Raw genomic sequence first — 1,153,433 nt, forward strand, 5'->3', positions numbered from 1 at the left:
TGGAGTCTGTGTAATGTGTTTAGGCTGTGAGCATGATGCCCTGACTTGCACCAAATGTGCCCTCATGATACCAAAGGTCGCAAAGCCAGAATGGAGAAGATGGGTCTCCTTTTCCGTGCTCACACCCCGACGCCGTCCATCGCATTGACGTCATCGGAACCGTCGAAGTCGCACCAGCATCGACAACCGTCCGGTGACCGCCCGCCCTCGATGTCATCACGGCCATCGACTCCCGTTCTCCCCCTCAAGATCTAGGGGATCGTAGGGAGAAACATCGCCACCGGCATCAAAAGTCTCGGACCGTCGAAGGAGCGAAATCATCGACCTCGCCACCGTCCGAGCCACCATCGAAGAAGCCCCGTCCAGGAATGGCACCGACCACTCCTGCAACTGGGACATCGAGGCAACCCTCCACCTGATCGGGGGTTGGAGTCGCGATTCCGCCTGTAAAGGTGGTCCCTCCGACTGTGCCTCAGCCTCCCTCTACCGTCATGGAGCCGGGCTGATTGCCCCAGGTCTCTGGGACAACTGGACCGGCTGGTCCAGAAGGCCATTGACAAGGCGATGCAACGACTCCAGGTTCTCCTCCGACACCAGCACCGAGCATGGAACTGGTCACCGACCCGATTCCAGCAGCACTGGCACCGCTGCTATCCCAGATGGAAGCGCTCATGACTGCCCTTCCACCGGTGATTCCTATGGCTCCGGTGCGTTCCCGATGAAAGCTTCATCGGGAGGAGAAACACCGTTCCGCATTCCTCCTTCGGGGGTATTGCCTCAGCCATCGATGCCATGTCGTCCCTCGCCACCGATTCATTCATCGGGGGCAAAACGCACATCGGCGCCATTGATGGCCTTCGATGCCGGCACCGATACCCCCCAGGGTGGTCCACGGTGCCCCCGGTGATTCCTTCGATTTTCTCGGAGCCTCAGCCGGGCCCTTCGGGTATCCAACCCCCTTCTCGTCCTACAGGTCAGCCTGCTGATCCTTATGACACCTGGGGTGATGATACTTCCACAGACACCGATGACTTACCTTCACCTCCCTCTCCTACTGAAAGTAGAAAGCGTTCTCCTCCAGAGGACCTTTCATTAATTTTGTGAAGGAAATGTCGGAATTGGTCCCTTTTCAGCTTCAGACGGAGCAAGATGATAGGCACCAGATGATGGAGCTTCTCCAGTTCCTGGATGCCCCTAAAGTAATCACTTCTATTCCCATTCATCAAGTTCTTCTTGACCTCCTCAAGAAGAACTGGGAAAACCCTGGATCTATTTCCCCAGTACACAGAAAGGCTGACACTACCTATCTAGTACAGTCAGCCCCTGACTTTCAAAAATCTTAGCTTGACCACCACTCAGTTGTGGTAGAATCAGCTCAAAAGAAAGCAAAAAGGACGAAGCCTCACTCTTCTACCCCTCCTGTCAAGGAACACAAATTCCTAGACAATATTGGTTGATGACTGTTCCAAGAGGCCATGCTCATCTCCAGGATTGCTTCTTACCAGCTGTACATGACCCAATACAACAGGGTCATTTTCAAGCAGATACAGGACTTCTCTGAAACCCTGCCTGACCAATTCCAACAGCAGCTTCAAATCCTTGTCAACAAGGGGTTTGAGGCAGGAAAGCATGAGAGAAGAACAGCTTACGATATTTTCGACACCTCCACTAGAGTGTCTGCAACTGCCATTTCGGCAAGACGCTGGGCCTGGCTCAAGTCTTCTGACCTTCACCAGAAGTACAAGACAGGCTCTCTGACCTGCCCTGTATAGGAGATAATCTGTTCGGTGAACAGATCCAGCAAATAGTGGCTGAATTAAAGGACCATCATGAGACCCTCAAACAGCTCTCATCGATACCTTCTGACTTCCCTTCTAGACAGCCCTTCAAGAAGGACTCTAAGAAGTCATTCTTCCGCCCAAGGAAGTACTATCCTCCACGAACAAGGTCCCGAGTTACAAGGCCTTACCAAAAATCTCAGCCTCGCCAGCCCCGGAAGCAAAAGCCACAAGCAGCTCCCCAGCCGGGGCCTGCTTCAGGTTTTTTACTTTCCCTTGGAGAGCAGCAGCCTGATTCCTCTGCCAGGCATACCAGTGGGAGGTCGATGGGCCACTTTCACGGCATATGGCAATCAATCACAACCGACCAATGGGTGCTAGCAATTATTGCTCACGGTTACCACCTAAACATTCTTGCTCTTCCACCGGACTCACCACCTCTACAAGCGTGGAGAGTAACCGACCACTCTGTCCTTCTGGAGCAGGAGGTTTCCCTTCTTCTCCAGTTAAGAGCAATAGAACCCGTCCCTCTTTCGCAACAAGGCCTAGGGTTCTATTCCCGGTACTTTTTGATCCCCAAAAAATCCGGGGCGCTTCGTCCAATCCTGGACCTACGTGCCCTCAACAAGTACCTCCTGCAAGAAAAGTTCAAGATGGTACCTTGGGCTCGCTTCTACCTCTTCTACAAAGAGGAGACTGGCTCTGCTCTCTGGACCTCCAGGACGCATACACCCCACATTGCGATATCTCCAGCTCATCGCAAGTACCTCAGGTTTTTAGTAGGCCCAAAGCACTATCAATACCGGGGTGCTTCCATTCGGCCTAGCATCGGTACCACGAGTCTTTACCAAATGTCTCGTGGTTGTCGCAGCCTTTCTCAGGAAAGAAGGTGTTTCACGTCTACCCCTATCTAGACGACTGGTTAATCAGACCCCAACCCAGCAAGCCGCTCGATCGTCCCTGGATTTAACCCTACACACTCTAACTTCTCTAGGATTTCTCGTCAATTACGAGAAATCCTATTTAGTCCCATCTCAAACCTTGTCGTTCATTGGGGCAGACTTGGACACCTTACAGGCAAAAGCCTTTCTACCTCAACAACGAGTGCAAACCCTCATGTCCCCTCGCTCACCAGTTGCAGTCTCAGTATACAGCAACAGCTCGGCAATTCCTTGTCCTTCTCGGACACATGGCGTCCTCAGTCCATCTCACACCAATGGCCCGCCTGGGCCATGAGAGTCATGCATTGGACTCTGAGGTCACAATGGATTCAGCAGCGACTCAGCCTCTGTCAACCATTGTCCACATCACTGACGCACTCCGTCTGTCTCTCGCCTGGTGGAAAGATCAGAACAATCTCCTCCAGGGACTGCCTTTTCACCTACCAGATCCTCAACTCATTCTCACCACCGACGCTTCCAACCTCGGGTGGGGAGCTCATGTGAACGATCTACAGACACAAGGATCTTGGTCTCCAGAGGAAGCCAAACACCAGATAAATTTCCTGGAGCTTCGAGCAATGCGATATGCTCTCAGAGCTTTTCAGGATTGCCTATCAAATCACGTCATCCTGATTCAGACAGACAACCAGGTGGCCATGTGGTACATCAACAAGCAGGGAGGCGCAGGCTCCTTCCTTCTGTGTCAGGAAGGCTGTGCAGATTTGGGCGGAAGCACTCTCCCACTCGATGTACCTCAGGGCCACCTACTTGCCGGAAGTGGACAACGTCTTGGCAGACAAACTGAGTCGTGGTCTTCCAAACCGCACGAGTGGTCTCTCAACCCCTCAGTAGTGACCTCTCTTCCAGCAATGGAGTTATCCCCAAATAGACCTCTTTGCGTCCCCTCAGAACCACAAAGTGGACAATTACTGCTACCTCATTCGGCGCGAACGCTCTCAGCTCAGAGATGCATTCTCCCTCTCCTTGGCACCCGGTCTGCTTTATGCATTCCCTCCGCTTCCCTCGTCTCTCGAAGACTCTCGTGAAGCTCCGTCAGGACAAGGGAACCATGATCCTGATAGCACCTCACTGGCCACACCAAGTGTGGTTTCCCATACTTTAGGATCTCTCCATCCGTAGGCACATTCCCTTGGAAAGGACCCGCTTCTGATCACTCAGAACGACGGATGTCTACGCCATCCAATCTTCAGGCCTTGTCCCTGACGGTATGGATGTTGAAAGGTTAATCCTTCAACCACTTAACATTTCAGATTCGGTTTCTCGTGTCCTGATTGCTTCACGGAAGCCTTCATCACAAAAAAGTCTTATTCCTATAAATGGAAAAGGTATACATCATGGTGTTCTTCGCAATCCCTTGATCCCTTTTCCTGTCCAATCCCAAGGTTTTTGGACTATCTCTGGCATTTATCGGAGTCAGGTCTAAAGACCTCTTCCATCAGAATGCATATCAGTGCGGTAGCCGCCTTCCATAAAGGTGTCGGGGATGTCCCTATATCGGTACAACCCCTCGTAACACGTTTTTCTGAAAGGCTTGCTCCATATCAAGCCACCTTTACGTCCTCTGGCCCCTTCTTGGGACCTTAATCTGGTTCTCGGGCAGCTCATGAAACCACCATTCGAACCTCTTCACTCCTGTGACCTAAAATATCTCACATGGAAAGTGATTTTCCTTTTTGCTATCACTTCAGCTAGTTAGTGAGTTAAGGCCCTAGTTACCTATCCCCCTTACACTAAACTCCTGCAGGACCGGGCGGTACTCCGCACTCACCCTAAGTTTTTTGCCTAAGTAGTTTCGGAGTTTCACATTAATCAATCCATCATACTACCTATCTTCTTTCCCAGGCCCCACTCCAACCCAGGGGAACAGGCATACCCTTGACTGTAAACGGGCTCTAGCGTTCTACCTAGACCATACAGTTGCCCACAGGAAGAGCACTCAGTTATTCGTCTCTTTCCATCCCAACAAATTAGGGCAACCTGTGGGTAAGCAGACTCTCTCCTCCTGGTTGGCGGACTGCATATCTTTTTGCTATCAGCAAGCAGGCATTCCTTTTCAAGACCGTGTTAAAGCACACTCTGTGAGGGCCATGGCGACTTTCAGTAGCACACCTAAGATCGGTGGCCGCTTCCTGACATTTGCCGGGCTGCCACCTGGAGTTCTCTCCACACTTTCGCAGCCCACTATTGCTTGTACAAAGCCGGAAGACAAGATTCCATCTTCGGCCAATCTGTCCTGCGTACCCTATTTCCAACGTGACGTACCAACACCCCTTCCACCTGCCCGGTGGGGTTCAGGATGCCCTCCTGCCAAAATCCACCCATGTTGTGCCTGTTGCAAGCCGTTGGGTATCTTTGGTGCATGTTCGGGACATCCTCAGCTCGGTACTCACCCATATGTGAGGACTACCATCCTGCTTGTCCTGTGAGAAAGTAAGTGTTGCTTTACCGGTAACAGGTGTTCTCACAGGACAGCAGGATGTTAGTCCTCACGAAAAACCGCCCCGCAGTATTGGGTTCGTAACGTTTTGTTTTATTTTTCGGCACTGCCTGTAGCTATCAAATAAGACTGAAGAGGGACCCCTGCTGACTGCAGGGTTAGTGCCATGCTGGGCATGCCCAGTAGGAGCCAGTCAAAGTTCTGGAAACTTTGACAGAAGTTTTCCGTGATTGGGCTCCATCCTGATGATGTCACCCATATGTGAGGGACTAACATCCTGCTGTCCTGTGAGAACACCTGTTACAGGTAAGCAACACTTTCTATATCAGAAAGAAGGAAGTATTTTTTCTGTGACCCTTTCTTACCCAGAACTGGCAGCTGTGAAGATTGGCTTTCAGTATTTGGCCTTTCCGCCAAGAAGGCCTGAAGCTATTTTTTGAAGAGGATTTCAAGGGAGAAAAAGGAGAAGGAAAACCCACCAGGAGTTTTCCACCCTTGGGAAACAGCACCCTGACAGATTGGATATCAGCAGTACTTCAGGTACTATAGGGAAACAGGATCACCCATACCTATTGCACCCCAGGCCCTTTTGGGACACTTATTCAAACCACACCATGTGGGATAAGATATCAAGATCCACACTGAGTGAAAACATTCATAGCTCTTCAGATTTACAGTACTCCTGTAAAACTAAAGAACCCCCCCCCCCCCCCCCCCCCCCGATGTCATGACGACCAGCCAGCGGTGACCCGATTAACGTCGCGATTACACCAGGCGTCGCGTGCCGGGCGTGACAAAGGGGTTTTTCCCCTTTGTGCTTCCCTTCATGCTAACCTTTGTGCTCCTTCTAATATAATTATATTTATGTTTATGTTAATAATTTAACTTTTATTAATGTTATTTAGCTTTTGCTTTGTTTAAAATTATTTCATTATTGACGTTTAAATGTATTAGACTAAGGAATTTTACTTCCTGCTCATTCTGTTTCATTGTAAACCGGTTTGATATGCATTTTATGCAGGAAAATCGGTATAAAAAAACTTTAAATAAATAAATAAATAAATATAACTGGACATGTTATTTGCTCATATTGATTCTTTTCCTATCAATCACAGTAACATTGATTTTTGAACACCCATCCAGCTAGTCCAGCTTTTTTTTTTTTTTATGAAGGTACCTGTCCCAAAGAGCTATGGTAACAGAAACACAAGGGAGTTCACCTATGCTCTAAGCCTAGAAGGTATTCTCTCCCCCCCCCCCCCCCCCCCAACAGAAAAGACCCACCCTTTGGGACAAGAAGAGGATGAAAGCGACCGTGGAGCTAGTTCAAAATATAAATTAGTTTATGGACCTTTAAGATACACCCTGTCCCTGAAAAAAGGGTTACACATTTTTAGCTAAGGGTTATGGCTGATAGATTATCTCATATTGTTGCTCATCTAATACTGGACTCCCAGGCTGATTTTGTCAAAGGTTTTGTCAGTGGTGAATGTTCACAAGTTGATTGCTTCTATAGAACAATCGAAACAGCAGCTGATCCCGGACGAGAGAGCAGTACCTGGAGAGCCCCAGCGTTTGTCATCTAACTTTCCCGCTGACCCTGACGTCATCAAAGGTAGCCATAGTGCCTACAAATTCGGTGCTATAGCAGTGTTCAAACTGCAGCTGATCCCGGACGAGAGAGCAGTACCTGGAGAGCCCCAGCGTTTGTCATCTAACTTTCCTGCTGACCCTGACGTCATCAAAGGTAGCCGTAGTGCCTACAAATTCGGTGCTATAGCGGTGTTCAAACTGCAGCTGATCCCGGACGAGAGAGCAGTACCTGGAGAGCCCCAGCGTTTGTCATCTAACTTTCCCGCCGACCCTGACGTCATCAAAGGGAGCCATAGCGCTTACAAATTCGGCCCCTAAGGGGCGCGCGCGGCTTAGTTCGGAGTAGAGTGGAGAGTGTGAGAATCTGTCCGATTATTGGCTGCCACAGGGGCTAATAAATAACCAGTTTGTCGGTCATAACGAGGCTCCTGATTGGAAGGATTTAAAGGTTTTTTAATTATGCCTCCAAAACGAAAGGGGAAGGTAAGGGTATATCCCCCAGCGCCTCTTCCATCGCCTATCCAGCAGGAGATTGTTCGGTATATGACCGCCACAGCTCTGAAAAATCCGGCATCCAAGGATACTGCTGTTCCTGATCCTTTGGGAGGAGGATCAGGATCTATAGAGGAGGCATCGCTGAGCCCAAACCTAAGACTACCACCTTTGCAGAGGGTGGGAGAAGCCTCACCGGGGAACAACATGGAACAGTTAAGTACGTCAGAATCCAAATCTATCTTGGTAAATCTTGATGACAGTAACCCAGTAGCAGATAGAGCTGGGGTGGATCCGATAGGAGTATTGGAGGAGCGGACACCCCAAGCAACTGTAACTGGAGGTATAGAGCAGGCTGTTGGAGGTGAGGCCTTGGAAACTCTAACGCGCCCTACACTGGTAACGCTGGAACTTTTGTGAGACCTGATGGCTGTTATGGCTACCAATATGAAAGGGTTAGAAAAGAAGATGGACTGTATTGCAGGGAAAAATCAGCAAGATATATCAGTAGTTCATAATGAGGTTAAAAAATCTGAGGAGAGAATTAAAAACCTAGAGGACCCCTGATCTAGGGGATGTCTTCAGTTTTCTCTCTGACTCCATCTGCTGGAGGGGAGGCACAACCCAGCTGTCTGGACTGATCCTGGTACGTACAGGGAATATAAATACTTATCTAGTGGGCAGCTATTATGGCTAGTCTCTCTCTCTCCCAGTCTCTCTCTCTCCCCAGTGGTTGTACACAAAAAATACCACAGTCTGGCACTTATCTCAATGTGCAAAAAAGTTATCACAATTTGCAGTTCTTTGCATAGGCATTAGTGCAAATTGTGATAAACTGCCTATTACCATAAATTTAATGTGGAATCTAGAATTTCAGGCAGCAGTAGCAATAGATAGAGATATATTATCTAGAAGACTAGAAACCTTTGAAAATAGAGAATAGGAGTTTCTCATGCCTTTTCTGAAGATGAGTCTCTTGAATTAATGCAATAGAAATGCTTAAATAAGAGCTCATGGAAAAGAAGGTACACTTTCCTATGGGAGTTAAGCTAGAGCCATAAAATGTTGAAAAATGTTTGAGAAATAACTTTGATAAGTGAGAATGAATGTGTTTTCATATTCAGGAGAGATCCCCTGAAGAAGGCGGGTGTTGCCGCCGAAACATCGTCGATGTCGGGAGTGTGTATATAACGGCGGCACTGTGAACTGAATGAACAGCGTAAAGAACTGAGATAAGCATTTAAATGTTTTTGACAAAAACTGAGAATTTGAAAGAAATTTTTTGAGGAGAGCACTAGGTGTGGGTAAAGTTTAAATGTTGCATGAGAGATAGGTTTTTAATAGTGAATCACGTGATGGGGTTTTTTAAAATAATAAACTGGGAAAAGTAAATGAGGTGACTTTGTGCCATATACACGATACTGGTTGTAGCCCTGTAAGGGCAAGAGCCCAGCGACTGTGAAGGCACAATCATTCTGATACAATTTCCAAAAATATATTTGTGTGTTAGCAAGGGTAAATATAATTCCTTCCTCTTTTTGGAGCATTGTTTTGAGTTATTTTTCCCTATATGCATCACCTTGCACTTGTCCACATTAAATTTTATCTGCCATTTAGTTGACCAATTTTCCAGCCTCACAAGGTCTTCCTGCAATTTCTCACAATCTGCTTGTGATTTAACTACTCTGAACAATTTTGTATCATCTGCAAATTTGATTACCTCACTCGTCATATTTCTTTCCAGATCATTTATAAATATATTGAAAAGTAAGGTCCCAGTACAGATCCCTGAGGCACTCCACTGTCCACTCCCTTCCACTGAGAAAATTGTCCATTTAATCCTACTTTCTGTTTCCTGTCTTTTAGCCAGTTTGTAATCCACGAAAGGACATCGCCACCTATCCCATAACTTTTTACTTTTCCTAGAAGCCTCTCATGAGGAACTTTGTCAAATGCCTTCTGAAAATCCAAGTACACTACATCTACCGGTTCACCTTTATCCACATGTTTATTAACTCCTTCAAAAAAGTGAAGCAGATTTGTGAGGCAAGACTTGCCTTGGATAAAGCCATGCTGACTTTGTTCCATTTGCGGCTTAGATGGCAACTCCTTGTTGTATAATATTCATGAATTCATTGATTGCAACTTTCATTGATAATGTATATAGTTATTTGTAAACAATGTCCCGTGACACTTGCTGTGCTTTCAACCCGCCCGACAGCGGCTGGTGTTTCACTACAATGTCATGTAGCTTCATCAGGGGTGAGTTACATGTAAGCACTAAAAAAGATATTAGAAAGACAGCGTGTCAAAAATGCAATAATCGGCGAGGAATACTTAGCTTAAACATTGTCAGAGAGCAGGAACCTTCAAATTGAGGACGCTTAGTCTCGAAGATTTCGCGGGAACCGGGACAGAGACCGCTTCCAACCTGAAGCAATTGTTAAATAGCCCGTGTTTCAGCGGCGTAATGACGTCATGACACCGGGGCTGTCATAGAAACAATCTCATATTGAAGTCACTGCCTCGCGGTGTTTACAAATAACTATATACATTATCAATGAAAGTTGCAAACTATTAATGAGTTAATGAATATTATACAAGGAGTTGCCATTTAAGCCGCAAATGATTAACCGTCCGGGCAGTTCTAATAGTTTCTATAGAACACGCCGACAGGCTTTCTGATGCGGCACCTTACAAAAAATCTATTACATTGGAGAACTTTTGTGAAATTTTGGTTTGTTTCCAGTTCCCCTGGTGTTATACTGATTTGATAGACGGGACTGAAGTATTGTGCTGTTTTTGGTGTAAGCTGTAAAATGAAACATCTTCGTTGTACTCTGCACTGGTTTGGGGAATTTCTGTGGATATGGAGTGTGTGTTAGAGAAATGGACGTATAGGAATTATATTAAGATTCTCTCCCACCTGTTCCGGAGGTGGACCCTTGGCCCAAGGTGCTGTTGGTGCTACCCATGGGGGAAGCCTCCATGGGTCCCCACCATATGGAGACGAGGCCAAATGGGAAGTGGTGGCCAACTGGAACTTCCCCAATACCAGCCCTCATTCCCTGCAGGTTGCACCCTTGGGTACCAGGGCCAGCTGGCTTAGGTGGGCCTCCGCGTGGTTGATCATGGAGCAGGTGCCCAAGGCGGGGTGCCAGGAAGCAGTGGAGAGTTAATATGCAAGGTCAAACTGACTGGGGCAGAGGCAAGTCCAGACCGCAAGACTGCCAGAACTGAAGATGAGGCCGGGTTCCAAAGTCCAGACCGACTGAAGCAGGAAGCACGGTTAAGAACAAAGTTATGTCCAAGCTGTAAGTAGGCAAAGCCTAAGATGAGACCACGTCCAAGCAAGGATCCAGGCGGCTGGAGACAAGGTCAGGCTCAAGCAGAAGTCAGGGCAGGCGGCTGGAGACAAAGTCAGGTTCAAGCAGAAGTAGGGCAGGCGGCTGGAGACAAGGTCAGGTTCAAGCAGAAGTCAGGTCAGGTTCAAGCAGAAGTTAGGGCAGGTGGCTGGAGACAAGGTCAGGTCCGAGCAAGGGTCAAAGCCAGGGAGATTGTCCGAAGGGTAAAAGGAGCAGGAAACTGGAACAGGTACTGGAATGCTGGAACAAGAACTGGAACAAACAGCAACAAAGCACAGGAAGCATGGAGACCTGTTGCCAAGGCCCCGTCTGAATGGCAGGGACCGCCTTATATATGGAGATTGGATGGCATCATCTTCTGGGGCTGCGGGAGGCTTTTCCTCCGCAGTCCCTTTAAAGCCAGGGAAGGCGCGCAGGCCAGAAACTAGGAGGTGGTGGTGCCTCCCCGCGACACACATGGGGAGGCCCGGCCGGTGCCGGAAGAGACCGCAGGGACATCGGAGGGACCTGGGAGCACAGGCGGTGTGCGAGCACGGAGGCGGTTGCCCACTGCTGCCAGGGAAGGCGGACCAGGACCGGGATACGGGCGTCAGGGGTGAGTGGAGCCGGCCGCGGGCCTGCCACGGCAGAGAAACACAACAGTAACCCTCCATTTACACTCCCCTCCTGGAGGTCTGGGTTTACCCGGATGGGACTGATGAAACTGTCGAAGGAGCCCTTTGTCAAGGATGTTACTGACTGGTTCCCAGGAGTTTTCTTCGGGACCATACCCCTCCCAAGAGAGGAGGTATTCCCAACGACAGCCTCTCCTCCAGACATCCATGACTTCTTGGACTCAGTAAAGGGTATCTGTTTCTGAGACAACTTGAGAGGGTACTGGAGCCTTACACAATGGCCAAGAAAGCACTAGAGGTTGAGCAACGAAACATGGAAAGAGTTGTGCACTCCCAGCATAGGAGGAAGACGAAGCTGGTAGGTCACTTTGCCAATGCGTTGAGCAACAGGAAACGGCCCAATATATCTGGGAACGAACTGCTGGAAGGGAAGCTTCAAGCGAATATGGCAGGTACTCAGCCATACTCTGTCGCCAGGTTGGAACTCAGGAGCAAGTCTACGAAGGGCGTCTGAAGTTTTCTTGGCACGTGCGGCCGCTTGCCGCAATCTTTGATTGGTACATGTCCACAAGGCCTGAAGGGCATCAGCTGTTGCCTGAGCCGCTGGAGAAGGCACTGTAAGAGGAATCGGCAGAAGAGGCCATGGCTGTCTTCCCTACTCCAGAGAGAAGGGGGAGACTCCCGTGGCTGCAGCAATATGTGAATTGTGAGAGAATTCAGTCCATGGGAGCAGTTGAGCCCAGTTGTCTTGCTGGTTGTTGGAGTAAGCACGAAGGAAGCACTTAAGGGAGCGATTCATCCACTCGGCTTGGCCATTGGCCTGGGGGTGTTAGGCAGTGGTCAGACTGATGGAGATCCCAAACTTTTTACACAGTGAACGCCAGTTGCGGGAAACAAACTGAGGGCCTCATTCTAAAATTATATCTTCAGGCAATCCATGGAGGTGGAACACGTGGAGGAAGAACAGGCATGCAAGTTCAGGCACAGAAGGCAAACTAGGAAACGGGACAAAATGAGCCATCTTGGAGAACCTATCCATGACCACCCAGATGACAGTGTTCCCCTTAGATATTGGAAGGTCCACTACAAAATCGGTGGACAGATGAGTCCAGGGTTCTTTGGGGGCAGACAAAGGCTGCAGTAGCCCCCAAGGTCGGCCCACGGGTGGCTTTTGTTGGGTGCACTTGAGGCAGGAATCCACATAGGCACATGTGTCAGAAGACATGGTAGACCAATAATAGTGCTATAGGAGGGACACAGCCCATGTGCTTCCAGGATGGCTGGCTACTCTGGAATCGTGTGCCCACTGTAGCATTTTCTCCCGAAGCCTGCAAGGTACCACCATTTTCCCGGCAGGCATGGTCATGGTGGCAGACAAGGAGATGCAGGCTGGGTCGATGATATGTCGAAGCTCTTCTGGGGAATCCTCAGGCTCGAATGAATGGCACAAGGCATCCGCATGCAAATTTTTCTTGGTCGGACGATAATGTAGGTCAAAATCAAACTGGGTAAAGAACAACGCCCAGTGGGCCTGGTGAGAATTCAAGCGCTGGTCGTGTCGGAAATGCTTCAGATTCTTTTGGTCTGTGAATATCGTGAACCAATGTTGAGCACCCTCCAGCCAGAGGCGCCATTCTTCAAGGGCTAGTTTAATCGCTGTTATGTTTTGGTATGGATGTGAATCCTGGGCCGAGGTGAGAGATGTCTGTAGGCGTTGTCTCAGTAGCTAGGACACAGCTGTAGTATAGACTTTATTATGGAAGAAAGAGAAAGCATAACCCGTGGACTGAGAGACCAACCATATACTACACAAGACAAAACCAATCAACTTGGAACATGAAAGAGAAGTACCAGCGAAACAAATCACAGTCTGCCTAAACAAAGGTAAATATGGAAAAAACTTTTCACTTAACAGACATAACATACAATAAAAGAGTCAAAAGAAAACTCACATAGCAACCTTATACAGATAAAAAGGACCAACAATTAAAATAAATCCACCATAAACAACATGTTAATGTTAGCATTCTTATTAGTAAATGCACAATCAGTAGCAAAAATGTTCCCAATCATCACAGACCTGCTATATGACAATAAACCAAACTTCATTGCAATAACACATAGCACATAGAAATTATGAATTTTTCTCAGTACCCAGAATAAATAAGTGAGGAGGTGGCCTCTTATTAATTATTGAAAAAACCATTAAATGTAAATTAATCCCAATAACTCCCCCTACAAATCATAAAATCGCCATCTTTGACACTAACAACATACAAATATGCCTCATTTACTGTCCACCCACCCTCCTCGAATTAAATATCTCACCACTTATTGAGTTTCTTACAACACACTTAAACATATCTAAACCCTCCATAGTGCTAGGCGACTTTAATCTTCACATGGACGTCCACCCGTTAACTGATACATGCCAGACACTGTTAGACACTATGACAGCATTAGGTTTCTCATTAATAACAGACAACTCAACACACAAAGCGGGACAGTCTCTTGATCTTACCTTCATCAACCACAAATGTTTAGAACATGTTAAAACTGAATACACTCAAATACCTTGGTCAGACCATTTCCTGATTCATTCCAACATTAAATTCCTTAAACCACAAACAAATCTAAACCATAAACCGATAGAATTCAAGTACCGTCCACCCTATAATATTGAAAAACTAAAAGACAAACTAGAGGAAAAATTCACAAATATTAACTACAATAACTGCAGTTCCGCAACGGAAGCATGGTTTAACTCAACTAAAAGGATAGCAGATGAAATAAACCCCATCAAAGTAATGTGTAAAAAAGAAGCAAAACAAGTTATTCCCTGGCACAACGAAAAAGTAAAAGATGCAAAAAGAACTCTCAGGAAAATAGAGAAAAAATGGAGAAAGCTCAAAACAACCAAAACCCTAACCAAATTCAGAAAACATCTTGCCTTTTACAAAAATGTTATTCTGACCGTTAAAAAAGAATACTACAGCAACAAAATTGAGTTCGCTAACAACCCAAGAACCTTATTCTTCATAGTAGCAAATCTCACCAATGACAAACAAGAATCACCCCTAAGTCTACCAGAATCAAAATGCAACGAAATAGCTAAATTCGTCAGCGACAAAATTACAAACTTAAGATCCAAACCGCCAAACAACACCAACCAAGAAATTACATTACAAAAAAGAGACATTACTCAATGGACCTCATTCACTGAAATATCAAAGCTAGAAGTAGAATCCATACTAAAAAATCTAAACCCAGCTCCACACAAAATCGACACAATACCAACATTTGACATAAAAAAAAGCCAATACAGTCTCCCCAAACTTAGCTAAGATTATATCTATCCCTAAAAGAAGGAACAATGCCAGATATACTAAAAGGAGCAATTATAAAACCAATCATAAAGAAAAAAAACAGTGACCCCCCTGATCCTAAACAACTACCGTCCAGTCTCAAATCTACCCTTATTAGCCAAATTAATAGAAAAAACAGTACAGAAACAACTAGCTGAACACCTTGATAACAATAACTTACTATATCCATCACAACATGGATTTCGCAAACACTACAGTACCGAAACACTGCTCCTCTCACTTGCAGACAACATCCTAAGAGGTTTTGATAGTGGAAAACAATACATTCTAATTAGACTTAGCAGCAGCCTGTGACACAGTAAACCATAAAATTCTACTAAAAAGACTAGAAGAGATTGGACTACACAACGAAACAATAAACTGGTTCTGCTCATATCTAAAAACAGGTTCTTTCAAGTTCAGATCAACAACACACTATCAGACAAATTCAATCTTGAAACAGGTGTACCGCAGGGATCAGCCTTGTCCGCAACCCTTTTTAACATATACATGCTTCCATTATGCCATCTACTAGCAGGATTAGGAATCATACATTACATCTACACAGATGATATTCAATTAATTCTACCAATCGATGACTCAATAGAAAAAACATTAAACCTAGCTAACATGTACCTAGACATCATAAAACAACTACTAAACCGAATGGAACTAGTGATCAATATTGAAAAAACAGAATTTCTACACTTACAAAGAAAATATATCGAAATCATTCAAACCCCAATTATACTCAAAAATAACCAGAAAATAGAACTAGCGAAAAAAGTAAGGAACCTAGGAATAATAATGGACACCAAAATTAATCTAAAACAACACATATTGCTAAAAGTAAAAGAAGGCTATGCTAAACTCATGATCCTCAGAAAACTTAAACCATTACTAACTCTTGCAGATTTCAGAACAGTGCTTCAGGCACTAGTTTTCGCCAGTACCGATTACTGTAATGCACTTTTTCTAGGACTCCCAAATAAAACAATAAGACCACTTCAAATTCTACAAAACACAGCAGTGAGAATACTAACTGGAAAAAAAAGAAGAGACCATATAACTGAAACGCTGGCCGAACTTCACTGGCTACCCATAGAACAAAGAATAAAATACAAAGCACTATGCACCATACATAAACTAATACATGATGAAAAAGCAGACTGGCTAAACACCGCACTACGGGTACACGTACCACATAGGAACCTTCGTTCAGCAAACAAAGCTCTCTTAACCATTCCCTCGGTCAAGACAGTGAGACTAACACAGGTAAGAGAGAGGGCATTGTCTTTAGCAGGACCCACACTCTGGAACACAATGCCTTTGGAGATCAGATTACAGAGAGACCCCAAAACATTCAAGAGAAGTCTAAAGACATGGCTTTTTAAACAAGCCTTTTATAAAGAGACCGGAGAATAGAAAATACACTGGAATAAACAGAAGAGCACCGGCACACAGCACTATTCTCATAAATGTGCATTACAATATTTTAACATATTAAGTACACAATGAATGTAATAAGATAACACAGTAAATGTGATTTTTTTTTTACCTGTAAAAGTACCTTCTAGGTACACCTGGCCAGAACCTACATCACTAAACATTTGTACGTATTTTTATGATTTAATGTAACCGAAACTTAATGGCACCGGTTAGAATGTACTACAGTACGCTTACTCCAAACTTACTTATGTGCCTACATGTAAACCGTTGCGATGGTATATAACTTAGCGACGGTATAAAAAACACTAAATAAATAAATAATAAATAAAGGTGCAGTTCTTGAGCAGAATCCGTGGAGTGGGTAATGCAGTCAAAGTACAGTTCTTGAGAAGAACCCGTGGGTAAAGCAGTCAAAGTACAGTTCTTGAGCTATGGGGTATGCCCAGGGTGATACCTCAGATGAGATGATCCGGTAGTGGCCCGCAGCACGGGGTATGCCAGACAGTCTTCTCAATAGAGTAGCAAATACCTCAGGTGTGCAGATCCGGTAGTGGCCCACAGTGTGAGGTACACCGAAGATGACTGGATGAGGCAGATGGTGTTGTGGTAGTCTGAGGTCCTGGAGCTCAGAAGTACTTGAGGATGTAGAAGCAATCTCCTGCAGTGCAGGAGAGATGTAGCGAATCCGGCTGGTGAGAATGCGGTAGTGGCCCGAGGCATGGGGTACACCACAGGGAATCCCAGCAAGGCTTGGCAGAGATGAGGCTACGTGGTACTCATGAGGCTTGGTTCCAGGAGAACAAGGCAGGAAGGCCCTCCGAGGAGCGGATAGCCTAGGGATGCGGAAGAGTCCCCGAGAAGCGGGTACTCAAAGCGTTTCCCACCTAAACAGGAACAGGAACTGGAAGTTCAAGGAGAAGCAGATTCAGCAAAGAGAAGAACTCCTTGCTAACTCATCTAAGCGTAGGGCCAGTCAGCTTAAATACAGCGAGGTGGTGATGTCATGCAGAGGGGACCCCCCCCCCCCCCCGAGGTTCCCGCCATGACATGTATAAAAGATGGCCCATGCACGCGCGCGCTAGGTAACTTCAAGAACAAGATGGCGGTTGGCATCGCCCACGCTGTCCTGGGGATGCCAGGGAGTTGGCGTTCGCTGGCAGAGGCCGCCACTCTTCCGAGAATTGACAAAGTAGCAAGAAAAAAGGTGAGCAAGAGAGGTCGCAGCCGTCTGCGACCGGGTGCAACAATCGCAGGGAGTTCTCGATCCCCGATGCTATAATTTTGCTCCGCGGGGCAGAATTTATGAAAATAAACACGGGCGTAGATCCCCTTTTAGGGAATGTTGACTCAACATGCCCCTGCTCCGAAAGCAGAAGCATCGACTTCAATGATGAAGGGGCATGTGATGCCCTCCCCCTCAGCTCAATCTTCCTTAGTTGAGTGCCTTCCTGTACAAGGGAGACTTCCCTAGAAAGGAAGTCTGCATTTATATTCGCCTTCTCTGCTCTGTGTCGAACTGTAAAGTCAAATGGTTGGAGTGCCAGAAACCACCTCATTACTCGTCCATTGGACTCCTTATTCCGAGCGACCCAGACAAAGGGATTGGTGATCTGTTACCAGCGTGAACTGGCGGCCCAGTAGATAACGAAAAGCCTCCAAGGCCTATTTGACAGCTAAGGCCTCTTTCTCTATTGTTGAATAGCGTCTCTCATGGGGTAGTAGCTTCCTGCTAATGAAGGCTACGGGGTGTTCTTCGTCTTCTCTCTCTTGTGTGAGCACGGCTCCTAGCCCCACCTCTGATGTGTCTGTCTGTACTATAAAGGGCTTAGTAAAGTCCGGACTTAGCAGAACAAGTTCCGAGCATATGTCTTTCTTTAAACCCTGGAAGGCTTCCACTGCTTCTGCAGACCATCTAACCTTCTCTGGGGCTCTCTTTTGTAATAGGCATGTGAGGGACTCCGCTTTTTCTGAAAAGTTTGGTATGAACAGTCGATAGTAACCGATGAGACCTAAAAAGGCTCTCACCTTACTCTTTGTCTGTGGAACCGGGACTCGGGTAATTGCTTCTAATTTCTGCGCCCGCGGGTGGACTTTTCCTCTCCCAAGGGAGTATCCCCGGGAATTTTAGGCGGGCCCAACAAGAAGATGGGACATTAAAAGGGGCCCAGGAGAATGTACAGATGATAGATGGGGAATTAGCCTCTGGGGTGGAGGGTCAAAAACCAGCGCCCCCCTCTTTTTTTGTACTCAAGAAAAATTTAGTATACAGAGTAGCAAAGGGGAATCTGGAGGGCGAAACGGTTGAGCAGCTTTTGGTTCCCTAGCAGTATATTCAGCAAGTGTTGCGGCTTGCCCATAGTCATCTTTTGGGGGGCCACCTAGGGGAAGAGAAAACACGAGAAAAGATTTTAGCCCAGTTCTATTGGCCTGGCTTGTATCGACATGTTCAGGACTACTGTCAGTCCTGCCCTATCTGTCAGCTGACCAGACCGGCAGCAACGCACGTAGCTCCCCTAGTGCCCATGCCAATTATAGAGACATCTTTTGAGAGGGTCGCTATGGACTTGGTAGGCCCCTTAGAGTGGTCTAGCCGCAAAAACAAATATATCCTGGTCATTCTCGACTGTAGCTGCTGGTGCTGCGCATACTGGGTCTGAGCGGCTGCCCGGAGCTGTTGCTGTCCCTCCACCAGGGCTTGCAGTAACTGCTCCATTTCTCAAGGAGGTTCCTGCAAAGGCTATTCTGAGCTCCTGCCCCTTCAAGGCCGGAAACCTTTCCCCTTCTTCTTTGAAGAAAATAACCAAACAAAAGAAAAGCCTGCTTCTCCAGCTCTGACTCACTTCTTCTGTTCCCTCCCTCCAGCAGAGCTTCTCTCCTTAGCCAGTACAAATAAACAACAACAAAAAAATCCTGAGTGGCTGCCATTGCAGCCAGGCCCCCCGCCCCCCCCCAATATATTTTTTTTGTTTCTGCTAGTGTGGGTCCCTGTCTGTGCAGACACTTAGAACAGGTAATCCCACTTCTGCCACCATATATGATGCCCTTGGAGCGGTCTATGACTGGGATAGGCCGCAGAACAGACCAGGCTGGAGAATGGTCTGCTTTTTATCGGTTTATTTACAAAATTATATAACAGAAGAGAAGCAAATGGCTGCTTACCTCAGCAGACTGACAAGCAAAGAAAATGTCCAGAACAAACACAGCATTGGATTACAGCTTCCTTCTTCTTCCTGGGGCCTCTCTAACTCTCTCAGGGCCTCACCTTTGTATCCCTTACCTCAGGGAAACGCCCCCACCCGAGGATCCCTTTCCTGTGTGTCTTAAGGTGGACCGGGCCAGATAGTTGGAGCCGGTCCGTTAAGGCAGTCTGAGGCTTTCTGGCATATACTCTATCACAGGGCGGTTCAGGCGTAAACAAGGTCAGTGCAGGAAAGCGTCTTTGAGGGCCTGAAAGGCCGCAATGGCTTCTGAGGACAGTTCTTGGTGTCACGCCCCTTATGGGTGAGGGCCGTGAGGGGTGCATCAAACAGAGAATAATTGACTATGAAGTGACGATAATAATTGGTAAAGCCCAGGAACAGTGGAGATGCTATGAAGCATCCAAGAGGCTGGGGCCAATCTTGGATGCTTCATAGCTTAGCAGGATCCATGGAGAAGCCACGTCGAGAGATGATATACCCTAGGAAGGGCAGGCTCTGTTTCTCAAGCAAGTATTTGCTCAGCTTGGCAAAAAGGTGATTTTTACGCAGGCGCTGCAACACCATGCGGACATCTGAATGATGGGTAGCGAGGTCTTTTGAAAAAATAAGGTTGTCGTCTGAGTTGGCAACGACCTTCACATAGAGCAAGTCGCGGAAGATTTCTTTGATCATGCGTTGAAACACCGCAGGGGTGTTACAAAGGCCGAATGGCATCACAAGATATTCGTAATGCCCAGCTATCATATTAGGAGATTTCAATCTCCATGTTGACTCCCTCCCCCTTCCCTCCTCCTGTGAAACGCTCCTTAGCTCTCTCGTCGCGATCGGCTTTAGACAACTCATCACATCACCTACTCACAAAGCAGGCCAAACACTTGACCTTATCTTTGTCAACTCTCGCTTTCTCTCCCCTTCCTCACCCTCCTGTACACCGGTACCTTGGTCAGACCACTCACTTATACAGGCGCTACTCTCTTCTAACTCCACCACCTCACACAACCCACCTCTCAGGAACACCATCAGGTTTAGAAAACCCTGCTCGGCAGAGGATCTGATCTCAGCCCTCGCCGACTCCCTCAATGATCTAGACTGCTCCTCTCCTGACACTGCTTTCGCTGCATGGAATAATATTACTAACAAAATCGCCAATGAAATATGCCCCATCATTAGCAAAGATCTCCACCAAGTACAAGAAACTAAGAAACCATGGGATACACCCGAGCTCAAAAGAATGAAAAATGACCTCAGACTGAAAGAGAGGACATAGCGCAAAGACCCTACCCCACAACATGCCTCAATATACAAATCCACCCTTCACAATTAGACTTTCCACCCTCAAAATGAAACGTGATTTCTATGCTACCAAAATACATGAATACAAATTCAACGCCAAAGCGCTATTCTCTTATGTTGCAAGCCTTACTAAATCTGTTCCACACCTCATCTCCGATGAAGATGCTAAAAGTAAAAGCGAAGAACTTGCCCACTCTTTTCAGGACAAAATAGCAATCATTCTTAGCCGTCTCCCCATCACCCCTACCTCTGTGAATCCCCCCCTTCACATTGCCAATGCCATCCTAGACTCCCCTGTCCTCACCTCCCCCAAAGAAATTGAATCCATACTAACCAAAATCAAACCTGCAACCTACCCCTCGGATACCATCCCTACTAAAGCCCTGTTATCCATTCCACACATCATTGCCAAACCCTTAGCCAACATAATCAACTGTTCACTCTCTCTTGGCAAAGTGCCGGACACACTAACACTAAAACACTAAAACACACTGCGGTCAAACCCCTCCTCAAAAAACCCACCCTTGACCCTAAAGATCCCTCCAACTACTGTCCCATCTCCAACCTGCCCTTCTTAGCTAAAATCATGGAAAAGATGGTTAATGCACAACTCATGGACTACCTTGACATCCATAATATCTTACACCCGTCCCAATTTGGTTTTCATAAGCATTTTAACACAGAAACTTTACTACTCGCTCTCTCAGACACCCTCCTCAAAGGCACTGACCAAGGTCAAGGTTATATCCTTGCCCTCCTTGACATTTCAGCTGTGTTTGATACGATCAGCCACAAGCTCCTCCTTTCTCGTCTCTCGGGCATAGGCATATCAGGTGCAGCCTACCTTTGGTTCAAATCCTTCCTTACCAATAGACAATACACAGTAAAAATAAGAAACTCTGAATCCTCCCATATCCCCCTTGCCCAAGGCGTCCCACAAGGTTCCTCCCTTTCCTCCACCCACTTCAATATATACCTGTTACCCCTCTGCCACCACCTATCTGACTTGGGCCTCAAATTCTTTTTATATGCTGATGACGTCCAAGTCCTTATACCTATACAAGAATCCATCACCAGTTCCTTAAAATTTTGGGAGAAATTCCTTTCCTCCATAAGCACCCTCCTCACGAACCTCCATTTATCACTCAACACTAAAAAGAACTGAGCTGCTCATCATCTCAAATCCTCAGAACGCTAGGCTAGCCCCCTCTAGTAACCTCTCCCTCAACTCGACCACTACGTGACCTTGGTATCATAATTGACCAACAATTTAACTTCAAAAAACACATCAGCACAGTCCTAAAAGAAGGCTTCTATAAGCTCCATGTCATGAAGAAACTCAAACCCCTTCTCCACACACATGATCTCCGCACTGTTATACAAGCGACCATCTGCTCAAAAATGGATTACTGCAATTCCCTTCTCCTGGGTCTCCCGTATGCTACCATCAAACCTCTTCAAATACCGCAGAATGCGGTTGCCAGAACCTTCTCCAATACCCGTAAATCTGATCATATAACCCCTGTCCTCAAAGAACTTCATTGGCTCCCTATTCCCTCACGTATCCTGTACAAAACTCTTACTATTATCCATAAAGCACTATACTATCACAACTCCAACTGGCTTCACCCTCCACAACCGCCCCACTAGAACTTACCACAAAGCTACCCTACACACCTCCTCCCTCAAGAATGTTCATCTCACCTCCACCAGGGAGCGAGCCCTTTCTGTGGCTGGTCCCTCCCGCTGGAATGCTCTCCCCTCGGAACTCCGCTCTGAGCCCTGCCAGTACAAATTTAGAAAAAAGCTAAAGACCTGGCTCTTTAAGCAGGCCTTCCCAGCATAAGTCTTCCAGCTCCCTCACCCCTCCCCTCCATTTTATTATTTTACCTTAGTTATTTATTTTCTCCCCATATTGTTGTCCCTAGCTAACCCCTATTATGTTATCATTATGACTCAGATCAAGGAACTGAATGTTTACTAATTTCATAACCTATCTTATATGATTTATATGTAGTTAATTCCTATCTCTCTTATTCCTAGCTACTATAGCTCCCAAGTTTAATCCCCCTGTTATATTGTAATTTTGCTAGTTTTGGCCTTCTTGTTTTGCTTACTTTGGTTTATCCCTTGTTCCATGTAAACCGGCCTGATATGAATCCCATTCATGAAGTCCGGTATAGAAATATTTTAAATAAATAAATAAAATAAATGTTTACTGTTATCTGATTACTGTTTTCTTTTTACTAATTCTATATCCTTATTAGTTAATCTATATCTATTGTTATTTGCACCCTTACCCTTTTGCCTTGTTCGTTGTATTTCTCTTAGTTCCTTGTAAACCGATATGATGTACCCACGAATGTCAGTATAAAAAAGTTGTTAAATAAATAAAATAAATAATCCCTGGTATTGAAGATGGTCTTCCAAACATCTTCAGGGCGAATACGAACCGGATTATAGGCTCCTCGCAGGTCAAGTTTAGTGAAGATGGTTGCCCCATTGGAGGCGGTCAAATAACTCATTGATCAAAGGCATGGGGTATTTGTCCTTGCGGGTGATGGCATTCAAGCCACGGTAGTCTATGCAATTTTAGTGACCCAGCCTTCTTGGTGACGAAGAAAAAACCTGCACTAGTCCCACATAGCTCGGGTTTCTGGGACAGAAAGAGGGTAAGTCCTGCCCCTGTTGTACCTGGCTAGAGGTCAATGAGACAGTTGAACTCCAAGTGTGGTGGAAGGATGTCTCTCTTCTGTTCAGAGAAGACATCCTCAAAGTCAGCATAGGGTGCAGGAAGGCCCGAGACAGTGACCGCCAATGGGATCACAGCAGGTGATTCCACTTTCCTGAGTCAAGCATGATGCAAGCGGGACTCCATTCGGCGAGTTGCAGGGTTCCCCAATGGAATCGGGGTGAATGGGTTGGAGCCACGGTAACCCTAGCACCACTGAGTGGATGGACTTATCCAGGATGAAGAAGTCTACCTCCTCTTCATGCAGAGTTCCGGTGAGGAGGTGAACAAGAACGGTGACTTGGGAGATCCTTCCAGGTAGAGGGTCACCATGGATGGAGGCAATAAGGAGTGATTTCTCGATAGTATGAGTAGGAATGCCCAGGAGTTGGGCCAAATCCTTCACTAGGAAGTTCCCGCCAGCTCCTGAATTGACCAAAGCAAGGGTGGGAAAGGAACAGGAGTTCCAGGTCAAGGTAACCGGTAACGTTAGTTTTGGGGGGGGGGGGGGGGGGGCCGGAGAGGTAGCGCCAAGTTCAGGACCCCTACTGAACTCAGGCCAGCGAGTTTCCCAGATGGATGGGTCAGGAAGACAGGCGATGTCCTGCAGCTCCACAGTATAAGCAAAGACCGTAATGCCTCCACCTAAGGCGCTCCTTGGAAGTGAGGCATCCACATCCCAGTTGCATGAGTTCCTCGAACTTAGTAGACGACGAGGCTCTGGTGGCTGCGGGGCCCACCGCAGGTGGAAAGTGAGAACGTTCCACAGTGGGGCATCTGGGTACCCGAGCTTCCCGGTGGCGCTCTTGGAGGTGATGGTCTATGCGACCCGTGAGATTAATCAGATCCTCGAGAGAGGAGGGTAGTTTGCGGGCTGCAAGCTTGTCCTTGAGCTGGGGGTGACAGGCCATCTAGATAAATGGCTCGGAGGCACTCCTCCTGCAAGCCCAATTCAGTTACTAGAGTACAGAACTCTATAGTGTATTCGTTGAATGCTCAATGACCTTGACGCAGATGCAGGAGATTAGAACTGGCCGTAGCCTGCCTCCCTGGATCATCAAACATCCGGAAGGTAGTCACAAAATGTGATAGTTCTTGGAGAAGAGAGTCCATTCTCTCCCATAAGAGAGAAGCCCAAGCCAAAGCCTTGCCCTCAAGGAGTGAAAGGATGACGGTCACCTTCGTGAGGTCATCCTGGAAGACGGAAGGTTGTAGAGAAAATTGCATATAACATTGGTTTATGAAGCCCCTGCAAAGTTTCGGGTCCCCGTTGAACCAGGATGCAGCAGGCAGAACAAGCATAGCTCTGGTCGAGGTAGCCAGTGCCTGAGAACTGAATGGTGTGGACATAGGGACCACACAACCAGAGTGAGAGTCCAGACGGGCATTGAGGCGTTCAATGGAGGTAGCCAACACTTCCAAGAACCACTGCTGTACCTGGATCTTCAAGGCCAGGTCTGGAATGGCCTGGAGGGCGGAAGGCTCCGCCGAGTCCATGGCCTTGGCAGTCTGTTGTGGAGGTGGACCCTTGGCCTGAGGTAGTGTTGGTGCTACCTATGGGGGAAGCCCTCATGGGTCCCCACCGTTGGGAGGCGAGGCCAAATGGGAAGCAGAGGCCAACTGGGAACTTTGCCAATACCAGCCTTCGTTTCCCGCAGGTTGAGCCCTTGGGTTCCAGGGCAGGCTGGACTTAGGTGGGCCTCCGGGTGGTTGATCCCGGAGCAGGTGACCAAGGCGAGGTGTCAAGAAGCAGCGGAGAGGCAAGATGCAAGGTCGAACTGGCTGGAGCAGACGCAAGTCCAGCCAGCTAGACAGGCAGAACTGAAGATGAGGCCGGGTTCCAAAGTCCGGACAGACTGAATCAGGAAGCATGGTTAAGAACAAAGTTAAGTTCGAACTGTAAGTAGCAAAGCCTAAGATGAGACCACATCCAAGCAAGGATCCCAGTGGCTGAAGACAAGGTCAGGTTCAAGCAGAAGTCGGGACCGGCGGCTGGGGACGAGGTCAAGTTCAAGCAGAAGTCAGAGCAGGAGGCTGGAGACAAGGTAAGGTTCAAGCAAGGGTCAAAGCCAGGGAGGTCTGTCCGAAGGGTAAAAGGAGCAGGAAACTGGAACAGATACTGGAGGAAGGAACAGGTACTGGAAAAGGGACCGGTAAAGGAATGCTGGAACAGGAACTGGAACAAACAGCAACAAAGCACGCAACAGGAAGCATGGATATCTGTTGACAAGGCCCATCTGAATGGCAGGGATCGCCTTAGATACGGAGGCTGGATGGTGTCATCATCTGGGACCACGGGAGGCTTTCCTGCCACGGTCCCTTTAAAGCCAGGGAAGGCAAGCGTGCCTAAGGCGGACAGGCTGGAAACTAGGAGGTAGTGGCGTCTCCCCGCGACACACGTGGGGAGGCCTGGCTGATACTGAAGGAGACCGCAGGTACACCGGAGGGACCTAGGAGCACAGGCGGAGCGTGAGAGCGGAGGCGGCTGCCCACTGCTGCCAGGGAAGGTGGGCCAGGTCTGGGACCGGGCATTGGGGGTTAGTGGAGCCAGCCGCAGGCCTGCCACAGCCGGGAAACACAACACCACCCTGTATAGATTCCAGATTTCATTCCCATACAGAATAATTGGTTGAATGATGCTATCAAATAATTTTCATGGAATCTAATAGAAAACTTAGTGTGTGGGGAGGAGCAATATGGCGGCATGATCATCATGCTCTGCAACTGCTCTGCTTGATTTCTCCTAATTTGTTGTTCTTCCTGTTTCTAATAGGGATGTGAATCGGGTGTCAGATCGTTTTAACGATCAGGATCGTCTGGCAGCTGATCCAAATCGTGATCGGCTTATTTTAAAAAACAAAAATCGGGTCTTTCCGATTAGTGCGCATTAACCCGGGGTTAGTGCGCACTATCAAAAAATGTTACTTAATGGTTTAAAAGTAACATTTGAGGCAATGTTCGTTAGTTAGAAGTATCGTTCAGCATCCGCATTGGCTGTCACCTCCTTGGAGACAGCCAATAGAAAATTAGAATCATATATTTAACTGATTTATGTTAGTGCGCACTAATCGGGTTAGTGCGCACTAAATCGCGATTAGTGCGCACTAAGCCGCGCATGCTTCTTGCTATTTCCTGTGGCCATTTTGCTATCAGGCACGCAGAGAGACATAGAGACAGCACGCAGTGCAGCAGTGCAGCAGAAAGAGACAGAGAGAGAAAGAGAGAGAGAGAAAACAAAGTGCTCTTTAAATATTACTGTAAGTAATAATAATAAACTAAGTATAATAAAATAAATAAGCTTTTTTGTTTTGTTTTCCTATAGTGTGTTAATGTTTGCTCAGGTCGCAAATTTCTTTATTAAATGTTTTGTTTCATTAAAGTAGCATATTAAATAAAGAGAAGTACTTAATTTCATTTTATGTAAAGTTTCTTCAGTTTAATACACAAAGTACTTCATTTTATTTTATGCTACTCTAGTGAAAAAAAAGAAGTTTAACACAGGAACTGCAAACTTGAGCACAGTTTTTTCTCACCAATTTTATCTGCATGGCCCATCTGAACAGACATGTGAAGTGGGAGGGAGACAGCCCCTGCATTCAGCTCTGACTTTCTGAAGACAGCTGTCTCAAGAAGAAAGGTGAGAGATAATAATGATGGTCAATTATTATTATGTATATTTTCATTTGTATTTTAAAATTGAATTGAGTATTTATTTGTAGTAGTAGCATAGAGTGAGTTATATAAAGTTAGAAGTAGTAAGTAAAGTACAGTACAACTAATTTAAAATACATTTTAGAAGAACTGAAAATATAGTAGTAGTGTACCACCCTTACACTACAGTCAGTACTACTAGACTACAAAAGAAAGAAATTTATCTGGTATTATTATTAATATTTATATTTATTGTTTTGAAATGGTGGTATTTATGATTTGGAAAGCCACATTGAAATATTATCTAAGTAATAGTTAATGTTATAGTTATATTACTAATGATCAATTCCCATGCAAAACAAGCCTTCAAAACAAGACCCACAATTAGTTTGTGTATTAAAACAGTCGGTAGCAACGAATGCTATTCCTGCATCAATACGTCGCCATTGGCACGTTTTAGCGCTTCATGATATCTTCAAGGAGATTCCATTAATTGTGACCACTCGTGGTTCTAACATCAAAGATAAATTAGTTCATGCACAGTTTTCATCACGATCAGAGGGTCCTTTTGAAGGACATCAACGCTGTGGACAATGTCCACATTGTAACAATAGTATTGATGGACATCAGTGGCTTGAACCTATTACAGGTTATCGAGTTTTTCGTAATTTCAATACATCTTGTAATTCTGACCATGTGGTCTATACAATTATTTGCCCTTGTCCTCGAGTGTATGTGGGTAGAACTACTAGAAAAGTTAGAGTAAGATTGAATGAGCACAAGTCAAAATTAAATACAGCTTCTCTCACAGCACCCATAGTGTCACATTGTGTACAGCAGGGTCATCTGTTTGGCGCATTGAAATGGACTGTTATTGATCAGGTGCCGATTGCACCGCGAGGTGGTGATCGAGAAGGGTTACTCAACAAAAGAGAAGCTTTTTGGATTTTCACGTTAAAAACCCAAGCCCCCATGGGGTTGAATGAAGCTTTAGACTGGGTTTCATTGATTTAAATCATTGCTTCATTGTGCAGGACTATGTGTTTCCAGCTGATGCCTGAAGGCAGGATTTGATCAAGCCGTTTTTAAATAGACGTCATTACGTCACAACAATGAATGTTTGCGATTGGTGGGTTTACCATCTGTGTGCACAGGTTAAAATAACAGTGGCGGGTAAGAAGCGGCGTTTCAATACAGGGAGCGCATTCGGCGTCCTGAGAGAGATTTTCTAATATGGTGGATAACTTCAGTACACCGACTGGTTTTCAAACAGGATAACATCCCCTGAGGAAAGGTCCGGGTTCGGACCAGAAACGTGGCTACGTCGGGTTGTCAATCTCCAGCAGATAAGTCGGGACTTTTAAATTTTTCTATGAAGTTCATCCGTCTTTGACATTTCAAAAAAAAGAAGAACGACTCATTCGGATTTAAATGCGATTTTTCATTAAATAAAACACTTCAAGGGTGTAGGCTTGTTGCACACTATCTAAAAAGAACAAATAACAAATAAGGGACGGAGGAGGTTTGGTTTATGATTATACATACACTGATTGAGTTCACCCTGGTGGGGGTTTTAAACTCAGATATATGAAACCCTTCCTCCATTCCTTCAAAAAAATTTTTCTCTTTTGTAGTTAATTGGGAAGTTAGTTCGGGTCAACACATTGGCTCGATGGCCTCCCAGTGAAGTAGTGCTTTGAATTGAAATGACTCACGATTTATGAGCATCAATAAATTGATAGATTTTATGCTAAAATAATTTCTCAAGGGGGAATTGCATGGGAATTGATCATTGATAATATAATTTCCCCAAAAATATTTTTTGGTGCTGTTTGCTAATAGTTATATTACTGACATTTCTATGTTGCATAAAAAAATAACTTAGTAGTTCAAGGCAAAACTTAGACATATTGTTTGTAATTAAATTAATCAATGTTATTCTTTTTCCTGTTTATTCCTCTAATTCTCAGGTCGCCATTTGCGACTGCACGAGCGTAGGAGGCTCGAGGAGGTCCGCCGTACCCTGTCCCGTCCCTTGCCTGGTAGGTTGTTTTCAGAATACTACACAAGTACACAAATATTATTCAATTAATTGTAATGGAATTTGTGTTTAATGTTTGTTTATTAAATTATTATTATAACAGTGAATGATTGCCTGTGTCTGATCCCATTCCTGTTTTTTAAATTCTAACTGTTGTTCTCTGAATTTTGAACTGTCTTCTACAGAACCACACAGTGACAGGGGCAAGACGGGGCTTCCTGGGCCCAGCAGCAGCCATCAGCAGAGGAGGACGGAGCCAACAGCCGCAGCCAGTGGGCCAGGTAATATTATTAGATAATTGAGACCTGACCAACGTGCTGCAAATGGGAGGAGGGGGAGGTGAGAGTGAGGGAAGGGGGTATCAGTCAGTGAGAGGGGAGGGAGGGAGGCAGTGGGAGAAAGAGAGTGAGTGAGGAAGAAGAAGTGTAGAAAAGTGCCGTGTCCAAAAAAGAACTGGAAACATTTTTTTTTAAATGTAACCCGTTATCACGGGCTTAATGGCTTATATTATGGGCCACAGGGCCAGTAAGTAAGTAGTAGTGTCTACTGTCTAGTATATCTGTCTGAGGCTGAAAAACAAAATTATTGTTTGTGGTCAGTTATAGAGAGTGGGATAGCTGTATGTTATGTTATATATTTATATAATATCTAATTATCTAGAATGATATCCCTCCACTCTCCCTCTCTGATGTTGTAGAATATAGACTCATTTTTCTAAAACCCTACAATTTAGTAAACTAAGGGGTCGATTTTATTTTAATATTATAAACTTGCTGGCGCGCGTACAATATTTGCTTATTTATTTCACATATATGTATTGTTCTATATCTTATGTTGCATTTTTTTTTACATTTCTTTACAGGCCAAGAAGAGAGAGTAGCCACCACCACAGCCACCACCACTAGTGGCAGTGACACAGCCACCACCACCGCACCCAGCACCAGCACCACTGCTGTTTGACTCCCTGCAGGATCTCTTCCAAGCTGTGTTTGTACTGCACATGCGCAGTTTACCATGCTGAAGGAGATCCTGCAGGGAGTAAACAGCCTCAGGGCTGATTTTGTAACTCATTCCAAGGATGTGGAGAGGAGGCTGTCAGCCATGGAGGAGGCCATTCAGGAGCTGAGGGCACAGGTATCTCCTTCTCACAAGATGCCTCGTGAGGAGGAGATGCCAGTGCCCTCTGCTCCAGAGCAGGATCCTCCTCCTGGGTTGCCATCCTCCTCTCCACATCCTTGAGGAATGCGTATCAAAATTTGCCCTGAGTGGGGTGCTGCTGCTGCTAAAGCTGCATTTTTATTTTATTTTATTATTTTGTTGTTTTAAAAAGTTATATTTTTATAACAATATTATTTATTTTCATTATATTTTGTTATTTAATAAAATATTTTTAATTTGAGAAATATTAGTGGACTCAATTATTATAATGTGATACTGTCCTGTGCTTGATTACGTTCATAGATGTCTTTCTGTAGTTATATTATGTTATTACTGTACTATATATTATGTAAAGAAGTTATTGAACTTATTCTTCATTATTTTTATTACTAAATGAAGTAGTATGGTACTAAATTTACAGAGAACAGATATGGATGTAATCGTATTATATATAATCCAACAAATTTCGAAGTTTTTTAAATTCAGTATGGCACTCATTCATACACATTCACATATAAAAATTCAGTCTGGTTGAATTAGCACAAGTGTAGCGCCAATGTCAAGACTTGAACTGAGAACGAGTTCGCCCGGAGGCCGTACATAGAACAAGGAATAAAAGAAACTGGAATGGGGGAAAACAAATACCAAAAAACAACAGTTAATTACATGAAGAACTGTAGTGTGCACTGTGCACTGCTGTGCAGCGCACAGCTGCACATTAATATTAGGTAATAAGTGAAAAATACACATGATGCTGAATGCTCCATCCTGCTGCGTCCCCAAACGACCTTGCATCCCCATCCTAGACAAGAGGCTCACTCCTCCTCCCAGTCACAGCGAATTTTCGCATTCTCAAGCAGCGGAAGGTTCATTTTGATGAAAACCAATTCCTCTAAGTCTGGATTCAAACGTGCACGGTGTGGACTCACAATGTTCCCTGTCAATGAAAATACTCTTTCACTTTGCACACTGGTGGGTGGGCAGGAAAGAAAGTATTGTGCTACTATGGTAAGATTAGGCCACATTGAAGCTTTTTCTGCCCAATATCTCAGGGGATCTGATTCCATGCTCTGAACTGGCTCAGAGAGAAAATTCTTCACATGAATTTCTGAAACCTTCTCTTGCAGGTATTGCTGCTGGTTAGCAGCACCACCAGTCTCAGTTCTGCCAAGTCTTGCTCTTGCTTTTGAAATAGCACCAGTTTGATGAAATTTGGGAGGAGAATGGGGTGTCATCATGAGAGGTGAGCAGCTGGTGGAACTGGAAGCAGTTGAGCAGGATGGAGTGGGAGGAGTTGAAATCTTTTCAACCATTTTAACCAACTTATGTTTCCAGTATTCTAGAGTATTGCACTTAAGAGCAAAATTTCAAGGTGATATTTCATGTTGGTGGTAGTAAGATGTCCAAGAATTCTTCCACGGCTCACCATCCTATTACAATGGATACATTCAGCATATCTCCGATCAGCCACAACATTAAAATGATTCCAAACCTTAGATGTTTTTCTACTGTCCCTTACTCTAGGCTGGACACTTCTTGTCATTGTCATAGTAGTATTACAAGAAGTAGCAGAAGAAGATGTTGTTGTATTCACTTGCCGATGTTCAACTGGTTTAGGAATAGGGAGGATGGTACTGGCACTGACAGTGGTTTTTGCAATCGGACTACTGCCATCATCTTCATTACTACCATCTGATAGTACATTGTCATTGGTGGTGTTCTTCTCCTCCTCCTCCTCAGGATTTTTAAGAGCCCAAAAACCCTGATCATCATCAACATCGTCATCCTCCTCCTCCTCCTCCTCAGAGTCCTCTGATTCTTTATTCAACACTTTCTCTAGCACTTCATCTAACAATAAAGTGTGTTGCAGCTGCACAGATTTGACTTTCACCTTTCCTTCACATTTTCCTGATTTTCCTCCTTCCTTGTCCTGCAAGTTACCTTGCACTTCTACATTAGCTGCATTAGAAGGGGTATCATTCTTATCAAATCGCAGTTTTTTTCTAGGGACTGGACTTCTCTTTCCAGTAGCACTCTTCTTGTTACCACCAAACATTTTAAAACTTGATGGCTTTAGCAGGTATTGGTAATATTTTAGCAGCCCCAGAGAACAGGAAATTATACTAGCGCTGTAGGTATAGGTGATTTTATAACCAGTGGCCACTGGCCCACCAGCCAGGATCAGTCAAGCTGCAAGTCCAGTCAAGTAAGCAGCCTGGCACAGCAGTGTACTGAATCTGATAGCAGCACCTAATAGATAAGATATAAGGAAGAATATATTAGTGAGTGACTTCGTCAGTCAGTGACACATCACTGAGTGACTAGCAATCTGACTAGTGGCTCACTGGCTACTAGTAGCCACTAGCCAGCCACTAGCCCTTAATAGCGCTACTGATACTGAGTGATTTATAAATTATAACCGTCAGCCAGGCAGACTTAAGTCCAGCGCCAACAAAGTAAGCTGGCACAGCAGCCTCACTGAGTAGTTCAGTAATGTATTGTGTTGTATTTTACTTTTTAAACTTAAGCAGCTAATATATAGCCCCAGCCAGAGCACAGGACAGAGGATATATATATATATATATATATATATATATATAATAGTCAAGTGACAGGTCACTGTGTGACTAGCAATCTGACTAGTGGCTCACTGGCTACTAGTAGCCACTAGCCAGTGACACTAGGCTACCCCTTAATAAGTATTATACTTAATATACTAGCGCTACTAACAAACAATTGATTTATAAATTTAAGGTTCAAATGCAAGTCCAGCACCAACACACTAAGACGACACACTAGTTTAGTAGTTACACTGATATTTTAGTATCAATCAATCACCAGCTGCAGCTAATACTGATTGATCGATAATATAAAATAATGCTACACTGCACAGGAAGCACTGATGTGACTCCTGGAGTGGTGCACTGCCTGCCTACCTAGGCTTGAATATAATGCTGCAGTACTGCTACTAATTCTGCTAAATGCCACTAGCCTAGCCAGACAGTGACACAAGGCTAGTAGCCTAGTGTATCAGACATTCACCACCACCTAGTAATTAATTATTAATGCACGTCTATAATAAATCAATAAAAAATTGAGTAGGTTGATATAATAGATCTAGTAGATTGAATAAAGAGCTGCTCTCTTCACACCAAACAAAAGCAACACACAAGCAGAGAAGCCCTTCTTATAAAGCTTAGCTAGTGAGTAAAAGTAGGAGGGAAAGTAAACGTACTGGCCAGTGTGGCCACTTCAAAAATACACTTACCAACAATTACCATATACATATATTTGAAGTGTGTTTAATAATTCCAGGACCACCTTTCTAACATGCACAGGGAATGGCAAATTCAAAACATGCTCTAGCATTTCACGTGCCAGTGCCTGGTAAAAAAATAATAAAGTTCTAGTCACATGGCTGATCACATTCCTTTTTTTGTCAAGCTACCAACTGTTTCCATTTCCCATCCCCCATATATTAAACCATCACGTCACTGGGAACCTTGGTAACATCAATAAATAAGAGGGCAGCCAATAGGAAATACATATTCATTCCTAACTGACCTGAAAAGTGTCAAATTGTATCATTTTCTGTTAGTGCGCACTAACAATGGTTAGTGCGCACTATAAAAAAAATGATTTTTAACAATAAATCATGGAAATTCCTATTGTATCACGCTCTGTGACGATTCCTGACGATTTAAAACTTATCGGGAAGATAACCTAAATCGTTGAAAAACGATTCACATCCCTAGTTTCTAATGCCTTCTACAAGAAAAGTTCGAGCTTATCCTTTGGAGCCCCTATCTTCTCCAGGGCAGTCTTCAATCATTAAGTTTATAGGCCCCACATCGGAACTGGTGACATTAGGTTCTGATATTAGGGGAAGCAGAGATCTTTCCCTGACTGCAGATGAAGCATTTCTGAGCCCCTTTGACAGCAGACTCCTATCGTCTGCTTGGAGCTCAACTGCTGATGCCTTGGTGATGCAACCCGAAAAGGTCAGCTTAGTTGCCAGGAACGAAGGAGCTGTTGGTGTCTTCAGTGCAGAACCCCTATTCAAATGAAGGTAAATCCAGAGGTTTTAGGCCCAACACCGGGGTTCCAGTGTCTGGATTGAGAGATGATATTCCTCCCTTGGGTCAGCTGTCAGTTGGTTCTATCTTTTCCCTGAACAAATTAGTGATGGTTATATTAGACTCAATACGGGACCTCATGGTCAAACTTGGATCAGTTTTTTCTGAATGTTCAATGAGAGTGGAAGCTGTTTATCAGAAAGTTGAATTATTGGTTAAAGACAATTTTGTGCAGTATCAGGAGGTGACTGGGAAGATCAAGTCTGTGGAAAAGGAGGTGGATTCTCTCCAAGCAGTCACAATAAAGAAAAAAAGAGGTATATTATTCATAGAACACACAAGCATGATCCAAATATTTTAACTCTGGTATCAGAATGTTGATACATGTGAACATTTAATCTATTTGTCTCTTGCCCTTAAAGGGCTACAGATAATTCAGACATCGCACTGTAAATGTCATTTACCAGATAGAGTTTTTGGTGATACTGTAGTGGGCTAAATAAAGTGCAACTTATATACAAAAACGTGCTTTCTCTCAAAGCAGTACATATCTCTATTATGCTGGACTGTGGAGTAGAAGAGTTGAACATATTGAGAACAGACTGAAACACTTAAACTTAAGTTTTTTGAATTTTCCAAAGGTTGTAGGGGAAATTCCTCTTATTACTTTGAAAAGATATTGTAATGAAATATTGGCATTATCTTCTGAATCCACCCCCTCCTTTTAATAAGGTATATTTATTTTTTATCATCAGGGTTAGCTATCCAGAATTCACCTTTTGGTGCAGATTTGACTAATTTTCTAGTCCTCAAATTATGAAGTTTCAGAGGGCAACTTTGTTGGTTTCTGAATATGATTTAAGTTTGGTCATGAAGAATTATTTTAAGAATTTACATATTCAGTTTATGGGTTTAAGTGTGAGGATTTTCTAGAGTTATGCAGTAAAGAAGGAAAGGTTCCTGGCTTTATGCCAGGAAACACTAGTTATAGAGGCAACTTTCTTTCTGAGATATCCTTGCAAATGCATTGTAAAATACAGCAAGGATTGCTTTGTAATTTCTGATGCAGAACAGTTAAAAACTTTCTTTGACTCCAAAAAACTGTTACTAATCATCTTGTGTAATGTATCATCATTTTAATTGTTGTAAATGACTTGAGTTACTATAATGCAATGCTTTTCTTCATTTTTCTTTTTCTTCTTTGTTTTCTCCTAAAGATGTCTCCCCCCACCCCCGAAGCTTGTGGGCTAATGGATGAGTTTAAGATTACCTATATATTTTGTTTCCATTGTCTGATATATTTCATCGTTACTTTTACAAGGTGTATGTTTTATTATTACAATTTAAATTCACTAAATATAAAGTTAATAAAAACTAATTTTCATGGTAGTTTTACTGGGAGGAGGAAACTGACCAGGGTTTTCTTTATTACACAGAAGGCCCTTACAACTTCTTCTTGTAGTGTTTTTTTTTTTATAGCTAGTTTAAAGGCAGGGGACCCTGTTGTGGAGGTGGGTATAATATGTAGAAATGTTATTTTGGCTTAATTAACATAACAGTAATTTTCAAACTGGTGTGCATGCTGGCTGTGGGTGATGGTGCATACACAGCTACACGGCCATTTTATAACTTGCTCGCGTATATGGGAATTTTAAAAGGGGCGCGAGCCCATGCCATTGCCAGTTTCACCAGTTCGTCCAGTTAACAGCTAGGTCCTCCAAACTCCCCTAGCTTAATAGCCTTCACTTCCCCCCCCCCCCCCCCCAGTTAGCCCAGACCCGTAAATCGCCGCAATTATGACTAGTTTGGGTTTTTTTTAAATTTACATCTCCTCCATAGCAGAAGTAAATTTATGCACCATTGGAACTGGGCATGCGCCCAGCCACGTAAGTATTTACATGCACATCTTTTGGCCATGCCCCAAAATGCCCATGCCCTGCCCAAACCATGCCCACACCTTGCCTCTTTTTGAAAAATTTTGAGATGTGCGCAGAGGGGTAGATTTTCAAACAAGGCGCGTTGGCGTATTTTTGTTGGCGCTCCAGGCGCCAACAAAAGTACCCGGGATTTTAGTAGATACGTGCGGAGCCGCGTGTATCTGCTAAAAACCTGGATCGGCGCGCGCAAGGCTATTTATTTTGTATAGCCGGTGTGCGCCGAGCCACGCAGCCTACCCCCGTTCCCTCCAAGGCCGCTCCGAAATCGGAGCGGCCTTGGAGGGAATCCTCTAACGCCCTCCCCTCACCTTCCCCTCCCTTCCTCTACCTAACCCACCCGCCCGGTCCTGTCTACACCCCCCCTTACCTTTCTCCGGGGATTTACGCCTCCCGGAGGGAGAAGTAAATCCCCGCGCGCCAGCGGGCCTGTTGCGTGCCGGGACGCGACCTGGGGGCGGGTACGGAGGGCGCGGTCACGCCCCCGGACCGCCCCGGGCCGTAGCCATGCCCCCGTACCCGCCCCCAAAACGCTGCCGACACGCCCCCTAAACGCCGCGACGACCGGGCCCCACCCCCTGACACGCCCCCGACACGCCCCCCTCGGAGAACCCCGGGACTTACACGAGTCCCGGGGCTCTGCGCGCGCCGGTAGGCCTATGTAAAATAGGCTCACCAGCGCGCAGGGCCCTGCTCGCCTAAATCCGCCCGGTTTTGGGCGGATTTAGGCAAGCAGGGCTCTGAGAATCCGCCCCACAGTGAGGTAGATTTTCAGACGTTATGTGCGCGTGTCCAGGTGCGCACACTATCTAGAGCACACACATGGACACGTGATTTTATAACATGCAAATTGCTGCTGTGCCGTGTGCTTTAGCCCTGCTCTGCTCCCCGGACTGCCCCTTTGGCTAGCTCTGGGACTTACACGCATCCCCGGGGTTTATGCGTGTGGCCAGGCCCTTTGAAAATTGGCCCGGTGGGTGTAAGGCCCGGCCACACGCGTAAACTTTGAAAATACAGCCAAGTGTGCGTATCTGGGCGGCTTTTAAAATTTGGTTGGTTTGTGCCCAACTTGTGCACGCATCCCCCAATTAATGCCTGTGCCGGGCTATTAAAATTCACCTCATAGAGTTACAGATCCTTAATAGCAGCAAGCAGCAAACAGATTTGTAAAAAAGATCATAAATAATTCCTAGAATAATTTATTTTTGGGGTTTTTGTTATTTATTTTACTGTACTTTATTTTCTATTTAAGATTTTTATCTTGAATATTTTGCAAATAAATAATACCAGTGGCGTGCGGTCAGGGCCTTCAAGGGATTCAGTGAATCTCCAGCCCATTGGCATCGTTATAGGGTGGCAAGTGCCACCCCAAATTTATACATCGGATTGGGCAAGGATAAACCAAATCCTTTCCCGATTCGATTAATGGCATCATACCTCGTCACCCCCCCCCAATAGGCAGCAGGAGTCATGTTTATTCAAACATCATCTCCTGCTGCTGCAGGGTCGGTCTCGCACCTCTTACTGCGAACCAGCCCCAAGACAGCAGAAGATGACATTTTAACAAATGCGACTCCTGCTGCTTCCCACCTCACAACTCAGCAGGCGGCTGAAGCTAGAGATCGGACACAATGGCCAACAGCAGACCTCATCCCACTGGTGGCCAAAGAGAGGAGGAGGACGCAGTGGCTGCCAGCGGACCCCATCCTGCTGGCAGCTGAAGAGAGAAGGATGTGATGGCCGCCAGCAGACCTCATCCCGCTGGTGACCAAAGAGAGAAGGAGACACAATGGCTGCCAGCAGACCCCATCCTGCTGGTGCCTGAAGAAGAGGCCCAAGCCCTATGTGCATGCTGGCTGTGAGTGAGAGACTAGCCATAATGCCCTCATACTAGGTAGGTATTTATACCTTTATATGAGACCCACCTAGTTACTCGAGGTGAGGTTTAGGTAGGAGTGTAGGGGTTAGGGGCCACTTTGACATTCAAAGTGAGACATACGAACAGAACAGTGCTCTCTTGTGAAGATTTGATGACCTTCAGAGTCAGGAAACTCACCCAAAGATGAGATTTGTGCAATGATCTCTCAACCTAGCTTGATGTTCGTATGTCTCACTCTGAATGTCAAAGTGGCCCGAAATCGGAGCGGCCTCGGAGGGAACTTTCCTTCCACCCCCCTCACCTTCCCCTCCCCCCACCTTCCCCTACCTAACCTGCCCCACAGCCCTAACTAAACCCCCCCCTGACCTTTGTGGAATAACTTGCGCCTGCCGGCCGAGTGCCAGGACGCAATCCCCCGGCATGGCCGCTGTGCCGGAGGCCTCGGTCCTGCCCCTGCGCCGCCCACTCCCCACCCCTTTTTTCAAGCTCCAGGACATACATGCGTCTTGGGGCATGCGCGCGTCGCCGGGCCTATGCAAAATAGGCTCGGCGACGCGCGGGGATTATGCGCGTAATATATATGCGTAACCCTTTTAAAATTCACCCCAATGTGTTAGATGAGAACAATTAATTATTTTATAAGATCAGAGCAATTCATTAACATCGGCAGAGATATATTCTTAAAAAGAATATGATTTTTATTTTACATGAGGAAAGTATTAGAGATGTGAATCGTGTGATCGATCGATCGTCTTAACGATCGATTTTGGCTGGGGGGGGGAGGGAATCGGATCGTCGCGGTTTTGTTTTTTTAAATATCGTGTAAATCGGGGGAGGGCGGGAAAACCGGCACACTAAAACAACCCTAAAACCCACCCCGACCCTTTAAAATAAATCCCCCACCCTCCCGAACCCCCTCAAAATGTCTTAAATTACCTGGGGTCCAGTGGGGAGGTCCCGGTGTGATCTTCCACTCTCGGGCCACGGGTGCGTTGATAGAAATGGCGCCGGCGCCATTTTGGTTCCTGTCCCCCGACGTCACGCGCGTAGGAGATCGCTCCCGGACCCCCGCTGGACCCCCAGGGACTTTTGGCCAGCTTGGGGGGGCCTCCTGACCCCCACAAGACCTCCTGCACTCAAATCGTGTTGCTGTATTGCAAAATGGCGCCGGCCATATGGCCGGCGCCATTTTGCAATACGGCAATATGGCCATACGGCCGGCGCCATTTTGCAATACGGCAACAAGATTTGAGTGCAGGAGGTCGTTCCCGGACCCCCGCTGGACTTTTGGCAAGTCTTGTGGGGGTCAGGAGGCCCCCCTAAGCTGGCCAAAAGTCCCTGGGGGTCCAGCGGGGGTCCGGGAGCGATCTCCTACGCTCGTGACGTCGGGGGACAGGAACCAAAATGGCGCCGGCGCTACCTTTGCCCTGTCATATGACAGGACAAAGGTAGCGCCGGCGCTATTTCTATCAACGCACCCGTGGCCCGATAGTGGAAGATCACACCGGGACCCCCCCCCCCACTGGACCCCAGGTAATTTAAGACATTTTGGGGGGGTTCGGGAGAGTGGGGGGTTTATTTTAAAGGGTCGGGGTGGGTTTTAGGGTTGTTTTAGTTTGCCGGTTTTCCCGCCCTCCCCCTTCCCCTCCCCCTTCCCCCAATTTACGATTTTTGACGATAAATCGGGGGAATTCCTATTATATATCGCCTCTAACGATTTTTGACGATTTAAAATATATCGGATGATATTTTAAGTCGTCAAAAAACGATTCACATCCCTAGAAAGTATATTATTGATCAAGTCATGTCATAGATACAGAAAGATAGTTAAAAGCTTAATGGTTTCTTATGAGTGACTTTTGCCAGTCTGGTCTCGGGCATACCATACATTGGAAAGTATGGCAGCCTTGAGCCCCTTACATTTTTATATTCTTTGTTTGTTGGCAATTTAGAGTCTCAGAGATACATGAATTTATGATCATATATAAATCCAGGGTTTTAGGTACTGGATTTTTCTCACTAAAGCACCAAAGCTGTAGTGTGCATATCTTATTTAAAACTGCAAAGCTAATATAATAAAAGCTGATATATATTTTCAATATTTGTATATTGTAATATGCTTTCATATTTGGGTATGTATAGAAATATTCTTTGCTAAAAAGCACATAATTTATATATAGGCCAATCATATGCTCAAGGGGATTTAACTATTAAAATTCATGGATACTACATCATAATGCCTTACTTTTGCCTTCCTATTCAAATATATAATATCTAATTATATATAGAAGCATTTATTTCTGTATTAAAAGAAAACCTCTCTTTACATAATTATGATAAAAACCCCTATAAGCTATAATAGGTGTACTTATTTTAAAAATACTAGAGGAGCTATATTTTTTTTTCCTGTGGTCTGTTGCCAATGTAGAGACAACTTTGCCAAACTGGACTGCCTTATTAAAGCCAGACTTTCTGCCAATACTGGCCTTTCTGTTTTTATCTATTTCTAGGCTTTCGGGCAATCTGACCAGCTGCAATTTGTCAAAACAGTTCCTCAGTACAAGTGATTTTTAATGTTTTTAAACAGGAGCCCAGGGAGTTATTGCCTTGTCTGTTAGAATTAAGGGATCCCTAGACACTGTCACAAGGGGCCCATCCCATGTCACTTGTTTGCGGGTATGTGTGAGGGAGTGGATAAAGTTTGTACAGCTCTCCATCCCCCAATCCACAACAATCTCTCGGGTTAATTTTAAAAGCCCTATGCATGCCAAAGCCAGGAGATAGGTCTGAATATCGGCCCAGGGTGCGCCGCGTGGATTTGAAGGGGCGCGTGGGTAGGCACATATCTCCCAGTACGCAAGTATAATTTTTTTCATAAAAAGGGCAGGGCACGGGCAATCCAGGAAATATGAATGAAACCAGCGTGAAATTATTTACGCACACTAGCGTGCACTAGGGTCCCTATCCATGTAACTTTATTTCTGCTATGGATGGCATGTAACTCATGAAAAAAAAAAACTAGGCTAGTCAATAGGGTTTTAAGGGTCATAGCTAATAGGGTAAAAAGGAGGAAAGTTAGCTAGGGGTTTGGGAAGTCCTCTCCTTTATTGGTGCAAACTGGGAACAAACTGGGGAAACAGGTAATTGTCGGTGCGTGTATCTACTAAAATCCCCCCCCCCCCCACTTATGCGATTGAGCCGGCATTTGCACACTGATGCGTGTGTCAATGTAAAATCGTGCATACATGTACGAGCGTATAGCTGATTTTATACCATGCGTGCATATATGCATATGTTATAAAATTGTCACATCGGGAGGTCACGTGATGTGGTGAGCCGGGGAGGAAGGGAACCCTTGAGCTCCGAGTGCCTGTGCTCCATCGGCCCGAATCAAACTCGCATCAGAATCTCCAAACTCGCTAAAACTTGGCAATAGTAAGTGCTTATGTCCATCGTGCGATTTATGAATAAAACGCCGCCCCCGATGGCCACAAAAGCAGGAAAAAAAGGGAGTGAAAAATCGCGCGGTCCCGATTCCAAAATGGCCGCCGCTAGCGAAAATGTCGGCGATCCCCCCGCGGCAGGGCTTACCCTAACTGCTATTGAACAGGTTGTTAAATCAGCCCTGGATGAAAAGCTAGCAGGAGTTAAGGCTCAGCTAGAAGAAGTCCAAGCAGCCATCACAGAGCTTTCCCCCCGAATCGATCAGGCGGAAGGCAGAATTTCTGTCTTAGAAGATGATGCAATCAGGGCAGAGAATAAAATGGAAACACAGGGGAAACAGCTTCAGCAACTCCTAGATAAAGTTGATGACCTCGAGAATAGGGAACGCAGAGCTAACCTTCGCTTCCTGGGGTTTCCTGAGGCTGTAGAAGAACGGAATCTAGGAGCCCTGCTAGAGCAGTGGCTACCTGAAGTGCTAGAACTGCCAGACCTCAAGGGAACCCTAAAAATAGAAAGAGCACACAGATTGGGACCTAAACATACTGACTCTAACAGGTCTCGGCTAGTTATAGCAAAGCTCTTAAATTTTGCTCACAAAACTGACATATGGAGAGCCTATAGGTCCAAACAAGAAATTTCCTATGGGAAAAATAAAATCCGCATTTTTCAAGATTATTCTATAAGAGTGTCGGAGATGCGTAGAGGCTTTTCACCGGTCTGCTCCCAATTATATCAGAAGCACATCAAATTTGCACTCCAGTACCCAGCTAAGCTGAAAATCTGGCATAATGACAAACAATATGTATTTCAATCCCCGGACAAAGCCTCAGAATTCTTACAAACACTACCAGGGGACTAAAGCAAATTTAGACCTGCAGCTTAGCAAATATGATTGATTGTGATTGATGGAGATGCTGTGGAGTTTACCTTTCAAATGATATCTGAAGCACACATATCCAGTAAGAGCACACTCCCATACCCTCTTTGAGAGGGAGTGCAGCAATCCCCTCCAGTGAAGCTGTTCTCCTATGGGCCCTAAGGACCAGTGAAAGTCCTATGCCACGACTTCCCAAAACAGAATAGATCTAAACCCACCAACATATGGGCTCACCGGTCCTGGGAAAAAAAAACAAACATCGAAGGAGAACAGATTTACCACCGGATTTTCTTACCGTCCTTTGGAGATCAAAATCCTGCACTTGGAGTCACAACACTCGTACACAAGAAAAATGACCTCAATGCCTCTGGATCAGAGGCCGTTTCCTACACAGACTTACAGGGTGGGGGAAATTGGGGGGGAGGGGGGAGGGATATTGGAAGAAGCAACGGTTTTCTATTGGATGGAGATTTGGAGATACGTCAAGGAAGCCACGATTACCTAGGGTACACTATCATGGTAAGCCAAGAGACAGTGCCACTACCCCGGAAGTGGGACTCCAACTCTCAAAACCTACTTATCTGCCTTCATAAAGTATGGGAGAGGGCTAAGCTGGGGGCCCACCTCCTGTCTCAACTTGGTATTCAATGCGCTGCCTACATAAATAAACGCGTCAGGTAAAATGAATAAACTCATTTCATGGAATGTCAATGGGCTAGGATCACCTGCCAAGCGCAAGAAAGTACTATCTCATCTTAAACGTCTGAAAGCAGGCATTGCAGGCATTCAAGAGACCCACCTTACGATGGCAGAAAGTCAAAAGCTTCAGAGAGACTGGGTGGGAACCTGTGTCTATTCAGCTGCTGTTCATAGGAAGGCGGGAGTAGCGATCTTGATAAATAAAACAGCGAATTTCCAACTCACCCAAACAATAGAGGATCCCAACGGTAGATTTGTCCTACTTACAGGTTATTGGAATGCAATGCCGGTTACGATCTGCAATGTCTATGCTCCCAACGAGTATTCACATAATTTCTTCACAATGTTATGCAATCTACTCCAAACCCACAGGCATGGCCAACTTTTTTACTGGGGGACTTCAATGATGCTCATGATGTCACTATAGACAGGAGCCCGCCACAACCAAAGAAGTTCTAGTCGGCCAAACTCCGACTAGAACCATCCCTGAGCCACTTCAAAAAAGGAATAAAGACATGGCTGTTTAAACAGGCCTACCCCAACTCCTCTCAACCCTAGGCCTTTCGCGCATTTCGGAACCTGCATTTTCCATACAGCCCTTTCTCACCTTCTCACCCTGGTAATCTTTTCCAGCACACCCCCTGCTCCCCCCACACACCCCCCTCCCTCCCCCCTCCCACTCCCCCCCTTTCCCCTCCTTAGCCTCTATAGCCTCCCCCTCCCCACCTTTTTACCTTATCAAGCCCTCTCCTAACATTACCTCCTCTTTCTCATCTATGTTCCCCCCCCCGCTCCCTCCCTCCCCCCTCTCCCCCCTATCATATAATTGAATATAAGGCACCTGCCCCCTCAACTTGTAAATAAGTTTACATATGTAATTTTAAATATGTGCAACATATCTTATCCATATCGTTCCAATTAAGTTATTCATGCTTGCTTACTCTTTCTCTTGTACTTCCCTATTTACCTTTGTTCTTTATTATCCAATTATTATCCAATTTCTCCCAGTTAAACACCCTTGTTCAATGTAATTTCCTTTCTCAGTTAATTGTGAACCGACATGATGTGTCCTACGAATGCCGGTATATAAATGTTAAAAATAAATAAATAAATAAATAAGATGTCCAAACGCAGAAAGGGAACAGCTTTTTTATGCGAGCAACTCGCTCTATTGGATGTATGGCGAGTTCTTCATCCGGAAGAAAAGGATTTCACTCATGTATCTCGGTCGCACATCTCTCTTTCACGAATTGATTATATTCTTGTTCCGCCAGCTTTCCTCTCTCGTATCAAACAGGCGACTATTGAAACACAAGCAATTTCGGACCATGCTCCAGTATCGATTACCATTACCTCTTCGCTTTCTTCGCAGGGAGATCGGCAGTGGAGATTCCCTAGTTATTTAACCAATGATCACGAATTTAAGGAGTATTTGCAAACTAAATGGAAAGAGTATGCGACATTCAACCAACAACATACCACAGACCCTCAATTGTTCTGGGAGACAGGCAAAGCTGTCTTGCGGGGTGATATAATCTCCTACGTTCATGCACGTAGCAAACGACTTAATCAAACTATCTTGGAATATGAACAACAGTTAGAGCGAAGTAAATGCAAGCTGATTCAATCCCCCTCCACCATACATAGAAATGAATACTATGATATCCTCAGACGTCTGAATACTCATCTGCCTATGAGGGCGCAAACTTACATTCAGAAAGGAGAACAAAATCTCTTCCAGTATGGTAATAAGTCGGGCAGGTTATTGGCAAACTTAGTCCGCACTGCCAGGAAAAAAACCTTTATTAATAATATGCGCCTACTAAATGGGACCCTGACTACGGACCCTAGGGCCATCTGTGAATGTTTTCTTCAATTTTATAGTCAGCTATACACCCCAGATCATGACGATGGAGAAGACGAAGAGTCTGTATTCTTTCAAGGCATAACTATCCCGGAACTCACAACATCTCAGTTGGCATTCTTAAATAGGCCCCTACAGCCACAAGAAGTCTCACAAGCGATTTCCATAGCCCAAATTGGGAAATCACCTGGGCCAGATGGACTTTCCTATGATTTCTATAAAATCTTACAACTGCAAATATCGACTCCTTTAACCAATTTCTACACTAATGGACTTTCCGAGGGGACCTTTCCTCCATCATTCAACACGGCTCATATTACAGTCCTCCCTAAACCAGGCAAGGATCCACTATCTGCCTCCTCGTACCGACCAATATCATTATTAAACTGCGACCTAAAACTTCTAGCGAAAGTGCTAGCTGAAAGATTAAATGTATTATTACCCTCACTGATTTCTACCCATCAAGTGGGTTTTGTTAAAGGGAGAAGCCCGCATGCCAATATCATTAAACTGATAACCGCCATGGAAACCTGTCAATCACAAGGCATCCCAGCACTCGCTATCGGATTCGACTCAGAAAAGGCCTTCGACAGAGTTGCATGGAGATTTCTTTTCTCGACGCTCCGCCGCTTTGGGATTAGCGGAGATTTTTTGCACTATATACACCTTTTGTACTGTAACCCAATCTCACGAATTCTAGTTAATGGATACTTCTCTGGGGATGTCCACATCACACGAGGAGTGCGGCAAGGCTGCCCCCTATCCCCATTGCTTTACATCCTGGCTATTGATCCTTTATTATGTAAAATGGACCAAACTTCTACTATTAAAGGCTTTGGAGGGCCCGCTTATGCTTTCAAAATAGCAGCTTTTGCTGACGACGTGCTAGTCTTTCTAACTTCCCCGCATCAGTCGCTACCCGAGGTCTTAAGATTACAGCTTCAATATGGTCGATTCGCAGGTCTTAAAATAAACCAAGATAAATCGGAGGCTATAGACGTCACCGGCACAGTCTGCGCGGCATGGACGGGAGATTTCCCTTTACGTTGGGTCTCAAAAGAACTTAAATACTTGGGGATACGAGTGCCGACCAACATACAACTATTATACAAGGCCAACATTCAACCCCTATTAGAACAATCTGTAATTAAACTTCAGCAATGGCAATCCTTACCCCTTTCACTAACAGGGAGAATACAACTGGTTAAAATGATCTTACTTCCCAAATGGCTTTATATTCTGCAAATGATACCCATTTGGCTCACGAAAAGGGATAATAAGCGCTTTTCTAAGGAACTGCGGTTTTTCTTATGGCAGGGTAAGCGGGCGAGATTATCAATGGAAGTTCTTACCTCACCAGTGACAGCTGGGGGACTGGGATGTCCTGACCTCCTCACCTATTCCCTAGCTTGCACACTCCGCTATATCAGCGATTGTCTATTCGCAACTTCTAGATATGTTCCTTACTCACATCTCTTAGAGTGGTACGGAGTCCATACTCTTAACCCTTTGTTGCAGCTAGCACCTCATCTGTTAACACATAACCTAAAAAACCATCTGTTCCTACGTACCTGCAGAAGCGCCTGGACTACACTCTGTAACAAATTGCAGCACTATACCCGTTTGACTCCTCTTTTACAGCTCTCGGGGAATCCACTGTTCATCCCAGAAACTACAAAAGGACCTTTCTACAACTGGCAGGCTCAGGGACTAACATATGTTTATCAATTCTTTGAACCGCTCTCGGGGAGACCACTTACATTCCAGGAATTGCAGTCTACCTTTCCAATCCCGAATACGGACTACTTTGCTTTTCAGCAAGCAAGCCACTTCATCCGCAGTCTCCGATTTTCAAAAGAAGCCCTTCATACTTCTAAGAAAATCCAGGAACTTACCCAACCGGGCTATAGGAACAAGCTCTCCATATCCAAAACGGCCACGACGCTCATTGCAGTAAGCAAGCCACTATTCTTAACTGCCCTGTTTGCTAAATGGACACTTTGGGACAAATGCACTATCACCCTGGAGGACTTCCGAAGATGCACAAAAGACACGTATGTAGTATCCGAGAATGCGTTGCTAAGAGAAACCAATTACAAATTCTTATGGCAATTGTACATCCCGCAATCTCGTGCCTTTCAAATGAAAATATGTCACTCCAATATTTGCCCCAAGTGCGAATTAGAAGAAGGGACTTACTATCATTGCTTCTGGGATTGCACCAAGATACAAGAATTCTGGGAACAGATATGCTCCATATGTTCCACATTCCTACACATAGCTTTACCACGCAATCCAATGCTTTGGCTGTTCGGCACGCCCCCGAAATCCATGCCCTCTTTCGGTAACATAGAAGGTCTATTTTTGCAGAAAGCAGCACTTTTGGGGAAAAAATCAATCCTGTCCACCTGGACTACAAATCAAATGCCAAAGTACGAGCTCTGGTTTCGAAAGTTTGTACACATGTGTGCCACAGAATTCGCCATTGCACGAAACACATCAGCAAAAAAATATGCAACAACATCGGCGACATGGGCACCTTTAACAGACTACCTTTCCCCTACAGTCGCCGCTCAACCACTTTAGAGGCCCAATTTCTTTCCTCCTGACTCAATCTGGAAGAACCCATTCGATTCTTTATTAACATAGTCTACTACCTTAATGGTCTTATTATCTAACAAGACAGTGATGCGTTGGGCCGACAAGATCACCACACTTTTGGGACCTATTTAAGGCACCGCCGGACGACTCTCCACATCCCATTACGTAGCCTTATCAGGTCCGTTTAATCCTGTTTCCCAATATGCTGTTCTATCAGTGGATTGCCTGGGTATAAAGTTGCTGCTTAGGATTTACTGCTTGGAGCCCCACTACGAGGACTTGACATTCTATCCCTATAGTATTCTATTCTTTCTTGTTTTGTTCATGGTCTTACCATAGCTTTTTAATATGGGTGTCCCTTTTTTGATGGGTTCCTGTGGTACTTCTGATGTATTTCTGACGTATTTCTATTTCCATTGTATCTATTGCCACTGTATTGTATTTCTAGGACATGTTGCTCAAAGGTCTAAACGAAATGGTATCCTATCCCGGATAAGGGAAAGGGGAGGGGTTTGGGGGGATGAGGGATTGGGGGGGTGAAGAGGTGTTGTAACAAAGGTGGACATTCATGACTGTTTTTGCAATGTTTGCAGGGCTCTGCAATGCTTTGACTCGCAATGTCATATTTATGTTCAAAATCTCTGTTCTCTTTGCTCAACTGTTATAATTGTTTGATCACATGTATACTTGGCTATTGGAGGCTTTGCTGCCTTTCCTTTTCCTTTGTTATTGTTCCTCTCAAGGTTGTTAAAGAAAAAAACTCAATAAACATAATTTCCAAAAAAAAAAAAAATTGTCACATCCATGTGTGCAAGCTGGCAAATCCACATACTTGTGCTCCCGTGCTGTCTTAAAATTCACCTTTCAGAGTGGTTCGAAATCGAAACATCCCAGGTATGAAGAGAGGGAGATTTTTTAAATCCTTGTTAAGTTCATTATTGGATATTATTTGATGCCTGCTGTTTTGAAATATTATATTGGTATTTTGGGAAATTTTATAAACATTTTTATGAGGTTTTAATTATTGGATGTTCTAGTCATCAGTTTTATAATATTTATTCTTTTTATTAGTATGGTTTTACTTTTATGATTTTTATATTTCTTGTTGTTTGTTGGTCTCTTATTTTGCCTTTGGTAAGGGTCTGTCTATGTTCTGTATGTGTGATCGAGGTGAGGGATTCTGCTAGTTAAAGTTTCTAAGAGTCTATAGCAGTCCATCTAGTTCTGTTTTCAATAGGAGGTGTATTGGTCCTCTAGGGCCCGATGTAATATTTGCAATGCTGCTTTTTCCTGGATAGGGTTGTTTCTGTTGATTCCTGAGAGTTAGTCTTGTGTTGAAATGGCAAACTGTGGTAAACTGTATTCTTGGCAGACTGGGATAGCTTTTATTGGAACTATAAGTATTATCCAAAAATACTGTACGTGAGTTACTGAGACAATATAGGACCTGTATTTAGATGTTAATGTTTCTGATCTAATATCTGAAGAAGAGGAACCTTTGTAGTTTTAAAAGCTTTTGTACAGGTATATGCTGTTACGCTTGGGCAGTGATCCGGTGTAGTGAACACCACCTTCAAGAGTGACTCCAGGTGGAGAGAGACAGGGACAGCTGGAAGGTCCCTGATGATGGCTGGGAGAGAAGAGTTGCGGCAGGAGTGTATGGAGCTGGGTGATGGCTGATAAATGGAGCAGAGTACTAGCTGGGAACAAAGTCAAAGTCCAGGTTGGGTCAAGGCAGGCAGCAGGCAAACAGCATCAAAGTCTAGGCTGGGTCAGGGCAGGCAAGCAAGCAGAGTCAAAGTCCAGGTTGGGTCAGGGCAGGCGGCAGGCAGGCAGAGTCAGAGTCCAGGCAGGGTCGAGGCACCTAGAAGCAAGGCAGAGAGCCCGAAGGCCACACACACACACACACGGCAAGGCAGAGAGCCCAAAGGCCACACACACACACACGGCAAGGCAGAGAGCCCGAAGGCCACACACACACACACGGGAAGGCAGAGAGCCCAAAGGCCACACACACACACATGGCAGGGCAAGGCTAGGCAGGGCAGAAGGCCCGAAGGCCACACGCACAGCAAGGTAAGGCAGGCAGAAGGCCCGAAGGCCACACGCACAGCAAGGCAAGGCAGGGCAGAAGGCCCGAAGGCCGCACGGCAAGGAAAGCCATCTCTGCCTACCCCAGACTCCAGTGCTTCGGCATCAAGCAGGGAGCCCAACCGAGCTTGATGCCGAAGCACTGGAGTCTGGGGTAGGCAGGGTTATAAACGAATTTCCAGGACATAGAGCAGAAGGATTGGGCCAGCCAGGATAGCCTGCTCTAGAAGGACCCCTGGTGGTGAGGTGGATGCACAGCAGCCATAGCCGTAACAGTAACCCCCCCCCCCCTTCAAGGCCTCCCCTCCTCCTGGGTCCCAACTCTGCAGGGGGTACAGCATGAAAAGGTCCAACCCCTCCTGGGGTATAATGGCAGGTTCACTCCCCTCCTGAGGAGAAGTGATGAATTCTACCCCTTCCTGGGGTGGCGAAGCAGTCTTAAACCACTCCCGGGGGAAATGATGATGATGAATTCTACCCCGTCCTGGGGCGGCAAAGCAGTCTCAAACCCCTCCTGGGGTGATGTGACGAATTCTACCCCTTCCTGGGGCGGCGAAGCGGTCTCAAAACCCTCCTGGGGCGACCGCAGAGTGGCAGGCTCGGACCCCTTTCAGGGCGACAGAAGAGCAGCAGGCTCAGACCCTTCCTGGGGCGACAGCAGAGCGGCAGGCTCGGACCCTTCCCGGGGCGACAGCAGAGCTGGTTCGGTCCCCTCCAGGGGCGACAGCAGAGCCGGTTCAGCAGGCTCAGACGGCTGAGTAACAAAGTCTGTCAGCAGGACCAGTTCAGACCCCTCCCGGGGCGGTAGCAGGACCGGTTCGGACCCCTCCCGGGGCGGCAGCAGGACCGGTTTGGACCCCTCCCGGGGCGGCAGCAGGACCGGTTCAGCAGGCTCAGACAGCTGAGTAACAAAGTCTGTCAGCAGGACCGGTTCGGACCCCTCCCAGGGCGGCAGCAGACCCGGTTCGGACCCCTCCCGGGGCGGCAGCAGGACCGGTTCAGACCCCTCCTGGGGCGGCAGCAGGACCGGTTCGGACCCCTCCCGGGGCGGCAGCAGGACCGGTTCGGACCCCTCCCGGGGACGGCAGCAGGACCGGTTTGGACCCCTCCCGGGGACGGCAGCAGGACCGGTTCAGTCTGCAGGGTAATGGAGTCTGTTACAGATTGTTCACCGGTGGTGGATGTACTTGTGATGGAACAAAGGGAGGATAAAGGCTGGACAGCAAAGGACTTGGTGAACAGAGCTGGATTCTTAAAGCCTAGCTCATGATTCTCTGGTTCAGAAGTGTGGACATGCAGCTTGTTAAAGGAACAGGCAGCTCTGGAACATCTTAAAATGTAACCATCTCTAATCTCAGAAAGGAGGCCCAGACAACTGATCCGTAAAGATAGACTTTTATTGCCAGCAAGATGCAGCTAAGACAAAGGCTTAGTACAACTGCATGCCCCTCCCCTTCAGGAGCAGACTCTTATGCACTTTACAGTTCTTATCTTTTACCCATGCGTTCTAAGCATTGCTGAGCAAGCATATTCCAGGTGAGGGGCTACGGACCCCCTCCTTAGACAACCTGGAACCTTCGTGAAACTTCTCCCATGTTCTGCAGGAGAGGCTGCCGGGACTTGCAGTTCTGGAAAGGAATTCACGAGTCTATAGTAATACAGCCCTTCACATAATACATCCATTGTTCTATTCTAGGTTACAGTGAAAGCTTATCAGAGAATAAGAACAGCGAAGCCAAAAAAAAAGAAAATGTGCAATGTGCTGACAGAGAGTTTCTCAATGTCCTAACTACAGCTGTATTGCAGACTGTAAGTAAACCCCTCATGAAGCAGGGAATTCTGGTACATGAAGTCCTGTTTGGCAGGAGTTTCAGGTTGTCCTTTGTCAGGTTGAAGCCTTCAGACCCCTTCATTCCCCCCTTTGATACTTATCATTCTCTATGAAAAGTATCACACCATCACAACGCAGCTGTGGAGCTGAAAGAAACAGAAACAAGGAAAATTAGCAATTTGAGTTCTCAGAGGGCCCTAATTTCCCAAACAGTCCGATGGTTTCTTCACGGGTTTGAGACAGATGGGCCCTATTGGCTCCACCCCCCTTTGTAGCCCGAACTTGTCATGTATGGGAAGATGGCCCAGGATAAAACATGAGGATGGTTAAACAGGTTCTATAGGCTCAGAGGAATACGTGTACAGTGACATGAGCTGCGTGGCTGTTTTGCGTTCAGCAATGTCCTCCATCATCCGACGAAGGCGATTTGAGCAAGAAAGGAATAATTCAGGGTCCTAAAAGACAAAACAGAATTAAACTGGCTAGGATAACAAACAAGTTCTTAAATCCACCGATCATGGAAAACCAACCACGGAATCCATTGGCCCATCCCAAGCACTATTCCACTGCTGGTCAGGGACGTGAGCCATCTCGACCATGCGATCAGTGATGTCTTGGATAACCTTGCTTTGGTCATCTACCTGTAACCAACAATTGGAGAGGTTAAATGTTCCACAAACCCTCCTTCCTGGGCCAGAGGGTAATCTAAAACCAATCTATTCTGGTACACTGCAGTCATAATTTTTGTATTTTGTTTTGCCCAGAGTTTAAGAGCAAAAGCAGTCATTGGTGATGAGCTCCAGGACTGCCTGAAGCCTGATGATTCGATGCAATTAATACTGCTTGGAAGGGTTCCCGAGTTGCCCCTTTTTGCTGCTTCACCTGCTCTCTGATTTCCTTGACAATAGGGTTTGATTTCCTGGTGTGTGCTTTGCAATGCATTACAGCCACCTTGCGAGGTAGCCAAACTGCGTCTAGTAATTCACGTACTTCTGATGCATTGTTCAATTGTTTTCCCTCTATAATGCTCCATGCACTTGAATTGTAAGAAAGGCATATTTAGAGTCTGTATAGATATTTACAGTTTTTCCTTCTGCCAACTGCAGAGCTCGAGTAAGAGCAATTAGTTCAGCTTTTTGTGCAGACGTTCCTGGGGGAAGAGGTTGAGCCTCAATGATTTCATGTTCGGATACTACAGCATATCCAGCAGAATGGATCTCATGAATGATTTGGCTGCTCCCATCAGTGAATAAAGTCTAAGCTCCTTGTCAGGGTTGATCCCTCATGTGTGGCCTACTGGAATGTATTGTAGTCATGACTTCTTCACAATCATGGGCAACTGGTTCAGGTGCTGGCATAAGAGTGGCCGGGTTCAAGTTTTTGCTGTCTTGTATTTGAATTTCAGGTGTTTCACACAGTAAGGCTTGATACTTGACGAGACGTGAATTAGTCATCCATTTTGGTCCATGAGTTTCAAGTAGTCCTTGAATAGTATGAGGAGTTGTCACTTGCAGAGTTTGTCCAAATGTTAATTTAACGGCTTCAGGTATTAATAAGCATGCGGCAGCAATGCTTCGAAGACAGCCAGGCCATCCTTTAGCAACATTGTCCATTCCTTTTGACAAATATGCAACAGGTCGTTCCCATGATCCTAAAGTTTGAATCAATACCCCAATGGCCATGCCTTTTTTCTCATCTATGAACAAATGGAAGGGTTTCATTACATCAGGTAATCCTAGAGCAGGGGGTGAGATCAAGGCTTCTTTCAGTTGATGCAGATTTGCTAGTTCATGTCCCTCCCACTGGAAGGGATGAGATTCCGATTCTTTTCCTCGTAGTTTATCATATAATGGTTGGGCTAAAATTGCATAGTTAGCAATCCAAAGTCTACAGTATCCTGCGGCTCCTAGGAATGCACGAAATTCTTTCTTGCAGGTAGGTACAGGTTGATGTCCTATAGAACTAGTACGAGAGATTCCAAGTCGACAAGTGCCTTCTCTGAGACGAAAACCCAAATATTCTACTTTTATTTCATAAATTTGCGCTTTCTTTTTACTCGCACGATACCCTTTCGAGTACAAAGTTTTCAACAAGTATAGGGTTGATACCGCACATTCATGGTATGCTTCCCTAAATTTCAAGAGATCATCCACATATTGTACAACTGGCCCATGTGTGACCCGGTACATCTTCAGGTCCTTGGCCAGTTGCTCCGAGAACAGAGTGGGCGAATTTTTAAATCCTTGGGGTAGGCGAGTTAAGTATACTGCTGCTTTTCTCCAGTTTGCGCATTTTTCAAGTGAAGGCAAAAATTTTCTGACATTCCTCCGCTACAGGAACAGAGAAGAAAGCATCTTTGAGATCAATAACACTGTACCATTTGGAACTAGAAGAAACTTGAGCCAGGATTGAGTACGGATTTGACACGAGTGCTACCAAATCTGCTACTTGAGTATTCACTTTCCTCAAATCCTGCACGGTTCTTGCTGGGATTTGGGCCATGATGGAATACGGGTTGGGACCAGGGCCACCAGGTTCATGACAGAGACATGATCTGGCTATTGACCTTCTGCAGGTCCTGAACTGATCTGTATTCTGTGGAATCTGGTTTCTTTCCCAGCAACAGAGGCATGTTCCACTCAGATCTGGTTGTTTCAGGTGTTTCTGGTCCGATTACTGCATCTGGCGGCATATGGCACGGGGTATTGGGTTTGGTTAACTATTTGGGCGCCTTGCTTTAGTTCGATCCAGACTGGGGCGTTCACGACTAATCCTCCAGGACGAATCCCGTCTCTGTCGATGATAGGGTGTCTTCTGGGTATTGACTGGTTGAGGAAGTAATCTCCATTTCTCCCTGAGGGGGCAGATGAGTATCACTGAATGGTCCCCGAAGGAGGCTTTAACTTCTGGTTGAAATCTCAATGTGGTCTGTAGTTTACACAGTAGGTCCCGTCCGATAAGGGATACCATGGTCCGCCTACTTGTATAGTTCATTCTTTCTGCAGAGGGGCAGTGAGTACCTGACCTGAGGCACCCACTATAGAAACAGTCTCTTTCGTCGGGGGGCCAATTGGTGCAGTCATGACAGATCGTTGGCCTCTGAGTCCAACAGGCCCCTGATTTTGTTGTGTTCCCTCGTGGATCTCCACCAGAGGGTCAGTGGGGATTCTTCCCTCCCGATCTCTTCAGGCTGTATGCTCCTTGTCGCCTCCCCCGCCATCTGCCAGTGGGGGTTGTCCGATCTCCTTCCACCTCGGCCCCTTTGTGTCGGTGCAGGTCCATTTTTGTCGTTAGTATTCACTGCAGGGCTCCCGTATTTCTTTTGCCATTCTTCACAGTCTCTCTTCCAATGGCCTTCATTTTTGCAGTACGCACACTGATTCTTTCCCAAGGGGGGGTCTTGTTCCCCCTCCTCTTTGCGGTCTGCCATTGTCTTGGCTCCTTCTCGTCCGAGTGTCCTCGAGAGCGGCGGCTAACAGTCACTTTCTCCTTCATATGTCTACTTGCTTCTCTCTTTTCTCTTCCACTTCTCTATTTCCACATACCTGGTCTGCTATAGCTTTTAACTGGCTGAGGCTCATGCCCTCAAAGCCTTCGGCCTTCTGCAGCTTCTTTCGGATGTCGGGTCTATTATTAAGTTCCTGGTTGCAGGGACGGGCCCTTTTCTTCTCTTCCTGATCCCTGTTCCCATACATCTCAAAATACGATGAAAAGATCACAGTCCATCTGGAAATTGAATAGGTGACCTGCGCCTGGAGGCAAATGAGTTCTGACGAGGCTGAGAAGCTGCAAAACATTGCTTCCTTCATACTTGTAAGTTTGGCATTGGGTTAATTCAATAAAGTCAACCTGGATCTGCAGGCTTTAGGTGTGCAGGAGTGATGATCAAACCCTTGGAAGCCTTGTACCAATTACATTGCAAACACTAAGAACACATGGTAATAGCCAGAGCCCAGCCCCCACCAGTGGTAAAAGAACATAATTGCAATATATATATATATATATGTGTGTGTGTGTGGGCCACTACTTTATCATTTGGGCCGACTCATATTTGCTCTTGTTCCTAATCTTGCATAGTGGCCCCTTTTCTTCCCCACAATTTCCAATAATCCTTATCTTGCGCCTGCCACTGAATCAAAATTTTTAATATTAAGTCTTTGTTTTCTCTGTGTTTTTTACAAACGGCATCCTGAATTCCCACAGTCAGAACTGCAGCTGTCTTATCTTGCCGCTTGCTATGCTCTGCATATTTAACAAAGCTTTAACAAAGGTCCCATTCTTAATCATTTCTCCTCTAATTTTCCCAGAGACAGCTTCAAAATAAACTGCGTCAGCAAAAGAGAGTTCATACTTTATCATGCGTTCCAATGTAACTTTTAAATAACAGATAATATATAGGAAACAAGTAAGAACAATAATTAACATGGTATTAGAGAATAATTGACTAACCTGTGGATGTATCGAGTGAAGGATAAGCATAGGGAGGACACTGGGATAGAAGATATGAGAAAACTGAAAACTTCTGATTAACAACGCTAGCATTGAAACGCACAGCCATATTGAATGCACTAACATATTGACACGCAGTGAAACGCACCACCATTTTATAATTACATTTTTGTACTGTAACAATGAATTTGCTGCTATAAAATGTCTTAAAAATAACCTGCATCATAAGGCACTAAATGATTTGTAAGGGACCCTTGGTTCTGGTATTTCTTTGCAAGTAGCAATCCTTTGTCAGATTACAGACAGTTTTAGCAAAGACAGGCCTTCGGAGCCATTGTGGAATAATACCAATTTTTGTTTTTAACCTTGGAGAATAAATTTAATCAGCAGAAACTCGGAGCTACAAAAAAACTTTTACTTCTGTGAAACAACCTAGGGAGTAAATGTACTGATGTGAGTACTAAACCTTTGACCAACCCCCACTAGTGATTGAACGCCAAGGAATCTTCCTTCCTTTTAATTAACATACCACAATTCTATCTTTATTCACATACGCACACCATCAACTAACTTCCAATAATGTTCTGTTTAAACAATCGAAACAATGTTTTCTTTCCCTTTGTCCTCATTCACCCAGGCTGGCTCAACCCATTTTTTTTTCTTTTCTCTCTCTGGCTCGATCCCCTCCTCTCTCCTGTAATTATCTCTGCCGTTAACCTTAACTGTCATCAAGTTCTAACTTCAACACCAGTAAGTGCATTCTCCAGTAATCAAATCAGTATTTTAACTTAACACTGTAAATTAATTTGTTGTATCGTAGCTATGCTAGAGCCCAGTCAAACATATTATAATAATTCCAGAAAACAATCAACCATTAACTCTCCTGGGAATTCCTTTGTCTTACAATTCCATAGTTCAGGGCAGAAAAGAGGAACAATAAACAAACAAAGACAAATGGGAAAGAACTTTCTTATTGCATATGAAACTTTAGTATCTCATTTAATAACAAACTAAAATATCTTAACTCTCTGGATTAAGTAATGAAGGATCTTGTGCAGCATCTGTAAACCAAAAATCTCTTCCCATTAGGGTTTAAAACAATTAAAAGCAATTAAAAAATCCCTGGTACATGTGCTTGCAATTCACAGATAGCAGTTATATACATCACAATCCTTAATTAATAATTTGAAAACCCAAACGTACCAGAGAAATGTTTTAGGGGTTAAACTGTCCCGCTGAGAAGCAGCCTCTGCCCAGCCTAACTAGTTAACCCTCCAGCTCCCAGCGCTCTTTGTCCATAACAATTATAATGCATCATATTACAGCAGAAAACAACATAGCTTTGTAGCCTTTTGAAGGAGTCATGTGTGTGAAATCAATTTGACAAACTCGAAATGGTATGGTTCCTCGGAGGACATGTCCAGGGGCAGGACCAGGTCCATTTCGAGGATTGTTCTTTGCACATGTAATACACTGATTAATTGCATGCTTAGTCAATTGTGTGATTCGGTTAACGTAATACGTTTTTTCCAGTAGTCTTGCCAATGAATCACGTTCAAGGTGTGTATTATTATGTGCTTCTTTAACTATTGTCCACACATATACAGATAAATAATTCACAATCACTTTTAATATGTTTTCCAGAACCTATTCCCAAAATTTCCAAAACGCCAATTTCAATTCCAATTCGCGTGGTCTTCGGAGTGGGACCCCTACGAACCACTGCGCGGGGTTTGATCAAGGCCCCCTCGATCCATCTTTCAGGATCGGCTAGTAATTTCAGCTTTATCTTATCTCTAATTCAAGTTCCCACTAATTCTCATTCATGTGAGAATAAAATTATACTTGCCTGAAACGTTCTCTCGATCGCGAAGAAAGCCTTCTTCCCGAATCACCTGCCCAGAGGTCTCAAGAAGTCTCCTGCGGAATGGTCCCCTCAGAAACCTGATCGCTGAACTCAGCGGTGGCCACTCACTAGGTAAGTCTGGGGGATCGCTCCGCTACCAAACTACCGGACCAACTGGGGGGCTAAAATAGCGTCCCCGGTACCTCCTGGCTGAGGCTCGCCAAATGTAACTGTCTCTAATCTCAGAAAGGAGGCCCAGACAACTGATCCGTAAAGATAGACTTTTATTGCCAGCAAGATGCAGCTAAGACAAAGGCTTAGTACAACTGCATGCCCCTCCCCTTCAGGAGCAGACTCTTATGCACTTTACAGTTCTTATCTTTTACACATGCGTTCTAAGCATTGCTGAGCAAGCATATTCCAGCTGAGGGGCTACGGACCCCCTCCTTAGACAACCTGGAACCTTCGTGAAACTTCTCCCATGTTCTGCAGGAGAGGCTGCCGGGACTTGCAGTTCTGGAAAGGAATTCACGAGTCTATAGTAATACAGCCCTTCACATAATACATCCATTGTTCTATTCTAGGTTACAGTGAAAGCTTATCAGAGAATAAGAACAGCGAAGCCAAAAAAAATGAAAATGTGCAATGTGCTGACAGAGAGTTTCTCAATGTCCTAACTACAGCTGTATTGCAGACTGTAAGTAAACCCGTCATGAAGCAGGGAATTCTGGTACATGAAGTCCTGTTTGGCAGGAGTTTCAGGTTGTCCTTTGTCAGGTTGAAGCCTTCAGACCCCTTCAAAAACACAGTTCGTTAGTCATCTCTGAGCTGCAGCTGAGGGAAGCAGAGCTCTGCTTGGCTTAATCAGCTCTCTCTGTTTTAGAGTAACCTGTTCCTGAGGCTCTAGCATGGGTGTCACAGAAGCCTTCCTGACCAGGTAATCCTAGGATTTTCTGAGAAAAAACTTGTTCTTTTATGAAACGTTTTCTGCAGGGTTTCATGAAGGAAAGTCTTAGAATTCTCTAATCACCAATCGCCAACAGAAATGTCTGTCTTAGTTGAGCCACAAGCAGAATACCGGTTAGTAGAGCTGACTGTTTTTTCTAATGAAACAGCTGGTCCTAGAGCTGAGCAACAGAGGCAAGGTTTGCCTGGTGGTAACAGACACGGAATACAGGAGCACTTCCACCATCCTGGTTTTGGAGTCAGACAATTTAACATTCCTGATAAACAGACACATTCTTTTTATGACATTTGCTGCAAGACCAGTGTTCTTGATCTGCAAGCTGACAAGCTAGACAGTTCTGATAATTCAAGGTCTGGCAACGAGTACAGATAACAAATCTTTGAGACTGAGACATGATATGGGCCACACACACACACACGGCAGGGCAGAGGGCCTGAAGACCACACGCACGGCAAGGCCAGGCAGGGCAGAAGGCCCGAAGACCACACGCACAGCAAGGCAAGGCAGGCAGAAGGCCCGAAGGCCACACGCACAGCAAGGCAGGGCAGAAGGCCCGAAGGCCACACGCATGGCAAGGCAGGGCAGAAGGCCCGAAGGCCACACGCACAGCAAGGCAAAAGGCCCAAAGGCCACACGCACGGCAAGGAAAGGAAGGCTAGAGCAGGGAGCCCAACCGAGCTCAATGCTGAAGCACTGGAGTTTAGGGTAGGCAGGGCTATAAAGGAATCTCCAGGACATAGAGCAGAAGGATTGGGCCAGCCAAGATAGCCTGCTCTAGAAGGACCCCTGGTGGTGAGGCGGATGCACAGCAGCCATAGCCGTAACATATGCATTTTTTTAATTTACAGGTATTGGCTTATTTTGTTTTCTAAATAGGAGGTATATTGCTGTTTTAGAGCCTGATGTAATATTTGCAGAACTGCCTTTTTGTAGGTAAGGTTCTAATCTGAGTGCTGGCATTTAGTGTAGTTTTTGGTGTGGGAGGCTTACTAATGTTTATTCATGGATTTCTGAAGGTCAAGTCCACACCTATTACATATTACAAAAGCCTAATGCCCAGGGCCAGTACAAGGTTTTTAGGTGTCCTAGGCGAACCTTCTCCCTTGTGCTCGCCCCCCCTGGTTGCACCCGCCACCACCCCCTCACCTGGTCCTGGTCCTGGCCCTGACTCCTACCTCATTCACTGAGATGCTGTTCATGGTCTGTCGAGTGTGTGCTTCTCTGGGCCGCAAACAGGATGAGCGCTGCTTGCGGCCTGCCGAGTCTACTCCTCTCTGCCTTGAGCGGTATAGGCTCCGCTTGTGGCCCCACATGGATGCTCTTTGGTGCCCCCTAATGGTTGACACCCTAGGCAACCACCTAGTTTGCCTGATGAGATGCCCCGGCCCTGATAATGCCATATGGGGTTCCATGTGTCTTTTGAATCTAGGGAGAGGGGGTGGGGGGAGATGTATGGATGGGCGGTGATTGTGGGAGTGGAGAGGGGAGTGAGAGAGAGACACTGAATCCCCTGCTATAAATATCACTGCACACCACTGAATAATACTACTTGTGGGTTTTTTTTCTGGGGGAGGGCACCAGTTAGCCTAGAGCTTTCTGGTTGATAATAGCAATTTGGCAACACCAGTTTGCCTTCAATTTCATGCACTGCCTTGTAAAACAGGGAAAATATTTAGATATATTTGTTCCACCACACAATAGAAAGAATCATGCGGGGTACCTCCCTATTGCTTCTAACCTCTCCCCTTCATGGGAGGGATGCAAAAATAACTCCACCTCTCAGCTGTGTTTAGAGATAGACACATGTAATGTGCCCACACAACTAAAGGGTCTCCCAAGAATGGGGAGGAGAAGCTGGAGCAGAGAATAGAACAATAAATGATAACATAAAACCCACTTTATGTAGGTACAGCAAGTATCACATATAAAATCAGTGCAAGCACAGTTCCACAGCACATTAGGATTCTTACACTCTCTAGCAAACATCGACAAATGGGATTATAATTAAAAAAAAAAAGATTTTATTAACATGGAAAAGTGAGAGAAATTAGGTTACAAGATATAAAAGAAAAATCATGAATCCTACTCTATGTCTCAGTTCAGTTCATTTGCAAAATACTTCAAACTTCCACCTAAATTCTGGACAGAATAATATAAGTTCTCAATTAAATCTCACATGAGTTCTGTTTTCCTTTTCTTTAGACAAGCTGCTCCATTGTGTGCTTGATAAAGCCGATGCAGATGCTTGAAATCCTGTGCTCAGTTCAGCTACAGTGTCTGCTTGCTGCAGGAGATTGGAAGTCCCAGGTCTCACCAAAAAAATTATAAATTCCCCCTCTACTCTATATAAAATTGTGACAAATCCTCTGAATTTTCCTGCAACTAAGTCAGCCTGATACTGAATGTATGTAGAAACTATTCTAAATACTGTTGTTCTAGCTATAAATAAAACAAAAGGTCAGAAAATACTTGAAACTCACACTCTCTTCCCTTTCTACAAAATAACAAACCACTGCTTTCTCAGCACTATTACTATTCCAGACTATGGCTATGAGGAAACACTCTAATCTATCTGCAACTGTTATTTCCTTTGTGGTAGCAGCCATGTGGCTGAGGTAAGAGCCTCATCTCATTGTTATGTCCTTCTGTTTTTGTCTCGCTCTGCCTATCTGACGGTACATAAAAGATAATCTTTCTTTTATACCCAATTTTAAAAAGCTCATTAGCAATTGAACTCTGATCCAGGATTACACCCCAAATTCTGATTCCAAGAACTGACATATGTCCATTCACCTCAAAATTTTCTTTCTGGGGAAATATCCATTTTATCCTAGCAATTGTTGCCAGGTCCACTTGGTGTCACTGCAGTTCAGGGGCTCTTCCCACTGGCTTCCAACTATGTCACACTCTCTCCCCCCCCCCCGGGGGGGGGGGGGGGGAGAGAGTGTGACATAGCTGGGGGCACCTTTGTAGTGGAGCCAGAGGGTAATTTAATATATGGGTAGGTGTGAAGGACTTCTGCAAGCTTCAAAGGAAAGTATTTGCATTGGCCCCTCTCTGTCTCTGACCAACCAACTCAATGCACAATTAAACTCTGGAATTTGTTGCCAGAGGATGTGGTTAGTGCAGTTAGTGTAGCTGTGTTTAAAAAAGGATTGGATAAGTTCTTCCAGAAGTCCATTACCTGTTATTAATTAAGTTGACTTAGAGAATAGCCACTGCTACTATTAGCAACAGTAGCATGGGATAGACTTAGTTTTTGGGTACTTGCCAGGTTCTTATGGCCTGGATTGGCCACTGTTGGAAACAGGATGCTGGGCTTGATGCACCCTTGGTCTGACCCAGTATGGCATGTTCTTAACCAAGGGCCTGCCAAGTAATTCACTTCACTGTTTACTAGTCAGAAAAGAACAAAATAACAATATCTTAAAGCCTTTGGCTTATGATACATTTACAATAATTTTCAAATGAGAACCTTGCCCTAAATTTAAAGTGTTAATTGTATTTGATAAATCGTTTATCTTGTATAATAGCGATGTACAATAAAAATATTATATTTAATAAAATAAACGAAGTAATTGGCAGCACATCATCATGTTAATTACGTATACCTCAGGTTTTTGCATACGTTTCTTCCCACCGTCATTTACAGGAAATCCGCCTTTTTTTTTTTTTAGGTCATATACCCCAAAAACATTAAAGGCATCTCACATATGCACAGTATTCCTTTAAGCACTAAATGATCAGTTTAATGTATTTATTATTTTTTTTTAAAGAAGGCGGCACCCTAATTTGGAAATAGGGGAGTTACAATCTGCGACTATCATTTCCTGTATGCTTCGATTGATGTGTATGTTGTACTTCTGCATCGTGTACACTACAGACACAGCAAGAACATAGAGTTTATTAAATGAACCATGCGCCATTGGAGCACCGCCTCCCAGTTCGTACGCTGGCGTGCAGGGCGTCTGATGTCACCGGAGCGCTGAGGTGGCGTAGTTGCTGGAGGACAGACGAGCTAGCGTGGGGAGCAGTGTTGCTTCGGGTCACTTACGAGGAAGTCGGGAGGAGAACAAGATGTGCGAGCCCAGCAAACAGGACATCCTAGCCGTGTTCAAGCGGCTCCGTGCTTTGCCCACGAACAAGGTAGGGCGGCTGCGTCCGAGGTCGGCCGGTCGTTCGGTATGGGAGTTTTCCTGGGCAGCGGTAGCAGGAAGCTGAACTTTGTTAGTGACACGTCGCCCTGTTTCTCTAGGATGAGCTGAAGGGCCTCGCTCTCCGGGCACCACCGCCACCGCCACCAACCACCCTGAAAATAAACCGTCTGCCAGCATTCTGGAAAAACACATGGGTAGCATTCTTGTTACATTGCCAGAGAAAATACCGGGATTCATAGGCAAACGCTGCTTTGCGGATCCTTCCATGTTTCAGGCCATGCAGACCTGTTAGGTAGGATCAGCAGGAGGTAGGTTTAGGCTGTGGTGGAGTCGATGCTAGGCTTTAATCTGAAAGTTTCCTAGAAACCCTCGTTTGTCTCAACAGGTTGCTAGTAGCAGGGTTTTGCTGCTCTGGGTTGCTGGGGATATAATGATGTATTGTATTGTATGAGGTTGCGCAGGTTAAGTAGCTGAATATTACTCCAAAGAATGTTTTCTGCTGGCATTTTATATCTTCCAACCCCTACTATATATACTGTTTTTACAATTAACCATGTCTTAGACTTCAATCCATCACCAAATGTGCTTATTGAAAGTGAGGGGGTACGTTATTAGAGGTATGATGCAACAACTGGCAGCCCCATACCGGTATCGGGAACATATGGGAAGTATTACATACATTGATTCAAAACTTCACCTAGTTAATCCTACCACACAAAGTACCAAAAACACAAAAATGCGCGTTAATAAAGTGTGAGAGGGAAAAATCTCAAGACAGCCCACACCAGAATATAATAATTCACTAATGACAATATAGCTTCAGAAGCTTTGACAGATGAGACGTGCCTTTTCAAAAAGGACCATGTTATGGTGCCCTGAAGCAGCTGTAATGAAACGTGGCCCATGTTGGCATTTTACAGATAAATATTGTACAATATTATGGTGTTTCACATAATTCTGAATATTTGTTTAAAATCACTAAGAAGAAAAGTTTGAATTCCCCCCCCCCCCCCCCCCCCCCATAATGGACCTTGGATTATTACTGGTGAATGACTATATTCTGGTGGGACTGTGAGGTTTTTCACTTTATTAATGTCTCTCTCTCTTTCTCCCCCCTGAATGGTGGGATTGAGTTAAGTTTTGAACCATTGTTTTTTGTATTTTGGTTTGGGATTACTTTTTGGTATATCGCATAACTTAATTACAAAGAAGTGTAAGAGAGAAATGTTTAAATACAAACTATTCAATTTAAATTCCAGGGGCCCATCAAGTGATCAGAAATTGTTTCCTTATCAATGTTTCATTTTTTATTAATGATGCAAACAAAATTGTTTAACTCTGATGATATCACTTTGTCATGTCCATACTTGAAACATTGTGGGTGTGTGTCGTCCCCCCCCCCCCCCCCGGACATGGCCTTGTTTTGCCTATCTGCTTCTTCCTGAGGGAGACAACTGGATGAATTACAAGTCTTGGCACTGGAACTCCCAACTTCCACTGGAAGACTAGCATTAGCCCTGGAAATTTTACTCCACTTCGGATTATGAGTTGTTTCCAGTACTAAGAAAACATGAAGTTAACCAGTGCCCTTTTCTGCATTGGGAGGTAATAGCTAATGCTATCATTAGCATGGAATTTCCATGCGAGGCTGTTAACTTAAATGCACAATTTTTGTGCACGAAACTCCTTGCTGCATTGGCAGTAAAATTTGCACACAGAAAGTGTACATAATTGAAGGTTAAACTGTGTGGTCTGCCAAATGCATCTTGTTACATTGTTCTGTTTGATAACAAACTTGTCTGTAGCACTATTTAAGTTGGACACTTAAAGTATATTAATATTGTTTTAATTGTAATAATACACTGGGGAACAATTTAATATAATTCCTGTTGAGTTCGATTTTTCAGCTGTTTTAGACTTAAATAGGCATGCTGATTTCAAAACTGTAGTTAGTTTTCTTCTATCACGTCAAGTTTTTTTTCTCTACAGCCTATCTTAGGCCTGGATTTATCAAAATGCACTAAATATTGCATGCGATAGGAAAAGGGGCATGTTTTATGGTAATAGCATTGGGTGCAGTCGAATTGGCCTCCAAGATCTGACCTCAAACCTGGTGATCCAAACATTCTACATGAGCCACTTGTTGACAGAACATTACATTCCCACTTCTGCACATAAACTGGGTCTCATGAAGCACTTTGTTAAAGCTTTGCCAACTGAAGGAGACTGTTTCAAGTATCTCATTTTGGCATTTCCTAGCCTGTCTTTTGAAAAGATAAAGGCTGGTGTGTTTGATGGTCCACAGATTCGGCAGCTCATTAAAGATGAACATTTCAATGGGACAGTGTCAGAACTCCAAAAGAATGCTTGGTTGCATTCAAAAACCTTGTCAAGGACTTTCTTGGAAATACACGAGCACAGAGTTACACCAGAATTGTCCAGAAACTCTTGCAGAGCTTCAAAATGCTTCGTTGCAACATGAGCATCAAGGTGCATTTTCTGCATAGCTATCTTGCTGACTTCCCGAAAAATCTTGGTGCAGTTGGTGATGAGCAAGGTGAACGATTCCACCAAGATTTGAAGGTCATGGAGGCACGGTATCAGGGTATATGGGATGTACATATGATGGCTGACTATTGTTGGAGCATCAGGCGAGATTGTCCACAGATTGAACATGCCGGAAAAGCTATAAGTGTAAATTTTTACCTTAATATGTATGTTTGGTAGCAGAACTTTACTACTTGTACACAGTTTGACTTACAGTAACAATATATAGCCTTTGTTTGAATAAAATAACTTTAAATAAACAGTATATTCAGGTAACTTTTTCTTTTCTTTCCTTTGTATGTACATTTGTATGATTTTTGGGACAAAGGGAGGGTATCCTGTATCTTAAAGTTGACGTGGTAGAGAAAAACTGGGATCATTTTTTGATTCAGATGTCAAGTTAGTCAAAAACAAGTGTCAGATCTAACTCAACGAAAATTGTGTTCCCCAGTGATATTAAAGAACCATACTGGTTCCCAAGTCTGAAATTATAACTTTTAACTTAAATCATAGGTATATTTGTTACAATGGATAAATTCTGTAGATATATTGAAATTTTCATATACAGTTGTGCTCATAAGTTTACATATCCCTGCAGAATTTGTGAGATGTAGCAATCGTGATCAGACAAAACACATCTGTTATTTTTAATGTTTCAAATTAAACTATTATGTATCACAAAATAGCACAACCATTATACAAACCATAGCAGTAAAGGAATTAATAAAATGGTCCTGTTCAAAAGTTTGCATACCCTTAGTTCTTAATTTCTTGTATTGTCCCCTTTGATGGCTTGCAGTCTTTTTGTGATAGTGATGAATGAGGCCCTTTATTTTCTCACATGTAAAGCTGCCCATTCCTCTTGGCAAAAAGCCTCCAGATCCTGTATGTAAATTCTTTGGTTGTCCATCATGAACTGTGCATGTTTGTTATCCCCAAAATGGCTCAATGATGTTGAAGTCAGGAGAGTGTAATGGCTACTCCAGAGCCTTCACTTTCTTCTGCTACAGCTATTGAATTGTTGACTTGACCTTATGTTTCAGATTGTTTTGTTGGAAAGTCCAGATGTGCCCCATGAGCATCTTCCTGGCTGGTGAATGCAAATTCTCCTCCATTATTTTCTGATAAGATGCAGCATTCATCCTGCTATCAATTTTGACTAAATTCCCTGTGCCTCTGTAGCTCACACCACCCTAAAACAGCAGAGATCCATCTCCATGCTTCACGATAGGGATGGTGTGCTTCTCTTCATAGGCCTTGTTCTTCTCTAAAAACAGAATTTATGGTTGTGGTCATAAAGTTCAATTTTGGACTCATCGCTCCAAATTATTTTGTTCCTGAACTTTTGAGACTTCGCTAGGTACTGTTTGGCATATTGTAAGAGATGTTTTATGGTATTGGTGCAGCAATGGCTTTTTTTCTGGCAACTCTTCCTTGCAGCTTGTTTTTGTTCAAATATCTCCTTACTGTGCATGCTGAAATGCCCATGCCACTTTGTTTCAGAGAATCCTATATTTCAGAAGTTGCTTGTGGGTTTTTCTTTGTATCCTGTCAAATATTCCTGGCAGTTGTGTCTAAAATCTTTCTTGGATTACCTGACTGTGGCTTGGTATGAACAGAACCCATAATTTTCCACTTCTTGATCAGAGTTTGAAAAGTATTGATTATCGTTTTCAAATCTTTGGGTTTCTTTTTATATCCTTTTCTTGATTTATAAAGTTCAACTACTTTTGCTCGCAGATCCTTTGACAGTTCTTTTGTTTTGCCCATGCTTCGGTAACCACAAGATCTGTGCAGCCCTGGATGAAAAGCATAAGGGTTTTTCAAGAGCTAAGAAACTCATTGCCTATTTATACACAGACACTAACTTAAATCGAACAAGGCACAGGTGTGGATACCTACCTTTCATTGCCATCTCAACCTCTGTGTGTCAGCTTGAGTGTGTATTAGCTCAAATATTCAAGGGTATGCAAACTTTTGAATAAGACCATTTTATTATTTCCTTTATTTCTATAGTTTGATTTTGCTATTCAGTAAAGCATAACTTAATTTGAAACACATTAAAAATAAGACATGTTTTGTCTGATCACTCATGTTTTATTAAAATGCTACACATCTTACAAATTCTGCCAAGGGTGTGTAAACTTTTGAGCACATCTGTAATACATTATAAAATATTTCAAACCATAAGGGAAGATACTTAAACAGTAATCATAGATAAGAGGTAGTCAAGGGCAATAAAAGTTCTAGTTGTCCAGTACCTTCAGGATATGAGATGGTCAATGGCACAACAACTGCTGTTGAATTAGACCTACCCTGTGGAACTGCAGGAAACCAGGGGTCTTTCTGGTTGCTGGTTGCTGTATCATTTTTAATTGGCCTTGTCAAATCTTTTGATCCCTGGGTCACGGGGTGGTCCCTGTGAAGTGGGGGTGGAAAGGTCCAATCTTGGAGTAGTGAGGTGGGCTTCCAATGATTTCATCACCTTTCTTTCTTCACCTTCATCTCTTCACCCTTCTCCCTCACACCTTCCTTTCTAACTCACATTTTTCCTTCTCTGCCTTTCTATCAATGTCCTGAAGCCTCTATTGCCACATGTGACTCCAGGTCACATGTGGCAATATAGGCAATGTGTTTTTCTCTTCAGTTTTCTTTTCCCTTTCCTCGCACTTTGGTTTCTGTCCTCACTCTTTTGGCAAGTTCATCCCCAGGTTCCATCCAACCCTACCTAGATTTCTTTCCTCCTGCTTCCCTTGCCTTTATTTGTGCTTTTCTGTTCTCAGGGCTATAGTAATAGGAGCAGTATCTCAGTGACATAGTGAGTGATTGTTGCAGGCTCTCATGACTGTTTCTTCCCTGTCTCTGTGCCACCCTTGACGATGGGGCCTGGCATTGGGGTCCAGTCACGCCAGAGGCCATTATTTTTGTTTTTTAATATACGAAAATTCACAATTTTGGGGTATTTTCGTCCAAGGCTCTTTTCAGTTTGTTTCATTCAGAACAAACTGAAAATAGCCTTATTTGTTTCATTTTATGCATTTGTTTCAAACAAATGCACATCCCTAATTACATAGAAATATTGACTGGCCAAAACAATCTGCCTCTGGGATCAGGAATCTCCCACCTAAGTCTTTTATCATGTGTTTAACAGTTATTAGGATTGCCTTGTTTGATAAAATTGCTACTCCAGCCTTTTTCCCAACTGCCAATGTATACCACACCTCTCTTACTTGCCAATTTTTCAATTTCCTTATCCTGCTACATTTCTTGTAGCATGACTAAATTTGTTCCTTGCTTTTTTTATAGTGCTCAAAATCAAGTGTCTCTTATTAGAGTTAATCTTTGTATATTCCAAGATATTTTAATTTCCCTTGTATTCAACTTAAATTCTTCATCTGGATGTACCTTATATTCCTTCCATTATGTACAAGAGGATCTCCCAAGATTGGTCCTCCCATAATCATATGATCCTGCTCGAATTGCACCTTCATCTGTTACAATCCTACTTCCTTAAAGGTGAATTTTAAATGTCTAGCATGCAAATCAATTAGGGGATGTGCAAACAAGTCTGGCATATGTGCGCTGACTCTATTTTAAAAAGCACCCAGATGGCTTGTAAAACCCACTGCATGAACATCTACAAAGTTTCTAAAAAGGGGTGGGTCCTGGTCTGGGCAGAGCATGGGCATCTCAGGGCCTGCCCAAGAGATGTGCGCCAAGGTCCCCTGCCACATAACTTTACTTCTGTTATGGAGGAGGTGTATTTTTTTTAAATAAAGAGCAATTTCTCAGAGGTTTAAAGGGTCTGGAGTAACTATGGGGAGTGCAGACAATCAATCCCAGGGGGTTTGGAGGACCTAGATGTTAACTGGGCGAACTGATGGATGAACTGGTTAAACTGGTAATGGCGTGGATGGGTGCCCTTTTTAAAGTTCCCCGACTTGCGCAGTAGAAGCGGGATTTGTGTGCCTATGTAAAATTTAGCACACATGTATGTGTGGCCAGGCTATTTTATAACTTGTGTGCAAGTTATAAAAAAAAACCCAAAATGGCCACGTCCCTGGGTGCACGCTGGTGCACAGACGCCAATATGCACCAGTTTGAAAGTTACCATTTCCATGAAATGTAGTTTAAAGCCACTCATTTCTCCTCTTTTGCCCACCTACTTCTCCTCTTTTGCCCACCTACTCTCCCTTCCCATCTTAAATGTAGTTTAAAGCCACTCATTTCTCCTCTTTTGCCCACCTACTCTCCCTTCCCATCTTAAACTCAAAAAATATTTAAGCATCTGCCTCCCCTCGCACAAACACTAAATTGTGTATTTGTATGCAGGGTATGCGCCTCTTCCCCCCCCCCCCCCCCCCAACTGCTACTATTTTGGAATTGTTTATACCTCTTATTTTCCCATTTTTAAAGTACCTTCCTTCTAGCCTTCTCATCCTCAGTAAGCTTAATCTCTGTACTTATAGTTCACATAGCAGTCTTTCCATTGGGACTGGCTATCTGCACTTTTCAGGAGTCTTCCTGCTCGGATCAGAACAGGTGCTCCCAAAGTTAAATCTTATATCTGCCACAGGTCACACAGTACTTAAAAACAAAAGCCAAAACAACCCTCTGTCTATGACATGAAGTTTGTGTAGTCTGTAGCATCTAACCGGTTTACACCTTCATAGTTGCTCCATTCACATTTTCATGCTGTTAGTGCAGGGATGGGCAAACTATGGCGTGCGAACCAAACCCAGCCCGATGACAGATTTCCCCCCCCCCCCCCCCCCTCAATTTTCCCCATTCGATCCCTTTACAAAGAGTCTAGTACACCTTATGCACTGATATATATTTTGACTGCTGTATAATTATCTCTACAGTCGGGATGATATCGATTCCCCGCTATTTAACCAAAACACTGAAATTTGGAGCCAGCCTGTTTTGAATGAACCCAAAGTATGCACACTGTCGTGAGCTTAAGAGCTCCTTCATAAATAAATTGGAATGAGCACATCAACAAGATACTTACAGACCTGCTACCAATGTTTTGGGATTCTTTGTTGATGTCAATTTGAATGAGGTATGAGGAAACTAAAATGCTTCTTGTCAAATGACAAAATCTGTTTTTAACAGCCCCTGAAGCAGCCCTTCACTGGGTGAAACTCAGGCCTAGAGTTGGGCATTCATGGAATTTATTTTTATACTAATAAATATTTTTGAGGACCTTCGACTTCTCTGTATCAACAATGGCCTGACATTGCAGGCCTTTGATGAATTCGACCTGGATGTCTTGTGGCCAGAGGTGACATCCCTCCTTAGAAGGCGTAGTGGGGCATAAGGAAGAGGAGCGTCACCCAGCCGTAAAAATGCCATGCAGCCGCCGGTGGACCCCATCCCAACGGAGGTGAAGAAAGGAAGAGGACAGTCTCTTCACCTGGCGGTGTAGAAGCTGCGCATCTGCATTGCTGGGTGAACTGAGCATGTCTAGTAGTAGTCTGTGCAGGCTATTCGGTATTAAAAGTTAGTGAGGGCAGCACTTTCTCTGTGCTGATTGCATGATACATGACAGCATGGAGGAAATGTTATAACCGCAAATTTTAAATACCAGGAGGCCTACAGTGAGGAGGAGTGGTGGATCAGCTCCTCCCAGACACGAAGTAGAGGTGACAAAGGCATTGGTGGAGCAAGAGAAGCTCCAAGGCTGCCATATTTGTGTGAGAGAGAATTAATGGATACCTATCTGATGGGTGTGTGTGTGTGTGTGTGTGTGTGTGTGTGTGTGTGTAGGAATGAATGGTTGGTTGCCTGAGAGGGCTGTGTATGTGTGTAAGAATTGGGTGCCATCGTGGGGGGGGGGGCTGTGTATGTGTGTAAGAATTGGGTGCCATCGTGGGGGGGGGGGCTGTGTATGTGTGTAAGAATTGGGTGCCGGCGTGGAGGGGGGAGCTGTGTGTGTACGAATTGGGTGGGGGGGGGCTGTGTGTGTCTGTATGAGTCGGGTGCTGGCGTGGGGGGGGGGGGCGTGTGTGTCTGTACGAATCGTGTGCCGGCTTGGGGGGGGGGCTGTGTGTGTCTGTACGAATCGTGTGCCGGCGTGGGGGGGGGGGGTGTGTGTGTACGAGTTGGGTGCCGGCGTGGGGGGGGGGGGCTGTGTGTGTGTGTGAAGGAATTGAGTGCCGTGTGTGTACTTGAGAGAAGGAATGGGGGGCTGCTGGTGGTGTTGCTTGGTGTACCTGAAGACTGGAGGGTGGCCAATGTAACCCCAATATTTAAAAAGGGCTCCAGGGGAGATCCGGGTAACTATAGACCAGTGAGCCTGACTTCAGTGCTGGGAAAAATAGTGGAAACTATTCTAAAGATCAAAATCGTAGAGCATATAGAAAGACATGGTTTAATGGAACACAGTCAACATGGATTTACCCAAGGGAAGTCTTGCCTAACAAATCTGCTTCATTTTTTTGAAGAGGTTAATAAACGTGGATAAAAGTGAACCGGTAGATGTAGTGTATTTGGATTTTCAGAAGGCGTTTGACAAAGTCCCTCATGAGAGGCTTCTACGAAAACTAAAAAGTCATGGGATAGGAGGCGATGTCCTTTCGTGGATTACAAATTGGCTAAAAGACAGGAAACAGAGTAGAATTAAATGGTCAATTTTCTCAGTGGAAAAGGGTAAACAGTGGAGTGCCTCAGGGATCTGTACTTGGACCGGTGCTTTTCAATATATATATATATATATGATCTGGAAAAGAATACGAGTGAGGTTATCAAAATTTGCTGTTGATACAAAATTATTCAGAGTAGATAAATCACAAGCGGATTGTGATACATTCAGGAGGACCTTGCAAGACTGGAAGATTGGGCATCCAAATGGCAGATGAAATTTAATGTGGACAAATGCAAGGTGTTGCATATAGGGAAAAATAACCCTTGCTGTAGTTACACGATGTTAGGTTCCATATTAGGAGCTACCATCCAGGAAAAAGATCTAGGCATCCTAGTGGAAAATACTTTAAAATTGTCGGCTCAGTGTGCTGCAGCAGTCAAAAAAGGAAACAATGTTAGGAATTATTAGGTCGGGAATGGTTAAAACGGAAATTGTCATAATGCTTCTGTATTGCTCCATGGTGAGACTGCACCTTGAATACTGTGTACAATTCTGGTCTCCGCATCTCAAAAAAGATATATTTGCGATGGAGAAGGTACAGAGAAGGGCAATCAAAATGATAAAGGGGGATGGAACAGCTCCCCTATGAGAGGTCTAGAATGAGTTGATTTGAATCTGTTATTTACACTTTCGGATAATAGAAGGACTATGGGGCATTCCATGAAGTTAGCAAGTAGCACATTTAAGACTAATGGGAGAAAATTCTTTTTCACTCAACACACAATTAAGCTCTGGAATTTGTTGCCAGAGGATGTGGTTAGTGCAATTAATGCAGCTGGGTTCAAATAAGGTTTGGATAAGTTCTTGGAGGAGAAGTCCATTAACTGCTATTAATTAAGTTTACTTAGGGAATAGCCACTGCTATTAATTGCATCAGCATGGGATCTTCTTGGTGTTAGGGTAATTGCCTGGATCCTGTGGCCTGGTTTGGCCTCTGTTGGAAACAGGATGCTGGGCTTTATGGACCCTTGGTCCCTTCGTCTGACCCAGCATGGCAATTTCTTATGTCTGCCTGTGGGTGTGTGAGAAGAAATATGCGGACCTGCCGGAGGGGGTGTATTAGTATATGTAAGAAGGAATGGGTTCTTGCTTGGGGGGGGGGGGGGGGGCTGCGTTTGTGCGCACGTGAGAAAGCATGGGTTCCTGCTTGGGGGGGGGGGGGCTGTGTTTGTGCTCGTGAGAAGGAATGGTGGGCTACGTGTGTGAGGAGAAATGGAGGCTGCGTGTGTGTGAGAATGAATGGGGGGCTGCATTTGTGTGTGTCTGCGTGTGAGAAGGAAATGGGAAGCTGCGTTTGTGCGTGTGAGAAGGAATGGGGGAGCTGCGAGTGTGTGTGGGGTCCTGCTGGGGGTGTTCTATAGTGTGTGTCTGCCTGTGGGTGTGTGAGAAGGAAAAGGCAGACTTGCCGGAGTGTGCGTTGTATATGTGAGAAGGAATGGGTTCCTGCTTAGGGGGCGGGGGGGCTACGTTTGTGTGTGAGAGAAGGAATGGGGGGCTGTGTGTGAGAAGGAATGGGTTCCTGCTTAGGGGGCAGGGGTGCTGCATTTGTATGTGAGAAGGAATGGGGGGGGGCTGCGTGTGTGTGTGTGTGTGTGAGAAGGAAAGGGGGGCTGTGTCTGGGAGAAGGAATGGGTTTCTGTTAGGGGGCAGGGGCGCTGCATTTGTGTGTGAAGGAATGGGGGAGCTGCGTTTGTGTGTGAGTGAGAAGGAATGCGGGGGTTTCGTTTGCGCGTGAGAAGGAATGGGGGGGCGCTGAGTGTTTGTGTGCGCGAGAAGGAATGGGGGTCCTGCTGGGGGTGTTGCTTAGTGTGTCTCTGCCTGTGTGTGAGAGAAGGAATAGGCGTACCTGCCGAAGGGGGGTGTATTTTATATGTGAGAAGGATTGGGTTCTTGCTTGGAGGGGGGCTGCATTTGTGTGTGTGAGAGAAGGAATGGATTCCTGCTTTGGGGGGGGGCTGCGTTATTGTGTGCATGAGAAGGAATGGGAGGCTGTGTGTGTGAAAAGGAATGGGGGGCTGTTTGAGTGTGTGAGGGAAGAAATGGGGGGGCTGTGTATGTGTGAGTAGGAATGGGGGGCGCTGTGTGTGAGAGAAGGAAATGGGTTCCTGGTTGGGGGGGGGGAGTGGGGGGGCTGTGTGTGAGAGAAGGAAATGGGTTCCTCCTTGGGGGGGGGGGGGAGCTGTGTGTGAGAGAAGGAAATGGGTTCCTGCTTGGGGGGGGCTGTGTGTGAGAGAAGATGGGTTCCTGCTTGGGGGGGGAGTGGGGGGGGGGCGGTGTGTGTGTGAGAAGGAAATGGATTACTGCTTGGGGGGGGGAGTGGGGGAGCTGTGTGTGAGAGAAGGAAATGGGTTCCTGCTTGGGGGGGGGGGCTGTGTGTGAGAGAAGGAAATGTGTTCCTGCGGGGGGGGGGGGGCGGTGTGTGTGTGTGAGAAGGAAATGGGTTCCTGCTTGGGGGGGGGGGCGGTGTGTGTGTGTGAGAAGGAAATGGGTTCCTGCTGGGGGGAGGGGGCGCCTGTGTGTGTGTGTGAGAAGGAAATGGGTTCCTGATGGGGGGAGGGGGCGCCTGTGTGTGTGAGAAGGAAATGGGTTCCTGCTGGGGGGGGGGAGGGCGCCTGTGTGTGTGTGAGAAGGAAATGGGTTCCTGCTTGGGGGGGGGCGTGCCTGTGTGTGTGTTTGTGAGAAGGAAATGGGTTCCTGCTTGGGGGGGCCTTGTGTGTGTGAGAAGGAAATGGGTTCCTGCTTGGGGGGGCCTTGTGTGTGTGTGCGAGAAGGAAATGTGTTCCTGCGGGGGGGGGGGGGCGGTGTGTGTGTGTGTGAGAAGGAAATGGGTTCCTGCTTGCGGGGGGTGGAGGGGCTGTGTGTGTGAGAAGGAAATGGGTTCCTGCTTGGGGGGGGAGGCGGAGGGGCTGTGTGTGTGAGAAGGAAATGGGTTCCTGCTTGGGGGAGGCGGGGGGGGGGGGGCAGTGTGTGTGTGAGAAGGAAATGGGTTCCTGCTTGGGGGGGGGTGGGCGGTGTGTGTGTGTGTGTGTGAGAATGAAATGGGTTCCTGCTGGGGGGAGGGGCGCCTGTGTGTGTGTGTGTGAGAAGGAAATGGGTTCTGCTGGAAGGAGGGGGCACCTATGTGTGTGAGAAGGAAATGGGTTCCTGCTGGGGGGGGTACCTGTGTGTGTGAGAAGGAAATGGGTTCCTGCTGGGGGGGGGGCGTGCCTGTGTGTGTGTTTGTGAGAAGGAAATGGGTTCCTGCTGGAAGGAGGGGGCACCTATGTGTGTGAGAAGGAAATGGGTTCTGCTGGGGGGAGGGGCGCCTGTGTGTGTGTGTGTGAGAAGGAAATGGGTTCTGCTGGAAGGAGGGGGAACCTATGTGTGAGAGAAGGAAATGGGTTCTGCTGGAGGGAGGGGGCACCTATGTGTGTGAGAAGGAAATGGGTTCCTGCTTGGGGGGGGCCTTGTGTGTGTGAGAAGGAAATGGGTTCCTGCTTGGGGGCGGGGGACCGTCTGTGTGAGAAGCAAAGGGCGGACCTACTGGAGAGAAGGAATCGGGGGGGGGGGGGGTTTGTGTTTTTTGTGTGTGTATGAGAGAAGGAATGGGGGGCTCTGTGTGTGAGAAGAAATGGGTTTCTGTTAGGGGGCAGGGGCGCTGCGTTTGTGTGTGAGTGAGAAGGAATGGGGGTTTTCATTTGCGCATGAGAAGGAATGGTGGGGGCTGAGTGTGTGTGTGAGAAGGAATGAGTTCCTGCTTGGAGGTGGGGGGCTGTGCTTTGTGTGTGCGTGAGAAGGAATGGGGGTCCTGCTGGGGGTGTTGCTTAGTGTGTCTCTGCCTTTGTGTGTGAGAAGGAATAGGCGGACCTGCCGGAGGGGGTGCATTTTATATGTGAGAAGGATTGGGTTCTTGTTTGGGGGGGGGGGGGGGCTGCATTTGTGTGTGTGAGAAGGAATGGATTCTTGCTTTGGGGGGGGCTGCATTATTGTGTGCATGAGAAGGAATGGGGGGCTGTGTGAGAAGGAAATGGATTCCTGCTTGGGAGGGCGCCTGTGTGTGTGTAAGAAGGAAATGGGTTCCTGCTGGGGGGAGGGGGCGGTGTGTGTGTGTGTGTGAGAGAAGGAAATGGGTTCCTGCTGGGGGGGGGGGGGCGGTGTGTGTGTGTGTGTGTGTAGAGAAGGAAATGGGTTCCTGCTGGGGGGAAGGGGGCGGTGTGTGTGTGTGTGTGTGAGAAGGAAATGGGTTCCTGCTGGGGGGAGGGGGGCGGTGTGTGTGTGGGAGAGAAGGAAATGGGTTCCTGCTGGGGGGAGGGGGCAGTGTGTGTGTGAGAGAAGGAAATGGGTTCCTGCTGGGGGGAGGGGACGGTGTGTGTGTGTGAGAGAAGGAAATGGGTTCCTGCTGGGGGGAGGGGACGGTGTGTGTGTGTGAGAGAAGGAAATGGGTTCCTGCTTGGGGGGAGGGGACGGTGTGTGTGTGTGAGAAGGAAATGGGTTCCTGCTTGGGGGGCGGAGGGGCTGTGTGTGAGAGAAGGAAATGGGTTCCTGCTTGGGGGGGGAGTGGGGGGGCTGTGTGTGTTAGAAGGAAATGGGTTCCTGGTTGGGGGGGGGGGCGGAGGGGCTGTGTGTGTGAGAAGGAAATGGGTTCCTGCTTGGGGGGGGCGGGCGGAGGGGCTGTGTGTGTGAGAAGGAAATGGGTTCCTGCTTGGGGGGGGGCGGGCGGAGGGGCTGTGTGTGTGAGAAGGAAATGGGTTCCTGCTTGGGGGAGGCGGGGGCGGCGGAGGGGCTGTGTGTGTGAGAAGGAAATGTGTTCCTGCGGGGGGGGGCGGTGTGTGTGTGTGTGAGAAGGAAATGGGTTCCTGCTTGGGGGAGGCGGGGGGGGGGGGGCGGCAGTGTGTGTGTGTGAAGGAAATGGGTTCCTGCTGGGGGGAGGGGGCGCCTGTGTGTGTGTGTGTGAGAAGGAAATGGGTTCTGCTGGAGGGAGGGGGCACCTATGTGTGTGAGAAGGAAATGGGTTCTGCTGGAGGGAGGGGGCACCTATGTGTGTGAGAAGGAAATGGGTTCCTGCTGGGGGGGGTACCTGTGTGTGTGAGAAAATGGGTTCCTGGTGGGGGGGGGGGAGGGCGCCTGTGTGTGTGTGAGAAGGAAATGGGTTCCTGCTGGGGGGGGGGGGGCGTACCTGTGTGTGTGTTTGTGAGAAGGAAATGGGTTCCTGCTTGGGGGGGGCCTTGTGTGTGTGAGAAGGAAATGGGTTCCTGCTTGGGGGCGGGGGACCGTCTGTGTGAGAAGCAAAGGGCGGACCTACTGGAGAGAAGGAATCGGGGGGGGGGGGGGGGGTTGTGTTTTTTGTGTGTGTATGAGAGAAGGAATGGGGGGCTCTGTGTGTGAGAAGAAATGGGTTTCTGTTAGGGGGCAGGGGCGCTGCGTTTGTGTGTGAGTGAGAAGGAATGGGGGTTTTCATTTGCGCATGAGAAGGAATGGTGGGGGCTGAGTGTGTGTGTGAGAAGGAATGAGTTCCTGCTTGGAGGTGGGGGGCTGTGCTTTGTGTGTGCGTGAGAAGGAATGAGGGTCCTGCTGGGGGTGTTGCTTAGTGTGTCTCTGCCTTTGTGTGTGAGAAGGAATAGGCGGACCTGCCGGAGGGGGTGCATTTTATATGTGAGAAGGATTGGGTTCTTGCTTGGGGGGGGGGGGGGCTGCATTTGTGTGTGTGAGAAGGAATGGATTCTTGCTTTGGGGGGGGCTGCATTATTGTGTGCATGAGAAGGAATGGGGGGCTGTGTGAGAAGGAAATGGATTCCTGCTTGGGAGGGCGCCTGTGTGTGTGTAAGAAGGAAATGGGTTCCTGCTGGGGGGAGGGGGCGTTGTGTGTGTGTGTGTGAGAGAAGGAAATGGGTTTCCTGCTGGGGGGAGGGGGCGGTGTGTGTGTGTGTGAGAGAAGGAAATGGGTTCCTGCTGGGGGAAGGGGGCGGTGTGTGTGTGTGTGTGTGTGAGAAGGAAATGGGTTCCTGCTGGGGGAAGGGGGCGGTGTGTGTGTGTGTGTGTGAGAGAAGGAAATGGGTTCCTGCTGGGGGGAGGGGGCGGTGTGTGTGTGTGTGTGTGAGAGAAGGAAATGGGTTCCTGCTGGGGGGAGGGGGCGGTGTGTGTGTGTGTGAGAGAAGGAAATGGGTTCCTGCTGGGGGGAGGGGGCGGTGTGTGTGTGGGAGAGAAGGAAATGGGTTCCTGCTGGGGGGAGGGGGCGGTGTGTGTGTGAGAGAAGGAAATGGGTTCCTGCTGGGGGGAGGGGACGGTGTGTGTGTGTGAGAGAAGGAAATGGGTTCCTGCTGGGGGGAGGGGGCGGTGTGTGTGTGTGTGTGTGTGTGAAGGAAATGGGTTCTTGCTGGGGGGAGGGGGCGGTGTGTGTGTGTCTGTGTGTGAGAGAAGGAAATGGGTTCTTGCTGGGGGGAGGGGGCGGTGTGTGTGTGTCTGTGTGTGAGAGAAGGAAATGGGTTTCTGCTGGGGGGAGGGGGCGCCTGTGTGTGTGTGTGTAGGAATTGGGTTCCTGCTGGGGGGAGGGGGCGGTGTGTGTGTGAGAAGGAAATGGGTTCCTGCTGGGGGGAGGAGGCGCCTGTGTGTGTGTGAGAAGGAAATGGGTTCTTGCTGGGGGGGGGGGGGTGTGCCTGTGTGTGTGTGAGTAAGAAGGAAATGGGTTCCTGCTTGGGGGCAGGGGACCGTCTGTGTGTGAGAGAATGGGCGGACATACTGGAGGGCGGACGTATTGGAGAGAAGGAATGGGGGGGTTGTGTTTTTTGTGTGTATGAGAGAAGGAATGGGGGTTGTGGTTTTTTTGTATGTGTATGAGAGAAGGAATGGGGGGCTGTGTGTGAGAAGGAATGGGTTCCTGCTTAGGGGGCGGGGGGGCTGCGTTTGTGTGTGAGAAGGAATGGGGGGGGGCTGCGTGTGTGTGAGAGAAGGAATTGGGGGGGGGGAGGTCGTGGGTGTGTGTTTGTGTGTGAGAAGGATTAGGGGTCCTGCCGGGTGGGGTTTTTGTGTGTGTGAGAGAGAAGGTATGGGGGCGGGGGGGGGGGGGGGGAGCCTGCCAAGGGTGTGTGTTTAGGAAATGAGTGAGTGCATGTGAATGTCAGGGAGCCAGTGAGAGTTGAGGGCATGTTTGTGTGCAACACCCCACCACTCTTCCTGACTGCCTTACTATCAGATCGATACTCTAAGGCCGTGGTAGAAACAGTGCGGCAGTGCCGGGCGCACCCTCGTTCCCCGCACGCACAGTTCTCTTCACCTACCGCTCGATACTCTCTTCAAATTGCATGCAAATGCATGCCGCGGCTGCGAAGCGTTAGGCAAGCGTTAGGCCCGCGCAACCCATTTTACTGTATAGGAGCTAATACAGCTCCTATACAGTATCCTGGGTGCGCTGGTACCTGTCATTTCAAATGTCATTTCAAATGACATTTGAAATGACAGGCACCAGGAAGTGGATGGTTCCCCCCCCCCCCCCCCCGAAGCAAGGTGCAGGGCGAAAATTAAAATGGGAATAAAGTGTAAAAAATGGGGGTAAAACCAAAGGGAGGAAAGTGTAAAAAACCATGGACGACCTCCATATTAACATTGCAGCGTAAGTTGTTTATATATATGTATAAATACCTGTCACTTTCCTGTCACTTTCCGAATCCCCCAGGCGTGCGGTCATCGAGGCGGCGGCGGTGGGAGCCGGCGGGCGGGTGGGCGCGCGTTGGATCCAGGCGGTGGCGGGAGCCGGCGGGCGGGTGGGCGCGCGTTGGATCCAGGCGGCGGTGGGAGCCGGCGGGCGGGTTGGGCGCGTGTTCGATCCAGGCTGCGGCCGGGTGGGCCTGGATGATAAACAACTTACGCTGCAATGTTAATATGGAGGTTGTCCAAGGTTTTTTATACTTTACTCCCTTTGGTTTTACCCCCATTTTTTACACTTTATTCCCGTTTTAATTTTCGAACACCACACTAACACCAAGTAGAGGGTAGGCGGTAAACTAACAGGTTAAGGACGCGGCAAAATAGCGGGTTACAAAGGAGATAATCTGAGCGCGCGTCACAGTATCGGAGGGGAATTGCTAATTCCTTCATTATACAGCTAATTCGTTCATTTACATATCATATACATGCTGGGTGCGGAAAGGGTTATGCGTCTGTTTTAAGAAGCGCTAAGGACACGTGAAACTGGAGACTGTATCGCTGGATCGCCTTACGCGTCCGAATTGTGCGCTCACAGCACGTTACAGACGGGAAATCTTCAACCGCACGTTACAGTATCGATCTGTATGACAGTTTCTGGTCATCTGGAGATCAAAAGTTCCCAGGTATGGAGATCAGGGAATTTAAAAAAATTCTTACTAGTTTTTATTGTGTATTATTTGATGTCTCTTTTGAAATATTTTATGGGTGTTTGATACATATTTTCTATGAGTCTAACTATTTGATGTTATTTTATTTGTTAATTTTATTTAATTATTCTTTTTATTGGTATGGTTGCTGCTCACGGAGTTCTAAGGGGTGCCCCTCCCCCATGCTCATAAAGTTACTACTGGGGACTCCAGCCCTCTGTGCTCTCTGCTCCGATAAATGCCAGTAATGTGGCCTTCTTTAAAAACTGTGTTATAGCCAGACTTTACAACACATTTCAAACATCCCGTATACACAGGCACATACTCAATCTTTTATTTTTTCTTCTTCCTGCCCTGTTCCTGCAGTGAGCACTAGCCTCTGGCACATAGCACATTCCCTACTTCTCCAACTGATCTGATAATTAAGTCCCAAATTTCAAACAGAACTATATGCAACAGTCTCTTACTTGACATTTATGTCCCTTATTCCTATTGCATCATTCCACCTTCTCAGACTTTTTCACCTCCAGCTTAGTCATGATTGTAGCTGCCTTTGAATTGAACCACACCATTTTTTCATCATAGATTACCTGCAACTTTTAGAGTACAGTAACATGTAGTGTGTCTTCCTTTCATAGGGCTTAGCACAAATTGGTGTAAATTCCTGTCTCAGCAGAATAGTTCTGGAAGACTAAAATTTTATTTTGATATGTTAATTGCGTCCCATTTTGCACCACTCGCATTACTGTGGCCTTGTACATGAAATTTATGGTTGTAGGCTATTACCACCCGTGGTCTCCAATTATTATATCCTTAATATCTAACCTGTGTGCCTACACTGTCTCCTAGGCCCATCTCTTTTGGCAGCCATGCCTTCAAAAATCTTGGAAGCTCACCATCTGTTAGATTCTGGGATTCTTAAAAAGCATAAATGATTTCTTGGAGATCTAACAAATCTTAAAATAGACTGTCCAAAACACACAAGTTAAAGCTCAAGACCAAGAAGCAGATCCTAGTTTGTAATCTGAAACTTGTCCTGCAGGTCAGAGACTGCTGCAATTCTGTGATCCTCGAGTTTAAAAACTGCTACCGTGGAGGATATTTCTTCCAATTTGTTGTATATTTTCTCAAAGTTAGATTAAGGCTGCTGCAACCATTGCCATTAGCTCTGATATCACTGTTGCACTCATCAGACCTGCTCTATCCTACGCATTGGTTGCTGCCATTTTAGGATCAGCCAGCTTTCCTTTTTCTTTATCCTTCCTTGCTGTTTGAGATGTCATATCTTTTCTCGGATAACTCTGGTACAGCAGAAAATGCTTTATAGCATTCCTAGATAAACTGCCTTTCTAAAGTCCAGGGTTTTAAGATTAGGGTAGATATGAGGGGCACCCAGAGCAGAAAGGACTCTCCTACCCCATTCACTGCATCAGATGATCTTTTCTAAGTTTATTTTTTTTAATCTTTATTTTGCAATAGTCCTACTAAATCATTTTTTCTTCATCGTGACTATTGCCAACAGGCCGCTATGTCAAATGTTTTATTTCCCATCGATAGCAGGCTGAATTAGCCATGCTGTCTGGGAGCGTCACGACCGGGTCAGTAGGCGGAGTTTTCTACGGTGAGGTTCCCGTGCGATTGCCGTTTTACCTCAGTCTCTTTTTTTTTTCTGCGAGCAGGACTGCACGTGGGGTTTTTCTCTCACCTCATCTCTGAAAAAAGTTTTTTTTCTCTTTTTCCCTTTTTTTTTCCTGGCAGTGATGGGCTCCTAAGCCATCCAGTTTTAAATACTGCCAGTGCGGGAAAATTCTGTCCATTACAGATGGACATAATTATTGTTATATCTGCTTGGGCCCAGAGCACGACCAAGCCTCATGTCGAGACTGTGGTCGTATGTCGCCCTGGGCCTGAAGACAATGCGCTGAGAAGATCGCGCGTTTAAGGTCACCTCACTCATCTCTGGGACCGGCGAAGAGACCGAAGAAAACACCAGCTAAGTGGTCGGCGTTGCTGGAAGGAGCTTCAGCCAGGTCAGTACTACCACCAGGGCCTCTGAAGGATGTCAAGGCTTCGACTCTCCTCAGAAGTCCTCTCATGTGCCGTTCGGGTCACAGGGCTCTGTACCCACTTGCTCCCACTCCTCGATGCCGCAGCACTCGGAGCATGGAAAGTCGAAAAAGCCGAGGCATTTGCACGGTGCATCAGAGCAGGGTGCAAGGCACAGTGGGACATGATGCACTGGCGCACGGCGCATCAAGGCAGGCCATATCACCATCTGGAGCATCACAGCATGACACACCAAAAGTCAATCAAAATGTCACATGTCCAAACATAGTGTCGCAAAATGTGCGAAACACTCTACTCAACCTAAAACTCTAGCACCTGCCTCGCCACAGTCTTCAATACAGGATCAACACCATGCTAAGAAGACGCAAAAAACAAAACTGCTCCAATCGTCTACATCTCCAAGGTCAGATTCTGAAATAGAGAGAGACCTCGATTCAGACCAGGACTCTTCAAGTGCAGAAGGTTCTTATTCTGATTGGTCTTCTCTTCGTAGACCTCATTCTCTCCATCTCCCAGAACCGCGCCGGCCTTCTCCAAACTTGCTTCTAGGAGCACTGCTTCCACCCCCACTTACAGCCCCACTTACAGCACCTTCACAGCATTGCCTCGAATCTAAAGCGATGTCGCAAATTACATAAGAACAAATGACACATGGTTAAATGTATAGGGTTAAAAAACATATCAATTATTGCCACAATAACCAGACCTCATATAATTGGAGAGTATATTTTGTATAAACTCTCTCAATCTGATATACCACGTATACCAACCATTCAGTGTATTTGTGGTTTCTTAGATGTTACAATCATCGGTCATGGTTAAATACTTTTTAACCCTCATTTTTTTGTTTAAAAAATTTTTTCAAAACATTTTTTTTCTTTTCTTTCTTTTTTAATATGTTTTTTATTATTATTTTTTATAGACGTTGGAGGGTTTTAAATATATTAATAGCAACTCTACAAGCACTTATCTTTAGCGTGAGTGATCAAAAAACGCTGAGATCGTGAGCTCATTACTCAAACGCTGAACCAATAAACTTGTTGTCCAAACTTTATGCCCGACACAGCTCGTGTTTCTTTATCACTTCTTCAGGGGCATGACAATTGCTTCTGAAACACAAATATATTAAATTAAAAATGCCAAATTTATGATGAAAAAACATTCTTTGGATACTCATCCATACATTCAGCATTTCTCCATTTTCACTCGAGCTTAAACAGCGTAACCCAACGAATGATCCTCCATTTTGTTGAATAACCAAGCGGTTTTTAAACCTGCCTTTGGATGGTCTTTTGACCAATAGGAAACTTTCTATATCTCAACAACGTAATGACAGAAAACGTAAAGCGGAAAAGTGCGTCGGATCAATGTCAGCCAATCAACCGCCTCATTCATACCGCCTGGCGTCTGCGCGGATAATATAAATATCCATTTTTGTTCAATATAATTTAATTGAGATTGAATGTCAATTTTCCGATCTGACTGAGAAATCTGATCCAGTACAGTCCATTTCAAATCTTGGAATTGATGTCCTCTTTGCACACAGTGCTTGACCATAGGAGCCTCCAGATTCAGTGTATTGAGTCTACTTCGGTGTTCGCGCAAGCGGACCTTAATTTGTCTACTGGTGCGTCCAACATAAATCAATGGACACGGGCACTGAATAACATATATCACATTTACTGACAATTTGTGGTTGTAACCTTTTTATATGTTATTCCTGTATTTGGATGTCGCCATTCTTCCCCTACTATAGTTAATGCACACATGTCGCACGTACCACATTTATTATGTGTCCCACTCACAGGCAAAACAGAACTACAAGTGTCCGCACGTACTATGTATTCCTTTATGTTTTTACCCCGAGAGTAAGAAAAAAGAGGAAGATCTGAAAAAACGGAAGAATGCAACTGTAATATATGCTAGTGTCTCCGAATACTCTGAGCTATTAACCTTGATTTATCTGAATGCTGTAACACACACACATCTGGAATTTCTTGTGTTCGTTTTTGGTATTCTAATAAAGCTGATTGATCTGAATATTTCGCACGTTTATATGCTTTGTTGACTGCATCAAAAGGATATCCTCGTTCAAAAAATCTATAGGCCAACACTTGAGCTTGTTTTTTAAATTCTTGAGATTCTGAACAAATTCGTTTAAGCCGAAAAAACTGGCTCACAGGTAACCCTCTCTTGAATGCTGTTGGATGACAACTATGAAATCTTAAAAGATTATTTCGTTCTGACGATTTTCGAAAAATTGTGGTATGTAATTCATTATTTTGCATCCAAATTTGGATATCCAAAAAATTAATACAGCTGGTGCTGTATTCCGAAGTGAACTTTAAATCCCGATCAATTGTGTTAAGCCAACTCAAAAATTGTTTCAAAGAAATTTCGTCTGATATCCAAAAAAACAGAAGATCATCGATATATCGTATCCAAAATGGTATATGATGAAAATATGATTCCATAAATGAAACACCGTTCAATGTGGTCCATCACTAAATTAGCGATGGACGGGGCCGCATATACCATTTTGGATACGATATATCGATGATCTTCTGTTTTTTTGGATATCAGACGAAATTTCTTTGAAACAATTTTTGAGTTAGCCAGCAAATGGGGTGGATCCCCAGTGCCTCGGGAAGCAAAGATAGGAGTAAAAGATCTCAGCGTCCCTCCCCCAGAAGAACCAAGGGCAGAGGCACGCAACGCTTTAGACCCTACAGGAACTCCAGTTCCAGGCACCTCGTCCTTCCGGAAGGTCCCAACTCTTTCTGAACCGACAGACTAAGAGAGGAGCAGGCCCGGAGGCAGGCTCCAGCCATGCTCCAGCCATGCTCCACAATGAGAATGGGCTGACCCATTCACAGGAAGAGGAGATAGGGGGTCGACTTGCCCTCTTCTACCCCCAGAGTTCTGAAGGAACTAAAAAATGAAATTTCAGACCTATTAGTAAAAATTTGTAACTTATCATTAAAATCATCCATTGTACCTGAAGACTGGAGGATAGCAAATGTAACCCCAATATTTAAAAAGGGCTCCAGGGGCGATCCGGGAAACTACAGACCGGTTAGCCTGACTTCAGTGCCAGGAAAAATAGTGGAAAGTGTTCTAAACATCAAAATCACAGAACATATAGAAAGACATGGTTTAATGGAACAAAGTCAGCATGGCTTTACCCAGGGCAAGTCTTGCCTCACAAATCTGCTTCACTTTTTTGAAGGAGTTAATAAACATGTGGATAAAGGTGAACCGGTAGATATAGTATACTTGGATTTTCAGAAGGCGTTTGACAAAGTTCCTCATGAGAGGCTTCTAGGAAAAGTAAAAAGTCATGGGATAGGTGGCGATGTCCTTTCGTGGATTGCAAACTGGCTAAAAGACAGGAAACAGAGAGTAGGATTAAATGGGCAATTTTCTCAGTGGAAGGGAGTAGACAGTGGAGTGCCTCAGGGATCTGTATTGGGACCCTTACTGTTCAATATATTTATAAATGATCTGGAAAGAAATAAGACGAGTGAGATAATCAAATTTGCAGATGACACAAAATTGTGCAGAGTAGTTAAATCACAAGCAGATTGTGATAAATTGCAGGAAGACCTTGTGAGACTGGAAAATTGGGCATCCAAATGGCAGATGAAATTTAATGTGGATAAGTGCAAGGTGATGCATATAGGGAAAAATAACCCATGCTATAATTACACGATGTTGGGTTCCATATTAGGTGCTACAACCCAAGAAAGAGATCTAGGTGTCATAGTGGATAACTCATTGAAATCGTCGGTTCAGTGTGCTGCGGCAGTCAAAAAAGCAAACAGAATGTTGGGAATTATTAGAAAAGGAATGATGAATAAAACGGAAAATGTCATAATGCCTCTGTATCGCTCCATGGTGAGACCGCACCTTGAATATTGTGTACAATTCTGGTCGCCGCATCTCAAAAAAGATATAATTGCGATGGAGAAGGTATAGAGAAGGGCTACCAAAATGATAAGGGGAATGGAACAACTCCCCTATGAGGAAAGACTAAAGAGGTTAGGACTTTTCAGCTTGGAGAAGAGATGACTGAGGGGGGATATGATAGAGGTGTTTAAAATCATGAGAGGTCTAGAACGGGTAGAAGTGAATCGGTTATTTACTCTTTCGGATAGTAGAAGGACTAGGGGACACTCCATGAAGTTAGCATGGGGCACATTTAAAACTAATCGGAGAAAGTTCTTTTTTACTCAACGCACAATTAAACTCTGGAATTTGTTGCCAGAGAATGTGGTTCGTGTAGTTAGTATAGCTGTGTTTAAAAAAGGATTGGATAAGTTCTTGGAGGAGAAGTCCATTACCTGCTATTAAGTTCACTTAGAGAATAGCCACTGCCATTAGCAATGGTTACATGGAATAGACTTAGTTTTTGGGTACTTGCCAGGTTCTTATGGCCTGGATTGGCCACTGTTGGAAATAGGATGCTGGGCTTGATGGACCCTTGGTCTGACCCAGTATGGCATTTTCTTATGTTCTTATGTTCTTAAAGATGGGTCAAGATCACGTCAGACTAATGGGTACTAAACATCATTCGAGAAGGTTACTCTCTGGAGTTCCGCAGCATCCCTCGAGACAAATTTATGATGTCACCCTGCCACTCCCACACCAAGAAACTGGCAGTGGAAGCAGCTCTGACAAGACTACTCAGTCTGAAGGCAATAACTCCGGTTCCCACGCCCCACACATTAGCGTGCCTGCGATTTAGCCACAGACATCACTCTATTCCATCTATTTTATCGTTCCCAAGAAGGAAGGATCATTCCGGCTCATCTTGTATCTCAAGAATGTCAACCGTCATCTGCGGATACTGCACTTCTACATGGAGACTCTTCAATCCGTCATAATGGCAGTACAACCAGGAGAGTTTCTAACCTCCCTGGACCTCTCCGAAGCCTACCTTCACATTCCAGTCCATCAGGATCACCGGCGTTTTCTACGCTTTGCGATACTGGATCACCATTACCAGTTCAGAGTGCTACATTTCGACCTAGCAACCGCCCCCAGAACATTCTCCAAAAAATATTATGGTGGTCGAGGCGGCAACACCAAGGAAGGAAAAGGGATCTTGGTACACCCTTACCTGGATGACTGGCTGATCAGGGCAAAGTCTTCGGAAGAGAGCCAGCAGGTGACCAGCAGAGTCAAGAGCCTACTGCAGGAACTCTGGGTCGTGAACACGGGCAAGAGCAGTCTGCAGCCCTCTCAATCTCTTGAGTACGTGGGGGCCTGTTTCGACACCAAACAGAACAGTCTTCCTCCCTCCCCTGAGGAGAAGGAAACTGATGGAACAATTAAGACAATTGATGACCAATGCACTCCCCAAAGTATGGGACTATCTTCAAGTCCTCGGCCTCATGGCATCAACCCTGGAGGTCGTCCCGTGGGCAAGCACCCATAAGCGACCGCTCCAGCGCTCCTTTATTTATTTGTTTTTATATACCGGTGTTCGATTTACATATCACATTGGTTTACAAATAATTTGAAAGGTGCGAGAAGGAAGTCCTTTCCTTTAGACAGGTACAGTGAATGATTAGAGAAATGTCATAAGATCATATAGCAGCAATATGGGTAAAAACAGTGCCAAAATAGCATAAATAATAATAGTGTGACAGGGGAATGGATGGCATAAATAGTGGTGGTATATCATTAATTAGCATTAGAGTAACAGGGTAACAATAATTATCGTTAGGTATAACTTGTATCAAGGACATTGAAAGGAATAGATTGCATAAGTGAATCGGTAGCATAAATAGAAATATAATGGCAGTAATTCCTGTCACGATGGAACCCACTGTCCCAGGACTACTCAATTCGCCTCCAACTACCAGCAGAGGTACGGTCTCAGCTCCAGTGGTATTTACAGGAAGACCACCTAAGCAGAGGAGTAAGCCTTTCCCCACTGTCAGGAGCTGAAGGCTCAGGGACAATGGAACAAGGAAGAGACGGAATGGAACATAAACCGCCTGGAAGCTCAAGCAGTCACATTAGCGTGCCTGCGATTTAGCCACAGACATCAAGGCAAAGTGATTCAAGTAATGTCGGACAACGCTACAACGGTGGCTTACATCAACCACCAGGGAGGAACCAGGAGCCAGCAGGTGTCTCTGGAGATAGACTCTCTCATGGCATCGGCGGAGATAAACCTACAAGGGATCTCGGCCTCCCACATCGCAGGAAAAGACAACGTTTCAGCAAACTTCCTCAACAGAGAGAGCTTGGACCCGTGGGAATGGACGCTGTCGACCACAGCCTTCCAACTGATAGTAAATCGCTGGGGCCTCCCAGCCATGGATCTACTGGCCACTCATCTAAGTGCCCAAGTCCTCAGGTTCTTCAGCCACAGACGAGAGCCACATTCCCAAGGGATCGACGCTCTCGTCCAGACTTGGCCAGAGGAAGAGTTACTGTACGCCTTCCCCCCATGGCTACTACTGAGCAAAGTCATCCGCAAGATAGAACATCACAGGGGACTAGTTCTACTAGTGGCCCCGGATTGGCCAAGATGACCATGGTATGCAGATATGCAAAGACTCCTTGCGGGGAACCCTCTGTGCCTACCTCCACACAGGGAGCTTCTCCGGCAGGGCCCGATTCTTCACAAAGATCCATCTCGATTCTCTCTTATGGTCTGGCCCTTGAGAGGACTCGCCTGAAGAAGCACGGTTACTCATAGGCCGTGATTGACACCCTGCTCCGAGCGCGCAAGTTCTCCACATCCCTGTCTTATATATGGATCTGGAGAGTATTCAAAGCCTGGTGCGAGGACCGCGGGATACTCCCATGGTCAGCCAAGACCCCTATGATTCTGGAGTTCCTACAAGACGGTATGAAGAAGGGGTTGTCACTCAACTCCTCCCTCAAGGTCCAAGTAGCCACACTGTCCTGCTTCAGAGCTGAAGTGGATGGTATCCGGTTATCAACTCATCCGGATTTGTCCCCCTTCCTGAAATGGGTTAAACAACTCCGGCCACCCTTAAAGTGGCCGGTACCTCTATGGAAACTCAATCTAGTATTACACTTCCTAGCAGGGGCTTCCTTCAGACCAACGTGCGGTCTGTCACTATGCCTCTTAACATTGAAGACGGTATTCCTGGTGGCAATATGTTCAGCTTATCGCATCTCCTGGAACCATATAGCTGCGCAGAGTCGCCTCCTTCTTACCGAAGGTGGTTTCCGATTTTCATTTGAACCAGGCCATCTACCTGCTATCTCCGGATGAACATAAAGACTCTTAAGACTCACACCTTCTTCGCCATCTAAATGTTGGCAGTCTCCTGGTGCGATACCTGGAAATATCGGAACCAGTGCGCAAAACGGATCACTTGTTCGTTCTTCACAGCAGGAAGAAGCAAGGAGAAACGGCCTCGTGGGTGACCAGAGCTCGCTGGATAAAAGAAGTAATCAAGGCAGCCTACATAGATGCAGGAAAGCCCTAACCACTACAGGTTAAGGCTCATTCTACGAGGGCACAGGCAGTTTCTTGGGCAGAAACCAAGCTGCCTTCGCCCGCCGAGATCTCTGGCCGGCAACGTGGTCCTCCATACATACCACCTCCAGGTTCTACCGCCTGGATGTTCAGACCCGAGAAGACACAGCCTTCGCATGGGCATTAAGTGGGCCACAGGCAGCCTCCTGTCCTGTCCATTCCGCCTCTTCCTTGTTCCATTGTCCCTGGTCTTGAGTCCATTTGGCTACACGCTAGGAAATGGAGAAATTACTTATCTGATAATTTTGTTTTCCTTAGTGTGGACAGATGGACTCAGCATCCCGCCCACGGCTGCCCCAGAAAAGGAGAACCTCGGATAGCGAACCTTGAGACTAAGCAAATACGGGTAAACCGCGACCTACCCCTAGTTCAAGACACCCACAGTTGTCCGGTGTCGGTGTTAATTGGTTGAGTGCACTGGCAGTCTCCAGTTTTGGAAATCAGTTGAACCAGTTCAATCAAGTTTTAATCAAGTTATTTAAGCAAAGATATATCTACAATGGCTTTTCGAAGAGAATACTGAAGAGCTGAGGTTACTGCAGGGGTATATCTAGAGTGACGTCAGCTTTGAAATCTGACTCAGTCTCCCATCTGCTAGCAGAAGAGCACATAACCCACTGGTCCTGAGTCCATCTGTCTACACTAAGGAAAACGAAATTATCGGGTAAGTAATTTCTCTATTGCTTACCATAAACAATGTTTTCCGTAGATAGGATGAATTAGCCATGCGATTCTGCACTGCTTCCTGGACAGCCTCTCATCGTTTCTATCTTTGCCAATTTCTCTGTTCGCTGCTCATACTTATCAATTGAGCAAGTCAGGCAATTGCGCAAGAATAGATGAGGACATTCGCTGGTGGCTACGAACAAGAGTATTACAGGCTGGCGCCCCACTACGCCCGGCCTTACACTAAGTGATTCTTACAATGGTCACCTGCACTAAGGGTTGGGGGCACCTACTGCAATACAAGATACAGGAACTTTAGTCCTTCAGCAAAGACATTTCAAATAAATCTGGTGCTCAGAGCGATCTAATGCTGCAAAAGAGCACAGTATAACATATGCTTTAAGGGAAAAACATCATGATCCATTCTGACAATCAAGTTGCCATGTTCTGTGTAAACAGGGAGGTACCAGATTATGGATCCTCTGCAAAGAAGCTCTTCAAATCTGTGAATGGGATGATCGAGTTGCTGTCATGCTACAGGCCTTGTATCTGCCAGGCATCGCAAATATGGAAGCGAACAGACTCAGAATTGTCTTAACGAATGGTCCCTATTGCAATAGGTGTATGACCTGTTCCACTGCTGGGGCTGCCCATGGATCGACTTGTTAAAACAGGATAGTGAGCAGATTCTGTTCCATCTGACCCAGCTTTCGCTGGTATGCTCCGGATACTTTTCTTCTCTCATGGGAAAAGGGCCTACTCTATGCCTTTCCACCGATACTGTTACTTTCCAAAACTGTCCAAAAATGCATACAAGACCACACCAGGATGATCTTGATAGCTCCTGCGTGGCAGAGACAGCTGTGGTATGCCTATCTTGTACAGTTTTCAATGCATCCTCTGCTCGCCCTGGGATGCCACCCAGATCTACTGACCCAGGAAGAGGGTTCCCTCCTTCAGCTGCTACAGGTATCCCTGAACCTCACCATGTGGATGTTGAATGCGCAGTCCTAGCTCACTGGGACTTCCAAGAGCCTATTCAGGACATTGTATTATCAGCAAGGAAGCTATCAACCGGACATAATTATGCAAATGGAATCGCTACTGCCACTGGTACGTAATGCAATCTATTGACCCCTTCACATGCAAACCTTGCCAATTGTTATCCTATCTCCACCCTCTCTACCAGACAGGCCTAGCGACTACATTAATACAAGTGCACTTAAGTGCCATTGCAGCACATCGACATGAGAACGGATCCCCAATATCCACACTTCTGCCAGTATCTCATTTCAAGAGGAGGCCTTATCAATCTTCAACCATCTGAAAAAAACACTTGTGCCCTGGGTCATACAGTAGTTAGCAAAAGTATTTGACCCACCCCCCCCAAAAAAGCAGAATTGTGTGGATTATAAATGACACTTACACAGTATGTTAATTGCAAACCAGTATGGTTTTTAAAGTACATTTTCAAAGTCACAATTCATTATTTCTCTGCATTTTTTTGTAAAATTAAAAACTGAAAAATGCTTCTTGCATACGTATTCAACCCCAGTGTTGTGGAAGCTCCAAGTTTATATAGATGAAATATTGCCCTAACAGTTGGCTTACGATCGGCCTCTACCTGTGACTCATTAGAAAGGTTCAGCTTTTCTGGATAAAAGAACCCTCGCTGCCCAATTCCAGTACCATTGGTCAAGCTGTGAATCTGAAGGAAAGCTGTGAAAATGAAGACCAAAGAGCATTCTAAAGAAAATAAAGATAATTATAGACATGCACAGGATAGGAAAAGGCTACAAAATAATATCCAAGTGTTTTGGATATCTCAGTGAGCACTGTTGGATCAATTGTGAGGAGATGGAAGCTGCATCATACCACCCAGACACTGCCTAGACAAGGCTATCCCTCAAAGCTAAGCATCAGAGCAAGAAGGAGCTTTGAAGGGAAGCTACAGAGAGGCCAACAATCACTTTGAAGTTAGAGTTCAGAGGCTAAGACAAGAGTGGAGGTGCACCAGTCACCCATATCAAGAGCTCTGCATACAACTGGCCTGATTGGGAGGGTATCTAGAAAGAAGCCAATACTGAAGAAAAGCCATATCAAAGCATGTGTGGAGTTTACCAGAAAGCATCAGATTGACCCAGCTAAAATGTGGGCTAAGATTTTGTAGATAAAAATGGAGCTTTTTGGCCAAAATTCAAAATCTGTGTGTGGTGCAAACCTAACCCTGCCCAATCCTTAGAAAACACCAGTCCAACAGTATGGGGATGCTTGTCCTCAGCTTGGATTGGGCATCTTGTTAAAATTGAAGGATGGATGGATGGGGTAATATACAGGGAGATACTGCAAGACAACCTGCTTCAGTCTGCATAAAAAATAAAACTTGGGAGAAAGTTCACCTTTCAGCAGGTCAATGATCCCAAGCACAAGGCCAAAGCAATAGAGTGGTTGAACAACAAAAAGGTGAATGTTCTACAATGGTCAAGTCAAAGTTCAGATCTGAATCCAATTGAGAATCGGTGGCACTAATTGAAAATTGCAGTTCATAAGCTTCATCCAACCAGCCTGAACAACCTGGTGAAAATATGCCAGGAAGAATGGGCAGAAATCACTCCCAAACTGTTCAAAGCAGGTAGAAACGTACCCCAACAGACTTAAGCTGTTATTGCAGCAAAAGATGGTTCTTCCAAGTACTAGTCTGAAGGGGTTGAATACTTACTCAAGCAACATTTTTTTGGTGGTTCAGGATAGATATGCTCTAGAATTTCTTTGCATTCCTCCGGATGCTCTTATGAAAGCTCCATGCAACTCCCCTCAGAAGAGGGTAGCAGTGGAAGCTACATTACAAGGCTGTTAGATCTGAAAGCCCGTGATTCCTGTTCCTGAATCGCAGCAAACTATGAGCCATTATTTTGTTTTTGTTGTACCCAGGAAGGAAGGGTCCTTGCGACCCATACTGGATCTCTAGGGAGTCTATCGTCATTTGTGAGTCACTCATTTCAGGATGGAAATGGTGCACTCTGTCATAATTGCAGTACAAGGAGGGGAATACCTCACGTCTCTGGATCTGACTGAGGCATGTCTGCATGTTCCCATTCACCGGGAACATCAACACTTCCTAAAGTTTGCTGTCTGAATCGTTATTACCAATTTCAGGCCTTGCCTTTTGGGCTGGCCACTGTGCCCAGGACTTTTTTCAAGGTCATGGTGGTGAAAGCAGTGGGTTATGCAGAGGCGATATTCTTGTTCACCCCTATCTGGACAACTGGTTGATTCAAGCCAAGATTGTGGACGAGAGTCTTTGGGCTTCTCGCAAAGTAATTTCATTACTACAGTAGCTAGACTGGATGGTGAATCTAGCCAAGAGAAATTTGCAGCCAGTTCAGACTCTGGAATATCTTGAAGTTCACTTTGATATGAAACAGGGCAAAATATTTCTGCCAGATACTCGAATCCAAAGGTTGATGGCTCTAGTTCGAACCTTGACAAACACTATTCGCCCGACTGTGTTATCTACATTTCCTGGGGTTGATGGCTGCTGCATTAGAAGTAGTTCCCTGGGCAAGGGCACATATGCAACGTCTTCAACACGTGTTCCATTCCCAATGAAACTCACAGTCCCAGGACTATGCGGTGAGGCTGCTCCTGCCACTGGTGGTTACAAAGCGGATCATCTCAGGAAGGGTTTCCCTGCAGATGCCGGATTGGTTGGTGATCATGATAGATGTGAACCTTCTGGGTTGGGGGGGGGGGGGTACTCACTGTCAGGAGTTGATGGTGCAAGGTCGTTGGAATGCAGAGGAGTAGCAGTGGAGAATCGACCGATTGGAAGCATGGGCAGATCAATTAGTGTGCTTATGGTTCGCAGAGCATCTAGAGGCTCGGGGGGCTCCGAATAAAGTCAGACAATGCATTGATGGCTTACATCAATCATCAGGGTGTAACCAAGAGTCAACAGGTATCTGTGGAAATAGATGTGCTCATGGCATGGGCGGAGCAACATCTAGGCATATCTGCCTCTCACATTGCCGGAAAGGACAAAATCAGAGCTGACTTCCTCAACAGGAGAAACTTGGACCCAGGAGAATGGAAGCTGGCGGACAAAGCTTTTCAGCTCCTTGTGGACTGCTGGGGCCATCTAGACCTAGACCCACTGGCAACCTTCAACAACGTGAAAGTTCCGTGCTTTTTTGGTCGCAAGCAGAACTGAAAGCTCACTCGTTCAGGAGTGGCTGTGCGTTGCTCTGCTGTATGTATTCCCACAATGGCCTCTGATAGGCAGGATCATCCAGAAGATTGCAAATCAAACACCATCCTTTTAGTGGCTCTTGATTGGCATACTTTGGTCTCTGAGCCCAATCTGCAGAGACTGCTGGTGGGCAGTCCCCTCAGGCTACCGCCTCAGAAGGATCTGTTGCGGCAGGGACCCATTCTGCATGAGGAACTGGGTAATTTTTGTCTTACGGTTTGGTCATTGAAAGGGCTCGATTATTGAAGTGGGGTTGTTCACTCACTGTGATTTCCACCTTACTTCGGGCCTGGAAACTTTCTACTTCTCTAGCCTATTTTAGGATTTGGAGAGTTTTCGAGGCCTGGTGTTCTGATTGAGGTTCTCAATCTCTCAAGGTGGATATTCCTTTAATTTTGGAATTCTTACAGAATGGCTTACGTAAAGGCTTTGCCCTTAATACCTTGAAGGTTCAAGTTGCAGCCCTTGCGTGTTATAGGGGGCGAGTCAATGGAGGGCCTTTTTATTATTTATTTATTTATAACTTTTTTTATACCGAAGTTCAGGTAACAGAATTACTTATCACTCTGGTTTACATTATAACAAGTAGAAAACAATGACAACATATGTCTTACAATGAAAAAGGGAGTGAACAACTTGGATAATATAACATAACATAACTAGGAACAGTAGCAGTATGCACTATTAGAGCGAGACTAGCGCATGGGGAGGGAGGTTTGCTAATGGGGGGGGAAGGAAGGTTGTTCGTGGAGGGGGGGAGGAGGGAGAAACTTCTTATTGATGAGTAAAAACATGAGCATAGGTTCTGGACGTCAACAGTATGAAAACAGTCTATGGGAGCTGTGGAAGACTAAGTAAGTTAAGGGAATGCTTGACCGAATAGCCATGTCTTGAGTCTTTTTTTGAACGTGTTGGGGCAATGTATCAGCCTTAGCTCCGGAGGAAGCAGATTCCACTGTTTGGGGCCTGCTGTGGATAGAGCTCTTTTACTTAAAGATGTTTTCATGGGAGGTGCATGTAGAGTTCCTCTTTGTGCTAATCTTAGCGGTCGGGAAGACGTGTGAAGCTGAAGTGGGATTTTGAGGTCCAGTGGAGTGGTGTTGAATATGGCTTTGTGGGTGATTGATAGAAGTTTAAACAGGATTCGAGATTTGACTGGGAGCCAGTGGAGCTTCTTTAGAATTGGTGTTATATGATCTCTTTTGTTGGATTTAGTGAGACACCTTGCTGTAGCATTCTGTAACAGTTGAAGAGGCTTTAGGGTATAGACTGGGAGACCGTGAAGCAGTGAATTACAGTAGTCCATTTTTGAGAAGATGATGGATTGTAACACTGACCTGAAATCGTGAAAATGAAGGAGGGGTCGAAGCCTTTTTAGAACTTGGAGTTTATAGTAGCACTCTTTAACCGTAGTGTTGATGAAATCAGAAAAGCTCAGATGGTTATCCATGACCACCCCAAGGTTTCTGACCCATGGGGAGAGAACTGGGAGCGGCATAAGGTGAGAGCTATTCAATGGAAGGTGAGAGCTATACAATGGAAGGGTGCCATCTTGAGTGATCAAGAGGAATTCTGTCTTGTCAGTGTTGAGTATCAGGTTAAGGTTAGACAGGAGTTTGTTAATGGAGAGGAGGCAGGAGTTCCAAAAAAGTACGGTCTTTTGAAGTGATTCGGTGATAGGAATAAGGATTTGGACGTCATCTGCATATAAGTAATGGGTTAACTTTAGATTGGAAAGGAGATGGCAAAGCGGGAGAAGATAGATATTGAATAACGTAGGGGATAGCGAAGAGCCTTGAGGGACCCCTAATGTGGAACTGAACGGTGGTGACTCTTTGCTATTGATCTTAACTTTGTAGTATCTGTTCTGGAGGAAAGATTTGAACCAGTTTAGAGCTTTGTTTTTGATGCCGATCTCGGATAGTCTTTCGATGAGATAATCATGGTTGACCATGTCAAAGGCGGCCAAAAGATCAAGGAGGATGAGCAAGCAGGGATGTTTGTTTTCTAGATTCATGAGAATGTTGTCTGACAGAGATAAACGAAGAGTTTCGGTACTGCGGGATTTGCGAAAGCCTAATTGAGCCGGGGAGAGGATGTTGTTATTTTCAAGAAATTCAGAGAGCTGTTTGACTATTCTTTCCAGGATTTTGGCAATGATCGGAAGATTAGCAATCGGGCGGAAATTTGCTGGGTTATCTGTAGAGAGATTTGGTTTTTTTAATAAGGGTTTTAAGATGGCAAGTTTGAGGGGGTCAGGGACCAGGCCCTGTGATAGAGAGGCGTTGATGATCTGGGTGATAGGCTTAGCGAAGTCTTTAGTGCAGGTTATGAGAAGGTTAGCTGGAATTGCATCAAGAGGGTGTGAGGATGGCTTGAGTTTCTTTAAAAGGTTTTCAATCTCTAAAGAAGATGTAAGCTCGAAATCTTCTAAGCGGGCCGTTTGTGGCGAGGAGGCTGAGGAAAGTTGAGGATATATTGGGCTGAGTAGTAGATTAGGAGAGCATGAATGATGTTGGGTAGGAACTTTATTGCTTGTACGGGAGGGCGAGTAGGTTTGTTGTTTTATTTTTGAAGTATGTGGCAAGTTCGGAAGCTTTAGTGGCAGCTTTGTCATCTGGGATGGTTGAAGAAGGTGGTTTGGTGAGCAATGAGACCAGGGAAAAGAGGGCTTTTGGGTCGTGGATGAAGTGATTGATTTTTTGAGAGTAGAAGTCTCTCTTTGTCTGAAGAATGTCGATCCTGTATTTGTGCATGAGTGATTTAAAGGCCGATAAGTTACATGAGGAGGGGTTTTTTTGCCAATTCTGCTCCTTTTTTCTAAGTTCACGTTTCAAAGTTGTTAATTGTGGAGTGAACCATGGTTTGTTTTTTTTTTGTCATTGTTGTCACTGATGATTTTGGTTGTAAGCGGGCAGGTTGCATTGGCCACTTTGTTAGTGATTTTTATCCAAGAGGTCAGCGCCCGAAGGGTCGATGTGGAATAACTCGGAGGATAGGTGAGAGCCGAGGGTTTCCTGGTTGCATAGCTTTCTGAATTGGACTCTGGATTTCTGTGTTACCGAGGGAGTTGAATGTAGGTATCGGAGGGAAGTAGAGATAAGTTTGTGGTCCGACCAAGGAATTGGCAGATAATCGATATGTGACGCTAGAGTAAAGCTCAGGTTGATGAAGATGAGATCTAGCGTGTGACCTGCTTTATGGGTGGGTTCGTTGATTAGCTGTTTGAAACCCATGCAGCTGAGGGAGCTGAGGAAGGATTCGCAATTGGAGGAGTGAGGAGTGGTGTCCACGTGGAGATTGAAGTCTCCTAACAGAATGGTCGGTGAGTCAATGTTAATGTGTTTTACAATGTATTCTATTAAAGGTGAAGGGTCCGCATCAAGACGTCCAGGGGGGGCGTAAATAAGGCCTATTTGTAACTGAGAGGATTTGAAAATTGAGAATTCTAAGGAAAGTGAGGAGATAGTTGAGTGTAATGACAAACCAAGTTTTTTATTGGCAGCGAGTAGCAGGCCGCCGCCTCTTCTTTTCAGTCTGGGGACAGAGAAAATGTCATAGGTTTGTATGGGGAGTTGATTGATGAGGACCGTGTCTTCGGGTTTGAGCCATGTTTCTGTAATGGCGCACAGGTCCGGTTGCTCATCCATGATGTCATATAAGAGGTGGGTTTTTTTTTACGATTGATTGAGCATTCAGTAGAGTTAGGGAGAAAAGAGTGAGACCCAGGAGTTGGTTGAGAGGTGAGAGCATGATGGGAATAAGTCTTTTTTGTTGTTGCTGTTGCTGGGCGGCTGAGTTGGTAAGTTTTGATGTTGTGAGTCTCCTGTGGGAATGGCTGAGATGAGCATGCTTATTATCTTTAAGGCTGAGATGGTCCAGCGTTTGGTCTGTGTGGGAGAGGCAAGATATCAGACTCAGAGGGAGAGAGATCTGTGAAGTCCTGCAGAGTCAGGTCGGGTCTCGGGGGCGTACAAAGGGGCAGGCCCCTTTGTCGCGCGCCTTTGGCACGCGACGCCAAGGAGGGAGAGCCCAAATTTAAAGGGCTCTTACCTGGCTGCCTTGGGGAGTTTCGTCACTTCCTTCTTTTTGTTTTTAAATTAGGCGCGGTTTACTTCTTTTTTTCTCTCTCTGCCTTTCTCTCTCTGCCTTTTTCATCCCATCCCAATGTGTCCCGTTTCTTGAAGGGAGTTAAGCATCTTCGCCCCCCTTTTGTAGCTACTGGTGCCTCTGTGGGACCTTAATTTGGTACTGGAATTCTTGGCAGGTCCGACCTTTTGGCCGGTGCATGCTCTTTCCTTGCGGCTGCTTTACTTGAAGACAGTTTTTCTGATAGCAATCTGTTTGGCATGCCGGGTCTTCGAGCTGCTTGCTCTTTTTTGCTGTGAGCCTTTTCTGTGTATGACTCTGGGAGTGGTACAGCTTCAGACTATGCCCTCATTTTTGCCAAAAATGGTTTTGGAATTTCATTTGAATCAGTCCATTTTCCTGCCCACCTTGAACAGGGACAGAGATGAAATTGAGTATCTTCTTTTGTGTTCCTTGGATGCCAAGTGACATTTGCTGCAGTACGTGAAGGTGACTAATTCTGACAGATCGCCTATTTGTGCTCCATGGTGGCAGTAAACAAGGGAGCACCTGCAATGCGGGCAGTGATAGCCCGTTGGGTTAAAGAAGTTATTACAATTGCCTTTGTGGCTGCTGAGGTGGTTTTTCCGAAACAGATTAGACTACATTCCACAAGGGCTCAGGGCAGTATCATGGGTGGAACTTTGTCACCAGCCGAGATTTGCCTAGTGGCTCATTGATCAACTTTGCACACCTTTTCTCAGCGTTATCACTTGGCTGTTTGGGCTAGGGAGGATGCTGCGTTCAGGTAGGCGGAATTTACTGGACTGCTGGCAGCCTCCTGCCCTCTTCGGGATTAGCTTTGGTACATCCCATTGGTGGGGATTGGCCGGCCTGAATGCTGAGGAAGGAGAAATTACCACTTATCTGATAAGAACATAAGAAAATGCCATACTGGGTCAGACCAAGGGTCCATCAAGCCCAGCATCCTGTTTCCAACAGTGGCCAATCCAGGCCATAAGAACCTGGCAAGTACCCAAAAACTAAGTCCATTCCATGTAACCATTGCTAATGGCAATGGCTATTCTCGAAGTGAATTTAATAGCAGGTAATGGACTTCTCCTCCAAGAACTTATCCAATCCTTTTTTAAACACAGCTATACTAACTGCACTAACCACATTCGCTGGCAACAAATTCCAGAGTTTAATTGTGCGTTGAGTAAAAAAGAACTTTCTCCGATTAGTTTTAAATGTGCCCCATGCTAACTTCATGGAGTGCCCCCTAGTCTTTCTACTATCCGAAAGAGTAAATAACCGATTCACATCTACCCGTTCTAGACCTCTCATGATTTTAAACACCTCTATCATATCCCCCCTCAGTCGTCTCTTCTCCAAGCTGAAAAGTCCTAACCTTTTTAGTCTTTCTTCATAGGGGAGTTGTTCCATTCCCCTTATCATTTTGGTAGCCCTTCTCTGTACCTTCTCCATCGCAATTATATCTTTTTTGAGATGCGGCGACCAGAATTGTACACAGTATTCAGGGTGCGGTCTCACCATGGAGCGATACAGAGGCATTATGACATTTTCCGTTTTATTCACCATTCCTTTTCTAATAATTCCCAACATTCTGTTTGCTTTTTTGACTGCCGCAGCACACTGCACCGACGATTTCAGTGTGTTATCCACTATGACACCTAGATCTCTTTCTTGGGTTGTAGCACCTAATATGGAACCCAACATTGTGTAATTATAGCACTGGTTATTTTTCCCTATATGCATCACCTTGCACTTATCCACATTAAATTTCATCTGCCATTTGGATGCCCAATTTTCCAGTCTCACAAGGTCTTCCTGCAATTTATCACAATCTGCTTGTGATTTAACTACTCTGAACAATTTTGTGTCATCTGCAAATTTGATTATCTCACTCGTCTTATTTCTTTCCAAATCATTTATAAATATATTGAACAGTAAGGGTCCCAATACAGATCCCTGAGGCACTCCACTGTCCACTCCCTTCCACTGAGAAAATTGCCCATTTAATCCTACTCTCTGTTTCCTGTCTTTTAGCCAGTTTGCAATCCACGAAAGGACATCGCCACCTATCCCATGACTTTTTACTTTTCCTAGAAGCCTCTCATGAGGAACTTTGTCAAACGCCTTCTGAAAATCCAAGTATACTATATCTACCGGTTCACCCTTATCCACATGTTTATTAACTCCTTCAAAAAAGTGAAGCAGATTTGTGAGGCAAGACTTGCCCTGGGTAAAGCCATGCTGACTTTGTTCCATTAAACCATGTCTTTCTATATGTTCTGTGATTTTGATGTTTAGGACACTTTCCATTATTTTTCCTGGCACTGAAGTCAGGCTAACCGGTCTGTAGTTTCCCGGATCGCTCCTTGAGCCCTTTTTAAATATTGGGGTTACATTTGCTATCCTCCAGTCTTCAGGTACAATGGATGATTTTAATGATAAGTTGCAAATTTTTACTAATAGGTCTGAAATTTCATTTTTTAGTTCCTTCAGAACTCTGGGGTGTATACCATCCGGTCCAGGTGATTTACTACTCTTCAGTTTGTCAATCAGGCCTACCACATCTTCTAGGTTCACCGTGATTTGATTCAGTCCATCTGAATCATTACCCATGAAAACCTTCTCCATTACGGGTACCTCCCCAACATCCTCTTCAGTAAACACCTCTGAGGACAGGCCAATCCCTGACCTGCCCTAGACTGCCGATTGTTTTATGTTTTGGTTAGCCTTTTCGGGGTCAACTTTACAGTGTGTAATTCCTACTCTTCATTGATGACTGGTAAGTGGTTTATCTAGCCCCTTAGTTTAGTGAATGCTACTTCTTTTGGCTGAGCTCAGAGTTCCTGTTGGGTTGGAAGCATGATTGGTTGATTAATGATGATCAAGTATAATCATTGTCTACAGTTTGGCTTTTCCAGAGAATACTGGCGGGCTGATGTTGGGGCGGAACTATATATCCGTGACATCAGCTTTTTCTTAGTCTCCACCTGCTGGCAGAGGTGCATAACCCACTGGTGGGTAATTTCTCCTTTGAACTGATGGACTCTGCTTCACTAAAGTTTGATATGGAAAGTTCTCTTCTTGGTTGCAGTGACCTTGGTTAGAAAAATAAGTAAATTGCAAGCTTTAGTTCACTTCCTTTAGTTCACTTTCCTCTATATCTACAGTTGTTCCATGACAGTTCTGAAAACTCACCCAAAATTCTTGCTGAAGGTTGTGATGTCATGCCACTTAAACTAGTCCATTACACTTCCTGCCTGTTTCCCAAGACCATGACAAACTGCTCCACACTCTAAATTATAAGAGAACGTTGGCATACTCTAAACGCAGAAAACAGTTGTAGACAGTCTTCTCAACTATTTGTTTCATACAACCTTAAAAGATTAGGTGTGCCTGTTATGAAGAATATCTTGTCGAAATGGATTACCTCCTGTGTATAGTACTGTTATACTTCTAATTCCCTTCACCTTGGAAAACCTCATCAAGTGCAAGCCACGGCCTCATCGATAGCGTACCTCAAGCATGTGCCCCTCAAAGATATCTGCAAAGCCACCACTTGGTCTTCAGTTCATATCTTCACTTCACATAACTGTCTTGATGAATTGGTGGCCTCTGACAGCTTGGTAGGCCGAGCACTAGTGCACCAAGTGGCATCTACTTAGATGCGGTCTATGAGGAGTCCAGGTTCCTAATAAACTCATCCAGAACACGTTTTTGCTGCAACCCTCAGCTTGGGAAGCTCCACTGAGCATGACTAATTCAGCCTTCTTATGAACAGAAAAAAGCAAGTTTGCTTACCGTAAACACTGTTTTCCTTAGGATAAATTAGCCATGCAAAACCCGCCTTCCTCCCTGGACAGCAATCATACGAAGTCAGGTGTGCTTTGATATAAACGGAGGAGATTCTAGAACAAACAATTGTAAGGGAACTTCTGAGCATGCCTAGTAGACATGAAAGCTCTACTAACTTGGAGACACAGCTCTGCCTCATGCCGCCTGATGATGTCATCCACTGAGCCATGGCTAATTCATCCTGGTATCTACGGAAAATATCGTTTACGGTGAGCAAACCTGCTTTTGCCAGTCAGAGGTTTCCGTGCTGTAGCTTTGCTGAAAACCTGATTGAGAATCAAGGCATTTATTTTTCCACAGAAAATCCTGTAGTTGGATTACAACTATATTTTCACTTGTTTGCCAGAAAAGAACACTAGACTTTGGAGAATCTAGTTATCCAGTGCTGGCTATTTCAAAAGTAGGTGAATTGCTGCCCCCCCCCCCCCCCCCCTTTTTTTTTTTTTTTTTTTTGCCAAGCTGGCAAAACTCTCTGACAAAAATGTTATCCAGACAGGTCAGATAATGTAAGAGGCTTGACTGGCCAGAGTCTAGACATGGGTCCAGAGTGCAAGTCATCGCACATATGCTAGTTAATACTGCTTCTAAATCCTCTTGGTTAACTGGTTTTAATGATCCAAACCTAACAGGCGGAGTTCAGATAATTCATTTTCTATTCTATTAGTTGATAAATTTTGAAATTCTTGTACTGAAAAAACATGACATTTTATTGCATCTGTTTAGAAGGAGATGGCACCAGTTTGTAAGAGAATATGTAAGATTGTAATTATATTATACATTTACCTTACAGGATTTTTTGCAGCCAAAATTTGTCTGGAAAATGTTCGTTCTTCACCTATTTAGTGGTTTTGTTACAGTGCAGTCTGTTTTCTCTGATTCAGAAAAGGATTTATGCCAACATTGTTCAAGATTTGTTTATACTTTATTCATATTTTGAAAGGTCTCTTAAAAGCAAGGAATAAGATTATTGCAAGTACACAACTTTCTTTTTAAGGCAGGCAATAGCTTCCAATGCCTTCCTTATCTCAAAAATTCTAGTCTCGGTAAGCTCCTCTACATTCCATTCTGAATGGTACCCCCAAGGAGGGCTTATAACAGAGATGGGATCTATCAGTCTCTTATCTGGCTTAAATTAAAGTACAGGCCTTTTTATATCAGGGCTGTGCATACATTCTAAGCTCTTGCCTAAGGGGATATCACATTTTTGCCTTCATCAGTTGATTATCTCTGTCTCCTTGATTAAACAGGTAAACAAGCAAGAGAGCTGTTGCTTTTTGCTTGATCTCAAAGCTATTGGAAGGTCCACCTAACTTTCATTAGATCAACATAAGACTTGCTATACTGGGTCAGACTAAAGATCCATCAAGCCCAGTATCCTGTTTCCAACAGTAGCCAATCCATGAGACAGGTAACTGGCAGGATCCCAAGGGGTAGATAGGTTGCAAGCTACTTATACCAAGAATAAGCAGTAGATATCTGCAACTCCACCTTAATAATGATTTATGGACAATTCCATCAGGAACTTGTCCAAACCGTTTTTAAATGCATCTACACTAATAGCTTTCATAACATCCTCTGGCAACAAATTCCAGAGCTAATTATGAGTTGAGTAAAAAAATGTTTTCTCTTACTAGTTTTAAATGTATTACCTAGTAACTTCATTGTGTCCCCTAGCTTTATACTTTTTGAGAGTAAACAACTGATTGTTTACTTGTTCCATTCCATTCGTTATTTTATAAACCTCTGTCCTCTCGGACGTCTCTTCTTCCAGCTAGAGTCCTCTTATGCCTTATCTTCATAGGGGAATTGTTCCATCTTCTTGATCATTTTGGTTGCACTTCTCTGTACTTTTTCTAATTTTGCTATTTCTTTTTTGAGATATGGAGACCAGAACTGCACGCAACACTCAAGATGAGGTCACACCATGGCGTGATAGAGACATTATGATATTCTGTTTTATTCTCCATTCCTTTGTTAATAATCTCTAGCATTGTTTTTCTTGGCTGCTGCTGTACACTGAGTAGAAGATTTCATTGTATTAACAGTGATGCCTAGATCCTTTCCTTGAAGGGTGACTCCTAATGTGGAACCTTGCAATGTGTAGCTATAATTTGGGTTAGTCTTCTGTAAGTGTATCACTTTGCAATTGTCCACATTAAATTTTAATTTGCCATTTGCATGCCCAGTCTCCCAGTTTTTCAAGGTCCTCTTGCAATTTCTTCCTATCCTTTTGTGATTTAACAACTTTGAATAATTTTGTATCATCAGCAGATTTGATCACCTCACTTGTTCCCATTTCCAGGTTATTTATAAATATATTACACAGCAGTGGTCCCAGAAGAAATCCCTGGGGCACTCCACTATTCATCTTTCTCAATTGAGAAAGTTGACCATTTAGCCCTACAATCTGTTAGAAAGTAGGACACTGCTCCCATCTCTTTATTTTTTTTTAAATTTCCTCTCTCATGAAGGACTTTGTCAAATGCTTTCTGGAACTCCATTACAATCATCTATGGTACCTGAAGACTGAAGGGTTGCCAATGTAATGCCAGTTTTTAAAAAGAATCAAGGGGTGATCCAGAAACTGCAGACCAATGAGTGATATCTGTGCCCCGCAAAATGGCAGAAACTATCATAAAGAACAAAACTGATAAGCATAGTTTAATAAATGACTGCTTCATGGAGCAATTTAATTCTTAATGGAACGCAGCATTTGGTGAGACAGGTAATGGTGGTGGGGCTACTTGGCAATGGTGATCATAACGATCAAAATTAAACTAATAACTGGAAGGGGGACAATAAGTAAATCTACAGCTCTAACACTAAACTTTTAAAAGGGAAACTTTGATAAAATGAGGAAAATAGTTAGAAAAAACTGAAAGGTGCAGCTGCAAAGGTTAAGTGTTCCACAGGCATGGACATTGTTTAAAAATACAATCCTAGAGGCGCAGTCCAGATGTATTCCACGCATTAAGAAAGGTGGAAGGAAGGCAAAACGATTACCATCATGGTTAAAAGGTGAAGTGAAAGAGGCTATTTTAGCCAAAAAGTATCCTTCAAAAATTGGAAGAAGGATCCACCTGAAGAAAGTAGGATAAAACATAAGCACTGTCAAGTTAAGTGTAAAACATTGATAAGACAGTCGAAGAGAGAATTTGAAATGAAGTTGGCCATAGAGGCAAAAACTCATAATAAAAACTTTAATTATATCCGAAGCAAGAAACCTGTGAGGGAATCGGTTGGACCATTAAATGACCGAGGGGCTAAAGGGGCTCTTAGGGAAGATAAGGCCATTGCAGAAAGACTAAATTAATTCTTTGCTTCCATGTTTACTAATGAGGATGTTGAAGAGATATCGGTTCTGGAGATGGTTTTCAGGGGTGATGAGTCATACGAACTGAACCAAATCACTGTGAACCTGGAAAATGTAGTAGGCCAGATTGACAAACTAAAGAGTAGCAAATCACCTGGATCGGATGGTATGCATCCTAGGGTACTGAAGGAACTCAAAAATGACATTTCTGATCTATTAGTTAAAATTTGTGACCTATCATTAACATAATCTATTGTACCTGAAGACTGGAGGGTGGCCAATGTAACCCCAATATTTAAAAAGGGCTCCAGGGGCGATCCGGGTAACTATAGACCAGTGAGCCTGACTTCAGCGCCGGGAAAAATAATGGAAACTATTCTTAAGATCAAAATCGTAGAACCTATAGAAAGACATGGTTTAATGGAATACAGTCAACATGGATTTACCCAAGGGAAGTCTTGCCTAACAAATCTATTTTTTGAAGGGGTTAATAAACATGTGGATACAGTTGAACCGGTAGATGTAGTGTATTTGGATTTTCAGAAGGCATTTGACAAAGTCCCTCATGAGAGGCTTCTAAGAAAACTAAAAAGTCATGGGATAGGAGGCGATGTCCTTTTGTGGATTAGAAACTGGTTAAAAGACAGGAAACAGAGAGTAGGATTAAATGGTCAATTTTCTCAGTGGAAAAGGGTAAACAGTGGAGTGCCTCAGAGATCTGTACTTGGACCGGTGCTTTTCAATATAATTATAAATAATCTGGAAAGGAATAGGATGAGTGAGGATATCAAATTTGGGGATGATACAAAATTATTCAGAGTAGTTAAATCGCAAGTGGATTGTGATAATTACAGGAGGACCTTGCAAGACTGGAAGATTGGGCATACAAATTGCAGATGAAATTTAATATGGACAAATGCAATGTGTTGCATATAGGGAAAAATATCCCTTGCTGTAATTACGATGTTAGATTCCATATTAGGAGCTACCACCCAGGAAAAAGTTCTAGGCATCATAGTGGATAATACTTTGAAATCGTTGGCTCAGTGTGCTGCAGCAGTCAAAAAAATAGAATGTTAGGAATTATTAGGAAGGGAATGGTGAATAAAACGGAAAATGTCATAATGCCTCTGTATCACTTCATGTAAGACTGTACCTTGAATACTATGTACAATTCTGGTTGCCGCATCTCAAAACAGATACAGTTGCAATGGAGTAGGTACAGAGAAGGGCAACCAAAAACGATAAAGGGGATGGAACAGCTCCCCTACGAGGAAAGGCTGAAGAGGTTAGGGCTGTACAGCTTGGAGAAGAGTCAGCTGAGGGGGGATATGATAGAGGTCTTTAAGATCATGAGAGGTCTTGAATGAGTAGATGTGAATCGGTTATGTACACTTTTGGAAAAGAACATAAGTACATGCCATACTTGGTCAGTCCAAGGGTCCATCAAGCCCAGCATCCTGTTTCCAACAGTGGCCAATCCAGGCCATAAGAACCTGGCAAGTACCCAAAAACTAAGTCTATTCCAAGTTACCGTTACTACTAATTGCAGTGGCTATTTTCTAAGTCAACTTAATTAATAGCAGGTAATGGACTAGCTGGCATTCCATGAAGTTAACAAGTAGCACATTTAAGACGAATCAGAGAAAATTCTTTCTCACAGGACAAGCAGGATGGTAGTCCTCACATATGGGTGACATCATCAGGATGGAGCCCAATCACGGAAAACGTCTGTCAAAGTTTCCAGAACTTTGACTGGCCCCTACTGGGCATGCCCAGCATAGCACCAACCCTGCAGCCAGCAGGGGTTCCCCTTCAGTCTTCTTTTTTCCGCTTAGCAGTAGTCTCGCTGTAAAGGAGCTCTGAAGAGATTCCTGACAGGAATTTTCCTCACGGAATTACTAAAAGTTAAATTGCCCCACAGGGGTCCGTCCCTCTACCTTTTATAAGTCTGCGGTACTCCGTTAAGTTTTTACCTGTTTCCCGTCGATTACCTTCGAGTTTGGCCTTCGTAGCCTACTGGCCGTCGATCGTACCGTGGCTAAATTTTTTGCCATGGCGTCGGGGTTTCGTCGGTGCCTGGACTGTACCCGCACCATGTCTATCACAGACCCCCATAAAGTCTGTGTAATGTGTTTAGGACGCGAGCACGATGTCCTGACCTGCACCAAATGTACCCTAATGACACCGAAGGGCCGCAAGGCCAGAATGGAGAAGATGGAACTTCTCTTCCGTGCTCAAACCCCGACTCCATCCATTGCATCGACATTGTCGGAACTGGCACAGTCGACTTCGCGCCTGCATCGACCGGTGACCGACTGGCATCGACGACTTCTCGGCCATTGACACCCTTTACTCCCCCTCAGGATCGAGGGGATCGCAGGGAGAAACATCGCCATCGACACCGTAAGACTCGGACCATTGAGGGAGCGAAATCATCGACCTCGCCATCGTCCGAGCCGCTGTCGAAGGAGCCGCTGTCGAAGAAGCCCCGTTCAGGAAAGGCGCCCGACCATTTCTGCGACCGGGTTTCCGAGGCAACCCTCACCCAATCGGGGATCGGGAGCTGCGACTCCGCCTTTAACGGTGGTCCCTCCAGGTATGCCTCTGCCTCCTTCTTCTTTTCCGGAGCCGGGGCTACTTGCTCCAGGTCTCCGAGAAGAACTGGACCGGATGGTCCAGGAGGCCATCGACAACACGATGCAATGTCTTCAGGTTCCTCCAGCACAGACACCTGCACTGATCATCGACCCGATTCCGGCAGCGCTGGCACCGCTGCTATCCAAGATGGAAACCCTGATGGCCGCCTTTCCATCGATGGATCCCGGGTCTCTGATGGCTCCAATGCCCTCCCCACTGACAGCATCATTGGGGGGAGAAACACCGTTCCGCATTCCTCCATCCGGAGTTATGCCTCAGCCATCGATGCCTATACATCCCTCGCCACCGATCCAACCATCGGTGCCAATACATCCATCGATGCCCTCGATGCCTATACCGGTGCCTCCGAAAATTCCTCTGATTCCTTTGGAGCCTAGACCAGGACCTTCAGGTATCCAACCACCCTGTCCCCCTCCTACTTCCTAGAGGAAAGGGTGTTGATCCTTATGATACCTGGGGAGAAGATACCTCATCAGACACCGATGACTTACCTTCACCACCTTCACCCACTGAGAGTAGAAAGCGTTCTCCTCCAGAGGACCTCTCATTTATAAATTTTGTGAAGGAAATGGCTGCATTGGTTCCTTTTCAATTGCAGATGGAACAGGATGATAAGCACCAGATGATGAGTTGCTCCAATTCCTGGATGCCCCCAAGGTAATAACCTCTATTCCCGTCCACCAGATTCTTGTTGATCTCCTCAAAAAGAACTGGGAAAATCCAGGAACAATTGCTCCAGTACACAGGAAAACTGACAATACTTATTTAGTACAGTCAGCCCCAGGTTTTCAGAAGTCACAGCTAGATCACCACTCTGTCATGGTAGAGTCTGCACAAAAGAGGTCAAAAAGGTCAAAACCTCACTCGTCTACCCCTCCTGGTAAGGAACAAAAATTCCTAGACAACATTGGTCGCCGAGTATTTCAAGGGGCCATGCTCATCTCCTGAATTGCTGCCTACCAACTTTATATGACCCAATATAACAGGGTCATCTTTAAGCAGATACAGGACTTCTCAGACTCCCTGCCTCAACAATTCCAAGACCAACTGCAAACCCTTGTAAGCAAAGGTTTTGAGGCAGGCAAGCATGAGATCAGAACATCTTATGACATTTTTGACACCTCTACTGGAGTGTCTGCAGCTGCTATTTCGGCGAGACTATGGGCATGGCTCAAGTCTGCTGACCTTCGCCCAGAAGTGCACGACCGATTGTCCAACCTGCCTTGTGTAGGAGATTATCTGTTTGGCGAACAGATCCAACGGACGGTGGCCGAATTAAAAGACCATGATGAGACCCAGCAACAGCTCTCTTCGATACCTTCCGACTTCTCCTCAAAGCAACCTTTTAGAAAGGACTCTAGAAGTTGTTCTACCGTCCAAGAAAGTCCTACCCGCCATCAGCCAGATCCCGTGCTACGAGACCTTATCAAAAACCTCAGTCTCGCCAAACCCGAAAACAGAAACCACAAGCAGCTCCCCAGTTGGGGCCTGCTTCAGGTTTTTGACTTCCACTTGGAGAGCAGCAGCCAGATTCCTCTGTCGCACATACTAGTGGGAGGTCGACTGTGCCACTTCCACAACATGTGGCATTCAATTACATCCAACCAATGGGTATTGGCAATCATTGCTCAGGGTTACCATCTGAAATTTCTCGCCCTGCCACCGGACTCCCCACTTCTGCAGACGTGGAGAACGTCCGACCACTCCATTCTTCTGGATCAAGAAGTCTCCCTCCTTCTCCAGTCAAGAGCAATAGAACCCATTCCACGCTCTCAGCAAGGCCTAGGGTTCTATTCCCGGTACTTTCTCATCCCCAAAAAATCGGGAGGTGTCCGTCCTATTCTAGATCTACGGGTCCTCAACAAGTACTTCCAGCGAGATAAGTTCAAGATGGTCTCCTTAGGCTCGCTTCTACCTCTTCTACAAAGAGGAGACTGGCTCTGCTCTCTGGACCTTCAGGACGCATACACCCATATTGCAATAAATCCAGCTCATCGCAAATACCTGAGATTCCTAGTAGGCCTCAAGCACTATAAATACAGAGTGCTTCCATTTGGCCTAGCATCTGCTCCACGAGTCTTTACAAAATGCCTTGTAGTCGTTGCAGCATTCCTCAGGACACAAGGTGTTCACGTCTACCCCTATCTGGACGACTGGTTAATCAGGGCTCCCACTCAGCAAGCTGCTCTGTCGACCCTCAATCTAACCTTACACACTCTTAATTTCGCTAGGGTTTCTCGTCAATTACGACAAATCCTACTTGGTCCCATCTCAAACCTTATTGTTCATTGGGGCAGACTTGGACACCTTACAGGCAAAGCCTTTCCTGCCTTGACAACGAGCACTGACTCTCGTGTCTCTTGCTCTCCAACTGCAGTCTCAACACACTGCGACTGCACGCCAATTTCTCGTCCTCCTGGGGCACATGGCGTCCTCAGTCCATGTCACACCAATGGCCCTCTTGGCCATGAGGCTCATGCACTGGACTCTGAGCTCTCAATGGACTCAAGCTATTCAGCCTCTGTCGAACATTGTCTACGTCACCGACTCACTCCATCTGTCCCTCGCCTGGTGGAAAAATCAGACCAATCTTCTCCAGGGATTATCCTTCCAGGTTTCGAATCCTCAAATCATTCTCACCACCAACGCTTCCAACCTCGGATGGGGAGCTCACATAGCCGATCTGCAGACACAGGGCTCTTGGTCTCCATAGGAAGCCAAACACCAAATAAATTTCCTGGAGCTTCGAGCAGTAAGATATGCTCTCAGGATCTTTCAGGATCGCCTGTCAAATCAGGTCATCCTAATTCAGACGGACAACCAGGTGGCCATGTGGTCATGTGGTACATCAACAAACAGGGAGGCACAGGCTCCTTCCTTCTGTCAGGAAGCTGCGCAGATTTGGGCGGAAGCCCTCTCCCATTCGATGTACCTCAGGGCCACCTACTTGTCGGGAGTGGACAATGTGCTGGCAGACAAGCTGAGTCGCGTCTTTCAACCACACGAGTGGTCTCTCAACCCCTCGGTAGCGAACTCCATCCCCCAACAATGGGGATATCCTCAGATAGACCTCTTTGCGTCCCCTCAGAACCACAAAGTGGACAGCTACTGCTCCCTCATTCGCAGCGAACACTCTCAGCCCAGAGACGCATTCTCCCTCTCATGGGCAACTGGTCTGCTTTATGCATTCCTTCCACTTCCTCTTCTCTTGAAGACTCTCGTGAAGTTATGTCAGGACAAGTGAACCATGATCCTGATAGCACCTCTCTGGCCACGCCAAGTGTGGTTTCCAATACTTCAGGATTTCTCCATCCGCAGGCACATTCCCTTGGGAAAGGACCCCCTCCTGATCACTCAAAACAACAGGTGCCTATGCCATCCCAATCTTCAAGCCTTGTCCCTGATGGTATGGGTGCTGAAAGGTTAATCTTTCAACCACTTAACCTTTCAGATCCAGTTTCCCGTGTCTTGATTGCTTCACGAAAGCCTTCCACGAGAAAATCTTACTCTTACAAATGGAAAAGGTTTACGTCATGGTGCTCTTCTTGGTCCCTTGAACCCTTTTCCTGACCAATCCCGAAGTTTCTGGACTATCTTTGGCATTTGTCAGAATCAGGTCTAAAGACCCCTTCCATCAGAATGCCTGTCAGTGCGGTAGCCGCCTTCCATAAAGGTATCGGGGATGTCCCTTTATAAGTACAACCCCTTGTAACACGCTTTTTAAAGGGCTTGCTCCACATCAAGCCTCCATTATGTCCTCCGGCCCCTTCTTGGGACCTTAATTTGGTTCTTGGTCGGGTCATGAAACCGCCTTTCGAGCCTCTTCACTCTTGTGAACGTGATATCTCACATGGAAAGTGATTTTCCTTTTGGCAATCACTTCAGCTCGCAGAGTTAGTGAATTGCAGGCTCTAGTTACCTATCTGCCTTACACTAAACGTCTGTGAGACCGGGTGGTACTCCGCACTCACCCTAAATTCTTACCTAAGGTACTCTCGGATTTTCATCTAAACCAGTCCATCATACTACCTACCTTTTTTTCCCAGGCCCCATGCCAACCCAGGAGAAGAGGCTCTGCATACCCTTGACTGTAAACAGGCTCTAGCGTTTTACCTAGACCATACAGCAGCCCACAGGGAAAGCACTCAATTGTTCGTCTCTTTCCACCCTAATAAGTTGGGAAAGCCTGTGGGTAAGCAGACTTTCTCCTCCTGGTTGGCGGATTGCATATCTTTTTGCTATCAGCAAGCAGACATTCCATTTCAAGACCATGTTAAAGCACACTCTGTGAGGGCCATGGCAACTTTAGTAGCACACCTACGATCAGTGCCGCTTCCTGACATTTGCAGGGCTGCCACCTGGAGTTCTCTCCACACTATTGCAGGCCACTATTGCTTGGACAAAGCCAGAAGACAAGATTCCATCTTCAGCCAGTCTGTCCTTCGCAACCTATTTACAACATGACGTACCTACACCCTTCCGCCTGCCCGGTGGGGTTCAGGATGCCCTCTCCCAAATTTCACCCCAATTGTTGTGCCTGTTGCACGCCTTTGGGTACATTTGGTGCATGTTCGGACATCCTCAGCTCGGTACTCACCCATATGTGAGGACTACCATGCTGCTTGTCCTGTGAGAAAGCAAATGTTGTTTACCTGTAACAGAGGTTCTCACAGGACAGCAGGATGTTAGTCCTCATGAAACCCGCCCGCCGCCCTGCGGTGTTGGGTTCGTAACGTTTTGTTGTTTTTATTTTTTGGCACTGCCTGTAACTTTCATATAAGACTGAAGGGGGACCCCTGCTGGCTGCAGGGTTGGTGCTATGCTGGGCATGCCCAGTAGGGGCCAGTCAAAGTTCTGGAAACTTTGACAGAAGTTTTCCGTGATTGGGCTCCATCCTGATGATGTCACCCATAGGTGAGGACTAACATCCTGCTGTCCTGTGAGAACACCTGTTACAGGTAAGCAACATTTGCTTTTTCACTCAACGCACAATTAAGCTCTGGAATTTGTTGCCAGAGGATGTGGTTAGTGCAGTTAGTGTAGCTGGGTTCAAAAAAGGTTTGGATAAGTTCTTGGAGGAGAAGTCCATTAACGGCTATTAATCAAGTTGACTTAGGGAATAGCCACTGCTATTAATTGCATCAGTAGCATGGGATCTTCTTGATGTTTTGGTACTTGCCAGGTTCTTGTGGCCTAGTTTGGCCTCTGCTTGAAACAGGATGGTGGGCTTGATGGACCCTTGATCTGACCCAGCATGGCAGTTTCTTATGTTCTTAACAAGAGCAAAAGTATTTTCCACTGATTTCTCCTGTATCAATGTAATAAATATTGATAAATTCCTGGGTAAAATAAAATATAGATGGAAAACAAAGGTCCTTTAAGCATCCCTAGCTCCAGCTGACTGGGGGAGTGGAAGATCCGCATCTCAGGGCTGATCAAGTGTTGAATTTATAATTGGAGAGCAAATGGGTGTCGGCATAACAAAAGTAGATGCACTTGAAGATGTCAAGACTCGCATATATCAGTTGTCCATCTAAGTTCAGCTTCTATTGAGGAAATCTGCAAATGTGCCACATGGGCTTTGGTCCATAAGAACATGCCATACCTGGTCAGACCAAGGGTCCATCAAGCCCAGCATCCTGTTTCCAACAGTGGCCAATCCAGGCCATAAGAACCTGGAAAGTACCCAAAAACTAAGTCTATTCTATGTTACCATTGCCAGTAATAGCAGTGGCTATTTTCTAAGTCAACTTAATTAATAGCAGGTAATGGACTTCTTGTTCAAGAACTTATCCAATCCTTTTTTAAACACAGCTATACTAACTGCACTAACCACATCCTCTGGCAACAAATTCCAGAGTTTAATTGTGTGTTGAGTAAAAAAGAACTTTCTCCGATTAGTTTTAAATGTCACATGCTAACTTCATGGAGTGCCCCCTAGTCTTTCTATTATCTGAAAGAAGAGTAAATAACCGGTTCACATCTACCCTTTCTAGACCTCTCATGATTTTAAACACCTCTATCATATCCCCCCTCAGCCGTCTCTTCTCCAAGCTGAAAAGTCCTAACCTCTTTAGTCTTTCCTCATATGGGAGCTGTTCCATTCCCCTTATCATTTTGGTAGCCCTTCTCTGTACCTTCTTCATTGCAATTATCTTTTTTGAGATGCAACGACCAGAATTGTACACAGTATTCAAGGTGCTGTCTCACCATGGAGCGATACATAGGCATTATGACATTTTCCGTTTTATTCACCATTCCGTTTCTAATAATTCCCAACATTGTTTGCTTTTTTGACTGCCGCAGCACACTATCGCAGCACACTGCCACAGCACACTGAACCAACTAATGCCATCGACTTCAACGTCCACACAGTCATCTCTGGGTGGAGCGATCAGGAAGTTCATCCTTAAAAAAAAAATGTAGACCAGATGAAGCGGGTGATCGGCCGTGACGTTCTCCCTCAAAATCATCGATAAAGTCTATATCGGTCATCGAGAAAGGCATCTAACATCGGTAGAAACATCGTCATAGATACCGGAGGCCTCACGATCCTGAATTAGATCCGATAACCGGAGTTCCATCGAGTCTCGAATCAGCTCTGAAGAAACCTCGGAGAGAGGACTCTCCAGGTACACCGAGGCCTTCGACTCCTAGGAGATCCCCACCGATATCGGTGCCGGGAACCATACCTCCACAGGGCCCTGTGGAGCTACCGGTGTCGCCTTCACTGCCTCCCCCCTTAGCTGCTCTGGTTTCACCAGCTATGAGGGCGGAACTGGACGGTTTCATCTGCCAGGCAGTTCAAGACACACTGTGACATGCCTCCGATGCCAGCACCGATCACGATTCCGCCATCGATGCCAGCACCATCGCCGGTACCGGTTCCACTCCCATCACCATTGCCCATTCCGATGCCATCACCGGTTCCACTCCAACCCATGCCGATGCCAGATATGTCCTTTTTCGTGCCAATTTTAGCGAAACTGGACACACTCATCGGTGCCATCCTGGTAAAACATCAGATGTACCGATGCCAACACAGATGGAAAAAGAGATAGTGAAGGAAATACCGATGCCTGAACCTATTCCAGGGAATCTCGCGTCCACGCCCATTGTTTTCTCCACCATTTCCATCGAAGCCACTGGAGAAAACCGTCAGTGCCATCTCTGCCTATTCCATCGACTCCTCGTCTACGTTCACTGGACACCTGGGAGGATCCAAACACTGACTCTTCCTCAGAGGAAGTCCTCTCAGAAGCTTCTCCTCCATAGGACCTTTCCTCTTCAAATTTCAGCAAAGATATGCCTGACACCATCACCTTTCAGCTGGAATCTGAAGAGGATACTAGTTAAAAAAAAACAAAACAAAAAAAAACTCTGGACTATTACAATTTGTGGACACGCCTAAAGAAGTCCTGGCGATTCCAATTCACGAAGTCCTAGCTGACTTACAACACAGGCTATGGGAGCATTCCTGTACCATACCACCGGTGAATGAAAGAACTGATGCTACGTATCTAGTCCAACATATCCCAGGCTTCCAAAAGACTCAACTACCCCATCAATCGGTAGTAGTTGAATCAGCTCAAAAAAAGTAAAAAAGAATAAAGCCTCATTCTTCCAATCCTCCTGGAAAAGACAATAGGTTTTTGGACACCCTAGGCAGGAAAATGTTTCAGGGGTCCATGTTAGTTTCCAGAATTGCGTCCTACCAACTATATATGACGCAATATCGGCATATTTTATGGAAACAAATTCAGGAACTCTCAGAATCTCTTCCCCAGCAATTCTAAGATTCCTTCAGCAGTATCATCCATAAGGGCCTGGAGGCTTGGAAACACGAAGTTTGTGCAGCTTATGATAGCTTCGAGACGTCATCTAGAATATCGGCCACTAGCATAAGTGCCCGCAGATGGGCCTGGATCAAGGCCTCAGACCTGAGACCCTGCTGATCTCCCTTGTGCAGGGGACAATCTCTTTGGAGATAAAGTAAAAGAGGCAGTTTCCCAGCTGAAGGAACATTCAGAAACCTTGCGACAGCTCTCCTCTGCTCCTCAAGAGTTGCAAACATCTTCATGAAGACTCCCAAGGAAAGATTCAAAACGGCCATATTATAGGCCACGGCAGTACTATCTGCCTCCTGCCTGTGGAAGGTCATCTAGGCCAGCACAAAACAGCAGGCATAAACAAGCAGGGAGGTACGGGCTCGTATCTCCTTTGTCAAGAAGCAGCACAAATTTGGGACTGGGCCCTAAAACACTCAATGTTTCTCTGGGCCACTTATCTGGCAGGCATTCACAAACATAGTAGCGGATCACCTCAGTCGTCAATTCCCACCTCACGCGTGGTCTCTGGATCCAGAAGTGGCGACCAAGATCTTTCAACGTTGGGGCCAACCAACAGTAGACCTCTTTGCATCACAACTGAATTACAAAGTGGACAAATTTTGTTCCCTGTACAAGCAGAGAAACCACTTACCCAGGGACGCCTTTGCTCACCGCTGGAACTCAGGTCTTCTATACGCGTATCCTCCGATACCGCTAATAACCAAAACCATAGTGAAGCTACAACAGGACAAAGGGTCCATGATACTCATAGCCCCATATTGGCTTCGACAAGTATGGTTTCCAATACTCCTTAACCTCTCGATCAGAGACCCAATTTGCCTGGGCGCAGCACCCACTCTCATAACTCAGGATCAGGGCAGGTTGCATCATCCCAACCTTCAATCCCTATTCCTAACAGCATGAATGTTGAAAGCTTGATCTTGCAACCAGTCAGTCTTTCAACCAATGTCTCTCAAGTGCTTGTAGCTTCACGTAAACCCTCCACACGAAAGAACTATCATGCTAAATGGAAAAGGTTTACCAGGTGGTGCACACAAAACAGTGTAAACCCTTTTTCATGCACTATATCATCTTTATTAAACTATCTATGGCATCTCTCAGACTCTGGTCTCCAGACCTCATCTGTAAGAATACTTTTAAGTGCAATCTCAGCTTATCACAATACCGTCGGAGATGCACCAATATCAGTGTAATCCCTTGTAAGTAGGTTTATGAAAGGTTTAATTCAACTTAAACCTCCACACCGGTCACAGAATGGGACCTTAATGTGGTCTTAACACGGCTCATGCGTTCTCCTTTTGAACCCATGGATTCCTGTGATGTTAAATTTCTCACTTGGAAAACTATCTTCTTAATAGCCATCACATCTGCTAGAAGGGTTAGCGAGTTACGAGCACTTGTCACATACTCACCCTACACAAAATTCTTACATGACCAAGTGGTACTCCGTACACACCCAAAATTTCTCTCCAAGGTAGTTATGGAATTCCACTTGAATCAATCCATCATCTTGCCTACTTTCTTCCCAAAACCGCACTTTCACCAAGGAGAGAGGGCTTTACACACCTTAGACTGTAAACGTGCGCTTGCGTACTACTTAGATTGCACTACGGCCCATAGGAAATCCACCCAACTCTTTGTTTCTTTTGATCAAAACAAACCTGGAAAAGCGGTGGGCAAGCAGACTATCTAATTGGCTTGCAGATTGTATTCAATTTTGTTATGAAAAAGCAGGCCTTCCTCGCCAGGGGCGAGTAAAGTCTCACTCAGTAAGAGCAATGTCAACCTCAGTAGCACACTATCGTTCAGTAACAATAGCTGCCATATGTAAAGCCGCAACATGGAGTTCTCTTCGTACCTTTGCGGCTCACTACTGTCTCGACAAGGAAGGACGGCAAGATTCAGCCTATGGACAATCTGTCTTAAAGAACTTGTTTCCAGCATAATCCAACTCCTCCCACATCCAACCTTTCGTGATTTCAGGCTGCCTCATTTTTCCCAACAGTACACCAGTTATTGTGCCTGTTGCACAAGTTGTACGCTGTTGGTCCAATACAAAGATGACTCAGCCTGTAGCTTGCTAATCACCCATATGTGAGGACTAGCATCCTGCTTGTCCTGGGATAAAGCCAAATTGCTTACCTTGTAATAGGTGTTATCCCAGGACAGCAGGATGTAGTCTTCACGAAACCCACCCGCCACCCCGCAGAGTTGGGTCCGATACGTTTTATTTTATTTTTGGCTAACGCTCATTGCTATAAACGAGACTGAAGGGAGACCCCTGTGGCTCGAGGGATCATGGCATGCTGGGCATGCTCAGTAGGCTCAGGATGCCAGTCAAAAGTTTCCAGAAACTTTGACAGAAAGTTTTCCGGGATAGGGCTCCGTCAATGACGTCACCCGTATGTGAGGACTACATCCTGCTGTCCTGGGATAACACCTATTACAAGGTAAGCAATTTTGCTTTCCTCTCCTTTAGGGTTGTTTTGAATCCAACTTCATCCTCTCTAGGGCCCGTTTATTATTTCGGGTTATCTTTAAAATGAAATAATCTGAAAAGGGGCTTAGCTTTGCAAAAATGGTTTTGCACTTATTAGCATTTCATTATTTTCTCCCTCACTTTCAGGCCGATACAGTAAACGGAGCGGGTGAGCGCGGTTCAGTATTCAAATGAGGGCCCGCGGTAAAAAGAGGCACTAACGCGTCCCTAGCGCCTCTTTTTTGACAGCGGCGGCTGTCAGCGAGTTTGACGGCTGATGTTCAATTTTGCCGGCATCTGTTCTCAAACCCGCTGACAGCCATGGGTTTGGAAACCGGACGCTGGCAAAATTGAGCGTCCAGTTTTCAAGCCGCGGGCTGATTTTAAAATTTTTTTTTTAATTATTTTTTACTTTTGGAACCTCAGACGTAATATCGCCATGATATTAAGTCGGAGGGTGTACAGAAAAGCAGTTTTTACTGCTTTTCTGTACACTCTCCCGGTGCCGGCAGAAATTAACGCCTACCTTTGGGTAGGCGCTAATTTCTGAAAGTAAAATGTGCGGCTTGGCTGCACATTTTACTTACTGAATCGCACGGGAATTTATCCCAGGACAAGCAGGATGCTAGTCCTCACATATGGGTGACATCAGTAATGGAGCCCTATATAGGGAGAAACTTCTATCAAAGTTTCTATGAAACTTTTGACTGGCACCAGTGTGCCCACTGAGCATGCCCAGCATGCCATGATATTCCCTGCCACAGGGGTTTCCCTTCAGTCTTCTTTTTTCCGCGGAGCTGTTAGCCTCGCGGTTAATCTGGAGTCCTGTGGTGATTTTCACCACTTACAAAACTTTAGAAAAGTTCAGGAAAAACTTTCCACCGCAAGGGTCTCCCTTCCGTTCCATCGCGGTTTCAGTTTTTCTCCGAGTTTTCGTCTGTTTCATACTGTTTTTTCCTCATTTTGCCGTCAACGGCTGTCCGGCAAAAATGGCCTCGGGTTTTAAAAAATGCCCGAATTGTGCGAGGAATATGTCCATTATGGACCCGCACCTAGAATGTGTTCTTTGCCTGGGCGAAAAACATGAACTAAACACGACGTGAAATCGTGTCCCTTATGTGCTGAAATGACATCGAAGGGACGTCGACTCCGGATGGAGAAAATGGAGCACCTCTTCAAAATTCAACTGCTCCCAACAACTTCGATGTCAACCCAGTCATCGCCGTCCGGATCGATACGGCAAGTTGTGCTGAAGCGACGACTTCCAGCTTCTACTCCCTCCCCCTCGCCATCGTCGAAGGCGTCCACCTCCGGCAGCGAAAAACATAAGGAGAAGCATCGGCATCGACGCCAGCACGCCATCAAGCCGGTGCCCGCTGAGCCTTCGAAGGATGCGGCCTCCTCCGCTAAGAAAGCTCGGACGAGCGCGGTGTCTCCGAGGCCTACGGTACCAGGGCGATCCCCACCGATATCGGTGCCGGGCACCATACCTCTTCAGGGCTCTGAGGAGGTATCTGTATCGCCATCGCCGCCTCCCCCCATAGCTGCTCTGATACCACCAGCTATGCGGGCGGAACTTGACGAGTACATCCGTCAAGCAGTTCGACAAGCTCTCATCGGTACCGTGCCATGCCAGCCATCGACACCGATGTCGCCATCGACACCAGCTCCGATGCCTTGCGATCCATCGCCATCAATGCCGATACGGCCATCGATTCTGCAGCCGATGCCCGCAATGCCTCGCCCGATGCCTTCACCGATTCCACCGGTGACTCCATCGGAGCCATCTTCAGACTTCACGGTTCTTCAACCACTGATGTCCAAACTGGACACTCTACTCGATGCTTTATCGAAGAAGCCCAGAGATATCCCAGAAGAACCTGTTCCAGGGCCATCAGGAGTTCCCAGGCCTCATCAGCCTCGTTCTCCCTTGCTTCCACCGATGCCAGAGAGCCACCGCTGGTGCCAGTTACACCACAACCACTGAGGTCACCAAGGGAAACAGACACAGACACGGAGTACTCCTCAGAAGAAGACATACTGTCTGAACTATCTCCTCCTGAGGACCGTAGGAAGTCTCCTCCGGAAGATTTATCTTTCTCAAACTTCGTGAAGGACATGGCGGACACCATCTCTTTCCAGTTGCATGCAGAGGTGGATGCCAGACAAGACACTGGAGGTCCTACAATTTGTAGATCCTCCCAAGGAGATTTTGGCAGTGCCGGTACATGAGGTATTACAAGAACTCATGTACCGAATATGGGAACACCCAGGTTCACTGGCTGCGGTCAGTAAGAGGTCAGATGCCACCTACTTAGTCCAACCAATACCTGGATTTTAAAAAACCCAGCTACCACACCAGTCAGTGGTCGTAGAGTCGGCCCAGAAAAAGGCTAAACGATTAAAATCTCATGCCTCTACACCACCTGGGAAAGACAAAAGGTTCATGGACAGTTTGGGCTGAAAAGTTTTCCAAGGTTCCATGTTGGTATCTCGGATTGCATCTTACCAACTCTTTATGAACCAATACCAAAGAAACCTTTGGAAACAAGTTCAGGACCTAGTACTCACACTTCCTGACCAATATCAGTAACCATTCCATCAACTAGTACATAAAGGCCTAGAGGCAGGCAAACATGAAGTCAGAGCTACCTACGACAGTTTTGAAACTGCAGCAAGTCTCTCAGCTTCAGGAATAACAGCACGTAGATGGGCCTGGCTTAAGGCATCCGATCTCCGGCCAGAAGTGCAGGAAAGACTAGCTGACCTTCCCTGTTTGGGGGATAACCTGTTTGGTGACAAGGTTAAAGAAGCAGTGGCGACTATAAAAGATCATACTGAGACACTTAAGCAACTTTCCTTACTGCCTCAGGAATCTCAGCCCCCGGTCAGAAGACCTCCTAGAAGGGATATAAGGCAGCCTTATTACCGCCAACGCCGCTACTATCCCCCATCAAACCGGGCAAGACCATCTCGCCCAGCTCAGCGTCCACAAGCTAGGCAAAGGCCGGCAAGGCCTCAACCACCTCCTCAAACTGCCTCAACATCAGGTTTTTGAAAGAAATCAGAGAGCAGCAGCCAATCCACCAACCCACTCTCACACCTACCGGTAGGAGGTTGTGTAACCTATTTCCATCACACCTGGACCTCCATAACCACAGACCAATGGGTTCTGTCCATAACAGCTCACGGTTACCGACTAGATTTTCTCACTGTACCAAAAGAAACTCCACCACTCTCATCTTGGACAGTGAATCAACATTCCAAAATTCTACAAGCAGAATTATCCACCCTTCTGAGAGCCAGGGCCATAGAACCAGTCCCCGGGCCTCAGCAGGGCAGAGGATTCTATTCCCGCTACTTCCTCATTCCAAAGAAAACCGGAGGCCTACGTCCTATCCTGGACCTTAGAAATCTCAACAAATTTCTCAAAAAAGAAAAATTCAGAATGGTGTCGTTAGGCACCGTGCTACCTCTCCTTCAAAGAGGAGATTGGCTCTGCTCTCTGGATCTTCAAGACGCGTGCGCTCACATTCCCATCTTTCCACCACATCGCCAGTACTTGCGATTCCTGGTCAAAGGTCAACATTTTCAATACAGAGTGCTACCATTCGGCCTAGCCTCAGCACCTCGAGTGTTCACAAAGTGTCTGGCAGTAGCGGTGGCACATCTTCACAAACAAAAGGTGCATGTATTCCCTTATCTGGACGATTGGCTCATTAGGAGTCAAACACAAGAAGGAGCTCTCAATTCCCTCAAGTTCACAGTCAATTTGCTTCACTCCTTGGGATTTCTCATCAACTACCAAAAATCCCATCTCACACCATCTCACCTATTACAATTCATAGGTGCAGATTTAAACACCATCATAGCAAAAGCATTTCTTCCAAGAGACCGTGCTCAAACACTTGTTCTACTAGCACACTGTCTCCGAAATCAATCTCAAGTTACAGCTCATCAGTGCCTCACCCTACTCGGACACATGGCCTCCACAGTTCACGTCACTTCCATGGCCAGATTGACCATGCGACTAATGCAATGGACACTCAAATCTCAGTGGATTCAAGCCATTCAACCATTGTCCACTCCCATTCAGATAACGCAGGAACTGCGTTCCTCTCTCCTCTGGTGGACATCAATGAACAATTTGCTCAAAGATCTGCCTTTCCAGCAACCAATTCCACAAGTGACATTAACTACAGATGCGTCCACCTTAGGCTGGGGAGCACACATTGGTCATCTCAAGACCCAAGGGACATGGACAAAAGCCGAAGCCTCTTTTCAAATAAACTTCCTAGAGCTTCGAGCTATACATTATGCGCTACATGCGTTCAAGGACTGCCTCTCACACAGGACTGTGCTGATTCAAACGGACAACACAGTAGCCATGTGGTACATCAACAAACAAGGGGGAACAGGTTCCTACCTCCTTTGCCAAGAAGCAGCTCAGATTTGGGACTGGGCCCTAGCCCACTCCATTCTTCTTCGAGCCACTTACCTGGCAGGCATCCGCAACATAATAGCCGATCGCCTCAGTCGTCAGTTCCAACCACACGAGTGGTCCTTGGATCCAACGATAGCAACCAAGATCTTCCAATGCTGGGGTCAACCAACAATAGACCTCTTTGCATATCACCTGAACTACAAAGTGAACAATTACTGCTCCCTGTTGCAACAGGAGAGCAACCTACCAACGGACGCCTTTGCTCGCCATTGGAACTCAGGCCTCTTATATGCATATCCACCGATACCACTCATAACCAAAACTCTAGTGAAGCTTCAACAGGACAAAGGGACCATGATACTCATAGCCCCATACTGGCCTCGACAGATATGGTTTCCCACACTGCTAGACCTCTCAGTCAGGGATCCAATTCGCCTGGGAGTAGCTCCCAATCTCATAACTCAGGATCAGGGTCGGTTGCGCCATCCCAACCTTCAATCCCTATCCCTGACAGCATGGATGTTGAAAGCTTGATCTTACAACCACTCAACCTTCCAACCACTATATCTCAAGTGCTGATAGCTTCACGTAAACCTTCCACTAGAAAGAATTATTCCTACAAATGGAAACGGTTTACTTTGTGGTGCACTCACAAATCTTTAGATCCCTTCACTTGCCCCACTACCTCACTACTAGATTACCTATACCATCTTTCAGACTCTGGTCTTAGGACTTCATCTGTAAGAGTACATCTAAGTGCTATCTCAGCTTACCACAACAAGCTGGGAGACGCACCTATCTCTACACAGCCTCTCGTTAGTAAATTTATGAAAGGTTTAACTCACCTAAAACCTCCAGTTCATTCCCCAAGCATACAATGGGACCTGAACATAGTATTAGCCAGGCTCATGCGTTCTCCATTCGAACCCATAGATACCTGCGACCTTAAATATCTTACATGGAAAACTGTATTCCTCATAGCCATTACATCAGCTAGACGAGTTAGTGAGCTACAAGCACTTGTCACATACGAACCTTTCACAAAGTTCCTACATGACAGGGTGGTCCTCCGTACTCATCCTAAATTCCTTCCAAAAGTAGTCACGGAATTCCACATGAACCAATCTGTAGTTTTACCAACATTTTTTCCAAGGCCTCACTCTCACCAGGGAGAAAGAGCCTTACATACCTTGGACTGTAAACGTGCGCTGTCCTTCTACTTAAACCACACCACAGTCCAAAGGAAATCTAGTCAACTATTTGTATCTTATGATCCAAACAAGCCTGGTAAAGCAGTGGGTAAACATACTTTGTCAAACTGGCTAGCAGACTGCATACAGTTTTGTTATGAGAAAGCAGGCCTTACTCTCCAAGGGCGAGTAAAAGCACATTCAGTCAGAGCGATGTCAACCTCAGTAGCACACCTTCGCTCTGTACCTATTCTGGACATTTGTAAAGCAGCAACATGGAGTTCTCTTCACACTTTTGCAGCTCACTATTGTTTGGACAAAGAAGGAAGACAAGATTCAGCCTATGGACAATCCGTCTTAAAGAACTTGTTTCCAGTGTAATCCCAACTCCTTCTACATCCAACCTGCTATGATCTTCGGCTGATTCATTTCAACAACAATACTTCACTGTTGCTTCACTGCAAAATGACTCAGCCTCTAGCTTGTTAATCACCCATATGTGAGGACTAGCATCCTGCTTGTCCATCAACCATTACTATTGTTGATTACTGCCTACCACAGACTATAACCATTACTATTGTTGATTACTGCCTACCACAGTCTATTGTCATGTTGATTACTGCCTACCACTATCTAATGCCATGTGGCTGATTACTGCCTACCACTGTCCACTGCCATCTGTTTACTACCATTAACATCCCCTGTGCACCTTTACCTATTCCCGACCAGGCTCCTTTACCTATTCCATACCAGGCTCTCCCCAACCTCATCCCTCCAGTGTACCAGCTCCACATACCAACATGGAATCATACTCGATCCAACGCATTCACACCCCCTTCCACAGACGCCTTCCCCCCAACATTCTCTACCCCTCCGTACCTCGCAAATCTCTCATCCCCATTCTAATCTCTCCACTGACCCAATTCCTTGGCCTCACCACCCTCTCCATAATACTCTTCAATGCACAATCCCTAGCCAAAAAGACACTCATTCTTAATGACCTCCTCATTGACTGCAAACCCGATATCTGCGCTGTTACGGAGACTTGGTTTAAAGACTCCGATACTGTCCTCATTAACCAACTTCCCACCTCCTCATACGAATTCTTCTCAATCCACAGACCCAAAAAAAGAGGGGGAGGCCTCCTGCTAGCGGCTAAGAAATCGCTAAACCTCAAACCCATCCCCATAGCCACCCCCCCAGGTTAGAAATAGGCCTTTTCAGATCAACCGCCCTGCAAATCTGTTTGATATATGCCCCTCCCAACTACCTAGAAGCTGACCCCTCTCCTCTAATCGAATTCATCGTAGATTGGATAAAACCTGACATCCCCTCCGTCATCCTTGGAGATTTTAACCTCCATGTGGACTCCCTCCCCCAAACTACCTCATGTGAATCCCTACTACAATCCATACAGGCTTTAGGATTCCGGCAAATCATTACATCCCCCACACACAAGGCTGGACACACTTTAGACTTAATGTTTATCAACTCCGCCATCCAAGCCACCAGCCATCCCACTTCCACCCCTATACCATGGTCGGACCACTTTCTGATAGAGGGCCAGCTAACCATCAACACCCCCGCCCCCCTAGCAACAACAATAACAGTAAGACCGTAACATCCAGAAAATTCCCCTCTAGTGCCGACATGGCGAATGCATTATCCACCTCACTACTCAACTTAAACTGCTCAGATCCGGATACAGCACTTGCATCTTGGAATAACCTCACAGGAGACATCGCCAATAAACTTTGCCCAATCTCCAACAAAGTTATAAAGAACTCCTCAAAACCTACCAACCCATGGTACACTTCAGAACTCAGAAGCCTAAAAACGACTCTAAGGCAAATGGAGAGACAATGGCGCAAAGACCAGACCCCTCGAAACTCTGCCATTTTCAAATCAGCTCTCCACAGCTACAGAACCTCCACCCAAAAACATAAATGTGACTATTACGCTAAAAAAATCCATGACCTCAGATTCAACCCTAAAATACTCTTTTCCTATGTCTCAAGTCTCACCACCCCTATCTCTCCTACCACACCGGACTATGATGCCTCCGCCAAATGCGAGGAACTAGCTAAATATTTCTACAACAAAATTGCAACCCTCCTAAAAAGATTTCCCCCATCCTCGAACAGTCCCTTACCCAGCCTGCCCGCCCCCCCCCCCCCACCCCCTGCCAACCCTCAATGCCCTCTCTTGACTTTACCTCCACCATAGAAATCCAATCTATCCTCAAAAAGCTCAAACCCTCCTCCCATCCTGAAGACCTTATACCCTCCAAAGCACTACTAGCCGTCCCTGACGCTATAGTCAAAGCCATAGCAGACATCATCAACTGCTGTATGGCGCATGGGTCCGTTCCAGACACACTCAAGCATGCAGTAGTCAGACCCCTCCTCAAGAAACCATCACTTGACCCCAAAGATCCCTCCAACTTCCGCCCAATCTCCAACCTCCCCTTCATTGCCAAACTTTTGGAAAGAGTGGTCAACTCACAACTCATGGCTTACCTTGAAGACCATCTGATCTTCCACCCATCTCAATTTGGATTCCGGAAACACTTTAACACTGAATCACTACTTCTCTCCCTTTCTGACCATCTCCTACGAGGCATGGGTCAAGGCCACAGCTACCTCCTTGCCCTCCTCGACATCTCTTCAGCCTTTGACACCATTAGCCATCATCATCTTCTAACCCGTCTGGAAAACATTGGCATCTCAGGTCTTGCTCTTGCCTGGTTCAAATCCTTCCTCTCTAACAGAAAGTTCTCTGTTAAAATCGGGAACGCCACATCCACCCCACAACCCCTCCTGCAGGGAGTCCCCCAAGGCTCCTCACTTTCTCCAACCCTCTTCAACATCTATATCACTCCCCTATGCCACCTCCTCTCTGACCTTAAACTCAAGTTCTACCTGTACGCTGATGACGTTCAAATCATCATCCCTATACAGAACTCTCTTGCTGACGCCCTCGAACACTGGGAGAAATGCCTCACAGCCATTAACTCCCTTCTCATTAATCTCCATCTTGCCATCAATACTAACAAAACGGAGCTGCTACTCATCTCCCCCCCTTCATCCACCTCCTCTTCTCTGCCTTACACTACTAAACCCAACCTCCCCTCCACATAACCCTTTGTTAGGGACCTTGGAGTCATCCTTGACCATCAATTAAGCATGAAGAACTACGTGAACTCTATACTCAAAGCCTGCTTTTTCAAACTTAATGTGCTCAAAAAACTGAGACCTCTCCTACACACCCATGATTTCCGCACAGTTATCCAAGCCACCATCACTTCCAAATTGGATTACTGCAACGCCTTACTCATTGGACTCCCCTACTCCACCATTAAACCCCTACAAATGCTACAACATTCTGCAGTGAGACTCATTGCAAACTCCTGCAAATATGATCACATCACCCCCCATCCTCAGAGACTTACACTGGCTCCCCATTACATCACGCATTATCTACAAAACACTCACCATAATCCACAAAGCAATCCACATGCACAACTCCAACTGGTTAGACCTCCCTTTTACAACTCCTAAGTCCAGTCGACCCACCAGAACAGCAAAAGCTGGCACCCTACTTGTGCCCTCCTTGAAAACAGCCCATCTCTCCTCCACACGCGACCGTGCTCTTTCGATTGCAGGCCCCACCCACTGGAACACACTACCGCCTGACATACGCCTTGAACCCTGCATGAACAACTTCAAAAAGAAATTGAAAACATGGCTGTTCAACCAAGCTTACCCAGAATAAAAAGTCATTAACCCGTGCCAATGTAGACCACAATACGTCTACTCTCTTTTCTCACCGCGAGGATCCTTGTTGGTTTTTACTCTCTTTCTTAGCTGCCTATCGTTACCCCATCTCCCAGTTTGAACTTCCCTGTTAAAATGTAATTTTCCTAACTTAATTTGTTGATTGTAAACCGATATGATGTCCACAACGAATGCCGGTATATAAAATATTTTAAATAAAAAGCAAAATTGCTTACCTTGTAATAGGTGTTATCCCAGGACAGCAGGATGTAGTCCTCACGAAACCCACCCGCCACCCCGCGGAGTTGGGTGCATTTTATTATTTTATTTTTGGCTAACGCTAATTGCTACAAAACAGATTGAAGGGAGACCCCTGTGGCAGGGAATATCATGGCATGCTGGGCATGCTCAGTGGGCACACTGGTGCCAGTCAAAAGTTTCATAGAAACTTTGATAGAAGTTTTTCTGTATATAGGGCTCCATTACTGATGTCACCCATATGTGAGGACTACATCCTGCTGTCCTGGGATAACACCTATTACAAGGTAAGCTATTTTGCTAACTAATAGGGCCATCAACATGCATTTGCATGTCGCGGGCGCTATTAGTTTTGGGGGGGTTGGCTGTGCGTTTTGAACGTGCTATTACCCCTTACTGAATAAGGGGTAAAGCTAGCTCGTCGAAAACGCGCATCCAAACGCGGGTTAACTCTGCGCTGGAGCGCCCTGTACTGTATTGGCCTGTTTTTTCCCGTTGGAAAACAATCCTTAACTAGGGAGTCCACTTTCTATGACTGATTCATACTGCTTGTGAATGGAGAAAATTATTTTCTAAGCATTGGGGCTCTCCATGCATGACAGGATAATCGGTGACATTTTCTCTTCCATCTTCCTTTTTTGGAGTTGATTTCTGAAGCTTTTATGTAGGAATCAGGAAGTCCTGCATGGCAGGAATAGAGTGGTAATTCCCACTCAGGTAAAATAGTTTCTTATGCTTTTCTACAGCTGTAGAAGAAACTTTGTTTCTGTATCGGATGACATAACTATGTGGCTGATTATCCTACTGTCTAAGTAAAACCTGTTGCAGGTAAACAATGTAATTTTGATGCATGTCCTGAAAACCATAATGTGTATCAACTGAACTAAAAAAACTTTGAACCTGCTTGTGTATTTTTCAAAAATACATGACAGTTAAAAAATGTTGTATGTTTTCCAGATGTGTTTTGACTGTGGAGCTAAAAACCCAAGTTGGGCGAGCATAACCTACGGTGTTTTTCTATGTATTGACTGTTCAGGGACACATCGATCGCTTGGTGTGCACTTGTCTTTCATTAGGTAAGTCCTTAGCACTTTAGTACTATAGAACTGCTTATTTTCATTACCTTTTTTTCATATATTCAGTGATCTTTTTTCAGTCAAAATATATTTAAATCTATATTGAAAATTGGGTTTAAAAAAAGTGAAATTAAATATAATTTAATGTTTCATTGGTGGTATAACTTGTTGAAAGAGAACTTTATTTTGCTTGTACTTGTTTAAAAATAAGTTCTGCGTGTTACTGTATGGAGGACCAAGGTTCCATTCTGGGTCAGGTCTTTTGTTCCCTGATTGCCTGGGGAGGAGTGAAGTCTGTTATTGCTCAGAAAGCAACACCTAGTAATTGGTTTTAAAATTCAACTAACACCTACACACTGATTCTCTTGTAGCCATGTTTGCTTGCTCACACACATTAATCCATAACTCATAAATACCTTATCTTCTTAATGTATAAAATATTTTTTGTGTAGTCTTCAAAGAATCCTGTTGCCTTTAGTACAAAAGGTCAGACCAACTAAAATGAATTACCTGAAGTATCTACTGTGATTTTACTAATTAAGATCCCTCTGAACTTAAGTATTCTAACAATTATTATAAATTCCTTATGTTTCTTTCTCAGTGTCAAATTCTATGTGACTCTCTCCCAAAGGTTCTCTTGTGTGGCTACCACAGTCTTACTTAACAACTGCCGATTTATAGCTGGTGGTTCTTTTTGTTCCCGTGGATGCATCCTGGGCATGTTTTATTTTTTTACCTAACACAATTTTTTTTCTTTCTTTATACTTTATTAAGATTAAAAAAAAAAAAATATATATATATATATATATATATATATATGTGTATCTTACAGGAATTAATGAAAAAACACAGGAAATTATATAACAATTCATAGAAACATAGAAATGATGGCAGAAAAAGACCAATTGGCCCATCCAGTCTGCCCAGCAAGCTCCCAAACTTATTTTCCCATACTTATGTTTCACCAACCACCAAGTTCAGGGCCCTTGTTGGTAACTGTTTGATTCAAATTTCCTGCCACCCCCTGCCATTGATGCAGAGAGTAATGTTGGAGTTGCATCAAAGGTGAGCATAAGGCTTAATGGTTAAGGATTGTAACCCCTGCATTAAGCAAATACCCCGATGCTTGTTTACCCAGACTGCACAGATCAATGTCTTGTTGGATGTTGTCTGAATGTAAATCCTTTTTTCCACATTTCCCCCTGCCGTTGAAGCAGAGAGCAATGCTGTATATGCATTCAAAGTGATGTATTCAGGCTTAATTGGTTTAGGGTAGTAACCAGCGTAATAAGCAAGCTACCCCATGCTTATTTGTTTTACCCAGATTGTGAAGTTCAGTCCTTGTTGGTTTTGTCTGAATGCAAATCCTCTTTTCCACATTTTCCCCTTGCCGTTGAAGCAGAGAGCAATGTTGGAGTTACATTAACCTTGCGAAGGCTTATTGAGTAAGGGTAGTAATCACCAGGTAGTAGCCTCCACTCCAGTAATCCACCCCCATGTCTCTTACTACATTCCTCCCCCCGCTTGCCTTTAGGGATCCACAGTGTTTATCCCATGCCCTTTTGAAATATTTCACCATTTTTGTCTTCACCATCTCCTCTTCTTGAAGAAATACTTCCTGACATTGGTTCTGAGCCTTCCTCAGAACGGAGGTTCAAATCGTGACCCCCTAGTTCTAATGATTTTTTTCCCAACGTAAAAGGTTTGTTGTTGACCATGTATCATTAAAACCTTTCAAGTATCTGAAAGTCTGTATCATATCACCCCTGCTCCTCCTCTCCTCCAGGGTATACATATTTAGGTTCTTCAATCTCTCCTCATAAGTCATTTTATGAGGACCATCCACCGTTTTGGTCGCCCTTCTCTGGACCGCCTCCATCCTGTCTCTGTCCCTTTGGAGATACAGTACTCCAGGTGAGGCCTCACCAAGGCCCTGTACAAGGGGATCATCTCTTCCTTTCTCTTACTAGATATTCCTCTCTCTATGCAGCCCAGCATTCTTCTGGCTTTAGCTATCGCTTTGTCACATTGTTTCGCCGACTTTAGATTGTTAGACACTATCACCCCAAGGTCTCTCTCCTGCTCTTCACCCCCCATCAAATACAGTTCATTTGGATTTCCACACCCATATGCATGACTCTGCACTTCTTGGCATTGAATCTCAGCTGCCATATCTTTGACCACTCTTCCAGCTTCCTTAAATCCTGTCTTATTCTTTCCACTCATTCCGGGGTGTCCACTCTGTTGCAGATCTTAGTATCATCCGCAAAAAGACAAACCTTACTTTCTATCCCGTCTGCAATGTCGCTCACAAAGATATTGTACAGGACTGGTCCCAACACCGATCCTTGCGGCACGCTGCTTAACACTGCTCTCTCTTCAGAGTAAGTTCCATTTACTATCACGCATTGTCTTCTGTCAGTCAACCAGTTTGCAATTCAGGCCACCACCTGGGCACTCCCTCCTAAGCTTCTCATTTTATTCACAAGCCTCCTGTGCGGGACCATATCAAAAGCTTTGCTGAAATCCAAGTAGATGACATTCAGTGCCCTTCCTTGATCTAATTCCCTTGTCACCCAATTAAAAAAGTCAGATTTGTCTGACAGGAACTTCCCTCTGGTCCAGCAGTTCTTCTGACTGTAGATAGTTCACTATTCTTTCTTTCAGCAGCGACTCCATTACTTTTCCTACCACTGAGGTGAGGCTAACCGGCCTGTAGTTTCCAGCCTCCTTTCTGCTCCCACTCTTGTGAAGCGGGACCACCACCGTCCTTCTCCAATCACTCGGCACCACTCCCGTTTCTAGGGAGGTCACGCAGTGGACCCGCCAGCACATCTCTGAGCTCCCTCAGTATCCTGGGATGAACCTCCTCAGGCCCCATGGCTTTGTCCACTTCTAGTTTTCCAAGCTCTTCCCATATATTCTCTTCTGTAAATGGAGTTGCATCTACTCCACTCCCCTCCAGTTTCTTGTTAACTAACGACTGTCCTCTTTAGTAAACACCGAACTGAAGTATTTGTTTAATATTTCTGCCATTTCTTTGTCTCTTTCCACAGATTGATCCTTTTCACCTTTCAATTTCACTATACCACTTTGAACTTTTCTTCTTTCTCTGTACCTGAAAAATGTTTTGGCACCTCGCTTTATCTCTTTGGCAATCCTTTCTTCTGCTTGACTTTTTGCTGTCTTGATTACTTTTTGTCTCCCTCACTTCCACCAGATATTCTTCCTTGTGCTCCTCCCTTTGGGATCCTTTATATTTCTTGAATGCTGTTCTTTTAGCTTTTATTTTGTCAGCCACCTCCTTTGAGAACCAGATAGGTTTCATTTTTCTTTTGCTTTTCCTTACTTTTCTAACATATAGATTAGTTGCCTTGGTAATTGCTCATTTTAGTTTGGTCCATTGTTCAACATCTCTCTTGTTCTCCCAGCCTTCTAGTTCTTCCTCCAAGTACTTCCCTATTTCATCAAAGTCTGTGTGTTTGAACTGCAAAACTCGGGTCTTCATGCTTCTTCTCTGTATCCTATTTGTGATATGAAACCATACAGTTTGATGATCACTGGTGCTGAGGTGGGCACCCACCTGGACATTAGAGACATTATCTCCATTAGCGAGCACTAAATCGAGTATATCTCCCTTCCTCGTGGGATCCATTATCATTTGTTTGAACAGAGCCCTTTGCAGGGCATCCACTATCTCTCTACTACTGTTAGATTCTGCAGAAGGGATTCTCTAGTCTACATCTGGCAGATTAAAATATCCAACAATCACCATTTCTCCCTTCTTTCCCATCTTTTGGATGTCTTCAACCAGATCTCTGTCAAGCTCTTCCATTTGATTTGGAGTCCTGTAAACTACTCCAATAAAAATGGATGCCCCATCTTTTTTTTAGGTCGGCCCATAGTGCTTCTTCTTTGCCCCATCTTCTTTGCAGCTCAGATGCTTGGGTATTGTTTTTGACATAGAGCCACTCCCTCCCCCTTTCCTGTCCTCTCTGTCCTTCCTTAACAATTTATAGCCCGGTATTGCCGTATCCCAATCATGAGATTCCGTGAACCACGACTCCGTGACAGCAACAACGTCCAAGTCCGCCTCCACCATTAGGGCTTGCAGATATGGGATTTTATTACCCAAACTATGAGCATTTGTGCTCATAGCTTTCCAGCTTTTCTCATTCAGGTTACTGCTTTTCTTGGACTCCTTTTGTGACTTATTTAGTTGAATTTTGTTATCCACTTCACCATTTTCCATTGCATTTGATTTGGGGGGTGACATTCTAATTTCTTTCTGACACTCCCGGCATCTAGTTTAAATACCTTATGGCATAGGATTTGAAGTTATCTCTTAGGATCCTTTTTCCTGCCACAGACAGATGTAAGCCATCTTTGACAAAGAGCTTTTTACTGTTGCTTACACATCCCCAGCACCAATAAATCCCAAACATTATTCCTTACACTAGGATTTGAGCCATACATTGAAGTTATTAATATGACTTAGCCTCTCCTTCCCCTTTCCATGAATAGGTAACACTTCTGAAATGGCAATGGTTGTCACTATGTGACTAATCTGCTTTGCTAGAAAACTGGAAATTTCTCTGTACCGCTTGGATGCTGTTTCTAGCGAGGTCGTTGGTTCTCAGATGGCTGATAATATCAACCTTAGAGTTTTTGCTTTCTTCTTTGATCACTTTGACAATTTGAATAGCATTTTTGCTGGCCTATGATCCTGGGAGGCTTTTAACTGAAGTGTTTCCTTCGCTAAGAGTTCCAAGATTAGTGCCTCTGATGACAGTCACCCAGCACAATGAGCTTTTTCCTATGGTTACTGATTGTTTTATGGAATTTCTGTATGAATTGGTTTTCTTCTTTCTTTCAGATAACACTTCAATCTCTTTTGCAAGAGCTTCTTCATTATCTAATACAGAAAAGGCGTTTTGTACTTGTCACTTGATATAGCGTGTGTCTCCGCATCACAGGTCTAATTCTACCAGAGCTCACTGTAATCCTGTTGTTTTTTGAGTTCCTTAATGCCCTGTGTGTGTGTGGTGGGGTGGGGGGGGAGATTTGTGGGCTGCACAGCTGTCAAGAATATGTGTCTGTGGGACACAGGTCTTATCCTACCTGAGCCCACTGTAAACCTCTTTTTCCATGACTTTTGGTTTTTCTGTGGTAATAGGGAATTAATTCCTGAATAATGTAAAGTGGGTGAAACTTTCTTTATTGCAGCTAATTCAGCTTTAACTTCAGCCAGCTCCTTTTTCAAGGAAGAGATTTCTGAACAAATGGGGCAAGCCCTAGTTTCCAGATGATTTCCCTCAGAATAAAGGCTCCACCCTTGGGTAGTCCTCATTTTGCTAAATTTATTTGATGGATAACACCTAAGGAAATACCAAATTTCTAATTTCCTGGCGTGTAGCCAGATGGACTCAGAACAAATGGAATAGTATCCGCGTGCTAGCAGTTGGAGCCGGATCTGACGTCAGCACGGGGGTGTATATATCCCCACAGGAAGCGTAGCTATTCAGTAATTTCCGTCTCCAAAGCAGTTTGGAGTGCCTGCACACTAGTTGAGCGTGCTTTCCAAGACTACTTTAATTTTTCTCTTTTCTTCTCATTCTAGATTCTACTTTGTTTTGCTGTCTATTCAACTTTAGAGCCCCGCGCTCCTGCGGTAGATACCCTAGGGTTCCTCCCCCAGTTGAGCTCCCGGGGTGATTGCCGTGCTCCCCCGGCGGTGGAAGTCCTCGGTCCTGCCGAAGCGCGGCAGTGACACAGCCCCCGGACGACGTTCGGGTGAGGCATACAAGGCCCTCTGTCCCGGCGTGGACGAGGTAGCGGGTGCATATCCTCAATTGCGGCGGTGAGGTGGTCCCTTCCCCCGCAGCCGGAGACCGCCTGTGTTCCAGCCGGGAAGCGCCGAAGCTGGTAAGGAGTACATCTCTTCCTACGGGTCTCCGAAGCACAGAGGATCGGCGGCGTGGCACGCCGTGGAGGACGCCATTGTGGGGCCTTGCTCAGGTACTCCGCGCCCGTAATAGGCGCGGCTTTCTTCCTCCTTGGGCGTATATGGCTTTGCTTCGGTGACTTGCTGAGTGCCTATTGAATGCCACTGAGCGTATATCGCTAGCAGCATATTGCTGGGAGCCTATTGCATGCAATTTGAGCGTATATGGCTAACCGCTTATTGTTGAAAGCCTATTGAATGCCAATTGAGCGTATATTGCTGACCGCTTGTTACTGAAAGCCTATTGACTGCACATTGAGCGTATATTGCTGATCGCTTATTGCTGAAAGCCTATTGAATGCAAATTGAGCATATATTGCTGACAGCTTGTTACTGAAAGCCTATTGAATGCAAATTGAGCGTATATTGCTGATTGCTTATTGCTGAAAGCCTATTGAATGCAAATTGAGCGTATATTGCTGATTGCTTATTGCTGAAAGCCTATTGAATGCAAATTGAGCATATATTGCTGATTGCTTATTGCTGAAAGCCTATTGAAGGCCTTTGAGTGTATATTGCTAACTGCATATTGCTTTGTGCTTATTGCATACCATTGAGCTGGTTTCTTGGCCGCCTATTGCTGTGCACACGTTGAGCACCGGTTGTATTAAGCACCTATTGCTGCCGCATATTATTATTGAGCGCCTGTTGTATTAAGCGCCTATTGCTGCCGCATATTATTATTGAGCGCCTGTTGTATTAAGCGCCTATTGCTGCCGCATATTATTATTGAGCGCCTGTTGTATTAAGCGCCTATTGCTGCCGCATATTATTATTGAGCGCCTGTTGTATTAAGCGCCTATTGCTGCCGCATATTATTATTGAGCGCCTGTTGTATTAAGCGCCTCTTGCTGCTGCATATTATTATTGAGCGCCTGTTGTATTAAGCGCCTATTGCTGCCGCATATTATTATTGAGCGCCTGTTGTATTAAGCGCCTATTGCTGCTGCATATTATTATTGAGCGCCTGTTGTATTTCGCGCCTATTGTTCAATGGATCAGAACACTGCAGAGTCTTCAGGGACGGCGCCGCCTGCTTCAGGCATTGCAGCCCTTGGCCTCTGCTCTGCATGCCACCTTAGGGCCACGCGCAGTGATGAGCCAGATTCTCTGTGTGCCCAATGTGAGGGGGCCGTGCGACCCTCGGGCCAGGACCAGTCTCAACCACGATTTGTGGACAGTTCCCCAGGGGCTACCCCGGAGTTAGGGGGCAGTCTCGACCAATCAGGAATCTCGGGGGAGCTTGTACCCCGGCGATTAGAGGCTGCTTCAATTTCCTAGGTGGATCTCTTTAAGGGAATTCATGCTTTTGTACAGATGCAAATGGCTGTCCATCCAGGCCCTGCGGTTCCTGCTGTTCCTGTGGTTCCTGCGGTGGCTACGCCTGCGGCGGCTGCTGCAGTGGCAGCTCCTGCGGATCCGGTTCCTGGACCCTCATGACCTTATCGCGAGCGAGACTTCCCACCGATGGACAGTCCGGATCAGTCAGACCAGGAGGTCTCACAGGATGAGTCCGAACTCCCGGACGAGGGGGACCTTCCTCCAGGGACTGAGCCATATAGAACCATGAGGCGGTTCTTCCCTAAAGTCTGGCAGAATTGGATATTACAGGTCCCAGTGCTTTGGTACCCTCTGCGCAGAACCCCCTGCTGGAAGGTCTTCGTCCTACGGCCCGCCATTTTCCATTCTTACAAGCGGCGCAACAACTGATCGATTTAGAGTGGGCGGCACCAGCGGCTGCCTTCAAAGGGGGTCGGGCTCTGAAGAGCATGTACCCATTGGCACCGGCTATCCAGGACCTGCTGGCATGCCCTCAGGTGGACGCCTTGATTAGCGCTGTGGTCAAGCGCACTACCATTCCGGTTGAAGGGGGGACGGCCCTCAGGGAGCCTCATGACCGGTGACTGGACGCCATTCTGCGACAGGCCTTTGAGGTGGCAGCTTTATCTTTACGGATCGCCACCTGCTGCACGGTGGTGACGCGTGCCTGTTTGTCACAGGTTAGAAACAACGCTCCAGCGGCAGACATGGAATCCGCTCTTTCGTTCCTTACAGATGCGGCATCTGACCTGGTCCGGACAACAGCTAAAGGGATTTCATCCTCCGTAGCGGCCAGGAGGCAGCTCTGGATCCGAAGATGGTCGGCTGATGCGCCTTCTAAGACACGCCTCACCAGATTGCCCTTCAAGGGCTCTTTTTTATTTGACAGCGACCTTGATAAACTGGCCAGTGCATGGGGTGCCTCTCCAGTGCCCAGATTGCCGGAAGATCGGTTCAGAAGGGGCCAGTGCGCCTTTCCAAGGCCCTCCAGGGGCAGGAGTTCCCAGCGTTTCGTTCCTTACAGGGGTCGCTACCAGGCACCACGTCCTCCGGCCAGGAATCAGTCCTTTCGGACCAAGCAGCGCAAGAGGGGAGTGGGCCCGGGCTCGGGTCCCGGCCGCGCCTCCCAATGAGAATCCGCCGATTCATCTGGGGGACTGAGCCATAGGGGGCAGGTTAACCCTCTTCTACCCCAGATGGGTCGAGATTACGTCGGAGCAGTGGGTCCTTGCCGTTATCCGGGAGGGATATTATCTGGACTTTCATCATCTCCCTCCGGACAAGTTTGTGGAATCTTCATGTCCCATACACAAGAAGGCAGCATTGGAAGCTACCCTGGCGAGGCTCCTGTCCTTGAAAGCCATCATAGAAACATAGAAACATAGAAATGACGGCAGAAGAAGACCAAATGGCCCATCCAGTCTGCCCAGCAAGCTTCCCTCTTTCTTCTCCCATACTTATCTGTTTCTCTTAGCTCTTGGTTCTAATTCCCTTCCACCCCCGCCATTAATGTAGAGAGCGGTGGAGGAGCTGCATCCAAGTGAAATATCTAGCTTGATTAGTTAGAGGTAGTAGGGGTAGTAACCGCCGCAATAAGCAAGCTACACCCATGCTTATTTGTTTTTACCCAGATTATGTTATACAGCCCTTATTGGTTGTTTATCTTCTCCCCTGCCGTTGAAGCAGGGAGCTATGCTGGATATGCGTGAGGTATCAGTTTTTTTCTTCTCCCCTGCCGTTGAAGCAGAGAGCTATGCTGGATATGCATCGAAAGTGAAGTATCAGGCACATTTGGTTTGGGGTAGTAACCGCCGTGACAAGCCAGCTACTCCCCGCTTTGTGAGTGTGAATCCTTTTTTCTTCTCCCCTGCCATTGAAGTTATGCTGGATATGCGTGAAGTATCAGTTTTTCTTTTCCCCTGCCGTTGAAGCAGAGAGCTATGCTGGATATGCGTCGAGAGTGAAGTATCAGGTACATTTGGTTTGGGGTAGTAACCGCCGTAACAAGCCAGCTACTCCCCGCTTTGTGAGTGCGAACCCTTTTTTCTTCTCCCCTGCCGTTTAAGCAGAGAGCTCTGCTGGATGTGTGAAGTAACAGTTTTTCTTTTCCCCTGCTGTTGAAGCAGAGAACTATGCTGGATATGTATTGAAAGTGAAGTATAAGAATGGAGTGATCAAGCTAGTTGAAAGGCATCAGGAATAGAGGAAGGTGGAGGTAGTAATTTGGATATTTGGTTTGGGGTAGTAACCGCCGTAACAAGCCAGCTACTCCCGTCTTTGTGAGTGCAAATCCTTTTTTCCACATTTCCTCTTGCTGTTGAATCTTAGAGTGATGTTGGAGTCACAGTAACCATGTGTATGTTTATTGACTAAGGGTATTGTCTCCAGGCAGTAGCCATCATTCTGGCGAGTCACCCACTCTTCATTGGCGGCCTCTTGACTTTATGGATCCACAGTGTTTATCCCACGCCCCGTTGAAGTCCTTCACAGTTCTGGTCTTCACCACTTCCTCCATCATCCCAGTACCTGCCTGGGACGTGAATTCTGGACATTATTCCATTTATTTCATGGTACCCAAGAAAGGGGGTACCTTTCGGCTGTCCTGGACCTCAAGTCGGTCAATCAATACTTGCGGGTACCGAGGTTTCGCATGGAAACTCTATGCTCCGTCAAGGCCGCAGTACAGCCAGGAGAATTCCTCACGGCATTAGACCTGTCGGAGGCATACCTGCATATCCCGATCCATCCGGATCATCAGCGCTACCTACGCTTCAAGGTTCTAGGCCGCCATTTCCAGTTTCGGGCTCTGCCCTTCGGGTTGGCAACGTCAGCACGGACATTCACCAAGGTGGTAGTAGTGGTAGCGGCGGCACTCAGGCGGGAAGGAATTCTGGTCCATCCCTACCTAGACGACTGGCTGATCAGGGCGAAATCACGAGAGGAGAGCCTTCGGACCACCGACAGAGTGATAGCCCTTCTGGAAAGCCTGGGCTGGGTAATCAACCTCAGCAAGAGCTGCCTACAGCCTTCCCAGTCACTGGAATACCTGGGAGTGCAGTTCGACACCCGGGGAGACACAGTCAGTCTCACAACCAAGCGAAAGTTGAAACTTCAGCAGCATATTCAGTATTTGAGGGGAGCCAGTCGGCCCACAGCCTGGGATTATCTGCAGGTTCTTGGTCTCATGGCATCCACCCTGGAAGTGGTACCTTGGGCGAGGGCCCATATGAGACCTCTACAACACGCCCTGCTCTCTCGCTGGAGCCCCCGTTTACGGAACTACTCCACGCACCTACCTCTACCAGCCAGAGTGCGGACCCAGTTACGGTGGTGGTTGCAGTCCAACCACATGAGCCGGGGGTCGAAGATGTCCTCACCCACGTGGATCTTGCTCACCACAGATGCCAGCCTGAGCGGCTGGGGAGCACACTGCAAAGAACTCACCGCACAAGGGCGGTGGAACAGAGAAGAGTCAGCGTGGAACATCAACCGTCTAGAGGCCCGGGCAGTCCGATTGGCATGCCTTCGATTTGCTCACAAACTGAAGAATAGAGCAGTCAGAGTGATGTCCGACATCACGGTGGCATACATCAACCGTCAGGGCGGAACCAGAAGCCGACAGGTATCCCTGGAGATCGCCCCTCTGATGGCTTGGGCAGAGGTGAATCTTCAGGACATCTCCGCCGTCCACATTGCCGGGAAGGACAATACCATAGCAGATTTCCTCAGCAGAGAAAGCCTAAATCCGGGAGAGTGGCAGCTCTCACCCACGGCCTTCCAGATGATTGTGGATCATTGGGTGATTCCGGACATGGATTTACTGGCGGACAAGTCCAACGCTCAAGTACCCAGATACTTCAGCTGCAAGCGTGACCCGTTCTCACACGGAATCGATGCCCTGGTTCAGCCATGGCCTCCAGGGACTCTACTGTACGCCTTTCCTCCGTGGCCTCTGCTAGGCGCTATCATCTGCAAGATTCAGAGACACCGGGGCCTACTTCTTCTAGTGGCGCCAGACTGGCCAAGAAGACCCTGGTACGCGGACTTGAGAAGACTGGCAGGGGAGCCCCTTCCCCTGCCTCCTCTCCGGGACCTTCTACATCAAGGTCCCATTCTTCACGAGGATCCGGCTCAATTCTCTCTTATGGTATGGCCCTTGAGAGGGCTCGATTGAGGAAGAGGGGTTACTCGGAGCCCGTGATTGATACCCTCCTCCGAGCTCGCAAGTTTTCCATATCCCTCACATACATCCGGATCTGGAGAGTATTTGAAGCATGGTGTGACACTCACGGCACCAATCCACATGCACCCACAATCCCTATTGTGTTGGATTTCCTGCAGGAAGGACTTCAGAAGGGTCTGTCCCTCAGCTCCATCAAGGTTCAGGTGGCTGCGCTGTCTTGCTATGGTCCCAGGAGGGATGGCAAGACCATCGCCAAGCACCCAGATGTTTCTTGCTTCCTGCAAGGAGTCAAGCATATTCATCCGCCACTGAAGTGGCCTGTGCCTTTGTGGAACCTCAACCTTGTTTTGGATTTCCTCGCCGGATCCACCTTCAGACCCCTTCGGGGCCTGTCTCTTCGTTCTCTAACCTTGAAGATGGTGTTCTTGCTGGCTGTATGTTCAGCCCGCCGCATCTCAGAGCTACAAGCATTGTCTTGCCGTGATCCCTTTCTCAGAATCACTCCGGAGGCTATCCATCTTCGTACGGTTCCCTCCTTTCTACCTAAGGTGGTTTCACAGTTTCATCTTAATCAAAACATATCTTTGCCTACCACGGCGGGTCTGGAGAAATCTGAAGAAGGGCGTTTATTACGCCATCTCGACATTGGCAGATTGCTGCCCAGATATTTGGAACTTACACAAGACCTACGAAAGACGGACCGTCTGTTCGTCCTGCACAGCGGGAAGAAGCAAGGTGAAGCGGCCTCGCGGCCCACCATCGCCTGTTGGATTAAAGAAGTTGTCAGAGCAGCGTACGTAGAGGCTGGAAAGTCTCCGCCTCTACAGGTCAAGGCTCATTCTACCAGAGCACAAGCGGCATCTTGGGCAGAATCCAGGATGCTATCGCCTGCAGAAATCTGTAAAGCGGCGACATGGTCCTCCCTCCATACCTTCTCCAGGTTCTACCGTCTGGATGTCCAGGCCAGGGAGGACTCAGCATTTGCAAGGGCGGTACTACATGGGCCTCAGGCAGCCTCCCGCCCAGGCTGGGAGTAAAGCTTTTGTACATCCCATTTGTTCTGAGTCCATCTGGCTACACGCCATGTCATCTGTTTCCATAAAAGCGTACACTCTACCAGGTGTCCACGCCTTCCGGTTGGGAATGCTGGCGGTCTCCAGCTACTGTCAATCGGTCAGGGGAATCCTGTTTCACTTTTCACTGAGCGTCAGTACACACATCTATCACAGCTTTTGCAAGGAAGATTACTGAATAGCTACGCTTCCTGTGGGGATATATACACCCCCGTGCTGACGTCAGATCCGTCTCCAACTGCTAGCACGCGGATACTATCCCATTTGTTCTGAGTCCATCTGTCTACACTAAGGAAAACGAGATTATCAGGTAGTAATCTCAACATTTATCTTGTTGTCAATTATGTATTTAGGCAGACTATATCAGAAAACCAAACCTAGGAGTGGGTGGGTAGAGGAGCAGGGAGGGAGTTAAACAGTTAACCCTTAGCCAGGTCTGTTCATTGGACACTGTATCTGCTATACAGATAAGGTTAGCACTACACAAAAAAACCAGAAAAATATAACAAGCCCTCTGAAATAAGGATAAATTAAACATTCCTTAGCTCTCCCCAAGAATTTGTACTTCTGGCTGTCTCCAAGTTCAACATTTCAATCTTCTTCCAGTTAACAAAAGAAATATATACTAGTACACTTTAATAAGGCGGACCAACAGACTTCCTAAAAGAGGTTACAAAACAAGTAACCTAAAGAAAGAAAAAGTTTACACATGATCCCAATACCTTCACTTCTCAACCCGTTCCCACCCTAGTTTCTTTATTAATCAGGAAACTCTTCAAATGAGTTTCCTGATTAATACACAAATCTATTCCCCCAAATATGTAACTAAACATTTACATGGGAATTTAAAAAAAAAAAGAACTGCTGATGGCCAAAACCTGGGCTTTCAAAGCCAAAAAACTTTTCATTCTGGTCTGGGTTTCTCTTGAGACATCTGGAAAAGCCATTAGTGGCTGACCATAAAATAATTCATTTTTATATTTTAAATACTTTTAAAGAAATATATCTTTATCATTATCCAAAACAAATGTTAACCACAAATGTAGCCCTAGCTGCAATATTGTCTCTAGAAGATTGAAGAAGATATATCAGGGCTAGAAAAAGGTTCCAACAAATCTGCTGTCCGTTCCTCCCCCCACAGATTCCCTTCTCTTATATGGAACATAAAAATTGGATTCTAGAAAAGACTTCTCTGAGAATTGTAACACTTTTTAAACATTTTTTTAATAACTCCAAGCTGGATATAAATTGAGTTTTAGGAAAATTTAACACATGTATGTTTCTAGCTTTCATTCTATTCTCTTGATTGTCATTCTTAAGATGTAGACTTAAATTATCCTTAATAGCAGACACACTTGTAGACTGAAGGTTGTTCACTATGCTAGATAAAATAGATCATACTTCTACTCTCAAGTCTATCATCATGCTCCTTCATTTTTACAGAAGACCCTTTCATATATTCATAAAGTTAAGAAACAGTATCCATTAAATTTGACTCAGTCCTTGCAACTATTAGCCAGATATCTTTCAGAGATTTCCCCAGGTTATTGTAGAGCTTCACCTGTGAGAGGCTACTAACAGGTACTGGAATTGGTATATTACCTTGCATTTGGGTTCCAGAGGGAGATTCAGGTGACAAAGAATGTTTCCCTCAAAATTTCTACAGGAAATTTTAAGGACACAGGCAATAATTGATCTCTCTGATTATTCACAGCACCAGGTTTCGGATCCTCTGGCATAGGAGGAGGAAAATGGGCCTCTAGACTTAGATAGGTAACTACAGACTCTGAACCCAGCGTTACCTGCGGTAATTGATCTGCACAGGACGCATGGAAATCCATGGGTCCTTGGATTGGCATGGACTCTCGTGAGATGAAGTTGGCCTTCCCTTTTCTCTTTTTTTCCCATACCAGAGGTTAGAAAAATCAGCGCTAAGGGGCATGCTGCTGCATGCCACCTCTTATCCCCCAACCGCATTGATGATGTTGGCATCGGGGCTGCTAGAGCAGGTGGCATCTACCTCTCGGGTCTCAGGAAATCGGGTCAGTCTTGATCCCCAGCACGAATTTTTTTTTTTTTTTTTTATAATTGAAAGTTTTATTGAGACAGGCACATAGGTGAAATATACGCTGTACAGATAGCAATGATGCAAATATACAAGAGAATATAATAAAGAGCAGTACAAATTCTCAACGTGTGTCTCTCGTTAATTAAACCCAACAGGCTCTCTCCCCCCTCCCACCCACCCCCAAAGCAATAAGGGTCCCGGCTGTGAGTACTCCGCAAACTTAGTGTTCATAGGGTGCAGAAGACATCCGCTGGGGTTGTGTCCCAAAACCGATAAAGTATCGAAAATTACTGGCAGCTTACACATAAGTACACATACCCCATAGAACAATACCGGAAGTCGCAAGCATTCACCCATCCTCCCACAAACCTCAACCCCCCCTCCCCCAACAGACATCATAGCTCCCAGTAGGTTTATCCCCTTCCCCCCCACCCTGCCCCACCTGAGATATTTCTCTCATATCTCAGTACAAGAAGGAGGATGTTAAGTCACATCTCCTCTACGTCCCTCTCAAACTTGCAAATGAAACTAACAAAACTCTTTTGGCTGTATCATAAGAATCCTAGTGTGACCATTCCACATAATACAGAACCTACCCAACGGGACAGGCCATCCCAAAGAACTGGCAAGAGAAGCAAGTAGCGTCAGCAATATTAGAGCAGACCCATAGGCATAACAGCTAGACAGTGAATAAGAAAACACCCTGCTGAGGCGGGGCAAGATGGCGGCATAGATGGAAGCAGAGACGCCAATCTCTCTCGTTTTGCAAACAAATTCTGAATTTGGTGAAATTATGCCTCCAAAACGAAAGGGGAAGGTGAGGATTTTTCCCTCACTACCCCTTCAATCGCCAATACAACAAGAGATCACGCGTTTCATGCTTACCCCTGCTCTACAAACGGGAGCCAAGGATCCAAGCTTATCGGGCGTTCTGGGAGAGCGCACCGACCAAATTGAGGAGGCATCACTCAGTCCAGATCAAAGACCACCTCCGGTGCAGAGGTCAGGAGAGCAATGCCGGAGAAACGCCACAGAGGAGGAAACTCCTACCGGGTTAATGTGTAATAACCCGAGCAGACGAGGGGGAGGATCGATCCACGGAGGCCCCGAACCAAGATCCAGAGGAGGGGGACGTGGAGCTGGACCTGTCCGAGGGAGCAACCGGGGGACTAGACCCGTCTGACGGTGGTGAGTCCCTGGAGATTGTTACCAGACCAGCCGTGGTCACATTAGACTTAATGTGGGATTTAATGGCTGAAATGTCGAATAATATCAAGAGATTGGAGAAGAAAATGGACTTGAATACTGGGAAAAGTCATCAAGAAATACAATTACTTACAAAGTCCGTTAAGAAATCGGAGGAAAGGATAAAAATCTTGGAAGAGAGTGAGAAAAAGAATATTGAATTCCATACCGCTGTGGTGAAAGAGAGAGCCTTGCTTGCAAGGCAGATAGAAAATTTTGAGAATAACTCAAAACGGCTAAATCTTCGTCTCTTAAATTTCCCAAGAATTGTGGGGGAAATACCTAAAGAAACTTTCTTTAAATTTCTTAAGGAATTGTTGGGGTTTTTGGAAAATGATTTACCAATTATAAATATATGTTATTTCCTGCCAAAAATAATTTCTAATTTAAATACTCCTGACCAACCATTTCAGGGAAATCTTTCAGAATTTCTAGAGAATTCTAATCAAGTGATAGACCGGGGAACTTTAATAGTTACCTTTATAAATTACCTAGACCTGAATAAGGTTATGAAGAAATATTTTTCCAAGTACCCAGTCACACTTTATGGGAAAAATGTTAAGATTTTCCCTGATTTAGCTTTAACAACCCAATTGCGGAGGAAAGAGTTTCTAGTACTCCGTCAAGAGGTTGTATCCTTAGGGTATTCATTTACACTAAGGTTTCCTTGCAAATGTCTGATAAAAAAGGATCAGGAGACATTTGTCTTCTTCATCTCTGACCATTTGAGAAGTTTTATTGAGCAAAGGAAACTAGTCACTTCATCCCCATTATAGCTAATATTAAGAGAAAAGTGCAGGTAACTCTATGTATTTGCTTTCTATTAAGAATATATTTTGTTAGATTTGACTCCCAGTGTTAACTTAAATGCCTTAGCCTTTTTTGATTGTGTTGTACTATATTACTTTGAATATTCAAGTGGAATATGTTTAAGCTTCTAAGGCTGAGATTTATCTTATTTAATTTGAATTATGAGATATATTTGTTTATAAAATATTATGTCAGCAATAATATTTTTTACGAATATGATTTACTTATTGTGATTCCACTTAAACATTGTGAAGTTAAATATTGGAAATGATAAAAAAAAAAAAAAAAGAAAACACCCTGCTCTGAAAACAGAGAATCGCGCAGGATCAGTTTGTGCCTGAGATCCCAAGGAATTTCTTTGTAGTCGTCTGCGGCCGTTGGTAACCCTTTGCCATTTCGGTGGCGCCGATGGGGGAGCACCTCGAGTGGAGGCGCCCGCAGTTGTGGATTTAGGGGGCACCTCGACGTTGAGATCCGCATTGTTAAGGATACCTGCTGCTTCTTCTACAGTGCGCACCCAATGAGAGATCCCTTCCAGCGTAAATACCATGCCTCCAGGGAAGAGCCAGCGATAACGAATGTTGGAGGCCAATAGCTTAGAAGTAATACATCTGAATTCTTGCCGTTTGCGGAGGGTGCCTTCAGCCAGGTCAGCAAATATGGCGATCTCATGTCCTTCCCACAGCCAGGTGCGCTGCTTGCGAGCAGCAGCATATACTCGCTCTTTTTGCTGATAGGAAAGGTAGCATACCACTATATCTCTGGGCTGATTGGAGATCCGGGGTCCAAGGGTCCTGTGCGCCCGTTCTATGTTAATATCGATAGTGGTCGCCCCCACGTTCTGCTCTTCATGAGAGAGGAAAAATTTAGATATCTGGGTGACTACGGCAATAGAGTCAGCGTACTCTTCAGTCTCTGGTACACCTCTAATGCGAATGTTGCACCGTCTGCTGCGGTTTTCTATGTCCTCCATTTTGTCTGCTAGTTGCTGATATTGTGAGTTAAGCAATGCAGTGTCCTTTTGGAGAGAGTTCCAGCTTTCCCCCTGAGTATCTAAGCGTATCTCTGTTTCATCCAGACATCTAATGTCCTGCCTGATTTCTTGAAACCAACTGCGCATTTCACCCCTCGTGGGCAGGTCCGTGTCATTCCCAGCAATCAAGTCTCCGTCCTCCCGCTGCGCAGCTCGCGACTCCCCCGACGCCATTTTGCTGCCTGCCGGCTCGTGCTCCTCTCAGAGTTTGGAATATGAGAATTTCTGTAAATCTGTGAGCTTTTTCTTCCCCGACGCCGCCATCAGGTGCCTGATAGCTTTAGACAGCAGGTCGTTTAAGCGGAATAGTAAACTTAAATGCCAAAAGGTGCTTTTAGTTTGAGTGGAGACGGAGAGCACCGGGTTAAGGTGTTCTCATGAGGAGTGATGTCACTTCCTCCCATCCCCCAGCACGAATTTTTAATGCCAGTCTCATTTGCATATCATTATTACATCGAGTGGAGCTCCTGGTTTTTACTGTGTGCAGTATCAAAAATTAGTGTAAAAAACAATAGTGCCAGTTTTATTACATCTGCCATGCAGTGCATTACAGTAGTTGACTTGAGATGATGGCAGCATGAATGACAGTAATGAAGGCAGCATTGTCCAGTAATGGTCAGAAGTGGCAGAGTTAATGGAGGTGGAGAAAGCTGTTCTGTTACTGCATGGATCTGGGCTTTGGCAGTGAATTGGAAGTTTAGTTAAGAGCTGGAGGTGTTCTTTTGCGATTTCTGAGTGGTGTCTTTTGTGCTGCTTGTTTTTCTCTCACTGTCCCTTTCCTTTCCTTTTCTCTTTTGTTTGCATTATGGAGTGATTATATCTCTTGAGTGCATCAGTGGTTGTTCTGTAAGTCTGTTTGCTTGTTTAGGTTCGTGAAAGAGTGCAGTGGGTGTTCTTGGCTGTGGTGTGAATGGAGCATGACAGAAGGGGTGCGAATGGGGAAGAAAATGAGCCTGACAGGTGGGCGAATGGTGACTGGATAGGAGTGTGGTGCATCAGTTGAGCGTAGCTAGGGAGGGGGAGATGGGTAAGGAGGAGAAGGATGTGCATGAGGTAGAGAGTCAAGTTAGAGGGGGGGGGAAGGAAAGAAGGTGGGTGGAGGTGCCAGAACAGGCAGAAACCAGTAGCCAACAGCTGGAAGAGAAGAGGCGGTAGTGTGATGTGCACTTTCTTGAAGAAAAGGACTTTCTTGTGTGACAAGTGTGTGAAAAGAACACTGGTCTTCGGTCAGAAGACATCCACAAATGTGAAGTGGAAGATCTGGGAGACTTCTTTGACTGATGGACTGGTTGGTGGATGTCTGGTCCAAGTTGCAGATAGAGACTTTGCCTTTCAAGGGCAAGCTCCTGTTCAGAGAGGACTTGGAGCATTTAATGAAGCATCTCGGAGAGTCTGTAGGGCATAAATTGCCAGAGGACAAACCAAAGGGGGAAAGAAGTTCTTTCCTATATCTTCCTGTTTTCAGGATATTAGAAGATTTAGGCAGAATAGGCCCCATTGGGGACTCGGAGACCAGGCTCAGGCAAAACACAGTCCTGGGGGAAGTCCTTCCGTGTGTGTGTGTGTGTGTGTGGGGGGGGGGGGGGTGCAGAAGTCAAACAGGACAATCCTGGGCAGGGAATTAGAGGGGCCCAAGTCATCACAATGAAGCAAGGTTGGTCCACTCTAGTTTTCCAGCCATTGGGGGTTGATAGGCTTTTTTTTTTTTTTTTTACAAGGCGTTGGCCAAAATTACAACAGAACTAAGTGTGATAAGAGACAGCTATGTTTTAGAATTTGCAGAAACAATCCAAGAAGCCTACATCATTTCCTCTTGCGCTCCACTCACCAAGAAAGTATTTGGGCACTGTGGACTGTTTGTTACGCCTGGGGACTGTAGTTTCCATTTTCCCGTAGATACGCAGCATGAATTAGCCATACTGTGTCTGTCTGGGATGTCCTCTAGGTGGCGGAGCTCTCTTAGAACATAAAGTCTTTCAGTGTAGTGTGCCTGCTTGGATCCTCCCCCGCTTCCCCCATCCTCCTCAGTCCATTTTTTTCTGCGGGCCTGACTGCATGCGGAGCTCTTCTCCTCCTCAGCGGAACACTTCTCTGAATGTAAAAAAAACCAAAAAACAGAAAATCTATGGGAAAGGTGTTATATCTTCGCCTCTTCACTTTTTTCTACTTTCTTCGACATGCTGCGGCCACCAGGCTTCAGATTTTGCCAATGCGGCAAAATCATGTCCGTGACCAACGGCCACGAGAAATGTTACATTTGCCTGGGACCCAACCACGATCAGGCAGCCTTTAGAGACTCGGACGCATGTCCCCCCGAGCCTAGTGGCAGAGGGCTGCCAAAATAACATCGGGCTCGTATGCCCCTTCGGAAGAGTCGACTCAATCCTCTCTGGCCTCCAAGGAATTGGCACAGCGCAGAGCCTCCTCGGTTGGGCCTCCCGGTTTGTCCAGGCCGGCGCCGAAGCAAGTGACAACGGCACCGATGTATGATGCAGGAGATGCGTTGAGGGTATCTGGCGACGAAGACATCTGCGCCGAGTGGCGTTGGGGCCCCAACGCACCACCACCACATCCAACAAGTTTGCGCCGATGCCATTGACGCACACACCGGAAAAGAACCCCAAGAAGTACCGTTCAGGACACAAAAGACCCAGAGAGTCTTCCCCTCTCTTGGTCGTGGATTCAGACGTGGCACCCTCTTCACCAGCCGCCTCTCATACTTCCTCGACTTCATCCAGAGTCTACTCTGGCCTGTCCACTGAGTCCCAACACAAAGAGCCTTTACAAAAGAGGCACAAGGGGCCTCCCATGATCCCCCATTCACCCAGAGGTCCACACACGGATATACTACTGGCTGTGATACCCCATAGTGGTCCTCCCAGGGATCCTGGACCGTCACCCACTGATCCACAAAGACAGCCTCTGCCAACCCCTCAAGACTCCTTGGCCTCGTAGGCGATGTCCCAGGTTTCCCTTTTCCTGTCACAGTTCCTTACCACTGTGGAGCAGCAGGGGAGACACCCAGCAGAAACACCGCTGGAAGCCCCACCATCACAACAAGACAGCCTCAGTTCAGTGCCTTCCCCTGGCCAACCTCTACCAACTCCTCCTCCTGGGGATTTCCCCCCCCCCAGCCATCATTGTCACCAGGATCCTCCATAGGGTACTTCTCTGATCTGGTGGAGGAACAACCTGAGCCGGTCTCTCCTCCAGAAGACTTGTCCTATTCTAAGTTTCTGGAGAAAGTGGGGCAATGCCTCAATATCGCGACGAGGAAAATCCCTGACCCAAGAGCAGACTTGGGAGCCTGAGGCATCCTCAGGATATTTGAGTCACCGGCGGAGCCCACGGCTTTGCCCTCTCATGAAGTCCTAGACGCGGTCATGACCAGAGCCTGGGAAACTCCTTTTGTGGGACTATCAACTTCTCGCAAGGCGGACCTCAAATTTCGTATGAGGCAATACCCATACTATTCTGCGGTACAGCTTCCTTATGCCTCTAGTCATGGAGTCCACCATGCAGAGGGCTAAAAAGTCTCGCCTTCACTCGAACACTCCTCTTGGGAAAGATTCAAAGTATTTAGATGACTTTGGGAAGAAAACTTTCCAATCAGGGATGCTGAATGTGAAGATCCAGCAATACCAATTTAATATTACGCAATATTTGTACGAGTGCTTGCAGTCGTTGAAGCCCTTGCTTCAGGAAGTGTCCCCAGACCATTGACCACCTGAGTAATTTCATAATTTGGAGGAGGGATTGAGGCATCTCCTGCGAACAGTATATGAGGGGTTCGAAACCGGCCAAGTCCAATGCCATTGCAGCCCGACATCTTGCATGGCTCCGGGCCAGCGAGGATATTCATGAGAAGCACACCGACCTACCCTGCTCCCAGATAAACTTTATAGGGACAAATTTAGAGAAACGGTAGCCCAGCTCAAAGACCAGAAGGTAGCTGTAATGTCCGTGGCTTCTGCAGATGCGGCTTCCTCGAAGCGATACTTCACCTCATATAAAAGACCATATTACCAGCGCAGACCTTACAAGGCCGTACCTGTCCTACCAGCCTCCTCCATTTACTCTGGCTCATCCCCAGTCTTCCCAGCAACAGGGGGCTCGGCAACGTCAATGCGCTCCTTGGCAGCCTCGTCTACCTCAGGATTCCAACCCCCCCAAACCCTCCCAGGGTTTTTAGAGCGAATAAACCCATCGCTACCACCCCCAGTGGGGGGCAGGCTCTCCCACTTTCTTCAGGCATGGAAGGACATCACATCCAACCTCTGGGTTCTGTGTATCATACAGGAGGGCTATTCCCTCAATTTTCACTCCATCCCCTCCACTCCACTCCTGGTGTGCCAGAAACACCTGTCAGCGCATTGCGGTCAACTGCACCTGGAGATCAACAGCTTACTTTAGCAACAGTGCATCCGTGAACTGCCTGCAACTCAGTTCCACCAGGGCTTCTATTCCCAATACTTCCTCATACCCAAGAAGTCAGGAGGGTTACGTCCCATCCTAGACCTTCGAGCTCTCAACAGATACTTGACGAAGGAAAAATTCAGAATGATTCCACTCAAGTCCATCCTGCTCTTCCTTCGATCCAGCAATTGGATGTTTTCACTGGACCACAAAGATGCCTATTTGCACATACCGATGCACCCTGCTGCCTGGCGGTTTCTATGCTTTACAGCCACTGGCCACCATTTTCAGTACAAGGTGCTCCCATTTGGCCTCTCCTCAGCCCCCAGAGTTTTTACCAAATGCCTAGCGATAGCGGTGGCTCACCTTCCGGGGGATTCAAATATTCCTCTATCTGGACAATTGGCTACTGGTGGCTCCCAACCCGTCCCTCCTGCAGACCAATCTCCTCACAACCATACACTGCCTGGACAACCTAGGGCTGCTAGTGAACTACAAAAAGTTAAATCTGCAACCCACTCAAGTGTTACCGTTCATTGGAGCCCATATCGACACCACTCGGGACAGAACCTTCCTTCTGGAAACCCGAGCTCTTGCCCTGACATCGCTTGCCAGACGACTCCAGAAGGGCCACCACTGCTCCTGCTCGTCCGGTCCTGACAATCCTTGGCCACATGGCAGCAGTTATCTGTCATTCCCCACACTCGCCTACACATACGGCATCTGCAATGGAGCCCGAAGACCCAGTGGAGCCAGTTTTCCAACCATCTCTCCACTCCTGTCACCCTCACGCCCAGCATGAAGAGGGATTTGGAGTGGTGGCTTACACCAGCAGCTCTCAGGGAGGGAGCCCCCGTGCAAGCTCCAGCACATCACACCATCCTTACCACAGACAGTTCCACCAAGGGATGGGGCGCCCACCTAGTCCACCTTCAAACTCAAGGCCTGTGGTCAGCCTGGGAGCATTCACAACAGATCAACGTACTAGAGCTACGAGCCATTCAAAACACTCTTTAAGCCTTCGAACCAGCACTCCGAGGAAAGACAGTCATGGTCCGCATGGACAACCAGGTGGCCATGTTCTACATCAACAAGGAAGGAGAGTCTGTTTCCTGGAACCTCTGCAAAGAGGCGGTGGGGATCCTGGAATGGGCAGAGAGCAAATCCATTACCCTCCAGGCAACGTACCTGCCTGGCATCAACATCGCATCAACAGGTTGAGCAGAATCTTTCACCCTCACGAGTGGGAACTCTATCAGGATGTGGCAGACAGTCTCTTTCAGACCTGGGGCCTGCCATGCATTGATCTCTTTGCCACAGAACTCAGTCGCAAAGTGCATTCCTTCTGCTCAGTGTACTCCCAGAGACTAACGCAGGACGCATTCCTCATTGACTGGACAGAGGGTCTACTGTATGCCTCCCCCCCCCCCCCCCCCCCCCATACCTCTGATCTCTCGAACAGTCCAAAAATGCATCACGGACAACGCAGCCCTCATTCTCGTTGCTCCAGCGTGGCCCAGACAACCGTGGTACGTGTATCTAGTTTGACTATCGGTGGACCAACCGATCCCCCTGGACAACAGCGCACGCCTCCTCACCGAAGAAGGAGTCTCCCTGCTCTATCCGCTCCACTCATCTCTCAATCTCACTGCGTGAAGATTGAAAGGCTGATACTCCACCACCTGAACCTTTTCACCCCAGCTTCAGGATATCTTAGTTTCGTCTAGGAAGCACTCCACAAGGACAAATTATCAGAGGAAATGGGAACGTTATGCCTCCTGGTGCTCTGAAATCGGAATGGACCCGCTTACCTGTCAACCTGAGCGATTACTGGATTACCTCCATCTACTATACTGGAAAGGACTGGCTACTGCCTCAGTCAGAGTTCACCTCAGTGCCAGAGCAGCTTATCACTCTCTGCACAATGAAACCCCAATCTCTTGTCACCTGCTCATCTCCAGATTCATGAAAGGGATTTTACATCTCTGGCCTCCGATCCGGAAGCCTCCAGTCCCATGGGATTTGAATGTGGTGCTAGAGCAACTGATGCTACTGCCCTTTGAGTCACTGGACACTTGCCATTCCAAGTTCCTCTCCTGGAAGGTGCTGTTTCTGGTCGCACTCACCTCCACAAGACATGTCAACGAGCTGCAGGCCCTAGTGCACTACTCGCCATGTCTGGAGTTCTATCATGCCAAGGTTACACTGCATACGCATCCCACCTTCCTTCCTAAAGTGGTATCAGTTTTCCACCTTAACCAAACCATTACCCTTCCAACCCTTTACCCAAAGCCACATAGTAATGAGGCAGAGCGTAAGCTACACACGTTGGATTGCAAGCGGGCACTCGCTTACTACAAATGCCACACACACTCTGAACACAGAGCTTCCCAGCTCTTTGTAATCATTCAACCCCAACGTGCCTGGACTTCCAGTTTCCAAAAGGACCCTTTCCTCTTGGATATCAAACTGCATATAATTCTGCTATCAGAAATGCGCGGAGACCTTGCCGACCTCCCCTAAGGCTCACCAGGTCTGTGCCATGGCTGCTTCTATAGCTCATCTGCATGAGGTGTGCATTCCAGACATTTGCAGAGCTGCCACCTGGTCCTCTCTGCACACGTTCAAGGCCCACTACTGCTTGGAGAAGCATACCGCAGCTAACGCAGATATGGGCAAAACAATTCATAAAGCGGGCACGTCTTAATGCTGCAAAGTCAACAGAGATGAACTGTCTGCCTAACTTCTTTACTGTTTTGAGCGCACTACCTCAACTCATCATTGGGACATGATCAGGGACTTGTGCTCAATACATCAGCTGGGGACTTCCAGACAGCATGGCTAATTCATGCTGCTTATCTACGGGAAAAGAGCAAGTTCGCTTACCATAAACGGTGTTTTCCGTAGGTAACAGATGAATTAGCCATGCTGACCCTCCCGCCTCCCGGGACATTTGGTTACTACTTTCATTCGCTTGGATACGGACTGAGGAGGATGGGGGAAGCGGGGGAGGATCCAAGCAGGCACACTACACTGAAAGACTTTGTGTTCTAAGAGAGCTCTGCCACCTAGCCCCCCCCGGAGGACGTCCCAGATAGCACAGCTAGTTCATCTGTTATCTACGGAAAACACAGTTTACGGTAAGCAAACTTGCTCTTCCTGCAAGGGAACAGAGAACAGGAAGGTATACCATTTATTTTGACGGAGGAGGAATAGCCTAGTGGTTAGAGCAGTGGGCTATGAACCAGGAGACCAGGGTTTGAGTCCCACTGTCACTCCTTGTGACCTTGGGCAAGTCACTTTACAAACTTAGATTGTAAGCCCTCTGGGGATAGGAAAATACCTACAGTACCTGAATGTAAACCGATGTGATATGTCAAATCGAATGTCTGTATACAAAAATAAATTTTGTGATACCAAAAAAGGAGGGAACCTTCAGAGCGATTCTGGATATGAAAAAGGTAAATAATGCCCTCAAGATTTTTCAGTTTCATATGGAGGCTCTGCATTCAGTCATAGCATCAGTGCGAAATGGAGAGCATCTCTAGACCAGATGAAGGCATATTTGCATAGAACAATCCATTCAGAGCATCAGCGGTTCCTATGATTCATGATTCTAGGGAAACATTTTCAGTTTTGTGCCTTTCTTTTTGGGTTGGCGACAGCTCCATTTACATTCACCAAGGGTAATGGTGGTGGCAGCATTGGCATTTCGAAGTGAAGTGCCATCTATACCTGGATGACTGGCTCATTCATGTAAAGCCGACAGAGCTGTTGGTAGTCAGTTTAAAAGATACTGGAAGGGTTAAGATCCCTGGGTTGGGTGGTAAGTTTAGCAAAGTGCCATCTCATGCTTTGTGAGAGTGGATGCTGAAACTGCAGGCTCAAGTTCGTTGCCTTTTGGGGCTTATATGCGGCCTCTGCAGAAGGCTGTTATAGGAGTTTCATCTGCCATTTCTACTCAGGGGAACTGCCAGGTCCAGTCTTTTGTGGTGGCTTGGTTGAGCTAATCTGAGTCGAGGAGTTTGTTGGAAGTTCCAAACTGGGTGATAGTGACCATTGAAGCCAGTCTTTCTGGTTTGGGAGCGGTGTGCCAAGGTCTGTTGGCACAAGGCCAATGGTTGAAGGAGAAGGGCATCATGGTCCAGCAATTGGTTAGATGGGCAGGTGGTACGTTTCACATTGCTTGTCTTTCTGCCAAGGTTGCACAACCGACTAGCATGGGTTCTGTCAGACAATGGAACGACTGTGGCTTACGTCAACCAACAGGGAGGAACCAAGAGTCTAGTTGTGGCTCAGGAGGCCCAGGAGTTGGTTTGCTGAGCGGAGCAACATCTGTCACTCCTGGCGGCATCTTACATAGTCAAGTGGATTTTCACATCTCACATTCAAGTGGATTTTCTCAGTCGGCAGTAGCTGGACCCTGGAGGAATGGGAGCTGTCGGAGGAGGCAATTCGTCTCGTTCGAATCAGATGGAGAATTCCCCACATGACTTAATGGCGTCGTGACAGAACACCAAGGTGCCTTGTTTTTACAGTTGCAGGCGAGAGCATGGGGCAGAAGGGATTGATGCCCTGGTCCTACCCTAGCCTCGGAGAATTCTTCTTTGTGTTTTCTGTATGGCCGTTGAAGGACAAGGTGCTACGGTACATAGAGAAACATCCAGGTCAAGTGATTTCTGGTGGCTCTGGAGTGGCCATGTCGACCATGATTCATGGAACTGGTTAATATGTCGGTAGACGGGCTGTTAAGATTGGACCATCTACCAAAGCTTTTTAATCAGGGTCCAATATTTTCAGATCAGGCGACTTGGCTTTTGAGAGAAGAAATCTGAGATGGGTTATTCTGAGGATGTTATCACCACTTTTCTGCAGGCCAGAAGACCATCCACCTCCTTGGCTTATGTAAGGATTTGGAGGGTTTTTGATTCTTGGTGTACCGATCAGAGAGTGCAGCCTACTTGTGCTTCAGTTGCGCATATTTTGATTTTTCTAAGGAGGGGATTGTTTAAAGGACTAGCATTTAACTCCCTTTGGGAGCAGGTTGTGGTTTTGGGCTGTCATCATGGTAAAGTGCAGGGAGTGACCCTGGTCACACGTCTGGATGTGGTTCTCTTTCTTCGGGGAGCAAAACATTTGCATCCCCCCAGTGCATAAAACATGGCTCTCTTGGAATCTGTTTGGTTCTGAAGGGGATATGTGCAGCTGGGAAGTCGCTGAAGAGGGCGACTATAAAGGATCTAATCCTGAAGGTAGCTTTTTCTGGTGGCAATTTGTTCGGCCAGAAGGATTTCAGAACTTCAGGCATTTGTCATATAGAGATCCCATTCTACACATTTCAGACTCTGTGGTCTCATTGCGCACAGTACCCTCTTTTTATTTATTTTTTTCTTCCGAAGATTGTTTCTGCATACCATCTTAGTCAATCTTTGGAACTTCCACCCTTTCCAAATTTGGATTAGTCTGTGCTGTTCGTGAAGGAACTTCGTGTGTTGCATGTATGATGGGCATCGTTGAGAGATCTCAATGTCACTAATAGTTTCTGGATGTCTGATCATCTTTTTGTACGTTGGAGTGGTCCAAAGAAAAGAGTATAAGGCGTCCAAAGCTACGATTGCATGTTTGCTGAAAGAAGCTATTGGCTCAGCTTACATTTGTAGGGGTCATTCCATACCAGAGGGTTTGAGGTATACTTGACTCGCTCTTAAACGACCTCCTGGGCCAAGTGTAAAGTGTCACTGCAAGAGATTTGTCAGGCAGCACTTGGAAATCATGGCACACTTTCACCAGGCATCATCGATTTGGGTATCTAGGCTTTGGTGAGAGTGTTTTACCAGCAGGACTATCATGGTCCCACCCTGATTTAGGGAAGCTTGGATACATCCTAGGAGTCTGGACTGATCTGGGTATGAACAGGAAAGGAAAATTGGTTCTTACCTACCAATTTTTTTTTCCTAGAATACCACAGATCAGTCCAGAGCTCCACCCATTTGGAAGAGTCTGCTCTTACTGACAGTTTATATATATATAATGAAGAATTGAGGGATTCAATGATGATCTCTCGTTTTTTGTTGGAAAGGATTTTACATTTTGAGACTTTACCTTCCTCCTCGTTAGGGGGATTTGGTTTTTATGATTAGTGTTTACTTATCTTGGCTTGTGTAGAGTTCAATACTGAGGGGACTGCAGATGGCACACTAGGTTATATGGCAGTGTCAGTGAAGCTTTTTCTCTGTTTCCATCTGCTGGCAGGGAAGCGAAACCCAGGAGTCTAGATTGATCTGTGGTATTCCAAGAAAGAAAATTAGCAGGTAAGAACAAATTTTCCTTTCTCTAGCAAATATTGCAGCAGACCTCCAGAACGGTCAATGGAGTAGAACTTTCTTTTCAAAATCTCAAATCCGTTGATTGACTGCTCTGGTTTTTGTGGGTACCTCATTTTAATGGATTTCTGCTGCTGTACATGGCTCAGACAAGGGAGTGAGCAGCCATGCTTTGCAGCGGTAACCAGCATTTCCTGTTAAACAAAACAAAACAAAAAAAAACCTGAAAGTGAGTGCTGCTGTTTAGCAAAGTGTGTACTACTAGTCAGCAGATTTATAGCTTTTGGTACTCACTCAAGAGAGCTTACATGTGGAGTGGATTAGTATGCACTTTGGCACCATATTCCAAAAAGCGTGCATTATTCTGCCTTTGGTCCCATCTGGGAGAGCTTACATTGAAACCATTTAGCCAACATTTGGTACCCAGTCCCTCAACCTACTTCATTCTACAGCGGAATAGTATGCACTTCTGGCAGCATGCACCTCAAAGTGTGCATTAATCCGTTTTCGGTTCACATTAAGAACATAAGAAATTGCCATGCTGGGTCAGACCAAGGGTCCATCAAGCCCAGCATCCTGTTTCCAACAGAGGCCAAACCAGGCCACAAGAACCTGGCAATTACCCAAACATTAAGAAGATCCCATGCTACTGATCCAGTTAATAGCAGTGGCTATTCCCTAAGTAAACTTGATTAATATCCATTAATGGACTTCTCCTCCAAGAACTTATCCAAACCTTTTTTGAACCCAGCTACACTAACTGCACCAATCACATCATCTGGCAACAAATTCCAGAGCTTTATTGTGCGTTGAGTGAAAAAGAATTTTCTCTGATTAGTCTTAAATGTGCTCCTTGCTAACTTCATGGAATGCCCCCTAGTCCTTCTATTATTCGAAAGTGTAAATAACCGATTGACATCTACTCGTTCAAGACCTCTCATGATCTTAAAGACCTCTATCGTATCCCCCCTCAGCCGTCTCTTCTCCAAGCTGAACAGCCCTAACCTCTTCAGCCTTTCCTCATAGGGGAGCTGTTCCATCCCCTTTATCATTTTGGTTGCCCTTCTTGCAGAGAGTTTACATTGCAATTTAAAGTATGTGCTTTGTTTTGATTTGTGTTTCAAACTTTCCAAGCAACCAGCCTTCATCGTGTTTCTCTTCAGTGAAATTTTGGGCCAGCAAACTTGGAGATGTTGCTGATGATCATGTGCACATTGCAGACAACTTGTATATTGAGGGAGAGGAACTTCTTCCTATTGCAGTATGCCATATCTTTCTCATAAATACGCCCTACGACCACTGCAGATACTCCAAAACTTGGCAGCATGTATCCTCACCAATGCCCACCGAGGTGATCACATCACCCCAGTCCTCAAACACCTTCACTGGTTGCCCATCAATGCCTGGATCATATACAAATCCCTTACTATCATGCACAAAACTATCTACAACCAAGACATGCCCTGGTTCCAAGAACATCTACGATTCCGTACCTCTAACAGACCTATCAGAGCACAACACTGTGCCACGCTACATACCCCCTCTCCCAAAATTGCAAAGCTGAAGTCTACCAAAGAACGTGCACTCTCTTTAGTTGTTCCCTCCCTTTGGAACAAGATGCCCTCTAACCTCCGCCTGGAGCTTTGCCCAAAAAGATTTAAACAAAACTTAGACTTGGCTCTTCAAACACACATACACCTAATCTCCCTCTTCTCCCCTCGCCCCCCCCCCCCCCCCGAAATGTGATAATCTCTTGTAAATATCATGTAAATATTTGTATATGTTTCCCCTCATACTCTGTTAACATTCCCTGTATCCTGTTGATACGTTATGATAAGTGTTCTCTCTGTAAAGCTTCTTGCTATTTTTAGTTATCTGTAAACCGAGATGATGTTCCCAACGTATTTCGGCATATAAAATGCTTTAAATAAATATTGGGGGGGGGCGGGGGTTAAGAGTGACATGGGTGCAATCAATTGCGCCAAATACATTCTGCATACTGGCTATTTCACGAGAGCATGCTTTATTTCTTGCCACTCCATAAGCTGCTGTGATACCTGACCCATTTCATCATGACCTTCAGTACCTGGCTGAAATGGCTTGTAAACAATGACTGAACAATACATTTGTAGGGGTCATTCCATACCAGAGGGTTTGAGGTATACTTGACTCGCTCTTAAACGACCTCCTGGGCCGAGTGTAAAGTGTCACTGCAAGAGGTTTGTCAGGCAACTACTTGGAAGTCATTGCACACTTTCGCCAGGCATCATCGATTGGATATCTAGGCTTTGGTAAGAGTGTTTTACCAGCAGGACTATCATGGTGGAAGGGAAATAGAACAAAAAGTCACTTACAAGGGACAAGAGTAACAGATAAGTATGAGAGAGAGAAAAAAAAAGTGAAAGCTTGCTGGGCAGACTGGATGGACCGTTTGGTCGTCTTCTGCCGTCATTTCTATGTTTCTATGTAATACATGCCACCACAGCCCACTGTGTTCTGGAATGAGTCTGTGGTGAGAATATACAAGACACCAAGAAGCTTGACCAAGCTTGGAATGGCATGTCCACGCTCTATTAGAAGATCTATATTATCCTTGATGTTTTCATAGAGAGAGAAAGAATCCCCTGGAGTTCAGACTGTATGTCTGCACCGCATCTGTCTCTGGCAACCCCAGCAGTGTTGTCCTCAAGCGGGATATCTGCTGCCTGCGTCCCCTTCTACAAACAGATTACGCCAAATCCTGCTCCTTTCAAGCCCTCCTCTCTTCAGCAAACTGTTGTCTCTGTTCTCTCTCTTTCTCACTATAAAGCTTCTGCTGCGGTTATTCTTTGGCTGACCCGCAAAATGTGCCAAAGCATCAAAAAACAGTGTACATAATCTATGGTTTCAACAAAGAAGCACCTACAAAGCCACACAAATACTAGCAATGGACTAAAATGGCCATCAGACGTGCTTTAACTTTTACTCCTGCCCTGACCCAGGCGCTAAAAAAACCTGCATTAAAAAGCAGGCACTAAAATGTCTCCTTGTTAACATGGCTCTCTGCATTGCCTGGTAATAGCTACTTACTTTACGTGGTATTACATGCACCCATGGTAAGCCATCTACATGAGTTTATTCCAATATTTGCGTGGGTTTTTTCAGTGGTAAAACCTATTTAAAATACTATGAGTAAAGCCGGCGCCGAAAAACCCATGCAAAAATCAGAGTAAAAAAAAAACACGGTTGGCTTAGCGCACCTTATTACATCAGTCTCTGTATGTAGGAATCCCTAACACCTATAACTCATCCAGAATGCAGCTGCCTAACTGATAATAGGACACAAATTTGAGCACATAACCCCAGCTCTCAAAAGCTTGCACTAGCTTCCAACACTGTCATACCAAATTAAAGATATTAACTTTACTTACAAAGCCCTAAAAAAACTTGACTCCAACCTACCATTGCAGTCCCAGTCACAAGCTTGCCATGTGATTCCACCTCCAAGAACTATGTCTTACCAACACCAGAAACAGAGCTTTTGCAGGTTCTGCCTCAACCCTTTGGAACTCAGTATTTCTTCCCCCCATCAACCTGGCCCCAACCCTTTCGGAAAACCTAGCTGTTTGAGACAGTTTTTGGGCACTGACCAATACATCATCTAACCCTCCAAGACATACATTCAAGACAGCAGACACCAGTATTTCTCTGTACTTTTCAGAAAATATCCCACGCAAGTTGCAGTGGATATGTTTAAGCATAATTCTATCAAGCAGGTCATGGATGCCAACTTAATAGCCATGCATCTCCCTACCAATGAAATTCTTTGTAACCCTTCTCTGGAGATACTAAAATACTGAATTGAATTTGCTAACCTCTGTTTGACCTATTTTGTTACGGGGAAGTTTTATGATGGAAAGATTGGGTGCTTATCCTATTGTATGATTGATGTATCCTTGTGGTAAAAGCCAAATGGAGAATAAGATGGTGCACGCATTCTCTGGCACTTTTCTCACTCTGGCACATATTCAGACTCTGAGGTGTAATGTATATAATGTTATTTATTGCTGATCTGTATAGGTAAATAGTATATTTTATTATATGGTCCATTCCCCATACTGTATGATAGGCGAATAGTGCTTTTTTTGTTTAAGATTTTGAGTACATCCATCATTACACCACATTTGCAATTCATTTTGCTTAAATTGCATATTTCTTTTATTTAAAATATGTATTTTTTAAATTAGTACTTTAATTGTTTGATTCTAACTTTCAGATCCACAGAATTGGATTCCAACTGGTCTTGGTTTCAGTTGAGATGCATGCAAATTGGAGGAAATGCTAATGCTGTAAGTATCTGAAAATATCTGCTTTCAATTTATACTTATCTTTTTAAAACTACTTTTATTAGGTAGGATGCAAGAAATCTTGTAGAGAATTGAGTGATGAGTTTAAAAAAAAAAAGATGCAGTTATAACTTTGCATTATGTAGTGTTCAAAATATCAGATTTTTTTTTTTTTTAGTTCTATATGTCTCTGCTTTTATTTTTAGTTTGCCTTTCTGTTTTTCCTCCAGGGCTGAATTTTCATAGAATAAAAAAATGTGATAACATAGGTTTCATGAACATACCCAGATCAGTCCAGAAAAGTGGGTTGTGTATCCCTACCAGCAGGTGGAGTCAGAGAACAATTAGAACTTTGGGCACTGCTACATAACGAGAGTGCCACCTGCAGTCACTCAGTATTTCTTTGACTCCTGTGGGTGGTACAGATGTACACCCGCAGTCTTCAGTTATATTTTTTATTTAGTAAGTTTGAATTAAATTTTTTGGTTTACGATCACTTCCTGAGGTGTTAGGCGCCTTCGTGGGCCATTCCTCAGTAGAAGCCGGGCGTCCGGGGAATTGGATATTCTTGTCAGGGTTTCGCCCGCCATAGTTCGGTGTCTGACGACCAGGGGCTCCTGGCTACTCACCACAGCCTGCTCCCTTGTCTCCTGCAACAGCTTTTCTCTGTGTCTTGGTAAAGTTTAAAAAAAAACCTATTTTCCCTGCGGCTGACTGACAGATTTCAGTGCTGAGGTAAGGAGAGGTGCAGGAGGGACCGGGTCTTTTAAGGCCGGCAGGGAAGCTGTCGGCAGTGTTCCCCTCAGTTCCCAGGGCTCCGGGTCGTTTTCTGAGGGCAAGGGTGAGTTTTTCTCCGTGTGCCTCATTAACTCGCCGCTTCCCTGCTGGCGGCCTTGCAATTTCACTATAGACAGGCTCCTTTCCCGCGGCACGGTTGCGTGCGTTTTTTCTCCTCAGCCGGTAGTCTCTTAGCACGAAACGTTTGTTTTTTCTGGTCCTGCCTAACTGAAATTTTCTCTGTGTCGCGCCCTTTTCTATTTCACTTCAGACTATCGGCGCGCTGCTGCAGATAGGACCAAAAACAGAATCGCAGGCCTGCTGCGCGTGTGGCTCTTCAGGGCTTTTTGCCTCCTCCCTCGGGGAGGGAACATCCGTTTTGCCTTCAGCTTTGCGGGAAGAGGATTCTCCGCCTGTTATAGCCGCGGTGAGGGAAGACCTCACCAGGGGAACTGATGATATCACCCCAGCCGACTCTCCAGTTTGAGAGGGGGACCCGGAGGGGTTTTCCCCCAAATTTGTCCTCCTTATGCACCAGGCTTTCCTGGCAAGGAATCGCTCGGCGGTAAAGTGGCCCAGTCTCCTGTGGGCAGGTTCGGACCCACCTGAGAAAAGAGGTCGGGGTACGGATCCTCGTCAGTGCTTCTCTGATTTGGCTCACCCCACAGGGGATTCTCCCTAGGGTACGTGAGATCCGATCCCGGGGTCTGGGGTGACGCCGGCTTCTGGGGTAGTAGGGGCGGCAGACCTGGAGCCGCGGCCGGATCCGGCTGATGTGGATACTGATGATCCAGATGAGCCCGATTACCCTCCTGTGGAGGGGGATGACCCCAGCGTGGTGCGTTTGTTCAAGTGGGATGAGTTAAGACCCCTTATTCCCCAGGTCCTTGAAGTTCTGGGACTTAAGGTTTCTCGAGAAGAGTCTGACAACGAGGGCATCAATCCAGTCCTCGACGGCATTAGGGGTCCCACAACATCTTTTCCTCTGCCTAAGAAGGTTCGCAAACTAGTGACCCGGGAGTGGGAGACTCCGGATTTCGGCTTGAAGGAGGGCAGAGCTATGGCGAAACTGTACCCGTTATCATCTGATGTTTTGGATTTTCTGAAGATTCCAAAAGTGGATGCCGTGGTCTCGGCATTCACGAAAAAGACCACTATCCCGGTTGCTGGGGCGGCTGCCCTTAAGGATATGCAGGACCGCAAGCTGGAGATCCAGTTGAAGCGAGCATTCGAGGTTGCCGCGCGAAGCCTTCGGGCAGCAGTTTGCGCTAGCCTCATATGCAGAGGGCCTGTCTGTGTTGGGTCCAGGAGTCGGCTGCCGGAGCCAATACAGGCGACAGTGGGGCTCTGCAGTCCGCCCGCCTAGAAACAGCCATCGCGTATGTTGCAGATGCTTTGTATGATCTGGTGAGGACCTCGGCGAGAGCTATGGTGTCCTTGATGTCAACGCGGTGTCTCCTCTGGCTGTGAAATTGGGTGGCGGATTTGTCCTCCAAGTCCCAGCTTTGTAATCTACCCTTTAAGGGCAAGCTCCTGTTTGGGGAGGATCTGGATCAGCTAGTAAAGCTGCTTGCTGAATCCAAGGGCAATCTGTTGCTGGAAGATAAAAGATCTTCTAAGAAAGTCTTCTCTCCTCGAGCTAGGTTTCGGGACTCTCGCCGCTTCAGAGCGGGTAGATTCTCCGCACCTCCTGCTTCTAAACCTGCTTCAGGGCGCCAGGAGTCCTTTCGAGAGGGTTGCCGGCCTGGAAGAGATTCGGAAAATCTTGGTGCAGGAAGTTATAAAAACCCCCAATGAAGCCACAAGCACCCATTCCGTCGTCGAAGCTGTCGGAGGCAGATTATCCAACTTTTTACACGGAATGGGCAAGAATTACATCAGACCGCTGGGTCTTAGAAGTGATCAAAGACGGGTATGCAGTGGAGTTCTCGTGCCCAGTCCGGGAGGATTTTGTGGAGTCCAGAGTGGCCTCAAGTGTCAAGCGAGAGGCGGTCTGGGTGACTCTACAACGACTTCTCGAGCTCAAAGCTATTGTCCCAGTTCCGGGGGCTCAACAGGGATGAGGTCGTTACTCCGTGTATTTTGTGGCCCCCAAGAAGGAGGGCACGTTTCGGCCCATCCTCGATCTGCAGAAGGTGAACTGTTGCCTTCGGGTTCCTCGCTTTCGTATGGAAACCCTGAGGACAGTGATGGCCGTAGTAGTTTTTCTCTTCTTTGGACCTCCGGAGGCATATTTACACATTCCGATCCGGCTGAATCACCAGATGTTTCTGCGGTTCAAGGTCTTGGGATGACGCTTCCAATTTCGAGCCCTCCCATTTGGTCTCACAACAGCTCCTCACATGTTCACCAAGGTGATGGTGATGGTGGCGGACTTCCTTCATCAGGAGGGACTCTTGGTCCACCTGTACCTGGACGACTGGTTGATTCACGCGAAGTCTCGGGAGGACTGCGAGAGATCATTGCACATGGTGATGTTCACATTGCGATCCCTAGGTTGGGTAATCAATGTGCAGAAGAGTCACTTGGAACCCACGCAGAAGTTGATTTATCTCGGAGCACAATTCGATACCTTGCTGGGCAAAGTGTTTCTAGCAGCGGACCGAATAGGGAAGTTGCAGGAACAAATACATTCCCTTTTTTGAAGGAACAATCCCACAGTGTGGCATCATCTTCAGGTCCTGGGCTCTATGGCTTCAACGTTTGGTCTTGGTTCCTTGGGCGTTCGCTCACATAAGACTTTTACAGCGTGCACTTTTGTCTCACTGGAGCCCGGTGTCGGAGCAATTCCATCTACCAATGCCTCTTCTTCCGGAATCCAGAGCAGCCAGTCTGTCATGGTGGCTGTCACTGGACAATCTGGAATGGGGGGTGGATTTGGACACTCCGAATTGGCTGATGATCTCCACTGATGCCTGCCTCTCAAGTTGGGAGGCGGTGTGTGCAGACAGGTCTGCCCAAGGACTCTGGTCGGCGATGGAAAGATCCTGGTCCATAAACCGGCTCGAGACCAGGGCTGTACGTCTGGCTCTGCGGGAGTTTCTTTCCTGGATCCAGGGCAGAATGGTGCGTTCATCAACCGGCAAGGCGGGACTCGAATCCTGTCGTAGCACTGGAGGCATGTCTTCTGTTCACCTGGGCGGAGCACCATCTCGAGGGCATTGCCACATCCCATGACGCGGGAGTAGAGAATGTGCAAGCAGATTATCTCAGCCATCAGCAACTAGACCCAGGGGAATGGGAACTATCTCTCAAGGCATTGAATCTCATTTGCACCAGATGGGGAACTCCTCAGCTGGATCTGATGGCAACGCAGGTGAATGCAAAAACAGTTCATTTTTTCACCTGTCGCCGAGAAAAGGGCTCGGTGGGCATAGACACTCTCGTGTGTGCTTGGCCCACATGGATTCTGCTGTATGTCTTCCCACCCTGGCCCCTCATAGGTCGGCTTCTCAGTCGCATAGAGCGGCATCCGGGAAGGGTGATTCTGGTGGTGCCGGAGTGGCCACGTCATCTGTGGTTCGTGGATCTGGTACACTTGGCTCTAGAGGGTCCACTTCAGCTGGCTCATCTAACGCATCTGCTCCGTCAGGGGCCCATACTTTCGAATCGGGAGGATTGCTTCTCTCTCGCGGCTTGGCTTTTGAGAGGCGACATTTACGCTTGAGGGGTTATTCAGAACAAGTCATTTCCACCCTCCTACAGGCGAGACGTCCAGCCACCTCTATGGCCTATGTGAGAGTTTGGAAACTTTTTGAGACGTGGTGTTATCAGCGTTCCTGCGACCCTTTAGCAGTGCATGTTCCTCGGGTGCTTGACTTTCTGCAACAGGGCCTCGCTAAGGGCTTGGCGTTCAATTCCCTTCGTGTACAAGTTGCAGCTCTAGGTGCCTTGCGGGGAAACTTTGACAGCTGTTCGCTGGCAGCGCATCCGGATATTGCTCAGTTTCTTAAGGGGGTCAAACGTTTGCGCCCTACAATTCGTTCGGTGTGTCCGGATTGGAGTTTGAATTTAGTCCTGCGAGTTCTGTGGCGCTCCTTTCGAGCCTCTTCGTGGAGTTTCCCTGAAAGATCTGACTTTGAAAACGATGTTTTTGGTGGCCATTTGCTCGGCCCGTCTGATCTCAGAGTTGCAGGCGCTGTCTTGTCGGGATCCTTTTCTTCAGATTTATGACTATTGGGTATCGTTACATACGGTTCCGTCCTTTGTCCCTAAGGTGGTTTCAGCCTTTCACATCAATCAAACTGTGGAGCTTCCGGGGTTCCCTAACTGGTCCCGGGAGTCTTCTCAGAACAGAGACCTTCATCTTTTGGATGTGCGGCGTGCCTTATTGCGTTATCTGGAGGTTACCAATGTCTTCAGACGTTCTGATCATTTGTTCGTTCTCTTTGGTGGCCCAAAGAAGGGGGACAAAGCGTCAAAGGCGACCATATCTCAGTGGATATGAAAGGAAGCCATTTGCGCAGCATACATAGCCCAAGGGCATCAGGTGCCTTTGGGTCTGAGCTCATTCCACTAGGGCTCAGGCTACCTCCTGGGCAGAGTGTCAGTTACTGTTGCCTCAGGAGATCTGTAGGGTGGCGGTGTGGTCGTCTATTCACACTTTTACGAAACATTACCGATTGGATGTTAAGGCTTCTGATGAACCGTCCTTCGGGGAGAGTGTGCTTCGTGTGGGTCTTTCAGGTTCCCGCCCAGTGTAGGGTGGCTTGGGTACATCCCACTTTTCTGGACTGATCTGGGTATGTTCAGGAAATGAAAATTGGTTCTTACTGCTAATTTTTGTTCCTGTAATACCATAGATCAGTCCAGAAGCCCACCCCTTTCTTCAGATACTGAAAAACTGTCTTGGTCAGAACCTGCTTAAGTTTTTTTTATTGTTGAAGCTCCTTTTTTGCAGACATGATTCATGGAGCAGTTTTTAGCAGATGTTCGGTCTGGTTTTTGCTAGCGACAAAGTGGTAGTCCGGAAATTTGGTTGGATGCTACCCTTTGTTGTTTAGTTCTGTTAGCATGGGCTTGGGTACAGGTCAATACTGAGTGACTGCAGGTGGCACTCTCATTATGTAGCAGTGCCCAAAGTTCTAATTGTTCTCTGACTCCACCTGTTGGTAGGGATACACAACCCACTTTTCTGGACTGACCTGTGGTATTACAGGAACGAAAATTAGCAGGTAAGAACCAATTTTCATTTACAATAGTTGTTGGCACTGTAGTAACCTAGATACTTAGATGTAAGGTAGTAGTGGTAACATAGTAATGATGGCAGAAAAAGGCCAAATGGTCCATCCAGTCTGCCCAACAAGCTTCTTATGGTAGTAACTGCCACTCCATGCAGGTTACCCCATGATTCTGTTAAGGGTAGTAACTGCTGCTCTGGGCAGGTTAACCCCAAGCTTTATATTAAGGGTAGTAATATTAAAAATCAAAACCAAGCAACTGTCAAACCCACAACAAAATTAGCAACATTTTTAGATGGGGTAGCCTTCCTGATAATTCATACAGTGCTGCTGCTTCAGCATGCTTTACTTTTGGACTTGGCTGAGAAGCATTTCTGCATTTTTTTTTCTATAATGTCTGGGTATTAATAGCCTTGACCCTAAAATTCAGGGCCTAGTGTTGGTTGTCTGAATTCAATTCCTTTCCTTCCCGCCTCCAGCTGTTGAAGCAGAGAGCGATGCTATAATTGCATCAAAATCATGTCGTCTTAGAGTTTGGATAGGTGAATCTCTATGCACCTCTGCCAGAAGATAGAGACAGAGCTGACGTTATGGTATATATACCCTTGCACTGATATCAACCTGTCAGTATTCTCTATCTCCAGCAGATGGAAGTATAGAAGGAGAAAAGAAGAAAGACGTTTATTACCCCACTCTCCTGTGGGGATAACTTTAAAATGTATTTATAGCCTAACACTGACGTCCTAAGTGATGTACAAAATAAAACATTCACGAAAATAACACAAATAAAACATTAAAACGTATTTACTACATAAAATCATAATACCCAGAATAGGTGCATTTCACAGGAGGACCAATATCAATATTCTTATTCAAATGCTTGTTTTAACATAAAGCTTTTCAGGAGGAGTTGAAACTTCTTAATACATTCAGACATTCTGAGTTCTCCCTGGATAAGCAGGATGGTAGTCCTCACATATGGGTGACATCATCAGATGGAGCCCTGTCACGGAACCCTTTTGTCAAAGTTTCTAGAACTTTGACTGGCACACTGAGCATGCCCAGCTTGCCACTAACCCTGCGGCCACCAGGGGTCCCCCTTCAGTCTCTTTTTTTCCTCGCAGCAGTTGCCTCGTGATTTAGGAGCTCTGTGAGAAATTTCTCACAACTTTCTTCACAGAACTATTTGAAGTTTATCTTCTAAAAAAAATTCCTCAACGGGGTACCCCATCGCGCTTCGTTCCCTCTGACGCTCGGTAAGTGTTTTTTCTGGTACTTGCAGTCTGTTCCCGACGGTCACCGACCGCACGCCCGCCAAATTTTAACATGGCGACCAGATTTAGAAAATGCCCCGAGTGTCTGAGGACCATGTCCATAACGGACCCGCATGAAGTCTGTTTTGTGCTTAGGTCCCTCGTACGAAGTTCGTCGATGCCCTAGTTGTGCACAAATGACCCCCAAAGGCCGTCGTGCCCGCCTGGACAAAATGGAGCAATTGTTTGCTTCAAAACAGACTGCTCTATTGATGCCAGTTCAAGCGCCATCGACCGTGGAGGGTCCATCGACCTCGGAGACAATTCGCCAGGAGCACCGTGGACAGGGTTGACAGTCTGCCACCGACTCCATCGAGGACATCGGCGTCATTGTCCTCTGTGCCGGGGAAAGACCGGCACCAATGCCGCAGCGGCATCTATTTCCATCGAGCTGCCTGCGAAGAGGGCCCGGGGAGAGTAGCCCCCATACTCCTCTGGACCCAGGACCCCTAGGCGTTCCCCACCGGTGCCGGGCACAGAGCCTCCATGGGCCCCTGTGGAGGCTCCGGTGATGCCTAGCCTGCCTCCTACCCTACCACCCATGCTGGCTTCCCAGGAGGAATTGGACTGCATGGTCCAAGAGGCAGTACTTGAAAGCTTTGAGGCTTCCCCCATACCGGCCCCAGAATCGGCTCCCTCAATGGTGGCACTGCTCCTCGAGCGCCTCGATACGCTCATCGGTGCCTTATCGACTTCTCTGCCACTGGATACGCTGGCATCAAGTCCATCGAGCTTCCGCAGGTCCCTATTCCAGTACCGGGTTCCTCTGAGGAAGAAGGATCGATTCCCGGCCACGTCCCTCCACGGGAACCGTCGATGCCGGAGCCCATGCCAGGGCCATTGCTACCAGTGCTCAAGCGCACCTCATCTGCCCTGATGACTGCCCTCTTGGTTTTGGCATGCTTCCTCCATCGGGAGCTCCACCGGGAGAAGGAGAGAGTCCCTGTAATCCATGGGACATGCATCTTCAGATGATTCATCACAGACATCCGAGGACTTACTCTCAGAGCCTTCACCGCCGGAGGAAAGGAGATCATCTCCTCCAGAAGACCTCTCCTTTGCCAGTTTTGTCAGAGATGTCTGAGACTATACCTTTTACACTGGTCACGGAGGAAGATGCTCGCCATAAAATGTTGGAGGTCTTACAATTTGTAGATGCTCCAAAAGAAATAATGGCAATACCAGTACATATGAAGTTCTTTTGGACCTCATGCACCGCCTGTGGGAACCATCCCGGTACGGTACCCCCAGTCAATAAAAAGACAGATGCTACCTACCTGTTTCAACAAGCCCCAGGTTTTCAAAAGTCAGCTGTCCCTCCACTCTGTGGTTGTGGAATCAACTCAGAAAAGGCTAAATGATCGCGCCACATTCCTCTGCTCCTCCCGGTAAGGAAGAGAAAGCATTGGATGTGTTGGGACGAAGAATTTTCCAAGGGTCCATGTTGATATTATGAATTGCAGCATATCAACTATATATGACCCAATATAATAGAAATCTCTGGAAACAAGTCCAGGAGATTGCAGAGACATTACCACAGCATCAACAAGAAGCCTTGTTCTCCATCCTACAAAAAGGAATGGAAGCAGGTAAACATGAAGTCAGAGTTGCCTATGATTCTTTTGAAACAGTATCCAGAGTCTTGGCAGCGGGCATCAGTGCTAGATGCTGGGCCTGGCTTAAGGCCTCAGACCTATGCCCGGAAGTGCAGGACGAACTGGCAGATCTACCCTGTACCGGAGACAACCTGTTGGGGGATTAAGATCCAGGATGCAGTGACCCAGTTTAAAGGACCATCATGAGACCCTGCGCCAGTTGTCAACTGTCTCCCCAGATGTTCCCTCCGTAGCTTGCAGGGCCTCGCGTAGAGAACCCAAGAAACAATTCTTCAGGCCAATCAGATATTACCCTCCTGTGTCCTGTGCATGACCGGCTTGGGCAACTCAAGAGGGGACATGCGTGCGCCAAACTTGAACATCTAGATCACAGCAAGCTCCGCAAGCTGGCTCTGCGTCTAGATTTTGACTCTTTCCCAGAGAGCAGCATCCATATTCCAGTTGGGGGGCCGCCTGTGCCACTTTGCAACAAATTGGCATCCAGTCACCACGGACCAGTGGGTACTGTCCATCGTAACCCACGGTTACAGTCTAAATTTTTCAAAAATACCTCTGGACTTCCCACCCAATTCATCCTGGAGTTGGGATGACCACACAGGAAAACTCGAATCAGAGCTCTCAATCCTTCTGTCTGTCAGAGCCGTGGAACCGGTTCCACCGAATCAGCAGGGACATGGGTTCTACTCCAGATATTTCCTAATTCCGAAAAAGACCGGCAGCCTCTGGCCTATTCTGGACCTCCATGCCTTGAATACATTTCTTTATTTATTTTATTTCTTTAAATTCTTTTAATATACTGATGCTCAAGACCAAGTCTTATCGTACCGGTTTACAGTATAACTAGGGGAAAAAAAACAATTAACAACGATATAGAAGGCAAAGTTACAAAAAACAGGGAGCATAAACATGGGCGTTAGAAGAGAAGAAGAAGATCAGATGAGTACAGTTGGAGAGCCATGTAACAAAATAGTCAGCGAACAATTTCTTCGCAAAGAACGGTTCAGGATGGTATCCCTGAGCACCATGTTTCTTCTACTTCAACAAGGGGATTGGCTCTGCTCTTTGGACCTTCAAGACGCATGCGCCCATATTGCGATCTTCCCTCCTCATCGCAAATATCTGCGATTTGTGGTGGGCTGCAGTCACTGTCAATACAAGGTACTACCATTCGGCCTAGCCTCTGCGCCTCGAGTCTTTACGAAGTGCCTGGCAGTCGTGGCTGAGCAGTCACACAGCAGAGGCGTATATGTTTTTCCATACCTGGACACCTGGCTCATAAAAAGCCAGTCAAAACAAGGAGCCCTCGACTCTCGTGGTCTCACCATAAGGCTTCTAAACTCAGGATTTCTAATAAATTACCCCAAATCCCAATTGACACTGTCTCATCTTCTCTCCTTTATAGGAGCAGACTTAAATATGACACTGTCCAGAGCATTATTACGCAATGACCATGCAATTACGCTGACCAACCTTGCCAGCTTTATCCGCCTTCAAAAAAGAGTCTCAGCTGGCCAGCTACTAAGGTTGCTCGGCCACATGGCATCAGCAATCCATGTCACCCCTATGGCATGTCTTGCCATGAGAGTGATCCAGTGGACTCTGAAATCCCAGTGGCGACAAGCTACTCAGCTGCTGTCATCCATGGTACACATAACCAGCCACCTTCGTCTGTTCCTTGCCTGGTGGACACACAAAGCCAACTTACAAGTGGGTCTTCCTTTCCAGCAACTGGCTCCTCAGGTGACCTTAACTACGGATGCCTCCAACCTAGGTTGGGGAGCCCACGTCCAAGGCCTTCAAACTCAAGGGACTTGGACAACAGCCGAAGCGACCCATCAAATCAACTTTCTGGAGCTTCGAACAATGCGGTATGCCCTTTATGCATTTCAGGATTACCTCTCCAACAAAATTGTACTGATTCAATCAGACAACCAGGTTGCAATGGGGGGCACGGGCTCTTATCTGCTTTGCCAGGAGGCGGCGCAGATTTGGGCCTGGGCCCTGTCGCATTCCATTCTTCTGCGAGCCACTTATCTAGTGGGCACACAGAATGCACTTACGGACTGCCTCAGCCGACGTTTCCAGCCCCATGAATGGTCTCTGGATCTCTTGGTTGCGAGCAGAATCTTTCACTGGTGGGGGTTATCCGACCATCGACCTGTTTGCATCCAGTCAGAACCACAAAGTGGAAGACGTCTTCTCCCTGCACAGGGACCGGCATGCACCAGCCAGGGAAGCCTTCGCCCGTCCCTGGAACAAAGGCCTGCTTTATGCGTATCCTCCAATTCAGCTCATAAGCAAGACTCTCGTGAAGCTACAACAGGACCAGGACTTAATGATTCTCATCGCCTCGTACTGGCCGTGCCAAATTTGGTTTCCCATACTTTGCATCCTTTCTGCCCAGGACCCCATTCGCCTGGGCACGTCACCCAACCTCATAACACAGAATCACGGCAAGTTACGCCACCCAAACCTCCAGGCCCTGGAAGAGATTTTCCTTGTGGTGCACACAAGAGCTTGGATCCCTTTTCTTGCCCCACATCGGGTCTGTTAGATTCTCTGGCACCTCTCGGAATCTGGTCTCCAGACATCATCTATCCGAGTGCACCTTAGTTCTATCTCTGCTTACCATCAAGGAATAAGGGATGCCCCTGGTGAGTCGCTTCATGAGAGGCTTAATACAGCTTAAGCCTCCTCTATGGCCACCGGTCGTGGCATGGGACCTTAATGTTGTACTGGCACGGCTCATGCACACTCCTTTTGAGCCCATGCACTCCTGCAAACTTAGATATCTTACATGGAAAGTTCTTTTCCTAGTAGCCATCACGTCTGCTCGCAGGGTAAGTGACTTACAGGCCCTCACCCGACACAAGGTTCCTCCATGACTGGGTAGTTCTCCGCACGCACCCTAAATTACTTCCTAGGGTGGTAACTGATTTCTATTTAAATCAGTCCATAGTCTTGCCCACTTTCTTTCCAAGACCTCACACTCACCCAGGTGAGCGAACTCTCCACACCTTGGACTGCAAGCATGCTCTTGCATTTTACTTAGACCACACTACAGCCCACAGGACGTCCACCCAACTCTTTGTATTTTTTGATAAGAACAAACTTGGGAATTTATTTATTTTATTTATTTGTGTTTTTCTATACCGGCATTCACGGCAGTTCGTATCATGTCGGTTTACATAAAACAAGGGGTGAGCAATACATTATAACGTACATAGCTAAAACGTAAGAGTATACATTACAAAAGTATAACAAGTGCGTAGAAGAAAAAGTTACAATAAAACAGGGGTTATTCTAACTGGGATTAGAGTTAGAGGAGAGATAAAAAGTTTAACAAGAAGTAAAACATTGTAGTGATTGGTTGGTATTGGAATGCGGTGGGCAAGCAAACACTGTCAAACTGGTTAGCAGACTACATCGCATTCTGTTACCAGCAAGCAGGCCTTCCACTACAGGGACGAGTGAAGGCATGCTCAGTCAGAGCAATGGCAACGTCAGTAGCACATTACCATTCAATACCGATTTGCTGACATCTGTAGGGCTGCGACATGGAGCTCTCTCCACACCTTTGCAGCTCACTACTGCCTGGACAAGGCTGGGCGACAGGATTCAGTCTTTGGCCAGTCTGTCCTAAGGAATTTGTTTCCAGTATAGGAACCCAACTCGTCCTACCTCGACCTGCTGTGAATTTCAGGCTGCCTCATCCTTGCCAGCAGCACCCCAGTTGTTGTGCCTGTTGCACATGTTTGGTGCTGTTTGGCCCTCATACGTATGACTCAGCCTGTAGCTTGCTATTCACCCATATATGAGGACTACAATCCTGCTTGTCCTGGGAGAAAGTAGAGTTGCTTACCTGTAAGAGGTGTTCTCCCAGGACAGCAGGCTGTTAGTCCTCACGAAACCCACCCGCCACCCCGCGGAGTTGGGTTCGCTTACATTTTATTATTTTATTTTTCACTCGTACTTTCGCTACAAACGAGACTGAAGGGGGTCCCCTGGTGGCTACAGGGTTAGTGGCACTAACCCTGTAACCTCAGTATGAGCACAGCATGCTCATACTGAGCCCTGTCATTCCGTGACAGGGCTCAGTATGAGCTCTGATGTCACCCATATGTGAGGACTAACATCCTGCTGTCCTGGGAGAACACCTGTTACAGGTAAGCAACTCTGCTTTCCATTGGTAAAGGAAAAGGTGGATTTCCTAGCGTGTAGCAGATGGACTCAGTACAAATGAGTATAGTGTGCTCGTGCCAGCAGTTGGAGACGGATCTGACGTCAGCACGTAGTACATATACCCCTGCAGGAAGTGCAGACGCTCAGTAATTTCCGTCTCCAAAGCAGTTTGGAGCTCCCTCACGCTGAGCGTTTTTCCAAATTCTAAATTCATAGAAGAATTCTACCTGAAGACGAGCCCTGCACTCCTGCAGTGATACCCTCGGGTCCCTCCCCCAGTTGAGTTTCCCGAGGTGATTTCCGTGGTCTGAGGTAGGAGCCTCGGTCCGGTGGCCAAATCGCGGCAGGGACCTAGCCCCCGAGTGAGAAGGGCTCGGGCGCGGCGTAGAGGCAGCCTCGGTCCCGATCCGTTCGCGGTGAGGACTTGGCCCCTGAGCGAGACGAGTTCGGGCGTGGCCTAGAGGCAGCGGGTGCACTTCCTCGAGCGCGGCGGTGACGGTAATCACCCTCTCCCCCCGCAGCCGGAGACCACCCGGGTCGCAGCCGGGAAGCGCCGAAGATCAGGTAAGGCTTACATCTTTACTTTGCTGGTCTCCGAAGAGCGAGGATTAGCGGGATTTGCCTACGGGGTAACCTGCCAAGGAGGTCGCCATTTTGCCTGCCTGCTCGCCATCTGCTCTGATTTGCCGCCTCACAGGCAACGGGTGCATATGTTAGGCGCCCGAAAGTAATCAGGGTGCACATTGATAGCATTCGATAGGCGCACGTTCATAGGCGCACATTGATAGGCGCACGTCTTCGCGCATATTACAAGGCGCATACTTTCGGCTGGGAACACACCTGAGCATAAAGATAACAGACGCGATGGAGCGTATGAGAGCCCATGCGTCCGCAGAGCTGGCACCTCCAGAATCAGGCATAAGAGCTCTAGGCCTCTGCTCAGCATGCCACCTCAGAGCCTCACAGAGTGAGGAAGCTGACTCCCTATGTGCCCAATGTGAGGAGGCCCTGGGAGTCCCGGGCCAGGGCCGGTCCCAGCCCAGATTAATTGCCAGTTCCTCAGGGAACACCCCGGACCTAGCAGGCCGCGGTGAGCAGCCAGGGAACCCTAGAGACCTGGTGCCCCTAAGGCTAGAACCTGCTTCGCTCTCCTGGGTGGAATTATTCAAGGGGATTCACGCCTTTGTCAAGATGCAGTCTGATCCCCGAACGGACCCATACGTACTGGATGACCCTGCCCCTGGACCCTCAAGACCTAGGCACGGCCACCCGCCACCCGGAAGCCCCACTTATGGGGACTCAGATTACTCTGAGGAAGAAGGCGAGCTCCCCCAGGAGGGAGAACTTCCCTCTGGGATAGAGCCGTATCGAACCATGAGACGCTTCCTTCTTAAGGAGGATCTCCCAGACCTGGTCTCTCAATGCCTGTCGGAGCTGGCTATCCCGGGCCCAGGCACCCCGGGGGAACCTAGAATGAACCCCCTGCTAGAGGGCCTGCTTCAAACGGCTCACCATTTTCCCCTCCTACAAGCAGCACAGCAGCTAATCGATCTGGAGTGGAATGCGCCAGAGGCCTCATTCAAAGGGGGTCGGGCCTTGTCTAGCATGTAACCCCTGGACCCGGCAACTAAGGAGCTGCTGGCGTGCCCCAAGGTAGACGCCATAGTTTGCGCAATTGTGAAGCGCACCACCATTCCAGTGGAGGGAGGGGCGGCCCTCAAGGATGCACATGACCGGCGCCTGGACGCCATTCTGAAACAAGCCTTTGAGGTGGCAGCCATGTCCCTACGAATTGCGACCTGCTGCACCATGGTGACGTGTTCCTGTTTATCACGAGCCAGGAACAACACCCCGGGAGAAGAAATGGAATCAGCTCTCTCGTTCCTCACTGACGCTGCCTCCGACCTAGTCTGTACGCAGCCAAGGGAGTATCGTCCTCAGTGGCAGCCAGGAGACAGCTCTGGCTACGACATTGGTCGGCCGACTCTTCCTCCAAGACACGCCTTACAAGAATGCCCTTTAAGGGATCCCTCCTGTTCAGCAGCGACCTCGAGAAACTGGCTAATAAATGGGGCGCCTCTCCCTTACCCCATCTACCGGAAGACAAGTCAAGGAGGAATCAGCGCCCTGTTCCTAGGCCATCCAGAGGCAGAAGCTCTCAACGCTTAAACCCTTACAGGACTAGCTACCAAGCACCTTGTTCTCAGAGCAGGAACCAGTCCTTTCGGACCAGGCACAACAAGAGGGGAACCGGCTCGGGTTTGGGTCCTGGCTGCCCCCCACAATGAGAATCAGCCGACCCATCTGGGGGAAGAAGCCATAGGGGGCAGGCTAACCCTATTCTACTGCAGATGGGTCGAGATTACTTCGGACCAGTGGGTCCTCGCCATCATCCAAGAAGGGTATTACCTGGACTTCCTTCATCTCCCTCCGGACAAGTTTGTGGAATCTCCTTGTCCACCCCTCAAGAGGGTGGCACTGGAAGCAACCTTGGGGAGGCTCCTGTACCTAAAAGCCATAATCCCAGTGCCTGCATGGGAGATAAATTCTGGGCATTACTCCATTTATTTCATCGTACCCAAGAAGGGGGGCACTTTCAGACCCGTCCTGGACCTCAAGTCAGTCAACCAGCACTTAAGGGTCCCAAGATTTCACATGGAAACTTTGCGATCAGTCCGAAGTGCAATACAGCCAGGGGAGTATCTCACATCCCTGGATCTGTCAGAGGCTTATTTGCATATCCCAATCCATCGGGATCACCAGCGCTACTTACGCTTCAAAGTCCTGGAACAGCACTTTCAGTTCCGGGCTTTACCCTTCGGGTTAGCCACCGCGCCACGGACCTTTACCAAGGTAATAGTAGTGGTGGCGGCGTCACTCAGGAAGGAAGGAATTCTCGTCCATCCCTACCTAGACGATAGGCTGATCAGGGCAAAGTCACTGGAGGAGAGCCACCGGGCAACCAACAGAGTTATATCTCTTCTGGAAAGCCTAGGATGGGTACACAACACAAACAAGAGTTCCCTACAGCCTTCGCAGTCGCTGGAATACCCTAGGAGTCCGATTCGACACCCAGGAAGCCAAGGTCAGCCTGACCTCCAAGAGGAGATCAAAACTCCGGAATCGTTTGCAGAATCTGCTGAGCACCACCCGGCCCACAGCTTGGGATTACCTGTAGGCCCTCGGCCTAATGGCCTCCACTCTGGAAGTAGTACCATGGGCACGGGCTCATATGAGACCGTTACAACACGCCCTCCTATCTCTGTGGAGCCCACGATTACAGAACTACACCGTGCATCTACCTCTACCAGCCAGAGTACGGCATCAGTTACGGTGGTGGTTGCAGACCGGCCAGACGAGCCGGGAGTCAAAAATGTCCTCCCCAACCTGGACCCTGCTCACTACAGATGCCAGCCTGAGCGGCTGGGGAGCACACTGCGAAGAGCTAACCGCCCAAGGGCGGTGGAGCAAGGAAGAGGGTGGAACATCAACCGACTGGAATCACGGGCAGTCAGGTTAGCATGCCTGCGATTTGCCCACAGACTTCGAAACAGAGCAGTCAGAGTGATGTCGGACAATGCCACCACGGTGGCGTACATCAACCGACAGAGCGGAACCAGAAGCAGACAGGTATCCCTAGAAGTAGCCCCCCTGATGACTTGGGCGGAAGCGAATCTCCAGGAGATCTCCGTCGTCCACATCGCCGGGAATGACAACACCACGGCAGACTTCCTCAGCAGAGAAAGCCTAAACCCGGGGGAATGGCAGCTGTCATCCACGGCCTTCCAGATGATTGTGGATCAGTGGGGGACTCCGGGCATGGACCTACTAGCGGACAGGTCCAACGCTCAAGTACCCAGATACTTCAGTCGCAGGCGAGATCCTCTATCCCACGAGATCGACGCTCTGGTATAGCCATGGCCTCAGGGGATCCTGCTATATGCCTTTCCCCCATGGCCCCTGCTGGGCGCCATTATACACAAGATTCAGCGACACAGAGGCCTAGTTCTTCTGGTGGCCCCGGACTGGCCAAGAAGACCCTGGTACGCAGACGTGAGAAGACTACTGGCAGGGGATCCTCTACCCCTGCCCCATCACAGGGACCTGCTGCGCCAAGGTCCCATCCTCCACGCGGATCCATCTCAATTCTCTCTTACGGTCTGGCCATTGAGAGGGCTAGACTGAAGAAGAGGGGATACTCGGGGTCGGTAATAGATACACTCCTCCGAGCACGCAAGTTCTCCACATCACTAACTTTATATAAGGATCTGGAGAGTATTTGAAGCCTGGTGAGAAACTCACAGCACCAACCCACATGCCGCTAAAATCCCCATGATTCTGGATTTCCTGCAAGATGGACTTCAGAAGGGTCTGTCCCTCAATTCAATCAAGGTTCAGGTGGCAGCGCTATCCTGCTACGGCCCCAGGAGTGATGGCAACAGCATTGCCACGCACCCAGACGTTTCCTGAAAGGAGTCAAACACATTCGCCCGCCACTGAAATGGCCAGTGCCCCTGTGGAACCTCAACCTAGTTTTGGAATTTCTAGCGGGATCCACCTTCAGACCCCTCCGAGGCCTGTCCCTCCGTTTGTTAACCTTGAAGATGGTGTTCTTGCTGGCCGTATGCTCAGCACACCGCATCTCCGAGCTACAAGCGCTGTCCTGCCGCGATCCGTTTCTCAGAATCACCCCAGGGGCTATCCATCTTCGCACGGTTCCTTCCTTCTTACCCAAGGTAGTCTCACACTTCCACCTCAACCAAACCATATCCTTGCCAACCACGGACGGTTTGAAGAAGTCGGAAGAAGGTCGAATACTGCGTCATCTCGACATCGGCAGGCTGCTGTCCAGATACCTGGAAATGTCAGAAGCAGTACGAAAGACGGACCACCTGTTCGTCCTTCACAGTGGGAAGAGGCAAGGTGAAGCGGCCTCACGGGCGACTATTGCTCGCTGGATCAAAGAAGTTATCAAGGCGGCCTACGTAGAAGCGGGAAAACCACCACCTCTACGAGTCAAGGCTCACTCTACCAGAGCACAAGCGGCCTCCTGGGCAGAAACTAAGATGCTGTTGCCTGCAGAGATATGCAGGGCGGCAACGTGGTCCTCCATCCATACCTTCTCCAGATTCTACCCTCTGGACGTCCAGGCCAGGGAGGACACAGCATTTGCGAGGACAATCCTAAACGGACCTCGGGCAGCCTCCCACCCAGTCCGGGAGTAGCTTTTGTACATCCCATTTGTACTGAGTCCATCTGCTACACGCTAGGAAATGGAGAGATTACTTACCTGATAAAGTGTAGGCAGATGGACTCAGCATCCCGCCCGGCTGCCGATATACATGGGGTTTCACCGATTCAAGGTAAGCCATGTTTACTCACATAGGGCATCCACCCTGCCGGGTGTTGATGCCTTCCGGTTGAGAACACTGGCGGTCTCCAGCTACTGTCAATCGGTCAGGTTAATCATGTTCAGTTAATTAATCGGTCAGTCACACATATATCCATAAAGCTTTTGCAAGGAAGATTACTGAGCGTCTGCACTTCCTGCAGGGGTATATGTACTACGTGCTGACGTCAGATCCGTCTCCAACTGCTGGCACGAGCACACTATACCCATTTGTACTGAGTCCATCTGCCTACACTAAGGAAAATGAGATTATCAGGTAAGTAATCTCTCCATTCTCTTGTTACTGTAAGGTGAGCCGCTCTGACTTGAGGGCACATCAAGTAGTCCCCGTTGAGAGGATCTTAACTGAGATGGTTCATATACTTTTAAGAGTGCATTAGACCAAAGAGAAGAACTTGAGTTAATTATCTTAAATGTTATCATCCCAATTTTATAAATAATTCGCTGCTGCAATGGCAACCAGTGTAAACTATTGAGCGCTGGGGTTATATGTTCATGCTGTTTAGTCCAGTAATCAGCTGTGCAGCAGAGTTTAACAAAACCTGAAAAGGATACGATTTCAAAGCAAGTCTCATTACAGTAATCAGAGGGAAAATAGATGCTTGAACAATTGTATGAAAGTCACAATTATGAACAGATGTTTTAACCCTGAGAGCAAATGTAACTTACAAACCCGGATTTAATTATGGCTTTAATTTGAAGCTGAAAGGAGAGCTTCTTGAAGTGATTTCTTCAGATCCTTTACTTAGATGAGTTCCTTGGTCTGGTAGCTGGTTTCTGCTGGTGTGGACTTAGCTGTAACAAAAAAAAAACAAAAAACACCCAGCTGAAAGGCAAGCGGGTGCAGCAAGTTGAGCGCTGTAGTGAAGGTATATGCTCGCCCCCGTGGCCGGTCAGACTCTGTACTCAGCTAGGACGGGCTGAGCTCAGGTAAAGAGTGTAAAAAAAAAAATCAACTCCCTTAATTTTTAGGAATTCCTCTCCCCTCCGGTCTCCTTGCTCAGCACTCTGATCCAATGTTTGTTCCTGCCTCCAGGGGGGCTTGAGCAGCCTGGCGGGTTGAGCAGCCTTCTGGGCTAGGCCCTGCTCTCAGTCTTAGATTGTTTGCCATGTGGTAGGCTGCGATGATATTTGCATACTTTCTCTGAGCATAAGGATGCCCTCTTCAGGTATGTCTGTTCACACTTGCATGCCCAGCTGAGCATCTAGTTGTGTGCCTAGCTGGTCATTCAGTTGGGCGTATAGGGACACCTAGTTCCGGGCGCCTAGGTGGGCACTCAAGTTGGGCGTCTATCTGAATAGTGCATTAGACGCTTAATTTTTGGGCACCTAGTTTTTGAATGCCTATTTTTTTTTTTTTTTTTTTTTTTTTACAAGGACCTATTGCAAGCACAGATGGGTGCACACTTCTCAGACACTTGTTAAGAGTGTGCTGTCCAATGATTATGGCGCCGATAGCAAAGAAGCTTAAGTGCCTTACCCTTTGTGCTGCTTGCCATACTCTGACATCTCAGCCTGGTGTTCCCTCTAATTTGTGTCAGCACTGTTTGGAGGCTCAGGGAGATTGGTCTCCTTCTGATTTTGCTAAGCCCCGTCCTTCCCAGCATGATGCAGGAATGGAAAAAATTTCCAGAGATTTCACCTGGAATTGGGGCTTCCCTAACTGGTTCATCAGTGGGGGAAGGTAGTTCAGTGGGCCCAGGACTGATGCCCCTTGGCTTTGGCATGGATCCCTCTGCCTCTTTTGGGTGGAATTGTTTCAAGGACTGCGTTTTTTTCTTCAGGTGCAATTGTTGCTCCTGACCAATCTTAGCAATTCAGGTTCGCAGGCTGCGGATAAGCCTCTGAGTACTTCTAAACCTGCTGTGGAACACGCCGATAGTGTCCTGGATGATGAAGCTGATCCTTACTCCCTAGAGGATGGGGAAATTCCTCCGGGGCTGGAGCTGTATAGAACTATGTTGCATTTCTTTCATAGAGATGAATTACCAGCTCTGATTTCCCAGACTGAAGATGCTGGTGTTACTGGGGGGGCTGATTCCATGTCTGAGCCAAAGAAAGATCCCATTTTGATTTCTTTGCTTAAAGCCTCATGTTTCTTCCCTTTTATGAAGGCTATTCAAGAATTGATTGATCTTGAATGGGGGTCCCCAGGAAGCTAATTTTAAAGGGGGATGAACCTGGGAAGGGCTGTACCCTCTGGATCCAGCTGAGAGAGAGCAATTGTACTTTCTGAAAGTGGATGCGCTTGTGTGTGCAGTCACCAAGTGGCCAACTATCCCTGTAGAAAGGGGAGCGGCATTGAAGGATGCACAAGGTAAAAGAACTGAGGCCACCCTTAAGCAGGCCTTTGAAGCGATGGCAGTGAATTTGCAGATAGCTTCTTGTTGCTCCCTGCAAGTTCATTGCCATTGCTTGCTCTTGTTTACTTCTCTCTCAGAAAGTCGAATCTGGTGTGAATTCCAGGGCAGTGATGGAACCAACAGCTGCCTATTTGGTAGATGTGGGCTGCGACCTGATCTGCACTTCGACCAGAAGGATGGCTTTAGTAATAGCAGCCAGGCATCAGCTATGGCTCAGGAATTGATCGGCCAATACAGTTTCAAAGTCTAATCTCACAAAATTGCCTTTTAAAGGATCACTCTTGCTTGGGAGCGAGCTGGAGACCATGTCCAATAAGTGGGGTGAGGCCCGGGATTCTTGGTTACCAGAGAATAAGAAGCAGATGCTGTGCTCCTTCGGAACAAGAGATCGTACTAGGGGTTTCAGATACTTTCGACACTATAGAGGAGCAGCTTCTTAGAGGACTCAGCCTTTGATAAGGTCTCTCTTTTTTTTTTTTGTCCCAGGCAGTCCAGAAGGGTCACAGGCTCGGGTAGTGGTGCCCCTGAGCCTCTCAATGAAAGTGTGCCGACCCAACCCTGGGAACAGGAGATAGGGAGTTGACTCTCTCTTTTTTTATTGGAGGTGGGTCAAGATTACGTCAGTGGGTTCTGGAGGTGATAAGAGATGGTTATGCTCTGGAGTTTCTCAGTGTTCCTTGGGACGTCTTCATGTTGTCTTCCTGCTCCTATCTACAGAAGAGACAAGCAGTGGAGTGTATGTTGTCAAGGCTCCCCAGCCAGTGGGCTGTAGTTCCAGTGCCCCGGTCTCAAGAAAATATGGGCTGATATATATTCCATTTATTTTGTTGTGCCCAAGAAGGAGGCACATCTTAGATCTCAAGGGAGTCAAATGTAATTTGCAGGTGACTAGTTTTTGCATGGAAACCTTACGCTCAGTGATAATGGCAGGACAGTTGGGAGTTTCTTCCCTGGATTTGTCAGAGGCGTACCTTCATATTTCCATCCACCTGGAGCATCACCAGTTTATGCATTTTGCTGTTTTGGGGCGATATCAGTTTCCAGCGCTACCTTTTGGGTTGGCCACCGCACCCAGAACCTTTTCAAGTTATGGTGGTGGTTGCAGCAGTGTTAAGAGAGGATTGCATTCTGTTTCACCCGTACTTAGATGATTGACTGATTCGGGTCAAGAGTCTGGAAGAGAGCCTTGGGTCTCAAGCAAGGTGAACTAGGTTGGGTGGTGAACTTGGCCAAGAGCAATCTACAGCCATCCCAGACACACAAATATCTCTGTGTTCAGGTCGACATGAAGCAAGGTGGGGTGTTCCTGCCGGAAGGCTGCATTCAGAAGCTGATGGTGCAGATACAAAATTATTCAGAGTAGTTAAATCACAAACGGATTGTGATACATTACAGGAGAACCTTGCAAGACTGGAAGATTGGGCATCCAAATGGCAGATGAAATTTAATGTGGACAAGTGCAAGGTGTTGCATATAGGGAAAAATAACCCTTGCTGTAGTTACACGATGTTAGGTTCCATATTAGGAACTACCACCCAGGAAAAAGATTTAGGCATCATACTTTAAAATCGTCTACTCAGTGTGCTGCAGCAGTCAAAAAAGCAAACAGAATGTTAGGAAATATTAGGAAGGGAGTGGTCAATAAAACGGAAAATGTCATAATGCCTCTTTATTGCTCCATGGTGAGACCACACCTTGAATACTGTGTACAATTCTGGTTGCTACATCTCAAAAATGATATAGTTGTGATGGAGAAGTTACAGAGAAGGGCAACCAAAATGATAAAGGGATGGAAGAGCTCCCCTATGAGGAAAGGCTGAAGAGGTTAGGGCTGTTCAGCTTGGAGAAGAGACGGCTGAGGTGGGATATGATAGAGGTCTTTAAGATCATGAGAAGTCTTGAACGAATAGATGTGAATCGGTTATTTACACTTTCGAATAATAGAAGGACTTGGGGGCATTCCATGAAGTTAGCAAGTAACACATTTAAGACTAATCGGAGAAAATTCTTTTTCACTCAACGCACAATAAAGCTCTGGAATTTGTTGCCAGAGGATGTAGTTAGTGTAGCTGGGTTCAAAAAGGTTTGGATAAGTTCCTGGTGGAGAAGTCCATTAATGGCTATTAATCAAGTTTACTTAGGGAATAGCCACTGCTATTAATTGCATCAGTAGCATGGCATCTTCTTAGTGTTTGGGTAATTGCCAGGTTCTTGTGGCCTGGTTCGGCCTCTGTTGGAAACAGGATGCTGGGCTTGATGGACCCTTGGTCTGACCTAGCATGGCAATTTCTTATTAACAGAAACAATAAGCTCAACAAACTGGTTTTATCTACAGGTGCTCGGTTTGATGGCGGCCACCCTAGTGGTGGTACTGTGGGCAATGGCGCTTATGTGCCTTCTTCAGCATTCTCTGTTGGGTAGTTGGCGTCCACAGTCTCAAGACTATTCAATATGGCTTCACCTGCTGGTGGAGATCAGCATTCAGCTACAGTGATGGTTACAAGCGGGTCCACCTAAGGAAGGGGATTTCCCTACGACCACCAGACTGGCTAATACTCATGATGGATGCGAGCCTCCTGGGTTGGGGGGGGGGCCCCCACTATCAGGAGTTGACGGTGCAAAGGCGCTGGAGTACAGGAGAGTCTCTGGAGCATCAGTCAACTGCCAAGCCTCGGCCGTCTGGTTGGCATGCTTACGTTTCGACTGATTATTCAGACCACTTGACCCTGCAATGTCAGACAATGCAACGACAGTGGCTTACATCAATCGACAGGGAGGAACAAAGAGCCAGCAAGTGTCATAGGAAATAGCCCAACTCATGGAATGGGCAGAAGTGCATCTTTTGGAGATCGCAGCTCCCACATTGCAGGAAAAGACAAAACAGGAGCCGACTTTCTCAGTAGACAGAATCTGAATCCAGGAGAATGGGAATTGTCAAACGAGGCATTTCAGCTCATAGTGGACCACTGGGGCCTACAGTTTCTAGACCTGCTGGTGACATCTCACAATGTGAAGGTTCCTCACTTTTTCAGTCGCAGGAGAGATCAAAAGTCCTTGGGCATCGATGCCCTTGTGCAGGACTGGCCGGTAGGCAAGCTCCTATATGCCTTTCCTCCATGGCCCATGTTGAGCTGAATGATTTGGAGGATTGAGAGTTACATGGAGATGATGCTTCTAGTGGCACCAGATTGGCCCAGGACACCGTGGTATGCAGTTTTGCAAAGGCTCCAGGTGGACCCTGCTATCCGATTACCAGTTCACAAGGATGTGCTATGGCAGAGGCCTGTTCTTCATGAAGATCCAATTCTGTTTTGTCTTGCTGTGTGTCCCTTGAAAGGGCTCTAATGCTGAAGCGTGGCTCTTCCAGTGCAGGGATAGCCAGCTTGCTATGAGCGAGAAAGTTCTCCACTTCCTTGGTCTATGTTCGGGTTTGGTGAGTGTTTGAGGCTCGGTGTGAGGATTGAGGTATTCTCCCTTGTTTGGTTAAGATCCTGCTCATTTTGGAATTTTTGCAGGATGGATTGTGAAAAGGGTGGTTGGTTTCAGAACCTCTCAGGAAGATGGACCGGCTGTTTATACTCCATGGTGGGAGTAAACAGGGTGAGCTGGCATCACGGGCTACCATTGCCCGCTGGATTAAGGAGGTAGTTGTGGCCACGTCTATGGATACTGAGCAGCCGTTGCCTAGTCAGGTTAGGACTCGTTCCACTAAGGCTCAGGCAGTGTCATGGGCAGAGATTAGGTTGCTATCTCCTGTCAAAATTTGCGGAGCTGCGACGTGGTGGTCCTTACGCACCTTTTCTAGTCATCACCGCCTGGATGTGCAGGCCTGGAGGACGTAGTCTTCGCACGTGCGGTATTCATAGGACTGTGGGCAGTCTCCCGCTTAGTTTGGGAGTAGCTTTGGTACATCCCACTGGTCATGGATCCACCTATCTGAATGCTAAGAGAGGAAAAATTACTTCTTACCTGATGATTTCCTTTTCTTTAAGAAGGATAGGTAGATCCACTTTCCTGCCCTCGGCTGCTGGATGCTTGTGATATGCTCATGTGTGGCTGTATGTTGTAGGGTTTTCTGGTGTCAATCCAGTCCCCAGACTAGTGTTACACTTATTGCCTGAGCTCAGTCTTTTCCTGTTAGCTGAGTGCTAGAGTGGTTGTCTGTTAATAATCAAGTTTTTGTTAGTTGTCCACAGTTGGCTTTTGCAGAGAATACTAGCGAACTAATGTCATTGCAGAGATATATATAAGAACATGCCATACTGGGTCAGACCAAGGGTCTATCAAGCCCAGCATCCTGTTTCCAACAGTGGCCAATCCAGGCCATAAGAACCTGGCAAGTACACAAAAACTAAGTCTATCCCATGCTACTGTTGCTAGTAATAGCAGTGACTATTTTCCAAGTCAACTTAATAGCAGGTATTGGACTTCTCCTCCAAGAACTTATCTAATCCTTTTTTAAACCCAGCTACACTAACCACATCCCCTGGCAACAAATTCCAGAATTTAATTGTGCGTTGAGTGAAAAAGAACTTTCTCGGATTAACTTTAAATGTGCCACATGCTAACTTCATGGCGTGCCCCTTAGTCCTTCTATTATCCGAAAGAGTAAATAAGCGATTCACATTTACCCGTTCTAGACCTCTCATGATTTTAAACATCTCTATCATATCCCCCCTCAGTCGTCTCTTCTGCAAGCTGAACAGTCCTAACTTCTTTAGTCTTTCCTCATAGGGGGAGCTGTTCCATTCCCTTTATCATTTTAGGCGCCGTCAGCTTTGCTCCATCTCCATCTGCTGGTAGGGGGTGCATAACTCACTGGTTGTGGATCCACCTAGCCTCCTTAAAGAAAAGGAAATTATCAGGTATGTAGTAATTTCTCCATGTTAATTAGTTAAGTTAGTAATCCCCATGCGTCAAAATCATGTAAGCTAATTAAGGATAGTAAACCCCATGCCTTCTGTTAGAGGTAGCAGCACCTGCTCCTTGCTGGTTACACCCCATGCACCCTCTTCTTAATTTCCAACTTAGCCTTTAGGGTACCACAGTGTTTATCCCATTCCTGTTTAAATTAGTTTACTGCTTTTGTCTTCTTCACCTCTTCCGGAAGGACCTTCGATGCATTCACCACCCTCTTCGTGAAGAAATTGTTCCCCCTGAAGTTTCATATTGTGACCCTTCTACTGTTTTGCTTTTCTCTGGAAAAGATTCAAGGAACATGCATCATTATAACCGTTCAGGTATCTGAAGGTCTGTATCATATCTCCCCTGCCCTCATCCTTCAGCCTTTTCTCATAAGTCTTCCAGTACAGACCCCACACCATTTTGGTTGTCCTTCATCTAGACTGCCTCCATCCTGTTGCTATCCTTTTTCAGATACGGTCTCCAGAACTGAACACAGTACTCCAGGTGAAGCCTCACCAAGGTCCTGTACAAGGGCATTATCACCTCTTTTTTTTTTTTTTTTTTTTTTCTTACTGGTTATTCCTCACTCTATTTAGCCTAGCATTTTTCTGGCTTTACCTATCACCTCGTCTCATTGCTTTGCTGTTTTCAGATTGTTGGACAAGAATATCCTAGGGCCTCCTCTCTTGGTCCTTGCACGTTATTCTTTTCAACCCCCCATCACATACAGCTTTTTTGGATTACTGCACCCTAGATGCATGACTTCTCACTTCTTGCCATTCAGTCCCAGTTGCCAAGTCTTCAACCACACTTCAAGCTTTTTCAAATCACTTTCCATTCTCTCCTTCAGGCGTGTCCATTCTGTTGCAGATCTTAGTATCATCTGCAAATAGACAAACTTTACCTTCTATCCCTTCCGTAATGCCACCCACAAAGTTATTGAACACACATGGTCCCAAAACTGATCCCTGTTGCACTCCACTTAACACTGTTCTCTCTTCAGAGTATGTTCTATTTACCATTATATGCTGTCTCCTGTTAGTCAACCAGTTTGTAGTTCACGCTATCACCTTGTTGCAGAGCCCCAAGCTTCTTTTTGGTTTTTTTTGTTTTTTTTTTTTAACAAGCTTCCTATGCGGGACAATATCAGAAGCTTTGCTGAAATCCAAGTAAATCACATCTAGTTATCTTCCTCAATCTAGTTACCCAATCAAAAAGAATCACAAATTTGTCTGTCAGGACCTTCTCCTGGTGAATCCATGCTGCCTCGGGTCCTGCAACCCCTACTGGATTGTAGATAGCTCACAATCCTTTCTTTCAGCAGCATCTCCATTAATTTTTCCACTGCAGAGGTAAGCCTATCAGACATGTAGTTTCCAGCCTCCCCTCTGCTACCATTCTGGCCCACCACAGCCCTTCTCCAGTCATACAGCACCATTTACTTTTATAGGGATCTATTGAACAAGGCTTTCAGTGGACCCGCCCGAACATTTCTGAGCTCTCTTAGTATCCTTGGATGTTCTCATCCGGCCCTATGGCCTTGTCCACTTTCAGTTTTCCTAGCTTTTCCCATACATTCTCTTCTGTAAACAGTTTTGTCTGTCCCACTCCATCTTTGGTCTTCTCAACTAGCCAACATCCTTCTCCAGGATTTTCTTTTGTGAAAACTGAACTGAAGTATTTAATATTTCTGCCATTTCTTCGTTTCTCTTCACATATTGCTCTTTGTCACCTTTCAATTTCACTATTCCACTTTGGGCCTCTCCCGTTTTTCTCTAATATATCTGAAAAATGTTTTGTCATCTCTTTGGCAGTCCTTTTCCTCTGCTTAACCTTTTGCTTTCCTGATTTCTTTCTGTCTCCCTCGTTTTCACAGGTATTCTTCCCTGTGTTTCTCTCTTTGGGATCCTTTAGACTTCTTGAACACTGTTCTTTTTTTTATTTCAGCCATCTCCTTTGAGAACCAGATTGGTTTATTTTTCCCCTTAGTTTTGTTAACTTTTCTAACATATAGATTTGTTGCTTTTGTAATATCTCCTTTTAATTTTGCACATTGTTGTTCTACCTCACCCATTTCTTCCAGTCTTCTGGTTCTTCGTCCAAGAACATCCTCGTTTTGTCTAAGTCCATATTTTGAACTTTGTGTAACTTCTCTTTATTTTATTTGCAATATCAAACATTACTGTCTGATGATCACTGGTGTTCAGGTGGGCACCTACATGAAGATTAGACACACAATCCCAATTTGTGAGCACTAGATCAAGTATCACACCCTCCCTCATGGGTTCCATTACTATTTGTTTGAGCAGACCACTTGAAGGGCATCTCTCTACTTCTTGTAGATTCAGCAAAAGGGATACTCTAATCTACATACAGAGATTAAAATCAATGAGCAACATTTCTCCCTTTTTTCCCACCTTTTGGATGTCTTTGACCCGATCTCTCTGAGTTGGAGGCCGGTAGAATACACCCATGTAAAGGAAGCACATCTTCTTTTTTTTTTTTTTTTTTTTTTTTTTACCTTAGGACAGCCCATAATGCTTCTTCCCTACCCCACTTCTCTTGCATTTCAGTTTCTTGGGTATTGTTTTTGACATAGCTGCTACTCCCTCTTTTATAGCCAGGGATGTACGTATCCCAAATGTGAAACTCAGTGAACCATCTCTCTGTAACAGTAACTATGTCCAAGTCCACCTCCACCATTAGGGCCTGCAGATCTGGGATTTTATTGTCCAGACTACTGAGCATTTGTGGTCATAGCTTTCCAACTTTTCTCCCTTGGTTTGCTCCACTTCCTAGTCACCTTTTCTGCTTTTCTGAGCTGATGGATTTAATTTTCTCATCTCACTCCCTATATCGCTTAAGGATGACGTGCTAATTTCATTGACCACTTTCTGCCACCCATGCACTGTAGTTCAAATGCCTGATAATGTATGATCTGAATTTCTCGCTTAGTAACCCCTTTCCTACCAAGGACACATGTAGATTATCCTTACTACATAATCTTCTGTTTCCTAGCATGTAGCCAGATGGACTCAGGACCAATGGGTTATGTGCTTCCCTGCTGGCAGATGGGAGACTGAGTCAGATTTCAAAGCTTTCACCCCAGGTATTACCCCTGCAGTGACCTCAGCCATTCAGTATCTATCTGTCTCCTAGCAGATGTGGACGCGCTATCCCCACACCAGCATCGGTATTTAGTGGGATTTCAGCACTAGGTTGAAGAAGAAAATTTTTTAATTTACCTCTAAGTTGAGAGAGAGAGAGATCGAGCCCCACTCTCCTGCGGTGATACCTAAGGGCCTCCCCCCCCCCCCTTTGAGAATTCCTGAGGTGATTTCCAAGTTCCCTCAAAGGTGTGCCTTGGTCTGGTAGCCAGTTACCAGCGTGGACTTTGCTGCTGAAGCAGCTGAAAGGAAACAGGTGCAGGAAGCTGAGCACGGCGGTGATGGCCTAAGACCTCGCCCCCTGCAGCCGGAGACAGTCTCTGTGCTCAGCCAGTAAGCGATGAGCCCAGGTAAGTAGAGAAGAACTCCTCCCATTCAGAGACGTGGAAGGGCTTCGGTAAGTATTTCCTCTGGTCTCCTTGCTTGGAGTGCCATACCAACGTCATTCCCAATCCTGTTAGGGCAGGGGAAGGGGGTTTCTGAGCAGGTTGAGCGGCCCTCCGATGGGCTAGGCCCCCCCGCTTCAGGCTCGGTGGGCACTCCATGTGGCTGGCTGCAGCAGTGCCATCTTGCATGTGGTTTAGTGCGGAGCTATTTTTCCCCCTTGTCCGTCTGTACGTGCATTGTGGCTGGCCCTTTGTAAGCCTATTGCGCACAAAAGTGCGCAAACACCTGCGTGCATAACCGCGCACACAACTGTATGCTTAGACTTACGCGCGTTGAGGCGGGTTTCTGCGTGCTTGAGAGGCGCTAACCGGATGAACGCACAAGCTACAGAGTACTATGGCTTCAGAAACAAAGAAGCACAAGCTGCCTGCCATATTATGGCTGCACAGTCTGACCTAGAATCCTTCATATGTCAACACTGAGGAAACCCAGGGAGGGCTGGACTCCCAGTCGGAGAACGGGTCAGCCACAACCTTATCTGGTAGCAACCCGGACCTGAGCAGTTCTGGGGCAGTTCAGCGGCCCCTACCCCAGTTTGTTCTGGGCTAAGTATGGACCCGGCAACCTTTTCTTGGCTGGAATTCTTTCAAGGCCTTTCAAGCCTTTGTTCAGGTGCAGTCAGCTACTGCCCTTGGCCAGTCTGAGCCCCAGCTGGGAAGGCCTCGCCCTCCAAGCCCTTTCAAGCATGCCTCAGGACATGCCTCGCCTCACCAAGAGTATCCCTGACATGGACCCAGACGCCACGGACAACGCAGGGGAGGAGGGCTCATTGCAGGAAGGGAAAATCTCTCCAGGCCTGGAGCCATACTGGAGAGAGAGAGAAGCAGCCAGCCAGCCTGTGTGTGAGTGAGAGAATGCATTTGATTGAGACCATGTGTGTGATTGAGAGAAACTGGTCAGAGAGCTCATGTGTGTGTATATGTGAGAGACAATGAAAGTGACTGCTTAGAGAGATGACTGATGTGTGTGTGAGAGAGAGAGAGAGAAAAAGCATGGAAGCGAGAAATCTGGGAATGTGAGAGAGCACGGGAGTAAGAAGCCTGATTATGTGAGAGAGAGAGCTTGGGAGTGAGAAGCCTGTGTGTATGTGCATGCATGAGAGCGAGAGATTGGTTGGTAAGGTGATGGTGTGTATGAGAGAAAGAGACTAGTGTGTGTGAATGTGAGAGAAAGAATGTGATTCAGGGAATGAGAAGCCTGTGCACGTGGAGAGCGAGCATGGAAATGAGAGAGAGACTGGTGTGTGTGTGTGTGAGACAGAGAAAGTGATTATGAGAGTGAGAAGCCCGAATATGTACGGTAAGCAGAACACGGGAGTGGGAAGCCTGTGTGTGTGTATGGCATGAGAGAAACTGTTCAGGAAGGTGTCTGGTGTGTGTGTCAAACACTGTTTGGGAAATGATTGGTGTGTGAGAGACAGAAACTGGTCATGGGGGCATGACTGGTATGGTGTGTGTGTGTGTGTGTGAGAGACATGGGCCCTAAGGAAGAGGACCATGAGTATAGAGCTTAGCCACTACTGCTGCTTCTGGTGTGTGCTATGGCCTGCATGGGAGAGGAGTAGGAGAGCTTCTGGAGGGGGTAAGTAAAGGTGGCTTTTTAAGTTTATTTTTCTTGATTGACTGCCATTTTAATTACTTAATATTATGTGATGTGTCTGCTTTTTTGAAATATTTTATTGGTGTTTGGAGAATTTTTAATAGTTTTTATGATTTCTTTAATTGTTGGATGTTGTTCTGTTCATAGCTGTTTTGAAACATTTATTCTGCTTATTAGTATAGTTTTACAATTATTTCTGTGTGGGGATCTATAGCTGCGTGCTAGTTCTGTTTTCCTAATAAGAGGTGTATTGGTTTTTAGGGCCTGATATACGGTATTTGTAGTGTTGCCTTTTCATAGATAGGGTTGCTCCTGTTTGAGTGTAAAATTATTTTTTTCTTAAAAATATGTATAAAAAAGGGGGGGTCGTCTTATACGCCCAGTCTTATACGCAGGAAAATACGGTACTCCTAGATTCTTTTCCTGGATGGTGACTCCTAATACACAGTCTAGTGTTATGTAACTACAGTTTGGATTAATTTTGCTATGTGCATCACTTTGCACTATTCACATTAAATCTTATCTGCCATTTGGATGCCCAGTCTTGCAGGGTCCTCCTGCAATTTCTCACAATTCCCTTGTTATTTAACAACTTGGAATAATTTTGTATCATCTGCAAATTTGATCACCACACTAATTGTTCCCTTTTTCAGATCATTTATAAATGTTATAAAGCACTGGTTTCAGTACAGATCCACTATTTACCCTCTTTCATTTAGAAATCTGACTATTTAGTTTTCTCTTTTGTTATCTTTCAGCCTGTTTTGCTATCCACAATTGGATATTGCTTTCTAGCCCATGACTTTTTAATTTTCTGAAGAATCTCTCATGAGGTACTTTGTCAAACCCTTTCTGAAAATCTAGATACTTTATATTCACTAGCTCACCCTTATTCACATGGCGTGGTGGTTAGAGCAGGGAAGCCAGGGTTCAAATCATGCTGTCGCTCTTTGTGACCTTGGCAAGTCACTTTATCTTCTGTTGCCTCAGGTGCAAAATTATATTGTAAGCCCTGTGGGGATAGAAAAATACTTATAGTACTTGAATGTAATCCGCTATGATGTACAATTTGAAGTGCCTAAAAGTGGAATATAAAAATCTAAATAAATGTTTATTAATCCCTTAAAAAAAAAAGTATAGCCGATTGATGAGGCAAGACTTCTCTTGGGTATATCCATGTTGGACTTGTCCCATCAAACCACATATATCTATATGTTCAGTAATTATATTACCATTTTTTTTCCTGGTTTATGGTTTCCTGAATTGCCTCTGGAGCCCTTGTTAAAGATTTGCATCCAGTGTTCAGGTACAATAGACATTTTTAATAGGAGGTTACAAATTTATAGTAATATGCCTTCAATTTCATTTTTTAGTTCTTTTAAGGATCTGGGGTGTATACCATATGGTCCAGATAATTTGCTATTCTTTAATTTGTTCGCCCTATTACATTTTCCAGGTTCACCGTGATTTGTTTCATTTCCTCCAAATCACCATTGAATACCTTTTCTGCGATGTCCCCCTCAATAAATACTGAAGCAAAGAATTAATTTAGTTTTTCTGCTATGACCTTGTCTTACCCTATGCATTTTTACCCCTTGATTATCAAATCGTCCATCCAGCTCCCTCATAGGATTCTTGCTTTGAATGTATTGGAAATTATTTTTGTTATGAGTGTTTGATTCTTCAGCAAGCTTCTTTTCAAATTCTGTCTTTGCCTGCCTTAACAATGTTTTCATCTAATTTGCCAGTGCTTATAAGATATTTGCTGGGCAGATTGGATGGATCATTTGGTCTTTGCTGTCAATACTATGCTACTATGCTTATACTTTTTCCCATTTTCTTCATTTGGTTTCTTTTCATTTTTTGAACAATGTCTTTGGTTATAATACTCCACACCTTTTAACCATGGTAGCTGTCATTTCTGCTCATCTAGTCTGGGCTTCCAAGATGGAATTTTTAAACAATGTCCACGTCTAATTGTAAATTCTTAATCTTTGCATCTGCAAATTTTATTTTTTTTTTAACAGTTTTCCACATTTTAACACAGTTACCCTTTTGAAAGTTAAATGCTGGAGCAGTAGTTATCTTGAATTTGATTACTTTGGGATTACTAATGCCAAATGGCCCCACTACCGTTCTCTTGAATTCCACAAAGGATTAGCTCTAAAATAGCGCTGCCTCTTGTCAGTTCCTGGACCAGCTGCTCCAAGAAGCAGTCATTTATTTTATCTTGAAACTTTAGCTACCTAATATTTATCCAGTCAATATTGGGGTAATTGAAATCTCCCATTATTATTGTGTTGCCAGATTTGTTAGCTTCCCTACTTTGTTAGCATTTCATCATTTTATTTTTATTTATTTATTTATTAAGGCTTTTATATACCGAATTTCTTGATACAAATCAAATCAATTCGGTTTACAATGAACTAAGTAGAATATACAATTAACCAATCAACAAGAGATACAGAGCATACAGTTACATTATAACAAGGAAGCCTTAACTTGGAGTAGGAAAATAAAGAAGGGGTGAACGGAGCAATAAATATATAAAGTGCAATAAAATAGAATAAATACTATATACAGTGGAGGGGGCTAGGAGCCAACCTCTCTTTAATGGATATTAGGCATGAAAAATTTGGAAATCATCTGTTCTTTCTGCTTAAGAGGATGGGAGTTTACATAGAAATGACGGCAGAAGAAGACCAAACGGCCCATCCAGTCTGCCCAGCAAGCTTTCACAGTTATTTTTCTCATACTTACCTGTTACTCTAACTACTGAGGTCAGGGCCCTTATTGGTAACTTTTTGGTTCTAATTTCCTTCCACCCCCTACCATTGATGTAGAGAGCAGTGCTGAGCTGCATAAAAGTGAAGTATCAAGCCTAATTGGTTAGGGGTAGTAACCGCTGCAATAAGCAAGCTACTCTCACACTTATTTGTTTACCCAGCCTGTGCAATTTAGTCCTTGTTGGTTGTCTTAATATAAATCCTCTTTTCTTCATCCCCCCTGCCGTTGAAGCAGTAAGCTGCGCTGTATAAGTATTCAAAGGGAAGTATCAGGCTTAATTGGTTGGGGGTAGTAACCGCCACAACAAGCAAGCTACTCCCACGCTTATTTGTGAATGCAATCCTTGGTCCCACATTTCCTCTTGCCGTTGAAGCATAGAACAATGTTGGAGTCACATTAACGGTGTGTATGTTTATTGAATAAAGGTATTAATCACCAGGTAGTAGCCATCATTCCCGCAAGCCACCCCCATGCTTCTCTTCATTCACATCCTCTAGACTTTATGGATCCACAGTGTTTATCCCACGCCCCTTTGAAATCCTTCACAGTTCTAGTCTTCATCACTTCCTCCGGAAGGGCATTCCAGGCATCCACTACCCTCTCTGTGAAGAAATACTTCCTGACATTGGTTCTGAGTCTTCCTCCCTGGAGTTTTAAATCGTGACCTCTGGTTCTGCTGATTTTTTTGCAATGGAAAAGATTTGTCGTTGACTTTGGATCATTAAAACCTTTCAAGTATCTGAAGGTCTGTATCATATCACTTCTGCTCCTCCTTTTCTCCAGGGTATACATATTTAGATTCTTCAATCTCTCCTTATAAGGCATTCGATGAAGACCATCCACCTTTTTGGTCGCCCTTCTCTGTACCGCCTCCATCCTGTCTCTATCCCTTCAGAGGTACAGTCTCCAGAAATGAGCACAGTATTCCAGGTGAGGCCTCACCAAGGACCTGTACAAGGGGATACTGTACTGTTTTCCATCACACATGGAATTTCTATCCATAAAGATTCCACAGTGCATTGGTCTCTTGCAGGAGACCAAATTATGAAAACATTTACATCTTGGAACTTAGAAACCAGAGTCTTACAATCTTATGTTATGGTCCTTTAAAGTACTACCATGAGAAGACAGTTTGTTGTATATATTTAAGTTGACCAGTAGCTACTTCAGGTCCTTTTAGAACTTGCTTGATTTATAGAAGCTTTTGCTGACCAAAGTGCATCCATGATTTTGGGCCTCTTTATGTTTGTGGAGGGAGATTCTTTTATTGCTCTTCCATAGTGCCCATGGTTCGATTTCCAGAAGAGACTCCTGGTATCTGAACTTTCTTGTGTAAGTATGTGTGGGGGAGATATTGATAATTCCACCCTTTCTCATAATGGATCTAGAAACCTATACTACATTGCTAGCAGAAATGCTAGGGTCCATTATTTTAGATTTTGGTACTAAATGAAGGTATTCCTCATCCATATTGCAAGGGCTTGCCTTGTTTCCTGTGATCACTGCTATAAGTGTTGATTTACTCCCACTCAGATGTTTGTGACAAACCATCTTGAATTCAGTAAAGTCATTGCAGGCCCCACATTAGCAGAATATGCCCATGGGAGGCACGAGGAGCAGCTGATCTTAGGACTTAAGCTCCTAGGACTTAAGCTGGTATCTAAATACAATGGAAACTGTTTAATCTTGTCTCTTGACTAGGAATTCCACCATGGTAACCATCCGAGTTAAACTAGTCTATGGCACTCCTTCACTTTAATAACTGGATTTCCAAGAGTTGACGCAGCTAAAATGAAATTAAATTGACAGTCCTACCCCTTAGTTCTCACTTTATGTATTATTTAGACAAGCAAAATAACTAAGTATATTCAGATATATTCTAGTGAATGTCAGACACTAAGGCATTATTGTGCTACTTTATTAAACCAGTCCAGGAAACTTAGTCCTGCCATGCCACTTCTTTGGTGATTCTTCTACCCATCCCTTCCAGAAGTGCTCACTACCACTGTTCTTTAGTCCTCCCCTTCCTGCCATCCTCGACTCTTTTGGAATTCCAGTTCTATCCACTCATTCCTTAATCCCACCCCAGATTTCCTTCACCTTCCTCTCACATCCCACAATTCCAGAAGTGTCGTTTTCACAGTCTATTCTAAGCATGGCAATGCTTCCTTCCTTGGCTGGTTTCTCCTGCTTTGCTCAGGAATAATGGATCTCGGCACTTTGACTGCTGCACAGATTTATGAGACCCAGGGGACAGAGGGCATCAGTAGGAAACAAGCTTCTAGTTCTGGTAGACTGTGCCACATCTCATCCTTATGTGCTTCCTGTTCAGAAAAGGGGAAGGAGTAACATCTGGTGTTGGTTGCATGATTGCTATTGTTGCTTTCATTTATTGTGTGTTAGTCTATGCAAAAAAAAAAATCTTAAAATATACCAAAAAAAAAAAAGAGGGGTCTGGTTAAACAGCTACTTGGCAGCTGACGTAGTGCATCGTAGAAGGTAATCAACTCCTAGTCAGTCTGCTTTGAAATAGGAGACAGCCAGCAGTCCAACTTCCTGGGGAGAGCCAGGGAAAAGCTTAAATTAGCTAGCCAAATCTGGAGGAGGGTCTGTCAAAATCAATAGCAGATACCGTGTCCAGTGAACAGCCCTGGCCAAGTGTAATGTTAACTCCCTCCCACCCCTAGGTTTGTTTTTTCTGATATAGTCTGCCTAAATACAATAATTGGCAACAAGATAAATTAGTAATTTGGTTGTTCCTTAGGTGTTATCCATCAAATAAATTTAACAAAATGAGGCCTATCCAATGTAACCATTGTGGAGCCTTTATTCTCAGGGAAATCATCTGGAAACTTAGGGCTTGCCCTATTTGCTCAGAACTCTCTTCCTTGAAAAAAGGACCGCCCATCGAGCCAGCGCCAGCCTATGGGAGCCTGCCCTGCTGGGCTTTAAATCGCTGATCCGTCTAGGCGCCGCGCGCCAAAGGAGCACAATAAAGGGGCCGACAAAGGGGCCCGCCCCTTTGTGCGCCCCTTCGTGCGCCTCCTTCAAACCTCCTACCTCCCTATACCTGCCTCCTACTCCATTCACCAACCCCGTCTGCCTCTGAGCTCCCCCAAAGCTCGAAAGTGACTTCAGCCTTAATAACTAGCAGCTGACAACAAAATCTCGGAGCCCAACGGACTTGACCGCGCCCTGCTTTCCCAACTCAAACGGCCGCTCGCCCCTCCCCTGCTGGGGCGCACGCGGTAGGCACTGCCCATTCGGGGCAAGAGCCCGTTCCACCTTCCGCAGTAAACTGTACGGAGGAGGCGCCAGCGGGAACGGCAAACAAACATTTTTAAAATACCAAAAAGGAAAGGAAAACCAAATTAAAAGATCTGTCTCCTGCAAATAATCCTCCGACACCACGCGGTGAGTGAGCTGTGCCCCCCCTGGCTTGTACCCCAAATTGTATCCTGAATGTAACCATGCTTTTGACTGTACCCTGCCTTTGATTGTACTCTGCTTCTACTGTGTTTGATTCTTATTGGGGGTACCCTGCATTTGACTGTACCCTGCCTTTTGATTGTACTCTGCATCCACTGTGCTAACTAACTTTAGCTACTCCCAAGACCAGATGCATTTGACTGTACCCTACTTTTGATTGTACTCTGCTTTTGATTGTACGCCGCATCTGATTGTACTCTGCATCCACTGTGCTAACTAACTTTAGCTACTCCCAAGACCAGGTGCATTTGACTGCACCCTGCATTTGATTGTACTCTGCATCTACTGCGCTAACTAACATTAGCTACTCCCAAGACCAGGTGCGTCCCTGTTCTCCTAAACATTCATCTTGCTTCAGCCGCCCTTTCCCCCTTTTTCCCCCCTTTTTTTCCCCCTGCCTGCCCTCTCCCCCAGAATCATGTGCCTACCTCTCCATTCCAAGACGGCACCACCCTTCACTACGCCAAGCCCCCCCCCAATACGCCATCACCTGCCCATCCCTCGCAAATCCCTGATACCATCAAGACTTCACCCCCTCTCACAACTCCTGGGCCTAACCACCTTAGCCATAACCCTCTTTAATGCCCAATCCATCCAAAAAAAAGGACCCATTCTAAATGATCTGCTCTCTGACAATAATCCCGATATATGTGCCATCACCGAATCCTGGTTAAAAAACACCGACCAGGTTTTCCTAAATCAGCTCCCGACAAAGACGTACGACCTCCTCTCCATCCCAAGACCAAAAAAGAGAGGTGGGGGTTTACTCCTGGCAGCCAAAAAAGCCTCAGCCTCAAACTCCAAACCACTCAACCCCCGCCCAAAATAGAAATTGCGCTATTTACATCCAAATCCCTACAGATCTGCCTCGTCTACGCACCCCCAGGCCTAATCGAACAAGATCCCTCACCCATCACAGAATATTTTACAGTCAACATCAAAACAGACCTCCCTACCATTATACTAGGAGATTTCAATCTCCATGTAGATGCCCACCCTGCCACCCCCGCCTGCGAAATTCTACTGGACACCCTCAAAGCCCAGGGCTTCAATCAAATCATCACCGAACCCACACACAAAGCGGGTCATACACTCGACCTAATCTTTGTGAACTCTAAACTAACTATCGCTACCCCCCCGGGTAGTCCACCCCCAGTACCATTGTCCGACCATTTCCTCATTAATACAAGCCTTATAACCAATTTCCCCACACCTACCACACAAAAACAGAGTAAAACCATATCCTTCCGTAAACACTGCAGCACGGAAGAGCTTACCCTAGCTTTCGACAAAATATCCAATAACATCGATCTTACCAATCCAGACACTGCACTACACTCCTGGAACAACATTACTACTACCATAGCCAACGAGCTATGCCCTATCATCCACAAGGAAATACCCCTAGCACAACTTGAAAAAAGAAAACCATGGTTCTCCACGAATTTAAAAATGATTTTTATAAACAAGACCTAAGAGCGAAAGAACGCGCTTGGCGCAAACAACCATCCGCAACAAATAAAGCTACATACAACAATACCTTACACACATACCGTCATGCGATTACCCAAGCCAAACGAGATTTCCACGCAGCAAAAATCCATGACTACCAATTTAACGCAAACGCCTTATTCACATATGTCTAGAACTCACAAGCTCCAGTACTCCTACTTTCAACGAAACTAATTCCAGCAAAAGATGCGAAGAATTAGCTATCTACTTCAAGAACAAAATCGATAACATACTACTTCGCTTCCCTGCCAACCCGACCCCCCTCGCCCCTCTCCCCAATGACAAAAAGGATCACCCTTGGAACCTTTGAACTCACTTCCAACATGGAAGTAGAGGCAATTCTAAAAAAGATTTGAAACCAGCCACCCACACCTCAGACACCATTCCCTCAAAAACCCTCCTCTCTACCACCTCCCGCCATTACCAAACCTATTACGGACCTAATCAACTGCTCCATCACCGCAGGCAGCATCCCAGACCCACTTAAGCTGGGCCATAGTCAAGCCCCTCCTAAAAAAGCCCACCCTCGACCCCACAGACCCTGCTAATTACCGACGTATTTCTAATCTACATTCTTATCAAAAGTCCTAGAGAGGGTAATTAACAAACAACTGACGGACTTCTTAGAAGACACAATATCCTCCACCCTCTGCAGTTCGGTTTCCGTAAAGCCTGGAGTACTGAAACCCTATTACTGGCCATGATAGACACCATACTTAGAGGTATGGACCATGGTAATTCGTACTTACTCGCCCTACTAGACATTTCAGCTGCCTATGACACAGTCAATCAATCAAATACTAATGCCCCCCGTCTGGCAGAAATAGGGTTATCGCCGGCACAGCCCTCTCATGGGCTCTCCTCATACCTCCCACACAGAGAATACCTAGTAAAAATCGACAAATACGAATCCTCACACATCCCATCACTCAAGGTGTCCCCCAAGGGTCATCCCTTCCTCCACCCTCTTTAATATTTATCTCTTACCCCTCTATGCCACCTTCTCTCCAACTTAGGCCTGAAATTTTTCCTATATGCAGATGACGTGCAGATTCTTATCCCGTTTCAAAAATCCATAAGCGAACCTCTGCAACGCTGGGAATCTTGCCTTGCCGCTATAAGCCGGCTTGCTAGCCTAAGCTCCACCTAGCGCTAATACATAAAAACAGAACTTCTCGTTATCTCTAACCAACCCTGACTGTTTCACACTCCCCACGCAGCAGAACACACCCACAATACAACTACAGCCCACTCTCAGCCCCAGTTTGTAAGAGACCTAGGTGTCCTTATAGATCAACACCTAAACTTAAACCCCACATCAAAGCCCTCCTAAAGGGAGGTTTCTATAAACTAAACATCCTGAAAAACTCAAACCCCTCCTCCACACCCACGATTTCCGCACAGTCATACAGACCACTATGCTCACGAAACTAGATTATTGCAACTCCCTTCTACTAGGCCTTCCTGCCACCACTACCAAACCCCTTCAGATCCTACAAAATTCCATGGCCAGAATCATAACCAATAGTCGTAAAAGGGACCACATCACACCAATCCTAAAGAACTTACATTGGCTGCCCATCACTTTCCGCTCACAATACAAGACTCTCACCATTCTTCACAGCTCCCTACATAAACACAACCACACCTGGCTCGACGAAATGCCACATGACCGGTCCTCTGACCGCCCCACAAGAACCGTCCTTACAGGCACTCTCCACACCCCATCCCTCAAATCAGCACATTCATCTCTCACCAGAGGGAGAGCCCTCTCCGTCGCGGGCCCCACCCTCTGGAACTCCCTCCCCACCTTTCCTACGCCTAAGACCTTCACTTCACAAATTCAAGAAGGAATCAAGACATGGCTTTTTCCGACAGGCCTACCCCGATACAAACCAAACTTAATTCTCCTCCTTCTTCAGCTCCTCCCGGCTCTTCCTTCCACCCCTTGTACCCCCCTCCCCGCCCAACTCACCCTCTGTCCCTCCACTACCCTCCTTTTTTAACCCAGTTGACCCCTGTTTCCCTCTATGCCGCCCTTTAAATCCTCCTAACTCCCGAACTTATGTCATATCTGAGTGAATACATTTAAGTGAATGTCTCTCAATACCTCCTTAGCTCTACAATTTGATTGTAACTGTACATATTATCAACTGTATATAGTTGCCTCTATTGTGTTCTTCACTTCTACTATCAGTTCAGCCTTTGCCCATCCCCTTAGCCCCTCCCTCTCCCACCTTTCCTGTATCCTCCTTCCCCACTCTCCTCCCCTGTATTATTGCTCTATTGTTCTATTGTTTTTTATTTGTTTTACTGTTTATTGTTTTATTGTAACTCTCCTCCTTTGAGTTTTTTGTAAACCGGCATGATGTGTTTCACGAATGTCGGTAAATAAAAGTTAATAAATAAATAAATAAATAAAAGAGCTGGCTGAAGTTACAGCTGAATTAGCTGCAATAAAAGTTTCACCCACTTTATATTATTCAGGAGTTAATTCCACATTACCACATAAAAACCAAAAGTCGAGGAAAAAAGGGGTTTACAGTGGGCTCAGGGAGGATAAGACCTGTGACCCACAGACACCGGTTCTTGACAGCTGTGCAGCCCACAAGATTACCCCCTCACTCACATAGGGCATTAAGGAACTCAAAAAACAGAATTACAGTGGGCTCTGGTAGAATCAGACCTGTGATCGGGAGATGCACACTGTATCAAGTGACACAAGCGCAAAAAGCCTTCTCTGTATTAGTTATTGAAGAAGCTCTTGCGAAAGAGATTGAAGTGATATCCGAAAAGAAAGAAGAAATCCAATGCATACAGAAATGTCACCCTGAAATACAAATACAAATGCAAAGGAAAAGGATAACAAAATTCAACTAAAGACACAAAAGGAATCCAAGAAAAGCTGAAACCTGAACAAGAAAAGCTGGAAAGCTATGAGCACAAATGCTCATAGTTTTAGTCAATAAAATCCCAGAGCTGCAAGCCCTAATGGTAGAGGCAGACTTGGACATTGTTGCTGTCACAGAGATGTGGTTCACGGAATCTCATGATTGGGATACAGCAATACCAGGCTATAACTTGTTAAGGAAGGACAGAGAGGACAGGAAAGGGGGAGGAGTGGCTCTTTATGTCAGAAACAATATCCAAGAATCTGAACTGGAAGGAAGATGGGGCAAAGAAGAAGCACTATGGGCCAACCTAAAAAAAGATGATGGGGCATCCATTTTTATTGGAGTAGTTTACAGGCCTCCAAATCATATGGAAGATCTTGACAGAGATCTGGTTGAAGACATCCAAAAAATGGGAAAGGAGGGAGAAGTGGTGATTGTTGGAGATTTTAATCTGCCGTATGTAGACTGGAGAAATCCCTTCAGCGGAATCTAACAATAGTAGAGAAATAGTGGATGCCCTGCAAGGGGCTCTGTTCAAACAAATGGTAATGGAACCCACGAGGGAGGGAGCTATACTCGATTTAGTGCTCACCAATGGAGATAATGTCTCTATCTATTTCTTCACAGAGAGAGAGGTGGATGCCTGGAATGCCCTTCCGGAGGAAGTGGTGAAGTCCAAAACTGTGAAGGACTGTAAAGGGGCGTGGGATAAACACTGTGGATCCTTCAGGTCTAGAGGATGCGTATAAAGAGCAGGCAGCAAAACACTGCACGGAGCGGCAGTAGCCCCAGAGGCATTCACGGAGCGGGATGCCAGTGGCCAGTGGTTGGTGTTCCACCTTCATGGAGTGGAAGGATGGAGGGCTGCCATCTCCCAATTAAAATAAATAAATAAATAAATAAAACAGGGATGGGTTCATGGGCTATAGGTATTACCAATTATTAGGCTTATTCAATTACCAATTATTAGGCTTTTCAATATTTGATGATAGTTAATGTGACTTTCAAGGCATACTTCACTTTCAATGCATATCCAGCATAGCTCCCTGCTTCAACGGCAGGGGAGAAGAAAAACTAATACTTCACGCATATCCAGCATTGCTCTCTGCTTCAATGGCAGAGAGCTATGCTGCCGCTTACCCAACTAATCAAACTTAATATTTCACTTGGAAGCAGCTCCATCACTGCTCTCTACATTAATAGTGGGGGTGAAAGGGAAATAGAACCTAAGGTTACTAAGAGCCAAGAGAAACAGATAAGTATGAGAAAAAAAGAAGTGTGAAGCTTGCTGGGCAGACTGGATGGACCGATTGGTCGTCTTCTGCCGTCATTTCTATGTTTCTATATTGTCCAGGTGGATGCCCACCTCAGCACCAGTGATCATCAAACGGTATGGTTTCATATCAAAATAGGTTACGGAGAAGTAACACGAAGACCCAAGTTTTGCAGTTCAAAAACACAAACTTTGATGAAATGGGGAAGTATCTGGAAGAACTAGAAGGATGGCGGAACAGAGATGTGGAACAACAATGGACCAAAATAAAAGGAGCAATTACCAAGGCAACTATTCTATATGTCAGAAAAGTAAATAAAAGAAAAATGAAACCTATATGATTTTCAAAGGAGGTGGCTGACAAAATAAAAGCTAAAAAAAGTGTTCAAGAAATATAAAGGGTTCCAAAAGGAGGAGCACAAGGAAGAATATCTGATGGAACTGAGGGAGACTAAGAAAGTAATCAAGATAGCAAAAAGTCAAGCAGAAGAAAGGATTGCCAAAGAGGTAAAGCGAGGTGACAAAACATTTTTCAGATACATTAGAGAAAGGAGAAAAGTTCCAAATGGTATAGTGAAAATGAAAGGTGAAAAGGATCAATGTGTGCAGAGAGACGAAGAAATGGCAGAAATAGTGTAGCTGGGTTCAAAAAAGGTTTGGATAAGTTCTTGGAGGAGACGTCCATTAATGGCTATTAATCAATTTTACTTAGGGAGTAGCCACTGCTATTGATTGCATCGGTAGCATGGGATCTTCTTGGTGTTTGGGTAATTGCCGAGTTCTTGTGGCCTGGTTTTGGTCTCTGTTGTAAACAGGATGCTGGGCTTGATGGACCCTTGGTCTAACACAGCATGGCAATTTCTTATGTTCTTATATTAAACGAATACTTCAGTTCGGTATTCACTAAAGAGGACGCTGGAGAAGGACCGTCGCTAGTTAACAAGAAACTGGAGGGGACTGGAATAGATGTAACTCCATTTACAGAAGAGAATGTATGGGAAGAGCTAGGAAAAATAAAAGTGGACAAAGCCATGGGGCCTGATGAGGTTCCTCCCAGGATACTGAGGGAGCTCAGAGATATGCTGGCGGGTCCGCTGCGTGACCTGTTTCAATAGATCCCTAGAAACGGGAGTGGTGCCGAGTGATTGAAGAAGAGTGGTGGTGGTCCCGCTTCACAAGAGTGGGAGCAGAGAGGAGGCTGGAAATTACAGGCTGGTTAGCCTCACCTCGGTGGTGGGAAAGGTAATGGAGTCGCTGCTGAAAGAAAGAATAGTGAACTATCTACAGTTGAAAGAACTGCTGGACCAGAGGCAGCATGGATTCACCAGGGGAAGGTCCAGTCACACAAATTGATTGCCTTTTTCGATTGGGTGACTAGGGAATTAGGTAGAGGAAGAGTTCTCGATGTCATCTACTTGTATTTCAGCAAAGCTTTTGATACGGTCCCACACAGGAGGCTTGTGAATAAAATGAGAAGCTTGGGAGTGGGTGCGAAGATGGTGGCCTGGATTGCAAACTGGTTGACGGACAGAAGACAATCTGTGATGGTAAATGGAACTTACTCTGAAGAGAGAGCGGTGTTATGCGGAATGCCGCAAGGATTGGTGTTGGGACCGGTCCTGTTCATTATCTTTCAGGCAGATACAGTAAAAGTCGCGGGAAAGCAGGTGAGCGCCCACTCTCCTGTGCGCTCAATTAATTTAAAAAAATATTAAAATTAGTGCCGCAGTAAAAAGGCGCTAGGGACACTAGCACGTCCCTAGCGCCTCTTTTTTGACAGGAGCGGTGGCTGTCAGCGAGTTTGACAGCCGACGCTCAATTTTGCCGGCGTCTGTTCTCAAGTCTGCTGACAGCCACGGGTTTGGAAACCGGACGCCGGCAAAATTGAGCGTCCGGTTTTCAACCCGCGGGCCGATTTAAACATTTTTTTTTTTAAATTTTTAAATTATTTTTAACTTTTGGGACCTCTGACTTAATATCGCCATGATATTAAGTTCAGAGGGTGTACAGAAAAGCAGTAAAAACTGCTTTCCCCGGTGCCGGCAGAAATTAACGCCTAACTTTGGGTAGGTGCTAATTTCTGAAAGTAAAATGTGCGGCTTGGCTGCACATTTTACTTACTGAATCGTGCGGGAATAACTAATAGGGCCATCAACATGCATTTACATGTTGTGGGCACTATTAGATTCGGGGTGGGGGGGGGGGGGTTGGACGCGCGTTTTCGATGTGCTATTACCCCTTAGTGAATAAGGGGTAAAGCTAGTGCGTTGAAAATGCGCGTCCAGACGCGGGTTAACTGCGCTCCACTGGAGCGCACTGTACTGTATCGACCTGTTTGTGAGTGACATTGCGGACGGGATAGAAGGTAAGGTTTGTCTTTTTGCGGATGATTCTAAGATCTGCAACAGAGTGGACACGCCGGAAGGAGTGGAAAGAATGAGACAGGATTTAAGGAAGCTGGAAGAGTGGTCAAAGATATGGCAGCTGAGATTCAATGCCAAGAAGTGCAGAGTCATGCATTTGGGGAGTGGAAATCCGAAAGAATTGTATTTGATAGGAGGTGAAGGACTGATGTGCACGGCTCAGGAGAGAGACCTTGGGGTGATTGTTTTGCCGACTTCAAATCGTTAGACACTATGTCACCAGGCGATAGCTAAAGCCAGAAGAATGCTGGGCTGCATAGAGAGAGGAATATCTAGTAAGAGAAAGGAAGTGATGATCCCCTTGTACAGGGCCTTGGTGAGGCCCCACCTGGAGTACTGTGTTCAGTTCTGGAGACCGTATCTCCAAAGGGACAGAGACAGGATGGCGGCGGTCCAGAGAAGGGCAATCAAAAAGGTGGATGTCTTCATAAAATGACTTATGAGGAGAGACTGAAGAACCTAAATATGTAAACCCTGGAGGAGAGGAGGAGCAGAGGAGATATGATACAGACTTTTCAGATATTTGGAAGGTTTTAATGATTCATGGTCAACATCAAGCCTTTTTTGCAATGGAAAAAAATCAATAGAACTAGGGGTCACGATTTGAAGCTCCAGGGAGGAAGACTCAGAACCAATGCCAGGAAGTATTTCTTCACGGAGAGGGTTGTGGATGTCTGGAATGCCCTTCCGGAGGACATGGTGAAGACTAAAACTGTGAAAGATTTCAAAGCGGCATGGGATAAACACTGTGGATCCATAAAGGCTAGAGGATGGGAATGAAGAGTAGAGCCATGGGGGTGGCTTGCTAGAATGTTTTATCAATCAAGAAATCAATACCCCAGACACAACAGTGTATTTCAGTCACCCTAATAGGGTTGTTGCTAGAATGTTTACCACCTGGTGATTACTCCCCTTACTTAAAAAAAAAAAAAAAAAATCCCTTGCACGGTTAATGCAACCCCAACATTGCTCTCTGCTTCAACAGCAAAGGGAAATGTGGAAAGAGGATTTGCATTCAGATAGCAACCAAAAAGGACTGAACTTCACAATCTGGGTAAATAAATAAACATGGGCGTAGCTTGCTTCTTACGGTGGTTACTACCCTAAACCAATTAAGCCTGATACATCACTTGAATGGATACACAGCGTTGCTCAATGCTTCTACGGCAGGGAATAATGTGGAAAAAGAGGATTAGCATTCAGACAACAACCAACAAGAACTAAACTTCATAATCTGGGTAAACAAGTAAGTGGTGGGGGTAGCTTGCTTATTACTGCGGTTATACTCTAAATCAATTAAGCCTGAAACATCACTTTGAAAGCGTTGCTATCTGCTTCAACGGTAGGGGGAAGTGAGAAAACAGGATTTGCATTCAGACATCATCCAACAAGGCATTGATCTGTGCAGTCTGGGTGAACAAGCATCAGGGTAGCTTGCTTGATGCGGCAGTTACAACCCTTAACCACAAGCCTTATGCTCACCTTTGATGCAACTCCAACATTACTCTCTGCATCAATGACAGGAGATGGCAGGAAATTTGAATCTAATAGTTACCAACAAGAGCCCTGAAGTTGGTGGTGAAACAGTTAAGTATGGGAAAATAAGTCTAGGCTTGCTGGGCAGACTAGATGGGCCGATTGGTCTTTTTCTGTTGTCATTTCTATGTTTCTATGGTCTCTTGTGTCCCCTAATGTTAGCCTGCTGATTCTCCTCTGCTGCTGCCCATACAGATTTCTGCCACCCCTTTTGAGACTTAGCCTACTGCACTGGATCACCAAGAAATTTCAGGGTGGCCCAGTGCAGTAGTCCAGTTCCTTTTGATTAGCTCTGCAGTGCTTTTGCCTGCTGTGCACATATGCATTATTTAGTCCAGCTTATTTTTGTGTCCATTTGTGAGTTTGTGTTATAATTTTGAATAAACTTTATATTGCATGCTTTTATTTGACACTTCAGTAATATATTTTTCACCTACAAAGTTGTTAATTATTAGTATACTGATAGAAATTTAGATTCTCAATGACAGGCAGATGCAACAGAGCCATAAACATGAGTCACTCCATCTCGTGCCAGCACAGGAGGCTTCCGGACTTTTCAAACAAGCTTTCTAGTCATGTGCGGTGATTTTGCAGGTGCTGTTGGATCCACAACTGCTTGGTTTTCTTTTTCTTTATTTGGAAGAGTATGGTCTCCAGATAGCTCCACAACCATTGATTGCCTCCTGTTTCTTTCTAAAATGAATGCTAGAAGTTTGTTCAGCTTAAATCCACTTCCTTCCTAGACACACCCTGGTTAAGATTTTCATTAATGTTTTTTTCCCACTTCATCAGTGCTGTTCCCAGTGGCTGAAAGAGCAGTTATTTTCCTGCAAGCCCATGTTCTTTGTCAGCAGCCTAGCTGGAGCTGCTGTTTTTTTTTCCCAACTTTCTGTATGTCTTTCCTGTTAACATATTTTTATTTTTTTTATTTTGCAACATTAATTTTCCTCACCATGTGAGAGAAGCAAACAAGCTTTAAGAACTGCTTGCAGTGCTCGCAGTTGATGTCCCTTACAGGTACCTAGACTCAGATCATGTCATCTCTTCATGTGGCTTCTGTATTTCAGTAGTTTAGCCTACCTGTCCTGTAAAAGTAAGTTCTGCTAGGAGAAGGCCCAGGGAGTCAGCCATGGTCATGTTGGTAGCCAGATGTCATTATTTACATAGGCCTCGTCTCAGGGCAGAGATAGATAAGATGATGCTTTGGACATGCTGAGTTGTGCATATCGGCACATAACCAATGGTTGAATCCAGTGAAACATCTCTGCTGACATTGCCATTATTGTCAGGTGCATAGATACTGATGGGCCAGTGCCAACCACAATGAGAGTGGAGTTTGTACTCTTGGTTCAAGAAGTTGCATCATTGACCATCTCAACCTAATTTCTGGGTAGGTTTGCTAGCAAACCTGTGCCTTTTGCACCTGTTGTACCAGGCCAATCTATTCTTAAGAGCTTGAGTTCTCTGATTCTGACAGAATAATCTAAATAATTATGAAGAAATGTTTGTCCTGACCCCCTTCAAGGATATTTCTGTACTTGGATTTGTACAGAAATTAGTAAACCATTAGTAAACTGTGAAGAACTTCAAAGGGGCGTGGGATAAATATTGTGGAGCCATAAAGTATAGAGGATGTGAATGAAGAGAAGAGGCATGGAGGTAGCTTGTGGGAATGACAGCTACTACCTGGAGATTAATACCCTTATTCAATAAACATACTGCCAATGCGACTTCAGCATTGCTCTATGCTTCAACGGCAAGAGGAAATGTGGTAAAAAGAATTTGCATTCACAAAAAACCGGGGAGTAGCTTGCTTGTTGCAGCGGTTACTACCCCAAACCAAATAAGTCTGATACTTCACTTTCAGTGCATATCCAGCATAGCTCTCTGCTTCAGTGGCAGGGGGGAAAGACTGATATTTCACTTTCAATGAATATCCAGCATAGCTCTCTGCAACAACCAACAAGGACTGAATTACATAGTCTGGGTAAACAAATAATTATGGATGTAGCTTGCTTGTTACGGCGGTTACTACCCCGAATCAGTTATGCCTGATACTTCACTTGGAATACATATCCAGCGCAATTCACTGCTTCAACGGCAGGGGGGAATAAAGAAAAGAGGAATTATATTTATTTAATTAATTAACATGTTTTGTATACAATCATTTGGTTTCGCCATCAGAACGGTTTACAGAGTCGTGAAACAAGTATAAATAGATATCATCGTAGCAAATTGTCCTGTGGTTTAGGGATTATGGGGTTATTTTATACAGCAAAATTATTACATACAAAAATTGTTTGCATATAAATGTTGATCTTACATATGTTATTAATTACAGCGAAGTTGTTACATATAAACTGTTACATATAGGATTAGTGTTCAGTATTAACACACGTATGGTCATAAGTAATGTGTATGGGTTGGATGGGTTGCATAGTTTGGTCAGTAACAGCAGGGGTAAGGGGTACAAGGTATTTTATGAGGATGTAAAATATCCTATGTAATATGTCCTATGTGAGGTCAATTGCAGATTATTATCTTAGGTCATTTGATTATACGAGTTAAGTTGATCGAGGGATGTGTTTTTCTTCTGCGGTGTTTTTCTTGATGTTGGATTGCATGGATGTTTGGTGGGCTGGTTGATTGAGTGAACTTGAATAGGCTCTGGTGAACAGCCAGGTTTTCAACTCTTTTTTGAAAGTTTTGAGGCGATGGGTTGTGTTCAGTCGTGTGGTTCTGGCGTGTGGGATTTTGAGGAGGTTTTTGTTCTTTGAGCGTAGGTTCCTTTTTGGAGTATGGCTTACAATGGATTTGCTTAGCCAGTTTTGTTGTCCAATGATTGTTTTATGTAGGATTGTAAGAATTTTGTATTCTATTAGATATTTTATTGGGAGCCAGTGTAGTGAAATGATATATTCAGACAACCAACAAGGACTGAATGGCACAGGCGGGGTAAACAAATAAGTTTGCTTACTGCAGCAGTTACTACCCCTAACCAATTAAGCTAGATACTTTACTTAGATGCAGCTCCAGCACTGCTCTCTACATCAGTGGCGGGGGTGGAAGGTAACTAGAACCAAAAAGTTACTAATAAGGGCCAAGAGTAGCAGATAAGTAGGAGGAAAAAAAAAAGTGTTAAAGCTTGCTGGGCAGACTGGATGGGCCGTTTGGTCTTCTTCTGTCGTCATTTCTATGTTACTATGATTTGAAGTTCTCAGAAAAGCCCAAAGTCTCTTGAAGTACCTAGACACACCTAAGAAGTTGGTGGCTGTGCCCATCCACCTTTTTGTACAAGATACTCAAAGGATATGAGACATTGATATTTCTTGTTTTCTGTCAGTAAAGGACATGAAATAACATGTTCATATAGCTTTAGGATCTGACATGTTCTGGATACTTCACCAGATTGTAGTAGTATCCTCTCAAAGGTTACAGCAGGGCTTCCCAAACCTGTCCTGGGGATCTCACAGCCAGTTGGGTTTTCAGGATATCCATAATGAATATGCATGAGATAAATTTGCATATCATGGTCTCAGTATATGCAAATGTAACTCATGCATATTCATTGTGGATATCTTGAAAACCCAACTGACTGTGGGGTCCCCAGGACAGGTTTGGGAAGCTCTGAGTTACAGCAAACCTAACAGGCATGTTCCTGGTCTTCAGATTGTGAGCCTGTGATTCTGAACCTTAAGTGTCATTTTCAGAATGCTATCCTCTTCCTGCATAGTAAACTACCAGCTATATGGTCAACTGCTTGCACATCCTCTGGATGAAGTTACTTTACTCAATTTCTTATTGAAGAGAAACCAGAGGAATTTTACCACCTTCTTGACAGATGGGATACTCCTGGGAGAATCTTGCGCACCTGCACATAGCAGAATTTGTGCAGAATTCCCCTCCGTGTACAATTTTAATATTTCATGAAGATTTTGGAAATTGGCTAGGTGGGCCTGTTTGCAGCCAAAGATTAGGCCCAGAGAGGGAGAAAACCATGAGGCTTGGGATAGCTGCAGGCTGAGTCATGCCTACAGCAGAATGAGTGAGACTATGTGAGAAAAAGAAAGTTTATGTATGAGGATGCTTTTGTGTGTGTGTGTGTGTGTGTGTGTGTGTGTGTGTGTGTGTGTGTGTGTGTGAGAGGGAGCCTGTGTGAGGGAGTGTGTATGTGAGTAAGAGACTGGGTGTGTGTGTGATAGGGTGAGTATGTGTGAGAAAGGGAGTCTATGTAAAGGGGTGTGTGAAAGTGTAAGCGAGGCCATGTGAGTGGGAGATGTGCACATGAAAGGGCACCTGTGTGTGCACGAGAGGGGGAGTTTGAATGAGAGTGCTTAAGCAAGGGTGTGTGGGTGAGAAGGGAGCCTATGTGAAGGGTGTGAGAAATTGTGTGTGAGAGAGAAGGCACTTGAATGAGAGGGATCATGTGTGAGTGCCATTAGCCAGCCTCTGTCACATGGTAGGAGCAAGGTTAGAATAAGCAACAAGGATTCTCACCCGGTCAAGTCCACTCTCTGAGTCCCTCAAGGATCCTCCCTCTCCCCAACCCTGTTTAACATCTACCTTCTACCCCTGTGTCATCTGCTCTCAAGCCTAAAGATCACTCATTTTATATATGCCGATGACGTCCAGATTCTGCTGCCAATCACTGAATCTTTATCCAACACCATCAACTTCTGGAACAAGTGTCTACAGTCCATAAACTCCCTCCTCACTAGCCTCAACTTAGTTCTCAATACTTCAGAAACGGAACTTATGCTGATCAATCTCGATGACAACTTTCATGCCACCAACAATCTAATCACACCCACACAAGTCAGAGACCTTGGCGTCACCATCGACAATAAACTGAATCTCAAACAATTTGTCAAAAACACAACGAAAGAATGCTTTCACAAACTACATGTTTTAAAAAAGTTGAAACCTCTACTCCATTTTCAGGACTTTAGAACAGTCCTCCAAACAATTCTTTTCTCAAAGATCGATTACTGCAACTCTCTACTAATTGGCTTACCAGCTATCACAACCAAACCATTACAAATGTTGCAGAACTCAGCTGCAAGGATTCTAACGAACCGATACTAAAACATCTTCACTGGCTCCCTATTAAACAGAGAGTCATTTTCAAAGTACTAACCATAACCCACAAGACCATTCATTCTCAAACTTCGCTAGATCTTAGTGACCCACTTCGTCCCCACGCATCACTAAGACCTATCAGAACTAGCTACCTAGGCACTCTATATGCACCTCCAGCCAAGTCACTTCTTAAGAAACGAGCATTCTCGACTGCCAGCCCTGCTCTCTGGAATACCCTCCCCACGGACCTTCGTCTAGAAACATGTAGTCGAACGTTCAGAAAGAAGCTAAAAACTTGGCTTTTTACTAAAGCCTTCACTTAAAGGTCTCATTCACTCAGCTTCATACCCCATCACATTAGAAGCCTGTCGCCGTAGCCCTTAATTCTCCTGCTTAGCTCCATTTTACTCCAATCATGCTTATTAAGCCTGTTTATTGTTGATTGTTATTTATTTATTAGTTTCTTGTATTTTACAATTTTAATTTGTTATTTGTAATAATTTTACAATTTTTAATGTTTAATTTCTAACTTGTCCTCGGCTCTATCTATAAGTTCTCAGCGTTATCAATAAGTTCCCATGATGTTAGACATGTTATTTGTACCCTCTTGTTCGACAGAATGTTCAATGTAATTTCAAACTTTGGTTCTATGTAAACTGACGTGATATGTACCAGTACATGAACTTCGGTATATAAAAAGCCCTTAAATAAATGGACCGCCCATTGCTCCTACCATGTAACAGAGGCCAGCCAATGGCACCGATAGCATGTCACATGGAAAGGGCAAAGAGCCATCGGCGCCATTTTGATTACTGGCAGCTGACAGCCCAAGAGCGGGAGATTGCTCCTGGGACCCCCGCTGGACCACCAGGCAATTTATGCAAGTTTTGGGGGGGGGGGGGTGTGCAATGAAGTAAAATTGAAAGGTTGGGTGGATTTTATTTTTTTTTTGTTTATACAGCCCCCCGTCTGCGCCCCCCCCCCCCAGGGATTTTCGGTAAGTCTTGGGGTAGAACAGCGCGTCCACTTAAAAGCTAGGGCTTATTTTTGGATAGGGCTTATATTTCAAGCTTTGCTCCAAAAATCCTGAAAATCAAGCTAGGGCTTATTTTCAGGGTAGGGTTTATTATCGGGGAAACACGGTATAAATGGTGTCCAAAGGTACAGGAAGATTTCAAAATCTAGGGGAGAAGATTAGACCCATGCTAAAGACTATTGCCTTTTCAGAAGTACTACCTGTCCATGGGAAAGAGAGGTTATGCCATATAGTTAATTTCAATCTCTGACTCCAAAGCTAGTGTAAGGAAAACTGTTTTGGATACAGTGGAGGCTGGGGCTATGTATGGAGCAAATAAGGTTATATGGTAAGGATGGCCTACATTTGTCTGTGGCAAGAAAGAGGATTCTAAGTGAAAAATTCAGATCTTACTTTATCAGGGATTTAAACTAGGGAGTGGGGGTGGCAAGAGGTGGCCATCTGAATTTGGAATGTCACCCCCAAGCAATACAGGAAGTGGGAAGACAAAGTAGCAAAATCAATCTGTTAAAAAAAAAACCAAAAAACCAGAAAAGGTGATTAGGGAGAGCAGCTGGAAAGCTATGACCGTAAATGCTTGTAGTTTTGAGCAATAAAATCTCAGATCTGCAGGCCCTAATGGTAGAGGTGGAATTGGACATTGTTGCTGTTATGGAGAATGGTTCACTGAGTCTCATGATTGGGATGTGTGCCCATCCTGGACTGTAACTTAAGGGCAGAGAGGACAGAAAAGGGGGAGGAGTAGCTCTTTATGTCAAAAATAATATCCAAGCAACTGAATTTCTAGGGATGTGGGGTAAAGAAGCATTATGGATCGTCCTAAAAAGCGAAGATGGTGCTTACATTTTTACTGGTGTGATCTACAGGCCTTCAACCCAAACGGATGAACTGGAAAGAGACCTGATTGAGGACATCCAAAAGTTGGGAAAGAATGGAGAAGTGTTGCTCGTTGGAGATTTTAATTTGCTAGATGTGGATTGGAGCATCCCTTCTGCGGAATCTACAAAAAGTAGAGGGAGAGAGTGGAAGCCCTTCAAGGTGCTTTGCTCAAACAAATGGTAATGGAATCCACGAGGGAGGGTGTAATCTTGATCTAGTGCTCACTAATGGGGATAATTTCTCTGATGTTCGGATAGGGGCTCATTGGACGGTATGGCTAGATATCGCAAATAGGATACAGAGAAGTCGCACACGGACCTGAGTTTTGAATTTCACAAATATGTTCTTTGTCAAAATGGGGAGGTACCTAGTGGAAGAAGAGTAAGAGGAAAAAGAGACCGCACTGGTTCTCTAAGAAGGTGGCTGAAAAAATTAAGGCAAAAAGAACAGCATTCAAGAAGTATAAAGGTTCCCAAAAAAGGAACACAAGGAAGGATATCTGTTAAAACTGAGGGAGAAAAGGAAAAAAATCTGGAAAGTAAAAAGTCAAGCGGAAGAAAGAATTGCCAAAGAGGTAAAGAGAAGAGACAAATTTTTCAGATATATCAGAGAAAGAAGGGAGGCCGGAAGTGGGTATAGTGAAATTGAAAGGTCACAAGGAGCACTGTGTGGAGAGAGATAAAGAAATGGCGGAAATATTAAACAAATACTTCAGTTCTATATTTACTCAAGACCCTGGAGAAGGACTGTTGCTGGTTGACAAGATGTAAATGGAGATGGGTAGCTCCGTTTACAAAAGAGACTGTATGGGAGGGCCAAGATGGTGGCGTGAGCAGTCGGAAGGAAAGATGCTGTATCTCAGCTCTTGAAATTTCCTAAATATGCCTGCGAAAAGAGAGGGTAGGGTTCGAAACTTTCCCCCAGAATCGTTCCTACCTGTTGGGCAGAGAACTATGCCGTCCTTTGCGACTTCGTTGGTGAAAATGGGAGGAGAAGTCCCTGTTGTGAACTCGAGAGAGGGAGCTCCCAAGGCACCTGGGGAAACGACTCTGAGCCCTCCCGATTGTCGGCCCCCACCACTACCAGCGAGAAAACATGCTGTTTGGGAGGAGGCGCAGGATGATATTGCTACAGCGACAGGAGGGGGAACCCGAATCGCAGAGCAGACCCTGCGACCGAAACTTTCATCCAGCCTGCTTGAAACGGCAACGCTGGGAGTGGTTGAGAGATCCGAGCGACTACTATCTACAGAGGTTTCTCTGGAGGAAGAACAAAAGATTATGGAGGCGATGGCGCTGGAAAACCCAAGTTCGGGCAACGGTGGGAAAGGGGGTGGAAGTGTTTCAATTCTCCTCCAAACCTGCAGTGGTCCCTTTGGAGGCGATGTGGGACCTTGTTGTAAGCCTGGGTGGCTTGGTAAAGGATTCCCAGAATAAATGCGAAAGTCTAACTCTTAATGTTGAAACTTTGGATCAAAAATTGGGCGGCCAGATCCAGGAAGTTAAAAAGAGTTTTGAAAAGGTGGAACATACTTCTAATCAAGTGTCAGCCTGTAATCTAAAGTTAGTAAAGGACTATGGATATCTTTCAATGAGAGTGAAGTAGACACTTGAATCTCCGACTATTGAACTTTCCAAGAATATTGGGGGAAGAAATTTATGGAACTTTAAAAAGATTTTTTGTTGAAATTCTGAAGTTTGATAAAATTCCTATGATAAATACATTCTTCTTTATTCCTAATACTAGCAAAAGAGATAAACCTGACCAAAATGAAGCGATGACTAATTTAACACAATTCCTTGAAAATTCTCAAGTAGAAATTTTGGAAAGGTCTATGCTTCTAGTTTCCTTTGTAATTGAAAGTGATGTGAATGATATTATGAAAAGGTATTTTAGAAATATTGATCTTCATTTTCATGATCAAGTTGTAAGAATTTTCCCGGATCTAGCAAGAGAAACCCAATTGAGGAGAAGGGATTTTTTAACAATGAGATCTCAAGCAGTATCCTTAGGATACACATTTGTGTTGAAGTATCCCTGTAGATGCCTTATTAGAGGTAATGAGGAGAGTTTTTCTTTTGTATTTCTGGAACAGCTGAAGTCCTTTCTGAACACCAGAATAGTAAGATCATCATCTGGCGATTAGACAATCATTGAATTAATTTAGCACTAAACGACATGTTATTGTCAATTTCTTGTAAAATTTCTTTGACTCCCATATTTTCTAGGCCCTCTTTTTAACTTTTCTTGATTTGAAAGTAATGTTTATTTGAAGGATTGCCTGAGAAAAATTTTCTTTATTTCTGATGTTACATCGTTTTTATTTTCTGTATGAAGTAAGTCTTTGTGCTTGTTTCAAATTGAAAAATTAATAAAGTTCAAATTAAAAAAAAAAAAAAGAGAGACTGTATGGGAAGAGCTAGGAAAACTGAAAGTGGACAAGGCCATGGGCCAGATGAGGTCCATTCCAGGATACTGAGGAGGCTCAGAGATGTGCTGGGGGCTCCAGCTGCATGACCTGTTCAATAGATCCCTGGAAATGGGAGTGCTGCCAAATGATTTGGGGAAGAGCGGTGGTAGTTCTGCTTCATAAGAGGAGGCTAGAAACTACAGGCTGGCTAACCTCACCTTAGTGATGGGAAAATTAATGGAGACTCTGCTGAAGGAAATGATTTATTTATTTAGACATTTTATATACTGTCTTTTCATGTAAAGATCAAACGGTTTACAAAATAATGTTCATATTAACTATAGATCTGATATAAGACGTGAAGTACAGAAAATGTTAATAACTGATTTCACATATTAGTTCATTGAGTTTTTTTCAAGCTCTCGTTAAATGTTCCTCATGCATCCAATAGTACATCTTGTTCTTATTGTTATTGTAGATCTATATATTCTGATGTTTTTAAGTTAGGCTGTATGCATTTATGAATAACCATGTTTTTAGCTCACATTTATCTACAGTCAGGCGGACTGCTGGATCCGAGGCAGCATGGATTCACCAGGGGAAGGTCCTGTCAGACAAATCTGATTTTTTTTTTGATTGGGTGACTACAGAATTAGATCGAGGAAGAGCGCTGGATGTGATCTATTTGGATTTCAGCAAAGCTTTTGATATGGTCCTGCATAGGGGGCTTGTGAATAAAGTGAGAAGCTTGGGAGTGAGCACAAAGCAAGAGAGGGACCTTGGGTTGAAGGAGTCTAATGATCTGAAGACAGCGAAGCAATGTGACAAGGTGATAGCTAAACCAGAAGAATGCTAGGCTGCATAGAGAGATGAAAAAGGTGATAGTTCCCTTGTTCAGGTCCTTGGTGAAGCCTCACCTGGAGCACTGTGTTCAGTTCTGGAGACCATATCTCAAAAGGGACAGACACAGGATGGAGATGGTCCAGAGAAGCGCGACCAAAATGCTGGGTGGTCTCCATCAAATGACTTATGAGGAGAGGTTGAAGGACCTAAATATGTATACTCTGGAGGAGAGGAGGTGCAGGGGAGATATGATACAGACCTTCAGATACCTGAAAGGTTTTAATGGTGCACAATCGACAAACCTTTTCCGTTGGAAAGAAATCAGTAGAACTAGGAGTCATGAAATGAGACTCCAGGGAGGATGAATCAGAACCAACATTAGGAAATATTTCTTCACGGAGAGGATGGTGGATACCAGAAATGTATTTATTTGAAAATTTTTATATACCGACATTAGTTGGGGAACATCACATCAGTTTACATAGAACTAAAAATATAGCAAACAGGCTTTACAGAGAACCATGAACTGGATTATGTACATCTTAGAATAGGCTGATGGAGGGGGAGGAGGAGGGTTGCCAAGAGGAACGGGGGAAATAGCCGTTTATAATATAGCAACAGGTTGGAAATGATGTAGACCAGAGGAACATCTAGTAATATATATTAGGGAGGGGTAAACAACCTATTAAATAATCAAGTCCTAACATATTTATATAGTATAGCATAGAAAATTGTAGCATAGTATTTACAGGCAAATAGTTGGGGAAGACCAATAATTATCGTCTAGGGGAAAGTTTAGAGGACAGGTATAAATGGTGGGTAGGGTTGACTAAGAAACAGCATCAGTGGAAAGTACTGCGTTTGCAGAAATGGGTGGGGTGGGAGATACGCTAGGTGCTATGTGAGAGAGGGGCAGTTCAAGTATAAGCTTGCTTGAAAAGCCAGGTCTTTAGATTTTGCTTAAATTTCTTCGGGCAGAGCTCTTGGTGTAAGCTGGTGGGCATGGCGTTCCATATTGTGGGACCTGCAATGGAGAGAGCACGGCCTTTGGTGGAGGAGAGGTTGGTAAGTTTTTAGGTGAAGGGGTGTGTAGGGTTGCCAAGTATTGGTTTCTGGTGGGTTTAGCAGAGGTGAGAAATAGTGAGTCATTGAAGCAGAGCACGTTTCGATTGTGTAGGGATTTATGGATGAGTGTAAGGGTCTTGTAGAGGATCCGGGATGTGAGGGGGAGCCAGTGTAACTCTTTGAGTACAGGGGTAATGTGGTCGTTTCTGTGGGTGTTGGTGAGGATGCGGACAGCAGCATTTTGGAGCATTTGGAGGGGTTGTATGGTATTTTTGGGAAGGCCTAGCAGGATGGCATTGCAGTAGTCCAGTTTCAATAGTATAGTGGATTGTAGAACTGTACGATAGTCATTGAAGTGTAGTAGAGGTTTCGGTTGTTTTAGAGTGCGAAGTTTGAAGAAGCCGTCTTTTAGGGTGGAATTGATACATTTTTTTTAGGTTTATTTGGTTGTCCAAAGTGATGCCCAGGTTGCGGACATGTTGTGAGAATGAACAGTTAGGAGGTAGAGTGAAGGGCAGTTGGAATTGATGTTTTGGGGCAAGATTGTTAAGAGCTTGGTTTAGAGATGTTGAGAGCGAGGTTGATGTTGGAGAGAAGGTTGCTGATTGCCTGGAGGGCAAACTCCCAGGTCTTAATGGCTTTGGGGAATGTCGGTCACAGGTGTGAGGATCTGCACGTCATCCGCATATATAGGAGGTGCCCTTCTGGAGGAGAGGAGGTGAAGACAAAAACAGTGAAAGATTTCAAAGGAGCATAGGATAAACACCGTAGTTCCCTAAAGGCTAGAGCAGTGGTTCTCAACCTTTTTCCCATCTTGACACACCTGACAGAGCATGCTTACAAGTGTGACACACTGCTCATTACAGTTCACGGTGGGGAGGAAAAAAAAAAAAGGCCCAGTATTTTTTTTGTTAAGAATGACAAAAGGGAAAGATAAGTACTCTGAACAAAAATTGCATAAATAAATCCCATACCAAAACAGCACCAATTTCCAGCACTCAAACAGTAACCACCTTACCTAAGAAAAGGCAACACTGAAAAAAAATACCAGGCCTTAAGACACCAATACACCTCCTATTAGGAAAACGGACCAAGCTAGGCTGCTAAGGATCCGTACCAGTAATTACATGCCAGCAGAATACCTCACCTCAGTCACATGTGCAGACCTCACCTAACAAAGAGACCATAAAGCATAACTAGAAACATGCAGACAAAAACTGAACTGGAAAGCGCAACAAGCTAGTCTGTCTGCAGTGTAACAAAGGAAAGAGAGAAACATCCCGTCTTCATAAAACAAATCAAGAAATATATAATCAATAGCAATAAAACCATACTAACAAAAAGAACAGATTCTTTCAAAACAGCTGATGAATGGAATATCCAATAATTAAAAACTTATATCAAAAATTTCTAAAATATTTCAAAATAGACACACAGACCCAAAAATGAAAAATAAGGATGAAAAAAAAGTGCTTTTCTCTGCATACCTGGGAGCGTTTGATATCCAGGTGTCCTGAGATTGTTTTGAATTAGGAGGGATGGTTTGCTTGCAGTTTTCTGCTCTCTCACGCTGACTTTCAATCACACACACATACATAGGCTCTCAATCGCTCACATATGCACATGCTTTTCTCACAGGACAAGCAGGATGGTAGTCCTCACATATGGGTGACATCATCAGGATGGAGCCCAATCACGGAACACGTTTGTCAAAGTTTCTAGAACTTTGACTGGCACCTACTGGGCAGGCCCAGCATAGCACCAACGCTGAGGCCAGCAGGGGTCCCCCTTCAGTCTTATTTTTTCTGCGCAGCAGAAGCCACGCGAGTTAAGGAGCTCTTCAGAGATTCCTGACAGGAATTTTTCCTCACGGAACTTTTTCAAAAAATTTCAAATAATTATACCCCACAGGGGTCCCATTATCGATACCTTTGCTCCTCGGTTGAACAGTAAGTTTTTTTTACCGGCTTGCGGTCGATTCCCGTCGACTGGCCTACTGGCCATCGACCGCACCGTGACTAAATTTTTGTTGAGGCCATGGCGTCGGGTTTCCGTTGGTGCCCCAACTGCACTCTAACAATGTCCATCACTGACCCTCACAAGGTCTGTGTGATGTGTTTGGGGTCCGACCATGATGTCCTTACTTGCACCAAATGTGCCCAAATGACACCAAAGGGTTGCAAGGCTAGGCTGGAGAAGATGAAACTTCTCTTTAGGTCAAAGACCCTGACTCCATCGATAGCTTCGGCATCGTCCGAACCAGTACCGTCGACTTCACGCCAGCACTGGGAAACCGCTGCTGCCCAACCGTCGACCCCTCTGTTCCTCCTCAGGAAAAAAAACCGAGGAGAACATCGCGAAAAACATTGACACCACCATTGGAAAGCTCAGGCCACTGATATAGGCAAGCCCTCGGCATCAACATCGTCTGAGCCACCGACAAAGAAGTCCCGTACAGAAAAGGGCCCATCCTCTTCTGTTTCTGGGTCACCGAGGCGTTTCCCCACCTGCACAGGTGCCAGGAGCCACGATTCCACTTTCACCGGTGGACCCTCCGGCTATGCCAGTGCTGCCTCCTACTCCGGAACCGGGTATCCGTGCCCCAGGTTTCCGTGAGGAATTGGATTGGATGATCCAAAAGGTCATCGGTAACGCACTCCCTGGGTTCAAACCTCCATCGATGCTGGTGCCGGTTCCTGAGCCGGCCACCGATCCGATACCCAATGCGCTTGCGTTAATCGGTGCCCTTCCACCGGTGGATTCGAGGGAACCGATGGCCCCGATTCCTTCCTCACAGATACCCTTGTCATCGGGAGAAGAAGAAACACCGATCTCCTTTCTGCCCTCGGGAGTGCTGCCATCGATGTCGCAGATTCCATCGATGCCTAGGCCCGGGCCTTCCGGGATAACACATTTACTCCCTTCTGATGAACATATGGGAGCTGGTGATGAGCCTTACAATCCTTGGTCCGATGATTCGTCCCAGGATACTGATGATCTTCCTTCACAGCTCTCTCCTGATGAAAGGAAGCGTTCTCCTCCAGAGGACTTGTCCTTTATCAGCTTTGTAAAGGGAATGTCTGAAACGGTTCCATTCCAGCTTCAGACTGAAGAGGACTCTAGGCATCAGATGCTAGAGCTTCTCTAGTTTCTTGATTCTCCAAAGGAAAGCATGTCTATCCCTATTCATGAAATCCTTCTGGACCTTTTAAAGAGAAATTGGGAGCACCCTGGCTCTGTGGCAGATGCCACCTACTTAGTTCAGTCAGCCCCTGGCTTCCAGAGAACTCAATTAGATCATCACTCAGTGGTTGTGGAGTCAGCCCAGAAGAGGGCACGATGCTCCAAACCACATTCTTCCATTCCTCCAGGAAAGGAACAAAAATTCCTGGATGCATTTGGAAGACATGTATTCCATGGCTCAATGCTGATCTCTCGCATTGCTTCCTATCAGTTGTACATGTCCCAATACAACAGGGCCCTGTTCACGAAGATTCAGGAATTTGCTGAAGCCTTTCCTCTGCAATTCCAGGACCAGCTTCATGCCCTAGCACAAAAAGGCCTAGATGCTGGCAGACATGAAGTACAGTCTGTATATGACATCTTCGACACCGCCTCCAAAGATTTGGCGGCAGGAATTAGTGCGAGGAGATAGGCCTGTTAAAGTCTTCAGACCTCAGACCAGAAGTACAGGACAGGTTAGCTCACTTGCCCTGTTCTGGGGATAATCTTTTCGAAGAAAAGATTAAAGATGCAGTGGCGCAGCTCAAGGACCACCAAGAGTCTCTGTGCCAGCTCTCCTTACTGCCATCTGATCTCTCTTCCTCTTCCAAAAGATCTTTTAGGAGAGACTTCAAGAGTCAAGTCTACCGGCAAAGGAGATACTATCCCCCGGCATCCAGGGGTCGACCTTCTAAGCCTTACCAAAAAGGCCAATCCAGGCAACCTCGAGTACAGAAGTCACAGACAGCCCCCCAGCCAGATCCAGCGTCTGGCTTTTGACTCCTTCCTAGAGAGCAGTACCCAGCCTCCACTTCCGGCTATTCCCGTCAGAGGCCGGCTGTGCCACTTCTCCAAACCTTGGCACACAGTCACCACAAATCAGTGGGTACTTGCTGTAGTATCTCAAGGTTACCACCTCAACTTTCTCTGTTCCATCGGACTCCCTACCTTGGCTGACGTGGGGAACATCCTACCACTCATCACTCCTGGAGCAGGAGGTCTCCCTCCTCCTCCAGTCCCGAGCAATAGAGCCAGTGCCCCTCTCCCAAAAGGGACAGGGGTTCTCTTCCTGGTATTTCCTGATACCAAAAAAGTCAGGTGGTGGTCGCCCAATACTGGATCTTTGCACCTTAAACAAATACCTACAAAGAGAAAAGTTCAAGATGGTGACCTTGGGTTCTCTACTTCCCCTTCTCCAAAGGGAAGACTGGCTCTGCTCTCTAGACCTCCAGGACGCCTACACACACACTTCAATTACTCTCATATTGCAGATTCCTGCGCTTCCTAGTAGGCTCGAAACACTTCCAATATCGAGTGTTACCATTCGGCCTAGCATCTGCCCACGAGTCTTCACCAAGTGCCTCGTAGTGGTAGCTGCCTTTCTCAGGAGTCCGTGTCCACGTCTACCCCTATCTCGACGATTGGTTGATCAGGGCTTCCACTCAGCAATCTGCACTGACGTCCCTACGTCTCACTTTGCATACCCTGATATCCTTAGGGTTCCTCATAAACTATCCAAAATCCCAGGCTATTTCCTTCTCAAACCCTGTCGTTCATAGGGGCCATCTTGGACACTCCAAAAGCGAAAGCCTTCCTATCTCGGGCTCGAGCTTTCACTCTCGCTTCTCTGGCCCATCGCCTGCAGTCTCGACAACATTCAACTGCACCTCATTTTCTGGTCTAACTGGGTAACACGGCCTCCTCTGTGCATGTCACTCCCATGGCTCATCTTGCCATGAGAGTAATGCAGTGGACTCTAAAATCGCAGTGAATTCAGTCTTCTCAGCCAATGTCCAACATTGTCCACATCACCAACTAGCTCCTCTTATCGCTGGCTTGGTGCATAAACCAATCCAATCTTCTTCAAGGCCTTCCATTTCAGGCTCCAGAACCTCAAATAAACTTGACAACAGATGCCTCCAACCTTGGCTGGGGTGCACATGTTGCAAACCTGCAAACTCAGGGCATTTGGTCTCCAGAGGAAGCCAAACACCAAATAAATTTCCTGGAACTTCATGCAATAAAATATGCTCTCAGGGCTTTTCAGGATCACCTTTCCAACCAGGTTGTCCTGATTCAAACAGACAACCAGGTGGCCATGTGGTACATCAACAAGCAAGGGGGGACGGGCTCCTACCTCCTGTGTCAGGAAGCTGCACAAATATGGGCGGAAGCCCTTTCCCACTTGATATACCTCAGGGCCACCTACTTGCTGGGAGTGGACAATGTGTTGGCAGACAAGCTGAGTCGCATTTTTCAACCGCACTAATTGTCCCTCAACCCCACTGTAGCGGACTCAATATTCCAAAGTTGGGGTTACCCTCAGATAGACCTCTTTGTCTCAATTCACAACCACAAAGTAAGGAACTTCTGTTCTCTCACTCGCAGCCAACACCCGCAACCAAGAGACACTTTCTCCCTCTCTTGGGCCAGTGGTCTCCTTTATGCGTACCCTCCCCTTCCACTCATTTCAAAGGCTCTAGTGAAGTTGCGAAGGGATAAGGGACTAATGATTCTGATAGCCCCTCATTGGCCACGCCAGGTCGGGTTTCCAATTCTCCACAAATACCGGCACATTCCTCTGGGGAAGGACCCACTTCTGATCACTCAGAACCGGCTGCCTTTGTCACCCCAACCTCCAGGCCCTCTCCCTGACTGCCTGGATGTTGAAAGGTTAAAACGTCAACCTGTTAAGCTTTCCCGTGCCTAGTAGCTTCACGAAAGCCTTCCACAAGGCAATCTTATCGTTACAAGTGGAACAGATTTACGGTATGGTGTACTTCCATGTCCATCGATCCCTTCACTTGTTCCAAACCGAGGTTTCTGGACTATCTCTGGCACCTGTCAGTCAGGTCTCAAAACTTCGTCTATCAGGGTACATGTCAGTGCGGTAGCTGCCTTCCATAAAGGTGTCGGGGATGTACCTATTTCAGTACAACCCCTTGTAACACGCTTTTTGAAGGGCTTGCTCCACCTTAAACCTCCACTGCGTCCTCCGGCTCCTTCCTGGGACCTCAACCTGGTTTTGGGGCAGCTCATGAAACTGCCATTTGAGCCTCTCCAATCCTGTGATCTCCGCTATCTCACTTGAAAAGTGATTTTTGTTTTGGCGATCTCATCCGCTCGCAGAGTTAGTGAGTTACAGGCCTTAGTCACCTACCCGCCTTACACCAAACGTCTGCAAGATAGGGTGAGTGTGGAGTACTACCCTAAGTTTTTGCCTAAGGTAGTATCAGAGTTTCATCTCAATCAATCTATTATACTACCCACCTTCTTTCCCATGCCCCATTCAAATCCAGGAGAAAGGGCTCTGTATACACTTGACTGTAAACGTGCTTTAGCATCCTATCTAGACCGTTCAGCTGACCACAGGAAATGCACTCAATTGTTAACTTCGATTACATCAAATTGGGTAAACCTGTGGGTAAGCAGACTCTCTCCTCCTGGTTAGCGGACTGTTTTTCCTTTTGCTATCAGCAGGCAGGCATTCTGCTTCAGGACCGTATCAGGGCCATGGCAACATCAGTAGCGCACCTACGCTCGGTGCCGCTTGCTGACATCTGTAAGGCTGCTACCTGGAGCTCTCTCCACACATTCGCAGCTCGTTATTGTTTAGACAAGGCTGGCAGACAAGATTCCATCTTCAGCCAGTCTGTGCTACGCAACTTATTTGCGAACTGAGGAACCAACATCCTTCCGCCAACCCGTTAGGGTTCAGGATGCCCTCTACCAAATTCCACCCCAGTTGTTGTGCCTGTTGCATGTCTTTGGGTAAATTTGGTGCATTGCTCAGGCTTCCTCAGCTCTGTACTCACCCATATGTGAGGGCTACCATCCTGCTTGTCCTGTGAGAAGGCATAGTTGCTTACCAGTAACAGGTGATCTCACAGGACAGCAGGATGTTAGTCCTCACGAAACCCGCCCGCCACCCCGCGGTGTTGGGTTTGTTTGTTTTCTTATTTTATTTTTCGCATGTACTTTTTACTATAAGACAAGACTGAAGAGGGACCCCTGCTGGCTGCAGGGTTGGTGCTATGCTGGACATGCCCAGTAGGTGCCAGTCAAAGTTCTAGAAACTTTGACAAATGTGTTCCGTGATTGGGCTCCATCCTGATGATGTCACCCATATGTGAGGACTAACATCCTGCTGTCCTGTGAGAACACCTGTTACAGGTAAGCAACTCTGCTTTTCTCTCTCACTTATATAGGCTGTTAAACACACATTTACACACATGCTCTCTTTTTCTCACACATGGGATCTCAATCACATACTCACATGCTCTCTCACCTACACCATATCTCAATTTTTTATTTATTTATTTATTTATTAACTTTTATTTACCGACATTCGTGCAGCACATCATGCCGGTTTACAAAAAACTCAGGTGGGTGATACAATAAAACAATAAAAACAATGTACATAGAAAATAAAAGTAGAAAACCATTACAATGTAACCTTAGAGCAAATTACTATTTCTTATAACCTTAGAACAAAATACTATTTCTTACAAAAAACACATTAAAAACCGCACATTATCAAAAAGAGATAAAGTAAGTAGAGGGGGGATGTTGTCTCTTCTGGGGATCCTTAGGTGGTGGTGGGGGGGGGGGGAAGCGGGGGAGGAAAAAGGAAGGGAGAATGTTCGAGTTGAGGGGGCTGGGGAGGAATTAAGTATGGTTTGTGTCGGGATATGCTTGTCGGAATAGCCATGTTTTGACTCCTTTCTTGAACGTTTGCAGGGATGTCTCTTGGCGTAGGAGGGTGGGTAGGGAGTTCCAGAGGGTGGGGCCAGCGACGGAGAAGGCTCTCTCTCTGGTGTGGGTAGAATGTGCTGCCTTTAGAGAAGGGGTGTGCAGGGTACCTGCATGGGTTGTTCTTGTGGGTCGGTCGGAGGACCGGTAACGAGGCATCTCGTCGAGCCAGGTGTGGTTATGTTTGTGTAGGGAATTGTGAAGTAGAGTGAGGGTTTTGTATTGTGAGCGGAAGGAGATGGGTAACCAATGTAGGTCTTTTAGTATGGGGGTGATGTGGTCCCTTTTTTGAGTGCCTGTTATGATTCTAGCCATGGAATTTTGTAGAATTTGGAGGGGTTTGATGGTGTTGGCGGGGAGTCCTAGTAATAGGGAATTGCAATAGTCTAGTTTTGTGAGCATTGTGGTCTGTATGACTGTGCGGAAATCGTGTGTGTGGAGGAGGGGTTTGAGTTTTTTTATGATGTTAAGTTTGTAGAAACCCCCCTTTATTAGATTTTTGATGTGGGGTTTGAAACTTAGGTGTTGGTCAATGTAGACGCCTAGATCTCTTACAACCTGGGTCTGAGGGGTGGCTGTGGTTGTATTTTGTGGAGTGTTCTGTCGCATGGGGAGAGTGAAGCGTTCAGGCTGCTTAGAGATGATGAGTAATTCTGTTTTTGACGAGTTTAGAGCAAGATGGAGTTCGGTTAGCGAGGCGCTTATGGTGGCGAGGCAAGATTCCCAGTGTTGCAGGGGTTCTTTTATGGAATCCTGAAACGGGATGAGAATCTGCACGTCATCTGCATACAGGAAGAAATTCAGGCCTAGTTTGGAGAGGAGGTGGCATAGGGGTATGAGATAAATATTGAAAAGGGTGGAGGATAGGGATGATCCTTGGGGTACGCCTTGCGTGATAGGAATGTGAGAGGATTCGTGCTTGTCGATTTTTACTAGATACTCTCTGTGTGTGAGGTAGGAGGAGAGCCATGAGAGGGCTGTGTCAGCGATACCTATTTCTGTTAGGCGGGTTATTAGTATCTGATGGTTGACGGTATCGTAGGCAGCTGAGATGTCTAGTAGGGCAAGAAGGTAAGAGTTTCCGTGGTCCATACCTTTAAGTATGGTGTCTGTCATGGCTAGCAGTAAGGTTTCGGTGTTTCGGTTTTTGCGGAAACCGAACTGTTGGGTGTGGAAGATGTTGTGGTCTTCTAAAAACTCCGTTAGTTGTTTGTTAATAACCCTCTCTAGGACTTTGGATAGGAATGGGAGATTGGAAATTGGACGGTAATTGGCGGGGTCTTTGGGGTCGAGGGTGGGTTTCTTTAGGAGGGGCTTGACTATGGCCAGTTTGAGTGGGTCTGGGACACTGCCTGCAGTAATAGAGCAGTTGATAAAGTCCTTAATGTGTTTGGTGATGGCGGGAGTGATGGAGAGGAGGGTTTTTGAGGGAATGGTGTCTGAAGAGTGTGTGGATGGTTTCATCTTTTTTAGTATAGCTTCCACTTCTATGTTGGTGGTAAGGTCAAATGTTTTAAGGGTGATCTTTTTGTCATTGGGAATGGGGGGAAGGGGGGTGGTGTTGTCTGGGAAGCGGAGTAGGATATTGTCAATTTTATTCTTGAAGTATAGGGCTAGTTCTTCACATTTTTTGTTAGAGCTGGTATCATTGAGTGTTGGTGCGTTGGGATTGGTGAGTTCTGAGACGTATGTGAATAGGGCGTTTGCATTAAACTGGTAGTCGTGAATCTTTGCCGCGTGGAAATCACGCTTGGCTTGAGTAATTGCATGGCGGTATGTGTGTAAAGAGTTGTTATAGGTGGCTTTAAGTGCAGCTGACGGTTGTTTGCGCCAGGCGCGTTCTTTGGCTCTTAGTTCTTGTTTCAAGGTTTTTAACTTGGTGGAGAACCAAGGTTTCCTTTTTTCCTGTTGTGTGGAGGGTATTTCTTTGTGGGTAATGGGGCATAGCTCATTGGCTATGGACGTAGTGAGATTGTTCCAGGAGTGTAGTGCGGTGTCTGGATTGGTGAGATCGATGTAATTAGCTATTTTGTTGAAAGCTAGGGTGAGCTCTTCCGTACTACAGTGTTTACGGAAGGAGATGGTTTTTTGGTGTTTTTGAGTGGGTGGTGTGAGGGGTTTGGTTTCCAGGGTTGCATTAATGATGAAATGGTCGGACCATGGTACTGGGGTGACTACGGGTGGAGTGGCGATGGTTATTTTAGAATTCACAAATATTAGATCGAGTGTATGTCCTGCTTTGTGTGTGGGTTCGGTGATGATTTGATTGAAATCTAGGGCTTTGAGGGTGTCCAGTAGAGTCTCGCAGGCGGGGGTGGTGGGGCGGGTATCCACATGGAGATTGAAGTCCCCTAGTATAATGGTAGGAAGGTCTGTTTTGATGTTGACTGTGAAGTATTCAGTGATGGGTGAGGGATCTTTTTCAATTAGGCCTGGGGGGGCATAGACTAGGCAGACTTGAAGGGATTTGGATGTAAATAGTGCAATTTCAATTTTGGGTGGCGGTTGAGTGGTTTGGAGTTTGAGGTTGAGTTTTTTCTTGGCTGCCAGGAGTAGACCACCTCCTTTCTTTTTCGGCCTAGGTATGGAGAGTAGGTCGTATGTCTTTGTGGGGAGTTGGTTTAGGAAAACCTGGTCGGTGTTTTTTAACCAGGATTCGGTGATGGCGCAAAGGTCGGGGTTTTCGTCTGTAAGCATATCATTTAGTATAGTTCCTTTTTTTGTATGGATTGGGCATTGAAGAGCGTGATGGCTAAAGTTGTTAAACCTAGGAGTTGTGAGAAAGGTGGGGTCATAATCGGTATGAGGGATTTGCGATGAATGGGGGGGTGGGGGGGTGATGTGGGGGGTTTGCGTAGTAGCGGGCAGTGCCGTCTTGGGATGGGGAGAAGGCACATGGTTCTGGTATAGTAGGGGGATATGGGTGGTGGGAAATAATGGAGACTAAGACTGGGTGGAGTCTGGGGGGAGGCTTGGCTTAGCAGTGAGAGCTCGACGAGTGTACCTTAACTAGCTCGGCTAGTTTACCTCGAGTAGGGAGGTTATACTGTGATCTTGGGTACACGGACAAGTATGTTATACTTGAGGGCTGCGTGATGTGGATCAGAAGTGTGGAGGAGGGAAGTTGTCCAGGGTGAGTAGTCTACCATGCAATGCGGGTGATTGGACGTATGCATCATTCAAACAATGTTCAATGGAAATCAAAGGCCTTCAGAGGTGGTCCAAAGTAAGGAACATTCAGAGTATTCAAAGGTAATCAAAGGCATTCAAAGTCCAATGTAGGGAACAAGTAAGGAACATTCAGAGTATGGAACATTCAAAGGCAATCAAAGGCATTCAAAGGTGGTCCAGTGTATGGAACACTTAGTGGCAGACTATTATCTATTAAGCCTAATGTCGGACACGTGTTCGAGTAGTCAAGTGTGTCCGGCGCTGCTGGGCTGGTGGACTGTTTATGAGAAAAAGGTTCTTACCCCACGTGTGTGGTGGTGCCGATCTTGTGGGCTCCAGGAGAGGCAAGATGAGACGTAGTTGGAAATTGGTGCCGGGAGGGTAGGAAGTTGTGGAGCCTGCTGTGGTGTCCTTTGTGTTTCGGGTCTGGTTTAGGTTGAGGATGGTCGTTTTGTAGGAGGTGGGTTGGTGCTCCTGTGGGGCTACGCCGAAGGGGCGAGACAAAGGGGCAGGCCCCTTTGTCGTGCTCCTTCGGCGTGCGACGCTCGGCGTGCGACGCCCAGGCGTTGCGGGTAATTTAAAGGCCTCCTGGCCCTGCTCTCATTGGCGGTGCTGCGCTCTTTTGAGTGGCTGCCGGCCGGAGGGAGGGCTGAAGGAGGAGCCCGTGGTCCGGGGACGGCGCCTCGTGGTCGGCGCGGGGGTCTGCCGGGGTGAAGGTGCGATTGGGGGCCTTACCCCGGTGGGTCTCGGCGCCGGCTGCGCAGGCCTCGCACGGTCCCGTCCCGCTGGAGGAGAATCGGAGAGGAGGTGGGTTTTCGTCGCCGCGGGAGAATTTAAAGGCCTCCTGGCCCTGCTCTCATTGGCGGTGCTGCGCTCTTTTGAGTGGCTGCCGGCCGGAGGGAGGGCTGAAGGAGGAGCCCGTGGTCCGGGGACGGCGCCTCGTGGTCGGCGCGGGGGTCTGCCGGGGTGAAGGTGCGATTGGGGGCCAATCACACAACACACATGCTCTCTCACACACACAGGATCTGTCACATCCATACTCTTTCACACAAATGGGTTTTCATTCACACATATAGGTTCTCAATCATGCGCTTACATTCATGCTCTCTCTCTCTCTTACACTGGCTCTCAATCATACACTTTCATATACAGGTTGTCAATCACTCACTTACATGCTCTCTCTCACACACACAGGATCTCAAACACATATGCTTGCTCACTCTCGCCCCCCCCCCCCCCCCCAACCAAACTAGTGGCAGCAGCAGCCTCCTACACTTTCAGCCCTCGTTGCCTCAAGAAAGGAGTCCCATCGGCTGTGGGGGCTGACATTGCTCCTCTTGCTCCATGCTGCACTGCTCATTCTTTAGGCTGAGCTTCTCTTCTTTGGGCCGATGCTGCACGCACTAGAATCACGGGCGCAGCTGCTGCATACTACTTCCTCTTCCGGGCTGCGGGGGGGAGGGGAGGGGGGGCGGGAAGAAGAGACCATGCTGGTGCCACTGACTCCAACTCTCCCACCACGTTCCGCTTGGGCTATCAGCATTTTAAGCCCAGGCGGAGGACCTATTTCGCTGGGGCAGGGGGAGCAGCCGGGGACTGAGAAGTGTGGCAAGTGTGGCAAGATCAACTCAAAATAGCCGTTCTGAAACCTTTACTAAAAAAACCAAACCTTTCAACGGATGACCCTGCAAATTTCCGCCCTATCGCCAACCTTCCCCTGATCTCAAGAGTAATGGAACGATTCATCAACAAACAACTGTCGGAATACCTGGAGGATAACAACATTCTCTCCCCTTTCCAGTTCGGCTTCAGGAAATCTCAAAACACTGAAGCACTTCTAACATCGCTATCGGACACCATCCTTCTTAATCTCGAAAAAAAAACAACCTCACCTCCTCGCTCTTCTTGACCTATCCGCCGCATTTGACACGGTCAACCATACCATCCTACTCGAACGGCTATCCGATATAGGAATCCAAGGAGAAGCTTATAGCTGGTTCCAATCGTTCCTGGAGAACAGATTCTACAAAGTAAAAATCAATAATGAAGAATCGCATCCTATCAAATCAACTCGAGGAGTACCTCAAGGATCATCTCTCTCACCTACACTATTTAATATTTACCTGCTTCCACTCTGCCACTTACTCTCTAACCTAAAGCTAAAACATTATATTTTCGCTGATGACATTCAGATTCTCTTGCCCATCACAGAATCACTGCAAAAAACTTGGGCACATTGGAACAACTGCTTACAGGCTATCAACACTCTGCTATCCAGCTTGAACCTCATACTTAATCCAAACAAAACAGAAATCCTCATCATCTCACCTGACGAAAACAATACCCTCACCAACTCCCTAAACGCAACTCAATTCTCAAAACTAACTATTAACCACTCCACCTCAGTCAGAGACCTGGGAGTGCATCTCGACAACAAATTCAACCTTAAATCCTTCATCACCAATACAACTAAAGAATGCTATTTCAAACTCCAAGTGCTAAAAAATCTTAAACCTCTTCTTCACTTCAGTGACTTCCGGCTAGTAGTCCAGTCTTTAATCCTGTCTAAACTGGATTACTGCAACTCTCTACTGCTAGGTCTTCCAGCCTTATCCACAAGACCATTACAGATGGTGCAGAATGCCGCAGCGAGGCTACTCACTAACACAAATAAAAGAGCCCACATAACACCTATTCTTCACAGCCTCCACTGGCTTCCTATAAAAGCTAGAATCTCCTACAAGACATTATCAATGATCCACAAGGATATCATGGGCATCGCTCACCTAAATCTAATCACACAAATCCGCCCTCACACATCACAAAGACCCATCAGATACAACTACAAAGGTTCCTTATATGCTCCCCCGATCAAATCTACACTAACAAAACGAGCACTCTCCACAGCTGGGCCCACCCTCTGGAACTCATTACCGCCGGATCTACGCCAAGAGACCTGTCATCTAACTTTTAAAAAAAACCTAAAAACGTGGCTTTTCAGGCAAGCTTATTCAGAGTCACAAGATCACTCAGACACCGGTCAAAGAGGAAAATAGTCCAACATCAGATCATCGATCACCCATATTCCCCTCAAGAACCAACTACGCCAGACCTGAACAACTCACCTGTTTAAGACTACTTCTCTGATTCATCAGTCTTCTTTAATTCATGCATAACTCGGTTTTTGCATTTCAACAAGGTATATGTACCCTCACATCACAATTTAGACTGTCCCTCCAATTTTTCAAGATATTTATTCACGCTTTAAACTTTCCTGATATTGATCTTCGTCCTGTTGACGAGTTATTATTATCATCAGTATTATTATTGTTTATGTAATATTCAAGTTGTATTTATATTTAAGTTAAACTGTATTTATACTTATATTTAAGTTGTATTTATAGTTATATTTATATGTGATATGTTAAGAAAATATATGTTAAGAAACGCTGTTTAATGTAACGCCTTTATTGCGACAGTTAATGTTCTATGTAAACCGACCTGATTCGATACTTGTATTGAGAATGTCGGTATATAAAAATCCGAAATAAATAAATAAATAAGACACCTGCGTGTGCTTGGCAACACATTGGTTGAGAACCTCTGGGCTAGAGAGTAGAAATGAAGAAATGTGTGCATGGGGGTAACTTACTGGTGTGGCGATTACTACCCTTAACCAGTAAGCCTTCATACTGTTGATGCAACTCCATCATTGCTCTCTGCTTCAATGACAGGGAGATGAGAGGAAAATGGAATTAGATTCAGACAGCAACCACCAAAGATCCTGACTTTTACAGTCTGGGAAAACAATCATGCGGGTAACTTGCTGATGCCGCTGTTATAACCCTTAACCAAAAAGCCTGATACTTTTGATGCAACTCCAACATTGGTCTCTGCTTCAATGGCAAGAGGTAACAGGGAATTGGACTCAGACAGCAACCAACAAGGGCCCTGACTTTTACGGTCTGGGAAACTGATAACTATGGGGGGTGACATTTACGGCACGGTAAATGCTACTATAAGCTTGCTGGGGAGACTGGATGGACTGTTTGGTCTTTTTCTGCTGTCATTTCTGTTTCTCTGTTGAGGGGTGTGTGTGTATGTAGAGAGGGGAGCCTGTTTGAGGGTGCGTATATGCAAGAGAGAGAAACAGTGTGAGGGAGTATGTGTTTGAGACTGAGAGAGCTTGTCGGGGTGGATGGATGTGTGTGTGTGAGAAGATGTCATGTGGGGGGCTACATAGGAGAGGAGTCAAACTCTGGGAGGGATGGGATGAGTGGGGTGGAACCTGGAGGAAAGGAAGAGAGAGTGGGAAGCAGAGGAGTTGAGGCCTGAGAGGGTAGAGTGAAAGGGGTCTGGCCAGGGGAGGAAGGAGAGTGTGTAGAAGGGTACAGTGTACTTCTAGGGGAATTCTGCTCAAAATATTTAAAACTCTGCATTTTTGAGAAGTAATTTTTCTATATTACATTTTACTCACTGTGAAGTATATTATTCTGACCAATATAAAATATGCAACAATTTACAGAATTTTAAATTTTTGTGTGCTGAATTCCCCCAGGAGTAATAATGGAAAGAGTGTGAATTGCATCTCATCCCACTGGCGTATAATGTTTTTTAGGTTTACTCCTGGGGGAATTCTGCGCTACTGCGGAATGCAGAATTTGCACAGAATTCCCCCTTCCTGCAGAATTCCTCCCTCGTCGCTCTTCCCGCAGATTTCCTCCCTTGCCTGAAAAGGATTTAAAACTGGAAGTGCACGGACAGGGGCCATCGCAAGAGTGGGGACATCGCAGCATGGCAGAAAATAGCAGAGGAGACCCTGGCATGCTGTGAACGGAGTGCGTCCCGTGGCACACGGGACACGCTCCGTTTGCGGCAAAGATGAAGGCCCAGCGTGCCATTCGCGGAGAAAAGGGAAGGCCCCCATGTGCCGTGAATGGCGAGCCCAGGCCTTCATCTTCGCCGTGAACGGAGCACATCCCAAGGAATGCCGGTGAGAGAGACTGTGTGTGTGAGAGAGGGGAGGGTGACAAAGAGCATGGTTGGTAAGGGGGGTGGGGAGGGTGTGAGAGAGAGCATGGGAGGTAAGAGAGGGTGGGTGCGGGGGATGCTTGAGTGGGTTTCAGAGAGAGGGAGCCTATATGGAGGAGAAGGGGATGCCGGTGAGAGAGAATGTGTGTGTGTGAGAGAGGAGAGGGGGTGTGGGGGAGGGTGAGACAGCTTGGTTGGTAAGAGGGGGAGTGGGGGGGATGTTTGTGAGTTTCAGAGAGGGAGTCTATATGAGGGGAGGGGTGTGGGGGAGGGGAGGGTGAGAGAGCATGGGAGGTAAGAGAGGGGGCTGGGGAGATGCTTGAGTGCGCGTTTCAGAGAGGGAGCCTATATGAGGAGATTGTTGTGAAGGAGTGTGTATGTGTGTGAGAGATTGGGAGCTGTGTGTATGAAAAAGGGATTGTGTGTATGTGAGGGTGCTAGCCTGTATGAAGGGATTGTGTATGTGAGGGAGCCTGTATGAGGGTGTGTGTATGTGTATTAGAGAGAGGGGGCATGTGTGTGAGAGAGGGAGGGACAGAGGGAGCCTGTGTGAGGGGCAGTACTGAGAACAGGGTCAAAGTCTGGGACTGGCAATAGAGTGAAAGGGGTTGAGCCTAGAGGTGAAGGGGAGAGATATTGGCAGGTGAGGAGTTGGGGCCTGAGAGGGCAAAGTGGCCAGGGAAGTAGGGAGAGCGAGTGGAAGGGACACTCTTACAGTGAATTTCTAGGGAAATTCTGCTCAAAATATTTAAAATTCTGCAACTTTAAGTACCAACTTTTTTCTGTAATAATTTAAAATGTAATTACTTAAAGACTGTCATGTAAATTGTGTTATTTTGACCAATATAAAGTTTGCAGAATTTTCAGTTTTTGTGCGCAGAATCTTAAATTATCTAGCGCGTAGCAGATGGACTCAGATATAGTGTGCTCTTGATAGCAGTTGGAGACAGTCAGATTTCAATCTAACATCAGCACTACATATACCCGTGCAGGAAGCTCTGCTCTTCACTATTTCTCCATCTCCTTAGCAATTCGGGACTATATACACGCTTGCACAGCGTTAGAAAATCCAAACTAAAGAAGAAATTTCCAAACAAGAAATAATCTTACCTCTACAGAAGAGCCCCGCTCTCCTGCGGTGATACCTAAGGGTCCCTTCCCCAGTCGAGAATTCCTGAGGTGATTTCCGAGATCCCTCAGAGGTTAGCCTCGGTCCGGTAGCCGGTTCCCGGTGTGGACTTAGCCCCCAGGAACAGGAGTGGCTGAGAGGCAGTGGGTGCAATACAGAGTGTGGCGGTGAAGGTAATTTTCCCTCTCCCCCTGCAGCCGGAGACACCCAACATGAGACCGGAAACGCAGAGACAAGGTAAGGCAGAAAACATTTCTTAAAGTCTCCAGTCTCTGAGGCTCGGATAGCTGTACAGTTCGCCAGCTGGCATCTGTCCATCAGGTTGATCAGTCCCGTCCGGGCTAGACCCCGATCCGGAATGAGGTCCTCCCACATGGAAACCCTCCCGGGGGGGGGGGAGGTCGCCATCTTGCCAGTATGGTCATCGGCGCCATTTCTCCCCTTGATCGCCATACTGTCCGCCTAATTGATCAATGCGTACAGCGGCGACCCGTGCTCATAACCTACTTGTGTGCACAGCTGCACTCGCATCTGTGCCGTGCACACAATGGCATGGTCAATGGCGCCAGGCGCAAAAGTTAAGCCTGTGCGCACAGCGGTGTGCGCATTTCCGTGGTCGCACATAGCGGCCTACACACACATTTTCGCAGTTTGCACGCACATCTCTGAAGCACCCGGAGCGCAAATCTAAGCCGCATATAAATACACAGACCAGTTTTGAACGACCTACGCGCCCAAGCCGTACAACTGATCAACCTGGAATGGAATGGTCCGGAGGCCAGTTTCAAAGGACGGGCCCTAGAAGCCCTATAACCACTGGTTCCCTCAGCCAAAGAACTCCTGGTGTTTCCCAAAGTGGACGCCATGGTCTGCGCTGTCACAAAGCGCACTACCATTCCAGTCAAAGGAGGAGCGGCACTCCAAGGATGCCCAGGACAGACGTCAGGAATCCATCCTTAAACAGTCATTTGATGTGGCAATTATGTCACTGCAGATCGCTGCCTGCTGTGCTGTGGTGACATGTGCCTGCTTGTCACTTGCCAGGAACGCCTCCACGTCAGTTGAAACATTAGAACCATCCTCATGGATGCGACTTCCGACCTGGTGCGCACCTCAGCCAGGGGCATCTCATCCATTGTGGCAGCCAGAAGGCAACTCGGGCTCCGCAGCTGGTGAGCCGACACGACTTTCAAGACAAAGCTCACGAGAATGCTCTTTAAAGGAGCCCTCCTGTTTGGAAGCGAACTGGAGAAGTTAGCTGACAAATGGGGCGAATCCCCAGTACCTCGGCTACTGGAGGACAAGAACAAGAGAAGCCAACGCCCCTCTCCCCGAACATCCAGGGGCAGAGGATCACAGCGTTTTAGACCGTACAAGAATACATACCAAGCACCTCGCCCCGCAGGCAGGGGCCAGTCCTTTCGGAACAAACACAAGAGGGGAGCCGGCTCAGGTCCAGGCCCCAGCCGCACCCCACAATGAGAATCAACAGACCCATCCATAGGAAGAAGCCATAGGGGGCAGGCTTGCCCTATTCTACCAAAGATGGGTCGAGATAATGTTGGACAAGTAGGTCCTAACCATCATTCGAGATGGATACTATCTGGACTTCCACAGCACCCTCCCAGACAAATTTGTGAAATTCCCTTGCCACTCCACCTCCAAGAGGACTGCAGTGGAAACCACACTGACCAAATTGCTCACCTTAAAGGCTATAACACCATTGCCCATGCACCAACAAAATACTGGGCACTATGCCATCTATTTTATCATCCCCAAGAAAGAGGGAATGTGCCGGCCCATCCCGGACCTCAAGTCTGTCAACCACTACCTGAGGGTACCACACATCTTCATGGAAACCCTACGCTCTGTCATAAGGGCGGTACAGCCGGGAGAATTTTTGTCCTCCCTAGATCTGTCAGAAGCCTATCTGCACATCCCGGTTCATCACGACCAGCAGCGCTTTCTACGCTTCGCGATCATGGACCACCACTACCAGTTCCGAGCGCTACCCGTCGGATTAACCACTGTCCCGGGACATTCACCAAAATCATGGTGGTAGTGGGGCGACATTGAGGAAAGAAGCAATCCTCGTACACCTGTACCTGGACGATTGGCTGATCAGAGCAAAATCTCCAGAAGAAAGTCATCAGGCGACCTCCAGAGTCAAGAACCTACTGCAAAACCTTGGGTGGGTCGGCAACACAACCAAGAGCTGTCTGCAGCCTTCCCAATCTCTGGAATACCCGGGAGACCGGTTCGACACCCAACAAGGCAAGGTCATCCTTCCCATTACAAGGAGAAGGAAATTGATGGACCAGTTGAGAAAACTGTTGAACGGTGCTCGCCCCATGATATGGGACTACCTCCAAGTCCTCGGACTCATGACATCAACCCTAGAAGTCGTAGCATGGGCAAGGGCCCACATGTGACCACTAAAACGTTCCCTACTGTTACAATGGAATCTGATGTCCCAGGACTACACGGTCCGCCTCCAGTTGCCGGCGGAGGGATGGATCCAGCTCCTATGGTGGTTACAAGAAGACCATCTGAGCAAGGGAGAAAGGCTATCCCCACCGACCTGGGTCTTGCTCACCACTGATGCGAGCCTACGAGGGTGAGGAGCCCACTGTCAGGAACTGACGGCCCAGGAGCAATGGGATAAGGAAGAGTCGGGATGGAACATCAACCGACTGGAAGCCCGGGCAGTCAGACTAGCCTGCCTACGATTCAGTCACAGACTCCAAGGAGAAGCTGTCAGTCATGTCTGACAACACCGCAACAGTGGCCTACATCATCCGCCATGGAGGAACCAGAAGCCAACAGGTGTCCCTGGAAATAGACCCCCTATTGACTTGGGCGGAAGCAAACCTGCAAGGGATCTCGGCCGCTCACATCGCGGGAAAAGACAACGTCACTGCAGATTACCTCAGCAGAGAATGTCTAGACTCAGGGGAATGGAGGCTGTCAACCACAGCCTTCCAGTTGATGATCGACCACCATGGATCTTCTGGCAGCCCGGTCCAACGCCGAAGTTCCCAACTTCTTCAGTCGCAGACAAGACCCTCAATCCCAGGGGATCGATGCCCTCATCCAAACCTGGCCACAGGAAGACCTGCTGTACGCCTTTCCTCCATGGCCACTACTGGGCGGGATCATCCGCAAGAGAGAACACCACAGGGGGCTAGTACTTCCAGTGGCCCCGGACTGGCCAAGAAGGCCGTGGTATGCAGACCTGCTCCAACAAAGACAGATTCTCCACGAAGACCCAACTTGATTCTCTCTTATGATCTGGTGATTGAAAGGACTCGCCTGAAGAAGAGCAGATACTCGAAGGCAGTAATTGACACCTTGCTCTGAGCACGCAAGTTTTCCACATCTTTAACTTACATACGAATATGGAGAATATTCGAAGCCTGGTGTGAAGACCGCGACATCCTTCGGACAGTCAGAATTCCCATGATCCTGGAATTCCTGCAGGACGGCCTGAAGAAGGGGTTGTCCCTCAACTCCATCAAGGTTCAACTGGCTGCGCTGGCCTGCTTCAGAGCCAAAGTGGACGGCATCAGTCTATCTTCCCATCCAAACGTCTCCCGCTGCCTGAGAGGGGTTAAGCAAATCCGACCACCACTAAAGTGGCCGGTACCCCTATGGAATCTCAATCTAGTACTAGACTTCCTAACGGCAACTTCCGTCAGACCTACACGCAGTCTCTCCCTATGGCTCCTGACCTTGAAGACTGCATTCCTAGTGGCAATATGTTCTTCCCATCGCATCTCTGAACTTCAAGCACTATCCTGTTGGGAACCGTTCCTCAGACTCACAGCGGGATCCATACTGCTACGCACGGGTCCCCTCCTTCCTTCCATAGGTGGTTTCTCATTTCCATCTAAACCAAACCATCTCTGTGCCATCTCCAGATGAGTCTAAGGATTCGGAAGACTCACGCCACCTACGCCATCTTAACGTCGGCAACCTCCTAGATTGGTACCTGGAAAGATCAGAATCCGTACGAAAGATGGATCACCTATTCGTTCTTCACAGCGGGAAGAAACAAGGGGAAGCAGCTTTGCGGGCAACCATAGTCCGCTGGATCAAAGAAGTAATCAAGGCGGCCTACATAGAGGCAGGCAAGTCTCCACCTCTACAAGTCAAGGCCCATTCCACAAAGGCCCAGGTAGTGTCCTGGGCAGAAACCGAGATCTGTCGGGTGGCGAAATGGTTCTCCATTCACACCTTCTCGAGGTTCTACCGCCTGGATGTTCAGGCCAGGGAGGACACAGCATTCGCAAGGGCTGTACTAAGTGGGCCACGGGCACCTCCCACCCAGTTCGGGAGTAGCTTTTGTACATCTCATTGGTCCTGAGTCCATCTGCTACATGCTAGGAAATGGAGAAATTACTTACCTGATAATTTCGTTTTCCTTAGTGTAGACAGATGGACTCAGTTTCCCTCCCATGGCTACCTCAAAATACGGAAACCTCGGGTGACAATCCCCAAGAGCAAGACAAGCACGGGTAAGCCAGACTTACCCCTAGTTAAGACACCCAGAGCTACCAGGTCGGTGTTTCTCGGTTGATGACACTGGTGGTCTCCAGGTACAATTCACGTCAACTAGTTCAAGTTAATCAAGTTATCCAAACACACACATATCCACTATTGCTTTTAGAGGAGAATACTGAAGAGCAGAGCTTCCTGCATGGGTATATGTAGTGCTGATGTCAGATTGAAATCTGACTCAGTCTCCAACTACTATCAGGAGCACACTATACCCATTGGTCCTGAGTCCATCTGTCTACACTAAGGAAAACGAAATTATCAGGTAAGTAATTTCTCCATTTTTTTTGCGCAGAATTCCCCCAGGAGTATAGGGTTGTATTGAGAGCCTCTGTTATTGCCTTTGATTCCCTTGGACTCACATTACTATGGGTCTTAGGTGTAAGGAAACATATACAGGAGCAGCTTGACACCTTACTATTCTTGGGAAAGAAACTGTTTGGAAAGGTGAAAGAGACCCTGGAGGTTATAAGGATAACCAAACCCATACTAGTCCATATCTACCTTTTAGTCTTGCCTACAATATCTGAGGTTCCAGAGTGGACTTTAGAGGAAGTAACCTTTTTCTCAGCTGAGGCACTTGTTAGTGTGAGCAGAAAAATCTGAAATCACCAAGACAGTTACCCAGTTAAAACTGCTAGACTAGACTTTCCCCAAACACAGAATTTTCCCCATACACAAAATATGAAGACTGGGTTTTTTTTTTTGTTTCTATTTTTTATTTTAAGTAGCCATGGCTGGTGTTCCTTTCTTTTAAAAGCAAAGTAGGAGCATACAGGCCGATTCAGTAAAAGTTGCGGGAGAGCGGGCGAGCGCCCGCTCTCCCGTGCGCACAATTCAGTATTTAAATGAGGGCCTGTGGTAAAAACAGGTGCTAGGGACAATTGAGCAAAATTGAGCGTCCGGTTTTCAACCTGTGGGCCGATTTTAAATTTATTTATTTTAAATTTTTTACTTTGGGACCTCCGACTTAATATTGCTATGATATTAAGTCGGAGGGTGTACAGAAAAACAGTTTTTACTGCTTTTCTGTACACTTTCCCGGTGCTGGCAGAAATTAACGCCTAACTTGGCTGCACATTTTATTAGTGAATCGCGTGGGAATAACTAATAGGGCCATCAACATGCATTTGCATGTTGCGGGCGCTATTAGTTTCGGGGGGGGGGGGGGGGAGGGGTGTTTGGCTGTGCGTTTTCGATGTGCTATTACCCCTTACTGAATGAGGGGTAAAGCTAGCGCGTCAAACACGTGTCCAAAGGCGGGTTAACAGTGCGCTCCACTGGAGCGCACTCTACCGTATCGGCCTGATTATGAGTACTGTATCAGTATATTTTATTTTATTTATTATTTATTTATGAACTTTTATTTACCGACATTCGTGAAGCACATCATGCCGGTTTACAGCGAACTGAAAGGTGGAAAATTACAATAAAAAAGAGAGGGGGAGGAGGGAAAGGGCGAGAAGAGGTGGGGGGGGGGGGCGCTGTTCGCGGCGTATGCGGGTGCACGTGTGACGGCTCAGCTCCGCGAACCCTCCCGCCAAAAGACCTCAAAACTTGCTGTTTTCTGTTTTAAAACTCGGCGAAAATCACCGAAAAAGTGGGAGCGTACCTCGGGTTGTGAGGAGGGATGGCCAGCAAGCGCAAATTGACCGATCTGAGGCAATTTTCTTATGATAAGCAGTCGGGGGATGCAGGGCAAGATGGCGCCGCGGCAGAGAGCCCCGATCCGCGCGACCAGGGAGCGGATGCCGAGCAGCCCGTGGATGCTAGCCTGACAACCTCGCAGATTGATCCCGCGGAGGTTCTTACCCGCTCTGAAGCCCGTAATTGGTTTTTAGAAATTAGGGCCGATCTTAAGCAACATCGGGACGCGCTAATGGCGTCCATGGCAGATTTGAAGGAGGACCTGGCTGCCCTGGGGAATAGGGTGGACGAGGCTGAGACTAGGCTTGATGGCCATGGAGAGTCTATCAATTCCCTGATATCACAGAACACAATTTACTCCTCGGACCTACTGACCCTGCAAAATAAGGTAGAGGATCTTGAAAACAGAAGCCGGCGCAATAATCTGCGTATTAGAGGCGTGCCAGAGCTTCCAGAATATGCAGGGGCAGCGGAGACTGCAGTCCAAATCTGTGCTTTTATTCTACAACAAGCACCGGAGGGGGAGGTGTCGGACCCCACCAGTGGAGCTGCTATACAATTTGAAAGAGCGCACAGAGCGCTGGGGCCTAGAGTGGATCAGAGGCCCAGGGATCTAGTGCTGTGCTTTACCAGCTTTCCTCTCAAGGAAAAGATCTACAATACAGCCAGGAATTTGAAAGAACTCAAATGGCAAAATCATCATATAGCTATATTCCAGGACTTATCACCAGTCACCCTGAAGAAAAGATTTGAGCTGCGGGAAGTTACAGCGCAGCTGTGCGAACGGAACATCCGCTATCGATGGACATATCCCTTTGGGCTCTCCTTTCAGGTCCAGGGTGCGGGTTATAAAATTACTTCCTTAGAAGAAGCTCCAGGAGTATTCACCAAGGCTCAGCTACCGGTCCACTTCCAACATTCAACTCCAAGACACCCACAACCTCGGAGGGATGAGGCGCCCCGTTGGCAGAGGGCAGAAAAAGGAGGACGAAGACTGGGGAGACAGCCGGGTCTGAATGGCGCCGCTGCGCCAGACAAGGGATGACTTTTCCAACTCCTCTCCATTTGTTAGACAGTATTGGATTTTTTCATCTTACTCGAAGGAGGGTGAGGTACCTGAAGCCGCTTTATTTGGTCTGCAGGGAATCCTATGCGGCTCTCATGGGTCCCGTTTTTTTTTTTTCCAGCCCATGGGTTCTGCGTTGTATTGTTATTACTGAGTTCATGTTATATTTTGGTCTTTTAATGTTTATCATTTGCTTCTGGTTCATTAGGCGGGGGGGGGGGCAGCTGTGGGGGGTAGGGCACGCCTCGCATGCACTACAGCAGTCCTCCAATGGTAGAGTATCCCTACACGCGGGAGTTGGATACTATTGGATTTTTTGGGGATCACACTGGTATTTTATGGTCACTTGAAGTGGTGGGGGTAGCTGCATCTGCGGGTGGTTACGAGTGTTGGATGGGGGAGGGGCCCTTTTTCGGCGGGAAGATATCAAATTATGGATCTGCATGGTTCCAGATGATGAAGGTTAGCGCGGGGGGTAGTAGACCCCTCCCATTTGATGAGGAGTATGGCAACTAAATTATCTCTCAATGTAAAGGGGATCAATACTCCACGTAAGCGTACCCTATTACAGAGGGAAGTCCTGCGGCAAGGAGCGGGTATAGTCTTTATACAAGAAACGCACGTTCGGAAACATCACCAAAAGTTATTGCACTTTCCGCAGTACCCTGATGCACTATGGGCAGCCAGTACAAAAACTTCTAAATATGCTGGGGTGGGTATACTTTTCGCGTCCTCTTTTGCGCACGAGGAGCTGTTTCATATTTGTGATCCACAGGGGAGATTTGTGTTGGTCAAGATACGTGTGGGCAAGCAGGTTTTTACACTGGTCAATGTATATTTTCCTAATGCTCATAAAACTCAATTCATTCGGGAGCTCCGAGATTTACTGCACAGGCAGGTAGAAGGGGAACTTATCATAGGGGGAGACTTCAATTTTGTTCAGGTACCCTTGTTAGATTCCAGTTCAGGGAAGATTTCTGACCCCCAATCCAGGCACAGATGGAGTGAGATTATGGAGGACTGGAGCCTCGTGGATGTCTGGAGGGCTAGATACCCAAAATCCAGGGCCTATACTTTCTACTCACATACCCATAGCACATACACACGAATCGACTGTTTCTTCATATCCAAGACATTACTGAACTCCATTAGCCAAACTGACATTGACAACATCACCTGGTCGGATCATGCACCGGTTTGGCTGATGTGTAATTTTAGAGATATGGACAAGGGATTTAGACCTTGGCGTCTCAATGACTGCCTGCTTAAAGACGCTGCCTTTATAGGTCAGCTGGACACCACGTTGAAAGATTACTTTCAGACTAACCAAACGGAGGATATGTCTCCGCTGGTTGTGTGGGAATGTTCCAAGGCAGTGGTCCGGGGGGTATGTATCGCCCGGGCTGCGCATTGTAATCGGGAGAGGGAGAGTCAAAGGCGAGCTTGGCTGCAGGAATTGACTAAACTGACCCAAGCTCATAGTAGAACCCAGTCAGATGTTACCTACCGACAGATTTTAACCCTTAAAGACAAATTACGGGCCTTGGATGATGCAGTAGTCAGTCACCAATTAATGCTTCTCAAACATCAGTTTTATGAGGGGGGGAACAAGGCGGGAAAGTATCTAGCTAGGCAGTTAAAAGCGGCTCAATCTCGGGAGCCTGCCGTGCTGAGAGCCGTGGGCGAGGAGCAGGAGAGAGAGGGACACCGGAAGGAGCTGCGAGAGAACAGAGCTCCGCCCCCATCCTCCGACGCTTGCGGGATCCGCTGGGGTATAAAATCTACAGCTACCTTCTCTGCTTGGGAGCCTGCCGTGCTGAGAGCCGTGGGCGAGGAGCAGGAGAGAGAGGGACACCGGAAGGAGCCGTGAGAGAACAGAGCTCCGCCCCCATCCTCCGACGCTTGCGGGAGCCGCTGGGGTATAAAATCTACAGCTACCTTCTCTGCTTGGGAGCCTGCCGTGCTGAGAGCCGTGGGCGAGGAGCAGGAGAGAGAGGGACACCGGAAGGAGCCGCGAGAGAACAGAGCTCCGCCCCCATCCTCCGACGCTTGCGGGAGCCGCTGGGGTATAAAGCGTATAGCACAGCGGCGTGCAGCCGCCGGCGCGCCAAAGCCGCGCGCCAAAGGGGCGCGCCCCTGGCGCGTTTTTCTCCTCGAGAAAGGAAACATCTAATGGGGAGGAAGAGAAAAATTAAGACCTCTACGCCGACATCAAAGGAAGTTCGAGGACCCATGGACTCCCATATCCATCGGAGGGTGAGTCAAAGTATGAAAGATCTGGCAACAGAAATATCGTTTGCATCTGGGGAATCTGGGACCCCTCCCCCTCAAACCCAAACATCCTTTACACCCTTGGTGGAAGGAGAGCCCAATGGAGACATATCGGGCTCTTCTGGTTTAGCAATGCAAGTTGCTAAAACACCAAGGGAGGATAACCTGGCACAGACTATGGTTCAGGGAGCAGTTGGAGGTGTATTAACTGCAAAAGAGGGTAATGTTAACCCCTCCCTTGTTTTAGATCTGAACATATCTGAGCCAGAGAATATTTCTTTGACTGATATTTGGAGGGCAGTCACCAACATGGACAGGAGATTGATCCAGTCCATGAATCAAGCCACATTATTTGCAACAGATACAAAAAAAGCCCTTGAGGACCACGAAAAGAGACTGCAAACTATAGAGGCAAACAATGTGGTAACAACTACACAGCTTGCATCTATTCAAGCGTCAGGTTCTGCATTTATTAAAGATTCTGTAATGATATATAAGCAGTTAGAAAATACGGAGAATATGTTAAGGAAAAAGAATCTTAGACTACTGAATTTTCCTGTTTCTAGATTATTGTCTGCTAATGAATTATTTAAAAAATACTCAAAAGAGATTTTGGGTATTTCAGAAGAAATAATTATTTCTAACATGTATTATGTATCTAATGTGAAAAAGAACATAGCAAAAAATGATGATGATATGGTTGTTCTCCACCCAGATAGCCCTAACCTGACATCTTTTTTAGAGGCTTCGGTGGATAATATCCAGTTAAGATCCACTTTGGTAGTGGCATTTGCACTGGAGAACCATAAGAATTTGGTTTTTCAGAAATATTTCTTAAATAAAAATTATGCCTTCTGTGAACAAACAGTACAAATATTTCCGGATGTGTCTAGGGTAACCCAACACAAAAGGAAACAATTTCTACTAATGAAACAGAGGGTTTTGGCCCTAGGGGCTACCTTTTATTTAAAATATCCATGTAAATGCATGATCTCCTATCAGAGGAATAAGTTTACTTTCGTTGACCCAGGGCATTTAGAAACTTTTCTTCAAGATAAAAGTGGCTGAACGGTATATTGCCCTTATATAGGAGTTAAAAAGTTTGGAAAAAATGGAATAATCTCTCTCAATTTTATGTTTTGGTTTCATAATTTCCTCTAAATATTACTTTAGTAGAAAGGCTCCCCCAGAGATTATGGGGTCTGTATTGTGTTAGTTATATATTCTTTTTTCCTTAGAATTGAAGTGCATTGAAATTTTAATTATGTCTTAACGCACAATTTTCCTTTTCTTATTACATGTAAATGTTTTTTGAGAAAATCAATAAAGTATAAATAAAAAAAAAAAAAGCGGCTCAATCTAGGACGTCCATACCCAAGATACAGAAGGCCACAGGGAATGTGCTCACCGTGTCCGAGGAAATTAGGGAGGCCTTCACTACCTTTTACTCAACCCTGTACACGCAGGACCCCAATATTAGGGAGGCGGAAATAGAGCGTTACTTAAGTACGGTCCAGTTGCCGGTACTTAGCGAGCATTGGCAACATATGTTAGATAAACCTTTAGAAGTCGGGGAGGTTCTGGCTGCTATCAAGCAACTTAAACCTGGCAAAGCCCCCGGATTAGATGGCTTCACGGGAGGGTACTATCGTAAATTTGCTTCCCACCTAGCTGGCCCAATGACAGAGGCTTTTAACTCTCTCCTTGAGGGTAAAACCTTAACGACCGAATCCAACACCGCTGGAATCACCGTTCTGGCGAAACCAGGGAGGGACCCTACTAAATGTAGCTCGTACCGCCCCATTTCGCTAATCAATATTGATTTGAAAATACTGGCCAGAGTCTTAGCGGCTAGGCTTAATGGGGTGCTTCCAGAATTGATTCATAATGACCAAGTGGGGTTTGTCCCGGGTCGCTTAGCGGCAGACAATGTACGGCGGATAGTAAACCTTGTCGATTTAGTACAACAGCAGCAAATACCAGCGGTGCTGTTAGCGCTCGATGCCGAAAAAGCATTTGACCTTGTCCATTGGGGATTTTTGTTTAAAGTCTTGGGCAAAATGGGCTTTGGGAATGCTTTTACGATGTGGCTACGGAAGCTTTACGAGGCTCCCATGACCAGGGTTAAGGTGAATGGTGGCTATGGTCCTCCCTTTGCTATTCAGCGGGGAACGAGGCAGGGTTGCCCATTGTCACCTCTGCTATTCGCCTTGTTCCTCGAACCCTTTGCTACTAGGATACGTGAGGCCGGGAATATTAAAGGGATCTGGGGTGGCAACGTTCAATCTAAAATATCACTCTTTGCCTATGATGTTATGATGACTCTCTCTGACCCTGAAGCCTCACTGCAAAGAGGTAATGGTAGAGTTACAGGGCTTCTCGGCGGTTTCCGGGATGCGCATCAATTATGACAAATCGGAAATACTCAATTTGACCCTTTCGTCTAATGAAGTGCATGACCTTAAAAGCCAATTTCCTTTTCTGTGGGCTCCCGCCTTTTTGAAATATCTTGGGGTTAAGATTGGGCCACACGTCCGCCAATTGTTTGCTCTAAATTATACTCCCCTGGTGACCACTATTCGAGAGAACTTAAGAAGATGGGATCGACAGATATTCTCCTGGATGGGTCGTTTGGCCATTATTAAAATGAATGTCCTCCCTCGCTTCCTGTACTTCTTCACCACTATCCCTCTCAGTTTACCCTCTACCTTGCTCAAACAATGGCAACAGCTAATCTGTGGCTTTATTTGGCGGAAACGCCCCCCTAGGGTGGCGAGGTCTATTTTGTATTTACCTAAAACTAGGGGAGGTTTACATCTACCTAACTTACTATGGTATTACTATGCAGCCCAGTTACGCGCCCTGGTGGCCCTTCATAGATCTAGGGATATCCCTCAGTGGGTGAGACTCGAGCAAGGGTTGATAGGCTCTTTTCCTGTTATGGCGTTGCCATGGCAACCTAGTGCCACGTGGGACAAATTCAACTATTACCCATTTGCTTTACGTACTACCTTGCAGATATGGCACCGTTGGAAATCTAAATTGGTGGGCCCTGAACACTACTCCTTGTTAACCCACATATTTACTAATACTGTAGTGCCCAGCTCAGAGCGCTCCGCAGGCCATGCAGAGTGGCGGAGGTCTGGGGTCACACGCTTGGAACATATGCTACAACAGGGTAAGGTGCTCTCCAGACCGCAACTCAGCGATATGCACCCCGGTAGCACTTTGGATTTTCTATTGTATGCTAGGATATCGTCCTTCCTTCATACTGGTATACGTAGGGGCACCTTGAGGTCTAAAAACACTCTATTTGAAACTCTTTGTCAGCATGCCTCGTTCATGAAGGGGATTATATCCAAAGTCTATACATTGTTTAATAATATAACGCAGGTGGGCCACAAATATAGGGCATTATGGGATTTGGACTTCCCGGGATGCTTGGAGGACGAGGACTGGGATATTATCTATAATAACGCTGGAAAATGTTCGATATCTGCGGGTCTACAAGAGAATTGCTACAAAATGCTTTATCACTGGCATTATACACCTCAAGCTTTACACAGATTTTACCCTCATATATCAGACTGCTGCTGGAGAGGTTGTGGGGCCCAGGGTACATATCTACATATATGGTGGTCCTGTCCCAGAATTCAGGGTTACTGGCAGGGGTTGTTTCAATGGATCTCACAGATGTTGGATGTGCCTTGCGTGGCACAGCCCTGGCATGTCTTATTAGGCGCGCCTATACCTGAACAAAGTACAACAACTCAGAAGTTGGTTTTACAAATTTTTATTGCAGCTTGGACAGAGTTGGCTATACTCTGGAAACAAACACTGATTCCTACTCTTGCGGCGGTACAGCATCGCCTTTTCTCACTATATCAACTGGGCAGACTTACTGCTGTTCACCAGAATCGTTTACCTTCTTTTCAGACTATCTGGGGCCCTTACCAAAAATGGCTTGCTGATCATACTAACACCTGAGGCTTATTGTTCCCGCAGCGTCCAGCTCACTCGCTAGATGAAGGTGCCAGTTATTGTCTACCACGTAACCACATATTATAGTTTTTGAAAGTCGCTTACCAGTGTGGGGGGAGGGGGTTGGGGGGGGGGTTTCTAAGGTTCATATGCTTCTTATGTTTATTCGGGGCATTGGCCTTCGCAGTTTAATTTCCAAATGCAATTTGCTACTGTTTATGCTGCTGTAACTTTCTTGACTTTTAGCAATGCTGTACTGCACTGGCATGGTTATTTCGCTATTGTTTGTTATTCATTCTAATGTACCACCCGTTTTGTCATTCTGGTATTTTGCTGGTAGCCTGTAAATTGCATATTGTTGTTTCTTGAGGTCTGCAAATAAAAGATTATATAAAAAAAAAAAAAAAAAAGAAGAGGTGGGGGGGAGGGGGAGGGAGGGGACAGGGGGGGAGATGGGGAAGGCAGTACAGAGTGAGAACAAAAAACAATTAGAAACCAAACAGATGAACTATATACAGTCGAAAATATGTACAGTTATTCTCATATTATGTAGTGCTGAAGTGGTACTATAAATCGGCAGTATTTATCCCTTCGATGGTTGATCTATTATATCTGTTTCTCTCAGACTCTTAGTAACTTAAAAGGGGACTGCAATGAAGCTTTGTGGTTCAAACAAATGCTAAAGTATCATTACAACAAAATAAGACTGGCAAGCTTGTAACTTTACTTAATCTACTGTTTTTTCTTAATTTTTTTTGTTTTAAGATTGGTTTCTTTCGTCAGCATGGGTGTACAACAAATGATACAAATGCTAAGTATAACAGTCGTGCATCTCAGCTTTACAGAGAAAAGATTAAGTCTCTTGCAACACAGGCAACAAGAAAACATGGCACTGATGTAAGTATTGTGCTTTTATAATGGATGCTATAACTTTTAAAATACAAATATTCTGTTCTTTAAAACTCTTAAGTACCGTATTTTTCGCACCATAAGACGCACCTAGGATTCAGAGGGGGAAAATTAAAAAAAAAAAAAAATGGTGTGCTAAACTGTCTCTGTTCCCAGGCGTCTGTGCATCATATGGAGCAAATTAGGGGAGTGCATAAAATTGTTTTTTGTCCCCATTTCGTTTTCGGGTCTGGGGAGGGCCATTTCGGTCCACTCCCCAGATCAGAAAACTTTTATTGTTCTCTTTCTGAACCCCCCCCCATCCCAACCCTTTAAATTTAATTAACTACAACCCCCCACCCTTCTGACCCCCCCCCCCCCAAGACCTGCCAAAAGTCCCTGGTGGTCCAGCGGGGGTCCGGGAGCAATCTCCTGTACTTGAGCCATCGGCTGCCAGTAATCAAAATGGCGCCGACGGCCCTTTGCCCTTAGTATGTCACAGGGGCCGACCGATGGCACCGGTAGCCCCTGAAGCAGGCGTGAGTTTCACGCCGAAACATTGCCAATGTCGGGCAGGCAATAAATAAGGAACAGCAAAAAGAGATGGCGACAGCAGAAAAAATAAGATAAGTTGAAAAATTATTTGAGATCATTAAGAAGAGTCAAAATGTGATAAGTAGTCTTAAAATGGTGAATAGAGACAAAATTGTCTGAGATGATTAAGAGAAACCACTGTTAGGGTGTTTTAAAAGGGTAATCTTTGAAGTAGTCTTCACTCACTATAAAAAAGAAAAAACATTGAAAGGGAAGAGGTAGATGACGTAAAAAAAAGTGCAAATAAAGGAGAGGGGTTGCAGCCCTTTGTGGGCAAGAGCCCATGAGACTGAAGCACTGAGTATTCTGATACTGATTCCTGGGGTTTTAAGAGCTTGAGAGTATAATTAATACTGTATTGTACAGTTTCCCTCAAACAAAAAAATTCTTTTTGGTATTGAAAATTGAGGGGTGTAGCCATTGATTTTTAATAGGTTTAATATTTAAGAATAGTGCAGTTCTAGTCCTGCATTCCACTTTAGAAAGCATTTCCATTGAGAACTCAATGGAAGAGTCTTTATTTCCTATCATCAATATTTTGGACTTTACCCAAATTGGTCTTATAAGCTGATAACCTAAGTAAATCTTTCATTTTGTTAATTAAAATTGGTCTGGAAATCTCTGGATCTGTCAATATGTGCATATGATAGTTTTTACAGTAGTTTCATCCTTCGCATTGACCACCTGGTGATGCTATAGAATGCAGTGAAAGTTGTCATGGGAGTGCCTTTAACTTGTTTGAGTGTTGGCAGTGTTCTTTCCATTTTTCTGACCAGAAGCTTTGCAAGGAGTTTTAAATTCTTATATAAAATGGATAACATTTTGTTACTATTTCCCATTAACTTGGTTAATGATTTTGAGGAGACAGATATATTGTGGCAATCATTTAGTTTAGTAAGCACAATCGAGGTGCAAGATGCAGTCAGTTCTTTAAGGACTAATTTTTGCCCTTTGAGTCTTTTGCTCAAATGGTGCTTTTAAACGTTTAAAAGTTGAGCTTGCAGACTGACTTTGTTCCTTAGTGAATTTTTCACTTCAGGATTGCCATGTTATAGATTTATTGAAAGCAACAACTGTGAGGCCCATGCTTAAAAAAAACCCAGTCTAGATAAAAATGAAATAAGTAATTCCCAGTACGTACCAGGATCAGTCCAGACAGCTGGGTTATGCCTCCCCTCCAGCAGATGGAGTCAGAGAGAAAACTGAAAGCACCCCCTAGATATACTGGTGTGCCTCCTGCGGTCCTTCAGTATTTTCTCTGACTCCAGCAGATTGAGAGGCATAACCTGCGGTTCTGGTCTGGTCAGTTTCTCGGTACTGGGAAATATTAAAAAAAAAAAAAAAAGAAGAGACAGGGGGCAAGATCAATTGGTGCGTCTTTTCTGTCCTCTGTCTGCCTGTTTGTCGGTGTCCGTTTGTCTTGCGCTGCGAGTTTTTTTAGCTCACTGTGTGGCAGGCTCGGAGGGTAATACCCTCCTTTTATTCCCGGGATAGAGTGTCTGTGTGGCTGGGGGAGAGTTTACCGGTGGGCCGGTCACCCTCCCCCCCCAATACCAGGGATTTGTCCCTGAAGGGGGTTTGAAAAAAAAAAAAAAAGTTGAACTGAGATTTGGTTTTTTCCGTAGAGCCATTTAAGACCTGTTGGGGACAGGCAGTGAGCTCACCCTGCGAAACCCCGGCCTGCCCGTGCCTTTCAGACCCCGGAGGGGGTGGCTAGGTCACCCGGCGCGCGTTAGCGTTTAGGATCTCCTCACCAGTTTTTTTTTTTTGGCGCCTTTTTTGCTGTCGTTCAGGGCTCTCTCTCCTGATGCCGCGATCCTCGACTTGCCTGACATGTGGGGAGGCGGGGGCGCGTCTCTCCCGAGAGGGTCTCTGCCCCCTATGTGTTCCCGGGGGTGAGGGACCCTCGGGGGGGCCGAGCGCTGCCCGCAGCCGGTCTCCTCGCCCCTCGGCGTCGCGGCACAGCAGCGCCTCCGGCAGCCGATCTTCAGCCCCTCCTCCATCGGGGAGGAGTGTGGCGGCCATCTTGGCCACGCGGCAAGAGGTTTCTTCATTATCGGAGGAGGACAACTCCCCTCCTCCCTCGCCGGACGCACGAAGCCCGCGCTCCCAGCCCGATTTGGGTTCTCCTCGAGGCCCCCCCTCATCGGATGCCCCGAAGAAAAGCTTAAAAAGGTCAGTGCCGTTTTCGTCGGATTTTGTGCTTTTAATGCACAAGGCTTTTTTACAGGCAGAATCCGGCTGGGAGCCGGAGGTGCCCCCTCCCCCGAAGGTTCCCAAGACAACTTCCTTGCCCCGGGGGAGTCCGCCGGGGGTGGGGTCCGCCGGGGCTACGGCTCCCCGCCCGTGGGGGGGGGGGGGGAGCTGAGGACCTGAGAGATACAGGAGCCGCTCCAGAGTCCCCGGGGGCTCCGGATTTGCTGACGACGGACGAGCAGGGGTCCGTAGAGGGGGATGACCCTCAGGTGCTCCGTTTGTTTGGTAAGGAGGAGTTAAGCTCCCTTATTCTTCACGTGCTGCAGGAGCTGGAATTAACGACACCGCCTCAGGAGGCGGACTCGTCCACGGGGGATATCGCGATGGCAGGGCTTCGGGGCCCCCCTCAGACTTTTCCTTTCCACCACAAGGTCTTGCAGATTGTCTCGAAGGAATGGGAACTGCCAGAGGCTTCCCTGCGTGTGAATCGAGCCATGGAAAAGTTATATCCCTTACCTAAGGATTCATTGGAGCTGTTGAAGACACCCGCGGTAGATTCGGCTGTCACGGCTGTGGTCAAGCATACGACTATCCCCGTGACGGGGGGTATAGCGTTGAAGGACCTCCAAGACTGCAAGCTTGAGGTCTTATTAAAGCGCATTTTTGATGTGGTGGCACTGGGGGTCCGAGCGGCGGCTTGCAGCAGCCTTGTGCAGAGGGCCAACCTCCGCTGGGTTCAGCAGCTGCTGACCATGAGGAGCTCCCTCCGGGCGAGGCTGAGCATGCAAATTGTGTTGAAGCGGCGGTCGCTTATACAGCGGATGCCTTGTATGACTTGTTGCGCACATCGGCTCGCATTATGTCCTCGGCGGTCTCAGCCAGGAGGTTGCTGTGGCTCCGTCGTTGGTCGGCGGATGCCACCTCCAAGGCGAGGTTAGGTTCCTTCCCCTTTAAGGGCAAGTTGCTGTTTGGCGAGGAGCTGGATCAGCTCATTAAGGACCTGGGTGACAACAAAGTTTACAAGTTGCCTGAGGATAAGCCTCGGCAACCTCGGTCGTTTGGTAACGCCAGGGCTCGCTTTCGGGGGCAAAGGCGTTTCCGTGGGGGAAGAGGGGGTTTCTTTTCCCAGCGGCAGCAGGCAACAAGATCCCAGGCCTGGTCTTCTTCTTCCTTTCGCGGCAGGAGGCCTCTACGCGGGGGCTCTTCCCAAGGTTTTGCTGCCATCAAGCCCGCACAATGAAGGTGTGCGGGCCCACTCCTCCGTTCCCGTTATCGGAGGTCGGCTGTCCCGGTTCTGGGAGGAGTGGGTCAAAATTACTTCGGATCAATGGGTCCTCGACGTGGTTCGGTACGGCTACGAGTTGGATTTTGTACATCCCCCCCCTGGATCTCTTTATGATATCGCCGTGCGGCCCGGTAGAAAAACAAGTAGCTATAGCCCAAACGGTCGCTCATCTACAGGCTCTGGGGGCGATGGTTCCGGTTCCGCGGGACCAGCTCCGGACGGGTCGGTATTCCATATACTTCCTGGTTCCCAAGAAGGAGGGCACCTTCCGACCCATTCTGGATCTCAAAGGAGTAAACAAGGCGTTGCGTGTGCCCCGCTTCCGGATGGAGACCCTCCGGTCTGTTATTGCGGCCGTCCACAAGGGAGAATTCTTGGCTTCTTTGGACCTGACAGAGGCCTATCTACACATCGGAATAAGAGAACGGCATCAAAGGTACTTGAGGTTCATGGTGATGGGGACCACTACCAGTTTTGCGCCCTCCCCTTCGGGTTGGCCACCGTGCCGAGGGTGTTCACCAAAGTTCTCGTGGTGGTAGCGGCTTCCCTCCGCCGACAAGGCGTCCTTGTGCATCCCTATCTCGACGATTGGCTCATTTGAGCAAAGTCGCATGCGGCCTGCACCCGGGCGGTCTCCTTAGTGGTTCACCAGCTGCAGGAGTTGGGTTGGGTAGTCAACTTCGCGAAGAGCAGACTCGAACCGACCCAACAGCTGGAGTTCCTGGGAGCTCGGTTCGACACCATGGTGGGCAAGGTTTTTCTTCCGCAGCAACGCATGCTCAATCTCATGACTCAGGTACGGCGCCTGTTGGAGCTCGAGATTCCCACGGTCTGGGATTATTTACAAGTCATTGGTCATATGGTGTCTACTATGGAAATGGTACAATGGGCTTTTGCGCATATGCGTCCGTTACAAAGAGCACTTCTATCTCGGTGGGATCCCCGCTCGGAAGAGTACGGGATAGAATTGACTTTGCTGGAGCCGGCTCGCTCCAGTCTCTCTTGGTGGTTGACTCCAGACAATCTCCTACAGGGGGTGGACCTCGAACCCCCGTCTTGGTTGGTGGTGACAACGGATGCCAGCCTGTTGGGCTGGGGAGCGGTCTGCCAGTCCCGTGCAGTCCAGGGCACCTGGTCAGCACTCCAAGCGACTTGGTCCATCAACCGATTGGAGACCAGAGCGGTCCGCCTGGCCTTGCGTTGCCTCCTTCCACTGGTACGCGGACGAGCAATAAGAGTTCTGTCGGACAATGCGACCACAGTGGCGTACATAAATCGACAAGGAGGCACAAAAAGCCGAGCGGTAGCGACAGAGGCGGCGCTGTTGATGTCCTAGGCGGAAAGGCACATAGAGCGTCTCGCGGCCACCCACATTGCCGGCGTGGACAACGTTCAGGCGGATTACCTCAGCCGGCAGCACCTAGATCCAGGAGAATGGGAGATCTCGTCAGAGGCGATGGCTCTCATCACGCGGCGTTGGGGGACTCCGCGCTTGGACCTCATGGCGACCCGTCGAAATGCAAAGGCGGTGCGCTTCTTCAGTCTGAGGAGAGAGCACGCGTCAGAAGGGGTGGATGCGCTAGTCCTTCCGTGGCCTCGTCACATTCTTCTTTATGTGTTCCCTCCGTGGCCTCTGGTAGGGAAAGTGCTAAGACGCATAGAGTCCCTTCACGGTCCGGTGATTCTCGTGGCTCCGGAATGGCCGCGGCGTCCGTGGTTCGCGGATCTGGTCAACTTGGCAGTCGACGGACCACTGCGTCTCGGTCATCTTCCCAATCTTCTTCGTCAGGGTCCAGTATTTTTCGATCTGGCGGATCATTTTTGTCTGGCGGCTTGGCTTATGAAAGGAAGCAGTTGAAGAAGAGAGGTTATTCGGATGCGGTGGTGTCTACTCTCCTTCGGGCGCGTCGGTCTTCCACTACGCTCGCCTACGCGAGGGTTTGGAAGGTTTTCCATGATTGGTGTGACACGGCGGGTGTCTCGGCCAGACGTTCGTCCGTGGCGGATATCCTTATGTTCTTACAGGATGGCCTGAAGAAGGGGTTGGCGTATAATTTGCTTCGAGTTCAGGTGGCGGCTTTGGGCTGCTTGAGGGGTAAGGTCGAAGGCTCTTCCCTTGCGAGTCATCCAGATGTGGCACGTTTTTTGCGAGGGGTTAGAAACTTGCGTCCTCCCGTCAGGCTTCCCTGTCCATCTTGGAACTTGAACTTTGTACTCCGTGGTTTGTGTGCGGCTCCGTTTGAACCTATCAAGGCGGCTTCCTTAAAGGATCTGACTCTCAAGACGATTTTTCTTGTGGCCATTTCCTCGGCTCGCCGGGTTTCGGAGCTTCAGGCTCTCTCTTGTAGGGAACCATTTTTGCGCATCTCGGCATCGGGAGTTTCTCTACGAACTGTTCCTTCCTTCTTGCCTAAGGTGGTCTCCACGTTTCATGCCAACCAGACGGTGGAATTGCCTTCCTTTTCGGACGAGGACCTCCAGTCTTCTCAAAGTAGGGATTTGAGACGTCTCGATGTTCGACGGATTCTTTTGCGCTATTTGGAGGTTACCAATGATTTTCGAAAGTCGGATCACCTTTTCGTGTTGTGGAACGGTCCTAGGAAGGGGCTTCCAGCTTCCAAGGCTACGATTGCACGCTGGTTAAAGGGTGCTATTGCGTCTACGTATGTTGCCTGCGGTAAGCCGGTTCCCGCTGGACTAAAGGCTCATTCTCTGCGTTCTCAGGCAACTTCGTGGGCGGAGAATCACTTGGTCTCTTGTCAAGAGATTTGCAGGGCGGCCACGTGGAAATCCTGGCATACTTTTTCCAGGCATTATCGACTTGATGTCCGTGGCCCTCTTACAGAGTCCTTTGGGAGCAGTGTGATTCGAGCGGGACTCTCAGGGTCCCACCCCAGTTAAGGCGGCTCGGGTACATCCCAGCTGTCTGGACTGATCCTGGTACGTACTGGGAAAGGAAAATTAGGTTCTTACCTTTGCTAATTTTCGTTCCAGTAGTACCATGGATCAGTCCAGACGCCTGCCCTTGGTGCTTTCTAGGAGTCCGCTCGTATTCTATCTTTTCCATTGCAGTTTTTTCTTGTGACAGTTGCCACAGTGTCATGGGGCCGGTTGCCATTTTATAGTGTTCTTATTGTACACTTGTGGTGCCTGTTTGTTGTTTCTGGTTTTTACCTGTTTTCAAGGATGTTGCTACTTGATCTGGTCACTGTTTTAAAAAAAAATAAAAAAAAAAAAAATTTTGGGGGGGACTTTGTGTGTAGTGCTTAAGTCATTCCTTCTGCTTTGATATCACATATACTGAAGGACCGCAGGAGGCACACCAGTATATCTAGGGGGTGCTTTCAGTTTTCTCTCTGACTCCATCTGCTGGAGGGGAGGCATAACCCAGCTGTGTGGACTGATCCATGGTACTACTGGAACGAAAATTAGCAAAGGTAAGAACCTAATTTTCCTTTACTGTGCAGTCTCTAATTTGCTATTTGTAGCAAAATTACTTGAAAAAATCGTACTAGTGCAGTTTCATTCTTTTCTTGATGAGCACTCTGTTCTCGATTTTCAGTATGGGTTCTGGGCTAATAATACCAAGACCCTTCTACTCTCCCTTTTTAATATCTTTCGGCGAGGTTTTGATAATGGGACTGGATTCTTTTTAGTAGTATTGGATTTGACTGCGGCTGTTGACACACTTGATCACAGGATTCTATTGACGTGCTTGAGTGGTTTTTGGCTTGGAGTCACTGTTTTGAAGTAGTTTGTCTCCTTTTTGGATGGTCGAATCCAACGCATAGTACTTTCAGGGCAAGAGACTGATGTCTTTAAAATAAAATATGGGGTTTTCCAGGGATGGGCTCTTTCAGTCTTTTTTAACATTTATCTCGTCTCCATATGTCATGTCTTTGCCAGCTTAGATATAGGCTATAGAATCTTCACAGATGACATCTCTTTGAGGTGTAGAACCCAGCTGTCCCTGCATAGGGCCCATTGCTTGGGTTCAGGCTGAAGTAGGCCCTGCATAAAGTGTACAACTATTGGCTGTACAGAGATGAGCGTACCATCTACACCTTTGTGGTATGCACCAACTACACTGAGATGAACTCTAACAGAACATAAGAAATTGCCATGCTGGGTCAGACCAAGGGTCCATCAAGCCCAGCATCCTGTTTCCAACAGAGGCCAAACCAGGCCACAAGAACCTGGCAATTACCCAAACACTAAGAAGATACCATGCCACTGATGCAATTAATAGCAGTGGCTATTCCCTAAGTAAAGTTGATTAATAGCCGTTAATGGACTTCTCCAGGTTTCAAGCCAGCCTCCAATAAGTTTACAAAGTAGTTAAGCAGTTTTTGCATAGGACAGGAGAACCTATCTAGTGCCTTCTGCTCACTCCACACAGAAAACCTCCTCCACTTTATTCCATAGGACTTTCTAGTGGAAGGCTTTCTGGAAGCCACCAGGACCCGAGACACATTTTCAGAAAGATTGAGTGGCTGCAGGATTATTCTCTGAACATCCAGGCTGTGAGTAACAGGGCCTGTAGGTTGAGATGCTGCAGCCTGCCCTGATCTTGCGTGATGAGATCTGAGGAAGTCCCCAGACTGATTGGTTTCCGGATGGACAACTCCCAAAGGAGTGGAAACCAAACCTGTCTCAGCCAATGAGGGGCTAAGAGGATCATAATCCATCAGTCCTCATTATGCTTCAAGAGAGTCTTCGTGACTAGAGGAATCTGAGGAAACGCATACAGAAAACCCCTGCCCCAATGACATAAGAACATAAGAAAATGCCATACTGGGTCAGACCAAGGGTCCATCAAGCCCAGCATCCTGTTTCCAACAGTGGCCAATCCAGGCCATAAGAACCTGGCAAGTACCCAAAGGAATTCGAGGCTGGTTTGCTCGCTGACCGGTACAGGGAGCAGAACTGAGCCACCTTCCTGTTGCAGGGGGACACAAGCAGCAAGTTCACCTCTAGGCTTCCCCAGAGGCAGAAGATCTGGTCCGCTACCCCACAGTCCAAAGGCCACTCGTGGAGCATAACTCAAGTCTGTCCGCTATCACATTCTCCATTCCAGCCAGATTCATGGCCCTGAGTACATCCCTTGGGCAGGGCCCTGGACCAGATCTGGATCGCTTCCTGGCACAGAAAGTACAACCCTGTGCCTCCTTCCTTGTTGATATACCACATAGCAACTTGGTTGTCTGTATTAGGACAATTTTGCTGGACAGTCGGTCTCTAAAAGCCCACACTGTGTGCCTGATTGCCCAGAGCTCCAGGAAGTTGATTTGGCACCATGCTTCCTGGGTACACCATAAGCCCTGGGTGCATAGCCCCTCTACATGAGCTCCCCACCACAAGGTGGACACATCTGTGGTTAGGATAATTTGGGTAGGGGGATATTGGAAAGATACTCCCCTTTCCAAATTCGAAAGCCCACCACCAGGACAAAGAATCCTGGAGAGGAGGAGTAACTCTGATGCGAGCCCAGAGGTTCTGCTTGGCCTGGTGCCACTGTGACCTCAGGGTCCACTGGGTTCTGCATATGTGTAAGCATGCCAAGGGAGTAACATGAACTGTTGCAGTCATGTGGCCCAACAGCCTCAACATGTGCAGAGCTGAAACCTGCTGGCTGTGTTGAATCACCACCACCATGGACGCCAAGGTGACTGCCCTGGACCTCGGAAGGAAGGCTTTTGCCTGAGTCGTGTCTAGCAGGGCTCCTATGAATTCCAGTCGAGGAGATGAGCTGAGATAGGACTTTGGGTAGTTGATGACGAAACCTAGTGATTCCAATACCTGGATGGTCAAGTGCAAGGACTGATTGGCCCCTACCTGAAAGGTGCTCTTGTCCAGCCAATCATCCAAGTACAGGAAAACATGCTCTCTTGGTCTGCGGAGGTGCACCCCCTCTGTGGCCATACATTTTGTAAAGACACGCTAGCCCGAACGGCAACATACTGTACTGGAAGTGCTGTTTTTCCACCACAAATCTGAGATACTTCCTGTGACCCGGGAAGATCTCTATGTGAGTGTATGCATCCTTTAAATTGAGGGAGCATAGCCAGTCCCCTTTTTGTTGGAGGGGAATCAGGGTGTCCAGAGAAATCACCTTGAACTTTTCTTTTGAGAAATCTGTTCAAAGCCCTTAGGTCTAGAATGGGACAAAGTCATCCTGTTCTCTTTGGAATCAGGAAGTACTTGGAGTAGAATCCCTGCCCTCTTTGCCCTGATGGGACAGGCTAGACCGCTCTGGCCGTTAAGAGGGCAGAGAGCTCCCGAAATAGTACCTCCTGATGCGCTACTGGCCCCCAAAACAGGCACAGGGGGCAATTTTGCGGGATACCAAATAGGTTTAATTGGTACTCTTGACAGACAATGGACAAGACTCACTGGTCGAAGGTTATACTGGGCCACCAATCAGCAAATAACTGTAGCCTGTGAGGGGTACAGCATCTTGGGTACATGTGGCTGGCTTATACTCCCTATTATCCAGTCAAAACCCCATCCCAGGATTTGGCTGGGAAGCCGGCTGGGGCTTGTGAGCTCTGTTGCCTGGGACATCCATGTGAGCTCACCCTCTGTGAATGGGAGTGAGGAGCCTGAGGACAGTACTTCCTCTGGTGGAAGAAAGACTTCCTCTGACCCTGCCTTGTGGACCTCCTGGTTGAGGAGAGCGGTCTGAAGGGCTGGCAGAGAGCTACTGGAGGGTCTCATGGTGATCCCGCAATTGGACCACCATGTCCCTCATCATATCTTTAAAGAGATTCTCATGTGCCCGGCAGGTCAGTGAGTCTTTCCTTTACCTCCGGTCAGAGATCTGAGGCCCGCAGTCATGCCATTCTGCGGACACAGATTCCCGCTGCAGAGATTCTCGTTGCCATCTTGAAAACATCAAATGTTGAACAACCTCATGTTTTCCACACTCCAGGCCCTGATGCACCAGCAATAAGAAGGGTTCTTGCTGCTGTTGAGGCAGTCGCTCGGCCGCCTCTTGCACCTGCTTCCAGAGGTTGCAAGAGTATTGGCTCATGTAGAGCTGGTAAGCGGCAATGTGGGCAATGAGCATGGCCCCTTGGAACACTTTCCTCCCAAGAGCGTCCATCGCTCTATGATCCTTGCCCAGGGGTGCCAAGGCATGGGTTTGAGAGCGCTTGGCCTTCTTGAGAGCGGCTTTGACCACTACCAATTAGTGTGACAGCTGACACTTCTTGAATCCAGTAGCCTGCTGGATGAGGTAAACCCCATCCGCCTTCCTGTTGACAGGAAGTACTGTGAGGGGGTGCTCCCAGATCCACAGCAATTCCCTAAAGATCTTGAGCACCAGGACTGCCACGATCTATTTAGGGGCCTCCACGAACTACAGGATTTCCAGCATCTTATACTTGGCATCCTCCTCCATCATTAACTGAAAAGGGATGGTCTCCGCCATCGCCCGTACAAAGCCTACAAAGGTCAGGTTCTCTGGAGGAGGCCTCCTTTACTCATCTGGAGAAGACTGTTCTGAAGGGAGAACTTCTGAGTCCTTGGAGGAGGATTCTGTAGTGTTGTCCCCCCAGGGGTCATATTGGGCCTCATCCTCACTGAAACCACCAAGGGATGGGGCCTGGGTGCTTGGCCTTCTTCCAGAGGCCCAGGCATCAGTAGCAGCAATGCCAGCCCCAGCAAAGCTAGATGGGGGCTGCAGGAAGAACCGGCCACAAGCACCATATCGGTCGAGGGAAGCATCAATGCCCACATTTTACCTCCTCTGGTTCTGTTTCAAACAAACCCTCATCACTATCTCATTACTACCTTTGACTTTCTTTCACATACACTATCCCCATTAGGCTTCCTTGCACCCTTCTTCTTTTCCCAGTGCTTCTACCCCTAGCCCTAGTTCTCTTGTGCACACTCTACTCTCCCCACACTATTTCACAGATACATTGTTCTTATGCAACCCCTTACCCTGACCCTCTCTCACAATGTTTATTCCCCCCACCCTAACACTGGTTCACTCACATCCACTGCAGAATACACAGCATAGGGAGGAACAAGGTATGACAGACAGACCAATTTCCACTACTGATTTCAGAGAGATTGGGAGGAATTAACATTTACCCCCTCCTCAAATCCTTCCTCAACTCTCCCAACATTCACCCCTTTTCATGTCACAACCCCCAGAAGTATTCACTCCCTCTTGTACCTCCCCTCGCCCAAGTTATCACACCCTTTACCTTTCTTCTCACATTGCCCCTTCTCACAAGTATTTACCACCTATATTCATAAAACTCCCCACTCATTCCCTTTCAGAATTTACTCCCTTTCTTTTGCCATAAATCATTCTGACTTGATTGGATCTCAAGGTAACTATTCCCCTCTCTGCTGATGTCTGAATTCCAAGTCCTAAGAGCACAGTGATCTGTTTGACCTGGAGCTGTGCCCACTCCAGCCCTCCCCCCCCCCCTCAGGACACCCTACGTCTATACCAAGCAGCAAGTAGGGTGGAGGGTGCACAGGGTGAGAAGGGCTGGAACAGTGAGTTAAGTCGCTCATCTCTGCTCTGTTATGCTGTGCTCCCTGCTCCAACCCCTTCCCTCCTGTTCTCTGCAGTGCTGACCAGTTGCTATAGAAAAAGAAAAGCAAAAGTCGCATTTTGCATAGGAAGCTATAGGTTGTCCACCCATATACTAACATTTCAAACTCTTCTACTGAGTGTTACGCGGGTTAAGTGGAACCTGGGTCGACCCCGCTTACCTTGAGTCTGGGAGGCACAGGAACAGAAGGTCCTACAGTCCAGGTCGGAGCCGGTGGCAACAGAAGAATCCAATGCGACGGTTAGGATCAAGGCAGGCAGCAAACAGAATAATCCAAGGAAGGAGTCCGGGTCAAGGCAGGCAGCAAACAGGAAATCCGATGAATCAGTCCAGGTCAAGGCAGGCAGCAAACAGGAAATCCGATGAATGGGTCCAGGTCAGGGCAGGCAGCAGACAGGAGTACCAAAACAAACTAGATCCAGGAAACAGGTAGCAGACAGGAATCCAAAACGGCAGACCAAGGTCAGGGCAGGCAGCAGGCAGAAGAATCCACGAAGCAGTCCGGGTCAAGAGCTGAGCGACAGGTAGGGCAGTAGCAAAACACTCACCAAGCGCACTGTGGCCGAAGCGAAGGGCTCAGCAGGGAGCTCTGTTTAAATCTGAATCTTTTCCTGCGCAAACCGCGGCTGGCCGGCGTCTGACGTCAGGGGGCGTGGCCACGGCGCGCTGTAGCGCGAGATTTGCCCGCGGCGTCGGTCCTGACCACGGACGTCCCCAGAAAACGTCGGGCCCGTGCAGAGGGAAGACGCGCCGCCGGCGCCACGGGAAGAGCGGGGACAGAGGCGGAACCCCGCCGACCCCGGAGGACAGCCCCACCGGCCCGGGAAACGGTAACACTGAGGAAATCAAAGTTATAAAACAATAGAATCCTAAACCCTAGAAAAGCTTATTCAGTTTATGGCTTTAGTATAGAATATTCCAAAACCTTTGCACCTCAATTTGTCCTTTTGCTGACACAGGTTTTTCAGAATATGGCAAAGATTGGGCTGTTAACCTAAATGGAAGCTTGATGTATTAACCTGACACTTTGTTAGGTTAACCTGATACTTTTGCTTGTCATGATTAGTTGTATCCTGTCATGAGTATTTTGATGTTAGATTTATGTTCTTATACACTATAAACCACCTGACATTGTTCTCATAAGTGGTCTATAAGAAATTTAAATAAAAAATGTAATTTATCTCTATCCATTTATGCAATTTATAGGACAGTTTTCTTAGTTTTTTAAAGATCAGTGCAGATGACATCTTGTTAATTTTTCTGATAATGAAGCACTTGTTGCAGATCTGTGTTTAAATCATATTAAAAGCTGGATGAATGCAAATCAGTTTTAAATATTTTCCCGCAGATAAGCAGGCTGAATTAGCCATACTGCCTGGGAATGTCCTCCGGTCCTTAGGTGGCGGAAGTCCTCAAAGCACACAGAAGTCTGCTCTGTGTGCCTGTGTATGACCACTCCCATGCGGCTCCCAGCTTGCCTCAGTCTTGTTCTTCCACTTTGTAGGCTGCATGCAAGCTCTTCTCTCATTTTTTTTTCCAGTTTTTGGTTACATCTTGGTAGAATTGTTTGATCTTGCTGCAAAACAGCAAAGTGGGAATGCCGAGGCCATCTGGCTTTAAGTTTTGCCAGTGTGGCAAAGTCATGTCTGTGGCCGTGTGCTCTGCTACGTTTGCCTGGGACTCGACCAAGACCCGTCCAACTACAGGGACTGTGGCCTCATGTCCTCCAGAGCACACAGGCAACAAGTGGCAAAGATTCAGAAGCTTAAGGAGGCAGGAGAACCATCCAGAGGATCCATTCAGTCCTCTCTAGGGCCCAGCCGGGAATCTCAGAGAGTAAGGACACAAAGGACCTCTTTAGCAGGACTCTCAGGCAACTCATGAGCCCTGCAGAAGCGTGTCCATGCCACCTCGATGCAGGGAGCGCCAGGAGACCAGCAGCTTCCAGGACCCAGGCAAGTCTTGGACGCATCGAAGCGCCCACTTGACGCACCCGCCCGATGTGTCGAGGAATCGAAGCGAGGCACGACACCATGTCGAAGCACATACATCGAAACACAGAAAACACGATGCAGGATCGAGGCATCGGAGAGCGTTGGTCCACGCACTGACGCAGGAGTTCATCCTCGAAGACAAGGAACACATCTAAGCAAGGGAGACCCTTGGACCACCTGGTCCCGCATGCCTCTCCAGCAGATAAGGGCTACAGCTCAGCAGCCAGCTGTGCATGGGGCCCCTGTCCCGGACCTGGACTTCGTATTCTCAGATGTGGAACCGGCATCAGCCCACGGGTCGACGGGATCCTCCCATTCATCCAGGGGTTTCTCTGACCTGTCAGCGTCAAGGTGCAAACAAGAAGGGTCACACCTTCAGGAAACCTTGAAAAAGAGGCACAAGCAGGCCCCTCATGTAGAGCAGGCACCCAGGCGGCCTAGAGGCTCTGATTCAGATATCCTGCTGGAGGCGTTGCCTCCCAGAGGACCTTGGAAGGAACCTTCTCCTAGGCTACAGGGAACTCAGGCTGCACAGGCGATGACACACATATCACAAATATTGATGCAGTTCTTGTCATCACTGGAGCAGCACCACGGGCAGGAAGAGCTCTCCTCCCGCATGACTCCACCTTCAGTGGGTGAGGACACTGGCAGACCGGTGCTGAGCGCCCCCCGGGATGTGACTCAGGAGGATCCTGCATATGACTCATCCTCTACATCTCCCAGTTCTTCGACAGGCTACAGGTAAGCAACTCTGCTTTCCTCTGTATTTCTCCAGGGTGCGACTGAGTCATAGCAGTATATAGCAGAATTAAAAAAGGTTCAGAAAAGGGCCATCATCATGATAAAGGGGATAGAACGATTCCCTTATGAGTAAAGGCTAAAAAGTTTATGGCTTTTCAGCTTGGAAATATGACAGAGGTCTTTAAACTGAGTGTAGTGGACTGGGTAAATGCAAATCGGTTGTTTGCTCTTTCAAAAGTATAGACATTGGGGGACAATGAAGTTACTAGTTAGTAAATTTAAAAAGGGAGAAAATATTATTTTGCTTGATTCATAATTAAGCTCTGGAATTCATTGCCAGACGATATGGTAAAAGCTGCTAGTATAGCTGGGTTTAAAAAACAATTTGGACAAGCTCTTGAAGGAAAAATTCCATAATCCCTATTTAAGTGGATTTCGGTAATGCCACTGCTTATAACAGGATAAGTAGCATAGAATCTGTCTGTTTAGATTTATGGTCCACTCAGGAATGTTCATGTCAAGTCAACTTTCTGGAGCAATGCTTGGTCACCTGGATTGATCACTGTTGGAAACAGCATACTGTACTTGTTGGACTTTTGGTTTGTCTCAGTATGGCAGATCTTATGTTCTTACGTAATGGGTCTTATTCAAATATTTTTTTCCCATTTCACTACTTTGGGAAAAATCTGTACTAATTCATGGTGTCAATTCAGAATAGTCTGTTGCAGGTTCCCATATCCAATTGGTTCAGGAACAGATGAGAGGGAGAAATTTTAGATCTAATTCTCAGTGGAGCACAGGATTTGGTGAGAGAGTTAACGGTAGTGGGGATACTTGGCAATAGTGATCATAATATGATCAAATTTGAATTATTGACTGAAAGGGGGACAGTAAGTAAATCCATGGCTCTAGCACTAAACTTTCAAAAGGGAAACTTTGATAAAATGGACATTGTTAAAAAACAAAACAAAACAAAAACCATCATAGAAGCACAGTCCAGATGTATTCCACACATTAAGAAAGGTGGAAGGAAGGCAAAACTATTACTGGCATGGTTAAAAGGTGAGGTAAAATAGGCTATTTTAGCCAAAAGGTATTCATTCAAAAATTGGAAGAAAGATCCAACAGAAGAAAATAGGATAAAGCACAAGCGTTGGCAAGTTAAATGTAAGACGTTGATAAGACAGGCTAAGAGAGAATTTGAAGAGAAGTTTGCCTTAGAACCAAAAACTCACAGTAAAAGCTTCTTAAAATATAAATAAAACAGTCTGCGAGGCAGTCAGTTGGTCCGTTAGATGATCGAGGGGTTAAAGGGGCACTTAGAGAAGATAAGGCCATCGCGGAAAGATTAAATGATTTCTTTGCTTCAGTGTTTACTGGAGAAGATGTTGGGGAGATATCTGTTCCGGAGAAAGTTTTCATGGATAATGATTAAGATGATCTGAACCAAATCACGGTGAACCTGGATGTGCCTGGATGCCTCATTAGAGGCATCTAAAAAAAAAAAGTAAAGTCATGGAATAGGTGGCGATGTCCTTCATGGATTACAAACTGGTTAAAAGACAGAAAACAGAGTAGGGTTAAATAGGCTATTTCTAAGTGGAAAAGGGAAAACACTGGAGTGTCTCTAGGACCTGTACTAGGACCCGTGCTTTTCAATATATTTATAAATGATCTGTAAAGGAATACGATAAATGAGGTAATCCAGTTTGCAGATATAAAATTATTCAGAGTAGTTAAATCACAAGCAGATTGTGATAAATTGCAGGAGGACCTTGTGAGACTGGAAGATTGGGCATCCAAATAGCAGATGAAATTTAATGTGGATAAGTGCAAGGTGTTGCATATAGGGAAAAATAACCCATGCTATAGTTACACGATGTTAGGTTCCATATTAGGAGCTACCACCCAGGAAAGAGATCTAGGCGCATTATGGGTAATACATTGAAATTGCTCAGTTTGCTGCGGCAGTCAAGAAAACGAACAGAATGTTAAGAATTATTAGGAAAGGAATGGTGAATAAAACTGAAAATGTCATAATGCCTCTGTATCGCTCCATGGTGAGACTGCACCTTGAATACTGTGTACAATTCTCGTCGCCGCATCTCAAAAAAGATATAATTGCAATGGAGAAGGTACAGAGAAGGGTGACCAAAATGATAAAGGGGGTGGAGCAGCTCCCCATAAGGAAAGACTAAAGAGGTTAGGGCTGTTCAACTTGGAGAAGCGATGGCTGAGGGGAGATATGATAGAGGTCTAGAACAGGTAAACGTGAATCGGTTATTTTCTCTTTCGGATAATAGAAGGACTAGTGGACATGCCATGAAGTTAGCATGTAACACATTTAAAACTAATCAGAGAAAATTCTTTCACTCAACGCACAATTAAAATCTGGAATTTGTTGCCAGGGGATGTGGTTAGTGCAGTTAGTGTAGCTGGGTTTAAAAAAGAATTGGATACGTTCTTGGAGGAGAAGTCCATTACCTGCTATTAATTAAGTTGACTTAGAAAATAGTCATTGGTATTACTAGCATCAGTAGCGTGGGTTATACTTAGTTTTTGGGTACTTGCCAGGTATTTGTAGCCTGGATTGGCCACTGTTTGGAAACAGGATACTTGGCTTGATGGACCCTTGATCTGACCCAGTATGGCAATTTCTTATGTTTCTTATTGAAAAAATTGTAAGGTTATCCCTAGTGTTATAATGAGAACAGACACCATACACATTTTGTTTTGTTCTAATTCCTAGTTACAGAAAATAGAAATTAATATATTCACTGGTACGGTAATAAAGTTCCCTCTACAAACTAAGAGGTGTATTAATTACTTTAAACTCATCGGAGGCTTTGACTGAATAAATAATGGAGTTTTATTAATTTGCTAATTGCAATTCTTTATAATCATAAAGCATATATTTTGAGAAAATATTTGTTCTAAATTTGTTTAAAAGTTTCTCACAGGACAAGCAGGATGGTAGTCCTCACATATGGGTGACATCATCAGGATGGAGCCCAATCACGGAACACTTTTGTCAAAGTTTCTAGAACTTTGACTGGCATCTACTGGGCATGGCCAGTATAGCACCAACCCTGCAGTCAGCAGGGGGTCCCCCTTCAGTCTTCTTTTTTCAGCGCAGCAGTAGCCATGTGGGTTAAGGAGCTCTTCAGAGATTCCTGACAGGAATTTTTCCTCATGGAACTTCATCAAAAGTTTCAAAAAAAATTTACCCCACAGGGGGTCCCCTTATCGATATCTTTGCTCCGCGGTCGAACGGTAAGTTTTTTGTTTTTTTTACCTGCTTGCGGTCGATTCCCGTTGAGTTTTTTCCTTGCGGTCTCCTGGCCATCGACCTCACCATGGCTAAATTTTGTCGAGTCCATGGCATCGGGTTTCTGTCGGTGCCCTGACTGCACTCGAACGATGTCCATCACTGACCCTTACACGGTCTGTGTGATGTGTTTGGGGTCCGACCATGATGTCCTTACTTGCACCAAATGTGCCCAAATGACACCAAAGGGTCACAAGGCTATGCTGGAGAAGATGGGACTTCTCTTTCAGCCAAAAACCCCGACTCCATCGATAGCTTCAATGTCGTCTGAACCAGTACAGTCTACTTCGCGCCAGCACTGGGAAACTGCTGCTGCCCGACCGGCTTCGACTCCGCGGGTGTCGACCCCCTCTGTTCCTCCTCAGGAGAAAGACCGAGGAGAACATCGAGAAAAACATCGACACCGCCATCGAAAAGCTCAGGCCACCAATACAGGCAAGCTCTCGGCATCGACGTCATCTGAGCCATCGACAAAGAAGTCCCGTACAGAAAAGACCCTATCCTCTTCTGTCTCTGGGTCACAGAGGTGTTCTCCACCTGGATAGGTGTTGGGATCTGCGATTCCACCTTCACCGGTGGACCCTCCAGCTACGCAAGTGCTGTCTCCTACTCCGGAACCGGGTATCCATGCCCCAGGTTTCCGTGAGGAATTGGATCAGATGATCCAAGAGGCCATCGGTAAAGCACTCCAGGGGTTCAAACCTCCATCGATGCTGGTGCCGGTTCCTGTTCTGGCCACTAATCCGATACCCATGGCACTTGCACCGCTATTGGCAAGAATGGATAAGTTAATTGGTGCCCTTCCGGTGCATCCGAGGGAACCGATGGCCCCGATTCCTTCCTTACTGATACCCTTTTCATCGGAAGAAGAAGAAGAATCACCGATCTCCATTCCACCCTCCGGAGTGCTACCACAGACACATCCATCGATGTCACCAATTCCATCAGTGCTTCCATCGATGCCTAGGCCCGGACCTTCTGAATAACACCGTTACTCCGCTCTGATGAACATATGGGAGGTGGTGATGAGCCATACAATCCCTGGACTGATGATTCGTCCCAGGATACACAGCCCTCTCCTCCTGATGAAAGGAAGCGTTCTCCTCCAGTGGACTTGTCCTTTATCAACTTTGTTAAAGAAATGTCTGAAACGGTTCCATTCCAGCTTCAGACCGAAGAGGACTCTAGGCATCAGATGTTAGAACTTCTCCAATTTCTCAATGCTCCTAAGGAAATCATGTCTATCCCTATTCATGACATCCTCTTGGACCTTTTAAAGAGAATTTCCTGGCGTGTAGCCAGATGGACTCAGAACAAATGGGGTATAGTATGCTCGTGCTAGCAGTTGGAGACTGATCTGACGTCAGCAGGGGTATATATACCCCCACAGGAAGCGTAGCAACTCAGTAATTTCCGTCTCCAAAGCAGTTTGGAGAGCCTGCACGCTCGCTGAGCGTGTTTCCAAATCTACTTTCTACTTTCTTCTTACTAAACTTCTACAGCACCATCGAGCCCCGCACTCCTGCGGTGATACCCTTGGGGTCCCTCCCCCAGTTGAGTTTCCTGGGGTGATTTCCGTGATCCCCCGGAGGTTTAAGTCCTCGGTCCGGTGGCCAAATCGCGGCAGGGACGTAGCCCCCGGGGGAGGCTCGGGTGGGGCGAACGAGGCGCCTCGGTCCCGGCGTGGACGAGGCAGCGGGTGCATTTCCTCAAAGCGCGGCGGTGAAGGTACTTGCCCTCTCCCCCCGCAGCCGGAGACCGCCCGGGTTCCAGCCGGGAAGCGCCGAGGATCAGGTAAGGCGTACATCTCTTATTCTTTGGTCTCCGAGGAACGAGGATCGGTGGCGTGGCCTGTAGGCGGCACGCCGTGGAAGGGCACCATTTTGTTGGCCTTGCTCAGGTATTGAGCGCCCATGATAGGCGCCTGTCTATGACTACGCGCATATTATATATTATTAAGCGTACATTGCTAAGCCGCATATTGCTGAGAGCATATTGCTCAGCCACATATTGCTCAGAGCGTATTGGATAACATTGAGCGTATATTGCTAGCCGCCTATTGCTGAGATCATATTGGATAACATTGAGTGTATATTGCTAGCCGCATATTGCTGAGAGCCCATTGCATATCATTGAGCGTATATTGCTAGCCGCATATTGCTGAGAGCATATTGGATAACATTGAGCGTATATTGCTAGCCGCATATTGCTGAGAGCCCATTGCATATCATTGAGCGTATATTGCTAGCTGCATATTGCTGAGAGCATATTGCATATCATTGAGCGTATATTGCTAGCCGCATATTGCTGAGAGCATATTGGATTTCATTGGGCGTATATTGCTGCCGCATATTATTGAGCGCCTGTTGTATTAAGCGTATATTGCTGCCGCGTTGTATTGAGCACCTGTTGTATTGAGCGCCTGTTGTATTGAGCGCCTGTTGTATTGAGCGCCTGTTTTATTGAGCGCCTGTTATATTAAGTATATATTGATGCCGCTTCTCATTAAGCGCATATTTTTCAATGGAACAGAACGCCTCAGCGTCTTCAGCAGGGGTGCCTCCTGCCTCCGGCATTAAAGCCCTCGGCCTCTGCTCTGCATGCCAGCTTAGAGCCACGCACAGTGAAGAGCCAGACTCCCTATGTGCCCAATGTGAGGAGGCCGTGGGACCCTCGGGCCAGGACCAGTCTCAGCCACGATTTGCTGACAGTTCCCCAGGGGCTACCCCAGATTTAGCGGGCAGTCTCGACCAACCTGGAATCCCGGGGGATCTCGTACCCCGGCGATTAGAGACCGCTTCCATTTCCTGGGTGGATCTCTTTAAGGGGATTCATGCCTTTGTACAGATGAAAACAGCCTCCCGTCCAGGCCCTGCTGTTTCGGCTGTTTCGGCTGCGGCGGCTGCTGCGGCGGTTGCGGCTCCAGGGGATCCTGTTCCTGGACCCTCACGCCCTTATCGTCAGCGGGACCTCCCGCCGCTAGACAGTCCGGATCAGTCGGACCAGGAGGTTTCACCGGACGAGTCCGAACCCCCGGACGAGGGGGAACTTCCCTCAGGGATTGAGCCATATAGAACCATGAGGCGGTTCTTCCCTAAAGAGGTTATCTCCGACCTGGTGTCTCAGTGTCTGGCGGAGTTGGATATTACAGGTCCCAGCGCTACGGTACCCTCTATGCAGAACCCCCTGCTGGAAGGTCTTCGTCCTACAGCCCGCCATTTTCCATTCTTGCAAGCGGCACAACAACTGATAGATTTAGAATGGGCTGCATCAGTGGCCTCATTCAAAGGGGTCGGGCCCTGACAGGCATGTACCCCCTGGCACCGGCTATCCAGGAGCTGCTGGCATGCCCTCAGGTGGACGCCTTGATTAGCGCTGTGGTTAAGCGCACTACCATTCCAGTTGAGGGGGGGGCGGCCCTCAAGGAGCCTCATGTCCGGCGACTGGACGCCATTCTGAAACAGACTTTTGAGGTGGCAGCTCTATCTTTGCGGATCGCAACCTGCTGCACAGTGGTGACGCGTTCCTGTTTGTCACAGGTCAGGAAAAACGCTCCAGCAGCAGACATGGAGTCAGCTCTCTCGTTCCTCACGGATGCTGCATCAGACCTAGTCCGGACAACAGCCAAGGGGATCTCATCCTTTGTAGCCGCCAGGAGGCAGCTCTGGATCCGGAAATGGTCAGCCGATGCTCCTTCGAAGACACGCCTCACCAGATTGCCCTTTAAGGGCTCTTTCCTGTTTGGCAGCGATCTTGATAGACTGGCCAGCACATGGGGTGCCTCCCCAGTACCTCGACTGCCTGAAGATCGGTTCAGAAGGAACCAGCGCGCCTTTCCAAGGCCCTCCAGAGGTAGAAGCTCCCAGCGCTTCACTCCCTACAGGAGTCGCTACCAGGCGCCTCGTCCTCAGGCCCGGAATCAGTCCTTTCGGACCAAGCAGCGCAAGAGGGGAGCAGGCCCGGGCTCAGGTCCCGGCCGCGCCTCACAATGAGAATCCGCCGATTCATCTGGGGGACGGAGCCATAGGCGGCAGGTTAACCCTCTTCTACCCCAGATGGGTCGAGATTATGTCGGACCAGTGGGTACTCGCCATCATCCGAGAGGGGTATTATCTGGACTTTCATCACCTCCCTCCGGACAAGTTTGTGGAATCTTCATGTCCCATACACAAGAAGGCAGCATTGGAAGCTACCCTGGCGAGGCTCCTGTCCTTGAAAGCCATCATCCCAGTACCTGCATGGGAAGTGAATTCTGGACACTATTCCATTTATTTCATGGTACCCAAGAAAGGGGGCACCTTTCGGCCCGTACTGGACCTCAAGTCAGTCAATCGATACTTAAGGGTCCCGAGGTTTCGCATGGAAACTCTGCGCTCAGTCAAGAACGCAGTACAGCCAGGAGAATTCCTCACGGCCCTAGACTTGTCAGAAGCCTACCTGCATATCCCGATCCATCCGGATCATCAGCGCTACCTACGCTTCAAGGTTCTGGGACGCCACTTTCAATTCCGGGCTCTGCCCTTCGGGTTAGCCACGTCACCGCGGACCTTCACCAAGGTGGTCGTAGTGGTAGCAGCGGCACTCAGACGGGAAGGAATCCTTGTCCATCCCTACCTAGACGATTGGCTGATCAGGGCGAAATCACGAGAGGATAGCCATCGGGCAACCGACAGAGTGATCGCCCTTCTGGAAAGCTTGGGCTGGGTAGTCAACCTCAGCAAGAGTTGCCTACAGCCTTCCCAGTCACTGGAATACCTGGGAGTCCAGTTTGACATCCAGGCAGACACAGTCAGTCTCACTACCAAGAGAAGGTTAAAACTTCAGACGCGTCTCCGGTACTTGATGGGAGCCAGTCGGCCCATAGCTTGGGACTATCTGCAGGTTCTCGGCCTCATGGCATCCTCCCTGGAAGTGGTACCTTGGGCAAGGGCCCATATGAGGCCTCTGCAGCGCTCCCTGCTGTCTCGCTGGAGCCCCCGCTTTCGGAACTATTCCACGCACCTACCTCTGCCAGCCAGAGTACGGACCCAGTTACGGTGGTGGTTGCAGTCCAACCACACGAGCAGGGGGACGAAGATGTCCTCCCCCACGTGGACTCTGCTCACCACAGATGCCAGCCTGAGTGGCTGGGGAGCACACTGCAAAGAACTCACCGCACAAGGGCGGTGGAACAGAGAAGAGTCAGCGTGGAACATCAACCGTCTAGAGGCCCGGGCAGTCCGATTGGCATGCCTACGATTTGCTCACAGACTGAAGAACAGAGCAGTCAGAGTGATGTCCGACAACGCCACCACGGTGGCATATATCAACCGTCAGGGCGGAACCAGAAGTCAACAGGTATCTCTGGAGATCGCCCCACTGATGGCTTGGGCAGAGGCGAATCTTCAGGACATCTCCGCCGTCCACATTACCAGGAAGGACAACACCACGGCAGACTTCCTCAGCAGAGAAAGCCTAAATCCGGGAGAGTGGCAGCTGTCACCCACAGCCTTCCAGATGATTGTGGATCACTGGGGGATTCCGGACATGGACTTACTGGCGGACAAGTCCAATGCTCAAGTACCCAGATACTTCAGCCGCAAGCGCGATCCGTTCTCACACGGAATCGATGCCCTGGTTCAGCCATGGCCTCCAGGGACTCTGCTATACGCCTTTCCTTCATGGCCTCTGCTGGGCGCCATCATCCACAAGATTCAGAAACACCGGGGCCTAGTTCTTCTAGTGGCACCAGACTGGCCAAGAAGACCCTGGTACGCGGACATGAGAAGACTGCTGGCAGGGGAGCCTCTTCCCCTGCCTCCTCTACGGGACCTTCTACGCATATACCATCTAGGAATTTGAGATCAGCAGGACAAGCATTATTATCAATTCCATCTCCCAAACTGGTGCGCCTGGGTTCAGTCAGTGAGAGGTCTCTCTCCCTGGCAGGCCCCAAGCTGTGGAATTCTCTCCCAGCTGACATTCGCCTAGAGGATAACTTCTCTAACTTCAAGAAGCAGATTAAGACTTGGCTATTCCAGCAGGCTTTTAGTCATATTAATTAACTTAGTAGGCTATGTGAGGAAGGAGGTTTTCTGTTTTTTTCTGGTGGTTTAGGGAGTTGAGAGGGTGGGGTTAATGTTCTGGTGGTATGCGAGCTTTATATTTTATTTTAGATTTAGTTTATAATGAGACTGAGTTAGTATTTATCGTTTAAATTTTAAGTATAATTTTTTATTGAATGACTGTAAAATTAGATAAGTTTTATTACAATTATTAGTTTGATTTTGCTACTGCAATTTCGCCAATTGTAAACCGGCTTGACATGTACTTGAAAGTCGGTATATAAAGTTGTATAAATAAATAAATAAATAAATAAAGTCCCATCCTCCACGAGGATCCAGCTCAATTCTCTCTTATGGTCTGGCTATTGAGAGGGCTAGACTAAAGAAAAGAGGTTACTCGGAGCCCGTGATAGATACACTTCTCCGAGCTCGCAAGTTTTCCACATCCCTTACCTATGTCAGGATCTGGAGAGTATTTGAAGCATGGTGCGACACTCATGGCACCAACCCACATGTGACTACTATCTCTATTGTTTTGGATTTCCTGCAGGATGGACTTCAGAAGGGTCTCTCCCTCAGCTCCATCAAGGTTCAGGTGGCTGCGCTGTCTTGCTATGGTCCCAGGAGGGGATGGCAAGACCATTTCCACGCATCCAAATGTTTCTCGCTTCCTGAAAGGAGTCAAGCACATTCGTCCACCACTGACGTGGCCAGTGCCTTTGTGGAACCTCAATATTGTTTTGGATTTCCTCGCGGGATCTACCTTCTGACCCCTTCGGGGCCTGTCTCTCCGTTCTCTCACTTTGAAGATGGTGTTCTTGCTGGCTGTATGTTCAGCACGCCGCATTTCGGAACTACAAGCACTGTCTTGCCGTGATCCCTTTCTCAGGATCACTCCTGAGGCTATCCATCTTCGCACAGTTCCATCCTTCTTGCCTAAGGTAGTCTCACAATTTCACCTCAACCAGACCATATCTTTGCCAACCACGGCAGGACTGAAGAAATCTGAAGATGGGCGTTTGCTACGCCATCTTGACATTGGCAGATTGCTGCCCAGATATCTGGAAATGACTGAAACAGTACGAAAGACTGACCATTTGTTCGTCCTTCACAGTGGGAAGAAACAAGGTGAAGCGGCCTCTCGGCCCACTATCGCCCGCTGGATTAAAGAAGTTATCAGAGCAGCTTACGTAGAGGCCGGGAAGTCTCCGCCTCTACAAGTCAAGGCTCATTCTACCAGAGCACAAGCGGCATCTTGGGCAGAATCCAGGATGCTGTCGCCTGCAGAAATATGTAAAGCGGCGACATGGTCCTCCCTCCATACCTTCTCCAGGTTCTACCGTCTGGATGTCCAGGCCAGGGAGGACACAGCATTTGCGAGGGCGCTCCTACATGGTCCTCAGGCAGCCTCCCGCCCAGGCTGGGAGTAAAGCTTTTGTACATCCCATTTGTTCTGAGTCCATCTGGCTACACGCCAGGAAATGTTGAGATTACTTACCTGATAATCTCCTTTTCCTTAGTGTAGACAGATGGACTCCGCATCCTGCCCAGCTGCCTGTGTACATGGGTTTCACCGATTCAAGGTAAGCCATGTCAACTGTTTCCATAAGAGCATCCCCTTTGCCAGGGGTCGACGCCTTCCGGTTGGGAATGCTGGCGGTCTCCAGCTACTATCAATCGGTCAGGGGAATCATGTTTCACTATTTCACTGAGCGTCAGTACACACATCCATAACAGCTTTTGCAAGGAAGATTATTGAGTTGCTACGCTTCCTGTGGGGGTATATATACCCATGCTGACGTCAGATCCGTCTCCAACTGCTAGCACGAGCATACTATACTCCATTTGTTCTGAGTCCATCTGTCTACACTAAGGAAAAGGAGATTATCAGGTAAGTAATCTCAACAATTGGGAGCACCCTGGCTCTGTGGCACTTGTCAACCGTAAAGCAGATGCCACCTATCTAGTTCAGCCAGCCCCTGGCTTCCAGTGAGCTCAACTAGATCATCATTCAGTAGTTGTGGAGTCAGCCCAGAAGACGGCACGACGCTCCAAACTTCCATTTCCCCAGGAAAGGAACAGAAATTTCTGGATGCGTTTGGAAGGCGAGTATTTCATGGGTCAATGCTCATCTCTTACATTGCTTCCTATCAATTATACCTGACCCAGTACAAAAAGGCCCTGTTTATGAAGATTCAGGAATTTGCTGAAGCCTTACCTCTGCAATTCCAGGACCAACTTCATGCCCTAGCACAAAAGGGTCTAGATGCTGGCAAACATGAAGTACGGTCAGCATATGACATCTTCGACACCGCCTCCAGAGTTTCAGCGGAAGGAATTAGTGCGAGAAGATGGGCTTGACTAAAGTCTTCAGACGTCAGACCAGAAGTACAGGACAGGTTAGTTGACTTGCCCTGTGCTGGGGATAATCTTTTCGAAGAAAAGATTCAAGAAGCAGTGGCGCAGCTCAAGGACTACCAGGAGACTCTGCGCCAGCTCTCCTTACAGCCTTCTGATCTCTCTTCCTCCGAAAGATCTTTTAGGAGAGACTCCAAGAGACAATACTACCAGCAAAGGAAATTCTATCCCCCGGCATCCAGGGCTCGAGCTTCTAAGCCTTACCAAAAAGGCAAATCCAAGCAACCTAGAGTACAGAAGACACAACCTGCCCCCCAGCCAGGTCCAGCGTCTGGCTTTTGACTCCTTCCAAGAGAGCAGTACCCAGCCTCCGCTTCCGACCATTCCCGTCTGAGGCCAGTTGTGCCACTTCTCCAAACCATGGCATACAATCACCACAGATCAGTGGGTACTTGCTGTAATAACCCAAGGTTAGCACCTCAACCTTCACTCTGTTCCACCAGATTCCCCACCTCGGCTGACGTGGGGAGCATCCGACCACTCATTACTCCTGGAACAGGAGGTCTCCCCCCTTCTCCAGTCCAGAGCAATAGAGCCAGTGCCCCTCTCCCAACAGGGGCAGAGGTTCTATTCCCGGTATTTCCTGATACCAAAAAAGTCAGGTGATGTTCTCCCAATACTGGATCTTCGCCCCTTAAACAAATACCTACAAAGAGAAAAGTTCAAGATGGTGACCCTGGGTTCTCTTCTTCCCCTTCTCCAAAGGGAAGACTGGCTCTGCTCTCTAGACCTCCAGGACGCCTGCACACATATTTCAATTACTCCGTCACATCGCAGATTCCTGCGGTTCCGAGTAGGCCCAATATCTAGTGTTACCATTCGGCCTAGCATCTGCCCCCACGAGTCTTCACCAAGTGCCTCGTAGTGGTAGCTGCCTTTCTCAGGAGTCAAGGTGTCCATGTCTACCCCTATCTCGACAATTGGTTGATCAGGGCTCCTACTCAGCAAGCTGCACTGATGTCTCTACGTCTCACGTGTGCCATACACTGATCTCCCTAGGGTTTCTCATAAACTATTCAAAATCCAAGCTAGTTCCCTCTCAAACCCTATTGTTCATAGGGGCCAACTTGGACACTCTAAAAGCGAAAGCCTTCCTACCTCAGGATCGAGCTTTCACTCTCGCTTCTCTGGCCCATCGACTGCGGTCTCGACAGCACTGAAGTGCACGTCATTTTTTGGTCTTAGTGGGTCATATGGCCTCCTCTGTGCATCACTCCCATGGCCCGCCTGGCCATGAGAGTAATGCAGTGGATTCAGTCTTCTCAGCCAATGTCCACCATTGTCCACATCACCAACCAGCTCTGCTTATCACTGGCTTGGTGGATAACCAATCCAGTCTGCTTCAAGGCCTTCCATTTCAGACTCCAGACTCTCAAATAACCTTGACAACAGATGCCTCCAACCTTGGCTGGGGTGCACATGTTGCAAACCTGCAAACTCAGGGCATTTGGTCTCCAGAGGAAGCCAAACACCAAATCAATTTCCTGGAGCTTCGTGCAATCAGATATGCTCTCAGGACTTTTCAGGATCACCTTTCCAACCAGGTCGTCCTGATTCAAACCGACAACCAGGTGGCCATGTGGTACATCAACAAGCAAGGGGCAACTGGCTCCTACCTCCTGTGTCAGGAAGCTGCACAGATATGGGCGGAAACCCTTTCCCACTCGATGTACCTCAGGGCCACCTACTTGCTGGGAGTGGACAATGTGTTGGCAGACAAGCTGAGTCGCACTTTTCAACCGCACGAGTGTTCCTTCAAACCCTCTGTAGCGGACTCAATATTCCAATGTTGGGATTACCCTCACATAGCCCTCTTAGCGTCAATTCACAACTGCAAAGTAGGGAACGTCTGCTCTCTCACTCACAGCCATCACCTTCAGCCAAGAGATGCTTTCTCCCTCTCGAGGGCCAGTGGTCTCCTTTATGCTTACCCCCATTTCCACTCATTTCAAAGACTCTTGTGAAGTTGCGAAGGGACAAGGGACTAATCATTCTCATAACCCCTCACTGGCCACACCAGGTCTGGTTTCCAATTCGCCAGTACACTGGCACATTCCTCTAGGGAAGGACCCGCTTCTGATCACTCAGAACAACCGCTGCCTTCGTCACCCCAACCTCCAGGCCCTCTCCCTGACTGCCTGGATGTTGAAAAATTAGTCCTTCAACCTCTTAACCTTTCAGAACTGGTTTCCCATGTCCTAGTAGCTTCACGAAAGCCTTCCACAAGGCAGTCTTATCGTTACAAGTGGAACAGGTTTGCGGTATGTTGTACTTCCATGTCCATCAATCCCTTCACTTGTTCCACACCGAAGTTTTTGGACTATCTCTGGCACCTGTCAGAGTCAGGTCTCCAAGCTTCTTCTATCAAGGTACATGTCAGTGCAGTAGCTGCTTTCCATAAAGGTGTCTGGGATGTACCTATTTCAGTACAACCCCTAGTAACCTCTTTTTGAAGTGCTTGCTCCACCTTAAACCTCCACTGCGTCCTCCGGGCCCCTTCCTGGGACCTCAACTTGGTTCTGGGGCGGCTCATGAAACCGCCGTTTGAGCCTCTCCAATCCTGTGATCTCTGCCATCTCACCTGGAAGGTGATTTTTCTTTTGGCGTTCACTTCTGCTCGCAGAGTTAGTGAGTTATAGGCCTTAGTCACCTACATGCCTTACACTAAACTTCTGCATGATAGGGTAGTACTCCGCACTCACCCTAAGTTTTTTCCTAAGGTAGTATCAGAGTTTCATATCAATCAATCCATTATACTACCCACCTTCTTTCCCAGGGCCACTCAAACCCAGGTGAATGGGCTCTGCATACCCTTGACTGTAAACGTGCTCTAGCATTTTATCTAGACCGTACAGCTGCCCACAGGAAATTTCAATTGTTTCCTTCGATCCCATCAAATTGGGCAAACCTGTGGGTAAGCAGACTCTCTCCTCCTGGTTAGTGGACTGTATTTCCTTTTGTTACCAACAGGCAGGCATTCCGCTTCAAGACCGTGTTAAAGCACACTCTGTCAAGACCATGGCAACATCAGTTGCACACCTACGCTCGGTACCACTTGCTGACATCTGTAAGGCTGCTACCTGGAGCTCTCTCCACACCTTCGCAGCCCATTATTGTTTAGACAAGGCTGGCAGACAAGATTCCATCTTCGGCCAGTCTGTGCTACGCAACTTATTTGCGAACTGAGGTACCAACATCCTTCCGCCAAACCGGTAGGGTTCAGGATGTCCTCTACCAAATTCCACCCCATTTCTTGTGCCTGTTGCACGTCTTTGGGTACATTTGGTGCATTGCTCGGGCATCCTCAGCTTGGTACTCACCCATATGTGAGGACTACCATCCTGCTTATCCTGTGAGAAAGCAGAGTTGCTTACCTGTAACAGGTGTTCTCACAGGACAGCAGGACGTTAGTCCTCACGAAACCCGCCCGCCACCCCTCGGAGTTGGGTTCGTTTATGTTTTCTTATTTTATTTTTCGCATGTATTTGTTACTATAAGATGAGACTGAAGGGGGACCCCTGCTGGCTGCAGGGTTGGTTCTATGCTGGGCATGCCCAGTAGGTGCCAGTCAAAGTTCTAGAAACTTTGACAAAAGTGTTCTGTGATTGGGCTCCATCCTGATGATGTCATCCATATGTGAGGACTAACATCCTGCTGTCCTGTGAGAACACCTGTTACAGGTAAGCAACTCTGCTTTTTATATCCTGTCTATGTCAACATAGGACATTGTAGGTGGGATTTACAAAGATTTTTCCTCCCATTCTATCTGTATAAGAGAACTTAATCAGGCCCTAAGTGGTTACCTGAAGCAACAGGAAATAGTAACTTGGCTAACAGGCCGATACAGTACAGTGCGCTCCAACGGAGAGCATTGTTAGCCGGCATTTGGATGCACTAGCTTTACCTCTTATTCAGTAAGGGGTAATAGCGCGTCCAACCCCCCCCCCCCCCCCACCCGAACCTAATAGCGCCCGCAACATGCAAATGCATGTTGATGGCCCTATTAGGTATTCCCGCGCGATTCAGTAAGTAAAATGTGCAGCCAAGCCGCACATTTTACTTTCAGAAATTAGTGCCTACACAAAAGTAGGCGCTAATTTCTCCGGGCACCGGGAAAGTGCACACACAAGCAGTAAAAACTGCTTTTCTGTGTACCCTCAGACTTAATATCATGGTGATATTGGGTCGGAGGTCCCGAAAGTTTAAAAAAAAAAAAAAAATTGAAATCGGCCCGCGGCTCGCTGGTTGAAAAGGGGACGCTCAATTTTGCCGGCGTCCGGTTTCCGAATCGGTGGAGAAGTCCATTAACGGCTATTAATCATATTTACTTAGGGAATAGCCACTGCTATTAATTGCATCAGTGGCATGGGATGATCTTAGTGTTTGGGTAATTGCCAGGTTCTTGTGACCTGGTTTGGCCTCTGTTGGAAACAGGATGCTGGGCTTGATGGACCCTTGGTCTGACCCAGCATGGCAATTTATGTTCTTATGTTCTTAAAATTAAATATCTGTTTTTACTCTGTGTTGTACTTTGACTAAGTGCATATATCCTGTGTTGCAGTTATGGATAGATGGCTGTGTAACTCCACCTCTGTCACCACAGCAGAAAGAAGAAGATTTCTTTGCCTCAAATGTCAAGGTATTCTGTATTAGACAAATCTAAATAGTTTTTAGATGGAGCAGGAATAATTTTGAGCCATCCTAGATACTTTCCCTTCAATGATGATAAAATGTGCAAAATCAGCAATTAGACAAGCACCTTTTTGATTTTATTAAATCTCATTGCCCCTGGTATTTCACTGCATCATAATGTTATGCAGATCTTGTAAAGGAATGTATTTCTTCATTGTTTAGTAGATAAGGTAATCAGTATTTTGTATTTTTCTGTTCCTGTTTGCCCCTTGACCACAACCATACCTTGATGGATCATATTACTTGTAATATAGGGTCACTGAATTGGTCATTAACTTGGAGAGATGGAAACTTGGAGCATGCCAAAATATTTTTTCTTTTCATTTGTAGACCCAATTTGTGTATACTGTTATATAAAACTATTGCTTTATAAATTTAGTTACCAATTGATTTCATCAAACCAGAACATACTTTAAAATAGCTGTTCATGTCAGAATTTTCTTCTGATGGTTTAATATTTAGATAGTGAGATGCTATAACCATGTTTCAGAGAATGCTTTGTCCTTCCTGCAGCTCCACTGACAGTCAGATCTGGGTCATTACTTGAGTATGGGCACACTAAGAATACTTTTTTGCCTAATCTTTTAAAATCTAGGGGAAGCTATACTAACAAGAGTAGTACTTCAAAATGAGGCTTCAATGCATGGTAATTGCATACATAGTCTGATTCCTTCCTTTCCCTTCCCTGTGCTAACAGGGGCCTGATATAATAAGACGTGACTAAAAATGTATGCTGAAGTTGTGTGTGTTCTGTACTCGTATGGTAAAAAAGTTAACTCTTGATGCAGTAAGTTAATGGTATATTAACGCATTGGGTGTTTAAAAAAAAAAAAGGTATGCTAAAAGAAATGTACATAATGTGTATAAAACAGTGTATGAAACTTGCTTTCTATACATTGTTGCAGAAAGCATGGCTGGTGCACATACAAGTTGCACACTGCATTCAAAACATGAGTTAGGTATACAAAATTTGCGCTCCTAAAAGTGTGCACAAACAAGCCAATGCAATATTGGTGCATGTTAAACAGGCTTATGATTGAGGACCTGCTCTCTTTACGTGCAATGATCCACCTCTCCCAGGCGCCCGATTTTATATTTAAATGGGCTGCCATGGTAAAAAGGTGCGAGGGAAAATTTTGCATCCCTAGCACCACCTCGGCATCAGGCACCCAGGAGAGGTGACTGTCTGCGGGTTAGGAAAATGGATGCTCAATTTTACAAGCGTCTGTTTTCCTAACCTGTGCATAGCCACGGGTTAGGAAAACGGCTGCTCATTAATGGCGTGTCCATTTTCCTAAGCCTACTGCTGGTGACACATTTTTTTTTTTTAACAGTCCTTTTTTTGGTTCCTTCAACTTAATATCGCCATGATATTGTTGGAGGAACTACAAAAAGCAGTATTCTCTGCTTTTCTGTAAACCATTGAGGCTCCTCAAGAATTAAAGCCTGTTTCAGGGCTGACGTTAATTTTTGAGAGTAAAAATGTGTGCGTTGAGCGCACACTTTTTTCTTTGCATTGAGGAGTAATAGCTATTATCCCAGGACAAACAGGATGCTAGTCCTCACATATGGGTGACGTTACTGTCTGAGCCCTGTCACGGAAAACTTTCTGTCAAAGTTTCTAGAAACTTTTGACTGGCATACTGAGCCCACTGACATGCCCAGCATGCCATGATCCCTTGAGCCACAGGGGTCTCCCTTCAGTCTTCGTTTTTCCGCGCTGCAGTTAGCATCGCGGAGCAGGAGCCCTGTGTGAACTTCTTCACACAACTTTGTCTAAAAAACAAATTAAAAATCCCTCTTTTCTCCTTCCCCACATCGGGGTCTCTCTTCAATCACCGGCCAGTGAGTAAATTTTTTGTTTCCAACTCGATTCGAGTTTAAAAAAGTTTTGGTCAGATAGCCATCGACGGCTGTCCTGGTTATCATGGCCACAGGATTTAAAAAATGCCCTAAATGCAATCGAACTATGTCGATTACTGATCCACACCTTGAGTGTGTATTATGTTTAGGGCAATCCCATGATGTTTTGTCGTGTCCAAAATGTGCGGAACTGACGCCAAAGGAAGAAAGGCACGTCAGGAAAAGATGGAACACCGTTTCCACATCCAGTTACTGCCTTCCACGTTGACTTCCACCCATTTGTCTCCGGCCGGAGCATCTAAACTTTTGATTATTAAAAAACGTCGTGTGGAGGGTTCTGGAGACCGGTCGTCACCGACCCTGTCTGCAGCATCGACAAAATCAACATCCGGGCTTGAAAAAGCAGCTGAACATAGTCTAAAACATCGGCATCGACATTCCTCGATTCCCTCGATTCCGGAGGCCCTGTTATCACCGGAACAGCCAGGAGCCAAGAGACCTCGTCTACAGGAATTATCGAGGCCTGCTACACCAAGGCATTCCCCACCTCTAGAGGTGCCGGACATTGAGCCACCACAGGGCCCTGTGGTAGAGCCAATGACGCCTTCACTGCCACCACTTATAGCTGCTCTGCCTGCAGCAGCTATAACGGAGGAACTGAGCGGATTCATCCACCAGGCAGTGTGAGAAGCGCTTCAGGACTTACATCCATTGACACCGATGACTCCTCCAATGCCGGTGCCTTTGTCGAAGCAGACACCATTGTTGATGCTGGTGCCATCACCAATGCTGAGACCATCCCCAATTCCGGGACCAGCACTGATACCATCACCAATACCATCACCATTCCCATGCCTTTCCCGATGCCGGTACCCGTACCAGGGACTCCAATACAATCAGATGTATCATTTTTTCAACCACTAATGGAAAAACTAGATGCCCTCATTGGTGCTATGCCATCACAGCCTATCCCTACTAAGCCAGCAGGTATAGGAGATACTCCTGGTCCGTCCCCACTATATGAACCTCAACCAGGACCTTCAGGACTGTCCAGACCAGTTGTACCGTCTATACCACCGAGGTCTTCTCCTGCTTCTCCTTCCAAACATACACCATATGACTCCTGGGAGGACAGAAACACTTATTCATCATCAGAAAGTTTTATGTCTGAACCATCTCCTCCTGAGGGAAGAAAGAAGTCTCCTCCAAAGGACTTATCCTTTACCACTTTTATAAAAGATATGGCAGACACATTCCCTTTTAAATTAGTGTCTGAGGAGGATACAAGACAACAAACCTTAGAGGTTCTTCAATTTGTGGATCCCCCTAAGGAAGTCCTAGCCATCCCTATTCCTGTGGTCCTGGTAGAGTTACAACATAGATTGTGGGAACAATCATGTTCAGTCCCGCCAGTCAATAGAAGAATGGACACCACATATCTAGTACAGCATATCCCTGGTTATCAAAGGGCACAACTACCACACCAATCAGTAGTGGTCGAGTCGGCTCAGAAAAAATCTGAGTACGACCTCATTCGTCTATCCCACCAGGGAAGGATCACAGATTCCTAGACTCTCTAGGAAGGAAGGTCTTCCAAGGAGCAATGCTTAACTCCAGGATAGCGTCTTACCAACTTTACATGAAGCAGTACCAGAGAAATCTCTGGAAACAAATGCAGCAGCTCGCTGATTCCCTACCTCAGCAGTACCAGGATGCAGCTAATGCAATTGTCCATAAAGGACTAGAAGCTTGAAAACATGAGGTTCATGCTGCATATGACAGCTTCAAAACGTCTTCAAGAGTTGCAGCTTCTGGGATCAGTGCATGCCGTTGGGCCTGGTTAAAAGCATCTGACCTTAGGCCTGAGGTACAAGATAAGTTGGTGGACTTGCCTTGCGTGGGTGACAACCTTTTTGGATCAAAGGTTCAGGATGCAGTAGCCCAACTTAAAGAACATACAGAGACACTGCGTCAGTTATCTGCTGTCCCACAAGACTTTTCTTCAGTGTCACGCCGTCAACCAAGACAAGATACCAGAAAGCCATACTACAGGCAAAGAAGGTACTATCCACCAGCGCCTAGGGGCAGATCTTTCCGACCACAACAAAGATCTCAGCCCAGACAATCTAGAGCCGCTAGGCCTCAACCGCCAGCGCAAACAGGCCCAGCTGCAGGTTTTTGAGACAAGGTCAGAGAACAACAGCCAACTTAGCAACCCCAACCCAACCATACCAGTAGGAGGTTGAGTCTCCTTCTACTACAACCATTGGTTAAGGATAACAACGGACCAATGGTTACTCTTCATAATATCACGAGGTTACCAACTCAATTTCCTATCAATTCCAAAAGACTCTCCACCAAAGTCTCTTTGGATAAACACAGATCACATCTCCCTCCTCCAAGCAGAATTATCCACCCTTCTGAGAGCCAGAGCTGTAGAACCGGTACCCCGGCCTCAGCAGGGCAGAGGATTCTACTCCCGCTATTTTCTTATTCCAAAGAAAACAGGAGGCCTGCATCCCATCCTAGACCTCCGAAATCTCAACAAATTTCTACGAAAAGAGAAATTCAGGATGGTCTCTTTCGGCACCTTGCTTCCCCTTCTTCAGACAGAAGACTGGCTCTGTTCTCTGGATCTACAAGACGCTTACGCTCACATTCCAATATTCCCTCCTCATCGCAATATCTGCGTTTCCTGGTGGGTCATCAGCATTTCCAATACAGGGTTCTACCTTTCGGACTTGCCTCAGCACTCAAGTGTGTTCACAAAATGCCTAGCAGTAGTAGCAGCACACTTACACAAGGAAAGTGTACACGTTTTTCCCTACCTGGACGACTGGCTGATCAGAAGTCATTCTCAACAAGGAGCTCTTACTTGACTCACAATCAATCTGCTCCACTATCAATTACCAAAAATCCCACCTCATTCCGTCTCACCGGCTGCAATTCATTGGAGCAGAATTGAACACCATACTATCAAGAGCCTTCTTACCCAAAGATCGGGCGGAAACACTCTCCTCATTAGCAAAACAGCTACGCTTTCAGAAACAGGCGACAGCTCATCAGTTTCTAACACTACTGGGTCACACAGCCTCCACAGTTCATGTCACTCCTATGGCCAGATTAGCCATGAGAATATCCCAATAGACATTGAGATCACAATGGATACAAGCAATTCAACCACTGTCATCGCCTGTTCAGATAACCCACCAATTACGTTCATCTCTCCTTTGGTGGACAAACAGGGACAACTTGCGCAAGGGCCTACACTTCCAATAACCAGCTCCACAGATAACTTTAACTACAGATGCATCCACCTTAGGTTGGGGAGCTCACACAGGCAATCTCCAAACCCAGGGTACTTGGACAAAACTCGAAGCAACATTTCAAATCAATTTCCTGGAGCTACGAGCTATATGTTATGCTCTACATGCGTTCAAGGACTGCCCTTCACAGAAGACTGTTCTTATACAGACAGACAACACGATAGCTATGTGGTACCTGAACAAACAAGGAGGTATGGGCTCGTATCTCCTTTGTCAAGAAGCCGCACAGATTTGGGACTGGGCCCCGGTACACTCCATATTTCTCCGGGCCACTTATTTAGCGGGCATTCACAACGTAGTTGCAGATCGCCTCAGTCATCAGTTCCAACCTCACGAATGGTCCCTGGATCCCTTAATAGCGACCAGGATATTTCAATGTTGGGGACAACCAACAATAGACCTATTTGCATCCGACCTGAATCACAAAGTGGACAAGTTCTGCTCCCTGCACAAACAGAAACACCAGCCAGCCAAGGACGCCTTTGCTCGCCCTTGGAACTCAGGTCTTCTATACGTGTATCCCCCGATACCGCTACTAACCAAAATGCTAGTGAAGCTACAACAGGACAAGGGGTCTATGATACTCATAGCCCCGTATTGGCCTCGACAAATGTGGTTTCCCATACTTCTCAACCTATCGATCACAGAGCCAATTCGCCTGGGCACAGCACCCACTCTGATAACTCAGGACCAAGGCAGGTTGTGCCATCCCAACCTTCAATCTCTATCTCTGACAGCCTGGATGTTGAAAGCTTGATCTTACAACCACTCAATCTTTCAACTAAGGTCTCTCAAGTGCTTATAGCTTCACGTAAACCTTCCACACGAAAAAACTATTCTTCGAAGTGGAAAAGATTCACCTTGTGGTGTACACAAAGACATCGACCCTTTTTCCTGCCCCACATTGTCCTTACTAGACTGACTATGGCACCTTTCAGACTCTGGTCTCCAGACCTTGTCTGTAAGAGTACACTTAAGTGCAATCTCAGCTTACCATCATACAATAGGAGATGCACCAGTATCCGTGCAACCTCTTGAGAGGTTTAATTCACCTTAAACCACCAATATGGCCACCAGTCACAGAATGGGACCCTAATTTAGTGCTAACAAGGCTCATGTGTTCTCCTTTTGAACCCATGAATTCCTGCGATGTTAAATTTCTCACATGGAAGACTATCTTCCTAATAGCCATTACATCTGCTAGAAGGGTTAGTGAGTTACAAGCACTTGTCACATACCCTATACAAAATTCCTACATGACCGAGTGGTACTGTGTACACATCCAAAATTCCTTCCCAAGGTAGTTACGGAATTCCATTTGAGCCAATCCATAGTTTTGCCCATATTCTTCCCAAGACCTCATTCTCACCAAGGTGAGAGGGCTTTACACACCTTGGACCGTAAAAGTGCGCTAGCATACTACTTAGACCGCACTGCAGTCCACAGGAAATCCACTCAACTCTTTTTTTTGTTTCTTTTGATCCAAACAAACCAGGTAATCCAGTGGGCAAACAAACTCTATCCAACTGGCTAGCAGATTGTATAGAGTTCTGCTATGACAAAGCAGGCCTTCCTCTCCAAGGACGAGTAAAGGCGCATTCAGTAAGAGAAATGTCAACCTCAGTAGCACACTATCGTTCAGTGCCAATTCTTGACATATATAAAGCTGCTATATGGAGTTCTCTTCACACTTTTGCAGCTCATTACTGTTTGGATAAAGAAGGAAGACAAGATTCAGCTTACGGGCAATCTGTTTTAAAGAACTTGTTTCCAGTATAATCCAACTCCTTCTACATCCAACCTGCTGTGATTTTAGGCTGCCTCCACTTTTTCCAACAATCCTTTCAATGTTGGATCAGTGCAAAATGACTCGGCCTATAGCTTGCTAATCACCCATATGTGAGGACTAGCATCCTGCTTGTCCTGGGATAAAGCAAAATTGCTTACCGTGTTATCCCAGGACAGCAGGATGTAGTCCTCAAGAAACCCGCCCGCCACCCTGTGGAGCTGGGTCTGATACATTTTATTATTTTATTTTTGCTAACGCTCATTGCTACATATGAGACTGAAGGGAGACTCCTGTGGCTCGAGGGATCATGGCATGCTCAGTATGCCAGTCAAGTTTCTAGAAACTTTGACAAAGTTTTCCATGATAGGGCTCCGTCAGTGATGTCACCCATATGTGAGGACTACATCCCGCTGTCCTGGGATAACACCTATTACAAGGTAAGCAATTTTGCTATAGCCTCATCAACATGAATGTACATGTGATGACCGCTGTTAGCTTCAGCTGGTTTGGATGCACGTTTTGGACGCACTAATCCCCTTATTGCACGAGGGGTTTTGGATGCACATCCAAGTGCTTATAAAGCCATGTGCTCAGCCGAATGCACTATATTGAATCAGCCTGAAAATGCATGTTTTATGTGCATAAATGCTGTATACAGGTCTCCAACACCATGAACTCCAGGTTCAGTCCCATAGACCAGGGGTGCTCAAACAGGTCCTACTGGGCCCCCCAGCCAGTCGGGTTTTATTTTTTCTCATGCATATTCATTAGGGATATCCTGAAAACTTGACTGGGTGGGGGAGCCCGTAGGACTGGTTTGAATACCCCTGCCATAGACTAACACTTGTCCCAGAAACTTTACTCCACTTCTGACAGGATTAACATTTCCAGCATTAAGAAAACATGAGTAAAAGTGTATACACTTCTCTGCATTGGAGAGAAATAATAATGCCTTGATTAACATGGGATTTGCATGGAGGAGCATTAATCTATGTACACATTTTTACTCAGGCACATTTCTTGTGCTTAAAATGCCTTGCTGTATCTGTTTTGTACACATTCAATCTGTCACATCACATCTGTTTACATTCAGGTACTGTAGGTATTTCCCTATCCCCAGAGGGCTTACAATCTAAGTTTGTACCTGAGGCAATGGATGGTAAAGTGACTTGCCCAAGGTCACAAGGAGCGACAGCGGGACTCGAACCCTGGTCTCCTGGTTCATAGCCCACTGCTCTAACCACTAGGCTATTTCTCCTCCCCTCCTTTGTGTATCTTATTACATTGGGGCCCAAGACCGACAATACAGTCAATGCTTTGTGGTTTAAAACAAGGATAAAAAAAAAAACAATTTAACTGATATAACTCATAAACAATCAAAGAAATGAACAGGAATATGCAGTCATATAAAGTATGAAATTCCTGATCAGTTCCATCAGTCAGGAAAAAAAAAGTACATTCTGTAGACTTGCTCGCTCTGAGAATTACTAAGGGTACAAATTAAGGGAGGAGTAGGAAATTCAGTTAGATTTCTGGTGCATATAAGAGTGTTGCAAATCAGCAAGTAGGCACCAGCATACATTTTGTGCAACTAGGGGCCACTAACAAGTTAGTGAAAGACATTTTTGGTGGTACCTTCATACACATACGGTGATTTCTAGGTCACAATGGAGTATCATAAAAATATGCCTCATAATACCTTGCTTACTTTTTCTTCTAGGTTTTTGCACCTTCTCCTTCCTCTTCCATAGCTTTTCTGTCTTTGAGTTCATTTGTGCTCTTTTTTTCTAAGCCTCAGTTTTCCTCCCAGCAGCAGCATATCTCTTCCCCTCGCTGCACTCTTTCAAAGTCACTCTGTTCTTCACTCTCTTCCTTCTTGCTCTTTCTTTCTTCCTGTCTTGCGCTGCAACTTTATGGCATGTTGGCATGCAGGTCACACGCAGCTGAAGCAATCTTATGCTTGTGAGCACTCTGCTGATATCCAGTAAGTTGTGAGCAGAAGCAAATGTAGCAGCACTTGAGAGAAGTACTTTTCCCTCCTGACCCCCTGTAACCTGCCTGTACTGTCTCATTGTCAGCGTACTGGCGAGACTCTTACCAGTGGCAAGTTGGTAACCAGAAAGTTTGCATTCTGTAATCACTATTTTCCTAGCGTATAGCAGATGGACTCAGGACCAATGGGTATAGTGTACTCCTGATAACAGTTGGAGACGGATCAGATTTCAATCTGACATCAGCCCTAGTACATATACCCCTGCAGGAAGTGCAGCTCTTCAGTATTTTCCGTCTCCATAGCAGTTAGGGATTCTATGCTCGCTCGCACAGTGTTAGAGTAATTTTACCAAAGAAAACCAAAATAAGAAATCTTACCTCTACAGACGAGCCCCGCTCTCCTGCGGTGACACCCCCCTGGGTCCCTCCCCCAGTTGCGAATTCCCGAGGTGATTTCCGCGATCCCTCTGAGGTAAGCCTCTGTCCGGCGGCCGACCCTCAGCGGGGACCTAGCCCCCGACATCGGGTGAGGCTGAGAGGGAGCGGGTGCAACCTCGAGCGTGGCGGTAAAGGTATTTTCCCTTTCCCCCCGCAGCTGGAGACCGCCCGGAACGAGACCAGGAAGCGCCGAGACTAGGTAAGGTATAAATCTATTTAAAAGTCTTCGGTCTCCGAAGCTCGAGAAGTCGCAAAGGTGGTCAGCCGGGACCAGTGCCACCGGGTTGATCTGCCCTAGCAGGGCTAGACCCCGGTCAAATCAGAGGGCCTTCCCACGTGGAGACCCTCCAAGGTGGTCGCCATATTGTCCGCGTGGTCGCCGTCACCATTTTGATCTGTTCGCCACCCTGTCCGCCGAGCCGTGCGCACAAATACCTTGTGCGCACAACGTCGCGTGCCCAAGTACCGTGCACACAAGCGACGCACATAGCCACGCGCTTACTGTGCTGGGTGCATAACTTCGATCTGTGCGCACAACAGCGCGCACATCTCCCTGAGCGTGCACCAAACCTAGGCGCACAACTTAGACGCACTGGAGCGCACAAGCCATGGCACCACCGGAAAAGAAACTCAAGGCTCAGGGCCTTTGCCCAGCATGCCACATTAGAGCTGCACAGCATGAGGAGGCCACGGCCCTGTGTATACAGTGCGAAGAGGCTCTAGGGGATCCAACTCATGGCCCTCCCCAGCCGGTACCGGGTTCCAGCCTCTCGAACAGTACGCCGGACCTAGCATTGCAAAGCAGGACCCCCCTCAATCGGGGCTCCCCAGGGACACGGCGCCCCTTAGTCTAGACCCAGCATCTATTTCCTGGGTGGAATTCTTCAAAGGTCTGCATACCTTCGTCCACATGCAACCGGGGCCTCCTATAATATGGCCACAAGCTCCACCAGAGGACCTCAACATCCCGGGGCCCTCTATGCCCAGGGAAGTGGTCCCACCGCCCAGAAGCTCCACCTTCGGGGACATGGACAACTCGAATGAGGATTCAGAACCCCTGGAGGAAGGGGAACTCCTGGGGACAGAGCCCCATCGAACCATGAGACACTTCTACACCAAGGACGAGCTTCCAGACCTGGTCACACACAGCTTTAAAAGAGTTTGCTATCCTGGGCACAAGTGCCTCAGGGGAACCTAAGACGAACCCCCTACTAGAGGGATTCCGTCAGACCTCCCATCATTTCCCACTATTACAAGCCATCCAGCAACTAATTGACCTGGATTGGGATGACCCAGAAAATAGTTCAAAGGGGGACGGGCTCTGGCAGCCATGTACCCTCTGGACCCAGCCGCCAAAGATCTCCTGGCATGTCCGAGAGTGGATGCCATTGTCTGCGCGGTTACGAAGCGCACTACTATCCCAGTGGAGGGAGGAGCAGCACTCAAGGATGCTCAAGACAGACATCTGGAATCTATCCTCAAACAGTCCATTGACGTCTCCGCTATGTCTCTACAGATCGCGGCTTGCTGTGCCGTGGTGACATGAGCCTGCTTATCACAGACCAGGCACAACACTCCTGGGGAAGCCCTGGAACCAGAATATCATTCCTCGTGGATGCTGCTTCTGATCTGGTGTGCACGGCAGCTAGAGGAGTGTCATACGCCGTGGCAGCCAGAAGACAACTCTGGCTCCGAAACTGGTCGGTCGACGCATCTTCCAAAACTAGACTCACAAGGTTGCCCTTCAAGGGAAACCCTCCTGTTGGAAGCGAAGGGGAGAAACTAGCCAACAAATGGGGCGAGTCCCCTCTGCTGCGGCTACCGGAGGACAGGAATAAGAGAAACCAGCGACCCTTCCCCCGAACTTCCAGGGGCAGAGGATCACAGCGCTTCAACCCATATAGAAGCACATATCAAGCGACCCACCCCGCAGGCCGGAGCCAGTCCTTTCAGAACAAGCACAACAAAAGGGGAGCCAGCTCGGGCACAGGCCCCAGCCGCACCCTACAATGAAAATCAGCCGACCCATCCAAAGGAGGAAGCCATAGGGGGCAGGCTTGCCCTATTCTACCAAAGATGGGTCTAGATAACTTCAGACAAGTGGGTCCTAGCCATCATTCGAGAGGGATATTACCTGGATTTCTACCACCTCCCTCCAGACAGGTTTGTGGAATCCCCCTGCCTCGACCCTTCCAAGAGGATGGCAGTGGAAGCTACACTGACCAGATTACTAGCCTTAGAGGCTATAACACCGGTGCCTCCACAACAAGTAAATGCTGGACATTATTCCATCTATTTTATCGTTCCCAAGAAAGAAGGAACGGTCAGGCCCATCCTGGACCTCGTCATTCAACAGTCACCTGAAGATTCCTCGCTTCCGCATGGAAACCCTACGCTCGGTAATAAGGGCGATACAACCGGGAGAGTTCCTTACATCCATGGATCTATCGGAAGCCTACCTACACATTATGATCCATCAAGAGCATTAGCGGTTTCTACGCTTCACGATCCTGGACCATCACTACCAGTTCTGGGCACTACTATTCAGGTTAGCCACAGCACCCCAGACGTTCACCAAGATCATAGCGGTGGTGGCAGCAACACTGTGGAAGGAAGGAATCCGCGTACACCCTTACCTAGACGATTGGCTGATCAGGGCGAAATCCCCAGAGGAGAGCCACCAGGCAACTAACAGAGTCAAAACTCTACTGGAGAGCCTCGGGTGGGTGGTCAACACAAACAAGAGCTGTCTGCAGCCCTCCCAATCTTTAGAATACTTGGGAGTCCGGTTCGACATCAAACAAGATAAGGTCATCCTGACACTGACAAGGAGATAGAAATTGATGACCTAGTTGCGAACCCTATTGAGCGAGCTTCGCCCCACAGCATGGAACTACCTACAGGTCCTCTGCCTCATGGCATCCACACTGGAAGTAGTGCCATGTGCAAGAGCTCATATGAGACCCCTACAGTGCTCACTACTATCACGATGGAATCCATTGTTCCAGAACTACACCATACGCCTTCAGTTACCGGACAAAGTCCGGACCCAACTACGATGGTGGCTACAAGAAGACCATCTGAGCCAGGGAGCGAGACTATCCTCACCATCCTGGATCCTGCTTACCACGGACGCCAGCCTACGAGGATGGGGAGCACACTGCCAGGAGCTGACCGCTCAGGGACACTGGAACAAAGAAGAGTTAGGATGGAACATCAATCGCCTAGAGGCCCGGGCAGTCAGACTAGCCTGCCTACGGTTCGGTCACAGACTCAGAGACAAGTCAGTCAGAGTAATGTCGGACAATGCCACAACAGTGGCCTACATCAACTGTCAGGGAGGAACCAGAAGCCAACAGGTGGCTCTGGAAATAGACCCTCTAATGTCATGTGCGGAAGCAAACCTTCAAGAGATCTCGGCCATCCACATTGCCGGGAAAGACAACGTCGCTGCGGATTACCTCAGCAGAGAAAGTCTAGACCCAGGAGAATGGAGGCTGTTGACCACAGCATTCCAATTGATAGTAAACCGTTGGGGAACACCAACCTTGGACCTCCTGGCAAGCCGGTCCAACGCCCAAGTGCCCAGCTTCTTCAGCTGTAGGCGGGAACCCCAGTCCCAGGGAATCTATACCCTGGTACAAACCTGGGCACAGGAGACTCTGTTATACGCCTTCCCGCCATGGCCCCTATTGGGCGCAATCATCCACAGGATAGAATACCACAGGGGACCAGTACTTCTAGTGGCCCCAGACTGGCCAAGAAGACAGTGGTATGCAAACATGCGAAGACTGTTGACAGGGAGCCCCCTCTCTCAACCTCCACACAGAGACCTGCTCCAACAAGGACCGATCCTCCACGAGGATCCAGCTTGATTCTCTCTTATGGTCTGGCCATTGAGAAGACTCGCCTGAGGAAGAGCAGATACTTGGGGACAGTAATTGACACCCTACTCAGAGCACGCAAGTTCTCACATACCTAACATACATAATAAAGATTTGGAGAGTATTCGAAGCCTGGTGCGAGGACCACGACATCGTTCTAAGCTCAGTCAAAATTCCTGCGGTTTTGGAATTCCTACAGAACGGCCTACAGAAGGGATTGTGTCTCAACTCCATCAAGGTACAGGTGGTCGCATTGTCAAGCTACGGAACAGAGAGCGGCAGCATAGCCTCTCATCCGGATGTCTCCCGCTTTCTGAAAGGAGTCAAGCAGATCCGACCACCCCTAAAGTGGCCGGTGCCTCCTTGGAACCTGTACCTGGTCCTAGATTTCTTAGCAGGAGCTTCCTTCAGACCCCTTCACGGCCTGTCTCTCCGACTATTAACATTGAAGAGAGCCTTCCTGGTGGCGGTCTCTTCAACCCGCCGTATCTCCAAGCTACAAGCACTGTCCTTCCGGGAGCCATTCCTCAGACTCACCCCGGGAACCATCCAGTTACGCACAGTACCGTCATTCCTCCCCAACGTGGTGTCTCACTTCCATCTCAACCAAACCATCTTGCTACCATTGCCAGATGAGCGTAAGAATTCGGAAGAGTCTTGCAGCCTACACCATCTCAACATAGGTAGATTCCTAGTCCGATACCTGGAAAGGTCGGAATTCATACGAAAGATGGACCATCGATTTGTCCTTCACAGTGGGAAGAAGCAGCCTCGCGGGCAACCATAGCCCGCTGGATCAAAGAAGTCATCAAGGCGGCCTACGTAGAAGCAGTCAAGCCACCGCCTTTACAAGTTGAGGCCCATTCTACTAGAGCCCAGGCAGTGTCCTGGGCGGAAACCAAGATCCTGTCACCCGCCGAGATCTGCTGGGCGGTGACATGGTCCTCTATCCACACCTTCTCCAGTTTTTACCGCCTGGATGTTCAGGATCGGGAGGACACAGCATTTGCAAGGGCAGTACTAAATGGGTCACGGGCAGCCTCCCACCCAGTTCGGGAATAGCTTTTATACATCCCATTGGTCCTGAGTCCATCTGCTACACGCTAGGAAATGGAGAAATTACTTACCTGATAATTTTGTTTTCCTTAGTGTAGACAGATGGACTCAGCATGGCTGCCATTACTCATGGAATTCTTGGGTGACATCCCCGAGAGCGAGTGATTCACGGGTAAGCCATGCTTTCCTTCAGCTAGGACACCCATCCTACCAGGTGTTGACGTTTCTTGGTTGAGGGCACTGGCGGTCTCCAGCTATAACCAATTCAACTGGTTCAAATGAATCAAGTTAACCAAGTTATTAAGTTAATCAAGTTATTCAAATTATTCAGTCATACATATATCCACAATGCTTTTCGAGGAGAATACTGAAGAGCTGCACTTCCTGCAGGGGTATATGTACTAGGGCTGACATCAGATTGAAATCTGATCCGTCTCCAACTGCTATCAGTAGTACACTATACCCATTGGTCCTGAGTCCCTCTGTCTACACTAAGGAAAACGAAATTATCAGGTAAGTAATTTCTCCAATTGACCGAAAGCTTATAGTAAGCACCAGTTAGTCAAGACAAAACAAGGTAGCACAGATGGACAAACCATTATATTTCATAGTCGCTTACATCTCAAATAAGAGCAATAATCAACTTTTATAAATTTGCACTGTTGCAATACATAAAACTTTAAACAGGAGTTTTATAGTAGCATATTTGAACCAGTCTGCTCTGAGTTTTGGCACTGCAAGTTTCAGTTTAGGAAAACTAAATTATTTTTCAAGTCATCCTGCTAGACCACTCATTACATTTGGGATTTCCCTCCTCCACTGCTGACGAAGACAGCGGACAAACCTTTCATGACCTTACTCAGTGCTATAAAGGAGGTGTGGCTCTGACCAATACCAGTAGTCTCTGTCTCTGGCAATGGCAGACGTGAAGAGGATGTAACTCCTAGAGCCAAGGTGTGCCCTGCCTGGTTGAGTCCTTGTTGCTCCTGGGGCAACCACTCCTAGGGGTTACTTCTGCTAGTGGGAGCAGACTACCAGACTCTGCCCTGGCTGAGTTCTTGGAGTTCCTCCCTACTTGCCTGCGGGCCTGCAAAACTTCAGGAGAGTAGTGCCTGGCCCAATACCCAGTGGGGACTGTAGTTTTTCCAGAGCACAACTGTAGTCACTTACCTTCAGTGTGGGGTTCCTGGATTCTCAGGAGGCTTGCAAGACACCCTCACTTGCTCTCCCTCCACCCCTTCCTCTCTCTCTCACAAATGGAGCAGTAGAAGTAGAAGCCTGGTTGCTACCAGTAGGCAGGGGCCCTGGTTTGGAAGTGGTAATTAGCGGCTGAACAGATTTCTTTTTGGATATGCATATGCTGGAGAGAGGGCAACAGCAACTACAGGGGAAAGAGTAACTCACTGTTTTTAGACTATTATCCAGGTTGTTCCTATTGCATTAAGTGCTACATTTATGTGATACACCTTTGAGTTTCCAAGCAGGCTGGGTAAGGACTGCAAGAATACTGCAAGGCTATACAGCCGGAGTATGACAATCTGCAGGTACATGAGTGAGTTATCCTAGCCTACTCTGCTAGATGCTAGGGTCAGCTATCTCAGCTGGTAAGTCCTTTATTGGGAGCAACCCTTTTAAGGTTTTAGCTGTTGCAGTGTGGCTCAAATATTGCTCAGGTGTAATGCCCTTGAGCAAAGTTGTACCTTAATGGGCTAAAATATTAAGAAATTCTATAACAAATCTTTAAAGGTATTCGGAACTTACCTGAGATAAATAAGACAGTAGTTAATAAACCTAATTAACTCCAACTGTAGGACAAGACTGAGGGGAATGCTCCAGGCAAAGCCGCCTGACCATATCCTCTGCTAATACTGGCTGAGGCTGGTTTGGTGAAAATACGTACCTACTAAACAGGGGGAACCTGGCCCTTAAAGAAATTATATTGTCTGCAGTTCTGCATTAAGCACATAGGAAATATTAAGGCTCCAATAGTGGAGCCAGCAGGTTATGAGCACTGCAGGCTTCTCTTAAAGGGTAATGGTTTGAGTAATGAGAGGATTGCAGGCCTGCAGACTCCCCTTAAGTAGTAATGTTCTATCTGTGGAGAAAGCAGGTTCTCACAGGACAAGCAGGATGGTAGTCCTCACATATGGGTGACATCATCAGGATGGAGCCCAATCACGGCAAACTTCTGTCAAAGTTTCCAGAACTTTGACTGGCCCCTACTGGGCATGCCCAGCATGGCACTAACCCTGCAGCCAGCAGGGGTCCCCCCTTCAGTCTTCTTTTTTCCATGCAGCAGTAGCCTCGCGGTTTAGGAGCTCTGAAGAGATTCCGGACAGGAATTTTCCTATTAAACTTAAATTGCCCCACAGGGGGTCCCTCCTCTAACTTTTCTCAGGCTGCGGTACTCCGGTAAATTTTTGACAGTCTTTCGTCTATTACCGTCGAGTTTGGCCCTCGCGGCCTACTGGCCGTCTATCGTACCGCGGCTCGATTTATTTTCGATGGCCATGGCGTCGGGGTTTCGTCGGTGCCCAGACTGTACTCGTACCATGTCTATCACAGACCCTCATGGGGTCTGTGTAATGTGTTTAGGCCGTGAGCATGATGTCCTGACTTGCACCAAATGTGCCCTCATGACACCAAAAGGTCGCAAAGCCAGAATAGAGAAGATGGGACTCCTCTTCCGTGCTCACACCCCGACACCGTCCATCACATCGACGTCATCGGAACCGGTACCTTCGAAGTCGCACCAGCATCGACCACCGTCCGGTGACCATCTGCCATCGACGTCTTCACGGCCATCGACTCCCGTTTCTCCCCCCCTCAAGATCGAGGGGATTGTAGGGAGAAACATCGCCATCGGCATCGTAAGTCTCGAACCGTCGGGAACGAAATCATCGACCTCGCCACCATCCGAGCTACCATCGAAGAAGCCCCTTCCAGGAATGGCACCGACAATTTCTGTGACTGGGACATCGAGGCCACCCTCACCCGATCGGGGTTTGGGAGTCGCGATTCCGCCTGTAAAGGTGGTCCCTCCAACTGTGCCTCCGCCTCCCTCTTCCGTCACGGAGCCGGGGCTGCTTGCTCCAGGTCTCCAGGAAGAACTGGACCGGCTGGTCTAGGAGGCCATCGACAAGGCGATGCAAGACTCCAGGTTCCTCCGGTACTGAGAGTGGAACCGGTCACCGACCCGATGACAGCAGCGCTGGCACCGCTGCTATCCCGGATGGAGGCGCTCATGACCGCCCTTCCACCGGTGATTCCCGGGTCTCCGATGGCTCCGGTGCGCTCCCCGTTGACAGCTTCATCGGGAGGGGAAACACCGTTCCGCATTCCTCCTTCGGGAGTACTGCCTCAGCCATCGATGCCAATTCGTCCCTCGCCACCAATTCATCGGGGGCGATACGCACATCGGCGCCATCGATGCCTTCGATACCTGCACCGATGCCTTCCAGGCCATCCACGGTGCCCCCGGTGATTCCTTCGATTTTCTCAGAGTCTCAGCCGGGGCCTTCAGGTATCCAACCCCCTTCTCGTCCTACAGGTCAGTCTGCTGATCCTTATGACACCTGGGGTGATGATACTTCCACAGACACCGATGATTTACCTTCACCTCCCTCTCCTGCTGAAAGTAGAAAGCGTTCTCCTCCAGAGGACCTTTCTTTCATTAATTTTGTGAAGGAAATGTCTGAGTTGGTCCCTTTTCAGCTTCAGATGGAGCAGGATGATAGGCACCAGATGATGGAGCTCCTCCAATTCCTGGATGCCCCTAAAGTGATCACTTCTATTCCCGTTCATCAAGTTCTTCTCGACCTCCTCAAAAAGAACTGGGAAAACCCTGGGTCCATTGCCCCAGTCCATAGAAAAGCTGACACTACCTATTTAGTACAGTCAGCCCTCTGCTTTCAAAGATTTCAGCTCGACCACCACTCAGTGGTGGTGGAATCGGCTCAAAAGAAAGCAAAAAGGATGAAGCCTCACTCATCTACCCCTGCTGTTAAGGAACACAAGCTCCTAGACAATATTGGTCGACGAGTGTTCCAAGGAGCCATGCTCATTTCCAGAATTGCTACTTACCAGCTGTATATGACCCAATACAATAGGGTCATTTTCAAGCAGATACAGGACTTCTCTGAAACCCTGCCTGACCAATTCCAACAGCAGCTTCAAATCCTTGTCAACAAGGGGTTTGAGGCAGGAAAGCATGAGATAAGAACAGCTTATGATATCTTCGACACCTCTACTAGAGTGTCTGCAGCTGTCATTTCGGCAAGATGATGGGCCTGGCTCAAATCTTCTGACCTTCGCCCAGAAGTTTAAGACAGGCTGTCTGACCTGCCATGTGTAGGAGACAATCTGTTCGGTGAACAGATCCAGCAAATAGTCGCTGAATTAAAGGACCATCATGAGACCCTTAAACAGCTCTCATCGATACCTTCCGACTTCCACTCAAGACAGACCTTTAGGAAGGACTCTAAGAAGACATTCTTCTGTCCAAGGAAGTACTATCCTCCACCAGCAAGGTCCCGAACCATGAGGCCTTCTCAAAAACCTCAGCCTCGCCAGGCCCGAAAGCAAAAGCCGCAAGCAGCTCCCCAGCCGGGGCCTGCTTCAGGTTTTTGACTTTCAATTAGAGAGCAGCAGCCTGATTCCTCTGCCAAGCATTCCGGTGGGAGGTCGATTGTGCAACTTTCACGGCATGTGGCAATCAATCACAACCGACCAATGGGTGCTAGCAATCATTGCTCAGGGTTACCACCTAAACTTTCTTGCTCTTCCAACGGACTCACCACCTCTGCAAGCATGGAGAGTATCCGACCATTCTGTCCTTCTGGAGCAGGAGGTTTCCCTTCTTCTCCAGTTAAAAGCAATAGAACCCATCCCTCTCTCGCAACAAGGCCTAGGGTTCTATTCCCGATACTTTTTAATCCCCAAAAAATCCGGGGCAGTTCGTCCAATTCTGGACCTACGTGCTCTCAACAAGTACCTACAGCGAGAAAAGTTCAAGATGACAACCTTGGGCTCGCTTCTACCTCTTCTGCAAAGAGGAGACTGGCTCTGCTCTGGACCTTCAGGAAGCATACACACACATTGCGATAACTCCATCTCATCGCAAGTACCTTCGGTTTTTAGTAGGTCCAAAGCACTATCAATACCGCGTGTTTCCGTTTGGCCTAGCATCGGCACCACAAGTCTTTACCAAATGTCTCATGGTTGTCGCAGCTTTTCTCAGGAAAGAAGCTGTTCACGTCTACCCCTATCTCTACGACTGGTTAATCAGGGCTCCAACCCAGCAAGCCGCCCTGTCGTCCCTCAATTTGACCCTACACACTCTAATTTCTCTAGGATTTCTCGTCAATTACGGGAAATCCTGTTTAGTCCTATCTCAAACCTTGTCGTTCATTGGGGCAGACTTGGACACCTTACAGGCAAAAGCCTTTCTACCTCAACAACGAGCGCTAACTCTCGTGTCTCTCGCTCACCAGTTGCAGACTCAGCATACAGCAACAGCTCGCCAATTCCTCTTCCTTTTAGGACACATGGCGTCCTCAGGCCATGTCACACCAATGGCCCACCTGGCCATGAGGCTCATGCATTGCACTCTGAGGTCACAATAGATTCAAGCTGTTCAGCCTCTGTCGGCCATTGTCCACATCACCGACTCACTCCGTCTGTCTCTCGCCTGGTGGAAAGATTAGACCAATCTCCTCCAGGGACTGCCCTTTCAAGTGCTAGATCCTCAACTCATCCTCACCACTGACGCTTCCAACCTCGGGTGGGGAGCCCACGTGGACAATCTACAGACACAAGGGTCTTGGTTTCCAGAGGAAGCCAAACATCAAATAAACTTCCTAGAACTTCGAGCAATGCGATATGCTCTCAGGGCTTTTCAGGAACACCTATCAAATCACGTCATCCTTATTCAGACGGACAACCAGGTGACCATGTAGTACATCAACAAGCAGGGAGGCACAGGCTCCTTCCTTCTGTGTCAGGAAGCTGCACAGATTTGGGCGGAAGCCCTTTCCCACTCGATGTACCTCAGGGCCACCTACTTGCCGGGAGTGGACAATGTCTTGGCAGACAAACTGAGTCTTGTCTTCCAACCGCACGAGTGGTCTCTCAGCCCCTCGGTAGCAGACTTCATCTTCCAACAATGGGGTTATCCCCAGACAGACCTCTTTGCGTCCCCTCAGAACCACAAAGTCAACAATTTCTGCTCCCTCATTCGGAGCGAGCGCTCTCAGCCCAGAGATGCTTTCTCCCTCTCGTGGGCAACCGGTCTACTCTATGCATTCCCTCCACTTCCTCTTCTTTCGAAGACTCTTGTGAAGCTACGTCTGGACAAGGGAACCATGATCCTGATAGCACCTCACTGGCCACACCAAGTGTGGTTTCCCATACTTAAGGATCTTTCCATCCGCAGGCACATTCCCTTGGGAATGGACCCGCATCTGATCACTCAAAACGACTGATGCCTACGCCATCCCAATCTTCAGGCCTTGTCCCTGACGGCATGGATGTTGAAAGGCTAATCATTCAACCACTTAACCTTTCAGATTCAGTTTCTTGTGTCCTGATTGCTTCACGGAAGCCTTGCACAAGAAAATCTTATTCCTATAAATGGAAAAGGTACACATCATGGTGCACTTCGCAGTCCCTTGATCCCTTTTCCTGTCTAATCCCAAGGTTTTTGGACTATCTCTGGCATCTGTCAGTCAGGTCTAAAAACCTCTTCCTTTAGAATGCATGTCAGTGCGGTAGCCGCCTTCCATAAAGGTGTTGGGGATGTCCCTATATTAGTACAACCCCTCGTAACACGCTTTTTAAAGGGCTTCCTCCATATCAAGCCCCCTTTATGTTCTCTGGCCCCTTCTTGGGACCTCAATCTGGTTCTCGGTCGGCTCATGAAACCACCATTCGAGACTCTTCACTCCTGTGACCTAAAATATCTCACATGGAAAGTGATTTTCCTATTAGCTATCTCTTCAGCTCGCAGGGTTAGTGAGTTACAGGCCCTAGTTACCTATCCGCCTTACACTAAACTCCTGCAGGACCGGGCGGTACTCCGCACTCACCCTAAGTTTTTACCCAAGGTAGTTTCGGAGTTTCACATTAACCAATCCATCATACTACCTACCTTCTTTCCCAGGCCCCATTTCAATCCAGGGGAACAGGCTCTGCATACCCTTGACTGTAAACAGGTTCTAGCTTTCTATCTAGACCGTACAGTTGCCCACAGGAAGAGCAATCAGTTATTCGTCTTTCCATCCCAACAAGTTAGGGAAGCCTGTGGGTAAGCAGACTCTCTCCTCCTGGTTGGCGGACTGCATATCTCTTTGCTACCAGCAAGCAGGCATTCCTTTTCAAGACCGTGTTAAAGCACACTCTGTGAGGGCCATGGCAACTTCAGTAGCACACCTAAGATCGGTGCTGCTTCCTGACATTTGCAGGGCTGCCACCTGGAGCTCTCTCCATACCTTCGCAGCCCACTATTGCTTGGACAAAGCTGGAAGACAAGATTCCATCTTCGGCCAGTCTGTCCTACGTAACTTATTTCCAACGTGACATACCTACACCCTTCCGCCTGCCCGGTGGGGTTCAGGATGCCCTCTACCAAATTCCACCCCAGTTGTTGTCCCTGTTGCACGCTTTTGGGTACATTTGGTGCTTACTCGGACATCCTTAGCTCAATACTCACCCATATGTGAGGACTACCATCCTGCTTGTCCTGTGAGAAAGCAAATGTTGCTTACCTGTAACAGGTGTTCTCACAGGACAGCAGGATGTTAGTCCTCACGAAACCCGCCCGCTGCCCCGCGGTGTTGGGTTTGTAACGTTTTGTTATTTTATTTTCGGCACTGCCTGTAGCTTTCAAATAAGACTGAAGGGGGACCCCTGCTGGCTGCAGGGTTAGTGCCATGCTGGGCATGCCCAGTAGGGGCCAGTCAAAGTTCTGGAAACTTTGACAGAAGTTTTCCATGATTGGGCTCCATCCTGTTGATGTCACCCATATGTGAGGACTAACATTCTGCTGTCCTATGAGAACACCTGTTACAGGTAAGCAACATTTGCTGTCCTTTTGAATGCAGGCTCCTTTTGAATGATGATCTGTCTAGGGTACAAGCAGGTTTAGTCCTGTAAGCTCCTCTTGAATGATAATGTTGTGTCTTGCATGCAAGCAGGTTCAGCCCTGCTGGCTTTTGAATGGTAATGCGCTAGCTATGGAGCAAGCAGGTTCAGTCCTGCATGATCCTCTTGAATGATAATGCTCTGTCTATGGAGTAGAATAATATTATCCCAAAAATAGCAGGAAAACTATGTATCAAAACAAAAAAGAAATATTCCGCTATGCGATTAGGCTCTTATTGTATGTAAAGAGTGACCTTCATACAGTGCCCTTGCAGCTGATGGCTTATATATGTAAGCCTATAGGAGCGCTGGGGCTTTATAATCATAGATCACTTCTTATGAAATGCTCATACAAGAGTCTTGATAATTAATGTACTCCCCTACTGATAGACAGGGGCTATACAAAATTGTACTTATCTTTGGATAAAATGTCCACAATGCAGCTGTCCTTAAATCTTCTACATTTCTGTTCTCAAATGATCAGTAGTGTAGCGATATATGAGTCTTCCGACACTGAGCGTGTTTCGAAGTTTCTCACAGGACAAGCAGGATGGTTGTCCTCACAAATGGGTGACATCGAGGATGGAGCCCACCACGGAAAACTTCTGTCAAAGTTTAAACAGAACTTTGACTGGCCCCTACTAGGCATGCCCAGCAAGGCACTGACCCTGCAGCCAGCAGGGGTCTCCCTTCAGTCTTCTTTTTTCCGCGCAGCAGTTGCCACGCGGTGAAAGGAGCTCTCTAACCACGTTCCTGACAGGAATTTGGAAATTAATTTCCTAAGAAAATTTGCCCCTCAGGGGTCTCCCTTCGACAAATTTTTAGTCATCTTACGGAACCCGGTAAGTTTTTTGCCTTTTTCCATCGACTACCGTCGAATTTGGCCCTTGAGGCCTGTTGGCACTTACCGATCCCCAGCCTAAATTTTGGCTTCAGGCCATGGCAACGGGGTTCCGCCGTTGTCCGGATTGTACCCGGACTATGTCCATCACAGACCCCCACAGGGTTTGTGTGATGTGTTTGGGTAGTGAGCATGATGTCCTGACTTGCACCACATGTGCCTTAATGACACCCAAGGGTCGCAAAGCCAGGATGGAGAAGATGGGGCTCCTCTTCCATGCACCCACCCCAACGCCATCGATAGCATCGACGTCATCGGAACCGGCACCGTCGAAGTTGTACCATCATCGTCAACCCTCCGGTGACCGTCCGCCATCGGTCGCTTCTCGGCCGTCGACTCCCGTCCCTTCCCCGGATGGGCGAGGGGATCGGAAGGAAAAGCACCGCTATCGACGGCACAAATCTCGGCCTGTCGAGGATCCACAGCCATCGACCTCTGCTCAAGCCGAGCCACCGACAAAGAAGCCGCGAACAGACCGGACACCCTCCACGTCTCGTTCGCAGGCATCGAGGAAACCCTCACCCTCCCGGGGTGCGGGGGCCGTGATCCCACCGGTTACGGTGGTCCCTCCGGCCCTGCCTCAGCCTCCCTCTCCCGTCGAGCCGGGTATGGTTACCCCTGGTCTCCGGGCAGAACTGGACCGGCTGGTCCAGGAGGCCATCGAGAAAGCGATGAAGAAATTGCAACCTCCATCGGCACCGTCTCCGGCACCGGTTCCAGTGCCGCCCCCGGCACCGACACTGGCACCGGCTTCGCCACCGAGGAGGGAACCGACCACCGAGCCGTTGATACAAGCGCTAGCACCGCTACTGAGCCGCATGGAGGCGCTCATGACGGCCCTTCCATCGGTGATTCCAGTGCCATCGACAACACCACCGTCTCCGACTGGATTTTCATCGGCAGGAGAAACACCGTTCCGGATTCCTCCTTCCGGGGTGGTTCCATCGGTGCCTTCTGGTATATCTCCACCGATATATCCTTTGGTTCCATCCATTCCACGCCAGGCACCGATTCCATCGACAGCACCGAAGCCATCGATGCCATTTCTGGTTCCACCTACGGCACCGATTCCACCTCGGTTTCCATCGATGCCTTTAGAGCCTCAGCCAGGTCCATCAGGGTTACAAACCCCACTTGATCCCTACGATACCTGGGGTGATGATGATGATACATCTTCTGACACGGATTTGCCTTCGCCTCCATCTCCTACAGAGAGTAGAAAAAGATCTCCTCCTGAGGATCTATCTTTCATTAATTTTGTGAAAGAGATGTCAGAAGTTGTACCTTTTCAACTACAATCTGAAGCTGATGACAGACACCAGATGATGGAACTCCTTCAATTTCTGGATGCTCCAAAAATCATCGCTTCCATCCCTATACACCAGGTGTTTTTGGATCTGCTCAAGAAAAACTGGGAATCTCCTTCATCAGTGTCCCCAGTTAACAAAAAAGCTGACTCCACCTACCTTGTCCAGTCAGCACCAGGTTTCCAAAAACCTCAACTGGATCATCGCTCTGTTGTGGTTGAGTCCGCGCAGAAGAAGGCCAAGCGTCTTAAGCCACACTCTTCTACCCCGCCTACCAGGGACAACAAGTTCCTAGATAGTGTTGGACGGAAAGTCTATCATGGAGCTATGTTGATTTCACGCATAGCTTCATATCAACTTTATATGACTCAGTACAACAGAGCCATCCTTAAGCAGATGCAAGACTATGCTGACACGTTACCAGACCAATACCAACCGCAGCTTCAAGCCCTTCTTCACAAGGGATTTGAGGCAGGGAAGCACGAGATTAGGACTGCCTACGACATATTCGATGCTTCCACAAAAGTTTCAGCCACAGCCATCTCAGCCAGACGTTGGGCTTGGTTAAAATCATCCAACCTTCGCCCAGAGGTTCAGGATCGTCTTGCTGATTTACCCTGCTTAGGCGATAATTTGTTTGGAGAGCAAATTCAGCAGATTGTGGCGGAGTTGAAAGACCACCATGAGACGTTGAAACAACTCTCCTCTGTCCCACCTGAGCTGACCTCCAAGCAACCGCAAAAGAAAGACTCTAAGAAGTCATTCTTTCGACCACGCCGTTATTATCCTCCATCGGCCAGGCCTCGTCCAGCTCGATCCTCTACTAGGCCTCAGCCGCATCAGCCTAGGAAACAAAGGCCTACTGTAGCCCCTCCTCCTGGGCCTGCGGCTGGCCTTTGACTCCCCTGTAGGGAACACATGCCAAACCCCTCTTCCGGACATCCCTGTAGGAGGTCGACTGTACCATTTTTTACAACCTTGGTTGCAGATCACCTCAGATCAGTGGGTGCTAACAATTATCGCACAGGGTTACCACCTCAACTTCATATCTCTTCCGGCAGACTCCCCGCCTCTTCAAGCGTGGAGTCTATCCACCCATTTGGCTCAATTACAACAGGAAGTATCCCTTCTTCTGCAATCAAATGCTATAGAACCCGTTCCTCCCTCTCAACGAGGCACGGGATTCTATTCCAGATACTTCCTAATACCAAAGAAATCAGGGGGACTATGTCCCATTTTGGACCTTCGAGCCCTCAACAAATACCTTCAAAAAGAGAAGTTCAAAATGGTAACCCTAGGCGCGCTGCTCCCTCTGCTACAAAGAGGGGATTGGCTGTGCTCTCTCGACCTCAAGGACGCTTATACCCACATTGCGATCACACAATCCCATCGCAAATATCTGCGGTTTCTAGTAGGCCACGACCATTATCAATACCGTGTCCTACCTTTCGGTCTAGCTTCTGCCCCACGAGTCTTTACCAAATGTCTCGTAGTGGTAGCAGCATTCCTAAGGAAGGAAGGTGTCCACGTCTACCCATACCTGGACGATTGGCTAATCAGGGCCTCCACCCAGCAGATAGCTCAATCCTCCCTAAAATTGACAATTCAAACACTCCTTTCCTTAGGGTTTCTCGTCAATTACGAGAAATCTTGCTTAGTCCCGTCTCAAACCTTATCCTTCATTGGGGCAGACTTGGACACCTTACAGGCAAAGGCTTACCTTCCTCTTCAGAGGGTCCACACCCTAATGTCCCTGGCTCGCCAGCTCCAGTCTCAGAACACTGCCACGGCTCGCCAGTTCCTCATTCTCCTAGGGCACATGGCATCCTCGGTTCAAGTCACTCCCATGACCCGACTAGCCATGAGAGTAACACAATGGACTCTACGACACCAATGGATTCAAGCTTTTCAGCCTCTGTCCTCCATAGTCACAGTCACACAAGCGCTGCGCCTATCCTTAACCTGGTGGACGACTCAGGTCAACCTCCTTCAGGGCTTACCCTTTCTTCCACCGGAACCGCAAGTAATCCTAACCACCGACGCTTCTCACATCGGTTGGGGAGCCCATGTGGACGACTTTCAAACCCAAGGGTTATGGTCCAAAGAGGAAGCCGAACACCAGATCAATTTCCTGGAACTTCGAGCAATCCGCTATGCGCTCCGCACTTTCAAAGATCATCTCTTTCATCAGATAATCTTAATCCAGACGGACAACCAAGTGGCCATGTGGTACATAAACAAGCAGGGAGGCACAGGCTCCTTCCTTCTGTGTCAGGAAGCTGCGCAGATCTGGGCGGAAGCCCTCTCCCACTCCATGTACCTCAGGGCCACTTACCTGCCGGGAGTAGACAATGTATTGGCAGACCAGCTGAGCCGTGTCTTCCAACCACACGAGTGGTCACTCGATCCTCTGGTAACGACCCTCTCTGTTTCACAAGTGGGGTTCTCCCCGCATAGACCTCTTTGTGTCCCCTCAGAACCACAAAGTGGACGATTACTGCTCTCTCATTCGGAGCCAGCACTCTCGGCCGAGGGATGCATTCTCCCTCAAGTGGACAACCGGTCTGCTCTATGCATTCCCTCCACTTCCTCTTGTGTCAAAGACTCTCGTGAAGCTACGCCACGACGGGGGAACCATGATCCTGATAGCACCCTACTGGCCACGCCAAGTATGGTTTCCAATACTCCAGGATCTCTCCATCCGCAGGCACATTCCTCTGGGAAAGGACCCGCATCTGCTCACTCAAAACGACGGATGCCTCCTCCATCCCAACCTCCAAGCCTTGTCCCTGACGGCATGGATGTTGAAAGGTTAGTCCTTCAGCCTTTCAACCTTTCAGATTCCGTTTCTCGGGTCCTGATAGCTTCACGAAAGCCTTCCACAAGAAAGTCTTACTCATACAAATGGAAAAGGTACACATCATGGTGCACTTCTCAGTCCCTTGATCCCCTTTCCTGTCCAATCTCCAAATTCTTGGACTATTTATGGCATCTCTCTGAATCAGGTCTTAAAACCTCTTCTATCAGAATGCATGTCAGTGCGGTAGCCGCCTTCCATAAAGGTGTACAGGGTGTCCCTATTTCAGTACAACCCCTAGTAACCCGTTTTCTTAAAGGCTTGCTCCATCTGAAGCCACCCTTACGTCCTCCGGCCCCATCTTGGGACCTTAACCTGGTTCTTGGTCGTCTAATGAAACCTCCTTTCGAACCTCTGCACTCCTGTGAGTTAAAGTATCTCACATGGAAAGTGTTATTCCTCTTGGCTATCACTTCAGCTCGCAGGGTTAGTGAATTGCAGGCCCTAGTTACCTATCCGCCTTACACTAAGCTCCTGCAGGACCGGGCGGTACTCCGCACTCACCCTAAATTTTTACCTAAGGTAGTTTCTGAGTTTCATATTAATCAATCCATCATACTACCTATCTTTTTTCCCAGGCCCCACTCCAACTCCGGGGAACAGACTCTGCATACCCTAGACTGCAAACGAGCTCTAGCTTTTTATCTAGACCGTACAGTTGCTCACAGGAAGAGCACTCAATTATTTGTCTCTTTTCATCCTAACAAGTTAGGACATCCTGTGGGTAAGCAGGCTCTTTCCTCCTGGTTGGCGGACTGCATTTCTTTTTGCTATCAGCAAGCTGGCATTCCCTTTCAAGACCGTGTGAAAGCACACTCTGTGAGGGCCATGGCGACGTCAGTGGCACACCTTCGATTGGTGCCGCTTCCTGACATCTGCAGGGTTGCAACCTGGAGTTCTCTCCATACCTTTGCAGCCCACTATTGTTTGGACAAAGCTGGAAGACAGGACTCCATCTTCGGCCAATCTGTCTTGCGTAACCTTTTTCCAACGTGATGTACCAACACCCTTCCACCTTCCCAGTAGGGTGCGGATGCCCTTTACCAAATTCCACCCCAGTTGTAGTGCCTGTTGCACGTCGTTGGGTGCATTTGGTGCAAGTCAGGACATCCTCAGCTCGGTACTCACCCATTTGTGAGGACAACCATCCTGCTTGTCCTGTGAGAAAGCAAATGTTGCTTACCTGATGTAACAGGTGTTCTCACAGGACAGCAGGATGTTAGTCCTCACGAAACCCGCCCGCCACCCCGCGGTGTTGGGTTTGTTTTGTTTTTACTTTCTAGGCACTGCCTGTAGCTTTGAACATCAGACTGAAGGGAGACCCCTGCTGGCTGTAGGGTCAGTGCCTTGCTGGGCATGCCCAGTAGGGGCCAGTCAAAGTTCTGTTTAAACTTTGACAGAAGTTTTCCGTGGTGGGCTCCATCCTCGATGTCACCCATTTGTGAGGACTAACATCCTGCTGTCCTGTGAGAACACCTGTTACATCAGGTAAGCAACATTTGCTAATTCATTCTTCTTCTTCAGCGAACACGAAGCTGTTAGCTGCGAATGAATATATCTGTGCAATAAAAAGTGAATAAAAAAGCCCTTTTATAACAGCAACAAGCTTGTAAAACAACGTGGCTGCAAAATGAACTGGAGCACTTACTGTTTGAAAGAATGTGGTCAATGTACCATCAGGAGTAATTTATAGATGTGTTGAAATCAAAGAATGAACCAGGCTGACAAACTTTCCATACGTATTAAATAGTTCCAAATGAAAATTTCTTATCAGAAATTACTTACTTTTTGTTGCCACAAGCTACCTGTCAGCATTACTTCCCGGTATTGACAATGAGCTTTGAAAAAGATGCCGTTTTTAAAGGAAACCCAGTCGACCGGGAAGATTGACAGCCGGATATGACGGGGGTAAACTCACCAAATATGGTTAATGACGTTGGTTGGCGGCCATTTTGAAAAAAATCCACGTCAGTGAAGAGAAATGAAATGCATACAAATTATGGAAAATGACATCGGTCATCTTGGATGTTGGGGAATGCCCGAATATGAAGAGAGTAATCACACTAATTATGGTGAATGACAGTGGTTGGTGGCCATTTTGAACAAAATCCACTTCAGTGAAGAGAAATGAAATGCATACCAAGTATGGAAAATGACGTCTGCCATCTTGGATGTCGGGGAATCCCGAATGTGACGAGAGTAATCACACCAATTATCATGAATGACGTTGGTTGGCGGGCATTCCCCGACATCCAAGATGGCTGACATCATTTTCCATACTTGGTATGCATTTCATTTCTCTTCACTGAAGTGGATTTTTTTCAAAATGGCCACCAACCAACGTCTTTCACCATATTTGGTGAGTTTACCCCCGTCATATCCGGCTGTCAATCTTCCCGGTCGACGGGGTTTCCTTTAAAAATGGCGTCTTTTTTCAAAGCTCATTGTCAATACCGGGAAGTAATGCTGACAGGTAGCTTGTGGCACCAAAAAGTAAGTAACAATTTCTGATAAGAAAATTTCATTTGGAACTATTTAATACGTATGGAAAGTTTGTCAGCCTGGTTCATTCTTTGATTTCAACACATCTATAAATTACTCCTGATGGTACATTGACCACATTCTTTCAAACAGTAAGTGCTCTAGTTCATTTTGCAGCCATGTTGTTTTACAAGCTTGTTGCTGTTATAAAAGGGCTTTTTTATTCACTTTTTAATGCACAGATATATTCATTCGCAGCTAACAGCTTCATGTTCCCTGAAGAAGTCTGAATTACTTCGAAACAAGCACAGTGTCGGAAGACTCATATAGCGCTACGCTATTGATCATTTGAGAAGACAAGTGTAGAAGTTTTAAAGACAGCTGCATTGAGGACATTTTATCAAAGATAAGTGCAATTTTGTATAGCCCCTGTCTATCAGTAGGGGAGTACATTAATTATCAAGACTCTTATATGAGCATTTAATAAGAAGTGACCTATGATTATAAAGCCCCAGCGCTCCTATAGGCTTACATACGAGGGTAAGTCACAAACATACATGGGATGAATATTCATGAAATGTATTTAAATGCAAAAGATGAATTATTTACTGTGAAATATACAGAATATAGTCACAAACAGTTTTTCTGGAAAAAACAACTACTTTTCAACGTAATCGCTGCGAACATTTATACATTTGTCCCAGCATTTGAAAAGTCCGTCAAAACCTTCGGCGTAAAAGTCTTTTGGCTGGCATCATAACCAGCACTTCACCTCTTGTTCCACTTCTTCATCGCTGGTGAAATGTTTACCGCCGAGATGGCTTTTCAGTTTGCCAAACAAGTGAAAATCGCTGGGTGCCAAATCCGGACTGTATGGTGGATGTTCAAGAACTTCCCAGTGCAGGTTCGCAATTGTCTGACGAGTCTCATTCGAAGTGCGTGGTCTGGCATTATCGTGAAGAATCAACACTCCTCTTTTTTTCCAGATCTGGGCGTTTTCTACGAATAGCTCTTTTAAGCTTTAATAGAGTAGCACAGTAGGAAGCCGAATTAACAGATTCACCAAGCTTCTGAAAACTGGTTAAGAGTATCCCATCTCGGTCCCAAAACAGTCAACATCACCTTTCCTGCAGAAGGCACAAGCTTGAACTTTCTCGGTGTCGGTGATAGTGGATGCTTCCACTGCATAGAATCGCGTTTCGCTTCTGGTTGATAGTGGTGCACCCACGACTCGTCACCAGTAACAATACGTGCCATCATTGATTCACCTTGGTTTGCATAACGGCAGAGATTTTCCAAACAGACACCCATCCGGTTGTTCTTATTGTCTTCGGTCAGCTGTTTGGGAACCCATCTTGCACGGACTTTGCGAAAGTTCAATGCATTGTGCACTAAGGAATATGCTAATCCGTGAGAACACCCAATTTCTTTGGCAACTTCGTCAATTGTTACCCTCCGGTTAGCACGAACCATCTCTTCAACCTGCTTCACAGTTGCCTCTGTCGCAATCTCTACAGGTCGACCAGGTCTGGTTTCGTCGTTCATGTTGGCACATCCTTGTGCAAATTTATCGGTCAAGTTATAAATTGCTTTAAGCGAGAGACATTTCTCTCCATATACTGGATACATTTCTTTATGAATGTCTTTTGCCACTAAGCCCTTAGCCCATAAAAATCGGACAATAGCACGTTGTTCTTCGACCGTACAATCTGTCAACACGGCAGCCATTTTCCTTGTATATACAGCCCCTGCGCATGCACAGTTTAAATAACTATGTACATAAGCACTTCTAAGGTGCTGCCATCTATGGAATATGACAGCATTACAGAAATATGTTTTATTACCTTAGTAGAGAGATTTGTGACTTACTTTACTAACTTACCCTCGTATATAAGCCATCGGCTGCAAGGGCGCTGTATAATGGTCACTCTTTACATACAATAAGAGCCTAATCACACAGCCGTCTATGGAGTAAGCAGATGGTAGCCCTGCAGGCTCCTAGTAAAAGATGGTGAGGCTGCGTTGCTTCTGGGATAAACAACCACTTGGGATGATTTTTTTTTTCAGTGGGAGCATACTCCCAGGGTCTACTCTGGTTGGGTCCCTGGATGGTACTCCCAGTACTCTAGGGGATCTGTGGAGCTTCTGGGGAATAATGGCTAACCCAGGTCCTTGAGAGGCTTGGAGAGTGGTTCCTGGATGGTTAGGACCCTGGCAGCCATGTGTGTGTGTGTTGCGGGGGGGGGCGGATCTGTAGTTATGCTCTTTCTGACACTTCGCCTCCTCCTCCCCTCCTCAACTGCTGGCCCTCTCCCTGGCGAAGGATCAGAAGAAATAAGTAGAAGTTGTCTCTTTATCAGCAGGTGGGAGCTGTTGGTAAGTAATGCTTTAGCCACTTTTTATTTTCTGTGGTAATGCTTAGCCACTTTGCATTTTCTAAGGGGCGAAAAGAGTTCAAAGCCATGCTATTTGATATAGTTCTTTGTCTTATATGATGTGAGAGAACAGTGGCTGAGTTTATTTACTGTGGGGGAGGGGGAAGCATGATTCCCTGTGGTGGTGCTGGTTTTTGGTTGCCTCTGGGTCACTGCAGTCATAGGTGTAACTACAGTATACTACCGTGAGATCATCATATTCAGGCTGTAGTTCAAGGGCTACCCAGCAGTAAGAATAAGCACAAATTTACTGAAGGAACATTTTGCAGGGCACTAGTTAAGTAGTAGAGCATGATTATTTCAGAGCTTGGAAATCTGTCTATAACAGTACAGCTCAATTTTCTTATGGGCCTACAGAGTGACCCTACTGCATAAGGGCAAGAAATGTGGTTCCCCTAGAGAATGGCCCAAATGGTTTGCCATTGACTGCATTTGGGCATATTCTTAGTACATTGTCCTTAATTAGCAGCTGAGGCTTAATTAACTAAGGCAAGGAATATGTATGAACTCATTGAGATACAAATAGCTCCACACTAATATAAGAGATAACATCAAGTATGCAGTTACATATCTTAAAGGTATTTAGAGCTAATCTGAAGTGAAGTTTAAAAAAAAAGTCAGAAGGTAGCCAGTTTACCTTAGTTAACAGACTGACTTACAATTCACAACCCCGCAGTGTTACAGACTAAGCTCACACGTGTTTAAATGAACTTGGAATACAGATGGGAGCTGAGAAAGCTTCAGCTGTGATGTCAATCAGGTTCCCAGCCCTGCAGATTACTTCTGCCTGAAGGTAAACCTAGCAGAATATCTCTAAGGTGGAGTACCATCGTTCAGTCCCTCAAATTAGGTAAAAGCAATCGAGAACTGAGTTGTTTGATCCAGGGCACACACAGCAGGATTGGAACAGCGCAGGACCATCAAGGGAGGGGAAATATCCCCCTCCCTTCATGGCCATGCTAGGGGCCAGCCCCATAATAATATCTGGGGAAAGCCCCTTTCTCCCTAACCCCCAAAGGCCCAGGCAGGCTATAAGGTTCAGTGGAAGGGAACCCTTACCACATCTTACGTTTGAGCCTCGCTCAGAATGTGTCCTATTACCCCATAATATATGTTTCAAGAATAGGGTATAAAGGGGATTTCTAGTGATCACAGTGCTTTAACAGTAGACTACTGGTATTGGCCAGGGCCCCACCTCCTTTATAGCTCTGAGTGAGGTCATGAAAAAGGTTTGTCTCCAACAGCTGTGGAGGAGGGAAATCCTGAATATGACTGGTCTAGTAGTATTCAAGGAAAGAAAATTATCAGGTACGTATAATTTCACCTTTCTGGTCAGGCTTCACTGTTTTATTTATTTACAAGTATTAGTATTTATATAGTCCTTCTCAAACAAGATCAGGGTGGTTTACAGGTTAAACGTACATGAAAATATATGTTGGGATAGGGAGCTCTATGGAAGCATCACAGCCCCTAGGAAGTACATTAGAGGAGTAAGCATCTAAAGTTTTGCTGAGAAGCAATATTAGTTGCCAATCTAAAGCGCACCTATAAACTAGACTTCACACAAAGCCATGACCTCTGATCAGATTATTTCCATGATTATCAGGGTCACTGAATGGCTGGGAATGAATAAAAGTAGGGGGGAGTAAGTCGAGACTCATGTTACATCCGCTTCAACCATCTGCCTGCCAGAAAACTACACTTCCTACAATAATATCTTGGAGAGCAAGCCTGAAGCTGACATGGCTGACATGGACTCCCAAGAATCAAAGGGACATTACCTTCCGTTTTGCCTCTAGTCCTCCTTCCGAATCAGCATTATTCCAACAGAACGCACTCAAATTTGATTGTTTTGGTATTTTATCATGTATAGAGTACTTTTAGCTGTTTTATATATCTTCAAGAGATAAAACTTTTTCATTAAGTTATTTTCCTTTGCTTTTCAGGTCTAGGGCACTTACCTTAACTATGTATGGGTCCCTATATGGCTTTGGGCGTCTGCACACCAGAGCTGTAATATCTGGAAATGACTGAAAACAAAAATAATGCACTATAAAAATTTAATTTTGTCAGTAGTAGATGCATCATGATGTATATTTACATCAGAAACATTTCAGCCTGGCTGACCATATGTTCTGTGTTGAAATGCTTCTGTACCTTTAACTTTTTATGACATTTATGTTTACAGTTTTGTTTTTATTATACACACTTTTATTTGCTTTTGCATTTAATTTTGATTCTACTGGTTTATATTAGACCAGTATGTCTTTTTAATGCAACTTTCTTACATCTTAATTTCTCCATGCCAGGTTAGTAACACAGACTGGGCACCACCACAATTACAGCCTATTCCTTTAACACAGAGCTCTTCTGAAACCATCCCAGAGCCTATTGAAGGTATACTTAAAAAGACTGCAACAGTAACTCTTTAAACTCCTTGCTTACTCTGCTTTGCCTCAGAATTTGAATTGCAGCGGGACACAATTTGTTTATAATATATTCCATTGTCATTGCATTGTGAATAATGATATAATATTAATTAATTTGAATGTGACAAGCTGTACGAGTGTGTTGATGCAGAGATGGTCATGATGAAATTGATGGCTACTACTGCTGTGAAATCTGTAGACCTTTTGTCATGATTCTTAGACTACCTCTGTAAACGTTTTCATTTTCCTAGCATGTAGCCAGATGGACTCAGGACCATTGAAATTGTGTTCCCCTGCTAGCAGATGGAGACTGAGTCCGGTTTCAAAGTTGACGTCATCCTAGATATACCCCTGCAGTGACCTCAGCCATTCAATATTCTCTTCAAAAAGCCACTGTGGACATATTGTTGAAGATCTTGATGTAGACCCTATCACCACACAAGCAGCAGTGACTAGCGGGATTGCAGCACTAATCCAAAGGAGAAAAATTTTACCTTCAAATTGAAAAGATAGTCCCGCTCTCCTGCAGTGATGACTAAGGGTCCCTCCGCCAGTTGAGAATTCCTGAGGCGATTTCCGAAATCCCTCAGAGGTGTGCCTTGGTCCGGTAGCCGGCTCCTGGCGTGGACTTTGCTGCTAAAGAAGATGAAAGGCAGCAGGTGCAGAAGCCGAGCATGGCGGTGAAGGCCTAAGCCCTCTCCCTCCGCAGTCTGAGACCGTCTCTGTTCTCAGCAAGTAAGTACTGAGACCAGGTAAGTAGGGAAGACTTTTCCGAACCAGAGACATGGAAGAGCTTCGGTAAGTCTTTCCTCTAGTCTCCTTGCTCGGTGCACCGTACAGATATCATTCCCGATCCCGTGTGGGTGAGGGAAGGAGATTCCAGAGTGGGTTGAGCGGCCTCCTGGTGGGCTAGGCTCCGCTTCAGGCTCTGTGGACTCTCCACGTGGCGATCTAGGGCGCTGCCATCTTGCGCGCTGTTTGGCGCAGCGCCATTTTCCCTCTTCGGCCGCCGCTATGTGCGATGAGGGCCAGCCTCCTGCGCACATACATGCATGCACAACTGTGTGCATAGTGGTACGTGTGAGCGCACCCAAAACCGGCCGCTTAGTTCTACGTGCGCAGAGGCGAGTCTTATACGTGTTCCAGCAGCATTAACCGGCTAAACGAGCAAGCTACAGAGGTTATGGCCCCAGCAACAAAGAAGCTCAGATGACACTCCCTTTGTGCTGCCTCCCATATTAGGGCTGCACAGTCTGATCTGGAATGTATCAGCACTGTGAGGGAAGCCCAGGGAGGTCTGGACTCCTAGAACTTTTCCAAGTCCAGTCCATCCCAGTTGGATGACGGGTCAGCTATGACCTTGTCTGACAGCACCCCGGACCTGAGCAATTCCAGGGCAGTTCAATGGCCTCTACCCCAGTTCCTCCAGGGCCAAATATGGAACTGATGGCCTTCTCTTGGTTGGAATTTTTCCAGGGCCTTCAAGCCTTTGTTCAGACCAGGCAGTGCCTCTGCTGGGAAAGCCTTGCCCTCCCAGTCCTGACAGCAGGCCTTGGGATATGCCTCTCCTCATAAAGGGTATCCCTGATAGGGACCCATTCACACACACCAGTCTTTTTCTCTCTCTCTCTCTCTCTCTCTCTCTCTCACACACACCTCCCTGAGCAGTCACTTTCATTGTCTCTCACACACACACACACACACATACACACACCTCCCTGAGCAGTCACTTTCATTGTCTCTCACACAAACACCTCCCTGAGCAGTCACTTTCATTGTCTCTCACACACACACACATACACACACCTCCCTGAGCAGTCACGTTCATTGTCTCTCACATACACACACACTCACATATACACATACACACCCCTCCCTGAGCAGTCACTTTCATTGTCTCTCACATATATACATACACACACACATCAGCTCTCTGACCAGTTTCTCTCAATTACACACATGCTCTCAATCAAATACATTCTCTCACTTACACACAGGCTGGCTGCTTCTCTCTCTCTCTCTCTCACTCATTTCCACTCCCCCCCCCCCCCCCCGAGCACAAATGGTAGCTGCAGCAGCCGCCTCCTCCAGCCCCCGCCGCCTCCATCCCCCGCAGGCCAAGAAAGAAGAATCCCATCGGCCGTGGGAGGCTCATGCTGCTGTCTCCTTTCTGGCTGCTTCAATTGCTCGGGGGCCGATGCTGCTGCTGCCACCACTGCTACTTTTCCACGCGGCACGGGCCGGCTCTTTCTCCTTCCTGCGCACCGCGTATCACTTCCTGTTCCGGGTCACGGGGGGCAGAAGAAGAAAAGGCTAGCCATGGGTGCCACAGCTTCTTCTAGCACCGCTGCCGTTCCCGCTGGGCTTGAACGTGCTGATAGCCCGGCGGCAACGGCAGCAGGGAAGGAAGAGCAGCGGGAGAGACCAGGAGCACGCAACACACCAGCCGGTGCTTGGCGACACACTGGTTGAGAAGCACTGCCTTAGAGGATGGGGAAAACCCCCCCCCCCCCAGAATTGGTGCCATGCTTCGATTTTTCCACAGAGATGAATTACCGGCCCTAGTCTCCCAGACCCTGAAGGTTCTGGGCACGGACCTTCTGTTGGAGCCAAAGAAGACCCCTATCCTGATGTGTCTACGGAAAGCCTCTTGCTATTTCCCGATGCTGGAAGCCATCGAGGAGTTGATTGACCCTGGAATTGGATGCCCCGGAGACTTGACCCTGGAATGGGATGCCCCGGAGGTCTGTCCTTGGAGGCCTTGTATCCTCTGGACCCAGCGGTCAAGGAACGCCTGCGTTTCCTGAAAGTGGACACCATGGTCTTTGCCTTCTTGACGTGAACTATCCCTGTTGAGGGAGGGGAGACCTTGAAGGATGCTCATGATAGGCGGTTAGAATCCATCCTTAAGCAAGCCTTCAATGTGGCAGCAGTGACACTGTAGATCGCTTCCTGCTGTGCCCTGGTGGCTCGCTCCTGTTTGCTCCTCTCGAGAGAGGCAGATAGCTCTGGGGCACCCGCTGGAGTGGTGATTGAACCCGCCACAGCCTTCCTGGAGGACGCAAGCTTGGACCTAGTGCATACCTTGGCCAAAGGAGTAGCCTCAGTGGTGGCGGCCAGAAGACAGCTATGGTTGCGAAACTGGGCAGCGGATGAAACTTCTAAGCCAAACCTCACAAAGATGCCTTTTAAGGGATCCTTCTTATTTGGAAGCGAATTGGAAAAGCTAGCCAGTAAGTGGGGTGAATCTCCAGTGCCCAGGCTACCGGAAGAAAAGAAAAAGAGATCACAGCGCCCCTTACCCATGGTGGGTCGGGCCAGGAGCTCCCAGTGCTTCCGGCCCTCAGAAACTCGTCATTTCAGTTAACCTTGGGAAGGTCTGTCCTTTTGGAACAGACAACCAAAAAGAGGAGATTGAGGGCACACTCTCCCTCTTCTGTCAGCGGTGGGTTGAGTTCACATCTGACAAATGGGTACTGGACATCGTATGAGAAAAGTATGCTCTTGAATTCTACAGCATCCCTCGGGACAGGTTCATGGTGTCACCTTGTCACTCCAGCACAAGAAGCTGGCAGTGGAATCCACACTGATAAGGCTTCTTAGTCTGAGGGCTATAACTCCAGTACCTACACACCAAGTAAATACGGGGTGCTATTCTATCTATTTTATCGTGCCCAAGAAAGAGGGCTCATACTTGACCCATTCTGGATCTCGAGCGTCAACTGTCATCGGCGGATAATTCACTTCCGCATGGCAATTCTTTGCTCCGTCATAATGGCAGTGCAACCGGGAGAGTTCCTAACCTCTCTGGACCTCTTGGAGGCCTACCTCTATATTCCAATCCATCAAGTCCACCAGCGTTTTCTGTGCTTTGCAGTACTGGGCCAACATTATCGGTTCTGGCCATTACCCTTTGGCCTGGTAACCGCCCCCAGAATATTCTCCACAATTATGGTGGTCGTGGCGGCGGCACTGAAGAAAGAAGCGATCCTGGTGCACCCTTACTTGGACGACTGGCTGATCTGGGCGAAGACATTGAAAGAGAGACTCCAGGTGACCAGCAGGGTCAGGTCCCTCCTGCAGGAGCTTGGTTGGGTCATGAACATGGACAAGTGCAGCCTCAAGCCCTCCCAGTCCGTTGAGTACCTGGGGGCCCATTTCGACACAAGCAGGACAAGGTCTTCCTCCCTTCCTTGAGGAGGGAGGATATTGATGGACCAAATACGTCTGTTGACAAACACAATTCGCCCCAAGGTGTGGGACTATCTCCATGACCTTGGCCTCATGGCATCAACTCTGGAAGTAGTACTGTGGGTGAGGGCACCCATGCGGCCTCTCCAACACTCCCTTCTGTCATGCTGGAACCCACTGTCTCAAGACGACTTGATTCACCTCCATCTACAGATGAAAGTATACTGTTGGCTCCAGTGGTGGTTACAGGAAATTCACCTAAGCAAGGATGTAAGCCTCTCCCCATTGAGTTGCATTGTCTTTACGATGGACGCGAGCCACCGGGGGTAGAGAGCTCACAGTCAGGAACTGACAACCCAGGGGTGATGGACCGAGGAAGAGGCGAACTGGAACATAAAGTGCCTGGAAGCACGGGCGGTCAGATTAGCATGCCTGCAGTTCATCCACAAGCAATCCACGTGATGTTGGACAATGCAACAAGGGTGGCTTATTTCAACCGTCAGGGAGGAACCAAGAGCCACCAAGTTTCTCTGGAAATAGACCCCCTTATGGAATGGGCAGAGTTAAACCTACAAGGGATGTTGGCCTCCCACATCGCGGGAAAAGACAACTTCAGAGCAGACTTTCTCAGCAGGGAAAGCCTGGAACCGGGGGAATGGATGCTGTCGTCCAGAGCCTTCCAGCTCCTAGTAGATCGCTGGGGCCTTCCATCCTTCGTCTTACTGGCTACATCTCACAATGCGAAGGTTCCCTAGTTCTTCAGTCGCAGGCGAGATCAGCGCTCCTAAGCGATCGATGCCCTTGTCCAGACCTGGCCAGAGGAGGACTTACTTGGAAGCCTCCCCCCCATGGCCTCTAATGGGCAAGATCATCCGCATGATCGAACACCACAGAGGGTTAGTCCTTCTGGTGGCCCAGGACTGGCTCAGGCACCCATGGTATGCAGGCATGCAGAGGCTCCTCGTGGAAAGTCCCCGTTGCCTTCCTCGACACAGGGATTTTCTCCAACAAGGCCTGATCCTTCACAAAGATCCAGTTCTGTTCTCTCTTACGGTCTGGCCCTTGAGAGGGCTCGCCTGACGAAGTGTGGGTATTCAGCTGAAGTAATTGTCACATTGCTCCGTGCGCAGATGTTTTCAATGTCCCTAACGTACATACGGATCTGGAGAATATTTGAGGCCTGGTGCGAGGAGCGTGGGGTGCCCCCGCAAACAGCCAAGATCACCATGATCCTAGAATTTTTACAGGACGGTATGAACAAAGGACTGTCTCAACTCCATGAAGGTTCGGGTGGCAGCCCTCTCCTGCTTCAGGGCCGAGATGGGCACAACCTGTCTGGCGGCACATCCAGATTTGGCCCGTTTCCTATGACCACCCTTAAAGTTGCTGGTCCCCCTATGGAACCTCAACTTGGTATTGGACTTTCTGGCAGGGCCTTCCTTCAGACCACTGCGCAGTCTGTCACTACGCCTATTAACACCAAAGACTGTTCTTGGTGGTGATGTGCTCGGCTCATCGCATCTCTGAGCTACAGGCACTGTCCTGTCAGGAACCGTTCCTTCTATTTACTCCAGGAACAGTACAGCTTTGCACCATTCCCTCCTTCTTACCAAAGCTAGTCTCGGAGTTTCACCTGAACCAATCCATCTCCTTACCATTCCTGGATAGACATAAGGACACGGACACGCCTTCTTCGTCATCTAAACATTGGTAGATATCTGGAACTTTTGGAACTGGTTCGCAAGACACATCGCTTGTTTATTCTTCATGGGAGGAAGAAACAGGGCGAAGTGGCTTTGCGAGCTACCATAGCCCGCTGGATCAAGGAAGTCATCAGGGCAGCTTACCAGAGGCAGGGAAGCCTTTACCTCTACAGGTCAAAGCTCATTCTACCAGGGCCCAGGCAGTATCCTGGACGGAAGCTAAACTACTGTTGCCCGCCGACATCTGTCGAACAGCGACGTGGTCCTCCTTATACATCTTCTCCAGATTTTACCACCTGGACGTCCAGGCCTGATAGGACACAGCCTTTGTGAGGGCGGTGCTAACAGGACCGCGGGCAGCCTCCTGCCCCATTCGGGAGTAGCTTTTGTACATCCCATTGGTCCTGAGTCCATCTGGCTACACGCTAGCAAATGGAGAAATTACTTACCTGATAATTTCGTTTTCCTTAATGAAGACAGATGGACTCAGCATCCCACCCACGGCTTCCCAGAAGAGGCGCCAAGGAATCGCCCATGAGTCTGACCTCTGTTCCATGTGATTACGGGTAAGCTGTTGCCCTACCCATAGTTCAGGGCATCTATAGTACTGGGATAGAGTGCTTATGTTGGTTGAGCTCAGTTGCGGTCTCCAGTTTTTTAATCAAGGTTTTAATCAAGATATATCCAAATTCTAATCAAGTTCTTCAACAATATGTCCACAGTGGCTTTTTGAAGAAAATACTGAATGGCTGAGGTCACTGCAGGGGTATATCTAGGGTGACGTCATCTTTGAAACCTGACTCTGTCTCTATCTGCTAGCAGGGGAACACATAATCCTATTCATCCTTAGTCCATTTGTCTACACTAAGGAAAACAAAATTATCAGGTAAGTAATTTCTCCTTTTTTTTTTTTTCCTTATGAAATTTATTGCTGCCACGTGGCTTTTACCACCAAGGACCTTTTTTACTTGCAGAATAAAAATATTATTTTGGTAATACTGAAAGTCTTAGCCACAGTCATCTAAAAACCAGAAACAAAACATAGAAACATATACGTGACAGCAGAAAAGGACCTAATGGCCCATCCAGTCTGCCCAGCAAGCTCCCATAGTTATCAGTTTCCCCATACTTATCAGTTACTCAGACCGCCAAGGTCAGGGCTTTTATTGGTTTCTGTTAGTCCAATTTCCTTTCCCCCCCTGCTGTTGAAGCAGAGAGCAATGTTGGAGCATCAGAAGTGTAGTATCAGGCTTTTTGGTTAAGGGTAGTAACCGCTGCATCAAGCAAGTTACCCAATGCTTATTTGTTTCCCAGACTGTACAGTTCAATGTCCTTGTTGGTTGTTGTCTGAATCCAATTCCTCTCTTCCTCTTTGCCCCCTGCCATTGAAGCAGTGAGCAATGATGGAGTTGCATCAACAGTATGAAGGCTTATTTGTTAAGAGTAGTATCCGCCACACCAGCAAGTTACCCCCATATCTCTTACTACGTTCCTCCCCCCGCTTGCCTTTAGGGATCCACAGTGTTTATCCCATTCCCTTTTGAAATCTTTCACCATTTTTGTCTTCACCATCTCCTCTTCTTGAAGAAATATTTCCTGACATTAGTTTTGAGTCGTCCTTCCTGGAGTTTCATTTCGTGAGCCCTAGTTCTATTGGTTTTTTTTCCAGTGGAAAAGGTTTGTTGATCGTGCATCATTAAAACCTTTCAAGTATCTGAAGGTCTGTATTATATCTCCTCTGCTCCTCCTCTCCTCCAGGGTATGCATATTTAGGTCCTTCAATCTCTCTTCATAAGTCATTGGAGACCCCCCCACCATTTTGGTTGCCCTTCTCTGGACTGCCTCCATCCTGTCTGTTTTGAGATACGATGTCCAGAACTGAACACAGTACTCCAGGTGAGTCCTCACCAAGGACTTGTACAAGGGGATTATCACTTCCTTTTTCTTACTAGATATTCCTCTCTTTGCAGCCCAGCATTCTTCTAGCTTTGGTTATCACCTTGTCACATTGCTTTGCCATCTTTAGATCTCTGTACGCTAATCACCCCAAGGTACCTCTCCAGTTCTGTGCACAGCAGCGCTTCACCCCCGATTGCATACAGCTCTTTCAGATTACCGCATCCCAGATGCATGACTCTACACTTGGCATTAAATCCCTGTGGCCATATCTTTGACTACTCTTCAAGCTTCCTTAATCACATCTCATTCTCTCCACTCCTTCAAGCTTGTCCACTCTGTTGCAGATCTTAGTATCATCCACAAATAGACAAACTTTACCTTCTATCCCTTCCGCAATGTCACTCACAAAGACGTTGTAAGAACCGGTCCCAACACCGATCCCTGCAGCCCTCCACTTAACTCAGTTCTCTCTTCAGAGTAGGTTCCATTTATCGTCAACCAGTTTGTAATCCAGGCCTCCACCTTGGCACTCACTCCCAAGCTTCTCATTTTCTTCATGAGTCTTCTATGCGGGACCGTATCAAAGGCTTTACTGAAATCCAAGTAAATCACATTGCGTGTTCTTCCCTGATCCAGTTCTTTAGTTACCCAATCAAAGAAATCAATCAGATTCATCTGACAGGATGTTCCCCTGGTGAATTCATGCTGTCTCAGATCAAGCAACCCACCAGATTGTAGGTGGTTCACTATCCTTTCTTTCAGTAGAGTCTCCATTAATTTTCCCACCACCGAGGTGAGGCTAACCAGCCTGTAACTTCCAGTCTCCTCTCTGCTCCCACTCTTGTGAAGCGGAACCACCACTGCTCCTCTCCAGTCACTCAGCACCACTCCCGTTTCCAGGGATCAGTTGAACAGGTCACTCAGCGGACCCACCAGCACATCTCTGATCTCTCTCAGTATCCTAGGATGAATCTCGTCAGGCCCCTTTGCTTTGTCCACTTCCAGTTTTCCTAGCTCTTCCCATACATTCTCTGCTGTAAATGGGGTTTTGTCAAATCCGCTCCCATCCACAGCCTTGTTAACCAGTGACAGTCCTTCTCCAGGGTCTTCCTTAATGAACACCAAACTGAATGTATGTTTAATATTTTCATCTCTTTCCACACATTGATCCTTTTCACCTTTCAGTTTCAGTATACAACTTCGGACCTTTCTCCTTTCTCTGTATCTGAAAAACGTTTTGTCACGTTTTTACCTCTTTGGAAATCCTGTGTTCCGCCAGATTTTTTGCTTTCCTGATTACTTTCTTCGTCTCTGTTTAACAGGATATTCTTCCCTGTTTTGTCAAAAATTGCTATGTATCTTTTAAAAAGCTTTTTGCAGTTGACCTGATGATTCAGTACCATTGCTTTGTGCAGGAGACCTGGGTTTGATACCTGGACCCAGTTTTTGCTCAGGTTTTCTAGGGATGCTGCTGTGGCAAAATTCTCAGCCATTTGGGGGAAGGGAGTCTTTTATATGTATGGGGAAAGCAAGTTCTTTAGAATCCAGAAGATATCAATTGAATTTTATAGCTACTTTTTTGCTGCATTACATTTATCTCATGTGCTTAGAGCATCTCTTCTGTGTATCGGGAACTGCTCTGCAATGTGGTATTTTACCTGGAGAGGCTAGAACCTAAGGTTATGGTAGAGCCCAGGTGTTGAACTGGAGATGGGTGCTGGTATAGTAGGCTGTTGGTTGATCAGGAGGCAGGAACAGTAGTGGAGTCTGAAGTTTGAGACACTAGCTGGAGTCATAGGATGACTTGAACAGGAACAAAAGCCAGATGAAATGGGAACGGGACTAATAATTTCCATGGGGCAGATGCTAAGAAGTTTTTTAGACCAGCAAATATGTGGATTTTTGGAGTTCTTTATATCCTAGCCTCAATTTAGGTCACACCTAATGCTGATTCAGTGATTGTCCTCCCTTTTATGGAGGATAACTATCCTCAGGCTCTCACCCCTGACACTGTGATGTAATACATGTTTTTTGAATGCTTTATTTTTTGTAGTCATCCATTGCTACAGGGCTAAAAAACTTTGATTGGGACTTCAAATTTCAAAGATGTTTATTTTTGGCAGTTCTGTATTAGTGTTTTTTTAAGCAGATTAAAACAAATTGTTGAATACAAAATATTTCTACAGGGTTACCAAAATATGCAACATTTATGAAATTTAAAGTCTCAGTTTTTTTTAGCTTTGTATCACTGTTGTAATGAATGATTAAAAACTATATACAGTAAAATACCTGATTATCTGGCACGCAACTGAAGGAAGAGGGAAAAAGTTGGTAGAACTTTGTCAGTGGTGTTCTCACAGGACAAGCAGGATGTTAGTCCTCACATATGGGTGACATCACAGGATGGAGTCCAATCACGAAACACTTTTGTCAAAGTTTCTAGAACTTTGACTGGCACCTACTGGGCATGCCCAGCATGGCACTAAATCTGCAGCCAGCAGGGGTCCCCCTTCAGTCTTGTTTAAAGCTACAGGAAGTGCCAAAAAATAAAATAAGAAAACGTAACGAACCCAATACCGCAGCGTGGCGGACGGGTTTCATGAGGACTAACATCCTGCTGTCCTGTGAGAACACATGTTTACAGGTAAGCAACATTTGCTTTCTCACAGGACAAGCAGGATGGTAGTCCTCACATATGGGTGAGTACCGAGCTAAAGATGTCAGAGAAATGCACCAAATGTACCCAAGATGTGCAATACGCACAAGGACTGGGGTGAAATTTGGGAGAGGGCATCCTGAACCCTAAAGGGCAGGTGGAAGGGTGTTGGTACGTCAAGTTGCGAAAAGCTTACGCAAGACAGACTGGCCGAAGATGGTATCTTGTCTTCAGGCCTTGTCTAAGCAATAATGGGCTGTGAAGGTATGGAGAGAACTCCAGATAGCATCCCTGCAAATGTCAGGAAGCGGCACTGAGCGTAGGTGTGCTACTGAAGTCGCCATGGCCCTCACAGAGTGTGCTTTAACACGGTCTTGTAGTGTTAATTTATCCAATCCTTTTTTAAATATTGCTATACTAACTGTACTAACCACATCCTCTGGCAACAAATTCCAGAGTTTAATTGTGTGTTGAGTAAAAAAGAACTTTCTCCGATTAGTTTTAAATGTGCCACATGCTAACTTCATGGAGTGCCCCCTAGTCTTTCTATTATCCGAAAGAGTAAATAACCGATTCTAGACCTCTCATGATTTTAAACACCTCTATCATATCCCCCCTCAGCCGTCTCTTCTCAAAGCTGAAAAGTCCTAATCTCTTTAGTCTTTCCTCATAGGGGAGCTGTTCCATTCCCCTTATCATTTTGGTAGCCCTTCTCTGTACCTTCTCCATCGCAATTATATCTTTTTTGAGATGCGGCGACCAGAATTGTACACAGTATTCAAGGTGCGGTCTCACCATGGAGCGATACAGAGGCATTATGACATTTTCCGTTTTATTCACCATTCCTTTTCTAATAATTCCCAACATTCTGTTTGCTTTTTTAACTGCCGCAGCACAACCGACGATTTCAATGTGTTATCCACTTTGTTCTTTCTTGGATTGTAGCACTTAATATGGAACCTAACATTGTGTAACTATAGCATGGGTTATTTTTCCCTATATGCATCACTTTGCACTTATCCACATTAAATTTCATCTGCCATTTTGATGCCCAGTTTTTCAGTCTTACAAGGTCTTACTGCAATTTATCACAATCTGCTTGTGATTTAACTACTCTGAACAATTTTGTATCTGCAAATTTGATTGTCTCACTCATCATATTTCTTTCCAGATCATTTATAAATATATTGAAAAGTAAGGGTCCCAATACAAATCCCTGAGGCACTCCACTGCCCACTGCACTTATCTGGAAAAGCTCCACTACTTAGCGAAATAAGTCTCAAACAGCCCTACATGTGTAAAAAGCATATGTACGTGCAAAATAGCATACACGCAGGTATATGCTATATTTTACAAACCACAAAATGTAAGAGCATGTGAGTAAATTTGCATGTGTAAAAAAAGGGGCAGACCAGAGGTGTTCTGGGCATGGCCAACATTTGCAAGAGTAAGTTGCTATTTTGTAAGCAATTTATGCTTGTAAATTTGGCAGCTTATTGGTGTATATTTGCACCTGCTCTATATATGGTGTAAGTGATCATATCTTAAAAGCGAAATAGTGACTGGGTGAAATGGGGGTAATTTAGGCTGAAGAACCAGGAGGGTCTCGTTGACTTAGATTGACTGGGCGAACTGGTAGACTTAATTGGTAAAACTGGTAGTTTAATGGCTGCATGTATATTAGAAAACGCCTGACCTGCATGTTAAAAGCCAACTTATGGGGAGGTAAATGCATGTAAACTATGCAAGTAAAATCTCCATGCATATATTTTTAAAGTAGGATGTAAAAATGCACAAGTATAGCAGTTGTGTGCTATTTATTTGGATACATTTTGTTTTATCTGGCTAAGTAGGGGCACTTATCCAGACAAGTTCTGACTTATCCCGGCTAAATGGTTAAACCACTGCTTATCTGGATAAGTCTCAAATAGATCTGTTTATCTGGCTAAGTTTGGCAGGCAGATAAGTCTCAAGTGCAATATGTATTTGGGCTTTTTTATGTTACACATGTGTGTTCATGTTGCAGGGTCCATTTATGCGTATTTCATGTACGCACAGGTTATAAAATACAGGAGTAGATTTTTGCACAGATATATGGAGACACGCAGCTGTATACCATTCCTTTGTGGTCCATGATAGGCAGAGTCCTTCAAAGGATCTTGAGGCATTCAAGTGTAAGAACATAAGAAAATGCCATACTGGGTCAGACCAAGGGTCCATTAAGCCCAGCATCCTGTTTCCAACAGTGGCCAATCCAGACCATAAGAACATGGCAAGTACCCAAAAACTAAGTCTATTCCATGTAACCATTACTAATGGCAGTGGCTATTCTCTAAGTGAACTTAATAGCAGGTAATGGACTTCTCCTCCAAGAACTTATCCAATCCTTTTTTAAACACAGCTATACTAACTGCACTAACCACATTCTCTGGATTCCAGAGTTTAATTGTGCGTTGAGTAAAAATAACTTTCTCCGATTAGTTTTAAATGTGCCCCATGCTAACTTCATGGAGTGCCCCCTAGTCTTTCTACTATCCGAAAGAGTAAATAACCGATTCACATCTACCCGTTCTAGACCTCTCATGATTTTAAACACCTCTATCATATCCCCCCTCAGTCGTCTCTTCTCCAAGCTGAAAAGTCCTAACCTCTTTAGTCTTTCCTCATAGGAGAGTTGTTCCATTCCCCTTATCATTTTGGTAGCCCTTCTCTGTACCTTCTCCATCGCAATTATATCTTTTTTGAGATGCGCCGACCAGAATTGTACACTGTATTCAAGGTGCGGTCTCACCATGGAGCGATACAGAGGCATTATGACATTTTCCGTTTTATTCACCATTCCCTTTCTAATAATTCCCAACATTCTGTTAGCTTTTTTGACTGCAGCAGCACACTGTACCGACGATTTCAATGTGTTATCCACTATGACACCTAGATCTCTTTCTTGGGTTGTAGCACCTAATATGGAACCTAACATTGTGTAATTATAGCATGGGTTATTTTTCCCTATATGCATCACCTTGCACTTATCCACATTAAATTTCATCTGCCATTTGGATGCCCAATTTTCCAGTCTCACAAGGTCTTCCTGCAATTTATCACAATCTGCTTGTGATTTAACTACTCTGAACAATTTTGTGTCATCTGCAAATTTGATTATCTCACTCGTCGTATTTCTTTCCAGATCATTTATAAATATATTGAACAGTAAGGGTCCCAATACAGATCCCTGAGGCACTCCACTGTTCACTCCCTTCCACTGAGAAAATTGTCCATTTAATCCTACTCTCTGTTTTCTGTCTTTTAGCCAGTTTGCAATCCACGAAAGGACATCACCACCTATCCCATGACTTTTTACTTTTCCTAGAAGCCTCTCATGAGGAACTTTGTCAAACGCCTTCTGAAAATCCAAGTATACTATATCTACCGGTTCACCTTTATCCACATGTTTATTAACTCCTTCAAAAAAGTGAAGCAGATTTGTGAGGCAAGACTTGCCCTGGGTAAAGCCATGCTGACTTTGTTCCATTAAACCATGTCTTTCTATATGTTCTGTGATTTTGATGTTTAGAACACTTTCCACTATTTTTCCTGGCACTGAAGTCAGGCTAACCGGTCTGTAGTTTCCCGGATCGCCCCTGGAGCCTTTTTTAAATATTGGGGTTACATTTGCTATCCTCCAGTCTTCAGGTACAATGGATGATTTTAATGATAAGTTACAAATTTTTACTAATAGGTCTGAAATTTCATTTTTTAGTTCCTTCAGAACTCTGGGGTGTATACCATCCGGTCCAGGTGATTTACTACTCTTCAGTTTGTCAATCAGGCCTACCACATCTTCTAGGTTCACCGTGATTTGATTCAGTCCATCTGAATCATTACCCATGAAAACCTTCTCCATTACGGGTACCTCCCCAACATCCTCTTCAGTAAACACCGAAGTAAAGAAATCATTTAATCTTTCCGCGATGGCCTTATCTTCTCTAAGTGCCCCTTTAACCCCTCGATCATCTAACGGTCCAACTGACTCCTTCACAGGCTTTCTGCTTCGGATATATTTAAAAAAGTTTTTACTGTGAGTTTTTGCCTCTACAGCCAACTTCTTTTCAAATTCTCTCTTAGCCTGTCTTATCAATGTCTTACATTTAACTTGCCAATGTTTATGCTTTATCCTATTTTCTTCTGTTGGATCCTTCTTCCAATTTTTGAATGAAGATCTTTTGGCTAAAATAGCTTCTTTCACCTCCCCTTTTAACCATGCTGGTAATCGTTTTGCCTTCTTTCCACCTTTCTTAATGTGTGGAATACATCTGGACTGTGCTTCTGGAATGGTATTTTTTAACAATGACCACGCCTCTTTGACATTTTTTACTTTTGTAGCTGCTCCTTTCATTTTTTTTCTAACAATTTTTCTCATTTTATCAAAGTTTCCCTTTTGAAAGTTTAGCACGAGAGCCTTGGATTTGCACACGGTTCCTTTTCCAGTCATTAAATCAAATTTGATCATATTATGATCACTATTGCCAAGCGGCCCCACCACCGTGTAGTGATTCTGGTGGCTCCAGATTGGTCAAGATGTTCCTAGTGTGCATATCTCATATGTTTACTTCACGGAAGACCTATGGTTCCGATCCAGCCAGGTGTTACTCTCGCAAGGAATGTTCTTGATGAGGATCAAGATTCATTTTAGTCTTATGGCCTGGCCCTTGAGAGTGCATAATTATTTAAGGGTTAGTCTCAAGCTGTAGTAGCTATTCTTATAAAAGCTAGAAAGTTCTCCATATATTTGGCCTATGGTACGAATCTGGTGAATCTTTGAGAATTATTGTTTTGAAAAGCAGTGTATGATTCTGGATTTTTTTTGCAGAAAGGTCTTTTCAAGGGGTTATTCCTTAATTACTTGAAGGTACAGATTGTGGCTAGTTCTTGCTACAGAGGTCATATTTTGGGTAGATCTTTGCAGTTGTATCCGGATGTAACTCTATTTTCTGAGGGGTGTTAAGCATACTAGACCTCCGCTAATGTCTCCTGTTCCATCTTGGGATCCTAATTTGGTATTGTTCTTATGGTGGGGATCGTAGTTTGAACCTCTCAAAAGAGATATGTTTAAAACCATTTTTCTAGTTGCTGTTTGTTCTGCTCAGAGAATTTCTGAGTGTCAGAGGCTTTCTTGCAGAGAACCCTTTTTGTTGGTTACTAAGGATATGATCAGGATACATATGGTTCCTTCCTTTTTGCCAAAGTTGGTCTCTGCCTTTCATTTGAATCAATTTGTTTGCCTATATTCAGCAACAGTGCTGAGGGAGTGGAGTAATACCTTCTTTCACTTTGGATGTGAGAAGAGGTTTTGAGATACCTCAAGGTCACAAATACCTTCAGAAGATCTGATCAGCTTTTCATTCTATTTAGTGAAGTGTGAAAAAAAAGTGAAGCTACAATTAAAGATTGAATAGTTTGTTGGATTAAGGAGGTCATTATAGCTGCCTCTGTGCATTCTGGTATTTCCTTACTGAAATAGGTGAGGGCTTATTCCACAAGCGCTCAAGCCATTTATTGAGCTGAAATTGACATTGTGGTTGGATATTTATTTATTTATCTGCTTGTTTATTTATTTATTTATTGAGTTTTATATACTGTCATTCGGTAAAGCCATCATAGTGGTTTACAGAATTTAAATTGTAACTCTCTTAACAATTGTGGAAAAAGTATAACAATGTGCATATTAAACAGAGGTTAAACATTTTAAGTCCAGAAAGTATCATTCTGTGGGAGGAGGAGGGATTGTTTGTTCTGGTTGGAGAGAAGTTATTTTGAGGTTTTTGGATGAAAATTCGATTGGGAGTTAGGATGTTCAGAAGTATGAAGGTCAGTGTAGAATTTGCGAAACAGCAATGTTTTTAGGTCTTTTTGTGAATGTTTTGAGGTTGGGTTGGGTTCTCAGATCTTTAGGTAGGGAGTTCCAAAATTTAGGGGAGTCAATGGAAAAGGCTGTTTCTCTTGTTAGATGCGCATCTCTGATTGGGGGGGGGGGGTGGTTTAAGCATCCTGAGTTGTTTGAACGTAGGTTTCTTTGAGGATTCTGGGGGGTTATGTTTAAGCCATTTAGTCCTTGATGATCATTGTTTAGAATTTTATGAATGACTGTCATTGATTTGTGTTCGATGCATGCTTTAATTGGGAGCCAATGAAGTGAGATCAATATGGGCATTGTGTTCATTTCTTTTTGTTCCTGTGAGAACTCTGGCTGCTGAGTTCTGCAGAATCTGGAGCGGTTTGAGATTTGAATAAGGTATTCCAATTAGTAAGGAGTTGCAGTAGTCGAAGGTGGAGAAAATGAGTAGTTGTAAGACCGTTCTGAAATCATAAGGGTTAAGAAACTGTTTGAAGTGTCTTAGGGTTAGAAGTCTGTGATATCCTTCTTCAGTTTTATTTGATATGTGGTTCTTAAATGAAAGTTCTTTATCGATGATAATTCCAAGGTTCCTGGTGTGGGTGGTGGGCAGTATAGAGTTCATTTGTTTGCCAAGTAAAGGCAGGGGTGGCGGAGTTGGATTGGGTTTTTTGTCCATGAGTATTATTTCAGTTTTGTCTATGTTGATTATGAGCTTCAGAGAATTTAGGAGATGTTTAATTGAGATAAGTAGAGTTGAGATTTTCTTGTAGGTGTCTTCGATCGAATTTTGGATGGGAATTAGAAGTTGAATGTGGTTGGCGTAGAGGAAGTGGGTGATTCCATTATCTTTTAGTAATTGGCAGATGGGGAGAAGGTATATGTTAAATAGGGTGGCGGATAATGCTGATCCCTGGGGAACTCCAGTGTTGAAGTTGATCTTTTTGGATGGGTTGTTATTGATTAAAACTTGGTAGGTTCTGTTAGATAAATAGGAAGAGAACCATTGTAGGGTGGTGTCAGTTAAGCTGATTTGAGTCAGTCGTTCTAACAGTATATTGTGGTTTACTGTGTCGAAAGGAGCTGAGAAGTCAAGGAGGATGAGTAGGTATTTTTCACCTTTGTCGAAGCCTCTTAGTATTATGTCATTTAGTGAGAGAAGGAGAGATTCTGTGTTTATGTTTTTTCTGAATCCATATTGAGTTGGAGGTAGGATGTTGTTTGTTTCAAGATAGTTGTCAAGTTGGGTGTGTATGACTTTTTCAATGGTTTTGGTTATGAACGTTAGGTTTGAGATGGGGCGATAGCGAGGATTTCAGGATCTAAGTTATTTTTTAGAATAGGTTTGATAACTGCAGATTTGAGGCATTTGGGGTAATTACCTTCAGTCAGGGATAAATTGACGATTTTGGTGATAGTTTTAGATATGGTGGGTTCAGTTGTTTTGAGGGTTGTTATAGGGATATCATTTGGATGGCTAGCGGGGTTCATTTTATTTATAATAGATTGAATTTCAAGAGTGGAGGCGGTATCAAAATTTGACCATGATGAGGTTATCTTAGTGTTCAGTTTGATGTTTTCGTTGTTGTTGGTTATGTTGGTTTGGATTAGATGAGATATTTTGTTGTTGAAGTCAGCAAAGTCATCGCTTCCATGTTTGGTACATGTAGAATCTTGGGTGGTTTTAGTAAGTTTCTGAACTATTGAGAATAACATTCTGTGGTTATGATGAAATTTGGAGATTTTGTTGGAGAAGAATTCCTTCTTTGTATTGTTGATGATATTTTTATATTGTGCTAAGTGGCTCCGATAAATATTTAGTGTGGTTGTATTTTTGTTTTTCTCCATTCTCTTTTTTACCTGAGTATACGTTTGGCAGTTCTGATATCATTATACCACTGGTTGTTGTGTTTGGATTGTTTTGTCTTTGTAATAATGGGATTGATGCTGTCTGCTACTAGTTTCGTGATATTTAGCCATGATGTTGCATCCTCTGAGTTAGATAGATTTATGTTGATTAATTCAGCTTGAAGAGTTTTTTTGTAGAAGTTCAGTGTTGAACGGAGGATGTTAAGATATTTTGTTTGGAATGATTTGAGGTACTTTAAGGTTGAAGTTGATAGATAAGTTGGCTTGGATTAGGTGGTGGTCAGACCAAGGTATCTCTATGGTTTGAGTAGTATTTGATTGCCAGACTTCAGTGTTGATAAAGATGAGGTCGATGGTGTGACCAACTCATAAAGCAGGAGATTGTATTATTTGCTTTAGGTTTAGTGTTGATAGTGCATCGAGGATAGTTTGGCAGGTTTTTGAGTGGTTGGGTAAGTTGAAGTGTATGTTAAAGTCACCAAGGATGATGATGGGTTTGAGAGATATTTTATTCATGATATATTCAATTAATGGGGAGCAGTTTTTTTCAAGAGCTCCTGGAAGACAGTAAAGGAGGCAGATCTGTAGTTTTGGCGAATCAAATAAAGCAATTTTGAATGGTGGAGATATGTTTGAAGGACGAAGGGTCAGTTGAAGGTTTTTTTTTTAGATCAGCATTAAACCACCTCCTTTTTTATTTTTTCTGGGAATTGAGGAGGTGTTGTATTCCTGGTTGGACAGTTGGTTAATTAGTACGGAATCTGTGTTTTTGAGCCAGGTTTCCGTTATTGCGATGAAATCTGGTTTGGAGTCAATGAGTAGGTCATTGAACAGAGGAATTTTTTTTATTATTGAACGGGCATTGACAAGTATGAATGAGAGTAGCATATAGCTTGAGAATTGGATATGTGTGTTGTTTTTGTTTATTGGTTGTTTCAGTTTGTAGAGAGGTTTAGAGGCTGGGTGCTTCTTTTGAGCTGAAAGGTTATTAGTGGGCATGGGTTGTTTGTTTGGAGGTGGGATTTTGTTAGTCATATTATCTTCTGTTTGAGCTTCCTTTAGTTTGTAAGGAGATTACGAGTGATATTTGTGAGTAGAGTTGCTAGAGGACAGTAATTGGTTGTACATCATGAGGGCTGTTTTCTTCAGCGTTGGGAGAGGTAGGGAGAGAGAAAAATTAAAATTTCCTAGCGTGTAGCAGATGGACTCATTACAAATGGGTATAGCGTGCTTGTGCTAGCAGTTGGAGACGGATCTGACGTCAGCAGGTGGTACATATACCCCTGCAGGAAGTGCAGGCGCTCGGTAATTTCCATCTCCAAAGCAGTTTGGAGCTACCTAACGCTCGCTGAGCGTTCTTCCAAATACTAACGACTAAATTCTTAGCAGAATTCTACCTGAAGACGAGCCCCGCACTCCTGCGGTGATACCCTCGGGTCCCTCCCCCAGTTGTTTCCCGAGGTGATTTCCATGGTCCCTCGGAGGTGAGAGCCTCGGTCCGGTGGCCGGATCGCGGCAGGGACCTAGCCCCTGGGTGAGAAGGGCCCGGGCGCGGCATAGAGGCAGCCTCGGTCCCGATCCGTTCGCGGTGAGGACTTAGCCCCCGAGCGAGACGAGTTCGGGCGCGGCTTAGAGGCAGCGGGTGCACTTTCTCGAGCGTGGCGGTGACGGTACTCACCCTCTCCCCCCGCAGCCGGAGACCGCCCGGGTCGCAGCCGGGAAGCGCCGAAGATCAGGTAAGGCGTACATCTTTACTCTACTGGTCTCCGAAGAGCGAGGATTAGCGTGGCCTGCCTACGTGGCAGCCCGCCAAGGAGGTCACCATTTTGCCTGCCTGCTCGCCGTCGCCATCCGCCCTGATTCGCCGCCTCGATTTAGCATATAGATTCAGCGCACAGACGTCGGGCGCGTATGTTAGGTGCCCGAGAGTGATAGGCGCACGTTGATAGGCGCATACTTTCGGCTGAGAGAACACCGGAAATAACAGACGCGATGGAGCGTATGAGAGCCCATGCGTTCGCAGAGCCGGCACCTCCAGAATCAGGCATAAGAGCTCTAGGCCTCTGCTCAGCATGCCACCTCAGAGCCACACAGAGCAAGGAAGCAGACTCCCTATGTGCCCAATGTGAGGAGGCCCTGGGAGTTCCAGGCCAGGGCCGGTCCCAGCCCAGGTTGACTGCCAGCTCCTCAGGGAACACCCCGAACCTAGCAGGCCACGGTGAGCAGCCAGGGAACCCTACAGACCGGGTGCCCCTCCGGCTAGAACCTGCTTCACTCTCCTGGGTGGAATTATTCAAGGGGATTCACGCCTTTGTCAAGATGCAGTCTGATCCCCGACTGGACCCATATGTTCCGGGTGACCCTGCCCCGGGACCCTCTAGACCTAGGCACGGCCACCCACCACCCGGAAGCCCCACTTATGGGGACTCGGATTACTCTGAGGAAGAAGGCGAGCTCCCCGAGGAGGGAGAACTTCCCTCGGGGATAGAGCTGTATTGAACCATGAGACTCTTCTTTCTTAAGGAGGATCTTCCAGACCTGGTCTATCAATGCCTGTCAGAGCTGGCTATCCCGGGCCCAGGCACCCCAGGGGAACCTAGAATGAACCCCCTGCTAGAGGGCCCGTGTCAAACAGCTCACCATTTTCCCCTCCTACAAGCAGTACAGCAGCTAATCGATCTGGAGTGGAATACGCCGGAGGCCTCATTCAAAGGGGGTCGGGCTTTGTCGAGCATCTACCCCCTGGACCCGGCAACCAAGGAGCTGCTGGCATGCCCGAAGGTAGACGCCATAGTTAGCGCAATTGTGAAGCGCACCACCATTCCGGTGGAGGGAGGGGCGGCCCTCAAGGATGCACATGACTGGCGCATGGACGCCATTCTGAAACAAGCCTTTGAGGTGGCAGCCATGTCCCTACGAATTGCGACCTGCTGCACCGTGGTGACGCGTTCCTGTTTATCACAAGCCAGGACCAACACCCCGGGAGAAGAAATGGAATCAGCCCTCTCGTTCCTCACTGATGCTGCCTCAGACTTAGTCCGTACAGCAGCCAAGGGAGTGTCATCCTCAGTTGCAGCCAGGAGACAGCTCTGGCTACGAAATTGGTCGGCCGACTCCTCCAAGACACGTCTTACAAGAATGCCCTTTAAGGGATCCCTCCTGTTCGGCAGCGACCTCGAGAACCTGGCTAACAAGTGGGGCGCATCCCCATTGCCCTGTCTACCAGAAAGAAGACAAGTCAAGGAGGAACCAGTGCCCTTTTCCTAGACCATCCAGAGGTAGAAGCTCTCAGCGCTTCAACCCTTACAGGGCTCGCTACCAAGCACCTCGTTCTCAGACCAGGAACCAGTCCTTTCGGACCAGACAGAACAAGAGGGGAGCCGGCTCGGGTTCGGGTCCCGGCTGCACCCCACAATGAGAATCAGCCGACCCATTTGGGGGAAGACGCCAATCTGTGGCAGGCTAACCCTATTCTACCACAGGTGGGTTGAGATTACTTCAGACCAGTGGGTCCTCGCCATTGTCCGGGAAGGGTATTACCTGGACTTCCTTCATCTCCCTCCGGACAAGTTTGTGGAATCTCCTTGTCCGCCCATCAAAAGGGCGGCGCTGGAAACTACCTTGGGGAGGCTCCTGTCCCTGAAAGCCATAATTCCAGTGCCTGCATGGGGGAGAAATTCTGGGCATTACTCCATTTATTTCATTGTACCCAAGAAGGGGGGCACCTTCAGACCCGTCCTGGACCTCAAGTCAGTCAACCGGCACTTAAGGGTCCCAGGATTTCACATGGAAACTCTGCGGTCAGTCCGAAGTGCAATACAGCCAGGGGAGTATCTCTCATCCCTGGATCTGTCAGAGGCTTATTTGCATATCCCAATCCATCGGGATCACCAGCGCTACTTACGCTTCAAAGTCCTGGATCAACACTTTCAGTTCCGGGCTCTACCCTTCGGGTTAGCCACCGCGCGTCGGACCTTTACCAAGGTAATAGTAGTGGTGGCGGCGTCACTCAGGAAGGAAGGCATTCTCGTCCATCCCTACCTAGATGATTGGCTGATCAGGGCAAAGTCACCGGAAGAGAGCCATCGGGCGACCAACAGAGTTATATCCCTTCTGGAAAGCCTAGGATGGGTAGTCAACACAAGCAAGAGTTCCCTACAGCCTTCACAGTCGCTGGAATACCTAGGAGTCCGATTCGACACCCAGAAAGACAAGGTCAGCATGACCTCCAAGAGGAAATCCAAACTCCGGAATCGTTTACAGACTTTGCTGAGCGCCACCCGGCCCACAGCTTGGGATTACCTACAGGTCCTCGGCCTAATGGCCTCCACTTTGGAAGTGGTTCCATGGGCACGGGCTCATATGAGACTGTTACAACGCGCCCTGTTATCTCGGTGGCGCCCACGATTGCAGAACTACACCGTGCATCTACCTCTACCGGCCAGAGTACGGCATCAGTTACAGTGGTGGCTGCAGCCCGGCCACACGAGCCGGGGGTCAAAAATGTCCTCTCCAACCTGGACCCTGCTCACTACAGATGCCAGCCTCAGCGGCTGGGGAGCACACTGCGAAGAACTAACCGCCCAAGGGCGGTGGAACAGAGAAGAGTCGGGGTGGAACATCAACCAACTAGAGGCACGGGCAGTCAGGTTAGCATGCCTGCGGTTGGCCCACAGACTTCGCAACAGAGCAGTCAGGGTGATGTCCGACAATGTCACCAGGGTGGCATACATCAATCGGCAGGGCGGAACCAGGAGCCGACAGGTATCCTTAGAAATAGCCCTCCTGATGGTTTGGGCGGAAGCAAATCTCCAGGATATCTCTGCCGTCCACATCGCCGGGAAGGACAACACCATGGCAGACTTCCTCAGCAGAGAAAGCCTAAACCCGGGGGAATGGCAACTGTCGTCCACGGCCTTCCAGATGATTGTGGATCAGTGGGGGATGCCGGGCATGGACCTACTAGCGGACAGGTCCAACGCTCAAGTACCCAGATACTTCAGTCGCAGACGAGATCCTCTATCCCACGGGATCGACGCCCTGGTGCAACCATGGCCTCAGGGGATCCTGCTATATGCCTTCCCCCCATGGCCCCTGCTGGGCGCCATTATACACAAGATTCAGCCACACAGAGGCCTGGTTCTTCTGGTGGCCCTGGACTGGCCAAGAAGACCCTGGTACGCAGACATGAGGAGACTACTGGCAGGGGATCCTCTACCCTGGATGGGACCTGCTGAGACAAGGTCCCATCCTCCACGAGAATCCAGCTCAATTCTCTCTTACGGTCTGGCCATTGAGAGGGCTAGACTGAAGAAAAGGGGATACTCGGGGCCGGTAATAGATACACTCCTCCGAGCATGCAAGATCTCCACATCACTCACTTATATAAGGGTCTGGAGAGTATTTTGAAGCCTGGGGCGAAACTCGCAGCACCAATCCGCATACCGTTAAAATCCCCATCATTCTAGATTTCCTGCAAGATGGACTTCAGAAGGGTCTGTCCCTCAATTCAATCAAGGTTCAGGTGGCAGCGCTATCCTGCTACGGCCCCAAGAGTGACGGCAATACCATTGCCACACACCCAGACGTTTCACGTTTCCTGAAAGGAGTCAAACACATTCACCCACCACTGAAGTGGCCAGTGCCCCTGTGGAACCTCAACCTAGTTTTGGACTTCCTAGCGGGACCCACCTTCAGACCCCTTCGAGGACTGTCCCTCCGGTTATTAAACTTGAAGATGGTGTTCTTGCTGGCCGTATGCTCAGCACGCTGCATCTCAGAGCTACAAGCGCTGTCCTGCCGCGATCCGTTTCTCAGGATCACCCCAGGGGCTATCCATCTTCGCACGGTTCCTTCCTTCTTACCCAAAGTAGTCTCACAATTTCACCTCAACCAAACTATATCCTTGCCTACCACGGAAGGGTTGAAGAAATCGGAAGAAGGTCGAATACTGCGTCATCTCGACATCGGCAGGTTGCTGTCCAGATTCCTGGCAATGTCGGAAACAGTACGAAAGACGGACCACCTGTTCATCCTTCACAGTGGGAAGAGGCAAGGAGAAGCGGCCTCATGAGCGACTATTGCTCGCTGGATCAAAGAAGTTATTAAAGCGGCCTACGTAGAAGCGGGAAAATCACCACCTCTATGAGTCAAGGCTCACTCTACCAGAGCACAAGCGACCTCCTGGGCAGAAACTGGGATGCTGTCGCCTGCAGAGATATGTAAAGCGGCAACGTGGTCCTCCATCCATACCTTCTCCAGATTCTACCGTCTGGACGTCCAGGCTAGGGAGGACTCAGCATTTGCAAGGGCAATCCTAAACGTACCTCGGGCAGTTTCCCACCCAGTCCGGGAGTAGCTTTTGTACATCCCATTTGTAATGAGTCCATCTGCTACACGCTAGGAAATGGTGAGATTACTTACCTGATAATCTCGTTTTCCTTAGTGTAGGCAGATGGACTCAGCATCCCGCCCGGCTGCCAATATTTATGGGGATTCACCGTTTCGAGGTAAGCCATGTTTCCTTACATAGGGCATCCACCCTGCCGGGTGTCGACGCCTTCCGGTTGTGAACACTGGCGGTCTCCAGTTACTATCAATCGGTCAGGTTAATTATGTTCAGTGAATCAATCGGTCAGTCACACATATATCCATACAGCTTTTACAAGGAAGATTACTGAGCGCCTGCACTTCCTGCAGGGGTATATGTACCACGTGCTGACATCAGATCCGTCTCCAACTGCTAGCACGAGCACGCTATACCCATTTGTAATGAGTCCATCTGCCTACACTAAGGAAAACGAAATTATCAGGTAAGCAATCTCACCATTAGGAAGGAGGAAACAAACTGGAGGGTGCGCTGAATGGGCTGCGTGAAGGGGTGCGCAAAGGGGCCTGCTAATTTGCAAGGTGGTGACATATTTCTTTGCTAAGAATTATCACTTAGATATTGCTGTCAGGGAAGAGGCATCAGACGCCTTGGAGGTATTGAGAGCAGGCTTGGCAGCTTACTGCCTTATTCCGGAGTAGCTTAAGTACATCCCATTCATTTGGCCTGGACTAGCTAGATGAAGAGGCAAGTGAAATTAGTTTTTTCCTGATAAGTTCCTTTCCTTGAGTCCAGGCAGACCAGTCTATGGCCCTCCATGTGCTGCCATGTCTGTACAGTTTGTCTGATAGGATCAAGAGGGGCGATGGGTTTGCTTCTATCTCAGAGCAGGTGAGTGTTTCTCGTCTGTTTATCAACCTTTGTTCTTTGTGCTTTTTCGTTTTTCTGGAAGTCTGTTGGTTACGCAAAAACAAAAAAGTTGCTTATTTACATTCAGGTTGTCCAGTTAGCTTGTTACAGATAATACTGCCAGATTCAGCGACACAGACTGCACAGTTGCCTATAAGGGGTGATGTCAGTAAATTTGTTGTTCTGTCTCCATCAGCTGGTCGTGAGTATAACCCATTTGTCTGGACTGGTCTGACTGAACTCAAGGAAAGGAAATTTCTCAGGTCAGAACTAAATTCCCCTTACATACACAACAGCAATTTTGTGCATGTTAAACCTGTTTGCTGCGGTAGCAGGCAGATAACACAGGTACTCGAGACCAGTCGTCCAGGCAAGCACACGAACTTCCCCCCCCCCCCCCCCCCTTTATAGAAAATACACAATACAACTGTATGGAATAACAAATAAGGCCGCAGTTTATTAAACCTAACCCGAGCCTTAAGTTAACATAATTCCAAAACAACTCCCCCACCTCCGCCGCACGCCGTTCTTCACTTACCACCGCGGCCCAATGGTAAGCAGCTTGGAGCTCCCACCCCCTAACCTACCCCGCCACGTCGGCAGCGAGGGTAAGCTTGTGGCCTGAGCATCGGCCCCCCCCTTGCTCTTTAGGCCTTCTCGTGCAGCAGCCCCAAACTGCACGAGCATTAACCCCCCCCTCCTCCGTGTCCTTCACAATTTCAAATAATACAAACCAAACATGGCTCGGGTTTCCGCCTACTGCGACATTGCAACACATATGGAAATCCAAACAACAACAACCACCTTGAGGGAGGGAGGGAAGCAAAACTCGGCTGCTCGCTTCGCCGCCGGATTCCCAACTGCCCGTTCCCCTGCTGGCCCTACTCTCCTCTTGTCCCCAATGACCAATAGCAGCGCAGCCATTCAAAAGGCTGCGCCGCTATTGGTCTGATTACCTCCTGCTCCCTCCCCCTATTTTCCTTCCCTTCCGCCGCCTTTCCTCCTGCTCGATCCCGTGTTATATTCGGCGCCCCCGGGACTAGCCCGGTTCGCCTCCAGTAACACAGGTACTCGAGACCAGTCGTCCAGGCAAGCACACGAACTTCCCCCCCCCCCTTTATAGAAAATACACAATACAACTGTATGGAATAACAAATAAGGCCGCAGTTTATTAAACCTAACCCGAGCCTTAAGTTAACATAATTCCAAAACAACTCCCCCACCTCCGCTGCACGCCGTTCTTCACTTACCACCGCGGCCCAATGGTAAGCAGCTTGGAGCTCCCCCCCCCCCAACCTACCCCGCCACGTCGGCAGCGAGGGTAAGCTTGCGGCCTGAGCATCGGCCCCCCCCTTGCTCTTTAGGCCTTCTCGTGCAGCAGCCCCAAACTGCACGAGCATTAACCCCCCCCCTCCACCGTGTCCTTCACAATTTCAAATACAAACCAAACATGGCTCGGGTTTCCGCCACCAAACAGGGCAAACTAAATGCCCTTGTTCCCCCACTGCGGCCAACCTATAACTGCTGCATGATACCTTCTTCCAAGGCATTGTTGAACAAGTCCATGCCTATCTCGGACAGGTGCACCCCATCACCTAAGAAGAAGCCCCCCAATACCTCCCATGACCATTGATGACGTATCCAGAAACCGCCTTCCCGCACTACCCATTTACCAATTTGTCTGTTGAGTTTTTTAACCCCGTGCCGCCATATGGGCTCCTGCCAGTGCCGTAGCCGAATTATAATATCTGACCACCCCAATTTTGTGGCAGGCAAGCAATTCATCAGAAAAGCCAAATCCTTGCGTATGATGGTAATCAGCTCCCGACACGAGAGCTTACCGATGTCGTTACTGCCCAGGTGAATGACCAGCAATCTTGGAGGTCTGAATTCCTCGACCTTGCCTTGTAAGAAGTTACGTAAATCACCCCATCGCATTCCCCCTTTGCTCATCTAGCGCACCATGCCCTCTGTGGGATCAGTGTGCAGATGTTCCCTGTATGGTCGCTTCCTGGCCGGGCGTTGAGCCCGATGAACGAAAGAGTGGCCCACAATCCAAGCACAGTCTCTCCGAGACATCACCCCGACCAAATCTGCAAAACAAAACACAAAGTTACCATCCGAGTCCCAACCGTCGCCGTGAATGAAATGGTTTTATTTAGGTTTTGTTTTGGGTTTGTTTTTTATTTTTTGAGACGCCCCCAGCCGCAACTTTCTCACTTTCGCACATATCCCCGAAAAACCTCCGATTTCCACCTACCTAATGCTCTAATTCGATCAGCTGGCCACCCCAGGTCAGCTGCCGCGGTTGCGGCGCCGATCCGGAACGAATGCGAAGTATATCGGCCAACATCCCACCCCAACGAAGCCACCACCCGCCGCAGGACCGCTGCAAATTGAAACCTTGTTAAAGGTTTCCCGTCGTCATGCACTAAGAAATGCAGGCCGACGGGAGGCCGCAGAGCCACATAACGTAAAGCCGTCCGCACCGGACAAGCAATGTCAACATACGCTCTGCATAACGAAATCCACGCCCCCTTACCCCGCTGGTCCGTTTTTGATTTTTGAATCCGAAGCGTCACGCGGTGTTCGTAGACACATACGTCACCTACCAGCAGCCCCTCCCTACCCTCATCCGTCGTGGACCTGGCCACTAATTCGCCTATGCAGAACGCCCTGAAAAACGCCCACGCGAAAGCCACCCGAAACAACGCTAACTCGAAAGCTGAACTACACGTCCCCACTAACCTTTCAGCGAGGCGGAGGAGCTCCGCAAAACGGATAGGCCGCCGCATATCATGTCGCATACCCTCCCCCCGGCCCCAACCCTCTAAAAGCTTCCGCACCAAAAAACCACGCGCTGGGTTGCTATAACCCTCTAGCTTCTGGAAGAAAGCGAAGCCAGCCAACTGATGCTGGACCGAAGCCAAGGAGTAACCAGCCCGAGGAGCCCACAAAATGAACCGAACAACTGTTCGCTCGCTAACTGCCCCACCATGCCACCCCAATGAAACCAGAAAACGAGCTACGTATCCTCTGCCGGAGAGATAAGCTTTCCAGGTAGCCGGAGCCAAGGACCGCCGGATCAGCTCCCACTCTTCGTCGTGCCCAGGTTCCACAGGCGGACTGGCACCCGCTCTCCATGCCGCTTCGCGTGCGGAGCCTCCATGCGGAAGACGTCCCACTTAAAACGAGAAAGTGCTTCAGCAGTGACGTTCAAAGTCCCCGGCACGTGTCTAGCCCGAACCGAAATATTCCATTTGAGGTACAGCAGCACCATTTCCCGCAATAACCGTGACACTTGCAAGCATTTGGCGGCCTGTCTATTGACCACCTGTACGACTCCCAAATTATCGCACCACCACACGACACGCTGATTCGCCAACTCCGCACCCCACAAGGTCAGTGCTACAATGATGGGAAAGAGCTCTAAAAAGGTAATATTGCGGACTATCCCGCACACAAACCAGCGCGCCGGCCAACGCTCGGCACACCACTTGCCCCTAAAATACAGGCCTAGTCCCGACGCCCCCGCCGCATCCGAATACAATTCCATGTCCAGGTTAGACACCTCAGCCGCCTGGATAATGCAAACACCATTGAAAGATTGCAAAAACTCGTCCCAGATCGCTAATTCCTCCCGCACCGCTTTCGTAATCCGAATGAAGTGATGCCCCGCCCGGACCCCGGCCGTCCTGGAGGACAAACGCCGGAGAAAAGCCCTGCCCATCGGTATTACCCTGCACGCAAACGTAAGGGACCCGATTAACGCTTGGAGCTGCCTCAAGGTGACCTTAACCGATCCTTTAATGACAGTAATTAAATCCCGCAGCTGTGCCAACTTTCCCTCGGGTAACAGACAAGCCATAGCCACCGAGTCCAACTCGATACCGAGGAAAGTCAAAGTAGTCGCGGGACCTTCCGTCTTGTCGTGGGCAATGGGAACACCCAAACGTGCGCTCGTTCGAAGGAAACCGTCCAGCTGCCTTTGACAGGTGTCTTCGCCCTGAGGCCCCACAAACAAGAAATCATCCAAATAATGTACGGAATTAGCGCAGCCAGTATGAACCTTCGCAGCCCAATGCACAAAGGTGCTAAACGCCTCGAAGAAGGCGCACGAAACCGCACAACCCATGGGCAGACATCGATCAAAGAAATAGCAACCTTCAAAGTAAAAGCCCAAAAGCGGGGAAACTGCTGGGGTGTATTGGTAAGAGGCGAAAGGCGGATTCAATGTCCGCCTTCGCCAGCAATGCCCCGGGACCCGCAGCACGCACCAGAGCGACCGCATCATCGAAGGAGGCATACTTAACGGCGCACGCCTCCTTGGGGATGAAATCATTCACGGACGTACCTTCCGGATAGGACAGATTAAGAATCAGTCGGAATTTACCCGGGACTTTCTTGGGTATCACCGCCAGCGGGGACAAATGCATAACCTCGAATGGCGGCCGCGGAAAGGGGCCAGCAATCCTCCCTAAATCGAGCTCCTCAGCCAGCTTGGCCCTGGCCACGGGCGCTAACCTAGAAGCCGACCTAGAATTCCTAGCCCTCCCCCCCGATCCCGGGCCCTCGTAATGAATACGAAACCCATAACGAAAACCAAAGTATAACATTCGCGCCTTGTGGCGGTCTGGATAATGCCGTAAACCTTCCGCTAACGCACTAAGCACGATGGGCGAGGCGGCTTTACAGCGGACAGACCGATCATTTGGCTCCCAACGCCGGTCCCAGCACTCTGTCCCTGCGGGCATCTAAGGGCTGAGTGGGACCCTCCGCAGGTGGCGCAAGCATGCTTGAATTTGCATTCGGGGAACAAGCAGGTGAGCTTGTTAAACCTCCAGCAAATGTCCCTTCCCACCCCCGCGCTTTTACCACCCGACTCGCTATGACGCCCCCCTCCAGCCCGAAAGGAATGACTCGCGACGCCCCGCGTGGACTCAGTTGCTGCTGGAAACCCGGCACCGGTGCCTCGCGCTCCCCCTTTGTTCACCACCCCGCCCTTATTGGTCATCTGCGTGAGCCACAGGTGAATGTCCTGCGACCTCCACGACATGAACTTATTTCCCGCCATCTTGTCTCAGAACTTCTCATCGTAGTTGAGCCAGGCCCAACCTTCGTAGTCCCAAAAAGCACCCAGTATACTGTCCGCATAGGACAGCAAGGCTCCATACTGCGAAGGGTCGAAATGGTTAACGACGCTGGCCAACCTTAAAAATCCCCGCACCCAATTCACAATGTTCTTAGCTATCCGAGGCCCTGGACTGCGCTGCTTGCTACGCTTCTTAGCTTTCTTAGATGACCTCTTCCTGCCCCTCCTGCCCTCTAATAATTTAAAAATATTCACAAATTTGCGTTTACGGATTCGTTTAACTAGGCGCCGGGGCACTTCTTCCCACAATTCGGTCAGGGATGCCAACGCTGGCTGTCCCACATCACATTTCGGGCCCTCGGTGAACGCCACCCCGGTACGCACCGTGCCCAAGCTGGAGCTGTGGGTCGAGGGCGAAGAAGTCGACATGGATGCCGACCGAGAACGTTTACCCCGCACCTTTCCCCGAGAAACCACGTTAAAGGGAAGTGGCTTACCTGCCACAGGGTCGTCCCCGACGAACTGCCCGGCCTGCACTCCCGAAGCCGCCGGGCTCGTATCCGCTGCTGGGCCGCTGCCGCTCTCCTGCCATCCCCTTGAGTCGGACGCGCCGCATCTGGCTGGCACATGGGTCCTCCACGCCTCCTGATGTGACGGGCCTGGGAGATCCTCATCCGGTGGAGCAGAGAGAGAACTACCCACACCGGTTGCCCCCGCCCGCTGACGTACGCCCTGTCCAGCTGCCACCCTCCCACGTGCGGCCACGCCTGCCGAATTCCAGCTCTGCCGCCAGCCGGGCTCTATATTCGTGTATGCCGCTGCATTCTGTGGAAAAGATTGCCCACCCTGAGGGGGGGGCCCGCCGGCCTGCCATCCCCCGTAACCCTGGGCAGCAAAGCCCTGGCCTTCCGTAGTCACCGGGAAGAACCCATACCCGGCCCGGGCCATTTGCCCCAGCAGGTCAGACACTAGGGCAGTACCATGTGGCACGTGCGAACCAGGGAGGGAGGGGGGCGGCCGAGGCCTGCGCACATCTCTGCTATCGATAGGGACTCGCCGTGGATCACCGCGCACACATGGGCCCCCCGCAGACACGGAGGTCTTAGGCCTACCCTTGCGCCCTGAAGCCAGGGGGCGATCCGATCGGCGCCTCGTTGGGGGAAGCGAGGGGCTGGAAACGCGGCGGTCCAGGCCCACATGTGGGGCACCTTGACATCGATATCCCCCGCGGGCAACCGAAGGGGCTCGTTGTACCTGCCGAAAAGTAGTGGGAGGAGTAGGCGAGGCAGGCACAGTGGGCTGCACGGGCCGACAGACTTCCGAAGCCGCGTGACCTCGTAACAACGCTGATGGCTCGAAGTCCTCCCGCAACGGCCGGCCTAAGAAGGTGAAAGTAGCAACCGACCCGCCCCTGGACGGAGACGGGGTAATTCGCACAGGTGAAAGCACGGGGGGGGGGGGGGGGGCCGTAGTAGTAGTAGTCTCCATGTCCGCCTCGGGCCCGCTCTCCCCAGAGTCAGAAAAGTAAGGGAGCAGGGACGCAATGGGAGGGGGGGGGGGTCGGGACCGGAGGGGGGACCGGGTGTGAGGTAAGCCGCAGCCCTCGCTCCCTGGTACTCACCGAGATAATGCCCGCTTCCCCCCTCATCGTCGCAGCTCTGCCTGCCCGAGACCGCGCAGGAGTGCGCGTCTGGGCCCCCGCCTCGGACTTGCCTTCCGTCTTAGCCTTAAGGCGCCGCATCGTCTGAAATCCAGCAGTTGGGGATTCGGCCGCAAGCCAGCAAGCAAAACTCGGCTGCTTGCTTCGCCGCCGGATTCCCAACTGCCCGTTCCCCTGCTGGCCCTACTCTCCTCTTGTCCCCAATGACCAATAGCAGCGCAGCCATTCAAAAGGCTGCGCCGCTATTGGTCTGATTACCTCCTGCCCCCTCCCCCTATTTTCCTTCCCTTCCGCCGCCTTTCCTCCTGCTCGATCCCGTGTTATATTCGGCGCCCCCGGGACTAGCCCGGTTCGCCTCCAGTAATGTGTGCTATTGCTGTCCAGAAGATCTTTATTCCAAAACAGGAATATCTCACCATCAAAAGTTGTAACCTCTCTTGTTCAACTAACCAATCTCCCTAGCTCTTGTCTCATTTATTAGTGCAATCTTTTTGCTAATTTGTTGGTTGAAACGAGATCACAGACACGAGCTACCCATTAAACATTCACTCTCTTTTCTTTATAAACCTCTAAACACTTTTTAAAAACTTTCTCTTTATTACATTTATGAAATATGCAAGATCACACAAACATATTACAAATGCTTTAAATCAAGAAGAAAAATATCAATTAACAGAAAAATATTAAGAATTCCACTCTGGAATTTATAAACTGTTTTAGGATTTCTAAAATCTTGGAATGTTTAATAAAAAGTTATATGGAGAATAAAAAGGGAAGGCAACAGAAATATTACACAACTCTAGGAGTTATGTACCAAAGAGAAATTGTGGAACATAAATATGAAGCTAAAAACATTCCCCTTATACATTTACTACATTTGTCACATTGAATAAGCTGGTATATAGTATTGTGCTAGGATCTATTAATAAAATGTTAGGAATAGCCTACTAGTGCACAGAATTGTAAGTATTTGGTTGTACTCTTGTAATACACATGCTGAAGACAGTACTTTTGAGTAAGCATGTCAGAAGTAAAATCTTGAATTTGGTTCCTTGGTAATAAAACAAAATAAGTCTAATTGCTCCTTTAAACAAAAATTGTTGTTGGCAGCCTTAACTTTAAAATATTGGACAGCTGAATACCATCCAACATTAATTCTAAAACAAAAACTGAAAATTGTGGCTTTAAATGAGCTGTTGAATGATGTTAAAGACCTTAATGACTGTGACAGCTGCCCTGAGCTGTCATATCAACAGAGAAGGAAGGCTATAGATGTGCAGTTCTTGAAGGCAAATCTGACTCTGGCTTTGGTTCTTGCCTGAACCCATTGTTTCTTGACATATTTTTTTTAATTAGCATGTTTCAGCTAATTTTAAAATTGCCAGTATAATTCTAAAAAGATACAAACTAATATTTTTGAAAGGATTCTTCATTATGAATTGCCCCTTTAACTTTTGCAGAAGTTTTACCTTATTAAAAATGTTAAATTTATGCACATTTTATTAAGAACAGTAAATTGATTTCAAAGAGTACCTTTCATAAGGCTCATTAACATTTTTTTCAAATAAAATGCCTACACATTTGTCTCTGTATTTCATATGATTTGAGTCTTTACAAAAATTGGTTGACTTCATATTATCTGTTCAGAAAAACGCACATCTGAAATTCTTGTACCAGAAAACTTCCATTATATGTAATTTCTGTTATCTGAAAATATCCATTATCTGGAATGGCCTCTTCCCAATCATTCTGGGTAAATGGTGTTTGTTTGGATCCTTGATTTCTTTTTCCATATCCTCTTGAAGCTGGATTTTCTGGTCAGGTATTTGCAAGCTTAGATCTGTGGAATGGGCATTAAATCAGGTACAAATTTATTATGATTGGTAGTGGATAAAAGAGAGCACATTAGAGGCATCTAGATCAGAGGTGAACAACTTTTTAAGATGTGGACCCACTTCCATTCATGAAATTGGTTGGGGCCCTTCAAGTTGGGTTACATATACTCCTGGATTCCTTGCCAGTTATCAAATTCTCTTGCCAACAAATCAGCTCATGAACTTGTTCCCAAGCTACCAGGGAGTCATAATGCTAATCAGTGACTCAAATCCCCCATTTCTGTTTCTCTTCAAGTTGCTGAAAAGATGAAAAAGAGAGGGAGACCCACATTCAGATACATCATACTTAACTCCCCTCATCCTCTGTCCCCTCTACTCATTCCTGTCCACTATTACTATTTTCTATTTCTGTGGATAGGCAGCAGCTATGATCTCTCCCTGGGTAGGGACCTGGCAGCAGCAAGAACTCCTCCTGGGCTGGGGCTGTGGATGGCAGCTGTTCCTCAGTTGTGGAATACTACAACAGCTCCTTCCATGTTCTGGCCTAACACAGTAAAAGTTTCCTTTCTTGGGCCTTCCTCAGTGGAAGCAGCTCTTCTTCCAAGTCCACTAAGAGATACACGGCTAAGCTATGGAATGCTTATTATGTCACTGTTTCCTCTTTCCTGAGCTTGAAATGCCTCTGCTACATCCAGACTGGTCAGCGCAGCCAATTTTACTTCCTCAATCAGCTTGCCAGGTATACACTAATTTACAATCGTTCTTGCCGCCCTGGCCCCACCTATTTGTGCATCTCTGATCTAGATCACAAGGAGATTTAAAATTTTGGGTTTTATTAGATGTGTGCTTTGATTGCAGTCTCTCTAGAATCACAAACACAAGCAGATAAAATCAGGAAAAAATAGCAAAGTCTTAGATCTATGGGGATTTTCTTTTTTTATGGAATCATGACACCAAAAAAGACCAAATGACTTATCTAGGCTGCCTAGCCATCTAACTAATTTAGCTTTATAATTCTCATCACTCTCACAGAGATTTCCTGTGTTTATTCCATGCTTTCATGAATTTAAATACTGTTTTTGTCTCCACCATCCTGCACTGAGCGGCCATTCCATGCATCCACTACCCTCTTTGTAAAGAACTATTTCCTAAGATTGCTCCTGAGTCTACCACCTTTCACCATCATCCCATGATCCCTCATTCTAGAGCCTCCTTTCCTTTGAAAGAGGCTCTCCTCTTGTGCTTGGAAACCTTTGAGATATTTACATGTCTATCATTTCTCCCCTTTCTCACTTTTTCTCTAGGGTATACATGTTTAGGTCTTTCTCTGTCCCTTATATGCTTTAGAACAAAGACCAGTAACTATTTTTGTAGCTACTTTCTGGACAGATTCTAACTGGTTTATATCTTTTGAAGGTATAGTCTCCAAAATTATACACAGTATTCCAAATGAGGTCTCACAGGAACCTTTTTCTGCTGACCATTCTTCTCCCTATGCAGCCAAGCATCTTTTCTGGCTTTTGCTGTTGCTCTATCCACCTGTTTGGCCACATTAAGGTCATCAATTACAGTCAACCCTAGATCTTGCTGCTCTTTTGTACTTAAAAGAAATTCACCCCCTATACTGTACCTCTCCCTTGTATTTTTTTGCATCCTAAATGGATTACTCTCATTTTTTAGTATTAAATCTTAGCTGCCAGATCCTAGATCATTACTCTAACTTTCCTAGATACCTTCTCATATTTTCCACACATTCCTGGCTGTCTACCCTATTGCAGATTTTGGTTTCATTGACAAAAAGACAAACCTTTCTCGACCAATCTTTCTGTAATGTTGCTTACAAAAATGTTGAAAATACAGTAACTGGTGCAATGACCAATCTGACACACACCGCTAGTAATGCCCCTCTTTTCAGCGTGAACTTTATTTACATTACCCTTTGTTGCCTTCCACTCAACCAGTTTCTAAACCAGTAAGTTACCCTAGGGCTCATACTAAGGGTGTTCACTTTAGTTTCAATAGTTTTTATTAGCAAAATATAACAAATACAACAAATCTTCAGGATATAGGATTTCTTTTGTATCCCGAAGACGCTTACCAGAACATGAACAAACAGCGTTACATCAATATCATCCCTACCAGGTACAAACTTAGATTGTAAACCCTCTGGGGATAGGGAAATACCTACAGAACCTGAATGTAATCCGCTTTGATATGCTGAAAAAAGAAGTGTGACAAGCGGAATATGTCTAAATAAATAAAATAAATATGCCCTCCCAACAAAAAATATACATAACATTTTTACATACCCAACAGGTACACTTGGAGAAACCTATAGAAGCATCACTTTTAGAAGAAGCCCTTACAGCTATTGGAGCAGAAGCAGTTTTAAGATATCTATCTAATCCCTATTATGCAACCCAGTTCCTCTCAAAATAATTCATTTCCTAGTGTGTAGCCAGATGGATTCAGGACCAATGGGTATTGTGCTCTTCTGATAGCAGATAGGAGACTGAGTCAGATTTAAAGCTGACTTCACCCTACGTATACCCGTACAGCATGCTTAGCTCTTCAGTATTTCTCCATCTCCATAGCAGATGCGGACACTATCCAAAAGAGAATAGTGTAACATTTACAGCAAAGAAGAAAGAAAATTTACTTAAGAGATTACCGCTTCTCCTGCGGTGAAACCTAACGGTCCCTTCCATAGTCGAGACTTTCCTGAGGCGATTCGATATCCCTCAGAGGTGAGCCTTGGTCCGGCAGCCGATTCCCGGCGTGGACTTAGCCCCCAGGATGGCTGAAAGGCAGCGGGTGCAGATTCGAGCGCGGCAGTGAAGGTATTCCCCTCTCCCCCCCGCAGCTGGAGACCACCCGGCACATGTCCGGTAAGCGCCGAGACCAGGTAAGGTAGAAACCTTTACTTTCAAGTCTCCGGTCTCCAAGGCTCGAATAGCTGTACCAACCTTTCTCCTGACAAGGTTTAAAATCCATTTGAGCAGCCCCCATTTTGCTAGGCCCCGAGTCGGGACGAGGGTCCACACATGTGGAAACCCTCCGGGGGGGGGGGGTCGCCATCTTGCTGTCGGGGTTGCCAGCGACATTTTCCCGCCTCGACCGGTGGTACGCGTGGGTCAGGCCAGAGGCGCTTAACTTGAGTGCGCCTGAAAGTACACACGCTTAACTGCGTGCACATCTACGCTGTGTGCACATCGGCGCGCACAACAAGGCCCCACACACAGCTGCGTGCATGACTGCAGCATGCACAAAGTCCGTTGCCCATGCGCACATCATACTCATAACTTCTGCGCATCCGGTGCGCACAACTAAGCGCATCCGTGAGCATATGTCCACACACGGACGAGTTTTTCAAGCCCTACATGCGCACAAACTATCGCACTGCCATCCAAGAAAGCCAAGGGACACTTCCTTTGCCCAGCCTGACACTTAAGAGCCACGCAGCCTGAATTGGAATCCCTCCTGTGCCAACAGTGTGAACAGGCCTAGGGAGATCCAAAACAAGATATCCTTCAGCCAGGAGAGGGATCCGGAACCATAGATGATGGCACCCCAGACCTAAGTATTTCCAACTCTGTGTCCCCACAGGAAAGTATCTCCGGGGTCCCCACTATAACCCCTCCTGGGATCAACATGGACCCAGGAACCTTCTCCTGGGTGGAATTTTTTAAAGGGCTGTAAACCTTTATCCAGGCACAACCAGCCCCTGCTATCTACCTGACTCAATCCCTGCCGGAAGCACAAGCCCTTCCTGGCACCTTACGAGTTCCTCGAGGCATGCCTCTCCTAACCCAGAACCTCCCTGATGGGGATCCAGACACCTCAGATGAGGAAAATGACTCCCTGGAAGAAGGAGAAATCCCCCCGGGGATGGAACCATACTGGACCATGCTCCGATTCTTCCACAAGGACGAATTACCAGCCCTCGTGTCCCAGACTATGAAGACACTGGGTATTCCAGGCACGGATCCTATATCGGAACCAAAGAATCATCCCATGCTGGTGTACCTCCGTAAGGTCTCATGCTACTTTCCTATGTTGGAGCCCATCAAGGAACTGATTGACTTGGAATGGAATGCTCCAGAGGCCAGCTTCAAAGGAGGGCGGGCCCTAGAAGCACTGTACCCGCTAGAACCCATGGCTAAGGAACTTCTACGCTTCCCTAAAGTGGACATTACGATCCCAGTGGAGGGAGGACACCCAGGACAGAAGACTGGAAGCCATCCTTAAACATTCCTTTGATGTATCAGCAATAACGCTACAAATTGCTTCCTGCTGCACATTGATCCTCTCCAGAGACGCAACCACGCCTGGAGAAGTGATGGAGCCAGCGGTCTCCTTCCTCACCGATGCTACCACAGACCTCATGCGCACCACAGCCAGGGGTGTCGCAGTGGCGGCCAGAAGACAACTATGGCTCCCGAATTGGTCGGCTGATACGACTTCCAAAGCGAACCTCACGAGATTGCCTTTTAAAGGATCTCTCCTGTTCGGAAGCAAACTTGAGAAGTTAGCCAACAAATGGGGTGATTCCCCAGTACCCTGGTTACTTGAAGACAGAAACAAAAGAACATAGCACTCCTCCCCCAGAAGAACCAAGGGTAGAGGATCGCAGCGCTTCAAACCTTAAAAGAACACACAGTCCCAAGCACATCACCCTTCAGGAAGGTCTCATTCCTTTTGGAACAGACACATTAAGATGAGAGTAGCCTCAGGGGCAGGCTCTGGCCGTACCCCACAATGAGAAGACGCAGACCCATCCACAGGAAGAAGACATAGGGGGCAGACTTGCCCTCTTCTACCAAAGATGGGTCGAGATAACATCGGACAAGTAGGTCCTAACTATCATTCAACAGGGGTACTCTCCGGAATTCCAAAGCATCCCTCCAGACAAATTTGAGATCACCTTGCCACTCCCACTTCAAGAGACTGGCAGTGGAAACCACACTAGCAAGACTGCTCAGCTTGAAGGCAATAGCCCCAGGGCCCACGCTTCAACAAAATACTGGCCGCTATTCCATCTATTTTATCGTTCCCAAGAAAGAAGGAACATTCCGGCCCATCCTGGATCTCAAGACAGTCAACCGTTACCTGAAGAAACCACACTTCCGCATGGAGACCATATGCTCCGTCATGGCGATACAACCGGGAGAATTCCTAACCTCCCTGGACCTATCTGAAGCCTACCTTCACATTCCGGTCCATCAGGACCACCTGCGCATTGCAATACTGGGCCATCATTACCAATTCCGGGCGCTACCCTTCGGACTAGCTACCGCTCCCAAAGCCTTCACCAAAATTATGATGGTAGTGGCGACAGCACTGAGGAAAGGAGAAGTCCTGGTACATCCTTATTTGGACGATTGGCTGATCAGGACAAAGTCACCGCAGAAGAGTTGCCACGTGACCACCAGAGTCAAGAATCTACTACAGGAACTCGGATGGGTCTTGAACACAGCCAAGAGCTGTCTACAGCCCTCCCAATCACTAGAATACCTGGGAGTTTGGTTCGATATCAAACAGAACAAGGAGAAGGAAACTGATGGGTCAATTGCAAAAACTGTTGACTGCTTTTTGCCCCAAGGTATGGGACTACCTTCCAGTCCTTGGCCTCATGACATCAACACTGGACCATATGCGACCGCTACAACGTTTCCTACTTTCACAATGGAATCCAGCGTCCCAGAACTACTCAATTCGCCTACAGCTACCGACAGAGGTTCGGGACCAGCTTCAATGGTGGTTACAGGAAGACCACCTAAGCAGAGGAGTAAACCTATCCCCATCGAACTGGATCTTGCTCACCACGGCTGCGAGGGTGGGGAGCCCATTGTCAGGAACTGACGGCCCAGGGACAATGGAACAAGGAAGAGGCGGGATGGAATATAAACCGCCTGGAAGCTTGAGCGGTCAGACTAGCCTGCCTACGATTCAACCACAGACTCCTAGGCGAGTCTGTCAGTCATGTTGGACAACGCGACAACTGTTGCCTACATCAACCGCCAGGGAGGAACCAAGAGCCAGCAGGTGTCTCTGGAAATAGACCCCTTCATGGCGTGGGCGGAAATAAATCTGTAAGGAATTTCGGCCTCCCACATCGTGGGAAAAGACAACATCTCAGCGGACTACCTCAGCAGGGAGAGCCTAGACCTGGGGGAATGGTCACTGTCAGACATGTCCTTCCAGTTGATAGTAAATTGATGGGGTCCCCCAGTCATGGACCTACTGGCAACTCGTCAGTGCCCAAGTCCCCAGGTTCTTCAGCTGCAGACGAGAACCACAATCTCAGGGAATCGACGCTCTTGTCCAGAAATGGCCAGAGGAAGACCTGGAGGCATTCCCACCCTGGCCACTACTGGGCAGGGTCATCCACAAGATAGAAAACTACAGGGGACTAGTTCTGCTAGTCGCCCCGGATTGGCCAAGAAGACCATGGTACTGGCGGGGAATCCTCTGTGTCTACCACCATACAGGGACCTGCTCCAACAGGGACCGATCTTCCATGAGGACCCGGCTCGATTCTCTCTTACGTTATGGCCCTTGAGAGGACTAGCCTAAAGAAGCGTGGCTACTCAAAAGCCGTGATTGACACCCTGCTCCGGGCATGCAAGTTCTCCACATCACTGTTCTACATACGGATCTGGAGAGTTTCAAAGGCTGGTGTGAAGATCGCGGTCTCCTCCCGAGGACAGCCAAGATTCCCACGATCCTGGAATTTCTACAGGACGGCATGAAGAAGGGGGTTGTCTCAACTCCCTCAAGGTCCAAGTTGCAGCACTGGCCTGTTCTAGGTCTGAAGGGGACGGTATCACTGTCAACTCATACTGAAAGGAGTTAAGCAACTCCGACCACTCCTAAAATGGCCAGTACCTCTATGGAACCTCAACTTAGTACCGGACTTCCTAGCAGGATATTTCTTCAGACCAACACGCAGTCTGTCTCTACGTCTCCTGACCTTAAAAACAGCATTTTTGGTCGCAATATGCTCAGCTTGGCGCATCTCTGAACTTCAAGCACTGTCCTGTCGGGAACCATTCCTCAGATTCACCCCGGGCACCATACAGCTGCGTATGGTACCTTCCTTCCTGCCGAAAGTGGTTTCTGAGTTACATATGAACCAAACCATATCCTTACCTTCTCCAGATGAACACAATTAATTCAGAAGACTCACGCCTCCTTCACCACATGAATGTCGGCAGAATCCTAGTCCGATACCTAAAAAGATTGGAAACCTTGCACAAAACAGATCACCTGTTCGTTCTTCACAGCGGGAAGAAACAAGGGGAAGCGGCATCACGGGCGACCATAGCCCGCTGGATCAAAGAAGTAATCAAGGCAGCCTACATAGAGGCAGGAAAACCGTTATCTCTACAGGTCAAGGCGCATTCTACAAGGGCCCAGGCAAGTCTTCTGGGCTGAAACCAAGCTGCTCTCGCCAGCCGATATATCTATATCAAGTGCAATCAAGTATTAAGCAACTTATATACACACTGGCTTTTCGAAGAGAATACTCAAGAGCGAAGCATGCCGCACGGGTATATGTAGGGTGAAGTCAGCTTTGAAATCTGACTCTGTCTCCCATCTGCTATCAGGAGAGCACAATACCCATTGGTCCTGAATCCATCTGTCTACACTAAGGAAAACAAAATTATCAGGTAAGTAATTTCTCCAATTTCCCCAGACCCAAACTTTACATTTTGACAACATGATCATGATGATCTTATCTACCAAATAGTCATCTCCCCTTGTTAAGGATTAAACTTCTGATTTGGGCGACAAAGTTTGTTTGTATTTCTCCCAAATAGTTAGAAAAGAACATCTGTGCTTAAATGTATTGGTTAGAGGCCATGTTCTCCGTCTGCATCATATCGTGTAGCAAGTTTCACTATTGCCAAAAGGATGACATTGAGTCCCCTATCCAATTCAACAGAAGAATTCTCTCACCCAATACACATGTCTTCCGAACAAAATATTCCTCCCCTGAGTCTTAAAAAGAAAAGGGGGAAATTGTTCAAAAAGAAGAACTTCTGGCGTAACTGGGGTCTAATTATCTTCAACCACAGTGCCTGAGCTATCTGATAAAGCCAAAAAGCATGTGAGAGCGTATCAGGTACCAGACCACATCGACTGCATAATGCAGTATCGATAATGCCTGATTTATGTGCTTGAACTTGTGAAACGTATGCCTCAAAAATGTATATTGAATTTCCCTAATATACTTGTTAGGGGATAGATTTTTAATCTGCCCAAAACATGCCTTCAGTGAGCACACCCACCATCCATAATCCATCTTTTGGAATTTCAAAGCTAATTGATGACAGCCATTTCTAGAGACCTTTACAAATTTTGGACATGGATATCTTCCATGTTTTGGCTTAAAAAGATCCTCAATATCATCTAAAACAGTGGTCCCCAACCTTTTTTGCACCAGGGACCGGCTTCAAGCAAGGCCATTTTTCCATGGCCTGGAAGGGCGGGGTGGGGGTGGGGCAGGGGCGGGGTTTTGGTTATGGAGGGGGTTGGATTTTAGTGCATACGTATCATTTAATTATGACATTTTTAATGTGAATGTGGCTCAACTCACCATAGGTTTTCACATGCATGACACACTGACCCATGATCATCACGGGGCTAGATATAAAAGTACAGTTTGCATCCACGGGAACCCCCCTGACCCACAATAATGGATGTAAAGCAGAATTATGACATTCCCCATACAACTCACCCTACAAAAAAGATATTCTGGTTCTAGTGTCATCTCAGTAACAGCAACTCAAACTCCTTCTACTTTCAGGCTCAATAGCCCTACTTATGAAAAGACAGCAGTTTACCACCAATGCATGTCCTCTTGAGAAAACACAACAAATAAGACTGATACAAACGCTTACATGCTAGTAAAATATCTCATCTCGGTAACAGACACAGAACCGACCTAACATACTCCCAGGATCTGTAGTAATGCACATAAACTAATCTGCACACAGTTACATCTGTATTATGGAATACACTCAAACAGGAGAAACCCTATCTATGAAAAGGCAACACTACAAATATTAAATCAGGTCCTAAAAACCAATACACCTCTTATTAGGAAAACAGAACTAGCAAGCAGCTATAGATCCCCACACAGAAATAATTGTAAAACTATACTAATAAGCAGAATAAATGTTTCAAAACAGCTATGAACAGAATAACATCCAACAATTAAAAACTCATAAAAACTATTAAACATTCTCCAAACACCAATAAAATATTTCAAAAAAGCAGACATCACACAATTAAAATGGCAGTCAAGAAAAATAAACTTAAAAAGCCACCTTTACTTACCTCCTCCAGCAGCTCTCCTATTCCCCTTCCATGCAGGCCGTGGCACACACCAGAAGCAGCAGTAGAAGCTAAGCTGTATATTCATGGTCCTCTTCCTTAGTGCCCATGTCTCTCTCTTTCACACACACACACCCCATACCAGTCATGCCCCCATGACCAGTTTCTCTCTCTCACACACCAATCATCTCCCAAACAGTCTTTGACACACACACCAGTCACCTTCCTGAACAGTTTCTCTCATGCCTTACACACACATGCTTCCCACACCCATGTTCTAATTACATATATGGGCTTCTCACTCTCATAATCACTTTCTGTCTCACACACACACTCACCAGTCTCTCACTCCCATGCTTTTTCTCTTCACATGCACAGGCTTCTCATTCCCATAATCACTTTCTTTTCACATGTCTCTCACACACCAGTCACCTGACCTCTCTCATGCATACACACACACACACACACACACACACACACACACTTCCCACTCCCATGTTCTCTTTCAGATATACAGGCTTCTCCCTCCCATGCTGTGTCTCACACACACCCAGGTTTCTCACTCCCATAAGAACATAAGAAAATGCCATACTGGGTCAGACCAAGGGTCCATCAAGCCCAGCATCCTGTTTCCAACAGTGGCCAATCCAGGCTATAAGAACCTGGCAAGTACCCAAAAACTAAGTCTATTCCATGTAACCATTGCTAATGGCAGTGGCTATTCTCTAAGTGAACTTAATAGCAGGTAATGGACTTCTCCTCCAAGAACTTATCCAATCCTTTTTTAAACACAGCTATATTAACTGCACTAACCACATCCTCCGGCAACAAATTCCAGAGTCTAATTGTGCGTTGAGTAAAAAGAACTTCTCCGATTAGTTTTAAATGTGCCCCATGCTAACTTCATGGAGTGCCCCCTAGTCTTTCTACTATCAGAAAGAGTAAATAACCGATTCACATCTACCCGTTCTAGACCTCTCATGATTTTAAACAACTCTATCATATCCCCCCTCAGTCGTCTCTTCTCCAAGCTGAAAAGTCCTAACCTCTTTAGTCTTTCCTCATAGGAGAGTTGTTCCATTCCCCTTATCATTTTGGTAGCCCTTCTCTGTACCTTCTCCATCGCAATTATATCTTTTTTGAGATGCGCCGACCAGAATTGTACACTGTATTCAAGGTGCGGTCTCACCATGGAGCGATACAGAGGCATTATGACATTTTCCGTTTTATTCACCATTCCCTTTCTAATAATTCCCAACATTCTGTTTGCTTTTTTGACTGCCGCAGCACACTGTACCGACGATTTCAATGTGTTATCCACTATGACACCTAGATCTCTTTCTTGGGTTGTAGCACCTAATATGGAACCCAACATTGTGTAATTATAGCATGGGTTATTTTTCCCTATATGCATCACCTTGCACTTATCCACATTAAATTTCATCTGCCATTTGGATGCCCAATTTTCCAGTCTCACAAGGTCTTCCTGCAATTTATCACAATCTGCTTGTGATTTAACTACTCTGAACAATTTTGTGTCATCTGCAAATTTTATTATCTCGCTCGTCGTATTTCTTTCCAGATCATTTATAAATATATTGAACAGTAAGGGTCCCAATACAGATCCCTGAGGCACTCCACTGTCCACTCCCTTCCACTGAGAAAATTGCCCATTTAATCCTACTCTCTGTTTCCTGTCTTTTAGCCAGTTTGCAATCCACGAAAAGACATCGCCACCTATCCCATAACTTTTTACTTTTCCTAGAAGCCTCTCATGAGGAACTTTGTCAAACGCCTTCTGAAAATCCAGGTATTCTATATCTACCGGTTCACCTTTATCCACATGTTTATTAACTCCTTCAAAAAAGTGAAGCAGATTTGTGAGGCAAGACTTGCCCTGGGTAAAGCCATGCTGACTTTGTTCCATTAAACCATGTCTTTCTATATGTTCTGTGATTTTGATGTTTAGAACACTTTCCACTATTTTTCCTGGCACTGAAGTCAGGCTAACCGGTCTGTAGTTTCCCGGATCGCCCCTGGAGCCCTTTTTAAATATTGGGTTACATTTGCTATCCTCTAGTCTTCAGGTACAATGGATGATTTTAATGATAAGTTACAAATTTTTACTAATAGGTCTGAAATTTCATTTTTTAGTTCCTTCAGAACTCTGGGGTGTATGCCTTCCGGTCCTGGTGATTTACTACTCTTCAGTTTGTCAGTCAGGCCTACCACATCTTCTAGGTTCACCGTGATTTGATTCAGTCCATCTGAATCATTACCCATGAAAACCTTCTCCATTACGGGTACCTCCCCAACATCCTCTTCAGTAAACACCGAAGCAAAGAAATCATTTAATCTTTCCGCGATGGCCTTATCTTCTCTAAGTACCCCTTTAACCCCTCGATCATCTAACGGTCCAACTGACTCCCTCACAGGCTTTCTGCTTCGGATATATTTAAAAAAGTTTTTACTGTGAGTTTTTGCCTCTACAGCCAACTTCTTTTCAAATTCTCTCTTAGCCTGTCTTATCAATGTCTTACATTTAACTTGTCAATGTTTATGCTTTACCCTATTTTCTTCTGTTGAATCCTTCTTCCAATTTTTGAATGAAGATCTTTTGGCTAAAATAGCTTCTTTCACCTCCCCTTTTAACCATGCTGGTAATTTTTGCCTTCTTTCCACCTTTTTTAATGTGTGGAATACATCTGGACTGTGCTTCTAGAATGGTATTTTTTAACAATGACCACGCCTCTTGGACATTTTTTACTTTTGTAGCTGCTCCTTTCAGTTTTTTTCTAACAATTTTTCTCATTTTATCAAAGTTTCCCATGCTCACTCTTCACATGCACAGGCTTCTCATTCCCATAATCACTTTCTCTCTGTTACACATACACCAGTCTCTCTCATTTCCATACTTACTCTCCACGTGCACAGGCTTCTCATTCCCTGAATCACATTCTTTCTCTCACACACACAGTCACCTTACCAACCAGTTTCTCTCTCTTATGCATGCACACACACACACAGGCTTCCCACCCCCATGCTCTCTCTCACATAATCAGGCTTCTCACTCCCATGCTTTATTTCACACCCCTCCCCCCCTCCACAACACCAGGCTTCTTACTCCCATGCTTTCTCACATACCCAGATTTCTCACTTCCATGCTTTTTCTCACACACACACACACACACACACACACAATCAGTCACCTCTCTGACTGTCTCACACTCTCATATACACAGCAGTCATCTCCCTGAGCAGTCACTTTCATTGTCTCTCACATATACACACACTCATCAGCTCTCTGACCAGTTTCTCTCAATCATACACAGGCTCTCAGTCATACAATGGCTGGCTGGCTGCTTCTCTCTCTTTCTCTCACACAAACATCCTCTCTCCCCCCTCCCCCAAGCACAAATGCTCCCGCAGGCCAAGAAAGAAGAATCCCATCGGCCGCGGGAGGCTCATGTTGCTGTCTCCTTTCCCCGATTACCGGCTGCTTCGATTACTCGGGGGGCCGCTGCTGCAGCCGCCGCTGCTACTTTTCCACGTGGCACGGCTCTTTCTCCTTCCCGCGCACCGCGTATCACTTCCTGTTCCGGGTCATGGGGGGGGGGGGCAGGCGCGGGAAGAAGAAAAGGCCAGCCGCAGATGCCACTGACTCTTCTACCACCGCTGCAATTCCCACTGGGCTTGAACGTGCTCATAGCCCTGCGGCAACGGCAGCAGGGAAGGAAAAGCAGCAGGAGAGCCCGGGAGCATGCGACGTGCTTGGCGGCACTGTGGACCGGCAAAAACCCCCCAACGGCCCGGTTCCGGTCTGCAGATCGGTGGTTGGGGACCCCTGATCTAAAAGACCAGAGTTCATGTCTTCCACTGGTAAGGAAAGCACATAGTGCCACAATTGAATATAAGAAAAGTAACTGGTACCAGTCAAATTATACTGTTGCTTCAATTCCAAAAAGAGAGTAACTTATCATTCCCCCCCCCCCCCCCACCCCAATAACATGCTGTAATCGCCTTATGCCTTTCTCCATTTCTGGAAATCCAGAGCATCCATTCCAGGAGGGAAGTATAAACTTCCCTGTATTGGTAAAAATTGTGAACAACCAGAGACCTTCTAAATATAGTCATTAACCTTGTCCAAGTCAATTTTATTGGCGAGATGAGACACTTGGAGCAATCCCTAGGCAGTTTCCTATATGGAGCATGAAGAACATACCTCAAGTACAGAGGTGCCACCAATGACCTTTCCCCCATTGACTGGACATAAGATGACTTTATCATACAGCCAATCCCAGAGGATTTGCAACAAACAAACCAAATTGTAATATTCCAAATCAGGAAGCCCCATCCACCCTTTGGACCGATCGGCCTTCAAGCAATGTAGTGGAATGCCGGTCCTCCTACCCTGCCAGAGAAAAGATAGTAACAAAGTGTCCAGAACTCTCAAATCCTTTTGTTTCAAACGTTTCAGGAGAGTTTGAAGAACATTAAGCCGCCTGGGAAAAATCACCATTTGAAAAAGATTGATTCTCCCTCACACCCAGAGATAAAGGCAAAGTTTGCCATGCTTGAAATTTCTTTTTGGTGTGATGACATAAGAAATTGCCATGCTGGGTGAGACCAAGGGTCCATCAAGCCCAGCATCTTGTTTCCAACAGAGGCCAAACCAGGTCACAAGAACCTGGCAATTACCCAAACACTAAGAAGATCCCATTCTACTGATGCAATTAATAGCAGTGGCTATTCCCTAAGTAAACTTGATTAATAGCAGTTAATGGACTTCTCCTCCAAGAACTTATCCAAACCTTTTTTGAACTCTGCTACACTAACTGCACTAACCACATCCTCTGGCAACAAATTCCAGAGCTTAATTGTGCGTTGAGTGAAAAAGAATTTTCTTCGATTATTCTTTTTTTTTTTTTTATTTATTTATTTATTTATTGATTATTTTTCAGTTTACATTAGGTCAATCATTACATTCAATCTTAATTGAATTGGTAAAAACAAAAAAAAAAAAAAACATATCTGCAATTACCACATAACAAAAAAAAAAGTAAAGGAAAATTATTTTTCGAAAAACTATTCACCTTAAAAATGTACATAATTGCATAATATGTAGTATATAACTAAAGAAATCTAATGGTAACCATATCTCCAGGAATATATATATAACATCTGAGATAGCTAGACAATGACAAGGGAGAAAGAAAAATAAAAGAAAAACTATTAATTCTGAAAACAGCTCATTTACAGCTGGTGTTTATATATATATGCCTGCATTATTTAGGTTCCTACTGGAGATGAAGCAAGAGGTTCTCATAATTCTACAAATTGTCGTAACTGATCTGGCTGGCTAAAGCTAAATGACTCAGTACCCCTTCTAATTATACATCGGCAGGGGTACCTTAACAAAAAGGAGAAACCTAAGACTGTTACTCTTTGTCTTAAATCTAAAAATTCACGCCTCTTTGTTCTGGTAATTGGCGCAAGGTCTGGGAATATCTTAATGTTTTGTCCACAATACATAATGGGAAATTTTTGAAAATATACTTTCATAAGGGTACTAATATCTGTTGATGAAATGAAAGAAACTATCAAAGTTTCTCTACCTAATATTTGCATGTCTGAGTTTTCCAAAAAACTCGTGAGATTAGCAGGGATAGTCAAAGCTTGAGGAGAAGTTCTTTTAACAAAAAAACAAGAATTTATTGCAAGCATATTATTATTAATATCAGAAAAACCAAGAACTTCTGCCAAAAACTTTTTAAAGGAAACAAAGGGAATCTCCCCTGCTATTCTAGGAAAATTTATTATCCTTATGTTTAACTGTCTAATATTGTTCTCCATTATTTCTAATCGTTTTGAGGAACCCAACTGGTCTTTTACCATAGCTACACTCAAATCTTGTAAGGACTTTATTTTCTTCTCAGCTTCCCCTATTCTATTTACTACCTCAATTGTCTGTCTTTGTATCCCTATATATTTTTGCTGCAGATCATTGGATACTGAGTCTATTTTCCCTTCCAGTCGGTTAACAGTATCATTTAAACCATTTACTAAATCCCAGATTGCCCCTAAAGTTACCGTCTCTGGTCTTAAATTTATTGCCCGCACAGTACCTGGGTCCTCAGGTTGAGAAGGGTTTTGTCTCTCTAATTGAGGAGAAATTTCCTCAATTTCCACTGAGTCCAACATGGAGCTTGCTCCTCCAGAAGACAACAATCTTTTTACCTCTTCGGTATTTGATGTTGCTGCATCTCCATTGGTATCCCGTCGGGCCGGAGGCGGTCGTATGTCAGGGCTGAGAGATGCCTCCTCAACGGGTGTAACCCGTTCTCCTTCCGGGTTACGTCCAACAGTCTCATTGGTACTCTCTTTCCCAAGCTGGGTCATAAAACGATCGATTTCCAATTGAAGTAGGGAAGGCAAGGGCTCTGGTGGAAACACCCTTACCTTCCCTTTTCTTTTTGGAGGCATCTCTTTTAAAAAAGAAACAGGGTCTTCGGTCGTTATGAGCTGATTTGTCTGCTTCTCAGCAATCAGAGATGGTGCTGGGCTCCCTTCAGCCCGTCCTAGTCCGGACTAAGCGGACAAAGCCGTGCGCACCCCTTGGGCGCGCACGGCTTTGGCGACGCACCGGCGGTGGCAAGCACCGGAGTCGCAGCGTTTTTCAGCGTGCGGCTCCTCCCTCTCACTTCCGGATTCGGGGAGAGTGGGTGATGGTCCGGCCCTGAATCGGGGCCCAGCAATCCGGTCTCCTCAGCAGTCTCTCTCAGCCGCAGCGTTTTTCAGCGTGCGGCTCCTCCCTCTCACTTCCAGATTCGGGGAGGGTGGGTGATGGTCCGACCCTGAATCGGGGCCCAGCAATCCGGTCTCCTCAGCAGTCTCTCTCAGCCGCAGCGTTTTTCAGCGTGCGGCTCCTCCCTCTCACTTCCGGACTTCGGGGAGGTGGGTGATGGTCCGGCCTGAATCGGGGCCCAGCAATCCGGTCTCCTCAGCAGTCTCTCTCAAGCCGACGCGTTTTTCAGCGTGCGGTTCCTCCCTCTCACCTCCGGATTCGGGGAGGGTGGGTGATGGTCCGGCCCTGAATCGGGGCCCAGCAATCCGGTCTCCTCAGGCAGTCTCTCTCAGCCGCAGCGTTTTTCAGCGTGCGGCTCCTCCCTCTCACTTCCGGATTCGGGGAGGGTGGTGATGGTCCGGCCCTGAATCGGGGCCCAGCAATCCGGTCTCCTCAGCAGTCTGTCTCAGCCGCAGCGTTTTTCAGCGTGCGGCTCCTCCCTCTCACTTCCGGATTCGGGGAGGGTGGGTGATGGTCCGGCCCTGAATCGGGGCCCAGCAATCCGGTCTCCTCCTTCGATTATTCTTAAATGTGCTACTTGCTAACTTCATGGAATGCCCATTAATCCTTCTATTATTCGAAAGTGTAAATAACAGTCACGTCTACTCGTTCAAGACCTCTCATGATCTTAAAGACCTCTATCATATCCCCCCTCAGTCATCTCTTCTTCAAGCTTGAACAGCCCTAACCTTTTCAGCCTTTCCTCATAGGGGAGCTGTTCTGTCCCCTTTATCATTTTGGTTGCCCTTCTCTGTACCTTCTGCATCGCAACTATATCTTTTTTGAGATGCGGGGACCAGAATTGTACACAGTATTCACCATAGAGCGATTATAGAGGCATTATAACATTGTTTGCTTTTTTGACTGCTGCAGCATACTGAGCCGACGATTTTAAAGTATTATCCACTATGATGCCTAGATCTTTTTCCTGGGTGGTAGCTCCTAATATGGCATTATAACATTGTTTGCTTTTTTGACTGCTGCAGCATACTGAGCCGACGATTTTAAAGTATTATCCACTATGATGCCTAGATCTTTTTCCTGGGTGGTAGCTCCTAATATGGAAACTAACATTGTGTAACTACAGCATATTTTTCCCTATATGCAACACCTTGCACTTGTCCACATTAAATTTCATCTGCCATTTGCATGCCCAATCTTCCAGTCTTGCAAGGTCCTCCTGTAATGTATCGCAGTCTGCTTGTGATTTAACTACTCTGAATAATTTTGTATCATCTGCAAATTTGATAACCTCACTCACTGAGAAACATTGAGATCTTATAAGCCTCCTAAATCCAAAGACATTTGTAAACCTAAGTGTTCAAATGGGACCCACTGCCCATCTGAAAGAGAATCCTCCTTGCTATTGCAAATGCACAGAATCTGGGAAAGCAAAGGCGTCATACTTCTCCATGTTCAATTTCAATCCTGATAGCCCCAAATTGTTTAATTAAAGTCATAAGAGCCCTTTGGGATAGAGAAGGTTGAGTAAGAAAATCCAAAATATTGTCGGCAACTGCTGCATACTTAAAAACCTGGGCCCCTAGTTGCATCCCCTTAATTTAATTTGACAGCTGTATTGCATGCAAAAGAGGTTCTAAAAATAAAAGAAATAAGGGTGAAAGGGGACAGTCCTGTCTGGTCCCTCTTCCAATGACAAAAGGGTCAGAATTCAGTCCATTGTATACAGCTTCTGCTAGAAGTGCTCAAAGATTTTTACAATTTCCCTATTAAAATTATTAGAATTAATCAACTCACCAGATTGCTTCTTAAGTGAAGATATAAATATGATCCTAAGTTCACTCTTACCAAGTTAGCCAGAAGCCTCCATGTTTTATTACTGCAATGATTCAACTTAAACGTGTAATAGATAATACTCTTCCTAGCTCTTTGGTGTATTAGTGAATTCAGTGCTACCCTCATCACCAAATACTCTTCCCTATATTCTTTAGAATTGGATATCAACAATTTTGTTCTTGATCCTACCAAACTGGTCTCCCAAACGAAAAAATTCCTTATCCATATCTTTTTAGCGCTTAGCCACATATGAAATATCTCTCCAAAGAACTGCCTTGGCTGTGTATCAAAACGTAATTGGATTCTTATGGTGTATCTCATTATGGTACTCATAAATCACCCTACTTCATATTTCAGATAGTTCTGAAAGTGAGGATTGGCAAATAAAAAAAGACCGTCCAAGCGTAACTGTTCCGCTTCCATTCAACCCAACCAAATTCGACCATATAGGTGAATGGTCTTTTTTTACAATATCTTACACAGCTTACAATATCTCCCACAGCTGCTTCCACTACACGAGAGAATTCCCAGAGAAATCAGAAAGTAATTGATTCTGGAATAGGGAGAGTGGGCTCTAGACATAGTCTTTCTCAAATGGGTGAAGAAGGTGCCATGAATCCACCACATGCAGCTCTAGCAAATGAATACCCTTATCTTTTTTTTTTTGGTTCAATTTTTATTAAAATTAATAAACTTCTCAAATACAGAGACCGAGGCACCATTGAGAAAAGTAATACCGAGCAGTGCTGCAAAAGTTGTATCGATACAATAAACAGTATAATACAATAAAAGGAGTTGCCCAATAAGAAAAAGTTATTGAACCATAAGACTATCAAGGAGGGGAGGGAAGTGCAGTGTCAGTCGAATTAAGATATAAAGTAATCATCTAGTGGCTTCCACTGAGTTTTGATGCCATTGCCTTTTCATACTTACTGTATAAACAGACCGAGTTCCACCAAAAATGTTCATTGAACAAATCACTGTGCTTCCAGAAGGATAAAATAAGTGATAAGGTAACAGGAGGAAGTCTAATAATTTGCGGCTTGGTACTGGCAACAGAGAAGGAAAAGCAGCTCCCCTGAGAGCTATTATATGAAAGGTAATGGGAGTATATATAGATAAGATTTGTGAAATTATATCCCATACTTTCTGCCAGAAAGAAAAAACAATAGGACAATCGAACAGCATATGGGATAATGCCGCCTTTGGGCGAGAACATGACCAACAGTAATGGGATAATACCAAACTGGCACAAGAGTTTCCAAGGGGAGTTTTGTGGGAGATAAAAAAAAAATGTAGATTGTGTAAGACTTGTAGACAGTGAGATGAAACCCAAAAAACTTCCCATTTCACTTCTACAGGTGAGCATTTGCACTCGGAGCACCAAAAGGAATAAAGACTAAGTGGAGTGCGGTAAGAAAGGTTCTTAATAAATTTATAAAAACAGGAGGCCAGATGACCTAAAGCTTCATAATCTCTATAAAAATCTAAAAGGGTAGAATGTTCATCCAAATGATAAAAAGAAAAATCAATAGAAGAGAGGCAGGCATAGAACTGAGTATGTGGAAGAGCATAATCCTGGCAAAGCTGGACAAAAGGAAGGAGAGCGTTTTCCTTCAAAAATTGGGAAGGAAACCAGAGGCCACGAGTCTGCCATGGTTTCCAATTTAATAGAAAAACCACAAACTTGAAAATGGAGATTTAGCCAGGGAGTAGCAAATTTAGAAAAACTCCACGACAGATGCGAGGGAGGGCTTAAACATTTGAACTCCATGAACACTTTGGGGTAGATTTCAAAGGGTTACACGCGTAACCCCCAAAAACCTGCCCTGGGACGCGCATATATCCCGGGGCTTCGAAAAAGGGGAGGGCCAGGGGCGTGACGGCGGTCCAGGGGCGGGGCCGAGTGCTCCGGCACAGCATGCCAGCAGCCAGCCGTTGCGCGCAAGTTACGCCTGCCAGAGGCAGGCGTAACTTGACGAGATAAGGTGGGGGGGGGATTTCGGTAGGGCTGAGGGGGTGGTTTAGATAGGGGAAGGGAGGGAACGGGGAAAGCCATCGCGCCTCCCCTAGGGGCTTGGCGTGCACAAGTGTGCACCGACCCTGGATTTTATAACATGCGCGCGGTAGCGCGCGCATGTTATAAAACCAGGTGTACATTTGTGTGCACCGGGTGGTGCACACAAATGTACCCCGCACACGCATCTTTTAAAATCAGCCCCTTTATGTGTGGAGGCAAGAACAGAGTGAAGCTTAAGGACGCCTTTGCAGGACATCCCTAGAATAGCCTCAAAGGGCGAGAGAATATCCCGCTCCATATGTAGCCAGTGGAGTGTCTCAGATAGTGACAAAATATCTGATAGCCAATAATATCCTTGCTGTAAAAGAAAAGCTGCTTGATAGCTATAGGAATCAGGAAAATCAACCCCCCCCCCCATATTTTTTTATCCGCTTTCAATTTGAACTGGGTGGTTTGGGGGGATTTCTGGTTCCATAGGAATTTCTGCTAAAGACGATCATTTTGTAAATAAAAAGCCTTGGGGGAAAAAAATAGGTACCATAGAAAAAAAACAAAATTGAGATGGGGAGCTAGCACCATCTTGATGTTGTCCAAGCGATCCCACCAAGTCAAATGTAAGGGTGACCATTGAGTAATAGCATCCCGTAGCTTCTGCAGTAAAGCAGATTCACAGTGAGAGAGTGTATCGGAAAGGCTAGAGTAAGAAAGGTTCCCTAAGTATTTTAAATCTTTGATGTACACTTAAAATGGAAAAGTGGAAAGATCCACCAAGCACTGAGAGAATTAAGGGGAAGCAGCTTGGTTTTATGCCAAATCACCTTGTAACCTGAAAAAAGGGAATAATGAGAAATTGAGGATAATGGGGGCAGAGACACAAGAGGGTTAACCAAATATAAAAGAACATTGAATAAGCAGAACATTTATATGAGATGTGCCAAATGTTATACCCTCAATCGCAGTATTACCCCGAATTGCTATTAACAATGGTTCCTGTGCCAAATTGAAGAGAAAGGGGGACAATGGACACCCTTGCCTTGTAACCTCTCTGAAGACTAAAGTAGGGGGATAATCTTTTAATGTAAAGAAAGGCAGTGGGACTATGTTAAAATAATTAGATCCATTTAGGAAAGGATGGACCAAAACCAAACCATCTCAAAACTTCGAATAGGTATGACCACTCTACTCTGAGCGCTTTTTCAGCATCCAGGTAGAGAGCATTAATCGGACAGAGAATGGATTTGGCTCTCTCCATTATGTGAAAAAAAAAAAAGTTTGTGTTAGAAATTAGTCTGTTTTTAATGAACCCAGTTTGGTCAGGATGAACAATATTGACCTATTATTTGTGTTACTCTGGTAGCCAAAAGTTTGGTTAATAGCTTATAGTCCATATTGAGAAGTGAAATAGGGCGATAATTAGTAATTAACTGAGGATCCCTGCCTAGTTTAGGAAGTAAAACAATGCAGGCTTCTGAAGAAAAAAAATCAGGATATCTAAACAATGATTTGAAAAAGCAAATCATTTTGAGAGTTAAAACATTCGGAAATGCGGAGTAAAGGTTTACTGTATATCTATCACGGCCAGGAGCCTTTGCTGGGCGAAGAGAGGCCAAACCAGAGATCATCTCATCTTGTGTGATGGGAAGATCTAGCGACGCACTCTGCATGGGTGTGACAGTTAGATGAGAGAACTGTGAAAGAAAAGCTAGCATTACAGAAACAAGCTTGTTGGAGTCTGACTTGTATAAATCCTCATAAAAAGACTGGAAAGCATATAAAATATCCAAATCCGAACACAATGTTTCATTTGCTTATGTACGAATAATATTTATCAATTTTCTTTTTCAAATAATTAGCTAACAAATGCCCACATTTATTATTTTCTTTTTGGGAAAAGAGCTTTCCCGGTGTGGTGACTCAGTTTATTATATGCATATTTTGCTTTCTGTAACATTAAAAGAGTACTAGAGGAAGGATGAGAAATATGTTCTCTTTCCAATCTGTCAACCGAGTTATGTAATTCCTAGAGTTTCGCTCTCTGTTCTTGTTTAAGCTTAATAATTTTGCCCCTTATAGTGGCTTTAAATGCTGCCCAAATTGTAGGGGTAGCCATATTTGGAGTTTCATTTAGCTGGAAGTAATCCTCAATTTTCCCCTTAAATTCTACGTCTTCTAAAAGCGCAGGGTTAAATCTCTGTAAGCGGTCCTCCTTGGGACCGCTTACTTGGGTCCTCCTTGTGTAAAGAAGGCAGAGTAATGGAGATATTAACCACCACATGATCCGATACCAGGATGGGTTTAATTGAAGCTGAACATATATTAGGGTGAAGAGAACCAGAGATCACAAAATTGTCAATGCGGGAGTAGGTCTGGTGGGGGGCAGAGAAAAAATTATAGTCTTTGGCTGTAGGATGTAAAACTTACCATGGGTCTACCAGAGCTAAGTCAGCTATTAGATTATGCAGGACCTTATGTGTTTTAGAATAGGAAACCCTGGCAGATTGCTTGTCCAGTATAAGGTCTAATAGTTGGTTAAAGTCACCCACCTAAAATTAAATAAGATGCATCTTCTACTAATAACTGCGAGGAGATTGCTTGAAAGAAACTAGGATCATTTGCATTGGGAGTGTACACATTGAGGAAAAGAAAAGAATCAACCCAAATAGTAGCTTGAACTGAAACCCTCCGACCTTCCAGATCTACCTTACTATTAGAGATTGAAACGCCAAGATTCTTGTGAAATAAAATGGCAACCCTTTGTTTCTTATGTTGAGGAGGACTAAATAAAACCTCCCTGACCCATGCTTGATGTAACTTCTGAAATTCTTTTGCTGAAAGATGTCTCCTGGAGTAGAACCACATCAGGATATAGAGAATGCAAATAAGATAATTTTTTTTCTTTTAATTGGGTGTGTTAGCCTATTAACATTAAGTGACACAATCTGTATTGAGGGAGAAAGAGCCATTAAGGAAGAGAAATGAAACGGACATGGCACAAAGCCTCCCCTTGTTATTAAACATAACTAAAATAGAGTACTGATCGGGCAACACCAAGAAAAAGAAGAAAAAAATCCCCCATAAACCTGGTTACCCTTATTAGTATAGCGAGAATAACCAGCATATACATGAGTGGTAATCCGAAAGCCATTGGCTATTGAGGCAATAAAATGGGCATCCTAGTAGAGCCAACTGCTGGAGAGATTCAACTGTATCCATTGAGAGAGAAGAGAAAAAAAAAAAAAGACTAGAGGGATACTCCCATAGTAGAGCCATCAATCTTAAGCACAGTGAGTAAAAAGAATGTCGGGCCATTAATTATATCGAGAAAAAAAAAGTGTAAACGAGCAAAATGAGGCCGATTCCAGAGATGGCTTAGTGTATATATAAAAAGAAACACTGGCCAAATTGCATCCGCAATATCCAGTCACCCAAATCTAAATATTCCAAAATGCTTACAACAGCAAGAGCAGACTGCAAGTCTAAACATAATCCTCATCATGTTCAGTCACCATATTCAGCAACTCTTCCAGCGATGAAAGAAATGCTTCCAAGGCCTCAGGAGCCTCGAAGGTTTTTGTTTGATTGTGACAAGTGACTCACATACATGCTGGATACAAGAGGCCAAAACGAGCTCCCAAAGCTTGCGGGCGAAATGCCAAAAAGGCCTTCTTTTGGGCAGCTGTAGACTTTGCCAGATCTGGAACAAATCGAATAATGTTGCCATGGTGAGTAATCGGAGCTTTAGCATGGGCGGCCAACAGAACCTCTAGTACTTGCGGATATCACAAAAGCTTGAAGATAATAGGCCATGGGTATCTGGAGTTTTGAGACTGTTGAGAGAGAATGCAGTGGGCATGTTCAATCTCTAGAGGAAAAGTAAATTGGAGATGTAAACAGATTGGGATGAGATCGATCAAAAATTTTATATCTGATCATTCCAGGCCTTCTGGAATCCCCAGCAGCCGAATATTATTCCGTCTGTTCCTATTAGAAAGATCTTCGAGGTCTCACTGCAGATGTTCTAATTTGTGAGAGAGATTTGGTAGTTGCGCTGTTATTAGCAAGGATTCTGTTTGTGCTTCAACTACCTCGAGACGGGTAGGAGAGAGTCCATATTATTCTGAAGCATTTCCTTCAGTGATCGCGGCTCCGTTAGGACGAGCGCCATGTTTCTCGGGGAAGAGGGCTTGGCAGATGGCAGGTCGGCCTTCGCACATTGAGTTCTCCCTCCAGCTGCGAAGGCTGCCTCTATCTTCCCCGATTTGGGTGCCAACATCATGGGTATGAGAAATCAGCAAAAAGAAAACGGCACAGCGAACACTTGAAGGCAGAGAAATGCCTTATGTGCATGGATCTCTGAGCAGTTGGATCATGCAGCCATCTTAGTTGCTGCTCAAGGTCGCCCCCTCCCCCCAATATCTAATCTTTTTCTCCCCCACTGCTGGATATGATTTGTCTAAAGCAGGATCTCTAACCATATTAAAATCACCCCTCTCATAAACCATCATCTAAATATGGGAGAAATAGCTTGTTAAAATAATTAAAAAAAAAAAAATATGGTTGTAGGTGTTAGGAGCATAGATATTACATAGAACTAAATATGTCCCAGCTCAGTAATCAATGTCATATCCACCACTGGGATCTTTGATTTCTTTCTTGATCACTAAAGGTAAATTTTTATGGATTAAAATTGCCACACTTAATGATCTAGAAATAGCAGAAGCAAACCGAACCTCCCAAACCACCATCTTTTTAATTTTTGTGTTCTGTATTTGTCAAATGAGTCTCCTGCAGCATGACTATATTGGCTGGCTTTTTCTTCAATAGTGTAAAAAGTTTAGAACATTTAACACACCCCACAGACATTCCAGGACACAACTTTTATCTTCTCCCTGTCATGGTACATCCAAATGAGACCAGAAATCAGAAAAAAGGTTATGATCCCAATCTATAAACGGTGTTGGCCCTCCAGCCTGAGTCTCCACCTTATCAGCACTTGCAAACCCTTCAAGTTACCAAGCTCTACTCCTTGCCCCCTCCACGTATACCTATCCTCCTAAAGCTCCCTCCCCCAATTGTCCCCCAGCCCATAGTTCCCCCAAAACCCGACCACATATCTCCTTTAAAGAAATCACATATTGACTTAATGCCTTATCCCAAACCTACCCCACTCCCATCACAAATGAACCAGCTGATGCTCTTCTAGTGCATAATTCCTACCACAATTCACACAAATCTCCCACTGCCCCCAGAAACATCAAACAGAAGCATATCATGCCTCCATGTCCTCTGGCCCTGTAAAGTAATACTCTTACTTAGCAAGGAACTTGCCAATATGAGCTAAACCACATAACGAATCAGTCTAACAGGGAAGGTAAATTTTTCCATCCAGGCTCACCCACGCTCCAGTCTGGTCAGGCCAGATAGTCCAGATTTCTGATGGACCTGATATTCTCTATTGGTAGAGAGAAAAACCAGTCAGCAACTAAAACTCGATTATATCCTTATTAGAGGAGTATCTGTATCAGCAAAAAGACTACCTTACATCATCAGGAAAGAGAAGACTTCTGAAGTCACCAGCTGGCAACTCAACTATTCTGTTCTAGTCCCTTTTCAAAAGTCTTCGCTTCCACAGACGACGTAAACCAACAAACTCCCGTGTTGTGTTTGAACCCTCAGCCTGGCCAGATATAATACTGCTGATTTAATCCCTAGGAAGTACAATTTTGAGCAGAGCGGAACACATTCTTGGCATGTGGCAGACAGCTTCATAGAGTAATCTTGAAAGAAAAAAGTATTTTTTACGTCATAAGATAGCTGTTTCCCTGTTCTCAGTGCCTGCATCACTACCACTTTCTGTGCAAGATCGAGCAATCGGGTGATGATTGCTACGTCAGCTTGAGTAGACTGCAGGCCGTCTTGCACGTCAGATACCTGCTGCTTGACTTTAACCAACTGGCATTCAAACCAGATACTGTAGTTGAAACTTTCTGCAATTTGTCAAAAATCTTTACTTCAGATTCCAACGCCTCTACTGTTACCAGCTTTAACTCAGCCACATCAGACAGCTTTGATACATCTGCTGCAGGCTCGGACCGACTCTCCACCATCTTGGTTTCAGGTGCTTTAATTTTGTCCTTTCCTTTTTTGTTGCTCATACTGACATCACCAGACACTCAATTTAGGATGATAACAGTCTAGCCTCACTTCGCAAACTGTAAGAGCCAAAAATATTGCCTAAATACCAGCAGATGCGAGTGGATAGCATGTGGCTAGGCTTGAGAAAGAGAAAACTACTTCACCTCACTCTCATTGTGTCACGTGAGCTCCCAGGGTGCTCTCTTTATTACTAAGTTACCTATGCGGAAAAGTATCAAACGCCTTACTGAAATTCAAATATCTAGTGCGCTCTCCCTGATCCAGCTCTCTGTTCACCCTATCAAAGAAATAGATCAGATCTACCTCTGGTAAAACCATGCTGCCTTGGATCTTGCAGTCCATTGGATTTCAGAAAATGCACTATCCTCTGTTTTAACAGTGATTTCATTAATTTGCTCATCACAAAGGTCAGACTATTTAGCCTGTAGTTCCCAGCCTCCTTACTTCCACTTTGAATAGGAACCACATCTGCCTATCTCCAGTTCTCCAGAACTACCCTGATTCTAAAGAAGTTCCTTTAATACCATCAGATGTATCTACTCCTGGGGGAATTCTTCGCTACTGCGGAATGCAGAATTTGCGCATAATTCCCCCTTCCCGCAGATTTCCTCTCTCACCTCACAGATTTCCTCCCTCCAAAACCGGAAGCGAACGGACAGCAGCCATCGCAAGAGTGGGGGCATCTCAGCACAGCAGAAAATAGCAGAGGAGACCCTGGCATGCCGCAAACAGAGCGTGTCCCGCAGCACACGAGACGCGCCCTGTTGGCGAAGATGAAGGCTCGGCGCGCCCTGTTGGTGGCGAAGATGAAAGGCCCCCGTGTGCTGCGAATGGTGCCCCGGGCCTTCATCTTTGCCGCGAATGGAGAGCATCCCGCGGCATGCCAGTGAGAGAGGGGGGAGGGTGACAGAGCATGGTTGTTGAGGGGGGTGTGGAAGGTGAGAGACAGGAGGGTGTAACAGAGAGCATGGTTGGTGAGAGGGGGGTGGGGTGTGTGAGAGAGAGCATGAGAGGTAAGAGAGGGTGGGTGGGGGGATGCTTGAGTGTTTCAGAGAGAGGGAGCCTATATGAGGGGAAGGGGATGCAGGGGAAGGAGAATGTGTGTGTGAGAGAGGGGGTGTGGGGGAGGGGGTGGGAGGGAGAATGTGTGTGTGTGAGAGGGTGTGGGGAGGGTGGTAAGAGGGAGAGTGGGGGAGATGCTTGTAGGTTTCAGAGAGGGAGCCTATGGGAGGGGGGAGGGTGACAGCACAGGAGGGTAAGAGGGGGTGGGTGGGGGGATGCTTGAGTTTGGGTTTCAGAGAGAGGGAGCCTATATGAGGAGATTGTGAAGGAGTGTGTGTGTGTGAGAGAGAGAGAGATTGGGAGCTCGTGTGTATGATAAAGGGATTGTGTGTATGTGAGGGTGCTAGCCTGTGTGAAGGGATTGTGTATGTGAGGGAGCCTGTATGAGGGTGTGTGTATGTGTATTAGAGAGAGGGAGGGACAGAGGGAGCCTGTGTGAGGGGCAGTACTGAGAGCAGGGTCAAAGTCTGGGACTGGCAATAGAGTGGAAAGGGTCGAGCCTAGAGGTGAAGGGGAGAGATATTGCCTGAGGGGGCAAACTGGCCAGGGGAGTAGGGAGAGCGAGTGGAAGGGACACTCTTACAGTGAATTTGTAGGGAAATTCTGCTCAAAATATTTAAAATTCTGCAACTTTAAGTAACAACTTTTTTTCTGTAATAATTTAAAATGTAGTTACTTAAAGACTGTCATGTAAATTGTGTTATTTTGACCAATATAAAGTTTGCAGAATTTTGCAGAATTTTCAGTTTTTGTGCGCAGAATTTTAATTTTTTTTTGCGCAGAATTCCCCCAGGAGTAGATGTATCCCATCAGGTTCCATTGCTTTATCTACTTTTAGTTAGCTCCTCACAAACACACTTTTCTGGAAATCGATTGGAAGTTTATTTCACTTCTAATCTTATTTGTGTTTAATGTAGTCCTGCTCCTAGACCTTCCACAATGAACACCAAACAGAAATATTTAAGCTATTTTGCTTTTCCCTCATCAGCCTCTGTCAGAGCTTTCCAAACTGTGTGTCGCGACATGTTAGTGTGTTGCCTGCAGTGTGCAGGTGTGTCGCACAAGCCCAGTCAACTCCGACGTGAGTTTGGGCTTTTTTTTTAGTGATTCACTTTTTTTTTTTTTTTTCAGTTCATGGGTTGCTTATTATTGGGCGGTTTTTACTGTCAATCGTGGTTTTTTGGGGCTTGGTGGATGGGACTTGAGCCCAGCTGTCCCTGTCATTGGCTGCTGCTGCTGCTGAGGCCTGGCCACGAGGAGTACTGACTGCAAGCAACAGTGTCTGGTGATCATGGAAGGTCTTATGCACCACGGCAGGCTTGAACCCTGAAGGGAGTGAAGCACTTAACTGGCAACAATCAAAAAGAAGAGTGTGGGGGCCAGACATGTGCTGGGGGGGGGGGGGGAGGAGATATATGTGTGTGTGGTGTTAAAAGACCTGAACTTCCCCCGCCTGGTTTCCTCCCCAGAGATAGCCAGTGATGAAACAGACTTTCAGTTTCAAAAGCATAACATTTATTAAGTAGCTTAGAGATCTTATAAGAAATGGCAGTATTTGCTTATTTCATACATACATACATACAAAAGGATAGAGGAATCTACAAGGAAATCAAGGTTGTGTTTTCCTTATGGTAGTAAAGGAGCCCAACTTACAGAATATACTGTTTTGTGAGCAATGCCCCCCCCTTGCTCATCCCCTACGTCAGTTGGTAATTTTCCTTCATGCACCTTTCAGACATCACACATTCTGCTTAGGTTAGTACTTCCTTTGTTTAACTTTCTTGGCACCTTTCTTATCTGCACTCTCACGCCAGTCCCAGCCTTGGGCTGACAATGGCATTTTTCTCTCTTCAGGCCTTCTTATTCCAGTTACTTGTTAACATGAGGTAGTTTTTTCTTAAAGCAGCAATTAACAAATAACCTAAATCTTCAGTGGGAGCCAGACATGTGCTTGGGGTAGAGCGAGTTGAGTGTGTGGGGGACAGACATGTGCTTGGGGGAGAGAGATGAGTGTGTGGGGGACAGACAATTTGTTTTATTGTTGTTACTCATAAATTATAACATAATATTAATCTTGGAATATTATATATTTTTTATATAAATGAAAGGTTTTCATGAGATAGATTTGTCATGAAACATTTTATTTATGTATATATATTTAAGGAAACATACATAAATTGTCAAAATACGTTTCATTCGTTTAACCTTTAACCTCTGGTTTGCTAGTAGATCGAATTACTGTGTCATGAAATTGTTTGTCTAAAAAGTGTGTCACCAACATGAAAAGTTTGGAAAGCTCTGCTCTATGTATTCCTCTCCTTCACCTCTGAGTCTTTTGCTCTTTTTCTATCATTAATGTATCTTAAAAAAAAAAATCTATCTATATATATCTTGTCCTCACTTTTCGCCGTCTTTGCTATGTTTATTTCCATTTAAATTTTTGTATTCCTGGAGAATTTGGGGATTCTAGAATGCTTGTGGTCAAGGAAAACTCTGTTTGAACCAATAATGCCCAGTTAATGAGTTTTTGTTCGTGATCTTACAGTTAAATTGCTCGGCTCTAAAATTAACAAAAATGAAGTCAGTGCTCCAGTTAACCAGTGGAGACCTTCAGAGGGTATTAAGACAAACTCTGTATTGCTTTGTTGCTCAGTATGGCCAAAAACCAGATCAATGAGTATTAATCAAAAGGTTAATACTAATCATGTTTCACTTCATGGGGAAGGGTTTTGTGTTTAGCCCTTGATCTAATTCATTCACCCTGTAGATAAGTGATATTTTCACTCCTAGCGCTCTAGGGCTGCCAACAGGTTGAGTTTCAGGATATCCTGAATGAATATGCATTTAATAGATTTGCATACAGTGGTGTCAGTTTACATGCAATTCAATCTAATGCATTTTCATTATGGATATCCTGAAAACCCGACGTGTTGGTGGCCCTCGAAGGCTGAGAGTGAATACTGTTGCTGTAGACATATTTAGAACCTCAGATAAGTTTTTTGTTTTCTAAATCTGCATGATGGTATTTCTTGAGTATCTATTGTTTTCATTAGTTGAAAGACATTCTAATATTTATATATATTTTTGTTTTTGTTAATGTATATCATTCTAGGTGAACCAGAAAGTGGACCAAGTGTTGATTGCCTAAGTGTATCTCCAAAAGCAGCATTAGGTAATGGACACAACTTAGTTGCAAAATACTTTTTACTTGATGTATATTTGCAGAGAATATGCTATGTGGGAAAGAAACATTTTTAAGTATGGTCTGAAGTGGTAACTATTAGCTGGGAGTATAATGGATTCTATTTTCAAACTTTAGATTTCTAAGAATGTTGAATATGTAGAAATATACTTTTTTCAAGACCCATTGTGTTCTTTCCTGCTTGTTCTTGTTACAAGAACACACTGCACAGAAAAGCTTTATATGGTTCTATTCTAAGAGGACTCTTGTATGAGGAATCTCATGTATTCTTTTGTCAATGTAGCTGTTGAGCAATATGTGACTTTTTTTTTGTAATGACTATTACTCAGAGCTGTTTCTTTCTTATTTTTAGCTGACACAGTGAATTTTAATTCTGCAGGGAGCACACCTGACAAAGGTGATCAGTAATATTTTTGATCTGCTGCTGAGCTGCTTTAGTTTCCACACTTTGAGGTGGAATAGAGCAATGCGCTGTGATTGCTTGCCTTGCTTTAAGTAAATTATTGTTTTATTTGTAACATTTCTGATCTTTTCTTAAAGCATTTTCATCACTTTTCCAGCATGAAAGTTACTATTGTTTTCAGTCTTAACATCATGTGTGTCTATAGCTTGAAGTTCTCTATAAGTATGGATAGGTTACAGATGTTTTGTTTTTCAAGATCTATAAATTAAAGAAGGATCTCAAACCAGCATATATTAAATTTAGAGGAAATAAATTAGTCAATGAGTTAATAGACTATTGTGTCACTAAATCTATTTAAATTGGCTTTAGTAGAAAAGACAAAGCTGATTAAGAGTAGTCTCCAAGATGTTTTCTATAGCTCTGTCGTTTTTGTGATGGAGATCAGTCTTTCCTATTTTCTAACTTATGTGCCGATGCAACATCGGCTCTCGTAAAAAGGACGCTCATGATTGATCGTCTGCTCTCCTAATGCGCACCCAGCCACCTCTCCTGGGTGTGCAATGCATTATTTAAATGAGGGGTCACACTAAAAAGGACGCACTAAGGATAAATTTTGCATTCCTAGTGCGTCCAGGGCATTGGGCGCCCAGGGGAAGTGGCTGTGCACCGGTTAGGAAAACAGACGCTTAATTAATGGTGTCCATTTCCCTAACCTGATTGCTGGCAACATTTTTTTTGTTTCATGTTGCTTCCTGTGGTTCCTCCTACTTAGTATTGGAATGATGCTAAATAAGAGGAACCACAGAGAAGCAGTATTTTAGACTTTTTGTGACTGTGATTTTTTTTTTTTTTTTTGGTGGCTCGGAGTATGTAAAGCAACGCCAGCCTTGGGACTGGTGTTTTCTATTAAAGCTTGCACAACAGGCACATGGTGATTTTTTTTTTTTTTTTGCATGAGGGGGGGGTAATAGCTAATAGTCTTATCTACATGCATTTACATGTGATGAGCGCTAAACCATGCACGTTTTAGACGCGCTAATCCCCTTATTGCAACGGGTGTTAGCTGAGCACATACAAAATGCGCGTCCAAGAGCTCGTTAGCCTGTGCACTAGAATCAGCCTGTTACAGGCCCATGCAGTTAAGTACCTGTGTGCTGAATTTCATTGCAAAGTTTTAATGCACAGATCACAATTTTATTTTTTGTAACTCTTATGCAGTAAACTAATACTATTCTAATGCATCAGGAGTTTAAAAAAATGTTTGTTGTAAAATGTGCGTTCGGCATGAGCTGAATGCACTTTTTAATTCAAGGGGGGGGCTACATTATTGCTGGCACTAAAAACCCATAAAACGGGACAAAATTTATTGTTGCCTGGGGGGACAGACCATTTATCTAGCTAAGCAGTGGTGGCTGTCACCCAGATAAGTACTCTCTTCTTCCAGTTAGTGGTAATTTTTTTACTCCTCTCTTTTTTTTGTTTTAAGTGCCAGTACTGTAGAGCTGGAAACTTAACTCCAGCTCTGACCAAGAGTTAAGTTTCCAGCACTAACCAAACCAGGATTAGGCCAAGAGCATCTCTGCTACAGGAAGTACTGCTTAATGCCTTAATTTGTATGGAATTTCCATGCAAATGCGTTACCCAGTATTCAGTTTCAAATGCTCCTTTTGTGAGTGTAAAATTCCTTGCTGCATTAGCAGCAAAATGAGCTTTAAAATGTGTGTTCATTAGAACGTACCTCTCTTTATCAGTGTGTGAAGAAATGGAAAGTTTTAAATGTGTAAAACCAGCTACTGTAGACTACATTGCCCACTTGGCTTTTTTAATGTTCTGCATGAATAGTAGCATTTGAAGTATTATTGGATTTTGACCCAATTTTACTTTGAATGTTTGGAAAGAAAGATGACAGATTTTAAGAGAGAAAATTTATGGAATGCATCATAATTAATATATTTAAAGAAAGCTTCTACTTGGACATGTTTAACATTGATTTTATGAACTAACTTACATATTGATCTTTCATTTTTAGAGTCCTCATCTATTATAAAAAAGAAACCAAATCAAGTTAAAAAGGGAGTAAGTATTGCTAATTTAGTCAAGTTAATTATTTTCCGGATTTCCTATTATCAAATCAAATTTGAGATCTCCAGTATGTTATCTATATAAAACTGAAGCAACTATCAAAAGGATTACAAACGAACCCAGAAAATGAGACCAATACATTTTAATAATTACAAGAGGACATCTGTGTTTGTAATCAGATTCCTCTATATCAGGAAAAGCAATTCTGTTAATGGACCAATGTTTTGTATATGCTGTTTATTTCAGAAAAATAGAAGTTAACAATTTAAAAATGTGAGCTGTTGGTAGTAATATCTAAGTTTGTATATAATTATGAAATTGGTCAAAGAAAACTATCGACATAATTTGGCAGAAATGATAGCGTTGTGCAAGATAATGAAGGTTAAAAGATGTAGGCTTTTGGGACCATTTAAAATAAAACATTAAATTAGCTTTTCTTTTCATTATGTTAAAGCAATAGTGTTTCTAAAAAATGTATTTAAAATTTGTTCCAATAGCTTCCTTCAGCTCCACAACACATTTTCTGCATTTATTTTGTTTTTTATTTTAAATTTCTTCAGTACTGAGTTATTAGGGAAAGACTGCACCTAGCAGACTAGGATTTTAACCACTTTTTCTGCTCTTTTGAGTCTGTGAGAAATAATTAGTAGGAAGTAAATACAAATCATTGTTTCTCACAGGACAAGCAGGATGGTAGTCCTCACATATGGGTGACATCATAGGATGGAGCCCAATCACGGAACACTTCTGTCAAAGTTTCCAGAACTTTGACTGGCCCCTACTGGGCATGCCCAGCATGACACCAACCCTGCAGCCAGTAGGGGTCCCCCTTCAGCTTCTTTTTTCCGTGCAGCAGTAGTCACGCGGTTAAGGAGCTCTGCAGAGATTCCAGACAGGAATTTTCCTCACGGAATTACTAAAATTTATTTACCCCACGGGGTCCCTCCTTCAACTTGATGTAAGAATGTCGGTATATAAAAGTTAAAAAATAAATAAAACTTTTTCAAGCTGCGGTACTCCGGTAAGTTTTTTACCCGTTTCCGTCAATTACCGTCGAGTTTGGCCCTCGTGGCCTACTGACTGTCGACCGTACCGCAGCCTCAATTTTTTCATGGCCATGCCATCTGGGTTCTGCCGGTGCCCAGACTGTAATTGCACCATGTCCATCACAGACCCCCACAAAGTCTGTGTAATGTGTCTTGGATGTGAGCATGATGTCCTAACCTGCACCAACTGTGCCCTAATGACACCAAAAGGTCTCAAGGCTAGAATGGAGAAAATGGAACTTCTCTTCCGTGCTCAAACCCAGACGCCGTCTATTGCATCGACGTCGTCAGAACCGGCACAGTCAACTTCACGCCAGCATCGACCTCCGGCCGGTGACCATCTGGCATCGATGACTTCTCGGCCTTTAACACCCTCTACTCCCCCTCAGGACCATGGGGACCGTAGAGATAAACATCACCATCGGCATCGAAAATCTCAGGCCATCGAGGGAGCGAAATCATCGACCTCGCCATCGTCTGAGCCGCCGTCGAAGAAACTCCGTCCAGAAAAGGCACCGACCTTTTTGGCGACCGGGTCACCGAGGCAACCTTCACCCGACAGAGTATCGGGAGCCGTGACTCCGCCTTTAACGGTGGTCCCTCCAGCTATGCCTCTGCCGCCGCCTTCTGTTCCGGAGCCGGGGCTGCTTGCTCCAGGTCTCGGAGAAGTACTGGACCGGATGGTTCAGGAGGCCATCGACAAGACGATGCATCGACTCCAAGTTCCTCCGGCACTGATTGCGGAACCGACCTGATTCCAGCAGTGTTGGCAACGCTGCTCTCGAGGATGGAAGCGCTCATGGCCACTTTTCCACCGATGGACCCTGGTCACCGATGGCTCCAGTACCCTCCCCACTTACTTTGTCATCGGAAGGAGAAACGCTGTTCCGCATCCCTCCATCGGGAGTTCTGCAGATGCCTCAGCCATCGATGCCGATGCGTCCGGTGCCACCGATCCATCCATCGATGCCCTCGATGCCTGCACCGGTTCCTTTGATGCCTTCATCGGTGCCTTCAGTTATTTCTTCAAGTCCTTTGGAGCCAAACCAGGACCTTCAGGGATCCCACCGCCCCGTCCTCCTCTAGTCCCTAGAGGAGCAGGTGCTGGTCCCTATGATACCTGGACTGATGATTCTTCACCAGACACTGATGACTTGCCTTCACCACCTTCACCAGCTGAAAGCAGAAAGCATTCTCCTCCAGAGGACCTTTCCTTTATAAATTTTTGTGAAGGAGATGTCTGAATTGGTTCCCTTCCAATTACAGACGGAACAGGACTATAGGCATCAAATGATGGAGTTGCTACAATTCCTGGATGCTCCCAAGGAAATAATCTCCATCCCTATCCATCAGGTTCTTCGGGATCTCCTCAAAAAGAAATGGGAACATCCTGGCTCTGTTGCTCCAGTCAACAGGAAAGCTGACACCACTTATCTCGTACAGTCAGCTCCAGGCTTGCACAAACCTCAATTGGATCACCAATCTGTGGTTGTAGAATCTGCCCAGAAAAGAGCAAGGAGATCAAAACCTCAAACTTCCTTTCCCCCAGGCAAGGAACAGAAATTTCTAGATGCCATTGGTCGCCGTGTCTTCCAAGGATCAATGCTCATCTCCAGAATCGCCTCTTATTAGCTCTATATGACCCACTATAATAGGGTCGTATTTAAGCAGATACAAGACTTGACAGACTCCCTGCCTCAGCAATTTCAAGTTCAACTCCAAACCCTAGTAAACAAGGGTTTTGAGGCAGGCAAGCATGAGCTCAGATCATCTTACGATACCCTGGTATCGGTGTCAAAGATATCAGTGTCAAAGATATCAGTGTCAAAGATATCAGTGTCAAAGATATCAGTGTCAAAGATATCAGTGTCAAAGATATCAGTGTCAAAGATATCAAAGTGTCAAAGATATCAAAGTGTCAAAGATATCGTCTTGGCAAGACTATGGGCCTGGCTCAAGTCTTCTGACCTTCGCCCTGAAGTACAAGACAGATTATCCAACCTACCTTGTGTAGGTGATAATCTGTTTGGCTAGCAGATTCAACGAACGATGGCGGAACTCAAAGGCCATCATGAGACCCTAAGACAGCTCTCTCTGATGCCTTCTGAGTACTCTTCAAAAACAGCCCTTCCAAAAGCACCCTAAGAAGTCATTCTTCCGCCCGAAGAAATCCTACCCGTCACCAGCTAGAACACGTTCTACAAGACCGTTTCAAAAAACCCAGTCTCGTCAGACACGAAAACAAAAACCGCAAGCAGCTCCTCAACCAGGTCCTGCTTCCAGTTTTGGCTCCTGCATAGAGAGCAGCAGCCAGCTTCCATTGCCCCATATACCAGTGGGAGGTCGATTGTGCCATTTCCACAACAGGTGGCACTCGATCACCTCAGACCAGTGGGTCCTGGCGATAATTGCTCAGGGTTATCATCTGAACTTTCTCTCCATTCCACTGGACTCCCCACCTCTACCAACGTGGAGAACATCCGATCACTCCATCCTCCTCCAGTCCAATGCAATAGAACCAGTACCCTACTCTCAGCACGGCCTAGGGTTCTATTCCCGGTACTTTCTAATCCCCAAAAAATCGGGGGGGGGGGGGGTGTTTGTCCAATTCTGGACCTACGTGCCCTCAAGTACCTCAAGCGAGAAAAGTTCAAAATGGTAACCTTGTGCTCTCTTCTTCCTCTTCTACAAAGAGGAGACTGGCTCTGCTCTCTCGATCTCCAGGACGCATACGCTCATATCGTGATAATTCCATCCCATCGCAAATACCTGAGGTTTCTAGTACTATCACTAGTACTATTTATTTTATTTATTTAAAAGTGTTTGTATACCGTCTTTACAAACAGTGTTTAATCAAAACGGTTTACATAACTAAATAAAAAACAAATGTAAATAAAGATTTAAATTTAAAAGAACATAAAGATTATCAAATTATAAAAGCTCAAAATTACAAAAATATATAATAATAAAAATCTAAAACAATGAATAGTTTACATAAAAAATAAATCAATATATAATAATGTTGTGCCCTGTGTGATGGAGAAGTAGTTATGTTATTTAGTGTGTGATATATGGAAAGCAGATTGAAATAAATGTGTTTTTAGGGATTTTTTGTTTATTTATCAATACCTAGTGCTTCCATTCAGCCTTGAGCTTGCACCTCGAGTCTTCACAAAATGCCTTGTCGTATTTGCAGCCTTCCTCAGGACTCAAGGTGTTCACATCTACCCCTCTCTAAACGATTGGTTAATCAGGGCTCCCACTCAGCAAGCTACTTTGTCGTCCCTACGTCTTACCTTACACACTCTAATTTCGCTCAGATTTCTTGTCAACTAAGACAAATCCTACTTAGTCCCATCTCAAACATTATCGTTCATTGGGGCAGGCTTGGACACCTTGCAGGCAAAGGCTTTTCTGCCTCGACAGCAAGCTCTCACTCTCGTGTCTCTTGCACACCAGCTGCAGTCTCAGCACTCCGCGACTGCACATCACTTTCTCATCCTCCTGGGACACATGGCGTCCTCAATTCAGGTTACCCCAATAGCCCGCTTGGCCATGAGAATCATGCAATGGACTCTAAGGTCACGATGGACTCAATCCATTCAGCCCCGTTCATGTAACCGACTCACTCCTTCAGTCTCTCGCCTGGTGGAGAAATCAGGTCAATCTCCTCCAAGGCTTGCCCTTCCAGGCTCCAGACCCTCAAATAACACTCACCACTGATGCTTCCAACCTTGGCTGGGGAGCCCACATGGCCAATCTGCAGACACAAGGATCTTGGTCTCCAGAGGAAGCCAAACACCAAATAAATTTCCTGGAGCTTCGAGCAATCAGACATGCTCTCAGGGTATTTCTGGATCGCCTCTCCAATCAAGTCATCCTGATTCAGATGGACAGCCAGGTGGCCATGTGGTACATCAACAAACAGGGAGGGACAGGCTCCTACCTTCTGTGTCAGGAAGCTGCACAGATTTGGGCAGAGGCCCTCTCCTACTCGATGTACCTCAGGGCCACCTTCTTGATGGGAGTGGACAATGTGTTGGCAGACAAGCTGAGTCGCACCTTTCAACCGCACGAGTGGTCTCTCAACCCCTCAGTAGCGAACTCGATCTTCCAACAATGGGGTTATCCTCACATAGACCTCTTTGCATCACCTCAAAATCGCAAAATAGACAACTTCTGCTCTCTCCCTTGCAGCCAACACTATCAGCCAAGAGACGCGTTCTTCCTCTCATGGACAACCGGACACCTATATGCATGCCCTCCACTTCCACTTCTCTCAAAGACTCTCGTGAAGTTACGTCACGACAAGGGAACCATGATCCTGATAGCTCCTCACTGGCCGCGCCAAGTGTGGTTTCCAGTACTTCAGGATCTCTCCATTCGCAGGCACATTCCCTTGGGAATGGACCCACTTCTAATCACTCAAAACGGCGGGTTCCTACGCCACCCCAATCTTCAAGCCTTGTCCCTGATGGCATGGATGTTGAAAGGTTAATCCTTCAGCCACTTAACCTTTCTGAACCAGTTTCCCGTGTCCTGATTGCTTCACGGAAGCCTTCCATGAGAAAATCGTATTCTTACAAATGGACAAGGTTTACGTCATGGTGCTCTTCTCAGTCCCTTGACCCCTTTACCTGTCCAATCACGAAGTTCCTGGACTGTCTCTGGCACTTGTCAGAGTCAGGTCTCAAAACTTCCTCCATCAGGGTGCATGTCAGTGCGGTAGCTGCCTTCATAAAGGTGTCGGGGATGTTCCCATATCAATACAACCCCAAAATTGAGATGAAGGCAGCAGTCCAGCAGCAAGAGGGGGGGCTTCCCAGTCTTTTGCATCGAGTTTCACATGTATGATTTTTTACCCACCGGTGAGAAGTTGTACATGTGCATGCGATGCAAAGAGCTCCTGGCTCTCAGAGAACAGGTCCGATCTCTGGAGGCTAGAGTGGCAGACCTGGAGGAGCTGAGGCAGACAGAGAGGTATATAGATGAGACCTTCAGGGATATAGTAGCCACATCCCAACTTCAGACTGGCAGCCCTGGTGCTGCCTTGGAGGAAGAAGGTCTCATGACTGGAGAGCATCAACCGGGTGCAACAGGAAAGGATCCTGTAGCAAGGACCTGCTCTCCAAGTGATGCATTGTCCTTTCGCACTGAAGATATCTCCCCAAGGCCTACTGCCCAGGAGGGAAGGGTTAGGTCGGCCGTCATAGTTGGTGATTCGATTATTAGGAATGGAGATAGCTGGGTGGCTGGTGGGTGTGAGGATCACCTGGTAACATGCCTACCTGGTGCGAAGGTGGCGGACCTCACACGTCACCTAGATAGGATTTTAGACAGTGCTGGGGAGGAGCCGGCTGTCGTGGTACATGTGGGCACCAATGACATAGGAAAATGTGGGAGGGAGGTTCTGGAAGCCAAATTTAGGCTCTTAGGTAGAAAGCTTAAATCCAGAACCTCCAGGGTAGCATTCTCTGAAATGCTCCCTGTTCCACGCGCAGGTCACCAGAGGCAGGCAGAGCTCCGGAGTCTCAATGCGTGGATGAGACGATGGTGCAAGGAAGAGGGATTCAGTTTTGTTAGGAACTGGGGAACCTTTTGGGGAAGGGGAAGTCTCTTCCAAAGGGATGGGCTCCTCCACATTAACCAGGGTGGAACCAGACTGCTGGCGCTAACCTGTAAAAAGGAGATAGAGCAGCTTTTAAACTAGAACAAAGGGGAAAGCCGACAGTCCCTCAGCAGCGCATGGTTCGGAGAGAGGTATTTTCAAAGGATACTAATGATGCATTAGAATTAGGGCATCCCGACAGTGAGGTTCCAATAATAAGAAAAGTAGTCCAAGTGCTTGTAACTAAAAACTCACCTGAGCTAAAAAAAATTCTAACTTTTCCCTATCAATTAAAAAGCAGAATGAAAATACAAACAAAAAACAAACTTTGAAATGTTTGTATGCTAATGCCAGAAGTCTAAGAAGTAAGATTTATTTATTTATTTATTTAATAGCTTTTATATACCGACGAACGTTGGGAACATCTCGTCTGTTTACAGAGAACAGAACTGAGCAACAGGCTTTACAATTATCATATAATTATATAAGGAACATTAAAAAAAAAAAAAAAAAGATGGGAGAATTAGAATGTATAGCAGTGAATGATGACATAGACTTAATTGGCATCTCAGAGACATGGTGGAAGGAGGATAACCAATGGGACAGTGCTATACTGGGGTACAAATTATATCGCAATGACAGAGGAGCACCCAGGAGAATTTGAAAAGAAGTTGGCCGCAGAGGCAAAAACTCACAGTAAAAACTTTTTAAAATATATCCGAAGCAGAAAGCCTGTGAGGGAGTCTTTGGACCGTTAGATGATCGAGGGGTTAAAGGGGCACTTAGAGAAGATAAGGCCATCGCGGAAAGATTAAATGATTTCTTTGCTTCGGTTGCAGGAAGACCTTGTGAGACTAGAAAATTGGGCATCGAAATGGCAGATGAAATTTAATGTGGATAAGTGCAAGGTGGTGCATGTAGGGAAAAATGACCCATGCTATAGTTACACAATGTTAGGTTCCATATTAGGTGCTACAACCCAAGAAAGAGATCTAGGCGTCATAGTGGATAACACATTGAAATCGTCGGTTCAGTGTGCTGCGGCAGTCAAAAAAGCAAACAATGTTGGGAATTATTAGAAAGGGAATGGTGAATAAAACGGAAAACGTCATAATGCTTCTGTATCACTCCATTGTGAGACTGCACCTTGAATACTGTGTACAATTCTGGTCGCCGCATCTCAAAAAAGATATAATTGCGATGGAGAAGGTACAGAGAAGGGCGACCAAAATGATAAGGGGAATAGAACAGCTCCTCTATGAGGAAAGACTAAAGAGGTTAGGAATTTTCAGCTTGTAGAAGAGACGGCTCAGGGGGGATATGATAGAGGTGTTTAAAATGATGAGAGATCTAGAACAGGTAGATGTGAATCGGTTATTTATTCTTTCAGATAATAGAAAGACTAGGGGGCACTCCATGAAGTTAGCATGTGGCACATTTAAAACTAATCAGAGAAAGTTTTTTTACTCAACGCGCAATTAAACTCTGGAATTTGTTGCCAGAGGATGTGGTTAGTTCAGTTAGTATAGCTGTGTTTAAAAAAGGATTGGATAAGTTCTTGGAAGAGAAGTCCATTACCTGCTATTAATTAAGTTGACTTAGAAAATAGCCATTGCTATTACTAGCAACGGTAACATGGAATAGACTTAGTTTTTGGGTACTTGCCAGGTTCTTATGGCCTGGATTGGCCACTGTTGGAAACAGGATGCTGGGCTTGATGGACCCTTGGTCTGACCCAGTATGGCATGTTCTTATGTTCTTATGTTTTTTGAAGGGCTTGCTTCACCTCAAGCCTCCTCCGGCCCCTTCTTGGGACCTCAATCTGGTTTTGGGTCGGCTCATGAAACCAGCATTCGAGCCTCTTCAAACCTGTGACCTTCAATATCTCACATGGAAAGTGATTTTCCTTTTGGCAATCACTTCACTTGCAGAGTTAGTGAATTACAGGCTCTAGTGACCTATCCGCCTTACACTAAACGTCTGACAGACCGGGCAGTACTCCACACTCACCCTAAATTCTTGCCTAAGGTAGTTTCGGAATTTCATCTCAATCAATCCATTATACTACCTACCTTTTTTCCCAGGCCCCATTCCAATCCAGGAGAGCAGGCTCTGCATACCCTTGACTGCAAACAGGCTCTAGCGTTCTACCTAAACCCAACAGCTGCCCACAGGAAAAGCACTCAATTGTTTGTCTTTTTCCATCCTATCAAATTGGGACAGCCTGTGGGTAAGCAGACTCTCTCCTTCTGGTTGGCGGACTGCATATCCTTTTGCTATCAGCAAGCGAGCATTCCACTTCATGACTGTGTTAAAGTACACTCTGTGAGGGCCATGGCAACTTCAGTAGCACAACTACACTCTGTGCCGCTTCCTGACATTTGTAGGGCTGCCACCTGGAGTTCTCTCCATACCTTTACAGCCCATTATTGCTTAGAGAAAGCCGGAAGACAAGATTCCATCTTCGGCTAGTCTGACTTGCGCAACCTATTTACAACGTGACTTACCAACACCCTTCTGCCTGCCCAGTGGGGTTCAGGATGCCATCGGCCAAATTTCGTCCCAAGCCTAGTGCCTTGCACGCCTGAGTACATATGGTGCATACTCGGACATCCTCAGCTTGGTACTCACCCATATGTGAGGACTACCATCCTGCTTGTCCTGTGAGAAAGCAAATGTTGCTTTCCTGTAACAGGTGTTCTCACAGGACAGCAGGATGTTAGTCCTCACGAAACCCACCCGCCGCCCCGTGGTGTTGGGTTCATAATATTTTCTTATTTTATTTTCGGCACTACCTGTAGCTTTTTCACAAGACTGAAGGGGGAAACCTGCTGGGTGCAGGGTTGGTGCAATGCTGGGCATGTCCAGTAGGGGCCAGTCAAAGTTCTGGAAACTTTGACAGAAGTGTTCCGTGATTGGGCTCCATCCTATGATGTAACCCATATGTGAGGACTAACATCCTGCTGTCCTGTGAGAACATCTGTTTAGATACGCAAAATTTGCTATACCTTTTTTTGTAAGAGATCAAACCACCATAAAACACACATATATATACATGTAAACTTGATTCTAAGTGTTTATAAATTGTAAATATAGGTGTTTATTTTTCAGGCAGTTAAGTGTTTTGAAAGGTACCAAAATAGGTAATTTCATGGCAACAATACTACTTCTAGGTGCACTTTTACTTGATTCAATTTAATAAAGCTTAATTCTATTTTTCATGCAAGAAATTAAAAACAAATTAGCCCAAGCACACTTGTTGCCTTCCAGGGCATCACCAACACACTCCCTTTCTCCCAGCGGTTCCCCAGCACTGAATCAACCTAATAAATGAAGGTTGACCGACGTGCCGCAAATGCGCAGTAGAGAGCAGCTCTACTGCGCATGTGCGGGCGAGCACGTCGGTCTTAGGCAGTGTAAGGAAAAAAAAAACATGGCGGTGGGCGGTAGCGGCAGTGGGTAGCGGCGGGCGGCGGCAGCGGCCAGTAGCGAGGGAGGGAGGAGAGAGAGGGAGGGAGGGAGTGGGAGAGACGGAGAGAGGGAGAGGGAGGGACTGAGTGAGAGGGAGGGACTGAGTGAGAGGGAGGGACTGAGTGAGAGGGAGGGACTGAGTGGGAGGGAGGGGGGAGGGACTGAGTGAGAGAAAGGGGTGGAGGGACTGGGGGGGAGGGACTGAGTGAGGGGGAGGGACTGGGAGGGAGGGACTGAGTGAGGGGGAGGGAGGCACTAAGTGAGAGAGAGGGGGGAGGGACTGAGTGAGAGAGAGGGAGGGAGGGAGAGGGAGGGACAGGGAGAGGGAGGGAGGGAGAGGGAGGGACTGAGTGAGAGGGAGGGAGGAGTGGGTGAGTGTGTGGGAGGGAGGTAGGGGGTGGGGAAGAGTGAGGGGAGAGACAGGGATGTGAGTAAGTGGAAGGGGGAGAGGGAGAATGAGGGAGAGGTGAGAGACAGGGATGTGAGTAAGTGGAAGGGGGAGAGGGAGAATGAGGGAGAGGTGAGAGACAGGGATGTGAGTAAGTGGAAGGGTAAGAAGTTGTGGAGCAGAGAAAAAAAGGGAGTGGAGAAGGGTTGAGAGGGTGGAGAGTGACTGAGGGAAGGGGAGAGAGCTGGGAGTGACTGAGGGAAGGGGAGGGAGGTGAGAGTGAGGGGAAGAAGGCAGTGGGAGACAGAGGGTGAGTAAGACTGAGTGGAGGAAAGGGGAGGAGTGAACGAGGGGAAGGGGGAGAGAGGGAGAAAAAGTGTAGAAGGGTGCTGTGTTAGAAAATGGACTGAAAACAAAATGTAATGTAGCCCGTTTTAACGGGCTTAACTGCTTGTAGATCAATAAATAAATAAAAATACAGCCAAGGCATCTCCCTTCTTCCCAGCAATTCTTCCACAGCCCAAGCATTGCATTGAATTAATGTTAAAACAATATGAATTACAACCACTTATACCTCAGATTGTAAGCCCTCTGGGGATAGGGAAATACAGTAACTGAATATAATCCATTTTGAAGTGTCGAGAAGCGGAATATAAATCTAAATAAACAAATACACCCCATGCACTGTCGCCCCACTCCCAGTACAGTACCAGTATTCTTACCCCTCCACCCAGCACAGCCCCATAATCTCTGTACTCACATTCCAGCTCCCTTTGTGTTTCTAGATGTATCAGCAGCAGAACAAGTTTGATGCTGCTAGCAACCCTTTCCTATCCCATTTTTTTTTTTTTTTTTGCTGCTCTTGTTCTAGGTGAGAGTAAAGTGGGGCGAAGTTGCTGACACGGCCTGATGACATTTCTCACCTCAACAGGAAAACTTGCTTGGGTTGCTTTTTCACAGCCATTGAGCACAGGACTGGATTTAAAATTTTGGTACCCAAAGTCAAAAGTGCCAATGCGGCACACCTTTGAATCTGTGCCGGTATATATCTCTAAAACAAGCAAAAGCGGGATCTCCTTTGGCCTGGATATTTGGCATCTTCAAAATTTGTCTTCCTAGGCAGTTGCATATTACTAAATCTTGGCCTGCCGGAGCAGTAGGAAAATGTCACCACCCTGTCACCACCCTAAGGCTATTTTCTGGGATTTTTTTTATTATAACTGAAAAACCCAAATTTGTCATCCATGGTGTATTATCAGAGATTTTTGGTTATAACCAAAAGTCAAAAGCCCTAGAAAACAGCAGTATGTATTTATTTTGTTTTTATTTATAAAAATTTATAAATCTCTTTCCAGATCTTATAATAAAATCTCCAAAGCGCTGTATAGCAAAAATAACACAAATAAAACAGCTAAAAAACATTACCATAAATAATATAATAAAACAATTCTAAAACAGCATAAATTCTTGCTGCTGGTCCCATTCAAAATAGTCATGGCTTGCAGCTCAGAAGTCTTCCACTTATGACAAAACCGCATTAAGTTGATTGCTTCCCTAATTGACAAAAGAAGGCTGTTCCACAACTTAGGCATAGTCATGGAAAATGACCTACTTTGCAACATAACATACCGAAAAATCCTCAGAGATCGAATTTGGAGTTGATGACAGTATTGTGAGCACAAGTTTTGTGGGTTTTTTTTTTTTTGGTTTTTTTTTTTTAATATTCTGCTTTTCACTCTTTTTTTCAGCATTTCAAAGCTGATTACATTCAGGTACTGTAGGTATTTCCCTATCCCCAGAGGGCTTACAATCTAAGTTTGTACCTGAGGCAATGGAGGGTAAAGTGACTTGTCACAAGGAGCAACAGTGGGACTTGAACCCTGGTCTCCTAGTTCATAGCCTGCTGCTCTAAACACTAGGATACTTCTCTTTCCAACATTTATTTGATTTATATTACATAAGAACATAAGAGATGCCATACTAGATCAGATCAAGGATCCATCAAGCCCAGTGTCCTGTTTCCAACAGTGGTCAATCCAAGTCACAAGTTCCTGGCAAGTACCCAAACAGATAAATCACAAGCTACTATTGCTTATTAATTACCATAATAGCAGTTTATGGATTTTTCCTCTAGGAATTTATCCAAACCTTTTTTAAACCCAGTTACACTAATTGCTGTAACCACATCTTTTAGCAATGAATTCCAGAGCTTAACTATGTGCTGAGTGAAAAATAATTTCCTTTGATTTGTTTTAAATGAGATACTTGTAACTTCATTGAGTGCCCCCTGATCCTTCTGTTATCTGACAGGGTAAGTAACTGATTTACATTAACTTGTTCAAGTCCTTTCATGATTTTGTAGGCTTCTGTCGTATCCCCCCTCAGTTGTCTCTTCTCCAAACTGAACAGCCTTAACTTCTTTAGCCTTTTCTCATAGAGCAGCCATTCCATGCCCCTTATCATTTTGGTCACCCTTCTCTGTACTTTCTCCAGTGCAGCTATATCTTTTTTAAAATGCGGTGACCAGAATTGCACACTGTATTCAAGGTGCGGTCTCACCATTCAATCTTTCAGGCACTTCAAAGCGGATTACATTCAAGTACTGTAGGTATTTTCTTGTCCCCAGAGGGCTCATATTCCTCCAGGAGTAAATTTTAAGAGTTGCTTGTGTTAAAAGGCCCATATACGCATGTATATGGGTTAAGTGCGATCAACTCTTGTTTTGATAACGGCAAATTATGTGGGTATATGCATGTGCAAAAAAAGATCAGATTTTGGGCGGGGCACGGGCAACATTTACGTGCATAAATCCCGATTTTAAAATCGGTGAACTCAATCGCATCGGATTGTTACCACAGCATATTTACTTCGGCTCTTTATCAAGTTTAAGTCTGCAAAAAAATCATGATAGTCCAAACCTATGGGTGAGGAGTCTGGGTAAATTGAGGGAGTGCAGGCTGAAGACCCAGAGGGGTCTTGATGACCTAGTGATAAACTGAGCAAACTGGTGGCTAATAGATCAAACTGTTTGTTTCCTTCACGCACGCATATTTTAAAATGTATACACTTACAAGTGTAAAAGTCGAAAATTCCTAAGAAAAGTTATGGGAATAAGTTTTCTCACGTAACTGCTTAAAAGTAGGAGCACACATACTTGTGATAGGCTTACTTTAAATAATACACTCACACTTGCATGGATGATTTAAAATTCCAGTGCATGTGCTTGTGCTTATGTGGGTGCGTGCGTGCTTGTATTAAAGTTACCATCTGAATTTGTACCTGAAGCAGTAGAGGGTGAAATGACTTGCCCAAGGTCACAAGGAGTGTTGGGATTTGAACCCTTGTTGCCCTGGTTTGCAGCCCTCTGCTCTAATCATTAGGCTGTGCCTTTAAATGTATAACAGTACAGAAATATGACCTAAAATCTTTCACCATAATTTTCCTGGTGTTTATAGTTCGCCAGTGTATCATTGTTAGGGGACAGTTGTCCGTGTCGAATGAGGGTTTAGTATGGGGTTCAAGGGTCCTTATTGTTGCCACTTTAAGTTTTACAAGTCCATTGGGAAGTCTTTTTCGGAAGTGGGTTTCATGGGCCTTCTGTATGAGGATGATGTCCAGCCAGTTGTATCAGTGGAACATGATTTGGTGACCTGTTTAAATAGAGGTCTTGAGGGAATTTTGAAATGGCTGCTTCCTAGCGTGTAACCAGATGGACTCAGGACCAATGGGTATCGTGCTCTTCTGCTAGCAGAAGGGAGACTGAGTCAGATTTCAAAGCTGACGTCATCCTGGGTACGTATATCCCTGCACTGACCTCACTTCCTCAGTATCTCTCCGTCTCCTAGCAGATGCGGACACTATACCACATACTAGAATAGTGTTAACAATTACAGCAAAGAAGAAATTTACCTTTAAGAAGATCGAGCCCCGCTCTCCTGCGATGAAACCTAAGGGTCCCTCCCCCAGTCGAGAATTCCTGAACTGATTTCCGAGATCCCTCAGAGATGGCAGAAAGGCAGCGGGTGCACAATCGAGCGCGGCGGTGAAGGTATTCCCCTCTCCCCCTGCAGCTGGAGACCGCCTGGCACGCGACCGGTAAGTGCAGAGACCAGGTAAGGTAAAAATCTTTTAATTGAGGTCTCCGGTCTCCAGAGCTCGGACAGCCATACCGAATGTTTCTTCCGGCGAGGTTTAAAGGGACACCGATTGGGTTGAGCAGCCCGGCTTGGGCTTGGTCCACACACGTGGCGTCCCTCGGGGGGCGCCATCTTGCGAGCGGGGTCATCAGCGCCATATTCCCTCCTCGACTGGCGGTACGCACTGGGCAGCCGGGCGGCCGATGCGCCTAATTTGCACGCGCCCAATATATTCGCCCGCATAGCTGTGTGCACAGCGCCACGTAGAAACAGAGACGTGCGCACAGCGCGCGCCACTGAGTGCACCCCTTGTACACCACTGAGCACACCTGGGCACATAACCATGCGCACAAATTTGTGGAAAATGATGGCACCGCCGCCCAAGAAGGCCAAGGGTCTCTCTCTTTGCACAGCCTGCCACATAAGAGCCGCGCAGCCTGAATTGGAGTTCTGCCTATGCCAGCACTGCGAAGAATCCCAGGGGGAACCAAAACCTGGACCCCTAATGTCGGGAGAGGAGTCCGGAACTACTGACAAGGGCTCCCAGGACCTATGTATCTCTGGCACGTCCGCCCCTCAGGAGGGCACCTCTGGGGCCACTACTCCACCTCTCCTTGGGATCAACATGGACCCAGGGACCTTCTCCTGGGTGGAATTTTTCAAAGGGCTGCAAACCTTCATTCAGCGCCAGCTGCACACCAGACTCAACCCCTACCGGGAGCTCTAGATCCTCCTGGTCTGGCTCGGATGCCTCGAGATATGCCTCGCCTAACCAAGAACTTTCCTAACAAAGATCCAGACACCTCAGATGATGAGAGTTACTCCCTGGAGGAAGGAGAAATCCTTCTAGGGATGGAACCATACCAAACCATGCTTCACTTTTTCCCCAAGGGCGAATTACCTGCCCTTGCTTCCCAGACCCTAAAGATGCTGGGTATTCCGAGCACAGACCCTATGGTGGAACCAAAGAAGAACCCCATCTTGGTGTCCCTTCATAAGGCCTCATACTATTTTCCAATAAGAAAATGCCATACTGGGTCAGACCAAGGGTCCATCAAGCCCAGCATCCTGTTTCCAACAGTGGCCAATCCAGGCCATAAGAACCTGGCAAGTACCCAAAAACTAAGTCTATTCCATGTAACCATTGTTAATGGCAGTGGCTATTCTCTAAGTGAACTTAATAGCAGGTAATGGACTTCTCCTCCAAGAACTTATCCAATCCTTTTTTAAACACAGCTATACTAACTGCACAAACCAAATTCTCTGGCAACAAATTCCAGAGTTTAATTGTGCGTTGAGTAAAAAAGAACTTTCTCCGATTAGTTTTAAATGTGCCCCATGCTAACTTCATGGAGTGTCCCCTAGTCCTTCTACTATCCGAAAGAGTAAATAACCGATTCACATCTACCCGTTCTAGACCTCTCATGATTTTAAACACCTCTATCATATCCCCCCTCAGTCGTCTCTTCTCCAAGCTGAAAAGTCCTAACCTCTTTAGTCTTTCCTCATAGGGGAGTTGTTCCATTCCCCTTATCATTTTGGTAGCCCTTCTCTGTACCTTCTCCATCGCAATTATATCTTTTTTGAGATGCGGCGACCAGAATTGTACACAGTATTCAAGGTGCGGTCTCACCATGGAGCGATACAGAGGCATTATGACATTTTCCGTTTTATTCATCATTCCTTTTCTAAAAATTCCCAACATTCTGTTTGCTTTTTTGACTGCTGCAGCACACTGAACCGACGATTTCAATGTGTTATCCACTATGACACCTAGATCTCTTTCTTGGGTTGTAGCACCTAATATGGAACCCAACATCGTGTAATTATAGCATGGGTTATTTTTCCCTATATGCATCACCTTGCACTTATCCACATTAAATTTCATCTGCCATTTGGATGCCCAATTTTCCAGTCTCACAAGGTCTTCCTGCAATTTATCACAATCTGCTTGTGATTTAACTACTCTGCACAATTTTGTGTCATCTGCAAATTTGATTATCTCACTCGTCGTATTTCTTTCCAGATCATTTATAAATATATTGAACAGTAAGGGTCCCAATACAGATCCCTGAGGCACTCCACTGTCCACTCCCTTCCACTGAGAAAATTGCCCATTTAATCCTACTCTCTGTTTCCTGTCTTTTAGCCAGTTTGCAATCCACGAAAGGACATCACCACCTATCCCATGACTTTTTACTTTTCCTAGAAGCCTCTCATGAGGAACTTTGTCAAACGCCGTCTGAAAATCCAAGTATACTATATCTACCGGTTCACCTTTATCCACATGTTTATTAACTCCTTCAAAAAAGTGAAGCAGATTTGTGAGGCAAGACTTGCCCTGGGTAAAGCCATGCTGACTTTGTTCCATTAAACCATGTCTTTCTATATGTTCTGTGATTTTGATGTTTAGAACACTTTCCACTATTTTTCCTGGCACTGAAGTCAGGCTAACCGGTCTGTAGTTTCCCGGATCGCCCCTGGAGCCCTTTTTAAATATTGGGGTTACATTTGCTATCCTCCAGTCTTCAGGTACAATGGATGATTTTAATGATAAGTTACAAATTTTTACTAATAGGTCTGAAATTTCATTTTTTAGTTCCTTCAGAACTCTGGGGTATATACCATCCGGTCCAGGTGATTTACTACTCTTCAGTTTGTCAATCAGGCCTACCACATCTTCTAGGTTCACCGTGATTTGATTCAGTCCATCTGAATCATTACCCATGAAAACCTTCTCCATTACGGGTACCTCCCCAAAATCCTCTTCAGTAAACACCGAAGCAAAGAAATCATTTAATCTTTCCGCGATGGCCTTATCTTCTCTAAGTGCCCCTTTAACCCCTCGATCATCTAACGGTCCAACTGACTCCCTCACAGGCTTTCTGCTTCGGATATATTTAAAAAAGTTTTTACTGTGAGTTTTTGCCTCTACAGCCAACTTCTTTTCAAATTCTCTCTTAGCCTGTCTTATCAATGTCTTACATTTAATTTGCCAATGTTTATGCTTTATCCTATTTTCTTCTGTTGGATCCTTCTTCCAATTTTTGAATGAAGATCTTTTGGCTAAAATAGCTTCTTTCACCTCCCCTTTTAACCATGCCGGTAATCGTTTTGCCTTCTTTCCACCTTTCTTAATGTGTGGAATACATCTGGACTGTGCTTCTAGAATGGTATTTTTTAACAATGACCACGCCTCTTGGACATTTTTTACTTTTGTAGCTGCTCCTTTCAGTTTTTTTCTAACAATTTTTCTCATTTTATCAAAGTTTCCCTTTTGAAAGTTTAGCACGAGAGCCTTGGATTTGCACACTGTTCCTTTTCCAGTCATTAAATCAAATTTGATCATATTATGATCACTATTGCCAAGTGGCCCCACCACCGTTACCTCTCTCACCAAGTCCTGTGCTCCACTGAGAATTAGATCTAAAATTGCTCCCTCTCTCGTCGGTTCCTGAACCAATTGCTCCATAAAGCTATCATTTATTCCATCCAGGAACGTTATCTCTCTAGCGTGACCCGATGATACATTTACCCAGTCTATATTGGGGTAATTGAAGTCTCCCATTATTACTGCACTACCAATTTGGTTAGCTTCCCTAATTTCTCTTAGCATTTCACTGTCCATCTCACCATCTTGACCAGGTGGACGGTAGTATACCCCTATCACTGTAGTCTTCCCTGATACACAAGGGATTTCTACCCATAAAGATTCAATTTTGTATTTAGTCTCATGCAGGATGTTTATCCTGTTGGACTCTATGCCATCCCGGACATAAAGCGCCACACCTCCTCCCGACTGCTCCTCTCTGTCATTGCGATATAATTTGTACCCCGGTATAGCACTGTCCCATTGGTTATCCTCTTTCCACCATGTCTCTGAGATGCCAATTAAGTCTATGTCATCATTTACTGCTATACATTCTAATTCTCCCATCTTACTTCTTAGACTTCTGGCATTAGCATACAAACATTTCAAAGTTTGTTTTTTGATTGTATTTTTATTCTGCTTTTTAATTGATAGGGATAAGTTAGAATTTTTTAGCTCAGGTGAGTTTTTAGTTACAGGCACTTGGACTACTTTTCTAATTATTGGAACCTCACTGTCGGGATGCCCTAATTCTAATGCATCATTAGTATCCTTTAAAGATACATCTCTCCGAACCATGCACTGCTGAGCGACTGTCGGCTTTCCCCTTTGTTCTAGTTTAAAAGCTGCTCTATCTCCTTTTTAAAGGTTAGCGCCAGCAGTCTGGTTGCACCCTGGTTAAGGTGGAGCCCATCCCTTCGGAAGAGACTCCCCCTTCCCCAAAAGGTTCCCCAGTTCCTAACAAAACTGAATCCCTCTTCCTTGCACCATCGTCTCATCCACGCATTGAGACTCCGGAGCTCTGCCTGCCTCTGGTGACCTGCGCGTGGAACAGGGAGCATTTCAGAGAATGCTACCCTGGAGGTTCTGGATTTAATCTTTCTACCTAAGAGCCTAAATTTGGCTTCCAGAACCTCCCTCCCACATTTTCCTATGTCGTTGGTGCCCACGTGTACCACGACAGCCGGCTCCTCCCCAGCACTGTCTAAAATCCTATCTAGGTGACGCGTGAGGTCCGCCACCTTCGCACCAGGTAGGCATGTTACCAGGCGATCCTCACGCCCACCCGCCACCCAGCTATCTACATTCCTAATAATCGAATCACCAACTATGACGGCCGACCTAACCCTTCCCTCCTGGGCAGTAGGCCTTGGGGAGATATCCTCAGTGCGAAAGGACAATGCATCACCTAGAGAGCAGGTCCTTGCTACAGGATCCTTTCCTGCTACATCTGGTTGGTGCTCTCCCATTATGAGACCTTCTTCCTCCAAGGCAGCACCAGGGCTGCCAGTCTGAAGTTGGGACTGGACTACTATGTCCCTGAAGGTCTCATCTATATACCTCTCTGTCTCCCTCAGCTCCTCCAGGTCTGCCACTCTAGCCTCCAGAGATCGGACTCGTTCTCTGAGAGCCAGGAGCTCTTTGCATCGCATGCACATGTACAACTTCTCACCGGTGGGTAAAAAATCATACATGTGACACTCGATGCAAAAGACTGGGAAGCCCCCCTCTTGCTGCTGGACTGCTGCCTTCATCTCAATTTTGGAAGCCATCCAGGAACTGATTGACCTGGAATGGAATGCCCCGGAAGCCAGCTTCAAAGGGGGGTGGGCATTGGAAGCCCTGTACCCTCTGGAACTTGTGGCCAAGTAACGCCTGCATTTCCCGAAAGTGGACGCTATGGTCTGTGCCGTCTCAAAGCGAACAACGATTCCCGTTGAGGGAGGAGCAGCACTGAAGGACACGCAGACAGACGATTACAATCCATCCTTAAGCAGGTTTTTGATGCAACAACAATGACACTGCAGATTGCTTCCTGCTACGCACTGGTGGCACGTTCCTGTTTGCTCCTCGAGAGAGAGACTGAAGCCTCAGGAACTCATACCGGAGAATTGATGAAACGTGCAGCATCCTTTCTCACTGATGCAAGCTCTGACCTAGTGCGCACCTCAGCCAGGGGCTTTGTCTCGGTAGTGGCAGCCAGAAGACAACTATGGCTACGAAATTGGTCTGCAGACGCGACTTCTTAAGCAAATCTCACAAGAGTGCCTTTTAAAGGATCTCTTATTCGGAAGCGAATTGGAGAAGTTAGCCAACAAATGGGACGAATCTCCAGTGCCTAGACTACCTGAAGATAGGAATAAAAGATTGCGGCGTCCCTTCCCCAGAAGAGCCAAGGCCAGAGGATCGCAGCGCTTTAGACCCTACAGGAACACGCAGTTCCAGACACCTCGCTCCTCCGGAAGGTCCCAGTCCTTTTGGAACAGACAGACCAAGAGGGGAGCAGGACCAGGGGCAGGCTCCAACCGTGCCCCATAATGAGAAGAGGCCGACCCATCCACAGAAAGAAAACATAAGGGGGTCGACTAGCCCTCTTCTACCAAGATGGGTCGAAATAACGTCTGACAAATGGGTCCTAAACATCATTCGAGAAGGGTTCTCTATGGAATTCCGCAGCATCCCTCGAGACGAATTTATGAGATCACCCTGCCACTCCCACTCCAAGAGACTGGCAGTAGAAACCACACTAACAAGACTACTCAGTCTGAAGGCAATAACTCCGGTGCCCTCGCTCCAGCAAAATACTGGGCGCTATTCCATCTATTTTATCATTCCCAAGAAGGAAGGGTCATTGCGGCCCATCCTGGACCTAAAGAACATCATCAACCATTGTCTGTGGGTACTACACTTCCGCATGGAAACTCTGCGCGTTCTTAAAATGGCAGTACAACTGGGAGAGTTCCTAACCTCCCTGGACCTCTCCGAAGCCTATCTTCACATCCCATTCCATAAGGATCACCAGCGCTTCCTGCGCTTTGCGATACTGGGCCACCATTACCAGTTCCGGGCACTTCCCTTTGGCCTAGCAACCGCCCCCAGGACCTTCACCAAGCGTCCATCTGTCTACATAAAGGAAAACGAAATTATCAGGTAAGTAATTTCTCCATTGGATAGTTGTTTGGTTTTGAATACAGAATAAACAGAAATTCTTATAAATGGAGGTGAGTCTGTTCCCATCCTGATAATTTTTTATTTCAGTGAGGCAGAAGTGGGTCGTGCTGTGAAAGTAAAAGATTTTGGGGCACAGTTAGATGTTTGATTTGGAAATGTGTGTCTACTGTGGTCATTTTTTCACACATTAGTCAAGGTGTCTATAATCAGAGCCCCCATTTTCCTGCTGCAGATTTTTAACGATTATGTGGCAAGAGTTAGAAAATTCTGTGGCAGATTTTTTCAAAATTCTGTGCCAAATTTGCCTAATGTATAACTATTCACACCTCTGACTATGCAAAGTAAATCAAATTTTTATTAAAACCATTCATATTGTTTAAACATTATATAAACTATATACAATTGTACCAAGTACAAAACAAGTTAAAACACGTTACAGACTTTTAACTTTGATATGTCACATTGGTTTTGTATTGAAATAGTGCAATCATCCTATTTATATTTTCTTGAGAAAGTCCTTCTCTTTCCAAATATTCTGTATGCTAAAAATGCCCTCAACATCAGCAGTTATGCTGTTAATTACACAGAAAGATATGGTCATAATTCTATTTTCAACAGCATTTGCCTCAACCACAACTAGCAGTCACTCCCTCACAGTGCAGCCTTCAGCAATAAAGATCGCCATCTGGATAATCACTAGGCATACCGCAGCTATATGTATTTAGAATATATATGATTTTTATCTTAGTCTTGGTTTGTTGGTGTTCTATTATGTATGTTATCTTGTTACCCGTCCCAAACTTATGGAGGGTGAGTGCTACAAATAATTTTAAATAATAAATCTAAATAAAAAAAAATACCCCAAGCACTGTCACCCCACATGTTGAAATCCTCAGCTCAGTGTGCATCGGTGGTCAAAAAAGTAAATACGTTAGGAATGATCCAAAAAGGAATGGAGAATAGAACATAAAATGTTTTTTCACAGGACAAGCAGGATGGTAGTCCTCACATGTGGGTGACATCATCAGGATGGAGCCCAATCACGGAAAACTTCTGTCAAAGTTTCCAGAACTTTGACTGGCCCCTACTGGGCATGCCCAGCATGGCACTAACCCTGCAGCCAGCAGGGGTCCCCCTTCAGTCTTCTTTTTTCTGCACAGCAGTAGCCTCGCGGTAAAGGAGCTCTGAAGAGATACCTGACAGGAATTTTCCTCACGGAATTACTAAAAGTTAAATTGCCCCACAGGGGTCCCTCCTCTACCTTGTATAAGTCCGCGGTACTCTGGTAAGTTTTTACCCATTTCCCTTTGATTACCGTTGGGTTTGGCCTTCGCGGCCTACTGGCCGTCGACTGTACCGCGGCTAAATTTTTTCCATGGCGTCTGGGTTTCATTGGTGCCCGGACTGTACCCGCACCATGTCTATCACAGACCCCCATAAAGTCTGTGTAATGTGTTTAGGACGCGAGTACAATGTCTTGACCTGCACCAAATGTGCCCTGATGACAACGAAGGGTCGCAAGGCCAGAATGGAGAAGATAGAATTTCTCTTCCATGCTCAAACCCCGACTCCGTCCATTGCATCGACGTTGTCTGAACTGGCACCGTCGACTTCGCACCAGCATCGACCACCATTGACGACTTCTCGGCCATCGACACAGAAAGACTCGGCATCGGCACAGTAAGACTCGGACCATCGAGGGAGCGAAATCATCGACCTCGCCATTGTCCGAGCCGCTGTCGAAGAAGCCCCATCCAGGAAAGGCACCGACCATTCCTGTGACCCTCACCCAATCAGGGCTCCGGAGCCACGACTTCGCCTTTAACGGTGGTCCCTCCGGCTATGCCTCTGCCTCCTTCTTCTGTTCCGGAGCCGGGGCTACTTGCTCCAGGTCTCCGAGAAGAACTGGACTGGATGGTTCAGGAGGCCATTGACAAGGTGATGCAACGTCTCAAGGTTCCACCGACACAGACTGTGGAACCGATCATTGACCCGATTCCGGCAGTGCTGGCACCGCTGCTATGCAGGATGGAAGCGCTTATGGCCGCTTTTCCACCGATGGATCCTGGGTCTCCGATGGCTCCGATGCCCTCCCCACTGACATAGAAACATAGAAATGATGGCAGAAGAAGACCAAAAGGCCAATCCAGTCTGCCCAGCAAGTTTCACACTTTTTTTTCTCATACTTATATGTTACTCTTGGCTCCCAGCTACCCCTTGGTTCCATTTCCCCTCCACCCCCACCGACAATGCAGAGAGCAGCGCCGGAGCTGCACCCAAGTGAAACATCCAGCCCAATTAGCTAAGGGTAGTAACCGCCGCAACAAGCAAGCTACACCCATGCTTATTTGTTTACCCAGACTGTAATTCAGTCCTTGTTGGTTGTCTGTATATAGAACCACTTTTCTTCATTCCCCCTGCCGTTGAAGTAGAGAGTTATGCTGGATATGCATTGAAAGTGAAGTATCAGTCTTTCTCCCCTGCCGTTGAAGCAGAGAGCTATGCTGGATATGCATTAAAAGTGAAGTATCAGGCTTATTTGGTTTGGGGTAGTAACTGCCGTAAAAAGCAAGCTATTTCACGCTTTTTTGTGAATGCAAATATTTTTTTCCACATTCATTCACATCCTCTAGACTTTATTTTATTTATTTATTTATTTAAAATCTTTTCTGTACCGTCATTCAGTATATTACCGTCACAACGGTTAACATAAAGGCACATATAGTAAATTGTACATGTTTCTGTTCCTAATATTAGGGTGGTGCCTTATAAGTTCGGTAACATACTTTCATAATAAAGTCTATATGTTCAGTGTTGTTTAATCTGTCCTGTGATTACAATAAAATACTTATTTATACATTTCAATTAAGGGTGTAGTAAACGAACCATGACGTACATACATATACTGTGCTAGTGCTGTATAAAGGTTTTGTGTGTACAGCTTTCAGCGTTTCTCTCTTTCGCGCTCTCCTTGTAAAAAGGCTTCTCTAAAGAGCCATGTTTTTAAGCTCTTTTTGAAAGTGTTTATCCCACGCCCCTTTGAAGTCTTTCACACTTCTGGTCTTCACCACTTCCTCCGGAAGGGCATTCCAGGCATCTACCACCCTCTCCATGAAGAAATACTTCCTGACGTTGGTTCTGAGTCTTCCTCCCTGGAGCTTCAAATCGTGACCCCTGGTTCTGCTGATTTTTTTTCCAATGGAAAAGGTTTGTCGTTGTCTTTGGATCATTAAAACCTTTCAAGTATCTGAAAGTCTGTATCATATCACCTCTGCTCCTCCTTTCCTCCAGGGTGTACATATTTAGATTCTTCAATCTCTCCTCATAAGTCATTCGATGAAGACCCCCCACCTTTTTGGTCGCCCTTCTCTGGACCGCCTCCATCTTGTCTCTGTCTCTTCGGAGATACGGTCTCCAGAACTGAGCACAGTATTCCAGGTGAGGCCTCACCAAGGACCTGTACAAGGAGATAATCACTTCCCTTTTCTTACTCAATATTCCTCTCTCTATGCAGTCCAGCATTCTTCTGGCTTTAGCTATCGCCTTGTCACATTGTTTTGCCGACTTCAGCTCATTAGACACTATCACCCCAAGGTCTCTCTCCTGCTACATGCACATCAGCCCTTCTCCCCCCATCGAATACAGTTCATTCGGATTTCCACTCCCCATATGCATGACTCTGCACTTCTTGGCATTGAATCTCAGCTGCCATATCTTCGACCACTCTTCCAGCTTCCGTAAATCCCGTCTCATTCTCTCCGCTCCTTCCGGCGTGTCTACTCTGTTGCAGATCTTAGTGTCATCTGCAAAAAGACAAACCTTACCTTCTATCCCGTCCGCAATGTCGCTCACAAAGATATTGAAAAGGACCGGTCCCAACACCGATCCTTGCGGTACACTGCTTAAAACTGCTCTCTCTTCAGAGAGAGTTCCATTTACCATCACACATTGTCTTCTGTCCGTCAACCAGTTTGCAATCCAGGCCACCACCTCGGCACTCACTCCTAAGCTTCTCATTTTATTCACCAGTCTCCTGTGCGGGACCGTATCAAAAGCTTTGCTGAAATCCAAGTAGATGACATCGAGTGCTCTTCCTTGATCCAATTCCTTGGTTACCCAGTCAATAAAGTCAATCATATTTGTCTGACAGGATCTTCCCCTGGTGAATCCATGCTGCCTCTGGTCCATCAATTCTCCCGACTGTAGATAGTTCACTATTCTCTCTTTCAACAGTGACTCCATTACTTTTCCCACCACCGAAGTGAGGCTAACCGGTCTGTAGTTACCAGCCTCTTCTCTGTTCCCACTCTTGTGAAGTGGGAGCACCACCGCTCTTCTCCAATCACTCGGCACCACTCCCGTTTCTAGGGATCTATTGAACAGGTCACACAGCGGACCCGCCAGCACATCTCTGAGCTCCCTCAGGATCCTGGGATGAACCTCATCAGGCCCCATGGCTTTGTCCACTTTCAGTTTCTCCAGCTCTTCCCATACATTTTTTACTGTAAATGGAGTTACATCTACTCCACTCCCCTCCAGTTTCTTGTTAACTAGGGACGGTCCTTCTCCAGGGTCCTCCTTAGTGAACACAGAACAGAAGTATTCGTTTAATATTTCTGCCATTTCTTCATCTCTCTCCACACATTGATCCTTTCCACCTTTCAATTTCACTATACCACTTTGAACTTTTCTCTCGTCACTGATGTATCTGAAAAAATGTTTTGTAACCTCTCTCTACCTCCTTGGCAGTCCTCTCTTCCGCTTGATTTTTTGCCGTCTTGATTAATTTCTTCGTCTCCCTCAGTTCTACCAGATATTCTTCTTTGTGCTCCTCCCTTTGGGATCTTTTATATTTCTTGAACGCTGTTCTTTTAGCCTTTATTTTATCAGCCACCTCCTTTGCGAACTAGATAGGTTTCATTTTTCTTTTGCTTTTCTTTACTTTTCTAACATATAGATTAGTTGCCTTGTTAATTGCTCCTTTTAGATTGGTCCACTGTTGATCCACATCTCTCTTGTTCTCCCAGCCTTTTAGTTCTTCCTCCAGGTACTTCCCCATTTCATCAAAGTCCGTGTTTTTGAACTGCAAAACTCGGGTCTTTGTGCTTCTTTTCCGTATCCTTTTTGTGATATTAAACCATACCGTTTGATGATCACTGGTGCTGAGGTGGGCACCCACCTGGACATCAGAGACATTATCTCTATTAGTGAGCACTAAGTCGAGTATAGCTCCTTCTCTCGTGGGTTCCATAACCATTTGTTTGAACAAAGCTACTTGCAGGGCATACACTGTTTCTCTACTATTATTAGATTCTGCAGATGGGATTCTCCAGTCTACATCTGGCATATTAAAGGCTCCAACGATCACCACTTCCCCCTTCTTTCCCATCTTTTGGATGTCTTCAACCAGATCTCTGTCCATCTATTCTTTTTGGTTTGGAGGCCTTGTAAACCACTCCAATAAAAATGGATGTCCCATCTTTTTTTAGGTCGGCCCATAGTGCTTCTTCATTGTCCCATCTTCCTTGCAGCTCAGATGCTGGATATTGTTTCTGACATACAGAGCCACTCCTCCCCCTTTCCTATCCTTTCTGTCTTTCCTTAACAAGTTATAGCCTGGTATTGCCGTATGCCAGTCATGAGATTCCGTAAACCACGTTTCCGTGACAGCAACAACGTCTAAGTCCACCTCCACCATTAGGGCCTGCAGATCTGGGATTGTATTGCCCAAACTACGAGCATTTGTGCTCATAGCTTTCCAGGTTATTGCTGTTCCTGAACTCCTTTTGTGACCTCTTTAGTTGAGTTTTATTATCCACCTTTCCCTTTCCCTTTGCATTTGTGCAAGGGAAAGGATTAGTGCCTCTGATGGCAGTCATCCATCACAGTGAGCTTTTTTCTTTGGTTTCTGATCTGGAATTTCTGTATGCATTGGGTTTCTTCTCTTTTCAGATAACATTTCAATCTTTTTCTCAAACTTCTTCAGTATTTAATACAGAGAAGGCATTTTGTACTTGTTGCACTTGATACAGTGTGTGTCTTCGGATCATAGGTCTAATTCTACCAGAGCCCACTGTAATACTGTTTTTTAAGTTGCTCAATGCCCTGTGTGAGGGGGGGGGGGGGGGATAGAGTTGTGGGCTGCACAGCTGTCAATAATGGGTGTCTGTGGGTCACAGGTCTTATCCTACCTGAGCCCACAGTAAATCTTTTTCCTTGACTTTTGGTTATTCAGTGGTAATGGGAAATTAATTCCTGAATAATTTACAGTGGCTGAGACTTTCTTTATTGAAGCTAATTCAGCTTTAACTTCAGCCAGCTCCTTTTCCAAGGTAGAGAGTTCTGAACAAATTCTGACAGCATTATCGGGAGGAGAAACATCGTTCCGCATTCCTCCATCCGGAGTTATGCCTCAGCTATCGATGCCTATACGTCCCTCACCACCGATCCAACCCTCGGTGCCGATACGTCCATCGGCGCCACCGAGCCATCCATCGATGCTCTCGATGCCTATACCGGTACCTCCAATTCCTTTGGAGCCTAGACCAGGACCTTCAGGTATCCAACCACCCTGTCCCCCTCCTACTTCCTAGAGGAAAGGGTGTTGATCCTTATTATACCTGGGGAGAAGATACCTCATCAGACACTGATGACTTACCTTCACCCACTGAGAGTAGAAAGCGTTCTCCTCCAGAGGACCTCTCATTTATAAATTTTGTGAAGGAAATGGCTGAATTGGTTCCTTTTCAATTGCAGACGGAACAGGATGATTGGCACCAGATGATGGAGTTGCTCCAATTCCTGGATGCCCCCAAGGTAATAACCTCTATTCCCGTCCACCAGGTTCTTCTTGATCTCCTCAAAAAGAACTGGGAAAATCCAGGAACAATGGCTCCGGTACACAGGAAAGCTGACAATACTTATTTAGTACAGTCAGCCCCAGGGTTTCAGAAGTCACAGCTTGATCACCACTTGGTCGTGGTAGAGTCTGCACAAAAGAGGGGAAAAAAGTCAAAACCTCACTCGTCTACCCCTCCTGGTAAGGAACAAAAATTCCTAGACAACATTGGTCGCCGAGTGTTCCAAGGGGCCATGCTCATCTCCCGAATTGCTGCCTATCAGCTTATATGACCCAATATAACAGGGTCATCTTTAAGCAGATACAGGACTTCTCAGACTCCCTGCCTCAGCAATTCGAAGACCAACTGCAAACCCTTGTAAGCAAAGGTTTTGAGGCAGGCAAGCATGAGATCAGAACATCTTATGACATTTTTGACACCTCTACCAGAGTGTCTGCAGCTGCTATTTCGGCGAGACAGTGGGCCTGGCTCAAGTCTTCTGACCTTCGCCCAGAAGTGCAAGACCGGTTGTCCAACCTGCCTTATGTAGGAGATAATCTGTTCAGCGAACAGATCCAACGGATGGTGGCTGAATTAAGACCATCATGAGACCGTAAAACAGCTCTCTTCAATGCCTTCCGACTTCTCCTCAAAGCAGCCTTTAGAAAGGACTCTAAGAAGTCGTTCTACCGTCCAAGAAAATCCTACCCGCCACCAGCCAGATCCCGTGCTACGAGACCTTATCAAAAACCTCAGTCTCGCCAAACTCGAAAACAAAAACCACAAGCAGCTCCCCAGCCGGAGCCTGCTTCAGGTTTTTGACTTCCACTTGGAGAGCAGCAGCCAGATTCCTCTGTCGCACATACCAGTGGGAGGTCGACTGTGCCACTTCACAACATGTGGCATTCAATTACATCCGACCAATGGGTATTGGCAATCAATGCTCAGGGTTACCATCTGACCTTTCTCGCTCTGCCACTGGACTCCCCACCTCTGCAGACGTGGAGAACGTCCGACCACTCCATTCTTCTGGATCAAGAGGTCTCCTTCCTTCTCCAGGCAAGAGCAATAGAACCCATTTCACGCTCTCAGCAAGGCCTAGGGTTCTATTCCCGGTACTTCCTAATCCCCCCAAAATTGGGGGGTGTCCGTCCTATTCTAGATCTACGGGCCCTCAACAAGTACCTCCAGCGAGAAAAGTTCAAGATGGTCACCTTGGGATCGCTTCTACCTCTTCTACAAAGAGGAGACTGGCTCTCTGGACCTCCATGACGCATACACCCATATTGCGATACGTCCAATTCATCGCAAATACCTGAGATTCCTAGTAGGCCTCAAGCACTATCAATACCGAGTGCTTCCATTCGGCCTAGCATCTGCTGCACGAGTCTTTACACAATGCCTTGTAGTCGTCGCAGCCTTCCTCAGGACACAAGGTGTTCACTTCTACCCCTATCTGGACGACTGGTTAATCAGGGCTTCCACTTAGCAAGCTGCTTTGTCGTCCCTCAGTCTAACCTTACACACTCTAATTTTGTTAGGGTTTCTCGTCAATTATAACAAATCCTACTTAGTCCCATCTCAAACCTTATCGTTCATTGGGGCAGACTTGGACACCTTACAGGCAAAGGCTTTCCTGCCTCGACAACGAGCACTGACTCTCATGTCTCTTGCTCACCAACTGCAGTCTCAACATGCTGCAACTGCACGCCAATTTCTTGTTCTCTGAGACACATGGCGTTCTCAGTCCGTCATACCAATGGTCCGCTTGGCCATGAGGCTCATGCACTGGACTCTGAGTTCTCAATGGACTCAAGCTATTCAGCCTCTGTCGACCATTGTCCAAGTCACCGACTCACTCCTTCTGTCTCTTGCCTGGTGGAAGAATCAGACCAATCTCCTCCAGGGTTTGCCTTTCCAGGTTCCGAATCCTCAAATCATTCTCACCACTGACACTTCCAGCCTCTGGTGGGGAGCCCACGTAGCCGATCTGCAGACACAAGGCTCTTGGTCTCCAGAGGAAGCCACACACCAAATAAATTTCCTGGAGCTTCGAGCAATAAGATATGCTCTCAGTACCTTTCAGGATCGCTTGTCAAATCAGGTCATCCTAATTCAGATGGACAACCAGGTGGCCATGTGGTACATCAACAAGCAGGGAGGCACAGGCTCCTTCCTCCTGTGTCAGGAAGCTGCGCAGATTTGGGTGGAAGCCCTCTCCCATTCGATGTACCTCAGGGCCACCTACTTGCCGGGAGTGGACAATGTGCTGGCAGACAAGCTGAGTCGCATTTTTCAACCGCACGAGGGGTCTCTCAACCCCTCGGTAGCGATCTCCATCTTCCAACAATGGGGGTATTCTCAGATAGACCTCTTTGCGTCCCCTCAGAACCACAAAGTGGACAACTACTGATTCCTCATTCGCCGCGAACACTCTCAGCCCAGAGTCTCATTCTCCCTCTCATGGGCAACCGGTCTGCTTTATGCATTCCCTCCACTTCCTCTTCTCTCAAAGACTCTCGTGAAGTTACGTCAGGACAAGGGAACCATGATCCTGATAGCACCTCACTGGCCGCGCCAAGTGTGGTTTCCAATACTTCAGGATCTCTCCATCCGCAGGCACATTCCCTTGGGAAAGGACCCGCTCCTGATCACTCAAAACGACGGGTGCCTACGCCATCCCAATCTTCAAGCCTTGGCCTGACGGCATGGATGTTGAAAGGTTAATCCTTCAACCACTTAACCTTTCAGATCCAGTTTCCCGTGTCTTGATTGCTTCATGAAAGGCTTCCACGAGAAAATCTTACTCTTACAAATGGAAAATTTCACATCCTGGTGCTCTTCTCAGTCCCTTGACCCCTTTTCCTGTCCAATCCCGAAGTTTCTGGATTGGACAAATGCCATTCTGACATATGCCAAATCTTTGGCATTTGTCAGAATCAGGTCTAAAGATCTCTTCCATCAGAATGCATGTCAGTGCGGTAGCCGCCTTCCATAAAGGTATCGGGGATGTCCCTTTATCAGTGCAACCCCTTGTAACACGTTTTTTAAAAGGCTTGCTCCACATCAAGCCTCCACTGCGTCTTCCGGCCCCTTCTTGGGACCTTAATCTGGTTTTCGGTCAGCTCATGAAACCGCCTTTCGAGCCTCTTCACTCTTGTGAACTTCGATATCTCACATGGAAAGTGATTTTCCTTTTGGCTATCACTTCAGCTCGCAGAGTTAGTGAATTGCAGGCTCTAGTTACCTATCCGCCTTACACTAAAGTTCTGCAGGACCAGGCGGTACTCCGCACTCACCCTAAATTCTTACCTAAGGTAGTCTCAGATTTTCATCTAAACCAATCCATCATACTACCTACCTTTTTTTCCCAGGCCCCATGCCAACCCAGGAGAACAGGCTCTGCATACCCTTGACTGTAAACGTGCTCTAGCATTTTACCTAGACCATACAGCTGCCTACAGGAAAGCACTCAATTGTTCGTCTCTTTCCACCCTAACAAGTTGGGAAAGCCTGTGGCTAAGTAGACTCTCTCCTCCTGGTTGGCGGACTGCATATCTTTTTGCTATCAGCAAGCGAGCATTCCATTTCATGACAGTGTTAAAGCACACTCTGTGAGGGCCATGGTGATTTCAGTAGCACACCTATGATCTGTGCCGCTTCCTGACATTTGCAGGGCTGCCACCTGGAGTTCTCTCCACACCTTTGCAGCCCACTACTGCTTGGACAAAGCGGAAGACAAGATTCCATCTTCGGCCAATCTGTCCTTCGCAACTTATTTACAACGTAATGTACCTACACCCTTCCACCTGCCTGGTGGGGTTCATGATGCCCTCTCCCAAATTCCACCCCAGTTGTTGTGCCTGTTGCATGCCTTTGGGTACATTTGGTCATGTTCGGACATCCTTAGCTCAGTACTCACCCATATGTGAGGACTACCATGCTGCTTGTCCTGTGAGAAAGCAAATGTTGCTTACCTGTAACAGGTATTCTCACAGGACAGCAGGATGTTAGTCCTCACGAAACCCGCCTACCGCCCCGCGGTGTTGGGTTCGTGACGTTTTGTTGTTATATTTTTCGGCACTGCCTATAGCTTTCAAATAAGACTGAAGGGGGTCCCCTGCTGGCTGCAGGGTTAGTGCCATGCTGGGCATGCCCAGTAGGGGCCAGTCAAAGTTCTGGAAACTTTGACAGAAGTTTTCCTTGATTGGGCTCCATCCTGATGATGGAGGTAAGCAACATTTGCTATATTGCCTTTGTATTAAGCAGAGTTGCTTACCTGTAACAGGTGTTCTCCAAGGACAGCAGGATGTTAGTTCTCACACGTCACACATGGCATCATCAGATGGAGCCCGGCTTGGAAAACTTTTGTCAAAGTTTCTACAAACTTTGACAAAATTCTGTTTTTTCCCAGGACAAGCAGGAAGGTAGTCCTCACCTATGGGTCAATGTGTAGCAACACAAATGGAGCTGTAAAGTGAGTACCGAGATTATGGGGCTGTGCTGGGGGGTGGGGTAAGAATACTGGTACTGTACTGGGAGTGGGGCGACAGTGCTTGGGGTATATTTTTTTTATTTAGATTTATTATTTAAAATTATTTGTAGCCCTCACCCTCCATAAGTTCGGGACGGGTAACAAGATAACATACATAATAGAATTCCTCAAAAACAGAACTGCTCCATATCTCACAACATACTCCCCCCAATCTCAACCTTGCAAATGATCCTGCATTTAATGCCTTTCTAATGCAGCCGTGTGCACCCAACCTTGGGGTTCAACTCGATCAGCAACTGAATCTAAAAAAATATATCAATAAAATTCTCAAAGAAGGCTACTACAAACTCAATGAGATAAAACAAAAACCTCTACTGCACACCAGTGACTTCCGCACCATCATCCAAGCCACCCTCGCTCCAAAACTTGATTACTGTAACTCTTCCTAGGCCTACACTCCACCACTCTTAAACCACTCCAACTGCTGCAAAATGCAATAGCGCAAACTCTTATCAAATGCCCGTAAATACGACCACATCATGCCCATCCTCAAAGACCTTCATTGGCTCCCTATCCAATCCTGTATCGTCTATAAAACTCTCACAATAAAGCCATACACATTCATAACTCCTGTTGGCTTGAAGAGCCATTCCAACCCAAACACTCGAAGCGTCTCACCAGAGCTTCCAATAATGGGACCCTTCATGTGCACACCCTAAAACAAGCTCACCTCACATCCACAAGGGAACGAGCCATCTCCATAGCTGCTCCTACCCACTGGAACTCCTTACCCACTAACCTACAGCTCGAAACATGTCCTGGCTCTTCAAACAAGCGTACCCTCAATAATCACAGTATTGCCTCCCCTGTCCGCTCTACATGCCAGCTCCTTGCTGAACCCTTTACATAAATATTTTACAACTATTGTTATATCTATAACTATAATTATACCTATGATTACATTTATATCTTACTGTTACTTGATGTTTTACTGGTTTATCGTGACATTTCCTCCAAGCTTCTGTTCCTATGTATCCCCCCCTGCTACCCGTTGATTGTAATTTCCACCTGCTGTTATAATGTAAACCGATATGATGTCGCTACGAAATAGAAAAGTTTATAAATACATAAATTTGCTAGTTTTGCAAGGTCCTTTTTCCTGGGAAATTACTCCAAATACAGAGCTCAGCATCATGTACTAGTAGTTGGGATTATTTTTCCCTGTGTGCATCACTTTATGCTTTTCCACATTAAATGTCTTTTAGCATTTAGTTGCCCAGTCTCCATGTCTCATAGGGTCCTTTTACAGTTCTTTTGCAATTCACTGCTGTGTTAAGAAATGTGAATAATTTTATCTCGTCTGCAAATCTGATCACCTCACTTGTCCCATTTTCCAGATCATTTATAAATGTTAAACAGCACAGGTCCCAGTACTGATATGTACTCCGCTAACATCCTTTCTCTATTTGGAAAACTGATCATTTAATCTTACCCTCTTTCTGACCTTTTTAACCAGTTATCAATCCACAATAGAACAGTGTGTCCTGTCTCAGTGCGACATAATTTCCTGAGGAGGCTCTCATTGGGGAATTTTGTAAAATACTTTCTGAATATTTACATACACTATATCTGGCTCATCTTTATCTACATGTTTGTTTATACCTTCAAAAATTCTAAAAGATTGGTAAGACCGAGACTTCTTGTTGATGTGTATCTGTGTGGCCAGTAATTTTGTTTTTAAGAATGGCTTCTATCATTTTGCCTGGCACTGATATCCGGTTCACCTGTCTATCTAGTTTCTTGAATCACCTCTGGAGCTTTTTTTAAAAATCTGCATCAAATTGGCCACCTTCCAGTCTTCAGGAATTGTGACTGTTTTATATGATAGGTTACAGATTACAAAGTAACCGGTTAGCAAATCATGTTTTAGATTTTAGACCTCTGGGGTGGATGCCAGTCCCAGTGATGATTAGATTTATTACATCCTCCATTTTTATAGTTGTTCAGGCTGCATCATTAAAGAATGTTTCAGATGTGTATATGTGCCCAGCATTATCTTCTCTAAAGACTGAGGCATAGAATTCATTGTTTTCTTTTATTTCTTGTCCTCCCTCAGCATTCCTTTTCTTTTAATCATTTAATAGCCGTACTGACTCCCTCACAGGCTTTTTGCGTCAAATATAAGTGGACCTTTGAGTTACGACCGGCTCGACCTACAAACAACTTGGGTTACGACTAAGTTGTCCGGTTTTGAGTTACGACCAGATTTCAAGTTATGACCCGAATGCAGCTCGTGCCGCGCGTGTTCGCTTTTTTTTTTTTCTGCGGATTGCTTGTAATTGGTCCTTTGTTACTGCCAATCACATTTTTTGGTCTTGGTAGGCGGGACTTCTACAGCGATTGGCTGGCTGGTGCTGCAGCTGCCAATGAGGCCTGTCCATCTCAGGCGCTCGTGGGCAGGCACGGCAGCAAGCAGCAGCATTGCGGTACAGCACTTAGCTGGCAAGGTACAGTATCAGGAGGGGAGGAATGAATATGCTGGGAGAGGGAATAAGCATGTGGGGGGCCAGAGATATGCTCAGAAGTGGTGGAGAGGGGGAAATGAGTGTGTGGGGTTGGTATTTTTTTTTTTTGTTCACCTTTTATAACTTTTTGGTGAATACACTAGGAAATTATTTGTTTCTGGTAATTACACACATTATACAACCCTTTTTTATTATAGAAATGGTTAGGTAAGGGGTTCTTTGGGAGGTTCGGAATGCATTATGGGTATTTCCATTATTTCTTATGCAAAAAATAGTCTTGACTTACAACCAACTTGAGTTACAACCAGCCCTCTGGAACCAATTGAGTTCATAAGTCAAGGGTCCACTGTACTTGAAAAAAAAATTATATTAATGTCAGGCAGGCTGGATACAAGTATTTCCCTAACAGGAGAGTGGTGCAGGGCAGGGTCTTTTGTCTAAACCTTTCCCTTGGGTTGAGCCTGCAGATTCTGGTGGCCGGCAGGACTTCTCTGGTATGGTTCATGGCAGGCTGGGGTTCATGTTGGCAGCGGTCAGGCAAGGTTGGAGTTCAGGCAGAGGTTGGGGCAGATAGATCAAACCAGAGGCAAGGACTAGAGACAGTCCGATTCAGCAACGAAAATATCTGTGGGAGGCTGACTGAGAGACAAGGCAAAAGAACAAGGAGGCAAGGCTGGGTAGGGTGGAAGCACTGTGAAACCAGACTGGAACTGGGTAAAACACACAGGCAGGAACATGGTAAAATATGGGCTAAACTGTAACAGGCATGCAAGGCATGATTCAGATAGACTAGGCCACTGGAAACCTAGACAAGACCAGGACCAGACAGGGAACACTGACAGGGGTAGATCACTGGGTGGTCCACAAGAACAGAGGGCCACTGGGGGGGCCATTTGGGAACCAGGCAAATAAGGCACACCGGAACAAACAGAACAAGACAAGGCCTAAACTGGCCACACTGGAACATGAAAAAAGCAAAGAAATAGATGTGCTAAAATGTCTAATTGAGACATTTGACCCAGTCAGTACTGGAGTAATTGAAATCTCTCATTATTGTGTTGCCAGATTTATTTGTATTTTAATTTCAGCTAGCATTTCAGTCTTTCTTCATTTTGGTCAGGTGACCTGTAGTATACCCCTACTGCTGTACTTTTACCCATCATACATTGAATTTCTACCCATAAGGATTCCACAATGTATTTCGTTTCCTGCAAGATTTTTTTTTTGAAATTAACAATTTTATTAAACTTTTCATATAACATTGCTATTACAATATCAATATGAATACAGAAGACATCCCCAACTCCCCCCTCCCTTCCCTACCCTTGTCAGCATAGTGGAGCTATAGCCCATCTGCTACAGAATCCTAGGCAACATACTCAATACACAATGCTTATAGAAGAAGCATGTCACTGTGAAGACACATTGGAATACAATTGAAAAGGAAACATTCCCCCCCCCCCCCAAGTTGCTATGAATCAAGGCATCCCCCCATATATCGTCTGATTTGTTTTGAGACAATAGCAGGTTACATTTGAGAAATATAATCCATAAACGGTTTCCAAGATTTAATAAAAGAGGACATTCTCCCATATTTGGCAGCTGTTAAAGAGGCCAGCCGATAGTATGTATGAAGTTTATCTATGACCTCCGATAATTGTGGTACTTGTTCTGTTTTCCACCGTGCTGCTATCAGAGTACGAGCAGCGATAAAGGTATGAGAACAGAAATGCTGCTGTGACTTTTGTAGGTCATCAGGGTAAACATGCAGTAATAGCAGAAACAGGAAGTCTCGCATGGAACAGGTCACCCAACCAGGTGAAAAAAATCTTCCAAAAAGTCTGAATTTTCGGACAGGTCCACCATAGAAACATATAGAAACATAGAAATGACTGCAGAAGAAGACCAAACGGCCCATCCAGTCTGCCCAGCAAGCTTTCGCACTTTTTTTTTCTCTCACATACTTATCTGTTTCTCTTGGCTCTTAGTAACCTTTTTTTATTCTATTTCCCTTCCACCCCCGCCATTAATGTAGAGAGCAGTGTTGGAACTGCATCTAAGTGAAATAGCTTAATTTAGTTAGGGGTATTAACCACCGCAATAAGCAAGCTACACCCATGCTTATCTGTTTATTCAGACTATGTAATTCAGTCCTTGTTGATTGTTGCCTGAATATAGATCCGCCTTTCTTCATTCCCCCCTGAATGAATGCAGTATCTGCTTTGTGATACAACAACTCTTTTTGGAGAAGGAAATGCTTTCTATGGGTGTTTAGGCCTTTAACATTGAGAGATATTATCTTAACCATTATCGATTAGTAAAGGAAACATCGCTTTAGATATAAGGAGATTTTCCTGCAAATATCCAGGTATGCCTTGGGTAAGTGCTTGAGCGTGAGTGTGCATCACCACCCTAGTAGTGTGAAAGGGAAACAATCTGAGTCTGTCTAAGTTGGAAAAGTTAATCAAGCATTCGGGCCCCACTACCACCTCCATCTTAACAAATAAGGATTCACTCACCATCCTCAGCGAATCCACCCCCTGGGGGGGTACCTGATGGATACCGCTTCCATCCCATTCTTCGTCCCCCCCCCACCCATCGAGTCCATGTGTCCCTAAAATTAGCTCTGTACTTTCTATGTGCCTACTATGCCCATCAATAAACCTGCAAACTGATTGTAACTATCAAATTGTGAGACAACTTGGACAAGAAAAACTATGACATTTATACATAAAGTATATTCCTATTTGTCCAATACAATCTCCTTCTCTCTGGATAGAATCATGAAGGTAAATCCTTCCTCATCAGCCCTTATCAGTCATAAGGTGTCCGGAGCCAGCTGGTTGTCTGCGAAGCTGTCCTCATACCGGCCCCTGTCTCCTCCATCGTAGGTCTACATCCGAGGCTGTCTTGGGCGTGGGCCTAGAAGCTGGTGTAAAGTCGAAGCTGATGCCGGCTTGGGTGAAGCATTCGGCTGCCTTTGCTAGCATTTTAAGCCTGTAAGAGGTGCCTTGGTGTTGGAAAATCAAAGCAAACGGCAAGGCCTATCTGTAGCGAATATCTGCATAGTGTAAGACTGTTGTCGCCTCACGCAGCAGGAACCTCTTTTGCTGTGTAGACTGCGCCAAGTCGTTATAAATGGCGATGTCGTGGTTATGCCATTTCCATTGGGGATGGGCCCGGGCCAGCTTAATGATCTCTTCTTTTTGTTTATAGTGAAGAAATTTAATGATAATGTCCCTGGGCTGATTATTGCGCTTAGGCCCTAAAGCCCGGTGCGCCCTTTCCAAATCCAACTGGAAGATACAATCATTCTCCTCCTCCGAGGTCCCGAAGCAGGCCCAGAGATCTTGGCAGATTGTCATCGCTGTCTGCATGCTATCCGTGTATTGCTCCTCCTCAGGAACTCTCCTAATGCATATGTTGGATCTGCGGGACCGGTTTTCAAGATCTTCTACTTTGTCCCCCAAAGTTTCTAGCTCCGTCGCGAACTGCTTTGTTTGGGCTGACAAAACCTCCATCTGAACCCTTTGTCCATCTACTCTCCCGTCCAATTCATCCACACGGGAGCCCAGGGAAGCAAGATCTTCTTTCATATTCTCAATGCAGGCCAGGATTTCTGCATTGTGGGTCTGCATATCCGACCGAAGCTCAATAAACCACCTATGCATTTCATCCCGCGTGGGGACTTCTGGACCGGTGTCTCCCGTAGTGATCTCCGGGCCTTCTGTTCTCACATCTCCCATATCTTCTCCAGCGTTCCTTTGTCCCTGGGAAATATTCGGGGCCACTATCGCCTCATGCAGGTTTTCTTCCACTAATTTGCTTAATGCAAATTGCTTTAAATCTGCCGCTTTTCGGCGTGCAGCCATCCTGGTCTCAGACTGCTTGGAAGGATATCAAGTAAAAGTTGGTAGGTCTCTAATGTGTCTTGAAGAAGATTTATCTTGAGGAAAGTTTAATGAAGAAAATTCAATGAAGAAAGTTCCATGGACCCGAGGAAGGCGGCGGTGAGGTCGTGGGAGGGGAGGAAACGATATTCAACAATCATCTTACAGCAGCGTCCATCAGCACCCCCCCTCGCTGATTGCATTTTAAAAGCTCATGGTGGCCAGAGGCTTTCTGTTTAGACTTTCTGGCTGCTCCGTGTTGTCACTCACCACCTCAAATATATTAGAAATATCTTTTTGTGGGTACGTAGATAATCCCTTATGGTGGTTCTTCCTCCCACAATGATCCAAGCCTGAGTGCGATGTGTCGGCTGCTGGTGTATCTCTGAGGCTTCCACGTGTTCCAGCCTGCAAATATGGCCGCCGCTAAGGAGATACAGGGGCTAAATTAACAAACCTGCTGCTCCTCCTGCTCCTGCCGTCTGTTCCGGTGGCTGCAGCACCTGATATCCAGCACTCCCCCCCCCCCCCCCCCCCCCCCCCCGTTCCCCTCCAACTCCGCTGCCCTCTCAGAGCCCTCAGGGAAAATATAGCCTCCCAAGGCTTTGAAATGTGAAAGTCAGCTTTATTTAATTATCTTCTGCTCCTGCAGCTTGTATTTGCAGTGGAAAAAACAGTGGAGGGGGGTGGAGGACGTTGGGCACTGAACCCCAGCTCTAGTGCACCCGCTCCTTCCTCAATATACGCCGCCCCAGCAACGATAACTGTGCACTTTTTTAATCGGGTGGTCCTTTAAAGCTGCTGCGCTCTACAGATGTTTGCCCCGGTGCTCACTCACACCGGCGAACTTAGTTTTTTTCCTTTGTTTTTGCGCGCGGTAAAATGGCGGGCGGGAAAACAGTCAATCGAAACTTTCTCTACAGCTCTGCTGCTTTCCTTCCACTCAAGCTGGTCTCTTTCGCCGACTATTTCAGTCCGCCCCGGACCCTTAGACTAACGCCGCGACTATTCGCCTGGAAAAGGTACAAACCCCAGGGGGGGGAATCACAAACTCGAAGGATTTTCCAAGCGGAGCTTCAGTCCCGGGCACCTGCCTTCCGACACAGTGAACAGTGCTCCGATGAATTTTATATTTATTAATTTTGTTAAGCTGTATGCCGGAGAGAAGCTTCTCAGTGCCTGCTATCTCGGCAGATTGGTACCAGGAGGCTGAGCAGTTATATTTTCTTCCTAGTTTCTCGGTGTTTTTCACCGCCAAGATGGCGGCCGAGAGAATAGAGAAGCCCGAACTGCTCTTGTCCCTGGGCTAAAGACCTCTTAAAAGGAAGTGAATTTTACCCGTGACTTGTGCCCAGGCTGATAGTACACTCAAAGTCCAATTTCATTGATTATTTCGCGGCTGATTGACTATTGTAGCAAATGCAGGGCGGGAGCCTCAATCTCCAGCAGCCTTCCCTGAACGCGGCAAACAGCGCCCCCTCCTGCAAGATTTTTATCAAATAATCAAATTTATAATTTCCTGGCGTGTAGCCAGATGGACTCAGTACAAATGGGATAGTATCCGCGTGCTAGCAGTTGGAGACGGATCTGACGTCAGCACGGGGTATATAGCCCCACAGGAAGCGTATCGATTCAGTAATTTCCGTCTCCAAAGCAGTTTGGAGTGCCTGCACGCTGGTTGAGCGTGCTTTCCAAGACTACTTTAATTTTTTCTCTTTCTTATCATTCTAGATTCTACTTTGCCTATCTACACGACTATTGAGCCCCGCGCTCCTCAGGGGATACTTCCCTCCCCCCAGTTGAGCTTCCCGGGGTGATTACCGTGGTCCCCCGGACGTGGAAGTCCTCTGTCCGGCCGAACCGCAGCAGGGGCACAGCCCCCGGGCGAGGCTCGGGTGAGGCTTCGAGGCCCTCGATCCCGGCGTGGACGAGATAGCGGGTGCAGTTCCTCAGTCGCTGCGGTGAGGTGGTCCCTCCCCCCGCAGCCGGAGACCGCCTCAGTTCCAGCCAGGAAGCGCCGAAGATCTGGTAAGGCGTACATCTCTTCTTACAGGTCTCCGAAGTATAGAGGATTGGCGGCGTGGCAAGCCGTGGAGGACGCCATTTTGTGGCCTTGTTCAGGTATTCCGCGCCCGTAATAGGCGCGGCTTTCTTCCTCCTTGTGCGTATATTGCATTGTTTCTGTGCATGCATATTGGCTGCCACTGTGAGTATATTGTTAGCCGCATATTGCTGAGAGCCTATTGACGGCCATTAAGCGTATTTTGGCTCACTGCTTAGTGCTGCAAGCCTATTGAATGCCATTGAGCGTATATTACTAACTGCTTAGTGCTGAAAGCCTATTGCATGCCATTGAGCGTATATTGCTAACTGCTTAGTGCTGAGTGCCTATTGCTTATTGTTGCGCGCTTGTTCTATTCAGCGCCTATTGCTGCCGCATATTGTTATTGTGCGCCTGTTGTATTAAGCGCCTATTGCTGCCGCATATTGTTCCTATTGTGCGTCTGTTGTATTAAGCGCCTATTGCTGCCGCATATTGTTATTATTGTGCGCCTGTTGTTTTAAGCGCCTATTGCTGCCGCATATTGTTCCTATTGTGCGCCTGTTGAATTAAGCGCCTATTACTGCCGCACATTATTATTATTGTGCGCCTGTTGTATTCCGCGCATCTTGCTACCGTTTATTCTTGCGCGCTTGTTATACTCAGAAGGGTTCAGAACGCAGCCGCATCTTCAGCGGCGGCGCCGCTTGTCTCAGGCATTACAGCCCTTGGCCTCTGCTCTGCATGCCACCTTAGAGCCACGCGCAGTACTGCGCCAGATTCCCTATGTGCCCAATGTGAGGAGGCCGGGGGACCCTCAGGCCAGGACCGGTCTCAGCCGCAGTTTATTGACAGTTCCCCAGGGGCTACCCCGGATTTGGGGGGCAGTCTCGACCAATCAGGAATCCCGGGGGATCTTGTACCCCGGCGATTAGAGGCTGCTTCAATTTCCTGGGTGGATCTCTTTAAGGGGATTCATGCCTTCGTCCAGATGCAGACTGCTTCCCGTCCCGGCCCTACTGTTCCTGCTGCTCCTGTTGTTCCTGCGGTTGCTGCGGTTCCTGCGGTGGCTGCGACGGCTGCTGCGGCTGCCGCTGCGGTGGCAGTGCCTATGGATCCTGTTCCTGGACCCTCCCAGTCTTGTCGGGAGCGGGACCTCCCGCCGCTGGACAGTCCAGATCAATCGGACCAGGAGGTTTCACCGGACGAGTCCGAACTCCCGGAAGAGGGGGACCTTCCCCCAGGGATTGAGCCATATAGGACCATGAGGCGGTTCTTCCCTAAGGAGGATCTCTCCGACTTGGTGTCCCAGTGTCTGGCGGAGTTGGATATAACTGGCCCCAGCGCTTCGGTACCTTCTGCGCAGAACCCCCTGCTGGAAGGTCTTCGTCCTACAGCCCGCCATTTTCCATTCTTGCAAGCAGCTCAATAACTGATAGATATGGAATGGGCAACACCGGCGGCTTCATTCCAAGGTGGCCAGGCCCTGAAGGGCATGTACCCATTGGCACCGGCTCTCCAGGACCTGCTGGCGTGTCCGCAGGTGGATGCCTTGATTAGCGCTGTAATCAAGCGCACTACCATTCCAGTGGAAGGGGGGACGGCCCTCAAGGAGCCTCATGACCGGCGAATGGACGCCATTCTGAAACAAACTTTTGAGGTGGCAGCTCTTTCTTTGCGGATTGCGGCCTGCTGCACAGTGGTGACACATGCCTGCTTGTCCCAGGTCAGGAACAACGCTCCAGCGGCTGACATGGAGTCAGCCCTTTCCTTTCTCACAGATGCGGCATCGGATTTGGTCCGGACTACAGCTAAGGGGATTTCATCCTCCGTAGCCGCCAGGAGGCAGCTCTGGATCCGGACATGGTCAGCTGATGCGCCTTCGAAGTCTCGCCTCACCAGGTTGCCCTTTAAGGGCTCGTTTCTGTTTGGCAGTGACCTTGATAAGCTAGCCACTACTTGGGGTGCCTCTTCAGTGCCTAGACTGCCGGAAGATCGGTCCAGAAGGGGACAGCGCTCCTTTCCAAGGCCCTCCAGGGGCAGGAGTTCACAGCGCTTTGTTCCGTATAGGGGTCGCTGTCAGGCGACACGTCCTCAGGCCAGGAATCAGTCCTTTCGGACCAAGCAGCGCAAGAGGGGGGCTGGTCCGGGCTCGGGTCCCGGTCGCGCCTCACAATGAGAATTTGCTGATTCATCTGGGGGACGGGGCTATAGGGGGCAGGTTGACCCTCTTCTACCCCAGATGGGTCGAGATCACGTCGGACCAGTGGGTCCTCGCCGTTATCCGGGAAGGATATTATCTGGACTTTCATCATCTTCCTCCGGACAAGTTTGTGGAATCATCATGTCCCATGCACAAGAAGGCAGCATTGGAAGCTACCCTGGCGAGGCTCCTGTCCTTGAACGCCATCATCCCAGTACCTGCCTGGGAAGTGAATTCTGGACACTATTCCATTTATTTCATGGTACCCAAGAAAGGGGGCACCTTTCGGCCTGTCCTGGACCTCAAGTCCGTCAACCGATACTTACGGGTACCGAAGTTTCGCATGGAAACTCTGCGCTCCGTCAAAGCCGCTGTCCAGCCCGGAGAATTCCTCACGGCATTAGACCTGTCAGAAGCCTATCTTCATATTCCGATCCATCCGGATCATCAGCGCTACCTGCGCTTCAAGGTTCTGGGCCGCCACTTCCAGTTTCGGGCTCTACCCTTCGGGTTGGCCACGTCACCACGGACATTCACCAAAGTGGTAGTAGTGGTTGCTGCGGCACTCAGGCGGGAAGGGATTCTGGTCCATCCCTACCTAGACGATTGGCTGATCAGGGCGAAATCTCGAGAGGAGAGCCTTCGGACAACCAACAGAGTGATCGCCCTTCTGGAAAGCTTGGGCTGGGTAATCAACCTCAGCAAGAGCTGCCTACAGCCTTCCCAATCACTAGAATATCTGGGAGTGCAGTTCGACACCCGGGCAGATACGGTCAGTCTTACGACCAAGAGAAAGTTGAAACTTCGGCAGCGTATCCAGTATCTGATGGGAGCCAGTCGGCCCATAGCCTGGGATTATCTGCAGGTTCTGGGTCTCATGGCATCCACCCTGGAAGTGGTGCCTTGGGCACGGGCCCATATGAGACCTCTACAGCATTCCCTGCTCTCTCGCTGGAGCCCCCGTCGACGGGACTATTCCACGCACCTTCCTCTACCAGCCAGAGTTCGGTGGTGGTTGCAGTCCAACCACATGAGCAGGGGGTCGAAGATGTTCTCGCCCACGTGGACCTTGCTCACCACGGATGCCAGCCTGAGCGGCTGGGGAGCACATTGCGAAGAACTCACTGCGCAAGGGCGATGGAACAGGGAGGAGTCCACGTGGAACATCAATCGCCTGGAGGCCCGGGCATTCCGATTGGCATGCCTTCGATTCGCTCACAGACTGAGGCACAGAGCTGTCAGAATGATGTCCGACAACGCCACCACGGTGGCCTACATCAACCATCAGGACGGAACCAGAAGCCGACAGGTATCTCAGGAGATTGCCCCACTGATGATTTGGGCGGAGGCGACTCTTCTGGACTTCTCCGCCGTCCACATCGCCGGGAAGGACAATACCACAGCGGACTTCCTCAGCAGAGAGAGGCTAAATCCGGGAGAGTGGCAGCTGTCACCCACAGCCTTCCAGATGATTGTGGATCACTGGGGGATTCCGGACATGGATTTATTGGCGGACAAGTCCAATGCGCAAGTACCCAGATACTTCAGCTGCAGGCGCGACCCGTTCTCGCACGGAATCGATGCCCTGGTCCAGCCGTGGCCGCCAAGGACTCTGTTATGCGCCTTTCCTCCGTAGCCGCTGCTGGGCGCCATCGTCCACAAGATTCAGAAACACCGGGGCCTAGTTCTTCTAGTGGCACCAGACTGGCCAAGAAGACCCTGGTACGCGGACATGAGAAGACTACTGGCAGGGGAGCCTCTTCCCCTGCCTCCTCTCCGGGACCTTCTACGTCAAGGTCCCATCCTACACGAGGATCCGGCTCAATTCTCTCTTACGGTCTGGCCATTGAGAGGGCTAGACTGAAGAAAAGAGGTTACTCGGGGGCCCGTGACTGATACACTCCTCCGAGCTCACAAGTTTTCCACATCCCTCACCTATGTAAGGATCTGGAGAGTATTTGAAGCATGGTGCGACACTCATGGCACCAATCCACATGCCACCACAATACCTATTGTGTTGGATTTCCTGCAGGATGGACTTCAGAAGGGTCTCTCCCTCAGCTCCATCAAAGTTCAGGTGGCGGCGCTGTCTTGCTATGGTCCCAGGAGGGATGGCAAGACCATCGCCAAGCACCCGGATGTTTCTCACTTCCTGCAGGGAGTCAAGCATATTCGTCCGCCACTGAAGTGGCCTGTGCTGTTGTGGAACCTCAACCTTGTTTTGGATTTCCTCATGGGATCCACCTTCAGACCCCTTCGGGGCCTGTCTCTCTGTTCTCTAACCTTGAAGATGGTATTCCTATTGGCGGTCTGTTCGGCACGCCGCATCTCGGAGCTGCAAGCACTGTCCTGCCATGATCCCTTTCTCAGGATCGCTCCTGAGGCTATTCATCTTCGTACGGTTCCCTCCTTTCTACCTAAAGTGGTTTCCCAATTTCATCTTAACCAAACCATATCCTTGCCCACCACGGCGGGTTTGAAGAAATCTGAAGAAGGCCGGTTATTACGCCATCTAGACATTGGCAGATTGTTCGTCCTACACAGCGGGAGGAAGCAAGGTGAAGCGGCCTCGCGGCTCACCATCACTCACTGGATCAAGGAAGTTATCCGAGCAGCTTATGTGGAGGCTGGGAAGTCTCCGCCTCTACAAGTCAAGGCTCATTCTACCAGAGCACTAGCAGCATCCTGGGCGGAGTCCAGGATGCTATCGCCTGCAGAGATCTGTAAAGCAGCGAATGGTCCTCCCTCCATACCTTTTCCAGGTTCTACCGTCTGGATGTCCAGGCCAGGGAGGACTCCGCATTTGCAAGGGCGGTCTTACATGGTCCTCAGGCAGCCTCCCACCCAGGCTGGGAGTAAAGCTTTGGTACATCCCATTTGTACTGAGTCCATCTGGCTACACGCCAGGAAATGTTGAGATTACTTACCTGATAATCTCCTTTTCCTTAGTGTAGACAGATGGACTCAGCATCCCGCCCAGCTGCCTGTGCACATGGGTTTCACCGATGCAAGGTAAGTTATGTCATTTATTCCTACCAGAGCGTACACTATACCAGGTGTCAACGCCTTCCGGTTGTGAAGGCTGGCGGTCTCCAGCTACTATCAATCGGTCAGGGGAATCCTCTTTTCACTTTTCACTTTTCACTGAGCGTCAGTACACACATCCATAACAGCTTTTGCAAGGGAGATTACTGAATCGCTACGCTTCCTGTGGGGCTATATACCCCGTGCTGACATCAGATCCGTCTCCAACTGCTAGCACGCGGATACTATCCCATTTGTACTGAGTCCATCTGTCTACACTAAGGAAAAGGAGATTATCAGGTAAGTAATCTCAACAATAGTTGATCTCAGTGGGTAGTAGAACTCAGTGGGTTACATTATTAAATACATAATTGAACACATAAGACTAAGCACTCTTAAAAACAAAACAAATTCATAAAACGTCAATAACCATATAACATTTAATGTTGTCATGCTTGACTCTATGCCATCTTTTGCATATAGTGCTACCCCTCCACCAATTTGATCTTCCCTATCATGTAGATATAATTTATACTATGGTATTAGAGTATTCCCTTAAACCAGTATTGTCCAACCTTTTGGTTCGGGGGGCCACATGAACAATTGTTGAACAGCTCGCAGATTGGATTAACAATATCGCTATTAAAAACACCAAATTACAACTTGAGAAAGTTTTTAGACCAATGTAGTCCAACAGTCTACTCTACTCTAAAATGTAGATTCTAAAAAGTTAACCAAAGTGTCTCATGTCATAAGGACGCAACGTCATAAACTAATCACATTCAGTGGGAAATCTGACACTGCTTTTGTTTACACAAGTAGTCTGTCAGTTCCAATTGTAGAGCTTGTAATGCGCAATGATGCTGTTAAATGTTCATCTTTAAGCAAAGACCGTGACTTTGTTTTTGCGTTTTTCATTCTTGAAAACATCTGTTCACAGCAGTAGATGCTACCAAATAAAGCAACAAACTTTTTGGCATCTTATGACAGATTGGGGAACCTGTGCGGTGAAACATAAGATCTGTAGAATCTCAGAAGATCATGTTCAGTAAAAGCTCTTTTCAAGTCACTGTCATTCTTAATGCCAATGAGATCCATCTGGTATTTATCAGCACAGTCTTTCGGATCAGTTTGAAATGGATTACTCAGTAGCTTCATTACATCAGTATGTTTTCTGAAATCCTTGAACTTTTGTTTGAAGTCATCAGTATGACAACTAATTCTGAGTATTTCTCATGTTGCACTGTCAGTAGGTCTCGTGGAAAGGACTGTCAAGTGTACAACTTTCTTCAGAATCAACAATGAATAAACTCCAATTTCTCAATGAATGTAACAACATGTTCGTATAATTTGTGCACCAGCTGATACTTTCCTTGAAGTTTCACATTCAGGTCTGCCATATATTTGGTTATATCGACCAGAAACACCAAATCACTCACCCACGAATTATCTAGGAAACTTATATCCTTCTCTTTGGCCATGAATGTCTTTATTTCATCACTAAAACTCCGGAATCTGAATTGCGTGCCTCACCGGCTGAGCCATCGAACTTGGCTGAAGTAAATCACATCATGATCTGAGCCCTCTTCCTCTAGAAAAGATTTAATCTCCCTTTTCTGCTACACAGCATCCTGCCCACGCGACAACAGGAAGTTGCATCAGAGGGAGGTGGGACGCAGTGTAGCAGAAAGGGCCCTGATGCTGGCAGAGGAAGGCGAAGGAAACCTTTAATCGCCTTTGCTGGCATTCGACCCAGCGGGAGGGAGTTGAGGGGGTAATGGACATGGGAGGACGAGATGTTGCCCGAGTGGTCCATCCGCCCCTGTTGCAGCACATGGCTCAGAATGTATGGCATTGTTTTCCTGGAAGTTTGTTTTTTTTCTCTAAATCGGAGGGTTTTTTTCCCCAAATGAGAATTCTGCGACCCCCATTTGGGGTCGCAACCCACCATTTGGTGGGAAATGCTGTTTTAACAGCTGCTAGATATGGAAGGGAGTTTTCCCTCGCACCCAATCCTCTCACTGATAGTCCCTGCACCCCTCCCTCACACCCGATCTGCAACCTGGATAGAAAGGCTTGGCGGGCCATATTGTGGCCCGCAGGCCATACATTGAGCAACCCTGCCTTAAACCATATCTCTCAAATACCTATAATATCTATATCCTTGTATAATGCCATACATTCTAACTCAGACGTCTGGCATTCATTTTTTTTTTCAAAATAATTTTTATGATTTTTAAATAAATACAAAAAATAAAACACAACTTACAAATACAGAAATCAAAAACACAATACATAAACCATAGTATCTAAGAAAGCCAATACTATGCAAATTATAAAATCATTCATCTTACTTATTCAATTATATTGACATAAATCTCTGTTATAAACAGTAATACCCCAGTCATACCTCAGTCACACAACATTCATACATTTCCTCCCTCCCATTACAGGAACCTCCATTTAAGACCAGTTATGTTTGTAACCAGTAACAATCAAACCATCTTGTAAATCTTTTGGAAGTAACGCATAGTAAGCTTGCCAACAAGCACATTACAATTTATCAGGTTTACGTGTGCCACTAAGAAAGTCCATAAATTCCATTTGTAGTAGTAATATCATTCTATTTGTCCACGCTGTTAAAGGAGGCATAGCCATTGGGTCAGGCCAGTCCGCCAGTATGGTCCTACATGCAAGCATAATAGCAAGACGCTCAAATTTTTGTTTTGAATTATTGCCAGGTAAGTCTCCCAATGAGAGCTAGTCAACAATATTTGCCCAGTAACAGGTATAGGAACATGATATTTTATTTGTACACTTAATTTTTTTGTATTTACAACCTGTTTATTAGCAAATACAGGCCCTTTAGAGTCATTGATATCAGGCTGCTTTAGAGTCATTCATATCAGGCTGTTTCATCCTTAATCATCACCTCTTTATTGGGATCTAACTTCCCTGTTTTACATGTATGTTTTGAAGATACATCCTTCCAAACCATGTACTTCTGAGTGACTGTCAGCTTTCCTCCTCCTTTTGAAATGTTAGCGCCAGCAGCCTACTTCCACTTCGGTAAAGGTGGAGCCTATCTTGTTGGATTAGGATCCCTCTTAACATAAGAAATTGCCATGCTGGGTCAGACCAAGGGTCCATCAAGCCCAGCATCCTGTTTCCAACAGAGGCCAAACCTGGCAATTACCCAAACACTAAGAAGATCCCATGCTACTGATGCAATTAATAGCAGTGGCTATTCCCTAAGTAAACTTGCTTAATAGCCATTAATGGACTTCTCCAAGAACTTATCCAAACCTTTTTTGAACCCAGCTACACTAACTACACTAACCACCTCCTCTGGCAACAAATTCCAGAGCTTTATTGTGCGTTGAGTGAAAAAGAATTTTCTCCGATTAGTCTTAAATGTGCTACTTGCTAACTTCATGGAATGCCCCCTAGTCCTTCCCCAGAATTTTCCTAAGAAATCTAAAGTCCTCTTCCTTGCAGCGTTGTCTCATCCAAGCAGTGAGACTTTAGAATTCAACCAAGTTCTGGGGTCCTGTGAGTAGTAGGGGAAGCATTTATGTGAATGCAATCCCGGAGGTTTAGGGTTTGTTTCTTACCTAAGAGCCTAAATTTAGCCTCCAGAATCTCTCTCCTGCACCTTCCTATGTCATTGGTACCCACATGTACAACAGTTGGCTCCTCCCCTGCACGCTGTAAATTCTTATGTAGGTGGGACATGAGGTCTGCTACCTTTGCACTGGGCACACAACTTACCAAACAATTCTCATGCTCATCAGCCACCCAGCTATCTACATTCCTAATGATTGAATCAACAACTACAGTGGCTGACCTTATGTTTTTTTCCTGGGCACTTGCCCAAAGAGAGATCCTTGGTGTGAGAGGACAAAGCATCACTTGGAGACCAATTCTAGCTACAGGAACTCTTCCTGCCACATCAAGATAATGGTCTCATGCCGAGTGACCTTACCTTTCAAAGCAGCATAAAGGCTACTTAATTGGAGTTGGAACTGCTTTACTGTGTACCTGAAGGTCTCATCTATATTTCTGCATCAGCTCTTTCGAGTCTGCTACTCTAGTCTCCAGAGATCGGATGACTCCTCTGACAGCCAGGGGCTGTATGCACTGGGTGCACACATACAACCTCTAGAAATCCCTCAATTTGTTGCTGGACTTCAGTCTGCATCTTAATGTTGTTGAGTTGCTAAAGTTTTTAAAAGCTGATTTCCTAGCTACCAACGACGGATGGCCGGAAGAATTCGGAAGAAGCCCATAGTCTCCGCCACCTCAACATCGGCAGACTTCTATCCAGATACCTGGAAATGTCCGAGCCTGTACGAAAAACGGACCACCTTTTCGTCCTTCACAGCGGAAAGAGACGAGGAAGCGGCCTCGCGGGCAACCATCGCCCGCTGGATCAAGGAAATCATCAAGGCGGTCTACGTAGAAGCTGGCAAGCCACCACCTCTACAGGTCAAGGCCCAGTCTACCAGAGCCCAGGCAGTATCATGGCAGAAACTAGAATGCTGTCACCTGCCGAGATCTGCAGGGCGGCTACATGGTCCTCTATCCATACCTTCTCCAGATTGTACCGTCTGGATGTTCAGGCTCGGGAGGACACAGCATTTGCAAGGGCAATACTAAGTGGGTCACGGGCAGCCTCCCACTCGGATCGGGTGTAGCTTTTATACATCCCATTGGTCCTGAGTCCATCTGCTACACGCTAGGAAATGGAGAAATTACTTACCTGATAATTTTGTTTTCCTTAGTGTAGACAGATGGACTCAGCATCCCACCCTTGGCTGCCGTCAAGCAGGGCCCTCAAATGTTCAAGGGTAAGCCATGTTTTTCATTTACCTAGGGCATCCACCCTGCCGGGTGTCGACGCTTTCCGGTTGAGTACACTGGCGGTCTCCAACTATAGTCAATCAACCAGTTCAAGTTAATCAAGTTAATCAAGCTTAACGTTTAACCAAGTTATGAAGTTATCCAAGTTAACCAAATTATTAAGTTAATCAATCAGTCAGTCACACATATATCCACAAGGCTTTTCGAGGAGAATACTGAAGAGCTGCACTTCCTGCAGGGGTATATGTATTAGGGGCTGACGTCAGATTGAAATCTGATCCGTCTCCAACTGCTAGCAGGAGTACACTATACCCATTGGTCCTGAGTCCATCTGTCTACACTAAGGAAAACGAAATGATCAGGTAAGTAATTTCTCCATTAAAGGGTAGGTATGTTTCTTAATTTAAGGGTTTTTAAATTATTTGGTATCTTTTAAATCTAAGGTTATTAAATTGATAACTAGGTGACAGTTTTGAATCAGACTAAAATTAATGTAAATAATAGTTACTAAAATTAAGTTAAATTGTGTTCTATTTTAAATCACTGTGACTTTTAATTTGAAGATTTTCATCCTAATTGGGGAGGAGTTATGTATATACTTTGGGGAGTTTAAGGAGAGAATAGGTTTTAATTTGGGAGCAATGGGTTGATAATATTTGGGTTTTACAGTGCATTCAGAAAGTATTCAGACCCCTTTACTTTTTCCAGCTTTTCTTAAATTATAGCCTTATTCTTTTTTTTATTTATTCTTTATTCAATTTTCATTCAAAAAACTTTTAAACAAAAATATATCATAAGTAATTTTGATACAATATATCTAACACACTTAAAATAATTATATTCATACAAAAAAGAACTTGTATCTCAATTACAACCAATAATAAAGGGGGAGAAATCAGAATTTAAATAATCAAAATATAACAACACATAAGAGGAGAGAGGGTATACGGAAATTTTTTTTTTAACCATCTATATTACCTTCCACTATATTTTTATCCTGTAAAAACATTTCCAGATGTAATGGGTCTGAGAAACTAAATTTATTTCCTTGAAAGGTGACATAACAGATACTAGGATATTTCAAGAAGAAGCTAGCACCAATTGCTAGCAACTTTCCTTTCAAGGATAGGAAATGTCTCCTCTTAGCCTGAGTGGCTCTTGAGACATCAGGAAAAATATATATTCTCTGACCGCAAAAATTCAGTTCTTTGTGTTTGAGAAAATCTCTAAACAACCTATCTTTGTCAGACTCAAACTGTAAAGATACAAATAAGGTGGCTCTCTTCTGGATAAGGTCTATAGATTCCTCTAGGAACGTTGAGACACCAATAGTTGAGGTCTCAACGTTTTCTCCTTTCTGTTCCACCAATTTATCAGGGAAATAAAAGATCTTAGAAATTAATGGGAAATCTTTTTCCTCATACTGCAGTATATCTCTCATATACTTTTTAAGCATCTCTATTGGGGATAATAGCCTAATTTGTGGGAAATTGTTTATGCGCAAATTTCTAACTCTCATCATATTTTCTAATTTCTCTATCTCCCTATGGATAGTTAAACTATCCCTTATATGTGCTGCCTCAATATCCTCCAACAATTTTATTTTAGTTGTTACCTTCACCATATCTTCCCTTAAATTAGAAACACCTTGTTTTTGTTCCTCTATTTGCAACTTATTAGAATTCACAGTGGCTGACATTGACATATTCATTTGGATAACATTTTCATTCATTTTTGCAATCATTTTCCAAATGTCTCTTAATGATACATCATCCGGTGGTTCAATAGGCATTGATATGGCTCTCTTGCCTCTCCTTCAGATTTATTAAGAGTCCCAACAACACAAGAAACGGCACCGTCACCATCTCTAGGTGAACTGGCTGATTCTAAATGGAGAAACCCATCTGGTAACGGTGGCAAAGGTTTCATGGGAGATGATGGTCCAGAGCCGGGGCTCAGGGAGGCTGTGAACTGCCCTCCTGAACTATTTCCCTGTGGCAATTCAACCTGTCGAAAGACATGGTTGTCCATTGGGCCCTTAGGTGTTATAGGGGATATAGGGAAGCTTTTTACTTTTCTTTTCCTCCTCATATAGAGTTGTACTGGGAATTCCAAAAGCCTCCACAATCAGTGGACTCACTGGCTGCTTCCTCTGGTCTTCCGGTCTTCTCCGGGCTAAGCCGGGCAAAGCCGCGCGCCCCTTCGGAGCGCGGCGGCAATGCGCCGCTGTTCTGGCGTTTTAATAGCCAGTCTCTGCCCGATGACGTCACTGGTCCCGCCCCTCAAATCGGGGCTCAGGTGTTTGCTCGGCGGGTGTACTTGGCAGGCAATCTGGTTTTGCTCAAACACTGGGGGCCTCTCCCTCTCTCCTCTCGACCAGCTCTCCAGTTAAAACGCCGCAGTTCTGGCATTTTAATAGCCAGTCTCTGCCCGATAACATCACTGGTCCCGCCCCCTCAAATCGGGGCTCAGGTGTTTGCTCGGCGGGTGTACTTGGCAGGCAATCCGGTTTTGCTCAAACACTGGGGGCCTCTCCCTCTCTCCTCTCGACCAGCTCCCCCAAATTATAGCCTTATTCTAAAATGGATAATATGCATTCTTATTTATTTATTTATTTATTTATTTATTTATTTATTTATTTAACAGTTTTTTTATACCGACCTTCATAGTAAAATAACCATATTGGATCGGTTTACAGTTTAACAAAGGGAAAACTAGAGTAATAATTCAAGTAAACGAAAGATAACAATAGGTAGGAATAAGTCAAAGTTACAATCAACAAGCTGGAAAGAAAGGCCGGTAAAGTATTGTTACCATAGAATGAACAAATTAAAAAACTTAAACAGTGCTATAACCTGAACGTCTCAGAGTCCATTTTATACGAGAAGACAGAGTGCCAGACCGGGTAGGAATGAATGCCAACTAGTAATTGACTAGTAATTGACTACACTCAATCTACACACAATACCCCATTGGGATTAGCTGCTTCAGCCTTTTTTGTACCCAGTGAAGGATACTCAGAGATGAAGACTTCTCTTCTTTGGTGGCTAGATCCATAGGTCCTGGAGATAGATGCTCCTCTTTAAATTATATTCAACGGATACATCCATCAGATAGTGGGGTATGCACAAGAACACGTTCTGATCTCAAGGGATCTGGTTGATGATAGGGTATGCATCTCTACCAGCAGATGGAAACAGAACAAAGCTGACATCACAGTATGTATACTCCTGCAGTGACATCAGGCCTCCCGTATTCTCTGCAAAAGCCAACTGTGGACAAACTAGCAAAAACTTGAAGTCCATTAATGGCTATTAATCGATTATACTTAGGGAATAGCCACTGCTATTAATTGTATCAGTAACATGGTTTATAGGAGACAAAGTATTTACATATTAGCAAGGCGCGGGAAAAAGTGCTTGGAGATATGATGTGGTTAAAGGAGGAGATGGGGGGCTTACGGGGGAGGGGAGGTGGAAAGGGGGGAGAGTTGGAGCGGTGCAGGCAGGGAAGATATGTAGCAGGGTAATGCAGGGTGTGCGTGAGTGTGGGTCAAGAGAATGCCTGTATGAAGATCCAAGTTTTTAGCTTTTGTTTGAATTTTTGCAAACATGGTTCTTGGCATAGTGTTCCATAATGTAGGCCCTGCAGTGGATAGTACGCGTTCTTTAGTGGAGGTGTGGTGAGTGAGCTTCGGTGAGGGAGTGTGTAGGGTTGCTAAGTAGCGAGAATGGGTGGGTCTGTTGATGTTGCGGAAGGTGAGGGAGTTATTGAGCCAGTGGGTTGTGTAAGGTTTTGTGTATGATGGTGAGAGTTTTATTTGGATGCAATGTTGGATTGGGAGCCAGTGTAGTTCTTTGAGAACGGGGGTGATATGCTCGTTTCTGCGAGTGTTAGTAAGAATACGAGTGGTGGCGTTCTGGAGCATTTGGAGGGGGGTGATAGTGATTTTGGGAAGGCCGAGAAGGAAGGTGTTGCAGTAGTCGATTTTTGAGAAAATGGTGGTTTGGAGTACTGTATGGAAGTCATTGAAATGGAGGAGGGGTTTTAGTTTTTTTTAGGGTTTTAAAAGGGTTACGTGCGTAATATATGCGTGTAACCCTTTTAAACCCCTCCTGCGCATCCCGAGCCTAAGCCCCGGGACGCGCGTATGTCCCAGGGCTCGAAAAAAGGGGCAGGGCGTGGGCAGTCCGGGGTGGGGGCGTGGCCAGAGGCTTTCGAAGGCCCGTTAGGCCGGGGGATTTTGTGCTGGCACGCACAACCTACGCCTGCCCAGAGGCAGGCGCAACTTAAATAATAAAGGTGGGGGGGGGGGGGGTAGATAGGGGAAGGTGGGGGGGGGTGAAAAGAAAATTCCCTCCGAGGCCGATTTCGGAGCGGCCTCTGAGGGAACGGGGAAAGCCATCAGGGCTCCCATAGGGCTCGGCACGTGCAAGGTGCACCCCCTTGCGCGCGCGCCGACCCCAGATTTTATAACATGCGCGTTGTTCGAAAACCTGGCCCATGCTGTTCCAAGTCCCATGCCCTCCAGTGCTGCCCATGCCATGTTTCAAATCCAGTCTCCTCACCCCTGAAGCAGCCAAAATACTCGCTGTCTGGTGCTGCAAATGCATTTGAATCAAGCCCTTTCCACCAGTAGCACTTCCTGGCAAGCTCCCTAACCCTACACAAAAGCAGAATGTTGTGCTGCAGAGTGTGGGAGCCTCAGTATGCTGAAGGACAGAGGAAAATCTGGAAGTGGCACCAGTAAAGATGAATGCTGTTGCAGTGTGGAGGAGTGGGGGGAGAAGGAGATTCTCTGCAGGGTTGGGGGTGGGAAGAGAGGAATATGCTAGGTAGGAGATGGGGGGGGGTAGAGATAGGGTTGCTGCGGAGTAGATGGGTGGGAGAATATGCTTAATATTGTTTTATGGTCTTGGCTTCTTCCACCAAAATAAACTTCAAAATTTACCAGGAAAAATGAGTAATCTTCTCCTGTTTTTGTTCGTCATAATAAACACTGATAAATTCCTGGGAAAAATAGCAATAAAAACTTGAAAGGCTTCTAAGAAAACTAAAAAGTCATGGGATAGGAAGCGGTGTCCTTTTGTGGATTACAAACTGGTTAAAAGACAGGAAACAGAGTAGGATTAAATGGTCCATTTTCTCAGTGGAAAAGGGTAAACAGTGGAGTGCCTCAGGGATCTGTACTTGGACCGGTGCTTTTCAATATATATATAAATGATCTGGAAAGGAATACGATGAGTGAGGTTATCAAATTTGCGGATGATACAAAATTATTCAGAGTAGTTAAATCACAAGCGGACTGTGATATATTACAGGGAGGACCTTGTAAGGCTGGAAGATTGGGCATCCAAATGGCAGATGAAATTTAATATGGACAAGTGCAAGGTGTTGCACATAGAGAAAAATAACCCTTGCTGTAGTTGCACGATGTTAGGTTCCTTATTAGGAACTACCACCCAGGAAAAAGATCTAGGCATCATAGTGGATAATACTTTAAAATCAGCAGCTCAGTGTGCTGCAGCAGTCAAAAAAGCAAACAGAACATTAGGAATTATTAGGAAGGGAATGGTTAATAAAACAGAAAATGTCATAATGCCTCTGTATCGCTCCATGGTGAATACCGCACCTTGAATACTGTGTACAATTCTGGTCGCCGCATCTCAAAAAAGTTATAGTTGCGATGGAGAAGGTACAGAGAAGGGCAACCAAAATGATAAAGGGGATGGAACAGCTCCCCTATGAGGAAAGGCTGAAGAGGTTAGGGCTGTTCAGCTTGGAGAAAAGACGGCTGAGGGGGGATATGATAGAGGTTTTCAAGACCTCTCATGATCTTAAACGAGTAGATGTGAATCGGCTATTTACACTATCGGATAATAGAAAGAATAGGGAGCATTCCATGAAGTTAGCATTTAAGACTAATCGTAGAAAATTCTTTTTCACTCAATGCACAATAAAGCTCTGGAATTTGTTGCCAGAGGATGTGGTTAGTGCAGTTAGTGTAGCTGGGTTCAAAAAAGGTTTGGATAAGTTCTTGGAGGAGAAGTCCATTAACTGCTATTAATCAAGTTTACTTAGGAAATAGCCACTGCTATTAATTGCATCAGTAGCATGGGATCTTCTTGGTGTTTGGGTAATTGCCAGTTTCTTGTGGCCTGGTTTGGCCTCTGTTGGAAACAGGATGCTGGGCTTGATGGACACTTGGTCTGACCCAGCATGGCAATTTATGTTCTTATGAAAATGAAGGTCCCTACACATATAGTAAAAGCTACCCATTTCAGATTCAGAAAGGCAGCTTAAAAGATGTATTCCTTTCAGCTATAATAAATGAGCAAGGAGCATTTTTTCATGTATATTTTATTTTTCCTTTTTGTTTTTAAAGCTTGGTGCCAAAAAAGGTGTTCTTGGAGCCCAGAAAATGAGTAACAGAAGTTTTAACGAAATTGAAAAACATGCTTTATCAGTAGATAAAATGAAGGAACTAGAGGAGCAAAGTGTCAGTAAGAAAGCAGAAAAAGAAGAACCCATGTAAGTGTGTTTTTTTTTGTTTTGTTTTTCTTAAATTGTTCTTTATAATATAGAGTAGTCTGCTTGTTGTATCAGAATGCAGGTTCCAGTGTGTTAAATCATAATCAAGACCATTTCAGGTGAGAAATACTTTTCACTCATTTTTGTAGGCGTTTTGGTGTAAGGAATATTCTCCAAAGACAAGCATTTTGATGTAACTACACAACTGAGGTGATGCCATTGATAGTAAAGACATTGGACAATGTGAAAAACTGCAGGAAAGTGTGAAGCCTTTTTGGGCATCATAGGAATTCCCATGCAGTCGCTGTTGTATGGATGTTTCCTCTGTCTTTTTAATGTGTTGAATATCAGATGCACTGTTTAGAGTAAATTTTATTTTTATTCTTGCCATTGTTTTGGGTTTGTTTAGACATGTTTTTCTCATTTGGTCATTCGATTCCTTAGGCAGGATTGCCAGCTTTTTTTCAAGTTTTCTTTTTGTTGCTATCACTCAGATTTAAAGTTTTGGTACTCGATGACTGGCTTTGGTCGGCCCTATTGGGTACGAAAATTTTGTCCTTAAATATCTCATGAAAGATAAGTTCAGGATTTCCCTTGGCACCATAATTTCTCACCTAAACGAGAGACTGGCTATGATTTTTGGATCTCAGATGCATACACCTACATAAGAAACATCCCAGTCACAGGAAATATCTGATTTTCATAGGGGAATCCTACCTCATATTACTGGTTGACACAGCAAGTGTTCACAAAAGGTCTAGCAGTAGTGACTGCATACATATGCATACTTGGGGTGCATGTATTCCTTTCTTTGATGACAAGCAGGGATGGGTGATATCTGGAGCCCAGCAGGGAAAATTTGTCAAAGTTTCTAGAACTTTGACAGAGTCTCATTGAGCATGCTCAGGCATGCATTATACCATGCATGCCTGAGCATCATGATATAATGATCCACTCTTCTTTTCTGAGGAGCTTGTCATCATGTGATCGGGTGAGAGCCTCACTTTTGCTAAATTTTTGGCCTTAGTGACTTACTCACCTTGCACTCAGTTTTTCCATGACAGGGTAGTCTTATATACACACCCTAAGTTCCTGCCTAAGGTGGTGTCTGACTTCCATCTTAACCAGTCGGTCATCTTACTAACATTCTTTCTCAGACCCCATTCGAACCAAGGTGAACAAGCCTTAAACAGTTTGGAATGCAAAAGAGCCTTAGCCTGCTATCTAGAGTAGACAGATAAGAATAAATTGGGTATCGTTATTGCCAAACAGATGCTTTCTAATTGACTAGCAGACATCTCCTTCTGTTATGCCAAGGTGGGATTGCTTCTTGGAGACCATATGAAGGCTCACTCTGTTAGAGCTATGGCAGCTTCGGTGGCCCACTTGTAAGCAGTTCCCATGGAGGAGATCTGCAGACATGGAGTTTTCTCCACACATTCACATAGCATTGTTGTTTGAATAGGGATGGCTGACATGACAACAGGTTTGGCCAATCTGTCCTTTGGAACTTGTTTGAGGTGTAGAACCCAACTCTGTTCCTACCTAGGACCCATTGTTTTTGTTCAGGCTGCCCCCCCCCCCCCAATAACCAGCAAAACTAGTTGTTCCTAGTGGCACATATTTTGACGTTTTGTTGGTCCCCTTTTATGTTGGGAGCAACCTGTAATTAGGGATTCACCCATATGTGAGGACTGACAATCCTGCTTGTCCTCTGAGAAAGCAAAGTTGCTTACCTGTAATAAGTGTTCTCCGAGGACAGCTAGATATCAGTCCTCATGAAATATGCCCACCACACCACAGAGTTGGATTTCCACTACATGGGTTTTTTCTATGTCAAATAGGTAGCCATGCTCTACCTGAACAAGAAGGGAGAAACAGGCTTAAGACTCTTGTGTTTGGAGATTTCATGAGACAACTGGAAGAGCCACACAACATTCTGGCAGACAGCTGTGGCCAGATCCTAGATCCACTTGAATGGTCCCTGGATCAGGACGTGGCAAACGGGTTATTGCTTGAAGTGGAAATACCCAAGATACATTAGCTTGTGATTGTCTTAAATGAGGAGGTCCACTGCTTCTGCTCCAGGAGAAGGTCAGACAGCAAACATTTATCAGACACTTTCTTCTTTCATTGGGAGACAGGCCTTTATACATATTTTAAATTCTCCGGGTTGCAAAAACCTTAAAACTGTTTGGTTGTGTATTCTCCAGCTGTGATCACACAAATCAAGAAATGCTGCTTTACCCCAGGCCCTCACAGCCTGAATGTTGAGAGTGAAATTGCTTCTCCTAGGACAAGTAGGATGATAGTCCTCACATATGGGAGCCTATCACAGAAAACATTTGTCAAAGTTTCTAGAAGCTTTGACCAGCACACTGAGTGTTCCCAGCATGCCACTATGCGAGGTCCCCCTTCAGTCTCTCTTTCCGTGGTGCAGTTGCCCCGTGGTTTGAGAAGCTCTGCTCTTTTTTTCTTGTTTTCTTGCGAGAAAAGCCTTTTTCCCGTTTCCATCTTCAGGTCCCCCTTTGCTCGGTGCCTTCTTGGTGTGGTAGGTTAAAACTTCTGTTTTTCCTGCTTCTTGTGTTCAATTCCAGGCTTTTGCCTCCTGGTGACTGCCGGTTATCGACCGTGTCAAGTATTTTTCTATGGCGTCATCTGGCTTTCGTCGGCGCCCCCAGTGCTCGCAGACCATGTCCATCACGGATCCGGATGAGGTTTTTGTATCCTCTGGGGGCTTCGCACAATGTCGAGCGTGTAAGCTGTGTGACCAGATGACCCCAAGGGCTGTCCTGCACGCATTGATAAGATGAAGAAACGGTTTGGTTCTAAAAATTCTGCTCCATCCTCACCCGTGTCAGAATCATCAATGTCGAGGGGAGCCCTTCGATATGCTCCCTCTTGCCATGCCTCTTTCCACTTCCTTAAAGTATCACGGAAACTGTGACCGAATTTCCATGATCTCACTGGTTTCCAGGGCATCGGGATCCTTCATCTCCTCGGCACCGGGGAAAGACCGGGCCGAGCACCATGGGAGGTCACGCAAGCATAGACACCGGCCAGTGTGTGGCTCCGGTTCCAGTGTGGTGCTGGCAGCTGCTGTACTGCCACTGAAGAGACCCCGTTCCTTGGAGTCCCAGGCATTCCCCACCAATATCGGTGTTGAGCACCATGCCCCTTCGGTCTTAGGACGAGCCGGTGATTCCTCGTCCCTCTCCTTCAGTCCTGGCTTCACCGGACTTTCAGGAGGAGTTGGACCACAGGGTGCAGATCACGGTGCTCAGAGCTCTTCGGAGCATCAAGCTTCCCACTCCACCGATCCCTGTGCTAGTACCGGATGTCTGCCGTCTATTTGGGCACCTCTGCTTGAATGTTTGGACATCTTGTTAGGAGCCCTGAGGGACCTTGGGTTCCCTAGCAGCCTCCAATGCCCCCCTTGGGAGCGATTCTTATCATTGAATCGCCCAAGGAGGAAGACGCGGCTGATGCCGCATTCTTGAGGTCTTGGTTCCCCGAGCCATTACCCAGGCGCACCGGCCTCCCGCAGCCCTCAGGGCCCCCCGATGCTGAGGGAACCAACGATTTCTGCTGTGCCCTCGATGCCCCCAAAGCCATCGGAGCCCAGGGCTTGGGATTCCTCTCAGGTCTTGTTCACGCCGCGCTGGCCTTAGTGAGGAGGAAGACCCTTATAACCTATAAGAACATATGCCATACTGGGTCAGACCAGGGGTCCATCAAGCCTAGCATCCTGTTTCCAACAGTGGCCAATCCCAGGCCATAAGAACCTGCAAGTACCAAAAACTAAGTCTGTTCCATGTTACCATTGCTAGTAATAGCAGTGGCTATTTTCTAAGTCAACTTAATTAATAGCAGGTAATGGGACTTCTCTTCCAAGAACTTATCCAATCCTTTTTTAAACACAGCTATACTAACTGTACTAACCACACCCTCTGGCAACAAATTCCAGAGTTTAATTGTGCGATGAGTAAAAAAGAACTTGCTCCGATTAGTTTTAATGTGCCACATGCTAACTTCATGGAGTGCCCCCTAGTCTTTCTATTATCCGAAAGAGTAAATAACTGATTCACATATACCCGTTCTAGATCTCTCATGATTTTAAACACCTCTATCATATCCCCCCTCAGCCGTCTCCTCTCCAAGCTGAAAAGTTACAACCTCTTTTGTCTTTCCTCATAGGGGAGCCTTTCCATTCCCCTTATCATTTTGGTTGCCCTTCTCTGTACCTTCTCCATCGCAATTATATCTTTTTTGAGATGCGGCGACCAGAATTGTGCACAGTATTCAAGGTGCGGTCTCACCATGGAGCGATACAGAGGCATTATGACATTTTCCATTTTATTCACCATTCCCTTCCTAATAATTCCCAACATTCTGTTTGCTTTTTTGACTGCCGCAGCACACTGAACCACCGATTTCAATGTGTTATCCACTATGACGCCTAGATCTCTTTCTTGGGTTGTGGAACATAACATTGTGTAACTATAGCATGGGTCATTTTTCCTTATGTGCATCACCTTGCACTTATCCACATTAAATTTCATCTGCCATTTTGATGCCCAATTTTCCAGTCTCACAAGGTCTTCCTGCAATTTATCACAATCTCCTTGTGATTTAACTACTCTGAACAATTTTGTATCATCTGCAAATTTGATTCTCACTAGTCTTATTTCTTTCCAGATCATTTATAAATATATTGAAAAGTAAGGGTCCCAATACAGATCCCTGAGGCACTCCACTGCGCACTCCCTTCCACTGAGAAAATTGTCCATTTAATCTTACTCTCTATTTCCTGTCTTTTAGCCAGTTTGCAGTCCACAAAAGGACATTGCCACCTATCCCATGACTTTTTACTTTTCCTAGAAGCCTCTCATGAGAAACTTTGTCAATCGCCTTTTGAAAATCCAAGTATACTACATCTACCGGTTCACCTTTATCCACATGTTTATTAACTCCTTCAAGAAAGTGAAGCAGATTTGTGAGGCAAGACTTGCCTTGGGTAAAGCCATGCTGACTTTGTTCCATTAAACCATGTCGTTCTATATGTTCTGTGATTTTGATGTTTAGAACACTTTCCACTATTTTTCCTGGCATTGAAGTCAGGCTAACCGGTGTGTAGTTTCCCGGATCGCCGCTGGAGCCCCTTTTAAATATTGGGATTACATTTGCTATGCTCCAGTCTTAAGGTACAATGGATGATTTTAATGATAGGTTACAAATTTTTACTAATAGGTCTGAAATTTCATTTTTTAGTTCCTTCAGAACTCTGGGGTGTATACCATCCAGTCCAGGTGATTTACTACTCTTCAGTTTGTCAATCAAGTCTACCACATCTTCTAGGTTCACCGTGATTTGATTCAGTCCATCTGAATCATTACCCATGAAAACCTTCTCCAGTACGGGTACCTCCCCAGCATCCTCTTCAGTAAAACACCAAAGCAAAGAAATCATTTAATCTTTCCGCGATGGCCTTATCTTCTCTAAGTGCCCCTTTAACCCCTCGATCATCAAACAGTCCAACTGACTCCCTCACAGGCTTTCTGCTTTGGATATATTTTAAAAAGTTTTTACTGTGAGTTTTTGCCTCTGTGGCCAACTTCTTTTCAAATTCTCTCTTAGCCTGTCTTATCAATGTCTTACATTTAACTTGCCAACGTTTATACATTATCCTATTTTCTTCTGTTGGACCCTTCTTCCAATTTTTGAATGAAGATCTTTTGGCTAAAATAGCTTCTTTCACCTCCCCTTTTAACCATGCCGGTAATAGTTTTGCCTTCTTTCCACCTTTCTTAATGTATGGAATACATCTGGACTGTGCTTCTAGAATGGAATTTTTTAACAATGAACCACACCTCTTGCACATTGTTTACTTTTGTAGCTGCTCCTTTCAGTTTTTTTCTAACAATTTTTCTCATTTTATCAAAGTTTCCCTTTTGGAAGTTTAGCACGAGAGCCGTGGATTTGCATACTGTTCCTCTTCCAGTCATTAATTCAAATTTGATCGTATTATGATCACTATTGCCAAGCGGCCCCACCACCGTTACCTCTCTTACCAAGTCCTGTGCTCCACTGAGAATTAGATCTAAAATTGCTCCCTCTCTCATCTGTTCCTGAACCAATTGCTCCATAAAGCTATCATTTATACCATCCAGGAATGTTGTCTCTCTAGCATGTACTGATGATACATTTACCCAGTCAATATTGGAGTAATTGAAGTCTAACTTCAGTTAGTCAGCCAGAGTGACTCGCTGCTCTCTTGATTAACAAATGTTGGAATCATCCTTGGAATCTTCGTCCGAATATTTAGACAACCCCTTCTCCGAGCCTTCCCCACCGGAGGAAAGGCATCAGTCCCCCATGAAGATCTTTCTTTTGCGGGATTTGTCAGGGCCATGGCCGAAGCTATTCCCTTCCAGCTCCTTACGGAGGAGGATGTGCAACATAAAATGCTGGAAGTGCTTCAGTTTGATGCTCCTAAGGAAATCGTGGTGGTTCCCATCCACGGCATTTTTAAGATCTCCTCTGGATGTGGGAACACCCATTTTCCTTATCCCCTGGTTAATAGGAAGGCAGATGCCACCTATTTGGTGCAGCACGCTGTGGGGTTCAAAAAGTGGCACCTCCCCCATCAGTCGGGGGTTGTGGAGTCCGCCCTGAAGAAAGCCAAGCGCTCCCGTACCCACGCTTCTGCTCCCCTGGGGTGAGAACATAGGGAGCTCAATGCCTTTGGTAGAAAGGTCTTCCAGAGCCAATGCTGGTTGCCCTTATTGCCACCTTTCAGCTGTACACGACCCAGTATCATTGGAACCTCTGGAAGTGAGTCCAGGACCTCGCGGAGGGTCTGCCTCTGCAGGAATAGGCGGTCCTCTTTTCTATCATCCTGCTGGGTTTAGAGGCTGGAAAACAGGTGCGATCCACCTATGATATCTTTGAAATGGCAGCACGCTTAGCCGCTCTGGGCATTGGCACCCATAGGATGGCCTGGCTCAGAGCTTCTGACCTCTGCCCAGAGGTACAGGAGAAGCTAGCTGACCGCTCCTGCATAGGTGACAACCTCTTTGAGGATAAAGTCCGGGATGCGGTAGCACAATTGAAGGATCACCGTGACACCCTTCAACAGCTTTCCGCTAGTGCTTCCGACGCCCCTTCCTTGGCCAGGAAATTGTCCAGGCCAGGTTCCTGGAAGTCCTTCTATAGGCAGAGGAAATATTATCCTCCGGCTTTCCAAGCTCACATGCCACGTACTAGCTCCAGGGGCTGCCTTCGCCAGCAGTGAGCACCCAAGCCCCAGCTATGGGCTTTTGACTGGTGGCGAGGGAGCACGAGTCAGTCTAGTGTACCCCTGGTGTCAGATCCCCCAGTGGGAGGCAGGCTCATTGGCTTCGCGGCTTGTTTACCCAGCCTGTGCAATTCAGTCCTTGTTGGTTGTTTGAATATAAATTCTCTTTTCTTCATTCCCCACGGAACTCTCCGCCCTTCTTGCATCAGGCATGGTAGAGCCGGTTCCTCGGCCCCAACAGGGCCTAGGGTTCTATGCTAGGTATTTCCTAATTCCAAAAAAGAACGGCGCTTACACCCCATCATTGACCTCAGTGTTCTGAACAAATTTCTCTTCAGAGAAAAGTTTGGTCTCTCTGGGTACGCTGATTCCCCTCCTCAAAAGAGGAGACTGGCTCTGCTCCCTCAATCTCGAGGAAGCTTATGCTCACATAGGAATTTTATCCAGCCACAGAAAGTACCTCTGCTTTGTGGTGGAGAAGGCTCACTATCAGTACAAGGTGCTGCCTTTTGGGTTGGCCTCCGCCCCTCGTGTCTTCACCAAATGTCTGGCGGTGGTGGCTGCGTGTCTCAGGCGTCGTGTGGGGCATGTCTTCCTGTACCTACACGACTGGTTAATCAGGTGCGATTCCCACAGGGGCACTGGGTGCTTTAGCCCTGCCAGTGCAGCCTCTACAAGCCTTGGGGTTCGTGATCAACTACCCAAAGTCTCACCTCTGCCCACCTCCTCAGCTGGACTTCATAGGTGCCAGATTAGACACAATGCAGGCAATCCTCCCACCTCGCCCATGCCATCCCCCTAGATCCTCCCACCTCGCCCACCCCATCCTGCTAGATCCCTTCCTCGCTAGGGACCCTCCCACCCTTCGCTCTACTGGACAACAAAATCTCAGGTCTCCCTCTTCTTCCTGCTTGTCTATAGATACACAAATAACTCAAAATTCCACCCCTACTCATTCCCTGTCCTGATTCCTGCAGCCACAGATGTCACAAAATTACAGCAGAATCAAAAGACAAACATCATATAGAATTCCCCCCTTCCCATATTTCGATGTAACATGCCTCATCATATATCCTCTATAATCTACATTACTGTCACCCCCAATGATACAAGTTAGTTTGTTACATATGTTACGAAGTTTTAATGTTTTACTACTACTGTTTTAATTTATATTGCCACCTATGACTTGCCACAGACCATATATTACTCATGTTACAAAGTTTCAATGTAAAATAAGTCTGTTTAATAGATTCCTTTGTTATGCTGTAAACTGATGTGATATGTCTAATTGAACATCAGTATAGAAAAACAAATAAGTGTTTTCTACCCTGCTATCGGGCTCTTACCCTCACCTCGCTGGCAGCCTTTGTCCACAGCAGCTACTACATTTGTTGGGCCACATGGCAGCTTCTGTCCATGTTACCCCATGTGCCTGTTTGTGCATGCGGAGGGCTCAGTGGATCTTGCGGTCACAGTGGTGACAGGCACCTCAGGACCTTGAGACGTGCATTGCAGTCATGGAATCTCTGCAGCCATCTCTGACCTGGTGGGGATCCACTTCCAAATTGCTCTGCCTCAAGCGATTCTCACTACCGATGCCTCTCCTTAGGGCTGGGGAGCCCATGTGGATGGCATCCACACATAGAGTCTCTGGACTGCTCTTGAAGCCTGCTATCAAATAAGCTGGAGCTTTTGTCGATCTGTTACGCCCTATGGGCATTCAGCGACTGGTTGTTGCAGAAAGAAGTCCTGATCCGGACAGACAACCGGGTGGCAATGTGTTATATCAACAAACAGGGAGGCATAGGCTTGTTCCTTCTCTGTCACGAGGTAGTGTATTTGTGGATCTGGGCCCTGTTGCAGGGGTTGTCGTTGTGTGCAATGTACCTGCCTGGGACTCTGAATGCACTGGCAGACTGACTCGCTCCTTCCAGCCACATGAATGGTCCCTCAATCTGGAGATAGTGACCAAACTGTTTCATCGGTGAGGTACACCAAATGTGGACCTCTTCATCTCCCTGCACAATCACAAGGTGAGCAGGTTTTGCTCCCTGCTGTCGGGGAGGAGGAGGGGGCGGACATCTGGCCTATGATGCCTTTTCCTCCACTGGGGGAGAAGTCTGCTGTATGCGTATGCTCCTCTCAAAGACCCTGCTGAAACTTCAACAAGACAGAGGGACCATAATTTTCATGGCACGCTGTCAGCTGGTTCCCTCTCCTGTGAGACCTATCAGTCAGGCCCTCCATCCACCTGGGGACCGCGTCCAATCTGATCATGCAGAACCAGGGCACCCTGCGCCATCCGAACTTCCAGGCATTGGCCCTAATGGCTTGGATGTTGAGCGCTTAGTCCTTCAGCCCTTGGCCCTCTCAGACAGTATCTCCCAAGTGCTGGTGGCTTCTAGAAAGCCTTCCACCGGGAAGTCCTACAGTTTGAAGTGGAGAAGATTCTCCATCTGGTGTGTGGGCATGGCTTGGCTCCATTCACATGCCCCCTTCCCCAGCTGTTGGACTACTTGTGGCACCTTTCCAAGTCTGGGCTTCAAACCAGCTCAGTCAGGGTTCATCTTAATTTCTGTAAGTGTGTACCATTGAGGTGTCGCTGGCACACCCATATTGGTGCAGCCTTTAGTAGGTCACTTCATGAGGGGCCTGGTCCAGCTGAAGCCCCCTCTTCGGCCTCCTGTTGCATCCTGGGACCTCAACATTGTCCTGGCACTGCTCATGCATCTTTCCTTTGAGCCGCTGTGTTCCTGTGACCTGAAGTTCCTCACCTGGAAACTTATATTCTCCTAGGACAAGCAGGATGGTAGTCATCACATGTGGACTATTCTGCTTAATGTAAACCAGTATGATTTACATCGGATGTAAGAATGTCGGTATATAAAAATTATAAATAAATAAATACATAAATCATCAGATGGAGCCCGGCACGGAAAACTTTTGGCAAAGTTTCTAGAAACTTTGACTGGCAGACTGAGCATGCCCAGCCTGCTGCTGTCCACGCGAGGTCCCCCCTTCGGTCTCTTCTTTTCCGCAGTGCAGTAGCCTCGCGGTTGTGGAGCTCCAAACCCTTGAAAGCATGTTTGCTATATTTTTTGGGTGTTTTTCTGCGTCTGGTCCCCCTTTGTGTTCGGTTCTTCTGGTAGGTACCCTTGGCTTTTTCTGTCGTTATTTGCGGTGGATTACAGATTCCCGCTTTTGGGCCTCTATCGGTCATCGACCGCGTGCCGGCCTCTCTTTTTTTTTTTTATGGTGTCATCGGGTTTTTGACGGTACCCCCAGTGTCTATCACGGATCCGAATGAGGTATCCTCTGCCTGGGGGCTTCGCACGGTCCGAGGGTGTCGTTTGTGCGATCAGATGATACCCAAAGGGCGTCTTGCATGCCTGGATAAAATGGAGAAGCTTTTTGGCTCTCAAAAACCCTCCACTTCGGCATCTGTGTCTTCCATGCCTAAGGACCACGAGGAACCGTCCTAGTCTCTTCCCCTGGTGGTCCTGCTCTCCAGTTCCCCTAAGGATCAAGGAGAGGGAGATCGATCCTCTGTGGTCTCTCCTCTCCCCCTAATTTTGGGATCGTCATCGTCCTCTGCACCGGGGAAAGACCGGGCTGAGCGCCAGAAACCCAGGAAGCATAGACACCGGTCACCATCCCGACAAGGTTCCGGTTCCAGAGCGGCATTGATGGCTGCTGAGCTGCCATTGGAGCGGCACTGGCCACCGGGGGACCCATCCTCCAGTTCCCCCAGTAGCCCGAGGCATTTCCCACCGGCAATGGTGCTGGCGCTGTGCCCCCTCGTGATCCCTCCGAGGGTGTGCTGGTGACGCCTCGTCCCCCTCCAACAGTCCTTACTACACAGGACTTTCAGGAGGAGTTGGACCGCAGGGTGCAATTGGCAGTGCTCAAAGTGCTTCAGAGCATCGAGCTGCCAGTGCCACCGGCCCCCTTCCCGGTGCTCGAGCCTCTGCCTTCGATGCTCGCGCCCTTCTGGGAGCGTCTGGATGTCCTCTTTGGCGCCCGACCGACTCAGCCGGTGACTGAGATGCCTCAGATACCTCCTCGGCCACCGATGCCCTCCATTGGAAGCCACCCTGATTCCCGGGTCCTCCAAGGAGGATGAGGCCTCGGGAACCAGGCACTCATGTCTGTGGTTCCCCGGGCCGCCGCCGGTTCCCCCTGGCATACCACGGCTGATGCCCCCCTCGATGCCAGAGGTTCCATTGATGCCATCAGTGCCCCCACAGCCCTTGGTGCCTTTGGGGCTCAGGCCTAGCACCCCTCCCAGTCCCAGCCCTTGGCGTCCGGACTCTAGTGAGGAGGAGGGCCCCATGGGGCCTTGACTCCTCGGACGCATCTTCCGAGTTCTCTGACAACCCCCTCGTGGAGCTTTCCCCTCCGGAGGAGCAGAGTCTCTCTCCACCCGAAAACCTGCCATTTGCCAGCTTTGTAAGGGCCATGCCTGAGGCCATCCCCTTCTAGCTCCTGTCAGAGGAGGATACCCATCATAAGATGCTGCAAGTCCTCCAGTTCAGCGATGCCCCAAAAGAGATCGTGGCGGTGCCGGTCCACGACATCTTTAAGGAGCTCCTCCTCCGTATGTGGGAACACCCGGTGTCTGTTGCCCCGGTGAACAGGAAAGCTGATGTGAATTATCTGGTTCAACAGGCCGTGGGCTTTGAACGGTGGCACTTACCCCACTAGTCTGCGGTGGTGAAGTCCGCACTCAAAAAGGCCAGACGTTCCTGCCCCTCCGGGGTGCGAAAATAGGGAGCTCTATGGCATAGGGAGGAAAATGTTCCAGGGGGCTATGTTGGTGGCCCATATTGCGGCCTACCAGGTGTATATGACCCAATACGATCACAACTTATGGCAACAGGTCCAAGAGTTAGCAGAGGGCCTTTCCTTGCTGCCATTGCCTCACTGGGACTTGAGGCGGATAGACACGAGGTCAGGTCTACCTATGACATCTGCAAAACCGCAGCCCGCCTAGCTCCCGGGAGCATCGGCGCAGATGACTGGCTTGGCTCCAGGTCTCCGATCTCCGACCGTAGGTTCAAGACAGGCTTGCAGACCTCCCCTGTACAGGAGAGAACCTGTTTGAGGTCATGGCACAGCTGAAGGATCAGCATGATACGCTTCAGCAACTCTCCGCCAGCCCCTCTGAGGGCCCTTTCGCCGCCAGGAAGTCCTTCAGGCCAGGCTCTCGCAAGCCCTTCTACAGGCCAAGGAAGTACTTCCCACTAGCTGGCTGTGCTTGCCCACTTCAGTCTAGCTCTAGAGGCCGGGGCCGGCAGCAGTGAGTTCCGAGGGCCCAACCAGCCCACCAGCTGGCCCCACCCTCTGGTTTTTGACTGGCGGTGAGGAGGCATGAGCCAGACGCTGGTTCCCCTGGCGATTGATCCCCCAGTCGATGGCAGGCTCTTTTGCTTCACCCTCTGTTGGGAAGCAATCACTTCGTACCATTGGGTCCTCTCCATTATCTGCCAGGGCTACTGCCTGAACTTCAGCAGGCTCCCAGAGACTGCTCCCCCATGTCCATCTTGGGGTATGCCCATCCATCAGGTCATCCTTCAATTGGAACTTTCTGCCTTTCTTGCAGCAGGCGTGGTAGAACAGATTTCCTGCGAGCAGTGGGGTCACGGCTTCTACTCTATGTTCTTTCTCATTCCGAAGAGGAATGGTGGCTTACGCCCCATTCTTGACCTCAGGGCGTTAAACCAATTTCTCGTAAGAGAAAAATTGAAAATGATCTCTGGGCACGCTGATCCTGCTCCTCCGAAGAGGAGACTGGCTCTGCCCCCTCGACTTAAGAGGCTTATGCCCATATCACAATTGTCCCCAACCACAAGAAGTACCTCCACTTCCTGGTGGGGACAGCACATTTTCAGTAGAGTGCTGCCCTTTGGGCTGGCTTCAGCCCCACGCGTTTTGACAAAATGCTTGGCAGTGGTGGCTGTCTACCTCAGGTGTTGCTCGGTCCATGTCTTTCCGTATCTGGACGACTGGCTGATCCGGAGTGATTCACACTCCAGGGCCCTGAATGCTCTGGCCTTGACGGTTCAGACCTTACAGACCTTGGGATTCGTTATCAACTTCTCCAAGTCGCATCTCAATCCGTGTCCATGGCTGGACTTTATCGGCGCTAGGTTGGATACGGCAGAAGCAAAAGCTTTTCTGCTCAGGGATCGAGCGGTCGCCCTCTCCTCGCTGGCTACCCTCATTCGCAACAGAAAGAGGGTACCGGCCCATCTCCTGCTTCACCTGCTGGGCTCATGGTGGCCTCAGTCCATGTGACCCCCTTGGCCCACCTCTGCATGAGGGACCCGCAGTGTGCCTTGCGGTTCCAGTGTCGGCAGGCATCCCAGAATCTGGAAGCGCCGGTGTTTGTCATAGACCCTCTTCATCTCTCTGACCTGGTGGGATGCCCTGTCCAATCTGGAAATCGGACTCCCATTCCAGCCCGCACCACCCCAGGTAACCCTTACCACTGATGCTTTGCCTCAGGAAGTGATACACGTCTGGGATTGGGCCCTCTCCAGGGGCATGTATTATGAGCCACCTACCTGCTGGGCCACCTGAACATGCTGGTGGACCAACTCAACTGGTCCTTGCAGCCACATGAGTGGTCTCTGAGCCCAGTGGTGGCTGTCGCTGGGGCTCGCCAGACATGGACCTGTTCGCTTTTCCCCACAATCACAAGGTGTGCATGCTCTGCTCCCTGATTCCGGGGAAAGACCATCCGGCCTGTGATGCGTTCTCCCTTCACTGGGAACAAGGTCTCATGTACGCGTACCCCCCTATTCTGCTACACTTGAGGACTCTGAGGCTGCGAGAGGACGGGGGGACCATGATCTTGGAGGCACCCTACTGACCAAGGCAGATGTGGTTTCCTCTGCTCCAGGACCTGTCCATGAACGCACTGGTTCCGCTGGTGATGATTCCCAACCTCCTATCACAGAACAAGAGTACCCTATGCCACCCGAGCCTCAAGGCCCTTGCCCTCACAACGTGGATGTTGAGTGCATGTATCCAGGGTCTTGATTGAATCCCAGAAACCTTCCACTCAGAGATCTTTCAGCTTAAAGGGAAGCGTTTCTCCACCTGGTGCTGCGGCCACGGACTGGACCCTTTCTACTGTCAGCTCCCCAGCCTGCTGGATTATCTGACACCTGTCTGAGTCTGGCCTCCGGACCAGCTCAGTCTGAGTACACCTCAGCGTCTTCCACCAGGGAGTTGCTGGGGCGCCCATTTCAGTCCAGCCACTGGTCCAGCGTTTCATGCGGGGCCTGGTTCAACTGAAGCCCCGCTTCGCCCGCTGGCAACCCCATGGGATCTCAATGCTGTCCTGGGTAGGCTCATGTGGCATCCGTTCGAAGCTCTATCCTGTGACCTGAAGTTCCTCACCTAGAAAGTTATGTTCCTGGTGGCGATCAATTCCGCTCGCAGGGTCAGTGAGATCCAGGCCCTGGTTATGTACACTCCCTACATGAAATTCTTCCATGATCGTGTGGTGCTGCTTACGCATCCAAAATCTCTGCCAAGGGTGGTGACTTCTTTTCCCGTTAATATCAGGGCTGAATTAGCCATGCTGTCATGGGATCTGTCAATCAGGTCCGGGAGGCAGAGCTTTATTAAGCAGAGGTTTGGCTTTTTAGTCTCTGCGGCTGCACGTGTGTTCCCGCGCAGGAAAATAAGAGATTCTCCTCAGTCTGTTTCTTTCCGCATGTGGGATCGCACGCGGAGCTCACTTTCTCCTCAGGAAAATGTCGAAGTCGGGATTCAAACCTTGTCGCTGCAGCAAGGTAATGTAGGTCACGGATGGCCATGACCGATGTTACCGCTGCCTCGGTGCCAACCACAAGGCGGGTGAATGCGAGTTTTGTGCTCGCATGTCCCCTCGGGCCCAGAGACAGCGGGCCTACAAGATGAAAGAACTGCTCAGCCTGTCGGAGCCATCGGAGGCTCATTCCTCGCTGGGACCTGCAACAAAACCCGCTCCCTCTCACAGGAGAGCGGCATCATGGGATCCTCGTTCCTCCAGGCCTGGAGGGAAAGAGGTAATAAGACAGTCGAGGCCGTTGGATCAGGGATCTGATCCAACCGATCGGGACCGATCGGCCTCATCGAAACGAGCGGCGCTGCATGATCGTGCGAGACGGGCGCGGGATGCGATATTGGAGCAGTCAGCGCCGCCATCTCCGGAATGAGCATTGGAGCCGAAAATCCTACCAAGCGACACTGTGCCGAAGAGACACGGCGCCGAGAACATAAATTACTAAACAAGAAGAACCCCGAAACGGATCAAGGAGTCCATCACGGGATAGGCAAACACCTCCGGCATTAAAGATACAAAAAGTAAAACATCCAAGCCGAAGTGGCCTAAAACGGAGGAATCAATCTCCACAATTATCCCACTCAACTTCTCGTGACTCTACGCCACGGCGTTCCGAGACTTCATCAAGGGGGATCTAGACCTAAACATAAGAAAAGGTCACTACCAGGAGATAGACCTCAAGTGGCACCAGTACTTACCCATCGCCACAAACATCATTCACACCATAAAACATTTCCACATAAGATTTCAGGATGGGACATCAGCCCCTCTACCTCTATCTCTTCCAGGAGTAAACATCCTAAAGCACATTCACATAGGTTGGTCTTCTAATGCATCCACCTCTTCTAGGGGAACAAGGTAAAGCTCACAGACCAGAGCACGTCCCACCTTCATTGTCTCCGCCAATACTGGCAGAACCAACACCACATCCTTCACCACACCATACTGGTAAATCCGTCATGCCTCCTAAAACGAAAGAGGCTTTTTGGCAGTTGTTGCAGTCTCTAGCGGGTTTCTATGAGACCCTAGAAGCCTCCTTCAAATTGACGACAAATCAACCATCGACGGGCTCTAGAGAACAGAGTGTCCGTCTATCAAGGGGAACCGTCTGTAGAACCTCCATCATCACCGGTCCCAGACCGGCCACATTCTCCAGTTATAAAACAGGACACACTGGTGGATTCCACATCTTCACCAACATCTCCTTCATCTTCGGGGTTTCCTTCGGATCCACAAGAACCATATTCTCCGCCAGAAGATCTCTCATATCCAAGATTCTTAGAGAAGCTGGGTACCATCTTACATTTAGATGTACAAAAGGAATCAGATCCTAGATCAGAGACCTTGGGTCTTCTAAAAAATTTTTGATGTTCCAGAAGAACCCACTTCATTACCACCACAAGAATTACTACATAGTGTTCTCCAGAAATCCTGGGAAACCCCTCACTCTCTGACGGCAGTTTCATGAAAAACCAACATTAAATTTCACATGCGGAAAAACCCGCCGTATGCGCTACCACAATTACCTCATGCTTCCATATTGGTAGAATCGGCGATGCAATGATTCAAAAAGTCAAAAACACACACTACATACCCACCAACCAAAGACAATAGGTATTTGGACGAATTTGGCAGAAAAATGTACCAGAATGCAATGCTAAACATCAGAATTATGCATCACCAGTTTTATACGGTACAGTATTTTTATGAATGTATCCAAGCCACGAAGGGTATGCTCTCCTCCACGGCGGATCAAACTCCACAGACGCTCCATGATATGGAGGAGTGCTCCCGACACCTCCTCGTTTCAAGTCCTTCATATACTGAACGATCATCTAGAACGTCGGCAACGGCCATAGCAGCCCGTAGGATGGCATGGTTGCGTTCGAGTACCATCAGGGAGGATTTGCATGAAAAATTGGCAAATCTACCGTGTACAGGAGATAACCTATTTGGTGACCGGTTTCAGGAGACTGTGGGGAAACTAAAAGACGAAGCTATAGCAGTGCAATCATTACAATCACAACCTGCCTACTCTAGCACACGGTGTTATTTCCCATATCGTCGATCCTCGTACAATTGCAGACCCTATAGGTCTTATCAATCTTTCCGTCAGCAGACATACCCATTGTACCAACGACCACAACAGCAACAACATACCCCTCTTCAACGCAGGGGTAAACCTCGGAATCAGAGACAACCAAATCAACAACCAGTAACTACTGTAAAAACAACTCCGTCTTTTTAAACATACAGCCACCACCACAACATTTAACACCACCGGGAAGAATCCATTCTTGCCTAGCAGTGTGGGAGCAGATTACTTCAGATCAATGGGTTTTGGAGATAGTATGTCAAGATTATCAACTTCAATTTACAACAAAACCCACATTACCCTACCTTCCCACACTAAAAATTCAAAGATCTCAGTCACAACTGGCGGAGGAGATTGCACTCCTGCACAGTCAACAGGCCATCAGGCTAATTTCCCCAAAACACCATAACTCGAGGTTTTACTCCCCATATTTCCTGATACCCAAGAAATCAGGTGGCCTCCGCCCTATCCTGGATCTTCGATAACTCAACAAATTTCTGACCAAAGAAAAATTCAAAATGGTATCCTTAAAGTCAGTCCTACCTCTAATTCAACCCAACGACTGGATGTGCTCCATCGATCTGAAGGATGCATACACTCACATTCCAATCCATCCATCCTCTTGGCGTTACCTATGTTTTCGGTACAAGCATCAACACTACCAATACAAAGTGCTCCCCTTTGGATTGTCAGCTGCACCCAGGGTGTTCACCAAATGCATGGTAGTGGTGGTGGCTCATCTCAGACAACAGGGTATGACTATCTTTCCATATCTAGATGACTGGCTAATAATAGCTTCGAACCCGGATATATTGATCGCTCATCTCCAAAGAGGAATACAGTACCTACAAGCCTTAAGACTAGTGATCAATTTCCAAAAATCACATCTGCAACCAACACAGAAACTGCAGTTTATAGGAGCATGCCTGGATACCACTCAGAGCAGAGCATACCTCCCATTGGAACGAATAACACAGCTACGTCAGCTTCTTTATCTCTTGCATAACACTCAAAGACCCTCAGCGAGGCAAGTTCTAGTAGTCTTAGGTCACATGGCAGCAGCCAATTTTACAGTTCCCAATACCAGACTATACATGAGACGTCTACAGTGGGGACTAAAACGACAATGGAAACACACACAACCGTTAACACAGAAAATATCGCTAACAGCTGAGATGAAAAAGGACATAACATGGTGGCTCTTACATTCCACCCTTTCCAAGGGAGCACTATTCAGTCCTCCTCACAACGCAGTCCTAACCACAGACGCATCTCGCAAGGGGTGGGGAGCGCATCTCGATATCTACGAAACACAGGGTTATGGACAATCGCAGAGCAGACCCTGCAGATAAATTTGTTGGAACTCAGAGCGATTCGAAAGGCTTTACAAGTTTTTCAAGACTACCTCAAAGGTCGCAGAGTCATGATCTACACGGACAACTAAGTAGCAATGTTTTACATCAACAAACAAGTAGGGTCCGGTTCATGGTCCTTCTGCAAAGAGACCTTGATCATATTCGAACATGAGCATCAACATTGCATACATCTACAAGCGACCTACCTTCCGGGACTGGCAAACACAAGAGCAGACAGGTTAAGCTGAATTTTTCATCCCCACAAATGGGCACTCAATACAGAGCCCAAAACATCTTCATGCAATGGGGAACACCTTAGATAGATCTCTTCGCAATGGAGATCAACGCTCAAGTTCCACACTTTTGCTTGATACGTCTCAGTCCACTCAGGATAGCTCAGGATGCCTTCCTCATCTCGTGGACGACAGGCCTCCTATACACCTTTCCTTCCATTCCACTTATAACAAGGACAATTCAAAAGTGCATAGCAGACAAAGCTCAAATGATACTAAGAGCTCCAGCCTGGCCCAGACAACCATGGTACAGTTTCCTTCTCCGAATATCTCTCGAAGAACCAATACGTCTACTACAGGATCAGGGGACACTTCTACACCCGTTACACGCATCTCTCCATTTGACAGCATGGAGGTTGAACGGCTCCTTTTAACAGAACAAGGAGTTTCTGCTTCCACACAGTTCATTTTGTTAGAATCCAGGAAACTCTCAACAAGAAGGAATTACAACAACAAATGGAAACGATACTCTACTTGGTGCATATCCAACGGCGTATCACCAATAGACTGTCCACTGGAAAAACTCATGGATTATCTTCATACACTATACACAACTGGACTAGCTACATCTTCCATTAGAGTTCATCTCAGTGCCATAGGCGCATATCATAGACCGATAAATAATATCCCAATATCTAATCACCCTTTATTATCTCGTTTCATCAAAGGTGTAACTCATCTTCGTCCTCCAGTTTCAAAATCTTCAGTTCCATGGAATATCAACATAGTTCTGGAACAACTCATGCTTTTCCCTTTTGAACCCATGGACTCAGCACATATAAAGTACCTTACTTGGAAAGTAGTGTTTCTAGTAGCAGTAACATCAGCTAGACGAGTCAGCGAATTACAAGCCTTAGTCCATTATTCTCCATACTTGCAGTTTTATCATCAAAAAGTAGTTCTCAGAACTCATCCATCTTTCTTACCGAAGGTGGTTTCACAGTTCGTCTCAATCAAAATATAGAGCTACCAATCTTTTTCCCTAAACCTCACTCCAATGATAGGGTAAAGTTACTCCATACTCTAGACTGTAAAAGAGCGCTAGCTTACTACAAGGAAAGAACAAAATCGGATTCACGGACTTCTCAACTGTATCTTTCGATCCGAAAGCACCTGGACTTCCAGTAACCAAATGTACCATCTCTAGTTGGATAGTACAATGCATACAATTTTGCTACGACAAGCAGACATTACATCTATCTTTTCTCCCCAAAGCTCACCAAGTCAGAGGAATGGCTACTTCGTGGGCACACCTTCGAAATGACCAACCCATAGACATTTGTAAGGCATCTACATGGTCATCACTCCATACCTTCATATCCCACTACTGCCTTGATCAACAAGCAACCACGGATGCGAAGATAGGGCAAGCAATCCTGCACTCTCTATCCTCCTGTCACTGTGGACAGGAGGATAGATCACGTTCAAACATACCTATCACAACTAACGTGATCGGGAGCTTGGGACTCCTATGACAGCATGGCTAATTCAGCCCTGCTATCAACGGGAAAAAGCAAGTTTGCTTACCGTAAACGGTGTTTCCGTAGATAGCAGGATGAATTAGCCATGCTGACCCACCCTCCTCCCTGGCAGTCCACCGTCTCTCCGACTCAACTACAGCTTTATCACAGACTGAGGGAGTCTCTGTTACTTTCCTGCACGGGAACACACGCGCAGCCGCAGAGACTAAAAAGCCAAACCTCTGCTTAATAAAGCTCCGCCTCCCAGACCTGATTGACAGATCCCATGACAGCATGGCTAATTCATCCTGCTATCTACGGAAACACCGTTTACAGTAAGCAAACTTGCTTTTCCACATCAACCACTCAATCATCCTTCCCACGGCCTCATTGTCACCCGGGGGAACGTGCTTTTCACACCCTTGACTACAATTAGGGCATTTGCTTTTTACTTGGACCATGCAGCAAATCATAGACAGTCTACCCAGGTCTTTGTGTCTTTTGACACCAATAGGCTGGAAACAGCAGTGGGGAAGCAGACCCTATCCAACTGGCTAGCGGATTGCATTGCTTTCTGCTACGAGCAGGCAGGCCTCCAGCTGGCTGGCATGGTGAAGGCTCACTCTGTGCGGGCTATTGTGGCATCAGTGGCACATCTGCCTGCGGTCCCTGTCGCCGCAACCTGGAGTTCTCTTCACACATTTGCAGCTCACTACTACTTCGACAGGGATAGTTGCCAGGACAGCGCTTTTGGCCAGTCTGTATTGAACCCATCTGTTTCCATCGTTCTCTCTGTGGGGCCAGACTGTCCCTGTTTTCCCCCCAGCGCTACAGTTGTGTTGTGCCTGTTTGGCACCTTGTTTGGCTACTGTGGGTCCCTCTGATCACAGGGGGCAGTCTGGAGCTCTGTAATCACTCACATGTGAGGACTACCATCCTGCTTGTCCTAGGAGAACGTGCAGTTGCTTACCTGTAACAGGTGTTCTCCTAGGACAGCAGGATGTTAGTCCTCAGGAATCCTGCCCATCTCCCCATGATGTTGGGTTCACCTTTGGTTTGTTGTTATTTTTCTCACTCGTATTTTTGCTATGTTACGAGACTGAAGGAGGACCTCGCGTGGACGCGCGGATAGCAGGCTAGGCATGCTCAGTCTGCCAAACGTTTTCCGTGCTGGGCTCCATGATGTGATGTCACCCCACATGTGAGGACTAACATCCTACTGTCCTAGGAGAACACCTGTTACAGGTAAGCAACTGCGCTTTCCTGGTGGCAATTACTTTGGCTTGTGGTCAGTGAGCGTCAGGCCTTGGTTACGGACCCACCATACATGCAGTTCTTTCACAACCATGTGAAAGATCCTGCCTAAGGTTGTGACTGATTTCCAACTTAATCAGTCCATCATATCACCCACCTTCTTTCCTAGGCCTCATTCCTACCTAGGGGAACGGGCTCTTCACACTCTGGACTGCAAGAGGGCCTTGGCTTTCTATTTAGATCGCACAACCACTCCACTCAGCTCTTTGTATCCTTCGATACTGACAGGCTGGGGGGGTGGTGGTGGGTAAACAGACTTTATTCAACTGGCTGGCGGATTGGATCGCCTGCTGCTATGTGTAAGCAGGCCTTGTGCTGGCCTGCAGAGTTAAATCTCACTCTGTGCGGGCCATGGAGATGTCTGTGGTTCATCTGCGAGCAGTCCCCGTTGTCGAAATTTGCCGGGCTGCAACGTGGAGTTCTCTTCACACGTTTGTGGCTCACTATTGCTTGGACAAGGATGAGCATCAGGATAGTGCCTTTGGTTGCAATCTGTTCCAGACCTCAACCCAACTCTTCCTGCCTTGTACCCCTGGAGGGAGCCAGGCAGTTTCCTCCTGACCAACAGAACTGCTGCTGTTGTGCCTGTTGGCACTTTGTTCAGCACCTGTTGGTCTCACTTGTTCACAGATACTACCTGGAGCTTGGTATTCACCCATATGTGAGGACTACCATCCTGCTTGTCCTAGGAGAAAGCGTAGTTGCCTACCTGTAACAGGTGTTCTCCTAGGATAGCATATTAGTCCTCAGGAATCCCACCCACCTCCCCATGGAGTTAGGTTCTCCTTCCGGTTTGTTTTATTTTTTCGCTTGTATTTTTTCTATGTTACGAGACTAAAGGGGGACCTCGCATGGACACACGGATAGTGGCATGCTGGGTATGCTCAGTGTGCTGGTCAAAGCTTTTAGAAATTTTGACACAAGTTTTCCATGCCGGGCTCCATCAGATGTCACCCATATGTGAGGACTAACATCCTGCTTTCCTAGGAGAATACCTGTTACAGGAAAGCAACTGTGCTTTCCTTTGCATTCTCCAGTGGCATGTCTGATCTTTTTTGCTTTTAGAAGGTTGTATAGTTTAAAATGAGGTGTACCATCTGGTGGGGAGGAAAGATTTTAGATCTTCACTTGTCCTGACCAAAAACTGAGTTAGGCTTCAAAACCAACTTTAAGAGTTCACCTTAGTGCATTTGGCATGTATCATCAACATGTAGAAGGAAACAGCATCTCTGTGCAGTCTTCAGTTGTCAGATTTATGTGGAGCTTCGCATCAAACCTTTTGCTGTGTCATGGGACCTGAAAGTGGTATTAACCCAGTTGATAAAAGCTCTTTTTGGGCTGCTGAATTATTATGCGGTCAGATATCTAACCTGGAAGTTTGTATTTTTGGTAACAATCATGTCAGCCCTCCAGAGCTGTTGAGCTCCAGATCTTCATGACTTATTTGCCTTACATGAGATTTCATCATAGCAAAGTGGCACTGTACACATATCCTGAGTTCTTGTCTAGGATGGTGCTGAGCCACTTTTTCTACCAATATTTTTTGTTAGACTGCAATTTCATAAAAGTGAACAAGTTCTGTTTTGTACATGTAGTGGGCCAAAAACTTAGGTTCATCCATCTTTTTGTTTCTTTTGACTCAGGCTGGGATTGGATGCATCTTTTTTGTTACTCTGGAAAGCTTTATCAAGATTCATAATGTTAGTGCCATGGTCACCTTGGTAGCCTATCTAAGAGGAGTTTTGCAAGGCTGGAATGCTGTTACAGCCACACACACACATACACATTCCAATATTGCTTGGATTCTGACTACCGATGCAACAGGTTGGACAGTTTGTCTTTCAGGGTTTCTTTGAGAGAGAAACCTAATTCTATCTTCCCTAAGGTCATTTATTTAGCATTGCTTTCCTTTAAAAAACAAAACTATAGATATAGATATAGATATATATATATATATATAGAGAGAGAGAGAGAGAGAGAGAGATAATAGGAATGCTTCCAATAAAAATATATTGTTTGCCCATTGATGCAGTTCGTATTCTCTATTTTGTTGGAGGACAACCCTTAGGTATGCCTAGCTGAGTGGATATATTATCCTATTTGTCCTTGGAGAAAGTTAAATTGTTTACCTGCAACAGGTATTCTGTGATAACAGTAGGATAAATAGCCACACAAACCAAGCCCTTCCTTTAGAGTTAGCTTCTTTGAAACTATTTTACGAGGGAGCCACCACTTGACTGAGACTGGTCAGGAATTCCCATCTATGCCTATAAAGGCTCTTAAGCTTTTTCACAGCTTTCCAGAATGTCAGTGAAGTCATCTCAGTTGTGTCGTTATTTATTCTGCTGTCCTCAGAGAGCACCTGTGGCAGGTAAGCAACTTCACTTTGAGTATGTTGAAAAGCAACCTAGTAAATGATGGCAGAAAAATACCCAATTGATCCATCCAGCCTGCCCAGCAAGTATTTCTTTTAATTTATTTTTTTTAGGGTAGTAACTGCCACTCTGTGCAGGTTACAACCATGCCTTCTGTTAAGAGTAGAACTACTGCTTCATGCAGGTTACCCCAGTCAGCACAGTTGACCCCTTTCTTCATTTCCATCCTTTAGCCACTAGGGATCCTTTATTTTTTTTATCCCACACCTTTTTAAATTCCATTATCTTTATCTTTTATTTACATTTATTAATTGCCTAAATAAAACTAGGTGATGTACAAATAAAACTTTCTTAGCGTGAGGCCAGATGGACTCAGGACCAATGGGTATTGTACTCTTCTGCTAGCAGATGGGAGACGGAGTCAGATTTCAAAGCTGACGTCACTCTCTAGATATACCCCTGCAGTAACCTTAGCTCTTCACTTTTCGTCTCCTAGCAGATGCGGACACTATCCCACACAGTAGAATAGCATTAACAAATACAGCAAAGAAGAAAGAAAAAAAAATTACCTTAAAGAAGATCGAGCCCCGATCTCCTGCGGTGAAACCTAAGGGTCCTTCCCCCCAGTTGAGAATTCCTGAGGTGATTTCCGATATCCCTCAGAGGTGTGCCTTGGTCCGGTAGCCGGTTCCCGGCGTGGACTTAGCCTCTGGAGTGGCTGAAAGGCAGCAGGTGCAAAACCGAGCGTAGCGGTGAAGGTAAAGCCCTCTCCCCCCCCCCCCCCCCTCCCGCAGCTGGAGACCATCCCAGCACTCGATCGGTAAGCGCCAAGACCAGGTAAGCAGAAAACTTTAAATCAGGTGCCCGGTCTCAGAGGCACGGATTGCCGTACCGATTTGATTTACTTCCCAGCGAGATAAAAGGGAGCACTGATCGGGTTGAGCAGCCCTGGTTGGGCTAGGCCCTGTTCCGGAGTAGGGATCCATGTGGAGACCCTCGGGGGCGCCATCTTACGTGCGGGGGCGTCGGCGCCATCTTCCCTTCTTGACCAGTGGTACGCGCAGGGCAGGCCGGGCAGCCGATGCGCTTAACTTGCACGCATCCAATACAGACGCATGCACAACTGGGCCGTGCGCACAACCGCGCACACACCGCATGCATAACTGAGCACACCCCGTGCACACAGCTACATGCACAGCTGCATTTACAGCTACATGTGCTTTGAGGCAATGGCACCGGCACCCAAGAAGGCCAGAAGGCACTCTTTGCATGGCCTCCACATAAGAGCCGTGCAGCCTGAACTGGAGTCCTGCCTGTGCCAGCATTTCGAGGAAGCCCAGGGGGAACCAATGCCTGGTCCCTCACAGTCGGGGGATGGGTCTGGAACTACTACAGATGATAGCTCCACGGATCTATGCATCTCTGAGATGGTCTCTCCACAAGAGGGCACATCAGGGGCTCCTACACAGATTCCCCCTGGGACTAACATGGACCCAGGGACCTTCTCCTGGTTAGAATTTTTCCAAGGGCTGCAAGTCTTGGTTCAGGCGCAGTCAGGCCCGGCTGCACTCCGGGCTCAATCCCTGCCGGAAGCACAAGATCCTCCCGGCTCTACTCAGATGTCTCAAGGCGTGCCTCGCCTAACCAAGAATTTCCCTGATAGGGACCCAGACACCTCAGATGATGGCGACTCCCTGGAAGAAGGAGAAATTCCTCCAGGCCTGGAACCATACTGAACCATGCTTCGCTTCTTCCACAAGGATCAACTACCAGCCCTTGTTTCCCAGACTCTGAAGACTCTGGGTATTCCAGGCACGGACCCGATGGCGGAATCAAAGAACCACCCCATCCTGGTGGACCTTCGAAAACCGTCATGCTACTTCCCAATGATAGAAGCCATCCAGGAACTGATTAATCGGGAGTGGGATGCCCCAGAGGCCCGCTTCAAAGGGGATCGGGCCTTGGAAGCCCTATACCCCCTAGAACCAGCAACCAAAGGAGCGCCTGCGTTTCCTGAAAGTAGACGCTATGGTCTGTGCCGTCTCAAAGCGAACAACTATTCCCGTTGAGGAAGGGGCTGCATTGAAGTATACTCAGGATAGACGATTGGAATCCATCCTCAAACAGGCCTTCGACGCAACAACAAAGACACTGCAGATTGCTTCCTGCTGCGCACTGGTGGCACGTTCCTGCTTGCTCCTCTCGAGAGAGGCAAATAACTGTGAGATGATGGAACCTGCAGCAGCCTTCCTGATGGATACAAGCTCAGACCTGGTGCGTACCTCAGCCAGAGGCGTACCCTTGGTAGTGGCAGCCAAAAGACAATTACAGCTACGGAATTGGTCTGCTGACGCGACATATAAAGCGAATCTCACAAGAATGCCCTTTAAAGGATCTCTCTTGTTTGGAAGCGAATTGGAGAAGTTAGCCAGCAAATGGGGCGAATCCCCAGTGCCTCGGCTACCGGAAGATTGGAATAAAAGATTTCAGCGTCCCTCACCCAGAAGAACCAAGGGCAAAGGCTCACAATGCTTTAGACCCTACAGGAACTCGCAGTTCCAGGCACCTCGTCCCTCCGGAAGGTCCCAGCCCTTTCAGAACCAACAGACCAAGAGAGGACCAGGCCCGGGGGCAGGATCCAGCCATGCTTCCCAGGAAGAGGAAATAGGGGGTCGACTTGCTCTCTTCTACCAAAGATGGGTCGAGATCACGTCAGACAAAAGGGTATTAAACATTCGAGAAGGTTACTCTCTGGAGTTCCGCAGCATCCCTAGAGACAAATTTATGATGTCACCCTGCCACTCCCACTCCAAGAGACTGGCAGTAGAAACCACTCTAACAAAGCTCCTCAGTCTGAAGGCAATAACTCCGGTTCCCACGCCCCAACAAAATACGGGGTGCTATTCCATCTATTTTATCGTTCCCAAGAAGGAAGGATCATTCAGGCCCATCTTGGATCTCAAGAACTCAACCGTCATCTGCGGGTACTACACTTCCGCATGGAAACTCTTTGCTTTGTAATAATGGCAGTACAACCGGGAGAGTTCCTAACCTCCCTGGATCTTTACAAAAGCCTACCTTCACATCCCAGTCCATCAGGATTACCAGCGCTTCCTGCGCTTTGTGAAACTGGGTCACCATTACCAGTTCCGAGTGCTACACTTCGGCCTAGTAACCACCCCCAGAACTTTCACCAAAATCATGGGGGTCGTGGCGGCAACACTGAGGAAAAAAGGGATCTTGGTACACCCTTACCTGGACAACTGGCTGATCAGGGCAAAGTCTTCGGAAGAGAGCCGGCAGGTGACCAGCAGAGTCAAGAGCCTACTGCAGGAACTCGGTTGGGTCGTGAACACGGGCAAGAGCAGCCTCTCAATCTCTTCAGTACGTGGGGGCCCATTTCGACACCAAACAGAACAGTCTTCCTCCCTCCCCCGAGGAGAAGGAAACTGATGGAACAATTACGACGACTGATGACCAGTGCATACCCCAAGGTAAGGGACTATCTTCAAGTCCTCGGCCTCATAGCATCAATCTTGGAGGTCGTCCCTTGGGCAGGAGCTCATATGCGACCGCTCCAGCGCTCCTTACTGTTATGATGGAACCCACTGACCCAGGACTACTCAATTCGCTTCCAACTACCAGCAGAGGTACATTCTCAGCTCCAGTGGTGGCTACAGGAAGACCACCTACACAGAGGAGTAAGTCTATCCCCACCGAACTGGACCTTGCTCACCATGGATGCGAGCCTGAGAGGGTGGGGAGCCCGCTGTCAGGAACTGACGACCCGGGAACAATGGAACAAGGAAGAGGTGGAATGGAACATAAACCTCCTGGAAGCTCGAGCAATCAGTGTGGATTGAGATTCGGCCTGCGATTCGGCCACAGACTCAGAGGCAAAGCGATTTGAGTAATGTTGGATAACACGACAACGGTTGCTTACATCAACTGCCAGGGAGGGACCAGGAGCTAGCAGGTATCTCTGGAGATAGACCCTCTCATGGCATGGGCGGAGATAAACCTACAAGGGATCTCGGCCTCCCACATCACAGGAAAAGACAACGTTTCAGCAGACTTCCTCAGCAGAGAGAGTCTGGACCCGGGAGAATGGACGCTGTCGACCACAGCCTTCCAACTGATAGTAAATCAGTAAATCAAGTCCCCAGGTTCTTCAGCCTCAGATGAGAGCCACACTCCCAAGGGATCGACACTCTCGTCCAGACTTGGCCAGAGGAGGACTTACTGTACGCCTTCCCCACGTGGCCACTACTGGGCAAGGCCATCCGCAAGATAGAACATCACAAGGGATTAGTTCTACTAGTGGCCCTGGATTGGCCAAGAGGACCATGGTACGCAGACAAGCAAAGACTCCTTGCGGGGAACCCTCTGCGCCTACCTCCACACAGGGACCTCTGGCAAGGTCCAATTCTCCACGAAGATCCATCTCTATTCTCTCTTACGGTCTGGCCCTTGAGAGGACTCGCCTGAAGAAGCCAGGTTACTCAAAGGCCGTGATTGACACCCTGCTCCGAGCACGCAAGTTCTCCACATCCCTGTCATACATGTGGATCTGGAGAGTATTCGAAGCCTGGTGCGAGGACCACGGGATACTCCCACGGACGGCCAAGATTCCCATGATTCTGAAGTTCTTACTGGATGGTATGAAGAAGGGGTTGTCACTCAATGCCCTCAAGGTCCAAGTAGCCGTATTGTCCTGCTTCAGAGCCGAAGTGGACGGTATCCGGCTATCAACCCATCCGGATTTGTCCCACTTCCTGAAAGGGGTTAAACAACTCCGACCACCCCTAAAGTGGCCTGTGCGTCGATGGAATCTCAATCTGATATTAGACTTCCTAGCTGGGGCTTCCTTCAGACCAACACGCGGTTTGCCACTACTACACCTATTAACATTGAAGACTGTATTCCTGGTGGCAATATGTTCAGCTTGTCACATCTCCGAACTACAGGCATTATCCTGTCGGGAACAGTTTCTTAGGTTCACGCCTGGAACCATATAGCTGCGCACTGTCCCCTCCTTCCTTCTGAAAGTGGTTTCCAGGTTTAACTTGAACCAAACCATCTCACTACCATCTCCAATTGAACATAAGGACTCGGAAGACTCATGCCGCCTTTGCAATCTAAATGTCTGCAAACTCCTAGTGCGCTACCTGGAAAGACCGGAACCGGTGCGCAAAACGGATCGCTTGTTCATTCTTCACAGTGGGAAGTAACAAGGAGAAGCGGCCTCGCGGGCGACTGCTGGATCAAAAGAAGTAATCAAGGCAGCCAACATAGAGACAGGGAAACCCTTACCACTACAGGTTAAGGCTCATTCTGCGACGGCCCAGGCAGTTTCTTGGGCAGAAACCAAGCTACTGTCGCCCGCTGAGATCTATTGGGAGGCAACATGGTCCTCCATACACACCTTCTCCAGGTTCTACCGCCTATATGTTCAAGCCCGAGATGACGCACTATTACCCCTTACTGTATAAGGGGTAGAGCTAGCGCGTCAAAAACGCGCATCCAAACCCGGGCTAACAGTGCGCCCGTTTGCAGTCCCACGGGTGTGAAGGGCACGTTCCGTGTGGGAATGAGGCCGTGGGAAGAACGTGGTAAGGATAATTGACTGGTTGATGTGGAAAGCAGTCACCACCTTCAGCAGAAATTTTGGATATGTGCGGAGCAACATATTTTGGATATGTAGGGAGCAACATAACCAAGGCCTGGATCTCACTGACCCTGTGAGCGGAAGTGATCGCCACCAGGACATAACTTTCCAGGTGAGGAACTTCAGGTCGCAGGATTTGAAAGGCTCGAACGGATGCCACATGAGCCTCGCTAAGACAATGTTGAGATCTCACAGGGTCGCCGACGGGCGAAGCGGGAGGCTTCAGTTGAACCAGGCCCCGCATGAAACGCCCAACCAATTGCTGGACTGAAATGGGCGCCCCAGCAACCCTCTGGTGGTAGTCGCTGAGGGCACTGAGGTGTACTCGGACCGAACTGGTCTGGAGGCCAGACTCAGATAGATGCCACGGATAATTCAGCAGGTGGGGGAGCGGGCAGCAGAAAGGGTCCAGTCAGAGGCCACCGCACCAGATGGAGAAACGCTTCCACTTTAAGCTGTAAGATTTTTGAATGGAAGGTTTCCAGGATTCAATCAAGACCCTGGAGACCCTGTCCGAGGTGTACAGGGGTGGAGGATCATGCGCTCAACAAGCATGCCGTGCGAGCCAGGGTTTGGGTGGCACATGGTGCCCTGGTTCTGCGATAGATCGGGAGCAGTCCCCAGCAGGAACCAGTGTGCTCATGAATAGGTCTGAAGTAGAGGAAACCACACCTGCCTTGGCCAGGAGGGTGCCACCAAGATCATGATCCCCCCCCCCCCCCACCCCCATCTTTTTGCAGCTTCATCAGAGTCAAAGGGTTTTTCAAGCTCAGTGTCATAAAGAAACTTAAACCCCTCCTCCACTATCATGACTTCCGCAGTGTCATCCAAGCTACTCTCTCTTCCAAGCTAGAATACTGTAATGCCCTCCTCCTTGGACTACCCGCCTCCACCACGAAGCCCCTACAGATGTTCCAAAATGCCATCGCCAGGATTATTGCTAACTCAAGGAAATCTGACCACATCACTCCCATACTCAAAGACCTTCACTGGCTCCCCATAACATCCCGTATCCTCTTTAAAACCTTAACCATAATTCACAAATCCATCTACTCCTATAACTCTAATTGGCTAGACGAACCCTTTTGCCCCACTCGCTCTGACCGTCCCACACGGTCTATCAACAAAGGGACCCTATCAATACCCCCCATCAAAAAAAAGCTCACCTCACCGCCACAAGGGATCGCGCACTTTCCATTGCAGGCCCCAAACAATGGAATTCCCTCCCGACTATCCTCAGACTTGAGCCATGCTACTCTAAGTTCAGAAAAAAACTTAAGACCTGGCTCTTCCGACAGGCATACCCAGAATAAACTTCTTCATCCTCACGAACTCTCCCCACATAAGTGACACTTAACTGTATATTGTTTATAGCCTCTTGTAAATACTGTATATAGTCCCAGTAATTATGTTACCTGGTACCGTTCAAAGTTTATCTTCTCTCCTTCCACTCTTCCTGCACTATGTATTTACTCCCTCCTCGTCCCCGCCCTGTTATTTGTATTTTCAGTCTTTCAGTTACAATGTTAACCGGTATGATGTTTGCATACTAATACCGGTATATAAAAGTTTTAAATAAATAATAAATAGAAGCGGAATCGGGGGGTACGTGTAGATGAGACTTTGTCCCCAGTGAACGGAGAACGCGTCGCAGGCCAGACGGTCCTTCCCCAGAATCAGGAAGCAGAAAATGCTCATCTTGTGATTATGGGGAGAGACAAACAGGTCCATGTCCGGCATGCCCCAGCGATGGAATAGGCTGGCTGCTACTGCCGGGTTCAAGGACCACTTGTGTGGCTGGAAGAACTGGCTGAAGCAGGTGGCCCGGCCGTATGTGGCCCGCAGGTACATCCCCTTGGAGAGGGCCCAATCGCAGACCTGTAATGCCTCCTGGCAGAGGAGGACTGAGCTAGTGCCTCCCTGCTTGTTGATTTACCACATCGCCACCTATTAGTACATTCTGATGAGGATGACCTTGGAGGACAGCCTGTCCCGGAAGACCCACAGGCCGTACCGGATCGCTCACAACTCCAGAAAGTTTATCTGGCAATGGGACTCGGCCGCAGTCCAAAGGTCCTGAGTATGCAAGCCGTCCATGTGGGCTCCCCACCCCTGAGGTGAGGCGTCGGTGGTGAGGGTCACCTGAGGTGGAGCGGGCTGGAATGGGAGTCCTATTTCCAGATTGGCCAGGGCTTCCCACCAGAGGGTCTGTGACTGTCACTAGCACTTCCGGATCCTGGGATGCCTGCCGCCATTGACACCGCAAGGCTCACTGTGGGTCCCTCTTGCAGAGGCGGGCCAAGGGTGTCACATGGACTGAGGCCGCCATATGGCCCAGCAGGCGGAGCAGCAGACAGGTTGGTATTGTCGCTTTGTTGCAAACAAGGGTAGCCAGCGAAAAGAGGGTGACCGCTCGATCCCTGGGCAGAAAAACTTTCACTTGTGCCATATCCAACCTAGCACCAATAAAGTCCAGCCGTGGAGACGGATTGAGATGTGACTTGGGGAAGTGGATAACAAATCCCAGAGTCTGTAAGGTGATGACCGTCAAGGCTAAAGCATTCATAGCCCCAGGGTGTGAATCACTCCGGATCTGCCAGTCATCCAGGTATGGAAAGACGTGGACCAAACAACACCTGAGGTAGGCAGCCACCACCACCAAGCATTTCGTGAAGGCGCGTGGGGCTGATGCCAGCCCAAAGGGCAGTACTTTGCTTTGAAAATGTGCTGTCCCCACCAGAAGCAGAGGTACTTCCTATGGCTGGGGACAATTGCAATATGGGCGTAAGCCTCCTTCAAGTCGAAGCAGAGCCAGTCTCCTCTTCGGAAGAGCGGAATCAGTGTGCCCAGAGAGACCACCTTGAATTTTTCTCTTACGAGAAAATGGTTTAATGCTCTGAGGTCAAGAATGGGGCATAAGCCACCGCTCCTCTTCAGAATGAGGGAGTACCTCGAGTAGAAGTCGTGCCCCCCTGTTTGCGAGGAACCAGTTCTACTGCGCCCGCCGCTAGAAGGGCGGAATGTTCAGATTGGTGGATGACTTGATGGGCAGATGAATCCCACGATGGAAATGGGGTAGCGGTCTCTGGGAGCCTGCTGAAGTTCAGGTGGTAGCCCTGGCAGACAATGAAGAGGACCCAACGGTCCAAAGTGATCGCTTACTAGTGGCGGGCGAAGCAAAGGAGCCTGCCACTGACTGAGGGATTGGCTGCCATGGGAACTGGCATTTGGCTCCTGCCCCCTCGCCACCAGTCAAAAGCCGGCGGATGGGGCCTGTTGGGGGGCTGGTTGGGCCCTTGGCACCCGCTGCTGTTGGCCACGGCCTTTGGGACTAGGCTGAGGTGGCAGAGTACAGGCAGCTGGAGGGAAGTTCTTGGCCGGTAGAAGGGCTTGTGAGAACCTGGCCTGGAAGACTTCCTGGCAGTGGAAGGGCCTTCAGAGGGGCTGGTGGAGAGTTGCTGAAGAGTATCATGCAGATCCTTCAGTTGCACCATGACCTCTTTCACCTTGTCCCCAAACAGGTTCTCTCCTGTGCAGGGGAGGTCCGCAAGCCTGTGCTGCACCTCCGGTCGGAAATAAGAGGCTTAGAGCTAAGCCAGCTGTCTGGCGCCAATGCCCCTGGCGGCTAGGCGAGCTGCAGTTTCAAAGACGTCGTAGGTCGACCTAACCTCGTGTCTACCTGTGTCAAGGCCCAGCATGGAGATGGCCGTAAGAGACTCCTTCTCAGATCAAGCAAGTTATCTTCTAGACTCACAATTTTAAATCTTGTAACCCAATGCTAACCATAAACTAGCTCGCAAAATTAAAGGTCTGTTTACCCAGTATAGCAAAATTATAAAAAAAAAAAATGCTTACAATTAAATGCTAACCTTAATCTAGTACCCAATATACATAGACCGCAATAGTTTAACTCTCCAAAAAAATTTTTTGTAAGATTTAAGCACTTATTTATAGCTATCCAGCTTGCCACCAGCAGTTCCTAAAGACCAAGGTTTACTCAGTTCTTGGCTTCCTATAGATCTGTGTTTCTAAGGCAATTACTTCAAACAAAAATCTGTATAAATAAAAATGTTAAATAGTTTGTACCAAATCGCTAATCTCAGCAACCACTTAACCGATTGCATTCAAATTTGGACACAAGTTTTACCTCACATACGGCAAGGATCTTCTACACTTACATTACCTATATGTCACACCGGGGGCTGGTAAAAAAGTTTTAAAAATTGGTTCCACAAAACAGCGACATCTGGTGGACGTAAGCGGAAGCTCTTACAGCTTGCACAAACGCTCACACCCCACACACACAACCAATGTTTGCGATTCACACACCCTCCGAGCAGACACAAATCCACCCTCCTCACCCCCCCCCCCCTGCACACATGCCAATTGTACTTATTTCACACACCCTCAAAAAACACACAAAAACCCACTAAATACCAGCATGCCACACCGGGAGGCCACTCACATGCCACATGTTTGCAATTCCCACACCCTACGAACTCACACACAAACACCCTCCTCACACCCCTCACGCACATGACTTTTCTACTTACTGCCCTCAACCTCCGAAGGCACGGAAAACTGCAGAATAGTTCGAGCTGCTCCAGCAGTGGGGTGGGGGGGGGGGGGGCAACACCGCTCCGGGACACATCGCATATACTACGGCTGTCGGCTGCCAGCAATCAAAATGGCGCCAACGGTTCTTTCCCTTACTAGGACACTCGGGAACGCCAATAGCGGCAGTAGCCCATGTGACATAGTAAGGGCGAGGGCCCGTCGATGCCATTTCTGAACTGGCAACCGGCACACCTTCGCCCTTAGTATCTTAGCGAGACGACCGCTCCCATTGCTCCTCCTCGAGGGCTCGGCGCCAATACTTCCATGCAGGAACGAACGCCCGCTCCACCGACAACCATTTTTGAAAGGTATCGTCGGGCCTGCGGGGGGGGGGGGGCGGCGTGGGGATGTTCTTGCGTCCATGTTCGGGGGGGGGGGGGGGTGTGGCGTGGGGATGTTCTTGCGTCCATGTTCGGGGGGGAAGCCAGGGGGCAGTTCCGAGATTCTGCAACTTTTGTGGGTTAGTCTATTTCGCCGGCCTGGGGGGGGGGGAAGGGAGGGGGGGGGAGGCTTATATAAACACAACATTTCTGTGGGGATTACTTTGGGGTGCAAAGGGGGAGGGCACACCCAAACACATACACAAAATGTGCACCATCTCCGAAAGGTTACAAAACAGCTCTCGCCAGGTGGGGAATCACTGACATGACAGTGAGGGGAGGGAGAATGAGGAGGGAGGTAACTGTCAGGGGAGGAAGAATGAGTGGAGAGGTGAGTGTGAGGGGACAGAGTTTTGAGTGGTGGCAAGAGAAGGAAAGGGAGGGGGGGGAGTGACCAAGGGGGAAGAGGCTGAATGACTGAGCTAAATGAGCAAGGGGAAGGGGCAGGGAGGACAAAGAATCTGACTCAGCCACTGCAACGCGTGGCAGGGGTCCGCTAGTACTTAATAAAAAAAACAGAAAACTCCTCCTCTCTGGGGGACTCACACTGTAAGGAGTTTAAGAATTATCGGTTGGATCAATACCACATGCTACTTTAGCCAAGGACTGAGAGCATTGAAAATTGCTCTCAACTCTAAGTAATTTATGAAGAGTAATCTTTCTTGTGGAAACAAAGTTCCTTGAGAACAAAAGTTCTTAATGCATGAAATACATCTAGACTGCGCTTCTAAAATTATATTTTTAAACAATGTCCAACCCTGTTGTACACTTTTAACCTTTGCAGCTGCACCTTTTATTTTTTTTCCTATTTTCCTCATTTTATCAGTTTCCCTTTTGAAAATTTAGTTTTAGAGCTGTAGATTTACATATTGTTCACCTTCTACTCATTAATTCAAATTTGATCATGTTATGATCACTATGGCCAAGCGGCCTCACCACAGTTACTTCTCTCACCAAATCCTGCATTCCACTAAGAATTAAATCTAAAATAGCTCCCTCTCATTGGTTCCGGAACCAATTGTTCCATGAAGCAGTCATTTATTCCATCCATTATGTCTGTTATAGATGTGTTCACTGTAAAGTCTGAGGAGGGACTCAACAAACTGGGTCACTCATCAAAATGAGCTATGTCCATTATCATGGACATTAGGGCCCTAATGCCCATGATAACACCATATTGCATGCGTTATTTTTTGCTTTGCAAGATGCTAATGTTAGGAATTATTAGGAAGGGAATGGTTAATAAAACAGAAAATGTCATAATGCCTCTCTATCGCTCCATGGTGAGACCTTGAATATTGTGTACAATTCTGGTCGCCGCATCTCAAAAAAAGATATAGTTGCGATGGAGAAGGTACAGAGAAGGGCAATCAAAATGATAAAGGGGATGGAACAGCTCCCCTATGAGGAAAGGCTGAAGAGGTTAGGGCTGTTCAGCTTGGAGAAGAGACGGCTGAGGGGGGATATGATAGAGGTCTTTAAGATCATGAGGTCTTGAACGAGTAGATGTGACTCAGTTATTTACACTTTCGAATAATAGAAGGACTAGGGGGCATTCCATGAAGTTAGCAAGTAGCACATTTAAGACTAATCGGAGAAAATTCTTTTCACTCAATGCACAATAAAGCTCTGGAATTTGTTGCCAGAGGATGTGGTTAGTGCAGTTAGTGTAGCTGGCTTCAAAAAAGGTTTGGATAAGTTCTTGGAGGAGAAGTCCATTAACGGCTATTAATCAAGTTTACTTAGGGAATAGCCACTGCTATTAATTGCATCAGTAGCATGGGATCTTCTTAGTGTTTGGGTAATTGCCAGGTTCTTTTGGCCTGGTTTGGCCTCTCTTGGAAACAGGATGCTGGGCTTGATGGACCCTTGGTCTGACCCAGCATGGCAATTTCTTATGTTCTCATGAATGCAAATTTTAAAATTTTCATCAAAATGAGGGGCATGTAACACCAAAAATAACCAACTTTATTCCTGGTGTTAAGATATGCCCAAAATGGAATTTGCATTTCTCGCAAATTCCTTTTTGGGCAAGGACAATGTTCTCTCAATCTAGCTTGATTAGTACTCTGGTAGAGAGTGCATCAAGCTAGGACGAGAGAACATTGTAAATATCTCATCTTTGTGTACCTTCCCTCACTCAAAATCACGTCAAATCTTCACTGATGTCTACTATGCTGTTCGTACATCTCACTGTGCATGTAAAACTGGCCCCAATACACTAGACTACCCCCAAAACCATACCTTAAGTTACTAGATGACCCTCCTTTAGTGATATAAATCAGTGGTCCCCAACCATGTCCTGGGGGCCCACCAGCCATTCGGATTTTCAGGATATCCACAATGAATATGCATGAGAGAAAATTTGCATGCACTGCCACCATAAAATGCACTTTTTCTCTCATGCATATTCATATTCCACAGGCCAAACTATCCTCCACCAGAAACAGAGCCTTCTCCATCATTGGCCCAAAGTTATGGAATTCGTTACCTCATTTCCTTACCGCTCAAGAAAACTTAAAATCCTTCAAAAAAAGACCTAAAATCCTGGCTACTCAGCCAAACTCTTAAGGACAGCACTCAATGACTTTAAATTATAATCCCACAGCCTGCTATCATTCACTATCCCCCTTGGACAGTCTCTCCTGTTTCAAGCTACAGATGCCTCCTTTTATGATGAACTCAGATATCTCTGTTCATCTATTCAGTGTTCCTACCCTGTGTATATCTTGTTCTGTTCATACTCTTATTTATGCCATTTCTCATTACTGTTAAATTTAAATTTCAAATATCTTTCAATGTAACAAGTTGTTTTGAATGTAAACCGGAGTGAAGGCAACTCTGCTATACCTCGGTATATAAAAAATGCTAAATAAAATAAAATTGTGGATATCCTGAAAACCCGACTGGCTGGTGGGCCCCCAGGACAGGGTTGGGGACCACTGATATAAATAGTTGACTTAAATGAGAGCTTTATAAAGAGTCTCTCTCTCTCTCGTGCCTGGCGCAGCCCAAAAATAAGAAAATGCCTGTCTGGGTTCTTTACGGCCTCCAAAGTGAAAATATCGTGGGTGCAATAAATTTATCGTGTGTTGTGATAAAATACCTATGCGAAGTGCTAAAAAAGCGCACATTGTGGTAACTCTACATTATTCTAACCATGCCCCATTTCCTTATCTCAGTCGTTATCCATGCAAAATTTATAGCATTTTGATGAATATAGGCCTTAGGCTTTTATACATCCAGTTATAAAGGGTTTATTTTACAAAATTTCACTGCGTGCCTCAATTTTATTGGTACATCTTATCATTTATCTGTTTTCAAAATGAAACATAGGCAGGGCCGGTGGAAGCACTAGGCGAACTAGGCGATCGCCTAGGGCGCCTAGCATTAGGGGGTGCCGAGCCGCTGGTAGCCGATAAGAAGGCTCATAGGGCCGCCGAAGATCGGCAGGGCCGTGGAGGACCTCACGTCACCACGGCCTGAAAAAAAAGGTCGCTCTAAGCCTGCAAAACTCCTCCTCCTTCCTGCCCCCGTGGCCCCGGAAGAAAAATGTTGCCGGAGCCACGCGGGCAGGAAGGGGGGAGGAGCATCAGCCGTGTGCCAGAAGGAAGAGGAGCATCAGCCGCGTGTCGGAAGGAGGAGGAGCATCAGCCACGTGCAGAAGAGGAGCAGCGCTTACGGGCCGCCGCGAATCCCACATTGCGAGCGGCCTATCCTGCGGCGACCCACGAAGAGGAGGACCAGAGGTGAGAGAGAGGCTGAGGGTGTGTGTGTGTGTGTGCGCGCGTGTATGAGATGAGTTGAGTTTGTGTGTGAGAGTGAGTTGAGAGACTGTGTGTGGGAGTGAGGACCTGAATGTTTGCAGAGACAGCATGTGAGAGCCTCTGTGTGTGTGTGTGTGAGTGTGTGAGAAAGAGACAGCATGTGACAGTGAGAGCCCATGCTTGAGCAAGACAGCATGTGGGAGTGAGAGAGAGAGCCTGTGTGTGTGTCAGTCAGCATGTGCCAGTGAGAGACTGTGTGTATGAATGATTGTATGAGAGAGAGCATGTGACTGGGAGAGCCTGTGCTTAAGCAAGATAGCATGTGGGAGTGAGAGAGAGTCTGTGTGTGTGAGAGAGAGAGAGAGAAAGCAAGCATGTGAGAATGAGAACCTGACTGGGATTTTGAGGGAAGAAGACAGATGGAGAGAAAAGAAATAGAAAAAAAGACAATATAAAAGGAATTGGCAAAAAAAATAAGAAAGGAAAGGTGGAAAAAAAATCCTGTGACCAACCGATTAGAAAACTAAGATCAGACAGCAAAGTAAAAAAAAAAATTGCTTTTTACTGATTGGCACATGTAATCTTTGGGAATGTGCAAGAGTAGCACTTTCTCTATGCACAATGTAGGAGATCAGCATGGAGGAAGTGGAAGCCCACGGGGCCTGCAGAGAGGAGGCAGCAGAATGGGCTTCAGTGCCAGTAGCAGCAATCACCAATCAGTGCCTCCCCAATAGCCACGCAGCAGCAGTGACAGTGGCAACAGAGGAATGAGAGAGGCTCTGAGGTTGCTGGCAAAAGAAAGAGAGGGGGTCTGCCTTTAATGTGTGCATGTGTATGAATGGGAGACTGCCTGGGGGTGTATGTGTGTGAATGCATGGGTGCCTGCCTGAGGGTGTGTCTGTGTATGAGAATGAATTGGTGTCTGCCTGGGGGTCTGTGGGTGTGAGAATGAATGTGTGCATGCCTGGGGGATGGGGAGGGAGCGGTGTGAGAATGATTGGGAGCTTGCCTGGGTGTGTGTGTTTGTGTGTATGTGAGGAAGCCAGTGAGAGTGAGAGCATGAGTGTGTATGAGAAAATCCAGGGGTGTAAGAGTGTGTGTGTGGGGGGGGGAGTGTGTGTTGGGGAGAGAGTGTCTTACACCAGAGAGTGTGTCAGTGTCTGTGAGAGCGAGAGGTTATGGTGGGTATAAGAGCATGAATGTGTATGTATGTGACAGTGTATGTGTGAGAGAGAATGGACATGTGAGTATGTGTGAGAGAGAGAGGATAACCTCCTAATCCTCGACAATATCAGGGTGACTGGAAATCAAGAGCTTCTATGCATGGACAGCAGGGGCTTTTTAAAATCCTTATTAGTTTTAATTATTGGGTGTTATTTGATATATGTGCTGTTTTGAAATATTTTATTGGTGTTTGGGAAATTGTAAAAAATGTATATGATTTTAATTAATAGAAATTCTATTTATCAGTAGTTTTAAAATATTCTTTTCTTAGTATGGTTTTACTATTATAACTGATGCTTATGTTTCTTGATTTTATTGTTTTATGAGGAATGGTGGTTCTGTTTTTCCATTATTAATACACAGAGACTGGCTTCTTGGGGTTTCCATTTCAGTTTTTTCTAATTTGTGCTCCTTTATTTTGTATTCTGTATTTGGTGAGGGTCTGTTTCTGCTCTGTGTGTGTGAACATGATGAGAGATTCTGCTAGCATGTAGTGTCTGTATAGGGATCTATAGCAATCGGGTTTGTTTTGTTTCCTCAGTAGGTGATGTATTGGTATTCTAGGACCCAGTGTAATATTTATCCTTGCTTATTCACAGGTAAGGGTTATTGTTGTTTGAGTCCTTGGTGTTATTACTGTTATGTTATGATAGGATTGCAGTATAGATTTTGAGTGTCTTTTTTGTGGCATTTTGTGTTAGTTCACAATGTGCCTGGCAGTGGAAGGTGTTTGTGCTGCTGTTACTGTGAGGTGACACCAGAATTTGAAAATATCTTTTAGTATGATGAGCTGTAAGGGAAACATTCAAGCTCCATTGTTTGGGGGAATTTCAGTGGATGCACAGAGTTACAGAACTGGAGGTGCAGGATTTGTATTGACATTCTGTCCCTTCCTATAAATTCCAGACTTCACTCTCATAGCCATATAGAACTAGTTGAATGAGGCTATCAAATAATTTTATAGTGTGAAACTGGCCAGCTTTTTAAAATTATGCAGAAGACCCTTTGGACTTTATTAACACTTTTTTTTATAACCAATTTTAAAGCATTTCTTCATCACACCCACCTTTAGAGGTGGGTGTGATGAAGAAATGTCATTTTGGCTTCCCCCCCAAATTCTTCTGTCTAGAGACGCCACTGATTTTCTGTGACCTTAAACATTAGTACAAAAAGGATTAAGGGGGGATGCTGGAGAGGCACACACATGCATTGGCCCCTGGATGCCGGAGACCCTTGGTGCGCCACTGGGTGCGAGTCATATGGGGCCGCAAGCGATGGCAAAGAGGAGTGGAGATTTGGCGGGCCACAAGCAGTGCCCAACCTGCTTGCGACCCAGAAAACCGCACAGTGAGCGGGCGTGATCGAGAATGAGGTAGGAATCGGGGCCAAGACCGGGGGGTGGCGGCGCAACGGGGGGGCGCAAGGGAGAAGGCTCGCCTAGGGCGCCAAATCCCCTTGCACCGGCCCTGAACATAGGAAAGAACTATTTACACTTATTTTTTAACACAGAAGTTTATTAAATAAACAGGAGACTCCTATTACTTGGATAATTTTCATTGCTTTAATGATCACTACTTTTTAATCCTCTATCTAAAAATAAAAGATGGAGATTGTGATCTGAAATCAAGAACAAAGACTCATACTGAATACACTGGAACCAGCAGGCTTAAACTCCAATATAGAATGGCATTCATTTTTGTAAATGGACATTAGTTCATTGTGACTGGCTTTTTTTTTTTTTTTTATTATAAAGTTCACCAGATATGTTGATTGGATTGGGTCATGTTTCAATGATTGGTTCTTAGCACCATAAAGTGTGTATACAAGTGAAGCTGCATTTGTGAGCCACATTTTACATTCAGAGAGGCTATAGATGTTCCATCATTGAAAAAAATGTATATGATTTAAGTATACATCTGTCAAGTTATTCTATTTAGAAACTGTTTTCTGAATGATTCCATTTTTTTCCTCTTTGTCTAAAGCTGGCTCTTGGTGGAGCCTTCAGGGTGAAACATGGGTCACATCGAGTCATTATCATGGGGGGGGGGGGGAATTTAAAAAAATTGGACTTAAGTTTTTCACTATTGAAATTTTTTCACATATAACTGTAAAAAAAAAAAGGCTTTTTTTTTTTTTTTTTTAGACTAATGATTTTCAAGCCGAGTAAGAATTTATTCGGACCATTTGTAGCCTTATGAAGTCTTTTTCCTCCTTTTTATAAAGTGAATATGACATCTGACAGGTGTTTAATCTTTGCAGAGTGCTATTTTTCTGATCTGTTTGGATATACTCCCTTTGACTTCTTGCTTTTTTTGTGGTACAGTCAGTATCTTCAAATACATGCTGAGGTAACCTCTTATGTTAATGAAAACTGCCATCTGGTGGTAAAGGGTTGAAAGAATAGAAGCTGAGCAGTTCTAGCATGCTAACAAAGAACAGATAATCATCTCAATACAATAATTGGAAGAAGGAAATAAAGTTCACAACTTTAGCAGTGTAAATGCTAGATACAGCATTTTTTTAAAATTTCCTCCTATAATGAGACTTATGTCTAACTGAAACAACTGAAATGGGGAAAAAAAGAAGAAATTACTACTTACCTGATAATTTCCTTTCATCTAAGGAAGGCAGGCCAATCCATTCTACCAGCAGATGGAGAGAATAAAGCTGATATCATAGACATATAGCCCTGCCCTGACAACAGCCCACCAGTATACTCTGGAAAGGCCAAATTGATTATACTTGAACATGACTATTAACAGTCAACCACTCATGCTTATAACTAATCCCATGGGGCACATTTAAAACTAATTGGAGAAAGTTCTTCTTTACTCAACGCACAATTAAACTCTGGAATTTGTTGCCAGAGGATGTGGTTAGTGCAGTTAGTATAGCTGTGTTTAAAAAAGGATTGGATAAGTTCTTGGAGGAGAAGTCCATTACCTGCTATTAAGTTCACTTAGAGAATAGCCACTGCCATTAGCAATGGTAACATGGAATAGACTTAGTTTTTGGGTACTTGCCAGGTTCCTATGGCCTGGATTGGCCACTGTTGGAAACAGGATGCTGGGCTTGATGGACCCTTGGTCTGACCCAGTATGGCATTTTCTTATGTTCTTAATTCAGAACACTGAGCATAGGTAAAATAAGTAATATCTACCAACCTTACGGGCTGGTTGTAACACTTATCAGGCCTTCAATGAATAAACAGAAACACCACTCTGAGTCATCCACATATAAGGACAAACTAAAAGGCAAGTCGGATGCCGAGGGCAGGATGTGGATTGGCTTGCCTTCCTTAGAGGAAAGGAAATTATCAGGTAAGTTGCAATTTCTCCTTCCTCTGCACTCAGTGGGATGTACCAAAGCTACTCCCGAACAGGGCAGGAGGCTGCCTGCAGTCCAGTCAACACCACATGTGCAAGGGCTGCGTCCTCCTGTGCCAGAAAATCCAAACGGTAATGCTTGGAAAAGGTGTGTAAAGACCACATCACTACTTGCCAGTATCAAAGGAGACAATCTAATCTAGCCCATATCATTGCCTGAGCCTCTGTGGAATGCAGTCTGACCTGCTTTAGCACAGGAATCCCAGCATCCACATAGGCAGCTGTAATGACTTCCTTAACCTAATGGGCTATAGTTGCCTGCATCACTGGTTCATTTTGTTTACTGCAACCATTGAGCATAAACAGTCGATCAGACTTCCTGACAGGGTTAATAACCTCCAAGTACTGAATCAGATGCTGCTTGACAACCAAAGCACAAAAGAGACAATATTCACATTCATTTCTATTCCTGTCCAGGAGGGCGGGAAATAGACTGATTCAAATGAAACTCTGAAGCCACTTTCGGCAAAAAAGAAAGTACAGTCCAAAGCTGTACCACCTCCGGGGTCACACACAGAAACGACTCATGTCAAGAAAGAGCCTGCAGCTCTGAAATCTGACATACTGAACAGATTGCCACTAGAAAAACTGTCAAGGTAAGTAGCTTTAAGGAAAGACTATGTAGCTGTCGAAAGTTAGGACCTGCCAAGAATCCAAGACCAGATTAAGGTTCCACAAAGGCACTGACAGCCACAACAGAGGATGAAGATGCTTAACTCTCTTCAAAAGCCAGGACACAAGCGGATGGGAAGACAAAGCTCCACTATTGACTTGCCCCTACAACAAGCAAGAGCTGCCATTTGAACCTTCAATGTGTTAAGTGCCAAGTCTTTAAGCAAGCCTTCCTGCAAAAATTCTTAAATTAATGTAATTTCCACAGAGAGGCTGAGAACCTCGCTCCTCACACCAAGTCTCTAAAACTCTCCAAACTCTAACATAAGCTAGAGAAGTAGAAAATTTTCTAGCCCAGAGCAAAGTGAAAATCACTAGAGCAGAATAACCATGCTTTAAAAACTGAGCCCTCTCAAGGGCCAAACCATAAGACAAAATAAACCTGGATCATGTAGAATGGGTCCCTGCCGCAACATATCCTTCCAAGGTGGCAGCCTAAGAGGACTACCCATCAGCTGCCTCAATACACCACAGCCTCCAGGGCAAATCCTGAGCCACCAGAATGACTGTTTCATTTTAGCTTACAATCTTTCGAACAATTCTGCCATGACGGGAAGGCATATAGTACCCTAAACCACAGTCACGCCTGAACGAGAGCATTGATACCCAGAGCTTTCGGGTCTCTTCTGCGTCTGAAGAACTGTGGAACGTTTGCGGTGGTTGAGGTCACCAGCAAATCCAGAGACTGGTGACCCCAGCGTACAACTATGTGTTGAAAGGCATCATCCAATAACTCCCACTCTCTTGGGTTCAAGCTCTGTCTGCTTAGAAAGTTGGCCCTTACATTGTCCTTTCTGGAAATGTGGGAGGCGGATGTGTCCAGAAAATTTTTCTCTGCCCATACCATGAGCGTATCTATCCCCTCCAACACTTGATGGCTCTTGGTTTTGCCCTGATGATTATAAACCACCATCAATGCAACGTCCGATATTATCCTGACTACCCGAGCCTCTAGACACTGAGCGAAACTCAAACACACGAGCCAAACTGCACGTGCTTCCAATCAATTGATGCTCCACTGATGCTCCTCAGCGTTCCAGCAACTCCTGACAGTGAAACCCCCAACCCTGAAGGCTCTCATCTGTCCTGAGCACTAACCGTTCCGAAATCTCAAAGAAAATTCCCTTCCTGAGATGATCTACTTGCAACCACCACTACAAGTGGACGCTCACTTCTAATGGCCCGTCTAATGGCGCGTCCAACCTCCCGAAACTAATAGCGCCCACAACATGCAAATGCATGTTAATGGCCCTATTAGTTATTCCCAAGTGATACAGAAAGTAAAATGTGCAGCCAAGCAATACATTTTACTTTCAGAAATTAATGCCTGCCCAAAGGCTGGTGTTTATTTCTTTCAGCACCGGAAACTGTACAGAAAAGCAGAAAAAACTGCGATCATAGCGATATTAAATCAGAGGCCCCAAAATTTTAAAAAAATCAAAAATTTAAAAAAAATCAAAAATTAAAAAAAAATTTTTTTTTAATCAGCCGGCGGCCCACAGGTCGGAAGACTGACGCTCAATTTAGCCGGCGTCCGTTTTCCGAACCCGTGGCTATCAGCAGATTTGAGAACCGACGCCGGAAAAATTGAGCGTCGGCTGTCAAACCTGCTGTCAGCTGCTGCTCCTGTCAGAAAGGAGGCGCTAGGGACGTGCTAGTGTCCCTAGCGCCTCTTTATACAGCGGGCCCTAATTTGCATCTTCTTCCTCCCTGAATCACGCGCACAGGAGAGTGGCCTGTGCATGCGCCGGGAGAGTGGGCATTCGCCCGTTTCCCGCAACTTTACTGAATCGGCCCGTTTATTATTGCAAAGCTTTGGGGTAAAACATGGGAGGTGGTTTAGGTGCAGGATTAAGTATGGGAATTGTAAGAACCAGAGAGGAAGAAGAGAGTGTACTTGAAATAGCCTACCAGCAGAGTGATAAAGACAGGGCTGTGCGACTTTACAGGGCACTATACTAAAGGGGGCACTGCTGTTCCTTCCTTCCTGCAGACAGGAGACACAAAAATAGTGTGCAGGAGGAAGAAAGCTTCTGTCTGTGGATTGTAGGTGAAGGATCAACCTGGAGGATGGGAGAAGAGAAAGAAGGGAATATTTTGGGTCAGAAAATAGGTATGGTGGTGATACTAATGCTGGGCAGATAGTTGGGGAAAGGGATAAGTATATTGTGCTGGAGCCACCACCTCTGTTGAAGTAGGGAGTGCTGTGCTCGAGCTGCTGTGAAAGAATGGGGGAGGTGCCAGTTTCATTCTTTGTACAGAGTGCCAGTTAGGCTAGAGCTGGCCCTGGATGGAAGGACAGCATTGTAACACTATTTCTTACAGGACAAGCAGGATGGTAGTCCTCACATATGGATGACATCACAGGATGGAGCCCAATCATGGAACACTTTTGTCAAAGTTTCCAGAACTTTGACTGGCCCCTGCTGGGCATGCCCAGCATGGCACTAACCCTGCAGCCAGCAGGGGTCCCCCTTCAGTCTTCTTTTTATCATGCAGCAGTAGCCTTGCAGTTAAGGAGCTCTGCAGAGATTCCTGACAGGAATTTTCCTCACAGAATTACTAAAAGTTAATTTGCCCCACAAGGGTCCCTCCTTTAACTTTTCCAAGCCGCGGTACTCCGGTAAGGTTTTACCAGTTTTTCTGTCTATTACAGTCGAGTTTGGCCCTCGCGGCCTACTGGCCGTCGACCGTACCACAGCTAAATCTTTTCCATGGCGTTGAGGTTCCGTCTGTGCCCGGATGTAATTGCACCATGTCCGTCACAGACCCCCATAAAATCTGGGTAATGTGTCTTGGACGAGAGCACGATGTCTTGACCTGCACCAAATGTGCCCTAATGACACCAAAAGGTCGCAAGGCCAGAATGGAGAAGATGGAACTTCTCTTCCGTGCTCAAACCCCGACTCCGTCCATTGCATGGACGTCATCAGAACCGGCTCCATCAACTTCGCGTCAGCATCAACCACCGACCGGTGACCATCCGGCGTCGACGACATCTTGGCCTTCGACACCCTCTACTCCCCCTCAGTACTGAGGGGATCGTAGAGACAAACGTCGCCATCAACATCTTGGACCATCGAGGGAGCAAAATCATCAACCTCGCCATCGTCCGAGCTGCCGTCAAAGAAACCCTGTCCAGAAAAGGCACCGACCTTTTCGGCAACCGGGTCACTGAGGCAACCCTCACCCGACAGGATATCGGGAGCCGTGACTCCGCCTTTAACGGTGGTCCCTCCGGCTATGCCTCTGCCTCCTTCTTCTGTTCCGGAGCCGGGGCTGCTTGCTCCAGGTCTCCGAGAAGTACTGGACCGGATGGTTCAGGAGGCCATTGACAAGGCGATGCAACGACTTCAGGTTCTCCGGCACCGACACCGCTACCAATTGTGGAACCACTAAAGAGTCTGTTAAATCTTGTATCTGCTTAAAAATGACCCTATTATATTGGGTCATATAGAGCTGATAAGCGGCAATTCAGGAGATGAGCATTGATCCTTGGAAGACATGGCGACCAATGGCATCTAGAAACCGATCCGATTCCAGCAGCATTGGCACCACTGCTCTCCAGGATGGAAGCGCTCATAGCCGCTTTTCCACCGATGGACCCCGGGTCACTGATGGCTCCGGTGCCCTCCCCGCTTACTTTGTCATCGGGAGGAGAAACACCGTTCCGCATTCTTCCATCGGGAGTTCTGCCTCAGCCATCGATGCTGATATGTCCCTCGCCATCGATCCAACCATTGGTGCTGATACGCCCGTCGGCACCACTGTGCCATCCATCGATGCCATTGATGCCTGTGCCAGTGTCTTCAATGCCTTCATCGGTGCCTCCACCTATTCCTTCGACTCCTTCGGAGCCTAGACCAGGACTCTCGGATATCCCACCACCCCGTCCCCCTCTAGCTCCTAGAGGGGCAGGTACTGATCCCTATGATACCTGGACTGATGATTCCTCCCGAGACACTGATGATTTGCCTTCACCTCCTTCACCCACTGAAAGTGTTCTCCTCCAGAGGACCTTTCCTTTATAAATTTTGTGAAGGAAATGTCTGAATTGGTTACCTTCCAATTACAGACTGAACAGGATGATAGACATCAGATGATGGAGTTGCTTCAATTCCTGGATGCTCCCAAGGAAATAACCTCCATCCCTATCCACCAGGTTCTTCACTATCTCCTCAAGAAAAACTGGGAACATCCTGGCTCCATTGCTCCAGTCCACAGAAAAGTTGACACTACTTATTTGGTGCAGTCAGCTCCAGGTTTTCAAAAACCTCAATTGGATCACCAGTCTGTAGTGGTTGAATCCGCACAGTAAAGAGCCAGAAGATCAAAGCCTCACACTTCTTTTCCTCCTGGGAAGGAACATAAGTTTCTAGATGACATTGGTCGCCGTGTCTTCCAAGGATCAATGCTCATCTCCCGAAATGCCGCTTATCAGCTCTATATGACCCAATATAATAGGGTCATTTTTAAGCAGATACAAGATTTAACAGACTCCCTGCCTCATCAATTTCAAGAGCAACTCCAAACCCTAGTAAACAAAGGGTTTGAGGCAGGCAAGCATGAGATCAGATCATCCTATGATATCTTTGATACTGCTACTAGAGTATCTGCAGCAGCTATTTCGGCAAGGAGATGGGCCTGGCTCAAGTCTTCTGACCTTCGCCCTGAGGTACAAGAAAGGTTATCTGAACCTACCCTGTGTAAGTGCACAAGAACATGCCATACTGGTCCATCAAGCCCAGCATCCTGTTTCCAACAGTGGCCAATCCAGGCCATAAGAACCTGGCAAGTACCCAAAAACTAAGTCTATTCCATGTTACTGTTGCTAGTAATAGCAGTGGTTATCTAAGTCAACTTAATTAATAGCAGGTAATGGACTTCTTCTCCAAGAACTTATCCAATCCTTTTTTAAACACAGCTATACTAACTGCACTGACCACATCCTTTGGCAACAAATTCCAGAGTTTAATTGTGCAATGAATAAAAAAGAACTTTCTCCGATTAGTTTTAAATGTGCCACATTCTAACTTCATGGAGTGCCCCCTAGTCTTTCTATTATCCGAAAGAGTAAAAAACCGATTCACATCTACCCGTTCTAGACCTCTCATGATTTTAAACACCTCTATCATATCCCCCCTCAGGCGTCTCTTCTCCAAGCTGAAAAGTCCTAACCTCTTTAGTCTTTCCTCATAGGGGAGCTGTTCCATTCCCTTTATCATTTTGGAAGGAGATTTTGTGTAGGAGATAATCTGTTCGGAGAACAGATTCAACGGACAGTGGTGGAACTTAGGGACCATCATGAGACTCTAAGACAGCTCTCTGATACCTTCTGACTATTCTTCAAAACAGCCCTTCCGAAAGGACTCTAAAAAGTCATTCTTCCGCCCGAAGAAGTCCTACCCGACACCAGCCAGATCCCATTCCACGAGACCTTTTCAAAAAGCCCAGTCTCGTCAGACACAGAAACAAAAACCGCAAGCAGCTCCTCAACCAGGTCCTGCTTCAGGTTTTTGACTTCTACCTAGAGAGCAGCAGCCAGCTTCCATTGCCTCACATACCGGTGGGAGGTCGATTGTGCCACTTCAACATATGGCACAAAATCACCTCAGACCAATGGGTACTGGCGATAATTGCTCAAGGTTACCATCTGAACTTTTTCTCCGTGCCACCGGACTCCTCACCTCTACCGACGTGGAGAGCATCCTACCACTCCACCCTTCTGGATCAGGAGGTCTCCCTCCTTCTCCAGTCCAAGGCAATAGAACCCATACCCCACTCAGCACGGCCTAGGATTCTATTCCTGGTACTTTCTAATCCCCAAAACATCGGGAGTACCTCCAGCGAGAGAAGTTCAAGATGGTAACCTTAGGCTCACTTCTTCCTCTTCTTCAAAGAGATAGACTGGCTCTGCTCTCTCCACCTCCAGGACGCATACACTCATATTGCGAAACCCAATCTCATTGCAAATACCTGAGGTTTCTCGTAGGCCCCAAGCACTACCAGTACAGAGTGCTTCTATTCGGCCTGGCATCTGCGCCACGAGTCTTCACGAAATGCCTTGTAGTGGTTGCAGCCTTCCTAAGAACTCAGGGTGTTCACGTCTTCCCCTATCTAGACGATTGATTAGTCAGGGCTCCCACTCAGCAAGCTGCTCTGTCGTCCCTCAATCTAACCTTACACACTCTAATTTCATTAGGATTTCTCGTCAACTACGACAAATCCTCTTTAGTCCCATCTCAAACCTTGTCATTCATTGGGGCAGACTTGGACACCTTGCAGGCAAAGGCTTTTCTACCTCGACAGCGAGCTCTCACTCTCGTGTCTCTGGCACACCAGCTGCAGTCTCAGCATTCCGCAATTGCACGCCACTTTCTCATCCTTCTGGGACACATGGTGTTCTCAGTGCAAGTCACACCAGTGGCCCATTTGGCCATGAGAGTCATGCAGTGGACTCTACGGTCACAGTGGACTCAAAGCATTCAGCCCCTGTCGACCATTGTCCACGTGACTCACTCTATCAGTCTCTTGCCTGGTGGCGAAATCAGAACAATCTCCTCCAAGGCTTGACCTTTCAAGCTGCAGACCCTCAATTAACTCTCACCACCGATGCTTCCAACCTCAGATGGGGAGCTCATGTGGCCAATCTGCAGACACAAGGATCTTGGTCTCCAGAGGAAGCCAAACACCAAATAAATTTCCTGGAGCTTCAAGCAATCAGATATGCTTTCAGGGCATTTCAGGATCGCCTCTCAAATCAAGTTATCCTGATCCAAAAGGACAACCAGGTGGCCATGTGGTACATCAACAAACAGGGACGCACGGGCTCCTTCCTTCTGTGTCAGGAAGCTGCACAGATATGGGCGGCAGCTCTCTCCCATTCCATGTACCTCAGGGCCACCTGGTTACCGGGAGTGGACAATGTGTTGGAAGACAAGCTGAGTCGCATCTTTCAACCGCACGAGTGGTCTCTCAACCCCTCAGTAGCGAATTCCATCTTCCAACAATGGGGATGTCCTCAAATAGACCTCTTTGCGTCTCCTCAAATCCGCAAAGTAGAGAACTTATGCTCTCTCATTCGCAGCAAACACTGTCAGCCCAGAGACACATTCTCCCTCTCGTGGACAACCGGTCTGCTCTATGCATTCCCTCCACTTCCTCTTCTCTCGAAGACTCTCATGAAGTTACGTCAGGACAAGGGAACCATGATCCTGATAGCACCTCACTGGCCATGCCAAGTGTGATTTCCAATACTTCAGGATCTCTCCATTCACAGGCACATTCCCTTGGGAAAGGACCCGCTTCTGATTACTCAAAACGATGGGTGCCTCTGCCACCCCAATCCTCAAGCCTTGTCCCTGACGGCATGGATGTTGAAAGGTTAATCCTTCAGCCACTCAACCTTTCTGAACCAGTTTCCCGTGTCTAGATTGCTTCATGGAAGCCTTGCACAAGAAAATCTTACTCTTACAAATGGAACAGATTTACGTCATAGTGCTCTTCTCAGTCCCTTGACCCCTTTACCTGTTCAATCACGAAGTTTTTGGACTATCTCTGGCTCTTCTTAGTCAGGTCTAAAAACTTCTTCCATCAGAATGCATGTCAGTGCGGTAGCTGCCTTCCATAAAGGTGTCGGGGATGTTCCTATATCAGTACAACCCCTTATAATGCGTTTTTTAAGGGCTTGCTTCACCTCAAGCCTCCACTGCGTCCTCCGGCCCCTTCTTGGGACCTTTACCTGGTTTTGGGTCGGCTCATGAAACCACCATTCGAGCCTCTTCACTCCTGTGAACTTCGATATCTCACATGGAAAGTGATTTTCCTTTTGGCAATCACTTCAGCTCACAGAGTTAGTGAATTACAGGCCCTAGTTACCTATCCGCATTACACTAAACTTCTGCAGGACCGGGCAGTACTCCACACTCACCCTAAATTCTTACCCAAGGTAGTTTCGGATTTTTATCTAAATCCATCATACTACCTACCTTTTTTCCCAGGTCCCATTCCAACCCAGGAGAGCGGGCTCTGTATACCCTTGACTGTAAACGGGCTCTAGCATTCTACCTAGACCGTACATCTGCCCACAGGAAAAGCACTCAATTGTTTGTCTCTTTTCACCCTAACAAGTTAGGGAAGCCTGTGGGTAAGCAGACTCTCTCCTCCTGGTTGGCGGACTGCATATCCTTTTGCTATCAGCAAGCGGGCATTCCATTTCAAGACCGTGTTAAAGCACACTCTTTGAGGGCCATGGCGACTTCAGTAGCACACCTACGATCGGTGCCGCTTTTTGACATTTGCAGGGCTGCCACCTGGAGTTCTCTCCACACCTTTGCAGCCCACTATTGCTTGAACAAAGCCGGAAGACAAGATTCCATCTTCGGCCAGTCTGTCCTTCGTAACCTCTTTACAACATGACGTACCAACACCCTTCTGCCTGTCCGTTAGGGTTCAGGATGCCTTCGGCCAAATTTTATCCCAGTCCTAGTGCTTTGCACACCTGGGTACATTTGGTGCATTCTCGGACACCCTCAGCTCGGTACTCACCCATATGTGAGGACTACCATCCTGCTTGTCATGTGAGAAAGCAAATGTTGCTTACCTGTAACAGGTGTTCTCACAGGACAGCAGGATATTAGACTTCACGAAACCCGTCCGCCCCCCTGCGGTGTTGGGTTCGTAACGTTTTATTTTATTTTTTGGCACTGCCTGTAGCTTTTATTTATTTATTTATTTATTTATTTAATTAATGCTTTTTATATACCGGCATTCGTAGGACACATGTCTGTTTACATGTAACTGTGAAAGGAAATTACAATGAACGCTGATAGCAGTTTAACTAGATAACATAAGAGAGTACATATTTAAGAGAAGAGTAACGAGCAAGGAAAATTATGTTGTACATATTGGATATTTAACTTATCCGAAAATTAAATTAAATAAACTTAAGTGAAAAAATTTGTGAAGCTTAAAATACAATCTTAGGTAGATATTTGAAAAAAGATGATATTATGTACACATGACGGCCAGGGTTAAGGAGTAGAGGCTGGGTTAAGACTGAAGGGGTACCCCTGCTGGCTGCAGGGTTAGTGCCATGCTGGGCATGCCCAGCAGAGGCCAGTCAAAGTTCTGGAAACTTTGACAAAAGTGTTCCGTGATTGGGCTCCATCCTGTGATGTCACCCATATGTGAGGACTAACATCCTGCTGTCCTCTGAGAACACCTGTTACAGGTAAGCAACATTTGCTTTACACGTGGTTGGGACTGTGATAAGAGCAAGGTTTGATTTAAGGAAGCTGAGATTGGCATATGTGGGTGAGGTGTTAAGGGTAGATAAGCAACAATAGTGACCTACTTATTTGTATCTTAGTCCCTGGTCTCCTGCAGCAAATCCATGGAGAATAAGCAATTCTGTGGGAGGGAATGGATTTTTTGGCCTTTCCCGCAACTTGGAATCGCAGGAGACCGTGGTCCTCTGATTGTAATCATGATTGCTCTGTGTAGGCTACCGAAGACTTCTTGAAAACCTGTTACAACTGTACTGCTAAGGGTCTCTTATAAGAATGTGTGTGTGTTCAGTAAACACTTGGGAAGAGGTACCAATGCACACAGAGTAAAAATGGAAAATTTATTTGTAAATATAGGCATTTTCATTTGGTTTGAATTTTTTTTATAGTGTAACATCTTTACGACTGGCATACAAGGATTTAGAAATACAAATGAAAAAAGATGAAGAAAAACTAAAACATATGAGTACTAAAAAGAGAGCTGAGGCCGAGAGACTTGGTATGGGATTTGGCAATAGAAGGTATGTAACTAATTTGACTTTCTTCTGTTCCTAAGATTGTTTTTTAACCGTTGGCTGTGAGATTGACTGCTGATACTTTAGATTTTTGAACATGTGAACAATTCTTTCTCTACAGAGAAGCATCCAAAGCAGACATACTGACTGGTCATATAGCCTAAAAATGTAGAAAAACACTTGGATAATAAATTTTGAAATTTAAATATTAACCACAAAAGGCATTATGAAAAAGTATAGGGACCTTCATAACACTGAGAGGTTTACTTGATCAAGTCTGAAATTTCTACCGCTATATTGGTCATAATAATCAAACCACCATTTGTAAACTTTTTTTGAAATGTTTTTGTTGCTCATAAAGAATAAAAAGGTAATACCTGTATATTAGAAGTCTGTGCAGTGCTTGTAAATCATTTAATCAAGAAGCCGAACATGGAAGTATGTTTTGAAAACACTGCTTCAGTGGCTGAAAAGCATTACTAAAACGTCAATTTGTGCTTTCTGAAAAACAATGAAATGGTTTTGGACGGTTTCTACTGGGTCCGTATAGCCTGAAATGTAACAATTAGCTACTCTTAAGTTCTGAAATTCTTTCAGAGATCATGCACCACTACACAGTAGTCAGTTTGTTGAAGCCTTGGTTCTTTTGTCAAAAGAGGAACAGTTCTCTGAAGCACCATGTTTAGCATTTTCTTATCTTTTTGGTCTTCTCCTGTTTAGTTTTTATCTTTGTATATTGTGTGTGTGGTGGCACTAACTTTCAAAAAGGAGATAGAGCAGCTTTTAAACTAGAACAAGGGGCAAAGCAGACAGTCACTCAGCAGTGCATGTTTCGGGGCAATGTATCCTTGAAGAATACTAATGAAATAGGAGAGTTGGGACATCCCAACAGAGAGGTTCCAATAAAAGAAGACGTAGCTCATGTGCCTATATGTAAAAAATCACCGAAGCTAATGATTTCCAAATTATCCCTAACAACTGAAAAGCAGGTTATTAATATAAACAAAAAACATACTTTGAAATGTCTGTATGCCAATGCCAGAAGTCTAAAAAGTAAGATGGTAGAGTTAGTGTATAGTAGTAAATGATGAGCTCGACATAATTGGCATCACAGAGACCTGGTGGAAGGAGGATAACCAATGGGACAGTGCTGTATCAGGGTACAAATTATACTGCAATGATAGGGAGGATCAACTTGGTGGCACTTTATTTCCGGGAGGGTATAGAGTCCAACAGGATAAAGATCATACAAGAGACTAAATGCTCAGTAGAATCTATATGGATCGAAATCCCATGTGTGTTGGGTAAGAGTATAGTGATAGGAGTATACTACCGTCCACCTGGACAAAATGGTCAGACAGATGATGAAATGCTAAGAGAAATCAGGGAAGCAAACCAATTTGGCAGTGCAATAATAATGGGAGATTTCAATTACCCCAATATTGACTGGGTACATGTAACATCAGGACTTGCTAGAGACATAAAGTTCCTGGGTGTAATAAATAACTGCTTCATGGAGCAATTGGTTCAAGAACCAACAAGGGAGGGAGTTATTTTAGATTTAATTCTTAGTGGAACGCAAGATTTGGTGAAAGAAGTAATGGTGGTGGGGCCACTTGGCAACAGTGATCATAACATGATCAAATTTAAACTAATAACTGGAAGGGGGACAATAAGTAAATCTGCAGCTCTAACACTAAACTTTCAAAAGGGAAACTTTGGTAAAATGAGGAAAATAGAAAAAAAATGAAAGGTGCAGCTCTAAAGGTTGTGTTAAAGCATGGACATTGTTTAAAAATACAATCCTAGAGGCGCAGTCCAGATGTATTCCACGCATTAAAAAAGGTGGAAGGAAGGCAAAATGATTACCGTCGTGGATAAAGGTGAGGTGAAAGAGGCTATTTTAGCCAAAAAAAAAATCCTTCAAAAATTGGAAGAAGGATCCATCTGAAGAAAATAGGATAAAACATAAGCATTGTCAAGTTAAGTGTAAAACATTGATAAGACAGGCGAAAGAGAGAATTTGAAATGAAGTTGGCCATAGAGACAAAATCTCAACTTAAAAACTTATATCCGAAGCAAGAAACCTGTGAGAGAGTCGGTTGGACCATTAGATGACCGAGGGGTTAAAGGGGCTCTTAGGGATGATAAGGCGATTTGCAGAAAAACTAAATGAATTCTTTGCTTCCGTGTTTACTAATGAGGATGTTGGGGAGATACCAGTTCCGGAGATGGTTTTCAAGGGTGATGAGTCAGACGAACTAAACCAAATCACTGTGAACCGGGAAGATGTAGTAGGCCAGATTGACAAACTAAAGAGTAGCAAATCACCTGGACCAGATGGTATGCATCCTAGGGTACTAAAGAAACTCAAAAATGAAATTTCTGATCTGTTAAAATTTGTAACCTATCATTAAAATCATCCATTGTACCTAAAGACTGGAGAGTGGCCAATGTAACCCCAATATTTAAAAAGGGCTCTAGGGGTGATGCGGGTAACTATAGACCAGTAAGCCTGACTTCAGTGCTGGGAAAAATAGTGGAAACTATTCTAAAGATCAAAATCGTAGATCATATAGAAAGACATATTTTAATGGAACACAGTCAACATGGATTTACCCAAGGGCAGTCTTGCCTAACAAATCTGCTTCATTTTTTTGAAGGGGCTAATAAACGTGGATAAAAGTGAACCGGTAGATGTAGTATATTTGGATTTACAGAAGTCGTTTGACAAAGTCCCTCATGAGAGGCTTCTAAGAAAACTAAAAAGTCATGGGATAGGAGGTGATGTCCTTTTGTGGATTACAAACTGGTTAAAAGACAGGAAACAGAGAGTAGGATTAAATGGTCAATTTTCTCAGTGGAAAAGGGTAAACAGTGGAGTGCCTCAGGGATCTGTACTTGGACTGGTGCTTTTCAATATATATATATATATATATATATATATATATATATATATATATATATAAATTTGCGGATGATATAAAATTGAGTAGTTAAATCACAAGCGGATTGTGATATGTTACAGGAGGACCTTGCAAGACTGGAAGATTGGGCATCCAAATGGAAGATGAAATTTAATGTGGACAAGTGCAAGGTGTTGCACATAGGGAAAAATAACCCTTGCTGTACTTACACGATGTTAGGTTCCATATTAGGAACTACCACCCAGGAAAAAGATCTAGGCATCATAGTGGATAATACTTTAAAATCATCGGCTCAGTGTTCTGCAGCAGTCAAAAAAGCAAACAGAATGTTAGGAATTATTAGGAAGGGAATGATTAATAAAACGGAAAATGTCATAATGCATCTGTATCGCTCCATGGTGAGACCGCACCTTGAATACTGTGTACAATTCTGGTCGCCGCATCTCAAAAAAGATATAGTTGTGATGGAGAAGGTACTGAGAAGGGCAACCAAAATGATAAAGGGGATGGATCAGCTCCCCTATGAGGAAAGGCTCAAGAAGTTAGGGCTGTTGAGCTTGGAGAAGAGATGGCTGAGGGGGGATATGATAGAGGTCTTTAAGATCATTATTTATACTTTCGGATAATAGGACTAGGGCACATTATCCCAGGGCAAGCAGGATGATAGTCCTCACATATGGGTGACGTCACTGGACGGAGCCCTATCACAGAAAACTTTCTGTCAAAGTTTCTAGAAACTTTTGACTGGCACACTGAGCCCACTGAGCATGCCATGATCCCTCGAGCCACAGGTGTCTCCCTTTAGTCTTCATTTTTCCGCACTGCAGTTAGCCTCATGGTAAAGGAGCCCTGTGTGTCTCTATACAATTTTTCCTTATAGAAAATCTAATAATTTCTCGAAAAAAGTTCCCTCATTGGGGTCTCCCAGTCTCTGATAACTTTTTTTCTATCGATCGGTGACATAAAATTATATTTGTGGTCGATACTGTTACTTTATTTTTTTGGGTACCCGCAGGCCATTGACGGCTGTCCGGCCTACTCCCCCTCCCCTTTTACAATGGCTACCAGGTTTAAAAAATGCCCTAATTGCCCACGCACTATGTCTATAACCGATCCACATATCGAATGTGTTCTTTGCCTCGGACCCGGACACAGTCTCCTCATGTCCACAGTGCGCTGAGATGACTTCTAAAGGTAGACGGGCCCATCTAGATAAAATGGAACACCTCTTTAATATCCAGCTTGTTCTATCGTCATCGACTCGGTCGTCACCAGCAGGAGTCAAAAAAAAAAAAAAAAGGTAATACTAAAAACCCGACGATTGCATGGGGTGGTGGGGATCCACTATCCCTGACTCCATTGAAGGCATCGATGAAGTCTACATTGGTGCTTGAGAAAAGAGAACACCAAGAAAAGCACAGTCATCGGCATCTCCGAGAATTACCTTGTGCCAATTCCGATCCAGGGGCGAGTTCAATTCCCATCGACCTGCCCGCAAAAAAGCCCAGGATCAAAAAACCTTTCAATGCCATCGACTCCGGAAGCAAGGCAATCCCCACCAACATCATCGGTGCCGGTTACTGAGCCTCCACAGGGGACCTATGGTGCAGCCAGTTTTGCCTCCTCTGCCACCCCCTATAGCTGCTCTGTCCGCATCAGCTATCAGGGAGGAACTGGATGGATTTATCCACCAGGCAGTAGTCGATGCACTCCGTGACTTCCATCCGCTGGTGCCGGTTCCCATACCTCCACCGACTCCAGAGGCATTGATGCTTCAACCGTTACTGTCTCAACTCAATTCTTTGCTCGTTACATTACCGACTCAACCAGTGCCATCGAGGCCGAAGACACCGATCAAACGACCGGATCCACCGGTGCTGATTCCAGACCCTTCAGATTCGGAATCCACCGACTCCGAACAGATGCCAGGTCCATTGGGTCTCTCTGGCTCGAGAGGCTCGATTCCAGCACCGATTTCATCGATGCCTATTCCAACACCATCGGTGCCACATAAAAGGAAGCAAAAATCATCGATGGAACCATAAAAAATCAAGTCTCCATCGATACCATTTTCCATTCCACCTGCTAGTCTTCATCCACATATGTTCTCGGACACCTGGGAGGATGTGGACTCTGATTCCTCCACTGAAGACATCTTGCCTGATCCATCACCACAAGAGGAAAGGAGAAAATCACCTCCAGAAGAGATCTCCTTCTCTTACTTTGTAAAAGAGATGTCTGAGATGATCCCTTTTCAACTGGCCACTGAAGAGGACAGTAGACATAAAACCTTAGAAGACTTTCAATTTGTTGTAACCTATCATTAAAATCATCCATTGTACCTAAAATCATCCATTGTCTAAAGAGATTGTGGCCATACCTGTACATGAGGTTCTGGTGGACCTCCAAAGACACCTTTGGGAGCGTTCATGCACAGTGCCACCTGTAAATAAACGTACAGATGCCACTTATTTGGTATAACACATCCCTGAATTTCAAAAGCCGCATCTCCCACATCAGTCTGTGGTTGTGGAGTCTGCGCAGAAAAGGTAAAAAAGAATTAAACCACATTCTTCAACGCCTCCTGGAAAGGAACAAAAATTCCTAGACACCTTAGGTTGCAAGATGTTCCAGGGTTCTCTCTTGTTATGTTGTATTGCCTCATATCAGTTTTATATGACTCAATACCAGTGGAACTTGTGGAAGCAGATGTTAGACTTCTCAGAAACCCTTCCACAACAATACCAGGACTCTTTCAATTCCATCATTCACAAGGGTCTAGAAGCTGGAAAGCATGAGGTCTGGGCTGCCTATGATTCATTTGAAACCTCCTCTAGAATGGCAGCATCTGGTATCAGCGCTCGTAGATGGACATGGCTTAAAGCTTCCGACCTCAGGCCTGAGATTCGGGAAAAATTAGCACATCTACCCTGCACAGGTGAAAATCTGTTTGACAAGGTGCAGGCATAGTTAAAAGATCACAGAGGGGGGAGCCTGAGTTGGAGGTGAGAGAGGCCTCCAGGTCAATACCGCTATCTCGTTAAGACCCAGAACACCAAGGGTCGTACTCCCAGGAACACCTGAAAGGATTTTGATCCACGGAGCGAGAGCGAGGCTGGAGTGACGTCACCGGAGCGTCCGCTCCTATAAAATGGGCAGTGGACGCTGTTCTTACCTGGGGAGCCTGAGTTGGAGGTGAGAGAGGCCCTCCAGGTCAATACCGCTATCTCGTTAAGACCCAGAACACCAAGGGTCGTACTCCCCGGAACACCTGAAAGGATTTTGATCCACGGAGCGAGAGCGAGGCTGGAGTGACGTCACCGGAGCGTTCGCTCCTATAAAGTGGGCAGTGGTCGGCGCACCGCCGCCGTTGGCTCCAAAGGGGCGCGCAGCTTGGTCCGGCTTAGGCCGGCGAAGGCTGGAAGGCTGCCACAAATCTTGGTATTGGAACTGGTACCTCATATCGTCTCTAACACCTTGATGTTAATACAGAAGCGTGAGTAGAACCCCTTAAATTGTTATCTCGCTTATGTTTTATAAATTATGCCTCATACTAAAAGAAAAGGCAGAGTCAGGCAGGATGCCTCTACCCCTGCCAGGCTGGGTCCTATTCAAACAACTTTAGTGGGATTTTACACACCTGCAGCAGCAAACACCCCGGAGAGTCCCATTACAATGGGGGTTTGTGAGCAAATATCACCGTTGTCGGGAGAAATAAGCCTTAGTCCCGGGGAGCCAACAATTCCCGCACCACCAGTGAGCATAGCAGATACTATTGGTCTATGTTTGCCACCATTGCGGACAGGGCATATTGTGGCAAACCCGTCAGAGGAAGACCAAGAAGGGAAATCTGCAGTGCCTAGGAAAATGGAGGGTATACCTCCACTTTCTCAATTGTTGGATCAGAGAACTGGAATGGCCAATGGAAGATCTTTGGCAATTGGAGGAGCCACTCCTGCCCCTATGCTGGGGAATACTTCAGACCAGGAATCCTTAAATTTATTGATGAAACCTTCCACTTCTGGTACTAAGCTCGGAGAGACTAAACAAATATCTTTAGAAATGTTATGGTCTGCAAAAGAATTTGAAACTATGAATGTGAATATCAAGGATGTACAAAATACATTGTTGAATCTGAGCCCAATGGTAGTAAATAATGGGATGACTCTTAAGAAGGTGGAGACAGAAATTGTTAATATAAAAGAAGTACAGACATCTATAATAAAAGGTGAAAATATTCTATCGAGAAAGATTGAAAATCTGGAGAATGTAGTTCGTTACCCAAATCTTCGATTTGTAAACTTTCCCAAGTGTAAAATGATCTCCCCAGTAGAACAGTTAAAAAATTACTTTATGGAAGTTTTGTCTTTTTCTTCTGACAATCTTCCAATGATAAAATGTGCATATTTTTTGAATGAAAGAAATTCAAATCTTAATCCACCTTCACAGGAGTCTACATTAAATATTATTGATCTGATAGAGATATCATTCATTGCACAGATAGAGAAAAGGGGAACCTTAATCGTTAAATGTGTCCTTTCTTCGGATAGGGATAAAGTATTAAATCATTTTATGCAAAAAAGAACCCTTTCCTATCTTGGCCAGAAATTATGGGTCTATCCAGATGTGGCAAAAGATACTCAAGCGAGAAGGAAAAGATTCATTGCTTTGGCTAGTACAGCCAGAACATATGGGATACAGATAATATTCGATTTCCTTGCAATGAACCTACAGATTTAGAAAGATTTCTGGAAGAACGTAGAACTCAGAGGGGGGAGGTAAGCTCTGCAAGTTCATAGAATTGAATTTGATCTTTGTTGGCGATTAATGTAGTGTCTGCATTCTGTTATATTTTAATAACCTTTTGATTTTTAGAATATAGGATTGCACATCAAGCTCCCCCTTATATATAGTAACTGGAAACTAGGTGAATTTTGAAAATTTTTTTTTTTATGTTTAACACATATAGAACCTAATGTTTTCCAAAAAATTCAATGTAACAATTGAATACAAACCAATGTCATTTAATTTGTAAATTGAAATTAGAAATAAAGAATTAAAAAAAAAAATCACAGTGAGACTTTACGCCAAATATCAATGATACCAGCGGAAACTCCATCTTCCATAAGATGCCCCCCCTAGAAAGGATATAAGAGAACCTTTCTACAGGCCACGTAAATACTACCCACCGCCTCCTCGTAGTAGAACATCCAGACTGCCTCAAAGAGGTCAATCAAGGCAAAATAAAACATCCAGACCTCAGCCTCCCCCACAGACAGGTCAGGCATCTGGTTTTTGAAGTGATTCCAGGGAACAGCAGCCTTTCCACAAACCCAAATTCAAACTTGCCAGTCAGTGGCCGGGTTTCCAAATGTCTATGTACCTGGTCAGCCATAACCACGGATCAATGGGTTCTGCCAATCATAGCACATGGATACCATCTGGATTTCCTCACACAGCCAAAAGACTCTCCACCAAAATATCTTTGGATGTATAGAGCTCATACCACTCTTCTGCATACAGAATTGTCCATCCTGCTGAGAGCCAGGGCCGTGGAACCAGTTCTCCGACCTCAGCAGGGCAGAGGATTCTACTCCCGATATTTTCTCATTCCAAAGAAAACAGGAGGACTACAACCTATCTTAGACCTCCGAAATTTCAACAAATTTCTGCAGAAAGAAAAATTCCAAATTGTTTCCTTAGGCACCATGCTTCCTCTTCTTCAAACAGGAGATTGGCTCTGTTCTCTGGATCTTCAAGACGCTTACGCTCACATTCCAATTTTTCCCCCTCACTGCAAGTACTTGTGCTTCCTGGTGGGTCGTCAACACTTCCAATACTGGGTTCTGCAATTCGGACTAGCTTCGGCGCCCCGAGTATTCACAAAGTGCCTAACGGTGGCAGCAGCCCATTTATGCAAGGAAAGCATACATGTTTTTCCTTATCTGGACGACTGGCTCATCAAAAGCCAATCAAGCCAAAGAGCACTCAAATCTCTCAAGCTCACAATTAATCTGCTTCACTCGTTGGGATTTCTAATCAACTATCAAAAATCCCACCTTATACCGTCTCGCCTTCTACAGTATATGGGAGCAGAATTGATCACAACTGTATCGAAAGCCTTCCTCCCAAAGGAACGCGCAGTCATGCTCTCCAGACTAGCGATATCGCTGCACACAAAACAAAGGGCTACAGCCTACCAGTTCCTTACTCTGCTAGGCCATATGGCTTCCACGGTCCACGTCACTCCCCTAGCTTGATTAGCCATGAGAATGACACAATGGACATTGAGTTCACAGTGGCTCCAAGCCATTCGACCACTGTCTCCAATAAACATAACCCACCAGTTACGCTCATCTCTTCTCAGGTGGACAAACATGAACAACTTGCGCATAGGACAATCTTTCCAGCAACCAGTTCCACAAGTCACCTTAACTACAGATGCATCCACCTTAGGTTGGGGAGCACATGTAGAAAATCTTCAGACTCAAGATACTTGGACAAAACTCGAAGCAACCTTTCAAATCAACTTCCTAGAGCTTCGAGCTATACGTTATGCTCTTTATGCATTCAAGGCTGCCTTTCACACAAGACTGTTCTCATACAAACAGACAACACAGTTGCCATGTGGTACCTGAACAAACAGGGAGGCATGGACTTGTATTTCCTTTGTCAAGAAGCTGCACAGATTTGGGACTGGGCCCTAACGCATTCCATGTTTCTCCGGACCCTTACCTGACAGGCATACACAACGTAGTTGCAGACCGCCTCAGTCGTCAGTTCCAACCCCACGAGTGGTCTCTGGATCCTTTAGTAGCGACCAAGATATTCCGCCGTTGTGGTCAACTAACAATGGACCTCTTTGCATTCGAGCTGAATCACAAAGTGAACAGATTCTGCTCCCTTCACAAACAGAAAAACCAGTTAGCCAAGGACGCCTTTGCTCGCCCCTGGAACTCAGGACTTCTATACGCTTATCCCCGATACCACTCATAAAAAAAAAACTCTAGTGAAGCTGCAACAGGACAAGGGGGTCAATGATACTCAAAGCCCCGTATTTACCTTGACGAGTATGGTTCCCCATACTACTCAACCTCTCGAACAGAGACCCAGTTCACCTGGGCACAGAACCCACTCTCATAACTCAGGATCAGGGCAGGTTGCACCATCCCAACCTTCGGTGTTCACTAAAGAGGACCCTGGAGAAGGACCATCGCTAGTTAACAAGAAACTGGAGGGGAATGGAGTAGATGTAACTCCATTTACAGTAGAGAATGTATGGGAAGAGCTGGGGAAACTAAAAGTGGACAAAGCCATGGGGCCTGATGAGGTTCATCCCAGGATACTGAGGGAGCTTAGAGATGTGCTGGCGGGTCCGCTGTGTGACCTGTTTAATAGATCCTTAGAAACAAGAGTGGTGCCGAGTGATTGAAGAAGAGCGGTGGTGGTCCCGCTTCACAAGAGTGGGAACAGAGAAGAGGCTGGTAACTACAGACCGGTCAGCCTCACCTCAGTGGTGAGAAAAGTAATGGAATCACTGTTGAAAGAAAGAATAGTGAACTATCTATAGTCGCGAGAATTGCCGGACCAGAAGCAGCATGGATTCACCAGGGGAAGATCCTGTCAGACAAATCTGATTGACTGTTTTTTGACTGGGTAACCAAGGAATTGGATCAAGGAAGAGCACTCGATGTCATCTACTTGGATTTCAGCAAGGCTTTTGATAGGTCCCGCACAGGAGACTGGTGAATAAAATGAGAAGCTTAGGAGTGAGTGCCGAGGTGGTGACCTGGATTGCAAACTGGTTGACGGACAGAAAACACAATGTGTGATGGTAAATGTAACTTACTCTGAAGAGAGAGCAGTCTTAAGCGGAGTGCCGCAGGGATCGGTGTTGGGACCGGTCCTGTTCAATATCTTTGCGAAAAGAGAAAGGTCCAAAGTGGTATAGTGAAATTGAAAGGTGGTAATGATCAATGTGTGGAGAGAGATGAAGAAATGGCAGAAATATTAAACGAATACTTCAGCTCTGTGTTCACTAAAGAAGACCCTGGAGAAGGACCATCTCTACACAACAAGAAACTGGAGGGAAGTGGAATAGATGAAAATCCTTTTCAGTAGAAAATGTATGGGAAGAGCTAAAGAATCTGAAAGTGGACAAAGCCATGGGGCCTGATGGGATTCATCCAAGGATACTGAGGGAGCTCAGATGTTCTGGCGGGTCCGCTGTGTGACCTGTTCAATAGATCCCTAGAAACAGGAGTGGTACCAAGAGATTGGAGAAGAGCGGTGGTGGTCCCGCTTCACAAGAGTGGGAACAGGGAGGAGGCTGACAACTACAGACCAGTTAGCCTCACTTCGGTGGTGGGAAAAGTAATGGAGTCACTGCTGAAAGAGAGAATAGTGAACTATCTACAGTCAGGAGAATTGATGGACCAGAGGCAACATGGATTCACCAGGGGAAGATCCTGTCAGACAAATCTGATTGACTTTTTTTGACTGGGTAACCAAGGAATTGGATCGAGGAAGTGCGCTCGATGTCATCTACTTGGATTTCAGCAAAGCTTTTGATACGGTTCCGCACAGGAGACTGGTGAATAAAACGAGAAGCCTAGGAGTGAGTGGCGAGGTGGTGACCTGGATTGCAAATTGGTTGACGGACAGAAGACAATGTGTGATGGTAAATGGAACTTTCTCTGAAGAGAGAGCGGTTTTAAGTGGTGTACCGTAAGGATCGGTTTTGGGGCCGGTCCTGTTCAATATCTTTGTGAGCGACATTGCGGACGGGATAGAAGGTAAGGTTTGTCTCTTTGCAGATGACACTAAGATCTGCAACAGAGTGGACACGCCGGAAGGAGTGGAGAGAATGAGACTGGATTTAAGGAAACTGGAAGAGTGGTCAAAGATATAGCAGCTGAGATTCAATGCCAAGAAGTGCAAAGTCATGCATATGGGGAGTGGAAATCCGAATGAACTGTATTCGATGTGTGGGGGGGGGGGGGGGGGGTGAGAAAGGCTGATGTGCACGGAGCAGGAGAGGGACCTTGGGGTGATAGTGTCTAATGATATGAAGTCTGCGAAACAATGCGACAAGGCGATAGCAAAAGCCAGAAGAATGCTGGGCTGCATAGAGAGAGGAATATCGAGTAAGAAAAGGGAAGTGATTATTCCCTTGTACAGGTCCTTGGTGAGGCCTCACCTGGAGCACTGTGTTCAGTTCTGGAGACCGTATCTACAAAGAGACAGAGACAAGATGGAAGCGGTACAGAGAAGGGTGACCAAGAAGGTGGAGGATCTTCATCGGATGACATACGAGGAGAGATTGAAGAATCTAAATATGTACACCCTGGAGGAAAGGAGGAGCAGGGGTGATATGATTCAGACTTTCAGATACTTGAAAAACTTAAATGATCCAAAGACGACGACAAACCTTTTCCATCGGAAAAAAATCAGCAGAACCAGAGGTCACGAGCTGAGGCTCCAGGGAGGAAGACTAAGAACCAATGTCAGGAAGTATTTCTTCACGGAAAGGGTGGTGGATGCCTGGAATGCCCTTCCGGAGGAAGTGGTGAAGTCTAAAACTGTGAAAGACTTCAAAGGGGCGTGGGATAAACACTGTGGATCCATCAAGTCTAGTGGGCGTAAATATAGAGGAGGCGGTAAAACACTGCAAGGAGCGGCAGTAGCCACAGAGGCATTCACGGAGCGGGATGCCAGTGGCCAGTAGTTGGTGTTCCACCTTCAGGCAGCAAAACAATGCACGGAGTGGCAGTAGCCACAGAGGCATTCACGGAGCGGGATGCCAGTGGCCAGTAGTTGGTGTTCCACCTTCAGGCAGCAAAACAATGCACGGAGCGGCAGGAGCCACAGAGGCATTCACAGAGCGGGATGCCAGTGGCCAGTGATTTGTGTTCCACCGTTACGGAGCGGAAGGATGGAGGGCTGCCATCTCCAAAAAAAAACAAACCAAAAAAAAAACAACAAACAAAACAGAGGTAGGTAAGAGTATGGGGCAGGGGTGTGGCCGCTTGTTGCGGCGGTTGCTACCCCTGATTGAGCTGGATGTTCACTGGGATGCGGATATGGTGCTGCTCTCTGCATTGGTGGAGGGGTGGAAGGGAATTGGGGCCGGAGGGTGCTGGAAGCCAATAGTGACGGGTGGGAGGGAGAAAAAAGGGGGGGGGGGGGAGATTAAAAAAAAAAGGATAAACTGCGTAGCTTGCTGGGCAGACTGGATGGGCCGTTTGGTCGTCTTCTGCAGTCATTTCTATATTTATGTGTATGTATGTTGTGAGCGACATTGCGGACGGGATAGAAGGTAAGGTTTGTCTTTTTTTCGGGTGACACTAAAATCTGCAACAGAGTGGACACTCTGGAAGGAGTGGAGAGAATGAGATGGGATTTAAGGAAGCTTGAAGAATGGTCGAAGATATGACAGCTGAGATTCAATGCCAAGAAGGGCAGAGTCATGCACATGGGGTGTGGAAATCCGAAAGAACTGTATTCAATAGGGGGAGAAGGGCTGATACGTACGGAGCAGGAGAGAGACCTTGGTGTGATAGTCTCTAATGATCTGAAGTTGGCGAAACAATGTGACTAGGCTTTAGCTAAAGCCAGAAGAATGCTGGGCTGCATAGAGAGAGGAATATTGAGTAAGAAAAGGAAAGTGATAATCCCCTTGTACAGGTCCTTGGTGAGGCCTCACCTAGAGTACTGTGTTCACTTCTGGAGACCGTATCTCCGAAGGGACAGAGACAGGATGAAGGCGGTCCAGAGAAAGGCGACCAAAAAGGTGGAGGGTCTTCATCGAATGACTTATGAGGAGAGATTGAAGAATCTAATATGTACATCCTGGAGGAAAGGAGGAGCAGGGGTTGATATGATACAGACTTTCAGATACTTGAAAGGTTTTAATGATCCAAAGACAATGACAAACCTTTTCCATTGCAAAAAAAACAGCAGACAGAACCAGGGGTCACGATTAAAACTCCAGGGAGGAAGACTCAGAACCAATGTCAAGAAGTATTTCTTCACGGAGAGGGTGGTGGATGCCTGGAATGCCCTTCCGGAGGAAGTGGTGAAGACCAAAACTGTGAAGGATTTCAAAGGGGCGTGGGATAAACACTGTGGGATCCATAAAGTCTAGTGGATGTGAATGAAGAGAAGAGGCAAGAGGGGTGGCTTGCTTGCGGGAATGACAGCTACTACCTGGAGAGTAATATCCTTATTCAATAAACATACACACAGTTAATGCGACTCCAACATTGCTCTATGCTTCAACGGCAAGAGGAAATGTGGAAAAAAGGATTTGCATCCACAAAAAAGCAGGGGAGTAGCTTGCTTGTTACGGCAGTTACTACCCCAAACCAAATAAGCCTGATACTTCACTTTCAATGCACATCCAGCATAGCTCTCTGCTTCAATGGCAGGGAGAATGAAGAAAAGATGATTTATATTCAGCATCAAACAACAAGGAATGAATTACATAGTCTGGGTAAACAAATAAGCATGGGGTGTAGCTTGCTTGTTACGGTGGTTACTACCCCGAATCAATTAAGCATAATACTTCACTTGGAATACATATCCAGCGCAGCTCACTGCTTCAACGACAGTGGGGAACGAAGTAAAGAGGATTTATATTCAGACAACCAACAAGGACTGGATTGCACAGGCAGGGTAAACAAACGGGAGTAGCTTGCTTATTACGGCGGTTACTACACCAAACCAATTAGCTAGATACTTCACTTAGATGCAACTCCAGCACTGCTGTCTGCATCGATGGTGGGGGTGGAATGGAATTGGAACCAAAAGTTACCAATAAGGGCCCTGACCTCAGCGGTCAGAGTAACAGATAAGTATGAAAACAAATAGGTGTGAAAGCTTGCTGGGCAGACTGGATGGGCTGTTTGGTCATCTTCTGCTGTCACTTCTATGTATCTATGTTTCAATCCCTATACCTCACAGCCTGGATGTTGAAAGCTTGATCCTGCAACCACTCAATCTTTCAACAAATGTCTCTCACGTGCTTGTAGATTCACTACGTGGTGCACGCAGAAAAGTATTGATCCTTTTTCCTGCCCCACATCATCTTTACTGGACTATCTCTGGCATCTTTCAGACTCTGGTCTACAGACTTCATCAGTAAGGGTACACCTTAGTGCTATCTCAGCTTACCATAGGGGAGAAGGGGATGCCCCGATATCAGCGCAACCCCTTGTAAGTAGGTTTATGAGAGGTTTAATTCAACTTAAACCCCCGTTAAGGCCACCAGTCACAGGATAGGACCTTAATGTAGTACTAACAAGGCTCATGCATTCTCCTTTTGAGCCCATAGTTTCATGCGATGTTAAATTTCTTACATGGAAAGTTCTCTTTCTAGTAGCAATAGGCTAGAAGAGTTAGTGAGTTACCAGGTTCCTACATGACCGAGTGGGCCTACGTACTCACCCTAAATTCCTTCCCAAAGTGGTTACAGACTTTCATTTGAACCAGTCCATTGTCTTGCCCACATTCTTCCCGAGACCTCACTCTGACCAGGGCGAGAGAGTTTTACACACTTTAGACTGTAAACATGTGTTAGCATATTCTCACAGGACAAGCAGGATGGTAGTCCTCACATATGGGTGACATCATCAGGATGGAGCCCAATCACGTAAAACTTCTGTCAAAGTTTCCAGAACTTTGACTGGCCCCTACTGGGCATGCCCAGCATGGCACCAACCCTGCAGCCAGCAGGGGGTCCCCCTTCAGTCTTCTTTTTTCCACGCAGCAGTAGCCTCGCGGTTTAGGAGTTCTGAAGAGATTCCTGACAGCAATTTTCCTCACGGAGTTAAACTTAAATTGCCCCACAGGGATCCCTCCTCTAACTTTTCTCAGGCTGCGGTACTCCGGTAAGTTTTTACACGTTTTCTGTCGATTACCGTTGAGTTTGGCCCTCGCGGCGTACTGGCCGTCGACCGTACCGCGGCTCGATTTTTTTCTATGGCCATGGCGTCTGGCTTTCGTCAGTGCCCAGACTGTACTCGTACCATGTCTATCACAGACCCTCATGGAGTCTGTGTAATGTTTTTAGGCCGTGAGCATGATGTCCTGACTTGCACCAAATGTGCCCTCATGACACCAAAAGGTCGCAAAGCCAGAATGGAGAAGATGGGACTCCTCTTCCATGCTCACACCCCGACGCTGTCCATCGCATCAACGTCATCGGAACCGGCACAGTTGAAGTCGCACCAGCATCGACCTCCGTCCGGTGACCGTCTGCCTTCGACGTCTTCACAGCCATCGACTCCCGTTACTCCCCCTCAAGATCGAGGGGATCGTAGGGAGCAACATCACCCTCGGCATCGTAAGTCTCGGACCGTCGAGGGAGCAAAATCATCAACCGAGCCACCGTCCGAGCCACTATCGAAGAAACCCTGTCCAGAAATGGCATCGACCATTCCTGCGACCTGGGCATCGAGGCCACCCGATCGGGGTTTGGGAGTTGCGATTCCACCTGTAAAGGTGGTCTCTCTGACTGTGCCTCCGCCTCCCTCTTCCGTCACAGAGCCGGGTCTGCTTGCTCCAGGTCTCCAGGAAGAACTGGATCGGCTGGTCCAAGAGGCCATCGACAAGGCAATGCAACAGCTCCAGGTTCCTCAGACACCAGCACCGAGAGTGGAACCGGTTACCGACCCGATGACAGCAGCGCTGGCACAGCTGCTATCCTGGATGGAGGTGCTCATGACCGCCCTTCCACCGGTGATTCCTGGGTCTCCAATGGCTCCGGTGCACTTCCCGTTGACAGCTTCATCGGGAGGAGAAACACCGTTCCGCATTCCTCCTTCAGGAGTATTGCCTCAGCCATCGATGCCATTTCGTTCCTTGCCACTGATTCTTTCATCGGGAGCGATACGCACATTGGCGCCATCGATGCCTTCGATACCGGCACTGATGCCTTCCAGGCTGTCCACGGTGCCCCCGGCGATTCCTTCGATTTTCTCGGAGCCTCAGCCGGGGCCTTCGGGTATCCAACCCCCTTCTCGTCCTACAGGTCAGTCTGCTGATCCTTATGACACCTGGGGTGATGATACTTCAACAGACACCAATGACTTACCTTCACCTCCCTCTCCTACTGAAAGTAGAAAGCGTTCTCCTCCAGAGGACCTTTCTTTCATTAATTTTGTGAAGGAAATGTCTGAGTTGGTCCCTTTTCAGCTTCAGGCAGAGCAGGATGATAGGCACCAGATGATGGAGCTCCTCCAATTCCTGGATGCCCCTAAAGTGATCACTTCTATTCCCGTTCATCAAGTTCTTCTTGACCTCCTCAAAAAGAATTGGGGAAAATCCAGGATCCATAGCCCCAGTCCACAGAAAAGCTGACACTACCTATTTAGTACAGTCAGCCCTCGGCTTTCAAAAATCTCAGCTCGACCACCACTCAGTTGTGGTTGAATCGGCTCAAAAGAAAGCAAAAAGGACGAAGCCTCACTCATCTACCCCCTCCTGTTAAGGAACACAAGTTCCTAGACAATATTGGTCGACGAGTGTCCCAAGGGGCCATGCTCATCTCCAGAATTGCTGCTTATCAGCTGTATATGACCCAATACAATAGGGTCATTTTCAAGCAGATACAGGACTTCTCTGAAACCCTGCCTGAACAATTCCAACAACAGCTTCAAATCCTTCTCAACAAGGGGTTTGAAGCAGGAAAGCATGAGATAAGAACAGCTTACGATATCTTCGACACTTCTACTAGAGTGTCTGCAGCTGCCATTTTGGCAAGACAATGGGCCTGGCTCAAATCTTCTGACTTTCGGCCAGAAGTACAAGACAGGCTATCTGACCTACCATGTGTAGGAGACAATCTGTTCGGTGAACAGATCCAGCAAATAGTGGCTGAATTAAAGGACCATCATGAGACCCTTAAACAGCTCTCATCGATTCCTTCCGACTTCCCCTCAAGACAGCCCTTTAGGAAGTACTCTAAGAAGTCGTTCTTCCGTGCAAGGAAGTACTATACTCCACCAGCAAGGTCCTGAACTACGGGACCTTCTCAAAAACCTCAGCCTCGCCAGGCCCGAAAGCAAAAGCCGCAAGCAGTTCCCCAGCCGGGGCCTGCTTCAGGTTTTTGACTTTCATTTAGAGAGCAGCAGCCTGATTCCTCTGCCAAGCATACCAGTGGGTGGTCGATTGTGCAACTTTCACGGCATGTGGCAATCAATCACAACCGACCAATGGCTGCTGGCAATCATTGCTCAGGGTTACCACCTAAACTTCCTTGCTCTTCCACCGGACTCACCACCTCTACAAACATGGAGAGTATCCGACCATTCTGTCCTTCTGGAGCAGGAGGTTTCCCTTCTTCTCCAGTTAAGAGCAATAGAACCCGTCCCTCTCTCGCAGCAAGGCCTAGGGTTCTATTCCCGGTACTTTATGATCCCCAAAAAATCCAGGGGAGTTCGTCCAGTCCTGGACCTATGTACTTTCAACAAGTCCCTACAGCAAGAAAAGTTCAAGATGGTAACCTTCGGCTCGCTTCTACCTCTTCTGCAAAGAGGAGACTGGCTCTGCTCTCTGGACCTTCAGGACGCATACACACACATTGCGATAACTCCAGCTCATCGCAAGTACCTCAGGTTTTTAGTAGGCCCAAAGCACTATCAATACCGTGTGCTTCCATTCGGCCTAGCTTCGGCACCACGAATCTTTACCAAATGTCTCGTGGTTGTCGCAGCTTTTCTCAGGAAAGAAGGTGTTCATGTCTACCCCTATCAGGACGACTGGTTAATCAGGGCTCCAACTCAGCAAGCCGCTCTGTCGTCCCTCAATTTTGACCCTACATACTCTAATTTCTCTAGGATTTCTAGTCAATTACGAAAAATCCTATTTAGTCCCATCTCAAACCTTGTCGTTCATTGGGGTAGACTTGGACACCTTGCAGGCAAAAGCCTTTCTCCCTCAACAACGAGCGCTAACTCTCGTGTCTCTCGCTCACCAGTTGCAGTCTCAGCATACAGCAACAGCTCGCCAATTCCTCGTCCTTTTAGGACACATGGCGTTCTCAGTCCATGTCACACCAATGGCCCGCCTGGCCATGAGACTCATGCATTGGACTCTGAGGGTCACAATGGATTCAAGCTGTTCAGCCTCTGTCGGCCATTGTCCACATCACCGACTCACTCCGTCTGTCTCTCGCCTGGTGGACAAATCACAACAATCTCCTCCAGGGTCTGCCCTTTCAAGTGCCAGATCCTCAATTCATTCTCACCACCTCGGGTGGGGAGCCCATGTGGACAATCTACAGATACAAGGGTTTTGGTCTCCAGGGGAAGCCAAACATCAAATAAACTTCCTAGAACTTCGAGCAATGCGATATGCTCTCAGGGCTTTTTAGGAACGCCTGTCAAATCACGTCATCCTGATTCAGACGGACAACCAGGTGGCCATGTGGGACATCAACAAGCAGGGAGGCACAGGCTCCTTCCTTCTGTTTCAGGAAGCTGCGCAGATTTGGTCAGAAGCGCTCTCCCACTCGATGTACCTCAGGGCCACCTACTTGCCGGGAGTGGACAATGTCTTGGCAGACAAACTGAGTCGTGTCTTCCAGCCACACGAGTGGTCTCTCAACCCCTCAGTAGCGACCTCAATCTTTCGCCAATGGGGATACCCCCAGACAGACCTCTTTGTGTCCCCTCAGAACCACAAAGTGGACAACTACTGCTCCCTCATTCGGAGCGAGCGCTCTCAGCCCAGAGATGCATTCTCCCTCTTGTGGGCACCCGGTCTGCTCTATGCATTCCCTCCACTTCCTCTTCTTTCGAAGACTCTCATGAAGCTGTGTCAGGACAAGGGAACCATGATCCTGATAGCACCTCACTGGCCATGGCAAGTGTGGTTTCCTATACTCCAGGATCTCTCCATCCGCAGGCATATTCCCTTGGGAATGGACCCGCATCTGATCACTCAAAACGACGGATGCCTACGCCATCCCAATCTTCGGGCCTTGTCCCTGACGGCATGGATGTTGAAAGGTTAATCCTTCAACCACTTAACCTTTCAGATTCGGTTTCTCGTGTCCTGATTGCTTCGCGAAAACCTTCCACAAGAAAATCTTATTCCTATAAATGGAAAAGGTACACATCATGGTGCACTTCGCAGTCCCTTGATCCTTTTTCCTGTCCAATCCCAAGGTTTTTGGACTATCTCTGGCATTTGTCAGAGTCAGGTTTAAAGACCTCTTCAATCAGAATGCATGTCAGTGCAGTAGCCGCCTTCCATAAAGGTGTCGGGGATGTTCCTATATCAGTACAACCCCTCGTAACATGCTTTTTAAAGGGCTTCCTCCATATCAAGCCACCTTTACGTCCTCCGGCCCCTTCTTGGGACCTTAATCTAGTTCTTGGTTGGCTCATGAAACCACCATTCGAGCCTCTTCACTCCTGTGACTTAAAATATCTCACATGGAAAGTGATTTTCCTTTTGGCTATCACTTCAGCTCGCAGGGTTAGTGAGTTACAGGCCCTAGTTACCTATCCGTCTTACACTAAACTCCTGCAGGACCGGGCGGTACTCCACACTCACCCTAAATTTTTACCCAAGATAGTTCCGGAGTTTCACATTAATCAATCCATCATACTACCTACCTTCTTTCCCAGGCCCCATTCCAATCCAGGGGAACAGGCTCTGCATACCCTTGACTGTAAATGGGCTCTAGCATTCTACCTAGACTGTACAGATGCCCACAGGAAGAGTACTCAGTTATTCGTTTTTTTCCATCCCAATAAATTAGGGCAACCTGTGGGTAAGCAGACTCTCTCCTCCTGGTTGGTGGACTGCATATCTCTTTGCAATCAGCAAGCAAGCATTCCTTTTCAAGACCATGTCAAAGCACACTCTGTGAGGGCCATGGCGACTTCAGTAGCACACCTACGATCGGTGCCGCTTCCTGACATTTGCAGGGCTGCCACCTGGAGTTTTCTCCACACTTTCGCAGCCCACTATTGCTTGGACAAAGCCAGAAGACAAGATTCCATCTTCGGCCAGTCTATCCTGCGTAACTTATTTCCAACGTGACGAAACTACACCCTTCTGCCTGCCTGCCTTGTGGGGTTCAGGATGCCCTCTACCAAATTACACCCCAGTTGTTGTGCCTGTTGCACGCCGTTGGGTACATTTGGTGCATATTCGGACATCCTCAGCTCGGTACTCACCCATATGTGAGGACTGCCATCCTTCTTGTCCTATGAGAAAGCAAATGTTGCTTACCTGTAACAGGTGTTCTCACAGGTCAGCAGGATGTTAGTCTTCACGAAACCCGCCCGCCATCCCATGGTGTTGGGTTTGTAACGTTTTGTTATTTTATTTTTTGGCACTGCCTGTAGCTTTCAAATAAGACTGAAAGGGGGCCCCTGCTGGCTGCAGGGTTAGTGCCATGCTGGGCATGCCCATTGGGGCCAGTCAAAGTTTTGGAAACTTTGACAGAAGTTTTCCGTAATTGGGCTCCATCCTGATGATGTCACCCATATGTGAGGACTAACATCCTGCTGTCCTGTGAGAACACCTGTTACAGGTAAGCAACATTTGCTTTACCTAGACCGCACTGCAGTCCATAGAAAATCCACCCAACTCTTTGTTTCCTTTGACAAAAACAAATCAGGATTGGCATTTGGCAAACAAACTCTCCCCAACTGGCTAGCATATTGCATTGAGTTCTGCTATGAAAAAGCAGGCCTTCCTCTCTAGGGACGAATAAAGGCGCACTCAGAGCAATGTCAACCTCAGTAGCACACTGTCGATCAGTACCAATTGCTGAGATTTTTAAGTTTGCAACGTGGAGTTCTCTTCACACATTTGCAGCCCATTACTGCTTGGACAAGGAAGGACGACAAGATTCAGCCTACAGACAATCTGTCTTAAAGAACTTATTTCCAGTATAATCCCAACTCCTTCCACATCCAACCTGCTGTGATTTCAGGCTGCCTCATCTTTTCCAACAGTACACCAGTTGTTTTGCCTGTTGCACAAGTTGTATGCCGTTGGTTCAAAACAAATATGACTCAGCCTGTAGCTTGCTAATCACCTGTATGTGAGGACTATCATCCTGCTTGTCCTGAGATAAAGCAAAATTGCTTACCTGAAATAGGTGTTATCCCAGGACAGCAGGATGTAGTCCTCACGAAACCCACCCGCCATCCCGCAGATTTGGGTCCAAAATGTTTTATTATTTTATTTTTGCTAACGCTTATTGCTACAAAAGAGACTGAAGGGAGACCCCTATGGCTCGAGGGATCATGGCATGCTCAGTGGGCGCAGTGTGCCAGTCAAAAGTTTCTAGAAACTTTGACAGAACGTTTTCCGTGATAGGGCTCTGTCCAATGATGTTACCCATATGTGAGGACTACAACCTGCTGTCCTGGAATAACATCAATTACAGGTAAGCAATTTTGCTTTCCATGAAGTTAGCAAATAGCACATTTAAGACTAATCGGAAAAAATTCTTTTTCACTCAACACACAATTAAGCTCTGGAATTTGTTGCCAGAGGATATGGTTAGTGCAGTTAGTGTAGCTGGGTTCAAAAAAGGTTTGGATAAGTTCTTGGAGAAGTCCATTAACTACTATTAATCAAAGCTACTTAGGGAATAGCCACTGCTATTAATTGCATCAGTAGCATGGGATCTTCTTGGTGTTTGGGTAATTGCCAGGTTCTTGTGGCCTGGTTTGGCCTCTGTTGGAAACAGGATGCTGGGATTGATGGACCCTTGGTCTGACCCAGCATGTCAGTTTCTTATGTTCTTATATCATTTAAGTAGGGTTTTAGACAGTGTTTGGGAGGAGTCAGCTGTCATGGTGTATGTGGACACCAATGACATAGGAAGATATGGAAAGGAGGTTCTAGAAGCAAGTTGTAATTTTTTTGGTAGAAAGTTGAAATCCAGCATCTCTATGGTAATAAGTGAATTGTAATCTGCAGAGATTTTAAAATTGGTGGAATATAAATTGGTTTAAATAAATAAATGAGCATTTGTCTGATATGAGCAGACAGGCAATTTCAAATAAAAAAAACAAAACACAAAACTACACATTTCAGCCCTAAATATACTGATCAGTGTGCCCTTATTACATCGGTCCCTAAATGTACTCGGTACCCCTTTCTCCCTTTTCTCCCCTACTTTCTGGCATTAATACACCATATCATGCCCAGCACCCCTTTTTCACTCTTTCCCTATATTAACACACCATGCCATGCCCAGCATCTGTTTTGTCTTTTACTCCCTCCCTGGATTCCCCAGCATTATGTCCTTACCATCCCATTCTTGCTCGCTCCCTCCCTCTCTTCCTCCCCACCCCACCCCCAAAGCATAAAACTCCTCCCTACTGCCTCAGCATTGCTGCTACAGTCGAACTCCACAGTCCATCCTTATTTTCACTGTCCTGCGCCATGCTGTTCTGAGAGGATACTAGCTCCTCAGGTACTAGATGAAGAGGAATTCACCACATAGAGAAGCATGTGGTTCTCCTAGGACAAGCAGGATGGCAGTCCTCACACGTGGGTGACATCTGATGGAGCCATTCACGGAAAACTTATGTCAAAGTTTCTGGAACTTTGACTGCACACTGAGCATGCCCAGCATGGCCCTATGCTACGCATCCACTCTAGGTCCCTATTCAGTCTCTTTTTCCATGGAGCTTTTGTCTCGTAGTGAAGTGAGCCCTTGGCTTTTTCTCAGTGTTTTCATGGACACCGGGTCCCCCTTTGTCTTCCTGTAGGTTCTGCAATCTGTTTTTTTGGTGTTTTGGTAAGTTTGTTTTTGCTTCCGTACCCCCCCTCCATGGCAGCGAGGCCTCGTCTGCTGGTTTCGACCGCCTGCCATCACTGCTCTAGTTATTTTTCCTTTGATTGTCATGGCCTCATCCGATTTCCATCTATGCCCGCAGTGTCTGAGGACCATGTCCATTATGGACCCTTAGGAAGTCTGTGTCCTCTGCCTGGGGCATTGCATGACATCTGGGGTTGCTGCTTGTGCGCTCAAATGACCCCTTAGGGACGTCATGCTTGACTCGAAAAAATGGAAAAACTCTGGGTTGAGGAAGTCAGAGCCATTGACCTTTGCATCAGTGGCACCCGCACTAGTGGACCTTGGAGTCGGACCAATGGACACTGTGCCATCGACACCGGCGGGGCCATCTTTTTCAGTCTATGCCACCAGCAGATGGGATGCCGTGGACTGGCTCCTGGTGGTCTATTCCAGATCGAGGATTTTGGGGTCATTGACATCAGCATCGAGGGAAGGTGAGGAAGCATCGGCACCGATCACCTTCGATGCATGGTGTCGGGCTCGGGAAGACACTGGCTCATGCTGTGATGCCCCAGAAGTGACCCCACGGCGAGGAGTACCCATCCTCTATCGATGCCAGGGGTCCGCGATGGTCTCCACCTTTCTTGGTGCCAGTCGCTGATCCACCTCAGGGATCCGAGGAAGATCTGGCCAACCCTTCTGCCTCCAAGTTAGTGTTGGCATAGGCAACTTTTGAAGAGGAGCTGGAGCAGAGAGTTCAGCTGGTGGTGGAGTGGGTGCTGCAGGGCTTCAGTCTCATGGCAACTGATGGAGCCGGTGCTGCCTCTCCTTGTGCCGCTTCTGGAGTAGCTTGATATTCTTATCAGTGCATTTCCTCTCATCAGAGGAACCGACTCAGGATCCTCTTACCTGATTGCCATGCTTGACATTTCTGCTGCATTTGATACAGTCAATCACGATGTCCTCCTCAACATCTTGAAGAGTATCGGGATTACTGGCAATGCCCTCACCTGGATTCAATCGTACCTCCAAAATCGCTTCTTTACTGTTTTAGTGGACAACAATGAATCTGACCCCATCAGTCTCCCTCAAGGTGTGCCCCAAGGATCCTCCCTCTCTTCTACCCTCTTTAATATATACATGCTTCCCCTTACCACGCTTCTCACTAACCTTCACATCAAGCATTTCATATATGCTGACGATGTGCAACTCATTTTCCCATTCTCTGACTCTCTACAAACTGCGCTACAGAACTGGGAATCCTGTCTCTCCTCCATCAACCAACTTCTCAATGACATGCATCTAGCTCTAAATCCCAACAAAACTGAACTATTAATCATATCTAACAGGCATCCGCTCCCAGACATTCCATTTGCATACTCATCTACCACTTTCCCCCCGCACACTCGCAACCTAGGTGTCCTTATTGACAATCATCTCACCTTTAAACCATTCATTAAATCCATCCTAAACGAATGCTACTTTAAGCTTCAAACGATAAAAAAAACTCAGACCCCCTGCTTCATTTCTCTGACTTCCGCATAGTTCTCCAGTCTATCATTTTGTCTAAAATAGACTATTGTAACGCTCTCTTCCTCGGCATCCCTGCAATACATACCAAGCCTTTACAACTTTTGCAAAACGCCGCCGCTAGGATACTGTCAAACACAAGAAAAAGAGACCATATTACCCCCACACTCATAGAACTACATTGGCTCCCAATAAACTCACGAATTCTTTATAAAGCACTCTCCATCATTCATAAAAGTCTGTTAAACTCCAACCTCAACTGGATCAACCCCCCCCCTCCTCCCCCGCACCTCCAACAGACCCACCCGCCCAGCCCTTCAAGGAACCCTTCGTGCCCAACCCATCAAAACTTTCAAACTCTCCTCTACTATTAGCAGAGCTTTTTCCCTCGCCAGCCCCACCTTATGGAACTCCTTACCCCATGATATACGCCTAGAGACACATACACCCAAATTCAAAAAAAAACTGAAAACCTGGCTTTTCCAGCAAGCCTACTCCATATCACCCCCCCACCACTTAGAATTCCTCTATTATAGAATTTCTCTATAATATCTACTCCTCGAGCTATGACTATGAATGCCTTTTCGATTTATGACTAAGAATTTGCCTGCTGATTTTGTACTTTGAACTCGCTTATCTGTGTATATAGTTGGTTTACTCATATTGATTTATATTTTATATCTAGTTTTCACCCCCCTGTTTAACCTATTGGTTATATGTAAGGGCTCCGCCCAAAAGTTAATCTTTTCCCGCTGTTATATGTAAGGGCTCCGCCCAAAAGTTTTTGTTTTTTGTAAACCGATGCGATGTGTCAACGGATGTCGGTATAAAAGAGACCTTAAATAAATAAATGTTCCTGGGGCGGCATACAATGATTGTCACTGGTTCCTACAAGGAGGAAGCTCTGCCAAGGCCTTTGGAGACCCCAAGGCCTATAATCCCCCATCCAGTTCCTTCGGTGCTTGCATCTCAGGATGTCGGCCGAGCACCTAGGACCCCATCCCCTATGGCCTACAGTGAGGATGAGGGTCCCTAAGACCTCTGGGGAGATAATCAACTTGAGTCCTCCAAGGACTCGGATGTTCTCCCGTCAGACCATTCTCCGGAGGAGTGAAGGAGGTCTCTGCCTGAGGATCTAACCTTTGCAGGTTTTGTGAGGGTGATGACGGAGGCCATTCCATTCTAGCTTTTAACTGAAGAGGATGCCAGGCACAAAATGCTTGAGAACTTTCATTTCTTGGAGCCTCCTAAAGAGAGAGTGGTCCTGGTACACGATATCCTTAAGGAGTTGCTGCTGAGGATTTGGGAACAGCCCCTCACAGTGCCTCCCGTAAAGGCAATGGGATTTACCTTGTCCAGAATGCTGTCAGATTTGATAAGTGTCAGCTGCCTCACTAGTCTGTGGTGGTTGAATTCACCCTCATGAGGGACAATCGCTCTTAGACCCATTCCTCAGTGCCCCTGGGGAAGGACCAAAAGAACAATAAATGCTTTTGGGAGGAAGGTGTTCCAAGGTGCCATGCTTATTGTCTGCATTGCCGCCTACCAACTCTACATGAGCCAATACTCGCAGGACATCAGGAGGCAAGTGCAAGAGCTGTGTGAGCAGCTGCCTTAGCAGCAAGACACCCTCGTGTTGCTGGTGCACAAGGGTCTGGAGTGCGGGAACTATGAGGTCTGTGTGACCTACAATGTTTTTGAAATGGCATGAGGGTCTTTGCAGCAGGAGTCGGCTCCCGTAGAATGGCATGGCTGCGGACCTCAGATCTCTGACCATAAGTATAGGAAAGACTCGCTGATGTGCCGTGTACTGGAGAGAATCTCATCTGAGATAGGGTGAGGGATGCAGTGGCCCAACTCTGGGACCATCATGAAAACCTCCACAATTCTCCGCCAGTACTCCAGACCTGTCCTCCTCATCTAGGAGGCTGTGGAGGCTGGGACTCAGAAATCTTTCTTTTGTCAGAGGAAGTATGATCCTCTGCCTCAATCCCATCCACACCATAGGAGCTCCTGCAGCCATCTCAGGCAGCAGAGAGATCCCAAGCCCCAGCCAGCTCCCCATTCATCTCCGGGGATGGGGTTTTGATTGGACCGTAAGGAGCGTAAGCCAGATGCCCCTACTCAGGACAATGGACCCTCAGTCGGGGACAGGCTGTGGTTCTTTGTGAACCAGTGGCCCAGTGTAACCTCAGACCAGTGGGTTTTATCCATCGTCTGCCAGGGGTACCAATTAAATCTATTGGGTGTCCCACCAAATTGCAGAAAGGGGAATGGCTATGCTCCCTTGACCTAAAGAATGGAAAAACCCATATTGAGATCTTCCCAGGTCACAGGAAGTATCTCAGATTCATGATGGTGAAAACAGCACTTCCGGTACTGGGTATTGTTCGGGCTTGCATCAGTCCCACTGGTCTTCACAAAATACCTGGCTGTTGTGGCAGCACACCTATACAGACAGGCTGTGCATGTTTTCCCATACCTGGATGATTAGCTGGAAAAAAGCATTTCTCAGGCAGGATCCACCAGGTCCATGAGCTTGACCATTTGGGTGTTGGAGTCACTAGAATTCAATCTCAACAACCCAGAAGTCCCATCTCAGTTCGTCAACTCCATTGGACTTCATCAGAGCCCGGCTAGACATGGCTTAGACCAAGGCCTTTCTGCTGCGCCAGAGGGCAGTCGCCTTGGCGACCATTGCAGCAGAAGTTCAACAGAGCCAGCAAGTGTCAGCCTGGCACATGTTGAGGCTGTTGGGCCACATGGCCACGACTGTCCATGTCACTTCCTTGGCACGCTTACACATTCACAGAGCCCAATGGACCCTGAGGTCATGGTGGCGCCAGGCCACTCAGAGACTCCAGGATTGCATCCGAGTCACCTCATCTCCCAATTCAAATTGTGTTAACCATAGGTGCATCCACCCTGGGATGGAGAGCTCGTGTGGATGGACTCAGCACCCAGGGCCTGTGGTCCATTCAGGAATGTTCTTAAATCCAACTTCTTGGAGCTCCAGGTGATCTGGTATCCACTATGGGCTTTCAGAAATCGGCTGTCCAAGAAAGTTTCCTGATGCAGACTGACAACCAAGTAGCCGTGTGATATATCAACAAGCTGGGAAGCACGGGATTGTATTTCCTGTGTCAAGAAGTGGACCAGATCTGGTCTTGGGCTTCAACAGGATGGTGCTCAGGGCCATGTACCTGGCCAGGATGGAGAACCTGGTGGTGGACAGGCTGAGTTGAGCCTTCAAACCCCACGAATGGTCCCTGGACCAAGATGTAGCGATTCGGATATTCCGCCTCTAGGGGAATCTGGACATAGTTCTGTTCGTGTCCCCTTGCAACAGGAAGGTGCCTTGGTTCTGCTCCCTGTACAGGTCAGACAGCAAACCAGCCTCAGACACCCTGGCCCATCATTGGGACAAGGGTCTTCTGTATGCATATCCTCTGATTTCTTTAGTGGCAAAGACTCTCTTGAAGCTTCACACGGAGAGAGGGACTATGATCCTCATAGCCCCTTATTGGTCGAGACAGGTCTGGTTTCAACGGAAGTTGTCCATCTGGAAACCAATAGTCTGGAGACTTCCCCAGATGAGAGGTTAATCTTACAGCCACTTGATATTTTTCAGGATGTGTCTCTGGTCCTGGTGGCTTCTAGAAAGCCTTCCACTAGAAAAACCTAAGGACTGAAGTGGAGGTGGTTTTCTGTGTGTTGTGAGCAAAAGGTCCTAGATCCATTCTCCTGTCCCACACAAAGACTGCTTGATTACCTTCTACAACTTTCGGAGGCTGGCTTAAAAAACAACTCCATCAAAGTTTATCTTAATGCAATTGGCGCATACCACCATGGTATAGATGGTACGTCCATCTCTGTACAGCCTATAATTGAATGTTTCATATGGAGCCTGCTTCAATTGACTCCTTCTGTAAGGCCTTCCACTGTGTCTTGGGACCTCAACGTGGTGTTAGCTCAGCCGATCAAAGCTCCTTTTGAGCCACTGCGCACCTGTGACCTGAAGTATCTGACTTGGAAGGTCATATTTTTGGTGACCGTCACTTCGGTGCGCAGGGTCAGCAAGCTCCAGGCCTTAATGACTTATCCACCTTACACTAAGTTTTATCATGACAGGGTGGTCTTGTGTATGCACCATAAGTTCCTGCCTATGGTGATGACCGATTTCCATTCTAACCAGTCAATCGTCCTGCCAATTTTCTTTCCCAGACCCCATGCATACCAAGGCAAACGAGCACTGCACAGTTTTGACTTCAAGCGAACCTTAGCCTTCAATCTGGAGTGGACAGAAGCCATCCCAACTTTTTTTTTTTTTTTTATAAGACTAGGTTGAACGTTGCCAAACAGACAATATCCAATTGGCTAGCAGATTGCATCTCCTTCTGTTATACCCTGGCAGGATGGCATCTTAAGGGTCATGTCAAGGCTCATTCTGTCAGAGCCATGGCCACATCTGTGGCCCACTTGCGAGTAGTTCCCATGGAAGAGTTCTGCAAGGCTGCAGCGTGGAGTTCTCTCCACACATTCACATCTCATTACTGTCTGGATAGGGATGGCTGACACGACAGTCTGTCCTCCGGAACCTTTTTGAGGTGTAGAACCCAACTTTTCCCAACCTAAGGCCCATTGTTTGTGTTCAGGCTGTCCACCCCCCTTTGTTACCAACAGCACCATTGTTGTTCCTTTTGGCACCTGGTTAGGTGTCTATTGATTCCCTTTTGTGCTGGTGAGCTGCTTGTAGCTAGGGATTCACGCATGTGTGAGGACTACCATCCTGCTTGTCCTCTAAGAACACAGAGTTGCTTACATGTAACAGTTCTCAGAGGACAGCAGGATATTAGTCCTCATGAAACCCATCCACCACCCCGCGAAGTTGGGTTTCTGCTATTTTTGTTTTATCGTAATACGAGCCTAGAATGGGACCCCGCATAGATGCGTGGTATAGGTTATGCTGGGCACGCTCAGTGTACCTAGTCAAAGTTTCCCACATCTGGCTCCATCTGAAGATGTCACCCATGTGTGAGGACTAACATCCTGCTGTCCTCTAAGAACACCTGTTACCAGGAAACAACTCTGCTTTCTAAACATTTGTCCCAGTTGTTTCAACCTTAACCCAGTTCGTTTGAAAGGTAGAAGAAAGTATACTAGGAGGAAATGCCTTATTGTATCCAACTGGTGAGCAATCATTATGGCCATTCAATAACATTTTATATATAATCCCACAGTTTAAGCATCAGCCCCTTGAAGGGTTTGCTCATCTGTTTAACCTTCCTAGATGAGCATGGTAGCCACACAACACGCTTAAGGGAATTTTCTCCAAAATATACTGTTCCAAAAACACGCATTGTTTAACCTTGAGAGAATATTTCTAACCACACAACACACACAGTTGAACAGCCACATAATAGTGCCTAATATTGGATACATCTAATCCACCTTGATCTTTCTGTTATAATATCCCTCTGGACACTCGGAGGCCTAAGCATCCAGATGAAGCTAAAAATCTTCTGCTGGAGTAATCTGTTTCTTGTCAGGAAATACAACAGGTGCAGAGTTTGAAATAATGGATACTCACATTTTAACAAAAGTTAGTTTTCTTGAAGTTTAGGACTCTTGCCTTTGAATTAACCTTCATTGCCTCTGCTCTAATTCTGAACCACACCATCCTGTGATCGTGGATCCCACATAACCACTATCTTCATCAGAAACACAGTCCCCATTGGTAAGCACAAGGTCTGTCTGTTCCATTAACACTTGAGAGAACAGTTTGGCCCTGTAGAGAATCCAAGATCACCCTGCTTCTAGATGAAACCACAGCCCTGATGTTCCATCAGCATCAGGCAGATTTAAATCACCTAGCAATTGCACCTCACCTTTCCTAGCAATTTTATGAATATCCTCTATTAAATCTCTATCTATTTCTTCTGCCTGTAATAGATGTTTGCATATCATACATAGATATTCCTGCAGTAGAGGTCTGTATATCACAAACAGATGTGCATGCCCTCTTTCCAGATTAACCCACAATGCCGCCTCCTTATTTCATAAGCTATATAGTTCTGCTGCATTACATACAGGCTCCAATGGCGCGCACTGTTAGCCTGCTATTGGACGCGGGTTTTCCCTTACCCCTTATTCAGTCAGGGGAGGAAAACGCGCATCCAACCTGCGGCACATAATAGCGCCCTCAACATGCAAATGCATGTTGATGGCCCTGTTAGGTATGCGTGCGGGATACAGAAAGTAAAATGTGCAGCCAAGTCGCACATTTTACTTTCAGAAATTAGCGCCGACCCAAAGGTCAGTGCTAATTTCTTCCAGCACCGGGAAAGTGCACAGAAAAGCAGTAAAAAACTGCTTTTTCTGTGCACTCTCTGACTTAATATCATGGCGATATTGTCGGAGGGCCCGAAGAGTAAAAAAATAAAAAAAATTTAATTCAGCCAGCGGCTGTCGGGCCGAAAACTGGACGCTCAATTTTGCCGGCGTCCGGTTTCCAAGCCCGTAGCTGTCAGCGGGCTCGAGAACCGACGCCAGCAAAATTGAGCGTCGGCTGTCAAAACCGCTGACAGCCGCCGCTCCTGTCAAAAAGGAGGCGCTAGGGACGCGATAGTGTCCCTAGCGCTTCCTTTTCCCCATTTCTACCGCGCCGCCTAATTTGCATAGTGAATCGAGCGCACCGGCGAGGGGCCGGTGCGTGCGCCGGGAGAGCGGGCGTTCGTCCGCTCTCCCGCGGACTTTACTGTCAGGTCTATACAGTTATGCCGCGTTAGAGTGCGGCAGTGCAGGGCGCACCCTCGTTCCCCGCACAAACAGTTCTCTTCACATATCGCTCGATACTCTCTTCAAATTGCTTGCAAATTTGCGAAGCGTTAGGCCCGCGCAACCCATTTTACTGTATAGGCGCTTAATACAGCGCCTCTACAGTATCCTGGGTGTGCTGGTACCTGTCATTTCAAATGTCATTTCAACTGACATTTGAAATGACAGGTACCAGGAAGTGGATGGTTTCCCCCCTCCCGAAGCAAGGCAGGAGAGGGGAAACCACGCGCGTTTATCCAGGCGGCGGCGGGAGCCAGAGGGAGGGTGGGCGCGCGTTTATCCAGGCGGCGGGCGGGTGGGCGCCCGTTCATCCAGGCGGCGGTGGGCGGGTGGGCGCGCGTTCATCCAGGCGGAGAGAGGCGGCGGCGAAAGCGGCCTCCAGCAGCCCCCGCCGGCAGTGAATGAATGCACGCCTGTTTACGCCCGTGCAATTTCGGTGCTCAAGGCGTGACGTCACGACGCTTGACGTCACGGCATGTGACTGCCTTGAGCGCCGAAATTGCACGGTCGTAAACAGGCGTGCATTCATTCACTGTCGGCGGGGGCTGCTGGAGGCGCTTTCGCCACCGGTTCCCTCCGCTGGATGAACGGACGCCCACCCCGCCCGCCGCCGCCTGGATAAACGCGCGCCCGCCGCCTCCCGCCGCCTGGATGAACGGGCGCCCACCCGCCCGCCGCCGCCTGGATGAACGGGCCACCCCACCCCGCCCGCCGGCTCCTGCCACCAGCCTGGATGGACGGACACCCGCCGGCTCCCGCCGCCGCCTGGATCGAACGCGCTCCCACCCGCCCGCCGGCTCCCGCCGCCGCCTGGATGAACGGGCGCCCACCGGCTCCCGCCGCCGCCTCGATGACCGCACGCCCGCCCGTGTGGAGATGGGGGATTCGGAAAGTGACATCTAGGTATTTATTTATATATATATATATATATATATATATATATATATATAGATAGATAGATAGATAGATAGATAGATAGATAGATAGATAGATAGATATATATCCGCTGTCAGCTCCCATACGGAACATGCGGGATGAAATAATTTTTTAAAGCAAGTAACTAATGCAATCGGAGTTCCGTGCAGCATCGTTCATGCAAAAAGAAGGGCTGAATGCAGTTTGAAAGCGGGTTAGTATATATGGAGGTCGTCCATGGTGCAGGACTAACACCAGGTAGAGGGTAGGCGGTAAACTAACAGGTTAAGGACGCGGCAAAATAGCGGGTTACAAAGGAGATAATCGGAGCGCATGTCACAGTATCGGAGGGAATAGCTAATTCCTTCATTAAATAGCTAATTCGTTCATTTACATATGATATACATGCTGGGAGCGGAAAGGGTTATGCGTCGGTTTCAAGAAGCGCTAAGGACGTGTGATACTGGAGGCTGTATCGCAGGATCGCTTTACGCGCCCCAATTGTGCGCCCACAGCGAGTTGCAGACGGGGAATCTCCAACCGCACTTTAAAGTATAGACCTGTGTATCGGCTCGATAATAAGATTGTAAATGATGTCAAATAGACCTATATGGTCCATCCATTCTTCTCAGCAAAATATTTAGGGTTTTGACTGCCACTCCATGCAGGTTATGCCCATGCAAAAGTGTTAATACAGGTTTCCACATTTCTTCATTTCCATCCTCTAACCTCAAGGGATCCTCTATATTTATACCATGTCCTTTTTTTTTTTTTTTTTTAACCCTATTACCATTCTTGTCTTCAGACCTCTTTTAGGAGGGGCGTTCCATGGATCTACCACTCTTTCGGGCCGATACAGTACAGTGCGCTCCGGTTTGGACGTGCGTTTTCAACGTGCTAGCTTTACCCCTTATACAGTAAGGGGTAATAGCGCGTCGAAAACGCGCGTCCAACCCCCCCCCCCCCGAAACTAATTGATGGCCCTATTAGTTATTGCCGCGCGATACAGAAAGTAAAATGTGCAGCCAAGCCGCACATTTTACTTTCAGAAATTAACACCTGCCAAAGGCTGGTGTTAATTTCTGCCGGCACTGGGAAAATGTGCAGAAAAGGAGAAAAAACTGCTTTTCTGTACACCCTCCGACTTAATATCATAGCGATATTAAGTCGGAGGCCCCAGAAGCGTGTAAAAAAAAAAAAAAAGTAAAAATTAAAAAAAAAAAAAAAAAGTTAAATCGGCCCGCGGGTCGTAAGACGGACGCTCAATTATGTCAGCATCTGTTTTCCGAACCAGTGGCTGTCAGCGGGTTTGAGAACCGACACTGGAAAAATTGAGCGTCGGCTGTCAAACCCGCTGACAGCCGCCGATCCTGTCAAAAAAGAGGCGCTAGGGACGTGCTAGTGTCCCTAGCGCTTCCTTTTACCGTAGGCCCTAATTTGCATAGGCCACCTCCTGAAACGCGCTCCCAGGAGAGTGGCTTGTGTGCACGCCGGGAGAGTGGGCGCTCGCCGGCTCTCCCGCGCGTTTTTCTGTATCTGCCTGTTTGTGACAAAATAATTCCTGATTTCTGATTATTTCTTCCTATCTTGTCCTTCCTGATCAGAAAGCAGCCTGGTATAACTATATCCCAGTCATCTTCTGTATACTATATCTTCTTGACAACCATTAAATCAGTCAGGCTCTATCACCGCCTCTAGATCCTGGACTTTATTTCCCATGCTATGAGCATAGCTTTCCAGATGTTGCTCTTTTCTCCCATTTCTCTGTAAGGGTTTAAAGGTTCATTACCTGAGTACTTTTAATTACCTTAGGCTTTAACTCATTCTCAACTCTAATAGATAAGTTATCCTCAGTAGGTTTGCTGCATCCTTTCTTTGACAGGTGGACCTCATCTCTGTTTAGCAGTCTTTGAATCTCCAGAATGCGAGCTACCCTGTCTGTGTCTTTATCCTTGACTGAGAGGACTGAGAAGAATTTCAACTCTGCACCTATCAACCTTTCCACCATCTGCCAGAGCCAGATATGGCCTATGTGGTACATCCATGCCAACATTGATGAGCAGCATTGGATACTAGTCAGAAGGCTTGAGGATTTTTGTCACTCTTCATAACATCTTGAATTTTGGCATCTGGCACATAGCACTCTTTCTAGGCGAAATGTCTGTTTGGCAGATGGATGCCTCCGTGCCTCAAAAGCAAGTCACCAACCACCATTACCAATTGATTCCTAGGTACAGTAGTTGTTGAGCTTGCAGATTTGACATTTTCAAGTTTTTTTCATTCCTTCTCATCCTGGAATAGTTTCTCCTCCTTTTCCAGGGGTGCATGCTGTTCTACAGCTCAATAGAAATTGGAGTCAGGTGTAAATTCTAGTGGTTGTAGTAACCTGTGTCCAACTGTCATCCTGTAGCCCAGTTTGACCTTTCCCTCTGCTTGAGTTTTTCAGCTTTGATGCCTCATTAAGCATTTCATCAATTATATTCCTCATTCTCCTGAATGCTTAAGAGCATAAGAAATTGCCATGCGGGGTCAGACCAAGAGTCCATCAAGCCCAGCATCCTGTTTCCAACAGTGGCCAATCCAGGCTACATGTACCTGGCAAGTACCCAAAAACTAAGTCTATTCCATGTTACCATTGCTAATGGCAGTGGCTATTCTCTAAGTGAACTTAATAGCAGGTAATGGACTTCTCCTCCAAGAACTTATCCAATCCTTTTTTAAACACCGCTATACTAACTGCACTAACCACATCCTCTGGCAACAAATTCCAGAGTTTAATTGTGCGTTGAGTAAAAAAGAACTTTCTCCGATTAATTTTAAATGTGCCCCATGCTAACTTCATGGAGTGCCCCCTAGTCTTTCTACTATCCGAAAGAGTAAATAACCGATTCACATCTACCCGTTCTATCCCGGACCCCCGCTGGACCACCAGGGGTTTTTGGCAAGTTTTGGGGACCCTCCTGACCCCCACAAGACTTGCCAAAAGTCCAGCGAGGGTCCGGGAGCGACCTCCTGCACTCGGGCCATCGGCTGTAACCCTACTTTGGTGGGTGGTGTGGGGGGCCCAACAAGTTTTATGGGTGGGGGGGGGGCTGTGGCTCAAAACATTTGCTCACCCCTGACCTAAGGTCTGGCAGCTAAGATTTAATGCTAAAAAATGCAGTACAACACAAAAACCCAAGGGTAAGGTACAGTACTGGAGATGAAATTCTTCTAAGCAGAAAGGAAGAGCAGGATCTGGGGGTAATTGTATCTGATGATCTTAAGGTGGCCAAACAGGTGGATAAAGCGATAGTAAAAGTCAGAAAGATGCTTGACTGCACTGGGAAAGGAATGGTCTGAAGAAAAAGGGATATAATATTACCCCTGTATAGGTCCCTGGTGAGACCTCATTTAGAATATTGCGTACAATTCTGGAGACCGCACCTTCAAAATGATATAAACAGGATGGAGTTGGTCCAGAGAGTGGCTATTAAAATGGTCAGTGGTCTTCATTCTAAAGCATATAGACAAAGACATGTATACCCTAGAGGAAAGATGAGATAGGGGAGATAAGATAGATACATTCAAATATCTCAAAGGTTTCCATGCAAGGGGGTGAGTCTTTTTCAATGCAAAGGAGGCATTAGGCTGGGAAGAACCAGGCTTAGTAAAATCAGATGGAGATAAGACTCCCTGAGCCTCCAAACAGCACTGACACAAGCTAGAGAGAACGCATGGCTGAAATGCCCAAATATGACAAGGTGCTTAGGCTTCTTTGCTATGGGTGGCATGATCAATATGCCCTAGCAGGCGTCTAATAGTGCACCCAAAATATTAGGCACTCACAAATAAGGTACTCAACATTGTGCCTAGATAAGTGCCCAATCTGAGCTCCCCCAAGACATTCAGATAGTGCACGCAAAAAGATGTGCGTCCGTAAGAGTGCGTACAGACGTGGGAGCCCTGGCAGGCACTTCCATGCGCCCAACTAGGCACCCAACTAAGCGCATAACGGGCCACACAGCTGAGAGCACAAGCACTCCCCGACAGAAACTGAAGAGGGCAGTGTTCGGCGTGCAAAAATGCCACTGATTTTGGATTCACCTGTCTGAACGCTAAGAAATGCAGACTTTTAAATTCCTGAAAGTCATTAAATGATACACAAGAATAAAACCTTTTCCAATGGAAAGAAATCTGTAGAACTAGGGTCATGTCCCAGCCTAATGCGGGAATTGAAAGCAAGCTAGAGGCTGAGTCATTTTGTAGTGAAGCAACAGTGAAGTATTGTTGATGAAATGAATCAGCCGAAGATCACAGAAGGTTGGATGTAGAAGGAGTTGGGATTATACTGGAAACAAGTTCTTTAAGACGGATTGTCCATAGGCTGAATCTGGTCTTCCTTCTTTGTCTAAACAGTAGTGAGCTGCAAAAGTGTGAAGAGAACTCCATGTTGCTGCTTTACAAATGTCCAGAATAGGCACAGAGCGAAGGTGTGCTACTGAAGTTGACATTGCTCTGACTGAGTGTGCTTTTACTCGCCCTTGAAGAGTAAGGCCTGCTTTTTCATAACAAAATTGTATGCAATCTGCTAGCCAGTTTGACAGAGTATGCTTACCCACTGCTTTACCTGGTTTGTTTGGATCATAGGATACAAACAGCTGACTGGATTTCCTTTGGGCTGTTGTGCGGTTTAAATAGAAGGATAACGCACGCTTACAGTCCAAAGTGTGTAAGGCTCTTTCACCTTGATGGGAATGAGGCCTAGGAAAGAATGTTGGTAAAACTATTGATTGGTTCAAATGAAATTCCGTGACAACCTTAGGAAGGAATTTTGGATGCGTACGGAGGACTACCCTGTCATGTAGGAACTTTGTAAAAGGTTCGTATGTGACTAGCGCTTGTAGTTCGCTGACCCTTCTAGCTGATGTAATGGCTATGAGAAATACCGTTTTCCAAGTAAGGTATTTAAGGTCACAGGTATTTATGGGTTCAAATGGAGAACGCATAAGCCTAGTTAATACTACGTTCAGGTCCCATTGTATGCTTGGGGAATGAACTGGAGGTTTAATGTGAGTTAGGCCTCTCATGAATTTACTGACGAGAGGCTGTGTGGAGATAGGTGCATCTCCCAGCTTGTTATGGTAAGCTGAGATTGCACTTAAGTGTACCCTTACAGATGACGTCTTAAGACCAGAGTCTGAGAGATGGTAAAGGTAATCTAGTAGCGAGGTAGTGGGGCAACTGAAAGGATCTAAATCTTTCTGAGTGCACCACAATGTAAACCGTTTCCATTTGTAGGAATAATTCTTTCTAGTGGAAGGTTTACGTGCAGCTATAAGTACTTGAGATATAGAGGATGGAAGGTTGAGAGGTTGTAAGATCAAGCTTTCAACATCCATGCTGTCAGGGACAGGGATTGAAGGTTGGGATGGTGCAACTGACCCTGTTCCTGAGTTATGAGATTGGGAGCTACTCCCAGGTGAATTGGATCCCAGACTGAGAGATCTAGCAGTGTGGGGAACCATACTTGTCGAGGTCAATATGGGGCTATGAGTATCATAGTCCCCTTGTCCTGTTGTAGCTTCACTAGTGTTTTGGTTATGAGTGGTATCGGTGGATACGCATATAATAGGCCTGAATTCCAATGGCGAGCAAATGCGTCCTTTGGTAGGCTGTTCTGCTGTCGGAGTAGAGAGCAGTAATTGTTCACTTTGTAGTTGAGATGGGATGCAAAGAGATCTATCGTCGGTTGACCCCAGCGTTGGAAGATCTTGGATGCTATTGCTGGATCCAAGGACCATTCGTGCAGTTGGAACTGACGACTGAGGCGATCTGCTACTATGTTGTGGATGCCTGCTAGGTAAGTGGCCCGAAGCAGAATTGAGTGTGTCAGGGCCCAGTCCCAAATTTGTGCTGCTTCTTGACAAAGGAGATAAGAACCTGTCCCCCCTTGTTTGTTGATGTACCACATGGGTACTGTGTTGTCCGTTTGGATCAGAACAGTCTTGTGTGAAAGGCAGTCCTTGAATGCATGCAGCGCATAGCGTATAGCTCGAAGCTCCAGGAAGTTTATTTGAAAAGAGGCTTCGAGCTTTGTCCACTTGCCCTGTGTCTTTAGATGACCAATGTGTGCTCCCCACCCTAAGGTGGATGCATCTGTAGTCAAGGTTACTTGTGGAACTGGTTGCTGGAAAGGTAGATTTTATCCCCCGGATTAGCAGAGAAATAAATGTTGATTACTAGTTAATTGGAATTGTGTACTTTGGACCCATTTAGTGGGCTAAATAACAGGTATACTGTAAATTGTATGGTGTATATGGTTTAAAACATATTAAGTATTTTGTTCTTGGTAAAAATGTTGGAAAATGTATAATTGGTTAAAAGTATCTTGATGATGTATACCTGTATAAGGATTCAAGAAATATTATTACTTGAATTGTTAATTGTAAAATCTTATAAATAAAAAATTAAAAAAAAAACCCCAAAAACCTAGTTGGCCCTGTGTACTTCACAGTCTGGTTAACACAGTAAATGACAGCTGAAAAAGACCCAAGTGGTCCTTCCAGTTTGCCCAGCAAGCTTTTTTTTTTGTTTATTTCTTTTAGGGCAATAACTGTTGCTCCATTTGGGTTACTTCTTTTCTTCATTTCTGTCCTTTAGCTACTATGGATCCTGTGTTTATCCCACATACTTTTGAACTTCATTACCTTTCTTGTCAAATAAATGTATCACTTCCTCTAGGAAGGCATTCCATGCTCCACCACCCTTGGAGAAATATTTCCTAACACTGTTTATATATCCCCCTCAGTTTCATGACTTTGCTACAGAATCACTTCCTGCTACACCAGGAATGTTCTCCTCCTGGGAGACCTTTCTGATCCAAGGCAGCACTGGGACTGCCAGACTGGATTTGGGACTTGGTTACTATGTCCCTGAAGGGTCTCATTGATGTACCTTTCTGTCTGCCTCAGCTCCTCCAAGTCTGCTACTCTAGCCTCCAGAGATCGAACTCATTCCCTGAGAGACAGGAGCTCTTTGCATCGGATGCACCCATACAACTTCTCACTGGTGTGTAAAAAATCATACATGTGACACTCGATGCAAAACACTGGGAGGCCCCTTCTTGCTGCTGGACTGCTGCCTTCATCTCAGATTTGTTTAGTTCCTAGTTAAGTTTTAGGTTGCTATGGGAGTAGGAATGTGTTTAATTAGGGTCCTTTAAATGTTTGTGTATTCACTATATATCTGGTAGTGGCCTACAAGGGAATAATCAAACTCTCAAGAAGATGTGGGTTTGTTTCATGAAGTGAATTTATAGGGCTGATTTTTTGTGTGTGTGTATGAAAGGTGCACCTGCCTATAAATTAAAGTATGAGCTAGGGTTGGGAGGCAGAGGGGTCCAAGGGTTGGGAAAATAAACACACTAACTTGTTTATTAGCTACTTTACTGACTATTTAAAAAAAAAAAAAAAACCAAAAAACACACACACTATTTAAAAAAACAAACTCTACTGTTTATAAGCTGTCTTGCTGACTATTCAAAAAAAACAAACACACAAATTAATATACCCCAATAGTTTACTTCTCCCCAATACTTTTAAGAAATTTCTGTGAGGAAAGCTTAGCACCTTTTAGCCACCAGCAAGGTGATCATCTCCTCTCAGTTTTGTCATTTCTGCTCTGAGTTCAGCCAACTGTTTCCTGAGGTAGTAAACCTGCAGACATCTTTCATAATGAGCTGGTTTCCTCACTGCATCAGGATATCCATCTGGACAGCAGTAGACGTAATAACAGTGGTGATGTGATGATTCCAATAATCTTTCAGTTGTTAAGCACGTCTGGTAAAAAGAAATGAGAAGGACCTACCAAACGGGCCAATACAGTAAAAAAACGCGGGAGTGCGGGCGATACAGTAAAAAAATGTATTTAAATTAGGCCCGGCGGTAAAGAGGCGGTAAAAAGAGGCGCTAGGGACGCGCTAGTGTCCCTAGCGCCTCTTTTTGGGCAGGAGTGGCGGCTGTCAGCTGGTTTGATAGCCGACGCTCAATTTTGCCGGCGTCAGTTCTCGAGCCCGCTGACAGCCACGGGCTCGGAAACCGGATGCCGGCAAAATTGAGCATCCGGTTTTCGGCCTGACAGCCGCCGGCCCATTTTAAATTTTTTTTTTTACTTTTTTTTTACCCTTCGGGACCTCCGACTTAATATCGCTATGATATTAAGTCGGAAGGTGCACAGAAAAGCAGTTTTTACTGCTTTTCTGTGCACTTTCCCGGTGCAGGCAGAAACAAGTGCCTACGTTTGGGTAGGTGCTAATTTCGTAGAGTGAAATGTGCGGCTTGGCTGCACATTTTACTTACTGTATCCCGTGTGCATACCTAATAGTGCCCTCAACATGCATTTGCATGTTGAGGGCGCTATTAGGTGCCGCGGGTTGGACGCACGTTTTCCTCCCCTTACTGAATAAGGGGTAAGGGAAAATGCGCGTTCAAGAGCAGGCTAACTGTATCGGCCTGAAAGTTTGTAGCTTTTCCTAAGCTGTCCTGCAAGTAAATCTGGCTAGCCTATAATAGCTAACTTCCGCCTTCGCTATCAGAATCTGTTTGCTTTCTCACTTGTTGCTTTGAAGTATGAAGTGGCTTATCTCATCCTTTCAGACTACAATATGTATTTATCTCTGACATGTGTAGTTTAGTATGATACTCTTTGTATAATCTTGTGCTTAGGGAATAAAAGCAAACCAGTCCAACTAGAACTATCAGAAAGATCTAATAAGATTCTAACAATTAAGCTCCCCCAGAGATTTACTTAATTTTTTTGTTTTGTTTGCAGATAACAATTTGACCTAAACAACTTAGGTACTGTCCCCTTCCTGGTACAAAGCAATATTTCTCCCAATGGATGGCTTGTAATTTTTGGTATTCTTTTTACCTATGATCTCTAATACACCTTTTTTTTTTTTTGTTTGTAATATTTTTTCTCCCAGGACAAGCAGGATGGTAGTCCTCACATGTGGGTGACGTCACTAGATGGAGCCCTATCACGGAACTTTTCTGTCAAAATTTCTAGAACTTTTGACTGTCACACTGAGCATGCCCAGCATGCCTAATCCCTGTAGCCACAGGGGCCTCCCTTCGGTCTCTTTTTTTTTCGCGCTGCAGTTTGCCTCGTGGCTAGGAGCTCTGTGAGAACTCTCTTACAAAATTTTCCTCACGGAAAAACCTTGAAGATTACTTCATTAAAAAGTTCCCTCATAGGGGTCTTCCATCGCAATATTGTTTTTCATCGCTCGGTGAGTAAAGAATCACTCTCTCCGGTCTGTTCCTGCCCCTACCGTTTTTCGGTGTCTGCAGGCCATCGACCGTTTTTGGGCCTCAACCTCTGCCATCATGGCAACAGGTTTCAGAAGATGTCTGGAGTACCCTCGTACCATGTCGATTACCAACCCACATGTCTGTGTGCTGTGCCTCGGCTCATCACACGATGTTTCTCACTGCCCAAGTTGTGCCCAGATGACTCCGAAGGGAAGGCGGGCTCTCCTCGACAAGATGGAGACCCTGTTTAAAATCTAGTTGACTCCATCGACGTCCACCCAATCGTCACCTGCAGGAGCATCAAAGAAATTAATCATCAAACCTCGCCGGGAGCACCAGGGCAGTGGTGACTGTCCGTCACCGACTCCGTCTAAGGCATCCGTATCGTCTTACTCAGTGCCGGAGAAAGACCGGACCGAGCACAGAGGGAAGCACAGACACTGGCACAGACATGAGTCTACTCCCGGTGCCGACACTGCATTGGCCTCGATGGCTATCGAGCCGATTGCGAAGAGGACACGGGTAGAGGAGCCTTTAATCCCCTCTCCACCCGAGAAACCAAGGCGATCACCACCAATATCGGTGCCGGGTTCTGAGCCCCCAGAAGTCCCTGTGGAGGAGCCAGTAGCGCCTAGCCTGCCTCCCCCTGTAGCTACGATATCTACAACAGCTTTCAGGGAGGAACTGGATGGTTTTATCCAGCAGGCAGTGCTCGATGCTTCTCAGAGACTTCCAGCCATCGATTGCCGGCCCTTATACTGACAGACACCGGAGCCATCGATATTTACACCATTGCTAACCAGACTGGATACACTCATCGGTGCCCTTCCGGCACAAAACCGGGCCCCCGATGGCAAAGCAACTCGTAAAGTCTCTGAAAGTCCCGATTCCCATTTCGGGATCCTCAGAAGATGAAGGCACAGACCTCCAGTCCCCTTTCAACACTGATTCCACTGATGCCGGAAATAGATGCCTGGTCCATCAGGGCTCTCTGGACCCATGTTTCCCCCTCGATGCTTTGGGTGCCGCCGAACCCACATCGATGCCACCGCATCTTCCATCGAGGCCATCAAAGGATCCATCAGTGCCAACACGTCCTACAGTACCAACATTCTTCCCTCCCTCAGGATCTCGACTAGAGACCTTTTCTGACACATGGGAAGATGTTTGACACCGACACATCCACGGAGGACATCTTATAAGAACCATCTCCGGAAGAAAGAGAAAATCTCCCCAGAAGATCTCTCCTTTGCTAGTTTTACAAGGGAGATGTCAGACACAGTCCCCTTTGACCTGATTACGGAGGAGGACACACGCCATAAAACATTGGAAGTTCTCCAATTTGTTGATGCTCTGAAAGAAGTTATGGCTATCCCTGTCCACAAAGGGCTAGTGGATCTCCAACATCGTCTTTGGGAGCATCCTTGTGCTGTCCAGTCAGTGAGTAAGAAGACAGATGCAACTTATCTGGTCCAACATATTCCTGGATTCCAAAAGCCACAACTACCCCATCAGTTGGTGGTAGTTGAGTCCGCACAGAAGAAGGCCAGAAGACTGCGACCTCACTCTTAAACACCTCCTGGCAAAGACCAAAAATTTCTTGATATTTTGGGTTGCAAGATGTTTCAGGGCTCTATGCTAGTGTCACGCATAGCTGCTTACCAACTTTACATGACACAGTATCATAGGAATCTCTGGAAGCAGGTTCAGGGAATAGCCAACGCTTCCCCAACAACAGCAAGATAGGCTCAAAGCCATACTACAGAAAGGCCTTGAGGCTGGGAAACATGAGGTCCGTGTTGCGTACGACTCCTTTGAAACAGCTTCTCGCTTGTTGGCAACGGGAATCAGCACCAGGAGGTGGGCCTGGCTGAAAGCATCTGACTTGAGACCTGAAGTCTAAGACAAACTTGCTGATTTGCCATGTACCAGTGAAAACCTATTTGGAGACAAGATACAAGACGCAGTGGCTCAACTAAAAGACCATAATGAGGCCCTGTGGCAATTATCCACAGTAACTACCGAGGCCCCTTCCTCTGCAAGAAGATCCACCAGAAGGGACCCTAGAAAACCATTTTATCGCCCACGCAGATACTACTTACATCTCGCGTGAGGCCAACCAGCCATCTCAGAGAGCACATCCTCGACAGCCAAGACATCCAGGCGTCAGCCAACCACCGCACATCAGGCTAAGCCTCTGGATTTTGAGACTATCCAGAAACAGCAGCCGCTCCACATGTCCATGATTCCAGATTTGCCAGTAGGAGATTTCGAATTCACCACCAACTGGCTCAACATTACCACAGACCCAATGGGTTATATCCATCAAAACCCAGGGATACCATCTAAACTTCCTCATGGTAACTCCTGGACTCACCACCCAATCCACTGAGGATGCAAAAAGATCACACAAGTCTTCTAGAGTCAGAACTGTCTACCCTTCTGTGTGCCAGGGCTGTGGAACCTGTTCCCCAGGCACAGCAGGGCAGAGGGTTCTACTCCCGCTATTTTCTCATTCCTACTGCCCAGGAGGGAAGGGTTAGGTCGGCCGTCATAGTTGGGGATTCGATTATTAGGAATGTAGATAGCTGGGTGGCTGGTGGGCGTGAGGATCGCCTGGTAACATGCCTACCTGGTGCGAAGGTGGTGGACCTCACATGTCACCTAAATAGGATTTTAGACAGTGCTGGGGAGGAGCCGGCTGTCGTGGTACATGTGGGCACCAACGACATTGGAAAATGTGGGAGGGAGCTTCTGGAAGCCAAATTTAGGCTCTTAGGTAGAAAGAGTAAATCCAGAACCTCCAGGGTAGCATTCTCTGAAATGCTCCCTGTTCCACACGCAGGTCACCAGAGGCAGGCAGAGCTCGATGGTGCAAGGAAAAGGGATTCAGTTTTGTTAGGAACTGGGGAACCTTTTGGGGAAGGGGGAGTCTCTTCAGAAGGGATGGGCTCCACCTTAACCAGGGTGGAACCAGACTGCTGGTGCTAACCTTTAAAAAGGCGATAGAGCAGCTTTTAAACTAGAACAAAGGGGAAAGCCGACAGTCGCTCAGCAGCGCATGGTTCGGAGAGAGGTATCTTTAAAGGATACTAATGATGCATTAGAATTAGGGCATCCCGACAGTGAGGTTCCAATAATTAGAAAAGTAGTCCAAGTGCCTGTAACTAAAAACTCACCTGAGCTAAAAAATTCTAACGTATCCCTATCAATTAAAAAGCAGAATGAAAATACAAACAAAAAAACAAACTTTGAAATGTTTGTATGCTAATGCCCGAAGTCTAAGAAGTAAGATGGGAGAATTAGAATGTATAGCAGTAAATGATGACATAGACTTAATTGGCATCTCAGAGACATGGTGGAAAGAGGATAACCAATGGGACACTGCTATACCGGGGTACAAATTATATCGCAATGACACAGAGGAGCACTCGGGAGGAGGTGTGGCGCTTTATGTCCGGGATGGCATAGAGTCCAACAGGATAAACATTCTGCATGAGACTAAATACAAAATTGAATCTTTATGGGTAGAAATCCCTTGTGTGTCAGGGAAGACTACAGTGATAGGGGTATACTACCGTCCACCTGGTCAAGATGGTGAGATGGACAGTGAAATGCTAAGAGAAATTAGGGAAGCTAACCAAATTGGTAGTGCAGTAATAATGGGAGACTTCAATTACCCAAAATAGACTGGGTAAAATGTATCATCGGGTCACGCTAGAGAGATAACGTTCCTGGATGGAATAAATGATAGCTTTATGGAGCAATTGGTTCAGGAGAGAGGGAGCAATTTTAGATCTAATTCTCAGTGGAGCACAGGACTTGGTGAGAGAGGTAACGGTGGTGGGGCCGCTTGACAATAGTGATCATAATATGATCAAATTTGATTTAATGACTGGAAAAGGAACAGTGTGCAAATCCAAGGCTCTCGTGCTAAACTTTCAAAAGGGAACTTTGATAAAATGAGAAAAATTGTTAGAAAAAAACTGAAAGGAGCAGCTACAAAAGTAAAAAATGTCCAAGAGGCGTGGTCATTGTTAAAAAAAAATACCATTCTAGAAGCACAGTCCAGATGTATTCCACACATTAAGAAAGATGGAAAGAAGGCAAAACGATTACCGGCATGGTTAAAAGGGGAGTGAAAGAAGCTATTTTAGCCAAAAGATCTTCATTCAAAAATTGGGAAGAAGGATGCCAACAGAAGAAAATAGGATAAAGCATAAACATTGGCAAGTTAAATGTAAGACATTGATAAGACAGGCTAAGAGAGAATTTGAAAAGAAGTTGGCTGTAGAGGCAAAAACTCACAGTAAAAACGTTTTAAAATATATCCGAAGCAGAAAGCCTGTGAGGGAGTCAGTTGGACCGTTAGATGATCGAGGGGTTAAAGGGGCACTTAGAGAAGATAAGGCCATCGTGGAAAGATTAATGATTTCTTTGCTTCGGTGTTTACTGAAGAGGATGTTGGGGAGGTACCCGTAATGGAGAAGGTTTTCATGGGTAATGATTCAGATGGACTGAATCAAATCACGGTGAACCTAGAAGATATGGTAGGCCTGATTGACAAACTGAAGAGTAGTAAATCACCTGGACCGGATGGTATACACCCAGAGTTCTGAAGGAACTAAAAAATGAAATTTCAGACCTATTAGTAAAAATTTGTAAGTTATCATTAAAATCATCCATTGTACCTGAAGACTGGAGGATAGCAAATGTAACCCCAATATTTAAAAAGGGCTCCAGGGGCGATCCGGGAAACTACAGACCGGGTTAGCCTGACTTCAGTGCCAGGAAAAATAGTGGAAAGTGTTCTAAACATCAAAATCACAGAACATATAGAAAGACATGGTTTAATGGAACAAAGTCAGCATGGCTTTACCCAGGGCAGTCTTGCCTCACAAATCTGCTTCACGTTTTTGAAGGAGTTACTAAACATGTGGATAAAGGTGAACCGGTAGATGTAGTACTTGGATTTTCAGAAGGCGTTTGACAAAGTTCCTCATGAGAGGCTTCTAGGAAAAGTAAAAAGTCATGGTATAGGGTGGCAATGTCCGTTCGTGGATTGCAAACTGGCTAAAAGACAGGAAACAAGAGAGTAGGATTAAATGGGCAATTTTCTCAGTGGAAGGGAGTGGACAGTGGAGTGCCTCAGGGATCTGTATTGGGACCCTTACTGTTCAATATATTTATACATGATCTGGAAAGAAATACGATGAGTGAGATAATCAAATTTGCAGATGACACAAAATTGTTCAGAGTAGTTAAATTACAAGCAGATTGTGATAAATTGCCGGAAGACCTTGTGAGACTGGAAAATTGGGCATCCAAATGGCAGATGAAATTTAATGTGGATAAGTGCAAGGTGATGCATATAGGGAAAAATAACCCATGCTATATTTACACAATGTTGGGTTCCATATTAGGTGCTACAACCCAAGAAAGAGATCTAGGTGTCATAGTGGATAACACATTGAAATCGTCGGTTCAGTGTGCTGCGGAGGTCAAAAAAGCAAACAGAATGTTGGGAATTATTAGAAAGGGAAATGGTGAATAAAATGGAAAATGTCATAATGCCTCTGTATCGCTCCATGGTGAGAACCGCACCTTGAATACTGTGTACAATTCTGGTCGCCGCATCTCAAAAAAGATATAATTGCGATGGAGAAGGTACAGAGAAGGGCTACCAAAATAAGGGGAATGGAACAACTCCCCTATGAGGAAAGACTAAAGAGGTTAGGAACTTTTTCAGCTTGGAGGAAGAGACGACTGAGGGGGGATATGATAGAGGTGTTTAAAATCATGAGAGGTCTAGAACGGGTAGATGTGAATCGGTTATTTACTCTTTCGGATAGTAGAAAGACTAGGGGGCACTCCATGAAGTTTGCATGGGGCACATTTAAAAACTAATCGGAGAAAGTTCTTTTTTACTCAACGCACAATATTAAACTCTGGAATTTGTTGCCAGAGAATGTGGTTAGTGCAGTTAGTATAGCTGTGTTTAAAAAAGGATTGGATATGTTCTTGGAGGAGAAGTCCAGTACCTGCTATTAAGTTTACTTAGAGAATAGCCACTGCCATTAGCAATGGTTACATGGAATAGACTTAGTTTTTGGGTACTTGCCAGGTTCTTATGGCCTGGATTGGCCACTGTTGGAAACAGGATGCTGGGCTTGATGGATCCTTGGTCTGACCCAGTATGGCATTTTCTTATGTACCTATTTTTTTTTCTTATGTAGAAATCAGGCGGCCTCCTCCCCATCTTAGACCTCCACAATCTCAACAAATTTCTATGAAAAGAAAAATTCAGGATGGTGTCCTTGGGCACCATGTTTCCCCTTCTGGAAAAAGGAGGTTGGGTTTGTTCTCTGGATCTTCAAGATGCTTACGCTCACATTCCAATATTCCCACGTCACCGCAAGTACCTTTGTTTCTAGTGGGACATCAACACTTTCAGTACCCGGGTCCTACCTTTCGGACTTGGCCTCGGCACCGGGCCCTACCTTTCGGACTTGCCTCGGCAACCCCGTGTATTTAACAAAGTTCCTAGCAGTGACTGTGCCCATCTACACAAGAAAAGCATACACGTCTTTCCTTACCTGGACGATTGGCTCATCAAGAGCCAATCCAAGCAAGGAGCTCTCGACGCTCTCAAGCTCACTATCAATCTACTACACTCTTTGGGATTTCTCATCAACTACCAAAAAATCCACCTGACTCCATCTCACCTCCTCACTTTCATCGGAGCAGATTGCGACACCCACAGTCGCAAAGGCTTCTCTGCCCATCACCCGCGCAATCACACCTCTCCCAAGCTAGCTTCGTCTCTGTGCACGAAAGTAACAGGCTCAGCCCATCGATTCCTAACGCTTGCTGGGCCACATGGCTTTCCACGTCCACATCCTTCTATGGCCAGGCTGCCATGAGACTAACTCAATGGACTTTGAATCTCAGTGGCTCCAAGCCAGTCAACCGCTTTCAATCCCAGATTCAAAGTAACCCACCAGTTTATGTTTATCGCTTCTCTGGTGGAAGACTATTAAAGCCACTTGCTAACATGGTCTACCCTTCAGCAACCAATTCCGCAAGTAACTTTAACCACAGATGCATCCAACTTGGTTGGGGAGCTCATGTTGAACAATCTTTAAACTCAAGTACTTGGACACAGCTCGAAGCAACGTTTCAGATCAACTTCCTAGAGCTTCGAGCTATTCGTATGCTCTTATGCGTTCAAGGACTGCCTTTCACAAAAGATTGTTCTCATACAAACAGACAACACAGTTGCAAAGTGGTACTTGAAACAAACAGGGAGGAACAGGCTCTTATCTCCTCTGCCAAGAAGCCATGCAGATCTGGGCCTGGGCCCTTGCACACTCCATGTATCTCTGGGCCACTTATCTGGCAGGGCATACAGAATGTAGTAGCAGATTGCCTCAGCCGACAGTTCCATCCTCACAAGAGTGGTCTCTGGATCCTGTGGTTATTTATTTATGTATTTATTTATTTAAAGGCTTTTATATACCGATGTTCATGTAATAGTACATATCGCGTCGGTTTACAGAGAACTAAAGTTTGAAATTACAAAGAACATAAGAGTTAAAATAACATGGAGTACATAATATTGATTGAAGAAAAAAAACCAAAGTTATGTAATGACCAGAATCTTCAACGCTGGGGTCAACCAACAGTAGACTTCTTGCATCCAACTGAATCACAAAGTGGACAGATTCTGCTCCTTGCACAGGCAACCAAACAAGTTAACTATGGACGCCTTCACTCACCCCTGGAACACAGGCCTCCTATACGCGTTTCCCCCGATACCGCTGATAGCCAAAACGCTCGTGAAGCTGCAACAGGACAAGGGTCAATGATACTCAAAGCCCCATATTGGCCTCAACAAGTAATGGTTTCCCATGCTTCTCGACCTCTCGATCAGAGAACCCATTCGCCTGGGCACAGCACCGACTCTCATAACTCAGAACCAAGGCAATGTTATGCCATCCGAACCTTCAAACCCTATCCCTCAACAACCTGGATGTGAAAGCTTGATCCTGCAACCGCTCAACCTTTAAACTGATGTCTCTCGAGTGCTTGCAGCTTCACAAAAGCCTTCCACACTAAAATCCTATCGTTCTAAATGGAATAGATTTACCATATGGTGCACACAAAAGGTATCGACCCTTTTTACTGCCCCGCTCCATCTGTATTAGACTACCTCTGGCACCTTTCAGACTGTAGTCTCCAGACTTCCTTGGTGAGAGTACAGTGAGTGCCATCTCAGCGTACCATAAAGGAATTGGCGATGCCCCGGTAACAGTGCTACCCCTTGTGCGTAGGTTTATGAGGGGCCTACTACAATTCAAGCCCCCTCTCTGGCCACCTGGGCCTAAATGTAGCACGTACAAGGCTTATGCGCGCCCCATTTGAGCCTTTGCACTCTTGCGATGTTAAATTTCTTACATGGAATGTTCTCTTCCTAGTAGCCATTACATCTGCTCGAAGGGTGAGTGAGTTGCAAGCACTTGTCAGATACTCACCCTATACTCAGGTTCCTACATGACCGTGTGGTCCTCCGCACTCACCCTAAATTCCTTCCCAAGGTGGTTACTGACTTCCAATTGAATCAGTCTATAGTTTTGCCCACATTTTTCCCAAGGGCCTCGCTCACCAGGGCGAGAGAGTTTACACACCTTGGACTGTAAACGTGCACTTGCATTCTACCCAGACCGAACTGCAATCCATAGGAAATCCACCCAACTCTTTGTTTCTTTTGATAAAAACAAGCCAGGAGTTGCAGTGGGCAAACAAACTCTCTTCAACTGGCTAGCAGACTGTATTGAAGGCCTTTCTCTCCAGGGACGAGTGAAGGTGCACTCTGTAAGAGCCATGGCAGCCTCAGTAGCACCCTATCGTTCAGTACCGATTGCTGAGATGTGTAAAGCTGCAACATGGAGCTCTAGTCACACATTTGCAGCACATTACTGCCTAGACAAGGAAGAACGTTAAAACTCTGCCTTTAGCCAATCCGTCTTGAAGAACTTATTTCCAGTACAATCCCAACTCTTTCCACATCACCTGCTGTGATTTTCAGGCTGCCTCATTTTTCCCAACAGTACACCAGTTGTTGTGCCTGTTGCACAAGTTTACGCTGTTGGTCCAAAACAAATGAGTCAGCCGTAGATTGCTAATCACCTGTAACAGGTGTTCTCCAGGACAGCAGGATTGTAGTCCTCACGAACCCACCCACCACCACCCCGTGGAGTTGGGTCCGAAACGTTTTTGTTTTTTTCCGCTCACACCTTTTGCTACAAAATGAGACTGAAGGGAGACCCTGTTGGCTACAGGATTTTGGCATGCTGGGCATGCTCAGTTGCCAGTCAAAAGTTCTAGAACTTTGACAGAAAATTTTCCCATGATAGGGCTCCATCCAGTGATGTCACCCACATGTGAGGACTACATCCTGTTGTCCTGGAGAACACCTGTTACCGGTAAGCAACTCTGCTTATTTCACACAAAATAAACATGACAGCGTTATTATGCAATGTCGTTACAAATCTCTTATGCAGCTCCACCAATCCCCAGTGCCCCCTATCCACCTCATCCTCCACTCTTCATCCATTTCCTCTTTTCCTCTACATATATATGCTCATATTAGAATGCACAATGTCAAACTGCAATCTATGACTCGGAGACTACTCCAAACTTCAGTTACTAGCCAAATTTGAGTCAACTTTATTTTTCAGTTCAGAAGAGAGTGTTTTAAACACATGGTGCTCACGTTTATTGCACCTGTCTGTACACCACCTTAGACCCTTCCTCGTACCATTTTCTTCTTTAACAAATATATATCCATAAAAGAAACTTTCCATGCTGCCAAGGTCTGACCTAACAGCTCTAACCAATTTCAAAGTATGAGATGTAATACCACTAGGCCTTTTATCATTAACAATTTGTGTGATAATCTAAGGTCTAAAGATACTTATATGGCCCAACAAAATGCTGCTGATCAGGCTGTAGTTGGGACATTTAGACATGTAAAGTATGTTTTCACAGATTGCAATTCTTTGTATAATTCCACAGTCCAAGGGCAGTGCACCAAAGATGCTGAAGGCTGACAACATTTCAAACAGCTACCAGAAGAAGATATTCTTGTTGCAAAAGCTCTACACTCGACCAAAATATAATTCTGTGTAGGATCCTAAAATGGATTTCCCACATAACATATTTCATTGCACGCCAAATTAAAAGATCATAGTCAAGGATATCATACATTTTCCGAATGTAACTTCATATTTGCATATAAGTAAGATGGTCCGTTCTATTAAGATATAGAAACATAGAAACATAGAAATGACGGCAGAAGAAGACCAAACGGCCCATCCAGTCTGCCCAGCAAGCTTCCACACATTTTTTCTCTCATACTTATCTGTTTCTCTTAGCTCTTGGTTCTGTTTCCCTTCCACCCCCACCATTATATGTAGAAAGCAGTGATGGAGCTGCATCCAAGTTAAATATCTAGCTTGATTAGTTAGGGGTAGTAGGGGTAGTAACCGCCGCAATAAGCAAGCTACACCCATGCTTATTTGTTTTACCCATACTATGTTATACAGCCCTTATTGGTTGTTTTCTTCTCCCCTGCCGTTGAAGCAGGGAGCTATACTGGATATGCTTGAAGTAAATCAGTTTATTCTTCTCCCATGCTGTTGAAGCAGAGAGCCATGCTGGATATGCAGTGAAAGTGAAGTATCAGGCACGTTTGGTTTGGGGGTAGTAACCGCCGTAACAAGCCAAGCTACTCCCCGCTTTGTGAGTGTGAAACCCTTTTTTCTTCTCCCCTGCCGTTGAAGCAGAGAACTATGCTGTATATGCATAGAAATTGAAGTATCAGGCTTATTTGGTTTGGGGTAGTAAGCCGCCGTAACAAGCCAGCTACTCCCCTCTTTGTGAGTGCAAATCCTTTATTCCACATTTCCTCTTGCAGTTGAAGCTAGAACGATGTTGGGAGTCACAGTAAGCATGTGTACATTTATTGAATAAGGGTATTGTCTCCAGGCAGTAGCCATCATTCTGGCGAGTCATCCACTCTTCATTGGCGGGCCTCTTGACTTTATGGATCCACAGTGTTTATCCCACGCCCCTTTGAAGTCCTTCACAGTTCTGGTCTTCACCACATCCTCCGGAAGGGCATTCCAGGCATCCACCACCCTCTCCGTGAAGAAATACTTCCTGACATTGGTTCTGAATCTTCCTCCCTGGAGCTTCAAATCGTGACCCCTGGTTCTGCTGATTTTTTTTCCTACGGAAAAGGTTTGTCGTTGTCTTTGGATCATTAAAACCTTTCAAGTATCTGAAAGTCTGTATCATATCGCCTCTGCCTCCCTTCCTTCCTCCAGGGTGTACATATTTAGATTCTTCAATCTCTCCTCGTACGTCATCCGATGAAGATCCTCCACCTTCCTGGTCGCCCTTCTCTGTACCCTTTCCATCTTGTCTTTGTCTTTTTGTAGATACGGTCTCCAGAACTGAACACAGTACTCCAGGTGAGGCCTCACCAAGGACCTGTACAAGGGAATAATCACTTCCCTTTTCTTACTCGATATTCCTCTCTCTATGCAGCCCAGCATTCTTCTGGCTTTTGCCTTGTCGCATTGTTTCGCAGACTTCATATCATTAGACACTATCACCCAAGGTCCCTCTCCTGCTCCGTGCACATCAGCCTTTCCCCCCCCCATCGAATACAGTTCATTCGGATTTCCACTCCCCATATGCATGACTTTGCACTTCTTGGCATTTGAATCCCAGCTGCCATATCTTCGACCACTCTTCCAGTTTCCTTAGATCCCGTCTCATTCTCCTCTCCACTCCTTCCGGCGTGTCCACTCTGTGCAGATCTTAGTGTCATCCGCGAAAAGACAAACCGTGCCTTCTATCCCGTCCGCAATGTCGCTCACAAAGATATTGAACAGGACCGGTTCCCAACACCGATCCTTGCGGTACAACCACTTAAACCGCTCTCATCTTCAGAGAAGGTTCCATTTACCATCACACATTGTCTTCTGTCCGTCAAACCAATTTGCAATCCAGGTCACCACCTCGGCACTCACTCCCAAGCTTCTCCGTTTTTATTCACCAGTCTCTTGTCGGAAACCGTGTTCAAAGCTTGGCGGAAATCCAAGTATATGATATCGAGCGCTCTTCCTCGATCCAATTCCTTGGTTACCCAGTCAAAAAAGTCAATCAGATTTGTCTGACAGGATCTTCCCCTGGTGAATCCATGTTGCCTCTGGTCCATCAATTCTCCGGACTGTAGATAGTTCACTATTCTCTCTTTCAGCAGTGACTCCATTACTTTTCCCACCACCGAAGTGAGGCTGACCGGTCTGTAGTTGCCAGCCTCCTCCCTGTTCCCACTCTTGTGAAGTGGGACCACCACCGCTCTTCTCCAATCACTCGGCACCACTCCCGTTTCTAGGGATCTATTGAACAGGTCACACAGCAGAGCTGCCAGAACATCTCTGAACTCCCTCAATATCCTTGGATTAATCCCATCAGGCCCCATGGCTTTGTCCACTTTCAGGTTCTTTAGCTCTTCCCATACATTTTCTACTGTAAAAAGGATTTTCATCTATTCCACTTCCCTCCATTTTTTTGTTGTGTAGAGATGGTCCTTCTCCAGGGTCTTCTTTAGTGAACACAGAGCTGAAGTATTCGTTTAATATTTCTGCCATTTCTTCGTCTCCCTCCACACATTGATCATTACCACCTTTCGATTTCACTATACCACTTTGGACCTTTCTCTTTTCGCTGATGTATCTGAAAAATGTTTTGTCACCATTTTTTATCTCCTTGGCAATCCTCTCTTCCGCTTGACCTTTTGCCAAGAATTGAACACAGTGTTCAGAGGAGTACATTCTTCCAATTTGTGAGCAGAGCACCTGAATACTTTTGTGAATGAATCATGGCTCAAAATTTGGATTTCCTAGCGTGTAGCCAGATGGACTCAGAACAAATGGGTATAGTATGCTCGTGCTAGCAGTTGGAGACGGATCTGACGTCAGCACGGGTATATATACCCCCACAGGAAGTGTAGCAATTCAGTAATTTCCGTCTCCAAAGCAGTTTGGAGTGCCTGCACGCTTGCAGAGCATGTTTTCCAGTACTACTTTCTACTTACTAAATTTCTACAGGAACATCGAGCCCCGCACTCCTGCGGTGATACCCTCGGGTCCCTCCCCCAGTTGAGTTTCCCGGGGTGATTTCCGCGATCCCTCGGAGGTTTAGGCCTCGGTCCGGTGGCCGAATCGCGGCAGGGACTTAGCCCCCGAGCGAGAAGGGCTTGGGCCGGGCTGAGAGGCGCCTCAGTCCCGGCGTGGACCTAGAGGCAGCGGGTGCATTTCCTCAAGCGCGGCAGTGAAGGTATTTCCCCTCTCCCCCCGCAGCCGGAGACCGCCCGGGTTCCAACCGGGAAGCGACGAGGATCAGGTAAGGCGTACATCTCTTACTTTTGGTCTCCGAGGTACGAGGATCGGCAGCGTTGCCTGTATGCGGCACGCCTTGGAGGTCGCCATTTTGTTGGCCTTGTTCAGGTATTGAGCGCCCATGCTAGGCGCCTGTATATGATTCAGCGCATATGGTATATCATTGAGCGTATATTGCTGACCGCATATTATTGAGCGCATATTGTATTGAGCGTATATTGCTGCCGCATATTATTGAGCGCCTGTTGTATTAAGCGCATATTGCTGACCGTATATTGTTGAGCGCCTGTTGTATTAAGCGCATATTGCTGACCGTATATTGTTAAGCGCCTGTTCTAATAAGCGCATATTGCTGCCGCATATTATTGAGCGCATATTGTATTGACCGTATATTGCTGCCGCATATTATTGAGCACCTGTTGTATTAAGCGAATATTGCTGCCGCATATTATTGGGCGCCTGTTCTATTAAGCGCATATTGCTGCCGCATATTATTGAGCGCATATTGTATTGAGCGTATATCGCTGCCGTATATTATTGGGCGCATATTGTATTGACCGTATATTGCTGCCTCATATTATTGAGCGCATATTGCTGCCGCATATTCTTGAGCGCATATTGTATTAAGCGCATATTCTTCAGCGCTACATTCGCAAGCCGCGATGGAACATCCGACCGCCCCAGTGTCTCCGGCGGCTGCGCCTCCTGATTCCGGCATAAAAGCTCTCGGCCTCTGCTCAGCATGCCAGCTTAGAGCCACGCACAGCGAAGAGCCAGACTCCCTTTGTGCCCAATGTGAGGAGGCAGTGGGAGCCTCGGGCCAGGACCAGTCTCAACCAAGGTTTGCTGACAGTTCCCCAGGGGCCACCCCAGATCTAGCGGGCAGTCTCGAACAACCTGGTATCCCGGGGGACCTGGTTCCCCGACGACTAGAGACCGCAGTTTCAAAAGACCCTCCCCCAGATTGGCTTGCTAAGTTAAACCTTTTTACTTAGCTGGTTACAAGAAGCTTTAGTTCTTCCTGTCTCCTGGCTTATCACAGCAGACTAAGGACCTGAAAGACCCCTGCTAGGCTCAGTCTCCTGGCCCCAAGCTAATTCCAGCAAGACACTTTCTGGAAACTTTTTTTCTTTTGCCTTAAATGAAGCCTTCAGCAAATTTATGCACCAATATCTAGACAAAGAGAGCGTTTACTGGCAGCTATTTCCAAATAAAGAGAGATTTTAGTGACAGCAGTATCTAATTAAATCTAGAGACTTGGTTTTTTTTTTTTTGAGACTTACAATAAACCCCAACAAATTATACAGCAAGTTCATATCTAGAAAAAGAGACATTATAATAGCACTTCCCAGAGAACAATATAATATAACGCAGAAGCCCTCTAGAATTAGTACAAATTAATAAACAATTTTTTCTTAACTGGACACTGAAACTTCAGCACTTCCTGTCTCTTGGCTCTTCAACCGCAGACTGGAATACAGGGAAGCTTTGTCAAATGCCTTCTGAAAATTCACTGGCTCACCATTTTCCACGTGTTTATTAACCCCTTCAAAAATAAATTTACCCCAAAGGAAGTTATGAACTGGCAATGAAATAGTTTCATTGCCATTACAGTTAAATGAGCACACTAAGTTTTTTAATGCTCTGATTTTCCTTTTTTGTAGCTATACATACTTAAGAGTACTATTGTCTAACAACTATATTGCTGCATTTTGCTGTTCTCTCCCTAATATAGGGACGGTAGTTTTCAAAGTGGCGCACGTGTTGGCCCGCATGCAGGGGCGCAGCAGTTTTATGACATAAGTGCACATATGCACGCATGCTTTAAAGTAGCCTGGCTTGCACGCACATGTGTGCTCAAGTTTAAGTGGGCAAGCATCTGGTGTGCAAATGCAGCTTCTACTGCGTAAGTGGGGGGGGATTTTAAAAGGGGTGCAGGCTGACACCATTGCCTGTTTACCAGTTGTTCCCAGTTCACCCAGTTAAGGGTTAGGACTTGAAACCCCCCCTAGTTTAATAGTCTTCCTTCCCCCGCTGTTAGCCTGAACCTTTAAAACAATGATCTGCCTAGATTTTTTTTGTTTTATAACTTTTACGTCCAAAACGACGTCCAAAAGGATCCTGGCGCACATTTAGATTAAAATCCCAGGATGCCCACACCTTGCCCAGATCACACCATGTCCCTTTTTGAAAACTTCTCATTTGTGCGGGCAGCAGCATTTATGCACATATTTGGACAGCTTTTAAAATCCACTCGGCACACGCCGGCCCAACATATTCGCGCATGCATCGGGCTTTTAAAATTCACCTTAATATGAAGCACTGATAGTTTACCAACTGTGCCTGCTAGAATTAGAACCCTATTATTCAGTGAGGCTGTACCTTTAAACCTTTGCAAACATGAGTTGAGAGAGCACTTGTGATGAGTATGAGGTTAAGGTCTCCAGACGAATCTGTATTTGGTTCTGCCACTGGTCACTGAGGAGTGAGCATCTAAAAAGCTAAGTTCCCATTTTACCTTGGAATCTTCAGCTAATGACTAGGCTCCTAGGATTTGGACCCAATGAGACATCTCCTAGGAAGAAGACTATGCAAACAGTCACGGAGAAACTATACCTGTGGAGGATTTCTGATCCTCTCAACATCAAATACCTAAGTAAGTCTAAGTTAACTAAGAGATATATTTGCCGTATATCAGAAGAGGAGAGATTGAAAGAAAGAAACTTCATCTTTTGTAATTATCTAACCCAATGGACTATAAAGTCAGAAGTTAATGGTCTTTTATAGAGACATCTAAGAAGGAGAATGCTGCTATTGTAAATAGGGATTATATGGGCGGTTGAAAAAGGACAAAAGGCTAGAATCAATGGGCCTCCACTATGAGCCAAAGGCTTCATCAGATAGCCAAGTTGTCAGCCTTTTTTGGAAGGTTAGGAGATCACCGGATGCCTGATGTCCAGTGGAGATCCAAAGGATTGGAACTGATCCAAAAAAGGTTGTCTTCCTTGTGCAGACACTCCGCATTTCCTTGGAGGCAGGCACCAGGACTTTGGTTTCTCAATATTTATTAAATGATTAAAGGCATGTTTAAAAATGTTTGTTTTTTCTTTAGTACAAAATGTTGTCAGATGGGATGGGCTGAAGATATTTGACCAGAAATATAAATATGCTTTTTATGTCTCTGCACAAAAGAAAAATACACTTATGGCTACACTGTTCTTGTCAAGGTCATACTATGCCTTTCTTAGCAGAGGCACTGATTATTATTAGTAGTATTTATTATTCCTGGGGGAATTCTGTGCTACTGTGAAATGCACAATTTTGACAAATTTTCTCCTTGCTCAGAGTTTACCTACTAGGGAGTAGATGAGTTGCCTAGTGGTTAGAGGCGTGGGCTGTGAGCCAGGGAGATCAGGGTTCAAATCCATTGCTGCGCCTTGTGACCTTGGGCAAGTCACTCTATAGCCTCAGGTATGAACTTCCCCTAGAATTATCATTTTGCTATAAAATTGCAAAAAATAGCGTCTGCAATAATAAAAAAAAAAACAGGGCATATAAGTAAAACTATATCACTGGTAAGAAGGGGCAACTAGTAACTCGGGGTGAGGTTTTGGTGGTGGGCTAGGTTTTGGGGGGCAGTTTTTACATGCACAGAGGTACGAACAGCACAGTAGACATCTGTGAAGATTTGGTGTGATGAGATTTGTACATTATAGTCTCAAAATAGCTTGATACCTGGGTAGAATGTATATCAAGCTAGATCAAGTGTACATTGAAAATGACTTTGTGAGCCCTCTGGGGACAGGGAAATAACTACAGTACCTGAATGAAATCCACCTTTTAGCGCTGAAAAGCAGAATATAAAAATCAGATAAAATAAATATGTGCAGAATCTGGCAAGGCCCCACCACTACATCGAGGGCATTCACTGGTGGACTCATAGTAATGCAGCATTTGGCTCCGTGAGTGAGCCGGAAGAGGTGGAGCAGGAGCCTTAGGCACGGCATGTGAGAGGCTCACAGGAGTGCAGGATTGAAAAGAGCTAGGTTCTGCAAGCCTGCTTTGAAGACTTGAGGCCTCAGAAGAAGGAGCTGAAGGGAAGGAATGCACAGGCCGAAGGATCAGAATAGCTGAAGGAGAGGCTGCGGAGTTCCTTTGGAAGGCTAACCACACTGTCTGGTAAACGCACGAGGAGGAGGGAAGAGAGAGCATAAGAACATAAGGAAATGCCATACTGGGTCAGACCAAGGGTCCATCAAGCCCAGCATCCTGTTTCCAACAGTGGCCAATCCAGGCCATAAGAACCTGGCAAGTACCCAAAAACTAAGTCTATTCCATGTTACCATTGCTAATGGCAGTGGCTATTCTCTAAGTGAACTTAATAGCAGTTAATGGACTTCTCCTCCACTGAGCGTCCTGGCTATTGTAAGGTGATACAAATATGGACTCTCATGGGGATCTGCTATGCTTTTATTTTTTATTTCCTTAATTAAATATAATTTTAAAAAGTTGTAAGGGGACACCAGGGCAATTGAGCCTGGCTGAAGGGTTTCCCTAAACTCTTCTAACTCCTAGCAGTGAGCTGGAGCAACTCTCATCTTGTTGGCAAGGTCTGGATGTTTTAACAGTCCTCCATTGCTACAGTACTATCCCCCCCCCCCCCCTTTATTTTATTTATTTGTTTTTTTAAACTTGTTAGATGTGATGCAACCTCAACTGGCTAAGAGCAAGGCCCTACCAGCCCCAGATTTATTGGAGCTGGCAGCTGGAGGAGGCCAGTAGGAAAGATCCTACCTTTCCCTGTACGTACCAGGATCAGTCCAGACTGTGGGTTATGCTCCCAGTCCAGCAGGTGGAGTCAGAAGCAAAAGCTCGAGGGGAGGTCCTATATGACCTCACCCCCTGTGCCTCAATCCTCAGTATCTTCTGACTCCAGCAGGTGTGAGCAGGGGACTGACCAGTCCCCAGCAGAGGTTTTTAGGGTTTAAGCCTTCTTCCTGTATAATAGAGGGATCAAGAAATTAAAAAAAAAAAAAAAATAGATCTTTAAACTTTTAGTGGGTTCATTGGCTGAGTGGGTAGAGAGGAACTTGCTGACTAACTGTCTTTCTGTTCCTTTCCCCTGGTCTTTTCTCACTGTTGTTGGGGTAAGTGTTGAATTTTTACTTACAGCTACACCTCTTGCCGGTTTGTTCGGCACTGGAGGACAGCGATATTTGTCAGTTTTCTGTCAGTTTTTCTGGCTACTCCCTCCGAACCCCCCCCCCCTCACCATCTCGTTGTGCTTTATCGACCCGCGGCCCCGCGACACGACATTCCCCGGGGCCGCCGGCTTCTGGGAGGTCCTTTCCCCGGCAGCTATCTCGGTCGGTAGGAAGGGGGGTGAGGGTTTTTGAGCTTTGGTTTTCTCAAATCGCCGAGCCCTTCTTCATCTGCGCCGCCCGGTTCCTGCCTCTCCGAGGGGGGGGGGATTTCCCTCCTCATGCCGCGGACATCGGCTTGTGCGGCTTGTGGCCGTTTGGGGAGCCGCCTCTCCAGCGAGGGGCTGTGCTCCAACTGCGGTCCTACGGAGGTTGTAGGCGCACCAGCCGGAGATGGCACAGGAAACCAAGTGGAGGAGGGCACTTTCCGGCAGCGGCAGGCCCCGTTCCCACTAAGCGCGGGAACGGCGGCCATTTTGTTTTCTGAAGAGGAGGCGGGTGTGTCAGATTTTGAGGAAGCGCGGGATCCGATTCCTCTACAAACTACCGTTTTGACAACCCCAGTGGCCCAGGGACAACAGCTTACTCTCGGGGGACCTCCAGGGGGAATTCCCCCGGGGCTGCCAGGATTTTCCCCGGAGTTCATCGTACTGATGCATCGAGCTTTTTTACAAACCAGCAAAAAGTCTCTGGTATCGCCCTGGGAGCCTCCCCCTGTCAAAATTCCACGTATGGATCCCTCACTAGGGGGACCTTCGTCACAGAGTCTGAGCCAACCTATAGGTTCGGCACAGGTGCCAACCAGACCTCTCTCGGGTCCACCACAGGGATCTCCAGTAATCCCAGGGGGGGATGTCAGTCAAGATTCAGCTGGGGATGATCCTTCTCTCTCAGTACAGGTAGAGGGAGACTATCCGAGGGTGCTACGCATCTTCCAAGCGGAGGAGTTAGAGGGCCTCATCCCACATATTCTCCAGGAAATGGACATTGATCCTCCTCCAGACCCAACGCCCTCTGATCCTAAGGTAAGAAAGGGAGACCCCCTCCTTGCGGGACTTCGGCCCCTGGCCAAAGCGTTCCCTACGCACCCCAGTTTTCTACAGCTGATTTCCAGGGAATGGGATACTCCAGAGGCTTCCCTCAGGGTCAGCAGAGCCATGGAGAAACTGTATCCTCTCCCGGTGGATTTCCTGGATCTCTTAAAGGTACCGGCAGTGGATTCTGCGGTCTCGGCGGTTACGAAAAGCACCACCATCCCGGTCACAGGCGGTACGGCCTTAAAGGACCTACAGGATAGGAAATTGGAGGTCTATCTGAAGAGAATTTTCGAGGTTTCGGCTCTCGGAGTGCGGGTGGCCATCTGTACCGCCCTTGCGCAGAGGGCTGGCTTACGTTGGGTACAAAACTACTCACCTCGCAAGATCTTCCTGCCACCGAGGCTCAACAGGCAGATAGGTTAGAGTCCGTGATGGCTTACGGTGCAGACGCGCTGTATGACCTTCTCAGGGTTCTCTCTCGGTCAATGGTGGCGGCGGTGTCGGCCCGCCGTCTCCTGTGGCTCCACAACTGGCAGGCAGACTCCTCATCCAAGACGCGTCTCGGTTCATTGCCTTTTAAGAGCAAGTTCCTCTTTGGTGAGGATTTGGACCAGATAATCAAGTACCTGAATGAGAATTCGGTCCATGAGCTTCCGGAGGATAGACCTCGTTCAGCTAGATCGTTCAGTTTCTCCAGAAACCGTTCCCGGAACCAGAGGCGCTCTAGGACGAACAGACAACAATCAGCATCAAGGACTCCCTCCTACCGCTCACAAGGATGGAATCGGTCCTTTCGAGGGCGGCGGGCGGGCAAAGAAGCTGCGGCACCCCGCTCAGCCTCTAAGCCAGCGCAATGATGCCAGGTTAGCCCGCGGGCTGACCCCGCGGGTGGGGGGCCGGCTCTCGCTCTTTTACGAGGAGTGGACCCGAGTCACCTCGGATCAGTGGGTCTTGGACATCTTAAGACAAGGTTACGCGTTGGATTTTGTCCACGCCCCCAGAGACAGATTTCTTTTCTCCCCCTGCGGATCTCTTCACAAACAGCAAGCCGTCCGCCAGACTCTCCAATGTTTGTGTGCCTTAGGGACAATAAGGCCGGTGTCCGTCACCGAGCTGGGACTAGGTCACTACTCCATCTACTTTGTAGTACCCAAGAAAGAGGGCACGTTCCGGCCCATTCTGGATCTCAAGACCGTCAACAGGGCGCTCCGGGTTCCACGCTTCCGCATGGAAACGCTCAGGTCGGTGTTAGCGGCGGTCCATCGAGGGGAATTTCTAGCCTCATTGGACCTGACGGAGGCGTACCTCCATATCCCGATCCATCCGGATTTCCAAAGATATCTCCGCTTCAAGATCCTGGGACAGCATTTCCAATTCAAAGCGCTGCCTTTTGGACTAGCAACGGCCCCTCGAGTATTTACGAAAGTAATGGTCATAGTCGCAGCGGCCCTTTGCAGGGAAGGGATCCTGGTGTACCCATATCTCGACGACTGGCTCATTCGGGCAAAGTCCCAAAGCCAGAGGGTCCAGGCTGTGGACCGGGTAGTGTCCCTGCTTCAATCGCTGGGCTGGATAATCAATTACGACAAGAGCCACCTTACGCCCTCCCAGTCGTTGGACTTTCTGGGCGCTCACTTCGACACGAGGGAAGGAAAGGTGTTCTTGTGCCCAGAATGAGCTCAGGCGTTGAGACAGCAGGTCCACAGATTCTCGACACTCCAGGCACCGACAGCCTGGGATTACTTACAGGTACTGGGGACTATGGCCTCCACGATCGACCTTGTACCGTGGGCTTTTGCGCACCTTCGACCTCTACAGAAGGCACTGTTATCCCGGTGGAAGCCGGTATCACGAGATTACAGTGCGGTCCTGCCAATTCCACCGACGGCTCGGCTCAGTCTCCGTTGGTGGTTGGATCCCCGGTGGTTGGCCCGGGGAGTGTCTTTGGAGACACCGGATTGGTTGGTGGTCACTACGGATGCCAGCCTCACAGGCTGGGGGGTGGTATGCCAGTCGAGCTCCATCCAAGGCGTTTGGGCGAAGGAACAGAGACAGTGGCCCATCAACCGGTTGGAGACAAGGGCAGTACGCCTCGCTCTACAGGGGTTCCTTCCGCTGGTTCGTCAAAGAGCGATCAGGATCCTCTCGGACAATGCAACCACAGTATCATACATCAATCGGCAGGGAGGCACGAGGAGTCGCCTGGTCGCGTGGGAAGCGGAAAAGTTAATGCAGTGGGCGGAGCGACACTTGCTCCGGTTAGCGGCCTCTCACATAGCAGGCGTAGACAACGTACAGGCGGATTTTCTCAGCCGGCAACGTCTGGATCCAGGAGAGTGGGAGCTCTCCAGGGAAGCGATGGGTCTGATAGAGAAGCGTTGGGGACTCCCTCACGTGGACCTCATGGCCACAGCCGGAAACGCAAAGGCTCCTCGCTTCTGCAGTCGCAGGTGGGAGCCCGGGGTGGAGGGCGTAGATGCCCTGGTACTTCCGTGGCCAAGACAGGTCCTCCTGTATGTCTTTCCCCCGTGCCCCTGGTGGGGAGGGTGCTCCGTCGGATAGAGGATCACCCAGGACCGGTAATTCTGGTAGCTCCGGAGTGGCCGAGGAGACCGTGGTTCGCGGATCTTCTTCATCTAGCTCGCGAGGGGCCGATTCATCTCGGTCACCTCCCTTGACTTCTAAAGCAGGGCCCTATATTTTTAGAGAGGGCAGATCGCTTCTGTCTTGCGGCCTGGCTTTTGAGAGGCGCAAGCTGAGGTGTCAAGGATATCCGGAAGCGGTTATTTCCACCTTATTGCAGGCTAGAAAGTCATCCACCTCAATTACCTACGTGCGGGTGTGGAAGGTCTTTGAAGATTGGTGTGTGGTCCGTTCCATTGTACCGGGTCGCGCCTCGGTGAGCCAGGTCTTAACTTTCCTTCAGGCCGGGCTAGAGATGGGGCTTGCGTATAACTCCCTTCGAGTACAGGTGTCGGCGTTGGGAGCCTTATTGCAGACTGGGACTCTCTCGTCACTATCTTCTCACCCAGATATTCTCCGGTTTCTCAGGGGTGTACGTCAACTGAAACCCCCTTCCAGATCACCCTGTCCATCTTGGAGCCTCAATTTGGGGCTCGAGGCTCTCGGAGGACCTCCGTTTGAGCCTTTACGTGCGGCCACCATCAAAGACCTCACCTTAAAGACTACTTTCCTGGTGGCCATAAGTTCAGCGCGACGTATCTCGGAACTCCAAGCTTTGTCCAGCCGTGAACCTTACCTCCGTTTTTCGGATGACGGGGTTTCTATACGAACGGTTCCCTCTTTTCTCCAAAGGTGGTCTCTTCTTTCCACTTGAATCAGTCGGTGGAACTCCCTTCCTTCTCACTGTCAGATTCCAGACATCTCCGCAGTCTGGATGTAAAGAGATGTCTAATGCAGTCTCTCAGATGTCTAATGCCGTCTCTCAGATCATCTTTTTGTTCTATGGTCGGGCCCCAGGAGGGGTCACATGGCTTCTAAGACAACCATCGCCCGATAGCTGAAGGGTGCGATTGCTGCTGCATATATAGGAAAGGGGCGCCTTCCGCCGCTAGGAGTTAAGGCACACTCCCTTCGGGCGCAAGCGGCGTCGTGGGCAGAAAGTTCATCCGTGTCCTCTCAAGAGATTTGCAGAGCGGCCACCTGGAAATCACTACATTCTTTCTCTCAACACTATCGTTTGGATGTTCGGGCTCCGGGCTTCGGATCCTTCGGAGATAGTGTTTTGAGAGCAGGGCTCTTGGCGGCCCACCCGGAGTAGGGAAGCTTTGGTACATCCCACAGTCTGGACTGATCCTGGTACGTAGAGGGAAAAGAAAATTATTCCTTACCTGCTAATTTTCGTTCCTGTAGTACTAAGGATCAGTCCAGACGCCCTCCCTGGTGATTAGGGTTTGTATGGGAATAAGCCTCTGCTCTCTAAGTCTACTCCTTTTCTACTTCTCCTAATCTCACCCTGGGGCTCCAGGGCTCACTGTTGCACAGTTCGGTTTACAAGTTCCATGTTGGAGTTGTTTTTACCAGTTTTTTACTCTTCGTTCATTATTGTTGAACAGGTGTCATTCTTGATCCCTCTGTTTCTTCTCTTTGGCTTTGTAAGTCTAGTTACTGAGGATTGAGGCACAGGGGGTGAGGTCATATAGGACCTCCCCTCGAGCTTTTGCTTCTGACTCCACCTGCTGGACTGGGAGCATAACCCACAGTCTGGACTGATCCTTAGTACTACAGGAACAAAAATTAGCAGGTAAGGTATAATTTTCTTATATTCTCCCACCCTGTGACCACCAATATAAGGAAAAACCTTTTTTTTTTAAACTTATTCACTGGAGGCGGCTGCTGCTTGTGCATTTTGGAGTGAGAGAAGAGTGAAGGGTGCAAGTGAATCCTCAAGCATATGTGAAAGTGTGTGCGAGTCCATGAGTATAAGCGTGAGCTTGTGAATTTGTGAGCATGCATGAGAGTATATGAGTGGATCCATGAGTGTGAGAAACTTATTCCTGAGTCTACTTCCTTTCATTTGTACTATAATTTATGAAAATACTGGATTGCATTGAAATTTAGGAGGATGATTTGCAAAAAGATTATTTTGACAAATGTGCAGAATTTACAGATTTGTGTACAGGATTTTTATTTATTTTGGCGCAGAATTCCCCCAGGAGTAATTTATATAAGATGTTTTATGATGTAAGGGCTAAAGTGAAAGCTTTTGAAAAGCTTAATAATTGTATTTTACTTCCAAAGATACTAAAATTCAGAAAAATGAATACTTTCTCCTTTGACTGCTGCCTGAACTATTTAAAATATATTTGGTAGTACTGTTACAGATGCCAATATTGTAATACATTTTTTTATAGTTTAAACGAAGTTGAACTGGTAATATGTTTGAGGCAATTTTCCAAAGTATCTTTATTGGTGTAATGTCTGCGGGCACTTCAACCTGTGGGCTTTGAACCAGTTTTGAAAAGGAAAAGTATACTTATACTTTTTGAAAATTACCCTGGGAGAAAGTACCCACTCAGATTTGCACCTGCTTTTTGTGCAGATAGGTTTTCTGTCCAACACTGTTCATAGTGTTCAAAATGCAAAACCATGAGAATTGTTGCCTCTCCTGATCGAAGCCTACCTCCAAGCCCACCCACTACTTCCCTGGGTAAAAGTATGCATGTTGTGGATCCCTGCATGCACTTTGTCCTAGGAAAAGGCTAGGCAACTTTTACATGGCCTTTTCCCCAGATAAATCGCTTTTGAAAATTGCCCTGGTCAAGACTGACTAATTTGATGCATTTTAGATGTATATGATTGTCTTTTTCTACAATTTGAAAAGTTATTTATTTCCATCTACAGTGGAATTTCACATTCAGTACTTTCTGAGATGCAAACCATAGAACAAGAAACACCTGTACTTGGAAAACCAAGAAAAAAATACAATGATGAAGATGCTGAGGATTCATTTTTCACTACTTCCCGTTCCAGGTAGAAAAGTTTGTTCTTGGTTTTAAAGCAGTTCTGATAGGACCCAAGGTTTATAATGATTAAAAATTCATTTTGCCACTCTTAGACATCACACGCAAAATGAGCATTCATTATTACAGTATAAAGTGAAGTGAAAAAATATTCTAAGTCCTGTGTGTTTCATATTTTAAACAAAAGTTTTACTGATCTTCTGTAGGAAGAGAACAGTTTCAGTGAAATGAGTGAAGCACAGCAGATGGTTGTTTTTATGTTGCTTGGTAGCAAACTTATGATATGTTTAGAGCATCATGTGAAAGCTTTTGCCCAAGAGAATATGCACTGCATTGATATTTATATTGTGATTGGCATTCCCTAACAAAATAGGACATCTAAAAGATTTTAAATATATTGTGAACATTAAGACTACTGCAGCAAGCATTATTATGTAGCTAGGCCAGTGATGGCCAACCTTTTGAGCTCAGTGTGTCAAAATTCATAAAAAAAACCGAGCATAACTCGGGTGGTGTGTCACTTCTAGAAAAATCCATAATTTTGTGATATTTGTAGCTCTAATCAACAAAGTTATAATTTTAATATATATACTGTATTTATTAATAAAGCAAAAACAAATAATTCTTTACCTTACCTGCTTAGTGACTTTTTTGTTGCTGAATTTCATTGGCTAAATCTTCAATTGAAGGTTGGTATTTCGTACACTTCAAGTCCAAGCAAGCGTTACAAACTTCATCTGTCAGTCGGTTTCTTTTATTGGCTCCCATTCATGTTCACAACACTCCCTCCCCATCTCCCAGGCATGCACACATTCATTCTCACACACACAGACCCCCAGGCAGGCACCCATGCATTCACACACATACACCCCCAGGCAGAGTCCCATTCATACACATTCACACACTAAAGGTAGACCCCCCCCCTCTCTTTCTTTTGCCAGCAACCTCAGAACCTCTCTCATTCCTCTGCTGCCACTGTCACTGATGCCGCGTGGCTATTGCGGAGGTGCCGATTGCTGCTACTGACACTGAAGTCCATTCTGCTGCCTCCTCTGTGCAGGCCCCGTGGGCTTCCACTTTCTCCATGCTGATCTCGTACATTGTGAGATCCGTTGAGAAAGTGCCATTCTTGCACATTCCCAAAGAGTACATGTGCCAATCACTAAAAAGTACATTTTTTTTTTTTTTGCCTTTGCTGTCTGATCTTAGTTTTCTAATTGGTTGGTCACAGGCTTTTTTTTCACCTTCCCTTTCTTATTTTTTTGCCAATTCCTTTTATATTGTCTTTTTTTCTGTTTCTTTTTTCTCCATCTTCTTCCCTCAAACACAGTCAGGTTCTCATTCTCACATGCATTTCTCTTTCTCACACACACAGACTCTCACTGTCACATGCTCTCTCTCATACAATCATTCATATACACAGGCTCTCACTGGCACATGCTCTCTCTCATACAATCATTCATACACACAGGTTCTTACTGGCACATGCTCTCTCATACAATCATTCATATACACAGGCTCTCACTGGCACATGCTCTCTCTCATACAATCATTCATACACACAGGCTCTCACTGGCACATGCTCTCTCTCATACAATCATTCATATACACAGGCTCTCACTGGCACATGCTCTCTCTCATACAATCATTCATATGCACAGGCTCTCACTGGCACATGCTCTCTCTCATACAATCATTCATACACACAGGCTCTCACTGGCACATGCTCTCTCTCATACAATCATTCATACACACAGGCTCTCACTGGCACATGCTCTCTCTCATACAATCATTCATACACACAGGCTCTCACTGGCACATGCTCTCTCACACTCACACACACACACACACACACACACACACAGGCTCTCACATGCTGTCTCTGCAAACATTCAGGTCCTCTCTCTCAACTCACCTCATACACGCACTCTACGGGCCCTCAGCCTCTCTCTCACCTCTGGGCCTCCTCTTCGCGGGTCGCCGCAGGATGGGCTCTGCAGCGGCCCTGATCTTCTCGGGCCGCGGCAGCCCTGCTACTTGGGCCTCTTCCTCTTCTTGGGCCGCTGCGACTTGGGATTCGCAGCGACCCGCGGCGGCTCCTCTTCTGCACGCGCTGATTCGCTTCCTCCTTCCTGCCCACGCGGCTCCGGCAACGTTTACTTCCGGGGCTGCACAGGCAAGGAGGAGGAGCATCAGCGCGTTGTCTTGAGCCTCATCGCTGCGACGCATGAGCCTCCCTGCGCCCGGGGGCATTGGTGGAGGGTAGGGGGAAACTAAAAAAACACATTTAAAGGCTCGGCGCAGCTGAAAAAGAAAAGGCTCGGCGCAGCCGATAAAAAAAAAAAAAATAAATTCCTGATAGTCCTCGAAACGCTGCGCGTGTCAGCCAAAATGGCTCGGAGTGTCACCTCTGACACGCGTGTCATAGGTTAGCCATCACTGAGCTAGGCTGTCATGGATTCCTGATGAATCCAAGGAAAGATGGATGGCTTCTCAAGAAATTTTAAATCGGGGCTAATGACTCAGCAGCAGAGCATGTACAGAGGATCTGGATTTGATTCCTAGGTCAGAACTCCTAGGTCAGAACTTCTGCATCCCAGAACATTTGAGGCTGGGGATCCCATGATTATATGCTTATGGAAAGCCCTGCTGTATGCATACTGGCTGAGGGTTGTTACTGCAAAGACTGGCAGTGAATTGACAAGGGGATATAAAATAGGAGGAAAATCCCTGGGTAGTTTAGAGTGAAGGGTGGCGGTGCCATTGCCAAACAGAAGATACTTCCAATTGGGAGTAAGAGGAAACTACTGACCCAAAAAAGTAAAATGAACTTTCCTAGCGTGTAGCCAGATGGACTCAGAACAAGTGGGTATAGTGTGCTCGTGCTAGCAGTTGGAGACAGATCTGACGTCAGCACGGGTACATATACTCCCACAGGAAGTGAAGCAACTCAGTAATTTCCGTCTCCAAAGCAGTTTGGAGCTCCTGCACGCTCGCTGAGCGTGTTTTCCAAATCTACTTACGGAAGACAGGTCCAAGAGGAACCAGCGCACCTTTCCGAGGCCCTCTAGAGGTAGAAGCTCCCAACGCTTCACTCCCTATAGGGGTCACTACCAGGCACCTCGTCCTCAGGCCAGGAACCAGTCCTTTCGGACCAAGCAGCACAAGAGGGGAGCCGGCTCGGGTTCGGGTCCCAGCTGCACCCCACAATGAGAATCAGCCGATCCATCCGGGGGCCGAAGCCATAGGGAGCAGGTTAACCCTCTTCTACCCCAGATGGGTCGAGATTACGTCGGACCAGTGGGTCCTCGCCATCATCCGAGAGGGGTATTATCTGGACTTCCATCACATCCCTCCGGACAAGTTTGTGGAATCTCCGTGTCCAAGCCACAAGAAGGCAGCATTGGAAGCTACCCTGGCGAGGCTCCTGTCCTTGAAAGCCATAATCCCAGTACCTACATGGGAAATGGATTCTGGGCACTATTCCATTTATTTCATGGTACCCAAGAAAGAGGGCACTTTCCGGCCCGTATTGGACCTCAAGTCAGTCAACCGATACTTAAGGGTCCCGCGGTTTCGCATGGAAACTCTGCACTCAGTCAAGACTGCAGTACAGCCAGGAGAATTCCTCACGGCCTTCGACTTGTCAGAAGCCTACCTGCATATCCCGATCCATCGGGATCATCAGCGCTACCTACGCTTCAAGGTACTTGGACAACACTTCCAATTCCGGGCTTTGCCCTTCGGGTTAGCCACGGCGCCGCGGACCTTCTCCAAGGTGATCGTAGTAGTAGCAGCGGCGCTCAGACGGGAAGGAATCCTTGTCCATCCCTACCTAGACGATTGGCTGATCAGAGCGAAATCACGAGAGGAGAGCCATCGGGCAACCAACAGAGTGATCGCCCTTCTGGAAAGCCTGGGATGGGTAGTCAACCTAAGCAAGAGTTGCCTACAGCCTTTCCAATCACTGGAATACCTGGGAGTCCGGTTCGACACCCAGGCAGACAAAGTCAGCCTAACCACCAAGAGAAGGTTAAAGCTCCAGACCCGTCTACGGTCCCTGATGGGAGCCAACCGGCCCATAGCCTGGGATTACCTGCAGGTTCTCTGTCTCATGGCATCCACCCTGGAAGTGGTACCATGGGCAAGGGCCCATATGAGACCGTTACAACACTCCCTCCTCTCTCGGTGGAGCCCACGTTTACAGAACTACACTGTGCATCTACCTCTACCCGCCAGAGTGCAGACCCAGCTACGGTGGTGGTTGCAGTCCGACCACACGAGCAGGGGGTCGAAGATGTCCTCCCCCGCGTGGACTCTGCTCACCACAGATGCCAGCCTGAGTGGATGGGGAGCACACTGCGGAGAGCTCACCGCCCAAGGGCGGTGGAACAGAGAAGAGTCGGGGTGGAACATCAACCGCCTAGATGCACGGGCAGTCCGATTAGCCTGCCTGCGATTTGCTCACAGATTGAAGAACAGAGCAGTCAGAGTGATGTCCGACAACGCCACCACAATGGCATACATCAACCAACAGGGCGGAACCAGAAGCCAACAGGTGTCCCTAGAGATAACCCCGCTGATGGCCTGGGCAGAGGCGAATCTCCAGGACATCTCCGCCGTCCACATTGCCGGAAGGGACAACAACGCGGCAGACTTCCTCAGCAGGGAAAGCCTAAGTCCGGGAGAATGGCAGCTGTCCCCCACAGTCTTCCAGATGATTGTGGATTGGTGGGGGACTCCGGACATGGTCTTACTAGCGGACAGGTCCAATGCTCAAGTACCCAGATACTTCAGCCGCAAGCGGGATCTGTTCTCTCATGGGATTGACGCCGTGGTTCAGCCATGGCCTCCAGGGACTCTGCTATACGCCTTTCCTCCGTGGCCCCTGCTGGGCGCCCTTATACACAAGATTCAGAGGCACAGAGGCCTAGTTCTTCTAGTGGCACCAGACTGGCCAAGAAGACCCTGGTACGCGGACATGAGAAGACTACTGACAGGGGAGCCTCTTCCCCTGCCTCCTCTCAAGGACCTGCTACATCAAGGTCCAATCCTCCACGAGGATCCAGCTCAATTCTCTCTTACGGTCTGGCCATTGAGAGGGCTAGACTGAAGAAAAGAGGTTACTCGGAGCCGGTGATAGATACACTCCTCTGAGCTCGCAAGTTTTCCACATCCCTCACCTACATAAGGATCTGGAGAGTATTTGAAGCCTGGTACGACACTCATGGCACCAATCCACATGCGACCACAATTCCTAGTGTTCTGGATTTCCTGCAGGATGGGCTTCAGAAGGGTCTCTCCCTAAGCTCCATCAAGGTTCAGGTGGCTGCGTTGTCTTGTTACGGTCCCAGGAGGGATGGCAAGACCATTGCCACGCACCCAGATGTTGCCCGCTTCCTGAAAGGAGTCAAGCACATTCGTCCGCCACTGAAGTGGCCTGTGCCCCTATGGAACCTTAACCTAGTTTTGGATTTCCTCACGGGATCCACCTTCAGACCCCTTCGGGGCCTGTCTCTCCGTTCGCTAACTTTGAAGATGGTTTTCTTGCTGGCGGTGTGTTCCGCACGCCGCATCTCTGAGCTACAAGCGCTGTCCTGCTGTGATCCCTTTCTCAGAATCACTCCAGAGGCTATCCATCTTCGCACGGTTCCTTCTTTCTTACCTAAAGTAGTCTCACAATTTCACCTCAACCAAACCATATCCTTGCCAACCACGGCGGGTTTGAAGAAATCAGAAGGGCGTTTGCTACGCCATCTCGACATCGGCAGATTGCTGCCCAGATACCTGGAAAAGACAGAAGCAGTACGAAAGACGGACCATCTGGTCGTCCTTCACAGCGGGAAGAAGCAAGGGGAAGCAGCCTCTCGGCCCACCATCGCCCGCTGGATCAAGGAAGTTGTCAGAGCGGCCTACGTAGAGGCCGGGAAGTCACCACCTCTGCAGGTCAAGGCTCACTCCACCAGAGCGCAGGATGCCTCTTGGGCAGAATCTAGGATGCTGTCGCCCGCAGAGATATGTAAGGCGGCGACATGGTCCTCCCTCCATACCTTTTCCAGATTTTACCGTCTGGATGTTCAGGCCAGGGAGGACACAGCATTTGCGAGGGCAGTCCTATGCGGTCCTCAGGCAGCCTCCCGCCCAGTCCGGGAGTAAAGCTTTTGTACATCCCACTTGTTCTGAGTCCATCTGGCTACACGCTAGGAAATGTTGAGATTACTTACCTGATAATCTCCTTTTCCTTAGTGTAGACAGATGGACTCAGAATCCCGCCCGGCTGCCGATGTACATGGGTTTCACCGATTCAAGGTACGCCATGTCATTTTCGTACATAAGAGTGTCCACTCTACCAGGTGTCGACGCCTTCCGGTTGGAAGCGCTGGCGGTCTCCAGCTACTATCAATCGGTCAGGGGAATCCTGTTTCACTAATTCATTGATCGTCAGTACACATATATCCATAACAGCTTTTGCAAGGAAGATTACTGAGTTGCTTCACTTCCTGTGGGGGTATATGTACCCGTGCTGACGTGAGATCTGTCTCCAACTGCTAGCACGAGCACACTATACCCACTTGTTCTGAGTCCATCTGTCTACATTAAGGAAAAGGAGATTATCAGGTAAGTAATCTCAACATTTATAACCAAGTGCAGAATGCTATAGGGCCTCTAACTCCAAAATATTTCACTGGCAGTCACATTTTGAGGGAAGGGGGAGGAATGTTTAAAAAAAAAAAAAAAGAGAAAAAAAAATATTGAGCTTGCCTCCAGGTCTAGGAAAAGATTCATATTGCCTTAGGCTAGGAAGTAGAACATTTTCATGTCCACTGAACTACTCCTGAACTTGAAAATGTATTTTTTCAACAGGAAGATAATGCCCTACAGTGCAAGGTTCTGCACAGAAACAAATGCCTATTGGATTTATAAACTTTTTTTCTCATCAGCTATAGGCAGTTTTGTGACGTGTGTGTGTGTGTCAACCATATTATGAGCTCTGCGTGGGAGGATGCCTAGAAAGAAGCCATTACTGAAGAAAAACCACATCAAAGCCTATCTGGAGTTTACCAGAAAGCATCAGAGTGACCCAGCTAAAATGTGGGATAAGTTTTTGTAGTCAGATGAGACAAAAATAGAGCTCTTTGGCCAAAATTCAAAACGCTGTGTGTGGTGCAAACTTAATACTGCCCATTCCTCAGCAAATACCATCCCAACAAAGTTATGAGAGTGGCAGCATCATGATGTGGGGATGCTTTTTCCTCAGCAGGGACTGGGCATCTTGTTAAAACTGAAGGACCGGATGAATGGTGCAACATACAGGGAGATACTGCAAGACAAACCTATTTCAGTGTGCTAAAAATCTAAAATGGGTGAAAGTTCACCTTTCAGCAGGATAATGATCTCAAGCACAAGGCCAAAGCAACACAGGAGTGGTTTAACAATAAAAATTTGAATGTTCTACAGTGGTCAAGTCAAAGTCCAGATCTCAAGCCTATCAAGAATCTGTGGCAGTTTTTTAAACTTGCAGTCCAGAAGCATCATCCAACCAACCTGAAAACCTGGATCAAATCTTCCAGGAAGAGTAGGCAAAAATCACTCCCAAACAGTGTGCAAAGCTGGTAGAAACTTACCTCAACAGACTTAGAGATGTTATTGCAGCAAAAGGTGGTTCTACCATGTACTAGTCTCAAGGGGTTGAATACTTATGCAAGCAGCATTTTCAGTTGTTTTTTTTTTAACAAAAAATTGCTGAGAAATAATGAAATAATGACTTTGAAAAATTACTTTTTGGTTTGCAATAAGCATACTGTCTGGAACAATTTCTGGAATTGTCATTTGTAATCCAAACATCTGCTGACTTCTTGGGGTGTCGAATACTCTGAGGGAACAGGCAGCGCCTGTTCCCTCCGAGGCCGCTCCGACCACAATACTTCTACTCCTTTCCTCATATTGAGGAACTATATTTTGTTATACTTCCTTTCCTCATCTTGAGGAACCATGTTTTGTTATCCTATCCTTTCTCAGCTATCTTTCACTATCCCCTCTCCCAGTTTGACTTCCAAGCTTAACCTGTTTATTGAAAACCGACATGATGCCCACAACTAATGCCGGTATATAAAAATGTTTAAATAAATAAATAAAAATAAAATATATGTACAAGCAACATAGCCATAAATAGCCGTGGCACCCAACATAATAGGGACAGTTTTCCTATATTTCTCCCATGTTTCCTGGTCACTGATTGCAGTTCTGGTATTTGATGATCTCTTTTTCCACAAGTATCACTGAATAGTTGCTTGCTACTTGCTCTTCTGTTAGCAATGCTGTTTGTGTTCTGTACTTTGTTTTATCCCAGGACATATGGGTGACGTCACCGACAGAGCCCTAGCGCGGGAAATCTTTCTGTCAAAGTTTCTAGAAACTTTTGACTGGCCCTGTGAGGCCACTGAGCATGCCCAGCATGCTATGATATTCTCTGCCACAGGTGTCTCTCTTCAGTCTTCGCTTTTCCGCGCTGCTTCAGGCATTGTGGGACAGGAGCCGTTGCATTTCTTCACAACTTTTTTCTGACTGAAAAGTCGTACTTTTACCGATATTCTCTCTCATAGAAGTCTCTTGGGGTTCCCTTTCACCGGCTGGTGAGTACCTCGGTCTTGATTTCTCAATTTTGGAAATTTTTCTTTCACGAATTCACATTCTTTCAACGGCCGTCGATAACAAAATGGCTACGGGCTTCAAAAAATGCCCTATATGTAACAGAACCATGTCGATCACGACCCACATCTAGAATGTGCCCTCTGTCTCGGTGAAAAATATAATGTGAATACATGTCCTAAATGCGCCAAGATGACGGCAAAGGGGCGAAAGGCTAGGCAGGAAAAATGGAACATTTGTTCCAGCTGCAACTGATTCCTTCCCCTTCCAAATCATTGAAGTCATCTCTGGCTGGAGCGACTAAACGAGCCTTACTTAAAAAACCACGCTCGGATGGATCGGGTGATCGTCCGTCTTCATCATTGTCCATAACATCGACGAAGTCGGCTGACCAACTAAAGCTGAAACATCACCATCGACCGTCATCGTCCGCATCGACGTCCCAGGAGGAATCTATGGCAAAGCGGCCACAGGACCAGGAAATAGCGGTCCCCTCGACGCCTGGGCCTTTACCTCCATCGATGCCAGATCCTCCACAGACTTCCGCACAGGATCCATCGTCGCAGCCTCCGCCACCGCTTACAACTGCTCTGATTCCACCAGTTGTACAGCCGGAATTGTCTGATCTCATCAGACAAGCGGTCATCCAGGCTCTAAAAGATCAAGCACTTCCGGCGATCCCGCCGATGCCACCAGCATCGATGCCGGTAGTAGTACCGATTGCCGGTGGGCCCACTGATGCCGGTGCCCTTGTTGGCACCGAGGACACCGATGGACTCTATCACTACGACACCGAGACTCGTTACTTCATCGACGTCCATCTTCGCCCAGATTCCATCGGGCTCTTCGATGCCGTTCTCGATTCCATCGACATCGAAGTCTTCCACAACACTTCCACCGACGACTACATCGAGGCAACCATCATCTGAGCCTCCTGAAGTACAAGATCTCGCATTTTATCGACGTCTTTTACAAAGATATCAAAATGTCATCGATGACCTGCCATCAACAAAGCCTCAAGACACCTCACCCTTGTTTTCCTCTGATGATCCACAACCAGGCCCTTCAGGCCTTCACTTCCCTCCCAGATCATCACCAAAGTCTCCCTATAGAGATGACCCGGACGACTCTTGGGATGACCAGCAGTCTTGTAACATCTTCTGAGGGATTCATGTCTGAACCTTCTCCTCCAGACCAGAGAAAAAAAATCACCTCCAGAAGATTTATCATTCTCAACATTCGTTCAGGACATGGCTGACTCCATTCCCTTCAAACTAACAGCAGAAGAAGATACCAGATAACAAACTCTTGAAGTTCTACAGTTTGTAGACCCACCTAAACAAGTGCTGGCTGTCCCAATCTCTTCAACGCCGCATCTGGGAGCATCCATCTTCTGTCCCCGCAGTGAACAAGCATGTGGACAGACAGCTCCAGGATATCAAAAACAAGCGTGTGGCAGACAGCTCCAGGATATCAAAAACAACAGTTACCACACCAGTCTGTTGTAGTAGTCTGCACAGAAAAAGTCGAGACATGTGCATCCACCCTCAACTCCACCTGGTAAAGACCACAGGTTCCTCAATTCATTAGGCAGAAAAGTGTATCAGAGTGCCATCTTGAACACAAAAATCTCTGCTTACTAATTATACATCACACAATATCAGAGGAACCTATGGAAGCAAATGGAGGAATTTATTACCTCTTTTCCTCCACAATTCCAGGAACCAGCACAGGCCATAGTCAACAAAGGCCTACAAGCCGGAAAACATGAGTGAGGGCAGTATATGACAACTTGAGACGGCTTCCAGAGCAGCAGCAGCTGGAATCACCGCCCGTGATTCCAGCTGCTGGAATCACGGGCGGTGGCATGGCTCAAGGCCTCAGACCTCAGGCCTTGACGTTCAAGAAAAACTTGTGGACCTACGATGTGTCGGTGACAATTTATTTGGAGAAAAGGTCCAAGAAACAGTACAACAGCTTAAAGACCATACAGAGACTTTACGTCAACTATTTCAAATACCACAAGAGCCCTCTACACAATCTTCTCATCGCCTTCCTCGAAGAGAAACCAGACGCTCTTACTATAGGTCAAGGAGATACTACCCCCAAACATCTAGGGGTAGATCAACCAGGCCACAACAGCGTTCCCAAGCTAGACAACCTAGGCCTATCTGCCCGCAACCCACTCCACAGTCAGGCCCTGCGGCGGGTTTTTGAAATACAGGCCAGAGAACAAATCCATCCCCTAAATCCTCGACCAGATCTGCCAGTGGGAGGAAGAGTATCCTACTTTCACGCACATTGGCTAAACATAACATCAGACCAATGGGTGCTCTCCATAGTGTCTCGAGGTTACAAACTAAATTTCCGCTCAATTCCTCCAGAATCTCTACCACATCTCTTCCCACAACAAAATTCTCAACTTCTTCAATTACAAGTAGAATTATCCATCCTTCTGAGAGCCAGGGCTGTACAGCCAGTACCCTGGACTCAACAGGGCAGAGGATTCTACTCCCGGTATTTCCTCATTCCAAAGAAAACCGGAGGGCTACGTCCCATCCTAGACCTCAGAAACCTCAACAAATTTCTGAAGAAAGAGAAACCATCCTGAATTTTTCTAGGCACCATGCTTCCACTTCTTCAAACAGGAGATTGGCTTTGTTCTCTGGATCTTCAAGACACTTACGCTCACATACCAATATTCCCTCCTCATCGCAAGTACCTGCGCTTCATGGTGGGCCATCAATATTTCCAGTACAGATTCTACCATTCGGCCTAGCCTCTGCCCCCAGAGTATTCACTTAGGGGTACATTTTAAATACTTGCGCGATCGTGTACTTTTGTTCGCGCACCAGGCGCGAACAAAAGTACGCTGGATTTTATAAGATACGTGCGTAGCCGCGCGTATCTTATAAATCTGGGGTCGGCGCGCGCAGGGGGGTGCACATTTGTGCAACCTGCGCGCGCCGATCCCAGCGGGCGCTGCCTGTTCCCTCCGAGGCCGCTCCGATTTCGGAGCGGCCTCGGAGCGGCCTCGGAGGGAACTTTCCTTTGCCCCCCCCCCGGCCCTATCTAACCCCCCCCCCCAACCTTTGTCGGCAAAGTTACACCTGCTGAAAGCAGGCGTAACTTTGTGCGCGTCGCCGGCAGCCCCGCTCCGTCCTCCGGTCCCGGAGGCTGGTCTGGAGGCCTCGACCACGCCCCGGGCCCGCCCCCGAAATGCGGCGTCGTTTCGGGAACGCCCCCGGACACGCCCCCTCCCGCCCCTTTTCGAAAGCCCCGGGACTTGCGCACACCGGCGGCCTATGCAAAATAGGCGCGTTAAATCCGGAAGGATTTACGCGCGCGGGCCTTTTAAAATCCGCCCCAAAATGTCTAGCAGTAATAGCAGGACACTTGCACAAGGAAAGTGTCCATGTTTTCCCATATCTGGACTACTGGCTCATCAGGAGTCGATCTCAGCAAGGAGCTCTCACTTCTCTGACTCGAACAATAAACCTACTTCACTCCATGGGTTTTCTCATCAATTATCAAAAATCCCATCTCACTCCAACTCACCTGCTTCAATTCATAGGAGCAGAATTGAACACAAGTCTAGCAAAGGCCATTCTACCCGCAGATCGTGCAAGGACACTTACTCTACTAGCAAGAGCCATTTACTTACAGAAACAAACGACAGCTCATCAGTTTCTCACTTTACTAGGCCATATGGCCTCCACAGTTTGTTACACCTATGGCACGGCTCGCCATGAGAGTTACTCAATAGACTTTAAGATCACAATGGATCCAAGCCATTCAACCACTACATTATCCAATTCAAGTGACTCACCAACTAAGATCATCTCTCCTTTGGTGGACTAACATGGGCAACTTGCGCAAAGGCCTACCCTTTCAGCAACCACTCCGACAGCGTTAACTACAGATGCATCCACCTTGGGTTGGGGAGCTCACATAGACAATCTCCAAACACAAGGCACGTGGATAACACTCGAAGCAACATTTCAAATCAATTTCCTAGAGCTTCGAGCTATACGTTATGCTCTGCATGCATTCAAGGACTGCCTTTCACACAAGACTGTTCTGATCCAAACGGACAACACAGTAGCTATGTGGTACATCAACAAACAAGGAGATATGGGCTCATATCTCCTTTGTCAAGAGGCTGCGCAGATTTGGGCCTGGGCCCTAGATCACTCAATGTTCCTCCGGGCCACTTATCTAGCAGGCATTCACAATGAGTGGCGGATCGCCTCAGTCGTCAGTTCCAACCACACGAGTGGTCCCTGGATCCCTCAGTAGCGACCAGGATCTTTCAGCGTTGGGGACAACCGACAATAGACCTCTTTGTGTCGCATCTGAATCACAAAGTAGACAAATTCTGTTCTCTACACAAGCAGGAGAATCAGCCAGCCAAGGACGCCTTTGCTCACCCTTGGAACTCAGGCCTACTATACGCGTATCCTCCAATACCGCTCATAACCAAAACTCTAGTGAAGCTACACAGGACAAGGGGACCATGATTCTCATAGCCCCGTATTGGCCTCGACAAGTATGGTTTCCCACACTTCTAGACCTCTCGATCAGGGATCCCATTCGTCTGGGAGTAGCTCCCACTCTCATAACTCAGCATCACGGTCGGTTGCGCCATCCCAACCTTCAATCCCTATCCCTGATAGCATGGATGTTGAAAGCTAGATTTTACAACCCCTCAATCTTTTAAACAATATATCTCAAGTGCTTATAGCTTCATGCAAACCTTCAACACGCAAAAACTATTCTTTGAAATGGAAACGGTTTACTTTGTGGTGCAGGCAAAAGGATATCGATCCTTTCACTTGCCCCACTACTTCTCTACTAGACTACTTATACCATCTTTCAGAATCTGGTCTCCAGACGTCTTCTGTAAGAGTTCATTTAAGTGCAATCTCAGCTTACCATAACAAACTGGGAGATGCACCAATATCAACACAACCTCTCGTAAGTAGATTTATGAGAGGTTTAACTCACCTTAAACCACCAATTCAGCCACCAGTCACAGAATGAGACCTGAATCTGGTTTTAACAAGACTAATGCATTCTCCTTTTGAACCCATAGATTCCTGTGACCTTAAATATCTCACATGGAAGACTATCTTCCTCATAGCCATTACATCAGCTAGAAGGGTTAGTGAGTTACAAGCACTTGTCACGTACGCACCCTATACTTCCATGACTATAGAACACTTCCATGACTATAGAACAGTGCTCCAAGCAATAATATTTGCGAAAATTGATTACTGCAACTCGATTCTTCTAGGCCTCCCATCAGCACATACTAAACCTCTCCAATTGATACAGAACACGGCAGCAAGAATACTAACAAACAAAAGGAGAAGAGATCACATTACACCAGTCCTCAAAGACCTTCACTGGTTACCAATCCATTATAGAATAATTCATAAGTCCCTCACCACAATCTACAAGAATATCCATGGACTGGCTCCACTCCATCTACAAATAGCTCTCAAAAAACACTCCTCCAACAGACCCATCAGAGAAGCTTATAGAGAATATCTACAGGTACCACACAACAATACCACCCAACATATAACATTGAGAGATCGGGCCTTCTCCACAGCAGGTCCCCCACTATGGAACTCAATCCCCTTAGAATTAAGACAGGAACCATGTCTCCTAACCTTCAGAAAGAGACTGAAAACATGGCTGTTCATGAAAGCATTTCCAGACCCTTAAGGATTCACTTCCATCAATTGCAGCAAAATCAAATACAGCAATACTGAACATTTTCTATCAAATAAAATATTTATTTAAAAGAACAATTATTTAATTGAACATTCTCTTCTAACTGAATCAGACACTACAAACCAATCACTACAATGTTTTACTACTTGTTTATCTTTCCTTTAACTCTAATCCCAGTTAGAATAACCCCTGTTTTATTGTAACTTTCTCTTCCGTGCACTTGTTTATACTCCTGTAATGTATACTCTTATGTTTTAGTTATGTAGTTATAATGTATTGATCACCCCTTGTTTTATGTAAACCGACATGATACGTACTCCCGTGAATGCCAGTATAGAAAAACACAAATAAATAAATAAAATAAATAAATATACAAAGTTCCTACATGACAGACTGGTTCTCCGTATGCATCCTAAATTCCTTCCCAAGGTAGTTACGGAATTCCACTTGAACCAATCCATAGTTTTACCCACATTCTTTCCAAGGCCCTGTTCTCATCCAGGAGAAACAGCCTTACATTCCTTGGACTGTAAACGTGCACTAGCATTCTATATCAACCGCACTGCAGTCCACAGAAAATCCACACAACTGTTTGTATCTTATGATCCAAACAAACCAGGAAAAACGGTGGGTAAACATACTCTATCCAATTGGCTAGCAGATTGCATACAGTTTTGCTATGAAAAAGCAGGCCTTCCTCTCCAAGGGCGAGTAAAGGCCCATTCAGTACGAGCAATGTCAACCTCAGTAGCACACTATCGTTCAGTGCCAATCCTTGACATATGTAAAGCAGCAACATGGAGTTCTCTTCACACCTTTGCAGCTCATTACTGTTTGGACAAAGAAGGACGACAAGATTCAGCCTGTGGACAATCTGTCTTAAAGAACTTGTTTCCAATTTAATCCCAACTCCTTCTACATCCAACCTGCTGTGATCCACGGCTGCCTCATTTTCACCAACAATACTTCACTGTTGCTTCACTACAAAATGACTCAGCCTCTAGCTAGCTAATCACCCATATGTGAGGACTAGCATCCTGCTTGTCCTGGGATAAAGCAAAATTGCTTACCTTGTAATAGGTGTTATCCCAGGACAGCAGGATGTAGTCCTCACAGAACCCACCCGCCACCCCGCGGAGTTGGGTCTCATTCCTTTTATTATTTTATTTTTGCTAAAGCTTATTGCTACATACAAGACTGAAGAGAGACACCTGTGGCAGAGAATATCATGGCGTGCTGGGCATGCTCAGTGGCCTCACAGGGCCAGTCAAAAGTTTCTAGAAACTTTGACAGATTTCCCGCGCTAGGGCTCCGTTGGTGACGTCACCCATATGTGAGGACTACATCCTGCTGTCCTGGGATAACACCTATTACAAGGTAAGCAATTTTGCTTTCTAGCATCAAGCTTTTTATCAATTGTTATGTATGTCTTATGTGATCACAACCTCTTCATTCTCTGCTTTTCTCAGGGTCATGATCCTAGTATTGATCTGGTACTGTTAACTACACATGTCTAGTAGTGCTTTAGAAATAAGTATGATGATGATAGTTTTGACCCATTTTCCAGTGGTTGAATCATGCTGCCTTATTGTGCCTTTCTGTATACAGACCTTTTAGCATGTTCCAGCCAGCCAGCTGATAGGACTCCTTCTCCAATTCTGTGCGACAGAAACTGCATTTTGCCAGGCTGTGTTTATTTTATAACTAAATAGTATCATTTTGTTACTGCCCTCTTAAGAAAAATCGACACATGTATAAGGTATACCAATTTTTAAAGTGGTTACATGCATATATTTGCTTTTAAAATTATTCCATCAAAATTACCCACATACAATTACTACTAATTTGGGCGCATGGAATTTTTGAATTTACATGCATACTTTTGAACATGCAAAACTGTTTGCATAAATCCAGACCACTCCCTGTTTGTTCCCAGGAATGTTTCTGCTCCGTTCAGGAAGACTTATTAGCATACGATTCCCCGCATATTGCACTGACAATTTTATAACGAGCCATTTCTGCAGGTAAAATACTATTTTATGTATGGAAATGCCTTTGAAAATTGCCTGCTAAAATTTGCTCTTATCACCAGTCTTTCCTATATCATATTTTCCTTGGGGAGCTAGTGTATGAGCAAGGCTGATAATATAGCAAAGAAGACAGACTGGAGAGAGAGCGCGACAGAGTGAGAGAGAGAGAGAGTGCGTGGGAAAACGGCCTGGCATTGTTCCGGTTGTCTGGTCCGAAACAGCTATCAAGTTTAAAATGGACCAAAAGTGAAAACGATAAACATTTTATTCTAAGTAATTAACAGAAAGCATATAGACACATATGGAACCTCTCTGTAAACTACATTGACAGTATATTAGACGTTTCTCATTGCCCAACTGTAGAGAGCGCTAAATAGCAATTGTTACAGCGGAAGATTAAAAAGCACCAATTCCAATATAGATCCCTGGTGCACTGCATTGTTTACAGTTCTCCATTGAGAGAACTGATCAGTTATTTTACTCTGTTTCCTGTCTTTTAACCAGTTCACAATCCACAGCAGTGATGTAGCTGCTGGTGAGCTTGGGAGGGCCATGGCCAGGCTCAGGCCCACGCAATCAGGGATGCCCAACACCAGAGGAAGAGGCCTGCGAGATGGCTACTGCAATTGTTGTCCACTAAAGAGGGAGAGGGCCGCTGTGGAATCCCACCACGCAGTGGCTGCAGAAGGGGTCTGGCAGTGCCTGTAGAAGCTGCCCTTTGCGGTGTGTGTGTTTGGGTAGAAGTCTGTTGTGTGTGGGGGGAGGGGAGCAAGAGTGCAGTGTGTTGTGAGCCTGTGAGAGAAAAAGTTTTGCAAATGGAATATATTAGTGAATAGAACCCAGCGTTGCTCGGGTTCTCACAGGACAAGCAGGATGGTAGTCCTCACATGGGTGACATCACAGAATGGAGCCCAATCATGGAATACTTTTGTCAAAGTTTCTAGAACTTTGACTGGCACCTACTGGGCATGCCCAGCATGGCACTAAACCTGCAGCCAGCAGGGGTCCCCCTTCAGTCTTCTTTTTTCCGCGCAGCAGTTGCCATGCGGGTTAAGGAGCTCCACAGAGATTCCTGACAGGAATTTTCCTCACAGAATTACTAAAAACTTTCATACCTCACAGGGGTCCCTCCTTTGAATTTTTGACTCCGCGGTACTCCGGTAAGTTTTCCCGTTTTTTGGTCGATTCCATCGAATTTGGCCCTCGTGGGCTACTGGCTGTCGACCGTACCGCGGCTAAATTTTTCAAAGGCCATGGCGTCGAGGTTCCATCGGTGCTCGCACTGTACTCGCACCATGTCCATAACAGACCCGCATAAAGTCTGTGTAATGTGTCTCTGGTGCGAGCATGATGTCCTGACTTGCACCAAATGTGCCTTAATGACACCAAAAGGTCGCAAGGCCAAAATGGAGAAAATGGAACTTCTCTTCGGTTCTCAAACTCCGACACAGTCTATTGCATCAACGTTGTCTGAACTGGCACCGTCCACTTCGCGCCAGTATCGGCCAGTGACCGACCGGCGTCGACTTCGCTGCCTTCGACTACCTCTACTCCGCCTCAGGACTGAGGGGATCGTGGAAAAAAACATTGGCATTGACACCGGAAGTCTCGGACCATCGAGGAAGGAAAATCATTGACCTCGCCATCGTCCGAGCCGCCATCGAAGAAACCCCGTCCAGAAAAGGCACCGACCCTTTCTGCGACCCGGTCACCGAGGCAACCCTCACCCGGACGGGTATCGGGAGCCGTGACTCCGCCTTTAACGGTGGTCCCTCCAGCTATGCCTCTGCCTCCTTCTTCCCTTCCGGAGCCGGGGCTGCTTGATACAGGTCTCCATGAAAAACTGGACCGGATGGTTCAGGAGGCCATCGATAAGGCGATGCACAGACTCCAAGGTCCCCCGGTGCCGAAATCAGTGCCGGTCGCGGAACCGACCATTGATCCCATTCCGGCAGCATTGGCACCGCTGCTCTCGAAGATGGAAGTGCTCATAGCCACTTTTACACTGATGGATCCTGGGTCACCGATGGCTCCGGTGCCTTCCCCGCTTACCCTGTCATTGGGAGGGAAAACACTGTTCCGCATTCCTCCATCAGGAGTCCTTCCGATGCCTCAACCATCGATGCCGATGCGCCCATTGGCATCACCGATCCATCCATCGATGCCCTCGATGCCTGCACCGGTGCCCTCAATGCCTTAATCGGTGCCTCCAGTACTTCCTTCGATGCCTTCAGATCCTAGACCAGGACCTTCAGGAATACCATCGTCCCGTCCTACTCAGGTTCCTACAGGGACAGGTGCTGATCCCTGTGACACCTGGACTGACGATTCATCTCAAGACACTGATGATTTAGGAACGCCACCTTCTCCTACTGAAAATAGGAAGCGTTCTCTTCCAGAGGACTTGTCCTTCAAAAATTTTGTGAAGGAAATGTCTGAATTGGTTCCCTTCCAATTACAGACTGAGCAAGATGATAGGTACCAAATGATGGAGCTGTTACAATTCCTGGATGCTCCGAAGGAAATAACCTCCATCCCTATTCACCAGATTATTTTGGATCTCCTCAAAAAGAACTGGGAACACCCTGGTTCTGTTGCTCCAGTCAACAAAAAGCTGATACCACTTATTTGGTCCAGTCAGCCCCAGGATTCCAGAAACCTCAGCTGGATCACCAATCTGTGGTTGTAGAATCTGCCCAAAAGAGGGCAAAGAGATCAAAACCCCACTCTTCCTTTCCCCCAGGTAAGGAACATAAATTCTGGATGCCATTGGCCGGCGTGTCTTCCAGGGATCTATGCTTATCTCTCGGATTGCCTCCTACCAGCTGTATATAACCCAGTGCAACAGGGTCTTATTCAAGCAGATACAGGACTTTGCAGAGTCCCTGCCTCAGCAATTCCAGGAACAGCTTCAAACCCTGGTACACAAGGGTTTCGAGGCAGGGAAGCATGAAATAAGATCCTCTTATGATATCTTCGACACCTCTTCCAGGGTATCTGCAACTGCTATTTAGGCAAGAAGATGGGCCTGGCTTAAGTCTTCGGACTTGCGCCCTGAAGTACAAGACAGATTATCTGATCTGCCCTGCATAGGAGACAGTCTGGTGAACAGATTCAGTGGAACGTGGCGGAACTCAAGGACCATCATGAGACCCTTTGCCAGCTCTCTCTGATGCCCTCTGAATATTCCTCCAAACAGCCTTTCAGGAAGGATACTAAAAAGTCATTCTTCCGTCCAAAGAAATCTTATCCACCTCAGTCTAGAGGTCATTCTATGAGGCCTTTCCAAAAGGCCCAGTCTCGTTGACCTCATAAACAAAAGCCACAAGCAGCTCCTCAGCCGGGCCCTGCTTCTGGCTTTTGACTCCTGCATAGAGAGCAGCAGCCAGCTTCCACTGCCTCAGATACCAGTGGGAGGTTGATTGTGTGCCATCTGTTGTTGAAATGGCACAATCACCTCAGACTCAATCTCTCAAGGTTATCACCTGAACTTTCTCTCCATCCCACTGGACTCCCCACCTCGGCTGACTTGGGGAACATCTGACCACTCACCACTCCTGGAACAGGAGGTTTCCCTCCTCCTCCAGTCCAGAGCAATAGAACCAGTGCCCTACTCCCAACAAGGCCTAGGATTCTATTCCCGATACTTTCTAATCCCCAAAAAATCAGGTGGCGTTCGTCCAATTCTGGACCTACGTGCCCTCAAGTACCTCTACTGAGAAAAGTTCAAGATGGTAACCTTGGGTTCCCTCCTTCCTCTTCTCCAAAGAGGAGACTGGCTCTGCTCTCTAGACCTCCAGGACGCGTACACACACATTGCGATAACACCATCTCATCGCAGATTCCTGAGATTTCTGGTAGACCCCAGACACTATCAGTACAGAGTGCTACCATTCGGCCTGGCATCTGCTCCATGAGTCTTCACCAAGTGCCTTGTAGTAGTAGCAGCCTTCCTCAGGACTCAAGGTGTTCACGTCTATCCCTATCTAGACGATTGGTTGATCAGGGCTCCCACTCAGCAAGCTGCTCTGTTGTCCCTACATCTTCCCTTACACACTCTGATTTCGCTAGGATTTCTAGTCAACTACGAGAAACCTTGATTAGTCCCATCTCAAACTTTGTCCTTCATAGGGGCAGACTTGGACACCTTTCAAGCAAAGGCATTTTTGCCTCGACAGCGAGCTCTTACTCTCATTTCTCTCACACACCAGCTTCAGTCTCAGCACCGCTCAACTGCACGCCAGTTCCTCATCCTGCTGGGATACATGGTGTCCTCAGTACAGGTTACCCCAATGGCCCGCTTGGCCATGAGTCATGCAGTGGACTCTAAGGTCACAATGGACTCAGTCCGTCCAACCTCTGTCGACCATTGTCCATATCACCGACCTACTTCTTCAGTCTCTAGCCTGGTGGAAAAATCAGATCAATCTTCTCTAAAGCATACCCTTCAGGCTCCAGACCCTCAAATAATTCTCACCACCGATGCTTCCAACCTTGGCTGGGGAGTACATGTCGCCAATTTGCAGACACAAGGAGCTTGGTCTCCAGAGGAAGCCAAACACCAAATCAATTTCCTGGAGCTGCGAGCAATCAGATATGCTCAAGGTGTTTCAGGATTGCCTTTCCAACCAGGTCATCCTGATTCAGACGGACAACCAGGTGGCCATGTGGTACATTAACAAGCAAGGCGGGACGGGCTCTACCTACTGTCAGGAAGCTGCACAGATATGGGCGGAGGCCCTCTCCCACTCGATGTACCTCAAGGCCACCTACTTGCCGGGAGTGGACAACGTATTGGCGGACAAGCTGAGTAGCACCTTTCAGCCGCACGAGTGGTCTCTCAACCCCACAGTAGCGGACTCAATATTCCAATGTTGGGGTTATCCTCACATAGACCTCTTTGCGTCACCTCAAAACCGCAAAGTAGAGAACACTCGCAGCCAACACTCACAGCCAAGAGATGCGTTCTCACTTTCATGGGTAACCGGTCTCCTATATGCATTCCCTCCACTTCCACTTCTCTCGAAGACTCTCGTGAAGCTATGTCAGGACAAGGGATGCATGATCCTGATAGCACCTCACTGGCCTCGCCAAGTGTGGTTTCCAATACTTCAGGATCTCTCCATTCGCAGGCACATTCCCTTGGGAAAGGTCCCGCTTCTGATGACTCAGAACGACAGGTGCCTACGCCACCCCAGTCTTCAAGCTTTGTCCCTGATGGCCTGGATGTTGAAAGGTTAATTCTTCAGCCACTTAACCTTTCGGAGCCAGTTTCCCGTGTCCTCATTGCTTCACGGAAGCCTTCCACGAGAAAGTCTTATCTCTACAAATGGAACAGGTTTAAGTTATGGTGTTCTTCTCAATCCCTTGATCCCTTTACCTGTTCCACCTCGAAGTTTCTAGACTATCTATGGCACTTGTCAGAGTCAGGTCTAAAAACTTCCTCCATCAGAATGCATGTCAGTGCGGTGGCTGCCTTCCATAAAGGTGTCGGGGACGTTCCTATTTTGGTACAACCCCTCGTGACACGTTTTCTGAAAGGCTTGCTTCACCTCAAACCTCTACTGCGTCCTCCAGCCCCTTCTTGGGATCTTAATCTGGTTTTAGGTCGGCTCATGAAATCACCATTTGAGCCTCTCCAATCCTGTGATCTTCGCTTTCTCACATGGAAAGTGATTTTTCTTCTGGCAATAACATCTGCTCGCAGAGTTAGTGAGTTACAGGCCCTAGTTACCTATCCGCCTTACACTAAACTTCTGCAGGACCGGGCAGTACTCTGCACTCACCCTACGTTCTTACCTAAGGTAGTATCGGAGTTTCACATTAATCAATCCATTATGCTACCTACCTTCTTTCCCAGGCCCCACGCCAATCCAGTAGAACAGGCTCTGCATACCCTTGACTGCAAACGGGCTCTAGCATTCTATCTAGACCGTACAGCTGCCCACAGGAAAAGCACTCAATTGTTTGTCTCTTTCCATCCTAACAAATTAGGGCAGCCTGTGGGTAAGCAGACTCTCTCCCCTCCTGGTTAGCGGACTGCATATCCTTTTGCTATCAGCAAGCAGGCATTCCACTTCAAGACCGTGTTAAAGCACACTCTGTGAGGGCCATGGCGACTTCAGTAGCTCACCTACGCTCGGTGCCGCTTCCTGACATTTGCAGGGCTGCTACCTGGAGTTCTCTCCATACCTTTTCAGCCCATTATTGCTTAGACAAGTCCGGAAGACAAGATTCCGTCTTCGGCCAGTCTGTCTTGCGCAACCTTTTTACAACTTGATGTACCAACACCCTTCCACCTGCCCGTTAGGGTTCAGGATGCCCTCTACCAAATTCCACCCCAGGCCTTGTGCCTATTGCACATCTTGGGTACATTTGGTGTATTTCTCGGACATCCTCACCTCGGTACTCACCCATATGTGAGGACTACCATCCTGCTTGTCCTGTGAGAAAGCAAATGTTGCTTACCTGTAACAGGTGTTCTCACAGGACAGTAGGATGTTAGTCCTCATGAAACCCGCCCGTCACCCCACGGTGTTGGGTTCGTTACGTTTTCTTATTTTATTTTTCGGCACTTCCTGTAGCTTTAAATAAAACTGAAGGGGGACCCCTGCTGGCTGCAGGGTTAGTGCCATGCTGGGCATGCCCAGTAGGTGCCAGTCAAAGTTCTAGAAAACTTTGACAAAAGTGTTCCGTGATTGGGCTCCATCCTGTGATGTCACCTATATGTGAGGACTAACATCCTGCTGTCCTGTGAGAACACCTGTTACAGGAAAGCAACATTTGCTTTCTCTGGTTCACAACTGATGTATATTTTCATAACCAAACAAAAGTGGAAAAGATAAATATTCTCTTAATGTATTAAATTGAGAAGAGACTGTGTGTGTGTGTGGCTTTGCAGACAGTATATTAACGAAAAGTACCCAGCATTTCTCAGCTAGTCTGGTTCACGACCGATGTAAATTTTCAAAGCCAAACAAAAGTGGAAAAGATGCATATTCTCTTAATGTATTAAAAAATTGAGACTATCCTGTGTGTGGGGGTACTTGAGAAATAGGTATTTGTAGACAGAGCAAATTGTCTTTGCCCAGTGCACCTTCCACTGTTCAGGGCGCCACCTGCTGCAACAGACAAAATACCGACTGACACAAGCCATATGTTTATATGTGTGTGTGTGTATATATATATATATATATATGTATATATACACACACACTAGTGAACAGTGCCCAGTGTTATAGACAGCATCTTGTGTCTGTTGGCTTGTGGGTGTGTTTGCTCTGCCTGTGTGTGTTTGTGTATATCCCTGTGCATGCTTCTGCAAGCCTGTCTGCCTATTCCTGCTTGTCTCAGAGAGAGGGCTTCATGGACAGAGCATATTAGCAACATTACCTTGCATTGCTTGGGTTGTCTGGTCAGTAAAAGCCTGTGTGTATGTGCTCCTTTGCCGGGGGGGGGGGGGGGATGTTTGCCTTTTTGGGGGGAGCCTGCATGTGTGTCAGTGCCTCTAGATCTGTGTGTGACAGGGCTTTGCAAACAGAGCATATTGTCTTTGCACATTGCATCTTCTGCTATACCGGCCTCTGCTTGTGGCATCAGACATAGTGCGACTCACAGACACAAGCCTTATAGATACATATATATATATAGAGAGAGAGATATAGATATGTAACACTGGAGTGCTCAGATTGCAGAGGAAACCATGCTGATGTGCTAGGAAGAGGTGCATCTTGGCATACATTCTTGTTCCAGCAGACAAAAAAAAGCCCTGATCTCAGGGCTTGGAAACAATGGCTTAAAACAAAAACTGCCCAGTGGACCCCCTTCTCTTCCACCTTTGCCCTTCCCTTTCCCCTTCCCTGCTGTTTGCATTTTCTACTAAGTTAAAGAGCAGAATATGTACATTCTGTGCAGATGGTACTTCCTAATTAATTGAAAACATTTTCAACATTTTGTTTTCTTGGCTTTTTGGTCTTCCATTATGTTTCTATCTAGTTTTTGTGCCCTGTATCTTTGTATTTCAGTAGGTGTATATGTTAATAAGTATAACGTTATTCTTACAGTGCATGTTCAGAAATAATGGATTAATTTGTTTAAATCAAAAGAATGTTTTAGAATATAATCACCATCTTGAAATTTCTAAGAATAGCCCCTGCTAATTTGTTATAAAAGCTTGTACTGAAGTTAGTCAATTCAGTAAGAACTGGTGCTTGGAGACTGTAGAAACATGTATTTTGTGGTTATAAAGTCTGTACCGTATCTCTGACCCTGCTTATGGCAACGAATTGTTAATAACATTGTAATCTTCTGGCAAGCTTATCCAGTACTACGTTTTATTTGTTGCTTCTTTACTTGGGAACATATGGTTTGTACCATGATATTTGTTTCATTTATATGGTTTGTTTTATTTGTATTGTTGTGTACATCACTTTTGGGCAACCTTGTTTACATGGCCAGGATAGTGATTTATAAGAACTATAAATAAAAATGAAAGGACTGACATCCATTTTTTAAATATGTTCAGCATGATTTATAAAGGGATTTACAGTGAATTGAATGTTGCTATTACATCATTATTCACAGCACAGAAGTGAACCAACGGTGTTCTCTAATACCCGTACCAAAGAAAAGATTGTAAGACCACAGCTGGAGGAAGGAAGACTGAGGAAATGTGAGAAAATACTTCTTTACTGAGGAAGTGGTAAACACCTGGAATAGCCAATCAGCTTGCCTGCTAGTCCAGCTCCTTACTATCGCTGGACTGCTAAAGTTGCTGCCTGCCATCCAGTGACTGCATCTCTAAACGCCGTGCCCCATGGCCAGTAGCCCCGTCCACTCAACGGCATCACTCGGGCGCCAATTTAGCCCGGGACTAGTCGCTGGAGGCGCATGCACATTCGTCGTGCTCACGAAGGAGAGCGGCAAAGGGGCATGCCCCTTTGAGTGCCCCTTCATGTGCAGCTTCTTGTGCACATTCATATACTTTGTCGCGTTTTGTTTAGTATCTCATTTTCTGTCATCAAGATCTTTAACTTTCTTCACTGCTTAGAAGAAATCATCACACATCCCAGTCCTTATCAGCCATGGCCGTTATAATTTGCCTCCTATAACTCACTATAGGCCACCACCTCCTCTCGACCGTATTCTAAGATATCCTCCAATATTAACCATACCAGTTCTTTCAATTACTTCTAAAATTATCTTACTTATTAATGCACAATCAATTCAAAAAAAGACCACAATAATTCATGATTTACTATCATCTTCTGCTCCTGACTGTTTCTGTATTACAGAAACATTGACCAAAGATTATGATGTTCCTATATTTAATCAATGTAGTCCCCCAAATTAAGTTAATTTACTTCATTTTTAAATCAAGACAATTGCAAAGAGGTGGAGGCCTTGCTATATTTTTCAAGAAAAATGTAAAATTTACTGAAGTTGCTATTTCCATACCTTATCAATATGAAGTATTTTGTCTGAAATCCGATACTATTAACATTTGCCTCATGTCCGTGCCCCCCCCCCCCCCCCCCCCCCAGGTTTGCTTAATCATAATTCATCACCTCTACTCTCTTGATCCACACAAGACAATAATCCTTGGTGATTTTAAATTACATTTAGACATAACACCTCTAACCCATACCATTCTTACCCTCCTAGATATTTTCACTGCCTGTGGATGGCAACAATATATCACTCTACCAATACCCAAAAAAGGGCATATCTTAGATTGATGCTTCATTAATAAAGATTACTTTTCTGGACTAAAGATGCTTACTGACATTATTCCCATACCCTGTTCAGACCACTTTCTTATCGATATCAAAATCTCAGTAGAAAAGTTACAGGTGACATCTTCTTCTAATACTCGAGTAACAAAAAAAAATGTGGTTTCATAGCTCCCAATGATCTTGTTAATAAATTCATTCCTCTTCTCTACAAAAACTCAGATACCTCAGCTACAGGCCTTCTGTCATGCTGGGACACTGCTTTACTTGCTTCTCTAGATGAATTATGCCCCATAAAAACGTATATAAAAAAAAAAAAAAAAGCAAGCCGTCATTACGCTCCATGTTACACTAGCGATCTTAGGACAAAAAACGTAAATTAAGACAGCTCAAACGGAGATGGTGACATCAACCCAATTACATACATTTAACTCTCTATAAGGATTATCTTTTGGAATATCAAAACGAAACTTTAAAAACTTAAAAAAAAAAAAAATCTACTCTAAAATTGCAACTTCGCTTACTAAACCAGCTGAACTTTATCATTCTGTAAATCAAATCATAAAGACACCCTCTAATTCCTCATTATTTTCCTCTATTAATTCAAGCGCTAGTTTAGCAGACCAATTCGCAAATTTCTTCATTAAGAAAATAAACATTATTAGAGACTCTAACATCTCCCTCAGTGATACCAGATGATATTTATTTTCTGTCCGGACTATTCTCCTTGGTCAGAATTTGAGATAGACACAGAGGATGCTGTTCTCGACTCTATTTCTGCAATGAATTTTTCATCTTGTCCATTGAATCCATGCTCTACAGTCCTATTAAAATTAATTAAACTTGATACCGTTTACTTTATTACAAAATTAATCAATGTATCTTTATCTGAAGGTTATGTCCCAGATTCTCTCAAATGTGCTGTTTTTCATCCAGTCATAAAGAAACATAATGCTGATCCTTCTGTTTTTGCAAATTATCGTCTAATTTCATCCCTTTTCTATATAGCAAAAATCTTAGAAATCTGTGTGCTAAAACAACTCTCTTCATTCATTGATATTAATAATGTGCTCTATCAATACCAATTTGGTTTCTAAAAGTTACATAACACCAAACTTCTATTGTTGTCCTCCTTTGACACGATTAGAAGCAGATTTGAACTAGCTACAGGTATTATTACTAGTCATCTCCGAGGCCTTCAATACGATCAATCACAATATTTTAAGAAGTTGTTTAAAAGCAATAGACTTAACAGGCAATGTCCTAAATTGGTTCTCCTCATTTCTGTCTAATCGTACACTACAAGTCAAAGTAGATTCTCATACTTCCTTATGGAAATTCACCACTTCTGGGGTCCTTCAGGGATTGGCGTTATCGGCTGTTTTATTTAATATTTATTTAACACCACTATGTTGTGTATTAGCAAGTTTCAATATATGCCAATGACATACGATTTTTTTTTCCCAGTTAAAATATGGATTGAAACTGAACGCATTCTATCCCATTTGCTTTTCACTATACAGAATTGGGTATCATATAATAAACTAGCACTCAATATTAAAAAAAACAGAAATACACACTTTGCACAGAAACTCAGCAATCTTGCTATAATTACATCTAACTTCAGAAGAAATCTCAAAATATAAATAAAATTTAACCAGAATCTGTGTTGGAAGGAGGATGGATAAGATTTAAGGGAGAGAATAAAGAAATAATAGATCAAATATCAGTAATTAGCTTTGCAGGCATGAATATATTTATCCTTCATTTCTATTATCTGAGACATTCAAAGGGTACTCTCTAGGGGAAGATGTTAACAAGCCCCTTTTTCTAGTATCTAGAAACATTCTTAGTTGCTCTGGAGCTAAGAAAATAAAGACATCTTTATTATATGTGACCATGCACTTGCACGGATACCTTAGACGAAACTTAGCTCCAGTTGTATTACATTCCTGTCACATCAACAAAAAGGCTTTCCTCCTCTCTTGTGTTATTTTATCCATATCGGGGAATATTTGGACAGGTTGTCCCAGAAAATTTTCACCTAAATGTTGAAAGCAGTATCTCATAATCAGACTTACATCACTCTCAATAATTAAAGAAACCAGCAAGGTCGATCTATCTATTATTTCAAGTGAGGACTCCAAAAACTCTGTCAGGTTCCCAATATCTAGCTGTGGCTGATTAACTTCCCCTCCTCTCTTAAATGGTAAAAAGTACACTTTGTTAAAAAGTGTGTGTTTGCTTTATATTGTTAAAAAAATCAATAAAGAGAAAATAAAAAAAAACCCAGAAATAATCTATCTATCGAGATTTCCATCTGATTCTGCTCCATCGGAACTTTTGTTAAATACTTTCCAAAGTTGTCCGTAATCTAGGCATTCAAATTGATCAATCATTAAACATGCATGCCCATATTAAAAACGTAACTCAAATATTACACCATAAATTGCAACTCCTTCGACATGTAAAACCATATGTTGTACCCAATGACTTTCGAACCGTCTTATAAACCCTCCTATTTTCCAGTATGTATTATTGCAAATCTTTGCTAATTGGTGTTCCTAAATATATAGCTCGTCCTCTTCAAATTATCCAAAATACAACCGCCCGATTACTAACCAACAAATCTAGCTGTGAACATATTACACCAATATTAAAACAATTACATTGGTTGCCCATATCATTCCTGATCCAGTATAAACTTGGTTTAATTGTTCATTCACTAATCTATAATCTGCACTCTCCCGGGACAAATGCCATCATGAAGATTTACTTTCCGTCCAGATCATTACGTTTCGGCCAACCAGTACCTCATAGATATACATTACCTAAGTTCGTATGTCTTGACGAGACATGTGAGAAAGCTCTCTACAGCAGGCCCAATATTCTATAACGCACTTCCCAAAGAATTAAGAAACTGTAAAGATTCCAGAATATTCAGAAAAGCTCTTAAAACACACCTTTTTAAAATTGCTTTTAATGAATGATTTATTTTTATTATTTTTGTGTGTGTCATTTGAAACATGAAGATTGTGAATGGCTTTTTATAATCCACCCTGAATGTAAGAAAGACAGAATAGAAATGTTTTAAAATAAATAAAATAAATAGAAACCAAAACCGTGACGGAATTTGAGCATGCTTGGGACAGATACAGAGAGAGCGGTGGTAAGACTAGGAAAGGGGAAGCAGCAGGATGAAAAATGAGATTCTCTAAGTGTTTGACTAAGTTTGAAAGCTTATACGCTTATTTGCATAGGCCACTAAATGGCCAAAACATAAGATGGCAAAGCTGCCTAATGTAGAGCAGTGATATGGCTGGATCAAGTTTCCAAGGTAAAGCTAGATCAATCAACATGCAGTGGTGACAGGGCTTTGGTACATATTCAAATATAAGGGGGAAGTGGCACATTTTCTAGCATAAGCAGGAGGCTTCCTTAACTACTCTTCTTAGATAAGAGAAAAGAATAAGCAGTTTCCTGTAGGTGATTTTGCTTTTATGGCTGATAGCTGGGAGATATCCTTTGCAAAGTGGATGATAAGGGCAAGGAATGGTATGACCAGAGCTAGAACAGTATAAGAGGTGAAGCTTGCATGCTATCAGCTGGAAAACATCCTTAGTTAGGATATTGTAGGCAGGGGCATCCAGATAGGTTGGGTTAACTAAATAGTAGATGTCAGCAGATAAAGACTATTTTATTAAATTAATTCTGGTTGCTACTGAAGGTGGCAGAATTAATTTGAATATTCTCAGAGGACAAGCAGAATGGCAATCCTTATACATGGGATTTCAACAACAGATGGAGCCCAACATGGAACTTTGAATTGAAAGCTTCTAGAAACCTTGAGCATGCCCTACTAAGCATCTGCAGCCCTACCCACTTCCCCTGCCTCCCGGTCAGGGCCCTTCAATCTCACAGAGCATGCAAGTTGTGGTTATTTTCTGTCACAGTTGCTGCAGTGAAAATTTCTGGAGCTCAAGCTTTCTTGCAAGGCCCTGTGGGTTTGTTTTCACCCTCTAGTCCTCTAGATTGGAAATTTGTCCATTTCTTTTTGTCAGGGCTCAGCAATTGGAGGTACCCCTGGAGGGGAAGGCACTTACCTTGGAGAGGCAAGGACAAGGCATGATAGTGAAGCCCAGGGGCTGGACAGGAGCCAGGAATGCACTAACTAGATAAGCAAGTAAGAGCACAGGAAACAAGGTCATTAGGCTGGAGCACTGGTAACAAGGTCTAGATGAGCAGTCAGATGGATAGCACTTCCATGGGGCAGATGCCAAGAAGGTTGGTTGGACCAGCACTGTATGCCTTCTGAGCATGTTTTGTATGCTATGTCATTATGGGGCACATGAGGTGCTGATCCAAATTGGACTGCTGCAGAGGGAAAAATGCTACTACTTCTGGAGAGCCAACAGGCTTACCGTCCAAAACTCTCCATTGCCCATGGGTTCAAATCCTGTCAAACCTGACACTTTTCTTGTTTTCTCAATCATTTTTTTATGTTGGCTGCGTAATGCGCTGCTCTGGTACCCCAATACGGCCTGATTGAGTTTTTTCCCAGCCTTTGAGTAGAAGTTTTTTTATAATTATATTTTTATTGAATTTCTTATTTAATTACAGTAAAATAAAGAAAATAGAATTTGTGTACTTATATAATTACAAGTAATAGTTTTACTATCAAAAATAAACTAAATTACAATTGTATACCCTGAAATCCTGGGGAGTTAGAAGAAAACTACATCACAATGACAACATTATTGAGGATTAGGAGAATATATCTGGGTCTAATAAAAATTTATAGACTTTCCCCACTGCTACCTTCTTACTTTAAACAATAAAGCCTATTCTTCTGAGCCTTTCTCAGCATTCTTATTTAAAATAAGTTTCCAAATGTAGGGGATCAGTAAACACAAACTTATTTGAATGCAAAGTTATGAAACATCTACAGGGAAATTTGAGAAAAAAGGATGTTCCCAGGGCCAAAACCTTGTTTTTTTAAAGAGAGGAAATGTCTCCTATATACTTGTGTAGGACAGGGAGACATCAGGAAAAATTTAACTTTTGACCATGAGGGATATATCCTTATTTTTCAGGTATCTATAAAAACTATATCTTTGTCTCGCTCTGCACAAAAGGAAACGATTAGAGTAGCTCTATTATTTATCATATCTATTGATTCCTCAAGGAATATAGAGAGGCCAGGACTATCTAACATAGGAGGCTGATTAATCTGTTCTGGACCTTTCCTCTTAGTCACATCATATTTTTTAGAAATATGAGGAACCTCTGCTTCTGAAAAAGGTAAAATCTCTTGCAGATATTTTTTAAACATTTCAAATGCTGATAGTAACCTAGTATATGGAAAGTTAATTAAACACATTCTTAACTCTAGCAAGGTTTTCTAGAGACTCAATCTCATTATGTAAGAACAAACTATCCTTAATATGTGCAGATTCAGCATTAAGTAACAATGGAATTTGTAAATTCAAGGCAGATGTTTTCTCCAGCTCTTGCAATTTCTTTTCTTGTACAAGAATAGTAGACTTAATCTCAGTCATAAAAACTTTGAACTGAGAAATGGATTGAGTCACATCATCATCCAATTTCTTGGTCAGTTTCCATAAATCAGCAAGTATTACACAAGAATTGTCTTTACCTATATCCAGAGATGCTACCTTCACTTTAAGATTAGGATCTTCAGAACCAGTTTTATCAAAAGCCCCAGTATCAACAGGCATTACAAAATCACATGCCTGTTGTCCAGGACTTGGATCATCCCCCTCATTAGATTACAAAATTGGGGGAAGATCCAACCTCTCATCCTGTAACGAGGTAGATGGAGGTTAGGGAGGAAGTCTATTATCTACAGGACCCAAGGAAACTCCCATAGAGGAGCTTCCAGTGCAGTCAGTGATGGACAACTCACCCATCCGAAGTAGATGGTTGTCCATTGGGCCTTGAATAACAGCTGGAGCCAGTGAAGATATAAGTGAACCGATGAGATGTTCCCAACGTTCGTCGGTATATAAAAGATTATAAATAAATACGTACTTTCAATTTTCTTTTCTTCCCCATCAAAACGAAATAAGCCACGCGTGCTCCTTTGGCAGTGCGCCGATGGCCTGTAGATTTTATAGGGCAGATGTCCCTTGGTGATGATGTTAGCAGCAGTATCGGTGCGGGGGGTTTTGGACGTCACCATGATGGAGAAGGTGAACAGGCTCACGGTAACCCTGAGTCTCTCTCCCAGGCACCTCTAGAAGAAGGAACTCCTGTGTAGTATTTTTTGCCTTATTCTGATGCCTCAAGGGCCTTGTATTTCGGTGCCCTCTGAGTGATAGGTCTATGCCTCTCACTCCTGTGTTAATTAGGAACTTGCTAGGGTACAGACTACCCTGTCAGTCTCCCGCCATTAATAACTAGTCATCCCCAGTGGGAGCTCCGAGAAAGTTGGACTGCCTGATGTGCATTGATGGAGGCATTGACATAGAGATCCAGGATGGCACCATAGGCACATCAGTGACATTGCTTCCCCCTTCTCCCATGCACGTGGTTTGGAACCAGGCTAGTGCCTGATGCAGGAGAGGGATTCTTTTAGCATTGGTCATGAATTCCCTGAGTGCCATGAGGAGGCGAGCTCATCCTCTCTATAATTTTGGGAGTCACACCAGTCTCAAAGGACCTAAGTTAATATTCATTGTCTGTTGTCTGTCCACAGATATTCATATTTTTTGTAAATGCTGTTGCAATACTTTAAATATTTAGGGAAAATTATTTGGTAATTTCTTGTAATGGTCAATGTTGTCAAATGTTGATCAGTACATTGGTTCCTTCTCAGAGAAGAGGGTGGTCTGTACTATATGGTTACTTCTGAGTAGTGATTTTTCCAGCTCTTACAAAGCATATTCCTAGTACAGGATGTCCACTTTCAACATTGTGTGCTTCCTTTGACCTCACGTCAGCACCCCATGTCTTTCACAGTTCTGGGTATAGTTACCTGTGTGAACTAATGATTAAAGTTTTTCCCAACCAAGCAGGTGAATATTCCTAGGCAGAATTCGAGGTTGTGTCACAAAAGTAAGGAGCATCTGTATGTTGGTATCAGGGTTACTTAGCTTTTTCTTGATTCCAACACAGGACATTGTATTAAAGGGTTTGATGGAACTCTGCTAGTCTTGGCTCAGGAGGAAAGAAAGCAGTTTTCCAACATGAGAGATCCACTGTAGGGAGGATAAATGTAATCTGTTGTCATTTCAAGACAGGTCAGGTTAGTCTTTATTGACTTAACTATATGTGGTGGTTCTGAGCTGCATTGTCACATTAAGGACTACATTGACCTCTAAAATGTTGGTGGTTCCAACCACTCTGCATCTTCCAAGCAACATCTTTCTTTATTTTATTTATTTATTTAGAGGCTTTTCTATACCGATATTAGTGGGAACATATCGGTTTTCATCAAACTAAAGGTAGAAATTACATAAAACAGGGAGGAGGAAGGGATTGCAGTGACTAAAAAACTAGAGAACTAACTAGAGGAAGGCGAGAAATAGAAGCTGCAGAAAAATGAAAACATAACATGAATAAAATGTAAAAATAACATCTGTAGCCAATGGCTGATTAATTCCATAGTTGTCTAATACAAATTATCCTGACTATGGCTGCATCCAACCTTGAATTGAGGAGCTCATATAGAGAATTGTGCACTCAGATTCTCAGGAGTCACTGTATAAATTACCTCTCTTTGTAAAAGGCGCTTTTCTGCAAGTATTGTACACAAGGATATTACACAGAATTTAGTTAAAGCAAATATAAATTTATTATTGAATATCCTTGGGAGATAGACAGCCAGACCTATAACACAGGTCAAGCACTACAGTCTGTCTCTCTTAGTATATCGTGAAAGCCGCATTTATACATTTAAACCATAGAGAAATGCCTGTGAGCCTATGATGATAATCACTTATGCAGTATGACATAAATGAAATAGGATAGACTGAAACTACTTTAACCTGAAACTCTCCACCCACATGAAGGCCCCTTTGTGACTAGCCTTGCTTTTGCCAGATGTGCCGCTTCTTCTGAGGTTCTTTTGTCCTGTCAATATGTCAGTCTCTTCAATTTGCCTTCTATTCTCATGGGGCATTGGGCCTCTCAATTAGAGACAGGTAGTCCGAGAATGTGGCCTGGGAATATGGCCTCAGTCATTTGCCATCTGTAACCTCATGACCTTCTAGCATAGGCTTTGCAGAGCCTAAATGTATTCCAGATGTCTTCCAAAGTCTTAAATCTAAGGTCAGTTACAGGTTTGTTCCTATGGCCAAAGTTGCAAGCAGGCCACAGACAATGAAGGATTCTGGGAGTGAGCAATAGTCAATAGTCTCCATATTAGGCTGCCCATATATCATCACTCAGGATTTTGTTGGTCTCCTTGAGTGAAGGACATTAAATGTTCCCTTTAAAGTCTTGAAGTTCCATTTGGTTGCCAAATTGTCCAAATAGTGATTAATTATACTTCTTGTACAGGAGACTGCCCTGTTGAAGAACAGGGCCGTTTTTCACAGTATGGTCTTGGAGCCATCGGTCAAGTGGATGACGTCTGCCCTGGTGAACAGTCTGAGGCAGTCCTGGAACCTTCAGTAGTCCGTAGTCAGGGTATTCCATGAGTGCAACACATCTGTGGTACCTCTGTTTTCATATCCTTTAACAGAGTTTTCCTGTACTTCTATTAAAGCATAGAGGAGGCATGGTAGTTTACCCCAGATATCCTTATCCTAGACTGGAGTCTTTGATAAAATTCTCTCTTAATTATTCTGTTTTACAAGGCCTTATGTAAACTTGATAGAACCTTGGAAGCTATATCCCTTATAGCTCCCTGTTGCCTAGGACAGATTTGGTTTAGGCTCCCTGGGGATGAGTTCATCAGGGATCCTGTCATGTGCGGATTTTCCAGTACTGATCTATAAGGATTCAGGCTCTCTTAGCATGGATGTTAAAAGGGTAGCCCTGCAGCCCGGGGATGTCTGGATCTCCTATTCTTCTGGCGTCCGGAAAGGATTTCAGGAGGAAGGCTCATGGTGTGGAAAGATATTCTAGTTGTGCAGCTTAGGGAAATAGTCCTAGGTCCCTTTTCCCTGTTTTACATGAAATTGGTTAGACTACCTTCTACATTTCTCTGAGTCTGTTTGATAATTGATAAATTTCACCTTTTTGAAACTGGTGGTTTCGCTATTATATAGAAGGTAAATTTATCTCTGTGTAGCCATAGTTGTATATCTTTAAATATGATGGGCTTCTGTCGAAGCCTACTGCTGAGCCTTCTGCTGTGTTATGGAATCTCAGCATGCTGATTGCTCATTTACTAGAGCTCTGGGTTCTTATTAGCTAAGTAGAAAACTGAAATCCAGAACCTCCAGGGTGGCATTCCCTGAAATGCTTCGTGTTCCATGAGCAGGTTCCCAGAGGCAGGCAGAGCTCCAGAATTTCAATGCATGGATGAGGCGATGGTGCAGGGAAGAGGGATTCAGTTTTGTAAGGAACTGGGGAAACTTGTGGAAGGGGGAGATGTATCTGAAAGGATGGGCTCCACCTTAACCAGAGTGGAACCAAGCTGCTGGCACTAACTTTTAAAAAGGAGATAGAGCAGCTTTTAAACTAGAACAAGGGGGAAATCAGACAGTCACTCAGCAGTGCATGGTCCGGAGGAATGGATCCTTGAAGGATACGAATGAAACAAGAGAGTTAGGGCATCCCAACAGAGAGATTCCAATAAAAGCACACATAGTCCATGTGCCTATTTGTAAAAAATCACCTGAGCTAAAGATTTCCAAATTATCCCTAACTGAAAAGCAGGTTGTTAATACAAACAAAAAACACACTTTGAAATGTCTGTATCCCAATGCCAGAAGTCTAAGAAGTAAGATGGGAGAGTTAGAGTGTATAGCAGTAAATGATGAGATTGACATAATTGGCATCAGAGAGACTTGGTGGAAGGAGGATAACCAATGGGACAGTGCTATATCAGGGTACAAATTATATCGCAATGATAGGGAGGATCAACTTGGTGGAGGTTTAGCACTTTATGTCCGTGAGGGTATAGAGTCCAACAGGATAAAGATCATACAAGAGAGTAAATGCTCAGTAGAATCTATATGGGTAGAAATCCCATGTGTGTTGGGTAAGAGTATAGTGATACGAGTATACTACCGTCCACCTGGACAAAATGGTCAGACAGATGATGAAATGCTAAGAGAAATCAGGGAAGCAAACCAGTTTGGCAGTGCAATAATAATGGGACATTTCAATTACTCCAATATTGACTGGGTAAATGTAACATCAGGATTTGCTAGAGACATAAAATCCTGGATGTAATAAATAACTGCTTCATGCAGCAATTGGTTCAGCAACCAAAGAGAGAAGGAGCTATTTTAGATTTAATTCTTAGTGGAACGAAGGATTTGGTGAGCGAGGTAACTGTGGTGGGGCCACTTCGCAATAGTGATCATAACATGATCAAATTTAAACTAATAACTGGAAGAGGGACAATAAGTACATCTACAGCTCTAACACTAAATTTTCAAAAGGGAAACTTTGATAAAATGAGGAAAATAGTTAAAAAAAAACCAAACTGAAAGGTGCAGCTGCAAAGATTAAAAGTGTTCAACATGCATGGACATTGTTTAAAAATACAATCCTAGATGCGCAGTCCAGATGTATTCCATGCATTAAGAAAGGTGGAAGGAAGGCAAAACTATTACCGGCATGGTTAAAAGGTGAGGTGAAAGAGGCTATTTTAGCCAAAAAAAAATCCTTCAAAAACTGGAAGAAGGATCCATCTGAAGAAAATAGGATAAAGCATAAGCATTGTCAAGTTAAGAGTAAAACATTGATAAGACAGGCAAAGAGAGAATTTGAAATGAAGTTAGCCGTAGAGGCAAAAGCTCATAATAAAAACTTTAAAAAATATATCTGAAGCAGGAAACCTGTAAGGGAGTCGGTTGAACTGTTACATGACCGAGGGGTTAAAAAGGCTCTTAGGGAAGATAAGGCCATTGCAGGAAGAGTAAATAAATTCTTTGCTTCCATGTGTACTAATGAGGTTGTTGGGGAAATACCAATTCCGAAGATGATTTTCAAGAGTGATGAGTCAGACAAACTGAACCAAATCACTGTGAACCTAGAAGATGTAGTAAGCCAGAATGACAAACTAAAGAGTAGCAAATCATCTGGACTGGATGGTATGCATCCTAGGGTACTGAAGGAACTCAAAAATGAAATTTCTGATCTATTAGTTAAAATTTGTAACCTATCATTAAAATCATCCATTGTACCTGAAGACTGGAGGGTGGCCAATGTAACCCCAATATTTAAAAAGGGCTCCAGAGGTAATCTGGGAAACTTATAGACCAGTGAGCCTGACCTCAATGCCTGGTAAAATAGTGGAAACTATTGTAAAGATCAAAATCGTAGAGCAAATAGAAAGACATGGTTTAATGGAACACAGTCAACATGGATTTACCCAAGGGAAGTCTTGCCTAACAAATCTTCATTTTTTTGAAGGGGTTAATAAACATGTGGATAAAGGTGAACCAGTAGATATAGTGTATTTGGATTTTCAGAAGGCATTTGGCAAAGTCCCTCATGAGAGGCTTCTAAGAAAATTAAAAAGTCATGGGATAGGAGGCGATATCCTTTTGTGGAATATAAACTGGTTAAAAGACAGGAAACAGAGTAGGATTAAATGGTCAGTTTTCTCAGTGGAAAAGGGTAAACAGTGGCGTGCCTCAGGGATCTGTACTTGGACTGGTGCTTTTCAATATATTTATAAATGATCTGGAAAGGAATAAGATGAGTGAAGTTATCAAATTTGCAGATGATACAAAATTATTCAGAGTAGTTAAATCACAAGCGGATTGTGATACATTAGAGGAGGACCTTGAGAGACTGGAAGATTGGGCATCCAAATGGCAGATGAAATTTAATGTGGACAAGTGCAAAATGTTGCATATAGGGAAAAATAACCCTTGCTGTAGTTACACGATGTTAGGTTCCATATTAGGTTCTACCACCCAGGAAAAAGATCTAGGCATCATAGTGGATAATACTTTGAAATCATCAGCTCAGTGTGCTGCAGCCATGAAAAAAGCAAACAATGTTAGGAGTTATTAGGAAGGGAATGGTTAATACAACAGAAAATGTGGTAATGCCTCTGTATTGCCCCATGGTGGACCGCACCTTGAATACTGCGTACAATTCTGGTCGCCGCAACTCAAAACAGATATAGTTGCAATGGAGAAGGGCAACCAAAATGATAAAGGAGATGGAACAACGCCGCTATGAGGAAAGGCTGAAGAGGTTAAGGCTGTTCAGCTTGGGAAGAGACGGCTGAGGGGGGGGATATGATAGAGGTCTTTAAAATCATGAGAGGTCTTGAATGAGTAGATGTGAATCGGTTATTTACACTTTTGGATAATAGGACTAGGAGGCACTCCATGAAGTTAGCAAGTAGCACATTTAAGACTAATCGGAGAAAATTCTTTTCACTCAGCGCACAATTAAGCTCTGGAATTCGTTGCCAGAGGATGTGGTTAGTGTAGCTGGGTTCAAAAAAGGTTTGGATAAGTTCTTGGAGGAGAAGTCTATTAACTGCTGATAGTCAGGGAATGGCTTCTGCTATTACTGGCATCAGTAGCATGGGATCTTCTTGGTGTTTGGGTACTTGCCAGGTTCTTGTGGCCTGGTTTGGCCTCTGTTGGAAACAGGATGCTGGGCTTGATGGACCCTTGGTCTGATCCAGCATGACAATTTCTTATGTTCGTATGTTCTTATGTGACAGGAAGATCGTGAATTTGCTAGTGGTCACTTTGCCAAGCAGGATCTATCAGATGTAGAGCGTAATGCCATTCCCTCCTTGCGCTAAGGTTTTGCCTAGTAAATGTTTCTATGCACATTTCTAGTAGTCTGCCAATGTGCATAAATCTATACAGGTGATCTGACAACAGTGAACTTGGAAAAGTCAAAAGCTGTACTTCTCTTGGTTAGTAAATTGTGCTTTTTCTGAACTAGGAAGGCCTGGATTTGGAGGAGTGTGTCAAGGCTCATAGTGCTGGAGCCATGGCTGCGATGGAAGTAAAGCTGTGATGTGGAATTTTTCTCCACATGTTTGTACATCATCCCTGTTGCAGCAGGGGATCTCGATGCAAAACTGAATGTTGACCAGTCTGTCCTACATAGTATATTTTAAGTGTAAATCCAACTCCATCCCTTCTAGGACCTGTTATTTTGGTTCTGATTGCTGCCACCACCACTCTCCCCTCCACCTCCTCCCCCGAAAAAACAAAATAGTAGGAAAAACAGATATGAAGTTGCCTGTTACCACCAGAAACAGTATTGTCTTCAGCGCTGTTTAATTTTCCCCTTTTCCTTTTATTTGAGGCATCCTGTAGCTTGGGACTCCCCGTGTGTGAGGACTGCCATCCTGCTTGTCCTCAGAGAAAGTGGTTGCTTATCTGAAATATTGATTCTCCTCCAATGGACATCAGGATGTCAGTCCTCATAAAACTTTCAGTTCCTCTTAGAGTTGGTTTCTACAAATCTGGGCTTTATCATGGACTAAGGGACTATCCTGAGAGGCAGAGGGGTAGGGTGGCATCAGGTTTATTTAGCTTTTCAGAGTTACCTGTTGCCTCTCAAAATCCTATCCTAAGCAAAGGATCCAAATGCTATTTGCCTGAGATGACATGAATTAAGCCTCCTTAGATTTATATTTTTCTTCCATTTTATGATGGGAAAGGCAGGAGGGAGGTAATACAGAAAGCACTAAGTTAAATAGACACATTTTAATTATGAAAATGTGACATAATATTCCTTTGTACAGTTCTTAAAAACCTTAGGAGAAGAATACATTGCAAAAGATTTTAGAACAGAATAAAACATTTCACCTTTTGATTCTAGTTTTCAACTGTGATGGATTCCTTTTGTTTTCTTTATTTTGTCTCTAATATTGATTTTCTACATATTCTGTTCCCATATTATATGCCATAGGCTGGATCTCTTTTTTGTTTTGTTACTCTTATGCCTTTTAATTTGTCTTTTTAGTCTTTTGTCAAACTCACTCCCCATTTATTCTTTCTTCTTCTTCATTTTTATGATTTTTCTTTTCTCACTCCATTTATTTCTCCTAGGACTAGCAGGATAGCAATCCTCACATATGGGTGACATCATCTGATGGAGCCCGGCATGGAAAACTTTTGTCAAAGTTTCTAAAAGCTTTGACCAGCAGACTGAGCATGCCCAGCCTGCTGTTGTCCACGTGAGGTGCCCCTTCAGTTTCTTCTTTTCCGTGGTACTGTTGCCTTGCGGTCCGTGGAGCTCCAACCTTTTTTCTTCTTCTTTTCCTCGATTCCTCGAGTTGTGCCTAAATCATCGCAGGTCCCCCTTCGCGGTTTTTGCCACCTCGGTATAGTAGGCCCGTTTTCGGCCATTTTGTCCAAACTTGTGGTCCTTTCCTGACTCCCCACCCCACGGTGTCCGTTCATTGACCGCACACCGGGTGTTTTTCATGGCGTCGACTGGTTTCCGGCGGTGCCCCCAGGGCCCGCGGACCATGTCCATCACGGATCCGCACGAGGTTTGCATCCTCTGCCTGGAGGCCTTGCATAACGTCCGGGGGTGCCATCTATGTGATCAGATGACACTGAAAGGGCGTCAGGCATGCCTCGATCAAATGGAGAAACTTTTCAGGATTCCGAAGTCCTCCATGCCTGCGTCGGCCCCTTTGATGCCCAGAGATCATGGGGAGCCAACCAACCCGCTTCCCCTCACAGTTCCTCTAGGTAGTACCTCCAAGGATTGAGGAGAAGGGGGATCAATTCTCGATCTTCCCGCTCTCCCAGACTTTGGGGTCATCGGCTTCCTCGGCGTCGAGGAAAGTCCGGGCCGAGCAACGGAAACGATCCCGCAAGCATAGACACCGGTCATCGTTGGCGCACTGTTCTGGAGTGGCATCGGTGGCTGCCGAGCTGCCATTGAAGCGGCACCAGCCATTGGAGGCCCCATCCTCCGGTGCACCTGGTAGCCCGAGGCGTTCCCCACAGACACTGGTGCCGGGCACCGTGCCACCTCAGAAACCTGAGGAAGAGCTGCTGATGTCTCGTCCCCCTCCATCAGTCCTGGCCACCCAGGACTCCAGGAGAAGATGGACCGCAGGGTGCAGTTGGTGGTGCTCAAAGCACTGCAAAACATTGAGCTGCCTCTGCCATCTATGTTGGCACCACTGCTGGAGCATCTGGACGTCCTTTTGGATGCCCTACCAACGCAGCCTGTGCTCAAAGGGCCCTCGATGCCCCATCGGCCACCGATGCCCTCCACAGACGTGATTCCAATTCTTGGGTCCGAGGAGGAAGATATGGCCAGTACCGTGTTCCCTCGCTCACAGTTTCCTTAGCATTTGGTGGATCCCTCGGCTTGCTGCGGCCGGTGATCCTTTCCATGCCGGGGGAACTATTGATGCCGTTGGTGTCCTCAAGACCCCGAAGACTTTGGAGCTCAGCACTGATGCCCCTCACGGACCTCACCCTCGACACACTGGTCCCAGTGAGGTGGAGGAGCCCTATGACCCCTGGGATGACTAGTCCACAGACTCATCTTTGGACTGTTCCGATGACCCCCCCTTTCGGAGCCCTCTCCTCTGGAGGAATGGTGCCGATCGCCACCCGAGGACTTGTCCTTTGCGGGGTTTGTCCGGGCCATGGCAGAAGCCATCCCCTTTCAACTCCTTACGGAGGAGGTTGTGCGTCATAAGATGCTGGAAGTTTTCCAGTTTGATGCTCCTAAGGAAAGCGTGGTGGTACTGATCCACAAGATTTTCAAAGAACTTCACCTCTGAAGAACACCCCATTTCAGTCTCCCCTATTAACAGAAAGGCTGATGCCACCTACCTGGTGCAGCAGGCCATTGGGTTTGATAGGAGGCAGCTCCCCCACCTGTCGTTGGTAGTGGAGTCCACCTTAAAAAAGGCCTGGCGTTCCTGTACCCATGCTTCTGCTCCTCCGGGGCGTGAGCATAGGGAGCTGATACCCTGGGCAGGAAAATCTTTCAAGGCGGCATGCTGGTTGCCTGCAGAGCTCCCTACCGACTGTACATGACCCAGTACAACCGGAGTCTCTGGAAACAAGTCCAAGATTTCGCAGAGGGTCTTCCCCAGCAACAGCAGGAAGCCCTTTCTGCTATCACTTCGCTGGGTCTGGAGGCGGATAAATACGAGGTGTGTTCCACCTACAATGTTTTTGAAATGGCTGCCTGCTTGGCTGCCGTGGGCATCTGCGCCAGGAGAATGGCTTGGCTCCGGGCCTCTAACCTCGGACCGGAAGTCCAGGACAGGCTTGCAGACCTCCCTTGTACAGGTGATAACCTGTTTGGGGACAAAGCCCGGGATGCAGTGGCGCAGCTAAAGGACCACCATGATACTCTTCAGCAGCTATCCACTAGTGCCTTGGAGGGGCCATTCTTGGCCAGGTAATCCTCCCGGTAGGGCTCTTGAAAGCTTTTATCGGCAGCGGAAATATCCGCCAGCTGCCTGAACTCGCCCATCTTTCACCAGTTCCAGGGGTCGTCCCTGCCAACTGTGGGCGCCTAGACCCCAACTGGCTCCACAGCAGGCCCTGACCAAGGGTTTTAGACTGGTGGTGAAGGTGTGTAAGTCAGCTGGCCCTACTCCTGGTGTCTGATCCCCCAGTCGGCGGCAGGCTCCTCAGTTTTGCCTGTCACTGGAAAGAGATAACATCGGACCGCTGGGTCCTCTCCATCATTTGCCAGGGGTACCGTCTGCACTTCAGCCGGCTCCTAAAGACCTCTCCCCCATGTCCATCATGGGGCTCATCTGCCTATTTGGTCATCCTTCAAAAGGAACTCTCCGCCCTCCTTGTAGCGGGCATGGTGGAACCGATCCCTCACTCAGCAGGGCCAAGGGTTCTATTTGAAGTATTTTCTCATTCCGTAGAGGAATGATGGCTTGCGCCCCATTCTCGACCACAGCGTGGCGAACAAGTTTTTCGTAAGAGAAATATTCAAGATGATCTCTCTGGGCATGCTAATTCCGCTCCTCCAAAGAGGAGACTGGCTTTGCTCCCACGACCTCAAGGAAGCATGTGCACAAATTGCGATTGTCCCCATCCACTGGAACTACCTCTATTTCATGGTGGGGACTGGACATTACCAGTAGAAAGTACTGCCCTTTGGGCCTACATTGGCTCCCCGCATCTTCACCAAATGCTTTGGCGGTGCTGGCTGCCTACCTCAGGCGTCGCTCAGTCCATGTGTTTCCATACCTGGATGACAGGCTGGTTAGGAGCGACTCTCACTCCGGAGCCTTGCAAGCTCTGGCCTTGACAGTACAGACCCTCCAGACGGCGGGGTTCATCATAAACTTCCCCAAATTGCACCTCTGTCCATCCCTACAGCTGGACTTCATCAGAGCCAGGCTGGACACGGGGCAAGCAAAAGCTTTTCTGCCCCAGGACCGGGTGATCGCCTTCTCCTTGCTGGCTACCCTTGTCCGCAATCGTCTGAAGGTGCCAGCCCGCCTTTGGCTCTTCCTACTGGGACATATGGCGAACTCTGTCCATGTAACTCCATTGGACCGCCTCCACATGTGGAGCCCCCAATGGGCCTTGCGCTCCCAGTGGCGGCAAGCATCTCAGGATCTAGAGGCTCTGGTTACTATTACGAACCCTCTGAGGCTATCTGTAGCCTCTTGGGAGGATCTTCCCAACCTGGAACGAGGACTCCCTTTCCAGCCCGCTCCGCCCCAGGTAACTCTCACCACCGATTTTCCCCCCAGGGTTAGGGGGGCCCACACGATCGGCCTTGGCACACAATGCCTCTGGACTGACGCCAAAGTCTATCAGATAAACTTTCTGGAGCGTCAGGAGATATGGTATGCCCTGTGGGTGTTCAGAGATCAGTTGTCATCCAAGGCAGTTCTTATCTAGACGGACAACCAGGTTACAAGGTAGTGTATCATCAAACAGGGCGGCACAGGCTTTTTCCTCCTCTGCCAAGAAGCGGTGCAGGTCTGGAACTGGGTCTTCTCTCCAGGGATGTATCTGCGGGCAACCTACCTTCCAGGTCACCTCAACGTATTTGTGGACCGCCTCAGCCCATCCTTCCAACCACACGAGTGGTCTCTCAGTCCAGCAGTGGCGGCCGATCTTTTATACCAGTGGGGTATGCTGGATGTGGACCTCTTCGCCTCCCCTCTCAGCCACAAGGTGAACAGATTCTGTTCCCTTGTACCGGGGAACACCCATCCGGCCTGCCATGCCTTCTTCCTTTACTTGGAAGCAAGGCGTCTTGTATGCGTACCCCCTCTGCCGCTCCTCTCGAAGACTCTGTTGAAACTTCAGCAGGCCAGGGGGACCATGATACTTGTTGCACCTTCTTGGGCTCGACATGCTTGGTTACCACTTCTGCAGGACCTGTCTGTGCAAGCGCCCATCCGGCTGGGGATGGCGCCCGACCTTATATCACAGAATCAGGGCATCCTGCACCATCCGAACCTCCAGGCACTGGCCCTCACGGCTTGAATGTTGAATGTGTAGTCCTCCAGCCATTGCAACTCTCGGACTGTTTCCCCGGTCCTGGTGGAGTTCTGGAAACCTTTGACCAGGAAGTCCTACAACTCAAAGTGGAAACATTTTTCCATTTGGTGCAGGGGTCATGGTCTAGCCCCTTTCTCATGCCTTCTCTCCCAGCTGCTGGACTACCTGTGGCACCTGTCCGAGTCGGGGCTCCAAACCAGTTCCATCAGGGTGTACCTCAGTGCTGTCAGCACATATCATCAAGGTGTCATTGGCACGCCCATTTCAGTCCAACCCTTGGTGGGCCATTTCATGCAGGGTCTCCTCCAGCTGAAGCCCCTTCTTCAGCCTCCGGTTGTGTCCTGGGACCTCAACGTTGTCCTGGCAAGACTCGTGCGGCCTCCTTTCGAGCCGCTGCAGTCCTGCGACCTGAGCAGAGCTCCAGAGTTTCAATGTGTGCATGAGACGATGGTGCAGGGAAGAGGGATTCAGCTTTGTAAGGACCTGGGGAAACCTTTGGGGAAAGGGGAGACTTTTCCAAAAGGATGGGCACCACCTTATCCAGAGTGGAACCAAGCTGCTGGCACTAACTTTCAAAAAGGAGATAGAGCAGCTTTTAAACTAGAACAAGGGGGAAAGCCGACAGTCACTCAGCAGTGCATGGTTTGGAGAAATGTATCCTTGAAGGATACTAATGAACAGGAGAGTTAGGGCATCCCAACAGAGAGGTTCCATTAAAAGCAAACATAGTCCATATGCCTATATGTAAAAAATCACCAAAACTAATGATTTCCGAATTATCCCAAACAACTGAAAAGCAGGTTGTTAAAACAAACAAAAAACACACTTTGAAATGTCTATATGCCAATGCCAGAAGTCTAAGAAGTAAGATGGGAGAGTTAGTGTATAGCAGCAAATGATGAGATTGACATAATTGGCATCACAGAAACTTGGTGGAAGGAGGATAACCAATGGGACAGTGCTATATCAGGGTACAAATTATATCGCAATGATAGGGAGGATCAACTTGGCGGGGGTGTGACACTTTATGTCCGGGAGGGTATAGAGTCCAACAGACTAAAGATCATACAAGAGACTAAATGCTCAGTAGAATCTATTTGGGTAGAAATCCCATGTGTGTTGGGTAAGAGTATAGTGATAGGAGTATACTACCGTCCACCTGGACAAAATGGTCAGACAGATGATGAAATGCTAAGAGAAATCAGGGAAGCAAACCAATTTGGCAGTGCAATAATAATGGGAGATTTCAATTACCCAAGCAAAGAAAGTGCAGGTAGGCTAATTTTAAGTCCCGATCAAAGTATTTTCAAACACTTTTATGCATTGGTAATTTTTATATTTTATTGCGGCAACTCTACTGCATTATATTTCAAACAAGAATTGTTTTCAAAATTCCCCCGACACGGTCCCGTGTTTCGCTGGTAGCTGCATCGGGAGGGACCACAAGTTTTCTAACAATCTGTAATTAAAACAATTAGGGATCAGGACAGAACAATGGACTTACGCCGGCATAAAGCGTAATAAAATAAACAGTTATTACATACCTTGGTGCAAAGTGTTTTCAACATGGCAGGGAGTGCACTGACCCTCAATACAACCAGGTATTTAAAGACAGAGTTTTGGCGCGGAAGTACAGGTGAGTTGATCACAATTTGCATGGGAGCCAATCACCGGTTCCCAGAAATCTGTGTGCCCAATCACAGTCGAAAGGCGGACTACCCAAGGAATGTATAGGAGAGATATAGACAACATATTTATGTAAACAAATGCCATTCAATTTCCCGATTTAGACCTTTAGGAGACACAGTGTCTAAAGTGAAAATCCATTTTTGTTCTATTCGACCAAGATGTTCTACATAGTTTCCACCCCGGGATAGCTTAGGAACTACTTCAATGACAAAGAACCGCAAATCAGCAACACTGTGAGAAAAACTCATCCAGTGTGAGACAAGAGGTTCTTGGTCACGGGAGGTTCTAATATTCGAGCAGTGCTCGATGATACGAGTTTTAATTTTACGGGAGGTTTTTCCTACATAAAAGAGGGGGCATGGGCATTTGATTACGTATACTACTCCTTGTGATGTACAATCAGAATTGATTTTTAAGTAAAAAGTCTTTTTGGTGATAGGATGTTGAAAAAATGAGAGTGTACCCGTATGGTGGCATACTGTACAGTGCCCACATGGCCGATGCATTACAACTCCTGGAGAGGTCTCATCAACCCTACCTTGATATGCATGAACCAGTCTGTCTCTTAGATTACGCCCCTACAGAAGGTGAACCGCAGAGAACCCTGAAACACCTGATGCAGTGACAGAGAATGCCAATGTGACCGGATGATTTTAGTGACTTCTCGGCTTAAGGTAGAGAATGGGAATTCATTGCCAGAGATGTGGTTACAGCCGTTAGTGTAACTGGGTTTAAAAAAGGTTTGGATTAGTTTCTAGAGGATAAACTATGATGGTAATTAATAAGCAGTAGTAGCTTGTGTTCTCTCTAATGTTTGGGTACTTGCCAGGCACTTGTGACTTGGATAAGCCACTGTTGGAAACAGGATGCTGGGCTTGATGCACCCTTGCTCTTACCCAGGATGGCATATCTTTTGTTCTTAAATCGGAGAAATTTCTTTTTCACTCAGCACACAGTTAAGCTCTGGAATTTGTTGCCAGGGAATGTGGTTAGTGCCGTTAGTGGAGCTGGGTTTAGAAAAGGTTTGGATAAGTTCTTGGAGAAGTCCATTAACTGCTATTAATCAGGTTGACTCGGAATAGCCACTGCTGTTACTGGCATCAGTAGCATGGGATCTAATTAGTGTTTGGGTACTTGCCAGGTACCTGTAGCCTGTTTTGGCCACTGTTGGAAACAGGATGCTGGGCTTGATGGACCCTTGGTCTGACCCAGTATGGCATGTTCTTATGCTGGACTTGTTGGACTATTGGTCTGATTGAGCATAGCATTTGTCGCCATTGGAAAACATGCGTAAACAAAAAATGCCTTAATTGGTTTGAAACAGGGCTTTTTTTTTTTTTTTTTAGTGCACGAACAGAGGGCACTTCTGTAGATCATAATTGCTGGTTTTGTGCCAATGATAAGAAAACTAGGCTTTGAAAAGTGGTGCATTGTTGCCAGTAAATTTTCTAATACAAATATTACTTTGTAATGTAAGATTCAGTAACATAATTGGAGAGATGGTGCTTTGTATGTTGTCAGTGATGTGATAAAAAACATGTACTGTGTGTGGGTAGAGAATGACCTCTATATCAGAAGTTTTGATTCTAAAATGTTGGTCCACTAGCACTCAGAATTATTCATGATCAATTAGATATTTATCTTAAATAACAGTTCACAAAGCAGTGGCTAGACTGGTGCATTGTCACATCTTTGTAAGGGTTCAGACAGGAACAGGGGATGCTAGTTTGTTGGCGGCTGAAGTTTCTCTCAGCCTCAACTGCCGATCCACTTTGCGTTTGCCCAGTAGTGCTACCATTTTCGCAGATGTTTCTTCTGAGGCTGTTGAATCTCCGGATGACTCTGCTGTGTCACCTGGTTGGGTTCTTTCTGCCTAGTCAATGCAAATTTTGTGACAGAGCTCCTTTGGAGAGCTACAAGAGCCCCGGGAAATGCTGGCTGCTGTTGAGGGGATGGCTGTACAGTGTACCATGTTGGCCGGGTCATCTGAAGTAAGTTCATTGGTCTTATTGCCTCATTCTTTGTCCTCTCCTCTGGGTCTCCAGATTCAGCTTCTTTTGGAAAACCAACTGTGATAACTCTGGAGAGTCTGTGGACTGTCATGGTGTCCATAAATAAATCTGTCATCCTTAGTTTTGCTAACTACAGACTTGCATAATAAATTTCAAACCCATGAACAGCGATTATTTAGTGTGGAATAGAAGGTGTCTGAAGTGGAATCATTTAGTTGGAGGTTCAAGATGTGAAGGTCAACATCATTAACGATCTTTCTTTAACCTCACGAAGAATTTAAATATTGAATTCTCTGAGGTCTTTGAACCTGAGAATTCTTAATTTTCCTCAGATTTCTTTAAGTCCACCTGCTGATCTTTTTGCTTCTTTTTTTTTGTAATTTATATTTTATTAATATTTCCAAAGTAATACAGCATATGTATATAGCAATCAGCAGCTGTCAATGAGCTTAAACAGTGATGAAGAATGAAATAAGCAACGTGTTCAATAGACAACATGGGAATTAGCCATATTCAGAACAATACACAAACTAGGAACAGAATATCAACAAATATAAAGTTGCCCCACAGCCACTTCTGATCCCAGTACCAATTACTTCCTTCCCCTCCCCCCTCCCACTCCCCACTCAGGTAAGCAGTGATACACATGTGTGTTTCAATATCAGTATAAAAAGATACAGCTTAAATATACAACTGAAGAGTAGGTATACCCGGTAAAGAAACAAGGCTCACACGGAAGTTGATCAATTGTACAGAAAGTAGTGGTATCTTGGAGAAAAGACATTCCTAAAGGACACATCCCATGATAAGTTAACTGAAGACTCGAGGACCTGTCTATATGACAAAAAGGACGCATATAAGTATCAATTCAGGAGTCCACCTCTCTAGAGGCTGCCAGATTTTCAATTGTGGTGAGTTTCGTCTATGGGAGGTTAATATCCCCATAAGGAGGCGCCAAAGCTGGCGTAGACGCTGTCTCATCTGGGGCTCAGAAGGTAATTTATCCGATCTCCACATCAGCGCCAGCTCATACCGGGCTGCCATGGAAATCAAATGGACCAACTTCCATTGAGCAAGCGGGATATCAACTGGTAGGTTCAGGGGGGCATTCTCCGGGGCTAATGTAAACTGCACTCCCAAGACTTGGTGTAATACTTGAGAGATGTATGTCCAGAAAGTAGCTACCCTGGGACAAGACCACCACATATGGTAGAATGTGCCCACCTGCCCACACCCTTTCCAGCATAACAGGTTGTTAGTGGCAGCAAATTTGTGCAAGCGATCTGGGGAGTAATACCACCGGAGTAGAAGTTTATAGCAATTCTCAGCAAGTGGTGTGAATTGGGACGCCTTCTTGGTGGCTATGAAAATCTCATCCCATTGCTCTATAGAAAAGGGCCTACCAATATCCACCTCCCAAGCCTTCATGTAAGACAATTTAGTGGCAGAGTCCTTATTGAGGAAATCATAAAGTCATGATATCACTTTCTTTAATGAATCCACACATTCACACCAATGCTCTAACTGCGATTTACCCTTCTCCAACTCAGAACCCACCCTCTCTGTCAGAAAGAAATGGTGAACCTGGAGATAAGCAAAAACATCTATGGGCGGGAGTAGGAATAGCTCCTGTAAGAGGGGAAAATGGTACCATATTTCCATGTAACCACAATTGGCCCATGACCTGAATGCCCCTGACTGCCCAGGTTTGCAAAAATGTTGATTGACCCCCTGGCCTCAGGAGGGCATTAGCATTCAAGCTGGAACTGTGAAAGTATTTTCGATCCCCTACCAAATAAGTCTTCCAAGCATCCCAGAGCGTAAGTGTGGTTGCAACCGGCAGAGGAGTACAATTTAAGCGGAACCATGCCTGGCGCGGAAGCCAAAGAAGGTCTCTAAGGGGCATGTTACCCACTAAGGATTGTTCTAGTTGACACCATTGTTTTCGCTCCCCTTTATGGTGCCAGTCCAGGGTTGCCCATAATTGGGCTGCCGCATAGTACCAGCGGAGATTAGGCACTCCCAACCCCCCTCTCCTTCTAGGACGATACATGACAGCCTGGGACACCCTAGGGGGTCTGCGGCGCCAAATGAAGGAGAAAATCTTCTGCTGCCATTGTTTAAGAAGCTTATTAGAGAGGTGTATTGGAAGTGATTGGAAGAGATATCCCAGTCGAGGGAGGACATTCATTTTGATGGATGCAATGCGGCCAAACCAAGATAAATATAGGCCAGACCAACGATCCAGATCGTGAAAGATTTTTAAGATAAGTGGCAGGTAATTCAACTGGTAGAGCTCTTTGGGATCTCTACTGATATAGACCCTGAGATATTTGATCTTTTTAGAGGCCCATTTAAAGGGAAACATAGTCTGTAGGCTATGCAATGCTGCTGCAGAGACAGATATATTTAGGATTTCAGATTTTTCTACATTGAGCTTGAAGCCGGATACAATGCTAAAGTTCTGCAATTCTAGCAAAGTTTCCCCCAAGGTCTGGACCAGATTAGTAAGGGAGAATAGAGAACATCATCCGCAAACATGGACATCTTATACTCGGAGTCTCAAAGTCTTTTTGCTTCTTATATGAAGAGTTTAATAATTCCAGAGACTGCATTACCTCCTACAGAGATTTTATTTTTGCCTGCTTCTAAGAGAGCTGTGCACAACACCTTGGCTGATGTTCCCGCTAATTTAACTAACTTTCTAAATAATTCTGGAGAGGGAAATGTGGTGGGCCCTGCTACTTTACTGGTGACTTTTGTCTTTATGCAGGATCGTAATATTTTCTGCTTATATTTTCGTAATAAAGATGTATTATTCAAAGGTAAGAAAATCTGGATATTCCCAGACCTAGAGTCACACAAGAGCATAGAAAGAAATTCATGGCTATGAAACCTGTTTACTTAGGGGGGCTACTTGTATTATACATTACCCTTGTAAATGTGTAGTAACTTTGGATTCTTCGCGATTTATGTTTTTTGACCCAGCGCAGTAGAGAAAATTTATAGCTGTTAAACATGGTACTGTACTACACACTTCATCTGCTAGTGTGGTATCTTTTTGTTTGGGTAGTGTTCTGCTTCGAAGCTTCCATCCTTTTTGTCTGTAATTTGCTTCTGTCATTTTAGCCATTCTCTACAGCTATTTGCTATTCCCCCCTTTAAGTTGGGATCTAAGTTTGGTGTATGCCTTGGGATAATTTTTCTTTTTATGTATTTCTCTATTATGTTTAACCATGTACATTGCCTATCTTTCTAGTCAAAGATTCAATATATTTGATTAAAATGTATAAATAGTTTAAAAAGGCTGTAGACATTTCTGCTTCCAGGAGACTTTTTTGGCTTTGTTGTCTTCCCTTTGTTCTGGTATGTGTAGGCAGAACTTAAGAAGTTGAATCGGTATAAATGGACTTTATTGAATCTGGCCCGACTCTGGCTGAGTTTCGCTCATTCGAGCTACCTCAGGGGCTTGAGAGCCACTTGAATTGGCTCAGATTAGCATGGATCTCTCATATCATACTTTAGAGAAACATCAGCAAAAACTAACTATAATCATTTGATTATACCATTCTGTGTTGAGCAGTGAGTAGTACTGAATCGCTATTGAGCTTACAGCGGTGTTGTTAAAAGTGGCTGGTTTAAAAAAGAGAATTCCATTGGTAAAAACAGATTCAACAGTTTGTATAGTTAGTTTTTGCTGATGTTTCTCTAAAGTATGATATGAGAGATCCATGCTAATCTGAGCCAATTCAAGTGGTTCTCAAGCCCCTGAGGCAGCTCGAATGAGCGAAACTCGGCCAGAGTCAGGCAAGATTCAATAAAGTCCATTTATACCGTTTCAACTCCTTGTGTTTGTTGCCATCAACCATCTTGGATCGGTTGCCGGTTTGTTTTCTTGGCAGAACTTAAGAGGCACCCTGCACACTAAATCAGTCACAGATATGTCCCACAATCAGCACTAGCTGTGGGCTGGCTCCCTGAAGACTGGTTGCAAACAGGCCTATTGAATCCCCTACTCAGAATCTTAGAACCACATTTCCCAACAGGCTTGTGTTTCCTGGTGACTAGGTCTTATCATCCCCTAGCCAACTTTTATTCTGTTTTCTTTTTTTTTTTTAATTATCACTTTTTCTAATACATGAAGTATTTTAAAGTATACAGGAAACATGTTATACCATATTAGAGAAAATGTTTAACATAAATAATTACATGTATAACACAAGAAAATTCTAATGGCTTAACCCTAATCTCAATACAATTGAAACTCCGGAGGCTAAACTTAGAGGAGTATTAGGAAATTAAACAAATATAATATAAGGTTTCACCTGATCACAGAGCTGTTTTTCTTTTATTTATCTGGTTCCCTATGGTATTTCCTGAGAGAGAAAAGAATCTAAATAAACTCGCAGCTGTTCGGGAGAAAAGAATATATATAGGTATCACTCTTTCTTTATGATACATTTGCAGGGGTATTGTAATATAAAGGAGGCCCCTTTAGATATAGCCTCCTGTCTCATGCTCAAAAAAAACCCTTCCTTCTTTCCTGAGTGACTCTTGAGATATCAGGGAACATCCGAACTTTGCTGCCATGGAATAAAGAATTTAAATGCCTAAAGTAAGAAGACATTAACTTACTAATGTCTTGTTCCATAATTAGTGACACCAGCAAAGTAGAACATTCTATGATCTCTATAGCTGAGGATTCCAAGAATGTGGTCAAATTCTGGAAATCAGTAGAGGGAGATGCAACATCATTTGAACGATTTTGAACATTATTTGTAGGCAAAAAGTAAACCTTATTTATTGCAGGAAATTGTGGTTCAGATAGTTGAAGTATTTCTGTGAGATATCTTTTAAAAGTAATCATCGGCAGTTCTCCCATGATTCTAGAAAAATTAATCAAACATAGGTTCAAACGGCGGTTCCAGTTCTCTATCATTTCCAAGCGTCAGGACAGGGCCGCTCTATCTTTAATGGTTGCCACATTAATGTTCTTTATTTGTTGAATATCTATCTCTGCCTTTACGAGAGATGTCTGAACTTGTAACAGTGTTCTCTTGCAATAGTATTTTCTGATTCATTTGAAAAGAAAATGAGTCCAACTTACTGTTGCATTCCCTTACAGCCACTGTAAGTCCAGTGTATAATTCCTACAGGGACTCCAGTGGTACAACTGCAGGTCTTGCCAGAGTTCCTGGTTGTTCCCCCAATGTTAGTGGGTTCACTGCAGAGGTCGCTGGAACTGTTGAAGCAACAGGAGCTGAAATTACCTCCCCCAATGCTGCTTTTCCTCTGCTTCCTGGTTCAGCCAATCTCACTGATGAATCCCCCTGCAGTCTGGGGGGGGCTGAGGGAAACCTCTGCCCATGGTGAACTTGCCTCTCCTCCAGATGCTTTTGCAACGGGGGTTCCCTCCCTGAAATTTACAGCTCCCTGGGACAGAAAGCTTGTAATCAGAGCTTGCTCTGAAAGTTGGGTCGGTATAGAGGGGAAAACCCTCACCTTCCCCTTTCGTTTTGGCGGCATAGCGGCTCAGGAAACACAGATTATCCCAGGACAAGCAGGATGCTAGTCCTCACATATGGGTGACATCAGTGACTGAGCCCTATCACAGAAAACTTTGACTGGCTATGTGAGCCTACTCAGCATGAGCCACAGGGGTCTCCCTTCAGTCTTCTTTTTTCTGTGCTGCTTTTAGCTTCGCGGTTAGAGAGCCCTCTGTGGTAATTACCACATTTATTTCCTTTGCGGGAAAAGTGTTAAAAAAGTTTATAAAAAGTTATCCCTCCGATAGGGGTCTCCCTTTAACACCTTTTGGGGTAAACATTTTTCGATTGATTCAGTTTTAGACTGAATTTTCAGTCAGAAGGCCGTCAACGGCTGTCCAGCCTATACAATGGTGACCGGATTTAAAAAGTGCCCCAATTGTAATCACACTATGTCCATCACGGACCCACACATGGGAATGTGTGTTATGCTTAGGTGAGAAACACGACGTGCTGACATGTCCTCAGTGTGCTGAGATGATAGCGAAGGGCAGACGGGCTTGTATGGAAAAAATGGAGGATCTTTTTCATCTGCAGTTGCTGCCATCGACTTCGTCGACACAGTTGTCTCCGGCCGGAGCGGCAAAATTTAGCAATAAAAACAAAACGCCATCCTGATGAAAAAGGTGATCGAATATCACAGACTCCTTCTTGGTCGTCCGTTAAATCTACTTCAATACTCGAAAAGAAGGTCGGCGAACATGGAAAACATCGGCATTGACATCGTCGTGCTTTGACCCCCGATTCGAGTGCGATTTCCGGTACACAGCCGCTTTCCATTGAGCCGATATCGAAGAAGCCTCGGATGGAAGATTCATCGGATCCTTCAAAGACCAGCACTCCCAGGCCATCCCCACCGATCCCAGTGCAGGGTACCACACTTCCACAGGGCTTTGTGGAAGTGCCGGTTGGGTCTTCACTGCTTCCCCCTATAGCTGCTCTGACCTCACCAGCTATTAGGGTGGAACTGGACGGGTTCATCCACCAGGCAGTCCGAGAAGTTTTAAGGGAGATGCCATCGATACCGATGCAGATTCCATCGGTTCTGATTCCACCTCTGGCACCAATAAATTTACCGGCTCCGACACAGATACCTTCACCGGTACCGATACAGACACCGCCGTCGATGCCGGATCTCTCTCTACTGGCACCGATGCTAGCTAAGCTTGATACCATTATCGATGCCTTACCGGTGCGCCCATCACCATTGGGTGCAGAGCCTCCATCTCTGATGCCCGATTCACTTCCAGGGCCATCGGGGATTTCAAAACCGAGAACTTTTTTCTCCTCTGCTTCCATCGATGCCTTCGATACCAACATCCTCTCATCCTTCGATACCAACATCCTCTCATGCCTTCGATATATCAATCTCCCGTTCATAGCCAAGGTAATGGAACATCCTCTCATGCCTTCGATATATCATGCCTTCGATATATCAAATATATATATATAAATATAAATATATAAATATAAATATATAAATATATATATATATCTCATGCCTTCGATATATCAAATCTCCCGTTCATAGCCAAGGTAATGGAAAAATTGGTTAACTCCAGACTATCAGACTACCTCGAAGAACATAAAATTCTGTTCCCGACCCAATATGGTTTCAGGAAATCCTTAAGTACAGAATCACTACTAATCTCCCTGACTGACTACCTTATCATGGGCCTGGATAAAGGTCAAGCATACTTGCTAATCCTCCTGGACCTCTCAGCTGCCTTTGATACGGTTAACCACTCCATCTTACTAATTCAACTAGCAAATATTGGAATAACAGGAACAGCTCTATCATGGTTCAAATCGTACTTAGGAAACAGAAAATACAAAGTTAAACTACGCAACAAAGAATCTCAGCACTACGCTTCCTCTTCAGGAGTTCCGCAGGGCTCCTCCCTCTCACCAACGCTCTTTAATATCTACCTGCTCCCTCTTTGCCAACTTCTAAACAAATTAAACCTTAAACACTATCTATATGCAGATGACGTCCAGATAGTCATCCCCATCAAAGAATCCTATACTAAAACTCTTGAATTCTGGGAATCTTGTCTTCAAAAAATTGATGGACTCCTCTCCAACCTAAATCTAATACTAAACTCTTCAAAAAGCGAACTCCTCCTAATTTCCACCGAAAACAGTAACACAGACACAAATCCTCCACCGAATTTACAAACCCCACAAGTAAGAAACCTAGGAGCTATCTTTGATAATAAGCTAAACCTTAAATCATTCATAAATCAAACCACTAAGGACTGTTTCTATAAACTCCAAGTCTTAAAAAGAATAAGACCACTGTTTCACTTTCAAGACTATAGATCAATTCTTCAATCAATAATATTCGCGAAACTAGATTACTGCAACTCCTTACTATTAGGTCTTCCCTCTTCTCACACTAAACCCCTTCAGATGGTTCAAAACACGGCTGCAAGAATATTAACAAACTCCCGGAGAAGAGATCACATATCACCAATTCTCAAAGACTTACATTGGCTGCCAATTCACTACAGAATTATTTATAAGTCCATTACCATTATTTACAAAACCATACATCAACACTCTCAGCTCAACCTTCAAATTCCTCTCAAAATATTTACTTCAAATAGACCAATCAGAGAGTCCTACAAAGAATCCTTACAAATACCACATTCCAAAACTATGCGACACATAACAGCCAGAGACAGGGCTTTCTCCACCGCAGGACCATCACTGTGGAACTCCATCCCACCAGATTTGCGACAGGAACCCTGCCTCCCCACTTTCAGGAAAAGACTCAAAACATGGCTTTTTATGAAAGCATTTCCTGACCTAAACTGAACCTTAATCAGTCTTTGACTAATCACTCTGACTTTACCTTAACATAGAAATTAACTCCACAGCATTAGGGCAATTCGTTATTACCTCAAATGCATTGATATGCATATATGTATCATATGTATCTAGTTAAAAAACCCCAGCTTCTTTTCTCTGTTCCAAGTTATTACTACCCTGTTTTATTGTAACTGCAACCCTTAACTTTCACTTGTATATTGTTACTTTACTACTACCTTTTTTAATTTTTGTTATTTATTGTTATTTATGACCTCTTGTTACCTCTTCACTTGTTAATTGTAAACCGACATGATGCGATACTCATCGCGAATGCCGGTATAGAAAAACTTAAAATAAATAAATAAATAAATAACATTTCATACTCCTCCACGGCATTCTTCTCCAGACGTCTGGGATGACGGAGACACCGACACTTCCTCCGATGACATCTTGTCTAATCCATCCCCTCCACAGGAGACAAGGAAATCACCCCCAGAGGAACTTTCCTTCTCTAATTTCATAAAAGAAATGGCAAATACCATTCCTTTTCAGTTGGTAACAGAAGCAGATACCAGACAAAAAACCTTAGAGGTTCTGCAGTTCATAGATCCTCCTAAAGACATCATAGCAATACCAGTGCATGAAGTCCTGGTGGAACTGCAGCAAAAGTTATGGGAACATCCTTGCACTATACCACCTGTCAATAAGCGTACTGATGCCACTTCCCTGGTGCAACAGATTCCAGGTTTCCAGAAACCTCAGCTTCCACACCAATCTGTGGTGGTGGAATCTGCCCAGAAAAAATCTAAAAGAATCAGGCCACACTCATCTACACCTCCTGGGAAGGATCAGAAGTTCTTGGACACACTTGGACGGAAAATGTTTCAAGGGTCCATGCTAGTTTCCTGTATTGCGTCATATCAGTTATATATGACTCAGTACCAGCGTAATTTATGGAAACAAGTACATGAATTATCAAATTCACTTCCTTAACAATATCAGGACTCATTTACCAATATCATTTACAAAAGTTTAGAAGCTGGAAAGCATGAAGTCCATGCGGCCTACGACACTTTTGAAACATCATCCAGAATGGCTGCAACAGGAATTAGTGCTCGCAGAATGGCCTGGCTCAAGGCGTCAGATCTTAGATCAGAAGTTCAAGAAAAGTTGACTGATCTCCCTTGTAAGGGAGACAATCTCTTTGGAGAAAAAGTTCAGGACACTGTAATACAGCTAAAAGAGCATTCTGAAACTTTGAAACAGCTTTCTTCTGTTCCAGCAGAAACACAAACTTCTATCAGACGAACTGCTAGAAAGGACTATAGAAGGCCCTGTTATAAAGCACGACGATACTATCCTCTGGCAAACCATGGCAGAACGTCAAAACCACCTCAATGGAGTCAACCTAGGCAACCTAGAGCCCCTAGAACTCAACCTTCTCCTCAGACAGGCCCTGCGTCAGGGTTTTGAGATATCGCTGGAGAACAGCAGTCACTCCTAAAACCCATTTCCGAACCTTCCTGTAGGAGGTCGGATATCAAAATTTCATTCCTATTGGTCAAGTATCACCACAGATCAGTGAGTACTCTCAATTGTATCTCACGGTTACCATCTGGATTTTCTCAAGGTACCAAACGACAATCCACCAAGACCGAATTGGAGACATCATCATTACTCCACACAGAATTGTCAACCCTACTGAGAGCCAGGGCGGTAGAACCTGTACCCTGACCTCAGCAGGGCAGAGGATTCTATTCCCGTTATTTCCTCATTCCAAAGAAAACTGGAGGCCTTCGATCCATTCTAGACCTTCGACACCTCAACAAGTTCCTACGGAAAGAAAAGTTCAGAATGGTATCCTTGGGTACAATGCTTCCTCTTCTTCAAACAGGAGATTGGCTCTGTTCTCTGGATCTTCAAGACGCATACGCACACATCCTGATATTTCCTTCTCATCACAAGTTCCTACGCTTTTTGGTGGGACATCAACATTTTCAGTACCGAGTTCTGCCAGGTTCTCCAAGAGTATTCACAGAATGCCTAGCTGTAGCAGCGGCTCATTTACGCAAACAAAGCATCCATGTATTCCCCTATCTCGACGACTGGCTCATCAAAAGACAATCAAGATTCGTAACACTCAACGCACTAAAATGCACAATCAATCTGCTTCACTCGTTGGGTTTTCTAATAAACTACCAAAAATCCCATTTTCTACCATCCCACATTCTACAGTTCATCAGCGCAGAGTTGAACACCACTATGTCCAAAGCCTTCCTTCCAAACGACCGCGCAAAGATTCTATTGACTTTAGCAAAAGATCTGCGTACACCGAGCAGGGCAACAGTCCATCAGTTCCTCACTCTACTCAGCCACATGGCCTCCACAGTACACGTACTTCCCATGGCCAGATTAGCCATAAGAGTAACTCAATGGAAGCTGAGATCACAATGGCTCCAAGCAAGTCAGTCACTGTCACATCACATTCAAATAACCCACCAGTTACGTCTATCTCTCCGCTGGTGGTCAAACAAGAACAACTTGCTCATAGGGAATCCTTTCCAACAGCCAATACCACAAGTAACTTTAACTACAGATGCTTCCACCTTGGGTTGGGGAGCACATATAGACAACCTCCAGACTCAAGGTACTTGGACAACACTCAAAGCAACATTTCAAATCAATTTCCTGGAACTTCGAGCTATACGCTATGCGCATTCAAGGACTGTCTTTCACACAAAACTGTTCTGATACAAACAGACAACACGGTAGCCATGTGGTACCTGAACAAACAAGGAGGTACGGGCTCATATCTCCTTTATCAAGAAGCTGCTCAGATTTGGGACTGGGCCCTGACACATTCCATATTTCTCTGGGCCACTTATCTGGCGGGCATTCACAACATAGTTGCAGACCGCCTCTGTCGTCAGTTCCAACCTCACGAGTGGTCCCTGGATCCTTTAGTAGCAACCAGAATATTTCAACGCTGGGGTCAAACAGTGGACCTCTTTGCATCCGACCTGAATCACAAAGTGGACACATTCTGCTCCCTGCACAAACAGAGAAACCAGTCAGCCAAGGACGCCTTTGCTTGCCCTTGGAATTCAGGTCTTTTATATGCGTTTCCCCCGATACCGCTACTAACCAAGACTCTAGTGAAACTACAACAGGACAAGGGGTCCATGATACTCGTAGCCCCGTATTGGCCTCAACAAGTATGGTTTCCCATACTCCTCGATCTCTCGATCAGGGAACCAATTCGCCTGGGCACAGCACACATTCTCATAACTCAGGATCAAGGCCAGTTGCGCCATCCCAACCTTCAATCCCTATCTCTAACAGCCTGGATGTTGAAAGCTTGATCTTGCAATCACTCAATCTTTCAACTAATGTCTCTCAAGTGCTTGTAGCTTCACAAAAGCCTTCCACGCGAAAATCCTATAATTCTAAGTGGAAAAGATTTACCATATGGTGCACACAAAAAGGTATAGACCCTATTTCCTGCCCTACGTCAACTTTATTAGACAATCTCTGGCACCTTTCAGACTCTGGTCTCCAGACTACTTTGGTACGAGTTCATCTGAGTGCTATCTCAGCTTACCATAAGAGGGCAGGAGACACCCCGATTTCAGCACTACCCCTTGCCAGTAGGTTTATGAGAGATTTAATTCACCTTAAACCCCCAATATGACCACCAGTCACAGAATGGAACCTTAATATAGTTTTAACACAACTCATGTGTTCTCCTTTTGAACCCATGGATTCTTGCGATTTTAAATTTCTCACATGGAAGACTATCTTCTTAATAGCCATCACATCTGCTAGAAGGGTTAGTGAGTTACAAGCACTTGTCACATACTCACTCTATACAAAATTCCTACATGACTTTTCACTCACACTGTTCAACGCGCAATCCTTATCCAAGAAAAACCACCATACTAATGACCTCTTATCCGACTCAAAACCTGATATTTGCGCTATAACAGAAACCTGGTTACAACCTACCGACATTGCCCTTATTAACCAGCTTCCTATCCAGAACTACGATATTCTATCCATACCCAGACATAAAAAAAGAGGAGGAGGCCTTCTCCTAGCAACCAAGAAACCATTAGGCCTGACCTTACAGACATCCAGTTCCATAGCAAACATAGAATTCGCGCTATTCAACTCTAAACATCTGATCATTGCACTAATCTACGCTCCCCCCGGCATTCTGGAATCAAACCCTTCCCCTATCATAGAGCTAACAGCAAAACACTTGAACTCCGGAAAACCAGCAATCTTGTTGGGAGATTTCAACCTCCATGTGGATGCCCAACCTCAATCCTCTAACTGTAAAACTCTTCTCTCCTCCCTCAACCATATGGGTTTCAGACAAATAGTAAAAGATCCCACCCACAAAGCAGGTCACACCTTAGACCTCATCTTTATAAACGAAGGTCTCTCATCTCACTCCACTCCTACCTGTTCCACAGTACCTTGGTCTGACCACAGCATCATCACATCTACTTTAGAGATACCTGAACCTCCACCCCACACAACTCAAACTATCTCCATTTCGGTAAGAAAACAGTGCTCAGGAGATCACCTAAGCAAACATCTGACTAATGAACTAAAGAATCTAGACCTCACAGACACCAACTCAGCTACATCTTCTCGGTTCAACATCACTAACAAGGTCGCTGATCAAGTATGTCCCATGAAAACAAAGACCATCAACCCAGACAAAGACAACAAGAAGCCATGGTTCACTACAGAGCTGAAGTCTCGCAAACACGAGCTTAGAAGCAAAGAAAACCAATGGCGAAAAAACCCAACTAAAACATCCCTCCTCAACTACAAATCATGTCTTAACACATACAGAACCGAAATCAACAAAACCAAGAAAGAATTCTTTTCCAAAAAATACACCACTTCTCATTTGATTCAAGAGCACTCTTCGCCTATGTTTCAGCCCTCACAAAACCACCTGGACCGTGCATCCCAGACAACCAAGCTCTTAAAAAAGCCGATGAGCTGGCCAACTACTTTGACAAAAAAATTACCACTCTCGTTGCCCCTCTCAAAGGGACACCCCCGCACACTAACGTCACCAGCTTCCGTAGCTCGCAAGCATCTACAGCACCCGCTCCTCAACCCAACACTCACACACCAGAGCTCACATCCCTCGAACCCACGTCCACCTTGGAAATAGCAAACATTCTCAAGAAGATAAAACCATCTTCTCACCCTCTGGACCATATCCCATCAAACCTGCTTAGCTCCATCCCTGACATCGTAGCCAAGCCACTCGCAGACATCATTAACCGCTCTCTCGCCCAAGGCCAAGTTCCCAATCAACTCAAGTCTGCAAGGCTCAAACCTCTCCTCAAAAAACCCAACCTTCCCACAACAGATCCTGCTAACTACAGACCTATAGCAAACCTTCCTATGTTAGCCAAAATTATGGAGAAAGTGGTTAACCGACAACTTTCGGAATTCCTCGATGACAACAATATCCTCACCAATAACCAATTTGGATTCCGGAAGAATAAGAACACCGAATCACTATTAACTACTCTAGCTGACACCATCATCTTCAATCTTGAAAAAGGCCATCCTTGCCTTCTCGCACTCCTGGATCTGTCAGCGGCATTCGACACCGTGAATCACACCAGCTTACTACAACGACTCACAGATATCGGCATCACAGGAGCAGCGTTCAACTGGTTTAAATCCTTCCTAGAGAACAGAACATACAGAGTCAAAATAAATAACAAGGAATCTCATCCCATCCAAGCCAATATGGGAGTACCACAGGGATCCTCACTCTTCCCCACCCTCTTCAACATTTATCTTCTCCCACTCTGTCACCTACTCTCCAACCTCAAGCTTACCCATTTCCTATACGCGGATGACATTCAAATTATCATCCCCATAACGGACACCTTACACAAGACCATGGCCTACTGGAATAAATGCCTCTCATCCATCAACGAGCTGTTAAGCAGCCTCAACCTGGTTCTGAACACCAACAAAACAGAAATCCTGATAATAGCACCGGAAAAACATACCTCACAGACCTCAAGCAATTCTCCAGACTCCTCAGGATACACCACCTCACCACTAGTCAGAGATCTGGGTGTGATATTAGACGACAGATTCAACCTCAATAAATTCGTCAACAACACCACCAAAGAATGCTTCTTTAAATTACAAGTTTTAAAGAAACTAAAGCCCCTTCTACGCTACAGAGACTTCCGCACAGTACTCCAAGCCATCATTCTCCCGAAACTAGACTATTGCAATTCACTTCTGCTAGGACTTCCTGCCTGCTCTACAAAACCCCTCCAGATGGTGCTGAATGCCACAGCAAGAATTCTCACCAACACCAAAAAAAGAGACCACATCACCCCGATCCTCCAGCACCTTCACTGGCTCCCCATTAAATACAGGATACAGTTCAAAAGCAGCATGATGATGCTTAAGGCCCTTCATAACATATCCCCACTCAACTTAACCTTCAAGCTGCAACTACATACTTCGGACAAGCCGACTAGAAGTGCATACCAAAACAGAATGATTACTCAGCCCGCAAAATCCTCACTGAGAAGACGCGCTATATCAACCGCGGGCCCGTCCCTCTGGAATTCCTTACCACCAGACCTCCGCCTGGAGCCGTGCCATACCACTTTTAAGGCGAAATTAAAGACTTGGCTCTTCCTGCAAGCATTCCCAGAGAGCTAAGAACAAACTGATATAACAACCCATAACAACCCTGGTCCTTTGGTTCTAATGTATTATTCTCTACACTATTTAGCTAAGATTTATATTGCCTTACTTATTTGTTTAAAGTTGTAAGTAGTTAGTTTCGCTTATGCTTATTAGATCAAGTTTCTGATTTGTTCCATGTAAACTGCTACACAGCAGTAGTTATTACTGTTTAACTGTGAACCGGAGTGATATGTATTGTATACAGGAACTCCCGGTATATAAAATCCATAAATAAATAAATAAATGACCGAGTGGTACTCCATACACATCCGAAATTCCTTCCCAAGGTAGTTACGGAATTCCATTTGAATCAGTCCACAGTCTTGCCCACCTTTTTCCCAAGACCTCACTCTCACCAAGGTGAGAGAGGGCTTTGCACACCTTGGACTGTAAACGTGCACTTGCATATTATTTAGACTGCACTGCAGTCCATAGGAAATCCACTCAACTCTTTGTTTCTTTTGATCCAAACAAACCAGGTAAAACATTGGGCAAACAAACACACTCCAACTGGCTTGCAGATTGTATAGAATTCTGTTATGAAAAAGCAGGCCTTCCTCTCCAAGGGCTAGTGAAAGCGCATTCATTAAGAGCAATGTCAACCTCAGTAGCACACTATCGTTCAGTGCCAATAGCTGACATATGTAAAGCTGCAACATGGAGTTTCCTTCACACCTTTGCAGCTCATCATTGTTTAGACAAAGGAGGACGACAATATTCAGCCTATGGACAATCTGTCTTAAAGAATTTATTTCCAGTATAATCCCAACTCCTTCTACATCCAACCCTTTGTGATTTCAGGCTTCCTCAAATTCTCTAACATGCACCAGTTGTTGTGCCCGTTGAACAAATTGTATGCTGTTGGTCCTTTACCAATATGATTCAGCCTATAGCTTGCTAATCACCCATATGTGAGGACTAGCATCCTGCTTGTCCTGGGATAAAGCGTATGTCCCGGGGCTTGCAAAAAGGGGCGGGACTGGGGCGGTCCGGGGTGGGGGCGTAGCTGGAGCCTCCAGGCACAGCGGCCATTTGCCGCTGTGCCTGGGATCGCGGGCCGGTTGTTGGCTGGTGTGTGTAAGCTATGCCTGCCAGAGGCAGGCGCAACTTACCCAACAAAGGTAAGGGGGAGTTCTAGGCAGGGCTGGGGAGCGGGTTAGGGAGGGGAAGGTGGGAGGAGGTGGAAAGTTCCCTCTGTGGCCGCTCCGAAATCGGAGCGGCCTTGGAGGGAACGGAGGAAGGCTGCGCGGCTCGGCACACGCAAGTTGCTCAATTGTGCACCCCCTTGCATGCACCGACCCTGGATTTTATAACATGTGCGCGGCAGCAAATCGGGCGTAGATTTGTTTGCGCTGGGTTGCGCGAACAAATCTACGCCTGCGCGCACCTTTTAAAATTTGTCCCATAGGGAATTTATCTCTATCCCTTAGAAATTTGTGAAGAGAAGAAATTGTATGCCTAGCTGGAACTTCAAAATGTTCTATTTTTGTGGCAAAGTTCCTGCAAATATAAAGAATTTGAGGTGTCTAACTTTCAGGAATGCAAAAAAGGTCTATGGTCCAATTCAAATCAAGTTTGCAATTCTGGAAAGGAAAGCACTTCACAATTTCTAGTGGAAGATACTGAAAGTACCTGAAGTCCCTTATCATGCCTTTTAGTAAAAATTGCAGACTGATTCCCAGATCTATAATTTTTCTAGTCTTTTAAAGGAAGAAAGTGATATCTTCTATACCAGTTGCACTCATTGCCATGTGTTTAATACCAGAACAACCAGTGCACTGCTTTGGATGTGTGTCAAAAGCACTAGGGGATTACTATGTAGAACAAACCTAAGGGAATGGCAGAAACAATGGATGTCAATGCTTCTGTATCGCTCCATGGTGAGACTGCATCTTGAATACTGTGTGCAATTCTGGTTGCCACATCTCAAAAAAGATATAGTTGCCCTGGAGAAAGTGCAGAGAAGGGTGACCAGAATAAGTGACATGGAATGGCTGCTGTATGAGGAAAGGCTAAGGAAGTTAGGGCTGTTCAGTTTGGAGAAGGAGGATAATGATAGAGGTCTACAAAACCATGAAAGGACTTGAACGGGTTAATCTAAATAGGTGATTTTCTCTCTCAGATAATAGGACTAGGCAGCACTCCATGAAGTTAGCAAGTAGCTTATTTAAAACAAATCAAAGAAAATTTTTTTCACTCAGCACATAGTTAAGCTCTGGAATTCATTGAAAGAGGATGTGGTTACAGCAGTTAGTGTAACTGGGTTTAAAAAAGGTTTGGATACGTTCCTAGAAGAAAAATCCATAAACTGCTATTAATAAGCAATAGTAGCTTGAGATTAATGTTAGGGTACTTGCTAGGTACTTGTGACTTGGATTGGCCACTATTGGAAACAGGATACTGGTCTTGATGGACCCTTGGTCTGACCCAATATGGCATATCTTATGTTATGTTCTTTTTAGTGGCTGAAACAACTCTTGTCGTGACATCACGCTCAAGGCGTGATGTCACGACGCTTGACATCACGGCATGTGACTGCCTTGAACGCCGAAATCGCACGGGCTACACAGGCATGCATTCATTCACTGCCGGCGGGGGCTGCTGGCGGGGGCTGCCGGAGGCCGCTTTCGCCGCCAGCTCCCTCCGCCTGGATGAATGCACGCCCGCCGGCTCCCGCCGCCGCCTGGATCAAACGCGCGCCCGCCCGCCGGCTCCTGCCGCCGCCTGGATCAAACGCCCGCCCGCTCCCGCCGCCGCCTGGATCAAACGCGCGCCCGCCGGCTCCCGCTGCCACCTGGATCAAACGCCTGGATGAACGAGCGCCCGCCGGCTCCCGCCGCCGCCTCGATGACCGCACGCCCGCCCGCCCGTGTGGAGATGGGGGGATTCGGAAAGTGACAAGGTATTTATATATATATATATATATAATATGTAACAACTTTACAATGGAAATGTTAGTATATATGGAGGTCGTCCATGGTGTAGTCCGGTATGTAGCTGTTCGAACACCACACTAACACCAGGTAGAGGGTAGGCGGTAAACTAACAGGTTAAGGACGCGGCAAAATAGCGGGTTACAAAGGAGATAATCGGAGCGCGCGTCACAGTATCGGAGGGGAATAGCTAATTCGTTCATTAAATAGCTAATTCGTTCATTTACATATCATATACATGCTGCGTGCGGAAAAGGTTACGGGTCGGTTTCAAGAAGCGCTAAGGACGTGTGAAACTGGAGACTGTATTGCAGGATCGCCTTATGCGTCCCAATTGTGCGCCCACAGCGAGTTAATCTCCAACCGCACCTTACAGTATCGAGCTGTGAGCAAGCCCAGCATGCCATGATATTCTTAGCCACAGGGTTCTCCCTTCAGTCTCTTTTTTTTCCTCCTTGCTGTAGCAAAGCACATCAGGAACTCTGGAAAAACAATTCCCTCACATTTATCATGGAAGAAAACTTTCCAGTCAAATTTTCTCATAATTGGGTCTCCTTTCCACATAGTCTCGGTGAGTACCTTTTCAGATACTTTTTGATCGATTCCGGTCACCTTAACATCGATTCCCGCCGGTCATCGATCATTAATTAGGCCAAACTTTCATCATGGCCTCGGGTTTCAAAAAGTGTCTGGATTGTAACCGGACTATGTCTATCACTGTGATTTCTGCATGGGATCAGGCCACGACGTCCGGGCTTGCCCAACCTGTGCCCAGATGACACCGAAGGGCAGACGAGCTCGGTTAGATAAGATGGAAGAGTTGTTTAAAAAGATTTCATTGTCGACGTCATCACCGAGGATAACTCCTTCCTTGGACACTAAACACCGAGGTGAAAACAGACCCGATGACCGTCTGTCACCGGCACCATCCACAACCTCGATAGCATCTTCTTCGGCATCGAAGAGCCATCGAGAAAAGAAGCAACATCGACATCGATCTGTAGATCTAACGGATGATCAGGCATCGACATCAGGATCCAGATCCATCAGATCGATGCCGAAGAAAGTCCATGTACTAGAGCCAACTCCGGCTGTACGCGTGGAACCGCGGCGCTCTCCACCGGGCTCGGTGTCGGAGGAAGTGCCACCAGGACTTATCGTGGAAGTGCCTAGAGTGCCAGCAGTACCTTCCCCGGTGGCAGTGGATACTGTCCTGATTTCAAGGGTGGAAGTGACTTCTTTAGTCCAACAGGCGGTCGTCCAGGCTTTACAGAACCTGCAGCCTCTGACAATGCCACCGGCATTGTTACCGGTAGCGGATCAATCCATTTTTCAGCCTTTGCTGAATAGGCTCGATGCCTTAATAGAGGCATTTCCTACAGCACCGGCACAGATTCCATCGCTGCAGCCATCGATGCCACCGATGACTCCAACCAATCCAGTCCACAGATCATCGGAGTAGGAAGGAGGAGACTCCGATTCTGCCCCAGGTCCATCGGGACTCCATCGACACAGATTTCCAAAGGAACCCTCAATGCCTCCCTCTGATCCATCGATACCAATACATCCAGGTCCCTCGGGGGATACAAGACATCGATTTCCATCGAGACCATTGAGGCCTATCGATTCCCCATCGATGCCTTCATTGCCAAAACTTCCAAAAAACATACCAACAAAAGCTATGTTTAAGGCAAAACACCATCTGCCTTCAGATGATCCTGACTCTCCTTATCATCCTGCATACACACCTTGGAAGGATGTGGATACGGACACAGAGTCAGAGGAAATGGAATCAGAACCCTCTCCACCAGAGGGGAGAAAGAAATCCCCGCCTGAAGACCTGTCATTTTCCAGTTTTATTAAAGAAATGGCAGAGACAATACCATTCCAATTACTAACAGAGGAAGACACCAGGCATATAAAGCATTAGAAGTACTACAGTTCGTAGATGCACCTAAGGAAATTATGGCTATTCCAATCCATGAAATCCTTTTGGAATTGCAGCAGCGAATGTGGGAACACCCCTGCTCAGTTCCTGCAGTAAATAAAAGAACAGATGCCACTTATAGTGCAGCACGCTCCAGGGTATCAAAAACCCCAACTACCTCACCAATCCGTAGTTGTGGAATCGGCTCAAAAGAAAGCCAGAAAACTGAAGCCTCATTCCTCTGTCCCACCAGGAAAGGACCAACGCTTCCTGGATACATTAGGGAAAAAGGTCTACCAAGGTTCCATGCTGGTAGCACGCATAGCAGCATACCAGCTATATATGACATAATACCAGAGAAACTTGTGGAAACAAGTGCAGGGTATTGTAGACAACCTTCCACAACAACATCAACAACCTTTGATGACGTTGGTGGACAAAGGACTAGAATCAGGGAAACACGAGGTAAGAGCAGTGTATGACGTATTTGAGACTTCAACCCGTCTCTCTGCCTCTGCAATCCATGCAAGACGATGGGCCTGGCTCAAAGCCTCAGATCTCAGACAAGAAGTCCAAGAACGTCTAGCAGATCTACCATGTTATGGAGACAACCTTTTTGGTGAAAAAATTCAAGCTACGGTGTCTCAATTGAAAGACCACCATGAGACCCTTCGTCAGCTCTCCAAACTGCCAACGCATCAACCATCATCTCTCAGGCGACCAGCCCACAGAGATACGAGGCGCCCTTTCTACAGACCTAGGAGGTATTATCCACCTACCTCTTCAGGACGTTAATACCGCCCTCGCAAAGAGGACGCCCACGTCAAACCAAGCAGCAGAAAACCCAGCCACCACCCCAAACTGCACCAGCAGCTGGTTTTTGAACCAAAGCAGAGAACAGAAGCCCCTCTCTCTAAACCCTATACCCTCCCTACCAGTCGGTGGTCGACTTCATTATTTTCAACACCAATGCAGTTGCATCACAACAGACCAATGGGTATTAGCCATACTAAATCGGGGTTAGCGCTTAAAATTCAAAACAATACCCCAGCATTCTCCTCCCATTCCATTCTGGACAAACATAGTCATCACACCTCAACTCCAAGTAGAACTCTCTACTTTGCTGACCGCCAGGGCCATCAAACCAGTTCCCCGGTCTCAACAAGGGACAGGGTTTTACTCCCGCTATTTCCTCATTCCAAAGAAAACAGGCGGCCTTCGTCCTTTCTTAGACCTCTGCAATCTCAACAAATTTCTTCACAAAGAAAAATTTCGGATGATATCCCTGGGATCCATCATCCCATTGCTTCAAAAGGGAGATTGGCTCTGTTCTCTGGACCTTCAAGATGCTTATGCTCATATACCAATTTCCATACAACACCGCAAATACCTACAATTCGTGGTGGGAAGAAACCACTACCAGTATCGAGTCCTTCCATTCGGGATGGCCTCTGCACCTCAAGTATTCACAAAATGTCTGGCAGTGGTAGCCGCACATCTAAGGAAACACTGTATTCACGTTTTTCTATACCTAGACTATTGGCTCATCAGAAGACCATCCAGACAGGGAGTTCTCTCTGCCTTGGAAACCACTATAACCCTATTGCACCACCTAGGATTTCTAATCAACTATCAAAAATACCACATCGAACCATCTCAACTCCTCACATTCATCGGAGCAGACCTCGACACCACAATAGGAAAAGCTTCCCTCCCAGGCGACCGTGCGGACAATCTAGCTTGCCTGCCAAACATCACAATTCATCACCAGTTCACATCTGCTCATCAAATTCTGGTACTACTAGGACACATGGCCTCCACAGTACATGTTACTCCTATGGCGAAGTTAACCGTGAGAAGAACTCAGTGGACTTTGAAATCTCAATGGCTACAAGCTTTCCAACCATTGTCAAAAAAACATTCAAATCACCCACCAGCTATGCCAATCACTTCACTGGTGGACAAATCAGACAGCATTGAAAGCTGGTCTCCCATTCCAACTGGCAACTCCGCAGGTCATCCTGACTACAGATGCCTCCAACCTGGGATGGGGAGCTCACGTCAACGATCTTCAAACACAAGGGACGTGGACCACGCTCGAGAAACAGTTTCAAATAAAGTTCTTGGAACTTCGAGCGATACGATATGCCCTTTATGCCTTCAAAGACTGCCTCTCAAACAAGACTGTGCTGATTCAAACAGACATCACAGTAGCAATGTGGAACACAAACAAACAAGGAGGCGCAGGCTCTTATCTCCTCTGCCAAGAAGCAGTACAGATGTGGGCTTGGGCTCTAGAGCACTTTATACAGCTCTGAGCAAGTTATATGGCGGGCATCAAAAACATCCTAGCGGACGATCTCAGTCGACATTTCAATCCCCACGAATGGTCGCTGGACCCACATGTAGCGAGCAAAATCTTTCAACGCTGGGGTTGCCCAACCATAGACTTCTTTGCATCCAAACTGAACCAGTCCCCAGGGACGCATTTACTCGCACCTGGAACACAGGACTTCTATATGTGTATCCTCCAATTCCGCTCATAGCGAAAACTCTCGTGAAGCTACAACAGGACAGAGGGACTATGATCCTCATAGCCCCATACTCCTCGACCTCTCGATCTCACAACCAATCCGCCTGGCACAGAGCCCACTCTCATCACTCAAAATCAGGGCAAGTTGCGTCATCCCAACCTGACAACTCTTGCCCTAACAGCTTGGATGTTGAAAGCTTAATTCTGCAACCACTTAATCTTTCAACACAAGTCTCTAAAGTTCTCATAGCTTCACGAAAGCCTTCCACATGTAAATCTTACCACTTTAAATGGACTAGATTTACAAAATGGTGCACACAAAAGGGTATATAAACTTTATCTTGCCCCACTTCCTTTACTAGATTACCTGTACCACCTGTCGGATTCTGGTCTTCAGACATCCTCTGTAAGGGTACACTTAAGCGCCATAGTGGCATACCACAAAGGAATAGGGGATGCACCAATAACAGCACAACCCCTAGTAAGTAGGTTCATGAGGGGCTTACTTCACCTTAAGCCTCCCATTAGACCACCGGTCACTGAATGGGACCTGAATTTAGTACTAACAAGGCTCATGCGTTCACCGTTCGAGCCTCTACACTCTTGTGAAGAAAAATTCCTTACATGGAAGGTGCTTTTCTTAGTAGCCATTGTATTGGCTAGAAGGGTCAGTGAGTTGCAAGCTCTCATCACATACTCACCTTACACAAGGTTCCTGCATGATAGAGTAGTCCTTCGCACTCACCCCAAATTCTTACCAAAAGTAGTGACAGATTTTCATATCAATCAGTCAACAGTCTTGCCTACGTTCTTTCCAAGACCTCACTCTCACCAGGGAGAGTCTCACACACCTTGGACTGTAAACGTGCACTAGCTTTTTACCTAAACCGCACGGCGGTCCATAGGAAATCCACCCAACTTTTTGTTTCTTTCAACAAAAATAAACCAGGAGATGCGGTAGGAAAACAGACTCTCTCCAACTGGCTAGCAGACTGTATTGAATTCTGTTATGAAAAAGCAAACATTCCTCTCCAGGGACGAGTAAGAGCTATGTCTACATCAGTAGCACACTATCGTTCAGTGCCCATCCTAGACATATGTAAAGCTGCAACATGGAGTTCCCTTCACACTTTTGCAGCTCATTATTGTCTGGACAAAGAAGGACGACAAGATACAGCCGTTGGACAATCTGTCTTAAAGAACTTATTTCCAGTATAACTCCAACTCCTTCTACATCCATCCTGCTGTGATTCAGGCTGCCTCATTTTTTCCAGCAGTACACCAGTTGTGCTTGTTGCACAAGTTGTATGCTGTTGGTATAATGTAAGAATGACTCGGCCTGTAGCTTGCTAATCACCCATATGTGAGGACTATCATCCTGCTTGTCCTGGGATAAAGCAAAATTGCTTACCTTGTAATAGGTGTTATCCCAGGACAGCAGGATGTAGTCCTCACAGAACCCACCCGCCTCCCTGTGGAGATGGGTCCTATACGTTTTATTATTTTATTTTTTTAGCTCACGCATATTGCTACAAAAGAGACTGAAGGGAGCCCTGTGGCTGAGAATATCATGGCATGCTGGGCATGCTCAGTAGGCCCACTGTGCCAGCCAAAAGTTTCTAGAAACTCTTGACAGAAGTTTTCCGTACCAGGGCTCCATCTGATGATGTCACCCATATGTGAGGACTACATCCTGCTGTCCTGGGATAACACCTATTACAAGGTAAGCAATTTGGCTATTTCTGAAGCATATATAACCATTTGGGGAGCGCCATCATTTGAAATAAATTTACTTGCCAAGGACAAGGATAGATCCATCCAATTCTGTATGAAATTGTTAGCAACATCATAGAGTAACTTACCTCATGCATTTCAGAAACATCTTTATGTAGTCTAATACCCAAATGTTTTAGAGAATCCATTGCCTGTTTCATCAAAAATTCTGGGCCACACATTCTCACTGCACCTTCTTGCATTGGTAATGCTTCTGATTTTTATAAATTTAAAGTTAAACCTGCTAAGCTGCCATAAGCCAAAATCTTCCAAAACGTATTTTAAAGAAGACATCAAGTTTGCGATATGAATCAAAATGCCATCCGCCAAAGCAGCTAGCTTAAAGGCAGGTGAAGTTTACTGATCAATCGGGATCCCTACAATTTATTTATTTATTTAAAAGTTTTTATATACCGCACAATGGGGTAGGGATCTATCCATCTAGGTGGTTTACAAATTAAAACATACACAAAAATGTTACATACAGCAATTAAAATACATTACAATATAATACTTAGTTTGCGCTAACAGAAATATGGTGCGTTGTGTAAAGATCTTAGTGTAAGTTATATGCACGTGTAAAAAGATGGGTCTTTAGTAGTTTTTTGAATTCTCTGCAGTTTGCTGTTAATCGGATATGGTCTGGGAGAGAGTTCCATAATGTCGGACCAGCTACGGAAAAAGCATGTTTTCCTGTTAGTGATAAACTGACAGATCTTATTGAAGGAATTTCCAGAGTACATTTGTCAAGAAAACGGAGCTGTCTGGTTGGCCTGTAAATTCTTAGTAATGAGCATAACCAAATGGAATTAACATTGTATAGTAGATTATGTATTATGGACAAGATTTTGTAAATTATACGAAACTATATTGGAAGCCAATGTAAATATTGTAATGTAGGTGTGATGTGATCTCTACGTGATACATTACATAACATTCATGCAGCTGCATTTTGTACAAGTTGCAGTGGTTGGATTGTTTGAGGTAGACCAAGATATACTGAATTACAGTAGTCCAAGGTGGATAAAAATTAATGCTTGAGTAACTAATCGGAAGTCATTTGGGAGTAGTAACGGCTTAAATTTTTTTAACGTGTATTTTGAAAAAGGATTTTTTTACTATTTTGGATGTGTTATCAGTCATTGCTAGTCTGGAGTCAATGATTACTCCCACATTTTTTGCAGGAGATTTTATTGTGATAAGTTGGTTCTCAAATGTAAAGGTTGGAGGTGTCTGGTGAATTGAGTCTGGTACAGTTGAAAGATTAACTCTGTTTTATTTGTGTTTAGTTTTAACCTGTTGTGAGAACCATATTTTTATATTGTAGACAGATATAGTTGTAGTAGAGAGAAAGTTTTAGACCAGGAATCAGTGAAAGGGACTGTACCAGCCTGAATGAAAATTGCCCATTGTGATTCTTTGTTGCCGATTTTCTATGAAAGAGGAAAACCATTGTAAGGCTAAACCTTTGATGCCTATCTGAGATAAGTTGGAAAGTAATATATCATGATTTAGCGTATCAAACGCTGCTGAAATATCGAGTAGTACTAATATATAATTAGTGTTAGAATCAAAACCTCTGATGGTAGTGTCAAATGACTAAATGAGCAAGGATTCTGTGCTATGACCCTTTCTAAAACCTTGCTGACTATTGTGTAGAATGTTGTTGTCTTCTGTGTATTCAGATACTTAATATAATACTACAGATTCTAAAATTTTTGCAATGGAAGGTAGTGAAGCAATTGGTCAGTAGTTAGTTAAGTCTGAGGAATCATGATTTTTCTTCTTGGGAATAGGTAAAATTGATGTTTGTTTTAAAGTATCTGGGAAAAAGTCTTGAGAGAAAGAGGCATTGACTATATTTGAAATAGAGGGAGCAATATGATCTTTCATATCTCTGAGTAAAAAACTGGAACAGGGGTTGAAAGGACTATTTGAAGGTTTTGATTTTGATAAAATATTGATGATGGTTTTATCATTAATTGAAAAAAATTCAGAAAATGAACAGGCCATTTGAGGTAGGGTGATTTTCGGGATGGGTAATGAGTCAAATTCTTTTGAGATATCTTCTGGGTTTTTTTCTAAAAAATGTGGCGATTTTATTGCAAAGGTCGTCAGATGCAGTAGAAGATACATTTTGTATTGTAGTTAAATCTTTTACAATTGAAAATAATATTTCCTAGCGTGTAGCAGATGGACTCAAAACAAATGGGTATAGTGTGCTCGTGCTAGCAGTTGGAGACGGATCTGACGTCAGCACGGTAAATATACCCCCACAGGAAGTTTAGCAATTCAGTAATTTCCGTCTCCAAAGCAGTTTGGAGCTACCCCACGCTCGCTGAGCGTGTTTCCAAATTCTAACGACTAAATTTATAGAAGAATCCTACTGAAGACGAGCCCCGCACTCCTGTGGTGATACCAGGCGGTCACTCACCCAGTTGAGTGGAAGGGAGTGGGCAGTGGAGTGCCTCAGGGATCTGTACTGGGATTCTTACTTTTCAATATATTTATATATGATCTGGAAAGAAATACGACGAGTGAGGTAATCAAATTTGCAGATGATACAAAATTGTTCAGAGTAGTTAAATCACATGCAGATTGTGATAAATTGCAGGAAGATCTTGTGAGGCTGGAAAATTGGGCATCTAAATGGCAGATAAAATTTAATGTGGACAAGTGCAAGGTGATGCATTTAGGGAAAAATAACCCATGCTATAGTTATACAATGTTAGGTTCCATATTAGGTGCTACTACCCAAGAAAGAGATCTAGGCGTCATAGTGGATAACACATTGAAAACATCAGTTCAGTGTGCTGCGGCAGTCAAAAAAGCAAACAGAATGTTGGGAATTATTAGAAAGGGAATGGTGAATAAAACGGAAAATGTCATGCCTCTGTATCGCTCCATGGTGAGACCGCACCTTGAATATTGTGTACAATTCTGGTCGCCGCATCTCAAAAAAGATATAATTGCAATGGAGAAGGTACAGAGAAGGGCTACCAAAATGATAAAGGGAATGGAACAGCTCCCCTATGAGGAAAGACTAAAGAGGTTAGTATTCCAATTCGGCAACAAGGCTGGTCGTCTGTTAGCTAATCTGGTTCGAGTTGAGCGTTCAAAAACCTTTATCTCTCGAATGAAAGATATCAGAGGTAACCTGGTTTCACAAAAAACCGACGTCTGTGAGGTATTCCGGGAATTTTACACCACATTATACGCTGCAGAGCCTGCTGAAGACAGATCAGCGGAAGCGGAGTTTTTTCAAGATCTTTCGCTTCCCCAGCTTTCTCAATCTCATCTAGAGTTTCTTAATCGTCCTATTCAACCTATAGAGGTCTCCAACGCTATCGCAGCAGTTCAAACAGGGAAATCCCCAGGGCCGGACGGCCTCTCATATGATTTCTATAAAATTCTGCGTATGCAACTCACCGATACGCTCACCTCCTTTTACAGAGATGGCCTACATAAAGACCTATTTCCCTCTGATTTTAATCTTGCTCATATCACTATATTACCCAAACCTGGTAAGGATCCCTTATTACCAGGATCCTACCGCCCGATTTCCCTGCTGAATTGCGATCTAAAAATACTGGCAAAGGTTCTAGCCGACCGTCTCAACCTGCTCTTGCCTCAACTCATCTCACATAATCAGGTGGGCTTTGTAAAAGGCCGCAAGGGAAATGCCAACATGATAAAACTGATTACGGCTATGAAAATCTGCCGCTCGAACCGGACCCCAGCGTTAGCCATCGGATTTGATTCCGAAAAGGCCTTTGATCGGGTTTCCTGGAAATACATGTTTTTTGCCTTACGTGCTTTGGGATTTCAAGGAGCCTTTCTGAAATATATTGCTCTTCTTTACCACAACCCGATCTCCAGAATTGTAGCAAATGGCCTGGTGTCCAAGAATGTACCTATTTGTAGAAGGGTTCGACAAGGTTGTCCCCTCTCTCCCCTACTGTACATATTAGCCATTGATCCTCTTCTCCGGAAGATCGACGCGAGCCCTAGGATCACGGGCTTTGGGGGGCCAGCGCATACATTCAAGGTTGCAGCTTTCGCTGATGACATCTTAATTTTCATTTTGAATCCAGAATTTTCTCTTCCTGAAGTGCTACGATTGCAAGAGCTTTTCGGCACCTTTGCTGGCCTAAAAATCAACCATGAAAAATCCGAAGCCGTTGACGTGATAGGCACGATCCGACATACCTGGCCCGGCGCCTTTCCTTTACGCTGGGTCGAAACTACACTCAAATATCTGGGGATCCGGATTCCAACTGACATTGTTGAGATTTACAGTGCCAATATAACACCTTTATTAGCCCAAACCTCTAAAACACTCGAACGGTGGCAAACTTTACCGCTGTCACTAAAAGGGAGGATACAGCTTTTTAAAATGATACTCCTGCCCAAATGGCTGTACATACTCCAGATGGTACCTCTATGGATCACCAAGAAAGATCTGCAAGGCATCAACAGAGCCATCCGCATCTTCCTTTGGAAAGCGAAAAAACCACGTATATCGATGGAAACACTGTACAAACCTGTAGAGGACGGAGGATTAGGGTGCCCAAACCTCCTCTGGTATAATATGGCGTGTAATTTACGCTTAGTTCGGGACATGCTTTTGTCTACCTCCACCTATGTCCCTTGTCAAATGCTAGCTGCTTGGTATCACATTGCAGGCCTAAATCCTTTCCTACAACTGGACACTGGCCAACTACCGAAGGACTTAAAACACAACCCTCTGTTGCAGACTGGTCGGAGAGTGTGGGGTCAACTTCTTAAATACTTTGCAATTCCTTCCCGTTTAACACCCCTTCTCTCAATAGCTCACAATCCAGACTTTACACCTGGGGCACAGGCCTCCCATTTCCAGGGCTGGCATCGGCAGGGGTTGCGGTATATCCATCAACTTTTTTCTGATACCTCTTCACAACTCAAGACCTTTCCCACACTGCAGAGCCAATATGGACTTTCGTCTGAACATCATTTTGCTCATCTTCAAATTCAACATTACATCACAAGTCGACGAGATTGCTTTTCGATTTCTCCATCCTTTCTCAAGCTTCGAGAGCTCTTCCCGGATTACCCTACCCAGAAATTGAATATTACGTGGTATTATAAAGCTCTGGCGAAGCTGGGAACCTCGGACCCAATACAACAGCTCTTTGGCAAATGGGGACAATGGCCATCCTTCAATCTATCCTTTAAACAGTTCCATTCCCTTTTTGAGATCACCAGGCATATCAGTGATAATGTGCTCTTGCAGGAAACGCATTATAAATTCCTTTGGCAATTCTTCTCTCCATCGTTGGCCCATAAGTTCCATATTGCTCCCACGGACACCTGCCCCAAATGCCGGACACATGTGGGCACCTATGTTCATTGTTTTTGGGAATGTCCGGTCATACTCACCTTCTGGACGGACCTCGCTAACCTGTGCTCTCGGATCCTGGGACACACGATACCGGTAGAACCGAACTTCTGGCTTTTTGGATCTCATGCTTCCCTAAATTGGCTCGCCTCCTCTCCCACAACATTATACCTACATAGGGCGGGACTTCTGGGTAAGAAACAGATCCTCTTGCACTGGCTATCAGATCAACCACCCACTGTGGACGCATGGTTCTCTAGATTGATTTCTTTGTGCAGTCTAGAATATGCCACAGCTAGGAATACCTCTTTCAAGAAATTTAAAATTATCCAGGACATATGGGAACCCGTATTCAAGTATTTACAACCCACCATTCACTCTGGTTTGTAGACCTAGACGAGCCCTCCAAACATCTCACAAATTCTGTGCCAAAACAGAACAATTTTCTGTAGACTACCTGATTTTTTTTTTTTTTTGCATTGGCATTTGCTCCCACACAGGCGATGATTGAGGGACCACATCGAATGCTCCTTGGGGCGCATGGACTGTCTCCTCAGCAGGCATAGAGGGGGGGAGGGGGGTAGGGAGGTAGTGGGGGACGAAGGGATTAAGGGAGGGTAGGGGAAGGAACCGATTTATTAGTAATAGTCATGGACTTAATTTGCTTTATAATAATTGTCTGCTACTCTGCCTGTTTCCATTTATGTACACCACCTATTTAGTATACACACCTGGGAGGTTATCAGGTTTGGTACTCACACCTTTGGAACCAAGGACTGCTGTTCTGGCATTTGTAGTTGTCTGATTTTCATTCCGCATTCATTGTGCTGGTTGTATATGACTGTTACGTCTTCTTTTTACTTTTGTAAGCATCTCTATGTTTAAAACTTTAATAAACATATATTTCAAAAAAAAAAAAAAAGGAGGTTAGGACTTTTCAGCTTGGAGAAGAGACGGCTGAGGGGGGGATATGAAAGAGGTGTTTAAAATCATGAGAGGTCTAGAACGGGTAGATTTGAATCGTTTTTTTACTCTTTTGGATAATAGAAAGACTAGGGGGCACTCCATGAAGTTAGCATGTGGCACATTTAAAACTAATCGGAGAAAGTTCTTTTTTACTCAACGCACAATTAAACTCTGGAATTTGTTGCCAGAGGATGTGGTTAGTGCAGTTAGTATAGCTGTGTTTAAAAAAAGATTGGATAAGTTCTTGGAGGAGAAGTCCATTACTTGCTATTAATTAGTTGACTTAGATAATAACCAATGGTAACATGGAATAGACTTAGTTTTTGGGTACTTGCCAGGTTCTTATGGCCTGGATTGGCCACTGTTGGAAACAGGATGCTGGGCTTGATGGACCCTTGGTCTGACCCAGTATGGCATGTTCTTATGGGTATAACATGATGCAAGCAAGGGAGCTGTGAGGCTAGTAATGGGGGAGGGGGAGGTAACCCATGGTAACAGCAGCACTTTGAAATGCTGTCTTGCCATTGGTTACCCAGGGGTAATGGTTTCAGACGCCTTTTTCCTAGGTGCCTTAGTCAGTGCCAGGCAGTGAGGCAAAGGGCAGACTAGCTTTCCCTCCCACCCTCCCTTTAAAGATGATTGTACGGAGGGAGACGGACGTGCTGGAGTTGTCGCAGTGGAAGCAGAAACCCGAGCCCTAAGTTATAAGTTTTGTATTGGATTGTAAAGGAAATTGGGGGGAGGGGGGGAGAATCTCGTGTAGTTTGGGGCTGCTACACTGGATGGCCGAAGAGCAAGGGGGGGGGGCCGATGCTCTCGCCACAAGCTTACCCTCGCTGGAACTGAGGCGGGGTAAGTAAGAGGGGGGCGACGAGATGGCTTACCATTGGGACGAGGTGGTAAGCGAAGGATGAAGATGGAAGGGGGAGGGAGAAGGTGTTGGGATTTTTTTGGCTTATTGTATTAACTGGTTAAGGGCTCGGGTTAAGTTATTGTAATAAACTGCGGCCTAATGTTTAAGCCATACATGAATTTGTCGTTTGTACAGAGGATGGGGGAGATGCCAGCGAGCTTAAGTCTTGCAACTTATGTTAGTAGAAATTACCTCCCATCACTTTTCTACTAAACTAAAGCATCAGTCTACTTTGTGTACCCTCTAATCACCAGTACTGTCCAGAAAGTCCTTCTGAACGAGGCAAGGTTGATTCTCATGGCACCAGCCTGAATATGGGAAGTGTAGTTTCCATATCTCATCTAAGCTATTGTGCTGGTTACTTTCTTCCCAAGGCCAAATATTGCACAAAGGAGAAAGGGCTTTTTGCTCCTTGGACTGTAAGAGAGTCCAGGTATATTTAAGAAGGATTCAACCTCATCAACTTGCATCTTCATTCTTTGTATCTTTTCATCCTAATAGTTTGGGAATAGCAGTGGTCTAATGAACACTATCTAGTTGGCTAGCGGACTGTATCGTGCACTATGTGCTGGCTGGCCTACAGATTACGGATGCTGTCAAGTCTCATCACATGAGATCCAGGGTGACTTACATTGACTTATCTCAGGAGCTCTTCTATATTGAAGACATTTGCAAAACTATTTGATCGTCTGTGCACAACTTCCCCTCCCAACTGTTCTTAAGTGACAGTAGTTTTGGACAAACAGTTCTGTTTCAGATTTAGACCAAGAGAGTAGGATCTGCAGTGACTAAGTGGGCTTGATACCGTCCAATAACTCTGACTGGGCTTGGTATTACTTTCCAGTAACTCTAGGAGCTCACTCTAATTACACAGTTTGGTTTCAGTATTTACTGATCAAATAAAGTACATGGCAAATAAGCAAATAATCACTGATTGGTTGATTGCACATATAAGCAATAAAAGTGAGAAATCCAATAAAATACAATAAAAGTGAGAAATGATAATACGATAAAAGTGAGAAATCACATCTCTTCAAGCAAGACGTCCAGAAGTGGCAGAGCCGGCTAAATTCTTGGGTTTAGTAAGGCAAGTTTACATTGTCTATTATATTGAAACATAGAAACATAGAAATGATGTTTCTATGTTTCAATATAATAGACAATGTAAACATGCCTTACTAAACCCAAGAATTTAGCCGGCTCTGCCACTTCTGGACGTCTTGCTTGAAGAGATGTGATTTCTCACTTTTATGCCCAGCCCCTCCCTCAGCCTGAGCATGACTTTAGGTTCACAAGATCGAGAACTTTTTTTATTATTCCTGTAAATATTAGCAAATGGCTGCAGGGTTGGGTTCCAGTCAGTGACATTTTTGTTTCTCTATCCCCCCTCCTTCTCCTGATCGCAACTTTCAGGTTGCTGTAAACATTTAGAAAATAGGCCTTATGTATGTAAGGGTAAGAGTGGTAACCTCTCTCTTATCCCTGCAAACAGAAATAAGGGGATCTTGTGATTTTAAGGTCAGTGGTCAGTCCTGCTAATGTCCACAGGTGCTACTACTACCCTATTTTATATAAATTGATCAGGCTGAGACCAATTCCATAATGCCCATTCAACCAGCAGTCTATTCCTCACCTGGTTGGTCTGCAGTGCAGCCCTCAGCTTGGAACTCCCCATGCATAATGGCTAATTCATACCTGCTTGTCGACAGAAAAAGTACGTTTCCTTACCTGTAAACAGGGTCACCATAGACAGCTGGACGAATTAATCATTCTTCATATATACTCACCTCCATGGAGAGTAACTACCTCACTGAAGAGAGACTCATGAGGCAGCTCATGTACACGAGAATGCCCATGCATGCTCAGTAAAAATTTACTTAACTTTTGAGAGATGGGTCTGTCAGCACCATTGGATGACATCACCCACGTGTAATGGCTAATTCATTCTGCTGTTTATAAGTAAATAAACTTGCTTTATGCTATGGTTTATTTTATTTACAGTTTTTTATATATTTAAAATTTTTTAATAAAATTGTGTGCATTCATCCATTTCAATGATCATGACAAACCAGTCAATATTGTTAGATGGCATTCTGCCTGTTAGTGTGTAACATATGAACTTAACTTTTTACTTTTAAATCATCTCGAGACGGGTAAAAAGGTATTTTTAGAAGCATAAAGCACTTACCTTACAGTATATGGAGTTTCATAATACAAATATTAAGTAGTAAAACCCATCTTGTATGGATTAAAAAATGTAAAATAAAACTTTTTGATGATTGTTTGATTTTTTTTTTAAGCAGCTTGCCTGAAATTCCCTTGAATCTCAGAGAACAGTTTTTCTGAAAAGTATCATAAATTACATCATGTAAAATAGTATTTGCTTGTTTCATGCTATGGGTTTTGTGTCATTTGAACTAAAATGAACTATTTACATCTAGTATATGTACTAGCTGGATGATGTGACATTGTTTCAAACATGGCATTTCCAGCAGTTTAGGGATACTGAAAGGAAGCAATTTTAAGAATTTCAGCAGTAACTTCAGAAGTAAAATTACAATCAGGCCGATTCAGTAATCTGCGCAGGAGAGCCGATGCTTCGAGGCGAGTGCCCGCTCTCCCAATGCGCGCCCATGCCACTCTCTTGGGTGCGCGATTCAGTATGCAAATGAGGGCCCACGCTAATAAGGAGGTGCTAGGGACACTAGCGCATCCCTATCGCCTCCTTATTGGCGGAAGCGGCGACTGTCAGTGGGTTTGACAGCCGACAATTTTTCCGGCGTCGGTTGTCGAACCTGCTGACAGCCACGGGTTCGGAACACGGACGCAGGCAAAATTGAGCGTCAGTTTTCCAACCTGCGGGCAGATTTTTTTATTTTTTTTAATTTTTGGGGTCTCCGACTTTCTTCTGCTTTTCTGTAGACTTTCCTGCTTTTTCCTGCTTTTCTGTAGACTTTCCTGTTGCCGGCTGAAATTAACTCCTGCCTTTGGCAGGAGTTAATTTGGCAGGAGTTAATTTCTGAGAGTAAAATGTGCGTCTTGGCTGCACATTTTATTTTCTATATCGAGCGCGCTATTAGTTTCGTGGGGGTTGGACGCGTGTTTTCCACGCACTATTACCCCATACTGTATAAGGGGTAATAATAGCACGTCAAAAACGCGCGTCCATACGGAGGCTAACTGTGCGCTCGGCCTGAGCGCACCGTACTGAATCGGCCTGAATGTTTGGTTAGCACAGATGTGTGCATTGTGAACTTTTCAGCTGCTTTTCTATACTTATATGGTCCTTCTAAAAAGCACTATATATGTTGGAGAAAATAACTTATTCAGGACCTTTTTTTCTGCTTAGCTGTTCATATTTGTTAAAAGGATGCAATTATATGATATGAATTAAGAACTATATTTTGTTTCTCTTTAAGGTATATTGAGGATATTGGTGACTCTGGGAGGAGTTCTTTCTCCAAATGGGATGACAGTTCGGATAACTTCTGGAAGAGGGAAAGTAATTTGAAAGATACTGATGTTTTTTTGACTTCAAAAATGTCAAAATCTGAAGACAGGTATAAAGATTTAATTCATTCAGTACTATGATCTCAATTTATAAAAAGTAGGGTTCCATCAAAAATATCTGAGGGCTAGCCTGGTGGCTCAGTGTGCAAGGTCCCGAATTCGGTCCTTGAATTAAGTCTAGTCTTATCTTTACACTATTATATCCCAAGATTTTTGCCCAAAAGGTTTACCCAAAGCAGGTTACAAAGTTGATAATTCATAAATTCAGATACATATACTGCAGTTCATATAGAGTCAATAAAAAGGATCTTCCACTCCTCAGTGGGGAGGGGAATAGAAGCAATGGGGGGAAACTAGTCATTGGTAATTGCAGTAGCCCGATGAAGGGCCTTTGATTGCAGAGTTCCAGAATGAGCCCTGGTACATGACCTTTGGTCCAGGACCATTGCTGCAGTGTCCAGACTAAATAATGTTAATGGGATGGGGATGGAGGAATATAAATAAGGGAAAAATCCCAGAAGTTGTGAATGAAGGCTCATTGTGCCAGATCCCAGCCCTTGATCTGAGAGAGTTGGAAGTATAAAGTACTAGTAGGAAATTTATGGGTCAAAAAAAAATTGATCTTTGAAATAATCAGCATATAACAAGATGGGAGCAGTAAGCATTAAAATTCTATATATTGGGTTTTTTGTCATGTTGAAAATGAAATGTTTCCACATTATTAGCATACTGATCCTTTGTGTACTTCCAACAATCAGGCTGATACAATAAGAGTGTGGGAAAATGGGCGCTCAGTTTAAATGAGGGATCACGCTAAAAAGGAGGCGCTAGGGATAATAGCATGTCCCTAGTGCTTCCTTATTATGTTCATTAGTGATCATTATGATCACTATTATGATCATTAGTTCTTTGAGCTCTTGCATTACTCATGTTTTTGCCCAGCAACACAGTTTTCTGTTAACTGTATATCCCAAGTTACACTACCCCTTTTTTAGCCATTCCCTATATTTATTCACGTTATTTTGACGAGTTATTGTTGTCTATGTAATATTTATTTATGTTCTTATGTGCAGAAACTCTGTTTATTGTAACGCCTTAACCGTGTCAGTTTTGTTCTATGGAAACCAACCTGATTTGATACTTGTATTGAGAAGGTCGGCATATAAAAATCCTAAATAAATAAATAAATAAATATTAGCGGAAACCCAGGAGAGGTGGCTGTCAGGTTCAGGAAACCCATGGGCTAGGAAAATGTATGCCAGTAAAATTGAGCATTCGTTTTCCTAACCTGACCAGCTGGCACATCTTTTTAAATTATTATTTTTTATTATTTTTGTAAATTATTTAATTTATTTATTTTTTAGCATTTTTGCTAGGATATTAAGTCGGAGGGTGTACAGAAAAGCAATATTTTCTGCTTTTCTGTACACTTTTTCAGGCAGGCATTAATTTCTGAGTGCAAAATGTGTGGATTGGCCGCACATTTTTTTTTCAGTATCCTGGGTTCATAACTAATAGCCTCATCAACATGTGATGAGTGCTATTAGTTTCCGGCGGGATGTTGAACTCGCGTTTTCAGTTTGACTGCTTGTTTAGCAGTGCCTTATGTTTTGATATCTCTGTCGACAAATAGGGCTGAACTACCTATCATGTGAGGTAATGTCATCCAACAGTGCAGAACAGACAACTTTCTCTGAGCTCAGCAGAGCTTTTGCTATATTGAGCATGTGTGTGAGTTACCATGGGATCGCTGCCGCCTCAGACCTCCCTTTCCTTTCAGGCCTCCCTTTATTTTTTCACAAGAAGCCAGTCATCAGTAGTTTAAAGGACTGTCTGTGGACATAAGCAGCTGTTTACAAACACCACATCTGTTACAAAAGTCGGAGTATATACCATGACTCTGCCAATTATTATTGTAGCCGCATGTCTCCCAGAACACCAGAAGGTGAGCCTACAAAATGGCAGAGCTCCAGAGACCAAGTTCCTCTTCATTAGTGAGCAGTGAGTTGAAGAAGAACTCCTCTTCTAAGGCCCCCCCCCCACCACTACCACCAAGCTGGCAAAACATGGGAGTCAAGGGGGAAAAAGGAAGCGTAAAGCATTGGACCTTTCAAAGGCTTTGACCAGTAAATGGCATAGATTTGCTCGGTGCCATAGATGCAGGACCCTGATGCAAAAGCTGGAGATGAGGTCATTCTCTCTTCAGCAAAGTATCAGAGCCTGGTGCTGTCGGCGCCACTGAAGCACAAAGGCCCAGTGCTATGGAGCATCAGGGCCATTGCCATCAGTGCTTAGAGGAATCGGGGCCATTCCTTGCTTTTCCAGATGTAGGAAACATATGATGGCAGAAAAAGACAGTTTGGTCCATCCAGTCTAACCATCCGTCCAATTAATTTAGCATTATAATTCTCATCCCTTCTTTAGAGATCACCCCTGTATTTATCCCTTACTTTCTTGAATTCAGATAGTTTTTGTCTCTTACCACTTCCACTGGGAGGCTGTTCCATGCACCCACCACCCTCTCTGTAAAAATAAATAAAATAAAATATTTCCTAAGATTATTCCTGCATCTATACCCTTTTACCCTCATTGCATGACCCCTCATTCTGGAGCCTCATCTCTGTTACTAAAAAGAAAAAAAAAACTCACCTTTTCCTAGCGTCTAGCAGATGGACTCATAGCGAATGGGTATAGTGTGCTCGTGCTAGCAGTTGGAGAAGGATCTGACGTCAGCACGTAGTACATATACCCCTGCAGGACATAAGAACATAAGAACATAAGAAAATGCCATACTGGGTCAGACCAAGGGTCCATCAAGCCCAGCATCCTGTTTCCAACAGTGGCCAATCCAGGCCATAAGAACCTGGCAAGTACCCAAAAAAGGAAGTGCAGACGCTCAGTAATTTCCGTCTCCAAAGCAGTTTGGAGCTACCTCACGCTCGCTGAGCGTTCTTCCAAATTCTAACGATTAAATTCATAGAAGGATCCTACCTGAAGACGAGCCCCGCACTTCTGCGGTGTTACCCTCGCGTCCCTCCCCCAGTTGAGTTTCCCGAGGTGATTTCCGTGGTCCCTCGGAGGTGAGAACCTCGGTCCGGTGGCCGAATCGCGGCAGGGACCTAGCCCCCGAGTGAGAAGGGCTCGGGCGCGGCATAGAGGCAGCCTCGGTCCCGATCCGTTCGCAGTGAGGACTTGGCCCCCGAGCGAGACGAGTTCGGGTGCGGCATAGAGGCAGCGGGTGCACTTCCTCGAGCGCGGCGGTGACGGTAATCACCCTCTCCCCCCGCAGCCGGAGACCGCCCGGGTCGCAACCGGGAAGCGCCGAAGATCAGGTAAGGCGTACATCTTTACTTTTGCTGGTCTCCAAAGAGCGAGGATTAGCGGGGTCGGCCTACGTGGAAGCACGCCATTTTGCCTGCCTGCTCACCGTTGCCATCTGCCCTGGTTCGCCGCCTCGACCTAGTGTCCAGACTAAGCGCACAGGCAACGGGCGCGTATGTTAGGCGCCCGAAAGTAATTGGACGCACATTGATAGGCGCACGTTGTTAGGCGCACATTAATTGGCGCACATCTTTTGCGTATATTACAAGGCGCATGCTTTCGGCTGGGAGCGCACCGGCGCATAGAGATAACAGACGCGATGGAGCGTATGAGAGCCCATGCGTCCACAGAGCTGGCACCTCCAGAATCAGGCATAAGAGCTCTAGGCCTCTGCTCAGCATACCACCTCAGAGCCACACAGAGCGAGGAGGCAGACTCCCTATGTGCCCAATGTGAGGAGGCCCTGGGAGTTCCAGGCCAGGGCCGGTCCCAGCCCAGATTAATTGCCAGTTCCTCAGGGAACACCCCGGACCTAGCAGGCCGAGATGAGCAGCCGGGGAACCCTACAGACCTGGTGCCCCTAAGGCTAGAACCTGCTTCGCTCTCCTGGGTGGAATTATTCAAGGGGATTCACGCCTTTGTCAAAATGCAGTCTGATCCCCGAACGGACCCATACGTACCGGATGACCCTGCCCCTGGACCCTCTAGACCTAAGCACGGCCACCCGCCACCCGGAAGCCCCACTTATGGGGATTCAGATTGCTCTGAGGAAGAAGGCGAGCTCCCCGAGCAGGGAGAACTTCCCTCGGGGATAAAGCCGTATTGAACCATGAGACACTTCTTTCTTAAGGAGGATCTCCCAGACCTGGTCTCTCAATGCCTGTCGGAGCTGGCTATCCCGGGCCAAGGCACCCCAGGGGAACCTAGAATAAACCCCCTGCTAGAGGGCCTTCGTCAAACGGCTCACCATTTTCCCCTCCTTCAAGCAGCACAGCAGCTAATTGATCTGGAGTGGAATGCTCCAGAGGCCTCAATCAAAGGGGGTCGGGCCTTGTCTAGCATGTACCCCCTGGACCCGGCAACCAAGGAGCTGCTGGCGTGCCCCAAGGTAGACGCCATAGTTTGCGCAATTGTGAAGCGCACCACCATTCCAGTGGAGGGAGGGGCGGCCCTCAAGGATGCACATGACCGGCGCCTGGACGCCATTCTGAAACAAGCCTTCGAGGTGGCAGCCATGTCCCTACGAATCACCACCTGCTGCACCGTGGTGACATGTTCCTGTTCATCACAAGCCAGGAACAACACCCCGGGAGAAGAAATGGAATCAGCTCTCTCGTTCCTCACTGACGCTGCCTCCGACTTAGTTCGTACGGCAGCCAAGGGAGTGTTATCCTCAGTGGCAGCCAGGAGACAGCTCTGGCTACGAAATTGGTCGGCCGACTCCTCCTCCAAGACGCGCCTTACAAGAATGCCCTTTAAGGGATCCCTCCTGTTCGGCAGCGACTTCGAGAAACTGGCTAACAAATGGGTAGCCTCTCCATTGCCCCGTCTACCAGAAGACAAGTCAAGGAGGAACCAGTGCCCTTTTCCTAGGCCATCCAGAGGTAGAAGCTCTCAACGCTTCAACCCCTACAGGACTAGCTACCAAGCACCTCATTCTCAGACCAGGAACCAGTCCTTTCAGACCAGGCACAACAAGAGGGGAGCCGACTTGGGTTCAGGTCCCGGCCGCACCTCACAATGAGAATCAGCCGACCCGTCTGGGGGAAGAAGCCATAGAGGGCAGGCTAACCCTATTCTACTGCAGATGGGTCGAGATTACTTCGGACCAGTGGGTCCTCGCCATCATCCGAGAAGCGTATTACCTGGATTTTCTTCATCCCCCTCCGGACAAGTTTGTGGAATCTTCTTGTCCACCCCTCAAGAGGGCGGCACTGGAAGCTACCTTGTGGAGGCTCCTGTCCCTAAAAGCCATAATCCCAGTGCCTGCATAGGAGATAAATTCTGGGCATTACTCCATTTATTTCATCGTACCCAAGAAGGGGGAGGCACCTTCAGACCAGTCCTGGACCTCAAGTCAGTCAACCAGCACTTAAGGGTCCCAGGATTTCGCATGGAAACTCTGCGGTCAGTCCGAAGTGCAATACAGCCAGGGGAGTATCTCACATCCCTGGATCTGTCAGAGGCCTACTTGCATATCCCAATCCATCGGAATCACCAGCGGTACTTATGCTTCAAAGTCCTGAAACAACATTTTCAGTTCCGGGCTTTACCCTTCGGGTTAGCCACCGCGCCGCGGACCTTCACCAAGGTAATAGTAGTGGTGGCGGCGTCACTCAGGAAGGAAGGAATTCTCGTCCATCCCTACCTAGACGATTGGCTGATCAGGGCAAAGTCACCGGAGGAGAGCCACCGGGCAACCAACAGAGTTATATCTCTTCTGGAAAGCCTAGGATGGGTAGTCAACACAAACAAGAGTTCCCTACAGTCTTCGCAGTCGCTGGAATACCTAGGAGTCTGATTCGACACCCAGGGAGACAGTCAGCCTGATCTCCAAGAGGAGATCAAAACTCCAGAATCGTTTACAGACTCTGCTGAGCACCGCCTGGCCCACAGCATGGGATTACCTACAGGTCCTCGGCCTAATGGCGTCCACTCTGGAAGAGGTTCCATGGGCACGGGCTCATATGAGACCGTTACAACGCGTCCCTCCTATCTCGGTGGAGCCTACGATTACAGAACTACACCGTACATCTATCTCTACCGGCCAGAGTACGGGATCAGTTACGGTGGTGGCTGCAGCCCGGCCACACGAGCCGGGGGTCAAAAATGTCCTCCCCAACTTGGTCCCTGCTCACTATAGATGCCAGCCTGAGCGGCTGGGGAGCACACTGCGAAGAGCTAACCGCCCAAGGGCGGTGGAACAGAGAAGAGTCAAGGTGGAACATCAACCGACTAGAGGCACGGGCAGTCAGGTTAGCCTGCCTGCGATTTGCCCACAGACTTCGAAACAGAGCAGTCAGAGTGATGTCTGACAATGCCACCACGGTGGCATACATCAACCGACAGGGTGGAACCAGAAGCCACAGGTATCCTTAGAAATAGCCCCCCTGATGGCTTGGGCGGAAGCAAATCTCCAGGACATCTCCGCCGTCCACATCGCCGAGAAGGACAACACCACGGCAGACTTCCTCAGCAGAGAAAGCCTAAACCCGGGGGAATGGCAACTGTCATCCCCGGCCTTCCAGATGATTGTGGATCAGTGGGGGACTCCGGGCATGGACCTACTAGCGGACAGGTCCAATGCTCAAGTACCCAGATACTTCAGTCGCAGGCGAGATCCTCTATCACACGGGATCGACGCCCTGGTGCAGCCATGGCCTCAGCGGATCCTGCTATATGCCTTTCCCCCATGGCCCCTGCTGGGCGCCATTATACACAAGATTCAGTGGCACAGAGGCCTAGTTCTTCTGGTGGCCCCGGACTGGCCAAGAAGACCCTGGTACGCAGACATGAGAAGACTACTGGCAGGGGATCCTCTACCCCTGCCCCCTCACAGGGACCTGCTGCGACAAGGTCCCATCCTCCACGAGAATCCAGCTCAATTCTCTCTTACTGTCTGGCCCTTTAGAGGGCTCAACTGAGGAAAAGGGGATACTCGGGGGCGGTAATAGATACACTCCTCCGAGCACGCAAGTTCTCCACATCACTAACTTATATAAGGATCTGGAGAGTATTTGAAGCCTTGTGCGAAACTCGCAGCACCAATCCACATGCTGGTAAAATCCCCATCATTTTGGATTTCCTGCAAGATGGGCTTTAGAAGGGTCTGTCCCTCAATTCAATCAAGGTTCAGGTGGCAGCGCTCTCCTGCTACGGCCCCAGGTGTGACGGCAACAGCATTGCCACACACCCAGACGTTTCACGTTTCCTGAAAGGAGACAAGCACATTCGCCCACCACTGAAATGGCCAGTGCCCCTGTGGAACCTCAACCTAGTTTTGGAATTCGTAGCGGGACCCACCTTCAGACCCCTCCGAGGCCTGTCCCTCCGTTTGTTAACCTTGAAGATGGTGTTCTTGCTGGCCGTATGCTCAGCACGCTGCATCTCAGAGCTACAAGCGCTGTCCTGCCGAGATCCGTTTCTCAGAATCACCCCAGGGGCTATCCATCTTCGCACGGTTCCTTCCTTCTTACCCAAAGTAGTCTCACACTTCCACCTCAACCAAACCATATCCTTGCCAACCATGGAAGGGTTGAAGAAATCTGAAGCAGGTCGAATACTGCGTCATCTCGACATCGCCAGGCTGCTGTCCAGATACCTGGAAATGTCGGAAACAGTACGAAAGACAGACCACCTGTTCATCCTTCACAGTGGGAAGAGGCAAGGAGAAGCGGCCTCACGGGCGACTATTGCTCGCTGGATCAAAGAAGTTATCAAGGCGGCCTACGTAGAAGCGGGAAAACCACCACCTCTACGAGTCAAGGCTCACTCTACCAGAGCAAAAGCTGGTAGAAACTAGGGCAGAAACTAGGATGCTGTCGCCTGCAGAGATATGTAAAGCAGAGATATGTAAAGTGGCAACGTGGTCCTCCATCCATACCTTCTCCAGATTCTACCGTCTGGACGTCCAGGCCAGGGAGGACACAGCATTTGCGAGGGCAATCCTAAACGGACCTCGGGCAGCCTCCCACCCAGTCCGGGAGTAGCTTTTGTACATCCCATTTGTACTGAGTCCATCTGCTACACGCTAGGAAATGGAGAGATTACTTACCTGATAAAGTGTAGGCAGATGGACTCAGCATCCCGCCCGGCTGCCGATAAATATGGGGATTCACCGTTTCAAGGTAAGCCATGTTTCCTTACATAGGGCATCCACCCTGCCGGGTGTTGACGCCTTCCGGTTGAGAACACTGGCGGTCTCCAGCTACTGTCAATCGGTCAGGTTAATCATGTTCAGTTAATTAATCGGTAAGTCACACATATATCCATAAAGCTTTTGCAAGGAAGATTACTGAGCGTCTGCACTTCCTGCAGGGGTATATATACTACGTGCTGACGTCAGATCCGTCTCCAACTGCTAGCACAAGCACACTATACCCATTCGTTATAAGTCCATCTGCCTACACTAAGGAAAACAAGATTATCAGGTAAGTAATATCTCCATTTGTGCATGTAAACCTTTGAGACATTTGCATGTCTCTATCATATCTCCCCTCTAGGGGTATACATGTTTAGATCTTTGTCTGTCTCCATATGCTTTAGTACGAAGACCACTGACCAATTTAGTAGCCTCCCTCTTGAACGTCTCCAGCCTGTTTTTGTCCTTTTGAAGCTGCAGACTCCAGAATTGTATGCAGTATTCCAAGTGAGGTCTCACCAGGGACCTATACAAAGGCAATATCACCTTCCTTTTTATTTATATATTTATCAGTTCTTTTAAACCACTAAATCAGAGCAGACCATTCCTCTCCTTAGGCAGCCAAACATCTTTCTGACTTTTACCATTGCTTTATCCACCTGTTTGGCCACCTTAAGACCATCAGATGCAATTACCCTAGATCCCACTCTTCCTTTGTGCTTAGAAGAATTTCACCTACAATACTATACCTTTTCCATGGGTTTTTACATCCGAAATGTATTACTCTGCATTTTTTAGCAATAAATTTTAGCTGCCAGTTATTAGGCAATTTCTCTAGTTCCCTCCTCATGTTTTCTACACCTTCCTGTTACAGATTTTGGTATCATTGACAAAAAGACATACTTTTCCTGACTATCTTTCTGTTCTATTGCTCACAAAAATGTTGAAAAGAACTGGTCCAAAGACCGATCCCTGAGGCACACCACTAGTATCATCCCCCTTCTCAGAGAAAACTCCATTTTTCACTACCCAGTCAATCACTAGGATCCATACCTAGGGCGGATCCGTGTCAAAGGCCCTGTTGAAATCCAAGTACACTGTTTAGCGCTCTCCCTTGATCCAACTCTGTTCACCCAATCAAATAAGTTGATAAGATTTGTCTGACAAGATTTACCTATTGTACAAACCATGCCACCTCGGATCTTGCAATCTATTGAATTCCAAAAATTGTATTATCCTCCGTTTTATCAGTGATTCAGTTAGTTTTCTCAACACAGAAGTCAGACTAATTGTCCAGTAGTTCCCAGCCTTCTCCTTACTTTCACTTTTATGAATAGGAACCAAATCTGCCTTTTTTCAGTCTTCTGGAACAACTACAGACTCTAAAGAAGCATTGAAAAGGTCAGCCAGTACAGCTGCCAGGACATCTCTTAGTACCCTTGGATGTATGCTATCCGGCCTCATCGCTTTATCTACTTTTAAGTTTAGTTAGCTTCTCATGAACACACTGTTCTGAAAATCCTTTGAGTTTACCTTGCTTCCAATCTTTTGTTTGTTTTTGTGGTCCTGCTGCTCCAAGCCCTTCACAGTAAACACTAAACAGAAATATTTGCTAAGCAATTTTGCTTTTTCCTTATTAACCTCTACATATTCCTCCCCTTCCCCTTTGAGTCTGTCAATGCCACTTTTGCACTTCCTTCTATCATTAACATTTCTAATAAAAAAATGTCTTGTTCCCCCCCCCCCCCCCCCCCCAGTTTTTCTGGTTTTCCTTCTAAGAGCAGAAGACATCCTCAGCGGCATCAATGAACAGGCATGTCAGCAAAGGGGCCAGAGGTGAATACGTTCAGAGATCCCAGTTCCTTCATTTTACAGAACCTGAAACTTGAAGCTCCTGCACAATCTGCTCCATTCTCCCACAGTTTTCTGACAGTTGTGAAGGCTAAGATGTTTGTGAGGAACCCCTCAATGGAGACATCCCAGAATGGTGAATCCTATACTGGTTTCAGAAAAGGATGTTGCTTCACTAGTACCAGTCCAGAGAATGCTTCCCTCCATAAATCACATGTTGGAGCCGATACATTTCTCCACCTTCTTAACTGCCAGCCACAAAAGGGGAACTTTATAACCATCCCTGCCTCAAGTTGACTGCACTCCTAGGGGAGTTCGGTTTTCTTGCACTCCAGTGCAAGAGCATTCTCCTGTGCTGTCTTTGGATCCATGCCTTGCATTAGAAGCATCCTCCCGGTTATTGGAGGACCCCCTGATGATGCTCTGCCCAGATCACGGTCTTCATCATGGTCCCCTATCTTCATCAGGGTCTTGGGTGAGTGTTCCTCCACTGAATTCAGAGGAGGGTTCCATAGGAATTTCTTCAGGCCCTTTGCCAGATCCACCAGAGCATCTCCAACGGAAGACCTCTCCATTGGTAAGCTGGACAAGGCCATCAGTGTCCATGTGCAAAAGGATAAAGACCCACAAAAGGAGTTGTTATAATGGGTGGTCCCTGTGAGTCCTTAATACTGTGGCATAGTTGATGCAGTCTTGTAGGCAAACCTACAAGGCCTATGGCAACAGCTGGTGAACTCGCACTGGAGCAGGACCCAGGCTGGAGCTGTACCTATACCAGCTGCCTCCCCTGCAGGTTGAGCCCATGGTTTCTGGTGACCGGCAGGGTTTAGGTGGGGCCCAAGGGGGACTAGGCAAGTGATAGTCTGGGAACAAGCCAAGATCCGAGCAGGCAGCAGGCTGGAGAAACTGGGAACAGGCCAAGAGTTAGGGAAGGCAGCAAACAAGCATGATCAGGTGTAATGCTAGGGTAAGGTCCAGGCATCAGGCAAGCATGGTCAGGTCTGAGCCTGAAGTAAGGGGTCAGTACCAGAGGATCAGGCCAAGGAGAAGATAAGGACAGACTAGGAAGGCTGGATGAGGCAAGGATGCAGGAACAGGAATGCAGAATAACAAATACTGCGACTAGGCAGGAGGCCCATTGCAAAGGCAGGTTTCTGAAGTCAAAGCTGGAGATGAGGTCCCCAGGTCATGCGGCACTAGGGTGAGCTTTGCCACCACGGGGCCTATAAGGTGCACATTGTTGTGTGCGCATATGCCTAAGGCCAATGCAATGAGAAGGAAAGAGAAGCGTGGCATCATCCCTGCTGTGTGGCACTTCCAGATGGCTTCTGAGACAATAGCGGTGGGTGCAGCCAGTCGCAAATCTACCCCATGACCAGCCAATCGTGACAGTACCCCTCACAAAACCCCCTCCCCAGCTTCCTAGTATTAGACTTCTGGGGGAACCATCTGTGGAAATCTTTCAGTAGCTGAGGGTCCTAGAGGTTTCAGGTGGGCTTCCAGGAATTTTCTTTAGGGCTGAAGCCTTTCCATGAGATGAGGTACTCCATTTTGTTTCTCACTCTTCTGGAATCCAGGATTTCTTGCACCTCATATAAAGTGACTTCCTCTGTCTTCATCTCTGTAGGTCTGAGTGGAGTTCTTGATGGCCATGACAGGATGGCTGGTTTTAGCAAGGAGACATGGAAGACTTCATGTATCCAAAGTGTGGATGGCAATTACAGTTTACAGACCACAGGCCCCACTTGTTGGACTATGGGAAAGGATCCCAAAAATCTAGCAATAAAGTTCAGGGAAGGTGTCTTGAGGTACAGATTCTTGGTGCTCAGCCTTAAGTTCTCTGACTGTTTGAGGAGGTGATGTGTTTTTTGAGGGGTTTTTTCAATTCAGGAATTGATTGATCTTGAATAGGATGCCCCAGAGGCTAATTTCAAAGGGGGTCTGATTTTGGAAAGCCTGTACCCTCTGGATCCAATGGTAAAATAACATTTACATTTTCTGAAGGTAGATGCATTTGAATGTGCAGTCTCCAAACAGACCACTATTTCCATGAAAGGAGGAGCAGCCTTGAAGGAAGTTCATGTTGGATTCAGGCTGTCTTTAAGCAAGCATGTGAAGCAGTGGCAATGATGTTGCAGATCACTTCTTGGTGTTCCCTGGCGGCTTGCTCTTGTTTACTTCTTTCCCAGGAGATTGATGTCTCTGGGGTAAGCTACAGGGCAGTTATGGAGCCCACAGCTGCCTTCTTGGCAGATGCGGATTTTGATTTGGTCTACACTTTAGCGAAGAGGGGTGGCTTCGGTAATAGCGCCAGGCATCAGTTATGGCTGAGAAATTGGTCAGCCGATGCGACCTCCAAGGCTAACCTTACCAAATTGCACTTTAAAGGTTCACTCTTATTTGGGAGAGAGTTGGAGAAACTGGCCAGTAATTGGGGCAAATCACCAGTTCCTCATTTGTGGAGGATAAGGAGCAGATACCGCACTCCTTTAACATGAGAGGTCATGCTAGAGGAGCCAAGCATTTTCAGTTCTATAGAGGAGCGACCTTTCAGAGGTCTCAACCCTTTGGTAGGTCTTAGTCCTTTTGTTCCAGATAACCAGAAGGGGTTCAGGCTCAGGTAGTGGGACCTCCTGATCCACCCAATGAAGGTTTGCTGACCCAACTCGGGAACAGGAGATAGGGAGCCACCTCTTTGTCTTCTGTCAGAGGTGGGTCGAAATCACATTGGATCAATGGGTCCTGGAGATGATATGAGAAGGATATGCGAAGGAGTTTTGCAGTTGCCTATAGATATGTTCATGGAGTTTCCCTGCCACTTCCCACAGAAGAAGCAGGCAATAGAGGGTACATTAGCAAGGCTCCTTAGTCTGTGGGCTGTGGTTCCGGTGCCCATGTCTCAAGAAAATACAGGGCAATATTCCATTTATTTTGTTGTGCCCAAGAAGGAGGGCTCCTTTCATCTCATCCTGGATCTCAAAGGTGTCAACAGTCGTCTGCGAGTGTAGCATTTTTGCATGGAAACTTCGCGCTCGGTTATAATTGCCGTGCAGTTGGGGGAATTTCTGACCACTCTGGACCTCTCCGAGATGCAACTTCACATTCCTATCCAACTAGAACATTGTTTTCTGTGGTTTGCAGTTCTGGGACGCCATTATCAGTTTCAAGTGCTGCCCTTTGGTCTGGCCACACCCCCCTTACCTTTTCTAAGATAATGGTAGTAGTTGCAGCAGAGTTAAGCGAGGATGGGATCCTGATACCACCCGTATTTGGACAGCTGGCTAATTCGAGCCATGTCGCTGGAAGAGAGCAACCCGATGACTCGCAAGGTGATCTCCCTGTTGCAGGAGCTCAGCTGGCTGGTGAACCTGGCCAAGAGCAGTCTTCAGCCTGTTCAGTCATTGGATTACCTTCAAGTTTGGTTCGACACGAAGCAGATCAAGGTTTTCCTACCAGAAGTTCATATTCAGAAGTTGATGGCGCAGCTATGTTTGTTGATAAACACTTTGCGCCCAACCATATGATCCTACCTGCAATTACTTGGTTTAATGGTGGCAACCCTGGAAGTTGTATCGTGGGTGAGGAGGCATATGCTTCCTCTCCAGCACTCCCTGTTGTCTTGGTAGAACCCGCTGTCTCAAGACTATTTGATGGACTTCCGATGAACCTGCTGTCTCAAGACTATTTGATGGACTTCCAATGGAGGTCTCCTCCCAAATGAAGTGGTTGCTACAGGTGGATCATCTAAGGAAGGGAGATTTCCTAGCATCGCCAGACTGGCTAGTACTGACAATAGATGCGAGCCTCCATGGTTGGGGAGCTCACTTTCAGGAGCTGACAGCGCAAGGGTGCTGGAGTACAGAAGAGTCTATCTGGAGCATATTAATTTGCTGGAAGCAAGGGTGGTCCGGTTGGTATCTTTGCAGTTCAGTGACAGGCTTTAGGATCGATTGGTTTTGATAATGTCGGACAATGCAATGACTGTCGCAACAAGTGTCGCAGGAAATAAATCAGCTTATGGAATGGTGCAAAGGGCATCTCCAGATGATCTCAGCCTTACACATAGCAGGAAAAGACAATGTAAGAGCAGACTTTCTCAGCAGGGAAAGTCTGGATCCAGGAGAATGGGCATTGTCAGAAGAAGCATTTCAGCTGATTCTGGATTGCTGGGGTCTCCTGTTTCTAGACCTGCTGGTGCCTCTCCAAGTGCAAAAATTCAGTGATTCTTCAGTCGCAGGAGATATCTGATGTCATTTGGGATCGATGCCCTGGTGCAGGAGTGGCCAGAAGACAGGTTACTGTATGTCTTTCCTTCATGGTCCATGTTGGGCAAATTGGTTTGAAGGATCGAGTGCCATAGAGGGATGGTGCTCTTGGTCACTCCAGATTGGCCCAGGAGACTGTGGTATATGGATCTGTGGAGGCTCCTGGTGGACTCAAGTGAAACATCTTTGTCATCCTTTATGGTTTCCAGTGCCCTTATGGAATCTTAATTTGGTATTGGACTTTTAGCGAGCCTACGTTGCGGGTACTGACCTTGAAAATGGTGTTTCTTGTGGCAATTTTGTTCTGTGTGTAGGGTTTCCAAACTGCAGGCCTTGTATTGCCATGAGCCATTCCTCCGGGTGCCTACAGGGGTGGTATAGTTTGCGTACTGTTCCCTCTTTTTATCTGAAGGTGGTCACTGACTTTCACTTGAATCAGTCCATCTCCCTGCCATCTCTGGTCAGAGAGAGAGATGTAGAGGAGTATCATCTGTTGCAACCCTTGGATGTCGAGAGACATATTAGGTATCTGGAGGTTGTTAAGCCTTTACAGAAGACGGATTGCCTGTTTGTCCTTCACGGCAGTATTAGGCAGGGAGAGCCAGCCTAACAGGCTACAATACCTCATTGAATTAAGGAGGTAGTCATGGCTGCATACATTGATGTGGGAAAGCCGTTACCTAATCAGATCAGGGCTCATTCCACTTGGGTTCTGGCAGTGTCATAGGCGGAAGTTAGATTGTTGTCACCCATTGACATTTGCCGAGCTGTGACGTGGTCCTCGTTACGCTTTTTCCAGGTATTATCATCTGGATGTTCAAACCCAGGAAGACACAGCCTTTGCACGTGCAGTTTTGATTGGACCAAAGGCAGCCTCCCGCCCTATTCAGGAGTAGCTTGGGTATATCCCACTTGTTCTGAATTCATCTGACTGGACGCTAAGCAATAAGAAATTACTATTTACTTGATGATTTTTTTTTTTTTTAGGGCAGTCAGATGAATCTAGCTTCCTTCCCTTGGCTGCCAAATGATTGTATTATGGTCCTCCTACGTAGCCACATGTTACAGGGATTACTGGCAAGTGTTCATCCAGTCCCTAGACTAATATTAATACATTCTTGTCTGAGCTCAGTGTTGCCTTTTGGCTGAGTATTAAAATGGTTATCTGTTGTTTAATCAAGTTTTGTTAGTCTGTCCACAGTTACTTTTGAAGAGAATACTTGCAGGCTGATGTCACTGCAGGGTGTATATACTATGTTGTCAGTTTGCTCTGTCTCCATCTGCTGGTAGAGGTGCATAACACACTTGTTCTGGATTCATCTGACTGTCCTAAAGAAAAGGAAATTATCAGGTAAATAGTACTTTCTCAACTCTCATTAATTTAGTTTTCAAACTTTTGGCATCTATTTTGGCTTCTTGGTTGACTGTGGTGTTGCCCATTTAGTGTCTACAGATCAGGTTGGTTTTAAGGGCAGACGTGGTGTAAAAAACATTCATTCTCTTATCCATGTGCTTTGTGATCCTAATCCTCTCAATAAATTGGGTATCATGACATAACAGAGAACCATTCTAGCTAGAGTAGGTTAGTGAATGGGGAGAGGACCCATTCAAATTCCAGTCCCTCCTTTTGAGGGTCCTAGGAATGGCAGTCCCCCTGGATACTTTATAACAGCTCTCTCGAGAGTCTGGAAGCAGTCTTGCATAATTTTTGGAGAGTTAGGAGGTGATAGGCACTTACCTTTTGTTGTATTTTCAGGCCCAATTGGAGGGAACAGGCTAACCTAACTTGGGAATGCTGGTTTGGATACTACTTTGGGTTGTTTTCAGGTTTTTGACCTTTTCTTGGTAGGAGCCTTGCAGGACACCTGGGCCTTTCCTGGATTCAAGGAATGGGGAACCCTGTGTTTGGGACGTCCAGGGACAGGAAAGACCTCATCTGAGGTGGTGACCTGCTGCAAGTGATAACTCCAGTGTTATCTTTGGTTAAGGGAAAATACTATTAAGTTAGACATCCCAGGAGGAAGATTGTTTGGTTGCCCCTTTCTACCTTTAGTGGAGCGGGGAAAGAAAACCTGTTTCCAGAGATCCCTCCCATAAGGGATCCAGAAGAGAGTCAGAGACAAATAAAAATAAAGAAGTTAGGGCTGTTTAGTTTGGAGAAGAGAAGGGGGGGGGGGAGGGGAATATGATAGAAGTCTATAAAATCATGAAAGGACTAGAACAAGTTAATGTAACTTGGTGATTTACTCTCTCAGATAGGACCAAGGGGCACTCCATGAAGTTAGCAAGTAGCTGATTTAAAACAAATTGAAGAAAATGTTTTCACTCAGCGCATAGTTAAACTTTGGAATTCATTGCGGGGATGTGGTTTCAGCAGTTAGTGTTACTGGGTTTAAAAAAGCTTTGGATAAGTTCCTGACATTAAATCCATAAATTGCTATTAAGGTAATTAATAAGCAATAGTAGTTTGTGATCTATCTAATGTTTGGGTACTTGCCAGGGATATGTGACTTGAATTGGCCACTGTTGGAAACAGGATACTGGGCTTGACTGACCCTTGGTCTGACCCAGTATGGCATTTCTTATGTTCTTATGAAGTGGAATAATCTGCTAACCGTGATTAATAGAACTGTAAAGATTTTAGAGGATGCCCATCAGGAGTCTTCAGCCCTGGGAAGAAAGTAACGTTTACTCTCTGTGCAAGGACAGGTTTTTTGGCCATTCTTGGAAGGGATTTTCCTAACCAGCTCAAAGGTTGCCCTGACTATCAGGACCTCCATCTCGCCTAGTCCAGGAGGGTGGTTGGATCTCTTGCCTACTGAAAGATTCCTGCACAGATAGAGGTGAATATTGTAATCAAGAGAAGAGAAACTGTGATGCTGGAAATATCTATTGTGAACATAACACATGCCATACTGAGTCAGCCTAAGAGTCCATCAAACCCAGCATCCTTATTCCAACAGTGGCCAATCCAAGTCACAAGTACCTGACAAGCACCCAAACATTATATTATGTTCTTATGCTGGAAATAGTTATTGTGCTATCTGCAACTATTCAGTAAACTTAAGTTTGGACACACAAGGGAATACCAAAGGGAATACCAAAGGATGTCAGCCATCCCTACCCTGGGAACCAAAAATACCCCCCCCCCCCAAGCCAAAGGATTGGCACCCTAGGGAAAGGGGCACAGAAAGGGCTACTTAGGGTTCCTGCCCCAAAGAATTTAAAATAATGTTATTACCCCACCCGTGCAGAACTCGCATATGTCTCGATGCGGGAAAGGCATTGGACAAAGTTCAGTGGAAATACATGTTTTACGTTTTAGAGCAATTTGGATTAGCATATTCTTATTTGCAGTGGCTACATCTTTTATATACTAATCTACAAGTTTGGCTTAGCATAAACGGGCTAACAGCTGCCTTTAATTTAGCAGGTAGGATGTACTAACAGTCAAACCCATCCAGATATTTGCGGGTTTCCAGATATTTGCCATCCAGATATTTGCAGATATATTTTTGCATTTTTTTAGCTAACCTACAACTGCTGTAGTGGTTATTAGATTATTCGATCATTTTGGAAGCTTTGCAGGGTTAACTATTAATTATCCTAAGTCAGATATATGTCTCAGATATATATGATTTGATTGTTACATCTATTAGAAAATATTTTCAATAGCTGCAGGCCTATGCTGATCTTCTTGTTCCCTATTGGTAGAAATGCTTTATTTAAGATGGTACTATTCCCAAAAATATTGTTTCTGCCTCCAAATGCTTCCTTGTTGGTTATTAAGAAAAGATATGATGAAACAAAAATCGTTATTTTCCTAGTTTTTTTCTAGAAAAATATATTGTTATCCCAGGACAAGCAGGATGCTAGTCCTCACATATGGGTGACATCGGAATGGAGCCCTATGTACGGAAAAAACTTCTTTAAATGTTTCCATGAAACTTTTGACTGGCACCAGAGTGCCTACTGAGCATGCCCAGCATGCCATGATATTCCCTGCCACAGGGTCTCCCTTCAGTCTTCTTTTTTCCGCGAGGCAAGCAGCATCGCGGCTTAATTTGGAGTCCTGTGGTGAATTCACCACTTTAGAAAAGTTTAACTTTTCAGGAAAAAAATTCATATCCACCGCAAGGGTTTCCCTTCAATTACACCGCTCAGTAAATTTTTTTCCATTCGGTTTCCGGCCGGTACCGATAATTTTGGTCATCGCCGTCGACGGCTGTCCGGCAAATTGGCCTCCGGTTCAAAAAATGCCCGAACTGTGCCGGAATATGTCGATAACCGACCCGCACTTGGAATGTGGTTCTTTGCCTAGGCAAAGATCACATACATAAATCGTGTACTTTATGTGCGGAGATGAACCTCAAAAGGCCGTCGTCTCCGTGCTGAAAAATGGAGCAATTGTTTAATATACAATTGCTTCCGAAGGCATCGACTTCAGTTCAGTCATCGCCATCAGGATCCGTCCTGCAGGTACTACTGAAGAAAAGTTGCCCGGAAGCTGGAGACGCTTCTACGCCTTCACCGTCAATATCATCGAAGGCGTCCCACTTCTGGGAGTGAAAAACAGAAGGACAAACACCGTCACCGGCATCGACGACGACTAGCACCGATGACCGAAGACCCATCGACAGGTACGGCCTCACCCGCAAAAATACCTCGGACGAGTGCGGAGGATTCGAGGCCTACTGATCCAGGGCGATCCCCACCGATATCCGTGCCGGGTTCCGTACCCCCTCAGGGCTCTGAGGGGGTATCGGCATCCGCCATCACCGCCTCCCTCCATAGCTGCTCTGGTATCACCAGCTATGAGAGCGGAACTTGACACATATATACGTCAAGCGGTGCACCAGGCTCTGCGCGATGCGATTCCGCCACAGCCATCGACACTTCCATCGATTCCGATGCCAGGAGAACCATCGCCTTTGAAGCCGCCGGCACCGATGCCACGGGAAACCGCTCCCGATGCCTCACCCTGGTACCCCTCACCGGTGATACCGGTGACTGCACCGATGCCAACGGAGGATGTCCTCGATGCTACATCCTTTTATCACCAAATTAGACACTCTCCTGGATCTCCTTTCAAATAAAACACCAGAAGAGGCCTATTCCAGGCCCCTCTGGAATACCAAGACCTCCAAGGCCTCATTCTCTCCTCTTCTACCATCAAGGCCTAAAGAACCTTCCATAATACCAGTCACTCACCACACTCCATGGGACATGGCTACTGACACCAGTTCAGAGTATTCTTCAGATGGAGATATATTTTCAGAAACCCTCTCCACCTGACGACCACAGGAAGTCACCTCCTGAGGACCTTTCCTTTACAAATTTTGTAAGGGATATGGCTGATACACTCCCTTCCAACTACAAACAGAGGTGGATGCAAGACAGAAAACATTAGAGGTTCTACAATTTGTAGATCCTCCTAAGGAAATGTTGGCAGTACCTGTTCATGAAGTTTTTCAAGACCTTCAGTACAGGATATGGGAACACCCAGGATCAGTTTCAGCAGTCAATAAAAGGTCAGAGGCAACTTATTTGGTACAACCTATCCCAGGTTTTCAAAAATCTCAGTTGCCCCACCAATCAGTCGTCGTAGAATCCGCCCAGAAGAAGGCGAAGCGACTGAAATCCCATTCATCTACACCACCTGGGAAGGAAAGTAGATTTCTGGATAACCTAGGACGCAAGGTTTTTCAGGGTTCCATGCTGGTATCCAAGATAACATCATACCAGTTATATATGAACCAGTATCAAAGGAACCTCTGGAAGCAGGTTCAAGACCTAGCTCTCTCTCTCCCTGAGCAGTATCAAGAGCCATTCCAGAATGTTGTCCATAAAGGCCTCGAATCAGGAAAACACGAGGTCAGAGCTACTTATGACTGCTTCGAGACTGCAGCAAGACTTTCTGCTTCAGGCATAGCTGCACGCAGATGGGCATGGCTAAAGGCCTCTGATCTCCGTCCAGAGGTCCAAGAACGCTTGGCTGATCTTCCTTGCTTGGGGGACAACCTATTTGGGGAGAAGGTAAAAGAAGCTGTGGCGACTATGAAAGACCACACAGAAACCCTAAAGCAATTATCCTTAATACCTCAGGATACTCAACCTTCCACAAGGAGGGTTCCAAAGCGTGATACCAGACGTCCTTACTACCGTCCACGCAGGTATTATCCCCCAGCAAGTAGACCCAGAGCAGCCCGCCCACCTCAACGCCAACAACCTAGGCAGAGGCCTGCAAGGGCACAACCACTACCACAAACTGCCACTACATCTGGTTTTTGAAACAATCCAGAGAGCAGCGGCCTTCTCAACCCGTTCCCACATATACCAGTAGGGGGTCGAATAACATACTTCCAAAGCATTTGGGCCTCCATCACCACCGACCAGTGGATGTTATCCATCACAGCTCACGGTTACAGACTAGATTTTCTTACTGTTCCAAAAGAAAACCCACCACTTCCATCTTGGACAGTAAATCAACATTCCATGATTCTTCAAACAGAATTATCCACCATTCTGAGAGCCAGGGCCATAGAACCAGTTCCTGGACCTCAAAAGGGCAGGGGATTCTACTCCCGATATTTCCTCATTCCAAAGAAAACAGGAGGCCTTCTACCCATTCTAGACCTCAGAAATCTCAACAAATTTCTCAAAAAAGAAAAATTCAGGATTGTGTCCTTAGGCACCATTCTACCTCTTCTTCAAAGGGGAGATTGGCTCTGCTCTCTGGATCTTCAAGATGCCTAAGCTCACATTCCCATCTTTCCTCCTCATCGCCAGCACTTGCGATTTCTGGTAAAGGATCAACACTTTCAATACAGAGTGCTGCCATTCGGCCTTGCATCAGCCCCACGAGTATTCACAAAGTGCATGGCTGTAGCAGTGGCACACCTCCACAAACAGAGAGTGCATGTGTTCCCTTATCTGGACGATTGGCTCATCAAGAGTCAAACAAAAGAAGGAGCTCTCACGTCTCTCAAGCTCACTATCCATGTGCTTCACTCCTTAGGATTTCTCATCAACTACCAGAAATCCCATCTGTCACCAACTCATCTTATACAGTTCATAGGTGCAGAGCTAAATACTGCAATAGCAAAAGCTTTTCTTCCAAGAGACCATGCTCAAACACTTGTCATCTTGACTCACACTCTTCGAAATTAGTTCCAGGTAACAGCTCACCAGTGCCTCATTCTTCTAGGGCACATGGCTTCCACAGTTCACGTAACTCCCATGGCCAGATTGACCATGCGACTACTGCAATGGACACTCAAAGCACAGTGGATACAGGCCACTCAATCAGTGTCCACTCCCATTCATATCACACCAGAGCTCAGATCTGCACTCATCTGGTGGACATCAATGAACAACCTGCTCAAAGGCCTACCTTTCCAGCAACCAGTTCCACAAGTAACCTTGACTACAGATGCATCCACCTTAGGGTGGGAAGCACACATTGGTCATCTAAAGACACAGGGCAAGTGGACAAAGCTCGAAGCCTCTTTTCAAATAAACTTCCTGGAGCTTCGAGCTATACGCTATGCGCTGCATGCATTCAAGGACTGCCTTTCACACAAGACTGTTCTGATCCAAACGGACAACACAGTACCCATGTGGTACATCAACAAACAAGGGGGGACAGGTTCTTATCTCCTTTGTCAAGAAGCAGCACAAATTTGGGACTGGGCCCTGACACACTCAATTCTGCTTCGGGCCACTTACCTAGCAGGCATCCACAACATAGTAGCAGATCGCCTCAGTCGTCAGTTCCAACTGCACGAATGGTCCTTGGATCCAGCAATAGCATCCAAGATCTTCCAACGCTGGGGTCAACTGATGATAGATCTCTTTGCATCCCATCTCAACTACAAAGTGAACAATTACTGCTCTCTACTCCGACAGCAGAACAGCCTACCAAAGGACGCATTTGCTCGCCATTGGAATTCAGGCCTATTATATGCGTATCCACCGATACCACTCATAACCAAAACACTAGTGAAGCTACAACAGGACAAGGGGACTATGATACTCATAGCCCCATATTGACCTCGACAAGTATGGTTCCCCACACTGCTAGATCTCTCAGTCTGGGATCCAATTCACCTGGGAGTAGCTCCCAATCTCATAACTCAGGAACAGGGTCAGTTGCACCATCCCAACCTTCAATCCCTGTCCCTGACAGCATGGATGTTGAAAGCTTGATCTTACAACCTCTCAACCTTCCATCCTCTATATCTCAAGTACTTATAGCTGCACGTAAACCTTCCACTAGAAAGAATTATTCCTACAAATGGAAACGGTTTACATTGTGGTGCACTCAGAAAGATTTAGATCCTTTCAGTTGCCCCACTACCTCGCTACTAGATTACCTTTACCATCTCTCAGACTCTGGTCTTAAGACGTCATCTGTAAGGGTACACTTAAGTGCAATCTCAGCTTACCATAACAAGCTGGGAGATGCACCTATCTCCATACAGCCTCTCGTCAGTAAATTCATGAGAGGCCTAACTCACATTAAACCTCCAGTTCATTCCCCAAGCATACAATGGGACCTGAACGTAGTATTAACTAGGCTTATGCGTTCTCCATTTGAACCCATAAATACCTGTGACCTTAAATACCTTACTTGGAAAACGGTATTTCTCATAGCCATTACATCAGCTAGAAGGGTCAGCGAACTACAAGCGCTAGTCACATACGAACCTTTTACAAAGTTCCTACATGACAGGGTAGTCCTCCGTACGCATCCAAAATTCCTTCCTAAGGTTGTCACGGAATTTCATTTGAACCAATCAATAGTTTTACCAACATTCTTTCCTAGGCCTCATTCCCATCAAGGTGAAAGAGCCTTACACACTTTGGACTGTAAGCGTGCGTTATCCTTCTATTTAAACCGCACAACAGCCCAAAGGAAATCCAGTCAGCTGTTTGTATCCTATGATCCAAACAAACCAGGTAAAGCAGTGGGTAAGCATACTCTGTCAAACTGGCTAGCAGATTGCATACAATTTTGTTATGAAAAAGCAGGCCTTACTCTTCAAGGGCAAGTAAAAGCACACTCAGTCAGAGCAATGTCAACTTCAGTAGCACACCTTCGCTCTGTGCCTATTCTGGACATTTGTAAAGCAGCAACATGGAGTTCTCTTCACACTTTTGCAGCTCACTACTGTTTAGACAAAGAAGGAAGACCAGATTCAGCCTATGGACAATCCGTCTTAAAGAACTTGTTTCCAGTATAATCCCAACTCCTTCTACATCCAACCTTCTGTGATCTTCGGCTGATTCATTTCATCAACAATACTTCACTGTTGCTTCACTACAAAATGACTCAGCCTCTAGCTTGCTAATCACCCATATGTGAGGACTAGCATCCTGCTTGTCCTGGGATAAAGCAAAATTGCTTACCTTGTAATAGGTGTTATCCCAGGACAGCAGGATGTAGTCCTCACGAAACCCACCCGCCACCCCGCGGAGTTGGGTCCGATACGTTTTATTATTTTATTTTTGGCTAATGCTTATTGCTACAAAACGAGACTGAAGGGAGACCCCTGTGGCAGGGAATATCATGGCATGCTGGGCATGCTCAGTAGGCACTCTGGTGCCAGTCAAAAGTTTCTTGGAAACCTTTAAAGAAGTTTTTCCGTACATAGGGCTCCATTATCGATGTCACCCATATGTGAGGACTACATCCTGCTGTCCTGGGATAACACCTATTACAAGGTAAGCAATTTTGCTATATAATAAGTTGTTACTCTAATTCAAGATAAACCTAAGGGGAGGTTTCATGACTAGATTTTCTGTTTTATAATGCTGCATGCCAATTAATGTTTGGTTGGGAATGGCTGTCAGGAGAATAAATATTGTATACCTTCTTAGTCATTTCTACAGTCTACCCTTTTCTCCTTGGGGTGTTTTACATGCTCCATCTCACCTATTACCTGTTGGGGTATGAAACTATCCCTTATGTGTGGCAATTAGGAAAACATGGCAATTTTTATGTCACTAGTGGGGAATATCATGGCAGTAATCTGCTTTATTCCCTTTAGTGGGAAATTCCAGCTTTAATCCAGGGATGCAACATAGTGTCTTTAATCTTTGGAGTGATTATAGCTTACTAGCTTGTCCCAGTTGTATTGTAATGCAACTGAAACAGTTTTCATATTTGATCAATTAAAAAGGATTTTTCATATTCTTAGTACACACATCTGTGCTTATCTACAGGCTAGGCACTATTTATTTGAGATGAAACAAGCTTCTTGTACATTTGGCTCTGAATCTCTGGCAAACTTAATTCTTTGAATTGGTGCTCAGGTAAATAAATTGGCTTGTTGACAGGGGCAGATTATAGGGAAATATCAGCACGGGAGAATTTTTCAAAATAGGCCCACAGGTAATAAACCAGACACCCTTGTGCACTGTCTATGCAGCACATGTTTCAACAGCTCCCAAAAGCTTGCCAGGCCAACCTTTGAGAGGTCCATCATGTGACCTGGAGCCAAAATATCTCTAACGTAAATTCCATATTTTTCCTAAATAACTAAGAAATAGAGCGCATCCTAGAACAGGGATGAGCAAACTGAACTGCAGTGCCCCTTCCATCCATTAAACTGATTGGCCCAGGAGGTACCAGAGAAAGAGAGGAGAGAGAGGTTTCAGCTGGCTAACCGGGGGTGCAGCAGTCAGTCTGCCCCGACAGAGAAACAGCTGAGCCTAATTACCTGACGTCACTGCTGTGGGAAGGACGGGGCTTTGAAAGCTGCCCTGCTATAGCTGGAGACCGAGGTACCAGAGAAAGAGAGGAGAGAGAAGTTTCAGCTGGCTAACCAGGGGTGCAGCAGTCAGTCGGCCCCAATGGAGGAACAGCTGAGCCCAATTACCTGACGTCACTGCTGTGGGAAGGACGGGGCTTTGAAAGCTGCCCTGCTATCGCTGGAGACCGAGGTACCAGAGAAAGAGGTTTCAGCTGGTTAACTGGGGGTGCAGCAGTCAGTCTGCACCAACGGAGGAACAGCTGAGCCTAATTACCTGACGTCAATGCTGTGGGAAGGACGGGGCTTTGAAAACTGCCCCTAGTGCAGCGCGCAGCTGCTGCTGGTGCGCTGCCTAAGCCCTGCGCGCCAAAGGGGCGCGCGCAGCTTTTTTCAGCTTTCTTCAGATTTCGTCAGGTCGTCAATCTGATGAGATAGTGGATTATTTTTTCTCAGTCCCTGTTACAAATAAAAGAACTCCTTCCTGAATCTTATACCTCCAAGTTGAGTTGGATCCAAAGTAAAATTTTCTAATTTGTACTGAACTGTTTCTTTTTCAAATATCTTCTTAATGTCACATTCAGCACGGAAGAGAAGGGCTTGGGAACATCAGGCCTCAGACGCTACCAAAACAGTCTCTAAAGTGGGACCAATGGATGCTCACGTTCGGCGTGGGATACTTACAGGGGAAGAGTGTTCTCTGGGTGTTAGGAGGGGAGAAGATGAGCCCTCCTGCGCTCTTGAACTGTTAACATCACTATCCCCGGGAGAGTGATCTCCTCCGGCCAACCCAGCTGAGAAATTCCAGCAAAACCCAGGAGACTTGAGCCCAGCAGAAACGGGTTGGGGAACAGTCTCCCTTGAGGCAAGGAGTTCAGCAGGAAGATCTCTCAGCACTTGGAGACACCCTGGGAGCCAGCCAAGCTTCCTCCAGAGCTGTAGAATTGGGACTTGGAGTAAGAGAAGTGGGTTCTTCTATTATACAACTTAAACCTCTTTTTAGACCTCCAATATTTTCTTTGGAATTAATATGGGAAGCTATAAATGATGTTAATAAAAATGTGGGGGATCAATTGGTTGCAATTTCAAACATTGCTGATGTAACAAAGAAAAATGTGGAATTGTTGGAAGTTGAAAACAGAAGTATGAAAACAGAATTAATTAATTTAAAAGAAGAAAATTTGATGATGAAGGAAAATTTGATGATGAAGGAAAATCTTTTATTTCAGGCAAAAACTGGAAAACACAGCCAGAATTAGAAATATACGTTGTATAAATTTTCCTAAAATGCTCACTATGATACCAGTGCAATTATGGAGGAAATATCTGATAGAAAATTTGAACATTCTGGAGGCTACCTTGCCCATAATTTCAAAGATATTTTATCTTTTTTCATTAAAAACATCAACAGAAGTAAGGGCAATGGGAAGTTTACAATTATTTGAATTACAGAAAAAACAACTGAGTCAGGAGAAATCCTTAAATGTCACAAACTTCTTAAGCATTCAGATTCAGATATAGTTCAGTAGTCTACATTGATTGTTATACTTATGTTAGAATCTGACAGAGATTAGATCTTTAAAAAAATTCTTTGCAAATAGAACTAAAGAATTTATGGGATGTAAAGTACAGCTTTTTCCTGATTTAGCACCATCAAGTCAAAAACATAGAAAACAGTTTCTTCAATTAAAACCCCAAATCCTTCAAATGGGAATGTACTTTATACTGAAATACCCCCCTGAAGGGCTTGATAAAAAATGAAGGTGATACTTATGTATTCTTACAGCCAGAGCAATTAGTTCAGTTTATTGAGTATAGAATGAAACCCACTAATAGCTCCACCCCTAGGCCCACATAATATAGTTCTGGGGTTGAGAAGTCAACTCTCATTTAGATTTTATCCCCCGGATTAGCAGAGAAATAAATGTTGATTACTAGTTAATTGGAGTTGTGTACTTTGGACCCATTTAGTGGGCTAAATAACAGGTATACTGTAAATTGTATGGTGTATATGGTTTAAAACATATTAAGTATTTTGTTCTTGGTAAAAATGTTGGAAAATGTATAATTGGTTAAAAGTATCTTGATGATGTATACCTGTATAAGGATTCAAGAAATATTATTACTTGAATTGTTAATTGTAAAATCTTATAAATAAAAAATTTAAAAAAAACCCCCAAAAACCTAGTTGGCCCTGTGTACTTCACAGTCTGGTTAACACAGTAAATGACAGCTGAAAAAGACCCAAGTGGTCCTTCCAGTTTGCCCAGCAAGCTTTTTTTTTTGTTTATTTCTTTTAGGGCAATAACTGTTGCTCCATTTGGGTTACTTCTTTTCTTCATTTCTGTCCTTTAGCTACTATGGATCCTGTGTTTATCCCACATACTTTGAACTTCATTACCTTTCTTGCCAAATAAATGTATCACTTCCTCTAGGAAGGCATTCCATGCTCCACCACCCTTGGAGAAATATTTCCTAACACTGTTTATATATCCCCCTCAGTTTCATGTCATGACCCTAGTTCTACAGATTTATTTCCATTGGAAAAGGTTTTATTCTTGTGTATCATTTAATGACTTTCAGGAATTTAAAAGTCTGCATTTCTTAGCGTTCAGACAGGTGAATCCAAAATCAGTGGGTTATGCACCTCTACCAGCAGATGGAGCTGTAGTGAAGCTGACATCATGGTATATGTACCCCCACAATGACATCAGCCCACCAGTATTCTCCATCTCCAGCAGATGGTGGACGTGCATCTCCCTACTTGGGGATTGCTTAAAAAAAAAGAGAAGGATTATTAACCCCACTCTCCTGTGGAGGTGCCTTATGGTCTCTCCCTCAATTGAGAATTCCTCAGGTGATTTCCATGGTTCCTCAGATAAGTGCCTTGGTCTGGTAGCTAGTTTTTCAACTGATGTGGACTTAGCTGTTTAAAAAAAAACAAAACAAAAACCTAGCTGAAAGGCAAGCAGGTGCAAGAAGCCGAGCTTGGTGGTTAAGGTATATGCCCTCTCCCCTGCAGCCAGAGACCGACCTTGACCTCAGCCAGGATGGGCAGCGCTCAGGTAAAGGGTAATTTTAAAAAATAATACATATTAAAGTGAGAGGGAGTTGAGTAGGGATTCCTTTCCCCCCATCTCCGTGCTTTGTGCGCGATCTGATAGTCATTCTCGCCTCTGATGGATTTCAGGGGATGGGGGCAGCCTAACGGGTTGAACAGCTTTTATGTCTAGCATCTGCTCTCAGGTTCGTCTGGTTCACCGCGTGGTAGGCCACAGCGGCATTTTTGCACGCCGAACACTGCCCTCTTCAGTTTCTGTCGGGGAGTGCTTGTGCTCTCAGCTGTGCGGCCCATTATGCGCTTAGTTGGGTGCCTAGTTGGGCGCATGGAAGTGCCTGCCAGGGCTCCCACTTGTGTACGCACTCTTACGGACGCACATCTTTTACCTGTTGAGCCCCAAGCGGGGCGCTGATGCTCGTCCGAGGGTGGTGATCGCTAAGGTACTCAATTACGCCCATAAAGAAGGAATTCTAAGTGCGCTGCACCGGGGGAAAATGCTGCAACATGGAAATCAAAAAATCTTGGTTTTTCAAGATTTCTCCGCAGCCATGACTCAACAGCGACGAGTTATGGCGCCGCTGTGCAACAAGCTGCACGGCCTGGGAGAGAAAGCGGTGATTGTTTACCCAGCGCGACTACGTGTGGCCACGGCATCTGGTGTTAAATGGTTTACAGACCCGGCTGCGGCGCAAAAGTATGTCGACGAACGGGGTAATGCCCCTGCGACGCCCGAAGGCATCTCTTAACTTGGAAGAACAGCTCAGGCAGTTTGATGTTGTGAGTTTCATGTTTTGGTGCTCCGGGAGCTGGTTCACTACGGCGGAGGAAACAGATCTCATGTTTCTGGAATCGGGCCCAATTTTGGACACCTTAGTTAAGCAGTTTAAATCGTAGTGGTTGTCTCTCTCTCGTTCCCAGGAGATCCCGCACTATGGTTTATTTACCGTTTAGGCGGCTGGGATAGGCTTGGTGACCCCCGTGGCTTTTTCAGCGCGTGCCGGACTCTGGGATTGCTTGGAGATACTTCCCTTTTGTAATACTTAAGACTAGTACCAGGTTCTGGGCCCTATAAGGTCTAATTTTGTCAGGGGTTTCTGATGTTTGTCAATGTACAGTCTGTGGATGGGGTTGGATGGGGGGGGAAGGGGGGGTCAGTTAGCATAGAGAATGATCTCCGTGACTCCTTCAAGGAGTTCTTGGTGGGGTATGTCCAAACGACTAATTGCGTTGGGGTTGGAAGGGGAGAGGAGGGAGGGGTGGGGGGTGGTTGAGGGGTTTTCCTGCTCATTGTCTGGAACAAGGGGGACCATTCTTTGGTACATTAGGTTCTCACAGGACAAGCAGGATGGTTGTCCTCACAAATGGGTGACATCGAGGATGGAGCCCAACCACGGAAAACTTCTGTCAAAGTTTCAGGAACTTTGACTGGCCCCTACTGGGCATGCCCAGCACGGCACTAACCCTGCAGCCAGCAGGGGTCTCCCTTCAGTCTTCTTTTTTCCGCGTAGCAGTTGCCACGCGGTTAAGGAGCTCTTACCACATTCCTGACAGGAATCTCTTCAACTTTATTCTTGAAGAAAAAATTGCCCCTCAGGGGTCTCCCTTCTTCAAATTTTACTCATCGGTACTTCGGTAAGTTTTTTCCCTTGTTTTTGTCTACTACCGTCGAATTTGGCCCTCGAGGCCTGTTGGCAGTCGACTGTCCCGCGGCTAAATATTTGGCCTATGGCCATGGCGTCGGGGTTCCGTCGGTGCCCGGACTGTACACGTACTATGTCCATCACAGACCCACATAGAGTCTGTGTTTTGTGTTTAGGGAGTGAGCATGATGTCCTGACTTGCACCAAATGTGCCTTAATGACACCAAAAGGTCGCAAAGCTAGAATGGAGAAGATGGGACTCTTTTTCCATGCTCACACTCCAACGCCATCGATTGCATCGACGTCATCGGAACCGGCACCGTCGAAGTCACATCGTCATCGACAGCCTCCCGGTGACCGTCCGCCATCGACGTCTTCACGGCCATCGACGCCTGTCCCTTCCCCCGAAGATCGAGGGGATCGGAAAGACAAACATCGCCATCGACGTCATAAGTCTCGGACCGTTGAGGAATCGAAGTCATCGACCTCCGTGCTGTCCGAGCCTCCGTCGAAGAAGTCTCGACCAGAAGTGGCACAGTCCACTCCTGTCTCACAGACACCGAGGCAACCCTCACCCCTCCGGGGTTTGGGAGCCGCGATTCCACCGGTGACGGTGGTCCCTCCGGCTCAGCCTCAGCCTCCCTCTCCCGTAGAGCCGGGTCTTGTTACCCCAGGTCTCCGGGTAGAACTGGACCGGCCGGTCCAGGAGGCCATCGACAAGGGGATGCTACGGTTCCAGACTCCTTCGGCACCGACCCCAGCACCGAGGGTGGAACCGGTCACCGACCCGATTCCAGCAGCACTGGCACCGCTGCTTGCTCGGATGGAAGCGCTTATGAATGCCCTTCCACCGGCACCACCCGGGTTACCGACAGCCTTCTCATCAGGTGGAGAAACACCGTACCGAATTCCCCCTTCGGGGGTAGTTCCATCGGTGCCTTGTCGTCCCTTGCCACCGGTACATTCCTCGGGGGCGATACGCCCATCAGCTCCACCGAGATTTTCGATGACGGCACCGATTCCTTCGATGCCGACACCGATTCCTTCGATGCCGGCACCGATGCCGGCACCGATTCCATCGAGGACATTCTCGATGCCCCCGGTAATTCCTTAGAATCTCTCGGAGCCTCAACCGGGGCCTTCAGGTATACAGCCCCCTCATGGTCCTACAGGTCAGCAGCCTGATCCTTATGACACCTGGGGTGATGATACCTCTACTGACACCGATGATTTGCCTTCACCACCCTCTCCTGCGGAGAGTAGAAAGCGTTCTCCCCCTGAGGACCTCTCTTTCATAAATTTTGTGAAGGACATGTCGGAGTTGGTCCCTTTTCAGCTTCAATCAGAACAAGATGACAGGCACCAGATGATGGAGTTGCTCCAATTCTTGGATGCCCCTAAAGTCATCACCTCTATTCCAATTCATCAGGTTTTTCTGGACCTTCTCAAAAAGAATTGGGAATCTCCTGGATCTGTTGCTCCAGTGAACAAAAAAGCTGACTCTACCTATCTTGTACAGTCAGCACCTGGCTTTCAGAAACCACAATTAGATCATCACTCTGTTGTGGTAGAATCAGCTCAAAAGAAGCTAAAAGATTAAAGCCACATTCTTCCATACCTCCTACTAAGGAAAATAAATTCCTAGATAGTATAGGTAGGAAAGTATACCAAGGAGCTATGCTAATTTCCAGAATAGCTTCTTATCAATTGTATATGACCCAATACAATAGGGTCATCCTGAAACAGATACAGGAGTATTCAGATGCCTTACCAGAGCAGTTCCAGTCACAGGTTCAGTCCCTACTAAACAAAGGGTTTGAAGCTGGGAAGCATGAAATAAGAACAGCATATGACATCTTTGCTTCCACTAGACTTTCTGCTACGGCCATCTCTGCCAGATGCTGGGCTTGGCTTAAGTCGTCTGACCTTCGACCGGAAGTTCAGGACAGGCTCTCTGATTTGCCCTGTTTAGGGGATAATTTATTTGGTGAGCAAATTCAGCAAATTGTTGCTGAACTGAAGGATCATCATGAGACACTTAAACAGCTCTCATCTATTCCTTCTGACTTGCCTTCTAAACAACCATTTAAGAAGGACTCAAAAAAGTCATTCTTCCGTCCACGGAAGTATTATCCCCCCACTAGCCAAGTCTAGGCCTGCGAGGCCTTACCATAAAACTCAGCCTCGTCAGTCTCGAAAACAAAATCCGCAACAGCTCCACAACCTGGCCCTGCATCGGGTTTTTGACTTTCAATTAGAGAGCAGATGCCAAATCCCTCTTCCAACTATACCAGTAGGAGGTCGGTTAAGCCACTTTCTAGAAAATGGCAGCATATCACCACAGATCAATGGGTGATGGCGATAATTGCACAGGGTTACCACCTCAACTTCCTGACTCTCCCTTCGGACTCCCCACCCCTGCAGGCGTGGAGACTCACCGATCACTCTATTCTTCTAGAGCAGGAGGTTTCCCTTCTCCTCCAGTCAAACGCTATAGAACCCGTTCCTCCCTCACAACAAGGACTAGGGTTCTACTCCAGGTACTTTCTGATCCCAAAAAAGTCAGGAGGACTTCGACCAATCCTGGACCTACGGGCCCTCAACAAGTACCTTCACAAAGAGAAGTTCAAGATGGTAACCCTGGGCCTCGCTTCTCCCTCTGCTGCAAAGAGGGGACTGGCTATGCTCTCTAGACCTAAAAGATGCCTATACTCACATTGCGATAACTCAGTCTCATCGCAAATACCTCCGTTTTTTAGTAGGCCGAAATCACTACCAATACCGAGTGCTACCTTTCGGCCTGGCATCCGCACCACGGGTCTTTACCAAATGCCTCATGGTGGTTGCAGCGTTCCTCAGGAAGGAAGGTATCCACGTCTACCCCTACCTGGACGATTGGTTAATCAGGGCCCCAACCCAGCAAATCGCTCGGTCCTCCCTGACACTGACAATTCAAACTCTACTTTCTCTAGGATTTCTTGTCAATTACGAGAAATCCTTTTTAGCCCCATCTCAAACCTTATCCTTCATTGGGGCAGCTTGGACACCTTACAGGCCAAAGCCTTCCTTCTTCATCAACGAGTTCAAATCCTGGTGTCCCTAGCTTGCCAATTGCAGTCTCAACGCACAGCAACAGCTCGCCAATTCCTCATTCTGCTGGGACACATGGCCTCCTCAGTTTATGTGACTTCCATGGCTCGTCTGGCCATGAGAGTCATGCAATGGACTCTGAGATCACAATGGACCCAAGCTGTTCAGCCTCTGTCCTCCATTGTTCGCATCACCGATGCACTCCGTCTGTCTGTTGCCTGGTGGACAAATCAAATCAACCTCCTACAGGGCTTGCCCTTTCTTCCACCAGACCCTCAGGTAATCCTCACCACCGATGCTTCCAACATCGGTTGGGGGGCCCATGTAAACAACTTACAAACTCAAGGGTTCTGGTCACCAGAGGAAGCCAAACACCAGATAAATTTCCTGTAACTGCGAGCAATCCGCTTTGCTCTCAGGACTTTTCAAGATTGCCTTTCAAACCGCACAATCTTAATTCAGATGGACAATCAGGTGGCCATGTGGTACATAAACAAGCAGGGAGGCACAGGCTCCTTCCTTCTGTGTCAGGAAGCTGCGCAGATTTGGGCAGAGGCCCTCTCCCGCTCCATGTACCTCAGGGCCACCTACTTGCCGGGAGCAGACAATGTATTGGCAGACCAGCTGAGCCGTGTCTTCCAACCACACGAGTGGTCGCTCGATCCCTTGGTAGCGACCTCTCTGTTTCACAAATGGGGTTATCCCCACATAGACCTCTTTGCGTCCCCTCAGAACCACGAAGTAGACAATTACTACTCTCTCATTCGGAGCCAGCACTCTCGGCCGAGGGATGCATTCTCCCTCACATGGACAACCGGTCTGCTCTATGCATTCCCTCCACTTCCTCTTCTGTCGAAGACTCTCGTGAAGCTGCGTCAGGACAGGGGAACTATGATCCTGATAGCACCGCACTGGCCACGCCAAGTGTGGTTTCCCATACTCCAGGATCTCTCCATCCGCAGGCACATTCCTCTGGGAAAGGACCCGCATCTGATCACTCAAAACGACGGATGCCTCCTCCATCCCAACCTCCAAGCCTTGTCCCTGACGGCATGGATGTTGAAAGGTTAGTCCTTCAGCCATTTAACCTTTCCGATTCAGTTTCTCGTGTCCTGATTGCTTCACGAAAGCCTTCCACAAGAAAATCTTATTCCTACAAATGGAAAAGGTATACATCATGGTGCACTTCTCAGTCCCTTGATCCCCTTTCCTGTCCAATCTCTAAATTCTTGGACTATCTCTGGCATCTATCAGAATCAGGTCTAAAGACCTTTTCCATTAGAATGCATGTCAATGCGGTAGCCGCCTTCCATAAAGGTATCGGGGGGTGTCCCTATTTCAGTACAACCCCTTGTAATACGCTTTCTTAAAGGATTGCTCCATTTGAAGCCACCTTTACGTCCTCCGGCCCCATCTTGGGACTTTAATCTGGTTCTTGGTCGCCTTATGAAACCACCTTTCGAACCCCTTTACTCCTGTGACTTAAAATATCTCACATGGAAAGTGTTATTCCTTTTGGCTATCACTTCAGCTCGCAGGGTTAGTGAATTACAGGCCCTAGTTACCTATCCGCCTTACACTAAACTCCTGCAGGACCGGGCGGTGCTCCGCACTCACCCTAAATTCTTACCCAAGGTAGTTTCGGAGTTTCATATTAATCAATCCATCATACTACTATCTTCTTTCCCAGGCCCCACTCCAACTCCGGGGAACAGACTCTGCATACCCTAGACTGTAAACGGGCTCTAGCTTTTTATCTAGACCGTACAGTTGCCCACAGGAAGAGCACTCAATTATTCGTCTCTTTCCATCCTAACAAGTTAGGACAACCTGTGGGTAAGCAGGCTCTTTCCTCCTGGTTGGCGGACTGCATCTCCTTCTGCTATCAGCAAGCTGGCATTCCTTTTCAAGACCGTGTTAAAGCACACTCTGTGAGGGCCATGGCGACTTCAGTAGCACACCTTCGATCGGTGCCGCTTCCTGACATCTGCAAGGCTGCAACCTGGAGTTCCCTCCATACATTTGCAGCCCACTATTGTTTGGACAAAGCTGGAAGACAGGATTCCATCTTCGGCCAATCTGTCTTGCGTAACCTTTTTCCAACATGATGTACCAACACCCTTCAACCTTCCCGGTAGGGTGCGGATGCCCTCTCCCAAATTCCACCCCAGTTGTTGTGCCTGTTGCACGCCGTTGGGTACATTTGGTGCATGTTCGGACATCCTCAGCTCGGTACTCACCCATTTGTGAGGACAACCATCCTGCTTGTCCTGTGAGAAAGCAAATGTTGCTTACCTGATGTAACAGGTGTTCTCACAGGACAGCAGGATGTTAGTCCTCACGAAACCCGCCCGCCACCCCGCGGTGTTGGGTTCGTTTTTATTTTATTTTTCGGCACTGCCTGTAGCTTTGAAACAAGACTGAAGGGAGACCCCTGCTTGGCTGCAGGGTTAGTGCCGTGCTGGGCATGCCCAGTAGGGGCCAGTCAAAGTTCCTGAAACTTTGACAGAAGTTTCCGTGGTTGGGCTCCATCCTCGATGTCACCCATTTGTGAGGACTAACATCCTGCTGTCCTGTGAGAACACATGTTACATCAGGTAAGCAACATTTGCTATATCCAAGCTTTTGCTGTTCATTGGGCAATCTCATGTGAGGGTCTCGGCTGGGAAGACCGTCACATACAAAATGACTGTGATGTTTTTGTATGTCTTCTGCTGTGCTTTCACTGATGATTAATGGCTACTAAGCCATGTCGGATATTTTCATGGAATGTCTGTGGCATAAAGAGGGCAAAAATATTATCTATTTTGAAAAAGAAATCAGCAGATATAGTCTTCATTCAAGAAACCCCCTTGAGTGACTTAGAGCACCAAAAGCTGGGTCGCCAGTGGGTGGGTGAAGTGCATTACGCTTCGGCCACAACCAGGTCAGCCGGTGTAGCAATTTTATTTCACAAAAACCTCCTGATACAGGTTCATATGGAAATTAAAGACCCTCAGGGTCGATATATTATTTTGGTAGTTGAAGTTAATCATCAACGGGTGGTACTCTGCAACCTTTATGCGCCGAATAACCCCCACTTTGAATTTTTTCAAGACCTTTAAGGTCACCTTATACTATATTTGGGTCAGGATATGATTTTGGAGGGAGACTTTAATTCTGTTAAAGATCCTTATTTAGATAGGACAAGTACGCTTGTCCGGGATATACTTCCAGGTAAAGGTATTCATTTTTTGGAACAAGCTCTGCATTTAGTAGATCCCTGGAGGATTCTACATCTGACAGATAAGATGTTTACACATCTTTCCTGAGCCCATTCCACTCAATCACGAATTGATTACCTCCTGATTAGTGATTGCCTTTTTTCTAAGATCAGTGTGACTGACATAGAGGATGTAATAGTGTCCGATCACGCACCCATATGGTTGGAGTTGGCTTGGTCTTCGGACCAGCTTGTTGGGCGGCTATGGCGCTATCCATATTTTTTGGCAAACGATATGGCCTTTCAAGAGTACATACGTTCCAAGTGGGCTGAATATACTCAATTTAATGAAGCACACCTGGCTGACCCATTTTTGTTTTGGTTTACTGCAAAAGCGGTCATAAGGGGTGACATTATCTCCTATTTAGTGCACAGGAAGAAACTTCTTGATAAACAACTGTTAACCCTTAGTGAGCAATTGCGACAGACTCGCTCTTTGCTCCTGCGGGTTCCTTCTGGTGTACATCAGGAGAGATACTTACCCTCCAACATCAAAGGGCTAAGAAAGGGTTAGCATATTATCAATTCCAGTTGTTTCAATATGGTAATAAGCCAGGGAAAATGATGGCAAATCTAATCAAGTCCCTAAGCAAGTCACATCGAGCTTCCCGACATACAGTGGCTCTACGCTCCTCAACAGGTGTAATACAGCATGATACTCCAGCCATCCTTCGCTCATTTCAGGAGTATTACGGGAAGCTCTATTCTTCTGAATTTAAAGACCCGATGTCTAGTGAACGTTTTTGTAACTCTCTGAATCTCCCGTGTTTAACTGGTGAGCAAAATATCCGGCTTAATAGCCCTATTACGGAGGAGGAGGTTCGGTCGATTATTAAGACTGCCAAGCGATACAAGGCACCGGGCCCGGATGGCTACATGGCAGAGTTCTATAAGACTCTGGTAGATTCAATTGTTGGCCCAATGACTAGTATGTTTAATGCTTTGGTGGCTCGAGGATCTTATCCCGCTCATATAAATACAGCACATATCACATTAATTCCTAAGTCAGGGAAGGACCCCTTACAACCAGAATCCTACCGCCCAATTTCACTGCTGAATGTGGATCAAAAATTCTTGGCAAAAATCATGGCAGAACGGTTGGCGGAGGTATTACCGACGCTAATCCAATCGGGTCAGGTAGGATTTGTTCAGCTTAGATATGCAGTGACAAATATTAGGAAAGTTTTGATTGCCATGGCACTATGCCAGCAGGTTAATGAACCATACTTGGTGGTCAGTTTCGATGCGGAAAAAGCGTTTGATCTGGTAGAGTGGGATTATCTTTTCGATGTTTTGGGTTGGATGGGTTTTACGGAGTTTTTTTTGTGCAGGTGGTTCGGCTTTTGTATACAGATCCTAGAGCCATCATACTTGGTAACAACTCGCAGTCTGCTTCCTTTTCGATTAAGCGGCGTACACGACAGGGTTGCCAGCTTTCTCCATTACTGTTTTTGCTGCAGCTTGAACCCCTTGCTCTTAGCTATCCAGGACACGCGTACGATCAAAGGGGTACATTACCAAAACGCCACTTTTAAATACGCGGCTTTCGTGGATGACGTTTTGGCATTCTTGACTAGCCCGGAGCAATCACTTCAGGCTCTTCTTCGTCTTTTCCAAGATTTTGGCGCGTTTTCTGGGTTTAAATTAAACCACAGGAAGTCAGAGGCACTGGTATTTCTGGCTTCTTTGCGGGACACCTGGGGCACGTCCTTTCCTTTGCTTTGGGTGGATTCCAAACTCAAATACTTAGGTATTTATTTTCCGATGGTATTGACCAACCTGTACGCCTGTAACGTAATCCCATTGTTGAAAGATATGCTTGAACGGATGACTACTTGGCGCCCCCTTCTGCTTTCATTGATGGGGCGACTAAACCTCTTTAAGATGTTGCTACTTCCGAAGTGGCTATATTGTTTCAAAATCTCCCATTACTGCTTAAATATACAGTTCGGCGGAAATTGGAGAAGGCATTGGGGGTTTTTTGTGGTGCGGTGGGAAAGCGAGAATTCCCTTTCATTGTTTAAAGGTTAGATGGGACAAGGGAGGATTGGGAGTGCCAGATATGCGGTTATATAATATTGCGAGTATTCTCCGTCTCATTTGGGATTGGCTAGTGGGAGACTCTAGCTATATTGCTATGCCGGCTGAACGAACACTAACTGCCCCCTTGGATCCGTGTTATGTTTTGCAAGCCGAGGCGCGACAACTAACCTTTCCTCCACTGCTTTTGGCCTTAATTGCCCCCTTACGTGTTGCTTGGAAACTGACCACCAAGTTTCTTAGTCTACCTAGACGATGTGCCTATTGGCTGCCGATAAGGGGAAATTTGGAGTTTCCGACTGGTTCACAGACTGCCGGGTTCAGATATTAGCATACCAAGGGTATTAGGTTTCTGGGTCATGTTCTGGATGAGACGGGGCAGCTTTTTCCATACCAGTCTCTTATCACGCAATATGGACTGCGTGGGTATCAGATGTTCCTGTATATACAAATAAGGCATTATGTTGCCTCATTGCCCTCTGAGGTGAAACAGCCTCAACATTTTCTCTTCCAGGGGGATTTCTTTACTTTGGAAAGGCAGAGGAGCCCTAACCTGGCTGCTTATTATAAGAAACTGTTGCGGCATCACCCGGATTCAGTCTGTGATTTGCTGGCTACTCGATGGAATGCAAACTCTCGAGTATCGATAACAGCAGCCAAGCTGAGAGTCTGCTTTAGCACTCTTTCTGGTATTTCGTCCAACATGTATTACCAGGAGATGCAATTTAAATTTCTCTGGCAAGCTTATATACCGCCGATCATTGCAAAGCACTTTGCGTCCACAGCCTCTGATTTGTGTGAGAAATATAAAGTAACATCAGGTTCTTTGCTGCATATGTTCTGGGAGTATTCCTTTGTCAGTGTATTTTGGGGACGGGTAGTACACTATATGGGCCGGTTGTTGGCAATCCATTTAGTCCCGTCGATGCACTTGGTACTGTTTGGACACATCCCTGTGACATTGCTTCTGGGGAAAGGCCCGCGCCTGCTCTTGCGAAAGGCCCTTTGTGTGGGGAAGAAGATCATCCTTCTCGGCTGGAGGTCCTCAGATCCGCTTTCATATTGGACCTGGCGGAATCATCTTCATATAATGCAAATGGAGCGACAAGCAGCCAAAACGTCTTTTCGACAACAGCGGACCTTCCTCCAGATATGGGAACCTTACATACAGGCTTTGCCACACCGGCTTAGAAGTCTTATTTTAAATGCTTAAAGGTGTTTCAATGCCCAAGAATATCTGTGTCTTTTTATGGATATGTTTAATATTGCAGACCATGAGCAGTGAGTACAAGGGTGGGGTGGGTTGGGCGGGGACAAAGGGGGGGGGGGGAGAAATATTCTAGAAAATGTGTTCAGTTCAGATGTTAGAATTCTAAGTAGCTTTGCCCATTGGTATTATGATACGTGGGTGAGGTTCTTGCCTACTGTTTCTTTGTTGGTACTGCGAAGCTCTATATTTCTTCTTACTAATAAAAATGTTTTGAAGTAAGAGGTAATTTTCAAAGGAGTCACATGTGTAAATGTAACATACTATTGTAGCAATTTTCAAAAGTGCATTGATGCACTTACAGTACACTTATGCATCTAAGACCTATTGACAGTTCAATGATGACGTAGCAATTTTTTAAAGCCCCCTTACAGGAGTAAAGTGCATTTTACATGTGTAAAACCCAGTTTTAAGTATGTAAATCTTTTTGAAAATTACCACTCTAGTGAGTCCTCCCTGCATCATTATGTACAGTTCTTGCTTGCTGCCAGCTCTTCACCAGCCTGCAGCACCCCCTCCCTTTCCTACCTCTTCCCAGCTTCCCTACTTTCCAGGCAACTCATTGGTTTCATAGCCATCTGCCCCTCTCAGAGCTCAACCCAGCCACCTCAGATATAAGCCTCACTAACAATATACAGACATTTTCTCGTGGCTCACCCCCTCCCTTTCTGTGACTGTAGCTTGTCTCCAATTGCACTCCAATTGCACTTGTCTCCAATTGCACTCAAAGGAGTTACATGTGTAAATGTAACATACTATTGTAGCAATTTTCAAAAGTGCATTGATGCACTTACAGTACACTTATGCATCTAAGATCTATTAACAGTTCAATGATGACGTAGCAATTTTTAAAGCCCACTTACAGGAGTAAAGTGCATTTTACATGTGTAAAACCCAGTTTTAAGTATGTAAATCTTTTTGAAAATTACCACTCTAGTGAGTCCTCCCTGCATCATTATGTACAGTTCTTGCTTGCTGCCAGCTCTTCACCAGCCTGCAGCACCCCCTCCCTTTCCTACCTCTTCCCAGCTTCCCTACTTTCCAGGCAACTCATTGGTTTCATAGCCATCTGCCCCTCTCAGAGCTCAACCCAGCCACCTCAGATATAAGCCTCACTAACAATATACAGACATTTTCTCGTGGCTCACCCCCTCCCTTTCTGTGACTGTAGCTTGTCTCCAATTGCACTCCTGTGGTGCCAACCATAAAACCCTGCAAAAGACATTTGGAATCCATATGGTATTAGGCCTATTGTTAGGTGTGGATTTGGCCCTTGGAAAGTTTTTGCATAAACTGAATTACAATATAGTAAACCTCCCATACCAAAACAGCCCTAACTGCCGACACTCAAACAGTAACAATCCTACTTATGAAAATTCAACATTTCCTAGAGTGTAGCAGATGGACTCAAACAAGTGGGTATAGTGTGCTCGTGCTAGCAGTTGGAGACTGATCTGACGTCAGCACGGGTACATATACCCCCGCAGGAAGTGCAAGCAATTCAGTAATTTCCGTCTCCAAAGCAGTTTGGAGCTACCCTCACGCTCGCTGAGCTTGTTTCCAAATTCTAACGACTAAATTCCTAGAAGAAACCTACTGAAGTCGAGCCCCGCACTCCTGCGGTGATACTAGGCGGTCCCTCCCCCAGTTGAGTTTCCCGAGCTGACTCCGTGGTCCCTCGAGGTAGGTGCATCGGTCCGGTGGCCCGACTTGCGGCAGGGACCTAGCCCCCGAGTGAGAAGGGCTCGGGCGCGGCGTAGAGGCAGCCTCGGTCCCGGCGTGGACTTGGACCCCCGAGCGAGACGAGTTCGGGCGCAGCCCAGAGCAGCGGGTGCACTTCCTTGAGCGCAGCGGTGAAGGTACTTGCCCCCTCCCCCCGCAGCCGGAGACCCGCCCGGGTCGCCGCCGGGAAGCGCCGAAGACAAGGTAAGGCGTACATCTGTATTGTGGTCTCCGAGGAAGTGTGGATTTGCGGGGCCTGCCTACGAGGCAGCCCGCCAAGGAGGTCGCCATTTTGCCTGCCTACTCTCCTTCGCCACATAGGCGCACAGTTATAGCCGCACATCCATCAGACGCCCGTTCATAGGCGCACGTTCATAAGACGCTGTTGGTAGGTGCACGCTCATAGGCACATGTTTATAAGACGCCGTTGTTAGGCGCACGCTCATAGGCACATGTTTATAAGACGCCGTTGTTAGGCGCACGCTCATAGGTGCATGTTTATAAGACGCCGTTCGTAAGACGCCATTGGTAGGCGCACGTTATAGGCGCACGTTCATAAGACGCCGTTCATAAGACACCGTTGGTAGGCGCATGCTCATAGGCGCATGTTTATAAGATGCCGTTGATAGGCGCACGTTCATAAGACGCCGTTCATAAGACACCGTTGGTAGGCACACGCTCATAGGCGCATATTTATAAGACGCCGTTGGTAGGCGCACGTTTATAAGACGCCGTTCATAAGCCACCGTTGGTAGGTGCACATTATAGGCGCACGCTCATAAGCCGCCGTTGGTAGGCGCACATCATAGGCACACGCTCATAAGCCGCCGTTGGTAGGCGCAGGCAGCTAAGCGCAAGTTGATAAGCGCACTCTCAGAAGATAAGCGCATATTAGTAGGCTATATGTATTGCAAAGCGTATGGAGCATAAGAGAGCCCATACGCCCGCAGAGCCGGCACCTCCAGAACAAGGCCTAAGAGCTCTCAGCCTCTGCTCAGCATGCAACCTCAGAGCCACACAGAGCGAGGAAGCAGACTCACTATGTGCCCAATGTGAGGAGGCCATGGGAGTTCCAGGACAGGACCGGTCCCAGCCCAGCAGTTCCTCGGGGAACACCCCAGACTTAGCAGGCCGCGGTGAGCAGCTAGGGTACCCGAGAGACCTGGTGCCCCTAAGGCCAGATCCGGCTTCACTCTCCTGGGTGGAATTGTTCAGGGGATCCACGCTCCTCGAATGGCCTTTTCTGTCCCGGATGATCCGGCCCCTGGACCCTCGAGGCCTAGGCACGGCCACTCGCCACCCGGAAGCCCCACTTACGGGGATTCGGATTGCTCCGAGGAAGATGAGGAGCCCCCCGAGGAGGGAGAACTTCCTTCGGAGATAGAACCCTATCGGACCATGAGACGTTTCTTTCAGAAAGAGGATCTTCCAGGCCTGGTCTCACAGTGCCTATCAGAACTGGCTATTCCGGGCCAGGACACCCCAGGGGACCCTAAAATGAACCCCCTGTTAGAGGGCCTGCGCCAAACGGCTCACCATTTTCCCCTCTTGCAAGCTGCACGGCAGCTAATCGATCTGGAATGGACTGCGCCGGAGGCCACATTTAAAGGGGGTCGGCCTTGTCAGGCATGTACCCTCTGGACCCGGCGTCCAAGGAGCTGCTGCGTGCCCCAAGGTAGACGCCATAGTTAATGTGATTGTGAAGCGCACCACCATTCCGGTTGAGGGGGGGGGGGGGCTTGCCCTCAAGGATGCAACATGACCGGCGCATGGACGCCATTCTGAAACAAGCCTTTGAGGTAGCAGCCATGTCCCTACGAATCGCGACCTGCTGCAACCGTGGTAACGCGTTCTTGTTTATCGCAAGCTAGAAACAACACCCCGGGAGAAGACATGGAATCAGCTCTTGCATTCCTCACTGACGCAGCCTCCGACCTCGTCCGTACGGCAACCAAGGGAGTGTCGTCGTCAGTGGCAGCCAGGAGACAGCTCTGGCTACGTAATTCGGTGGCCGACTCTTCCTCCAAGACGCGCCTTACAAGAATGCCCTTTAAGGGATCCCTACTGTTCGGCAACGATCTCGAAAAATTGGCTAAGAAATGGGGTGCCTCTCCATTACCTCGTCTACCAGAAGACAGGTCGAGGAGGAGCCAGCGTTCTTTTTCTAGACCACCCAGAGGTAGAAACTCTCAGCGCTTCAACCCTTACAGGGCTCGCTACCAAGCACCTCGTTCTCAGGCCAGGAACCAGCCCTTTTTGGGCTAAGCACAGCAAGAAGAGAACCGGCTCGGGTTCTGGTCCCGGCCGCAATCCACAATGACAATCAACCGACCCATCGGGGGTAGCGGCCATAGGGGGCAGGCTAACCCTCTTCTACCACAGGTGGGTCGAGATCACTTCGGACCAGTGGGTCCTCGCCATCATCTGAGAAGGGTATTACCTGGATTTTCTTCGGCTTCCGCCGGCCAAGTTTGTGGAATCTCCTTGTTCACCTCTCAAGACGACGGCATTAGAAGTCACCTTGCAGAGGCTCCTGGCCCTAAAAGCCATAATCCCAGTGCCTGCAGGGGAGATAGATTCTGGGCATTATTCCATTTATTTCATACTACCCAAGAAGGAGGGCACTTTCAGGCCCGTCCTGGACCTCAAGTCAGTCAACCGACACCTACGGTTCCCCAGCTTTCGCATGGAAACGCTGCAGTCTGTCAAGAATGCGGTACAGCCAGGGGAGTTTCTCACCTCCCTAGATCTGTCGGAAGCCTACTTGCATATCCCAATCCATCGGGATCACCAGCGCTACTTACGCTTCAAGGTCCTGAATCAGCACTTCCAGTTCCGAGCTTTACCCTTCGGGTTAGCCACCGCGCCGCGGATCTTTACCAAGGTAATAGTGGCGGCGGCGGCACTCAGGAAGGAAGGAATCCTCGTCCATCCCTACCTGGACGATTGGCTGATCAGGGCAAAGTCACTGGAGGAGAGCCACCAGGCAACCAACAGAGTTATAGCTCTTCTGGAAAGCCTAGGATGGGTAGTAAACTTGAACAAGAGTTCCCTACAGCCTTCTCAATCGCTGGAATACCTAGGGGTCCGATTCGACACCCAGGAAGACAAGGTCAGCCTGACCTCCAAGAGAAGATCAAAGCTCCGGAACCGTCTGCAGGCCCTGCTGAGCGCTACCCGGCCCACAGCTTGGGATTACCTACAGGTCCTCGGCCTTATGGCATCCACTCTGGAGGTGATACCATGGGCGCGGGCTCATATGAGACCATTACAACACGCCCTCCTATCTCGGTGGAGCCCACGATTACAGAACTACACCACACACCTACCTCTACCGGCCAAAGTGCGGAATCAGATACGGTGGTGGTTACAGCCCGGCCACATGAGCTGGGGGTCAAGAATGTCCTCCCCAACCTGGACCCTGCTCATTACAGATGCCAGCCTGAACGATGGGGGAGCACTGCGAAGAACTCACCGCCAAGGGCGGTAGAACAGAGAAGAGTCAAGGTGGAACATCAACTGACTAGAGGCACGGGCAGTCAGGCTAGCGTGCCTGCGATTTTGCCCACAGACTTCGCAACAGAAGCGGTCAGAGTGATGTCAGACAACGCCACCACGGTGGCATACATCAACCGACAGGACGGAACCAGAAGTCAGCAGGTAATCCCTAGAAATAGCCCCCTGATGACTTGGGCAGAAGCAAATCTCCAGACATCTCCGCCGTTCACATCGCCGGGAAGGACAAACACCATGGCAGACTTCCTCAGCAGAGAAAGCCTAAATCCAGGGGAATGGCAGCTGTCGCCCACAGCTTTCCAGATGATTATGGATCGGTGGGGGACGCCGGGCATGGACCTCTTAGCAGACAGGTCCAACGCTCAAGTACCCAGATATTTCAGCCGCAGGCGGGATCCGCTATCCCAGAGGATAGATGCCTTGGTACAGCCATGGCCTCAGGGGATCCTGCTATATGCCTTTCCTCCATGGCCCCTGCTGGGCGCCATTCTACACAAGATTCAGCGGCACAGAGGCCTAGTTTTTCTAGTGCCCCGGATTGCCAAGAAGACCCTGGTACGCCGACATGAGAAGATTACTGGCGGGGACTCCTATACCCCTGCCTCCACACAGGGACCTGCTGAGGCAAGGTCCCATCCTACACGAGGATCCAGCTCAATTCTCTCTTACGGTCTGGCCATTGAGAGGGCTAGACTGAAGAAAAGGGGATATTCGGAACCGGTATTAGATACACTTCTCCGAGCACGCAAGTTCTCCACATCACTCACATATATAAGGATCTGGAGAGTTTTTGAAGCCTGGTGCGAAACTCACGGCACCAATCCACATGCTGTTAAGATCCCTATCATTTTGGATTTCCTGCAAGTTGGACTTCAGAAGGGTCTGTCCCTCAGTTCCATCAAAGTTCAAGTGGCAGCGCTGTCCTGCTACGGTCCCCGAGGGACGGCAACAGCATCGCCACACATCCAGACGTTTCACGTTTCCTGAAAGGAGTCAAAACACATTCGTCCGCCACTGAAGTTGCCAGTACCCCCTGTGGAACCTCAACCTAGGTTGGAATTTCTAGCAGGATCCGCCTTCAGGCCTCTTCGAGGCCTGTCTCTCCGTTTGTTGACCTTGAAGATGGTGTTCTTGCTGGCTGTGTGTTCAGCACGCCGCATCTCAGAGCTGCAAGCACTGTCCTGCCGTGATCCGTTCTCAGAATCACTCCGGAGGCTATCCATCTTCTCACGGTTCCTTCCTTCTTACCCAAAGTGGTCTCCACAATTTCACCTCAACCAAACCATATCCTTGCCAACCACGGAAGGTTTGAAGAAGTCGGAAAGAAGGTCGAATACTGCGCCATCTCGACATTGGCAGGTTGCTGTCCAGATACTTGGAAATGTCAGAAGCAGTACGAAAGACAGACCACCTGTTTCGTCCTTCACAGCGGGAAGAAGCAAGGGGAAGCGGCCTCACGGCCAACCATCGCCCGCTGGATCAAAGAAGTTATCAAGGCGGCCTACGTAGAGGCAGGAAAACCACCACCTCTACAGGTCAAGGCTCACTCTACCAGAGCGCAATCGACCTCATTGGGCAGAAACTAGGATGCTGTCGCCTGCAGAGATATGTAAAGCAGCGACGTGGTCCTCCCTCCATACCTTCTCCAGATTCTACCGTTCTGGATGTCCAGGCCAGGGAGGACACAGCATTTCGCGAGGGCTATCCTGAATGGACCTCGGGCAGCCTCCCGCCCAGTCCGGGAGTAGCTTTTGTACATCCCACTTGTTTTGAGTCCATCTGCTACACGCTAGGAAATGTTGAGATTACTTACCTGATAATCTCCTTTTCCTTAGTGTATGCAGATGGACTCAGCATCCCGCCCGGCTGCCGGCCATACATGGGGATTCACCAAGTCACGGTAAGCCATGCTTCTTATATAGGGCATCCACCCTACCGGGTTGTCGACGCCTTCCGGTTGACAACACTGGCGATCTCCAGCTTCTATCAATCAGTCAGGGTAATCCTGTTCATTTAATTGATCGGTCAGTCACACATATATCCATAAAAGCTTTTGCAAGGAAGATTACTGAGTTGCTGCACTTCCTGTGGGGGTATATGTACCCGTGCTGACGTCAGATCCGTCTCCAACTGCTAGCACGAGCACACTATACCCACTTGTTTTGAGTCCATCTGCATACACTAAGGAAAACAAGATTATCAGGTAAGTAATCTCTACATTTTCTGCTTTTTTGTACATTTTTGGGACTTCTCAAAAATTAACACCTGCTCCGGGGCAGCTAATAGCCTTATCAAGATGAATTTACATTTATGAATGCTGTTAGCTACGTGCTGTACTGGATGTGCGTTTTGGACGCGCGTCCAAATCACATGTTGAGCCGAGTCCTGCAGTCAGTGCACAGTATTGTGTCAGCCTGATTGGTTATTAGGGGGAGGCAGGCAAAATCCCAGGTTAACAAAGACCCGGTGAGCAGGGTACCTGTTGCTACTGGTGGTGGCATTCCTTACTATAGGGAGGGGAGGCTGTAAGCCTCGACTTTTTTTTTGTTCTCCTCCTCTCCCTCCTGGCTCAAGAAACTAGGGAGACCCACAGCAGAGGGAAGAGAAGCTTGCAGCGTGGAGCCAGCGGTGAGGCAGCAGCGGGGGCCTCCCGAAGGGGGAGAGAACAACCTGAGGCGGCTATGTTTCCTGCCTCCGCGGTGAAGGTTGGGGGGGCATGGGCCCTTATGTCCTTTCCTTCTCCCACCCCCTGTAACTCCGCAACCCCACACCCATCATAATTCCACATAAAATATCATCATCATAAAAGCATACTCAGAGAGAGAATAAATATTTCAAAACAGCTGGCAAAAAATATCCAAAAATTTAAAACTCCTATAAAAATATTTAAAAAAAAATTTCCCAAGCACCAATTAAACATTTAAACAGCAGAAGATAAATACATATTTAAAAAAAAATCTCTTGCTCTCCATACCTGAGAACCTTTGATTACCAGTCACCCTGAGATTGTCATGGATTAATGGGAAAGGGAGCACACAAACTTTCTTCTTTCTCATTCACATACACTCGCAACATTCACATACTCGCTTGCTGACACACACAAACATGCTTTCTCTCCATCTCAAACATATAGGCAACAGCAGCCTCTTCCTTGGACTCATTCAGCGTCTCTTCTCACACACACACACACACACCGGTGCTCCCACACACGTAAATGCGCTCTCACACACGTACACGAGTGCGCTCTCTCACATCCTCATGCTCACACAAACATGCACACTCATGCTGCGTCTTACGCACTCATACATACTTATGCTGTCTGTCACATACATACACATGTATGCTTTCTCACACACACAAAATACATGCACACTCATGCTCTTTGCCTGTCATTCACACACACGTATACTTATGCTGTCTCGCACATATGCTTTGTCTCTCTCTCACACAAGCACAATTGCTCTCTTTCCTCCAGTGTGTTCAGGGTGGCTGCAGGAGCAAGCCTTCTTTCTTCTGTCCACAGGGTAGCAGACATAAGGTCTCTGTGTGGGCCCATCCGGTACAGCAGCTGATTCCTCTTCAAGCTGCGTAGGCACAGTCCGACACAGCTTCAGCCTCTTCTTCCACCTTGGGCTGTCTGGCCTCGCTGGACACAGCGACCACAGACGGAAGGACCGGTGAACACCAGGAAAACTTTATTCTGCACAACCATCATAAAAGCCCGACTCAGGTCGAGTTTCGCTCAACATGAGCTGCTTCAGGGGCTATTCAAACCCAGTTGATGCCAGTGGTTTGCTGCATGCAGCAATTCATATATCTTCCTTAAACTGCAATCATATTATGCCATCATACAATACCTCTCACGACTTAGATGCCAGGAATTAAAACTTGTAGGAAAGCCGCTTGCCAGCACATTTCCGGTCAGCAAGCAGCTTTCCTGCAGGTTTTAATCCCTGACGTCTAAGTCGTGAGAGGTATTGTACGATGGCATAATATGATTGCAGTATACTCAAGGAAGCTGTGTTCAAGGAAGATATATGAACTGCATGCAGGCAACCACCGGCATCAACTGTGGTTTGAATAGCCCCTGAAGAAACTCGACCTGAGTCGGCCTTTTTATGATGGTTTGTGCAGAATAAAGATTTCCTGGTGTTCACTGGTCCTTCTCATCTGTTGGTCGCTACTTGCAGTATTGGATCGGTTCTGGTTTGTTTCCTTGGACCTTCCCCTCGTTGACACAGCTGCAGCTCCACCTCCTTGTTACACATGGCCCAGCCGACACCACCATCTCCTTGGACCACGCAACCCCACTGACCCAACTATAGACCTCTTCCTCAGGCCTCTGGCCAACAGTAACCACCACTTGTTTGTGCCTTGCCGGCCTCCACCGACACAGCCACATTGCAGTCTTTTCCTTAGCATTGCACTGATGAGGCTAACTACATCCCTGATGGAAAGCGTTATGCAAAAAGCACAGCCGAGGACACTGTGTTGGTTGCAGCAGCTACACAGGCATGGGGCTGCCGCGACCAACATTAACCACATGATGTACTGGCCTGGCCCACCGAGTCATGCTTGATAGGCCAATCTGCCCATGCTTGTTGATAAAAATTAAGATTGGAAAAACCTAATGATAGAGCACTGCAGGCCTTAGCACTGAAATGGTCTATAGACATGGGCCAACAATTTTGGTGCCAGAGATGGAAAAATTGTTTAAAAACTTCAATATCATAACCTTTGCTTCCAAATTTCTTGAAATGAAATTTAAGATTTTACATAGACTATTATGATATAATTTTTTTTTTTTAAATGAGGTTACGAGATGTGTAAAGGCTTATTCACTCCTTTTTGTGTTATATGTTAGATTATTTGTGTGTAGTTGCAACTATAGAACAGGTTGTGAACATTAGATTTCCTTTTACGACAGAATGTTTATTATTGGCTCCTTAGATGGGATTGATGAAGTATCAAAAGGTTATAATCAGATTATAGAAATATGGAAACATGACGGCAGAAAAAGACCATATGGCCCATCCAGTCTGCCCATATATCCAATTAATTTAGCATTATAATTCTCATCACTTCCTTAGAGAATTCCCCCTGTATTTATCCTATGCTTTCTAGAATTCAGATACTTTTTTTTGTCTTCACCACTTCCCTGGAAGTCTGTTTCGCACATCCGCCACCCTTTGTGTAAAGAAATATTTCCTAAGAATATTCCTTCCCCCTTTCAACCTCATCTCATTACTCCTCATCTTAGAGCCTCCTTTGCATTGAAAAAGGCTCACCCCCTTGCATGGAAACCTTTGAGATATTTGAATGTATCTATCTTATCTCCCCTATCTCATCTTTCCTCTAGGGTATACATGTCTTTGTCTATATGCTTTAGAATGAAGACCACTGACCATTTTAATAGCCACTCTCTGGACCAACTCCATCCTGTTTATATCATTTTGAAGGTGCGGTCTCCAGAATTGTACGCAATATTCTAAATGAGGTCTCACCAGGGACCTATACAGGGGTAATATTATATCCCTTTTTCTTCAGACCATTCCTTTCCCAGTGCAGTCAAGCATCTTTCTGACTTTTACTATCGCTTTATCCACCTGTTTGGCCACCTTAAGATCATCAGATACAATTACCCCCAGATCCTGCTCTTCCTTTCTGCTTAGAAGAATTTCATCTCCAGTACTGTACCTTACCCTTGGATTTTTGTGTTGTACTGCATTTTTTAGCATTAAATCTTAGCTGCCAGACCTTAGGTCAGGGGTGAGCAAATGTTTTGAGCCACAGCCCCCCCCCCCCCACCCCCTCCATCCATAAAACTTGTTGGGCCCCCCACACCACCCACCAAAGTAGGGTTACATTGTAGATATGGATAGATATACACACAACACACAAAAAATGGTATTCTAGATTCATGGTCTGGTATCAGTCTCTCACCAACCAATCAGTTGTTGAGCCATTTGCCAAATAACAGGCAATCACACTGCCAGCCAGAAACTCAAAATTCACACACACAGAACAAAGACATACACTCACCAATACAGAATAAAGCATCACAAATTATATATAGACAAAAATTGAAATGGATATCCCAAGAAGCCAGACTATGTAACAATGGAAAAAGAGAACCACCAATCTTCATAAAGCAAACAATAAAATCAAGAAATGTAAAGGATCAATTATAATAGTAAAACCATACCAATAAAAGAATAACTATTTCAAAACTAATGATAAATAGAATAACATCTATTGAGTACAGTCATATACATTTTTTAAAAATTTCCCAATCACCAATAAAATATTTCAGAAAGCAGACACAATCAAATAACACCAAATAATAAAACTAAGGATAAATAAAGTCCTTGTCCATACTTAGAAACTCTTGATTTCCAGTCATGGTGAGATTGTTTGGTGGGGGCACACAAACTGTCTCCTGTCTCTCTCACACACATGTTCATTCTTTCTCACACACAGTCACATACATACATATATGCTCTCATATACACCACAAACTCTTACAAAGGTTCTCAGATCCTCTCGCTCCTTCCCACCCCACCACCACGCACACACAAGCTCTTACTCCCCCAGATTCCGTCATACACTCACAGGCGCGCTCTCTCACTGGCTCAAACATACACTGAGACCCCAAGCAGGCTCCCATTCATTCGTATTTATTCGTATTATTATTTAGGCCTTTTATATACCGAACATTTGTGTTAGCATCATGTCGGTTTACAATACAATAAAACATTAAATTATCCTAAAATAGACAAACATTCATAAAAAATTCATGCAGCAATATTCTAAAAGAGAGTAAAATAAATAAAAAAGACATAAAATAAATGAAATAAAAAAGCATTGCCCCAGAATAAAAGATATAAGAAACAAAACAGCAATACACAGATTCCAAATTACAATATAAACCATAAAACTCAATTAATAAAACAAGAGATAGAATAAAATAGTATGATGGACTAATTACCTGGGTAGAATTAGCAGAAAGGGAGAGTATCTAAACCGGGATTAGCCTGGTTGGATAAAAGCCTGTTTTCAAACAACCATGTCTTCAATAGTTTTTTTAAAGTGTGTAATTTGTCTCAAGCCGGATTTCGGAGGGAGCAAATTCCAAGTTTTGGTCCTGCCAAGACAGATCCCAGGCAGGCAGTCATTCACTCTCTCAAATGGACCCCAGGCAGGCACCTCACACATACCTCTGTGTTTGCTGGCAGCCTCAGAGCCTCTCTAACTCCTTCTGGCACTGGAAGCCCGTTCGTGCTACCTCCTCTGTGCAGGCCTCACAGAATTAAAAGATTGTGAGGCTAGCATTTCCTCCATGCTGATATTCATCATTCCTTATGAGAAATATTCTCGCAAGTTGTATAATGTGGCGTGGCCTGCACAGACTACGGGAAGGGCATACTTCTCAGCTCACCTGTTGGTGGGATGAGGTCAACTGGTGGCCACATGGGCATCTCTGTCCACCATCAGCACCTTCCCCCATGATACGCCACTGCACTAGGCACCAGACAGTGGAGGCGGGCATTTTTTGTCCTGTCCTTTCTTTTGTCAGTCACTGCTGCTGGCGGCACCCTTGAAGCTCATTCATGGCCTCCCCAGGGGGAGCGCACATCCCTGTTTGCATACCCCTACCTTAAACTGTTCCTTGAGCTTTGCTAGATCCCTCCTCATGTTTTCTTCCATTATGTCGCTCTCAAAAATGTTGAAAAGAATTGGTCCAAGGACAGATCCCAGAGGCAAACTGCGAGTAACAACCCTCTCCTCAAAGAAAACTCCATTTACCATTACAGATTGCTCTTTTAGTTGCAAGACTTATGTATATTGAAACGTTGGATAGATGAGAAACCCCCTCTGATTCAACTATAGTTTCTTCAAATGCTGGACTGGAAGCTTTTATTACAACTGGATACCAAACTATCCCAAAAGCCTTTAAGGATTTTGAGGGATTATTAAACCTTGTTTAATATTACCCCAAAAAAATATAGGTAATTGATGTATAGGAATAGGCTTACTGAATGTTTGGTGTGAATGAGGTAGGTATGGGTTGTAATGTCTTTGTCTTGTCATACTACTATGGTAGTATTTGGTGTTTGTTAAGACAAAGATGGATCTGTATTTCAATTTTACTATGTTTTTATTCATTCACTAATCTGCAGATTTTGTATCTTTGAAGGATACTAATGAAACAGGAGAGTTACGGCATCCCAACAGAGAGGTTCCAATAAAAGCAAAAGTAGCCATGTGCCTATAAATAATGAATCGCCTGAGCTAAAGAATTCCAAATTATCCATATCAACTGAAAAGAAGGTTGTTAATACAAACAAAAAGCGCACTTTGAAATGTCTGTATGCCATTGCCAGAAGTCTAAGTAGTAAGATGGAGAGTTAGAATGTACAGCAGTGAATAATGAGTTAAGACATAATTGGCATGTCAGAGGCCTGGTGGAAGAAGGATAACTAATGGGACAGTGCTATATTAGGGTTCAAATTATACCGCAATGATAGGGAGGATCAACTTGGTGGGGGGTGTAGCACTTTATATCCGGGAGGCTATACAGTCCAACAGGATAAAGATCATACAAGAGACTAAAGGCTCAGTAGAATCTATATGGGTAGAAATCCCATGTGTTTGGGTAAGAGTATAGTGATAAGTATAGTGATAAGAGTATACTATCGTCCACCTGGCCAAAATGATCAGACAGAAGATGAAATGCTAAGAGAGATCAGGGAAACTAACCAATTTAGCAGTGTAGTATTAATGGGAGATTTCAATTACCCCAGTACTGATTGGGTAAATGTTACATCAAGACATGCTAGAGACATAAAATTCCTGGATGGAATAAACGACTGCTTCATGGAGCAATTGGTTCAGGAACCAATGAGAAAGGGGAGCTATTTTAGATGTAATTCTTAGTGGAATGCAGGAGGTGAGAGAGGTAACAGTGGTGGGGCCACTTGGCAATAGTGATCTTAATATGATCAAATTTGAACTAATGACTGGAAACGGGACAATATGTAAATCTAGAGATCTAAAACTTAATTTTCAAAAGGGAAACATTGATAACATGAGGAAAATAGAAAAAAACTGAAAGGTGCAGTTGCAAAGGTTAAAAGTGTACAACAGGCGTGGACATTGTTTAAAAATACAATCTTAGAAGCGCAGTCCAGATGTATTCCATGCATTAAGAAAGGTGGGAGGAAGGCAAAACGATTATCGGCATGGGCATGGTTAAAAGGTGAGGTGAAAGAGGCTATTTTAGCCAAAAAAAAAATCCTTCAAAAATTGGAATAAGGATCCAACTGAAGAAAACAGGAAAAAGCATAAGCATTGTCGTCAAGTGTAAAACATTGATAAGGCAGACTAAGAGAGAATTTGAAATGAAGTTGGCTATAGAGGCAAAAACTCATAATAACATTTTTTTTAAATATTTTCGAAGAAAGAAACCTGTGAGGGAGTCAGTTGGACTGTTAGATGGCTGAGGGGTTAAAGGGTCCCTTAGGGAAGATAAGGGTATTGCAGAAAGGCTAAACAAATTCTTTGCCTCTGTCTTTACTAATGAGGATGATGGGGAGATACCATTTTTAGAGATGGTTTTCAAAAGTGATGAGTCAGATGAACTAACCCAAATCACTGTGAACCTGGAAGTGTAGTAGGCCAGATTGAGAAACTAAAGAGTAGCAAATCACCTAGACCAGATACACCCCAGGGTTCTGAAGGAACTAAAAAATGAAATTTCAGATCTGTTAGTTAAAATTTGTAACCTATCATTAAAATCATCCATTGTACCTGAAGACTGGAAGGTGACCAATGTAACCCCAATATTTAAAAAGGGCTCTAGGGGTGATCCAGGTAATTATAGACCAGTGAGCCTGACCTAAGTGCCAGGAAAAATAGTGGAAACTATTCTGAAGATCAAATTCACAGAGCATATAGAAAGGCATAGTTTAATGGAAAACAGCATGGATTTATTTATGTCTGTGCTAATCAATTCAGAGCTATCAATGACCAAAAATATTTCTGCAATCGTAAAAAAATCCTTCTTCAAATTACAAATCCTGAGAATACTAAAACCTCTTCTATTTCCTTCAGATTTCAATGCAGTGGTTCAAGCGTTAATTTTATCAGGTCTTGTTTATTGTAACTCACTGAATCTAGGACTCCCTACTTAAACTACTCGCCCTCTTCAACTCATTCAAAATTCAGCTGCCTGTATAATATACAACATTCCTCGCAAAGAACACATTACACCCGTCTTACAAACTCTGCATTGGCTACCCTTAACATATCGTATACATTACAAAGTACTTACCATCATACACAATCTGATATACAATCCGTCATTAGTTTGGCTATGTTCAATGTTAAGACTTTATCAACCTTCCCGACAATTAAGATCAATGGACAAATGTACTCTTGAAATTCCTACAATAAAGACGGCAAGACTGGATCTGGTTTGCAGGCATGCATTTTCTGTCGCTGGACCGATTTTGTGCAACTCACTCCCCAGAACACATTCGTCTCACATCAAATAACAAAGAATTCAAAAAAGTACGTAAAACATACTTTTTGCACCCTTGCCTATATTAATGCAGAGATACAATATTCATCAAGAACATTCCACTCACCACTTCAATACTTATTTTTAATCTATTCTTGCTATTCTACTTATTATGATTGCTGTTTTTTCCCAAACCAAATTTCATTAATGTATTTTCTGAATTTTTTTTTTTGTTACGAAAAATTAGTTTTTACTGTGGGAACTTGGAGGTAGTTTTTATTGACAGAACGTAAATGATTGGGGGGTTGGTAAATTCGGAGAGTAGAACATAACCATATAGAGGTAGTACTGTGTAACAAGGCAGGAATTAGCAATAGAATTTTATATTGAATTCGCTGATGAATGGGTAACCAGTGTAGTTGCATGAGAATTGTGTAGTTTTGGATCAATTGGAGTGGTTGTATCGAGTGTTAGGGGAAGCCTATATATAGAGAGAGTTGCAATAATCGAGACTAGTTAAGATTAGGGACTGTGCACAAAGAGAAAATCGTTTTGAAAGAGTAATGGTTTGAGGTTCTTGAGTAAATAGATTTGTAGAAAGATGATTTTATGACAGATGCAATGTTTACCCAAGGCAAGTCTTGCCTCTCAAATCTGCTTCTTTTTTTTTTAAGGGATTAATAACGTGGATAAGGTGAGCCAATGGGTAACCAGTGTAGTTGCATGAGAATTGTGTAGTTTTGGATCAATTGGAGTGGTTGTATCGAGTGTTCGGGGAAACCTATATATAGAGAGTTGCAATAATCGAGACTAGTTAAAATTAGGGACTGTGCACAAAGCAAAAATCGTTTTGAAAGAGTAATGGTTTGAGATTCTTGAGTAAATGGATTTTGTAGAAAGATGATTTTATGATGGATGCAGTGTTTACCCAAGGCAAGTCTTCCCTCTCAAATCTGCTTCATTTTTTTGAAGGGATTAATAAACGTGGATAAAGGTGAGCCAATAGATATAGTTACGATGGGGAAGGTACAGAGAAGGGTGACCAAAATGATAAAGGGGAAGGAACAGCTGCCCTGTATGGAAAGGCTAAAGAGGTTAGGGCTGTTCAGCTTGGAGAAGAGATGGCTGAGGGGGGGATATGATAGAGGTCTTTAAAATCATGAGAAGTCTACAATGAGTAAATGTGAATCGGCTATTTACTCTTTCAGATAATAGAAGGACTAGGGGGCACTCCATGAAGTTAGCAAGTAGCACATTTAAAACTAATCGGAGAAAATTATTTTGCCCTCAATGCATGATTAAGCTCTTCAATTTGTTGCCAGAGGATGTGGTTGGTGCAGTTAGTATAGCTGGGTTTAAAAAAGGTTTGGATAAGTTCATGGAGGAGAAGTCCATTAATTGCTATTAATCAAGTTGTCTTAGAGAATAGCCATTTTTAATACTGGCATAAGTAGTATGGGATCTACTTAGTGTTTGGGTACTTGGCAGGTACTTGTAGCCTGGCTTGGCCAGTGTTGGAAACAGGATGCTGGGCTTGATTGACCCTTGGTCTGACCCAGAATGGCAATTTCTTATGATTACATCTTGATGAATAAAAATTTAAAAAAAAATGTTAGGTTGACTAGAAGGAGTTTTTAGAATCTTTTAAGATTAATCTCTCTTCAGGAATGAATCACAAATCTTTATAAAAAGACAAATTTTGATGATATTTTAAGTACCAACTGAATTACTTTGAGGAAGGAAAGGGCAAAATTGATACTGCTTTAAACAGCATCCATTGAATTGTTCACACATTTAGTATACAGAATGGGGGTTTGTTTATATGTTGCTGTTGTATTATCACTGTCATGTATCTTGCCACTACATTTTGTCAGAGCTGCAGCCTTCCAGTGAATTGCAGTGGAAGCCCAAGGGAGAATACTATAACCTATTCTTGAGAATTTACAGCCATGTATGATCAGACAGCTCAGAAACAAGAGAGAGGCTACACTTTATATTATGGATAGGGGAACAAGATAGGCTCTTAATTATTATTCCAATGTATAACAAAGTCCATGACTGAATGAGAAAATTATTTTTATTGCAGACACTTATTTTAGGTTCAGCCTCTCCATCCCTAAATCATGGTATTTAAATATGCTGAATAATTCCTTGGTCTCACAGTGGCCCTGGTAAATGAACTCACAAAGTTGACATTTCATTTTAAAATACAACAATAATTGACAGATGCTGTACAAGAAAAGTTCTTAAATTACCTGCAGTCTATTTCAAGAAAGTTTATGTAGGCTAGGATAGCTATCTGTCACTGTTAACCCCAATTTCCAGCATAGTAAATCCATTTCCTGATGCCCCCTGTGGTCTCATTTGAGCATCACTGAATTAAGTATTAGACATGATGCTGTAGACTAAGGATACCCCAGATTATCAGTCACTCAAGACCTGTAGGAGCTGGTGCAGAATTTTATTTTTATTTTTTTATGTGCATGGCACTGTCAGAAAATAAAATTCTCTGTATTCTTGATTTATTAGTGTTAATGCCAGTCCTGTTATTTCAGACCTACTGCTCGGCGTAAACATGAATATGAGCCTTCTCCAAGTACTGATGATGCCCAAAAGAAGTTTGGCAATGCAAAAGCCATTTCCTCAGATATGTATTTTGGAAAACAAGACAATGCAGAAGTAAGTCCTTTACAAACTTTTGTATTTTTTTTTCTTTTTATAATAGTACCTATCATCCACACACACAGAATCTCAATAAGATTTTGCAGAACACCCCCTAACACTCTGATAATCCTTCCTTGCAGATAATACTTCCTTGCAGATCAACCTGATAATCTGATAATCCTTGCAGATAATCAGATAATCCTTGTTGATAATCCTTGCAGATCAACCTCCAAGCAGATAAATCCCACCCTCTCCCTTAATACATACCTCGCTCTCCCCTTCTGTAATCCCAATGGATTGTAATTCCCACCTCTAGAGCACTTTGTATCCTCCTGAATATAACTAACCTTCCTTTCAAGGTTCTCCCACTGTTCCCTCCCCCCCCCCCCCCCATTTCATAGCACCCCGCTTCTGAGAATGTAAACCACTGAATGAATAATACTATCTCCCCCGCCCCCCCCCTGTGTGAATTTCACGCTTTTCGTACATAGTTAATCAGTTTGCTGTTACTCCCTTTGTTTATTGTAAAGCCTCTTGCTCCACATGTCTTCTCCTTCCCCTGTGTGAATTTCACGCTTTTATTACATGGTTATTTAGTTTGCTGTTACACTATGTATTTATTGTAAAGCCTGGAGCTGCGTTTTGTTACCTGTAAACCGAGGTGATGTTCCCAATGTGCCCTGGTATATAAAAATGCTTAAATAAATACATTTAGAATTTAGCAATGCAAAAAAATGCATTTAGCTATCTCAAGGATGTTTTTGCCTGGCTATAGATTGACAACTGATGCTAGGGAAGAAAAGTGGGAAAAGAGAACAAAATGATTAATACCTGTTTTATAAAGACATGCAGTTTACCTAGTCACACAGCTAGATGATCATGATATTATCTTGCACCAGTATGGAACACGTTTGCCAGCGCTTTCGAGCAAAGATTTAAAAACACTTCTGGGCCAATTGATATGCTTCAGTTTTTTTCCATTGGTGCTAATTGTCACTTTTTCTAGAAGTCTATTTACACTCCTTGCAGTATTTTTCAGCAGCAATTTTGTATCCAGTTTACAATTTTAGGTAGAGGTATGCCTTTGTGTGTTTCTTTTCCAATTAATATTTTATTTCATTTTTGCCACGCCTGTCAATAGGGCCACCTTTTTGAGACTGTCTCTGACATCTTTCCAGCCATGTAATCTTTTTCCTACTGGGACCATTTGTTTGAAACTTTCTGAGGATGATATTAAAAAAAGTCAGCTGCTTCATATTCTGCCTGGATTACAGGCAGAACATGGTCATCAGTGATCATTATAAGACCTGCTACAAGTCTCTGGGTGAGGATTGTGTTGTACCCCAGTGCTCTAGATGTTGCCAAGAGCCATCAAGATCAACAAGATAACTTAGAGGAATTAGAAAGCCTGAGTCCACCAAAACCATTGCTGTAGGCACTGAGTAAGCTCAAGGACTATGAAGCCATGCCCACTATTGGAGGTAGGATATGCTGAAGAAGATATTGACTCTCCCAGCACCAGAGTCAGGATAGACCCAAAGAATGTGACAGGTCTCATTCTCCCATCTTGGCTTCTGAGTGCTTAAGCACGGAGACAAGAAAAAACTGTGGTGAGGCCCATTAAAAGATAACAGCTGTCAGTGCCAATCTCCTTTTCGTGATACTTTGCTTTCCCTTTCTTCACACACAACCCTCCCTCACACACAAAAGCAGTTGAGCATGGAAGGAAGCTTTATCTCCCACATGGCATGCTCAGTGCAATAGTCTCCAGAGGTCCAGTTTCGAGGTTTCAGGTTATCTCAAGGCACACTGAAGAAAGTCAGTCCTGCTGAGCCCTGTTGACTCTTCAAATCAGTTGTCTTTGTGGGGAGATTTCATAGGCATGTAGCAGAGACTATCGTCAGCATATGAAGAATGATGAGCAGCATGTGTGAATTGATTCAACTTCAGCCTGTCATGTGATTTGCTTAACGCTGTCTTCATTATGCAGCTGAATGTCTTTGATCCATCCTTGAACTTCAAATGTTTAGGTTCAATGTATGTGCTGAACCATTGTCATGCAGCCTCTCGGGACCTTCACTGGTTGGCTCTACTGTCAAACAGTCATCCATTGGCACTATAAGGCAGACAGCTCTAGGACTGGCGTATCATTGGAAGTCATCTTCAATCTACAAAGTGTTACGATTCTGCTTGTGGGAACAAGCCCACAAGCAGCCTCTCACCTTTTCCCCATAGTCTGCCGCTGACCGCCATTTCCTCCACGGCCTGGAGGCCGTCATCAGTCCCGCTGCTAACCGTGGCCGGGAACCACCTCTGTCCAGGCCTCCATGCAGCCTGGAGACTGCTGTCTATCTTCCTCCATGCAGCGGGCCAGCCGCCGCCAATCAGGCCTCTTCTCTCGGCCTTGAAGCTGCCACTGAAGCCACCTCTCGCGGTGGAGAGAGCCCCTGCCGTCATATCTTCCTGCAGCAGAGAGCTGCCGCTTTTGATGCTCATCTTCACAGCCCCAGAGCCGCGGCCGCTTCCTTCTTCCCTTGGCCTGGAGGCCGCCGCTGAAGCCTTCCTCTTCATGGCCTGGAGGTCGCCGCCAAACAGCGCCATCCTCCGTGGCAGGAGCCGCCTCAGTTTCCTCTTCTTGCGGCCTGGAGGCCGTCCCGGAGCTCCTCCTCGCAGCCCGGAGGCCACCAACGCCATCTTCTCCCCTGCACGGGGAGTCTCCATCTTCAAGTCTTCCTTCCTCGCAGCCTGGAGCTGTCCCCAGCTTCTCGGCATGGCTGCTGTCCCTGGTCCTGCCTCCTTAGGCGCGGGGCCGCGCCTTTCCACAGGATTTAAAGGGCTAGTCCTCCTGGCGCCTCTTCATGATGTCATCAAGGCACTTCCTTTTCAGCCCTACAAAATGGCTCAGCCTTCAGTCAGTCTTCGCCTTCGCAAGGAGCTGGTCATGGAGTCTGGCCTCTCCTGGATCTTCAGTTCCAGCTCTTCATTTCAGGAGTCCTCCGTGATCCTTCTTCACTTCTTCAAGGCACTCTGTTTTTCGTTGGTCCTCTTTGTCTTCGTCCATGGTTCTTAAACCTCCGTCGTCGTCTTCATTCCATGTTCTAGTCCCTCGTCGGATCCCGTCCTCTTGTCTCCAGATGTCCCGATGTCTCCGTGTCTCCAGATGTCCCGACGTCTCTGTGTCTCCCGACGTCTCTGTGTCTCCGGATGTCCCGACGTCTCCGTGTCTCCGGATGTCTTCATCCGTCATGTTCCAGTCGTCCCTGTGGTCCTCCTCTAGAGGTCCCTGATGTCCAAATGCCATAGAAATCCCGATGCCTAGATTTCCTGATGTCCCACATTCTAACCCTGATGTTCCAATCTTGCTCCTAATGTCCTTGTCTGGTCCTGATCCTGAAGTACCATCAGTCCTTAAGCTCCGGGGTCAGCTCCGCCTCGCCCTGGTCCTAGTCTTCAGCCGACCTTCCTGGGGGTAAATCCGTTCCTATCCAGTGTCTGAGTTTGGTGGCTGGAGCCCTCTTTCGGTTGGATCTGTCTTCAAGCACTACCCGGATTCCTCCCTGATCCGGAGCCTCTGTCTTCATCTGAGTATCCTGAGTCCTTATCCTCGTCTGAGTCTTCCCCAGTTCCAAATCCTCATCGGAGTATCCAGAATCCTCGCCTGACTCTCTAGAATCCACTTCTGATCTCCACCTACATCTGAGCGTCTGGCGTCTCAGTTCCAAGCCACCTCACGTTCTCGTCACTTCTGAGTTCCAAGCCACCTCACATCTTTGTCTCGTCTGAGTCTTCAAGTGTCCTCGTCTCATCTGAGTCCCAAGCTCCACGTGTCTTCATTTCATCTGAGTCTCCTAGCTTCCTCGCCTTCTTCAAGCCGTCAGCCTAGTCTAAGGCCGAGGACTCATCTTGTTCCATGCTCCAGTACCATCGCCTGTCCTCGACCTCTCTCCGTCCTGCCGCATCTGCCTCTACCCAGTGGCATGTCCAAAAGGGCTATCAAGTGGCCGAAGGGCTACCCCAGAGACCAGCATTGCATTGTTGGGTCTCTACCGGTGCGTGCAAGTTCGGCAGAGGTTAGGGTGGTGGTCAGCCTGCTCCTCCCATGCTGGGACACGTCTTGCCTGCTGCGGCGCTTCCGCGGAGCTCCTTTCTGCAGTCGCGTCGTGGTCCATGGGCACACATCTCTCCTGAATCGGGAGCGCTCCCTCCCACAGATTCCAACACAAAGAGACTGATTCATGAGTTCCCTTAAATTTTCCCAAAGAGAAAATTTTATCTGAACTCCCCATAATCCCATTTTTCTCCACAGGACTCCATCTGATATATTTTCTAATTTTTTTTTTTCAGACTAAGGCAAAGTCTATTCTTATTCATTTACAAGGTAAGGAAGAGCCTTGAATGCCTTAATTACCTGGATTCCCCAGAAGAGTTGGTGACAATGTCTCTCAGTCCCTTTTACTAGGAGGTGTATATGAGAAGGTGGGAAATGCCATATACTATTCTTCTGGTTGGTACGAAGGCCATTTCAGATGACTAAGGGATTCAACTTAGTTCCACGTTCCACACCAGTATGTGATGGTCAAATCAACATTAAAACATCCCAAGAAATATAAGAAATTGCCTCCATGCCCCTTGGCCTACAGTGTCAGACCTTGGATCATTTTGGTAGAAAGCACTATCAGAATACTGTGCTGTAGTCCTGCATACTAACCTACCAGACCTACATGGTCCAATGTTTTACATCATTTTTGGAAAAGAGACAGGAATCCACAGACTGTAGAATTAACAGCAGATCAAAATGAATTCTGTTCATTATTAGCTAAAGGTGAAAAGTGTGAGAAGCATCTTGTGCATTTGGCATACAATGCTTTGGAGACTTCAAGGGCTATAGATGAGTATAGCTTCTCCATCCCATTGGTCCTGAGTCCATCTGCTACACGCTAGGAAATGGAGAAATTTCTTCCCTGATAATTTCATTTTCCTTAGTGTAGACAGATGGACTCAGCAATCCACCTACAGCTGCCGTTATTCATGGAATTCTCTAGTGACATCCCTGAGAACGAGTGATTCACAGGTAAGCCATGCTTTCCGCCAACTAGGACACCCATCCTACCGGGTGTCGACGTTTCTTGGTTGAGGGCACTGGCGGTCTCCAGCTATAATCAATTCAACCAGTTCAAATTAATCAAGTTATCCAAGTTATTCAACTTATTCACAGGCCGATACAGTAAAGCGCGGCCGCGGTTACCCTGCTTCTAACCCGCTTCTAACTCACAATTTGGCCGCGTAAGTCCAACCCGTGATTCACTACCCCTTTAAACTCATCCTTACCGCTTCTTTAAATCAACCGGTAACCCTTTCCGCCCGCAGCATGTATATGAGATGTAAATGCTCCGATTAGCTATTCCCTCCCATACAGCAATGTGCGCCCCGATTATCTCCTTTTTAACCTGTAGTTTTGCCACGCATTTAACCTAACTTACCGCCTACCCTTACCCCTGCGTTAGTGTGGAGCGTCGGGTCAGAGAGATGAAATTTCATGGGCAAACGACCCCCTCACCCCCCGGGACCCTTACCCTGGCGTTAGTGTGGTGTGACAGCAATAGGCAGGCTCCGGTCAAAATCCCCCCCCCTCCCGAAGCAAGGCGCAGGGCGAAAATCGACATGTCATTAAAACAAAAGTAAATAAAGTATAATAAAAGTAAACTTACTGCATGTGAATTTTCTTTGAACAGTCCTCTCTCTCTCTCCCCTTCTCCCGAGGCGCGTACTGCGGCTCCCCTGCCTCCTGGGGGCAGCTGGTGGCGAAAGCGGCGGGCGAAAGCGTACGGGCGAAAGTGAATGAATGCACGCCCGTACGCGGCAGGAGCCGGCGGGCGTGCATTCATTCACTCACTTTCGCCGGCGGGCGTGCATGCATCCATCCAGCGGAGGGAGCCGGCGGCGAAAGCGGCTACCAGCAGCCCCCGCCGGCGAAGGTGAATGAATGCGCGCCTGTGCGTGCAATTTAGTCGCTCAAGGCGTGACGTCACGATGTTTGGCGTCACGGCGTGTGACGTCGGTGTTCGCTAATGCACTGCCTTGAGCGCCCAAATTGCATTCATTCACCTTCGCCGGCGGGAGCTGCTGGAAGCCGCTTTGGCTCCCCTGCCCCCGCCGGCGAAGGTGAATGAATGCACGCCTGTGTGTGCAATTTGTGCGAGCAAGGCAGTGCATTAGCGAACGCCAACGTCACACGCCATGATGTCAAACATCGTGACGTCACGCCTTGAGCTCCCAAATTGCACGCACAGGCGCGCATTCATTCACCGGCGGCGGGGCCTGCTGGAAGCCGCTTTCGCTGCCGGCTCCCTCCGCTGGATAAATGCACACCCGCCGCGTACGGGCGTGCATTCATTCACTTTCGCCCGTACGCTTTCGCCCGCCGATTTCGCCCGTACGCTTTCGCCCGCCCGGGAGGAGGAGAGAGAGCGAGGACTGTTCAAAGAAAATTCACATGCAGTAAGTTTACATTTATTACTCTTATTACACTTTATTCACTTTTGTTTTAATTTTCGCGCTGCCTTGCTTTTGGGGGGGGGGGGGGGAGAGGACTCGCAATCCCCCCTGGTACCTGTCATTTCAAAAGTCATTTGAAATGACATTTGAAATGACAGGTACCAACGCACCCAGGATACTGTATAGGCGCTGTATAGCGCTCTATACAGTAAAATGGATTGCGTGGGCCTAACGCTTCACGGATGCTTCTTGGACACGGCTTGCATTTGCAAGCTATTTAAATACAGTATCGAGCGGTAGGTGATCCGAACTGTGCGTGCGGCAAACGCGGGTGTGCCCGGCTGTAACGCACCTCTTCCTACCGCTCCTTACTGTATCGGCCTGTCAGTAATGCATATATCCACAATTTCCTGGCGTGTAGCCAGATGGACTCAGAACCAATGGGATAGTATCCGCGAGCTAGCAGTTGGAGACGGATCTGACGTCAGCACGGGGTATATAGCCCCACAGGAAGCGCAGCGATTCAGTAATTTCCGTCTCCAAAGCAGTTTGGAGTGCCTACACGCTGGTTCAGCGTGCTTTCCAAGACTACTTTAATTTTCTCTTTTTTCTCATTCTAGATTCTACTTTTCTTCTTTACAAACTACTATCGAGCCCTGCGCTCCTCAGGGGACGTTTCTGTCACTCCCCCCAGTTGAGCTTCCCGGGGCGCTTACCGTGGCCCCCCGGTGGGAAAGTCCTCGGTCCGGCCGAACCGCGGCAGGGACACAGCCGCCCGGGGGAGACTCGGGTGTGGCTCCGAGGCCCTCGGTCCCGGCGAGGATGAGGTAGCGGGTGCAGTTCCTCCAATCGCGGTGGTGAAAGGTACCGGCCCTTTCCCCCCGCAGCCGGAGACCGCCTGTGTTCCAGCCTAGAAGCGCCGAAGATCGGGTAAGGCGTACATCTCTTCGCCCAGGTCTCCGAAGTCTCGAGGATCGGCGGCGTGGCAAGCCGTGGAGGACGCCATTTTGTGGCCCTATTCAGGTATTCCGCGCCCGTAATAGGCGCGGCTTTCTTCCTCCTTGTGCGTATATTGTATTGTTTTTGCATATTGGCTGCCACTGTGAGTTTATGCCGCATATTATTGCAAGCCTATTGCATGCCATAGCGCGTATATTGCTAAACTGCTTCGTGCTGCTTGCCTATTGAATACCATTAAGTGTATATTGCTAACTGCTTAACTGCTGATTGCCTATTGAATACCATTCAGCGTATATTGCTAACTGCTTAGCTGCTGATTGCCTATTGAATGCCATTTCGCGTATATTGCTCTCTGCTTAGTGCTGTGTGCCTATTGCTATTTGTGCGCCTGTTGTATTAAGCACCTATTGCTGCCGCATATTGTTACTATTGTGCGCTTGTTGTATTGAGCGCCTATTGCTGCCGCATATTCTTACTATTGTGCGCCTGTTGTATTCAGCGCCTATTGCTGCCACATATTCTTACTATTGTGCGCCTGTTGTATTCAGCGCCTATTGCTGCCGCATATTATTACTATTGTGCGCCTGGTCTATTACGCGCTTGTTGCTGCCGCATATTATTATTATTGTGCGCCTGTTGTATTAAGCGCCTATTGCTGCCGCATATTACCGCTATTGTGCGCCTGCTGTATTAAGCGCCTATTGCTGCCGTATATTATTGCGCGCTTGTTCTATTTGGTATGGATCAGCACGCAGCCGCATCCTCAGCGGCGCAGCCGCTTATCTCAGGCATTTCAGCCCTTGGCCTCTGCTCTGCATGCCACCTTAGAGCCACACACAGTACTGAGCCAGACTCACTATGTGCCCAATGTGAGGCGGCAGGGGGACCCTCCGGCCAGGACCAGTCTCAGCCGCAGTTTCTTGACAGTTCCCCTGGGACTACCCCGGATTTGGGGGGCAGTCTTGACCATTCGGGAATCCCGGGGGATCTTGTACCCCGGCGATTAGAGGCTGCTTCCATTTCCTGGGTGGATCTCTTTAAGGGGATTCATGCCTTCGTCCAGATGCAGACGGCTTCCCATCCCGGCCCTACTGTCCCTGCTGCTCCGGTGGGTCCTGCTGTTGCTGCGGTTCCTGCGCTGGCTGCATCTGCGGCGCCTGCTGCGGCCGCCGCTCCGGTGGCAGCACCTAGGGATCCTGTGCCTGGACCCTCACAGCCTTATCGGGAGCGGGACCTCCTGCCACTGGACAGTCCGGATCAATCGGACCAGGAGGTTTCGCCGGACGAGTCCGACCTCCTGGATGAGGGGGACCTCCCCCCGGGGATTGAGCCCTATAGAACCATGAGGCGGTTCTTCCCTAAGGAGGACCTCTCGGACCTCGTGACTCAGTGTCTGGCGGAGTTGGATATCACTGGTCCCAGTGCTTCGGTACCTTCTGCGCAGAACCCCCTGCTGGAAGGTCTTCGTCCTACAGCTCGCCATTTTCCTTTCTTGCAGGCAGCTCAGCAACTCATAGATTTGGAATGGGCGGCGCCGGCGGCTTCCTTCAAAGGGGGCCGGGCCCTGAAAGGCATGTACCCCTTGGCACCGGCTCTCCAGGACCTGCTGGCATGTCCTCAGGTGGACGCCTTAATTAGCGCTGTGGTCAAGCGCACTACTATTCCAGTGGAAGGGGGGACGGCCCTCAGGGAGCCCCATGACAGACGAATGGACACCATTCTGAAACAAACTTTTGAGGTGGCAGCTCTTTCTTTGCGGATTGCGGCCTGCTGCACTGTGGTGACACGTGCCTGCTTGTCTCAGGTCAGGAACAACGCTCCAGCGGCTGACATGGAGTCCGCTCTTTCCTTCCTTACCGATGCCGCATCGGATTTGGTTCGCACTACAGCTAGGGGGATTTCATCCTCCGTAGCCGCCAGGAGGCAGCTCTGGATCCGGCCATTGTCAGCCTATGTGCCTTCGAAGTCTCGTCTCACCAGGTTACCCTTTCAGGGCTCGTTTCTGTTTGGCAGTGACCTTGATAAGCTAGCCACTACCTGGGGTGCCTCTCCTGTGCCTAGACTTCCGGAAGATCGATCCAGGAGAGGACAGCGCTCCTTTCCACGGCCCTACAGGGGCAGGAGTTCCCAGCGCTTTGTTCCGTATAGAGGGCGCTATCAGGCGACTCGTCCTCCAGCCAGGAATCAGTCCTTTCGGACCAAGCAGTGCAAGCGTGGGGCTGGCCCGGGCTCGGGCCCCGGTCGCGCCCCGCAATGAGATTTTGCCGACTCATCTGGGGAACGAAGCCATAGGGGGCAGGTTGACCCTCTTCTACCCCAGATGGGTCGAGATTACGTCGGACCAGTGGGTCCTCGCCGTTATCCGGGAAGGATATTATCTGGATTTTCATCTTCTTCCTTCGGACAAGTTTGTGGAATCTTCCTGTCCCCGGCACAAGAAGGCAGCGTTAGAAGCTACCCTGGCGAGGCTCCTGTCCTTGAACGCCATCCTCCCAGTACCTGCCTGGGAAGTGAATTCTGGACACTATTCCATTTATTTCATGGTACCCAAGAAAGGGGGCACTTTTCGGCCTGTGCTGGACCTCAAGTCAGTCAATCGCTACTTACGGGTACCGAGGTTTCGCATGGAAACTCTGCGCTCTGTCAAAGCCGCTGTCCAGCCCGGAGAATTCCTCATGGCATTAGACCTGTCCAAAGCATATCTTCATATTCCGATCCATCCGGATCATCAGCGCTACCTGTGCTTCAAGGTTCTGGGCCGCCACTTCCAGTTTCGGGCTCTACCCTTCGGGTTGGCCACGTCCCCACGGACATTCACCAAAGTGGTAGTAGTGGTGGCAGCGGCACTCAGGCGGGAAGGGATTCTAGTCCATCCCTACCTAGACGACTGGCTGATCAGGGCGAAATCTCGAGAGGAGAGCCTGCGGACAACCGACAGAGTGATCGCCCTTCTGGAGAGCTTGGGCTGGGTGATCAACCTCAGCAAGAGCTGCCTACTGCCTTCCCAGTCAATAGAGTATCTGGGAGTGCAGTTCGACACTCGGGCGGACACGGTCAGTCTTACGACCAAGAGACAGTTGAAACTTCGACAGCGTATCCAGTATCTGATGAGAGCCAGTCGGCCCATAGCCTGGGATTATCTGCGGGTTCTGGGTCTTATGGCATCCACCTTGGAAGTGGTGCCTTGGGCACAGGCCCATATGAGACCTCTACAGCATTCCCTGCTCTCTCGCTGGAGCCCCCGTCGGCGGGACTATTCCACGCACCTTCCTCTACCGGCCGGAGTTCGGACCCAGCTGCGGTGGTGGTTGCAGTCCAACCACCTGAGCAGGGGGTCGAAGATGTCCTCGCCCACGTGGACCTTGCTCACCACGGATGCCAGCCTGAGCGGCTGGGGAGCACATTGCGAAGAACTCACCGCGCAAGGGCGATGGACCAAGGAGGAGTCAACGTGGAACATCAATCGCCTGGAGGCCAGGGCAGTCCGCTTGGCATGCCTTCGATTCGCTCACAGACTACGGCACAGAGCTGTCAGAGTGATGTCCGACAACGCCACCACGGTGGCCTACATCAACCGGCAGGGCAGAACCAGGAGCCGACAAGTATCTCTGGAGATCGCCCCACTGCTGGTTTGGGCAGAGGCAAATCTGCAAGACATCTCCGCCGTCCACATTGCCGGGAAGGACAATACCACAGCAGACTTCCTCAGTAGAGAAAGCCTGAATCCAGGAGAGTGGCAGCTGTCCCCCACAGCTTTCCAGATGATTGTCAATCATTGGGGGATTCCGGCCATGGATTTACTGGCGGACAAGTCCAATGCTCAAGTACCCAGATACTTCAGCCGCAGGCGCGACCCGTTCTCGCACGGCATCGATGCCCTGGTCCAGCCATGGCCTCCAGGGACTCTGCTATACGCCTTTCCTCCGTGGCCTCTGCTGGGCGCCCTCATCCACAATATTCGGACACACTGGGGCCTAGTTCTTCTAGTGGCACCAGACTGGCCGAGAAGACCCTGGTATGCGGACATGAGAAGACTACTGGCAGGGGAGCCTCTTCCCCTGCCCTCCTCTCCGGGACCTTCTCCATCAAGGTCCCATTCTACACGAGGATCCAGCTCAATTCTCTCTTACGGTCTGGCCCTTGAGAGGGCTAGACTGAAGAAAAGAGGTTACTCGGGGCCCATGATTGATACACTCCTCCGAGCTCGCAAGTTTTCCACATCCCTCACCTACGTACGGATCTGGAGAGTGTTTGAAGCATGGTGTGACACTCACGGCACCAATCCATGTGCCACCACCATACCTATTGTGTTGGATTTTCTGCAGGATGGGCTTCAGAAGGGTCTCTCCCTCAGCTCCATCAAAGTTTAGGTAGCGGCACTGTCTTGCTATGGTCCCAGGAGGGATGGCAAGACCATCGCCAAGCACCCAGATGTCGCTCGTTTCCTGCTGGGTGTCAAGCATATTCGTCCGCCACTAAAGTGGCCTGTGCCCTTATGGAACCTTATTCTTGTTTTGGATTTCCTCGCGGGATCCACCTTCCGACCCCTTCGGGGCTTGTCCCTCCGGTCTCTCACCTTGAAGTTAGTGTTCTTGCTGGCGGTGTGTTCCGCACGCCGCATCTCGGAGCTACAAGCACTGTCCTGCTGTGATCCCTTTCTACGAATCACTCCGGAGGCTATCCATCTTCGGACGGTTCCCTCCTTTCTCCCTAAAGTGGTTTCCCAGTTTCATCTTAACCAAACTATATCCTTGCCTACCACGGTAGGTTTGAAGAAATCTGAAGAAGGCCGTTTATTACGCCATCTCGACATCGGCAGATTGCTGCCCCGGTATCTAGACGTGACACAAGGCCTGCGAAAGACGGACCACCTGTTCGTCCTACACAGCGGGAAGAAGCAAGGTGAAGCGGCCTCTCGGCCCACCATTGCCCGCTGGATTAAAGAAGTTGTCAGAGCAGCCTACGTGGAGGCTGGGAAGGCTCCGCCTCTGCAGATTAAGGCTCATTCTACCAGAGCGCAAGCAGCATCTTGGGCTGAATCCAGGATGCTGTCGCCGACAGAAATCTGTAAAGCAGCGACGTGGTCCTCCCTTCATACCTTTTCCAGGTTCTACCGTCTGGATGTCCAGGCCAGGGAGGACTCGGCTTTTGCGAGGGCGGTACTACATGGTCCTCAGGCAGCATCCCGCCCCGGCGGGGAGTAAAGCTTTTGTACATCCCATTGGTTCTGAGTCCATCTGGCTACACGCCAGGAAATGTTGAGATTACTTACCTGGTAATCTTCTTTTCCTTAGTGTAGACAGATGGACTCAGCATCCCGCCCAGCTGCCTGTGTACATGAGTTTTCACCGGTTCCAGGTAAGCCAGGGCATTTGTTTACATAAGAGCGTACACCCTACCAGTATCTGCGCTTTCCGGTTGTGAATGCTGGCGGTCTCCAGCCACTGTCAATCGGTCAGGGGAATCCTGTTTTCACTTTTCACTTTCACTGCGCGTCAGTACACACATCCATTACAGCTTTTGCAAGGAAGATTACTGAATCGCTGCGCTTCCTGTGGGGCTATATACCCCGTGCTGACGTCAGATCCGTCTCCAACTGCTAGCACGCGGATACTATCCCATTGGTTCTGAGTCCATCTGTCTACACTAAGGAAAAGAAGATTACCAGGTAAGTAATCTCAACATTGCTTTTCGAGGAGAATACTGAAGAGCTGCGCTTCCTGCAGGGGTGTATTACTAGGGCTGACGTCAGATTGAAATCTGATCCGTCTCCAATTGCTATCAGGAGTACACTATACCCATTGGTCCTGAGTCCATCTGTCTACACTAAGGAAAACGAAATTATCAGGTAAGTAATTTCTCCAATATTTCTGATGTTCAGGTAGGGGCTTAACTGAACACCAGTGATCATCAGACAGTATGGTTCGATGTCGCAAATAGGATACAGAGAAGTCGCACAAAGACCTGAATTTTGAATTTCACAAGTACAGGCTTTGTCAAAATGGGGATATACCTAGAGGTAGAACTGGATGAGGTTGAACAAAGTGGGCCAAATTAAAAGGAATTATTAGAAAGGCAACAGATCTATATGTTAGAAAAGCAAAGGGTGAATTTTAAATCCCCAGCACGCGTAAAATCCGGGGATTATGCGTACGGCAGGCCTTGAGCGCGCCGCACGCATTTTAGAAGGGGCCCGGCCACACGTGTAAACCCCGGTTCACACATAAATGCTGGGCTCCTTGAAAGGGGCAGGCCGGGGGGCATGTTCTGGGCAGAATGGGAGGCGGGCCAGGACAGCACTATTGTTTGCTGTCCCGAAGACCCGGCTCCCGGCACATGCAACTTACTTCAGCTTGGGAGCTGAAGTAAGTTGCTGAAAAAAGGAAAAAAACAAAATAAACCTTGGGTTTAGGGGGCGGGGAGGAGAGGGGAAGGATAGGGAAGGTAATGTAGGGGGGTAGGGATATTCCCTCCCAGTCCGCTTCTTAATTGGAGTGGACTGGGAGGGAACTGGGGAAGGCCGGGACGCGTCACCACGCAGAAATTGCCCAAGTCCTCTCCCCTTGCGCGCACCGCCTACCACACAGGAATTGCCTAAGCCTCCGCGCCCCCCCCCCCCCCCCCCCACTGGCACGTGCATATTATAAAATCGGCTCGTCCATGTGCACGCACCGGGTAGCGCACGCACCTTTTAAAATCTACCCCTTTATGAGTAAGAGGAAAAAAAGCGATCTGGTTTTCTAAGGAGGTGGCTGAAAAAATAAAGTAAAAAAGAGTAGCGTTCAAGAAGTATAAAGGATCCCAAAAAAGGAACACAAGTTAAAATATCTGTTAAAATTGAGGAAGGCAAAGAAAGAAATTAGAAAAGCAAAAGGGCAAGCAGGATTGCCAAAGAGATAAAGTAAAACATTTTTCAGATTATAACAGAGAAAGAAGGGAAACTCAAGGTGAAATTGAAAGATGACAAGGAGCACTGTGAGAAGCGAGGTGATGAAATGATGGAAATATTAAACAAATACTTCAGTTCGGTGTTCACTAAAGACCCTGACTGGTTGACCATTGCTGGTTGAGAAGACTGTAGATGGGGATAGGGTGGATGAAACTCTGTTTACAGAAGAGATTGCATGGAAAAAGCAAAGTAAACTGAAAGTGGACAAGGCCATGGGGGCCAGATGAGGTACATCCCAGGATTCTGAGGGAGCTCAGAGATGGGCAGGCAGGTTCGCTGAATGACCTGTTCGTTAGATCCCTGGAAACGGGAGTGGTGTCACAGGATTGAAGAATACCTGTGCTGGTCCTGTTTCACAAGAGTGGTAGCAGAGAGGAGGCTGGAAACAGGCTGGCTAGCCTCGCCTTGGTGATGGGAAATTTAATGGAGACTTTGCTGAAGGAAAGGATCGTGAACTACCTACAATTGTGTGGGTTGCTGGACCTGAGGCAGCATGGATTCACCAGGGTAAAGTCCTGTCAAACAAATCTAATACAATTTTTTGCTTGGGTGCCTAGAGAATTGGATCAAGGAAAATATGATACAGCTCTTCAGATTCCTAAAAGGTTTTAATGATGCATGAACTTCAAATCTTTTCCATTGGAAAGGAAACAGAATTAGGAGTTATTAAATGAAACTTCAAGGGGGGACGACTCAGAACCAGTGTCAGGAAATATTAACACTAGCAGCCGCCACTCTCACCCGCTTGGCCGTCGACTCTACCCCCAAGTATCTTACATGTAACTGACATCACAATTACTCATTCACTTTTATAAAATTGGAAAAAACACAGAAACTGTTGTTGGTAGAATAAGGCCGCAGCTTTTATTTTAACATATCATGACAAAACTTCCCTGGGTACCTGAGCCGGTAAGATGTTTCCACCACTGCCTGCTGTAGGGACTAAGCAAGGCAGCATTATTCCATTGGCCCCCCCCCCCCCCCTGCCTTGTCCTTGAGCAAGGGGGCCTTGACCCTCTGCGCCTTCCACGCCCCCCACCTTTTGCGCCTCCTCCAGCGCTGATCGGCTACCACGCTGTCTTGTGATGCCGCCGGCACCACTTGCAATATGTCCAACTGGCCTGGGTAACCGCCTCTCGCCCTAAGCTGCGACAATGACCCCCGAATATTACATAACGTTTTTTAACTGTAATTAAATAACATCATTCTATCTGCTCTCTGCGTAGACCTGTTATAAGGTATGCATGTTAATATTGTTATCTTAACATCATATCTGCTCCTCAAACATGTAATCTTTAAGAACATTCGGTTTTTACTTTTGCTTTAAATTGCAGGGTGGGTGGGTGGATTTCTCTCAGCGCGATCCAAAAGGGGATCGCCTCTTGTCCGTCGTGGCCTTTTAAAGGCCTGCGACGTCATCTCCATGCGCCGCCGTCTCTCCCTCCCTGCGTCATAGTCCGGGACGGGGCTATGGCGCGACCTCATTTTCTGGCGCCACTCAGGGGTGGGAGGGAGCGCCCGTGGCATCACTGTGTGGGCTGGCGCTCCCTGTCTTCGCGTGCTGCCCCCCCATCCCCTATCACCATCCCTCGCAGGAGTGGGAGCCCGTGGCTGCAGTTAAGGGTAGGCTCCTTTTACATGTTCGGGCCCACCTATTAACGCTAGCAACCGCCACTTTCACCCGTTTGGCAGTCATCTCTACCCCCAAGTACTTACATGTACCTTACATCACAAAAACTCATTCACTTTTATAAAATTGGAAAAACACAGAAACTGTTGTTGGTAGAATAAGGCCGCAGCTTTTATTTTAACATATCATGACAAAACTTCCCTGGGTACCCGAGCCAGTAAGATGTTTCCACCACTGCCTGCCGTAGGGACCAAGCAAGGCAGCATTACTCCATGGGCCCCCCCCGCCTTGTCCTCGAGCAAGGGGGCCTCGACCCTCAGCGCCTTCCGCGCCTCCCCCAGTGCTGATCGGCTACCACGTCATCCTGTGATGCCGCTCACACCACTTGCAATATGCCCAACCGACCCGGGTAACCGCCAAGACAATGAGGTAGGTAGAGCCTTGCCTTGTGTTCCCCCAATTAAATAATAAGCTGCGGCCTTTGTCCTCTGTCTGTCATGCCATGCCTCTATGGCATCCTGAATCATGTTATTAAATATATCGTAACCCACGTCCGACAGGTGCACTCCATCCTGTCTGAAGAGGCCTGGATACGTATCATCCGCCCACTGGTGTCTTATCTGTTGGCCACCTCTCTCTTGTGTCTATAATCCGATCTGATGGTTCACTTTCTTTTGACCCCGACTACATAGTTTAGAATCCTCCCACTTGGGACATGGGATGATGTCCGACCAGAATAGTGCGGCATTCAGGTGTAATTAGACTATCTTGGCAAAGTCACTTTTTGCCTTTTTTTATCAAACGCTTGCAGGTCAATGAACACAAGTCATTGCCCCCCAGATTTATTTATTTATTTAACTTTTTTATATGCCGATATTCGTTTGCACATCACATCGGTTTACAGTGAACAGTTGAAAAATGAAAAGAAGTTACATATTAACAATTTAAGTAACTGAGTCTTAACAATTAGGACAGCTATGTAGTTTGAGAGATGAACAAGTGGTAGGAACACAGGAGGCAAAAGCAAAAAGGAACAGGTAACTATAATAATTGTAACTGAAGAGGTCAACAGGTTGTAGGAGGGGGTCAGAGATTTAGGGGAGTGCATTATTATTACATCTAGAGCAGCCCTCGAATCCCTAAGGCGCCGTAGTAGAGGCAATAACTGTTCCCAGCGCATGCCATTCTTTCCCATCCACGATATGACCCACCCTTGTGGTGCCAGTCCTAGATGTTGTCCAGTCCTAGGTGTTCCTTTGCTCTCTTAGCAGCTGAACGTATATATGAGTGACCAATGATCCAAGCTGTGTGTGGAACCCTTTGTTAATCTGTAAGATATAATCAAGAATTATGATTATCTGTGGTCAGTTTGTCTAAACGAACATAGGTATTGACCGCATTGGACCGCCACCGTCCAATTCTCTTTATTGTTGCCGTTTGAAGCCCAGCTTGTGCCACACTTGTAGCTACCCAATTCTGAAAGTGTGTGAGTTTTTTCATGTCCAAATTAATTTTTTTATTGATTCTTTCAACACTGCTGCAAATTGGTATCTGGTTAATGGTGTACCATCCGCATGAATCAGCACATGTACTCCCCCCTCCAGCCGCAGGTCCAAATACTTCTTTGCATTATCTATCGGGCAAGTGTCACACCCTGCCACCTGTTTTAGCCAGAGCGTGGCTCCTCCTCCATCTTGATCCATTTTTGACTTGTGTATTGTGATAGTTAATGTCTCTGGCTTCAGTATCACGTTCTTCCGAAATAATCCGCTATCTCCCAAGTCCTCCTTGTTGGTGGCTGCTAATTCACTTACTCGCAATGCTCCAAAGAATGCGAATGAGAAGGCCAGCCGAAATAGCTCCGTTTCAAACTCCAATGAACAGATTGATGATAGGATTGCCCAGAGAGACCTTAACATGTCGTGTGTGATGGGATGTCTAATGTCATTGGTAGGACCAATTTTCCTTGCCCATCCTGTCATCATTTTCTTCAGGATGAAGGATTTAGTGGGGTCACCCACCCCCGTGCCTTAAAAAAAGAATGACAGTCCTGCCAAGTTTTTAATTACAGCGTTCCTTGAATACACCCTTCTCTTTTGCCGTGGCAACGTATTTGATGATCAATTCTTCGCTGACTGAACCTTGCTGCCATCCGTTTTCCTTCAGGAAGGTAGTCACGTAATCGTAGCCCCGGCAGTATGTCTTCTTTGTAGATGATGCGACCGATCTTCGTACCAACTCAGCAGTGGTTACAGACCAATTTTCCATAGGTGTGCCAGCATTGCTGTCCCTGCTTCGTCTGCTGCTGGTACCTGCTTACAAAACAAATGCCATTTAGATGGGATAAATCATCTGCTGCGCCATTACATATCCCTGCACATGCCTAGCTCGCAGTGTTGTGTTGTTTCACAAAGCCGCTAACACTATCTCCATGAGGAGATTGACGACTTTCAGGCACTTGGCAGATTGTGAGTTCAATACCTGTACCACCGCTTGGTTGTCGAGCCAAAAATTTTCATGTTTATTCCTGAGCCTCGTTCCATAATACAAGCGTCACCCAGATAGGGAAGAGCTCCAGAAAGGTTATATTCTTCGTGAGCCCTTTAGTGATCATTCCGCTGGCCATGGTTCCGCACACCATGCGCCTTGGCAAATTGCCCCAAAACCCCATCCTCTTGATGCGTCTCTGTGAATGTTCAGATCCCTGCTGGAAAGTGGTGCCCCTTGTATAACAGATACGCCATTGAATTCGTCAAGGAACGCTCTCCATATCTTGAAATCTGCCCATATCTCTTTTGAGACTCTTAAGAAAAGGTGAGGTCGTTGTATTCCAACTGTTGCCACTGCTAGTCTTCGCATGAATGCCCTTCCCATGGGAATAACCCTGCAAGCAAAGTTTAATGTTCCCAGAATGGATTGTGCCACCTGCAGAGTTATTTTCTTTGCTGATGCTGATTGTTGTAATATCTTGCGAAGTTTCTCAACTTTCTCTTCTGGGAGTCTGGCTAACATCTAGTTGGAATCCAACTCGATACCCAGGAATGATGATATTGTTGCTGGGCCTTCGGTTTTTTCATGTGCCAACGGTACTCCGAATTCCCTGGCCATCTTCTGGAATTCTGTTAGCAAGTTGTAGCATGTGTTGAATCCCTTGGTCCCACGAATAGGAAGTCGACCAAGTAGTGTATAATGTTGTCCGAAGCTGTCTTTTTTGCTGTTACCCAATGCAGGAATGAGCTGAACAGCTTGAAGTAAGCACATGAGACTGAACATCCCATTGGCATGCATTTATTGAAAAAAAATGTATTCTTGAATTCAAACCCCAGCTATGGAAAACTCTCAGGATGTACCGGGGGAAGCCTGAATGCCGATTATATGTCCGTCTTTGCCATTAACGCCCCTGTATGTATGACTGCGTAGCTCAACATGGGTCCGTATTGTGACGAGTCTCGATGTCCCACAACACTTGTCATGTGTAGGAAAGCCTTTATCCAATTCACGATGTTTTTTTGGAATTCTCATCTCCTTTTCAGTTTGTCGGACCGTCCTTTGCTTTTCTTCTGTCTTCCGATCTGCGACACCCATGCAGAATGCTAAATATGTCAATGTATTTTCTTTTACAGATTTTCTTTCGCGTTTGTTTGGGCACTCCCTCTCATAATTCTGATAATGTGGTGAGTGCGGGTGGGCACCTGGACTCCTTGTCCGCTGCCTTGGTTGCTGTTTGCTGGTCACTGCAGCTTGTGAAGTCTGACGATGATGTGGAAGAGCTGTCAGAACTGGAACTTGACCTGCGCCTGCGCTTCGCCCTGCACTTTCTTTCCCCTGACGCTGTGCTGTTTTCCGCACCTGCGGAGGCTGTCCTCTGCCTGCTCCCCCCGACCTTATCCCACACTCATCAGTATTGCTGTCTCCCGTATGCTGCGTTTGGTCTTTCTTCTGTGTTTTGAATGTCTTACGGCCCTCGTTTGTCACTGTGGGTCCCTGTGCCATTTGCACCTTCTCCAGCTGATAATGTAGCACTATTATGTGCCTCCGCTATTCCTCTTTCGTTACCTCCTTCCCTTGTCCTTGTTCCATTTTCATAGCTCGATGTTGCCGCTCGCTGAACCTGCCCCCCTCCTTGCTTGGCGAATGGCCCCTGTGGTGGAGCTGGCCATGACCACCATGGCGGCTGAAAGAATTGCTGACTACTCGTTCTGCCATATGGCCCGCAATCCCATGACCTCCCTTGTTGATTCCATCCTGGGAATGGACCGTGGGCGCTAGGACCCCATGGTGTTCTTGGGTACCAATTAGCACTGTCCGGGTTCTGCCATGTAGAGTAATTCTGGTTACTGCTTCCAGCTTGTCCTTGTGGTCCCGCCTGTGGGAGTTTAATTCTCGCTGAGTGTCGTGCGCGGGAATCCGTTTCTGCTGTTATGCATTTGATTCTCGCTCTGGCTGGCTTGCGGCTGTGGGCCTCCGAGAATACTCTGGTGCGATGTGTCCATTGCCATCGCCCTCTCAGAGTTGTGCTGCTGCTGTCCTAACACCGTGGCCTGTTCCCTCATATTCGCATCGTGTTACATAAGAAAATGCCATACTGGGTCAGACCAAGGGTCCATCAAGCCCAGCATCCTGTTTCCAACAGTGGCCAATCCAGGCCATAAGAACCTGGCAAGTACACAAAAACTAAGTCTATTCCATGTAACCATTGCTAATGGCAGTGGCTATTCTCTAAGTGAACTTAATAGCAGGTAATGGAATTCTCCTCCAAGAACTTATCCAATCCTTTTTTAAACACAGCTATACTAACTGCACGAACCACATTCTCTGGCAACAAATTCCAGAGTTTAATTGTGCGTTGAGTAAAAAAGAACTTTCTCCGATTAGTTTTAAATGTGCCCCATGCTAACTTCATGGAGTGCCCCCTAGTCTTTCTACTATCCGAAAGAGTAAATAACCGATTCACATCTACCCATTCTAGACCTCTCATGATTTTAAACACCTCTATCATATCCCCCCTCAGTCGTCTCTTCTCCAAGCTGAAAAGTCTTAACCTCTTTAGTCTTTCCTCAGAGGGGAGTTGTTCCATTCCCCTTATCATTTTGGTAGCCCTTCTCTGTACTTTCTCCATTGCAATTATATCTTTTTTTGAGATGCGGCGACCAGAATTGTACACAGTATTCAAGGTGCGGTCTCACCATGGAGCGATACAGAGGCATTATGACATTTTCCGTTTTATTCATCATTCCTTTTCTAATAATTCCCAACATTCTGTTTGCTTTTTTGACTGCCGCAGCACACTGCACCGACGATTTCAATGTGTTATCCACTATGACACCTAGATCTCTTTCTTGGGTTGTAGCACCTAATATGGAACCCAACATTGTGTAATTATAGCATGGGTATTTTTCCCTATATGCATCACCTTGCACTTATCCACATTAAATTTCATCTGCCATTTGGATGCCCAATTTTCCAGTCTCACAAGGTCTTCCTGCAATTTATCACAATCTGCTTGTGATTTAACTACTCTGAACAATTTTGTGTCATCTGCAAATATGATTATCTCACTCGTCGTATTTCTTTCCAGATCATTTATAAATATATTGAACAGTAAGGGTCCCAATACAGATCCCTGAGGCACTCCACTGTCCACTCCCTTCCACTGAGAAAATTGCCCATTTAATCCTACTCTCTGTTTTCCTGTCTTTTAGCCAGTTTGCAGTCCACGAAAGGACATCGCCACCTATCCCATGACTTTTTACTTTTCCTAGAAGCCTCTCATGAGGAACTTTGTCAAATGCCTTCTGAAAATCCAAGTATACTATATCTATCGGTTCACCTTTATCCACATGTTTATTAACTCCTTCAAAAAAGTGAAGCAGATTTGTGAGGCAAGACTTGCCCTGGGTAAAGCCATGCTGACTTTGTTCCATTAAACCATGTCTTTCTATATGTTCTGTGATTTTGATGTTTAGAACACTTTCCACTATTTTTCCTGGCACTGAAGTCAGGCTAACCGGTCTGTAGTTTCCCGGATCGCCCCTGGAGCCCTTTTTAAATATTGGGATTACATTTGCTATCCTCCAGTCTTCAGGTACAATGGATGATTTTAATGATAAGTTACAAATTTTTACTAATAGGTCTGAAATTTCATTTTTTAGTTCCTTCAGAACTCTGGGGTGTATACCATCCGGTCCAGGTGATATACTACTCTTCAGTTTGTCAATCAGGCCTACCACATCTTCTAGGTTCACCGTGATTTGATTCAGTCCATCTGAATCATTACCCATGAAAACCTTCTCCATTACGGGTACCTCCCCAACATCCTCTTCAGTAAACACCGAAGCAAAGAAATCATTTAATCTTCCGCGATGGCCTTATCTTCTCTAAGTGCCCCTTTAACCCCTCGATCATCTAACGGTCCAACTGACTCCCTCACAGGCTTTCTGCTTCGGATATATTTTTAAAAGTTTTTACTGTGAGTTTTGCCTCTACAGCCAACTTCTTTCAAATTCTCTCTTAGCCTGTCTTATCAATGTCTTACATTTAACTTGCCAATGTTTATGCTTTATCCTATTTTCTTCTGTTGGATCCTTCTTCCAATTTTTGAATGAAGATCTTTTGGCTAAAATAGCTTCTTTCACCTCCCCTTTTAAACCATGCCGGTAATCGTTTTGCCTTCTTTCCACCTTTCTTAATGTGTGGAATACATCTGGACTGTGCTTCTAGAATGGTATTTTTTAACAATGACCACGCCTCTTGGACATTTTTTACTTTGTAGCTGCTCCTTTCAGTTTATTTCTAACAATTTTTCTCATTTTATCAAAGTTTCCCTTTTGAAAGTTTAGCACGAGAGCCTTGGATTTGCACACTGTTCCTTTTCCAGTCATTAAATCAAATTTGATCATATTATGATCACTATTGCCAAGCGGCCCCACCACCGTTACCTCTCTCACCAAGTCCTGTGCTCCACTGAGAATTAGATCTAAAATTGCTCCCTCTCTCGTCGGTTCCTGAACCAATTGCTCCATAAAGCTATCATTTATTCCATCCAGGAACGTTATCTCTCTAGCGTGACCCGATGATACATTTACCCAGTCTATATTGGGGTAATTGAAGTCTCCCATTATTACTGCACTACCAATTTGGTTAGCTTCCCTAATTTCTCTTAGCATTTCACTGTCCATCTCACCATCTTGACCAGGGGGACAGTAGTATACCGCTATCACTGTAGTCTTCCCTGACACACAAGGGATTTCTACCCATAAAGATTCAATTTTGTATTTAGTCTCATGCAGGATGTTTATCCTGTTGGACTCTATGCCATCCCGGACATAAAGCGCCACACCTCCTCCCGACTGCTCCTCTCTGTCATAGCGATATAATTTGTACCCCGGTATAGCACTGTCCCATTGGTTATCCTCTTTCCACCATGTCTCTGAGATGCCAATTAAGTCTATGTCATCATTTACTGCTATACATTCTAATTCTCCCATCTTACTTCTTAGACTTCTGGCATTAGCATACAAACATTTCAAAGTTTGTTTTTTGTTTGTATTTTTATTCTGCTTTTTAATTGATAGGGATAAGTTAGAATTTTTTAGCTCAGGTGAGTTCTTAGCTCAGGTGAGTTTTTAGCTCAGGTGAGTTCTCCTCCCCGACGTTTTCTTCTGCTGCTCTCCGCTCTTGTTCTCTTTCTGCCGTGTACTCTCTCCTGCCCTGCTGTCTGCATATTTTCGTTGTTGCTTCCGGCCCCTGTGGAAAGCCTTGATCGGAGTTTTCGTCCTGTCTGTCTGTTCTCCTTTGTGACTGTCGCTGCAATGTTGCTGTCGGGACCTGATGACATATTGCTTATGTTATAGGTAACCTGTGAACAAGATGTAAATTAATCTTTGCCGCCCAACTTGTTTAGGGTGTGATCCATGAGCCCGAGACCCGGCTTTTTGTGTCTTATTGCTAACTAGGCTGCTCACTTATATTTTATTTATTTATTTATTTATAGTTTTTATATACCGGGAGTTCCTGTATACAATACATATCACTCCGGTTCACAGTTAACAGAAGAACTACTGCCGGGGGGCAGTTTACATAGAACAGTTTACATGGAACAGTTTACATTGAACAAGACTTGAAACAAGTAAAAAACACTTGATCTAAATAAATAGGTAAAAACCAAAAACTAAGCTCAACTTTAAGTAAATAAATAAGGCAATTAATAGACTAGATTAAATAAAGGCAGAGAAACCATACATTAAAACCAAAGGACAGGGTTTTTTAAATCTTCTAGTTCTTAGCTCTCAGGGAATGCTTGCAGGAAGAGCCAAGTCTTGAGTTTCGCTTTAAAGGTAGTATGGCACGGCTCAAGGCGGAGGTCTGGTGGTAGAGAATTCCAGAGAGACGGGCCCGCAGTTGATAGAGCGCGTTTTCTCAGGGAGGATTTTGCAGGCTGGGTAATCAATCTGTTTTGATATGCTCTTCTAGTCGGCTTATCCGAAGTATGAATTTGTAGCTTGAAGGTTAAGTTGAGTGGGGATATGTTATGTAGAGCCTTATGAATCATCATGCTGCTTTTGAACTGTATCCTGTATTTAATGGGAAGCCAGTGGAGGTGCTGGAGGATTGGGGTGATGTGGTCTGTTTTTTTTGCGTTGTGAGAATTCTTGCTGTGGCATTTAGGACCATCTGGAGGGGTTTGGTAGAGCATGCGGGGAGTCCCAGCAGAAGTGAATTGCAATAGTCCAGTTTCGGGAGAATGATGGCCTGGAGCACTGTGCGGAAATCTCTGTAGCGTAGGAGTGGCTTTATTTTCTTTAAAACTTGTAATTTAAAGAAGCATTCTTTGGTGGTGTTAATGAATTTATTGAGGCTGAATCTGTCGTCTAGAATTACACCCAGATCTCTGACTTGCGGCGAGGTGTGTATCCGAGGTGTCTGGAGTGTTGCTGGAGGTAGGCAGGGTAGATTTGTCCGTTGCTATTATAAGGATCTCCGTTTTATTAGTATTTAGAACCAGGTTGAGGCTGGTTAGAAGCTCGTTGATGGATGAGAGGCATTTATTCCAGTAAGCCATGGTCTTGTGTAAGGTGTCCGTTATGGGGATGATAATTTGTATGTCATCCTCCAAGGATCCTCACTCTCCCCCCACCCTTTTCAACATTTATCTTCTCCCACTCTGTCACCTCCTCACTAACCTCAAGCTCACCCATTTCCTATACGCGGATGACATACAAATTATCATCCCCATAACGGACACCTTACACAAGACCATGGCTTACTGGAATAAATGCCTCTCATCCATCAACGAGCTTCTAACCAGCCTCAACCTGGTTCTAAATACCAATAAAAACGGAGATCCTTATAATAGCACCGGACAAATCTACCCCTGCCTACCTCCAGCATCACTCCAGACACTCAGGATACACCACCATCGCCGCAAGTCAGAGATCTGGGTGTAATTCTAGACGACAGATTCAGCCTCATAAATTCATTAACAACACCACCAAAGAATGCTTCTTTAAATTACAAGTTTTAAAAAAATAAAGCCACTCCTACGCTACAGAGATTTCCGCACAGTGCTCCAGGCCATCATTTCTCCCGAAACTTGGAACATATTGCAATTCAATTTTAAGGTGCAAGTCTTGCTTCCCAGGCCCGCTGGCAAATTAGGACTATAACGCTAGTGTCAATGGATATAAGCCTGGTTCTTATTTCTATTTACTTATTTATTTATTTATTATATACCAGCCGCGGACCATACTTCCCCCTTGCCGGTGCCCGCTGGAGGTTTGCCTGGTAGGATTGGGACTCTGGGCTTCCCTGGTTCAGGGCCTATAGCTATTTTGCGGTAAAAACGGCCTCTTTCTACTCATTTGATTAAGTAGGCAACCCTCTTCACCCAGAGAGGGTGGCAATCCAAGCCATTCCCAGCCTGGTGGGGCTATGAACACACCGCCTCAGCGTTACAAACCCGGCTCTCAATTATTGGGCCGGTGAGGCTTTTACTGCTTTAATGACATTTTTTTTTTTTAATATATATGCCAGGGAGTCCCGCCAGCGGGCCAACTTACCGAGGAGGGGCCGGCTGTCCGAGGATAGGGCTCCCTCCTCCCGGAGCACGGCTGGGCTGCCTCTGGTAACTCAGGCTCCCACCACCCAATAGGGGCCGTGGCTGGCAAGGGGTGGCCTTGCCTGCCTGGGGGGGGCTTTCCCCTGACCCTATTTGGCTGCCTGTGTCTACAGGCTGGGGGCTGGGTATGGGGGGGGGGGTTAAAAACAGAATTTTTTTTTTTAAGAAATACTTGCAGTTTTAATTGTCTGATCTGGCTACATGTCACCCACGTGCTGCTGCTCTTGACTGCTGGGTGCAGCCTCTTCTGCGGTTGGGGACCCTGCTGAGGCGCTCCTTCTCAGGGTAGCTAGGCCACGTGGAGCACTGAAATTTGCTTGGCCGTTTTTTTTTTGTTTTTTTTGTTTTTTTGGTCAGCACGGCGATCCTGCTGACTCCTGGCCACGCTATCTGTCCTGCTGCCTGTTACGATTCCTCCCGTAGCTCCAGCTACGGGAGGCCTCTCACCTTTCTCTGGAGGCCACTCCGAAGCCAGGGCCTCGCCTGATCTGGTTGCCCAGGTTTTGCTCTATGGCCTGAGAGGCCTTCAACGTCCTTGGGGCCTGCCTGAGGCCTGCTTCAGTCTTTCGCCTGGACTTTCTGATTGGGCCCCGCCCTTCTCCCTAGGGGTCGGCCCGCAGCTCTTCTCTCCAGTTATTGGGCCAGCCAGGTGTGGCCCATCTGAACTCCTCCAGGGAGTTGCTTGTTTCCTGTCCTATAAAAGGACTTCCTCTTCACTCAGTCCTTGCTTCGGCAAGGGGCTAGTCCACCTAGGCTATGTCTCCCTTAGACTTCCTGTGTGTTTCAGTGTTCCTGATGTGTCCGGTCCAGACGCCAGAATGTGGGACCCATGCCTCCGAGAGTCTCCTCCTGTGTTCTGAGTCTTCAGATTCCTCGTTGCCCTTGCCTAGTTCTGACTCTGGAGGATCTGAGGGGTTTCCACTACCCGTGCTAAGTGGCTTTCCGAGCTTCTCCCACTCTTCTCGTGGTCCGCGACCAGCCTCCTGGCTGTGTAGGACGCGTAGGAGACAGTGTGGTCCGCGACCAGCCCGCGTCTGGTAGGGTGCCTGAGGGTCCAAATCACCCCTCTTGTTCCTGTCTTCATCCTGAACTCCACTTGTGCCTTGCTCCAAGTTCCAAGTCCTTGCTTTGATCGCTTCAGTCCTGTGCCATCCTGACCTCCGTCTGGGCTGCCACCTCTGCTGCTCCCTGCAGCAGGTCCAAAAGGGCTGGGAACGGTCGGAGGACCATTCAGAGACCACCATAGTGTTGTGTTCTCCCGGGGCGTGTAGGTCGGCGGAGTGCCCGAGACTTTGGACCGTCTTCACCACCGCAAGGGTACACCTCACTTCTCTTCCACCTAGAGAGCCCTGGTATGCCAAGCCTCGAGTGCTTGCTCGAGACTGACACTAGCCATAACACTGCCTCTAACATGCAGATCTGTTGTTCTTTGCTGCGATCCTGGCTCGCCTTGCCTCGATCCTTCCTCTCGGCGCAATCCAAAAGGGATCGCCTCTTGTCCATCGTGGCCTTTTAAAAGGCCTGCATTGTCATCTCCACGTGCCACCATCGCTCCCTCCCTGTGTCATAGCCCAGGGTGGGGCTATGGCGCAACCTCACTTCTGGGGCGCCGCTCGGGGGGGGGGAAGAGCACACCGTGGCATCACTGTGCGCAGCGGCCGGCGCTCCCTGTCTTCGCGCGCCGCCCCCCCATCCCCTGCTCACCCCCATTGCCGTCCATTGCAGGGGTGGGAGCCCGTCGCCGCAGTTAAGGGTGGGCTCCTTTTACATGTTCAGGCCCACCAATTTCTTTACAGAGAGCGTGGTGGATACCTAGAATGCCCTTCCAGAGGAGGTGGTGAAGACAAAAACAGTCAAAGAATTCAAAGGGGCATGGTATAAATACTGTGGGTCCCTAAAAATTAAAGGACGGAAATAAAGAAAATGGTGCATGGGGGGTAACCCGCTCAGTGCAATGGTTAATATCCTTAGCAGAAGCATGGGGTATTATTACCCTCAACCAATAAGCTTTAATACTTTTGATGCAACTGCGACATCACACTCCGCTTTGACTGCAGGAGGTGGGGAGGGGGATTGGATTCATACAGCAACTTACACAGGCGCAAACTTTTATGGTCTGGGTTACTGATATGCAGACATAAGGGAAAAAGCACAGGGCTGCTTCTGTGGCCAAGACCAAAAGTAAAGCAAGTCAAGTAGCATTGCCTGAATTTCCTCACCCAGTAAGTCAAGTAGCATTGCCTGAATTTCCTCACCCAGTAAAAATGTTGCTAGCAGTAATTTTTTATGAGTTTGACAGTTTGGTTTTTGATTGCAAATATTATTACCCTTATCATAAGGCTTTAAAATAACAGCATCAACTACCCTTAAGAAAAACTTGGTGGTAACCTGTGCAGCAGATATTACCATAAGAAGCTTGCTGGGCATTTGATACTTTTCTGCTGACATTCACTATATATGATAGTTGCTTGGTTTTGAATGTTATTACTACCCTTAATATAAGACTTGGGGATAACTGCATGGAGCAGCAGTTACTACCATAAAAATCTTGCTGGGCAGACTGAATGTACCAAATGGTCTTTTTCTGCCTTCATTACTATGTTACTATAGGTGTTGAATTAAATTACAAATTTTGGGGGATTGCCTGCAGATATTGCAGCTGAGCCTCTGGCCATTTCATTAGGCATGGAGGTGGTCATCCTGGGGATTGCCTGCCAATATTGCAGCTGAGCCTCTGGCCATTTCATCAGGCACGGAGGTAGTCATCCAGGGTCCTACGCCCAGCAGGACTTAAGCGGCGAGCCTGCAGTGTGCCGAAGCAACGCGCCAAAGGGGCGCACCCCTTCTGACATTTTTCTCCCTTCATTGGTATGGGGAGAAAGAGGAAGGAAAAGCTGTTTTCAGTTCCCCAAACATCGCCATCAACATCATTTTACAAGATCATCTACCTACAGGGAGAATTATGGAGAGGAAGGAGCTGGAACTATAGGTGAGCTCTCTTTAAGTATAAGTGGTTGGACTCCTCCCACTGCACCCCACTTGGAACCATCTGGGGGTTTAGTATCACCTGGGACTTCCCTTAATACAGGTCAAATGGACTTGGAGTTTCAACAACGATCTCAGGTTGATTATCCTGTATCTTCATCTACCAGCACTCCAATTGCTCAGAGTCAAGATCAAATTACCCTGACTAATCTACATCAGCATCTGGTGGATGAAGGTCTGGGTCCTATGGTCCCGATTCCCAAACTTATTAATCAGACCCTAGATAACAAGTCATATTCACCAGGTCATCCGGAAGAACCAATGAATGTAACTATTAGAGACAACATTTGGAGAGCAGTCTCACGGATGGAAGCTGCTTTGCTTCAACCAGTCTCACAATTGTGATTATTCTACAATAGTCTCTAATACATTTTTGGACTTGGAGCACAGAGTAGCTGCGATGGAGGGACAACTGGTAACCATCAACCAAACCACTGTATAATCTTTTATTGCTTCAAATGTTAAAGAGAGCTTATTTTTGCATAATAAAATTGAGCAATTAGATAATGCTATATGATATAAAAACCTGAGATTTGTGAACTTCCCTAAAACTAGATTGCCATCTTTAGAGTAGTTTAAAAAATATATAACTGAAGTTCTACAGATAGCCCAGGACAAAGAAATTGTTATCTAAATGTTATCTTCCTGAAGTTGTGTGTAAGGAGCCCTGGGGAGGGGGTCTGATATTTTAGCTCAAAATAGTCTTGATGTATCTGAGTTTCTTCAGAACTCTCTGGATACTATATCAAAAAAAGCGACCCTGTTGGTTACCTTTGTAACAGACTTGGATAAGGATTTAATATTTAAAAAATATTTTAAATTTAAATCTGTAGATCTTTGTGGTCAAAAGGTTTTTGTATACCCAGATGTATCCCATGAAACTCAGCTTCGAAGTAAATCATTTCTTGCCTATAAGCAGAAACGATTTCCCTTGGAGAGATACTTTTTTCCATAAATTTCCCTCTAACTTACCAAGGAAAATCTTATGTATTCCTTGATCCAGCTCATTTAGAGACTTTTTTGAATAATAAATCCTCTACATCACTAATAGATCAAGTTACTCTGCAGGGTTAAGCAGTTATTAAATTGTAATTAATAGCTGCAATATAATTGTTTGGTTTTTTTTTTTTGTTCTCATCGTATTTCCTATTTTTCCCCCTAGATGTGAGCCAGAATTCTATTATATTAATTGTAAATTTCTTATTAGATTTATATCTGCTGTTTATTTTCCTTTGTAATGTCCAGATATACCTTGTTGCTGTTTATTCATGTATATGATGAATAATCAATAAAGAACTAATTGGAAAAAATATTACAAATTATATAAAAGGTGAAACATGCACGTGCAGTGTCATAAGTTATCAGTATATTAATGCAATAAGCACTTAATCTTTGGATCTTAGTTTCATTCAAGGATGAATAAAATGTAAGCATTCAATTGTATTTAATTTAGTTTGACCCTTACAACGGTATTGACCTATATTTTGATGTCCCATTAAGCGAACCAGTATGAAATTCTGTATTGTTTGATTTGAGAAATTTTCAAAAAAATTGTTGAAAAACTGGGCACAAACTTGGATTCCTGTATTAGAATGTATTCCCAGTGCTCTATGAATGCCTGTGGACAATCACAGTTGAAAGGCTACACTGAGGGCAAGAGCTTTTTATTCTTATGTCATTTTTATTTGTACCTAGTATGAAGCTAGATCTCGGCTGGAAAGATTTTCTGGAAGTTCATCCATAAGCTCCGCAGACCTTTTTGATGATCAGAAGAAGCAACCCACAGGTAACATAGAAAGCTCATTGTGATTGTTCATAATATTGATTTGTGGGTAAAATCCTCTTGGATATATCACAGAGTAGCAACTGAATTCCTAAGTTGTTGCATTTCATGCACTTAATATGTTTATTTTTTTTAAATGCAGCAGTACAAAAAAGCCAGCATCAAAGTGTATAGTGCATACATTCCAATTTCATTCAGTATAAAGTTGTTTTTACAGTTGTAGATGTGGGAGGACTAGATAGGCCATTTCTGCCGTCATATTTCTGTTTCTATATGTAAAGAACGGCATAGAGTCAAGCAGGGTAAAAGTCCTATGGGAAGCAAAATGTACTATGAATGCTTTATGAATAAAGATTCTATGTGTCATGGGTAAGAGTATATCAGTGGGTTTATATTACTGTCCTCGGCCAAGATTAAGAAAAAGACTGTGAAATGCTAGCAGAAAATAAGTAAATTAATTTTGCAACACAATATAGTGAGATTACAATTACCGTGGTATTGATTAGGTCAGTCTCATCAGAACATGCTAGAAAGATTACGTTTCTTGATTATAAGTGACTGTTTTATGTAGCAGCTGATCTTAGAACCGATGAGAGAAGGAGCTACTTTAAGATCTAGTCTTCATGAAATGCATGGTCTAGTTCAAGGAGTTACTATGGTGGGGCCGCTAAGCAATGGTGATCATAATGCGTTCAGATTCAACATAATCACAGGAGGGATAACATTAAGTAAAACTACTGCAGTAGCATATAACTTTAAAAAGGGAGACTATGATAAGGGAAATTAATTAAAAAAAAAACAAACCTGAAAGTTGCAAAAGTTAAAAAGTTGCATAAGGCATGGACATTGTTTAAAAATACATCTTGGAAGCCCCAATCAAATATATTATATGCATTTAAAAGGGGTACAATGAGTAATGTGATCAAATTTGCGGATGAGACAAAATTATGCAGAGTAGTTAAATCTCAAGCGGATTGTGATGAACTGCAGGAAGGACCTTGTGAGACTGGAAGATTGGGCTTCCAAATGGCAGATGAAATTTAGCGTGGACAAGTGCAAAGGGATACATATAGGGAAAAATAACCCTTGCTGTAGTTTCACAATGTTAGGTTCTATCTTAGGAGTTACCACCCAGGAAAGAGATCTAGGCTTCATGGTGGATTATACATTGAAATCGTCTGCCCAGTATGCTATGTCGATCAAAAAAGTAAACAGAATTTTTTTTTTTTTATTTTGGTGCTTTTTTTATACCGGCATTAATGACAGTGTCATATCATGTCGGTTTACAGGAAACTGGGGTACAATAACCTTAAAACATTAACATAGTAAAGAAGTAAGAAAGTTACAATAAAACAGGGGTGAAGAACTGGGTGAAGAGGAAGACAGAGCATAGGTAACTCAAATACAATGCCATATATTTGAAGTGTGCTGAGAGTTCTAAAAAATATTCGTTGTGGTGAATCAGAGACCTTAGCTATAGGGAATCAGTGAATTTATGTAAAGGCTTGTTTAAATAACCAAGTCTTAAGCCTTTTTCTAAAAGTCAATAGGCAGGGTTCTTGTCTGAGTTCAGGGGGAATAGTATTCCAAATGGTTGGTCCCGCTGTAGAGAAGGCCCGTTCTCTTGTGGTTATGTGGTGAGTCGCTTTGATTGGAGGGGCGTGTAGGGATCCTCTGTAGGCTTCTCTGATCGGTCTGGATGAGGTGTGTAGTCTGAGTGGCATTTGAAGGTTAAGAGATGCTTGACCAGCATTTTTCCAGCACTCATCCAGCCTCACCAGCAAGCATCCAGCATACATCCAGCCTCACCTGCAAGCCTCTAGCATTCATCTAACCTCACATGCAAGCTTCCAGCGCTCATCCATCCTCACCGGCAAGATTCCAGCATACATCCAGCCTCACCTGCAAGCCTCTAGCATTCATCCAGCATCACCAGCAAGCATCCAGCATACATCCAGCCTCACCTGCAAGATTCCAGCATACATCCAGCCTCACCTGCAAGCATCAAGCATTCTTCCAGCCTCACCTGCAAGCCTCTAGCATTCATCTAACCTCACATGCAAGCTTCCAGCGCTTATCCATCCTCACCGGCAAGCTTCCAGCATTCGTCCAGCCTCACCTGCAAGATTCCAGCAGTCATTCAGCCTCACCTGCAAGCTTCCAGCAGTCATCCAGCCTCACCTTCAAGCTTCCAGCAGTCATCCAGCCTCACCTTCAAGCTCCCAGCAGTCATCCAGCCTCACCTTCAAGCTCCTAGCACTCTTCATGACCCACCTGTAAGTTTCAAGCACTCACACAGCCTCTCCAGCAAGCCTCTAGCATTCATCAAACCTGCATCTACAAGCCTCCAACATTCACATAGCCCCTCTATCATAAACTTTATAATCTCCCAACATAGTTCCTACAAATGGCCCCATTTTTCACAATTCCAATCCTCCAACATAATACACCACCTAAAAGAATTCCTTTCTGACATGCCCAACAACACAACCTAAAATCCCTTTCTTCAATTATGATCACTCCTACCACGCAACTTCTAGGCCTCACCCTTTTCTCTTTAAGCCTTTTCAATGCTCAATCTCTAACGAAAAAGTCTGTAATCCTAAACGACTACCTCATCGACGTGAAACCGGAGATATGTGCAATCACTGAAACGTGGTTAAAACCATCAGACACAGCAATAATTAATCAATTACCTACAGAGGCTTACGACTTCTTCTCGCTTCCTCGTCAGAAAAAAAAGGGAGGAGGTATTCTTTTAGCAACTAAAAAGGACCTCAGTTTCTCTCTACATCAATCCAATTCCAATTCAAAACTTGAATTCGGCTTTTTCACCTCAGACAAGCTCCAAATCCTTCTCGTATATGCTCCCCCAGGACTCCTGGAAACAGATGCTTCACCCCTGGTCGAATTAACCTCTTCCCTCATCAACTTTGACTCACCAGCTATAATTCTAGGTGATTTCAACATGCATGTTGATAACCCTACCCCATCACCCAATTGTGAAACACTTCTTACAGCCTTCTCAGCGCTAGGCTTCACTCAATTAGTTAACAAACCCACCCACAAAGCCGGCCACACGTTAGATCTGATCTTCGTTAACGCTGCAATCAAGCCTGTATCTATCCCAAATTGCACAAAGGTCCCGTGGTCAGATCACTACCTCATTACAACTTCATTCGCTATAAAAGATACGAGCCCGGCTTGCATTCCTTCACCCTCCTTCACATACAGGAAAACTTGCTCCCCAGAAGACCTCAACAATCACCTATCACCACAACTCCACCATCTGGACCTTACAGATCCGAACTCAGCACTTCGATCATGGAATACAATCACCGAAACTATAGCTAACAAGCTATGCCCTCCAATTACAAAAAAACCTCACCAGAATTCCTCCAAAAGACAGCCCTGGTTCTCCTCAGAACTAAGAAAGCTCAAACTCCAACTTAGACAAAACGAGGCTAAATGGCGCAAAAACCCAGGAACCAACACCCTCTCAATCTACAAATCATTTCTGCATCAATACAAAGCAAGCACCTTAAGATCCAAGAGGGACTACTACGCCTCGAAGATACACGACCTTGTATTCGATGCCAAAGCCCTCTTCAGCTATGTAGCCAACCTCACACAATTAAACCAATCAGAGATTGCACATGACCAAGCCCAATCGAAAGCGGAAGAATTAGCACTATTCTTCAGCAACAAAATCAACACTCTTCTATCTCAGCTCCCCACTAACCCCACTGTTCCTCTAACCACTCCCCAACCATCAATCAACAACACTCAGTTAGAAGAACTTGACACAACTTCATCCATTGAGATCCAAGGAATTCTAAGGAAAATGAAACCTTCCTCTCACCCTTCAGATCACATCCCAACTAAACTACTACTATCAATTCCAGATTCTATCTCCAAAACCCTGGCAGACATCATAAATTGCTCCCTCACACAAGGATTCTACCCTGACAACCTCAAACTAGCCTCACTCAAACCCCTTCTCAAAAAACCAAATCTCGACCCAAACGATCCTAACAACTTTAGACCGATAGCTAACCTCCCCTTCATAGCCAAGATAATGGAAAAATTGGTAAACTCACGACTCTCAAACTACATTGAAGACAATAACCTACTATTCCCATCACAATACGGATTCCGTAAAACCTTAAGCACGGAAACCCTCCTCATCTCTATGACTGACCACATCACCCTAGGCCTAGACAAAGGACAAGCCTTCCTTTTGATCCTACTTGACCTTTCATCTGCATTTGACACGGTCAATCACTCCCTTCTCATCAACCAACTAACAGCCATAGGTATCTCAGGCACTGCCCTATCATGGTTCAGAACCTTCCTCAGCAATAGAGGATATAAGGTTAAGATTCATAATAAAGAATCCTCACTTCACCCCGCGTCAGTAGGAGTCCCTCAGGGCTCATCCCTGTCTCCTACCCTGTTTAACATTTATCTGTTACCCTTATGTAAACTTCTCACTGACCTCAATCTCAAACACTTCCTCTACGCTGACGATATTCAGGTCCTGATGCCCATCAAGGAGTCGCTCGCGAAAACTCTCTCTCACTGGGAAACCTGCCTCCAAAATATCAAACAGCTTCTAACAAGCCTCAACCTGATACTAAATTCATCAAAAACGGAACTTCTACTCATCACACCAGAAAACAGCTCCCTCACACACACTCATCCAGCCTTACCAAATACTACACAAGTGAGAGACCTAGGAGTTCTAATTGACAATCACCTAAACCTGAAAGCTAACATCAATAGAACCACCAGAGACTGCTTTTATAAGCTCCAAGTGCTGAAAAGAATACGACCTCTCTTCCACACACATGACTTCAGAACGATTCTACAATCAATCATTTTCGCAAAGCTGGACTATTGTAACACCATCTTGCTTGGTCTCCCTTCATCACACACCAAACCACTGCAAATGGTCCAAAATGCCTCCGCCCGTATACTCACTAACACCAGAAGAAGAGAACACATAACCCCTATCCTGATGCACCTCCACTGGCTGCCCAATCCACTACAGAATAATCTACAAGGCCATTCTCACCATTTTCAAAATCATCCATCAATTAGTCCCAATTGATCTCCATATCCCCCTCCAATTACACAACTCTACAAGACCGACAAGAGATGCTTACAAAGGATCACTTCAAGTTCCTCCAGCCAAAACTACCAGACACATTACACTTAGAGATCGGGCCTTCTCCACAGCTGGTCCAACTTTATGGAACTCCATTCCCCCGGATCTTAGAATGGAACCCAGCATCTCAACATTCAAGAAAAGACTTAAGACGTGGCTGTTCACGCAGGCCTTTCCTAACTCTAACAGTATTTAACTCCCATCAATCAACACACTTCGCTAGTAATAGCATTAATAGCCACCTCTTACAATGTTATTATATATATATAATTATCTGATCTTCATTTTCCTTCTTACTCAAAGTTATTTATTTCCTTGTTACATGTAACTGCTTTTCTGCACGATTGTTCAAATTGTTAAGTTTATTATAATTGCACCCCTGTTTCTTGTGAACCAGCATGATGGGACTACCGTCTTGAATGTTGGTATATAAAAAAACTTAAATAAATAAAATAAATAAGAGATGCTTGATTGTGGATGGTTTTGTGGATAATTGTGAGGGACTTGTGTAGAATTCTGAAACGTATTGGTAGCCAGTGTAGATATTTTAGGATGGGGGAGATGTGTTCTCTTCTGCCCGAATTTGAGAATGTTAGGAATTATTAGGAAGGGTATGGAAAATAAAACAGAGGATGTCATAATGCCTCTGTATTGCTCCATGGTGAGACCACACCTTGAATACTGTGTGCAATTCTGGTTACCGCATGTTAAAAAGGATATAACTGCACTGGAGAAAGTGCAGAGAAGGGCATCCAAAATATGGGGCATGAAACAGCTGCCCTATGAGGAAATGCTAAAGAAGTTATGGCTCTTCAGTTTGGAGAAGAGATCACTGAGGGGGGGGGGGGGATATGATAGAAGTCTACAAAATCATGAACAAGTTAATGTAAATCGGTTATTTACTCTCTCAGGACCAGGGGGCACTCCATGAAATTAGCAAGTAGCTCATTTAAAACAAATCAAAGAAAATTCTTTTTCACTCATCATATAGTTAAACTCTGGAAATCATTGCCAGGGGATGTGGTTTCAGAAGTTAGTGTTACTGGGTTTAAAAAAGGTTTGGATAATTTCCTAGAGGTTAAATCCATATACTGCTATTACGGTAATTAATAAGCAACAGTAGCTTGTGATCTGTCTAATGTTTGGGTACTTGCCAGGTACATGTGACTTGGATTGGCCACTGTTGGAAGCAGGATATTGGGCTTGGTCTCACCCCGAATGGCATTTCTTATGTTATTTAGAAGGAAGACCAAGGAGTGCCAACATGGTTTAATGGTGAGGTGAAAGGCTCACCAAAAGGCCATCAAAAGGCTCAGCCAAAAGGCCATCTTTCAAAAAATGGAAAGCAGACCCAAATGAAAATTAGCAAGAGCATAAGTATTAGCAAATTACATGTAAAATAGTAGTAAGACAGGCCAAGAAAGAATGTGAAAAGAAGTTTGTCCTAGAGGTAATTTGAAGCAAAAGAAACTTTGAGCATAGGACCAACTTTTGAAAATGACAAGGAATGCTGAATTCGACACAAATTACAGGTTCCCCCACCCCAGCAAAGATACTAGCAAACATATTAATATGTTCAGAATGTGGCAGGTAATGCAGATATAAGGAAGATTCATGTAGTGAAAACAAAAATTAAGGAAACACTCAAATCCCATAAGTTATTATTTTCTCCAACCCCAGCTCATCCATACCATAGTCTCTGCCCCCTTGCCTTTCCACCGTGTTTTCAACCCTCCACTCTTTCTCTCACATTCTCCCAATTTCTGCCGCCTCCTCTCTCAACCATCTTACCCTCTTTTCCCTTTCTTCTCCTTACTTCTGCACTTTTTAAATTTTCGCCCTCCTCCATGGGCATTCTTTGACTTTTATATTTGGGGTCAGAAGGTTTAAGAACATAAGAACATGCCATACTGGGTCAGACCAAGGGTCCATCAAGCCCAGCATCCTTTTTCCAACAATGGCCAATCCAGGCCATAAGAACCTGGCAAGTACCCAAAAACTAAGTCTATTCCATGTTACTGTTGCTAGTAATAGCAGTGGCTGTCAACTTAATTAATAGCAGGTAATGGACTTCTCCTCCAAGAACTTATCCAATCCTTTTTTTAAACACAACTATACTAATTGTACTAACCACATCCTCTGGCAACAAATTCCAGAGTTTAATTGTGCACTGAGTGAAGAAGAACTTTCTCCGATTAGTTTTAAATGTGCCACATGCTAACTTCATGGAGTGCCCCCTAGTCTTTCTAATATCCGAAAGAGTAAATAACCAATTCACATCTACCTGTTCTAGAACTCTCATGATTTTAATCACCTCTATCATATCCCCTCTCAGCCGTCTCTTCTCCAAACTGAAAAGTCCTAACCTCGTTAGTCTTTCCTCATAGAGGAGCTGTTCCATTCCCCTTAACATTTTGGTCGCCCTTCTCTGTACCTTCTCCATCACAATTATATCTTTTTGAGATGCGGCGACCAGAATTGTACACAGTATTCAAGGTGTGGTCTCACCATGGAGAGAGATACACAGGCATATGACATTTTCAATTTTATTCACCATTCCCTTCCTCATAATTCCCAACATTCTGTTTGCTTTTTTGACTGCTGTAGCACACTGAACCGACTATTTCAATGTGTTATCCACTATGACGCCTAGATCTCTTTCTTGGGTGGTAGCACCTAATATGGAACCTAACATTGTGTAACTATAGCATGGGTTATTTTTCCCTGTATGCATCACCTTGCACTTATTCACATTAAATTTCATCTGCCATTTCGATGCCCAAATTTCCAGTCTCACAAGGTCTTCCTGCAATTTATCACAATCTGCTTGTGATTAAACTACTCTGAACAATTTTGTATCATCTGCAAATTTGATTACCTCACTCGTCATATTTCTTTCCAGATCATTTATAAATATATTGAAAAGTAAGGGTCCCAATACAGATCCCTGAGGCACTCCATTGCCCACTCCCTTCCACTGAGAAAATTGTCCGTTTAATCCTACTCTCTGTTTCCTGTCTTTTAGCCAGTTTGTGATCCACGAAAGGACATCGCCACCTATCCCATGACTTTTTACTTTTCCTAGAAGCCTCTCATGAGGAACATTGTCAAACGCCTTCTGAAAATCCAAGTACACTACGTCTACCGGTTCACCTTTATCCACATGTTTATTAACTCCTTCAAAAAAGTGAAGCAGATTTGTGAGGCAAGACTTGCCTTGGGTAAAGCCATGCTGACTTTGTTCCATTAAACCATGTCTTTCTATATGTTCTGTGATTTTGATGTTTAGAACACTTTCCACTATTTTTCCTGGCACTGAAGTCAGGCTAACCGGTCTGTAGTTTCCCGGATCGCCCCTGCAGCCCTTTTTAAATATTGGGGTTACATTAGCTATCCCCCAGTCTTCAGGTACAATGGATGATTTTAATGATAGGTTACAAATTTTTACTAATAGGTCTGAAATTTCATTTTTTAGTTCCTTCAGAACTCTGGGGTGTATACCATGCGGTCCAGGTGATTTACTACTCTTCAGTTTGTCAATCAGGCCTACCACATCTTCTAGGTTCACTGTGATTCTTAGCCTGTCTTATCAATGTCTTACATTTAACTTGCCAATGCTTATGCATTATCCTATTTTCTTACATAGAAACATAGGAATGATGGCAGAAGAAGACTAAACGGCCCATCCAGTCTGCCCAGCAAGTTTCGTACTTTTTTTTTCTCATACTTATCTGTTACTCGTGGCTCTTAGTAACCTTTTGGTTCTATTTCCCTTCCACCCCCACCATTAATGTAGAGAGCAGTGTTGAAGCTGCATCTAAGTGAAATATCTAGCTTAATTAGTTAGGGGTAGTAACCACCACAGTAAGCAAGCTACACCCATGCTTATTTGTTTACCCAGACTATGTAATTCAGTCCTTGTTGGTTGTTGTCTGTATATAGATCCAGTTTTCTTCACTCCCTGCCGTTGAAGCAGAGAGCTATGCTGAATATGCATTGAAAGTGAAGTATCAGACTTTCTTCCCTGCCGTGGAAGCAGAGAGCTATGCTGGATGTGCGTGAAGTATAAGTATTCTTCTGTTGGATCCTTCTTCCAATTTTTGAATGAAGATTTTTTTGGCTAAAATAGCTTCTTTCACCTCCCCTTTTAACCATGCCAGTAATAATTTTGCCTTCTTTCCACCTTTTTTTAATGTGTGGAATACATCTGGACTGTGCTTCTAGGATGGTATTTAATAATGACCATGCCTCTTGTACACTTTTTACCTTTGTAGCTGCTCCTTTTGGGTTTTTTTCTAACAATTTTTCTCATTTTATCAAAGTTTCCCTTTTGAAAGTTTAGCACAAGAGCCGTGGATTTGCTTACTGTACCCCTTCCAGTCGTCAGTTCAAATTTGATCATATTATGATCACTATTGCCACCGTTACCTCTCTCACCAAATCCTGTGCTCCACTTGAGAATTAGATCTAAAATTGCTCCCTGTCTTGTCAGTTCCTGAACCAGTTGCTCCATAAAAATGTCTTTTATTCCATCCAGGAACTTTATATCTCTAGCATGTACCGATGATACATTTACCCAGTCAGTATTGGGGTAATTGAAGTCTCCCATTATTACCACACTACCAATTTGATTAGCTTCCCTAATTTCTCTTAGCATTTCACTGACAGTCTCACCATCTTGACCAGGTGGACAGTAGTATACTCCTATCACTAAAGTCTTCCCTGAAACACCAAGGGATTTCTACCCATAAAGATTCAATTGTGCATTTAGTCTCATGCAGGATTTTATCCTGTTGGACTCTATGCCATCCCGGACATAAAGCACCACACCGCCTTCCGGGTGCTCCTCTCTGTCATTGAGGTATAATTTGTACCCCGGTATAGCACCGTCCCATTGGTTGTCCTCCTTCCACCATGTCTCTGAGATGCCAATTAAGTCTATGTCATCATTCACTGCTATACATTCTAATTCTCCCATCTTACTACTTAGACTCCTGGCATTAGCATACAAACATTTCAAAGTTTGTTTTTGTTTATATTTTCGTTCTGCTTTTTAATTGATAGGGATAAGTTAGAATTTTTTAGCTCGGGTGAGTTTTTAGTTACAGGCACTTGGGCTACTTTTTTTATTATTGGAACCTCAGTGTCGGGATGCCCTAATTCTAATGCATCATTAGTATCCTTTGAAGATACCTCTCTCCGAACCATGCGCTGCTGAGCGACTATCTGCTTTCCCCTTTGTTCTAGTTTAAAAGCTGCTCTATCTCCTTTTTAAAGGTTAGTGCCAGCAGTCTGGTTCCACCCTGGTTAAGGTGGAGCCCATCCCTTCGGAAGAGACTCCCCCTTCCCCAAAAGGTTCCCCAGTTCCTAACAAAACTGAATCCCTTTTCCTTGCACCATCGAGCTCTGCCTGCCTCTGGTGACCTGCGTGTGGAACAGGGAGCATTTCAGAGAATGCTACCCTGGAGGTTCTGTATTTAAGTTTTCTACCTAAGAGCCTAAATTTAGCTTCCAGAACGTCCCTCCCACATTTTCCTATGTCGTTGGTGCCCACATGTACCATCTAGGTGACGCGTTAGGTCCTCCACCTTTGCACCAGGTAGGCATATTACTACGTGGTTCTCACGCCCAGCAGCCACCCAGCTTTCTACATTCCTAATAATCTAATCAACTATGATGGCCGATCTAACCCTTCCCTCCTGTGCAGTAGGCCTTGGGGAGATATCCTCGGTGCGAAAGGACAATGCATCACCTGGAGAGCAAGTCCTTGCTACAGGATCCTTTCCTGCTGCACCAGGTTGATGCTTTCCAATCATGAGACCACCTTCCTTCAAGGCAGCACCAGGGCTGCCAGTCTGAAGTTGGGACTTGGCTACTATGTCCCTGAAGGTCTCATCTATATACTTCTCTGTCTGCCTCAGCTACTCCAGGTCTGCCACTCGATCCTCTAAAGATCGCACTCATTCTCTGAGTGCCAGGAGCTCTTTGCATCGCTTGCATATGTACAATTTCTCACCGGCGGGTAAAAAATCATACATGTGACACTCGATGCAAAAGACTGGGAAGCCCCCTCTTGTTGCTGGACTGCTGCCTTCATAAATTTGTTCAGTTCCTACTTAGGTTTTAGGTTGCTGTGGGAGTTGGAATGTGTCTAATTAATGTCCTTTAAATGTATAAGTGAATTCACTATATGTCTAGTACTGGCCTACAGGGGAATGATCAAACTCTCAGTCAGGTGTGGGTAAATTGTGAAGTGAAGTTCAAAGAACTGTTTGGGTTTTTTTTGTTTTTTTTTTTGTTTTTAAAGTGGCACCTGCCTATAAATTAAAGGATGAGCTAGGGGGTGGGTGGGAGGGTTGGGAAATAGAAACAGTCTAACTTAAGTTAGTCAGCCAGAGTGACTCACTGCTCTCTTGATTAACAAATATTGGTACCTAATCAAACCAAATCCCACTACCTCAACACCTTTCCAAGGTGAGTAACTGAACTGCACTTTTCAACCTTTTTACTTAGGTATACGCTGCACCTAGCTTATTTCTAGCTTCTGGCTACTTTTTTTTTTTTTTTTAATATACAAACACTCTACCTTCTGCTTACTAGCTGCCTTACTGACTGACTATTTAAAAATACAGTCTAACTTCTGTTTATTCGCTGTCTTACTGAGTATTAAAAGCACAAACACACTAAAACGCAAACACACTAAATAATATTACCAAATAGTTAACTTTGCCTCAATACTTTTAAAAAAGACAATGTCCCAAGCAAAAACTTACTGATTCCTTTCAGCCACCAGCAAGCTGATCCTCTCCTCTCAGTACTCTCAGTGGATTGGTTTATTACTCCTCTGTCTGCTCTATGCTCTGCATTTCCCTAGCGTGCTCTGTTCCCAGTTTCCCCTTATCTATTCTCTGTTCCTCTTCTATTTCCTCTTCCCATCGCTGAACTCTGCAGGTGAAAGAGGCTATTTTAGCCAAAAGATCTTCATTCAAAAATTAGAAGAAGGATCCTAAAGAAGAAAACAGGATAAAGCATAAGCGCTAGCAAGCTAAATGTAAGACACTGATAAGACAATCTAAGAGAGAATTTGAAAAGAAGTTGGCCATAGAGGCAAAAACTCACAGTAAGAACTTTTTAAAATATATCCGAAGCAGAAAGCCTGTGAGGGAGTCAGTTGGACCGTTAGATGATCGAGGGGTTAAAGGGGCTCTTAGAGAAGATAAGGCTATCGTGGAAAGATTAAACAATGTCTTTGCTTTGGTGTTTACTGAAGAGGATGTTGGGGAGATACTTGTTGTGAAGGTTTTCTTGAACCAAATCACGGTAAACCTAGAAGATGTGGTAGGCCTGATTGACAAACTGAAGAGTAGTAAATCATTTGGACCGGATGTATATACCCCAGGTTCTGAAGGAACTCAAAAGTGAAATTTCAGATCTTAGTTAAAATTTGTAACCTATCATTAAAATCATCCATTGTACCTGAAGACTGGAGGGTGGCTAATGTAACCTCAATATTTAAAAAGGGCTCCAGGGGCGATCTGGGAAACTACAGACCAGTTATAGCCTGACTTCAGTGCCAGGAAAAATAGTGGAAAGTGTTCTAAAGATCAAAATCACAGAACATATAGAAAGACATGGTTTAATAGAACAAAGTCAGCATGGCTTTGACTCTGGGAGCCGTGACGCCTCACCGGCTCCCTTCGGCATCCTCCCCCTTTTCCATCCCTGAAATAATTGCATGTTACACATTAATCTTGATATTAATCGGCCGCAGCTTTTATTAACATAACAGTTAATATGAACTCAACATTATAACAGTTCACCCACCCGGGCCAATCCTACGGTCTCACCGCTACTGGAACCACGCCCCCTTTTGCCGCCCGCCACGATTCTAGCAAGGCGACATCACTTCCAACCCCCCCGCTGTGTTTACAAGCAAGGGGGCCCTACCTCCGGGCGTGATCTCTCCACCCCTTTTACAACCTGCCTTTTGTTAGCCTCGTGGCTGACCTAGGTCTAATAATCTAATCCTTTCGAGTGCCTCTTGTATTTCGTTATTGAAAAGGTCATACCCGATATCAAATAGGTGTACCCTGTCCTGCCAGTAAAAACCTTTGCACTGTTCATCGGCCCATGCGTGCCGTATCTGACAGCCTCCCATGCACACCAACCATCTTCCGACCTGTCTAACTTCTTCCGGGCTCTCCCCCATAACTTTTGTTTTGCAAATTTAATGCGTGATTTTGTGTTGGACCAGCAAATAGGCACTCCCGGGAACCCTGAACGTATTTCCAGTAGGTCCCTCTTCACCTGCCGTAACAGCTGTCTGCATGACATTGCCCCTAAATCGTTCCCACCCAGGTGTATTATTATGATGTGCGGTCTGGCCAATGAATCCCTCTTGACCCATAGTATGGGAAGTAACTGCTCCCAGCGCATTCTGCGCTTTCCCATCCAAGTGATGCGCACCCCCCAATGTGCCAAGCCCAGATGTGAGCCCTATCTGCACTGCCGTGCCCTCTGTTCTGCCCAATGGACAAATGAGTGCCCCACAATCCACACCTGTAGCAACCTAGAACACGATTCTGCAATAAAATAAGCAAATTAATCGACCTGTTGTAATGCGCCGGCCCGATCCAGCCTGACATAAGAATTTACCGCAGCCGAGCACCATCTCCCTATCTGTTGTATGGCCTCCTTTGTGAACCCTGCCGGCGCCGTGCTAGTGGCCGCTCCTATTCTGAAAGAGTGTGTCCCAAAGTTATCTGCATTCTCTCCTATCTCCTTTAAGGTTTGCTTGAGTATCGCTGAAAACTGGTATTGCGTTAAGGGGGCCAAGTCCGCATGTATAAGTAAATGATCCCCTTTTGTAGGTCGCATGGCTTGATATTTCTCTAAGTTGGCCAACGGACAAGTGACCTGACTGTGCAATCATTTTAGTGTCATGGTAGCTCCCCGCCCCGATTGATCTGTTTTGGACCTTGGTATAAACATTAACATGTCCCCCTGCTTCGTGACATTCCGCACCAGCATTCCTATGTGACCAACATCCTTCTTAGATGTCGCCACCAGCTCGCCAATGCATAGCGCGCCGAAGAAGGCTAGTGTAAAAGCTAACCTAAATAACTGTCTCTAATGTTGAATGGCATACGTCGCCCAACCTATGCCATATTAATATTAATAAATTGTGGGTTATGGGATGCCGCCAATCCCTCTGGACCCCTAATCTCCTTCCCCAACCCTTCAACATTTTTCGAGTCAGAAATCCTTTGGTAGGGTCCCCCCAACTTTGGGCTCCTATGAAAAATGCCAGCCCAGCTAGCTGCTTCACTACCATGCCCCTGGACAGTCCTGCATCCTTGGCCCACGATATGTTTGCCACAATCTGTTCCTCTGCCACCGGTCCTTTTTTCCAACCATGTTGTCTCAGGAAGGAGCACACACTTCGGTATCCCCTGCAATAAGCATCCCACGTGATGGGAGCCACAGATCGTCGCAAAAGTTTTAACGCGGTTGGCGACCAATTGCCCATACATGCTCCGGTACTGGAGTTGCCAGTTCATTGGAATCGGGTACCTGTTTACGGAACAAAGACCATTTAGCACAAGATAGTGAATCCGCCACACCATTATAAAACCCTGGGACATGTCGCGCCTTTACAGTGGTATTAATGCGCAAACTACTTAGGACTACTTGCCGAAAGAGGTCTGCCACCCATGGTCATTTGGCTGACTGTCTGTTGATGACTGAAACCACGGCTTGGTTGTCACACCAGAATATGATGTGTTTGTTCTGCAAGCGCTCCCCCCAGATTATCAATGCCACCCATATGGGGAAAAGCTCCAGGAATGTTATATTTGCTGTTATTCCTTCATCCACCCATGCGGCCGGCCATTGCGTGGCGGCCCACGCACCCTGACAGTACACGCCGAATCCCCATTCCCCAGAAGCATCTGAATGAATGTCCAAGTCACGGCTTGAGACCGGGGGCTCCTGCCAGACCGATATGCTGTTGTAACTGCTCAGGAATAAGGCCCATATCGCCAGATCCTCGCGTATAGGTTGTGATATCCTGATGGAATGGTGCAGGTGTCGGACTCCTGCTGTCGCCACGGCTAGTCTGCACAGGAAGGTTCTGCCCATAGGGATTACTCGGCAGGCAAAGTTAAATGCTCCCAACATTGTCTGCACCTCCCGGAGTGTCATCTTCTTCGCCTTGGATGCCCTGTCGAGTAGGTCACGCAATTTTTGGAGTTTGTCCATTGGGAGTCTGGATATCATCCTCTTAGAATCCAACTCAATGCCGAGGAAGCACATTGTGGTGGTTGGCCCTCCGCTTGCACAAGAGAAGACGGAACTCCAAATTCCTCCGCCACCTCCTGAAAGGTCTGTAACAGGCGAGCCGCCATCTTTGTTCCAGCCAGGCCGACAAACAGGAAGTCGTCTAAGTAGTGTATTATATTGTCTAACTGGGCCCTTTCTGCCATCACTCAATGCAAAAATGAACTGAACGCCTCGAAATAGGCGCAGGACATGGAGCATCCCATGGGCATGCACTTGTCAAAGTAAAACATCCCACAAAACTTGAAGCCCAGCAATGGAAAACTAGATGGGTGGACTGGCAGCAGCCGAAATGCCGATTCGATGTCAGTTTTTGCCATGACTGAAGACTCTCCACACCTCTGAAGAAGAGTGATCGCACTGTCAAATGAGGCATATTGTATGGAACATTCTTCCTGTGGCAAGTGGTCGTTGACAGAGAGCCCCGGTGGGAACGATAGGTTTTGGATTAGTCTGTATTTGCTTGGCTCCTTCTTTGTACCACCGCCAGGGGAGATAATGCCATATTTTGGAATGGGAGTGCCGCAGCCCTGTTTGTCATTTGTTTTAACCATAAGTCGACATCGTGTGTCCCCCAGGACATTGTTTCGGTCTCCTCCATCTTGTCCCGGAAGCGCTCGTCATAATTTAGCCACGCCCAGCCCTCATATGCTCTTTGCGCCTCCAAAATTGTGTCTGTGTACCCAAGCATCGGTCCGCATTGCGATGGATCGTCTTTTGTTATGACACTCATCAGTCTGAAATATGCTCTGGTCCAGGTCCATATGTTGCTCGGTATGGTCTTGCTGCCCTCTGGCAGTGCATCTCTGCCTTTTTTCTTTTTTCTGTTTCTTGAACTTCTCCTTCCTTCCATAAGTCGGAAGATGTTGATGTATTTTCTCTTTCCAATCCTTTTTCGCAGCTTCCTCTGCACACTTAACCATAGAGGGGTTACGCTGTTCGCCGGCGTCTAGGTTGCTGCCGCCTCTCCATGTGCCGACTGTGCCTGGGTTAAGCTGTCCTCGTCTGTGCTATCGGAGTCCGAAGATGAGCTACTGTCACTGGAACTTGAACTGTACCTTCTCCTCCGCTTTCCGCTTCATTTCTTTTTTGACGCATGCGCTACCGCCGTGTTAGCGAGGGGCTGTGGAATTGAAACAGTAGGCTTGGATAACTCATCCAGTTGTTGCTCGAGCCAGCTTCTGCTGCGACTGCGTTCCCTGCACGCACCTCTGGTAGTATCATGTCCTCTCCGTCGCTATCTGTCGTTGCCCCGGTTGTCTTGCTGAATTGGTTCTCTCCTTCGGACTGACTCTTGGCCGCAGTGTTACTACTATTTCTTCTTCTTGCCGTGCGTCCAGCACACCCACTGCACCCAGCTGCCGGTGAATTCTCCTAGTCTTCCCTTGGTCCTCTTGGTTGTTCCGCATGCCCTGCTGTCCCGGCCAATATCCCCTTGGATATACTGGGAATGGCATCCCCCAGCATAGGCCGTTTGTGACCATTGCGGGAATGTGTTAGGTCCCGGGTTGCTGCTACTGCCGTTGGTGCTGGCTGGCTGCATCCAAGGTCCGCAGGCCCAAGGAGGAGGGAACCCCGGTAAATAAGGGAAACCCATAGTCTGTGTCTGGTCTCCCGTGCCTGTGTTTGCACCAGCGGTGTTATTCTTTAGGTTCGCTGCCGTCGTACACCGCCCCCTGTTTCGTTGTGGGACCCGTGTCCTCAGCGCACCACAATCCTCGTTCCGCCCGTTTGTACTCTCGGTACTGCGTTGCGGGGGGTCCCTTCCACGACCTCTCCCCTCCAGCCGTCCTCATTCCCCTTCGGCTCTACGTGCCCTGAGTAGAGGTGCCTCTCTGCCCCATGTAGCGGGTTCTTGGTCCCCTTCCCATTGAGTACTCACTGTGCCGCTGATCTTGTTCTCTCGTGCTTGATGCCTTCCCCTTTCACTCCTGGGTGGGGGCGGCTGCCTGGCACAGAAGGCCTCCCTGCACCCTGGTGCTTTCTTTTTCTTCTCTTGCTGGGTGCCGCAGTTCTTTTAAATGTATATGAAAAATTGTATTTTATTTTTTTAAATTTGCTGCTGTGTGAACTCTGTTTTTTGAGCCCACATGGCTGCCGGCCCTCTTGGCTGCTCCCGGGTCGTAGGCTGCGGTCCGCCAGAATTTTTTTTTTTTAATTATTTTTATTCTTCTGTTCTCGATGAAATCGCTGCCTCCGTGAACAATTTAGTCATGTGGTTGTGATCCAAGTCGCGCCACAGCTGTGCCTCACTGTTGGTCCCAGGGGAGAGGTGAAAGAGGCTGGCTGTGGTGCGGCTCGCACCTTAAGTATTTGAGCCGACGTCATCAGGGCCGGCCGCAGCTGTCCCCGATGACGCCGGCCCGCAGGAGCAGGTATTTCCCTATCCCCAGAGGGCTTACACTCTAAGTTTTGTACCTGAGGCAATGGAGGGTAAGGTCACAAGGAGCGACAGCAGGACTTGAACTCTGGTCTCCTGGTTTGTAGTGGTTATAGAACCACTAGGCTATTCCTCTTCCCCATGTACTGCACCCTAGCTCATCACTACATGGGAACATGAGTACCAAACTGGAAGAGTTCTTGAATCCTGATAGGCATTTAGAAACCTTTATTTTAGATAAAACAGCTTGAAGAGAGATATTAGGTAAGGGTAGGAGGGATGGTTTAATCTGTTTCAATTTTTTTTTTTTTTTTAGTGGCTTCTAGATGGGAACTGTAAGGATTTTGTGTGTTTTACATTATAAATTGTAATGTAAGGAATGTTTTACCTCTTTTTTTTTTTTTTTCTTGGATATCATGTTTATTTTGTAAATATGATTTAAAATTTAAAACAAGGTTACAATTATTTATAGAGGTGAAAAATGTATAGAGTTAATGTTACCTGTTTTGATATGGAACAGATTTGTATATGTAGATATTGTTGTGCTTGGAGGTGGACCCTGGTCCTGGGGCAGTGTAGAATGGCTCCCTGGTAGGGATCAGGAAGCACCTGCCCCTAGGGGGCAGGTGCTTCCTGGTCCCTACCAGGATGAGCTTCACCACTGGAAGCCCGCAGTCCCCCCGGGTGGAGCCCATAGGGACCAGGGCCGCTTGGACTTAAGTGGGCCTCTCGGGGTCTTGCGGAAAGGTAGTAGAGAGGCATGCCCATGAGCAGCAAGGGAGCGCAGTCGGTCACTAGGCTGTAGAACTGGAGGAATAAGGAAGGCCAGTACAGCATAGGCGATGACGAGGCAAGGGACAAAGCCAGAATCAGGAGACGTGGTCAGTGGTAGCCGGGGTCAGATTCCGAGGAACAGTCCGAGGAGTAGTCAACGAAGCAGGGATCAGATACCAGGAATCAGTCCAAGAATAGTCAACGAAGCACGAGTAAGATTCCAGAGGTCAGACGAGGTCACAAGGCAGGCAGAGGTCAAGATCCAGGCAGCAAGCAGAATGGTCAAGGAGCAGGCAGAGGTCAGTCCGAAGATACTACCTGCGGAGACAGGACAGACACGCTGGAACAGAAGGACGCTGGAACAGTAGGACACTAGAACAAGACTGTGAACGCGGAGGCAAACTAGTACACCTCCAGTGCCAACCCGATTGCCAAGGCAAGGAAGTGCAGGCAGGAACTTCCTTATGTAGTACGTTCAATCAGGGCACACCGCAGGGCTAGGACCCGCCCCGGCCCTACAAGAGGCCGGGTGGTCCACATGCGTAGGGGCATGGCCAACAGTACCCCCCAGGCCTCCCTCTACGCAGCCGTGGCTTTTCAGGATAAGTCCTGTGGAATGGAGGACCAATGGCTTCAAAAGGGAGACATGGAATGTGTTATGCATGCCATGGCACAAGGTAGTTGAAGTTGATAAGACATTGCTCCCACTCTTCGGAGGACTGGAAATGGGCCGATGAACTTGGGAGCCAGGCGTGAGAAGGGAATCTCAATCTTATGTGTCGGGTGCTTAACCACACCTTATGACCAGGACGGAAAGAGTGGAGCATCAGATGTGCGCTTGGAGCGCTCAGTGGCCTGAGTAAGGCGTTCTTTGACTTGATTCCACACCTGGCGAATGGTGTGGGCCATGAATTGCGCAGCTGGAGAAGGAAATGGTGAGAGGAACTGGAAGTGGCAACAGAGGTTGTTGCCCGAATACCATGGAGTACGGTGATACATCGGTGGCAGCAGTGACGTGGGTATTATGTGACAACTCAGCCCAGGGTAACAGATCGGACCAGTTGTCCTGCTGGTCATTCACGTAGGAATGAAGAAATGTTTTCAAGGTCCGGTTGATCCTTTCAGTTTGACCATTGGCCTGTGGGTGATAGGCCGAAGTGAAATTCAGGGCAATGTTGAACTTTTTGCATAGAGAGTGCCAGTACCTGGCGGCAAACTGCAGTCCTCGGTCGGATATGATTTCCTTTGGGAGTCCATGGACATGGAAGATGTGTTTTAGAAGCAACTTGGCTAATTTTGGGGCCGATGGAAGGCCCAGCAGGGGAATGAAGTGACCCGTTTTCGAAAAACGGTCGATGATGACCCAGATTATGGTATTGTTCTGGGATGGAGGCAGGTCTGTGATGAAGTCCGTTGAGATGCTGGACCATGGCTCGGTAGGCGCTGGAAGCGGTTGGAGTAGGCCCCAAGGCCATCCGGTAGGTGACTTATGTTGGGCACAGACTTCATGAATCTACATAGTTACGAGAGTCTTGCACCATATTGGGCCACCAGTAATATCTTCACAACATCTCTAGGGTCCTAGTACGATCTGGGTATCCTGCCAACTTGGAATCATGAGCCCATTTCAGAACTAGTTCACATAACTTACGTGGAACGACAGTTTTCCCAACTGGAACTGTAGTGGTCATGGCAGGGGATACGCAGGCAGGATCTATGATGTGTCTGGGAACATCAGGAGCATCTTCTGGTTCGAAGGATCTTGATAGTGTATCAACACGGAGGTTCTTGGAAGCCGGGCGATAACGTAGTTCGAAATTGAACCGTTCAAAGAAGAGCACCCAGCGGGCTTGTCTAGGGTTCAAGAGTTGAGTTTCTTTAAGGTACTCAAGATTCTTATGGTCGGTGAAAATGGTAAATTTATGTTGCGCCCCTTCCAACCAGGGGCGCCACTCTTGGAGCGCCAGTTTGACAGCTAGAAGTTCTCAGTCACCAACGGTGTAGTGCTGCTCTGTAGGGGAGAACTTGTGTGAATAGAATGAACAAGGTATCAATTTACCCTTTGGAGAAAACTGACTTAAGACAGCCCCTGCTCCAATTGCAGAGACATCGACTTCTGCGACGAATGGGCATCTTGGGTCTGGGTGCTGAAGACAGGGACCAGAACAGAATGCTTCTTTTAGCATCCGAAAGGCGGCTTATGTTTTGGGAGTCCACACACGAGTGTTAGCCCCTTTCTTGGTCATGGCAGTAAGCAGAGCAGCTAGGGTAGAATAATTAGCAATGAAGCTCCTGTAATAGCTAGTAAAGCCAAGGAAACTTAAGGCCCGTAGGCCTACTGGCTGGGGCCAGGCTCTGATCCCCTGGACTTCATCTGGATCCATGGAGAACCCTCTATCGGATATGAGGTACCCTAGGAAGGGTAAACAATTTCGCTCAGAGGCACTTTTCTAACTTGGCATAAAGATGATTTTCTCTTAGACTGGTGCGCAGTGGAAGGCCCGACGACCTCCGCCGCGGGACACCCAGGCCTGGAGGGTGCTCACGGCTGCCACTGGGGAGGCTGACCCGTGACCTGCAGAGGAGCTAGCAAGGTGAGCAGGTCCGTGCGCGGGCGAGCACGGACAGGGCGCATAACAGATATAAGCATTTTGCTGTCCATTTATAATAAGAGGGAACAAATATTTGTGCATCTTTCCCTTATTTTCTGCCTTACCGTGAGATAATTTAAATGCCTTGATACTGATGGCATTAATGGATGTAGTTTGCTCTATTCTGTGGTTTATAAAAGCTCAATAAAGTTTGGGTAAAAAAATAGTGGCATTGTAATAAACTTGGAAACATAGCAGTCCCATCTCTCCTCCACCCCTTTTATCTTTCACTAAAGTATTTTCATTTGAAGTCTCACACTATCATTTTAAATATATTAATAATAAGTAGTATTTATTACCTTTTTGAATAAGAAATTCACCTACAATGTGGTACAACAGCTTAAATCAACACAACAGCTAGGTGCAGCAGCATAACATAGGTCTAAAATCTTGAATAGCTAGATGGTAAAGGTTTTCACTTGAATAAATATACAAACTCCTCAGTAAATAAAACATGTTATAGCAGCTTAGAAGTACTCAGTGCCAGGGAGAGAGTGGAAGCCAGCCAATCAATGGTATCAGCCATTGCTTGACTGAAAAGCGAGACTTCCACCTACTTCCTGCAGTGGAGATAATTATGTGTTTGGCAGAGCTCTTCTAGGAGAGAGGTTTTTTTTTAACTTCATATGTATTACATTCTTTCAAATTTACAAAGAACACTCTGCACAGAAACATGAAAGTAATAAACAATATAAAGCAAATTAAATACGTGAAAGAACACATTAACTCAATAAGTCCACAAATCAATATAAGAAAATAGGAGCAGCACAAAAAAGGAGAAATATTAAACAATAATAAAAGCTGTTATAACAAATCCTGCGACAATAAAATTGACTTCTGTTTGACTGACTGAGCTAGGGGATGGAAGCCAAAATAGCTGTCCTATCATTTACAATTACTTGGAGCTGTTCAAGGACAAAAAAATAACTTTCACCATGCAATTTAATATAGCAATTACATGGATATCTTAATAGGAAAATTACTCCTAATGCCAAAACTTCCTGACATAATGCTATAAAGCCCTTTCTTCTCTCTTGAGTAACATTTGAAAGGTCAGGAAAAATCTGAACACAAGCCCCCATCAATTGAACATTTACATTTTTAAAGAAACTCTTCATAACATGTGGTTAATAAACATGTGGATAAAGGTGAACCGGTAGATGTATTTGGATTTTCAGAAGGCGTTTGACAAAGTCCCTCATGAGAGGCTTCTACGAAAACTAAAAAGTCATGGGATAGGAGGCGATGTCCTTTCGTGGATTACAAATTGGTAAAAAGACAGGAAACAGAGTAGGATTAAATGGTCAATTTTCTCAGTGGAAAAGGGTAAACAGTGGAGTACCTCAGGGATCTGTATTGGGACCGGTGCTTTTCAATATATATATAAATGATCTGGAAAGGAATACGACGAGTGAGGTTATCAAATTTGCGGATGATACAAAATTATTCAGAGTAGTTAAATCACAAGCGGATTGTGAGACATTACAGGAGGACCTTGCAAGACTGAAAGATTGGGCATCCAAATGGCAGATGAAATTTAATGTGGACAAGTGCAAGGTGTTGCATATAGGGAAAAATAACCCTTGCTGTAGTTACATGATGTTAGGTTCCATATTAGGAGCTACCACCCAGGAAAAAGATCTAGGCATCATAGTGGATAATACTTTAAAATCATCGGCTCAGTGTGCTGCAGCAGTCAAAAAAGCAAACAGAATGTTAGGGATTAATAGGAAGGGAATGGTTAATAAAACGGAAAATGTCATAATGCCTCTATATCGCTCCATGGTGAGACCGCATGTTGAATTCTGTGTACAATTCTGGTCGCCGCATCTCAAAAAGAGAGAGTTGCGATGGAGAAGGTACAGAGAAGGGCAACCAAAATGATAAAAGAGGATGGACAGCTCCCCTATGAGGAAAGGCTGAAGAGGTTAGGGCTGTTCAGCTTGGAGAAGAGACGGCTGAGGGGGGATATGATAGTGGTCTTTAAGATCATGAGAGGTATTGAACGACTAGATGTGAATCTGTTATTTACACTTTCGAATAATAGAAGGACTAGGGTCATTCCATGAAGTTAGCAAGTAGCACATTTAAGACTAATCGGAGAAAAATTTTTCACTCAACGCACAATAAAGCTCTGGAATTTGTTGCCAAAGGATGTGGTTTGTGCATTTAGTGCAGCTGGGTTCAAAAAAGGTTTGGATAAGTTCTTGGAGGAGAAGTCCATTAACTGCTATTAATCAAGTTTACTTAGGGAATAACCACTGCTATTAATTGCATCAGTAGTATGGGATGATCTTAGTGTTTGGGTAATTGCCAGGTTCTTGTGGCCTGGTTTGGCCTCTGTTGGAAACAGGATGCTGGGCTTGATGGACCATTGGTCTGACCCAGCATGGCAATTTCTTATGTTCTTAACAAAGCTGAGATCAGATTCTGAGAAGAAAGATACTAATAAATTGGTTCTTAAAGAAACTTTGTAATTGAAAGTTCCTAGGAAGGCTGAAACAGTTACGTCTCTGCTTGGTTTTGCTGACTTCCTGATGGCAGAAAATGGACTTTATTCAGAGAGGGAATAGTTTCCAAAGGAATCCGTTTCTAAAGGATGTCTCAAGGAAGTATCAACTTAGGGAAACCCTGGGAATTGCCTTGGCCACCCTAAGAAAATTAAATTGAAGATTAAGATGATGCAGTCTGATTTTAATAAATTCCACTCCTTTATGAAGACTATATCTCTCCTTCATAAGTGTAAATTGAACTGTCTTTATTGAAGTTATTTCCTCTTACTTCAAGGGATGGTCCCAAAAAGCAATGCGGAAGTCGCTCCAATATAACAGAACGCGAGAAACCAGAGGTTGAATGATGTCAGTTGAAGCGGATTTTATTAATCACATAAAAGACTGCCGACTCGGGCCGAGTTTCGCCCATATATAGGGCCTGCTTCAGGGGCTATAAATAGTATATAAAAAAAAATGCTAAAACTGAGCTCCGGTAAGTTTAAAAAAAAAAACCACAGAGACTTAGCTGGAGGTTTTACTGTGCAGGGTTTCCTTTTCCTGCCCATTCTCAGAGTTCTTTCATAGAAATGAACTGCCAGCTCTGATTTCCCAGTCCTTGACAATGCTTGGAGTTCCTGGGCAGATTCAGTTTCTGAGCCAAGGAGAAATCCTATTTTGGTTTCCTTGCATAAAGCCTCTTGGTTTTTTCCCCCTGATGGAAGCCATTCAAGAATTGATTGAGCTTGAGAACAGTGCCCCAGAGGTGATTTCCAAGGGGGTCAGATTTGAAAGGTCTATACCCTCTGGATCCAGTGGTGGGAGAGCACTTCTGTTTTCCAGAGGTAGATGCACTTGTGTGTGCAGTCTCCAAGCGAGAGACACCTTCAAAGGATGCTCATGATAGCAAAATTGAGACTATCCTTCAGCAGGCATTTGAAGCTGTGGCAGTGCTCTTGAAGATTGTTTCACGTTGTTCCTTGGTGGCTCGCTCTTGTTTGCTTCTCTACCAGGAGGTTGATGACTCTGGTATAAATCCTAGCTCTGTTATGGAACCAGCTGCTGCCTTTTTGGCTAATGTGGTCTGTGCTTTAGTCTGCAACTTATCCAGAGGGGTGACTTTGATTGTGGCAGCCAGGCGCTAGTTATGTTAGAGCATTTGGTTGGCCAATGCGACCTCTGTTATTACTAGCATCAATAGCATGGGATCTTCTTGTTGTTTGGGTACTTGCCAAGTTATTGTGGCCTGGTTTGGCCTTTGTTGGAAACAGGATGCTGGGTTTGGTGGACCCTTGGTCTGACCCAGCAAGGCAGTTTCTTATGATGTTAATCTCACCAAATTGTCTTTTAACAGCTCACTCATGTTTGACAGTGAGTTGGAGAAACTGGCCAGTAAGTGGGGCGAATCTCCAGTTCCTCGTTTGCTGGAGGATAAGAGACAAGCGCAGCACTCCCTTATCATGATAGGTCATGCTGGAGGATCCAGGCATTTGTGACCCTGTAGATGAACAACCTTTCAGAGGACTCAGCCCTTTGGTAGGGCTTAGTCCTTTCATGAGTGACAACCCAGACGAGGCTCAAGCTTGGGTGGTGGACCCTCATGTACCTCCCAATGAAGGTTTGCCGACCCACCCCCGGGAACAGGAGAATAGGGATTCTCTCGCTTATCAGTGGTGGGTCAAAATCTCATCGGATCAGTGATGCAAGAAGGATATGCGATGGAATTTCGCAGTATTCCTCGGGATGTGTTCTTGGCAACTCCCTGCCATTCTCTGTAGAAGATGCAGGCAGTGGAAGGTACATTGGCAAGGTTCCTCAATCTGAGGGCTATGGTCCCAGTGCCCCCCATCTCAAGAAAATATGGGGCAATATTCCAGTTATTTCAGTGTGTCAAAGGAGGAAAGCTTGTTTCTTACCATCCTGGTTCTCAAAGGCATCAACGGTCTATGAATGAAGAATTTTTGCATGGAAACTTTGCGCTCGGTGATAATGGCCGTGCAGTTGGGGGTGTTTCTGATCTCTCTGGATCTGTCCAAGTCATATCTCCACATTCCCATCCAACTAGAGCATCACCAATTTCTGCAGTTCGCAATTCTGGGACGCCACTTTCAGTTTTGGGCACTGGACTTTGATATGGCCACCGCTCCCAGTACCTTTTCCATGGTAATGGTGGTAGTTGCAGCAGAGTTGAGAAAGTATGGAATCCTAATACCCCTGTGTTTGGAAGACTGGCTGCTTCACGCCAAGATGCTGGAAGAGAGCCGCCTGGTGACTCACAAGGTGATTTCCCTGCTGCAGGAGCTCAGTTGGGTGGTGAACCTAGTCTAGAGCATCCTTCAACCTACTCAGCTGCTGGAATTCCTGGGAGTTCGGTTCGACAAAAAGCGGGCAAGTTGTTCTGCCGGAAGCTTGAATTCAGAAGTTGCTACCTCAACTCTGTTGTTGAACACACTGCTCCCGAGTGTTCTTGGTCTCATGGTGGCAACCCTGGCACTGGTACAGTGGGTGAGGACAGCAGCATTCCTTGCTGTCTCGGTGGAATCCACAGTCTCAAGATTATTCTATTCAGCTCCACCTGCCGATGGAGGTCTCCTCCCAACTGCAGTGGTGGCTGCAGGCAGATTATCTCCGGAAGGGTGTCTCCCTATCTCCACCAGACTGGCTAGTACTGACAACCGATGCGAGTCTCCTTGGTGGGATGCTTACTGTCAGGAGTTGACGGCACAAAGGCGCTGGAGTGTAGAAGAGTCTCTGGCTCATCAATTGGCTGGAAGCCAGGGCGGTGTGGTAGACATGTCTATAGTTTGGCGACAGTCTGCAGGGCCAATCGGTCTGATTAATGTCGGACAATGCAACGACTGTGGCTTACATCACTTGGCAGGTAGGAAGCAAGAGAAACCAAATGTCTCAGGAAATGGATCAACTTCTGGAATGGGCAGAGATGCATCTCCAGATAATCTCAGCCTCGCATATTGCAGGCAAAGGTGACATAAGAAAAGACTTCTCAGCAAGGAGAGTTTGGACACAGGATAGTGAGCGTTGTCAGACGAGGCGTTTTGGCAGATTCGGGATTGCTGGGGTGACCTGGACCTGTTGGCGACTTTGCACAGTGTCACAGTTATGATTTTTCAGCTGCAGAAGAGATCTGTCATTGGGGATCGATGCACTAGTGCAGGTGTGGCTGAAGTCAAGATGCTCTGTGCCTTTCCTCCATGACCCATGTTGGGCAGATTGATTAGAAAATCGAAAACCACAGATGGCTGGTGCTCTTGGTCGCTCCAGATTGGCCCAGGAGACCGTTCTATGCAAATCTGCAGAGGCTCCTGGTGGATTCGCCTCTTTGACTTCAGCTCACAGGAACCTGATACAGCAGGGACCTGTCCTTCACGAAGATCCAACTCTTTTTTTGTCTTATGGTATGGCCCTTGAAAGGGCTCGCTTGCTGAAACGTGGATACTCTGCAGGCTGGGAGTGCATTTTTCCCTTACTAGGACGATTGGCTGATCAAGAGTGCTTCTCAGGCAGGGACCATTCGGTCCATGCATTTGACCATCTGGGTGTTGGCATCACTAGGGTTTGTCATCAACTATCCAAAGTCCCATCTCAGCCCATCATCTTGATTGGACTTCATAGGAGCCTGCTAGACACGGTTCTGGCAAGAGCCTTCCTGCCGTGATCCAGGGCGGTCAACTTGGCATCCATAGTGACAGTGATTCAACAGAACCAGCAGGTTTCAGCTCGGCACATGTTGAGGCTGTTGGTCCACATGGCCTCAACCATCCATGTTACTCCCTTGGCATGCACGTACCTCAATGGACCCTGAGGTCGCAGTGGCACCAGCCACGTAGAGCCTCCAAGCTCGTAACCGAGTCAGTCTCTCCAGGACTCTTTGTCCTGGTGGCGAATTCTCTCAGATTTGGAATGGGGAATATTTTTCCAAAATATCCCTACCCAAATTGTCCTTACCACGGATGCGCCCACCCTGGGTGGGGAGCTCATGTAGAGTGGCTCTGCGCCCAGGGCCTATGGTCCGCCCAGGAAGCACAGTGTCAAATCAACTTCCTGGAGCTCCAGGCAATCAGGTACGCTGTAGACTTTCAGAGATCGGCTGTCGAACAAAATTGTCCTGATCCAGTCAGACAACCAAGTTGCAATGTGGCATATGAACAAGCGGGGAGGCACAGGGTCGTACCTCCTGTGTCAGGAAGTGGTCCAGATCTGGTCCTGGGGCCTGTCCCATGGGATAGTACTCAGGGCCATGTATCTGGTCGGAACGGAGAACATGATAGCGGATAGACTGTGTCATGCCTTCAGACCCCCACAAGTGGTCTCTGGACCAGGGGGTGGCAAACCGGATCTTCCGCCTCACATCCCCCTGCAGCAGGAAAGTAATTCAGTTCTGCTCCCTGTACAGGTCAGACGGCAAACCAGCCTCTGACATCTTTGCCCACCATTGGGGCAAGGGTCCTCTGTACGTGTATCCTATGATTCCTCTAGTGATGAAGATTCTCTTGAAGCTTCATGAGTACATAGGGACTATGATCCTCATAGCCCCTCATTAGCTGAGACAGGTCTAGTTTCCATTCCTGTGGAATTTGCTCTACAGGACTGGAACTGATGATCTGCCTAATCAACCCTCTGTCCCACAGGTTGAGTTCTGGGGGCTGGTAGAACATCAGGGCACAGACTGGAAGCTGAATACTGGCTGGTTGCTGAGATCAGGCACAGACTAGAGGAGGCAGGACAGGTACAGGCTCGAAGCTGTATACAGTTACTGGCTGAGGGCTGATTGGGAGCAGGAACTGGATACAGAGCATAAGTTAGGGACTGGGTACAAAGCACAGGCTGGGGCTGGAACTCAGGCAAGGACAAGGGGCAAGACCTGGGAAATAGACAAGGGACAGGACTGGGCAGGGCAGGGCAAAAACTGGCCAGGGAGCAAGGAAGCCCAACAGGGTGCAAGACTTGCAAGGTAATCTTAATAGGCTCAGAAGCTACAAGGTAAAACAGGAAAGCTCTGGAGGATACAGAGCATGGCAGGGAGGCCACAGAGCAAGGCCTGAAGGCATGAAAGGGCCCAGAGTGAGGCAAGAAGCCAAGAGAGGCTGCAAGGCAGAAGGCCTGGAGGCCACAAGGCTAAGCAAAGCAGAATAGTGAGGTAAGTGTGGATGAAGGTGAACCTGTAGATGTAGTATACTTGGATTTTCAGAAGGCATTTGACAGTTACTCATGAGAAGCTTCTAGGAAAAGTAAAAAATCATGGGATAGTTGGCAATGTCCTTTCGTGGATTGCAAACTGGCTAAAAGACAGGAAACAGAGTAGGATTAAATGGACAATTTTCTCAGTGGAAGGGGAGTGGACAGTGGAGTGCCTCAGGGATCTGTATTGGGACCCTTACTTTTCAATATATTTATAAATGATCTGGAAAGAAATACGAGTGAGATAATCAAATTTGCAGATGACACAAAATTGTTCAGAGTGGTTAAATCACAAGCAGATTGTGATAAATTGCAGGAAGACCTTGTGAGATTGGAAAATTGGGCATCCAAATGGCAGATGAAATTTAATGTGGATAAGTGCAAGGTGATGCATATAGGTAAAAATAAACTCATGCTATAATTACACAATGTTAGGTTCCATATTAGGTGCTACAACCCAAGCAAGAGATCTAGGCGTCATAGTGAATAACACATTGAAATCGTCGGTCAGTGTGCTGCGGCAGTCAAAAAAGCAAATAGAATGTTGGGAATTATTAGAAAGGGAATGGTGAATAAAATGGAAAATGTCATAATGCCTCTGTATCGCTCCATGGTAAGACTGCACCTTGAATATTGTGTACAATTCTGGTCGCCGCATCTCAAAAAAGATATAATTGCGATGGAGAAGGTACAGAGAAGGGCTACCAAATGATAAGGGGAATGGAACAGCTCCCCTATGAGGAAAGACTAAAGAGTTAGGACTTTTCAGCTTGGAGAAGAGACGGCTGAGGGGGGATATGATAGAGATGTTAAAATTATGAGAGGTCTAGAACTGGTAGATGTGAATCGGTTATTTACTCTTTCGGATAATAGAAAGACTAGGGGGCACTCCATGAAGTTAGCATGGGGCACATTTAAAACTAATCGGAGAAAGTTCTTTTTTACTCAACGCACAATTAAACTCTGGAATTTGTTGCCAGAGGATGTGGTTAGTGCAGTTAGTATAGCTGTGTTTAAAAAAGGATTGGATAAGTTCTTGGAGGAGAAGTCCATTACCTGCTATTAAGTTCACTTAGAGAACAGCCACTGCCATTAGCAATGGTAACATGGAATAGACTTAGTTTTTGGGTATTTGCCAGATTCTTATGGCCTGGATTGGCCACTGTTGGAAACAGGATGCTGGGCTTGATGGACCCTTGTCTGACCCAATATGGCATGTTCTTATGTTCTTAAAAACCAAAGTGAATCGCCAGGTCAGGGAGCCGAAGTGACTCAATAAAGAAGGCAGTAAGGTACTGGACAGGCTGGGTTAAAAAGGGCTGAGGTTTGAGTGTAGTGTAATGAGCAAGGAGGCAACTGGCAAGGTAGTGAACAAGGCTTGCAGAGGACTCTTAAAGGAGGGAAGATTGCGCAGCAGGCTGACTGCACGAGAAGACTGTATAACAGGTGAAACCATGATACCTTTTTTGCTCGCTCTCTCCCCATCTGTCACCAGAGCCAAACACCGCAGCCTTAGACTGTTCTTAATTTTTCAGTGCAAGCATTAAACCTGCAGCTATTCCTTTATATTTGTCATGCAGATATTCCCATATCTGACTCTACTTTACTTTCTGAAGAATCCAGCACCAAACTGAATGCAGTTCTCCATATAAGTTCTCAGCAAAGAATTGTAGAAAATTATCAGCATCTCCCTTTCATTCCAATTATATCTCTTCCTGTGTACCCTAGCATTCCATTGATTCTCCCCCTCTGCTATATTACAAAGATATTCAAACTTTGTCATCAAATAAGATCATCCTATCAAGAAAATTAGATTTGTTTGTCATGAATACTTATACTGAAATCATGCTGCATCTTGTTCACTCCAATGTTCTTACACATGCTTCTCTGTAGTAACATCTTTTAAATGCTAATTGATCTGTGAAAACATTTTGGTAGAGCACTTTTAAAATAAAGTTTGTCTTATTCTCCATCTAGGGAACTACCAGCTCTCAAATGTCTTGCCTTCAGCACCAGATATGGCTCAATTTAAACAAGGAGTAAAGTCAGTGGCTGGAAAACTATCAGTTCTTGCCAATGGAGTCATGACTTCTATTCAGGTTAGTGGAATCAATAGTGCAACTCTTCATAGCATGAAATCAGATGTAAAATGTACTTTGAATTGGTGAACGGGGGGAGGGGGTCTGAAACACATTAGCTCAGCTGGTGTTTGGAGTCAACTGAAGAGTCCTGTAAGTCTTGGGCTGCTGTTCAGTCAGCATTGTGGTTCTGTCCTAGTTCTCTGTGCGGAGTCTTTTCTGCTTCTCAGTACCTCTGTTGGAAGCTGGCTGGGGTTGAAATTCTGACGTCTCCTCATGCTCTGCCATGTTCTCCAGTTGGTATATGCCATCTCTTTATCTTTATCTTTACTACTTCATTTTTAATTTGTCAGAAAACATTTAATTATCTGGAAGATTCCAACACTGGAAACAAAATTAGTTTTAAAAAAAATCTTAAAACAGCATTTTTATTCAGTAATTCAGTTAATTATTAATCATTAAGATTCCTCCTTTTTTGTTCAAACTTGCTATTAATTCCTAAAGCAATGATTAAGTCATTTCCAACTTTACGAATCAAAGTAAACTAGAACACTACTGTGCTGATCCATATGGACTTTATATTAATACGTCTAAAATATTTACATGGTATGAAAATTTGAAAGTGGACTCGGGTGAGCCTTTTATATTTTTTTTAGAGACAAGCATGGCTGTAATAAATGGGCACAACTTTAATTCTGAAGATGAATGTGAACATATGTATGAAACAAAAAGAACAAGGAAGGAAAACCAAGAATAAAACCCAAAGAGACAAGAAAAAACTGTGCGGGTAATTTTTAAACTACCTGCAATGGTGCAGAATCCATGCATGCTTTTTATTTATGGTCTTTTCACCAGTTTTCAAAGGAAAACTACATGAGAACGTTCGCTTTGAAAACTGCCCTGAATACAAAGTGTGCATGAATAGAATTTTGCTGGAAAAGTATAGATTTGAAAATGTGTATATGCTTACTTTTCCTCCTATAACCTAACTCCCACCCCCACCCCAGCCGGCCTCTCCCCGCTCGGATTTAAAAGTAAGGGAGCGTCCTGGTGCCTCCCTCTTCCCTGTGATCCGTCTCCCCTCAGCTCTGCAGGGGCTCGCGCGGTCGGCGCTGCCTAACCGGGGCAAGAGCCCGCTCACCCCCAGCAGTGAGCCAGCAGCAGCAGAATTAAGGCAGAGGAAAAACAGTGAAAGAAGGCTCCAAAACCAATAAATTAAAGAAAGCTGAAAAAAAAGAGAGACAAACGCTGCAACCACGTGGTGAGTTGAAACACTCCCACCCCCACCCCAGCCGGCCTCTCCCCGCTCGGATTTAAAAGTAAGGGAGCGTCCTGGTGCCTCCCTCTTCCCTGCGATCCGTCTCCCCTCAGCTCTGCAGGGGCTCGCGCGGTCGGCGCTGCCCAACCGGGGCAAGAGCCCGCTCACCCCCAGCAGTGAGCCAGCAGCAGCAGAATTAAGGCAGAGGAAAAACAGTGAAAGAGGGCTCCAAAACCAATAAATTAAAGAAAGCTGAAAAAAAAGAGAGACAAACGCTGCAACCACGTGGTGAGTTGAAACACTCCCACCCCCACCCCAGCCGGCCTATCCCCCGCTCGGATTTGGCCCCCTTAAAAGTAACGGAGCGTCCTGGGGCGTCACGCACCCGAAGGAGCGCGCCCTAAGGAGCTTGCTCCTTAGTGCGCTCCTTTGTGAGCCTCTTTGGGTGTCTCTTCTATGGACCCTGACGTACGGGAGACCACCTAACTTGTGCTCTCCTCAAGGACCCCATTGCCACCTAACTCCCACCAAACAGGCTGGCCACAGTCCTCCGCTGAACTGTCCAGGACCAATGACGATCACTTTACTCTTCATACAGAATATAACTATTATCTTCCCAGCTCAGATCTTATCCACCTAGTCTCCCCGACCCGGTCGGATTCTACAACAAACAGCATACCACCGCAGGGTAAGGCCCTACCCCTCCCCCCCCCCACGAGCCGGACAGCAAGGCCCACCTGCTAGCTTGTATCTATTGTACTGTACCATCAGTGCTTAGCCCTGTATCTCGCACTGATTTTCATACTTGTACTATATCCACCTGCTTTCTGTATTATATTATATTCTGTATGATTTTCTGTATTTTATCTGCACTCCAACTGCATTCTGTTTTATACCTGCACTCTGCACATGTATTGCCTCCACCTGCATCTATTGTATTGCATATCCGCCTGCTATTGTATTGCATCCACCTGCATCTATTGTATTGCATATCCGCCTGCTTCCACCTGCTTTCTGCACATGTATTGTATCCACCTGATAACCTCCCACTACAGCATTCTTCTCAGTACCCACCCCAATCCCAGAGAAAACAAAGCATCCTACCCCCCACCATCCACCCCCCTTGACCCTCTCACTCTCAACCCACCCCCCCCCCCCCGCACCACAAACTACGTTACATAAGAGCCAGAGCTCAGACTCTTTAAACCCAAGAGCCAAAGCACCTCTGCCCTTCATTCCAGTCGATATAACTCCCTGCCTCCATCCCCTTCTCACTTTATACCTCTCCCCCTCTTACTGGCAAGTCTCCCTCCTCAGAGATGTGCCGTCTCACCATCCCTATCCTCCCACACACCAGCCGTCCCAAAACAAATACCACCAGCCATTGCCCAATTATCACCCAAAGATCACTAATACCCATCATGATTACGCCCCTCACACAATTCTTAGGCCTAGCCTCACTAGTCATATCCCTCGTCAACGCCCAATCTATCTGCAAAAAAGCTCCAATTCTTCATGACCTACTTACTGATGCCAGCCCCGACATATGTACCATTACTGAAACATGGCTAAAAGATTCTGACCACGTCTTCATCAACCAACTCCCCTCTCAGACCTATGATATCTTCTCTATCCCCCGCCTCAAAAAAAAAAGGGGGAGGATTACTCCTCGCCGCTAAAAAGCACCTCAAACTCAAACTCCACCCTTCTAAACCACCCCACAAACTGGAAATTGGCCTCTTTAAATCTAAGACTATGCAGATCTGCCTCATCTACGCCCCCCCAGGCCTACTTGAACACGACACATCCCCCCTCATAGAATATATAACAAACAACATCAAACTTGACTCTGCAGCAATCATTCTCGGAGATTTCAACCTCCATGCAGACAACAACCCTATCACACCTGCCTGTGAAACACTAATGATCACCCTCCAAGCATTAGGCTTCAAGCAACTCATCACCTCTCCCACACATAAGGCTGGTCACACACTGGACCTCCTCTTTGTCAACAAGCACATCACCTCACACAGCACCCCTACCTCCACTCCCATCCCCTGGTCTGATCATTTCATCATTAACGCCCACCTCCACAACAATGCCCCCTCCTCATCCTCTCTCTCTCGAGATAAAACTCAGGCCACCAGCAAGACTATTGCCTTCCACAAGCACTGCTCATCGGAAGACATCTCCCGTGCCTTTGAGAAAGCAAACAAATCCCTGGACCTCTCCAACCCGAACACAGCTTTGCAATCTTGGAATAACATCAATGCCAAGATAGCGGAGGAAGCCTGCCCCATGATACACAAAAAAATACCCTTAGCCAACACAGACAAAAAACCATGGTACACCAAAGAACTCAAAACGATCAAACAGGACCTTAGAGCCAAAGAACGCACCTGGCGTAAAAACCCCACTCCCACACACAAGTCAGCATATAAACATTCATTACACCACTACCGTCAAGCCACTAACCAAGCCAAAAAAGACTTCTACGCAGCCAAAATCCACAATTATCAATTCGATGCAAATGCCCTTTTCACGTTTGTTGCTAATCTCACTGCCCCCCCCCATGCCCCTTCTCCCCAGAACAAAACGCCAAAGAGAAATGCACAGAAATTGCTAATTTCTTCAAGAATAAAATTGACATTTTCCTTCGCTTCACCACCAAGCCCCCCACCACTTTCCACCTACCTACCAAAACATCCAGAACCAATCTGCAAACATTCGAACAAACATCTACCCTTGAAATTGAAACCATTCTAAAAAGAATGAAACCTGCTTCCCATTCTGCTGACCCTCCTATCTTCTCCCACATCCATATCCAGACTTCTGTCTGACTTGATCAACTGCTCTCTTACATATGGCAAGGTCCCAGACCCACTCAAACTTGCAATAGTCAAGCCCCTCCTAAAAAAGCCCACCTTAGACCCCAAAGACCCCTCTAACTACCGGCCTATATCCAACCTCCCTTTTGTATCTAAAATACTTGAAAAGGTTGTCAATACCCAGCTCTCTGACTACCTCGAAAACCACAACATTCTGCACCCCGCACAATTCGGCTTCCGTAAAGGTCGCAATACGGAAAACCTCCTTCTGGCAGTCACCAACACCATACATATAGGCATGGACCAAAGAACCTCATTCTTACTCGCTATACTAGATATCTCTGCTGCTTTCGACACTGTCAACCACCAAATACTCCTATCCCGGCTATCAGAAATCGGCATCTCTGGCACTGTACTATCATGGTTTACCTCATATCTCACCCATAGAGAATACCTGGTCAACATTGACAACTCTGAGTCCCCACGCATACCCCTCCTCCAGGGTGTCCCCCAAGGATCCTCCTTATCCTCCACCCTCTTTAACATATATCTTCTTCCCCTCTGCTATCTACTTTCTAACCTCGGTCTCAATTTCTTCATGTATGCGGATGATGTACAGATCCTCATCCCCATGCAAAAAACCCTACAAGAAACTCTAAACTTCTGGGAATCCTGTCTTGCCTCCATTAACTCTCTCTTAGACAGCCTCCAACTCGCTCTTAACACAGCAAAAACTGAAATCATCCTCATTTCCAACAAACTCGAGGTTACCTCACAGGCCTCTACTAAAACTACCCCCACAACCCTCCCCATCCTGCCATCTGTAAGAGACCTAGGTGTTGTATTAGACAAACACCTTAATTTTCATCCACACATCAAATCCCTTCTAAAAACCGGCTTCTATAAACTCCACATCCTCAAAAAGCTCAAACCCCTCCTCCACCTTCAAGACTTTCGCCTTGTATTGCAGTCCACAATCCTATCAAAATTAGACTACTGCAACTCACTTCTCCTAGGCCTGCCCTACGCCACAATTAAACCACTACAAATCTTGCAGAACTCCATGGCACGAATCATCACAGACATTCGTAAGAGAGAACACATCACACCCATTTTAAAAGAACTGCATTGGCTCCCCATCCCTTTCCGTATAAAATACAAAACCCTTACAATACTCCATAACATGCTTCACAAAAATGACCACGAATGGCTCAAGGAAACACCACGTTTCCGTACATCCAATCGTCCATCCAGAGCCTCCACGGCGGGCACTTTACACATCCCACCCCTCAAAATAGCACACCACTCAACTACCAGAGAGAGAGCCTTTACCATAGCCGGCCCCTCCCTCTGGAATTCTCTTCCCACGTATCTCCGCCTTGAACCTTCCTTACCCAACTTCAAAAAAGGCATCAAAACCTGGCTCTTCTTACAAGCATACCCTGACTCCAATCAGACCTAAACCCCCTCCACTGCCACTTCCAATTCCCTTACCCCTTCTAATCCGTTGATGCATCCTAGGGAATTCCTGATTTTGTAAATTTGTTAATTTTTTATTCTCAGTTTTTTTAACACAGTTCCTATCAATTTCTCTCTCCCCTAGCACTTCACTACCTTTCTCCTTCCCGCAACTTCTGCGCTTACTGTCACCTGACCCCCATCCTCTCCTTTTTCCTTCACTGCTCCACCTCCCCCCTCCCTGTTATTTGTAATTTCCTCTTCCTCCTTTACAATGTTGATTGTGAACCGGCATGATATGTCCTATGAATGTCGGTATATTTTAAAAGCATTTAAATAAATAAATAAATAAATAAATAAATAAAATAGCTCCGAAAACACTATTTATTGATGCAGTTAAGTCAGCCGCATAGAAGGTGGGCAATTTTCAGACAGCCAATGAACAAGGATAAAATGCTTTCTGCCTGCATAAATTGCTTTGAAAATAGCTATATCTATATATATATAGTTGTGCTCATAAGTTTACACACCCCTGGAAGAATTTGTAAGATGTGTAGCATTTTAAGAAAACACAAGTGATCAGACAAAACACAGTTTAATTTTAACACATTAAAAATATTATGCATCAAAGTATAGCACAATCATTAAATAATCTGTAACAATAAAGAAATAATAAAATTGTACTGTTCAAAAGTTGGCATACCCTTAGTTCTTAATATGTATTACCCCCTTTTGCATTAATGACAGCTTGCAGTCTTTTGTGATGGTTGTGAATGAGGCCCGTTATTTTCTCATGTGGTACAGCTGCCCATTCCTCTTGGCAAAAAGCCTCCAGATCCTGTACAATTTTTGGTTGTCTAGCATGAACTGAATATTTGCTTTCTCCTCAAACTGGCTTAATGATGTTGAGGTGAAGAGACAGTGATGGCCATTTATTTTTGTCTGCTGCAGCCACTGAAGAATCGACTTGGTCTTATGTTTTAGATCATTGTCATATGGAATGTTCAAGTGTGCCCCATGCACAGCTTGCTAGCTGATGAATGCAAATTCTTCTCCACTATTTTCTGATAAGATGCATTCATCTTGCCATCAATTTTGACTAAATTCCCTGTGCCGTTGTAGCTCATACACCCCCAAAACAGCAGAGATCCACCTCTATGCTTCACAGTAGGGATTGTGTGCTTCTCTTCATAAGCTTTGTTGACTCATCTCCACTTTGTAACCATAAAGTTCAGTTTTGGTCTCCTCACTCCAGATTTTGTTCCAGAAGTTTTGAGGCTTCTCTAGGTGCTGTTTGGTATATTGTAAGCGGGCTGTTTTGTGGCACTGGTGCAGCGATGGCTATTTTCTGGCAACTCTACCATAAAGCCCATTTTTGTTCAAATATCTTCTTATTGTGCATGCTGAATCACCCACACCATTTAGTTTCTGAAAAGCCTGTATTTCAGTAGAAGATGATTGTGGTTTTTCTTTGCATCCTGATAGATTTTCTTGGCAGTTGTCTGAAATCTTTCTTGGTCTACCTGACTATGGCTTGGTATTAACAGAACCCATCATTTTCCACTTCTTGATCAGAGTTTGAAGTGTACTGATTGGCATTTTCAAATCTTTGGATATCTTTATATCCTTTTCTTGATTTATAAAGTTAAAATACTTTTGCTTGTAGATCCTTTGATAGTTCTTTTGCTTTCCCCATGCTTCAAGAACCATCAGTCAGTGCATCCCTGGATGAAATGTACAAGGGTTTCTCAAGAACTAAGAAACTCATTGAGTATTTCTACACAGACTCTTATTTACAATCAAACAAGGTACAGGTGTAGATACCTACCTTTCATTGCCATCTCAACCTGTGTGTGTGTCAGCTTAAGTCTATATTAGCTTAATCATTCAAGGGTATGCAAACTTTTGAGCAAGACCATTTTATTTCCTTTATTGGTATAGTTTCTTTAATGATTGTGCTATTCTGTGATGCACAATAGTTTAATTTGAAATACATTAAAAATAAGACGTGTTTTGTCTGATCACTCATAGTTTCTTAAATGTACATATTTTACAGATTCTGTCAATAGTATGTAAACTTATGATCAGAACTGTCTCTAAATATCTACAATATTGTGTACATAAATCTGCATCCCTTGTGCACGTACTTTATGAATACATGGTGCATGTAGTTAAGTGTGTATATATATTTTTAAATTTATTTTATTTTCATCAAATTTAGACTTACAGCATCACTATAGCCACATACCAGCAAACGTCTGGTGGTAATGCACATTTTTGAAATTGCAAAAAGTATTTCAAACCAAACAACTTTTTAATAATGAACTGCCTATCATACTGGCTCTATATCGATCCATGATTTTGTTTTTTGTGTTTAATTCTAGTTTTCTCATCTCAGAAAAAGATATAGAAGAACCAAAATAGGTACAAAGCAGGACAACTAAATAGTAAAGGGGATGGAATGGTTTCCTTGTGAGGAAACAGGTTAGGGCTGTTCAGCCTGGAAAAGAGAAGCTAAGAGCTCTATAAAATCATAAATGGAGTGGAACAGGTAAATAGGAAACAGTTATTTACCCTTTCCAGAAGTACTAGGACTAGGGGATACTTGATGAAGCTAATAGCTACCACGTTTAAATAAATTGAAGAAAGTATTTTGTTTCACTCTGTACACAATTAAACTGTGAAACTTGTTACCAGAAGATGAGGTGAAGAAGAGTGTAGCTGGGTTTAAAAAGGGTTTAGATGAGTTCCTGGAGGAAAAGTCCATAACCCACTTTAGAAAAACACTGCTTATCCTTGGTTATGAGCAAGATGGGTTGGACTGCTTTTGCATCTATCAGGTACTTGTGAACTGGATTGGCCACTGTCAGACAAGATTCTGAGCTTGGACCTTTGGTCTTACCCAGTATGGCATTTCTTATGTTTTTTTCCCTTATTGCTTAGCTCTCTGCCTTTTCTCTACCTACATTTCTTACCTCCTGTAATTCTCACCTATATTTTACATAGTAAAATAAAAAAACCTACATCTTTTAGCAAAATGAAATATTTGCCTTATTAGTAAGGGTGTCCAAATGGAAGCCTAATTTAGGTTTCCTCTGCATTCAGGCAGGCCAATCCCCACCAGAGGGTTATGCATCTCTGCCAGCAGATGGAAACGGAGTAAGAAGCTGACGTCATAGATATATAGTGCTGTCCTGACATCAGCTCACCAGTATTCTCCGTCTCCAGCAGATGGTGGACATGCATTTCCCTACTGGAAATTGCCTGTTAAAAAAAAAAAAAGAGCAATAGAAGAAAATGGCCAATTTCCTGTCGTGTAGCCAGATGGACTCAGAACAAATGGGTATAGTATGCTCGTGCTAGCAGTTGGAGACTGATCTGACGTCAGCACGGATGTATATATACCCCCACAGGAAGCGTTGCAACTTAGTAATTTCCGTCTCCAAAGCAGTTTGGAGAGCCTGCACGCTCGCTGAGCGTGTTTCCAAATCTACTTTCTTTTTCCTAAAACTTCTACAGCACCATCGAGCCCCGCACTCCTGCGGTGATACCCTAAGGTCCCTCCCCCAGTTGAGTTTCCCGGGGTGATTTCTGTGATCCCCCGGAGGTTTAAGTCCTCGGTCCGGTGGCCGAATCGCGGCAGGGACGTAGCCCCCGGGCGAGGCTCGGGAGAGGCGTACGAGGGGCCTCGGTCCCGGCGTGGATGAGGCAGCGGGTGCATTTCCTCAAAGCGCGGCGGTGAAGGTACTTGCCCTCTTCCCCCGCAGCCGGAGACCGCCCGGGTTCTAGCCAGCAAGCGCCGAGGATCACGTAAGGCGTACATCTCTTACTTTTTGGTCTCCGAGGAACGAGGATCGGCGGCGTGGCTTGTGGGCGGCACGCCGTGGACGGGCGCCATTTTGTTGGCCTTACTCAGGTATTGAGCGCCCATGATAGGCGCAGGTCTATGACTAAACCGCATATGCATAGCATTGAGTGTATATTGCTAAGCCGCATATTGCTGAGAGCATATTGCATTTATTTATTTATTTAAACATTTTTGTATACTGAACATATTGTATACACTTCAAGTCGGTTTACAATAAAACAACTGACTGTCTTTAACGACATGTCTTAAAACAAAAACAAAAACATATCATTGAGCGTATATTGCTAAGCCGCATATTGCTGAGAGCACGTTGCAGATTGTTCAGCGTACATTGCTAAGCCGCTTATTGCTGAGCGCATATTGCATATCATTGAGCGTACATTGCTAAGTCGCTTATTGCTGAGAGCATATTGCATATCATTGAGCGTATATTGCTAGCTACATATTGCTGAGAGCATATTGCATATCATTGAGCGTATATTGCTAGCTACATATTGCTGAGAGCATATTGCATATCATTGAGTGTATATTGCTAGCCGCCTATTGCTGAGAGCATATTGGATATCAATGAGCATATATTACTGCCGCATATTATTAAGCGCCTGTTGTACTAAGCGTATATTGCTGCCGCTTATTCTTGAGCGCCTGTTGTATTAAGCGTATATTGCTGCCGCATATTATTGAGCGCCTGTTGTATTGAGCGCCTATTGCACTAAGCGTATATTGCTGCCGCATATAATTGAGCGCCTGTTGTACTAAGCGTATGTTGCTGCCGCATATTATTGAGCGCCTATTCTATTAAGCGTATATTGCTGCCGCTTATTCTTGAGCGTCTATTGTATTAAAGCGTATATTGCTGCCGCATATTATTGAGCGCCTGTTGTACTAAGCGTATGTTGCTGCCGCATATTATTGAGCGCCTGTTGTATTAAAGCGTATATTGCTGCCGCTTATTATTAAGCGCATATTTTTCAATGGAACAGAACGCCTCAGCGGCCTCAGCAGGGGCACCTCTTGCCTCCGGCATTAAAGCCTTCGGCCTCTGCTCTGCATGCCAGCTTAGAGCCACGCACAGTGAAGAGCCAGACTCCCTATGTGCCCAATGTGAGGAGGCCGTGGGAGCCTCGGGTCAGGACCAGTCTCAGCCACGATTCGCTAACAGTTCCCCAGGGGCTACCCCGGATTTAGCGGGCTGTCTCGACCAACCTGGAATTCCGGGGGATCTCGTACCCCGGCGATTAGAGACCGCCTCTATTTCCTGGGTGGATCTCTTTAAGGGGATTCATGCTTTTGTTCAGATGCAGACAGCTTCCCGTCCAGGCCCTGTTGTTCCTGCTGGTCCGGCTGCGGCTGCGCCTGCCGCTGCGGTTACGGCACCAGCGGATCCTGATCCGGGACCTTCACGTGTGCCGGACCTCCCGCCTCCAGACAGCCCGGATCAGTCGGACCCGGATGTTTCACCGGACGAATCCGAACTCCCGGACGAGGGGGAACTTCCCTCAGGGATTGAGCCATATAGAACCATGAGGCGGTTCTTCCCTAAAGAGGATCTCTCCGACCTGTTGTCTCAGTGCCTGGCGGAGTTGGATATTGCAGGTCCCAGTGCTTCGGTACCCTCCGCGCAGAACCCCCTGCTGGAAGGTCTTCGTCCTACAGCCCGCCATTTTCCATTCTTGCAAGCGGCACAACAGCTGATAGATTTAGAATGGGCTGCACCAGCGGCCTCATTCAAAGGGGGTCGGGACAGGCATGTACCCCCTGGCACCGGCTATCCAGGAGCTGCTGGCGTGCACTCAGGTGGACGCCTTGATTAGCGCTGTGGTCAAGCGCACTACCATTCCAGTTGAAGGGGGGGGCGGCCCTCAAGGAGCCTCATGACCGGCGATTGGACGCCATTCTGAAACAGACTTTTGAGGTGGCAGCTCTGTCTTTGCGGATCGCTACCTGCTGCACAGTGGTGACGCGTTCCTGTTTGTCACAGGTCAGGAACAATGCTCCAGCAGCAGACCTGGAGTCAGCTCTCTCGTTCCTCACTGATGCCGCATCAGACCTAGTCCGGACAACAGCCAAGGGGATCTCATCCTCCATAGCCGCCAGGAGGCAGCTCTGGATCCGGAAATGGTCAGCTGATGCTCCTTTGAAGACACGCCTCACCAGATTGCCCTTTAAGGGCTCTTTCCTGTTCGGTAGTGACCTTGATAGACTGGCCAGCACATGGGGTGCCTCTCCAGTACCTCGACTGCCGGAAGATCAGAAGGAACCAGCGTGCCTTTCCAAGGCCCTCCAGGGGCAGAAGCTCACAGCGCTTCACTCCCTACAGGAGTCGCTACCAGGCGCCTCGTCCTCAGGCCAGGAATCAGTCCTTTCGGACCAAGCAGCGCAAGAGGGGAGCAGGCCCGGGCTCAGGTCCTGGCCGCGCCTCACAGTGAGAATCCGCCGATTTATCTGGGGGACGGAGCCATAGGGGGCAGGTTAACCCTCTTCTACCCCAGATGGGTCGAGATTACGTCAGACCAGTGGGTCCTCGCCATTATCAGAGAGGGATATTATCTGGACTTTCATCATCTCCCTCCGGACAAGTTTGTGGAATCTTCATGTCCCATACACAAGAGGGCAGCATTGGAAGCTACCCTGGCGAGGCTCCTGTCCTTGAAAGCCATTATCCCAGTACCTGCCTGGGAAGTGAATTCTGGACACTATTCCATTCATTTCATAGTACCCAAGAAAGGGGGCACCTTTCGGCCCGTACTGGACCTCAAGTCAGTCAATCGATACTTAAGGGTCCTGAGGTTTCGCATGGAAACTCTGCGCTCCGTCAAGACCGCAGTACAGCCAGGAGAATTCCTCACGGCCTTAGACTTGTCGGAAGCCTACCTGCATATCCCGATCCATCCGGATCATCAGCGCTACCTACGCTTCAAGGTTCTAGGCCGCCACTTCCAATTCCGGGCTCTGCCCTTCGGGTTGGCCACGTCACCGCGGACCTTCACCAAGGTGGTCGTAGTGCTAGCAGCGGCACTCAGACGGGAAGGAATCCTGGTCCATCCCTACCTAGACGACTGGCTGATCAGGGCGAAATCACGAGAGGAGAGCCATCGGACAACCGACAGTGATTGCCCTTCTGGAAAGCTTGGGCTGGGTAATCAACCTCAGCAAGAGTTGCCTGCAGCCTTCCCAGTCGCTAGAATACCTGGGAGTACAGTTCGACACCCAGGCGGACACAGTCAGTCTCACTACCAAGAGAAAGTTAAAACTTCAGACGCATATCCGGTACTTGATCGGAGCCAGTCGGCCCATAGCTTGGGATTATCTGCAGGTTCTCGGCCTCATGGCATCCACCCTGGAAGTGGTACCTTGGGCAAGGGCCCATATGAGACCGTTACAACACTCCCTGCTCTATCGCTGGAGCCCCCGCTTGCGGAACTATTCCACGCACCTTCCTCTGCCAGCCAGAGTACGGACCCAGTTACGGTGGTGGTTGCAGTCCAAACACATGAGCGGGGGGTCGAAGATGTCCTCACCCACGTGGACTCTGCTCACCACAGATGCCAGCCTGAGCAGCTGGGGAGCACACTGCGAAGAACTCACCGCACAAGGGCAGTGGAACAGAGAAGAGTCAGCGTGGAACATCAACCGCTAGAGCCCCGAGCTGTCCGATTGGCATGCCTACGATTTGCTCACAGACTGAAGAACAGAGCAGTCAGAGTGATGTCCGACAACGCCACCACGGTGGCATACGTCAACCGTCAGGGCGGAACCAGAAGCCAACAGGTATCTCTGGAGATAGCCCCGCTGATGGCTTGGGCAGAGGCGAATCTTCAGGGCACCTCAGCCGTCCACATTGCCGGGAAGGACAACACAGCGGCGGACTTCCTCAGCAGAGAAAGCCTAGATCCGGGAGAGTGGCAGCTGTCACCCACAGCCTTCCAGATGATTGTGGATCACTGGGGGATTCCGGACATGGACTTACTAGCGGACAAGTCCAATGCTCAGGTCCCCAGATACTTCAGCCGCAAATGTGACCCATTCTCACACGGAATCGATGCCCTGGTTCAGCCATGGCCTCCAGGGACTCTGCTATACACATTTCCTCCATGGCCTCTGCTGGGCGCCATCATCCACAAGATTCAGAGACACCGGGGCCTAGTTCTTCTAGTGGCCCCAGACTGGCCAAGAAGACCCTAGTACGCGGACATGAGAAGACTACTGGCAGGGGAGCCCCTTCCCCTGCCTCCTCTCCGGGACCTTCTACGTCAAGGTCCCATCCTCCACGAGGACCCGGCTCAATTCTCTCTTACGGTTTGGCCATTGAGAGGGCTAGACTGAAGAAAAGAGGTTACTCGGAGCCCGTGATAGATACACTCCTCCGAGACCGCAAGTTTTCCACTTCCCTCACCTACGTAAGGATCTGGAGAATATTTGAAGCATGGGGCGACACTCATGGCACCAATCCACATGCGACCACAATCCCTATTGTCCTGGATTTCCTGCAAGATGGGCTTCAGAAGGGTCTCTCCCTCAGCTCCATCAAAGTTCAGGTGGCTGCACTGTCTTGCTATGGTCCCAGGAGGGATGGCAAGACCATTGCCACGCATCCAGATGTGTCTCGCTTCCTGAAAGGAGTTAAGCACATTCGTCCGCCACTGAAGTGGCCAGTGCCTTTGTGGAACCTCAACCTTGTTTTGGATTTCCTCGCGGGATCCACCTTCAGACCCCTTCGGGGCCTGTCTCTCCATTCTTTAACCTTGAAGATGGTGTTCTTGTTGGCGGTATGTTCAGCACGCCGCGTCTCAGAGCTACAAGCACTGTCCTGCCGTGATCCCTTTCTCAGAATCACTCCAGAGGCTATCCATCTTCGCACGGTTCCCTCCTTTCTACCTAAAGTGGTCTCACAATTTCACCTTAACCAAACTATATCCTTGCCTACCACAGCGGGTTTGAAGAAATCTGAAGAAGGGCGTTTGCTACGCCATCTCGACATAGGCAGAATGCTGCCCAGATATCTGGAAATGACACAAGAAGTACGAAAGACGGACCATCTGTTCGTCCTGCACAGCGGGAAAAGACAAGGGGAAGCGGCCTCTCGGCCCACCATCGCCCACTGGATTAAAGAAGTTATCAGAGCAGCTTACGTGGAGGCCAGGAAGTCTCCGCCTCTACAAGTCAAGGCTCATTCTACCAGAGCACAAGCGGCATCTTGGGCAGAATCCAGGATGCTGTCGCCTGCAGAAATCTGTAACGCGGCGACGTGGTCCTCCCTCCATACCTTCTCCAGGTTCTACCGTCTGGATGTCCAGGCCAGGGAGGACACAGCATTTGCGAGGGCGGTCCTACATGGTCCTCAGGCAGCCTCCCGCCCAGGCTGGGAGTAAAGCTTTTGTACATCCCATTTGTTCTAAGTCCATCTGGCTACACGACAGGAAATGTTGAGATTACTTACCTGATAATCTCGTTTTCCTTAGTGTAGACAGATGGACTCAGCATCCCGTCCAGCTGCCTGTCTATATGGGTTTCACCAATTCACGGTAAGCCTTCCGGTTGGGAATGCTGGCGGTCTCCAGCTACTATCAGTCGGTCAGGGGAATCCTGTTTCACTTTTCACTGAGCGTCAGTACACACATCCATAACAGCTTTTGCAAGGAAGATTGCTAAGTTGCTACGCTTCCTGTGGGGGTATATATATACCCGTGCTGACGTCAGATCCGTCTCCAACTGCTAGCACGAGCATACTATACCCAATTGTTCTGAGTCCATCTGTCTACACTAAGGAAAACGAGATTATCAGGTAAGTAATCTCAACATTGTATAGCACCGCTTGCCTCCTGAGGTGATATCGTTGGGTTCCTCCCTCAGTTGAGAACCTTAGTCTGGTAGGCCTGTTCTAGTGTGAACTTAAAAAAAAATTAGCGGTTGCAGGCCAAGAGAGGCTCGGCAGTTAAGACTTTCACCCTGTCCCCCAGAGCCAGAAATCCGTTCCTGCTCTCAGCGAGGGAGGGCTGAACTCAAGTAAAAATTTCCATTTAAAATTTTAAAAAGCGTGTACTTAGTGAGGCTACTTCCTACTGGGCCTTTCTCCTCTGTGTTCATCTCTGGGGAGTTTTGTGAGTGTAGAGGCAGCTTAGGTACAGTGAGTTGAGCAGCCTTTTGGCTAGGCCCCGTTCTCAGGCGTCCTTCCTGGGCAGCGTGGTAGACCACGGCGGTTCCTTTGTGCGTTTTTGTGTTTACGTTGGCCCGCGCCTTGTGTACATAAATCTGCGTCCCCTGTTGTGCGCGTACTTTATGCATACATGGTGCATGTAGTTAAGTGTGTCTCTGAGTGCGTTTTGCACGTGTTCCTGTGCATTTTCTGTACGTGTAGTGCGCATATTTAAGCACGTACCTACCTATACGTTTTCTGTGTGCGTATTTCAGTGCATTTTGTACATTTTGCTAAATACATAACTCGGGATGTAATTAAGCGCATATTGCCACTGTGTGCATATTGAGCACATACTAACCATGCTGCCGGTGCCAATTAAATCAAAGTCTTAGCTATTTGTGCTACATGCCATATAAGGTCAATACGCTGGAGCTTTCTACAAGCCTGTGTCAGCACTGCCTGGATGCTCGAGGAGATTTGCCGCCTCCTGGTTTTGCTAATGATAGTCCATCCCCTCTGTCTGAGGGAGAGGATATCAAGTTCAGGCCTATGGGGCCTAGTATGGAGCCATCTTCCTTTTCCTGGGTGGAATTCTTCCTGGTATTACAGATCTTTCTACAGGGATAACCTGAGTCAGCAACACTGTCTAAATCAGGATCACATGCTCAAGGTTTGCCTGCATCTACCACCATGTTCAAATGCTGTGGCGCTCTGCATCCTTACAGCGTTGAGTTGATGTGGATCAAGATGACACTGATGATGATTTGGGTGGCTCCCCTCTTGAGGAAGGGGAGATTCCCCCAGATTTAGCGTCACATTCGTTTCTTTCATAGAGATTAGTCGCCAAGTCTGATTCCCCCAGACTCTGTAGTGGCTGGGAGTGACTTCGGATATGCAGAGAAGGACCCCATATTGGTCACCCTACACAAGGCTTCATGTTTCTTTCCCCTCCTGTAGGCTATTCAAAAGTTAAATGATCTTGAATTGAGTGTATCAGTGGTGACCTTTAAAGGGGAACACGCCTTGACAGGTTTATACCCCTTGGATCCGCAGGCCAGAGAGCAGTTGCGTTTCCTAAACATTGACACGTTGAGTGTTTGCTTACTAAGCAAACCACCATCCTGGTGGAAGGAGGGCAACGCTAAAGGATGCTCAGGATAGGAGGATTGAGGCTATCCTTAAGCAAGCCTTTGAGGCTATAGTGATGAATTTGCAGATTGCTTCTTTTTGTGCCTTGGTGGCTCGAGCTACCTTGCATTTTTCATAAGACTCTGGTGGTGCCTTTTTGTTGATAGTTTATAGTTTATTAGATTTTTTATACCGCCGTATTGGCGTTAGCCTTCACAGCGGTTTACAATATACAAATTAGAGATAATACAGTAAAACAATTCAATAAAAGATGACAGCTAAAATTAATTAAAAGCACTTAGAAATATTATAGCTGTACAAGTAAAGATAAAAATTATAGATTGCTATTCCTCAGTGTGGTTTTCAAGGGTAAAGTTAAGACAAATTTAAGACAAAATAATAAAACATACATTAAATATTACACTCATAAAACATAAAAGTTAGTTCTGCCTTTAAAATTGGAATTTTGGAGCATTTGTCTTAATACCTGTAGCTAGCCTTGCGAAGTTTGATTATTTTCGGAATATGCACATTTAAAAAGCCAGGTTTTTAAGTCAGCCTTAAATTTTTTTTTTTAATCAATTGTTAGTCTCAGATCTGTTGGTAACTCGTTCCACAGTTTGGATCCTGCAATAGACAATGCGCGCTCTCTCACTTGGCTCAATCTTGCCGAGCGAATTGTTGGTATAGATAACAAAGCCTTGTTTGCCGATCTTAGATTTTTTTGCGGTACGTGTAGTTTTAAGGATAAGTTCAACCATTCAGTTTGTTCTCCATATAATAGATTATGTACGAGGCAAGCCTGCCTTCTTGGCTGATTCGGGATATGACCTGGCTCACACAGTCTCCAGAGGAGTTACTTCTATAATAGCAGCTAGATGGCAGCTGTGGCTGCAAATTTGGTCAGCTGACACTGTGTCTAATTCCAGTCTCACCAAGCTGCCTTTCAAGGGTTCCCTTTTGTTTGGCAGTGAGTTGGAAAAGATGGCAAATAGATGGGGAGAAGCACAGATTCCTCATTTGCTGGAGGATAAGAAGCCGGCTTCTCGTCCCTTTCGGCAAAGTGGCTGCTCTCGTGACTATAGGCGATTTCATAATTATAGGGGAGCTTCTTCTCAGAGATCCCGTCCCTTTGATATAGGTCTCAGTCCTTTTGCCCCAGAAGGCCTCGGAAAGATGCAGGATCCAGGAGTGGAGCTCTCGATCTTCCCAATGAAAATTTGCGGGCTTACATGTTGGTGCAGGCGATAGGTGGGCGCCTCTCTCGCTTTTATCACATGTGGGTTCAGATCACATTGGATCAATAGGTCCTCAAAGTGATTGGGATGGCTATGCTCTAGAATTTCTTTGCATTCCTCCAGATGCCTTTATATCATCTCCATGCAACTCCCCTCAGAGAGGGTAGCAGTGGATGCTACATTGAGAAGACTGTTAGCCCTGAAGGCCATGATTCCTGTTCCCAAATCACAGCAAATCCCAAAGCCCAAAAAAAAGAGGAGGAGGTATCCTATTAGCCGTGAAAAAAAAAAAAACAAAAAAAAAAAAAACTCAACATGATACACCAACCTATCACTCCCTCAACTGAACTCGAAATTGGCCTCTTTAAATCCCCATCAATACAAATCTGTTTAGTATACGCCCCCCCAGGGACCCTCGATAATAACCCATCTTTCTTTATTGAATACATTGCCAAAAACATATCCCTTGGCACTCCAACAATCATTCTTGGAGACATGAACCTGCATGTTGATAGCACACCCCGAACTCCCTCATGCAACATTATACTCGATGCCTTGAATGCCTTAGGCTTCAAACAAAACACCAACTCACCTACTCACAAAGTGGGTCATTCCCTCAATCTTATCTTCACTAATTCCCAGATACATGCAGACCTCCACCCCCCCCCACCCCCCCACACACACACACATACACACACATACATGCATACCAGTCCCCTGGTCTGACCATTACCTCAAAAACTACCCTCTCTATAAAGAAACCTCCCAGTCACCCGACACCAGGCAACACCATCCACTACAGAAAAACATGCAAAAGAGACAACCTCATCTTGGCCCGCTCCGACACACTAAACAACCTACACTTGTCGGATGCAGACACTGCCCTATCACCATGGCACAACATTACAAATCCGGTGGCCAACAAAATCTGCCCTTTACAATCTAGACTCAAAAAGAGTCTAGATTGTACAAACAAAAAGAAACCCTGGTATACACAAGAACTAAAAGACTTGAAACATAGCCTTAGAAAAATAGAAAAGTCCTGGCGCAAAGACCCTACTCCCACACTCCTTGCCCGATTCAAATCATCCCTACATTGCTACAGGGAAAAATTAAATAATGCCAAAAGGGATTTCTACTCCACCAGAATTCACCAATTCCAATACAACCCGCGAACCCTCTACAACTATGTTGCCTCGTTAACTAAATCTGCACCTGCAGTTATACCAGAAGATACAGCCAAAACCAAATGCGAGGAACTCGCATTATTCTTCCAAGACAAAATCAATAAACTTCTTACACGTTTCCCTTCATCTTCTACAACCAACCAAAACTCACAAGAAGCTTGCCCAGCCCTTCCCAACCCTCCTCCCTCCAAAGGCCTGACCTCCCTAGAATACACAACTGCTCTGGAAATTGAATCATTCCTTAAGAAATCCAGACCATCCTCCCACCCCTCTGACACAATCCCTACTAAACACCTACTTTATAATAGCCCAGCCCATAGCCAACATAAATGCCTCCATCTCCTCAGGCTTAGTACCCATCCCCCTCAAACAAGCAATAGTCAAGCCTATGCTAAAGAAACCCAAGCTTGACCCCACCGACCTGTCCAATTACCGCCCCATCTCAAACCTCCCCTTCATCTCTAAAATTCTGGAAACAACTATCAATAAGCAACTCACTGAATACCTCGAGGACTCACACCTACTCTCTTCATCTCAGTTTGGATTTCGGAAATTCCACAGCACTGAATCCCTCCTCCTTTCCTTGTCAGACCAGCTTATTAGAAAACTAGATAAAGGACAATCATATATTCTAGCCTTTCTAGACATATCCTCTGCCTTTGACACAATCAGCCACAATATCCTCCTGTAGTGACTCTACGAAATTGGTATAACAGGTGCTGCGCACAACTGGTTCAAGTCCTACCTCAGTAATCGAAACTATAAGGTCAAAATTGGAAACCATGAGTCCCGCAAGGTTCCTCCCTTTCCTCTACCCTATTCAACATTTACCTCCTACCGCTCTGTCATCTCCTATCCGATCTCAAGCTCCCCTACTACATCTAAGCAGATGATGTGCAGATTCTCATCCCAATAACTGACACCCTCCCTAAGGCTATTGACATCTGGGAAGCAACATTACTGTCTATCAATAGTGATCATAATATGATCAAATTTGATCAATATGATCAATGACTGGAAGACTGGAAGAGGAACAGTGTGCAAATCCAAGGCTTTCGTGCTAAACTTTAAAAAGGGAAACTTTGATAAAATGAGAAAAATTGTTAGAAAAAAACTGAAAGGAGCAGCTACAAAAGTAAAAAAAAATGTCCAAGAGGCATGGTCATTGTTAAAAAAAAAATACCATGCTAGAAGCACAGTCTAGATGTATTCCACACATTAAGAAAGGTGGAAAGAAGGCAAAACGATTACCGGCATGGTTAAAAGGGGAGGTGAAAGAAGCTATTTTAGCCAAAAGATCTTCATTCAAAAATTGAAAGAAGGAACCAACAGAAGAAAATAGGATAAAGCATAAACGTTGGCAAGTTAAATGTAAGACATTGATAAGACAGGCTAAGAGAGAATTTGAAAAGAAGTTGGCTGTAGAGGCAAAAACTCACAGTAAAAACTTTTTTAAATATATCCGAAGCAGAAAGCCTGTAAGGGAGTCAGTTGGACCGTTAGATGATCGAGGGGATAAAGGGGCACTTAGAGAAGATAAGGCCATCGCGGAAAGATTAAATGATTTCTTTGCTTTGGTGTTTACTGAAGAGGATGTTGGGGAGGGTACCCGTAATGGAGAAGGTTTTCATGGGTAATGATTCAGATGGACTGAATCAAATCACGGTGAACCTAGAAGATGTGGTAGGCCTGATTGACAAACTGAAGAGTAGTAAATCACCTGGACCGGATGGTATACACCCCAGAGTTCTGAAGGAACTAAAAAATGAAATTTCAGACCTATTAGTAAAAATTTGTAACCTATCATTAAAATCATCCATTGTACCTGAAGACTAGAGGATAGCAAATGTAACCCCAATATTTAAAAAGGGCTCCGGGGCGATCCGGGAAACTACAGACCAGTTAGCCTGAATTCAGTGCCAGGAAAAATAGTGGAAAGTGTTCTAAAAAAATCACAGAACATATAGAAAGACACAGAACATATAGAAAGAAAGTCAAGAGACCGCCAATGTAGAGTGGGTGGCTCACCAGAAAGATGGCTACTGCCCGGAGACAATACCCTTATTAAATAAACATACAGATGCTTACTGTGACTCCAACATCGCTCTAAGCTTCAACGGCAAGAGGAAATGTGGAAAAAAGGATTTGCTATCACAAAGAGGGGAGTAGCTGGCTTGTTACGGCGGTTACTACCCCAAACCAAATAAGCCTAATACTTCACTTTCCAAGCATATACAGCATAGTTCTCTGCTTCAACGGCAGGGGAGAAGAAAAGAGGGTTCGCACTCACAAAGCGGGGAGTAGCTGGCTTATTACGGCGGTTACTACCCCAAACCAAATGTGCCTGATACTTCGCTTTCGATGCATATCCAGCATGGCTCTCTGCTTCATGGCATGGGAGAGGCTGATACATCAAGCATTTCCAGCATAGCTCTCTGCTTCAACAGCAGGGGAATAAGAAAAGCTGAGGCTTCACGCATATCCAGAATAGCTTCAACTGCAGGGGAGAAGAAAAAAAAAAAAAGGATTCGCACTCACAAAGCAGGGAGTAGCTGGCTTGTTACGGCGGTTACTACCCTAAACCAAAAGGGCCTGATACTTCACTTTCAATGCATAACCAGCATGGCTCTCCGCTTCAACGGCAGGAGAGAAGAAAAACAACCAATAGGGGCTGTATGACATAGTCTGGGTAAAGGGAATAAACATGGGTGTAGCTTGCATATTGCAGCAGTTACTACCCCTACTACCCCTAACTAATCAAGCTAGGTATTTCACTTGGATGCAGCTCCATCACTGCTCTCTACATTAATGGTGGGGGTGGAAGGGAAATAGAACCAAGAGTTAAGAGAAAATGATAAGTATGAGAGAAAAAAATGTGTGAAGCTTGCTGGGCAGACTGGATGGGCCGTTTGGTCTTCTTCTGCTGTCATTTCTATGTTTCTATGTTTCTATGGTTTAATGGAACAAAGTCAGCATGGCTTTACCCAAGGCAAGTCTTGCCTCACAAATCTGCTTCACTTTTTTGAAGGAGTTAATAAACATGTGGAGAAAGGTGAACCGGTAGATGTAGTATACTTGGATTTTCAGAAGGCATTTGACAGTTACTCATGAGAAGCTTCTAGGAAAAGTAAAAAATCATGGGATAGTTGGCAATGTCCTTTCGTGGATTGCAAACTGGCTAAAAGACAGGAAACAGAGTAGGATTAAATGGACAATTTTCTCAGTGGAAGGGGAGTGGACAGTGGAGTGCCTCAGGGATCTGTATTGGGACCCTTACTTTTCAATATATTTATAAATGATCTGGAAAGAAATACGAGTGAGATAATCAAATTTGCAGATGACACAAAATTGTTCAGAGTGGTTAAATCACAAGCAGATTGTGATAAATTGCAGGAAGACCTTGTGAGATTGGAAAATTGGGCATCCAAATGGCAGATGAAATTTAATGTGGATAAGTGCAAGGTGATGCATATAGGTAAAAATAACTCATGCTATAATTACACAATGTTAGGTTCCATATTAGGTGCTACAACCCAAGCAAGAGATCTAGGCGTCATAGTGAATAACACATTGAAATCGTCGGTTCAGTGTGCTGCGGCAGTCAAAAAAGCAAATAGAATGTTGGGAATTATTAGAAAGGGAATGGTGAATAAAATGGAAAATGTCATAATGCCTCTGTATCGCTCCATGGTAAGACTGCACCTTGAATATTGTGTACAATTCTGGTCGCCGCATCTCAAAAAAGATATAATTGCGATGGAGAAGGTACAGAGAAGGGCTACCAAAATGATAAGGGGAATGGAACAGCTCCCCTATGAGGAAAGACTAAAGAGTTAGGACTTTTCAGCTTGGAGAAGAGATGGCTGAGGGGGGATATGATAGAGATGTTAAAATTATGAGAGGTCTAGAACTGGTAGATGTGAATCGGTTATTTACTCTTTCGGATAATAGAAAGACTAGGGGGCACTCCATGAAGTTAGCATGGGGCACATTTAAAACTAAATCGGAGAAAGTTCTTTTTTACTCAACGCACAATTAAACTCTGGAATTTGTTGCCAGAGGATGTGGTTAGTGCAGTTAGTATAGCTGTGTTTAAAAAAGGATTGGATAAGTTCTTGGAGGAGAAGTCCATTACCTGCTATTAAGTTCACTTAGAGAACAGCCACTGCCATTAGCAATGGTAACATGGAATAGACTTAGTTTTTGGGTACTTGCCAGATTCTTATGGCCTGGATTGGCCACTGTTGGAAACAGGATTCTGGGCTTGATGGACCCTTGGTCTGACCCAGTATGGCATTTTCTTATGTTCTTATGTTCTTAACATTCATCTTGCCCTTAACACGGCAAAAACTGAAATTATGTTGATCTCCCCACAAAACCACCCTAATACCCATCTCCTGCTTCACCCCCTATCTACACCCATCTCGCTCTCCCAACACGTACGAGATCTAGGGGTCACGCTAGACAACCAATTCAACCTCAAGAAATTCATCAACACCACTCTAAAAGAATGTTTCTTTAAAGTACACACCCTAAAGAAATTGAAACCACTACTCCACTATCCAGACTTTCGTACAGTGCTCCAAACTAAAATGGATTACTGTAACTCACTACTCCTAGGCCTACCGAAAAATTCCATTCAACCTCTACAAATCCTATAAAACACTGTTGCCCGGATACTTACTAACACACGTAGAAATGAACACATCTCACCCGTCCTCAAAGAATTACACTAGCTCCCAATCGCATACCAAATCCAATATAAAACTCTGTCATACATAAGGCTCTCCATAATCCTGAAATGAACTGTTTCAATGATTCACTAGTATTCCACGTACCCTCTAAACCAACCAGGAACCAATACTTTGCCACCATACGTACACCTTCCCCCCAAAACAACAACCTGGCATCCACTAGAGCCCGTGCCCTCTCCATAGCTGGCCCGGCCTTATAGAACAAAATGCCAGTAGACCTACGCCAGGAGGACTGCCTAAAAATCTTCAAGAAAAAACTAAAGACGTGGCTGTTCACGCAAGCATACACCTAATCCTAACCCTTACCCCTTAGCACCTACCACAGTTACCCCCTTAAGATGTCCCATTCTATTTGACACTATCCTGATACATGTGCTACTCCTACCCCGTCCCCAGGCCCCCCGCCCCTTCTCCCATCCTCTCTCGTCTTTGCCCCTCTCTGTTCGGCGCCCTACTGCAGCCAACGAATGTAGAATCTTCCCAAGGAAGCTTCTTTGTAAGATACTGTAAATAATTCAGGTGTTATGTACATAATTCACCTTTATATACAATATCTTTAGTCACTCTCCTATCTCTATTAGGCATGTAGACATTTATTCTTTCAATAGCTTTATACGTAACTGTTTAAAGTTCCTTTATTAAGCACACCCTTAAACACAGTTTCTCGTTATTTTGTTACCTGTCAAGCGCACTTTAAGCGCAGTTGCTCGTTCATTGTAAACAGACGTGATATCCCTGATGAATGTCGGTTTATAAAAACCATTAAATAAATAGATAAATCTCCTATTCTGGGTCTACGGCTTTGTTCCTGTAACACCGACCTCTGCCTCTTTGACTTCTAAAGTACAGCTTCCTCAGCATACCCCATGCTGCGGGCCACTACCGGATCTACATTTAGAGGTATTACATCAGCCTACAGGAATTCCTGGGTATACCCGCGCTGCGGGCCATTACCAGGACTTTCGTATATACATAATCATCCTGACCACTGTATTTACTAAGACTGTGTTTATTTACATTTCCCGCTCCTCTGGTCATGTTCTATCTTTCTCCTTAATAAAGTCTCTCTCACAGCTGTGTCCTACATCGCTGAGACCACGCCTACTGACGGTGAGGCCCATGGGGCTCCTTGCTGTGGGCGGAGACAACTCTCACATTGGCCCGGGGTTCACCAGTTCCTCAAAACCATAACAGATTGCTAACTCCATGGAACCAGCTTAGCCATCCCTGGCCTGGCCCAAAGTCTAGCTGAACAACAATGGACACTAGAGACTTTGACTTCTGCCTTTAATCAGCTGAACATTACAGGAACATCTGACAAGGCCCTCTCCTCGCCTACAGTGACGCCTGCACGTCTCTCCGTACCCTTGCCAGCGCCTATACGCTTTACAGGTGATCCCCTGTTGTGTAGGGGTTTTCTAAATCAGTGCTGCATGCACTTTTCGCTTCAACCTACCTACTTTCCAGACGTAGTCTCCAAAACTACCTACGTTCTATCTCTGCTAGATGGAAAAGCCCTGGCCTGGGCTTCACCTCTCTGGGAGCGAAATGACCCCATACTCCAGGACTTGACAGGATTTCTCACACTCTTTCGTTCAGTGTTCAATCCTGCCCATAAGACCATCGCTGAATCTGCTCTCCTGCACTTACAACAAGGTACGAAACCTTTGGCTGATTATGTTATTGAGCTTAAAACCTTGTCTTTGGAGCTACACTGGGACCTGGGCTATCTGCAGGCCGTCTTTCTGGTGGGTCTCAACCCCCGCATCAAAAATGAGCTAGCAGCACGTGAACTTCCAAATACCCTAGACCAGAGCTTTCCAAACTTTTCATGTTGGTGACACACTTTTTAGACAAACATAATTTCACGACACGGTAATTCAGTCTACTAGTAAACCAGAGGTTAAAGGTTAAACGAACGAAACATATTTCGACAATTTATGTATGTTTCCTTAAATATATACATAAATAAAATGTTTCACGACACAACCTATCTCATGAAAACCTTAAATTTATATTAAAAATATATATTCCAAGATTCATGTTATTGTTATAATTTATGAGAAACAATAATAAAACAAATTGTCTGTCCCCCACACACTCATCTCTCTCCTCCCCCCAGCACATGTCTGGCCCCCACACACTCATATCTCTCCCCCTCAAGCACATGTCTATCCCTCCAGCACATTTGCCCCCCACTCACTCATCTCTCTCTCCCCAGCACATGTCTGGCCCCCACACTCATGTACCTCGTCTTTTTGATTGTTGCCAGTTAAGTGCTTCACTCCCTTCCATGATCACCAGACACTGCTGCTTGCAGTCAGTACTCCTCATGGCCAGGCCTCATCGGCAGCAGCAGCCAATGCAAGGATGGCTGGGCTCGTTCCACCCACCAAGCCCCCCCAAAAAACGCGATTGACAGCAAAAATCACCCAATAATAAGCAACCCATAAACTGAAAAAAAAGTGAATCTCTAGAAAAAAAAAAGCCCAAACTCGCATCAGAGTTGACCGGGCTTGCGCGACACACCTGCACACTGCAGGCGACACACTAACGTGTCCCGACACACAGTTTGGAAAGCTCTGCCCTAGACTCTCTCATCAACCTCGTTGGACGAATCGATCTACGCCTGTGTGAACACTCACAAGAGATAAAGAGTTCTAGGAAAATATCATTGGGAGGTTCCTGCCCTCTCCAATGCCAGTCACTCCGAACACCCTTACACCTCAGCCAGAGGAGGAAGAACCAATGCAATTAAGACTAAGCCACCTTACGTGAAAAGAGATTATGTTATCGAAAGAGACTTGGCCTCTGCATGTACTGCGGGCAACCAGGCCACACAATACCTTCCTGCCCCATCTGTCCGGGAAACATGCAGACCTAGGATCCGCCAGAGGACTCTTCCTAGGTCTCACTTCTACGTCTCCTCCACTGACACTTCCAGTCTCTATTATTTCTGAGACTCTCGAGTTCCACACGCTAGCCCTCATAGATTCCAGGGCAGGTGTAAACTTCATACTCCATCAATTCGTAGAGCACCTATGAATCCCTACAGTTCGGACACCCACTCCATTACTATTGTCGTCCATACATGGCGAGCCCTTACTGGGTGAGGTCTCTTTTACTACTCAGCCGCTTCGCCTCCGTACTGGATCTCTGCATTCTGAGACCATCACATTTTATTCCTGGACAAGGCTATTCATCCAGTGGTACTTGGAATACCATGGCTTCAAACTCATTCTCCCCAGTTCAATTGGGCTACCATGGAACTTTCCCAGTGGGGAGAAGCCTGCCATGGAAGATGCCTTGAGAGAGTAACACCTATGCCTTGCCTGGCTACCATCACTTCCCTTCAAGGTCTACCTCCAGAGTACCTACCAGGATGCGCTTTCTAAACAAGCGACGGATACATTACCACCTCACCTATCCTTTGACTGCACCATCAACTTAGTACCGGGTTCCAAACCTCCTAAAAGAAGGGTGTATCCACTTTCTTTATCTGAGACAAAAGCTATGTCTAATTACATCCAGGAGAACCTGGCCAAAGTGTTCATACGGCCTTCAAAATCTCCAGCCAGAGCCGGATTCTTTTTCGTGGGCAAGAAGGACGGGTCCCTTCGCCCATGTATAGACTACTGGGGATTGAATGAGATCACCATGAAGGACCGCTACCTACTGCCGTTGATCTCCAAACTTTTTGATCGACTCCAAGGAGCCAGGATTTTTACAAAGCTGGACCTCAGCTGAGCATATAATCTTGTTCGTTTACGCCGGGGTGATGAATGGAAAACAGCTTTCAATACCCACGACTGCCATTTTGAATACTTGGTCATGCCCTTCAGCCTTTGCAACGCCCTGGCAGTATTCCAAAACATGATGAATGAGATTTTCAGAGACACATGTTGTATGATTGCGTAGTAGTATATTTGGACGATATATTAGTCTTCTCTCGGGATCTTCAGTCTCATCATCTGGACGTTTCAAAGGTTCTTCAGAGACTCAGAGATAATCGTCTATACGCCAAACGAGAAATGTGTACCTTCCACCAAGAGTCAGTCCCATTCTTAGGATACGTCGTGTCCAGCCAGGGCTTCCAATTGGACCCGCAAAAAACGAAGAGCATTCAGGACTGGCCACAACCTACGGGTTTAAAGGCCCTTCGTCGCTTTCTAGGATTTACCAACTGCTATAGGACATTCATTCGTCACTATTCTACTCTGACCGCACCTCTCACCGCCATGACATGCAAGGGAGTCAATCCCTCTCAGTGGTCCCCTGAAGTGGTAACAGCCTTCCAGGAAATCAAAAAAGCCTTCCTTCAGGAGCCATGTCTCTACTACCCTGATCCTCAGCGATCTTTCGTAGTCAAGGTAGATGCCTCCGACGTCGGAGTTGGCGCTGTCCTCAGCCAGCACAGTGATACTCACACACTCCACCCATGTTCTTTATTCTCTCAGCATTTCTCCCCTGCTGAACGAAACTACGGAATTGGAGATAGAGTTGCTCACAAACAAGATGGCATTCGAAGAGTGGCGCCCATGGCTCGAAGGTGCTCAACACCAAATAACGGTTTTTACAGATCATAAAAACCTAGAATATCTGCATCATGCACAACGCTTGAACCACAGACAAGCTCGCTGGTCACTGTTCTTTAACAGATTCAATTTTCTTCTGAGATATCGCCCAGCAGACAAGAACACCCGTGCAGATGCTCTCTCCTGCTCGTTTACACCAGAAGATATACCGGACACTCCTAGGCATACCATTGACCCCACTCCGGTGCTCCTCTCTGCCACACACACAGTGCCTTCGGAAAAACTGTGGTACCCTGGGCACTCAGGAAAAAGATTCTCAGATGGGCTCACGGCTAGCCGGTCATCCTGGGCAATCTCGAACTCTGTCCACTTTGGAGAGATATTATTGGTGGCCTTCTATGAAAGAGGATTTCCGGACCTACATAGAATCTTGTGCTACGAGTGCCAGACAAAAAACACCTACTGGTTGTCCCTGGGGCCTTCTCCAACCTTTGCCCGCTCCTAGCGAACCGTGGACCCACGTATCCACGGACTTTATTGTTGACCTCCCTTTGTCTAGTGGTAAAAACACCATATGGGTTACCGTTGATTGGTTTTCCAAGATGGCACATTTTGTGGCTTTACCCAGACTACCATCTGCTCCTGAACTTGCAAAACTTTTCGTCCATCATATATTCCGGTTTCATGGCATGCTAAAGCATATACTCTCCGATCGAGGAGTACAATTCACAGTCAAGTTCTGGAGATCTCTCTGTAAGAAATTTGATATTTCTCTGGATCTGACTTTTGGCTATCACCCGCAAGCCAACAGACAAAGCGAAAGGATGAACCGCACTTTAAAGCTGTTCCTCCGGTCCTACGTCAACTCAAGACAGAACGATTGGGCTGAACTGCTACCCTTGGCAGAATTTGCTCTGAATTCACATCCTTCAGCTTCCACAGGCTCTTCACCTTTTCAGCTAGTCTATGGCCGCCAGCCTTTACCACCATTGCCATTGCCCTTATCGGTGACCTCTCCGCCGCTCAAGCTTTAGCACAGGAGTTACATCAGCTGTGGGAACACACTAAAGGCCTACTTCAAAAGGCTGGACAAACAGCAAAAAGGTTTTATGATGCACATCACAGAGCTGCTCCTCAACTTCAGCCCGGAGATAAGGTATGGTTAAGTACCCTTTTCCTTCGTCTCAAATTGCCTTCAGCATGATTTGCACCACAGTATATAGGACCATTTTCTATACTATGTCATCTGGGTCCAGTCACATACAGCTTGCAGTTACCATAATCACTAAAAATCCCCAATGCTTTCCACATTTCCCTACTGAAACCACTCATCTTGTCCAAATATTCCAAAAAGACACCTGAACCACAGCCCCTCTCTGCTGAAGAAGACATCTACCAGGTAGATGACATCTTGGATGTGCGGTGACATGGGAGACGATGGGAATATCTTATTTCCTGGGAAGGATTCGGACCAGAAGAAAACAGCTGGGAACCTGCAAGTAATATTCTGGACAAAGATCTAATCAGGCAATTCCATCTGGCTCTCCCCAGGAAGCCGAAACTGTCAGGGAGGGGCCCTAAGAAGGGGGGTACTGTTGCGCCCATCGGTCGCAGGCAGCTGTGACCTCTCATGCTCACCTCTTTTTTTTCCCTGCACCGTCAATCATTGGGAGAATGGCGGCCTCCGCCAACCAACACCAACTTCTCCGGCATCCCCAGGACAGCGTGGGCGCTGCCGACCGCCATCTTATTTCCGGCATCACCTAGGCGCACAGGGGCCTCCTTATGAGTACATCATGACGGGAACCTCGGGGGTGTCTTCTCCCGATGACGTCAACACCGCTAGTGTACTTATATGGATTCGCCCATTGTTAAGATGAGTTAGTAAGGAGTTCTCTCGCTTGTTAAATCCACTCTACTTGGCTCTTCTGTTCCAGATTCTCCTTTGGGCAATTGGACGCTCTTCCGCGTCTTGGCTATCCGCTCCTCGGAGGGCCCTCCTGCCTGGGACATCCTGACCCGCTCCTCGGGTATATCTACTGGGACTTCCTTGTGTGAGTACATTCTCCAACTTCTATCATCTCTACTGAAGAATTCACGGCGTACCCCGTTCCTCAAGCCACTGCCGTTCTTCAGTCCATTCACTCTATGCTATTTGTGCCTCAGGATACTTCATCTCCTATACTGGGTCTACAGCCTTGTTCCTGAAACACTGACCTCTGCCTCTTTGACTTCTACAGTACAGTTGCGGACCACTACCGGATCTGCACTCAGAGGTATTACATCAGCCTACTGGAATTCCCGGGTGTATCCCACGCTGCGGGCCATTACCAGGACCTTCGTATATATATCATCATCCTGACCACTGTATTTACTAAGACTGTTTATTTACATTTCCCGCTCCTCGGGTCATGTTCTAACTTTCTCCTTAATAAAATTTCTCTCACAGCTGTGTCCTACGTCGCTGAAACCATGCCTACCGACTGTGAGGCCCACGGGGCTCCTCCCTGTGGGGCGGAGACATCTCTCACCTCGGCCCGGGGTACACCAGTTCTTCAAAACCATAACAATTGCTACTGCTTCCGGTGGGAGGCAGGCTGTCCCACTTTTTTCCGGCATGGAGGGAGATCACATCCAACCTCTGGATTTTATGTATCGTACAGGTGGTCTTCTCCCTCAGTTTCACTCCACCCCCTCCACTCCACACCTGGTGCACTAGAAACACCTGTCAGCGCATTGCGGTCCACTGCAACTGGAGATCAACAACTTGCTTCAGCAACAGTGCATTCGTGAACTGCCCTCAGCGTAGTTCCACCAGGGCTTCTACTCCCAATTCTTCCTCATACCCAAGAAGTCGGGAGGGTTATGTCCCATCCTAGATCTTCACTCTCTCAACAGACACTTGACAAGGGAAAAATTCAAAATTACGTCACTCAAGTCCATCCTTCCCTTCCTTCTCCCCAGCGATTGGATGTGTTCACTGGACCTCAAGGATGCCTGTTCTCACATACAGATGTATCCCACCTCCTGGCGGTTCCTATGCTTTACGTCCACTGGCTGCCATTTTTAGTACAAGGTGCTCCCATTTGGACTCTTCTCAGCCCCAGAGTTTTTACCACATGCCTAGCGGTGGCTCACCTCAAGGGGATTCAAATGTTCCCCTATCTGGACGATTGGCTGTTGGTGGCCCCCGACCTGTCCCTACTACAGACCAATCTTCTCATAACCATTCACTGCCTGGACAACCTAAGGCTGCTGGTCAACTATGAAAAATCAAATCTGCAACCCACTCAGGTCTTAGTTCATTGGAGCTCATATCGACACCATTCGGTACAGAGCCTTCCTCACGGAATCCCGAGCCCTTGCCCTGACATCGCTCGCCAGCCGCCTCCAACTGCCCCTGCTCGCCAGATCCTGACAATCCTTGGCCACATGGCAACAGCGATCTATGTTGTTCCCCATGCTTGCCTGTACATGCACCATCTGCAATGGGGTCTGAAGGTCCAATGGAACCAATTTTCCAACCATATTTCCATGCCTATCACCCTCACGCCCAGAATAAAATGAGATTTGGAGTGGTAGTTGACACCAGCAGCTCTCATGGCAGGAGCTCCCCTGTGAATCCCAGCACATCACACCATCCTCACCATGGACGCTTCCACCAAAGGATGGGGTGCTCACCTAGTCCACCTTCAGACTCGAGGCCTGTGGTACGCCTTGGAACGATCACAACAGATCAACCTACTGGAGCTACGAGCCATTCGAAAAGCTCTTTTGAGCCTTCGAACCAGCACTCCAAGGGAAGACAGTCATGGTCTGCATGGACAACCAAGTGGCCATGTTCTACATCAAGGAAGGAGGGTCCGGTTCCTGGAATCTTTGCAGGGAGGCTGTATGGATCCTGCAATGGGCACAGCAGATCCATCACCCTGAAAGCCACGTCCCTGCCCAGCATCAACAATGCCAGGGCGGACAGACTTTTCAAACCTGGGGCCTGCTTCGCATCAATCTCTTTGCTACAGAACACAATCGAAAGGTACAGACCTTCTGCTCGGTGTATCCCAGCTCCCAAAGACTAGCGCAGGGACGCGTTCCTTATCGACTGGACGGGGGGTCTGCTGTACGCCTTCCCCCCCAATACCTCTAATCTCTCGCACAGTCCAGAAATGCATCACAGACAATGCAGACCTCACGCTCCAGCGTGGCCCAGGCAACCGAGGTACACGTATCTAGTTCGACTATCGATGGACCAACCAATCCCCCTGGGCAACAGCTCACGCCTCCTCACCCAAGAGGGAGGCTTCCTGCTTCATCTGCTCCACTCATCTCTCAGTCTCACTGCGGGGAGATTGAAAGGCTGGTACTCCACTACCTGAACCTTTCACTTAAGCTTCAGGATATCTTAGTTTCCTCGAGAATGAATTATCAAAGGAAATAGAGTCACTATGCCTCCTGGTGCTCAGAAAATGGGACAGACCCGCTCACCTGTCTGCCTGAGCGATTACTGGACTTACCTCCATCTGCTCTACTGGAAGGGGCTTGCCACGGCTTCAGTCAGGGTTCCCCCCAGTGCCATAGCAGGCTACCATTCTCTGCACAATGAAGCCCCAATCTCTTGTCACCCACTCATCTCAAGATTCATGAAGGGGGTTTTACGCCTGCAGCCTCCGATCCAGAAACCTCCAGTTCCATGGGATTTGAATGTAGTGCTAGAGCAACTGATGTTACCGCCCTTTGAACCACTGGACACTTGCCATCCCAAGTTCCTCTCCTGGAAGGTGCTGTTTCTGGTCGCCCTCACCTCCGCAAGACGTGTCAGTGAGCTGCAGACCCTGGTGCACTACTCGCCATACCTGGAGTTCTATCACGACAAAGTTATGTTGCGTATGCATCCCGCCTACCTTCCTAAAGTGGTTTCAGTTTTCCTCCTCAACCAAACCATTACCCTTCCAACCTTTTACCCAAGGCCACATAGTAATGAGTCAGAGCATAAATTACACACACTGGATTGTAAGCGGGCACTCGTTTTACTATAAATGCCAAACGCACACTGAGCACAGAGCCTCCCAGCTTTTTTAACCCTAACGCTCCATGACAGAAATGTTAGGAGACCTTGTCTGCCTCCCCTAAGGCTCACCAAGTCTGTGCTATGGCTGCGTCAATAGCTCACCTTCATGAGGTGCCTATTCTAGACATTTGCAGAGCTGCCACCTGGTCCTCGCTGCACACATTCACAGCTCACTACTATTTAGACAAGCACACTGCAGCTGACGCAGACATGGGCAAAACAATTCTCAAATCAGGCACTTCATAAAGCTGCAAAGACAGCAGAGATGAACTGTCTGCCTATCTTATCTATTATCTTGAGCACACCACCTCACCTTATCAGGACATGATCACAGTTTTGCACTCAATACATCAGCTGGGGACTCCCAAACACCATGGCTAATTCATGCTGCTTATCTATGGGAAAAGAGCAAGTTTGCTTACCGTAAATGGTGTTTTCCGTAAATAGCAGATGAATAGCATGCTGACCCTCCCGCCTCCCCAGTTATTGCTACGCTTCCTCTGCTTGGATACAGACTGAGGAGGATGGGGAAGCATGGGAGGACTCAAGCAGGCACACTACACTGAAAGACTCAATGTTCTAAGAGAGCTCCGCCACCTAGCCACCCGGAGGACGTCCCAGACAGCGTGGCTATGATGGCCGACCTAACCCTTCCCTCCTGGGCAGTAGCCCTGGGAGACTTGTCCTTAGCGCAAGAGGACAACACATCATCTGGAGAGCAGGTCCTTGCTACAGGTTCACTTCCTGCTATCCAGGGTGATGTTCTCCAACCGGGAGACCTTTCTGATCCAAGACAGCACTGGGGCTGCCAGACTGGATTTGGGACTTGGCTGCTATGCCCCTGAAGGTCTCATCAATGTACCTCTGCCTCAGCTCCTCCAAGTCTGCTAATCTAGCCTCCAGAATTTGGACTCACTCCCTGAGAGCCAGGAGCTCTTTGCACCGGGTGCATACATACAATCTCTCACCGGTGTGTAAAAAGTCATACGTGTGACGCTCAGTGCAAAAGACTGGAAAGCCCCCCTCTTGCTGCTGGATTGCTGCCTTCATCTTAATTTTGTTGAGTTCCTAGTTAAGTTTAGAATACTAAGGGAGTTAGAATTAGAGAACTGAATTTACAGGTGTATTTACTAATGAATCCGCTAGCATCTTACAAGAGAATAAGGGCGGGTGCAATAGTATGATTTAGATAAGAGCCTGATTGATATTTAATGAGAAAGTGTTTCCTGCCTAAAAATCAAGGGTTGAGTAGTGGGGGGGAAGACCGACTCTAGAATTAACTACCTCTGACTTGCTTATTATCCCAGACACACACAAATTCTAAAGAATATATCCCATTATTTCACCCTTCTCCAAACTAAGTCCAAAGGTTTCCCAAGCTTATACTTACCAATCCTCTTCATCCACCATTACATTGATCTTCACTCAAAGATTTGAAGGGTTTGAGATTCGCCCGCCATTAGGCATGCGCTTCTGGTCCTATTCTACTGCAAAGGGTGCGGGGCTTCTGGAAGCTGGGGCAATGGAGTTCAAACCCTGGATCGCTCGCTGTGACCTCTGGAGTCCTCTCCCAGAAGATGCTGGGAGCAATATGCAGATGAGCCTTCCGGTCCTCTTCTACTTCTTCAATGATTCTTCTAGCAGCTACTAGTAAATGAGAGATCATTTATTTGCAGTGTTATCTTTCTGGAGAAAAAGGTACTGATACTCACATGCAGGATACATGTTCTTTTTTTTTTTGTTGTTGTTTCTTTGTTTTTTAGGGACCACAAAGAAAATCAAGTAGGTGGAAGAAAAATGCTGGTACTCAGAACCTGCAAATAATCATATACAATTTTTAACTTGAAAAGATATTTTTTTCATAGCAGTTGCTTCAGTTCGTTGAATAACTGAACTTCAGGCACTAGTAGTAGACATTCTGAATACACAAATATACAAAATAGAGTAATATTGAGAACTCCAAAATTCCTGCTGAAATGATTTCTCAGTGCCATTTAAATCAGGAGAATGTCCTGCAAAGTTTCTGCCAGAAATCTCCTCCTCTGAAGCAGAACAAGCACTTCATACCCTGAACCATGGAAGAGCTTTACTTTCCTACTTGGAAAGAACAAAACATCATTGTAAATCTTCTCATTTTATTCTTTTTTAATCCAGTCAAGCAGGAACTTTCAGTGACTAAACAGACTCTTCCTACTTGGCTATCAAACTGTAACACTTTTTATTATAAGGATACATGTAAAAATCACTCTTGCAGAGTCAAAGCACATAAAGTTCAAGCAGCTGCCACTTCAGTATCTTTTAAACATTTGCCTTCAGTACAGGATGTCTGTAAAGCGGCTATTTATTCTTTGGTTAAACACTACTGCCTAGAACAAGGCATTCGCACAGACAGTGCCTTTGGTAAACAGTTCTTAAAAATCTATTTCAATAGCGTCAACTCGCCTGCCTCCCTCCTTTTATTGGGTTGCAGAGAAAAAAGAGAGTTAATTTAGTTTATTGCAATACTCTGCTTTGGAATCCCCCGCTTGTGGTGGCTGATTTTCATCCTACTTGTCAGTGGAGAAAGTGAAGTTGTTTACCTGCAACAGGTGCTCTATAGGCAGCAGGGCAAAATAGCATCATAATCCCACCCTCCTCCCCTTAAAATTGAAATTTATTTAGTGAAATGACTGAGAAGACTCATGCGGAGCCGGTATGTGGGAATTCCCTTGCATGCTAGAAAGGTTTTACTTCCTGAGCTCTGAGAAATCTTTACTTTCTGAGCTCTGAGAAATCAGGTCCGTGCCAGTGCGGACCAATTGTGTAGTTGTTTTGTCCTGCTTTCTATAGAGAACACCTGTTAAAGGTAAGCAGCTTTACTATTCTAATGGTCAGATGTACTTCTAGAATTATTTCAGTAACATTCAAAACCATGAATTCCAGTAACACCAGTATGATAGGTGTGACAATACAACCATATACACCTCAGCGAACATTAAGATCTCAAGATAAAGGACTATTTACTTTATACGGAGCACATTCCTGACACAAGTAAGAGATCTGGTGTTTTCCATAGCGGGTCCAAAGCTATGGAACTCCCTACCAGACAGAGATTTAAATGTGAGCTAAAAACAAGGCTATTCAAAAATGCATATAACCTAACTTAAAACACCTGAATGTAGAAAGAAACAATAACAAGAAGGTCAAAAGATACTAACTGAAGCATGAAGAGAGTGAAAGAATCGATATCACATAACTAAAATGTGAAATCTGTTATTTTATTTTAGTTTATTCTGTTTTAACTTTTTTACCCCTTGACCATGGCTTAAACCTTGAGTCAAATGTATAGGAACAATTCTATTGAAAGATGTCAATGCCTATTTATGAAAACTACCTCTTTAAGAACATAAGAAATTTCCATGCTGGGTCAGACTAAGGGTCCATCAAGCCCAGCATCCTGTTTCCAACAGAGGCCAAACCAGGCCACAAGAACCTGGCAATTGTCCAAACACTAAGAAGATCCCATGCTACTGGTGCAATTAATAGCAGTGGCTATTCCCTAAGTAAACTTGATTAATAGCCGTTAATGGACTTCTCCTCCAAGAACTTATCCAAACCTTTTTTGAACCAAGGTGCACTAACCACATCCTTTGGCAACAAATTCCAGAGCTTAATTGTGCATTGAGTGAAAAAGAATTTTCTCCGATTAGTCTTAAATGTGCTACTTGCTAACTTCATGGAATGCCCCCTAGTCCTTCTATTATTTGAAAGTGTAAATAAGCGAGTCACATCTACTCGTTCAAGACCTCTCATGATCTTAAAAACCTCTATCATATCCCCCTCAGCTGTCTCTTCTCCAAGCTGAACAGCCCTAACCTCTTCAGCCTTTCCTCATAGGGGGAGCTGTTCCATCCCCTTTATCATTTTGGTTGCCCTTCTCTGTACCTTCTCCATCGCAACGTTATCTTTTTTGAGATGCGGTGACCAGATTTGTACACAATATTCAAGGTGTGGTCTCACCATGGAGCGATATAGAGGCATTACGACATTTTCCGTTTTATTAACCATTCCCTTCCTAATAATTCCTAACATTCTGTTTGCTTTTTTTTACTGCTGCAGCACACTGAGCCGACGATTTTAAAGTATTATCCACTATGATGCCTAGATCTTTTTCCTGGGTGGTAGCTCCTAATATGGACCCTAACATTGTGTAACTACAGCAAGGGTTATTTTTCCCTATATGCAACACCTTGCACTTGTCCGCATTAAATTTTATCTGCCATCCAGTCTTGCAAGGTCCTCCTGTAATGTATCACAGTCTGCTTGTGATTTAGCAACTCTGAATAATTTTGTATCATCCGAAAATTTGATACTCACTCGTCGTATTCCTTTCCAGATCATTTATATATATATTTAAAAGCACCGGTCCAAGTACAGATCTCTGAGGCACTCCACTGTTTACCCTTTTCCACTGAGAAAATTGACCATTTAATCCTACTCTCTGTTTCCTATCTTTTAACCAGTTTGTAATCCACGAAAGAACATCGCCTCCTATCCCATGACTTTTTAGTTTTCGTAGAAGCCTCTCATGAGGGACTTTGTCAAACGCCTTCTGAAAATCCAAATACACTACATCTACCGGTTCACCTTTATCCACATGTTTATTAACCCCTTCAAAAAAATGAAGCAGATTTGTTGGGCAAGACTTCCCTTGGATAAATCCATGTTGACTGTGTTCCATTAAATCATGTCTTTCTATATGCTCTACGATTTTGATCTTGAGAATAGTTTCCACTATTTTTCCGGGCACTGAAGTTAGGTTCACTGGTCTATAGTTAACCGGATCGCCCCTGGAGCCTTTTTTAAATATTGGGGTTACATTGGCCACCCTCCAGTCTTCAGGTACAATGGATGATTTTAATGATAGGTTACAAATTTAAACTAATAGATCAGAAATTTCATTTTTTAGTTCCGTCAGTACCCTAGGATGCATACCATCCGGTCCAGGTGATTTGCTACTCTTAGTTTGTCAATCTGGCCTACTACATCTTCCAGGTTCACAGTGATTTCGTTCAGTTCGTCTGACTCATCACCCCTGAAAACCATCTCTGGAACTGGTATCTCCCCAACATCCTCATTAGTAAACACGGAAGCATAGAATTCATTTAATCTTTCTGCAATGGCCTTATCTTCCCTAAGAGCCCCTCAGTCATCTAATGGTCCAACTGACTCCCTCACAGGTTTCTTGCTTTGGATATATTTAAAAAAGTTTTTATTATGAGTTTTTGCCTCTATGGCCAACTTCATTTCAAATTCTCTCTTCGCCTGTCTTATCAGTGTTTTACACTTAACTTGACATTTCCTAGCGTGTAGCAGATGGACTCAAAACAAGTGGGTATAGTGTGCTCGTGCTAGCAGTTGGAGACGGATCTGACGTCAGCACGGGTACATATACCCCCACAGGAAGTGTAGCAATTCAGTAATTTCCATCTCCAGAGCAGTTTGGAGCTACCTCACGCTCGCTGAGCGTGTTTCCAAATTCTACACAACTAAATTCATGGAAGAAACCTACCTGAAGACGAGCCCCGCACTCCTGCAGTGATACCATTCGGTCCTTCCCCCAGTTGAGTTTCCCGAGGTGATTTCCGTGGTCCCTCGGAGGTAAGGGCCTCGGTCCGGTGGCCGGCTCGCGGCAGGGACCTAGCCCCCGAGTGAGAAGGGCTCGGGCGCGGCATAGAGGCAGCCTCGGTCCCGGCGTAGGACTTGGCCCCCGAGCGAGACGAGTTTGGGCGCGGCCCAGAGGCAGCGGGTGCACTTCCTTGAGCGCGGCGGGTGACGGTACTCACCCTCTCCCCCCCCGCAGCCGGAGACCGCCCGGGTTGCAACCGGGAAGCGCCGAAGACAAGGTAAGGCGTACATCTTTACTTGTTGGTCTCCGAGGAAGCGAGGATTCGCAGACTCTGCCTATGTGGCAATCCGCCACGGAGGTTGCCATTTTCCTGCCTGGTTTGTCACCGCGCGATAGGCGCACGCTGTTAGGCGCGCGTGCATAGGCGCCCGCTGATACGTCCGTTCCCAGGCACACATGGAGCGTCAGAGAGCCCATGTGTCAGAGGAGCCGGCCCCTCCAGCATCAGGCATGAGCCTCTGCTCGGCATGCAACCTCAGAGTCACACAGAGTGAGGAAGCAGACTCCCTATGTGCCCAATGTGAAGAGGCCCTGGGAGTTCCCAGGCCAGGACCGGTCACAGCCCAGTGTACTTGCCAGTTCCTCAGGGAACACCTCGGACCTAGCAGACAGCAGTGAGCTGCCGGGGGACCCCGAGGGACCTGGTACCCCCTCAGAACCAGATCCTGCTTTCGCTCTCCTGGGTGGAATTATTCAAGGGAATTCATGCCTTTGTCTCAATGCAGGCTGCTCCCCGAGCGGGTCCATACGTACCGGATGACCCGGCCCCTAGTCCCTCAAGGCCTAGACACAGCCACTCGCCACCTGCAGCCCCCACTTATGGTTCAGATTGCCCTGAGGAAGACAACGAGTCCCCCGAGGAGGGAGAACTGCCCTCGGGGATTGAACCATATCGGACAATGAGGCACTTCTTTTTGAAAGGGGATCTCCCAGGCCTGATCTCTCAATGCCTGTCAGAGCTGGCTATTCCGGGCCACGATGCCCCTGAGGAACCTAGACTGGAACCCCCTGTTAGAGGGCCTGCGCCAAACGTCTCACCATTTTCCCCTCCTACAAGTAGCTCAGCAGTTAATCGATCTGGAATGGAATACGTCGGAGGCCTCATTCAAAGGGGGTCGGGCCTTGTCTGGCATGTACCCCTTAGACCCGGCAACCAAGGAGAAGCTGGCGTGCCGCCAGGTAGACGCCATAGTTAGTGCAATTGTGAAGCGCACCACCATTCCGGTGGAGGGGGAGACGGCCCTCAAGGATACACATGACCGGCGCATGGACGCCATTCTGAAACAAGCCTTTGAGGTGGCAGCAATGTCCCTACGAATTGCGACATGCCTGCCACCGTGGTGACACGTTCCTGTTTATCACATGCTAGGAACAACACCCCGGAAGAGGAAATGGAATCGGCTCTCTCGTTCCTCACTGATGCAGCCTCCGACTATACGGCAGCCAAAGGAGTGTCATCCTCAGTGGCGGCCAGGAGACAGCTCTGGCTACGTAATTGGTTGGCCAACTCCTCCTCCAAGACACGCCTCACGAGAATGCCTTTGAGGGATCCCTCCTGTTCGGCAGCGACCTTGAGAAACTGGCCAATAAATGGGGCGCCTCCCATTACCCCGTCTACCAGAAGACCGGTCAAGGAGGGAACCAGCGCCCCTTTCCTAGACCATCCAGAGGTAGAACCTCTCAGCGCTTCAACTATTACAGGGCTCGCTACCAAGCACCTCGTTCGCAGGCCAGGAACCAGTCCTTTCGGCCTAAGCACAACAAGAGGGGGGAACCGGCTCGGGTTCGGGTCTCGGCCGTACCCCACAATGACAATCAGCCGACCCATCCGGGGGTAGCAGCCATAGGGGGCAGGCTATCCCTCTTCTACCGAAGGTGGGTCGAGATTACCTCGGATCAGTGGGTCCTTGCCATCATCCGAGAAGGGTATTACCTGGATTTTCTTCGACTCCCGCCGGACAGGTTTGTGGAATCTCCTTGTTCGCCCATCAAGAGGACGGCCCTAGCGGTTACTTTGCGGAGGCTCCTGTCCCTAAAAGCCATAATCCCAGTGCCTGCAAGGGAAATGAATTCTGGGCATTATTCCATTTATTTCATCGTGCCCAAGAAGGAGGGCACTTTCCAACCCGTCCTGGACCTCAAGTCAGTCAACCGATACCTACGGGTCCCCAGCTTTCGCATGGAAACTCTGAGGTCTGTCAAGAATTCAGTACAGCCAGGGGAGTTTCTCACACCCCTAGATCTGTCGGAAGCCTACCTGCATATCCCAATCCATCGGGATCATCAGCGCTATTTACGCTTCAAGGTCCTGGACCAACACTTCCAGTTCCGAGCTTTACCCTTCGGGTTAGCCACCGCGCCGCGGACCTTTACCAAGGTCATAGTAGTAGTGGCAGCGTCCCTCAGGAAGGAGGGAATCCGCGTCCATCCCTACCTGGACGACTGGCTGATCCGGGTGATGTCACCAGAGGAGAGCCACCAGGCAACCAACAGAGTTATAGCGCTTCTGGAAAGCCTAGGATGGGTTGTAAACTTGAACAAGAGTTGCCTACAGCCTTCTCAGTCGCTGGAATACCTAGGAGTCCGATTCGACACCCAGGAAGACAAGGTCAGCCTGACCTCCAGAAGGAAGTCGAAACTCCGGAATCATCTGCAGGCCCTGCTGAGCGCCAGCCGGCCCACAGCTCGGGATTACCTACAGGTCCTCGGCCTCATGGCATCCACTCTGGAGGTGATACCATGGGCGCGGGCTCATATAAGACCATTACAACGCGCCCTCCTATCTCGGTGGAGCCCACGATCACAGAACTACACCACGCACCTACCTCTACCAGCCACAGTGCGGAACCAGCTACGATGGTGGTTGCAGCCCGGCCACATGAGCCGGGGGTCAAGAATGTCCTCCCCACCCTGGACCCTGCTCACTACAGATGCCAGCCTGAACGGATGGGGAGCACACTGCGAAGAACTCACCGCCCAAGGGCGGTGGAACAGAGAAGAGTCAAGGTAGAACATCAACAGACTAGAGGCATGGGCAGTCAGGCTAGCGTGCCTGCGATTTGCCCACAGACTTCGCAACGGAGCGGTCAGAGTGATGTCGGACAATGCCACCATGGTGACATACATCAACCGACAGGACGGAACCAGAAGCCAACAGGTATCCCTAGAAATAGCCCCCCTGATGACTTGGGCGGAAGCGAATCTCCAGGACATCTCCGCCGTTCACATTGCCGGGAAGGACAACACCACGGCAGACTTCCTCAGCAGAGAAAGCCTAATTCCAGGGGAATGGCAGCGGTCGCCCACAGCTTTCCAGATGATTGTGGATCAGTGGGGGACGCCGGGCATGGACCTACTAGCGGACAGGTCCAACGCTCAAGTACCCAGATATTTCAGCCGCAGGCGGGATCCGCTATCCCAGGGGATCGATGCCCTGGTACAGCCATGGCCTCAGGGGATCCTGCTATATGCTTTTCCTCCATGGCCCCTGCTGGGCGCCATTATACACAAGATTCAGCGGCACAGAGGCCTAGTTCTTCTAGTGGCCCCGGACTGGCCAAGAAGACCCTGGTACGCAGACATGAGAAGACTACTGGCAGGGCATCCTCTACCTCTGCCTCCATACAGGGACCTGCTGCTGCAAGGTCCCATCCTCCACGAGGATCCAGCTCAATTCTCTCTTACGGTCTGGCCATTGAGAGGGCTAGATTGAAGAAAAGAGGATACTCGGAGCCGGTAATTGACACACTCCTCCGAGCACGCAAGTTCTCTACATCACTGACATATATCAGGATCTGGAGAGTTTTTGAAGCCTGGTGCGACTCTCGTAGCACCAATTCACATGCCGCTAAGATTCCTATCATTTTGGACTTCCTACAAGATGGACTTCAGAAGGGTCTGTCCCTCAGCACCATCAAGGTTCAGGTAGTAGCGCTATCTTGCTACGGTCCCAGGAGTGACGGCAACACCATTGCCAAAGACCCAGACGTCTCACGTTTCCTGAAAGGAGTCAAACACATTCGTCCGCCACTGAAGTGGCCAGTGCCCCTGTGGAACCTCAACCTAGTGTTGGAATTTCTAGCGGGATCCGCTTTCAGACCCCTTCGAGGCCTGTCTCTCCGTTTGTTGACCTTGAAGATGGTGTTCTTGCTGGCTGTATGTTCAGCACGCCGCATCTCAGAGCTACAAGCACTATCCTGCCGTGCTCCGTTTCTCAGAATCACTCCAGAGGCTATCCATCTTCGCACGGTTCCTTCCTTCTTACCCAAAATAGTGTCACAATTTCACCTCAACCAAACCATATCCTTGCCAACCACGGAAGGTTTGAAGAAGTCAGAAGACTGTCGAATACTGCGTCATCTCGACATCGGCAGAATACTGGCCAGATACTTGGAAATGTCAGAAGCAGTACGTCCTTCACAGCGGGAAGAAGCAAGGAGAAGCGGCCTCACAACCAAGCATCGCCCGCTGGATCAAAGAAGTTATCAAAGCGGCCTACGTAGAGGCAGGAAAACCACCACCTCTACAGGTCAAGGCTCATTCTACCAGAGCACAAGCAGCCTCTTGGGCAGAAACTAGGATGCTGTCGCCTGCAGAGATATGTAAAGCAGCGACGTGGTCCTCCCTCCATACCTTCTCCAGGTTCTACCGTCTGGACGTTCAGGCCAGGGAGGACACAGCATTTGCGAGGGCAATCCTAAACGGACCTCGGGCAGCCTCCCGCCCAGTCCGGGAGTAGCTTTTGTACATCCCACTTGTTTGAGTCCTTCTGCTACACGCTAGGAAATGTTGAGATTACTTACCTGATAATCTCGTTTTCCTTAGTGTATGCAGATGGACTCAGCATCCCGCCTGGCTGCCGGTATACATGGGGATTCGCCGACTCACGGTAAGCCATGTTTGCTTATATAGGGCTTCCACCCTGCCGGGTGTCTACGCCTCCCAGTTGAGAACACTGGCGGTCTCCAGCTATTATCAATCGGTCAGGGTAATCCTGTTCATTTAAACGATCGGTCAGTCACACATATATCCATAAAAGCTTTTGCAAGGAAGATTACTGAATTGCTACACTTCCTGTGGGGGTATATGTACCCGTGCTGACGTCAGAACCGTCTCCAACTGCTAGCACGAGCACACTATACCCACTTGTTTTGAGTCCATCTGCATACACTAAGGAAAAGGAGATTATCAGGTAAGTAATCTCAATAATGCTTATGTTTTATCCTATTTTCTTCAGATGGATCCTTCTTCCAATTTTTGAAGGATGATTTTTTGGCTAAAATAGCCTCTTTTACCTCACCTTGTAACCATGACGGTAATCGTTTTGCCTTCCTTCCACCTTTCTTAATGTGTGGCATATATATGGACTGTGCCTCTAGGATTGTATTTTTAAACAATGTCCAAGCCTGTTGAACACACTTAACCTTTGCAGCTGCACCTTTCATTTTTTTCTAACTATTTTCCTCATTTTATCAGTTTCCCCTTTGAAAGTTTAGTGTTAGAGCTGCAGATTTACTTATTGTCCCCCTTCCAGTTATTAGTTTAAATTTGATCATGTTATGATCACTGTTGCCAAGTGGCCCCACCACCATTACCTCTCTCACCAAATCCTTCGTTCCACTAAGAATTAAATCTAAAATAGCTCCCTCTCTTGTTGGTTCCTGAACCAATTGCTCCATGAAGCAATCATTTATTACATCCAGGAACTTTGTCTCTAGCAAGTCCTGATGTTACATTTACCCAGTCTATATTGGGGTAATTGAAATTTCCCATTATTATTGCACTGCCAATTGGTTGCTTCCCTGATTTCTCTTAGCATTTCATTATCTGTCTGACCATTTTGTCCTGGTGGACAGTAGTGTACTATCACTATACTCTTACCCAACACACATGGGATTTCTACCCATATAGATTCTACTGAGCATTTAGTCTCTTGTATGATCTTATCCTGTTGAACTCTATACCCTCCCGGACATAAGTGCCACAACCCCGCCAAGGTTGATCCTCCCTATCATTGCGATATAATGTTGTACCCTGATATAGCACGTCCCATTGGTTATCCTCCCTTCCACCAAGTTTCTATGATGCCAATGATGTCAATCTCATTCATTTTGCTGCTATACACTCTAACTCTCCCATCTTACTTCTTAGACTTCTGGCATTGGCATACAGACATTTCAAAGTGTGTTTTTTGCTTGTTTTAACAACCTGCTTTTCAGTTGTTTGGGATAATTCGGTAATCATTAGTTTTGGTGATTTTTTACATATAGGCATATGGACTATGTTTACTTTTAATGGAACCTCTCTGTTGGGATTCCCTAACTCTCCTGTTTCATTAATATCCTTCAAGGATACATTTCTCCGAACCATGCACTGCTGAGTGACTGTCTGCTTTCCCCCTTGTTCTAGTTTAAAAGCTGCTCTATCTCCTTTTTGAAAGTTAGTGCCAGCAGCTTGGTTCCACTCTGGTTAAGGTGGAGCCCATCCTTTCGGAAAAGTCTCCCCTTTCCCCAAAAGTTTCCCCAGTTCCTTACAAAGCTGAATCCCTCTTCCCTGCACCATCGGTCTCCTTTTACCCATTATTACTTGTTTATTTATAACTATGAATGTTACTTTTGTAAACTGCTGTGATATTTTACATGGAACGATGGTATATAAAATGTCTAAATATTAATAAAAATGTCATGAACTCAGAGCTGCTTGACTTAAAGTACACTGTCATAGGTCAGTAGGTGTCCTTGGTAATGGTGCCTGGAGCTCCCTTCTTTTTAGCTACTGAGAGTGCTCTTACCACCTGTTGGCCTCCGGTATAAAAACTGATGCTATCCCATCACAATACTGTATCTAAACACATTCTGTGGCTCATTTTGTTGCATTATATAGAAAGATTTATTCTCTGGGTAATGGAGAATATCATAGGTGATGCATCTCTAAATTCCACAAGGATAGCCTGTCACTGTTGTTAAACTACAATTTGCATAGTGTGCATTTGCTTGGCAAGTTTTAAATTGTAAATGTTTATTTTACAATAAAATCTTTCTTTACTGTTCTAGGATCGATATGGCTCCTAATTGGTTATGGATCAACATAATTGTGGAGTATGAGGATAAATCTAACTTCAGATAAAGCAACAATCACATTGTGGATTCTAATGACAGCAGGCTTTAGAATATTTTGTAAATTGTTTAACCATTTCTTCATTTATTGCATGTATTTTGCTGTTTGTTAATCCTGCTTTTATTTCAGAAACTATCAATTTTCCTATTAAAAGCCTAGTAGTAATTTAAAACTATATGTTTAAGCTTTTGCTGTACTGCATCTTCTAGTGTAATTTTAATTTCATGTAAAACAAATTTTCCATGTAGAAAAGTTGATCATGATCACTGCCACATTTTTATGCAACATAATCCAAATTTTAAGTTGAAATATATTTCAGATTTACTTAATTCATGGTCTGCCATGTACCAAAAACCCATTTCCTGACCTATCAGAAAAAAATACTGAGTGAAAGAGAGAAAACTAAAGAAAACAAGATGCAGCCTAGACTAAACTAGAAATAAATCAAACTTCTAGTAGATTTGTCACCATATAGCAAAACAAGATATCTTGTTTTTCTTTTCTATTAAATTACATGTACTGTTACTTAATGTAGAGTATTATATTTCAGATATATTAAAGAAGTTGAAATGAATCTTGCTTATTCTTTATACATTTTTAAGATTTCTTAAAATAATTGTACACAGATTTCTTAAAGGGGTCCTTTGAAAGAATTGTTGTTTTTCAAAAATGAGACAATTGGGTTGACTGTGACTGCTCTAACTTTGTAACTTTCAGGTCAGTTACATTTATTGAGTTTAGTGTTTATAATCAGTTTTTTACATATTTAGTTGCTGTAAAATGTAATTGATGAAATTTTTTCAGGAAATTTCATCATCAAAGACCATCCTGTTAGCTGTTTGTTCCTGAAGGGACTATCCTGACTTTAGCTTCTGTCGTATCAAGTTTCATTACCAAAGGGCTCTTTTTAAATACTTTGAATAAAAACAGAGAGCCCAATTTATACTGTCAGTCATCTCACACAGTGAGGAGATTTACACAATAAAAAAGATTGCCAAGCCAGCTTGCTGAATTGGATCTGTTTGATATGTAAATACTATCTGGACAAGTTATGCTTGACAACTGTGAGTTTGAATCAACTTCATGGTTCACAAGGTGGAAATTTTAAAATAGTTAAGTTGTTATATGGTCAAATAAAATAGTCTAATTAAATATTTATTTTTCATTAGTTTTAAACATTCTCATCTTAGTTTTTGAAAAAGTAAAGGAATCCATGGGTATAAGGTAGAGAAGTAACCAAGTGTGGATGTTTTAGATTTCATAGAATTGTTGAACATAACACAGAGTGTAAAAACACAATTATATTTGGCCAGAATGTTCAAGTCTTACTTGAAACAGCAACATTATCAAAACCTGTAAACCTGCATTCACTAATAAATACAAAATTGCAATAACAAATCATTTTCTTTTCATTTTAGTTTTATGTCAGAAAACTTTGATCATGTAAGTATACCACCTTACTATGGTGGTAGTTTTTATAATACAAAATTTGCATGTCCTTAAAAAAAAAAAAATGCTCATGAGCTATTATACACAGCGAATAGTACATACCGGGGCCTGGATTGCATTTCCACCACTTCTTTTCAGACAGGCAGAACAGCAGACATGTTCTGCTCTGTCCCCTCCCCTTCGGACAGCCTACAGGGAAGAGGAGCCTAGAGCAGAGAAGAGCCACTCCCTTACCCAGCCCCTTCTCTCCTTTTGTTCTCCCTTTCTTCCTCTTCAAGGAGCAGGCGAAGAAGGGATGGCACTGAAGCAGATGCAGAGCAAAAAAAAAAAACCAGACACAAAAAAGGGTTAAATTAACACAAGTTTGAAACTTATGTGCAATAATGCCATTCCTCAAGGTTTCAATCCTGGTCATGATAAACATTACAACTCACAAGCTTCAAACTTGTTCTAATTCAATTCCTTTTTTGTGTCTGTTACCCAGGACTTGCTTTGTGGCAGAACAACCAAGAATGATTTTCTGTTATCTTTTTTCCTGCAGTAAATCAGTTCCGGCTCACCCCCCCCCCCCCCCCCCCCCCCCCCCCCACAGAAATAGAGCAGAGTTGGTGGTGTATATCAGTTCCAGCTCCCTGCAGAAATGGAGCAGAGCCAGTGCTTACTCTAAGATGAGAGCAGCCACATGACCTTGATTTTTGTGTAAGTTTCCTGGCATAGTTGAAAGACCATGAGAGAGGATGGGAAAGGGTGAAAAGACAAGTTCAATGCCTTTCTGCCCAACTGATTCTGCTGCTGCTGGATGTGTTCACATATATATATACTTTCAAATTCTCTCACATATATATATTTTCCTAGCGTGGGTATAGTGTACTCCTGATAGCAGTTGGAGACAGATCAGATTTCAATCTGACATCAGCCCCTAGTACATGTACCCCAGCAGGAAGTGCAGCTCTTCAGTATTTTCTGTCTCCATAGCAGTTAGGGACTATCTGCATGCTCTCACAGCGTTAGAACAAATTCAACAAAGAAACCCATATTCGGAAGACAACCTACGTCTGAAGACGAGCCCCACTCTCCTGCGGTGATACCCTCAGGTCCCTCCCCAGTTGAGAATTCCCGAGGTGATTTCCTTGGTCCCTCTGAGGTGAGCCTCGGTCCGGCAGCTGAATCGCGGCGAGGACCTAGCCCCCCATCTCGGGCACGGCTGAGAGGCAGCGGGTGCACCCGCGAGCGTGGCGGTGAAGGTATTTGCCCTCTCCCCCCGCAGCCGGAGACCGCCCGGAACGAAACTGGGAAGCGCCGAAGACAAGGTAAGGTAGAAATCTTCAGCATAGACTCCGGTCTCCGAGGTTCGAGGAGTCGCACAGGTTCCCGGCCGGGACGAGTGCCACAGAGTTGATCCGCCCTAGCAGGGCCAGGCCTCAGTTAGTTCCAAGGGTCCTCCCACGTGGAGACCCTCCGAGGTGGTGGCCATATTTTCCGCGTGGTCGCCATCGCCATATTGGCCCTATTCACCGCTCTGTCCGCCTTCTCGATCCGGACGCACAAGGCCAGCTAGGCGCACAAAATACATGTGCGCATAAAGTTACACGCACAAAGCCATGTGCGCATTAAGTTACACGCACAAGGGGGGCACGCATAAAGTTACACGCACAAGGGCCGTGCGCATAAGATATAAGCGCATTGCGTGCCTACCGGGCTGAGCGCTTACCTGCGACTTGGGCACACAACTACGAGCACAACCCGCACGCACATCTTAGACATGCAGGAACGCATAAGGGCTTACGCGCCTATAGCCATGGCACCACCGGAAACGGAGATCAAGGCTCAAGGCCTCTGCCCAGCATGCCATATCAGAGCAGCACAAAGTGAAGATGCCAATGCCCTGTGCACTCAGTACGAGGAGGCCCTGGGAGATCCAGTCCAGGGCCAGTCCCACCCAGGGCCAAGTTCTAGCTCCTCAGTGAGTACCCCGGACCTAGCAAATTCCAGCGGGACACCCCTCAGACGGGGACCCCCAGGGACTCAACGCCCCTTAGCTTGGACCCAGTGTCTATCTCATGGGTGGAATTCTTCAAAGGGCTACACACCTTCGTCCACATGCAGACGGAACCTCTGGCCAAACAGCCTCAGCTTCCACCAGAGGACCTTTATGCCCCAGGCCCCTCTAGGCCTAGACAAATGTTTCCACCATCCAGAAGCCTGAAGGGCCTCGCTATCCCGGCGCAAGTGCTTCGGGGGAGCCTAAGACGAATCCCCTGCTAGAGGGCCTCCGCCAGACCTCCCGCCATTTCCCTCTGTTACAAGCCGTTCAGCAGCTGATCGACCTGGAATGGAGTGCACCAGAGTCTGCATTCAAAGGGGGACGAGCTATGGCAGCCATGTACCCCCTGGACCCAACGTCCAAAGACCGTCGGACATGCCCAAAAGTGGATGCCAAGATCTGCGCGGTCTCGAAGCGCACTACTATCCCAGTGGAGGGAGGAGCAGCGCTCAAAGATGCACATGACCAGCATCTGGAATCCATCCTTAAACAGTCCTTTGATGTTGCCGCTATCTCCCTACAAATAGCGGCCTGCTGCACCGTAGTGACATGTGCCTGCCTCTCTCAGACCAGGAGCAACACCCCTGGGGAAGCCATGGAACCAGCAGTATCATTCCTTGTGGACGCTGCTTCTGATCTGGTGTGCTCAGCGGCCAGAGGAGTGTCATCAGCTGTGGCTGCCAGGAGACAACTCTGGCTCTGAAGCTGGTCGGCCGACGCATCTTCCAAAACGTGTCTCACAAGGATGCTCTCCAAAGGATCCCTCCTGTTCGGCAGCAAACTAGAGAAAAACTGGCTAACAAATGGGGCAAGTCCCCATTGCCGTGCCTACCGGAGGACAGGAATAAGAGAAACCAGCGACTCTTCCCCCGGTCCTCCAGGGGCAGGGGTTCACAGCGCTTCAATCCATAGAGAAGCAACTATCAAGCGCCCCGCCCTACGGGCAGGAACCAGTCCTTTCGAAACTAGCACAACAAGAGGGGAACCAGCTTGGGTCCAGGCCACAGCCGCACCCCACAATGAGATTCAGCCGACCCGTCCAAGGGAAGAAGCCATAGGGGGCAGACTAGCCCTATTCTACCACAGATGGGTCGAGATAACTTCAGACAAGTGGGCCCTAGCCATTATTTGAGAGGGGTACTACCTGGATCTCCTACAAACCCCTCTGGACAAGTTCGTGGAATCCCCCTGCCACGACCTCTCCAAGAGGGTGGCAGTGGAAGCTACACTGACCAGACTACTGGCCCTCGAGACCATAACCCCAGTGCCTCCACAAAAAATAAATACTGGGCATTATTCCACTTACTTTATCGTCCCCAAGAAAGAGGGGACGTTCAGGCCCATCCTGGACCTCAAGTCGGTCAACCGCCACCTGAGGATTCCCCGCTTCCACATGGAAACCCTATACTCAGTAATAAGGGCGATACAACCAGGAGAGTTTCTCACATTCCTGGATCTTTTGGAGGCCTACCTACACATTCCCATCAATTCATCAGGAAACACCAGCGCTTCTTACGCTTCAAAATCCTGGACCGTCACTACCAGTTCCAGGCACTACCCTTCGGGTTAGCCACAGCACCCCAGACGTTCATGAAGATCATAGTGATGGTGGCAGCAACACTGAGGAAGGAAGGAATCCTCGTACACCCTTACCTAGACGATGGCTGATCAGGTGACATCCCCAGAGGAAAGCCACCAAGCAACCAACAGAGTCAAAACTCTACTGGAGAGCCTAGGATGGGGTGGTCAACACAAACAAAAGTTTTTGCAGCCCTCACGTCTAGAATAAGGAGTCCAATTTGACACCGAAAAAGACAAGGTCAGCCCTGACTCCCATGGGGAGATCAAACTGAGGACCCGGTTACAAATCCTGCTGAGCGAACCCCACCCCACAGCATGGGATTACCTACAAGTCCTCGATCTGATGGCATCCACACTGGAAGTAGGGCCGCGGGCACGAGCTCACATGAGACCACTACGGCGCTCACTTCTATCGCTATGGAATCCATGGTCTCAGAACTACGCCGTACGTCTACCACAGACACCAGCCTATGAGGATGGGGAGCACACTGCGAGGGACTAACCACCCAGAGGCAGTGGGACGCAGAAGAGTCGGGATGGAACATCAACCGTCTAGAAGCGAGGGCAGTCACACTAGCCTGTCTACGGTTCGTTCACAGACTCCGAGACAAAGCGGTCAGAGTAATGTCGGACAACGCCACAACAGTGGCCTACATCAACCGCCAGGGGGGAACCAGTAGCCAACAGGTGTCTCTGGAAATAGACCCCCCTAATGTCGTGGGCGGAAGTATATCCCCAAGAGTTCTCGGCAGTCCACATCGCCGGGAAAGACAACATCACGGCGGACTACCTCAGCAGAGAAAGTCTAGACCCAGAAGAATGGAAGCTGTCGACCGCAGCATTCCAAATGATACTGAACCGGTGGGGGACACCAGACATGGACCTTCTGGCAAACCGGTCCAACGCTCAAGTACCCAGGTACTTCAGCCGCAGGCAGGAACCTCAGTCCCAGGGGATCGATGCCCTGGTACAGACATTGCCACAGGGGGCTCTTTTATATGCCTTTCCTTCCGCCGTGGGCCCCTTTGGGGCACAATCATTCACAAGATACAACTGCACAGGGAACTAGTACTTCTGGTGGCCCGGACTGGCCCAGAAGACCGTGGTACGCAGACATGAGAAGACTACTGGCAGGGACCCCCCCCCCCCCCCCCCCCCCCGGGCCACTATCCTCCACACAGAGACGGCTTCAACAAGGAACCCGATCCTCCACGAGGAACCAGCTCATTCTCTCTTACTACGGCCTGGCCATTGAGAGGGCTCGCCTGAGAAAGAGCGGATACTCGGGGGCGGTAATCGACACCCTACTCCGAGCATGCAAGTTCTCCACATCTTTAACGTACATAAAGATTTGGAGAGTATTCGAAGCCTGGTGCGAAGACCACGACATCATACGACGTTCAATTAAAGTTCCCGTGATCCTGGAATTCCTGCAGAACGGGCTACAGGAAGGTCTGTCCCTCAGCTCCATCAAGATACAGGTGGCCGCATTGTCATGCTACGGCCCCAAGAGCAAGGGCGACAGCATAGCTTCTCACCCGGATGTTTCATGCTTCCTGAAAGGAGTCAAACACATCCGCCCACCACTAAAGTGGCCGGTAACTCTTTGGAACCTCAACCTGGTCCTGGATTTTCTAGCAGAAACCTCGTTCAGACCCCTTCGAGGTCTGTCCCTCCGCCTGTTAACGTTAAAGACAGCATTCTTGCTGGCAGCTTGTTCAGCCGCCGCATTTCAGAACTACAGGCACTGTCCTGCCGTGAGCCGTTCCTCAGGCTCACCCCAGGAACCATACAGCTACGCACGGTCCCTTCGTTCCTCCCCAAAGTGGTGTCACACTTTCATCTTAACCAAACCATCTCTCTACCGTCATCAGATGAGTCGAAGAATTCGGAAGAAACTCATAGTCTACGCTACCTCAACATCGGCAGACTCCTATCCAGATACTTGGAAATCTAGGAACCATATGAAAAATGGACCACCTATTCGTCCTCCACAGTGGGAAGAGACAAGGGGAAGCGGCCTCGCGAGCAACCATAGCCTGCGGGATCAAGGAAGTCATCAAGGCGGCCTACGTAGAAGCAGGCAAGCCACCACCTCTACAGATCAAGGCCCATTCTACTAGAGCCCAGGCAGCGTCCTGGGCAGAAACCAGAATGTTGTCACCCGCCGAGATTTGCAGGGCGGCAACATGGTCCTCCATCCACACCATCTCCAGATTCTACCGCCTGGATGTTCAGGCTCGGGAGGACACAGCATTTGCAAAGGCAGTACTAAGTGGGTGACGGGCAGCCTCCCACCCGGTTCGGGAGTTGCTTTTATACATTCCATTGGTCCTGAGTCCATCTGCTACATGCTAGGAAATGGAGAAATTACTTACCTGATAATTTCGTTTTCCTTAGTGTAGACAGATGGACTCAGCAACCCACCCTTGGCTGCCGTTACTTATGGAATTTAGAATGATACAAGGGTAAGCCATGCTTTCCTTCACTTTGGACACCCATCCTACCAGGTGTCGACGCTTTCCGGTTGAGGGCACTGGCGGTCCCCAGCTATAGCCAATTCAACCAGATCAAGTTATAAAGTCTAACCAAGTTATGAAGTTATTCAAGGTAATCAAATTAGTCAGTCACACGTATATCCACAAAGCTTTTCAAGGAGAATACTGAAGAGCTGCACTTCCTGCAGGGGTATATGTACTAGGGGCTGACATCAGATTGAAATCTGATCCGTCTCCAACTGCTATCAGGAGTACACTATACCCATTGGTCCTGAATCCATCTGTTTACACTAAGGAAAACGAAATTATCAGGTAAGTAATTTCTCCAATATGTATGTGTGTATGTGTGTGTGTGTGTGTGTGAGTTCACACTCAGCCATGGCCCTATTCCTTTCCCTGCCCCCCCCCCCCCAACACACACACACAATTCCACTTCCTTTTTGTATATTAACTAAGCCTTGGTACACACCATGTATCGGTTTAAATTGTTATACTTCTTTCCTGTGTTCCGAATAGTGACAGAATAAAGATATTTTCCCATTTTTATCCCCAGTTTGATAGATATTAGTATGATCTAATCATCCTTTCTTTGTGTGTTGTGGTTTCTCTTTGTGTGTATGTCCCACCCAGCACTCTGTATAACTTTTTTATGGCTGGACCTAGCTGAACTAAACATGGTGTGGAGCTGGATCATTTATGAGGAGGGGGTGATATTAGTTTGTTTTCAAATGTGGGGAGTGCTTTCAAGGGGTGTAGGAGGGGAGGCAAAGTTGGGAATTTTTCCATGAGAAATGTATTGGCGCTACAGTGCTTTGTAAGTCTCAACTAGCTTGTACATTTTCCACATTCTTCTAAAAAATGCAAATCAAAATGCATTAATGTAGGAATTCATTCCATTGATCTACACAACATACTCTACACTTTCAACTTGAAAGAACAATTATAGAAACATTCCAAAAGTAACTGACTGAAAAAGTCTTGATTGCATAAATGTTCACACCCTTTGTTGTCGCAAATCCAAATTAGCTCCAGTTCAAAAAGTTGCCTTAAGGCCAATAATAAGTTAAATAGATCCAGCCTGTGGTTGAGCTGATTCAGACTCCTGGATGATTCTTCATGTGTTTGATTTATGTTGTGTAAAGTGAATTTAAGCAAAGGTTAAAACTTGTCAAACAAGCTGCCAAAAGAACTCCAGGATGACTATGTTCAAAGGTACAGATTGAGGGAAGGCTATAAGAAAAATAAGATGTTTGGATATTCCTTGGGGCACTGTCAGGTCCATCATTGTAAACTGGAAACAGTTGACATCACCACGACACTACTGAAATCAGGCTGTACTGCCAGTCAGTAGCTGTGGATTGTCAGCTGCAGCAGAAGGTCACTGAGAGACCTAAGATTGCATTAAAATATCTAGAGAGAGGGGGCGTGATGACGTCACCAGCGAGCATGGCGGCTTAAGAGAAAGCTCCCAGCATTATTCTGTAATTTCGCACTAATATTGCAGGCATCCGTTGCATTTCCCTAGCGCTGATCGATTGCCCAGCTACTCTGAAGGTACCAGATGGCGGGGAAACGCAAAACTGAATTTAAAACAGTTTTCCTACACAAAAACTGACGGCGATTCCAGCGGGCAGCAGGAAGAGCAGGCCTCAGATGGCGACCTGGAGCCCAAGGTAGACCACACGGCGCCGCAAACATTCAGTGACTTACCCTCTCGTGAGGAGCTCCGAGACTGGTTTGTGGCGCTACGAGCGGACATGAAGCAACATAAGAAAGAGCTACAAGAACTTATCTCGGATATGAAAGAAGATATGGCCGCCTTAGGTAACCGGGTAGATGAACTGGATACCCGTATGGACCGCCAGGAAGACCTAATGCAGAAAACGACTGAAGCCCAAACTGTAAGTCAATCTGAGCGCTTGGCCATAGAAGAAAAGCTAGAAGACCTGGAGAACAGGTCTCGCAGAAATAATCTCTGAATTCGTGGAGTCCCGGATACGCCGGAATATGCGGACTGTAGGGACGTGGCAACCCGATTGCTTCGTTTTATTATGCAATCCGATCAGTCAGCCATCTTGGAGGAGGAGCCCTCCTCACTCACATATGGCATTGAACGGGCACATCGAGTACAAGGACCTCGGAGCGGGAATAGGCCCAGAGACATCTTAATCTGTATGCAAATCTTTCGGGAGAAAGAACGTATTTATGCTGTCGCCAGAAAGCAGCGTACCTGGACTTGGGAAGGTCACACTGTGAGCATTTACGCAGACTTAGCTGCCTCTACCCTCCGTAAAAGATTTGAGCTAAAAGCAGTGACTACCATTCTACAAGAGAGAGCGGTGCGGTACCGCTGGATTTTCCCCTTTGGCTTAGTGTTCACCGTGGAGGGTGTCACTCTTCGGATCATGAATCTAGCGGAGGCTTAAGAGGCTTTCGCTAAAGTAAACATCCCCAACACGCTGCCTTCTAGCAAACCAGGGGAGGTTCCATTTCGCATGACGGTTACGCCTGGATGGCAAAGAGTAGGCAATAACAAACGCCTGGCGAGACAAATCTACCTCCACGCAGCCTGATCGAAACTCGGCCACAGGCAAGTGACCCTTGGAGGGCGGCCTTTCTATTTGGATTACTTTTTGTTTTGTTTTTTTGGATGCCTATTTTGTGCCTACTGAAGGAACTAATGCACTAAAGCACACCTCGGGGAGACATTGTAACACTTCAGGACTGTAAAGTTTTTTCTTTTTTTTTTTTTTTGATTTCCCAGAGCACTTGCAAGGCATTAAGCGATTGTTAGCCGGACGAGCCACATGACTCATGGTGCACTCACACCCCACATTTCGTGGTATCCTGGGTGTGGATACGTTTTGTTTGGGGGGGATGGGATGGGAGGGAAAAATATCCATGAGTACACAGGGTATGTATTTTATTGTACAATACTCTATATTGCTCTGCGGGTACCTGTGGGGGGACCATAGCTATGTAACTGTGAGGAGGAGGATTAGGATGTAAACATGGCATTAAAGGTATGGTCCCTTAATGTAAAGGGTCTCAATTCTCACAAGAAGAGGCGATTGTTACAAAGAGATTTGCAACAACAACAGATTTCAATAGCACTTATTCAAGAAACGCATATACGCAAGCAGCACAAACTGGTGTTACTGATTGCTGGTTACCCTCCAGTGTACCTGGCTGCCAGCACTCGTGGTAACAAATATACTGGGGTAGGCATATTAATTTCACAGGTGGTTACGTATGAATATCTTTCCCATATAGCAGATCCGGCAGAGAGGTACATTCTCCTAAAGATAAAGATGGATCAGCAAATTTACACTATAGTGAACATTTATGCTCCCAATATAGATCAAGGATCTTTCCTGCGATCCTTAGATGGTAAATTATCTCATCTTGTGGAAGGGCAGGTTCTGTGGGGCGGAGATCATAATTTAGTGCGCAACCCGAGATTAGATACCTCTCACCGCACACGCTCAGACAGTTGGAAGGCCTCCTCCGAATTATCTACTATCATGCAACACTGGGGACTAGTCGATATTTGGCAATCTCGTAACCCTTTTTCTCGGATGTATACTTTTTACTCATCTCCACACACATCCTACTCTCGCATTGACTTCATTTTTGTGGATAAGGGACTCCAGAATCAGGTTATAGATGTGGGTATCGGCGACATAGTTTGGTCAGACCATGCCCCTGTATGGGTGACGTTGATGCCGGTTGCCTCAGACACCGGCCTGAGGTTCTGGAGGCTGAGGGAAGACTTATTGGGAGAGGAGGAGCAATGTCATGACATTAATGGATGTCTTCAAGACTATTTCAGGTTGAATGCCGGCTCAGTGTCTGCAGCGGGCTCCTTATGGGAGTGTTCCAAACTAGTTATACGTGGGCACCTAATAGCGATGGCCTCTGCCGGGAAAAAGAAACGGGAGCGGCATAGGGTGGAGCTTTTGCAGGCTTTAAGTAGATTGGCCCGAAAACATGAGACTTCCTTGAGCCCAGTTACTTTGCAGCAGTTAGGGGCTATACGCACTGAATTAAACTTATTAGATGCTACTTGGGTGGCCCACGCATTGGATCGCACGAGGCAGAAGTACTTTGAAGGTTCTAATAAGGCCAGACGAGTATTAGCTCGCCAGCTGAAGCATCGTGCCTTACAAAATAATATTGCTAAGATTAAACATCCAGAGGGGCATTTAGTTACTACCACTCCGGAGATAAGAGAGTGCTTTACTAAGTTTTATGAAAATCTCTACAAAAGGGATGATCATATTACAACTCAGTCTATTGGAAAATATTTACAAACCCTCACCATCCCAGGCCTGACGGCAGAACAGCAAGTGGTCTTAGACGCCCCGATTAATGAGGCAGAGGTGCGGGAGGCAATAAGGGATCTGAAGGCAGGCAAGTCCCCCGGCCTTGTCGGCTTCACAGGCACTTATTATAAGAAATGTAGTGCAAGCGTCACCACCCCTCTTATGGATTTCTTCAATAGTCTCCGGGACGGGGATTCTCTACCACCTCATACCAACGTCGCGGGTATTACAGTTTTGGCGAAGCCTGGTCGGGACCCAGCTCAGTGCAGCTCCTATTGACCAATATCTCTTATTAATATCGATTTAAAAATTTTAGCAAAGGTATTGGCGGCTCGCCTTAATTTGGTACTTCCAGGGCTGGTACATAGGGACCAAGTTGGCTTTATCCCTCAAAGGATGGCTGCCAATAATGTGCGCAAAGTCACTGATGCCATGTGGTGGGTTAAGCAGCAGAACATACCGCTTATGCTGCTCGCAATTGATGCAGAAAAAGCGTTTGATCTAGTGCATTGGGAGTTTCTTTTCGCTACCCTCAAAAATGAATTTTGGGTCGACATTTCTACGCTGGATTAAAGCCCTTTACCATCATCCAGAGGCCTGCATAAAAATTAATGGGGGCTATGGGGGTGCATTCCCGGTGCAACGTGGGACTAGGCAGGGTTGCCCACTGTCGCCCTTGTTATTTGCCCTATTTTTGGAACCATTTACTGCCCGGGTGAGAGACTCCGATGGCATTACTGGGGTGCAGTTGGGGGACCTTCACCTGAAACTGTCCTTATTCGCGGACGACATCCTCATGACAATTACTAACCCGACTACCTCTCTGCCGGAGATCACCACTGAAATACAACGATTTAGAGCGGTCTCTGGCTTTAAAATCAATTTAGATAAATCTGAACTTCTTAATGTATCGGTGGATGAAAGTATTGTAAGGGATCTTTGTCAGTTATACCCGTTTAAGCTTGCAAAGGACTCTATTAAATATCTTGGGGTGCATGTTGGGGTGAATATCAATGATCTTTTCCGCCTTAACTATATACCGCTACTTAGAAATGTTCAAAAAGACTTGCAGACATGGAACAGGGGTCAGCATTCCTGGATGGGGCGCATCGCCATAGTAAAAATGAACGTCTTACCTAGATTCTTATACTTGTTTATTACTCTGTCTGTCTTTATCAGTCCGGCCATTTTGCGCTCATGGCAAAAGATACTTTTTGATTTCGTATGGCGGAAGCGCCCCCCAAGAATTTCTCGCCGATTGCTGTACTTACCTAGGGACCGGGGCGGTCTTGGAATGCCCAATTTGGAATGCTATTATGTGGAGGCACAATTTCTTGTCATATTAGACAGTCACAGGGTGTCCTCTTCCAAACACTGGGTATCCATGGTGGAACGTATGCGTTCCACCATGGATACCCAGCAGATAGTGGCAGTATGCCGCTATCTGCTCTAATGTGGCAGCCACGTACCACTTGGGTAAATGTGGGGCCTTTATCTCCTGCTATAGATACCACCATGAGACTCTGGACCAAGTGGAAGAAGAATGTTATAGGGGATCGAATGTATTTTCATTCCACCCATGTATCACATTTAACTAACTTTCCCGCTGGGCATGTCAATCCCACCTTTCAGGGTTGGGCTAAGCAGGGCCTCACCAAAATTGAGCACTTCCTTGGCAGTGGATCAGTATTGTCTTGGCCTCAAGCTTCAAGGGGTATATCATCTTCCCGCTAGGGATTTTTTTAGCAGGTTTTCAGATTTCTCACTTTCTCCATACTCCACATGTGTTGCCTTCTCTCATTCTGGGTAAAACATTATTTGAACACTATTGTGATGATATTGATAAGAAACGGGGGATGGTTTCTAAAGTGTATGTTTTACTGATGGGGGCCAACACCAAACCTTTCCCTCACACTCAGGCTTGGGAGAGGGATTTGGCTCGGATTATTACTAATGAGGAGTGGTCACAGCTGTATTTGGCGGCGAAAAAATGCTCAGTATCTTCCACTCAGCAGGAGAACTGTTACAAGATGATCACACGGTGGTATTTGACTCCTCAAGTCTTGCATAGGCGATACCCCAACATCAACGAATACTGTTGGCGAAATTGGGGATTTCAAGGTACCTATATGCACATGTGGTGGGACTGTCCTTTGGTGTTCTCCTTGTGGAAGGAAGTGGCACACTGGTTGGAACTCTTTTTACATGTGCCCGACCTCTTGGATGCTGGTTTTATGCTGCTACACTAACCCCATAAAGACCTGACCAGACCGCAAGCTTTATTGTGTCAACAAGTTTTTATTGCGACACGGTTAGTCATTGCACAATATTGGAAACAGCCGATCACGCCACCTTTTAAACGAATTCAACAAAAAGTTCATTACTTCTGCAAGATGGCGGCGATCACAGCGACATTACACAAAAAAGTTATTCTTTTTCAGAATACGTGGACACCCTTCATAGACTGGGAAAAAGCAATGGCTGCTTAGCTATGTTTGGTAACGGGATATTGATTTATCGCCTTCGCAGGGTCAGTTATGTACGTTATGTACTCTACTTTATTTTTAGCATAGTACCGCAGCAGGTGTGGTGTCTATTATTTTACCTTACCTTATTTTATTATTTCAAGTGTACTCATGGTAGGGGATGGGGTAGAAGAAGGGGGGGGGGGGATGGGAGCTGGGGATACTGAGGGAACAGGGTATACAGTTTGTAAAAGTTGAAACCTTTTGTATTTGTGGCATTGTTGGTGTTATGTCTCTTATTGTTGTTCGCTTTGCTTTCAACTTAATAAAAATATAAATTAAAAAAAAAAAATATCTAGAGAGAGTGCTCTGGCTGGGAATGTGGGAAATGCTGACTTTTCAACAATTTATTCCACAAATATGTCCTGTGTGGGATGGTGACAAGAAGAAAGTTGCTGTTGAGGAAAAGCCCACATAGTGTTTGCAAAGAAACTTATAGGAGACTCTGCAAGTGGGAGAAGGTTTTGTGGTTTGATGAGGCCAAAGTGGAGCTTTGGTCTGAATACTAAGTAATATGTGTGGTGAAAAACACACATATCACAGCACCCTGCTAATACCATCCCTACAGAAAAGCATGGTGGTGGCAGCATTATGTTATAGGGATGCCACTCAGCAATGGGAGCAAGGAAGCTTTTGAAGGCTGAGGGAAAAATGGATGGCAGATCTGGAGGAAAACTTGTTAGTTTGCCATACACCTGGGACTGGAATGCACCTTTCAGCAGGACAAAGCCGAAAAGCTAAAGCAACAATGTAATAGTTCAGCAAGAAGAAAGTGAATGTCATTGAGTGATCTAGTTAAATCCCAGATCTGAATCTAGTAGAAAATATGTGGCAAAACTTGGACTGCAGTCCAAAGATGATCCCCAGCCAACTTGAAAGAGCTGGAGCTCTTCTGCCAAGAATGGCCAAAAACTGTATCATCTCAGTGTGCAAAGTTGGTAGATGCTTATCCTAAATGACTCATGGCTGTTACTGCTGCAAAAGGGGCTTCCAACAAATATTGAGTCAAGGGATGTGAAGACTTTAAGAATAATAAATATCCCTTTAGAAAATTAAAATGGTTTACAATTTAATACATCACATAATTAAATTAAAAAGAAATTCATTAAATAAAATCAATAAAGACTGCATAAATGACCATTAAGAACATCCTCCAAAGATATCACGCCAATGCTAAAATACATATTCTGCCCAATAATCTAAGTTAACCCAGCAGGCGTAGCCACTCACAAAGGCCTGTTTAAACAGCCAAGTTTTCACATTCTTTCTAAACTTACAAGGTTAGACTCTGACCGCACATCTAGTGGCAGGGCATTCTGTAGTATTGGAGCTTGGTAAGAAAAAAGTTTGGCTACTTCAGGTCTTATCTCATAATGGGTAGGAATTGTAAGAAATTTGTGTTCACCAGAGCATAGCAATCTTATGTTTGTATGGAATCAACAGATTTGATGGCTATTTTGACTGTACCCTGTGTAAAGCTTTAAAAGCAAGAGAGAGTACTTTAAACTTGCTTTGAAATAAAATAAAAAACCAGTCTAATTTAAAAAGTAAAAGGGCACACAAATTTACTTGGCTGCAGTATTGTGTATCAACTGTAGCCATTTGACTGTAGCCAATGGAAGACCCTGGAAACAGGGATTGTTGTAGATTTTAATCTGCCAGACATACTGGGGAATCCCCTCTGTGGATTCTGACAGAAGTAGAGTGCTAGTGGATGCCCTCCAAGGACAAATGGTAATGGAACCCACAAGAGGCAAGGTCATACTTGACTTAGTGCTTATAAATGAAAATGTCTCAAATGTCCAGGTGGGAGCTCACCTCGGCACCAGTGATCACAAATCAGTATGGTTTGATATCACAAACAAAACATGGAGAAATCACTCAAAGACCAGAATGGTGAATTTCAAAAATCGGACTTTGTCAAAATGGGGAAGTACCTGGAGATACAAATAAAGAACTGGAAGGAAAAGGAGGGGGTAGAACAGATGTGGGCCAATCTAAAAGGAATAATCAAAAAGACACCAATTATATTTGTTAAACAAGTAAGCAAGAGCAAAAGAAGAAAAAAAATCTGGTATACAAGGAAAGTGGCTGATATTGTAAGAGCAAAACAAACAGCATTCAGGAAATATAAAGGATTCCAAAAGTGGAGTACAGGTAAGAATATTGGAGGAAACTGAGAGAAACAAAAAAATATATAATCAGGAAAGCAAAAAGTCAGGCAGAGTTAAAAATTGCCAAAGAGTTTGAGAGGTAACAAAACATTTTTCAAATACATCACTGAAAAGAGAAAAGTCCAAAGAGGCATACTGAAAGTAAAAGATGACACAGATCATTGTATGGAGGGGAACAAAGAGATGGCAGAAATATTAAACAAATACTTCAGCTCAGTGTTCACCCAGGAGAAGGACCTCTTGGTTAAAAAGACTAAATGGGAGTGAAATAAAAGATATGCCTTTCATGGAAGGGAATATATGGGAAGAGCTAGATAAAATGAAAGTAGACAAAGTCATGGGGCTGAACGAGATTCACCCCAGGATACTGAAAGAACCTCTGGATGTGCTGGCAGGTCCTCTATGCGTCCTGTTCAATAGCTTACTAGATATGGGAGTGGTGCCTAGAGATTGGAGTAGTGCGATGGTAATACTGCTACACAAGGTGGGAGTAGGGAGGAGGCTGGAAATTACAGGCCGGTTAGCTTAACCTCGGTGGTAGAGAAACTAATGGAGATGCTATTGAAAAAAGGATATTGAAATATCTACAATCTGGAAGATTGTTTGATTCGAGACAGCATGCATTCACCATGGGAAGGTGGTGTCAGACAAATCTGACAGACTTCTTTGGGTAACTAAGGAATTGGATCAGGGAACAGTGCTAGATGTGATCTACTTGGACTTTAGTAAAGCTTTTGATATGGTCCCACACAGAAGATTCATAAACAAAATGAGAAGTTTAGGACCGAGTGACAAGATGGTGATGTGGATTACAAACTGATTGTCCAATAGAAAACAGCATGTGATGGTCAATGGAAGCCACTCAGAAGAAAGAACAGTGTTGGGTTTGGTGTTAGGACCAGTATTTAATATCTTTGTGAGAGACATTGCTGAGGAAATAGAGGGTAAAGTCTGCCTATTCATGAATGACACTAAGATCTGCAACAGAGTGGACACTCTGGAAGGTGTGGACAGAATGAAAAGAGATTTAAGGAAACTCAAGGAGTGGTCTGAAACATAGCAGCTAAAGTTTAATGCCAAAAAGTGTAGTCATGCATCCGGGGAGCGGTAACCCAAAGGAGCTATACAAGCTGGGGGGAGAAGAACTGATGTGCATGGAGCAAGCAAGAAACCTGGAGGTGATAGTGTCTAGTGATCTGAAGTTGAAAAATCAATATGACAAAGCAATAGCCAAGGCCAGAAGAATGCTGGGCTGCATAGAAGGAGGAGTATCTAATAAAAATTTTTAAAAAAGGAGATAATTCCCTTGTACAAGTCCTTGGTGAGGCCTCACCTGGAGTACTGTGTACAGTTCTGAAGACTGTATCTCAAAGGGGACAGAGATAGGATGGAGGTGGTCCAGAGAAAGGCTACCAGAATGGTGGGGGGTTTCCACCAAAAGTCTTACAAGGAGAGGTTGAAGGTCCTAAATATGTATACCCTGGAGGAGAGGAGGAGCAAGGGAGACATGATACAGACCTTCAGAACCTTAAAATGCATAAATGATGTAATTTTAATAACAAACCTCTTACATAGAAACATAGAAATGACGGTAGAAGACCAAACGGCCCATCCAGTCTGCCCAGCAAGCTTTCACAGATTTTTTTTCTCATACTTATCTGTTACTCTTGGCCCTTATTAGTAACTTTTTTGTTCTATTAACCTTCCACCCCCGCCACTGATGTAGAGAGCAGGGCTGGAGCTGCATCTAAGTGAAGTATTTAGCTTAATTGGTTAGGGGTAGTAACCGCCACAATAAGCAAGCTACACCCATGCTTATTTGTTTACCCAGACTATGAAATTCAGTCCTTGATGGTTGTTGTCTGAATATAAATCCTCTTTTCTTCATTCCCCCTTCCGTTGAAGCAGAGAGCTATGCTGGATATGCATGGCAAGTGAAGTTATCAGGCTTATTTGGTTTGGGGTAGTAACCGCCTCAACAAGCAAGCTACTACCCTGCTTTTTTGTGAATGCAAATCCTTTTTTCCACATTTCCTCTTGCCATTGAAGCATAGAGCAATGTTGGAGTCGCATTACCCGTGTGTATGTTTATTGAATAAGGGTATTAATCTCCAGGTAGTAGCTGTCATTCCCACAAGCCACCCCCATGCCTCTTCTCTTCATTCACATGCTCTAGACTTTATGGATCCACAGTGTTTATCCCATGCCCCTTTGAAATCCTTCACAGTTTTGGTCTTCACCACTTCCTCCGGAAGGGCATTCCAGGCATCCACCACCCTCTCCATGAAGAAATACTTCCTGATATTGGTTCTGAGTCTTCCTCCCTGGATCTTCAAATCGTGACCCCTGGTTCTGATTTTTTTTCCGATGGAAAAGGTTTGTCGTTGTCTTTGGATCATTAAAACCTTTCAAGTATCTGAAAGTCTGTATTGTATCACCTCTGCTCCTCCTTTCCTCCAGGATGTAAGACAATAGGAAACCTTGGTATACACCAAAACTAAAATCCATCAAACAGGAACTCAGAAAAAAAGAACAACTTTGGCGTAAAAACCCAACATCTGCGAACCTCACGGCTTTCAAGTCTACGATGCACTTATACAGAATATCCATCCTCCAAACAAAAAGAGACTTTTACTCACAAAAAATACACCACTTCATCTTCGACCCCAGAGCGCTTTTTTCTTTGGTTTCATCCCTCACTAAACCACCACTGACAGCTATACCAGATGAGAAAGCGGCGAGCAAAGCAGAAGAACTTGCAACCTACTTCAAAAACAAGATCCCAAACCTACTAACTCAGTCTAACAATAACAAAAACAATACGACAGTAACACCACTAGTCGCATCTCCTTCACAAAAGGCAAGCCTTGGGGAATTCGAACAGACATCATCTTTAGAGATCGAAAACATCATAAAAAAGCTCAAACCTTCCTCACATCCTCAGGATACCATCCCAACCAACCTCCTCATCACTTGCGCTAAAACCATCTCCAAACCCATTGCACAAATCATTAATTGTTCCCTCGCTCAAGGGTTAGTCCCTGACCCTCTCAAAATGGCAATCTTAAAACCACTCCTAAAAAAACCTAATCTGTCCCCAGATAACCCGGCCAATTTTCGCCCAATAGCTAATCTACCCTTCATCGCAAAAATCTTGGAACGAGTGGCAAATAAACAACTAACAGAATACCTAAACAATAACAACATCCTCTCCCCATCGCAGTTCGGCTTCCGCAAATCTCGAAGCACGGAAACCCTCCTAATCTCATTAACGGACTCCATCTTACTGAATCTTGAAAAAAGACAGCCTTGTCTTCTCATCCTCCTAGACCTAACTGCAGCATTTGACACTGTAAATCATAACACTTTAATAGATCGTCTGTCAGACATTGGTATAAGAGATGTGGCCCTCAACTGGTTCAAATCATTCCTACAGAACAGACATTATAAAGTCAAGGTCAACAAGGAGGAATCTCAACCAGTCACCTGCAACTTGGGAGTCCCACAAGGATCTTCACTCTCACCAACCTTATTCAATATATACCTGCTCCCACTCTGCCAGCTCCTCCTCAACCTAAATCTGATCTACTACTTATACGCAGACGATGTTCAGATACTGATTCCAATTACCGAATCTCTCCAAAAAACTCTGGACTTCTGGAACACATGCCAACAAGCCATCAACAACTTGCTCACAAGCCTCAATCTGATCCTCAATCAAAACAAAACAGAATACCTACTCATCTCCCAAGACGAAACCTACACACACCCAATTACCAACCTGTCTTCTCAATTAATATTGTCACCACAAGTCAGAAATCTAGGAGTTATACTAGATAACCAAATGAACTACAGATCTCTCATCAAGAACATCGTAAAGGATGGATTCTTCAAATTACAAGTCTTAAAAAGACTGAGACCTCTCCTCCATTTTCAAGATTTCAGATTAGTTCTACAGGCAATCATTCTTACTAAAATAGATTACTGCAATTCACTACTACTGGGCCTCCCTGCAAACGCCATAAAACCTCTTCAGATATTGCAAAATGCTTCAGCAAGGATCCTAACCAAGACTAACAAAAGAGAACACATCTCACCCATTTTAAAAAGCCTACACTGGCTTCCCGTCAAATTCAGAATACTCTTCAAAGTGCTCTCATCAATCCACAAGGCACTACATAACATTGCCCCACTCGAGCTCAAAATACCTCTCCAACTCCACACCTCCACTAGACCAGTGAGACAAGCCTACAGAAACAACCTTCAGATTCCACCGATGAAGACAGCATTAAGCAAAAGAGCCTTCTCTACAGCCGGTCCCAAACTCTGGAACGCTCTCCCGTCAGACCTCAGATCAGTGCAATGCCCTACTACATTTAAAAAAAGACTAAAGACCTGGTTATTCAACCAAGCTTTCTCATAATCATCAATCTGCGGAACTTTACCTGCCAAGGATCCCTTCTTTGGTAACCAGTAGAGAACTATATTAATCATCTCTAGTTCTCTCTAGTACCCCCAAAGAACTATCAGGTCATCTATGAATCCTTGGCAGTCTAAAAATCAAATACCCAGCCTTATACCTATCACCTATTTCCTTAGCCAACATTTGGCTCCGTAGCATTTACGTTATGTTATTAACCCCATATATCTGTATCCAAGTTCCTGCTACCTGTTCATTGTAAGACATTAACTTGTCAATGTTTCTGTTTAGAATGTAAACCGAATTGATCAGTAACTCTGTTATTGGAAAGTCGGTATATAAAAGTGCTAAATAAATAAATAAATAAATATTTAGATTCTTCATTCTCTCCTCATAAGTCATTCGATGAAGACCATCCACCTTTTTGGTTGCCCTTCTCTGGACTGTCTCCATCCTGTCTCTGTCCCTTCGGAGATACGGTCTCCAGAACTGAACTCAGTACTCCAGGTGAGGCCTCACCAAGGACCTGTACAAGGGGATAATCACTCCCTTTTCTTATTCGATATTCCTCTATGCAGCCTAGCATTCTTCTGGCTTTAGCTATCGCCTTGTCACATTATTTCACCGACTTCAGATCATTAGACACTATCACCCTAAGGTCTCTCTCCTGTTCCGTGAAAATCAGCCCTTCACCCCCATCGAAAACAGATCTTTAGGATTTCCACACCCCATATGCATGAGACTGCACTTCTTGGCCTTGAATCTCAGCTGCCATATCTTCGACCACTCTTCCAGCTTCCTTAAATCCCATCTCATTCTCTCCACTCCTTCCGGCATGTCTACTCTGTTGCAGATCTTAGTGTCGTCTGCAAAAAGACAAACCTTACCTTCTATCTCATCCGCAATGTCGCTCACAAAGATATTGAACAGGACCGGTCCCAATACCGATCCTTGCGGCACTCCCCTTAACACTGCGCTCTCTTCATAGTTAGTTCCATTTAACATCACACATTGTCTTTTGTCTGTCAACCAGTTTGCAATGAAAGCCACCACCTCGGCACTCACTCCTAAGCTTCTCATTTTATTCACCAGCCTCCTGTGCGGGACCGTATCAAAAGCTTTGCTGAAATCCAAGTAGATGACATTGAGTGTTCTTCCTCGATCCAATTTCCTAGTCACCCAGTCAAAAAAGTCAATCAGATTTGTCTGACAGGATCTTCCCCTGGTGAATCCATGCTGCCTCTGGTCCAGCAATTCTTCCGACTAGATAGTTCACTATTCTTTCTTTCGGCAGCGACTCCATTACTTTTCCCACCACCGAGGGTGAGGCCTCACCAGTCTGTAGTTACCAGCCTCTCTCTGCTCCCATTCTTGTGAAGCGGGACCACTACCGCTCTTCTCCAATCACTCGGCACCACTCCTGTTTCTAGGGATCTATTGAACAGGTCACACAGCGGACCCGCCAGCACATCTCTGAGCTCCCTCAGTATCCTGGGATGAACCTCATCAGGCCCATGGCTTTGTCCACTTTCAGTTTCCCCAGCTCTTCCCATACATTCTCTACCATAAATGGAGTTACATCTACTCCATTCCCCTCCAGTTTCCTGTTAACTAGCGATGGTCCTTCTCCAGGGTCCTCTTTAGTGAACACCAAACTGAAGTATTCGTTTAATATTTCTGCCATTTCTTCGTCTCTATCCACACATTGATCCTTTTCATCTTTCAATTTCACTATACCACTTTGAACTTTTCTCCTTTCTCTGATGTATCTGAAAAATGTTTTGTCACCTCTCTTTACCTCTTTGGCAATCTAACAGCAGAAAACTAAGACATGAACTATATAGTCTGGGGGGAACAAGCAAACACGGGTGACATAGTTTAAATCAAATAATCAAGGGGAGTGACTTACAGATGCGACACACATTACCCTTAACTAATTAACCATGACACAACTCTTTAAAATAATCTACAAAGCCTAGACCCCGGAAGGCTTTGCTTTCATATAGGATGTGAGCTTGCTGGGCAGATAAGATGGACAATTATGTCCTTTTCGGCCATCATTTTCTATGTTAGGGATTACAATAATCTTAACCTTGTTAAAACTAGTAAATGTATCAAGGGTTTCAAATCATGTTCTAAAAAAAATTTCAACTATCTTGTGTAACATAAAAAATAAAAAGCAGATTGCATAAGGAAGAAATATGGTTTGGTATCAATTTTTATCCCCAGGGTTATAAATACTAAAGAGGAATCTCAGTTCCTGCCATAATAGGTTTACTAACTGGAATCTTATTCCTCTGGCTTGTCCAAAGTGCCCCAGATTTGGATGGATTCAACTTCAGTTTGTGTTTGGTAAGCCAAAATGCAGATTGATCAAGGCAACTATGAATTTGACCATTTCTCATGGAAGCTGGAATACAGGTAAGCAACTAGATAGATATCATTAATGAAGAAATAGCAACTGTAACCCAATCCCTGAATTACTTTTGCCAAAGGTGCTACATCTAAATTGAACAGTGCTGGAGCAAGAACCAAGCCCTGAGGAACTCTGCAGAGTTGAGTTCTAGGTTTAGACATTGCAGCTCCAGTTAATCTGGTAGGAACAATCATCAAGAAAAGATTTGAACCATGACAAAACTATACCCTCCAACCCCTATTCCAACTATTGATATAGCAACAGCTGATGATCAGTGTTTAAGGCAGCACTCTGCAATAAAAACTGCTAGTGCATCCTTCCCACTATCTGTCCTAACCCTAATTTCTTTTATAAGGGCAATTAATGTTGATTATATGCTGTGACCACATCTAAAGCCAGAGTGTTGAGAATTGCAGGCATTGGCCTTATCTTTAAGAAAAAGCCAAGCAATTGGCCAGCCACCATGTTCTCCATCACCTTCCCAATAAATGGAAGATGTAAAGAGGATAGTAACCAATGTCCAAAAGATCAAATGATTCCTGAAGTAGTAGATGAAGCAATGTTGTTTAAGCTGAGATGGGGGGGAAAAAAAAACCTTGGTTTAGGCTAGAATTCAATATAGAAATAAGATACTTCCCAAACCCAGCTCTGGCTTTTTTTTTTTTTTTTAATTAACCATTTTTATTAAAGACAAAATAGCAAATACAAGAGTACCATCTTGGACCATGGGAACAAATACAAAACAGACATATAATGAGCCCAATGACCCACAACACTATTGGTTAGAGCAGTGGGCTATGAACCAGGAGACCAGGGTTTGAGTCCCACTGTTGCTCCTTGTGATCTTGGGCAAGTTCCTTTACTCTCCATTGCCCCAGGTACAAACTTAGATTGTAAGCCCTCTGGGGAAAGGGAAATACCTACAGTACCTGAATGTAATCCACTTTGAAGCGCTGAAAAAAGTGCGAAAACCAGAATATAAAACTAAATAAATAAACACAAACATTCTTTAGAAAATATCCAAAAAAATATAATAGTACTCCCCCACCCTATCATCAGTCATACATAGCAAAATTGTCACCAGAACGAAAGCCCCTGAAAACACCAACCAACCCCCCCCCCACCCCCCGCAGCTTATAAAAGTCCACCTATATTATATTCCCCTATAATAAGAGGGTTCAAATCATAAACTATTCCCCAAAAGTAAATCTCACCAAGAAAACCTCATCAACACTGAAGAGCAGGATCTTGCCAGAGGATATAAGCAGACCAAATTTTGTCAGACTTTACCATAGTATTCCTTTGATAATCATTGATCTTGTTTATACAGTACAGGCTACGGATATGACTATGCAAACCTTATAATGAAGGGATCTGCGTGGAGTGCCAATATTTGGCAATCTCTCAGTGCGCTCTCGTAACAACCTGAATCACTAATTTTTGTTGGAATTTATTACCTTCAGGGATGGGAACATTCAATAGTGCCTGTAATGGATACAACTTAAAGGTAAGACCCAACATGCCCTGCAGCCAGGTAGAGACCTCTCCCCAGTAATCTTGAATGAATGGGCACTCTCACCACATATGCATATACGTTCCCAAACCCCCATACATCTTCCAACACCTGTCAGAAGCCATCAAAGAAAAATGATACAACTTAACAGGAGTATAATACCAACGAAAGAAAACTTTATACCCAATTTTCAATTAGATTGGTAGCAATCAGCCCTCCTCCCATGTCTGAGAAGATAACCCTCCATTCCTCATCTGACAAGGGACACCCCAAATGCTGTTCCCAGGCCTTGATATGGCTTGGAGTGTCGGGGAAGACTATAGTGATAGGAGTATACTACCGTTCACCTGGTCAAGATGGTGAGACAGACAGTGAAATGCTAAGAGAAATTAGGGAAGCTAACCAAATTGGTAGTGCGGTAATAATGGGAGACTTCAATTACCTGTAGAAAACAAGGGCAACTGAATTAAATTTAAATTATAGCCTAAGTGACGGTGTCATCAAGCCAGACGTTGTAATTTTAACCTAAAACCCAACCAGTCTTCTAATCATTCACCATCACTGTAAAAATTAAATTTATTAGTTGAAAAAATATTTTTAGTTTTTTGTATTTTTTACTGTGAAATTAAAAAGTCTGTCAAAAAACTTTCAAAATCAGTCTTTAGTAGACATTCAACTCCATTGACAATATGAAGAAGTGTTAAATAGCAGTCTCTCAGTGCAAGATATAAACACAGCCCAACACGGCCGATGTTCCTCAGGGGCATGTAAATAATGTTAACACAGGAGTATTTGCCAGTTCAAAATGGACACGAAGTCTCAGAAGTTCTTCTTCATCACAAGGACTTTTTAATTTCACAGTAAAAAATACAAAAAACTAAAAATATTTTTTCAACTAATAAATTTAATTTTTACAGTGATGGTGAATGATTAGAAGACCGGTTGGGTTTTAGGTTAAAATCATAATGTCTGGCTTGATGACACAGTCACTTAGGCTATAATTTAAATTTAATTCAGTTGCCCTTGTTTTCTACAGTTTACCGATTGGGTTACTGTATTGACTCTTTTTGTTTATAGATTTCAATTACGCCAATATTGACTGGGTAAAAGTATCATCGGGACATACTAGAGAGATAAAGTTCCTGGATAGTTAGAAAAAAACAGGAACAGCTACAAAAGTAAAAAGTGTGCAAGAGGCGTGGTCATTAAAAAATACCATCCTAGAAGCACAATCCAGATGTATTCCACACATTAAGAAAGGTGGAAAGAAGGCAAAACGATTATCGGCATGTTAAAAGGGGAGGTGAAAGAAGCTATTTTAGCCAAAACTTTAAAAAATATATCCGAAGCAGAAAGCCTGTGAGGGAGTCAGTTGGACCATTAGATGATCGAGGGGTTAAAGGGGCACTTAGAGAAGATAAGGCTATCGTGGAAAGATTAAATTATTTCTTTTCTTCGGTGTTTACTGAAGAGGATGTTGGGGAGGTACCCGTACTGGAGAAGGTTTTCATGGATAATGATTCAGATGGACTGAACCAAATCACGGTGAACCTAGAAGATGTGATAGACCTGATTGACAAACTTAAGAGTAGTAAATCACCTGGACCGGATGGTATACACGCCAGAGTTCTGAAGGAACTAAAAAATGAAATTTCAGACCTATTAGTAAAAATTTGTAACCTATCATTAAAATAATCCATTGTACCTGAAGACTGGAGGATAGCTAATGTAACCCCCATATTTAAAAAGGGCTCCAGGGGCGATCCGGGAAACTACAGACCAGTTAGCCTAACTTCAGTGCCAGGAAAAATAGTGGAAAGTATTCTAAACATCAAAATCACAGAACATATAGAAAGACATGGTTTAATGGAACAAAGTCAGCATGGCTTTACCCAAGGCAAGTCTTGCCTCACAAATCTGCTTCACTTTTTTGAAGGAGTTAATGAACATGTGGTTAATGGTGAACCTGTAGATGTAGTGTACTTGGATTTTCAGAAGGCATTTGACAAAGTTCCTCATGAGAGGCTTCTAGGAAAAATAAAAAGTCATGGGATAGGTGGCGATGTCCTTTCATGGATTACAAACTGGCTAAAAGACAGGAAACAGAGAGTAGGATTAAATGGACAATTTTCTCAGTGGAAGGGTGTAGGCAGTGGAGTGCCTCAGGGATCTGTATTGGGACCCTTTCTTTTCAATATATTTATAAATGATCTGGAAAGAAATACGACGAGTGAGGTAATCAAATTTGCAGATGACACAAAATTGTTCAGCGTAGTTAAATCACAAGCAGATTGTGATAAATTGCAGGAAGACCTTGTGAGGCTGGAAAATTGGGCATCAAAATGGCAGATGAAATGTAATGTGGACAAGTGCAAAATGATGCATATAGGGAAAAATAACCCATGCTATAGTTACACAATGTTAGGTTCCATATTAGGTGCTACTACCCAAGAAAGGGATCTAGGTGTCATAGTGGATAACACATTGAAATTGTCGGTTCAGTGTGCTGCGGCAGTCAAAAAAGCAAACAAAATGTTGGGAATTATTAGGGAATGGTGAATAAAATGGAAAATGTCATAATGCCTCTGTATCGCTCCATGGTGAGACCGCACCTTGAATACTGTGTACGATTCTGGTCACCACATCTCAAAAAAGATATAATTGCGATGGAGAAGGTACAGAGAAGGGCGACCAAAATGATAAAGGGAATGGAACAACTCCCCTATGAGGAAAGACTAAAGAGGTTAGGACTTTTCAGCTTGGAGAAGAGATGGCTGAGGGGGGATATGATAGAGGTGTTTAAAATCATGAGAGGTCTAGAACGGGTAGATGTGAATCGGTTATTTACACTTTCGGATAATAGAAAGACTAGGGGGCACTCCATGAAGTTAGCATGTGGCACATTTATAACTAATCGGAGAAAGTTCTTTTTCACTCAACGCACAATTAAACTCTGGAGTTTGTTGCCAGATGTGGTTAGTGCAGTTAGTATAGCTGTGTTTAAAAAAGGATTGGATAAGTTCTTGGAAGAGAAGTCCATTACCTGCTATTAAGTTGACTTAGAAAATAGCCACTGCTATTACTAGTAACGGTAACATGGAATAGACTTAGTTTTTGGGTACTTGCCAGGTTCTTATGGCCTGGATTGGCCACTGTTGGAAACAGGATGCTGGGCTTGATGGACCCTTGGTCTGACCCAATATGACATGTTCTTATGGTTTGATAGGATTTGTTTTATGCCAGTCTATGATATACCTGAGATGGGCTGCAGCATGATACCATAATAAATGTGGTACACCCAGTCCTCCCTGTTTCTTTGAAAGAAGCAGAAACTGCTTAGTAACCCTCAGTGGCTTCCCCTTAACATAGAAACATAGAAATGATTGCAGAAGAAGACCAAACGGCCCATCCAGTCTGCCCAGCATGCTATGTACTTTTATTTTTTCCTCTCTCTCATACTTGTTACTCTTGGCTTCTAGTACTCTCTAGTTCTATTTCCCCTCCCCCCCACTATCAATGTAGAGAACAGCGCTGGAACTGCATCCAAGTGAATATCCAGCTCAATTAGGGGTAGTAACCGCCGCAATAAGCAGGCCACAACCCTTGCCCCTGTCCACCCAGGACTATGCAATTCCACATACAGATCCTCCCTCCTCCCTCCCTCATTCCCCCTGCCGTTGAAGCAAAGAGCTATGCTGGACATACATTGAAAGTAAAGTATCTGCCCAGCTACACCTCGCTTCCCTGTGAATACAAATTTTTTTTTTCTTCCACATTACCTCTTGCCGTTGAAGTCCAGAGCAATGATGGAGTCTCATCAACTGTGTGTATGTACACTGAACAAGGGTATTATCTCCAGGTAGTAGCCCCCATTTCCGTGAGCCACATTAACAAACAACAAATATTGAACAAGCCTAATAATTGGCAATACCTATAGCCTATGACCTCACCGGTAATTTTACATACTCTTACCCACCCCTGGTTTTTTTTTTGTTGTTTTTTTTTTGAGATGGCAGCCCTCCATCCTTCCACTCCGTGAAGGTGGAACACCGACCACTGGCATCCCGCTCCGTGAATGCCTCTGTGGCCACTGCCGCTCCGTGCAGTGTTCTGCCGCCTCCTTCCACCTTTGGGCTTGCGGGCCCCTGTTATTGATCCCTGCATCTGCTACTTTTCGTGGCTGTGACAACTGCCCCCCCCCCAACAAGACCTTTAATTAGGGCTTCAAGGGCTGCTGCTTCTCCCTTTTACTGCAACAGATCTGAGGAAATCTCTAGCTCAGCCTTTCTACGCACTTCGGCGGCGGCTGTGGCAGCAGCGGCTTCCTGTTGTTCTTCTATTTTGAGCCCTTCTATCTTGAGGGCTGCTGCTTGTTCAGCATTCTGTATGCGAGCCACCCCCTCTTTATTCACGTCCTCTAGACTTGATGGGTCCGCAGTGTTTATCCCATGCCTCTTTGAAGTCCTTCACAGTTTTTGTCTTCACCACTTCCTCCAGATGGGCATTCCAGGCATCCACCACTCTCTCTGTGAAGAAATACTTCCTGACATTGGTTCTTAGTCTTCCTCCCTGGAGCCTCAGCTCATGACCTCTGGTTCTGCTGATTTTCTTTCTGATGGAAAAGGTTTGTCGTCGTCTTAGGATCGTTAAAGCCTTTCAAGTATTTGAAAGTCTGAATCATATCACCCCTGCTCCTCCTTTCCTCCAGGGTGTACATATTTAGATTCTTCAATCTCTCCTCATATGTCATTTGATGAAGACCCTCCACCTTTCTGGTCACTCTTCTCTGTACCACTTCCATCTTGTCTCTGTCTCTTTGTAGATACGGTCTCCAGAACTGAACACAGTACTCCAGGTGAGGCCTCACCAAGGACCTGTACAAGGGGGATAATCACTTCCCTTTTCTTACTCGATATTCCTCTCTCTATGCAGCCCAGCATTCTTCTGGCTTTTGCTATCGCCTTGTCGCATTGTTTCGCAGACTTCATATCATTAGACACTATCACCCAAGGTCTCTCTCCGGCTCCGTGCACATCAGCATTCCACCCCCATCGAATACAGTTCATTCGGATTTCCACTCCCCATATGCATGACTTTGCACTTCTTGGCATTGAATCTCAGCTGCCATACCTTCGACCACTCTTCCAGTTTCCATAAATCCCGTCTCATTCTCTCCACTCCTTCCGGCGTGTCCACTCTGTTGCAGATCTTAGTGTCGTCCGCAAAAAGACAAATCTTACCTTCTATCCCATCCGCAATGTCGGTCACAAAGATATTGAACAGGACCGGTCCCAACACCGATCCTTGCGGTACACTACTTAAAACCGCTCTCTCTTCAGAGAAAGTTCCATTTACCATCACACATTGTCTTCTGTCCGTCAACCAGTTTGCAATCCAGGCCACCACCTCGGCACTCACTCCTAAGCTTCTCGTTTTATTCACCAGTCTCCTGTGCGGAACCATATCAAAAGCTTTGCTGAAATCCAAGTAGATGACATCGAGCGCTCCTCCTTGATCCAATTCCTTGGTTACCCAGTCAAAGTCGATCAGATTTGTCTGACAGGATCTTCCCCTGGTAAATCCATCCTGCCTCTGGTCCAGCAATTCTCCAGATTGTAGATAGTTCACAATTCTCTCTTTCAACAGTGACTCAATTACTTTTTCCACCACCGAAGTGAGGCTAACCGGTCTGTAGTTACCAGCCTCCTCTCTGTTCCCACTCTTGTGAAGCGGGACCACCACCGCTCTTCTCCAATCACTCGGCACCACTCCCGTTTCTAGGGATCTATTGAACAGGTCACACAGCGGACCCGCCAGCACATCTCTGAGCTCCCTCAGTATCCTGGGATGAACCTCATCAGGCCCCATGGCTTTGTCCACTTTCAGTTTCTCCAGCTCTTCCCATACATTTTCTACTGTAAATGGAGTTGCATCTACTCCCCTCCCCTCCAGTATCTTGTTAACTAGGGACGGTCCTTCTCCAGGGTCCTCCTTAGTGAACCCAGAAGTATTCGTTTAATATTTCTGCCATCTCTTCATCTCTCTCCACACATTGATCATTTCCACCTTTCAATTTCACTATACCACTTTGAACTTTTCTCTTTTCGCTGATGTATCTGAAAAATGTTTTGTCACCATTCTTTATTTCCTTGACAATCCTCTCTTCCGCTTGACTTTTTGCCGACTTGATTAATTTCTTCGTCTCCCTCAGTTGAATCAAATATTCTTCTTTGTGCTCCTCCCTTTGGGATCTTTTATATTTCTTGAATGCTGTTCTTTTAGCCTTAATTTTGTCAGCCACCTCCTTTGAGAACCAGATAGGTTTCATTTTTCTTTTGCTTTTCTTTACATTTCTAACATATAGAGTAGTTGCTTTGGTAATTGCTCCTTTTAGATTGGTCCACTGCTGATCCACATCTCTTTCGTTCTCCCAGCCTTTTAGTTCTTCCTCTAGGTACTTCCCCATTTCCTCAAAGTCTGTGTTTTTGAACTGTAAAACTCGGGTCTTTGTGCTTCTTTTCCATATTCTTTTAGTGATATTAAACCATACCGTTTGATGGTCACTGGTGCTGAGGTTGGCACCCACCTGGACATCAGAAACATTATCTCCATTAGTGAGCACTAAGTCGAGTATAGTCCCTTCTCTAGTGAACAAAGTTACTTGCATGGCATCGCTCTACTATTTTTGGATTCTGCAGATGGGATTTTCCAGTCAACATCTGGCATATTAAAGTCACCAACGATCACCACGTCTCCCTTCTTTCCTATCTTATGGATGTCTTCAACCAGATCTCTGTCCAGTTCTTCGTTTTGGTTTGGAGGTCTGTAAACCACTCCAATATAAATGGATGCTCCGTCATCTTTTTTTAGGTCGACCCAAACTGCTTCTTCATTGCCCCAACTTCCTTGCAGCTCGGATGCTTGGTTATTGTTTCTGACATAAAGAGCCACACCTCCCCCTTTTCTATCCAATCTGTTCTTCCTTAACAAGTTATAGCCTGGTATTGCTGTATCCCAATCATGAGATTCTGTGAACCATGTCTCTGTGATAGCAACAATGTCCAATTTCGCCTCCGTCATTAGGGCCTACAGATCTGGGATTTTATTTCCCAAACTGAGCATTTGTGGTCATAGCTTTCCAGGTTCTCTCATTAAGGTTATTGCTATTCCTGGACTCCTTATGAGACTTTAGTTGAGATTTGTTATTCACTTCACTCTTTCCTTTTGCAGTTGTGCCACTGATGACAGAGTCTTCCATCTTAATGAGCTTTTTCTTTTGGTTATGGATCTTGAATTTCTGCATGCATTGGTTTCTTTTTCTCTTTTCTGGTAACACTTCAATGTTTTTTCTCAAGAACTTCTTCAGTGTTTAATATAGAGTAGGCTTTTTGTTCTTGTTGCACTTGATACAGTGTGTCTCTCCTCATCACAGGTCTAATTCTACCAGAGCCCACTGTAATCTTGGTTTTTAATGAATTCCTTAATGTCCCGTTTGAGTGGGGGGGTATACCTGTTGGCTGCCCATCTGTCAAGAATGGGTGACTGTGGGTACGTGTGTTATCCTACCTGAGCCTACTGTATCTCTTTTTCTTGACTCCTGGTTTTTCTGTGGTATTGGGGAATTATTTTCTGAGTAATGTAATGTGGGTGTAATTCTCTTAATTGAAGCTAATTGAGCTTTAACCTCAGTCAGCTTCTTTTTCAAGGAAGAGAGTTGTTCATAAATGGGGCAAGCTCTAAGTTTCCAGATGCTTTCCCTCAGAAGAAAGGCTCCACAACAGTTACATTGGATAGTCCTCATTTGGTAAATTATTTGATTGGATTTCCTTTTCTGTTAACAATTTACTAATTTATCCTGTTGCTAATGTTAAGTTAGGCAGTCTATATTAGAAAACAAAACCCAGGGGGTGGGTGGGTAGAGGGGTAGGGTTGGAGGGAGTCAAACAGTTTAACCTAGGACAAGCTAGGTAGAGCAGGACACTTCCTGGAACTTTAATAGTCCTTTAGCTATTAACTGATCCCACAGCATTTATGTGCCAATATTAAACAGATTATTAACTGCAGGTATACAGCTATACAATAAGAGAATTGCAGGTATACTGAATCTTTAAGCAAACAATTAGCAAGGATCCAAACAAATATATAATAACCAGACCTAGAGAAAGGTATAATTTAAACACGGAGCAGTACTTCTACACAGAGAGCCCAGATATAATGAAGCACAGAGCACTATTAGAAGGGATAGAGAAAAAACACAGCAGGTTTTTTTGGGTTTGGTTTTTTTTTTCTCCCAGAGAGAGCACCCCTTCCAAATAAAGTGGAGAAATCTTCTCTTCTATCTATTCAACACCAAAGGCGGGACAGCAAATGGAAGTCTAAAATAGATAAATTCTAGGCAAAATGTTCATCTTAAAAATAGCAATTCTGCCCAGCCAAGAGATATGATAACGGTCCCACTCCTCCAGGTCCTTATAAATTTGGGACAAAAGAGGAGGGTAATGCAGTTGAGAGATCTTTCGAATTACCAATGTTAGATCCCCAGATACTTAATTTATTTATTATTTTAAAAGAAAAGTTAGATTGCAATATTTTAACCTGATTGGGGTCGTAAAATGTAAGATCTCAAATTTCTCTCAATTGATGGTAAACCCCGAAACTGCACTAAATTGAGCAATCTCATCTACTGTTGCCCTCAAGACCACTGGGTAAGACAATGGGGCAGATTTTAAAAGCCCTGCTTGCCAGCGTGTGCAAGTCCCGGGGCTTTGCTTGGGGGACGTGTCGGCGGGGCGGCATTCGGGGGCGTTCCAGGGGTGGGGCTGTGGGCATGGTGCCGGCCCAGGGCATTCCGGGGGCATGACCTCCAAACCAGCCCCCTGGCTGGGGGTTCCATATTAGGGGGGGATTTTAGTTAGGGCTGGGGTGGGTTAGGTAGGGGAAGGGAGGGGAAGGTGGGGGGGCCAGAAAAAAGTTCCCTCCGAGGCCGCTCCAATTTTGGAGCGGCCTCGGAGGGAACGGAGGCAGGCTGCTCGGTTCAGCATGCGCAGGTTGCACAATTGTGCACCCCCCTGTGCGCGCCGACCCTGGATTTTATAACATGCACGCGCAGCAGCGCGCGCATGTTATAAAATCGGGCGTAGATTTGTTCGCGCTGGGTTACGCAAACAAATCTATGCCCGCGCATAACTTTCAAAATCTATCCCAATGTGAATAACATGTCATTCGCAAATAAGGACATTTTCGATGAAAATGAACCACGTGAATCAAAGGATTATCCTTAATTTTTGTAGTGAAAGATTATAAGAAAATTGTGAAGAGTAAGGGAGATGAGGGGTATCCCTGTCTCGTCCCTCTAGCCACTTCAAACATGTCTGAGTATCCCCAGTTGATCTTAATACAGGCCTTGGGTTTGTCATAGAGATCCACTGCCGAAAAAAATGTTTCAAACTGCATTTTCTCCAGTGTCCTAAATAAAAAAAAAAAAATGCCAATGAATTAAATTAAAAGGTTTTTTTGGCATTTATAGTCTATAAAAGAGAAGGGTCTTTCTGCTTCTGCTCCTACTAAATGATATCCACGATTTTTCGGACATTGTCTGATGCCATATGGCCCGATATAAACTCCGACTTGTCAGGGTGTATAATAGAAGGCAGGATAGTATTAAGCCTATCGGCAAGGATCTTGGCTAAGATTTTTAAGTCTAAATTTAACAAGGAAACTGATCTGTATGGCCCACATAAGGCTGGATCTCTGCCAGGCTTGGCCAGAACTGTTTACACCTGCCAGATTGGAAAAGCAATGAAGGGCATAATACCCAGAAGGGCATTAAACATTTTCATTAGCAATAAAACCAATTGATCAGCAAAAGCCTGGTAGAAATGTGCTGTATACCCATCAAGGCCTGGTACTTTACCGGGTTTCAAATTCTTAATGGCCTGCATTACTTCAAGCTGTGAGATTTTTTGTTGTATATCTTTTTATTAAATTTTTCAGCTATACAGATTAAACAGTACCATCGTTTTTTAACACGATAATTCAACTTGCAATATAAGCCTGAAACAGTGTTGTGTGGTTGTCGTGAGCGATAACTGAAGAATAAAGAAATTTTTTATATCTTCTAGCTTCTCAGCCAGCGTCGTACACTCAGAATGCAAAGGTTGGTGCTCCTGGCGCAAGCAAGAAATATCATCGGCCTGGCCCTCCGATCGAATATCCACTTCATCAGTCCTCTTCCCCATATCAGCCAATTCTTCCTTAACATCATTCCACATCACCATCATTTCTTGTTTATAAGATTTCAAATCTTGGCATAGGTCTCTGAACCAGATGTTCATTTCGGTATGAGTAGGACACTCTGATACTGAGTTTTTGGAGGTTTCTTCCGCCATGTTGTCAGCATCGGTACCATCCACCCCCGCCATTTTTGCTAAGATCGACTTGTGGCCCGATTCTGTTTTCTGGTAAGAAAACTGTTTAAAATCAACTGATTTTCTCTTTATCGACATTGGCAACGTTACGTCTGGCAGAGCGGGGTAGTTAGAGGTTTTGTAGTGTACAGATGCCTGAGTTTTCAGCTCGATTACGGCTCAAGGGAAAGGAGCTTACTGATTAAACTGCTGCAAAGAACTACTGACCATCATACTTTAAAAAAATATATTTTAGTCCTACAACTGATGATATATTAAAACAGGAATATTTATTCCTGGGTTCTACAATTGATATATATACAGCTTCATGCTCCAAGGCAGGAGACATGGATAATGACAAAGCAGGAAATTTATTTGGATTTTGTTTTTTGGGGGTTTTTTTGCCTTTTCATCAAAAAAGGAAGCAAATGATTCAACTCTAAATATTGAATTCATTTTATTTTTATTTATTTTATTATATTCTGCTTTTTGCACTTCAAAGCGGATTACATTCAGGTACTGTAGCTATTTCCCTATCCCCAGAGGGCTTATAATCTAAGGCCTATATTCATCAATAATGCATGGGTTATCCAAAAAGGGAAGAATTTATGGAAATTGATAAGTTACCGCTTCGCATAGGTATTATCACATGGGGGGGGGGGAGAGAGAGAGAGAGAGACTATCTACAAGGTCCTCATACTAGTTAAGTATTTATATCTCTATAAGAGGGCCACCTGATAGGTCGAAGTGAGGAGTTAGTGGTGGTATAGGATTTAGGGGCCAGTTTTGCATGTAGAGTGAGACATAGGAACAGCACAGTACACATTGAAGATTTTGTGTCATTTGGAGTGAGGAAAGTCTCAAAAAGATTAAATTTTGTACCATGTTCTATCACCCTAAATCAATGTACACACCTGCAACCCTTTCAGACACACAGGACATGCCTTCTTAAGAACATAAACAAAGTACACCACTTTGGTTTACAGTGTAAGTTAAGTGACATGTGAAATATATGTAGTTGCATATCCTTGCGCTCCTGACTGAAGTAAGTGGACTGAAAAAATATTTCTGGGTTATGAACACTGTATGTTCAACCATTACACAGCACAGGCTATACATACACGGTAAATTATGTGTGGCTTTTTAAGGTACAGGCCTGGTGACAAAAAGGGCCATGTAAGAAGTCATGTAACAAAAAAAAAACAAACCACAACAAAAGCCAATAGTGGCGTGCCACACTAAGGGTGTTCTTATTGACCTCTGGATATCTTTGTAAACAGCATACACTGAGCTTTCCTTGTAATGGCAGAGCCATTGGTGTCTTGCTTGCTCCATAAATGCACATTTTTTTGTGTGTCAAGGCATTGGAGCATGCAAGTTGATGTTGACATCCAGTGTTTACCCATACCTACCATACATAGTCAAACCACACAAACAACATCTCCAACAAGTTAAATTTTTCAAACATTGAACACTTTATTAAAAAAAACACATTTAGAGCACTGCTTGAAATTCTGTGCAGTTTGTGTTGCGGAGGTGGACCCTTGGCCCGAAGTGGTGTTGGTGCTACCCATGGGGGGAGACCTCACGGGTCCCCACCATCAGGAGGCGAGGCCAACTAGAGTTTTGCCAATACCAGCTCTCCCTGCAGGTTGAGCCCTTGGGTACCAGGGCCGGCTGGACTTAGGTGGGCCTCCATGTTGTTGATCCCGGAGCGAGTGCCCAAGGCAGGCTGCCAGGAAGCAGCGGAGAGGCAGGATTCAAGACCAAATTGACTGGGGCAGAGGCAAGTCTGGACCGCAAGTCAGGCAGAGCTGAAGATGAGGCCGGGTTCCAAAGTCCGGACAGACTGAAGCAGGAAGCATGGTTAAGAACAAGGTTAAGTCCGAACAGTAAGTTAGGGAAAGCCTAAGACAGGGCCACATCCAAGCAAGGATCAGGACAGGCGACTGAAGACAAGATCAGGTTCAAGCAGAAGGGGCAGGCAGCTGGAGACAAGGTCAGGTCCAAGCAAGGGTCAAAGCCAGGGCGATCTGTCTGAAGGTTAGAAGGAGCAGGAAGCTGGAACAGGTACAAGAACACTGGAACTGGAACAAACAGCAATGAAGCACACGACATGAAGCATGGAGACCTGTTGCCAAGGCGAAGTCTGAGTGGCAGGGACTGCCTTATATACGGAGGCTGAGTGACATCATCATCCAGGGCCATGGGAGGCTTTCCCGCCATGGTCCCTTTAAAGCCAGGGAAGGCACATGTGCACCTAAGGTGGATAGGCCGGAAACTAAGAGGCACGTGAGGAGACCCTACCGGGGGAGACCACAGGAGCGCACCGGAGAGGCCTGGGAGCACAGGTGGAGCACGAGCGCATAGGCAGCTGCCTACCACTGCCAGAGAAGACGGGCTAGATCCGGGACCCGGGTGTCGGGGGTGAGTGAAGCCAACCATGGGCCTGCCGCAGCCAGGAAACACAACAGTTTGCTTTGTTTATCACGTTCTGCAAAGACAAGATAGGTCATAGCACAGAACAATGTACATTTTAATTCACTGCACATTCTGTGTTAACCTGAATCGTAATAAATGCAAAGACCATCATGACATATACAGGTATTGCATGTTATCCTTAATGCAGAATGATGATTACAACTTATTACATGGGGGTATTTACTAAGCATTTTTGCCATGTAAAAATACCTGGAAAAATCCTTCAGTAAATAGGCCCCCGAAAGAAGAAGTGGCATTCCTAATACTCTTACAAAAGGAATCATTTAAGACACTATAACAATAATATACAAAGATATATTATTTACATTACTGTTAAATTACTGCAATCAGTAACCGACATAGTAGCCCGGCCTTTTGCTGACATTATCAACGTGACCCTGGAAGAAGGATACTTCCTCGACTCTCTCAAATGCGCAGTGGTGAAACCCTTAATAAAAAAAACCCAATTTAGATCCTGACAATTTAGCTAATTTTCGACCTATTTCTACCCTTCCCTTCCTGTCAAAACTTCTAGAAAAAGTCGTTAACAAAACTTATGGATTATTTAGAGAACCATCACTTGCTCTTTCCCTCCCAATATGGTTTTTGGAAATTACGCAATACTGAAACCCTTTTAACATCTCTTTTAGATATCATATTGAGAGGCCTCGACAATAGCAATTCGTATCTTCTAATTTTATTAGATATATCAGCGACTTTTGATACCATTAACCATGAGTCCATGATCTGTAGACTCAAAGAAATTGGCCTTCAAAATACCACTCTGGCTTGGTTTGAATCTTATTTATTCAATAGATCATTCAAGGTAAAAATAGGTACAGCAGAATCAGACAAGATTATGCAAATATCAGGAATACCTCAGGGATCTTCCCTTTCTCCTACTTTGTTTAACATTTACATGGCCCCGCTATGTAGGTTTCTAGCTGGTTTAGGATTAGTTCATTATATATTTGCTGATGACGTGCAGATCCTCCTACCAATTACAGTTTCGCTACACAACACATTGAAACTTTGGGAAATCTATTTCAAATCTATTAAACAGCTTTTTACCTATATGATTCAAAAACTGAGATTCTATACATTTGCAATAAAATGACTGAAAAAATTACATTAGATATCAATTCAAACCTGTTGTCTGCTAATATCAAGCAGGAAGTTAGGGATCTAGGCATCATATATGACAGTGAACTTAATTTAAAGGCTTATATAAAATCCATAGTAAAAGATGGCTTTTATAAATTGCAGATTTTAAAGAAACTGAAACTGTTGCGGTCCCGATCGCCTCCCTCGCGATCGGGTCCGTGCCCACTTACCCCTGCTCCGGGCCGCGGCCGGAATCACTGCGTTTCAGGCCTTCTAGGCCGCATGGCTGCGGCGTCTCCACGAGGGAGACCCGATGCTGGCCCCGCCCCCACGTGGCTATGCCAGGGCAGAGCATTTAAAGGTCCAGCACCCGGAAGTGCTGGACCACCCCCTGGATGACGACAGACGCCAGCACAGTACTTAAGCCGGCGTCTGACTCCCAAATGAGGGCTTGCAACGAGGTTCTTCGGAGTGTCTAGTTGCCGTCTGTTCCTGTTGTCCTCGCTGTTCCTGCTGTCCTCGCTGTTCCTGCTGACCTCGGATCCTCCCGGTGTTCCTGCCCCGGCTCCAGCTGCGGCTGTCCCTCGCTTCGGTGACTTCCTGGTTCTTGACTCCAGCTCGCTTCTGACCTGTCTTGCCTGCCTCGACCCTCAGACTTCCTTCTCGTCTCCTCGCTCATTATCTCCTAAGTCCCAGTGGTCCAGATCCCTACGGGCTCCTCCTGGGGGGATCTAGGACTTCCAGGGTGAACCCTTCGCTGTTTCCTTCCATCTGCCGCGAACTCCTAAGTCCCAGCGGTCCAGATCCCTACAGGCTCCTCCTGGGGGGATCTAGGACTTCCAGGGTGAAGTGGCCTTCGGTGCTTCAGCTTGGTTCCGCCTCCCGGCCTATCCACGACAGAACCCCCAGTTCCATCAGGCCGGCCCAAGGGTCCTCTCCAACCCGCTACCACAACAGTTTGCAAGGCCATGGACCCGGCGGACATGCCTGGCTTGCAAGCCATCCCCGGGATGGCTCAACATCTGCAGCAGCAGCAACACTTCCTCGATGTCCTGGCGGCCACTTCGAGCGCTTGGCCAACCGGCTGGACGCAGCCCCACCGGAACCGCCCCCAGTGTCAACTCCAGCTCCTACCATGAATATAGTGGCACCAACTCAGCTCCCAGCTCCGATGCGGTATGCGGGCGACGCCAAGATGTGCCGAGGGTTCTTAAACCAATGTTACGTCTGGTTCTCCTTGCTTCCAGCCCAGTTCACATCTGACTCGATGAAAGTAGCCTACATCTTTTCACTGCTGGATGGAAAGGCCTTGGATTGGGCTTTGCCGATGTGGGAATGCCAGGATCCCCTACTGAACGACCTCCAGCAGTTTGTCCTTAATTTCCGGCAAGTCTTCGACGAACCTGCACACCTGTCCACAGCCACGTCAGAGCTGCTACAGTTGAGGCAAGGATCTCGACCCCTGGCCGACTACGCCATCGAATTTCGCACCCTCGCCATGGAGATGGGTTGGCGCGACGACTGCTTGCGGGGAGTCTTTCTAGACGGACTGGCGGGCCGTATCAAAGATGAATTGGCCGCCAGAGACATCCCAGATGACCTCAATGATCTTATCGACATGGCTGGCCAGATTGACCGGCGGCTTCAACAGCGGGATAAAGAGGGGCGCCCGCCACGCCGCTCCATATCATTAGCTCCAGCATTCTCCAGGCCCTTGACTCCGGCTACCACCTCGAGAGCGGCTCCTGCGGTTCCCTCCTCAGAAGAGCCTATGCAGATAGGTCGTACGCCGCTGACAGCTGAGGAGAGGAGGAGATGTCGCACGCTGGGCTTATGCCTATACTGTGGAGGTAAAGGCCACTTCTTAGCGCAGTGCAAAGAACGGCCGGAAAACGCCAGAGCCTAGGTGGTATGGAGGAGCTACTCCTAGGCTGCGCTGGTTCTGTTCCTCAATGTACAGACCCTGTGACAATAGAATACCCTGGAGGGTATTTCCACACCTTGGCCTTCATAGATTCCGGAGCGGAGGGAAATTTCATCGTAGCAGACTTGGTACAACAATTACAATTGTTGTAGTTTTACACTTTAGCCCCAATTCCCAAGGCCCTTTGCCAATACCATGGTCTTAACCTAACCATTCTCTACCAGCCATGTATCATAGTTCGAGATATATATATACCCTGGTTTGTTTCAACAGTTTCATGATCCTAGTTCTGTATTCCTCTGTTTTATGTAATTGCACTATTTGAGGCACTGTTATTGTTATTATGTAAACCGTTTTGATTTGTAACCTGTTACAAGAAATTCGGTATATAAAACTGTTAAATAAATAATAAATAAATACAATTGCCCACCATACCACGGCGCCCCCCACTACGGGTCACTTCTATTCGAGGAACTATGCTCCCTGGAAGCATCTCCGAAGCCACCATGCCCCTGAGGCTCCAGACGGGAGCCCTACATTCGGAAGAAATCGCCTTCTTGGTGTTGGAGAAAGCAGTACATCCAGTGGTGCTGGGCTTGCCCTGGTTGCAGTTACATTCTCCAGTAATTAAGTGGGACACCCTACAATTTGCGCAATGGAGTATGTCTTGTGTGTTTATGCTAGGAATGTTGGAAAACAAAATGAAAATTTTAATAAAACACCCTTGTTTTGTTTCTTTTTTTCCCAAAAAAGAAAAATATTCTTCTGAAATACAGACCCTTTTTTTCACTTTTATTCATTTTACTATTATTTCCTGATAAAAGTCATGCTTTGTCCTTCTCATGGTGCTTTGGAGTGTTAATGCCACTGTTGGTACCTTTTCCCCTCTTTTGGTGCCTTGGGGTGTTCATGCCACTGTTGGTGCTGCTTTGTCATTCTCTAGTGCATTTAAGTGTTTATGTCACTATTGAGGTTGTTTTGCCCCTGTCACAATGCCTTAGAGTTCAACTACATTTGGTACCCTATACTCCTTTCATGGTGCCTTGAGCTGTTCATGCTATTGTTGATACCCTTAGCTCCTTTTTTTGCATCTTGGAGTTTTCATTCCACTATTGTTGGTGCCCTTTTTTCTCTTTTGGTGTTTTGGGCTGTTCATTGTACTGTTATAGTAATATAGCAAATGTTGGCAGAAAAAGATCCAAGTGGTCCATCCACTGCCACTCTATGCAGCTTACCCCCATGCTTTCTGTTAGGGGTAATAACTGTTTACTGGTATTCTTTTGGTGTTGTGGGGTGTTCATACCACTCCCAGTGCCTTGGGGTGCTGTTACCTTTGCTGCTGATGACTGCCAAGAAGTTTAATAAATTTGGATGCTATGAATGTTAGAATCAAAAACTGGATATACTGTTTGCCCCATTGACTTTAATAGAAATGATTGAATTAAATGAGCTGCTGATGCCAAAGAAATGAAAAAAACAAGCCAAACTAAAAGTGATCCCATGCACATCTCTAGTATACAGTTAGATTCTTTTCAACCAGTATTTAGCTCAAACCATTTTAAGTTGATTCAGAGAATTCTTATGGAGATTCTTTAGAGTAAAAAATGCTCTTTGTGTAATATTTGTTGTAACTTATCTTTGTGTGCTAAAGATAGCAGGCTTCAAAATGGAAGGGCCATAATGCAGCTGGTTATTGTGGAGTAATATTACAGCTTAAAAGTAGAACACAGAATTAAAAGTACAATGCAAATTTACACATCAACAATTCTTTTGAAATGGACCTCTCAGAATACAGGTCATGAATAGACAAACAGCACCAGTTTATTAAAGCTTTTCTTCTCAATGCAAATACAACAGCTGTTTTCCCTCATCTCTTTTGTGCTTAACTGTCAACTGACAAATTATACACCAGCTGCATTAGTAATGGCCAGGTGAACTAGAAAATGAACTATTTAATGCCATGGAGGACAGAAGCTCTAATTCACAAACATAAAGCAGCTTCAGTTAGAAAGCAAGCAATCATGAGCTTAAAAAATATACTGACAAATAAAAGTGACAAAAATACTAAAAGAAAATCTCTAGAAAAAACCTTGATTGTTCACTCCTAGAGCTTACTAAAATAATATATAGAATTGGTGCTTTCATGACATTCAGGCACATAGGGTTATTTGAATTGTTCAGCAAGCAAATGTTTGAAATGGAATATGATGATGTGTAAGCAGTCAACTTTACTTTGAACTCTAGATACATTTTCAAATAAATTGGGTTTAAATTTCTCAAAAATGAATTTGCCAAAATGATATTCATATTTAGTTTGAGAAAAATTTAGTTACCTAAGGGGAAGATTTATCAAGCTGCAATATTTTATCGTGGGCGAGATGAAATATTGTGGTGGTTGGTCCTGTGATATTTTGCCCCCCAAAACAAAATATCGTGGTGATATTGCACTATTTTTTATTGCAGAAAAACTCCACGATAAAAAAGAATACAGCAGAGGCCACAAAAACATATACTGGCAGTCCACTTTACATGGGGCTGCCATCATTTTAAAAGATCAAATGACCGAAAATTTAAAAACATCGCACTGGGGGTTATGTGAGACCCCTGCCCACCCCCTAATTGCCCGCTGAATTGGTGCCAAGTCAAAAAGTTAAAAATAAAATAGATTTTAAATTATGTGTTGATGCACTGCCCTGTCCCTTCCCTAATCCCTCCCTTTTGTAGCTAACCCTCCTGCTCCAATCAAAGACCTCCCCCTATGGACACCCCCAGGCATGCAACTCCTCCCAGGCCTCCCTACCCAACAGAAGCCATAATCCCTGGGGTCTAGGGTCTCCCCATCCTCTTATACCCCCCTTTTATATAATAAATAGACTCTGTGGTCTAAGGGCTCCTGGACCCTTCCCATTCCTCAAAGAAGATCATTGGTGGGGTAATGGAGGCCTAGAATGCCTCCTAGCTCAGAGTCTAGTCAATGCCTTCAAAATGACACCGACTGACATTTGTCCCATCACATGAAAGGGAAATGGCCAGTTGGTGCCAGTTTGGAAAATAGCATCAACCAGGCCCGGAGCACCCCCTAACTCTCAAAGAGCACCCATGAGTAACCTTTAGCTATCATGTGATAGGGGCAATGACCAGTCGGCATCATTTTGAAAGATTGCATCTACTAGGCCCAGAGCTAGAAGGTGCTCCGAGCCTCTATTATCCCACCAACATGCTTCTTTGAGGAACAGGGAAGTTCTAGGGGTGAGGGTGGGAGTCTGTGGACCCCCTAGTCAGGCGATTCTCAACCGGTGTGTCGCGACACACTACTGTGTTGCCAAGCACCGGCTGGTGTGTCGCGTGCTCCCGGTCTCTCCCGCTGCTCTTTCTTCCCTGCTGCCGTTGCCGCCGGGCTATCAGAACGTTCAAGCCCAGCAGGAACTGCAGCGGCGCTAGAAGAAGCTCTGGCACCCATGGCTGACCTTTTTTTCTTCCCGCGCCCCCCCCCCCCCCCCCCCCCCCCCCGTGACCCGGAACAGGAAGTGATACGTGGTGCGCGGGAAGGAGAAAGAGCGGCCCGTGCCGCGTAGAAAGGTAGCAGCAGCAGCAGCATCGGCCCCCGAGCAATTGAAGCAGCCGGAAAGGAGACAGCAGAATGAGCCTCCCGCAGCCGATGGGATTCTTCTTTCTTGGCCTGCGGGGGCTGGAGGAGGCTGCTGCAGCTACCATTTGGGGGGGAGGAGGAAGTGAATGAGAGAAAGAGAGAGAAGCAGCCAGCCAGCTTGTGTGTAAGTGAGAGAATGTATTTGATTGAGAGCATGTGTGTGATTGAGAGAAACTGGTCAGAGAGCTGATGTGTGTGTATATGTGAGAGACAATGAAAGTGACGATGACTGATGTGTATGTGAGAGTGTGAGACATTAGTCAGGGAGGTGACTGATGTGCGTGTGTGTGTGAGAGAAAAAGCATGGAAGTGAGAAATCTGGGTATGTGAGAAAGCATGGGAGTAAGAAGCCTGGTGTTGTGGGGGTGTGTGTGAAAAAGCATGGGAGTGAGAAGCCTGATTATGTGAGAGAGAGCATGGGAGTGGGAAGCCTGTGTGTGTGTGTGCATGCATGAGCGAGAGACTGGTTGGTAAGGTGACTGTGTGTGTGTGAGAGAAAGAGACTGGTGTGTGTGAATGTGAGAGAAAAAATGTGATTCAGGGAATGAGAAGCCTGTGCAGTGGAGAGCGAGCATGGAAATGAGAGAGAGACTGGTGTGTGTTTGTGTGTGAGTGTGAGAGAGAGAGAGAAAGAAAGTGATTATGGGAATGAGAAGCCTGTGCATGTGAAGAGTGAGCATGGGAGTGAGAAACCTGGGTGTGTGTGAGACACAGCATGGGAGTGAGAAGCCTGTATATCTGAAAGAGAACATGGGAGTGGGAAGCCTGTGTGTGTGTATGCATGAGAGAGATCAGGTGACTGGTGTGTGTTTGTGTGTGTCTGTGAGAGAAAGAAAGTAGGGCCTAGTCTACTAGGGTCTATTTGGTACAAAGGGGAAGGGATAGAGAAGGAGGTGGGGCTTCACCATGTGATTTAAAAACTTTTTTTTTAACTTTTTGACTCAACGTCCTCTTGATAGGCAGCAGTAGTAGGGATGGGCAGGGGTCTCACAAGACCACCAGGGGAGGTTGATAATTTTGGGGAGTTTTTGGTTTGCGCCACATGGCCCTTTAAGAAAGATCAGAGAGCCATCGGGATGAGCATTAGCAATCTGATGCCCCCACACCTCCTTGAAGTTCATTAAAATAAGTCAGCCATGTTATTTTATCAGCATAGGTTTGTCTATGGAAGAGCTGTTTGCATGTATTTGCAAAATTAATGCATGCAAATCTCATGCAAAGTATATTATTGTAATAAGGGCAGATTTCAGGCCAAAATATCATGCAATATCGCAAATATCATGCAATATTGCCATGATATGTCTATATTAATTTATTTTATTTATTTTTTTATTTATTTTACATGTTTTTCTATACCGGTGTATGGATCAAACCTTCACATCGGTTTACAATCTTATCCTAAAGTGCATTCAATCATCCAAAGTAAAATATATATACATCATTAACTTAAAATTTACTTAGCTAATTACAAATAAAATGTCTATTCTAAAATTCTAAAACTTGAGTAAAACTTAGTGATGGAATTGCCAGTAGCCCTTTATTTGATGATCTTAAATTGCTGCGGTGTGTGTAGTCTTAGAGAAGCATATAACCATTCTACCCGTTCCTCATGTATTGCTTTATGTAAAATTGTTAATGTTTTATATTGTATTCTTTGTTCAATTGGTAACCAGTGCAATTCCATAAGGACTGGTGTCATATGGTCATATTTACGTGTTCTGGTCAGTATCCTTGCAGCCGAGTTCTGCAGAATCTGTAGGGGTCTTATAGTGTCTGATAAGCAGTGTTTATCACATGTTAAAAACAGTTTAACTTATGTTTTATCCATATCATGGCTTAGTAAATCTAGGCCTTTACTGAGAATTTAGATGAATTCCAAATGAGAAGAAAAGTTAGAAAAAATTTGCTAAGATTTGAGCAAATAAAAACTTGGCTATAAATTGTATAAACTTGTAAAAATCTGTTTAAAAAAGGATCACTGTTTCCTGAGTTTTGACGACTTGTTTTTTTTTTCCCAAGAGAGAGAAAGAGGAGAGAAAGATAAAGGCTATAATTTTTAATGAACTTTAATGGAGCAAATGTTTTACCTATGTTTATGAATTTATCCACTATCCATTTGTCAGGTGTCATATAATTTAGTTTTTACAAACCAATGCTATAAATTTCGTATGAATAATGCCCGTGATAAGAAAAGGGTTGTGGTAATTTTTGACTTACCACAATGTGCACTATTTTACTGCAATGTGTGTTAAATTTATCACACCTAATCCCTTGTTTGGAGGGGGGGGGGGGGGGGAGAGAGAGAGAAAGACTCTTTATAAGACTGTCATAGTAGTCATCTATTTATTGAGCTATAAGAGGGTCCTCTAGTAACTCGAGGTGAAACTTTGGTGGTGGTCTAGGGATTTGAGACCAGTTTTACATGCACAGGCAGAAGTACAAACAGCACAGTACATATCAGTGAAGATCTGATGTGATTTGCAATGAGGAAAGATACACAAAGATGAGATTTCTACAATGTTCTCTCATCCTAGCTTGATGCACTCTATACTATCTCTACACACAGGTTCGTTTCCACTTAAAATTATGAGCAAATTTGCACGTGGTCAGTCTATTTTATAACATGCACACATATATGTGCGTATATTGTAAAATGGCTGCATCCTGTGGCATGGGATGCCAAAAGCGCCCATGTACACCCACACACCAATTTAAAAGTTATCGTCCCTGAATTTAGGCTGACATACGTGGCACAGTGAACCTTTATGACTGTATTTAGGTTTGTTAGGTAATGTTCATATTTGTATTTTTGTTTTATTCATAATTTTCTAATGCAGTATTAAGGTTAAAAAATGTTTTATATGATTTGATTTTCATTGTGCTTTTTTATGTAGTGGATATAGTTTCTCTAGTTTATTTGAGGAGAGAAAGTGATCACTTACTAATAGGTACGAACCCTCTTTTTGTACTATTTTTTAAGTATTTGCTTCTTTTCTATTTTGGTTGTACAATGTTCCTTTTCCCACCTATGGCTCCCACCCATCCACCTCATCCATGGCCTCATCACCCCACCTCTCTCTGGCCCCCCTCCCTGGTTCACTTATTTTCTTTCCTCTTTCTTCCCAATCCCTTCTTCAATCTCCTCTCTTCCTGGCTCTTCCCTCTCCCACCCTTCACCTTCAACTCGCCCTTCTTTCCTTCCCTTAACCCTCTTCCCCTTTCATACTTCTTTTTTCTTTCTTCAACTCTCCTCCTTTCCCTTCCTCCCCTTTGTTCGCCCCTCCCTCACCATCCATTGTCCATTCCTTCACTCCTCTCTTTTTCCCCTTCCTTTCCCTTACCCCTTCCCCTCTCTCTTGTGAACCGTAGCATAGTAGCAAGGATTGAGGCCTTGACAATTGTCATTACTGCTCGCAAGTTTCAAACTTGTTCTAAATGAAGATGGTGCGAGCTTGTCTCACGCTGCTGCTGATAACATGGGCAAAGCGGCAGGGAGCGAGAGGAGGGAGGGGGATGGGGAGTGAGGGTAACCGATGGCAATGGCAACAATTTTGAATTGCTGCCTTGCTATTGATTGCCTTCCAGGAGCGTTTGGTTTTCGGCACGAAGGAGTTCAGTTAGGAACGAGCTGCGAAGCAAGAGGCAGATTTATGCTTTTGCTCCTCAGCGATTCCTGAATTTTTCGGGTTTTTCGGGCGGGTTTTGTGAATTTTGTTTTTGGTTGGCTTGGCGTTCCAGTGCATGGGGATGAAGTGCGGGAAGGTTCGAGCAGGCCCAGCTGCTTCGAAGCCGGCTATGGGCCGACCAACGGCGGCTGCCGGTGTGACCTCCACTGGGGGACCGTATGAGGCCCGCCACTCTGCTGATTCTCCCTCCACCCCCCCGATCACCTCCGGGTACCGGCCTTCCCTCTCCCCCTCTTCCGATTCGGGGGAGAGTGGTCCTGAGTCGACGGATGTCCCGAGTCTTGGCACCAAAGTCTTTCATGGCCCCCCTTCTCCTACTGTCTCTTCGCCGGGCACTGCCACAGAGATCTCCCTTAATGCGTCCGGCTGCAAATTTTTGGGTATGCCTGTGCCGCCCTGCGGCCCCGCCGCAATCATGGAGCCTCTGGTGGGCTCAGTTTACCCCTGGTCCCATGGCGGCAAGGAAACGGTGGCAAAGAAACGGCGCCAGGTTTCCCGGAGGGCAACCAGGCCTGGCTCCCCGGCAGTGTCATGAAAAGAGGGGAAAATCCAAGGTGCCCCCCGCCCAGGGAGAGGAGCAGCATCCAGGGGGGTGAAGTGGCACCCATATATGGAGACAAGGCAGTCCCTCTGCCTACTGACTCTCCTGGAGCCCAATGGAAGCGCATGGCTGCTAGTAGAGTGAGAGGGCGGGGAAAGCAGGCAAATAGGAGGCTGAGTACAGGGGTGGGGTCTATGGTCCGAGTACAGGGGGGGGGGGGGGTCTATGGTCCGTGGCACCCCGGTGGGCTTAGGTGAGTTGCTGGCCCCAGTGAGAAAAAAAACCCCAATCGGGGATATGAGGCGATAGGGGGCCCGGCGGTCACATTGATAGCAGACATACTGGGCACTATGTAGGTACCCGTTTTGGTTATAGCCCCCATCCAGGAGAGGGGGTGGGAGGCCGGGGTTCGGGGGGAGTTGGGGGTTGGCTGCCTGAAGAGAGTGGACAGTGGAGTGCCTCAGGGATCTGTATTGGGACCTTTACTTTTCAATATATTTATAAATGATCTGGAAAGAAATATGACGAGTGAGATAATCAGATTTGCAGATGACACAAAATTGTTCAGAGTAGTTAAATCACAAGCAGATTGTGATAAATTGCAGGAAGACCTTGTGAGACTGGAAAATTGGGCATCCAAATGGCAGATGAAATTTAATGTGGATAAGTGCAAGGTGATGCATATAGGGAAAAATAACCCATGCTATAATTACACAACGTTGGGTTCCATATTAGGTGCTACCACCCAAGAAAGAGATCTAGGTGTCATAGTGGATAACACATTGAAATCGTCGGTTCAGTGTGCTGCGGCAGTCAAAAAAGCAAACAGAATGCTGGGAATTATTAGAAAGGGAATGGTGAATAAAACGGAAAATGTCATAATGCCACTGTATCGCTCCATGGTGAGACTGCACCTTGAATACTGTGTACAATTCTGGTCGCCGCATCTCAAAAAAGATATAATTGCGATGGAGAAGGTACAAAGAAGGGCTACCAAAATGATAAGGGGAATGGAACAGCTCCCCTATAAGGAAAGACTAAAGAGGTTAGGACCTTTCAGCTTGGAGAAGAGACGGCTGAGGGGGGGATATGATAGAGATGTTTAAAATTATGAGAGGTCTAGAACGGGTAGATGTGAATCGGTTATTTACTCTTTCGGATAGTAGAAAGACTAGGGGGCACTCCATGAAGTTAGCATGGGGTACATTTAAAACTAATCGGAGAAAGTTCTTTTTTACTCAAAGCACAATTAAACTCTGGAATTTGTTGCCAGAGGATGTGGTTAGTGCAGTTAGTAGAGCGGTGTTTAAAAAAGGATTGGATAAGTTCTTGGAGGAAAGTCCATTACCTGCTTCACTTAGAGAATAGCCACTGCCATTAGCAATGGTAACATGGAATAGACTTAGTTTTTGGGTACTTGCCAGGTTCTTATGGCCTGGATTGGCCACTGTTGGAAACAGGATGCTGGGCTTGATGGACCCTTGGTCTGACCCAGTATGGCATTTTCTTATGTTCTTATGAGCTGGGGGGTGTGTACGGAGGGGACCAAGTTCCAACAGGTAGATGGCATGGCGATGAGACAGGGGTTGGGGTGTGGGCCAGGGGGCAGGATGATTACCAGTCATCACAGGGTTGGCAGACTCTGGGAACCCGGAGCAAAGGTTTGGAGACCAGTATGGAAGTAGATAGGGAGGCAGAGTGTTTTCCAGATGAGGCTGATGAGGCCCTCCCAGGAACGTCGCATCAAGAGGCCTGGAGAGAGCGGGATTTCCCTGTGGGGCAAGAGGTCCATTTCCCAAGAAGGGCATCGGCGGCAGAGCAGCCAGCGGAAGTTCCCAATGGCGGTGCAGCGGATGAGGAAGCAGGTAAGACGACAGGGGAGGTTGAAAAGGAGACTCAGGGGTCAGCTAGGAAGAAGAAGAGGATGAGGGGCAGCAGCTCTTCTAGCTTGTCTTTGTCATCCTCGAGTTCAGGAGAGTCAGGGCCGGGTCAGCGAGCAGTGTTAGCAGAGGGTCCAAAGCAGGACATGGGGCATCCGGCGCTGGCATCTTTAACTGAGCTGTGGGAGGAGGTGCCGAAGCGCTTAGTTAGGCGAATTTGTAAAAGGAAGTTTGTGAATATTTTCAAGCTACTGGAGGGGCAACGAGGGGGGAGAAAAGATAAAAAGAGAGCCAAAAAGAAGAATGAAAGGGAGGGATCAGGGCCAAAAATTTCCAAAAATATAGTCAATTGGGTTAGAGGTTTTTTAATATTGGCTAGTGTGGTTGGGCACTTCGATCCGACCCAATATGGGGCTTTGCTGTCCTACGCGGACAGCATACTGGGAGCATTCAAAGACTATGATGGTTGGGCTTGGCTCAACTAGGACGAAATATTTCGTGATAAAATGGCAGGGAATAGATTCATGTCCTGGGGCATGCAGGATATTCATCTGTGGTTAACCCAGATGATGAACAAGGGGAGAGGTGTAGCCAAAACTGCAGGGGTTTGGGGGGGGGGGGGCGTGTTAGCGGTACCTCAGCAGGGCAAGGGGTGGAGGAGGTAAGGGTGGTTCCCTTCGTGGAACAGGAACTGGTAGGAAACTTGAGTCGAGTAGCAAGCTCTCAGTGGGAGGGTCTGACATTTGTTGGAGATTCAACAAGCTCACATGTCTGTTCCCCGAGTGCAAGTTCTGGCACGCATGTGCTACTTGCGGCAGAGCGCACTCTGCCACAAAGTGTGGGCAGGTGCAGAATACGTCCCTTACCAAGGGCGGTAAACTATAAGATCCTGGGACAGAAGGCAGATTCCCCAGTAGTTATCTCTGTGTTGAAGGAGCGGTTATGGGGTTATCCCGATGCAGCTGCGGCTAGTTTTTTGAGTGTTGGGTTTAGCGTGGGATTTGGTATACCGTATGAGGGTCCGGGGGAAGGGGGTTAAGCGAGGAACGCGAGGTCGGCATATTGATTGGCGGATGTCGCCAGGGACAAGTTGAGTGCAGAGATTCGGATGGTGAGGGGGGTGGGGCCTTTTAATATTCGGCCTTTTGGACGGATGCAACTGTCACTGCTGGTGGTCATTCCAAAGAAGGCGGCGGGGAAGTATCGGTTGATTCTGAATTTATCGTACCAAGAGGGTTTGTCAGTCAATGATTTCATTCCGCGTAGAGCATGTACGGTCAAATATGCGTCTTTTGATGAGGCGGTGGCGCTAGTGCGTGATGCGGGAACTGGGGCTTTACTAGCCAAAGCGGACATAGAATTCGCGTTACAGATCTTACCTATTAACCCGTTGAGCTTTCCACTGTTAGGATTCATTTTTGAAGGAGGTTATTTTGTAGATCGTTGTTTGCCCATGGGATGAGCGATTTCCTGCGCATTTTTCGAGGCGTTTAGTACATTCATTCAATGGGCCACGATGCAGCATACCGGTTGTGAGATAATATTGCACTATTTAGACGATTTTCTGTTTGTGGGACCGCATGGGACTAGAGTCTGTCAGGATCAGTTGGATGGTTTTCTTGAGGTCACTAGGGTTTTAGGGGTGCACATTGCGCGGGAAAAGACAGAGGGCTCGGTTTTGAAGATTACCTTTTTAGGGATTGAACTGGATTTGGTAGAAATGGTGTCGCATTTGCCTTTTGACAAAGTTGTGCAGTTGAAGGAATTGGTGAGGCAGTTTCGAGGGTCAAGTAAAGTGACTTTGAAGCAGATGCAGTCACTTATTGGTTCTCTCAACTTTGCATGCCAGGTGATTCCGATGGGCCAGGCCTTTATTCGTCGGCTTTCGGCAAGAATGGCAGGAGTTAAGGCAGGGCACCATTTTGTCAGGGTGACTCATGCAGTAAAGGAGGAATTAGGAGTCTGGGAGGGATTTTTAGACTCGTTCAATGGAGTCTGCATGATGCAAGAGGCGGAGGTATCCAACGAGGAATTGGAGTTGTTTTCGGACGTGGCGTGAGCGATTGGTTTTGGTGTGTATTTTCAGGAGCAGTGGTGCGCGGAGCGTTGGCCCGGGGATTGGGAGGAGGAAGGGATCACTAGGAATATCACATTTTTAGAGCTGTTCCCCATAGTAGTAGCGCTCGCCATTTGGGGGAGCAGGCTGCAGAACAAAAAGGTGGTTTTCTGGTGCAACAACTTGGGGGTCGTGTAAGTGATTAACAAGCAATCTGCTAGGTGTCCACGAGTGTCAGTGTGGTTGCGGGAGTTGGTATTGTTATGCTTGCGTTGGAATGTAACCATCTCGGCCAGGCATGTCCTTGGTAACTTGAGCCTGATAGCCGATGCTCTTTCTCGTTTCAAGTGGGATGTCTTCAGGGAGTTGGCTTCCCATGTGAGATGGATGGGAGAGATCCTGGAGCATCTATGGCAGCTCGGTAGGAGGACACGTGGAACTTGATCCGACAATCCATGGCACCGGCTACTTGGAGATCGTACTTAGTGGGCAGAGGAGTGGTGTCTCATTTTTTGCTGCAGCTGGGATGGAAAGGGGGAGCTGTTCGTGATTGCGATGTGGTCCAGTTCATTTTGTGGGCTAAGGGGTCCGGTTACTTGCTGGAGTCTGTACATTCTAAACTGGTGGGCTTTTCCTTTTTTCAAAAATTGGGTGGCTGGGGGAATCCAGTCAGCAGTTTCCTCGCTAACACCCTCGTGAAGAGGGTGTTAGGTGGATGGGGAAGAGAAAGAGTTGTGGAGGGGGACAAACGGCGCCCCATCAGATATGCGGACCTGTTGCGGTTAGCTGAACAATTGGCGGCAGTCTGCTGGTCTTGCTATGAGGTATTGATGTTTAGAGCAGCATTCTCGATGGCTTTCTTTGGAGCTGTGAGGGTCAGTGAATTGGTGGCCAGATCCAAAGCGAGCGATTCCAGGGTGGGCCTGCTGGTTTACGAGCATAGGGTGACTCTGTGCATACGTAAATCTAAAACGGACCAAAAGGGTAAAGGGCAGTGGATTTCGCTGTTGCCGGTGCAGGACGAGCTGACGTGCCCGGTGCGTTGCATTTAAGCGTTTGTATGCACAAGGCCGGATGTTCGGGGTTCTTTTTCGTGCATAAGGATGGTTCACCATTGACAGTCTTCCAATTTTCGCAGGTGCTAATGAAAGCGGTGGAGGGCTTAGGATGTGAGGCGGAGCACTATACGACGCATTCGTTTCGCATTGGAGCGGCAACTACCGCGGCGGAGTTAGGGTGGTCAGTACAGCGGATTCTGTCACTCAAACGCTGGAAATCGGGGGCCTATCGGCTGTATGTTCGGAAGTGAAGGTCTAAGGGTCAGCGGGGGAGGGCTACTTGGGACAAAGATTAATTGGGTTTCTTTTCTTTACAGAAATGGACAGGGTACCATGCAATCGGGAATATGCTTGGGTCGTGGGCCATTCCTTCATCCATTGGACGCAGCAGAGGGCAGCGAAGTGTTCGTATGGAGAAAATTTGAACCTGGATACCTGAATGTGGACAGTTCAAGGGTTCAGCAGGCGGGGCATGCGTTGCGGGGAGTTGCTTTCTTTCCTGCAGGGGCTGATAAAAATTGGGGAGGTTCTGAAGGGGTCTGAACGCTTCAACCTGACAAAGGACTTCATGTACCAGAATTCCCTGCTTCATGACGGGTTTACTTACAGTCTGCAATACAGCTGTAATTAGGACATTGAGAAACTTTCTGTCAGCACATTGCACATTTTCATTTTTTTGGCTTCGCTGTTCTTATTCTCTGATAAGCTTTCACTGCTGTAACCTAGAATAGAACAATGGATGTATTATGTGAAGGGCTGTATTACTGCAGACTCGCGAATTCCTTTCTAGAACTGCAAGTCCCAGCAGCCTCTCCTGCAGAACATGGGAGAAGTTTCACGAAAGTTCCAGGGTGTCTAGGGAGGGGGTCAGTAGCCCCTTCAGCCGGAATATGCTTGCTCAGCAATGCTTAGAACGCATGTGTAAAAGATAAGAACTGTAAAGTGCATAAGAGTCTGCTCCTGAATGGGAGGGGCATGCAGTTGTACTAAGCCTTTGTCTTAGCTGCATCTTGCTGGCAATAAAAGTCTATCTTTACGGATCAGTTGTCTGGGCCTCCTTACTGACTAAAAAGAGACGGTTACATTTGGCGAGCCTCAGCCAGGAGGTACCGGGGACGCTATTTTAGCCCCCCAGTTGGTCCAGGGGATTTTGTGGCGGAGTGATCCCCCAGACTTGCCTGGTGAGTGGCCACCGCTGAGTTCAGTGATCAGGTATCTGAGGGGGTCATTCCACGGAGATCCTCTGAGACCTTTGGGCTGGTGATCCGGGAAGAAGGCTTTCATGACGTTCGGAAGAACCCTGCAGGCGAGTATTATGGGAATGATGGGAAAAGTGAAGAATAGCTAAAAGAGTAGCAAATAACCGGTCCATCCGTGAGGGGACCGAGGGGGCTTTGATCACACCCCAAGCGGTGGTTTGGTAGGAATTGCATTCCGAAAGCCACGCGCATAAAAAGAGGAAAAAGAAGTAACGCGTACGATAGTGGGAATAGGTTTCTTGTTGTGTGAAAGAGAGTGAATGGCCTCGCAGTTCTAGACCGGGCGACCGCGTTCTAGTCGGGGCAATTGTGACCCTTTTGTGTCTGACGGGTACGGACCCCTTACCTATCCGTCTTCCCTTCCCTCCTTTGTCTGTGACTCTATCCTAATGGGAGGGGGCGGTTCTACTCCATTAAAAATCATGACGGAGCACTATAGCGAAGTGTTCGATAGGCATAAATGTACTAAACCCGGAATGATTCAACAATGTACCCATAGGTGGCCCAGTTTGTGTGTAAACTGGCCTCCGGTAGGGACTTTCGATTTCCAAACGGCCACAAGGGTCCAGAATATAGTTATACGAGAAGGGAATCCGGGTTGCCCTGAGGATATACCGTACATAACTGCTTGGATTGCAGTTATTGAAAATCCTCCGTCGTGGGCAAAGAAGTTAGTGGAGGGAGCCGCCCTCGTAATGGTGGCTCAGGCGCACAAAATGGGGAACTGCAAGTCCCCATTATTAATTAAGGATTGTAATGTATGTAACTGCTATCTGTGAATTGCAAGCACATGTACCAGGGATTTTTTTTATTGTTTTAATTGTTTTAAACCCTAATAAGAAGAGAGTTTTGGGTTACAAATGCTGCACAAGACTACTATACAACTAATTAATTTACAGTGTTAAGTTAAAATACTGATTTGATTACTGGAGAATGCATTTACTGGTGTTGAAGTTTAGAACTTGATGGCAGTTAAGGGTTAACGGCAGAGATAATTACAGGAGAGAGGAGGGGATCGAGCCAGAGAGAGAAGAGAAAGAAAAAAAAAAAAAAAAAAAAAGGACATTGGGCTAGCCTGGGTAATGAAGACAAAGAGAGAGAAAAATTGTTTCGTTTGTTTTAACAGAACATTATTGAAAGTTAGTTGATGGTGTGCGTATGTGAATAAAGATAGAATTGTGGCTGTTTCACAGAAGTTGAAGTTTTTGTAGCTCAGAGTTTCTGCTGATTAAATTTATTCTCCAAGGTCCTTGCTAAAACTGTCTGTAATCTGACAAAGGATTGCTACTTGCAAAGAAATACCAGAACCCAGGGTCCCTTACAAATCATTTAGTGCCTTATGATGCGGGCTATTTTTCAGACATTTTATAGCAGCAAATTCATTGCGCCTTCACTCGATACATCCACAGGTTAGTCAATTATTCTCTAATACCATGTTAATTATTGTTCTTACTTGTCTCCTATATATTATCTGTTATTTAAAAATTACATTGGAACGCATGATAAAGTATGAACTCTCTTTTGCTGACGCAGTTTATTTTGAAGCTGTCTCTGGGAAATTTAGAGAAATGATTAAGAATGGGTTCTTTGTTAAAGTTTTTCTTGTTGCTTCTTTGGCTAGCAGTAGTTAAATATGCAGAGCTACTCCCTGTTTTAAGGAACTGGCAAGATAAGACAGCCAAGCATGTGCAGCGCTGACTGTGGGAATTACAGGATGCCGTTTGTAAAAAAAAAAAAAACCGGAGAAAACAAAGACTTAATATTAAAAATTTTGATTCAGTGGCAGGCGCAAGTTAAGGATTATTGGAAGTTGTGGTCAAGAGAAGGGGCCACTATGCAAGATTAGGAACAAGAGCAAATATGAGTCGACCCAAATGATAAAGTGGTGGCCCCCCCCCCACACATATATATATATATTGCAATTATGTTCTTTTACCACTGGTGGGGGCTGGGCTCTGGCTATTACCATATGTTCTTAGTGTTTGCAATGTAATTGATACAAGGCTTCCAAGGGTTTGATCATCACTCCTGCACACCTAAAGCGCCTCCCCTGGATCCTTGCCTGCAGATCCAGGTTGACTTTATTGAATTAACCCAATGCCAAACTTACAAGTAAGAAGGAAGCAATGTTTTGCAGCTTCTCAGCCTCGTCAGAACTGATTTGCCTCCAGGCGCAGGTCACCTATTCAATTTCCAGATGGATTGTGATCTTTTCATCGTATTTTGAGATGTATGGGAACAGGGATCAGGAAGAGAAGAAAAGGGCCCGTCCCTGCAACCAGGAACTTAATAATAGAAACCCGACATCCGAAAGAAGCTGCAGAAGGCCGAAGGCTTTGAGGGCATGAGCCTCAGCCAGTTAAAAGCTATAGCAGACTAGGTATGTGGAAATAGAGAAGTGGAAGAGAAAAGAGAGAAGCAAGTAGACATATGAAGGAGAAAGTGACTGTTAGCCGCCGCTCTCGAGGACACTCGGACGGGAAGGAGCCAAGACAATGGCAGACCGCGAAGAGGAGGGGGAACAAGACCCCCTTTGGGAAAGAATCAGTGTGCATACTGCAAAAATGAAGGCCATTGGAAGAGAGACTGTGAAGAATGGCAAAAGAAATACGGGAGCCCTGCAGTGAATACTAACGACAAAAATGGACCTGCACCGAGACAAAGGGGCCGAGGAGGAAGGAGATCGGACAACCCCCACTGGCAGATGGCGGGGGAGGCGACAAGGAGCATACAGCCTGAAGAGACCGGGAGGGAAGAATCCCCACTGACCCTCTGGTGGAGATCCACGAGGTAACACAACAAAAATCAGGGGCCTGTTGGACTCAGAGGCCAACGATCTGTCATGACTGCACCAATCGGCCCCCCCGACGTAAGAGACTGTTTCTATAGTGGGTGCCTCAGGTCAGGTACTCACTGCCCCTCTGCAGAAAGAATGAAGTATACAAGTAGGCGGGACCATGGTATCCCTTATCGGATGGAACCTGCTGTGTAAGCCTCAGACCACATTGAGATTTCAACCAACAGGGGAAGTTAAAGCCTCCTTCGGGGACCATCCAGTGATACTCATCTGTCCCCTCCAAGAAGAATGGAGACTACATCTTCCCATAGTCGAACGAACCATCGAACATCGATATGAAAACAACACCCCCCTCAACAAAAACGAAGACAACTGATGGATAGTGTACCCCAAGTATGGTTCGAACAGAACCCGGGAGGAATAGCCATCGACGCTACCCCCATATGGATAGAGATGAAACAGAATGCACAGGTGATTAATCAACCTCAATACCCCATTCCATATATGGCCAGGCAAGGAATCCAGATACATCTGCAGAGACTGTATGATTTGGGCATTCTCCGGCGAATCCGATCTGCTTGGAACACCCCTCTGTTGCCAGTAAAGAAGCCTGGATCAAATGACTATCGACCAGTACAAGACTTAAGAAAAGTGAATAGTCAAGTAGCAGATCTAGTAGCCCTCGTCCCAAATCCGTACTCAATCCTGGCTCAAGTCTCTCCTGCATCAAAGTGGTACAGTGTCATTGATCTCAAAGATGCCTTCTTCTCCGTCCCGGTGGCGGAGGAATGTCAAAAGATTTTTGCTTTCACATGGGAAGATGCAGATACTGGAGTAAAGCAGCAGTACACATGGACTCGGTTGCCTCAAGGGTTTAGGCACTCACCTACGCTGTTCGGTGAGCAACTGGCAAAAGATTTAAAGATGTATCAAGTAAAGTATGGGCCAGTCATACAATACGTGGATGACCTTCTGTTGTTTCGAGAGACGTACCTCGAATGTGCGGTATCCACTCTTCAGCTGCTAAAGACGTTGTACTCAAAAGGGTATCGTGCAAGTAAAAAGAAAGCGCAAATCTGTGAATTGGAAGTAGAGTATTTAGGCTTCCAAATACGTGGAGGAACCCGATGTCTGGGGATTTCTCGCACCAGTTCTATAAGAGATCAACCTGTACCCACTTGCAAGAAAGAGCTCCGGGCGTTCCTTGGAGCTGCAGGATACTGTAGGCTGTGGATTGCTAACTATGCAGTTATTGCCCAACCCCTGTACGACAAACTGCGGGGTAAAGAGGCAGAATCTCAACCCTTCCAGTGGGAAGGAAACGAGCTGGCAAGCTTACGTCGACTAAAAGAAGCCTTAATTGAACCACCTGCTTTAGGATTGCCAGATGTGATGAAACCATTCCATCTATTCGTCGACGAGAAAAAAGGCATGGCCATTGGGGTATTGACTCAAAGTTTAGGATCATGGGAACGACCTGTTGCATATCTGTCAAAAGGAATGGACAATGTTGCAAAAGGATGGCCTGGTTGCCTTCGAAGCATTGCTGCTGCATGCTTACTGATACCCGAAGCTGTTAAGCTAACGTTTGGACAAATACAATTGAATCTAGAAGAGTCAGCTCGGCAGGGAACTGGGGCAGACGGTGATCCCAAAGAGGCAGTAAGGGAGTTCGCCCCACGTGTAGATCCAGCCTGGAATTACCAGACCTCAGTAGGGCGCGAGCGTATTGCTGCTTATCAAAAAGCATTTCTTGAAGCATTGAAGAAGGGAAAAAAGAAAGTCGTAAACATGGGGAAGATCCAGGATGTGATACAGAAAAGGGATGAGTCCCCCGGAGATTTTCTGGAGCGGTTGATGGATGCCTACCGACGATACAGTCCATTTGATCCAGAAGATTCCAAGAATCACCTCATCTTAGTGATGAACTTTGTCGGACAATCCTGTCCGGACATTCGCCGGAAATTACAGAAAGCAGAAGGATTCGAGGGAATGATTATCAGCCAACTAAAAGCAATGGCAGATAAGGTCTATGTAAACCGAGAACCGGACGGAGAAAAGAAGGACAAAAAGGAAAGTGGTCGAAAGTTAAGAGAAAGTGTTAGTTTGCTAGCCACAGCTCTGGAAGAGACTAATTTTGGGAATTTGTCCAGGCACTATCAAGGATACCCTGGACATGGAGGAAGAGGCAGATCGCCCTTTAGAGGGCCATCTAGAGGAAGACCGAGTAGAGGAGGACCGTTTGGAGGCGGAAGAATGACGTTAGGAATTAATCAATGTACATTTTGTAGAAAAGAAGGACACTGAAAGTCTGAGTGTCCGGAGTTCCTGCAAACGAAGCAGGAAGGATGCACTCCGTCCAAACCAAAGGAAGCTGAATGGCAGATGACCGTGGGTGAAACATCCGGCGAAGAAAATGAAGCATGACTAGATAAGGAGAATCTTCCCCTTGATCCTTTGGTGGAAATCAAAGTGGGAACCACGACATTTACAGGATTGCTGGACACTGGAGCGCAGCGATCAGTTATGGCAACTGCTAGAACCACGCCCACTGCAAGGAACATCTCTATAGTCGGAGCCTCTGGAAAGCCACTGGCAGCTCCCAATCCAGTCACCCATAATTGTGAAGAAGTTATGGCTACAGTACATTCCAGTCGACCTGATTTACGCAACCAACCCTGGCAAGGAGCATGGACTTTATTCACTGATTGAAGCAGCCAGGTTATAAATGGAATCAGGGTCGCTGGGTATGCTGTAGTCTCCGAGGATGACATTGTTGAAGCCGAACCCTTACCCCCAGGGACATCAGCGCAAAAAGCTGAACTAATTGCGCTCACAAGAGCTCTGCAGTTGGCAGAAGGAAAAACTGTAAATATCTATACAGACTCTAAATATGCCTTCCTTACAATTCAAGTGCATGGAGCATTATAGAGGGAAAACAATTGAACAATGCATCAGAAGTACGTGAATTACTAGACGCAGTTTGGCTACCTCGCAAGGTGGCTGTAATGCATTGAAAAGCACACACCAGGAAATCAAACCCTATTGTCAAGGAAATCAGAGAGCAGATGAAGCAGCAAAAAGGGGCAACTCGGGAACCCTTCCAAGCAGTATTAATTGCATCGAATCATCAGGCTTCAGGCAGTCCTGGAGCTCATCACCAATGACTGCTTTCGCTCTTAAACTCTGGGCAAAACAAAATACCAAAATTATGACTGCAGTGTACCAGAATAGATTGGTTTTAGATTATCCTCTGGCCCAGGAAGGAGGGTTTGTGGAACATTTAACCTCTCCAATTGTTGTTTACAGGTAGATGACCAAAACAAGGTTATCCAAGACATCACTGATCGCATGGTCAAGATGGCACACGTCCCTGTCCAGCAGTGGAATAGTGCTTGGGACTGGACCAATGGATTCCGTGGTTGGTTTTCCATGATCGGTGGATTTAAGAGCTTGTTTGTTATCCCAGCCAGTTTAATTCTGTTTTGTCTTTTAGGACCCTGAATTATTCCTTTCTTGCTCAAACCGCCTTCGTCGGGTGATGAAGGACATTGCTGAACGCAAAACAGCCACGCAGCTTCTGTCACTGTACATGTATTCCTCTGAGCCGATAGAACCTGTTTAACCATCCTCATGTTTTATCCTGGGCCATCTTCCCATACATGACAAGTTCGGGCTACAAAGGGGGGTGGAGCCAATAGGGCCCATCCGTCTCAAACCCGTGAAGAAACCATCGGACTGTTTGGGAAATTAGGGCCCCCTGAGAACTCAAATTGCTAATTTTTCTTGTTTCTGTTTCTTTCAACTCCACAGTTGCGTTGTGATGGTGTGATACTTTTCATAAAGAATGATAAGTATCAAAGGGGGGAATGAAGGGGTCTGAACGCTTCAACCTGACAAAGGACTTCATGTACCAGAATTCCCTGCTTCATGACGGGTTTACTTACAGTCTGCAATACAGCTGTAATTAGGACATTGAGAAACTTTCTGTCAGCACATTGCACATTTTCATTTTTTTGGCTTCGCTGTTCTTATTCTCTGATAAGCTTTCACTGCTGTAACCTAGAATAGAACAATGGATGTATTATGTGAAGGGCTGTATTACTGCAGACTCGCGAATTCCTTTCTAGAACTGCAAGTCCCAGCAGCCTCTCCTGCAGAACATGGGAGAAGTTTCACGAAAGTTCCAGGGTGTCTAGGGAGGGGGTCAGTAGCCCCTTCAGCCGGAATATGCTTGCTCAGCAATGCTTAGAACGCATGTGTAAAAGATAAGAACTGTAAAGTGCATAAGAGTCTGCTCCTGAATGGGAGGGGCATGCAGTTGTACTAAGCCTTTGTCTTAGCTGCATCTTGCTGGCAATAAAAGTCTATCTTTACGGATCAGTTGTCTGGGCCTCCTTACTGACTAAAAAGAGACGGTTACAGTTCCACAGCTGGTGATTATTCATTTGGGTAGAAATGATGTGGGGAGGATATCATGTAGGGAATTGGTTGCATATATGAGAAAGGACTTGGCAAGTATTATAAATGGGATGCCAGAGATGAGGGTGGGGTGGTCGGACATTATAGTGAGGAATCGGCATCATATGGAGCCACTGTGGCGGAGGGATGTTAAAAAAGTGAACCCCCAAATTGGTAAATGGCTAGTTAAGCAAGGTGGTTTCTGGGTAAGGCACAACTGGTCGTGGGACATATTGGGTGGTTTATTCAGAGGCGATGGGGTGCATCTTTCAGACATTCGTCTTGACCTATTTAACAATGCTCTGCAGGAAGGAATGGAGCAACAACTGTGTAAAGTTTGAGGCCGCAGTGGGGGAACAAAGGTAGCTATAGGCTGCCTTTGCTTGTGGCGGAAAACCCGAGCCCTAAGTGGCAATGTGTTTTATTGTATTGTAAAGGACATTGGAGGGGGGGGGGGAATCTTGCATAGTTTGGGGCTGCTACACGGAAAGGCCTATGAGCAAGGGGGGGCTGATGCTCAGGCCGTGCGCTTACCCTAGCTGGGGCTGTGGCGGGGTGAGAGATGGGGGAGCGACAACAGAGTCTTAACATTGGGACGCGGTGGTAAGTGAAGAGGGGCAAGAAGAGGGGGGGGGAATGGGCTTTTGGTGTTGATGTATAACAAGTTCTAGGGGCTCGGGTTATGTTTTGAATAAACTGCGGCCTTGTTTTTAAAGCCATATACATGTTTCTGTGTTTTGTATGGGGTAGGGGGTGTTCAGGGAGAGCGAGCTGTAGGTCTTGCTTCCCTATGTTAATGAAGGTGGTGCGAGCTTGTCTCGCGCTGCCGCTGATAACTTGGGCAAAGCGGCAGGGAGCGAGAGGAGGGTGGGGGATGAGGGTAACCAATGGCAATGGCAACAATTTTGAATTGCTGCCTTGCCATTGGTTGCCTTCCGGGAGCGTTTGTTTTTTGGCATGAAGGAGTTCAGTTAGGAATGAGCTGTGAAGCAAGAGGCAGATTTATGTTTTCCTTCCCTCCCTCCCAATAAAAGGTGAGCGGCGCTGGTTTATCCTGAGCCGCGAATATAACATGGGGGAAAGCGCGCGAGAGCAGAGTCAGGGATTAAGAGATCAGGGGAGGGGGAAGGGCAGGAAAGTGCAAGGCGGGAAAGGAGGTTAGGAACAAAGAAAGGGAGGGGGGAAAGAGTGAGTGGTTTCAGGAGAGTTCTGAAATCACCTCTCCTGATTGGACAAGAGTCAGGTGACATGGGCAGAGGCTAGTTTCTGTCAGAGATAAACTAATATAGAATTTAGTTTGGGCCGGAAGATGAAGCGGGAGGATAAGCGGCAGGCCTGTGTTACCGGCGGAGAGGCAAAAAAAAAAAAAAAAGAGAAGGTTCGTAGCGCGGTCACAGTGAAATTCAGGAGAACGGTCAGCAAGGGTACGTGTCCTCCCCCACCGGTTACAGCAGCTTGAACAAACAGCCTTTATTCAGCTCATGTGGGTACGCGGCACAGCGGCGGGGGTTAGAGGCGGTTAGGTCGGAGAGCCGGTGGGGCATAGAGGTGGACCCCCCCCCCCCCCCCCCCCCCCCGCCGGACCGGGCACCCATGTGTCATGGTCAGAGTAGGATGAACAGAATACCAGGAGAGCAGGGGAGGGGCTGCAGAGTGTCAGGCGGAAACTGCATGGACCTCTCGGGCTAGCTTCTGAATCCAGGCGCTGGATGAGAGAGTTTAGTCAGCAGCGTGCAGCTGTGGGCATGGTGTAGCAGTTAGGGGCGCTGGTGTCGGTGTAGGCGGATGACATGGCCAGCAGGGTTGTAAGGATTAGTGGACACAGAGAGCAAACGGGAGGCCAAAAGGGGGACATGCGAGCCAAGAGCACGGACAAGCAGAATGGAGAAACAGTGGCGGCCCACATGGCTCGGACGGCGAAGGAACAGTAATCAAGATTCAGCAGGCCAGGCGGATGGAAAGGCACATGGTGAATGGGCAGGGGGACTAGTGGAAGATGTAATGCGAAGCGAGGGCGTGTGCCAAGGTACGGGGCACAGGTCCCCTCTGGTGCCTTGTGCGGGTGAGTAAGGCTCGGGGGGGTTGGACAGTTGCCGGGCAGGGGAGGAGGCTAGGCTGCTGCCTGCCAAGGGAAGAGACGGCTGAGGACAGAGCGATCAGCGAATTCCCAAGTGACATGCGAGAAGGCTAACCAAGGTTAGGGCCTGCAGGGATAGTTTTATAACCACTGGGAGCATGGGGGATGGGTACTTCGGCTGGTCTTTTGTCTTTGCAGGAACAAAGGAGCAGACGCATACCAGGGCGTCGAGGAATGAAGCATGGAGGGAGGGACAGCAGGACACGTCGGACAGGACAAGCAGCGTGGTGTGTGCAAGCAGTCAGGGGCAGAGCAGAGGAACGGAACACGATATCCAGTGCGGAAGGAGGTAAAGCGAGGGAGGATCATAAAAAATAGACAGCTATAGAGGCAGAGGTTCTTCTTCATGTTCTTCTACTGATAACAGCGCTTCGCCAGAGCCTTCCAAGGATGCCAGTGTCAGGCAAAGCGAGGCGTGTATTTGCAGACAGGGGCCGAACCTGGACAGTGGTCACCCAATGCACCCTGAATGGGCCACATGAGGGGGTACCAGGCACATCAGGGCGTAGACGCAGGAGGCGCAGATACGTGTACTTCCCAGTAGCGGCAGGGTGGAGCGGAAGTAAGAGACGACGCAGGGAGGGCAGCATGATGGGCGACAGAGAGACCAGGAGCAAGGTGCACAAGAAATCCTTAAGTGGATGAGGTGTTGCCTAGGCCGGATAGCTTAGTAGGGCTTTACACACCGGAACAATTCGGTGCACCATTAGCATATGGTGACGGTACACCATTGACACTTAGGATTGCGAAGGTGGACTTGGCTCTGCTATGATGTACAGTTAAAGGAAAGGATGGTGGGCAATAGAATTCTGTCTAGGGGTAGCCGGACATCAACCTATAGCTCACACAGAGGTTCGGCGAGAGGTAAAGCTAGGCTATTTGGGGAGTGAAGGAATAGCCAGAGGTTAGCACAGTGGGTTACACAACATGACATCAGTGTTAAGGTTGCAAAGTCTACTTGGCAACCGTGGGTACATCATTGTATATTTATGGGATGGGTTGTTCAGAGGGAGGTATTGGAAGGGTGACGGCGATATGCTTGCGACAAAAAGGCGAGAAGCAGCAGTCAAGTGAGTATAAAAAAAAAAAAAGGGTTATAGGCACATTCCGATGTATGTAGGAGTTATGACCGAGCTATCCGATTATTTCCTGAAGCCAAGTCAGACATGCTTGCACGGCACATCAGTGCACACAGGCTAAGGTCAAGTTTACCAAAAAAAAAAAGAAATTATACATATATATATGGCTGCTGGCAGATAGAGTTACAGAGGTCAGAGCTCAGCCGAGGGGGTATAGGGCGTTGAGGGGGGGGGGGGGGGGGGGTCCAGGGTGGGATAAGGCCTGGGAGATCGTGGGGCAGGAGTACATCTTTTAGATCAGGGCAAGCAAAAGTGTGCATTGAGGTAGACAAATGCTCTGTGCGCAGATACTTGGGGAGAGAGGAAAGGTCATAGGGGGCAGGGGCGAGGATAGCGGTTCAGAGGTTTAAGGACGGGAGGTTGCAGTTTTTTAGCATAGCCAGGAAGCAGGGTGTTTCACAATTCAATCAATCAATCAATCAATCAATAAATAAATAAATAAATGAAATGGGGAGTGCCACAGGGCACCGTTCGGATGTTGAGCATTGCTTCCTTCCTGTACGGTTCACGCCGTTTCGGAAGCAGGAAGGACAACGATGATTTCGGACGGCAGAGATAATCTGAGGTAGAGCCCACCTTACCTTTGGCTTTGAAAGGCGATGTCAGTGGCTGAAGTCAGGTGGCAGGGGGGTGGTATACACTGTACAGGAACATGGAAGTTTGCCACTTTTAAGGGGTATATTAGGAGGGGCACCAAGGATGAGTAAGGAGGAGCAAGATGGAGGGGAAGCAACAATGGGTGATACATAAAAAAAAAAAAAGGAGGAATGTTTTTCGCACTAACTCATGTGTCTTTGGTTTCAGAGCTGTGGGAGAGAATGCATGGGACGGCATGCGCCAGACTTGTGGGCCATTCATTTATTCACAGAGCCCAGAGACATGACAGGACACTACCTGATAGAGAGCACTTTGATTTGGAAAGTAGGGGAAGGATGCAAGCATGGTCCAGTAGGAGGTACAGGCTATGGGGACAATCTTTTGCCTTTTATACAGGCATGAACTGAACTGTGGAGACACCTAACATTCTACTTCTTCATTCGGGCGGCAATGACGTCAGTGTTAAATGTGTCGGTTACAAGTGATGATTAGGGAGGCACAGGTGAGGGTGGGTTGGTAGGATATTAGTTAGGTGAGGAATGGGAAACAGCAATGGGAACTCGGGGAGTTAACTAGGACATAGGCAGAGAGGGGAAGAGGAGGGGATGAAAAAGGGGATTTTGGGGAGCCACTATTGGTCTTGGAATGTTTATAGCAGAGAATTAGCAAATGGTAACAGGCCACAGTGGGGGAACAAGCCGACCAGGTCGATTTGTTTGTGGCGGAAAACCCGAGCCCATGTATGTTGGAATGTTGGGGGTGGGGGCGATTTGGTTGGTGGAAAGGGGGGGGGGAGTGCCTCGTGTAGTTGGGGGGGCTGCTACACGGGATGACCGGAGAACCATGGGGCTAAGGTTCACGGTAGAGCTTGCTCTCGCTGGTTCGAGGCGGAGCAGGTGGAAGAGGGGGAGGGGCAGTTACACCATTGGGGATTAAGGTGGTGGAAGACCAAGGCAATGGGTGGGGGAGGGGTGTTAGGGGAGGGGCAGCTTATGGTTAAACTTGTTGTATGGGCTCGGGTTAGTTGATTATTAAACTGTGGCCTATTTTAAAGCCATCAAGTGGTTGTGTTTTTATTGGGGGGGTTGTACGAGACAGTGATCGAGCGCTACGTCTTTCCTCCCTATGTTATGTTCTGTCACGGGGGAGTTGTTTCTGTGATGGGGGAGTGGTTACTCTGGGGATGTTGTTTGTCGCAGTGGGGGAGGAAAACCCGAGCCCTAATGTGTTTTATTGTATTGTAAAGGACATTGGGGGGGGGGGGGAATCTTGTGCAGTTTGGGGCTGCTACACGGGAAGGCCTATGAGCAAGGGGGGGTGCTGATGCTCAGGCCGTGCGCTTATCCTCGCTGGGGCTGCGGCGGGGTGAGAAATGGGGGAGCGTCGACGGAGTCTTACCATTGGTACGCAGTGTTATTCAACTCCTTTTTATGTTTGTTTAAGATGCAGTGTCTTTTGCAGAATCACATCCTTCACTCCTGTTCTCCGCACAATAGGAGGGGAGGGAGTAGAACAACAGGAGGGGAAGGGCTGAATTAGGTAGCAAACTGACTGTTCTTTGCTCTCTCTGCTCCAGGCTTACCACTCTCTTCCCTGCCGACTTCCTGAAGGGGAGAGGCTGGAGCTCCTGTTGTCTTGCCTCTTAAATCTGGAAAAAAGTGGAGGAACTCAGTTCAAGATAGTTCCCCCAGATTTTAAGCCCTGGTTCCATCACCAGTTTACACCAGTGATGGTATATAACCATTTAATACTTTATATTTTTTATTTATTTTTCAATTTTTACTTTTATTTGGTTTTTCTCTTTTTTGACATTTTTTGTTTGTTTCATAGTGATTTGATTTGTTGAGCCTATTCTTCTTCTCTCTGCTAGTAGATTTTGTACACAATTTTTGATTTTGGTTGGATATGTTTGCTTTTTATGGGGTAGATTTTCAAACCGCGCGATTTGGCGTACTTTTGCTGGCGCATCAGGCGCCAGCAAACGTACGCGGGATTTTAGTAGATACGCGCGTATCCGCTAAAATCCTGGATCGGCGCGCGCAAGGCTATCAATTCCGTATAACCGGCGCGCGCCGAGCCGCGCAGCCTACCCCCGTTCCCTCTGAGGCCGCTCCGAAATCGGAGCGGCCTCGGAGGGAACTTTCTTTTGCCCTCCCCTCACCTTCCCCTCCCTTCCCCTACCTAACCCACCCGCCCGGCCCTGTCTAAACCCCCCCCCTTACCTTTGTCGGGGGATTTACGCCTCCCGGAGGGAGACGTAAATCCCCGCACGCCAGCGGGCCGCTAGCGCGCCGGGACGCGACCTGGGGGCGGGTCCAGAGGGTGCGGCCACGCCCCTGGACCGCCCCGGGCCGTAGCCACGCCCCCGGGCCCGCCCCCGGAATGCTCCCGACACGCCCCGAAAACGCCGCGCGGTTCGGGCCCGCCCCCCGACATGCCCTCGACACGCCCCCCTCAGAAAACCCCGGGACTTACGCGAGTCCCGGGGCTCTGCGCGCGCCGGTAGGCCTATGTAAAATAGGCTCACCGGCGCGCAGGGCCCTGCTCGCCTAAATCCGCCCGGATTTGGGCAGATTTAGGCGAGCAGGGCTCTTAATATCCGCCCCTATATGTATTGTCATTTTTTCTTTTTATTTACATTATGTTAATGTGTTCATTTTATCTAATATTATTTCTATGTTGTTTTTAATTTTATATTTGTGTTAGTTTTAGCTGCAGCAATGGGTTTTTGTATTTTTTTTTTATAGGAACAAGGGATATTGATTACTGCTATCACCTCAATGCAGTCTTTCTAATCAAAATATGGCAATGTCTGGTGTTTTGAATCCATTCTTGTATTGATGCATATGTATATTTTTATAAACATATTAAATAAAAAATGTTTTAACCTATATGAGTTTCTATGCTATTATTTATTTTTTATATATTATATTTTTTACATTATTTATTTATGTTTCTTATTTTACTTAAACTTTTCTTGTGTACCACTATTGTTTATCTGTTCTATAAAAATTCTAATGCTTGCTGGTATAAAGCTTTAAAAATATATTTGGTATTTGTATTCATATATTAGACATTTCCTGCTTTTTTATTCCTGCTTTCCCTCCCTACCCTGTGAATCGTGTGATCGATCGTCTTAACGATCGATTTCGGCTGGGAGGGGGAGGGAATTGGATCGTCGCAGTTTGGGTTTTTTTAAATATCGTGTAAATCATGTAAATCGAAAACCGGCACACTAAAACATCCCTAAAACCCACCCCGACCCTTTAAAATAAATCCCCCACCCTCCCGAACCCCCCCAAAATGCCTTAAATTACCTGGGGTCCAGTGGGGGGGGGAGGGGAAGGGGGAGGGCGGGAAAACCGGCACACTAAAACAACCCTAAAACCCACCCCGACCCTTTAAAATAAATCCCCCACCCTCCCGAACCCCCCCAAAATGCCTTAAATTACCTAGGGTCCAGAGGACCTCCGTGCGTTGTAGAAATGGCGCCGGCGCTACCTTTAACCTGTCATATGACAGGTCAAAGGTAGCGCCGGCGCCATTTTGTTTTTTTTGTCCCCCGACGTCAGGAGCGTAGGAGATCGCTCCCGGACCCCTGCTGGACCCCCAGGGACTTTGGCCAGCTTGGGGGGGGCCTCCTGACCCCCACAAGACTTGCCAAAAGTCCAGCGGGGGTCCGGGAGCGATCTCCTACCGCGAATCGTTTTTCCGTACGGTCGTTCCGGACCCCCGCTGGACCCCCAGGGACTTTTGGCCAGCTTGGGGGGGCCTCCTGACCCCCACAAGACTTGCCAAAAGTCCAGCGGGGGTCCGGAACAACCTCCTGCAGTCGAATTGTGTTGCCGTACCGCCGGCGCCATTTTGCGCAAAATGGCGCCGGCCGTACGGCAACACGATTCGACTGCAGGAGGTCGTTCCGGACCCCCGCTGGACTTTTCTTCAATTTGTTTTAAAAGAGCTACTTGCTAACTTCATGAAGTGCCCCCTGGTCCTTCTATTATCTGAGAGAGTAAATAACCAATTTACATTAACTTCAAGTCCTTTCATGATTTTGTAGACTTCTATCATATCCCCCCTCAGTCGTCTCTTTTATAAACTGAACAGCTCTAACTTCTTTAGCCTTTCCTCATAAGGCAGGTGTTCCATGCCCCTTATCATTTTGGTTGCCCTTTTCTGCACTTTCTCCAGTGCAGCTATATCCTTTTTGAGATGCGGTGACCATAACTGAACAAAGTATTCAAGGTGTGGTCTCACTATGGAGCGATACAGAGGCATTATGACATTCTCCGTTTATTTTCCATTCCCTTCTTAATAATTCATAACATTCTATTTGCTTTTTTGATCACCACAGTACACTGGGCTGACAATTTCAATGTATTATCCACTATGACGCCTAGATTTCTTTTCTGGGTGGTAACTCCTTAGATAGAACCTAACATTGTGTAACTACAGCAAGGGTTATTTTTCCCTTTATGCATCACTTTGCACTTGTCCTGGATAAATTTCATCTGCTATTTGGTAGCCCAATCTTCCAGTCTCGCAAAATATTTACATCTTACAGGATTTCTCCCCTGCTTTGCAGAAAAAATCAAGGCTTTATGGAAGCAAAACACCAAGCAAAACACTAGGTAACTTTAAGGGCGTGAGATCACATGCACATGAATTTTATATCGTCTGCGCAATTACGCACACATTATATAAAATACCCCTATTTACGTGTACGTGTGTGTTCTTAATTTTAAGCATTTGCATGAGCAAATGTTATTTGTGTATTTTTCTTAGCACTTATCAGCTTTTACATGTGAAGTCAGCACATTTTGTAACATGTACACATGAAGGAAACTACCAATTTTACCAATTAGTCCACCAATTTGCCTAGTTTATCTCTAGATCAACAAGACTCCTCTGGTGTTTCAGCCAGCATTTCCCCCAGTATCCTGAGCCTTTTCCCAGTCAGCATTTGGCTATAAAGAGTTTTATTCTGAATTACACCTGATTAATAGCAGAAGTAAATATAAGCCTGTAACAGCCATACGTGTCCTGCATTTGCAGGTTATAAAATCACAATTTATGTGCATAAATGTTAGCCCTGCTCTGGAAAGCCCCTGACCTGCTCCTAACCTGCCACAAACAAATTTGTTCGTGCATTAGTTCTTGTATGTATATGTGCGAAGTTTATTAAATAGCAGGTGCTTGAATAAGCACTATTTGAGGTGAAATTTAAAAGCCTGTCAAGTGCATTAAATAGGGGATGCATGAATAAGTCAGGCTTGTGCACACTGAATGGATTTTAAAAGCCGCCCAGATGCTTGCATATCTCTATCAATGTGCACATCTCCATAGATTTCAAAAAGGGGAGTGGGATGGTCGGCAGGGCATGGGCATTTTGGGGCGTGAACCAGAGATGTGCGTGTAAATACTTATGTGCCTCAGTGTGTGCAGAGATCCCCTGCTGTGTAACTTTACTTCTGCCATAGATGACGTAAGTTAAAAATTAAAGAAAACTAGGCAGATAGGTAGGGTTTTAAGGGTTGGGGCTAACTGTGGGGGAGTGAAGGCTATTAAACTAGGGGGTTTTTTTTGGAGGCACCTGTTTCTCAACTAGGTGAACTAGAGATGAACTGGTAAAACTTGGAATGGCATCGGTGTGCACCCCTTTTAAAATCCCCTGATTTATGCAGTACAAGCAGATTTGCGTGCACATGCACACACCCACTTAAAATTTGGTGCACATGTGCGCATGGTAAGACTATTTGATAACGCGTGCATATATGTTACAAAATAGCCTCGTCCCTGGGCACAGGCTGATGTGAGCGCGCAAATGTGTACCCATGTGCTAGTTTGAAAGTTATTCTCTTTGCGTGCACATCTGCTATTTTGTGTAAGCACATCTCTCTTAAAATTCACCTCAAAGGTTTTGCTTATGCTATGATTTATCTTGCATGTCTAAAAGTTACAGATGCAGGTAAAACCAAGATATTTGAATTGTTGGAGGAGGCGTGCAAATTTGTGGAGGCAGAGGTGCCTCCTCAGCAGAATGAGAAAAAATAATGAATTAGCAGAAGAATGTCAATGATACCACTGACTGTGATTATGGATCTAGCTGAGTTTCGGTTCTATGCTAGTGATTTTGGTAATTTTTTTTTTGTTAACTCTGTTTATTGGGTTTTGTTTAACATTCGTAACCATAAACTTACAACAGCAGCATGAGGTAAGATAACAGACAATACATTATGAGACATAAGGGAGTCATTACAACAAGTGACGTCCATGTACATTATACCAGTAACTTTAACCCTAGTTCTCATAGTCAACCCTTGGGTACCACTGTTGACATAACATTTTCCCACATCTTTTCCCCCTCCCATTACCTTCGACATTTTCCATCTTCTAGTCTCCCCTCCCCCTATCCCTCCTTCCCCCCCCTCCCCGTGGGTGCATGTTCCTGAACGTTACCAATCCCGCATGCTTGGAGCCCGTTGACCAGTCGCTTATATCTACCCGGTTTTAGGTTGTAGATAGTTATGAAAAGGTGTCCAAATTTGCTCAATGTCTGCCTGTTTAGAAGAATATTGATGATGGTAAGCATACATTTCGTGGGTACAGAGTCTGAGGATCATTTTAAACCAGGTATCCCATGATAGGGCCGAGCTCTCTAACCATTTAGTGAGTATCGTTTTTTTCCCAATTAGGGCCGCTTTGATCAGAAAGGCTTTCGACGGGGTCCTGAGAGAATGTCCCTTCCCATAATCCCAAATAACCAAAGGTCAGGTGTCAAAGGTAGCCTGCAATGCCAAATGCGCGTGCAGAAAAATTGGACCTCCAGCCAGAAAGTTTGAACTGCCGGGCAGGACCAAAAAACGTGGAAGTATGTTCCTGGGAGGACACCACATTTTTTGCACATAGGAGAGTCACAGAGTTTGGATTTAAAAGCCTGGATAGGAGTAATGTACCCCTGCCATAAAAATTTGTATTGGGTCTCCCGTATATCTTCATTGATGGATATGTCCGGGATGGATGCAAAACAGTGCAAAAAGACATCGTAAGCTAAGGTAAACTCACTCCAACCCGACCATTTCTGATAAAGGGATTGTAAATGACATTCCCTCTTTGGTTGAACCAGTATCTTATAGAAACTAGAAATCTTGGGCCGTTTATGAAGCCCGGTACTAAGAATTTCTTGTAATGCTGCGGTGTTAGCAGTATTATTCCAGTGTGTCTTACAGGATTGCATAAAGTGGCGAATTTGCAAAAAGGCGTACAAATCTGTACGTGGGATAGGGAATTTTCATTGGAGATCTGTAAAACTGTATAATATCCCAGTAAGCGGATCAGACAGCTGGAAGAGAAATTTTAAGCCTTCCTAGTACCATCGTCGGAAGGGGGTGTCTCCAATACCGGGAATGAAGTACCCGTTGTTATGGATAACCAAGAACGGTGTAATTCCCCGGGCTTGACAGATCATGTTACAAAGGGTCGCCCATGTTGATCTGCACATGTTTACTAAGAGGTGGGTTCTGAGATGAGGCGAAATCTCCGCTGACTTTGCATGAATTAAAAAGTTTAAAGACGACACTTCATACCATAACTGCAAAACAGTGTTGGGGAGGTAATAAGAGGAGCCAAAAATCCAGTCCCGGACATATCGCAAATTACAGGCTAAATTATAATTTTTTAAATTGGGACAGCTCATTCCTCCCTTCTGTTGGGGAAGATATAGCACTTTTAATGGTATGCGAGCTCTTTCCCCCCCCCCCCCCCCAAAGAAAGTTAACAAGAGCATGCTCCAGTTTGCTTAAATCTGGTGTGGAGAGACAAATCGGTAGCATTTGAAGGGTGTAAAGCCATTTTGGCACAATCACCATTTGATAGAGACACACTCTGCCCCTTAATGATAAAGGCAAATTTTTCCATTTGTTTAAAGTATCAGTCATTGACTGTAGTTTCGGGTGGATATTTAAATGATAAATAGAATCCCATTTGTTAGGTATGATAATTCCTAAATACTTAAGAGCATCAGGCGCCCACTTTAACGGGAACGTTCCCACCCAACTCGAGCGTAGAGTACACCCGATGTCCAGTGCTTCCGATTTGTCCCTGTTGATTTTGAGACCAGCAAATAATCCAAACTGTTCCTGAACTTGTAGGAGGTGCGACAAAGAGATCTGGGGACGGGTCAGGAACACCATAACGTCATCAGCGAAAGCCGCCACCTTGAAAGTCTGGCCTTGTTTATCAAATCCATGAATAGCAGGGTGAGACATTATTTTACGTAATAAAGGGTCAATGGTTAAGATGTTCAGGAGGGGGGACGGAGGGCAGCCCTGGCGTACACCTCGTCTAATGTCTACTGGGTCCGACAACGAGCCATTGGTCATGATACAAGATTGTGGATGGTGATACAGAAGTTCTAAGTATTTTACAAATTCCCCCGACATGCCATAACGCGCTAGCACAGAAAACATGTACTGCCATGCAACTCTATCAAAGGCCTTCTCGCTGTCGAAACCAATAGCTAACGCAGGTAAATCATGGTATTGGCATAGTCTCATTGCGGATAGCAATTTAACAATATGCCCGGTAGCAGAGTGGCCCTTAACAAAACCCACCTGTTGTTCCATAATTAATTGGGGTTTCAACAGTGCAAGTCTATCTGCTAAGACTTTCGCCAATATCTTTAAGTCGCTGTTCAACAAGGATATGGGTCTGTACGATTCTGGTTTTTCCAGATCCTTCCCCGGTTTTGGCAGGACTATAATATGGGCAGTGTTAAATGCGGGCGGAAAACTATTTTTGGCAAGACCGTCTACGTAGAAATTAGTCAGAGGGGCCGTTAGATGGACTTTCAACATTTTATAAAAATCGTACGAAAAGCCATCTGGCCCAGGTGATTTACCCGAGGCCATAGTGTTGACAACTTTGAGCACTTCGTAGGACTGAATGGGGCGATTAAGGAATTCTCTTTGGGAGGTGGACAAACACGGAATGTGCAGGTTAGAGAAAAAATCTTGTTCCGCCTCCTCGGAAGGGGCCGGGTCCGCTGCATAGAGAGTGGTGTAGAAGGAGTGGAAAACCTTCCCAATAGATTTAAGGTCCGTGACCTTTTGTCCTTGTATATTTAACATTGCCTGTATCTCAGCGCGGGCCTTAGATACTCATACCAAGTTAGCCAATGGTTTCCCCACTTTGTTACCATAGCGAAAAAAGTTATGCTGGGCCACCTGTAGGGTATTACTGGCGCGGAGATGTAACGCCGTGTTAAGTCTATGGAGGAGGTGAAAGTAAGCCTGACTATGCGTATCCTATGGGGTGGTGAGTAGGGTCTTCCTAGCTTGCTTGGTTTGTGCATCTAATTGGATAATGTCATTGGTAAGGCGTTTATAGCGGGCACTAACGAAACCGATTATTTCATCCTGCATAACAGCCTTAGCCGTTTCCCAAAACAATTGGGGATCGTTAACGTGTTGTGCATTATTCTTTGTATAGTCTACCCATTTGTCTGCCAAAAACGTTTGGAACTCCTTGTCCCCCTTCAAATTATTTGGGAACCGCCACCAGGTGGACCCTCCCGGTTTTGGTCCCAAGTTGATGGTCATCGAGATAGGGGAATGATCCGAAATAACTGGGTTTTCAATATCTGTCCGGACCACGTTTCTGAAAGCTTCCTGAGCAAGAAGTATATAATCTATCCGGGAAAAGGTCTGGTGGGGATTCGAGAAAAAAGTATATTCCCTATCCGTTGGGTGCATTGTTCGCCAAATATCCAAGGTTCCTGTCATGTCGCAAAAACGCCCCACTCCTTCCCCCCATTTCCCCAGTTGGGTCTTACCCAGCGTAGATCGATCTAACAAGTTGTCTATCACACAATTAAAGTCGCCCGCAACGCACAAGAGGCCTTCCCGATGGGAAATTATTACGTCTGCAAATTTTTTTAAATACTGCTGTGGGTTGTCAGTGGGTGTGTATACATTACCAATAGTGACCAATTGGCCCTTCAACCTCCCAATTACCAGTATATAATGTCCGTCGGGGTCAGCGATAGTCCGCTCCACCACAAAATCCGTAGACTTGCTAACTAAGATGGCTACTCCCGCCTTACGGCGAATAGCCGCTGCATAGAAGCAGTCTTTTACCCAATCCCGTCTCAGCTTTTGGCTTTCAGTGGTGGTCAAATGGGTTTCTTGTAAGCAGGCAATATCCCCACGTAATCGTTTTAGATGAGTTAAAATTTTTTTGCGCTTAATAGGGGACCCCATACCATGTACGTTCCACGAAATCAGTTTCAGCATTAGCCTACATAAAGAAAAAACATCTCAACCAATGTAATCCAAAACAAGAAATGAGGAGGAGGGTCCCAGCTGCCCCCCGCCCCGAATAGGCCCCGTCTGGTCATACCCCAGAAGAGCTGACCCCTAACTCTGTGATCCTGAAGTTTACCACTTTGAAACTTCGCATTCATATCTGTCCCATTCACGCATTCGAGCCCACACACCTGATAAAGTAGCACCCTAGCACAACCCCAACCCCCCTCCTCCACCCCCAAATCCCCGCTCCCCATCCCCCCTCCCCCCCCTTTCCCTAGAGAACACAAAAATAGAAACAATCGGGCTGTCAAGATAATACCCGATCAGGGGGAGTCCGCTTAGGATGTCCGGGTGCCACGGACCATGAGAAGAGTAAACCAGCCCCTGAGATGAACAGTAACTAATCAAAAGTCAAACGTTAAGTTCAGGAGCGTTAACTGCAGCACTTGCCGGGCGTAATCACCCCGGTATGGCAGGGTACTCCGAGGTCTCTGAAGCCTCTTTTCCCGGAATTAGTCCGCCAACACTCAGTAGCTAGGGCCCACTCCAGCTGGACCAGCTGTACCCCAGGTGGAAATAAAATACAGCGTCCGGTGCCTTAAAAGCTGTGCCCAACTTGCCTGGGCCCACCATAGTCCCAGTGTTCATAAGATCTGTTGGGGAGCAATATACAAGCACGGAGTCGTTGCGGGGCTTGTAGTCTAGGTGCTCAAAAATTTCTGCGCCTCCTCCGGGGTTTTAAATAGGTGGGTTTTCCCTTCCCACCGAACCTTCAACATGGCCGGGTAGAGGAGGGCAAACTTTGTTCGTTTCTCAAAAAGCTGTGAGCAGATCGCTGAAAACATTTTCCGCTGTTGTGAGACCTGGGTTGAGTAGTCCTGCGTGATTCGCACATTATAGTTTTTGTATTTCGCCTCCGGGTTTCGCCGATAGGCTAGCCAGATTTTCTGCTTAATGGCTGAGTTAAGGATTTTTGCAATCGCTATACGAGGGCGCTTGTCCGAGTCGCGGCATATCCCCAATCTGTGCGCTCTTTCCACTTTTAGCGTACCTTGCAGGTCAGGGAGGCCCACCGCTGCCGGTAACCAGTCCTCTAAAAAGTCCACCAGACCTTGATCGTCCATGGTCTCTGGCAGCCCTAGGAATCGCAGATTATCGCGGCAGAGCCGATTTTCCAAATCGGCCACCTTCTGCAAATAGTCAGTAAGGGCCATGTCTTGCACGCTGGTTTTCTCCACGTTGGCGGTGAGCCCCTCCTCCAACCCTACAATCCTCTCCTCTAAGCCGTCTAGCCGTGGTCTGCTAATGAGGATTTTACCTCCTCTAGTTGTTGCGTGATCCCGGCTAACTTTACATCCAGCGTGGAATCCAGAGTAGCCTTTAGTGTTTCCACCGTGAGTGGCGTTGCCTGCGAAGGGCCTGCGTCTCCTGGGCTCGCCGCCATTTTGGGTTCGGTCGCTTTCAGCTTGTCTTTATCTTTTTCTCGTTTTCCTCCACGTGCAGCCATCAGTTGTGGTGATTTGCTCATATAATGCATGATCGACATGAGCTGTAGCAGGAATAGCTCACTGCACACCAGATCGCCGTTTCTGGGGGGATGATATCCGGTAATTTCTTTTAATGTAAATTGTTTTGGTGGTTTTCTCCTTTTTTATTTTTGGGTTATTCTTATTTTTTAAAACATTTTTGGACCATGGACTGGTGATCTCAGGAGTGCCCTTTGGTCACTATGGAACTTATATTTAAAACTGGGTTCCCTGCCAATTTCTTACAGTAGAAATGAATAACTACCAAGCTATCTTCAAACAGGCTGCTGCTACCACCAGCACTGCTATTCCTGGGTTAGATGGAATTTTTTTCTTGCTTGGGGGAAGCATTGTTGATTGGAGATGGAGATGTTGCCTGTGATATCTGCTGCCTGTTCTGTGAAAGCTGCACCATAGCTGAGAGAATAATAATTTATTTTTTGCATCAATTTCAGTGCCAATTAATTTGGCACTGAAACTGCTTTGCTATAATCCTGTGTTCTCTTTTTTTATTTCATTTATAATTCAGTGATCTTTTAAATTTTTTTTTTAATATGGTACTATTTCTTTCATTTTTTTTTCATTTTACATAGAATCTAAGCACTTAGAGGTAGATTTTAAAAGCCTTGCAGCACAAAAATGGCCACATACACACGTAAGGCGCGAGACAGTAGGCACAGCAATGAAGTCAGGCCCTTGTAGTGTGAAATAAGGCACGAGACAGGCACAGCAATAAGGCCAGGCCCTTGTAATGTGACATAAGGCGCGAGACAAGTACAGCAATGATGTCAGGCCCTTGTAGTATGACATAAGGCGCTAGAAACACAGGTACAGCAATGAGGTCAGGTACTTGTAGTAAGGCGCGAGACAACAGGCACAGCAATGAGGTCAGACCCTTGTAGTGTGACATAAGGCGCAAGACAACAACAGGCACAGCAGTGAGGTCAGGCCCTTGTAGTGTGACATAAGGCGCGAGACAGACGGGAACAGGATTGAGGTCAGGCCCTTATAGTGTAACTTCAGGTGAGAGACAGACAGGCACAGCAATGAGGTCAGGCCCTTGTATTCTGACATGGCGCGAGATAGCCACAGCAATGATATCAGGCCCTTGTAAATGAGACATAAGGCACGAGACAGGCACAGCAATGAGGTCAGGCCCTTGTAGTGTGACATAAGGCGCGGTACAGCAATGAGATCAGGCCCTTCTAGTGACATAAGGTGCGAGACGGTCAGGCCCTTGTAGTGTGACATAAGACGCGAGAAAGACAGGCACAGCAATGAGCTCAGGCCCTTGTAGTGTGACATAAGGCGTGAGACAGGCACAGCAATAAGGTCAGGTACTTGTAGTAAGGCGCGAGACAACAACAGGCACAGCAATGAGGTCAGGCCCTTGTATTTTGACATGGCGCGAGACAGATACTCACAGCAATGAGGTCAGGCCCTTGTAGTGTAACATAAGGCGCGAGATACATGTGTCTTGTGCCCTTGTAGTGTGACACAAGGCATGAGACAGACAGGCACAGCAATGAGGTCAGGTACTTGTAGTAAGGCACGAGACAGACACGCACCAATTAGCTCAGGCCCTTGAAGTGTGACATAAGGCGCAAGAAACACAGGCACAGCAATGAGCTCAGGCCCTTGTAGTGTGACAAAAGGCGCGAGACAGAAACGCACAGCAATGAGCTCAGGTCCTTGTAGTGTGACATAAGGCGCGAGACAGAAACGCACAGCAATGAGCTCAGGTCCTTGTAGTGTGACATTAGGGCGAGAAAGACAGGCATGGCAATGAGGTCAGGCCCTTGTAGTGACATAAGGTGCGAGATGGTCAGGCACAGCAATTTCAGGCCCAATGGTCCACGAATCCAGCGCTAACAATTTGTGATAAGGAAAAATTAGGGCAAAAGAGACAAAGATATTAAATAAGGAGAAAAATTATCAATAAATATTTCAAAGTTTAGACATTAACATAGCTTGCAACTGGCATTACCTAATTAATAACCTACTCATTTGGAAGCAACGGTGATGATGTAACAGGTAACTGAGCTTCCAAAAACTGTTGAAAATGTTCTATTTGAAAGAAGACATATGTTTGTTAGCTCTTGTGCATGGTAGCTCCGGTAGTGGTCCGCAGCATGGGTTAGGCCAGAGATAGTTGTTGGTAGCAGGCACAAGGCAGCATGGATCTGGTAGGAGTCCTCAGAGCGGAGTAACCCAAGGATCCACACAGCAAGAGAGAAGCAGAGTTGTAGATCAGGTTTAGTACTCACTCCGTAGTGTAGCAGTAGAGATATCGTCGTAGCAGCAAAGGAGACCCGGAGCATAGGAACACTGAAGGGTCGTCCGTGGAAGTAGCGAGAGGTACTCACTAGGCTGGTGAATGTGAGACTTGCAGAGAAGGCTCTCCAAGGAGCGGATAGCCTTGAGTGCAGCAAGGTCCCCGAGGAGCGGGTACCTGAGTCATTCAGTCAGGAACACAGGAACAGCGAGGCGAAGCGTCTCTGAGAAAAGGAATTGAGCAAGATGGAATCCTTGCTAACTCGTTAGTAGGAACGTCTGGTCAGGGCCGGTGCAAGGGGATTAGGCGCCCTAGGTGAGCCTTCTCCCTTGCGCCCCCCCCACCCCGTTGCACCACCACCCCCCTATCTCAGCCCGGACTCTTACCTCATTCTCGATCACGCCCGCTGACTGGGTTGTTTTCTAGGTCACGAGCAGGTTGGGCACTGCTTGCGGCCCGCCAAATCTCCACTCTTCTTTTCCACCGCTTGTGACCCCATATGGCTCGCACCCAGTGGCGCACCAAGGGTCTCTGGTGTCCGGGGGCCAATGCATTTGTGTGCCTCTCCAGCATCTCCCCACCATAATCCTTCTTGTACTAATGCTTAAGGTCACAGAAAATAAGTGGCCTCTCTAGACAGAAGAATTTTTTTTTTTGGGGGGGGGGGAGGGAGCCAAAATGACATTTCTTCATCACACCCACCTCTATAGCATGGATCCTGCTTTAAAATTGGTTATAAAAAAAAGTGTTAATAAAAAAGTCCAAAGGGTCTTCTGTGTAATTTTAAAAAGCTGGCCAGTTTCACACTTCTAGTAAAGCTACTATAAAATTATTTGATAGCCTCATTCAACTAATTCTATATGGCTATGAGAGTGAAGTCTGGAATATGTAGGAAGGGACAGAATGTCAATACAAATCCTGCACCTCCAGTTCTGTAACTCTGTGCATCCACTGAAATTCCCCCAAACAATGGAGCTTGGAAGTTTCCCTTACAGCTCATCATACTAAAAGATATTTTCAAATTCTGGTGTCACCTCATAGTAACAGCAGCACAAACACCTTCCACTGCCAGACACATTGTGAACTAACACAAAACCCTGCAAAAAAGACACTCAAAATCTATACTGCAATCCCATCATAACATAACACCAAGGACTCAAACAACAATAACCCTATCTGTGAATAAGCAAGAGTAAATATTACACTGGGTCCTAGAATACCAATACACCACCTACTGAGGAAACAAAACAAACATGATTGCTATAGATCCCTATACAGATACTACATGCTAGCAGAATCTCTCATCATGGTCATACACACAGAGCAGAGACTGACCCTCACCAAATACAGAATACAAAATAAAGGAGCACAAATTAGAAAAAACTGAAATGGAAACCCCAAGAAGCTAGACTCTGTATTAACAATGGAAAAACAGAACCACCATTCCTCATAAAACAATAAAATCAAGAAACATAAAGCATCAGTTATAATAGTAAAACCATACTAATAAAAGAATATTTTAAAACTACTGATAAATAGAATTTCTATTAATTGAAATCATATACATTTTTTTACAATTTCCCAAACACCAATAAAATATTTCAAAACAGCACATATATCAAATAACACCTAATAATTAAAACTAATAAGGATTTTAAAAAGCCCCTGCTGTCCATACATGGGAGTCCTTGATTTCCAGTCACCCTGATATTGTCGAGGATTAGGAGGTTATCCTCTCTCTCTCACACATACTCACATGTCCATTCTCTCTCACACATACACTGTCACATACATACACATTCATGCTCTTATACCCACCATAACCTCTTGCTCTCACAGACACTGACACACTCTCTCCCCCTCCACACACACACCCCCCACAAACTCTTACTCCCCTGGATTTTCTCATACACACTCATGCTCTCACTCTCACTAGCTCCTTCACATACACACAAACACACACACCCAGGCAAGCTCCCAATCATTCTCACACACACAGACCCCAGGCAGGCACCAATTCATTCTCACACACACATACACCACACACAGGCAGACACCTCTTCTCACACATACGTTAGAGAGTCCAATAGAGATTGGAGAGGCAGAGTAGCTGGGTACGGAGAGCGAATCCCATCCGTAGGATTCCCGTAGGATTACCCTTGCTAACTCAAAGGCTAGCAAACATTGTAGGCTTTAAATATCCGGGCAGCATGACATCATCACAGGGGGACGCCCCGTAGGTTCGCGCTAAGTAGGAAATAAGAAGAAGGGCTGCGCGGCGCACGCGTCCTATGGTACAAGCAGAGCATGGCAGGAGGCAACGCCCAAGCCAGTCCAGGGACGACGGAGATGACGGCAGGCAGATGCCGTGGCAGCCAGGTGCCTATCCGCAGCATGAGGAGGAGCAAACAAAGAGAGGTAGACGGAGTGAAGCCGTTGAAAAGGGACAGTTGCAACAGTAACTTCTTTACCTGCAGCAGCCGGTGCATTCTTCTGTGTATGTAACTGATTAAAGGAAACAGTCAAGTTGTCTAACAAATTCTGATGTTCGGAGATTCACTGGGCCAGGTCCAGAATGGCCTGCAAAACGGTGAGCTGAGCCGAATCCATGGAGTTAGCAAGTAGCACATTTAAGACTAATTGGAGAAAATTCTTTTTCACTCAACGCACAATAAAGCTCTGGAATTTGTTGCCAGAGGATGTGGTTAGTGCAGTTAGTGTAGCTGGGTTCAAAAAAGGTTTGGATAAGTTCTTGGAGGAGAAGTCCATTAACGGCTATTAATCAAGTTTACTTAGGGAATAGCCACTGCTATTAATTGCATCAGTAGCATGGGATCTTCTTAGTGTTTGCGAAATTGCCAGGTTCTTGTGGCCTGGTTTGGCCTCTGTTCGAAACGGGATGCTGGGCTTGATGAACCCTTAGTCTGACCCAGCATGGCAATTTCTTATGTTCTTATGTTCTTAAATCCCAGGAAGACACCCATTCATTCTCATACACAGACACAACCTCAGGAAGGCACCCATGAATTCATACACATACACCCCAGGCAGACTCCCATTCATACACATGCACACACTAAAGGCAGACCCCCCTCTCTTTCTTTTGCCAGCAACCTCATAGCCTCTCTCATTCCTCTGCTGCCACAGTCACTGCTGCTGCGTGGCTATTGGAGAGGTGCTGATTGCTGCTACAGGTACTGAAGCCCATTCTGCTGCCTCTTCTGTGCAGGCCCCGTGGGCTTCCACTTCCTCCATGCTGATCTCATACATTGTGAGATCCACATAGAGAAAGTGCTACTCTTGCACATTCCCAAAGATTACACGTGCCAATCAGTAAAAAGTAATTTATTTATTTTTTTAATTTGCTGTCTGATCTTAGTTTTCTAATCGGTTGGTCACATGCTTTTTTTCCCCACCTTCCCCACCTTATTTTTTTTCCAATTCCTTTTATATTGTCTTTTTTCTATTTATTTTCTCTCCATCTGTCTTCTTCCCTCAAACACACAGTCAGGTTCTCATTCTAACATGCTTTCTCTTTCTCTCTCTCACTCACACACAAACACACACACACACACACACACATACACACAGGCTCTCACTCTCACATGTTGTCTGACTTTCACACACACAAGCTCTCTCTCACTCCCCCATACTGTCTTGCTCAAGCACAGGCTCTCACTGTCACATGCTGTCTCTCTCACACACACAGAGGCTCTCACATGCTGTCTCTGCAAACATTTAGGTCCTCACTCCCACACACAGTCTCTCAATTCACTCTCATACACAATCTCTCAACTCATCTCATACATGTACACATACACACTCTACAGGCCCTCGGCCTCTCTCTCACCTCTGGGCCTACTCTGCAGCGGCCCTGATCTTCTCGGGCCGCCCGCAATATGGGATCTGCGGTGGTGGCCCTGCTACCGGGCTTCCTCCTCTTCTCAGGCCGCTGCGACTTGGGATTTGCGGCGGCCTGTAAGCGCGTATCATGTCTTTGTCAAGGATGTTGACAGCAGGTTCCCAGCTGTTTTCCTCTGGTCCGTATCCTTCCCAGAAAATTAGATATTCCCAATGCTTTCTTCTCTTATGTACATCCAAGATGTCATCCACTTTGTATGCGATGTCCTCTTCAGCATCAAGAAGTTGTGGATCTGGAGTCTTGCGAGAGAACTCTGAGAGAATGAGAGGTTTCAAAAGTGAAACGTGGAAAGCGTTGTGTATTTTCATGGATGAAGGTAACTTCAGGCTGTAGGTCAAGGGACCTAGGCAGCGAACATAAGAACATAAGAAATTGCCATGCTGGGTCAGACCAAGGGTCCATCAAGCCCAGCATCCTGTTTCCAACAGAGGCCAAAACCAGGCCACAAGAACCTGGCAATTACCCAAACACTAAGAAGATCCCATGCTACTGATGCAATTAATAGCAGTGGCAATTCCCTAAGTATAATTGATTAATAGCCATTAATGTAACCGTCAGTAAAAAGTCAGGAAAGAGGTCCAGACAACTGATCCGCAAAGATAGACTTTTATTGCCAGCAAGATGCAGCTAAGACAAAGGCTTAGTACAAACTGCATGCCACTCCCCGTGGGGAGTGAACTTTTATACATTCTTTCAAGTAGGGGTAGCTTATAATCAGACCATTGCACTCGTCATATAATAGACATGATATGTTAGACATTTTATAGCAGCAATCGTATTAATACAATACAAAATATTATTACAAAATGGTAGTGCGTTTTACTGAATGTCAGTACGTAAGTGCGTAGTGCATGCCATTGCGTATCAAATGTTAGTACATTCAATATGGCCGTGCGTTTCAATGCGTTTCAATACTGGCGTTATTAATTAAAAATTCTCAGTTTTCTCATTCAACGATCTCATTCAACGATTGTTCATAGGATTGAGCTCCTACATTCCCCCCTTTGATACTTCAACTTCTTTAGAAGGCGTAAGTATCATCATCATATATGAGGTAGCTGAAAAACAAACAACAATTAGTACCATGATCATTTTCTGTGGACCCTAGTATTCTGTTAGGTCGTTGGTTACTTCACCGGGGTTGAGACGAGGGGTCCCTAAGGGAGCACCCCCCTCCCCCCCTTTGTATCCGGACTTAACCCTAACAAGAATGATGGTCCTTGTATTTTAATTACAGTAATTAATTAAAAATTAGTTAAAGTATCTTCATCTTCTGAATCTGAGGGAAGTGTTGAGATTGAAGTGTATTGGTTCATCATCATAATTTGGGCTGCTGCTCTTCGATCAGCTATAGTTTCCATCAATGTACGCAAGTACCTGAGTAAAAGAGGAAAACATAGAGGAATTAAAATACAAGAAATTAGACAGAATATTACAGGAATGAATAGTTCTTTGAGTCCTGGGATAGAAGATATCCAGCTGGGCATTGACGAAGTCCAATCGAGGGCCCCAGACCAGGTCTGTACGGGAACATGAGCTAGTCGCACCTTACGATCAGTGATTTCTTCAATAACTTGACTCTTATCATGAATCTGTAAACAACAATTAGAAAGATTAAATTTTCCACATACTCCGCCTTCCTGGGCTAGAAGGTAGTCTAGTGCCAATCGATTTTGATATACAGCTGTGATGAGTTTAGTGTTTTGTTTGGCTAGAATATTAAGAGCCATTGCTGAATCATTGGTAAGGAGTTCAAGTACTGCTTGGAGTCTGATGATACGATTTAACATGTAGATTGGTGTTCTATATCCATATGAACCATCTTCAGCCCATGTTGCTGGTCCATAATATTGTACAATGCGTTCCGGTGGCCAATCTTTATCAGTCCAATCACCAATTGGAACTTTAGCACTTCTTCGTCGTCGTTTGTTTGGTTTCATTGAGCTGTATATGGGAATACCTAACGTTTCACCTGCTGACATCGGTAAAAGGAAGAAACTTGGACGTATGGTTGCTAAGAAACATGTTCCATACCATTTTGAAGGTAATTGTTCATAAGCTCTTCGTCCACACACAAAGTAATATCCATCAGGGGCTATGAATTGTGTTGAAGATTTTCCAGCTGCTTCCCATGTAGCATTTAAAATTGGTTCAGTCCAGAATGAAGTGGGTATGGTAAGATTCTCTGTTTGCCACCATTTATAACTATCTGTTGAAATTGTAAGAACACCTGTACACGGTGAATTACCAATTGGTACAGTATACAATCTGGAATATTCACGTGATAAACATTGTCTTCCAATAACATCAGTCTGAAGGGCCCATTCATATGGATTATTCTTTCGGTTGTAAGTTATGGTAACATTTAAAGCATTTAGGTCAGATTGGAAGATTTCTTTAGCTTCCCAAGGCCATTGTTCTCCAATATTTGTTCCTCCGCATACGAAACAATTCTTCACCCCTAAAGATAGGGCTATATTCTCGGCCAAATTTACGAACATATTCTTTGCTTGATGCGAAGTAGTATGTTTCTTGAGTTCCTCATCAAGGTGAGGTACTTCATCAAAGAATGATTGATATCCAACTATTGTAGTTTGATGTATAATAGGACATTGCTTTTCTCTTCATTGTGTGATTGTAATATAAGTTTTAGGATCTTCTCCTGTACCATCGATTCCAAATCCCCATGTATCTTGCCAAGGGGATCCTTCAGTCCTAATTATCCAGTCTAAAGAAATAATGTTACCAGTTCCTCTTTTCAGTCTACCCAATCCTGGGCAACCTGGATATCCTCCTCCTGTATAATCGCACACTAATTTCCATCCGGTAAATTGAATATCTCCAGCACAGGGTAACCAATTGGACGGATTGTATGCTCGATTATATGGACAAAGGTATTTATGGTTGAAGGTACATTCTGCTTTCCAAGATGCAGATCCACATTTAACGGCCTCGGGATGTTTATCAATTGCTTCACAGGCATCAAAGGTAAGTGTGGCAAGGGAAGGTCCTCCTATTAAGACTCTTGTAGAATTAACGTGGTATAGTTTTCCTTCACCAGTTGGTATGGTACGAGTTGTTGGACTTTTTGGAAGACCTGTTATAATTGTTACGTTGTAATATTTGGGAGTGGTTGGAGAATGACAAATAATTTTGTTGTTCAAAGTACATCGATGGAAAGATTGATATCCTTGAGTAGTATTTAAAGAACAAGCTGGTTTTGATATACACGATGGTGGAGGCTGAGATTGATGTATTATTGTGAAAACAAGTTGAAATCCATCTTGAGTTATAGTGCGTACTTGTTTGATACATTCAGAACAATTTTGACTTAATGGAGAGTTGAGAGATCTTGGTATTATGCACATGATTATCATTAGTAACTGAATAATTCTCTGAAGATAATGATAGTGATCCATAGTAGAGCAGAACTGATGATGTAGATAGCGCAGATGAACCATTTCCAAGAACTTTCAGATGGGCATATAATACTTAAAGTGATGATAAGGAGAGCACAGATGGCCCACTTCCAAAGTGATGAATTCATGTATTATTATGCCTGTAAAGAAGGAAAAGAAATAAACACATTATTTGTATTCTTCAGAATCAACATTTGTATTACTCAACTTTTGGTATGCTTCTGGTGAATTTCAGTTGTTGTTCTCCAATCCTGGAGACCTGCCAAGTACTGGAGGCAGGTTTGATTCGGGTCCAATGTATCCATGATGGATAACCAGAGACTTTTACAGCCGTAGGAGTAGTCAATAGTATGGTATATGGTCCTTTCCATCGAGGTTTGAGACAATCAGATTCATCCCATTCCTTTACCCATACTGTGTCTTCAATGTGAAATTTATGAGTTGGGGTAATCAGAATTAATGGTTCAGTTTCACATGTATAGGTGCGGATTGCCATCACTGTATCATGTAATCCTTTTAATTGTTTGCTGAGTAACATTTCTCCTTGGATTTGTAATGATTCAGGGAATGATGGAAGTGGTGGTGGTCTTGCATACATCATTTCATAAGGTGTCAGGCCAGATTTTCTTGGAGTACACCGGATGTGCAGCAGAGCTAATGGTAGGATGTCTGGCCATTTGGTTCTTGTTTCTTGACATAACTTGGCTAATTGACTTTTCAGAGTTCTATTAGCTCGTTCAATTGCTCCACTGCTTTGTGGTCTCCATGTGCAATGCAGATGCCATTTAAGGCCCAGAATCTTGCTTAATTGTTGAGTAACTTCATTAGTGAAGGCTAGTCCATTGTCAGAATTTATTTGTCTTGGAAGTCCATATCGTGGTAAAATCTGACATAGAAGTAAAGTAGTAACTTCTTTGGCTGTTTCTGTTCATGTAGGTATAGCTTCAATCCATCCAGTATAAGTGCAAACTGCCATTAATATGGCTTTGTATCCTTTTGATGGAGTCATGTGGGTAAAATCAATCTGACAGACTTGAAAAGGTATAGTTCCTCGAAGAATATGTCCAGGGGCAGGAGCAGGTCCATTTCGTGGATTGTTCTGTGCACATGTAATACATTGATTGACTGCATGCTTAGTTAATTGAGTGATTCGGTTGATATAATATGTTTTCTCCAGTAGTCTTGCCAATGAATCACGACCGAGGTGTGTTTTATCATGTGCTTCTTTAACTATTGTCCATGCAATAGTTTCAGGTATCCATATTCGACCATCTTGTATAATCCACCATCCATTTTGTTGATGAAAGTTTTCATATTGTGCCCATTCATTTTCTTCTGTAGTAAATATGGGAATTTTACTTGGAAACTGCAAAAGAGGGCATGTTGTTGTGGCTGCTTGAAAATGTTGTTCTCGAGCCACTTCTTTTGCTGCTTTATCCGCTCTTTGATTTCCTTGAGCGATAGGATCTGATTTTCTTGTATGTGCTTTACAATGCATTACAGCCACTTTGCGAGGTAACCAGACTGCATTTAGTAATTCATGTACTTCCGGTGCATTAGTTAACTGTTTTCCTTCTGCAGTTAGGAATCCTCGTTCTTTATATAGGGCTCCATGTACTTGAATTGTAAGAAAGGTATATTTAGAATCCGTGTATATATATTGATGATTTGTCCTTCTGATAGTTGTAAGGCTCGAGTAAGAGCAATCAATTCAGCTTTTTGTGCAGATGGGGTAAGGGTTCAGCTTCAACAATTTCATCTTCAGAAACTACAGCATATCCAGCAACACATTTTCCATTTACAAATTGGCTGCTTCCATCAATGAATAATGTCCAGGCTCCTTGCCAAGGTTGATCTCTCAAATCGGGTCTACTGGAATGTACAGTAGCCATGACTTCTTCACATTTATGAATAACTGGTTCAGGTGCTGGCATTAGAGTAGCTGGGTTCAAGTTTTTACTATCTTGTATTTGAATTTCAGGTGTTTCACATAACAAAGCTTGATACTTGACAAGACGTGAATTAGTCATTCATTTTGGTCCATGAGTTTCAAGTAATCCTTGAATGGTATGAGGAGTTGTCACTTGCAGAGTTTGTCCAAATGTTAATTTAACAGCTTCAGGTATTAATAAGCATGCGGCAGCAATACTTCGAAGACAACCAGGCCATCTTTTAGCAACATTGTCCATCCCTTTTGACAAATATGCAACTGGTCGTTCCCATGATCCTAAAGTTTGAGTCAATACCCCAATGGCCATTCCTTTCTGCTCATCTATGAACAGATGAAATGGTTTTGTAATATCAGGTAACCCTAGAGCAGGAGGTGAGATCAAGGCGTCCTTCAGTTGATGCAAGTTTGCTAATTCTTGTTTTTCCCACTGGAAGGGCTGAGATTCTGCTTCTTTGCCTCGTAGTTTATCATACAATGGTTGGGCAATAATTGCATAATTAGCAATCCAAAGTCTACAATATCCTGCAGCTCCCAAAAATGCACGGAGTTCCTTCTTACAGGTTGGTACAGGTTGATCTCTTATAGAACTTGTACGAGAAATTCCAAGACGACGAGTGCCTTCCCTGATACGAAAGCCCAAATATTCTACTTCCACTTCACAAATTTGAGCTTTCTTTTTGCTTGCACGATATCCTTTTGAGTACAAAGTCTTTAACAAGTGTAGGGTTGAAACTGCGCATTCATGATAGGTTTCCCTAAATAGCAAGAGATCATCCACATATTGTACAACGGGCCCATATATAACCTGGTACATCTTCAGGTCTTTTGCCAGTTGTTCTCCAAACAGAGTAGGTGAATGCTTAAATCCTTGAGGTAAACGAGTCCAAGTATACTGTTGTTTTTCTCCGGTTTGGGCATTTTCCCAAGTGAAGGCAAAAATTTTCTGACATTTCTCCGCTATTGGAACAGAGAAGAAAGCATCTTTGAGATAAATAACACTGTACCATTTAGAACTAGAAGAAACTTGAGCCAGGATTGAATATGGATTTGGCACAAGAGCTACCAAATCTGCCACTTGATTATTCACTTTCCTTAGATCTTGTACTGGTCGGTAATCATTAGTTCCAGGCTTTTTTACTGGTAATAAAGGAGTGTTCCAAGCAGATCGAATTCGTCTAAGGATACCCAAATCAAACAATCTTTGAAGATGTATTTGTATTCCTTGTCTGGCCATATATGGAATGGGGTATTGAGGTTGATTAATGATCTGAGCATTTTCTTTCATTTCGATCCATATAGGGATAGCTTCATTAGCTAATCCTCCTGGGTTATTTTCAGACCATACTTGAGGTATACTATCCATCAATTGTCTTCATTTTTCATTGAGAGGTGTTTCTTCCTCATATCGATGTTCAATTGCTTTTTCAATAACCGGAAGATGAAGTCTCCATTCTTCTTGAAGAGGACAAATTAAAGAGACTGGGTTATCAGCAAAGGAAGCTTTAATTTCACCAGTTGGTTCGAATTGTAAATTTGCTCTTAGTTTGCAAAGTAGATCTCTACCAATTAATGGCACTGGACATCCTGGAACATAAAGAAATTGGTGAGATACTAATTGTCCTCCAATTCGAATCTGTCGATTTTGAAGAATAGGAGCTGCTAGTGGTTTTCCAGAAGCTCCTACAATGGAAATACTTTTTGATGTTGGAGTAGTTATTGCAGTAGTCATGACTGATCGTTGTGCTCCTGAGTCCAATAGTCCTTTAAATGTCTTTGTTCCCACTTTTATTTCCACTAAAGGATCAAGTGGAAGATCCTCCTTATCTAGTCAGGAATCGCGTCCAGCATCATCACCATCATCTCCAGACATCTCATCTAATGCCAGTTGCCACTCAGGTTCTTGTGATTTGGGATGATGTTTATATCCTTTTTCCTTTCTTTGTGGTGTTTCTGGACAATCAGATTTCCAATGTCCTTCTTGCTTACAATATGCACATTGATTTTGTCCTAAGGGCACTCTTCCTCCTCTAAATGATCCTCCTCTGAATAACCTTCCTCTGAATGGTGCTCTGAATGGAGATCTGCCTCTTCCTCTATATCCAGGATATCCTTGATGATAATTGTTTTGGTCTCCAAAATTAGTTTCCTCTAAGGCTGCAGCTAGAAGACTAACACCTTCTCTCATTCGATGGCCAGCTTCTCTTTTATCTTTTTTCTTCTCTTCTAATTCCCGATTTCCATAAACTCTGTCTGCCATTGCTTTTAATTGACTAATAGTCATTCCTTCAAATCCTTCTGTCTTCTGAAGTTTGCGACGTATATCAGAGTATGACTGTCCTACAAAACTCATTACTATGATAGAATGATTTTTTGAATCTTCTGGATCAAAAGGACTATATTTGCGATAAGCATCCATTAATTGCTCTAAAAAATCTCCAGGGGTTTCTTCTTTTTTCTGCACAATGTCTTGTATTTTACTCATATTCATAATTTTTCTCTTTCCTTTCTTTAAAGCTTCTAGAAAGGCTTTTTGGTACGCCGCTATACGTTCTCGTCCTGTTGATGTCTGATAATCCCAAAGGGGGTCTGTAAGAGGGGCAAATTCCCTCATTGCTTCATCAGGGCTTCCATCTGAACCAGCTCCTTCTCTAGCTGATTCTTCCATATTTTGCTGTATTTGTTGTCATTCTTCTGTAGTAAAAAGAAAGGAGGCTAAATGACGAATGTCAGCCCAATTAGGATTATGAGCTGTAAAAATTCCAGATAAAAAATCAATCATCTGATCTGGTTTTTCTGCATATGAAGGACCATGTTGCTTCCAATTAAAAAGATCAGCAGATGAAAAAGGTACATATGTAAATAACTTTATAGTTTGAGTCGTAATAATATCATTTTCTTCTGTTGGTGGTACTGGCACTATTGTTTCAGTTTCTCTAATTGGTAGTTGTAAACTTGCGCTCTTTATTTTACTTCGAGTGCACTCTGAAACGGATATTCCCATATCTTTTTTAAGTCCTGCCGCTTCTACGTTTCCTGTTTCAAGTGCGGGTTCTGCTAAACAATCGACTTGCTCATAAGCGGGAGTCGGCGGGAGTTGTGGATATATTGGAACATACGGTGGTGGAGGGGGATTTTCCGGCTCATCTATCAATATGGGTTTTACTAAAGGATGCTGCACTTTCACTTTCACTTGATCTCCATTACTTCCTTTCACTACAAAGATGGCCGCTGTAGATGACGTATCTTCTTTTATAGCTAAAATGGCCGTCTTTTCTCTTCTCTTCCGGTATGAGGATTTCCGGTCTTTTGATTTTTGTATATGCGCCATCATTATGAGGGCGGCTCCCTCCACTAACTTTTTTGCGTGGATCAAGAATAACTGCAATCCAGGCATCAATATATGGTATATCTTCGGGACATCCTGGATTTCCTTCTACAATTACTATATTTTGAACTTTGGTAGCTGTCTGAAAATCGAAAGTTCCTTTTGGAGGCCAATTCACAGATTCTCCTAAACTCGGCCATTTATATGCACATCGCTGAATCATTCCTGCTTTCGTGCATTTATGCTTATCGAACACTTCACTAAAGTGTTCCGTCATGGTTTTTAATGGAGTAGAACCTCCCCCACCCATTTTAGAATAGAAACATTGACAAAGGAGGGAAGGGAAAGCGGACAGGTAAGGGGTCCGTATCCGCCAGACACAATAGGGTCACAATCGCCCCGACTAGGACGCGGTCGCCCGGCCTAGAACTGCGAGGCCACTCACTCTCTTTCACACAACAAGAAAGCTGTTCCCAAAATCTTTCCCAAATCGCCGTGGGGTTTCAGAACCTAGTTCTTACTCGGCCACTGCACGGAGCGTGATCAAGGGTCCCTCGATCCTTCGTGATAACGGATCGGACTTAAAATATTTCTTATTTCTTATTCCCCAACATACTCGCCTGCAAAGTTACAACTTCCGATCGTCAAGAAAGCCTTCTTTCCGGATCACCAGCCCAGAGGTCTCAGAAGAATATTTGTGGAATGGTCCCCTCAAAAGCCTGATCACTGAACTCAGCAGTGGCCACTCACCAGGTAAGTCTGGGGGATCACTCCGCCACCAAACTACCGGACCAACTGGGGGGCTAATATAGCATCCCTGGCACCTCCTGGCTGGCTCGCCAAATGTAACCGCCAGTAAAAAGTCAGGAAAGAGGTCCAGACAACTGATCCGCAAAGATAGACTTTTATTGCCAGCAAGATGCAGCTAAGACAAAGGCTTAGTACAAACTGCATGCCACTCCCCGTGGGGAGTGAACTTTTATACATTCTTTCAAGTAGGTGTAGCTTATAATCAGACCATTGCACACGTCATATAATAGACATGATATGTTAGACATTTTATAGCAGCAATCATATTAATACAATACAAAATATTATTACAAAATGGTAGTGCGTTTCACTGAATGTCAGTACGTAAGTGCGTAGTGCATGCCATTGCGTATCAAATGTTAGTACATTCAATATGGCCGTGCGTTTCAATGCGTTTCAATTCTGGCGTTATTAATTAGAAATTCTCAGTTTTCTCATTCAACGATCTCATTCAACGATTGTTCATAGGATTGAGCTCCTACATTAATGGACTTCTCCTCCAAGAACTTATCCAAACCTTTTTTGAACCCAGCTACACTAACTGCATTACAGATGTACAGATCCCTGAGGCACTCCACTGTTTACCACTGAGAAAACTGACCATTTAATCCTACTCTCTGTTTCCTGTTTTTTAACCAGTTTGTAATCCATGAAAGGACATCGCCTCCTATCCCATGACTTTTTAGTTTTCATAGAAGCCTCTCATGAGGGACTTTATCAAACGCCTTCTGAAAATCCAAATACACTACATCTACTGGTTCACCTTTATCCACATGTTTATTAACCCCTGCAAAAAAATGAAGCAGATTTGTTAGGCAAGACTTCCCTTGTAAATCCATGTTGACTGTGTCCCATTAAATCATGTCTTTCTATATGCTTTCTGTGCGAAGGACAGTGAAGGGTCCAATGTAGCGTGGAGAAAATCTGACTGAAGGCAGCTCGAGGCGGAGGTATTTGGTACTGAGCCATACCTTGTCTCCTGGCTCAAACTGGGGTGCTGCTCTGTGATGAGCATCGTAATGCCTTTTGGTCCATTGTCCTGCTTTGTACAAGAGGTCCTTAGTTTGAGTCCAGATTTGGTGAATCTCTTCAGCTGTAGCCTGAGCTGTTGGTGATGTATCTGCAAAGGTATTGAAAGTGTTGGTAATGGCTGATGACCATACACGATCTGGAATGGAGTAGATCCAGTGGCAGAGGCAGAAAGAGAGGTCAGGACGAACTCAGCCCAGGGTAATAGTTCTGCCCAATCACTCTGCCTAGATTTGACATAGGCACGAATGAACTGTTTGAGAGTTCAATTCATTCTTTCTGCCCATTTGATTGGGGGTGATACACTGATGTCAGGTCTAAGGCAATATCAAATTTATGATACAGTACCCTCCAGAACTTGGTGGTGAATTGAACACCTCTGTCGGAAATGATGTGTTTAGGCATGCCGTGCAGGCAGAATATATGTCGTATGAACAGCTTGGCAAGTTCTGGGGCAGATGGTAGTCCGGGTAATGACACAAAGTGCGCCATTTTTGAGAAGCGGTCCACTGTGACCCATATAGTATTGTTCCCACTTGAAGGTGGCAAATCAACGATGAAATCGGTCGCGATGTGCGTCATGGTTCATCTGGGACAGGTAACAGCTGTAAGAGACCCCAGGGGTGACCGGCAGGAGGCTTTTGTCTGGCGCAGGTAGCACAGGATTCAACGTACGCTTGGACGTCCTTTTTCATAGTCAGCCACCAATAGAAGTGTTGAAGGGTGGCAAGAGTACGGGTCTGTCCAGGATGTCTGGCTAACTGGGAGTCATGAGCTCAGTTCAGAAGTTTCTTCCATAGATTTTGAGGGACCACAGTTTTACCTGCTGGAACAGAATGAGTAGCAGCCAGAGCTATTTTCTCTGGATTGATGATGTGACAGGGTGCTTCGGGAATATCTTCAGGTGTAAAGGAGTATGAGAGGGCATCTGCCCGGACATTTTTATCAGCAGGACAGTATTTGAGCAAGAAATCAAGTCGGTTGAAGAATAATGACCATCAGGTTTGGCAATGGTTGAGTCTCTGCGCATGACATAAATATTCCAGGTTCTTGTGATCAGTGAACACTGTTATCTGGTGTTGTGTACCTTCTAGCCAGGGTCGCCATTCCTCGAATGCAAGCTTGATAGTGAACAACTTTTTGTCGCCGATGCCATAATTTCTCTCGGCTGGAGAAAAGCTTCTGGAGAAAAATGAGCAGGGATGAAGAGGATGCGTATCACTGTGCTGATTGAGCATGGCCCCTACACCGACATCAGAAGCGTCGACCTCAACGATGATTGGCCGATGAGGGTCAGGATGACGTAAACAAGGTTTCTTGAGGAATGCCTCCTTAAGGACTTGAAAGGCAGAGACGGCGTTCAGAGACCACTGTAATGGGTTGGCTCCTTTTTTAGTCATGGCAGTAAGTGGCTCTGTCAAGGTCGAGTAGTTCTTGATGAATATGCGATAATAATTAGTGAAGCCCAGGAAGAGCTGGAGAGCTTTAATACCAGTAGGCTGAAGCCAGTCTTGAATGCTTTTAGTCTTCTGGGGGTCCATTTGGAAGATTTTGTTGGACACAATGTACCCTAAGAAGGGAACAGATTCCTGGTGGAAAGCACACTTCTTGAGCTTGGCATATAGATGATTATCCCACAGCCTCTGCAAGACTTTGATGACATCTGCTTGATGGCTCTGGACGTCACTGAAGAAACAAACTGGAAACCGATCCAATATTGCAAGTAGCGACCACACGAAGAAGAAGATCGGTAAACACCAAGGAGTTTATTAATATTTCGTAGTAAAAAGTCCGACTCAGGCCGAGTTTCGCTCTATCGAGCTGCTTAGGGGCTACATAGACACAAATGAAACAAATATGCAAATGTATAAACATATAAACACATAAAACCATGCATAACATAATAAATGATTAAAAAATAAAAACTTATACAAACAGTACTGGATAAGACTAAACAAAGGAAAATACATAAATGTTAATCATCAAATTAATAGTTATGGTCAGACGAAAGGTACAGAATTGATTCAAACTTTGCCTATGATTGAAAGATAAAGTAACTAGTGGTCATATATTATAAAAGAACAATTGTGTAACAAAACAGGGGTTGATAAGAGTATAGAATCGATTAATAATCATGTAATTTGCTGCGTATCATTGAGCTATTAAAGCATAAAACAGGGGTTTGATATGTTTCTTAATTAGTGTAAAGAAATTAACTCCCATTGTTCCACATTAGTTCATATGTTAAGCATTATCCTCCCATTTAAAAAATTCATGTGTCTACAACACAAGATGAAAAAATAAATAAAAAAATTAAATAACTACCTGTTGAATAATGAAAGCGGTGTTTGCCTGTATACAGCAAAGAAAATCAGGGATTTAGCTAGTATAATACAATCGCAACCAAAATTCAACTAGCTAATATTATTGAGGCACCTGGGTAAATCATGTGATTTTGAAGTTGTTATCTTAATTATCTTGGTTAAAATTCTGATTTTTATTCAAAACTTTTTTGTTAAAATTTTGTTTTTATTTAATATTTTAGATAATTTTTAATATGTTTATATAGGGAGAAGATTAGACCTCAGCACCGGCAAAATAATTCTGTCAAAAAGCAGAAAATCTTTTGGAGCCGTGTTGGTACAATCATTGGTCTAAAGTCTACTCCTATTATTTTCTGTTTTCTATAAAATAAGTGTCATATAGACTACAATATCCTTGTAATTGGGAAAAATTTTTTATATGAATATAAATTGCAGCACCGGTCAGAATCTTTCTTTAGAACTACTGACCACAATTTTTATAATATATGTAGCCTGAAGTTCTTACGGCTAAACGAGACAACTTCAGTTTTGTTACTGAAGCCGCCAAAACCACTGCAATTTTCCTGGTGTGAACCGCCTGCTGTTAGTAAAGTTGAGATTACTTGAAATTCAGTCTCCGTTACAACTTCTCAATTACGCTGACTTTAACTCAGAACAAGACCGCCAAGACCGCTGCAATTTCTCAGCGGAAGCCGCCGACGTTGACATCGTTCTGAACGACCCGACTGCAGAGACGTTCTTGTCCGACATCAAGCCAGCCCTGATGCAGGTTCCGAAACGTTGTCAACGTCAGCGGCTTCCGCTGAGAAATTGCAGCGGTCTTGGCGGCTTTAGCAAGAACTAAAGCGGTCTCATTTAGCCAAAAGAAAAATTTGGGCTACAAATATTCAGATAAGTTATTGTCGGGACATTAATGGTTTTACCATTACCTTAAACAGTTTATCTGTTCTATTTGTCGGGCGGCATCAACTATTACCGGAAACTGTTTTGTTCTAAGTTAAAGTCAGTGTAATTGAGAAGTTGTAACGGAGACTGAATTTCAAGTAATCTCAACTTTACTAACAGCAGGCGGTTCACGCCAGGAAAATTGCAGTGGTTTTGGCGGCTTCAGTAACAAAACTGAAGTTGTCTCGTTTAGCCGTAAGAACTTCAGGCTACATATATTATAAAAATTGTGGTCAGTAGTTCTAAAGAAAGATTCTGACCGGTGCTGCAATTTATATTCATATAAAAAAATGTTCCCGATTACAAGGATATTGTAGTCTATATGACACTTATTTTATAGAAAACAGAAAATAATAGGAGTAGACTTTAGACCAATGATTGTACCAACACGGCTCCAAAAGATTTTCTGCTTTTTGACAGAATTATTTTGCCGGTGCTGAGGTCTAATCTTCTCCCTATATAAACATATTAAAAATTATCTAAAATATTAAATAAAAACAAATTTTTAACAAAAAGGTTTTGAATAAAAATCAGAATTTTAACCAAGATAATTAAGAAGATAACTTTGAAATCACATGATTTACCCAGGTGCCTCAATAATGTTAGCTAGTTGAATTTTGGTTGTGCCTGTATACAGCACCTCATGCAGATGAAAGGTCCTTATATACCATAAATTGTAGTAAATAACTCTTAAAAACAAGGATAAAACAACAATAAAAAATGTCTTATAAAAATACTGGCAAAGTATACATCTTAAAAAGCTCTGAACTAAATTAAAACCAATAAAAATGGATTCAAAGGAAAAAATACAAACCAAATAAAAAACCGATGGATCTCTGCTCCAGGCCTTATACAGAATTGGCTAAACAGATATAGAAAAATTCAGCATAATTAAATCATTATTATGGACTAAAAAAATTGGTGGCGCTTGTAGGCTATCTAATAAACTTAGGGACTAACCATAGCTTATGTGTCAACATCTAAAATCAGCAGATTGAATAGTGACTATATTTACCTGTTTAAGCAAGTTTTTGAAAAAGCCGGAGGTAGTCGATTAGATGTCCATACAAATTCCTTGCTATGAGACTAAAAAATGTAATTTGGATAAAAATATAAATAAATACTAAAATCTGAGGTTTAAAAATAACAAAAATTACATAAACATTTTTTTGATACAGGTATAGCAGAATGACTTCAGAAACATGGGCATATTGTCATATACTCGACCGAAATAACATGAGTGGGGGGACTGACATCATTATTGTGCTGACTAAACGACACTTAAGAATTGAGCCTATGTTAAAAAAGAGCTGACACCTTGTGTCTAAAATGACTGTCTATTAAAAAAAACGGGTGAGGCTTTTAAAATTGAGTCGGCAAAAAACCACACTGTAATAAAATAAAGCCGATGCAGACAAAACAAAATTAGAACCTGGGCATATGTCTCATACTGTATTAAAATAATTAAAATACCAAACAATACAAAAAATAAAATATAAAACAGAAATAGCTAAATTAATGTGTGGTCACAATCTCTAAGGGGACAAACAAAAAACAAGCTTAGGGGTAGATTTTAAAAAAATGCGAATAGGCGTACTTTTGCTGGCGCATCAGGCGCCAGCAAAAGTACGCTGGATTTTAGTAGATACGCGCGGAGCCGCGCGTATCCACTAAAATCCTGGATCAGCGCGCGCAAGGCTATGAATTCTGTATAGCCGGCGCGCGCCGAGCCGCGCAGCCTACCCCCGTTCCTTCCAAGGCCGCTCCGAAATCGGAGCGGCCTTGGAGGGAATCCTCTAACGCCCTCCCCTCACCTTCCCCTCCCTTCCTCTACCTAACCCACCCGCCCGGCCCTGTCTACACCCCCCCCTTACCTTTCTCCGGGGATTTACGCCTCCCGGAGGGAGAAGTAAATCCCCGCACGCCAGCGGGCCTGTTGCGCGCCGGGACGCGACCTGGGGGCAGGTACGGAGGGCGCGGCCACGCCCCCGGACCGCCCCGGGCCGTAGCCACGCCCCGTACCTGCCCCCAAAACGCTGTCGACACGCCCCCTAAACGCCACGACGACCGGGCCCCTCCCCCGACACGCCCCCGACACGCCCCCCTCGGAGAACCCCGGGACTTACGCGAGTCCCGGGGCTCTGCGCGCACCGGGAGGCCTATGTAAAATAGGCTCACCGGCGCGCAGGGCCCTGCTCGCCTAAATCCGCCCGGTTTTGGGCGGATTTAGGCGAGCAGGGCTCTGAAAATCCGCCCCTTAATGTGCTGACTCTAAGACCCTTTTTGATGAGGCTATGTCAATAAAATGAATAGCCAAAATAACACATTGATATCTAAAGTGATTGTCTGTCAAAAGCAGAGGGAAGACTTTTAACAAATTGAATCTGCAAACATCCCCTCTCCCCCTTAGAAACTGATGCCTATCAGAACAGACAGGAGAGGATTTAAAACACAAACAGGCCGATACAGTACCAACGCATAAAATAAAGTGCGGCAGTGTCCAGCGCCCGCTTGTTTGCCGCGCGCACATTTTGTTTCACAATTCGCTTTATTCAGTATTCAAATTAGACACAAATTCAAGCGGCGCCAAAGGCGCGTCTATTGCGCGGTAAGTGCTTGCTATCCATTTTACTGTATAGGACGTTATAGAACTCCTATACAGTATTTATTTATTTTATTTATTTATTAAGGCTTTTATATACCGACTTTCTTGATACAAATCAAATCAATTCGGTTTACAATGAACTAAGTAGAATATACAATTAACCAATCAACAAGAGATACAGAGCATACAGTTACATTATAACAAGGAAGCCTTAACTTGGAGTAGGAAAAAAAGAAGGGGTGAGCGGAGCAATAAATATATAAAGTGCAATAAAATAGAATAAATACTATATACAGAGGAGGGGGCAAGGAGCCAACCTCTCTTTAATGGATATTATGCATGAAAATTTGGAAAGTTTTGTTTACAGAGATGTGTGGTGTACAATTCTAGATCAGGGAATGGGGTTTGTAGTGGGGAAGGCTTGGCTGAACAGCCATGTCTTTAGTTTCTTTTTAAAAGTTGTTAGACAAGTCTCCAGTCTGAGGTCCGGAGGCATGGCGTTCCACATGGAAGGGCCTGCAGTAGAGAATGACCGGTCTCTGATGTTTGCGTGGTGCACTAATTTGATTGTAGGAACGTGTAAAGATCCCTTGTAAGCATCCCTTAAAGGCCTGGCTGTCGAGTGCAGTCTGAGAGGATGAGACAGATCAAGCGGGGTTTGATGGTGGATATTTTTATGAATGATTGTGAGAGATTTATGGAGGATCCGGAAGTTTACTGGGAGCCAGTGGAGATCTTTTAGAATAGGAGAAATATGCTCTCTCCGATTGGTATTTGTCAGGATCCTTGCCGCTGCATTTTGTAGCAGCTGGAGCGGTTTAATGGTAGAGGCTGGAAGACCATGCAGAATGGAGTTGCAATAGTCGATCTTAGAGAACAGAATGGCTTGGAGGACGGATCTGAAATCGTAGTGGAATAGGAGCGGTTTGAGTTTTTTGAGTACTTGTAACTTGTAGAAGCACTCCTTAGTAGTGTGTTTTATAAAATGCTTTAGGTTCAGGTGACTGTCGATTAGGACTCCAAGATCTCTGGCGTGTGATATATGTGGAATATTTTGTGATTGGAGAAGTATGGGACTACCTTCTGGAGTAATTAGTAAGAGTTCGGTTTTAGAAGTGTTGAGCACAAGGTTGAGGCTGGATAAGTAGTGGTTTATAGTTTGTAGATGAGCGTTCCATAACCTGAGTGTTGAGTCCAATGATTTGGATATAGGGATTAAAATTTGAAGGTCATCTGCGTAAATATAAAATTTGAGTTTGAGGTTTGAAAGTAGGTGGCAGAGGGGGAGAATGTAGATATTAAACAGGGTGGGTGATAGGGAGGAGCCCTGTGGGACGCCAAAAGGAGCATTAGTATGCGGTGATTCCATGTTTTTAATTTTTACCTTATAGCCTCTATTACTGAGGAAAGATTCGAACCATCTGAGGGCTGAGACTGTAATTCCTATGTCTGAGAGTCGGTTTAGGAGGATGTTGTGATTTACCGTATCAAAAGCCGCAGAGATGTCGAGGAGGGCTAAGAGAAATGACTGTCCTTTATCAAAACCAATATATAGTTGATCCAGGAGGGAGGTGAGGAGGGTTTCCGTATTGTGTTCTTTTCGGAAACCATATTGTGACGTGTGAAGTATATTGTGGTCTTCTAGGTAATTTGAAAGTTGCTTATTTACAATTTTCTCCATGATCTTAGATACAAATGGGAGGTTTGATATGGGACGGTAATTGTTGAGTTCTTCCGGGTCCAGGTTGGATTTTTTGAGTATGGGTTTGAGCGTGGCCAATTTGAGTGCGTCCGGGAATATTCCTTGTGTAAGGGAACAATTGATGATATCAGCTAGATATTTGGATATGTATTCTGGGATGAGAATCAGTAACTTGGAGGGTATTTGGTCCAGCGGGTGGGTCGAAGGTTTCATTCTTTTTATCAGCGATTCTACCTCTAAGGTGTGGGTCGAATCAAAGGAATCCAATCTTATGTCTGAGTTAGGTAGGAGAACTGTGTCCGGAAGAGTAGGATTTGTGTTGACAGGTAATCTGGCCAGGGTATTGGTGATTTTATTTTGAAAGAATAAGGCCAGGTCATTGGCCTTTGATTGAGCTGTATCGTCAGGGATATTAGGAAGAGCTGTTTTGGTAAGTTCCGAAACATAGGAGAAGAGGGCCCTCGCATCATACAGCATATCGTGGATGCGGTGAGCATAGAAATCTCTTTTTGTTCGAAGTATTGCTGATCTGTACTGGTGGAGAGTAGTTTTGTATATGGAAAGAGTGAGGGGATTAGAATTCTTCCTCCATTCTTTTTCTTTCCGTCTTAGATTTTGCTTCTGAGTGCGGAGTTCATTTGAGAACCACGGTTGCTTATTTTTATGGGAGGGGTTTATAATTTTTTTTGACAGTGGGCATAATTCGTTAGCTATCATTTCAGTGATGTTTTGCCATGAGGTGATAGCTGAATTGGGATTTGAAAGATCCAAGTTTGGGAGATTTCTGATCAGGGATTTGCCAAGATCTTCTGAAGAACAAGTTTTCCTGTAGTATAGAGTTGTAGGCTGATGAGGTGTGGTCAATCCTGTCAATGACCTGAAGGAGGAGTTGATCATAAAATGATCTGACCATGGGACTGGTAGGCATAAGGGGGGTGAGAGTGGGGTGAGATTAGAATTTGTGAAGATAAGATCAAGAGTGTGACCCGCTTTATGTGTTGGTTGGTTAATGTGCTGTTTGAAGCCCATGTCCGAAAGTGCTGATAGGAAAGCATCACAGTTGGTCGATCGAGGACTGGCATCAATGTGGAGGTTAAAATCTCCAATGATTATGGCAGGAGAGTCTAGTTTTAAGTATTTGGCTATAACCTCTATCATGGGAGAGGCATCTTGATCTAAAAGTCCGGGAGGCGCGTAGGTGAGTAGGATTTGAAGTGACTTAGATTTGAATAGGCCTACCTCAAGTTTGGGTATAGTATAGATAGGTTGTTGCTTGAGGTTAAAAAGTTTTTTTGCAGCTATTAGGAGACCTCCTCCTTTCTTTTTCTTTCTGGGTAAGGAGAAGACATCATATGTCTGTGTAGGCAATTGATTTATTAGGACTGTGTCTGAGGATTTTAACCAGGTCTCTGTGATGGCACAGATGTCTGGTTTAGTATCTAGCAGATGGTCATTAAGGATGTGGGTTTTTTTTTTGTGATTGATTGGGCATTGAAGAGTGATAAGGTGAATAGAGCCAAACCAAGTAATTGTGTGACTGGTGAGATCATTACCGGGGTTAGATTTCTACGGGTTATAGGTTGATATCTTAGTGTAGGCTTCATCTTGGAGAAGGAGTTGTGATGTAATATATGTATTGGGTGTCCTTGCAACATGGTTGTATGAGGGAGAAGACTTTGATGGTGTTGTCAGAATCAGGTGTCCTATGACGTTGTGGCGGTAATAGATTGTGGAAATGTTCTTTAAGGAGGTCTGAATGATATGTTTGGTTGTGTAATCTTTTGCTAGATGAATGCTGAGGCTGTTGGTTGACTGCTGAAGTGGCTGGTTGGATGCTGAGGTGGTTGAATGCTGAGACAGTGGGTTGAATGCTGAGGCTGTTGAATGCTGAGGCTACTGGTTGAATGCTGAGACAGAGGGTTGAATGCTGAGGCTGCTGGTTGAATGCTGAGACAGAGGGTTGAATGCTGAGGCTGCTGGTTGAATGCTGAGACAGAGGGTTGAATGCTGAGGCTGCTGGTTGAATGCTGAGACAGAGGGTTGAATGCTGAGGCTGCTGGTTGAATGCTGAGACAGAGGGTTGAATGCTGAGGCTGCTGGTTGAATGCTGAGACAGAGGGTTGAATGCTGAGGCTGCTGGTTGAATGCTGAGACAGAGGGTTGAATGCTGAGGCTGCTGGTTGAATGCTGAGACAGAGGGTTGAATGCTGAGGCTGCTGGTTGAATGCTGAGACAGAGGGTTGAATGCTGAGGCTGCTGGTTGAATGCTGAGACAGAGGGTTGAATGCTGAGGCTGCTGGTTGAATTGAATGATGGGTGGATGCTGGATGAGTTCTAGTGCAGTATTGGTGTGATGCAGCTCGGGGAAGCGAAGTTCGAAACGAAGGGGCGAAACAAAGGGGCAGGCCCCTTTGTTGCGCTCCTTCGTGCGCGCGACGCCCGGCGCGCGGCGCTAGGAGAGTGGTGGTTTAAATAGCCCGCCGGTCGCGCCTCTGACGTCACCGCCGCGACTTTTTCGTGGGCGGTACGGGGCGAGGGCTCGCGGCTCAGCTGGGGGCCTGCTAGAGGCGAGGGCTCGTGCTTCGGGTCGAGGCTGTGCAGGATCGACGTAACTTAGCTCCGATGGCGGCTGGCTGGAGGCAGAGACTCGCTGCCTCTCAGGTAAGTGGATGTTGGAGAGACGGGCCGGTGATCGGTGAGGGAGCCCGATCGGGGTGAGCGGAACAAGAGGCCTTACCCCGACGGGCTTCAGCGCCGATCGCGCAGGCCTAGTTCACCGCTGGAGCCCCGTGGAAGATAAAGTATCCAGGGTGCGCTGCTTCCATACCATACATGTCATTTCAATGGAACGGGAAATGTCATTTTTAAAATGTTACGAAAATGTAACTTTTCATCAATCTGGAAACTTATCCCATTGTTCCCTCTTTGTGACATCATCGCCGCGTCATAATCCTACCTTGGACGTGTATATAAGTTGCATCGCTAAGTAAGAAAGTCCCTTTGTATTTGGTTCGGGCCAGGACAGAGAGGTTACAGTGGTGCCTTTGGATATCTTTCAGAAGATTGGCAATGCTTTCAGCAGGTAAGAGCATACTAATGGATGCTTGGATACCGCATGGACACCGGGAGTCATGTATGCTCAGAGGCCGCTGCCTTGAGCACCCAGACGTCCATGATCGGAGGCCTGATACCTTCCACATCCGGGCGATCTAGGCAGCTGCCATGGACATTGGAAGCGAGCGGGGCCTCCGATTATGGACGTCCGGGTGCTCAGGGCGGCCATGGACATTGGAAGGTAGCGAGGCCTACCTCAGGACCATGCCATGGACATTCCTGCCTCTTTCCAGATGTCCATGATCGGAGGCTCTGCTACCTTCCATGTCTGGGTGCTCAAGGCCATGGACGTTGCAAGGTAGAGGTGGCCTTCGACCATGGACGTCCAGGTGCTCAGGGTGGCCATGGACTTTGGAAGGTAGCGAGGCCTACCTCAGACCACGCCATGGAGGTTCCCGCCTCTTTCCGGACGTCCATGATCGGAGGCCCCGCTACCTTTGATGTCCGGGCGCTCAAGGCCATGAAAATTGCAAGGTAGTGGGGGCCTCAACCATGGATGTTCCCGCCTCTTTCCGACCAACGTCCATGACGTGGTCAGAGGCAGGCCTCGCAACCCGGACGTCCATGATCGGAGGCCCTGCTACCGATCCTTTCCAGACGCTCAAGGCAGCAGCCATGGACATTGGAAGGTAGCAAGGGCTGCCTCAGACCATGCCATGGACGTTCCCGCCTCTTTCCGGACGTCTATGGTCAGAGGCCCCGCTACCTTCCAACATCCATGGCTGCTGCCCTGAGTGTCCGGAAAGGATCGGTAGCAGGGCCTATGACATGGACATTCCCGCCTCTTTCAGACCGATGTCCTTCGGTCGTGGGGCCTTCCATTATGTCATTTTTTCTTTCATTTTGCTGATTTGACTCTTTGATGTATGCTCTCCATGTGCTCCTCTTCCTTTGCGGCCATTCTTTGGTTTTGCTGATTTTGACTCTTTGCTGTTTGCTCCTCTTCTGTTCTTTTGATTTTGACTCTTTACTGTATACTCTGCATGTGCTCCTCTTCCTTCGGGGTCATTCTATTCTTGATTATCTCTCCATTAATTAATCCCTTTCCTCCAGTTTTTTCTCCTTTTCAGACAATCATGCCAGGAAAACATTCCATTGTATGGGTAGAGGCAGAATCCGGAGATTGGCAACCGCTAGAAGGCACTAGTTCAGGCTCTTGCTTGATGCTGTCCATGGACCTCTCTTGTTTCTGGTTCACAATTTTTTTCATTTATTCTGCTTTTGTCTATTTCCGTCATGCTGTCTCTACATTCATTAATCCCTATTCTTCTTTTTTTTCCCATTCAGGCATTATGGCTGGAAAACGTTCTATTGCGCACGTCGAGGCAGAGTACAGTGAACATCAACAGCTGGAAGGCAGAAGTATAGCCAGCCATCCAAAAAGTGAACCCATAACGCTCGCTTCACGGATGAAGAAAAAGAGTTGCTGTGCTGTGCTGTCTGTGACAAATATAAAGTTCTCTTCCAGTCCAATGTTTCAGGCTCCATGAAGAAACGGATTTGGGAGAAGATCGCACAGGATGTGAGCTCTGTTTCTGTCCGCCTAGGGATGTAAAACAGGTATAGCACTGGTGGCGCGACACTAGAAAAGAGGTGAAAGAATAGGCTGCAAAAATTGATGCGGCAGCAAAGAGGACCGGTGTCATATAGTGTTGACCCCTGTGGAGGAGCTGGTTCTCAGTACTGTGAGGCCAGAGGTCATCGTCGGCGTGCGCACACAGTTCGGCGCTGACACAGGAGCAAGTCGAGGTATGCATAAATTATTTATTATTTATTTATTTGAAATCTTTTCTATACCATCGTTAAGTTATATACCATCACAACGGTTTACAGAGGGCATATATATACATATTCGGTAAATTGTATCAGTTAATACTATCTATAGGAAGTGCCATTAAAGTCCGGTAACATAGCTTCATAATAAAGACTATTTACAAAATGTTATAAATCTTGTCCTTATTTTACGTCGATATATAACTAATGAATTCAAGAAGATTATTGTAAGGTAATGATGATGTTTTTATTAATATTCTGGATTTTGTTTTTATGCAATTTATTCTACCGTGAGGCTATGTACAAATTCACTTGGTGTGTTACAAACCCATCTTTTTAGTGTATTTATCCTCTATATGTCACCTTGGCTTTTTTATTTTTTAACTTTTAAATGACTGATTCACTCAAATGTGGTTGATTGATTCAAATAACTATACAATTATTGATGATGCCATTTCTTATCTTATTTTACGTTTTACAGTATTAGTTACATGTATAATTCTATCGGAATGTATATTTTGTTTTAATAAAACACACATATTGAGCAGGGTGCTGCGTTCTGATGTTCTGCCGCTGGATTTCGTTAATTCCAGTATTCTCCGTTCTCTTTGAAAAATGCTTGCTTGAAAAATCAGGTTTTTAAACTCTTTTTGAAAATTTTGAAATCTCTCTGTAGTCTAATTTCTAAGGGCATCGTGTTCCATAGTATTGGTCCAGCTAAGGACAATGCCCGTTCACTGACTTGGGTCAGTCTTGCTGTTTTAACAGAAGGGATGGTTAGAAGTGCTTTGTTAGCAGATCTCAGGTTTCTATGTGGGACATGAACACGGAGTGCTGTGTTCAGTCATTCTGCTTTTTCGTCATGAATTAATTTATGTATTGTGCAAGTGTTTTGTATTGCATTCTGTGATCGATGGGTAGCCAGGGTAGTTCTGCTAGAGTTTCGGTAATGTGATCCCTTTTTCTTTTGCCAGTAAGTATTCTTGCGGCAGAGTTTTGTAGTATTTGGAGTGGTCTTATTGTTGTGTATGGTAATCCTAGGAAAAGGGCATTACAGTAGTCGGTACTAGCAAATATTATTGCTTGTAAGACTGTTCTAAAGTTAGTCAATGTTAGTAAAGGTTTTAACTTCCTTAGAACCATAAGTTTGGCATATCCTTCTTTGACTTTTAGTGATACATGTTGTTTGAGGCTGAGTTCTGTGTCAATTATCACATCGAGGTTTCGTACTTTATCGGCTAATTCTATTTTCTGATTATTTTTTAGCAGTATTGGGGTTTGGATGACCATCAAATTTTTCCATTTTAAATGTAAGAATTCAGTTTTCTCAATGTTAATAACTAGCTCCATTTGGTTTAGAAGCTGTTTGATGATGACTAGGTACATGTTTGCTAGTTTTAGTGTTTTTTCCATTGTTTCATCAATGGATAGCAGTAGTTGAATATCATCAGCATAAATGTAGTGTATGACTCCCAGGCCTGCCAGGAGGTGGCATAGCGGAAGCAGGTAAATATTGAAGAGTGTTGCGGAGAGTGCTGATCCCTGTGGTACTCCCTTTTGAAGATTAATTTTCTCTGACAATACGTTATTTATACATACTTGGTAAAATCTGTTACTTAGGTAGGAACTGAACCAGGCTATAGTCCTATTTCTTCTAGTCTCTTTAAAGGGCCCGCAGGATCCCGCCCCATGACGAGCAGGGATTGTGCTCCTGCCATTGTGCGCAGGAGCTCTATGATCTCCCGCTGGCCATGGTGCAGGTCGTTCAGGATGGTCACCGCCTGCACTGCCAGTCCCTCCTGGACATCCAGGCTGCGGATCAACCATACCTGGAGAGCCAGCACAGCATCCAGGCATCCCTCAAGGGCTGAGGGCCCTTCCCCAGCTGCTGCGCTGACCTCTGGCTGTCGACCCGCACCTGGAAGCTCCGGAGAGTCTGGGTTGACAACGTCAATGACGATGTCCTCCTCATCTCCCATGGCTGGTGGGGTAGGAGAGATGGGGGGTGGCAAAACTGGGGGTGGCTCAACAACAGGGGATGGCTCCTCACCTTCCTCCTCTTCCGATGTGTCTGAAAAGAGAAAAAGCGAAAGCGTTACTGCTGCTGCGCATGCAAACATCCAGAACGGTAGGAAGGATAACATGCTTATAGCCATTTTTAAACAAGACCCTCACCTCTAGCATTACTGTTAGCATGACATTTAATAATGCAAATGTGAGCGGTGTGCCACACGGCATAAAACATCCATATACTTCTACAAGGCCGATACTATTAAAGGCTCACCTTGCTGTTCTGCTGGAGGAACAGATTCGGAGCTCGATGACCCCTCCGAGGTTGTCTCTGAAAACAGAAATAGCAAAAGTGTCACAGCTGTGCATGCAAAGATCCAGAATGGTAGAAATGATAAATTTCTTATAGCCATTATTAAAGAAGACCTTGCCACTTGCATGGTAACCATGACATTTCAATTGCTAACAGCACATACCTTCCTCCGCTCTGCGGTGGGCCCGCATGGCCGTCAGGTATTCGGGCTCCTCCCGTCGGATCCGCCTCGCCCGCTTTCTAAATGCCTCAACCTAGCAAGAATAAAACACAAATAGGAAACAAGTTGATATTAAACTTTTACTTTGCTTTTGAGGCAAAAAACAATTCTAACCAAACAAGTCAAGTGTCAGTTTTTCTTTTCTGACCCCCAGCAATACAAAACACCAAAATACTAAATTTAATTTAATCATTGCTGGATCAACAATATGGAACACCATGCCCTCTGAATTACGCCAGGAACTCTGTCACAAAAAATTTAAACAAAACCTTAAAACCTGGCTATTTAAAAAAGCCTACTATCAATGATCTGAATCCTCAACTACTCTTCCTAACTGCCACAATCTCTCATATATTGCTTATATTCTATTAATACAAAGTTATATACTGTATTGTTTTCGTTTAGTTACCTTGTTATATTGTAAAGCGCAATGCTGAATTACTGTTTGAATGTAAACCGAGGTGATGTTATTTACGTACCCCGGTATAGAAAAATCTATAAATAAATAAACAATAAATAACTTGATTTTTTTCCTGCTAGCTAGAAGTATAAGCTGTGTCATTCCTTATAAGCAACATAAACCAGACCTTGGCCAACCACAACATAGGCCTATGAACTTACCTCCCTCGGGTAGGTCGACTGGGCGTTGAATTGCGCCCTGAGCGCCCACCAGGCCTCGTCAGCCCGGTCCTGGTCCCGCGGGCACCCAGGGCGGAAGTACAGGTGGGCTTCATTGTCAACAATTAGAGATGCCAGGAGCTGGACATCCCCCTCCATAAAATTGGGAAGCCTCCCACGTGGCATCTTGGAAGTCAGGGTAGCATAAACAAAATGGCTGTCCGGGCGTGGTATTCCATGTGCAAGCATCCTGTGTCCTTCTCCCGGTGATGGACCCTCGGAGCCGCAGGGATGCCTAATTGTAGACGCCGGAAGAAGGCCTGGCACGGCGTCCTTCACCCGGCATCCATACAGGCGTCCATGTCTGCGATGGACCCGCGGAGCCGCAGGGACGCCTAATTGTAGATGCCGGAAGAAGGCCTGGCACGGCGTCCTTCTCCTGGCATCCATAGAGGCGTCTATGTCTCCTCTGGTTCATGGAGCATCATGGACGCCAAAATAACATAGCGTAAGAAGCTATAATAAAAGGAAAGAAAGCAATTTATTGAGGATTAAATGGGAACACAATTTATTGATTTTATACTTCAAGAACTATAAATGATGCAATGGAAAACACAAAGAAGACAAGGGAAATTTCCAACTAAATTTTATTTGTTTCACTATTATTTGTTATTTTAAATCAACTTCTCTGCTTGCTGGGAAATGGTTTGATGGATGTATCACAGCTCCTGAAAGAAACACAGCACAAGATTAAACATACTGTACAGTCATAAAATGATTATATCTTGAATTTTGCATAGCTATGTACTACAATAAAAGCACCACATCAGTATGGAGAAATGAATGTATAACAGTTAAGAACTTACACGAGAAATAAGATTCGATGATCCTTCGTCAGACATCATTCTCCCTTGTGGTGTTGACCGTCTTGGCTGCCGGTTCCACAAGCAGATCTGGCGGCAAGTTTTCTGCTACATCTACATGCACACCAAATCGCTGACAAATGTTGTGTAGCATGCAGCAGGCAACAATGATATTCGTCACCTTTTCTGCATTGTACTGCAGGGCTCCCCCAAAGTGATCCAGACATCGGAATCATCCTTTAAGAAAGCCAAAAAGTCCACTCGATAACGTTTCTGGTGCTGCCATGAGCCTCATTGTAGCATTTTTCTGCCGCAGTGCATGGAGACTGGAGTGGAATTAGCAGCCAGGGCTTACAGCCATAGCCGCCATCACCTATAGGGGGAATAATCAGGAATGCATCAAAAACAACTTTACAGTGCTTAACATCTTAAACACATCACATATATAAATGCACACATATTGTATACCGAACATCCCAGATATAGAATCCCAGGCCGTAGCCAATGTTACTTACCAAGTAGCCAGTCTTCACCATACTTCCCCTCTGGGAAATGGGTCCCCATAGCTAATGTGCCAGAATGTAGGCATCATGGCAGCTCCCAGGATACTTCGCTACAACATTTAGAATCCGAAGGTATGCATCGCAAACGACTTGAACATTCATTGAATGGAAGTGCTTGCGATTTCGGAACAAACTCTCTTCCTCCAACCTGGGGGTAAATGCAATATGGGTGCAGTTTATAGCACCCAACATGTTAGGCATCCCTGCAATACCCATGAACCCACTGCGGATCTGTTGCAGCTCCACTGGATCTGTAGGATACATGATGTACTTCCTCATCCGCTTCATTATGGCGTTCAAGACCTGTGCCAGATGCCGTGAGAAGGAGGCCTGATCATACCCGCAATGACACTCACAGGGGTTTGAAAACTTCTGGTACCAAAAAAATTTAAGGCACCAAGAAGTTTCATCAACCTTGGCACAGCATGGTGGCGATTGACCAGGGGCTCAAGGTCGTAGCGCAGATCTTCATAGAGGAACAGGATTGCCTGTGAGCTCAGCCAGTAGGTTCGGACTACATCTCGCTCAGACATGCCAAAGAGAGTTGTCCATGGGCGAATGATACGTCCAGGTCTGCCGATGGCCCATCCTGGTCTACTGGTCCCATCCTGGTCTACTGGTCTACTGGGCAGACCAGGATGGGCCATCGGCAGCCCATCCTGGTCTACTGGCCCATCCTGGTCTTCAGCGACTTCTCCAGCGGGACGGGACCGTGCGAGGCCTGCGCAGCCGGCGCCGAGACCCACCGGGGTAAGGCCCTCAAATGCACCCTCACCCCGGCAGACCCCCGCGCCGACCACGAGGCGCCGTTCCCGGACCTCGGGCTCCTCCTTCAGCCCTCCTCCCGGCCGGCAGCCACTAAAAAAGAGCGCAGCACCGCCAATCAGAGCAGGGCCAGGAGGCCTTTAAATCTCCCGCGGCGACGAAAACTCACCTCTTCAGCGACTTCTCCAGCGGGACGGGACCGTGCGAGGCCTGCGCAGCCGGCGCCGAGACCCACCGGGGTAAGGCCCTCAAATTGCACCCTCACCCCGGCAGACCCCCGCGCCGACCACGAGGCGCCGTTCCTGGACCTCGGGCTCCTCCTTCAGCCCTCCTCCCGGCCGGCAGCCACTAAAAAAGAGCGCAGCACCGCCAATCAGAGCAGGGCCAGGAGGTCTTTAAATCATCCGCGGCACCTAGGCGTCGCACGCCGGGCGTCGCACGCCGAAGGAGCACGACAAAGGGGCCTGCCCCTTTGTGCGCCCCTTCGTGCAGACCCGAAGGAAGACCACCGCAGACAGACCAGAGCAACAACACCCCTCACACCCAATGACCCTACCTCCTGAATATTTCAACAGAACATCCGCTATCCTATGGGTACATAGGTATAAGGAAAAGCATCCCCTACCTGCCATAAAAGGTAATATTGCCACAAACAGGAAAATCTTTATTACAATCAGAATGAAGAGCCACAATTCTAGGGAAAACAGTACAGCAGAACTAATTTGAAGCACAATAACACTTGACTTCCTATTTCGCTGTTTCCCCCACCCTAAACAACCCCTACCACTTTATTTTATGCTAATACCTCCTACTGATATCGCAAATTCAAAAGTGAATAGTCTATGCTGTATCTAATAACTCAAATGTGGATGGATAATCTATGTCATATCTGATTACTCATATGTGGATGGATAGTCTATGCTATATCTGATATCTCAAATATAGATAGATAGTCTATGTGATACCTGATATCTCAAATGCAAAAGTGAATAGTCTATGTTAATGTTTTTCCTGTCCTCCACCCTCCCTGCAGTAAACAATCCTACCCCTCACATCTATCAACCAACTACTATACTCCAACCCACACACGAATTAGCAACATGGGTTATCAACACATACAACATATTCCCACCATTACACACTTCTACACCTCATATAAAGTGATCCGAGACACCTACCAAAACATACATCACAGATCACTTATACCCATAATGACCTCTCCCTTTACACAACTGATAGGCTTAATGACCTTCTCTCTCCTACTTCTAAATGCTCAATCTATTGTAAAGAAAACTACCCTACTATATGACATACTTACTGACGAATTCCCTGACATATGTGCCATTACAGAATCTTGGTTAAAGGATACCGACACTGCATTACACAACCAACTCCCCACAGACCTATATAGCATCTTCTCCATTCCTAGACCCAAAAAGAAAGGGGGTGGACTTCTCCTTGCCGCCAAAAAGAGATTCAACTTCTCTCTCCAATCTACCCTCCCCCCACCCAAATTAGAGATAAGCATCTTTAAATCCAGCTCACTCCAACTCTGCTTAATTTACGCCCCGCCTGGCATCCTAGAAAAGAACCCCTCCCCCCTCATAGAATACATCTCTAAACATATAAACATTGCCAACCCAGCCATCATTCTCGGAGACTTCAATCTCCATGTCGACTGTGACCCCCCATCCCCAGCATGCGAAACCATACTAATAGCTATAAACACCCTTGGATTCAAACAGATTGTGACTGACCCCACACACAAAGCGGGTCATACCCTTGACCTTATATTTACCAATACATTAATCCAAGCTGACCACCCCCTCTGTACGCCCATCCCCTGGTCAGATCACTACCGTATAGATACTTGGTGCACTATACAAAAACCCCCACAATCCTCACAACCCACAAAAACAATCACATTCCGTAGACAGGCTAAAACTGAAGATATCATAGAGGCCCTATCAGAGGAACTACCTAACCTTGACCTCTCAGATGCTAACTCCACCACCTCTTCATGGTTCCAAATCACCACCAACATAGCAGATAGACTCTGCCCCTCTCAAACCAAAAAAATCAACCTAGAAAAGAATAACAAAAAACCATGGTATGTAAATGAACTTAAAACCATGAAACTGAACCTTCGTAAACTAGAGAAAACCTGGCGAAGGAACCGTCTCCCTACTACACTATCTCAGTTTCGCACCCAATTAAACATCTACCGAAAAGCCACAGAAAAAGCAAAGAAAGATTTCTATGCCACAAGAATCCATCAGATCCAGTTCAACCCACAAGCCCTCTTCCAATATGTAAACAGCCTCATTACATCACAAGACAGATGCAACCCCAACAATGACGATGAAACAAAATGTGAGAATCTAGCATCTTATTTCCTTTCTAAAGTGGAAACCATTATGGCACGCTTTACAGCTCATTCTGGCTCCCCGAACTCACCTACACCAAAAAACAACACAATTAAATACACTAATCAAAGCACACAATCACACCCACACACAAAAAACCCAAACTACTCCCTTTTGAACTTCGAAAACACATCTGCACTAGAAATTGAAACCACACTCAAGAAAATCAAACCTGCCTATCACCCCTCAGATAACCTGCCCACCAAAATACTACTCTCAAGCCCTGCTACCACAGCCAAACACATCGCAAACATCCTGAACAAATCCATTACTCTAGGCCAAGTTCCAAAGCAACTCAAGCATGCCATTATCAAACCCACCCTCAAAAAACCTAATCTGGATCCTAATGAACTAGCCAATTATCGCCCAGTATCAAACCTCCCATTCCTCTCCAAAATACTGGAAAAGATTATCAACAAACAACTCACTGAATACATTGATGAACACAACATACTCTCCACATCCCAATATGGTTTTCGCAAACACCATAGTACAGAAACACTACTCATCACCCTCTCAGAATCCATTCTTAAAGTCATGGACAATGGACAATCCCACATACTTGCACTATTAGATATCTCTGCGGCATTTGACACCGTCAACCACCTCACACTCATCAAACGCCTCATGGAAATTGGCATTGCTGGCACAGCTTTACTATGGTTCCAATCATACCTTTGTGACAGAAGCTACAGTGTAAAAATTGGTTGTAACAAATCCAACCCGGTCAAGCTATCTCAAGGAGTACCTCAGGGTTCATCCCTCTCTTCTACACTCTTTAATATATACCTCCTCCCCCTCTGCCATCTCCTCTCTAAACTGGGTATCCAGCACTTCATATATGCCGATGATGTGCAGGTACTCATCCCTATTAATGATTCCATTGAAAATGCAATGAAGATCTGGAAATCTGCGCTATCTGAGATAAATAAATTGCTTTCCGATAACTTCCTAGCACTCAACACTAACAAAACAGAGATACTCATTCTTTCCCCCCCTAACAACCCCTTAGGCAGTCTCTCCCCTACCCCATCACTACCCAATTACCCTCCCCCCCCCCCCCACTCACTACCGCCTCACTACCCAGTTACCCTCCCACCCCACAAGCCCGCAACCTTGGCATCATGATAGATAACCAATTCAACCTCAAAAAATTCATTTCAGCCACCAAAAAAAGCGGATTCTTCAAACTCCACACATTGAAGAGAATCAAACCTCTCCTTCACACCTCTGACTTCTGCACAGTTCTACAAGCTATGATCCTATCCAAACTTGATTACTGCAACGCTATCCTCCTAGGATTACCAAAAAGTACTCTACAACCTCTACAGCTATTACAAAATGCTGCGGCACGTATCCTTACGAACACTCACCGTCATGACCACATCACACCCGTCCTTCAATCATTACACTGGCTCCCCGTAGCCTCTAGGATTATATATAAAGTACTCACGCTCATACACAAAGCCATTCATAACCAAGACATGCAATGGTTCCCAGAACATCTCCTGCTTCACACTCCGACAAGACCCACAAGAACATATCACCAGGCTAAACTCCAAATACCCTCTCCTAAACTCATGAAGCATACCACCTTTAGAGAGCGATCTTTCATCATCGCAGGAACCGCCCACTGGAACAAAATGCCTTCCCAACTACGCCAGGAACCCTGCCACAAAAAATTCAAGCACAATCTTAAAACATGGCTATTCAAACTAGCTTACCCTGACTAACGAACTAACTCTCCCCAAAGATACGCCTTGACCGCCTGACTGATCCGCGACCTCTCCTTTGCCCTCCCTTCCCCCCCACCCCTGTAGGTATTCTCCTCTTCCTCCCACCCATCTTTTACTTCCCCCTGCTAATGTTCTTCACTGCCTTGTTTTAACTCCCTTGTTAAAACTAACATGTACATATGTATATAATTCCTGTATATAAGTCCTGTATTATCTCCTGCCCCTGTTAACACTCCCCCTGTTAATGTTATTATTGTAAAGCTTGTTGCTAAGTTATGTTACATTGTGAACCGAGGTGATGTTTTGCAAACATGCCTCGGTATATAAGAAACCTTAAATAAATAAATAAATAAATAAATAAATAAATACTGATGTGCCTGTCCTGTGCACGGACGACTCTGTCCCGCTGTGCCTGCGTGAAAAACAACACAAGAAAATCAGCATAACCTAATACATCTTGATTATTCATTTAACAAATAAAGAAGTGGAGCCTCTTTATATGTCTATTTTTAATTATGTTTTTATGATTTCTATTTATTTATTAGTATGTCTTATTTGTTGTATATTGTAACCCCTGATGCAGCCCCATTGTAAGAGGGCAAAACTTGGCCTGAGTCGGGCTTGTATAAAGATATCTGTCTCTGTCCAATAAAGAATCCAGATCAGACATTCGACTTCTAAGTTTGTATTGTTGCCCCTATCAACACCAGACGGACCTGACTATACCTCCACTGTGCCTGCATGTCTTGCCCCTATCAATACCAGAGGGGCCTGTCAACCTCTACTGTGCCTTCCTAATCGGAGAAACCTCTACTGTGCCTTCTCCTAATCGGAGAAAGTTCTTTTTTACTCAACGCACAATTAAACTCTGGAATTTGTTGCCAGAGAATGTGGTTCGTGCAGTTAGTATAGCTGTGTTTAAAAAAGGATTGGATAAGTTCTTGGAGGAGAAGTCCATTACCTGCTATTAAGTTCACTTAGAGAATAGCCACTGCCATTAGCAATGGTTACATGGAATAGACTTAGTTTTTGGGTACTTGCCAGGTTCTTATGGCCTGGATTGGCCACTGTTGGAAACGGGATGCTGGGCTTGATGGACCCTTGGTCTGACCCAGTATGGCATTTTCTTATGTTCTTATGTTCCTGTCTTTCCCCTATCAACACCAGAGGGGCCTGTCAACCTCTACTGTGCCTTCCTGTCTTGCCCCTATAAACACCAGAGGGATCTGACTAGTGAATACCTCCCTGTGCCTGCCTGTCTTCCCCTATCAAAACCAGAGGGATCTGCTGACTTCCCCTGTGCCTCCCTTTCTTGCCCCTATCAACACCAGAGGGACCTGACTAGTGAGTACCTCCACTGTGCCTGCCTGTCTTGCCCCTATCAACACCAGAGGGAACTGCTGACCTCCCCTGTGCCTGCCTATCAACACCAGAGGGATCTGACTACCTCCACTGTGCCAGCCTGACTTGCCCCTATTAAAACCACAGGGACCTGAGTATACCTCAACTGTGCCTGCCTGTCTTGCCCCTATCAACACCAGAGGAACCTGACTGTACCTCCACTTTTCCTGCCTGACTTGCCCCTATCAACACCAGAGGGACATGCCGACCTCCATTGTGCCTGCCTATCAACACCAGAGAGCCTGACTATACCTACTCTGTGCCTGCCTCTCTTGCCCCTATCAACACCACAGGGACCTGACTATACCTCCACTGTGCCTGCCTGTCTTGCCCCTATCAACACCAGAGGGATTTGACTATACCACCACTGTGTCTGCCTGTTTTGCCCCTATCAACATTTGAGGGGCCTGTCTACTTCCACTGTGCCTGCCTGTCTTGCCCCTATCAACACCAGAGGGACCTGCCAACCTCCACTGTGCCTGTCTGTCTTGCCCCTATCAACAACAGGGGCCTGTCTACCTCCACTTTGCCTGCCTGTCTTGCACCTATCAACACCAGAGGGACCTGACTAGTGAATACTTCCACTGTGCCTGTCTGTCTTGCCCTTATCAACACCAGAGGGACCTGACTACCCCTACTGTGCCAGCCTGTCTTGCCCCTATCAACAGACACACCACACTGTTCCTCAGTATATATTTTTTCACATTCAATCAGCTGTATTCTATATCAATTATTTTAGTAGGACCTCCATGGGAACAACTTTAAACCAACTGATAATTTGTATAACCTTTTGGTGCAAATTTATTTAATTGTATTTTTTACTCATGTTTTAAATGTCCATTATCTATGAACTTTTTGTTTTTTATTATTACAACACAGTCCCAACCTGTGAAGTTCCAACTTATCAGTTGGTTTAAAGTTGTTGCCATGAAGGTCCTACAAAAAAGGTTGATATAGAATACAGCTGATTAAATGTGAAAAAAATATATACTGAGGAACAGTGTGGTGTGTTTTTCGACTTTGCTATAGTTACCTCAGATTTCTGAGTTTGTTGGATCTTGTTTTGGAATTTTTTTATTTTTTGCCCCTATCAACACCAGAGGGATCTGACTATACCTCCACTGTGCCTGCCTGTCTTGCCCCTATCAATACCAGAGGGACCTGACTATACCTCCACTGTGCCTGCCTGTCGTGCCCCTGTCAACACCTGAGGGGCCTGTCTACCTCCACTGTGCCTGCCTGTCTTGCCCCAATCAACACCAGAGGGACCTGACTAGTGACTACCTCAACTGTGCCTGCCTGTCTTGCCCCTATCAACACCAGAAGGACCTGCCAACCTCCACTGTGCCTGCCTATCTTGCCCCTATCAACACCAGAGGGACCTGCCGACCTCCACTGTGCCTGCCTGTCTTGCCCTTATCAACACCAGAGGGATCTGACTACCCCTACTGTGCCAGCCTGTCTTGCCTCTATCAACACCAGAGGGATCTGACTATACCTCCACTGTGCCTGCCTGTCTTGCCCTTAAACACCAGAGGGGCCTGTTTACCTCCACAGTGCCTGCCTGTCTTGCCCCTATCAATACCAGAGAGACCTGACTATACCTCCACTGTGCCTGCCTGTCTTGCCCTTAAAACCAGAGGGGCCTGTCTACCTCCACAGTGCCTGCCTGTCTTGCCCCTATCAATACCAGAGGGACCTGACTATACCTCCCCTGTGCCTGCCTGTCTTGCCCCTACCAACACCAGAGGAACCTGACTATACCTTATTTATTTATTTATTTAAAACTTGTTTGTATACCGCCTTTACAAAACAGTATTTGATCAAAAAGGTTTACAGCAAAACAAACACAATTATAGAATAAATATAAAAGAAAAAAAAAGCAATGAAATAATAAACCACAAAATAATATCATCTACAAACAAAACTTAACATAAGTGCCTTAATTCAACCGCCAGGTTTAAAAAGAAACAGAAATAAGAGGAAAAAGGAGGGGAGGGAGGGGAGGTAAGAAGGAAAAAAACTGTCAGATTATAACGAGAAGTATGAATGCAGTCAGTAATGAGTTTTTTCTTTATCAGGTGTTGAAATGCTTTGTTGAATAGATGAGTTTTTAGTGCTTTCTTAAAGTCTCGTGTATGTGATATAAGGCGAATAGAGTCAGGTAAAGAATTCGAAAGGAATGGAGCAGCCACAGAAAAGGTTCTTTTACGAGTTAACTCTAGCCTTGCAGTTCGAGCAGACGGTAGATCTAGCAAGTTTTTTTAAGAAATCTAAGATGTCTTACCGGTTTGTAAATCCTAAGAGTTGTGCATAGCCATGTGGATGTTGGGTTATGGATTAGAGAATGAATAATTGAAATAATTTTATAAAGTATTCTAAATTTTACAGGGAGCCAATGAAATGAATAAAGAATAGGAGAAATAAGGTCTCTGAGGGATGCACCTGAGGGAACATGAGCAGCTGAGTTTTGGACCAGTTGCAATGGATGAATTGTAGAATCTGGTAGTCCCAGATAGAGCGCATTGCAATAGTCCAACCCTGAAAAGATCAGGGTCTATAAAACAGTACGAAAATCTTGGGTAAACAGTAAAGGACGTAATCTTTTCAGAAGATGAAGCTTAAAAAAAGATTTTTTTGTGATGGCAGATATACGATTTTTCATTGATAAATGAACTGAGTATTACTCCCAGGCTAGAAGCCTGATTTTGAATTGGTATAGAAATACCGTTGAAAGTAAAATGGGAAGGAGGGCCTATTGTAGATTCTGAAATAGAAGTAACGTAGACCAGTTCAGTTTGGCTGGATTTAATTTTAGCCTGTTGTGTGCGAACCAAGTACTAATAGTATTCAGATACAATGTAATCAGTGAAAGAGTAGATGACCAGGAATTGTTATACCTCCACTGTGCCTGCCTGTCTTTCCCCTATCAACACCAGAGGGACCTGCCGACCTTCACTGTGCCTGTTTGTCTTGCCCTTATCAATACCAGAAGGACCTGACTACCTCCACTGTGGCAGCCTATCTTGCCCCTATCAACACCAGAGGGACCTGACTATACCTCCACTGTGCCTGCCTGTCTTGCCCCTATCAATAACAGAGGGACCTGCTGACCTCCACAGTGCCTGTCTGTCTTGCCCCTATCAACACCAGAGGGACCTGACTACTTCCACTGTGCCTGCCTGACTTGCCCCTATCAACCCCAGAGGGACCTTCTGACCTCCACTGTGCCTGCCTGTCTCTCCCCTATCAATACTAGAGGGACCTGCCGACCTCCACTGTGCCTGCCTATCTTGCCCCTATCAATAACAGAGGGATCTGACTATACCTCCACTGTGCCTGCCTGTCTTGCCCCTATCAACAACACAGGGACCTGACTATACCTCCACTGTGCTTGCCTGTCTTGCCCCTATGAACACCAGAGGGAACAGACTACTTCCACTGTGCCTGCCTGACTTGCCCCTATCAACACCAGAAGCACCTGTGTACCTCCACTGTGCCTGCCTGTCTTGCCCCTATCAACACCTGAGGGACCTGACTATACTTCCACTGTGCCTGCCAGAAGGACCTGACTATACCTCCACTGTGTCTGCCTGTCTTGCCCCTATCAACACCAGATGAACCAGACTACCTCCACTGTGCCTGCCTATCTTGCCCCTCTCAATACCAGAGGGACCTACCGAACTCCACTGTGCCTGGCTGTCTTGCCCCTACCAACACCAGAGGGACCTGACCTCCTCAACTGTGCAAGCCCTTCTTGCCCCTATCAACACCAGAGGGGCCTGTCTACCTCCACTGTGCCTGCCTGTCTTGCCCCTATCAACACCAGAGGGACCTGGCTATACCTCCCCTGTGCCTGCCTTTCTTGCCCCTATCAACACCAGAGGGACCTGACTATACCTCCACTGTGCCTGCCTGTCTTGCCCCTATCAACAACACAGGGACCTGACTAGTGATTACCTCCACTGTGCCAGCCTGTCTTTCCCCTATCAACTTTCTGCCACTCTGCCATACCAGACGTCAGACGACTCTATTCCTTGTGGTGATATTGCCACTATCATGGTTCGTCAGTGTGTTGATGCTAGTCTTGCTGCTTCTTTGTCCCTTTATCGGGACCTTGGGGTTCTTTCTGACACCTTTTCTGCTTGCTATGTTCCCCCTTCATTGTGCTGTAGGATGTTGATTCCACTTGTCATGCCACTTTGCCTCTCGTGCTGCCTTCGAGGGTTCATACATCTGTTATCGGGGCCCTCTTTTGAAGCTGTGGGGTGTTTTTGACACTCTCGCTTCTGCTTTGCACCTCTGTTAAAGCACTCTTGACACTACTAGTACCCCTTTATGCCTTTACGGTGCCTTAGGCTATTCATGCCACTTTGGTGCTACTTTGCCACAGTCTAAGTACCATGGGGCTCTTTTGCCCTTCTGATGATTGCTCCCCAGAAGTTTCGTTCAAATTGATAAGAAAACCCCAATCCTGCAGCCAAAAATAGGCTGCAATACTTCCCCCATTGACTTTAATGGCAAATGAAAAACGAATCAATGTAATAAACAAATCTTTTTTTTTTGCTTTGAAACTAATGAAAGAATTGGGGTCCCAAGAAAACAAATAAATGAACTGAAATGAATTTTTTTCTTCTGTACATCCCTAAATATCTCCCCTTACCCCACTGCTGCCAACCATTCAACAACTCCTTGATATTTCTGAGATTACTCCTCATCCTATTTACTTTCTCAGTAATATCCACTGTTGCTAATCTTACTTTCTGTTGATATGCAAACTTTTTCTCTTCTGTTGGCAAACCACAGAGGCTGAAGGGCCTGCATTAGCACTCCTCACTGAAAGGCCTACATTAACACTTCTTGCTGAGTTTGCATAAACATTCTCAGCATTTTGCTTATCTCGTTCTGAACAGACACAGAGTCTGCATTTCTTAAGCTCTTGTTTTTACAGACTTACTGTTAGTATAAATAACCCTCTGCCCTAGATACAGTATGATCGCTTGACATAGAAACCGGCACAGCATGAGAGATTGTAGCCATAGCAACGTAGGCATGCACGCAGGCAACATGTACCAGCTCGTAAGACGTATTAACCAATCATATATTGTATAGTAGATGCTGTGGAATTCTGTAACTCGATATAATAAAACAACATCCTCAGACTGGGATCAGATGATGATCAGAGGATGATGGCCCCATAAGAATCCTGTCTGACATGCCTCTTCTTTCCCTGCGTCGCTGCATCTGGTGACCCCAAGCCGTGAAAGACTCATACTCACTCGAGCTGGAAAAGCTTAGGTGCACCTCTTCAGTAATCTTGCTCCACAGTTGTAAGTATTTTGTTTTCTCAGCGAGTTTGCTCCCACATTCGTGAGTATGGGGGACAACAGTCAGCTCAGCAGAAAGTTCATGCACAAGAGCTGGCGCAAATAGTAAGAAATCATTTCTTGATTGATAAAGGAGAGGTTATTAATGTCAGACTAGGAGATATAAAAAGTCTGTTGAAAGAAATACACAACAGATGTCCTTTGTATCCAGAAGCTGGTTCTTTTCAGATACATATTTGGGTTAACTTAGGGAATGCTTTGCATACATCCCCGCGTGCCTCACTACAACATCTCTTACTTTGGCAAAAATGCACAGAAGCCATAGAATATCTGGGCACACACACTCACAAGACAACGTCCCCACTTGAGGCTCCGGTGGCATCCTCAGAAAAATCCCAGCACATCAAAGAGCCTGAAATCCAAGAAACTAACTTTCCTCCGCCTCCCCCTCCAACCCCCTCACCACAGACTACCTCCCTGTACCCCCAGCTGCCATTGCCTGTGACTGTCGTTGATTCTGCATCACCGACTTGTCCAGATGAATTACCATCTCAAAACACCACTCCCAGTAATGATTTATGTGCTGCGGTCTGCATGGAATTTCAACAAAAACAGGTGAAAGAAAATCTCACAGGAGAGGAATTATTAGAGGGTCTTCAAGCATTTTCCATCATGGAGGTACCTCATGCCGAGGGTGAAATTCAGTATCAGTGTTTAGCACTGCTTTACACTATTTTAACAGAAACAGACATTCATTCCACCTATTCTCGTGGGCTGTTAGAGGGACTTGCGAAAGGCTATAAATTAATTCCCAAAATTGGAAACATCTGGCACATATCCCTGATCAACTTTACGGGGTGGGACAATCTGCAATGCTGGAACAGTCAGCAGTGGGGACGCCTTCTGCTGTAGCATTTTCAGCGTTCCATAGCTGTGTCACTAAAGCTTTTAAGCAGGTTCCTGATTCAGGTACAGCCACAAAATCATTTACAATGACTCAGGCAGCTACAGAATCCTACATACAGTTTATAGAACGGCTGCAAAAAGCTATTCAGCATCAGGTAGACAGCCTAGAGGCGAGCGCTGAACTCCTAAAGAAATTAGCCTTTGAAAACGCAAATGCAGATTGTAGAAAAACTCTGCAATCCATAGTCAGTAAACTAGACATGCTCCAGGCTTGCATAGACATTGGCACTCATGCCTTTATGGACACACTGGCAGCCAACTTGAACACAGGTCAATTTCAAAAGGTAAAAGGGACATGTTTCAATTGTAAAAAGCCTGGCCATTTTAAACAGCAGTGCCGTGCCCCGGGTGGCGGTGCCTATAAAAGTACTGGCTCCTCCGGGGCCTCCAAATTCCGTCCAAAAACAGTATGCCTGAAATGCAAAAAAGGTTTCCATTGGGCAAATCAGTGTAGAAGTGTCAGTTAGGGAAACTAGATTCCGGGCCAGCGACATTACCCAGCCCTTAGGAATGTCATTATCTTAGCAGCAGGAAAAAAAACCCAAAAAAACTAGAAGCAGAGCAGAAAGTAACTCCCAGGAAAACTGTCTTTCCTGAAATTCTTTTTCTGACTTTTTCTTTGCTTTACTATCATAAAGAGTATTATTGAGAAGTATAAAGACTGCGAGTGTTTTCTATAGTAAATTAAGATTAACTGCCGGCCTTCTTTGAATTCTTTGTAAGCGTACAGTCCACAGATAATGATTTGAACTCTGCAAAAAGCAGGTAATGATTCCTTTAAAATCTCAGAGTATCGCAGTGCTCTGAAAATGAAAATAATATTTTCAAGTTGATAATGCAGTTTATTAGTCCCTAAATTTCAAGTGTTTTACAGAATTTTAAAGCTAGTTTGATAATGTTTAACATCCCAAGAATGGCTTTCATTTTAATTTGTGAAGTATTTCTGCATGAATGAATTGTGTGGACGGAACGGAATGTGTTTACAAGCTGGTATGAGAACTGACGTTTTTTCAGCTTCAGTTCTACAACAATTGCAGCAGTTTATTCAGCATACAAAGACAGGAAAATCTCTAACATACTATTTTGCATTATTTTATAATAACACATGAAAATATAAGATGACTTACAGGATCAGATTCCCAAGCGGCCATATCAGTCCTACGCTCCCGTCCTCGGACTCAGAATTTAACCCTTGGCTAAGCTATAGCACAAGGAAGCCTGTTTCTCTTATAGAAGTAAAATATTTTCTTTTTCAAACTGTCCAGCATACTTAATGAATGTTTAATCAGAAGTGATACTAGTTTATTTGCCATGTTTAGATTTAATTTCTGAGAATTTTTTTTAGAACGAAGTGAATATTTGGCAGAGTTTTGCAATGAAATAATTTCTTTTTACTTTTTCTACTTTCTTCCTACTGTTTTGCTTTCTGCCCTGTACTATGACATTGTAATAACAATTAGATTTAATTTCAGGCATTGTTTGATATTGAAAAAGTACTTACTAGTGTTTAAAAGTTTAGAACTTGAAAATGCTCAGTCAGTTAAGAGTTAACAGCAGAAGATCAGAGAGAGAAGGGGGGTCAAGCTAGTGTGCGTGACTGTGAGTGCTTTCTCTAGTCAGCTAAGAAAAACAAAAAAAAAGAAAACTTAAGTTTCGCTTTGTTTAAACACAGCAAACAGTTTATGTAGGTTTAAAACATGAAGTAAATGTAATGCTTTCATTAATGATGCAATTCAATAATTGAGATACTTATTTTATATGCATGTATAATCTGTCCTTTATTTTTTTTTCTCTCTCATTTCTCTTTCGCAGAATGATTGTTGGCTTTCAGCTTGCATTGCAAGTGTACATAATTTTCATTTTTACTGCAATATTCATTTTAGGACAGAGTAGGTTAAGATAGAAGGTTTTTTTTTCTTTTCAAAGGTTCTCCCTTCATCTTACGGGAGGCAATTTAGAGTTAAAAACAAGAAAGAAAGAGTGAGAGCGGGGGGCTAGTGTGGGCAGAACAGTGTTTCTCAAGCAAAAAATTAGGTTTCGTTTGGTTTAAACAGAGGAGAGAACTCGATTCTATGAATTAATCCTTTAAATTTAGAAACAGATTCCTGAAGCAGTTAAAGATATTGAGAATAATATAGCCATAATTTAGCAAGAAAGTTTAATTTTGTTTACAGTGAATAAAAAATCTGTGTCTTGCCAGTATAGGAAGTGCGGAGTTGAAAAGGTTTTTTTTTTAAAAAGAAGTTTTGTTTAAATAGAGCGTCGTTATTGGAAGTTGTTTAAAAGGTGTGTGTATGTGTATAAGACAGAGTTGTGAATGGTAATTATGGGAGAAGAGACAGAGAATTGAGATTTTGATAGTACAGAGAGACATTGAAAAAAGTTATGATTCCTATTCTTTGACAAGCAATCACTGTTAGGGGTTGCTACATTTAATGCAACCCCTCCCCCAAGCTTTTTTTTTCCTGCAAATCCAAATTGATTTTATTAAATTGTATAGTAGACTTAATTCTAATTTTTTCCTGTGTGCCAGATTTTAATATTTTCCAGATTGACAGCCATGAGAGATGAGAAGATGAACACTTTGCAGCTTATTTTTTTTTCATTTTTAAACATAATTCTGATTTTTGTTTTCTACTGGATCGATCCAAAAAATTTTTTCCACATTTTCCAAATTTTTTTTCACATTTTTCAAATATTTTTTCACACATCTTTTGATTTTTGATCTTTGATCTAATTTTATTTCTGATACATCTTGATATGAATTTTGAGCTCCAATTATGTGTTATCTGTTGTCTGATGTTAAGAAGATGAATATTTGTAGGATGGATGAATATGTGTTCATTGTTTGCCTTCTGTCTTTTGTGCTATGTGTATGTCCTGACACCTGAACATGCTGTGAGTGAAATATATGTTTTTATGTAGTTGTCTATACACTTAAGTTGTTTCTTCATTGTTTTTAATAATAAAGTGGGAAAACATTATATAAGATTAGTATAGTAGAGTTATAGTCATGATGAAATCTTCTCATTAATTAATCTGAATTTGACTGAATACACCATTGATTTTCAGAAATCATCCCTTCAAGCCTTTTCCATGCCTTTGCCACAGAGGACATCCTGCAGCCATCATTAGGAACTGCACTGTTGATACTTTTTTCCTAATTTTCTCTTTGCATTTGTTTTGCTCTAGATGTGTTTCCCTTGCTTAGATGAGAACCTGTTATCCTTCTGACACTACAATCAGCCCGCCAAAGGTTGCACACACCAACTTTACATTGCTCACATTAGGAGCCACTTACATGCTAATGCTATCTGGCAAATGGATGTTACTCACTATTCTCCTTTTGCCCCTTGGAAATTTTTACATGTAACCATTGACACTTTCTAGCATTTTCTATGGGCCACCCCCCAAAAAAGGGGAGGCCACCAAGCATGTTATTACTCACTGTATAAGAACCTTTTCAGTCATGGGATTGCCTTCTGTTTTAAAAACTGATAATGGCTCTGCTTATAGCAGCCATTCCTTCACTGATTTTGGTCAACATTGGAACATCAAACACATAATTGGCATCCCTTACCACTCCACTCACTGACAGGCTATCGTGGAGTAAGACAGCCTTTGACAAACAAACTAAAAGCAGGAATTGCCCCTAGTACTGTTTACCTTAAATCATTTAAACATATCATATTCCAATCAGGCCACAGCTGTGGACAATTATTTTGGGAACAGGATTAGCAATCCACAACCATTAGTTTTATATAGAATGTTATCTAACTATGTTTAGCATGACCCTGTCCCCTTGTTATCATGGGGAAAAGGATATGCTATTGTGCTTTCTCCCTCAGATCCAGTCTGGGTTCCTTAAGCCATAGAGAGATGGCGTAGCACCAGGAACTGCAGAATTTGATTTCAAACTTCTCCCTGAGTCTTCACAACCCCCAATCCACACAGCTCCTGGAACAGCAGGGACTTGAAAAAAACTCCAGAGAACTTTTTGCCTTCTCCAGAGAACGTTTTGCTTGCTACATTTACTTGCTTGAACGCCAATTCATTGACAATTGTGATGTGCATCTTCTTATTCTGCATTCTCCCTCCTGCCATGGCAATATCTGAACAAGAACTATGACAATTCAATATGTACATTACCGATGCACAGACTTTATCACAACTATTGAATCAAACAGATTGCTGGGTTTGCATGCACATGCCAACCCATTTCAGAGAAGGACTATTGATGCATGCAGTTCTTTTTAACCTATCAGGATGGACTACTTACCCATGGACTTACAGAACGGTCTTTATAAATTCACCAGTCAATTACACAGTAATGCATTTGGATAGTAGGGTACAAGAGTATGCTGTTTTTTGTTGGGATTATTACTAATGACAGTATCACAGGGCTCAAGATAGGGAAATACCCATATTGCATTCACACATTCATCCTGCACCACAACATGTCCAGAATACACTCCTTCCTTAATGTAACCATTACTGAACACATGCACAATTTCATAACATCTGACTTGGCAGGTCTCAGAAAGGCAATTCTCATTGTATTACTTTGTATTGTTATTTTAATATGTTGCTGTTGCTGTATTCATTGCTTACCCAATTTGGCTAACATACTTTTACCTAATTCACTACGTAAGGATTTCCTTTAAATTTATAAAGAAAAGGTGAGATGTTGATATGCAAACTTTTTCTCTTCTGTTGGCAAACCACAGAGGCTGAAGGGCCTGCATTAGCACTCCTCACTGAAAGGCCTACATTAACACTTCTTGCTGAGTTTGCATAAACATTCTCAGCATTTTGCTTATCTCGTTCTGAACAGACACAGAGTCTGCATTTCTTAAGCTCTTGTTTTTACAGACTTACTGTTAGTATAAATAACCCTCTGCCCTAGATACAGTATGATCGCTTGACATAGAAACCGGCACAGCATGAGAGATTGTAGCCATAGCAATGTAGGCATGCACGCAGGCAACATGTACCAGCTCGTAGGACGTATTAACCAATCATATATTGTATAGTAGATGCTGTGGAATTCTGTAACTCGATATAATAAAAACAACATCCTCAGACTGGGATCAGAGGATGATGGCCCCATAAGAATCCTGTCTGACGTGCCTCTTCTTTCCCTGCGTCACTACACTTTCATCAATAGAAATCCACAGTTTTCCTGTTAAGCCCTCTGTAGTAGGGGATGTGCATTCGTTTTCGACGTATTAGCAATCCGCAACGTATATGTCCCTATTTGTTGTATTCGTGGGGTCACGAAACATATGGCGAACCCCTACGAATACAAAGTATCTAACGAATAAACCCCCTACCCTCCTGACCCCTGCAAGACTTACCAAAAGTCCCTGGTGGTCCAGCGGGAGTCCTGGCGCGATCTCCTGCATTCGGGCTGCCGGTATTCAAAATGGTGCCGCATCCCAACCCATCCCATCCCATCCCAACCCAACCCTTTAAATTTAATTAACTACAACCCCCCCCCTCCTGACCCTCCCCCCCCCAAGACGTACCAAAAGTCCCTGGTGGTCCAGCGGGGGTTCTAGAGCGATCTCTTGCACTAGGGCTGTTGGCTGCCAGTATTCAAAATGACGCCGATAGCCTTTGCCCTTACTATGTCACAGGGGCTACCGGTGCCATTGGTCGGCCCCTGTCACATGGTAGGAGCATAAGATGGTGCCGGCCATCCATTGCTCCTACCATGTGAAAGGGGCCGATCAATGGCACCGGTAGCCCCTGTGACATAGTGAGGGCAAAGGCTATCGGCATCATTTTGAATACTGGCAGCCGACAGCCCTAGTGCAGGAGATCGCTCCAGAACCCCCACTGGACCACCAGGGACTTTTGGGACATCTTGGGGGGGGGTCAGGAGGGGGGGGGTTGTAGTTAATTAAATTTAAAGGGTTGGGATGGGGGTTTTTTGGGTAAACGAATAAATAAGTAACTAATGAATGGATTGGGGTCCCCTGAGAATGGATGCAACAGATTTGGCTCCCCACGAATATGAATACTGAATGGGACAAATCCGTCCCTGCTGCACATCCCTACTCTGTAGTATCACTCACAAACATATTGACTGATCCCTGAGGCACTTCACTAAGCAGCCTTTTTTCTTCTCAGAATGAACTCCATTTACCACCATCTTCTGTTGTCTGTCATTCCACCAGTTTATAACTACATTAAGGTCAAACCCTAGGTTCTTCAGTTTATTTATGATTCTCTTGTGTGGGAACAGCTTTGCCAGGTTCTTATGGCCTGGATTGGCCTCTGTTGGAAACAGGATGCTGGGCTTGATGGACCCTTGGTCTGACCCAGCATGGCAATTTCTTATGTTCTTAAATATAGCACATGAAATACTTCTCCATAAACTAATTCTTTGATCACCCAATAACAGAAAGTGATCAGAATTGTTTGATAAGATCTCCTGCTGGGAAAATCATGCTGTCTCAGATCCTTCAACCCATTAGATTCAAAATATTTCAGTTATCCTTTTCTTTAATATTATCCCATTAACTTTAACCAGTCTGTTTCAAACGTCCTCAATTCCATGGCAGCAGGCCTCATTCTGCAGCAATTGCTGTAATACAAAAGGAAACTTTGGGCCTTGAATAAGACCCAGAATGAAATAGGACTAGATTAAACAATATCCTGTTTACAAAAAACTAATCAGTTCATAGCTAGTCTTAAATTAATTTTCTTATCTAAATTTAAATTACATAAACATTTCAAATAGCCTATTTATGGTTCACAAAGCATCAAATTATTTATTCTGGGACTCTATTTCAATTTCTACTGGTCCTAGATCAAAGTTATGTAGCCCATGTCCTTGGTCATCTCTTGGGGATGTTCACAGATGATTTATGATCTCCTAATGTTCTTGTACAGGGGGAAAAGTACATCTTTTCAAAGCCCTAAGGGATTTGTTTCTCTCTGGGGCTTTTATGCACAACAATCTAGTCACACAAAAAACCCCTCACAATCTATTCCAAATTGTTGTTCAAAATAAAAAGGTTTTACTGCAAACTGGGACACAAACCAAACAAAGTCCAACAGTACCCTACAAGGTAATGTACACATAGTCTAAAAATACAAAATAAAAAAAATCTTCTCTACAAACATGTCAACTCGTTGGACAGTAACCTTCCTCCCTGGACCCTCCCAGTACCTTTTGAGTCTGTAGTTCCTCTATATTGCCTTTTGGCAATTTTCATGTTCTGTTTCAATGTAAACCGATGTGATCTTTATTTCATATAGGAACACCGGTATATAAAAATCTAAAAATAAATAAATAAATAAATATTGCTCGTCTTTTAATGATATCTCTGGCTGCTGGATTTAGTCAGTTAGCATTCCTGGAAATTTTCCTAGGGCAGGTTGCTTCTCTCTGAAACCTCCCAAGACATACCTCTCTACTGCATTGTCTCTGATGAGATCTCTGTTATGACAGTCAGCTGCTAGGCGGCCGCAACTAACTCAACTCACGTCATGTACAGCCTTGATCTCCTCTCCGGGTGAGCTCGTGGCTGGGGCTAGCCATTGCCGCCGTATGCCTCCAGGTTCCCAGGACTCCTCATGGCATCCAGGACACCGCCGACTCACATGGTGATTCTGGGCTGTCCTAGGTGCACGTGCCACTGGACCTCCTTTTAAAGGCCCAATGTCGGGAACCTCAGGGGGATCCCCGACTGATGACATCACCAGGTCTTTGATACCGTAAATCATGACATACTTTTAAATAGACTAGAAGAAATAGGATTAAGTAACAAAACTATCAAATGGTTTAGATCATATCTAAGAAACAGATATTTCCAAGTACAAATCAAAGATGTAATGTCAGAAAAAATAAACCTTCAAACAGGAGTACCACAGGGATCAGCCCTATCTGCTACACTCTTCAACATATACCTGTTACCGTTATGTCATCTGCTGGCTGGTCTGGGCATCACACATTATATATACGCTGACGATATTCAATTAATACTACCCATCGATGACACAATTGAAAAAACATTAAACATAGCTAACATGTATCTAGATATCATGAAACAGCTACTAAACCAAATGGAGTTAGTAATTAATATAGAGAAAACAGAATTCCTACATTTGGAATGCAAAAATATTGAGATCATTCAAAGCCCAATCACACTCAAAAACAACCAAAAAATAGAATTAGCAGAGAAAGTATGGAACCTAGGAGTAATAATTGACATGGAACTAAGCTTAAAACAACATATATCTTTAAAAGTAAAGGAAGGATACGCCAAACTTATGGTTCTCAGAAGACTTAAACCACTTCTAACAACTGCCAACTTTTGATCAATGCTACAGGCGTTGATTTTTGCAAGCACTGATTATTGTAACGCCCTTCTACTACTGGTAGGTCTACCATACACCTCACTAAGACCACTACAAATTTTACAAAACACAGCTGCAAGAATTTTGACCGGTAAAAGTAAAAAAGAGACCACATCATCGAAACCCTGGCTGAGTTACACTGGCTACCCAATCAGCAAAGAATACAGTACAAAACACTATGCACCATACATAAAATAATACATAACGAAAAAGCAGAATGGCTGAACACAGCCCTTCGCGTATACATCCCTAACAGAAACTTGAGATCAGCCAACAAAGCACTCCTAACTATTCCATCAATCAAAACAGCAAGACTAACACAAGTAAGAAAAAGAGCGCTATCCTTGGCAGGACCCATACTATGGAACACCATGCCCTTGGAGTTAAGATTACAAAGAGGCAGCAAAACCTTTAGAAAAAGTTTAAAAACCTGGCTCTTTAAACAAGCTTATCAAAAAGAGAAGGGAGAATAGAACCCAGAGAAGTGCAAGGTACTAACAATTGAACACCCACACACATCGCCGTAATCAATATGTGTGTAGTTTTTATTTTTATTTTTTCGTTCATCACCAAAAATTACAATTATAAAGCTAGTCTTGTATTCAAAACTGATTCAGAGAGATTTAGACATGATTTATCACATTTACCAATTAATATTGTTTACAATCTATGTTACCGAACCATTATGGTACCTATGTAAACTGAAATATTTTAGCATCATTATTTTTATGTGCCTTACTGTAAACCATTGTGACGGTATCCATCTTAACGATGGTATAGAAAAGATTTAAAATAAATAAATAAAATAAATAAGCACCTCCTTTGGCCTACGCTAATCAACTTGGCAATGAATTCCTTTGCCTACTGGTTCTTGCTCCTGACTCCTCGGACCCATGGTTCCTGCCTTGGATCTACCTGTGGCTCTGGACTCTGGCTCGAGTAACTGCTCCTTGGGGGCCTGCTCGCGCTTCCAGTAGGAGACCTGGTCTCCAGGCTTCCCCGCTCCTTGGGGTAGCCCCTGCGCCTTCCAGAAGTCCTGCCTGCTGGCTTCCCTGCTCCTCGGGGTTGCCCCACGAACTACCTTACTGCATTGGAGACTCGACTCTGCACTTCCTCGCTCCTTGGGGCAGTGCCTACATCAGTGAACTCTGCGCTTCCCTGCTCCTCGGGGCAGTGCCTATGTTCTACACCAGTGACTGTACTCTGTGCTTCCCCGCTCCTCGGGGCAGTGCCTACTTTTCTCTACTTCCCCTGCTCCTCGGGGCAGTTTACGTCGCGACTTTGGAGATTCGACTCGATGCTTCCCTACTCCTCGGGACAGCCCTACGTCATCACACCAGAGCCTCTATCACTATGCTGTCCCACCCCTCGGGGCAGTCTCTAAAACATTCCTCCAGAAGTTCCTGTCTCATGCTCCCTGCTCCTCGAGGCCTGCCTAGCACTTCTCTTTTGGAGGTTCCTGCTCTGGTACTTGTATCTCCAGTCCTGCCTGAGTACTGTGTGTCTCCTCCCAACTGTGTCTCTTGCACCGCTCCTTGGGACACCTCACAGTACTCTCTCTGCTAGTACCTGCGATCACGTGGCAGTGTCGCAGGACTTTCTCTCTCAATATTACTACTATCTGTCCCCTGCTGCAGCTGACCTCGCCTCCCGATGCTGAGGACCTGTGGGGCTCCTCCCCATAGGTTGCATCAACCCTCACCTCGGGCCAAAGGTCCACAAAACCCACAAATTGTAACAATCCCTTTTATATGGAGGTCCTCAGATACAGTTTCCTCACACAACAATTTTCTTCTGCATTCTCTGGAAATGCAGGACTTCATCTGTCCTGGCTTTGGCATTTCTTTCCCCTTTCAGGCACCTCTTTGCCCAAAAGAATATCACTGCTTCAGGCCCTCTCCCTGTGTAGTTGAGAGATTGTGTGTGAGAGTGAGTTGAGAGACTGTGTGTGGGAATGAGGACCTGAATGTTTGCAGAGACAGCATGTGAGAGCCTCTGTGTGTGTAGAGAGAGACAGCATGTGACAGTGAGAGCCTGTGCTTGAGCAAGACAGCATGTGGGAGTGAGAGAGAGCCTGTGTGTGTGAAAGTCAGACAGCATGTGCCAGTGAGAGACTGTGTGTATGAATGATTTTATGAGAGAGAGCATGCGAGAGTGAGAGCCTGTGTGTGTGTGAGAGAGAGAGAAAGCATGTGAGAATGAGAAACTGACTGTGTGTTTGAGGGAAGAAGACAGATGGAGAGAAAAGAAATAGAAAAAAAAGACAATATAAAAGGAATTGGCAAAAAAATAAGAAAGGGAAGGTGGAAAAAAAAGGCCTGTGACCAACCGATTAGAATACTAAGATCAGACAGCAAATGTAAAAAAAAATAAATTACTTTTTACTGATTGGCACATGTAATCTTTGGGAATGTGCAAGAGTAGCACTTTCTCTATGCGGATCTCACAATGTACGAGATCAGCATGGAGGAAGTGGAAGCCCACTGGGCCTGCACAAAGGAGGCAGCAGAATGGGCTTCAGTGCCAGAAGCAGCAATCAGCACCTCCCCAATAGCCACATGGCAGCAGCGACAGTGGCAGCAGAGGAATGAGAGAGGCTCTGAGGTTGCTGGCAAAAGAAAGAGAGGGGGTCTGCCTTTAGTATGTGCATGTGTATGAATGGGAGTCTGCCTGGGGGTGTATGTGTGTGAATGCATGACTGGCTGCCTGCCTGAGGGTGTGTCTGTGTATGAGAATGAATGGATGTCTTCCCTGGGTTTGTATATGTGAGAATAGGTGCCTGCCTGTGTGTGGTGTATGTGTGTGTGAGAATGACTTGGGTGCCTGCCTTGCCTTGGGTGCCTGCCTTGCCTGTGTGTGTTTGTGTGAGAATGATTGGGAGCTTGCCAGGGGGTGTGTGTTTGTGTGTATATGAGGGAGCCAGTGAGAGTGAGAGCATGAGTGTGTATGAGAAAATCCAGGGGAGTAAGAGTGTGTGTGTGTGGGGGGGGGGGGGGGAGGGGGAGAGAGTGTGTCAGTGTCTGTGAGAGCGAGAGGTTATGATGGGTATAAGAGCATGAATGTGTATATATGTGACAGTGTGTGTGTGAGAGAGAATGGACATGTGAGTATGTGTGAAAGAGAGAGGATAACCTCCTAATCCTCGACAATATCAGGGTGACTGGAAATCAAGAGCTCCCATGTATGGACAGCAGGAGCTTTTTAAAATCATTATTAGTTTTAATTATTGGGTGTTATTTGAGATATGTGCTGTTTCGAAATATTTTATTGGTGTTTGGGAAATTGTAAAAAATGTATATGATTTTAATTAATAGAAATTCTATTTATCAGTAGTTTTAAAATATTCTTTTATTAGCATGGTTTTACTATTATAACTGATGCTTTATGTTTCTTGATTTTATTGTTTTATGAGGAAAGGTGGTTCTGGTTTTCCATTGTTAATACACAAAGGGGTACGTGCGTACCCCCCGAAAACCTACCCCAAACCCCCCCTGCGCGTGCTGAGCCTATTTTGCATAGGCTCGGCAGCGCGCAAGCCCCGGGACGCGCGTAAGTCCCGGGGCTTTGCAAAGGGGGCGTGTTGGGGGCGTGTCGGGTGGGCAGCACAAATTTCGGGGCGAGGCGGGAGGCATGGGGGCGTGACGCCGGCCCAGGGGCGTGGTCGAGGCCTCCGGACCAGCCCCTGGCTCGGGTGATGGCGCGCCAGCAGCCCGTTGGCGCGCGCAGATTTGCACCTGCTTTCGGCAGGCGTAAATCTGTCAACAAAGGTAGGAGGGGGTTTAGATAGGGCCGGGGGGGGTCGGTTAGGTAGGGGAAGGGGAGGGGAAGGTGAGGGGAGGCGGAAGGAAAGTTCCCTTCGAGTCCGCTCCGATTTTGGAGCGGCCTTGGAGGGAACAGGCAGTGCACGCCGGGCTCGGCGCGCGCAGGTTGCACAAATGTGCACCCCCTTGCGTGCGCCAACCCCGGATTTTATAAGATACGCGCGGCTACGTGCGTATCTTATAAAATCCAGCGTACTTTTGTTCACGCCTGGTGCACGAACAAAAATACGCGCGCGCGTAAATTTATAAAATCTACCCCAGAGTCTGGCTTCTTGGGGTTTCCATTTCCGTTTTTTCTAATTTGTGCTCCTTTATTTTGTATTCTGTATTTGGTGAGGGTCTGTCTCTGCTCTGTGTGTGTGACCATGATGAGAGATTCTGCTAGCATGTAGTGTCTATATAGGGATCTAAAGCAATCATGATTGTTTTGTTTCCTCAGTAGGTGGTGTATTGTTATTCTAGGACCCAGTGTAATATTAACCCTTGCTTATTCACAGGTAGGGTTATTGTTGTTTGAGTCCTTGGTGTTATTACTGTTATGTTATGATGGGATTGCAGTATAGATTCTGAGTGTCTTTTTTGCAGGGTTTTGTGTTAGTTCACAATGTGTCTGGCAGTGGAAGGTGTTTGTGCTGCTGTTACTGTGAGGTGACACCAGAATTAAAAAATATCTTTTAGTATGATGAGCTGTAAGGGAAACTTCCAAGCTGCATTGTTTGGGGGAATTTCAGTGGATGCACAGAGTTACAGAACTGGAGGTGCAGGATTTGTATTGACATTCTGTCCCTTCCTATATATTCCAGACTTCACTCTCATAGCCATATAGAATTAGTTGAATGAGGCTATCAAATAATTTTATAGTAGTTTTACTAGAAGTGTGAAACTGGCCAGCTTTTTAAAAATTACGCAAAAGACCCTTTGGACTTTTTTATTAACACCAATTTTAAAGCAGAATCCATGCTATAGAGGTGGGTGTGATGAAGAAATGTCATTTTAGCTCCCCCCCCCCCCCCAAATTCTTCTGTCTAGAGATGCCACTGATTTTCTGTGACCTTAAGCATTAGTACAAGAAGAATACATGGGGGAGATGCTGGAGAGGCACACAAATGCATTGGCCCCCGGGCACCGGAGACCTCTTGCTGCACCACTGGGTGCGAGCCATATGGGGTCGCAAGTGGTGGCAAAGAGGAGTGGAGATTTGGCGGGCCGCAAGCAGTGCCCAACCTGCTCGCGACCCAGAAAACCACACAGTCAGGGGGCGTGATTGAGAATGAGGTAGGAGTCCGGGCTGAGACAGGGGGGTGGCGGTGGAATGGGGGGTGGGGGGCGCAAGGGAGAAGGCTCGCCTAGGGCGCCTAATCCCCTTGCACCGGCCCTGCTGGTACAAAACACTGACACACTAAGGGGTAGATTTTAAAAGGGTGAGTGTGCACATCCATGTGCGCATGCTACCCGGCACATGCACATGGATGTCCGATTTTATAACATGCATGCACAGGTGCTCGCATGTTATAAAATCGGGGGTCGGAGCATGCAAGGGGGTGCACAATTGTGCAACTTGTATGCGCCAACGCCTGCGGCCTTTCCCGGTTACCTCCCAGGCCACTCTGATTTCAGAATGGCCTTGGAGGAAACTTCCCAACCCCCTTATCTAACCTCCCTTCCCCTTCCCCTAACCCTCCCACCCCCTAGCCCTATCCTAAACCCACCCCCTACCTTTATTTTCTCTGTTGCGCCTGTCTCCGGGCAGGCGCAAGTTGCGCACGCCGGCAGCCTACCGGCACACGATCCTCTGACACAGCAGCAAATGGCCACAATGCCAGAGGCCTCTGGCCCCACACCACCCCTTTTTTGAAACCCTGGGACATACATGTGTCCGGGGCTTTATGTGCATCGCTGGGCCTTTCTAAAATAGGCCCGGCGCGCGTAGGTTTTTTAAAATCTAACCCCTTAAACTGCATTATTAATTATAGAGGCAGAATCTGGATGGAAGCTTCTGACACACACTGTTGTCAAGCAGACCTGCTGAGACCACTACTGCCATATGACTCAGGAGCAACCACTTCTAGTAGGGCAGTTAGGGATGTGCAGAAGGAAAAAAAATGTTTCATTTCGTTTTTCATTTTGCTGGGACCCAAATTCATTTCATTAGTTTCATAGGGAAAAAAATCCAATTCGTTTATTAGTTTCATTTGTTTTTCGTTTGCCATTAAGTCAATGGGGAAGTATTTGCAGCCTATTTTTGGCTGCAGAATTGGGGTTTTCTTATCAATTCTGTTGAAACGTCTGGGGGAGCAATCATCAAAATGAGAAAAGAGCTCCAAGGTACTTAGACTGTGGCAAAGTGGGCACCAAAGAGGGCAATGAATAGCCTAAGGCACTGTAAAGGGGCAAAGGGGTACCAGGAGTGGCAAGAGTGCTTTAACAGAGGTGCAAAGCAGCAGCGAGAGTGTCCAAAATACACCACAGCTTCAAAAGAGAGCACCGATAACAGTTGCATGAACCCTCGAAGGCAGCACGACAGGCAAAGTGGCAAGACAAGTGGCATCAACATCTTACAGCACAATGAAGGGAGAACATAGCAAGCAGAAAGAGTGTCAGAAAAAACCACAAGGCACCGATAAAGGGACAAAGCAGCAGAAAGACAAGCACCAACACACTGAGGAACCATGATAATGGCAAGAACACCACAAAGAGTAGAGTGATTCGTCTGGTGTATGGCAGCACGGCAGAGTGGCATAAAGTTGATAGGGGCAAGACAGGCTGGCAGAGTGGAGGTAGTCTGGACCCTGTGGTTTTGATAGGGGCAAGACAGGCTGGCACAGCTGAGGTAGTAAGGTCCCTGTGGTTTTGATAGGGGAAAGACAAGGAGGCAAGACAAGACGAGGCTCAGCCCACGGATGGTGTTAGGCCGGTAGTAGTGGCCCCTGCCGCGCCAGGACCAGGACTTCTCGGAGTCAGGTTGTTTGTGAATGCAGCCGAAAGTGGGTGGTAAACTCCATCTAAGGCTAAAATACCAGCATGAGAAGATAGTCAACAAATAGTTCAATAAAAAAAAGTGCAGTAAAAAAAATAAACCTGGCAAAAAAGAACAAATATCTTTTTCAGGAATAGAAAATGAATTATAGCAAACTAGCAATAGCAATTGAATAAAGATTTGAGACACTCTGAGAGAGCTCAAACAGCAAACAAGCTTCTCAGATAGAACTCAAGAAGAAAGGAACAGGGTGAAGGGGGACGGGGCCCCATGCATGCGGCGTGACTGTCAACTGGGGCGTACTGTCCACCTGACCCGTCTTGAAATACGGACCAAGGAGCCTAACCACGCTTTCTAGGACCTGAAAACATGATGAACTGTGCCTGGGTGGGGTGGAGCTGTTGTGGGTGCAGATCTTGGTGGTAGTAGGCAAATATTCAAACAAGAGCCCCAGGGAGAGTTCCCTTTCCTTTGTGCAGGAAAAGGTTCCCTAGAATGGGTTCACCCCTAAAGTGTGGTGGTTCCGTTGGCGTCGTGAGCTCTCGCTGGTCTTTTAAAATCTGGTGGACGTTGCAGATATACAAATGAGAATTTTGAAGGCTGAGGCGGAGGAGGTTTCCATGTGAACAGCGATTCAACATGGGTCAGCGGGTGGTAAGAGATAGGCGACACCCAGGGAGAGTTCCCTTTCCTTTGCACAGGAAAGGGCTCCCTGAAATGGGTTCGCCCAAGAGTGGGGCACAAGCCTTCAAAATGTGGCGAAGTGGAGGAGGTTTCCATGTAAACAGCTGTTCCACATGTGTCAGCGGGTGTTAAGAGATAGGCGACACCAGGGGAGAGTTCCCTTTGTGGAAGAAAGGGCTCTCTGAAATGGGTTTGCCCCAGAGTGGGGCACGAGACTCGGAAAGTGTTGCGACGTGGAGGAGGTTTCCATGTAAACAGCGGTTCAACATGTGTCAGCGGGTGTTAAGAGATAGGCGACACCCAGGGAGAGTTCCCTTTCCTTTGCGCAGGAAAGGGCTCCCTGAAATGGGTTCACCCCGAGAGTGGGGCCCGAGCCTTCAAAGTGTGGCGAAGTGGAAAAAGAAATACGACGTGAGGTAATCAAATTTGCAGATGATACAAAATTGTTCAGAGTAGTTAAATCACAAGCAGATTGTGATAAATTGAAGGAAGACCTTCTGAGACTGGAAAATTGGACATCCAAATGGCAGATGAAATTTAATATGGATAATTGCAAATTGATGCATATAGGGAAAAATAATCCATGCTATAGTTACACAATGTTAGGTTCCATATTAGGTGTTACTACCAAAGAAAGAGATCTAGGCGTCATAGTGGATAACACATTGAAATCATCGGTTCAGTGTGCTGCAGCAGTCAAAAAAGCAAACAGTATGTTGAGAATTATTAGAAAGGGAATGGTGAATAAAACGGAATATGTCATAATGCCTCTGTATCGCTCCATGGTGAGACCGCACCTTGAATACTGTGTACAATTCTGGTCGCCGCATCTCAAAAAAGATATAGTTGCGATGGAGAAGGTACAGAGAAGGGCGACCAAAATGATAAGGGGAATGGAACAGCTCCCCTATGAGGAAAGACTAAAGAGGTTAGGACTTTTCAGCTTGGAGAAGAGATGGCTGAGGGGGGATATGATAGAGGTTTTTAAAATAATGAGAGATCTAGAACAGGTTAATCTGAATTTATTTACTCTTTCAGATAATAGAAAGACTAGGGGCACTCCATGAAGCTAGCATGTGGCACATTTAAAACTAATCAGCGAAAGTTCTTTTTCACTCAACGCACAATTAAACTCTGGAATTTGTTGCCAGAGGATGTGGTTAGTGCAGTTAGTGCAGCTGTGTGTAAAAACGGATTGGAAAAGTTCTTGGAAGAGAGGTCCATTACCTGCTATTAATTAAGCTGACTTAGAAAATTGCCACTGCTATTACTAGCAACGGTAACATGGAATAGACTTAGTTTTTGGGTACTTGCCAGGTTCTTATGGCCTGGATTGGTCACTGTTGGAAACAGGATGCTGGGCTTGATGGACCCTTGGTCTGACCCAGTATGGCATTTTCTTATGTTCTTAACAGCGGTTCTGGTTCTACATATGTCAGTGGGTACTAAGAGATAGGCTACACCCGGGGAGAATTCCCTTTCCTTTGTGCAGGTATATTGTGGTTTGATCTGTCACTTCTTCCTGAACTGGTTCACTGCCAGAAGAAAATGGCATCTTTTTCATTTGTGATAGATAATTTAACAGAGGATGCTTTTAGAGCAATAGAGACTGCCATTTGTGAAGCAAGAACTGAGCTGGAGATTATTTGTGAATACCCAGAAGCTATTAACTGTACTTATGCACATCAGCTAATGACAAAGCAACTTGAAGAGCTCTCAGAAATAAGAAAACTGCTACTCAAGTCCAAATCTAAAATACCAACCTATGGTGACTTTTACCCTACTGTTATGGTTTTGAGGTGTTTGGTGGATTCTTAGGTGCTTCAGTGATGGCCACTCCCACGGGGAGGAGCCCCACGGGGAACTGCAGTACCAGGCTAGACTCAGATGCACAAACACAGAGATAATGTTTATTGTACAGCTTGTAGAGTTCACCAGAGGTGGCAGTAGTGAGTAGATTCCTGCAGCAGCAGTCTTGGGTCCTCGGCTGAGGAGACCCATCCCACAATGGTGGTATAGGGAGCTCTGATGCAGATTTTCAATGAGGAGCTGTAGGTGAGACAGACTGGTAGATGATAGATTACTCATGCTCTTGTAGCTGTAATGGTGGAGTTCCCAGTAGGTAGAAGTAATGATAGCAGGCACCAAGGTAGACATCTCAGGCCCTCGAGGAGCGAGTACCTGGATATTGGATAGGCACCTGGAAAGAAATATAGGGCCCCTGAGGAGCGGGTACCCAAGTAAGTAAAGCTCCGGAGGGTAGAGAGAGCTTCCAGCAGCAGCGAGAAGTGGCAGAGCAACTTAGACCGGATGAATCCAATCCTTGCTAACTCAAAGTCAGTCAGCAAATGGGCAACTTAAATACCTGGATGATGTGACGTCACTCGAGGGGGACGCCCCCGAGGTTCACGCCAATGTTGGAATAAAGACGTGGGTAGCGTGCGCACACCCTAGGAGGCCCTCAGGTGAATCATGGCAGAAAGCCTTGCCATAGCCGTTCCAGGGTCACCGGAGAGTGCGGCAAGCAGACATGGTGGTCGCCATTTTCCCGAGGCTGGTGGAGAAAGCAAATATTGAGGTAAGGCATGTGGAATGAAGCCATCTGAGTCCGACGGACGCAACACCTACACAGTGCCTCTGTAAACTATGGGAACACAGAGGATGAACTAGAGTACTGTGACGGGATCTATGTCCCAACCCAGAGATATAGGCTAAAAACCCTGGAACAAAAGTCCTAGAAAAGGGGGGAAGAAAAAGACAGCAACACCAAGCCAAGGAAGTACCCCGGTTCCTTCCACCAGTAAGTATAGAGACAGAAAAGCCACAGGTGTGGGAAATAAAGAGTTGAGACTATTTTAAGGTGGGAAGGGAAAAGGAAAGGGGGCGGGGCTGCCGAAGGCCCCCCCGCCCTCTCAAAAACAAAACTAGGAAGAAACATAACAAAGGAAGGGAGGTACCATTTCCCCCGACGCCCTCTAGCGAGAGCACTGGGGGACCAGTAACAATAAGGCAGGTAAGGAGGAGGGGGGGCCTTAAACAAGGAGCCACAGGCACCTCTGCAGCTTAAACATCCACCCTCTCATTTACCTCTGTTTTGTAGTCACTGGGGAGAACCGGGTCTAGGACGCAGCTCCCAGACAACCTTACCTGGACTGCTCAGCATGCTAAGCACCCCCTGTCGCAGGCGCTGGGGAGGAACGGGCCAGCCAGTGGCATCCAGTGCCCCAACTGGGCGTCCAGCAAGTCCTGAACCCCACGTTATAGGTGCTGGGGAGAACCGGATCCAGCCGGTAGGACCTAGCGGCCTACTGGGCATCCAGCATGCCCTGGACCTGTAGAACCAAGGGGGGGGGTGACAACCTCAGGGGTAGGGGGCCCGCATTATGCCTCCACAGTGGCGGGGGATGGGGCAGGGAGGGGGGACCCCTCACCCCCTTTGCTGTTTTCCTTAGTGAGGGGTGAGGGGGGTGAAGGGAGGGGAAAGGGAAGGGACACCCAAAAAGTGCACAAAGTAAAATATAACTAGAACACAAAGAACTCAAACATGAAGGATTAACTCAAAAAGGGGAGGGAGGGGAGCAGAGCCGGGTGACCTCCTGGGGGAGCCCCTCCTGCATAACCGCGCTCTCGGTTTGGTGGAGCTGGAGGATGACACGAACCTGCGAGGCTACCTGGTAAACTCCTCTACCCGCCCGGTGGACATAAGAAGAACATACGAAATTGCCATGCTGGGTCAGACCAAGGGTCCATCAAGCCCAGCATCCTGTTTCCAACAGAGGCCAAACCAGGCCACAAGAACCTGGCAATTACCCAAACACTAAGAAGATCCCATGCTACAGATGCCAGTAATAGCAGAGGCCATTCCCTAAGTCAGCTTGATTAATAACAGTTAATGGACTTCTCCCTTTTTTAAACCCAGCTACACTAACTGCACAAACCACATCCTCTGGCAGCAAATTCCAGAGCTTAATTGCGCCTGGTAACTTGCCTGCCTGGTGCGAAGGTGGCAGACCTCACGCGTCACCTAGATAGGATTTTAGACAGTGCTGGGGAGGAGCCGGCTGTCGTGGTACATGTGGGCACCAACGACATAGGAAAATGTGGGAGAGAGGTTCTGGAAGCCAAATTTAGGATTTTAGGTAGGAAGCTGAAATCCAGAACCTCTAGGGTGGCATTCTCTGAAATGCTTCCTGTTCCACGTGCAGGTCCCCAGAGGCAGGCAGAGCTCCAGAGTTTCAATGCGTGGATGAAACGATGGTGCAGGGAAGAGGGATTCAGCTTTGTAAGGAACTGGGGAAACTTTTGGGGAAAGGGGAGACTTTTCCGAAAGGATGGGCTCCACCTTAACCAGAGTGGAACCAAGCTGCTGGCACTAACTTTCAAAAAAGAGATAAAGCAGCTTTTAAACTAGAACAAGGGGGAAAGACGACAGTCACTCAGCAGTGCATGGTTCGGAAAAATGTATCCTTGAAGGATACAAATGAAACAGGAGAGTTAGGGCATCCCAACAGAGAGGTTCCATTAAAAGCAAACATAGTTCATATGCCTATATGTAAAAAATCACCAAAGCTAATGATTTCCGAATTATCCCAAACAACTGAAAAGCAGGCTGTTAAAACAAGCAAAAACCACACTTTGACATGTCTGTATGCCAATGCCAGAAGTCTAAGAAGTAAGATGGGAGAGTTAGAGTGTATAGCAGCAAATGATGAGATTGACATAATTGGCATCACAGAGACTTGGTGGAAGGAGGATAACCAATGGGACAGTGCTATATCAGGGTACAAATTATATCGTAATGATAGGGAGGATCAAGTTGGTGGGGGTGTGGCACTTTATGTCCGGGAGGGAATAGAGTCCAACAGGATAAAGATCCAACAAGAGAGTAAATGCTCAGTAGAATCTATATGGGTAGAAATCCTATGTGTGTTAGGTAAGAGTATAGTGATAGGAGTATAATACCGTCCACCTGGACAAAATGGTCAGACAGATGATGAAATGCTAAGAGAAATCAGGGAAGCAAACCAATTTGGCAGTACAATAATGGGAGATTTCAATTACCCCAATATTGACTGGGTAAATGTAACATCAGGACTTGCTAGAGACATAAAGTTCCTGGATGTAATAAATGATTGCTTCATGGAGCAATTGGTTCAATAACTAACAAGAGACAGAGCTATTTTAGATTTAATTCTTAGTGGAACGCAAGATTTGGTGAGAGAAGTAACAGTGGTGGGGCACTTGGCAACAGTGATCATAACATGATCAAATTTAAACTAATAACTGGAAGGGGGACAATAAATAAACCTGCTGCTCTAAAACTAAATTTTAAAAAGGGAAATTTTGATAAAACGAGGAAAATAGAAAAAAACTGAAAGGTGCAGCTGCAAAGGTTAAAAGTGTTCAACAGGCTTGGACATTGTTTAAAAATACAATACTAGAGGCACAGTCCATATGTATTCCGCGCATTAAGAAAGGTGGAAGGAAGGCAAAACGATTACCGTCATGGTTAAAAGGTGAGGTGAAAGAGGCTATTTTAGCCAAAAAAAATATCCTTCAAAAATTAGAAGAAGGATCTATCTGAAGAAAATAGGATAAAACATAAGCATTGTCAAGGTAAGTGTAAAACATTGATAAGACAGGCGAAGAGAGAATTTGAAATGAAGTTGGCCATAGAGACAAAAACTCATAATAAAAACTTTTTAAAATATCCAAAGCAAGAAACCTGTGAGGGAGTCGGTTGGACCATTAGATGACAGAGGGGTTAAAGGGGCTCTTAGGGAAGATAAGGCCATTGCAGAAAGACTAAATGAATTCTTTGCCTCCGTGTTTACTAATGAGGATGTTGGGAGATAAGAACATAAGAAAATGCCATACTGGGTCAGACCAAGGGTCCATCAAGCCCAGCATCCTGTTTCCAACAGTGGCCAATCCAGGCCATAAGAACCTGGCAAGTACCCAAAAACTAAGTCTATTCCATGTTACCATTGTTAATGGCAGTGGCTATTCTCTAAGTGAACTTAATAGCAGGTAATGGACTTCTCCTCCAAGAACTTATCCAATCCTTTTTTAAACACAGCTATATTAACTGCACTAACCACATCCTCTGGCAACAAATTCCAGAGTTTAATTGTGCGTTGAGTAAAAAAGAACTTTCTCCGATTAGTTTTAAATGTGGCCCATGCTAACTTCATGGAGTGCCCCCTAGTCTTTCTACTATCCGAAAGAGTAAATAACCGATTCACATCTACCCGTTCTAGACCTCTCATGATTTTAAACACCTCTGTCATATCCCCCCTCAGTCGTCTCTTCTCCAAGCTGAAAAGTCCTAACCTCTTTAGTCTTTCCACGTAGGGGAGTTGTTCCATTCCCCTTATCATTTTGGTAGCCCTTCTCTGTACCTTCTCCATCGCAATTATATCTTTTTTGAGATGCGGCGACCAGAATTGTACACAGTATTCAAGGTGCGGTCTCACCATGGAGCGATACAGAGGCATTATGACATTTTCCGTTTTATTCACCATTCCCTTTCTAATAATTCCCAACATTCTGTTTGCTTTTTTGACTGCCGCAGCACACTGAACCGACAATTTCAATGTGTTATCCACTATGACACCTAGATCTCTTTCTTGGGTTGTAGCACCTAATATGGAACCCAACATTGTGTAATTATAGCATGGGTTATTTTTCCCTATATACATCACCTTGCACTTATCCACATTAAATTTCATCTGCCATTTGGATGCCCAATTTTCCAGTCTCACAAGGTCTTCCTGCAATTTATCACAATCTGCTTGTGATTTAACTACTCTGAACAATTTTGTGTCATCTGCAAATTTGATTATCTCACTTGTCGTATTTCTTTCCAGATCATTTATAAATATATTGAAAAGTAAGGGTCCCAATATAGATCCCTGAGGCACTCCACTGTCCACTCCCTTCCACTGAGAAAATTGTCCATTTAATCCTACTCTCTGTTTCCTGTCTTTTAGCCAGATTGCAATCCATGAAAGGACATCGCCACCTATCCCATGACTTTTTACTTTTCCTAGAAGCCTCTCATGAGGAACTTTGTCAAACGCCTTCTGAAAATCCAAGTATACTATATCTACCGGTTCACCTTTATCCACATGTTTATTAACTCCTTCAAAAAAGTGAAGCAGGTTTGTGAGGCAAGACTTGCCCTGGGTAAAGCCATGCTGACTTTGTTCCATTAAACCATGTCTTTCTATATGTTCTGATGATTAGAACACTTTCCACTATTTTTCCTGGCACTGAAGTCAGGCTAACCGGTCTGTAGTTTCCCGGATCGCCCCTGGAGCCCTTTTTAAATATTGGGGTTACATTTGCTATCCTCCAGTCTTCAGGTACAATGGATGATTTTAATGATAAGTTACAAATTTTTACTAATAGGTCTGAAATTTCATTTTTTAGTTCCTTCAGAACTCTGGGGTGTATACCATCCGGTCCGGGTGATTTACTTCTCTTCAGTTTGTCAATCAGGCCTACCACATCTTCTAGGTTCACAGTGATTTGATTCAGTCCATCTGAATCATTACCCATGAAAACCTTCTCCATTACGGGTACCTCCCCAACATCCTCTTCAGTAAACACCGAAGCAAAGAAATCATTTAATCTTTCAGCGATGGCCTTATCTTCTCTAAGTGCCCCTTTAACCCCTCGATCATGTAACGGTCCAACTGACTCCCTCACAGGCTTTCTGCTTCGGATATATTTTAAAAAGTTTTTACTGTGAGTTTTTGCCTCTACAGCCAACTTCTTTTCAAATTCTCTCTTATCCTGTCTTATCAATGTCTTACATTTAACTTGCCAATATTTATGCTTTATCGTGATGAGTCAGATGAACTGAATGAAATCACTGTGAACCTGGAAGATGTAGTAGGCCAGATTGACAAACTAAAGAGTAGCAAATCACCTGGACCAGATGGTATGCATCCTAGGGTTCTGAAGGAACTAAAAAATGAAATTTCTGATCTATTAGTTAAAATTTGTAACCTATCATTAAAATCATCCATTGTACCTGAAGACTGGAGGGTGGCCAATGTAACCCCAATATTTAAAAAAGGCTCCAGGGGCGATCCGGGTAACTATAGACCAGTGAGCCTGACTTCAGTGCCGGGAAAAATAGTGGAAACTATTCTCAAGATCAAAATCGTAGAGCATATAGAAAGACATGATTTAATGGGACACAGTCAACATGGATTTACCCAAGGGAAGTCCTGCCTAACAAATCTGCTTCATTTTTTTGATGGGGTTAATAAACATGTGGATAAAGGTGAACTGGTAGATGTAGTATATTTGGATTTTCAGAAGGCATTTGACAAAGTCCCTCATGAGAGGCTTCTACGAAAACGAAAAAGTTATGGGATAGGAGGCGATGTCCTTTTGTGGATTACAAACTGGTTAAAAGACAGGAAACAGAGAGTAGGATTAAATGGTCAATTAAATGGTCAATTTTCTCAGTGGAAAAGGGTAAACCGTGGAGTGCCTCAGGGATCTGTACTTGGACCGGTGCTTTTCAATATATATATAAATGATCTGGAAAGGAATACGACGAGTGAGGTTATCAAATTTGCAGATGATACAAAATTATTCAGAGTAGTTAAATCACAAGCAGATTGTGATACATTACAGGAGGACCTTGCAAGACTGGAAGATTGGGCATCCAAATGGCAGATGAAATTTAATGTGGACAAGTGCAAGGTGTTACATATAGGGAAAAATAACCCTTGCTGTAGTTACACGATGTTAGGTTCCATATTAGGAGCTACCACCCAGGAAAAAGATCTAAGCATCATAGTGGATAATACTTTAAAATCGTTGGCTCAGTGTGCTGCAGCAGTCAAAAAAGCAAATAGAATGTTAAGAATTATTAGGAAGGGAATGGTTAATAGAACGGAAAATGTCATAATGCCTCTGTATCGCTGCATGGTGAAACCGCACCTTGAATACTGTGTACAATTCTGGTCGCCGCATCTCAAAAAAGATATAGTTGCGATGGAGAAGGTACACAGAAGGGCAAGCAAAATGATAAAGGGGATGGAACAGCTCCCCTATGAGGAAAGGCTGAAGAGGTTAGGGCTGTTCAGCTTGGAGAAGAGACGGCTGAGGGGGGATATGATAGAGGTCTTTAAGATCATGAGAGGTCTTGAACGAGTAGATGTGACTCGGTTATTTACACTTTCGGATACTAGAAGGACTAGGGGGCATTCCATGAAGTTAGCAAGAAGCACATTTAAGACTAATCGGAGAAAATTCTTTTTCACTCAACGCACAATAAAGCTCTGGAATTTGTTGCCAGAGGATGTGGTTAGTGCAGTTAGTGTAGCTGGGTTCAAAAAAGGTTTGGATAAGTTCTTAGAGGAGAAGTCCTTTAATGGCTATTAATCAATTTTACTTAGGGAATAGCCACTGCTATTAATTGCATCAGTAGCATGGGATTTTCTTAGTGTTTGGGTAATTGCCAGGTTCTTGTTGCCTGGTTTTGGCCTCTGTTGTAAACAGGATACTGGGCTTGTTGGACCCTTGGTCTGACCCAGTATGGCATTTCTTTTGTTTTTATGCTCTTATGTTCACAAGCTGTTTTCGTTAAAGAGAAGGCAGCCGAAACACACATTGTTAAGTTGATTTCGACTATATCTTACTGTCAATTGAAAAAGATCCCTGCCCTCACAGCAGGATTTGACTCAGATATGTTTGCAGTTTTGGGAAGATTCTGGATCTCAGGGAATATTGTCAAATCTATTATGCTTCTTTAACTTAACACCTTTCACACATTTTAGCCAATGGGGGAAGATCAATGGCGCTCTCAGGCTCGGAAGGGGTAAGGCAAGGGTGCCCTCTATCCCCTCTTCTTTATATTTTGGCCATAGACCCCTTGCTCAGGAAAATTCAGAATATTTCTGTTCCAGGCCTAGATATCAGATGCACCTTGTTCAAGGTAGCGGCTTTCGCTGATGATATCCTGGTATTTGTAACAGACCCAACAAAAACACTTGATAGAGTTCTGGCCCACCAAATCAAATTTGGGGCCTTTGCAGGCCTAAAATGAATAAAGACAAGTCAGAGGCTCTGGAGATTATGGGGGATCTAAGGCAATACTGGGCTGGATCTTTTCCTCTTAAGTGGGTAACGACCAAAATGAAATTCTTATGTATCAGGATTCCAATTGATATGCAAGACTTGTACAGAGTGAATGTTTCACCTTTCCTTTGCTTCCTAAAGGAAAAAGTAAAGCAGTGGAGCTTGATCCCGCTATCCATTATTGGGAGAATTCATCTGATGAAAATGGTAATATTGTCTATGTGGCTATATATTTTACAGATGCTCCCCATCTGGATAGCTAAGAGAGAGCTTAAAGAATTTAAAGTTTATCATATTTTTTTTATGGAGTGGAAAGAAGGCCAGACTCACCCTACCCAATTTGTTTAAGCTCTTTGGTTTGGGATGCCTAAATTGTCCCAACTTGCACCAGTACAATTTAGCTTGTATGCTCAGGCATATCAGAGATTGGATTGTGGGCACATCTCTTTATTCTCTAGTAGAATGATTACAATCTTGGTTATTAATATTTCCCTGTCTGCCATTATCCAGTCGGAGGCTGCTGTTATCCCCATGTCATTCGTTCTTTTCTTATTGTCTCTTCTTGCTGGCAAGCATGGGGCTCTCTATGCTCTTTACTAAAGTTGAAAGATAGATTCTCTGTCTATTTACCCATAAGAGGGAACCCCCACTTCACGCCTGGCATGGAGAATGCAGTCTTTAAAGAATGGAACAGCAGAGATCTACATAGCATTAAACAATTATGTATGGGTAATTCCAGTCAACTGCACAGCTTTCAAGAGTTAAGCAAAAGTAAGAGCTCGCTGTCCAATAAGGATTTCTATGCTTACCTACAGCGTAGGCACTATATCCAGACCCTACCTGCTAAAAGTCCTGATTTCAATTTCCCTGGGAAACTGGAAGAAATTTTATGGGGGAAAATGATCTCAAGACCTTTGTGCATGGCTTTCTTGAAAGGGCTTCGTGCCCTTCCAGAACGAGATGTGTTTCCACAAATATTAGAAAGATAGTCTAGGTGGCCTGAAATTGGCTTCACATGCACTGAGATAAAAGATTATATTAAATATATTCCTGAAATTTCTGAAAATGTAGTTTTGCAGGAAACTCAATTTAAATTTATCTGGCAACTCTATATGGCTCCCAAAAGGGCTTTCAAAGTGGGCTTGATTAGCTTTCCTCAATGCCTTAAATGTGGAGAGCAGAGTAGTGACTTCCTACATGGTTTTAGAAATGTTCCAAGATAATTGTCTTTTGGAACAGCATAACTCAACACTGTTCAAACATGCTAAGTCTTACCCTACTGGATAACCCCAAATTCTGGCTATTTGGTATCCATGCATTTGGTACCCCACAATTACACAAGCCACAGAAATTATTCATAGATAAGCAGGATTAATGGCCAATAAAACCATACTCCATACCTGGATAAGCCCAGAACCCCCGAGTGTGGCCCATTGGGAAAGAAAAAATGATACAATTGCTGGATTTTGAGCATCTGTCAAAGAAATCTCTGTCAAAGCCAAAACAAGCCATGGTAGAATAACTGTGGCAACCTTTCATAGCCATTTTATCATCAGAATTTAAAAACACACTCCACACACTGTGAGAATGGATATGATCTGCAGAAATCAGTCCTCACCCAAAAATAGCAGGATATAAGGTTTATGGTTCTTCTGCAGTTTTTGGTACAGTTTGTATTATTCTTTAGGTGGGGGGGAGGGGGGATAACAAGAGAGGCTTCACTGCCTCTTTGGAGCATCTTAGGTAGTCTGGAAATTCAATACCTAAACTAAAAAACTTGTATTACCTCTTGTATGTGTATAATGTAAACTTGAATTTTTTTCTCTCCTTAGGGGGTAATTTTCAAAGGAGTTACGCGCATAAATGTAACTACTATTGTAGCAATTTTCAAAAGCCATTTACTCACGTAAAGTGCACTTATGCGAATAAATCCTATGGACGATTCAATGGCATATATTGTAGCAATTTTCAAAAGCCCACTTACTCGAGTAAAGTGCATTTACATGCGTAAAACCCAGATTTACGCATGTAAATGCTTTTTAAAATCTGGCCCTTATTGTTTACCATACTATGTACAAGCGTATGAAATTTTTCACATCCATAAATAAAGATGGAAAAAAAAGCTGGTAATAAGCAGTGGCTATCCCTAAGTCAACTTGATTAATAGCAGTTTATGGCTTCTCTTCCAGGAATTTATCCAAACTTTTTTACAACCCAAATATACTAACTGCCTTAACCACATTATCTGGCAATGAATTCCAGAGCTTAATTGTGCATTGAGTGAAAGAATTTTTCTCTGATTTGTTTTAAAAATGTGCTAATTGCTAACTTCATGGAGTGCCTCCCTAGTCTTCGTATTATCTGAAAGAGTCAATTGCGAATTCACATTTACTTGTTCAAGACCTTTCATGATTTTATAGATTTCTATCATATCCCCCTCAGACGTATCTTCTCCAAGCTGAATAGCCTTAACCTCTTTAGTCTTTCCTCATAAGGGAGCTGTTCCATCACCCTTTTATCATTTTGGTCACCCTTCTCTGTACCTTCTCCAGTGCATATTTTGTTTAGATATGATTATCGGAATTGCACACAGTATTAAAGATGCAGTCTCACCATGGAGTGAGACTGTTATGATCCTGCTCGTGGAGCCCATCCCTCGAGCAGGCCCTTACTCACCACCGCCATTGACTGCTTTCGAAGCCTTCAGCCCGAGGCGGCAGGAGCCGCCGCCGGCACACCTCTTCCCGGCCGGTGCCGCCACTGGCACGCCATTTCTTGCGGCCCCAAGCTGCCACCGATGTTGTCCCCGAGCGGCGGGGAGGCCGGTGCCATCGCCTCTTTGCAGCCTGGTGTCGCTGGGCCCTGCTGCCTTCTTTGTGGCCTGGAGTGCCACCGCCGCTGCCTTCTATCTTCGCGACAGGAAGCAGCCCGGCTCCTCCTCCCTGAGCAGCAGGGAGGCTGCTGTTTCTTCATTCTTTGCGGCCTGGAGGCCACCGCTGTCCTCGGTCCTGCTCCACTCCCTGGGCCCTCCTCTAGACGTGGGCACGTGCCTCTTCAAGATATTTAAAGGACCAGCCGCGGGAAAAGCCCATGGCCCCACCGGATGTCAGCTTCTGTCAACTTCCTGCTTCAGCCCTATAAAAGGGCTCAGTTCCTGTTCCTCGGGGCCTTCGGATCCAGAATGCACAGTTGTCTATGTTCCTCTTCAGGTCAAGGTCCTCCATGGTCTTCATTTGTTTAGATGGCTCTTCATTCCGTGTTCCTGGTCTCCTCGTCCTGATGTTCCTGGTCTTGTCCTTCATTGGAACTCCTTCGTTGCTTGTTTCAAGTCCTGATGTTCCAGATGTCCTGTTTTTCCGTGGTTCCGTTCCTGAAAGTCGTGATGTTCCATGTCCTGATGTTCCAGATGTTCCATGTTCCTGATGTCCTGGTCCTGATGTCCTTGTCTTCGCCTCTGCAACTGGTTCCCAGATTGATCGCATCCACCTTTCCTGGCGTGCCACCATCTTGGTCCTTGACCAGCCCATGGGGGGCTGTGTAGGGCGCTTCGTGGTACAAGGCCTTCTTCTCGTCTGCAGAGCAAGTTTCCAAGAGACTTCTGTTTTTAATGCCTTGCTTCTGAGAATCCTGAGTCTTGAATCCTGAATCCTGAATCTTGAATCCTGTCCCGGTCTTTGGAGTCCCTTGCTCCTGCTTGCGTCCATGCCTAAGACTTTGCCAGAACCTGCTCTGCTTCAGCGTGGTCCGCGACCAGCCACAGGCGGCTGTGTAGGGAGCGCCCCGGTGCAGGCCCTCTACTGTAATCTTCATCATGTTCTAGTCTCAAGTTCCACTTCCTTGCCTGGAGTCTGCTTCGTATTCAGCATGGTCCGCGACCAGCCATGGGTGGCTGTGTAGGGGTGTGGTGCGATGCAGTTATCACCAGTACTTTCGTCTGAATCCTGAGTCTTTGCCTGAGACCTTCTGAGTAACCTGAATCCTTGTCTGAGTCTCCCGAGTAACCTGAGTCTGAGTCTTTCGAGTTCCTGAGTTCCTGTCTTGTCCTGTTCCTGCCCTCAGCCTCCGTCTGGCCTCACGCATTCGTCGTTCCCAAGCGGCTGGTCCGAAAGGGCTATCGAGTGGCCGGAGGGCTACTCTTGTGACCAGCATTGCATTGCTGGGTCACACTGGTGTGTGTAGGTTCAGTGGAGGGCTGACCCTGCCTTGTTGCTGCTCTGAAGTTCCTTGCCTTGCTTCGCCCATGCTTGCATGCTCTAACCTCCCACGGTGTGCCTTGGGGCTCCTCCCTGAGTCATACCATGGCCCAGGGGCTCACGGTCTCCCATGAGTTAGCGACCGTGCCTCCATATTCTCAACATCAGCCGAAGGCCGCGGTCGTAACAGATTCAGAGGCATTATGACCATCTCCATTTTATTCACCATTCCCTTCCAAATAATTCCTAAGATTCTCTTTGCTTTTTTGATCACTGCAACACACTATGCTGATGATTTCAATGTATTTTCCACTACGATGCTGGGTGGTAACTCCTAATATGGAACCTAACATCATGTAACCACAGCATGGGTTATTTGTCCATTTACACTTGTCCACATTAATTTTCATCTGCCATTTGGATGCCCAATCTTCCAGTTTTGCAAGGCCCGCTTGCAATTTATCACAATCCGTTTGTGATTTAACTATTCTAAATAATTTTGTCAACTTGCAAATGTAATCACCTCACTTATTATACTCCTTTCCAGATTATTTATAATATATTGAAAAGCATTGGTCCAAGTACAGATCCCTGAGGTACTCCACTGTTTACCTTTTTCCATTGAGAAAATTGACCATTCAAGCCTACTCTCTGTTTCCTGTCTTTTAATCAGTTTGCAATCCATGAAAGGACATCGCCTCCTATCCCATGAATTTTAGTTTTCTTAGAAACCTCTCATGAGGGGACTTTGTCAAACACATTCTGAAAATCCAACTACACCTCATCTACCGGTTCACCTCCATTCATATGTTTATTAACCCCTTTAAAAAATGTAGCAGATTTGTATATTTAATGTAGCTACAGCCGAGCTTTTCCAACTGTGTGTGCTTGCAGTGGACATGGCAAGCTTGGGCAAATAGGCCTTAAATGACAGATAGAAACAGAGAAAATTATGGCAGAAAAGGACCAAACAGTCCATCCAGTCTGCCCAGCAAGCTTATGGTAGCATCTGCTGCGCAATACAGGTCAACCCTTAGTTTCCCAAACCGTCAAAGTCAGGGCCCTTGTTGGTTGCTGTCCGAGTTCAATTCCCTGTTACCTCTTGCCGTTGAAGCAGATAGCAATATAGGAGTTGCATCCAAAGTATCAAGCTTATTGGTTAAGGGTAGTAAGAGCCGAATCAGCAAGTTACCCCCATGCTTATTTGTTCCCCCCCCCCCCCCCCATGCTTATTTGTTTTCCCAGACCATAAAATCCAATGTCTTTGTTGGTTGCTGTCTGAATCTAATTCCCCTTTTCTCCCCCCCCACCATTAAAGCAGAGATCAATAATGGAGTTGCATCAACAGTATGAAGGCTTATTGGTTAAGGGTAGTAACGGCCACACCAGCAAGTTACCCCCATGCACTCTTTTCTTCATTCTGTCCTCTAGCCTTTAGGGATCCACAGTGTTTAACACATGCCCCTTTGAATGCTTTCATCACCATTTTGTCTTCACCACCTCTTCCAGAAGGGCATCCACCACCCTCTCCGTGAAGAAATATTTCCTGACGTTGGTTCTGAGTCATCCTCCCTGGAGTTTCATTATGTGAAATCCCTAGGTCTACTGGATTCTTTCCAACAGAAAAGTTTTGTTGATGTGCATCATTAAAACCTTTCAGTGGGTACAAGGTGTGAGTTACACCACCTATATGCCAAGCAATGCTGTTTTGCCATGAGCTGCCAAGTCCAATCAAAGCAGCAGCTTTCTGGCCAGCTCCCTTAAATTTGAACAGTATGCACAGAATCCTAGTATATTTCACTTTGCCATCCTGTCCTGCTGTAGATGATCCACCAGAGACTACATGTATAGTAAGGTCACCTGTAGTTGCCCTCCCCTAAGAGCTCTGACTTAATGCTAAATGGACATTCTGTAGCAAAAGCTGTAGGATGTTTGTATACTTGTATACTCTCTACGTAATGTCAACTTACAAAACCTCTGATCTCTACAGTTGGCCTTGTAAAGGTAAGCAGTACATCAAGGTTGGAAGCACTGTGCTACTATACAACTCTACTGTCTGGTATCTCCACCTGATATTGGCCAATAGATGGAGTATGTTCTATATTCTTGTGGCCTAAGTCTGTACCTACCACAAATTTCTAGGCACAGCCCTCTTCATACACTTTGGTGGCCTCCAAACCAAGAAAAATATATGCATGTATAACAGTCTATGTATATACAGACACCAGGCATACACATATTTTATGTATATGTCTGGATGTGTCTGTCTTGGTCTCTGTCACTTGATTGAATGGTGTCAGTATATCCCAAAATGCATGCTGTCTGCCTCAGTGGCCAAGTGTATGTGTGAACTGACTTCGTTCTGTAACTACAATCTCATTAAAATTTGCCCTTACAAGTAGGGTGGCCTTGTGAATATCCCTAATGTATGTATATGTATGCTTTACTGTGTAACATACATATATCTAGGCTAAACACAATGCAGCCACACAGATTCACTGTGGTAGAAAGGCCCCATGTAGAATATGTAAATGTAGTATTAAGCAATCCATTCATAAAGACACATGGGCATTCTGGCTGCCAAAAAGCATTCAGGGAGTCTATTACCTCACACACCCTGATTGACAGAGAGCAACACAAACACCCAGACATACTAACAGTGATAAGTACACATTGACAGTAACCAACAGACAAACAGACTACCATCAAGATTCTCAAAACCCCTAGCATGCAAGAATTACCACAGGCAGACAGGCACATAGACTTGCACAAACCACACAAACAGGCTGGTACAGAGTTGTGTCAACCCAAGGCACAAGTGTATGAGCTCTTGATCCCTTGTTATCATATACCTCAATGCTGATGCAGCAAGGAGTTTCAGCACCATACAAATACCTTTCTCTAATGTGTGCTCTAGTTTCCACCCTTCCATATTATTTCCCTACTACTGAGGACATTCTGTTTCCCATTCTAAAGCAGCGAGCTGAACACACATTCAATGTATGCAGGAACAGTCAAGACTGGGTACATTCCAAGTGCAGCTGTAAGTCTACAGCTAATCTACCAGACCACATCTTTTTACACTCAGTGCCACTTTCCCTCATAAGTATGTAGGTCTCTCTGCATTGTTCACAATCCACTTTGTGGGAGTTGACATGATCTGGCAACATAGTGGAAAATACAAATAGATATCAAGATTACTCCGAACTCATCCAGCAAAGTGGTGCTGTATATCAGAGCTTTTATGCTGCCAATGTCCTCATCCCCCTTCCTTCTGGATAACAAAACAGCATAAAGCTAAGGTAGAATGTTATGTTAGAATGGGTAAGTGATTTTTCAAACTGCCTATACATGACCATACCAGATGCCTATATCATCATGAGTGGAACCATATAAATTATTGTTGCAAAAGGCAAGTGTGTGTGCTGAATAGGTACACATACTTTGAATGCTCATGTTTCAGCATTTCATCTCTTTGAATCATTCTATCTGCACACGCAGCAGACTCTACGATTCAAATGACGCTCATATATTCAAATGCACAAGGTTGTCATTTGCCGAATCTGCCAATAACAAGTTTGGTCACTGATTAATGATAGTAAGTGTCATCTTCTTGCTTCATGCTGTGCCTTTACCCCATCATAATCCACTGTTTCTTACACTCAGTATGCATGTTTATTACAAGGTATAGCAGGAATCTGCAGCTGAGCACCTTATGCTTTAGTAACCAAATGGATCCTTTTGCTACTGTTCACAGATCTTTCTGCCCTTTTTGCATAAATATCCACCTATATGAAAAACATGTGAGGGCTAGGATCTGGTCAAAGGCATAGCAGAGCCTAGCATAGATTTGACTACTCTGAAATGCTATGCACAGTGTTTTGGCTGTCCTCCATAAATACAATGGTGTTACATACCTCTTTTAGCCACACCTTCAATATTTACACATTAGGACAACTTCTCTTTCTTGTATGGTTTAATATATTTATGCTTTGTATACCATTGCCAAAGCAGATAACAAAATACATTATGTTACCAAACTATTATTAGGTGCTTTCTGTAACACACTGTTCCTGACAGAAGACACAAAGTGAAAGGTGCAGATGTGACAAGCAAGAGGTACTTGCTGTGCTCTCTTGCATGCAATGGTAAGGCCTATATGATGACTAACAGGCAAAGCAGGATTGTATTATACTTTGCCGAAGCCAGTGCATGTAGCATCCCTGGAAGGTGCAGGGGGACATCCAGGAATCGGAGGTAGATACAGAATTATTTCTATTGGGTTGCCATAGTGGAGAGCAATGTTATGAAATACACCTCAGGGAAGAATAATTTCTGCTATTCTGTATGGGGCATACATTAAAGCTCCCCCCCCCCCCCATCTTATCTAAACAGCAAAATCTACTTTTTAAAACTCCAAAGGTGTGTTTAATGACACAGCAAGTGGAACATAAGGCCTCATTGTACCTCCTCTTTGCGGTGTGTTGGGAAGAGTGACAGGTGTCCCAAACTGGGACTAAAATTCTTCTTGTACGCTGACGACGTACAAATACTTATCCCCATCCAAAACTCCCTCAACGAAACCCTGCACTTCTGGGAGACATGCCTCACATCTATCAACGCCCTCCTTTCCAACCTACACCTTGCACTCAATACTTCAAAAACTGAAATCCTAATTATTACTAATCAACCCAGCTTATCCATTCACCAACTGCAACAGAACACTTCACAAAATCTCACACCTCCGTCCACTGTCAGAGATCTAGGAGTTCTCTTAGATACACAACTTAGCTTCAAATCCCCACATCAAATCACTCCTAAAAGGGGGCTTCTATAAACTCCAAACCCTCAAAAAACTTAAGCCTCTCCTCCACGCACATGACTTCCGTACCGTTATGCAAACCACTATACTATCAAAACTTGACTATTGCAACTCACTGCTAATAGGCCTTCCAGCTTCCACAATCAAACCCCTCCAAATCTTACAAAATGCCATGGCTCGCATCCTTACAAACTCAAGAAAGACTGATCATATTACTCCCATATTACAAAACCTCCACTGGCTACCAATCACCTATCGCTCTCAATACAAAACACTTACTATCATACATAACACGCTATATAAAATAACTCCCCCTGGATCGAAGATCTGCCACACTTCCACCAGGCCAACCGTCCTACCAGAAACTCCCTTGCGGGCACCCTCCACACCCCTTCACTCAAAATTGCTCACCTCACAAACACCAGAGCGAGAGCCTTCTCCATCGCCGGCCCCACCCTTTGGAACTCCCTCCCCACCGAGCTCCGACTAGAACCTTCACTTAATCAATTCAAAAAAGGAATCAAGACCTGGTTATTTAAACAGGCCTATCCCAACGCCTCTCAACCCTAGCATTTGACTTCTCCTCAACACTCATTATTTCCCTCTCACTAGTACAGTGTCCCCCCGCCCCCCTACACACCCTCCCTCCCTCACCACCCCATCCATATTATGGCTTCCTGATATTCAGTCACCACCTCTCCTTCCCATCGCCACCACCTGCCCCCTTGTACAGTTCCTACCCCACCCCGCCTCCCCTATGCGCTTCATCCCCCACCCCGCGCTACCCCCCACTCTGTCGCCTCTTGTATATAATTAATTTATGTCCAACCTGGTTAACCACATGTAATCTCATTTAATAACTGTGGCGCCCGTTGGCTCTACAGTAAAGTTGTCACCTTTTAACTTCCTATCCTTCCTCCATCTATCATTGTAATTTCCTTTCTCAGTTGTCTGTAAACTGACATGATGTTTTTTTTACGAATGCCGGTATATAAAAGTTATAAATAAATAAAATAAATAAAGGTGTGAGAAGCCATGTCCTTTAGCCATATCCTGAATGTCTTGTGGCAAAGATAATGGCTGCATCAGTCACGCTGCTGTAAATTTTGTCATCATTGCCAGCCAACAACATCATAAACCCCTCTTGAAACGAAGCTATAGCTTTACATGACCCTAGAAATGAGATATCATGACAGATGCAGTCAATTACTGTTACCCAACATGTATGCTACTGCATTTTAGCATTCTGTGTCCGAGCATAGTGAATGGAGACCTGCATCCAAGATTATGACACAAGTTTCATGCATCTCTTTAAGAAACCAAATGTCATATACTTGATGTCATTCCCATAACACTGATGATGGATATCACAGCTAGCCCACGTCATAGCAGACAGAAGTAAACATTGTGAAATGATAATATATGTCCCTATGTCTTTAGCAATATGTCATCCACAGACACATTTCTGAGAAATAACACACTGTAATGAGTAATGGCCCAAAATATACATGGGTACATACATGAGCTCCATTTGAACTCATTCACATCTGTCATGGTAAAGGAAGTGTTGTAAAAGGAAAAATTATTTGTCACATCCTGGCTGGCAGAGCACAAGGTCTGCACACTGGATATTGCTATGCCCTGCACTAGGTGAGAATTTTTGTTGGTTTCTGGCTGTCAGCTGATGGATCACTAATGGGGAACACGTGATTCCCTACTTTGTTCACCCTAATGGGTTCTAATTGGCAGGTGACATTTCAATAATGGGAAGAGACTGGATTTCATGTGCCCCTTGTTTTATTAGGATTTAAGAGTAGTATAAACACTGTGTCGCTTTGGCTTTAGTGCTACCTCTATTCTATGTGCATGCTACCTTCACGAAGCTGTACAGCATGGAGAGAGAAACCTTTGCCCTGCCACTCTATGATAGGAAACATGTAAGACACTTCTCACAGAACTGATGCATTCACTGAGCTGACAGACCCTCAGCTCCCAGCCATTTGCTGTAAAAATATAGCTGGAGAAGTATGAGAGAATGAAGAACATTTCTTACCTGGTAGCCACCCGGTACCATAAAGGCCATCATCAAAATCCTCAAAAAGTGCAGATTAGCAAAATATATAGGAATCATGAGCTGCTCCCAGTACCTGGTCACTACAACAAGGATGTGTCATCAAGCGTCACAGATTACTTGCACATTGATAGAGTGGAAGAGTTTTTGGTTGCAGAAGACCTTTCCCTGCCACAAGGTGGGATAAGGACTGTGTAAGTGCAATCTATAGCTCCTAGAACATGTGGAACCTGCACCAGGCCATAGAAACCTATCTTCAAGTCCAGCAAGTCCTGCCTTTCCTGAGGGAATTTTATATAATTCTGAATGTGGCTGCATACAGCTCTTATGACGAGGCTCTGACAGCAGGAAAATGATGTTTGTAACATTCCCCCACTGACCCCAACAGTTGTTTAGAATGAGCCTGAAGTCATAAAATGCAGGTAACCTATCTGTAAGTGGATTCAGGTTCCCTTGGAGTTCTTGATATAAATCCATGATAGCCTGAGAGCTCAAGCGATACATCTTCATCACATGGTCCTCCAGGATGCCCAGCAATGTGATGCAAAGATGAAAAATGCACTCCCTGCAAAGCCTGAGTGCCCTCCTGTATGGCAAGCCCTGACCAGGGGCATAGGGTGGTTGCTGAAGTTGGTGGTGCACCAGAAAATTTGCTGTTGCCATGTGACTAAATAAAAAACTATGCACACACAATTACATTTGCTATTTAGCATATTACAACCCAACATGAAACAAAATATTCAAATTCTGGTGTCATCTTAGCAAAAATACTTCCCCCACTGCTAAATATTTTGTGAAGTAACACAAACCCCTGAAAAAAATTTTTTTTTACCTAGAACCTTGCCATAGCATACAATCACATCACTGACTCTCAGTACTCAAATAACAGCAATCTTATGAAAAATCAGCAATGCAAATACTGTACAAGGTCTTCGAACATTAATACAACGCCTACTGGGGTAACAGAACAAACCGGACTGCTACAAATCCCTACAGAGAAACTATATGCTAGCAGAAATACCTCATTTCAGTCACACACAGGCAGGACACACACAGACCCATACCTAAATCAGAAATAAGGGTCTTCAAATTAGAATTAGTAACATGCAAACAAAATCAAAATAGTCTGAGAAACCAAACTTTGAACAGTGGAACACTAAAGAGTGAAATATAAAAATACAAGCCGTTAAGCCCGTTAAAACGGGCTACATCCCTCTGTCTCTCACCTCCCCCTCTTTCTCTCTCCCCTCACTCTTCACCACCCCCTCCCTCCCTCACCCACTCCTCCCCACCCTCCCTCTCCTATCACTCAGTCCCTCCCTCCCACTCAGTCTCACTCACTCCCTCCCCCCTCTCTCCCTCCCTCTCACTCACTCAGTCCCACTCACTCTCCCTCAGTCCCCACTCCCTCCGTCCTCTCCCTCAGTCCCACTCCCTCCCTCCTCTCCCTCAGTCCCACTCCCTCCCTCCCTCTCACTTAGTCCCACTCCCTCCCTCAGTCCCTCCCCCTCACTCAATCCCTCCCCCCCACTCAGTCACTCCCTCCCCCCTCCCTCTCACTCACTCAGTCCCACTCACTCTCCCTCAGTCCCACTCCCTCCCTCTCTCTCCCAGTCCCCACTCCCTCCCTCTCACTCAGTCCCACTCCCTCCCTCTCACTCAGTCCCTCCCCCCTCACTCAATCCCTCCCCTCCCACTCAGTCCCTCCCTCTCACTCAGTCACTCCCTCCCACTCTCTCTCTCCGTCCCTCCCTCCCACTCAGTCCGTCCCTCCCTCTCTCTCTCTTCTCCCTCCCTCGCTACCGCCTGCTGTCGCCGCTACCGCCGCCGCTCGCTACCGCCATCGCCGCTACCGCCGTCGCCGCCCGCTGCCGGTACCGCTGCTGCCACTGGACGCCGCCATTTTTTTTTCTTTCTGAAGCTGCCTCAGAGCGACGTGCTCGCCCGCACATGCGCGGTAGAGCTGGTCTCTACTGCGCATTTGCGGGCGTCGGTCCACAGGCCATTTATAAGGTAGATTAGATGTGCATATACCCAAAGATGTCATATTCCAATCACTAAAAACTCAAAATAATTATTTTTTTTACCTTTGTTGTCTGATCTTTTTATTTTTTTCAAATAAGTTGGTCTCTTTTTTTCCCACTTTTCCCTTATCAGTCTTTTACTAATTCCGTTTCCAGGGTCATTCTTCTCTTTCTGTTTCTTCTCTCTCCTTCCCTTCCTCCTCACACACACACACACACACACACACAAGCACTCACTCTCACATATACACACATAAGCTCTCACTCGCACATGCTCTATCACACACACAAGCTCACTCTCCCACTCACACACCCAGGCTCCTATTCTCACACATAAACACCCACATTCAGGCTACAATGCTCCCTCCCACCACATACACCCAGGTTCCCATTCTCATACACACAAGCTCCCATTTTTACATATACACAAAACACCCAGGCTCCCATTCTCAAACACACACAAAACCCACACTCAGGCCAGAATTCTTACACACATTCCCAGGTTCTCATTCTCACATACACACACACAAACCCTGGCTCCCATTCTTACACAGAAACAACCAAATTCTGGCTCTCATTCTCACATGCATGCACTAGGCCTCACCCCCAAACCCCTTCATCCGCCACTGCAGTGATGGGCTCCCATGGAGGTCTTGCGTCAGCAGGCCTTCTTCACCATCATGGGGATGGCTCCCATGGCGGCTTTACATCAGTGGGTCTTCTTCATTGCCATGGGGATGGACTCCTGTGCCAGCCTTGCTTCAGTGGGCTTTCTTTGCCACCACTGGGGATGGATTCGCATGATGGCCTTGCATTAGTGGGCCTTCTTTGCCATCACTGGAATAGGCTCCCTTGGTGGCCTTGCATCTAGGGTTGCCAACTAACCACTGTGAAAATTCTGAACACTTGGATGCACTAAGTAAAATTTTCACTGATGTTGTCGAGACACTTCCACACATGACTATTACTGTGTAGGGCACCACTGGGATCTCTAATAAGAAGTGTGGCCTAGTATGCAATATAGCAGGGAAAGCAGCAAAACCAGAATTCACAAAGATAGGGAGCCACCATTATTTATTTATTTATAAAATGTATAAACCACTATCAATTACTAAGTGGTTTACAATAAAAATATTCATAATTACTTTTACTAGGGGAGGTTGAGGGAGGGAGAATGTCCCCACACCTGAAAGAAAAGGCATAGCATGTCTCTCTCCCCCTCACCAGACCCAAAGACTCACAGATACACACACTCACCCTCTCATACACAAAGACACAAATACTTTCGAACACCCTCTCAATCACAAAGACTCACATATACACAGCCTCTCAGATACACTTATACACACTTACACTTTCCACTTTCAGATACTGAGCTCCTGTTTACTGTCTTGCACTGTGAAATGTTTACAAACTAGCAATTAACTTACACTAAAGCTTGAGAGAGAAAATGAAGGCCACACTCCTGTGTCTGAAATTTGATAACTCAGAGGGAGAGAACATTGCTTTTTCCACAAGCATTTGTAGTGTATAAGGAGACAGCGAGAGAGAGAGGGGAGAGAGAGCCCTAGATGTGATGGTACTGCCAATCCTTTGGAAATGTATGTTTTTTATATCTATGTAGCAATTGTTATTATCTTCCATTACTTCTTCTGTGTAATCTGATATTATTTGTTCTATCCTCCTGTTGGTCAAATAAACTCACTTTCCTAAATACCTAGAACAGTGATGTACTGAATCAAAGTATGTGTGTGGCTCTCTATGTTGGGGATAAGCTCCTGGGTTCAAGCCCCCAGGTATAATCCCAGTAATTGTGTGTGGCCATTGTGTAGGCGATAAGCCCCTGGGTTCAAGCCCCCAGGTATAATCCCAGTAATTGTGTGTGTTTATATGAGATTAGCCCCCCAGGTCAGAGCCCCTGATTCACTGTTATCTTATTTAAAAAATCATTTTCCAACTGTGGCCTTCCTGCAGCTTCTACCCTTGCCTGTCAGAAAGGGATTTTATCAGGTGCTGTGCATGTGTACTGGGATTTAAATGCTGGACAAAAGATGTTTTAATCTTTATTATTTGCAATTAAGTGAATGTGTGTGATTGTATTATTGACTGACACTGAATGAAGTGATCACTCTGGGGTAGATTTTCAAAAGGATACGCGTGTAACCCGCGAAAACCTACCCCTGCGCATGCCAAGCCTATGTTGCATAGGCTCGGCGGCGCATGCATGTCCCGGGGCTTCGAAAAAGGGGCTGTCCGGGGGCATGGCCCGGGGGCATGGTGGCGGTTTGGGGGCATGACAGCGGTCCGGGGCGGGGTCGAGTGCTCCGGCACAGTGGCCTGTGCCAGGACATGGTGTGCCGGCAGCCGGCCAGCGCGCACAAGTTACGCCTGCCTCAGGCAGGCATAACTTTTGGAGCAAAGATAGTGGGGGGGATTTAGTTAGGGATGGGGGTGGGCTAGATAGGGGAAGGGGGGGGGGAGCCGGAAAAAAGTTCATATTATAAAATCCAGGCGTGCTGAGCCTGGATTTTATAATATGCGCGCGACAGCGCGCACATGTTTTAAAATGAGGCGTAGATTTGTTCGAGACGGGTTGCGCGAACAAATCTACACCCGCGCATAGGGGTAGATTTTAAAAGAAGCGCGATCAGCTTACTTTTGCTTGCGCATCAGACTCAAGCAAAAGTACGCTGGATTTTAGTAGATACGCGCGGAGCCGCGCGTATCCACTAAAATCCTGGATCGGCGCGCGCAAGGCTATCGATTTTGTATAGCCTGCGCGCGCCGAGCCGCGCTGCCTCCCCCCGTTCCCTCCAAGGCCGCTCCGAAATCAGAGCGGCCTCGGAGGGAACTTTCCTTTGCCCTCCCCTCACCTTACCCTCCCTTCCCCTACCTAACCCACCCACCCGGCCCTGTCTACACCCCCCCTTACCTTTGTCGGGGGATTTACGCCTCCCGGAGCGAGACGTAAATCCCCGCGCCCCAGCGGGCCTGCTGCGCGCCGGGCCGCGACCTGGGGGCGGGTACGGAGGGCGCGGCCACGCCCCCGGACCGCCCCGGGCCGTAGTCACGCCCCCGTACCCGCCCCCAAAACGCTGCTGACACGCCCCCCGAAACGCCGCGACGACCGGGCCCGCCCCCCGACACGCCCCCGACACGCCCCCCTCCGAAAACCCCGGGACGTACGCGAGTCCCGGGGTCTGCGCGCGCCGGTAGGCCTATGTAAAATAGGCTTACCGGCGCGCAGGGCCCTGCTCGCGTAAATCCGCCCGGTTTTGGGCGGATTTACGCGAGCAGGGCTCTGAAAATCCGCCCCATAGATTTTAAGATCTGGCCCTCTGTGTAAAGTTGAACAACTCACAGAGAGAATGCACTACAGTAGTAATGACATTTTCTCTTCTGAACAGTGCATAAAGCACAGAATGATTAATAATGCTGTAATGCGTGCATACAACAGTTGTGCATGCACTTATATTGCAGCAATTAAATTAATCCACAAAGTGGCTGGATGTACTTGTGACTGGTGACTGCCTGCTTTATTTGTAGATGCACTGACAACTCTGGTATACACAGACCCAGACAGACAGAGAAAAAAATTATCTTTATCTTGTACAGGCAATGTGTCACAGAAAACATAGCTAGCTAGCTGCTGCTGGCTCACTCACTGCAGCAAGTCCGATCACTGTAGTCACAGCCAGCCTTTCCCCCTAAGGAGAGAGGAGGCTTGGTAAAAAAAAACAAAAAACAAAAAAAACCTGGCAGCGACAGTGAGATGTTAAATAAAAATTAAAAACTTGTGCAAATGAACACAGTAGCTAAAAAGATTGGAATCAAATGTTTCTGATACAAGAGCACACTATAGATTCTGCACACTGTGGAGTGCAGAACCACACAGACATCACACTATACCTAAGCAAGCACTGTCTCTTCCTCAAAAAAAAAAAAAATCAAATGCAGTTTGAAACAGTCTAGACCAGGGGTCAGGAACCTTTTTGGCTGAGAGAGCCATAAACGCCACATATTTTAAAATGTAATTCCATGAGAGCCATACAATATGTTTAAAACTAAATACAAGTAAATGTGTACATTTTATGTAACATCACACTTTTAAAGTACAATAAGTCTCTGAAAATATTACACCAGGCCTTAAGACACCAATACATCTCCTATTAGGAAAACGGACCAAGTCAGGCTGCTATAGAGTCCTACACAGAAACTACATGCCAGCAGAAAACCTCACCTGAATCACGTGCTGTCCCTCACCTAACATAGAATAAAGAGACCAAAACGCATAACAAGATGCATGCAGAAAAAACTGAATTGGAAACTGCAACAAGCCAGAGTCTCTGTATGCAGTGTAACAAAGGAAAAAAGAAACATCACCCATCCTTATAAAACAAATCAAGAAATATAAAATCAGCAGCAGTAAAACTGTACTAACAAAAAGAACATATTTTGAAACAGCTGATGAGTGGAATATCCAATAATTAAAAACTCATATAAAATATTTCCAGATACCAACAAAATATTTCAAAATAGCAGACACAAAGACCCAGTAATGAAAAATAAGGATACAAAATTTTTTTTGCTCTGCATACCTGGGAACGTTTGATATCAGGTGTCCTGAGATTGTTCTGAATTAGCAGGAGGTGGGGTGGTTTGCTTGGAACTTTCTCCTCTCTCAGTCACATACCAGCGCTCTCTCTCACACTGGCTCTCAATGACACACCTATACACACATGCTCTCAGTACTCACATATACACATGTTTTTTCTCTCTCACTTATATAGGCTCTTAATTACGCATTTACACACATGCTATCTTTTCACGCTTACACACACACACAGGCTTTCAATCACATAAATACATGCTGTCTTTTTCTCTCACACACAGACTCTCATTCACATGCTTACAAACATGTCCTCTCTTTCTCTCATTTACACACAGGCTCCCAATCACATACTCACATGCTCCCTCACCTAAATCAGCTCTCAATCACACACAGACACACATGGTCTCTCTCTCTCATTTAAACACAGGCTCTCAATCACATACTCACATGCTCCATCACTTAAACCAGCTCTCAATCACACACAGACACACACACATGATCTCTCTCTTACTTATATACACAAGCTCTTAATCATACATACACATGATTTCTCTCACACACAAAGGATCTCAATCATACACACATACTCTTTCACACAAACAGGTTTTCAATCACAAACTTACACATACAGGTTCCCAATGGTAAACTTACATTCATGCTCTCTCTCTCTCTCTCACAGGCAGGCTCTCAATCACAGACATACTCTCTTTCACATGTACAGGCTCTCAATCATTCACATACATGCATCTCTCACACACACACACACACACACAAGAGGAAGTGGAGATGCATCTCTCACTCACTCACTCACACACACACACACAGGCCCCCCCCCCCTGCGGCCCGGAAGAGGAAGTGGAGAGTATCGGGTGCGTGCGCGGTAAGAAGAGGCCACGCTAGTGCGCTCGGCATCGGCCCGAAGAAAAGAAGACTGCAGCACGGCTCGGAGGAAAATGAAGAGCTTCAACCGCGGCCGATGGGACTCCGCCTCCGCGAGGGCTGAAAATGAAGAGGTTAGCGTTGGGAGGAGGCTGCTGCTGCCGAGAGTTCCTGGGGTGGGGGAGAGAGAGAGTGAATGAGCGAGCAAGCTGTGTTTGCTCGCTCATTCACTCTCTCTCCCCCCCACCCCGGGTGGGGGAGTTCCTGGGGTGGGGGAGAGAGAGAGTGAATGAGCGAGCAAGCTGTGTTTGCTCGCTCATTCACTCTCTCTCCCCCTCACCCCGGGTGGGGGAGTTCCTGGGGTGGGGGAGAGAGAGAGTGAATGAGCAAGCAAGCTGTGTTTGCTCGCTCATTCACTCTCTCTCCCCCCCACCCCCACCCTGGGAACTCGCGGCAGCAGCAGCCTCCTCCCAACGCTAACCTCTTCATTTTCAGCCCTCGTGGAGGCGGAGTCCCATCGGCCGCGGTTGAACCTCTTCATTTTCCTCCAAGCCGCGCTGCAGTCTTCTTTTCTTCGGGCCGATGCCGAGCGCACTAGCGTGGCCTCTTCTTGCCGCGCAGGCACCCGATACTCTCCACTTCCTCTTCCGGGCCACGGGGGGGTGGGAAGAAGAGAGCACGCCGGTGCCGCTGACTCCAGCTGTCCTGCCGCGTTCCGCCCGGGCTGACAGCATTTTAAGCCCGGGCGGAGGAGGACCAGGGAGCAGCTGGGTCAGCGAGAAAGTGTGGCGACTGTCTGCGAGCCAGATGCAGCCCTCAAAAGAGCCATATCTGGCTCGCGAGCCATGGGTTCCCGACCCCTGGTCTAGACATACTACAAGTATGATATCAGTGATTCGCTGATTTAGAAAAATGCTTCACTGTGATACATTTCCTTACTTTTATAGTCTGGTTTCCCTGCCAACAGATTCCGGATATTCTCTGACCTCACACTTGAATCATAAGCAAGGGCTGGGGATGCTATTTAAACTCCCACATGACCAGCGTCAGACAGGCTCTATTCCTTATAATGCAGCCACTATTCTCAATAGGAAAAAAATAAATGGAATGAATGACATGTGTTTCATTCATGGAAAGCACCCATTCATTTTCGGGGCCTACAAATGAAATGAATGGGGCATATTCATCCCTAGTTAACAGAACTCAATCTGTAGCATGGGCCAGCAAACAGTCCAAACCCAGAGATCTCACCTGTGGAGTACCTCAGGACTCAGTCCTGTTCCCAAACGTTTTCAATATTTACATCCATCCTATTTTCAACCTCATCCAATCCTTTAAAATTAAATGCCATCTATTTGCTGATTACATCCAAGTGCATCAATATGGAGTCTGACCAAACTGTATCAATTGCAAATCTCACCAACTGTCTTAAAATGGTAGCCCAATGGAATAGCAACCATATACTCAAACTGAAGTCCTCCAGATTGGAACTCCACTGGCTCAGCAGACAGGGTCATCCTTTACAATCATTACCTTCCTTTTCAGATACCCCATTGCAGCCTAAGGTGTCAGTACGAAAACTTAAGTTTTCAGGTTAACCAAAATCTCACCATAGAATCTCAAATCACAAAGGTGTAAGGACTTCCTTTATGTACCTGTGCCAGATCTGAAAAATTGTGTCACTACCACAATAAACACAATCTTGCCACTGTAATCCATGCAGTAATCAACTACTGCAACTCCCTGTTTACTGACATCATGCAATAAAGTATGAAGTGTCTTCAGCTCCTTCAAAGTACTGTCACCAGAATTTTGATAGAAGCCAAAGCAACCAACCAAATAAAGCTTATAGTCTACCACCTGCACTGGCTCTCAGTCAAAAGCAGGATAACATTCAAAACCCTCTACTTCATTTACAAGTGCATGAATAAGCAAGCACCCAAGTACCTCACCCAACTTCTCTCCTCCTACACACCTGCAAGAGATCTCCAGTCATCCCAAATGGCTTTTTTTTCTGCCCTCTGCCAGATTATCCTGCACTAGATTTGTGCTTTTAGCTGTTATGCACGCCAAATTTCAAACTAGGTATCACTACCTCTGTGATGAGCTTTGCTATCTTACTGTCAGGAAACAAGCTAAAGCAAGGCTTTTTAGCCAGGCCTTCCCAACAGAGACCCCAGCTCCCCTGATCTAACTTCCTGAACTTTTAATTAAGGACTTGTAATTATTTATCCTAGAGGCCCAATGCTATTCCAAAAAACAAAGCGGTAGCCGATCCAGTGAGCTGTGTAGCAGTCTTTCAACCTGACAGGTTGAAAGACTGCTCGTTATTTTGGATTTGATATATATTGAATGCTTTTTACTTCATTGCCGGCATCACATAGCATCGCTGTGTGAATTAGAGAAAACCCATTTGTTTTGGTGTGAAATCATCAACGCTGATTATCAATGCGATATCTTCTACTGATTATTTCAAGTCCTGGTTGAATGAAATTTGCCCCTGAGGCAGCTCTGTGCAAGGGAGCGAAACTCGGCCAGAGTCGGGCGTTTTAATAAAGGGCTTGCTTTTATCCGATTCCTATTGTCGTCACTGCTCCAATGCTATTCCATCCACAAATTTCATCAACACCATAAGTTATTTCAATTACTATTTGCTTTATCTAAATTGATTGAAATCTGCCTTGAAGCCATGTTTGGGGAGTTTGCTGATAACTAGGGTATGGAGGAAGGGAAGGTGTGGGATAGGTTCATCCAGCTAGGTTGAGAGAACATTTATTTATTTATTTATTTATTTATTTATTTATTTATTTATTTTTATATACCGACCTTCATGACGGGTGTCATATCAAATCATTATCTTTATCATATCAAATCAAAACTTATCTTTGGGTGAGTTTCCTCACTCCGAAGGTCATCAAATCTTCACAAGAGAGCACTGTTCTGTTTGTACGTCTCACTTTGAATGTCAAAGTGGCCCCTAACCCCTACACTAATACCTAAACCTCACCTCCAGTTACTAGGTGGGGCTCCTATAGAGATATAAATACCTACCTAGTATGAGGGCATTATGGCTAGTCTCTCTCTCTCTCTCTCCCTTCCTCCCTCCCTGTGGTTGTAGAAGGGCCCTGACAGTTAGGCTGGCTCTCCAGGAGCTTAAAACAGCATTTGCAAAAACATAACAACGCACAATAAATCCCTATCACACAGCTTTACACAAATGAAAAAGGTGTAGTTAAAGCCATGCAATATGGCTTTGGTCACAAATCCCACCCCAAACTCCTATTTTTCTCATATGCATCGCACCATGTGTTATGGTGCTTTCGCATGCGTTAAGGCATTTCCGCATGCGTTAAAGGTGCTTAATGCATGCGAAAACGCCATATAGCACTTTGATAACCCCCTTAGTGAGATAATCCTAGCAAGAACTCCCCATTCCCCCTCAGTGGCAAAAATTGAGAAACCTGCCATTCCAAGTGAATAAGATGACACAAAGATCACCACATTTACACTATGGGAAGCCTATATTAGGCGGGTAATACAGAAAGTTTAGAATGCAAAATATAGTTGGGCTTCCAGTGTCACTAACATCGATTCAAAGAACATGGGAGTGTAGAATTGTATATCAAGCAGCCAATCAGCCACATGTCACAGATTGCAGGCCACATTATACTATCACAAGTCAGCTAGTCCTAAACCTCCCAGTTTCCAGGGAAATATTAGCTTACTTAACGCAATACGCAGTTTCCCATTTCTCCATATATAAGTTCAAACTATTTTTTCCAATCTACAGATATCTCATTTAGTTAAGTGACAGGGAATAGTTTGAAACATGTATAACCATTTAGGTAAAATAATAATTTGAAATAAGTTCACTCTCCCTGCCAGGGATAGAGGGAAATCTTGCCAATTATGGAGTAGTGTTTTCCATTTCCTCAAATAGTTTGTGAAAATTAACCAATGAGATCCGCTCCACAGCTCTAGGCAAAATAATACCCAAGTAAGTAAAAGACTCTGAGACGCACCACATTGGAAAAGGCTCCTCCCAGGTTGTCCATACTATATTGTCTATAGGTAAAGCTTTACACTTATCTAAAACTAATTTTTCCAAGGGATTTATTTAAGAAGTATCTGACAAGGATCTTAAACTTCCTAGTGAAGCTATTCCAGCTATAACAAAAATATACTATCTCCCTTCTTTTAAAGAAGTGAATATAGATAATCAACCACAAGTTCAACTACAAGATGCTTCTCTAAATATCTCAGACATTTTGGAACTTTCAAAAGATACAGATATCCAGACAAGAGGAACACTTTTGGCAACCTTTGCATTTGTATCTGAAAGGGATTCTGTATTGAGGCTTTATTTTCGGAATCAGTCTCAATTATTTCATGGTCAGAAAATATGGATTTTCCCTGACATCTCAAGAAAAGAACGAAGGAAGAAGTTTCTAACTATGAAAGCTGAAGCTATTTCGCGTGGAGCAAGGTTCAGTTTAAGATATCCCTGTAAATGATTGCTAAATTTTCAAAATACTAAATATTTGTTTTCTGAACCTTCCTACTTACGTACCTTTCTGGCTTCATACTCCTGAAGTTTCTTCTCTGGGGGGCCAGGCATTTTGAATTATGTAGGGGAATGCTAGGATGCAATATTTTGTGTTTAATTTTCTGGATTGTATTTGCTTAATATAGCCTTGTTCCCCCCTCTTTTTCTTATTAATGCTGAGATACGGTTTATTTCCTTTTCTGGAATAATATGGAGATTTTTTTAATGCTGAAACTTGGTATGTATCTCATTTTTCTGTACAAGTGAATGCTTGTGTCAAATTTGAAAGTTTAATAAAAATAAAATCGAAAAAACCCCCAAAACCTTCATACATCTAAATTCAGCTTCAGCCCTGCTAATTGACCATAAATGGCAAATTCCTCCAACATAGCATGAAGGGAGGATTGGGGGTCTACAATATGAAGTAGAATATCATCTGCAAAAACTGCTAACTTGAATTTATTTTATTTATTTAAACAGTTTAATATAATGTTGCACGGATGAATCCATCTCGACTGTTCACATTCATTACAATATTCAAAGTGAAATGCAAAAGGAAAAACAGTTACAATAATATCATAAATACAATCTAAAACTCCAAATATATCTAAAACACCAAAATATATCTTCACATAATTCCCTATTCATTCTAAAAACTATAAACTGGGAGAGACCATCCCCAAAAGGCACTTCTTTAATATGAGAGTTGCCCCACAGGTGTTAGCTCTAAAGACAGGATATATAGCAGGGGAAATAGAGGACATCCCTGTCTTGTGCCTCAACCTAATGAAAACACAGATGAGTGAGTCCCATTAACCCTCACATAGGCCTGAGGTCACTGATACAACACATAAAGCACTTGGGCAAAATAGCCCTCTATCCCAAAGGCCCGTAAGGCATGAAACAAACTCCCATGCTAGTTGGTCAAATGGCTTTTCCACATCTAAGATTAATAACAGAGAAGACATCTGAAGCCATTGGCATCGCTCTATACAAGCAAAGATTTTGCGTATGTTCTGCACCACATTTCAACCACCCACAAAACCCACCTGCTCTTCCCCAATTAGTCCTGTCAAAACCCTAGCCAAACAAGCAGCTATAATTTTAGCTAACAATTTCACATCGAAATCTAATAAAGAGATTGGGCAGCAAGAAGATGTGAGGGAAGGATCTTTCCCAAGCTTGGAGAGGACAATTATAGTCGCACAGTTGTAGGAAAGAGGAAAGTGACCCAATGTAATTAAAGAGGTGTAAGCTTCTTTCAAGGGCACACCCACCTTAGATATTAATAGTTTATAAAATTCAGAGGGCAGACCATCCAGACCTGAGGTTTTTAGTTAATGTGCCTCCTTTATACCCTGCACAGTTTCCTGTAGCTGGATATTCAATTGGTCTGGTGTAATTTGAGGTAAGCCGGATGCCAGCAAATATTCTTCAATATTTTGCGGGGGATCAGTATTCTCTAAACATCTCACAGATATTTTTCCCAGTATTCACCAACCTCCCCTCTGAGGTTCATGTTGTGTTCCGTGCCCGTGGCCGTCCACGGGTGCGGCCCCCTACCTCCACCATGGCGGCAACCTGCCGTGGCAACTCCTGACACGCTCCCCGGGGCTGCTGCCCATCACCCTGGGGATGGTCCACGGTCTGGCCGCCCACTGGGGAGCCGTCCCTGCGCCTCCCTCGCGGAGTTCTGCTGGCTTTCCTCCTCGGAGGAAATCCAAGATGGCCGTCGCCATCTTTAGGCGCGAGGCCACGCCCCCCTGCTGGATTTAAAGGGACCTGATCCCTTTAATGATACTCACCTGCTTCCAATGATCCAAGCAGAGGAAGTATTTAAGGAGGCTTCCTCTGCTCATTCCTCGACTTGGCAACGTCCTCCAGCGCTGTCCAATCTGCTTGCTTCGGTGAGTCCTTGAGCTTTGGATCCTGTTCCGTCTTGGTGTTCCTGGTTCCTGACTTCGGATTCGCTTACGGTGATTCTCTGGTTCCTGACTTCGGATTGGCTTACGGTAATTCTCTGGTTCCTGATTTCGGATTGGCAAGCGATGATTCTATGGTTCCTGATTTCGGATTGGCAAGCGGTGATTCTCTGATACACAATTTCGGACTGGCAAGCGGTGATTCTCTGATACACGATTTTGGACTGGTGAGCGACGACCCTCTGGCACTCGACCTAGGACTCCTTCAAGACTCCGTCTCCAAGGGCCCACCTAAGTCCCAGCGGCCCGGGTCCCTACGGGCTCCTCCTAGGAGGACTGCGGGCTTCCAGGGCAAAGCTCCAGTTGGCCTTTGCACCATTACCCTGACCTCCCTAGGTCCACCTAAGTCTCAGCGGTCGGGTCCCTACGGGCTCCTCCTGGGGGGACTGCAGACCACCAGTGGTAAAGACACAGCGCCTTATCTCCTCTCTTCATCGTCTCCGTGTTCGCCTCAAGTCTCCAGTGCTAAGGGTCAGCTGGTCCTGCCTCCTGTTCTGCCTCGCCACCCGATGAGAGAGCCTACGGACCCTCCGAAAGGTATACCATCCTCTCGTCTGCCAAGGGTCCACAAGCCTGAGCATAACAGATTGCCAAGTCCATGGACCCGGCAGAGGCATCCGCCCGCCAGGCCATTCCAGGAATGGCCCAGCGCCTGAAGGAGCAACAACAGACCCTTGATGCCCTGGTGTCTGCGGTACAGGGCCTGACCCAGCGCCTCAAGGCATTAGGGCCCATGAACTCCACGCTGCCGTCCCCTCCTGGGGCTCAAGGAGGCCACCCTACTCAGCCGCACACCGTCCAGGTTTCCGGGGGCGACCTGGGACAAGGAATTCCCACTCAACTCCCAGCACCCTCTCGATACGCCGGAGATGCAAAGCTGTGTCGAGGCTTCCTCAGCCAGCACCAGGTTCGTTTTTCCTTGCTCCCTGCGCAGTTTCCCAACGACCTGGTTAAAACCAGCTACATTATGTCCCTGCTTGACGGTAGGCCTCTGATCTGGGCCTCACATCTGTGGGAGAGAAGGGACCCTATCTTCGAAAACTTGAGCCAGTTCCTGTCTGCCTTCCGGCAGCTGTTTGATGAACCTATCCACAAATCAACTGCGGTCTCCGAATTACTCCGATTGCGACAAAGTACTTGGACTTTGGCCGAATACGCAATAGAGTTCCGTACCCTGGCCGCAGAGCTGAATTGGAGAGATGACTGCCTCCACGGGATCTTTCTGGAAGGACTAGTCTCACGCCTTCAGAACGAGCTAGCGGCGAAAGAACTTCCGGAAGACCTCGACGGCCTGGTAGAATTGGCCAACCGAGTAGATCGCCGGATGAGGCTTCGCCTTCCAGTAGTCAAGGCGGCGAGGAGGTCCTCGCCGCCTTCCAAGAATGCTGCTGAAGTTCCTGGAACGTCCGCCAAGGAACCCATGGAGTTGGGTCGCGGAAGAGTCTCCCCGCAGGCGGATAAGGGAAGGACTCTGTTTTTACTGCAGAGCAGCGGGACATCAGACAGCGGTATGCCCGACTCGGCCGGGAAACGCCCGGGCCTAGGACCGAAAGGAGGTCTCATCCTGGGCCGTGCTTCTGCAGTACCTCCACTAACACTACCAGTTGCGTTAACCTTCGCCGGTGGCGAGTTCCACACTTTGGCCTTGGTGGACTCCGGCGCCAGGGGTAACTTCATCATGAAAAGTCTGGCGTAGCATTTGGAGTTACCACAAGCTCGCCTCCCAGCACCCTTGGTCATCTCCTTCATTCAAGGGAAACCTCTCCTGGAGCGCGTGACACACACCACGGTTCCTGTCCCACTGAGGGTTGGAATCCTCCACCAGGAGCACATGCCATTGTATGTCTTGGAGTACTCCATACACCCAATCGTCTTGGGCCTTCCCTGGCTGCAGGAGCACGAGCCTCAGTTCAACTGGAAAACTCTGCAGTTGTCTCGCTGGGGGCCGAAATGCCATGGCCACTGCCTCCAAACCGTGGTTCCCGTCCCGTGGCTTCCACCAGCCTTTCTGGCCTCGTATACAAATGTGTTTTCTAAGCATAAGGCTGAAGTACTTCCACCTCATCGACCATTCGATTGCGCCATCAATCTCCTCCCTGGTACTGAGCCTCCTCGGGGCCGTACCTATGCCCTCTCGCCTGCTGAGACGCAGGCCATGAATGAGTACATCAGAGAGAACCTGGAAAAGGACTTCATTCGGAAGTTGAAGTCACCCACAGGGGCGGGGTTCTTCTTCATCGGGAAGAAAGACGGGACGCTTCGCCCGTGTATTGACTACCGGGGCTTGAATGCCATAACGGTCAAGGACCGTTATCCTCTGCCTCTCATCTCTGAGCTCTTTGACTGATTACAGGGGGCAAGGATCTTTTCTAAGCTAGACCTCAGAGGGGCGTACAACCTCATTCGAATCAAGGAGGGGGACGAATGGAAGACGGCCTTCAACACCCGAGACGGCCACTATTAGTATTTGGTGATGCCGTTCGGGCTCTGTAACGCCCCTGCCGTATTTCAGAATACCATGAACGAGATCCTCCGTGACCTCTTGTACCTCGTGGTCGTATACTTAGACGACATCTTGATATTCTCCAAGGACTTAGCGGCCCACCGCCAACACGTCGTCCAAGTGTTACAACGCCTCCGAGAGAATAAATTATATGCAAAGCTCGAAAAGTGCCAGTTCGAGCAAGAGTCTCTCCCCTTCCTGGGATATATAGTCTCCAGTCAGGGATTCTGTATGGATCCACAAAAGCTAAAAGCCATTCGGGAATAGCCACAGCCATCTGGACTAAAAGCACTCCAAAGATTTCTGGGCTTCGCCAATTATTACCGCTCTTTCATTCCCCACTACGCCTCCATTGTTGCTCCTAAGACGGCCCTGACCCGAAAGGGTGCTGACCCCAAAAATTGGCCTCCAGAAGCGGAAATCGCCTTTCGTCGCCTCAAGGAGGCATTCATGCAACAACCTTGCCTCAGGCACCCGGACCCGCAGCGGCCATTTTTTGTTGAGGTGGACGCATCCTCGGAGGGAGTGGGGGCCATGCTGAGTCAGGCCTCCAACGGCCATAAGCTACGTCCATGTGCCTTTCTCTCCCGCCAGTTCTCGCCAGCAGAACGGAATTATGCCATTGGCAATAAGGAGCTCCTGGCCATCAAGGTGGCCTTAGAAGAGTGGCGCCCGTGGCTGGAAGGGGCTCAACACCAGTTCACAGTCTTCACAGACCACAAGAATCTGGAATACTTGCATCGGGCTCAGCGACTCAACCCACGACAAGCCCGTTGGGCCCTGTTCTTTACCCGCTTCAATTTCATCCTCAGGTACAGACCGGCTGGGAAGAACGTTAAGGCAGACGCCCTGTCATGGGTATTTGAGTCTACGGAAGAGTCCGAGGAGACGCAGTTTATAATTGAGCCATCCCGTATCCTGTTGTCGGCCACCACGACCATCCCACCTGGGAAGACACTAGTTCCGCCGTGTTGGTGGAAACAAGCCTTGGCATGGGCTCACTACCCACATTGTTCCGGCCACCCTGGACAATCCTGGACATTACAGACCTTGCGACGGTACTACTGGTGGCCGCGGATGAATAAAGACGTCCGGGCGTACTTGGAGTCCTGCCAGTCGTGTGCCTGCCACAAGAGGATCCCCGGTGCAGTTCCAGGCTTACTTCAACCTTTACCGGCGCCCTCAGAACCCTGGACCCATGTGGCAACCGATTTCGTGGTGGAGCTGCCGCAATCCAGCGGCAACAGCGTGATCTGGGTGGTCGTCGACCGTTTTAGTAAAATGGCGCATTTTGTGCCATTGCCAGGATTGCCATCTGCGCCACAGCTGGCCCAGCTGTTTGTCCAGCATATCTTTCGGCTACACGGCCTGCCTCAAAGTATTCTGTCAGATCGAGGCCCTCAATTCATGGCCAAGTTCTGGAGGGCTCTCTGTCAAAAGTTTGACGTCACCCTGGATTATACGTCAGGCTATCACCCTCAGACCAATGGTCTCGCGGAGCGAACCAACCAGACGTTGAAGCAGTTCCTCCGCATCTACATCAATGAAAAGCAAGATGACTGGGCTAGCTTGTTACCATGGGCTGAATTCGCTCTTAACTCCCATCTCTCCGTGGCTACGGGATCTTCCCAGTTCCAAATTGTGTATGGAAAACAGCCACGCCCGCCTCTGCCCATGCCCATCACAGTGCCATCTCCGATGGCCCAGCTCTCTGCGGAAGAGCTACATCGCCTGTGGGTATCCACACAATGCGCCCTGATCAAGGCCGGTCAGGCGGCAAAGAGATATGCGGACCAATGGAGAAGACCTTATCCACCTTTTAAACCGGGCCAAAGGTTTGGCTAAGTACACAGTTCATCTGGTTGAAGCTGCCATCATTGCGACTGGCCCCGCGATTCATTGGGCCGTTTCCCATTATCCGACAGGTGGGTTCTGTCTCATACCAACTCCGTCTCCCTCCGTCTCTAAGGATACACAACACGTTCCACGTCTCCCTCTTAAAGTCTCTGGTATTGTCATGGCCCTCCAGCACACCTCCTACTCCTCAACCTGTTGCCTCTGAAGATGACCTTACCTACCAGGTCCGGGAGGTTTTAGATGTGAGGAAGCATCGAAAGAAGTGGGAGTACCTGCTAGCATGGGAAGGCTTCGGCCCAGAGAATTCCTGGGAACCATTGGCCAACATCCTGGATCAGGGATTGCTGGAGCAGTTCCACCGCAATCATCCGTATAAACCCAGACCTCCGGGAAGGCACCCTAAAGGGGGGGGGTACTGTTGTGTTCCGCACCCGTGGCCGTCCACGGGCACGGCCCCCTACCTCCACCATGGCAGCGACCCGCCATGGCAACTCCTGACACGCTCCCCCGGGGATGGTCCGCGGTCTGGCCTCCCGCTGGGGAGCCATCCCTGCGCCTCCCTCGCGGAGTTCTGCTGGCTTTCCTCCTCCTCGGAAAGCCAAGATGGCCGCCGCCATCTTTAGGTGCGAGGCCACGCCCCCCCTGCTGGATTTAAAGGGACCTGATCCCTTTAATGATACTCACCTGCTTCCAATGATCCAAGCAGAGGAAGTATTTAAGGAGGCTTCCTCTGCTCATTCCTTGACTTGGCAACGTCCTCCAGCGCTGTCCAGTCTGCTTGCTTCGGTGAGTCCTTGAGCTTTGGATCCTGTTCCGTCTTGGTGTTCCTGGTTCCTGACTTCGGATTGGCTTATGGTGATTCTCTGGTTCCTGATTTCGGATTGGCAAGCGGTGATTCTCTGGTACACGACTTCGGACTGGTGAGCGACGACCCTCTGGCACTCGACCTAGGACTTCTTCAAGACTCCGTCTCCAAGGGCCCACCTAAGTCCCAGCGGCCCGGGTCCCTACAGGCTTCTCCTGGGGGGACCACGGGCTTCCAGGGCGAAGCTCCAGTTGGCCTTTGCACCGTTACCCTGACCTCCCTAGGTCCACCTAAGTCCCAGCAGTCGGGTCCCTACGGGCTCCTCCCGGGGGGACAACAGACCACCAGTGGTGAAGACACAGCGCCTTATCTCCTCTCTTCATCGTCTCCATGTTTCCCTCAAGTCTCCAGTGCCAAGGGTCAGCTGGTCCTGCCTCCTATTCTGCCTTGCCACCCGACGAGAGAGCCAACGGACCCTCCGAAAGGTATACCATCCTCTCGTCGGCCAAGGGTCCACAAGCCTGAGCATAACAGTTCGTATTGCCGTGACATTTTTATGGCCAACTTAATTTCTTGTTAAATTAGCCATGCATCTCCTTACCTTATTGCCATGTTGGTATAATTTACATTGGTAATAAACTAAAGATTTTTTTGCCCTTTGATGTAACAGCTCATTTAAAGCAACTTGAATTGCCAGAAATATAGCTTTCGAGTCTTTAGTGAGATGGCTCTCAAATTGCTGTTTATCTCTAAAAAGCTGTCGCACCAACCTCAAAATGGCAGCAGTAGTCACTTTACGCTTGGCTATAACATATACATAGAAATGACGGCAGAAAAAGACCAATCGGCCCATCCAGTCTGCCCAGCAAGCTTCGACTCTTATTTTCCCATACTTATCTGTTTCATCAACCACCAACTTCAGGGCTCTTGTTGGTAACTGGTTGATTCAAATTTCCTGCCATCTCCTGTCATTGATGCAGAGAGTAATGTTGGAGTTGCATCAAAGGTGAGCATAAGGCTTATGTTTAAGGGTTGTAACTGCCGCATCAAGCAAGCTACCCTGATGCTTGTTCACCCAGACTGCACTGATTGATGCCTTGTTGGATGATGTCTGAATGCAAATCCTGTTTTCCATACTTCCCCCTACCGTTGAAGCAGATAGCAATGCTGTATATGCTTTCAAAGTAATGTATCAGGCTTAATTGGTTTAAGGTATAACCACCGTAATAAGCAAGCTGCCTCCACGCTTGTTTACCCAGATTATGAAGTTTAGTCCTTATTGGTTGTTGTCTGAATGCTAATCCTCTTTTCGACATTACCCACTGCCGTAGAAGCAGAGAGCAATGCTGCGTATGCAATCGAGTGATGTATCAGGCTTAATTGGTTTAGGGTAGTAACCGCCGTAATAAGCAAGCTACCCCCATGTTTATTTATTTACCCAGATTGTGTAGTTCAGTCCTTTTTGGTTGTTATCTGAATGCAAATCCTCTTTTCCACATTTCCCTTTGCCATTGAAGCAGAGAGCAATGTTGGGATTGCAATAACTGTGCAAGGGATTTTTTGAGTAAGGGTAGTAATCATTAGGTAGTAAACATTCCAGCAAGCCACCCCCATGGCTCTACTCTTCATTCCAATCCTCTAGCCTTTATGGATCCACAGTGTTTATCCCACGCCACTTTGAAATCTTTACTCCGGAAGGGCATTCCAGGCATCCACCACCCTCTCTGTGAAGAAATACTTCCTGACATTGGTTCTGAGTCTTCCTCGAGCTTCAAACCGTGACCTCTAGTTCTATTGATTTTTTTCCATTGTAAAAGGTTTGATGTTGACCATGAATCATTAAAACATAAGAACATAAGAAAATGCTATACTGGGTCAGACCAAGGGTCCATCAAGCCCAGCATCCTGTTTCCAACAGTGGCCAATCCAGGCCATAAGAACCTGGCAAGTACCCAAAAACTAAGTCTATTCCATGTTACCATTGCTAATGGCAGTGGCTATTCTCTAAGTGAACTTAATAGCAGGTAATGGACTTCTCCTCCAAGAACTTATCCAATCCTTTTTTAACACAGCTATACTAACTGCACTAACCACATCCTCTGGCAACAAATTCCAGAGTTTAATTGTGCGTTGAGTAAAATAGAACTTTCTCTGATTAGTTTTAAATGTGCCCCATGCTAACTTCATGGAGTGCCCCCTAGTCTTTCTATTATCCGAAAGAGTAAATAACCTAGTCACATCTACCAGTTCTAGACCTCTCATAATTGTAAACATCTCTATCATATCCCCCCTCAGCCGTCTCTTCTCCAAGCTGAAAAGTTCTAACCTCTTTAGTCTTTCCTCATAGGGGAGCTGTTCCATTCCCCTTATCATTTTGGTAGCCCTTCTCTGTACCTTCTCCATCGCAATTATATCTTTTTTGAGATGCGGCGACCAGAATTGACACAGTATTCAAGGTGCGGTCTCACCATGGAGCGATACAGAGGCATTATGACATTTTCCGTTTTATTCACTGTTCCCTTTCTAATAATTCCCAACATTCTGTTTGCTTTTTTGACTGCCGCAGCACACTGAACCGACGATTTCAATGTGTTATCCACTATGACGCCTAGATCTCTTTCTTGGGTTGTAGCACCTAATATGGAACCCAACATTGTGTAATTATAGCATGGGTTATTTTTTCCTGTATGCATCACCTTGCACTTATCCACATTAAATTTCATCTGCCATTTGGATGCCCAATTTTCCAGTCTCACAAGGTCTTCCTGCAATTTATCACAATCGGCTTGTGATTTAACTACTCTGAACAATTTTGTATCATCTACAAATTTGATTATCTCACTCGTCGTATTTCTTTCCAGATCATTTATAAATATATTGAAAAGTAAGGGTCCCAATACAGATCCCTGATGCACTCCACTGTCCACTCCCTTCCACTGAGAAAATTGTCCATTTAATCCAGATATCTGAAAGTCTGTATCATATCTCCTCTGCTCCTCCTCTCCTCCAGGGTGTACATATTTAGGTTCTTTAATCTCTCCTCATAAGTCATATTATGAAGACCATCCACCTCACATTACCGCTTTTGCCGTTTCCCAGTATAAAACTGGGGAACTGCAATGTTCCTGATTGTTTAACACAATGATCATCCCATTTCTTTGAAAGATAATCTAGGGAATTGCCAAGTATAAGTGGTATTTGGCAGACGCAGGCCCTCCACATCCACCCAGACCAGGGCATAATCGGAGATTACTGAGGGACCGATCTCAACAAGTAAAGTATGAGAGAATGTCCCTGGATCTAAAAGAATATAATCAATTTGGGCTTGTGTGTCATGTGCTCAAGAATTATGAGTGTATTCCCTTGCCACAGGGTGGAGGGAGCACCAACTGTCCACTAAGTTTAAGTTATTGCATAAATAACTAATGCCCTTTCTTTGATCTACTTTCATAGAAGAGTGGGGAGCAGATCTAATTGAGGGTCGTGCACACAGGTCATATTCCCACCTAATATTACAGAGGAAGAGCTGTATAGCAAAACTAATTGTGCCAATCGCTTAGAAAAGGAATGATCATATATATTTGGGGCATATACTGTGCAAAATATTATAGGTTTCCCAAACAATTTCCCCTCCACAATCAAGTATCTACCTGCATCGTCTGCAATAATCTTTGAATTTTGAAATGGAACAGATTTACCTGCCAGAATTGCTACTCCCACCTTCCTTGTGCCTGAAGGGGCTGCATAAACTTTTCCAACCCATTGCCTACCTAATTTTTTATGCTCACTAGCTGTTAGGTGTGTTTCTTGTAGAAAGGCCACATGTTCTTGTTTCTGCTGTAAAGCTTGTAGAATTTTATATATCTCTTTACTACTGAGCCTATGCCCCCAACATTCCAGGTTATACACCGAAGAGATTTAGCCATCATCCCTCACCGACATAGGAAGCATTACTCATTTTAACTACTATAGTGTCACATTGGCTAGGACTCTCCAGCCTGAGCTCCAGCCATAACTCACCACAGAGTCACCCCCACTCAGGAAATACAGGAATTTACAAAAGTTACTCACAGGATCATAAACTGCCCACCCCTTATTGCTACTCACCCCACCCTTCTCCGTTCCCCCATCCCAAACCTAGCCCTAAATAATTCCCCGCACACACTCTCAACAACATCTCATTCACTCTAGCTCCTAACTAGGAGTAACAGGACACTGTGATTATTGTGTCGGGGCCCCACCCCCCACCTTGCAAAATTTAGAAAATCAAGAGAACATAATGACAATCTCCCTATGTAGCTGAGCAGCACATCGATCAAAAAATATGCAATATTAATGCAGCTCTCGGGAGATAGTAAAGCAGGAGCGCCTTAAGTAAAAAGAAAAGGTCCGCCTCCCTTTCAGGGGAATGTTGATCTTATTCCCTTCAGCCTGGGGTAAAGGAAAGCCTCTGCCTCCAAAGCCATCTCGAAGAAATGTACCATGTTGTTTAAGGAGACCTTTAAACATGCCGGAAACTGAAGAGCGAAGCGCATTCATTGTCAAATCAGGAGAGAACAGATATTAGCAAAGGTTTTTCGTCTTGTTGACACTGCTGCAGAGTAGTTGGCAAAAAGTATAATTTTGTTGCCTTCATAATCCAAAGCTCTCTGTTGACGATACTGAAAAATAATTTGTTCCTTGTGCTTGAGTTCAAAATCTTAACTATCACAGGACGAGCTTTAGTTTTCCTGCCAGCTTAGTTCCCAGACGGTGCGCCCTCTCTGCCTGTAAGTATTGCAACTCGCCCTCCAGGCCCAAAGCGCGTAGCAGTCATGTTTCTATTGTTTGCCTCAGGTCTTTGTCTAATATGGTTTCAGGTAATCCTATCAGCTGTAAATTATTCCACCGGGAGCAGTTTTTGAGATCCTCTAGTTTGTTATTTGCTTTTCACAATTGTGATTTTACTGAGAGCAGCTCAGTTTCTAATATTTGTACCCCCTCCTCCGTTGCACTAATGCGCAACTCTGCTTCACTTATACAGTGAGTATTTCCTTGGAGTAGCGATTGAATATCTTCAAAGCAGGTGTGGAGTTTCTCTAGCTTTTCATCCATTGCCGAGAGTATTACTGCCGCCAAGTCTCCCATCTCAGCAGCTTTTGTCTGGGCGAAGGAGGAGTGCTGGCGGCATCCGCCATCTTACCTTCAGCAAGTTTAGGCCACTCTTACTGAAGGGTTTTTGTGGCCATTTGCAGTGGCTAAGCTCCCCTTCCACACTTTATCCGAGTGAGGAACACAGAGGTAATCTTACTAAGTACAGGCAGAATGATTTAGTTCGTTAGAAAGGCTGATGAAGGTAGATGTGGGGAGTGGAGCCCTGGAGCAACCAAAGAACACATCCTCACATGCTCACCACATCACATGACCCTCCTTATAACTTAACTGTAAATGAAGGCATAACCATTTCCAAGTTTTCAAAAGAGACTAATTAGGTCAATCTGCTGCATATGAATAGAAATTTGAGACACCGTACTAAGCAGCAAGAATCTAAGATCCAAAAGGTGCACAAATTCATGTTCACATTTATTTGAGGGGTATGGCCGGCGCCATTTTCCGTACGGAAAAACGATTCGCGGCAGGAGATCGCTCCCGGACCCCCGCTGGACCCCCAGGGACTTTTGGCCAGCTTGGGGGGGGCCTCCTGACCCCCACAAGACTTGCCAAAAGTCCAGCGGGGGTCCAGAACGACCCTGCAGGCCAATCACAGAAAGACTAAAGGAATTCTTGACTTCGGTGTTTACTAAACAGGATGTTAGGGAGATACCTCTTCCAGAGACGGTTTTCAAGGGTGATGATTCAGATGAACTGAACCAAATCATGGTGAACCTCGAAGATGTGGTAGGCCATATTGACAAACTGAAGAGTAGTAAATCAGATGGTATAAATCACATGGTATAACCCCAGGGTTCTGAAAGAACTCAAATATTACATTTCAGACCTATTACAATTAATTTATAACCTATCATTAAAATCATCCATTGTACCTGAAGACTGGAAGGTGACCAGTGTAACCCCGAAATATCAAATGGGCTCCAGGGTTGATCCAGAAAACTATAGACCGGAGATCCTGACTTCAGTGCCAGGAAAAATCATGGGAACTATTATAAAGAATAAAATCACAAAATATTCAGATAGACATGGTTTAATGGGACACAGCCAGCATGGATTTACCCAAGGGAAGTCTTGCCTCACAAATCTCCTACATTTTTTTGAAGGGGTAAATAAATATGTGGACAAAGGTGAACCAGAAGATGTGGAATATTTGGATTTTCTGAAGGCGCTCGACAAACTCCTTCATGAGAGGCTTCGAAGAAAACTAAAACATCATGGGATAGGAGGCAATGTCCTTTTGTGGATTGCAAACTGGTTAAAAGACAGGAAATAGGGAGTAGGATTAAATATTCAGTTTTCACAATGGAAAAAAGTAAATAGTGGAGTTCCTCAGGGACCTTTACTTGGACTGGTGCTTTTTAATATATTTATAAATGATATGGAAAGGGATACAGCAACTGATCAAATTTGCGAATGATACAAAATTATGCAGAGTAGTTAAATCTCAAACCGACTGTGATAAATTGCAGGAGAACCTTGTGAGACTGAAGATTGGGCTTCCAAATGGCAGATGAAATTTAATATGGACAAGTGCAAGGTGATGCATATAGGGGAAAATAACCCTTTTCTGTAACTACACAATTTTAGGGTCTATCTTAAGAGTAACCACCTGTTGTGCTTGGGGGTGGACCCTTGTCCTGGAGCAGTGGAGAACAGCTCCCTGGTAGGGACCAGGAAGTAACTGCTCCCAGGGGGTGGAGCACTGGAGGAGACAGAGGTTAGGATGAGCTTCACCACTGGAAGCCCAAGGTCCCCCCCGGGAGGAGCCTGTAGGGACCTGGGCCGCTTGGACTTAGGTGGGCCTCGCAGGGTGTGCCCACAGACAGAAGGGGAGCACGGTCAGGTTCGAAACTGGAGTTCAGATGGAACAAGGAGGACAGAATGGCGTAGGTGACAAAAAGGCTAGGAACAGAGCCAGAATCTAGAGACGTGGTCAAGCAGGCAGAGGTCAGAGTCCGAGGATCAGTCCGAGGAGTAGTCAGCAAAGCAGAGGTCAGGTTCCGAAGGTCAGATGAGGTCACAGGCAGGCCGAGGTCAGAAGGCAGTCAGATGAGTCTAGGAACAAGCTGAGGTCAGAAGGCAGGCAGCAGGCAGGCAGGTTGAGGAACAGACTGGAGTCAGAAGGCAGGCAGCCGGCAGGCAGGTCAAGGAGCAAGCCGAGGTCAGTACCAGTGAGACAGTCCAGAGGTACTACCTGGGGAGACGGACAGACGAACAGGAACAGAAGGACGCTGGAGTACTAGGATGCAGGAACAAGGCTGGAACAGAACTGGAACAGAAGGATCCTGGAACGAGACTTGGAACAAGGTACATCACAGTGACAATCTAGCATACAAGCCGACCCGATTGCCAAGGCAAGGAAGTACAAGCAGGGACTTCCTTATATCAGGGAATCAATCAGGATGCGCCACGGAGATAAGACCCACCCTTGGCCCTACAAGAGGCCGGGTGGTCCGTGCATAGGGGCATGGCCAACAAAGCCGAGGATGCCGAGCTCCGGTGTGAGGCCTGGTGCTCAGTGGAAGGCCTGGCGACCACTGCTGCGGGATGCCGAGGCCTGGAAGTGCTTGCAGCTGCTGCTAGGGAGGCCGACCCAGGACCTGCCGTGAAACCATGGAGGTGAGCAGGCCTGTGCACGGGCCGGGCTCGGATGGGGAGCGTAACACCACCCAGGAAGGAGATCTAGGCATCTTAGCAGATATTATAATACATTAAAATAGTTAGCTCAATGTGCTGTGGTGGTCAAAAATGCAAACAGAATGTTAGGAATTATTAGGAAGGGAATGGAAAATAAAATCATGGATGTCATAATATCTCTATATTGCTCCATGGTGGGACCGCACATTGAATACTATCTTCAGTTCTGGTATCCACATCTCAAAAAAAGATATAGTTGCACTGGAGAAAATGCAAAGAAGGGCAACCAAAATGATAAGGGGCTTGGAATGGCTCCCCTATGAGGAAAGGCTAAAGATGTTAGGGTTGTTCAGTTGGAAAAGAGATGAGGGGGAGTATGATAGAGGTCTACAAAATCATGAAAGGTCTTGAATAGGTTAACGTATATCAGTTATTTACTCTCTCAGATAATAGAAGGACTAGGGGGCACTCCATGAAGTTAGGAAGTAACTCATTTAAAACAAATCAAAGAAACTTCTTTTCACTCAGCATATCGTTAAGCTCTTGAATTCATTGCCAGAGGATTGGTTAGAGCAGTTAGTGTAATTGGGTTTAAAAAGTGGTTTGGATAAGTTCCTAGAGGAAACATCCATTAACTGCTATTAATCAATAAAGGAATCGTAGCTTGAGATCTATTTAATGTTTGGGTACTTGCCAGGTACTTGTGACTTGGACTGGCCACTGTTGGAAACAGGATGCTAGGCTTAATGGACCCTTGATCTGACCCAGTATGGCATATCATATGTTCTTATAATGAACTATCTACAATCTGGTGGGTTGCTGGTGATGTGTGTGCCTGAGCTTGAGAGCAACATGGAAACGGCAACTGACCCAGAATCCTCTGCTATCTTAGCCTTTCTGGCTATGTGAACTTTAAATTCTTTACTGAGCCTGACCTGGAGGAATTCCAAGAACACCTGGACAGCAGTTGAAGCTGGCAACAATTTGTGATGCCTAATTATAGGGTTACAAAAGCAGAAGCCAACTGTCAGAACCTCAGGCTAGAATGCCCTGAGCAGCCAGATTTTAACAGAACAAAGGATTATCTAAAGAGTGATGGTAAATGGACCCCAACTTGGAGAACTGGTTTAGGGTAATGTAGGGATACTCTATCATGCTGTTGACATGACAACCTATCTAAATGATACTCCAGGTAGTCACGCAACTTAATTTCTGACCTAGTACTGTATTGTATTTTACCTATACAATCAATTCATGTATACCGACGAGATGCTGGTTGGTCAGTTTGTCAGAGAAACGGCATCCAGCATCTCCCAAGAATACTTATATTGCTCAATAAAAAATAATAATTTCTACAAAATCTAAGTATTCTAGTCTTGTGCGCCATAAAGCATGTTTGGCGCATAACACTGGACTCAAGGCAGCAGGGGAAGGGCCTGTCAGACAAATCTGATTGATTTTTTTGATTGGGTGACTAGAGAATTGGACTGAGGAACAGCGCTCAAAGTGATCTACTTGGATTTCAGCAAAACTTTTGATATGGTCCCTCATAAGAGGCTTGTGAATAAAATGAGAAGCTTGGGAATGAGTGCCAAGGTGGTGGCATGGATTACAAACTGGTTGACCAATAGGAAACAGCTGTAATGGTAAATGGAACCTACTCTGAAAAGAAGGCCCTGTTAAGTGGAGTGCCACAGGGATTGGTGTTGGGACTGGTTCTGTTCAATATCTTTGTGAGCGACATTGCTTAAGGAATAAAAAGAAAGGATGTCTATTTGCAGATGATACTAACATCTGCAACAGAGTGGACATGCCTGAAGGAGTAGAGAAAATGAAAAGTGATTTAAGAAAGTTAGAAGAGTGGTCAAAGATTTGGTAGCTGAGATTCATTGACAAGAAGTGCAGAGTCATGCATTTATTTATTTATTTAAAAACTGTTCTATACCATCGCAACGGTTTACAAATAGGCACATAGACTAAGGTAAGTAAATGTAGGTTATCGTACATTCCAACAGGTGCCAATAAAGTTCGGTTACAATTTCATAAATAAAATCATTATTTGAGTATTGTTGGTCAAGTCCAGGTATATTATTGAGTTACTATTTATTTATTATTTATTTATTTTATTTTATTTTATATACCGGCAACCGTTTGCACATCGTGCCGGTTTACAGATAACTTACAACCAAGGATATATAGGCAAAGCCTTTACAAAGAACAGTTTGTAACAATAAACTCAGTAACATAGCAATAAACAGATAAAAAGGGGGGGGAGGAGAGGTATATAGGTAGACAAGACAAAGGGAGGGGGAGGGGGGAGGGAGAAAAGGATACATAAGGAAAAGATATGTACAGGGGTTTGAGGAAAATGTGATAAACACAGATTATTTACAGGTTAGTATAAGCGCAGAGGAACAGTGATTGGAGGGGAGAGGCGGGTACTAAGTAATATTTTAGGTTTGAAGTTCATTGGGGGGGGGGGGGGGGGGGCAGGGAGTATGTCCTGAAGAAGGGGTGTTGGTAGGGGTAGGCGGTTGGGTGAGGATGTTTTGTAAGGGATGATGAAGATTGTGACTGGGGGTATGCTTGGAGGAAGAACCAGGTTTTGAGTTTCTTTTGAAGGTGGGTGTGGAGGTTTCGGTGCGAAGGTCAAGGGGCATGGAGTTCCAGAGGGAAGGGCCTGCTAGGGAGAGGGCCCGTTTGGTGGTGGACATGAGTCTTGTAGATTTTATAGAGGGGTGAATAAGGGTTCCACGGAGCGAAGATCGGGTGGGTCTGGTAGAAGTACGTGGGAGGAAGGGGGGGTTTAGCCAGTTGTAATGTTCATTGGTAATACTTTTGTGGATGAGGGTAAGGGTCTTGTAGGTAATGCGTGAATGAATGGGTAGCCAATGGAGATTAATGAGGGTGGGAGTAATGTGGTCTTTCTTTTTGGCATTAGTGAGGATGCGTGCAGTGGCATTTTGGAGGAGTTGGAGAGGTTTGATATGGGAAGCAGGGAGACCAAGTAGGAGTCCGTTACAGTAATCAATCTTTGAGAAAATTATAGATTGAAGTACTGTGCGGAAATCAGAGAAGTAGAGGAGGGGTTTAAGTTTTTTTAGGGTTTGAAGTTTGAAGTAGCAGCTGCTAAGGATAGATTTGATGTATGGTTTGAAGGTAAGTTGGTTATCAATTATGACCCCCAGGTTTCTTGTGTCAGAGAGAAAGTTAGGGGGGTGGAAGGTGGAGGGGAAGGGTATGGGTATGGATGCATGTTTGGGGGAGATGAGGAGGAGTTCAGTTTTTTGTGGATTAAGGGCAAGGTGCATGTCAGATAGGAGTTGGTTTATAGAAGCGAGGATGGTGTTCCATTTTTGGATAGCAGTGAGTGCAGAATTTGTGAAAGGTATAAGGATTTGCACATCATCGGCGTAGATGAAGTGTGTGATACCAAGGTTGGAGAGGAAGTTTGTGAGGGGGATCATATAGATGTTAAATAGGGTGGAGGAGAGGGAGGAACCTTGGGGGACGCCACAATCAAGATTAACAGGAGGGGATGTAAAATTGTCAGTGAGTACTGTGTAGGTACGGTTGTGGAGGAAGGATTTAATCCAAGACAGAGCAGTACCTGTGATTCCTATGTTGACGAGGGTGTTGATAAGGATGTTATGATTTACAGTATCAAAAGCGGCGGAGATGTCGAGCATGGCGATGAGATAGGAGTTACCCGCATCCATACCTTTGATGATTGTGTCAGTGAGTGAGAGGAGGAGGGATTCCGTACTGAGGTGTTTTCGGAAGCCATGTTTGTGTTGGTGGGAGTAAGTTGGATTGTTCTAGGTGGTCAGAGAGACGGGAGTTAACTAGTTTCTCAATAATTTTGGAGAGGAAGGGGAGATTGGAAATGGGACGGAGGTTGGATAGGTTGGAGGGATCAAGGGAAGGTTTTTTTTAGGATGGGTTTGACCACGGCTTGTTTCAGGGAGCTAGGGACCAGGCCGTGTTCTAGGGAACAGTTCACGATTTTGGAGAGTGAGGAGGCTATTGTTTTGGGAATAGCGAGAAGTAATTTGGTAGGGATTGTTTCTGAGGGGTGGGAGGAGGGTCTCATCTTTTTTAAAATGTTTTCTATTTCTAGAGTGGAGGAAGGTTCGAAGGATGAGAGAGGGGTGGGAGAGTGTGGGGTGGGAGGGTTTATGATGTTAGTAGTGGGGGAGTTTTTGGTGTTAGGGTTAAATTTGGCGGTGATGTTGGAAATTTTGTTCTTAAAGAAGAGGGCAATTTCATTACATCGTGTCTGAGAGGAGGGACTTGGGGGTAGACACATTGGGTTTGGTGAGATTAGAAACTAGTGTAAATAGTGCCTTTGGGTTGAATTGGAGGGGGTGAATTTTTTTTGCATAGTATTCTTTTTTGGTTGTTTGAATGGCGTTTCTGTATGCATGCATCAGTTGGTAATATTTGGTTTTTGAGGCTGGAGTGGGGTGTTTGCGCCAATGTCTTTCTGCTGCTCTGAGCTGGGTTTTTTGGGTGACTTGGTTTGTGTGATAGTTTTTTGAATGACTGGGCATAATTTGTTAGCGATTTTTTGGGGTAGTTTCTGTCCAGGAGGAGATAGCACTATCTGCTGTCTCGAGGTCAATGTGATTAGGGATGGTGGAGCAAGCCGTAGCAAGGGTGTCTAACGGGCAGGTTTTACGAAATTGAAAGGATTTTGACTGAGAGGGAGGGGATGGAGATGGGGTTTGTAGGGAGAGGGTTGTGTTGATGATGGAGTGGTCGGACCAAGGGACAGGGAGGCATGTGGGGGCGTGTATGACTTTGATGAGAGTGTTCGTGAAGATAAGGTCAAGTGTGTGACCGGCTTTGTGGGTTGGGGAATGGATAAGTTGGGTAAGGCCCATTGCTTCTAAGGAAGAGATGACTGCTTCGCATGGTGGGGATTGTGGGATGGAGTCGACGTGGAGGTTAAAGTCGCCTAGGAGTATCGTGGGTATGTCGGGAGAGAGGGAGATGGTTGAGGAATTCGATAAGGGGGGAGGGGGTCTTTTTCTAGTAGACCAGGGGGGTATAGATAAGGCAGATTTGAAGAGATTGTGATTTGAAAAAGGCCTACTTCGTATTGCTTGGGGAATATTGCAGGTTTGTGAGGTCAGCTTGAGTTCTTTTTTAGCTATGAGGAGAAGGCCCCCTCCTTTTTTCTTTTTACGGGGGATAGAGAAAAAGTCATAAGTTTCAGAGGGGAGTTGATTAATGAGGGGGGTGTCGCAGGGTTTGAACCAGGTTTCAGTTACTGCGAAAATTTCTGGTTTAGAGTCTGTTAGGATATCATGGAGGAGGTGTGTTTTTTGTTTTAGGGATTGGGCGTTAATGAGCAGAAGAGAGATGAGGGAGATGGTGAGGGCTTGCGAGGTGGGGGATATGGGGATGGGGATCAGACGCCTTTTTTGAGTGTTGTGGTGAGAGAAAGGGGGAGGGGATAGTTTTGAAGTGTGTCCGAGTAGATAGTTGGGGGGAGAGAGGTAGGCGTGAGGGGGCATTCTTGGGTAGAGGGCTAGCAGGGGAGTATTGTGAAGAAAGGCGGATTGTGGGATGTAAGCACATTAAAGCAATTGCACAGAACAAAACAGTTGTAGCAGGTTAATGCAGAAGCAGACACTGTATTGGGAATGGATAGATTAATGTAATTTAGCAGAATAATTAGCTAGAGTAATGTGAGTTAAGAGGAAGACAAGTCATTTAACCAAACATAGCAAATACAGAATATAAAGCAAATTTACCAGAGTAGGGCAGTTAAATACAGGATATGGCAATTTACCAGGGTAATGCAGTAGACTAGATTAATGCAGATTGTTAAAATTAATGCAGTTGAACAGAGTAGATCGGTATATGGATAATGTGGTTTATAATATGCAGATACTGTTAAGTAATTTAACTATGAATTTAATCAGGAAGGTCATGTGAAAGTCTTGTGAAAGGAGGCACACTTACATGTGATACGCTTGATTTGAGGTCCAAGGTGTTAGTAGATTTGTCAAGGGGAGGGCTGACATTTGCGAAAAGGTCTGTGGCTCGACTTTAGTGAGCTGGGTTCTCTTGGTGAAGATAATTGTCTCTAGGTGACAGGCGGCTGCTTCTGGCGGGGTGTTCTTGGCTTTAGTGTAGTTGCTGGAAACCGTTTAGGAGGATTAGTGGGGTGCTGCTCAGGGTGAACGAGGGGCGCACGAAGGGGCGAAACAAAGGGGCAGGCCCCTTTGTCGCGCTCCTTCGTGCGCGCGACGCCCGGCGCGCGACGCCAGGGAGAGGGGTGCTTTAAATCCCCCCCCGGTCCGCGCCTGTGACGTCTAACTATCTCTTTGAGATATTACTTCTTAAATGTAGGATTGGAGTAAATTCATTCTCATCTGCATTACCCTGTACTTTCATTCTCTCCTAACCTCCAGACTAATGAAGGCTTTTTAAAGAGCCATGTTTTTAAATTTTTCTTAAAAGTTTTGAGATTACTCTGTAATCTGAGTTCAGGGGGTATTGTGTTCCATAGTATAGGCCCAGCCAATGATAAAGCCCTTTCTCTCACTTGGGTTAATTTTGCTGACTTTACTGAAGGGATTGTTAGTAGTGCTTTGTTTGCTGAGCGGAGGTTTCTTTGTGGAATGTGTACTCATAAGGCTGTGTTTAGCCAGTCTGCTTCTTTATCATATATTAGTTTGTGTATGGTACATAAGACCTTGTATTTTATCCTGTATTTGATGGGCAACCAATGTAAGTCTGCTAGAGTTTCAGTTATATGGTCCTTCCTCTTTTTTTTGGAGGGATCTGGGATGCAGTAATCCAAAAGAGCTGTAAGTGATGGGAGGTGAAAGAATGATGTGTACAGACCAAGAAAGAGATCTTGGGGTGATAGTGTCTGGATATCTGAAGATGGAGAAGCAATGTGACAAGGTGATAGCCAAAGCCAGAAGAATTCTGGGCTGCATAGAGAAAGGAATAACCAGTAAGAAAAAGAGGTGATGATGTTCTTGTACAGGTTCTTGGTGAGGCCTCACCTGGAGTATTGTGTTCAGTTCTAGAGCCCATATCTCAAAAAAGTTAGACAGGATAAAGGTGATCCAGAGAAGAGTGATGAAAATGGTGTGGGGTCTGTATCGGAAGATCTATGAGGATAGGCTGAAGGACGTGAATATGTATACCCTGAAAAAGAGGAGGTTCAGGGGAGATATTATACATATCTTCAGATATCTAAAAGATTTCAATGATGTATGGAATTTGAATCTTTTCCATTGGAAAGAAAATAATAGAACTAGGGGTCATGAGATGAAACTCTAAGGGGGACGACTCAGAACCAACATCAGGAAATATTTCTTCATGGATAGGGTGATGGAGGCCTGGAATGCCTTTCCGGAGGAAGTGGTGAAAAAGAAAACAGTCAAAGAATTCAAAGGGGATGGGATAAACACTATGGATCTCTAAAGGCTAGAGGATGGAAATAAGATAAGCGTGCAGGGAGGTAACTTGCTGGTACGGCAATTACTATCATTAGCAGAAGGCATGGATATTATTACCCTAAATCAATATGCTTTAATGTTTTTAATGCTGGATTAGTTATCAAGGGTGTAGAAGGCACACCATCTAGCGAACTGAGGAGCCGTTGCAACCCCTGAGGAAGGAGCAACCCTCCGAAACGCTGCAGTGTCAGGAGTTCACATCTTAACATGAAAGTTCCTCAAGTACAATTGGTGGAATAAGTAGAAAGCATGGATTGCTACTATTGCAAGATTTAGTGATAACCAGCAGATACAACTTTTTAAAAAAAAAGATAAAAAGATAAATATAAGGAAGACATACTATTTCAAAAAAATACACACACAAATTGAAGAAATTGAAACCGTTAAAGAGGTTGATTTTGTGGTAAAATTAAGTCAAAAAGTTATGCAGTCAAAAGTTATGTTTTTCTAAGTGACTGATGATTAAAAATTTTTAAGCACAAAGAAACAATGGTTTGGGTTGTAGAATAAGGGACACTAACTCAACCCGGTGCTTTATGATGGTCACTTGGTAACATATATTGACTTTGGCTTGTCCACTATATAAGTCCTTTGAGAGAAATAGTTTTTGTTTTTAATGCAACTGCAACATTGCTCCCTGCTTAGATGGCAGGGAGGATAAGAGAAATTGGATTCAAATGACAACCAAGGGCCCCAACTTCCATGGTCTGGGATACTGTTATATGGACTTAAGGGAAAAAGCACAGGACTGCTTCTACGGCCAAGTCCTAAAGGAGACAAAGAAAGCGTGCATGGGGGTAACTTGCTTGGTTACTACCCTTAGGGGCGGATTTTCAGAGCCCTGCTCGCCTAAATCCGCCCAAAACCGGGCGGATTTAGGCGAGCAGGGCCCTGCGCGCCGGTAAACCTATTTTACATAGGCCTACTGGCGCGCGCAGAGCCCCGGGACTCGCGTAAGTCCCGGGGTTTTCGGAGGGGGCGTGTCGGGGGCGTGTCGGGGGCGTGCCCGAAACCGCGCGGCATTTTCGGGGCGTGTCGGGAGCGTTCCGGGGGGCGGGCCCGGGGGTGTGGCCGCGCCCTCCGGACCCGCCCCCAGGTCACGTCCCGGCGCGCAGGAGGCCCGCTGACGCGCGGGGATTTACGCCTCCCTCCGGGAGGCGTAAATCCCCCGACAAAGGTAAGGGGGGGGCTTAGACAGGGCCAGGTGGGTGGGTTAGGTAGGGGGAAGGGAGGGGAAGGTGAGGGGAGGGCAAAAGGAAGTTCCCCCCTAGGCCGCTCCGATTTCGGAGCGGCCTCGGAGGGAACGGGGGTAGGCTGCGCGGCTCGGCGCGTGCCGGCTATACAAAATCGATAGCCTTGCGCGCGCCGATCCAGGTTTTTAGCAGATACGCGCGGCTCCGCGCGTATCTACTAAAATCCAGCGTACTTTTGTTTGCGCCTGGAGCGCAAACAAAAGTAGGCCTATTCGCGGAGTATGAAAATCCGCCCCTTAACAAATAAACCTTGATATTTTTGATGCAACTCCAACATTGTTCTCCTCTTCAACAGCAGGGGAAAAAGGGGAAATGGATTTAGACAGCAACCAATGAGGGCCCCTACTTTTACAGTCTGCAGAACTGATGAGCATGGGGGTAACCAGCACAGAGCAGCAGTTACTACCCTTAACAGAAGGCATGGGATAACTACCCTTAACCAAGCCTTGATGCAACTGCAGCATCACTCTCTGCTTCAAAGAAGGGAGCTGGGGATGAAAGGAAAGAGAAATTTGGATTCAAAGACAACCAACACGAGCCATTACATTTTTTTACAGTCTGGGATACTGATTCTCAGACATTAAGGAAAAAACACAGGACTGCTATAACTGATAGATGGGGGGAAACCTGCACAGTGCAGCAGATACTACCATGGGAAGCTTGCTGGGCTGACTGGATGGACCATTGCTCCTTTTCTGTCATTTTGTTGCATGTCCCATCTGCGGCAGGCCCACGTCTGGGTCCACTTACCCTTGGTTTCCAGCTCCCACTCCCAGTTCGTTCTCCCTTGCTTCAGTAGTCAGCCGCCTGTGCACCTGAGACTCCTCTGCCGTCCCCGGCACCTCCATGGACTCCTCTGTTCCTCGGCGGGGCTCTCCATGTGTCCCGAGGGGAGACGCCACCGTCCAGAGCCATACCACCCTCTAGGCACAGGCGCCTTGCCAGGTTTTAAAGGGGCCACAGCGGGAATCCAACCCACAGCCCCGGATGATGACATCATTGGGCCCTGGTATACAAGGCAGGGCCCAGCCACCAGTTCCTTGCCTTGGCAACAGGTCTGCACGCTTGTCGTGTGCTCGTTGCTCGTTCCTGATCCTGTCTATGTTCCTGGTTCTTGATCCGTACCTGCTCCTAACCCTTCCTCATTTGGATTGACTTCTGGCTTTGACCCCTGCTACACTTGACCATGATTGGATTGACTTCTGGCTTTTACCCCTGCTACACCTGACCACGCTCGGACTGACTTCTGGTTTGACCCTCGCTCATTTGACCATCTTTCCTTGTCTGCTGCCTGTCTCGACGCCAGCCTGCTCTTCTCCTCTTCCTCTGGTATCACTCTAGACTTGGCCTTGGACCTGCTTCCACCTTCCTATTACCACTGCTGGTCCCTGGCTGAATACTACATCATCTACTGGGAATCCTCGGACAGAGGCCAGCCTAAGACCAGCCTGCCCCGGCATCCAAGGGCTCAACCTGCAGGGAATGTGGGCTGGTATTGGTGAAGCTCCAGTCGGCCTCCATCGCTCAGCCAGCTCCACCGATGGTGGGGACCCAGAGGGCTTGCCCTGCAGGTAGCGTCAACCCCACCTCCAGCCAAGGGTCCACCTCCGGCGTAATACATTTCTATGTTTCTAAGTGATCCTCTGTCTATATCAGTGTCTGGGGGTGGTGTAGGTCTCGGTGTTTTCCTCCTTACAACACCAATGAATGAACTATGTTCATCATCCCAGATTCCTTCACTGCCACCCAATGAATAAAGGTACTAAACATTTCAAAATATGCACACGCAATGGAACAACCCATCAGCATACATTTATTGAAATAATAGCACACTTTGAAAGAAAACCCCAATAAATGAAAACTGTCCGGGTGAACAGTCAGCAACTGAAACGCATGCAATATCTACCTTAGCCATAAGTGCACCCTGACCACAACAGCACACCATCTGCACTGCAGAGTCAAAAGATACATATCTCACAGTGCATAGCTCTCAAGGAATAAAATCATTAATTGAACATCCCTCAGGAAAAGACAGGTTATGAATCAATCTGAACTTAACTGATTCCTTTTTTGGAATCACCACCAAAGGAGACAAAATCATCCCCCTTAAAGGAGGCTCTACAAAAGGCCCTATGAAGCTACTGAAATACAGCTCAGCCTGCAACTTCGTCTGCACATCTTACCCAATTTCCTCACTGAAGGACAATTCTCACCGTTACCTACATTTTGCGGACCGATGTAAGAATCCTAAAGCCTAAAGAAAACCCATTAAGTAAACTAAACACTGCAACCGCTTTAGCATAAACCTGGAGCCAAGGTGGCAAGGCCACCAATCCATAATAGGGATTGGTGGCCTTGCCATCAACTAATTTTGCAGAACTACTGACAGCTGAACCTCCCAATACTGCACCACCTCCTGCATGCTTAGGACATTTGATTGCTGGATGATTGGCTCCACAAGTTGAACAAAGATGTCTAAATTTATAATCCTGGATGTTACAGATTGACCTGTTATAGCGCCAGCAACAATCAAGCAGTACGACACCCCCTTTTGCCATGCTGCTTGGTGTAGTCACCCATTGAAATGGCCAAGCCCCTGTCCCTCCAACAGAACTCTCTGCACTCACAAGTGCCTTATTGGTCATTGAGTGAGCCCCAAACCTACATCCTGAGTACCCTAAGACATAAATTTATTCTCCTTCATTTTATCCTGGAAGCATCATCATAGTTGAGCCACACCCAACCTTCATAATTCTTATTAGCCACCAAAATTGCATCAGCAATTGCCAATAAAGGCCCATCCTGCATCACATCATTATGCCCAACCACACTCGCTAATTGAAGAAAACACCAAATCCAATTCAAAATGGTACACAGCACTCTCATCTGCATCCCCTGAAATCACTCCTTAACCCTATTTTTCTTATTATCCTTCCTCCAACCTCGCCAATATATTTACACTGCCTAATCATACTCCTCATTGAATGTGAAACACCTTCCCACAGCTCAGAAAGCAACACCAATGCCAGGGCCCCCCTCTCCTCCCTCTTATCCACTACCCCTGCTGGAACCAGTGACTTATCCCATGTAGCAGGACTGGACAAAGACGAGGAAAAGTAAGGAAGAGGCGAACTAGATGAACTGGATCTATCGCGCTGCCTCCTGCACTTAGACTTGTCCTGCTCCCTTTTCTTGGAAGCCCCAACCAACTTTCCTTCTGTCTCCACTTGTTCCTCCCACACCCACTGTTCCATGTACTAAATCCACCCCTACAGGGGCAGAAACTGGCTGTGCCACTACAGTGCTTCCCCCCCCCCCCCCCCCTCCGACATGCTATCCCCTGACTCACCCTGTGAAGCTGCCACCAGCTCCGGGCCTCCACCACCTTGCACATGCAGCATTTCGCTCAGCCAGCATTGGGTCACTTCTTCACTCCTGTCGCAAAGTGCTGGGAAAGTTCATTGCCCCACAAACACCTGACTCATGTAAAGAGAGAAAAGCAGACACAAGCACGGAATGAAAGACCCAGCCACTGAACCAATACCACCCCCAGAACAGGATCCAGCTAATAAATTGACTCCCCCAGAAATATACCTGCAGCCAAACACCAGTCCCTTTGCCCCCCCAGCCACTGGATGAGACACCCAAAATTCCATACCCTCCAAGCCACCACCAGCTAGCCAATACCCTGGAAAATACCCCCAGTTGCCCATAGCTGGTGAAATAAATCTACAGGGATATTCATTGTTTACCCATGAAGGCATCCTTCCATCAAACCCACTTGAAAACTGTTGCCCTGAACCCACAAAGGAACCATGCATACTACTTTCCTGCCCTGGTATACCCATTCCCCAACCCCATGACATCCATCTTGATCGACAAAATGCATCTCCAACATGACCCCCTATCAACCACGTCATCAGCTTCAAGCCCCCCTCCAAACAGCATGGAATCGCCAGCCTCTAAAACATCCTCACCCATAGCTGCTTGCCCTTGTGCTCCAGCTTGCCCCAACTCAGCCTAAGAACTGACAGCCCTGATGCCTCCACACCAGCAGTGCTAATCCGCTATCACAGCTGCTAATACCAGCACTCTGCACCCCTCCCGCAAGCAAGCCACCATGCTGAAACGGTAAATCTTCTTCCCCCAACCTCCTGCTCTCCACCATTACGGCACCTCACGATATGGTGCCAACTGCACTCAACCCACACCTGCGCACCCCATGTGCCTGAATTCAATACTAAGGAAACCTGCTCATCCTAAGGAGCACAAATGCTGACCACCCTGCGAGAACTTGAACCTTCAATCATTCCCACCACAGCCTCATTGCCCTGTAAAGCCAACACTTGCATGGCAAAACAGGAAGCCCATACAATTGCTTCCTCACTGCTGCCACTTACTGTTTCCTGCTCAGCCGACATCTGTGCTCCAGCCTGCACACACATTGCAGTTGCTGGCCCCGGCGAGATGTTAATCTGATCCTGTCCTCTTTCTCCTCCAGAATCACTATCACTGACCGCTGCTGCCTCCTCGATTCCATGTCTAGATCCTCCAGATGCCCCTAACCAGGCACTTCACTATGGATGCACCATCCTTGGGTATGCAAATGCAGCTCACTGCAGGCAAGTGACTCACTTTCACCTTCTGGCTCACTTAACCCCCCCATACTCCTCCCCTTTTCCCTTGATCCTTAGTACCCGTGGACAATCAGACTCACAGTTTGCCCAGCTTATATTGAACTACAACCCACTACCCTAACCATCAGTCTTATCCAGCCCCTCACCATCTTGATCCACCTGAGGTTGAGCCAGGCCCTCACATTATTTTGGGCAGTCAGGAACTTCATCCTACCCACCCCTCCACAATAGTCATATTCAGTATTTGCCAAGGATGTTGGGTTGTTTCAGAGGCAATAGGAGAGATGTGTGTTTGATGATGGACCTCAAATCACCTCAGTAAATTGCTTGCAGAGTTTAAGAACTGCAGCCTGTGACATCTTCCTCTCTATTCGCCCTTGGAAGCAGTGGTCTTCATGCCTACAGCCAGTACTTCCACCATCAATCTGCCCTTGAATTCCCAGGTAACATTTCTCAGTGAGCTGGCAGCAGTATTCCCCCATTACCTTCCACCATATCAGCATCCAGTGTTGCCCTTCCAGCAAAACACTATAGTATATATGCTGACAATACTAAAGCTAGGCAGCTCAACCAGCTTAATGTTCATACAGTAATGGCATACCAAAAAGATCGGCTCAGCTAACTTAGCAGCAATATGCTACACCTAGGGGTAGATTTTATAAATCTACGTGTGCGTGTACTTTTGTTCGCGCAACTTGCGCGCGCTGCCCGTTCCCTCTCTCCTCCCCTCCCTTACCTAACCCACCCCCCTGGCCCTATCTAAAACCCCCCTATCTCTGTCGCGAAAGTTACGCCTGCTCGAGGCAGGCGAAACTTTGCGCGCACTGGGCCGGCTGCCGCGCGCCATGTTCCGGTCCGGAGGCCACAGCCACACCCCTGGAACGCCCCTGGGCCAAAACCACACCCGCGGCGCTGCCCCTGGATGATGCGCCAGCCGCGTCACGCCCCCGATGACGGGCGGATCGCGATGCCTCCCGACACGCCCCCCCCCAGGAAAGCCCCTGGACTTAACGCGCGTCCCAGGGCTTTGCGCTCGCTGGAAGCCTATGCAAAATAGGCTTGGCGCGCACAGGGGCGTTTTAAAAGGGTTTCGCACGTACCTTATGCGCATAACCCTTTTAAAATCCGGCCCCTAGTGTATAGCAGGAGAGGAGAGGTAAGCAGCACAGCTAGTGTACCACAATGTTATCTAGCCATGATGTGATAAATTCCTTAAGAAATTGGCAATCTGTTATTTGCAAGTCATGTTGATGTGTATCTGTCACTCATGAAATTATGGTTAAATAAATCCTGTGATTCTAGTACAGATAAGAGGTCACAGACAGATAGATGGATATGGTCTGCACATAAAGGTGTTCTTTTTTTCATTTAAAAAAAAATATATAGATCTAAAGCCCCTGTGAGGATGACTGTGCGAAATCCTCTAGGCTGGAGCAGAAACCACACTGACTCCAGCCTTTTCTAATGCCATTTCAAATTTTATTAAAATAAACAGCAAATCAACATTCAAGAGGACTGCCTTCCTTTGCTGTGTACTCACAACATAACTTCAGAGAAGGTCCCACCCACAGAGCTCTCTCCCTCTGTAAGATTTAAGGTGGACCAGGCTAAATGCCTGGTCCTATACAGGTTAAAGAGGGGAAATAGGCTCACGTCATCATATACCCCCTCCCCCCCCAGTTGGACCCTGTCGGTCAGAGTGTTTTCACTCTCTCTGGCTCCCATTCAGGGAAGTGTCTCACATCCTTACTCCCCTTCCTCTCACCTCCCACCAGCTAGGCTTGGGGTCGGGGTACTAGGGTCACACTCACCCCCCCCATTTATTAGGGTTACACCAGACAGTACTATGACTACCATCCACGGTGCTCTTTGCCCAGTGACACCTCTAATCCTTTGAGTCCATTGCTAGCTCCAGGTTCCAATTCCACCTCAGCCGGACTCTTTGGACTGGCTGTGGGTCATCACTTTCTTTGATACCAGTTGTGAGTGCTCTCTACTCTTCTCTCTGGTGTCTTGTGCCTTCTCTGCACCATCACTAAGACTGCACTCTGGCCAATCCAAAGTGGCACTTACTGGCTCCTTGGCAGCACCTTTCACTGGTTCCTCAGAAGAACTTCTCATGGGTCCCTTGGTAGGGCCTCTCTCCAGCTCCTCTGCAGTGCCTCTTGCTGGGACTCCTTGGGTGCCCTTCACTGGTTCTCCTGAGAGCTTCTGTCTGACCAGCTTGCAGCATCTCTCTCAGTCCTCTCTGCCAAGCCGCTCTTTGGCTCCTCCAGGCTGCCTTCCATAGGTCAATCAGTGCTGTATCCAGCAGGCCATTCAGTATTGCCCCCTTCTGGGCACTCTGTTTTGCCTCTTCCAGTGAGGCTACAAAGCTCCACAAAAAGCTTTCTAGTACATCAAAACAGTCATTGCAGGATCATTCTCTTGACACTCCTCCTGCTCATTTGCCTTCCACTCTGTGGACTCTTGCCACTCATGGTCTGTTTTGGCTTCAGCCTTGTTACATTTTTTCAACTCTTTCTGGATTGAAGTCCCACTGAAGAGTAGAGCTGCAGTCCAGTGACTCACTCAGCTGATGTGCTCCCTGGGCTTTCCACAGCACCTCCTTCTTGAGTCCCTGCAGCATCTTTCTCTGTGTTCCCTGTAGCACTTCCAACTGGCTTCTCTGCAGTGGCTTTCTCAGGGTGATTGGTAGTGTTTCTCTCAACTCCCAGGCAATGCAAGCTCTCCTTTGCACAAGAGGCAATGAAAGCAAGCTGTGCTTCCTGCCCCTTTTTTTCCTTATCCCAGGATAGCTGGCTTTTTACACAATTACCTTTCCCCTTCCAGGAGCCTCTGAATCAAAGCTTGCATACTTCTTTGTCATGCTTCCATTTGTTAACTTCTGGTGCTTAGGGCAGAGCCTGAGCTTACTGCTGGAGGCTACATCCTGCACATCCACTAACAATTTCACTTTCTGCCAGGCCCACGCCCTGTTCCAGCCACAGTGTGCATCTGTTTTTCTCTATTTCTTTAGTTTTTTTTTCTTCAAATGTAAAAAAAAAAAAAATAGTTAAAAGAATCCTCTGCCTTTCTGGCACTATCTTCACTGAATACAAGCCCTAACTCCAGATTTAGCTTTCCTCCTTTGTCTGCTGTAAACCTAAACCTGCTTTTCCCCAGGCCCCACAGATCACTCTCTGTTTTAAAGGCAATTCCTCTGGTTTTTTTCTTCTGTGCTCTTCTTTGAGGCAGCAAGCTTTAACTACAGTGCTCTGGTACAAACTACAGCACTGCTTCACCTCCAAAGTTCTTCTTTATCAGGCCTCACAATACATTTTAATTCACAGTCATCCTGTGAAGACTTTTTTTTTTTCTGTGCCAAACAGAAAAAATCCAACTGCTACCACCATATCTGAGGATGACTGAACTGAAAGCTTCTTGGCTGGAGCAGAAACCACACTGACGCCAGCCTTTTCTAATGCAATTTCAACTTTTATTAACATAAACCTCAAAGCAACATACCAGTAGACTGCCTACCTTTGCAGTGTACTCACAACACAACTTCAGAGAGAGTCAGGAGCTCCTTGCTCATGAAGATGCAGGACCTCCTGATCCCTGCTGGGCTCACATTCAGCTCGATCCAGTATCGTCCGCTCGAGGATTGCCCGTCTGTAACGTGCTCGTAGCGCACAATTCGGGCGCGCAAGGCAGTTCGGCGATACAGTGTCCAGTTTCACGCGTCCGTATCGCTTCTGAAAACAGACGCATAACCCTTTCCGCACCCGGCATGTAAATGAACGAAAAAGCTGTATAATGAAGGAATTAGCTATTCCCCTGCGATACTGTAACGGGCGCTGATATTATCTCCTCCGTAACCCGCTGTTCTGCCGCGGCCTTAACCTGCTAGTTTACCGCCTCCCCCTAGTAGGAGTTAGTGTAGTGTAGTGTAGGGTAAAAACATTGCTTACCCGCCCTGGTCCCGTCCGGTCTCCTGCAGCCCCGTCCGGACCGGACGGGGCTGCAGGAGACCGGACGGGACCAGGGCAAAAAAAAAACAAACGAAAAAGTAGCAAGGCTCGGGCCTGCTATGGTAAGTGTAAAAAGTGTAAAAAACAAAAAACCTGTGTGTTATATAAAAAAATAAAACAATTTTAAATACCTGTCGGAGGGCCGTGGGTCCAGGCGGCCGGTGGGCGGCGGGCAGCCATCAGCGGCATCCGGTAGTCCCTTCTCCCTTCCTCCCTCCCTCCCCTGCCTGGATGAGCGCCAAAATCGCACGGGCGGGTTGGCAGCGGGGGGGGGGGGGGGGGGGGGGGCGGCAGCAGGATCCGGGAGCGGCGGGTAGGCATCAGCGGGGTCCGGGGGGTCCGGGCAAGCGGCAGCGGGGGGGGGGGGGGGGGGGCGGCAGCGGGGGGGGCGGCAGCAGGATCCGGGAGCGGCGGGTAGGCAGCAGCGGGGTCCGGGGGTGGCAGCGAGATCCGGGGAGCCAGCAGCGGCAGCATGTTCGATCGCGCAGGCAGGTAGGTGGCAAAGTAAAGATGGCCGCCTGCACGGGAAAAATCGTGCAATTGGCCGCTGAAGACGTGACGTCACGACATTTGGCGTCACGGGGTGTGACGTCACGTCTTCAGCGGCCAATTGCACGATTTTCCCGTGCTGGCGGCCATCTTTACTTTGCCACCTACCTGCCTGCGCGATCGAACATGCTGCCGCTGCTGGCTCCCCGGATCTCGCTGCCACCCCCGGACCCCGCTGCTGCCTACCCGCCGCTCCTGGATCCTGCTGCCGCCCCCCCCCCCCCCGCTGCCGCTGCCCCGGACCCCCCGGACCCCGCTGCTGCCTACCCGCCGCTCCCGGATCCTGCTGCCGCCCCCCCCCCCCCCCCCGCTGCCGACCCGCCCGTGCGATTTTGGCGCTCATCCAGGCAGGGGAGGGAGGGAGGAAGGGAGAAGGGACTACCGGATGCCGCTGATGGCTGCCCGCCGCCCACCGGCCGCCTGGACCCACGGCCCTCCGACAGGTATTTAAAATTGTTTTATTTTTTATATAACACACAGGTTTTTTGTTTTTTACACTTTTTAAACTTTTTTACACTTCCTGGTGCCTGTCATTTCAAATGTCATTTGAAATGACAGGTACCAGCGCACCCAGGTTACTGTATAGGCGCTGTTACAGCGCCTATACAGTAAAATGGGTTGCGCGGGCATAACCCTTCCCTAACGCTTCACAGCCGCGGCATGCATTTGCATGCGATTAGAGGAGAGTATCGGGGAGTTAGTGAAGAGAACTGTGCGTGCGGGGAGGAAGGGTGCGCCTGACACTACCTCACTGTTTTTACCGCGGCCTTACTGGATCGAGCCGATTCTTATTCCCCTCCCAGCAGGGTTCTGCCTACAGAGCTCTCTCCCTCTGTAGAATTTAAGGTGGACCCACACAGGTTAAAGAGGGGAAATAAGGTCTCTTCATCACACACACCCCCAAAGATTAAAAAATATGGGTTTTTCACAAAAACTTTCCACTCCAAAATAGTTCTTGGTATTTTTGCTATCAATGTAAAATATTTCCTACATTTCTATTCTTAAAATTTATTACATGAATATTATTGATGAAATACTGAAATAGATTTATTAGCATAAACCAAAGTGAGTTTCATCATTTGTTCTTCAAAATATATTCTTCTTTAATTTTAAAAATAAATGTACAAACTTTCTACAAGTTCTTGTTCCATTTTTTTTCTAATAGCTACTGTATTTATATTCACATCTTACTATTTTACTTTTATTCTTTGTTTTTTATTAATTATAACTATTGTTTTAATTATTTGTTTTAATTATCATTATGTTTTATTTCTGTTTCTATTGCACCGCACTTTGAGCTAATTTTTGAAAAGGTGATTAATAATGAATATTTAAATAAATAAATTCTCAATTTTTTTTTCTGTAGTACTGGTGAAGAAATTCATGCAGCTTACAAAATTCAAATAACTCCATGATATTTGGGAAATGATCCAAATAATTATTTGGATGTATATAACTTTTCATCCAAAGTTCCATTAACATGCCTATAACCATCTCTGAGACACATTGGCTCAGTAGAACTATTTCAGGTGCCTGAGTTGGATAAAGGGAAAGGGAAGGATGTTATTTTCCAATTATAATTGGGTAAATTGAGTCTTGGGGAGATAAGGTGACTTAGCTGAAACCTCACAGAAAGTCAGTAGGCATGTGGAATTAAACTTGTCTGCTAGGATATCAGTGCTCTTACCATTTAATCCACTCTTCTTTCCTTTATAGTCAAAGTATCATGCAGTCTTTTGGAGTGAGAGCCAATAAAACAAAAAACCCTGTTTCTGAAAGCTAAACCCCTTAAACTGGTGGCAATATGCTCCTACATACAGAAAGCAACCGTAAATAGGAATAGATCAAACATTTCCTGATGTCTAGTAACTGGAACTGCTGCTCATGTTGATTCCCTGTAGTTTAGTATGATGGGAAAATTTGCCTCATCATATTTTATCAGAAATCAAGAAGCTTTGATAACCCAGCGAGGACATGCAGTTATTGTGTTATAGATGTATGTATCAAAACAAAAATTAAAAGATAACTGAGCTGTTAGTTTCTCATCTTCATCAAGACTATTGGTGTGTTTGTAATTATGCATGAGACTGCATCTTTACCAGCACCCACTCACTCCCTCCCTCTGCCTTGAGAGAGAGAGAGAGAGCGAGAGACAGACAGAGAGGGAAACCAGATGGAGAGAGACTAGGAAGCCTGTTGAAATAGCTTGCTTTCCCTTTGTCCTGAGCTGAATTTGCAGTCCCTGCCTTGAAAAGTGAGATGCTAGAACAGTGCCTTCTCACCGAGCAGAGAGACGGATCTGCAGAATGCCCAGCACGGTCTCTCACTTAGCAAAATAAATAAGCAGCCACCCGAGGGAAAAGGAGTGGCAGAGGATTTACGCTTTATGCATTTGTGCCTTGAAGCAACCAAAAGGTAAATGTGCTGTTTGAGAGAGCCTGTTTGAAAGGTAGTTTCTGGATGGTCATGCAAAGGCTGAAAAGGTAGGAACAGAGACTGAAACTAAAATTAGTATCCTCCTGGAGATTGACCATGGTGGAAAAACAGTGACCTAGATACAGTTTTCATGCACTGACTGAACAACTTAGCGGATATATTAGACTTATTAGGGCTGATGATGGAAAATGAAAACAATAACAACTATGTATTGATAGCATACAAATCGCTTTATTTGGAATGTAGCTGTTGGTGTGTGCGTGTATGTATGTATGAGTATGAATATATCCTGTTCCTGAGGTCTTTTTCTTTATACTCCTTCTCGTCTGCTTGAGTAACCAGTATTTATCACTAACTGCTGAACCCCCTTCCCCCCTCGTTCTCACACTTGCAATCAGTCCCTATAGGGGATCTCACTCTATCTGCATATGCCTTAGTGGATTAGCATCATCTTCTTGGATATTATTAATTAATTTTCCTTACAGGATTTGACTGAAAATATCGATTCAGACAGGAAACACACGATCTAGGAATAATACCAAATAATTTCTTTACAAGAAATGCAGAAAAGATGTATAGCAGTCAGTTAATTAACATCAGAAGAAAAGCAGCGACAGTAACGTATAAGTAGCCAACTCTGCTTTAAGGAAGATACAATATTTGTCAGTGCATTGCCAGGAATACAACAGCTTTTCAGTTAACTCTACTCCTCAATATGATTGCCGGTACGGGCAACCTTCCGACTTTATTTTCTGCTTTGGAGAAAATAGATTCCTTCCTGTTATCGTTGTTTTATGTGTATATTGTGTTGTAATCTCTTCAGCAACTGATTACAAAGGGAGAAAAGGTATTTTGTTCAATTCGAATGCATAAGCACTAAGTTGCTCTTTAAGCAGGAAAGAAGCATATCTTGGAAAGCAAGTATATATAGCACGCTGGCTGTGGTCCAGTGATTATGCCTGTAGGTCTATGTAATAGGCTAAATTGAAAGTTGAACATAATGGGCCGGATTTTAATACCTTCGCGCAGGAGTACATTTGCGCGCGCAACCCGGCGCGAACAAATGTACGCCCGATTTTATAACATGCACAATAGTGCACCTTGCACACGCCGAGCCTTTGGGGAGCCCTTCTGGCTTTCCCCATTCCCTTCAGGCTACTATCGAAATCGGAGCGGTCTCAGAGGGAACTTTCCTTCCACCCCCCCCGCACCTTCCCCTCCCTTCCCCTACCTAATCCGCTCCCAGCCCTACCTAAACCTCCCCCAACCTTTATTTTATAAGTTGCACCTGCCTCCGGGCAGGCATAGGTTGTGCATGCCGGCCAACGGCTGGCCATGATCCCGGGCACAGTGGCAAATGGCCACTGTGCCTGGAGGCTCCAGCCCCATGCCCTGCCCATTCTCCGCCCCTTTTTACAAGCCCCCCGGACTTACACGCGTCCCGGGGCTTTACGTGCACTGCCGGGCCTTTAGAATATAGGCCCGGCACGCGTAGGGCTTTGAAAATCTGCCCCATAATTGTCATAATTACATGTATCAAAAATGTATCCAACACAGCAGCATTATAACTTGGGAGTCATCCAGATAAATGCTGACTTTTGAATATTTCCCCACTTAACCAGCTAAAGTTTAGCCACATAACTTTTTATTCATCTAAAACTTTGCTGAATTACAGAGGGGCTTTCCATGGTGTTCTGGAGTGCAGTTAAGTTAGCTGGATGTTATCTTCCTAAATATGACTTATCTGACTAACTCTGGTCCTGCTGTAGAGTGGTCATAAAGTTACCCTGACAAATTTATCTAGCTAGCTTTAAGATAGTTGGGTGGGTATTTATTTATTTATTTATTTTTATTCTGCTTTTTCTGGCTATGCCAGTGACTATCCCATCAAAGTTAGCCATATATATATATATACAATATATCTGGCTAATTGTGCAAGTCGGCCAGTAGCTAAATATTACCACCTCTTGGGCCAATTCACATTTGGCTGCGTGTTTTCAACGTGCATCTATTACTCCTTATACTGTAAGGGGTTTAGGGCCGGATTTTAAAAGGGTTAGGCATAACTGGCCTTACGCACGCTGGGCCTATTTTAAAAAGGCCCGGCGATGCGTGTAAAGCCCCAGGACACGTCTAAGTCCCGGGATTTTACAAAAGGGGCAGGGCCAGAGGCCTCCAACAGAGCAGCTATTGCCACTGTGTCGGAGGATCGTGTGCAGGCAAACTGCTGGCGCGTGCAACTTGCGCCTGTCCAGAGGCAGGCGCAAAAGGTAAGATCATTTTTTGGGGGATAGAGTAGGGCTGGGGAGGGAAGGTTAGGGGAAAGGGTGGGAAAGTTAGGTTATGGGGGAGGGAACGGGGAAAGGCAGCGCGGCTTGGCGCGCGCAAGGTGCACAATTGTGCACCCCCTTGCGTGCGCTGTCCCCTGATTTTATAACTTGCACGTGCAACTTATAAAATCGGGCGTACATGTGCATGCGCCGGGTAGCACGTGCACATGTAGGCCGCGTGTGCGTCTTTTAAAATCTACCCCAATGCGTGTCAAAAATGTGCAGCCAAACCCCCTGGAAACTAATAGCGCTCATCACATGTAAATGCATGTTGATGAGGCTATTAGTGACCTGGGATACTGAAAGTAAAATGTGCAGCTAATCCGACAGAAAATACTGCATTTCTTTACACCCTCCAACTTAATATCTTAACAATATTAAGTCAGAGGAACCAAAATTAAAAAAAAAAAGTAAATTAAAATGTATTTTTTTTTAAATGTGCTGGCTGGTCTGGTCAGGAGAATGGATGCTCAATTTTAACGGCTTCCATTTTCCTAACTGTTGGCTGCCAGTGAGTTTGGAAAACTGACATTCATAAAATTGAACATTGCTTTCCTGAACCTACTGAAAGAACCACATCTCCTGGGCCAAGGAGGATCTAGGGGCGCGTAATTGTCCCTATCACCTCCTTTTAGCATGATCTCCTCATTTAAATATAGGATTGCGTGCCCAGGAGAGGTAGCTGGGTGCGTATTGGGAGAGTGGGTGCTCAACCTGGAGCGCCCGTTCTCCCGCATTTCTTATTGAATCGGCCTGTCTGTGTTTTAAAAAAAAAATGGAATGGCAAAATCTGTACTTTTTTTCAAAATTTGCATTTTTTCACCATATTTACTAAGATTTTAACACATCATCAGTATTTCTTTGGATGGTCATGAACTGTGCATTAAACTGAAGCATGCAAGCATTTTTGACAACTTGTAGGAAGGTTTCAGCAGCCTTTTTCACTTGGGCAGGACACTCCCAGGAGGTGCTGGAAAATTTCCTAAATTGCAGAATATTTTTATATTCTCATTATGGTACTGCCAAATGCCTTTTATTCTTATAAAGTACCATGTTGACATTAATTTAGTTCTCTCTAAATGGAAGGGTTGGGAATCTTTGTTTTCTTTTCTAGGTGTGTCTCACCAGTAAATCTTTCTAAAGGATCATTTGATAGAATAAACTTTTTGAGAGATGCATTTTAAAAAGACATTAAATGTATGTATGGGTCTGGGATGGTTGTTCATATCGCAGAAGAAATACTTTCAAAAGAAAATTTGCACCATCACTCTTTCATAGGAATATTGAGCTCTCTCCTGCAAATATCCAGTAGGAAACAAATATGATTTCTGAGACATACAGGTTCAGATTTGTATTCAGAGTTTAAAAAAGCAGTAAGATGTCCCATAATTCAGCAATTATGCATGTCTGTGGTTTATATTGTGCCCTTTTAGTTCAAGAAACACAGATTTACTGAAATCAAATGGCAGCAAGTACCTCAGGTTCTTTTAGAACAAGGAAGTCACGTAGAGAACAACAGGTATAAACCTTAGCAAGACCAGGTGTGAAGGAAAACACATCACACCTTTTGCCCTATTTCTATAGGCTGCCATGGATTGCAGTCCATGGTCACCTGATGTGTATTGGCTGTGTAAAAAGACACAAACCTTTTAAAGTAGCCAGCAACACTGCCCGCATTGATATACAAGGGATACTGGTGGCCAGTGGTGATTTTTTTAAAATAAAAAAGGCACCAAGCCAAGGCCAGGCAGCCCAGCCAGGATGTTTGCCCCAACCTCCAGATATTGCAATTGGCCAGGAGATGGGGAAGTGGTGTCTTCCTTTAATGAAGCAGCAGACTCAAATGATGTGGAAGCCTTGCATGCTAGTGCTCCCTAGTTCCTCTTTCTACCCCCTAGCCCATTGCTACTGGTATCTCTCTTTCTTACCAATCTCTCTACCACAAGCCTGTTCTCATCAGTCTTTCTCTGTGTCCCCAGCTCATCCTCACCATCCCAGCTCCACCAGTCTTTCTTTTTCTCTTTTCAAGACCCCAATACATCCCCAATAGTCTTTCTCTCTCCTCCACAACCCTTCTCAATCACCCTCTCTCACCCTTCATTAAGTTTCCCTTATTGCTGCCCTTCCCCATGTTCCTCCTTTCCTCTGGGTCCACTGGTGGTGCAAGCTCTAGTTCAGGAATTGTCATTTAACTGGCTCAGCTATATTCTTGGAATATAGCTTGGTAAAGATTAAAATTATCTGATTACACATGCTTGCATAATTTAGAAATCTAACTGGTGATTTTCAAACATAGGTTTCAAAGTTATGCAGATAGGTATAATATACCAGGATAATGTTATTCAAGGATATTTAACAGGACATTTATCCCACTGATTGTTCCTGATAATTTATCCGGCTAACTTTATCTATTTCATGTTTTTATTTTTGTTATGAATCAGAAGGTGGACCCCTGTTCCGAGGTAGAGTCAGCGCTACTGAAAAGGAAATAATCCCCTTAGGTCTCTACCGTCGAAGGGCAAGGCCAAATGTTGTAGCTGTAGAACGAAGACATCGCCCTAGAAGCTTGAGATCCCCCCAGGAGAAACCCATAGGGACCCGGCCGCTGGGACTTAGGAGACTCCCTTGAAGACTGAAGAAAGGTCTGGATGTAGGCGCATCCTGCGGGTCGTGAGTTCCAGATGGCTGGCGCCTCCAGCAGGCCATAGTAGTCTTGAGGATGGAGTCACAGATTAGTCCAAAGCCGGTCCGAGGGTTCAGTACATAAGAAGGGTCGAAGTCCAGGCCAAGATCAAAACAGGAGAAGGGTCCGAAGCCAATCCAGGAGAAGTCAGGAGAAGGGTCGCAAGCCGAACCAGGATCAAACCAGGGAAAACACGAATGCCAGTCCAGAGTCAGAAGTCAAGAATCAATCCACGGAGCAGGGAAGCAGAGCGGGATGAAGAACCAAAAACAAGAAGCTCTGAGCCAAACTCAGCCAGGAACCTTGATACCAAGGCAAGGTCTGAGGATCAGACCTTGTCTTAAATGCAGGAAGTCGAGGGAGGAGTCTCAGGAGGAGCCATGGCTCCTTTAAATTTCCACTTCAGCTGCGCGTGTGGCTCTTAGTATAGGCAGAGGGGGAGGAGTCAGCCGGGCCGAGGGAATCATGCGGCTGGGTTAGCAGCGATCGTGGCCGAAGACAAACACAGGAGAGGCTGCCTGCCACAGCAGGCGTCTCCGGTCCACCCGACCCCTCGGGTAAGGTTAGCGTTGCCGCGGCCGTTGGCCCGACCCTGGTTGCGGCCCGCTGCGGCCGACAGCCATGACACCCAGCCCCGGACACGGACTGTCACGGCCAGCGGTCCAAACAATTTTAATTGACCTTTAAACATTTAAGATTTGAGATTTTAGCTAATATTCAATTAGTAGTTACAAAGTAATAAGCAATTGTAATTGATATATCTTGGCATGATATTTTTATAGATACTACAAATTTAGGGCCCTATTTACTAAGCACTTTCCCTTTAGTAAATAAGAACATAAGAAGATAAATTGCCATACTGTATCAGAACAAGGGTCCGTCAAGCCCAGTAGGGATTTGCAGAGGGTACATATTCGTCCAATTCGGTATTCGTATTCGTCGGCGGGCAAATACGTTGCATTCGTTCAATGGCGGTCCCGATCCGTTGATACATTGCATTCGTTTTCCGGTTCCCATTAAAGTCAATGGGGGAAGTATTTGCAGCCTATTTTTGGCTGCAGAATTGGGGTTTTATTTTCAATTTTGATGAAACTTCTGGGAACCAATCATCAGAACAACAAAAGAGCTCCAAGGTACTTAGACTGTGTCAAAGTGGCAGCAAAGTGGCATGAATAGTCTAAGGTACTTTAAAGGGGCAAAGGGGTACCAGGAGTGGCAAGAAGAGTGCTTTAATAGAGTTAAAAAGCAGCAGCGAGAGTGTCAAAAACACACCACAGCTTCAAAAGAGAGCACCGATAACAGATGCATGAACCCTCGAAGGCAGCATGACAGGCAAAGCGGCAAGACAAGCAGCATCAACATCCTACAGCACAATGAAGGGGGAACATAGCAAGCAGAAAGACTAGCACCAACACACTGAGCAACCATGATAGTGGCAAGAACACCACAAGGAGTTGAATGAGTCATCTGGTGTATGGCAGCAAGGCACAGAGGCAGATGGTAGATACAGGCTGGCTACACCCAGGGAGAGTTTCCTTTCCTTTGTGCAGGAAAGGGCTCCCTAGAATGGGTTCACCCCTAGAGTGGGGTGTTTCCATTGGTGTCTAGTGAGCTCTCGCTGGTCTTTTAAAATCTGATGGACATAGCTGATATACAAACGAGAATTTTCAAGGCCGTGACGGAGGAGGGTGTATGTGAACAGCGGTTCAACATGGGTCAGAGGGTAGATACAGGCTGGCTACACCCGGGGAGAGTTCCCTTTCCTTTGAGCAGGAAAGGGCTCCCTGGAATGGGTTGGCCCCTAGAGTGTATAATGGTAGAAATTGTTAGGATTTAAGCATTTATAAACAGATCATGATTTCATAAGCAAGACGGAGGAAGCTCTCTTCTCTGCCCTGAAACTAAAGAAAACTGTTTGTTTTATTTAAGGATCCATGCTGTGAAGGATTACTAGTTTGAATTGCCAGAGACTGAGGTTTCCCTTTGCAACGAGGGTTCACCCGTTAGGACTGGACATAAAGCCTGGGCGGACAGGCACAGCATTCGAGGACAGAGATCAAGTCCTTGTAGGGACATTATGCCTGGACGGACAGGCACAGCAATCGAGGACAGAGGTCAAATGGAAACTCACGTAGGGACATAAGGCCTGGATGGACAGGCACAGCATTCGAGGACAGAGGTCAAGCCCACGTAGGGGCATAAGGCCTGGACGGACAGGCACAGCAATCAAGGACAGAGGTCAAGCCCACGTAGGGACATTAGGCCTGGACGGACAGGCACAGCATTCGAGGACAGAGGTCAAGCCCTTGAAGGGACATTAAGCCTGGACTGACAGGCACAGCATTTGAGGACAGAGGTCAAACCCACATAGGGACATTAGGCCTGGACGGACAGGCACAGCATTCGAGCACAGGGGTCAAGCCCACCTAGGGACTTAAGGCCTGGACGGACAGGCACAGCAATCGAGGACAGAGGTCAAACAGAAACCCAGGTAGGGACATTCGGCCTGGACAGACAGGCACAGCATTCAAGGACAGAGGTCTAATGGAAACCCATATAGGGACATTAGGCCTAGATGGACAGGCACAGCATTTGAGGACAGGGGTCAAACGGAAACCCATGTAAGGACATAAGGCCTGGACGGACAGGCACAGCATTTGAGGACAGAGGTCAAACCCACATAGGGACATTAGGCCTGGACGGACAGGCACAGCATTCGAGCACGGAGGTCAAGCCCACCTAGGGACTTAAGGCCTGGACGGACAGGCACAGCAATTGAGGACAGAGGTCAAACGGAAACCCACGTAGGGACATTCGGCCTGGACAGACAGGCACAGCATTCAAGGACAGCGGTCTAATGGAAACCCACATAGGGACATTAGGCCTCGATGGACAGGCACAGCAATCAAGGACAGAGGTCAAACGGAAACCCATGTAGGGACATAAGGCCTGGAAGGACAGGCACAGCATTTGAGGACAGAGGTCAAACCCACGTAGGGACATTAGGCCTGGACGGACAGGCACAGCATTTGAGGACAGAGGTCAAGCCCACCTAGGGACTTAAGGCCTAGACAGACAGGCACAGCAATCGAGGACAGAGGTCAAACGGAAATCCACGTAGGGACATTCGGCCTGGACGGACAGGCACAGCATTCAAGGACAGAGGTCTAATGGAAACCCACATAGGGACATTAGGACTGGACGGACAGGCACAGCATTTGAGGACAGAGGTCAAGCCCTTGTAGGGACATTAGGCCTGGACAGACAGGCACAGCAATCAAGGACAGAGGTCAAACGGAAACCCATGTAGGGACATAAGGCCTGGACAGACAGGCACAGCATTTGAGGACAGAGGTCAAGCCCTTGTAGGGACATTAGGCCTGGATGGACAGGCACAGCAATTAAGGACAGAGGTCAAACGGAAACCCATGTAGGGACATAAGGCCTGGACGGACAGGCACAGCATTCGAGGACAGAGGTCAAACACATGTAGGGACTTAAGGCCTGGACAGACAGGCACAGCAATCTAGGACAGAGGTCAAATGGAACACATGTAGGAACATAAGTTCTGGACGTACAGGCACAGCATTCGAGGACAGAGGTCAAATAGAAAACCACGTAGGGACATAAGGCCCGGGTGGACAGGCACAGCATTCGAGGACAGAGGTCAAACGGAAACCCACGTAGGTACATAAGGCCTGGCCGGACAGGCACAGAATTCGAGGACAGAGGTCAAGCCCACGTAGGAACATTAGTCCTGGACGGACAGGCACAGCATTCGAGGACAGAGGTCAAGCCCACATAGGGACTTTAGGCCTGGACAGACAGGCACAGCATTTGAGGACAGAAGTCAAGCAGACGTAGGGACATTAGGCCTGGACGGACAGGCACAGCATTTGAGGACAGAAGTCAAGCAGACGTAGGGACATTAGGCCTGGACAGACAGGCACAGCATTTGAGGACAGAAGTCAAGCCCTTGTAGGGACATAAGGCCTGGCCGCACAGGCACAGCATTCGAGGACAGAGGTCAAATGGAAACCCACGTTGGGACACAAGGCCTGGACAGACAGGCACAGCATTTGAGGACAGAGGTCAAATGGAAACCCACATAGGGACATTAGGCCTAGACAGTCAGGCACAGCATTCAAGGACAGAGGTCAAACAGAAACGCACGTAGGGACATAAGGCCTGGCCATATAGGCACAGCATTCGAGGACAGAGGTCAAGCCCATGTAGGGACATTCATCCTGGACGGACAGGCACAGCATTCGAGGACAGAGGTCAAGCCCTTGAAGGGACATTAAGCCTGGACAGACAGGCACAGCAGAGGTCAAACGGAAACTCATGTAGGGACACAAGGCCTGGACGGACAGGCACAGCATTCGAGGACAGAGGTCAAGCCCATGTAGGGACATTCAGCCTGGATGGACAGGCACAGCATTCGAGGACAGAGGTCAAATGGAAACCCACATAGGGACATTAGGCCTAGACAGTCAGGCACAGCATTCAAGGACAGAGGTCAAACAGAAACGCACGTAGGGACATAAGGCCTGGCCATATAGGCACAGCATTCGAGGACAGAGGTCAAGCCCACGTAGGGACATTCAGCCTGGATGGACAGACACAGCATTCGAGGACAGAGGTCAAGCCCTGGTAGGGACATTAGTCCTGGACAGAGGTCAAATGGAAACCCACGTAGGGACATAAGGCCTGGACGGATAGGCACAGCAAACGAGGACAGAGGTCAAACGGAAACCCACATAGGGACATTAGGCCTGGACGGACAGTCACAGAATTCGAGGACAGATGTCAAGCCCTTGTGGGGACATTAGGCCTGGATGGACAGGCACAAAAATCTAGGACAGAGGTCAAACTGAAACCCACGTAGGGACATTAGGCCTGGACGGACAGGCACAGCATTCGAGGACATGAAGAGCTCTCAGAAATAAGAAAACCGCTACTCAAGTCCAAATCTACAATATCAACCTATGTTGACTTTTTGGTTTACACAGTGCCTCTGTAAACAATGGGAACACAGAAGATGAACTAGAGTGCAACTACCACCAGTTTTCGATAGTACTAGAAACATTACTGTTGGCAAGGTCACGAAAAATATTGAGCAAATGAAATATGCAAGCTCCAAGCATCTTAAGTCAGCTTTTTATGTTCTTATATTCCAAATGTGGACAGAGAGGCACAGCGTTTCAGGGCAGGCCCTTGTAGGGACATATGGCCTGGACAGTGGAAGGACAGGCGCACAGCGTTAGAGGTCAGGCCTTTGTAGGGACGTATGGCTTGGACAGTGGACGAACAGGCACAGCGTTTCAGGTCAGTGCTTATATTATCTGGAGCATAGGAGGCAGTTGGAGCTGCTGCAAGGCTTTCAATTGCTTTTATTCATCTTGCCATTCACAGGGAAAATTTGGAAACCCAAGCAAAGGCAGGTTTACTTTCAAAAACATTAGCATTTCCATCAACTCTGGTGCCAGCCTTGAGCGGTGAGGGCTCATGATATCCCCTGTCATTGAAAATACACCTTCACTGAGAACACTGGTTGGTGGATATGACAAATATCGCTGAGCCACTTTGGCTAGGTGTGGCCAGACAGTGGACTTGTGTGCTCAATATGCCAGCGGATCTGTCTGCATGTTCTCTGTGGGCTCTGAGAGATACCGTGTCACTGACAGCTGTGATGGTGTCTTCTTTGCTTGGGTGGGCTTGGGTGGGCTGAGAGTCACTCATGGCAGCTGCTTTCTCTCTAGCCCGTAGCACAAAAGATGATACCAGGGGTGTTGTGATCTTCCTGCACACAGTGCCCTATCCCTGATACCAGAGGTGTTGTGATCTTCCTGCATGCAGTGCCCTATCCCTATTAATACCAGGAGTGTTGTGATCTTCCTGCACACAGTGCCCTATCCCTGATACCAGGGGTGTTGTGATCTTCCTGCATGCAGTGCCCTATCCCTGATACCAGGGGTGTTGTGATCTTCCTGCATGCAGTGCCCTATCCCTATTAATACCAGGAGTGTTGTGATCTTCCTGCACACAGTGCCCTATCCCTGATACCAGGGGTGTTGTGATCTTCCTGCACACAGTGCCCTAACCCTGATACCAGGGTTGTTGTCATCTTCCTGCATGCAGTGCCCTATCCCTGATACCGGGATGCGTGCAAGAAGATCACAACACCCCCGGTAACCGGGATAGGGCACTGCATGCAGGAAGATCACAGCACTCCTGGTATCAGGGATAGGGCACTACATGCAGGAAGATCACAGCACTCCTGGTATCAGGGTTAGGGCACTTTGTGCAGGAAGATCACAACACTCCTGGTATTAGGGATAGGGCACTTTGTGCAGGAAGATCACAGCACTCCTGGTATCAGGGTTAGGGCACTGTGTGCAGGAAGATCACAACACTCCTGGTATTAATAGGGATATTGCACTGCATGCAGGAAGATCACAACACCCCTGGTATCAGGGTTAGGGCACTGCGTGCAGGAAGATCACAACACCCCTGGTATCAGGGTTAGGGCACTGTGTGCAGGAAGATCACAACACCCCTGGTATCAGGGTTAGGGCACAGTGTGCAGGAAGATCACAACACTCCTGGTATTAATAGGGATAGGGCACTGCATGCAGGAAGATCACAACACCCCTGGTATCAGGGTTAGGGCACTGTGTGCAGGAATATCACAACACTCCTGGTATTAGGGATAGGGCACTTTGTGCAGGAAGATCACAACACCCCTGGTATCAGGGTTAGGGCACTGCATGCAGGAAGATCACAACACCCCTGGTATCAGGGTTAGGGCACTGTGTGCAGGAAGATCACAACACTCCTGGTATTAGGGATAGGGCACTTTGTGCAGGAAGATCACAACACCCCTGGTATCAGGGTTAGGGCACTGCATGCAGGAAGATCACAACACCCCTGGTATCAGGGATAGGGCACTGTGTGCAGGAAGATCACAACACCCCTGGTATCAGGGTTAGGGCACAAGTTCTAGTCACCTTGACTGATCACATTACTTTTTTTGTCAAGCTACCAACTGTTTCCATTTCCCATCCCCCATATATTGTCAGTGGGAACCTTGGTAACATGAATAAATAAGAGGGCAGCCAATAGGAATACATATTCATTCCTAAACTGACCTTAACTGACCTGAAAAGTGTCAAATTGTATCATTTTTTGTTAGTGCGCACTACAATGGTTAGTGCGCACTAACTCCCGTTAGTGCGCACTAATCGGAAAAAACGATTTTTTAACTAAAAAATCGTGCCAAACACGATTTTCTTCTCCTGCCAGACTATTTCGATCGTTAAGACGATAGGGCACACGATTCACACCTCTACAGGCTATGATGTTTGGAGTTGTAGACCCTGTTGCATAGGCTAGAAGCCAAAAAGGGACATAAGAGGAATAAATTCCTCATGGTAATCTTGATGGTGGTAGTGCTGCAGCTAGTTCTTCCCCTGGCATGGAAGTTCTTCCTCTGGCGTGGGCCCCAGGGGAAGAATTGGAATCTGCCATTCCTTTCTATGATGGCTATCTGTCCTGGGAGATGTGAGACCTGACTGTTACCCACGTCCCTTTGAGGATCCTGAGGGCTGTGGGGATGGCTCCTAATGGAGAGATTTTTCCTGATGTTGAGGTCTTTTGTCTTTTTGCGCAGAACTGCAGTTCCTGGGTGCAGAGCGCATGCCATAGAATGGAGGCATCAACCCTCCTTGGCCTGTTCTTTCTATTACTTTTTTAGGATACTATTACTTCTCCCGCCTGTCTTTTTCCACTTGATGTTTGTTTATGGGAGCTAGCAGCATGGAAACCTGGTCTTGTGAGTCTTCTGTGTCATGTGAGTCACTGGTACTGAGGCTTGCTCTGTCTTCGACACATGGTGCGCTGCGTGGGATAATGTGCCATGTTTTTTGTAGATCTTTGCACCATGCATCATTAACTGCACGTTGTTAGCCATATAGGAAGGTGTATCATGTAACTGTGTATCATGTAACTGTGTATCATGTAACTGTGTATCATGTAACTGTGGGGAGGTTTTGCGCAGTGAGCCAGTCATAATGCATTGTATGTCAACTCTTTCAGCGCCCCCATTTTCTTCTTCTTTGGCCTGATGCTATAGGATTTTCCCAGTGCCAGAGCACTTTCCAGTGGCACACTGACCCTGGAATTATTTTGCTGACTTGCTATGGTCTCCGATCTCACCTGAAGAGGATGAAGCTGAGTGTGCCCTCTGCTCAAAGATGAGCAATTTTTCTGCCCTTTGCCTCTGTGCCCTTGGAGACATCCTGCCACAATCGCAGGTCTGGACCCAGGCTTAGAGAGAAGTAGTCATGACCATCTGTAAGCGACATTATATGGCCACATGAACAAAATGGAACAATATGCCCTCCACTCTCCGCCAGGAACTGTGCCCAAAAAAATTCAAACAGAACCTCAAGACCTGGCTTTTTAAGCAGGGTTTCTCATGAACAACCTTTCCTTACCCACTTAGTCTCCCTTCTACCCCCCCCCCCCACCCGATCACCTCTCTCCCTTCTTAGTTCCTATTTCTGTAATTAGGTCTTCTCCAAAAGCTATTACCTATAATCTTCCTTTCACAGAATTTTCTTGATATTAACACCAATCATATCCTCAAGTATGCTTAGTTGACACTTCCTCCTTGGCCCTACAATTGTATTTCCCCCTTATCCATCCTTTATACAACCCCTCTGCCTATCTTCTTCTTGCTGCTACCCTCAATGACTTGATCCATCTGTTTTCAATGACTTAGATCATTATATGTATACATTTACTTAGTTTTGTATATAATTACTTAGTTTTGTATGATAATTACTTAGTTTATTATATGTATAAAATTACTTAGTTCTTCACCTTCTCGGTGCCATGTTAGCCCTTAATTTGATACTTCAGTTCCTTGTTTTATGTAAAGCTTGTTCGCTGTTTTTTTTGTTTCATGTAAACCGATGAGATGTTCCCAACGACTGTCGGTATATAAAATATTTAAACTAAAAATAAAATAAATAAAATAAAATTTAAAACCTGAGATTTTTCCTTTGGGCCATATTTGATACTACATCATAGTTTTAAATTTTACAGCCCTTAAAATCCTTCCACCAGCCTGTTTACTGATAAATCAACTAAGAACGAGACTTCTCTCCATGAAAGGCTGACATCTGTATCTATGCAAATTAGCCTGTCACCGGGGACCCATTGACATGAGGAACTTTTATGTTGCAGGTACTTGTTTCTTGTATTAGCCCCAAATCACTTCCTATACAACTTTAGCTTCTAAAACGTTAATAAGACATTGTTTAGAAATAAATATTTTATGAGAAGATGCTTCATTGCTTCATCTTTTATTCTAGTTTTCCAAGAATGATTTACATTGCTAGAGGATTGGTGCTGATGTCACTTTCTTTCTCCTTTCCCTAATCAGACCCAGCTGATTCAAAAGGGACATTAGCAACTGAAGAACAACATGTTCCAAAACTTTTCCAGTGCTCTTTCTCTCTTGTTTTTTTTTTCCTTGTGAGCCCTGCTTTTTTTTTTTTTTTCCAGTAGCAGGAACTGTCTCCCCTCCTCCTGGCTTCTGCTTTCTGAACAAATGGCTGCAGTCTTTATCCTGCTGTCTTTCAGAACCACCAGGAGGTAAACAGGCCAGCATGATGAGGCTACCAAACTCAAGGGCCAATGCAATAAAGTGCACCCAGCCTAGCGCACAGGTTTTGCTGCAGTTGGATGCGCTAGACTAGCACCCGATGCAATAATGAGATTAGAGCATCCAAAACGCATGATCAAACAAGCGCGTAGCCAATAGCGCTCATCACATGCAGAAAATCGCTGGGCGCCCATCGTGCACTTTTTAACGTGGCAAAATTAACTCCAGTCCCAGAGATAGCGTTAAGTCAATCTGCGAGTCAAGGGCTCATTACAAATTTAAAAATACTGTCCTCTGTGGTTCCTCATACTTAGCAACCTTGCGATACTTAAATCTACTGCTTGCGGTGTTTAAGAAAAGGTTTGATGTAATAAAAGAATTCTGGACACACAATATTCATGCTCCAGGCCAGTTTCGCCCCTTGCTATTGTGCATGTATACTGAGCAAAATCAACCTGAAGCGGGATAAATCGTACACTCATATAGAGTACCCATTGCAATTGTGAGTGCATAGCCATGTCTCCTGTGCACCCAATGCATTTGAGTGCTAGAGACACAAAACTCTTCCCTAGTGCTTCCTTATTAATACAGCAGCTCATTAAAATATTGCATCGAGCACTCAGGATATGTGGCTGTGCATGTGTTAGGAAAACACATGCACATGTGGGTAGGCAGCTTCTCGCCGCACTGCCTACCCACCGAAATCGGCCCTCCGTCCTGCGCCTGAAATCAGTGACTCGTGTCTTACGCTGTGCACCGGCCGGCCTCGTGAGCCCGCCCACCTCCCACCTCATCAGCAGGGACCCGACGCCATCATCCAGAGCCAGCTCTCCTACATAAAAGCAGGCGTCGCCCACGGTGAGCCCTCTTCTCGCCGCGCTGCCTACCCACCGCTGCACCCGTGTTCCTCGACACGGACCCGCCGGGGTCGGGGTGCTCTGGGCTTGAATCTCGGCCCTCCTTCCTGCCGCCCGAAATCGGCACTCCATCCTACTGCCTGAAATCAGCGACTCGTGTCTTCCGCAGCGCACTGGCCAGCCTCGTGAGCCTGCCCGCCCTCCCACCTCATCAGCAGGGACCCGACGCCATCATCCAGAGCCAGCTCTCCTGCATAAAAGCAGGCGTCGCCCACCGGCATCGCACGCACGAAGGAGCGCGACCTAAGGGGCCTGCCCCTTAGTGCGCCCCTTCGTGCCCTCTCTCCCAGAACTCATTCATCAAGCTTCTACCTTGGTTTCATGCCCCGTCTCCCTCCTCGTAACCCCTGCCTTCTTTCGCTCATTGTACCACTGTCGTTGATGTCCTCAATACTCTTAGCCGGAATCCCCATTCTACCGGTATCAGCCTATTACCATCCATATATTTGATATACTGCCCTAATTTGTTCTCCGCTGAGAGTTTGCTTATTTTTTCTTGCACCACTAGCTTTTTACCTCTACCATTGATCGCTCAGCACTGCTCCTGTTTTCCATCTGATTTGTATTGTATACTGAACATTGCACCTTAATGAATATTGCACTGTAATGAATCTTGTAATGCTGCTGATTATTGCCTTCTACTAACCTTTTGGCTGAACCTCTATCCCCTCCCCCCCCCCACCCTCCCCACCACCCCCCCCCCCACCCTCTTGCTTCTCTTTACACCCAATACTCCCCTGCACGACCCCTTTGGTCCCCCTATTTCTTCCATTTACACCATGCCCCCACATTCCTACATACCTCCCAACTCTTTCCCCATCCCTATCAGACATTACCCACTACTCAGACCACCACTTCTTCACCATGCGAACCCTCAGGCCCAGCGCAAATCCCTCCTCCCCATCTTTATCTCCCCTTTAACACAACTCCTTGGACTCGCCACCCTATCCCTCATGCTATTCAATGCCCAATCCCTCTCCAAAAAAGCCCACATCCTTGATGACCTCATCCATGACCACAAACCTGACATCTGTGCAGTCACGGAAACTTGGCTCAAGGACTATTTTGAACCAACTCCCCATTTCTTCCCATGACATCTTCTCCATCCCCAGACTGAAAAAAAGAGGAGATGGCATCCTCCTTGTCGCCAAAAAAATCTTTAAACTCAGGCCTTTGAATAGCAACCCCCCACCCAAACTTGAAGTCGGCATATTCAAGTCTACTGATCTCCAAATCTGCCTTGTCTACACCCCCCCCCCCCCCGGCCTCCTGGAACAAAACCCCTCCCCCCTCATCGAACTTATTTCTAATAACATAAACAATGAAAAACCTGCCATACTATTGGGAGATTTCAATCTCCACGTTGACTCCATCCCTCTCTCACCGTCCTGCGAAACTTTCCTAGCCACCCTACAAGCCCTAGGCTTCTCACAAATCATATCAGCCCCTACGCACAATGCAGGGCACACCCTTGACCTCGTTTTCACTAATTCCTGTATTCAGGTCCCTTCACCCCCCACCTGCACCCCTGTACCATGGTCTGACCATGCCCTTATTGAGACTCAACTCACCCTAAGTGCCACCAACTCCTGTAACTTCACACAAAACAACAACTCCTACTCTTTCCGCAAAACCTGCGCTACTGATGAGCTCACCACAGCACTCTCTGAATCCCTAAACAAACTTGACTGCTCCTCCCCCAACTCTGTAGTCAACTCCTGGATCAATCTCACACATGACATAGCCAATAAAATATGCCCCCTCACCACCCGCAAGCCATGCACCTCTCCCTCCAATAACAAACCCTGGTACACAACAGAGCTGCACCAAATGAAGCACAACCTTAGACTTAAAGAAAGAGCATGGCTTAAGACCCAATCCCACTGCGCTCCACGGCCTACAAATCATACCTGCACACATACCGCCTTTGCCATTCAAAATACATGCGTGACTACTACGCCTCTAGATTCATCAATACACTTTCAACCCTAAAGCCCTCTTCTCCTATGTCGCAGCCCTTACTAATCCCTCCACTCCTATCATCACTAATGAAGAAGCTAGCACAAAGTGTGAAGAACTTTCTCAGTTCTTCCACAACAAAATAGCTAACTTACTCCTCACTTTCCCCACTACTACCATCTCTACGCCCTGCTCTCTCCAAACCAACCCCATCCCCTCTTCCCCGAAAAATTCACTTAACTCCATTCACCTCACCTCTGCTAAGGAAATTGAGGCAATCCTCACAAAATCCAAGCCTGCCTCCCACCCGTCTGAAAACATTCCCACGAAAACCTTACTCTCCATCCCCAATATTATTGCACAACCCCTAGCAGATATTATTAACTGCTCCCTCTCCACTGGCTCAGTTCCAGATCTCCTTAAACACACTGTTGTCAAACCCCTTCTCAAGAAGCCTTCCCTTGACCCCAAAGTCCAGCCAACTACCATCCCATATCCAACCTCCCCCTCATTTCTAAAATCATGGAGAAGGTAGTAAACACCCAATTCATGGAATACCTAGATGACAATGACATTCTCCACTCCTCACAGTTTGGCTTTTGCAAAAACTTAAGTACCAAAACCCTCCTCCTATCCCTCATGGACTTCCTCCTCATTGGCGTTGACCAAGGTCATAACTTCCTCATCGCCTTCCTTGACATCTCTGCTGCTTTTGATACGATAAGTCACAATCTCCTCATCTCCCGTCTAGCTAACATTGGTATCTCTGGCTCAGCCCTCTTGTGGTTCAGATCCTACCTTACCAACAGATGTTTCTCTGTTAAACTAGTTACCTCAGAATCCTCCCACTTCACTCTCTCTCAAGGTGTGCCCCAAGGCTCTTCCCTCTCCTCCACTCTATTTAACATATACCTCCTCGCCCTCTGTCATCATCTATCAGATCTCGGTCTCAAATTCTACATCTACGCAGATGATGTCCAAATCATCATTCCTATCCGTGAATCTCTTACCGCTACCCTAAATTTCTGGGAGAAATGCCTCTCTTCCATAAACACTCTACTGACCTCCCTTCAGCTTGCCCTCAACTCTGCTAAAACTGAGCTCCTTCTCATCCACAACAAACAGACCTTTAAGCTCTCTCCACCCAACGACCCCATGACCTCTGCTTTTTTTCACAACCCCCCGTACGGAATCTAGGTGTCCTAGTGGACTCTTATCTGAACCTAAAAAACCACATTACCTCTGTCATAAAGGGAGGTTTTTATAAACTCATGGTTATAAAAAAGCTCAAGCCCCTTCTCCACACACACGACCTCACAATTGTCATTCAAGCCACGTTATCCTCTAAGCTCGATTACTGCAATTCCCTATATCTTGGACTCCCTTTCTCCTCCATCAAACCTTTCCAGATATTACAAAATGCAACGGCGAGGATAATTTATTTATTTATTTAACACTTATATATACTGACATTCATGAAAAAAGATCATATCGTATCGATTTACAGAGAACAAAGAATTTTAACATAACTTAACTGGTGGAAGCTTAAAAGTTACATAAAACAGGGGTATAGAACTGGGGAGGGGGAGAGAAGAGGGGAAAGACAACTCATTAACTAATTACAACCAAGTAGATGTACGTGCTTGGTGGGTCCTGATCTGATCAAGACATGGCTATTGTTACGTGGCTGATATTAGCCCTGTATAGGGAAGGCTTGTTTGAACAGCCATGTCTTCAGGTTTTTTTTTAAAGTCAGTAGGCAGGGTTCCTGTCTGAGATCTGGAGGTATGGCATTCCAGATGGTAGGACCTGCTATTGAGAAGGCCCGATCACTGGTAGTTGATAAATGGGCGGCTTTGACAGGAGGAGCATGTAGGGATCCCTTATAGGCCTCCCTTATGGGTCTGGAAGAGCGGTGAAGTTTAAGCGGGATTTGTAGGTCTAGTGGGACCTGGTGATGAATGGATTTATGGATGATAGTGAGGGATTTGTGAAGAATTCTGAAGCTTATAGGGAGCCAGTACAGATCTCTGAGGATAGGCGTAATGTGATCTCTCCTATTGGTGTTTGTCAGGATAATCAGCAACGCTCGCAAATCCGACCATATAACCCCCATCCTCAAAGACCTACACTGGCTCCCCTTACCATCTCGTATCCTGTTTAAAATCCTCACCATTCTACACAAAGCCATCCACAAACATAACTCATCATGGCTCAGTGAACCATTACAAGTCACAAAATCCTCCCGCCCCACCAGAATGAACCGCAAATACACATTACAAGTCCCCCCACTCAAGAAAGCCCGATTTACAACCACAAGGGATCGCACCCTCTCAATAGCTGGCCCCCACACTCTGGAATACTCTCCTCTTAATCTCCGCCTTGAGCCATGCCCTTTCAAATTCAGAAAAATGCTAAAGACATGGCTTTTTCAACAAGCTTTTCCCAGATTAATTTCTATGACTCCTGCCCCCTTACCCATTCCGTATCCGTTGTTTTATGTTTTCCCAATTATAAATCCTATGCAATTATCTTTCATATGTAAAAATGTTGTAGTTTTGTAAATTATTCGCCTTCTATCTTCTTATCCTTTCTAGTTGCAATTTGCTTGGCTTACTGTTCTTGAGCCCCTTAGTTCTTATCTTACGGTTGTCTGCCTCCCCCTCCCCTGTTCTTTGTATTTTTCCTCCTTTTTGTTAAAATGTAAACTGATATGATGTGTATTTTAATGTCGGTATAAAAAAGCTGTTAAATAAATAAATAAATATAAATAAAATAAAACGGGCGCTCAATATAAGTGCCCATTTTAATGCGAGTCTGTTTACCATTGCAGCATTTCTTCCTCTGAGCAGTAACAGAATCAACATGTTATTCCCAAGCAGGGTACACAAAATGTAAATATTTTCACTTATTTGCATCATCCTCCCTTTTTTTTTCCAGTTGTGTTTAATTTTGGTTTTGTTTTAGCATACATTAAAATCTTTACCATATACTAAATGATTTTAGCACTTGTTAAAACAAAAATGTAATAAAATACTGGGGTTTTTTCCATTTAATTTTTTTAAAATGCTACAAAACTGAAAAAAATGTCTTTGATGTTTTCATCTTCTTTCAAAATGAAAGCACAACTGTATTGTTTATCGATATGGTGTTAAAGATGGGAACTGGAGGTTTTAAGAAAGGCTTTAAGTATTTGCTTCTCTTTTATATTGTTTCTCTTATTTTACAGCTATACAACTTGCTGCTCTTATATTTGAAGGAGCAGTAGCAGAAGGAGAAGGAGGAGGAACTCTAGCTCTTTATCATGAAATTTCTATTTTGAAACACCAAAAGGAAAAAAAATTGATAAAAACTAGTAATGGACAAGAGTTATGTTAGGATAAGTAAGTGAGTGGGCCCTTTGGCTGAGGTGAGAGTGTTGTAACCATCCAGGGGGAGGAGCCCTGCTAGGCCTCACCGTCGGGAGGTGGAGCCTCGGCTGCGGGGATGGGATACAGCAGACGTAGAGGTGGAAAAGGAAAGGGTGACCTCTGGAGGCGAGCCACCGTATGGCAGCAGAGATGCTGACGTCAGACTCAGCTTGAGAGACGAGAGTCTGGAAGAGAAGTGGCTCTACATGAGGAGCGGGGAATGCCGAGAAAGTACAGTCACTGAAATACATTGAATCTGTAGTGAAGTATGCAGGAGGGTTCCTCGGTGGGAGAACACAGTAGAGGTCCATAGAGCAGAGTTGTTGCGACTGTCACTGCCCGGCGTCTTCACTACGCCCACCTTACCTCTTTGGCGACTCCCTCTTTGCTTGATGGAAGATTGGCCGCCGCTGTGTCATCTTACCGACCTCCTCTGGCGTCCCCAGACCGGCTAGACACTGCACTCCATCATGTTTCCCAGAAGCCTAAGCTGAGTGCACGGCACGGCCCCGACTCAAGTACCAGCAGTGGCGCGAACCTCAGGGTCATCCCCCGGAGATGACGTCATCCTCACCGGATTCTTAAGGTCTCTGAATTCGCTAACTAATCGAGTTAGCAAAGGATCGGAAAGGATAGGAAAGGTTTACCTAGCTTCCTCCAGGTATCGCTGCGGATGGGATTCGCTCTTCACATACCTTGCTACTCTGCCTCTTCGGACTTTACCAGAGATACCCGCTCCTTGAGGGCCTCGCTCTCTCTCTTGTTTTTCAGGTCGCAGTCTGGAACCGGTACTCGCTCCTCGAGGGCCCACGTTCCCGGACTTGCTACTGAATACCACTTCTGCCAGGAAGTCTTCACTGCTTACAACACCAGTGAGTTACCATCTCTCTCTCAGAGCGTTCCCTGGAACCAGGTACTCCCTCCTCGGGGGCCTAATTCATTTCCAGCTCCTGGGCTGCTTCTAAGAGACTATTATGTGAGTGTTACCATCAAGGTTCTGTTCCTGAACTCTGCATACCCTGCCTACTCAACTATATTCAGTTTCTCTACAGCTCATTTATCCAGGATCGCTGTTCCAGTATCTGAGGGGCTACAGCCCAGCCGGGCGATTCCAGCTCACTACTGCCACCTCTGGTGGTTCAATATATTTTTAATAAAAGAACTAGTGTGTGTCTGTCTCCAAACTCTGAGCCTGACTGGTGGTCCCTCTCGGGATCTTTCCCCGGGGGTGTGGTCATCTGACACCGGCCCAAGGATCCACCCACAACTATCTCAAACACTAACAGATTGCCAACTCCATGCATCCGGTATAACTCAATGCCTTGCAGGCCATACCGGGCCTGGCCCTGTGCATTGTGCAGCATCAAGAAGCCTTGGAGAAACTAACTTCAGCGTTTCATCAGCTACACACACAGAAGGCTCAAGGCACAGCTTCCAACCATGAAGGTCAGTTACAGGACGGTAACTTTAACAGACTTGCTGTCCCACTGGCGGCTCAATCCGCTTCTCCAGAGAAATCTAGAAGACCTGGGGCTTCTTTAAACCAGTGCTGCATGCATTTTGTCTTACAGCCATCTTTATTTCCTCGGCTCTCTCCAAGACACCCTTTCCACCTTGGATGGTAGGCCCTTTGTCTTGGGCATCTTACCTTGTGGACCGCAAGGACCCCATTTTGCAGGACATAGAAGGATTTATGGAACTGTTTTAAATCCGTTTTCGATGGACCCTGCTCGAACCTTGTGGCTGGTTCTGCTTTGGTTGAATTGAAGCAAGGCAACAGATAATTGGCTGAATTTGTCATAGAGTTCAAATCTCTTGCGGCGGAACTCCGCTGGACCCCAAATGTCTCAAGACTCTCTTTTGCAGAAGCCTGGATACCCGTTTAAAGGACGAGATGGCTGCTCGCGAAACACCTGACTCGCTGGACGAATTAGTAGCCTTGGCCACTCGGATTGATCACCTGCTCCGGGACAAGGTGAAGGAACTCCGGCCTAAGGTGTTACCTGGGTGTGTGAAACAGGCTAGTGCTATACCTGCACCTCGGATGGTTCCAGTAATCCCTGCTGCTGAATAAAGATGAACCGATGCAACTTGGTCATGGATGTTTGACTTCCACAGAGAGAAGACTTCGGAAGAGGTGCGGCCTTTGCATGTAGTGTGGTCAGCCCGGCCATGATGTCTCTACATGCTCCATTCGTCCGGAAAACGGACAGGGCCTAAGTCCTGCAGGAGGACTGTTCTTAGGCCTCACTACGCCCTCTCCTCCGCTCTCTCTCCTAGTCTCCTTGACCCTACGGACCAGTCACGGTTCAGACTCCTGCCCTGGTGGATTCAGGGGCAGGAGGCAACGTTTCCAGTTACTCTCCACACTGGAGCTCTCCATATGGATGTTATGGCCACCGGCCATGGCAAGCCATGACCGGAAGCAGACTGTCATGGCTGCTGGTCGCAGAGGTACAACGGCCGGGACCAGGTACTCACCTGCGGCGTCGGTGGGCCCGGAGGCTCCTGCAGGAGCAGGGAGCCTCCTCCGGCATTCTTCCGCGGCCTTGGCTGCTGCCTAGGCCGGCCACGGAGCCCAGCGGGCTAGTGAGCTGACTCCTCCCCCTTCCTGGGCTGCCTTAGAGCCCGCGCGTGGCTGAAGATAAGATTAAAGGGGCCATGACAGGAAATGGTTGTGGCTCCCTCCTGAGACTCCTCCCTCATTCTAGGTATTTAAGGCAAGGTCTACTCCTCAGACCTTGCCTTGGTATTGAGGCTTCTGGGTCAGGATTCCGTGCTGGTGTTCCGGATCTCCGTTCCTGGTCTTCGTCCCGCTTCTGTTCTCCTTCCTTGTTGGACTGATTCTTGGCTTCCGACCCTTGGACCGGCTGTCGTTCTTCACTTGGCTTGACCTTGGACTGGCTGCGGACCCTTCTCCTGGCTTCGACCCTTGGAACAGCTTTCGACCACTCTTCGACTTCTACTTCTGGACTGACTCGACCTGCTGGAGGCGCCAGCCGTCTGGAATCAAACGACCTGCAGGAGGCACCTGTATCCAGACCAATCTTCAGTCTTGAGGGAGTCTCCTAAGTCCCAGTGGCCGGGTTCCTACGGGCTCCTCCTGGGGGAACCGCGAGCTTCCAGGGCAAAGTCTTTACTCGACAGATGAACCTTCAAGCCTTGCCCTCCGACGGTAGGGACCAGAGAGGCTTGACTCCCTCTTTGGCGGCGCTAACCTTACCTCAGAACAGGGGTCCACTTCCGGATTCGTAACAGAATACCAAGGCCACGGACCCGGCAGAGGCTTCAGCTCGTCAGGCCATTCCTGGACTAGCCTAGAAAGTCATGGAACAGCAACGGATATTAGAATCTATGGCCGCCTCCCTGGAGCAACTCAACACCCTGCTGGATTCCATTGCTGCGGTCCAGACAGCTCCTCCATCATTTCCACCACCATCTGTGGGGCAGGGTAATGCCTGTTCTATGATTTCTTTGCCTATTCCTCCACGTTATGCTGGTGAACCTCGTTCATGCCAAGGATTCCTCGACCAATGCAGTATGCATTTCCAGCTACAAGCTTCTCTTTTTCCGGATGATCTAACTAAGACTACATATATTTTATCTTTATTGAAAGGCAAGGCACTAGCATGGGCTTCCCCCTACTGGAGACGATCAGATCCTATTCTGCAAAATCTTCCTCAGTTCCTGAAACTGTTCCAAACAGTATTTGATGATCCAGGAAAACAAGTAGTCTTTGGCTCCAAATTTCTTCAACTCCGCCAAGGAGGTCGTCCGTTGGCGGATTACACCATAGAGTTTAGAACTCTTGCATCAGAACTCCATTGGGAGGAGAACTGTCTCTGGATATATTTTTTGAGGGATTGTCATCCAAAATTAAAGACGAAATGGCGGCCCGTGAGTTGCCTCACTCCCTGGATTCTTTGATTGACCTTGTCACCAGGATTGATCGCCATTTACAAGAAAGAGCTCGTGAAGGGCATAGTACTGGTAGTCACACGACTGTGTCTAGTCCTATTCATTCCTCTTCCCCGGCAGCTCGATCTATATCCAACACAGAGAGGTCGGGCGAAGAACCTATGCAGTTGGGTCGTGGACCTCTCTCTCTAGAAGACAGGCAAAGGCGACATAAGGCAGGCCTCTGTTTATATTGTGGAGGAGTGGGTCATCTCATTACACGTTGTCCAGGAAACTGCCAAGCCTAGGGTATATTGGTGAAGTAACCCTAGGCATCACTTCTCATGCTCCTCCACTCACATTACAAATAACCCTGCTTCTAGGAGATCACAAATTTTCTACGTTGGTGTTAGTAGATTCTGGGGCTGGAGGAAGTTTCATCCTGCAAGATGTGATCGAACAACTACACATCCCTACCAGTCTGTACCCCAAGCCTTTAATCATCTCTTCCATCCACGGAGACCCTCTGCCAGGGAGAATAACTCATCACACAATTCCCTTGGATTGCCATATTGCACTGAATCATACCGAAAGCATCACCTTTTATATCATTCAGAAAGCCATTCACCCAGTTGTTCTTGGGATTCCTTGGTTGCAATGGCACAACCCACAGTTTGACTGGACATCACTAAGACTGGTTCATTGGGGTCCAGCCTTTCGTGGACCTTGCATTAAAATGCAAGGTCCACGAAAGGCTGGAATACCTCTAATACCTGCACCACTCTTCTGGAGGGCCTTCCTTAGCCAGTATGAACAATTCATCAATGTTTTCTCTAAGAAGGCTGCAGATACATTGCCTCTGCACCGGGAATTTGATTGTACCATTAACTTGGTTCCTGAACTTCCCTGCAGCATGGTAGGGTTTATCTGCTACCCGCCTTGGAGACTCGTGCTATGACTGAATATGTCCAAGAAAATCTACAGAAGGGATTCATTCGACGATCCAAATCTCCAGCAGGGGCTGGGGCTTTTTTTGTTGGGAAAAAAGACGGTACATTACGCCCTTGTATTGATTACCGGGGACTCAATGCGATTACCATCAATGCGATTACCATCAATGCGATTACCATCAATACCCTCTACCGCTGATAGCGGAACTTTTTGACTGCCTACAGGGAGCCAGAGTGTTCTCTAAACTGGATCTACGAGGAGCGTATAATCTAATCAGGACTTGGGAGGGTGATGAATGGAAGACCGCTTTTAACACCAGAGATGGTCATTATGAATACCTTGTTATGCCCTTCGGATTGACTAATGCTCCTGCAGTGTTTCAGCATCTCATTAATTAAATTTTCCGAGATCTACTTGATGTATGCGTGGTAGTCTACCTCGATGACATTTTGATTTTTTCCTCCACTCTACAGACACATCGGCAACATGTTCTTCAGGTGTTACAACGCTTAAGAGAGAACAATTTATACGCCAAGATCGAAAAATGCATCTTTGAAAAATAATCCTTACCCTTCATGGGTTATATTATTTCCAAACATGGTTTCCAGATGGATCCTTCCAAATTAAGATGTATCCAAGAGTGGCCCCAGCCGAAAGGATTACTTGCACTTCAGCGTTTCCTTGGATTCGCAAACTACTATCGTAGTTTTATTAAGAACTTTTCCAAACTGGCCGCACCCCTTACCGCGCTTACCCATAAAGGGTCAAACATCAAGGAATGGCCTATTGAGGCTGAACAGGCCTTTCAAGCGCTTAAAAGCTTTTTTCTCCAACAACCCTGTCTTCGACATCCCGATCCTAAACGTCCATTTATTGTGGAGGTGGACGCTTCTGCTGAAGGAGTAGGAGCTGTTTTAAGCCAGCATGACATCTCAGGGACCTCCCATCCTTGCTCCTATTTTTCTAAGAAATTTTCATCAGCGGAGCGTAATTACTCCATCGGGGACAAAGAATTGCTTGCCATAAAACTGGCTTTTGAAGAATGGCAGCAATGGCTGGAAGGAGCTCAACACCGTATAACGGTATATACAGATCATAAGAATTTAGTATATCTTCAACAGGCCCAACGTCTGAACCCATGCCAAGCTCGTTGGGCACTCTTTTTTACACGTTTTCACTTCGAACTGCGATATCGCCCAGCTAACAGGAATCTTAAGGCTGATGCCTTAGCCCGATAGTTTTCCACTGAAGACACAGAGGAACCCATTCAGCATATTATAGATCCGGCCTGCATCACCCTAGCCGCCACCTTCACAGTCCCACCTGGAAAAACGGTGGTACCCAAGAGACTGCGGAATAAAGTGTTGGCCTGGGGACACAATTCTCAGCTAGCAGGACACCCAGGATGAGCCCGGACTCAGACACTTCTACAACAGTACTATTGGTGGCCTGGAATGTGTAAGGACATAAAAGCTTATGTGGCTTCCTGTCCAACCTGTGCCCAACATAAGATTCCTACTGGGAAAATACAAGGACTGTTACAACCATTACCGGCACCCTCGAAACCTTGGACACACATTTCCACAGATTTCATTGTGGAACTTCCGCCCTCAGAGGGCAATACTGTTATATGGGTGGTAGTGGACCGGTTTTCAAAAATGGCCCACTTTATCCCACTACCCTCCCTCCCATCTGCTCCTCAGTTGGCTCAACTGTTTATGAGCCATATCTTCAGACTTCACGGTCTGCCGCAGCACATTGGTTTGGACCAAGGCCCTCAGTTCACTGCACATTACTGGCGCAATCTCTGCAAAAATTTCACATTTCTTTGGACTTTACTACCGCGTTTCACCCACAAGCCAATGGACAGGCTGAACGTACGAATCGTACATTAAAACAATTTCTGCGAATATATGTCAATTCTCGCCAAGATGACTGGGCAACTCTTCTCTCTTGGGCTGAATTCTCCCATAATTCTCATGCCTGTACTGCTACGGGGGCTTCGCCTTTTCAGATCATATTTGGACGACAACCCAGACCACCCTTGCCTTTGCCGTTACCGGTTCCATCCCCAGCAGCACAGCTCACTGCTGCACAATTAAGACGGCTACGGGTCCATACTCAGCAGATGCTACGTAAAGCAGCGCTCTCCGCCAAAAACTTTGCTGATAGGCACCGTCAACCAGGTCCTCGGTTCTGCCCAGGTGAAAAAGTATGGCTGAGCACCCGGCACATCCGCCTGAGAGTTCCGTCCATGTGACTAGCTCCTCGTTATATTGGGCCCTTTCCAGTGCTTCGACAACTTGGTCCTGTTCCTATCAACTTCGTCTGCCAGCGACATTACGAATCCATAACTCCTTTCACATGTCTCTGCTGAAGCTGTTGGTCCTCACTTGGCCTAACCGCAAGGTTCCTGAAGCCTCACTGCCTAGGGCAGAAGAAGAGACGATTTATCAGGTGCATGAGGTACTTGATGTCCGTAAACAAGGTCGCAGATGGGAATACTTGCTGTATTGGGAAGGATTCGGACCAGAAGAGAATTCCTGGGAGCCTGCTAAGAACATTCTGGATAAAACACTTCTCCAGAACTTTCACAATGAACATCCAGATAAACCCAAGCCTTCTAGAGGGAGGCCTAAAGGAGGGGGTACTGTTATGGCTGCCGGCCACGGCAAGCCGTGACCGGGGCCGACTGTCATGACCGCCAGCCACGGCGATCTGCGGCCGGGACCAGGTACTCACCCACGGCGTCGGGTGGGCCAGGAGGCTCCTGCAGGAGCAGGGAGCCTCCTCCGGCATTCTTCCCTCGGCCGCGGAGCCCAGTGGGGCTGAGCTGATTCCTCCCCCTTCCTGGTTGCCTGAGAGCCACGCACACAGCTGAAGATAAGATTTAAAGGGGCCATGACAGGAAATGCTCATGGCTCCCTCCTGAGACTCCTCCCTCATTCTAGGTATTTAAGGCAAGGTCTGCTCCTCAGACCTTGCCTTGGTATTGAGGCTTCTGGGTCAGGATTCCGTGCTGGTGTTCCGGATCTCCATTCCTGGTCTTCGTCCCGCTTCTGTTCTCCTCCCTTGTTGGACTGATTCTTGGCTTCTGACCCTTGGACCGGCTGTCGTTCTTTGCTTGGCTTGACCCTAGGACTGGCTGCGGACCCTTCTCCTGGCTTGCTTCTGGACTGGCTGTGGACCCTTCTCCTGGCTTCGACCCTTGCAATGGCTTTCGACCACTCTTCGACTTCTACTCCTGGACTGACTCGACCTGCTGGAGGCGCCAGCCATCTGGAATCAAACGACCTGCAGGAGGTGCCTGCATCCAGACCAATCTTCAGTCTTATGGGAGTCTCCTAAGTCCCAGCGGCCGGGTTCCTACAGGCTCCTCCTGGGAGAACCGCGAGCTTCCAGGGCAAAGTCTTTACTCGATTGGTGAACCTTCAAGCCTTGCCCTCCGATGGTTGGGACCAGAGAGGGTTGACTCCCTCTTTGGTGGCGCTAACCTTACCTCAGAACAGGGGGTCTACTTCCGGATTTGTTACAACGGAATTGCTATCCTTCTTTGTACTGGAAAAGGCTATGCACCCTATCATCCTGGGGTTACCCTGGCTGCAAGTGTACCAACCCCAATTTGACTGGGCATCCCTGGATCTCTCCCACTGGGGCCCATAATGTCATGGGAAGTGCCTTAAGGAGATCTCACCTATCATATGCATGCCTATGACTCCAGCGATGCCAGGACTGCCACCCCAATACACATCCTTCGGGGATGTATTCTCCAAAGAAGCGGCTGATATTCTTCCTCCACATAGGCCCTATGACTGTGCCATAAGACTGAAGCCCAACTCTGAGCCTCCGAAGGGTAGGGTGTACCCTCTCTCAGCTCTTGAGAATAAGGCAATGTCAGAATACATTGAAAAAAATCTCCAGAAGGGCTTTAGCCGACCATCAAAGTCGCCAGCCGGCGCAGGCTTTTTCTTCGTGGGGAAGAAGGACGATACCCTACGTCCATGTATCGATTACCGAGGTCTAAATGAAATAATGATCAAAGACTGTTACCCCTTGCCGTTAATATCAGAGCTATTTGACCGGCTGCAAGGGGCCAAGATATTTTCAAAGCTTGACCTGAAGGGGGCCTACAACCTCATTCGCATTCGGAGCGGCGATGAATGGAAAACGGCCTTCAACACGCGAGACGGTCACTTCGAGTATCTAGTAATGCTGTTCGGGTTGTGCAATGTACCCGCCATTTTCCAAAATATGATGAACGACATCTTGCGGGATCTGCTGTACAAGAACATTGTGGTCTACCTGGATGATATTCTAATCTTATCCAAGGATTTGGACACCCACATTGCAGACTTCAAGCAAGTACTCCATCGTCTCCGCGAACACCGGCTGTACGCCAAACTCTCTAAGTGTGAATTTCACAAAGACTCAGTGCCTTTTCTAGGCTACATAGTGTCAAAGGAAGGCTTCCAAATGGACCCTCACAAACTTGAAAGTATCAAGAAGTGGTCCCAACCTACCAGCCTGAAGGCTTTAAGGAGATTCCTGGGGTTCACCAATTACTATCGAAGCTTTATAAAGAACTACTCTTCTTTAACTGTACCCTTGACTGCGATGACCCGCAAGGGTGCCAATGCTTCAAAATGGTTAGCGGAGGCCATTTCTGCGTTCGAGAAATTGAAGACTGCCTTCTCTACAGAACCGTGCTTGTGGCATCCAGACCCCAACAAGCCCTTCATAGTAGAAGTTGACGCTTCGGATGTGGGGGTAGGGGCTGTGTTAAGCCAACCTGGAGATTCGAAAGCCTTACATCCCTGTTCGTTCTTCTCAAGAAGATTTTCTCCAGCCGAGAAAAACTGGGATAGGCGATAAAGAATCCTTGGCAATAAAAGTCCCTCATGAGACGCTTCGAAGAAAACTAAAAAGTCATGGGATAGGAGGTGATGTCCTTTCGTAGATTACAAACTGGTTAAAAGACAGGAAACAGAGAGTAGGATTAAATGGTCAATTTTTTCAGTGGAAAAGGGTAAACAGTGGAGTGCCTCAGGGATCTGTACTTGGACGGTGCTTTTCAATATATAAATAAATGATCTGGAAAGGAATACGATGAGTGAGGTTATCAAATTTGCGGATGATACAAAATTATTCAGAGTAGTTAAATCACAAGCAGATTGTGATACATTACAGGACCTTGCAAGACTGGAAGATTGGGCATCCAAATGGCAGATGAAATTTAATGTGGGCAAGTGCAAGGTGTTGCATATAGGGAAAAATAACCCTTACTGTAGTTACACGATGTTAGGTTCCATATTAGGAGTTACCACCCGGGAAAAAGATCTAGGCATCATAGTGGATAATACTTTAAAATTGTCGGCTCAGTGTGCTGCAGCAGTCAAAAAATCAAACAGAATGTTAGGAATTATTAGGAAGGGAATGGTTAATAAAACGGAAAATGTCATAATGCCTCTATATCGCTCCATAGTGAGACCGCACCTTGAATACTGTGTACAATTCTGGTCGCCGCATCTCAAAAAAGATATAGTCGCGATGGAGATGGTACAGAGAAGGGCACCCAAAAATGGCGCGGGCCATCCAGTGCACCTACCATGTGACAGGGGCCGACCAATGGCACCGATAGCCCCTGTCACATGGTAAGAGCAAAGGGCCATTGGTGCCATTTTGATTAGTGGCAGCCGACAGCCCGAGCGCGGGAGAATGCTCCTGGGACCCCCGCTGGACCACCAGGTATTTAAAAATTTTGGGGGGGGGTCCGGAGGGTGGGGGGATACTAACAAACTCATTTTAAAGGGTCAGGTTGTGTTTTTATGTTGTGTCCTTTCTTCCTGCCCCTCCCCCCCCATAATGATAAGAAAACCCACTAAATTAATCATGGGGTTTCCCCGATAGCGGATGATATTGAAAATATCAGACGATATTTTCAATCGTCAGATAAACGATTCACATCCCTATTCTCCAACATTGCCACTTCCACTGAAGCTCTCAGTGACGTCTACAGCAGCTCAATCCACTGCTGATGATATCCATAAACTGTGGATTCAGACAAAGGACATGCTAATCAAAGCGAGTGACCATGCTAAGAAGTACTACGATGTGCACCATTCGCAAGCTCCAGTCTTCAAGCCAGGAGACAAGGTTTGGTTGTCAACCAAGCACCTCAGACTTAAACTACCCTCCTCTCGGTTTGCTGCTCGCTACGTGGGACCATTCCCAGTTCTTCAACGTATTGGCAAAGTCACCTACCGTCTGAAGCTACCACCTGGTCTCAACATCCATAATACTTTCCACGTTTCACTTCTGAATCCGCTCATACTCAGCAAGTTTTCTTCCAAATCTCAAGACCCACCTGTCATCAATGCAGAAGATGACTTAGAATTCAAAGTCGAAGAGATCTTGGATCTTCGTAAAAGAGGCAATACTTTTGAATACCTTCTAAAGTGGGAAGGTTTCGGCCCCGAAGAAAACTCTTGGGAGCCTCAGACTAATATTCTGTACAAAGAGATGCTTCGTCAATTCCACATCACGCATCCTTCAAAACCCAAGCCTGGTACCCGAAGAGGGGGATACTGTTGGGACCGTCGCTGCCCGACGTCTTCACTACGCCCACCTTATATCTTTGGCGACTCCCTCTTTGCTTGATGGAAGATTGGCCACCGCGGCGTCATCTTACTGACCTCCTCCGGCGTCCCCGGACCGGCTAGACGCTGCACTCCGCCATGTTTCCCAGAAGCCTAGGGCGCACGCGCATGACACAGCCCCGACTCAAGTACCAGCAGTGGCGCGAACCTCAGGGGCGTCCCCCTGAGATGACGTCATCCTCACTGGATTCTTAAGGTCTCTGAATTCGCTAACTAATCGAGTTAGCAAAGGATCGGAAAGGATAGGAAAGGTTTACCTAGCTTCCTCCAGGTATCGCTGCAGATTGGATTCGCTCTTCGCATACCTTGCCACTCTGCCTCCTCGGACTTTACCAGAGGTACCCACTCCTCGGGGGCCTCGCTCTCTCTCTTGTTTTTCAGGTCTCAGTCTGGAACCGGTACTCGCTCCTCGAGGGCCCACGTTCCCGGACTTGCTACTGAATACCACTTCTGCCAGGAAGTCTTCGCTGCCTACAACACCAGTGAGTTACCATCTCTCTCTCAGAGCATTCCCTGGAACCAGGTACTCGCTCCTCGAGGGCCTAATTCATTTCCAGTTCCTGGGCTGCTTCTAAGAGACTGTTGTGTGAGTGTTACCATCAAGGTTCTGTTCCTGAACTCTGCATACTCTGCCTACTCACTATATTCAGTTTCTCTACAGCTCAGTTATCCAGGATCGCTGTTCCAGTATCTGAGGGACTACAGCCCAGCCAGGCGCTTCCAGCTCACTACTGCCACCTTTGGTGGTTCAATATACTGTTTAATAAAAGAACTAGTGTGTGTCTGTCTCCAGACTCTGAGCCTGACTGGTGGTCCCTCTCGGGATCTTCCCCCAGTGGCGTGGTCTTCTGCCACCGGCCCAAGGATCCACCCACAACTATCTCAAACACTAACAGGGGTACACCGGAGAGGGTTCCTCTAATGGTATCACGGCACAGGTCCACAGAGCAGAGAGGAAACTGGGAGTGAGTCCTCGCGGTAATGGTCCGCAGAGTGGGGTACACCGACAAGGTTTTCTCTGATGGTGACATGGTGCGGGTCCTGCAGAGCAGGGGGAGACCCAGAAGGGACTCCTCACGGCAATGGTCCGCAGAGCGGGGTACACCGGGGAGGATTCCCACGTTGAAATCACCACAAGGATCCAGAGGAAGGTACTCATAGCGACTGGAAGCAATAGGAAGTCCCGAAGGAGGCCTCAGGGATGAGGCAGGCTGAAGTCCAGGTAAAAGGCCCTCCGAGGAGCGGATAGCTAAGAGACTAGGGGGCCCCCAAGGAGTGGGTACCCAATAGTCTCACACCACAGAAGCAGGAACTGGAACAAGCTGAAGAGAAGCTGTAAGAAGCTGCAACTGAACTCGTTTCCAAGTCGCCGGCTGTCTGGGCTCGCGAGTATAAGTATCAGAGTAGAATGACGTCATCTGCTAGGGGTTCCCGCCATGACGTAGTTAAAGCTGGTCGGAGAGTGCGCGCATGTGCCTAGGGAACCCCACGGGTAAGATGGCGGTCGGCAGCGTCCATCCTGCTCGAACAGGCCCAGGAACGGAGGCCGGAAGGCCGGCGGTAGCTGGCCGAAGCTGCGAGTTCGCCCAACGAAGCCAAAGTTGTGAAAAGAGGTAAGCAATGGCGGCCGCAGCCGTCTGTGGCCGCGGAGTGTTACAAGTTACTACACCTAAGTGTTCCATGGGGTTCATTAGCAGATGCAATCCTCACATAATCAGTTCAAAATAGATATAATTCCTACTGTTTTTAAGTCAGTACTGAATTTAGCATTTGAAATTCAAAACTCATATAGTATACAATTATTCCAAGTAATCCTAAAGTAAACAAATTTACAATAAGTTTAGAGTCAAACTTCCAACATACCATGCAGAAACAAATCTTTTATCACTATTCTTTCTTTTCTGGTTCTTTCTCTTTCTTTTTTGACTTTCTGAATTGTAGTTGTTGATGCATTTTGCAGGAATCTCCATCATTGTTGCACCCTGGGTTTTCTATTGTGCTTGTGTTTCCTGTGAGTCTGTGGGAAGAGATCTCTGGCAGAATTCCTGAAAGGTGAACCATCCTTAAAGGATATGCTGTTGGTTATTGCTTTTCTCAAGGGCTACGCACAAGTTTTCAAAAATAAACCAATTTACTTAGTAGTAGTATACAGTTGCTGAGCTTTAAAAGTGAGTCGATAAACTCTGTAGTCAAAAGTCTGATTCCAGACTCCATCTATATCTATATATATATACATATATATATATATATATATATATATATACTCCATCTATATCTATATACAATATGCTGAGGAATTTCACATTTTAAAAGATCCAGACGTGCACTATTGAGAAACATCTGCATATTCCCAGCACCATTTTCCTCATGATCACTTTTTTTTTCTTGTTTTCCTTTTCCCTAATGGTATACATGATATTTGCCAAGTGACATTCTCTCAGAGTTCAGGAGCTACTGTTCTCTTGGATCCTGAACAGAAGCACAACCTTCAGATGTCCTGTTGTCCTTTGTTAATCTTCCATAATTGACTGTTCTTATCAACTCTGCCCATGTTTGAGCACTAAAATGCTTCCACTGTTTTGAGCACTGATATAACTAAGCATAACAGTTTCCAAATGACTGTTGATTTAGTAAAGAGTCATCCTGTACAGGTACAGAACAGACAGAAAGTGGTTGTTTACTAGTCAGTTTTCTCAAGTTCCTTAAAAACTATTAACTTAAAATCCTTCCTTGGAGTATAAACTAAAAATGACTAAAAAACATACATTACTCCTGTGACACATAGGGGGCCAATGCAATATTATTCACAGAAAGCGGGGGCTGACTTTTCAGCGCCCGCTTTCTTAATGCATGCATGGTGACCGCAAGGGGAGGCACCATGCAATAAGCAAATTAGGGGGTCGCGCTAGCAAAGAGGTGCTAGGGTCGCTAGCGTGACCTTAGTGCCTCCTTGCTAATGCAACCCCACGGTTACCAGCGATCTGCCGGTTATGAAAACCGATGCCGAGTTTATCAGCATCGGTTTTCATTATTGCAGCCTACCGATTATGAAAACCGACACGGAGCATATCGGCGTCGGTCTTCAAAGCGGCCGGCAGAGATTTTTTTCTGCTTTTCTGTACTTTTTTTCAGTGTGCTCAGCTATTAATGCCTGCTCCAGGCAGGCATTAATAGCTGAGCTTAAATGTGCGTTTGAGACACACATTTATTTTTTTGCATTTGGAGTGAATGAGTAATAGCCTCATTCACATGCATTTGCATGTGATGAGCGCTAACTCATTCACTCTGCATGGGACGCGTGTTAAGTAGGCGCTAATCCCCCTATTGCAATAGGGGGTGGATTAGCACCTATTTAACCCACGTCTGACAGCAAATTAAACAGTACGCTCGGCTGAGCCCGCTGTATTGCATCGGCACCATAGAAAGTAAGAAAGAAACTATAAAACAATGCAATTTAGAGGGGCATGTTCAAACTGTCCATGTTGGGACAAAGCCTACATATACTTTTTACCTACTAACTTTGCATCCTTTGAAAATTGCTGAGGAGACAAAGTGCATGTGATCACTTGCACCTGCATTTTCTGTGGGTAAATTTTTGTTGGAAAAGTGAGCGTCTAGATTTGCAGATGTCATCTGTGCATTTACTTTTCTTCATTGACTTAACCATACCCCTAGAAACACCTCCTTTCAATTTGGCTAAAAACATGTGAGTTGTGGAACAATGCACAGGTTTTTAGCAACAGTGAAAGAAGGCAATTTTAAGACATCTGGTTAGTGTGGATAAAGAGCTTTTAACCCTATAAATCACTTTGAAAATTGCCCTCCTATAATACACAGAAACCCAGATCAGACCAATATCCATGAAGCTGACAGAATCTGCTTTAGAAAAACAAGTTTGCTTACCATAAATGGTGTTTTCTGTAGATAGCAGGATGAATTAGCCATGCTGTCTGGGGACATCCTCCGGCAGCCCCAGACCGGAGCTTCTCTCTAAGATGACAGCTTTGGCTCTGTGTGGCTGCACATGTCTTCCCATGTGATCATCTTCTCTCCTCAGTCTATGACATAGCTTGTCCAGTGGAGCGAAAAAAATGGAGAGACTGTCCAGGGAGGTGGGCGGGTTAACATGACTAGTTCATCCTGCTATCTACGGAAAACACCATTTATGGTAAGCAACCTTGCTTTTTTCCCATTGATAAGCAGGCTGAATTAGCCATGCTGTCTGGGAGTCCCTAGCTTAGAGTTATGTTCATACATTTACATACTCTGAAGTAGGGAGTAGATACCTCTTGTAGTCATAGATAATACATGTGCGTTCCAACCTGCCACTGGCATGGACTACCTCTTTATCTTGTAGAATAGGTCAACATTTCTGAACCTAGTGTTGCGTCTGAAATGCTTGTTGATCAAGATAGTAGCATGATGTGAAAGTAGGCAGAGATGACCATGTGGCTGCCTTACAAATGTCCAGCAATGGTACCATGTAGAGCTGCACAATTGAAGCAGCAACTGCCCGTACTTGGTGCGCCCTGGCTGTGTTGGGAAGTTGTGCTGACCTCTTTGAGTAGAAAAAGTGAATGCATTGGGATATCCAGTTTGCCACCGGTAACCCAGGTGCACTCAGAATGAAAGACACAAAGAGTTGAGAAGTTCTATTGTCTGTATGGGTTCTCCGCTTATAGTAAGCTAAAGCTCTTGTATAGTCTAAGGTGTGAAGGAGTCGTTCCCTCTCATTGTTATGTGGCCTTGGGAAGAACGTCAGCAATATGATGGTTTGGTTCAGATGGAAAGCCAAGATCACCTTAGTTAAGAAGGAGGGATGAGCACGTAAAGTCACCTTGTCCTGGTGAAACTGCAAATATGGAGGGTAGTGAAATAGGGCCTGTAGCTCACTGACCCATCTTGCCGAAGTTACTGTGACCAGGAACACTACTTTCCAGGTCAGGTATTTCATGTGACTGCTGTCCATGGGTCCAAAGCGTGGGAGCATGAGCTGTTCCAGAAACTGGTTAAGTTCCCAAGGGACCAGAGGTTTGGCTACTTTCATGAAGCAAGAAATCAGGGAATGGCTTGATACCTGAAGGCCATCGCATGGGTGATGATATTGTCCCCAATAGCACTCACATGAACTCTGATGGAAGCTATTGTCAACCCCGATTGATAGAGTGTATGCAGGTTCTCCTGTAAGGTTTCAGGCGAGCAGGAGAATGGGTTTATCCCCTTGACCTGAAACCAGGTTATGTAACGGTGCCACTTACCTTGATAGTTTTTCTTGTGGAAAACATCTGTGAAGATTTTTAAATGTCTTGGACCTTTTATGTCGATAACCGCAGGTGGTTTAATATGCTCAATGAAGCGAGGAGTGCATGGAGGTGCAGCACTGTCTCCCAATGAGATTATTATTATTATTAAAGGCTTTTATATACCGACTTTCTTGATACAAATCAAATCAACTCGGTTTACATCGAACTAAGCAGTAACTATAACCATCCAGTCAACAAGAGATAATTTAAAGGAGCATAAAGTTACATTATAACAAGGATGCCTTAACTGGGAGAAGGAAAAAAGAGAGGGACAATGAAGATAAATTACTATATACAATGGAATACGAGAGGGAGGCAATGAGCCGACCTCATGATGACTGGTGAGTATAATTAGCATTTGTTTATTTACATGAGTGATGGAATAGTTCTAAATCAGGTTGTTGGGCTATTGGCGGGGAAGGCTCGGCAGAACAGCCAAGTCTTTAGTTTCTTTTTGAAAGTTGGTAGGCAAGTTTCCTGCCTGAGGTCCGGAGGCATGGCGTTCCAGATGGAGGGACCTGTGATAGAGAATGTCTGTCTCTGATATTTGAGTGGTGTACAATTTTGATTGGAGGAACATGTAAGGATCCCTTATAGGCATCCCTTAAGGGTCTGGCCGTCGAGTGCAATTTGAGAGGGTGTAAAAGATCAAGTGGGGTCTGATGGTGAATATTTTTGTGGATAATTGTCAGTGATTTATGGCGAATCCTGAAGTTCACTGGGAGCCAGTGAAGATCTTTTAGAATGGGGGGTGATGTGCATTCTCCGATTAGTATTCATTAAAATTCTCGCCGCAGCATTTTGGAGCAGCTGGAGGGGTTTTATAGTAGAAGTCGGTAGACCTTGCAAGATGGAATTGCAGTAGTCAATCTTGGAGAACAGAATGGCTTGAAGGACAGATCTGAAGTCATAATGGAATAGGAGCGATTTGAGTTTTTTGAGTACTTGTAGCTTGTAAAAGCACTCCTTTGTGGTGTGTTTTATAAATTGCTTTAAGTTCAAGTGACTATCTATTATGACTCCAAGATCTCTGGTGTGGTATAATTGTATGTTAGGTTGCAGTTGGTGATATGAAGGACTGCCTTCTGGGGTGATTAGCAATAGTTCTGTCTTGGAAGTGTTGAGCACCAGATTGAGGCTTGAAAGGTGATGGTTGATCGTTTGCAAATGAGAGTTCCATAATTTGAGTGTTGAGTCCAGTGACTTGGATATGGGGATTAAAATTTGTACATCGTCTGCATATATAAAGAACTTGAGTTTTAGATTTGAGAGTACATGGCAGAGAGGGAGTATGTAGATGTTAAACAGGGTGGGCGATAAGGAGGAGCCCTGGGGAACTCCGAATGGGGTGTTAGTGTGAGAGGATTCCTTGTTATTGATTTTAACCTTATAGCCTCTATTGCTAAGGAAGAGATAGGAGGAGTGATGGATAGACAAACTAGATAGGTGTACCAAGGCTGTCTCGGCCACACCGGAGTGATGAGGATCAGGTCTGCAATGTCCACAATGCATTTTTGTATTGTCCTGGATATAAGCGGCATTGGAGGGTAAGCATACAGGAGACCCCTCAACCAAGGAATGAGGAACACATCTTAGCAAATCATTCCTGGCTTTGATAAACTGAGCAGAACACTCAAACCTTCCTTTGTGTATGGTTATGAAGAGGTCCATGCAAGGGAGACCCCATGCTTTGAAGAGGCCGTCCACCACCCTTTGGTTAGAGCCCATTCATCTGAGTGGAATACCCTGCTGAGTCGGTCAGCTTCAGTGTTTGCAATGCCTGGGAGTTAGGTTGCCTGCAGGGAGATGGAGTGTTCTTCCACCCATTCGAGGATCTGAATTGCTTCCTTGCATAGGGTCCAGAAACCTGACCCTCCTTCTTTATTTATGTAAAACATGGCCACTTGGTTGTCTATGTGGACCATGAGGTTTCTTCCCCGAATATAGTCGAAAAATGTGAGGAGGGCATTCCGAATCACCCTTAACTCTAGCAGATTTATCTGGCAAGTGCTCTCTAATGGCGACCATAACCCTTGCATTTTCACATGGTCCAAATGTGCTCCCCAGCCCCTGATGGAAGCATCCATGGTCAGAACCAGAGGCTCTAGAACAGTGTTCCCACCATGAGGGTTGGTGGGGACAGCCACCATGCAATTTCCTTTCGCATGGCCCTGGTTAATATCATTGTTTTGGTTAATGGTTGAGTGAATTGAGTCCACTGAGACTTTAAACCCCACTGCTGGCAATGCATATGGAGCCAAGTGTGTGGGATAACGCATATTGCTGCACCATGTGTCCCTGAAGGGCTAAAATTTGGTGGGCTGAGGGACGTGCACAATTCAGCAGCTTCATTGCCAGAGTGAAGGGTGTGAACTCTGTCCTCAGGCAGAAAAGCCTTCCCCACTACTGTGTCTATCTTGGCCCCTATGAACTGAAGAACTTGTGTTGGCTGAAGGCTGGGCTTCTCGAAGCCTAGCCACTAAGCAATTTGTCGTGTCCATCAAGTTAGTCTAAAGAGCATTCACTTCTGAGGCCACCAGAAGCCAATCATCCAGATAAAGGAATAGTTGAATCCCCTTCCTTCTGAGGTGGGCCACTGCTACCACTAAGCACTTGGTGAATATTCTCAGGGCGGACAATAGTCCAAGGGGGAGTACCTTGTACTGGTAGTGGTGTCCACTCACCTGGAAACACAGGTATCGCCAGAAAGAACAGTACATTGGAATGTGAGAGTAAGCATCCTTGAGATCTAGCAAGCACATCCAATCATTGGGTTACAGAAAAGACAGAATGGATTTGAGGGATGTCATTTTGAACTTCTCCCTGTGAATGAACTTGTTGTGGGCTCGTAAATCCAAGATTGAGTGGAGACGCCCCGATTTCTTGAGAATGAGGACATATTGGGAATAGAAACCCCTGTTGCACCTGTGCAAAGGTACCACTTGGATTGTGTGTTGCCGAAGTAGTGAACTCACTTCTTCTTGCAAAAGTTGCGTTTGAGGAGTAAGACACAGTAGAGTTGGGATTCTCTGGAAATTCAGTTGGTAACCCTTGTGGACAATGCTTAATACCCACTGCTCTGATGTGACCGCTGCCCAAGAGTCGTAACATTTGGATATTCGGCTCCCCCACCCGTAGCAGTAGTTGCGGCCAGGCCAACCTCAAAAGCTTTGCGACGGTTTCTGGCTAGCACCTGGTTGTTGCCTTTGCTGGCACTAGCCCTTTGGTCTATTCCTGGGCTGCGACTGCTGTGCATGCTGCCTGGGATGTTGAAATGCTGATGCATGATAAGGTGTATGTTGCGTCCGTCGGTCTCAGGCGGCTTCGACCTCTGTGCCTCGCCTTTCTTCCTTCTCTCTCCTCAAGCCTTGGGAAGATGGCTGCTGCCGCGTCTTCATGCCGCTCTTTCCGGCGTCCACGGAACGGCAACGGCGACAGTGTTCACCATGGATTTCCTGAGGGCCTCCTAGGGTGCATGCGCGCATGCCACCCACATCTTTATCCACGTCATGGCAGGAACCTCGGGGGCGTCCCCTCTGAGTGACGTCACGACATCCGAGTATTTAGCCTGCCCTTCATTTGCTAACAAACTGAGTTAGCAAGGATTGGATTGGATTGGACTGCCTCTGGTCTAAGCTGCTCTGCTGCTTCCCTGCTGCCGCAGGAAGCCTTCTGTCTGCCCTTCGGGGTAATTCATCGCTAACCTGGGTACCCACTCCTCAGGGGCCCTTATGCTATCTTACAGGTACCTATTTGGGATATCGGGTATTCGCTCCTCGAGGGCCTGTTCTTCCTACTCTGGTGCCTTACTGATCTACTTCTGCCTGCCAGGATCTTCATCAATACAGCTATCTACTTCAGTGAGTAACTAACCTTATCAGTCTGTCTCACCTTCAGCTTCAGCGCTCCAAGTCTGCATCCGGGACTTTCCTCTACTACCTTGCGCTGTCTACCATCTATTCGAGTGTGGGACTGGTCTCCTCTGCTGAGGACCCCTGGACTGCTTCTACTAAGTTACCTCACTGCTGCCCCTCCTGGGCAGGTCCACTGAGCTGTATAATAAATACAAATTCTCTGTGTTTGCGTGTATAGAGTCTAGCCTAGTACTGCGGCTCCTCACGGGGTGCATCCTCGTCGGCGTAACCATCACCGCAGTACTCAAAAATCCACTCCAACACCTCAAAACCATAACAGATTGCTAACTCCATGGATTTGGCTCAGCTCACCACTTTGCAGGCCATTCTGGGCCTGGCCCGGCGAAGCTCCGAACAACAGAATTCATTGGACAACTTGACTGTTGCCTTTAACCAGTTACACGCACAGATGAATACACCGACTACCGCAGGTAAAGAAGTTACACCGCCAGAAGTGACGGTCAAGACTACTATGCCTCTATCTCCTCCAACACGCTTTGTGGAAATGTAGAGGATTCATCAATCAATGTTGCATGCACTTTTCTCTGCAGCCTAACCATTTTCCTACAGCTTATGCCAAGACCACCTATATCCTTTCGTATCTGGATGGAAGAGTGCTGGCTTGGGTCTCACCGCTGTGGGAGCGCAATGACCCTATCCTGAATGATCTTGCCAGGTTTCTTGAACTGTTCCGATCAATATTCGATGACCCTGCCCGGTACTCAACAGCAGGATCAACTTTGGTTCATCTAAAACAAGGTAATAAACCTTTACCAGACTTTGCCATTGAATTCAAGATGTTGGCTTCTGAATTACATTGGGTGCCTGAAGACCCTCTTCTTTGAAGGCCTGAACTCTCGGTTGAAAGATGAGCTGGTGGCTCGTGAGATGCCTGAAACCTTAGCAGAACTGATGAAGTTGGCAGCAAAGATTGATCACCGACTTCGCGACAAGGTTCAAGAGGTCAAGAGTCCCAGAAGACCACTCCAGGGAGAGACTCGAGTCAAGTCGGTACCCCGGCCTACACCCCCAGGACCTGTGGCTGGTGAAGAAGAACCAATGTAATTGGGCCGCAGTCATTTGACTTCTAAAGAGAGACGAACTCGAAGGAGGTTGGGACTATGCAAGTATAGTGGACAAGCTCGTCATGCTGTTCAAACATGCCCTATATGTCCGGGAAACTGGCAGACCTAAGTCCTGTGGGAGGACTCTTCTTAGGTCTAACTGCATCCTCTCCTCCACTCTCTCTTCCAGTATCCTTAATCTGTGGGCCTCTAGAACAGTGGTCCCCAACCTTTTTTGCATCAGGGACCGGCTTCAAGCAAGACCATTTTTTCCATGGCCCGGCAGGGCGGGGGCAGGGGCGGGGCTTTGGTCATATGGGGGCGGGGTTATGGAGGGGGTTGGATTTTAGTGCACACTTATCATTTAATTATGACATTTATAATTTGAATGTGACTCAACTCACCATAGGTTCTCACATGCATGGCACACTGACCCATGATCATCACGGGGCTAGATGTAAAAGTACAGTTTGCATCCACGGGAAGCCCCCTGACCCACAATAATGGATGTAAAGCAGAATTATGACATTCCCCATACAACTCACCCTACAAAAAAGATATTCTGGTTCTGGTGACATCTCAGTAACAGCAACTCAAACTCCTTCTACTTCCAGGCTCAATAGCCCTACTTATGAAAAGACAGCAGTTTACCACCAATGCATGTCCTCTTGAGAAAACACAACAAATAAGACCGATACAAACACTTACATGCTAGCAAAATATTTCATCTCGGTAACAGACACAGAACCGACCTAACATACTCCCAGGATCTGTAGTAATGCAACAAACTAATCCGCACACAGTTACACCTGTATTATGGAATACACTATCAAACAGGAGCAACCCTATCTATGAAAAGGCAACACTACAAATATTAAATCAGGCCCTAAAAACCAATACACCTCCTATTAGGAAAACAGAACTAGCAAGCAGCTATAGATCCCCACAGAGAAATAATTGTAAAACTATACTAATAAGCAGAATAAATGTTTCAAAACAGCTATGAACAGAATAACATCCAACAATTAACAACTCATAAAAACTATTAAACATTCTCCAAACACCAATAAAATATTTCAAAAAAAGCAGACATCACACACATTAAAATGGCAGTCAAGAAAAAATAAACTTAAAAAGCCACCTTTACTTACCTCCCTCCAGCAGCTCTCCTTCCTCCCCTTCCCTGCAGGCCGTGGCACACACCAGAAGCAGCAGTAGAAGCTAAGCTCTATACTCATGGTCCTCTTCCTTAGTGCCCATGTCTCTCACACACACACACACACCATACCAGTCATGCCCCCATGACCAGTTTCTGTCTCTCACACACCAATCATCTCCAGTCTTTGGCACACGCACACTAGTCACCTTCCTGAACAGTTTCTCTCATGCCATACACACACACACAGGCTTCCCACTCCCGTGTTCTACTTACATATATGGGCTTCTCACTCTCATAATCACTTCTCTGTCTCTCTCTCACACACACACCAGTCTCTCTCTCCCATGCTTGTTCTCTCTCCACATGCACAGGCTTCTCATTCCCATAATCACTTTCTTTCTCTCTCTCTCACACACACACACACACACACATCAGTCTCTCACTCCCATGTTCTCTTTCAGATATACAGGCTTCTCACTCCCATGCTGTGTCTCACACACACCCAGGTTTCTCACTCCCATGCTCACTCTTCACATGCACAGGTTTCTCATTCCCATAATCACTTTGTTTCTCTCACACACACACACACACACACACCAGTCACCTGATCTCTCTCATGCATACACACACAGGCTTCCCACTTCCATGTTCTGTCTTACATATACAGGCTTCTCCCTCACATGCTGTGTCTCACACACACCCAGGTTTCTCACTCCCATGCTCACTCTCTTCACATGCACCAGGCTCTCATTCCATAATCACTTTCTCTCTGTTACACACACACCAGTCTCTCTCATTTCCATGCTCACTCTCCACGTGCACAGGCTTCTCATTCCCTGAATTGCATTCTCTCACATTCACACACACCAGTCTTTTTCTCTCACACACACCGTCACCTTACCAAGCAGTCTCTCTCTCTCATGCATGCACACTCACCCAGGTTTCTCACTCCCATGCTTTCTTTCACCCCCTCCCCCCAACACCAGGCTTCTTACGCCCATGCTTTCCCACATACCCAGACTTCTCACTTCCATGCTTTTTCTCTCTCTCTCTCACACACACATCAGTCACCTCCCTGACTAATGTCTCACACTCTCACATACACATCAGTCATCTCCCTGAGCAATCACTTTCATTGTCTCTCACATACACACACACATCAACTCTCTGACCAGTCAATCACACACAGGCTGGCTGCCTGCTTCTCTCTCTCTCACTCACTTCCTCTCCCCTCCCCCGGAGCACAAATGGGAGCTGCAGCAGCCCCCGCAGGCCAAGAAAGAAGGATCCCATCGGCCGCGGGAGGCTCACGCTGCTCTCTCCTTTCTCGATTACACCGGCTGCTTCAACTGCTCGGGGACCGAGGCTGCAGCCGCCGCTGCTACTTTCACACGGCACTGCTCTTTCTTCTTCCCGCGCACCGCGCATCACTTCCTGTTCCGGGTCACGGGGGGGGGGGTCACGGGAAGAAGAAAAGGCCTAGCCACGAGTGCCACGGCTTCCTCTAGCCCCGCTGCCGTTCCCGCTGGGCTTGAACGCGCTGATAGCCCGGCGGCAACGGCAGCAGGAGAGACTGGGAGCACGCGACTCACTGTTGGTGCTTGGCGGCGGCGCCGCAGACCGGCAAAAATCCCCAACGGCCCGGGCCCGGTCCGCGGACCGGTGGTTGGGGACCCCTGCTCTAGAATACTAGACCCTTGCCTTAATGGACTCTGGGGCAGGGGGAAATTTCATTTTGAAACGTCTAGTGGAACATTTGCAGATCCCCACCACTACCATGATGCCTCCATTACTTTTGTCCTCTATTCATGGAGAGCCCTTACTGGTTGAAGTAACCCTGCTTATAGAACCAGTGAGCTTACGTACCGATGCTCTTCATACAGAGACTATTTCCTTCTTTGTGCTAGAGAAGGCTATGCACCCTTTGGTACTTGGGCTACCATGGCTGCAGAAACATATGCCACAATTCAACTGGGCCACTTTGGAGCTTTCACGTTGGGGTCCAGATTGTCCATGGTAGAGAATAAAGCGATGTCAGAGTACATCCAGGAGAATCTCCAGAAAGGCTTCATAAGACCGTCCAAGTCCCCTGCCGGTGCAGGCTTTTTCTTCATGGGGAAGAAGGATGGAACATTACGTCCATGCATTAACTACAGAGGTCTGAATGAGATCACTATAAAGGACCACTATCCCTTACCACTCATCTCGGAGCTATTCGACAGGTTACAGGGAGCCAAGATATTCTCCAAGTTTGGCCTCAAGGGAGCATATAATTTAGTTCTTATCCGCTCTGGTGATGAATGGAAGACGGCTATTAATACCCGGGATAGACACTTTGATTACCTGGTGATGCCCTTCAGCTTGTGCAATGCCCCGGCCATCTTCCAAAACATGATGAACGATATTCTGCATGATCTACTCTACCAATGTGTCATTGTCTACTTAGATGACATCTTGATATTTTCCCAGGACCTGCAATCCCATCAGGAAGATGTCAAAACAGTTCTGCAGAGACTTCGCGAGAACCGCTTGTACACCAAGTTGACTAAATGCGAATTCCACAAGGAATCTGTGCCCTTCTTAGGGTACATTGTCTCAAACAAGGTTTCCAAATGGATCCTCAGAAGCTTGAGAGTATTCAAAAATGGACCTCAACCCACTGGCCTAAAAGCTCTAAGAAGATTTTTGGGGATTTACCAACTACTACAGGACCTCATCAAAAATTTACTCTTCATTGACTGTTCCATTAACAGCGATGACTAGAAGGGAGCCCAATATTGCCACTTGGTCTACAGAGGCTGTGACAAGCATTTCAGAAGTTAAAAGACGCCTTCTCAAGCAAACCATGTCTCCACCATCCGGACCCTACACAACCCTTCATTGTGGAAGTCGATGCCTCTGACATAGGCGTGGGGGCCGTGCTAAGCCAGACCAGTGATGCTAAGATCTTGCACCCCTGTTCTTTCTTTTCCCAACGCTTCTCGCCAGTGGAAGAAGAACTATGGCATGGGGATAAAGAACTGTTGGCAATAAAAATGGCATTTGAAGAATGGCGTCCGTGGCTTGAAGGTGCACAACATCAGATCACTGTTTACACCTGATCACAAAAATCTGGAGTACCCTCCGTCATGCTCAATGCCTCAACCATAGACAGGCGAGGTGGTCCCTATTCTTCAATAGATTTGACTTTGTGCTGAAATATCGCCCTGGTGATAAAATGTCAGAGCAGGCCGCATTATCTCGTTCTTTTCTCTCAGAGGACATACCTGATTAACCCCAACACATCATTGACCCGAAGAGAGTTATTCTTACAGCTACACATCCGGTACCCCCAGGTAAGACCATTGTACCCTACAATCTAAGAAAGAAATTGCCAATATGGGCTCACGATTCGAATCTGGCCGGACACCCTGGTCAATGGAGAACATTGGCTAAGCTACAGAAATACTATTGGTGGCCCACCATGAAGGAAGACACTCTTGCATATGTAGCTTCTTGTTCCAATTATGCCAGACAGAAACCTCTGCCCGGACGTCCTTGGGGCCTGCTTCAACCCTTGCCAGCACCAGATGAGCCCTGGACCCACATCGCAACAGATTTTGTGGTGGACTTGCCACTTTCTGAAGGTAACAATATCATCTGGGTTACAGTGGATCAATTTTCGAAGAAGGCTCACTTCGTGGCTCTCCCTGGCTTGCCTTCGGCCATGGAACTTGCTAAACTATTCATCAGTCACATCTTTATTTTATGATAAGTTAAGAATGAGTTCCGACCTGTTCTCCACTGTTACCTCTTCTGTTAAATGTTTTTAATTGTTCGCTGTACCGCCACTGAGCGAATGTTGTAGTCACATTGTAAACCGATATGATTTGTATACTTTACAGGAATGTCGGTATAGAAAAAATAAATAAATAATAAATCTTTTGCCTACACGGCATGCCTAAACACATTGTTTCTGACAGAGGAGCTGAAGTTACAGCTAAGTTCTGGAAAGCCTTGTGTAAGAAATTCGACATCACATTTGACTTCACCTCTGCGTACCATCCTCAGTCAAATGGCCAAACTGAGAGAATGAATAGAACTCTCAAACAGTTCTTCTGCGCCTATGTCAGTTCACGACAGAATGACTGGGCTGAACTGTTGCCCTGGGCTGAATTTGCCATCAATTTGCATCTAGCATCATCTACTGGATCTACACCTTTGGAAGTGGTCTACGGACGACAACCATTACCACCTCTACCACTTCCACTTTCTGTGTCGTCCCTGGCAGCTCAATCTACTGTCAAAGATATACAGCAGCACTGGAAAGAGACTAAAGAGATGATCCAAAAAGCAGGACAAAGAGCAAAGAAATGCTATGATGCTCACCGAAGCAAGGCTCCTGAATTTCAGCCTGGTGATAAAGTCTGGCTGTCTACCAAACATCTGAGACTCAAGTTTCCATCTGCTCGATTTGCTCCATGCTTTGTCGGACCCTTTCCTATTCTCCGACAACTGGGCTCACTCACCTATAGTCTAAAGCTTCCACCAGCTATGAAGATTCATAATGCATTCCATGTTATGCTGCTGAAACCGCTTGTTCTTAACGAGTTTTCCACCAAAACACCTGAACCTACTCCTGTTGATGCAGAAGAAGACATCGAGTACAAGGTTGATACCATCCTTGATGTAAGAAAGAGAGGCAGAGTTTGGGAATACCTCCTGTCATGGGAGGGTTACGGACCAGAAGAAAACTCTTGGGAACCATTGGCTAATATCATGGACAAAGAGATGCTTCATCAATTTCATCAATTGCATCCTCAAAAACCAAGACCAAGTAGGGGACTGGTCTTGGTTTTTGAGGATTCACTGGTTCTGTAAGCAGGGTTGAAGTAACCCTGCTTACAGAACGAGTGAGCTTACATACCGATGCTCTTCATACAGAGAGTATTTCCTTCTTTGTGCTAGAGAAGGCTATGCACCCTTTGGTACTTGGGCTACCATGGCTGCAGAAACATATGCCACAATTCAACTGGGCCACTTTGGAGCTTTCACGTTGGAGTCCAGATTGTCCATGGTAGAGAATAAAACGGTCAGAGTACATCCAGGAGAATCTCCAGAAAGGCTTCATAAGACCGTCCAAGTCCCCTGCCGGCGCAGGCTTTTTCTTCATGGGGAAGAAGGATGGAACATTATGTCCATGCATTGACTACAGAGTTTTGAATGAGATCACTATAAAGGACCGCTATCCCTTACCACTCATCTCGGAGCTATTCAACAGGTTACAGGGAGCCAAGATATTCTCCAAGTTTGGCCTCAAGGGAGCATATAATTTAGTTCTTATCTGCTCTGGTGATGAATGGAAGATGGCTATTAATACCCGGGATAGACACTTTGATTACCTGGTGATGCCCTTCAGCTTGTCCAATGCCCCGGCCATCTTCCTTTGAAGGGGGTACTGTTGCGTCCGTCGGACTCAGATGGCTTCTACCTCTGTGCCTCACCTTTCTTCCTTCTCTCTCCTCAAGCCTTGGGAAGATGGCTACTGCCGCGTCTTCATGCCGCTCTCTCCGGCGTCCCCGGAACGGCAATGACGACGGTGTTCACTATGGATTTCCTGAGGGCCTTCTAGGGTATGCATGCGCACGCCACCCACGTCTTTATCCACATCATGGTGGGAACCTCGGGGGCGTCCCCTCTGAGTGACGTCACGACATCCGGGTATTTAGCCTGCCCTTGTTTGCTAACAAACTGAGTTAACAAGGATTGGATTGGATTGGACTGCCTCCGGTCTAAGCTGCTCTGCCGCATCCCTGCTGCCGCAGGAAGCCTTCTGTCTGCCCTTCGGGGTAATTCATAAGAGCCCCCGAGGAGCATAAGAGCTCCTCGGGGGCTCTTATGCTCTCTTACAGGTACCTATCTGGGATATCGGGTACTTGCTCCTCAAGGGCCTGTTCTTCCTACTCTGGTGTCTTACTGATCTACTTCTGCTTGCCAGGATCTTCATCAATACAGCTATCTACTTCAGTGAGTAACTAACCTTATCAGTCTGTCTCACCTTCAGCTTCAGCGCTCCGAGTCTGCATCCGGGACTTTCCTCTACTACCTTGCGCTGCCTACCATCTACTCGAGTGTGGGACTGGTCTCCTCTGCTGAGGACCCCTGGACTGCTTCTACTAAGTTACCTCACTGCTGCCCCTTCTGGGCAGGTCCACTGAGCTGTATAATAAATACAAATTCTCTGTGTTTGCGTGTATAGAGTCTAGCCTAGTACTGCGGCTCCTCACGGGGCACCTCCCCGTGGGCATGACCATCACCGCAGTACTCAAGAATCCACTGCAACACCTCAAAACCATAACAGTGTATACAGCCTGAAAGGGCATATCTGGTAACTGAATTTTCAGAAGCTGGAGTAATATATCCTGGCAGCAGATGGTTGCTTAGTCAAGGAAGCCAGGGACAAGACTGCCACATTCTGTTCCTTCAGCTGTGAGACTGTCTCCTGCAATTTATCATCAAAGAGATTGTCGCCCCTATATGGCAGATCCACCAAGTTCTCATGGACGTCTTCACAGATGACATTGGCCCTCAACCAGGCCAATGCTGCTATGACTGCCACCAATGTGCGGATCGATGTTTCAAATACCTTGTATATCATGCGAAGGAGGTGATGCAATCCTTCCTCCATATCCACAAAAGGCTGAGGCAGCAAGTTTTGGATGTGCCCTCCTTGAAGCGTGGCTTGAGGGAGTATAGACACTCGAGAGTTACTGAGTGATGTAGAACTGATGCTGCTGAATTTTTGCGTTTAACATGGCCACCTGGAAGGCCTTCCTCCCGAACTCATCCAAGTAATGATTATCCTTCCCAGGCGAGTGTTGGAGTAGAGCCTATATTTTTTTGACATTTTCATAGCTGATTCTACCACTATCGACGCATGTGGCAACTGCACCATACAGTATTAAGGGGACTTCCTCATCAGGAACTTAAGGTCAGTTTTCTAGGCATTGCCAGCCCTTAGATGAGGGACTCCCAGGTCTTCTCCTTGAAAATGTCCAGGACCACATGGGAAGGCAATGCTGTTGGTTCTGATGGAGCCTTGAAGATTTTTAAAATTCCTCTGCTCTAGAGAATGGCATCTTTTTGGTCTTGATCTTGAGAAATACCCCCACCTTCTCAATAAAGTTTAAGTATGAGAGGTCCTCTGGGGGTGAAGATGGCTCTGGAGGTTCCTCGGGTGGGTCCGACAGTTTTCAGTAGATGACCCTGGAGAAATAGGGGGGGAGTCGCCATGTTCCGAGACAGACTGTGAGGAGAATTGCGGATGAGATCCCCTCTTTTCCTGCAGGTTATAGTCCCTCTGATATGGGGAGGGGATTCACCCTCCCCCCCCCCCCCCTGAGGACAACTCCTTTGATGAGGGGCTTGGTGGCAGACGCCCCTTCTTGCTCAACTCCAGAGATGCAAAGAAGCTGCTCAGAATCGTAATCTGAGACATTGCCTGGGAAGCTAACCCTCCCTCTCCAGGGGTTTTCTGTTCCTTCTTCTGGGCAGTGGATCTCATACCTTCCTGACCTTTGCCTATGGCAGACTTGTACTTTTTGGTTGGTGAGGGTACCACAGCCAAGAGGATGTTGGAGTCAGGTCCCCTACTGTGATGTGTAGAAGACCCAAAATCGTGGGATAGCCTGTCTCTTCACCAAGGGTCCTGAGGTTGGGGTGAGTGCTGCTTCCTTCTGGATACTAAAGACATATCAGAGTATACCCTCTGGGAGAAGCCAGAGGATCCTTCAGATAAGGGATCATCAGAGAGTGGGTCCAAATCCGAAAAACCCAATTAAAGCAGTTCTTCCGGTGAGAAGACAACTTGAGGGTCCTACTGCAGCCTTTGTTTCTGTGAAGGCCTTTTCTGGGAAATTCTGTGCTTCCCACCTGCTCCCTGTGGCATCGGATTCAACACATGCAGCGTCAGCATTGGATGCATCGTGAATGGATGCCCTGCATCATGGACTTACATCAATGCATGCTTGGCAGGTATCATATGAACATAAGAAATTGCCATGCTGGGTCAGACCAAGGGTCCATCAAACCTAGCATCCTGTTTCCAACAGAGGCCAAACCAGGCCAAAAGATCCTGGCAAGTACCCAAATACCAAGAAGATCCCATGCTACTAATGCAATTAATAGCAGTGGCTATTCCCTAAGTAACTTGATTAATAGCAGTTAATGGATTTCTCCTCCAAGAACTTATCCAAACCTTTTTTGAACCCAGCTACACCAACTGCACTAACCACATCCTCTGGCAACAAATTGCAGAGCTTAATTGTGTGTTGAGTGAAAAATAATTTTCTCCAATTAGTTTTAAATGTGCTACTTGCTAACTTCATGGAATACCCCCTAGTCCTTCTATTATCCGAAAGTGTTAATAACCTATTCACATCTACTCATTCAACATTTCTCATGATCTTAAAGACCTCTATCATATCCTCCCTCAGCCATCACTTCTCCAACCTGAACAGCCTTAACCACTTCAGCCTTTCCTCATAGTGGAGCTGTTCCATCCCCTTTATCATTTTGGTTGCCCTTCTCCATACCTTCTCCATCGTAACTATATCTTTTTTGAGATGCAGCAACCAGAATTGTACACAGTATTCAAGGTGCAGTCTCAGCATGGAGCGATACAGAGGCATTATGACATTTTCCGTTTTATTAACCATTCCCTTCCTAATAATTCCTAACATTCTGTTTGCTTTTTTGACTGCTGCAGCACACTGAGCCGACAATTTTAAAGTATTATCCACTATGATGCCTAGATATTTTTCCTGGGTGGTAGCTCCTAATATGGAACCTAACAAGTGAGATAGTTCCTAATATGGAACCTAACAAGTGAGGTAATCAAATTTGCAGATGATACAAAATTGTTCAGAGTAGTTAAATCACAAGCAGATTGTGATAAATTGCAGGAAGACCGTGTGAGGCTGGAAAATTGGGCATCAAAATGGCAGATGAAACTTAATGGGGACAAGTGCAAGGTGATGCATATAGGGAAAAATAAGCCATGCTATAGTTACACAATGATAGGTTCCATATTAGGTGCTACTACCCAAGAAAGAGATCTAGGCGTCATAGTGGATAACACATTGAAATCGTCGGTTCAGTGTGCTGTGGCAGTCAAAAAAGCAAACAGAATGCTGGGAATTATTAGAAAGGGAATGGTGAATAAAACGGAAAATGTCATAATGCCTCTGTATCGCTCCATGGTGAGACCGCACCTTGAATACTGTGTACAATTCTGGTCGCGCATCTCAAAAAAGATATAATTGCGATGGAGAAGGTACAGAGAAGGGCGACCAAAATGATAAAGGGAATGGAACAGCTCACCTATGAGGAAAGACTAAAGAGGTTAGGACTTTTCAGCTTGGAGAAGAGACGGCTGAGGGGGGGATATGATAGAGGTGTTTAAAATCATGAGAGGTCTAGAACGAGTAGATGTGAATCAGTTTTTTACTCTTTCGGATAATAGAAAGACTAGGGGGCACTCCATGAAGTTAGCATGTAGAAAAACTCTAAATAAAATAAATAAACATTTAAAACTAATCGGAGAAAGTTATTTTTCACTCAACACACAATTAAACTCTGGAATTTGTTGCCAGAAGATGTGGTTAGTGCAGTTAGTATAGCTGTGCTTAAAAAAGGATTGGATAAGTTCTTGGAGAAGTCCATTACCTGCTATTAATTAAGTTGACTTAGGGGCGGATTTTAAGAGCCCTGCTCGCCGGTGCGCCTATTTTACATAGGCCTACCGGCGCGCGCAGAGCCCCGGGACTCGCGTAAGTCCCGGGGTTCTCCGAGGGGGGCGTGTCGGGGGCGTGTCGGGGGCGGGTCCGGTCATCTCGGCGTTTCGGGGGCGTGTCGGCAGCGTTTTGGGGGCGGGTACGGGGGTGTGGTTACGGCCCGGGGCGGCCTGGGGGCGTGGCTGCGCCCTCCGGACCCGCCCCCAGGTCGCGTCCCGGCGCGCAGGAGGCCCGCTGACGCGCGGGGATTTACGCCTCCCAGAGGGAGGCGTAAATCCCCCGACAAAGGTAAGGGGGGGGCTTAGACAGGGCCGGGTGGGTGGGTGGGTTAGGTAGGGGAAGGGAGGGGAAGGTGAGGGGAGGGCAAAAGGAAGTTCCCTCCGAGGCCGCTCCGATTTCGGAGCGGCCTTGGAGGGAACGGGGGTAGGCTGCGCGGCTTGGCGCACGCCGGCTATACAGAATTGATAGCCTTGCGCGCGCCGATCCAGGATTTTAGTGGATACGCGCGGCTCCGCGCGTATCTACTAAAATCCAGCGTACTTTTGCTTGCGCCTGATGCGCCAGCAAAAGTAGGCCTATTCGCATAGTTTGAAAATCTACCCCTTAGATAATAACCACGGCTATTACTAGCAACAGTAACATGGAATAGACTTAATTTTGGGTACTTGCCAGGTTCTTATGGCCTGGATTGGCCACTGTTGGAAACAGGATGCTGGGCTTGATGGACCCTTGGTCTGACCCAGTATGGCATGTTCTTATGTTCTTAACTACAGCAAGGGTTATTTTTCCCTATATGCAACACCATGCACTTGTCCACATGAAATTGCATCTGCCATTTGGATGCCCAATCTTCCAGTCTTGCAAGGTCCTCCTGTAATGTATCACAATCCACTTGTGATTTAATTACTCTGAATAATTTTGTATCATCTGCAAATTTTATAACCTCACTCATTGTATTCCTTTCCAGATCATTTATAAATGTATTGAAAAGCACCGATCCAAGAACAGATCGCTCTCCACTGTTTGCCCTTTTCCACTGAGAAAATTGACCATTTAATCCTAATCTCTGTTTCCTGTCTTTTAACCAGTTTTTGATCCACAAAAGAACATTGCCTCCTATCCCATGACTTTTTAGTTTTCATAGAAACCTCTCATGAGGGACTTTGTCAGATGCCTTCTGAAAATCCAAATACACCACATCTACCGTTTCACCTTTATCCACATGTTTATTAACCCCTTCAAAAAAATGAAGCAGATTCGTTAGGCAAGACTTCCCTTGAGTAAATCCATGTTGACTGTGTTCCATTAAACCATGTCTTTCTATATGCTCTATGATTTTGATCTTTAGAATAGTTTTCACTATTTTTCCCAGCACTGAAGTCAGGCTCACTGGTCTATGGTTTCCTGGATCGCCCCTGGAGCCCTTTTTAAATATTGGGGTTAGATTGGCCACCCTCCAGTCTTCAGGTACAATGGATGATTTTAATGATAGGTTACAAATTTTAACTAATAGATCAGAAATTTCATTTTTTTTAGTTCCTTCAGTACCCTAGGATGCATACCATCCAGTCCAGGTGATTTGTTAATCTTTAATTTGTCAATCTGGCCTACTACATCTTCCAGGTTCACAGTGATTTGGTTCAGTTCGTCTGACTCATCACCCTTGAAAACCATCTCCGGAACTGGTATCTCCCCAACATCCTCATAAGTAAACACAGAAGGAAAGTATTAATTTAGTCTTTCTGCAATGGCCTTATCTTCCCTAAGATCCCTTTTAACCCCTCGGACATTTATTTATTTATTTATTTATAGATAGGCTTTTTTATACCGATATTAGTGGGTTTATGGTGTAAGGTCCTAATCTGGGTATGCCTGTTTGAAAGGTGCAGCTGCAAAAGTTAAACATATTCAACTGGCATGGACATCGTTTAAAAAGACATCTAACGGTCCAACAGACTCCCTCACAGGTTTCTTGCTTAGGATATATTTTTAAAAGTTTTTATTATGAGTTTTTGCCTCTACAGCCAACTTCATTTCAAATTCTCTCTTTGCCTGTCTTATCAATGTTTTACACTTAACTTGACAATGCTAATACTTTATCCAATTTTCTTCAGATGGATACTTCTTCCAATTTTTGAAGGATGTTTTTTTGGCTAAAATAGCCTCTTTCACGTCACCTTTTAACCATGCCGGTAAATGTTTTGCCTTCCTTCCACCTTTTTTAATGCGTGGAATACATCTGGACTGCACATCTAGGATTGTATTTTTAAACGATGTCCATGCCTGTTGAATACGTTTAACCTTTGCAGCTGCACCTTTCAGTTTTTTTCTATTTTCCTCATTTTATCAAAGTTTCCCTTTTGAAAATTTAGTGTTAGAGCTGTAGATTTACTTTTTGTCCTCCTTCCAGTTATTAGTTTAAATTTCATCATGTTATGATCACTATTGCCAAGTAGCCCCATCACCGTTACCTCTCACCAAATCCTAAGAATTAAATCTAAAATAGTTCCCTCTCTCGTTGGTTCCTGAACCAATTGTTCGATGAAGCAGTCATTTACGACATCTAGGAACTTTATGTCTCTAGCATGTCCTGATGTTACATTTATCCAGTCAATATTAGGGTAATTGAAATCTCCCATTATTATTGTACTGCCAAATTGATTTCTCTTAGCATTTCATCATCTGTCTAACCATTTTGTTCAGGTGGACGGTAGTATACTCCTATCACTATATTCTTACCCAACACACATGGGATTTCTACCCATTTAGATTCCACTGAGCATTTAGTCTCTTGTATGATCTTTATCCTGTTGGACTCTATACCCTCCTGGACATAACTCTCCCATCTTACTTCTTAGACTTCTGGCATTGGCATACAGATTTTTCAAAGTGTGTTTTTTATTTGTATTAACAACCTGCTTTTCAGGGATAATTTGGAAATCTTTAGCTCAGGTGATATTTTACATATAGGCACATGGACTACATTTGCTTTTATTGGAACCTCTCTGTTGGGATGCCCTAACTCTCCTGTTTCATTAGTATCCTTCAAGGATACATTTCTCCAAACCATGCACTGCTGAGTGACTGCCGGCTTTCCCCCTTGTTCTAGTTTAAAAGCTGCTCTGTCTCCTTTTTAAAAGTTAGTGCCAGCAGCTTGGTTCCACTCTGGTTAAGGTGGAGCCCATCCTTTTGGAAAAGTCTCCCCCTTCCCCAAAAGTTTTCCCAGTTCATTACAAAACTGAATCCCTCTTCCCTACACCATCGTCTCATCCACGCATTGAAACTCTGGAGCTCTGCCTGCCTCTGGGGACCTGCAAGTGAAACAGGAAGCATTTCAGAGAATGCCACCCTGGAGGTTCTGGATTTCAGCTTTCTACCTAAAATCCTAAATTTGGTTTCCAGAACCTCTCTCCCACATTTTTCTATGTCGTTGGTGCCCACATGTAGCACGACAGCCAGCTCCTCCCCAGCACTGTCTATGATCCTATCTAGGTGATGCGTGAGGTCTGCCACCTTCACACAAGGCAGGCAAGTTACCAGGCAGTCCTCACGTCCACCAGCCACCCTGCTACCTAGATTTCTAATAATTGAATCACCAACTACGATGGCCAGCCTAACCCTTCCCTCCTGGGCAGTAGCCCTGGGAGACTTGTCCTCAGTGCGAGATGTGAGCGAGGCTGTGGAGGCATACTTCTGAGCGTCATGGCTCCTCGATACATCACTGCATCATGCGTCGGGACATACTTTGTTCAATGCAAGCACCGAATACTTCTTGCATGTGGTGTCATCCTTTCTCCATTTCGACGCATGATTTGGTACAGCGGTTTCGATGCCTCAGACTCCTATTGATGCTGGTTTCGGTGCTTGGTTTGCTGGTGCATCCCCCAATGCCTGGTGTTTCTGTGGGGTAGGGGGAGGGGAAGGGTGTACTAGGGGTGTATGTACCACTTGGCTCTGGCCCGATTGCTTATCCTGAGTGCCCAGAGAATACGAATCGCCTGGAAAAATGATTCTTCGGCCCTGGGGATGACTGGGATGAGTGGTGCTCCGACGCTGGGGCATAGGAGCCGGTGCTTTCTTTCCTTAGCTACATGATCTTATGGGCTCGCTGCCTCTGGGCCCTGGGTGACATGCGACCACAGTCCTGGCAGGTGCACTGGTCGTGTTCGGGCCCCAGGCAGATGTAGCTATACTTATGTCCATCTGTGATGGACATAACCTTGCCGCACTGACAATACTTGAAGCCAGGCGGCTGGGGCGCCATCATAGCACTGGAAAGTGCTGGAGTTTTTTCCAAAATTCTTCTGAGGAGACGCTGAGAGAAAAACTCTGCGTGTGACTGGCAGCGCAGAAGAAAATAGACTGAGGAGAGAGGATGATCGCGTGGGAAGATGCACGCAGCCATATGGAGCCAAAGCTCTGTGATCTTTGAGAGAAGCTCCACCCCGGGGACACCGGAGGACATTCCCAGACAGCATGGTTAATTCTAGAGATGTGCATTTGTTTTTGCGAATTGCAAAATTTCAAAGAAATTGTCCAATTCGGCATGGGTCAGAGGGCCCGAATCCCAAGATGGAATTTCCCCGAACATTGGAGAGAATTCATTGTTCAGGTTAGCATGGGGGGGAGGAGCACATTTATTTAAAAAAAAAACCAAATCCACCCCAACCCTTCAAATTCACTTAATTACAACCACCACCCCCCCACCATCCCGATTCCTCCCCCCCCCAAGACTTACTGAAAGCCCTGGTGGTCCAGCGGGGGTCCCGGGAGCAATCTTCTGCTCTCGGGCAGTCGGGCCTGCCAGGAATCAAAATGGCGCTGGTGGCCCTTTGCCCTTACCATGTGACAGGGGCTATCAATGCCATTGGTCGGCCCCTGTCACATGGTAGGAGCAATGGACGGTCGGCGCCATCTTAGAAAATGGTGCGGGCCATCCATTGCTCCTTCCAAAGTTTTCCAGGAAGTGCCTGACCTGTAGCCCGATCCAAAATCTAAAAACAACGCACATCTCTAATTAATTCAGCCTGCTTATCAATGGGAAAATGGCAGCATTTTAAGGAAGTTTATTATATAAATTGTTCACGTGCAAAACATTCAGGGTCATACATTTGGGATATGAAATTCAAAGGACCGGAACATCATAAAAGGTGAGATACTGATGTGTGTCAAAGAAGAGAGAGGACTCAGTGTGATCATATTCAATGATCTAAAGATATAGTGAAACAGTACATGACAATAGCCAGAGCCAGAGGAATGGGTGCATAGAGAGAAGCATAAGCAGGATAAGAAAGGAGGTAATAATGCTATTGTACAGGTCATTGATGAGGTTAGTTTTGCAGACTGTATCTAAAAGGATCTAGAGAGAGTGTAGCAGCAGTCTTAAAAAGAGTTACAAATATAGTGCAGGTTATGTACTGAGTTCTATTAAATGAGGCTTAAGGATCTAAAGATGTATAATCTAGAGAAGTAATAGAGGCAGATGGATATCAAAAAGACAATTCAATACCTCAAAGGCATAAATTATACACAAGAAGCAAACCTTTTTCAATGGAAAGAATCCAAGAGGTCAAATACGAGGTTCCAAGTTGGTAAACTCAGGAGTACCATCCTTCATATAAAGTATGGTGAATTCATGGAATGTCTTTTGTTGAAGGTGAAGGCAAAAGCAGTAACATAATTTGTCAGTATTATAGGCTTGCTTAACTTGATTAAGCCCAATGATTCTTGCTTCCCATACCAACATACCAACATTAATCATGGCATCTTGATCCTTTAGTCTTGTTATCAGAAATCTCTGCATCCTATATGCAGTGTTCATTCTCTTTATGATGGGCACTGAGGTAACATATTGTTTTACTGTGACAAGGCAACAACCTTGAAGTAAGAACAGGACCACTGGATGGCTGATATTGCTACTTTGGAATTCAGTTATAGTTAACATACAACAACATAAATCAACAAGAATCATAGGAGTGTACCTATTCTGGGCCCTGTGACACTATGGGTTTAGCAATATGTTTATGGGTTGGATGGAGGCCCTATATAGTACCCCTAGTGCACGTATACTTATTAATGGAGCTCTTATGGACCCATTCTCCCTCCACTGCAGAGTGCGACAAGGGTGCCCCCTATCACCATTGCTATTTGTCCTGGCAATTGAGCCTTTGGCAATCCTTTTACGCCGCGACCGGGATTTCTGGGGGCTAAGCATTGGGGGCCACCAGCTGAAAATAGCTATGTTTGCCGATGACATTTTACTCTTTGTGGGCCGCCCTCATACGAGTAACCTCACTATTATCCAGCTGTTCAATCATTTTAGGGCAGTAGCGGGCCTTAAGATTAACTTTGTGAAATCGGAAATTGGCCCTTGACCCGTAACTACATCATACTTGGGGAGACACTTTCCCGTTCACATGGGCCCCTGACAAACTCAAATACCTAGGGGTCTGGATCCCTAGGGACTTAAAAAGGTTATACACTTTAAACATTAATAGGCTGATACAGTACAGAGCGGAGCGCACTGTTAACCCGCGTTTGGACACACGTTTTCGATGCGTTAGTTTTACCCCTTATTCAGTAAGGGGTAATAGCGCATCAAAAATGCGCGGCCAACCCCCCGAAACTAATAGCGCACGCAACATGCAAATGCATGTTAATGGCCCTATTAGTTATTCCCGCGCGATTCAGTAAGTAAAATGTGCAGCCATGCTGCACATTTTACTTTCAGAAATTTGCGCCTACCCAACTGCTTTTCTGTACACCCTCCGACTTAATATCATGGCGATATTAAGTCAGAGGTCCCAAAAGTTAAAAATAATTAAAAATTTAAAAAATTTAAAATTTAAAATCGGCCCCCGGGTTGAAAACTGGATGCTCAATTTTGCCGGCGTCCAGTTTCCAAACCCGTGGCTGTCAGCGGGTTTGAGAACCGACGCCAGCAAAATTGAGCATCGGCTGTCAAAGTCGCTGACAGCTGCTGCTCCTGTCAAAAAAGAGGCGCTAGGGACGCGCTAGTGACCCTAGGCTCTTTTTACCACGGGCCCTCATTTGCATGCGGGCCGATACTAAATTGCGCGCACAGGAGAGTGCCCTGTGCACTCGCCAGGAGAGCGGGCGCTCACCCGCTCTCCTGCGACTTTTACTGTATTGGCCCGTAAGGAAGTGTTGGCTACTCTACAATCTCAGATGGCAGCCTGGCGGTCCCTCCCCCTATCCCTGTTTGGTCACTGTGCCTTAGTGAAGATGGTGATCGTTCCCAAAATTCTTTACAAATTACATATGCTACCCTGCTGGCTTACAGTACAAGATTTGAAAATCCTTCAGTCACCTATTACCCGATTCATTTGGGCCGGCAAAAGGGCATGGATAAAATACGCTATTTTGACCAGCTCTAAGGAGCAAGGGGGCCTGGGCATACCAGACTTCTGACTCTATAATGTCACCTATCAACTGAGATTTGTCGGAGAATGGCTTACAGACTCATTTCATTTGTGTACTGTGATCCAAGTTTACTAAAAAAAAATGTCTGCTCCATGGTCTCCATTGTTCCTTCTACACTCCAGCCCAAACGTGCTACGAACTTTGGAAATTCCTTGGCTCCTACTCTACCCGTGTATACGAGCTTGGCGATGGATTCGTGCTGCCCAGGGACTGACAGGCCTGGCGTCTCTTCTACTTCCCCTTACGGGTAATGCGGACTTCCTTCCAGGCCGGGACTGCAGCTATATCTTCCAGTAGTGGATAAGACGCGGCATAGCTTTCATCTTCCATATGTATGACGGGGAGACATCTATGGTTCAGACATTTCTATCGTTATCTACTACTTTTCAGATCTTCTTCACCTATCTTCAGGCCCGCCATTACCTACAAGCGTTTCGATGGACGGCTTAGGCCTTCACCTCTTAATATACGTTTGCCATATCCATTTTTGACACTGTCTGTGTGAAAAACTCTATTGCCAGCTGGAGCACATTTGGTAAGAGCTTTCACCAGCATCCTAACCTGGAGACACTGTCTTCGTAATTGGACTTCTGCTGCTATGGCCGGCTATTTCAAAGCACTACATACTCACATATCGGATCAGGGCTTGAAAGAGCTTCAATTCCGAATACTCCATCACGCTATCTGCGATGACGTACGCCACTTCCATATGAAATGCCTGCCCTCCCCAAGCTGCATTAAATGCAGGAGATCAGACGGCACCATACTCCACTGGCTGCTGCTCTGTGAAACCATGGCCGGGTTTTGGTCGACAGTGATGGAGGATATAGGAAAATGTACCGGGACTCCAGTGACGAAAGCAGCGGCAGTCCTGCTGCGTGGCTCGCACCCACAGCGGGCCTCCCTGGACCGATTTGGGTGGTGTGCTGTGTTGCTGGCATGTCGAACTATCTTGGCCGTCTGGGTGGACCCTACTTCTCAACCCTCTGTCACAGTCTGGTATCAGTGGATGACGACGACCATGCAACTAGAGTGGCTGGATCATACTATGGGATATCATAAGCTTGATAAAGTTTTCTGTAATTGCTGGACTGCCTTTTTTGACCTCTTGCCTATGGATATGCAAAGTAATCTATGCTCTACTGGTTACAAGACGATGTAGTATTAACCTTAACCTCCTCTGTCGGACTAGGTGATTGCTATTTAAATCCATAAACCCTTTTCGGTCTCCGGGGTGGGCAGGAGGGGGGCAAGGGGGGGTGTATGTTTGCGGATGATAGAGGGGATGAATGGTGTGTCTGGGTGGGTGGATGGATGATTGAATATATATCTGCATGCCAGGCCTATGTCTTGCATATGTTATGCACTGGTTCTTGTACATGTAAATGTTGCTGTGTCACAAGAATTAGTGTCTGAGTTGTAATGGTGATGTTGCCTCCAGTTGCGGCTTATGAAAACTGATAATAAAAATAATTTTGGAAAAAAAAAGAATCATAGGAGTGACTTGGATGGAATGTGGAAATCCCACCTTATCTTCATCTAGGGATTCTATTCCAACCTGCTTAGACCTGCTCTATATGAGGAGAGATCTTTGTCCATATCTGTCTTGCTCAGTATTTATAATTCTCCCTTGTGGGCCAGAAGGCTGAGGGTTTATTCACTTGTTCTCCCAGATACCTTCGTTACCAGGACTCTGGGTTTACTTCAATAGATTCCTCTCTTTTGGGTTCTGGTTAACCTTTCAGGGCTGTCAGTAGCAGCAGCTATTCTTCTTCCACTCTCAGAGTAAACCAGTCTTTTATTCACTAGTCCCACAAAGTCCCTAGTGGCAAAAATGTTTCCTACAATGGCTTTTATTTTCAAAGTTGAAAGTGTTGATTTTTTCATTCATAAAGATAGATAGATTCTTCACTCAAAAACATATTCCTTCACTAGTTAATCATAATTCACCCTTAAAGAAAGCAATTGCCCTTATACCCACTCTGGGCTATAAGATTTGGGTTGGTTAGCCCTAATAAGAAAGCTTCTTTGCTCCTAACAGATTCCTCAGTTCTGACATATGCAGCAGAATTCCTTTACTAACCACTTCTCTTCTGTACCAGGGTTCCATTCATGAAATCAGCTCATCTCATTCTACCTTCATACCATTATCTCAGCTGCAGGATATAAAATCAGCCTTTTTGAGTGGAAGAACTATCTTCTCTGACAGTTATAACATCTTAGTCCTGCATCTTCAGATTCCCTCCACTGCCCTCCAACAAGAAAACAAGTCCTCTTCCATGAAGCCTGGATTCTTAATTAGTGAATAAGCATGGATTTAAGACTTGGTTTGCTTAAACCAGCTTGCTGGCTGGTCACAAAGGATTACCTTTCCCTGAACATTCAAGCTTTCACTTTATCAGTTCAAACAACAGCTTTTCAGCTTCTAGTTATCCTGTACTTCTATACAAATTCTTTTCCCCTTGCAGTTTGAATTACAGTGCCTGCTGAACCAGTTAAGATTTACTGTCATGCACATGGAGGTTTAAGCAGGCTGCTTAAAAATAATACTCACATCTATGAAGCTTTTATAAGAACATAAGAAATTGCCATGCTGGGTCAGACCAAGGGTCCATCAAGCCCAGCATCCTGTTTCCAACAGAGGCCAAATCAGGCCACAAGAACCTGGCAATTACCCAAACACTAAGAAGATCCCATGCTACTGATGCATTTAAAGCAGTAGCTATTCCCTAAGTAAACTTGATTAATAACCGTTAATGGACTTCTCCTCCAAGAACTTATCCAAACCTTTTTTGAACCCAGCTACACTAACTGCACTAATCATATCCTCTGGTAACAAATTCCAGAGCTTTATTGTGTGTTGAGAGAAAAAGAATTTTCTTCGATTAGTCTTAAATGTGCTACTTGCTAACTTCATGGAATGCCCCCTAGTGCTTCTATTATTCGAAAGTGTAAATAACTGGTTCACTTCTACTCGTTCAAGACCTCTCATGATCTTAAAGACCTCTATCATATCCCCCCTCAGCCGTCTCTTCTCCAAGCTGAACAGCCCTAATCTCTTCAGCCTTTCCTCATAGGGGAGCTGTTCCATTCCCTTTAACATTTTGGTTGCTCTTCTCTGAACCTTCTCCATCGCAACTATATCTTTTTTGAGATGCAGCGACCAGAATTGTACACAGTATTCAAGGTGTGGTCTCACCATGGAGTATTATGACATTATGACATTTCCTAATGCAGTTTACAAAAATGTGAGTTCCACCTCTCTGTAAGTCTTTCCTGCTTTTCTATTTCCATTCTCTTCCCATGCTGTTACCAGGTAAGATTGGGGCTTAATCAGAACTCATAACCTAATCCCTTGTTCTCACTCTGGTTTGCTAATTCAGGAAAAGTTTTACTCCTCTGCAAGTTTTTATACTGCTTTGCTTCCCCAGAAAATCAGAGCCTAGCTGTGTCCTTACATCAGCTCTATGTTCTTCAGCATTTTAAATTAACAAAGAACTCCATAAGTTGGAAGTAATGACAACAAAAGCTCCTCTGCTTTACAAGTCCTTTTCCCAAAAATCACCAACAATGTAAAGGCTGTTCCTTGTTAAGAAGCATAAGGTATAACTGCATAGCCTGGAACTTCTTGCATCTGGGTCTTCCTCCTCAATCCTTGTTCCTCCTGCCCTGGAAGCTACCGCTACTCCTCCTCGTCTCTCCCCAGGTCTTTTTTTCCTTCTACAGCAGCTTTCCCCTTTAAATAGCTGAGTAAGCCACTAATGCTATGTTGCTGACGCATGACTAACGGTTCTCTGCCAACTCTTAGGAAGCAAAGAACCCTGTGAAATGTAGTTCCCTGCATGGCCATCTTGGTTTTCTCCCTTATTTGAGGCATAACCAGCGTTTATCTTCTATTGCGCTACCAATTACTAGTCAGGGACTCGGGCAAACGCTGGTGAATCACCACAGATACCCTGTTCAGCAGTAGTTGCCCTACCTAAGATATGAGATTTGGACTCATAATGGGACTTGTTTAACTCCATGGCTTTGAAGAAGATCTTGTGCAGGACAAGGGAACCTGCTAAATAGCAGTATGCACATTATTGGAGCTATTAGAGGCATCATCAGCCTGATAGAATTGGTGTGTTATGCTATTGACCCCTGCTGTATGCAAGGCAGTTGAGTCTCATAATGCTCTGTTATAGGCACCTCACAATTTGCTTTTGCATTCCCCCATGCATACTTTTGTTGTAGACTTGCTTAACATGACTAGGCCCAATGAGTCTCTGAATAATATTATTCGATAGTTGACCCTTACTTTGCAGACTTAGGGTCTGATGCAATAAGATTTGCGCACAAAAATATCACTCATATAGAGCACCTATTGTCCTAACGTGTGAGCAGCCACATCCCCTGTGCGCCCAATGCAGCATTTAAATGAGAGGAAAATCAGGGCAGCATAACAATTGTGCAACTCTGGTGCTCAAACATTTATTGCATCGGGCGCCCACAACTGCAATGGGCTCTCAATTAGGGATGTGATTCGGGCTTCGGACGATTGAAAATATCGGACGATATTTTCAAAATCGTCAGAAATCGGGGGCTCCCCCAAAACAATAGGAAAACCCCACGATATTGATCGTGGGGGTTCTCTTATTGTTTTGGGGGAGGGCGGGAAAAAAGGCACACAGAAATAACCCCTAAACCCACCCCGACCCTTTAAAACTAATACCTTAGCTTCCCCCACCCATCCGACCCCCCCCCCAAAACTTTTTACAGGTACCTGGTGGTCCTGCTGGACCACCAGGGGCTTTTGGCAAGTCTTGGGGGAGCCTCCTGACCCCCCACAAGACTTGCCAAAAGTCTAGCAGGGGTCCGGGAGTGACCTCCTGCACTCGGACCGTCGGCTGCCACTAATCAAAATGGCGCCGATGGCCCTTTGCCCTTACCATGTGACAGGGTATCCGTGCCATTGGCCGGACCCTGTCACATGGTAGGAGCACTGGATGGCTGGCGCCATCTTGTGCTCCTACCATGTGACAGGGGCTGACCAATGGCACCGGTAGCCCCTGTGACATAGAAAGGGCAAAGGCTATCGGCGCCATTTTGAATACTGGCAGCCGACGGTCCGAGTGCAGGAGGTCACTCCCGGACCCCTGCTAGACTTTTGGCAAGTCTTGTGGGGGGTCAGGAGGCTCCCCCAAGACTTGCCAAAAGCCCCTGGTGGTCCAGCAGGGGTCTGGGAGCGATCTCCTGCACTTGGGCCATCGGCTGCCAGTAATCAAAATGGCGCCGATAGCCTTTGCCCTTACTATATCACAGGGGCTACTGGTGCCATTGGTCAGCCCCTGTCACATGGTAGGAGCACAAGATGGCGCCGGCCATCCAGTGCTCCTACCATGTGACAGGATCCGGCCAATGGCACGGATACCCTGTCACATGGTAAGGGCAAAGGGCCATCGGTGCCATTTTGATTAGTGGCAGCCGACGGCCCGGGAGTGGGAGATCGCTCCAGGGACCCCCACTCGACCACCAGGTACCTGTAAAAAGTTTTTGGGAGGGTCGGGAAGGTGGGGGAAGCTAAGGTATTAGTTTTAAAGGGTCGGGGTGGGTTTTTTGTTTATCGGCTCGGGTGCAGCTGATAAACAAAACTGCGATCTGGCCCGATGAAAAAAAAAACCACATGTGAATCGGAGCCGGAATCCGAACCGATTCCGGTTCCGATTCACATCTCTATTCTCAATACGAGCGTCCATTTTGATCGTACTTCTTTTTGATTATTTTGCTGAGGTGCTCATTTCAATGCTGTAGTTTATTATATCAGGCGCCCATTGTTATAGGCATCTAAATTGTGCAGTCATGAGAAAGATGAAATTCCTTTTGATCAAATCAATACACATGTTGCGGCCCCGGTCGCAAATGCCGCGACCAGGACCTTACCTTCTGTGTCTGGCTCCGTTTCGGGGGGCGCCGCGGTGAGCACCGGGTTCCGGTCTTGATTCCAGGCGGTTGCCACATGGCGCTGACGGGCCGACGGGATACATCTTCGGCGGCGTCTCCACAAGGGAGACACCGTCGCCTCGCTGACTTAGCCCCTCCTTCCTGGGTGCGCGTGCGTGCGAAAGGGTGGGAGTTAAAGCCCCTCTTCCCTGGGTGTGTGCGCGCGCGCGAAAGGCCAGGAGTTAAAGGGCCTTTCCTGCCTTGGGCGCCCCGCCTCCCTTTCCGAAGTCAGACGCCCCGCCTCCCTTTCCGAAGTCAGACGCCAGCAAATACTTAAGGCTGGTGTCTGCCTCAGCTTACTGCCTTGCAACAAGTTTGCTTATCGTTACAGTGTGCCTCTGGAGTTCCTGCTTGCAATTGTTCCAGTTGCCTGCTTCAGTTCCAGCCTTGATCCCGGTTCCTGTTCCAGTTGCCTACTTCAGTTCCAGTCCTGGTTCGTGTCCGCCTTCGGTGCCAGCCTTGGTCCTGTTCCAAACTTGCCTGCCTTGACCTCGGATCTTCTCATCGGATTCTCCTATTGCCTAAGTCCCAGCGGCCCGGCTCCTACGGGCTCCTCCCAGGGGAGCGTGGGCTTCCAGGGTGAAGATCCTTCTCTTCAATCCGTCCAGTATCTGCCTCCCGGCCTGTTCCGCTAGTCCGGAGATTATTTCCATCTTCTCCGTCAGGCCGGCCTAAGAGTCCACTAAACCGCTTTAACAGTTTGCAAGGCCATGGACTCGGTGGATTTGTCAGGTCTCCAGGCAATCCCCAGAATTGCCCAGCATGTGCAGCAACAGCAGCATTGCATGGATGTTCTTGCAGCAACTGTAAAACGACTTGCTAATCGTCTGGACGCCATGCCAGATCCAGTGCCTGCTCTGCCACCGGCTTCAGCTGTAAACATTGGTTCAATTACTCAGCTACCGGCGCTGTCACGATACGCTGGAGAAGCTAAGACTTGCCGAGGTTTTCCGAACCAATGTTTTATACAATTCATGCTACTTCCTCAACAGTTTCCTACTGATGCCGTAAAGGTGGCATATATTCTGTCATTCCTTGATGGGAAGGCTCTAATTTGGGCGTCTCCACTCTGGGTGCGGAATGATCCCTGGCTCAGTAATTTGTCGCAGTTCATCTCCAATTTCAAGTTAGCCTTTGATGACCCGGCTCGCTTAACCACCGCCACCTTGGAACTACTGCAATTACGCCAGAGTTCCCGCTCTTTAGTAGATTGTGCCATGGATTTCCGCACGCTTGCTCTTGAAGTTGGGTGGTGTGATGACAGCCTCCGGGCTGTATTTATGGAGGGCCTGTCCGGGCGTATCAAGGACGAGTTGGCTGCCCGCGATCTTCCAGAGGATCTCAACAGCCTCATAGATTTGGCTGGTCGTATTGATCGTCGCCTCCAACAAAGGGCAAGAGAACTAAGACTCACTCGACATACCCTGTTTCTAGCTCCTGTATTCTCCAGACCACTATCTTCGGTCCTCTCTCCAGGAGCAACACGTCCTGATTCTGCTTCTGAGGAACCCATGCAGTTAGGGCGTACTCCGCTTACCGCAGAGGAGAGACAGCGCTGCCGTACTCTAGGCTTGTGCCTCTACTCTGGTCAAAAAGGCCATTTCCTCGCTCGCAGTAAAGAGCGTTCAGAAAACGCCAGAACCTGGGAGGTCTTGAGGAGCTCCTCCTAGGCTGTGCTGGTACCGCTGTACCCATCACACTCGAATACCCAGGGGGATCGTTGGAGACCCTCACATTTCTGGATTCAGGAGCAGGGGGCAACTTCATCCTGGAGGATTTGGTATGCCAGTTACAGATCCCCACTCAGCCTCGGGAGGTGCCGCTGTGGATTACCTCCATCCGGGGAACACTTCTTCCAGGGAGAATCTCTGCTTCCACGATACCCTTGACTTTACACACCGGGGCGATCCACTCGGAGGAGATTGCCTTCCTTGTTCTGGAGAAGGCTGTCCACCCCGTGGTGTTAGGTCTACCATGGTTACAGAAGCACTCTCCGATTATCCAGTGGGACACATTACAGATCGTGAAATGGAGCCCCTTCTGCTTCGCTAACTGCCTGAAGCTTCCGAGAGTGTCCGTTCTCCCTCTCTTGCACACCACCATCGCTCTACCTGCACCATATGCCGACTTCTCTGACGTATTTTCCATGATGAAGGTGGAGATCCTGCCTCAACATCGGCCGTTTGATTGTACCATTGAGCTTTTACCAGGAACGACACCTCCTCGGGGAAGAGTATACCCCTTATCACTACCAGAGACTCGGGCAATGTCCGAATACATCTCGGAGAACCTGGCAAAAGGATTTATCCGACCTTCAAAATCTCCAGCAGGGGTGGGCTTCTTTTTTGTAGGTAAAAAGGATGGGTCGCTAAGACCATGCATTGACTATTGGGGTCTCAATGCCATCACCAAGCGGGATCGTTATCCACTCCCACTGATTCCTCAACTCCTGGATAGATTACAGGGAGCTAGGATCTTCACAAAGTTGGACTTTGCGGGGCGCATATAACCTTGTCCGTATTCGACCAGGGGACAAGTGGAAGACTGCCTTTAACACCAGGGATGGGCACTATGAGTACCTCGTCATGCCCTTCGGACTATGTAATGCCCCGGCAGTATTTCAACATCTCATGAACGAGGTACTTTGTGATTTACTGAATACGTCTGTCATCGTGTATCTGGATGATGTATTAATCTACTCACGGGACTTGTCTTCTCATCGCCTCATGTCCGTCAGGTATTACAGTTACTCAGAGACAATGGATTATACGCCAAGTTGGAGAAATGCTGCTTTGAGAAAGATTCTCTTCCCTTTCTGGGATACATAGTCTCCGCCACCGGATTCAAGATGGATCCTGGAAAGGTAGCCACCATCAGAGACTGGCCCGGCTGAGGGGGCTAAAGGCGGTGCAGCATTTTCTCAGCTTTTCAAATTTCTATAGGCATTTCATTCCACACTATTCTTGTATCGTGGCTCCTCTCACTGCCCTAACTCGGAGAGGAGCTAATGCGGTGGATTGGCCTGATTCCGCCTGTCAGGCATTCGAAATCCTCAAAGAGGCTTTTCTACAGGATACGTGTCTTCGTCACTCTGATCCGCTTCGTCCATTTGTCGTAGAGGTGGATGCATCGAACATCGCAGTGGGAGCTGTGCTTAGTCAATGCACTGACTTCGGTCAGCTCATGCCATGCTCATACTTTTCCAGGAAATTCTCTGTTGCTGAGAATAATTATAGTATCGGGGATGAGTTACTAGCTATCAAGCTCGCCTTTGAGGAGTGGAGACAATGGTTGGAGGGAGCCATCCATCCCGTTACAGTATATACGGACCACAAGAAACTGGAGTTCCTGTCCCAAGCCCACGCTTAAACCCTCGACAGGCCCACTGGTCTCTATTCTTCAACCACTTCAATTTCACACTACGCTACTAGCCGGCTGCCAAGAATGTTCGAGCGGACGCACTTTCGCGCTCAACGAAGCTGGAGGAAGAGCAGAACCAGCCCCAATACATCCTAGACCCTGCAAAGATCAATCTTTCTGGGACCACTGTATGTTCTCTTGGTAAGACGGTGGTTCCCCGACGGTCTCGAAAGGGGGTCTTGCTCTGGGCCCACAACTCCCTTACGGGGGGTCACGCTGGCCACGAGAAGACTCTTGACTTGGTAAACCGCTTCTACTGGTGGCCAACCTTGAGGAAATATATCCACGCTTTCGTAGACTCCTGTCCCACCTGTGCGATACAGAAGCCACGGACGGGGAAGCCTTGGGGTCTACTCCAACCGTTGCCCATTCCAGTGGAACCATGGACCCACATTGCCATCGATTTCGTGGTGGACCTTCCAGCCTCAGAAGGGAATACAGTCATCTGGGTAACTATAGACAGGTTCTCCAAAATGGCCCACTTTGTTCCCCTGTCAAAGTTACTGTCGGCTCTTGAACTAGCCAGCTTGTTCACTCAACGTATCTTCAGGATCCACAGTCTGTCCCAGGACATTGTCTCTGATCGCGGGCCTCATTTCACCGCCTGGTATTGGAAGGCATTATGTAAGAAGTTCAGTGTGCAACTCAATCTGTCCACCGCCTTTCATCCCCAAAGCAATGGACTGATGGAGTGCACCAACCGCTCCTTGAAGGCTTTTCTTCACTCCTTCGTCAACGAAAGACAGAATAACTGGGCGCAGTTATTACCGTGGGCAGAGTTCTCGTATAACAACCATTCTCATGCAGCCACAGGCAGTTCACCCTTTTTCATCGTTTATGGGAAACAGTTACGGCCACCTCTACCACTGCCGCTTCCTAGTGCAATTCCAGCAGTACAAGCATCCGCCCAGCAGTTGCAATCTCTGTGGACGTCCATCCAAGGGAGACTCACCAAAGCAGCCAGGGCCATGAAAAATTGGGCAGATCGTCACCGACAGCCGGCACCCATCTTCCTTCCCGGAGATCGAGTGTGGCTCAGCACAAAGAACATTCAACTCTGACTCCCGTCCCGGAAGTTGGCTCCGAAATACTGTGGCCCTTTTCGTATAGCTGAGCGTGTGTGGGCAGTTTCTTACCGGCTACGCCTACCCTCCTCGATGCGTATACATAATGTATTCCATGTCTCCTTGTTAAAACCTCTCATCCTCTCCAGGTACCATCATCAAGTTCCTGATGCAGCGGATCCTTCTGTGCCCGATGAGCCCACCTATGAAGTTCGGGAGGTTCTGGATGTCAGCTTCCACCAACGACGATGGGAATATCTACTTGCCTGGGAAGGTTGTGGCCCAGAGGACAACACATGGGAACCAGCTCATAACATTCTAGATAAGGAACTACTGCTCCAATTCCATCGCCAGCATCCCGGTAAACCTGGGCCTTCTAAGAGGGGGCGTAAGAAGGGGGGTACTGTTGCGGCCCTGATCGCGAGTGCCGTGACCGGGACCTTACCTTCTGTGTCGGGCTCCGGTTCAGGGGGCGCCGCGGTGGGCACCGGGTTCCCGTCTCGATTCCGGGCGGCCGCAGCATGGCGCTGGCGGGCCGGCAGGATACATCTTCGGCGGCATCTCCACGAGGGAGACGCCATCGCCTCGCTGACGTAGCCCCTCCTCCCTGGGTGTGCGCGCGCGAAAGGCCAGGAGTTACAGGGCCTTTCCTGCCTTGGGTGCCCCGCCTCCCTTTCTGATGTCAGACGCCAGCAAATACTTAAGTTTGCTTATCGTTACAGTGTACATCTGGAGTTCTTGCTTGTAATTGTTCCAGTTGCCTGCTCCAGTTCCAGCCTTGATCCTGGTTCCTGTTCCAGTTGCCTGCTTCAGTTCCAGTCTTGATCCTGGTTCCTGTTCCAGTTGCCTGCTTCAGTTCCAACCTTGATCCCAGTTCCTGTTCCAGTTGCCTGCTTCAGTTCCAGTCCTGGTTCTTGTTCGCCTTCGGTGCCAGCCTTGGTCCTGTTCCAGACTTGCCTGCCTTGACCTCGGATCTTCTCATCGGATTCTCCTATCGCCTAAGTCCCAGCGGCCCGGCTCCTAAGGGTTCCTCCCGGGGGAGCACGGGCTTCCAGGGTGAAGATCCTTCTCTTCAATTCGTCCAGTATCTGCCTCCCGGCCGGTTCCGCTAGTCCGGAGACTATTTCCATCTTCTCCATCAGGCCGGCCTAAGAGTCCACTAAACCGCTTTAACAACACATGTATTTTTCCCCACCGCAAGCAGAAAATTTAAGAGTCAGGATGATACTAAGGAGGAAGACACATTTATTGCAACACAGAGGACCATATTTTTTAATGTTTCTCATTAACCCTTGAATGTGAGTTAACTTTATTCCACCTTCAGAGGCGGAGTTAAATTTCCCGTGTTAAAAATGTGCACATGCCTAACCATTGGGCGCACTTTCCTGCATCAGAGGGTAATAGTTAATGCCTTCATCTACATGGAATTTACATGAATGGGGTGCTATCCGGTATGCGTTTGTTAGGACACGCATTTTGGATGTGCTAATCTCCTTAATCGCTCAACCGCAAGTAAACCTCTGCGATAGGCTGGGTGCACCAGCTTATTGCATCAGCACCCTAGTGGCTCCAATCATTTCCTTGCACTTCAAAGAGAGAAATTATCTTCTTCCATCTTGGGAGTCTCACTTACAGATGAGAACCAAAAGGTATGCACTTCAGAGGCAAATGCAAATGAAGGGCCATAAAACTTAATGATATAAACAAAAAACTGAGGGCAGAGAGACTCACACACACATACACATTTGCCCCATCTCTCTCTCTCTTTCTTTCATAGTTGCACAGTTCTCTGTAATTCTTGTAAAACTTGTAACAAGCTTATATCTCTTATATAAAATATTATTATACAAATACTTACCTTCCTGTATATCTTATTCTACTCCCACTGCTACTGGAAAGTGAATTTGAGACTTAAGAACATAAGATTTGAAATACTGGATCAGGCCCAAAGGACCATCAAGTCCAGTATCCTGTTTCCAACAGTGGCCAATCCAGGTCACAAGAACCTGGCAGGATTCCAAAAGTTCAGTAGATGCTGCTTACCCCAAGGATAAGCAGTGAATTTCCCCAAGTCCACCTTTATAATAGCTTATGGTCTTTTCTTCAAGGAACTTATCTAAACCCATCCACACTAATAGCTTTCACCACATTGTCAGACAACCAATTCAAGAATTTAATTATGCATTGAATAAAAAATATTTTCTCTTATTTGTCTTAAATATATCATCTAGTAACTTGATTGAATGTCCCTCTAGTGTTTGTATTTTTTGAAATAGTAAACAACCAATTTGCATTTATTTGTTCCACTCCATTCATTGTTTTAGAGACCTCTATCATATCTCCCCTCAGCCATCTCTTCTCCAAACTGAAGGGCCTTTCCTCATAGGCAAATCTTTCCATCCACTTTATCATTTTGGTCATCCTACTCTGTACCTTTTCTAATTATGCTATATCTTTTTTGAGATGCAGTGACCAGAACTGCACACGATAATGCATGTGTGGTCGCACCATGGAACAATACAGGCATTATGATATTCTCTTTTATTTTTCATTACTTTCCTAATAATTCCTATCTTTCTATTTGCTTTTTTGGCCACAATCTCACACTAAGCAGAGGATTTCAAAATATTATCCATCATGTCACCTAGATCCTTTTGTTAGGTGGTGAGTGCCAATGTGGAACCTTGCATTGTGTAACTATAATTTGGGTTGCTCTTCTCTACATGATTCACTGTGAAGGGTAGCGGGTGAGTGAGCCCTTTGTACTGCAGCTTAGTTGACGCAGACTCAAGGGCGAACCACAAGGCCTATGCCAACAGCTGGCGGACATGCTCTGCAGCAGAAAAGTCTGGAGCTTAACCTGTACCAGCTACCTCCCCTGTAGGTTGAGTCTTTGGGTTCTAGTGGCTGGCAGGACATAGGCAGGTCCCTAGGGCAGTGAAAGTAGCTAAAATCGAAAAGTACACCGTGGGCAGGGCAGGCAGCAGACTAACAGAGTCAGGAACATTCCAAGGTTGGGGCAGGCAGCTAGCAGGAGTAGTTGATTCCAGGTAAGGGGTCAGGTCCATGCAGCAGGCAATCATGGTCAGGTTCAAGCAAGAGGTCAAGATCCAGAGAGTCAGGCCAAGGATGAATGTAGACACTCAGAAGATTAGGGATGTGAATCGGGCTTCGGACGATTGAAAATATCGGACGATATTTTCAAAATCATCAGAAATCGGGGGCTCCCGATAAGAGAACCCCATGATTTTGTTCCTGGGGTTCTCTTATCATTTTGGGGGAGGGCGGGAAAAACGGCACACCAAAACAATCCCTAAACCCACCCCGACCCTTTAAAACTGTTCCCTTAGCTTCCCCCACCCTCCCAAACCCCCCCAAAACTTTTTACAAGTACCTGGTGGTCCAGTGGGGGTCCCGGGAGCCATCTCCTGCTCTAGGGCCGTCGGCTGCCACTAATCAAAATGGCGCCGATGGCCCTTTGCCCTTACCATGTGACAGGGTATCCGTGCCATTGGCCAACCCCTGTCACATGGTAGGAGCACTGGATGGCCCGCGCCATTTTTAAAGATGGCACCGGGGGAAACAATAGCAAAGCGTAGAGGATAGTGAACAAGCTGATAAACATTAAGAAAAACGAGTATTTACAGTATTTACAGTATTAGTAACTTTATATACAATGGTATCCTAAGAAAAGATGATGATCAGGGGGATAGCAGGCTGAATTGGGGGTTCAAGAGTTAGGAGTGTAGCTAGGGGGTATGGCAACATGGTCTATTCAGGGTAGGCAAGTTTGAAAAGCCAAGTTTTCAATTTCTTCTTAAACTTGATAAGGCAGGGTTCAAGGCGCAGGGTGAGGGGCATGGAGTTCCAGAGGGAAGGGCCGGCAATTGAGAGGGCACGGTCGCGGGCAAAGGAAAGGCGGGTTGTCTTTAGAGAGGGTACATGTAGTGTGCCACTATTGGTGGATCTGGACGGGCGGGAGGAGTGGTGGGGGGTAAAAGGGATGTCTAGCCAGTTGGAGTTGTGTGAGTGAATGGATTTGTGTATAATAGTGAGGACTTTATAGTGTATACGGGAGGGGATGGGAAGCCAGTGGAGATTTTTGAGAATCGGGGTGATATGATCGTATTTGTGTGTGTTTGAGAGGATTCTTGCTGTTGCATTTTGCAACATTTGCAGGGGTTTAATTGTGGCGTAGGGGAGGCCAAGGAGGAGCGCGTTGCAGTAATCCAGTTTGTATGCGATGGTGGCTTGGATCACTGTGCGAAGATCTTGGGGGTAAAGCAGGGGTTTCAGTTTTTTTAGGACGTTAAGTTTATAAAAGCCTTCCCTGAGTATGGAGTTGATGTATGTCTTCATGTTTAAGTGTTGATCAAGGAGGACACCAAGATCCCTTACAAATGGTTGGGCTGTGGCGGAGTTAATGTTGGGATCGTTGACTAAAGGTAGAGGGAGGGTGGCGTGGGGGGAGATAAGTAGGATCTCAGTCTTGGTGGCATTGAGGGCTAGATGGAGGTTGGTGAGGAGGGAATTGATGGCATCAAGGCATTTTTCCCAGTGCTTTAGGGCATCAGAGATGGAACTTTGAATGGGGATGACGATCTGGACATCGTCAGCATAGAGATAGAATTTAAGGTTAAGTTCGGAGAGGAGTTGACAAAGGGGTACAAGATAGATGTTAAAAAGGGTGGAGGATAGTGATGAACCTTGGGGGACTCCCTGTTGCAGGGGGCGTGGGTTGGATATAGTTTCACCGATTTTGACAGCGAAATTCCTGTTTGAGAGGTAAGATTTAAACCAAGCAAGGGCATGGCCTGAGATGCCAATGCTTTCTAGTCGGGTAATGAGGTGATTGTGGCTGATGGTGTCGAAGGCCGCGGAGATATCAAGGAGGGCAAGGAGGTAGCTGCGGCCTTGGCCCAGTCCCCTGAGGAGGTGGTCAGTTAGTGTGAGGAGGAGCGACTCAGTATTGAAGTGTTTCCGGAAACCAAACTGGGAGGTGTGGAGGATTGCGTGGTTTTCAATGTATTCCATGAGTTGTGCATTGACCACTCTTTCCATTATCTTGGCAATGAAAGGGAGGTTGGAGATCGGGCGGAAGTTGGAGGGATCCTTTGGGTCTAAGGTGGGTTTCTTTAAAAGAGGCTTAACAACAGCGTGTTTGAGAGAGGCAGGGACAGCTCCATGGGTGAGTGAGCAGTTGATAATATCTGCAATTGCTCGGGCAATGGTGGTAGGGATTGTCAATAGTGCTTTGGGTGGAATGGTGTCGCAGGGGTGGGAGGCTGGTTTGATTTTTTTTAGGGTGTTTTCAACTTCTTTTGTAGAGATGAGGTCGAGGGCGGCCAAGTTGGGGTGAGAGGGTGAAGGGGGTGAAGGAACAGACTGATGGGATTGGGTGGGTGACGTGGGGAATCTTGAGAGGAGGTTGGTGATTTTACACTGGAAGGAGGAGGCGAGTTCTTCGCATTTGGAGGCTGCGTCTGAGTCTGAGATAGCGGGGGGGATAGGTTTGGTGAGACTTGAAACGTAAGAGAAAAGAACTTTGGGGTTAAATCTGTAGTCGTGAATTTTCTTGGCATAGAAGTCTCTTTTTTGTTTTAGAATGGCAATTCTGTAGTTGTGTAAAGCTGCTTTGAAAATGGAGGAGAGCTGAGTGGATGGTTCCTTTCGCCATTTTCTCTCTTTTTGTCTGAGATCGGTTTTTAGAGCTTTAAGCTCGGAAGTGTACCATGGTTTTCCTGGATTGGTGGTGGAACTTAAAGTTCGTTTAGAGGGTGGACAAAGTTTGTTCGCTATGTCACCTGTGATGCTGTACCATGCGGCTAGGGCTGAGTCAGGGTTATTGCAGACTAGGTTAGGTAGGGAGGAGGATAGAGCCGCTGCTAGTTCATCGCTAGGGCAGGATTTTCTGGAGATTATGGTGGATTTGTGGGCTTGGCTTGTGGGGGGGGGCATTGGTGGAAAAAAGGCCTTCTATTAGGTAGTGGTCGGACCAGGGTACCGGGGTACAAGAAGGAGTGGTGTTAGTGTGGAGGTCAGAGTTAATGAACATCAGGTCCAAAGTGTGACCAGCTTTGTGTGTGGGAGATGTTATGATTTGGTGGAATCCTAGGGCTTGGAGGGATTTGATGAAAGTTTGGCATCATGGGGAGAGAGGAGTGGCGTCTACGTGGAGGTTAAAGTCCCCAAGTATGATGGTGGGGATGTCGGTGCTGATCGAGTCGACTACAAATTCTATGAAGGGTGAGGGGTTTGATTGCATTTGATTGCATGAGCATTGTGCTCATGCACCTAAAGAGAGGGTCAGGAAAGACTGAATGATAGCGGGGCCTGGCTGCCACGTCAGCATGTGAACCGCGTGGCATGGCCCGGGTAAAGGAGCACAGCATTCCTGCCGCATGCAGTTTTCAGCGGCATTAGGGTAAGTGTGGCAGCTCGCAGGACTCTCCCACGATCCACGTATTGTAACAGTCACTTTGCACTTGTCCATATTAAATGGCATCTATCATTTGGATGCCCAGTCTCCCAGTCTTATAAGGTCCTCTTGCAATTTCTTACAATCCTTTTGTGATTTAACAACTTTGAATAATTTTGTATCATCAACTAAATTAATCACCTCACTTGTTGTTCCCATCTCTATGTCATTTGTGACTATATTAGAAAAATAGCAACTCTAATAGAAATCCCTGAGACAGTCCACTATTTATCTTTCTTCATTGAGAAAATTGACCATTTAGCCCTACTCTCTGTTTCTGTCTTTTAACCAGTTCTCAATGCACAATATAACATTGCTAATTCAGTGTTCCCTCTAAGGATTGGGTTGCTATACAAACATTTTTGCTCGTGAGCAAACATTTTTTGTTTTATTACCCTATGAAGACTACTTTCTTTGATGCAAAAAGCTTATTCATTTTATGCTCACAGCAACCCAATCCTTAGAGGGAACATTGGTAGTAGCAGGCACACAAACTTTCTCATATACACACACACACTAACACAGTTGTATATTCTATTCACTTTCATACTCTTTCACAGGCATACATGCTCATTCTCACAAACACACACACACTCACTTTCATTCCTCTCATTCACTCCCCAGACTCTCACGCACATGAACACTCACTGAATTCTCCTCCTCTTACACACACACACACACACCCACACCCACACACACACATATACTAACTTGTGGATAGAATACCCGCTCGATTCTCCTTCCCCCCGCTGAAAACAATACACCACACAATAAATGGGATTAAATAGGCCGCAGTTTATTACTACAACTAAACCCGAGCTCTTACAAAAACAGCATAACTCAACACCCGAACTTCCCCCCCCCCCACCCCTTCCACTTTTCCTCCCCCCCCTCCCGCTCACTCCACCTCGTACCAGCGAGAGTAAGCTAGATACCGAGAACCAAGCCCCTTAGTTCTTCGGTCCCCCATGTAGCGGCCCCCCATGACTACACGAGGCTTGCCCCCCTTTTCCCCCCCTTTTCCCCCCCTTTTCCCCCCTTCTGCCAACCCCGCCTTACAAATTCCCCTTGGGCTCGGTTTTTCCGCCACAAACAAGTTGAGCCTCAACTTGTTCCCCCCAACTGCGGCCCTTACCATGCAGCTACTTCCTTTTCCAATCCTTCCTGGATGGAGTTGTTAAACATATCCATACCAATCTCTGATAAATGCGCCCCGTCCCCCGCGAATAGTCCCACTTCCTCAATCCACGACCATTGGTGCCTAATCCAAAAGCCCTCCTGCCACCCCATCCATTTGCCCATCTGTCTTTTCAGTTTTTTAACTCCCATTCTCCAAATTAACTCCTCCCTGTTGCGCAAACGGATAATTATATCAGACCAACCAATTCTCATGTTAGGCCATCTTATCCACAACTGGGACAGGTCCTTCTTCATGCATGTGAGAAGTTCCCTACATGTTTTGTATCCAATATCGTTCCCCCCCAAGTGAATGAGGAGAACATTTGGAGCGCCCCACATGTCTATCCTCTCATACAGGAAAGGCAGGAGTTCGTCCCAAGTCATGCCCCGTTTACTAAACCAAGCCAAGCGCCATCCCTTTTTGTTTAACTCTAAATTTTCACTGTATGGCCGTTTCAGCGCTCCTCTTTGCGCCCTGTGAATGTACGAATGGCCCACTATCCAGGCACATCCCACGAAGTTCCTTGACCCCCTTCGATCTGCAAAATAAACACAAAGCGTTAACATCACACCCCCCCCCCCCCCGATCCCCAAACCTTTACCTTGAATTCCTTACGAACGAATATAAGACCGAAATGCGTTAGACCGCCACCTGCCTAATCCTTTGATTCCACTATCCGAGAAACCCGCTTCTACTGCCGAGGTTGCAGCTCCTATCCGAAAGGAATGTGCACTGTATACCCGCACATCTCGACCCATTTTGCCTATCGCTGCCCTCAGCACGCTAGTAAACTGATAACGCGTCAACGGGCTACCGTTCTCATGCATCAAAAAGGCTCCAGCCCTGTTAGGCCGAACCTCCAAATACCGTTCAGCTAGCCTAACCAGACATACCTTCCTGTTCGCATCCCGTTCCAATCTAATAACTGCTCCTTTCCCTCCCTGATCCGTTTTGGACTTTGCGATGAAAAGTCATACTTCTGACTCCAATAGCTGAACACATTGTCTTTGGAGCCCAATGTCCCTAACACTGCGTCTAGATAACGCTACCAACTCGCTAACCCTCAAGGCTCCAAAAAATGCCCACGAAAACGAAACCTGAAACAACAAAACCTCAAATCGTGACCAACAAACTTGCGGCAAATTTGCCATTAAATGATCTAAATCCTCGTATCTAATGGGACGCCGGATATCCTCAACCTTACCCAGCCCCCTCTCCCATCCCTGTAACAATTTCTTAACCCGAAAACTGCTAACTGGACTTCCCCACCCACAGACCTTCTGAAAGAAGGCAAAACCCGCTAAGTGTGACCAGACTGACGCTACCGAATACCCTCCCGTCCTAGCCCATAAGATAAATTCCCCAACCAAACGCTCCGACACAGGACCTGTCCTCCACCCTTGAACTTGTAAGAAACCTATCACTGTCTTGGCATGTAGGCCTTCCAAGTCGCTGGGGCAACTGAACAGCGTATCAGCTCCCATTCCTCTTCGTCTCCCTGCCCGACACCGCTTGCTACACGCTCCTCCTCGATCCGTGCGTCCCCGTAACCGCCTGCAAGTATATGAAGTACGCCCGGGTTGCCATCACTCTACAATTACCGCCGTCGTCCCTCCCCCATGGGTTGTTTTTTTTTTATTTACCCCTTTTCCTTTTCCTTCCCTGTCCCATCCCACGCCCAAGAACCGCAATAAGCATGTAGCCCGATTAAATCTCCAGCATACATCTTATTGGGTGCCGTCTTCCTCTCGATCGTTTTCGCAGCTGTCCCCGTAGATTTGCCTAGACTTGAATGACCATCACCTGTACTAACCCCTTCGTTACTCACTATGCTCCCTCCTTGCCCTCCCCTGCCAGCTCCTGTACCCTTGTAATGTCCTGCGTACCCCATGACATAAATTTATTCCCTGCCATTTTTTCCCTGAAACGCTCATCATAATTCAACCATGCCCACCCCTCATAATCCTTGAAAGCTCCTAGGATACTGTCACAGTAAGACAACAGTGCTCCGTATTGCCCTGGCTGATAATGCCCTACCATGCTGGCTAATCTAAGGAAGCCCCTTACCCAGTTGATGATATTTTTGGGAATTCGTGTGCCGGCACTGTTATCCCTTTTCTTCCTCTTGCCCTTCTTATGTGACTTCTGATCTAACAGTCTAACAGATCTAACAGTCTAAAAATATTTACGTATCTCCTTCTCTTAATCTGCATACGCAATTTCTTGGGCACCCCTTCCCATAACTCCGTTAAAGACACTAACGCCGGATGTCCCATGTCCTGACTCGGTCCTGACCCTGTGGCAATTTGTTGTTGCCCCGAATCACTACTGTCCGATGTGGAAGACTCCGAAGAATCCGAACTATAACTGGAACTCCCCGTATGATCCCTCCTCCTCTTAGTACCCCTCTTGCCAGCCGCTTTGCCACTATCCCCTCCATCATTACCTGTTGTGTATCCGTGAGCCGCTGGAGCCGCCACCTCTTGCTCTCCACTTGCCAACCAAGCCTGCAAACCGCTGTGATACGGCCGCTCACCCCTGGGCTGCTCCTTCCGGGTATCCTGCTCAGGCACTTCCGTCTCCTTCTGTTCCTCCAGACCTGCGAAGGAAGACAAACTAATGGCAGCCTCCCAGCCAAATATTGGCTCTCCCCTTTCACCTCCACTATACCCTTGACTCCTGCCCCGCCCAGGCACGTCCAGCCTCCCCTCAGCCTCCCTCCTGTCCCCTCCTCTTCGTACTGGCCCTGGTTTCCCTAAATCCCTCCCCACCTTCTTCCCCTTTACTATCGTCCTGTGATCTCGTCCCCCGCTCCCTGCTTAAGGCTGGCATCACACCCCCTCATCCCAACCTCAAACCTCTGTGAACCTCTATAGACCTTTTACTGGCATCTATCGCAGCACCACACTCACTGCATTCGTGGTGCGAGGTCCCCTTTCTTCTTCCCGACCATCCCTGCTCTTCAAAGGTCACCCACTGAATGCCCCGACTTCTCCCTCGCACAGCTGGTACCGCTCCAGTACCCTCTTTCATACGCCCTCTTCCTTGACTGCTCAAGCTGGCGGCGGCTCGTCCTGCACCTTCCTGCTCTCCTCTCCCCGGCGCCATCTTGCGCGCATGCACTTTTCCTCGTGCTGCCGCATTGGTCCCGGCCTGACCATCCATCGGCTCTCTTCCTGCCTCTGTTACCTCCGAGTCAATCTCACCGTCAGTGCGGGAGTCTCGCCCAGATTCCAGAAGGCGAGGTGGGGGAGCCGTGAACACTGGGAGGCGAGGCCTGGAAATCACTGCCTGACGCACTGAAAGATAACTTTAACCCCTGCGGGGTTGCGCCCTGCCTGGCTCCCTGCACCTCTGGTGCGTCATCCTCCGAAGCCACTTCGGGCCTGCCCTCCCCCGAACTAGCCGCCAGGCTGTGAGTTGGCGGGGCTACCTCCGAGCAAATGTTCCCGCGCTCAACGTGCCCCGGCGTGACAGGCACCGTGCTCTGGGCTTTTCGCCCTCTGCGATATGTTTCCATCACACCCTGCTCTGGCCTGCTCCCTTTGTCTTTGCCGTGCGGCATGGGGCCCAATTAACCAAATCTTCGCGGACTCGTCCCGCCGGTACCACCCGCCTTCCCTCGCTACACAGTTCACTCTCGACTTGCCGCGTCACAGTGCAATGTCCTTATGATTATTAGGCCCCTGTCTACTTTCCGTCTCCCGTACCTGCATGCTGCACAGAAACAAGTCTTGCCGCCTGCCTCTCCCCAGCTATTTGTACCGTTACCCAAAAACGTTTTCCCTTCGTACCCTACTCTCTCCTTCTATTGGCCCCTCTAATCCTGCTTGTCCCTTCCTATTGGCCATCCTTCTCGCCTTCCCTAGAAACCCTCCACCCCCTTCTGCCTGTCCCCTATTCTCGCTGCTTCTCCCCAAGTTATAATCGCTGCGCAAGACAAGCTTGCCCAGCTTTCCTTTTATCTCAGAAACTGCAAACCCTTCACTGCCAAACACTTTGAAAAGTAACACGAACCTCTCAGGGCTCAAACAGCAGTAGCCTTATCTATGTTATGGTAGCAATGCAAATATTATACTATGCCCTAGAACACCAATACACCATGTACTGGGGTTAATAGAACAAAGCTCTACAGAAAAACTACATGCCAGCAGAAATACTGCACCTCAGTTACACATGCAGAACACAGGCAGACCCTTACCTAATAAAGAATAAGGGAATTAGAAACAGAAACATGCAGACAAAAATAAAATGGAAAGCCCGAGAAACCAAACTCTGAACAATGGAATACTGAAGAAAGAACAAAATCCAAATATGCAATGCAAATTCCCAAAGATAGAATATGCCAAACACTAAAAATTAAAAATAAATATTTTATTGAATTTAACAACAATATATATTAATGAAGTTAAAGAAAGCAAATATATTGGAATACAAGAAAATGTAAATCCATAATACGTATATTGTTAATATTCCAATAATCTAGTCCTCATTATAAGATTAGGAAGATTTCAAGGAAAACTCAAAAAGAGAAACTAAATCCAGAAAACATGTGTAAATACATTAAATGGAGAGAAAATAGGGGTGTGATGATGAAATCTGTCTTGCAGGGGGATAGTCCTAATTTGACCTCCTTTTTGGAGGCTTCTATAGATGATATACCTACCAGGGCTACTCTCTTGGTATCTTTTTGCCTTGAGCAAGATAACAGTTTGGTGCTTCAGAAATGTTTTATGAATAAGCATTTCTTTTTTTTGTGGACAAAAAGCTCAATTTTTCCCCTGATGTTGCTAGAAGCACCTTATTAAGGAGAAAGCAATTTTTGTCATTGATGCCAAAAGTAGTAGCTCTGGGGGTAGTATTTTTTCTTAAGCTTCCTGTAAGTATCTGGTAACATCAAAAAAGTAAGTTCATTTTTCAATATTCTACTCACAGGGTCATTTCTCAAATTGTGTTAGGGCCATATTGCGCATGTTAGGGCCCTAACATGGGCGATAACGCCATAACAAGCGCTACAAATACCGCATCGCAAAATGCATATGCAAATTTAAAATTAGTATTAGAGTGGGAGGAGTTTGGGTGGAGTAAATGAAAATGAGGGCCAGTTAGCATGGTGTGTGATAAATTAACGCACAGCAATCAAGTTTTAACACCGGAAATAACTACACCTTTTTTCTGTGCGTTACCGGCTGAAACAGTTATTATACAATGCCAATTCGGGAGAGGAGTGGGATAGAGAGGAGAGGGGAGAGGGGAGGAGGAAGGAAGGAGAGAGAGAGAGAGAGAGGCCTCTATGGAGGTCAAAATGTCAGTTAACTATTTATACCACTGTAAGAGGGGGCATTATGAAATTGGGGTGGTTTGGGGGGTGGGGCAGGTTTTAGGGGGCATTTTACATGCACAGTCAGAGGTATGAACAGCTATAGGTAGAGAGTGCATTGTACAAATCTACTCTTCTTTTACCTTTAATCACTCAAATGACAGAATATCTTCATTGATGGCAACTGTGCTGTTCGTACCTCTGACTGTACATGTAAAACTGGCCCCTAAAACCTTCCCCATGTGATAAATGTATTTCGCATTGTTGAAAATACCGATGTGGTAGCAGGAAAATTACTAACCATGCCCCTTTTTTTTATCATGGGCGCTATTTCTGCGATATTTATAGCGATTTGATGAATCTAGGTCTTAGAGACATTTTTGTTAGACAAGGGTTTTGATAGGAAGTTGCTGATTAAGACTGCGAGTTAAGAGGAATCTGATCCTATTTTCTAATTGGTTGGATCCCAGGCTTTTTTTTTTTTTTCCACATTCGCTTTCTTGGTCTTTTCCTAATTTCTTTTTTTCTTGATACTTCAAAGTGGATTACATTCAGGTACTTTAGATATTTCGCTATCCCCAGAAGGCTTATAATCTAATTGATTCACAAAGATGGTAACTTTGATACAACTGCACAGGCACTCATGTACAGGTGTATGCTGGCTTGTGCCAAAGGATGTGGCCATATTATAACTTATGCATGTATATGCTCACATGGCATAAAATAGGTTGCACATATGTACATGTGTGCATAGTTTTATATGGACGCAAGCATGTGTGCGCAAATACGGCTGAATTTTTAATCAGCCACATGTGTAAAAAATGGGTGTTATGCACGTGGCCCGGCCTTGCGCACACCGTGCGCATTTTCAAAGGGGCCCAGCCACGCGTGTAACTCCCGTTTTGCGCAGAAGTGCCGGGCCAAAGGAAAGGGGCTGGGAGGGGTGAGGCTGGAAGTGGCCGGTACAGTGGCCATTTGCCGCTGTGCCGGGGAAGGGACTGCTGGCGCGCGCTACTATTCCAATGGAGCATCTTTTAAAATCGGCGCATCCATGTGCGAGCGCTTCTTTTAAAATCTACCCCATACCGACACATGTAGCGACGCAATTGCCAGTTTCCCCAGTTCATTCCCAGGTCGCACAAGTAAATGATTGGACCTCCTAGTAAATTAGTCTCCCTTTTACCGTTAGCCACTACATTTAAAAACCTGCTGACTAGCCTAGTTTTTCTTGTTCCTGGACTTACATGCGATCCATAGCAGAAGTAAAGTTACTCACTAGAGGACCCCAGGGCAGACTTGTACACGTAAATACTTATGCACAGATTTCATTAAGAAATCTAGGTTTGTCCATTCCCTGCCTAGACCACATCCATTCCCCACCCAATTTTTGTAAAAAAAATTTTTGTGCACGTACTGGGAGATACGTGCATACTCATGCACTTTTTAAAATCTGCATGGCACGTGCTGGCCAACTTCTGCCCTTATCACCCAGCTTTGGTGTGTGGAGAGCTTTTAAAATTCACCCTTAAGGTTTTCTCCCATTCTTTCTCTATGGGAAAATACCTTGATAAATCAGGCCCTAAGTTTGTATTTGAGGCAATAGAGAGTGAAGTGACTTGCCCAAGGTCACAAGAGCAGCACTGGGATTTAAACCCTGGCTTCCTTGCTTTGTAGTCTGCTGTTTTAACCACTAGGCTACTTTTAAAGGTCTATTTTTTTTTTCAGTTTTTTTCTCTCTACATCTGCCTTCTTCCCTTCCTCCCTCCCTCAAACACACACAAGCTCTCATTCTCTCACACTATCTCCCTCTCACACACACACACATATACATACTATCACTTTCATTCTCACACACAGGCTTTCACTCTCACATACATGTACACTAGCTCTCTCTCTCAGATGCTGCCTCATACACACAGGCTCTTACACATATGCTGTCTATCTCTCTCTCTGTCACACACACACACACACACACACACACATGCACAGTACCAGTCTTGCATTCAGCCCTAGCTTTATCCAGTCTCTGTCCGTGCTTGTTTCCAGACTCCAGTCCAGCTTGCCCTGCATCTGTTCCAGTCCTGATTGCCCTGCATTTGTTCCAGTCCCATCATGTATCCAACACTGGTGTGGTCCCTTGCTCCAACTTGTATCTCCAGCCCTGCCTAGTGCCTATATCCAGCTCCTCTCTCTCATTACCATATTATTCTGCAGCAAACAAGTCCTTCCAGCACCCACAACCTAAGGGTTCAACCTGCAGGAAAGGGGGTTGGTTAGGCAGAAGATCAGCTCTAGTTCTGCCCTGCAATCCTATACTGTTTTTCCGGGGCTGCTTCCTGACTCTAGCCTGCCAGACCGTGACAAAACCTTTTTGAATTGTGAATGAAGAGAGGGTTAGGTTTATAGTCAAAACTCCTTGTAATTAAAACTAGTGACATTACATGGCATGGTATTTGTCTGGCCTAAATGATTATATTGCACTGATGAGTTTGTAATGGTTTGTTTAAATTGCCAGAAACTTTTCCATTGTGTGAGCTGCTTAGAAAGACTTACAGATACTCTGACTTGTTTTATAATTACTATACAGTAAAATAGTCTCTCATTTAATACATTTCATAGCTATTCCCGTAATTTAACAAGTTTTTCCCTTGACGTCTAGGTACATATGTCCTTAGTATTTGGGAAAGGTTTGTCTTTTTGCCGAAGATACTAAAATCTGTAACAGGGTAGACAGCCAGGAAGGTATGGAAAACATGAGAAGAGATCTAGCAAAGCTCAAGGAATTGTCTAAGGTCTGGTAGCTAAGATTTAATACTAAAAAATGCAGAGTAATACATTTAGGATGCAAAAATCGAAGGGAAAGCTACATTATTGGAGGTGAAATTTTTCTAAGCACAGAAGAGCAGGATCTAAGATTAATTGTATCTGATGACCTTAGGGTGACCAATCAGGTGATGGTAAAAGCCAGAAAGATGTTTGGCTGCATACTGAGAGGAACAATCAGCAGAAAAAGGGAAGTGATATTGCCCCTTTATAGGTCCCTGGTGAGACCTCACTTTGAATTCTGTGTACAGTTCTAGAGCCCACACCTTTAAAATGATATAAATAGAATGGAGTTGGTCCAGAAGATGGTTACTAAAATGGTCAGTGGTCTTTGTTCTAAAGCAAATGGGGATAGACTTAAAGAGCTAAATATGTATACCCTGTAGGAAAGGCAAGATAGGGGAGATATGATAGAGACATTCAAATACCTCAAAGGTTTCCATGCACAGGAGGAGAGCTTATTTCAATGGAAAGGAGAATGTAGAACAAGGGGTCATGTGATGAGTTTGAAAGGGTGTAGACTCAGAAGTAACCTTAGGAAATATTTCATTACAGAGGGGGTGGTGGATGTGTAGAATTGCCTCCCAGTGGAAGTGGTGGAGACAAAAACAGTATCTGAATTCAAGAAAGCATGGGATAAATACATGAAATCCCTAAGGAAGTGATGGGAATTATTATGCTAAATTAATTGGATGGATGGGCAGACTAGATGGGCCATATAGTCTTTTTCTGTTGTCATGTTTCTATTTTTCTATATTGACCTATAACTTTAACTGGTATTTAATGAAGAGGTTGTGTTTAAGAACATAAGAAATTGCCATGCTGGGTCAGACCAAGGGTCCATCAAGCCCAGCATCCTGTTACCAACAGAGGCCAAATCAGGCCACAAGAACCTGGCAATTACCCAAACACAAAGAAGATCCCATGCTACTGATGCAATTAATAGCAGTGGCTATTCCCTAAGTAAAATTGATTAATAGCCATTCATGGACTTCTCCTCCAAGAACTTATCCAAACCTTTTTTGAACCCAGCTACACTAAGGGGTAGATTTTCAGACGAGCGCGAACAGCCTACTTTTGTTTGCGCTCCAGGCGCAAACAAAAGTACGCTGGATTTTAGTAGATACGCGCGTAGTCGCGCGTATCTACTAAAATCCTGGATCGGCGCGCGCAAGGCTATCGATTTTGTATAGCCTGCGCGCGCCGAGCCGCGCTGCCTCCCCCCGTTCCCTCCAAGGCCGCTCCGAAATCGGAGCGGCCTTGGAGGGAACTTTCCTTTGCCCTCCCCTCACCTTCCCCTCCCTTCCCCTACCTAACCCACCCGCCCGGCCCTGTCTACACCCCCCCCTTACCTTTGTCGGGGGATTTACGCCTCCCGGAGGGAGACGTAAATCCCCGCGCGCCAGCGGGCCTGCTGCGCGCCGGGCCGCGACCTGGGGGCGGGTACGGAGGGCGCGGCCACGCCCCCGGGCCGTAGCCACGCCCCGTACCCGCCCCCAAAACGCTGCCGACACGCCCCCGGAACGCCGCGACGACCGGGCCCGCCCCCCGACACGCCCCCGACACGCCCCCCTCCGAGAACCCCGGGACTTACGCGAGTCCCGGGGCTCTGCGCGCGCCGGGAGGCCTATGTAAAATAGGCTTCCCGGCGCGCAGGGCCCTGCTCGCCTAAATCCGCCCGGTTTTGGGCGGATTTAGGCGAGCAGGGCTCTGAAAATCTACCCCTAACTGCACTAATCACATCCTCTGGCAACAAATTCTAGAGCTTTATTGTGCGTTGAGTGAAAAAGAATTTTCTCCGATTAGTCTTAAATGTGCTACTTGCTAACTTCATGGAATGCCCCCTAGTCCTTCTATTATTCGAAAGTGTAAATAACCAAGTCACATCTACTCGTTCAAGACCTCTCATGATCTTAAAGACCTCTATCCTATCCCCCCTCAGCCATCTCTTCTCCAAGCTGAACAGCCCTAACTGAACAGCTTCCTGCCATCCCCTTTATCATTTTGGTTGCCCTTCTCTGTACCTTCTCCATCGCAACTAGATCTTTTTTGAGATGCAGTGACCAGAATTGTACACAGTATTCAAGGTTTGGTCTCACCATGGAGCGATACAGAGGCATTATGACATTTTCCGTTCTATTAACCATTCCCTTCCTAATAATTCTTAACATTCTATTTGCTTTTTTGACTGCTGCAGCACACTGAGCCGACGATTTTAAAGTATTATCCACTATGATGCCTAGATCTTTTTCCTGGGTGGCAGCTCCTAACATGGAACCTAACATCGTGTAACTACAGCAAGGGTTATTTTTCCCTATATGCAACACCTTGCACTTGTCCACATTAAATTTCATCTGCCATTTGGATGCCCAATCTTCCAGTCTTGCAAGGTCCCCCTATAATGTATCACAGTCTGCTTGTGATTTAACTACTCTGAATAATTTTGTATCATCCGCAAATTTGATAACCTCTCTCGTCGTATTCCTTTCCAGATCATTTATATATATATATTGAAAAGCACCGGTCCAAGTACAGATCCCTGAGGCACGCCACTGTTTACACTTTTCCACTGAGAAAATTGACCATTTAATCCTGCTCTCTGTTTCCTGTCTTTTAACCAGTTTGTAATCCATGAAAGGACATCGCCTCCTATCCCATGACTTTTTAGTTTTCTTAGAAGCCTCTCATTAGGGACTTTGTCAAACGCCTTCTGAAAATCCAAATATACTACATCTACCGGTTCACCTTTATCCACATGTTTATTAACCCCTACAAAAAAATGAAGCAGATTTGTTAGGCAAGACTTCCCTTGGATAAATCCATGTTGACTGTGTCCCATTAAATCATGTCTTTCTATATGCTCTACGATTTTGATCTTGAGAATAGTTTCCACTATTTTTCCCTGCACTGAAGTCAGGCTCACTGGTCTATAGATACCCGGATCGCCCCTGGAGCCTTTTTTAAATATTGGGGTTACATTGGCCACCCTCCAGTGTTCAGGTACAATGGATGATTTTAATGATAGGTTACAAATTTTAATTAATAGATCAGAAATTTCATTTTTTAGTTCCTTCAGAACCCTAGGATGCATACCATCCGGTCCAGGTGATTTGCTACTCTTTAGTTTGTCAATCTGGCCTACTACATCTTCCAGGTTCACAGTGATTTCTTTCAGTTCGTCTGACTCATCTCCCCTGAAAACCATCTCCGGAACTGGTATCTCCCCAACATCCTCATTAGTAAACACGGAGGCAAAGAATTCATTTAGTCTTTCTGCAATGGCCTTATCTTCCCTAAGAGCCCCTTTAACCCTTCGGTCATCTAATGGTCCAACCGACTCCCTCACAGGTTTCTTGCTTTGGATATATTTTTAAAAAGTTTTTATTATGAGATTTTGCCTCTATGGCCAACTTCATTTCAACTTCATTTCGCCTGTCTTATCAATGTTTTACACTTACCTTGACCATGCTTATGTTTTATCCTATTTTCTTCAGATGGATCCTTCTTCCAATTTTTGAAGGATTTGTTTTGGCTAAAATAGCCTCTTTCACCTCACCTTTTAACCATGATGGTAATCGTTTTGCCTTCCTTCCACCTTTTTTAATGCACGGAATACATATGGACTGCGCCTCTAGGATTGTATTTTTAAACAATGTCCAAGCCTGTTGAACACCTTTAACCTTTGCAGCTGCACCTTTCAGTTTTTTTCTAACTATTTTCCTCATTTTATCAAAGTTCCCTTTTTAAAATTTAGTGTTAGAGCTGCAGATTTACTTATTGTCCCCCTTCCAGTTATTAGTTTAAATTTGATCATTTTATGATCACTGTTGCCAAGTGGCCCCACCACTGTTACCTCTCTCACCAAATCTTGCGATCCACTAAGAATTAAATCTAAAATAGCTCCCTCTCTTGTTGGTTCCTGAACCAATTGCTCCATGAAGCAATCATTTATTACATCCAGGAACTTTACGGGGCGGATTTTCAAAGGCCCGCGGGCGTAAATCCTTCCGGATTTACGCGCACAGGGCCCTCGCGCGCCGGCGCACCTATTTTGCATAGGCTGCCGGCACGCGTAAAGCCCCGGGACGCGCGTAAGTCCCGGGGCTTTTGTAAGGGGGCGTGTCGGGGGCATGTCGGGGGCATGGCCTACTGATGCGGCGTTTCAGGGGCGGGCCGTGGCACTTTGGGGGCGGGCCCTGAGGCGTGGCGCCGGCCCGGGGGCGTGGTCGAGGCCTCCGGACCAGCCCCCGGGACCGGAGGACGGAGCGGGGCTGCCGGCCGACGCGCGCAAAGTTACGCCTGCTTCCAGCAGGCGTAACTTTGCCGACAAAGGCAAGGGGGGGTTTAGATAGGGCCGGGGGGGTGGGTTAGGTAGGGGAAGGGAGGGGAAGGTGCGGGGAGGGCGAAGGAAAGTTCCCTCCGAGGCCGCTCCGAAATCGGAGCGGCCTCGGAGGGAACGGAGGCAGGCTGCGCGGCTCGGAGCACGCAGGCTGCCAATTTTGCGCAGCCTTGCACGCGCCGACCCCAGATTTTATAAGATACGCGCGGCTATGCGCATATCTTATAAATCAGGCGTACTTTTGTTCGCGCCTGCTGCGCGAACAAAAGTACGCGCTCGCGCAACTTTTTTAAATCTGCCCCTATGTCTCTAGCAAGTCCTGATGTTACATTTACCCAGTCAATATTGGGGTAATTGAAATCTCCCATTATTATTGCACTGCCAAATTGGTTTGCTTCCCTGATTTCTCTTAGCATTTCATCATCTGTCTGACCATTTTGTCCAGGTGGACGGTAGTATACTCGTATGACTATACTCTTACCCAACACACATGGGATTTCTACCCATATAGATTCTACTGAGCATTTGCTCTCTTGTATGATCTTTATCCTGTTGGACTCTATACCCTCCTGGATATAAAGTGCCACACCCCCACCAAGTTGATCCTCCCTATCATTGCGATATAATTTGTACCCTGATATAGCACTGTCCCATTGGTTATCCTCCTTCCACCAAGTCTCTGTGATGCCAATTATGTCAATCTCATAATTTACTGCTATACACTCTAACTCTCTCATCTTACTTCTTAGACTTCTGGCATTGGCATACAGACATTTCAAAGTGTCGTTTTTGCTTGTTTTAACAACCTGCTTTTCAGTTGTTTGGGATAATTCGGAAATCATTAGCTTTGGTGATTTTTTACATATAGGCATATGAACTATGTTTGCTTTTAATGGAACCTCTCTGTTTAAATGTTTACTGCATAATACTCCATTTTATTTATAGTTTTATATTTTTACTTTTATATTTTTATATCATTTAGAGGCACCAATACCTGAAATATTTGATCTTTCAAGATTTCCAGGTTTGTAAAGTTGGGTAGCAAGAAGACAGTTCCAGCGTAAAGATGAGCTAAGTTTTCCAATTGAGATTATATTAATAAAAAATGAATCGATAGAAGTTTTTAGTTATTTTGTATACTCCAGTAGGGGTTCTTTTTATTACTACTACTATTATGTATCATTTGTATAGCAGTACTAGACATGTGTAATGCTGCTGTATAGATATACATAAGAAAAAGTCCCTGCTCTCTGGAGCTTACAGTCCAGTCAGGTCACACATGCAGGACAAATACATTTTGGGAAATGTATTCATTATAGAAAAATGATTAAATTTGGGATGTGTTGTTTGAAAAGTCCCTTTAACCTAATATAAACACTTTGAGGTAGATCTTCAAAAGATACGCGAGCGCGTACTTTTGTTCGCGCAGCAGGCGTGAACAAAAGTACGCTGGATTTATAAGATACGCGCGTAGCCGCGCGTATCTTATAAAATCCGGGGTCGGCGCGCGCAAGGGGGTGCACATTTGTGCAACCTGCACGCGCCGAGCCCAGCGCGCGCTGCCTGTTCCCTCTGAGGCCGCTCCGATTTCGGAACGGCCTCAGAGGGAACTTTTCTTCGCCCTCCCCCCACCTTCCCCTCCCTTCCTCTACCTAACCCACCCCCCCGGCCCAATCTAAACCCCCCCCCTTACCTTTGTCGGCAAAGTTACGCCTGCTTTCAGCAGGCGTAACTTTGCGCGTGTCGCCGGCAGCCCCGCTCCGTCCTGGGGGCTGGTCCGGAGGCCTCAACCATGCCCCTGGGCCTGCCCCCGAAACGCCGCGGGACGCCCTGGACACACCCCCTCCCGCCCCTTTTCGAAAGCCCCGGGACTTACGCGCGTCCCGGGGCTTTACGCTCGCCAGCGGCCTATGCAAAATAGGCGCGCCGGCGTGCGAGGGCCCTGCGCGCGTAAATCTGGAAGGATTTACGCGCGCGGCCCTTTTAAAATCCGCCCCTTTAGTGTCAATAATCATCAGTGCCCTTTGTCTGTAGGGCTTAATAATAATATTCAAATTATTTTGTAGATCATTTGTTTAATTAAATCAGAGGTGTCTTATACGTCTTTGAGCTTCCAGCTTAGTCAGAACCAGTCCCCAAAAGGTCTATGGTGCCAAAGGTTTTCATTCACAATCAATTTGCCTTTCACATTCCTTACCCTCCCACCTAATTCAGCCTTCACAGTCTTCAACCAGGGACCATAGACTACATTTCCCTCCAAAACCTAGTGCACACAATGACTGTAACTTCCTCTCTCATCACAGGGGCTGTGATGATGCTTCTCCAGCTCTGACCCAAGAAGCAAAAGTTGGATTCAGAAATAAAACCAAGGACTCCCAAACAGCAATACACAGCACTGTCACTGAGGTATTGGGTCAGTTCCTTGTAGATTATGTTATTGCAGTATTTTTTGTGCATAACAGTTATAGTATTTATTCTGTTTGATTCTAATCTGTAAATTTACATAGTTGCCTATTATATTGTTATACTCACTTGATGGGATAAAATATGTGTTTTTCTCTTTACATCTGTAATCCACTGCAACAGGATTGCTCTATTTCTTATGGAAATATTATTTTAAGCACAGTTTTTTAAATAATTCTTCCAGGTCAGAATAAAGTTGAATTTTATATTTGGTGATGAAAGAGATTTATTATTTCAATTTGTTTTACCTGTCCATCATTGTTGCTAGTGAAGAAGATCACTTCTGGTAGAACTAAATAAGAACTGACAGTAGTAATGTACAATATCAGGGGTGGAAAGGTTTTTGAAAATCAAGGCGGCAATCACATTTTTTTTGACCCAAGCATAAATGTTCTCTATATCATTTTTAGGAAATACAAAAGAGATAGATGCCTTTAGTCTTTTTCAATTCCTTATTGAAGTGGAGACGTAAAAGAATGATATAGCCCGACTCTGGCCGAGTTTCGCCGTTTATGATGGCTGCCTCAGGGGCTAAAAATTCAAATCATATAAAGCATTGTTACAATAAATAAATTTTTAAAAACAATAAATACAAAGTTGAGAGGTTAATAAATACAAAAATTAAAAATGTGTATAAAACGTTTCTGACAATATTCAGAAATGGTGACATATGGAATAAAACAATTTTAAAAATTTTGAAAAATCTTCACGGTTAATAGAAATATACTGTATTAAATTAATAAAACAAGCTGAGGTAGATCTTTAAAAAGTACGCAGTAGTGTACTTTGTTCGTGCAAACCGGCGCGAACAAAAGTACGCCGGATTTTATAAGATACACGTGTAGCCACATGTATCTTATAAAATCCGGGGTCGGCGCACGCAAGGCTGCACAAAATCGGCAGCCTGCGCGCGCTGAGCCGCGCAGCCTGCCTCCATTCCCTTCAAGCCGCTCCGAAATCGGAGCAGCCTCGGAGGGAACTTTCCTTCCGCGTCCCCCCCACCTTCCCCTCCCTTCCCCTACCTAACCCACCCCCCCGGCCCTACCTAAATCCCCCCCCTACCTTTGTTGGTGTTTGTAATAACAACTCTGACAAGTCTTAAATCACACAATAATATATTTATTATACTGAGTATAGCAAAGGTATACTTAGGAAGCAAAGGTATACTTACAACATGTACATAGCACATCGAGGTCTGGAACGTTTGCTTGTTTTTTTTTCTTTTTGCAAGCTCTTTTTATATACATTTTCTGTAAGCTAATTGATAACTACTATTTGTTCCAAACCACAAGATTTCAGTTAACCTTGCTGCTAAATGCAGCTACTCTTTGTTCCCGTTTGATCTTATCTTACTTCATATGCACAAACTTTCTTCACAGATACCCTTTCTCAGATCTGTTATCTTCACAGATACCCTTTCTCAGATCCTTCATCTTGTTATCTCATGCTCATCCTGTGACTTACTTGTTGACGTTTCACCTGGATTCTGCTAATGTGTGTGTTACTTTGCAAAACTAGGCCATAGTTCATATGTTGCTTTGCAAACTAGCCATAGTTCACCATAGCTGCTTCTTCTTTCTTCAGAGCCTTAATTCATTTTGAGGCCTCTGGTATTTTTTCCATCAGTATGTTCTACAATCCTCCCTTGAGCCAGATTGACTCTGGCTCACATTAGGTGTCTTCATTCTTCACACAGGGGAACAGCATAGAGACTAGGGTTTTCTTCTTTGTATCTGTGGACACCTCCCTAGGACCTCCCTTTTAACTGCTCTCACTTTCCGTTTCCCAGCTATCATCTGTACTGATTGTGGTTTGGATCATTCTAGTAGTCCTCAAGTTTATATTGCTATATGCTATCATATTGGTTACTGGTTTTGGTGTTGGCATCTTTGGTCGACAATATTGTAATACTGAACAAATACATGGAATACAAAAACATAATATTATGCCTAAAACTAGTAATCCGAACAAAACTCCTACTATCCCCTTCAAATGACTAGATAAGTTAGCAAACCAGGAAGTTATGGAATCCCACCAAGTTACTGAGATTCCTCCCTTAAAATCGCTAACTTGAAGTCTAGCCAGTTCTTGTATCTTTTGCATTGCGTTGTAAACTATATGAGAGCGATTGACCACTACTGTACAACATTCAGAGCTATTAAGTACTGTACACAATCCGCCTTGGGCAGCCAATATATAGTCCAGACCGTGTCGATTATATGTAGAAACAGTAGTTAATTCATCTACGGTGTCTTGAAGGGCTTTAAGGGCAATCTCTAATTCATGCGTGACTACATGGAGGACAGATTGTAGTCGCCGAATGGCCATTCCCAATTCAGCTGCAACTGCAGGTTGGGCAAATGGTAACCATGAGGTATAGCTTAATGCATCTAATCTAGTTTTAGTTAAAGGGTAGGTTGAGTTAATATAATCCAACGAGAGTTGGATTGCTTGATCTTCAGGGACAGCTGAGGGAACACTCCTTCGGGAGCGGGTATGCATAGGGTGATTTAATGGAATAATTCGAGAAAAATAGTTAAATGTAACTAACACACAAAATTCATAGTATGCAGGGAGTTTGAGGAAGACTATTCCATCACACAACCAATAATGTCCAACATAAAGATTTGCAAAGTTTTGTATTACGGTATCATTGCTATTGTCATAAGGGCCATAAACAAAAGGAGATTTATATTTTCCTAATACACTACAAGGAACCAAAGATAAGTCATTTTCAGATGAACAGTTATTGTCTGCTATGTTGAAAAGGTCACACAGACGTGGACAGACAGTGTATGTGGAATTGAAAGTGCGTATGTATTGGGTGTCGGTGGCTACATGTACAATCTTGGACAGATTTGCTATACATGGGAGGCAACCTGGTGGAGGAGATGCAGTAATATGTGAAAATGTGCAATTACAGCTTATTACAATGTCAGTGAAAGGAGTGCTGGGTAAGATGGTTCCCTTACGAATAATCCATGTTGTATTGTATGTGGAGTAAGTATAGTTGCAAGGAATAGGGTTCGGGGAAGTAACATTACTAAGGCAAAGAAAACCATTTTTTGGTAAATCGGCTGTAAGTGGGGGAGGTTTGGCATTACCCAAATATTGTGTCCATGTTTGTCCTGCTAATGGATCTATGGTCATATTGTGTTGTCCATTATCTTTAAATCCTAAAATATGGTGTAATGGAACTGGAAAGGAAATGGCTGGGACATGTGAATGGGCTTTTTGATGTGGAGTGCAGACGATACAATCCGTAATATCTGCTGGAAGAGCCTTTACTAATTCTTGTATTGTCTGTACCCACAAATTTGTTAATCCTGAAACAGGGGCCTGTTGGAGAGGGAAAGAAGTAACAAGTGGCCATGTATACGTTAGTACATATAAACAGGTTAGTAAACATAACATTTTCATTTTCCTGCAGTCGTCAGTCTACTTCAGAGAGAAAAAGATAATGCAACAGTCCAATTATAGTATCGGATTAAATGTCCGTATATCCGACAAATGTACCCAAGTGGAATGTTCAGATAGTTTAGCAGCAGTATGGCTGAGGTCTGTGATAGTGAAAGGTCCAACGTATATCGGATCCTTCCAAGTCTTGTGGGTGTAATTCTTTCGTAGTACTTGATCACCTACTGAAAAGGAAGCGCAAAAAGATTGTTTAGGAACCTTTTTCGATTCAGTCTGTATTAGATCTGCTGCCATGGCTACTAGGGGCTGAACTTTTTCCAATACTCTACTTGAGTATCAGTTTGTCTTATTCTCACCGGATTCATAATCCGTCCTGTCTGTAATTGAAATGGAGTAATCTCATGGATTGTACCTGGCGTATTCCGTATATTCATTAAGGCCAATGGTAATACATCCAACCAGGTATATAATTTATTTGTTTTGTTTTTATTTAATGCTGCTAGCAATACCCTCAATTTGGTTTTCAATATTCCGTTATATCGTTCTACCAAACCATTCGAGGTTGGCTTATAGACTGACACACGTCGATGGATAATATTACAGATCTCTTGTAATTCATTCATAATTTGATTATTAAAGTGTGTCCCATTATCAGATACAATTTTGATCGGACATCCATGGGCTAGTAAAATTCTATGTAAAAAGGTATCAATAACTACATGAGCTGTTTCTTTTGTACATGGGAAAGCTTCTATCCAATGTGAAAAGCTATCCACCCATACCAATACATACCGTTTTCCTTTAACTGCTTCAATCATATCAGTGTAATCAATGTGCCATTCCAAACCTGGTCCCTGGGGGATAGGCAAGTTACCAGGACTCACAGCTGGGCCTCGACGAGCTATATGAGTAGAACAGACTAAACAGTTATGAATTATCTGTACAGCTAAAGCATAAAGATTCTGGTTCCAATGATTACTTTGTATGCCTGCTAATAGTGCAGTGGCAGACAGATGCATGGTTGCATGCCATGCAAAGAAGTATCGCAACACTTCTGATGTTGTCAAACATTTTTTTCCATTAGGGTGGAGCCATTCTTTCCCTTTTTGATAACATCCAATTGTCACCCATTTCTGTAATTCCTCACCACTAGGTTGTTCATGGAATATGTCAAGTGGCATGGGATATGGAGTATGCATTAATTCTGAGCTAAACCGTGTTTGCATAGTCATTAGTTTCACGGTAAGCACTTCTGTAGCAGCTTTATCTGCTAGGTCATTTCCTTGTGCCTCAAAGCTCATGTGTCCAGTATGTGCTGGCGTCCATACTATAGCAGTTTTAGAACCAACCCCTTCCCTTTTTGATAATAAGTTCAGTATTTGTTTCCAGTTGTTGATATGTTGTAAGGGCTGACCTGTTGCAGTAATCATTCCCCTTCTTTTCCATTTCAATAAATGGTATTGTAGAGAACTAACTACATATGAACTATCAGTATAGATCGTGCAGTGCTCTTTCATTCCTGAAGATTTCAAAGCTGCTATTACAGCAAGGAGTTCAGCTTCTTGTGCTGTTACACCTTTCCCTGTTTGATACTGTATTTTGGTAATAATATCTAAACTGGGTGTAACACTTAATGCTGCAAACGCCGCTTGCTGGTCTTTCTGTGCCCCATCTGTAAACCATATTAGTCCCTTGTCAAGGGGATCAAACTGGGTCAGTAAAAGGTCCGGGATGTCTTTTCTTTCAATTTGTCTCTGTACATTACTAGGAAAAAAACAATCTAATAACTTATTCTGAGCTTTCGTGAGAGGTGCTGTTACTATATCTTGGCCAGTCAATATTGGTTTGAATATTACCAAATCTGGTTGCTGTCAATGCAGCCTGACTAGTCGTTAGCAAATGATGTATTGAATGAGACGCAGTGTAAAATTAACGAGCTATATGGCATCATAGCTCGCCATTTACCAATAGCGGCGACAATAGCAGTTAATAACTTTGGAGATTTCAGGTAGAGCCATTTCCACTGGACTATAGGATCCAGATAGAAATGCCACTGCTTGTTTCGGGTGTATCTTCTTGATTTACAAAAGCAGCCCATTGTGTTTCCCATGTCTCGGACCCATATATGCACTTTCAGCCTGGGGTCTACAGTACCTAAGGTCAGCCTGTAGTAAAGTCTGTAATACATCTTGTATTACCATTTCGTCATCTTCAGTCATTTATTTGCGCATTAGACCCAGTACCAGCCGTACCTGTATAGTGCCTCAGTAGAGGAGAAATGCGCGCTGAATAACTTGGTATCCATTGTCGACAGTAAATTAAAAGTTCCAATAAACCTCGTATTGCTTTAAATTCTGGGGAAACTCCTGTTTCTGTAGTTCTAACAATAGGTCCTTTGTTATGTGTTTAGTAGCTGAGGATATTATTTGACCTAGAAAATTTACTTGAGTCTTAGCTAATACACATTTCTGTTTGATTACATTTATATCCTGCCTCACCAAGCCTTTGTAATAATTTAAATGTCCATTCACAACATTCTATTTTAGTTTCAGCAGAAAGCAATATGTCATCAACATAATGTAAAATAAAGATACTGATTTAGGTAAAATACCTCTGAACTGCTCTAGATCCATTGTTCAATTGTTTTGACAATACAGTCCGGGCTATCCGTAAAACCTTGGGGCATGCGTCCACCGATAAGCTTTGTGCCTAATACAAAAGATGTTAGATCACGAGAAGCAGTATGTAGAGGAATTGCAAAGAATGCATTAGATAAATCAATGACAGAGTTGAAACTTATATATGGGCTGTGTTTGTAATAATGTCAGAGGATTAGCACAAACTGGATATTGTGGAATCACTATATCATTCAATGCACGTAAAGCATGAACAATTCTGACATCATTTTCTCCTTTTGGCACAGGGAATAAAGGAGTATTATAGGGTGACTGTGATTCTTCAATAATACCATGTTTTAACAATCTAGCAATATGTTTCATAGTAGGTTCCATTAATTTTTCTTTTACTGGATAAGGGCTCACATTTGGTCCCAGCTCATATGGTACTGTTTTAATTCGATAAGCCGGAGCTGTTTTGCTCTACCATAAGGAGCCTCTTCTGTGCTCCATAAATCTAAAGGTAGTTGATCCCATTTCCATTCATCCGGGATTTCATTCTCCTCCTCACTTCCTATTGAAGTGAGTAATGAAAGGAGGCTTTTAGATGCTGGGATTTTAAAAGGTGAGAGTTAATCCAAATTGAGTAAGTAAGGTCTCGTCCTAGTAAATTTACAGGGCAATGTTCAGCAATTAAGAATTTAACTGAAGCTTCTCTTTTACCTTGTGTAGTGTCAATTACTACTGGGGTTAATTCAGTTAAATGTTTTTTACTGGCTTGCCATCAAAGCCAATAGTGATATTTGTTTCAATGGATCTTTTTACAGCGCTTGGTTTAAACACAAATAACAGATGATGTAGCGCCTGTATCAATCAAAAATTGCATTGGAACCTGCTGAGGACCTACTAATAATTGCACAAACGGCTCTGATTCTGTAAAAATACAGTATCACCCTGCATAATTCCTTCATTCCCCGAAGTCTGTCAATATTACCTTGGCCCCACACCGGGAATTGTGAGGGCTGTTGGCCAGCCTGTAACTGATCTGGTGCAGATAACGGCGGCGGTGGTCTGCAATGTTGGTTAAGCGGCGGCGGTGTCCTGTAAAAATGTTGTGTGTTAGTTGTGATCAGGGACTCCTGATCGCCTGCATTCAGTTTGCATAGTGTCCAAATGACTGGCAATTCCAACACTGCACATGAGCTCTTCTATCAGGGGACGGTCTATTCATTTATCCCTTGTGCAAAACCTCTTCCTCCCCTTCCCCTTCTCATCCTCGACCTCGGGGGATATAGGAGGGATATGCTCCCTGATATATTCCTTCATACGGGGTACGCGGTGGACGCCTGGTATCACATAACATCCTGTATATCACTGCCTTGTAGGTTACTGTATCCTGATTTCTTTGTGTTTTCATATTCTTTTCTCCTCTAAGTCCGCTATCTGTAATGTCATTAATTTGCTAGCCAATTTTCTGTTGCTCTTTATTAGAAGTTCTTATCATTTTGCAATGCACTGAGGCGAAATGCATTAAAGTGTTTCTCACCTCTGGCCATGTTTTGGTTGAAAGTGCCACAACATTATTCAAATTAGTCTGCATATTTGCAGGCAAAGTAGCATAGAATAAATGTAAAAATACAGGGATGTTTGGCTGTATATCAGCATCCTGCCCGGTTTGTGCCTTATACATGTCCATACATTTTGTCAAGTGCATTGCAAAAATCAGTTAAGCCATCCCACTTGGCTGCGGTGATGGCTGTAAAATCTATGCTGGTAGGATACAGGACATTTAAAGCATTTACCAAATCTATCCTGTCCTGTCCCTGAAAAGGAAGTCCATCAGCAATATGAGTTATAAGTCGTGGACGTGCGCTTACTGCTGATAGTTGCGGTAAACTAATGCCGCAAGCTGCACATAGCGCCTTAAAATCCCCTATGGCTAAATGTGTTCCGGCCGTATTAGTATCTATTGCCTCGAGCCAGAGCCTTGCTCCTTTATGTATACTAGGCAATTTTTGTATAATTGTACTAATATCTACTGGTGTATATGGTTTATAGGCTGCAGTGGGTGGCTGTTGCCCATTATCTCTTAGAAAGATAGGACACTCCAAATTATCTTTCTTGTTTCTTATTCCCTTAAAGGGTGGCGAGTTTAAATCTTGTATACATTTTAACCATATGTCTAGACCTTTCTGAATATATTCCCAATCTTCTGACTCCTTACAATATTTGCTGATTAATTCCCTTATTTCTGCAAGCTGTGCTTCATTTACTGGCCCTTCTGGGTGGCAAGGAATGTTTATATTTGCATTGCTTAATCCTGTCTTAACAGTGGTCCACCATGGAGCCCCATATGAACCTTCCTCAATCGTTTTAATCCTTTCTTTAATTATCTCTGGTGTCAAGGATGACCCTTCCTCTTTTCGAGCCTTTTCTGATAAAGGACTCTGGGGGGCACCTGATAACACATCAGCCCGTAATTGCTGACAGTCCTTGCCATTGGCAGGTGTCAGGTGCACTAATCCCTTAATTTTAAAATTATCTGTTCCAGGGAAAAACTCAGCAGTTTCCCGTTCAAATTTAGCTGCTTGTTCCAAATCCGGATATAAGGGTTTAGGCTTTTGTACAGGACCTTTTAACGGACCATAGCCTGCTGGTATGGGCATGGGCATTAAAATTTCGTGATCACTGTCTTCCAGCAGGGGACATGTAGTCACATATGGGGGCGGATTTAGGGATTTTGATCCTATTTCACCTATAACCTTATTTTTCTTTTTTATTTCTTTATCAGCTGTATATAAGTCACCTGTCACTGAAAATAAATTCCACACATGCAGATGTTTCTCTAGACTATTTTTCTTTTTATTATCTTGTAGGAATGTTAACAATGGCAATAGATGACTAAGTTTCAAAGATCCTTCCATGGGCCAGGAAAGAAAGGAATCTTTAGCAGAGTATTTACCCCATTTGTCATTTGTTTTCTTAATAAGGTCTTTATCAAATGGAAATAAATTAATTACATGCTGGACAGCCGTACATGTATCATCACTGTTAACATATAATGTATGTAACGTGTTAGGCTGTCCTAATTGTCCTTCTGGGACCCTTTTAGGGGTTGGGTGTGTTTTAACCATTTTAAACTGTCGTTTACTTAGGCTACGCACATATAACTGTATATAGTAACCGAGACAAAATAAGAACACAAAATATATACACGCTAATATTAACCCACACAGTAAATACAAGAAAAACAACAATTGCTGCAGTGTTAAAACCTCAGGCGCCTTTTCTCAAAACTATCACCACGATTCACACAGGACTTTTGGCTTTAATTACCGATTACTCCTGGGCTGCAGTTGATCAATCTGAGCCCTAGGGAATCACCAAACGAACGTGAATCTTCTACTCTTCCCAAGAAATAATCAGAGTTGCTTCCGCAAACATGTGACGAATGCCCGCATTCTTTCCACCAATTGTTTGTAATAACAACTCTGACCAAGTCTTAAATCACACAATAATATATTTATTATACTGAGTATAAGCAAAGGTATACTTAGGAAGCAAAGGTATACTTACAACATGTACATAGCACATCGAGGTCTGGAACGTTTGCTTGTTTTTTTTCTTTTTGCATGCTCTTTTTATATACATTTTCTGTAAGCTAATTGATAACTACTATTTGTTCCAAACCACAAGATTTCAGTTAACCTTGCTGCTAAATGCAGCTACTCTTTGTTCCCGTTTGATCTTATCTTACTTCATATGCACAAACTTTCTTCACAGATACCCTTTCTCAGATCTGTTATCTTCACAGATACCCTTTCTCAGATCCTTCATCTTGTTATCTCATGCTCATCCTGTGACTTACTTGTTGACGTTTCACCTGGATTCTGCTAATGTGTGTGTTACTTTGCAAAACTAGGCCATAGTTCATATGTTGCTTTGCAAAACTAGGCCATAGTTCACCATAGCTGCTTCTTCTTTCTTCAGAGCCTTAATTCATTTTGAGGCCTCTGGTATTTTTTCCATCAGTATGTTCTACATTGGGCAAGTTACGCCTGCTTAAGCAGGATTTATGCGCGCAGGGCTTTTAAAATCTAGCCCATTGTGTTTAACTTAAATGCTATCTTTTGTCAAAAGTGTAATATGCATTCTAACACAGAGAATTAGAAAAGCTCCAATTGACACGGCATACCTTACAGTATTGCCGCTAAATAAATTAAAAGGAAATTGATGCACCAGATCGATGTGTAAGACATAAAATTTGACTATACATGACTATTTCATCTGTGTATTAACGTAAATAATCAAGTAAACCAGTGGAAAAATGTAAGATCCATGAAAAAATATGTATATTGTAAAAAATTGGCAATTTGATTGACAGCTCCATTTTGGCGCCAAATTTTCTTTAAAGGCGTCCAAGTGATAGTAGCTTCAATGTTTGTTATCACAAGTGGAGACCCATATTCAGAAGTGGACTCTAAGGTAAACGCATTTTCTTCAAAATATTTAAACTAAGTTGCTTGCTATAGTATGACCTTTAAAAATATTTTTTATAGCTAGTGAAGCACAATCAGCTTTATTAAAATTTTCGTTATACTTTTAAACCACAGTTTATGAGTCGATTTAGTATATAGAGGTCCTTACATGTAGAGCTAAGGACATTTTCCTTTTTTATAATGCACTGTAAGTCAATGCCATTTGAGTTGGAAGCGGATGACACAGAGCCGTCTCCCGCCGCTGTGATTTTTATAGCACTGCACCTGATATTAATCCTCTGTATTTTTCTTATTATATTTTCAATGCTTCCAAATAAGTGACGCAAGTTATTCACACATTACAAGTTTTTTATAAACATTTTTAATGCTTTACAAATAGTGAAGCAAGTTATATAAATAATTTTTTACAATATACATATTTTTTCATGGATCTTACATTTTTCCACCGGTTTACTTGATTATTTATGTTAATACACAGATGAAATAGTCATGTTATTGTCAAATTTTATGTCTTACACATCGATATGGTGCATCAATTTCCTTTTAATTTACTTAGGGCCTCATTTTCCAAAGAGTTACCGCGCGCGATACGGCTGTACCGCCTGCGATAAATTCGCGAACCGCGATAACAAGCAGTTGGGGCGGGGCAAATGTAAAGTAGGGAGGACGTATCGCGTGGCGCGAAACCCGCGGCGGTGTTAGCGCGGACGTATCGCGTGGCGTGAAACCCGCGGCGGTGTTAGCGCGGCTCCTAACGCGGCCAATAACTACAACCCTTTCAAATGCGATACAGTCTATTGTGGCGCGCAGCGCGCTAATAGCGAGTTGAACGAAAATTTGCCAAACCAATCCCCATAGACCTACAAATGTAGAGCTGGCCAATAAAAAGGCCTGTTCTTAGTAGGTGAATCTGCTCCACACATTCACAGTGTATGGGGCAGGTGCACGCCATGGCTGACCAGGCCCAACGCAGACGCAGACGCCAGGATGTTGGTCGACGTCGCCATCGTTACAGGCAGCGGATCTATCTGCCACGAACCTCATTGCTGGGAATGCCAGAGGATGTAGTCATCAGCAGATATCGCCTCAGCACTCGTGCCATCATGGAACTATATGGAGACATATGAGGTGCCCTTGAGGCCCGAACCCGAAGGAGCCGTGCCATCCCCGGCCTGACCAAACTCTTGGCCACCCTGCATTTCACAGCAAGTGGCTCCTTCCAATCCACGGTAGCTGTTGTGGGTGGCATGTCACAGAGCACCTTTTCCCGGTGTCTGCACCAGGTCATTGCAGCTGTTATGGACCGCATGCCTCGCTACATAGCATTCCCACGCAACAGACAGGACCTGATGGACCTCAAGCGTGGTTTCTATGCCGTTGCCCCGCTTTCCGAATGTCATTGGAGCTATTGACTGCACCCATGTGGCCATCGTTCCACCCCGTGAGATGGAGGCAGCCTACCGCAACAGGAAGCAGTTCCACTCCCTCAACGTGCAAGTGGTGTGTGATGCTGGAATGCGGATCCTCTCGGTGATGTCCAGATTCCCGGGGTCAGCGCACGATGCCTTCGTACTCAGGCAATCAGCTCTGTTTTGCAAATTCGAAGATGGCCTGTATGGCGATGGTTGGCTTGTAGGTAAGATCCACGTTAACATACATATAACATATTTGCAAGGGTCATCTCTGTAATGGCACACAAAGGTGATGTAGACGCCTGTTGTGATGGAGTCACAGGTCCCCATCACAACAGACCTGAGTGGGACATTGTGTTACTGAAAGTGGTGTAATGGCTCAGGCACCCAACCATGTACTATTGGCTGCCAAGCACAAACTATGCAGTACGCCTTGTATGTGGCATGGCTTGCTCACCTCACTGCACAGGTGGACAGCCCACACATATTGGGTGTAGCCATGGCTACTGGCAGTGTGCAAGATGAATTGAGACTTGTCATGTAAGAGCAGCTCACATCCACAGGTGTTAGTGAGCCCCTGACGTTCCTGAGACCTTGCATGAACATCTCTACTCAGTTGTGCACATTGAGGGGCAGCCAGTTGACACCATGTATGTTGTTGGGTAGGCATACCGACAGAGAAGGTGTACCTGAGCACATATGTCAGTACACAATGACTGGAGTGCATACTGCATATGATTTAAACACAGGGATGTCAGGACAGTGGTGTAATGCACCAACCGCATACACAGAGCTGACATACATCTCACTGTTTAGGGGCCCTTCACGTGCTATAACGCCTAATAGCCACACACCAGCTGTGTGCCAAAGCAATCCTGACACCACACACATAAGGTGTAGGGAAACAGGAATGGGCTGCCTCGTGCCATCCGGTTCAACTGCATGTATTGAGCACATACACCCATGGGACAGAAACATAAGTATGTGTAATCTGTTCCCTATGTCATTGCTACAGGAGACGCAGCCTATGGATGCAGGCCCTGGCTGATGACCCCGATCCCCCAGCCTGCCACAGCACAACAGCTGGCCTATAATCGGTCCTTAAATGCTACCCGCATGGTCATCGAACGTACCATCGGCCTTTTGAAGAGCCGCTTCCGATGTTTGGACAAGAGTGGGGGAACGCTACTGTATGCCCCCCCCAAGGTTGCTCGAATAATCCTGCTTTGCTGTGTGTTCCATAATGTGGCTCTTCGCCATGGAATACCTGTGGCTATAGCTCCAGACCTCAGACCTGATCCCCCATGTGCGCGTGCACGACGGCATGACAACACACTCAGGGGCAGCCAGGTTCGCCAACACCTTATACAGACACACTTTTAAGGTTGGCATGGGGCAGACCCCTGCCCAAGACGGCCTGTTTGCCCACCGATGGGTTAGGAAATAGGTTAGTGTGCAGAGCTCCTTTCAGTCTGCTACGACCCTTTATCATATTGTTTACACTTCTGGTTTACTGTGTTCCTATGCCTTTTTCCTTCCAACAATATACAGCTCCAAGTGTACCAACCTTGTTAAATGTACCTTTATTCTTCTTGTTTTTTACTATTATTTACTATTTGTACTGTTTTTTGTTACTATTGTTACTATTACCCTGATCGATGTAAACCGGTCTGATATGGTCATCCAACCATGAAGATCGGTATAGAAAAGCGTTAAATAAATAACTACATACGTGCTTCACCTGCTACGTGTGTCCACCCAACAACTGTGTGGGGTGCTGGCCTGCCACAGAGGATGTAGGCCATAATAGGGTGGGGAAGCGCTGCCTCAAGCCTCTGCTGAGGTGCTGTATGTGTGATACCTATTCTGTGCCATTGGGCTAAGCACTTGCTACATACTCTGGGTTGCTGTGCAGTGCACTTCTGCCATCCAAGGTGTACCACACACCTGTGTCATTCCAGATATGGCACACATTATCTGATGGAGTTACTGAGCAACACAGTGCACCTCAGCAGCAAGGAACAGCTACCTGGCCATGCATGCTCCTGGAAGCAGCACACACACATGCTGTCACACCCCTCATGATATAGATGTCCCCTGTTGGGACACACAGCCACCATTTAATGCAGGCCGGACATACTCCTGTCATGACATCTCACCTGAAGAAAGTGTCAGCAGTGCTGGCTGCACGGAGCTGTGGCCTGGGGCTACCCAGCCACCTTACGCATCTTTGGCTACAAAGGTGATGGCCTGACTGTTGGCATGTGATGGGGAGGACAGCGTGTCAGGCAGGGTGAGAAACTAATGGCTGACTCTATCAGCTATGGAGACTCAAGACCTGGCTGTTACATAGAAACATAGAAACATAGAAATGACGGCAGAAGAAGACCAAACGGCCCATCCAGTCTGCCCAGCAAGCTTCACATTTTTTTCTCATACTTATCTGTTTCTCTTAGCTCTTTGGTTCTATTTCTCTTCCACCCCCACCATGAATGTAGAGAGCAGTGATGGAGCTGCAACCAAGTGAAATATCAAGCTTGATTAGTTAGGGGTAGTAGGGGTAGTAACCGCCGCAATAAGCAAGCTACACCCATGTTTATTTGTTTTACCCAGACTGTGTTATTCAGCCCTTATTGGTTGTTTTTCTTCTCCCCTGCCGTTGAAGCAGGGAGCTATGCTGGATATGCGTGTAGTATCAGTTTTTCTTCTCCCCTGCCGTTGAAGCAGAGAGCTATGCTGGATATGCGTGAAGTATCAGTTTTTCTTCTCCCCTGCGGTTGAAGCAGGATATGCATTGAAAGTGAAGTATCAGGCTTATTTGGTTTGGGGTAGTAACCGCCGTAACAAGCCAGCTACTCCCCGCTTTGTGAGTGCGAATCCTTTTTTCTTCTCCCCTGCCGTTGAAGCAGAGAGCTATGCTGGATATGCGTGAAGTATCAGTTTTTCTTCTCCCCTGCCGTTGAAGCAGAGAGCTATGCTGGATATGCGTGAAGTATCAGTTTTTCTTCTCCCCTGCCGTTGAAGCAGAGAGCTATGCGTGAAGTATCAGTTTTTCTTCTCCCCTACCGTTGAAGCAGAGAGCTATGCTGGATATGCATTGAAAGTGAAGTATCAGGCTTATTTGGTTTGGGGTAGTAACCGCCGTAACAAGCCAGCTACTCCCCACTTTGTGAGTGCGAATCCTTTTTTCCACATTTCCTCTTGCTGTTGTAGCTTAGAGTGATGTTGGAGTCACAGTAACCATGTGTATGTTTATTGAATAAGGGTATTATCTCCAGGCAGTAGCCGTCATTCTGGCGAGCCACCCACTCTTTATTGACGGCCTCTTGATTTTATGGATCCACAGTGTTTATCCCACGCCCCTTTGAAGTCCTTCACAGTTCTGGTCTTCACCACTTCCTTCGGAAGGGCATTCCAGGCATCCACCACCCTCTCCGTGAAGAAATACTTCCTGACATTGGTTCTGAATCTTCCTCCCTGGAGCTTCAAATCGTGACCCCTGGTTCTGCTGATTTTTTTCCTATGGAAAAGGTTTGTCGTTGTCATTGGATCATTAAAACCTTTCAAGTATCTGAAAGTCTGTATCATATCACCTCTGCTCCTCCTTTCCTCCAGGGTGTACATATTTAGATTCTTCAATCTCTCCTCATAAGTCATTTGATGAAGACCTTCCACCTTTTTGGTCACCCTTCTCTGGACCGCCTCCATCTTGTCTCTGTCTCTTCGGAGATACGGTCTCCAGAACTGAACACAATACTCCAGGTGAGGTCTCACCAAGGACCTGTACAAGGGGATAATCACTTCCCTTTCTTACTCGATATTCCTCTCTCTATGCAGCCCAGCATTCTTCTGGCTTTAGCTATCGCCTTGTCACATTGTTTCGCCGACTTCAGATCATTAGACACCATCACCCCAAGGTCTCTCTCCTGCTCCGTGCACATCAGCCTTTCTCCCCCCATCGAATACAGTTCATTCGGATTTCCACTCCCCATATGCATGACTTTGCACTTCTTGGCATTGAATGTCAGCTGCCATGTCTTCGACCACTCTTCCATCTTCCTTAAATCCCGTCTCATTCTCTCCACTCCTTCCGGCGTGTCCACTCTGTTGCAGATCTTAGTGTCATCCGCAAAAAGACATACCTTACCTTCTATCCCTTCCGCAATGTCGCTCACAAAGATATTGAAAAGGACCGGTCCCAACACCGATCCCTGCGGTACACCGCTTAAAACTGCTCTCTCTTCAGAGAGAGTTCCATTTACCATCACACATTGTCTTCTGTCCGTCAACCAGTTTGCAATCCAGGCCACCACCTCTGCACTCACTCCTAAGCTTCTCATTTTATTCACCAGTCTCCTGTTCATGCAGGCTTGTTTATTCACCAGTCTCCTGTTCATGCAGGCTTGTCCATAACTCCAATATTATTTAACTCCTAACAGTCAACACACCTCACCATAAATATGACTATTAGCTACCTCTTACAATGTAATTATATATACTTATCTTGTTTTCCATTTCATATGTTGCCTTCTTACTCCAAATTCTATTTTCCGCTGTTACATGTAACAGCTTTTTCTGCACTATTGTTCAAGTGTAAGCTTATTTTGCACTCCTGTTTCATGTGAACCAGCATGATGGGACTATTGTCAGGAATGTTGGGATATAACGACTGAAATAAATAATTACAATAAATAAAGGATTCCTCATACTGGAAGCATGTGTGGCTCATAAAGTATGTAGGATACAGTGGCCTGTCGCCCTCATACTGTACGGTATAATGGAACACAGGGCAGGAAGGTGACCAATTGGGCTGAGAATTGGTCTGCGCTCTGACCATAACCATGCCTCCACCCCAGTCTGGCCACAAGATATGCAAACCCATCCCACCCAGCTTGTGTGACTGGGACAGGTTGCTGTGTTGCCACTATCTGACAATGATGGTGCTGCCCACTGCAGCACCCCATACCAGGATGGCATCTCGGGGTACAGGTGGTACCTAGGCTCTGCATTACCCCCCCCCCCCTCACCACCATCCACTCTTGCTTTGGCCCTCAAGCATGATCCCATGCAGATGTACACCTGGAGCCTACAGGTACTGTACCTTATGAGGGTGCACCCGTCTGGCAGCACACGACCTGGCTGCACCCAGCGATGTCTTCCACAAGGGGATATAAGGAGGGCCAACGGTGCCATCAGCCCCTGCCATGGCTGGTCACAGTGTTCAAATACCTCACACTTGGCCAAGCAAATGTGCATCCTTAACAGTTGTGCTACCTGCTGCACCACAGTTGTATGGTCCTGGTTCCCACTAGCTGGGTATGCAGACGTTAAACAGGCTGCACGGTACATGCTGTATGTTCTGACATGGCTACCTGTTCTTAATGAGGTGGAATGTGTCAGTGAAGCAAGATGTGCCTAAGGGTGTTGACAAATACCATCACAGTGTTCAGTGTTGCACTTGGCCTCTGCCTCAGTGCATACACAGGCCACACAGTGCCATGGACATGGAGGCAACACCGTACACCATGTATGGCAAGCGTTCCACAGGTGACAGCTTCCTGATGTCCACGTACAGTGGAAATCCATCATTCATGGATTGTGTCCTCCATGGGTGCACCAACAGGGTCCTTAGTAATGCCATGAATACAGAAGTGTGTGAGACCCAGTGATACAGATCTTCATTATAATCTACTGAATTAGAACAGGACAACAATCATTCACATGCTGCAGAACCCCAGTGTACCTCCCTCCCTACAGGTGTGCTGGTCAGTCAGACGGTGACAGCTAACCAATGTGGCACACACATCATTATCAGCAGAACATTACTGTTTCCACATGCTGAATGACCTGTGGCACTGCCTGACAGGCCATATGTGTAGGAGACCCCTTTACCTTGCTTCCCAAGTATGTAGTGCACAGGAGCTGGTGCACAGTGGTGTTACCAGTACTGCTAACTGCGCTGTGTGCAGGCATATAGGGAATAAGGGCCACACATGGACCTACATGTCCCTCCGCGTGACATAGATGCACCCATATTGGTACGTTGGGAGGGTAGGCGTCCCATCCACATGATGTCCCTCAAAAAAGGCTTGCAGGTACAGGAGCTTCACGACAGGGTTTGTAGCACAATGGGTGTGAGGTGGCTACATAACATGATGGTGACACAGGTCACACAGTCTGTGTAAAATGTCTGCTGAAAATGATGTGTGAGCAACATTGTTTACCTGTAACTGTTGCAACTGCACACCTGTAGGAAGGAAAGTCCACTGGGGTTCTGCAGCATGTGAATGATTGTTGTACTGTTGAGGGACAGTTATGTCTAACAAATATCAGTCACAACTGACCGATACCTGTGACTGCCCTGTACTGGTTAGCCAATCAACATGCCCTATCACTAAGGACAGTCCACCTTGGTGAGTGGCTGGCATATGTGTGTGTAGTGACCTTACATATGTGAAGACACTGTAGGACTCTGGACCACACAGTGTGGGCCATCAGATGGTGGGCCATGTCCACCATTGGAACAGGTAATGGAGGAGCCATGCACACCCCACAGCTAGGAGATGGCACCAGAGGGATGTGTGCCACTATGGATGGGGACCCCTTGTTGCGATATCTGCACCTTTCAGACCCACAAAATCCTACATGGGTGAGTAACAGTGACTGCACAACAGCAGTCACCACATCAGTGTGCACATGGACACCCGCTAAACACACTTAAGGGCTGTTAACCATGCCTTACACCGCTTGCACCCTGTACACAGGTATGACATGTTGCCATTAATATTGTCCCCTCTCTGTACAACTAACAGCCCACTTAGCTGGCTGCTGACAGTCTGTGCAACTGCTGTAATACACAGCATGCAGATAGCCACATTACCTTTCCCCTCCCACACTTGTCAGGGGCCCACAACCTTAATGCTAAAAGCGTGCCCATAGGATGGCATTCCTGGCACACAACCAAGCTGCCATGGTGGGGATGCACAACGATATATGGGATTGCACACGGTACATGCTTAGCATGTACAGCTGGAAAGGCCTACACAGTATTGTATGCCAATGGTGCCTGGAAATTAAGAGTGTGCATGCGCTACCACTATCATGGATGTCGTGCATGCCAACCTCTCGGTCAGTCACCCAGCAGTGCTTGATGCTATCATCCAGTTACCTGCATAGGTGAGAGACCATCTAGGAAGCAACGTTGGCTAGTACCTTAGCATCAGTTCGCCTTACTTACATGGTGTGGGTCATGCACAGATAGGTACCATACTGAACCCTGGTCAGATATCCATGTCTGGCCTCCTCACCGACATCAGTGCATGACATGAGCAGTGCTATTGCAAGACACAGCTGCCCACCTCTTCCCCTTTCCTCACAGATCAGGAGTGCTGGCATACATCAGCAGACTCCATTACTGTGCATTCCCTGTACTGAGGGACAATACCTCTTCTACTGTCAGGGACATGTCTGGTACTGCCCTATGTTTTACTCTGTAAGGTATGTGGCAGACAGGTGCACATGTAGCAATAGTGACCCTCAGCCAGGGGACAGTTGGACACTCTGTATTGCTGCAATGTGGGATACAGCATGCAAGGTGTGGCGGGGGGACACCAACAGCACATTAGGAACATAACAACAACACAATAGGTGGCAGGTTAAACAGGATATTTATTCCTGACAACATTCAGCAGGGTATAGTCAAGTATTATGTGAGCAGTAATAGCATACAATTGATGTTCCTAGGTATTCATTATCTGCAAGTACTAGATAGCTAATGGATCCAAGGTGATCCAATTCCGGACTACATCACTCCACCATCAGCAGTATTTACACATATGCAGGTAGTGGGTGTTATCAGTACTGGCAAAGCATGATTACCTAGGAACAGGAAGTGGCACCCCAATAGCTTGGATACTGTAATACATAGATTACCGCTGGTCAGTATACAATGAGTAGACAGGCATAGGCCCCAGGCAGTCCATGTTGAAAGAGTGCACTGAAAGAGGACAGCCTGACAGGCCAGCCAGCAGAGTGAAAGTCCAGGCCCCAGGCAGTCCATGTTGAAAGAGTGCACTGAAAGAGGACAGCCTGACAGGCCAGCCAGCAGAGTGAAAGTCCAGGCCCCAGGCAGTCCATGTTGAAAGAGTGCACTGAAAGAGGACAGCCTGACAGGCCAGCCAGCAGACAAGGTACCCAGCAGTTCAGCATGTAGGCAGCAGCCAAACACATGAAGGTTCAGGCTACAGCAGTGAAGGGTCAGGACCAGACAGCAGCAGCAGCAGGCGGAGGACACAGCAGCAGCAGCAGGCGGAGGCCCAGGAGGACACAGCAGCAGCAGCAGCAGGAGGAGGCCCTGGAGGACACAGCAGCACATGGCGTTTGGAGACATGAGGCACAGATTGCACCACACAACCAGCATTAACATGCCTTCAGCAGACCGGTCATCCTACAGCACACTGCCAGAATGTGCAGCCCTTGAAACAGAAGGTGGCAGACAGCAGAGTGGCACAGCGGATGGCGGTGGGAGACAGCAGAGTGGCACAGCGGATGGCGGTGGCAGACAGCAGAGTGGCACAGCGGATGGCGGTGGGCCAGGTGAGCAGGTGGGTGGGAGCTTTGCATGGTGCTTCCCCCTCCATCTCGACGGCACTGCCCCTCTGTAGGGAGCAGCCAGCAGGACATCCTCTTCCATCTCGACGGCACTGCCCCTCTGTAGGGAGCAGCCAGCAGGACATCCTCTTCCATCTCGACGGCACTGCCCCTCTGTAGGGAGCAGCCAGCAGGACATCCCCTTCCATCTCGACGGCACTGCCCCTCTGTAGGGAGCAGCCAGCAGGACATCCTCTTCCATCTCGACGGCACTGCCCCTCTGTAGGGAGCAGCCAGCAGGACATCCCCTTCCATCTCGACGGCACTGCCCCTCTGTAGGGAGCAGCCAGCAGGACATCCCCTTCCATCTCGACGGCACTGCCCCTCTGTAGGGAGCAGCCAGCAGGACATCCTCTTCCATCTCGACGGCACTGCCCCTCTGTAGGGAGCAGCCAGCAGGACATCCTCTTCCATCTCGACGGCACTGCCCCTCTGTAGGGAGCAGCCAGCAGGACATCCTCTTCCATCTCGACGGCACTGCCCCTCTGTAGGGAGCAGCCAGCAGGACATCCCCTTCCATCTCGACGGCACTGCCCCTCTGTAGGGAGCAGCCAGCAGGACATCCTCTTCCATCTCGACGGCACTGCCCCTCTGTAGGGAGCAGCCAGCAGGACATCCCCTTCCATCTCGACGGCACTGCCCCTCTGTGGGGGTGTGCCTCACAGTGTTGGTTGGGTGTACCTGCCCATACCCCATTTATGGGCATGTTGGTCCCCTCAGGGCCCCTTGCCACGTCCAGATGGTCCACTGGGTGGTGGCAGCTTCTTAGGTGGACGGCCCCTGCGGCCTCGGGACACTGAGGGACTTGGCTGGGGCGTTGAGGTTGCCGATGAGGAGGCCTGCACGTCCGGCAGCCGCTGCAGAATCTGCATCATGATGGTGTTGAGCGTGCCTATTGATCCAGATATGCTGTTCCCTACATTGGTGACCGCTGCCGTCATTAGGTGGAGGTCTCGCCTCTGCTGCCTCCATGCTCGCCTCAGGGCACGTAACTCCAGCACCACCTGTTGCACCGTTGCATCAGCCACTGGTTCCAGCTGTGGTTGGACAAGTGGCGCTGCTGGCGGTTCCTCCGGGCCAGGGTCCATGACCATTGCTGGCCCAGCTTCCAGTGCAGGGCTGACTGGGGACATCACTGGTGTGTCCGGGATGGGTGGGGTACCCACTGAGCTCCCCGGGATGGCTGCCCGCAGAGGAGTGTGGGGGTGGCCCCACTCAAACTCCTCAAAGGCCTCGATCAGGGTATAGGGGCTGCCTGGGGGTGGCATTGCGGCCTGCACCACCTCCTCCTCCTCCTCTGACCACTGTGTTTCCGCGTCAATGTAGAATGGCCTCGTCACCATGGGTGGCCGCCTGAGCCCTGGTGGATCCCTGCTTGTGCCTGGGCCCTCCCAGCTGTCATCAGAGGGCTGCTGCCTGGGACCAGATGGCTCTGTAGGAAGATTGGGGAGAAAGAGGATATACTGCATCAGTAACACAGCTGTTCTGTTATATTACTGTTATGTCAAACAGGGGCAGCTAATGTAAAACCAACATGTCATTCTGCATATACAGTACAGTTGGGTCCTTTGAGACATTCCTCATGGCATGGGTGGTGGGGCTGAGGCCTGAGGCCAGGCCCTAATGTAGACAGTGACCTGTTGCCAGCATGCCTTGCACCCTGCTGCCTGCCCCTTGCTGACTGGGGGAGGGGGCTGGGCCCAGCTCACTGTGTCAGTTAGGGCCTGGCCTGTGCACAGGCCAGGCCCTAACGTAGACAGTGACCTGTTGCCAGCATGCCTTGCACTCTGCTGCCTGCCCCTTGCTGACTGGGGGAGGGGGGCTGGGCCCAGCTCACTGTGTCAGTTAGGGCCTGGCCTGTGCACAGGCCAGGCCCTAACGTAGACAGTGACCTGTTGCCAGCATGCCTTGCACCCTGCTGCCTGCCCCTTGCTGACTGGAGGAGGGGGGCCACTACAGTTCTGCAGAGCACATGGGTAACAGAAACTGAAACCTGCCCTAAACATTGTGTTACGACCGTTCACAGGGGGGGGGCCCAGAGGGCAACTTACCATCTTCGAGGTGGGATGTATCCAGGTGGGGATGCAATCCCTCGAAGACATCTGGTCCCAGACGCTCCATCAGTTGCTGCTCCATGGGTGTGAACCGGATGGGGCATGGGGACCGTCCTCCTGTGTCCCTCAGGTACTGGTTCCTGTCTGCGATCCGTGTCTTCAGCTGGGCCTTAATGTCGCGGTAGCGGTGGGCCACCTGCTCCCCGGTGCGGCGGATGTCGCTCTGCCGCTGTATGTGGCCAGCTATGCCGGACCAGATTTCGGCCTTTGCTGCCTTGCTGGTCCTCACCGACAGGTTACCAAACAGCCGCGCATAGTGGCGCAGGACCCCCTCGATCAGCATGTCATTGCCCTCCTGGCTGAACCTGATGGCACGCTGCCTGACCCTGGCCTGGCTGCCTGGTTGGGGTGCCACTTCCGGAGGGTTCTCCTCCCTATCCTCTCTCTCCACCCCCCCAGGTTCCCCACTCCCTTCCTCCCCCCCCCACCTGACCCTGCACTTCCCACTCCCTTCCCCTCTGCCCTGCCTGTCTAGCCCTACCTCTTCCCACCATCCTCTCCTGCCTCACCCCATCCCCCTCCCCCTCCCTCCTATCTCTTCCCTCCTGCCTATCTCTCCCGCTACCCCTGTCCCTGTCCCTGCTCCTACTCCTCATTCCCCTACGTCCCCCTTCCTCCTCCTCCTCCTCCCTCCCCCTCTCCATCCCCCTCCCTCTACTCTCAACACCCCTCTTCTCTCCTCTCCTACCACTCCTCTCACGCTCCATCCTCCTCCTCCTCCTCACCGCCACCAACACCAACAACACACTCCTCTCTCCTCCTCCTCACCACCGCCAACACCACCACCACCACCACCACCACCAACACACTCCTCTCTCCTCCTCCTCCTCACCACCACCACCACCACCACCACCAACACACTCCTCTCTCCTCCTCCTCCTCCTCCTCCTCACCACCACCACCACCAACACACTCCTCCTCCTCCTCCTCCTCCTCACAGATAGACAAACAGTTGACTGTCACACTTGCACTCCAACACAGATTACAAAAGACACAGGTAAAGGGAAACAAATGAGAACAAAAACACAGGACACCGCACTCAGTAATCAAATCTCTAACCTCCTAACAACTCTAAACCACCAGCACCTACCTCTCTCTCCAAAACTCCTTCCAAACCCTCAAAGGAGGAGGGGCAGGAAGTCAGTTCTTATACCAGACACATTATCGCGGGACGCGGTACTGGGTTTCATTTTGTATCGTGTACCGCGGCAACGGCGCGTACCACGATAATATTTTGTACTTTTCTTCGCGTACTGCGATATTTGTTTCGCCGCACGCGAAACAGCTTTGCCGCACGCGAAACAGCTTCGCCGCACGCGACATTAGCGCGTGCGGCGAAAGTTTCGCGAAGCACGAAAAAACACCTATTTGCATGGGGCACGCCCCCGTTTTTTATCGCACGCGGTAACAATGCGTTACCACTGCGATATTGGAAAATGAGGCCCTTAGTGGCAATACTTTAAGGTATGCCGTGTCAATTGGAGATTTTCTAATTCTCTGTGTTAGAATGCACATTACACTTTTGACAAAAGATAGCATTTGAGTTAAACACAATGAGGTAGATCTTAAAAAAGTACGCCAGATTTTATAAGATACGCGCGTAGCCGCGGGTATCTTATACAATCCGGGGTCGGCGCGCACAAGGCTGCGCAAAATCGGCAGCCTGCGCGTGCCGAGCCGCGCAGCCTGCCTCCGTTCCCTCCGAGGCCGCTCCGAAATCGGAGCGGCCTCGAAGGGAATTTTCCTTCCTCATCCCCCCACCTTCCCCTCCCTTCCCCTATCTACCCCACCCCCCAGCCCTACTTAAATCCCCTCCCTATCTTTTGTTGTGCAAGTTACGCCTGCTTCAAGCAGGCGTAACTTGCGCGTGCCGCCTCGGCATCCCCCAGCAAAGGCCGCAGTGCCGGGGGACACGGGACCGCCCTCCCAGCCCGCCCCGAACCATCGCCACGCCCCCGGACCCACCACGAACTGCCCCCTGACCCCCGGACACGCCCCCAGGACACACCCCTGGACTGCAGACATGCCCCCCCCCCCCCGGACATGCCCCCTCCTTCCCCTTTTACGAAGCCCTGGGACTTACGCACGTCCTGGGGCTTTGCGCGCGCTGGCGGCCTATGCAAAATAGGCGCGCTGATGCGCAAGTGCCCTTCGCGCATAAATCCTGCCGGATTTACGCGTGCAGGGCTTTTAAAATCTAGCCCAATGTTTGTATTTTCCTTTTACATTTATTCAATTAGTAACATTCCATAGCGAGCCGGTTTTAATTAGTTCGTTATAAGAAATCCACCAGACACTTTGCTAATTTTTTTGTATGTGTTAGGACCTCGTCATTTCAACATATGATTATTTTTTTCACATTCACTCACAATTTCACTTTTTGTTTAATAATCACTTAGGGCCTCATTTTCTAAAGTATCGCAGGCCTGCGATACTTTAGAAAATCGCGCTAACGGGGGGCGGGGGCTGAAGCGGGGGGAGCGGTCCGGCAGCGATCGCACCTCTGCGATGCGATCGCTGCCGGCATTGCGCCCAATAACTACACCATAGAAGGTGTAGTTATTGGGCGCGAAATAGCCAGCGAAAAGGGCCTTATCTTTCCACTGAAGTTACTACTGGGGCCAGGGTTAAGACATAGAATTGCTATTGCAGGATCATATTTAGAAGAGACATTGAAGGGATTGAAGAGGGAGAGAGGCTGGGAGAAAGAATGGAATGGAAAGGGAAGAAAAATGGGAAAAATAGGGAGAGAAGAAAGAAAAGGTAAAGTAAAAAGAAAAAGATGTATAAAAATGATATAAAAAGCACAAAGGTAGGCGATCTATGAAAGCACAGGCCTGCGCTACTTTTGCTAGCTATCGCAGGCTTGTGCTAATAGCGCAAGCCTTTGGAAAATGAGGCCCTTAGTTCTGAACAAAAGAAAAATCATGTTTCCAACACATGATCATTCCCCTGTTGTGAGATTAAAAAATAAAAAATTATTTGGCACAGCAAAATGCACATTGTATAATATAGAGGCGCATTGACAGAAATGTATTAGTTCCTTTATTCACTTTTATCATCAACACATTTACTGTATTCAAAAATTTTTTATCAGTTGTTTCACAACTCTTTTTTTATTTTACTCAACTTATTTACATTCATTTGAGTTTCAAATATAGATTTAATTAATAACCAATTGATTTGCTTTTGTATCAGGAGTATTAATGATATCTGCTGCATTATATGACCAGTGTAATTGTTGAATCCAGGAGCGATTAGATACATCATATTCACAAGAATATGATTGACTGTACGAACGATAAGGTTAGTCTTTATATATAAACACAACTTAATTGATTTTTATACACAGTTTTTATTACAATATATATATTGGGTTTATATTGATATCATCACAATATTGATTTTTTTATTTTAATTTCTTGTTTGCACAAGGCTGCCCAAAATCGGCAGCCTGCGCGCACTGAGCCACGCAGCCTGCCTCTGTTCCCTCCGAGGCCGCTCCAAAATCGGAGCGGCCTCGGAGGGAACTTTCCTTCACCCTCCCCCCACCTTCCCCTCCCTTCCCCTACCTAACCCACCCCCCCCCGGCCCTATCTAAACCTCCCCCCTACCTCTATCACGAAAGTTACGCCTGCTCGAAGCAGGTGTAACTTTGCGCACGCCGGGCCGGCTGCCGCGCTCCATGTTCCGGTCCAGGGGCTGGTCCAGGGGCCGCTGTCATGCCCCCGGAACGTTCCCAGGCCGGAACCATGCCCCCGGACACGCCCCCGAAACGGCGCATCACTCCCGACACACCCCCTAAACGCCGCGTCACTCCCGGCACGCCCCAACACGCCCCCCAACACGCCCCTCCATGCAAGCCCCGGGACTTACGCGCATCCCGGGGCTTGCGCACTCCGCCGAGCCTATGCAAAATAGGCTCGGCGTGCGCGGGGGGGGGTTGGGGTAGGTTTTCGGGGGTATGCGCGTATCTTACGTGTGTACCCCTTTGAAAATCTACCCCTAAGGTAATAGAGCCTTTCAGTATATTGTAAATTGTATTTTTGCCAAAACCAATATTGTATTATTAATTTAATACGGTATATTTCTATCAACCGTGAAGATTTTTCAAGATTTTTGAGATTGTTTTATTCCATATGTCACCATTTCTGAATATTGTCAGAAAAGTTTGTATACACATTTTTTAATTTTTGTATTTATTAACTTCTCAACTTTGTATTTATTGTTTTTAAAAATGTATTTATTGTAACAATGCTTTATAAGATTTGATTTTTTAGCCCCTGAGGCAGCCGTCATAAATGGCGAAACTCGGCCAGAGTCGGGCTATATCATTCTTTTACGTCTCCACTTCAATCAAGGAATTGAAAAAGACTAAATGCATCTATCTCTTTTGTATTTCCTTACGGCTTTCATAGATCGCCTACCTTTGTGCTTTTTATATCATTTTTATACATCTTTTTCTTTTTACTTTACCTTTTCTTTCTTCTCTCCCTATTTTTCCCATTTTTCTTCCCTTTCCATTCCATTCTTTCTCACAGCCTCTCTCCCTCTTCAATCCCTTCAATGTCTCTTCTAAATATGATCCTGCAATAGCAATTCTATGTCTTAACCCTGGCCCCAGTAGTAACTTCATAGCCCCAACCATAATTCCTTGACTGCTATAGTCTTTACTTCTTTGGCTCTCCAACTCTGACTGTAATGGCAGCAACATGGCCCTGAAGGCAGTTCCTTAACCATGGGTGTCAAATTTTAGGCACATAGGCAAATTGTCATCTGTGATTTTTCCAGCCCTGCACAATACAATAGGTAGCATATGTTTCTTTATTTTTAACAATTGTTATGTTTTGTTTTTGCCAGATGTTTCTTTTGTTGGAAGATCAGTTTTGTGTTGTAAAGACAATGAATAAAATATCTGCCTCAGTGCAAAAATTATTCCATGTGGCTATGAAGAACAAATTTTGGACTATCTTTATCATCTTTATTAAGTTTATTTCTTTTATTTCAATCATGTTCTACCTGAAAATCACAGATGAAGACAAGGTTCAGCACTATAGTTTACCTCTGGATGTTAAATGCCCAATCACCGTGCCTTACACTATTCCTTCCAGCTCCCTTCCAGAGGGTGGGATATATTTTGTGGAAACTTCAGATCAAACAAACCCACATTTTTTATTCATGTGCTCAGTAGAATCAGCAGCAAGGGCTCACCCTGAGACCAAAGTAACTGTCTTGATGAAAGGTTTAACAAAATTAATACTACCTAAAAATCTGGGCATTTCCCTCCTCAGTTGTTTTTCTAATGTTGAGATTAGACCACTGAACTTTAAAGATCTTTTTGGAAATACACCTTTAGCCTCTTGGCATGCTTCATCTCAAGACAGATGGGAACCATATCTCTTGCCCACACTTTCTGATGCCTGTCGGTTAGCTATCATGTGGAAATTTGGCGGGATTTACTTGGATACAGATTTCATTGTTCTTAAGAATTTAAAGAACATCACTAACTCACTTGGTATTCAGTCTAGGTATGTATTAAATGGAGCCTTTCTTTCCTTTGAACAGGAACACAAATTTATAGAGCTTTGCATGCAAGACTTTGTTGATCATTACACTGCCTGGATTTGGGGGCACCAAGGACCGCAACTTTTTACCCGGGTTTTCAAAAAATGGTGTTCCATTAGAAGACTGATAGACAGCAAAGGTTGTAATGGGGTCAGCATCTTGCCTCGAGAGGCTTTTTATCCTATCCGCTGGCAGGACTGGAGGAAATATTTTGAAGTCATCACCTCTGCTGATCTTAATAAATATTTCCAAAACACATATGCAGTACATGTCTGGAATAAAAAAAGCCAAGGAACCAGGTTAAAGATAGGTTCTAAAACTATACTAGATCAGCTTCACTCAAATTATTGCCCTTCTTCTTATGAGATAATGAAGATGTATCTTTGAAATGAAAAAAAAAGTCAAGGTGATTGAGACAAAAATGCAAAAATTTAACCTTTCTTGATAAATCATGGAAGGACAAAGAATGGAAGGATGTGAAAACTATAAAGTCCTATTATTTCTTACCTGGCAGATTAAAAAAAAAACTGTAGCTATCTTAAGATGGGAACAATTATCTTGGCAGCCAACCCCAGTTTGGGTGTAGTTTCCACATTTAATTCCTCACCATCACATCTGCAATTGACCAGTATTTTGAGGTGCTGTAATTAGCAAAGTCAATGAATGATCACATTCCTGCTCTGTCTGAACATACATGATAAGTATCACAGTTTACATAGGAATTCCTTGGAACTGGATTACATTCTGTCTGAAAACTTTTAAACATGGGTTGTACTATGTGTAAATAAGGCGATAAAGATTCAAATGGAAACGTTTTTCTGGTAATTGTACATGTATAACTATCAGCAACTAGGCAAAATCAAATGAAATTATTACATGCTTATATTTTGCATAAAAATTTAAACAAACAAAATTTGCCAGTTGGTTCTTTGTGAAATTAGTTTGCCAGGAATCATAATATACAGTATATTTTGATTTAACTGTGTATAGTTTTATAATACAAACAGTGTAAAGGATATTATAATAAGCATAAAATACTTTGCCAGTGTACTTATAGAGCCTACAAGCTTATAGAATGAGAAGACCGTAGCTCTCAGCTGTCCTGATATTCTGGTATCCTATCCAAGTATTCTTCTGATAATAAGAAATGACATGCTGGGTCAGACCTAGGTCTATCGAGCCCAGCATCCTGTGACCGATAGTGGTCAATCCAGATTGCAAGTGCCTGGCAGATGCCATAAAGCAGATCTATTTTCTGCTACTCATTCCAGGAGATAGTCTACCTGGCTAATAATATATTATGGACTTATACAAATCTTGTTTAAATCCTGCTATGCTAGTCACCTTGAACACATCCTCTGGCATCGGATTCCACAGTTTGTACACTGAGTGAAAAAATACTTTCTATGATTTGTTTTAAATCTGTTGGTTGTTATTTTCATGGAATTTCCCCTTGCTTTAGTACTTTTTAAAAGGGTAAAAACTGTCCTTTATATACACATTTCATCCCACTCATTCTGTACATTGCTCTTATTATGTGTTTAAAATAATAACATAGTAGATGTTGACAGAAAAAGATCTGTCGGCACTGTCAAGGTATATTCCAGCTGCCAATCATATCCCAGCATAGTTTCTTGAAACCATTTTATTCCAAGGAAAAGAGCTTCATGCAAACTTTGTGTAATGTAACAATGCTGAAGAGAACCTAAATACTTTAGACAGAATAAGCAAGGGAGATTACTTTTTTACCAAGGCAAGAAGTTCTGCTATCTAACAACTTCATTTATACTACACATTTTGAGGAATAAAAAATAATCAAAATATAGTAAAACTTTTATTTATTTATTTATTTATTGTTTTTATATACCGACATTCGATCAAGATATCACATCGGTTTACATATAACTAAAACAAATAAGACATGACCTGCTTATTTTACATTATAACATAGTAACTGTTTGTAACATGGTAACAGGAAGGAACAAACAAATGACTATACATGGTATTTGATGAGAACGAACAATTGACTGAACATATGGCTAACTATATATATATATATATATATGGAATATATATAATATATATATATATATGGAATATATATAATCTTCCATATATATATGGAAGATTTTGCCATTTTAATCCTTGTTTGACACTTGATAGTAATGTTGGCAACTTACATGTGAGACTCTCCAACAGAAATAAGGTTATAAATGATCTTGTGCAAATTATTTAAATCCACATTAAAATGCAGCCATATTTGTTCACTAAATTTCAGGTATGGTTAGCCCCCATCTCAATCAGCTCTAGAGCACAGGGACATAATGGGAGCACCATAGACCAGGCATGGCCTCTTGACCTCCCAAGTTTCCCACATGAGAGGAAAGAAGCAGTCTTTCAAGGCCCTTTAGGGCAGATTTTAAAAGCCCTACGAGCGTAAATTCCGACATACACATGACTGGGTCTTGCGCACTCTGGTTAAATTTTCAAAGAGGTCCAGCCACATGCGTAAATGCTGTGGGTCAGGAAGGTTGGCCAGGGGGCATGTTCTGAGCAGGGAGAGGCGGGGTGGGGGGTGGGCTGGGACAGCGACATTGATCGCTGTTCCGAAGATTCATGGGCCGGCAGAAAAGAAAAAGGTAGGGTTTAGAGGATAGGGAGGAGAGGGAGGAGAGGGAGGAGAGGGGAAGAGGGACGGAGTTTAGATAGAGGGTAGGGAAGTTCCCTCCCAGTCTGCTCCTTAATTGGAGCAAACTGGGAGGGAACTGGGGATGGCCTGAATGCGTTGCCGTGCGGAGGTTGCATAATTTCTCCCCCCCCTTGTGTGCGCCACCCGCACATACGCCCGCGGATTATAAAATCTGGCACGCATGTGCACGCAGCCCTCAGATTATATAACATGCGCGCGCCGGCATGCACAAGTCATAAAATCGGCGCATCCATGTTTGCACAGGCGCACATTATAAAATCTACCCCCTTCGGTTTTTTTTATCACTCTGGAGGGATAAGGCCCAGTAGCACCACTCAGTGAAGAGATATGTGCCATGAGACTCCTGGAATCCCACGTCACAAATCTTGCTACATCACATGGGTGCAGTCTTTTTTATTCAGATCCATAACTCTGTCCCATTGGGGAGTGGCACACCTCCTTAGCAACTTATTCGCGTAAATTTTAGCCCCTCCCCAAAAGGCCCCTGGCCCACTCCTTTTTGACATGTGTAAATTTACTCACAGACCTTGATTTACACATGTATGCTGGGGCTTTTAAAATAGCGTATACTCATATATACACGCAAATGCTATTTTTTTTTAAACACACAACTTTTGAAAATTCACCTTTAAATGTTGATGTCACTATGGTAAAAGCAAAAAAAACTTCCTCAATTAACAGGCAAGTAGGTATTTGCTCTAAATCACTTCAGGGGCAGGTTCTGTTTGAGACTTTTGACACCTTATACTGGCATCCAGGCCTCTACAGGCCATGCTGCCATATCAGAAAGGGACAAACTATTTGTAAGGGGCAGATTTTGGCACTTCCTCACATATGTTTGATGGAAAATATGAATTCATTTCCTTAAAATGATTTTTAAGAAATACTTCTGCAGGCCTTAAGAATGATCAACAAAACTTTTAGCATTATTCTAGTGGGAGAAGAGGTCAAAGCCAGCTTTAAGTTAACTGTTGCCGTGAAATAAAATTGAAATTGGCATGTTCCCCTCCCCCTCAAGAAAAATACTTTTTTACTCACACCAGGTGCATCCTGTTTAGGGATCACTCTTCACCTCCCCCACTCAGCATGATCTCTACCCGATCCTGCCCTCACTCCAATGACAAATTTACGGGTGAATTTTAAAAGCCCTATGTGTGCCAAAGCCAGGAGATTTGCGCTTGCATCGGCCTGGAGCACACCACATGAATTTTAAGCGGCGCCCAAGTACGCGGATATCTCCTGGTACGCGAGTAGAAATTTTTTCATAGAAGGGGTGAGGCATGGGCATGATCTAGGCAGGGCATGGATGTTCCAGGAAATATGTATGAAACTAGTGCATAAGTATTTATGCACATCACTAATCACCAGGATCCCTAACTGTGTAACTTTACTTCTGCTATGAATGGCATGTAAGTGATGAAACCAAAAAAACTAGGCTAGTCAGTTGGGTTTTAAGGGTAGGGGCTAATAGGGTAAAAGGGAGGCAAGTTAGCTAGGGGATTTAGGAAGTTCTCTCCTTTACTGGGGTGAACTAGGAATGAACGTCAGTGCACGTATCTACTAAAATCTCCCCACTTACGCGATCAAAGCGATATTTGCGCGCACATTCATGCATCAATGTAAAATCAATCTTTCATGTATGCGCATATAGCTGATTTTATAACATTCACATATGTTATAAAATCTACACATCCATGTGCACAAGCAAGAAAACGAGCACACATGTGCTCACGTGCGCAGGTCTTAAAATTCACCTTTTAGGGTTTTACTATCTGAGGCCTGGTCAATGCCATCATGCCCCCATTCCTACCTCTGAAAGATCAACAACACCAATGAAATCTGGGGTCTAGCCAGGAAGGAACACATTAGACCTGCACTTCAGGTTCTATAAATATACTTGACATCTAATTCCTGCAACAATGGGTGAAGGGCAGAATTAGGCTATTTATTTATTATTTTATATATACTGACATTTGATCTCAATCAAGATATCACACTGGTTTACATTCAGGTACTGTAGGTATTTCTCTATCCCCAGAGGGCTTACAATCTAAAGGGTAGATTTTTAAAAACTGCGCGATCGCGTACTTTTGTTTGCGCAGCAGGCGCAAACAAAAGTACGCTGGATTTTATAAGATACGCGCATAGCCGGGCGTATCCTCTAAAATCCTGGATCGGTGCGCGCAAGGCTGCCGATTTTGGGCAGCCGGCGTGCGCCGAGCCGCGCAGCCTGCCTCCGTTCCCTCCGAGGCCGCTCCGAAATCGGAGCGGCCTCGGAGGGAATTCTCTTTCGCCCTCCCCTCACCTTCCCCTCCCTTCCTCTACCTAACCCACCCCCCCGGCCCTATCTAAACCCCCCCCTACCTTTATCCATGGATTTACGTCTCCCGGAGGGAGACGTAAATCCACGCGCGCCAGTGGGCTGCTGGCGCGCCGAGACCCGACCCGGGGGCGGTTCCGGAGGGCGCCGCCACGCCCCCGGAACGCCCCGGCCCAAAACCACGCCCCCGGGCCCGCCTCCGAAACGCCGCGTCCCGCCCCCAAAACGCCGCGTCGTTCGGCCCCGCCCCCGACAGGCCCCCTTCCAAAAACCCCGGGACCTATGCGCGTCCCGGGGTTCTGCGCGTGCCGGTGGCCTATGGAAAATAGGCGCGCCGGCGCGCAAGGCCCTGCTCGCGTAAATCCGGGCGGATTTACGCGAGCAGGGCTTTTAAAATCTGCCCGTAAGTTTATACCTGAGGCAATGGAGGGTAAAGTGACTTGCCTAAGGTCACAAGGAGCAACAGCAGGACTTAAACCCTAGTCTCGTGGTTTATAGTCCACTGCTCTAACCACTAGGCTATTCCTCCTCCCTCCTTACATTTTCCAACTCACCCTACAAAAAAAAAAAGATACGAGGCTAGCTTTCAAAACTGCTCATGCTTGCCCATATATACAGGTATATGGGTGTGCGCAAAGTTGCTACAGTATTTTATAACCTGTGCACAAATGATATGCACAAGTTATAAGATACAAGTACATATGCATGAAAACATGCTTGTGTATGTAAAATCCATGAGCCGTGCAAATCCATGAGCTGTGCAAATTATCCAGAGAAGTAGCAGCTCTTATCCAAATAAGTATGAAAAATGCTACTTATCTGACTTCAAGTATTTAGCACTTTTCAGACATACTGCATCTGGCTAAGAAGTGCCTGCTACTACTTAGCCAGATAAGTTGGAATTTAGCTGGATAAAGATGCACAAATGATATAAGTAGATTTTACCTGCTTTATTTAGATGCATGTATCTCCCGTAAGTTGGCTTTTACATGCATAAGTTGGGGGATTTTTTAACATATGCACAGCAATGAACTAACAGTTTTACTATTTAGTCTACCAGTTCAGCCAGTCCATCTGCAGCTCATGAAGGCCTTCCTGGCTCTTCAGCCTAAAATTTTCCCATTTCACCCAGACCCCCTCACTCTGTCATTTTTTCACTTTTAAGATGTTAACGATCACTTACTCAAGACATTGAGCAGGAATAAACATATACAAGTAAATTGCCAAATGTACATGTGTAAATTGCTTATAAAATAGCAACTTATTCGCATAAATTTTAGCCCCTCCACAGAAGGCCCCTGGCCCACTCCTTTTTGACATGTGTAAATTTACTCACAGACCTTGATTTACAAGTATATGCTGGGGTTTTTAAAATAGCGTATATGCTATTTTTTTAAACACACAACTTTTGAAAATTCACCTTTAAATGTTGATGTCACTATGGTAAAAGCAAAATAAACTTCCTCAATTAACAGGCACTTTGTGAAGTAAAACAAAACCCTACAAAATAGTGTCTTAGAATTTATATAGCAAATCTTCCAACAGTAATTCCCAGAACTCAAAGAACAACAATCCTAACTATGACAAGGCAGCACTGCAAATATTACATGAAGCCCAAGAACACCAATACATTCCCTGCTAGGAAGAACAAGCCAGGCTGCTTTCGATTCCTACACACCCAGCCGTTCTCTTCATTCATCTATCCAATATTTCCTAGAGATTCCATTTCACAGACTTGCCAGACTACTCTACAAGAGAGAGGGCCTTTTACATTGTAGGCCCCACCTTATGGAACTCTCTGCCTTTATAGTTACAATCCTATCAAGGGCTCCAAGGAATTCAGAAAGGCTTTGAAAACCTTCTTCTTTAACATTGTCTTCATGGAACTACTACATAAACTGGATTTATGATGAACTTTTCCTACTCACTCCAAATTGCTGTTATCATCTTTTCCTAAACAGCACCTTGCTATAGCCTCTGTTAGATCAGTATTGTCTATATGCCTAAACCTTTGTGACTTTATTTTGTATGTTTGTCTAAACTTTTACAATCTTTTTATTATGCATGTTTGGTTACAATACACCCCAAAATTTGGAGGGAGCGGGCTACAAGTAGTTGTAAATAGGGAGGAGGAATAGCCTAGTGGTTAGAGCAGTGGCCTATGAACCACGAGACCACGCTTTGAGTCCTGCTGTCGTGCCTTGTGACCTTGGGCCATTGTGTGACCTTGGGCCTTGTGACCATTGCCTCAGGTACAAAAACTTAGATTGTAAGCCCTCTGGGGATAGAGAAATACCTACAGTACCTGAATGTAAACTGGTGTGATATCTCAATTGAGATCAAATGTCGGTATATAAAAAATAAATAAATAAATTAAATACATAAATATAGAGAACCTACACACTAGCAGAATCCCTCACCTTGGCGACATATGCAAAGCCTATTATCACAGATAGAAACATACAGATGAAACCACCAAAATGCTAAACTCTGCATACAGTTCAACACTGAAGAAAAGAAAACAAAGCAAATGCATTTTCTCCTAGGAGACTAACTTTCAAACCTATCCACTATAGCATTTACACATGTAAGTAGATGCATGGATATTAATACTAGGAG

At 46.1% G+C, this 1,153,433-nt stretch overlaps 2 protein-coding genes and 1 long non-coding RNA gene across 5 annotated transcripts; all 3 read left to right on the plus strand.

Moving 5' to 3' along the window:
• Positions 1 to 19,330: 19,330 nt before the first annotated feature.
• Positions 19,331 to 30,364, plus strand: LOC115090679. The gene is made up of 4 exons (XR_003856468.1): positions 19,331 to 26,916; positions 28,901 to 28,972; positions 29,157 to 29,252; positions 29,834 to 30,364. It is a non-coding gene; the product is annotated as an uncharacterized LOC115090679 (long non-coding RNA).
• A 32,266-nt stretch (positions 30,365 to 62,630) lies between these two features.
• On the plus strand, positions 62,631 to 815,118 carry ARFGAP3 (ADP ribosylation factor GTPase activating protein 3). Of its 3 annotated transcripts, none has more exons than XM_029600104.1 (17): positions 62,631 to 62,833; positions 129,762 to 129,880; positions 162,611 to 162,683; positions 252,458 to 252,589; positions 284,321 to 284,398; positions 319,229 to 319,316; positions 383,714 to 383,773; positions 384,156 to 384,200; positions 386,236 to 386,282; positions 443,744 to 443,889; positions 497,306 to 497,437; positions 564,790 to 564,918; positions 648,315 to 648,455; positions 706,133 to 706,256; positions 737,133 to 737,223; positions 768,199 to 768,320; positions 768,956 to 769,080. In XM_029600104.1, the coding sequence occupies exons 1-17, from the start codon at positions 62,765 to 62,767 to the stop codon at positions 768,971 to 768,973; spliced, it is 1,614 nt and encodes a 537-aa protein (XP_029455964.1). In that variant the 5' UTR covers positions 62,631 to 62,764; the 3' UTR covers positions 768,974 to 769,080. The 3 variants fall into 3 exon arrangements, with proteins under 3 accessions (XP_029455964.1, XP_029455962.1, XP_029455965.1); XM_029600102.1 differs by lacking the exon at positions 768,956 to 769,080 and adding an exon at positions 814,481 to 815,118 and having other exon boundaries at positions 62,632 to 62,833; XM_029600105.1 differs by lacking the exons at positions 384,156 to 384,200; positions 768,956 to 769,080 and adding an exon at positions 814,481 to 815,118 and having other exon boundaries at positions 62,633 to 62,833.
• Positions 815,119 to 1,116,030: 300,912 nt separating this feature from the next.
• Positions 1,116,031 to 1,146,647, plus strand: A4GALT (alpha 1,4-galactosyltransferase (P blood group)). Its single transcript, XM_029600106.1, has 3 exons — positions 1,116,031 to 1,116,074; positions 1,117,354 to 1,117,456; positions 1,145,080 to 1,146,647. The coding sequence occupies exon 3, from the start codon at positions 1,145,080 to 1,145,082 to the stop codon at positions 1,146,169 to 1,146,171; it is 1,092 nt and encodes a 363-aa protein (XP_029455966.1). The 5' UTR covers positions 1,116,031 to 1,116,074; positions 1,117,354 to 1,117,456; the 3' UTR covers positions 1,146,172 to 1,146,647.
• Positions 1,146,648 to 1,153,433: the final 6,786 nt, after the last annotated feature.

Source organism: Rhinatrema bivittatum, chromosome 4, assembly GCF_901001135.1.
Source record: "Rhinatrema bivittatum chromosome 4, aRhiBiv1.1, whole genome shotgun sequence".
Lineage (NCBI taxonomy): Eukaryota > Metazoa > Chordata > Amphibia > Gymnophiona > Rhinatrematidae > Rhinatrema > Rhinatrema bivittatum.

Coding starts and splice junctions, on each gene's coding strand:
- ARFGAP3 (XM_029600104.1), top strand. CDS start 62,765: ATGTGCGAGCCCAGCAAACAGGACATCCTAGCCGTGTTCAAGCGGCTC. Junction 129,881..162,610: donor GTGCACTTGTCTTTCATTAG/GTAAGTCCTTAG, acceptor TCTAACTTTCAG/ATCCACAGAATTGGATTCCA. Junction 162,684..252,457: donor TTGGAGGAAATGCTAATGCT/GTAAGTATCTGA, acceptor TTTTGTTTTAAG/ATTGGTTTCTTTCGTCAGCA.
- A4GALT (XM_029600106.1), top strand. CDS start 1,145,080: ATGTTTCTTTTGTTGGAAGATCAGTTTTGTGTTGTAAAGACAATGAAT.